At 42.4% G+C, this 1,149,134-nt stretch overlaps 7 protein-coding genes, 1 long non-coding RNA gene and 1 pseudogene across 12 annotated transcripts; 4 read left to right on the top strand and 5 right to left on the bottom strand.

Moving 5' to 3' along the window:
• Positions 1-18,131: 18,131 nt before the first annotated feature.
• On the bottom strand, positions 18,132-34,190 carry si:ch211-216l23.2 (uncharacterized). Of its 4 annotated transcripts, none has more exons than XM_021597033.3 (9): positions 33,740-34,190; positions 29,746-29,832; positions 27,762-27,838; positions 27,551-27,671; positions 24,216-24,415; positions 20,831-21,109; positions 20,410-20,571; positions 20,000-20,260; positions 18,132-19,611 (listed from the first exon to the last, which is right to left on the bottom strand). In XM_021597033.3, exons 1-9 carry the CDS (start codon positions 33,790-33,792, stop codon positions 19,574-19,576), a joined length of 1,278 nt encoding a protein of 425 aa, XP_021452708.3. In that variant the 5' UTR covers positions 33,793-34,190; the 3' UTR covers positions 18,132-19,573. The 4 variants fall into 4 exon arrangements, with proteins under 4 accessions (XP_021452708.3, XP_021452717.3, XP_090039251.1 ...); XM_021597042.3 differs by having other exon boundaries at positions 29,746-29,829; positions 33,740-34,157; XM_090183125.1 differs by lacking the exon at positions 24,216-24,415 and having other exon boundaries at positions 29,746-29,829; positions 33,740-34,072.
• Positions 34,191-86,943: 52,753 nt separating this feature from the next.
• Positions 86,944-91,782, top strand: LOC149985457 (uncharacterized). The gene is made up of 2 exons (XM_090184254.1): positions 86,944-87,737; positions 87,983-91,782. The coding sequence occupies exons 1-2, from the start codon at positions 86,944-86,946 to the stop codon at positions 88,062-88,064; spliced, it is 876 nt and encodes a 291-aa protein (XP_090040380.1). The 3' UTR covers positions 88,065-91,782.
• A 132,855-nt stretch (positions 91,783-224,637) lies between these two features.
• LOC110520038 (cadherin-13) lies at positions 224,638-827,820 on the top strand. Its single transcript, XM_090218153.1, has 14 exons — positions 224,638-224,824; positions 376,879-376,996; positions 427,097-427,308; positions 478,199-478,312; positions 502,081-502,233; positions 565,324-565,468; positions 650,566-650,744; positions 713,366-713,506; positions 734,130-734,312; positions 735,356-735,609; positions 772,374-772,516; positions 812,068-812,298; positions 816,039-816,257; positions 825,718-827,820. The coding sequence occupies exons 1-14, from the start codon at positions 224,780-224,782 to the stop codon at positions 825,723-825,725; spliced, it is 2,145 nt and encodes a 714-aa protein (XP_090074279.1). The 5' UTR covers positions 224,638-224,779; the 3' UTR covers positions 825,726-827,820.
• LOC110520043 (uncharacterized) lies at positions 233,820-238,475 on the bottom strand. 2 transcript variants are annotated; one of them, XR_002472931.3, is made up of 3 exons: positions 238,257-238,475; positions 237,414-237,501; positions 233,820-234,196 (listed from the first exon to the last, which is right to left on the bottom strand). It is a non-coding gene; the product is annotated as an uncharacterized LOC110520043 (long non-coding RNA). The 2 variants fall into 2 exon arrangements; XR_016482449.1 differs by lacking the exon at positions 238,257-238,475 and adding an exon at positions 237,928-238,103 and having other exon boundaries at positions 233,828-234,196.
• On the bottom strand, positions 780,168-792,138 carry LOC149985456 (uncharacterized). Its single transcript, XM_090182358.1, has 3 exons — positions 792,079-792,138; positions 791,468-792,028; positions 780,168-780,236 (listed from the first exon to the last, which is right to left on the bottom strand). The coding sequence occupies exons 1-3, from the start codon at positions 792,136-792,138 to the stop codon at positions 780,168-780,170; spliced, it is 690 nt and encodes a 229-aa protein (XP_090038484.1).
• A 102,071-nt stretch (positions 827,821-929,891) lies between the features above and the next one.
• LOC110520029 (malonyl-CoA decarboxylase, mitochondrial) lies at positions 929,892-941,866 on the bottom strand. Its single transcript, XM_021597000.3, has 5 exons — positions 941,186-941,866; positions 935,293-935,405; positions 933,622-933,778; positions 933,309-933,461; positions 929,892-930,831 (listed from the first exon to the last, which is right to left on the bottom strand). The coding sequence occupies exons 1-5, from the start codon at positions 941,732-941,734 to the stop codon at positions 930,289-930,291; spliced, it is 1,515 nt and encodes a 504-aa protein (XP_021452675.2). The 5' UTR covers positions 941,735-941,866; the 3' UTR covers positions 929,892-930,288.
• A 6,839-nt stretch (positions 941,867-948,705) lies between these two features.
• Positions 948,706-986,289, top strand: LOC118966628 (DNA topoisomerase 1-like; annotated as a pseudogene).
• Positions 986,290-986,941: 652 nt separating this feature from the next.
• LOC110520022 (uncharacterized) lies at positions 986,942-1,006,718 on the bottom strand. Its single transcript, XM_021596988.3, has 4 exons — positions 1,006,362-1,006,718; positions 1,005,223-1,005,289; positions 1,004,672-1,004,798; positions 986,942-987,259 (listed from the first exon to the last, which is right to left on the bottom strand). Exons 1-3 carry the CDS (start codon positions 1,006,404-1,006,406, stop codon positions 1,004,674-1,004,676), a joined length of 237 nt encoding a protein of 78 aa, XP_021452663.1. The 5' UTR covers positions 1,006,407-1,006,718; the 3' UTR covers positions 986,942-987,259; positions 1,004,672-1,004,673.
• Positions 1,006,719-1,012,334: 5,616 nt separating this feature from the next.
• On the top strand, positions 1,012,335-1,070,196 carry LOC110520015 (solute carrier family 66 member 2). The gene is given in 5 exon segments (XM_021596976.3): positions 1,012,335-1,012,914; positions 1,013,224-1,013,256; positions 1,013,258-1,013,334; positions 1,038,110-1,038,326; positions 1,069,414-1,070,196. Coding segments are annotated over 5 exon segments (540 nt in total). The 5' UTR covers positions 1,012,335-1,012,708; the 3' UTR covers positions 1,069,421-1,070,196.
• Positions 1,070,197-1,149,134: the final 78,938 nt, after the last annotated feature.

Genomic DNA, 1,149,134 nt, shown 5'->3' with positions numbered 1-1,149,134 from the left:
ACCGTTTGTACAATTCATTGGTTAGAGAGTCAGGGGTCTCAAATGTCACAATGATGGTGAAAACTTGGAGAAATGTTGGGTTTAAGTGTGTTAAAATCTTCCTAGAAGTCACAGAGGATGCACAGATGGACATGTCTTTATTCACTTGGTCCTACTTTAAATGACGTTCAGCTCATAAAGGCTTCATAAACACTACATAAATGTGTTACAAATCTTCTGTAACTATGTCATTCTTTATAAAAGGTTAATAAATGTGGCATAACTGTGACATAACCACTGATGTCAAATGTGACATAACCCAATATGTCAAATATGACACACCTGTGTATTATAAAGGGTGGCACCTCTTAATAAAGGCCTTATTAGTCCTATTAAATTGAGGCCTCACAAAGCATCTTGGTAGAGCATTGCAACGCCAGGATATTGGGTTTGATTCCTGGGATCACCCATACGTAGAAATGTATTCATGCATGACTCTTTACCAATCCATATTTCTCAGGCAAAAAGTAAATCCACCTTCAAGAAAAAAATAAAAGAACATCTAACGCGATAGACCATAAGACTGGACAGGAAATGGAAAGCATCAACCTGGATGTTAAATGTGTTTCCTGTCAGGTATTTAAACTGTCTGTATTGTCTACTTGTTGAATGTTAGTGGTTGTTTGTAATGTCTTATTAATTGGAAGATTAGCTAGTGTTACAGCATTAGTTAATGGGGATCCTAATAAAAAGTACAAATTACTGTAAGTAGCTTTGGATAAAGGTGTCTGCTAAACGTTATATAGTGTCTTCGGAAAGTATTCAGACCCCTAGACTTTTTCCAAATTGTGTTACGTGACAGCCTTATTCTAAAATTGATTAAATAAAACAATGTTTTGCAATCTACACACAATACCCCTTAATAACAAACTGAAAACTGTTTTTAGAAATTTTTGCACATTTATTACAAATAAAAAACAGAAATACCTTCAGTATTCAGAACTTTGCAATGAGACTCAAAATTGAGCTCACGTGCATCCTGTTTCCATAGATTGTCCTAGAGATATTTCTACAACTTGATTGAAGTCCACCTGTGGTAAATTCAATTGATTGGACATGATTTGGAAAGGCACACACCTGTCTATATTAGGTCCCACAATTGACAGTGCATGTCAGAGCAAAAACCAAACCGTGAGGTCAAAGGAATTGTCCGTAGAGCTCCGAGACAGGATTGTGTCGAGGAACAGATCTGGGGAAGGTTACCAAAACATTTATGCAGCATTGAAGGTCCCAAGAGCACAGTGGCCTCCATCATTCTTAAATTGAAGAAGTTTGGAACCACAAAGACTCTTCCTAGAGCTGACCGCCTGGCCAAACTGAGAAATTGGGGGAGTTGGGGAGGTGACCAACAACCCGATGGTCACTCTGACAGAGCTCAAGAATTCCTCTGCGTGGATGGGAGAACCTTCCAGACGGACAACCATCTCTGCAGCACTCCACCAATTAGGCCTTTATGGTAGAGTGGCCAGACGGATAAGGGCTCACGGGTTCCCGAGTGGCGCAGCGGTCTAAGACACTGCATCTCAGTGCAAGAGGCAGTCCCTGGTCCCTGGTTCAATTCCAGGCTGTATCACATCCGGCCGTGTTTGGGAGTTCCATAGGACGGCACACAGCGTCTTCCGGGTTTGGCCGGGGTAGGCCATCATTGTAAATAAGAATTTGTTCTTAACTGACTTATCTGGTTAAATAAAATACACAGTTATTGATACTTTTCTACTATTACGTGGGGACTTTTATTTTGAATTTCTTTTAAAATTGCATGTTGCTGACGAGATCCTGATCCTGTGTTGAGTTGGCAAATGAAATACCCCACTTGTGCTGTCACTGGACAGCGAAACACAAGTTAACCATAATTTATTGTAATTTAAATGAGTCTGTATTATTTAAGTGTTGAGTTAGATTACACATTGTAGCTACCTCCATCGTTATCTGAAATGATTTAGGTGACTACACAGCAATTGCTAGTTAGCCGAAATGCAGGCGCAGTTAAATACAAATCTCCCTACATACAGCAATGTTGACCATTTTCCCATTTAGATTTTCTGGTGCAGCATAGAAATGCCCTTATCCAGATGGTATATTAACAAAGGCATTTCCTAACTTTCTTTGATGTTACTTTTAAGATTGGAACCAACATGCAGTACCTCCAGTGGGAAGAGAGGCAAGATCCATTCATCCACCAGCTCAGGGACAAGCTGCACTATTCACAGCCCTGTGTAATGTTCAATGTCATTGTATTGCTGTACTTTTTGAAACTTCATGTATTTGTATTGTTTGAAAAATGTACAAATAAAAGGAAATGTATGATTTAAATTGTTATGTTTATTTGTTTTAGCAGTTAGTGATAATTACCTAAGTGTTAATACATTTGTGTTTAGATCGTTAAGCCTTTATGTATGTGCTACGAATGCCCAAAGCGGTCTGACTTTAAATTAAGTACAGCATCATGTGATATAGTCTTCATGGATGTGTTATGAATGACCGAAGGTGTCTCACTTAAAACTAAGTATTACAGGACACTACATGGTGCTAATAAATATGTTATTAACGTTCTGCTGAAGCAGTCTTCCACACCTCAAGGTTCTCATGATCCACAGGTTACTGTAGGCTATGAGAGGTAGGCTAATCGGTTGAAGGACCTACAAAGCTTGCATTTGTGTGCGTATATGTGTGTCAACCAAGTTGATTTGGAGCAGTCCAACCTGAGACTACCACATCAGGTATTCCTCTTCTGATCCCATGAAGGAGACCAGAGCTTGATTACAACCTGTTACAATGGTGCCAACAGTTTGTGGCTGATCTTTCAGCTGGGAAGTGGGTGAATGTGTCAAACACCTGACTGGGCCCAGCACCGCGCCCTATGGCTCGTTTTTGTTGTGTGCGTGTTTGTTTACTGAAGAAAAAAGACCATTTCAATGTCTTTAGGTTGGGGGCTTTCATCAAGGTGTAACGTCATCCCCAGGCTATTCCACACACAGCACACACAGGTATAATACTGGAATATCAACCATTCAAAGTTGGCCTTAGTAGGCGTGAGCATAGAATTCTCTAGGGACAGGTCAAAATGTACTGGTGGGGAGGGGCTGGTCCAACTCAAGGTGTCATAAAATTAAAATGCAGCCCCCTCCCCAAAGTAAAAAATGTTTTCACGACGCTCTCCTTGTATGGTAAAATAAATTGAACATCCTTCTCCCTCCATAGAATCAATTAAAAATAATGTTTACGTCCATATATAATAACTGTAGTGACCATGTGTTTATAAACGTGGATATTGACTTTGCCACTTCAGCATGCTTTTCTGGCACAGTCAACACAGGGCTACGGGCGAGGAATCGCCGACCACCACAGACGAGCTCACTCTCCCTGCCTGTACGATCAGAGCCGGCTGCAGACAATGATCAGCTAGGAGGAAATCAGATTTTCTGCATTTTTATGCCATATTTAAAATTCTATAAAATATATGCAACAAATTTTCCACCAACAGGTTTCTGTGCCAATGCACCACACAACCAATAAACAAAACATATCGACTTTGGGCACTTCAATATCATGGTTTGCGATTTCAACACCACAATAAATACACTATGTAAATGGGCAGGGGCGAAGCCATGGGTGGGCCTTGGAGGACATAGGCCTACCCACTGGGGAGCCAGGCCCAGCCAATCAGAATAAGAGTTCCACCACAAAAGGGCTTTATTACAGACAGAAATACTCCTCAGTTTCATCAGTTGTCCGGGTGGCTGGTCTCAAAGGATCCCACAGGAGAAGAAGCCGGATGTGGAGGTCCTGGGATGGCATGGCTACACGTGGTCTGCGTTTTTTAGTCCGGTTGGACATACTGCCAAATTCTCTAAAACAACATTGGAGGCGGCTTATGGTAGAGCAATTAACATTCTATTCTCTGGCAACAGCTCTGGTGGATATTCCTGCAGTCAGAATTACAATTGCACCCCCATCAAAACTTGAGGCATCTATGGCCTTGTGTTGTGTACAAAACTGCACATTTTAGATTGGCCTTTTATTGTCCCCAGCACAAGGTGAAACTGTGTAATGATCATGTCGTTTAATCAGCTTTTTGATATGCCACACCTGTCAGGTGGATAGATTATCTTGGCAAAGGAGAAATGCTCACTAACAGGGATGTAATCAAATGTGTGCACAAAATTTAAGAGAAATACGCTTGTATGTATAGGACATTTCTGGGATCTTTTATTTCAGCTCATGAAACATGGGACACTTTACATGTTGAGTTTATATTTTTGTTCAGTATACACCCCTCCTGACCTTGTAGGTTCACCCAGTATCAAAGGCTTGGCTAGAAAATCTCAGAATGCCATTAATCCTTTTGGTGTTTTGTAACAGATCTCTCTTTCCATTCATCAATTGGCAGCTGCACAGTTTGTATTGTTTGATTTAATTTGTCATTTTAAATACATACACAACCGGTCAATTCTAAATAAATCACGGACAGTATCACCAGCAAAGCACCCCCACACCATAACACCTCCTTCTCCATGCTTTACGGTGGGAAATACACACTCAGAGATCATCCGTTTACCCACACCACGTCTCACAAAGACACGGAGGTTGGAGCCCAAGGACAAATTTCCACCGGTCTAATGGCCATTGCTCGTGTTTCTTGGCCCATGCAAGTCTCTTCTTCCTATTGTTGTCCTTTAGTAGTGGTTTCTTTGCAGCAATTCGACCACGAAGGCCTGATTCACACAGTCTCCTCTGAACAGGTGATGCTGAGATGTGTCTGTTACTTGAACTCTGTGAAGCCTTTATTTGGGCTGCAATTTCTAAGGCTGGTAACTCGAATGAACTTATCCTCTGCAATAGAGGTAACTCTGGGTCTTCCACTCCTGTGGCGGTCCTCATGAGAGCCAGTTTCATCATATGATGAATGGTTGATGGTTTTTGCAACTGCACTTGAAGAAACTTTAAAAGTTCTTGAAATGTTCCATATTGACTGACCTTCATGTCTTCAAGTAAAGATGGACTGTCATTACCCTTTGCATATTTGAGCTGTTCTTGCCATAATATGGACAAATAGGAATATCTTCTGTATAACCCCCGACCTTGTCACAACACAACTGATTGGCTCAAATGGATTAAGAAGGACATCAATTCCACAAATGAACTTTTAAGAAGACACACCTGTTAATTGAAATGCATTCCAGGTGACTACCTCATGAAGCTGGTTGAGAGAATGCCAAGAGTGTGCAAAGCTGTCATCAAGGCAAAGGGTGGCTATTTAAAGAATCTCAAATATAAAATACATTTTGATTTGTTTAACACTTTTTTCGTTACTACATGATTCCATATGTGTTATATCATAGTTTTGATGTCTTCACTATTATTCTACAATGTAGAAAATAGTAAAAATATAGAAAAACCCTTGAATGATTAGGTGTTCTAAAACCTTTGACCGGTAGTGTACCATTGATTCTTGAACAATAGAAAGAATTGTGACCGAGATTGCACATTAAAGTCGGGGACTTACATATACAATTACATGGATACAGACACATTACAGAGATAGAGTAAAAAAAATGCTCAACCTCCAAATGAATACAAGGAGGGAGTACAATTCTTATAAGCTTGTTTGGCTGGTAGCTTATTCTTTAGACGTTTGGGGCAACTGGTGAACCATGATGTGCAGGTATGATTAGAGTGACACTTTATTAGTGCACTTGCCAGAGTCTTTAGGGTGTCTATAACAAATTACAAAAACTATTCCTTGTATTTCAATGTGTAGCATATTACAAAGCATATTACAGTGCATTCGTACATTTTTCAGACCCCTGGACTTTTTCCACATTTTGTTACGTTACAGCCTTATTACTCTAAAATGGATCAAATAAACTGGATAAGGTCAACTGGATAAGTATTATTTAGTTGTTTTTGTTTTTTTTGGAGGGGGGGGGGGTCGAGGTGAGGAGGAGGATTATTTAAGACACTGTTTGTACCACAAACGTTTCTAAACTTTTATAGGGTAATATCAAAAGTAAGTAAAGCCATTGTTTATAGGGAAAATACGAGCAGAAGAGTATTTAAGAGTAAGTTTGAGCAGAAAAGTAAGTAAAGCCATTGTTTATAGGGAAAATACGAGCAGAAGAGTATTTAAGAGTAAGTATGAGCAGAAAAGTAAGTAAAGCCATTGTTTATAGGAAAAATATGAGCAGAAGAGCAAATGTAAACAAGGGAAAAAATGCACTACCCTCCCCTGCCAAATAAACACAAAACACTCTCCGAAGCAAAAAAAAAGGTTGACAACCCTCCCCTATTTTGGATCACCCTTCCCCTCCCAGTACATTTCGATCTGTCCCTTAATGAGTAAAGTATTTGTCAACATCACTACTTAGCACAGTCAAAAAGTCATAATTATTGCTGAACCCTGACCATTTCCACAATTTATTATCTTAAAATTTGACCACGTAGACACTTCTCATAAATGCCTACAGACAAGTGTAATTCATGCTTTTCCTGCCCTCACTCTAGCCTTCTTCGAAGACAATGGTCCTTTCTTAATTTTTATGATCTAGTTTAATTGGTTTTATTATTTTTAGACAAATCTATTTAAATTGACTTACTGAAATTCAGTAAATGTGTCCCTCAGAGGTTCGCAGATCAGGTTCCCCTGAGCAGATCACAGTAAAAGTCTGGTCTGGGCAGGTCCACATCATCTTTGATCAGACGGTAATGTCCCTTACACCTTCACACGGAATGCGCCACCGATGTTCTCTCGCAGAGCTTCACTGGGATGCTCCACAGGTAGAATTCACTGATCCTATTCCATGACACCAATATTGTGGTGGATATTCAACACCAGGGACACCTGAAGTCAATTTAAATGAATTACTTTTTATTATCAGCTGACTGGAGGTTACAACAAACACATGTACAAAGTACAAGTCTGCCACAAGCTCCGCCAGGGCGGTCTCTTCAGTCCTCTTATGTACTGCTCTGCAAAAAAGCTACATAAGCATCGTTCATAGGGTTGGTTCCTGCAGCTGACTGGCTGTTATCGCGCAGGCTCAGTTTCCCAAGGAACTGAGCAATATCTTCTATCTTAACTTCCAGATCATATCCTGGGCATTCTGCCAATTGGTCTGAGGAGGAGGTCACTGTCACTTGCCTGAACCAAGATAGAGGGAGAAAAGATGCATATTGTGTACAATTCAAGGCTCTCTCTTCAGACAATAACATTTTCTCCTACAAGCGACTCCAGGAAGTGATGTTGAAGGCTAGCTCAGTGCTGCTCCCTCTCACTGAGTAACTCAAGTTAAAGTCCAACCGGGGTACTACAGGCTGCCATTAGCAACTAAATTATCCTTAAAATTCTTCTTCGTGCGATTTTACAGCAATCTGTTGAAGGACACATCTGGTGAATTCAAAGTAATTATTCGCCACATGATTATCTTCTAAACCATTTTTTATTTACACAAAGATTCACCACGAAGATTGCAATTTTTCCATTCACTAAAAAAGTATATAATGGGGGATCTAATTTTCTGCTAACAATGCCTGCAATACCACAGTCGGCCTTGAACTTCAGTGGATTCAATAAGAGAGGGGGCAGTCATTCTCCCGTGGCCCTCACAGTAAACCCTCGGAAATGTCCTATTACAGAGCCATATGTTTTCAGCACTAAAGGAAATCATAATGTCAGGATTTATTTCTTGGGGCAAGCTGCTGAACCCTCATCTAACCATAATTCGATTTGAGTAGCCTATAAAGGTTACTTACAGTTCAGACTAGGTCTACAATCTGTGTATTTGTCCCATACAGAAAAAGGACATGTTGCCAATAAGAGACAGAAAAATATTTTAAATCACATGGTGCTTTGTTCTTTTCTCTCCTGTGCAGTGCTCTTTGACCGAGCTAGAGCTGCCCGGGCGTTGTCATGGATAACTTGGTGGGCTCCCAGTCTTGACCAGCGGGGTGTCCCGCAGATTGAGCCTCACCCCCCGTCGTGAGACGGAGCGGCCTTTAAAATTGACCCCCCATCGAGGTGGGGGCCCCTCTTGTCTCCTCTGAACTCCCCCTGAAATGAGCGCACGCCTGGAGACCGCTTCTTAAAGCGCTAGTGGCGTCCCAGAGAGAGGCCGCTGGCACGCAGGGGTGAAAGCTCTCCGCAGGTCCCTTATTCTCAGATAAATACAAAGGAAGAAAATAGCCCACATTACAAGCTCCTTAAGGTCAAGGACAGCCGAGACATGAATGGTTTCAAAAAGTCTTATTGTTGAATCACATAGCAAGCGATTACACCCTCTGTCATCTTCGGTCGGATTTGCTTTTATAGAGCATATACCACCTTTAATTAAGGCAAATAGACATGTGGCTGAAATTCATTAAGACAATATCTGGTTTACCAGTAACAAGGCAGGGACATATGAATATCCTGCTTGTCATTTTGATTTCCCACTACCCTGGGCTATGGAGGAACATCAGGCAAATATAAGCACCCACAAAATGATTCATTATCATTATTATAGAAGAGAAATATAATGTAGCTAGTTATATACAGTGCTTTCGGAAAGTATTCACACCCTTTTACTTTTTCCAAATTGTTTTGTGTTACAGCCTGAATTTAAAATGGATTAAATTGAGAGTTTGTGCCACTGATCTACACACAATACCCCATAATGTCAAAGTGGAATTTTATTAGTATAATTTTTTTTTTTATTAATAAAAAATGAAAAGCTGAACTGTGATAAGTCAATAAGTATTCAACCCCTTTGTTATGGCAAACCTAAATAAGTTCAGGAGTATAAATGTGCTTAACAAATCGCATAATAAGTTGCATGGACTTATTCTGTGTTCAATAATAGAGGTAAACTTTTTTGAATGACTACCCCATCGTTGTACCCCACACATACAATTATCTGTAAGGTCCCCAAGCACGATTTCAACCACACATACTAGGGAGATTTTCATTTTCTCACAAAGAAGGGCACTGACTGGTAGATCTGTAAAAATAAAAAAAACAGACGCTGAATATTCCTTTCAGCGTGGTGAATTTATTAATTACACATTGGATGATGTATCAATACACCCAGTCACTACAAAGATACAGGTGTCCTTCCTAACTCAGTTGCCAGAGAGGAAGGAAACTGCTCAGGGATATCATCATGAGGCCAATGGTGATTTTAAAACAGATACAGAGTTTAACAGTTGTGATATGAGAAAACTGAGGATGGATCAACAACATTGTAGGTACTCCACAATACTAGCCTAAATGACAGTGAAAAGAAAAAAGCCTGTACAGAATACAAATATTTGAAAACATGCATGCTGATTACAACAAGGCACTTGAGCATTAATGCAAAAAATCTGGCACATCAAATAACTTCTTGTCCTGAATACAAAGTGTTATGTTTGGGGAAAACACATCACATAACTGAGTACCACTCTTCACATTTTCAAGCATGGTGGAAGCTGCATCATGTTATGTGTATGCTTGTAACCAAGACTAAGGAGATGATTGTGGACTACAGGAAAAGGAGGACCAAGCATGCCCCCATTCTCATCAGCGGGGCTGTAGTGGAGCAGGTTGAGAGCTTCAAGTTCCTTGGTGTCCACATCAACAACAAACTAGAATGGTCCAAACACACCAAGACAGTCATGAAGAGGGCACGACAAAGCATATTCCCCCCCAGGAGACTAAAAAGATTTGGCATGGGTCCTGAGATCCTCAAAAGGTTCTACAGCTGCAAAATCGAGAGCATCCTGACTGGTTGCATCACTGCCTGGTACGGCAATTGCTCTGCCTCTGACCGCAAGGCACTACAGAGGCTAGTGCGCACGGCCCAGTACATCACTGGGGTTAAGCTGCCTGCCAACCAGGACCTCTACACCAGGCGGTGTCAGAGAAAGGCCCTAAAAATTGTCAAAGACCCCAGCCACCCCAGTCATAGACTGATCTCTCTACTACCGCATGGCAAGCGGTACCGGAGTGCCAAGTCTAGGACAAAAAGGCTTCTCAACAGTTTTTACCCCCAAACAGGTAATCAAATGGCTACCCGGACTATTTGCATTGTGTCTCCCCCCCCTCCAACCCCTCTTTTTGCGCTGCTGCTACTCTCTGTTTATGCTACTCTACTCTATGCTACTCTGCTACACTGCTACTCTCTGCTGCTACTCTCTGACTATGCATAGTCACTTTAACTACTCATTCATGTACATACTACCTCAATCAGCCTGACTAACCGGTGTCTGTATGTAGCCTCACTACTTTTATAGCCTCGCTACTGTATATAGCCTGTCTTTTTACTGTTGTTTTATTTCTTTACCTACCTATTTTTCACCTAATACATTTTTGCACTATTGGTTAGAGCCTGTAAGTAAGCATTTCACCTGTTGTATTCGGCACACGTGACAAATAAACTTTGATTTGATTTGATTGATTTGTCATAGTTAATGACTGGGGAGTTTTTCAGGATAAAAAATACAGTGGAATGAAGCACAGGCACAATCCTAGAGAAAAACCTGGTTCAGTCTGCTTTCCACCTGACACTGGGAGATGAATTCACCTTTCAGCAGGACAATAACCTAAAACACAAGGCCAAATATACACTGGAGTTGCTTACCAAGAAGACAGTGAATGTGGCTGAGTTACAGTTTTGACTTAAATCTGCTTGAAAATCTATGGCAAGACCTGAAAATGATTGTCTAGCAATGATCCACAACCAATTTGACGGTGCTTGAAAAATTTAGAAAATAATAATGGGCAAATGTTGCACATTCCAGGTGTGGAAAGCTCATAGAGGCGAACCCCGAAAGACTCACATCTGTAGTCATGCCGAAGGTGCTCCTTCAAAATATTGACTCAGGGGTGTGAATACTTGTGTAAATGAGATATTTCTGAATATAAATGTCAGTACATTTGCAAACATTTCTAAGAACATGTTTTCACTTTTGTGTGAAGATGGGTGGGGAAAAAAGTTATTTATTTTGAATTCAGGCTATAACACAACAAAATGTGGAATAAGTTAAGGGGTATGAATACTTTCTGAAGGCACTGTACCTAGTGCTGTTCTGTTTAACTGATATTGTGGAAGAAAACCAGTCTGATTTGGAGACATCTATTCTACATGGCTAATTCATGTATATTAGGATAACATTGATTTAGAACAGCATGTGAGATGCGACTCCAATGTGCATTTGACTTAATCAAATTTAGAATGTAGACACATGTAGGTATACATTTATTAACAGGGGTTCTCAAACTTTTCTGTTCCACGACCCCATTTTGATTTCTGAAAATTCACATGAGCCCAACCATGTGATTTTTTTTAATGTATTAACGGCAAATGTTAACTTTTTAAGTTGAGGCTATGGCAGTCAATTTAATTTTTTTTATCAGTATTTCTGACTGTCTTCTCAACTCACCATCACATACCTTTAATGTGGGGCTATGACAGTCAATTGCAAATTAGTCAGACATAATGTCTCTTATCTCACCACCACTAATGGGATGGGTGTGCTTGATGCATGTCGCGTCGGAGCGTCTCAAAGTCAGGGGGCGTGGTCAACAGTGTGCACCTCATCTCTACTGTCACATCAAATCTGGATCGATATTTGGTTTTAATGCAAACGAGGGCATTAAAACCAGCATTACACAGATATGAGCTGGCGAAGGGTACCATGAGTTTTATGGTGCTTTCAAGACAACTGGGAACTCTGAAAAATACAATGTCAAATCATGACCTCAGTGATCTTCAGGTCGGAAAGTCAGAGCTCTAGAAAGAGGCCTGAGTTCCCGAGTTGGAATTCCGAGTTGGAGGACTGTTCAAAACAATTTTTCTCAGTTGGAGCTTATTTTTTCCAGAGTTCCCAGCTATCTTGAACGCACTGAAGTCAGAAGTCTGAGATTCCAAGTTCCCAGTTCTCAGTTGTTATAAACGTAGCAATAATGCTCAGAGGGAGACAGCAGGGTTTTACTTCGAGTCAGGAACAAAAACTCCTCCGACACGTGAATGCGTTGTCTGCAGAATTCGGTCATATGATCGACAGCTCAATCAGCTGTTCGATTTCACTTACTGGCATGTCAACTGAGCAAGGATCCCAGACAAATGGATTGGGAAGTAGGTCCTCAAGTGCTCTTCCAAGTGTTGGAGGTGAGCAGTCATCACTCGTGTGGGAAATGTACTGATACTGTTTTCTGTTAGAAACATGCACTGCCGAGGGAAGGGGGCATTGTTAGCTTTTGAAAGACTCTCTCCAATAAGAACTCTTTCCTTTGAATCCACTGATACGGTCACTCATCTGTATAATGTTTTTGTATTTCTCCTGCATGGTTGCATACAGTTTGTTCAGTTTCCCAAATATGTCTGTTACATAGGCAAGGAGAGACTTTTTCTTTTCATTACACAGAAATTCAACCAAGTAAAAAAATTAAATAATCCATTGTGAATGACAAAAATTCCTCTCTCAATGCGAAAAATCTTTCCAACACTCCCCCTCGAAAACCACCAAGCCTCAATGTGAAATAGAACTTTGCCAAGCTCTGATCCCATATCTCAACATACAGTAGTTTTGCAAACAGGCATGCGCGCAGTGGATGTGATATGGTGTAGTTTAGATCAAAGTTACGTGCTGCAGTACATCTGCAGTACATCTCAGAGTTCTGTGGTCAGCTCTTTTGCCACCAGTTGTTCTTGGTTTATCCATTATAGCTCAGTGGTTGTATCATACAATGCGTCCATATGGCAGAAGGAGACACATTCATAACTAGAGTGCAGAGGCCCATCCATGCAAAAGCCCACCATTTGATCCCATGGAATCGGTTTTTCGTCAATATAGCCACGCAGCACACTGAACATCCCCTGTGCAGTTTCATGCTCGGGAATCACGAGACAAAACAATATGTCCGTGAATAGCATCACCTGACATGTACAGTGCCTTGCGAAAGTATTCGGCCCCCTTGAACTTTGCGACCTTTTGCCACATTTCAGGCTTCAAAACCTAAAGATATAAAACTGTATTTTTTTTGTGAAGAATCAACAACAAGTGGGACACAATCATGAAGTGGAACGACATTTATTGGATATTTCAAACTTTTTTAACAAATCAAAAACTGAAAAATTGGCCGTGCAAAATTATTCAGCCCCTTTACTTTCAGTGCAGCAAACTCTCTCCAGAAGTTCAGTGAGGTTCTCTGAATGATCCAATGTTGACCTAAATGACTAATGATGATAAATACAATCCACCTGTGTGTTATCAAGTCTCCGTATAAATGCACCTGCACTGTGATAGTCTCAGAGGTCCATTAAAAGCACAGAGAGCATCATGAAGAACAAGGAACACACCAGGCAGGTCCGAGATACTGTTGTGAAGAAGTTTAAAGCCGGATTTGGATACAAAAAGATTTCCCAAGCTTTAAACATCCCAAGGAGCACTGTGCAAGCGATAATATTGAAATGGAAGGCGTATCAGACCACTGCAAATCTACCAAGACCTGGCCGTCCCTCTAAACTTTCAGCTCATACAAGGAGAAGACTGATCAGAGATGCAGCCAAGAGGCCCATGATCACTCTGGATGAACTGCAGAGATCTACAGCTGAGGTGGGAGACTCTGTCCATAGGACAACAATCAGTCGTATATTGCACAAATCTGGCCTTTATGGAAGAGTGGCAAGAAGAAAGCCATTTCTTAAAGATATCCATAAAAAGTGTCTTTTAAAGTTTGCCACAAGCCACCTGGGAGACACACCAAACATGTGGAAGAAGGTGCTCTGGTCAGATGAAACCAAAATTGAACTTTTTGGCAACAATGCAAAACGTTATGTTTGGCGTAAAAGCAACACAGCTGAACACACCATCCCCACTGTCAAACATGGTGGTGGCAGCATCATGGTTTGGGCCTGCTTTTCTTCAGCAGGGACAGGGAAGATGGTTAAAATTGATGGGAAGATGGATGGAGCCAAATACAGGACCATTCTGGAAGAAAACCTGATGGAGTCTGCAAAAGACCTGAGACTGGGACGGAGATTTGTCTTCCAACAAGACAATGATCCAAAACATAAAGCAAAATCTACAATGGAATGGTTCAAAAATAAACATATCCAGGTGTTAGAATGGCCAAGTCAAAGTCCAGACCTGAATCCAATCGAGAATCTGTGGAAAGAACTGAAAACTGCTGTTCACAAATGCTCTCCATCCAACCTCACTGAGCTTGAGCTATTTTGCAAGGAGGAATGGGAAAAAATGTCAGTCTCTCGATGTGCAAAACTGATAGAGACATACCCCAAGCGACTTACAGCTGTAATCGCAGCAAAAGGTGGCGCTACAAAGTATTAACTTAAGGGGGCTGAATAATTTTGCACGCCCAATTTTTCAGTTTTTGATTTGTTAAAAAAGTTTGAAACATCCAATAAATGTCGTTCCACTTCATGATTGTGTCCCACTTGTTGTTGATTCTTCACAAAAAAATACAGTTTTATATCTTTATGTTTGAAGCCTGAAATGTGGCAAAAGGTCGCAAAGTTCAAGGGGGCCGAATACTTTCGCAAGGCACTGTATAGCGAACAAAAGCCAATGCATGGGCATCTCGGCCCTCACAGCTATCGTCCATTTGGAGAGCATAAGCTGGGGAGTTTTGGAGTCGTTCAGTCAGTTTCCTCTTGATTTCTAGCAATACCATAAACTCTTTGTTTAAGTGTTATCTGACAAAGGTTTTGATGTGAGTTTCTTTGCATCTGCCTCCCCACACATTGTTTTCACCATATCAATTGCGGCCGGTAATATAAAAGTCTCTGTAATAGTGTGTAGTTTCATACCGTAGCCAGCCTGGCCAGCCAAGCCACTCACCTTGGGAATGATTCAAGTGCTGCCTTTTCCCATGATATTGAGGGCGCTCTCTGATTTAACTATATCTTTTAGATTTTAATAATTTTCATTTAGATTTTTAAGGTTAACCACATTACAATGCTATTGAGATACAAATACGATATTATAATTTATATATTTTATTTATTTTTGTATATATTCTCTCCTTCAGGATTTTGGAAAATCTCCCACAACCCCATTTTCGAATCAAGGCGATCCTTAGTTTAGGACCTGCTGATTTAGAACAACATTTGAGATGTGACTTCAATGTGCATTTTACTCAATCACATTTACAATACAGACATCACTGTGTTTGTTCCTTGATTTGAAATGTTGTTTGATTATTGGTAACACGTTTAATGATGACACATTAGGATGTGTCACACAAATCATAGACAACCCAGTTGATGGAAACAGCATACTCACTCACTCATTGACCCTCTGACTCACGCCTTATATTCTTTGTGTAGTAGACTAGCTGCCTAGTGAAGCCCCAGAAAGCCCTGTTAAAGACTCCCACATTGTACTGTCACAAGCCTGGAGAGTTCATGTTATATTTATGTTGCCTACAGCGGATTCTCTGTTCTGTTCTGTTCAGCTGAACTCTTGCCAGCTCCGCTACGTCCCCCCTCCACAGACAATGTTACATCTCATTGGTTATGCCCTAGATAAGCTATTTTTATAGGAAATAATTATACATAACTGATTTAAATACTGCAAAGCCACACTCTTTTGTCTCGTTAGCGTGGTGTGTGTGGATGATGAGCACAAAGGTGAGAGCATAGAAAACATTTAGCCTCTAGTATCTTTTTAATAAATATGCATGGGAAAATAAACATTTGTTTACCAATATTTAATTTAATGTTTTTGGTCTATTAGGATTCATCCCTCTCCTCTGACTGTGTTAAACTCTAGCCAAATGTGCATAGAGGAATTTGTGTTATACCATTGTTCAGGTTCCCTAGCACAGTTTGGAGGGTTTGCAGGAGTGATTTCAGCTGCTCTACATGAGCAGGCCACTATGGACCAGAGCACAATAATGGTAATGATGATGAGGGGAGATTGGCGGAGGATGGGGGTGGAGAGGGGTCCTGGTTGATGGGATAGTCATGCATCCATGTACTGTACATCAATTATGTCATCCATTTGTTAAGTAATAACTGTTTTCCTCATCTTTTCCCCCCACCTAGAATATTTAATTAAATCCTTGACTTCTGTGTTAATACACATTCAATGGGATTTCTGCTTCCCATACTGTGTTATGTGTGTTTTTGGCATATGTTTATCTTATACAGGGGCCAGGCAGCCAGTGAAAAGGGGAAGAGGAGGGAGTGGCAAGGATGACAGCATTCCAGTGAAAATGATTTTCTGATGAGCTGCAACACTCCCACGACATCAGCTCTCTGTAGGGAGTCGTCTCCTAATTTCCTCCATCCATAATAAAAAGAGCTACATTAAACATTGCCATTAGCGCCAGCAATTTGTTTTATTCTCAACAGAAATAAATGTTATCTGTGGCGGACAAACTTAACCCAATTAAAGCCCATTGTGCAGAGGGGCCTGATGCTGAGGAACGAAGAAACAGCGGCACAGCCAAGCCAACCAAAAACATAAAGAAAAAAAGAGAGAAAGAGGAGCGCGTTTTTACCAAATACGCAGTGGAGAAAAAGAGAAATCTCTTGAAGAATGGATGGAAACACTAAATACATGGCCTTTTATCTCTCTTTACTGCGTCAGAGTGGGTGACTAATATCATGCATACACTACATACCACATATACACAAATACATGCAGACTTATAGCACGTTTCCCCTCAATATTAAATACCATTAAATGAAATGTACCCTACAGAACTGTGCTCATTCAGAATCTAGAGGCTTTCTCATAGGCATTTAGTCACATTTAAATGAGAAGGGGGCTTTCAATCTAGACACAAAGCCACCTACCCCAAATCACTCAACCCCACCCATAGATACCCACACATTGGAGTGTTAATTGTTGTGATAACACCTTCCAATAACGGGTCTAACTATCAACATGTTTGGCTGTTAGAGTGCTTACCTGGCACTCATCTGTGGCGATGGGGGGGGGGGGTCAGAGCTGGAGGATCCTAATGAAGATCTCATTCTCAGCAGCACACACAGGCCCAGTTTGGGGTTAAGGTAATTTAGAAACAAGTCCCATTAAGAGCCAACTGCAGATCAGATCCTGTGAATTCTGACACAGTGGTGCCAGGAATAGTCATAGTGATACATTTTGATTGATATCCAATTGTGAAGCTAACGCAGAAGTAGAAAGTAAACGTATAAGGCTTTACGGGAGGGCGGTGTTGCTGTGCATCTAAGGTGATTACTTACTGTACATGGGCTACATGTGCAAAGACATGGGTAAGAAGTTCTCGGTATGTGTGCAAAAAGATTGTATTCAAACGGTTGATCTGTCAATCTGTCTGTCTGATTATCCATGTTTCAGTCTAGCCATTCAACTGATTTATAGGATGTTGTTTTTCCCTTCTCCCACAAAGCTCCAATCAACATTTCTCAGCTGGTGAAATGAAGCATAAACAGTTCTCCATTACTTTGAGAGTCGATGGATTCTTCACAGCTGCAGCCGAGGGCCTGTGATCAGGAGTTGGGAGACAAAAACAACTGGAGAACATGCCTGACCACACACGTCCACCCACTCACAGTGACTGTATGCCACACTCACTCCTAAACAGAACACTACATCACAATCACCTAACACAACCACATACTAACACAACTTAACCATGATCAAATTAATTGGATTTGTTCCGACATTTCAAAACAGAAATAATTGTGTACCGTTTGACATTTTCTTGCATTGTTAGGAGTTAGTAACATAAGCATTTGGCCGCACCCACTAAGTCTGCTATACTGTGTACACGACCAATCAACTTTGATTTGATGTGTGCATCCTGTAAGACACACACTGACAAAGGACAAAACAAACAGGATCGATATTTGATTTTCACTTTGCAAGCATTGTACAATCGACAATGTACTGGAAATACATATACTGTCTGAATCTTAGCCGACAATGTCTTTCTTTCTCAGCATTGTTGTAGGACATCAGCCATTTCTCTGAAAATAGTTATTTGTTTCAAACTTTGAATAGAGCCACCACTACTGTTATTAGACATCTATTGTGTATGCCCACATAGAAAACTCAATGGTGTACACTTTGACATGAAGCGCAATATGAAATGGATGAAAATTGAATTCAAGAGGAATTGATTTCATTTTCAAAAAGTCTGGCACCTTTATCTGTCTCAGAACACTTTCAGTAACAAGATTATTTCCTTTAATCTTAATAATCAATTCAGTGAGGTGCTTCGTTCGCTTAAACTGACACAGAATAAGTAATTACTAAGGAAACAATCTCATGCAAAACAACATTACAGGCTTGTGGCAAAAACAATGAAAAAATAACTGGGACTTCTGATTCAAATAAATTGTTTGTAGCCTTTCAATGTCAGAGAAGACAAAACACATTTGATATTGGCGATGCAGTGGTTTCAAAGATAATGATAGTTGAATGGATCTATAGCACCATCTAGTGATAAGTACTACAACTTGTCTGAAGTTACATCAGACCACTGCCAAGGTTGGCTTAGATACACACAGTATCTCATGTTTTATATAGTACCGTGTATGTAAAAAAAAACATCTCCACAATAACTTCTTAATTTTCATGTGCACATACTGAGGGTTCCCAATAGGAAACAGCTGCCAGAAACTGTTTAGTCACACCTTTTATACTGTCCTAAACACTGAGTGATGGTTGGGGCTACATTTTTTATTTGATCATGGGAGATAACACAGAAAAAGGAATTAACATTAAGTTCTCTAAAACAGCATTCATTTCTCTCAGACCGCCAACTTAAAAAGCTACAATGGAATGTTTTATTCTAATAAAACACCTGTAGAACATATTTTAAAATAGAGCCTAAGAAACTGAGTTCCGTTCTTGTTAACTAGCTAATTTTACTCCAGTATCATTACCAATTTACTTTAAATAAATATTGAAGTCGATAACCACATGCTCAGACCTACTCCTGAACATATCACCTTCATATTTATCACGAGATTAAAATGTCATTATATTTGTCACATGCGCCAAATACAACAGGTGCAGACTTTACCATGAATTTCTTACTATGTTCTTAAATTGATCGCATCAGATCCTCCTAGGAAAAATCCAAAGACAGACCATTGAGTGTGATGAGATGATCGTAAAAGATATGAGATTGATTTGCCTTTAATCTATTGTTTATTATAATATTTGATAGCCAATTTTCAGATAAAAACTAATAACAGATAAATGAAAAAAAAAAAAAAAGAATTTGAGAATGCAATAAAAAAAAAAAAGTCATTTGTTCTGACTTGGCTCCTGAACATCGTTGTGGGTCAACTCAAACACTCATAAAAAAATTGAGCTCTGAACTCCCAAATAGTCAAATAAAACCAACATTCCATTTCAGCTTGCTAAACTATGGATGCAGAGACTATCTATACAGGGCTCTGAGATGAGGAGTGGTAGTGTGGGGTCCTGAGAGAGCAGCAGCAGGGCACTGAGCTGAAGGAGATCCCACTCCTCAGGCCAGTATGACAGTGTTTTCTGATCAGCGCTAATGCTTTCTGCTGTCTGTCCATGGTGGTCTAGAGGTGTTCTTCTCTCAGCGCCTGGGTGTGTTATTGTGTGGAGGCAGACCACCTGATCAGACAGGAGACAGGAACATGATTGGATTAAATGTACAATAGTTTTGTGGATATTGACATGTTATAGAAATGCTACTGTTGTATTGTACTGTAATGTGTTGCTGACCCCTGCCTAAGACGACAAGAGGGAAAACTCTAGAACAAACGTTGGCCGTGCAGTCAACAATGTGCTTGGTGTTGAAGAACAGTGACAATTCAACATGTAGAAGCATTGGGAAATTAAAATAAAATAATGTCTGATGTTTTGTGGTCCGAGGCGATAGGACTGCCACCCGCTGCTTTTAAGTACACTCTGATGCTCTGGTCCAAGGCTCTTAGTGAGCCTAACCTAAGATGACACGTGAAGGGCATGAAATAGTAGAACAGTAAAGCATGTGACTAACTTGGACAGGGGAGCAGCCCAGGCTGGGGTCCCATGTGAAGGCTCTTCAGTGATGGTGGGGCTCCTCTGGGGCCGTGTGGGGGCATGGGGCCACTCTGTGGAAGACCACGGGCGGAAGGGGGCCCTCGGGGGGGAGGGGGCCCATGGTGGTGTGGGGGTCCTCGAGGTAGTGGACCGTGGGGGCCATGAGTGGGACGATGAGGTAGCCCCTGTCCCTGGTGCATGGACAGCAGTGGAGGGGGCTTGGTCTTGGGGTATGAGCCTAAGAAAACAGATCAGAGAGACTCAACACTTACATATACAAGCATAGCCATAACAAGTGACTCATAAGTGATTGATTTTAACATTCCCATCTGATATCGATCCCATCTGCCCTGCAGAACATTTCTATTTTCGAGAATGGTAACTCACCTGGAGTCATGAGGGGGGTGACAGGTTGCTCTCCCATCCCAGGGGGTGGCTCTCTGCCATGAGGGCCTGAGGGGGTGGGTAGCAGCGGTGGAGGTTTACCTAAACCAGGAGGCAACATCTTCTTCCTCTCAGGCCGGGGGCCATCACCAGTCTCAGACGTGGCTGGGAAAGAGAAAACATTAGAACAACCCTTTATAGGAGTGTATAACATCCTAAAAATAGACAAATTATAACTCAGCATTGTCACTTTAGTATCTAAGAATGCTGTATTTCCATTAACAAATTGCAATGTATGGTGTAGTTAGAGACAACGAACAATCACATAAATTCTTAGAAAAAAAAGGAGATTTCATTTGCTGTCCTAAATAAAAAGCTTGTTCTGTGCATAAAGACTATGGACACTATGGTTGTGTGGCTGCACCTTGCAGATGGTCCTGGCGGTTGCGAAGATACTCCGCGATGGTGCTCAGCTCCTCGGGGTACAGGTGAACTCCCTCGGCCAGGAAGAAGAGCAGCTGGCGGGTGTCAGAGGGCACAGCATGCCTCTCCACTTTCTCTCTCTCCAGGTAGTCATCCACCAGCTCGGCCGCCCGCGCCCCTGTTGCTGCAGGGTCCTTCTGCTGCGTCCGCTCCCCAAGCCCACGGCCATATTCCGCCATCACAAAGTCCATGGCATGGTCCTTGGGCATGTTGCGGTGGACTAGTAGAGGGGTTTGAAGGTTAAAAGTTAAGACATTATATAAGTTAATCATACAGGAGGTCTTGCTCTGATATGTCCCACTTCTTTCAGACAAGTTTATTTTGATATGGGGTTTTACTTTGGGGTTGAGTGAAAATGCAATGCCATTTGTGTTCAAAACAGTTCATATTGCATTAATATGTAATAATCAGTAATAAATTAACACATTTTAAACAATGTTTTTAATACATATACTTTGAATACTGGTATTATATATTTGATAAGGTGAATGTTACTTTGATGTACAGCAAATATGTATTTTTTGGTATGTTTTATGCATAAAAGTTGAAAAAGGTTAGTTATCCATTTGTGCATAAATACTAACTACACAGTATTATTTCACTATACAGATTTTGCATGACATGCAGTATCGCTTCAAGGATAACATTGTATGTGGATTAAGGAAAGGCATCTTTGAGGATCATTTGAGAGTTGAGGATTATGTACTTCAGTTCCAGAGAACATTTTTTATATTATATAGGTCCATAACCACACATGTGCTGAACAGGAAAAAGTTCATATTAAATAACAGTACAATAACAATTTTACTTATTAAATAGTATTTGTTGATAATATTTAAAGAAATACAAGCATATGGCCTGTTCATGATTTAGCTGTTATGATTTAGATACTACCATTATTGATATAAATGCCATAGGCTATATAATTTACATGATGTATCCACCTAGTAATAGCCCTACATGTCTAGGATAGGTCAAATTAAAGTAATACATCATTGAGACAAAAAACATTTTTGAACATCATTTGAAGCTGTAAAGTTGCTTGTTCACTGGTAAGTGGACGGTCTGGCCACCCTCAATGTACACAAACAGCTTCTTCCTGTTGCACGATTGGTTCTCGTTCTCAGAGGTACGAACAACAATACTGCTTCATTCACAAAAAAATATATAAATTGTACTCATTTATTTCAGGTATTTTTAAGTCTTATTCCCCCGAAATCAAAATGATTTAAGTGATAATGCCTGAGAAGCCGTGGTTTGGAGGATATATCGGCATGGGTATTAAGCCTGATATAAAATGCTGCATAGTACACCTTTAAGAAACTATTCAATAGTAGTTTAAAAAGACATTAAAATGTAAAATATATATATATATATATATATATATATATATATATATATATATATATATATAATACAATGTATTTTTTTTTTGTCATCTGCTAGTTTGACATTTCCTGGGGATTTATATCAAGCAATTAATACTTTTTCTAGTGTGACTGATACGTGCATACAGTACCAGTCAAAAGTTGACACCTACTCATTCAAGTGGTTCTTTATTTTTACTATTTTCTACATTGTATAATAATAGTGAAGACATCAAAACTATGAAACACCGCATATGGAATCATATAGTATCCAACAAAGTGTTAAACAAATCTAAATATATTTTATATTTGAGATTCTTCAAAGTAGCCATCCTTTGCCTTGATGAAAGCTTTGCACTCTTGGCATTCTCTCAATCAGCTTCACCTGGAATGCTTTTCCAACAGTCTTGAAGGAGTTCCCACATATGCTGAGCACTTGTTGGCTGCTTTTCCTTCACTCTGCGGTCCAACTAATCCCAAACCATCTCAATTGGGTTGAGGTTGGGTGATTGTGGAGGCCAGGACATCTGATGCAGCACTCCATCGCTCTCCTTCTAGTTATATAGCCATTACACAACCTGGAGGTGTGATGGGTCAACATCCTATTGAAAAACAAATCATAGTCCCACTAAGCCCAAACCAGATGGGATGGTGTATCGCTGCAGAATGCTGTGGTAGCCATGCTGGTTGAGTGTGCCTTGAATTCTAAATAAATCACAGACCGTGTCACCAGCAAAGCACCGCCACATCATCACACCTCCTCCACGCTTCAAGGTGGGAACCACACATGCAGATATCATCCGTTCACCTACTCTGCATCTCAAAGACACGGCGGTTGGAACCAAAAATTTCAAATTTGGACTCATCAGACCAAAGGACAAATTTCCACCGGGCTAATGTCCACTGCTCTTGTTTCTTGGCCCAAGCAAGTCTCATCTCCTTATTGGTGTCCTTTAGTAGTGGTTTCTTTGCAGCAATTCGACCATGAAGGCCTGATTCACGCAATCTCCTCTGAACAGTTGATGCTGAGATGTGTCGGTTACTTGAACTCTGTGAAGCATTTATTTGGGCTGCAATTTCTGAGGCTGGTAACTAATGAGCTTATCCTCTGCAACAGAGGTAACTCTGGGTCTTCCTTTCTTGTGGCGGTCTTCATGAGAGTTTCATCATAGCGCTTGATGGTTTTTGCGACTGCACGCGAAGAAACTTTAAAAGTTCTTGAAATATTCTGGATTGACTGACCTTCATATCTTCAAGTAATGACAGACTGTCGTTTCTCTTTGCTTATTGGAGCTGTTCTTGCCATAATATGGACTTGGTCTTTTACCAAATTGGGCTGTCTTCTGTATATCCCCCTACCTTGTCACAACACAATTGATTGGCTCAAACGCATTAAGAAGGAAAGAAATTCCATAAATTAACAAGGCACACCTGTTCATTGAAATTAATTCCCGGTGACTACCTTATGAAGCTGGTTGAAAGAATTCCAAGCGTGTGCAAAGCTGTCAAGGCAAAGGGTGGCTACTTTGAAGAATCTCAAATATATTTTGATTTGTTTCCCACTTTTTTGGTTACTACATTATTCCATATTGTTTTTCATAGTGGTCTTCACTATTATTATACAATGTAGAAAATAGTAAAAATTAACAAAAACCCTTGAATGAGTAGGTGTGTCCAAACTTTTGACAGGTACTGTATATATGTCAGTATTATTTCAAACCTAAATTAATATTAAGTTTAATGTGAGAGCCTCTGATGAGTGGGTCAAATGTGAACTGCTGAGTACTCAACTACAGAATTAAACTAAAATCACCATAGGCCTAATATTATATATCACCCTTAAATTATCTAAATTAAAATAGGTTTTATCAGGAGTGTGAGACTTGGTATTGTTGCTCTTTTAGAGATACATTTTTAATTGTTTAGTTAGAAGGGGCCAGGTGACTGTGGGGGACTTACTTTTGAGTGATTCTGAAAATATGATTACTGTGCACGAGGACAGAGCTACGTTAGTCTGTTCGACGAGAATACATAAGGGGGAACCGTCGGAGCGGACATCTTGTAGGGCCCGGGTCAGGCCCGACTCCGCCTGCAGGTAAATCATTTCCACCGAGAGGCCACGGTCCTGCAAACAGTGGCCTATAGATTTGGGGTAATCCCTTTGAAAGAAGAGAAGAAAGCTGGTTATTGACTTCTGCACACAAACGAGGGGTGCGCAGGCATGTCGTGTGAGAGGAGAGCAGCACCGCTGTGCTGTGGCAGCATGTCCAGGCCTGGCTTCAATCAACCACAAAGACACCTCAACTGAATCACAACTCCTATCAAGGTGTAGTTAAGTGACCAGTGAAGAGCAGGATAACCTGGTATATCTATTAGGCTTGGGCGGTATACCGTATACTGGGGGTATTTGGAAAAAACCATGCGATATCAATACATTTGAATATTTGTAGGTACTTTTTTTGTTTGTTAATACCTGCAGTCAACTTGTACAATACTTTAGGAGATAAAGCAGAATGCGTTCATCATTTCACCTGTCACATTATGAAGCTTACCATACTTCCCCAGAAAAGTTGATCCAGTCATGTGTTTGTTTGTAAATAGCACAATGGGAGCTAGTGAGTCCATAGCTTTCTATATCGGTGAGTCTCTGTTGTGCAGCACACGAGGTGAAGTTACACTTCTATGCAATTCACTAGTAAATGTTTGCCATCAGATATCTTATAAAAAGCTTTCTGTCAGTAGTCAGATCTCTGGATGAGTTCTGTACAGTTGCTGTTTTTCCCCTGTGCTTCCTAATAGCTTTTCTCCTGCGTTCTTCTCCCCTGTGCTCCGTGTACACATGCTGCTCTCCCTTCAGAAAAGCATGTATCACAACTTTGTTCATTTGAACAATGTATCTCATTCACTTTTGCTTGTAAATGTCAACACTCAACCGAAATTGACATTCTGTAGCTATGAGCTATGCTTGTACAACTGTGCTGGATTTGCAAATTAGTTTGTTCATTTTTTGCTCGTTAGCATATACTAAAAGCGTCTTATGTGATTTCGCTATTAGTTTGTGCATATTTTTAGTAGTCTGGTAACAGAGGCCCAATGGGCTTCTCTTGTGATTTTAGCACCCCCTTGTGTGCTAAACCGGTAATACCGTAAATCACGGGATGAGAGAAGGGAAGGTATGTCAATATGAAAATCTGGATACCGCCCAAGCCTAATATCCATAGGCCTAATATTATAAAAATGTATGTGATAAGGTGATTAAATCCAGCCTGCTGTGAGTTCTTTCTGTTGATGTGCATTTTGTATTTAAATATGCTTATAAACATAAATAAATCTACAGTATTGAAAGAGCATGAACAGTATTGACCAGTGACAATCTTCATTGAACCTACAGTCACTACTGTGTGTGTGTGTAACATACAATATGTTGAGGAAGGTGGGACAGTGATGTCTCAAAGCCCACAACAGGTACACATCATAACACTTTTGATGAATGTTTAAAACGCTGCTTCAGTAAGAACACTACTGTCAATTAACACGGCACTTATTGAATTTCTCCACAAAACAGCATCTTTTGGCACCAGTTTTTAGTTTGTAGGTCTTTTCTTCTCAGAGAAAGTATCAGCAAAACGTTTAGGCAGGGGTGAGCATTTCAAAAGACGCAAGTTGAATGTGTCGTGTCCACAAGGGTCAAGATGAGCGTGAGTTAACAGTATAAAGATGGAAGTTGCATAGGTCATCCGGGTTTACATTATATAACACTGAGAAAACATAACTTTATAGCACACTATGAAGAAAAGGGAAAAAGATCAGCCGATAGTGTTATTATTACTACACAGGGCATTTTTTGGTAGGCTATATTCAAATGTAACATTGTTACATTTTATGTGAGTGTTGCAATAACACTTTTGAGCAGGGAATTGAATAGGTTTGCTAGGGGTAGACATGGCAAGTGTTTTATGGGGAGCATACAATCATTTAAAAATGGCAGCAATTCCATCCTGTTACTACTATTTACAGGTGTAAGTAGCTACCAAAGCAGTGCTAAAGCAGGCTACTTACAGTATGAAATTAAAACAAGTTAGCCTTTCATTGTAACAGAACTTATATTTTAAAAGGCAGAGTGAACCCATGGAGGTCAATGGACCTTCAGTCTCTTCGATTGCTGCAAGAACTGGACAACTTCTACATTTTCTTCAGAGATGGATATAAAAGCTTCATTCCGTTTCATGAGTTTGGATGGCTAACTCATCTATCCCATTTCATGAAATATATGAACGGGTGAAAAGTAGAGTTAAATACGCATGTATTACATGACATGTATTACGTGACACATTCCAGAAAAGTGTGTACAATATTCACTGTCAGACCGATGATGATCAGATTAAGAATTGAGAGTGCACTTTGAACACAACAAAAAGTGATGTTCTCCAAGATGTTTTTAGTTTTCATAACACATTGTGTTATGTTTCTGTTGATTGTTCTGTAGTGTCTGTGGTGAATGTCTGGATTCATGTTTTTGATGGTTATGTCAAGAATCAACCAAATATGTATCTTCAACAAATCAAGTTGGCATATTATGGTATATCGAACAATCCCTAATAGCGTTAGTCAAGTTTAATTAACTGGGCGCAATTTGAACGAAAATCTGGCTTCACAGGAGATGTTGATATGGTGAATCTCCTTTAAGCCGAGGATGGTGCAATTCATATTTTTTTAAGCAGAGAGAGTTTGAATTTCTGCATGTGAAGAAACTCATTTATAAGTGATTGCAAGGAAAACAAAAACTACTAAAGGTCTTAGGAGGGGGGGTGGGGGGGGGGGGGACTGATTCATAAAACAGGGGGGCAGTTTTCTACAAGTAGATTTTTAAAAAAAAATGTCAGCCAACCTGGAGAGACAGACATGAGTAGTATGGAAGTTTATGCAAGTGTGTAAGAAACAAACAAAAAAAGAACAGTAGTAGCATTTGGCCCGTTTAGATAAGCTAAAACAATAGTTTTACATTTACCTTTCATAATTTTCATAATTGACTTCAGTTTAGTTTTTCCAGGTTGTTGCCATTCATACATAGTTCTTCTTGGCGATTACAGTTAAATTCCCACACAAGTCATCCCCAACAGGTGTATGGGTATTTTAATTCCTTTTCAGACACAACCACCACAGTTGCTGAATTCTCCATCCTCACTCCTGGAGAAACACACATGCACCTCCCCTTACAAGGGCATAGAAAATATTGCCGAAAGGAAAATCCAAAACGCATAAATACCCTATTTTCTTAAAGGTGAGCTACTCACGTGCTCTGGTTGCTCACAGACAGAACCACACAGTCGGCAGGTGTCTTCTCCTGGAGTTGCTTATAGAACCGCTGGTAGAGGGCGCTACGTTTGTCAGCTGCATTGTAAACTTTGGGAGAAGCTGAGAAGGGAGAGAATACATTTTCTAAACAGGTCGTTGGCAAATAAATGTATTTAGTTGACAGACCACATAAGAGAAATGTGATCTTACCATTTTGTTGATGTTGATATCCTTCATAGTCCATGTTGTTACCGGAGTAGTCATGGTGTTGGTCTAAGTCCTCGTAACTGAAAGTAACACAGACATTCATGCATGAAGTGGCTTTCACAATGGCAAAGACATATGCACCATATTAGTACAGGCCTACTGTATGACTTCAGAGATTAACATGTCATGCTGTGCTCTTTCAGTAAAAATAGCTCCCCCGTAAAACAAAAACCTCACTAGGCTTTGTAGCATTTGTTCACCCCTTTCTCCACCCTACACACAGGTGTGCCTACTTTATTCTTCAGATGGAGCGGACATCATAACAAGTATTTGACATTAGCAGATTATGGTACATATTCACAAACCATTTGATTGCATGTTTTGACACGCCACCTCACCACACAGCATCATGACCTTCAAACTAGCCTTTTTAGAATACTAGAGTGAAATACTTACACACCAACATGCAGGCTCAGCATTCCCTCACTGTCCCATTAAAATTCAGAATGTTGAAACAAACTTCATTTCAACTTACTTTACCGGTTGTCTGCCGATTTTGTCCCCATGTCGGAGGTAAATTGGATACAAAATATCCACAGGGAACTGTTATCAACCAGACCTTCAGTACGTTGGTCTGTATAGTTTTTATTTCCGTTTTTTATTTTCAATAATGATGCAATTCGCAGGTGACAAACACTTGCACAATATGGCCAATATTGCTAGAAAAGTGCTTTGGTCAACGACATTCAGATATTGTTTACATATTGTGCATCACATGCAATGCGTCAACAGATTGAAAATACAAGTGACAGAAACTACCGGCAATGTAGGGTAAACAACACTTTCCTGTGGATACCCTAACTCCACCTACCGCCAGACGGACCAGCAGCATGCACAACCAGTAATGGAAGTGTAAATATTGTTTATTCAACATTCTGCTTGTAGAGACTATCGTGTCTTATTATTATTATTTTTTTTACAGAGACTTGTTTCAGACTGATATCCGCGGAACTAGCCAACTACACTCCACAATTTATGATGGAGTTGAGCGGCAACTAGTGTGGTTGGACTGGAGCTCCGACATCAGACAAAACGAAGTAAATAAAAAGAAAATAGCCTGCATTTACACGTCCTGTAGAGTTGAGTTTAGTCCACTACCCTCAAAACCTGCCATGAACATTTACACGTCCTGTAGAGTTGAGTTTAGTCCACTACCCTCAAAACCTGCCATGAACATTTACACGTCCTGTAGAGTTGAGTTTAGTCCACTACCCTCAAAACCTGCCATGAACATTTACACGTCCTGTAGAGTTGAGTTTAGTCCACTACCCTCAAAACCTGCCATGAACATTTACACGTCCTGTAGAGTTGAGTTTAGTCCACTACCCTCAAAACCTGCCATGAACATTTATCAACAGTCAATCAAGGAATGTTGGCAGACTATCTAGCTAACTTAGGATGTGTTCGTAAATTCACTCTGTCTATCTAATCTGATTTCAGAGCAGTCTCGTCTAAGTCTGTCAGAGCGCAGATTAACTAATCAATTTACGAACGCACAAGACCCGTCGAATATAACCGGTGTCAGTAAAAGTCAGAAACAAAAAGGAAATAAATTGTTGTTAGCAGCACAGTTAGTCACCAACGCTCTAGTTAACATGAAAACAGCCTAACCAGCTTGGCTAGGGCCAGTAAAATGGTCAGGGTGAGGTGTTCTCTCATTTGTGTATGAACATAGCTAGCAAGCTAGACAACTTTAGCCAGTTAGCTTGGGTGCTTGACTGCCGTTGTGAGGTCAGAAAACTCGGATCAACCCTACTCCCCCGTCAGAGCGTCGAGTGTGCACTGGGAACACTCCGAGAGTGAAACACTCAATTTACAAACAGAGAATCTGACAACATTCTGAATTTACAAAACGCCCAGAGCGTACTCTAGCACTCCAGAGTAAAATTTTACAAAGCCACCCTTTGTTAGCTGCAATGTTAACTACCTCTCAGAATCCTTGTGGTCGTCGGTCCGGTCTTCTCTCACGGGGTATGGTGCTGGTCTTCGAAAAGGCCGAAGAGGTTTAACACTGCTGAAGGAGATTTACAGTTAGCCAGCTATTAGCATCACAGCCATAAGTACGTGAGCGGAGCAAGGAATGGAGATTGACCCATTTGACTGGAGCGCAGAGCGAGTTTCCCCCCCAAAGGCTGGAGCGTCGGACTTCTCGCCTCTCCAGTACTGTTCACTTCACAAGCTCAGGGCATGCCTGGCCCAGAATGCATTTGTAGGCCACTTGTGTGCCGTTACAGCCCCATGCTTTAGCTACTGTCATGGAGTTCGCTAAATATATTCATAAAGAAACAGGTGCAACACAGGTGCAAAATCAAGGTGACTTAGAAAGATGAGGAGGACCAAGAGTGGGAGTGCGGTGATGCAGTGTCACCAACTAAAGAATCATTGTGGAATCTGAAAAGACATATCCCGAAAGCATGATGTGAACTATGTGCACATGCTAACATGAAAAAAAGATGGGTAGCTGGCTGTGTCACGTAGCAAAGTATTTATAAATAAAAAATGTGATCTCTTTAAAGTTTAGCTCATTTTCATTCTATTATCTATACAATAGGCAATCATTGATTTTAGACCCAATAGGCCTGACATATTACCTCTTTCAATGAGCTCTGCATTTTGATAGGGCCATTTTGCCTAAAAAAAAAAAACTTCAGGCCTAGCTAGCTAGCTATATATATATATTTTTTTTAATTAAACATAAATAAATAAATAAAAACTCTCCATCCCTGCCCAGCTAGAGTGGCCTGAAGGGTGTTTAGCATCCCCAGTGGCTCTACAAGCGCAAAGAGAGTATTCTCCGCTGCCTGCTCACCAGGCACCATTGCATGAGCCTGAAGCCATAGACGCTGGCCAAACTCGTGTTTCTAAAAGTGAATTCAAAGGCACTGTAGACAGCCTAGTTAGGCATTTTTCATTAGAATTATCTTCAATTCTACTTATACAACGGTGGGTCTAATCCTGAATGCTGATGGGTTAAAACTGCATTTCAGCCAGTGTCTATTCCACAAGTAACCACCAGCTAAATCTGACATAAAAATTCCTATTTACTCTGTTCCATTTGACTGTGCAATCCACTGTCTCATCAGCCCAGCAATTTATAAACTTGATCTCCACTATATAAAACATCTAGACATTGTCACATTTTTTTAGACTAACATTTAGTTTAACAGCAGAGATGTATATAAATCTTGCTGTGTCTCTGTCCCATGTGTACCGAGTAGGGATGCACGATATATCGGTGAACATATCGGAATCGGCCGAAATTAGCAAAAAAATGCCAACATCGGTATCGGGCGATGTCTATAACACCCTGATGTCAAAGCTGACGTGCATACCTATATAACGTGACGTATTGACACCATGGAAAATGTTGCACTATACGTGCAACACAGCATTCCTAAACTAGCCCATAATGTCTGCTGTGTGGATATAGCAGTCATTTGAAAGAGTAACAAAAAGGCTAAATCCATTAAAGCCAAGATAATGGAATTAATTTCCCTTGACAATCAACCGCTCTCTGTCGTTGGCTTTCGCCGACTGGTCGAGCACTGGTACACACTACCAAGTGGACTACTTTTCAGATGTTGCCCTACCAGAGTTACACAGTAATGGTGTCACTGCCATTAGCTTCACGACATACATACTATGGAACATTGTCTGGGTCTTTGCGTGTCAAAAAAGATACAGTAGCACTGTCAAAGCTGTACAAAAAAAAGTATGCAAAGATGTAAACACCGGCCACGAACGACGTGTTTACAATACTGCGTCAATAATAAAGCATCATTTGTTCAACCACAACTTCTGGGGTAGCTAGCTTTAGCTTGGTACCTAGCTAGCACCAATACAACCTGACAGAAAACAATGACCAGTAGAACCTGCAGTCATTTTCATTATTCTTAGCAACGATTTAGGAATCCTTGTGAGTAAGTATTAGCTCGGTTGCCACTTGTTGTTCGCCTATTGAAATTTAACTTTAGTTTATGAAAATAAATAGCTAGTCAGCAACTTAACCCTGATGCCCAAAGCTAACATTATAATCAGCCAGCTAGCTTCATCTGGCTAGTGAGGCTCGATGTACCAGTTTACGTGTTGTGAAAATAGCCACAATAAGGATTAGGCACAATAGTGGAATTTGCGGTTTGCCTTCAAAATAAAAGTACCTCTTTGAAAGTGATGCAGAAGGTTACAATTGGTGGAATCATACCATATTTAGACTAGATAATGTTAAAGAAGGTTGGAATGTGAAGCAATGAAATAGGGTATTAGTCTACTAGGTGACACACACAGAACACAACTGTGAAGAGTTTACGTAAATATTAGCGTTGTAGTTCTTATCGTGGGACATCACACCCCAGTCAACCTATTGTGTCTATTGACATTCATTTTGCACTGTACAGTTTTACCTAAGAGTTGAGGATCAATGAAATGGGGTATCAGTCTACTCAACACCCAATATATTTTTCCCCAACGTCCTCAGAGTTATCAGACTCAAAAACATCCACGCAGTATTGGTTTTCCTCGGGAATAGTGTTCAATACACATAGATTGATAATAAATGTGGCTCAATTCACAGATGTTTCAGAGTCCCGCAATAAGAGCTACGACACTAATGTTCTCTGGGTGTCACGGAGTAGACTGATACCTATGGATTGTGGATCAATGACATGGGGTACAGTGAAATAAGTATGCCCCAATGCAATTCTAAAGTATAATACATCCAGGGTGATTTCAACAGATTTTTTGTCAAATTAACAAATGATTGTCTTGTTGATTTTATAACATTCCAAACTTGTTTAGCATGGCTTATTCAATTATGGCATAATTCTACTATTTGTATTAATTTGCATCACTGTCAATGACATACGTATATTTTGAAGGCTAACTGCAAAGACCACTATTGTGGCTAATACTTATTGTGGCTAGCTTCTAAGAAGTGTCTTATAATTTAGGGTTATTTTAGATGATGACACCTAGCTATATTGTTAGCTAGCTAACTACTACTGAAACAGATTATGTTTTGCTATCTTTTTGGGGAAGGACATTGTTTGCATCCATGAGCTAGATAGCTTATATTTAAAAAAAACATGTTAATGGCCAGCACTGTAGGTGCGCGCGAGACAACTTTACCAGCATCATAACATTCATATCGACGAATCGTTATAACATATGAAACACCAGTGTGTAATAACTACGTAAAAAAAATAACAATCAATTTGTAATAACTACATAAAAAAATTATGAACGCGTTAAATGATTATGTGATCGTAATGTTCCTGCCAGTCTAGTGTGTCGGACTCGCAAATGAAACAAAATAGTTAAATAGGCTAATATAGCCTAAATTCATTTTCGTTCCTTCTTAGGCTACCTGTCCGGCTATACTGTTTAACAAAACATGTACAGTAGCAAGACTATTTGAAATGATCAACGCTTCTAAAGTCACCCTTTCATGTTTATTAAAATACATTCATTGAAATCAAATGGGTTGGTTTCAATACTTCAAAACCGAATGGTAGGTCAATGTAGCCACACAAATAGATGGGGGTTGGTTAAATTGTGATTTACATTTTAAGAGCGAATTTGGCGCGGCAATATTCCCCCCCCCCCCCCCCGTGCAAGAGCAGTTTTTAGCAGTGTCGCTGGAGAGTACGTGGAGTGCCGTAGGAAATCGATTTCCGACCGCTCAACTCTGCTCACATACTCTGAACATCTAACGTTAGCCATTCCTTTGTGGATAGCTGCGTTAGCTAGCTAAGCTAAAAACGTTACACACACACCCACCCACAATACAATAGTTATCCGGTTAATTGGCTAGATAGTTAGGCTCCAGATATGACTTCTGCTATAGTTAGTTTCATATCTAGCTAGTTAGCTAGCTAATCAGGCAAGAATGAGGCTGATTCAAGCTACGCTAGCTGGCCACTTACCCTCCATTTGGGTTGGGTTGAGGCCGTCTGCCGCCTGGTGCCCACGACGACATTGCACTTTCGTCAAGTGGGAATACCTCTAAATAAACCGTGGAAAATAATAAGTATTTGGCCAAACAGACGAATGATGGCTTGCTAGCTAACAGTGCGCCCTAACGTAGGTTAAATAACCAGGCCGTATTTGAAAGGATCAAAACCGCAATGTATCATGTGGTACATTCGGACTGATCTACAAATAATAATGAATCGTTATTTACGACGCAAAGTGATTTATAAATCAGTCAATGGGCAGTCGTGTTGATGCTCTCGAACACAGCCACAGGCTTCTTCTTTAAATTTGAATTGGCAGGTCGCAACCAACTGAAAGCTGCATACATCGCCACCTACTGCACTGGAGTGTGAGACCGGTCACGGCCCCGTAAGTCATCATGCCCTGTGATTCCCGTCTACTGATCTGGAGTGTGAATTCTTTACACTTTGTGACACAAAAAGGGAAGGAAAAATGACTGGAAAAGGGCTCCTGTGCTCTCAAGTGGTCTAAGGCACTGCATCTCAGTGCAAGAGGTGTCACTACAGTCCCTGGTTCGAATCCAGGCTGTATCACATCTGGCTGTGATTGGGAGTCTCACAGGGCAGCGCACAATTGGCCCAGCGTCGTCTGGGTTTGGCCGGGGTAGACTGTCATTGTAAATAAGAATTTGTTCTTAACTGACTTGCCTAGTTAAATAAAGGTTAAATAAAAAACACACACATATATGTATATATATATATTTATATATTGAAAAAGGGAAGAAACATTGCCCTACCAACTAACATAGACCCATTACCTCACCACTATTCCACTACTTGGCCCTATCGGATCCTCAACCTGCCATTCTCTCCTTGGACACTTCTGATCTCCAGCACTATGCACCATGGATACCCCTAAAGTTAACACACAACTTTTCCCACTGATACTACACATTCCTCTGTCTCATGCGCTCCTGCACAATTCTCACATCTAGGAATTTCCCTCCTACACACTATTGCAACATGACCATAAGCTTGGCACCTAAAATACCGTAATGGGTTCGGGACAAAAGCTCTCACAGGATAACTGACACATCATAACTTGACCTTGTCGGATAAAGACTCTGCATCCAAACTCAGCAGGACAGACAACATCTTCTCTGCTTCACCACGCTCTCCACCGAGTCTGTGTCGCACCAAATGGCGGGCGTCACAGACACTGGGAATCTTAAAAGAAACAGTCAGAGAGGAATAGGCGAAGCAAGATGACTGGGCCCAACATCTTCTCCAGTAGGTGTTGCTTTTTCATGTTTTTCACTCACCAAGCGAGGAGTTTTTGACATTATCGATTATAGTCTTCTGATAGAAAACATATATATATTATGGCTTTACACCCTCCGCTATATTGTGGATAAGGAGTTACCGGTTTAACAGAACACAGAAGGTGTACTTTCATAGAAGCCTCTCCAACATAATCCAGGTAGAATCAGGAATTCTCCAGGGCAGCTATCTAGGCCCCATATTATTTTCAATCTTTACTTATGGCATGCCACTGGCCTTGTGTAAAGCCAGAGTGGCTACATAAGAGGATGACTCAAAACTATACATGTCAGCTACTACAGCGAGTGAAATCACTGCAACGCTTAAGAGGTTTTAAACTACTATCACACAGCTCGGACACCCATGCATACCAAATAAGACATGCCACCAAAGGTTTATTCACAATCCCCAAGTCAAGAACAGACTATGGGAGGCCCACAGTACTACATAGAGCTATGGCTACATGGAACTCTATTCCACATCAGGGATAAAAGTACACCCTATGGAACAGCGAGGACTGTGAAGAGACACATACAAGCAGAGACACACATGCACATGATAAGACACGCAATCTACACACACGTGCACATGGATGTTGTATTGTAAATATGTGGTGGTGGCCTGAGGGAATGCACTGAATGTGTTGGGCAAGGTGTTATGAAATGTAATGTCATATAGTATTTTAAACTGTATGTAACTGTCTTATGTTGCTGGACCCCAGGAAGAGCAGCAGCTCAGGGTTCCATAATAAATACAAATGAGAGTGTTGAATTTGGTTAACAAAAAATAAAATGGCTTATGTGTGGCTTATTTGATTGAATACAGGTTTCATCATGATTTGGTCGCACAGTCATGGGGCATTTATCTATGCATCAATCTATCTATTCATCCATCCATCCATCCATCCATCCAGATATTGTTATAATAACCATCATATCAAAGTAAACTTGGAGTCATGCGAAGACATGTTGTGTGGTCCTCCCACTATGACCGGTCAGGAAAGTATGCAGTTTATTAGACTACAGACAAAATAAATCATGATGAACTTCACAGGGTGGTGAAAGTGCAAAGTGATGTGCTTGATGCTCCTTTCCAATAAATGTCTAGGGTCTTATTCTGGTGACATGATAATCAATGCCAGGTCAATGGCGTAGAAGCTTCTTGGGACTACCAGCCATCTCCTGAGGAAGTTGTTAATGTTCTTCTCGAGAGCCTCCATGGTTGAAAGCTTAACCTCATAGGCAAATAGTGGCAAGTTGAGTCATCAAGAAGTTGATGTCATCTAAAGGTTGACTTGCAAGAGCATCTCCTTCACACTCTCTTTCTCGTTGAGGCTCCTCTCTGACAGTGGGGATGCTCTCCTCTCTGATCTTAATAGATCGTTACCGTTCCTGGACATGCCTCTTTTTCAGTTCTAGGTTTCTGGATTTTGTAGGCTTGAACACCATTCTGGCCCAATTGGTGAGCTCTACCAGATCTTCCGGAATCCATCTGCCTCCTGGAACTGACTTTTCTGCTCTGATTGGAGCCTGCTGGATGCCGCTTGCCAGTACTACACCCCTTCTTAGCATCTCTGCTGATTTGACAAGGAGTTTCATCACTGCAGAAAACAGAGTAACTGAGATGCACCCGGTGACATTGTCTACCTCCAGCCTTTGCCATGTGGTGGTGAAGTCTCCACGTATGAAGCGCATCTTTAAGATGTCAAAGTAGCACTGGAGGAGCTTCTGCAATCTCACAAGAACATGGTGGGTTTGGGTGTGGTTTCCACCAGATTGTGGGGTATGGTTACGTAGGCATTGGTTAGGTCTAGCCACAGGACTGCCAGATCTCCTTGCTTACGTGTGTTCAAGGCAGCCGGACACTCCTGGAACTCCACCCTTTTGTACTGAGGTGTCAATGTAGTTCTTGTCCAACATGAATGTTGTCAGCCTCTTTGCAAGAATTCCAAAGAAGATTTTATCTTCCACATTGAGGAGTGAGATGGTTTGGAATTGCTTGATGTTTGTGGAGTTTTCTTCTTTTGGAATGAAACACCCCTCAGCATCTGGCCATCTTTCTGCAAGATAATATTTTCTCCAAGCCACTTTCAGCAGCCTCCAGAGTCTCCTCTTGAGCCTCTCACAATATTTTAACACCTTGTATGGAATACCATTAGGCCCGGGCACTGATCTTCCTCTGACCTTCTTGAGAAAGTAATTTACCTCCTGCCAGATGGGTTACGACACCTCAAAGGGGATGGTGGGCTCATCTGGTTTGATGAGTTTTGCCATCTCCTCTAGCTCGTCCTCACATCTGAGGTCGCTGTGGACTCCACAAATGTGCTCCTCCACCTCTTTCTTTATTGCTTTCAGTTCTCCTGATCTTTTGTCACCCCAGGAGTTTTGAGAGATATTGGGAGGATCTTTGTGGAAATCAATGCTTTCCTTCATCTGCCTCCTTCTGTCCCTGCCATGATACTCAGCTCGGCACAAGCTTTTCATGTGCAAGTAACAAGGTCTTAATATCAGGTATCCTTCAACGCTGGTTTCTCATCCTCCCTTGCTTTGTAAAAAGCCTTCTTCTGCCTCCGCAGGTCACCACTTAGGGTGGTTATCTCCTTCAGATGTCTGTTTTCTGAATAGTTTTTCATCTTAAATATATTTTGATGTATTTTTCATTTTACCTGTACTGTTGATTTGCATTTGTGTCTGGTGACAATAAAATCAAATAAAAATAAACATTTTTTTCTCTTCTGTTCGTTGACACCTCTCGGAGCTCCGAGAGCTTCTCGTGCACGTCCTCTGTCTGTGTGAGGCGCACACCCATTTTTTCATCCTTTTATCAATTTATTATTTTGTTTATTAATTCATCAGATCTTAGTTGTTGTTTGAATTGGAAAGGCCGGTGTGGTTTTGATGGTATTATTCTGATGTTTCTTTAGCCTCTCTCTTGGGTAAAAGAGGGTTCAACCAGTTAATTTGGGTACCCCTGCTCTGGTGGCTAAGATTTAGCCCAGGTAGTGAGTGGCACAAGATATTTCTACCTGACTTTGCCAGTGAACTGTAAACTCTGAAGGGAAGAGTACAATATCTGTAGGCTATGGGGGTAGGCTTTGTTTCACGGACTAGACCTACCCGTAGCCCATTTCCCAAGGCCAAATCCTGATTTTGGATTTTTTTATTTGATTCTGATTTCTTTGGAGAAATTCATGACACAGCGGTTGCATTAAGGAGAGGTATATCTATAATTCCATGTGTATAACTTGTATTATCATCTACATTTATGATGAGTATTTATGTTGAAACGATGTGGCTATGCAAAATCACTTGATGTTTTTGGAACTAGTGAATCTAATGCGCCAATGTAGACTCTGATTTTTTAATATAAATATGAACTTTATCAAACAAAACATGCATGTATTGTGTAACATGAATTCCTATGAGTGTCATCTGATGAAGATAATTCAAGGTTAGTGATTCATTTTCTTTTTCTTTTTGTGAATGCCATATTTTGCTGGAAAATGGCTGTGCTTATTGTGGTTTGGTGGAGACCTAACATAATCGTTTGTAGAGCTTTCGCTGAAAAGCCTATTTGAAATCAGACACTTTGGTGGGATTAACAACGAGAATAGCTTTAAAATGATATAATATGTTTTAGGAATTGTAATTATGAGATTTCTGTGGTTTGAATTTGGCGCCCTCTATTTTCACTGGTAGTTGTCATATCGATCCCGTTACCGGGATTGCAGCCATAACAAGTTTTAAGAACAAATTCTTATTTACAATGACGGGTCAGGTGGCAAAAATGCTGGAGATTCAAATCAAATTTATATTTGATTTGTCACATGCGCCAAATACTGCAGGTGTAGACCTTACAGTGAAATACTTACTTACATGCCCTTAACCAACAAGATTTAAGAAGTTAAGAAAAATAAATGGTTAAGTAAAAATGAGATAAAAAATAGAAAATAGAAAATAAAATAAATAATTAAACAGCAGCAGAAAAATAACAATCTGGGCTAAAAACAGGGGGTACCGGTATAGAGTCAGCGTGCGGGGGCACCGGTTAGTCGATGGTAATTGAGGTGATATGTACATGTAGGTAGAGAACCTGTTAATGCTGCGAATTTTCGCAGCTTTTTGTTAAAAATCGCGCAACATTTCAAAGTCCTGCTACTCATGCCAGGAATATAGTATATGCATATGATAAGTATGTGTGTATAGAAAACACTCTGAAGTCTCTAAAACTGGTAAAATCGTGTCTGTGGCTATAACAGAGCGTGTTTACCAAAAAACCTGTTCACCCAAAACACACAAAAAAAATGCATCCGCCAGTCTTTGAACTGTCTAAGGCGAAAGAAAATAGATCCGGTTCCGTTTACAACGCCTACAGCTTCCACACGATGTCGCCAATACTGGCATTTCTTTGCACATTTATCCTTGGTGGGATGACGTATAGGCACTTCCTGTCTTGGGGTGCACCCAGGAAATTATGAAAGTAAAAAAAATGGACAATGATTTCAAGACTTGCTGCTATCGAATACAGATCGCCCCGTGATCAATTTGATCGATTATTAACGTTTATTAATACCTAAAGTTGGTTTACAAAAGTCGTTTGAAGTGATTTGTAAAAGTTTATAGGCAACTTTGTTAATTTTAAAAGTGACGTTGCGTCGTGTAAAGCTGAATTTTCCTTGGATCAGACGGCCTTTATAGATGGAAATTTTTGGCATACTTGTGATGTTTATGGGACATATAGTAGTGCCAACAGAGAAGCTCGTCAAAGGTAATGAATGTTTTATATTTTATTTCTGCGTTTTGTGTAGCGCCGGCTACCGCAAAATCTGTTGTTTAGGTGACGTTTTGGTATTTTGGGGGGGTGCATGCTATCAGATAATAGCTTCTCATGCTTTCGCCGAAAAGCATTTTACAAATCTGACTTGGTGGCTAGATTCACAACGAGTGTAGCTTTAATTCAGTACCTTGCATGTGTGTTTTAATGAAAGTTTGAGATTTATCGAGTACTATACTATAGTACTATAGGTGGCGCTCTGAAATTTCCGCTGAGGTGTTCCTGTGCAGGAACCACGTCGGTAAGAAGAGTGACTATGCATAGATTATAAACAGAAAGTAGCACCAGCATAAAAAAAGAGGCGTCTGGGTAGCCCTTTGATTAGCTGTTCAGGAGTCTTATGGCTTGGGGGTAGAAGCTGTTAAAACCTGGGGTTAGGGGTCAGTATTTTGATGTTTGGATGAAAAATGTACCCAAAGTAACTGCCTATTTCTCAGGCCCAGAATCTAAAATATGCATATAATTGTCAGATTAGGATAGAAAACACTCTAAAGTTTCCAAAACTGTCAAAATATTGTCTGTGAGTATAACAGAACTGATATTGCTGTCGAAAACCTGAGGAAAATCAAACCAGGAAGTGGCCTCTATTTTGAAACCTCCATGTTCCATAGCCTGCCTTCGCTCCATTTAAAGGGATATCAACCAGATTTCCAGATTTTTATTTTGAAAAATTAGCGAGAAAGATCCCATCGAATCATTGTATGGCTGGGTGCCAGCAGAGTTTTGTATGCGCAACAGCTTGGAGCAGCCATTTTCTCTCTCTCTCCTAAAGAAGAAGCTACATTCCCGGTTGATATATTATCGATTATACAGTATATTGTAAAAACAACCAGAGGATTGATTATAAAAAATGTTTGAAATGTTTCTACGAACATTACGGATACTATTTGGAATTTTCGTCTGTGATGTCTTGACCGCTCGAGCCTGTGGATTTCTGAACATAACGCGTCAACCAAATGGAGGTATTTTGGATACAAAAATAATCTTTATGGAACAAAAGGAACATTTATTGTGTAACTGGGAGTCTTGTGAGTGCAAACATCCAAAGATTATCAAAGGTAAGCAATTTAATTTATTGCATTTCTGACTTTCGTGACTAATCTACTTGGTTGCTAGCTGTTTGTAATATTTTGTCTACTGAGAGAGACGTGCGTACATAAACGCTTGGTATGCTTTCGCTGAAAAGCTTTATTGAAATCTGACACACCAGGTGGATTAACAACAAGCTAAACTGTGTTTTGTTATATTGCACTTGTGATTTCATGAAAATTAAATATTTGTAGTAATTTAATTTGAATTTGGCGCTCTGCAATTCAGCGGTGGTTGACGAAAATAATCACGCTAACGAGATGGGTGCAACAAGAAGTTAAGAAGCCTTTTGTACCTCGACTTGGCACTCTGGTGCCACTTTCCATACGGTAGCAGAGAGACCAGTCTATGACTAGGGTGGCTGGAGTCTTTGACAATTCTCAGGGCCTTCCTCTGACACCGCTTGATATAGTCCTGGATGGCTGGAAGCTTGGCACCAGTGATGTCCTGGGTCGTAAGCACTACCCCCTGTAGTGCCTTGCGGTCGGAGGCCGAGCAGTTGCCATACCAGGCAGTGATGCAACCAGTCAGGATGCTCTCGATGGTGCAGCTGTAGAACCTTTTGAGGATCTGAGGACCATTGCTAAATCTTTTCAGTCTCCTGAGGGGGAATAGGCTTTGTTGTGCCCTCTTCACGACTGTCTTAGTGTGTTTGGACCATGATAGTTTATTGATGATGTGGACACCAAGGAACTTGAAGCTCTCAACCTATTCCACTACAGCCCCGTCGATGAGAATGGGGGCGTGCTCGGTCCTCCTTTTCCTGTAGTCCACAATCATCTCCTTTGTCTTTATCACGTTGAGTGAGAGGTTGTTGTCCTGGCACCACACAACCAGGTCTCTGACCTCCTCCCTATAGGCTGTCTCATCATTGTCGGTGATCAGGCCTACCACTGTTGTGTCATTGGCAAACTTGATGATGGTGTTGAAGTCATTCCTGGCCATGCAGTCATGAGTGAACAGGGAGCACAGGAGGGGACTGAGCACGCACCCCTGAGGGGCCCCGTGTTGAGGATCAGCGTGGTAGATGGGTCGTTCCCTACCCTTACCACCTGGGGACGGCCTGTCAGGAAGTCCAGGATCCAGTTGCAGAGGGAGGGGGTGTTAAGGGTCCTCAGGTTCCTCAGCTTAGTGATGAGCTTTGAGGGCAGTATGGTGCTGAACGCTGAGCTGTAGTCAATCAATAGCATTCTCACATAAGTGTTAATTTTGTCCAGGTGGGAAAGGGCAGTGTTGAGTGCAATAGAGATTGCATCATCTGTAGATCTGTTGGGGTGGTATGCAAATTGGAGTGGGTCTAGGGTTTCTGGGATAATGGGGTTGATGTGAGCCATGACCAGCCTTTCAAAGCACTTCATGGCTACAGACGTGAGTGCTATGGTTGGTAGTCATTTAGGCAGGTTACCTTAGTGTTCTTAGGTACAGGGACTATGGTGGTCTGCTTGAAACATGTTGGTATTACAAACTCAGTCAGGGACAGGTTGGAAATATCAGTGAAGACATTTGCCAGTTGGTCAGCGCATGCTCAGAGTACATGTCCTAGTAATCCATCTGCCTTGTGAATGTTGACCTGTTTAAAGGTCTTACTCAAATTGGCTACGGAGAGCGTGATCACACAGTCATCCAGAACAGCTGGTGCTCTCATGCATGTTTTGGTGTTCTTTGACTTGAAGCGAGCATAGAAGTAATTTAGCCCGTCTGGTAGGTTCATTTCACTGGGCAGCTCGTGGCTGTGCTTCCCTTTGTAGTCTGTAATAGTTTGCAAGCCCTGCCACATCCGACGAGCGTCAGAGCCGATATAGTACAATTCAATCTTAGTCCTGTATTGACACTGTGCCTGTTTGATGGTTTATTCGGAGGGCATAGCGGAGTTTCTTATAAGCTTCCAGGTTAGAGTTCCGTTCCTTGAAAGCGGCAGCTCTACCCTTTAGCTCAGTGCGGATGTTGCCTGTAATCCATGGCTTCTGGTTGGGATATGTACTTACAGTCACTGAGGGGACGACGTCATCGATACACAGTGACTGATGTTGTGTACTGCCATCGGAAGAATCCCGGAACATATTTCCAGTCTGTGCTAGCAAAACAGTCCTGTTGCTTAGCATCTGCTTCATCTGACCACTTTCTTATTTACCGAGTCACTGGTGCTTCCTGCTTTAGTTTTTGCTTGTAAGCAGGATTCAGGAAGATAGAATTATGGTCAGATTTGCCAAATGGAGGGCGAGGGAGAGCTTTGTATTGTTATCCACCAGAACCGGTGGCATGAACTCACTCCCATAACACTCACTCCTCACTCCCATGTGTGTGGAGTAAAGGTGATCTAGAGTTTTATTTCCCTCTCGTGGCACATTTAACATGCTGATAAAATTGAGGTAAAACTGATTTGAGTTTCCCTACATTAAAGTCCCCGGCCACTCGGAGCCCCGCCCCTGGCTGAGTGTTTTCATGTTTGCTTATGGCCGTATACAGCTCATTGAGTGCCGTCTTAGTGCCAGCATCGGTCTGCGGTGGAATATAGACAGCTATGGAAAATATAGATGTGAAGTCTTTTGGTAAATAGTGTGGTCTACAGCTTATCATGAGATACTCTGCCTCAGGCGAGCAAAACCTTGAGACTTATTTAGATTTCGTGCACCGTCTGTTGTTTACAAATATACATATGCTCTCACCCCTTGTCTTACCACGATATCTCCTTCTTTTCCTCCTGCAAATGACAGTGATGAGGGCCTTGTCGGGTGTCTGCAGTAAATCCTTCCTGTCCAACTCGTTGAAGAATAAATATTCCTCTAGTACGGGGTGAGTAATCACTGCCCTGATATCAAAAAAGGTATTTTTGGTCATAAGACACGGTGGTAGCAACATGAAATAGCAGCAGAGTTGTTCAAGTTAGATGGTGCAATGCTGTTATGGGAGTGAGTTCATGCCACCGGTTCTGGTGGATAACAGTCAGGAGGAAGAATATTTGTTGGAAAAGTGAGGCTAAAACAGGAAATGGCACTTTTGAAACAGCAGATGAGTGAAGGGCTGACAGTCTTGCCACTAAACCAGTTTCTTCAAGTGATCAGAGTGATGAACTAGTTTTCCCAAGTGATCAGGTTGATGTAAACCCAGTGAAAAGTCAGGTGTCTTAGGGGGCGAAGTCTCTCAAGGAGAGTTTTGACATATTCCCAATTTGTGAAATTAATCAGGTTCAGAAGAGTGCTGATGGCAAACCAGATAAGGAGGAGGATGAAGTGTTTGCAGACTTGGAGGAAACATTCTCTGCCAAACTAGACAGATGTAAAAAGAGCTTTATAAATACATTTGATTCACAGGAAATGGTTCTCCCTAGTGAGGAAGGTGATTATTGTGTGTCTCTAGCTGAGACCTTCTGGGCAGATATATGTGATGTAATGTGCCCTCTGCAGGTTGAGGATGAGTTTGATTCATGTGTCAGTTTAGGAGAGATGTTCTTTGTTGGGTTGAGTGACACTGAGCAACTAGGTTCTGTTGGTGATCTGATAACGGTTTGATCTGATAACGGAATCTGTTAGATTCAGAGGTTGTCAATAGCTAGGTTTCCATTAACTTGTCCAGTGATTCTTTTGTAGACATTTAGGACATTCACATAAAAATTAGATGCGGCAATTTCCTGCTACAGCGCGTTTTCATTTAACTATATCTTGTGTCGATAAAAACAGCTGGACGTAATGACTTCACACCTAAAAAAGAAGAAGATTCTGCTAAAACCTACGGGGTTGAATAAAAATGTAGTGGTTGAAGTGTTTCCATTACCCAGTTAGGCAAATTGTGCATTAATAAATTGGCAACAGCCTGCATGTTTTATGGAAAATAAATAGAAAGAAAAGTACAAAAGCTAGGAAAGTTCAGGAAAATAGATACTGTGGGGTTTTTATTTTTTTGTTGGGGGGTAATGGAATAGGTAAGGTCAGTGGTCACCAACCTTTTCTGAGTCAAGATCACTTTCGCAGACAAAAAGAAAGCTGAGATCTACTGCCCGGATTTATTTTTTACATTAACCTCACACAAACAGTTTTGTAGTAATGGGGTTTGGGCAGTAGGCCTAATACATTATCACAGCATATTAGATATATGATTGGCCTGCCAATATTGTTAATTAGACCATATTATATTTCAAATCTCGAGCTTTGATAACAGAATAGATCAGTTGGTTTAGCACTTGTGAGGCACTGTGGAGCATGAATTGAAATAATTTGCTTTTCCATTTTCTGGACTGATGGTACCTGCATCTGATGGTCAACGAGGTCAAATCACGACATCAGTGATGTTCAGATCGGAAAGTCGGGAGCTCAAGAAAGAGGCCAGCGTTTCCAACTTGGAAGTTGGATGACCATATAAAACTATTTTTTCCAACCACCTCTCACGGTCCCTGCTCTCTCCTTCCTTCCTCTGGTGAGACTGACCAGAGAGAGGGGACACCGTCTTCGATATGATGGCGAAACTCGAGTCGCACCGCATCGGCCTCATGCACAAATTCATGTTGTTCCTATGACCAGAGAAAGTGAAATAATCCTTAATATTAAAATCGACACAACGAGCTGCTAATAATAATAAAACGCAGGGCTATCAGAACATGGCTACTCATTCATTGCAGCTGCAGCCAGAGTGGAAGTACGGAGAAACGCGTTTTGTAATAGTGTTAAATAAAAACAGCGATAGTGCTGAATATACACTTAAACATGAACTCACTCATGAAGACAGCAGCTCTTTGCTGTATTCGTTGACAGTCTCTCTGTGGTCATGGTTTTAAAAGTTATTAAATCTTAAGTAGGCTAGTAGCCTATTAAACTTGGCTGTGGCCAGGGTCATGGATGCTCTGTAGCCACAGTGATTTGAGCTATCAGATTGGGCAGCGCAGTAGGTGCACTCGATTTAGTCACAGATTTGCCACCGCTAGGTAGGCAGAGTTTGTCCTATGGGAACACTTTGCTTACCCGGTGGGCAGGACCTTTGAATCAAGTGCACCTACCGGCAACAGCTCAACACGATTTTAAAAAAGGAGCGCAAGCCTTTATTGTTGTTGTCTTTTATACATAAATATTTGGTGATCGACTAGGAATGCCAGTCGACCGGTTGGCGACCACTGGGTTAGATAGTTTAGACAGCACAGTCAGGATTTACTGGAAGACCTGGTCTGGGTTTTGCGGGTGACATGGCTGTGTTTTGTGATGAGAATCAGGAGCTTGAAGAAGTGAGTTTGGTAGAAAAAACTGATCCACTGGTCTTGTCACTTCCGGTTATTGAAGAGTGGTGACAGTTCCTCCAGCATGTAGTGTGTCTCCTGTTAAATTGGAGTGAAGTGAGGAGAATAAGGTTAGGAGAATATTGTTCGTGTTTTCCTCATTGGTAAATCTTGTGTGATGAACACTGAAGCTCAGAGGAAGATAGAGAAGGGTCTCAGTAGGTTCTCTAAAAGTCAAATTGAGGAGGATATGACTAGCTGTTCCCTTCAGTTGATTTCTCAGGGCTGGGGCAAAGAGGCATGGGGAGAGCAGTGAATTGGATGGTTTTAGTTTTGACTGGTTTCCGGTTTAGAGAATGGCTTTATCTCAGAGTTGAGTTTTTTTTGTGGCCCAGTTTTAGTGTTTATAGTGGACATATTTAGTCTCTTCTGTTAAGGAAGTTTTATGGAAAATAGATACAGGGTTTTTATTTTCTTGTTGGGTGGTAATGGAATAGGTTAGGTAGTTTAGACAGAACACTACCAATTCCACACTCCATTCCCCCAGGGGGCAGCAGCAACCATGTCCAAATGCTGAGCCCAGTTGATAAGGAGACAGATGCTGCCAATTAAAGGATGGTCAGTTCGTGTCCCAGCTTGCAAGCCGTGATGCTGCTGTTTTGTTTGGTGGCCATGAGGACCCCTATACATAACAAGTTCAGCAAAATCAGTAGGCTAATTATTGGTTTTGTAACATAGTGTTGTGTGCATTTGAAACAAAAATAATGAATTGAAAACAAAGCAGTCACAAGGTTAATGTTTTCACGAGGAAACACTGGAAGGCAAGAACAAGGGTTTAGCAATTATCTAAGTAACAAATGCCAACAACCATGTTCAAATAGTAGAGATAAGACTAAAATGGGGGAAATAGAAGCTGGCTTTATATGATTTATTAGGATGAAATGGATTCTTTCTTTACCCACCTGCTCATAGATTGGCACAGTGCTTTGTGTTTGCACTGTGTTCCATAGAGACACTGACACATCGGTATAACTCTTAGTTCAGTTTTGTTACTCTTCCTGTCCAAAACAAGGTGTTAATGGATTTTCAACGCAGTTCAATATTGCAGGTCTTTCTCTGTGTACTGTTGGCCAAAACCAGGAGAATGAATTAGAATTGATTAAAGCGGTCTCTACTGGAATTCATCCTTAATCTAAAACTAATTCTGCACTTCTTATTTCCCATTCCCTTTTTTTTAAAGGGAATAGTCTTACAAATAAATGAATCTCTTTTCAGGGGTAGAATGACCAGGAGAGACAGTGGGTGGTAGGCTTTCTCTGCTCGGATAAAAAAGAAAGGTGTGCCAGAACATTTGAAAGACCTCGATTTCTGTCTGAGATTAAATAAATGATTGTTTTAGAAGCTCTAATATGAATATGTGATCAGTAAAAATGTCTTTAACATCCCATTCTTGAATCACTTAGCCTGTAAATGGATGTAAAATCGATATTAAATACAATTATTCAATGCTATTTGAAGTAATGTCAACCTTTGGTTCATTCATTGTTAAATCTGTTTCAGCTCCACCATTTAAAGCAGACACAGAGCCGAGACGAAATAAGGATATGTGGAGGCTCTAATGGAGGCAAGCAGATGTGGAGACCTCCTCGACAATATATTATATGAGTTAGAGTTTTTTTTAACCAACAATTTGTCGCTTTCTCAATAAGTTTCTCTATAAGTACAGCTCAATTCTTCTTCTCCTCCACAAATCGTTTTTCCTGATGAGTGGTCTCCAAGGTGAGGACTTTTAGGCCTATTTTACTTGGTTTGACGAACTCTCATTCAATGTTGTAGTGGGGTCTAAATGAGCCAATTCTAACATGGGGATGTTTATGTAGCAATGATTGCATGAGGGGCCTGGTGGGGCATTTAGCTTGAACACCAAGGTTAACACCACTACTCCTGTTACACATGCCAAAGGATGGCAAGATCTGGTAGGATGAGCAATCTGCTATGTTTTCCCACACTTTATGGATTTCACACGAGGTCACGCCCTGATCTGCTTCACCTGTCCTTGTGCTTGTCTCCACCCCCCTCCAGGTGTCGCCCATCTTCCCCACTTATCCCCTGGATATTTATACCTGTGTTTTCTGTCTGCTTGTTTGTCTTGATTGTTCAAATCAACCAGCATTTTGTATCTCAGCTCCTGCTTTTTCTCTATTCTCACACTCCTGGTTTTGACCCTTGCCTGTCCTGACCCTGACCCTGAGCCTGCCTGATGACCTGTACCTTGCCCCCCTCTGGATTACCCTGAGCCTGCCTCCCGCCCGGTACCTTTGCCACTACTCTGGATTATTGACCCCTGCCTGGCTTCATCTGTCGTTTTCCTGCCCCTGTTGTTGCAATAAACATTGTTTACTTCAACACAGTCTGCACATGGGTCTTACCTGAAACCTGGTAGTGTCTGTATTTATTTTTACTGTAGTAATCTCAGTAGGCGATTTATCTTTGATATCTGAAAACCAAACCTTTTCACCAGGCCATTTCCAACAACTTCACATTTTCTATTGGGCTTAGTTATTGGACATCCTTTTCCTCATGATGTTCAACCAACACTTATTTTAGCCATCTTTAGATTGTGAATTCAGAGAAGCAGGAGTGCCCATATGAGTAGTTTTATGCTATACATTTAAATTAATAAGCAGATGCGCTTATCCAGAGCGACTTACAGTAGTGACTGATTACATTTTTGTACTTTTTCATACGGGTCCCCTGTGGGAATCAACCCACAACTCCAGCGCCATGCTCTACCAACTGAGCCACACGGGACCTCTCTGTAGAGGTTCTGTGTCAGGCACCTGCTCTGCTCCTGGGAGGCTTGGTCTGGCCTGGAAGGCTCTCCTCTCTCCGTATCAGGGTAGGTAGGGACGTGACAGAACAGTCAGCACAGTGCATGTAAATAGCTAGCTGACAGCGGAATGTGGCTGGTGATGGAGCGAGGGAAAGAGAAGTATTGCTTTGTGCTAATCCACTCTTCGGTGTGCTGGTCCTCCATGCCTCATCTCCCCCCATGTACTCAATCCTCCCGTTTCCCTTCAAAGGGTTTCACGCTTTCTGAGCAGCCATGGCAGCAGAACAGACGCCCACTCGCCCCTGACTGGTGGGGAAGCTATCCATAGAGGGCAGCAGTACTACACGCAGTAGAGCAGTGTGTAGAGAGTGTGTGTTGTGTTCAGGTCTTGAGCATGCTCTTCCTCCCTGGCAGGGAGCAACACAGTGGTGTGCAGTCATAATTAACAGATCACTATTTACATTCCCTCTTTTCTGCCTTTCCTCTATTTCCACCCTCTCTCTCCACTGACAAATGAGTTGGAGGAGATTGACGGATTGGCTATTTCTGGTTATCAGCTGTAATTAAAACTAATTTAGATCGCTGATGGCATTTTCCGCCCCCGCCTTGCCTTCCAATTACAGACAGTATTGGGTTCCTAACATATAGCATCAGATAGAGTTATTGGGAGGGGATTGCAAACAGGCAAAGACACCACCCCCTTGGGTATCCTGGGACGGCTCTCCTCTCAGGCCGATGGATGGATGGAGGAGTTATAGGTATTCTATAATGCATGATAGGCTCTTCTGCCTTATTGATCAGGTAAACCCTCAGAGCTCAGAATGTGATAGATTACACAGGAAGATAAATCCTTAAAACCTCTCCTGTCTGTTCCTCCACCAGTCTCACTTCTCTGTGTAGCCCAGGCACTGGGACTGCTCTCGATTTACAGCCCACAAAACCACCAGAGTATCACAGTGACAGCTGTAGGCTTAACATTTTAGGAAGTATGGATGCAGAATTCATTTTAATGGTAAATGTGTCAAGATCCAGAGTGAATTTGAGTTTCAGTAGGCTGCCTGTGACTGAGCAATTATCAAACTTGGGTTGTCTTTGAGATTTAATCTGCATTAGTCCAGTGAGCTAAACCTGTTGGCCTGAGCTATGGGAGTCTTCAGGTCTCAAGGAAAGTTAGTCATCATACAAACCTAATCCACCAAACCACCACCACCACACAGTGCCATCCACATTAATGAAGTGGATTATACCCTAATCTTTTAATCAGTGGCGATTTTAGCATGTAAATCTTGGTTGGGACAAAACAAAATGTGGAGGATGCATGCCAGCAAAGACACTACACAACTCCACACTAAACAATATATGAATTGCACTATAACAGTGACAAATGGTGCCTACAAACTGTTAGGGCCTACGTAAAGCTCTTTTAACAACAGAGTCCCAACAGCAGTCTCAACACCTTATCACTACTACACCTGGCTATCAGCGGAGCCCTGTCCGGCAGCGAAACTTTTAATTCAGCCTCTAAATTTTTTTAGCTGATACGGCTGACCTGCTTAAATAAATGTGGTTTCTACTGACAATTGACATGTACAAGCTATGGCATGAGGGATGACAAGCGGATAAGAGGCCATCCGTAATTTCGATTAAGACATCAATGAGCGAGCTTAATAAGCAAATTAATGAGCGAACGACAGAATTCAGAACATTGGCCATTCTTACAGTGTTCTCTCTGTACACCAAGTCAGAACCGTTGGATAAATATAGGGGACATATAAGCATACAATGAAAGCTCTTACAATTTTCAATTATTACATTTTCTAAAACAGGTTGAAGGCTAAATGTGCACCACCAAGTCAGAACAGTAGGGGAAAAATCAAGAGGGGAAAATAGACCAAATTATTAGGGTGTGGTCTACTAACAGCTTGCTACATATCTCCCTGGCATATTACATCATTTATGCAGCAGCATACAATACATTTTTGGACTAACCTTGCTGTGTTGTAATCACATGAGCAGGAAGGTGGCGCGGCAGTCCTACGTGGGCAAATACTGTCATTAAACTTTGTCATCAAAGTCTGGCATTCTCTGGATTATGGTGCTTTCAAGACTTCTGGGAGCTCTAGAAAGAGTCCAGAGTTCCCGACTTACAATTTCGAGTTGGATGACCATTCAAAAAGTATTTTCCCAGTCGGAGCTCATTTTCTCCCGAGTTCCCAGTTGTCTTGAACTCACTGAAGTCAGATTTCTCAGTTCCAAGTTAACAGTTGTTTTGAGCGTGGCAGAAATACTGCTGGATTGACAGCATGGCCAATGTTGAATGTTTATCATTTTAAGCTTGGAAAATAGACCCTTAAACCCAGACTTGGGACCATACAGCCACTTCACTGAATAGCAGGCCAGTGATTGCTTGCAATGCTTGGAGTTAGCCACTGATTCCTTCCAAACCACTCATTGTTGAATTTGCGATTTTCAACTTGTTGTGTAATGTTTACGTCCAATGGCCGATGAGCACCGATACATTTTATCTATAATTTATTTTCATTATTTATCTTCATATGACAATGATTAAAAAGGATTTGCCAGTAGTTTGTCAACTTAATTAATGATGATGATTGCTAGCTAAGATTTTAAAGTATGGTGTTGTCATGAAGTGCCCTGGGGGAAGGATCATAGCCCCCCCCTCTCGCTCCACAGTTTATGACTTTACGACAGGTCATTAATACATAGTAGAAACTGCCATGCAGTATTGAGAAAATCTACCAGAACAAAGAGAGACTTGGCCAAACTACTAAATCTCCAAAATGGGAGAATTAAACAATATCTCTACTTTTGAGAATGTGGGAATGGTCCGTGGACACTTAAGGGACTAAAATGAAGAGTGCGTTTCATTTGCTGATCTCATGAAGGACAGGAAACACACATAAAGGTATCTCCTGAAGTGTACATTTCATAATTACTAGTCTTCAGCTAGAAATGATGTAAGTCTAGAACGAGAGTACCGACAGCCGCCGAAGCATGAAGTGTATGACAACATTTCCGAATGGTATTCTGAAGTATTCATTCTAACCACCGTACAACCACAAAAGACATTGTGAGTTCTGGGAAAGTCAACCAGAGACTCTGATGAACCCTACAGGACGATCAAGGATTCCAACAGAGAAGACAACAACGGCATATGGGCGTAAATATATAAATTGCAATTATTCCCGAATGAGCGGCCGTTCATGTGCAAAGGATTAGCATTTCAATTAATATAATTAAAGACTGTGTGTAGTGAATCCATTTTGTCTTTCCCGCTATCAGTCATATCAGTTTAGCCCACTCGGGACTTTTTAAAATCATTGTTAGTAACCAGTATCTACTGTTTGTTTGTTATGTATTTCTGTAATTATTTAGTTAGTTAGTATATAAATAATTAAGCCAATTTGTATATTGCTGATTCATTATGGAAACTAGGGTTCGTGCAGATAACCAATAATTTTATGACGTTTGGAATGAGACTAATGAGGTAACAATTAATAATCATTAATGGAAGACTAATTGATAAAATATGAAAATATCAGAAGAGTCAATTTGGGAAATAGACTCTATAAAAAAAATTCCGTGGTCCCCTGACTTCCTAGTTAGTTCAAGTTTACATGATTCGTTTAATCACGTATTCATAATTACACATAGAGAATTTATTTGATAAAATACAGTAAGTCTTCACATTTAAAGATAGTCACAGACACGACAATATGTACATCAGTCCAGTCAAAGCTACTGCAGATAAAATGACATCAAATTACGTTGTATCTGTGGCCAATGACCTTGAGCCTTCTTGGATGGTCACTTCTAATATAATTATGTGGCAGCATCCTAGTGGCCTGAATTTTCGAGCTCTACCCTTAGATTTGGTGGTGACGTAGTGTCCCCATGAGTGACAGAACACTGAGCCAATTATGGCGCTACTAGAGAACATTACCAACCCTACGTATTTTCCGTTGGCTGCTCCACCACCACAGAAAGCCTTGAGCTCGGTTGAAACACCTGCATTTTAGAGCTGCCTTACTCAAGAAGGCAAAAAATAGACCATGTTTGTATGCGGCTTTATTAACTCAAAGATTTTTTTTGTTTAAAAAAAAATGTTCCTTGAATATTGGGTCGCCACTGCTTTTCTTGTGTCTTGCAATGTCTGTTATGTTAGCGCCTCCGCTGGATCAGGATCAGTTGATCATTTCCCCTCTATCTCTAGTCATAGGCAATCAGGGATCAGGTGTGTGACTTAATGCAAAATAAAAATTGAATGCTCTAATGGGTTGTGCAATGTCACCACTGAATGAGTTTACCAACCTACCTTAACCCCCACCTCTCTGTCTCTCTCTCTCTGAGGCATTTTTTGGTCTGATGAAAAGTGTTTTATACTAATGGCAATGAATAATTCATAGCTTACTTTGAGTTCCCAATCTAACCCATTCTCTATTCGCTGCCGGCCATATTCATAGAAGTCAGTATCACCATTTTTTCATTTTTTTTCTTGTCTTTGCCTTTTAGCCTTTCCGCATGAATTCAGATGACCTGTCGAATGTATAAATGTCCCCTGCATGCAATCTTAAACAGCCATTTCAAGTGTCATTCACAACACTGCATTGGGATGTATCGCGCAGATAGATACACAGTGGAATATGGCTCTCTCCCGATGCACAGTGTGACATATTGAAAGGGAACACAGTCTCACTTCATGAACTGAGAGCTAATTTAAATGGCTTCGCCAGCTGGGCTGACAGTCGTTGCCTCATGACTCCATGTTCTCTTGGGGGCGGAAGGAAGAGGCGGATTCTGTGTTTTCTTATTTCTCTTTTTTCACTGAGGCTAGATCTAGGTTAATTCTTGCTCCCTACGTTTTCCTCCTCTCCTTTTGTGGAGTCTGCGTTGCAGTAATAGAGCTGATTAATTGGCCCCTGCTTTGTCTTGCTTTGTGGAAGGGGCCAATGGAGGTGCCAATTTTATCTCTGGGTGCCGCCGCCGCTTTGGCTTCTCTGAGAGCTTGGCAAGAGCATCTCCCTCTGCCAGACTCTGGGGAAAAAAAGTTTCATATAAATGCTAATCCAATTCAAGCCATTCATTCATTCATTCATTCATTTACAGGCACTTTCCAATGCTGCAGTGAAATAGAGAAAATCAAAAATAAACACAAAGTTGGTTCGGCAGGACAAGGTGAATGACAGATATAGCCCAGTTTGATTTAATTGAAATGTTAGAGATATAGGCAGGCCAGAGAAACAGCTCAATAAAGCTGCCAGGCAGGCAAGTAAAAATAAAACACTTGCCTTGAGTAAGTGCCATCTCATTATGTACTGTTTATTTATTTGCTTTAATATTAGATGTATTGGAAAGGAAATTAGCACCATTATTTTACCTGAAGAGCATGTGGGCTTGTTAGGAAATTGATGTTGGGTAAAAGTAGCATTGGAAATTAAAGTACTTGAATACATCAAGGGTATAACAATTCATCAGACTCCCAACACCAACACACTCCATCACCACTCTGAGCCCTGCAGGGTATCCATCCCTCTCCATCACAGCAGCCATTGGCCTGTTAGCGGATCAGGATGAGCAATGATCTGAGGCATTGATCACTGAGGCGCTGGGCTTTTTACAGTTAATAAAACAACTGTTCAGTCAAGGTACACACGGAAGTCAGAGGATTAACCTTCATCAGTACTGACTAAGGGAGAGAATAAGGAAGAGATTGATTGGTTTAGGAGGGAAAATTAGGAGTTATGTTTTAAGGGTGGTCTCGCACAGAATCTTGAGATGCACGTGTGTGTGCATGCGCGCGTGTACGTGTGTTTGTGCGTGTCTGCGACACACGGAGGAAGCGGTGTAAAACTGCGTTGTATGAGTTGTATACTGCATCACTCTGAATAGTGTTGCTGTACTACATGTGGTGTTCCTAACTGTTTCTGAAATATGATACAGTACCTCCCCTGTAGGGCAAGATGAAATGAGAAGCTGATTCAGAGAACTAGTACCTGAGTGTTGTGTGGCCTGTGGGTGTATGTGTTAATCAGTGGAGGATTTTCAGGTGAACATTTGTGTTCTATTTACAATGCTGCAGGGGAGGGTCTACTGGTGGAAGGAGATAGGAGTAGAATTATACGTACTTTGGCTATGTGGTAACAATATGTCAACTATCTACTTTACATCAATAATTTGTAAACACCAAATCAACATGATGTAACAGCTTTTTGTTAAACATTAGAACGTGTTATTAATGCCCTATAGTACATGAATTGTCCTCTAAACACACAGGCTTTTCTCAGTTGGTGTTCCTTGCTCTCAATTCTACCGAGAGAGAACACTGAGACAGTGGCATTAGAGTGTCTGCACATTGTGCACAGCCTTGAAATGGAAGACCAAAGACATTAACGGATCCATCAAGCCTCCTCTTGTCTTCCACCAACAAAAGTCTTAAACAATCTTGTTCTTACACAAGCCCAGCCAGATTAACCCATCCAAGCCAAAACACAGAAAGAAAGAAATAAGAAGTAAAGGAGAGAAGGAAACATCCCTTTGGCAGTTGGGCTGTTAATATGCGATATGCAGCTTATCGTCTTCTTCTAACAGAAGCTCCTGCTGCTGTTCCTTCCCTCTAGTGACCCCAATAACTGTCTCCAGGCTGAGCTTACTCCTCCCGATTGGACTCCCACTCTATAATAGTCCTGCCCATCTTCCTGACCTCACACTTACAATGCATGTAATCTTACTGTGACAATGTCATGCAGATAAAACAAAGGAATTAAATCGCTTAGGGATCGGAGGGGGTGGAAGAAGATGTCAAGTTTTAGAGGGTAATGCAGGGAGGGGCGATTCTGGGACGGGTATAGGCCGTTTACCGGTTGCTGAGTGTTCAGTATATTCTGCTGTTAAAATGTGAATCACTACCATTCTGTCTGAACTCAGGTGTGAATTTAAGAAGAAGCTGGTACGTGGAAGTCAAATCTCGGTCAACTTTCTGGTGCCCCACCACACCTCATCCGATTTACATTCAATTCAGCTTCCCCTGTGATATGCCTGTATCTTGTCTATACTCCTGTGCATCATTTATTTTACATCAGATATAGATTACATTTCCATTAGATATACATTGCTTACAATGCTCTGGTGGCACATTTTAACACTCTTTTCATATTTTTAAGGAAGTGAGGTGGCCTAGTTGGATGGATAGCTCTTTGTTTGTCTCTCTTTCAGTCTGTCTGACCTTTACACATATCTACATGTTTCACAAAGACATACAGCGTGTGTGTGTTCTGGATGTGTGCACACTGAAGTCACAGTATGTGACATTCTAGAATGATATCTCCATTTAACATCAGAGGCGTGGGAAAGACAAGCATCTGCTGGAGAACACAGGTTCCAGGGATTAGTTACCATAAGGCTCACTCCCTGTAGAGGGGGAGCATGATGCTGTGTGCCTGTCTGGCTCCAGTGTTGCAACAACCTCAGGTGGATGGATGTTACAGAGGTGGACAAGGAGGGCGTCTTACTCTTCGGTTCGGACCTCTAGGCGTAACGGTTAAAGTGTTGGCTTGACAGTCGCTGCATCTGGGTACGAGTCACTGTCGGGGCTACCCGTTGAGTTCGCTACAACATACTCCCATGGTTGGTTTCATTGACTCTCCTCTTTAACTGCACCTAATTGACTCGTTTTTGCTACAACTTTCAAGTCTGTTGCAGAGGATCAGCTTGAGCAAGGTGAGGGGTAGAATCACTGATCTACAAATAGTATTCCCTGACATATAATAGGCTTTGTGCAATTAAAATCCATAGAGCCACTCGTCCCCTGGCTTAGGCAATCCCCCCACCAAACACTCACACAGAACCAGACATTGATTGGAGACAGATTGTGTGTCACGCGGGACTAGGTGTGTGTGCAGGAATCAGAAGCAGAGAGAGAGTAACGGAGTAAAGGGCTTTACTATTGCACACCAAACTGATAAGCCCAATACAATACAGGGCGCAGGACACTATACCAGACAACCCAAAACCACAGGGTGTCCAGTTTAGAAAATAAAATACACCACGACCTAATATGTACACACGTAACAAAAGACAATCCTGCACAAAACAAGGGCGGGTCAAACTACTACATATAGGGAAGCTAATTAAACCAAAATACACACAGCTGAAACTAATAAGACAAAACCAACAGACAAACGAAAAAGGGATCGGTAGCGGCTAGTAGGACGACCGCCGAGCACCGCCCGAACAGGCAGGGGAGCCAACTTCGGCGGAAGTCGTGACAGTACCCCCTGATGCGCGGCTCCCGAGAGATTTTCCGGCCTCGAGGACGAGGCGCCGGGCGATCCGGGTGGAGGCGGTGGAAATCTCTCAGGAGAGAAGGGTCCAAAATGTCCCCCACCGGAACCCAGCATCTCTCCTCCGGACCGTACCCCTCCCAGTCCACGAGGTACTGTAGGCCACTCACCTGGCGTCTCGAGTCCAGAATGCCACGGACTGTGTACGCCGGGGACCCCTCGATGTCCAGAGGGGGCGGAGGCACCTCACCTTCTTGCAGGGAACCAGCCACCACTGGCCTAAAGAGAGACACATGAAACGAGGGGTTAATACGGTAATACCTACGAAGTTGTAACCTGTAACACACCTTGTTTATTCTCCTCAGGACTTTGAACGGCCCCACACACTGCGGCCCCAGCTTCCGACAGGGCAGGCGGAGGGGCAGGTTTTGGGTCGAGAGCCAGACCCTGTCCTCCGGTGCAAACACGGGGGCCTCACTGCGGTGCTGGTCAGCGCTCCTCTTCTGCCGTTCTCCCGCTAACCTTAGCGAGTCCTGGACGGCTTTCCAGGTGTCCTTGGAGCGCTGTACCCTTTCCTCAACCGCAGGAGCCTCGGTCTGGCTCTGATGCCATAGGGCCAGGACCGGCTGGTAACCTAACACACACTCAAAAGGGGACAAGTTAGTTGAGGAGTGGCGTAGGGAGTTCTGAGCGAGCTCATCCCAAGGAACATACCTTGCCCACTCACCAGGCCGGTCCCGGCAATAGGACCGCAGGATCCTGGTTTACGCGCTCCACCTGCCCATTACTCTCGGGGTGAAAACCTGAGGTTAAGCTGACCGAGACCCCCAGTCTCTCCATAAACGCCCTCCACACTCTGGACGTGAATTGGGGACCCCGATCAGAAACGATGTCCTCAGGCACCCCATAGTGCCGGAAGACATGGGTAAACAAGGCCTCCGCAGTCTGCAGGGCCGTAGGGAGACCGGGCAACGGGATGAGACGACAGGATTTAGAAAACCGATCCACAACAACCAGGATTGTAGTACTTCCCTGGGACGGGGGAAGGTCCACCGATAAGTGTGTCCACGGCCGTTGTGGAACGGGGAGGGGTTGTAACTTCCCTCTAGGCAAGTGCCGAGGAGCCTTGCTCTGAGCGCACACTGAGCAGGAGGAGAAATAAAATCTCACGTCCTTAGCCAGTGTGGGCCACCAGTATCTCCCTCTAAGACTCCGCACTGTCCTCTCGATGCCAGGATGACCCGAGGAGGGGAGAGTATGAGCCCAACGGATCAGCTTATCCCGGACCCCCCTCGGCACGTACTGAGCCACCGCTGGACAGTTAGGGGGGGCCGGCTCTAACCGTGAGGCCCTCTTTATCTCCGCGTCCACCTCCCATACTACCGGTGCCACGAGACATGAAGGTGGAATGATGGGAGTTGGCTCAACGGACCGCTCCTCGATATCATAGAGCCTGGCCGGTATGAGATGGTAAACCGAAACCTGGTGAAAGACATGGCCCATCTAGCTTGACATGGATTTAGTCTCCTCGCTGCCCGGATATACTCGAGATTACAATGGTCAGTCCAGATGAGAAAAGGGTGTTTCGCCCCCTCAAGCCAATGTCTCCACACCTTCAGAGCCTTGACTAGAGCTAACAACTCCCGGTCCCCCACGTCATAGTTTCGCTTGGGTGGCACGCCCGAGCGCTGGGACAGCACGGCCCCGACCCCCGCCTCGGATGCGTCCACCTCCACTGTGAATGCTAAAGAAGGGTCCGGATGCGCCAACACGGGCGCATTGGTGAACAGCTCCTTCAAACGACTGAAAGCTCTGCCCGCCTCTGCTGACCAACGCAAGCGCACCGGTCCTCCCTTCAGCAGTGAGGTGATGGGAGCAGCCACCTGACCAAAACCCCAGATAAGCCTCCGGTAGTAATTGGCAAACCCTAAAAACCGCTGCACTTCTTTCACCGTGGTCGGAGTCGGCCAATTACGCACGGCTGTAACGCGGTCTTCCTCCATCACCACCCCGGAGGTGGAAATACGATAACCCAGGAAGGAAACGGCCTGTTTGAAAAACTCACATTTCTTCGCCTTGCAATACAGGTCATGCCCAAGTACCTTACGCACCAGAGACATATGTGCCGCGCGTGTGGCAGAATAGATCAAGATGTCATCGATGTACACTACCACTTCCTGCCCGAGCAGGTATCGGAGAATCTCATCTACGAAGGATTGGAAGACGGCTGGAGCATTCTTCAACCCATATGGCATGACGCGGTACTCATAATGACCAAATGTAGTACTAAATGCGGTTTTCCACTCATCTCCTCCCCGGATACGTACCAGATTATACGCACTCCTCAGGTCCAGTTTTGTGAAGAAGCTCGCCCTGTGAAATGACTCCACCGCCATAGCGATGAGAGGTAGTGGGTAACTAAACCCCACTGTGATGGAATTTAGACCTCTATAATCAATGCACGGACGCAGACCTCCATCCTTCTTCTTCACAAAAAAGAAGCTTGAGGAGACGGGTGATGCGGAGGGCCGAATGTACCCCTGTCCCAGCGATTCAGCAACATATGTTTCCATCGCTACTGTCTCCTCCTGGGACAATGGATACACGTGACTCCTAGGAAGTGCAGCGTTCTCCATAAGGTTTATTGCGCAGTCCTCTCGACGATGGGGTGGTAATTGGGACGCCCTCTTTTTACTGAAGGCGATAGCCAAATCGGCATATTCAGAGGGAATGCACACGGTGGAAACCTGGTCTGGGCTCTCCACCGTAGTCGCACCAACGGCAACTCCTATACACCTGCCTGAACACTCCTCTGACCACCCCTTAAGAGCCCCCTGTCGCCAGGAAATCACCGGGTTGTGCTGAGCTAGCCAGGGAATGCCCAACACCACTGGAAACGCAGGTGAATCTATAAGGAACAGACTAATCTGCTCCTTATGACCCCCCTGCGTTACCATTTCCAGCGGCACCGTAGCCTCCCTAACTACTCCTGACCCTAATGGTCGCTATCTAAGGAGTGCACGGGAAAGGTAGGTCTAACGACACCAGGGGAATCCCTAGCCTTAACGCGAGCCCACAATCCATGAAATTCCCAGCTGCGCCTGAATCGACTAGCGCCTTATGCTGTAGAGAGGGAAGAAACCCAGGGAAAGAAGTTAACACATACATATGACCGACAGGAAGCTCTGGGTGAGTCTGGTGCTTACTCACCTGGGGTGATCGAGTAGTGCTCCGCCTGCCCTCCCGACTCCCAGACAAGTTCCTCCAGCACCAGTCGGCCGTGTGCCCTCGCTGACCACAACTGGTGCAGGAGGATACTCCTCCTCCGGTCCCCATCGAAGCCGCCCCTCCTAACTCCATAGGGATAGGGGCAGGAGGGCTGGGAAGTAGAAACGACAGGACCTGATCCGAACGCCCGCGGGCAGCCAGCAGGTTTTCGAGACGGATAGCCATGTCAATGAGTTCATCCAGTGTGAGGATGGTGTCCCGACATGCTAGCTCCCTGCGGACGTCCTCCCTGAGACTGCATCAGAAATGATCTATCAGGGCCCTGTCGTTCCACCCTGCTCCGGCGGCCAAGGTCCTGAACTCCAGGGCAAAGTCCTACGCGCTCCTCGTCTCCTGACGCAAGTGGAACAGCCGTTCACCCGCCGCACGACCCTCTGGTGGATGGTCAAACACAGCTCGGAATCGGCGGGTGAACTCGGGGTAATGATCCCTCGCCGAGTCCGGAACATTCCACACTGCGTTGGCCCACTCGAGAGCTCGCCCAGTCAAACAGGAGACGAGGGCGCTCACGCTCTCCTCTCCGGAGGGAGCAGGACGCACCCTGGCACCCCGCCGCCGTTCCATCATACTCCCGTGGGAGTGTCAGCCAAAGAGCCCTGGAGCCAGATGCGGTAGCAGGAACAGGAGGTGCTGGAGGAGGGGGTGCTGGAGAGGAGGTGGGAAGGCCACTCCTCTCTCATCGATCCATCCTCTCCATCATTTGGTCCATGGCCGAACCAATCCTATGGAGAACGCTGGTATGATGGAGGACCCTTTCCTCCATCGATGCGGCTGCTCCTGCTGATTCCATGTTGCGGTGCGGGATTCTGTCACGCGGGACTAGGTGTGTGTGCAGGAATCAGACGCAGAGAGAGGGTAACGGAGTAAAGTTCTTTACTATTGCACACCAAACTGATAAGCCCAATACAATGCAGGGCGCAGGACACTATACCAGACAACCCAAAACCATAGAGTGTCCAGTATAGAAAATAAAATACACCACGACCTAATATGTACACACGTAACAAAAGACAATCCCACACAAAACAAGGGCGGGTCAAACTACTACATATAGGGAAGCTAATTAAACCAAAATACACACAGGTGAAACTAATAAGACAAAACCAACAGACAAACAAAAAAGGGATCGGTAGCGGCTAGTAGGACGGTGACGACGACCGCGGAGTACCGCCCGAACAGGCAGGGGAGCCAACTTCGGCGGAAATCGTGACATTGTGTCAATTAAATAATATTTCATGGGATTTTCTACCTGCAGCAAACCTAGTGGATAATACTGGAAAAAGCAGTCATAGAAAGAAATAAAACACAATAACCAACCAAAACAACTGGCCCTAATTACTATTCATTACATGCTGCATTTGCATATCTAAGCACGATAAGTCTGATATACCCTTGGTGTGAGATTGTCACACTTCTTTGTAAGGTACACTTCCTTAGAAGGACATGTGTCAATACTAGGGGAGTGGGCCAACGTAGGAGAGGGTTGTCTAACTTCTTTTTTTTTGCGTTGGGCAGGGATGTTTGTTTATTTTTTATTGGGCCACAGTGCAGGGTATTGTGTTTTTTCCCTGGTTTACATTGACCCCTTTGCAGGTTTTACTAATTAATGTATTCTATCCTAGTCAAATATCCTCATCTGTTTTGAATGCACCTCCCCTATATCAAGGCGTTTTGGTACTTCCCTTATGCACTAAGCTTTTCCACAAGCTAACTATTACTGTACACCACAGGCTAAATAGTTTACCAGTCAGTCTATCCTGCCCACTATTCATTGCGACAACAGTGGTATGTGGAATGTTTGTCCAGATCTGCAATAGGGTAGGTAACTAGCAACCATACAACATATAAAATAATTCAAAAGCTGCACCAATGTTCAATATGATTCCACACAAATAGGAATAGCTGATAGGCAGCGGAGAGGCCAGATGCCTCATTACTCATAACAGTGAGACAAGCAGCTCAAAAAGCTCTCCTTTCTTACCTGGATTAGCCTACAACACCACAGTGCAATGAATAGTTGCATTATTGTTTTCAAGTGAGTACACAATTCTCCTCTAGGCTGCAGTGAAAATGTCATTTGAATAACGGCGCAAAAGCAATGTAATTTGAATATTTCATCCCATTAATTCCATTTGGATCAGTTGTGGGTCTACTCTCGACAGTTCATAATGTCTAGAAAGGGACAGTAGCAGGCCAGCCTGGCTGTATTTTTACTTTTGATACTGAATGCGCTGTCTGTTGCAGATCATCATTCTCCCAAGTCGTCCTATAATAATGTGGTCACATATGGAAGGTCTAGTTATTCAGAAAAGCTTAATGCACACTCTGTCTCCTTTCCAATCCGAGTGGCTATTGCTTGCTCACCTAGAGCCTAACCCTTCAAACCATGATATTGAAGCGTCCGAAGTCAGTATGCTTTGTTTATTGTTCGTGTGGTGTATTGGCACAGAAACCTGCTGGTGGAAAAGTTGTTGCATATAAAATTTCCACCAACTGGTGTCTGTGCCAATGCACAACACAACCAATAAGCACCACACAACCAACTTCCAAAATTAGTGCAGCTGTGTTGTATGTTTAAACAGTTTGGACTGCTTTTCATTTATGGAGAAGCTATTATGTTGACCAACTATGACTAGTCCACAGTGGTAGGCTTTGGTGTGGAAACTTCTATGGTTACTTATACTTATCATTGACTAAATGTAGATTTGAGTAGTAGATTTATGTGGACTATAGACATACTCTAATGTATAATTTACTCAAATGTCTTGCCCTTATTTTTCCCAGTGTTCGATCATTCCTAGGATTCAAGTTCTGTTTATTATAATCTGACAGTAATGAATTGCTGTATACTATATCAGTTTGAATATGAAGTGGAAGCAACTGTATCTGTGGCATTGTAGAACAGTTCTTCATTATGATAGATTTCAGTGCTCGTCTTAGACTATGTGCATGTTTAACTCATTGTTTTCTATTGGACAACTTCATACTGTAGCACTACGTATCAATACTAACCATGATTCAAATGGTGAGTTCTATCTGAAAACAGGCTTGTATCTCCTAATAGAGCTGACTGGAGTGTAGTAGAGGCAGAGTGCAGCCTGCCTATCTGTATGTGAGAGAGTAAGCCACACAGTTAATTCCTGGTAAATGTGATAATGGGGAGAGGCATTTACAGGAGAATTGACTTAACTCTCTGTCTAATAACGTCCTCTGACTGTCTCTGTGCTGTCTGTCTAATGCTTTTGCCTTTGTATTTTCCCCAATCTGCATAGTGCAGGCAATAGTGGGAGAAACCATGTAGCATGCAGGCACACAGTCATGCACCCACCCACTCACAGATGCCCACACTCATACAATAATATATGTCTGAAGAGAATAACTGATACATTTCTTGTTCAAGCATTTGACCTGTAGTGAATGAATGAGTGAAATGAATTAATGAATACATGTATGATGCATTGGTCTACGATGCTGAACGCCCTTGCAATTGAGTAGGACATTTTATCCTATACAGCACACTTTGTCTGGAGCAAAATGTGCCCACATACTGTACGACAAATACAGAGTGTTTACATGTGTGTTCTCCCGTACCAAGGTATCAAGAGACCCAGATGCAGACACAGGAGGCAGATGGTTGGAGTCTTACAATGTTTAATAATCCAAAAGGAGTAGGTAAGAGAATGGTCGTGGACAGGCAAATAGGTCAAAACCAGATCAGAGCCCAGGAGGTACAAAGTGGCAGACAGGCTCGTGGTCAAGGCAGGCAGAATGGTCAGGCAGGTGGGTACAAAGTCCAGAAACAGACAAGGGTCAAAACTTTGAGGACTAGAAAAAGGAGACAGCAAAAAGCAGGAGAACAGGAAAACCCGCTGGTTGACTTGGAAACATACAAGACGAACTGGCACAGAGAGACAGGGAAACACAGGGATAAATACACTGGGGAAAATATTTGACACCTGGAGGGGGTGGAGACAATCACAAGGACAGGTGAAACAGATCAGGGAGATATACACAAGGAGATATAAAGTAGCTATTCTTCACTGGTCATGCTTTTGCTCCGCTGCTCTCTTTGTTTGATGGAGTCAGACCAACATGCATTAAACATAAGCATGATGGTAATTTATCCCAATACAGGATGGACACCATCAACATGTGTTTTCTTGGTGTATTAAACCCTAATGGTGGGAGATACTGTACACTTTCACATGGATATATGTGTACTTGAGGGTGAGTGATTTATGAGTTAGATATTGCTCTGAGTGCTCAGCGTTGCAAGGCAAGCTCTCTTTAGAGCAGCACAACAGTAACAAATGGCTTGTTATTTTACCCATGATGTCAGCATCAGTACCACAGAAAGCCTGCTGAGCAGGTCTCTGGCTGTAGGGGGAGAAAGAGAGCAGGACAGGTAGTAAACGCTGGCCATGGGTGCGTGGTAGAGGAGTCTGCTGCTAAGGTAAATGCAGATTACTCAGTTAGTTTAGATTAGGTGCTGCGTGCACCGGCCTTTAGAAATTCACTTAAGGCTAATCCTTGATGAGTGGCTCCATCATGCTTACTGTCAGGCAGCCTACAGCAAATTCCCTCAGGTGTAGGTCAGGTGATGCATGCACAGACAAGTGCACTTTTATATAAATAAAAACACAGTAACCCTCACGAATACACACATGCATATACACACAAACACACATGCATGGACACACACGCGCGAATGCACACACACGCATAATGTTAACATTCACACTGTTGCCAGTCACACTGAGGCTTGTGAGCTACTGGTTTGGTTGGTGGGCTAGAGTAATGAATATGGGGCTGTGTGTGGGACTGATCCCTGGGAGTGCCCGCAGTCTGCCATCAATCATTTTTATGGTGTGTATCCCGCTTATTCACAAATATTTCTGCAGAGACGGCTCGTGTTTGAATTGGCAATTATTTGCTTCTTAATGTAGAGCAATCAGAAGAAATAGTTCTCATCTACAGAGTGTTGGGAATATGTTGAAACTGTTTTGTTTTATGTCACCTTCTAGGCAAAGTTGCAAAGAAAAAGTCATCTAGACTGGCCAATAACAAGATTAAGATGGGCGAAAGAGCAGACACTGGACAGAGGAACTCTGTCTAGAAGGCCAGCATCCCGGAGTCGCCTCTTCACTGTTACTATTTACACGGTACTATTTAATGAAGCTGCCAGTTGAGGACTTGTCAGGTGTCTGTTTCTAAAACTAGACACTCTAATATACTTGTCCTCTTGCTCAGTTGTGCACGGGGCCTCCCACACCTCTTTCTATTCTGGTTAGAGACAGTTTGCGCTGTCCTGTGAAGGGAGTAGTACATAGCGTTGATCGAGATCTTCAGTTTCTTGGCAATTTCTCGCATGTAATAGCCTTCATTTCTCAGAACAAGAATAGACTTACTAGTTTCAGAAGAAAGTTCTTTGTTCCTGGTCATTTTGAGCCTGTAATCGAACTCACAAATGCTGATGCTCCAGATACTCAACTAGACTAAAGAAGGCCAGTTTTATTGCTTCTTTAATCAGAAAAACAGTTTTCAGTTGTTCTATCATAATTGCAAAAGGGTTTTCTATTGATCAATTAGCCTTTTAAAATTATAAACTTGGATTAGTTAACACAACGTGCCATTGGAACACAGGAGTGATGGTTACTGATAATGGGCCTCTGTACACCTATGTAGATATTCCATAAAAAATCTGCAGTTTCCAGCTACAATAATCATTTACAACATTAACAATGTCTACACTGTATTTCTGATAAATCTTATGTAATTTTAATGGACAAAAACAAGGACATTTTGAAGTGACCCAAAACTTTTGAACGGTAGTGCATGTGTGCAACACTTGTTCCTACCACCATCTGAATTGATGATGAGATGATTAGATGTTGACAGATGATAAACAATAATAAACAATAGTTAAGCAGATACAATTGTACGTGCATGATATTACAGTATACATGTCTACATCAATGTATAATGTGCTTACATTATGGGACTGTTTTTACAGTAAACCGCTACTTTTACATTCCTGGGGGTACTGCTGTTGGAGGGAACAGACAACCAGACACATCAAACCATCTAAATATGTTTTACCACTACTGTTTCAAGAGATACTGTATAGGCAGTGTAAACAGTGTTGGCTTAGCCAGAATGCCCTCTGGTGCTATGTGGATCTTGATGTGTCCTGTATACACTGCTGTAGACCAACAGTGTATGGTGTTTCAATATTTTGTAGTTTATATATGTAGCCTTTTGTCTTTCTTCTCTCTGTGTTGTGGCGATTATAGTTTTTGTGCAGCTGATTGCTCTACTAGCCTGTTTATGTATTTATATTTGTATTGGCTCTCAGTAGGATGCCTTGTTAGTAGTGTCCTTGTGACTTGTAGCCCAGCCGTTGTCTCTGATGATTTCATGCTTTGTTAGTGAACGTAATTGTCATCATCATCCTCCTCACAAGGGTAGTGGAACTGATGGTGATGGTAATTGTGTAGTCAGCAGGTGAGCGTGCGCGTGTTTTATCTTCTGTGTGTACCTTGGTTGCCTGGCCTAGATAATGTGTGATTAGGTGTCCATGTCTTTGAGCTTCAATCAATAATGTTTTTTTAGATGGAGAACAGAAAGACAGCAGAAACGTACTTTTAACACGCTAAACTAAGGTTCACTGGTTTATCATGCATTTAAATGCCGACTTTTAATTGAAAGCTATACTTTATTGTATTCACTTCGTAACATAATTAGTACTGAATATTAAAATCAAATTAAATGTTATTTTCACATGCTTCTAACAGTAGACTAACAGTGAAAAGTGTACTTTTCTCTCACAAAAATGCAGAGAAGAAAATATAAATAATAGAAAAATAATAACATGAGGAATAAATACACAATGAGTAACGATCATTTGGCTATATTCACGGGGTACCAGTACCGAGTCGATGTGCAGGGGTATGAGGTAATTGAGATAGATATGTACATATACAGTGCCTTCGGAAAGTATTCAGACCCCTGGACTTTTTCCAAATTTTGTTACGTAATTTTTTTCTTCATCAATCTACACACAATATACTATAATGACAAAGAAAAATTCATAAAAATAAAAACTGATATGACTTTTCCATATGTATTCAGACCCTTTCCTCAAGATTTTCTTGAAGCACCTTTGGAAGCGATTACAGCATCAGGTTTTCTTGGGTATGACGCTACAAGCTTGGCACGCCTGTATTTTGGGAGTTTCTCACATTCTTCTCTGCAGATCCTCTCAAGCTCTGTCAGGTTGGATGGGGAGCGTTGCTGCACAGCTATTTTCAGGTCTAACCAGAGATGTTTGATCGGGTTCAAGTCTGGGCTCCTGCTGGGCTACTCAAGGACATTCAGAGACTTGTCCAGAAGCTAATCCTGCGTTGTCTTGGCTGTGTGCTTAGGGTCATTGTACTGTTGGAAGGTGAAACTTCGCCTCAGTCTGAGGTCCTGAGCGCTCTGGAGCAGGTTTTCATCATGGTCTCTCTGTACTTTGATCTGTTCATCTTTGCCTCAATCCTGACTAGTCTCCCAGTCGCTGCCGCTGAAAAACATCCCCACAGCATGATTTAGCCACCACCATGCTTCACCGTAGGGATGGTGCCAGGTTTCCTCCAGATGTAATGATTGGCATTCAGGCCAAAGAGGTCAATGTTGGTTTCATCAGACCAGAGAATCTTGTTTCTCATGGTCTGAGAGTCCTTTAGGTGCCTTTTGGAAAACTCCAAGCGGGCTGTCACGTGCCTTTTACTGAGTGACTTCCTTCTGGCCAGTCTACCATAAAGGCCTGATTGGTGGAGTCCTGCTATAAGAACACAGGGAAAGACCCAGATGCAGACACAGAAGGCAGATGGTTTGAGTCTCTGATATTTATTGAACAACAAGGGGTAGGCAAGAGGCAGGTTGAGGACATACAAAAGTTAATTAATCTGGTCAGAGTTCCAAATCGTACAGGGAGGCAGGCAGGCTCAAGGTTAGGGCAGGCTGAATGGACAGGCAGTTGGGCTCAGAGTCAGGGCAAAAGGTCAAAACCTGGAGGATTAGAAAAACAGAGACAAGGAAAAATTAGGAGCACGGTAAAACACGCTGGTTAACTTGACAAGATGAACTGGCAACAGACAAACAGAGAACACAGGAATAAATACCCTGAGAATAATGGGGAAAATGGGTGATACGTTCTCCCATCTCCACAGAGGAACTCTGAGCTCTGTCAGAGTGACCATTGGGTTCTTGGTCACCTTCCTGACCAAGACCCTTCTCCCCCGATTGCTCAGTTTGGCCGGGTGGCCAGCTCTAGGAAGAGTCTTGGTGGTTCCAAACTTCTTCCATTTAAGAATAATGGAGGCCACGATGTTCTTGGGGACCTTCAACGCTGCATACATTTTTGGTATCCTTCCCCATATCTGTGCCTCGATACAATCCTGTCTCAGAGCTCTACAGACAATTAATTCGACCTCATGGCTTTGTTTTTGCTCTGACATCAAATCAAACTTTATTTGTCACATGCACCAAATACAACAAGTGTAGTCCTTACTGTGAAATGGTCACTTACAAGCCCTTAACCAACAGTGCAGTTTAAGAAGAGTTAAGAAAATATTTACCAAATATACTGTAGTAAAAAATTTGAAAAAGTAACACAATAAAATAACAAGAATGAGGCTATATACAGGGGGTACCGGTACCGAGTCAGTGTGCAGGGGTACAGGTTAGTTTAGATAATTTGTACATGTAGGTAGGGATGAAGTGGCTATGCATAGATAATAAACAGCGAGTAGCAGCAGTGTACAAAACAAATGGAGGGGGGTGTCAATGTAAATAGTCCGGTGGCCATTTAGTTAATTTTCTTATGGCTTGGAGCTAGAAGCCGTTAAGGAGCCTTTTGGTCCTAGACTTGGTCCTAGACAGGTGTGTGCCTTTTCCAAATCATGTCCAATTAATTGAATTTACCACCGGTGGACTCAAATCAAGTTGTAGAAACATCTCAAGGATGATCAATGGAAAAAGGATGCACCTGAGCACAATTTCTAGTCTCATAGCAAAGGGTCTTAATACTTATGTAAATAAGGTATTTCTGTTTTTTATTTGTAATACATTTGCAAACATTTCTTAACCTGTTTTCGCTTTGTCATTATGGAATATTGTGTGCAGATTGCTGAGTAAAAGATATGATTTAATACATTTTAGAAAAAGGCTTTAACGTAACAAAATGTGGAAAAGGTCAAGGGGTCTGAATACTTTCCGAATGCACTGTAGGTAGTGACTAGGTGACAGTCTAGATAACAAACAGCAGCAGCGTATACAGAGTCAAAATAGTTAATACAGATAGTAATAGCTACCAGGACTAACCACTTTTCAGTCTTATGGCTTGGGGGTAGAAGCTGTTCAGCGTCCAGTTGGTTCCAGACTTTGTGCATCAGTAGTGCTTGCCATGCGGTAGCAGAGAGAACAGTCTATGACTTGGGAAGTTGGAGTCTTTGACAATTTTTAGGGACTTCCTCTGACACCACCTGGTATCGAGGTCCTGGATGTCAGGGAGCTCGGCCCCAGTGATGTACTGGGTCATACGAACTACCCTCTGTAGCGCCTTGCGGTCGATTGCCAAGCAGTTGCCATATCAGGCGGTGATGCAGCCTGTCCCGTTGCTCTCAATGGTGCAACTGTAGAACTTTCTTAGGGTCTGAGGGCCCACGCCAAATCTTTTCAACCTCCCGAGGGGGAAGAGGCATTGTCGTGCCTTCTTCACAACTGTGTTGGTGTGTTTGGACAATGGGAGCGTGCTTGGCCCTCGTTTTATGTCAATCAGATAGTCATCCAGGATTTGCCTGGCATCTTTCAATATGCTCACTTCTGTTCATCACTTACGTCATCACAAGCATATCTATCAATTATCACAAACATTTCACTCGATGTTATGTAATGTTCAGGGTCACCTTATTACAATTAGTGCTGTCATTCAAAATTATATTTTGGTAACGCTTGGATAGTCTATCTGTAGATGTTCTACAGACTATCAGTAACATTTCAACTATCTACTAACCGTAACCCTTATCCTAACCCTAAACTTAACCCTTACCCTTACCCTAACTCTAGCCTTAACCCTTACCCTAAACCTCATTCTAAATTTAAGACTAACCATAACCTTAGCAAGCAGTTGTTAATCAACAGATTATCAACAATTATGCTGATATTGCTCTCAGTTCAATTCAAGATAGTTCTTTGTTGTTATTTGATTGGAACAGACAACGATTTGTAGGAAAACTACATGATCTAAGTTATGTGAAATCATGCAATCAGTTATGCTTTATAAGCAACCTCTCTCTGTCACTGTATTCCTAAAATGTGACACTGGACAGGTACTGGCTGCTTTCTCCAGCCCATGCCAACAGAAGAAAGAGAGAGCTACAGATGTAGAATCTTAATTTGAACTATATTGTAACAGCAAAATAATCCTACAGCAACAGGATTTGAGCATTTTGCGTGTAGTGTATAATAATGCTTGATTGGTAGAACGACTATAAACTGGCCAAAGGTAGGCTACATCAAAAGTGCAATATTGTTCATATAAGGTGAGTTAGTGTGGGTTTTCAGTGAATTTATGTAAATCACGAAGCTCACCTGCATTTCCTGCGGTGTAGGACAATTCTCAGCAACAAAAGAGTGATCAAATGAAGATCCTACATCTGTAAAGACTACCACTACCACCAGTCTCTCACTATAATTACCTCAGTAACTGAAGCCATAATGTCTTGTTTAGGGATCCCATCATCTAAGTCTTATCTCTATTGCTGTCATACTCAGCCATGTATATACTTCAAATCTATGGGAGCTCTGTTACTGTCATATGAGTGTAGTGCCATCACCTTAGATTACTATGGGTTCAGATCCTCTCTTTACCCTTGACAGATATTACATGTTTGAATGTAAACCGATGCAGTAGGTAGGCTTGCTCTGTATGATTGAGAGCGATGTAAAGGCTAACTGTTCCTCAAAGCTGATTTGATGGCAAGACACACTGGATGTTTTGAAAAAGAAACATCTCTTATTTTTATGGCTGTCTGTTTGTGTTGTGCAGGCAGAAAACTCTCTAATCCAATACAATGCAGAGTGCATATAAAGTATTGTTCACTCTGCTGTATAAATACAGCTGGATCTGGCCAGTCAGAGACAGTGAAAGTGGTTAAAGTGCCACATTCAAGGACACACCAACAGCTGAGCCCTTTCTAAACCACAGCTCAATACCATCTACCACAGCACAATACCATCTACCACAGCACAATACCATCTACCACAGCACCATACCATCTCCCTTCATAATATGCACATTTTATTGTGTACTTTGGCAGTGTTAAGGAGTAGTGAACTAAATGTAGTTCAACTAGTAATGTAACTACATTTTGCAGTAGCTTGGTGGTAGTAAAACAATTCAAATATTGGTAGTGTTTTCTGTAGTTAACCCCTTACACTTGTGAAAACTGGCCTATATGGATAGGGCTAAACTGAAATATTTCTTACAGAAGAAATATGTAAAACATATGCATAACCATGGTAGTAATTCAGTTTGGAAATTATGGGGAAATTATTAGACTAAAGGTGAGGGCACAAGAGTTAACCTAACACAAGACTGAGTACAAACATAACAATGTTGATTTTATGTGCATTTTATATTTACTGTACTTGTCGCCTCATTTGTTGATAACGAAATCTGAAAATACTCAGGACATATTCAGTAACATAATAAGAATATTATTGGAAAATTGGGGTAGGTACAACAATGACAAGGGTTTGAGTGAGAGGTCTAACTGGTGTTTCCAAGTGGCCACACACCTCTCCAAAGTGTGCATAGTTCCTAAGTCATTTCAATGCACATTTATGACTCAAAGAAGAGTCTTCAACTATAAGGTGCTTTTTTTTTAGATCTCCTAGCTGTGTCGTTGAGGAATTAGAGCAAGCATACTTGAAGTTGTTTAGTTTGGAAAACAACTCTCCATCCCCGCCTTTACATAATTACTGTTGTTGTTTACGCAATCCAAAAACGGTCAATTATCTGGGCCTTGTGGGCATCATTTGAAAGCTTGTTCTATAGCTAAATTGTAAAATATGATCTTACAGCATTAGGCTTTCACAAGAATAGAATGGAGTCATGACTCAGGAGTGCATTTAGATGCGTGGTCCGCGGCAATACAACAAAAAGGCTCATTCTGTTCAGGACAACCTGGTGTATAACGCCATGTCATAATGTAACTGTACATCAAACAGTGATCATAAACGTTGACACTGTATATTACATGAGTTTTATGATATGGAAACGTGAAGTGCACATTTGGACTAACCAGTGTTTGGCTTGCTTGTATGACATCAAAGCGGTATTTATGATAATCCTCAACTTCTCATCTTTCAAAATGTATTGAGTTTTGGTAATTCTCAGCATTTCCCTTACTCAGACATGTTTTTGTTCAAAAGTTGCTAAATTAGTGGGAGGGATGGGGGCAACTTCTTGTCGCACGCTGTGCTCATGTTCAGAAAGCCTGTCAGTCAAAGTCCATACAAAGCTGTGAGGCGGAGACCCTGAGCTCTGACTTCATGTATAGCAGGTTACTGTACAACAATTGTTCTCCAATTTAAGCGCTTATCATAGAGAGGGTACGAGAGTAAAGGATTAATAACTTTTTTTGCCATGTGGAGGAGTAGCTAACTACTGGCATTACACACTACTTTTTTTAGCAAAAATAAAATATAGATGAAGTAGGCAAGAATCTCCTTTTGTTTTCGGCATCAGACCAGCCTAATTCTCACTTGAAACTTAGTTTTGTGTTTAATAGGCTAAATTACACATTCTGTCAACATCTGACTCCAGAGTGATCTGTACTTTCAATTTGTAGTCTATGACATTTCAGATGTACAGTTGAAGTCGGAAGTTTACATATACCTTAGCCAAATACATTTAAACTCAGTCAATTCCTGACATTTCATCCGAGTAAAAATTCCCTGTCTTAGGTCAGTTAGGATCACCACTTTATTTTAAGAATGTGAAAATTCAGAATGATAGTAGAGAGAATTATTTATTTCAGATTTGATTTCTTTCATCACATTCTCAGTGGGTCAGAAGTTTACATACACTCAATTAGTATTTGGTAGCATTGCCTTTAAATTGTTTAACTTGGGTCAAACATTTTGGGTAGCCTTCCACAAGCTTCCCACAATAAGTTGGGTGAATTTTGGCCCATTCCTCATGACAGAGCTTGTGTAACTTAATCAGGTTTGTAGGCCACCTTGCTCGCACACACTTTTTCAGTTCTGCCAACACATTTTCTATAGGATTGAGGTCAGGGATTTGTGATGGCCACTCCAATACCTTGACTTTGTTGTCCTTAAGCCATTTTGCCATAATTTTGGAAGTATGCTTGGGGTCATTGTTCATTTGGAAGACCCATTTGAGACCAAGCTATAACTTTAACTGATGTCTTAAGTTGTTGCTTCAATATATCCACATATATTTCCTCCCTTATGATGCCATCTATTTTGTGAAGTGCACAAGTCCCTCCTGCAGCAAAGCACCCTCACAACATGAGGCTGCCACCCCCATGCTTCACGGTTGAGATGGTGTCCTTCGGCTTGCAAGCCTCCCCCTTTTTCCTCCAACATAACGATGGTCATTATGGCCTAACAGTTCTATTTTTCTTTCATCAGACCATAGGACATTTCTCCACAAAGTACGATCTTTGTCCCCATGTGCAGTTGCAAACCGTAGTCTGGCTTTTTTATGGTGGTTTTGGAGCAGTGGCTTCTTCCTTGCTGAGCAGCCTTTCAGGTTATGTCAATTTAGGACTTGTTTTACTGTGGATATAGATACGTTTGTACCCATTTCCTCCAGCATCTTCACAAGGTCATTTGCTGTTGTTCTGGGATTGATTTGCACTTTTCTCACCAAAGTACGTTCATCTCTAGGAGACAGAACGCTTCTCCTTCCTGGGCGTATGATGGCTGTGTGGTCCCATGGTGTTTATACTTGCGTACTATTGTTTGTACAGATGAACGTGGTACCTTCAGGGGTTTGGAAATTGCTCCCAAGGATGAACCAGACTTGCGGAGGTCTACAATTTTTTTCAGGTGATTTCTTTAGATTTTCCCATGACGTCAAGCAAAGAGTCACTGAGTTTGAAGGTAGGCCTTGACCCGTTACACCTCTGATTGACTCAAATTATGTCAATTAGCTTATCAGAAGCCGCTAAAGCCATGATATAAGTAATTGGTAGCTTCCCCAGCACTGTACTTTGGCAACCAACTTACCAAAGTAAATACTCTATCACATTGTGAGTTGTTTTGTTATTGTGGAAAACCTCTTTATATTTTTGCATGAATATCTGAGTGAACATCTTATTTTTTCGTGAAAGCTTGCTGCTCAGTCCATCGGCTCTACCCAGCGTTGTAGGTCAGCATTAAGTGACCAGCCCACACCCACTCTCCCCAGGCCCTCACACACTCACCACACTGCAGAGCTTGTAACACACAGGTGTCAAATCAGAGCTAGTTTGCTGCTGCATATGGAGGCCATTAACCTAGCGCTGTTGTTTTCTGTCGGCTCTAATGGAGGTTAATGAAGCGCTGCTTTCTGTCATCAGCACAGTAACAGATAAATAGATACAGAAATAATGACTGTGGCTTTGGCCGGTAATGCGGGAGATTTGATCTGTGTGATACTGTAAACCTATAAGGATCATAAGGGATCCAAAAACTACTACAACCCAGCAAGCAATTAGGAATCGGCCCAGAAGCGGCACTCTTTCTGGGGGCCAGAACTGATTGAATCGCCCTGGAATTGGGTGTCGGACTTAGCCCGGAATCAAAATGAATGACTGCCCAGAATCGGCCCAAGTACTGTACATCGGGCCTGTTTCCATCTACCGGATTTCATCCGGACTTTGCCGGCATCTTACCAGAATCTCCCCAGAAGTGGCTCAATGCAATTTTAAATAAATGTATACAAAATTACCCAATTTAGTAATTTTAAATATTACAATTATACATTTCATACATACAAATTATACCCATCCACAATATTTTTTAAACAATTGTAAAAAAAATTACCCCCTTTTAGTCATATCCAATTGTCTTGTCCCATTGCTGCTTCTTGACAGAATGCACGCTTAACCCGGAAGCCAGCAGCACCAATGCTCCAAGTCTCAAAATACTAAAATGCAACTTAAACAGGAGTCTTAAAGAATTTAATTTAAATGTTAATTAAATGTTTTAATCACAGAAACAATGAGAAAATATGGATACATTAATAAATAATTAAATGTTAATTATATAAAGCAGCCTGTGTAATCATCTGTCAGAGAGTAGCCACAATCGGCCCGGGCCCAAGTAATACATTTGGGCCAGATAACTCACACCGGAATCGGCCCGAGCGCATCCTAGTCATCAGTAATACTGCCAAAGGCAGCCCAGACTCGGGTTACTTGACGTCGGCCGAGTCTGACTCTCAGCCGAGTGCCCCGACTCTCAGCCGGAATCGGCCTAGATCCACTGTGCTAGCTTTGAAGGGATTGATAACCTTATCCAGTGATGGCAGCAATAACATAGAAAGAAACACTGATTTAGGAAACAATCTTTTACCATATCTAATGTGTTATATTCTCCTACATTAATTTCACACTTCCACAAACTTCAAAGTGCATATCCTTGCTTCCGGTCCTGAGCTACAAGCAGTTAGATTTGGGTATGTCATTTTTGGCGAAAATTGAAAAAAAGGGGTGGATCCTTAAGAGGCTTTAGACATCAAGTTTTGACGCAAACCCAAAGTAGACTTTACTGGGCAGCAACATTTATCGCCATCTGACTACTTATCTCTCCTAAAATATCAATCAGTATGATATTTTAATCCTCGTTTGTTATCAAACCTGTTTCTCCCGTTCATTCAATGTCTCCTCCATGTCACCTTATTATGTACAGTGTAGTATTTTCTTATTAATAGTCATGTCCAGCTGAACTATTTGCATTCTTGTTCACACAGCGCCAGGTCAGTGATTGAAAGGGTTCATTTGTATGCACATAGTCTAAATTGTAAATCATGTAACATACTTGTTAGAGCCGTAATTAAACGTTTTTTTTTCTTCAGTACCTGTTATTTATGACAGTGTTTACCTGCACAGACCAGACCTTTCTTTCAGAAACTAGCCGGGCTAGCCTGTATGACTGTACTTGCCCCCCCCCCAGCCCATCATTTGCCAGCCTAAAGCCAGCCCTGCCACATCATCTGACAGCAGGACATAATGAGGTTTATAATTAGCCCTGGGGTTGGGGAATCATGTCTGCCTGCCTCTGGGCCATCAGATTAATAGATATCTGGATGGGATGAGGGAGGGCTGGGGGGGAAGATACAGAGCTGGGGGAACCAAGTGGTCTTAAGCTGTGTGTCTGACCATTCATACACTTCAAACAGCAACATCCATATGAACACCATGTAACCCCTACCTCTAGTAATTTAAACACACCTCCAATTAGTGTGGCGATCGCCTAAAATGTAATTATAATTTTTTTAAATTAGATACAAGCTTTCCTAAAAAGTACAGATGGAATCCTCAGATGACCACTTTAGTGAGTGGTGTAAAGAGTGACTTCGGGGCCAAAACTTGAGATAAATGCAAATAACTCAAACCTTGGCATAAATCATGCATTGATGTCAGTGAAGGATTTGGGCGAAAATTGAAGTTGTGTGTGCATATCTGAAATTAGCATTTGTCCCTTTGATGTCTATTTGATCTGTGTGATTGTGTGAGTAGCGGCTCTGGGCTGGGGACCATGAGTAATGACAGGATACCTGGCTCTCTCACAGCCAGCCTTTACCTTAGCTCTCAGAATAGATTCTGTCCATGGAAGCACCATTTATCTTTTCCTGATATTATAAGGGAGGGAGAAGTCCCTCTTTAATACTGTGACTCCACTGTGCACTGGGATGGCATCTTTGTTACTTCTCTAATGTTAGAATGGGAGAATCCTGAATGGCCTTGATGGATCAACAACCTTTATCCTGGGCACTTATACATTCAGGGATGAAAAACATGGATGTCTGAGCTTTTTGAGATTTTGTTAGGTCGGGTCGTGGCACAACTCCATAAAACAGACTAATAGAAGGACTAAAGAGCAGACAGGAAGAGGGAGGACACACACACAGTGAGAGATGCAAGGTTGATACACTGCAGGGACTAAACAATGGCCTTTGAACAGTGCCTTCCCTTGCACCGTTGCACCCAAACTGGTGCTCATAATGGCCGCTCACCAATTTGGCAGCCATGTGATATCACCCTCTGTGCAGAGATCCTAAGCACCGGGCATAGCCAACTGACACATTTTACTTCCCACAGACTGCTCATAAAAACAATCATTTTCCGAGATGGAATTTCATTGATTTATTTAAATAACACTATTTTCCATTTTACTGTTTTACCCATTAGATCTGACTCCTATTTTTTATAGTCCATAAATCTTATGACTATGATTATATTATCACGTTGACATTGTGTCTCAATAGACTCCTATTGAGGGCTTATCAGGTCAGTGTTTACTCAATGACAGCGTCATTAATGAGCTATCTGACCCCAACCTTTTCAAATCAGACTATGAAGGTAGAAAGAGGATGAAAGTTATGAAGATAATAGGACACAGAGACAGTGTCACGTTCTGACCATCGTTCGTGTGTGTTTTCCTTGTTTTAGTGTTGGTCAGGACGTGAGCTGGGTGGGCATTCTATGTTGAATGTCTTGTTTGTCTATTTCTATGTCTGGCCTGATATGGTTCTCAATCAGAGGCAGGTTTAGTCATTGGCTCTGATTGGGAACCATATTTAGGGGAGCCTGGGTTTCACTGTGTGTTTGTGGGTGATTGTCCTTAGTGTCTTGATGTTCCTTGTTCTGTGTGTATGTGCACCAGTATTAGGCTGTTTTGGTTTTCGTTACGTTTATTGTTTTGTAGTGTTTGCATTTAGATTCGTGTTGCTTCAGTTTAAATAAACATGGATCGCAATCTACACGCCGCATTTTGGTCCGACTCTCCTTCACATACAGAAAACCGTGACAGACAGAGCTTGGTTATATGGGCGAGCCATTCCTCCCACCCTATAGAAGCCCGAAGGCGCTGTCTCCGACATTGAGCTAGCAGTGTTAGCTTATTACTGTCAGATGAGATCATTCCTGTATTTCAGCTCTGGGTTATTTTCACTCTGCATGTGGAATCCCACAGGCCCCTGATTGTTCTCTATCTTTGTTTTCATCTCCTTTCATTCTTTTGAATGTAATGAGTGCTGTCTGTCTTCCATCGGGATGCTTCCTCTTCTTAATACTAGATAGATGCTATTTCATTCTCATGGCTCCAGTTCTATAAATATGTGGGTATTGGGCAATGAACAGTGGTGTCGTTATTCTACTATTTGGATAAAAAGGCCAATGAGTCAGATATGTTGGAACACTACACATTACTATATACTATATTATCAACTGGGTGGTTCGAGCTCTGAATGACGATTGGCTGACAGCCATGGTATATCAGACCGTATACCAAGGGTATGACAAAACATGTATTTTAACAGCTCTAATTACATTAGTAACCAGGTTACAATAGCAATTAGGCACCTCTAAGATTTGTGGTATATGGCCAATAAACCACGGCTAAGGGCTGAATCCAGTCACTCCGCGTTGTGTCTGGCCTAAGAACAGCCCTTAGCTGTGGTATATTGGCCATATACCACACCCCCCCGGGCCTTATTGCTTAGCCAAACCCACATTATTATTCAATTGACTGTTTTACTGAACTTTCAAAACAAAACAAATCAATGAATATGTTGGAGGAGGCTTTGCACAGATGGAGCAACAGCACATAGAGACTCTAAAGGGCAAAGCTGCTCTAGCTAACATGATTCTCTCGTACTTGTAATTTTGAGAAAACAGACTGTTCTGTCCATTTCAAGCCTAGTTTAACTTGTTTTATCTGAACCCAATGAAATACATTGCTTGCTATCTAGATGTTGCTGGTGAGTATCCTAGTATATCTGGAATTTCCCATCTGGAGAAAAACAAATTGGAGGAAAACAAACTGTAGAAAAGAAAGGAAAAGATTATAGCCACCGTGTGCAGTTCAGTCAAACTGTAGGCCCTGCGATAAGGCTGCAAGATTGAGACTGACAAAAAAAGCAAGGTGGTGTGTGTGTGTGAGAGCGAGTGAGAGGGAGAGAGAGGAGTGAGAGAGAGGGGGAGAGATAAGAGGCTAAAAAACATAAAACTCTCAGTTCCTCCATCTGAGACATGCAGTACTTACCGGTCTGATCAGTAACGGGAAGTTTGGGAGAGGGTCATTAGCAGGTTGCCCACTAATCTCCTGACTTTAGGAATCCCAGACAATGAACTTGTGGCGGGCCAAGAGGGTGTTTGTGGACGGCAGTGTTTTGGTAGATCTAAGTGGGTGTTATCACTGCAACTCCCTGGGTTGGACAGATTTGGAGTGGCTGGGTTGGCACACTGCATCCATTTGAAATGGCATCTCTCTCCAGAGGTGCAGAAGTCTGTCTGTACGAATCGCCTCCCAGATACTCAGTGTGCCCTTCTTGTCTGGCTTTCCCACAGATGGCCCTGTATGATATTTGGAGCTGTACAATGTACAAAGTGGCTGGAATTATTTGATCCCTTGATAAAGAAGAGCAAAAACTACTATAAAATAAATAATACAAATACTGAGCTATATTGTATGCTCAAAAAATGTATAAATGATATGATTTCATACTTACACAATTGCTCAGAAAAAGAGATTTTGTAATACAAAAAACATCTAAAAAAGATAGGGGTCAAAATGATTGGATCACCTGTTTTCAATACTCCAGAGCACTCTCCAATAACAACACTGAGCATTTTTCTAAAATGTTTTATGAGATTGGAAAACAATTCCTCCACTGTATGGATGAATAGACAATTCCTCCCTAAAAACTCTTTCCAGATCCTGGATATCCTCTGTCTGTGCTTATGGACTACCCTCTTCAAATAAAACCATAGGTTTTCAATGGTGTTTAAATCCGGCGAGATTGATTTTTTGATTTTGTAGTCAATTAATGTGTGCTTGGGGTTATAGTCTTGCTGGAAGATTCTCTTGGCCTTCAGAGGAAACCAGGTTTTAGGCTAAAATGTCCTGGGCACAGTTTCCCGATAGCGATGGTACTTAGGCTTACAAGTGGAGGTCTTCTGTGTATAAATAAAGTGACGCAGGAGGGCAAAAAAAACATCTAACAACGATCTTAGCTGTTCTACGAGTGGACTGAGGCAGGTGTTAGATTACGAGCGCTTTCCAGTGCAATGTTAATAATGATGGATTTGGGAAACAGCTCCGAGATTTAACGATGCTCCTACAAAGGTTATAACGATGAACAGTTAAAGTTCACTTGGTAAAGTTCACGATGCCATTGACGTTAACAAGGGCCCCAGGACCAGTGAAAGCAAAATAGCCCCTTAACACCAAAGATCCACCACCATATTTTACACTAGGGATGAGGTCATTTCTGCATATGCATTGTTCTTTCAAACGAAAAACCCTCCATTGATAATTGCTAAACGGCATTGGCACTCGAACTAATTTCAACATGTTAGCTCCCAAAACAGGTGTGGTTGTGTTCCAGATCACATTTTCCACCTGTCAGCTCACATCTTTTGACACAAAGCTTAGAAGGTCAGTCAAATGCTACCCAAGTGTTTGTTTTGTGACAGTAGCATTATGATTAGTCCAAGGATATCGATGCCTTGGATCATCCCTCTATGCTATGACCTGTGGCTCCACCACCTTCGCTATAAATAAAACACTGATTTAGGCCACAAAATGGCACTCTGGCGTGGAGAAGTTGAGCACAGAGAGAGTAGAGCCATTTTGAATGCATGAATGCCTTTTGTCCCTACCTGAACGTGATCCCAGTTTGAATGTTATTATGATCAATGAGCAGCAGAGAAGTATCAAAGGCCTGTCAATGGTGCTACAAGACTTTGTCATCCCATTCCAGAGGGGTAGATAGGAGAGGGAAAAGAGGGAGAGGCAGAGGAGATGGAGCGAAATGGCTGTTTCCTACCAAGCTGATGAAAGTGTCTAAGGTAATGAGTGTGAGGTGCTGCATTGCACACAGTGAGTGGGAAAAAAATTGAAAAACAGAAAGAGAGGTGCCTATTTCATCTCCGCTCATCGTCTCAGCTCCCGTTCTCCTGGCAACGTTTTAAACAGCTCGACTCTGGAGCTCACATCTCGACATGCTCCTGCTCTGCGTGGACATCAGAACAAGTCAAACCACACGGGGAAGGAAAGAAAAACATAAAAACCTGAGATGGAAGTGATTTGGTGCTCTGTCTGTCTGCAGTGGCTTTTAAGCCTAGACTGAAGTCTCATCAGGAGCTCTATAATAACGACTGATGGCTAAAGACCAGCAGCTGAACCCAGGTCAGCCACTTAGACAATCAGCATACTGATGATTCTGGGCCAGTTCTACTTCCCTGTCTGATTTAGGGAGAAACTGAGGAGCACTGTGAATGAACTGAACCACCCATTCAACTAAGAAGAACAACACTGATATTAGGACTTTAGGAGGCAGTACTGTCTTGAGAATCAGGGCTGATCTTTGTTTTTTGATACCTAGCCCAAGTCACTATCACAGCACTCAGGTGCCTATCCTCTCCACCACACCGTCCCTGTATCTTGTAATTGGGAGAAACAGGGGATCCTGGAGGGATGCCTGCATCACTTAAGCTTTGCCAAGACCAAATCTGGAAATCTGGATCAGCTGTAAGACATAATCACTGGTGTGCTCTCTGCTCTTCCTGATAACCACACTGAACCACACTGAATGTTGTGGAGTGAAGGAACAGTGTGTAACAACATCTAATGCAACAACAATTTCCTCTACATTGCACCTCCTCCTCTCCTTGCCTGACGAGAGCTGCATTTGTCACTCCAGCGAGTGCCTGACTAAGCACAATGTAAACTTTATTTATTTCTCTCTCAGACAGAGGGGGAACAAAGGAGAGAGCGAGTAGAGAAAGAGATGGAGGGAGGGAGAGAGATTGGTGCAAAATTGTAATTATTGCTTCCCTTAGCAGAAGAGCTAAGGGAAGCATAAATCAAGGTGGTAGTGTGGGGGCTGTCAGCGTCATACACAAACAGGATGAGGGACACTAAACATGAATGACTGATGAGCTCTTGGTATCTGTCAAACAAGCCACTGCTCACAGCGCTCTACATGACACTACATGAATCTGAGTGAGATCAAGTGGGTGGTGCTGTGCTAGTGTGCCAGCGGGTGAATGATGCTACTTTAGATAGTAACGTTGGTATAAGCCAGGTGTTAATATGTAAATGCTGGCACAGAGTTGCATTAACTTTGATGCTAGGTAACCAAACAATTACTTTAGTGTCATACAGAATGCCATGTCTCTGAATACCTCCCAGACAGTGGCATAGTAGCATCACTTGTGTGACATACAGTACCAGTCCAAAGTTTGGACACACCAACTCATTCAAGGGTTTTTCTTAATTTTTACTGTATTCTACATTGTAGAATAATAGTGAAGACATCAAAATGATGAAACAACACATCTAGAAAAATTTTGTAACCGAAAAAGTGTTAAACAAATCAACACATATTTCAGATTTGGTGGCTACTTTGAAGAATCTAAAATATGAGGAAAAATAAGAAACCTGCACACTGCTCTTGATAGTATCACTGCTCTTTAATAAGCTTTACGTATCAGCCTCATGGCCTTTGTCAGAGCTCGATACATAAAGCTTATTAAAGAGCAGAGATACTATCAATGTAGTGTGCAGGTTTCTTATTTTTTTCTAATTTTATTCAACTGTTACCATGCACCTGCAAAAAAGATAGCTCAGATGTGCAAGTGCCTTTTGAATTAAGAATCTAATATCTAAATTGTATTTTGATTTGTTTAACACTTTTTTGGTTACTATATGATTCCATATGTGTATTTCAGAGTTTTGATGTCTTCACTATTATTCTACAATGTAAAAAAGAAAGAAAAACACTTGAATGAGTAGGTGTGTCCAAACTTTTGACTGGTACTGTCACGCCTGATCCTGCTTTTCCCCTTGAGCGCCAGGCTCCCCAGCATTGCGCACTCCTGCCAACATCATTACGCACCCTTTCCCCCCGTCACAAGCATCATCGTATTATTGGACTCACCTGGACTCAATCATCTGTTTATTACCTCCCCTATATTTGTCAGTTCCTCATCTCTGTTCTCCGCTGCTGCACTGATTGTCATTTGTCATTGTGTATCCGTGTACTGATGCTGTTTCTGTTCTGCTCTTTGTCTGTTCCTAATTAAATGTAAACTCCCTGTACCTGTTTCTCGTCTCTGGACTCAGTCCTTACAGGTACTGTACTTCGCTTTGAAGGATGCCTTTCAAAGCCTTCTTTTGTTCACCAACAAAAAAACATCAAACAACATTTTGTGGAAGGGCAGTTTATTCACTTCTAAGTTGAAGGTGGTCTCCTATAGAACCTAGTAGAGTATCTGTCTGTCTGTCTGTCTGTTTGTGTGCGTGCGGGTGTGTTTCAATGATTTCCTCTTTCTTGATTGAACAAACAGACTATCGAATCAATTCCATGGTTTGTTATTTTCCTACAAAGGATGCATCCAACAGAAAATCATGAACATTTATTGTAATACCCATTCAATTAACAATTGTTTTGCCAAGCCTTAGACTAGAACCCCAGGTCTCACAGTTCTGTAATTAAACGCAGCAAGTAAATTGATAGTTTGCGTATTCAAGTAATTAAAGAAAAACAGAGTTTACACATTCAGTGGAGTGTGTTTAATAATTGTGTGACTGAAGTAAAACTACTATACTCAGGGTAAATATTAACTGTCTTTTTCACAGAATAGGAAGTGAATAGAGACAAATGCATTTTTGTCTGTCTGTCTTTTGCTCTGTGTGTGTGTGTGTGTGTGTGTGTGTGTGTGTGTGTGTGTGTGTGTGTGTGTGTGTGTGGGAGGGAGGGAGGGATGGTAGAACCGACCAATTGGTTGCCTGAAAATGAAAATCACTTAACGTAATGCATGTTAACTCATCTTCCAATTAGATGGCTGCCACACACTTCAAGAACCTGTAATTATGAAGGCAGTAAAACAGATACAGTGAGTGGCATCACAGAACATCAGCATTATTATGCAATATGAATGTGTAGAGGGGAGAAATGATTCAAATGAAGCTGAGTAGCAGCAGCACAGACTCCAGCCTCCCGCCCCACAAGATGATAAAGACATGAAGCCCGCGGCCTGCAGAGCCTCACCCCCTACCGTACCAGCTATTGCCTCATCACTCAACTCATCTTCCTTTAATAGTTTCAATCAGGCCTTGCACTTTGACACAACATCACAGTCACTGTAAAGTAGCGAGTCCACAGGCACATCTCACACAGACACATCATAGAGAAACACACTGGATTAGGAAATCGGTCCCAAGATGAAGACCCCTACAGCAACTGTTGTTCATCTAATACGGGCCCTCCCACACTGGCCATTGGTTCAGGTTCTAACAGTGAATCCCAGTCACTTAGTGCCACAGAACTATAAGTTATATTTCTATTCCAGAACTAGGCCTACTGAACTCTGTATTCTATATTCTACAAGGTAGGCAACCGCAGCAGGGAAAAAAATGCCAAACCTGCAACATATGCAGGGAAAAAAACTATGAATGTATCTGCATATTTAATTTAACAAGTGAGTGTACATGGTAATTATTAATTTGTTAGCGTGTCTGCTACTATAGCAGTTCGCTCGGGGGATGAGAGGCTAACCCCAGTTCGGAGGATAGATGGAAAAGCATAACTTTTTTCTGAGTTTTTGTTTAATTGGACTATTTTATACATTGTAGAACAACAGTGAAGACATCAAAACTATGAAATAACACGTACAGAATCATGCAGTAACCAAAAAAGTGAAACAAATGAAAATATATTTTAGATTTTAGATTCTTCAAAGTAGCCACCCTTTGCCTTGATGACAGCTTTGCACACTCTTGGCATTCTCTCATCCACCTGCATGAGAATGCATTTCAATTAACAGGTTTGCCTTGTTAAAAATGTATTTGTGATTTTTTTTTTCTTCTGAATGCTTTCGAGCCAATCAGTTGTGTTGTGACATGGTAGGAGTGGTATACAGAAGATAGCCCTATTTGGTAAAAGACACAGTCCATATTATGGCAAGAACAGCTCAAATAAGCAAAGACAAATGACAGTCCATCGTTACTTTAAGGCATGAAGGTCAGTCAATATGGAAAATTTCAAGAACTTTGAAAGTTTCTTCAAGTGTAGTGACAAAAACCATCAAGTGCTATGATGAAACTGGCTCTTATGAGGACCGCCACAGGAAAGGAAGACCCAGAATTACCTCTGCTGCAGAGATAAGTTCATTAGAGTTAACTGCACCTCAGATTGCAGACACATCTCAACATCGACTGTTCAGAGGAGACTGTGTGAATTAGGCCTTCATGGTCGAATTGCTGCAAAGAAACCACCACTAAAGGACACCAATAGGTTTGGGCCAAGAAACACGAGCAATTGACATTAGATTGGTGGAAATCTGTCCTTTGGTCTGATAAGTCCAAATTTAAGATTTTTGATCCAACCGTCGTGTCTTTGTGAGACGCAGAGTAGGTGAACGGATGATTTCCTCATGTGTGGTTCTCACCATGAAGCATGGAGGAGGAGGTGTGGGGGTGCTTTTGCTCCATTGAATTCATATTATTATATTTCTCTTTCATTTACAAATCTCATGACGTGACTGAGACAAGGCTGTATCCAGGGGGATTTGTATGTAGCTCAACCTGCTAGCTAGTCACTGAAATTATTTGAAATAACTGGCCTCTGTCCTTCCTGAACTGGCCTCTGGCCTTCATGGCTTCTGTAAAATGGTAAAGAATCAGCTTGATTGTCACGCCCTGGCCTTAGTATTCTGTGTTTTCTTTATTATGTTGGTTAGGCCAGGGTGTGACATGGGTGATTTATGTGTCTTGTTTTGTCTAGGGGTTTTGTAGTCTATGGGGTTGTGTTCAGTTGAGTGTTCTAGGTAAGTCTATGGTTGCCTGGAGTGGTTCTCAATCAGAGGCAGGTGTTTATCGTTGTCTCTGATTGGGAACCACATTTAGGCAGCCATATTCTTTAGGTATCTTGTGGGTGTTTGTTCCTGTCTCTGTGTTTTTTGCACCAGTTAGGACTGTTTCGGGGTTTTCCACGGTTTCTTATTTTGTATAGTGTTCACGTATTCATCTTTCATTAAAGATGTTTATAAATAACCACGCTGCATTTTGGTCCTCCTCTCCTTCCCAGGAAGAAAACCGTTACAGAATCACCCACCACAACAGGACCAAGCGGCGTGGTGACAGGCAGCGGCAGCAGGAGCAGCGCAAGGAGGAATGGACATGGGATGATGTGTTGGACGGCAAGGGTTGCTACACTTGGGAGGAGATCCTGGCGGGAAAGGATCACCACCCATGGGAACAGGTGGAGGCAACTAGGAGAGCAGAGGCAGCCGGAGAGAGGAGCCGGCGATACGAGGGAACACGGCTGGCAAGGAAGCCTGAGAGTCAGCCCCAAAAATGTATTGGGAGGAGGCACACAGGGAGTATGGCGAAGCCAGGTAGGAGACCTGCGCCAACTTCCTGTGCTTACCGGGGAGCTAGAGAGACTGGGCAGGCACAGTGTTATGCTGTGGAGCGCACAGTGTCCCCAGTGCGGGTGCATAGCCCGGTGCGGTACATACCAGCTCCTCGTATCGGCCGCGCTAGAGTGGGCATCGAGCCAGGTGCCATGAAGCCGGCTCTACGCATCTGGTCTCCAGTGGGTCTCCTTGGGCCGGCGTACATGGCACCAGCCTTACGCATGGTGTCCCCGGTTCGCCTGCACATCCCAGTGCGGGCTATTCCACCTCGCCGCACTGGCAGGGCGACCGGGAGCATTCAACCAGGTAAGGTTGGGCAGGCTCGGTGGTCAAGAGCTCCAGTGCGCCTGCATGGTCCGGTCTATCCAGTACCACCTCCACGCACCAGCCCTCCGGTGGCAGCTCCCCGTTCTAGGTAAGTCTATGGTTGCCTGGAGTGGTTCTCAATCAGAGGCAGGTGTTTATCATTGTCTCTGATTGGGAACCATATTTAGGCAGCCATATTCTTTAGGTATCTTGTGGGTGATTGTTCCTGTCTCTGTGGTTTGCAGCAGTTAGGACTGTTTCGTTTTTTCCACGTTTTCTTATTGTTCACGTTTTCATCTTTCATTAAAGATGTTTATAAATAACCACACTGCATTTTGGTCCTCTCCTTCCCAGGAAGAAAACCCTTACATTGATCCCCTGTGTCGAAAACGCTTGGACCCTCGGCACACGCATACTCAGGCTGACTGGCAAATGAGTGGCAAATTCGGGCAAATGAGAAATGAGTGCACTCAGGCTATCTGGAAGGCCAAAGTTAGTTACAGTGCTTTAAGGAGCAGTTCTCTCTCTGTGGGTCTAACCCCAAGAAGTTCTGGAAAACGGTTAAAGTCCTGGAGAATAAACCATCCTCCTCACAGCTGCCCATGTCCCTTAATGTTGATGTGGTTGTTACTGACAAGAAGCACATGGCTGAGCGCTTTAATCACCACTTTATTAAGTCAAGATTTCTATTTGACTCTGCCATGCCTCCTTGCCCGTCCAACATTTCCTCATCTCCCACCCCTTCTAATGCAACTATACCCGATGCTTCTCCCTCTTTTTCCCCTTCCCCACCTCAAAGTTTCTCCCTGCAGGCAGTCACTGAGTCCGAGGTACTAAAGAAGGTCCTTAAACTTGATCCCCAAAAAACATCTGGATCAGTTGGTTTAGACAATTTCTTCACTAAGGTTGCAGCCCCTATCATTGCCAAGCCTATCTCCAAACTTTTTAAACTGTCTCTCCTTTCTGGGGAGGTTCCCATTGCTTGGAAGGCAGCCACAGTTCATACTTTATTTAAAGGGGGTGATCAAGATTATCCTAACTGTTATAGGCTTATTTCTATTTTGCCCTGTTTATCAAAAGTGTTGAACTTTCTCTCGGGTATGCAATCTGGTTTCCGCTCAGGTTATGGATGTGTCACCGTAACCTTAAAGGTCCTCAACGATGTCACCATTGCCCTTGATTCTAAGCAATATTGTCTTGCTATTTTTATTGACTTGGCCAAAGCTTTTGATACGGTAGACCATTCCATTGTTGTGGGCCGGCTAAGGAGTGTTGGTGTCTCTGAGGGGGTCTTTGGCCTGGTTTGCTAACTACCTCTCTCATCTGCTGTCTCTGTCACTGCCTGTCACCAAGGGAGTATCCCAAGGCTCGATCCTAGGCCCCACGCTCTTCTCAATTTACATCAACAACATAGCTCAGGCAGTAGAAAGCTCTCTCATCCATTTATATGCAGATGATACAGTCTTATACTCAGCTGACCCCCGCCCCGGATTTTGTGTTAAATGCTCTACAACAAAGCTTTCTTACTGTCCAACAAGCTTTCTCTACCCGTAACCTAGTTCTGAACACCTCCAAAACAAAAGTAATGTGGTTTGGTAAGAATGCCCCTGTTCCAACAGGTGTTATTACTACCTCTGAGGGTTTAGAGGTTGAGGTAGTCACCTCATAATACAAGTAGTTGGGATTATGGCTAGACGGTGCACTGTCCTTCTCTCAGCACATATCAAAGCTGCAGGCCAAAGTTAAATCTAGAATTGGTTTCTTCAATCGTAATTGCTCCTCTTTCACCCGAGCTGCCAAACTAACCCTGATTCAGATGACCATCCTGCCCATGCTAGATTACGGAGACATAATTTATAGATCGGCAGGTAAGGGTGCTCTCGAGCGGCTGGATGTTCTTTACCGTTCGGCCATCAGATTTGCCACCAATGCTCCTTATAGGACACATCACTGCACTATTCTCCTCAGTAAACTCGTCATCTCTGTATACCCATTTCAAACCCACTGGTTGATGCTTACTCACTCTCCCCATCTGAGATATCTACTGCAGCCCTCATCCTCCACATACAACACCTGTTCTGCCAGTCACATTCTGTTAAAGGTCCCCAAAGCATACACATCCCTGGGTCGCTCCACTTTACAGTTTGCTGCAGCTAGCGACTGGAACGAGCTGCAACAAACACTCAAACTGGACAGTTTTACCTCAATCGCTTCATTCAAAGATTCAATCGTAGACACTCTTACTGACAGTTGTGGCTGCTTTGTGTGATGTATTGTTGTCTCTATCTTCTTGCCCTTTGTGCTGTTATCTGTGCCCAATAATGATTGTACCATGTTTTGTGCTGCTACCATGTTGTATTGCTACCATGCTGTGTGTTTATCCTATATTTATGTTTTATTTTTAATCCCAGGCCCCCATCACCAAGAGGCCTTTGCCTTTTGGTAGGCCGTCATTGTAAATAAGAATTTGATCTTAACTGACTTGCCTAGTTAAATAAAGGTTAAATAATAACAATAAAATAACAATTGAGGTAGCTACAGTATGTAATCTAACTCTACACTTAACAACTACAAACAAAATGAAATTACAATAAATAAAGCTTAAGTAACTTACTTGATTTTTGCATGATCAGCGTCTCGTCACAACACTAAAAATGTACTTCCGGATCACAGAATTTTGGAAATGTTCTAAATAAACATCCCCACGTAATAGTAAAAAAAATTCAATAACCATTCATGAGAAGAAAAATAATTGTCTAAACATTAAAAATGATACATATTTGTTCATATTTATGTGACATTTGCTTTAAAAGTGGGTTTTAAAACATGTTCCAAGGTCAAAAAATGCCCCCAATGTGAATCACTGTATATGGAATACATATTGGCTTAGAGAAGGTATTCCCAAGGGTACGCGCAATGCCGTCGGGGGTAACACCAAATAAAAATGTGATTCACATTTAATGAAAAAAATGGCACAGTTCCTGGTATATGTCCATTACATTTATGGAGGCTCATACCACTGAAAACCACTGAAAACCAGGACAAGATATTTTTAAAGTACCGGAGAGCTTTGTGACATCAAATGGACTTTGGTGGTCAAGATGTGTTGGTATCTGTACTAATGGCTCAAAAACCATGACAGGGAGACATAGTGGAGTTGTAACGTGCATGCAAGCAGTTGCTCCCGATGCCACTTGGGTAGACTGTTGCATCCACCGAGAGGCTCTTACTGCCAAGGGAATGCCTGACAGCTTGAAAGACGTTTTGGACACTTCAGTGAAAATGTTTAACTTTGTTAAAGCAAGGACCCTGAACTCTCGTGTATTTTCTGCCCAATTCAATTATATGGGCAGTGGCCATGTAACGCTTTTACAACATACAGAAGTGCGCAGGTTATCAAGGAGCAAAGTATTGACACATTTCTTTTAATTGAGAGAAGAGTTTAAAGTTTTCTATACTGACCAGAATTTTCACTCGTCTGACCACATGCATGATGACGAGTTTCTCACACGACTGGCCTATCTAGGTGATGTTTTTTCTTGCCTGAATGATCTGAATCTAGGATTACAGAGACTCTCCGCAACTACACTCAATATATTTAATTAACAAGGACAACACACAGGTCTTTCCATCATTGTATGATTTTTTTGTGTGCAAATGAACTCAAGCTTACGTACAATGGGTGCGCAATTACGCAGGTACTTTACGAAACGGATAACACAGACAACTGGATTCATTATCCCTTTCATGCCCTTCCTCCAGTCCACTTACCGATATCTGAACAAGAGAGCCTCATTGAAATTGTAACAAGAGATTCTGTGAAAATTTTATTTAATTAGAAGTCACTGCCAGATTTCTGGATTGGGCTGCGCTCAGAGTATCCTGCCTTGGAAAATCACGCTGTTTCGACACTGATGCCCTTTGCAACCATGTACTTATGTGAGAGTGGATTCTCGGCCCTCATTAGCATGACAACTAAATACAGGCACAGACTGTGTGGAAAATGATTTAAGACTGAGAGTCTCTCCAGTTATGTGCATCCTTTCAAGCACACCCTTCTCATTAACCTGTGGTGAGTTATTCACCATTTTCAATGAACAAATAAGGTTTTATATGTAAGATGGCAAAATAAAGAGCAAATTGATTGATTATTATTATTTGTGCCCTGGTCCTATAAGAGCTATTTGTCACTTGCCACGAGTTGGGTTGTGACATAAACTCACACTCATTCTTATGTTTAATAAATGTATCGTAAGGCATGTGTGTGGCAGGCTTACAATGATGGCAAAAAACAACATTTGAGAGTGCACTAACCCTGGTTCTAGAGTGGGTACACAGCTGGAGGTTGAATGTTTGAAGGGGTACGACAATAAAAAGTTTGGGAACCACTGGCTCAGAGCTGAACTTTTTTGGGTGCTGCAGTAAAAGTATTGTAGGCAATACTCAGTAGGGTCTGTAGAATGTATACAGTATATCGTGTCATTTCAATACGGAGTGTTGTTGGCCTTTTACTCCACCCATTCTATTGGTGGCTGAATTACATCACGTGTACTTCCTGCACTACATAAAACCCACAGACCAAACAGTGCAGGGCATGCTAACTGAATTAATGTGCAACTACACTAAAATATCTAAATTTCTTAGATTTTTCCCAGACCTCAATAGTAATCTCCTGGTGTGGTTTCAGCATTGTAGTGAACATAGAAAATACCATTTTGTTGTTGTTCTATTAAAAAAGTGTGAAAATACAGGTAAATCAGGAACAAAAATGGTGTAATCCAAAAACGGTAATATTCAAAACCAAGAAAACAGATTTTTGGGGGAAAAAAAAGAAATAGGCAAAAAAAAATATATAATTTTATAAAGGCCCTAACAACATTTTTTGGGGAAGTTGAGGTTAGGTCCAATATTGACAATGTACCCAAAATGGTAATCTAGAAACCTAGAAATATGATAGTGAAATAGAATATATACAATTTAGCAGATGCTTTTATCCACGCTAGATAATACCTAATAATATCATCAACCATGTGTAGTTAACTAGTGATTATGATTGATTGTTTTTTATAAGATAAGTTTAATGCTAGCTAGCAACTTACCTTGGCTTACTACATTCGTGTAACAGGCAGTCTCCTTGTGGAGTGCAACGAGAGAGATGCAGGTCTTTATTGCGTTGGACTAGTAAACTGTAAGGTTGGAAGAATGGATCCCCCGAGCTGACAAGGTGAAAATCTGTCGTTCTGCCCCTGAACAAGGCAGTTAACCCACCGTTCCTAGACCGTCATTGAAAATAAGAATGTGTTCTTAACTGACTTGCCTAGTTAAATAAAGGTATACAAATATATATATATACAGTGCCTTGCGAAAGTATTCGGCCCCCTTGAACTTTGCGACCTTTTGCCACATTTCAGGCTTCAAACATAAAGATATAAAACTGTATTGTTTTGTGAAGAATCAACAACAAGTGGGACACAATCATGAAGTGGAACGACATTTATTGGATATTTCAAACTTTTTTAACAAATCAAAAACTGAAAAATTGGGCGTGCAAAATTATTCAGCCCCCTTAAGTTAATACTTTGTAGCGCCACCTTTTGCTGCGATTACAGCTGTAAGTCGCTTGGGGTATGTCTCTATCAGTTTGCACATCGAGAGACTGACATTTTTTCCCATTCCTCCTTGCAAAACAGCTCGAGCTCAGTGAGGTTGGATGGAGAGCATTTGTGAACAGCAGTTTTCAGTTCTTTCCACAGATTCTCGATTGGTTTCAGGTCTGGACTTTGACTTGGCCATTCTAACACCTGGATATGTTTATTTTTGAACCATTCCATTGTAGATTTTGCTTTATGTTTTGGATCATTGTCTTGTTGGAAGACAAATCTCTGTCCCAGTCTAAGGTCTTTTGCAGACTCCATCAGGTTTTCTTCCAGAATGGTCCTGTATTTGGCTCCATCCATCTTCCCATCAATTTTAACCATCTTCCCTGTCCCTGCTGAAGAAAAGCAGGCCCAAACCATGATGCTGCCACCACCATGTTTGACAGTGGGGATGGTGTGTTCAGCTGTGTTGCTTTTACGCCAAACATAACGTTTTGCATTGTTGACAAAAAGTTCAATTTTGGTTTCATCTGACCAGAGCACCTTCTTCCACATGTTTGGTGTGTCTCCCAGGTGGCTTGTGGCAAACTTTAAACTTTTTACGGATATCTTTAAGAAATGGCTTTCTTCTTGCCACTCTTCCATAAAGGCCAGATTTGTGCAATATATGACTGATTGTTGTCCTATGGACATAGTCTCCCACCTCAGCTGTAGATCTCTGCAGTTCATCCAGAGTGATCATGGGCCTCTTGGCTGCATCTCTGATCAGTCTTCTCCTTGTATGAGCTGAAAGTTTAGAGGGACGGCCAGGTCTTGGTAGATTTGCAGTGGTCTGATACTCCTTCCATTTCAATATTATCGCTTGCACAGTGCTCCTTGGGATGTTTAAAGCTTGGGAAATCTTTTTGTATCCAAATCCGGCTTTACTTTTTCACAACAGTATCTCGGACCTGCCTGGTGTGTTCCTTGTTCTTCATGATGCTCTCTGCGCTTTTAACGGACCTCTGAGACTATCACAGTGCAGGTGCATTTATACGGAGACTTGATTACACACAGGTGGATTGTATTTATCATCATTAGTCATTTAGGTCAACATTGGATCATTCAGAGATCCTCACTGAACTTCTGGAGAGAGTTTGCTGCACTGAAAGTAAAGGGGCTGAATAATTTTGCACGCCCAATTTTTCAGTTTTTGATTTGTTAAAAAAGTTTTAAATATCCAATAAATGTCGTTCCACTTCATGATTGTGTCCCACTTGTTGTTGATTCTTCACAAAAAAATACAGTTTTATATCTTTATGTTTGAAGCTTGAAATGTGGCAAAAGGTCGCAAAGTTCAAGGGGGCCGAATACTTTCGCAAGGCACTGTATTAATAACATCTAAAATACAATCTGCAAATCGGCGCCCAAAAATACCGATTTCCGATTGTTATGAAAACTTGAACTCGGCCCTAATTAATCGGCCATTCCGATTAATTGGTCGACCTCTAGTCAAGACCCTTACTGAGGACGACGAGCATGAGAGGGTTTCTGGTTTCTGTCTAAAATGTTTTTTTTGGAGGCGGCTTATGGTAGAGAAATGAACATAAAATTATCTGGCAAGAGCTCTGGTGGATATTCTTGCAGTCAGCATGCCAATTGCACACTCCCTCTGTGGCATTGTGTTGTGTGACAAAGCTAGAGTGGCCTTTTATTGTCACCAGCACAAGGTGCACCTGTTTAATCAATTCAAATCAAAGTTTATTTGTCATGTGCGCCGAATACAACAGTGAAATGCTTACTTACAGGCTCTAACCAATAGTGCAAAAACGGTATTAGGTGAACAATAGGAAGGTAAAGAAATAAAACAGTAAAAAGATACATATACAGTAGCGAGGCTATAAAAGTAGCTAGGCTACATACAGACACCGGTTAGTCAGGCTGATTGAGGTAGTATGTACATGAATGTATAGTTAAAGTGACTATGCATATATGATAAACAGAGAGTAGCAGCAGCGTAAAAAGAGGGGTTGGGGTGGGCGGGGGGTTGGTGGGGGCACACAATGCAAATAGTCCGGGTAGCCATTTGATTACCTGTTCAGGAGTCTTATGGCTTGGGGGTAAAAACTGTTGAGAAGCCTTTTTTGTCTTAGACTTGGCACTCCGGTACCGCTTGCCATGCGGTAGTAGAGAGAACAGTCTATGAATGAAGGGGCTGGGGTGTTTGACAATTTTTAGGGTCATGTTGTTTAATTAGGTTCTTAATATGCCGCAACTGTCAGGTGGATAGATTGTCTTGGCAAAGGAGAAATGCTCACTAACAGGGATGTGAACAAATTTGTGCACAAAATTGGAGAGAAATAAGCTGTTTGTGCATGTGGAAAATGTCTGATCTTTTATTTCAGCTCATGAAACATGGGATCTATACTTTACATGTTTATATTTCTGTTTAGTGTATCTACTGTATTCTTTTCAAGGATCATTTTAGGCCTTTAGAAATTATTCATAGGCCTTGATTTATTCCACATATTTTTGTGTTACAGCCGGAATTATGAATTCAAAATGGTTTAAATTGATTATTTTTCTCACCCTTCTACACACAATACCCCATAATGACAAAGTGAAAACTGTTATGGTGAGTGAATGAGGACCCAAAAGCGAACTAACTTAAACAGAGCTTCTTTAATAACCAAACATAGGTAGGCTCAGATAGACCGGCAGATTCCGACAGGACAGGACAAGGTTACAGCAAACATGACGATAGTCTGGCTCAGGCATGAAACACAACAAACAAGAATCCGACAAGGACAGGAACAGAAACAGAGAGAGATATAGGGACCTAATCAGAGGGAAAAAGGGAACAGGTGGGAAACGGGGTGAATGGGTAGTCAGAGGAGACAAGGAACAGCTGGGGGAAAGCGGGGGAGAAAAGGTAACCTAACAACGACCAGCAGAGGGAGACAGGGTGAAGGGAAAGGACAGAGACAAGACACAACATGACAGTACATGACAGTACCCCCCCACTCACCGAGCGCCTCCTGGCGCACTCGAGGAGGAAACCTGGCGGCAACGGAGGAAATCCTCGATCAGCGCACGGTCCAGCACGTCCCGAGAGGGAACCCAACTCCTCTCCTCAGGACCGTACCCCTCCCAATCTACGAGGTACTGGTGACCACGGCCCCGAGGACGCATGTCCAAAATTCTACGGACCCTGTAGATGGGTGCGCCCTCGACAAGGACGAGCGGGGGCGCGAAGGACGGGCTTGATGCAGGAGACATGGAAGACCGGGTGGACGCGACGAAGGTATCGCGGAAGAAGAAGTCGAACTGCGACAGGATTAATGACCCGAGAAATACGGAACGGACCAATGAACCGCGGGGTCAACTTGCGAGAAGCCGTCTTAAGGGGAAGGTTCTGAGTGGAGAGCCAAACTCTCTGACCGCGACAATATCTAGGACTCTTAGTTCTACGCTTATTAGCAGCCCTCACAGTCTGCGTCCTATAACGGCAAAGTGCAGACCTGACCCTCTTCCAGGTGCGCTCGCAACGTTGGACAAAAGCCTGAGCGGAGGGGACGCTGGACTCGGCGAACTGAGATGAGAACAGCGGAGGCTGGTACCCGAGGCTACTCTGAAAAGGAGATAGCCCGGTCGCAGACGAAGGAAGCGAGTTGTGGGCGTATTCTGCCCAGGGGAGCTGTTCTGACCAAGACGCAGGGTTACGAAAAGAAAGACTGCGTAAGATGCGACCAATAGTCTGATTGGCCCGTTCTGCTTGACCGTTAGACTGGGGGTGAAAGCCGGAAGAGAGACTGACGGAAGCCCCAATCAAACGGCAAAACTCCCTCCAAAATTGAGACGTGAATTGCGGACCTCTGTCCGAAACGACGTCTGACGGAAGGCCATGAATTCTGAAAACATTCTCGATGATGATTTGTGCCGTCTCTTTAGCAGAAGGAAGCTTAGCAAGGGGAATGAAATGAGCCGCCTTAGAGAACCTATCGACAACCGTAAGAATAACAGTCTTCCCCGCTGACGAAGGCAGTCCGGTGACAAAATCTAAGGCGATGTGAGACCACGGTCGAGAGGGAATAGGAAGCGGCCTGAGACGGCCGGCAGGAGGAGAGTTACCGGACTTAGTCTGCGCGCAGACCGAACAAGCAGCCACGAAACGACGCGTGTCATGCTCCCGGGTGGGCCACCAAAAACGCTGGCGAATGGAAGCAAGCGTACCCCGAACGCCAGGGTGGCCGGCTAACTTGGCAGAGTGAGCCCACTGAAGAACGGCCAGACGAGTAGGAACGGGAACGAAAAGAAGGTTCCTAGGACAAGCGCGCGGCGACGGAGTGTGAGTGAGCGCTTGTTTTACCTGCCTCTCAATTCCCCAGACAGTCAACCCGACAACACGCCCCTCAGGGAGAATCCCCTCGGGGTCAGTGGAGGCTACTGAAGAACTGAAGAGACGAGACAAAGCATCAGGCTTGGTGTTCTTAGAGCCCGGACGATAAGAAATCACGAACTCGAAACGAGCGAAAAACAGCGCCCAACGCGCCTGACGCGCATTAAGTCGTTTGGCAGAACGGATGTACTCAAGGTTCCTATGGTCAGTCCAAACGACAAAAGGAACGGTCGCCCCCTCCAACCACTGTCGCCATTCGCCTAGGGCTAACCGGATGGCGAGCAGTTCGCGGTTACCCACATCATAGTTACGTTCCGACGGCGACAGGCGATGAGAAAAATACGCGCATGGGTGGACCTTGTCGTCAGAGAGGGAGCGCTGAGAAAGGATGGCTCCCACGCCCACCTCTGACGCGTCAACCTCGACAACGAACTGTCTAGAGACGTCAGGTGTAACAAGGATAGGAGCGGATGTAAAACGATTCTTGAGGAGATCAAAAGCTCCCTGGGCGGAAACGGACCACTTAAAGCACGTCTTGACAGAAGTAAGGGCTGTGAGAGGAGCTGCCACCTGACCGAAATTACGGATGAAACGACGATAGAAGTTCGCGAAGCCGAGAAAGCGCTGCAGCTCGACGCGTGACTTAGGGACGGGCCAATCAATGACAGCTTGGACCTTAGCGGGATCCATCTTAATGCCTTCAGCGGAAATAACAGAACCGAGAAATGTGACGGAGGAGGCATGAAAAGTGCACTTCTCAGCCTTCACAAAAAGACAATTCTCTAAAAGGCGCTGGAGGACACGTCGAACGTGCTGAACATGAATCTGGAGTGACGGTGAAAAAATCAGGATATCGTCAAGGTAAACGAAAACAAAGATGTTCAGCATGTCTCTCAGGACATCATTGACTAATGCCTGAAAGACAGCTGGAGCGTTAGCGAGGCCGAAAGGAAGAACCCGGTATTCAAAGTGCCCTAACGGAGTGTTAAACGCCGTCTTCCACTCGTCCCCCTCCCTGATGCGCACGAGATGGTAAGCGTTACGAAGGTCCAACTTAGTGAAAAACCTGGCTCCCTGCAGGATCTCGAAGGCTGAAGACATAAGAGGAAGCGGATAACGATTCTTCACTGTTATGTCATTCAGCCCTCGATAATCTATGCAGGGGCGCAGAGACCCGTCCTTCTTCTTGACAAAAAAAAACCCCGCTCCGGCGGGAGAGGAGGAGGGGACTATGGTACCGGCGTCAAGAGCTACAGACAAATAATCTTCGAGAGCCTTACGTTCGGGAGCCGACAGAGAGTATAGTCTACCCCGGGGGGGGGTGGTTCCCGGAAGGAGATCAATACTACAATCATACGACCGGTGTGGAGGAAGAGAGGTGGCCCTGGACCGACTGAACACCGTGCGCAGATCGTGATATTCCTCCGGCACCCCTGTCAAATCACCAGGCTCCTCCTGTGAAGAAGAGACAGAGGAAACAGGAGGGATAGCAGACATTAAACATTTCACATGACAAGAGACGTTCCAGGAGAGGATAGAATTACTAGACCAATTAATGGAAGGATTATGACAAACTAGCCAGGGATGGCCCAAAACAACAGGTGTAAAAGGTGTAAAACGAAAAATTAAAAAAGAAATGGTTTCACTATGATTACCAGAAACAGTGAGGGTTAAAGGTAGCGTCTCACGCTGAATCCTGGGGAGAGGACTACCATCCAGGGCGAACAAGGCCGTGGGCTCCTTTAACTGTCTGAGAGGAATGTCATGTTCCCGAGCCCAGGTCTCGTCCATAAAACAGCCCTCCGCCCCAGAGTCTATTAAGGCACTGCAGGAAGCTGACGAACCGGTCCAGCGTAGATGGACCGACAAGGTAGTGCAGGATCTTGAAGGAGAGACAGGAGTAGTAGCGCTCACCAGTAGCCCTCCGCTTACTGACGAGCTCTGGCCTTTTACTGGACATGAAGTGACAAAATGACCAGCGGAACCGCAATAGAGACAGAGGCGGTTGGTGATTCTCCGTTCCCTCTCCTTAGTCGAGATGCGGATACCTCCCAGCTGCATGGGCTCAGCACCCGAGCCGGCAGAGGAAGATGGTAGTGATGCGGAGAGGGAGGCGACGGAGAGCGCGAGCTCCTTTCCACGAGCTCGGTGACGAAGATCAACCCGTCGCTCAATGCGAATAGCGAGTTCAATCAAGGAATCCACGCTGGAAGGAACCTCCCGGGAGAGAATCTCATCCTTTACCTCTGCGCGGAAACCCTCCAGAAGACGAGCGAGCAAGGCCGGCTCGTTCCAGCCACTGGAGACAGCAAGAGTGCGAAACTCAATAGAGTAGTCTGTTATGGATCGATTGCCTTGACATAGGGAAGACAGGGCCCTGGAAGCCTCCTCCCCAAAAACAGATCGATCAAAAACCCGTATCATCTCCTCCTTAAAGTCCTGATACTGGTTAGTACACTCAGCCCTTGCCTCCCAGATTGCCGTGCCCCACTCACGAGCCCGTCCAATAAGGAGAGATATGACATAGGCGACACGAGCAGTGCTCCTGGAGTAAGTGTTGGGCTGGAGAGAAAACACAATATCACACTGGGTGAGGAACGAGCGGCATTCAGTGGGCTCCCCAGAGTAACACGGCGGGTTATTGATTCTGGGCTCCGGAGATTCGAAAGCCCTGGAAGTGGCCGGTGGATCGAGGCGGAGATGGTGAACCTGTTCTGTGAGGTTGGAGACTTGGGTGGCCAGGGTCTCAACGGCATGTCGAGCAGCAGACACTTCCTGCTCGTGTCTGCCTAGCATCGCTCCCTGGATCCCGACGGCTGAGTGGAGAGGATCCGAAGTCGCTGGGTCCATTCTTGGTCGGATTCTTCTGTTATGGTGAGTGAATGAGGACCCAAAAGCGAACTAACTTAAACAGAGCTTCTTTAATAACCAAACATAGGTAGGCTCAGATAGACCGGCAGATTCCGACAGGACAGGACAAGGTTACAGCAAACATGACGATAGTCTGGCTCAGGCATGAAACACAACAAACAAGAATCCGACAAGGACAGGAACAGAAACAGAGAGAGATATAGGGACCTAATCAGAGGGAAAAAGGGAACAGGTGGGAAACGGGGTGAATGGGTAGTCAGAGGAGACAAGGAACAGCTGGGGGAAAGCGGGGGAGAAAAGGTAACCTAACAACGACCAGCAGAGGGAGACAGGGTGAAGGGAAAGGACAGAGACAAGACACAACATGACAGTACATGACAAAAACATGTTCTTTTATTTATTTGGCAAATGAAATGCAGAAATCACACCCATGTAGAAGCACCTTTGTCAGCGATTACAGCTGTAAATATTGCTAGGTAAGTCGCTAAGAGTTTTTCACACCTGGATTGTGCAACATTTGCCCATTATTATTTTCTAAATTCTTCAAGCTCTGTGTCACAAATATTACCAAAGGTGGCTCCCCTTCTTGTTTGGGTGGTGCTCGGCGGTCGTCGCCGGTCTACTAGCTGCCACCGATCCTTTGTTCTGTGTTCGTTTGGTTTTGTCTAATTGGTTTCACCTGTTCCTTGTTTGGTTGTTAGGGTGGGGTTATTTAAGTTAGTTCAGCCCGCTTCTGTTTGTGCGGGCTTGTTCATTCTGTATGTGTTAGAGTGGTTAGTGTTTCGCTGTCCTTCTCGCTGTCCTTGTATTTCACGATAGGGTACTATTTTGTTTTGTAGTTATACCTGTGTTGGGTATACTATTTTGTTCCTGTGATTTTTTTTGGACATTAAAGCGTGTCTTTTCCCGCATCCTTTGCTCTCTGCGCCTGACTCCACACCCATTTCACTCATTGAGTCAAATTGGTTGTTGATCATTGCTATACAACTATTTTCAGGTCTTGCCATATATTTTCAAGCAGATTTAAGTCAAAACTGTAAGTCGGACACTCGGGAACATTCACTGTCTTCTGGGTAAGCCTTGGGTTTTAGGTTATTGTCATGCTGAAATATTGATTAATCTCCCAGTGTCTGATGGAAAGCAGACTGAACCAGGTTTTTCTCTAGGATTTTGCATGTGCTTACTGTAGCTTCCGTTTCGTTTTTATCCTGAAAAGCTCCTCAGTCCTTAATGATTACCAGCATACCCATAACATGATGCAGCCACCATTATGCTTGAAAAAGTGGAGAGTGGTACTCAGCAAATATGATGTATTTTCCCCAAACATAACACTTTGTATTCAAGACAAAAAAGTTAACTGCTTTGCCACATTTTTGGGGGGTATTTTTTTTGTGCCTTGTTTTGGATGCATGTTTTGGAATATTTGTATTCTGTACAGGCTTCCTTTTCACTTTGTCAATTAGTTTATTATTGTGGAGTAACTACAATATTGTTGATCTATCCTCTGTTTTCTCTTTTCACTGCCACTAAACTTTGTAACTGTTTTAATGTAATGATTTTGGCAATGAAATAGTTGTGATCTGAGGTAAAGTGGGCGACATTCAAACATACTTCTCCACCAGAGCTGAGTTAAAACTTCTAACATTATAGAAACCACTCTCTGCTTATCGTTGCTTCTCAAATTCACCAGACACATTCAAACACATGGCAGCATTAAACCACACAAAGTGAGACCAGTAACAATAACAGACTGTTCTCAGCCAGCTGCTGTCAGAATCAAAATGATCCCATTATGTGGTTCTTTCATAATGATCAACTTTGCCACACTTCCTGTACAGTGAATGTATAGCTTGACTCCTCTTTTATTCATCTGTCACAGGCCTGATAATAAGAGCCAGTGTTTTCTATCCATGCTCTCCTCCTCCTGCTCCCTCTCTCCCTTAATCTCTCTCCCGTACTTCCATGTCACTTCTCTGACATCCGTCATGATAGTAATGATGCTGAGGTCTGTGAGGTGTTTCTCCTCCAGCCCTGCTGCCCTGCTCCCAGCCCGGGAGGGGACAGAGGTGCCATGATGTCATTAGGAATGGCACATCCATTGTGTAACCATGCTATAGGAGACATGCAGGAGCGTGGGACTGGGTCGTCCTCTCTCTGTCTCTCTCCTTTGTGAAATGGGTGTCCCTGGATAAAGAACGTGGTAAACCATGGCACCGCAGAACTGAGATGAGGATAATAAGTGACAATTACTGGGATGCAGGACTTAATAATGGACAATTACCATTGTTCATCAGAGATCTATCTGAACACTTCTCGTAATTTGCTGGAGAACTTGTCAGGGTACTCTTGAAGAAGAGAACGAACTTGTGATAAGTGCATACATACCTATAATAGGATTACAATGTCAATAACAATTGCAATGTACTTAGCTAGGAGCAATTACGTGCAATTGTTAAGGCTTCCGGCCGTACCGTGACATTTGATGTATCTTTTGATCAGAGTACCAATGTAGTGCCGTATAAGAAACTACCAGTCCTATAAAGTATTGGTAATCATTCTTCACTTTTGTCAATGCTGCGCACACCCAATGTCAACGTACAATAATTGTGGACTACTCAGAAAACCTGGTCTTAGAGCTGAGTAGGTCTTTTAGTGGTGCAAACTAATGGCAGAAACAACATAGGCCCTCATCTATTAAGATCCAGTCACGCATCCACCTGGCCTGGTATCTCCAATCACACATCCACCCGGCCTGGTATCTCCATTCACACATCCACCCGACCTGGTATCTCCATTCACACATCCATCCGGCCTGGTATCTCCATTCACACATCCACCCGGCCTGGTATCTCCATTCACACATCCACCGGGTCTGGTATCTCAATTCACACATCCACCCGGCCTGGTATCGCCATTCACACATCCACCCGACCTGGTATCTCCATTCACACATCCACCCGGCCTGGTATCTCCATTCACACATCCACCCGACCTGGTATCTCCATTCACACATCCACCCGGCCTGGTATCTCCATTCACACATCCACCCGACCTGGTATCTCCATTCACACATCCACCCGGCCTGGTATCTCCATTCACACATCCACCCGACCTGGTATCTCCATTCACACATCCACCCGGCCTGGTATCTCCATTCACACATCCACCCGGCCTGGTATCTGCATTCACACATCCACCCGGCCTGGTATCTCCATTCACACATCCACCCGGCCTGGTATCTCCATTCACACATCCACCCGGCCTGGTATCTCCATTCACACATCCACCCGACCTGGTATCTCCATTCACACATCCACCCGGCCTGGTATCTCCATTCACACATCCACCCGGCCTGGTATCTCCATTCACACATCCACCCGACCTGGTATTTCCAGTCACACATCCACCCGGCCTGGTATCTCCATTCACACATCCACCCGACCTGGTATCTCCATTCACACATCCACCCGGCCTGGTATCTCCATTCACACATCCACACGGCCTGGTATCTCCATTCACACATCCACCCGGCCTGGTATCTCCTTTCACACATCCACCCGGCCTGGTATCGCCATTCACACATCCACCCGACCTGGTATCTCCATTCACACATCCACCCGACCTGGTATCTCCATTCACACATCCACCCGGCCTGGTATCTCCATTCACACATCCACCCGGCCTGGTATCTCCATTCACGCATCCACCCGGCCTGTTATCGAGCGAGGAACACGAGAAACAGGGGAGCTGGCGGAAGCTGCGGATGAGGGCTATGTTGACTTTCATCCCTCTCTGTCTCCAGTGTTGAATGGAAACCCTCTTCACGGGATATCCAGACAAGATGAATGGCTCTATTGTTCCTCTTAGCAAATCCAAGAATTGTAATTCAAGGTGTATTAGATGAGTCAAGAGCTGGTGAGAAACTCTCTCAGACACCCTTCTCATTGCTTTTTAGCATCGTAATTCTAAAGGAGAAGTGCCACAGGGAAAGAGTTATATCCAGTATTGATCTCCGCCAGAAAGTTCCTCCCAGAGTTTCACTGTGGCAACAATGGCATAATATGCATGCCTAGAGAATGAGTTTGTTCAATAGATTAAAGGAAACAAATGATGAAAGTAAATGATAGTGAAAAGGAGAATAATGAGAGACATCGATATATAGAGAGACACAGTAGAGATAGAGGAAGAGACCATTTTGAAAGTGAAAGGATTAAGACAGAAAAGACTTGACATAATTCCTTACATTTACATTTGAGTAATTTAGCAGACACTCTGATCAAGAGTGACTTACAGTTAGTGCATTCATCTTAGGTACTCTTCCCTATCCCTTAGAGTACACCGGGGGGATCTCTGACCACTACAAAGAAGACAGTACCGCTGGATAAGGACCTCATCTCTCACAGACTATTTCCATCAGCCAACCTCCCCACTCTCTTTCTCCCTCTCGCCCTCCCTCTCTCTACATTGGCCACCAGGACCCCTGGGGTACATGCAGATTCACAGCTTGCATACACATAGGGTGTCATGTATTGTCATGTTGTGTCTTTCTGTCCTTTCCTTTCACCCTGTCTCCCTCTGCTGGTCGTATTAGGTTACCTTTTCTCCCCCGCTTTCCCCCAGCTGTTCCTTGTCTCCTCTGACTACCCATTCACCCCGTTTCCCACCTGTTCCCTTTTTCCCTCTGATTAGGTCCCTATATCTCTCTCTGTTTCTGTTCCTGTCCTTGTCGGATTCTTGTTTGTTGTGTTTCATGCCTGAACCAGACTATCGTCATGTTTGCTGTAACCTTGTCCTGTCCTGTCGGAATCTGCCGGTCTATCTGAGCCTACCTATGTTTGGTTATTAAAGAAGCTCTGTTTAAGTTAATTCGCTTTTGGGTCCTCATTCACTCACCGTAACAGAAGAATCCGACCAAGAATGGACCCAGCGACTTCGGATCCTCTCCACTCAGCCGTCGGGATCCAGGGAGCGATGCTAGGCAGACACGAGCAGGAATTGTCTGCTGCTCGACATGCCGTTGAGACCCTGGCCACCCAAGTCTCCAACCTCACAGAACAGGTTCACCATCTCCGCCTCGATCCACCGGCCACTTCCAGGGCTTTCGAATCTCCGGAGCCCAGAATCAATAACCCGCCGTGTTACTCTGGGGAGCCCACTGAATGCCGCTCGTTCCTCACCCAGTGTGATATTGTGTTTTCTCTCCAGCCCAACACTTACGCCAGGAGCACTGCTCGTGTCGCCTACGTCATATCTCTCCTTACTGGACGGGCTCGTGAGTGGGGCACGGCAATCTGGGAGGCAAGGGCTGAGTGTACTAACCAGTATCAGGACTTTAAGGAGGAGATGATACGGGTTTTTGATCGATCTGTTTTTGGGGAGGAGGCTTCCAGGGCCCTGTCTTCCCTATGTCAAGGCAATCGATCCATAACAGACTACTCTATTGAGTTTCGCACTCTTGCTGTCTCCAGTGGCTGGAACGAGCCGGCCTTGCTCGCTCGTCTTCTGGAGGGTCTCCGCGCAGAGGTAAAGGATGAGATTCTCTCCCGGGAGGTTCCTTCCAGCGTGGATTCCTTGATTGAACTCGCTATTCGCATTGAGCGACGGGTTGATCTTCGTCACCGAGCTCGTGGAAAGGAGCTCGCGCTCTCCGTCGCCCCCCTCTCCGCATCACTACCATCTTCCTCTGCCGGCTCGGGAGCTGAGCCTATGCAGCTGGGAGGTATCCGCATCTCGACTAAGGAGAGGGAACGGAGAATCACCAACCGCCTCTGTCTCTATTGCGGTTCTGCTGGTCATTTTGTCACTTCATGTCCAGTAAAAGCCAGAGCTCATCAGTAAGCGGAGGGCTACTGGTGAGCGCTACTACTCCTGTCTCTCCTTCAAGATCCTGCACTACCTTGTCGGTCCATCTACGCTGGACCGGTTCGTCAGCTTCCTGCAGTGCCTTGATAGACTCTGGGGCGGAGGGCTGTTTTATGGACGAGACCTGGGCTCGGGAACATGACATTCCTCTCAGACAGTTAAGGGAGTCCACGGCCTTGTTCGCCCTGGATGGTAGTCCTCTCCCCAGGATTCAGCGTGAGACGCTACCTTTAACCCTCACTGTTTCTGGTAATCATAGCGAAACCATTTCTTTTTTAATTTTTCGTTCACCTTTTACACCTGTTGTTTTGGGCCATCCCTGGCTAGTTTGTCATAATCCTTCCATTAATTGGTCTAGTAATTCTATCCTCTCCTGGAACGTCTCTTGTCATGTGAAATGTTTAATGTCTGCTATCCCTCCTGTTTCCTCTGTCTCTTCTTCACAGGAGGAGCCTGGTGATTTGACAGGGGTGCCGGAGGAATATCACGATCTGCGCACGGTGTTCAGTCGGTCCAGGGCCACCTCTCTTCCTCCACACCGGTCGTATGATTGTAGTATTGATCTCCTTCCGGGAACCACTCCCCCCCGGGGTAGACTATACTCTCTGTCGGCTCCCGAACGTAAGGCTCTCGAGGATTATTTGTCTGTAGCTCTTGACGCCGGTACCATAGTCCCCTCCTCCTCTCCCGCCGGAGCGGGGTTTTTTTTTGTCAAGAAGAAGGACGGGTCTCTGCGCCCCTGCATAGATTATCGAGGGCTGAATGACATAACAGTGAAGAATCGTTATCCGCTTCCTCTTATGTCTTCAGCCTTCGAGATCCTGCAGGGAGCCAGGTTTTTCACTAAGTTGGACCTTCGTAACGCTTACCATCTCGTGCGCATCAGGGAGGGGGATGAGTGGAAGACGGCGTTTAACACTCCGTTAGGGCACTTTGAATACCGGGTTCTTCCTTTCGGCCTCGCTAACGCTCCAGCTGTCTTTCAGGCATTAGTCAATGATGTCCTGAGAGACATGCTGAACATCTTTGTTTTCGTTTACCTTGACGATATCCTGATTTTTTTCACCGTCACTCCAGATTCATGTTCAGCACGTTCGACGTGTCCTCCAGCGCCTTTTAGAGAATTGTCTTTTTGTGAAGGCTGAGAAGTGCACTTTTCATGCCTCCTCCGTCACATTTCTCGGTTCTGTTATTTCCGCTGAAGGCATTAAGATGGATCCCGCTAAGGTCCAAGCTGTCATTGATTGGCCCGCCCCTAAGTCACGCATCGAGCTGCAGCGCTTTCTCGGCTTCGCGAACTTCTATCGTCGTTTCATCCGTAATTTCGGTCAGGTGGCAGCTCCTCTCACAGCCCTTACTTCTGTCAAGACGTGCTTTAAGTGGTCCGTTTCCGCCCAGGGAGCTTTTGATCTCCTCAAGAATCGTTTTACATCCGCTCCTATCCTTGTTACACCTGACGTCTCTAGACAGTTCGTTGTCGAGGTTGACGCGTCAGAGGTGGGCGTGGGAGCCATTCTTTCTCAGCGCTCCCTCTCTGACGACAAGGTCCATCAATGCGCGTATTTTTCTCATCGCCTGTCGCCGTCGGAACGTAACTATGATGTGGGAAACCGCGAACTGCTCGCCATCCGGTTAGCCCTAGGCGAATGGCGACAGTGGTTGGAGGGGGCGACCGTTCCTTTTGTCGTTTGGACTGACCATAGGAACCTTGAGTACATCCGTTCTGCCAAACGACTTAATGCGCGTCAGGCGCGTTGGGCGCTGTTTTTCGCTCGTTTCGAGTTCGTGATTTCTTATCGTCCGGGCTCTAAGAACACCAAGCCTGATGCTTTATCTCGTCTCTTCAGTTCTTCAGTAGCCTCCACTGACCCCGAGGGGATTCTCCCTGAGGGGCGTGTTGTCGGGTTGACTGTCTGGGGAATTGAGAGGCAGGTAAAGCAAGCGCTCACTCACACTCCGTCGCCGCGCGCTTGTCCTAGGAACCTTCTTTTCGTTCCCGTTCCTACTCGTCTGGCCGTTCTTCAGTGGGCTCACTCTGCCAAGTTAGCCGGCCACCCTGGCGTTCGGGGTACGCTTGCTTCCATTCGCCAGCGTTTTTGGTGGCCCACCCGGGAGCATGACACGCGTCGTTTCGTGGCTGCTTGTTCGGTCTGCGCGCAGACTAAGTCCGGTAACTCTCCTCCTGCCGGCCGTCTCAGGCCGCTTCCCATTCCCTCTCGACCGTGGTCTCACATCGCCTTAGATTTTGTCACCGGACTGCCTTCGTCAGCGGGGAAGACTGTTATTCTTACGGTTGTCGATAGGTTCTCTAAGGCGGCTCATTTCATTCCCCTTGCTAAGCTTCCTTCTGCTAAAGAGAAGGCACAAATCATCATCGAGAATGTTTTCAGAATTCATGGCCTTCCGTCAGACGTCGTTTCGGACAGAGGTCCGCAATTCACGTCTCAATTTTGGAGGGAGTTTTGCCGTTTGATTGGGGCTTCCGTCAGTCTCTCTTCCGGCTTTCACCCCCAGTCTAACGGTCAAGCAGAACGGGCCAATCAGACTATTGGTCGCATCTTACGCAGTCTTTCTTTTCGCAACCCTGCGTCTTGGTCAGAACAGCTCCCCTGGGCAGAATACGCCCACAACTCGCTTCCTTCGTCTGCGACCGGGCTATCTCCTTTTCAGAGTAGCCTCGGGTACCAGCCTCCGCTGTTCTCATCTCAGTTCGCCGAGTCCAGCGTCCCCTCCGCTCAGGCTTTTGTCCAACGTTGCGAGCGCACCTGGAAGAGGGTCAGGTCTGCACTTTGCCGTTATAGGACGCAGACTGTGAGGGCTGCTAATAAGCGTAGAACTAAGAGTCCTAGATATTGTCGCGGTCAGAGAGTTTGGCTCTCCACTCAGAACCTTTCCCTTAAGACGGCTTCTCGCAAGTTGACCCCGCGGTTCATTGGTCCGTTCCGTATTTCTCGGGTCATTAATCCTGTCGCAGTTCGACTTCTTCTTCCGCGATACCTTCGTCGCGTCCACCCGGTCTTCCATGTCTCCTGTATCAAGCCCGTTCTTCGCGCCCCCGCTCGTCTTCCCCCCCCCCCCCCAATCCTTGTCGAGGGCGCACCCATCTACAGGGTCCGCAGGATTTTGGACATGCGTCCTCGGGGCCGTGGTCACCAGTACCTCGTAGATTGGGAGGGGTACGGTCCTGAGGAGAGGAGTTGGGTTCCCTCTCGGGACGTGCTGGACCGTGCGCTGATCGAGGATTTCCTCCGTTGCCGCCAGGTTTCCTCCTCGAGTGCGCCAGGAGGCGCTCGGTGAGTGGGGGGGTACTGTCATGTATTGTCATGTTGTGTCTTTCTGTCCTTTCCTTTCACCCTGTCTCCCTCTGCTGGTCGTATTAGGTTACCTTTTCTCCCCCGCTTTCCCCCAGCTGTTCCTTGTCTCCTCTGACTACCCATTCACCCCGTTTCCCACCTGTTCCCTTTTTCCCTCTGATTAGGTCCCTATATCTCTCTCTGTTTCTGTTCCTGTCCTTGTCGGATTCTTGTTTGTTGTGTTTCATGCCTGAACCAGACTATCGTCATGTTTGCTGTAACCTTGTCCTGTCCTGTCGGAATCTGCCGGTCTATCTGAGCCTACCTATGTTTGGTTATTAAAGAAGCTCTGTTTAAGTTAATTCGCTTTTGGGTCCTCATTCACTCACCGTAACATAGGGAGATAAGGTAACTCTGGATGCGAATCAGAGCGTTTTCAACTACTTATTGAAACATCAAGTTTCTTGCACACGCAATCGCTCCAGAACAAGTATTAAACAAAAGGCTGGTTTAAAGCGCAGGGCCATTACCTCCTCTCTCACCCCCACCACAGCATCAAACAACTACCAAAGGTCAGCCCAACATGGCACCAACAAACACTAGAAATGAATAAAGGCAGTATAAAGTCATGTTTGCTCTACAGTGGAAGACTACAGTCCTGCAATATTACTGACATTAGGTTTTAGTCCTGAATGATAAAAAAAAATGAATTCCTTTATGTTGCAAATCCAATCAGATTTCCACGTTGATTCAACATCATCACATAATTTTTGGGGGGATGAAATGATGTGAAAACAACTTTGATTCAACCAGTTTTTGCCCAATGGTATCAGACTTCTTAAACCAACGCGGGGTCAAAGTTGTGTTGTTCAGTAGTTGTAGTCAGTAGTTGTGTGGTTGTGATCAGTAGTTGTGTGGTCTATAGTTGTGTTCAGTAGTTCTGTTGTTATGGTCAGTAGTTGTATGGTTGTGGTAAGTAGTTTAGGTGAGCAGGTTAGGTCAGTAGGTTATGTTAGTAGTTGTGGTCAGAAGGTGTGTAGTTGTGGTCAGTAGTTGTCTGGTTGTGGTAAGTAGGTTAGGTGAGCAGGTTAGGTCAGTAAGTTATATCAGTAGTTGTGGTCAGTAGTTGTGTGGTTAGTAGTTGTGTGGTTGTGGTCAGTAGGTGTGTGGTTTTGGTCAGTAGGTGTGTGGTTTTGGTCAGTAGGTGTGTGGTTTTGGTCAGTAGGTGTGTGGTTCAGTAGTTTAGTTATTGTGGTCAGTAGTTTAGGTCAGTAGTTTTGGTTAGTAGTTTTGGTATGTAGTTTTGTGGTTGTGGTCAATAGCTGTGGTAAGTTGTTTTGGTCAATAGTTGTGGTAAATAGTAGTATGCTTGTCGGCAGTAGTCGTCTGGGTGTGGTCAGTAGTTTTGTGTAATCGTTAAGGTCTGGAGTTGTGTTGTTGTAGTCAGTAGTTGTGTTGTTTTGGTCAGTGGTTTTGGTCAGTAGTTGTGGTCAGTAGTGGCGAGTAGTTCTAGTCAGTAGTTTTTTGGTTGTGATCAGTAGTTGTGTTCAGTGAATGTTGTCAGTAGTTGTCAACAGTTGTGGTATTGTGTTCAGCAGTTGTAGTCAGTAGTTGTGGTCAGTAATTGTGGTCAGTAGTTGTGTGGTTATGGTCAGTAGTTGTGGTCAAGAGCTTTGTGGTCACTAGTTATGTGGTTACAGTCAGCATTTGTGTGGTTGTGGTCAGTAATTGTTACATTTTTGTATTTATTTCACCTTTATTTAACCAGTTGAGAACAAGTTCTCATTTACAACTGCGATCTGGCCAAGATAAAGCAAAGCAGTGCGACACAAACAACAACACAGAGTTACACATGGAATAAACAAACGTACAGTCAATAACACAATAGAAGAAAAAAAATCTATATACAGTGTGTGCAAATGAGGTAAGATTAGAGGTAAGGAAAAAAATAGGACGTGGTGGTGAAGTAATTACAATTTAGCAATTAAACACTGGAGTGATAGACGTGCAGAGAATGATTGTGCAAGTAGAGATACTGGGGTGCAAAGGAGCAAAAAAATAAATATCAATAGGTAGTTGGATGGGCAATTTACAGATGGGATGTGTACAGATGCAATGATCTGTGAGCTGCTCTGACAGCTGATGCTTAAAGTTAGTGAGGGAGATATGAGTCTCCAGTTTCAGTGATTTTTGCAGTTCGTTCCTGTCATTGGTAGCAGAGAACTGGAAGGAAAGGCGGCCAAAGGTAATGGAGTGGGCTTTGGGGGTGAACAGTGAAATATACCTGCTGGAGCGCGTGCTCTGGGTGGGTACTGCTATGGTGACCCGTGAGCTGAGGTAAGGTGGGGCTTTACCTAGCAAAGACTGATAGATGACCTGGAGCCAGTGGGTTTGAAGCGAGGGCCAGCCAACGAGAGCATACAGGTCGCAGTGGTGGGTAGTATATGGGGCTTTGGTGACAAAAAGGATGGCACTGTGATAGACTGCATCCAATTTGCTGAGTAGAGTGCTGAGTAGAGTGTTGCTGAGTAGAGTGTTTTTGAGGCTACATCGCCGTAGTCAAGGATCGTTAGGATAGTCAGTTTTACGAGTGTATGTTTGGGAGCATGAGTGAAGGATGCTTTGTTGCGAAGTAGGAAGCCGATTCTAGATTTCATTTTGGAATGGAGATGCTTGATGTGAGTCTGGAAGGAGAGTTTACAGTCTAACCAGTCTAATTGTCCACATATTCTAAGTCAGAACCGTCCAGAGTAGTGATGCTGGACAGAAAGGCAGGTGCGGGCAGCGATCGGTTGAAGAGCATGCATTTAGTTTCACTTGCATTTAAAAGCTGTTGGAGGCCACGGAAGGAGAGTTGTATGGCATTGAAGCTTGTCTGGAGGTTAGTTAACACAGTGTCCAAAGAAGGGCCAGAAGTATACAGAATGGTGTCGTCTGCGTAGATGTGGATCAGAGAATCACCAGCAGCAAGAGCAACATCATTGATGTATACAGAGAAACAAGTCGGCCCTGTTGCACCCCATAGAGACTGCCAGAGGTCCGGACAACAGGCCCTCCAATTTGACACACTGAACTCTGTCTGAGAAGTAGTTAGTGAACCAGGCGAGGCAGTCATTTGAGAAACCAAGGCTGTTGAGTCTGACGATAAGAATGTGGTGATTGACAGAGTCGAAAGCCTTGGCCAGATCTATGAATACGGCTGCACAGTATTTTATTTTATCGATGGCGGTTACGATATCGTTTAGGACCTTGAGCGTGGCTGAAGTGCACCCATGACCAGCTCGGAAACCAGATTGCATAGTGGAGAAAGTACGGTGGGATTCGAAATGGTCGGTGATCTGTTTGGGTAGGATAGATATAGGTCTGTAACAGTTTGGGTCTAGAGTGTCTCCCCCTTAGAAGAGGGGGGTGACCGCGAAAGCTTTCCAATGTGTTGTTGTGGTCAGTAGTTGTGTGGTTCGTAGTTGTGTGATTGTGGTCAGTAATTGTGGTCAGCAGTTTTGGTCAACACTTGTGTGGTTGTGGTCAATCGTGGTCAGTAGTTGTGGGGTTGGGGTCCATCGTTTTGGTCTGTCGTTTTGTGGTTGAGATCAGTACTTTTGGTCAGTAGTTGTGTGGTTATGGTCAGTACTTTTGGTCAGTAGTTGTGTGGTAGTGGTCAATAGGTTTGGTCAGTTGTTGTCAGTAGTTGTGGTCAGGCGTTTTGGTCAGTAGTTGTGTGGTTGTGGTCAATAGGTTCGGTCAGTTGTTGCAAGTAGTTGTGGTCAGGAGTTGTGTTCAGTACTTATAGTCTTTAGTTGTGTTGTTGTCCCAACAGATCCACAGATGACGCAATCTCTACTGCCCTTTCCCACTTGGACAAAAGGAACACCTACGTGAGAATGCTGTTCATTGACTACAGCTCAGCATTCAACACCACAGTGCCCTCAAACTCATCAATATGCTAAGATCCCTGGGACTGAACACCTCCGTTTTTAACTGGATCCTGAACTTTCTGACGGGCCTCCCCCAGGTGGTGAGAGTAGGCAAGAACACATCCACCTCGCTGACCCTCAATATGGACGCCCCTCAGGGGTGCGTGCTTAGTCCCCTCCTGTACTCCCTGTTCACCCACAACTGTGTGGCCACGCACAACTCCAACATCATCATTAATCTTGCAGACGACATGACGTTTGTAGGCCTGATCAAGTTGACGAGACAGCCTATAGGGAGGAGGTTAGGGACCTGGCAGTGAGGTGCCAGGACAACAACCTTTACCTCAACGTCAGTAAGACAAAGGAGCTGATCGTGAACTACAGGAAACGGAAGGCAGAGCAAGCACCTATTCACATTGACGGTGCTGTAGTGGAACAGGTCAACCCTAATCCTTCTGTCCCTCGTTGTCCACATCACTAAGGATCTTTTATGGTTCAAACACAGCTACACAGTCATGAAGAAGGCACGACAATGACTCTTCCTTCTCAGGAGGCTGAAAAGATTTAGCATGGGTCCTCAGATCCTCAAAGTTCTAAAGCTGCACCATAAAGAGCATAATGGTCTCGGGCTGTTTTTCATAGTTCGGGCTAGGCCCCTTAGTTCAAGTGAAGGAAAATCTTGACGGTATATTCTAGACGATTCTGTGCTTCCAACTTTGTGGCAACAGTTTCAGCATGACAATGCCCTTGTGCACAAAGTGAGGTTCATACAGAAATGGTTTGTCGAGATCGGTGTAGAAGAACATGACTGGCCTACACAGAGCCCTGACCTCAACCCCATCAAATACGTTTGGGATGAATTGGAATGCAAGCCAGGTCTAATCGCCCTACATCAGTGCCCGACCTCACTTATGGTCTTGTGGCTGAATGCAAGCAAGTCCCTGCAGAAACGTTCCAATATACAGTAGCAGCAAAAGGAGGACCAACCCCATATTAAGGGCTGTGATAGGAGAAAACTGAGTATGGATTAACAACAGTGTAGTTACTCCACAATATTAACCTAATTGACAGTGAAAAGAAGGAAGCCTGTACAGAAAAAGGTATTCCAACATATGCATCTGGTTTGCAACAAGGCGCTAAAGTAATAATGCAAAAAATATGGCAAAGCAATTCACGTTTTGTCCTGAATACAATATGATACATGACTGAGTACAATTTGTAACGCTTGTTGTCCTCCTCTGACAAGGAGTAATAAATGTCAGACCAATGCGCAGCGTGGTAGGTGTCCATATTGTATTTAATGCAAATACTGAACACTTGAACAAAAACAATAAAACAACAAAAACGAACAGTCCTGAACGGTGCAGCAAAACACAGAACAGAAAATAATCACCCACAACTCAAAGGTGAAACCAGGCTCCCTAAGTATGGTTCTCAATCAGGGACAACGATTGACAGCTGCCTCTGATTGAGAACCATACCAGGCCAAACACAGAAATCCCAAATTACAGAACGTGACACCACTCTACATATTTTCAAGCATAGTGGTGGCTGCATCATGTTATGGGTATGCTTGCAATCGTTAAGGACCGGGAAGTTTGGAGCTAAGCACAGGCAAATTTCTGTATGTGCAAACATTTCTAAAAACATGTTTTCACTTTGTTATTATGGGTTATTGTGTGTAAATGAGTGAGAAAAAGTCTAGTTAATATATTTTCATGTCAAGGTTGTAACAAAACAAAATGTGGAATAAGTCAATGGGTATGAAGACTTTCTGAAGTTACTGTATCTACGTCAAGAGGTTGGTGGTATTATTATGAGCCGTTCTCCACTCAGCAGCCCCCACTGGTATCTACCTCTGTTACCTCATATCCCCGCACATTGACTCAATATTGCCAAGTGTTATTATTTATATATATATATATATATATATATATATATATATATATATATATTTTATTTTTTTTCTCTCTGCATTGTTAGGAAGTGCCAGTAAATAAGGAATTCACTGTTAGTCTACCTGTGGTTTCAAAAGCATATGACCACATTTTTTAAAATTAGATTTTACATCCCCAGCACAATGCCTCAGAGGCCCTGGAATATCACACAATACCACACAACTGGACCATCAGACTCATCACAATAACAATAACACTATTAGGAGGGGCCTCCTGAGTGGCGCAGCGGTCTACAGACCCGGGTTCTATACCAGGCTGTGTCACAACTGGCCGTGACAAGGAGTTCCATAGGTCGGTGCACAATTGGCCATCGTCCGGGTTAGGGCATGGATTGGCTGGGGGGGCTTCACTTGGCACATCGTGCCCTAGCGATTCCATGTGGCTGCCTGGGCGCCTAAAGGTTGATTTCGGTTGTCAGTTGAACAGTGTTTCCTCCAACACATTGGTGCAGCTGGCTTCTGGGTTAACTTCTTATGGATGGTTGAGCTAACGTAGGCTAATGCGATTAGCATGAGGTTGTAAGTAACAAGAACATTTCCCAGTACATAGACATATTGTCAACAGTGAAGAGGCAAAGAAAAAGTCATATCTCAGACTGGCCAATAAAAGATTAAGATGGGCAAAAGAACACAGAATGGACAGAGGAACTCTGCCTAGGCCAGCATCCCGGAGTCACCTCTTCACTGTTGACGTTGAGACTGGTGTTTTGCGGGTACTATTTAATGAAGCTGTCAGTTGAGGACTTGTGAGGCATCTACTAGGCACTCTAATGTACTTGTCCTCTTGCTCAGTTGTGCACTGGGGCCTCCCACTCCTCTTTCTATTCTGGTTAGAGACAGTTTACACTGTTCTGTGAAAGGAGTAATACACAGTGTTGTACGAGATCTTTAGTTTCTTTGCAATTTCTCGCATGGAATAGCCTTAATTTCTCAGAACAAGAATAGACTGACGAGTTTCAGAAGAAAGTCTTTGTTTCTGGCCATTTTGCACCTGTAATCGAACCCAAAAATGCTGATGCTCCAGATACTCAACTAGTCTAAAGAAGGACAGTTTTATTGCTTATTTAATCAGAACAACCTTTTTCAACTGTGCTAACATAATTGCAAAAGGGTTTTTAATGATCAATTAGCCTTTTAAAATTATAAACTTGGTGTAACGGTTTTCTGTATGTGAAGGAGAGTCGGACCAAAATGCGGCGTGTCTATTGCGATCCATGCTTATTTAAACTGAAGCAACACGAATCTAAATTACAAACGCTACAAAACAATAAACGTAACGAAAACCGAAACAGCCTATACTTGTGTAAACTAGCACAGAACAAGGACATCAAGACACTAAGGACAATCACCTACAAACACACAGTGAAACCCAGGCTACCTAAATATGGTTCCCAATCAGAGACAATGACTAACACCTGCCTCAGATTGAGAACCATATCAGGCCAGACATAGAAATAGACAAACAAGACATCCAACATAGAATGCCCACCCAGCTCACGTCCTGACCAACACTAAAACAAGGAAAACACACACGAACGATGGTCAGAACGTGACAGTACCCCCCCCTCCAAGGTGCGGACTCCGGACGCACAACCTAAACCTATAGGGGAGGGTGTGGGTGGGCATCTCTCCGCGGTGGCGGCTCTGGTGCTGGACGTGGACCCCACTCCATAATAGTCTTAGTCCACCTCCTTAGCGTCCCTAGATAGGTTACCCTCCTTAATGACAGCTCAGGACAGAGGGGCAGCTCGGGACAGAGTGGCAGCTCGGGACAGAGGGGCAGTTCGGGACAGAGTGGCAGCTCGGGACAGAGGGGCAGCTCGGGACAGAGGTAGCTCTGGACAGAGGGGTAGCTCAGCACTGAGAGGAAGCTCAGCACTGAGAGGAAGCTCAGCTGACTAGCGGATCTGGAAGAGTCTGGTTGACTGGCAGATCTGGAAGAGTCTGGTTGACTGGCAGATCTGGAAGAGTCTGGTTGACTGGCAGATCTGGAAGAGGCTGGCTGACTGGCAGATGTGGAAGAGTCTGGCTGACTGGCAGTTCTGGCTGCTCCATGCTGACTGGCTGCTCTGGCTGCTCCATGCTGACTGGCTGCTCCATGCTGACTGGCAGCTCTGGCTGCTCCATGCTGACTGGCTGCTCTGGCTGCTCCATTCTGACTGGCGGCCCTGGCTGCTCCATGCTGACTGGCGGCCCTGGATGCTCCATGCTGACTGGCGGCCCTGGCTGCTCCCTGCAGACTGGCGGCCCTGGCTGCTCCATGCAGACTGGCAGCTCTGGCGGCTCCATGCAGACTGACAGCTCTGGCGGCTCCATGCAGACTGAGAGCTTTGGCGGCATCCTGCAGACTGGCAGCTTTGGCGGCATCCTGCAGACTGGCAGCTTTGGCGGCATCCTGCAGACTGGCAGCTCTGGCGGCTCCTTGTAGACTGGCAGCTCCATGCAGACTGGCAGCTCTATGCAGACTGGCAGCTCCTTGCAGACTGGCAGCTCCTTGCAGACTGGCAGCTCCTTGCAGACTGGCAGATCCTTGCAGACTGGCAGCTCCTTGCAGACTGGCAGCTCCTTGCAGACTGGCAGTTCTGAACAGGCAGGAGACTCCGGCAGCGCTGTAGAGGCGGAAGGCTCTGGCAGCGCTAAACAGGCGGGAGACTACGGCAGTGCTGAAGAGGAGGAATGCTCTGGCAGCGCTGGACAGGCGAGGCGCACTGTAGGCCTGATGCGTGGTGCTGGCACTGGTGGTACTGGGCCAAGGACACGCACAGGAAGCCTGGTGCGGGGAGCTGCTACCGGAGGGCTGGGGTGTGGAGGTGGTACTGGGTAGACCGGACCGTGCAGGCGCACTGGAGCTCTTGAGCACCGAGCCTGCCCAACCTTACCCGGTTGAATGGTCCCGGTCGCCCTGCCAGTGCTGCGAGGTGGAATAGCCCGCACTGGGCTATGCAGGCGAACCGGAGACACCGTGCGCAAGGCTGGTGCCATGTAAGCCGGCCCAAGGAGACCCGCTGGGGACCAGATGCGTAGAGCCGGCTTCATGGCACTTGGCTCGACGCTCACTCTAGCCCGGCCGATACGCGCACCGGGCTATGCACCCGCACTGGAGACACCGTGCGCACCACAGCATAACACGGTGCCTGCCCGGTCTCTCTAGCCCCCCGGTAAGCACAGGGAGTTTGCCCAGGTCTCCTACTTGGCGTAGCCATACTCCCTGTTAGCCCACCCCTCAAGACATTTTTGGGGCTGACTCTCGGGCTTCCATCCGCTTCGCCGTGCTGCCTCCTCATACCTGCCCCTCTCAGCTTTCACCGCCTCCAGTTTTTCTTTGGGGCGGCGATATTCTCCAGGCTGAGCCCAGGGTCCTTCACCGTCCAGTTCATCCTCCCATGTCCATTCCCTCTCTTGCTGCACCTTGGGGCGGCTACACTCCCCTGGTTTAGCCCAGGGTCCTCTCCCGTTGAGGATTTCCTCCCAAGTCCAGAAATTCTTGTCACGCTGCTCCTGCTGCTGTTGTTGCCTGTTTCCACGCCGCTTGGTCCTGTTGTGGTGGGTGATTCTGTAACGGTTTTCTGTATGTGAAGGAGAGTCGGACCAAAATGCGACGTGTCTATTGCGATCCATGTTTATTTAAACTGAAGCAACACAAATCTAAATTACAAACGCTACAAAACAATAAACGTAACGAAAACCGAAACAGCCTATACTTGTGTAAACTAGCACAGAACAAGGACATCAAGACACTAAGGACAATCACCCACAAACACACAGTGAAACCCAGGCTACCTAAATATGGTTCCCAATCAGAGACAATGACTAACACCTGCCTCTGATTGAGAACCATATCAGGCCAGACATAGAAATAGACAAACAAGACATCCAACATAGAATGCCCACCCAGCTCACGTTCTGACCAACACTAAAACAAGGAAAACACACACGAACGATGGTCAGAACGTGACACTTGGATTAGCTAACACAACGTGCCATTGGAACACAGGAGTGATGGTTGCTGATAATGGGCCTCTGTACGCCTGTGTAGATATGATACAAATCTGCAATTTCCAGCTACAATATTCATTTACAATCGTCATCATTAACAATGTCTACCCTCTATCAATTTGATATTATTTTAATGGACAAAAAAAAAGATTTTCTTTCAAAAACAAGAACATTTTTAAGAGACCCCAAACTTTTGCACGTATGTATTTGACAACTCTGGCTGTGCTGAGGTCGGACATTCTGTACATAGTGTTTTAAGGTCATTTAATTGAATAGCTATTGTATTTAACATAATGGTGAAAATGATCAATTTCGGTGTCTGTGGTTAATGTCAAACTGCTTTCATTAGGTTTGTCTGTTAACCCAGACTTAGTTAAGATGACACATAATCACTCCTACCATTTTACATTGGCAAAATCATGGTTAGTCTGAATCGAGGTGAGGTGTGTTCAGATATAAACACCACTCTGTTCAGCCACTGCTGATAGACAACTATAAATAACAAGAAGTGAGCTGTTTCTTCTGTCTTTATAAAGCTTGCAGTTGAGTCAAAGTTGAGCAAAATTATTGTAGTGAGTCATGTGGTTATATTTTCCTTATGGGAACAATTCTTTAAAAGTACATTGAACTTCCAGCAAACTTCAACATTCCTAAAAACAACACTTGATCCTGGCCAAGGAGCAATGTGCTTGCATGCATGTGTGTCAGTGTGTGAGTGTGTGTGTGTTATACACTGATGAGAATCTTGCTCCAGGGAGAGTCAAGCCCTTGGCTGATACACTAAGCTGCCAACAATGTGGGGAGAGTACATATTATGGCCCCATGATAGAGAGTTGGCCATGGCCAAGTCTCTACTTTTGGGCTATGAGCAGCTGTGCTGAGATTGTAAATAAAATAGGAAAGTAAAGTAGTATTGAAATTATTGACAGTCATTTACAAACAATAACTAAACGTAGTTCCCAACTGGTCTGGAATGGTAGGACTAGGGTTGCAAAGCTACCATTCATTTACCGAAAAAAAAACGAATCGTCAGTGATCTATGGTAACTTTGTTTATTATTATTTATACCTATAAACTCAGCAAAAAAAGAATAATCCTCTCACTGTCAACTGCGTTTACTTTCAGCAAACTTAATATGTGTAAATATTTGTATGAACATAACAAAATTCAACAACTGAGACATAAACTGAACAAGTTCCACAGATGTGACAGAAACTGAATGTGTCCCTGAACAAAGGGGGGGTCAAAATCAAAAGTAACAGTCAGTATCTTGTGTGGCCACTAGTGTAACGGATGTGAAATAGCTAGCTAGTTAGCGGTGGTGCGCGCAAAATAGCGTTTCAATCGGTGACGTCACTTGCTCTGAGACCTTGAAGTAGTGGTTCCCCTTGCTCTGCAAGGGCCGCGGCTTTTGTGGAGCGATGGGTAACGATGCTTCGTGGGTGACTGTTGTTGATGTGTGCAGAGGGTCCCTGGTTTGCGCCCGGGTATGGACGAGGGAACGGTCTAAAGTTATACTGTTACACTAGCTGCATTAAGTACTGCAGTGCAACTCATCCTCATGGACTGCACCATATTTGCCAGTTCTTTCGGTGAGATGTTACCCCACTCTTTCACCAAGGTACCTGCAAGTTCCCGGACATTTCTGGGGGGAATGGCCTAGCACTCACCCTCCGATCCAACAGGTCCCAGGCGTGCTCAATGGGATTGAGATCCGGCTCTTCGATGGCCATGGCAGAACACTGACATTCCTGTCTTGTAGGAAATCACGCACAGAACGAGCAGTATGGCCGGTGGCAATGTCATGCTGGAGGGTCATGTCAGGATGAGCCTGCAGGAAGGGTTCCACATGAGGGAGGAGGGTGTCTTCCCTGTAACGCACAGTGTTGAGATTGCCGGCAATGACAACAAGCTCAGTCCGATGACGCTGTGACACACTGCCCCAGACCATGACGGACCCTCCACCTACAAATCGATCCTTCTCCAGAGTACAGGCCTTGGTGTAACGCTCATTCCTTCGACGATAAACGCGAATCCGACCATCACCACTGGTGAGACAAAACTGTGACTCGTCAGTGAAGAGCACTTTTTGCCAGTCCTGTCTGGTCCAGCGATGTTGGGTTTGTGCCCATAGATGTCTGGTGAGGACCTGCCTGTACAACAGGCCTACAAGCCTTCAGTTCAGCATCTCTCAGCCTATTGTGGACAGTCTAAGTACCTGTGGAGGGATTGTGCGAGGATGATCAGCTGTCCGTCCTGTCTCACTGTAGTGCTGTCTTAGGCGTTTATTGCCCTGGCCACATCTGCAGTCCTCATGCCTCCTTACAGCATGCTTAAGGCACGTTGCCTACAGTCTGTAAGATGTTCTTGTCTTAATGACCGTTCCACAGGTGCATGTCCATTAATTGTTTATGGTTCATTGAACAATCATGGGAAACAGTGTTTACAATAAAGATCTGTGAAGTTATTTGGATTTGTATTAATTATCTTTGAAAGACAGGGTCCTGGAAAAGGGACATTTCTTTTTTTGCTGAGTTTAGTATTAATTGTGTAGTAGGCAATAATATTTGATATGTGTTGTCATGACTGTCCTGATCAGGTCAGGTTACAGGAGACCACAACCCTACAGATTATCTCTCAACCCCAACAGAGGAGGAGAGATCTAGGGGTCTGAAGATGTGGGGTGTTTATGACCCCTCATGCCCCTGGTAAATCTTAGGCCACAGACAACATTCCTGTGTCCTCTCACTATGAAGAACCAGCCTCAGAACATTAAACATGCAATAAAGAGACTTTGGAACAATGGTTTCTGTCAGCCACAATGGTGGTTATGATGATAGATGGAATATGAAAATGTATGTCATTTTTGTTTTTGTTAATAAAGGTTAATAGATTACGTTATTACGAAAACATTGTAACTGTAAGAGTTTTCCTAGGATATCCTTAGTGTTTATACATTGTACGTTGTGTGGAAAATGTCCAAATCAAAGAGAATGTTTTGATAAAGATGAAATGTGAAGTTAGTTGTCTAAAATTGGATTTGAGTAGAATCTAGACCTTGCCTCTTAACTTGGTACGCCCAGAGAATTGCCCTAAAGGCGGTTACGCCCACTTCTGACCTGAGGGTATAAGACGTGTGAGTGAAGAATTAACATATCAGACTAAGTGACCCAAGCTGCAGTCGAGGTCTAAAAAGTCAACGAATCCAGAACTCAACCCAAGGATGAAGACAAAGAAATATTTTTCTACCCATGCTACTGATGAGTAGCTGTGTCTAAGCGGGTGAATTCAAGCCGGACCACCTAACCTCCACTCTCCATCGAATCGTGGTATCTACAATGTTTCATTCCTACGCTGTGAGCTCTGAGCTACAGAGCTGTCTGTCCTCAGAAGACCCCTCCCAGAGAAAAGGCGAGGAATCAGACCAAAAGGACACTGACATCGTGAGGACAATCAGAGAGTTGCGCCAGAGAAGTGCGTCATTGGGAAGCCTAAACAACCCACGCGGAGCTTCCCATCTGAGACCTCCCGCACGGAGTTACATCATTATATTCTGACCCATAAGAGCGGCAGTTTGGGGCAAGGCTAGGGTTAAAATAAGCATAGTTGACAAATGCACCCAAATGTATATTTCTCTTGTGTACTTTCTATTTTTCTCTCTTTTTTTAAATCCCCATTTTGGGTGACACACACCATAGTGTGTTGGCCCGTTATACTAAGTTCTAATCAATAGCCTAGAATGTGTTTTTGTGTATCTTTTTTTTTAATTGAATTTTACCCCCAATTTCGTAGTATCCAATTGTTAGTGTTACTATCTTGTCTCATCGCTTCAACTCCCGTACGGGCTCGGGACAGATGAAGGTCAAAAGCCATGCGTCCTCCAAAACACAACCAAGTCACACTGCTTCTTAACACAGCGCGCATCCAATCCGGAAGCCAGCCGCACCTATGTGTTGGAGGAAACACTGTGCACCTGGCGACCTGGTTAGCGTGCCCTGCGCCCGGCCCACCACAGGAGCCACTACCACACAATGAGACAAGGATATCCCTGCTGGCCAAACCCTCCCTAACCCGGACAAGACCAATTGTGCATCGCCCCATGGACCTCCCGGTCGCGACAGAGTCTGGGTTCAAATCCAGAGTCTCTGGTGGCACAGCTAGCACTGCGATGCAGTGCCCTAGACCACTGCGCCACCCGGGAGGCCTGTGTATGTGTATCTTTTATCATCATTTTAGCTTTCTAGTAAATAAATACTCAACTAAGATTGGTGTGGTACGAACTCATTGGTGAGACCCGGGCCTGTGTAGATTCCCGGATTATGCTACGTTCAGAATGAGACTGTAGAGGAAACTGATTAATTAGCGACTGTTGTAAAATCGATATTCTTTGAGTTAATTTGGGAAATAGAAACTCAATAAAACTAATTTTCCCATGGTGCCCCAGGTTAATGAGTTAATAATTGCTTGATTCAGTTTATCACGCAAATAGAAACCTTTAATCATTCGATGAGCAACAGTCGTCACATTAACTAATACAATGTCACGACAGTGTATATGCAGTGTATCATATCTACACATCACATGGGACTCATAATAAGACTAAGCAATTAGCCTATTGTTTATTTGACTACATAAAGATAATAAGCAAAATACACAAGACTATGGTTGAGTTACAGTAATAGGCAATGAAAAAATGTCTGAGAATGGAATTCTAAACACAAGTGTATTTCATTAAATCAAATCAAATCTTATTGGTCACATACACATGTTTAGCAGATGTTAATGCGAGTGTAGCGAAATGCTTGTGCTTCTAGTTCCGACCATGCAGTAATATCTAACAAATAATCTAACAATTTCACAACTACCTTATGCACACAAGTGTAAAGGAATGAATAAGAATATGTACATAAAATATATGGATGAGCAATGGCCGGACAGCATAGGCAAGATGCATTAGATGGTATAGAGTACAGTATATACATATGAGATGAGTAATGTAGAGTATGTAAACATTATATAAAGTGGCATTGTTTAAAGTGACTAGTGATACATTTATTACATCCAATTTTTTATTATTAAAGTGGCTAGAGATTTGAGTCAGTATGTTGGCAGCAGCCACTCAATGTTAGTGATGGCTGTTTAACAGTCTGATGGCCTTGAGATAGAAGCTGTTTTTCAGTCTCAGTCCCAGCTTTGATGCACCTGTACTGTCCTCCATCCCTTCTGAATGATAACGGGATGAACAGGCAGTGGCTCGGGTGGTTGTTGTCCTTGATGATCTTTTTGGCCTTCCTGTGACATCGGGTGGTGTAGGTGTCCTGGAGGGCAGGTAGTTTGCCCCCGATGATGCGTTGTGCATACCTCACTACCCTCTGGAGAGCCTTACAGTTGTGGGTGGAGCAGTTGCCGTACCAGGCGGTGATACAGCCCGACAGGTTGCTCTCGATTGTGCATCTGTAAAAGTTTGTGAGTGTTTTTGGTGACAAGCCAAATTTCTTCAGCCTCTTGAGGTTGAAGATGCGCTGTTGCGCCTTCTGTCTGTGTGAGTTGACCATTTCAGTTTGTCCGTGATGTGTAGGCCGAGGAACTTAAAACGTTCCACCTTCTCCACTACTGTCCCGTCGATGTGGATAGGAGGGTGCTCCCTCTGCTGTTTCCTGAAGTCCCCGATCATCTCCTTTGTTTTGTTGACGATGAGTGTGAGGTTATTTTCCTGACACCACACTCCGAGGGCCCTCACCTCCTCCCTGTAGGCCGTCTCATCGTTGTTGGTAATCAAGCCTAGCACTGTAGTGTCGTCTACAAACTTGATGCTTGAGTTGGAGGAGTGCATGGCCACACAGTCATGGGTCAACAGGGAGTACAGGAGAGGCTGAGAATGCACCCTTGTGGGGCCCCAGTGTTGAAGATCAGCAGGGTGGAGATTTTGTTTCCTACCCTCACCACCTGGGGGTGCACAGGGCGGGGTCAAGACCCAGGTAGGTTGGAGGTGATATGGTCCTTGACAAGTCTCTCAAAGCACGTCATTGTTAACGGAAGTGAGTGCTACCGGGCGATAGTCGTTTAGCTCAGTTACCTTAGCTTTCTTGGGAACAGGAAAAATGGTGGCCCTCTTGAAGCATGTGGGAACAGCAGACTGGGATATGGATTTATTGAATATGTCCGTAAACACACCAGCCAGCTGGTCTGCGCATGCTCTGAGACCGCGGCTAGGGATGCCGTCTTGACCGGCAGCCCTGCGAGGGTTAACGCGTTTAAATATTTTACTCACATTGGCTGCAGTGAAGGAGAGCCTGCAGGTTTTGGTAGCGGTCCGTGTCGGTGGCACTGTATTGTCCTCAAAGCGAACCAAGAAGTTGTTTAGTTTGTCTGGGAGCAAGACATTGGGGTCCATGACGGGGCTGGTTTTCTTTTTGTAGTCCGTGATTGACTGACCCTGCCACATACCTCTCGTGTCTGAGCCGCTTAGCTTGTTTGATTGCCTTGCGGAGGGAATAGCTACACTGTTTGCATTCAGTCATGTTTCCAATCGCCTTGCCCTGATTAACCTCTTACGTCGACCCGACACGCAAGCGTCCCATCTAGACACCTGGAAATGCAAATGCACTACGCTAAATGCTAAATGTACTCGTTAAAACTCAAACGTTCATTAAAACACACATGCAGGGTATTGAATTAAAGCTACACTCGTTGTGAATCTAGCCAACAAGTCAGATTTTTTAAATGCTTTTCGGCGAAAGCATGAGAAGCTATTATCTGATAGCATGCAACACCACGAAATACCCGAAGGCGACGTAAACAAAAGAATTAGCGTAGCCGGCGCTACACAAATAGCAGAAATAAAATATAAAACATTCATTACCTTTGACGAGCTTCTTTGTTGGCACTCCTATATGCCCCATAAACATCACTATTGGGTCTTTTTTTCGATTAAATCGGTCCATATATACCCAAAATATTGGAAACTGTGTGATTCAGAAAAAAACACTGTTTCAAAACGTAGTGTCATTTTTTTAAATTAAAAAAGTTGACGATAAACTTTCACAAAACACTTCAAAATACTTTTGTAATCCAACTTTAGGTTTTAGTAAACGTTAATAATCTATCAAATTGATCACGGGGCGATGTGTATTCAATAGCTCCATGTCTTCAAATCATGTTCGGAAATCTCTCTTCCAAAACTTCCTGTCGGAGACCGGATGGAATGGGGTCTCTCTCCTTTGTTTGACCAAGAAATAACTCCCAGGAAATTGACAAGACTGGCGACATTGTGTGGAAGCTGTAGGAATTTAATTTGGTGTCCCTTAAAAGCAGTGGTTCGCGCTTTCAGTTTTGCATGAATGCTGCAATCAATCCATGGTTTCTGGTTGGGTAATGTTCTAATAGTCGCCGTGGGTATAACATCACCGATGCACTTGCTAATAAACTTGCTCACTGAATCAGCGTATACATCAATGTTGTTGTTCGACGCTATCTGGAACATATCCCAGTCCACGTGATCGAAGCAATCTTGAAGCATGGAATCAGATTGGCCGGACCAGCGTTGAACAGACCTGAGCACCAGCGTTTCCTGTCTTAGTTTCTGTTTATAGGCTGGGAGCAACAAAAGTCGTGGTCAGATTTGCCGAAAGGAGGGAGGGCTTTGTATGCATCGTGGAAGTTAGAGTAACAATGAACAATGATGAAATTTAGGCAGCCTTGTTTTCAGATTAGCCTTGTTAAAAATGTATTTTGGCTGCAGTGGCAGTATTGAGTAGCTTGGATGAATAAGGTGCCCAGAGGTGCCCAGAGTAAACGGCCTGCTCCTCAGTTCCAGTTGCTAATATATGCATATTATTAGTACATTTGGATAGAAAACACTCTGAAGTTTCTAAAACTGTTTTAATGATGTCTGTGAGTATAACAGAACTCATATGGCAGGCAAAACCTGAGAAAAAAATCCAAACAGGAAGTGGGAAATCTGAAGTTTGTAGTTTTTTGACTCAGCCCTATCGAATACACAGTGGGATATGGTTCAAGTTGCACTTCCTAGGGCTTCCACTCGATGTCAAGCGTCTTTAGAAACTTGAATGAGGCTTCTACTGTGATGTGGGGCCGGATGAGAGCTCTTTGAGTCAGTGGTCTGGCAGAGATCCAGGTCACGCGCATTTCACATGAGAGCGACCTGCGTTCCATGGCTTTTCTACAGACAATGGAATTCTCAGGTTGGAACGTTATTGAATATTACGGCTGGACCTGCACGAGCATTTGGTTTTGTGTACTAAACGCCATAACAAAAGTAGCTACTTGGACATAAATAATGGACATTATCGAACAAATCAAACATTTATTGTGGAACTAGAATTCCTGGGAGTGCATTCAGATGAAGATCATCAAAGGTCAGGGCATATTTGTCATGTTATTTCTGATGACTCCAACACTGCGGATATATATTTTTTCTGAGCGCCGTTCTCAGATTATTGCATGATTTGCTTTTTCTGTAAAGATTTTTTGAAATCTGACATGTGTAACACTTTTTTCATTTTCATAAACATTTATGATGAGTATTTCTGTAAAATTGATGTGGCTATGCAAAATCACTGGATGTTTTTGGAACTACTGAACGTAACGCACCAATGTAAACTCAGATTTTTTTTTATATAAATATGAACTTTATCAAACAAAACATACATGTATTGTGTAACATTAAGTCCTATGAGTGTCATCTGATGAAAATCATCAAAGGTTAGTGATTCATTTTCTCTCTATTTGTGCTTTTTGTGACTCCTATCTTTGTCTAGAAAAATGGCTGTGTTTTTCTGTGGCTTGGTGGTGACTTAACATAATCGTTTGTGGTGCTTTAGCTGTAAAGCCTATTTGAAATCGGACACTGTGGTGGGATTAACAACAAGATTACCTTTAAAACGGTATAAGATACATGTATGTTTGAGGAATTTGAATTATGAGATTTCTGTTGTTTTGAATTTGGCGCCCTGCACTTTCCCTGGCTGTTGTCATATCGATCCCGTTAACGGGATTGCAGCCCTAAGAAGTTTTAAAATCCCCAGCAACAATAAATGCAGCCTCAGGATATTTGGTTTCCAGTTTACATAGAGTCCAAATTAAGTTCTTTCAGGGCCGTCGAGGTGTCTGCTTGGGGGGGGGGGGGGGGGGGGGGGGGGGGGATATACACAACTCTGATTATAACCGGAAATAATTATTTTGGTAGATAATGCGGTCGGCATTTGATTGTAAGGAATTCTAGGTCAAGTGAACAAAAGGACTTGAGTTCCTGTATGTTGTTATGATCACACCACAACTCATTAATAAGGTATACACCCCCACACTTCTTCTTACCAAAGAGATGTTTGTTTCTGTCGGCGCGATGCATGAAGAAACCAGGTGGCTGTACCGACTCTGATAACGTATCCCGAGTGAGCCATGTTTCCGTGAAACAGAGAATGTTACAATCTCTGATTTCTCTCTGGAAGGCAACCCTTGCTCGGATTTTGTGTACCTTGTTGTTAAGAGAAAGGACATTGGCGAGTAGTATACTCGGGAGCGGTGGGCGATGTGCCCGTCTACGGATCCTGACCAGAAGACCACTCGGTCTGCCTCTTCTGTGGTGCCGTTGTTTTGGGTCACCTGCTGGGATCCGATCCATTATCCTGGGTGGTGGACCAAACAGAGGACCCGCTTCGGGAAAGTTGTATTCCTGGTCATAATGTTGGTAAGTTGACGTTGCTCTTATATCCAATAGTTCCTCCCGGCTGTATGTAATAAGACTTAAGATTTCCTGGGGTAACAGTGTAAGAAATAATACATAAAAAAAAACAAAATACTGCATAGTTTCCTAAGAACGCAAAATGAAGCGGCCATCTCTGTCGGTGCCGGAAGTAATTACTTTGTAAAATGAATCTATTCGCATATAAGGCATAACATTTAAGTTTCAAAGCATTACCAAGCATGACAATGCATTATCCTAAGCAGAGAGAGACAAAGAAACCATGGCTTGTGCCATGGCCCACAGCTCTTGGGAGGGAGCAAGGAATAAATAAATAATTGTTTAACCTTTATTTAGCTAGGCAAGTCAATTAAGAAAAAAATCTTATTTACACCATCTCACCACAGCAGTTCAGGAACATAAGAAAAAGGACAATGAATTTAAGACCCTTTTATAAGCATCTGGGCTCCCGAGTGGAGCAGTGGTTTAAGGCACTGCGTTTCAGTGCAAGAGGTGTCAGTACAGTCCCTGGTTCAAATTCAGGCTGAATCACATCCAGCCCAGCTTCATTGGGGTTTGGTTGGGTTAGGCCGTCATTCTAAATAAGAATTTGTTCTTAACTGACTTCCCTGGTGAAATAAATCTGAGTTGTTTTGATTCAAAAACAGAGTTGTTGACCAAAAGTACTCCTGCAAAGTTAACCTTCAATCAGATCTACAGGATGTAACCTCAGGATGAGACAATGGGGTTGGCAAGATCAACACAGAGATTCCTGAAATTCTTCCATACAGTTGATAAGAGTTTTCGGGGGCTTACCGATCCTCCCTTGAACACATGTGAGTCTAAGTCAAACAGAAGTGTTCAAAACCGGATTGCCAGCACTGTAGACAATCTTCAGACCAGCAGTTCATGATCCTAACAGCATCACTTCAGAAGAGTCCTTTTGGCGGGTAGCATTGTCTTCTTCAGACAAGCAAAGGTCCTTACAAAACACCTTTCCTGCAAGCATGCTAGAAAGGAATACTCCATTCTTCTTCATATGAGCAAACACATAACTGAAGGTACATCATATATTCATTCACATTTAAATGAACATAAAATAGTTTGTTTATCTGACCGGATTGGTCAATAGTAACTTCAGATGTGGCTTTATCAAATTAATCAGATGAATATAAAAGATCAAAATCACTGCATCCTAAAAACAGTATATTTTAAATTATAAACTGCGTGGTTGAGCCCTGAATGCTGATTGGCTGACAGCCGTGGTATATCAGACCGTAAACCACAGATATGACAAAGCATTTATTTTTACTACTCTAATTAATTTGGTAACCAGTTTATAATACCAATAAGGCACCTCAGGGGTTTGTGGAATATTGACAATATACCACGGCTAAGGGCTGTATCCAGGCACTCCGCGATGTGTCGTGCATAAGAACAGTCCTTAGCCATGATATTTTGGCCATATACCACCTTGGGCCTGATTGCGTAATTAAAATCCTCCAAAACTGTCCTTCCTTTGAGAGAAAATTAGTTTGCCTTTGAATATGAGAAAAAAACACACAAAAAAAACAGAATTTTGAAATAAATCAAAACAACTTAAATCAAAGTTAAATCAAAACTACTTCAAGCAACTGAAAATATTAATCTAACACGTTTTAGGTCTAGCCTATGTGTGAGAATTACAATGTAGTTTTAGAGTGGTATAACAAGCAATTTGAAAATGTAATGTATTTGTCACGCCCTGGCCATAGAGATGCTTTTATTCTCTATTTTGGTTAGGCCAGGGTGTGACTAGGGTGGGCATTCTATGTAAATTGTCTATGTTTTGTATTTCTTTGTTGTTTGGCCTGTGGTTCTCAATCAGAGGCAGCTGTCTATCGTTGTCTCTGATTGAGAACCATACTTAGGTAGCTTTTTGCCACATGGGTTTTGTGGGTAATTGTTTTCTGTTTTGTGTCTGCATCAGACAGAACTGTTTCGTTCATGCTCTTTGTTATTCAGTGTTCCGTTCAAATAAAAAAGATGAACACGTACCACGCTGCACCTTTGGCCTCACCTTCTTCCACTAACAGCCGTTACAGTATTAGCATCTCAGTTTACAGCACCCAACATTAGCATAATAATGGTGAAAGTTCAAAGGTGATTTTGTGACAAACAAATCAGACTTTTCATAGCACACACATCTAACATTCAGATGGACTTAACCATGTGCACCATGCATAGGAAAACAAACCATTATTTGTGTCTTAACAGGAGCCATTACATTTTGTCTTGCACTGTGTATACATATAAGAAAGCACATGAACAAAAGTAACCAATAGCCATCACAAATGGATCTAGAAATTATTAAGTTGCAAAGTAAGAAATTATTAACAAATCATCATGAAAATAATCAACACCCAACATTTTCAGAGAAAACTCTAAATCTACCCTATGCTGCATGAGGAATCTAGACGGTCTGCCCCTCCCTAAATCCCAACATTACTGCATTTCTGTGACAAGAGTTACAAAAACTAACTAAAATAGTTGGTTCTACTCTGTGGGCCAGCAGGCTGCCTAAAATGTGCAGGAGAATTTCCTCTGCCTAGGTTCGAACAGCACCTGACCATATGCCCTTCCCTTTTACAAAAATCACAACGCTTTGTAAACCATTTGGGATTAGAATCTGTAGCTGTCCAGATAGCTGCAATAGGAGCTATTTCGGTAGCTTGGCCCACTTGCACACCAGAGAGAAGCTTGGACATGCATACAACACTTGTAGGTTGGACTAACTGTGGGTCCATCCCGCTATCTGTATCCTAGACAGACAAATAACTTTGGAGCGTTTGCGCTCTGTTCTAACAAATCTCTGTGCTCTTTTTCACATGCTTGAAGTTCTGATTGCAACTATTTTGCGCTCTGATGTCCTCTGGGACTTCACAGTCCTATCAAGCATGTTCAACCCTTGTTTGCGGTGTCGCAGTTCATTCTTTCCAAGTAAAAACACAACAAACTCTAGGATTAACATATTCTTTGATGTGTTCTTATGCATGCCAATATATTGCCAGTAATTAAGAATTTCCTCCCTAGTCAAATCAGATGTAAGCCCTTTCTTATCTGTTTTGATCAAATCATCAGTTGATTACCATAACTCAAAAATATAAAGTTGTGTATGTTGCTATAGCAACAAGTTTAATTTGCTGTCAGTATCTTTCAGACACATTCACTTTATATGGGACGGTGGTGATCGCAATTCAATATTGAAACAATATGGAGTAGGTCGGAGAGAAAGACAGCAAGGTTTAGCCAAATCTCTGCTGTTGAAAACCAAATGCTAGTCTAAAAGAAATGGGCGATAATGTCTAGATGTGTTTTATAGTGGAGATCAAATGTATACATTTCCTGGCAGGTTTGATGAGACAGTGGATTGCGCAGTGAGATGGAACAGAATAAATAGGCAATTCAAAGTCATAGATTTAGCCGGTGGTAACTTGTGAAATAGACAGTGGCTGGAATGCGGCTTTAACCTATCAGCATTCAGGATTAGACCCACCCGTTGTATAATAACAAAGGAATCAAGGGTTTTTCTTTGTTTACTATTTTCTACATTGTAGAATAATAGTGAAGACAGCAAAACTATGAAATAACACATATGGAATCATGTAGTAACCAAAAAAGTGTTAAACAAATCAAAACATATTTTATATATGAGATGCTTCAAAGTAGACATCCTTTGCCTTGATGAAAACGTTGCACACTCTTGGCATTTTCTCAACCACATTCACCTAATTAAATGCATTTCAATTAAGAGTTCATTTTTGGAATTTCTTTCCTTCTTAATGCGTTTGAGCCAATCAGTTGTGTTGTGGCAAGGTAGGGTTGGTATACAGAAAATAGCCCTATTTGGTAAAATACCAAGTCCATATTATGGCAATAACAGCTCAAATAAGCAAAGAGAAACAACAGTCCATCATTACTTTAAGACATGAAGGTCAGTCAATCCAGAAAATTTCAAGAACTTTTAGACAACTGTATTTTCAAGTCAGTTGTGGCTAAAGATACTGAGAAGTCTGTTTAACGGCCTGCTAGAAGGTGATTTAATACAATTAGCATACTTTAATCTCTGAATAGCATTGCATAATTCCTCATTATCGTTTTGGGACATGGTTTGTTGAGTTTAATCCATGTTTTTTGATAATGGGTCTAAAGTAACATTTCAGCTGATTTAGTGTGCTGAATAATGCTGGTTTAGAAATCAGTCAGAAATGTATAACACAATTGGTTTTATGGTTTGTATGCTGAGAACATGGAAATATAGTTTCATTTGAGCTTTTCCAAAAATATTGACTGATTGATTGGAAATTTCACAGAGCATAGATGCATGTGTTACTTACTATTCAATGTAGTTTCCAATTTCATGCTTTGTTTATTTGATTTGAATATTCTTAGGATTTTATTGATCTCATTTACTTCCTGCACCATAGGGGTGGGAAAGGTATTTGCTCAACACTATACAGATCGTTTTAGAGTGTTCTCATTTGTTTCCAAACTCATCATTCTCAGAGGAGGAGTATGCTAATTGTTCATTACCGTATATTGTTAAAAAATTTATTTCCAATGATGCTGAATGGTACGTTTTTTGTGTGTTTCTTTTTGCCTGTTTTTCTTTCATCCAACTTGGTCATGTGTCCCCTAACTTGTCAACTGTTTGGATCAGGTAATTGACTGGAGAACTTTAAAATAAAGAGAGTGAACAAAATGTTAACCATGATGAAGGCCAATGATGATGTGTCTAGCGACTTCCTAACGCCAGCCTGGCCAATTTGGCATTGTTCGGATGGATGGCTGTATATTTGCATCTCACAGGAGAGTGTCACAGCGAAGGAGTGACTATCTCCAGGATGAGATGTTCTCACAACGTCCTGGCGTCACTGTCACCAAGAGGGGTGTTAAGACTGATGAAACTTGAATTGACTAAATTAATGTTACTGTGTGAATGAAATTGTCAAGTTTGGATTGTTTCAAGAGTTCATAAAGCGCTATGCATTTTTTGTTTCATTGTACTGCTAAGTGCTATGGATGAATTGTTACAGAGAAACTGTGTTATTCTGTTCATCGGATGCTGGATAGTTAAAAGACGAGCGACACGTTTGTGCTCTTATCATACAGTTATGAGGTATGGTGATTAAATTAAAGAATGATTGTGAAATGTTATGCCTTTTGTTTTAACTTTGCATGGCCCAAAATATTATGTTAATAATCAGACAATGGGAGATACTGGGATTTGGTGCTCTTGGAAGAATAAAAGCTGGGTTTAAATGTTGATCATGGAGTCATTGGTTAACTGATCTCCTGATGTACATCTGTATATCATAGTGGTGAATTTTCAATGCTGTTAAGACGTAGGATGTTTTGTTTTATTTGTATCATGAAGATTTCTGGTATGTACCATTTGTTAATTGTATTCTTATTGCTTAACTGTAATAAATATGATTACTTTTAAATCAATATTGTAAGGTGTGCGTAATGGCGGTAGAGAAGTCAGGCGCAGGAGAGAAAAGACCCGTGTTACAACTGTGCAGTTTAATGATAAAAATCACCATGAACAAAAACAATATATACAATGGGACAAGCACCCCAGACACAATGTGCACAAGCACTTACAATAAACAATACTGGACAAGGACATGTGGGGAACAAAGGGTTAAATACACAACATGTACTTGATGGAATTGAAACCAGGTGTGTGGGAAGACAAGACAAAATAAATGGATAATTAAAGGTGGATCGGCGATGGCTAGAAGACCGGTGACGTTGACCGCCGAACGTCGCCCGAACAATGAGAGAGACCGACTTCGGAGGAAGTCGTGACAGATATGAACCGTAGTTGTCACATTTCTCAGTAATATTCATTGAATTATTCTTTGGTGAAATGCCTAATGGTAAATGTTCTTAAGAATACACATAGAATATATGCTTGGTCTCTAACTGTGCATCTCTGAGCTATGGTTAACTCAATCGTTTAATTCTAGGACATTGATTGCAAGATATTAGTTCCTTGTTCCTCAGCCTCTTAATAATTGGATACTGGTAAACCCAGTCCATAATTTGTAAATCGAGAGGTGCTGGAACAGAAAGTGAGTGTGAGAGGGGGGTGACCTGGGGAGCTCTGAGGTACCGGAATGCATGAAAAAAATCACCTTTATAATAAAGCATTGCATGCATATCTCTGGACACCATATGTGAACTGATTGCCACCCATCTATCTTCAGAGCTTGTGCTGCTAGGCGACCTAAATTGGAACATGCTTAACACCCCAGCCATCCTACAATCTAAACTTGATGCCCTCAACCTCACACAAATGATCAATGAACCTACCAGGTACCTCCCCAAAGCCTTAAACACGGGCACCCTCATAGATATCATCCTAACCAACTTGCCCTCTAAATACACCTCTGCTGTTTTCAACCAAGATCTCAGCGATCACTGCCTCATTGCCTGCATCCGTAATGGGTCAGCGGTCAAACGACCTCCACTCATCACTGTAAAACGCTCCCTGAAACACTTCAGCGAGCAGGCCTTTCTAATCGACCTGGCCGGGGTATCCTGGAAGGATATTGATCTCATCCCGTCAGTAGAGGATGCCTGGATATTTTTTAAAAATGCCTTCCAAACCATCTTAAATAAACATGCCCCATTCAAGAAATTTAGAACCAGGAATAGATATAGCCCTTGGTTCTCCCCAGACCTGACTGCCCTTAACCAACAAAAAAACATCCTATGGCGTTCTGCATTAGCATCGAACAGCCCCCGTGATATGCAGCTGTTCAGGGAAGCTAGAAACCATTATACACAGGCAGTTCGAAAAGCCAAGGCTAGCTTTTTCAAGCAGAAATTTGCTTCCTGCAACACTAACTCAAAAAAGTTCTGGGACACTGTAAAGTCCATGGAGAATAAGAACCCCTCCTCCCAGCTGCCCACTGCACTGAAGATAGGAAACACTGTCACCACTGATAAATCCACCATAATTGAGAATTTCAATAAGCATTTTTCTACAGCTGGCCATGCTTTCCACCTGGCTACTCCTACCCCGGTCAACAGCACTGCACCCCCCACAACAACTCGCCCAAGCCTTCCCCATTTCTCCTTCTCCCAAATCTGCTCAGCTGATGTTCTGAATGAGCTGCAAAATCTGGACCCCTACAAATCAGCCGGGCTAGACAATCTGGACCCTTTCTTTCTAAAATTATCTGCCAAAATTGTTGCCACCCCTATTACTAGCCTGTTCAACCTCTCTTTCGTGTCGTCTGAGATTCCCAAAGATTGGAAAGCAGCTGCGGTCATCCCCCTCTTCAAAGGGGGTGACACTCTTGACCCAAACTGCTACAGACCTATATCTATCCTACCATGCCTTTCTAAGGTCTTCGAAAGCCAAGTCAACAAACAGATTACCGACCATTTCGAATCTCACCATACCTTCTCTGCTATGCAATCTGGTTTCAGAGCTGGTCATGGGTGCACCTCAGCCATGCTCAAGGTCCTAAATGTTATCTTAACCGCCATCGATAAGAAACATTACTGTGCAGCCGTATTCATTGATCTGGCCAAGGCTTTCGACTCTGTCAATCACCACATCCTCATCGGCAGACTCGACAGCCTTGGTTTCTCAAATGATTGCCTCGCCTGGTTCACCAGCTACTTCTCTGATAGAGTTCAGTGTGTCAAATCGGAGGGTCTGCTGTCCGGACCTCTGGCAGTCTCTATGGGGGTGCCACAGGGTTCAATTCTTGGACCGACTCTCTTCTCTGTATACATCAATGAGGTCGCTCTTGCTGCTGGTGAGTCTCTGATCCACCTCTACGCAGATGACACCATTCTGTATACTTCTGGCCTTTCTTTGGATACTGTGTTAACAACCCTCCAGGCAAGCTTCAATGCCATACAACTCTCCTTCCATGGCCTCCAATTGCTCTTAAATACAAATAAAACTAAATGCATGCTCTTCAACCGATCGCTACCTGTACCTACCCGCCTGTCCAACATTACTACTCTGGACGGCTCCGACTTAGAATACGTGGACAACTACAAATACTTAGGTGTCTGGTTAGACTGTAAACTCTCCTTCCAGACCCATATCAAACATCTCCAATCCAAAGTTAAATCTAGAATTGGCTTCCTATTTCGCAACAAAGCATCCTTCACTCATGCTGCCAAACATACCAATCCTCGACTTTGGCGATGTCATTTACAAAATAGCCTCCAATACCCTACTCAACAAATTGGATGCAGTCTATCACAGTGCAATCCGTTTTGTCACCAAAGCCCCATATACTACCCACCATTGCGACCTGTACGCTCTCGTTGGCTGGCCCTCGCTTCATACTCGTCGCCAAACCCACTGGCTCCATGTCATCTACAAGACCCTGCTAGGTAAAGTCCCCCCTTATCTCAGCTCGCTGGTCACCATTGCATCTCCCACCTGTAGCACACGCTCCAGCAGGTATATCTCTCTAGTCACCCCCAAAACCAATTCTTTCTTTGGCCGCCTCTCCTTCCAGTTCTCTGCTGCCAATGACTGGAACGAACTACAAAAATCTCTGAAACTGGAAACACATCTCCCTCACTAGCTTTAAGCACCAACTGTCAGAGCAGCTCACAGATTACTCCACCTGTACATAGCCCACCTATAATTTAGCCCAAACAACTACCTCTTTCCCTACTGTATTTAATTTATTTATTTATTTTGCTCCTTTGCACCCCCATTATTTTTATTTCTACTTTGCACATTCTCCCATTGCAAATCTACCATTCCAGTGTTTTACTTGCTATATTGTATCTACTTTGCCACCATGGCCTTTTTGCCTTTACCTCCCTTATCTCACCTCATTTGCTCACATCGTATATAGACTTGTTTATACTGTATTATTGACTGTATGTTTGTTTTACTCCATGTGTAACTGTGTCGTTGTATGTGTCGAACTGCTTTGCTTTATCTTGGCCAGGTCGCAATTGTAAATGAGAACTTGTTCTCAACTTGCCTACCTGGTTAAATAAAGGTGAAATAAATAAAAATATCATCGCATTTGGGTAGTGGCATAAAGCAGTAGAGTAGAGGCATTTACACATGAGGAACATTTTAGTTGCCTAGGGTTCGGGAAAATGTTGGCCTTTTTATGAACGCATTTCATGACATGACAGGAGACTTTGGAAGAATATTTTTTATTCTTTATACACCAATGATCGAAATCACAAGCTACTTTGACACTGAGAATCTGAGATCAATAAAAATGACCTTGAATCCATTAATAGCATACTGTAGGCATGGGTGTGTTCAGGCTAAAAGGGCCAGTCGTGTATAGCCGTAACGGAAACTTGTGACATTTTTTTCTGTTGCTTTTGAGACGCGGTTCGTTCCCTCTTAGAGCACTACTTGTTGAGTAAATAAAACACTACACAGTAACTATTGGTCACTCTATTATAGATTATTATTATTATTCTAATATGTATTCATTATAGAATTGTCAGTTATTAACAATAAACCTTTAAAACTGCACTCTTCCTCCCCATCTCTCTATTTTTCAGCACCAGATGACCAAACCTGCACACAGTCCAAGGGTTGCAGGTCTGCCGACTTCCTTTTGCTCACACATTGTGTTCTGAGAAATATCCAATTAACCAAAGACACTGCTTTAACTGTGAATGTACTTTATTGCATATATTTTCCTCAAATAAAATGGAGCATACATAAAATAAACAAGTTATTACAATTTATTTGCATTGGGTCTAACGTGTGTGTGTGTGTGTGTGTGTGTGTGTGTGTGAGAGAGGGAGGCATGTTCTTCAACTCAGTAAAAAGCACAGAGAATTTCCTAAAACTGTACACATTAAGCCATAGTCTTTAACAATATTATCAAACACACTTTGATTTGAGAGATATTTAGAATAATGTATGTACAGTAATATAATAATATGTACAGTAGATATTGAGAATGGATATGAAGGTGTAGATGAACATGTATTTACAACTTATTTACATTGTGGATAATTTGTGTGAGTGTGTGTGTGTGTATGTTGACAAAGCAGACACCCATCTCTGCTTTGTCAGTCTTGATAGACCCAGTGTATGCACATAATTATACAACATAACAGAGCGAGTGAATGAGTAAGTGTGTATACGTGTGTTTGATAAATACCTGGACCACATCACACTGCTTCAGCTCTGCAAGACTCTGGAAGTTCCAGCATGCCACTCCACACCCACCGAGCAGATTGGCAGATCTGAAAAACAGGCACAATATAATTTTAATGACAAAGCCTTGATGACACACTAAACAGAACAGACCCTGACTACATGGAACTATATTCCACATCAAGTGACTCATGCAAGCAGTAAAATTTGATTTAAAAAAAACAGATAAAAATACACCTTATGGAACAGCGGGGACTGTGAAGAGACACATGCATACATGCATAGCACTGTACACACATGCACTGTACACACAGGTACACAAGGATTTTGTGTTGTAGAAGAGTAGTGGCCTGAGGGCACACACTTAATGTGTTGTGAATGTATTGTGAATCTAATGTATTAAGTTAAATTTGTATAACTGCCTTAAATTTGCTGGACCCAAAGAAGAGTTTTGGTGCGGCAGGTAGCCTAGTGGTTATAGCTATGGGCCTGTAACCGAAAGGTTGCTGGATCAAATCCCCGAGCTGATAAGGTAAAAGTCTGTCTTCTGCCCCTGAACAAGGCAGTTAGCACACTATTCCCCGGTAGGCCGTCATTGTAAAATAAGAATTTGTTCGTAACTGACTTGCCTAGTTAAATACAGGTTACCTTAAAAAAAGAGTAACTGCTGTCTTGGCAGCAGCTAATGGGGATCCATAATAAATACAACAAATGAATTATGTTTGTGTGTGTGTGTATATCTGGCAACCCACGCAGCAGACTTTATTTTCCCAACTGCTCATTGCCCTTGCAATCTGATATATGTGTGTGTGTTCTGTGTTATTATGACTTAGACGTGTCAACCTGACCACATCCTTGTAGTAGGACATTCAGTGATTAGCTTTGGAAAAAAATACTATCAAGTGTACAGTAAAAAGGATAACAAATATTCAGATCTGGATTACAAAGTACGCTAAATCATGTGAAGTTACAAACCTCTAGGGCTTAGTCTACACTCAAGTTCAATAAAGGATGCAGGACATGAGCTCTAGGACCATTCCTCAGGACTACCTGGCGTTCCCTGTCTCCAGTCCACCTGGTCATTCTGCTGATCCAGTCTCAGCTGTTTCTGTCTGCAGCTATGGGACCCTGACCTGCTCAAGGCTCACCGGAGGCACTACTTTGTCAAAGACCTGCTGTTTGATCCTGTCTCTCTCTACCAGACCTACTGTCTCAACCTCTAAATGCTCAGCTAAGAAGAGGCAATTGACATTTACTCCTGAGGTGCTGAACTATTGCACCCTCTATTATTTGACACTGCTGGGCATCTATGAACATTTAAATGTCTTGAATAATAATCTCACCTAAATGGATGTACTCTTTTATAATCTCCACCAGCACAGCCAGAAGAGGACTGGCCACCCTCAGAGGTTAGTTACTCTCTAGGGTTCTTCCTAGGTTCCTGCCTTTCTAGGGAGTTTTTCCTAGACACTGTGATTCTACGTCTGCTTTGCTTGCTCTTTGGGGTTTTTGGCTGGGTATCTGTATAAGCACTTTGTGACAACTGCTGATGTAAAAGGGGCTTTATAAAACACATTTGATAGATTGCTTGTATATGCTTCTATTCATGTCAGTAACTCTAAATCTAAATATGACATTGAGTTGTCTTACATTTCCTCAATAGGAAGTTGTACCTTAAGCCAACACTTTTTCCTGGTCTTTCCTGCTGGGGACAGGGGGCTTCAGGTTTGGGAATGGACGGCCTAGAGCATTGGAATTATTAACAATAATTTGTGTCCACATTTATGAATGAATGAAATTCAATATGGGTTAGCTGTGAATCTCATCTGATTGAGAATTGATGATGATATACTGTATATGTCTATTTTATTTAGAAAATCTGCCACCAAACCACACAATTCTATCTAGTGAGAGTGCACACAACCATTAGCTAATTTTACCAAGTAAAAAATAACAGAATTTTGTCAAGGGACCCAACGAATAACTAAACAGTCGGAAGGATATTGTTGCTGTATACTGTACCCTACCCCATAAACCAACTACTAGCTGGTCACAAGGCTACGTTGTTATCATTTACTAATGTTATAGTAATGTTATAACATTTAGTAATGTTATATTATTCTACTGCACCCCATATTAACCAACTTGCCAACTAATAGTGACAAGGTTATATTGCTGTCGTTCAGTAACACTGTAATGTTACTGTAGCCCAATGTACATCTCATTATTATGGGGCGGCAGCGTAGCCTAGTGGTTAGAGCGTTGGACTAGTAACTGAAAGGTTGCAACTTCAAATCCCTGAGCTGACAAGGTACAAATCTGTCGTTCTGCCCATGAACAAGGCAGTTAACCCACTGTTCCTAGGCCATCATTGAAAATAAGAATTTGTTCTTAACGGACTTGCCTAGTTAAATAAAAATATCCACCTAATGAATGACAACAGGCTTTTTTAACAAAACAACTATCTAGCTTGTATGATTGCATGTAAAACAATGTTACAATTTGAAAGCAAGGTTGACTTTGCAGCACATTCTAAGGAACTAGAGTGAGGCTAGCAGCGCCAGCTATAAAAGCATATTTCCAGCAATAGTGTCGAGGTAAAAAATGAAATAAACTATGTTAAGCCATGCTGACAAATCGGACTGAAATAATTAACAGGCTGAACGTACATTTCTGTGACTAACTAGCTAACTTTAGCTTACTAGCTCAGTGACCGGTGAAGCACCTATTCCTGTTTACAGAGTGTGCGTCCCTCCCCCCTCCCACATCCTGCATGGAGAAGCGTCACCTCACAAGTCCTCAACTGGCAGGTTAATTAAATAGTATCCGCAAAACACCAGTCTCAACAGTGAAGAGGCGACTCCGGAATGCTGGCCTTCTAGGCAGCGTTCCTCTGTACAGTGTCTGTGTTTTTTTGCACATCTTTTCTTTTTATTGGTCAGTCTGAGATATGTAGCTTTGTGAATGTTGACCTGTTTAAAGGTCTTGCTCACATCGGCTACCGAGAGCATCCAGAACAGCTGGTGCTCTCATGCATGCTTCAGTGTTACTTGCCTCGAAGCTAGCATAAAAGGCATTTAGCTCATCTGGTAGGCTCGTGTCACTGGGCAGCTTGCGTCTGGGTTTCCCGTTGTAGTCCGTAATAGTTTTCAAGCCCACCCACATCCAATGAGCGTCAGAGCCGGTGTAGTAGGATTCAATCTTAATCCTGTATTGACGCTTTGCTTGTTTGATGGTTCGTCTGACGGCATAGCAGGATTACTTATAAGCGTCCGGATTAGTGTCCCGCTCCTTGAAATCAGCAGCTCTCGTCTTCAGCTCGATGTGAATGTTCCCTGTAATCCATGGCTTCTGGTTGGGATATGTACGTACGGCCTGAACCTCCTTTCATTTCATACTAACGTTGTAATTAGACCCTCTGCTACCCTGGAATTGAAAGATGGGTTTCGTTGTCTGTAATAATAGCAGCTGCCTCTCTTTCCTGCATTCCGCTAAGTGGAAAGGGAAAAATGTGTCAGGATGCCCCTGCTCTCCAGTAATGCACTGATTCAGCTCTGAGTCTCACACTGGCATGGCTTCACTGTTGTGAAGCTTGAAGATTACTAACCACTCCCCACACACATCTCTCTTTTACATGAGAAAAAAAAAGATTTTTCGATTAATCACCTTACATTCACGTAAAGGATTCTGGCTGGATTCTAAATTGTTCCCCAAAACATGTATTGGTGGAAATCAACAGTGTGGTGGAACCAGAGTGAGGATAATTTGTCTTGAATAAAGATGAGAAGGCTTTTAAGCATGGAGGAACTATCTCCAATAACAAACAGACTGTGTAAAAAACAGGTCCACTAAAAATCTAAAATAACTTTCATATGCTTTGAGTCAAAAAGGCAGAACATTTCTAGATCTTTCACACGACCTAGAACCCATTATGATACAATCAGACGGTTTATGTACCTCAAACAAAATGTGAGTTGATCTTTTAGTAATGAGTCAGAAGGTTTCATAACATGTACAATGAGGGAATTGTGACAATACTATCCATTATTGATAGGGAATCAAAGCATTGTGAAATATTAATGGCATGTCCTCATTTGTGTGCAAAAACTAATCAAATCACGGTGTGGGGTTGTTGAAAGGGGTGATGGGAGGACAACGATTTCTGATTTATTGCTTTAGCTGACATGTATTTATATGTTGCATAGGTGACATTACTTGTATGTCAGAAAAGTGACATTACTTCATATCGCATATATGACATACTGTATTACTTGTTACTTCTACACCAGGTGCATGGGGCTCCTAGCCATTTATATTCTAAAAGGTTTTGGTATTGCCTGGGAGTTCAGCCAAGAGCATCATATGATGACAGAAATCAGAATATTGCTTTCACAGACCCAACACCCTATTCAGAGAGAGAGAGCGGGAGAGGGAGTTTGTTTTGGAAAGGAAAGACGTGTCCTGTTTGAAAACTTGCCTCTACCTGTTGTCATCATCCACACTTTGAGTCAAGGTTTAGGAGCACTCCAAATGGATGACAATGGCTGTGTTGGAACATGTAATATTGTTATTTTGATCAGGCCACTGAGGTTTACTGGGTAAAATATGCACGTTTAAATCTCTTACAGTCTGAGAGGAAATTACTCTACTGCACGGCCACTTTGATCACGTTTTCTATAGCACTTTATTTCCTAAAAGCATCAATTTACTCAATCATAGTTCCCCCGTCTCTGTCGCTGCCTCTACCTACTGTCCTCCAGTGGGACGGAAATGTGAGAGAAATAGTGAACGGCTGATGCATGCTCATTCATTTGTTTCCACAATGTAGTTATCGATAAAATCACAGCTGGAGGAAGATTTGAAACGTCAGTGAGGGAGTAAATGTTCCGTGTTTGCTGGAGGACACAGACTCAGTCATCTCTGATGATGATGATGATGTTTTGGAGGCAGCTTGTGTAATGTTCAATTTTTGCATTGAGGACATGCCAAGAAGAGAGAGAGCAGGAAATATATAAAGAGAGAGAGAAAAGGTTGTCATAGAAAGGTCAATGAAACGGGAAAGGTAAACAGAATGTGAGAGCAGTGGAAAAAGAGAGCAGGTGTAATGACGTTCGTCTGTACGAGAGGCGGACCAAAGCGCAGCGTGGTTGTTTTGGTTCATGTTTTTAATAAATAACTTCACATGAACAAACTAACAAAAACAAGAAATGTGAAAACGCAAAACAGTCCTATCCTGTGACAAACACAGTGACAGGAACAATCACCCACAACCACACAGTGAAACCCAGGCTACCTAAGTATGATTCTCAGAGACAACTACTGACACCTGCCTCTGATTGAGAACCATACTAGGCCGAAAACATAGAAATGCCCCAAAACATAGAAAAACAAACAGACTGCCCGCCCAACTCACGCCCTAACCATACTAAATAAATACAAAACAACGGAAATAGAGGTCAGAACGTGACAGTACCCCCCCCCCCAAAGGTGCGGACTCCGGCCGCAAAACCTTGACCTATAGGGGAGGGTCTGGGTGGGCGTCTGTCCGCGGTGGCGGCTCTGGCGCGGGACGCGGACCCCACTTCACCATTGTCTTAGTCCGCCTTATTGTCCGCCTCCGTGGCTTACTCACCATGCCCACCCCTCTCAATGACCCCACTGGACAGAGGGGCTGCTTGGGACAGAGGCGCAGCTCGGGACAGAGGTGAAGCAGCTGCTCGGGACAGAGGGACAACTGCTCGGGACAGAGGGACAACTGCTCGGGACAGAGGGACAACTGCTCGGGACAGAGGGACAACTGCTCGGGACAGAGGGACGATAGCAGCTGCTCGGGACAGAGGGGCGGCAGCTGCTCGGGACAGAGGGACGATAGCAGCTGCTCGGGACAGAGGGGCGGCAGCTGCTCGGGACAGAGGGGCGGCAGCTGCTCGGGACAGAGGGGCGATAGCAGCTCGGGACAGAGGGGCGATAGCAGCTCGGGACAGAGGGGCAGCTGCTCGGGCGGCCCCTGGCTGACTGGCGGCCCCTGGCTGACTGGCGGCCCCTGGCTGACGGGCGGCACTGCCGGCGCTGGGCAGACGGGCGGCACTGGCGGCGCTGGGCAGACGGGCGGCACTGGCGGCGCTGGGCAGACGGGCGGCACTGGCGGCGCTGGAAAGGAGGAAGGCTCTGGAAGCGCCGGACTGAGTAGCTCTCGTAGCGCCGAACAGGCGGGAGACCCCGGCAGCGCTGGAGAGGAGGAAGCCCCTGTAAGGATGGGCCGGAGAGACAGCCTGGTACGGGGGGCTGCCACCGGAGGGCTGGTGCGTGGAGGTGGTGACGGATAGACCGGGCCGTGCAGGCGCACTGGAGCTCTTGAGCACCGAGCCTGCCCAACCTTACCCGGTTGAATGGTCCCGGTCGCCCTGCCAGTGCGGCGAGGTGGAATAGCCCGCACTGGGCTATGCAGGCGAACCGGGGACACAGTGCGCAAGGCTGGTGCCATGTAAGCCGGCCCAAGGAGACGCACTGGAGACCAGATGCGTAGAGCCGGCTTCATGGCACTTGGCTCGATGCCCACTCTAGCCCGGCCGATACGCGGAGCGGGAATGTACCGCACCGGGCTGTGCACCCGCACTGGGGACACCGTGCGCTCCACAGCATAACACGGTGCCTGCCCGGTCTCTCTAGCCCCCCGGTAACCACAGGAAGTTGGCTCAGGTCTCCTACCTGGCGTAGCCATACTCCCTGTTAGCCCCCCCCCAAGAAATTTTTGGGGCTGACTCCCGGGCTTCCTTGCCAACCGTGTTCCCTCATATCGCCGGCTCCTCTCTCCGGCTGCCTCTGCTCTCCTCGCTGCCTCCACCTGTTCCCATGGAAGGCGATCCTTTCCCGCCAGGATCTCCTCCCATGTGTAGCAACCCTTGTCGTCCAACACATCGTCCCAAGTCCATTCCTCCTTGTGCCGCTGTTGCCCGTTACCACGCCGCTTGGTCCTGTTGTGGTGGGTGATTCTGTAATGACGTTCGTCTGGACGAGAGGCGGACCAAAGTGCAGCGTGGTTGTTTTGATTCATGTTTTTAATAAATAACTTCACATGAACAAACTAACAAAAACAAGAAATGTGAAAACGCAAAACAGTCCTATCCTGTGACAACAAACACAGTGACAGGAACAATCACCCACAAACACACAGTGAAACCCAGGCTACCTAAGTATGATTCTCAATCAGAGACAACTACTGACACCTGCCTCTGATTGAGAACCATACTAGGTCGAAAACATAGAAATGCCCCAAAACATAGAAAAACAAACAGACTGCCCACCCAACTCACGCCCTGACCATACTAAATAAATACAAAACAACAGAAATAGAGGTCAGAACGTGACAGCAGGCACGTTCACAGATCAAGGTCTAAGGGTGCCTGAGAACCTGCCCTTATGCCATCCTATGAGAAAATGGACCTTTCAGATTGGTGGGCTTTTTTAATTATGGTCTTTTTAATTATCACGTTTTTTGCTCACTTTTAGTACATTTTCTCTCTTGTTATTTAAATGAATTGCCTATCAAACTAGCTCATTTCTCATTTTTGAATCACTGAAAATTCCCCCCCTCCTCTCTGGCCCCAAACGAACGAGCACTGCACACGTCCTGCAGGCAGAAGCTACCGGCGCTGAACGGCAGTGTATTAGCTAGTGTGGCTCCCTTTTGAGTTGCATGTGTCATCTCTTGGTGAGGAACAGTGAAGGTTTCAATTTGACTGTTTGTTAATAGGCCTACGAGGCAGATGTCAGCAGCAGAACAAACTCCAATCACATGTCAATACTAGTTAGATTATTTCAACAGCATAGCTAACTAGCTGATTTACATAATCTACATTAGCTATGATTAGCCGATAGCCCACCCCTCTCTGCCTTCTCTTTGAGCAGGTTATACAGTAAGTGTGATTTTGAATAAAATAAAGGCCCATGCTAAAAAATATATGTTGAAATGTTTCTAAAAGAGCATTGGATAATTAGCTATGAATGTAAGTCCCAAAAAATGTGTTTGGTGGGGGGTGCCCTTCCAAAGAACCTGCCCCTCCAAAGGTCTGTGCATGGCCCTGAAAGAGAGTAATATGTGTTGGTATATAAATATGACGAGTGTGGGATGAGAATAGACATCAAGAAAGACGGATGGCTGTTAAAACAGACTAAGTACTGTAAGAGATGGAAAAAACAGAGAAAAAAAATAGGTGAAAAAAACTGTTGGTGGCTAAATCCAGTGAAAGAAAATGTCCATCTGTAGCTCGACTGAGCAGTAGGCTGTGAATTCCCTCAACCAATATAAACTCATGATAATGAGTTGCTGCTTACTACAGTGTTGTCCGGTCAGAACATGATGTTGATGCCCATAATGAATACTTGATCACTACCACTTGCACACACAGACACGCTGATTCCATTCACATTCTTTCACCGTCATGCTTTCCTCCAGATGTGACGGGGCCTTTTACCGAAGAGTGGCTTCTATCTGTTTACTCTACCATAAAGGCCTGATTGGTGGTGCTGTAGAGATGGTTGTCCTTCTGGAAGGTTCTCCAATCTCCACAGAGGAATTCTGGAGCTCTGTCAGAGTGACCATTGGGTTCTTGGTCACCTCCCTAATCAAGACCCTTCTCCTCCCCCGATTGCTCAGTTTGGCCAGGCTACCAGCTCTAGGAAGAGTCTTGGTAGTTCCAAACTTCTTCCATTTAAGAATGATGGAGACCCCTGTGTTCTTGGGGACTTTCAATGCTGCAGACATTTTTTGGTACCCTTTTTTGGTACCCTGTGCCTCAACACAAGCCTGTCTCGGAGCTCTACTAACAAGTCCTTCGACCTCATGGCTTTGTTTTTGCTCTGACATATACTGTCAACTGTGGAACCTTAAATAGACAGGTGTGTACCTTTCCAAATCATGTCCAATCAATTTAATTTACCACAGGTGGACTCCAGTCAATTTGTAGAAACATATCAAGGATGATCAATGGAAACAGGATGCACCTGAGCTCAGTTTAGAGTCTCATAGCAAAGGGTCTGAATACTTATGTAAATATGGTGTCTGTTTTAAATTTGTAATACATTTGCAAACATTTGTAAAAAACGGTTTTCGCTTTGTCATTATGGGGAATTGTGTGTAGATTGCTGAGGATTTTTTAAAATCCATTTTAGAATAAGGCTGTAACGTTACAAAATGTGGAAAAAGTAAAGGGGTATGAATATTTTCCGAAAGCACTGTATATAGTGAAAACAGTATATTGTTGTGGTCTAAAAAGGGAGAAACAGTACAATCGTTATAAGCTACTGTATACAGCATGCAATACTATTAAAGAGATGACTTACAACTATCCAGAGAGGAATATACTGCGCATGCGCTGACACACAGAAAAAGGACACTATAGCAACTCCTAGAAAATGTACAATGGTGCCATCTACCAGAATAATAACATTTAAATAACATTTAAGGCTATGCATATTGCAGCAGAAGCATGCAAATACTGCTAAGCACACATGATAACAATACCAGAACGAAGTAGCATGCACAGGGAACATACAATAAACAATACTAGCATTAGCTGGAAGCCAGCAAACAACACTGAAAACTTATCAGAGACCTGGCAGTGTGGTGCCAGGACAGCAACCTCTCCTTCAATGTGAGCAAGACAAAGGATGTGATTGTGGACTTCAGGAAAAGGAAGGCCGAATAGGCCCTCATTAACATAGATGGGTCTGTAGTGGAGCCTGTCGAGCGTTTCAAGTTCCTTGGTGTCCACATCACCAACAAACTATCAAGGTCCGAACACACCAAGACAGTCTTGAAGAGGGCACAACAACAACTTTCTCCCCTCAGGAGACTGAAAAGATTTGGCATGGTCCCCAAATCCTCAAAAAGGTCTACAGCTGTACCATCGAGAGCATCCTTACCAGTTGCATTACTGCCTGGTATGGCAACTGCTCGGCATCCGACCTTAAGGCGCTACAGATGGTAGTGCGTATGGCCCAATGCAGCACAGGGGACAAGCTTCCTGCCTTCCAGGACCTACAGTGCCTTGCATCCCCCTTGGCGTTTTTCCTATTTTGTCGCATTACAACCTGTAATTTAAATGGATTTCTATTTGGATTTCATGTAATGGACATACACAAAATAGTCCAAAATGGTGAAGTGAATGACTCCTTATATGGCTGTGGAGGAGCTAGGAGTCAGCTTACCTTTTCCACGTTTTCCCCAAGGTGTCTGCAGCATTGTGACGTATTTGTAGGCATATCATTGGAAGATTGACCATAAGAGACTACATTTACCAGGTGGTCGCTTGGTGTCCTCCGTCGCAATTATTGCGTAATCTCCAGCTGCAGTATTTTTCCGTTTTCTTCTGAGGAGAAGCCAGCTGCCACCACTGATAGATTATCGAATAGATATGTGAAAAACACCTTGAGGATTGATTCTAAACGTTTGCCATGTTTCTGTCGATATTATGGAGTTAATTTGGAAAAAAGTTAGGCGTTGTAAGTGACAGCATTTTTGTTTTTTTTTCTTGGCCAAACGTGATGAACAAAACGGAGCTATTTCTCTTACGCAAATAATATTTTTGGAAAAAATGAACATTTGCTATCTGAGAGTCTCGTCATTGAAAACATCCAAAGTTCTTCAAAGGTAAATGATTTTATTTGAATGCTTTTCTTGTTTTTGTGAAAATGTTGCCTGCTGAAAGCTAGGCTTAATGCTGTGCTAGGCTATCAATACTCTTACACAAATGCTTGTGTAGCTTTGGTTGAAAAGCATATTTTGAAAATATGAGATGACAGTGTTGTTAACAAAAGGCTAAGCTTGTGTTTCAATATATTTATTTCATTTCATTTGCGATTTTCATGAATAGGAAACGTTGCGTTATGGTAATGAGCTTGAGGCTATGATTACGCTCCCGGATACGGGATTGCGCGACGCTAGAGGTTAATGGGAGCCTCTCAAACATAATCCAGGTAGAACCAGGAATTCCCTAGGGCAGCTGTCTAGGCCCATTACGTTTTTCAATCTTCACTAGAGTAAAGCCAGCATTGCCTTTAAATTGTTTAACTTGTGTCAAACTTTTTCGGGTAGCCTTCCAAAAGCTTCCCACAGTTGTTGCGTGAATTTTGTCCCATTCCTCCTGACAGAGCTGGTGTAACTGAGTCAGGTTTGTAGGCCCCCTTGCACGTACACGCTTTTTCAGTTCTGCCCACACATTTTCTGTAGAATTGAGGTCAGGGCTTTGTGATGGCCACTCCAAAACCTTTGACTTTGTTGTCCTTAAGCCATTTTGCCACAACTTTGGAAGTATGTTTGGGGTCATTGTCCATTTGGAAGACCCATTTGTGCCCAAGCTTTAACTTCCTGACTGATGCCATCTATTGATGCCATCTATTTTGTGAAGTGCACCAGTCCCTCCTGCAGCAATACACTGCCAAAACATGAGGCTGTCACCCCCCGTGCTTCATGGTTGGGATGGTGTTCTTCAGATTACAAGCCTCACCCTTTATCCTCCAAACTTAACGATGGTCATTATGGCCAAACAGTTATATTTTTGTTTCATCAGACCAGAGGACATTTCTCCAAAAACGATGATCTTTGTCCCCATGTGCAGTTGCAAACCATAGTCTGGCTTTTTATTAGTGGTTTTGTAGCAGTGGCTTCTTCCTGCTGAGCGGACATTCAGGTTCTGTTGATATAGGACTTGTTTTACTGTGGATATAGATACTTTTGTACCTGTTGCCTCCAGCATCTTCACAAGGTTGTTGTTGTTCTGGGATTGATTTGCACTTTTCATCTCTAGGTACTTTCATCTCTAGCTTTACAGAATGGGTCTCCTTCCTGAGCGGTATGACGGCTGCGTTGTACCATGGTATTTATACTTGTGTACTATTGTTTGTACAGATGAACGTGGTACCTTCAGGCGTTTGGAAATTGCTCCCAAGGATGAACCAAACTTGTGGAGGACTACAATTTTTTTTCTGAGGTCTTGGCTGATTTCTTTTGATTTTCCCATGATGTCAAGCAAAGAGGCACTGAGTTTGAAGGTAGGCCTTGAAATACATCCACAGGTACACCTACAATTGACTGAAATTATGTCAATTAGCCTATCAGAAGCTTCTGAAACAGTGACATATTTTTCTGAAATTTTCCAAGATGTTTAAAGGCACAATCAACTTAGTGTATGTAAACTTCTGACCCACTGGAATTGTGATACAGTGAATGATAAGTGAAATAATCTGTCTGTAAACAATTGTTGGAAAAATTACTTGTGTCATGCACAAAGTAGATGTCCTAACCGACTTGCCAAAACTATAGTTAGTTTACAAGTGGTTGAAAAACAAGTTGTAACGACTCCAACCTAAGTGTATGTAAACATCCAACTTCAATTTTACATGTTGAAGGGGGTGTGAATCTTCTACCATTAGTCACTTCCATCATTCACTACCAGAAGTTTACTCGAAAAACTAGTGAACCATCCCCTCAACTTGTTTTGTTATAACATATTTAGTATGACAAACATTTATGTGACAACCAGAATGCATTGTATGATGTCAACATACATGGCACCACACATAACTGACAATTAGCTTAGCATTAGCTCATCATGATCAGTACAACATACAAAAAAGTATTTTACACCCATCATGTGTCTATTACAATCTATGCAAGAATCAGAATGCATGTTTTGTCACCAGTACGTGAGCCATGTTACTTCGTAACATTAAACATTCTTGAAAATGCAAGTGCCTTACACCCTTCAAAATATTAGAATCTTGGTAATCACACTACGTTTTCCAATTTAAAATAGCTATTACAGAGATCAAATCCCATGCTTTTGTTTGAGAAGAACAATCAACAACAGAAACATTTTCCGCCATGACAGTTTTTACACATTCACATCTAAAGGTAAAATTATGACTTACATTCTGATTCTTGCTCTTATTTCTCTTCCTGCGGGTCCCAGTGATCAAATGAAGTGCCGTTTTCTTTGATAAAATCCATTTTTATAGCCTAAATCAAAACATTTTGTAAACCGTTTGTGCCGTGAATTCCATCTCTATCAATTTTTTTTACGGAGCATTCGAAGTGATTACACACCGTAAACAATCGTTTATCTAGTCATGGTTGGTTTCAGTGCATTCCTCTGGATGTTTGCAACACAGCCAAAAGTCATTGTTTTTTTTGCGGGGAGTATTGACCGAAGTGAACTGATTTGAAGACAACGAGCAATCCTTACGCACCAATAATTTTAGCGAAGCTTCATTGATTGACTATATTTCTGCCCAATGACCACTGATCTTCTTGAAATCTAGCTGGGTAGATAGCCAATGAGCTGAGGTAAACGCCAGTATGTAATGGTTTTGGGTTGGACCACAATTCCATGTTTGTAATCGCACGTGCAAGGCACTCCATTCTCGCCTTGACGATTAGAGGAGTTGCTGTAAGGCTTTTTAAGCGCAGCTGTATTTCGGAAAGTTGTAGTTTCAACGATTTCATTGAAGATATCATGGCGAATAAATCAGGAAAAGCGAAGTTAAAGTGAAAGTGAAAAAGTGAAAGTGAGACAGATTTTTTGTTTGAGGAATCTTGGAGTGTTATGATTCAAACGAACTGAGGATCTGTTTCTGCAAGGAGAGGACGTACTTCTGGAAACCAAACTCTGGTTATGGTAGACCAAAACCATTCACTCTCTGATTGGACCCATAGATGTAACTGAATTCTGTGAATTTATTGCAGTAATTACTAAATGCAATGAGCAGTCTTTGTTTGATTCCCTTGTGTATTGCATAGTGATGATAACTCTCGATGTGGGCCAAGTGAATGGGAGTTAAATGGCTTTGCAGTCTTAGCAGAGGAGAGGCGCCAGATATTTGGACATGCAGGGCCCTGGATCTGCTTCAAGACATCCTGCTGGCATGGACACTCCATTATGTGGCCCTGAGATTTACAACCAATGTCTCGTTTTATTTTTTGAAAATCAAACATTCATACACATACAGTATACACTCATAAAGACAAGCAGACACATCAATGCATGGACAGACAGACATACATTTCCCTGGTCCTCCCCAGCAGATGTTGCTGAATCCTTTAGTGGAGGAGGGAGAGGGAGGATCACATTTAGATACTAGAGAGGGACAGACACAGAGACACAGGGCATTCAGGGACAGCACTGTGAGGCAAATGTTAATTCAAAAGCTTTGCTTTCTAGATTTCAAAGTAGTCAGGCAACCTGCAGAGCTTTTTCAATTCTCCTTTGTTCTAAATAGAGAAGTACACAGTGAGAGTTTTAACTATTTTCTGAACGAGACCTGCAGGGTGGAGAGTAACTGATTAATTCTGACAGCGCACATTTTAACATGTTAAAAAGGATAAATAAGGAGGCACGCAGCTCTAGCTTCTCTGTTATTTTCAGAGGTCGCTGACCAATGTATGAAGAAGAGAGGCATGCGCCTGCAGCAGTAAAACACTTTAATTATTATACTCAGACAGGCTAAGTTACCTTTTACAGGTGAAGTTTTCTTACATGTCAAACTGTAAATGTGATTTTTACATCCTACCCTCACCTCTCTTTCAGTGTAATCTCTTCAATATTTTCTTCTCCATTCTAGTTGTGTCCTTTTCTCTTTGTCTGATTTTGTTTTCCATGTGCATTTTCATTCTCTTTTCATTGAGCTATATCAATTGGAAAACATGATGACAAACTCCCAGATAGGTAGCAGTAGATTGTTATGATTAGCACAGACCAAAGCACTCCATCTGAAAGTTTTTATGTGACAAAGTGAACATATTTCTACTTGAAAAATGAAGCCTAATAGCACCCTAATAGCAAGAAGCCACTGCAACACATGTAGGCATATTCCTATAGTGAGCTTATGAGCAGTATCTTCCAACTTGTTTGGTTAAGACTGAACTCGCTGATCCCTGCTCTGGAAGTGGCTGTATTTTTAAACAGAGGTGGGGTGGGGAGGGGGAATGTTTCACCGCAGGGGGAAGGGGGTTGGGGGGGGGGGGGTGTTCTGGGTGGTGTCACGTTCATCATATCGATGAGACCAAGGTGCAGCGTGATATGAATACATACTTCCTTTAATAAAGAAAGAACACTAAACAAACTAACAAAATGAATGGGAACCGAATGCTGTATAAACCGAATGCTGACAGGCAACTACACATAAACAATAACCCACAAATCCAAAATGGAAATGGCAACCTAAATAGGATCCCCAATCGGAAACAACGATAAACAGCTGCCTCTGATTGGGAACCAATTCAGGCAACCATAGACCTACATTACATAGACATACAAAAACCCCATAGATATACAAAAACCCTAGACAGGATAAAAACACACATACCCACCCTCGTCACACCCAGACCTGACCAAAATAATACAGAAAACATAGATAACTTAGGTCAGGGCATGACAGGTGGGGACCAACCAATGTGGAGTTTTCTTGTGGGTCCTACTTTTTTTTCACATCCATGGGCTTATTAACACTATAGATAAGAATTACATTATTAATAATACCTTCTTTCTTGATAAACGATGGCAATGTTAACGTTTCCCTCTTGGAATTTGAACGACCTGAACTGTCCTATCAAATGTTCCAGCTGTCTTGATGTCCTAGCAAGAAACCATATCGATATAGCAATGCTCCAAGAAACACACCTGCTCCAAATGAATGCACATATAATAGAGAAAGAGAACCATTTGTACAAACTGGCTTCTTTTTCATCAGCCCCAATCAAAAGTAAAGGTGTAATCATAAAGATACATAAGAAACTCAGAATCACCATCTTGGGTAAAGGCGAAGGCAGAATCCCTTTCTTTAAATGTATCCATAATGGAAAGAAAATTGCCTTTATTAATATGTACACTCCAAATTCACATTATCCAATTTTTTTGTTTCTCGGATCAGCATATTGTTAGAATTAACTGAATTCCATCTGGTTATAGGGACAGACATGAATGCTATTATAAGAATATTTCTAAGATAAATACACAACGCAGAGACAGAGGACGAGAGGTCATTAGAGTATGAGAGGTCAAGAGGACTAAAAGTCAATAGAGTACTAACGATCAATGGATATAGTGTTTTTTCTGTAATAGGGAAATAATGAGCAATGGATCAGAGACATGGGAGGAATTTGTCTATACAGTGAGCCTGAAACAGGATACTTGTTATTTGGCCATTGGCCCAGTTTTATTGCAAGGAATTCTAATTGGTCAACCACAGGCTAGGACTGGGTTAAAAACTACATCCTGTTCCTTTGATCACTGGAGAAAATCACAGGAGAGAATCACTGAGGACAGGGAAGGAACAACCATCTACCTCTCATTATAACACCTATGATTTATCCTCTTTGAATAAACCTATTTTTCTCCCCTGATTTGCTTTGGGTCTGTGTTATTAAATAATAACATCAACTGCTAACACTATTTTGGACATGCGGGACAAGTCTAAAAGACGAACTACAATCGAAGCCACTCCTGCGTTGTCTTTGCTGTGTGCTTAGGGTCGTTGTCTTGTTGGAAGGTGAACCTTCACCCCAGTCTGAGGTCCTAAGCTCTCTTGAGCAGGTTTTCATCAAGGATCTCTCTGTACTTTGCTCTGTTAATCTTTGCCTTGATTCTGACTAGTCTCCCAGGCCCTGCCACTGAAAAACATCCCTAAAGCATGCTACCACTACCATGCTTCACTGTAGGGATGGTGCCAGGTTTCCTCCAGACGTGAAGCTTGGCATTTAGGCCAAAGAGTTCCATTTTGGTTTCATCAGACCAGAGAATCTTGTTTCTCATGGTCTGAGAGTCTTTAGGTGCCTTTTGGCAAACTCCTAGCTCACTGTCATGTGCCTTTTACTGAGGAGTGGCTTCCGTCTGGCCACTCTGCTATAAAGGCTTGATTCTGGAAGGTTCTCCCATCCCCACAAAGAAACTATAGAGCTCTGTCAGAGTGACCATCGGGTTCTTGGTCACCTCCCTGACCAAGGACCTTCTCCCCATATTGCTCAGTTGGCCGGGCGGACAGCTCTAGGAAGAGTCTTGGTGGTTCCAAACATCTTTCATTTAAGAATGATGGAGGCCACTGTGTTCTTGGGGACCTTCAATGCTGCAGACATTTTTTGGTACCTTTCCCCAGATCTGTGCCTCACCATAATCCTGTCTTGGAGCTCCATGGACAATTCTTTCAACCTCATGGCTTGGTTTTTGCTCTGACATGCACTGTCAACTGTGGGACCTTATATAGACAGGTGTGTGTCTTTTCAAATCATGTCCAATCAATTGAATTTACCACAGCTGGACTCCAATCAAGTTGTGGAAAGAAGGAACAAAGGAAACAGGATGCACCCGAGCTCAATTTCGTGTCTCATAGCAGAGGGTCTTAATACTTATGTAAATAAGGTATTGCTGTTCTTTATTTGAAATACATTTGCAAACATTTCTAAAAAACGTTTTTTACTTTGTCATTATCGGGTAGATTGATGTGAAAAAAAAGTAATCAATTTTAGAACAAGGCTGTAATGTAACAAAATGTGGAAAAGTCAAGGGGTCTGAATACTTTCCGAAGGCATTGTATCTCTTGACACATTCATGAAAATAGTAATGGCCTCTTAACCTTTAAGCTGCATACTGGACCCTATTCCAACAAAACTACTGAAAAAGCTACTTCCTATGCTTGGCCCTCCTATGTTGAACATAATAAATGGCTCCCTATCCTCCAGATGTGTACCAAACTCACGAAAAGTGGCAGTAATAAAGCCTACCTTGAAAAAGCCAAACATTGACACGGGAAAATGTCAAAAACCATCGGCTTGTATCTAATCTCCTATTCCTCTACATTTTGTGGGAAAAGGCTGTTTCTCATGTTTCTTGGCCCAAGCAAGTCCCTTCTTCTAATTGGTGTCCTTTAGTAGTGGTTTCTTTGCAGCAATTCGACCATGAAGGCCTGATTCACGCAGTCTCCTCTGAACAGTTGATGTTGAGATCTGTCTGTTACGTGAACTCTGCAAAGAATTTATTTGGCCTGCAATTTCTGAGGCTGGTAGCTCGAATGAACTTATCCTCTGCAGCAGGTTTAACTCTACGTCTTCCTTTTGTCTGGCGGTCCTCATGAGAGCCAGCTTCATCATAGTCCCTTGATGGTTTTTGCGTCTGCACTTGAAGAAACTTTAAAAGTTCTTGAAATGCTCTACATTGACTGACCTTCATGTCTTAAAGTAATGATGGTGTAACGCCCGTCGTTGGGAGAAAGAGAGGAGGACCAAGGTGCAGTGTGGTAAGTATTCATCTCTTTTAAAGAAAACGAATACTCGAACAAAAACAACAAAACACGAGAATGAAACGAAAACAGTCCTGAACGGTGAAATACAAACAACAGAAAATAAACACCCACGAAACACAAGTGGGAAAAGGCTACCTAAGTATGATTCTCAATCAGAGACAACTAACAACACCTGCCTCTGATTGAGAACCATACCAGGCCAAACACAACATAGAAAACGGAACATAGACAACCCACGCAACTCATGCCTGACCATACTAAAACAAAGACAAATCAAAGGAACTATGGTCAGAACGTGACAGATGGACTGTCATTTCTCTTTGCTTATTTGAGCTGTAATTGCTATAATATGGTCTTTTACCAGATATGGTTATTTTCTGTATACCAACCCTACATTGTCACAACACAACAGATTGGACTAAGAAGGAAAGAAATTCCACAAATGAACTCAAGGCACACCTGTTAATTGAAATGCATTCCAGTCGACTTACCTCATGAAGCTGGTTGAGAGAATGCCAAGAGTATGCAAAGCTGTCATCAAGGAAAAGGGTGGGTACTTTGAAGAATCTCAAATATATCTTGATTTGTTTAACACTTTTTTTGATACTAGATGATTCCATGTGTGTTATTTCATAGTTTTGTGTCTTGACTATTATTATACAGTGAAGAAAATAGTATTAATAAGAAATGAGTAGGTGTGTCCAAATGTTTGACTGGTACTGTAATAGGTAAAGACCTTTAGAGTTTAATTCGGGAGATAGTAACTCTTTAAAGAACTGCTCTCTTGGTGCCCCGCATCCTAATGAGTTGATTGTTCCATGATTAATTTAATCAAGGCCTACCTTCAAACTCAGTGCCTCTTTGCTTGACATCATGGGACAATGAAAAGAAATCAGCCAAGACCTCAGAAGAATATTGTAGACCTCCACAAGTCTGGTTCATCCTTGGGAGCAATTTCCAAATGCCTGACGGTACCACGTTCATCTGTATAAACAATAGTACACAAGTATAAACACCATGGGACCACGCAGTCTCCTAGAGATGAACGTACTTTGGTGTGAAAAGTGCAAATAAATCCCTGAACAACAGCAGAGGACCTTGTGAAGATGCTGGAGGAAACAGGTACAAAAGTATCTATATCCACAGTAAAACGAGTCCTATATCGACATAACCTGAAAGGCCCCTCAGCAAGGTAGAAGCCACTGCTCCAAAACTGCCATAAAAAAGCAAGACTACTGTTTGCAACTGCACATTGGGACAAAGATCGTACTTTTTGGAACAATTTCCTCTGTTCTGATGAAAGAAAATTAGAACTGTTTGGCCATAATGACCATTGTTATGTTTGGAGGAAAAAGGGGGAGGCTTGCAAGCCAAAGAACACTATCCCAACCGTAATGCACAGGGGTGGAAGCATCATGTTGTGGGGGTGCTTTGCTGCAGGCGGGGCTGGTGCACTTCACAAAATGGATAGCATGATGATGGAGGGAAATTATGTGGATATATTGAAGCAACATCTGAAGACATTAGTCAGGAAGTAAAAGCTTAGTCGCAAATGGGTCTTCCAAACGAACAATGCATACTTCCAAAGTTGTGGCAAAATGGCTTGAGGACAACAAAGTCAAGGTGTTGGAGTGGACATCACAAATCCCTGACCTCAATCCTTTAGACAATTTGTGGGCAGACCTGAAAAAGTGTGTGCGTGCAAGGAGGCCTACAAACATGACTCAGTTACACCAGCTCTGTCATGAGGAATGGGCCAAAATTCACCCAACTTATTGTGGGAAGCTTGTGGAAGGCTACCCAAAACGTTTGACCCAAGTTAAACAATTTCAAGGCAAAGCTACCAAATACTAATTGAGTGTATGTAAACTTCTGACCCACGGGGAATGTGATGAAAGAAATTCAAGCTGAAATAAATCATTCTCTCTACTATTATTCTGACATTTCACATTCTTAAAATAAAGTGGTGATCCTAACTGACCTAAAACAGGGAATTCTTACTAGGATTAAATGTCATTAATTGTGAAAAACTGAGTTTAAATGTATTTGGCTAAGGTGTATGTAAACTTCCGACTTCAACTGTACATGATGCAATTATTACAGATCATTTTTATTTGTCAAACGACATCCAAGCATTGATCATTATGTCATCAGAATAAGACCCTCAGTATTTATTTGAAAGGAGCATCAAACTCATCTTTATGCACTTTAACCACCTTGTGAAGTTCATCATATCTGAATTAAGTTGTCTCCACTCTGATGGACAGCAGTCCATTCACATTACCTATGCAGTTATTAACTTATCACCACCGTTGGAGAGCATGATGATCTGTACGCAGGGGCATGCATGACTGGCCTTTACACATCGGCCTTCTTGATTCAAGATCACTTCCTGCTAATCAGCTGTACTTTTAGTGGTTTATGATGGTTTATGTGGTTTATGATGAAGTACAATTATAGGAGAAAGAGGAGGAGAGATGGGACATTGCACTGTAAAAGTGATTTGATATGATGGCCTATAAGAGTGAAAGAAGGTGCAGATGATCTGTGCGTTACAACAGGAGAGTTTTGAGGGTAATTTCCTGTGTGGGTTGTCGGTGGATGGGGTTGTCAGAGTTACAGGGCTGTTGTTACAGGCTTTGGTTTTTCAATACATTTTCAATTTCAAGGTTGGTTCTCTTTGGGTGTGGCGTACAGATAAGAACTATCCTTGTATTTCCGGGTGTGTTGCACCTATTGCCCTCATTATCAAATCAAACCCAATTGTATTGGTCACATGTGCCAAATACAACAGGTGTAGACCTAACAATGAAATGCTTACTTACGAGCCCCTAACCAACAATGCAGTTTCCCAAAAATATGGATAAGAGATAAAAGTAACAAGTAATTAAATAGCAGCTGTAAAATAACAATAGCGAGACTATATACAGGGTACTGATACAGAGTCAATGTGCGGGGGCACCGGTTAGTTGAGTTAGTATGTACATGTAGGTAGAGTTATTAAAATGACTATGCATAGATGACAACAGAGAATAGCAGTGGTGTAAAGAGGGGGGGGGGGGGGGGGCAATGAAAATAGTCTGGGTATCCATTTGACTAGATGTTCAGGAGTCTCATGGCTTGGGGGTAGAAGCTGTTTAGAAGCCTCTTGGACCTAGACTTGGCACTCCGTTACCGCTTGCTGTGCTTCCCTTTGTAGTCTGTATTGGTTGGCAAGCCCTGTCACATCCGACGAGCGTCAGAGCCGGTGTAGTACGATTCGATCTTAGTCCTGTATTGACGCTTTGTATGTTTGATGGTTCGTCGGAGGACGTAGCAGGATTTCTTATAAGCTTCTGGGTTAGAGTCCAGCTCTTTGAAAGCGATAGCTCTAGCTTTTAGGTCAGTGCGGATGCTGCCTGTAATCTATGGCTTCTGGTTGGGGTATGTACTTATGGTCACTGTGGGGATGCGTCATCAATGCACTTATTGATGAAGCCAATGACTGATGTGGTGAACTCCTCAATGGCATCGGAGGAATCTCGGAACATATTCCAGTCTGTGCTAGCAAAACAGTCCTGTAGCTTAGCATCTGCTTCATCTGACCACTTTTTTATTGATCTTGTCACTGGTGCTTCCTGCTTAAATTTTAGCTTGTAGGCAGGAATCAGGAGGAAATAATTATGGTCAGATTTGCCAAATGGAGGGTGAGGGAGAGCTTTGTATGAGTTTCTGTGTGTGGAGCAGAGGTGGTCCAGACGTCTTTTTCCTCTGGTTGCACGTTTAACATGCTGACAGAAATTTGGTGAAAACGGATTTAAGTTTCCCTGCACTAAAGTCCCCGGCTAATAGGAGCGCTGCCTCTGGGTGAGCATTTTCTTGTTTGCTTATGGCGAAATACAGCTCATTCAATGCTGTCTTAGTGCCAGCCTCTGACAGTGGTGGTATGTAAACAGTGTTGTGTCTTTGGCTATGCCGGATTAAGTGATTTGACATGCTATTCTATAAAATAATTTCTCTGTAATTAATATTACCTGATTAAGCTATTCAGGTAAATAATTAACTTCAAAGTCGGGGCACCACGAATACTATTTATAGAGCTGTTATCTTCTGAATAAACTCTTAAAGATCTAGTAATCTTTTACATTAGTAGCAGTCAATATTTAATCATCACCTTATTTCAGTCTCAAACAAGAATTTACAACTTTCAGATATCTTCACGAACCCTGGCTAACAAGTTGAATCAGCAATACAAAACTTGAATTAATTATTTATTTACTAAATACCTAAATAATCACACAGATTTCCATATTCACAGAATGTGATTACAAATTATGTCATAAAGGAAAACATCCCTAGCAGACGGAACAGATATGACAGCTGGTTACACAAAGAGAGGGGGGTTGGGTTTGAGTGAAAGAGTGGGAAGAATGAATAACGAAGGGAGAAGCTGTGCTATCGTAAATACAGTATCTTATGCATTCTAAATTACGTCCCATTTGAAAAATTCAATAAATATTTTCTCTGCGCTGCGCTTCGGTAGATTGATCGCAGATCGTAGGCCGGGTAATCCTTTGGATCTCTGAAGACTGTCTAGTGGAGAACTGGAGTGTGGTAGGATGGATACTCTGTCTGTCCTCTCCTAGCTCACATTTAGCGGGTGGAGGGGGTAGCACTTCTTTAGTGAATAAGAGTTCAAAGATCATACCAAGTTGCTATACTTTGAGCTCATGCTATAATCTGGCTGGTATAGTCGAAATTCATCCTTCCGGCTTGTAGGTCGTCACCGTCACATTGAAATTCGATGCCAATTGCGTTAAGTTCTTGCTGATGTTGGCTTAGTTCTGTAGGTGGTCTTTGTCCTTTCAATGTAGGGACTGCCAGTCCGCACGTCCTTGGAACAGGTTATTATCTGAGCCCTTTTAACATAGGACCTAATGTCCTCGGAACAGGAAGTTACATTTTCGTCAAGGAGCTTATATATGAATGGGAGAGTGGGCCGTGTTTCATAGTTTTCAACCACTGTCTGTTCACATGGGCGGGGCCACTGAGTTGGCAGAGCTTACTCTATGACAAACCGTTCTCTAATTAAGAAGCTAAATTACATTTAATCATTTCACAAATAGTTTATAATTTAAACATTTAAATTGCACAACAATTCCATGTGAATCTGATAACTATAATGTGTAGACTTTCCAAGATACAGTTTGTCGTCCCATGATCATCAGTAATCATATCTCAAACGCCAGCTGAACTGACATCATATTCATTAAGTCCCAATGCATATTTTCAATTGGTTGGATTACCGAAATATGGTTCCGTATCCCATCTTTTGATGTCTCCAGACTCTCTCTCAATGTTAACAAAGGGATTTTCAATAGTCACATCGGTAGAGTAGAGAGAGGAAAAAGGGGGAAGGTATTTATGGGGGTCATAAACCTCCCCCTCAGGCCAATGTCATGACAACAGCTACGAAAAATACAGATGAACACTCCCTCGGTAGGTATTGTGGTCTACCTACAGCTTACCATGAGATACCTCAGGCGAGCAATAGCTCAAGACTTCCTTAGATATCGTGCTCCAGCTGTTATTTACAAAAATGCATAGTCCTCCGCCCCTTGTCTTACCAGACCCCGCTGTTTTATCCTGCCGGTACATCGTATAACCAGCCAGCTGTATGTTGATAGTGTCGTCGTTCATCCACGACTCCGTAAAGCATAAGATTTCACAGTTTTTAATGTCCCGTTGGTAGTTTAATCTTCAGCGTAACTCATCGATTTTATTGCGCATTTACAAGCAGAATGGAGGAAAGTGGGGGTTTATTTGATTGCCTACGAATTCTCAGAAGGCAGCCCGTCCTTCGGCCCTTCTTTCTCCGCCTCCTCTTCAAGTAGATCATGTGGATCAGGGCCTGTTTCCGAGGAAGCAGTATATCCTTCGCGTCGGGCTCGTCAGAGTCGTGAAAGGAAAAAAAGGATTCTGCTAGTCCGTGGTGAGTAATTGCAGTCTTGATGTCTAGTAGTTATTTTCAGTCATAAGAGACAGTAGTGGCAACATTATGTACAAAATAAGTAAAAAAATATGTTACAAACAACTGAAATAAACTAACAAAAAAACACAATCGGCTGGGGGCACGTAAAACGTCTGCCTTCTTCTCCGGCGCCACCTTAACACATTAGTCAGAAGGTGTTTTGCCTATGCTGGCACAACTGCTATTTGAGAGCTGTGGCCCAGTGCTTCTTGTGGAAATTAGATGTTGGAAGAGCTACACCTCTGTTTATTGCTTCTGCTTTAGGTTGCTGAACAGAGCCTTTACCTGTGTTTTTCCCTGTTTGGGTTTTCAGTCCCTATCCTAATATAAAAAAAATGTATCTGATGTCAGGCAAATCTAGTGTGTGTTCTATGGTGGGGATCTTTTAAAAGACCTAACTGGAGTTGCTTGGCCAGCACTCAGGCCCTCCATGGATGCCTTTCAGAACCCATGTTAAAAACCCACCTGTTTTGTTTTGGTAGTCCGTGGCTCCCCACTGGGCACAGATGTCAATTCAACGTCTATTCCAGGTTGGTTCAACATAATTCCATTACAATTACGTGGGAGCAAGGTTGATTCAAACAGTGTGTGCCTAATGGATCATTTGTTAGTTCCCTTTTTCCGTTAAGCGACAATTTTTGGTTTCTTATTGGGGAACGTAACACTGTACAGATCCAGTAACTTCTGTAGTGGCAATTATCCTATCCTTCTCTTGTGAGGGGCTTGGATTTTGTGTTAGCTTATGTGCATAATGTGTGCACACAATTATCCTATAAACATCCATCAAAGGTGTGTGTTATCTGCTCATGAGTCCAGATGAGATGGAGGTTCTCTTAGGACAATGATAGCTGAAGGTTCACAGGGGAAATCATTTGAAGGAGATCTTGTGTGCTGCTCTTCTTTGCATCTGATTGCTCACTGGCTTAATTGATCTCATTATTGAACTGGGCCTGATGTTTTCTATTTAGCCAGTCCACTAAACCATTTGAGGATGGTCTCTTATCTAGTTTTTCTCAAGCTATTTAGCTGGGAAATATTCAAAATGTCAAAACATCTCTTGATTAGGTTAATTGTGCAATTAAGAGGAGATGTGTGGTGGAAGCATGCTGTGTTGTGAGTTTGTTTCACTTGAAGTGGCAACTGTACACAACAAACAAAATAATTAATTAAATGGAAAAGCATTTTTAGGCGTTTGAAATAATGAAACTCAATAAGCTAATGGTTGCAATGAGAAAAAAACAGTAGAACGGGCTCCACATGACTTCAAGTTCAAATGACATCACTGGCATTGCTGGGTGACCAGCAGTGAGTGGCTGGGTGTGTATGCACCTGTCACATTTTCTCCTTCGCGAGAGGGTGAGGGCAGAGAGAGAGAGAGGGTGAGGCAGAGATTCATCCCAGTCTGCAACAGGAACCTGTGTGGGCAGCCGCTGATATGGGGGAAGTAGCAGTAGTAAGTGGCAGATAAGAAACTTTCCTTCAGGAGCTGAAGAGCCCTTTTCATTTGCTGTGTAAATCTTTGCTCGCTCACACTTATTTACATTTTATAAATCATGGAGTGAAACTGTCTTCACCACATTTTTTTATCAGTTCAACTGTTAGATCCTATTGCTTTTCAAACCCAGCTGAAATTCAGGTGTGGCGAGTGTTTTGCGAATCTAAATACATCTTAATGGAATCCAACTAATGGCTTGGGGAATGAGTTGTGTGGCTGTGTGGATAAGCCCAATGAATTCGAAGCAACACTCAGTTACAAACATTGAGTCTCTCTCTCTCTTTCTCTCACACACACAGTTCATGGAAATCTGTTACAGTTTTTCTCAATTGCTAAAACACAATTTCTGAAGCCTTGCTCCATTTCCTGAAAACAGTAAACAAAAAACCTCATCTTCAAGCACTATTTACATAACCTCTGACTCCTCTTGCAAAATTAAACATTCACCTCAAAACAGTTTTACCTGTGTTCAAAATCAAACACTGCTCTCAAATCATAAACAAAGTGATCAAAATGATATACACTCTCAAGCAGTCAGTAAACAATACACCGAAAAATAGAAAACACATTTTTCAAAACATACAGTTCTCAGGGAGAAGTAAATTTTTAATCTAAAGAAATATTCATATTTTTCCGTCATTGTCTTTTGGTGAACGAAAACATGTTCTGGCATAGTACCTCAAAATTGATCAGAAATTACTACTCTGCTTTGCTCTTTGCAATTTTGTTTTTTGTTCTTCCTCCTCATTGTACCCCTATTTTTACAGTACTGCACCCTGCATCTCACAAACTTGTCCTTTGTCTCTATGATACTGCAATGCTTGTTCTTTGTTGATATGAACCTGCAACCAGTCAATATATTGAGCAGTCAGTACTGTTAATAAATGGAAAGCACAATGTTCAGGGCCATACAATTTGTCCATTGTACAGTATACAGCCTACAATGCACTGTACTACAGTATCCATTCTCAGACTTTCTCCTTCCCACCTTCAACAACCTGTTTGCTCTCTGAACTGGCTTATATTGGTTGTGTCACATCATTTGAAACAGGTTAAATCATTTTTGAGTGGTTGTGATCAATCAATTACATGTGTTCTCTATTTGTATTTGATTGTTGCCACTCGTGTTTACCAGTATGGATGACATGTGCATTAGAATCCAGAATGTGTTTAGAGTTTTGCTGAAAAGTCTAAGTGAGATCTGCAAACTGTGTTTTCCATGTGAAATGGTTTAAGGTATTGACAACAGACTGCATAATTAGCTAAATGAGTCCAGGCATCTGAGAACTTTGTTCAGCCAATGGGTTTTAGTGTTTTAGCAATTGAGAAAAACTGTAATAAGCTTTTTGTTCTCTGCTGCCTATATTAGCATTAAGCCATAATTATTAAATTAGTGGGTAGCATCACATTGGTCAAAGTGATTATGTTATTGAGTTGGTAAAATGGAATTACCTTCACAGTATCTAAGACAAGCTTACTGGATGTTGCTGGTTGCATGAGTCATCCATCATTCTTATCCCAGTAAAGACCCACCACTGTACTATAGGTCTGTAACTCCCACATACTGGTGCATCCAGATCAGCAGCATTACAATATTATATATTCTGCCTATCCATCTGCCTTACTTCTGCTGCCACTCATGATCTTGCTTCAGTGATGTTACCTACCTAAGACTATAGAAATCCCCCTATCGGAAGTGCTTATGTCCTCCGTCATACAGGCAACACATTAACCTGACCCGTGGGATGCCCAGCTTATACTGCAGCAAAAACTGTCAGGTTACAGGCAACACATTTTACTCTGTGAGTGAAGGATCTCTGTAGACAGGTTGTTGATGTGATGGATGTAAACCTATATTAGATAGTCATTATTTTTATGTCAAAATGTAAGGAGAATATCTAAAATATTGTCAGTAATTCAAAACGCTAATTCAAACATTGAGGGTATCGGGCTTCTTTTTGTAAATATTGCCGGTGGCCATGTTCTATATTTGGCATGTCTTCTAGATATTCTGATTGGATTTATGGTCTACCTTTCATGCATAAGTATTGAATACACTCCCTCCCTGCAGTGCTGTCTAATCCCTGTCATCATCCAATGACAGTAATATCAATCAATAACTATTAATTGTCTTGGCATTATTTCACAGACACCTATTTATAGAGCACTCTGGAGAAGTCATTTATTTGAGTGCAAGGCCTCATTCATCATAATTTACCTGTTAACTAGTCATCTCATTCATAACTTGATCCTTGTAGTACTCACATCTAAAAACAAGTAATCCTGATAGTTACCAAACTGAAAGAAGCAAAACACTGAATAAAGTTTACTGTTACCAGAGCAACAGAGGTAGTTGGGTTTTCATTCCTCAGCATCACTTCATGATTGTGTTATTCTCTCACCACTGTATTAGATTTATCAGCCTTCAATAATGGCTTTATTTTATATTATGAAATTGATAATTCCTCAGGGAAATCCTAGCAAATAGTTTATCACTGTATTTTGAAAGAGGTTACATATCCCTGTTCACCAATGCAGCTATCACTGTCACCCTAACTATCCCAGTTTCTATTCTCTGAGGCACCTAACATCAGTTCCTCTGCGTTATTACCACAGTAGCTATCAGAATCAGGGCCTGAAGCCATGGGGTCCAAGCTCGTAAGGGGCCCTTGAGGCAGAGAAAAATGGAAATGTACTATACGGGTATATATTGTATTTTTTAAAGTACAACTGCCAAACACAGGCCTGGGGCCATGGCACCTAAGGGGTCCAAGAGGCAGAGATTTTTAAAATATATTTTTTACAATTAAATATTAAGGGGGGGCTATAAAATATCCAAGCCCTCTATGATTTCTTAATCCTGATCATAAGCATGCCTAATGATGTTAACATATCTACAATGCCAGAGCGGTAAAGAGCCTCCTTTCACCATCAATGGCAGTGAAAGCCATTGTTTTATTAATTGAGAATCATTCGATAGCTGTTAATGGAAAAGCGTTTTTCCATCCCAGCACATAATGAATTGACTTTATGCTACCGAGGGGCTGCTGAGCTGCAGGTAGCAGAATGCAATTCTAGAACTTAATGGGCCATTATGCTACATTCTAAATAATTTGATGTTTTTTCTCTTCCTCACTTTTCTCACTCAATAGAGGGATGAGGACTGAGGAGCCCTGTGAGCAGCCAGTCAACCCCCCCAGGTCTTGCCCCAGCCCAAGACCAGTGCCAGGCCCAGCCCCGGTCCACTCAGCTTTACCTTGCTCTGCTGAGGGGGAACAGGCAGAGGGAGAGAGAGAGAAAGAAAATGTCCGTTGCAGCCTTGGATGTTTTCAAAGTTACATTACATTCTCACTGGGTGAAAATGTGTTGAAATTACACAATGCTATGCTCTTGTGATTTGCCGGAACCAGGAACCTGTAACGGCGTTCTTCGTTTGTTGAGAGAGAGGACCGAAATGCAGCGTGGTGATTACTCATGTTCTTTAATCAATAATTGACGATACATGAAATAACTAAACGAATACGAAAACAACAAACGGAACGTGAAACCTAATACAGCCTATCTGGTGAACACTACACAAAGACAGGAACAATCACCCACAAACACACAGTGAAACCCAGGCTACCTAAATATGGTTCCCAATCAGAGACAATGACGAACACCTGCCTCTGATTGAGAACCATATCAGGCCGAACATAGAACTAGACCAAAACATAGAAAAACAAACATAGACTACCCACCCAACTCACGCCCTGACCATACTAAATAAATACAAAAACAACGGAAATAGAGGTCAGAACGTGACAGTACCCCCCCCCAAAGGTGCGGACTCCGGCCGCAAAACCTTGACCTATAGGGGAGGGTCTGGGTGGGCGTCTGTCCACGGTGGCGGCTCTGGCGCGGGACGCGGACCCCACTTCGCCATTGTCCTAGTCCGCCTTATTGTCCGCCTCCGTGGCTTACTCACCCTGCCCACCCCTCTCAATGACCCCACTGGACAGAGGGGCTGCTTGGGACAGAGGGGCAGCTGCTCGGGATAGAGGGGCAGCTGCTCGGGACAGAGGGACAGCTGCCCGGGACAGAGGGACAGCTGCTCGGGACAGAGGGGCAGCTGCTCGGGACAGAGGGGCAGCTGCTCGGGACAGAGGGGCAGCTGCTCGGGACAGAGGGGCAGCTGCTCGGGGCAGAGGGGCTCCGGCAGAGGCGCCGGACAGGCGGGAGGCTCCGGCAGCGGCGCCGGACAGGCGGGAGGCTCCGGCAGCGGCGCCGGACAGGCGGGAGGCTCCGGCAGCGGCGCCGGACAGGCGGGAGGCTCCGGCAGAGGCGCCGGACAGGCGGGAGGCTCCGGCAGAGGCGCCGGACAGGCGGGAGGCTCCGGCAGAGGCGCCGGACAGGCGGGAGGCTCCGGCAGCGGCGCCGGACAGGCGGGAGGCTCCGGCAGCGGCGCCGGACAGGCGGGAGGCTCCGGCAGCGGCGCCGGACAGGCGGGAGGCTCCGGCAGCGGCGCCGGACAGGCGGGAGGCTCCGGCAGCGGCGCCGGACAGGCGGGAGGCTCCGGCAGCGGCGCCGGACAGGCGGGAGGCTCCGGCAGAGGCGCCGGACAGGCGGGAGGCTCCGGCAGCGGCGCCGGACAGGCGGGAGGCTCCGGCAGCGGCGCCGGACAGGCGGGAGGCTCCGGCAGCGGCGCCGGACAGGCGGGAGGCTCCGGCAGAGGCGCCGGACAGGCGGGAGGCTCCGGCAGAGGCGCCGGACAGGCGGGAGGCTCCGGCAGAGGCGCCGGACAGGCGGGAGGCTCCGGCAGAGGCGCCGGACAGGCGGGAGGCTCCGGCAGAGGCGCCGGACAAGAGGAAGGCTCTGGACGGATGGGCCGGAGAGACAGCCTGGTACGGGGAGCTGCCACCGGAGGGCTGGGGTGTGGAGGTGGTGACGGATAGACCGGGCCGTGCAGGCGCACTGGAGCTCTTGAGCACCGAGCCTGCCCAACCTTACCCGGTTGAATGGTCCCGGTCGCCCTGCCAGTGCGGCGAGGTGGAATAGCCCGCACTGGGCTATGCAGGCGAACCGGGGACACCGTGCGCAAGGCTGGTGCCATGTAAGCCGGCCCAAGGAGACGCACTGGAGACCAGATGCGTAGAGCCGGCTTCATGGCACTTGGCTCGATGCCCACTCTAGCCCGGCCGATACGCGGAGCTGGAATGTACCGCACCGGGCTGTGCACCCGCACTGGGGACACCGTGCGCTCCACAGCATAACACGGTGCCTGCCCGTTCTCTCTAGCCCCCCGGTAACCACAGGGAGTTTGCGCAGGTCTCCTACCTGGCGTAGCCATACTCCCTGTTAGCCCCCCCCCAAGAAATTTTTGGGGCTGACTCCCGGGCTTCCATCCACGACGCCGCGCTGCCTCCTCATACCAGCGCCTCTCCGCTTTCGCCGCCTCCCGTTCTTCCTTGGGGCGGCGATATTCTCCTGGCTGAGCCCAAGGTCCTTTACCGTCTAATTCGTCCTCCCAACTAGTATACTCCATGCCATTGCTGTCCATAACGTCCTCCCTTCGCTGCTGCCTGTTAACACGCTGCTCGGTCCGGGTGTGGTGGGTGATTCTGTAACGGCGTTCTTCGTTTGTTGAGAGAGAGGACCGAAATGCAGCGTGGTGATTACTCATGTTCTTTAATCAATAATTGACGATACATGAAATAACTAAACGAATACGAAAACAACAAACGGAACGTGAAACCTAATACAGCCTATCTGGTGAACACTACACAAAGACAGGAACAATCACCCACAAACACACAGTGAAACCCAGGCTACCTAAATATGGTTCCCAATCAGAGACAATGACGAACACCTGCCTCTGATTGAGAACCATATCAGGCCGAACATAGAACTAGACCAAAACATAGAAAAACAAACATAGACTACCCACCCAACTCACGCCCTGACCATACTAAATAAATACAAAAACAACGGAAATAGAGGTCAGAACGTGACAGAACCAGGAATCAGGAACCAGGTTTTAAGTTTGCTATTGTTTCTCTGATTAATTAATCTCCTGTTAATGATCAGATAATAGGAGAATGTAACCCCCATGCCAGGATAAATCACACCAATCAATTATAGCTAGCTGTGTATAACATCACCACACAACATGCTGAGTTACTGAAGCAGCTGCTTATTGATGTACATCCTGGCTCAATCAAAATTGCTATTTGCTGTCAAGTGTTGATTGTAGAGCGATGGAAAACCAACGTTAGTGAAAAAGTGATTCAGAGAATTAAGTGTGTGGTTAAGTTTGTTGAGAGTGTTGTGTTGTTTTAGTTAAGCAGGAATGATAAGGTCAGGGTGAGCTTGTCTTTCTAGGCATGCTGTGAAAAGCACTGCCGTTGCTAATCACAGCTCTAACTTTACTGGGTGATATCCACCTCTTGTACTTGCCATTCACAGAGCAGAGACAGCTAGGACACAAACTCTCTTTATATTGTGCGGGTTCTCTCTGTCTTGTCTCTCCGTCTTTCTCTCATGCATTCTGTGGACATGTATATCATTATCTCTCTCTCTCTCTCTCTCTCTCTCTCTCTCTCTCTCCCCCTCTGAAAAAGTATTCGTATTAGTGCTCAGAGGTGGCATAGAATATGTTAAATATGAACAAATCAAATTGTATTTGTCACATGCTTCGTAAACAGAAGTAGACTAACAGTGAAATGCTTACTTACGGGCCCTTCCCAACAATGCAGAGAGAAAGGAAATAGATACCAAATAGAAGTAATCATAAATACAGAATGAGTAACGATAGCTTGGCGATATACACGGGGTACCAGTACCGAGTCAATGTGCAGGGGTACGAGTTAGTTGAGGTAGATATACTAGGAAGAAAGTAACAGATAATTAAGAGTAGCAGCTGCGTATGTGATGAGACAAAATAGTTAGTGCAAAAAGGGTCAATGCAGAGAGTCTAGCCATTTGCTTAACTATTCAACTAAAAATGTAGCAGTCATGGCTTCGGGGTAGAAGCTGTTCAGGGGCCTGTTGGTTCCAGACTTGGGGCATCGGTACCGCTTGCCATGTGGTAGCAGAGAGAGCAGTCTATGACTTGGGTGGCTGGAGTCTTTGACAATTTTTAGGGCTTTCCTCTGACACAGCTTGATATAGTCCTGGATGGCATGGAGCTCGGACCCAGTACTGGGCCGTACGCACCACCCTCTGTAGCACCTTGCGGTCGATTGCCAAGCAGTTGCCACACCAAGCAGTGATGCAGCCAGTCAAGATGCTTTCAGTGGCGCAGCTGTGTAACCTTTTGAGGATCTGAGTGTCCATTTAAAAAAAATTCAGCCTCCTGAGGGGGAAGAGGCATTGTTGTGCCCTCTTCACGACTGTGTTGGTGTGTGTAGACCATGATAGACCCTTAGTGATGTAGACACCAAGGAATGTGCAGCTTTCGACCTGCTCCACTACAGCTCGCCATTTCCTGTAGTCCACAATCAGCTATTTGTCTTTCTGACATTGAGGGAGAGGTTGCTGTTCTGGCACCACACTGCAAGGTCTCTGACCTCCTCCTAATAGGCTGTCTCATCGTCATTGGTGACCACCTCTGTGTCGTCTGCAAAATGAATTATGGTGTTGGAGCAACGCAGTTGTGGGTGAACAGGGAGTACTACTCTAACCACCTGGGGATGGCCTGTCAGGAAGTCCAGGATCCAGTTGCAGAGGGAGGTGTTTAGTCCTAGGGTCCTTAGCTTAGTGATGAGCTTGGATGGCACTACAGTGTTTGAACGTAGTAATTAAACAACATTCTCACATAGGTGTAGTCAATGAACAGCATTCTCACGATGGTGTTCCTCTTCTCCAGGTGGGAAAGAACAGTGTGTGGAGTGCAATAGAGATTGTGTCATCTGTGGATCTGGTAGGGTGGTATGCGAATTGGAGTGGGTCCAGGGTGTCTGGGATGATGGAGATAATGTGAGCCATGACCAGCCTTTCAAAGCATTTCATGGCTACAGTAGTGAGTGCTACAGGGCAATATTCATTTAGACAGGTTACCATGGCGTTCTTGGGCATAGGGACTATGGTGGTCTGCTTGAAACATGTTGGTATTACAGACTGGGTCAGGGACAGGTTGAACATATCAGTGAAAACACTAACTGGTCAGCTCATGCTATGAGTATGCGTCCTGGTAATCCAACTGGCCCTGCGGCCTTGTGAATGTTAATCTGCTAAAAGGTCGTTCTCACATCGGCTCAGGAGAGCGTGATCACACGGTCGTGCAAAACAGCTGGTGCTCTCATTCATGGTTCGGTGTTGCTTGCCTTGAAGTGCTTGCGTCATTGGGCAGCTCACGGCTGGGTTTACCTTTGTAATCTGTGATCGTATGCTACATCCGACGAGCATCAGAGCCGGTGTAGTAGGACTTGACCTTAGTCCTGTTTGAGGTTTTGCCATTTTAATGGTCCATCAGAGGGCCTAGCAGGATTTCTTAGAAGGGTCCTTATTAGTGTCCCCCTCCTTGAAAGTGTCAGATCTAGCCTTTAGTTCAGTGCGGATTTTGCCCGTAATCTGTGGCTTTTGGTTGTGATATGCATGTATGTGGGGACGACATTGTCAATGTATTTTTTTAATGAAGCCGGTTACTGATGTGATAAACTCCTCAATGCCATCAGATGAATCCCAGACCATATTCCAGTCTGCGCTAGTAAAACAGTCCTGTAGCTTAGCATCCACTTCATCGGACCACTTCTGTATTGAGCACATCACTGGTACTTCCTGAATGAGTTTTTTTCTTGTAAGCAGGAATCAGGAGTACAGAGTTATGGTTAGATTTGCCAAATGCAGGTCGAGGGAGAGCTTTGTATGCGTTTTTGTGTGTGGAGTAAAAGGTGATCTAGAGTTTGTGTCGTCTGTAGTTGCACACGTGACATGCTGGTAGAAATTAGGTAAAATGGATTTAGGTTATCCTGCATTAAAATCACTGGCCACTAGGAGTACAGCCTCTGGATGAACATTTTATTGTTTGCTTATTTCCTATACAGCTCGTTGAATGCGGTCTTAGCGCCAGCATCGGTTTGTGGTGGTAAATAGACAGTTCCGAAAATAGAGATGAAAACTCTCTTGGTAAATAGTATTGTCTGCAGCTTATCATGAAATATTCTAACTCTGGTGAGCATAACCTTGAGACTTTCTTAATATTAGAGATTGCCCAACAGCTGTTGTTAACAAAGAGACACACACATACTCCCTTCAGCCACGACTCCGTGAAACATAGGATATTACAGCTCTCCAGGTCCCACTGACAGGATAGTCTCGAACAGAGCTCGTACAATTTCTTCTCCATTGAATGTACGTTCGCCAATAGAACGGAGGGTAGAAGCTGTTTATGTACTTGCTGATTCAGTTTCACCGGGGTGTCCGCACATAGGCCTCTCTTAAGCCACCTTTTTATTTTCTGTGTCTAAGAGGTTCGAATCAAATCAAATGTTATTGGTCACATACACATGTTGAGAAAATGACATTGCGGGTGTAGTGAAATGCTTGATTCGGGCCTGGTTCAGGGTGACCAGTATGTCTTGCGCCTCGAAGTTAGTGATCGCTGTTATTATGCCCACAAGCTCTTTTCGGTCATAGGAAATGTTGGCGGAAACATTATGTAAAGAATAAATGAATAAATAGTAGAATTGGTCAGGAGACCGAAAAACTGCTGCTATGCAATGCAACACCATACTAGGAAAGGGATTGGAAAGGGAAAGGGGATACCTAGTCAGTTGCACAACTGAATGCATTCAACTGAAATGTGTCTTCTACATTTAACCCAACCCCTCTGAAAGAGGTGCGGGGAGCTGCCTGCGCAGTATGTAGGCGGCTAATGAGCAGAGAAGCTCAGCAGGTCCCTGACTTCCTATCTCACTGGATCCTGTTTTGTTCCCCTCCTGTCCTGCTCCTTACTGCAGGCTGCACTGCAGCACTCCCCCCAGGGCCCAGCCACAGATCACAGGATCATCACCAAGGGCACATAGCTTTTTAAACAGTTACAGATCACTCTTAGAAAAAATATGTTATCTAGAACCTAAAGGGTTTATTCTGCAAAGAGAGAGATTTTATTTGATTTTAGCTGCCGGTGAGGGGCAGGAGGTATGTTTGTAAATTCATTTGATCAAGCTATGTAGCATATTGATTCCATCTTGATAAATAAATAAATACAGTTTTTTGTTTCTCTGTAATACTAGCCACCTAGCAATTTGATGAAGTTTTCTTTAGGTAGCCAGCTAGATAGGTTCACCTTTCCTTCCTGAGCGGTATGACGGCTGCGTGGTCCCATGGTGTTGCGCACTATTGTTTGTACAGATGAACGTGGTACCTTCAGGCGTTTGGAAATTGCTCCCAAGGATGAACCAGACTTGTGGAGGTCTACAATATTTTTCTGAGGTCTTGGCTGATTTCTTTTGATTTTCCCATGATGTCAAGCAAAGAGGCACTGAGTTTGAAGGTAGGCCTTGAAATACATCCACAGGTACACCTCCAATTGACTCAAATGATGTCAATTAGCCCATCAGAAGCTTATAAGGTCATGACATCATTTTCTGGAATTTTCCAAGCTGTTTAAAAGCACAGTCAACTTAATGCATGTAAGCTTCTGACCCACTGGAATTGTGATTGTGAATTACAAGTGAAATAATCTGTCTGTAAACAATTGTTGGAAAAATTACTTGTGTCATGCACAAAGTAGATGTCCTAACCGACTTGCCAAAACTATAGTTTGTTTACAAGAAATGTGTGGAGTGGTTGAAAAACGAGTTTTAATGACTTCAAACTAAGTTTAGGTAAACTTCCGACTTCAACTGTACCTGTATGCCAGATGTACTGCATCTCCTTAGGTATAAAACCTCTCAAAATAATACATGTGCATTATTAATTAAAATGACAATTGAACAGTTAAAGAGGTATGCTTAGATAACCTATGCAGAAAAATTACATAGAATTAGGCATAATATGGCTCAGGGAGAAACACTGTTTCAGGTGTTTGAACAATGCAAAATTCTCCGACTAACACCCCCCGACCCCCTCCATCCTCATGCAGTTTGTGCCCCTTCTGAAATAATGGGTGCAAGACACAGCTGTATACAGTGATGCTTTAGTTTATAGTGCATCGTAAGATATGTTGCTGTTGGCTTGTAATATTGCATTAATTGGACTATATAATATGTTTCCCCTGTCATTGCCAATTGTCATTCTATCCTTCTCAGTTTTTAATTCCAGAATGAGTCCACTGCACTTGCAAATCCATATAAGTGTCATGCACTGCTTTACAGGGGTGCTGTAATTGCAGGTTTAATAATGTGGGTTTATTGTGTTGTCAATAATTACTACATCTGTAAAAAAAATATTAAAAAAAAGATATATGCCTTACAACATGTTTTTAAATCTTAAAAGTCTAAATCGTTAGCTATTGGAATTTTAGAACCCGTTTAGCTTTTAAAAAATATAACAATTTTTGGGGGATAGAATATTGAATTTGGTCTTGACTACTTTAGCCCATAGAAACACACTAAATAATACATTCATAAAAGGCAAAAAATACTGTAAAAAAATGTATCATAAGGAATAAGGTTTTGAAGTTTCAGTCCTATAGCTAGGAGATGTAAGAATGCTCAGGAAATACTTCCGTTAATTTGTATGGGTTGTGTTTAGATGGGTCCTGTGACACTGGAGAACACCATCGTGTTTGTGAGAGTCTCCCCATTCTACAGTGGGGTCATATTTGTTTCTAGTCCAAACAGTTTGGATGCCATTTGGGCTACGAACTACTTGATGCACCGGTGTGTCAATAGAATCTAGGGAGTTTAAATATTATGGATTTCATGTTATTATTAATTCTATAGGTGCTATCCCTGTCCCCTACTTTCTCTCCAATTAGGTGACATTAATCCTAGCGCAACCTTTCTTGCCAATGAGAAGGCAGCTGGTTCTCCTTATGGAAATAACATTCCATTCTACCTCAGGAGTCCTATAAGACATGTGCCACTGTCTTATTATATTCTCTCTGTGTTTGGGAAATGTACTTTTTTATTTTTATTTTTTTATTTCACCTTTATTTAACCAGGTAGGCTAGTTGAGAACAAGTTCTCATTTGCAACTGCGACCTGGCCAAGATAAAGCATAGCAGTGTGAACAGACAACACAGAGTTACACATGGAGTAAACAATTAACAAGTCAATAACACAGTAGAAAAAAAAGGGGGAGTCTATATACAATGTGTGCAAAAGGCATGAGGAGGTAGGCAAATAATTAAAATTTTGCAGATTAACACTGGAGTGATAAATGATCAGATGGTCATGTACAGGTAGAGATATTGGTGTACAAAAGAGCAGAAAAGTAAATAAATAAAAACAGTATGGGAATGAGGTAGGTGAAAATGGGTGGGCTATTTACCAATAGACTATGTACAGCTGCAGCGATCGGTTAGCTGCTCAGATAGCTGATGTTTGAAGTTGGTGAGGGAGATAAAAGTCTCCAACTTCAGCGATTTTTGCAGTTTGTTCCAGTCACAGGCAGCAGAGTACTGAAACGAAAGGCGGCCAAATGAGGTGTTGGCTTTAGGGATGATCAGTGAGATGCACCTGCTGGAGCGAGTGCTACGGATGGGTGTTGCCATCGTGACCAGTGAACTGAGATAAGGTGGAGCTTTACCTAGCAAGGACTTGTAGATGACCTGGAGCCAGTGGGTCTGGCGACGAATATGTAGCGAGGGCCAGCCGACTAGAGCATACAAGTCGCAGTGGTGGGTGGTATAAGGTGCTTTAGTGACAAAACGGATGGCACTGTGATAGACTGCATCCAGTTTGCTGAGTAGAGTGTTGGAAGCCATTTTGTAGATGACATCGCCGAAGTCGAGGATCGGTAGGATAGTCAGTTTTACTAGGGTAAGCTTGGCGGCGTGAGTGAAGGAGGCTTTGTTGCGGAATAGAAAGCCGACTCTTGATTTTCGATTGGAGATGTTTGATATGAGTCTGGAAGGAGAGTTTGCAGTCTAGCCAGACACCTAGGTACTTATAGATGTCCACATATTCAAGGTCGGAACCATCCAGGGTGGTGATGCTAGTTGGGCATGCGGGTGCAGGCAGCGATCGGTTGAAAAGCATGCATTTGGTTTTACTAGCGTTTAAGAGCAGTTGGAGGCCGCGGAAGGAGTGTTGTATGGCATTGAAGCTCGTTTGGAGGTTAGATAGCACAGTGTCCAATGACGGGCCGAAGGTATATAGAATGGTGTCGTCTGCGTAGAGGTGGATCAGGGAATCGCCCGCAGCAAGAGCAACATCATTGATATATACAGAGAAAAGAGTCGGCCCGAGAATTGAACCCTGTGGCACCCCCATAGAGACTGCCAGAGGACCGGACAGCATGCCCTCCGATTTGACACACTGAACTCTGTCTGCAAAGTAATTGGTGAACCAGGCAAGGCAGTCATCCGAAAAACCGAGGCTATTGAGTCTGCCGATAAGAATATGGTGATTGACAGAGTCGAAAGCCTTGACAAGGTCGATGAAGACGGCTGCACAGTACTGTCTTTTATCGATGGCGGTTATGATATCGTTTAGTACCTTGAGTGTGGCTGAGGTGCACCCGTGACCGGCTCGGAAACCAGATTGCACAGCGGAGAAGGTGCGGTGGGATTCGAGATGGTCAGTGACCTGTTTGTTGACTTGGCTTTCGAAGACCTTAGATAGGCAGGGCAGGATGGATATAGGTCTGTAACAGTTTGGGTCCAGGGTGTCTCCCCCTTTGAAGAGGGGGATGACTGCGGCAGCTTTCCAATCCTTGGGGATCTCAGACGATATGAAAGAGAGGTTGAACAGGCTGGTAATAGGGGTTGCGACAATGGCGGCGGATAGTTTCAGAAATAGAGGGTCCAGATTGTCAAGCCCAGCTGATTTGTACGGGTCCAGGTTTTGCAGCTCTTTCAGAACATCTGCTATCTGGATTTGGGTAAAGGAGAACCTGGAGAGGCTTGGGCGAGGAGCTGCGGGGGGGGGGTGGAGCTGTTGGCCGAGGTTGGAGTAGCCAGGCGGAAGGCATGTCCAGCCGTTGAGAAATGCTTATTGAATGCACCTCACCTGTAGATAGATCAATTATGGAAGGTGTCCTCAATAAGAATGTCAGATAAGCAAATAAATAATAACAAAAAATACACACATCATTCTCTACTTCATGCATGCACCTTCCTTTCTATCTGTAGCAACAATAACATGGAAGCCATCTTCATTACTGTCAATTTCTTGATCATACAGTGTGGGGTAATTGAAATAACTCCCTTGTTCAATTGATGCAGCTGTTTTATAGTCCATAATCTTCTTATGGTGTGCTGTTGACTGTCAACAGGGAGCTGTGTTCTATCTGCATTCAGCCCTCCTCTATCCCTTTTCTCTCCCCCTCCTCTCCTGTTCCTCTCCACTCCTCTTCCTCTCCTCCCCCTCCTACTCCTTTCCTTCTCCCTCTGTCCTCTGTAGCTAGTTCTCCATAGGGGGCTAGGACCATAGAAATAGAATGAATAGAACGGGCTTGGAACCTCTAACTCTGGCATCATGTCATCATTGACTTGAATGGATTCCTGTTCTATTACTTATATTTCTTTGGCTAGGACTCTCTGCTCTACCTGCCATGCTAGTCTCTCCTCTGTGACAATGGAAGGAACCAGTTCCCGCCCAACCCAATGCCTTTTCACAGCATTGAACTGTACTGCATGTTGTCTAAATGTTATTGTTGCAGTTTGCATTGTTTATTTATGGAGGTTTTAACCAGGGATAATTGTATGACAAAAGAGTTAAATAAAGGTTAAATAAAAAATTGTATGACATACCTATATATCACTCGGAATTGATTTGTGGGGTTAATAATTTACTGAATGCAGCAAATTAGTGGGCTACTATGGATTAAAGCGCTAAATTAACATTGATGTGTTCAATATGATTGAATCTTTGCTACCATGCTGCCAAGACTTGCTCTTGGTCTTGTTTGTCTACCATCTCATAGCTTTGTGAGGTTAATGCCTTTTAGAAACCCCAACACACCAACGCCTGTTCTTGAAACATGCTGTGACTGACATCTGACTGCAGCTAACACTTCATACACCTGACCTAGCTATGGTGCCTTCAGAAAGTATTCATACCCCTTCACTTACTCCACCCTTTGTTGTGTTACAGCCTGAATTCAAAATGGATCAAATGAAAACAAATGATCACCCATCTACACACAATACCACATAATGACGAAGTTAAAACATGTTTTTAGAAATTTTTGCAAATGTATTGAATACGAAACAATAATGAATAATGAAATATCTACTTTGATTAAATATTCACACCCCTGAGTCAAAACATGTTAAAATCCCCTTTGGCAGTAATTATAGCTGTGCGTCTTTCTCGGTAAGTCTCTAAGAGCTTTGCACACCTGGATTGTACAATACTGTATATTCACATTATTCTTATAACAATTATTCAAGCTCTGTCAAGCTAGACAGCCATTTTCAAGTCTTGCCATAGATTTTCAAGCTGTCTTGGTAAGCAACTCCAGTATAGATTTGGCCTTGTGTTTTAGGTTATTGTACTGCTGAAAGGTGAATTTGTCTCCCAGTGTCTGTTGGAAAGCAGACTGAACCAGGTTTTCCTCTAGGGTTTTGCCTGTACTTAGCTCTATTCCATTCATTTTTATCCCCCCAAAAAACTCTCTAGTCCTTGCCGATGACACGCATACCCATAACATGATGCAGCCATCACCATGCTTGAAAAAATGAAGAGTGGTACTCAATGATGTGTTGTTGGATTTGCCCCAAACATACATAACGCTTTGTATTCAGGACATAAAGTTAATTTCTTTGCCACCGTTTTTGGAGTTTTACTTTAGTGCCTTATTGAAATATTTGAAATATTTTTCTGTACAGGCTTCCTTCTTTTCACTCTGTCATTTAGGTTAGTATAGTGGAATAACTAAAATGTTGTTGATCCATCTTCAGTTTTTATCCGTCCATTGGCCTCATTGTGAAATCCCTGAGCAGTTTCCTTCCTCTCTGGCAACTGGGGTAGAAAGTCAACTGTATCTTTGTAGGGACTGGGTGTATTGATACAACCTCCAAAGTGTAATCAATAACTTCACTATGCTCAAAAGGATATTCAATACCTGCTTTTTAAATGTTTACCCATAGGTGTCGTTCTTTGCGAGGCAAATCATGTTAAACACAATTATTGAACACAGAGTCCATGCAACTTCTTATGTGAGTTGTTAAGCACGTCTTTGCTCTTAAAGTTATTTAGGCTTGCCATAACAAAGGGGTTGAATACTTATTGACTCAAGACATTTCAGATTTTTAATTTGTAAAAATGTCTATGAACATAATTCCACTTTGACATTATGGGGTATTGTGTGAAGGCCAGTGACACAAAATCCATTCTGAAGGCACTGTATATGTGACGCGATTCAGGAAACTAGGCGTAAGTTGCAAGTCACGACTTCACAGAAGAGCTGTTTGAAAGGAAAAAATTTTTTCATCAAAATGCGTTTTTGGGCAGAAATACATTCTCGAACATGTGAACTTTCATGTGCCTTAATATCAAACTTGTATGCCATCTGTAAATATGAATACAATTGTTAAATTGCGAGCCTAGTTGGTTTAGCCACAGAAAACGTGAGCATCCTTTCCACTAGCCATGATTGGCTGAGATAATGAGGGGGCTGGACATGCCGAGAGATGAGTTTGGATTGGTCTTCCATATAGCATGCGTCTGTCTATTGGAGCTGGTCAGGATGTTTATCATGGTAATCATGTCGAACACGACTTTTAAAAAAAATGTATTGTTTAGTAAAACTGCATTAACCTAATGTCACGTTAAAGTGTACTGTTAGCTAGCTAACATTTGCTGGCGGGCTCGCTAGCTTTCTGGAGGACCGAGTTTTGAAATCAGTGGAATTTGAGTATGATTGCTAAGGAGATGGAGAAAACACCAGTCTGGATTACATCGTCAAACTAAGGAAACCATGCATGGCATCAGACAGGAGACTTGTCCAACCGTAAACTGGTAAGATTTTCAGATTTTACACGTTTCTAATTTTGACAAAGTGGTTTCATTTCAAGTGTATTGTTAGCTGGCTGGGTCGCTAGCTTCATATCTCAGACACCTTTGCTTGGCTAGTTATAGCCATAGAACCTGGTTGGTTAGCTACCTGCAGATTCATGCAGGGTAGTAACGTCATGAGTTGTGATTATGGTCCATTATTTAGCTAGCTAGCTATATGTCTTAACAAAAGACTCCACTCTAATTTTGACAAAGTATTTTCATTTCAAGTTAAATTGTACTGTTAGCTAGCTAACGTTAGCTGGCTGGCTCGCTAACTAACGTTACGTCATGCATCAGGATTCATGGTTTACCTAGCTAGCTATCCTAGCTACATTTCTTAACAAAATACACATAGTGTGCCAGAGCGCAGAATAACTGATGCGTTGTTGAACGCTCAACACCTTGAATATGTGCGTTGTCAGTAAACATCGGCAACAAATCATAATTCAATTGTTGCTAGCAGCACAGTTACAGTCACCAACACTCTGGATAACATGAAAAAAGCCTAACCAGCTCTGCTAGGGTGAGTAAAATAGTCAGAGTGGGGTGTTCTCTCATTATGTGTGAGGAAGTAGCTAGCCAATGTTAGCTTGGTTGCTTACCCGTAGTTGTGAAGTCAGAGCTTTTGGAACAGCCCTACTTATTGGCCAGAGCATCCAGTGTGCACACTGAATGCGAAACCACAGATAGAGCGATAGGGTGAGTAATGTTCAGTGAGCTGTGATGTCTGGAAGTAGCTGGCAAGTTAGTACAGAACGGATGGATCAACCCTTAACGAGATGGTTGGGGTTAAGGCTTAAGAGGGTGTGAACAATGCTGAAAGGGTGTAGACAAAGAAGGGCTCTCCAATAGTACCAAAACATTGAAAAACGGGTTTCTCAAAAATGAGTAGAATTAAAAAGAATTCAAAGCAGAATTACTTTCCCATTGTTCCCCCAAATGCAGTGTATAATTTACAATTTTGTACCTCTGAGTCTCTACTTTTATCCAATGTAAAAAAAAACACTATTCAAATGTTGCTACATAAGACCGAATCCAGGTGGTGAGTCACATATGTCATGTTTTCCTTTGAGAAGGACAGAGTGTAAAAGCAGCTTTTTTTCTCCACAGACGGTGGTCCCAGCAGGTCCACTCTCTTTCAGTACTTCCTGTCTGAGGCTAACTGCAGGATGCAATGATGTGACACAGGGAGCTGTGCTGCTGCCGTGTGAATGCATGGGACAATAGAAACTCCCATACTGGAGAACAGAACAGCAGAAGAGTACATAGTGGACAGTGTCTCTGTGCAACAGGATGACATTTTTTCCACAATTAGTTTCAGAGAAAGTGTAGGTGTCATTATTTTCTCCTACTGAGAAGGTCTTTTGAAAAATTTTGAGAATATTTTTACACAAAACTGCACACACAGTGATGAGTGGGAAACAATGTAACCCGGGCTGTTATTCTAAAGCTGCTAATGACAACTCATTCTCTAGTAAATAATACAATTAGCACTCATGACATTCATCAGGAATTTTGTTTCCATAGTTTACATTTTTTTTTCAAGTTTCTGCCTGCTCTATGCTGATTTAAAAGCATGCTGGTTAGGATGCAGTGAAAGAACCATACCCAGGCATCTACTATGATGTTTATGTGGCAATATCAGTCCCACTTCTTAGGAAATTGTTCATTTATCATCCTGAATATCATTACTGATGTCAAGTTTCGTGTGATACTCTTATTACGTTTGATACTACATTATATTAACAGAGATGACAGGCAAGGCCCAGTCAGGCCAAGCTCTTGTGTGCTATACTATCCACAAGTGTATCTTGTCATCTAGCTAGCCTCAGTGTGTCCCTCCCTACTCCCACCACCCGCAGACACACAGTTGTTGAAAATTAATTTGTATCATTCATTTTAATTACAGATCACACTTAAAACTTGGAAAGACAAGTATGCTAAACATATGTAACTCTAACACAGCCACTGCTCCAGAATACCAACCTGATTTAAAATGTTTATTGCTGAAGTGTTTCCTCTTTTGACGCTCCAAATGTGTTTCTGCAATCAAGCGGCATGAGCAATTTAAGTAGTCTGCAAATTCAATCTGTGCACACATACATACTGTACGTTTATGTGTGAATGAGTGTTGTGCAAATAAATGTGGATATGTATGTTGATGTCTGAATTTTTGCCTATTTATGTGTACATCAGAAGATATGGAAATGGATATGTGTATGTGCACATGCATGTAAGTTGTTTTCTCCAGTGTTGTGTATATTCCTACTAGTACATCACACATGAAGCAGATATAAAAGGATACATCAAAGTCACTTCGATATGACATGGGAGAAAAATATTAGGAGTAAATTATATTTTTATGGGCAGCCATAATAATTCAGGGATGTGTTTGCAGACATTTGAATAAACACCATCAATCCAGACAGTCACTGCAGGTTTGGACCAGTAATAGAAAATTAAATGGATTGCTGGGATGTTTTAATGTGCGGTGTGTCTGATGTGGGGTGATAGACGTCTGCTAGGGCTGTGGGTGGATAAGGAAAATGGGAAGTGAAGGGAAGGGGAGGCGCGGCAGAGAGACAGAGAGAGGGGCGAAGGGAGGGAAAAGTATATACAGATGTTGGATCTTAATTTGAGCCTGTTTTCTACGGCATGAAATAATCTTGCAGCAACAGGAAATGTGAATTATTATGTGGATTATAATGAATGGACAAATTTGTAGGGGTGGTACATTTTTGTCAGAGCAAATAAAGTTTGAATTTTCTAAGTGGAAATTACAAACTTTAGAAGCCTTTTTAAAACTCAAATGCACCACAGGTTTGCATTTTCTGCAGTGCAGGAAAATTATCAGCAACAAAATACTGATCAAATTATGATCCTACATCTGGAGCACAAATCAATGAGTTGTATCTCCTCTGAAGCTTTTCTTCCCTATCTGCCCATCTGTACACATATTTTACACCTCACCCCATGGCTGACAGATCCACCCATTTTAGGGTGGTGGAAGGGTCCGAGGATTATACCTCCCTTTACAAAGAATGACCCTGTATCAAGCAGGGGCAACATAGAGCCTTTATTCTCTGCCAAGAAGTGGTAAGAGAAAATTACAAAGTGCTATATGCACTAGGTGTGTAGTTTGATGCTTTTCTGTGTGTGTGGAAATGAAAAACTTTAAGTGTATTGAAGTATTTCTATTAACTAAGGTACCAGTGAGGAGTTCCTACACTGGACAACTTGTTACAGCTGTGGATAAGTCATTGATAATAATCCATATTCAATACAATTCAAGAGTTGATTTAAAACGTATATTTAACCCTTTTTCACGGTTGGTGTCATTTATGTCAGTGTATGCAGTGCAAAGTTTGTACATTTGTAGGTCCCGGATCACATAGGGGAGGGGGGGGGGGGGGGGGGGGTTATCCGGAGGGCTCTGAGGTACCAGAACACATTGAGAAAAAAAGTGTTAAACACGACGTAGCAGCTAAGTAGCCTACTGGCTTGCACAATCCACATTTCTTATAGCCTAGTTTTCTAGACATCAATGTACAACACAGTTTTTAGACGACACTGCAGAACACCCGCCATATGCACACAAACTCAGCTGTGGGGCTAACAAGAGCCAAATTGTATATAATTTTCAAGACATCAATGTAGCAGTAGAACAGATATCACAATCTCAGAATATAACTTCAAATAAAATAAATCAATCAATTATTGCTCAAAGCCATGAGTGAGCATGTGGCAATGATGTTTAGCCTCCTTCTAAGGGTGTGCTGAAGACTCTGGCTGTAGTGTCTATTTTTTAAATATATTTTATTTAGTGTTAAGGGGATGAAGGCAATTCATGCAGAAACGTAAGCCTATTGTTTGTTTGTCGGATTTACGCAGAAACAGAGTGCAGAAACAGAATAGAGTGCAGAAACAGAACAGAGTGCAGAAACAGAGTGCAGAAACAGAATAGAGTGCAGAAACAGAACAGAGTGCAGAAACAGTGCTCCTTTTGCTTTTTTCGCCCAGATAGTTGCCAGTTGAAGTATCCTGGGGGTAAGGAATGTTTTTGGGAAAAACAAATGGCATCGCTGTACCTATAATGTGAATTGCATAGGACGTTCCATAATACCAACATGATCTCAGAAACTCTTCATTGATCAAACAGGGTGCATTATAAAGCACACTTCAAATCAAATGAAAGTGTATTGGTCACGTACACAGTTTAGCAGATGTTATAGCGGGTGCAGTAAAATGCTTGTGTTACTTTGGTGAACCATTCTTTCCTTTAACTGTCTCTGTGTTATAAAACACTGACACTGCCATTATGGAGCTCTTTAGCAACAATATTTACAGCCATTGATTCAGGACTGGGGAGGTCGAACAGATGGCTTCATAGACACAGAGCTACAGAACATGCTATAAACTGTAGTTATAGTCTAACTTAAATAACTGATAACTATAAACCATTGTTATTAGCAATAATAAATGGCACTGTCCTCTGTCAATCAAACATATATTTAACAGTCTCAGTCCTTACACATGTAAGCCTGTGATACTTGTCACAAACACGCACATTCATGCACACAAACATGAAGACACAATACAAAAAGTCACACAAGCAACCATTCCAATCTAATATGTATTTTTCTTCCATTTACAACTGTCTAAATAAGCTCTCAGTGGGAGCTCAACTTCAGTCGGTGAAAGAAAAGATGAGGATAAATAATGTCAAAGTTAATTTGCAGAACTTGCTGCCGCATGTGGAGCTGGAAATTAATGTTTACTGCATCTGAAGTAATTTTCATAAAAAATGCACTGTGAGAGTTCATCCTTTTCCATGCAACAGTAATTTAATAGCAGTTCCTCAGTGAAAGTGACAGCATAAAGATGGAATTTGGGCTGTGGCTGTGTGTTTACATTCCATATATTAGCCACTACACTACCAGGGCAGCGCAGGAGACTGGAGTAAATTAAGATGCTACATCTTGTATGAGCTCCAGATCAGGAGTTCCCAAATGTTTTCACTGAGGCCCCCCTTTCAGCATTGGGGAACATCCTTCATTGGGGAACAATGTGTCTGTCCTATATCTACGAGATATGAGAAAGCTCAGAAAATATATATTTTTATTATTTATTTTACACATATTTAACCCCTTATTTTTGCTGGCACAAATCTATGCCCATACTTCCATGAATCTGTATGGGTTGACTTTTAGATGAGTCCCGTGACACTAGAACAAAACGGTGAACACCATCGTGAGACCAATTTTCGGGATGTCTCATGGTCTTACAAACACCACTGACGCAGCCCTTGAAAAAAAGACTTATCTCTAGCTTACACTGGTGGATCTTTTGTATTATGTTACTTAGATTGACGCACGGATGCATCAATAGGCTCTTAAGGATTAAATCCGGGACTCTCAAATTAGTATATGTTACATTTGATATGGTATGTATTTATTTGTGAATGACCATCATTCATTTTTATATGATATGTTACAAATTACAATTTGTATGAAATGTTATGAATTACAATTTGTACAATATGTTACAAATTTGCAATTTGTACAATATGTTACACATTTGCTAAATGTATGATACTGTATGTTACAAATTCCAATTATCTGTGGCTAATGTTAGCTAGTGGCTAAGTGGCTAACGTATAATGTTAGCTAGTTGGAAAACATTATCTAGGCTAGGGGCACGGGTTAATGTTAGGGTTAAGTTTAGGAGTTCGGTTAAAGGGTTAAAGTTAGGTTTAAGGTTAGGGGAAGGGTTAGCGAACATTCTAAGTAGTGGCAAAGTTGTTATAGCCTACCCATCCACCCCTACCATCCACCTTTGGGTTATTTTTTGCCTTAAGTAATCTTCTGTCTTACGTAACCACATCAAACGTAACATATTACACACATTTTTGTTTACTATGTTACGTCTAATCTATGAGACCATGATAGCATTTTGCCCATTGTCACTGAAGATTTGGTCAAAATCTGTTCAAATCATATTGGTTGCGTACACATATTTTGCAGATGTTATCGCGTGTCACGCCCTGGCCTTAGTTATCTTTGTTTTCTTTATTATTTTGGTTAGCTCAGCGTGTGACATGGGGGATCTAGGGGTTTTGTATGTTTATGGGGTGTGTCCAAGTCTAGGTGTTTATGGAAGTCTATGGTTGCCTAGATTGGTTCTCAATTAGAGGCAGGTGTTTATCGTTGTCTCTGATTGGGCACCATATTTAGGCAGCTATGCTCTTTGGGTATTTTGTGGGTGATTGTCTTCTGTCTTTGTGTCATTGCACCAGATAGGACTGTTTCGGTTTTCACATGTGTTGTTTTGTATTTTGTAGTGTTCTCGTGTATGGTCTTTATTAAACATGTTGAACTCTAACCACGCTGCATTTTGGTCCTCCTCTCCTTCAATGGAAGAAAGCCGTTACATCGCGGGTGTAGCGAAACGCTTATGTTCCTTGCTCCAACTGTGCAGGAACAGTATAAAACAATACAAGGAAATCCCCCAAAATTAAAGAAAGGAATTAAGAAACAGAAATATTATAACTAGCAATGTCAAAATCCGGAATATGAATATATATATATACATACACTGAACAAAAATATAAAAGCAACATGCAACAATTTCAAAGATTTCACTGAGTTATAGTTCATACAAGGAAATCAGTCAATTGAAATAAATTCATTAGGCCCAAATCTATTGACTTCATATGACTGGGAATACAGATCACAGATACCTTAAAAAGAAAGGAAGGGGCGTGGGTTAGAAAACCAGTCAGTATTTGGTGTGACCACCATTTGACTCATGCAGCGCGACACATCTCCTTCTCATAGAGTTAATCAGGCTGTTGATTTTGGACTGTGGAATGTTGTCTCTTCCCTCTCCAATGCCTGTGCGAAGTTCCTCAATATTGGCGGGCACTGGAACACACTGTCGTACATGTTGATCCATCTCGAACATGCGCAATGGGTGACATGTCTGGTGAGTATGCAGGCCATGGAAGGACTGGGACATTTTCAGCTTCCAGGAATTGGTAGAAATATTTAATGTGTATATTTCCATATATAAACAAACTCTATGTTTGAATAAAATCAACTATGTGTAGGCTACTGAGGTTGTCTGATGCTTTAAAATGAAGACAAACAAATTACTAATGAGGGAGCCAAAGATCAATTTACCCTAACCAGAAGAAGGTAAAAACCTGTTCTCCACCCTCCTGCTCCTGCTGCCCACTGCTGCTGGTCTTTGCAGATTTTGCCATTATGCTCCTTAGGTTGCCGGTAATAGGCTACACCAGCGGTCGGGAAAACCTTTTCCATTTGGAGTGCCGCATTATCATAGCATTTCTACTGATCTGCCAGTTATGATTGTGTTAGCAAACTAGCAACATTGTATGAAATATTCTGGGCCCTCAGAGTTTCCCACGCCAGTGAGCTCTGGACAAATACACAGCTGTAGACTATTTGCGTAAGGGACAAGAAGTCATCAGGTAGGCCTATTTTAAGATGTTTCCACCGGATCAGAGCATGACATTTTTTCCCCTTTCATGCTGAGTGGTTATTGAAACAGAGAGCGCTGGAAAGATTTTTCAAACAGGCTACGTTGGGGAACTACACTACATGACCAAAAGTATGTGGTCACCTGCTCGTCCAACATCTCAATCCAAAATCATGGGCATTAATATGGAGTTGGTCCCCCCTTTGCAGCTATAACAGCCTCCACTCTTCTGGGAAGGCTTTCCACTAGATGTTGGAACATTGCTGCGGGGACTTGCTTCCATTCAGCCACAAGAGCATTAGTGAGGTTGGGCACTGATGTTGGGCCATTAGGCCTGGCTTGCAGTCTGTGCAGGCCAGTAAAGTTCTTCCACACGGATCTTGACAAACCATTTCTGTATGGACCTTGCTTTGTGCATGGGGGCATTGCCATGCTGAAACAGGTAAGGGCCTTCCCCAAACTGTTTCTACAAAGCACAGAATCATCTAGAATGTCATTGTTTGCTGTAGCGGTAAGATTTCTCTTCACTGGAACTAAGGGGCCTAGCTCGAACCCAGACCATTGTGTTCTCCTTGCATCCGTCAAACCCAGATTCGTCGTCAGAAGACAGATGGTGAAGCCTGATTCATCACTCCAAAGAATGTGTTTCCACTGCTGTGTGGCTGCTCGACTATGGAATCCCATTTCATGAAGCTCAGACGAACAGTTATTGTCCTGATGTTGCTTCCAGAGGCAGTTTGGAACTCGGTAGTGACTGAGGAGAGACGATTTTTATGTGGTATGCACTTCAGCACTCGGCTGTCCCATTCTGTGAGCTTGTGTGGCCTACCACTTCACAGCTGAGACGTTGTTGCTCCTAGACGTTTCCACTTCACAATAATAGCACTTACAGTTGACTGGGGCAGCTCTAGCAGGGCATAAATTTGACAAACTGACTTGTTGAAAAGGTGGCATCCTATGACGGTGCCACATTGAATGTCACTGAGCTCTTCAGTAAGGCCATTCTACTGCCAATGTTTGTCTATGGAGATTGCATGGCTGTGTGCTCTATTTTATACACCTGTCAGTAACAGGGGTGGCTGAAATAGCTGAATCCACTAACTTGAAGGGGTGTCCACATACTTTTGTATCTATAGTGTACTTCATAATATGATATAGCTCTCAGCTACTCATGTAATTAGTGATGGCATTACACCAAAATAAGGTGGTGTAACATTACAAAACCACTGAAATAACTCCCTTGTATTACATAGGCTACAACAGTAGCTAACGTTACAGAATTCTCCCATTATACAGGCTAACAGTAAAATTAAGCATAGAAGAGGCATGTACAGTGCCTTGCGAAAGTATTCGGCCCCCTTGAACTTTGCGACCTTTTGCCACATTTCAGGCTTCAAACATAAAGATATAAAACTGTATTTTTTTGTGTGAAGAATCAACAACAAGTGGGACACAATCATGAAGTGGAACGACATTTATTGGATATTTCAAACTTTTTGAACAAATCAAAAACTGAAAAATTGGGCGTGCAAAATTATTCAGCCCCCTTAAGTTAATACTTTGTAGCGCTACCTTTTGCTGCGATTAAAGCTGTAAGTCGCTTGGGGTATGCCTCTATCAGTTTTGCACATCGAGAGACTGAAATGTATTCCCATTCCTCCTTGCAAAACAGCTCGAGCTCAGTGAGGTTGGATGGAGAGCATTTGTGAACAGCAGTTTTCAGTTCTTTCCACAAATTCTCGATTGGATTCAGGTCTGGACTTTGACTTGGCCATTCTAACACCTGGATATGTTTATTTTTGAACCATTCCATTGTAGATGTTGCTTTATGTTTTGGATCATTGTCTTGTTGGAAGACAAATCTCCGTCCCAGTCTCAGGTCTTTTGCAGACTCCATCAGGTTTTCTTCCAGAATGGTCCTGTATTTGGCTCCATCCATCTTCCCATCAATTTTAACCATCTTCCCTGTCCCTGCTGAAGAAAAGCAGGCCCAAACCATGATGCTGCCACCACCATGTTTGACAGTGGGGATGGTGTGTTCAGGGTGATGAGCTGTGTTGCTTTTACGCCAAACATAACGTTTTGCATTGTTGCCAAAAAGTTCAATTTTGGTTTCATCTGACCAGAGCACCTTCTTCCACATGTTAGGTGTGTCTCCCAGGTGGCTTGTGGCAAACTTTAAACGACACTTTTTATGGATATATATTTATGGATATCTTTAAGAAATGGCTTTCTTCTTGCCACTCTTCCATAACGGCCATATTTGTGCAATATACGACTGATTGTTGTCCTATGGACAGAGTCTCCCACCTCAGCTGTAGATCTCTGCAGTTCATCCAGAGTGATCATGGGCCTCTTGGCTGCATCTCTGATCAGTCTTCTCCTTGTATGAGCTGAAAGTTTAGAGGGACGGCCAGGTCTTGGTAGATTTGCAGTGGTCTGATCTCCATATTATCGCTTGCACAGTGCTCCTTGGGATGTTTAAAGCTTGGGAAATCTTTTTGTATCCAAATCTGGCTTTAAACTTCTTCACAACAGTATCTCGGACCTGCCTGGTGTGTTCCTTGTTCTTCGTGATGCTCTCTGCGCTTTTAACGGACCTCTGAGACTATCACAGTGCAGGTGCATTTATACAGAGAATTGATTACACACAGGTGGATTGTATTTATCATCATTAGTCATTTAGGTCAACATTGGATCATTCAGAGATCCTCACTGAACTTCTGGAGAGAGTTTGCTGCACTGAAAGTAAAGGGGCTGAATAATTTTGCACGCCCAATTTTTCAGTTTTTGATTTGTTCAAAAAGTTTGAAATATCCAATAAATGTCGTTCCACTTCATGATTGTGTCCCACTTGTTGTTGATTCTTCACAAAAAAATACAGTTTTATATCTTTATGTTTGAAGCCTGAAATGTGGCAAAAGGTCGCAAAGTTCAAGGGTGCCGAATACTTTCGCAAGGCACTGTATATATTCAGTGTAACAAAGACCCACTGACAGCTAGCTAATAACAGATGCTTAAAAAAGTTTGGCGTAATAACGTACTAGCTAGGACCTAGTGCTAAGTTAGTTAGCGGTTGTCACATTCTTTATTATTATAAGAATGAACACTGAACAAAATAACAAAACGACAAGTGAAGCTATACAAATGAGTGCTGACAGGCAACTACACATAGACAAGATCCCACGAAACACAAAAGGGAAATGGCTACCTAAATATGATCCCTAATCAGAGACAACGATAAACAGCTGTCTCTGATTGAGAACCATATCAGGCCAACATAGAAGTACAAAACCCCTAGACCTACAACAACCCTAGACATACAAAAACCCTAGACAATAAAAAAACTAGCGTACCCACCCTAGTCACAGCCTGACCTAACCAAAATATAAATAAAACAGAAATGGTCAGGGCGTGACAGTATCCCCCCCAAAGGTGAGGACTCCCGGCCGCGAACCTGAACCTATAGGGGAGGTTCCGGGTGGGCATCTACCCTCGGTGGCGGCTCCGGTTCTGGACGCAGCCCCCACTCTTTACGCTGATCCCTCTGCCTTTGTAGAACCAGACCGTGGATCTTTGTCGGAGGCTCTGGACTGCGGATCATCGCTGGGAACCGTCGCTGGAGACCCCGGACTGGGGATCGTCGCTGGAGGTTCCGGAATGTGGACCGTCGCTGGAGGTTCCGGACTGTGGACCGTCGGTGGAGGTTCCGGACTGTGGCCCGTCGGAGGAGGTTCCGGACTGAGGTTCCGGACTGTGGCTCGTCGCTGGAGGTTCCGGACTGTGGCCCGTCGTTGGAGGTTCCGGACTGTGCCCGTCGTTGGAGGTTCCGGACTGTGCCCGTCGTTGGAGGTTCCGGACTGTGCCCGTCGTTGGAGGTTCCGGACTGTGCCCGTCTTTGGAGGTTCCGGACTGTGAAACGTCGCCGGAAGCTCTGGACTGGGAACTGTCGCCGGAAGCTCTGGACTGTGGAGGCGCACTGGAGACATGATGCGTGGTGCCGGCACTGGTGGTACCGGGCTGAAGACACGCATCTCAGGGCGAGTGAGGGGAGCAAGCACAGGACATGCTGGACTGTGGAGGCGCACTGGAGGCCTGGTGCGTGGGACCGGTACAGGTGGCACCGATATCCTGGTCCAAGGAGGTGTACTGGAGACCAGGAGCACTGAGCCGGCATCATCCATCCTGGTTGGATGCCCATTCTAGCCCGGCAAATGCGAGCAGCTGGAATAGAGTGCACAGGGCTATGAATGCGAACTGGAGACACTTTGCGCATCTCTGCATAACACGGTGCCTGACCAGTCACACGCTCCCCATGGTAAGCACGAGGAGTTGGCTCAGGTCTCCAACCTGACTCAGCCAATCTCCTCTTGTGCTACCCCCCAAAATGATTGGGGCTGCCTCTCGGGCTTCCGTGCTAACCGTGTCCCCTCGTATCGTCGCCGTTCCCCCTGCGCTATCTCCACCTGCTTCCATGGCAGGGTCTTGTCCCCTGCCATTACCTCCTCCCGGGCCCAGGATGTCCGCTCCTCATTAAGACGCTGCTTGGTCCTTTTGTGGTGGGATCTTCTGTCACTTTCGCCGTATGAATCGGACCAAGGCGCAGCGTGGTATGCGTACATTCTTTATTATTATAAGAATGAACACTGAACAAACTAACCAAAATAACAAAACGACACGTGAAGCTATGCAAATGAATGCTGACAGGCAACTACACATAGACAAGATTCCACAAAACACAAAAGGGAAATGGCTACTGCCGTGGAAATTTCCTCTATTTACCAAATCATGGGAGCAAACCACACACAAGTCAGAGTTAGTTATCAAAGTCCATCTTTAATTATATCAGCTCTGTCACAATCCTGTGACTCTCAGGCAATTCAGTGTCTAACCATGAATTCTCTGAGAGCCCCTTCTCATTGCAGCTGATTTCCTTTATAGCAAAAAACACACATAGTCAGACAGCATAGACCTAATAAATCGTTCAGCTTTGTCTCCTTACTCAAACCCCAGAACCATAAACCAATCCTCCATATCAACAGGCATATATCAAATTGTCATTTAGATACAACCAACTCTAAATACAACCAATCCTATCTTGACAAGATCACAGAGACACACTGACTGGCACACAGACACACTGACTGGCACACAGACATTGTGGAGCCAAGAGATACACGCTTGACCTCTCCCCTCTCTCTAGCCCAAACAACTTAGTCTTGACATAGAACAGATACTGCAAACCCTGCCACAGTATTATACAAAATTAACATTCTTGATGAGAAGTAACTTACAAACATATGATGAATATAAAACATCTTACATATGTTACCAACAAATTCTGATTATTCCACGACACTACCTAAACATGATCCCCAATCAGAGACAACAATAAACAGCGGTCTCTGATTGAGAACCATATCAGGCCAACATAGAAATACAAAAACCCCTAGACCTACAACAAACCTAGACAATTCAAAAACTAGCGTACCCACCCTAGTCACACTCTGACCTAATCAAAATATAAAGAAAACAGAGATAACTAAGGTCAGGGCGTGACAGCGGTTAACATTCAACAGTTACAGTACCTTCAGAAAGTGATCACAGCCCTTGACTTTTTCTACATTTATTTGTGTTACAGCCTTAAAGTTAAAATGGATGAAATTGCTAAAAGAAAATTCATTGGCCTGTACACAATACCCCATGCTGGTCATTCATGAACATTTGAACATCTTGACCATGTTTTGTTATAATCTCCACCCGGCACAGCCAGAAGAGGACTGGCCACCCCACATAGCCTGGTTCCTCTCTAGGTTTCTTCCTAGGTTTTGGCCTTTCTAGGGAGTTTTTCCTAGCCACCGTGCTTCTACACCTGCATTGCTTGCTGTTTGGGGTTTTAGGCTGGGTTTCTGTACAGCACTTTGAGATATCAGCTGATGTACGAAGGGCTATATAAATAAATTTGATTTGATTTTGATTTGATTAATAATGTTTTTTGAATTTTTGACAAATTAATACAAAATTAAAATCTTTAATGTGTTATGGCAAGCCTAAATAAGTTCAGCAGTAAAAATGTGCTTAACAAGTCACATAATAAGTTGCATGGACTCTTTGTCTCTGCTGATTGGCAACCCTCATCACTGTACCCCACACATACAATTAACTAAGGTCCCTCAGTCGAGCAGTCAACTTCAAACACAGATTCAACCACAAAGACCAGAGAGGTTTTACAATGCCTCGCAAAGAAGGGCACCTATTGGTTGATGGGTAAAAAAACAGACATTCAATATCCCTACGCTTGGTATAGCAATACACCCAGTCACCAGTTGCCGGAGAGGAAGGAAACTGAACAGGGATTTCAACATGAGGCCAATGGTGACTTTACAACAGTTACTGGAGAAAACTGAGGAAGAATCAACAACATTTTAGTTCCTCCACAATACTAACCTAATTGATAGAGTGAAAAAAAGGAAGTTTGTACAGAATTAAAAATATTCTCAAACATGCATCCTGTTTGCAACAAGGCACTAAAGTAATACTGCAAAAAATGTGGCAAAGCAATTCACTTTTTGTCCTGAATACTAACATACTAACTGTTATGTTTGGAGCAATTCCAATACAACACATTACTGAGTACCATTCTCCATATTTTCAAGCGTAGTGGTGGCAGCATCATGGTATCAAATCAAATTGTATTTGTGATATGCGCCGAATACAACAGTTGTAGACCTTACTGTGAAATGCTTACTTACAAGCCTATAATCAACAATGCAGTTTTAAGAAAAAAAAGAGTTTACTAAATAAAGTAAAGTAAAAAAATAAAAATAAGTAACACAAGACAATTACAATGACAAGGCTATTTTTAGGGGGTACCGGTCCAGGTCAATGTGTGGGGGTACAGGTTAGTCGAGGTAATTGAGGTAATGAGTGCATGTAGGTATGGGTATGCTTGTAATCGTTAAGGACTGGGGAGTTATGCAGGACAAAAGAGTAAATGGAATGGAGCTAAGCACGGGAAAAATCCTAGGGGAAAATCTGGTTCAGTTCGCTTTCCAGCAGACACTGGGATATTAATTCTCCTTTCAGCAGGACAATACCCTAAAAGACAAGGCCAAATCTACACTGGAGTTGCTTACCTAGATGACAGTGAATGTTCCTGAGTGGCCGAGTTACAGTTTTAAATCTGCTTGAAAATCTATGGCAAGACTTGAAAATTATTGTCTAGCAATGATCAACAACCAATTTGACAGAAATGTAAGAATTTTTAAACTAATAATTTGCACATTTGTACATTTCAGGTGTGCAAAGCTCTTAGAGACTTATCCAGAAAGACTCACAGCTGTAATCACTGTCAAAGGTGATTCTAAAATGTATTGAATCAGGGGGGGGAATGCTGATGTAAATGAGATATTTATGTATTTCATTTTCAATAAGTTTGCTAAAATTTCTAAAATACGTTTACACTTTGTCATTATGGGGTATTGTGTGTAGATGGGTGAGAATTATGATATTTTTTTTTCCATTTAGAATTCAAGCTATAACACAACACAATGTGGAATAAGTAACTGCTTTCTGAAGGAACTGTAACTAACAAATCTCATGAAATGTAACATGTTAAAATACATTAAAATTTCGTGAGCCTTCGTTCGTGCAAACTAAACCATTACGAGCTAAAAACATTGTGGCTGACATTTTGTCTCATAGACTTAGATACAAAACTATCCAGCTAGCCTTGCTTTATTAACTTTGAATGGAAGAATCTTTAAATAATTTGAACTACATGTAAATGACACCAAAACTCATCACAGTTATGTTGAACATGTTATGTGAAGATTTAAAATATAAATATATGCTTATACATGTTACAATCCTGTAAAACAGGATAAATGAATGAGATGGGAGCATGTGAAGAAGAGCAGCTTGCTCAGGCAGTTGTAACACTTAACGTCTCCCTCTAGGGGCAGTAGTAAATATTGACGCTCCAGCTGAAAATATTAAATGTATTCTTTATCATTTTAAGGGAGATCTTGTGTTACTTAAAAACCAATCTTAACATTGAATTGACCGAAACCGTATATCTTATGCATTCAAAATACATTTGTGATGCATGCTAAATGTTATTTTGGAACGATCAGAGAAACATCTCTATGGCCAAAGTAGTCACTAGCTTTAGAGCCATACAGAAATAGCAACACCAAATTATTTAATAAACACAGCAATGCAAATGCCCATGCATCCTTGAAAAACCCATATCAGTCATACTGTGATGTTCTCCGTGGGTATAATTGAGTTTCAGGGCAACTATGAAACATTATGAATTCACGTTGCTGTGACGTATTGTGGAGGTAGGGAAGATGATCAAATGCGATGCTTATGATATAACCTTCCAAATACGTTGCCATAACGTTGTGCGAAGGTAATGACATTCATTACCAATTCATTACGTCAGGGTTGGTCGTGGTTACGTAAGATGTTTGCTGGGCATAGCTTGTCTAAAGAAGTAGTCTCTAGGCAGGACAGAGTAAGTCACACCGCCTACAAATTTCTGTACGGAATGAAATACCACTACCTTTTAAAAACCATGTCTATCTTTATTTACCAAACAACATTCGACATAATCACCATCTCTTTCTGTATTTGAATCATTTTAAGCATATGTTTTGTACTTTTAACATACACTGAGTGTACAAAACATTAGGAACATCTCCTCTTTCCATGACAGACTGACCAGGTGAATCCAGGTGAAAGCTATGATCCCTTATTGATGTCACTTCAATCCGTGTAGATGAAGGGGAGGAGACAGGTTAAAGAAGGATTTTTAAGCATTAAGACAACTGAGACATGGATTGTGTATAATTCAGAAGTTGGATGGGCAAGACAAAAGATTTAAGTGCCTTTGAATGAGGTATGGTAGTAGGTGCCAGGCACATCGGTTTGAGTGTGTCAAGAACTGCAAAAACTGCTGGGTTTTTCACTCTTAACTGTTTCCCAAGTGTATCAAGAATGTTGCACCTACCAACATCCAGCCAACTTGACACAACTGTGGGAAACACTTGAGTCAACATGGGCCGGCATCCCTGTGGAACGCTTTTGACACCTTGCTCCAACGAATTGAGGCTGTTCTGAGGACAAAAAGGGGTGCAACTCAATATAAGGATGGTGTTCCTAATGTTTTGTACACTCAGTGTATAATGTCATTCAACTCATTCCATGAAACATTTCATTTCTCACCATGTATTTTCAGAAACTATTCTCCATTAGATGCTCTTCGATCTTCAGTAAATCTTCAGATTGAAGTTTAAAAAGGTCACGGATCTCACAAAGTATACAACAAATATAACAGCCTAATTTCAATATCATTAAAAATAGTTTAAATGGGTCATACTTGCTTCCGGCATAGGTAAAGGGTCTGAGCCTTTGCAGTGCTTTGGTGAGGGGGATCTCTCAATTGAAGAGGAAGAAGGTGACCTTTCTCTCCATGGAGCATGAAGGATCAATATTCTCTGCAGTAAAATATTGGACAACATCATGGCAATTCTTGGTACAATTAGTTGGTGGCTTGCAGGGTGTTTTAGCCTTTTGCTTCTGAGTGGCACTGGCACAGGTTCTGGCGCATCAGAGCAGATTTAAGTGGGGGCTTGGGTAGGCCTAAAAAATGTACATAAGCTAGTGTTTGTCCATACAGTGTCATAGTGAAAGAAAACCAACCAAGATTTAGCACCTGCTTCCTCATCAACAACACCCACTATAGAGTGCTTTTAACTTTGCAACCCTGTCTGTGTTGCTTCTTTAACATAACCGATTTATCTTTGAGTGTCTGTTCTATCTTGTTGATCTCCAACATTAATTCTCAAAGGGGTTTCGCTGTTCCATCTCACACAGTTATAAATCTACTTCTGTCAAGTGTGGAAGGATAAATAAACCCTTTCCCCAACAATAACACCCCTGAGAAAGTGACCCTCTGGGTAACAAAAACATAAATCACACCATATGGACTGCTTACATTTATATTGGTTGATTTTGACTTGGACACCAAGTATGTGCAATTAATTATCTGGTAGGACAGAAACCCAGCAGGCTCTGGACCACGTATGGTAAGAGTTGAATACCCCTGCTCTGCATGTTAAGTGTTTCAGTTGCCTCTGTAAGCACAGTGTCAGAGTATGGATAGTGTAGGGCCAGTACATTACACCTTACAGTGTGAGTAGTATAATAAAACATTTTATACTTGGCAGGAGATGCGATTGTTAATAGATTCCTTAGACTGGTGCTTCAACCATAATAGCTTTTTCAATATCTGTTATTTTATCTTATTTTTCTCTCAGCAGTGTAGCCTTCACAATTAACAGTGTAATTGTGTGAACACAAGAAAGATAAGAGAGCAACCATGTCATTCTCAATATGGTATGTCAGTTGTCAACCATTACAACAGCACCCCAGGGGGCAGCCCCTCCTGTGTCACTATGTTTAATTGTCAGAACTATGCCAAAATCCATCAGGTGTAATTTATTTTCCTTAAAAAATACATTTTCTTTATTATTCAATGACTGCTGACTAATTCGGTGTAATACTGTAGTTACGCATTTATCATTTTCATTTAAACCATTTGATGTCTATGATGTAATAAGTGCCTTGTTGAAGATCAATAAAAGATCAATACAATTTTGTGAAGAAGAAGGAGGAAGGTCTGCACCCGTGTATTGACTATCGGATCTGAACCAGATCACTGTGAGGTATAGTTACCCGCTACCACTTATAGCCACAGCGATTGAGTCAATGCACAGGGCGAGCCTCTTCACCAAACTGGATCTCAGGATCTCTTACAACCTGGTGCATAACTGAGAGGGAGACGAGTGGAAGATGGCTTTCAGTACCACCTCAGGGCATTATGAGTACCTCGTCATGCCGTACGAGTTGATGAATGCGCCATCAGTCTTCCAAGCCTTTGTAGACGAGATTTTCAGGGACCTGCACGGGCAGGGTGTAGTGGTATATATTGATGACATTCTGATATACTCCGCTACATGCGCCGAGCATGTGTCCCTGGTGCGCAAGGTACTTGGTCGCCTGTTTGAGCATGACCTGTAGGTCAAGGCTGAGAAATGCTTGTTTTTCGCATTTCCACCTCAGGGGTAGAGATGGAGAGTGACCGCATCTCAGCCATGCGTAATTGGCCAACTCCCACCACGATAAAGGAGGTGCAGCGGTTCTTAGGGTTTGCCAACTACTACCGGAGGTTTATCTGGGGTTTTGGTCAGGTAGCGACTCCCATTACCTCACTGCTGAAGGGGGGCCCGGTGCGTTTGCAGTGGTTGGCTGAGGCGGACAGGGCTTTTAGTCACCTGAGGGCTCTGTTTACCTCGGCTCCCATGCTGGCTCATCTGGATCCCTCTTTGGCGTTCATAGTGGATGTGGACGCGTCCGAGGCTGGGATAGGAGCTGTGCTCTCTCAGCGCTCGGGTACGCCACCGAAGCTCCGCCCCTGTGCCTTCTCTAAGAAGCTCAGCCCAGTGGAGCAAAACTATGATGTGGGGGACAGGGAGCTGTTGGCTGTCGTCAGGGCCTTGAAGGCGTGGAGGCATTGGCATGAGGGAGCTAGACACCCTTTTCTCATCTGGACTGACCACCACAATCTGGAGTACATCCGGGCAGCGAGGAGACTGAACCCTCGCCAGGCTAGGTGGGCCATGTTTTTCACCCATTTTGTGTTTACCCTTTCCTACAGACCAGGCTCCCAGAACGCGAAGGCAGACACATTTTCTCGGCTGTATGACACAGAGGAGCGGCCCATTGATTCCACTCCCATACTCCCCGCCTCCTGCCTGGTGGCACCGGTTGTGTGGGAGCTGGACACGGACATTGAGCAGGCGTTACGTGCAGAGCCCACTCTCGTCCAGTGTCCCGTCTGCTGTTCGTGACCGGTTGATCTATTGGGCCCACACGTCACCCTCCTCTGGTCATCCTGGGATCGGTCGGACAGTGCGCTGTTTGAGCGGGAGGTACTGGTGACCTACCTTGGCTAAGGACGTGAGGGTATATGTTTCCTCCCGCTCGGTGTGTGCCCAGTGTAAGGCTCCTAGGCACCTGCCCAGAGGTAAACTACATCCCTTACCTGTTCCACAGCTGCCTTGGTCGCACCTGTCGGTGGAGTTTCAGACTGATTTTCCACCGGTTTCACCCCGAGAGTAATGGGCAGGTGGAGAGAGTGAACCATGATGTGGGCAGGTTTTTGCGGTCCTATTGCCAGGACCGGCCGGGGGAGTGGGCGGCGTTCGTGCTCTGGGCCGAGATGGCACAGAATTCGCTTCGCCACTCCTCCACTAACCTCTCTCCCTTCCAGTGCGTACTGCGGTACTAGCCGGTTCTGGCGCCTTGGCATCAGAGTCAGACCGAGGTTCATGCGGTGGAAGACTGGTTCAGGCGCGCGGAGGAGACATGGGAGGCTGTCCGTGTTCACCTTCAGCAGGCCGTGATGCGCCAAAAGGAGAACGTAGATCGCAGTGAGGCCCCGGTGTTCGCTCTCGACCCGAAACCTGCCCCTCCGTCTGCCCTGCCGGAAGCTGGGTCCACAGTTTGTGGGGCCATTTAAAGTCCTGAGGAGAGTGAACGAAGTATGTTATAGGTTACAGCTTCCACCCGATTACCGTATTAACCCCTCAATCCATGTGTCTCTCCTCAGGCCCGCTCCAGGAGTCTGAGGTGCGGGAAGTTCCTCCGCAACCCTCTGGACATCGGGGGGTCCCCGGTGTACACCGTTCACTGCATACTGGATTCGAGGTGTCGGGCGATGGGCCTTCAGTATCTTGTGGAGTGGGAGGGGTACGGTCCGGAGGAGAGGTGCTGGGTTCCGGTCTGGGACTTGTTGGACCCTTCAATGCTGCAGAACTTCCACCGTCTTCGTCCGGATCGCCCTGCGCCTCGCCCTCTGGGTCGTCCCCAAGGCTGGTGTCGACGCGCGTCAAGGGGGAGGTACTGTCATGACTTCCGCCAAAGTTGGTTCCTCTCCTTGTTCGGGCGGCGTTCGGCGGTCGACGTCTCCGACCTTCTAGCCATGGCCGATCCACTTTTCATTTTCCATTGGTTTTGTCTCGTCTTACATTGCACCTGGTTCCATTTCCATCAATTACATGTTGTGTATTTAACCCTCTGTTCCCCCCCCATGTCCTTGTCTGTAATTGTTTCTTGTAGTGCTTGTGCACGGGGTGCTGGTGATTACCGAGTTTTGTTTGACCCATTTCATGTATGTTTTACTGACGGTGGTTTATCTTGATTAAACGACACCGTTGTAATCAGTTTTCGCTCTCCTGCGCCTGACTTTTCTGCCGCCAGTACGCACCTCATTACACAACTGGAAATGTGAATTATTATTTGGATTATAATGAATGGAAATGTTTGTATGGCTTGATACAAGTTTGTGAGGGAAAATTAAGTCCCATTTCAAAGTGGAAATTACAAACTTCTTAAACCTCAGATGGGCCTTTCTATAAATAATGGGGCCAAAATGCTTTGAAACAAAAATAAAATAATTTTCATGCAGTTCCACATGTGTACTTGTGAATATGCAAATTGGCCCATAATGCCTCCTACACAACAACATAGGCTTAGGACTATACATCCTTTAAGCAAGTGTTCATATAGACGTTGGCAAGTCAAATTCAAGGACTGTCAGGGACTTTTTTAAGCGCTACGTTGTAATTTTCAAGGACCTCAATGTAATACAACTGTATAATTTATATAATTGTACATACAGGGCCTAATATAGAACCCCCCCCCCCCCCCCCCCACCCAAAAAAAAGCATGCAAAAAGTGTTTTAAAAAGTAGGCCATTACCACTTTAAGATTAATGTATTTTTTAGGCCTTGCCAATGCATTGATATTCAGCCAACATGTGGGAAGTCCTTCAAGACTGTTGGAAATGTATTCCAGGTGAAGCGTGTTGAGATAATGCCAAGAGTGTGCAGAGCTGTCATCAAGGCAAAGGGTGGCTACTTGGAAGAGTATCAAATATCAAACATTTTTTGATTTGTTTAAGACACTTTTGGTTACTTCATGATTCCATATGTATTATTTCATAGTTTTGATGTCTTCACTATTATTCTACAATGTAGAAAATAGTAAAAATAAATTAAAACCCTTGAATGATCAGGTGTGTCCAAACTTTTGACTGGTACTGTATATACTGTATTCTGTTCTACTGTATTTTAGTCAATACCACTCCGACATTGCTCGTCCTGATATTTATATATTTCTAAATTCCATTCTTTTACTTTTAGATTTGTGTGTATCGTTGTGAATTGTTAGATACTACTGCACTCTTGGAGTTAGGAACACAAGCACTTCGCTACACCCGCAATAACATCTGCTAAATATGTGTATGTGATCAATATCATTTCATTTATTGTATTTATTTACCGTAACAAAGTTCCAAAAGCTGGGCCCAAAATAGTGTTTAAGAGATCACACAATTTTTTTTTGCTGTGACTCTTATGTGGATGATGCGAAAAATATTTGTTGGTCTGATGTGATTAATAAGAAGCATCCAGATGCTGCACTTGATGAAATTCTGAAATTGTTTCTTCCAATTATTGAACAATATGCACCTGTTAAGAAACTGACTGTTAGAACTGTTAAATTTCATGGATTAATGAGGAATTAAAAAACTGTATGGTTGAAAGATAAGGAGCAAGAGGAGTGGTTAATAAGTCTGGCTACACATCTGACCGGCTGACTTTCTGCAAATTGAGAAATTATGTAACTAAACTCAACAAAAAGAAGAAGAAACTGTATTATGAAGATCAAGATCAATGATATAATGAATGATGGAAAACTGATGATGGAGTACTTTAAATTATGGACAGAAAGACAAATTCAACTCCATCTTTCATTGAATCTGATGGCTTACACTTCACAAAACCATTTGATGTTGCCAATTATTTGAATAATTACTTCATTGGCAAACGTGAACAGTTAGCCATCATATTCATGCATAAAAAAACAAATAATGAAAGAAAAACATTGAATTTTGTAAAGTTAGTGTGGGAGCGGTGGACATTTTTGGGTTATCGATCAATAATGACAAACCTCCTTTCATGACAAATTAGATGGAAAGCTACTGAGGATGGTAGCTGACTATAGCCACTCCCATCTGTCATATCTTTAATCTGAGCCAAGAGGAAAGTCTTTGTCCGCAAGCCTGGAGGGAAACTTACAAGCCCTTAACCAACTATGCAGAACAAGAAAGAGTTAAAACTTCTTCAGGATTGGTGGGTCCCCTGCAGGACGGTTGAGCTAACGTGGGCTAATGCGATTAGCATGTGGTTGTAAGTAACAAGAACATTTTCCAGGACATAGACATATCTGATATTGGCAGAGAGCTTAATATATTGTTAATCTAACTGCACTGTCCAATTTACAGTAGCTATTACAGTGAAAGAATATCATGCTATTGTTTGAGGAGATGGTTCATTGGATCAGACAAAAACTTTGCATATATGCTGCTGCCATCTTGTGGTCAATATCTAAATTGCACCTGGGCTGGAATAATAGAATATGGGCTTTCTCTTGCATTTCAAAGATGATGGTACAAAAAAAGGTTGTTTGTCCTTTTTATTATATTTTACCAGATCTAATTTGTTATATTCTATATATCCTACATCCCTTTTACATTTCCACAAACTTCAAAGTGTTTCCTTTCAAATGGTACCAATAATATGTATATCCTTGCTTCAGGGCCTGAGCTACATGCAGTTAGATTTGGGTATGTCATTTTAGGCGAAAATTGAAAAAAAGGGGCCAATCCTTTTAAGGTGCCTTTTGGTCCTAGACTTGGTGCTCTGGTACCACTTGCGGTGCGTCTTGGACTATTTTTTGGGCCTTCCTCTGACACCGCCTAGCATATAAGTCAGAACTTTACATACACCTTAGAAAAATACATTTAAACTCAGTTTTTCACAATTCCTGACATTTATTCCTAGTAAGAAATCCCTGTCTTAGGTCAGTTAGGATCACCACTTTACTTTAAGAATGTGAAATATCAGAATAATAGTAGAGATAATGATTTATTTCAGCTTTCATTTCTTTCATTACATTCCCAGTGGGTCATAAGTTTACATACGGTCACGTTCTGACCTTTATTTCCTTTGTTTTGTCTTTATTTAGTATGGTCAGGGCGAGAGTTGGGGTGGGCAGTCTATGTTTTTTATATTTCTGTGTTTGGCCTGATATGGTTCTCAATCAGAGGCAGCTGTTTATCGTTGTCCCTGATTGAGCACCATATTTAGGTAGCCTGGGTTTCACTGTTGGTTTGTGGGTGTTTGTTTCCGTGTGAGTGTTTGTCGCCACACGGTACTGTTTAGGTTTGGTTATTTCACGTATTTGTTTATTGTTTTTGTATTTCATAGTTTTCAGTGCTTTTCTTATTAAAATCGTCATGAACACTTACCACGCCGCATCTTGGTCCGATCCTTACTCCTCTTCAGACGAAGAAATCTGCCGTTACACATACACTCAATTAATATTTAAGATGGGTGAATTTTTAACCATTCCTCCTGACAGAGCTGGTGTAACTGAGTCAGGTTTGTTTTCCTCCTTGCATGCACACACTTTTTCAGTTTTGCCCACACATTTTCTATAGGGTTGAGGTCAGGGCTTTGTGATGTCGACACCAATACCTTGACATTGCCATTTTGCCACAACTTTGGAAGTATGCTTGGGGTCATTGTCCATTTGGAAGACCCATTTGCGACCAAGCTTTAACTTCTGACTGATATCTTGAGATGTGGCTATATTGAAGCAACAAAATTTTCCTCCCTCGTGATGCCATCTATTTTGTGAAGTGCACCAGTCCCTCCTGCAGCAAAGTACCCCCACAACATGATGCTGCCACCACCGTGCTTCACGGTTGGGATGGTGTTTTTCAGCTTGCAAGCCTCCCCCTTTTTCCTCAATACATAACGATGGTCATTATGGCCAAACAGTCCTTTTTTTGTTTCATCAGACCAGAGGACATTTCTCAAAAGTAAGATTTTTGTGCCCATGCGCAGTTGCAAACCATAATCTGGCTTCATGGCGGTTTTGAAGCAGTGGCTTCTTCCTTGCTGAGTGGCCTTTCAGGTTAAGTCGATATCGGGCTCGTTTTACTGTGGATATAGATACTTTTGTACCTGTTTCCTCCAGCATCTTCACAAGGTCCTTTGCTGTTGGTCTGAGATTGATTTGCACTTTTCGCACCAAAGTACGTTCATCTCTAGGAGACAGAACGCGTTTCCTTCCTGAGCAGTATGACGGCTGCGTAGTCCCATGGTGTTTATACATATGTACTATTGTTTGCACAAATGAACGTGGTACCTTCAGGCATTTGGAAATTGCTCCCAAGGATGAACCAGACTGGAGGTCTACAATATTTTTCAGAGGTCTTGGCTGATTTCTTTTGATTTTCCCATGACGTCAAGCAAAGAGGCACTGCGTTTGAAGGTAGGCCTTGAAATACATCCACAGGTACACCTCCAATTGACTCAAATGATGTCAATTAGCCTGTCAGAAGCTTCTAAAGCTATGACATAATTTTCTGGAATTTTCCAAGCTGTTTCAAGGCACAATCAACTTAGTGTATGTAAACTTCTGAACCACTGGAATTGTGATACAATTAATTATAAATGAAATAATCTGTCTGTAAACAATTGTTGGAAAAACTACTTGTGTCATGCACAAAGTAGATGTCCTAACCGACATGCCAAAACTATAGTTTGTTAACAATACTTTTTTTGAGTGGTTGAAAATACGTTTTAATGACTCAAGCTTGCCCCCGGGAATGTACTGGGCCATACACCCTGCCCTCAGTATTGCCTAACGGTCAGATGCCGAGCAGTTGCCATACCAGGCCGGGATGCAACCATGCATCACCGCTGAGGGGCCCCAGTGTTGAGGATCAGAGTGGCAGATGTGTTGTTGCCTACCATTACCACCTGGGGGCGGCTTGCCAGGAAGTCCAGGATCCAGTTACTGAGGAAGGTGTTTAGTCCCAGCGTCCTTGGCTTAGTGATGAGCTTTGTGGGCACTATGGTGTTGAATGTTGAGCTGTAGTCAATGAACAGCATTCTCACATAGGTGTTATTTTTGTCCAAGCGGGAAAGGGCAATGTGTGGAGTGCGATTGAGATTGCGTCATCTGTAGATCTGTTGGAGTGGGTCTAGGGTTTCTGCAATGATGGTGTTGATGTGAGCCATGACCAGCCTTCCAAAGCACTTAATGGCTACCGACATGATTGCTACGGGGCGGTAATCATTTAGGCAGGTTACCTTCGCTTCCTTGGGCACAGGGTCTATGGTGGTCTGCTTGAAACAAGTAGGTTTTAAAGACTCAGTCAGGGAGAGGTTGAAAATGTCATTGAAGACACTTGTCATTTGGTCCTTGCATGCTTTGAGTACACGTCCTGATAATTAGTCTGGCTCCGTGGCTTTATGAATGTTGACCTGTTTAAAGGTCTTCCTCACATCGGCTACCGAGAGTGTGATCACACGGTCGTATGGAACGGCTGGTATTGTCATGCATGCTTCAGTATTGCTTGCCTCGAAGTGAGCATAAAAGCCATTTAGCTAGTCTGGTAGGCTCACATTACTGGGCAGCTCGCGGCTGGGGCTCCCTTTTTAGTCCATAACAGTTTTCAAGCCCTGCCACATCTGACAAGCATCAGAGCCGGTGTAGTAGGATTCAATATTAGTCCTGTATTGAGGAATTGCCTGTATGATGGTTAATTTGAGGGCGTAGCGGGATTTCTTATAAGTGTCCGGATTTGTGTCCGGCTCCTTGAAAGCAGCAGCTCTAGCCTTTAGCTCGGTGCGGACTTTCCCTGTAAACCATGGCTTCTGGTTGGGATATGTACATACAGTTGTCAATGCCATTAGATGAATTCCATAAAATATTCCAGTCTGTGCTAGCAAAAAAAGTCCTGTAGCGTAGCATTCGTGTCATCTGACAAATTCTGTATGGAGCGAGTCACTGGTACTTCCTGATTTTAGTTTTTGCTTGTCAGCAGGAATCAGGAGGTTATAATTATGGTCAGACTTGCCAAATGGAGGGCGAGGGAGAGCTTTGAATGCGTCTGTCACGCCCTGACCTTAGTTCCTTTGTTATGTCTCTATTTTGGTTTGGTCGGGGCGTGAGTTGGGGTGGGCATTCTATGTTGTTTTTCTATGTTTTCAGCCTGTTTCACCTTTCAGGACTGTTTCGATTTTAATTGTTTCACTTTGTTATTTTGTAATTCGTGTTCAGTTATATTAAATTAACATGGACACTTACCATGCTGCGTTTTGGTCCGATCTTTCCTGTTCCTCAGATGAAGAAGATCATTACTGAACAACCCACCACCAACGGACCAAGCAGCGTGGTAAGGAGGAGCAGAGGGTTCGGGACTCCTGGACTTGGGAGGAGATATTGGACGGTAAGGGACCCTGGAGTCAGGCTGGGGAATATCGCCGCCTGAAAGCTGAACTCGAGGAGGCAAAAGCGGAGAGGCGGCGATATGAGGTAAGTTGGCGCAGCAGGCACGAAAGGCAGGCCCCCCCCCCCAAAAAAAAATGTTGGGGGGCACACGGGGAAAGTGGCGGAGTCAGGCGATAGACCTGAGCCAACTCCCCGTGCTTACCGGAAGCAGCGTAGTACTGGTTAGGCACTGTGTTATGTGGTGAAGCTCACGGTGTCGCCAATGCGCGCTCATGCCCAGAGCGCTATAGGCCTGCTCCCCGCAAGTGCCATGCGAGAGTCTCCCCCCTGTCCGCCGCCGCCGCGAGTCTCCCCCCCCCCCCCGTCCGCCGCGAGTCTCCCCCCCCCGTCTGCCGCGAGTCCGTCCCCCCCCCCCCGTCTGCCGCGAGCCCCCCCCCCCCCCCCCCCCGTGAGTCTCCCCCCCCCCCGTCCGCCGCGAGTCTCCCCCCCCCCGTCCGCCGCGAGTCTCCCCCCCCCGTCCGCCGCGAGTCTCCCCCCCCCCGTCCGCCGTGAGTCTCCCGTCCGCCACCCCGTCCGCCGCGAGTCTCTCCCCCCCCGTCCGCCGCGAGTCTCCCGTCCGCCGCGAGTCTCCCGTCTGCCGCCGGTTCCCCCCCGTCGGCCGCGAGTCTCACGCCCCGACCAAACCAAAATAGAGACATAACAAAGGAACTAAGGTCAGGGCGTGACAGACGCATTCAAAGCTCTCCCTCGCCCTCCATTTGGCAAGTCTGACCATAATTATAACCTCCTGATTCCTGCTGACAAGCAAAAACTAAAATCAGGAAGTACCAGTGACTCGCTCCATACAGAATTTGTCAGATGACACGAATGCTACGCTACAGGACTTTTTTTGCTAGCACAGACTGGAATATTTTATGGAATTCATCTAATGGCATTGACAACTGTATGTACATATCCCAACCAGAAGCCATGGTTTACAGGGAAAGTCCGCACCGAGGGGGGGGGAGACTCGCGGCCGACGGGGGGGGAGACTTGCGGCCGACGGGGGGGGAGACTCGCGGCCGACGGGGGGGAGACTCGCGGCCGACGGGGGGGGAGACTCGCGGCCGACGGGGGGGGAGACTCGCGGCCGACGGGGGGGAGACTCGCGGCCGACGGGAGTCACCTAAGTGGGCCAAGACTAAGGTGGAGTGGAGTCCACGTGGGGTCCACGTCCCGCGCCAGAGTCGCCACCGTCGATAGATGCCCACCCAGACCCTCCCCTATGGGTTTAGGTTTTGCGGCCGGAGTCCGCACCTTTGGGGGGGGGGGGTACTACTATCATGCCCTGACCTTAGTTCCTTTTTTATTTCTCTATTTTGGTTTGGTCGGGGCGTGAGTTGGGGTGGGCATTCTGTTGTTTTTCTATGTTTTCTTTTCTATGTGTTTGGCCTGGTATGGTTCCCAATCAGAGGCAGCTGTCTATCGTTGTCTCTGTTTGAGAACCATACTTAGGTAGCCTTTTCCCACCTGGTGTTTGTGGGTAGTTGTTTCCTGTTTTGTGTTGTCACCTTTCAGGACTGTTTTGATTTTTGTTTCACTTTGTTTTTTTGCATTTCGTGTTCAGTTATATTAAATTAACATGGACACTTACCACGCTGCGTTTTGGTCCGATCTTTCGTGTTCCTCAGATGAAGAAGATCGTTACAGCGTCTCTGTGTGTGGAGTAAAGGTGGTCTAGAGTTTTTTTCCCTCTGGTTGCACACATGACATGCTGAGTTAAGTTTGCCTGCATTATAGAGGTCCCTACGTAATTGCGTCATGTAGCCTAGTTGAGTTGTCTCCCAACTGAATTTGTATCGTTTGAAAGCCAAATAAAATTTAATGAGAAAAGGCAATTGAGTTTATCAGTTTTGTCCCAAAAATCCAGAGAAAATTGGTGAATAGAACCCAGCCAGAGAACTGTCAGTGCCAGAGGAGAGGAATGAGGGGAAAATTGTTCCTGATGGCGATGCTAATCCCGCCAGTTCAGTCTCACCACCCGCACTTCCATTAGCTAGTAGGTCTACTTGCAAGTCAGACTCAGCAGGAAATGGGGATATGGGGGGAGGGGGGCAGTGCATCCACCGACAAAGTGCTTGGAGAAAAGTATAACCCCTGGCTTGTCAAGCAGAATTCAAAGTTGGGCTATGCATCAGATGTAAAAAAAAAAAAACAACAAAGAGCCCTTCGAAAAATGTTTTTTGATCATACCCGGTTGAAGCAATCCTTGTAGACAAGGCTAAAGAGGACAACAAGGTTAGCAGTGATGGCCTTGACATAGAAAATGTTTTTCAGTCTCTCGGTCACAGCTTTGATGCACCTGTACTGACCTCGCCTCCTGGATGATAGCAGGGTGAACAGGCATTGGCTAAGATGGTTGTTATCCTTGATTATTATTTTTTTGGCCTTCCTGTGACATCGGATGCTGTAGGTGTGCTGGAGAGCAGGTAGTTTGCCCCCGATGATGCGTTGGGACAGACTAAACCACCCTCTGGAGAGCCCTGTGGTTGCGGGCGGTGAAAACTGGTCTATACCAGGCGGTGATACAGGATGCTCTCAATTGTGCATCTGTGAAAGTTTGTGGGTTTTGGGTGCCAAGCCAAATTTCTTCAGTCTCCTGAGGTTGAAGAGGCGCTGTTGCACCTTCTTCACCACACTCTCTGTGTGGGTGGACCATTCCATTGATATGGATAGGAGGGTGCTCCCTCTGCTGTTTCCTGAAGTCCATGATCCTTTGTTTTGTTGACATTGGGTGAGAGGTTATTTTCTTGGCACCATACTCCCAGGGCCCTCACCTCCTCCTTGCAGGCTGTCTCATCATTGTTGGTAATCAGGCCTGCTACTGTTGTGTCATCTGCAAACTTGATGATTGAGTTGGAGGCGTGCGTGGTCATGCGGTCATGGATGAACAGGGAGTAAAGGAGGGGGCTAAGCACGCATCCTTGTGGGGCCCCAGAGTTGAGGATCAGCGAAGTGGAGGTGTTGTTTCCTACCTGGAGGTGGCCTGTCAGGAAGTCCAGGAACCAGTTGCACAGGGCGGGGTTCAGACCCAGGGCCTTGATCTTAATAATGAGCTATAGTCAATGAACAGCATTCTTACGCACATTAGGTGTTCCTCTTGTCCAGATGGGATAGAGCAGTGTGCAGTGCAATGTCGTCTGTGGATCTGTTGGGGGCAGTAAGCAAATTGAAGTGGGTCTAGGGTGTCAGATAAGGTAGAGGTGACATGATCCTTGATAAGTCTCTCAAACCTTCATGATGACAGAAGTGAGTGCTAGTCATTTAGTAAAGTTAGATTTGCTTTCTTGGGTACAGGAACAATGGTGGACATCTTGAGGCATGTGGGGACAACAGACTGGGATAGGGAGAGATTGAATATGTTCGTAAAAACACTCCAGCCATCTGGTCTGCACATGCTCTGAGGACGGGGCTAGGAATGCTGTCTGGGCCGCCATCTTTGCGAGGGTTAACACGATTGTCTTACGTCGACCACAAAGGACAGCCCACAGTCCTTTGTAGCGGGCCGCGTTGGTGGCACTGTGTTAACCTCAAGCGAGTGAAGGTGTTTAGCTTGTCCAGAAGCAAGACGTCGGTGTCCTCTGTGGCTGGTTTTCCCTTTGTAGTCCGTGACTGTCTGTAGACCCTGCCACATACTTCTCGTTTCTGAGCCGTTGAATTGCGACTCGACTTTGTCTCTATACTGACGTTTTTCCTGTTTGATTTCCTTACGCAGGGAATAACTACACTGTTTGTATTTGTCCATATTCCCAGTCACCTTGCCATAGTTAAATGCGATAGGGCAACATTCAGCAAAACTGAAAGCGCAACATCTATTCACGATTTCTGATTTGGTAGGTTTTTATAGTCACAGTGGGTACAACGTCTTCTATACACTTCCTGATAAACTCAGTCACCATATCAGTATATTCGTCTATGTTGTTCTCGGAGCCTACCCGGAACATATCCCAGTCCACTTGATCAAAACAATCTTGAAGCATGGATTCTGATTGGTCAGACCAGCGTTGAAGTCCTTAGCACAGGTACTTCCTGTTTGAGTTTATGCCTGTAGGAAGGAAGGAGAAAAATCGAGTCATGATCAGATTTGCCGAAGGCAGGGCGGGGGAGGGCCTTGTTGGTATCCCGGAGGTTGGTGTAGCAGTGGTCGAGTGTTTTTAGCGCCAGTACTACAGTCAATGTGTTGATAAAACTTCAGTAACGTTTTCCTCAAATTTGCATTGATAAAATCCCCAGCTACAATAAATGCGGCCTCAGGATATGTGGTTTCCAGTTTGCATAAAGACCAGTGAAGTTCTTTGAGGGCCGTCATGGTATCGGCTTACGGGGGATTATACACGGCTGTGACTATAACAGGAAATAATTATCTTGGGAGGTACTGTAATATGGTTGGCCTTTGGTTGTGGGATCAATAAAATAATTTTAGTTCCTGTATGTTATCACAATCACACCATGAGTAATTAATCATGAAACATACTCCGCCGCCCTTCTTCTTCCCAAGATATATTTTTTCCTGTCTGAGCGATGAACTGAGATCCTAACTGGCTGGAGCGACTCAGACAGTATATCCCGTGAGAGCAACAGAGAATGAAACAGAGAATGTTACAATCCCTGATGTCTCTCTGGAAGGAAATACTTGCCCTGAGCTCGTCAACTTTATTATCCAGAAACTGAATATTAATGAGTAATATACTCGGAAGCGGTGGGTGGTGTGCTCGACTCCTGAGTCAGACTAAAAGTCCTCTTCGAGTGCCTTTTTGGAACAAAGGCTAAAAGGTAAAAGGCTAAAAGAAGGCCATGGTGGCAAAGTAAATACAATATAGCAAGTAAAACACTGGTCGATTTGCAGTGGAAGTATGTGCAAAGTAGAAATAAAAATAATGGGGTGCAAAGGAGCAAAAAATAAAAATAATAATAAATACAGTAGGGAAAGAGGTCGTTGTTTGGGCTAAATTATAGGTGGGCTATGTACAGGTGCAGTAATCTGTGAGCTGCTCTGACAGCTGGTGCTTAAAGCTAGTGAGGGAGATGAGTGTTTCCAGTTTCAGAGATTTTTGTAGTTCGTTCCAGTCATTGGCAGCAGAGAACTGGAAGGAGAGGTGGCCAAAGAAAGTATTGGTTTTGGGGGTGACTAGAGAGATATACCTGCTGGAGCGTGTGCTACAGGTGGGGGATGCTATAGTGACCAGCGAGCTGAGATAAGTATATATATATATGGTTGTTTAAAATGAGAGGCTCAGCAATGTTAGTATTTTGAAAGTCATGTAGTGGACACCCAGCATAGTATTAACTTCATGTTGCCACAACTATTTTTTTACAATTTTTTTCTATCCAATTGGTAGTTACAATCTTGTCCCATCGCTGCAACTCCCGTACAGAGGAAGGTCAAGAGCCATGTGTATTACAAAACAGGACTCCGCCAAGCCGCACTGCCCTCTTAACCCAGAAGCAAGCCACACCACACTGAGAGCATCCTCAGTCACCTAGCAGGGATACTTTACACACACCCCAATTTTGGATGGGAAAACCATTTGAGTCACTTAAAGAGAGAGGGTGTGATCAACCGACAGAAGTCAGACCATAAATTTGCTCCAAACAGGCCCAAAATTCAACTCCCTCTTTGGCCACAGAGCTCCGCTGCTGCCAGCACCGGATCAAGAAAGGAGTAGGACGACTTCATTCCCACCTAGTGGTCAGATAGGAGAAAAACACCTTGGAGACAGACCAACCCCAATCCACCTTTACACACCATTGAGTCATTCAAATGAGATTTTGCATCCGGTCTAATTCATATTGATTCTTTGATTTCTTATGAAATTCCTCTGAAACGAATTGACACAGTGTTCGCGGACAGCTGATTAAGGAATGAATATATGTTATGTTTCATTAGTGGTGCTCGGGCCTTGAGAGGTGGTCTGTCCGTCTGCATCCAGTGGTGCGCTGCAGTATAATTCAACCAAATCAGGCTCTTCAGTCCGTGTGTCCCCTGTGTGTTCTTGTTTTTGTTCCAGATGATTAAACAAATGAATGCAAATAATTTAGAACATGCATAGATGGTTTGATTCACCTCAGTTTAGTTTAGGTTCAGTACAGAGGGAATCAGTATTCTCATGGGTGGACAGATTTCACTATGCTGAATCAATATCCCTCAATCATTCAAAAAGCTATCCATAACTGTCAATTATTCACATTTATTTATAGACCAGTTTTCACAATGGTTTTCAATTGATGGTTGATGCTATAATTGTGCTACCAATTCAATGTTAAGATAATAAATTAAAGCTCCTGAATTTCCACAATAACTAAAAATCCATACATTATTTTGGTAAAGCTACAACACTCCACAGTGAATTTCACAATGTACTATTGACCCCTGCTTCTCTGAGGCACAGTTGATACTGTAAAATGATACTGTAAAATGATACTGTAAAATGATTACTCCATCTCCTGGTCCAGTCCAGGGTGCACTTGCTCTCTGCCCCAGGGTTTGTTTAAAGTTAATCTAGCCTCTGTTCCTATGGGTCCTAAGGGGGTTACCAGGCAGTCGAGTCTCTAACCTCTCTTCCTAACTTTCCTCTCTCCTCCTTCCCATCAGCTTGATGAGTCAAACCCAAGAGGATCATAATACATCTCCCATCTTTCTACTGAGGGGGAGAGCCATGGAGTATGCCCTATGCTTCCAAGGGGCCAAGAGGATTATGTCAATTAAGACTTATTCTATCCTATCTGCTTTTCAGCACCATGTTTAAAAGTTCTTACTCCTGTAATCCCGTTAACGGGATGATATGACAACAGCCAGGGAAAGTGCAGGGCGCCAAATCCAAAACAACAGAAATGTCACAATTAAAATTCCTCAAATATACACGTATTTTATACTGTTTTAAAGGTAATCTTGTTGTTAATCCCACCACCGTGTCCGATTTCAAATATGCTTTACAGCAAAAGCACCACAAATCATTATGTTAGGTCTACACCAAGCCACAGAAAAACACAGCCATTTTTCCAGCCAAAGAGAGGAGTCACAAAAAGCACAAAAAGAGAGAAAATGAATCACTAACCTTTGATGATCTTCATCAGATGACACTCATAGGACTTCATGTTACACAATGCATGTATGTTTTGTTTGATAAAGTTCAAATTTATATTAAAAAAATCTGAGTTTACATTGTTCACTAGTTCCAAAAACATCCAGTTATTTTGCATAGCCACATCGATTCAACAGATATACTCATCATAAATGTTGATGATAATACAAGTTATACACATGGAATTATAGATATACCTCTCCTTAATGCAACCGCTGTGTAAGATTTTTTTTTTAATTAAAGAAATAGGAAACCATGCAATAATCTGAGTACAGCGCTCAGACAATTAATCAAATTAGCCGCCATGTTGGAGTCAACAGAAACCAGAAATTACATGAGAAATATTCCCTTCCCTTTGATCTTCATCAGAATGCACTCCCATGAATCACAGTTCCACAATAAATGCTTGATTTGTTCGATAATGTCCGTTATTTATGTCCAAGTAGCTACTTTTGTTAGCGTTAGGTACACATATCCAAACGCTTGTGCGTTTGGACAAGAACTTATAAAAAGTTATATTACAGGTTGAAGAAACAGTTCAAACTAAGTATAGAATCAAAAATTAGGATGTTTTTATCATAAATCTTCAATAAAGTTCCAACCGGAGAATTCCTTTGTGTCTACAGGAGCAACCGAACACAAGTCGATATCATGTGGAATGCGCGTGACCAGGAAATGGCTCTCTGCCAGTAACCTGACTCATTCAGCTCTTATTCAGTCCCACAACACAGTAGAAGCCTCATTCAAGTTTCTAAAGACAGTTGACATCTAGTGGAAGCCCTAAGAAGTGCAACTTCATTCATATCCCAATGTGAATGCAATAGAGCCTGAGTTGAAAATCGACCAACCTCAGATTTCTCACTTCCTGTTTGGATTTCTTCTCAGGTTTTTGCCTGCCTTAGGAGTTCTGTTATTGTCATGTATTGTCATGTTGTGTCTTGTTTCTGTCCTTTCCCTTCACCCTGTCTCCCTCTGCTGGTCGTTATTAGGTTACCTTTTCTCCCCCTCTTTCCCCCAGCTGTTCCTTGTCTCCTCCTAACTACCTCGTCACCCCTTTTCCCACCTGTTCCCTTTTTCCCTCTGATTAGTCCTCTATATCTCTCTCTGTTTTTGTTCCTGTCTTTGTCGGATTCTCGTTTGTGTTACTCATGCCTGAACCAGACTATCGTCGTGTTTGCTGCAACCTTGTCCTGTCGGAATCTGCCTGTTCATCTAACCTTGTCCTGTCCTGTCGGAATCTGCCTGTCCATCTGAGCCTACGTGTGTTTCGTCATTAAAGTAACTCTGTTTTGTTAATTCGCTTTTGGGTCCTCATTCACGCACCTTAACAGAAGAATCCGACCAAGAATGGACCCAGCGACTTCGGATCCTCTCCACTCTGCCGTCGAGATCCAGGGAGCGATGCTAGGCAGACACGAGCAGGAATTGTCTGCTGCTCGACATGCCGTTGAGACCCTGGCCACCCAAGTCTCCAACCTCACAGAACAGGTTCACCATCTCCGCCTCGATCCACCGGCCACTTCCAGGGCTTTCGAATCTCCGGAGCCCAGAATCAATAACCCGCCGTGTTACTCTGGGGAGCCCACTGAATGCCGCTCGTTCCTCACCCAGTGTGATATTGTGTTTTCTCTCCAGCCCAACACTTACTCCAGGAGCACTGCTCGTGTCGCCTACGTCATATCTCTCCTTACTGGACGGGCTCGTGAGTGGGGCACGGCAATCTGGGAGGCAAGGGCTGAGTGTACTAATCAGTATCAGGACTTTAAGGAGGAGATGATACAGGTTTTTGATCGATCTGTTTTTGGGGAGGAGGCTTCCAGGGCCCTGTCTTCCCTATGTCAAGGTAATCGATCCATAACAGACTACTCTATTGAGTTTCGCACTCTTGCTGCCTCCAGTGGCTGGAACGAGCCGGCTTTGCTCGCTCGTTTTCTGGAGGGTCTCCGCGCAGAGGTAAAGGATGAGATTCTCTCCCGGGAGGTTCCTTCCAGCGTGGATTCCTTGATTGAACTCGCTATTCGCATTGAGCGACGGGTTGATCTTCGTCACCGAGCTCGTGGAAAGGAGCTCGCGTTCTCCGTTGCCCCCCTCTCCGCATCACTACCATCTTCCTCTGCCGGCTCGGGTGCTGAGCCTATGCAGCTGGGAGGTATCCGCATCTCGACTAAGGAGAGGGAACGGAGAATCACCAACCGCCTCTGTCTCTATTGCGGTTCTGCTGGTCATTTTGTCACTTCATGTCCAGTAAAAGCCAGAGCTCATCAGTAAGCGGAGGGCTACTGGTGAGCGCTACTACTCCTGTCTCTCCTTCAAGATCCTGCACTACCTTGTCGGTCCATCTACGCTGGACCGGTTCGTCAGCTTCCTGCAGTGCCTTAATAGACTCTGGGGCGGAGGGCTGTTTTATGGACGAGACCTGGGCTCGGGAACATGACATTCCTCTCAGACAGTTAAGGGAGCCCACGGCCTTGTTCGCCTTGGATGGTAGTCCTCTCCCCAGGATTCAGCGTGAGACGCTACCTTTAACCCTCACTGTCTCTGGTAATCATAGCGAAACCATTTCTTTTTTAATTTTTCGTTCACCTTTTACACCTGTTGTTTTGGGCCATCCCTGGCTAGTTTGTCATAATCCTTCTATTAATTGGTCTAGTAATTCTATCCTCTCCTGGAACGTCTCTTGTCATGTGAAATGTTTAATGTCTGCTATCCCTCCTGTTTCCTCTGTCTCTTCTTCACAGGAGGAGCCTGGTGATTTGACAGGGGTGCCGGAGGAATATCACGATCTGCGCACGGTGTTCAGTCGGTCCAGGGCCACCTCTCTTCCTCCACACCGGTCGTATGATTGTAGTATTGATCTCCTTCCGGGAACCACTCCCCCCCGGGGTAGACTATACTCTCTGTCGGCTCCCGAACGTAAGGCTCTCGAAGATTATTTGTCTGTAGCTCTTGCCGCCGGTACCATAGTCCCCTCCTCCTCTCCCGCCGGAGCGGGGTTTTTTTTTGTTAAGAAGAAGGACGGGTCCCTGCGCCCCTGCATAGATTATCGAGGGCTGAATGACATAACAGTGAAGAATCGTTATCCGCTTCCTCTTATGTCTTCAGCCTTCGAGATCCTGCAGGGAGCCAGGTTTTTCACTAAGTTGGACCTTCGTAACGCTTACCATCTCGTGCGCATCAGGGAGGGGGACGAGTGGAAGACGGCGTTTAACACTCCATTAGGGCACTTTGAATACCGGGTTCTTCCTTTCGGCCTCGCTAACGCTCCAGCTGTCTTTCAGGCATTAGTCAATGATGTCCTGAGAGACATGCTGAACATCTTTGTTTTCGTTTACCTTGACGATATCCTGATTTTTTCACCGTCACTCCAGATTCATGTTCAGCACGTTCGACGTGTCCTCCAGCGCCTTTTAGAGAATTGTCTTTTTGTGAAGGCTGAGAAGTGCACTTTTCATGCCTCCTCCGTCACATTTCTCGGTTCTGTTATTTCCGCTGAAGGCATTAAGATGGATCCCGCTAAGGTCCAGGCTGTCATTGATTGGCCCGCCCCTAAGTCACGCGTCGAGCTGCAGCGCTTTCTCGGCTTCGCGAACTTCTATCGTCGTTTCATCCGTAATTTCGGTCAGGTGGCAGCTCCTCTCACAGCCCTTACTTCTGTCAAGACGTGCTTTAAGTGGTCCGTTTCCGCCCAGGGAGCTTTTGATCTCCTCAAGAATCGTTTTACATCCGCTCCTATCCTTGTTACACCTGACGTCTCTAGACAGTTCGTGGTCGAGGTTGACGCGTCAGAGGTGGGCGTGGGAGCCATTCTTTCTCAGCGCTCCCTCTCTGACGACAAGGTCCACCCTTGCGCGTATTTTTCTCATCGCCTGTCGCCGTCGGAACGTAACTATGATGTGGGAAACCGCGAACTGCTCGCCATCCGCTTAGCCCTAGGCGAATGGCGACAGTGGTTGGAGGGGGCGACCGTTCCTTTTGTCGTTTGGACTGACCATAGGAACCTTGAGTACATCCGTTCTGCCAAACGACTTAATGCGCGTCAGGCGCGCTGGGCGCTGTTTTTCGCTCGTTTCGAGTTCGTGATTTCTTATCGTCCGGGCTCTAAGAACACCAAGCCTGATGCTTTATCTCGTCTCTTCAGTTCTTCAGTAGCCTCCACTGACCCCGAGGGGATTCTCCCTGAGGGGCGTGTTGTCGGGTTGACTGTCTGGGGAATTGAGAGGCAGGTAAAGCAAGCACTCACTCAAACTCCGTCGCCGCGCGCTTGTCCCAGGAACCTTCTTTTCGTTCCCGTTCCTACTCGTCTGGCCGTTCTTCAGTGGGCTCACTCTGCCAAGTTAGCCGGCCACCCTGGCGTTCGGGGTACGCTTGCTTCCATTCGCCAGCGTTTTTGGTGGCCCACCCGGGAGCATGACACGCGTCGCTTCGTGGCTGCTTGTTCGGTCTGCGCGCAGACTAAGTCCGGTAACTCCCCTCCTGCCGGCCGTCTCAGGCCGCTTCCCATTCCCTCTCGACCGTGGTCTCACATCGCCTTAGATTTTGTCACCGGACTGCCTTCGTCAGCGGGGAAGACTGTTATTCTTACGGTTGTCGACAGGTTCTCTAAGGCGGCTCATTTTATTCCCCTTGCTAAGCTTCCTTCTGCTAAAGAGACGGCACAAATCATCATCGAGAATGTTTTCAGAATTCATGGCCTTCCGTCAGACGTCGTTTCGGACAGAGGTCCGCAATTCACGTCTCAATTTTGGAGGGAGTTTTGCCGTTTGATTGGGGCTTCCGTCAGTCTCTCTTCCGGCTTTCACCCCCAGTCTAACGGTCAAGCAGAACGGGCCAATCAGACTATTGGTCGCATCTTACGCAGTCTTTCTTTTCGCAACCCTGCGTCTTGGTCAGAACAGCTCCCCTGGGCAGAATACGCCCACAACTCGCTTCCTTCGTCTGCGACCGGGCTATCTCCTTTTCAGAGTAGCCTCGGGTACCAGCCTCCGCTGTTCTCATCTCAGTTCGCCGAGTCCAGCGTTCCCTCCGCTCAGGCTTTTGTCCAACGTTGCGAGCGCACCTGGAAGAGGGTCAGGTCTGCACTTTGCCGTTATAGGGCGCAGACTGTGAGGGCTGCTAATAAGCGTAGAACTAAGAGTCCTAGATATTGTCGCGGTCAGAGAGTTTGGCTCTCCACTCAGAACCTTCCCCTTAAGACCGCTTCTCGCAAGTTGACCCCGCGGTTCATTGGTCCGTTCCGTATTTCCCAGATCATCAATCCTGTCGCAGTTCGACTTCTTCTTCCGCGATATCTTCGTCGCGTCCACCCTGTCTTCCATGTCTCCTGTGTCAAGCCCGTTCTTCGCGCCCCCGCTCGTCTTCCCCCCCCCCCCCCATCCTTGTCGAGGGCGCACCCATCTACAGGGTCCGTAGGATTTTGGACATGCGTCCTCGGGGCCGTGGTCATCAGTACCTAGTAGATTGGGAGGGGTACGGTCCTGAGGAGAGGAGTTGGGTTCCCTCTCGGGACGTGCTGGACCGTGCGCTGATCGATGATTTCCTCCGTTGCCGCCAGGTTTCCTCCTCGAGTGCGCCAGGAGGCGCTCGGTGAGTGGGGGGGTACTGTCATGTATTGTCATGTTGTGTCTTGTTTCTGTCCTTTCCCTTCACCCTGTCTCCCTCTGCTGGTCGTTATTAGGTTACCTTTTCTCCCCCTCTTTCCCCCAGCTGTTCCTTGTCTCCTCCTAACTACCTCGTCACCCCTTTTCCCACCTGTTCCCTTTTTCCCTCTGATTAGTCCTCTATATCTCTCTCTGTTTTTGTTCCTGTCTTTGTCGGATTCTCGTTTGTGTTACTCATGCCTGAACCAGACTATCGTCGTGTTTGCTGCAACCTTGTCCTGTCCTGTCGGAATCTGCCTGTTCATCTAACCTTGTCCTGTCCTGTCGGAATCTGCCTGTCCATCTGAGCCTACGTGTGTTTCGTCATTAAAGTAACTCTGTTTTGTTAATTCGCTTTTGGGTCCTCATTCACGCACCTTAACAGTTATACTCACAGACATCGTTCAAACAGTTTTAGAAACGTCAGAGTGTTTTATATCCAATACTACTAATAATATGCATTTATTAGCAACTGAGACTGAGGAGCAGGCCCTTTACTCTGGGCACCTTTCATCCAAGCTACTCAATACTGCCCCTGCAGCCATAAGAAGTTTTTAAAGCCAAGTCCTCACCCAAACATGAGCTGCAGTGTTTGGTATGTAGAGACACTCACATTAGTAATAAATTAGGGACACAACAAGGACAATCTTGTCATGAAAACAGAAGACATGTACCTGATTTGCAGTCATTCATTTAGTTAATTAGAATATTAGAATATTAGTTAATTTGACTATTAGAATATTCCAGTATTTTATTTTAACATTAGAAATCAATGAATAAGTGACTGATGCATGGAGTAGCCTAATGAAGGCCAAATCTGTAAAGCCTGTCAAGTTGATTTAGTAAAGCCCCGAATGGCTTTTCAGTATGCAAAGGTTCCACTTTTGATTTGTAGACTCTCAAGCATGAAATTCAGACTGAAGTCTTCACATTTAACAAAACAATTTCAATTTTCAACGTCTAAAATATCAAAGGCATTTTAAGAATGTGTCACCAGAAATGTTGTTCTCTTTGACATTTCACTTCTGATCCACCATTATGTCATATTTCATTCATTATTACCATACTTCCTATTTCACCTCATTTATAGAATTTGATAACCAGAACGTCTGGACCTGAAACAGAGCCATCAGAGCCATGTTAATGTGCCGTTTCCCCTCCTATTCTTTAGATAAGTAAATATGGCGCAATAATTGTGCAATATTGTCTTGGAAAGCAATTCCTCTGACCGTCACAACTATTCCCAGCCTCATGTTTCACATCCGGAGAGAAGAGTAAAGAAATCTGACTGCTTCCTGAGCAGAAGGAATACAGGAAACCTATCTTTGTTGGGTGGCATGGCCTTTTTCCTTCCCTACTCAAAATGGATATATGAACAAATCCTTCATCGTCATAATATGCATCCTTGTGAACGCATGTCTCTGTGGGGCTCTGAGTTTTTTAACTTATTTTTTTCATTCTCTCTTGGTTCAAAGTTCATCTCATCTCTCTCTTCAGGAACATCCCCCGGTGTCTGCCATTAGAAGTCTGAAGGGTACTTTGCATGAAGATTAACTTCATGACAGCTTTGCCACCTAAGAAGGAGAGATGGGCAGCCATATAAGACACCTGAGCTTGGGTCCTAAAATAGAAATGTTTTGTATTCACAAGGTAACCTTCTCTGAGGGGTGTGGACTTTTTTCCTCTCCTCAAACCAAACCCATGGCCGTCATGTTGCACATAATCTCAACATAGATTTTTGTTAAAGCAGGTACTTTAACAAATCAACCATTCAACTCATATTCTTAGGCACAATATGCCAGAAGTGTTATGTATCAGTATGGATGCATCAGTATGATTTAGGCAAGCCACTGGATCATCCTGAATAACAATTAAAATGGTCAAGTCTTTAAACAAGTCCTCTCGATCTCTCTCTCTCCAATCTATATGACCCATCAAATAGCATTCTTCTTTTCTACCTTAGCCATAAATAACACATTCTGTGTTCACAACAAGCAATATTTTTCTGAACTAAAATGTGTTCGATTTACCAAAGTGGGGTCACAGCAAGCATCAGTTTCTCAGGGGCTCCCGGTGAATAGCGTTTAGAGACTATATTTTCCACCCAAACGCAACCTTCGATGTAACGGTCACGTCTCTTGTCTTTGGCAAAAAAAAACATGCCCCGAGGCTCGAGGCACGCAGACTGAGGGAATAAAATGCCACTTCTGAAGGGCTGTCAAACTCCCACATATTTCCAAATGAAGAATAGTGAGATGAGAAAAAGAGAAAGGTGTACGGTTCTGCCAGTGCTTCTTCAAGAATGTAGTCTCATGAAACATTGCATGTGTCAACACATTTTATGTTCATTTTATTGGGCTATGTGATATAGGCTATGTTCTCTCGCTCTTTCATTTTAAATGACAGATCTTGCATTAAGACATCTTCTCATCTGATATGCTGACATGGCACCCTTTTATTTACAGATCAATAATTTGTTTGCCTACATCCAACGTTTATTTCTGACTAATTATATATAATACACTTTTCAAACACATATGAATGTGAGTCATTCCATGTCATTTGTCTGTATATAATAAAATTCGAACCCTATAATTTTTCTGATTCCTACAGACGCCGGTGGATATAAAAAATCCCCCTATAAATCTATTGGTTGTGGGCTCCGCGCCTATCCAATGCTTAGAGGCTGCAGTTCTATTTGGGAAGTTGGCAGCTCGCGGCAAGCTCTTTTACTCTCGCACTGGCAGTTCGACTCTGGAATTATGAGCAGAGCTGGTCAATCCTGTACCTTGTTTTGAATTTTATTCCCAGAGAATTGAGACCATGGAGATGAGCATCGGCATCCTCATTGCGTTCCTCCTCTCACAGGTAAGCAGGGACATTTTATGTGGCATTGCACAGCGCTCTCCCGCAGCTGTTCATCAATGATTTAAAGTATGATCTTTATCAATGATTTAAATTCTGAACTTTAACATGTCACACTTAATGAACGGCAAAGGGGTAATGATTATTGGCATTGCATAGGCTGTAGCCTACGATATTATAGATTGAATGAAACCTACAATTAAAGAGAAACTAAATGAAGCCAATATAGCCTAATAATTTCAGAACAGTACACATACATTGATTTAATAACTGAATACCACGAAAGATATGATTAGGAGGCAGTCGATGATGTGTTACATGTTGCATTTGCGGCACCTGGTAGTCTTGGGGAGAGTGTCGAGTTTGACATTAATCTGCAGTGGTCAATCAGTCTTTTTACGGATGCCGTTCACATAGGCGTCCAATGGGCGGAACAGGGGAAAGTGTGGAGCTATGTGCAAATCACGGACGAACTCTTGTCAACAGCCACATCTATATTCCGCTCAGATACCCAGTTGAACGTTTCTTTGGCTCTGTGTTCATGTGGGTGAACGAACAGTGTGAGGGGAGGATTCTCAAGGCAATCAGCGCTTACTGATCTCCCAGAGCATCCCCGAAACAGTCAGCTTCTAACTTCAAAAACAAGGGTGGTGTTGGAAGATAGGAATGTCATTTAGAAGCATTTTATTTCAGATATTTCCCTCCCCGTTTCCCATTGACACAGCCTCTTATGTAGGCTATACTTTCTTTGATAGCTCGCTGCCGATCGTATCTGGCATTAATTTGGAGTGACTGATAACTTGGGAGTGACTGATAACTTGGAGCAGCTGCCTCCCTCAGTCACATTTTACTCTATTTAAAGTGGTAGAGGGCAATATGGCTGAATAGTGACACAGCAAAGTAGTAGGCCAACCGTTGCTCATCATTGGAAAATTAAGTAGCAATTAAAATATGAAGCATAGCCTAGGCTACATCTTGTCATCGCGAATCAGTTGATTTGATAGAATAGAAACATGGTGACATTTTACAAAGGTGTGCGTGCACTCAACAGTTGCTGTTAATGGAATGTGTTGGGAAAAACTGTTGAAAACCGAAATGCGTTGGTTCTACATTTAGCAAGGAGCTTTTTAAAAAAACATTTAATTCCATTGTCCTCCAAGTGTTGCTGAATCTCCTCTCCTTCAATGGTATTGTATTAAACCTGGATTCCTAGTAAACTAGACTTGTGGGAGAACAACTGCATTGAAGGTGCGCGCCTTCCCACGAATTCCCAGTTGCTGCGCATTCTTATTTCTCTCCATCAAAGGGCGAGGTTCAAGCAGAGGCAGGTGTCGAATTAATGACCGGCTTTTCCTCAGAAATGTACCCATCACGATAGGGAGCTTTACTTTCCATATGTATTGCTGTTGATAGATTACATGGTTATTAGTGTGTGATGAGACAAGATGTTTGTTACACACCTTTTGCTAAGAGTATGACATCATCAGCACTCTAAGGTTAATAACAATCCCGAAACTGCTGCAAAATGTACACAGTTCTCTTTCCACTGATACTGCAATTGTCTAGCTAAACTGGGAGACACAAACATAAATTGTTAGATTGAAAATAGAGTTAATAGGCCGCTGGCTGCGACATGTAAACTAAGGAGAAAAAAATAAAATAATTCTGTGTCTGGTGAGACTGTGTCCGATACTTTTACTCTCCTCTGACGCTACAGCAACGCTTACCAAACGCCAGGACAACACAACATCCACGTTTCTTATTTATCTTTTAGCTCAGGCAGGGCGCCAAATTTGCCTCCAGAATAAGCTGATGGTGTGTTCCCTCTCACCATAAATCCCTGTATTAGAAATGAAACACTAAGCAGTCGAGAGCCTCAACGAAAAGTACAGCACAGCACAACCGGGAGGTGCAGGTGCCCATATTTCTCTATCTTTTTGGCTCTCTTTCTCCCCCATCTCTTTCTCTCTCTCTGACTCTCTCTCCATTCTATTTCTCTATCTCTTTCTATGAAGTGATCTAGGGTAACTGGAGTTTTTTCGTATTCTATTTCATGCACTTGTCTAAGTATTTCCAAAAGGCTCAGGACAGTGCAGGTGTGTTTGAATAAAAATGGAAAAATGAAGGTAAAGAAAGTGGTACACCTGCGAGTCAGTGAGCACAGCAGGTACATTTGTTGTTCTGGATGTTTATGGAGCTGGTGGTCAACAGAGTGTTAATTAAATGGCGTAGATCCCGTTAACGGATCAATATGACAACAGCCAGTGAAAGTGCAGGGCGTCAAATTCAAAACAACAGAAATCTCATAATTAAAATTCCTCAAACAGAACTATTTTACACAATTTTAAAGATAAACTTGTTGTTAATCCCACCACAGTGTCCGATTTCAAAAAGGCTTTACAGCGAAAGCACACCAAACGATTATGTTAGGTCTGCACCTAATCACAGAAAAACACAGCCATTTTTCCAGCCAAAGAGAGGAGTCACAAAAAGCAGAAATAGAGATCAAATTAATCACTAACATTTGATGATCTTCATCAGATGACACTCATAGGACTTCATGTTACACAATACATGTATGTTTTGTTCAATAAAGTTCATATTGACATCCAAAAATCTCAGTTGACATTGGCGCGTTACGTTCAGTAATGTTTTGCTTCCAAAACATCCGGTGATTTTGCAGAGAGCCACATCAATTTACAGAAATATTCATAATAAACATTGATAAAAGATAACTGTTATGCATGGAACTTTAGATCCATTTCTCCTTAATGCAACCGCTGTGTCAGATTTCAAAAAATATTTACCGAAAAAGCACACCATGCAATAATCTGAGTACAGCGCTCAGACAACAAAACGAGCTATACAGATATCCGGCATGTTGTGGAGTCAACAAAGTCAGAAATAGCATTATAAATATTCACTTACCTTTGATCTTCATCAGAATGCACTCCCAGGAATCCCAGTTCCACAATAAATGTTTGATTTGTTCGATAATGTCCATCATTTATGTCCAAATACCTCCTTTTTGTTCGTGCTTTTAGCCCCATAATCCAAATTACTGGAGCAGACGAAAAGTCCAAAAGTTCCGTTACAGTCCGTAAAAACATGTCAAACGAAGTATAGAATCAATCTTTAGGATGTTTGTATCATAAATCTTCAATAATGTTCCAACCAGAGAATTCCTTTGTCTTCAGAAATGCAATGGAATGCAAGCTAACTCTCACGTGAACGCGTGTGGTCAGCTCATGCCACTCTGGCAGACCTCTGACTCATTCAGCTCCCATTCCCCCCTCCCTCACAGTAGAAGCATCAAACAAGGTTCTAAAGACTGTTGACATCTAGTGGAAGCCTTAGGAAGTGCAATATGACCCCATAGACACTGTATATTCGATAGGCAATGAGTTGAAAAACTACAAAAGTCCTGTTTGGATTTTTTCTCAGATTTTTGCCTGCCATATGAGTTCTGTTGTACTCACAGACATACTTTTAAAAAAAGAAAGAAACTTCAGAGTGTTTTCTATATTAGCAACTGGGCCAGAGTAGCAGGCAGTTTACTCTGGGCACCTTATTCATCCAAGCTATTCAATACTGCCCCCAGCCATAAGTCCCCTCTAAGCCGTCCTGAAGTGTGAGTGTGACGGGGTGTTGGCATGGTCCTTTATGGTCATAGTGTCCAGGTGAATGTTAAAGTGGCCATTCATGGGGGAATGGGAGAGTACGCTTTACCTTGGTGCTTGATTACAGAGAGTCAGGAGGTGTGCCCACCTCAGTGACCCTCTTCTCCCCTGTCTGCAGCTCAGAAAGGGACACAGCCATGGCTGCATGTCAACTCCATTTATTACTGCAGAAACAGGTGCAGGGATGTGGACTACACACACTCCACTGCCCTTGGCCAGTTCACACACACACACACACACACACACACATACACACACACACACACACACACACACCTAATATTAAGGAAGTCTCAAGGTTTTGCTCGCCTGAGGTAGAGTATCTCATGATAAGCTGTAGACCGCATTATTTACCAAGAGATTTTTCATCTTTATTTTTCATAGCTGTCTATTTACCACCACAAACCGATGCTGGCACTAAGACTGCACTCAACGAGCTGTATACAACCACAAGCAAACAAGAACATGCTTATCATGAGGCAGCGCTCCTAGTGGTCAGGGACTTTAATGCAGGGAAACTTACATACATTTTACGTTCAGGGGATCTACGTGTTTGAGGGTGGGAGTTGGAAGCAGATGTTAGTCACCTCTTCACTTTTGACGTTGAGACCGGTGTTTTGCAGGTAATATTTAATGAAGCTGCCAGTTGAGGACTTGTGAGGAGTCTGTTTCTCGAACTAGACACTCTAATGTACTTGTCCTCTTGCTCAGTTGTGCACCGGGGCCTCCCACTCCTTTTTCTATTCTGGTTAGCGCCAGTTTGCGCTGTTCTTTGAAGGTAGTAGTACACAGCGTTGTACGAGATCTTCAGTTTTTGGCAATTTATCGCATGGAATAGCCTTCGTTTCTCAGAACAAGAATAGACTGACGAGTTTCAGAAGAAAGTCTTTGTTTCTTGCCATTTTAAGCCTGTAATCGAACTCACAAATGATGATGCTCCGGATACTCAACTAGTCTAAAGAAGGCCAGTTTTATTGCTTCTTTAATCAGCACAACCATTTTCAGCTGTGCTAACATAATTGCAAAAGGGTTTTCTAATGATCAATTAGCCTTGTAAAATGATAAACTTGGATTAGCTAACACAACATGCCATTGGAACACAGGAGTGATGGTTGCTGATAATGGCCCCCTTTGTAGATATTCCCAAAAAGTCTGCTGTTTCCAGCTACACTAGTCATTTACAACATTAACAATGTCTACAGTGTATTTCTGATCAATTTGATATTATTTTAATGGACAACAAATTCAATTTTCTTTCAAAAACAAGGACATTTCTAAATGACCCCAAACTTTTGAACGGTAGTGTACATATTACCTCAATTACCACGACTAACCTGTGCCCCCGCACATTGACTCTGTACCGGTACCCCCTGTATCGCCTCGCTGCTGTTATTTTATTGTTGCTCTTTAATTATTATTATTATTAATTTTTTACTTCAGTTTATTTTAGTAATTACTTTCTTAACACTTATTTTTCTTAACTGTATTGTTGGTTAAGGGCATGTAAGTAAGAATTTAACTGTAAGGTCTACTACACCTGTTGTATTCAGCGCATGTGACACATCTATTTTGATTTGATACACACACAAACACACTGCCAAAATTCAAGATACGAACTCACACATTTAGAAAACAAAGGTAAAAAGGTAGAAAATATCTGTTATTGTGATCTTATCAAGCTTAGCTAAGCCAAAAAGTAAAAACACACCTGTCCCTCACCCATACACAATCCCCAGCCATGCCCTCACTTGACCCTTTAGCTTACCTTTGCATTGAACATGAACGTTTTGGAGAGGTTTTGGATACAGATTAGGCTAGACCACATCCCTCCTAACACTCTGTGTCTGGTGTTTTGAGAAGCTTTGTATTTTAAAGATCCTGAATTAGTGATAATTATGTCTGGTGAAGGAGCACAATAAGCCCAACGCAGTGGCAGTAATGTTGACAGTAATGATGGAAGCCAGTCATTAGTGCTGATGGCGATCTGAAACACACTCTCTCTCTCGCTCTCTCTGCCTGCTCTTTTTCTTTCTCCGCTTTGTGAGGGGTGCAGCGCTCCACCCAATGTCAGCTCTGAGCTGTGCTAGATGTACCTGATGCGTATCTCTCACCCCTGGCGCTGTGTGTGAGACTGAGTTACAGATGAGCGTAAAAACAGCCTGTTATCATGTCTTTATGGATCACTGCTTCTCGATACTCCGCCCTGGGCCATAAACACATAGGTCAGGTGGCTTGACCCCAGTATCCTCCTACATGTTATGATGAGCTGCTTGTCTAGTACTGTTGAGTACCTTTGGAGATATTAGCTGTTGGAGGGTTGTTGGAGGAGTTGAAAGTCTTGCTCTCCAGTGGCTTAATGAAGGGAAGATATCGAAGCAGATAGCCAACCCTGTGATGTTAGAGTGCTCTTAAAAATGTATTTGGTTGTAGCTGGTATTGACGCTATCCATACTGGAGTAAAAGCTTCCTGTAAATGATGCTGCTGATGAAAACACATGCACACACAGACACACACACATTTCTGTAAGACTAAGCAAAGCAGGGAGTGAGCAGATCTTCAGTGCTCTCTCCCTTGATGACTGTGGTTTAGCGGTTGACTTTAATGGACTGTAAGGTCAACCCAAGTCTTAACTCTTGTTCAGGGAGGGTTTGACCTTGTGGGGAAAGTTAACCATCCATATTTTCTCTGACTGGAGCAAAGCAATTTAACTTTCATGGGTTTAAGAAAGAGGGAAAGAAGCAATAGGTAGGAGGGGACCATTTTCCCGGGCAAGAAACTGATAATTAGAGTAAATATGTCCCCACAAGGAGAGAGCCAGGTTTGATATCAGCCCGTTGTTGCCTAATTATACAAAATGCCAATGGATATAAATTAATTAAATGTGCCAACTGAAAAGGCTACTGTCTTGGGAAAATTAAATAATGGCTTATTTGTGTGCCTGTGGTACTGTAGTGTAGAGAGAGAATGAGAAACTTGTGGACTAACCGACCGTGTTTGGCTGTCTTGATGTCATGAGCACACACACGCGCAATCACACACGCGCACAATATAACAAACAGCGTGTCGTGCAGGAGGAGAGGAGGTGGCAGTGCGATCGCCGTCATCCTGTTTCCGCAACGTCCCCATCTCTTCGTTTGTATGCGCAGATCATCCTTCTGTCAGGCAGGTAATTGATGGGGAAGAGCAGCAAAGCCCGGTACTCCCAAATCCTCCGTACAAATACAAACAGCCAGGCAACCAGAAAGAAAGAAAGAGGGAACCAGTGATGGTCTGAGGCTGACCATACTGCACTGCTAGCAGGCAGCCTTGTCTGTCTTTGTGCCAGACTGTATATCTCTCTTCTCTCTCTCCATTCGCTCTCTGCTCTGGTCCATCATTCTCTGACTTTAAGTTGTATTTGTGTATATGGGGAGTGAATTCATGACAGAGATGGTGCTCATTATAAGTCTGTGTTCCAGTGTCGTCTGTGATGATTCCATCCCGTTGTATAAGTAAGAACTGCTGTGTGTGTGTGTGGAGAGAGAGACATATGCTGAACCTTGCGAAGGCATCATCTCCTCAGCCAGCTGACAGAAGAGAGTGAGGATACATGATGTAGAGCTGCTTATAGGGCACTATCCCTGCTGAAGTAAAATGGTTGTGAAATACTAATGGGGTGATGGTAATGACTTTGGTGCTTAAGAAGGAGATGCTCTCTTCTCTGGATGGGGAGGTGTGAGTGCTGATTTATGATGAGTGCTGTTTGTGTGTGTCACTGTGTGTGTGTGTGGCCATGATAGCTGTCCACTACACACACACACCTACACACCAGCTGATTGCAGAACTTTCACGTGAGCTACATTTTTACACACCATCTTCACTTCTCAATTCCTCTATCTCTCTGCCCTTGTGCCTGCGATTTTATTGATTCTGTCCAGTGTGTCTCTGATGGGATGAACTCTGTGTCATTTCAATGTGGCTGAGCATTACAACAGCCTCGTTACAAGCCAAAGGGAATGCCTGTTCTGAAAGTAGCCCATTATGCCCTTTCCCCGCCACCCTTCCAGCTCGGAGAGAGGGTGGTAACCGGTGCAGACATGAGAGGCCAGAGAGCGTTGGACTTGTTTCACCTCTGTCTCAAGCTCTTCCCCCTCGCTCTGCTCGCTGGTCTGCCTGTTGCCTTTCATTCCTTGTGATCCATATCAGATGGTCGGAACAAAATGTCACATCTGTGGGAGAGGGAATCAATCACAGCCTGCATTCACCCTGACATCCGCCGTACCTCCCCTGGTCTCCTAGATGGCGACATGGTGCCAGATATCCTACAGCAGATTGGAGATTACCTTGGCCGTTAGAAGAAGTGAGTTGCCGTCAGAGGACTAGGAAGTAGCGTACACAAAGCACTATATTGATGACCGAGGAGGCCACTTGCAGGCAATTGGAATAGCTTTCCCCTTTTTTTGATTTTGATGTGAGCATGTGGTGTAATGAGGGAACCAGTGGCCGTGTCCGAAATCTGGCTTGCCTACTACCATATCCCCGGAAAGTAGGGTACTGCACCACCCTCTTAAAAAATAAAAACAAATAGCATGTAATAAAAATATACATTCACTGGGCCTTTAGTGCTGTATTAGCGGACCCTTTTCCACATTTTGTTACGTTACAGCCTTATTCTAAAATTGATTAAATTAATTTGTTTCCTCATCAATCTACACACAATACCCCATAATGACAAAGACGAAAACAGGTTTTTGAAAAAACGAAAATATGACATTTACATAATTATTCAGAGCCTTTACTCAGTACTTTGTTGAAGCATTTTTGGCAGCGATTACGGCCTCGAGTCTTCTTGGGTATGACGCTACAAGCTTGGCACACCTGTATTTGGGGAGATTGTCACCAGACTTCACCTTCATCAACCATATCTCTGACCACCTTCCTATGTTCAAGCCCCATTAACTGTCCTTCTCCATCTTTGGAGGATGCATGGACTCAGACTTGTCCTCTATTGGTTGACCTAGACAATTATAGCTAGGCTACACATTATGTATAGCTTGTTTGTTTTTCGCTTTTCATGTTTCGAGATGATGAAAAGCGCTATTGAAATGTAATCAATTATTATACAAAAGATGGTTTATTTAGTTTAGTTAAGCAAAAAGCTCTAATGAAGGCCTGACACTCAAGCTTCAGTAAAAGTAATACTAGCAAAAGCAGTGTGCAGGTTTATTTTTACTTTCAACTTATCTAATTGTTACCATGCATTTGCAACAAGATGCTCAAATGTGCGAGTGCATTTTTTAATGTTGAAATGTTGAAAGTAAAACACAACAGTAGATGTACCGGTATCAAACATATGTTTTTATTACAAACAATAAATACTTTTTAATGAAAACAGAAATCCACTTTGGGTTTTAAAAAGGATTTCACTAAAAACAGTAGAAAATGAATAACTGAATAGCTATGCATAAAATACATAAAAATACTTCTTAATCATGGCCTATAAAATAGCCAAACGGCGTGCCTCCCTGGCAGTCACATCCTTCTCCCGCCACCACATCTGGACCCTTCTGGGAGGGAGAGGAGGAGATGATGACCGGTGGGGTGATGGAGTGGCATACCCTGCAGCACCTCATCCATCACCGCATACCATTTCCAGTATGCGGTTGTGGCCTCCCCTCCCTCCGTGCTGACTCTGGTGCAGGGAGCTTTCAACTCCTGAAAAATATAGAAAAGGATAGCTTTCAGCATCAAACATACATGTACTACATGTAAAGGCCTGTAAAAAGTAGTATGCCAATTGCAGTGCATTTCTCTGGAATAGTTTTACATTTCTAAAATGTACAGTACCCTCAGAAAGTATGCAAACCCCTTGACTTCTTCAAAATGTCTTTGTTTTACAGCCTGAATTTAAAATGAATTAAATTAAATTGTGTCACTGGACTACACACAATACACCATGATGTCAATGAGGAATCATGTTTTTAGAAATGTTAACAAATGAATAATAAATTATAAGCTGAAATGTCAATAAGTCAGGGGCACAGCTTTCACTGGGGACGGGGACGGGGACGGGGGGGCATGTCCCCCCCCACATTCTGAAATTGCACACCTCTGAGTGGTCGGGTAGTCTGTTTGAGTGTTTATCCGACTGGATACATAAAAAAACAATTATGTCCCCCCCACTTCTAAAACCAAAGTTGCGCCCGTGATAAGTATTCAACCCTTTTGCTTAACAACTCACATAATAAGTTGCATGGACTCACTCTGTGTGCAATAATAGTCTTTCATGATTTTTGAATGACTACCTCATCTCTGTACCCCACACATACTATTGTTACTCAGTCGAGCAGTGAATTTCAAATACAGATTCAACCACAAAGACCAGGGATGTTTTCCAATGCCACCAAAAGTTGGACACTGATTGGTAGATTAAAAAAGCAGACATGAAATATCCCTTTGAGCATGGTAAAGTTATTAATTACTTGTTGAATGGTGTATCAATACACCCAGTTACTACAAAGTTACAGGCATTCTTCCTAACTCAATTGCTGGAAAGGAAGGACACCGCTCAGGGATTTCTCCATGAGGTCAATGATGACTTTAAAACAGTTGCAGAGTTTAATGGCTGTGAAAGGAGAAACTTAGGATGGATCAACAACATTCTAGTTACTCCACAATACTAACCTAAATGACAGAGTGAAAATAAATGAGCCTGTACAGAATAAAAACATTCCAAAACATGCATCCTGTTTGCAATAAGACACTAAAGTGAAGGTGCAAAAAATATGGCAAAGAAATTAACTTTATGTCCTGAATACAAAGCGTTATGTTTGTGGCAAATCCAACACAACACATTACTGAGCATCACCCTTCATATTTTCAAGCATATTGGTGGCTGCATCATGTTATGCGTAAGCTTGTCATCGGCAAGTACTAGATCAGTAACCTAAAACACAAGGCCAAGTATACACTGGAGTTGCTTACCAAACTTACCAAGACGACATTGCTTACCAAGTAGTTGCTTACCAAGAAAGTTCCTGAGTTACAGTTTTGACTTAAATCGTCTTGAAAATCTATGGCAAGACTTGAAAAAGGCTGTCTGTCTAGCAACGATCAACAATATTTGTTTGTACAATACGGGTGTGTAAAGCTCTCAGAGACTTACCCAGAAATACTCACAGCTGTAATCACTGACAAAGGTGATTCTAACATGTACTGACTCAAAGGTGTGTATACTTATGTAAATGAGATATTTCTGTAGTTCATTTTCAATCATTTTGGAGGTCAGGGTTAGGGGTTAGGGTTCAGATTAGGGTTAGGGTTAAAACCTGTTTCACTTTGTCATTATGGGGTATTGTGTGTAAATGGGTGAGAAAAAACACAATTGAATCCATTTTGAAATCAGGCTCTAACACAACAAAATGTGGAATAAGTCCAGGGGTGTGAATACTTTCTGAAGGCACTGTACAGTCGCGGCCAAAAGTTTTGAGAATGACACAAATATTAATATTCACAAAGTCTGCTGCCTCTGTTTGTTTGTATGATGGCAATTTGCACATATTCCAGAATGTTATGAAGAGTGATCAGATGAATTGCAATTAATTGCAAAGTTTGCCATGCAAAGGAACTGAATCCCCCCAAAACATTTCCACTGCATTTCAGCCCTGCCACAAAAGGACCAGCTGACATCATGTCAGTGATTCTCTTGTTAACAAAGGTGTGAGTGTTGACGAGGACAAGGCTGGAGATCACGCTGTCATGCTGATTGAGTTCGAATGACAGACTGGAAGCTTCAAAAGGAGGGTGGTGCTTGGAATCATTGTTCTTCCTCTTTCAATCATGGCTCCCTACAAGGAAACATGTGCCATCATCATTGCTCCTGCACAAAAAGGGCTTCACAGGCAAGGATATTGCTGCCAGTAAGATTGCACCTAAATCAACCATTTATCGGATCATCAAGAATTTCAAGGAGAGCGGTTCAATTGTTGTGAAGAAGGCTTCAGGGCGCCCAGGACTCTCTCCTAAAGTTGATTCAGCTGCGGGATCGGGGCACCACCAGTACAGAGCTTGCTCATGAATGGCAGCAGGCAGGTGTGCATCTGCACGCACAGTGAGGCAAAGACTTTTGGAGGATGGCCTGGTGTCAAGAACAGCAGCAAAGAAGCCACTTCTCTCCAGGAAAAACATCAGGGACAGACTGATATTCTGCAAAAGGTACAGGGATTGAACTGCTGAGGACTGGGGTAAAGTTGTTTTCTCTGATGAATCCCCTTTCCGACTGTTTGGGGCATCCGGAAAAATGCTTGTCCGGAGAAGACAAGGTGAGCGCTACCATCAGTCCTGTGTCATGTCAACAGTAAAGCATCCTGAGACCATTCATGTATGGGGTTGCTTCTCAGCCAAGGGAGTGGGCTCACTCACAATTTTGCCTAAGAACACAGCCATGAATAAATAATGGTACCAACACATCCTCCGAGAGCAACTTCTCCCAACCATCCAGGAACAGTTTGGTGACGAACAATGCCTTTTCCAGCATGATGGAGCACCTTGTCATAAGGCAAAAGTGATAGCTAAACGACTCGGGGAAGAAAACATCAATATTTTGGGTCCATGCCAGGAAAATCCCCAGACCTTAATCCCATTGAGAAAAAAGAGTCAACACTGCAAATATTGACTCTGCATCAACTTCATGTAATTGTCAATAAAAGCCTTTGACACTTATGAAATGCTTGTAATTATACTTCAGTATTCCATAGTAACATCTGACAAAAATATCTAAAGACACTGAAGCACCAAACTTTGTGGAAATTAATATTTGTGTCATTCTTAAAGCCTTTGGTCACGACTGTATATCTGTTGTTGCTGACAGAGAAAGGGAACCTTTATTAGCCAAATACAGCAATCCATGTAAAGATAACATACAGTAGCGTACCGTGTATTTTTGCTTATGGTTCTCCCAGTTCTTTTTCACCCATGCACGTGACAACTGCCCCTCCAACTCACACTCCTTCACCTAGATCCTGAAAAGACATAAGATGAAATACAACATTAACCAAAACATTATCAAAGTTATTGTTGTGACTACTTTCTACAGAAGTCTAGACTGCCACATACTTGATCAAATTGGAGTGGCAAGGTGAAACAGTAACAAGAGCAGCTTATCATTACTTTCACCATAACATGTTATGTGCAATGAACCTACTTCAACCCATTCAGGCTGTAAATGTTCAGGTAGAAACTAATATTACGTAGCATGAACATTACAATCAGCTCAACACAAATAAACTGAAGTGTCAAATCAGGAGAAATAGAAGAAAAGAGAAGTGTTAGGTTGAGCACCACTGTGGAAAATAGGAATGTAGCTAGGCTACCATGTTCCTAACGTATAGCTAGTGGCAGTTCATAGTGCAGTAGCAAGAGAGCTAACAATGGCCACATGACAAAACCTTTTTTTGCTGCATTTCTCCTGCCATGTTTGCCACTGAATTAAATGCCTGGTATAGTCATCAGACCCTGGAAAAGTTTGAACACAAGTATTTACAACAAGTAGATAGCTAGCTAGCCAACTAGGCCATTGTTAAATGAAAAATCTCTCAGCAGCAAGCAATTAACCCTGTAGCTAACGTTACTGTTTGAACAGTTACAACTTCTAGGCCTTCTAAAGCACATAGCTAGCTGAAGACACGGCAGGCAGTAGGCTGCAGATCTGTTTTCAAAGATTTAACATTACAATTAAATCGTCATGGTAATTTTAAGCAGAACAAAAATGACTTACATTTGAACACCTCCGCATAAGCTTCACTATTCGCCATCTTCCAAGTTGTTTACTTGAAGAGATCTAGCTATCAGAACTCACAGCCTCCATCTTCCAATGCATTGTGGCTGTGAAATTCAGAAAGGCTGCAGCAAATTCTACTAGATGAAAAGCCAAAATTAGTACAACATCCTGGCACACTCGATTTACAAAAATTCACATATTATTAGACCATATTTTTTCGCAAACTCAAACGGCTTGCTATTTAGCAAGTATGGGGATAGGATACGGCCAGAGCTTTAGTCTGCCTTTGACATGGGGCTGGGAGTTCAATTAAATTCCTTTAGATGCAATTATTGTCCTTTTTTAATGGTTTGGTTGTGTATCGTGACTGAGTGGAGGCATTTCATTGTATAATGCAGTCTGAAATGATGGTGAAATAGACAGGATGTTATTGCCAATTTCCTTTTCCATTCCATAGTCATCATCCACCATGTACTTTGTTTTGTAACCCATACAGTGTTTGATGTGTAGCATCACATTCATCAAATAGCATCCTACTGTAATTACATACCATCAGACATGAGCGACAAATCCCGTGAAGATTGTAACAGTCAATTTGATAGGAACATTAGAAATTGGGAGCTGCCTGTCTTTTGGACACATAAAAAAACAAACATTTCAGTTGTCTATGTGTACAGTACACTTCAAAGAAAATACATATATTTTTAGAAGATCCCTCTGCTGAATGTTCCACTAAAGAACCTATTCTTAAGTCAATGATTTAGAAAAGAAGCTGGGATGGTTGGTTTAAAGAAATCCCAAAACGTGTTAGTCATTAAGCGGGCTTGCGTAGCTACTTTTGGGGGGACTGGAAGCTATTGTTCTACAGGGAGCGAGATGGATGGGCGAGTGTTGAGAAGATTTAGACCTGTCTGATTACAGCTCTGTCATGTGTTGAGTAAGGCACTTCCATCAAACCCCTGTCTGTCACTGGAGCCAGCATGGGACCCACTGCTGGTCGCTCCCTGTGGAGTGACCAGCATGCCCCGGCGGATACACAGGAAGTACAAAAGTCAGAGTTTCTTCTCTGAGGTAGAGCATCAGTTTTACCTAGTCACCGACAATACACAGACTGTTTCTGTAATCGTTACTAGTCAAATCCTTGCTTCCTCCGTCCATTGTTCTGCAGTTCCTTTCGAATTGCATTGGTGGAGAGGATCCAGGGTCTATCTATTCTCCTCCAATGAGTTTTGAGAGGAATTGAGGAAACAAGGACAACTGGTAATATTTCTAACCACAGCCTGTAAAAAACAAATACTTCTCAAAATGACACAAGTCCTTGGGAAACTAGCTATGAAACAACCCGCATCGGTGGAAGAAATTAGCAGACGTTTGGCAGTTTGGTTCATTTCCTGTTGTTGTAGGCTGTGTGTCTATCCTGGGTGAAGCCAGGCAGTAATTATCCTGCTGTCCTATATGTGCCTCTCTAAGGTGAGGGGGTCTTTAATTAAACTGCAGTAGCCCAGGCTCTGCTTCGAGTCTCTGCTCTGACCGTTGCTCTGAAGCTGCTAGGTGAGGTGAGGCAGGTCGGTCCGGCGAGACTGCTGGAGCATCTGCCTGTGCTGGATGCTCTGTGCTTAGGGTGTGCGGGAGACATGGAAGAGGGAGGGAAAGGTATTTCAGTAACATTTTAATGATACAGGCTGACTCTTCACTTAACACTCCTTCCCTCCCAATGCACAGAAGACTGCACACAGAAATTCACACACACACACACACACACACACACACACACACACACACACACACACACACACACACACACACACGGCACACACACACACACACACACACACACACACAGGGCACACACACATTCAATCACACATATGCACGCTCGTTATACATTTACCTTCAATCACATGCCATTATCTGGTTTTCACCACTTCTATCTGTGGGGAGTTTTAGTGAGCAGTCTAGATTTGTCACTGGAGCCACCAGACTGGATTTGATTTTCATTAGGATTTCATGTCTTGGCTGTCATTTCTCCCCACCCTGCATGCTTTGGTGGACACAATTTTCCGCTGCGGTGGACCCACACGGTGGACTGGTTGTTTTTTTATGCTGCACTTGATCCACACCGGGTGGCTGGTTATCAATGTGTTCTCTCGCACTGAGGGGGCTGTCCGGCCTCTCTCAAAACACCACCCCCTGCTTCCTACACACGCAGAACACAACACACACACCTACATATCTTCACACATGCAAACCCACACACACAAATAACCACATACACATCCACATTCCCAATGGCAACACATGTGGGTGTGTGTTTAAAGTCTGTTGATGTTTGTGGTAATACTGAATGTTTATCCAATTGTGTGAGAGCTGAATGGATGTGAGATAATGTGGTGCGATCAGAAGAGTAGAAAGGCGTTGATCTGGAGGAAATATTCTGTTCATCATTCACTCTATGATTTCCTAATGTAAATGTCACACAGACTGCCCAGACTATTAAACACAAGCAAACAGAGAGCCAAGTGCCAATCAAAATGCATGTTAATCTTCATAACATCGCATGGTCAGACTCACACAACACAAGGCTGGCCAGCATTATGACTCACTAATCTCTGAGCCTTAAGTAGGAAGGACTCCAGTTCCTTAAATAAAAGCTTCTGTATGTCTACCACCACTGGAAATATACTGCCTGTCAGCACCATAGTCATTACTGAATTATTCATGTTCCCATCCGTTTACAGTATTCTAATCTACCGAGTTTTCTGTTAACTTAGGATGCAGTATTGATACTACCAATACAGTACTTGGGAATCATATAATGAGCATGTGAGTGGCTTCAGTACTCTGACTTTTATTAGGAGTCCATGCTCTATTGGCTCCAGAGCTGGTTATCTAGTAGGTCACAGCCCTGATCTATGTTATCTCCCCAGTAAGAGAAGCCATGGTCATTAAAGGCCTAGTGTAGTGTGCAACAGACATGCTTATATTAGCATGCACTGTCTGATCATTTATTGCATGGTGAATCCTCCTGTGCCAGCTCATTTACTCAGCCTGATCTCATAGACTAGACGTAACATAGTAAATGTATATCCGGGACACTCAAATAAGTATGATATGTTATGGTTGGTATGGTTATGTAAGACAGGTTACTTAAGGCAAAATTGAAAGTAAGATGGGCTGGAGGGGTGGGAGTATAAAGCGAATGTCTAGCAACCCAAAGGTAGCATTTTCCAATTTTAGCTAATTAGAAACGTTGTAACTACTTACTAGATGTTAGCTAACCCTTCCCATAACCCTAACCCTTTAACCTAACTCCTAACCTTAAGCCTAATCTTAACCCCTAACGCTAACCCAGCTAACGTTCGCCACCTAGCTGACGTTAGCAACAACAAATTGGAATTCTTAACATATTGCATGAATTGTAATTTGTAACATATCATACGACATGAATGATGGACATCCAAAAATCAATACATGTCATATGAAACGTGACATATCATATTAATTGGAATGTCCTGGATTTAACTTTACTATGCTACGTCTAACCCTGAGTCCAGGTTGACTTACTATGTTCACATTCTCTTACATGTATGTGACTGACTGTCACGACTTCCGCCGAAGTCGGCTCCTCTCCTTGTTCGTTCGGCGTTCGACGTCACCGGTCTTCTAGCCATCGCCGCTTCATTGTTCCATTTGTTTTGTCTTGTTTCCCCGCACACCTGGTTTACATTCCCTAATCACACTACATATATATTCCCTCTGTTCCCCCCCATGTCTTTGTGTGGAATTGTTATTTGTTACGTGTTTTGTGTGACGTGTGGCGTACCAGGCTGGTGTTTCCTGGGTACCGTATTTCACCCGTAGTATGTTTATTGTTAACTCTTTTTCTTCATTGTGACCTTGTTGCGCTTTACACTTTCGCTTTTGGCTGGAGGTTTGTTTGACACAGTTACGTCCGTCTGTTGTTTACTTCTGCCTAATATAGTGTGTGCCTGATCACAACTCTCTGCTCTCCTGCACCTGACTTCTACACCAGTAGCCCACAACCTTGACACCTATCGGCTTGATTCGGTCTTATGTAGCAAAATTTGAAATGTTTTTTTTTACATTGGATAAACGTAGAGACTCAGAACTAAAACATTTTATACAATACACTACATTATTTATAAGTTAATGGCAAGCTAATTAAAGAAAAAAGCTTCAGGTTGTGAGTGTCATGAAATAAATGTAGGGCATTCTACCTGAGAATTTTTTACTTGGGCACCGTCTCATTGGTCAAATGTTATATTCTAATTTGGCTCCCGAGTGGCTCAGCAGTCCAAGGCACTGCATCTCTGTGCTAGAGGCATCACTACAGACACCATGGTTTGATTCCAGGCTTTATCCCATAGGGTAGCGTACAATTGGCATTGCATCACCTGGATTTGGCCGGTGTAGGCGGTCATAGTAAATAAGAATTTGTTCTTAACTGACTTGCCTAGTTAAATAAAGGTTACATTTCAGAAACATTTGACTTTGGTGCAGGTCGTGTTGACTATTCACATTAGCGTCTCTGGTAAACACACACTATATCAAATCAAATCTAGGTTTATTCGTCACATGCACTGGATACAGAAAGTGTAACTGGTACAGTGAAATCGTATCTTGCATAGTGGAGTCTTTGGTTTAGACATGTAGCTAGCTATCTACATAAACAATTAACCATAATCCCAACTCATAATGTTACTAGCTATCATACTCTGCTTCCGTCGGGCATTCCACTGATTTAAAAACTCGGTCCTCCAGAAAGTGGAGAGCAACACTTCTGCAGTTATTCGTGATAGCTTTCAAGAAAGCCCTACTAAAAATGATTACCTACACATACTGAGCAAGCCTTTGTTATAGACAGAAGTGTGCTACATGAGAGACCAATCCAAACTCATCTCTCGGCATGTCCAGCCCATCCATTATCTCAGCCAATTATGGCTGGCGGGAAGGTTACTGTCTTTTACCGCTAAAACAACTCGGCTCGTAATTTTAGAGATTCGCATTTACAGATGGCTTGCAAGTTTGTTATTCAGGCACATTAAAGTTCAAATGTTCCAGAAAGCATTTCTGCCAAAAAAATCATTTTGATAAAAAAATAAAATGTTTACATTCAAATGCCTCTCATGTGAAGTAGTGATGCACGGCATATGCCTAGTTTCCTGAAATGAGTCACATATTCTGCTGCTCCAACCCTTTCTGGGAGTATACATCCTCAATTTGCGTTGTTCACAACTAAGTGCTTTTTGTATAATTGTGTGTTTTTGTACTTCGTGGTGTTTATTGTGCAGTAGAGAGGCTGATCTAAACAGGCAGACCTCAAAGCTCATCATAATAACCAATGTTGGTATTAAACTTTCATTGATGTTTCCTGATAGGTGTCATAAGTATTTGGACAACTTCACTTAGTGCATTACATTTAGTCAAAAGTTTAGTATTTGGTCCCATATTCCTAGAACACAATGACGTCATCAAGCTTCATGCAGTTTGTTTTTGGTTGTGTTTCAGATTACGTTGTGCCCACTAGAAATGAATGGTAAATAATGTATTGTGTCATTTTGGAGTCACTTTTATTGTAAATAAAAATAGAACACGTTTCTGAACACTGCTACCATGATTACGGATAATCATTAATAAATTGTGAATAACAATGAGTGAGGAAGTTACAGATTCACAAAGATCATTCCCCCAAAACATGTTAAAGCTTTTTGAAGATAGAAGCCGGCTGCATTTGTTTATTAGGCTACTGTGCAGTCTGACAAGTAAAAATAGCCAACAGTACATACTGTAATAAACATGGTAATGTCATGTTAGGGGGGGGGCAGTTTTACAACTTAACCCCCACATCATAAATTCCGTAAAGAGACTCTCCCTGACCATGTAGTAGAGAGAGAGAGAGAGAGAGAGTTTCACAGTAGAACAAAGGAACTCTTGCCAAATTCTACTACATCCCCGAATTTGAGAATTGAACAATGCTCATATTTTGGAGAATGTGTAAACGGTTGGTGGAGAAGCCAGATACGACCCGGTCCGTTTTGTTTAATGTTTGTGACCTCATGAAAGACAATACAGCCACATTACCCTAACTGTGTTCATACAGGTGCCTCAGTTATGAGGTTTGCATCTAATTATTGTATAAAATGAATGAGTAAAGATGAAACTATTTGTGAAATGATGTGATGTGAACTTTTAAAATTAGAAAATCATCCTCCCTATAAAGTCTAACTAAGTCAGTAGTCACGCCCAAGTGAATAGGCATTGGTTGGAAATTATGAACCAACCCCTTTTCTACATTTTTATAAAAACCCCCATGACCCAAAGTCACCTAAGTTCCAAATAACGGGAGGACTTCAACCCTACAGGCCAGGAAACGTGAGAGCTTGCGCTACACGTGAAATAGTATGAATTCTGAACTATTGATCACTCAAGGAGAAGTGAGTCGTAGATGACAGCCTAACAGACTGCACTGAAAAGGTAGATAATATAGTACGAGAACACTGAGCGACATAGACAAATCTCCAGATTGAGATTAACCTCTCAGACCACGTGATCACACGACGACCCGGAAGATTCCACAAAAGGACAGGACAAACCATAGCCTCACAAAACCAGCTTCATGTAAATACAATGCATTGCTTTTCCGAATGAGCGATCATTAGTGGCATATGTATTTATGTGAGAATAGCTTCCCAGGTCCGATAAAGACCAATGTTCCCTAGCCTTCCTTCCAAAACCCTGTTTCTTCTCTGAATCTATCGTGTTATAACCAAACTGTTTTTGCTTAGCCCACTGGGGAATCTTCCCTATCATTGTAAGTAACCAATATCTACTGTTTGGTTGTTTACGCATTTCTGTGATTATTTAGTTAGTTAGTAAATAAATGATTAATAAGCCAATTGGTGTTTGAATGGTTCATGGTTTAGGCTGGGTTCGTGCAGATAACCAACAATTTAAGACGTTTGGAATGAGACTGATGTGAGTTAAAGAATAATAATAATAATAATAATAATAAATAATAATTAATTAATTTATAGAAGACTAATTGATCAGATATTAAAATATCTTAAGAGTTACAGTTGAAGTCGGAAGTTTACATACACTTAGGTTGGAGGCATTAAAACTAGTTTTTCAACCACTCCACAAATGTTTTGTTAACAAACTATAGTTTTGGCAAGTTGGTTAGGACATCTACTTTGTGAATGACACAAGTAATCTTTTCAACAATTGTTTACAGACAGATTATTTAACTTATAATTCACTGTATCACAATTCCAGTGGGTCAGAAGTTTACATACACTAAGCTGACGGTGCCTTTAAACAGCTTGGAAAATTCCATAAAATTACGTCATGGCTTTAGAAGCTTCTGATAGGCTAATTGACATCATTTGAGTCAATTGGAGTTGTATCTGTGAATGTATTTCAAGCCCTACCTTCAAACTCAGTGCCTCTTTACTTGACATCATAGGACAATCAAAAGCTCTTAGTTAAATTGAATGAGACATCAATATCCAATCAGTTGAGATTGACTGGATATCATAAGGTACCACTTGTAATAAACGTGATACACGTTGGGTGTCACATAAATAATTAGAAGGTAAAAAAATGGGCGATTCTTCACCCCCAGGGGTCACTGATATCAGAAAGCTGAAATCAAACGAAAGTACAGAGGGCAGAACTTCTGTCGCCCAAGACAGAGGAATTTCAATGTGACACAGGAAAAACAAAATGTCTGCTCTCCCTTTGTTAGCTTTAGCATCTCGTGCAAGCTAATCCTACTTTGTACACTTTCAAGCATAACATAGGATCCCCTTAAATGCTTTATTATCCAAATGTTTAAAGTGCGTGTGGGCGACCTCATGCAACCGCAACATGTCGGATAAAGCATACACTACCGGTCAAAAAGTTTTAAAACATATACTCATTCAAGGGTTTTTCTTTATTTTTTTTACTATTTTCTGCATTGTAGAATAAACGTGAAGACATCAAAACTATGAAATAACACATATGGAGATATAGTAACCACAAAAGTGTTAAACAAATCAAAATATATTTTATATTTGAGATTCTTCAAAGCATTCACCCTTTGCCTTGATGACAGCTCTGCACACTCTTGGCATATTCTCAACCAGATTCACCTGGAATGCGTTTCCAACAGTCTTGAAGGAGTTCCCACATATGTTTAGCTTTGTTGGCTGCTTTTCCTTCACTCTGCGGTCCGACTCATCCCAAACCATCTCAATTTGGTTGAGGTCGAGGGATTGTGGAGGCCAGGCCATCTGATGCAGCACTCCATCACTCTCTTTCTTGGTCAGATAGCCCTTACACAGCCTGGAGGTGTGTTGAGTTATTGACCTGTTCAAAAACAAATGATAGTCCCACTAAGCCAAAACCAGATGGGATGTTGTATCACTACAGAATGCTGTGGTAGCCATGCTGGGTGAGTGTGCCTTGAATTCTAAAGAAATCACAGACAGTGTTACCAGCAAAACACCATAACACCTACTCCTCCATGCTTTACGGTGGGAAATACACAAGCGGAGATCATTCGTTCACCCACACCGCATCTCACAAATATCTCCAATTTGGACTCCAGACCAAAGAACCAATTTCCACCGGTCTCATGTCCATCTTGAACCAAACAAGTATCTTCTTCTTATTGGTGTCCATTAGTAGGGGTTTCTTTGCAGCAATTTGACCATGAAGGCCTGATTCACACAGTCTCCTCTGAACAGTTGATGTTGAGATGTGTCTCATACTTGAACTCTGTGAAGCATTTATTTGGAATGGAAATGTCTGATAAATAATCAAGTCAATGGCACAGTCATATAGCCTCGGCACCTACATAAAGATGAGTGACTCACTTATTCATGGCTTTGGATCAAAATAAATAAGTACCAACATTCTTTCTGATAGTCTTTAAGAAATACATTTTTTGGTTATCCTGACCTGGACACCATGTAAAGTATTATGGGCTATTAGCAGGACATTATACGCTTACCAACACCTCTCTGTATTTTGATACTTTGTGCAAGGCAATTGATCAGCATTAAACACTTTGTGGGTGGGGCCTCCCAAGGGGTGCAGTGGTCTAAGACACTGCATCGCAGTGCAAACTGTGTTGCTACAGATGCTGGTTCAATGCCCCTGCAGGCCACCACCGGGAGACCCATGAGGTGGCTTTTGGTTTCTCTCCCTCTAAAAACAGAAATAAATAATTCTAAGTAACAAACTGTCTTTATTTACAAATTAGTGAGAATGTCTCACCCAATGTTCAAGAATGGCCTTTTCTGGTTCACTCTAGGTTAAACGCAAATTAAATCATCTCCAAAATATCAATAATTTTTAAACAAAGCGATTATTATTATTTAATTTAGAATGATATAAAATCCCTTAGATATTCTCACAGATCAGATTTACCCTAACTAAAAATGCTGCTTAGACATTAATTTAGAATCCTCCAATCATCTAAAGATAATTATTGGCGGAGAGTCAGGTCATTGAAAAATATATTTTTAGATATACTGTACGCCTACCGTAGGCAAAATGAGTCTCACTTGTTGAGTAATGTGCAGTTAAAAGTGATGTAGGTCTTATTTATTGATAAAGGATATTGAAGTAAGAAGCAATAGGATTTGAAGCAATAACTATTTCAGCATCGTTTCGCGCTGCTCTGAGACAAGCATGGGGACTGGTCTTAATAAATCAATGGGATTTTATTTTCACTGTTTGGGTATTGGTAACACTACAATTACAATTACTGTAGCCTACTCCTGACCGTCACGTTTTTTTTGGTTTACATAGTTTGGTTTACAATCACATCTCCTCCCATCTCCCTCCCGCCCTCTGCTGTTTCTGACTTCTCTTGGCTGTGCTGGTTGGCTTGGCTCTGCTTGGCTGCCTCATGGAAAATTCCCCTCCTGTAGTGTGGTGTTGTCTCTTCACAACTCAGGGAACGTTATTGAAGGGAACGTAATGAGTATGTAGTGTCTGACCAACAGCTGTATCCCTCCCCAGCATACCTTCAGACTGCCAGCTCACTCAGAGGGCACTTAGGGGTCAGGAGCTCAGCCTCAAACAGCCACAGCCATAGATCTGCTCTCTAATGATCACAAACTAAAGCTCAAACTTACAGTACATCTCCACCAATACAAGAAATGTTTAAAGACAAGGATGCTGTTTGAGTCTTCTTGGACTGCGTTGGCAAACCCCTGCTCCATTCTTGAAGTGATTCATATTTATTTTGCTGGTATGTGCAGAAATTGATGAGCAGAGCACACTGGCCTCTTTCTCTCCCTGCCTTTAGGACTGTCATGGCCACAGGGAAAGGTAATGAGGAGAACTCATCCCCCTCTTTCTCTTGCTCTCTTTCCTCTCGTCCTCCTAGTTTATATTTGTCAAAAGCAGCCAGCATTTAACTAGATGATGTTACCTGTATGTCAAATGATCATTGGCCTGAAGCCTGCAACTTGAACCAGTGAGCTATATGATTAAATGTTGAACTTACACACCATACATCCAAACAGAGGTGAGAATACCCTTTTTGAAAGAATAGTATTTATTTTCCAGGTCTCCACTCCAGCTATTGTACTTTGTAAACAAGATTTTACCTTCCATTCCAACCTAACACCTACAACAACTGTAATTCAAGTAAGAGCATTGTTTCTCTTGTAAAGAAAATTGTAATTCATGTATTTCAAGTAAGATAATTGTTTCTATATGAGTATTACCCAGAATGCTATGGAGCAGGTAAGCTATTTAACCTTTATAGGAAAGTTGTTAAAAGCTAATTGTGTTTTGCCGTAACAGCATGGTTTAATCATAATGAAAGACAAACCACACACTGTGCACTGTGCAGCCAGTCACTAGGGTGTGAGATGTGACGGAAATTTTGCGATTGGGGAGAGAGTGAGAGAGGGTGTAGGAGCAAGCTTGGCTTGAAGCATTGGGCATCTTATGACATGCATTATCTGAATTAGGCCCACAGAATTGTATCTACAGAGGAATGGCTTCTATGGAGGAACTTTAAATGTCTTTCAACTTCTGAGAGTTGGCATAACATTAGACCAGAGCTAACATTAGCTGGCTTGCTAGCTAACAAGCTTGTGTGTGCAGAGCAGCACTATAATTTAAAACACGTCTTACCTTTTTGTAGTTAATAAATCCAATGTAAAACTTTAGTATCCATAACTAGCATTAAAAAAGTTAATCCATTCTCTCTCCATAATTTCTGAATCACACTTGTAGCGTTGTCAGTAGGCTACAGTAACCTACAGTGGGGAGAACAAGTATTTGATACACTGCCAATTTTGCAGGTTTTCCTACTTACAAAGCATGTAGAGGTCTGTAATTTTTATCATATGTACACTTAAACTGTGAGAGATGGAATCTACAACAAAAATCCAGAAAATCACATTGTATGATTTTTAAGTAATTAACTTGCATTTTATTGCATGACATAAGTATTTGATCACCTACCAACCAGTAAGAATTCCGGCTCTCACGACCTGTTAGTTTTTTTTAAGAAGCCCACCTGTTCTCCACTCATTACCTGTATTAACTGCACCTGTTTGAACCCATTACCTGTATGAAAGACACCTGTCCACACACTCAATCAAACAGACTCCAACCTCTCCACAATGGCCAAGACCAGAGAGCTTTGTAAGGACATCAGGGATAAAATTGTAGACCTGCACAAGGCTGAGATGGGCTACAGGACAATAGGCAATCAGCTTGGTGCAATTATTAGAAAATGGAAGAAGTTCAAGATGACGGTCAATCACCCTCGGTCTGGGGCTCCATGCAAGATCTCACCTCCTGGGGCATCAATTATCATGAGGAAGGTGAGGGATCAGCCCAGAACCACACGGCAGAACCTGGTCAATGACCTGAAGAGAGCTGGGACCACAGTCTCAAAGAAAACCATTAGTAACACACTACGCCGTCATGGATTAAAATCCTGCAGCGCACGCAAGGTCCCCCTGCTCAAGCCAGCGCATGTCCAGGCCCATCTGAAGTTTGCCAATGACCATCTGGATGATCCAGAGGAGGAATGGGAGAAGATCATGTGGTCTGATGAGACAAAAATAGAGCTTTTTGGTCTAAACTCCACTCGCTGTGTTTGGAGGAAGAAGAAGGATGAGTACAACACCAAGAACACCATCCCAACCGTGAAGCATAGAGGTGGAAACATCATTCTTCCGGGATGCTTTGCTGCAAAGGGGACAGGACGACTGCACCGTATTGAGGGGAGGATGGATGGGGCCATGTATCGCGAGATCTTGGCCAACAACCTCATTCCCTCAGTAAGAGCATTGAAGATGGGTCATGGCTGGGTCTTCCAGCATGACAATGACCCGAAACTCACAGCCAGGGCAACTAAGGAGTGGCTCCGTAAGAAGCATCTCAAGGTCCTGGAGTGGCCTAGCCAGTCTCCAGACCTGAACCCAATAGAAAATCTTTGGATGGAGCTGAAAGTCCGTATTGCCCAACGGCAGCCTTGAAACCTGAAGGATCTGGACAAGGTCTGTATGGAGGAGTGGGCCAAAATCCCTGCTGCAGTGTGTGCAAACCTGGTCAAGAACTACAGGAAATGTATGATCTCTGTAACTGCAAACAAAGGTTTCTGTACCAAATATTAAGTTCGGCTTTTCTGATGTATCAAATATTTATGTCATGCAGTAAAATGAAAATTAATTACTTAAAAATCATATAATGTGATTTTCTGGATTTTTGTTTTAGATTCCGTCTCTCACAGTTGAAGTGTACCTATGATAAAACTTACAGACCTCTACGTGCTTTGTAAATAGGGAAACCTGCAAAATCGGCAGTGTATCAAATACTTGTTCTCCCCAATATATGCTTCGGAGGGGAAGGGGCAGGTAGCCGACACACACACACACACCCACTGGCAAAGATTTCCAGCTGGCAGGCAGACACTGGAATACATTTCTGAGTGACAGAGTGAGGGCTTTGCATGTTGTGATTTTTGTGGGACTGAAAAAAAGGCCTAGAATGTAAAATAACGTTATTAACCGGTTCCCATGCTTTTCAGATAATGGTTCTGTTTCAGAAGAGAATAGATCACTTTTGTTCTGATTCTGTTCCTTGAATAACTTAGTTTGTTCCGTTTTTCTGTTCGGTTCCCTGAACTGGTTCCATCTCCTGGTTTTAACAGGCTTTCCTACTAAGTGGTTATCATTGCCATCCCGGTAGCAGTAGCATCAGGAACCAGCATTCGTCATGTGGTTGTTGTTGTACTCCCACTGACCTCCCTCCAATACATCTCTAAATAATCTGTTCCATTCTTTACTGTGATAAAGTGAAAATAGAAAATGAATTGAAGTAGGTTAGAGGCATGGTGCAATTTTCCCCTTAAACATTGCGATAAACAATGGTGACACAAATAAGTTTTCAATATCTTTAAAGAAGGAAAAAAAGGATAGCAAATACAACTTATTTTCCATTATTGAATGTTCTGTGGTACAGCCATAGTAAATAAGCAAGAAAATGAAAACTGACAAACATTTAACAACCCAGTTTGTGCGTGTTTGTGTGTGTACCTGTGTGTGATTTTGCTGCTGGAGTGTAGAGTGTGTGGTGTGTGAATGGTTCCAGGCAATCACTTTTATCTTGCTGGATGGAGAGATTGGCCTTTGTAGTTGTGATTGGAAGGAATTAAGGGCTGCCTTTGGTAGCTAGCAACAGGGAACAGCTTTTAGCCATGCAATTGTAAATGTGTGTGTGTGTGTGTGTGTTTGTGTGTTTGATCAGTGATTGATTTATTGCTGTGTAAAACCTTCAGTCATGATGCATGAAAGAATGGAGGAGCTTTACTCAGTCAGAGCTAAGGTTGTGAAATATCAAGCTGAACCTTAATTGAGTTAACTCTTTGTGGTGCTGTATCTATCTCCTGTAGATAACTGGGAATTATTTGCCAAATTTAGCCCATTTATGCCAATACCCTTGAATACCAATACAACATCCACCATACTAGTAGGTGCTAAGTAGTAATGCTAATTTTAGTTGTAGTGGACACAGCAGTATTGCCTGTGTTACTTTCCCCCTTTTAATAATACTGTAAACTACAGTGCATTTGGAAAGTGTTCAGACCCCTTCACTTTTTCCACATTTTGTTACGTTAAAGGCTTATTCTAAAATGGATAATCAATCTACATACAATACAAAAAAAGCTGAAAAAAAGCTGAAATATCACATTTACATAAGTATTCAGACCCTTTAATCAGTACTTTTCCGAAGCATCTTTGGCAGCGTTTACAGCCTTAAGTCTTCTTGGGTGTGATGCTACAAACTTGGCATACCTGTATTTGGGGAGTTTCCCCCATTATTCTCTGCAGATCCTCTCAAGCTCTGTCAGGTTGGATGCACAGCTATTTTCAGGTCTCTCCAGAGATGTTCGATCAGGTTCAAGTCCGGGCTCTGGCTGGGCTACTTAAGGACATTGAGATTTTTCCCAAAGCCACTCCTGAGTTGTCTTGGCTGTGTGCTTAGGGTCCTATTAGAAGGTGAACCTTTGCCCCAGTCTGAGGTCCTGAGCGCTCTGGAGCAGGTTTTCATCAAGAATCTCTCTGTACTTTGCTCCGTTCATCATTCCTTCAACCCTGACTAGTCTCCAAGTCCCTACCGATGAAAAGCATCCCCGCAGCATGATGCTGCCACTACCATGCTTCACTGTAGAGATGGTGCCAGGTTTCCTCCAGACGTGATACTTGTCATTCAGGCCAAATAGTTCAATCTTGGTTTCATTACACCAGAGAATCTTGTTTCTCATTGTCTGGGAGTCCTTTGGGTGCCTTTTGGCAAACTCCAAGCAGATTGTCATGTGACTTTGTTGAGGAGTGGCTTCCATCTGGGCAATCTACCATAAAGGCCTGATTGGTGGAGTGCTGCAGAGAAGGTTGTCCTTCTGGAAGGTTCTCCCATCTCCACAGAGGAACTCTGGAACTCGGTCAGAGTGACCATCGGGTTCTTGGTCACCTCCCTGACCAAGGCCCTTATCCCCCGATTGCTCAGTTTGTCCAGGCGTTCAGCTCTAGGAAGAGAGTCTTGGTGGTTCCAAACTTTTCACTTTTAAGAATGATGGAAGCCCGTGTGTTCTTTTGGACCTTCAAAGCAACAGAAATGTTTTGGTACCCTTCCCCAGATCTGTGCCTCGACACAATCTTGTCTCAGAGCTCTATGGATAATTCCTTTGACCTGTGGGGCTTTAAATAGGCAGGTGCGTGACTTTCCAAATTATCTCAAATCACTTGAATTTACCACAGGTGGAATCCAATCAAGTTGTAAAAACCTCTCAAAGATGATCAATGGAAATAGGATGCACCTGAGCTCAATTTTGAGTCTCATAGCAAAAGGTCTGAATACTTATGTAAAAAAGGTATTTCTGTTTTTTACTTTGAGTACATTTGCAAAACTTTCAAAAAAAAAAAATTTAATCAATTTTAGAATAAGGCTGTAACATAACAAAATGTGGAAAACGTCAAAGGGTCGGAATACTTTCCAAATGCACTGTATATCCCACCGCGCCTAGAGACCAACATGTGCGTGGCTGATACATACAGCACTACAACAGCTAATCCATATCCAAGTCATATCCAAAGATGTTTTCTTTTCAGTGGGTAAATAATTGATTTTCTGGGTAATGATTGAGATAGGGAGAACAGTTCTTTCATTGGTTATTGGCCTTTTCAAAGCAGTGAGAGATTAAGGCCAAGCAACCTGTTGATATGGTCAGTGCGATCCTTGGGATGTCCTTACCATAAATCCTAACGTTAAACTTAACCCCTACCCTTAACTATAACCGTAACCCTTACCTCAGCGTTTCCCAAACTAGGCGTTCTTATTTTGGGGTGGCAAGAGAAACAAAAAAACATATTGCTTGGTTCATAGAACCGGGGTTAAATCATTAACCTCCTCTAGCCGCTAAATGAGGTTGTAATTAACAAAGCTGTTTCTGTTTTCTTCCTACAAATGTGTCTCGAAGCTTTGAATGGTTTAAGCTACAAAATATTAATACCCCATCACTGAAAGATAAGACTCTTTGGATGTATATATTGTATATTTTGTTTCCATCTACAATGCCCACAAGCCCCAGAACAGAGTGGACAAGACCAGGCAATGAATCAGACTGGGGGAAAAAATAACATCATACAAAATTATTGCCTGATGATCTCCTGAACTTCACAATACCTTTTTGATGCATTTCTATCACTTCAAATCATACTTCCTTCAGATTTAAATTTTTCCAAAAGTACTGTCAGACTGATTTGTGGTTTGTAGCATGGTGGTGTGGCGAAATTGATCTGATATCAAAATGAGGTTGAGGGCCCAAAAAGTTTGAGAACCCCTGCCCGAGGATCCCAGATAGCACGACCCTGTTGATATTCCTCCTCCTTATTGTTTTTCTGCATTGAGTTTTATCACAACAACAGCACCACACTGTCTGATAGCAGACTCCCTTTGCTCTGCCATGGGAAATAACAAATTAGGCTTGTTTTACAGCGAGGGAGTGTGACTGCACAAGTGTCTTGGATTTGTAGCGGTGCTGGTGGCTGGGCTGGGGTGGCTGGAGAAAATGGGCTTTCCGCTTGAATGTAACTAAGCACAATGTATCAGGAGTTCTACCTTTTTAAGGTATTTGCAGGAGTGAAAGGAAGGCGGTATGGTCTGGTAAAAATAAATAGTGGGGGTATGTCATACCGGTAAAACATGAGCCTATCACCTTAATGAAAACAAAATGTCAAGAAAACTGTAGGCTATTACACCAGTATTTATCATTACCGCATGTTAGAGGCATTAAAAATGAGAGAATGGACTCGAAAACTGGTGGTATACTCTACGCTCTAAAATGCGATGTGGTTAGACGAGAACACTGACGTTTTGCAGAGATGATTGGCTGACAACAAGACGCGCGCGGACAGCAGTGGAGGCATTAACTCTGGCCTAATGACAAATGCCAAATGTCATTAAATTTGTTGGTGTTTTGTGTAACAGATATCTCTTTCCATTCACCACTGTTTGGAAGCTGGAAATATGTTGCAAGAGGATGATCGTGCGCGGGTAGGGTAGTAAAGGAGCCCTTTGAAGTGATTGTTTGACAATCAGATTAAAACAGTTAGACTGGTTGCGTCTATGCCACAATAAAATGTCAAAGATTTTAAAAGTCAAATGACAAATCTTTATGACTAGGCCCACAGAGATGCTATTGAATTAATAGGGACTAAATATAATTATGTGATTCGGCCACACGGCCGGCCCACCCATTAGGCAGGATTAGGAAGCCGCCTAGAGTGACAGTTTGACAAGGGCGGGATTATTCTGCCCAAACACAATAATAACATTCTCACCCAGTGGCATGAGGGCTATTTAAGTGATCGCTGATGATAATAATAATAGTACATGGGACTTCTATAGCGCTTTTCAAGGACCCAAAATTATAGCGATGAAAAAGCAAAACAACAAAACAGGAGTCAAATCGAAACATGAGTAAAGAAAGTGGTGAGCTCAAAGAAGGCAAAGCATGTGATCTTTCAGTGTACAGGGAGGGTAGGGTAGGGTTTGGGGGCGTGGCTTTCAGATAGTTATTTTTGGCCACTCGTGAGAGTAAATGGTATTCCTGTTGATCATGCTAAGTTTGTACACTGCAAGTTTCACTTTTCCTTCCGTTTCAATATTTTTACATTATATTCTACTATAAAATTATTCTTTAAATATTATAGCAAAATCCCAACATTGGGACATGCATAGGCACTTAATGAACTCTTGGGTAAGCCTCACAAAAGCTACAAAAATGTCAGTGCTAAAAATACAGATAACAATACAACAGAACAGATTAACCAGAATTGAATTTACTCTCACAGGTGGCCAAAAATAACTATCTGAAAGCCACACCTCTCCTAAGCCATGCCTCCAGTCTTCCTGGTGGGTATAGCTCAATAAACCAGCATCAATAACCCAACAACCCAACTGATTGACCCAACTGGCTGTGCCAAAATAACCCAACGTGTTCTGTCCAATATTTACCCAAATTGGGTTGTTTTTAACCCAGCAATTTTTAGAGAGCACTGTGCTATTATCATAAGGGACCAGTGGTTTCTTCTCACGATGGGCCGCTGGCTGGTGGCTGCAGTGTGTTAGTGGCATGAAAGAGCAGCTCTTGACTTAAATCCCTTTCTCCTTGTGCAATGCAGGGCTGAAGTATCACTCTGTGGTGAGAGGCCTGTGTTGTGTTTCCTCTATCAGGGCGAGGGGTGAGGGGTGTGAAGGGGCCTGTTGCATGCAGGCAGCTCTCTATCCAGGAGTGTCCCCTCCTTTCCTCCTCTCATGCTGGTTGCAGTGAGGGGAGCCAGGGGAAATGGCAGGCTACTCCAGGCCTGATCATGGCTCTCTGGGACTCAGGAGGATCATTTAGATTACTAAGACAAATACACCGTTACATGGTGCTTAAGAGTTCTGATTAGGCTCTAGGAGAGAAGAATAGTGAGGGTGAGGGAGAGGGAGATGGATTCTCCTGTGGCTATCAGTGGCCTGTCCCTGTGGAACGGGTGAGGGAGAGGAAAAACATATTCAAGGAGAGAGAGAGAGAGGGATAGAGGGAGAGAAAGACAGTTCAAGCTGATTTTTTTTATGAGACATCTTGTGAGTGTTTTGGCTCCCCTTATCGTTTCACATGACTCCCCATCACCTTTCTCTCTACACATCAGCCATGACAATAGCCTGTTTTATGAAATCCAATCCAGTATTTTATCAATGTGAATTTAGCCCTAGAGTGTCATTGAGGCGCCATAAAACCAACAACACAGAAATTAATGGTTTACTCTGAATGATATGAAGATAATACTTGGCAATGAGAAAACAAATAATAATTCACTCAAATGGTATCAGAGTGTCCTTTAGATTAGATATTTCTTTATTATCTGATTTTCACAGATATTTGCTTTTTACGTATACGAAAATCCACTGCGATATGGTGAGAGACATGGTATAGGCAAGTCATAACATCAAACGTATACATTCATGAAAAAACAAAACAAAAATGAAAGGACTCTTACTCCTCCCTTCCACATTACATGGTTTTCCCTCCCATACTCAATGTTACACACCCCCTTAATGTCCAAGGTCCCTGAGCGTTGCACATAATGTTATTGCACAACCATATAGTTTTGATAGCCATTATTATTTTACACAGTAAAATGAGTGAATGTATCCCCATGTCCCTAATGTCCTCTATATTTGTTTATAAGGGTCAGTATGTGTGGCACACATTCATTTTATACCTGACCAGTTTTCACAGAGGGAGTCTGTTGCACTTGCTGGATGGCAGGAGCACAGCTATATTGGGGTTGTGCCGCAGAGCCCGTATTGGGCTCAGATTTGTCATGTTTAAAATAATATATGTATATACTGTACCAGTCAACAGTTTGGACAGACCTACTCATTCCAGGGTTATTCTTTGTTTTTACTCTGTTCTGCATTGTAGAATAATAGTGAAGACATCAAAACTATGAAATAACACATATGGAATCATATAGTAACCAAAAAAGTGTTTAACAAATGAAAATACGTTTTCTATATTTGAGATTCATATACTGAGCAATTGTTGGCTGCTTTTCCTTCTCTCTGCAGTCCAACTCATCTCAAACCATCTCAATTGGTTGAGGTCAGGTGATTGTGTAGGCCAGGTCATCTGATGCAGCACTCCATCACTCTCTTTCTATGGTCAAATAACCCTTACACAGCCTGGAGGTGGGTTGGGTCATTGTCCTGTTGAAAAACAAATGATAGCCCCACAAAGCGCAAACCAGATGGGATGACGTATTGCTTCAGAATGCTGTGTTAGACATGCTGGTTAAGTGTGCCTTGAATTCTAAATAAATCACTGACCGTGTCACCAGCAAAGCACCCCCACACCTCCTCCATGTGTCATGGTGGGAACCCCAAATGCGGATATTATCCGTTCACCTACTCTGCATCTCACAAAGACACAGCGGTTGGATCCACAACTCTCAAATTTTGACTCCTCATAACAAAGGACAGATTTCCACTTGTCTAATGTCCGTTGCTCGTGTTTCTTGGCCCAAGCAAGTCTCTTCTTATTGGTGTCCTTTAGTAGTGGTGTCTTTGCAGCAATTTGACCATGAAGGCCTGATTCACGCAGTCTCCTCTGAACAGTTGATGTTGAGATGTGTCTGGTACTCGAACTATGTGAAGCATATATTTGGGCTACAATTTCTGAGGCTAGTATCTCTACTGAACTTATCCTCTGCAGAAGAGGTAACTCTGGCTCTTCCTTTCCTGTGGCGGTCCTCATGAGAGCCATTTTCATCATAGTGCCTCATGGGGTTCTTGACTGCCATTGAAGAAACATTCAAAGTTCTTGACATTTTCCGGATTGACTGACCATCATGTCTTAAAGTAATGATGGACTGTCGTTTCTCTGTGCTTATTTGAGCTGTTCTTGACATACCACCCCTACCTTGTCACATCACAACTGATTGGCTCAAACGCATTAAGAAGGAAAGAAATTCCAAAAATCTACTTTTAACAAGGCACACCTGTTAATTGAAATGCATTTTAGGTGACTACCTCATGAAGCTGGTTGAGAGAATGTCAAGAGTGTGCAAAGCTATCATCAAGGCAAAGGGTGGATACTTCGATAAATCTCAAATATAAAATATTTTGAAATTTTTTGCAGCACCTTTTTGGTTACTACATGATTCCATATGTTATTTCATAGTATTGATGTCTTCACTATTATTCTACAATGTAGAACATTGTAAAAAAATTAAAACCTTGAATGAGTAGGTGTGTCCAGACTTTTGACTGGTACTGTATATTTTTGTTGTTTCTCTGAAATACTACTAGCCACTTAGCAATCTTAAGTTGGCTTTAGGTTCCCAATCTCCCCCAACCTAATAACTAGCTACCAAGTAGCCATTTCAGGCTATAAATCAAGTTAGAGTAGCTAGCTTGCCTAACTATCTTAGCTGGAATGGCTTTCAATTTATTACCCAGATTTTAGCAGAGATGCAGAGAAGCACATTTAGTTTATAAAAATAAATAATGTTCAAGAGGTATGCCTAGGTATGCAGAAAAATATACATATTTTGACCTATAATTGAGCATAATGATTATGGCTAGATTTCAAAAGATACAAATGCTAAATTCTCCAACTAACGGACAGGGGACCTAAACTCTATCCAGACCACCCCCAGTCATCCTCACGTACTTTGTGACCTCTCTGATTTTTGGGGTGCATGATGCCCTGCAGAGCATCATGTTGAGATGAGCACATTCCTATAAATGATTGAACTGATTCCTGTCTCCCATGTCATCATTATGGAATCGCACAGTGTATTACTAGCAGAGGAAAGTACCTAGTCGAGCTAGCTAAGAGAAAGTTAGCAACGTCATGGATGGCAGAAAAAGGATTCAAGATGGACATCAGAGTGGGAAAACAACCTGATTAAAAAGTAAGGAATATACAGTGAGTAAAGGAAGGACATTTATTCAACTGTGAAGAAGAAATTAAAAACTGTGACTCACGTTAGTGAGTGAAGTGAATGAAGATCACGTGACAGAGGAAATTATTTCTGTGTTTGAGGACAATATTGAATTGTGACAATTGGTAGCCTTTTGAGGAAAAAACATGCCTGGAATTTTGGAAACATTGGACAGTTTGATAAAAGTATTACTGAACAGTTATAATATTTTGTTCTTGCTAATGACATTAATCAGGGCAAAATTGTGCCTACACATTTTTTTTGTGTAATGGTGTCAGACATGTAATATACTACTCAGCCTGCTACAGTCAGACAGGTCAGGTAATAAGACGTATGGAGATATTCTGGAAATACTAAAAGGGCAATTTTCACTAAAACCACTAGTTATTGCTAAAAGGTTTAGGTTCCACGGAAGAAATCAGGAAGAGGGAGAATCAGTGACAATGTTTGCCGCTGCGTTAAAGAAACTATCAGAGCACTGAGTTTAATGATGTTCTAAATGACACAATTAGAGACAGATTAGTATGTGGGCTACAAAATGAAGCTACACAAAATAGACTATTTACTGAAAGTTATCTGATGATGGGAAAGTCCATTGAAGTCAGTGTTTCCATGGAACTAGCTGCTAAAAAGAGGCTCAGCAGTTGAGTTTCATCAGGGAAAGTGCACAGAGTTGCAACTGAAAATCCGAGACAGGGAAGTCGAGGCACATGCTTCCGCTGTGGCAAGCGGGACATCAGGCTGGTGTAAAGACATGGATTGCCGAGCCTATGGTAAAAACGGCCACATCGAACGAGAGTGCAGAAACAAATAGAGTTCAGAGAAAAGTCAGACTGAAAACAAGAGACATTCCAAAGAAAGAAAAATAGACATGTTCACGCGGTTGAGCAAGACAACACTGAGATAAGTGACTCATCAGATGAGGAAGTTGCACTGAATATGTTGCTTGGGAACTGCATGGCAACTATGTCTCTCCTTTGCTTGAGGGGAGCCAGTGCATATGGAGATTTCCACAGTGTAGCTGTATCTCTTGTGTCAGACACAGTCTACAAAAATAAACAAACACCTTCCACTTCAGACCGTACACCTCATGTTAAAGACTAACACAGGTGAATCTGTCGCTGTGAGAGGCATCACTGAGGCCATAGTTCAGTTAAACAGATCATAGTTCAGTTAAACAAAAGCTGCCACTCTTTGTCTTGAAAGGAGACTCTCCAGCACCACTCATACGGTCGTGGTTGGAAAGAAATCACTGCATACAAGTTAAAGTATTGGATTCTTCACACCACACTAATCCCATTCCATTACCGTTTCAAGCTTTAAAAAAAATGAACACTGAGTTTCCCGAACATTAGGAACACCTTCCTAATATTGAGTTGCATCAAGGATCTCTCTGTACTTTGCTCTGTTCATCTTTCCCTCGATACTAACTAGTCTCCCAGACCCTGCCTCTGAAAATCATCCCACAGCTTGATGCTGCTACCACCATGCTTCCCCGTAGGCATGGTGCCAGGCTTCCTTCTGACGTGACACTTGGCATTCAGGCCAAATAGTTCAATCTTGGTTTCATCCAACTAGAAAGTCTTGTTTCTCAGAGTCCTTTCGGTGCCTTTTGGCAAACTCCAAGCGGGCTGTCATGTGCCTTTTACTGAGGAGTGGCTTGCGTCTGGCCACTCTGCCATAAAGGCCTGATTGGTAGAGTGCTGTAGAGATGGTTGTGGTTGCGGGTTCGCTTGGCGCATCTAAAGCCTTTTCTTTTGGGGTGTTGCTATAGGCCACCAAGTGAGAACAGTCCGTGTCTAAATAATATGTGACATGCTTGATAGTGTATGTGATGTAAACAGAGAGATCTACTTACTTGGGGACCTGAATATTGACTGGTTTACATCAAGCTGTCTGCTCAAGAGGAAGCTTCTTACTGTATACAGTGCTTGTAATCTGGTTCAGGTTATTAATCAACCTACCAGGTTGTTTACAAACACTACAGGAACAAGATCATCCACATGTATCGATCACATTTTTGTAGAACTTTGCTCTAAATCTGTATCCGTACCCATTTAATGCAGTGATCACAATATAGTGGCTATTTCCAGGAAAAACAACATTCCAACAGCTGGCCCTAAAATAATGTATAGAAATATTTTGCTGTGACTCATGTGGATGATGTTAAAAATATTTGTTTGTCTTGTGTGATTAATGATGAGCATCCAGACACTGCACTTGGTTAATTTATGAAATTGCTTCTTCCAATTATTGATAAACATGTCATGAAACTCATGACATGTCATGAAACTGACTCTTAGAACTGTCAAGACTCCATGGATTGATGAGGAATTGAAAAACGGAATGGTTGAAAGAGATGGGGCGAAAAGAGTGGCTAATAAGTCTGGCTGCACATCTGACTGCCTGAAATTATGTGACTAAATTCAACAAAAAGAAGAATAAACTATATTATTAAGACAAAATCAATGACATAAAGAATGGTACTTTACATGAAATTATGGTCAGAAAGACAAATTCAACTCCATCTTTTATCGAATCAGCTGGCTTATTCATCACAAAACCATTTAATGTTGCCAATCATTTTTATGATTACTTCATTGGCAAAGTGGGCAAACTTGGGCAGTAAATTCCAACAATGAACAGTGCATAAAAAACAAATAATTAAAGATAAGCATTGCAAGTTTGAATTCTGTAAAGTTAGTGTGGGAGAAATGGAACATTTTTGTTATCGATCAATAATGACAAACCTTCTGGCATTGACAACTTAGATGGAAAGCTACTGAGGATGGTAGCTGACTCTATATCCACTCCTATCTGTCATATCTTCTGAGCCAAGAGGAAAGACTTTGTCCTCAGGTCTGGAGGGAAGCCAAAGTAATTCCGCTACCCAAGAGTGGTAAAGCGGCATTTACTGGTTTTAACAGCAGACCTATAAGCTTGCTGCCAGCTCTTACCAAACTGTTGGAAAAAACTGTGTTTGACCAAATACAGTGATATTTCTCTGTAAACAAAATGAACAGACTTTCAGCATGCTTATAGAGAAGAGCACTCAATATGTACTGCACTGAAACAAATGACTGATGATTGGTTGAAATAAATTGATAATCGGAAGCTTGTGGGAGCTTTACTGTTAGATTTCAGTGCAGCCTTTGATATTATTGACCACAACCCGTTGTTGAAAAATGCACGTGTAATGGATTTTCAACCTCAGACAGCTCTGAATCCACCTCAAAGGGTTTTCTTTAATGGAAGCTTCTCTAACACATGTAAAGTGTGGTCTACCGCAGGGCAGCTCTCTAGGACCTCTACTCTTTTCAATTGTTACCAATGACCTGCCACTGGCATTAAACAAAGCATCTGTGTACATGTATGCTGATGATTCAACCAAATACACATCAGCAACAACAGCTAATGAAGTCACTGAAACTCTTAACAAAGAGTTGCAGTCTGTTTTGGAATGCGTGGCCAGAAATAAACTGGCCCTGAACATCGCTGACACTAAGAACATTGTGTTTGGTACAAATCATTCCCTAAGTTCTACACCTCAGCTGAATCTGGTAATGAATGGTGTGGCTGTTTAACAAGTTGAGCAGACTAAATTACTTGGTGTAACCTTAGAATGTAAAGATTTAATGGTTGTAAAGATGGGGAGAGGTCTGTCTGTAATAAAGAGATGCTCTGCTTTTTTGACACCACACTCCAAAAAGCAAGTTCTGCAGGTTCTAGTTTTGTCTAATCTTGGTTATTGTCCAGTCGTGTGGTCCAGTGCTGCAAGAAAATACGTAGTTATGCTGCAGCTGGCCCAGAACAGAGTGACACATCTTGCTCTTCATTGCAATCAGAGGGCTGATATAAATACTATGCATGCCAGTCTGTCTTGGCTAAGAGTTGAGCAGAGACTGACTGCATTACTTCTTATTTTCATAAGAAACATTGTGTTGAAAATCCCAAATTGTTTGCATAGTCAACCTATACACAGCTCTGACACACACACACACTTTCCCCACCAGACATGCCACCAGATGTCTTTTCACAGTCCCCAAATCCAGAACAAATTCAAGAAAACGTACAGTATTATATAGAGCCATTCCCTGTCATATTGCTCAAATAAACAGAAAGCCTGGTTTCAAAAAACAGATAAAGCAACAGCTCATGGCACAATGCCTCTCCCCAATTTGACCTAGATAGTTTGTATGTGTTGATATGTAGGCTACGTGTGCCTTTAATTTTTTTTATGTAGTTCTGTCCTTGAGCTGTTCTTGTCTATTAATATTCTGTATTATGTCATGTTTCATGTTGTGTGTGAACCCCAGGAAGAGTAGCTGCTTCTTTTGCAACAGCTAATGGGGATCCTAATAAAATACCAAAAGGTTGTCCTTCTGGAAGGTTCTCTCATCCCCACAGAGGAACTCTGGAGATCTGTCAGAGTGACCAGTGACCATTCTTGGTGTCACACCCTGACCTTAGAGAGCCTGTTTATTTCTCTATTTGGTTAGGTCAGGGTGTGATTTGGGTGGCAATTCTAGTTTTCTATTTCTTTGTGAGGCAGCTGTCTATCGTTGTCTCTGATTGGGAATCATACTTAGGCAGCCTGTTTTCCACCTGAGTTTGTGGGATCTTGTCTTTGTATAGTTGCTGTTTAGTGCCACAGAACTTTACCACGCTGCACCTTGGTCTCCTAACAACGGATGTAACACTTGGTCATCTCCCTAATCAAGACCCTTCTCCCCCAATTGCTCAGTTTGGCCAGCCGGCAGCTCCAGGAAGAGTCTTGGTGGTTCCAAACTTTTTTCCATTTAAGAATGATGGAGGCCACTGTGTTCTTGGAGACCTTCAATGCTGCAGAAATGTTTTGGTACTCTTCCCCAGATCTATGCCGTGACACAATCCTGTCTCTACGGACAATTCCTTCGACCTCATGTCTTGGTTTTTGCTCTGGCATGCACTGTCAACTGTGGGACATTGTATAGACAGGTGTGTACCTTTCCAAGTCATGTCCAATCAACTGCATTTACCACAAGTGGACTCCAATCAAGTTGTAGAAACATCTCAAGGATGATCAATGGAAACAGGATGCACCTGAGCTCAATTTGAGTCTCATAGCAAAGGTTCTGAATACTTATGTAAATAAGGTATTTCTGTATTTTTAAAACTTTCGCTTGGTTATTGTGTGTAGATTGATGAGGCATTTCATCAATTTTAGAATAAGGCTGTAATGTAACAACATGTGGAAAAAGGGAAGGGGTCTGAATAATTTCCAAATGCACTGTAAATATTTTGTTTCACATTCACCCTTTGAATGGCACACATACATAATCCATGTCTCAATTGTCTCAAGGCTTAAAAATCATTTAACATGTCACCTCCCCTTCATCTACACGGATTGAAATGGATTCAATAAGGGATCATAGCTTTCACCTGGATTCATCTGGTCAGTCTATGTCATGGAAGAGCAGATGTTCATAATGTTTTGCATACTCAATGTGTAGGCTTATAACCTATACTGTAGGTAGGCCATTTATCTTTTAATTCAGTCATCTCTGTTTTCATTTTGAAGTATCTTTGTATCCTTCACTTGTTTGTAACAATTGCAAAGACATTGGCAACTTTATATTTGTGGTCAACTTCGTTGTGAAGTTATCTGCGGTGATGGAGAGACGGATAAACACGGATTTTTATGTTCAGCGGAGATCTTTAACGATGCTCCTACGAAGGTTATAACGATGCTCCTACGAAGGTTATAACGATGAACTTAGCCTTAAGATGCTTTTAGGAATCCGGGCCCAGAACTGTTACTGGGTGACACCCTGAATCAGTAGTCATCACCTAGGGGCTCACAGTCACCTTCTCAGGACAGCTGTTAATGATGGGGACAATTTAAGTAGGTGGGGAGCAGATGAGGTATGTTGGGGTTGTGCCGCAGAGCATCATGCAGATTTTATGTGTTGAGATGAGCACGTTCATATAAATGATTGAACTGATTCCTATCCCTCGTCTCATCATTACTGAATTGTTTTAAAGACGTGGTTATGAAACCTACGAGACATATTTGACAGCATCATAGAGAGACTGATAATAACGGTAGAGGATGATGAAGAGGTTAGAGCACAACACAAAACCAGCTGCTACTCAGATTAAAAGTGAAATTAAAACAAAATGACTACATCACATCAGAGATGGAGACAGATGACAGGGTGATCAAACAAAATGATGGCAAACCACCCAACTCAAGTCCAATTCAGAGAAATATAATACACTCTCAGAAGAGTGAGTCCCTCAGGATCCTGTCTGCATCTGGCTCTCCCTCTACCTATCCTCCCTGTCTCCATCTCTCCCTCTACCTATCCTCCCTGTCTCCATCTCTCCCTCTGTTCCTTTACTCTTCTGTATCACCTCTCAATCCATAACCTGCTGCTTCCTTCATTCATTGTTGTATCTTCTAGTGAGGCTGTCCACTGAATTGCAGCAAGTGCAGCTGACCATGGTGCTGAAGATAGCACACCTGTCCACTGTGCCGAGTACTGAGCACTTGTACTCTGTGGTAGGTTGTACCATGGGGCGGCCCTTCAGCCAGACCTATGCCCATGACTCTCAATGTGACACAGTGCCCTAGTGATGGGCTGCAGTCCCAGCCCCACCCTTAGACCCAGTCCCAACCTAAGTCGCAGCCCCAACCTTAGTCACAGCCCCAACTCAGTTCCAAACCTAGCCTTACACCCAGTCCCAGCCCCACCCTTAGACCCAGCCCCAACCCCAGTTCCAGCCCCACTCTTAGACCCAGTCCCAGCCCCACCCTTAGACCCAGTCCCAGCCCTACCCTTAGAGCCAGTCCAAGCTACACCCTTAGACCCAGCCCTAGCCCACTTCACACTGCCCTTTCCTATCTGAACAAAAGGAACACCTATGTGAGAATGCTGTTCATTGACTACAGCTCAGCGTTCAACACTGTAGTGCTCTCCAAGCTCATCAGCAAGATAAGGAGCCTGGAACTGAACACCTCCCTCTGCAACTAGATCCTGGACTTTCTGACTGGCCACACCTAGGTGGTGAGGGTAGGGGTAGCCATCATTGTAAATAAGAATTTGTTCTTAACTGACTTGAAAGTTAAATAAAGGTTCAATAAAACCATTAAAAATCACATCCACCCTCGACACCGGGGCCCCTCAGGGCTGCGTGCGCAGTCCCCTTCTATACTCCCCGTTCAGCTACAACTGTGTGGCCGCGCACTCCAACACCGTCATTCACCGATGACCATGAAACAGTCTATAGGGAGAAGATCAGAGACCTGGCAGTGTGGTGGCAGGACAACAACCTCTCCATCAACATCAGCAAGACAAAGGAGCTGATCGTGGTCTACAGGAAACGGAGGGCCGAACACTCCGCCATTCACATCATCAGAACTGTAATATAGCAGGTCGAGAGCTTCAAGTTCCTCGGTGTCCACATCACTAAGGACCTATCATGGTCAAAACACACCAACAAATTCATGAAGAGGGCATTGACGTTCTTTATTATTTAAATGTTGTATCTATTATTTTGCACTGACTTGCAATGGCTCTATGAACACTCACTAGACTCTACCCACAAACTCACACATACTACACTGACACTCTAGCACACACACATTCACACGCACAATACATACGCTCACACACACATGCATATTAACGCCACACATAGACACATTTTCACACTCTTCACATACGCTGTTGTACAAATCAAATACATTTTATATTTGAGATTCTTCAAAGTAGCCACCCTTTGCCTTGATGACAGCTTTGCACACTCATGGCACACTCTCTTTTGCCAGCAGCATACCACTACTGGCTTGCTTCTAGATGGGAGACCAGATGCTGCTGGAAGTGGTGTTGGAGGGCCAGTAGGAGGCACTCTTTCCTCTGGTCTAAAAAAATATGCCAATGCCCCAGGGCAATGATAGGGACACTGCAGAGTGCTGGGCTGTTAAATGAGTTCATTAAAGATCCCATGGTATTTATTGTAAGAGTAGGGGTGCTAACCCCAGTGTCCTGGCTAAATTCCCAATCTGTCCCTCAAACCGTCACCTAATAATCCCCAGTTTATGATTGGCTCATTCACCCCCCTCCTCTCCCCTGTAACTATTCCCCAGGTTGTTGCTGTAAATTAGAATGTTTTCTTACCTAGTAGAAAATTGGCATTCTCTTTGCACACTCTTGGCAATCTCTCAACCAGCCTTACCTGGAATGCTTTTCCAACCGTCTTGAAGGTGTTCCCACATATGCCGAGCACTTGTTGGCTGCTTTTCCTTCCTAGAAAAATAAAGAAAAACCCTTGACTGAGTAGGTGTATCCAAACTTTTAACTGGTACTGTACATGTACATACTGTATTACCTCAATTACCTGAACTACATCATACTCCTGCACATTGACTCAGTACTGGTACTCCTTGTATATAGTCTTGTTATTGTTATTTTATTGTTACTATTTCCTTTTTTTATTTAGCTATTACTTGGCTTACTTAAGCATTTCACGGTAAAATACCTGTTGTATTCTGCACATGTGACCAATAAAATTTGATTTGATTTAGCCCCGGCTGCAGACCCATCCCCACCCCCAGTACCAGGCTCAGTACCAGCCACAGCCTAACTATGATATCCAGGGATTGAGTATAATTATCCCCTTTGCTTTGTGGCTCGGATTTATTTATCTTAGTCCTGACAGAGCAGAGCTCTCTGCCTCACAGTCACACCACTGAAGTATAAAGCAGCTGCATGTGGATGTGAGTGGTGGAATGAACCATTGCTGAAGTGGAAGCAAGGAGCACAATAAGTGTGTCAAATGGAATGGGCCATTGTTGGTGCAGGTAAGGGCTATGTGTAGGGCTGTGAGGGGGGTTGTCAAGGGAGTCGGTCGTGTCTCCGAGGGCTGAGAGAGAGATTGGTATGCAGGGCTTTGATTAGCTGAGGGAAGGAAGGCCTGTGCTCTGCTTTGATGGATAACAGCCATGCATGATGCCAGGGCACAGTGAGAGTGGTGATTTAGACTACCTAGAGAGGGTGAATTGAAACTAAGGTGCTGTTCTGGTAAAGACGCAACAACCAGGCTCCCTTAAACAAAGCATTCATTGCAATGCACCAAATCATCTTCTTTTTTTAAATAAAGACAGAGTGCATAATTGGAATTCTTCTCCTTGTTTTGCTGCAGGGCTTACTCAATTGGCTAATATCCTCGTCCTGGGGGATAGAATACGAGCACATGAGCAAGCCCTCAACTTATACACATAGAGTAGATGAGGAGTCAGAAGTCAGGTATGTGTCCTTTCGAGGAAGCCTTGATGGAGACAGCTTAGCTGTCAAAACGTCTGTGAAATAAATTATTGCATCGGAGCCACTAGAGTGCAGCTTTTCCTTTTCTTTTCTAAGTGGCCCACACCACTAACCTTTACCAGCCCCACAGTGACCTACCTGGACACAGAGAGCCATGAGAACCCTGGGAGGAGAGACAGAGGCTGTCTGAGTCTCAGTGTATTTCTCTCTTTTCAACCCTCTCGTGCTGTTGCGCTACTTGCGTCTGCAGTCGGGCGGTGGGGTCAGGTCCATCCATCAGCGGCCAGGGGAAGAAGCTAAATTTGGCTCCTAATTGGCAGCAGGGAGCAGGCTTGAGTCAGGAGATGGCCCCATCCCAGTTAGGCCTTAGTAAGCCAACACTCAGACCCTGGCTGGAAATAAAACCAGACCTAATGCTGATGACACCTCAACCTGCCTGTGGTCAGTCAGGTCTGTTTTATCTCTGTCGGCGTCGTCCCTGATCAAGAGTCAGGTCTGTTTCATCTCTCAGTATGTGTTCCCTGGTTAGGAGTCAGGTCTGTTTTTATCTCTGTGTGTGTTCCCTGGTTAGGAGTCAGGTCTGTTTTATCTCTGTGTGTGTTCCCTGGTTAGGATTCAGGTCTGTTTTATCTCTGTGGGTGTGGTCCCTGTTCAGGAGTCAGGTCTGTTTTATCTCTGTGGGCGTGGTCCCTGTTCAGGAGTCAGGTCTGTTTTATCTCTGTGGGCGTGGTCCCTGTTCAGGAGTCAGGTCTGTTTTATCTCTGTGTGCGTGGTCCCTGGTCAGGAGTCAGGTCTTCCTTCCCTCTTCTAGTATGTTAGCAGGAAGAACTACTGCAGGATGGGCCAGGATAGAGAAAAGTCTGTGAATGTGTTTGACGGATGAATTCAGCAACTCTGTGTGTGTGTGTGATGAAACATTCAGATCAACAGTGTAATGTTTTCCCATCCTGTAGTCTCTAGTCATGTTTTATCCAGCAGCTGAGCAGCTGTTGTGCTTTGTGCACTGAGAGTTGGGATAGAGAAAAAATGCATGTTGCACACACATGTGCGCCAAACGCACGCACACACACACACACACACACACACACACACACACACACACACACACACACACACACACACACGCACACACGCACACACACACCTACTGAATGCACACATTCACACACATCTCTTCAGCTCCCTCACTGTGTGAATGCCAGATGTCCCTTATCTCCCCCATACTCTCCGTGTTAAGAATGCAGTGCCCAGGCAGACGTACAGAGCTGATCCGACTGTGTTCCTTTCAAGTGTTTAAATCCTGCAGCTCGTATCGCATGCCCAATCTCAGGGTACACTTCTACTCAATTTGTTGGCTGGAAGAATGCCCTAATTCAATTTAGACTGTTTAAGAAAGCAGAGGCAGGGTCTGGGACAAGTTTAGAAAGCACAGGAGATGGTGGACCAGTCAGCTTTGGTCAGCTATTAACACTAGCTCTTAGCATACCATATATGAGCCTCTTGGTTATTCCAGAGAATTATTCCACTCTGTTATTAGCATACCATATATGGTATGCTAATAACAGAGTGGAATAATTCTCTGGAATAACCAAGAGGCTCATTCACCCTAGCCCATTCAGTTCACCCATCAGCTACTACAAAGTCAGAACTTTTGTATCTCAGAAGCTCAACATGCTCTTGTGTGACACTGTTTGTGGATAACAGTTGCTTCAGTAGCATACAGTACGTATTTTTATAAATAAAATGATGGATTTGAAAGCATGCTTTTCTTATGCAAATGCATCAAAACTTGCATTGACAAACTCTCACAAAATAAGTGCAGGTCTTGTATTCCATTGATGCTATTAAAGTGGGTTCTCCTAAAATGCTGTCTTATTAATGGAAGCTAGTCTTTCTGTAGTAGTGACAGGGCTGAATCAATAATCACTACCTCTGGACACATAATGATAGTGCTGTATCACTGTACTCTCCTGTACCTTTCCTACTCACAATGAGCCATAACAGGAATGACTGTTTGCTTGGACAGGCCTGATGGATAGAACAATGACTGGTATTGGAGTGTTAGGAAGGAACTGCCTGGCCAATCATCACTCGTCTGCTGGTCACATTGGGGAGTAAGTGACCACTGACCACTCCTTTGTGTTACATACTGTATGTGTACATATCCATCTCCCTGTGGGGTCTGACCCTTTAGCAGGGGTCCAGAAAAGCACCTCCAAGGTCCATTGCCATCCCCAGATGGGCTACAGTACCACAACAGAGAGCATGTACAGGGCCATGGACTCTGCACATGGTGATATTTCTGTGCTTCCCCACCAACCAAGAGGAAACTGGTCTACCTGTCAGTATACACTGACATTTCCCGCCTGCTACATTGCCAGCCTGCTCCTCCTACATTGTACCTGTGTATGTGTATGCAGACAGCAGTTGGCAGACTGATGGCACTGCTATTTGAGACCGTCACAGGGAGAGAGAGAAAGGGGCCTTTCGTCACCCTGACCCCTGGGGAGGCCGTCTGCTGTGGTTTTGTCTGCTGGTCTTTATCAGCCCAGTGCAGTGAGTGAGGAATGTCTTGTCTGCTGGTCTTTATCAGCCCAGTGCAGTGAGTGAGGAATGTCTTGTCTGTTGGAGCCCGTCCAGCTTGCCATGGCGTGTGGACATCAGCAGGAGCTGTCTCTCTGTCTGCTCAGGGCCCACTATGATATACTCCATGCATTCCATTCCTCACATAATCAAACCCCTTAGCATTCCCATGTAGTCAGTCTAGCAACAGTGCCAGACTTAATGCATGCTAAATTATTTAGAAAGTTGTCAGGTGTGACTTTATGATTACAGTGCGATGGTATGCTATTTTTATTTTTATTTTTTATTTCACCTTTATTTAACCAGGTTGAGAACAAGTTCTCATTTACGACTGCGACCTGGCCAAGATAAAGCATAGCAGTGTGAACAGACAGCAATACAGAGTTACACATGGAGTAAACAATAAACAAGTCAATAACACAGTAGAAAAAAATATATATAAAACAAATTTTTAAAAATATATTTAAAAATAATTTTAAAAAAATAATTTAACAAAAAAAAGAGTCTATATGCATTGTGTGCAAAAGGCATGAGGAGGTAGGCAAATAATTACAATTTAGCAGATGAACACTGGAGTGATAAATGATCAGATACAGTGCCTTGCGAAAGTATTCGGCCCCCTTGAACTTTGCGACCTTTTGCCACATTTCAGGATTCAAACGTGAAGAATCAACAACAAGTGGGACACAATCATGAAGTGGAACGACATTTATTGGATATTTCAAACTTTTTTAACAAATCAAAAACTGAAAAATTGGGCGTGCAAAATTATTCAGCCCCTTTACTTTCAGTGCAGCAAACTCTCTCCAGAAGTTCAGTGAGGATCTCTGAATGATCCAATGTTGACCTAAATGACTAATGATGATAAATACAATCCACCTGTGTGTAATCAAGTCTCCGTATAAATGCACCTGCACTGTGATAGTCTCAGAGGTCCGTTAAAAGCGCAGAGAGCATCATGAAAAACAAGGAACACACCAGGCAGGTCCGAGATACTGTTGTGAAGAAGTTTAAAGCCGGATTGGATACAAAAAGATTTCCCAAGCTTTCAACATCCCAAGGAGCACTGTGCAAGCGATAATATTGAAATGGAAGGAGTATCAGACCACTGCAAATCTACCAAGACCTGGCCGTCCCTCTAAACTTTCAGCTCATACAAGGAGAAGACTGATCAGAGATGAGGCCCATGATCACTCTGGATGAACTGCAGAGATCTACAGCTGAGGTGGGGGACTCTGTCCATAGGACAACAATCAGTCGTATATTGCACAAATCTGGCCTTTATGGAAGAGTAGCAAGAAGAAAGCCATTTCTTAAAGATATCCATAAAAAGTGTTGTTTAAAGTTTGCCACAAGCCACCTGGGAGACACACCAAACATGTGGAAGAAGGTGCTCTGGTCAGATGAAACCAAAATTGAACTTTGAAAATTGAAATTGAACACACCATCCCCACTGTCAAACATGGTGGTGGCAGCATCATGGTTTGGGCCTGCTTTTCTTCAGCAGGGACAGGGAAGATGGTTAAAATTGATGGGAAGATGGATGGAGCCAAATACAGGACCATTCTGGAAGAAAACCTGATGGAGTCTGCAAAAGACCTGAGACTGGGATGGAGATTTGTCTTCCAACAAGACAATGATCCAAAACATAAAGCAAAATCTACAATGGAATGGTTCAAAAATAAACATATCCAGGTGTTAGAATGGCCAAGTCAAAGTCCAGACCTGAATCCAATCGAGAATCTGTGGAAAGAACTGAAAACTGCTGTTCACAAATGCTCTCTATCCAACCTCACTGAGCTCGAGCTGTTTTGCAAGGAGGAATGGGAAAAAATGTCAGTCTCTCGATGTGCAAAACTGATAGAGGCATACCCAAAGCGACTTACAGCTGTAATCGCAGCAAAAGGTGGCGCTACAAAGTATTAACTTAAGGGGGCTGAATAATTTTGCACGCCCAATTTTTCAGTTTTTGATTTGTTAAAAAAGTTTGAAATATCCAATAAATGTCGTTCCACTTCATGATTGTGTCCCACTTGTTGTTGATTCTTCACAAAAAAATACAGTTTTATATCTTTATGTTTGAAGCCTGAAATGTGGCAAAAGGTCGCAAAGTTCAAGGGGATCTCTGAATGATCCAATGTTGACCTAAATGACTAATGATGATAAATACAATCCACCTGTGTGTAATCAAGTCTCCGTATAAATGCACCTGCACTGTGATAGTCTCAGAGGTCCGTTAAAAGCGCAGAGAGCATCATGAAAAACAAGGAACACACCAGGCAGGTCCGAGATACTGTTGTGAAGAAGTTTAAAGCCGGATTGGATACAAAAAGATTTCCCAAGCTTTCAACATCCCAAGGAGCACTGTGCAAGCGATAATATTGAAATGGAAGGAGTATCAGACCACTGCAAATCTACCAAGACCTGGCCGTCCCTCTAAACTTTCAGCTCATACAAGGAGAAGACTGATCAGAGATGAGGCCCATGATCACTCTGGATGAACTGCAGAGATCTACAGCTGAGGTGGGGGACTCTGTCCATAGGACAACAATCAGTCGTATATTGCACAAATCTGGCCTTTATGGAAGAGTAGCAAGAAGAAAGCCATTTCTTAAAGATATCCATAAAAAGTGTTGTTTAAAGTTTGCCACAAGCCACCTGGGAGACACACCAAACATGTGGAAGAAGGTGCTCTGGTCAGATGAAACCAAAATTGAACTTTGAAAATTGAAATTGAACACACCATCCCCACTGTCAAACATGGTGGTGGCAGCATCATGGTTTGGGCCTGCTTTTCTTCAGCAGGGACAGGGAAGATGGTTAAAATTGATGGGAAGATGGATGGAGCCAAATACAGGACCATTCTGGAAGAAAACCTGATGGAGTCTGCAAAAGACCTGAGACTGGGATGGAGATTTGTCTTCCAACAAGACAATGATCCAAAACATAAAGCAAAATCTACAATGGAATGGTTCAAAAATAAACATATCCAGGTGTTAGAATGGCCAAGTCAAAGTCCAGACCTGAATCCAATCGAGAATCTGTGGAAAGAACTGAAAACTGCTGTTCACAAATGCTCTCTATCCAACCTCACTGAGCTCGAGCTGTTTTGCAAGGAGGAATGGGAAAAAATGTCAGTCTCTCGATGTGCAAAACTGATAGAGGCATACCCAAAGCGACTTACAGCTGTAATCGCAGCAAAAGGTGGCGCTACAAAGTATTAACTTAAGGGGGCTGAATAATTTTGCACGCCCAATTTTTCAGTTTTTGATTTGTTAAAAAAGTTTGAAATATCCAATAAATGTCGTTCCACTTCATGATTGTGTCCCACTTGTTGTTGATTCTTCACAAAAAAATACAGTTTTATATCTTTATGTTTGAAGCCTGAAATGTGGCAAAAGGTCGCAAAGTTCAAGGGGGCCGAATACTTTCGCAAGGCACTGTAGTCATGTGTCATTTACCTGGTGTGCAAAAGAGCAGAAACGCAAATAAATAAAAACAGTATGGGGATGAGGTAGGTACATTGGGTGGGCTATTTACCGATGGACTATGTACAGCTGCAGCGATCGGTTAGCTGCTTAGATAGCAGATGTTTGAAGTTGGTGAGGGAGATAAAAGTCTCCAATTTCAACGATTTTTGCAATTCGTTCCAGTCACAGGCAGCAGAGAACTGGAAGGAAAGGCGGCCAAATGAGGTGTTGGCTTTAGGGATGATCAGTGAGATACTCCTGCTGGAGGTCGTGCTACGGGTGGGTGTTGCCATCGTGACCAGTGAACTGAGATAAGGCGGAGCTTTACCTAGCATGGACTTGTAGATGACCTGGAGCCAGTGGGTTTGGCGACGAATATGTAGCGAGGGCCAGCCGACTAGAGCATACAGGTCGCAGTGGTGGGTGGTATAAGGTGCTTTAGTAACAAAGCGGATGGCACTGTGATAAACTGCATCCAGTTTGCTGAGTAGAGTATTGAAAGCCATTTTGTACATGACATTGCCGAAGTCGAGGATCGGTAGGATAGTCAATTTTACTAGGCTAAGTTTGGCGGCATGAGTGAAGGAGGCTTTGTTGCGAAATAGAAAGCCAATTCTAGATTTGATTTTGGATTGGAGATGTTTGATATGAGTCTGGAAGGAGAGTTTACAGTCTAGCCAGACACCTAGGTACTTATAGATGACCACATATTCTAGGTCGGAACCATCCAGGGTGGTGATGCTAGTCGGGCGTGCGGGTGCAGGCAGCAAACGGTTGAAATGCATGCATTTGGTTTTACTAGCGTTTAAGAGCAGTTGGAGGCCACGGAAGGAGTGTTGAATGGCATTGAAGCTCGTTTGGAGGTTAGATAGCACAGTGTTCAAGGAAGGGCCAGAAGTATACAGAAGTTGCAGAGGTTATGCAGAGGTTGAGTGAGAGCAGGATCCAGTAATCAAATTAAATGTAGAATAGTCACACTGAGGGTGCAGCGTTTGGATCCTGCTCTCTGCAATAGTTCAATTACTGCTGTAAATCTGATTTTAGCTTTTGATTAGCTTTCTACATCAGCAGACAGATCATCACACAGTCCTTCTTGTACATCTTTGAAATGTAAAGATTTAGGGCAGTGGGAAGGTGGTGATAGAAAAAATTATAATTTGTGTGTGTGTGTGATGGATTTTTCTTTTCCATTCCACATGTACATCAGCAGTCCCACATTGGTAGATGAGGTCGAGTCTTAACCATAGGTTTGAAATTGGGCCTGTTGGTCTCCTGGACTCATATCCCCATTCAAATGCATTAAAGCTGAAAAGTGGGTTGTAGATCACGGCCTGACGTGTGAAGCTGTGACAGCCCTGCGGTTTGGGCAGTCTGGGAGAGGAGAGGAGACAACTGCTAGCTGACATGAGGACCTCAGCCACATTACATAGCCTATATCAGCTAACAGATGTGTAGGTCAACCACACGATTAATATCCAATAATGGTAACTCTTTGCAAATGGTTTGTTTGATCGGAACAAGTGCCTTCATAACCATTCGTAATATTGGAAGCCTTGTATAATGGATGATGCTCAATCATTATAAGCTTAACAAATGGTAATGGTGAGACCTAGATTTAACCGTCACACGTAATTTGCTCCCGTTTGCCTGTGATCTTATACTGTAGTGCATCTCAGATGTGCTGTGCGTACGGTAGCTATTGATCCATCAAACCCTATAGCTCCATATTAGACATTAATATGGAATGTTGCTGCGGTTTGCTCAGCACCAGCTGATAGCGGATCAGTGGGCAGCATCAGCCTGTGAAATTGAGTCAGGAATGGTTCTATAGGGCAGCAGGTTTTGGGGTTGAGGCTTATGTTAGGATGCTTAGAATAGGGGAAACTATGCTTTGGGGAATTTTAATTAAACCATTCCTCTTGGCTATAGTCGCCACTGTATGTCTCCTCTGCTGTGGGCTACACTCATTCCCCCCTCTCTGCTGAGCTACACCTTTATTATTCCTCCTGATAAATCACTGTTTAAAAGGGCTGTTAAACTGGGTTATGTGTTTGTGTTTGCCTCTAAGCAAGTACTTGAAAATTTTCGGCAACATGTCTAGTATGGACCACCACAATAGTATAGTGTGTTGTGAGCACTTTAAATGAAGACGGAAGGAGAATGACATTTGTGTAAAGTGGGCCAGTGGTGCAGACTGGAGGGAAAGCATCAAATGGTAGGGAAATGAAAGAATGTGTGGCATCCCTTTATCAGCCCACTGGACAATACAGCACAGAGAAAGTAGTCTGAGGGTCTCATGTGGGAGACATTCTGAATCTTGCTTTCCTTTTACTAATAAAGAGTGTTACATAATGGTTGCTTTATACACTAGCAAGGGAGGATGATACTAGAAATGACAAGGAGATTACAAGGAGATTTCTGGGAGCTCATTCAATAGACAGACAATAGAGCTCCACTTTTTGCCTGTAATCTACAGACAGTTGCCTGGAATCCGCATACTTTTTGCCTGGAATCCACAAAGTTTTTGTCTGGAATCCACAAACTATTTCCTGGAATCCACAAACTTTTTGTCTGTAATCCACAGACTTTTGCCTGCAATCCAAATACTTTTTCAAGGTATCTTCAGACTTTTGCCTGGAGTCCTTGACATTGAGAAATGTGTAGGACATTAGTCCTGGGCCAAAAGCATCTTAAAGCTAAGTTCATCATTAGAGCCATATGATTATATAGTTCTAACGATGAATGTAGCCTTAAAATGCCTTTGGGAAATCGGGCCCTGGTTAATTCCACGGCAACAGAATGACGCTTTAAAAGTATTCCAAGCAAAAACCATTGTTTGCAAAGTTACAAATGTCCACAAAATATTTTACTAAAACACATTTATTCAAAGAACAGTGATTATCCACCTACCTTTCTCCCATGTCAAGCATCCATCCAAATTAAGTCATTCCATGTGTCCGCCTTTTGTCTTTATACATTTTTACATAGCCTATTCCATGATATGGGGTAATCCAATGTACAACACTGCAGCAGTTGATTGTAGTTATCATTATTCATCACATATGCTATATATAAACAATACACAACTTTCAAGGATTAGGGTCTTTGATGCAAGGATTTTTGACGCAAACATAGGCTTCATAAATATTCATACCCCTTGACTTTTTCCACATTTTGTTACAGCCTGAATTTGAAATTTAGATTTTATGTCACATACAATACCCCATAATGTCAAATAGAAATTATGTGATTATAAATTCAAGATTAAATGTTTTGAGTCAATAAGTATTCAACCCTGTTATTGTGGCAAGCCTAAATAAGTTCAGGATAAACAATGTGTTGAGCAGGGAATTTCAAACACAGATTCAACCACAAAGACCAGGGAGGTTTTCTAATGCCTCACAAAGAAGGGCACCTATTGGTAGATGGGTAAAAATAACAAAAGCAGACATTGAATATTCCTTTTGAGCATGGTGAAGTTACTAATTACACTTTTACTAATTACACTGCAAAGATATAGGCGTTATTCCTAACTCATTTGCCGGAGATAATGTAAAACACTCAGGGATTTCACAATGAGGCCAATCGTGACTTTAAAATGGTTACAGAGTTTAATGGCTGTGATAGAGGAGCATTGAGGATGGATCAACAACATTGTAGTTAGTCCACAATACTAGCCTAAATGACAAAGTGAAAAGAAGGAAGCATGTATAGAATAAAAAATATTCCACAACATGTTTGCAATAAGGCACCAAAGTAAAACTGCAAAAAAATGTGTAAAATAAATTAACTTTATGTCCTGAATACAAAGCGTTATGTTTGGGGCAATTCAACACAACACATCACTGAATACCACTCTTCACCACGAGTCTATCAGACAAGCTGAATCACTTCTATGCTCGCTTCGAGGCAAGTAACACTGAAACATGCATGAGAGCATCAACTGTTCCGGATGGCTGTGTGATCCCGGTCTCTGCAGCCGATGTGAGTAAGACCTTTATACAGGTCAACATTCATTAGACGGATTACCAGGACGTATACTCTGAGCATGCGCTGACCAACTGTCAAGTGTCTTCACTGACACTTTCAACCTCTCCCTGTCTGAGTATGTAATGCCAACATGTTTCAAACACACCACCATAGTCCCTATGCCCAAGAACGCTAAGGTAACCTGCCTAAATGACTACCGACCCGTAGCATTCATGTATGTAGCCATGAAATGCTTTGAAAGGCTGGTCATGGATCACAACACCATTATCCCAGAAAACCTAGACCCACTCCAATTTGCATACCGCACCAACAGATCCACAGATGATGCAATCTCTATTGCACTCCACACTGCCCTTTCCTACCTAGACAAAAGGAACACCTATGTGAGAATGCTATTCATTAAACTACAGCTCAGTGTTCAACACCATAGTGCCCTCAAAACTCATCACTAAGCTAAGGACCCTGGGACTAAACAGGTCCCTCTGCAACTGGATCTTAGACTTCCTGATGGGACGCCCCCAGGTAGTAACAACACATTTGCCATGTTATCCTCAACACGGGGGCCCCTCAGGGGTGCATGCTCAGTCCCCTCCTGTACTACCTGTTAACTCATGACTTCATGGCCAGGCACAACTCCAACACCATCATTAAGTTTGCTGATGACACAACAGTGGATGGCCTGATCACTGACAATGATGAGACCGCCTATAGGGAGGAGGTCAGAGACCTGACCATGTGGTGCAATGACAACAACCTCTCCCTCAACATGATCAAGACAAAGGAGATGATTGTGGACTACAGGAAAAAGAGGACCGAGCACGCCCCCACTCTCATCGACGTGGCTGTAGTGGAGCAGGTTGAGAGCTTCAAGTTCCTTGGCGTCCACATCAACAATAAACTAACATGGTCCAAACACACCAAGACAGTCGTGAAGAGGGCTGAGGAGACTTAAAAGATTTGGCATAGGTCCTCAGATCCTCAAAGGATTTACAGCTGCACCATCGGGAGCATCCTGACGGGTTACATCACTACCTGGTAATGCAACTGCTCGGCCTCCAACCGCAAGGCACTACAGAGGGTAGTGTGTACGGCACATCACCGGGGCCAAGCTTCTTGCCATCAGGTGGTGTCAGAGGACGGCCCTAAAAATTGTCAAAGACTCCAGCCACCCTAGTCATAGACTGTTCTCTCTGCTACTGCACGGCAAGCGGTACCGGAGCGCCAAGTCTAGGTCCAAGACGCTTCTAAACAGCTTCTACCCCCAAGCCATAAGACTCCTGAACAGCTAATCAAAGGACTACCCAGACTATTTACACCTCCTACGCTGCTACTTCTCTCTGTTATTATCTATGCATAACTACTTTAACAACCCTTCCTGCATGTACATAATTATCCCAATTACCTCGACACCGGTGCCCCCGCACATTGACACATTGACTCTGAACCAGTACCCCTTGTATATAGCCCCGCTATTGTTATTCACTGCTGCTCTTTAATTATTTGTTTTTCTTATCTCTTACTTTTTTCTTAATATTATTTTTTAGCTATTTTCTTAAAACTGCATCGTTGGTTAAGGGCTTGTAAGTAAGCATTTCAATATAAGATTATAAGATATTATATAAGATTAAAATAAAATATTTCAATAAAAGATCCAAGATCGCATAGCAGTTCAGACGTCTTTTGTCCTCGTCTTGTCGTGTCCTGTATATATATATATTTACAACTTTTTTCACATACATTTTATTTTTATTTTCCATCAACTCATCTTCTAAACACTCTCCTGCAACCAGCCTCACCAATTTATATTTATAAAAAAGTATTATTTACCTCAGATCTGCAATCCTTCAGGAAGCTAGCCAGAAACTCCAGGAGGCTGGCCAGAAGCTAGCCAGAAGCTAGCCAGGAGCTAGCCCAGAAGCTAATCAGAAGCTAACCACGGTTTGTGGTCATCGGCTGTCCTTTAGTTCGAAAATCTATCGAAAATCTATCGCCAGTTTTGTACGGCGCAGCGCGGCTCGGAACGGAACATACCGGACCAATTTTTCTCTCCATGTCCCTGGATTTCAACTGCTCTCTGGACATTCATACCCGGATCTCACAGCTAGCTAGCTGCTATCCGTGTGACAGTCGGCTTTCGTCGATTCCGGAGCAAACATCGATTGTTCCGGTGCTAGCCAGCTCCGTCAATCACGCCTGAGTTCCATCATTCACTCCTGGGCTGCAGTCACCTATCCGGACCCGTTTCACTGCCTACGCGGAGCCCCACCGGGCCTTCACAACCGGACTGCCGACGTTATCTACCTGAAGGAGATCCGGCTGGCTCCTCTGTCGCGACGTTACCGGAACGCCCATCTGCGGCCCGCTAACCGTTAGCTGTCTTTCCGGCTGCTATCTGAATAGACAATCGGACAATTTATTTATTTGAATTATTATGTTTTCTTCTCGGGCCTCTATAACTATATCTATTGTTCTTATTTTTGTTGTTGTGTGATTTGGATTAATCCCCTCTACCACACGGAACCCCACTAATCTACTGACCGAACGCAAGAGGTGGCTAACAACAGACTCCATCCTATGCTAGCTTGCTACCGGTTGGCTTGGCTAGCTGTCTAAATCGCCGTGACCCTAAACCAACCTCTCCACTCACTGGACCCTTTTGATCACTCGACTAAGCATGCCTCTCCTTAATGTCAATATGTCTTGTCCATTGCTGTTCTGGTTAGTGTTTATTGGCTTATTTCACTGTAGAGCCTCTAGTCCTGCTCACTATACCTTATCCAACCTATTAGTTCCACCACCCACACATGCAATGACATCTCCTGGTTTCAATGATGTTTCTAGAGACAATATCTCTCTCTTCATCACTCAATACCTAGGTTTACCTCCACTGTATTCACATCCTACCTTACCTTTGTCTGTACATTATACCTTGATGCTATTTTATCGCCCCCAGAAACCTCCTTTTACTCTCTGTTCCAGACGTTCTAGACGACCAATTCTTATTGCTTTTAGTCGCACCCTTATTCTACTCCTCCTATGTTCCTCTGGCGATGTAGAGGTGAATCCAGGCCCTGCAGTGCCTAGCTCCACTCCTATTCCCCAGGCGCTCTCTTTTGACGACTTCTGTAACCGTAATAGCCTTGGTTTCATGCATGTTAACATTAGAAGCCTCCTCCCTAAGTTTGTTCTATTCACTGCTTTAGCACACTCTGCCAACCCGGATGTTCTAGCTGTGTCTGAATCCTGGCTTAGGAAGACCACCAAAAATTCAGACATTTTAATTCCAAACTACAACATTTTCAGACAAGATAGAACTGCCAAAGGGGGCGGAGTTGCAATTTACTGCAAAGATAGCCTGCAGAGTTCTGTCCTACTATCCAGGTCTGTACCCAAACAATTTGAACTTCTACTTTTAAAAATCCACCTTTCTAAAAACAAGTCTCTCACCGTTGCCGCCTGCTATAGACCACCCTCTGCCCCCAGCTGTGCTCTGGACACCATATGTGAACTGATTGCCCCCCATCTATCTTCAGAGCTCGTGCTGCTAGGCGACCTAAACTGGAACATGCTTAACACCCCAGCCATCCTACAATCTAAACTTGATGCCCTCAATCTCACACAAATTATCAATGAACCTACCAGGTACCTCCCCAAAGCCTTAAACACGGGCACCCTCATAGATATCATCCTAACCAACTTCCCCTCTAAATACACCTCTGCTGTCTTCAACCAAGATCTCAGCGATCACTGCCTCATTGCCTGCATCCGTAATGGGTCAGCGGTCAAACGACCTCCTCTCATCACTGTAAAACGCTCCCTGAAACACTTCAGCGAGCAGGCCTTTCTAATCGACCTGGCCGGGGTATCCTGGAAGGATATTGACCTCATCCCGTCAGTAGAGGATGCCTGGATATTTTTTAATAATGCCTTCCTAACCATCTTAAATAAACATGCCCCATTCAAGAAATTTAGAACCAGGAACAGATATAGCCCTTGGTTCTCCCCAGACCTGACTGCCCTTAATCAACACAAAAACGTCCTATGGCGTTCTGCATTAGCATCGAACAGCCCCCGTGATATGCAGCTGTTCAGGGAAGCTAGAAACCATTATACACAGGCAGTTAGAAAAGCCAAGGCTAGCTTTTTCAAGCAGAAATTTGCTTCTTGCAACACTAACTCAAAAAAGTTCTGGGACACTGTAAAGTCCATGGAGAATAAGAACACCTCCTCCCAGCTGCCCACTGCACTGAAGATAGGAAACACTGTCACCACTGATAAATCCACCATAATTGAAAATTTCAATAAGCATTTTTCTACTGCTGGCCATGCTTTCCACCTGGCTACTCCTACCCCTGTCAACAGCACTGCACCCCCAACAGCAACTCGCCCAAGCCTTCCCCATTTCTCCTTCTCCCAAATCCATTCAGCTGATGTTCTGAAAGAGCTGCAAAATCTGGACCCCTACAAATCAGCCGGGCTAGACAATCTGGACCCTTTCTTTCTAAAATTATCTGCCGAAATTGTTGCCACCCCTATTACTAGCCTGTTCAACCTCTCTTTCGTGTCGTCTGAGATTCCCAAAGATTGGAAAGCAGCTGCGGTCATCCCCCTCTTCAAAGGGGGGGACACTCTTGACCCAAACTGCTACAGACCTATATCTATCCTACCATGCCTTTCTAAGGTCTTCGAAAGCCAAGTCAACAAACAGATTACCGACCATTTTGAATCTCACCATACCTTCTCTGCTATGCAATCTGGTTTCAGAGCTGGTCATGGGTGCACCTCAGCCACGCTCAAGGTCCTAAACGATATCTTAACCGCCATCGATAAGAAACATTACTGTGCAGCCGTATTCATTGATCTGGCCAAGGCTTTCGACTCTGTCAATCACCACATCCTCATCGGCAGACTCAACAGCCTTGGTTTCTCAAATGATTGCCTCGCCTGGTTCACCAACTACTTCTCTGATAGAGTTCAGTGTGTCAAATCTGAGGGTCTGTTGTCCGGACCGCTGGCAGTCTCTATGGGGGTGCCACAGGGTTCAATTCTTGGACCGACTCTCTTCTCTGTATACATCAATGAGGTCGCTCTTGCTGCTGGTGAGTCTCTGATCCACCTCTACGCAGACGACACCATTCTGTATACTTCCGGCCCTTCTTTGGACACTGTGTTAACAACCCTCCAGGCAAGCTTCAATGCCATACAACTCTCCTTCCGTGGCCTCCAACTGCTCTTAAATACAAGTAAAACTAAATGCATGCTCTTCAACCGATCACTACCTGCACCTACCCGCCTGTCCAACATCACTACTCTGGACGGCTCTGACTTAGAATACGTGGACAACTACAAATACTTAGGTGTCTGGTTAGACTGTAAACTCTCCTTCCAGACCCATATCAAACATATCCAATCCAAAGTTAAATCTAGAATTGGCTTCCTATTTCGCAACAAAGCATCCTTCACTCATGCTGCCAAACATACCCTTGTAAAACTGACCATCCTACCAATCCTCGACTTTGGCGATGTAATTTACAAAATAGCCTCCAATACCCTACTCAACAAACTGGATGCAGTCTATCACAGTGCAATCCGTTTTGTCACCAAAGCCCCATACACTACCCACCATTGCGACCTGTACGCTCTCGTTGGCTGGCCCTCGCTTCATACTCGTCGCCAAACCCACTGGCTCCATGTCATCTACAAGACCCTGCTAGGTAAAGTCCCCCCTTATCTCAGCTCGCTGGTCACCATAGCATCTCCCACCTGTAGCACACGCTCCAGCAGGTATATCTCTCTAGTCACCCCCAAAACCAATTCTTTCTTTGGCCGCCTCTCTTTCCAGTTCTCTGCTGCCAATGACTGGAACGAACTACAAAAATCTCTGAAACTGGAAACACTTATCTCCCTCACTAGCTTTAAGCACCAACTGTCAGAGCAGCTCACAGATTACTGCACCTGTACATAGCCCACATATAATTTAGCCCTATCAACTACCTCTTTCCCAACTGTATTTAATTAATTTATTTATTTTGCTCCTTTGCACCCCATTATTTTTATTTCTACTTTGCACATTCTTCCATTGCAAAACTACCATTCCAGTGTTTTACTTGCTATATTGTATTTACCTTGCCACCAAGGCCTTTTTTTTGCCTTTACCTCCCTTCTCACCTAATTTGCTCACATTGTATATAGACTTGTTTATACTTTATTATTGACTGTATGTTTGTTTTACTCCATGTGTAACTCTGTGTTGTTGTATCTGTCGAACTGCTTTGCTTTATCTTGGCCAGGTCGCAATTGTAAATGAGAACTTGTTCTCAACTTGCCTACCTGGTTAAATAAAGGTAAAATAAAATAAATAAATAAAAAAATATAAGGTTGTATTCGGCGCATGTGACAAATACAGTTAGATTTGATTTCATATTTTCTAGCATGGTTGTGGCTCCTTCAGCGAGGACTAGGGAGTTTTTAAGGATAAAAAGAAATGGAATAGCATCGACAAAATCCTGGAGGAAAACCTGGTTCAGTATGCTTTTGAACAGATAATGGGAGGCATAATCAACTTTCAGCAGGACAATAACCTAAAACAAAAGGCCATGCAATGGAGTTGCTTACTAAGACCACATTTAATGTTCCTGATGGGCCTAGTTACAGTTTTGACTTAAATTGGCTTGAAAATCTATGGCTATACTTGAAAATAGCTGTCTAGCAATGATCAACAAACAACTACAGAGATCTTGAAGAATTATTTAAAGAATAATGTGCAAATATTGTACAATCCAGCTGTGCAAAGCTCTTAGAGACTTACCCAGATGTATTGACTCAGGGGTGTGAATACTTACAGTAACAGTGAAAAGTTTATTTTTACTATTTTCTACATTGTAGAATAACATAAGATATCACAAATATGAAATAAAACATATGGAATTATGTAGTAACCAAAAAAGTGTTAAACAAACCAACATATTTTAGATTATTCAAAGAAGCCACCCTTTGCCTTGATTACAGTTTTGCACACTCTTGGCATTCCCTCAACCAGCTTCACGAGGAATGCTTTTCCAACAGTCTTGAATGAGTTCCCACATATGATGAACACTTGTTGGCTGGTTTTCATTCTGCGGTCCAACTCATCCCAAACCATCCCAATTGGGTTGAGGACGGGTGATTGTGGAGGCCAGGTCACTCCATCACTCTCCTTGGTCAAATAGCACTTCCACAGCCTGAAGGTGTGTTGGATCATTGTCCTGTTGAAAAATAAATGATAGCCCCGCTAAGTGCAAAAACAGCTGGGATGGCGTATCACTGCAGAATGCTGTGGTAGCCATTCTGGTTACGTGTGCCTTGAATTCTAAATAAATCACAGACAGTGTCACCAGCAAAGCACCCCCACACCATCACACCTCCTCCTCCATGCTTTAAGGTGGGAACCACACATGCAGAGATCATTAGAAGATTCACACAGTTGATTTTGAACTCTATGAAGCATTTATTTGGGCTGACATTTCTGAGGCTGGTAACGCTAATGAACGTACCATCTGCAGCATTGGTAACTCTGGGTCTTCCTTTCCTCTGGCGGTTCTCTTGAGAGTCAGTTTCATCATATGGTTTTGATGGTTTTTGCGACTGCACTTGAAGAAACTTTAAAAGTTCCTGACATTTTCTGTATTTGACTGACCTTCATGTCTTAAAGTAATGATAGATTGTTGGATCTCTTTGCTTATTTGAGCTGTACTTGGCATAATATGGATTTGGTCTTTTAATAAATTGGGCTTTCTTCAGTAATACCACGCCTACATTGTCACAACTGAATGTCTCGAATGCAGTAAGAAGGAAAGAAATTCCACAAATTAATTTTTAGTAAGGCACGCCTGTTAATTGAAATGCATTCCAGGTGACTATCATGAAGCTGGTTGAGAGAATGCCAAGAGTGTGCAAAGCTGTCATCAAGGCAAAGGGTGGCTACTTTGAAGAACCTCAAATTCAAAATATATTTTGATTTGTTTAACACTTTTTTTGGTTACTACGTGATTCCATATTTTTAACGTCTTCACTATTATTCTACAATGTAGAAACTAGTAAAAATAAAGAAAAACCCTGGAATGTGTCCAAACCTTTGACTGGTACTGTATGTAAATGAGATGCTTCTGTATTTCATATCCAACAAATTCAAAAACATTTCTAAAAACATGTTTTCACTTGTTATTATGGGGTATTGTGTGTAGATGGGTGAGAAGAAAAAAAAATATTTAATCGATTATGAATTCAGCTGTTACAGAACAAAATGTGGAATTTTTGTTATTATTTTTTTAACCTTTATTTAACTAGGCAAGTCAGTTAAGAAAAAAATCTTATTTTCAATGACAGCTTAGGAACAGTGGGTGTTTGAACTTGCAACCTTCCGGTTACTAGTCCAACGCTCTAACCACTAGGCTACCCTGCCGGAATAAGTCAAGTGGTATGAATACTTTCTGAAGATACTGTAAGTGCTCTATATTATGTCAAATAAAATGTAAAAGATTATGGTATCTGCAAGAAATGTAGTGTATAATCTAGATCTTCACAATAATGACTTGTGGCCTGTAGGCCAAGTCCTTCACTCTGAGATATATTCAATAATGTAACCGGAGGGGGACAGCCATCAACAAGAAGAAAAAAACAAACAAAAGGGAATTGTGTGGTAGCCAATATTGGACTGGCCCTCCATCCTAAACAGTAATACAATCAAAATATTGTGGGAATATCTTTCAATTTATATTGCCATATTTAGCCCATAGTGATGCAATGCGCTGTAGACCACAAAGAAGCAGCCCCAGTCTGTATGACACTTCAATAGTTTGTCAATTTTTTATTAATTGGTGTCATCATTGTCTAAGTCTTCTGGTCAATAGGCTAATAACAACAAAGTTCAATGTTCAGCAATAATAATAATAATAATAAAGGTTTTCCTTTTACCCAATTGAGGGGATGTCGTCATGTTCTTATGCTGAGGGCAGCATCATAGCAATAGGCAAGGCTGCATGATTATGCATGGATAGCATACCTAAGTATTGAGCCAATCTTAGATCTGTCGGCTAGTCCCCTTGTGTGTTGGGCTTGATGTGCTTCTAGAAGAAGTCCTGAGCTTCCTTGGCAGTGTAAAACATGTGTGCTGTATATTTGAAGTTCAAGATGAGTTGTGCTGGGTGGATGAAGTTACATCTCAGATTTAGTTTGTGTAGCTGGGATCTCGCCCTCTGTTTCAGTTCGGCACTCAGATCTGGGTAGAAGCTGATCCTCTTTTTTGTATAAGTCAGAGCCCCCGAATCCGCTGCAAAGCGAACACTTCGCTGTTTTACTTCAAATCTGTGGATTTGTACAATTATACATCAAGATCCATTGTGGCGAGGACGTGTGTGGTGCGCAATGTTAATCATCGGCATGGGACCCAGTTTCTCCTGCCCAAACAGTTCATAGAAAATGTTTCTCATTAAGGAAGTTGGGTTGTCCGCTTCGACAACAGTTTCAAATCCTGTGACCCGCACATTGAATTTCTGGGAATCATTTTCAAGTGATTTTGTCAAAAAAATAGGAGTTTGATTTCCCCTTCTCGCTTAGTTTGGGCTGTTTCTAGGTCAGGGAGTCGCGCTTATGTCACATTGGCCGCTGTTTCCAAACTTTCAACTTGAGGTGGTATCCACTTTGGAAGTGAGTAGTGCAAGAGACTAATTTTTCCGGTTTTAGTTGCAAGATGAGGGCAGAGGTAATTTCCTCACAAACAATCTCTCAGATAGTAGCGGCCAACTTTTTCTGTTGTCAGGTGTTGAGAGCCTCCATGTTCCCACTGGTGTATTGTGAACGGACAGATTATGCTAGCTGCTGGAGCAAAATAGACCTGCTTGTTTTCCGTTGTAATACAGTGAATATCCCATGCCTTAATATGGTGTTTTATGTTGACAATTATTTGAAAATAAATATGTTCATTTATAGTTATTTTGCAAAATAAATCCAAGAGATAGCCATATGTTTCAATGCATGCCTACCAGAAGTGTTGCACATTTGGCCAACTTTTACACATTTTTTTGTCTGAGTGAGGGAAATGCTGTAAATTAGAGGGCTCTACGTATTTTGAAAGATGTAATGTTGAGAATTATAATAAATGCCGCTTTTATATCATACAAGCAAGCCAAACACCCGTGGGTCCAAATGTGCACTTCACATTTCCATATAATGAAACTCATGTCATATACAGTGTCAACGTTTATAATCACTATGTTTGGTGACATCATAATCTGGTATGTTCTAACAGAATGAGACGATGTTTGTCTATTGTGAAGAAAATTCACTGCAGAACATGCACCTGAATGCACTCATAACTCCTTTCTTTGCACACCAAAAATATGATCTGTTTCTCTGAATTCCCTTGTGAAAGCCTAACACTGCAAGATTATATTTTATAACTTGGCTAGTCATGTTGGCAGTAGAACAAGCTTTCAAATGATGCCCACCTGGCCCAGATTTCGATTTATAATGGGCTGTTTTTGGAATGCGGGAACAACAACAGTATTTGTGTGATGGCAGGGATGCAATGTTGTGTTCCAAACAAAACAACTACAAGTGTGTTTGCTCTAGTTCCTCAACGGCACAGCTAGGAGAGCTCAAAAAGCACCTCATGCAGTAGTTGAAGACTTTTATTTGTCATAAAAATTCATTGAAATCACTAAAGAACTATGTACAGTCAAACCCTTGACATTTTTTTTGTCTTATGTTGCACCTACTCCATATTTTCCAGGAATATCCATATCATGTTACTGAGTGTATCCAGAATATTTTCAAATTTCGTTATCAACAAATGAGGTGAAAAATTATAGTAAATGTAAAATGCACATAAAACCCACAGTATATTTGGATTCAGTCTTGTGTCAGGTGAACTGTTGTGTCCTCAACTTTGTTTGATAATTTTCTTCAAACTGTTCCCTTTCCATTGCTACCTTGCTCATGCATACGGTATGCATTTCATATTTCTTCTGTAAGAAACATTTCAATTTTGCCCTATCTATAAGCTAATTCCCACAAGTGTAAAGTGTTAATTTCTCAAAAATATAGACGCTTGGCCTACATTTTCTTAACCCTTTTTCGTGATATCAAATTGGTAGTTACTGTCTTGTCCCATCGCTGCAACTCCCGTAGGAACACGGTAGAGGTGAATGTCGAGAGCCATGCATCCTCCGAAACACGACACTGCCAAGCCGCACTGCTTCTTGACACACTGCCCACTCAGCCCGGAAGCCAGCCGCACCAATGTGTAGGAGGAAACACCGTACAACTGGTGACCAAAATCAGAATGCAAGCGCCCAGCCCGCCACAAAGAGTCGCTAGAGCACGATGAGACAAGGACATTCTGGCTGGCCATTTAATTTGTTCCTCCGTCTCTTTATCAAACTCCTCTTTGTATAATTGCAGCTGAGTAGTGCCTACCAATCTGATGCATTGTATCCTTGGCCTTGACTTGCCTTAACCGTAAACTACCTTTCCACTCTCCTTTTTAACAAAAACATGCCAGGATATGGCTCCACACTGGTAATCACTGATCCTTTTGGCACATGCATCTGACTTGTGGCATTGTAGGGAAAAGTGTAAACATTGTGCTTTTGGAAGCTCTACGTCTGTCACTGCTGTTCACCAATTCCATCCATTACTCTGTTTGTGCTACTACCAATTTATTCAACCCCAAAATGCATTGAGAGGATTGCCTCTCAGAGGGATTCAAAACAATATAATGGTGGTTGTCCTATCTGTCATTGATCTGCTCCTGAAACCTGTGGAAATGTTCCCTTTTTACGCTATCCTGCTTTCAGCTGATGCTGGTGTTGGATGGCGGAGGGATGGAGTACTGAGAGTCAGTCCATCCCAGGGTTGTGTTTCCTGTCTGTTCCATCACCAACACATTGTCAGCTAACAATGGCCTTTTTACTGCTCTCAGACAGAACATGGGTTTTCTCTGTTATTACAGTCACATTCAGTAGGCGTGCTTTGGCCACATAGCTGTGTAATTTTGTACAACCAAATTGAGGTGAACAATGTGAGGACAGGGGTGTGAACATGTGTTTTTTTTAACACACAAAGAGCCTGAATACCTGAGCAGTGTTTGAGTGGCCTATGGGCCCAATGGCTGATAGGATGTGGTATTGTGTGGCCGGGGGGCAGAAGAGCTCTGGCTGTCCATGGGGAAACCCTCTAGGTCGAACCTCAAACGGCTGGATCAGACAGACTATCACATGCCCCCTCCCTTTGCTGTAGCCTATCTGTCCGTTCCTCTCTCCCTCTCCATGCCCAGCATGCCAGATGGCAGAGCTACCAGTTCTCTCCTGGCAGAGGGGCAGTTTTGCTCATCAAACAGCCTGGCCTCTTCCAAGACCCCGTCCATGTGTGTTAGTATGTACATGTAGGCTGCTACACAAACGCTCCAATTTGCTGTGCTTCTCCAGAGAATACCAAATGTTCTCTTCAGGTCTGAGTGGGAGAAAATCCCCAAACTATTTATGGCCCTATGTGTTTCAAGAAAGTCCCCAAAATGTTAAAGTTTCATTCATTCTCATTGTGATGGTTTCATTCGTCCCAGAGGCCACATCTGTAGATGTAAGACATGTACAAAAGTTAAAATTGACATTTACATTTTTTTATTTAACCTTTATTTAACTAGGCACAAGTCAGTTAAAAACCTATTTGGGCGCATGAACCGCTAGCGGTTGACAACATCCGGTTAAATTGCAGAGAGGGAAATTCAAAATAAAAAACTTGTAATATTAGACATTAATGAAAAAGAAGTCTCATACATCTTTTAAAAGCCTAACTCCTTGTTAATCCAACCTCTTTGTCAGATTTCAAAAAGGCTTTATGACGAAAGCATACCATGCGATTATCTGAGGACAGCGCCCCACGCCAAAATACTTTTTCAACTAGCACAGGCGTCACAAAATCACAAATAGCGATTAAATAAATCACTTACCTTTGAAGATCTTCCTCTGTTTGCAATCACAAGGGTCCCAGCTACACAATGAATGGTCGTTTTGTTCGATAAAGTCCTTCTTTATATCCAAAATAATCAGTTTAGTTGGCTCCAATGATCTCAGTAATCCACTCGTTCAACATGCATACAAACGAATCCAAAAGGTTACCAGTAAAGTTCGTCCAAACAAGTCAAACGATGTTTCTAATGAATCCTCAGGTACTCGAATATCTAAATAAACAATCATATTTAAGACAGAGAATAGTATGTTTAATAGAGAAGATAAATAATGAAGAGCCCGCATCTCAATCACGCGCCAACAAGACTACTTTTCTAATGAGACACCTTGTAGTTTTTCCAACTACTTGCTCATTTTTCAAAAAACAAGCCTGAAACCCTTTCTAAAGACTGTTGACATCTAGTGGAAGTCATAGGAACTGCAATCTGGGTCCTATTTATTTGTATTTCCCATAGCCTAGCACTGAAATGGCCTGTGACCTCAAAAAAATTCATTCTGGATGGATTTTCCTTAGGTTTTCGCCTGACATATCAGTTCTGTTATACTCACAGACATTATTTTAACAGTTATAGAAACGTCAGAGTGTTTTCTAACCAATGCTACCAAGTATATGCATATCATAGCTTATGGGCCTGAGTAAAAGGCAGTTTACTTTGGGCACGTCAGTCATCCGAAATTCCTAACAAAAACCACTCTCCAAAACAGATTCTTATTTACAATGACGGCCTACCCCAGCCAATGCTGGGCCAATTGTGCACTGGCATATGGGACTCCCAATCACAGGCAGATGTGATTCAGCCTGAATTTGAACCAGGGACTGCAGTGATGCTTCCTGCACTGTGATGCAGTGCCTTAGACCGCTGCGCCATTCCTATTAACACTAAATGGTACGTGGCTGTGATTGTTTCAATGAATCCCAAAGAAATCAGAAAGTAATTAGGCGTACGAGGTTGTTATGAGCTCATTACTATTTTACCATGTAATGTCTTCATAAATATTAGGTAAACGGCGTACTGTAAAGTAAACCGTAGCCAATTTCTGCTGATTGGATCCAGTAGAAACAGCAGTGCTTACAATAGTGAGATGTGTAATGAATACCCACAGTATGGTAGCCTTTCTGGGAAAATATGTACTTACTTAACCCCAAAGTATAGCACATATGAAATAATTATATCTGTTGTATGTTCAATTCACCAAAGATTTTACCAATATACTAATGTCACCCTAGGTAGTTCCTATTCTGAAATTAATCATACATTAATTTATAAGTAACATATATGAACAAATCTCTGCCCCCCCTTCTCCTCATCTTTCCAGCACCAATTAACTTAAAAGCAGTTTAAAGCCGTAATCTAGTATTTGTGCATGTAGCCGTTATGTTCGGTCTTTTTGCTGTGCTGTAGTCCAATCTTGGTATTATTTAGATGATCTCATCATGGCCATGTGTAATGAAGCACTCCTTCAGTCTGACACTCTCAGCCATGCTGCTGCTTTTCTCCAATATATTTTTTTGTCCTACGCTAGACAGTTAGGATGTCATTTAATGGGCCCCTCCATTATAAAATTAGACATCTTTTGAGTGTGTAATTATTGCCCTTTGATCATTTGTTTCAGCAGAGAAAGAAATTGTGGAAATGTGACCTTTTTCAGTTGTGCTCTTCACAGGGTCATGGTGTCTGCTGTAAGATAATAGCAGGCTGAGAACTAGTTTGTACTCCAGCGAACCACAATGTTTCCATCGCCCCTCAGGCAAGCCCAACAGATCATACATACTGCTTCATTCATAATGTTCATAAGCATGCAGACAAGGTTAACAGATCTTTGATATCACTTCATTTGTTAAGTGGATTGCCCACTTCCTCTTCAGAAACAGCCAAGACAAGGTGAACTGATCACTTGCATTGCATCATTTATAAAGGGACTGTTTTACATTTTTGGATTCTGCGCAGTGTTGCATCCTGCGTCAGGCGGTACGCTGGGAGAAAAATGAATGGGTGAAATGATCCATCTCCTTGACATCATTGCTGGTCTCTGCCAGCCCTGCTGCAGTACCCACCCTACATTTCCCTGTGTCTCCCTGCGTCTCCCTGCTTTAGCCTTGCAGCGGAGCCCAGAGCCTGGCAGGGTGGGTGTTGCTCTGTCAGTCAGCATGAAGGGCAGACGTAGAGCTACGCGGCCGAGCAGGGCATCAATCATAGCGCCAGGACACAGTGCCAGTGTAAACCTTTGATAAAGAATGTCGTTTGAGCCGAAACCTCCGTCAAGGACTTATTAAAGACCTGACACGTTGTGATTAATGAGAGGTGCTGCTTCTGCCAAGTTGGGCCGCTACTGGAGGTGCTACTGCAGGGGGCGAGGGGGTGTACAGTACAGCAGATACTATAGGCCTACACATATGTAAATTAAGACTCACATTAACATTATTTTTTTGTAGTCTGTGTTATGTATGCTTCATTTATTCTCAGTAATAGGTCAAAGTGGTACCTTATGTAACATACATAGCCTTGCATTTTGAATTGCCACAAAGAGGAAAACCTGTGGTTCTTTTCAGCCTTTGACATTGCTTTTATTTACATTTTTGTCAATTAGCAGACACTTATCCTGAGCGACTTAGCAATTAGGGTCAAGTGCCTTGCTCAAGGGCACATTAACAGATTTTTCATCTCGTAGGATCGGTGATTCAAACCAGCGACCTTTCGGTAACTGGCCCAACTCTATGACCACTAGGCTACATGCAGAGTTAAGTATTAAACATGACAGAGGGAAGCTTCTCAGCCTGGACAATATAGGTGAGAAAGGGTGAGCACTGCCTCTATTCCCCAAGAACCCCTGGTGTACTCTCCATGGCCTCATCATGGATCCATACAAATAAACAACCATGTACTGTAACACCAAGCACTCACACACAATGGCATGAAGACATGCACATGAACACAGCCATGCATTACCACACTTACTCAGTAGAGACCACACACATACATGCATTCACTCACATAGGAGGGAAAAACAGACAGGCACAACTTTCCTTTTCTTGACGAGAGTGTGTTTGTCTAGCAGTCCCCAATTTGTTCACTCTCATTCACTGACATCCTACCAGGCGCTTTACCAATGACCTGAGTTGTGGACCTTCCTTCCAGTGTGTCGAGCATTATGGAAAGCTAAGAATTCATCCTCCTGCTCCTCCATCATTCTAATGCTGGAACATTGACTATTCTGAACTCCTGTGTTTTGATGGTGGAAACCTGGAGCAGTCAAGCTTCGGACTTTCACCTGGAGCACACTGCACTGATGTATTCTGACTACTCACAACCTAAACTCACTCCCTAGATCCTGGGTGATCTATTTTTAAACATGCTCTCTGCCATTTTTATTTCTTGTTTTGCTGGAAGTGACTGTGTGCTGCATCTCATGGCTTATTGATGAATCCTCAGCTCAGTATAGATCTCCCCCAAACACCCATCTCCTGAGAGGGACCTCAAGACCTCTGGGTATTACTGCATCCGTATTCCCCCTGAAGCCGGGTGCAGTGAGAGTTGTGGTCGTGATAGTGGTCGTATTGATAGTCTTGATGGTGGTGTTCATGATGGTGATGGTCATGATGGTGGTGGTCAGGATGGTCGTGATGGTGGTTGTGATGATGGCTTCGGGGACGGTCGAGGGTAAGGCCATGATGTTTTATGTTCATTTTCCAGCCAGATAAGAGCTGTGGCTGGAGCACTGGCCTGATTGATCCAGTCAATAACTCATATGTTAAATTTCATTTCTCTGTTCAGCGCAGACATCTGACATCAAGGGATCAATCTAAAGCAGAGGTTTTTGACGGGTGCTGTTTGGTGCTGGTGGTTATTGTGTTGGTGGGTCAGGCTGGGCTCACTGATTGACAGCTCCTCTTATGGGAGTGCTTCCTGAAGCCGCCACTGAGCACTGGATGCTCAGAATCAGTGAGCCAGTCATGGCCAGGTAGCTAGAAAATACATATGCCACACTGCACTGATCCAGCTCTCCAATCTGGGGTTGTAGTTTTCCTAGTTTGTCCTCAGTTCCACGGCTCTGGTTTTGCTGTTATTGAGTGCAATGATTTCAGGGGGTTTGGGGACAGAAACACAAGGGCTTTTCTGAGTTTCACGTGTATTGTCTGTTCTTTTTTACTGTGGGAGGATGCTTATAGGAAGACCATGTTAAGATGACCGGTGTTCACTCAAAAATGCTGTGTTTTCTTGGTATGATGTTAGGATTACTGTAGAATTTGTTTCCATACGCATTATCTGATCAACTGCCTGTCTGAATGGGAATGTATATCTATATATAGGAGTGAGAGAGGGAGAAAGTGAGAAGGGGAGAGATGGAGAAAGAGAGAGGGAGAGATGGGATGGCCTAGATTTGGAGCAGAGAAAGCTTGTATCGAAGCCTGTCTCTGACTGTGTAGTTGAAGTTAAGTGCTGTCTTCTCAGTAACATGTCTCCCAGTATGTGAGTGACTGAGTGACTTAGTGACGGTCACTCACTTCTATAAGATGATTTTGTTTGCCAAGTCTGAGCAAACGTTTCTATTATACTCTTAAAAAAAAGGTTCCAAAGGGGTTCTTCGGCATTCCTCACAGGAGGACCCTTTTTGGTTCCAGGTATAACTTTTTTGGGTTCCATGTAAAATCCTTTGTGCAAAGGGCTCTATCTGGAACCGAAAGGGTTCTGCCTGGAACCAAAAAGGGTTATTCGAAGGGTTCTCCTATGGGGACAGCCGAAGAACCCTTTTAGGTTCTAGATAGATTTTGTTTTTGGAAGAGTGTATACCTTGTCTAGATGCTCTATTCTGCATCCAAACTTGGAGAGCAACATAAAACAATGGAATGCCAGTCAAGCACACTGTGGCCCTGCAGTCTCTTTGTATTCATCTAGCATATTATAGAGTAATCATTTATAATTGTATAATCGTGTCATATTAGATATTGTCTTAGATATTGCCTTGCATGGTTAGAATTTTCTAAAGTTATTTAGCTAATCATAATATGAATTACTAGATTAATTGTTTAATTTGCTGGGAGGCACCTACATTGCCTTGGGAGAATATGGAGTTAATATGTGCAGTCATGGATGTAAATGGAGACATCATGTTATTAGAATAAATGAGTTTGTTTGTGAGATGGGGCAGCCATGCATTCAACTCATTGACAGTGGCTGCCGATAATGAAAGGCAAAGCTATTTATTCCAATCCATCCATACAGGATTGCTGTCAGCCTCCCTGATGGATGGAGGAGAAGAAAACAGCTTCCATCTCCTATACCAAGAGGGAGGGAGGGAGGGAGGGAGGGATAGAGAGGAAAGGAGTGGAGGAAGGGAGGGAGAGAGACAAGGATAGAGAGAGAGGGAGGAGGAGTGAGAAAGCAAAGTGCATACACATTCCTCGATAACTACCCACAACAACCCCGCACCCCAGCCATATACACACCAACACACAAAACCACCCCCAGGGCAACACACCTCTCACTGTGTATAAAGCTTTGAGGAGGACAGATGAGGGAAAGTGTGTCTCTCCTCAGTCCTCTGAGCTGTAGACAGGTGTTAGCTCATTGAACAGATACCTGCTACTGGGAGGTAGACGCACAGTACTCCCTTCCCCTGACTTCACTGTCCTGTCTCATTTAACAAAAGAGCTAACACTGAGGTCCATACCACCCTGGGCTGTCCACGCCTCAGAGAGAACAGCACATAATGCCCACAAGTCAAAACATTTGTATTGGATCCTGTTATTACAGTACTTTACAAGTTAGCATGCAAGAGTGCACTTGAAGTATCAATTGGATTGGTCAAATACATGTTGATAAATGGCATCATAATGTGCATTCAACCAATATCAAGCAAGGCTCATCTCATAGCAGTTTCCCTGGTAATACTCTGTGGTATGAATGTCTGATCCACATAAACCTTACGTTGTATACTGTATGCATGACACAACTCAACCAGTGATATGACTGTGTCATATGGCTGGTTGACTCCCATGTGGTTTTAATCTTCAGTAAGCCTCTGGTGGTGAGCTCATTCATTCCCACTAGTCCATTTGAGGGCTTTTTAAGAGTGAAGAAGCAGCTCCGAGCTCGCTAATATGACAACCTATCGGAATTAAATGTCTGTGTCTAAACGTCACAGGAAGTGATCGATGATTTCAATAATTTTTTTTATTCTTTTGGTTTTCTCCATTTAACTTTGCACTGATCTCCCGGGTTGACAGTGTAAAGGATGGGAGTGATGATGCATTGAGTGTTGAATCAATGCGTCACTCCAAACCTCTGCTGAGATGTAACAGCTATGCTGAGTGATGTTTCCTGCACCAGAATGGATTCCATAAGGAGCAGGTTTCCTCTTACACAAAGACTTTGATGACTCATCTACTATTACTCTTATTAATATCTGCACCCAGAACCAAATTCTGTCTTTAAAGCGACTTCAAATCAAATCGTATTTGTCACGTTCATACACCAGGTGTAGACCTTACAGTGAAATGCAGTTTTAAGATAACAGCCCCAAACAGTAAGAGATACAAGTAATAAATAATTCAAGAGCAGCAGTAAAATAACAGTAGCAAGGCTATATACTGTACAGACGGTACCGGTGCAGAGGCAATGTGCGGGGGCACCGGTGTCGAGGTAATTGAGGTAATATGCACATATAGGTAGAGTTATTAAAGTGAATATGCATAGATAATAACAGAGAGTAGCAACAGCATAGTGGGTAGCCATTTTATTAGATGTTCAGGAGTCTTATGGCTTGGGGCAGAAGCTGTTTAGAAGACTCTTGGAACTAGACTTGGCGCTCCGGTACCGTTTGTCGTGCTGGTAGAGAGAGAACAGTCTATGACTAGGGTGGCTGGAGTCTTTGACAATTTTTAGGGCAGTCCAATGACACCACCTGGTATAGAGGTCCTGGGTTGTCAGGAAACTTGGCCCCAGTGATGTACTGGGCCGTACGCACTACCCTGTAGTGCCTTGCAGTCGGAGGCCGAGCAGTTGCCATACCAGGCATTGATGCAATCCTTCAGGATGCTCTCGATGGTGCAGCTGTAAAACTTTTTGAGGATCTGAGAACCAATGCCAAATATTTTCAGTCTCCTGAGGGGAGAGACTGTCGTGCCCTCTTCACAACTGTTTTAGTGTGTTTGGACCATGTTAGTTTGTTGGTGATGTGGACGCCAAGGAACTTGAATCTCTCAACCTGCTCCACTACAGCCCCATCGAAGAGAATGGGGGCGTGATCGGTCGTCCTTTTCCTGTTGTCCACAATTAACTCCTTTGTCTTGATCGCGTTGAGGGAGAGGTTGTTTTCCTTGCACCACACGGTCAGGTCTCTGACCGCCTCCCTATAGGCTGTCTCATCGTTGTCAGTGATCTGGCCATCCACTGTTGTGTCATTGGCAAACTAAATGATGGTGTTGGAGTTGTGCCTGGCCGTGCAGTCATGAGTGAAGAGGAAGTACAGGAGGGGACTGAGCATGCACTGCTAAGGGGCCCCCGTGTTGAGGATCAGCATGGCAGATGTGTTTTTCCCTACCCTTATCACCTGGGGCGGCCCGTCAGGAAGTCCAGGATCCAGTTGCAGAGGGAGGTGTTTAGTCCCAGGGTCCTTAGCTTAGTGATGAGCTTTGAGGGCACTATGGTGTTGAACGCTGAGCTGTAGTCAATGAATAGCATTCTCACATAAGTGTTCATTTTGTCCAGGTGTGAAAGGGCAGCTTGGCAGCTCTCAGCTGTGCTTCCCTTTGTAGTCTGTAATAGTTTACAAGCCCTATCACATCCGACTAGCGTTGGAGCCGGTTTAGTACAATTCTATCTTAGTCCTGTATTGATGCTTTGCCTGTTTGACTGTTTGTCGGAGGGCAGAGCGGGATTTCTTATAAGCTCCTTGAAAGCGGTAGCTCTAACCTTTAGCTCAGTGCGAATGTTGGATGTAATCCATGGCTTCTGGTTGAGGTATGTACGTACAGTCACTGTGGGGACAACGTCATCGATGCACCTATTGATGAAGCCAGTGACTGATGTGGTGTACTCCTCAATGCCATCGGAAGAATCCCGGAACATATTCCCAACTGTGCTAGCAAAACAGTCCTGTAGTTTAGCATCTCCTTCATCTGACCACTTTTTTGTTGACTGAGTCGCTGGTACTTCCTTCTTTCATTTTAGCTTGTAAGCAGGAATCATGAGGATAGGATTATGGTCAGATTTGCTAAATGGGGGGCGAGGGAGAGCATTGTACCCATCCCTGTTTGTGGAATAAAGGTGTTTGAGAGTTTGTTTTCCCTCTGGTTACACATTTAACATGCTGATGGAAATTAGGTAAAACTAATTGAAGTTTCCCTGCATTAAAGTCCCCGGCCGCCTCTGGAAGAGCGTTTTCCTGTTGGCTTATGGTGGTATACAGCTCATTGAGTGAGGTTTTAGTGCCAGCATCAGTATATGGTGGTCTGTAGACAGCTACGGAAAATACGAATGAAAACTCTATAGGTAGATTATGTGGTCTACAACTTATCATGAGATACTCTACCTCAGGCAAGCGATACCTCGATACATCCTTAGATATCTGCACGAGCTGTGGTTTACAAATATACGTAGGCTGCCACCCCATGTCTTACCAGAGGCTGCTGTTCTACTCTACCGATAGAGTTTATAACCCGCCAGCTGAACGTTATTAATGTTGTCGTTCAGCCACGACTCGGTGAAACATAAGATATTACAGTTTTTAATGTCCCGTTGGTAGGATATACGTGCTCTTAGATCGTCACATTTATTTTCCAGCGATTTAACTTTGGCTAACAGTACAGATGGCAAAGGCAGATTATCCCCTCGTCGCCTGATCTTCTATAAGGCTCTCCGATCTCCTTCCACGAAATCTCAGTTTCTTTGTTCAACGAATGACTGGGATGAGGACCTGTTCGGGTGTTTGGAGTATATCCTTTTCGTCCGACTCATTAAAGAAACATTCTTCGTCCAATTCAAGGTGAATAATTGCTGTTCTGATGTCCAGAAGCTCTTTTTAGTCTTCAGAGACAGTAGCAGCAACATTATGTACAAAATAAGTTACAATCAATGCAAAAAAACAGACAAAATAGCATAGTTGGTTAAAGAGCCAATAAAACAGCAGCCATCCTCTCTGGTTCCATGACTTATATTCATGCATATAATTTAAGTATGGATGGTCCCGGGAATCAAACCTACTATTCTGGTGTTGCAATTGTCATGCTCTACCATGGAGGAGCGGGGGAGGGCAGGAGCATGACATCAGAAACATGGATTTGAACCTCATCTTCATCATTTTCAGCTTCCTGATCATCCTTCATGACGATTACAGTATTTCTAACATGGATGAACTTTTTCACGCTGTGTGTCTCTTTCCTGGGTAGGAATGTCATTACCTTTCCAGGAACGATGACTTCCATCTCCCAGTTGTACCTCACGTGTCAGGGTACTTTCACATGCTGTTTTAGCTTCAAACGAATCCAAACGCTTTAGGTTAGACTCATGTCGGTGTGTTTTCACACTCGGCTTTGAAGCTGCTGCAGCTTCCCACTGGGCACAGACGTCATTTCAACGTCTAGATTTGTTTTACATTTGGTTCAGTTGTCAACTAACCTGAACTAAACATGAAATCAACAGAAAATGTCACCCTGTCATTGGATTTAGGTTAAAAAAAGACCCTTTGGTTGGTGACTTTTTTCAAATCCAATCAGTTTTTCCACGTTTATTCAATGTCATCATATTGATTGTTTTGGTTGAAATTACATGGGAACGTTGATTCAACCAGTTTTTGTCCAGTACATTATGCTTTCCACCGCTCATTTCTAATGATGGGCCTAACCAACTTCATCACAAAACATTATTGAAGTGAAGTTCGCTCATTTATGGAACACCATTAAATCTCCCCATTTTTGTAAGGATATGTATTAAACACTTAATATTCCCTCGTAAATTACCTGACAAAGACCGTGACATGAATATCCCAGTCAGCTCTCTGGGAAATGACATTTTCAAGTTGAGATGAATCAGTCAGTCTTAATAGGGAAAAACTCAATTAACATGGCATTAATTCCTTTAAGAGGGATATTGGAAACAAATAGTTTTTTCTCTGGGTTTGACTTGGAGCCAATACCCTGCTCTTCAAGGGATGGGAATCAGCGTACATTCTGCCAAAATACTAAGGAGATGCTAATAATGAATTTAACATATGTCTAGGTCTATGTTTTCTCTGTATCGCCTCTTTCTCTCTCTCACTCATCTCTATCTCCCCCTATCAGAAGTTGATTGGTGCCTTCTGTCTGTGTTGTGACTGCTGTGTGCTAGCTCTTCTCTGTAATTAGCCAGGAGAATAAAGGCTAGGTTAATGGATCGTCAAACTGGGACGATTAGTGCTGCCTGTCACTACTTTTGAGTTACTTTAACAGATAGAGGAAGTCGTTTTTGCGAATCTGTCTGCCAAGGACTTTTCCGTCCCTGCAGGTTTGTGTGTATTAACGTTTGTGTCTATTGGTGTGAATGAATGTTTGTGTGTGTTTGTATGTGCATGTCTACAAGGGTGTGTGTGTGCATGTGGGGGTCATCGTTGTCTCGGTAAAAAAATGTTTTTTTTAGTGTAGGCCTCAATAGTTATTGCGTTAGCACCTTTTGGATTGAGGTACATTCATAATTTATAATCCATTTCTCCAAATCTAACAGCACATTTACACAGCTGGGTTTGCTCTGAAGCAATCCAGGTGAAGGACCTTGAGCCAAGGGCACAGTAGGCAGCAGCTTAGGGGAGGGGACATTGGGGGGTTAGAGGAGACAGCCAGTCCCAGCTCCAGCTCCTCTGCTGGCCTCACAGTAATGATCTAGACCTGCCCAGTTACTGACCAACTTGTCCACCCCTACTAGGTTACGGGTCCCACAAAAACCATACACCATGGCTGATTGTTTTGGTAATAGAGTGAAGTTTGAACTGGGTAGATGAACTATACTGAACAAAAATATAAACGCAACATGTAAAGTACTAGTTCCATGTTTCATCAGCTGAAAAAACCCCCAGAAATGTTCTATACGCACTAAAAGCTTATTTCTTAAAAATGTTGTGCACAAATTTGTTAACATCCCTGTTAGTGAGTATTTCTCCTTTACCAAGATAATCCATCCACCTGATAGATGTGGCATATCAAGAAGCTCGTTAAACAGAATGATGATTACACAGCTGCACCTTGTGCTGGGGACAATTAAAGGCCACAAAATGTGCAGTTTGGTCACACAATACAATGCCACATATGTCTCAAGTTTTGAAGGAGTATGAAATCAGCATGCTGACTGCAGGAATGTCCACCAGATCTGTTGCCAGATAATTTTATATTCATTTCTCTACCATAAGCCACCTCCAACATCGTTTTAGAGAACGTGCATATTGCGTTTATATTTTAGTTTAGTGTAGATTGATCACTATATCAAAGACAGCTATGAACTATCTCCCTGTGTATGAACAAAGTTGTAATGAACATGAGGGGAGACAGAGAGCTGGTTTCAAGTGCAGGGCATAGCAGGTGTTTATTGCAAAGGACCACAGGAGGAAGCAGGTAGCTGGGTCCAGGGGCAGGCAGATGGTCATACACAGGGGGTCCAAAAGTTCAACAGTACAGGCAGGGAAAAGGCTAGTAACGTAGTCTGGGAGATCAGGCAATACGTAGATGACAGGAAATCCGATGGGCTAAAGTACAGGCATGAATATGCAAAAGGCAACGTTAGTGAGGCAGGCAAAAACTATCATACACAGGAGGCATAACTCACGGGAAAAACAGAGCTCTGAAAGACTTGTGTCACAAAACAAACAATACCTCACAGGGATTGGGTGCAAAGAACTGAACTAAATAGTGTGTGAACAAGTGATTTGAATTCAGGTGATTGGGATCTGGAGAGTGAGCTGTGTTCAGGGGATCTATGTGTTTGAGGGTGTGAGTTGGAAGCAGACATTACAAAAGTCGGTAATGAGAACTACAGAAGTTTAACTGATTTGTGATGTACAGATGTAGGATCTCAATTTGATCACTCTTTTGTTGCTGAGAATTTTCCTGCATAGCAGGATATGCAAACTTGTAGTGTATTTGAGTTTAAGATTTCTAAAGTTTGTAATTGCCCCTAACGAAAAATGTATCAAACCCTACAAAATTGTCCATTAATTATAATAATTATTGTTTATTTACCTTCTGTAGAAAACTGGCTCAAATTAAGATCCTACATCTGCACACTGCTTTTGCAGTGATGTGTGGGGATTGATGTTGAGTGATGTGGTAGGCCTTTGCTCTGGCAATGGCTCCTGTTGCTGCCTTCCGTCTGGTCTGGTCAGTGTGTGTCCAGCAGGGATGGTCGGCCTAGGCTGGCTAACCACTGCTGTGGAGATTAATGGACATATTGGGTACTGTGGCTCAGATGGATGGGCCAGTCCAGCCTGGTGCCACTGGCAGCTGGTGCCATGCCGTTGCCATGGTGAGACTGTGGGCAGAGCTAGACGCTGTCTGTGGTGGTGTGTATTTTGTGTGTGTGTGTGTGTGTGTGTGTGTGTGTGTGTGTGTGTGTGTGTGTGTTAGAGTGTCAGTGTAGTATGTGTTAGTGTGTGGGAGTCAAGTGAGTGTGCAAAGGGCCAATGCAAGACAGTGCAAAAAAAGGGGATCAATGCAAATAGTCCAGGTAGCAATTTGATTAATTTTTTAGCAGTCTTATAGCTTGGGGGTAGAAGCTGTTCAGGAGCCTTTTGGTCCCACACTTGGCGCTCCGGTACTGCTTGATGTGCAGTAGCAGAGAGAACAGTCAATGACTTGGGTGGCTGGAGTCTTTGACAATTGTAGGGCCTTCCTCTGACACGGCCTGGTATAGAGTTCCTGAATGACAGGGAACTCGGCCCCAGTGCCATACCAAGTGGTGATGCAACCAGTCAACATGCTCTCAATGGTGCAGTTTGTGAGGATCTGAGGGGCCCATGCCAAATCTTTTCAGCCTCTTTCAGCCTCTTGAGGGGGATGAGGCATTGTCGTGCCCTCTTCGCGACTGTGTTGGTGTGTTTGAACCATGATAGGTCCTTAGTAATGTGGACACAAAATAACTCAGTTTCCTGTAGTCCACGATCAACTTATTTTTTTGTGCTGACAATGAGGGAGAGAGAGGTTGTTGTCCAATCACCACACTACCAGGTCTCTGACCTCCATATAGGCTGTCTCATTGTCATCGGTGATCAGGCCTACGGCCATGGAATCGGGCATGGCCAGGCAGTTGTGGGTGAACAGGAAGTACAGGAGGGGACTAAGCATGCATCCCTGAGGGGCCCCTGTGTTGAGGGTCGGTATGGCAGATGTGTTGTTGCCTACCCTCACCACCTGTGGATGGCCCGTCGGGAAGTCCAGGATCCAGTTGCAGGGGGAGGTGTTCTAGACCCTTTGCTATGTGATGAGCTTGGAGGGTACTATGGTGTTGAATGCTGAGCTGTAGTCAATGAACAGAATGACATAGGTGTTCCTTTTGTGCATGTGGGAAAGGGCAGTGTGGAGTGCAATAGAAATTGCGTCATCTGTGGATCTGTTGGGGTGGTATGCAGAGTTGAGACCATAAAAACACAGACACTAACAGGACAGAAATACCCTCCTATTTGTTAAATATTAATTGCTAACTATTAATATGAAACAAATCAGGTAAATGTGTAATTTTTCTATCAGAGGTCTTACTCATATTGGCTACGGAGAGTGTTATTACACAGTTGTCTGGAACAGCGGGTGCTCTCATGCTTGGTTCAGTCTTGCTTGCCTTGAAGCGAGCATAGAAGGCATTTAGCTCATCTGGTAGGCTTGCGTCACATGTCAACTCGCGGCTGGGTTTCCCTTTCTAATCTATGATAGTTTGCAAGCCCTGCAACATCCGACGAGCATCAGAGCCGGTGTAGTAGGATTCGATCTTAGTCCTGTATTGATGCTTTGCCTGTTTGATGGTTCGTTGGAGGGCATAGCAGGATTTCTTCTAAGCGTTTGAATTAGTGTCCCACTCCTTGAAAGTAGATGGATCCCAGTCTTTTCAGGGCTATGGGATATGGGGGTCGGGGGTGGTCAGCCGGGCATTGGGATGACAACCCAACTCAGGATGAGGAGGGCTTTTATAGTGGGGAATAGTGGGGAACAATTGGAGGTTTACTTAGTAGCAATGCAAATATCATGGTACATCTATATAGACACTCATTCATCATGTTACTTTTTAATGGTACGTTTACAAACATATTTTTGATAAATAGAATTGAAAGTTGTCTCATTATGGTAAGTGGTGAAATAAGTATAGCCAGTTACAATTGTAATGGCTTAGAGATCATCAATATGTTATTGGACAATTAAAAGGTATGGGTTATTAACCTATATGGTCCAAATAATGATGATCCAAGCTTCTTTGAAAATATAGGCTTAATCAAGCTAGTCATCTTGACTGCTTTCTTATACCATTCTCTCTGGCACAAAAAGTTCAAAAGTGTTGATAGGGAACAGAATGCGGTTGGATCATCACATAATTGGCATATATATATTACTCTTACATAATTTTCACATGGGCGAGGATATTGGAAATTGAATCAAAGCGTACTAGATGATAAATTGTTTAGAACTAGGACAGAATAACTTATAACTGACTTTTTCAGACATAACATAGGTACAGCAGATCCCCTTATTGTATGGGACACTTTTAAATGTGCCTTTAGAGGCCATGCAATTCAATACTCACCTATAAAACAAAAGCAATTTAGATCAAAAGAGTCCATATTAATAACAAAGGAAATTGATGGACTAACAGTCCAGTTCGAAAGCAATAAAAACTGTCCCATAGGGGCACAGAATAAGTTAGAGGAAAAACAAAAAGAAATGGAAGAACTTATTCAAGAAAGATCCAGTGTAATATATTATAAAAATAAAGAGAACTGGATGGAATATGGGGAAAAATGCACCAAATTATTTTTCTTCAATATAGAAATGCTACCAAAACATATTATTGAAACTTGTTCTGGTCACGCATGATTCATCAAATTATATTTTGAAATAGGAAGTAAAGTACTTTAGGAATATGTTTTAGTTTCAGTCTCCTCTATCTCCACTAACTGAAGCTAATTGTATGGATTTCTTTCCATACAGAGGAGGAACTTCTTGATGCAATTTAAGCCTTTAAGGCTGGGAAAACACTAAGGCTGGATGGCATACCAGTGGAAGTATACAAAACTTTTTTTTATATATTTTCAGAGGACCATTATTAGCACGTTTTAACCACTCCTATATAAATGGTAGATTATCAGACACACACAACAAGAAGGTCTGATATCATTATTACAGAAACAGCACCCAAATGGTGTACAAAAAGATCCAGTCCATTCAAAAAATTGGAGACCTCTTACACTTCAGTGTTGTGATGCAAAAATCCTGGCAAAATGATTGGCGCATAGAATTAAAAAGGTATTGTCAGATATTATTCATCCTAATCGGACAGGTTTTTTACATGGACAATACATTGGAGATAATATAAGACAAGTACTGGAAACAATAGAATACTATGAAATATCGGGGACACCAGGCCTGGTTTTCATAGCTGATTTTGAAAAAGCTTTCGATAAACTACGACAGGAGTTTATAAATAAATGCCTAGAATATTTACATTTTGGGGAATCTCTTATAAAATGGGTTAAAGTTATGTATAATAACCCTAGGTGTAAAATGTTAAATAATGGCTACATCTCAGAAAGTTTTAAACTGTCTAGAGGAGTAAAACAAGGTTGTCCACTATTGGCATATCTGTTTATTATTGCCATCGAAATGTTAGTTCTTAAAATTAGATCACACAATAATATTAAGGGATTAGAAATCCATGGCTTTAAAACGAAGGTGTCGTTGTATGCTGATGATTCATGTTTTCTTTTAAAACCACAATTAGAATCTCTCCACGGCCTCATAGAGGATCTAGATACTTTTGCTATCCTCTCTGGATTAAAACCAAATTATATTGGATCACAAAAAAAATGCTAATTTTACATTACCATGTAGTTTACCAATTAAATGGTCTGACGGAGATGTAGACATACTCGGTATATAAATCCTAAAATAAAGAAATGGTCTCACTCCAACATATTTTTATAGAAAGTTAGTAAAAAGAGATAAGATCTTGCTACCATGGAAAGGAAAAGACCGGTCTATTTGTGGAAAATCACCCTGATTAACTTTTTAGTCATATCACCGGTAACCTATTTGCTTATGGTTTTGCCTACACCTAGTGAGCTTCTTTTTAAATTATATGAACAAAAAATATTACATTTAATTTGGAATGGCAAGCCAGACAAAATTAAAAGGGCCTATTAAGATAACGAATAGAAAGTATACAAATTATTAAAGCATTAGACCTCTCACTAAAGGCATCAGTCATACAAAAGTTATACATAAATCCAAACGGGTTCTCTAGTAAATTGGTAAGAATGTCTCATCCTATGTTCAAGAATGGCCTTTTTCCCTTTATTCAGATTACACCTATTCACTCTCCGTTGTTTGAAAAGGAAATAATCTCCATAATTTCAGTTTAATCGACCTGAAAAGACAGAACAAATAATACATCAAATATTGTGGTTAAACTCAAATATATTAATTGATAAAAAATAAATATTTTTCTAATAAATTTTAAACAAGGTATCTTTTTAGTGAATGATATAAATAGTACTGGTGGAGTTATGTCACACATGTAGCTAACACAGACATATGGAAATGTCTGCACTACCCAAAATTACAACCAACTAATTGCAGCATTACCATAAAAATGGAAGAGGCAAGTAGAAGGGGAAAAAAGTAAGGAATTTGTATGTAGGCCCTGTATTAAAGAACATAAATGGTTAAAGAAAAGTGTGATGAATAAAAACATATACCAATTTCATTTAAGGACCAAAAAACTGACAGCGGTGCCATATAAATTGCAAAATAGTTGGGAAGACATTTTCGATGTACCATTCCATGACACTTGAATTGATACATAACAACGCCAGATTCAAAACTTCAAATTTTTCAATTTAAATTACAATACAAAATTATTGCAACCAATAGAATGTTATATAAATGGGGGATACAATCTTCCCAGCTCGGCAGATTTTGCTGTGAGGAGGCAGAGTCATTAGATCATTTATTTTGGTGTTGTCCATATGTAGCTCGTTTTTGGTCACAGGTCCAGGAATGGCTGAAGAATTGCAACATTTGCCTTGAACTAATGCTGCAGATAGCAATACTGGGGGATTTGAAAAGCCATAGTTAATTAATCAATAATATAACAATTATTTTAGCAAAAAAATATATTTTTAATTTACAATCTGTAGAAGTTATGAGAATTGAAAGGTTCAGTACTTTTCACAGCACAGAAATCCAAAATGGATGGCAAATAGAAATCCAAAATGGATGGTGTTGAGAGACAGATGGGAGAGATTGAATGGAGCTGAAGGGTGGGACTAATAAGAACCAATGTAAAACATACGGGGTCTGTAAAATGTATATAGGTTCAGAACTGCTGTTAAATAGCACAGTTACAAATATAAATCAAACTGGATGGACATCAGAAATAGAGGACGGACTAAAAACAAACAAAATGTAACTATTGTATAATATATTGTGCCTGTAAAATGTGTATTAACTGAAGGTAGAAGCCTAAGTGTTATTGTTTTATTAGTTTACTCCAATTGGGAGAAGGGTGGTAGGGTTTGCGGGAAATAATGGTATATTCTAAAAAAAAGTATGTATAGACTCTGGCAGAGCTGAGCAGGCGGGAGCACCTGTAGGAAGGAGACTGAGAGACAGCCTGGTGCGGGGGTTGCCACCGGAAGGCTGGTGCGTGGAGGTGGCACCGGATAGACTGGACCATGAAAGCGCACTGGAGGTCTCGAGCACCAAGCCTGCCCAACCTTACCTGGTTCAATGCTCCCCGTAGCCAGGCCAGTGCGGCGAGGTGGAATAGCCTGCACTGGGCTGTGCTGGCGAACCGGGGACACCATGCATAAGGCTGGTGCCATGTACCCCGGCCCGAGGAGACGCACTGGAGACCAGATGCGCTGAGCCGGATTCATGGCACCTGGCTCGATGCCCACTCTAGCCCGGCCGATACGAGGCGCTGCTATGTACTGCACCGGGCTATGCCTGCGCACCGGGGACACCGTGCGACTCATGGCATAACACGGTGCCTGCCCGGTCCACCTCTCTCCATGGTAACCACGGGGAGTTGGCTCAGGTCTCCTACCTGACTTAGCCACACTCCCCGTGTGCCTCCCCCAATACACTTTTGGGGCTGCCTCTCGGGCTTCCTTGCCAGCCGTGTTCCCTCAAAGCGCTGGCTCGCTTTACCAGCTTCCTCTGCTCTCCTGGCTGCCTCCACCTGTTCCCATGGGAGGCGATCCCTTCCAGTCAGGATCTCCTCCCATGTGTAACAACCCAGAATGTCCTCCCATGTCCATTCCGCCTTATAGCGCTGCTCCTGCTGCTGCTGCCTGTTCCTTTGTTGGTGGGTGATTCTGTAACGGCCGTTGTTGGTGGAAGAAGGTGAGGACCAATGCGCAAAGTGGTAAGTGTCCATATTGATAATTTATTATCAGGAGAACACTAAACAAAATAACAAAGGAGAATGAACGAAACGAAACAGTCCTGTCTGGTGTAGACACAAAACAGAAAACAATCACCCACGAAACACAATAGAAAACAGGCTACCTAAATATGGTTCTCAATCAGGGACAACGATTGAGCAACAATCTTTCCTCAATTTTAAGCTGATCCACCCCTTTAAAAATCTAGGAAGCTTGGTCACGAAAATCAGAAAAGCAATCAAATTAATCGTTTACCTTTGATGATCTTCGGATGTTTTCACTCACGAGACTCCCAGTTACACAACAAATGTTCCTTTTGTTCCATAAAGATTAATTTTAGATCCCAAATTTCCTCCGTTTGTTTGTCGCGTTATGTTCAGAAATCCACAGGAAAGAGCGGTCACGACAATGCAGACAAATTCCAAATAGTTTCCATAATGTCCACAGAAACATGTCAAACGTTTTTTATAACCAATCCTCAGTTTGTTTTTAAAGTATATAATCGATAATATATCAACCCGCAAATGTCTTTCACGGTAGGAGAGGGAAAAGCAATACCTATCCAAACTAAGTTGCGCTTGCAAAACTCATGTGACCACTTGACGCGATGTTATCATTCTGTCTCATTTTTCAAAATAAAAGCCTGACACAATGTCTGAAGACTGTTGACACCTTGAGGAAGCGAATGGAAAAGGAATCTGGTTCCAATCCCTTTAAATGGAGCAAAGGGAGGCTATGGAACAGGGAGTTTTCAAAATAGAAGCCACTTCCTGCTTTGATTTTCCTCAGGGTTTCGCCTGCAATATCAGTTCTGTTTTACTCACAGACAATATTTTGACAGTTTTGCAAACTTTAGAGTGTTTTCTATCCCAATCTGTCAATTATATGCATATTTTAGCATATGGGCCTGAGAAAAAGGCCATTTACCTTGGGAACGTTATTTTTCTAAACATAAAAATAGTGCCCTCTAGCTGAAAGAGGTTAAGAAAATATTGACCAAATAAACTAAAGTAAAAAATAATAAAAAGTAACACAATAAAAATAACACAGTAAAATAACAATAATGAGGCTATATACAGGGCTACCGGTACCGAGTCAATGTACGGGGGTGCAGGTTAGTCGAGGTAATTTGTACAATATATGTAAGTAGGGTTGAAGTGACTGCATTGATAATAAACAGCGAGTAGCAGCAGTGTACAATGTAAATAGTCTGGTGGCCATTTGATTAATTGTTCAGATGTCTTATGGCTTGGGGGCAGAAGCTGGGTAGAAACTGTTAAGAGACACCTGAGATGGGACTGCTGCAGCAGATGAGATAACACTTAAACACTGAAAGACAAACTTGTGCAAATTGTCGTCTCTTGGGCATTGTTTAAGCAGATTAACACGCTGTTGCTGGGTTGCTGTCTGTTTGTATTTTGAAGCAGACTGAAGTTTGGTGATATCTGTCTCCTGCAATCCTCCCTGTCTAAATGCTCACCAGTAGTTTTAATGAGTTCTCCCTCGTAGATTTCCCAGACTGCCTCTCGACACACCTTGAGTGAGTGTGTGTTATCCCTTGCAGAAGGTGAGATTGAGGGACTGTGGTGGCTGCCGATCGGTAAACAAAGCATTCAGCGTTAGAGAGCGATTCAATTAAGGTTAATTGAATAGTTCACAACGTCTGGGGCTTCAGCTCTCTCTCTCTCTTTTTCCTTTCCTCACTTAATTTCTCTCCCTCTCTCTTCTCTTCTTCCCCTCTCTCTCTCACGCTCTCTTACTCACTCACTCTCACTGTCTCGCTGTCTAATTGAAGAATGGCTAGGCTTAACTCATACGTCATCCTTCCACATCCTTCCTCTCCCTCCTCTCCTCCTTCCTCTCCCTCCTTCAATCTCTTCAATCCTCGGGATCTTGTCTCAGTAGCCATGCCTGTCTGTTTCCTGGTCTTCCCAGGTATTACGGACCTTTATTAGATAGATAGAGACACACATCTTCTCTATTCCCTCAATTCATATTCCCCCCTCCTGTCACACTCTTTGCCCATCGTGAATCAGCACTTGTCTCTCACAGCTTTGTGCTCTTGCATGTATGGTTTCAGAAAATAGTGATTATAAGCTGTCACAGTGTCATCTTTTGAGACACTTCGGGGAAATAAAGTGATTTTCTTAGCCTTAAGACGTGAGAAAGTAAAATGTGTGGGACAAATTTACATAGCGAGATAGATAAGAGATGTGTCTACAGTGTATGCATGACTGCAGAAGTCCCAATTCCTGGAGTGGTTGTTGAAAATGTACAGTAGTCTGTGTTGGCAAGTATTGTAAAACAGCTGCAGCTGACAGTGAAGTGATGAGTGAAGGGGTGAGCTGTTTCCTCCTGCTCAATGTGACTGATGATAGCACCCTAAGCAGAGCATACTGTAGCTCTAGTGTAAAAACTGTTGAGTCTGGATTGTCATTAAATGTTGGAAGTAAGTGGCTTGTGCTAATTAAGCATAATAAGCACTTGGGGAGACAAACAACTATTAATCCAAACCCCGTAGAATACAGACAATGTAAAATGTAGATAAGTGTTATAGAGCAGCAGAGCGGGGTCCGGCGAGACCCCTATCAATTAACACATAAATAGAGGTAGATATATATATTATAGGGCTATTGCCTTTGTGTTTTGTTTGGTGTCTGATTGAAATTGACAAGGGATGCAACTGAATCAGAATTTCAGCAGTGTAGGATATGGTCTAGTGGCCAACATTGTCAATTATCCATACTCTATATATATATATCCATATTTAGGACGGTAGGTTATTACTGCACAACTGATAGTTGAAGTATCAAATGATTACATTTTGAGAGTTTGGCATGGTAAGTAACACAGTGGTCAACTCTAGATAACAGCAGAGCTCCTCTCCCTGGGTGGGCACCAGAAGCTTTAGCTAGCTAACTGTAACTGTAGCTGTGGTCTTTATAGCTGTGGTCATGTGTCTGTCTTACAGATGTAGGATCTTAATTTGAGCCAGTTGGCTGAGGCAGGAAAATAATCCTGCAGCAACAGGAAATGTGAATTATGTGGATTATAATTAAAGGACATTTTTGTAGGGGTTGATACATTTTTCGTAAGGGAAAATCAAGCCTGAAATTTCAAAGTGGAAATTTACATATTTAAGACGCCTTTCTAAACCTCAAATACACTGCAAGTTTTGCATTTCCTGCATTGCAGGAAAGTTCTCCTGCAACAGGGTGATCAAATAAGATGGTCCAGGCAGGCAGGCCAGGCATACAGACAGGCAGACAAGGCGTCACTGGATTCAGTCAGAGCTGCATACTGTATCAAACAAAGCAGTGCATATGTAGGAAGATTCACTTTCTCTTTCACCAGCTGTGACTCCATTAAGGCCTTGGCTGCCTGGTGCTGTGGCCCATCTGCTCTGACTCTGTGTCTCATGGTGCTGCCTGGACCAGAATGTCACGCTGTGGACACAACGCACCATGTTGGTGCCTGGTTGGCACAGCTAATGCCCAGCTAATGCACACAGTGCAACACACATTAGATCTGCAGTGCTGGGAATGTGTTGGACATAGGCTAAGAGCCCCGGGGAGAGAAGTAGGGTAACTGACAATCATGATTGGAGGATGATAGGAGGTGTGGTACAGCTCTCTTACGTTGATAAAGTAACTTTATTTTGGTATTAGTTGGAGGAAACAAGGCCTGAGTGCTTGGTTGTGTAGTCATATGATGTGCTCTGGTAGCTGTGGACTAATGAGTAATGGAGACAGGATCTCTGATAATTCAGCAGTTGAACTATCATCTCCAGGGATAATGGTAAAATAGAACATTCTCCCCCAAGATTTCCCCCAAGATATGAAGAAAATATATGAAAGTACTGCACCTAAGCCGGCATTTTATCGATGATCTGAAAATATATATATTTTTACTTTGAACACAATAGACTAGTAGTATTTAGGCTGGGCACCTGTCAACCTACATCAGCACCCCGTGCTGGAGGTGAGATATCTTTATTGAAAGCACTGAGCGCTACACCAACTCCGGCTCTCTGAAAATCAATCTGGTAACTCTATTTTGGTATCTCAAATCTACGTTATGCAGTTAGAGAAAGTGGAGAGAAATTGATCAGCCTTTGTGTTGATTTGATTGTTTCCCTCTCTGCCCCTCTTGGATTATGCAGTATGTTTGTCCACGTTGTCTACCCTGGGTGATGTTTACTCAAGGATAGGCTGGTCTGAGAGGGAGAAACTGGCATCCTGCACTTTTCACTCTTTCACTTCTCCGTTCAACTCTTGTCTGTCAGCATTATATCATGGATCCTGTCAAACCTGATGGTTTTCATAATTTCCTGATTGGGAAAAGCAGCTGAAGGCTTAACTGAGTCTGTCTCGTTCAATATTATTTCCCACAACACGTGCGGGAGAACACATTCACACAAGCATGCACACACGCACACACACAGTGAAGGAGAGAACACATTAGCATCCTCTTTCATCTCTCATTGTCACAGTGGTGAGGTTTATTCTGATGTGTATTCAGAGCATCACAGGGCAAAGTTGTTTCTCACCACAGAAAGAGAGCAGCAACCACATTATATGAGAGACAGAACAGAAGTGCTTTGAAGGCTGCCTGATCCCAAGGCTCAGTTCAACAAGAGACTGTTTATAGACTTAACACAGAACAGACTATTTTAGGTACAGTAAAACTGGTTGTATAGTGTCTTTCCCTGTTTGATCTTTCAAAATATCCTGCTGCTAAGAGGGATATTATTGAGAGTGAGTTTTAATTTCTGGTTTGTGATTAAAGTATGCAACTGCTCAAGAGAGAATTGCAGAATTTGCTCCTCATTTCTGGGAAGCATGTTTTATTAAAGATGAATTGATGTTCGACCCCATCAAACAAACACAGAATTGACATGCCGTCCTCTCGCTGACATGGAGATGTGATTTTGTTTGGGGTGACGCTGCCAGTTTCTACCAGTTATCTTCAGGGTTTGTTCCATGTTCAATTGATTACTGGCAGTATGAAGGCTATTAAATGTCTTCTCTGGGATTGAGTCTTGTCCTCTTACTAATGAAACACAGGCCTTGTTATGTTGTTCTCTGTTGCGCTCAGCAACTTTGCATCAGATTTATCCTACAATAATGTTTGTTTTGTTTCATCTTAAATTCAATATGCCCAGATTCCCAGATTCCTCTGATTCCCTGGTTGTTAATGATGTGGACCAGAGTGTCAGTCTCTGAGTGGTGTTGGCTGTGGGGTTGGCTAGGTCAGGAGAGATGTTTTGTGTATTTCCTCAGTAAAAAGTTTATCTCTGAGTGTGGAGTTGTTGAGAAGTCCAGAGCTGTGATTAAAGCGGCTTTAGCCCAGGCATGGTGGTGTGGTGTCCCTGAGCTGACAGGACCGGCCTTGTTTTAGTGGGATGGTGTATTTATCACCTGGTTGAGTGCTCTCACACACTGTCTTAAGGACCATAACTCTGCCTAATGGAAAACAAAGGCCCAGCCAACAGAGCCTGGACACTGCATCTCTCTGCTGTCACCAATATACCATCACACACACAACTTGGTGCTTATGTACATGCTCACACAAACACACACACATGCTTACACACACACACACACACACACACACACACACACACACACACAGTATTGTATAACTAACCTTGCGGGGACACACAAATCAATCCCATTTAAAATCCTATTTTCCCTGAAAGTGTCTGTTCACTTTAATGGTGTGCGTGCTGATTTGCAAAGTGATATTTACTAGGTTAATTCAAGTGCAGTTCTTTAAGTGCATCCTCACTACAAAGGTAAAGAATTGTGAAAAGTGTGAAATGTGTAAGACGTAGGGTGGAAGAAAAGCCAGGTTGGGTTGGTGATCTTTATAATATTCCTGGTCTCATTCATGGGAAATAACTTTTTCTGCAGACGCACACAACCTTATGAATATGTATTTAAGACATACCTGCAAGCCTTCACATCTGCTAAATGGCTGAAATGTAAGTCATTACATTGTTACAGGTATACCCATAACACACTTGTATGTAGTAAATCCCTGATAATTTCATTTCATTGTCATCTCTGCAAACAGCTTGAGGAACGGGTGACATTTGACTGAGATGTGAATTCATTGAATGCAAATAAACAGAGGGGAGGAGGAGGGATAGCAATGAGAAAAAAATTGGAAATAAATCATGAGGCATAGCCTTCACATTTTCTGCATGAACACATCGACTCATCTGACCCCCCCCCCCCCCCCCATAGCCTCCAGCCCAAGCAGGAGCTGTCTAGATATGATAGTGTATAAATACTGTCTACTGCTCTGATTTTTAGGCCTGTTCTGTAGTGTGTTCTCTGTTTTTAGCCCAGAGCAGGAGAGTTTAACACAATGAAACATGTCAGCTTCCTGTCTATCTTTAGTCAGGTTTCAACACATGGCCTGGTCTCTCTAAAATGCCTCTAAGGCTGTGTGCTGTATGCTCTGACCTCCTCTCTTTGCTCCTGCTATTATAAAATATGTTCTCTCACTCTATACTGTAGCTGTTTAACAAAACTGTTATTTATTCTACATTATCTGAGGAAGTATCACAGAAATCTCGCCTTGTACATTATATATATATATATATATATATATATATATATATAACACTGTATGACAATTGCAACAAGGCCATAGATCATTGCCTGCACATGCAGCATATCGGTACTGAACACGTACTATTCATGTACGATGTTGACGGTGCTTGTTGTTGCCTGTAGATTTGCTGCTCTACCCCTGCCCAGGCCTTCTAATCAAGGCTCACTCATGGGGATGTTAGGCCAGGGTTGTTGTATGGACAATGACAAGATAACACTAAAGAAAGATTGTTTTTCAAAGAGAGCGCAGGAGAGTGTGTCATGCTTCATGTTTTATTCTCAGTGTTTCTCTCCATCTCTGCCGTGTTAGGTCCCCCTATAGTACTGTATGTAGGTGCTATACTAGGAGTGCAACTGGTTACATGTTGCATATATCAATAGGATGTACAGTTGTAGTTTTTTCAAGGGATCAGCATTAAGGTTGAGAACTCAATGAACACACTGTAAATGGCAATGGCCGACAAGGATGGCAAAATTTGTTTAAATAAGACTTATACACACTATACAGTATGTCCCCAGTGCTAATTGATTGTCATCCCAGGATCAGTGGTCTTCCATCCTGTTAAGTGATAATGCCTGAGAAGCCGGTGTTTGGAGGATATATTGTCTCGTGCCAATATATCCTCCAAACACTGGCATCGAGGACATTATCACTTATAGTTCCAGTCAAAGTTTGGACACTCCTACTCAAGGGTTTTGCTTTATTTTTACTATTTTCTACACTGTAGAATAAAAGTGAATACATCAAAACTATGAAATAACATATATGTCATCTTATAGTAACCAAAAAAAGTGTTAAACAAAACAAAATATATTTTAGATTATTCAAAGTAGCCACCCTTTGCCTTGATGACAGCTTTGTACACTCTTGGCATTCTCTCAACCACCTTCACATGGAATGCTTTTCCAACAGTTCCCACATATACTGAGCACTTGTTGGCTGATTTTCCTTCACTCTGATGTCCAACTCATCCCAAACCATCTGAATTGTTTTATTTATTTTTATTGAACCTTTATTTAACTAGGCAAGTCAGTTAAGAACAAATTCGTATATACAACGACGGCCTACCAGCAGGCATAAGGCCTCTTGCAGGCACTGGGTTTGGATTAAAATTAAAATTAAATAAAAATATAGGACAAAACACACATCACAACAAGAGACACACATCACTATATAAAGAGAGACCTGAGACAACAACCTAGCATGGCAGGAACACTTGAAAGCACAGCATAGTAGCAACACAACATGACAACAACATGGTAGCAACACAACATGGCGGCAGCACAACATGGTAGCAGCACAAAACCTAGTACAAACATTGTTGGGCATAGACAACAGCACAAAGGGCAAGAAGACAGAGACAACAATACATCACGCAAAGCAGCCACAACTGTCAGTAAGTGTCCATGATTGAGTCTTTGAATGAAGAGATTGAGACAAAACGGCCCAGTTTGAGTGTTTGTTGCAGCTCGTTCCAGTTGCTAGCTGCAGTGAACTGAAATGAGGAGTGATCCAGGGATGTGTGTGCTTTGGGGACCTTGAAAAGAATGTGACTGGCAGATCGGGTGTTGTATGTGGAGGATGAGATGTGGGGTATGCATTTTAGATCAGTGGGAGTGAGGCCTAAGAGGGTTTTCTAAATAAGCATCAACTAGTGGGTCTTGCGACGGGTATACAGAGATGACCAGTTTACAGAGGACTATAGAGTGCAGTGATATGTCCTATAAGGAGCATTAGTGGCAAATCTGATGGCCGACTGGTAAAGAACATCTAGCCACTCGAGAGCACCCTTACCTGCCGATCTATAAATTACATCTCCATAATCTATCATGGGTAGGATGGTCATCTGAATCAGTTTTAGTTTAGCAGCTGTGGGGAAAGAGGAGCGATTACGATAGAGGAAACCAAGTCTAGATTTAACATTGGCCTGCAGCTTTGATATGTGCTGAGAGAAGGACAGTGTACCGTCTAGCCATACTCCCAAGTACTTGTATGAGGTGACTTCCTCAACTCTAAATAAACCCTCAGAGGTAGTAATCACACCAGTGGGGAGAGGGGCATTCTTCTTACCAAACTACATGACCTTTGTTTTGGAGGTATTCAGAACAAGGTTAAGGTCAGAGAAAGCTTGTTGGACACTAAGAAAGCTTTGTTGAAGAGCATTTAACACAAAATCCGGGGAGGGGCCAGCTGAGTATAAGACTGTATCATCTGCATATACATAGATGAGAGAGCTTCCTACTGCTTGAGCTATGTTGTTGATGTAAATTGAGAAGAGCGTGGGGCCTAGGACCAAGCCTTGGGGTACTCCCTTGGTGACAGGCAGTGGTTGAGACAGCAGATGTTCTGACTTTATACACTGCACACTTTGAGAGAGGTAGTTGGCAATCCCCTCAGAGACACCTATACTCTTTTGCCAGCCCACAAGAATGGAATGGTCTACTGTATCAAAAGCTTTGAAAATGTCAATAAAAATAGCAGCACAACATTGCTTAGAATCAAGGGCAATTGTGACATAATTTAGGACCTTTAAGGTAACACAGACATAACCTGAGCGGACACTTTTGGTAAACAGGGCAAAATAGAAATTGGTCTATAACAGTTAGGATCAGCTTGAGCTCCCGCTTTAAATAAAGTACCCATTGTGGCTGCCTTTGAAGCAATGGGAACCTCCCCAGAGCGGAGACAGGTTAAAAAGTTCTGAGATAGGCTTGGCGATGACAGGGGCAGCAACCTTAAAGAAGAAAGGGTCTAAACCATCTGAACCAGATGTTTTTTGGGGGTTAAGATTAAGGAGCTCATTTTAACACCTTGGACTCAGTGACCAACTGTAGGGAGAAACACTGTGGCAGGGAAAAATAGGGAGGAGCATTGGGGATAATGACATTAGACTGGATGGGAGATGAAGAAATGTTGGATGGGCAAGGAGGCATGGCAGAGTCAAATAGGAATCCTGACTTAATAAAGTGGTAATTGAAGAGCTAAGCCATGTGCTTCTTCTCAGTAACAGCCACATCATCAACATTAACGGACATGGGCAGCTGTGAGGAGGAGGGTTTATTCTCCCGGTTTTCAACCGTTTTCCAGAACTTCTTGGTGTTAGACCCATAGAGAGAGAACTGCTCCTTAAAGTAACTAACTTTGGCCTTCCGGATAGCCTGAGTGCACTTAATTCTAATTTGCCTGAACGAGAGCCACTCACGAGAGTATGCGTGTGCCGGGCAATTTGCCAAATTGAATTCTTGAGGTGGAGTAACTCTGCCAGATCACGGTCGAACCATGGGCTGAACCTGTTTTAATTCTCATTTTCTGAAAATATCAAAAAATAAGGTCCAAGCGTCTTCGACAGATTCTATACCAATTTACAGAGGCCAGATGATGAAGGAAGGCTTGCTCATTAAAGTTTTTTTAGGTATCGTCTATGACAAGTCAGGTACGGTCATTTCAGTGAGCAGCCATTACAAACACAGGCTATAAAACAGTGATCACTAAGGTCATTACAGAAAATACCAGACTGACACCCATCAGGATTATTTGTAAGGATAACATCAAGGAGAGTAGCCTTTTCTGGGTGTTTGGAGTCATACCTTGTGGGATTGGTAATAATCTGAGAAAGATTTAAGACTCCTGAACACATAATCAAATAGCTTCCCAGACTATTTGCATTGCCCCCTCCCCCTCTTTTACACCTCTGCTACTCTCTGTTGTTATCATCTATGCATAGTCACTTTAATAACTCTACCTACATGTGCATATTACGTCAACTAACCGGTGCCCCCGCACATTGACTCTGTACCTGTACCCCCTGTATATAGTTTCACTATTGTTATTTTACTGCTGCTCTTTTCATTTCTTGTTACTTTTATTTCTTATTCTTATCTGTATTTTTTAAAACTGCATTATTGAGTAGGGGCTCGTAAGTAGCATTTCACTGTATTTTGTATTCGGCGCATGTGACTAATATCATTTGATTTGAGTCCCATTGCTTTTGGACTTGCTATTAACACCGAGCAACAGTCAAAAAATAGTTATTTTAAAGTTTAAGGTGTAAAACCAGAAAATCTAATTGTTTGGGGACAGTCCTTGGTAAGATTGCCACTCCACCACCTTTAGAAGATTTGTCTTGCCGAAAAAGGTCATAACCAGAAAGGTTAACATCAGAGTTCAAAACACTCTTTATTAACCACGTCTCTGTAATGACCAACACATCTGGATTGCAGCTGTGAACCCACACTTTCAATTGATCAATTTTAGGTAATATGCTTCAAGTGTGAACGTGCTGAAAACCTAGGCTTTTACGAGAGCAGAAAGTAGTGAAGCAGATATTAGAGTACAAATCAGAATTGGGGCTAGCAACAGTAGATGGGCCAGGGTGTACATGCACATTTCCAGATGTAATCAGCAGTAATACAATCAGAGGACAGGGAAAGCTCTTCAGTGTTGATTTATAACATTTTAATGTGCAATAGATGGCAACAATATCATATTGGACTGTAATTTCATCAGGTAACATGAATACAAAGCCGGCGGTTAGAATAGGATGTAACCAATAAAGAGTCAGAGTCCCAAGTGTGGGATCAAACACAGGCTGTCCCACGGTTGGGTAATAAAGCATGTTCATAGTCAAAAAAGCATGCAGGAGTCATGAGGCAAATAGCATAAAGCACAACTGAAATATATAACAACTTGGCACTAGCCATTGTAAGTTCAGAGTCACTCGCCTCACCAGTGCATGTGTGCTGGAGGTGAGTGAAAGCTCGGGTGAGACAGGGGGAGACAGGTCAGGGCAGACGGTGAACAGATTGCCAGGTGGAATCTAAGCGGCATTGCAGCAGGCAACGGGAGAAGGTGTCACACACACTTGGGAGAAGCTTTTTTCGGGAGGCAGATTCCTTGTAGAAATCCAAGCTAGTTAGCTAACATAGCTAACAAGTCTCTGTCCGTCTTTTCCACATGGAAAAGGAGGTTATTAGCTAGCTATTGTCTTTTCAGTATCGGCAAATGTTCCTTTACTAGCTCTCTGTTTTGAGCACCTTAGTAGTACACATAAAGAAAAACCCTGGAATGAGTGGGACACCCTGAAATGTGTCCCAACTTTTTACTGGTACTTTATATACAGGGGTGGCAGGGTAGCCTAGTGCTTAGAGTGTTGGACTAGCAACCAAAAGGTTGCAAGATCAAATCCCCGAGCTGACAAGGTACTAATCTGTCGTTCTGCCCCTGAACAGGCAGTTAACCCACTGTTCCTAGGCCGTCATTGAAAATAAGAATTTGTTCTTAACTGACTTGCCTAAAGGTAAAACAACGGGTTACCAACATATTTAAACATGTTATTTGATTAATTATTTATACTATTTGACCCTTCCACTATATAAAGTCCTGACACAAATCTAGGGTTGCTACCCGAGCAGTCTGTTTGTTCTATCGGTTCGGTTGCCAGTGACGCAACTCGCTCTTTTAAGTCTTTTTTTTTCTAAATCTATGGATGCAACCCAGTCGTTCATTCTAAATGTTCCATTTTCATGATGGCTGGCAAGGTTCTTATCCCTTGCTTTCTCGCTATCCAACTTTGGGTAACAGAGTCACGTCAAACAGTGCAGCCAGAATAACTGCAAAATAGCTGCATTAGCATTTGTCTAAGCTGTTTTCTAGTGATTTTTGGAGGATACATCCATAACAAGTAGCTAATAATATGCCATTTCGCCTGGAAAATAACATTTGGTCTCTTTCCAGGTCACTGTTTAGAAGAAAGAGCCAACTACACAGCTAACACAATCACTTCAAAATGAAGCTGTAATTTCAGCAAACTATCTGTATTTCGTGTTTTTCTTTATGTATATACATAAAAATAATGCCGATTCATGATTTCGACTGGCTGAGAAAAGCTGCCAGCCAGTCTGCCTCGTCGCTACTCCCAACACGTTCATTACTATGGGACAGCTGGAGATTGATTTTCAATATTGAAACAATGTTGCAAATGTCGGAGAGACAGACAGCAAGGTAATTACCAAACGCCGCAGTTGAAAACCAAATGTTAGTCTAAAAGAAATGGGAGATAATGTCTAGATGCTTTTTACAGTGTAGATCTTGTACATACATTGCCTGGCTGAGCTGATGAGAAAGTGGATTGTTGAGTCAGATGGAACAGAATAAATAAGTATTTCAACGTCATAGATTTAGCCGGTGTTAACTTGTGGAATAGACACCGGCTGGAATGCAGTTTTAGTCAATCAGCATCCAGGACTGGACCCATCCATTGTACAACAATGGATAAGGTACTGTATTGCAGTGATGTGATGAATTCTCTCATAACACTGTTTTTTGAGTTAAGCATGCAGCAGCATCACTAATGGTGCTTAATGCGTTTAACAGACAGTGTTGGAAGGAATTAAATAAATTGCGAAACACAATGTGATGGAGCATTGAGACGAACACTATTTCAATGCTATTGCCTCGGCTGTCTTATTCTACTTCAGATGGGTGGGTGCCTGGCTGGCTGCTAGGGGTGAGAGTGGCTGAAAAAATCTATTGTATCTCTTTAATTGCAGCGGTAATAGGCTCGGCATTCGTTAAAGGGATTGTGTGTCTCCGGGTGTTATGTTATTATTATCTGACAGTGTGAGTGGTGGTGGGGGCTGAGTGAAGGGCTGCCACAGTCGATACCACGACGAAGACTTCTGCAGCCAGCGTGAACATATAGGTATTTGTTTACTGATGATGAGATGTCGGCGGCGATAATGTGCGGAGAGAGATCTAGAGAGAGAGAGCTTTGGGCTGTCTGTTGTGCAGAAGCTGGGGCCCAAGTCCCTCAGTCAGTCAGAGAGAGGTTTTCCAGAAAGGAAGCGCTGTGGTCAGAGAATGAGGCGTTCACTGTAGCTCTTACCTTTGCACATGTGTGGAGTTTGTCAAGGTTGTACAGAATAAGAAAGGCCATCTACACAGCCAAGCAAATTGATACGTTTTACACATGACTCCACATTCTGGGAGCGCAATCCGCCACCACCCCCGCGCGGATCATATGATTATCTGGAATGCGGTGGAGGGAAAGTAGAGGAAATTAATTCCAGTGGTCTGTAGTGGAGGAGTAGGATGCAATGGTTGTGGTGCAAAACGCTATCAACTGGCCATTAACCCTTGTGTTGTCTTAAGGGTAAAAAATGACAGCCACTATGTTTAACAGCAGAGAAAACCTCCTAAATAATATTTTTTCCTCTTGAAATTTTATGAATTTTCCTAGAGTGGCCCCAACATTAGAAAAAGTTAAACATCGCCTTTGTTCACATTTCCATGAAAACTGTACACCACCAAAGATTGTCTTAGGGTCAGTTATAGAATCATTTACACACCTCAAAAACCACACACACACACACACACACACACACACACACACACACACACACACACAGACATACACACACACACACACACACACAATGAGAAATTGAGATTGTGTGCTACTGATTGAACAGGCAAAACCAAAACATTATTGTGCATGTGCAGCATCACCCCACACATTACTCAAATTCACAGACAAGATAAAAACAATTTCAGACAAAAATAAACATTTCTTGAAAGCGTTGTTTACTAATGGGGAATGCAGTCAGAGGCTATATAAAGGTGCTGCAGATGACAGTCCCCCCATTTCTCTCTTTGCTGAAGCCATGAGTGCACGTTTCAGTGCCCAACAGGTCGTAGATCATATTTTTTCAGACGTCCTGGAGGAACAAGAGAAAATGAGGAGGAGGTACAGTGCCTTGCGAAAGTATTCGGCCTTTTGCCACTTTTCAGGCTTCAAACATAAAGATATAAAACTGTATTTTTTTGTGAAGAATCAACAACAAGTGGGACACAATCATGAAGTGGAACGACATTTAATGGATATTTCAAACTTGTTTAACAAATCAAAAACTGAAAAATTGGGCGTGCAAAATTATTCAGCCCCTTTACTTTCAGTGCAGCAAACTCTCTCCAGAAGTTCAGTGAGGATCTCTGAATGATCCAATGTTGACCTAAATGACTAATGATGATAAATACAATCCACCTGTGTGTAATCAAGTCTCCGTATAAATGCACCTGCACTGTGATAGTCTCAGAGGTCCGTTAAAAGCGCAGAGAGCATCATGAAGAACAAGGAACACACCAGGCAGGTCCGAGATACTATTGTGAAGAATTTTAAAGCCGGATTTGAATACAAAAAGATTTCCCAAGCTTTAAACATCCCAAGGAGCACTGTGCAAGCGATAATATTGAAATGGAAGGAGTATCAGACCACTGCAAATCTACCAAGACCTGGCCGTCCCTCTAAACTTGCAGCTCATACAAGGAGAAGACTGATCAGAGATACAGCCAAGAGGCCCATGATCACTCTGGATGAACTGCAGAGATCTACAGCTGAGGTGGGAGACTCTGTCCATAGGACAACAATCAGTCGTATATTGCACAAATCTGGCCTTTATGGAAGAGTGGCAAGAAGAAAGACATTTCTTAAAGATATCCATAAAAAGTGTCGTTTAGAGTTTGCCACAAGCCACCTGGGAGACACACCAAACATGTGAAAGAAGGTGCTCTGGTCAGATGAAACCAAAATTGAACTTTTTGGCAACAATGCAAAACGTTATGTTTGGCGTAAAAGCAGCACAGCTGAACACACCATCCCCACTGTCAAACATGGTGGTGGCAGCATCATGGTTTGGGCCTGCTTTTCTTCAGCAGGGACAGGGAAGATGGTTAAAATTGATGGGAAGATGGATGGAGCCAAATACAGGACCATTCTGGAAGAAAACCTGATGGAGTCTGCAAAAGACCTGAGACTGGGACGGAGATTTGTCTTCCAACAAGACAATGATCCAAAACATAAAGCAAAATCCACAATGGAATGGTTCAAAAATAAACATATCCAGGTGTTAGAATGGCCAAGTCAAAGTCCAGACCTGAATCCAATCGAGAATCTGTGGAAAAAACTGAAAACTGCTGTTCACAAATGCTCTCCATCCAACCTCACTGAGCTCGAGCTGTTTTGCAAGGAGGAATGGGAAAACATTTCAGTCTCTCGATGTGCAAAACTGATAGAGACATACCCCAAGCGACTTACAGCTGTAATCGCAGCAAAAGGTGGCGCTACAAAGTATTAACTTAAGGGGTCTGAATAATTTTGCACGCCCAATTTTTCAGTTTTTGATTTGTTAAAAAAGTTTGAAATATCCAATAAATGTCGTTCCACTTCATGATTGTGTCCCACTTGTTGTTGATTCTTCACAAAAAAATACAGTTTTGTATCTTTATGTTTGAAGCCTGAAATGTGGCAAAAGGTCGCAAAGTTCAAGGGGGCCGAATACTTTTGCAAGGCACTGTATCTGAAGAAGAAGATGGGGAAGAATACAACCCAAAGCACGGTGCCTCATCTTCAAATCCCCCAAGCTGAAAGAGAGACAATTTTGTCAAACAAAATAATGGTCCTTGTCACCATATGATAAACAGGGCAGGATGGCAGCACAAAATGTCATAAGGATGACCCCAGGGCCCACAAGACATGCAGTTGCCCATGCCCAGGGCATGCCTCAACATTCTACTTGTTCATCACACCAGCCATCGAAAAAATCATCCTGGAGATGACAAATGTTGAGAGTTTCTGTAAATATGGAGACAACTGGAAAAGTTTGGATGAGATTGACCTGCGTGCCTACATAGGGCTACTAATCTTAGCGGGTGTGTATAGGTCCCGAGGTGAGGCTACATGTAGTCTCTGGGATGCAGAGATTGGAAGGGCAATTTTCCATGCCACGATGCCACTGAAAGTCTTTCACACTTTCTCAAGAATGCTATGGTTTGATAACCGTGAGTCAAGACCTGCAAGACGTGTGAGAGACAATCTGGCGGCCAGGTCTGGGAGAAGTGGGTGGAGCGTCTGCCATACCTCTACAACCCTGGCCTGAAGTGACAGTGGATGAGCAACTGGTTCCATTCAGAGGTACATTTTTTAAGTGATTTTCACTGTTCATTTTATTATGTTTTGCTGTAATATAATTGATGTATGTGATTGTTTTCTGTGACACTGATACTACTGATACTACTACTGATAGTAATCTATTTTGTTAAAAGGTCGCTGTCCTTTCCGGCAGTATATGCCCAGCATGCATGACGTACAATCCAGCTACGCTTGGAAGTCTACACAGAGAAGCCGACCACAGTGGAGGCCCGGAGAAGAACCAGGGGATGCGGTTTGTGCTTGATGTGACAGATGGACTGAGGGGGCACAATGTCACATGTGACAATTTCTTCACCTCTTATAAACTCAGCCAGCAGCTCCTGAAGAGGAAGATCACCATGGTTGGCACAGTTAGAAAGATCAAGCCTGAGCTCCCCCCTGCACTCCTCGCAACAAGGGGGAGAGAGGCCTTCTCATCAAAGTTTGCATTTAACCCCACCACCACTCTAGTTTCTTACCTCCCAGAGAGGAACAAGAATGTGGTCCTCCTGAGCACACTGCACAAAACGACTGAGATCAGTGATCGTGAGGAAAGGAATCCTGGACTATAACTACGTCAAAGGAGGCGTGGACAACCTGGACAAGGCGATTGGTACTTACAGCTGCAGGAGGATGACCCGCTGGCCTCTGGTCATCTTCCATAACATCATTGATGTGTCCTCATACAATCCCTTAGTGATATGGAACAAGATCAACTCTACCTGGATGCCTGATAAGAGGAACAAGATGAGGGTGTTCCTGGAGCAGCTGGGAAAGGCACTTATAACCCCACACATTCAAAGAAGGGAGCGCCTCCCCCGCACAGCAGCCTCTGCCGCACTTGTGAAATCTGTTCAGGGGGCTGAATCTTGTCCTGAGCCACCCGTGGCTGCAGCTGGGGCAGGCAAGAGGAGATGCCAGTTCTGCCCCCCAAAGAAGGACTGGAAAACAAATACTATGTGCTGCACGTGTGAGAAATACATCTGCAAAGTCCATGCACACAAACATGCATACTGTTCTACATGTGAGAAATACATCTGCAAAGTCCATGCACACAAACATGCATACTGTTCTACATGTGAGAAATACATCTGCAAAGTCCATGCACACAAACATGCATACTGTTCTACATGTGAGAAATACATCTGCAAAGTCCATGCACACAAACATGCATACTGTTCTACATGTGAGAAATACATCTGCAAAGTCCATGCACACAAACATGCATACTGTTCTACATGTGATTGATTTATGTTCTTCACATTTTTGTTTTGTATCTATTATCTTATTGAATTATTCATTACTGTTGTTGTTTATACATATAGTGGGTGGGGGCAATGGGTAAAAAAAATGGGAGAAGACTACTATTTTGTAGTTGAAATCCTCATTGTACAGTATATAAGAATATATCACTATGTTGCCAAAAAAGTTCAAGATTGTTATTGTTTCCCCTCAATAAAATGCATTCATAACTACTTTCTGCACATTTCTGCTACTTTCTTAGGCTATACAAGTGCTTTCTCTTGCTTTAAAAAAAAAGCATGTTTACACCTATGCAGTACCGTTAGCAATAGCAATAATAATAATGAACCTCTACTTTAGTAAAGAAAACAATTATGACATGTGTGTTGTAATGAAAATGAGTGGTGTCCACTGATTAAATGCAGTTTTTCTGCATTGTGAAGAGGGAAAACTCAGATATTCACAAAGTTTGTGATGATTGACATGTTGTTTAAAATTCAATGAAGCTGCTTTATTTTAGGGGTTTAGTGAAGGCTGGTAATTTTTTACCCTTAGTGGAGTATACCGAATGTTAAGACTACACAAGGGTTAACTGAGTTCCTCAGCTTACTGGATACTGTGTAGAACAATTTAGTTCCGCATTGGATTACACTCTAAAACATGTGGCAGCCACTCTTCTATGATGTGTATGTGCAGTTTGTTTTGTGTTTGTTTTATATGCTGGAGCTGTCCACCCACAAGCAGAGGAACTGCATATTAAACTACTGACCTCCAGTCCTCTAGGGGATGTAACAGGGTCAGACAGCCAGGCTGTGAGCTCTGGCCCTGGCCCATCCTGTCTCTTATACACCCTTTGTTTCAGAAGACCCTCAGAACACCTGGCTTACAGTAAACACACAAAGCCCTCTGTGAACTCAGGGGTACTAAGAGAGAACAACATTATGTTTCTGCTCTGGTTTTAGGTCCTAGACAGCAGGAGGACAACTTTCTTCTCTGCTCTGGTACTGGTCGTTTGTACTGGCCTTTTACTTCCTGCCACTGATCACTGCTGCTTCGTTCACTCAATGAAGAACAAAGGTAGAGGTTGTCTAGTCTTTCTCTAATTGTCCTTCCCTGTGTTTCCTGCCTGTTCTGCTGACCGAGCAGCAGCTATAGGTTAGTGGAGTGGTTGAGTGAAGGTCAATCCATCGGTGGTGACGATGTGATGGGGTAAAATCAGTGTGTCCCCTGCTCCTCCAATCAAGCCACTTGCATTAATGTGGGAGCTCTAATTATTGTCCTCCTTCGACAATGAGTGAGTTTGTTAATGATGTTCCTCATGCTGGAGGCAGAAGGAAGGACACTCACCAGAGGTTACCCTGACTGAGACACCAGGCCCTTCTTCACCCTCAATTAAGACTGATGGGGAATTGGTCCAACTCTAAGTAAAACATTATAAATAGTAACACAATAAAATAACAATAACATGGATATATACAGGGGGTACCGGTACAGAGTTAGTGTGTGGGGTACAGGTTAGTTGAGGTAATTTGTACATGTAGGTAGTGTGAAGTGACTATGCATAGATAATAAACAGCGGGTAGCAGCAGTGTAGAAAACAAAATGGAAGGGAGGGGAGGGTCAATGTAAATAGTCCGGTTGCCATTTGATTAATTGTTAAGCAGTCTTATGGCTTGGGGGTAGAAGCTGTTAATTAAGGAGCCTTTTGGTCCTAGACGTTTTCCCCCCCCCCCGGTACCGCTTGCCGTGCTGTAGCAGAGAAAACAGTCTATGACTAGGGTGACTGGAGTCTCTGACAATTGTATGGTCTTTCCTCTGACACCGCCTGACAGAAGTCCTGCATGGCAGTAAGCTTGGCCCCAGTGATGTACTGGGCCCCACGCACTACCCTCTGTAGCGCCTTACGGTCAGATGCTGAGCAGTTGCCATACCAGGCGGTGATGCAACTGGTCAGGATGCTCTCGACGGTGCAGCTGTATAACTTTTTGAGGATTTGGGGACCCATGCCAAATCTTTTCAGTCTCCTGAGAGGGAAAAGTTTTGTTGTGCCCTCTTTGACTGTCTTGGTGTGTTTAGACCATGATAGTTCGTTGGTGATATGGACACCAAGGAACTTGAAACTCTTGACCCGCTCCGCTACAGCCCAGTCGATGTTAATGGGGGCATGTTCGGCCCGCCTTTTCCTGTAGTCCATGATCAGCTCCTTTGTCTTGCTCACATTAAGGGAGAGGTTGTTTTCCTGGCACCACACTGCCAGTTCTCTGACCTTCTCCCTATAGGCTGTCTCATTATTGTTGGTGATCAGGCCTACTACCACTGTTGTGTCATCAGCAAAAATAATGATGGTGTTGGAGTCGTGTTTGTCCACACAGTTGTGGGTGAACAGGGAGTACAGGAGGGAACTAAGTACCAACGTCTGAGGGGCCCCAGTGTTGAGGATCAGCATGGCAGATGTGTTGTTGCCTAACCTTATTAACTCCTGGGGGCGGCCGGTCAGGAAGTCCAGGATCCAGTTGCAGAGGGAGGTGTTTCGTCCCAGGGTCCTTAGCTTAGTGATGAGCTTTGTAGGCACTATGGTGTTGAACGCTGAGTTATAGTCAATGAACAGCATTCTCACATAGGTGTTCCATTTGTCTAGGTGGGAAGGGCAGTGTGGAGTGCGATTGAGATTGTGTTTTCCGTGGATCTGTTGGGGCAGTATGCGAATTGGAGTGGGTCTAGGGTATCCGGGAGGATGCTGCTGATGTGAGCCATGACCAGCCTTTCAAAGCACTTCATGGCTACCAGCGTGAGTGCTATGGGGCGGTAATAATTTATCTCCCTCTATCTTTATCCCTATATCTCTCTCTTTCTCTCTCGCTCTCTCCCTGCTGTGTCTGCAGGCTCTGACAGGCAGCGCTTTGCCCTTCCTTGCTCCCTGGCAGGACTGACTGACATCCACTGGCACTCCTCACCACCTCTCATTAATCTCCCTGCGGGCACTGTCCTCACCAGCGTGCCACCCTGCGCCATGCAACGCTGCGCGCCATGCCACCTCTAACCTGGCACAGCTAACCCGATCCCCTCTGAGAAAAACACACATCAGCTCATAAGATAATGATTCAGAAGATGGAGGAAGTCAGTGCAGTTCAGAGACGAGATGCTCTCACACCCATGTCTTTGGGGCTGTGTATCACGCTGTGGCTTTTTCAGGGCTGGAGTGGAGAGAGGTTTTGATCCACTGTATTGTAATGTGAGATGTACATGAAGCCAGCCAGGTGATAACACCCTGTGGAGGTATGTAGCGTCAACACAGTGTTAACTGTGTTGTTGAGCTCTGTTATCAGAATGACTGTAGTATAGATTGACTGGGCCAGACTGGGGTCACTGGCTTCCGTAACAGTCTGTGTGAAAATAATGAACAATTGCTCAAACAGTGATTCTCTCACTGTGTAGCGAGCAGAGAGATCCTGAGATCAACACTAAATCTAACTGAATGAGGAAGGAGAGTTCAATGTGATTACATGTCTTAACTGTCTGTAACAGTGGAGCACTGCTTACACTGATGGAGTCTGGCATGTAGTTGGCTGAAGCAGTGGCCCTGCTTAGTGTTATGTGTTCTCAGACAAGTGTGATGATTATACGGTTTTCCCAGCTCCACTGCTATTCCCAGACCAGTGCTATTCTCTAAATGTGAACTATAAATCACCAAGACATCTGGGCCAAATCAAGTCTCTACTACTACTACTACTACTACTACTACTACTACTACTACTACTACTACTACTACTACTACTACTACTACTACTATGTCTCTATCACGGCTCTACTACTATCACATCACTACTCTTCGACTATTCTATATGAACAGGAGAGGCCCGGGTGAGGAGCCTTTTCTCATCCTTCTCTCGCCGGCAGCAGCTGCTATACAGTGTTAACCTATCCTCCAGAAACAAGACAAATAGCATGTGAGGAAAGTGAGTGCAGAATCTAACAATAGCATCCTTCCTCATAACAGGTCTTTTGTCAAACACCATAAAGATGCACTGACTCGCTCTACATCCTGCTCCTTTGACATAGAAGCGCTGGAGTCAGTATACATTAAATATACCGTATGTACAAGAGTTTCTTCTCTTTGTCTGGAAGGGCTGGTGTTTCCGGATGGGTTTGTATAGCAATAACATAAGCTATCTTACTGTTGGTAAGATAAATAACGTTATGAGAACAAATATAGGTGCAGAAGTCTACTTTTATCTATCATCTTGATCTCGTTTCCTGGCTCATTTCTTTAGCTTTTTTCTTGATTAAAATGTTGGGATTGGAAACATTTCTCTTTTTCATAGAAAGCTTAGACCCTATCCTTTCATTCAAATATCTGATTCAGTTCACATAAAGAACCTGTTGTGGCTTTTTGGCTGTGTCACCCTCCCTGTGACTCCCTGAGGAATCAACGATGTTGACCACAACCAAACTCAACAAGATGACTCATCATATTTTGAAATACCTCTGCTGTTTCAATGACAGGGAGACAGTTTGAATGTGTGTAAATTGGTATCCTCATTACTTTTAGTAGGTTAGTTTTCTATTCTACCCCAACAATAAACAGTGTAACACATTAAGATCTGGTTCTTCAATGCATGCAGCAATTAGGGACTCAACAGGGCGAAGGATGTTAATTTCTGGGTGACTCACTAGATTGTTTTGTTTTCTCTGACGTTAAATGCTGTGTAGGCCATAGAAGACACTGACACTGATTTAGAAAAATCTTTGCTGCTATTGCTACCATTCTGCCCGGGCTAGAAGCAATCTGGTCTGGATGTCTGACATGCTGTCTGTGTACAGTACACTTTGCTGCTGTAGTCTGTGTGCTGTGTCAGATGCCAATCTTTTATTTCCCCCAGAATCTGAAACATGAGCCTACATCACAACTATGTGTCCCACTGGGCTATTCACAGCCTAATGAGTTGTAAACATGGTGCATGCGATGTTCCATGACCCCTAGGAAGGTCACAGTCATAGTGGAGGAAAAGGATAGTGGTTGTCGTTTAAATGGGGTTGCCATACAGTACACAAGGCGCTGGATCTATCATAGTAGGCTATATAAAACAGTGTAGCACTTGACATCATACACACAGGTCTCCTGACATTAGCCATTAGACTGACTCAGGGTCTGTTGTTACAACACACTTTACTCCAGCCAAGGAATTCGCTAGCTTTGATTAAGACTGGCTGCTGCAGCTGTGTCCTTGTGCTGTTGATGGCCATGCTATCACGCCAAGCTGTGGCTTTGCGTCTCTTTCTCTCCACTGTGCTGCTCCGAGACATCTCTATTAAATCCTATTTGTGCATGCACAGCTTTATTATTCTGATTTAATATAACAATGCTTTCCAATATCCATTCTGCTTCCTTCACTTTTTATTTATGCCACTTCGCCATCCAGCCTCCCCAGCCCGTCTCGATGCGTGGCCCGGCAGGAAGGAAGGAAGCACAATGGATATTAAATCAGATTTATCATCAGGCGATAGAATGGTGTCTGACCCACTGCTCTGCTTGCCTGCCTGCTGGGGAACGGGGAACCGCCCCCTCCCCTCCGCTAATCACCCAACGGCCCAGGGTGACAATACAGCCCCTGCAAAATTGATGGCCCCTCAATTTGCTCCCTGGAATTGGTAACATTCCATTTTGGAATGACACTGGGGCGAAATGGAATTAGGGACAGCAGTTCTAAATATGCTCTGTTGGAATAACTGTGGAGAGCCTGGCTGAATGCTTATATGAGCACAGGAATGCTTTAGATAAACCATTCCTACATCTCACCCTGTCAGTTTTATCTGAAGTTTGAAAGGGTGTTTAACCCAATGAGTCCCACCACGACGCCGGCGCGATGGGGACTTCTAACTCCTAACAAGCATTGTATGTTTGATCTGCAGGCTTTTGGGTTGTACCATTGGATTTGTCTGTTTCTTCTACATCCTTGGTACCGTTAGTCTGTGTGATTAACTGGGGTTGAGCTAGAGTGGTGTTTGTGAGATCTGGGGGCGGATCCCGAAGAGGGCCCCGGGGCCAGGACTTTTACACAAAAACATCTGTCGAGTCTGAATGGTTTGAACTACAAACTGTTAAAAGCAATCTATGAAAAGCTGAGAGTCTCACAAACACACACATGTAATATTTTGCTCTATGACGCTCCCAAACTACACGAGCCGTTAGAAGGGAAGGGGTTCTTCTAGATATAGGATCATAGGAAATCCAAAGACTTAATGTCTACAATACTATAATTTGTGGTATTTTATTATGATCCCCATTAGCTGTTGCAAAAGCAGCAGCTACTCTTGCTGTGGTCCACACAAAACATGAAACATGACTTAATACAGAACATTAAGACAACAATAGCTCAAGGACAGAATTAAATCAATTTGAAAAAGGTACAAGCAGCCTACATGTCAATACATAAATCAAATCAAATGTCTTTATATAGCCCTTCTTACATCAGCTACTATATCAAAGTGCTGTACAGAAACCCAGCCTAAAACCCCAAACAGCAAGCAATGCAGGTGTAGAAGCACGGTGGCAAGGAAAAACTCCCTAGAAAGGCCAAAACCTAGGACAAAACCTAGAGAGGAACCAGGCTATGAGGGGTGGCCAGTGGTCTTCTGGCTGTGCAGGGTGGAGATTATAACAGAACATGGCCAAGATGTTCAAATGTTCATAAATAACCAGCATGGTCAAATAATAATAATCAGAGTGGTTGTCGAGGGTGCAGCAAGTCAGCACTTCAGGAGTAAATGTCTGTTGGCTTTTCATAGCCGATCATTGAGAGTATCTCTACCGCTCCTGCTGTCTCTAGAGAGTTGAAAACCGCAGGTCTGGGATAGGTAGCACGTCCGGTGAACAGGTCAGGGTTCCATACCCGCAGGCAGAACAGTTGAAACTGGAGCAGCAGCACGGCCAGGTGGACTGGGGACAGCAAAGAGTCATCATGCCAGGTAGTCCTGAGGCATGGTCTTAGGGCTCAGGTCCTCCGAGAGAGAGAAAGAAAGAATTAGAGAGAGCATACTTAAATTCACACAGGACACCGGATAAAACAGGAGAAATACTCCAGATATAACAGACTGACCCTAGCCCCCCGACACATAAACTACTGCAGCATATATACTGGAGGCTGAGACAGGAGTGGTCAGGAGACGCTGTGGCCCCATCCTGTGATACCCCTGGACAGGGCCAAACAGGCAGGATATAACCCCACCCACGTTTGTCAAAGTACAGACCCCAAACCACTAGAGGGATATCTTCAACCACCATCCTGAGACAAGGTTGAATATAGCCCACAAAGATCTCCACCACGGCACAATCCAAGGGGGGGCGCCAACCCAGACAGGAAGACCACAGTGACAGTCAGTGACTCACAGTCAGTGACTCAACCCACTCAAGTGATGCACCCCTCCTAGGGAAGGCATGGAAGAGCACCAGTAAGCCAGTGACTCAGCCCCTGTAATAGGGTTAGAGGCAGAGAATCCCAGTGGAAAGAGGTGAACCGGCCAGGCAGAGACAGCAGGGCGGTTCGTTGCTCCAGAGCCTTTCTGTTCACCTTCACACTCCTGGGCCAGACTATACTCAATCATATGACCTACTGAAGAGATGAGTCTTCAGTAAAGACTTGTATACGGCTCTTGGATAGAGAGACGTTTATTATGTTCAACATAGAAGGGCCAAACACAGGAAACAGCTCTTTCAGTAGTTTAGTTGGAATAGGGTCCAGTATGCAGCTTGAAGGTTTAGAGGCCATGATTATTGTCATCATTGTGTCATGAGATATAGTACTAAAACAATTGAGTGTCTCCCTTGATCCTAGGTCCTGCCAGAGTTGTGTAGACTCAGAACAACTGAGCTTTGGAGGAATACGCAGATTTAAAGAGGAGTCCGTAATTTGCTTTCTAATGATCATGATCTTTTCCTCAAAGAAGTTAATGAATTCATTACTGCTGAAGTTAAAGCCATCTTCTCTTGGGGAATGCTGCTTTTTAGTTAGCTTTGCGACAGTATCAAAAATACATTTTGGATTGTTCTTATTTTCCTCAATTAAGTTTGAAAGATAGGATGATCGAGCAGCAGTGAGGGCTCTTCGATACTGTGCGGTACTGTCTTTCCAAGCTAGTCGGAAGACTTCTTGGTGTGGCGCCATTTCGTTCCAATTTTCTGGAAGCTTGCTTCAGAGCTCGGGTATTTTCTGTAAACCAGGGAGCTAGTTTCTTATGACAAATGTTTTTAGTTTTTAGGGGTGCGACTGCATCTAGGATTTTGCGTTAGGTTAAATTGAGTTCCTCAGTTAGGTGGTTAACTGATTTTTGTCCTCTGACGTCCTTGGGTTGGCAGAGGGAGTCTGGAAGGGCATCAAGGAATCTTTGGGTTGTCTGAGAATTTATAGCACAACTTTTGATGCTCCTTGGTTGGGTTCTGAGCAGATTATTTGTTGCGATTGCAAACGTAATAAAATGGTGGGCCGATAGTCCAGGAATATGAGGAAAAACATTAAGATCCACAACATTTATTCCATGGGACAAAACTAGGTCCAGAGTATGACTGTGGCAGTGAGTAGGTCCAGAGAGATGTTGGACAAAACCCACTGAGTCGATGATGGCTCCGAAAGCCTTTTGGAGTGGGTCTGTGGACTTTTACATGTGAATATTAAAGTCATCAAAAATTAGAATATTATCTGCTATGACTACAAGGTCCGATAGGAATTCAGGGAACTCAATGAGGAACACTGTATATGGCCCAGGAGGCCTGTAAACAGTAGCTATAAAAAGTGATTGAGTAGGCTGCATAGATTTCATGACTAGAAACTCAAAAGACGAACATTTCTGGGTTTATTTGTAAATTTAAATTTGCTAATTGTTAATGTTAGCAACACCTCCTCTTTTGCAGGATCCACGGGGATATGGTTACTAGTGTAACCAGGAGGTGAGGCCTCATTTAACACAGTAAATTCATCAGGCTTAAGCCATGTTTCAGTCAGGCCAATCACATCAAGATTATGATCAGTGATTAGTTAATTGACTATAACTGCCTTTGAAGTGAGGGATCTAACATTAAGTAGCCCTATTTTGGGATGTGAGGTTTCACGATCTCTTTCAATCATGGCAGGAATGGAGGAGGTCTTTATTCTAGTGAGATTGCTAAGGCGAACACCGCCATGTTTAGTTTTGCCCAACCTAGGTCGAGGCACAGACACAGTCTCAATGGGGATAGCTGAGCTGACTACACTGACTGTGCTAGTGGTAGACTCCACTATGCTGGCAGGCTGGCTAACAGCCTGCTGCCTGGTCTGCACCCTATTTCATTGTGGAGCTAGGGGAGTTAGAGCCCTGTCTATGTTCGTAGATAAGATGAGAGCACCCCAGCTAGGATGGAGTCCGTCACTCCTCAACAGGCCAGGGTTGGTCCTGTTTGTGGGTGTCCCAGAAAGAGGGCCAATTATCTACAAATTCTATCTTTTGGGATGGGCAGAAAACAGTTTTCAACCAGCGATTGAGTTGTGAGACTCTGCTGTAGAGCTCATCACTCCCCCTAATTGGGAGGGGGCCAGAGACAATTACTTGATGCCGACACATCTTTCTAGCTGATTTACACGCTGAAGCAATGTTGCGCTTGGTGACCTCTGACTGTTTCATCCTAACATTATTGGTGCCGACGTGGATAACAATATCCCTATACTCTCTACACTCGCCAGTTTTAGCTTTAGCCAGTACCATCTTCAGATTAGCCCTGCCCCCTGGTAAACAGTGTATGATCGCTGGACGATTAGTTTTAAGTCTAATACTGTGGGTAATGGAGTTGCCAATGACTAGGGTTTTCAATTTGTCATAGCTAATGGTGGGAAGCTTCGGCGTCTCAGACCCCGTGACGGGAGGAGTAGAAACCAGAGAAGGCTCAGCCTCTGACTCCAATCCGCTGAATGTCGGCTGAATGAGCAACACCGGTTGAGTGCCAACGTCAATAACAATATCTCAGCTTCAGCACAGCTTCCCTCCAGAAGCCATGAGAAAGTTTCCGGCTGCGGGGATCGTGCAAGGGTATTTATACTAACGTTACTAGCTGTACTTACTGATGGCACAGACGCTGTTTCATCCTTTCCTACACTGAAATGACCCTTGCCTAATGATTGCGTCTGAAGCTGGGCTTGCAGCACAGCTATCCTCGCCGTAAGGCGATCGTTCCCCTGTATATTATGAGTACAGTGACTGCAATTAGATGGCATCATGTTAATGTTACTACTTAGCTTCGGCTTTTGGAGGTCCTGACGAACCATGTCCAGATAAAACATCCGGAGTGAAAAAGTTGAATGAAAAAAAGTTGAGTGAGGTAAAAACCAAAAATATAAACGGTAATTAAAAAGAAAAAAACGTAAAGTTGTCAGGTAGCAAAGTAAGGTTGGCAACAAAACGCACAGCAGCACGTAAACAAGTCTGCAAGTTGTGACATACACACAAACTATCTAGGTCAAAGGTGGTGTGCCGTGAGGTGTTTATCAGTTTTTTGAAACCAGGCTTGCTGTTCATTTGAGCAATATCAGATAGAAGTGAGTTCCATGCAATAATGGCTCTATATAATGCTGTACACTTTCTTCAATTTGTTCTTGATTTTCGGGACTGTGAAAAGACATCTGGTGGCATGTCTGGTGGGGTAAGTGTGTGTGTCAGAGCTGTGCGTAAGTTGACTATGCAAACTATTTGGAGTTTTCAACACATTGTTTCTTAGAAGAAGTGATGCAGTCAGTCTCTCCTTTACTCTTAGCCAAGAGAGACTGGCATGTATAGTATTTATATTAGCTCTCTGATTACAATGAAGAGCAAGACATGCCACTCTGTTCTGGGCCAGCTGCAGCTTAACTACAGTAGGTCTTTCCTTGCAGCACTCGACCACACAATAATCAAGATAAGACAAAATTAGAGCCTGCATGACTTACTTATTTCTTTGTTATGGACAGACCTCTCCCCTTGTTTACAACCATCGAATCTATATGTTTTGACCATGACAGTTTACAATTACAGGTAACAACAAGTAATTTAGTCTCCTCAACTTGTTCAACAGCCAGATTCAGTTGAGGTTTAGAACTTAGGGAACGATGTGTACCATAAACAATGTTTTTTTAGTTTTAGAGAGTTTGGGACCAGATTATTACTGGCCACCCATTCCAAAACAGACTGCAACTCTTTGTTAAAGGTTTCAGTGACTTCATTAGCTGTGGTTGCTGATGTGTATATGGTTGAATCAACATCATTCATGGACACACATGCTTGTTTTAATTACAGTTGCAGGTCATTGGTACAAATAGAAAATAGTAGAGGGCCTGGAAAGCTGCCCTGCAGTACACCACACTTTACATGTTTGACATTAGAGAAACGTCCCTTATCAAATTTTATTTGTCACATGCAACTTTGCAATTTGCACATACACCCTTACAGTGAAATGCTTACTTATATAGCAGGGCTATACACAGGGGGTACCGGTACAGAGTCAATGTACAGGGGCACCGGTGTTGAGGTAATTGAGGTAATATGTACAGTGGGGGAAAAAGTATTTAGTCAGCCACCAATTGTGCAGGTTCTCCCACTTAAAAAGATGAGAGGCCTGTAATTTTCATCATAGGTACACAACTATGACAGACAAAATGAGAAAAAAAATCCAGAAAATCACATTGTAGGATTTTTTAGGAATTTATTTGCAAATTATGGTGGAAAATAAGTATTTGGTCAATAACAAAAGTTTATCTCAATACTTTGTTGGCAATGACATAGGTCAAAAGTCTTCACAAGGTTTTCACACACTGTTGCTGGTATTTTGGCCCATTCCTCCATGCAGATCTCCTCTAGAGCAGTGATGTTTTGGGGCTGTTGCTGGGCAACACGGACTTTCAACTCCCTCCAAAGATTGTCTATGGGGTTGAGACTGGCTAGGCCACTCCAGGACCTTGAAATGCTTCTTACGAAGCCACTCCTTCGTTGACCGGGCGGTGTGTTTGGGATCATTGTCATGCTGAAAGACAAAGCCACGTTTCATCTTCAATGCCCTTGCTGATGGAAGGAGGTTTTTACTCAAAATCTCACGATACATGGCCCCATTCATTCTTTCCTTTACACGGATCAGTCGTCCTGGTCCCTTTGCAGAAAAACAGCCCCAAAGCATGATGTTTCCACCCACATGCTTCACAGTAGGTATGGTGTTCTTTGGATGCAACTCAGCATTCTTTGTCCTCCAAACACGACGAGTTGAGTTTTTACCAAAAAGTTATATTTTGGTTTCATCTGACCATATGACATTCTCCCAATTGCTCTCTAGCAAACTTCAGACGGGCCTGGACATGTACTGGCTTAAGCAGGGGGACACGTCTGGCACTGCAGGATTTGAGTGTTACTGATGGTAGGCTTTGTTACTTTGGTCCCAGCTCTCTGCAGGTCATTCACTAGGTCCCCCCGTGTGGTTCTGGGATTTTTGCTCATCATTCTTGTGATCATTTTAACCCCACGGGGTGAGATCTTGCGTGGAGCCCCAGATCGAGGGAGATTATCAGTGGTCTTGTATGTCTTCCATTTCCTAATAATTGCTCCCACAGTTGATTTCTTCAAACCAAGCTGCTTACCTATTGCAGATTCAGTCTTCCCAGCCTGGTGCAGGTCTACAATTTTGTTTCTGGTGTCCTTTGACAGCTCTTTGATCTTGGCCATAGTGGAGTTTGGAGTGTGACTGTTTGAGGTTGTGGACAGGTGTCTTTTATACTGATAACAAGTTCAAACAGGTGCCATTAATACAGGTAATGAGTGGAGGACAGAGGAGCCTCTTAAAGAAGAAGTTACAGATCTGTGAGAGCCAGAAATCTTGCTTGTTTGTAGGTGACCAAATACTTATTTTCCACCATAATTTGCAAATAAATTCATTAAAAATCCTACAATGTGATTTTCTGGATTTTCTTTTCTAATTTTGTCTGTCATAGTTGAAGTGTACCTATAATGAAAATTACGGGCCTCTCATCTTTTTAAGTGGGAGAACTTGCACAATTGGTGGCTGACTAAATACTTGTTTGCCCCACTGTACATGTAGGTAGAGCTATTACAGTGACTATGCATACAAAATAACAGAGAGTAGCAGCAGCTTGGGGGGGGGGACTATGCAAATAGTCTGAGTAGCCATTTGAAATCTAACTACCTGTAGCTCAGAGAGGATATGCTTATTATTGGTACCATTTGAAAGGATACACTTTGAAGTTTGTGGAAAGGTGAATTGAATGTAGGAGAATATAACACAATAGATCTGGTAGAAGAAAATACAAAGATAAAAATAACCAGTGTTTTTTTACTACCATTTTTTAAATGCAAGGGAAAGGTCACTGTTTTAGCTATTACTCTGGTTGTAATTCCAATAGTGTCCACAAGATGGCAGCAGTGTATGTGTAAAGTTTCAGATAGATAACTTAGAGCATGGGTGTCAAACTCTGGCCCGTGGGCCAAATTTGGCCCGCGGGGTAATTATATTTGGCCCGCGAGACGATACCAAATTACTACTAGAGCTGGCCCGCCGGTATTATACAGCGCATTCACCACTAATACTACGAATCCCATAATGCTCTGCTGTTTTCGCGCGCCAATCAGGACAGGACCCAGAAACGCTCTCTCCTCTGTGACAGTAGTCATAGCAACATAGACGCTACAACTGTCAGCGAGCGAACCCTTCCCAAAAATGGCGAAAAGAAAGGCAGAAAACAGGAGCTTTCTGGACAAGTGGGAGGCAGAATATCTGTTTACATATGTAAAAGACAAACCTGTTTGTCTTGTTTGTGGAGTCAACGTGGCTGTAAGTAAGGAGTACAACATTAGACGACACTATGAAACGAAACACCATGACAAATACAAGGACCTGGACATGACTCAAAGGAGCCAGAAAGTAGAGGAGATGAAAAGAAGTTTGGTTTCACAACAGAATATGTTTAAAAAAGCCACATCACAAAGCGAGGCTGCTGTAAAGGCTAGTTATATAGTGGCAGCAGAGATCGCAAAATCAGTCAGGCCCTTTAATGAGGGAGAGTTCATGAAAAAGTGCATGATGAAGGTTTGTGACCTCGTATGCCCAGAGAAAAAACAAGCATTTTCAAACGTGAGCCTGAGCAGGAACACAGTAGCTGATCGCACATGTGATCTTGCCACCAATCTGTATGACCAGCTGATGGAAAAGGGAAAAGATTTTGTTGCGTTCTCCCTCGCTGTGGATGAGAGCTGCGACGCATCTGATACTGCTCAGCTGTCAGTCTTCATCCGTGGAGTGGACTCAAATCTGTGTGTTACGGAGGAGCTATTAGGATTCAAATCAATGCATGGCACAACCACAGGAAAGGAAATCTTTGAGGAGGTTTCCAAATGTGTAACTGAAATAAAGCTGCCGTGGGATAAACTCGTTGGATTAACGACAGATGGTGCGCCAGCGATGTGCGGTAAAAAGAGTGGACTGGTGGGCATGGTTCGGGAGAAGATGCGGGAAGAGAACTGTGCAGGTGAGCTAACTGTTTACCACTGCGTGCCAAAGCCCTAAAGATGGAACATGTTATGACCACAGTAACACAGGTAGTTAACTTTATAAGAGCCAAAGGTCTAAATCACCGCCAGTTTAAATCTTTTCTGGAGGAGTGTGGTTCAGAATACGCAGACGTGCCGTATCACACAGAGGTGAGATGGCTAAGCAGAGGAAAAGTACTGAACAGATGTTTCGAGCTGCGTGAGGAAATATGTCAATTCCTGGAAACCAAAGGGAAGGATACAGCAGAGCTCCGGGAGCAAAAGTTCCTGTGTGAGCTGGCCTTTCTCTGTGACATCTCGAGCCATCTCGATGCGCTGAACCTGCAGCTTCAGGGGCGGGGGCGCATCATCACAGACATGTACGCTGCAGTGAGGGCCTTCAAAACTAAACTGTGCCTGTGGGAGAATCAGATGCTGCAAGGAAACCCTTGCCATTTTCCCTGCTGCCAATCCATAAAAGTGCAGATCTCTACCGCCGTGTTCCCATGCGCACAGTTTGCTGAAAAACTCAGTGTTCTCGCCGCTGAGTTTAGCCGCCGATTTGCCGACTTCGATGCTCAGAAATGCAAGTTTGAACTGCTTAGTAATCCCTTCGCAGTTGATGTGGAAAATGCACCAACCAACATCCAAATGGAGCTGATTGAACTCCAGTGCAACGACACGCTGAAGTCAAAGTATGATGCTGTGGGCGCCGCACAGTTTCCACGGTTCATCCCTGACACAATGCCTCAGCTCCGCACCCAAGCTGCTCAGATGCTCTCCATGTTCGGCAGCACTTATCTATGCGAGCAACTTTTCTCCTCGATGAAGATGACCAAAACAACTCACAGGAGACGTCTGACTGATGAACATCTTCGCTCGATACTGAGGATTTCTTCAGCTCAGAGCTTGAGCCCAGACATTGATGAACTAGCATTCAAGAAGAGATGCCAGGTATCTGGCTTGGGCACATCAGATTAGACCAGTGTGCAACAATTAACGTTTTCTTTATGCACTTTTTCTTGCTACAAGGCATGGGCTTGAATGGTTGATTGATTTATTATCATTTTATTTGTAAAATTATTAGCCAGTGGAAAAAGTTTATTTTGGTATTTAAATCAGAAGGCTGCAAATAGAAAAGAGGCATACAATTTTTATTTAAATTTTATTTATTTAATAAATGAATGCCATTGATGTGTTTTTTCATTTGAAATTCGATTTTGCATGTCTCCACTATTAAATTATATATTGTATGGTAATAAGCGATGCTTGTTCCATATTCAATGTTAAAGCAAAACTTGTTTGGGTCCATATTAAAAGGTTAATTTGTTCAATGTTGGCCCGTGACTTTGTTCAGGTTTTACATTTTGGCCCACTGGGTATTTGAGTTTGACACCCCTGACTTAGAGTATGACTGATCCTCAAGACTTTTAGTGTGACGTCCCCATGTACACTTGGGCAAATCGTGAAGGAGACATTAGCATTCATATTCCATTTGTCAGCAAGAATATCGTCAAATCTGTATACTTGGACTTTGATTTAGCTTTCCAAGTATTAGTAGCCATATTATAAGTTCAACATTTGAAAAACAACCAGTTTTCATAACTTCATACGTAACTATGAATATTCTTATAATTCTTTCCAAAAAGAAAAGACATGCTGTCGTACAAGGTTAGAAGCTACATTTTACGACATATACATGGTTTCCAGATACTCCTGTGAAGCCCAGCTCATTGACTATCTAGATAGCTTTGTTCAACCCTGATTGGTGCTAATTTAACAAAGATACAGTCGTTCAAGTGATGGCCACCTGCGTCATCTGCGTGCCATGCAACGTTGCTCTCTGACCAAATATGGTGTCCTATAGGATATATTACACTTCTAATGAAATAGTGAAGTCTTGTTACCTTCTAGGATCTCTGACAAATAGATACGAACATGATTTCACTCTTTGAAACAACGTTTAAGGTGAGATTTTCTCAAAAATGCTGATAGTCTGCTCATTTGTTTTGCAGAGAAATAGCATTGTAGTTGGTGAAACACAATTTTGTCCAAGTTTGCTAAGAGCTGGCAGCAAGCTCATTGGTCTGCTGTTAGAACCAGTAAAGGATGCTTTACTACTCTTGGGTAGTGGAATACTTTGGCTTCCCTCCAGGCCTAAGGACACATACTTTCCTCTAGGCTCAGATAAAATATATGACAGATAGTAGTGTCTATAGAGTCAGCTACCATCCTCAGTAGCTTAACATCTAAGTTGTCAATGCCAAGAGGTTTGTCATTATTAATCGCTAACAATCATTTTTCCACCTTTCCCAGACTAACAAAATTCAAACTTGCTATGCTCACTGTTCATTGTTGGCATTTCCTGGCTAAGTTTGCCCACTTTGCCAATTTAAGTAATAATTGGCAACATCAACTGGTTTTTCGATAAAAAAGTAATCTGATTCATTTTTTATATCATTAATCTTGTCATGTAATTTCTAAATGTTCATTAAGTCAGCCAGTCAGATGTGTAGCCAGATTTATTAGTCACTCCTTTTCCCCCATCTTTTTCAAACATACAGTAATTCAATTCCTCATCAATCCATGGAGCCTTAACAGTTGTAAACAGTCAGTTTCTTAACAAGTGTATGTTTATCAATAATTGGAAGAAGCAATTTCATAAATTCATCAAGTGCAACAAAGTTCTACAGTATTAGTAAAAATGTGATCAATACATGTGGATGATCTTGTTCCTGTAGTGTTTGTAAACACCCTGATAGGTTGATTAATAACATGAACCAGATTACAGGCACTGGTTACATTGAGAAGCTTCCTCTTGAGAGGACAGCTTGATGAAAACCAGTCAGTATTCAGGTCGCTAAGAAAGTAGACCTTACATAGTTAAGCTCACATAATCTCCAAACTCCACACAGTTGTCACTGACTAGTTGGATATTCATTTCCCAGTGAGAAATCAATTTCTTCACTTACCACATTCATATAAATTCATTTTTATTAGGTTTTTGCTTTGACTGACTATATTTTTCTTTGTCAATAAAACTCATGAATACAACTGTTTATGTCAAATGTTTTTTCTTCTACTTGTAGCCCTGGTTGTCATGAAAAGACAATGGTAAAACAGATCATTGTGAGGCTAAATATATGAGCTGGAAATGCAGTTAAATGAAAGTCAGATAAATGAAAAGACGATTTTTGCTGGGGTCTCGGGATTGATAGGGTTAAGAGGATGTTGATGGAGAGAGATCGTAGGACAAAGATTGAGAGAGAGAACAATAGATTGAATTGCATTGTGACTACATCTGATTCAGCCAGTCTATGTTCACATGCTACATTAAAGAAGACAACCTTGAAGCCATGTATTCAGTGAATTTTGTTAAACAGTGAATGCTCAAAGGTATACACCACGTATTCCCTGTGTACAAAAGCAGGATGAAAAGTTGAGATAGACATAGACAAGAGATGGATCAGGAAGAAAGAAAGGGAACATTCAGAAAGGCATCTTGAGGTGCGGTATGTTCTGTGCTGCTGCCTAAATTTGGTTGTCTAATGATGGTCTTATCACCATATTGGCATTGTTGATCATCAGAGCTTCCTCTGGCCCTGTGCTCCACATCATTAAACGGCTGGTTGGGGAAGCACTTGGACGAGATATTATGCACTTACCCAGCACCAACACAACACAGGCCTATCTGGATGTTCTTAGCAGACACTGTGGTTAAATTTCATTTTACTGTGCCTTGTTCATGAACTAACAAGGTAAGGATGTGCTAAGTAGTAATTGGAACTAAAATGGTAATGAAGCCTCGCAAGATGGCACATGAACGGTAATAAAAAATAGCTGTGTATGTTATATTTAGAGCTAATTGATATTGATTTAAAATATACCATTTTAGCTAGAATGTGTTTTATCTAATTAAGTAGCATGAGGAGTTCTGAGGGAAAAGGCACAGTCAGTTGTGCTCAAGATTAGGTTCTTAATTACTTTTCTCGTTTCATTCTTATCAATTAGCAAAATAGACACATTTACTTTGGCATTTAAGAACAGTCACTGCACACCAATATTGACAACGCATACATGTATTAACCTAGTTATTTATTGAAATAGGCACCAAGATTTGTTATCCTGGATGATTCTCAGTGCAAATATTAAGTGTTTTTGTTTCTGTGTTTGTTCATGGCAGATAAAGGAACAACCTGCTGAAAGCACATCTCCAGCTACTATAACAAGGCTGTGGTTGGAGCTCACAACACCCCCGCCCCCCCACCACCACATTTTCCTCTCTCTTTCTTTCTCTATTTTTCTCTCTTTTTTTTCATTGTAGCTGGTGTTGTCATAATGGCAGTCAGTAGTCAGCAGTTGATTATGAATGTGTCTGATGTGATGTAGCTGTCAGAGCTCTGGAGGGGGTCCACAGAGAGGGGAGATGGGCATCCCTGTATTGTCCTGTCATCCAGTTTGTCTGTCTGGGTCATCATCCTCAGCTCGCACAGAGCTTCCTCTGCTCTGCAAATCCGGCTGTCCAGGGCTGGGTCTGGCTAGGGCTGGCTGGGTGAAATATAGAGCAGGGGTTCCCATCCTCATTGTAACATTGCAGAGGCATGATTCTCTCCTCTGCCATAAACCCTCTCAATCAGAGGTGTAGCCTGCATCGGCGTTCTATTTCCTGTTTTGTAATAGGGGATTTGTAGATATTTGTACACTCTGATTAATAACTAACTGCTTTCAGTTAATAGAGATAACCGACTCCTATGATGGAAAACTTGTAATCCACAGGTCTTTAGTTGATCTTTAACCTCTGTAGGTGATAGGTGTAATATGGACAATCTTATAGAGATTCATGGTCTCTCAGTGGATATTGTATCTCTGATTGGTATTGATCTGAAGAGAAGCCATAACTCTTCTTTCCATTTACTGTGGGGAGGTCAACTGGCTGGTGGCCTGGTGTAGTCGCAATAACCTGGAACTCAACACCGACAAAACCGTGGAGATGGTGGTTGACTTCAGAAAACTTTCCCCACCATCTCTCGCCCTTGAGATTGATGGCTCAGCTGTTAGCACAGCTGAATCACAACCTCAGGTGGGAAGACAACATCACAGCAGTCACCAAGAAGGCACAGCAGCGGATGTACTATTTGCGGTAGCTGAAAAATCTCCCAATCAATCCTGATCCATTTTTACGCATTTAATTTTACACATTAATTGTTGAGTCCATCCTCACCTCCTCCATCACCATCTGGTTTGGGTTTGTTCGCTCCAAGAGCAGGGTGCAACACACTGTCTGGTCTGCAGAGAGTGTCATCATCTGCCAACTGCCCTCCATTGAGGTCCTGCACAACTCCAGGGAAAGGAATCATGCAGGAAAGATCATCGCTAACGCCTCCCACCCCGGTCACCCCATTTTCCAAAAATGTGACCAACCTGCTCAAATGTAGCTACATTTGAAATTTTGTTTTTTACGTTGGATAAAAGTAGAGACTCAGAGCTACAACATGGCATATCATACATTATAGTTGAGGAACAATGGGAAAGTATTTTTGCTTTGAAAGTTGATAAACTTGTAAACTCACTTTAGAGAAAATGGCCTTTGAATGTATTGGTACTACTATTGGAGAGCCTTTCTTTGTCTACACCCATTCAGCATCATTCACACCCTCTTAAGCTTTAGCCTACCCATCTCTTTAAGGGTTGATCCGAATGTACTAACAACAGTGGTCAAGCACCCAGGGTAACTTGATAGCTACTTCCAGACAACTAAGTGAGAGAAAACAGCTCACTGAACATTACTCGCCCTAGTAGAGCTGGTTAGGCTGTTCAAATCAAATTTTATTGGTCACATACACATGGTTAGCAGATGTTAATGCGGGTGTAGCAAAATGCTTGTGCTTCTAGTTCCGAGAGTCGAGTAATATCTAACAAGTAATCTAACAAATTCACAACGACGTCGTTAAACACACAATGTAAGGGGATGGAATAAGAATATGTATATATAAATATTTGGATGCACGATGGCCGTGCGGCATAGGCAAGATGCAATAGATGGTATAAAATACAGTATTTACATGAGATGAGTAATGTAGGATATGTAAACATTATTAAAGTGGCATTATTTAAAGTGACTAGTGATACCTTTATTAAATCCATAGGGCAGTGTGCAGTGTGATGGCGATTGCATCGTCTGTGGACCTATTGGGGCGGTATGCAAATTGGAGTGGATCTAGGGTATCAGGTAGGGTGGAGGTGATATGATCCTTGACTAGTCTCTCAAAGCACTCAATGATGGCATAAGTGAGTGCTACACGGCAATATTCCTTTAGTTCAGTTACCTTAGCTTTCTTGGGAACAGGCAACAGACTGGGATAGGGATTGATTGAATATGTCCGTAAACACACAAGCCAGCTAGTCTGCGCATGCTCTGAGAACGCGGCTAGGGATGCCGTCTGGACCGGCAGCCTTTGCGAGAGTTAACACGTTTAAATGTTTTACTCATGTCGGCCACGGAGAAGGAGAGCCCACCGTCTATGATAGCGGGCCATGTCGGTGGCACCCTATTGTCCTCAAAGCGCGCAAAGAAGTTGTTTAATTTGTCTGAGAGAAAGACATCAATGTCCGCGATTGGGCTGGTATTATTTTTTGAATCAATGATTGTCTGTTGACCCTGCAGCCTACGTCTCATGTTTGAGCCGTTGAATTGCGACTCTACTTTGTCTCTATACTGACGCTTTACTTGTTTGATTGCCTTGCGGAGGGAATAACAACACTGTATTTGGTGTTGCCATGATTAAATGCGGTGGTTCGCTCTTTTATGTTATCCAGAGCATTGGTGACTGCATCTGTGCTGTCACATTGTCTGTTCGTAAATTCAGAGCATTTCACGTTCAGAGCACACACTGGACACTATGGCCGATGAGTAGGGTTGATCCGAACGTTCTGACCTCGCAACGGCAGTCAATTACCCAAGCTACCTGGCTAACATTGGCTAGCTTGCTAGCTACTTCCAGACACATAAGGAGAGAACACTCCACTCTGACCATTTTATTCACCCTAGCAGAGCTGGTTAGGCTGTGTTCATGTTATCCAGAGCATTGGTGACCGTGATTGGGAGTCCCATAGGGCAGCGCACAATTGGCCCAGCGTCTTCCGGGTTTGGCCGGGGTAGGCCGTCATTGTAAATAATAATTTTTTCGTAACTGATTTGCCTAGTTAAATAAAGGTTATATAAAAAATATAACAAATAAAAAATCCCAACTCATGACATTACTACTCTGAATGAATCTGCAGGTAGCTAACCAACCAGGTACAATGTTAGCTAGCTAACATTAGGCTATAGCTAGTTAAGCAAATGGTTCTGAGATATGAACGTTAGCTGGTGAGCTAATTACTAGCTAGCTAACCATAATTACAAATCATGACGTTACCACCCTGCATTGATCTGCAGGTAGCTAACCAACCAGTTTTAATGTTAGCTAGCTAACAGTAGGCTATAGCTAGCCAAGCAAATAGCTATTTTTGTCAAAATTAGAAACATGTAATATTTGAAAATGTATCTAGCTAGACTATCAATCATGGTTGGATGCGTCTCGTGTCGGATGCCATGGTTGCCCTTAGTTTGAATATGTCATCCGTGTTTTCTACATCTTCTTAGCTATCATACTCGAATTCCACTGATTTCAAAACTCAGTCCTCCAGAAAGTGGAGAGCAACACTTATGCAGTTTTAATACACGTTAGACAGGATTACCTTCACAGACTGGCCAGCTCAAATCAACAGAAGCATGCTATACGACAGACCAATCCAAACTCATCTCTTGGCATGTCCAACCCACTCATTATCTCAGCCAATCATGGCTAGCGGGAAGGTTGCTGTTTTTTTATTTGGCTAAACCAACTTGGCTCATAATTTAACAATTGTATTTGTATTTACAAGTTTGTTATTCAGGCACATGAAAGTTCACATGTTCGAGAAGGTGTTTAAAAAAAATTAAGTTACATTCAAACGGCTTTCCTGTGAAGTAGTGACCCGCGGCATACACCTAGTTTCCTGAAACAGGTCACAAATTGTCCTCTAGCAGGTGGTTCAGGTCAATACTGACCAAAGCCACCCGCCACTTGAACAGTTTCTGGCCCTCACCAACCCGCCAACTGGCCCATGGAGACTAAAGGACTATGCACTCTATGCTGCACACCGCATCAAGCCATCTCAGAACTGTACAAAATAATTGCACTGTATTTGCACTCTGTCCATCTCTCTGCATTTAGATATATTCATACTGATACTTTAAAATTGCACATCCTGTGCAAATATACCTATGTACAGTTAATATCCCTGTGCATATACAGGAATTGGTCACTTACATTCTCTCTTTTTAAAATTGCTACCTATATATCATTTAGGTTTTTACTATCAGGGGCCAAGTTATCAAAGTACAGTTTCCTCAACCATTTCTTTCTCTTTATATTATTGCCAATACTTTTGACAGAAATTATTCAAAATGTCCTCTTTTTCCTATTTTGCAGTTCTCTGGTCCATCATCTGCAGCTTAGTAATGCATGGGAGAGTAGTCCTGTGATTTTCTCTTTGGATGGCACATGGCAGAATATTAGAGGTATTAAGAAAAGGAACTTTCAGGGAATTTAACAAGCTCAGGCCAGGTTTATATCATGATTGATTCCCTGCTCTGAGCTTTTTTATCAATCAATTAAAGTGGAGCCTGCAGTGTGGCAGGGCTCCAGACACCAACATTAACATCCCATCTCTGGGGTGGAGACGTGGGGAAGGTCACTGACGGGGAGAGATGGGTGCAGGAACATCCACTACTGCTGACCTGCTACTATAGCCCTGGAACTGATCAATAGGATGTATGGGAAACAGATCAAATTATATGTATTAATACTTTATTAATACTTTATATTAACATTTGTTAAACTCCTGAGTTACCATTAAATCAAACTTTTATATTATCTTCATTAAAACTGTGCACACTAAGGTTTAAAAAAAATACAGACTTTGATCCAAGCTGTAAAATAGTAGTATATTGCTGTAAAACTACAGTGCCTTCGGTAAGTAGTCACACCCCTTGACGTATTCTTTACAGCCAAAATTCAATCAATTGTTTTCACCCATCTACACACAATACCCCATAATGACAAGTGAAAACATCTTTGTAGAATTGTTTTAAAATTGGTTGAAAATGAAACAGACATTTCTCATTTATGTAAGTATTTACACCTCTAAGTCAATTCTTTGTAGAAGCACCTTTGGCAGCAATTACAGCTGTAAGTCTTTCTGGGTCAGTCTCTAACAGCTTTAATACCTGGACTGTGCAACTTTTTCCCATTATTATTTTCTAAATTCTTCAAGTTCTGTCAAATTGGTTATCGATCATTGCTAGACAACCATTTTCAGATCTTGCCATAGGTTTTCAAGGAGATTTAAATCAAATCAAATCATCTTTCTTCTTGGTAAGCAACTCCAGTGTAGATTTGGCCATGTGCTTTAGGTTATTGCCCTGCTGAAAGGTGAATTAATCTCTACAGTGTCTGGTTTAAAGCAGAATGAACCAGGCTTTTCTCTAGGATTTTGCCTGTGTTTAGATCTATTGGGTTTCTTTTTTATCCTGAAAAACTCACAAGTCCTTAACGATTACAAACATACCCATAACATGAAGCAGCCACCACTATGCTTGAAAATATGGAGAGTGGTACTCAGTCACGTGTTGTATTCAATTTACCACTAACATAACATTTGTATTCAGGACAAAAAGTGAATTGCTTTGCCACATTTTTTTGAAGTATTGCCTTGTTGCAAACAGGATGCATGTTTTGTAATATTTGTATTCTTATAGCCTTCCTTCCTTATAGCCTGCCCAAAGAAGGACACCTAAAAAGCAGACATTGAATTTCCCTTTGACCTTAGTGAAGTTATTAATTACACTTTGGATGGTTTATCAATACACCCAGTCACTACAAAGATACAGGTGTCCTTCCTAACTCAGTTGCCAGAGAGGAAGGAAACCTTGCAGGGATTTCACCATGACACCAATGGTGACTTTAAAACACTTTTAATGGCTGTGATAGGAGAAAACAACATTGTTACTCCACAATACTAATCTAATTGACAAAGTGAAAAGAAGGAAGGCTATAAGAATACAAATATTCAACCTCCCTGGTCTTTGTGGATGAATCTGCGTTTGGAATTCACTGGTCGACTACATGGGTCCAAAAAGTTGGTCCTGTTCTGCAATACACCTAGAGTTTTTCCATTCAGACCAGATAGGCATAAATTAATTGAAAACATATAGAGACCTGTTCCGAACTGACCCGAGGACAACTAGACCTATTCCGTATAAACCGGGTTGAATCCAGACCTGATCCAATGTGAGTGAGGTAAGCAGTAGAAAAGTCAACAACAACAAAACATTTCTCTCTCTCTACTGCAGCAGTCATGTCGGATCTGTACAGGTCCTTCCGGACAAGTCAGTTAAAATTACACATACCCGAGACCCAATAAAATCACATTTGATCCGACCCAGACCTGCAACATTATTTCGAATTCTAGATCCAGACCCACTCTGCATTTCTGTTTCTGAAGTCACGTATGTTTGTCTGGAAGTATTTCTGATACTAAAGCAGGATAGTGATTCCATGCTGCGGAAATATCTAGCTGAAAAGGTTTTCTATTGGAATGTAAATGTTCTTCCCTGTCATGTCACCAGTGAAAGACCTCTGTTATCACCCTGCTCGCAGTGAGCACAGTGTAACAGGTGGCATGCCTCTTGCTTAGTAAGAACCGTTTCCTCCTAATTTGGCACATACCAATGTGGTAAATGTACATTTGGTTCAGAGAATGCCAAGAGTGTGCAAAGTTGTCATCAAGGCAAAGGGTGGCTACTTTGAAGAATCTCAAAACTCAAGTATACAGTGCCTTGCGAAATTATTCGGCCCCCTTGAACTTTGCGACCTTTTGCCACATTTCAGGCTTCAAACATAAAGATATAAAACTGTATTTTTTTGTGAAGAATCAACAACAAGTGGGACACAATCATGAAGTGGAACGACATTTATTGGATATTTCAAACTTTTTTAACAAATCAAAAACTGAAAAATTGGGCGTGCAAAATTATTCAGCCCCCTTAAGTTAATACTTTGTAGCGCCACCTTTTGCTGCGATTACAGCTGTAAGTCGCTTGGGGTATGTCTCTATCAGTTTTGCACATCGAGAGACTGACATTTTTTCCCATTCCTCCTTGCAAAATAGCTCGAGCTCAGTGAGGTTGGATGGAGAGCATTTGTGAACAGCAGTTTTCAGTTTTTTCCACAGATTCTTGATTGGATTCAGGTCTGGACTTTGACTTGGCCATTCTAACACCTGGATATGTTTATTTTTGAACCATTCCATTGTAGATTTTGCTTTATGTTTTGGATCATTGTCTTGTTGGAAGACAAATCTCCGTCCCAGTCTCAGGTCTTTTGCAGACTCCATCAGGTTTTCTTCCAGAATGGTCCTGTATTTGGCTCCATCCATCTTCCCATCAATTTTAACCATCTTCCCTGTCCCTGCTGAAGAAAAGCAGGCCCAAACCATGATGCTGCCACCACCATGTTTGACAGTGGGGATGGTGTGTTCAACTGTGTTGCTTTTACGCCAAACATAACGTTTTGCATTGTTGCCAAAAAGTTCAATTTTGGTTTCATCTGACCAGAGCACCTTCTTCCACATGTTTGGTGTGTCTCCCAGGTGGCTTGTGGCAAACTTTAAACTACACTTTTTATGGATATCTTTAAGAAATGGCTTTCTTCTTGCCACTCTTCCATAAAGGCCAGATTTGTGCAATATACGACTGATTGTTGTCCTATGGACAGAGTCTCCCACCTCAGCTGTAGATCTCTGCAGTTCATCCAGAGTGATCATGGGCCTCTTGGCTGCATCTCTGATCAGTCTTCTCCTTGAATGAGCTGAAAGTTTAGAGGGACGGCCAGGTCTTGGTAGATTTGCAGTGGTCTGATACTCCTTCCATTTCAATATTATCGCTTGCACAGTGCTCCTTGGGATGTTTAAAGCTTGGGAAATCTTGTTGTATCCAAATCCGGCTTTAAACTTCTTCACAACAGTATCTCGGACCTGCCTGGTGTGTTCCTTGTTCTTCATGATGCTCTCTGCGCTTTTAACGGACTTCTGAGACTATCGCAGTGCAGGTGCATTTATACGGAGACTTGATTACACACAGGTGGATTGTATTTATCATCATTAGTCATTTAGGTCAACATTGGATCATTCAGAGATCCTCACTGAACTTCTGGAGAGAGTTTGTTGCACTGAAAGTAAAGGGGCTGAATAATTTTGCACGCCCAATTTTTCAGTTTTTGATTTGTTAAAAAAGTTTGAAACATCCAATAAATGTCGTTCCACTTCATGATTGTGTCCCACTTGTTGTTGATTCTTCACAAAAAAATACAGTTTTATATCTTTATGTTTGAAGCCTGAAATGTGGCAAAAGGTCGCAAAGTTCAAGGCGGCCGAATACTTTCCCAAGGCACTGTATTTTGATTTGTTTAATACTTGTTTGGATAATACATGATTCCATATGTGTTAATTCATAGTTTTGATGTCTTCACTATTATTCTACAATGTAGAAAATATTACAAATAAAGACCAACCCTTGAATGAGTAGGTGTGTCCAAACATTTGAATGGCACTGTATATTTGTGAGTTTACTCTGTTTCCAACATTAGTGTTTCTTAATTGGTCTTGAGTGCTTGAGAAATCTAAAGGAAGCATCATCTAATTCTAGTCTTCACCGTTGCAGAAGGCTATTGCTGGATGGCAGGGATATGTATGTTCAATAAAGCATCCAATTATTTGGATGGCACCAATGCCTGAGAGAGTGGAATAACAAGCAATTATGGCTGATGATGGACTAATGTTCCAAAATATAGCCACCAGGAAACAGCCATTAACCCCTACAGTAATGAGTAAACAACTATGGTCAACGTCCCAGACTCACTTAAATATTACATGGCTCAACAGCCTAAATCGAATATAATGTCTCACAGGGTGTCGCAAATGGCACACTATTCCCAATATAATACACTACTTTTGACGAGAGCCCCATTGGCCCTGGTCAAAATTAGTGCACTAAATAGGCAATAGGAAGCCTAAATAGGCAATAGGAAGCAGACTCTGAAAAAAAGGAGCAGCAATCTCCTCCTGCTTGTGTCTTGATTTAAGATTATAACCAGAGCAGCTGTTCGTTTTGAGGGAGAGTCTTACAGCTAAATCTGCTTCAGACAGTGTGAGAAGTGAACAAGGCATAAGCGACAATGTTCTGTCTACGAAACTTCTCAATCCTCTGATAAGTGACCCTAGCTTTACTGTGCTTCCCATGTTTTAGATGGGAATAATATCCTATGCTTTTAATTTTCTCTGAAATCTCATCCTCTCTGACAGGCAGCCCTGTGCTGTAACACAGTGTCTGTGGCTTAGAACCAAGGACACAAACTGACCTCCTCTTGACTCCATTAACTATTCTTATGTGTGTAGGTGCCTGTGTGTTTATGTGAAGGAGTGAGTAAACATCATTGAATGTCACTTAGGGCAGAATCGATCACAACTTTACCTGTCACTGCTTTGTGAGCTGCCTCAGTGTGTGTGTGTGTGTGTGACTGCTTGTGTCTCCTCTAGTCGTTGCAGAGTGCAATATTGAGCGACAGGACCATGATGGAGCATTGTGCTTTAAGTCTATGATGATGTAGAACTGCACTCCCAGGCAGATACAGATGACCTCCAGCCCACAGTCACTTCATCACAGGGACACATACAGCAGCTGTGTGGAGGACACATTCACACACTCTCAGGCTGGCCAGGCACTACATACACTGTGTGAACAAAACGTTATGAAAACCTGCTCTTTCCATTACATAAACTGACCAGCAGTGGCGGTCGGTGCCGTTTAACAGCATATTGGATTACTGTAATTTATATTCCATTCACCCAGCTCGATAGGTTTAGGCTACTACATGATACTTTCCCACGAGCCACTGCGGACCCTAGTAATGAGTTCTGCTTTTAGAGAACAGTTTTTGAATGAATACAGCTTGGGGACAGCTTGTGAGAGAATTCTCCTCTTCATCCACTACTGATAGATCCACTGCTACAGTATGGACAGCTTGAGAGCATCCAATGAGTAAGCGTCTTACTCTTTACCCTCCACATCACACTTAGATTTGTTAAAACACAGCAGTCAGGAACTCATAGGTTATGCTCTACTGAGCTTGAATAATTTCTCAAATATGTAGCATCCACATATTTGTTCATGGTTAACTATTGTGGTCAATGTCTAACTCTTGCAAGAGATTATCATTTATGTAAGATGTAATACAATCAAAATGTAATGAGTGGGGCATCATTATCACATAACACATGTCTGCTATAGGTCACAGTATGGCTATATGAGAAATAGTCACACAAATCATAGTGCTGCACTTTCCTATTGATTGATACCGGAGCAACTCGACAATGGCACAAAAATATAACAGCAGGAGGTATTTCTCAGTATATTTATACATAAACTATTATGTATTCACACGGCGATAGACCAAGACGGTTGTTTCTTTTAGAGAATAATCTATCCATTTGGCAGTGTGCACACAGCAGCAAAACAGCATGGAATACGATTCCCACTTTACAATGTACTTTTGACAGGATCAAATGGGATTGGATGTACTGCAGGTTTTGGAAACTTACTTTCCTGCCTCGTGAAATCGGGTTACTAGCTTGCACTGAAGTTCCATCAAGGAATAACATTGCACTACCTTAGATATTTTTCTATTGGATTTATAAATGCATTTTTCTGTTTAGGTGAACTTGTAAGGCTTGATGTCTTTTGAACTTTTTTCTACTTATATACCTTCCAGAGCAAATATTGAAAGTACAGTGCCTATGGAAGGTCGACACCCCCTTGGATTTCTTCACATTTTATTGTGTAACTAAGTGAAATTAAAATAGATGTAAATGTCTACACAAAATACTCTGTAATGTCAAAGTGAAAGATAAATAAAACACTAATACAGTTGAAGTTGGAAGTTTACATGCACTTAGGTTGGAGTCATTAAAATTTGTTTTTCAACCACTCCACAAATTTCTGGTTAACAAACTATAGTTTTGGCAAGTCGGTTAGGACATCTACTTTGTGAATGACACAAGTATTTTTTCCAACAATTGTTTACAAACAGATTATTTCACTTATAATTCACGTAATCACAATTCCAGTGGGTTAGAAGTTAACATACACTGAGTTGATTATGCCTTTAAGCAAAATGTAAGAAAATTATGTCATGGCTTTAGAAGCTTCTGATAGGCTAATTGACATAATTTGAGTAAATTGGAGGTGTACCTATGGATGTATTTCAAGGCCTACCTTCAAACTCAGTGCCTCTTTGCTTGGGAAAATGGGAAAATCAAAAGAAATTAGCAAAGACATCAGAAAAGAAATTGTAGACCTCCACGAGTCTGGATCATCCTTGGGAGCAATTTCCAAACATCTGAAGATACCACGTTCATCTGTACCAACAATAGTACGCAAGTATAAACACCATGGGACCACGCAGCCATCATAACGCTCAGGGAGGAGGTGCATTCTGTCTCCTAGAGATGAACATACTTTGGTGGAAAAAGTGCAAATCAATCCCAGAACAACAGCAAAGGACCGTGTGAAGATGCTGGAGGAAACAGGTACAAAAATATCTATATCCACTGTAAAACGAGTCCTATATCGACATACCCTGAAAGGCCACTCAGCAAGGAAGAAGCCACTGCTCCAAAACCGCCATAAAGAAAACAGACTAAGGTTTGCAACTGCACATGGGGACAAAGATCGTAGTTTTTTGAGAAATGTCCTCTGGTCTGATGAAACAAAAATAGAACTGTTTGGCCATAAGGGGGAGGCTTGCAAGCCGAAGAACACTATCCCAACCGTGAAGCACGGGGGTGGCAGCATCATGTTGTGGGGTTGCTTTTCTGCAGGAGGTACTGGTGCACTTCACGAAATAGATGACATCATGAGGGAGGAAAATTATGTTGATATTTTGAAGCAACATCTCAAGACATCAGTCAGGAAGTTAAAGCTTGGTCTCAAATGGTTCTTCCAAATGGACAATGACCCCAAGCATACTTCCAAAGTTGTGTCAAAATGGCTTAATTAAGGACAACAAAGTCAAGGTATTGGAGTGGCCATCACAATGCCCTGACCTCAATCCTATAGAAAATGTGTGGGCAGAACTGAAAAAGTGTGTGTGAGCAAGGAGGCCTACAAACCTGACTAATTTACACCAGCTCTGTCATGAGGAATTGGACAAAATTGACTCAACTTATTGTAGCAAGCTTGTGGAAGGCTACCCAAAACATTTGACCCTAGCTAAATAATGCAATGCTACCAAATAGTAACTGAGTGTATGTAAACTTCTGACCCACTGGGAATGTGATGAAAGGAACAAAAGCTGAAATAAATCATTCTCTCTAGTATTATTCTGAAATGTCACATTCTTAAAATAAAGTGGTGATCCTAACTGACCTAAGACAGGGAATTTTTACTAGGATGAAATGTCAGGAATTGTTAAAAACTGAGTTTAAATGTATTTGTCTAAAGTCTATGTAAAATTCCGACTTCAACTCTATACCTTGATTAGATAAGTATTCACCACCCTTAGCCAATACATGTTATAAACACCTTTGGCAGTAATTACAGCTGTGAGTCTTCTTGGGCAAGTCTCGTAAGAGCTTTGCATACCTGTATTGTGCAATATTTTCCCATTTATTGTTTTCTGCAAGCTCTGTCAATGTGTTGGGGATCATGGCTAGACAGCAATTTTCAAGTCTTTACCATATATGTTCAAGCGGATTTAAGTCAAAATTGTAACTTGTTTACTCAGGAACATTCATTGTCTTTTTGGTAAACATCTCCAGTGTAGATTTGGCTTTGTGTCGTAGCTTATTGTCCTGTTGAAAGGTGAATTCCTCTCCTAGTGTCTGGTGTAATCAGACTGAAGCAGGTTTTCCTCTAGGATATTTCACACAGAGTGAGTCCATATAACTTGTTATGTGATTTGTTAAGCCACATTTTACTTCTGAACTAGGATTTCTTAAACAAAGGGGGTGAATACTTAAGCAACTACTTACTATATTTTAGTTCTTACATTTTTATTAATTTGAAAAAATGTGTAGATTTTTCTTTTCACTTTGACATGATGGAGTATTTTGTTCAGATAAAGACAAAAAATACAATGAAATCTATTTCAATCCCACATTGTCAAGCAACAGAATTGGGAAAAAGTTCAAGGGGGTGTATAATTTCTATAGACACTATATGTGGAAGGTGGATTAGTTCCCATTTGGCCATTTATAAGCTTATTTTGATTGTGTTGGATTGTCCATTTCACATCCTATAAGACTGTTTCCTGTGGAAGTTGCTGTTTGTTCTTACAGATGATAAATACAATGTTTTACAGTAAGAAAATGTATTCTAAAAAATACAATATTTTGTCATGAATATGCATAACCAATGTAAGATTTCTCAGTGCTTGACTTGGTATTTTGGTATTTATTAGGATCCCTATTAGCTGCTGCAAAAGCATCAGCTCCTCTTCTTGGGGTCCACATGAAACAGGACATAATACAACATTTGTCAAGGACTGAAATACATACCTTTAAAATGTCACACATAGCCTACATACATGTATCAGTACATGTACACAATATCTAGGTCTATTACACAGTACAGCTCAAATTACAATACACGATATTGTCACTGATTCCCCCAGTACTGCGGCTCATTCCATGCACCAGCTCCGGAGGTCTACGTCACCGGCTTTCTAGGCCTCACTGAACTGGATTCATTACCACCAACCCCGGACTGTCTTGTCTCATTACGCACACCTGGTTCCCATTCCCCCTGTATGTTATGTATGTGTTCTCTGTTCTCCATTGTCCTTGTTGGTTATTGTTCCCATGTCTGTTGGTCTTGTGATAACCTGTGCTTTGTTGATTCGGCTTTCGTGCTACGTGTTTTGTGCACTTGTTATTTCGGATCTCATCTCGTGTAGTATTATTACGGGTCTCGTCCTGTGTAATATTTAGAGGTTAATACCTCACTCTTTTGTTTGGGTTACATCCCTGTGTATTTTTTTTACACGTGTTTGTTTTGGGCTTTCCCCATGCCATGTTGTATTTTCGGTGGAGTAATGTAAACCGTTTTTTTGTATTCCTGCGCCTGTCTCCGATCTTTATACAACCTGACAGATATATAAAATGGCTGTGTATCTTCACAGTCCCCTCTGTGCAATAAGGTGTTCTTTTATCTGTTTTCATCTAACCTTAAAAGATAATACAAAGAAAAACCTACTGCTCTTTTGTATTTTTTTTGTACAATCTTTGAAATGCAAGAGAGGCCATAATGTATTCCAGCCCAGGTGCAATTTACATTTTGGCGACTATATTATTTTATTTTATTTTATTTCACCTTTATTTAACCAGGTAGGCCAGTTGAGAACACCTTTATTTAACCAGGTAGGCCAGTTGAGAACACCTTTATTCAACCAGGTAGGCCAGTTGAGAACAAGTTCTCATTTACAACTGCGACCTGGCCAAGATAAAGCATAGCAGTTCGACAAAAACAAAATCACAGAGTTACACATAAACAAACGTATAGTCAGTAACACAATAGAAAAATCTATGTATGTGCAAATGTAGAAGAGTAGGGAGGTAAGGCAATAAATAGGCCATAGAGGTGAAATAATTACAATTTGTTTTATTTTTATTTCACCTTTATTTAACCAGGTAGGCAAGTTGAGAACAAGGTCTAATTTGCAACTGTGACTTGGCCAAGAGAAAGCCAAGCAGTTCGACACATAAAACAACAACGAGTTACACATTGAATAAACAAACTTTCAATAATCAATAATAAAGTAGAAAAAGTCTATATACAGGGTGTGCAAATGAGGTAAGATAAGTGAGGTAAGGCAATATGTAGGCCATGCTGGCAAGTAATTACAATATAGCAATTAAACACTGGAATGGTAGGATGTGCAGAAGATGAATGTGCAAGTTGAGATACTGGGGTGCAAATGAGCAAGATAAATAAATAAACAAATACAGTATGGGGATGCAGTAGATTGGATGGGCTATTTACAGATGAGCTATGTACAGGTGCAGTGATCTGTGAGCTGCTCTGACAGCTGGTGCTTAAAGCTAGTGAGGAGGTAAGAGTCTCCAACTTCAGAGATTTTTGCAGTTCGTTCCAGTCATAGGCAGCAGAGAACTGGAAGGAGAGGCGGCCAAAGGAAGAATTGGCTTTAAGGGTGACCAGTGAAATATACCTGCTGGAGCGCGTGCTACGGGTGGGTGCTGCTATGGTGACCAGTGAGCTGAGATGAGGAGGGGCTTTACCTAGCAGAGACTTGGAGCCAGTGGGTTTGGCGACGAGTATGAAGCGACGGCCAGCCAATGAGATCATACAGGTCACAGTGGTGGGTAGTATATCGGGCTTTGGTGACAAAACGGATGGCACTGTGATAGACTGCATCCAATTTGTTGAGTAGAGTGTTGGAGGGGGTTTCGGTGGTTTTCCTAAGCCAGGATTAAGACACGGCTAAGACATCCGGGTTGGCAGAATGTGCTAAAGCAGTGAATAAAGCAAACTTATGGAGTAGGCTTCTAATGTCAACATGCATGAGACCTAAGGCTTTTACGGTTACAGAAGTCAACAAATGAGAGCACCTGGGGAGTACGAGTGGAGCTAGGCACTGCAGGTCCTGGATTTACCTCTACATCACCAGAGGAACAGAGGAGAAATAGGATAAGGGTACGGCTAAAGGCTATAAGAACAGGCTGTCTAGCACATACGGAACAGAGAGTAAAGGAAGCAGGTTTCTGGGCACAAGAGCATAGATTCAAGGCATAATGTACAGACAAAGGTATGGTAGGAAGAGAGTACATTGGAGGTAAACCTAGGCATTGAGTGATGAAGAGAGAGATATAGTGTCAAGAAACGTTTAAACCAGGTGATGTCATTGCATTTGTGGGAGGTGAGGCAACATTGTTGGCTAAGGCATATTTAGCAGGGCTATAGGCTCTACAGTGAAATAAGACAGTAATCACTAACCAGGACAGTAATGGACAAGGTATATTGATATTAGGGAGAGGCATGCATAGCCAAGTGATCGTATGGGTCCAGTGAGTGGTTGGGCTGGCTGGGGACACGGCGATTCAGACAGTTTGCAGCCCGGGGCTAGCAAGCTAGCATTAAGGCCTTAATAACTTTTCTTGTTCAAAATTGTGCACTCTCCTTAAACAATAGCATGGTATTATTTCACTGTAATAGCTACTGTAAATTGGACAGTGCAGTTAGATTAACAAGAATTTAAGCTTTCTGCCAATATCAGATATGTCTATGTCCTGGGAAATGTTCTTGTTTACTTACTCATGCTAATCGCATTAGCCTATGTTAGCTCAACTGTCACATGGAAGGGACACCGATCCCGAAGATGTTGTTTAACAGGTTTCATTGCTAGCTTGAGTTACCTAAGGTGGCGGAGTTACATTTAGTCATGGCTCTATTTAATACTGTGCGTTTCCAGCCTTTGTTCTGGACCTGGAGACCGTGAAGAGACATCTGGTTGTATGTCTTGTTTTGTCCTGATGAGTGTCTGAACTGTGTGCCAACTGCTTGAACAGACAATTCGGCACCTTCAACACATCAATACCTAGCACAAAGGCCAATAGTGATGCAGTCAATCTCTCCTCAACTTTGATCCATTAAAGGGTGTTCTGCTATTCTCTCTCCATGTCTGAGGGCACACATTGTCTGCTAGGCTTAAATTTAAGATGTGGTAAACAGGAGTCACAATGTATTCCGCTACAACCTCAGCAATTTACCATCCAGGTTCTCAGTACCAGGTGGTTTGTTCTTAATTATAGATAGCAACAATTTGTTCATGTTGACCATTATTTTTCAAGACATCTGCAATCTGCCCTGGCACGCTGTCAATTAACTTCTGGGCCACATCCTGACTGATGGCAGCCCATTCTTGCATAATCAATCCTTGGAGTTTGTCAGAATTCGTGGGTTTTTGTTTGTCCACCCGCCTCTTGAGGATTGACCACACGTTCTCAATGGGATTAAGGTCTGGGGAGTTTCCTGGCCATGGACCCAAAATATAGATGTTTTCATCCCCGAGCCACTTAGTTATCACTTTTACCTTATGGCACGGTGCTCCATCAAGCTGGAAAAGGCATTGTTCGTCACCAAACTGTTCCTGGATGTTTGGGAGAAGTTGCTCTCGGAGGATGTGTTGGTACCATTCTTTATTCATGGTTGTGTTCTTAGGCAAAATTGTGAGTGAGCCCACTCCCTTGGCTGAGAAGCAACCCCACACATGAATGGTCTCAAGATGCTTTACTGTTGGCATGACACAGGACTGATGGTAGCGCACACCTTGTCATCTCTGGCAAGCTTTTTTCCGGAAGCCCCAAACAATCGGAAAGGGGATTCATCAGAGAAAATGACTTTACCCCAGTCCTCAGCAGTGCAATCCCTGTACCTTTTGCAGAATATCAGTCTGTCCCTGATGTTTTTCCTGGAGAGAAGTGGCTTCTTTGCTTCCCTTCTTGACACCAGGCCATCCTCAAGGTATTTTCCTCACTGTGCGTGCAGATGTACTCACACCTGCCTGCTGCCATTCCTGAGCAAGCTCTGTACTGGTGGTGCCCTGATCCCGCACAGATCAATCCACTTTACGGGATGGTCCTGGCGCTTGCTGGACTTTCTTGGCCACCCTGAAGCCTTCTTCACAACAATTGAACTGCTCTCCTTGAAGTTCTTGATGATCCGATAAATGGTTGATTTAGGTGCAATCTTACTGGCAGCAATATCCTTATCTGTGAAGCCATTTTTGTGCAAAGCAATGATGACGGCATGTGTTTCCTTGCAGGTAACCATGGTTGACAGAGGATGAACAATGATTCCAAGCACCACCCTCCTTTTGAAGCTTCCAGTCTGTTATTCAAATTCAATCAGCATGACAGCGTGATCTCCAACCTTGTCCTCGTCAACACTCACACCTGTGTTAACGAGAAAATCACTGACATGATATCAGCTGGTCCTTTTGTGGCAGTGCTGAAATGCAGTGGAAATGTTTTTTGGGGATTCAGTTCATTTGCATGGCAAAGAGGGACTTTGCAATTAATTGCAATTCATCTGATCACTCTTCATAACATTCTGGAGTATATGCAAATTGCCATCATACAAACTGAGGCAGCAGACTTTGTGAAAATAATATTTGTGTCATTCTCAAAACTTTTGGCCACAAATGTATGTTTGCCAGTCTGCTGTGTTATCAAACTCATTTGCGATTCCCTTTGCCTCATCCATCTCAGACATATAGTTTTTCAATTTATCATCTATCCATCGGGATTTCGACTTGAATTAAAATAGGTGCCAGTACTGTTTACATTTAGGTGCAGGAGCTTCACAATACGTTTGAGAGCTGAAGCACATATATGGTGCCAGTACTCAGCTCCGCTGAGCTCCTGCCCAAGTCAAGCACTGGGCTTATTACTTTTAACAGGTTTTTCTGTTGAGAAGGAATTATCTTATTGGGGTACAGAAGGAAAAAAAACTTGTTCTGTTTTGTAGAGTAAAATTCATTATCTCTGCGGGGTTTCAAATAAACGTTTCTGTGGTAACCTTTGACTTGGTTTATTGGTGTGAAAGGATTATTCACAATTCTTTTTGGGAAGAGACATCTTGGGTAAATATTGATTCAGATATACATTTATTATTTTCCTTTTTGGATTGTAGGAAAGACAAACCCAAAGAACTTTGCTATCTGTTCCCACTGACACTTACCTCCATGGATTAGAAACTTAACTTAATATAATCAACAGTTAGAATCTATGAGAGGAATATGAATGTGGCTCTCACAATTACTGCTGCACAGTTGGAAAAAGAGAGATCGAACACAAATCTTTTACATACTGCATAATCTCTCTTGTAGTGTCAGTTTATTTCCTGTACCGATTGATTAATCAATACAGTATTGTTGATCCTCAGGATTGTCCCCTGGTACACTTCAGTAAGCACCTTGTTTAAGAACCCAAAGGAAGAGGGATACACAGAGCCATACAGGACTGGATGGAGGAGTGGAACTAGCACAGTTGATGGAAATATAGTCTACCAAAGAAAAGTATACTAAAGTCTACAACCTTTTAAAATAATCCTCAGTATCACCAGCAAACCAGGCAGAGAGAAGTGCTTATAGAATAGAGGTTAAGAGGAAAGAAAAAGAGAGAGAGGGGCGGGACAGCCAGAGAGACTATTAGCACCATCGGCCTTTCCACTGATGAATAGGAGTCAGGCAGATGCGAGATCAGATGAGACAAACCGCAAAACCTGGAATGAGGAAACAGAAACAGAGGCCAACCCTTTATTCCTAATCACAGTTCCATATGACCACCCCAACCAATAACACCCCCAGCAGCACAATACGAGCAGACAGGGTCTCTTGCCTCCTGAGCTATAGAGGCTGGCCACCTTCCCTCCCCTATCACACAACTCAGCACTTCTCCCCTGATGTCCACTGATAGGCTTGTGTCTGGGAACAGCCTCATTGTAGTCATTCAACCCTGGATTGTATTTGTGCATCATGAGACGGAACCATGATTCCATCTCCGGTCTAATGTGATCTGATTGACAGTAATTGGAAAGGCACACTCCTACTCTCTTGCACTTTTGTTTGCTGGGTTTACAAATCAACTTTTTGGTCATTGAACTTTCATCCATCATGGTCAGTGACAGTCCTATCACCTAAACTTTGTTTATTGACCTAAAAAGTTTACATTTATTTCCTCAACAACCCCAAGAGTAAAAGTAATGGGAGTGTAAATTAGAGGCTAGATTCTGTTGAAAGTTATTTTTCTAATCCATGTTCAGCTTCTGCTCGGTGAACTGAAAAGGTGCTTAGAGAATAGGCATTGACAGACTGACACCTGTGTAGAGATTGTTACAAGTGTATTGATTTTTTAACATTTGACTAAGAACACATTCTCATTTACAGCATCAACCTGTGGAATAGTTATTTAAAGGGGAGAGGAATGAGGCAATTGTAAGCTGGGGAAGATCAGGTGACCATGATGGTATGAGAGCCAGATTGGGAATTTAGCCAGGACACCAGGGTTAACATCCCATCCAAAAGACAGCACCCTACAAAGTGCAATGTCCCCAAACATTGCCCTGGGGTGTTGAGATTGTTTTTTTAGACTAGAGGAAAGAGTGCCACCTACTGGCCCTCCAGCACCACTTCCAGCAGCATCTGGTCTCCCATCCAGGAACTGACCAGGCCCAACCCAGCTTAGCTTCAGAACAAAGCCAACAGTGAGATGGAGAATGGTAAGCTGCTGGAATGGTGGCACTGACATGGCAATGTCTTCTAGACCAGGAATCATCAACTAGATTTAGGTTGGAGTTTATTTGCTGCTGTTTAACAGAATTGTATGTACAAAAATAAAATAAATAATAATAACAATACATATGATTCCACCTTTCCAACAAGTCAATTTATAACATTTATACCCTGCTACAGCTGCCCCGGTCAAATGTAAGTGCTATTATTGTGAAGTGGAAATGTCTAGGAGCAGCAACGGCTCAAATGCGAAGTGGTAGGCCACACAAGCTCACAGAACAGGGACTGCTGAGTGCTGAAACGTGTAGCACGTAAAAATTGTCTGTCCTCGTTTGCAACACTCACTACCGAGTTCCAAACTGCCTCTGGAAGCAACATCAGCACAAGAACTGTTTGTTGGGAGCTTCATGAAATGGGTTTCCATGGCAGAGCAGCCGCACACGAGCCTAAGATCACCATGCGCAATGCCAAGCATCGTCCGGATTGGTGTAAAGCTCGCTGCCATTGGAACAGTAGAAACACATTCTCTGAAGTGATGAATCACACTTCACCATCTGGCAGTCTGACGGACAAATCTGGCTTTGGCAGATGCCAGGAGAACGCTACCTACCCCAATGCATAGTGCCAACTGTCAAATTTGGTGGAAGGGGAATAATGGTCTGGGGCTGTTTTTCATGGTTCGGCTAGGCCCCTTTGTTCCAGTGAACGGAAATCTTAAGACTACATCTATACTATTCTTTGCTTCCAACTTTGTGGCAACAGTTTGGGGGAGGCCCTCTCCTGTTTCAGTATGACAATGCCCCCGTGCACAAAGCAAGGTCCATACAGCAACGGTTTGTTTGTTCGTGATCGGTGTGGAGAACTTGACTGGCCTGCACAGAGCCATGACTTCAACCCCATCGAATACCTTTGAGATGAATTGGAATGCCGACTGCGAGCCAGGCCTAATTGTCCAACATCAGTGCTCGACCTCACTAATGCGCTTGTGGCTGAATGGATGCATGCTCCCGCAGCAATGTTCCAAAATCTAGTGGAAGCCTTCCCAGAAGAGTGGAGGCTGTTATAGCAGCAAAGTGGGGACCAACTCCATATTAATGGCCATTAGAATTAGATGTTTGACAAGCAGGTGTCCACCTACTTTTGGTCATGTAGCATATACACTGGTGTGAGGTACTTTTAAGTAAAAATACTTAAGTACTACTTAAGTACTACTTTTTTGGGGTATCTGTACTTTAATATTTATATTTTTGACTACTTTTACTTCACCACATTCCTTAATAACCTCTACGGGATCGTCGTCATTCCCCCGGTTGAGCGAACGTGCGCTAATGTGATTAGCATGACATTGTAAGTAACAAGAACATTTCCCAGGACATAGACATGTCTTATATGGGCAGAAAGTTTAAATTATTATTAATCTAACTGCACTGTCCAATTTACAGTAGCTATTACAGTGAAAAAATACCATGCTATTGTTTAAGGAGAGTGCCCAACAACAACAAACGTTTCTCACGTCAACTGGTTTGATATATTTACCTCTGAAGGTAAGTATGTACTTACATTCAATAATCTTGCTCTGTTGTGTCATCCTGAGGTGCCCATAGAAGAAATTTAGCATAGTTTTGTTTGATAAAATCAATTTTTATATTCAAATGTAGGAACTGGGTTCTACAGTTTGAACCCCTGCTGTTAATGATAAAGGAAAAACATGTTGTTTTTTTTCAAATATTTGCCAAAAATATTATAATATTTACATAAGTATTCAAACCCTTTACTTTGTTGAAGCACCTTTGGCAGCTATTACAGCCTCGAGTCTTTTTTGGGTATGACGCTACAAGCTTGGCTACAAGCTATTTTCAGGTCTCTCCAGAGATGTTGAATCAGGTTCAATTCCGGGCTAAGGCTGGGCCACTCAAGGACATTCAGAGACTTGCGTTGTCTTGGTTGTGTGCTTAGGGTTGTTGTCCTGTTGGAAGGTGAACCTTCACTCCAGTCTGAGGTCCTGAGCATTCTGGAGCAGGTTTTCATCAAGGATCTCTCTGTACTTTGCTCCGTTCATCTTTCCCTCAATCCTGACTTGTCTCCCAGTCCCTGCTGCTGAAAAACATCCCCACAGCATGACAATGCCACCACCATGCTTCACCATAGAGATGGTGCCAGACTTCCTAAAGACATGAGGCTTAGCATTCAGGCCAAAGAGTTCAATCTTTGTTTCATCTTTGTTTCATCAGACCAGAGAATCATATTTCTCATGGTCTGAGAGTCCTTTAGATGCCTTTTGGCAAACTCCAAGTGGGCTGTCATGTGCCTTTTACTGAGGAGTGGCTTCCGTCTGGCCACTCTACCATAAAGGCCTGATTGGTAGAGTGCTGTAGAGATGATTGTCCATCTGGAAGGTTCTCCCATCTCCACAGAGGAACTCTGGTTCTTGGTCACCTCCCTGACCAAGGTCCTTCTCCCCCAATTTCTCAGTTTGGATGGGCGGCCACGAGTCTTCGTTCAGAAGATCTGTGCCTCAACACAAACCTGTCTCGGAGCTCCACAGACAATTGCCTTCGACAACATGGCTTTTTTTTCTCTCTGACATACACTGTCAACTGTGGGACCTTGTATAGACAGGTATGTGCCTTTTCAAATCATGTACAATCAATTGAATTTACCACAGGTGGACTCCAATCATGTTGTAGAAACATCTTAAGGATGATCAATGGAAACAGGATGCACCGGAGCTCAATTTTGAGTCTCAATGCAAAGGGTGTGAATACTTATGTAAAGAAGTTATTTATGCTTTTTATCAAAAAAATATTAAAATCTAAATACCTGTTTTCGCATTGTCATAATGAGGTATTGTGTGTAGATTTTTAAATTTTTTTTAAATAAGGCTGTAACAACAAAATGTGGAAAAAGTCAAGGGGTCTGAATACTTTCCAAATGCACTGTATGCTGAACAAAAATATAAATGCAACATGTAACCATTTCTAAGATTTTACTGAGTTACAGTTCATATAATCAAATCAGTCAATTAAAATAAATTAATTAGGCCCTAATCTATGGATTTCACATCACTGGGAAGACCGGAATTGATCTGTTGGTCTCAGCGCAGAAAGTCCTGAATTCTATGGAATTTCCACATTGTGAATGAGGAGCACCCAACCTCCATGCCTCTCGTTGATGAGTCAACAGGTCATGGACACCATGAGGTGCATTTTCTATGCTTAGAAGATGACATAGAATAACCTGGATAACATTCTACAAGGTGTTCTGAATGTTTCATACACTGGGAATGGAAATGTGCCTTTGATAAAGGCTAGTGCTAGAGTATTGTAGGCTACATGTGGTTTTAGCGCTCTCCACTCTCGCCTCCCCTCCTAGGTGTGTGTTTATTGCTTGCAATCCTCATTCACAGGCCCAGCAGGTATGGTGCTGTGTCCAGGCTCCAGATGGTTCAAAGACACAGGTGCTCCTGCTGGCTGGCCAGCTGCAGGTTTTTTAGGCCCAGCTTGATTGATTCTCCTCAGTCTGGGGTGTAGTATATTGGCCAGGCATGGGTCCAGGCATGGGTCGGCCAAGCACAGTCTGGGGTGTGCACTGACATTTACCACAGTCAAGAGGACCAGGCCTGAGGGGCAGCAGTGTAAGGAGAGGGAGGAGGCGTATTCATCTCTTTGCCTGTCCAAGGCTGGGTAGATGGCTGAATGCTGGCTTGCTGGCTGAGTGGGTGGATGACTGGATGACTGGCTGCCTTTAAAAAAAAGAACATGTCAAATGTGCAGTTTCATATGTGAAATCAATATTTTTTGGTACATTTTTAAATAGCTGTTTTCACATGTTGAGCTTAAATTCACACGTGAAATCATATTTTCACATGTATTACATTTGGAGTTTACATTTTAACACCCACTTTTCACATGAGGAGAATACAATGTTTTTGATTTCACATGTACACTGTAACTTGAATGTCCACGTTCCCTTGTCCCGCATTTGGGCTTTTAAATGTGGTCACCGTAATTCCACTGGTGGAAACATTGGTACTGCAACATGTTAACACCAGCTATTCCCATGTGAGGAGAATAACATTATTTCAAGCCCACATGTGAATCTGCAATTCCAGTTTTCTTATATGTGAAACTGCATTTTTTTTGTAAGGGTAGCCAAACACAGAGGGCGATATCTGGGCTGGTCAGTCCAGCAGGGAGGGAGCATGGCAGGGAGAGAAGAAGAGTGGAGAGCTGGCCACGGTTCAAACAGAGATGTCAAAATGCATGAGGAAGAAAGCCAAACACATGCTGGACACAGAAATAAGTTGTCTCTTGGACTTAACAGAGACCACACATGCACACAGGCATGCACATATAGGTACCCACGCACCTGCCATTCTCTATGATACACAATCTCTATGATCTCTCACACATGGCATACAAACCCACATACAGTCAAGAGTCACGCCAGAGACCAGGTGCTGTCTCCTATCAGCTTTCCTGAGGATTCATATTGCCTTATTGATTTCCTCCAAAGCTGACATTTACAGCTGGCTGTGCCAAGTGGCTCTGCTCTGCTCTGCTTCCGGTGCTCATCAATGGAGCCACTCCCTTAATCACACTGCTGCCCTGTCACACCTGCTGGATCACTGCCACAATGGAACAGCCTAGCCTATCATACAGCAGCATAGAACAAGCCAACCCTACTGGGCAAAATCAAATCAAATTGTATTCGACACATGCTTCGTAAACAACAGGGGTAGACTAACAGTGAAATGCTTACTCACTGGCTTGTTCCAACGATGCAGAGATACCTATTGGAATGCCGCATCCCCTCAGCAGCCTTCTGTGGTGCAGGGGTGCGAGGTAATGGAGGTACAGTAGATAACTATACATATAACGGGGACTAAAGTGACTAGGCAACAGGAAAGATAATAAAACAGTAGCAGCAGCGTATGTTATGAGTAAAAAAATGGTCAATGCAGATAGTTATTACCAGCAGTGGGACTGTCACTTTGGAGACCACTCATATAATGGGACAGACCATCCTAGCTGTCATTAGTGGGGTTACTGTCATACTGGATAGTTAGATCTATCACATCAAATGCAGACCACACATAATGACATGACCAAATATACCTGGCCACTAGCGAGTTGATTTATCCAAAACAGTCAGGCAAAAAAGACATCTCCTGTTTAACAAGACTACTGTAGACCATACGAACAGGACATACAATAAGCATAATACTGTAGCTATTTGTTCTGTTGATCCTCGTTCGGTCTTCATGTCTGAAGTAGCATTCCCATCGTCATGTGATCAATGTTAAAGGGTTGGAAAAGCAGGGGGTATAGATTTTTTTTATTCCAGGAAAGCATTTCCTTGGTGCACTTAAAGCAATAAAACACACATAAACACTCTGCAAATAAGTGTTTATCAATAGATTACAGTGTTTACTTTTCCGCTGCAAAATAATCCATAGGATACAAAGGACCTCTCCCTGCTATTCTGCCAGTGTGGTCCCTGTAATTGATTATATAGGATAAGGCACTGTATCAAGCTAACAGAGACAGCAGTCTCCTCTCTATTCTAGAGATCTGTTTCCCTAGTGTTCTCTGGGACCAGGATGGGATGCTGTGGAGAGTAGTGTGTCCTTTCATAAAGATTTACTATATCACTTACAATGAGCTGAACCAGTTTGGACCAGAGTGTGGACAATGTCTTTAAGTGCCAGCTGCACACTCAGATAGTGGTACAACAGTAGGGGGATGTAACGTACTCAATGAAGGCCTTGTATATGGTAAATGGGATTTAAGTGTTCTCCCCCTATTTTATGGGCTTGCCCCAACATTTTGAATGTACACCCCCTAGCAGAAACTATGCCCAGGAGTTAACAATGCTGTAGAATACTTTGTTAATATACTGCAGACCTTCTATTAGTGCCATAGATTTAGGGAAATAGATGCATATACTCTTAGAAAAAATGGTGACATCTACAGCCTGAAAGGGTTCTTTGGCTGTCCCCATAGGATAACCCTTTGAAGAACCCTTTTTGGTTCCATGAAGAACCCAGCCGAATAACTTTTTTTTTTCTAAGAGTGTACAAGACCCAAACATTGGGCTGCTTGAATATTCCAAGGATCAGACTGAGCCATGGAAACTGCCTTGAGTGAGCGAGTTTCCTCTCTCTACGGTATCCATTTAGGAATTCCGCTGCGTTTTCATTTTGTAGCATTAGTGATGAGTGAATTTGCATGAAATCTGTGCTTGGCCCATGATAAAAATGTCAACTCAGAGAATTGTGGCTGTAAGTGTCGTCCTCAGTGGCTCTGCTAATCCTGTCTCAGTGTCAGCGGGCCTTTTATTGATAGAGAGCATCACGTCACATTAGGCTTATTACCAGCAGTAGTTTATCAGGGCAGACATGGACGAGGCTTGAAGCTCTCAAACTCACCCACTGCTCCCCCTCCAACAAATAACAAACACATCTCTCATCACTTGCTGTTTAAGCCCATTCAATGACCATTCCCACTGAGGTTTCTTAAAGCACACAACCAAGGATATCATATCGTTACATTATAATACTACATGCTCTCTCTCCATTTGTTTTTCTTTCTATTTTATCCCCCTTCTGTCTCTCCTTCTTTCAATCTGTCATATATGTAAAAGAAAGACCGTTTCAGTGATGTAGCTTTGAAAAAATATTTTGCATGTTGACACCATGTTGTGTTTGTTCACCAAGCTCCTTTGTTGAGCAGATGTGACTAGAGCAGTAATCCTCCCATGTTGTGTTCGGCTGTGTAGAGTCTTGCTGAGCCAATCACACCAAAACAACGCTGTCTTCACACAGACATCAAAAAGCATGATACAGAGGATGAAATGTGAACAAATCAATTAGTATTTCCACTGCTGTAGGCCCAGGGGATGTATGTGTGGTGACAGATTCAGTGTGTGTGTATGTGTGTGTGTGCTCATACGTGTGTATGTTAATCCTCTGTGCTGGGCTGAAGCAGACAGCAGGTGGTTTCCATAGACAGAATGTGAAGCTCCCCAAATGCAGCATGACACCTCCAGATGAAGGAAGGCCTGCAGAACACCCATGTGTCCTGCTTTCTTCCATCTCACTTCAAACACACACACACACACACACACACACACACACACACACACACGGCTGCACACACACTCTCTCAAACTTTTATTTCACACCTGCCTGCCCACTCTTATGTTCATAGGCACTGTGCACCTGCAAACAAAACAAATATTTTACATTCATTACTTTTTTATCCCGTTCCCTAAGCCCAGGGTACTTCCAAATCCACCCATGCCCCCATGCCCAGACACACTCCGATGCAATGCACACTCAACTAACACATTCATTCATACACACACGCACACGCACACACTAGAGGCTCATTCACACACACATTCCAGCATATTCCTCTCAGCATGGGCACTCTGTCATAAAAAACTCCATGTTTTCTCTTTATCTTCCAGATTTAATGTTAATTTAACACAGACCGAGCAGGGGGCCAGGTAGAAAGGTTATTCACCGCAGCAGGCAGATGTATAGTGACTATTATGACCATTCTGTCTGTCTTTTACTGGAACATCCGTCAAAATGGCGCTGTCTTCCTTCTGCGCCTGGCAAATGCTCGGGCGAGCTCATGGCGATACGACCACTTTCGTCTTATCCCCTAATGTAGTTGCCGTACTGCTGTTTGATATGCTCTTACTGTGTTGTCTTACTTCTTATTAAATTGGTCTGATATTGTTGATCCTCTGCCGAGGTGAAGAAACAGTGACAGCCTTACATGTCGTCAGGCCCTCGTCAAGCCGGCTGGCCCATAAATGTGACTAACAAGAATTGTATCTATTCTGACAGAGGCCCCCCAGATATAATTGAATTAACATTTTGAGACCGGCAGGATATAGTGAATATTAGCAGATACATTACATATAATGGGCTCTATACCTGAGGCCCTGCCAAACCAATATTATCCTTAGCAGACTGTACACCTCATTTCCATATTACTGCATAGCTAAATGGTTAGCCATGATCCCACAGTCCAGGTATCTAGCCAATCCAAAATGACAATCAAATGTTTGATTGACCCCAACCTCTAATAAGGATTGCTAAACTCATGGTTACCAACCATCAATACCAGATGTACAATCAGACATCAGCATTCTGCAAGAAGTCCTCTGCTGTATATTCCCCTGCCGTGCAATTACTGCACATCCCCATAGCCACCCTGTGGTATGAGAACTCATGTACCTGTACAGCATAATGATGACCTCTGGAATCCTAAACTAATTTATTAGCACATCTCCGGCGTCTTACATGATAATCAGGCCAATTTATTTACATAAATCACCTTTACGTCATCAAAAAACAGCATCATATCCCATAATTATCACATCAATTTCCATATCCCTGATCTGATGATGAGTGAGAAAGAGCATCAGTCAATTTCCCCACCTGGCTGGCTACCTGCGCAGTTGCCGTTATCTCTCTCTGTGATCTCTCTTATTCTCTCAACCATTACAGTGACGGAAAGGAGCATTCTGACATTTCTGAGCGATGACTTAATTACATTGAACTTTTGGTTTAACAACAACAGAGAGGACCCAGTGACTGGAGTAGTGATAAAAAAAAATTCCCTGAAGAGGCTGTATTTATTCTGACAGACATTTTCCCCTCTTGTAATAAATTACATTTAAAAGAGGATGTTTTTTGTGTTGCACTATAGGTTATGTAATGATTGAAATGCCAATAAAATATCCATGTGAGTCACAATATGATGTGTTATCAGGGGTGTTATGATATGTGCACTGTTGATATTTTTCAGACTGTGCAATGAGAGCATTATTGTACAGTTTTGCAGAGGAGCTACCATCAGGAACTGCAAATAATTCTGCACTGTGACCGTTGTCATGGCTGCAGCATGAAACAATGTGAATGGAATAAGTTGGAGGACACCATGTCACTCCAATGGGTTCGTGTGGTGATAATATCACATGACCCATGCATGACCTCTTGTCTGAACAGTGATGAGATGAAGTGACACCTATTAAAGGATGTAAACTATAGATACCAAAGTATGTGGACACCCTTTCAAATTAGTGGATTTGGTTATTTCAGCCACACCCATTGCTGACAAGTGTATAAAATTGAGCACACAGCCATGCATTCTCCATAGACAAACACTGGCAGTAGAATGACGCTGTCTTCTGCTAATGATGTTAATTATCATTAAAGAAGTGCGTCAGAGAAGACAGACGTTTTACTGAAGTTGAACTTGAGCTTTATCCTTCTCTTCTCTGTTGTCTGTCAGGTTGTCCATATTGGAACCCAGGAGGAGGGGGAGAAGGGATGCGTGCCTGGCTTTCAGGTGAAGGAGTACCAGGTGGAGTTCAACAGAGGTTTCCAGAAGGACCATCCTCTCACACAAAGTGAGTGAGAGACCTGATACCATCCTGACATATGGAGGATTAGAGAAAGTCAAGCAGGCGCACAACACTTCAGATACAAATGTATTTAATTACTGTTATCTATCTTTCCTTCTCTGTCTCACTCATGGACACATACACACATGCATGCACGGACATACGCGCACACACATTTTCATGCAGACTGTAGCTCTACAGTTGCTCATTGTCTAGCTCCTAGCGTCAGGCAGTTTCCCCTGGGGTTGTAGAAGAGGTGATTCTGTGTGGGCTGGCTGTTATGTTCCCAACATTCAGTATAATTCATGCAAAATCTTATTAAAAACAGGAAATAGAAGCAATGGTTTCCAAACACAACAACAAAATGTTACTGTGCTTATGAATTATTTTCCTTGATTGTGTGATTTTTACAAAACCTTGCTGATCCTCTCCCGCAGGCTGCCGTGAATTGTAGTGTCTTTAACTGAGAAACACTGCTGTTGTGGGAAAAAAACACATCACACGGACACAGTTAGCCTGATTGACATGTTAACTGTTGCGTAGGAATTTGCTCAATGTTTCGAGAGGTATCAATCCTCCTCAGTATCCATAGAGATGTTTTACAGAAGTCTATTTGATCTCAGAGGAGAGTCAGCGAGTTCATGACCGATGTCATCACCACAGATACAGCAGTTCCATTGAGTCTGTGGTGAGAAGGCCTGGTCATCTTGACAGTGTTTCTATATGGCCTCTACAGAGCCCTGTACTAGGAGATCCCTCTCGCTCTTCCTCCAACAGCCCCCACCTCATTACTGTCACAATTGACTGGTCCTTGGCTCCTGTGGGATCGGCAGTAATGTCTGCCTGCTGGTCTCCATCTCCAGTGGGATTTCTAGCCATGTCTGCTAGCTAGCTTCCTACTGCTCAGAGAGATGAGTTATGGTTGGTTGCTTGTGTTCTAGGTCCTCTGAGATTGACAGGGATGTCAACAGGGTACACAGCAGCATGGGAGTGGTGTTTCTTCTCAGCAACAATGAAAGATTGCAATGGTGAGAATGAGTCATTGAAGTGGAAATGACAGCGTTTTAAAAACGTAGCAAATATGAAACAAACCTAATGTCATTCAAAGTATCACATTCCCAGTTTATGCTACAAAACCAACTTTATAAGAGGTTTTAAAATAGGTTATACTTGACAAATTCCATGACGTAGAGTAAGTCGTTGTTGGCAGAATAGTTGGATGCAGTTCAATGCATGATTAAAATAGATAATTCATAAATACATTTGTTTGCTGCCTCCAGCCATTCAGGATCCACTGTTTCAGTTAAATGACTCAATATTTTGGACAAAAACAGACAAATGTAACAAAGGCTGGGAAGGTCAATACAATGGCAAGTGCCTTCACTGAAATGTTCAACCTCTCCCTGTCTGAGTCTGTAATACCAACATGTTTCAAGCAGACCACCATAGTCCTTGTAATTTGACATAACTAATGGACATTATCGAACAAAAAAAAAACAATTTATTGTGGAAATAGGATTCCTGGCATTGCATTTTGATGATTATAATCAAAGGTAAGGGAATATTTATGATATTTACTCCAACATGGCGGAGAAATGTTATTTATATTTGAGCGCCTTCTCAGATTATTGCATGGTGTGCTTTTTTACTAAAGTAAAAAAAAAATGGCTGTGTTTTTTGGATTTGGTGGTGATCTAACATAAATATATGTTGTGTTTTCGCTGTATTTTTTTTTTTTTTAATCGGACACGATGGGTAGATTAACAAGATGTTTATCTTTCATTTGCTGTATTGAACTTGTTAATGTGTGAAAGTTAAATATTTCAAAAAAATATTTTTGAATTTCGCACGCTGCCCTTTCAGCAGAATGTTGGGGGGGGGGTTCCGCTAGTGGAACCTGTGTCCTAGACAGGTTAAGACGAGAAAGGGATATTGTGCACCCTCCAACCAGTGGTGCCACTCCTCGAAGGCCGGGTTGATTGTGAGGAGTTCTCTGATCCCCGCATCGTAATTCCTCTCAGCGGGGGATAACTTCCTGGAGGGATAGAGTATGGCTCCTACTCCTACTTCAGAGGCATCCACCTCCAGGGTGAAAGAAAGGGTCGGATCAGGTTGGCGAAGGACAGGAGCTGAGGTGAAGAGGCATTACAAGTTATTGAACGCATTCAGGGCGGTATCAATCCATTGAAGGGTCTGGGTCTTTCTGCTGGTAAGGTCAGAGAGGGGAGCGGCCGTAGAGCTGAAGTTCCGAATGAACCAGCGATAGAAGTTGGAGAACCCAATGAAGCGTTGGAGTTCCATAACGGTGGTGGGTCTGGGACAGCTACTGACGGCGGTGACTTTGTTCTCATCTATGCTGACCCCTCCAGGTGTCAGTACAAAGCAGAGGAAGTTTACAGAGGTTACATGGAAGGCACTTTTTTCAGTCTTCACATAAAGGTTATGGTCAAGGAGCCGTTGAAGAACCTTTTGCACATGCTGTATGTGTTCCTTCAGGGAGTAGTAGTAAATCAGGATGTCATCAATGTAGACGATGAGAAAGCGATTGATCAGATCCTGGAAAACCTCATTCATAAAGGATTGAAAGATGGCAGGGGCGTTCGTAAGGCATGACCATGTATTCATACTGCCCTCGAGCGGTGATAAAGGCCGTCTTCCATTTGTCACCTTCACGTATACGGACATTTATGCACTTTGCAGTTTTGAGTTTAGTATAGATGTTGGCACGGCCCACTTGTTCAAGAGTTGCTGGGATCAGAAGAAGAGGATAACGGTTCTTGACCGTGACGTCATTCAGGGAATGATAATCAATACATGGACAAATTCCAACGAAGAAGAAGCTGGACGCAGCCGGGGAAGAAGGACGAATGAAACCGTGTGAGTGATTCATCAAAGTAGTTCTCCATTGCCTCATTTTCCGGGATAAATAGGGGGTAAACACGGCCCTTCGGTGGGGACACTCCAGGGAGTAAGTCAATAGCACAGTCTCCTGGGCGATGTGGTGGTAGAGTGGAGGCCTTGGTTTTGCTGAAGACATTGCTGTACTGGGCATATTCAGATGGTATGGTGGGTGGCACTGTCGAGGCAGAGTCCTCAATGGTGGCGGCTCTGCAGGGTAGGCTTAGACAACTGGAGAAAAAGGTAGAAGACCAGGAAAGTAGTTCACCTTGTTGCCATGAGATTGCAGGGTCGTGAAGACAAAACCAGGGTGTCCGAGGATGAGTGGATGTTTGGGAGATGAGAGTTCCATGAGTTAAAAGGTTTCGCTGTGGAAGACTCCAATTTTGAGGGTGACGCTCTGTGTCAGGTCCGTGATGAAGCCCGTGCCCAATGGCTGCCCGTCCTGGGTGTTAATCCTCAAGGGAGGGGTGACAGGTGTTAGATCAATGTCAAGCTCTTGTACTAGCTGGTGATCGATAAAATGACCTCCTGCTCCCGAATCTATCAAGCATTCTACGTACTTGGTAACCCCCTTCACGGTTATCAATACTGGGACAGAGAATTGCTTCTGGGAGATATATAGAAATTAGTACACCTACCTGCATGGCAGCAGGGGGACCCTTCTCATCTCTCTGTAGGGGTGAACAGGGCAATGGCTGAGTAGATGGTCTTTCCCTCCACAGTATAGGCAGAGCCCTTCTTGGATCCGCTTTTGACATTCGATACACGGGAGAGGAGCATGGCCCAACTGCATGGGCTCCGGAAGACTCGGACGGGATGACGGAATCATGGAAAGAGAAGGTTTCGGGTTCCTGGGTGGCAGAGTTCTTCGGCGGTCAACGATGAGGTGGTCGATGGAGATGGACATATGAACGTATTGATTTAAATCCTGAAGGTCACCTCTACATGCCAGCTCCACCTGAAGTTGCCTGTTGAGCCCTTTTCGGTAGACGGATGGTAAAGCAGGCTCATTCCATCCACTCCCTGCAGCCATGGTGCGGAACTCAAGGGCATACTAGGCAGCTGAATTGCATCCTTGGTCTCCTATAGGACTACTGGAGGGACAGTTATCGAGTACCTCTTTGAAGAGGGTGTGGAAATGGGTCTCGGATCCGAGTTCTGTGCTGTTGGCAGTCCATATGGCGGTGGCCCAATCCAGGGCTCTGTCGGTGGCAAAGTTAGTGGGGTTGTGCTCAATGTATTTGCTGCATTGCATCAGAAATCCCTGACATTTCCCAGGCGAACAGTCATTTTCCAGGCATGGGTATGAACGAAGGAGCACTATGGTTTACGATACCTGGCATCGGAGGAGTAGGGATAGGCTGGCGGAGGAGATAGCAGATTTCCTCCAAAATCTCCGCTTGCTGGGTTAGGTGCCGCTGTAGCTCCGCTGAATCCATTCCGTTTTTAGGTGAGATATTTTGTAATGAATACTCAGGGAGAAAAAGGTGTAGATTCACACGCAGAGCACAGCAGATGTTTATTAAGCCTTCGCAGAAGGCAGGAATCTTGGTCGCAGGCAATGGTCAAACACAGGTTGTCAGTCAAGATTTTTACAATACCTCACAACCATACAAACAGAAAGAACTGTACTAAATAGGGAGCTGATGAGACTAGGTGAGAAACGAACACAGGTGAAATCAATGAACAAAAATGAAAGACAGGTCTACATTCCAGAACACAAAGAAAAAGGACACAAGGTTGACTAAGAAAAGAAAAGCAGAACCTTACAATAACATTACTACCCTGCATGAATTTGCAGGTAGCCAACCAATCAAGTTCAATGTTAGTATTAGCTAATATTATGCTATAACTAGCAAAGTAAAATGGCTCTGAGGTACAAATAATATTACTACACAGATCCTAAACATAACGTTAGCTAGCCAGCCAGCTAACTAGTTTAACAGTACACTTTAACTTGAAATGACGACAACTTTCTGACAAAATTAGAAATGTGTAATATCTGAAAATGTAGGCAGCTAGACTCTTAACCGTATACATGGATGGACACTTCTCCCTCTGTGTCACAGATGCCCTGGTTGCCGTTAGTTTGAAGATGTGTTGAAGGTGTGTTCTCTTTTCATGGCTAGCGGGAAGGTTGCCCGTCTTTTGTCCGTGGCTAAACCAACTTGGCTTGTAATATAACAATTTTATTCGTATTTACAGATGGCATACAAGTTCATATGTTCCAGAAGGCATTTCTGCCAAAAAAAAGCATTTTGATTAAAAAAATAATACTTACGTTCAAATGGCTCTCCTGTGAAGTAGTGATGCGCAACATATGCCTAGTTTCCTGAAATGTGATCCAAGTTGAAAAATCTGTCAATGCCTGGGGCACCTCCCTGTAAGCAAAAAGCAGAAAGGGTAACCACTTATCCCAGTCTTTACCAGTGTCGGCCACAAACTTCCTCAGTATGTTCTTGAGCATTTGGCTGAACCTCTCTACGAGCCCATCCGTTTGGGGATGGTAGGGGGTGGTCCTCAAGTCTTTAATGCCCAGCTGTTGGTGGAGTTGAACCATCAATCGTGAGGTGAAGTTTGTCCCTTGGTCTGTCAGGAATTAATCTGGGACTATCTGGGACTACACGAGAAAAGAGCTGAACAAGAGCACTGATTATTTTTGGAGTGGTTATGGAACGGAGAAGGAAGGTTGCTGGGAACCGGGTGACATAGTCACAGATCACCAGTATATACTCGTAACTTGTGCTTCTCTTCTCCAAGGGTCCAACAATATCCATTGCAATTCTCTTGATGGGGGTAGAGGGCACCGGCAGTGAACATAGAGGAGCCCGGTCAGACCTATGGAGAGCACTGTTTTTCTGGCATGTGGGGCATGTTTTGCACATTAGTATGCATGGAGGGCATGGAGGGCCACAAGAAACATGAGCCTAAGATAGATCTCATGTTGTCCTAGATGGCCTGCCCATGGAACTGTATGTGCAAGGTTGAGAACAAGTGGTCTAAAACTAGACGGCACCACTAACTTCCTGCTATCTGCTTTTGACCCAAGGTAGAGTATGTGGTTGTTTACATTGTAAATTCCCCCATATGAAGATTGACATGAAGATTGACATGGTCTTAGCTAGGAACAGCCAAACCAACGTTTCAAGGTTGCATCAGACTTCTGAAGTGTAGCAAAATTTTGTGGAACATCCCATTGCACCTCTAACCCAGACACATCAGCAACAGGTACATGGGTCCCTACATACTTTTCAAGACACCACTGGCTGACTTTCTTGGCCCTTTGGTTCCCCCCTCACACAAACTATCACAGAAGTCAGGCAGAGGTTGTAAACCAGCTTTGGACTGGGCACGAGTGACAATCGAGCATGAAACATGATCATCCCTCCCCCAAAATAATCTCAAACGGTAGTTTCTCCATTACCCCAACTTTGAGGACGTATTTCTGACCCTGAATCTCAACTGTGAGCTCAGCTGTGAGCTGCTGCAACTGGTTACCGTGGACACATTGGATCAGTGTCTGGTGACCGTAATCAATGCAATTAACAGACACATTCAATTTTCTGATCAACGACAGGCATCTGCCGGTGTCAATCATTGCAGTAACAATTTTACCATTCACTCACAGGTACCAAGGCTGATCCTTCCCCACTCTGCCTATGCTGAACATCATCTCCCTCTCTGGGCACACAACAGTAACCTGAGAGCGTCTCTGATGTCCCTTGTGTCTCAAACTCCTTGGAGCAGGTGATGCAGGTCGTGGTGGGCCCGCTTTACATGCATTAAGATACTGTAGTGCAAGCTTGGCCGCCATAAACCCATCCTTGGGCTCGTGTTCTTGGACCCAGGTTTGAATGTTGTGTCGGAGTACTTGTAGAAGTTGCTCGAGGATGACGACCTCACTGATCTCGTCCTGTGTCTTCTCCTCCGGTCAAACCCATTGTCGGTAGAGGCCTTTGAGGCGGTGGTACGTCTCCGTCGGTGACTCACCCGAATGACGTCGATGCAGCTCTGAAGCGTTGATGGCAGGTCTCTGGGGAGATGTTGAACTTCACCAGCAGAGCTTCCTTCAAGTCTTTATAGACGTTGGACAACCCCTCATCCATTGCTGTGTGCACCTCTAAGGCCTTGCACGTGAGCAGTGGGACAAGCCTGCAGGCCCTCTCTACCTCTAGTCGGCTGGCCCTCGCTACATATTCGTCACCAGACCCACTGGCTCCAGGTCATCTACAAGTCCATGCTAGGTAAAGCTCCGCCTTATCTCAGTTCACTGGTCACGATGGCAACACCCATCCGTAGCACGCGCTCCAGCAGGTGTATCTCACTGATCATCCCTAAAGCCAACACCTCATTTGGCCGCCTTTCGTTCCAGTTCTCTGCTGCCTGTAACTGGAACGAATTGCAAAAATCACTGAAGTTGGAGACTTTTATCTCCCTCACCAACTTCAAACATCAGCTATCTGAGCAGCTAACCGAGCGCTGCAGCTGTACATAGTCTATCGGTAAACAGCCCACCCATTTTTACCTACCTCATCCCCATACTGTTTTTATTTATTTACTTTTCTGCTCTTTTGCACACCAATATCTCTACCTGTACATGACCATCTGATCATTTATCACTCCAGTGTTGTTAATCTGCAAAATTGTAATTATTCGCCTACCTCCTCATGCCTTTTGCACACAATGTATATAGACTCCCCTTTTTTTTCTACTGTGTTACTGACTTGTTAATTGTTTACTCCATGTGTAACTCTGTGTTGTCTGTTCACACTGCTATGCTTTATCTTGGCCAGGTCGCAGTTGCAAATGAGAACTTGTTGTCAACTAGCCTACCTGGTTAAATAAAGGTGAAATAAAAAATAAAATAAAATAAACCTCTGGCCACGTCTTGGCCATTCGCTCAAACCTCAGCAGGTAGTTTTCAATGTTCTCCCCCTGCTGGTAGGAAGGCATCTTCAGCTCCTTCCTCAGGAATGCTGGAGGGTGGACATTAGCACTGCTGGGCTGGTCTCCTGGTACTGGGGCTGGCCTTATCACTGCTTGGGGATCCTGCTGTGGAGTTGAAGTCCCTGCTCAATCGAACCTTTGTCATCCTGGTGTTGGCAGACCCAATCTTAGGCTCTCACTGACGACTTCTGCTTGGTGAGGAGCTGTGAGGATAGATTGGCGTAGGCCCCGGAACTCCTGCTTGAGGTCTTTGTCCCTCCTGTCAAGGCAGGTGAAAAGTTGCTGGAAAAGGGCTACCATGGTTGGATGTGGTTCGGGTCCCCCAACTGTTCCTTAAGTCAGCTGGTCTTTTATGGCTGTATCTGCTGGTTCACCCGGTAGCTCAAGCAGTTCTGGTTGTGTTTGGCCCCTTGGTCGGACTCCTATTTTCTCATAATTGACCTCTTCCTCACCAGACTATTCCATGGTATTATACCCCGTTTCAATTTTAGGTACCTTTCCTGACAGTTGATGCTGCTGCTGAGAACGCAACACTGTACATGATACTTTACATCTCTTTCTGGAATTCATTGATTTGCGGTGCGCCATCCCACCGCTGACATATGTCACTTAAAGTAGGCAAGAAGGCTAAACTGAAAAACCTAACCTCTATCAAATAAAAAGATGGCAGAGCCACAAAAGTACTTCTATGCAAGGGTGTTTATTTACCTAGTGAATACGGAAGAAAAACAACAGTACTGCCATCAAACGTTTACATTATGGGACAGCTAAAAACAATGCTGCCCCCATCAACAGCTCAATCCAAAATGGTCCCCTCTTTGAACTGAAAGAGAGGTTCCTTTTGTAGGGGAAGCCCCTCCCATCAAAAAATACAAAGCACGTATTAATTAAGAAATTACCATCATCAAAGCCTAAATTTTCGACTCAGCTAAACATCATGAATTATATACATTGCACCTCTGCAATCTGTTTCTCATGATACAATATAACATTATAACACAATTACAAAATCCCATCACTACTGACATGGTGTCTTTTACATGAACGAGCCATTCGGGACAGGCACTACAAAGCCAGCCCGATTGCCGTAGCTCTGGTCCTTATAAAGTGTAACGTATGTACTAAGACAGCGAAGTTAACTTGTGTGTCGACCCACGTTGTTAACGTAGCTGATAACGGAGCAAGAAGGGGCGATGTGTGTGTTAGTGTACCAAACGCTGGCTGCGGCCAGTGACGGACTTCTCCGTCACATGTGTCCTCTGGTGATAAGAAATTAGTATTAACGGCAAGCACTGCGAAAAACCGAATTGTACCACAGCATACTGCACACTATACTGCCTTATTATGCAACTTTTAAATGAGGAACCACTGTGTGCAAAGCTTTTAGAGACCCAGAAAGACTCACAGCTATAATCACTGCCAAAGGTGATTGATTCTAACATGTATTGATTCAGGGGTTTGACCACTTATGTAAATGAGCCTTTTCTGTATTTTATTTTCAATACCTTTACAACAAATTCTAAAAATATGTTTTCACTTTGGGGTATTGTGAGTATATGGATGATATGTTTAAAACATGTTTTTATCCATTTTGAATTTGGGCTGGAACAAAACAAAATGTGAAAAAAGTCAAGAGGTATGAAAACTTTCTGAAGGCACTGTACAAGCTAAAAAAGTTTGAGAGGGTTTGTCTACTGTTCCCTCGTTAGATTGTAGCTCATCTCGCTCCTGCTAACATTAATTGTTGATCTTGGTGTTTTTGATGTACATAACCAGGGGCACAACTTTGGTTTTAGAAGTGGGGGACATACATTTAGATTTTTATTCAGTCAGATAAACACTCGGAGGTTTCCGCATGGTCCTAAAGCACACCCTGCCTCGTTTTGTATCACATTCCAATGACAAAAATGCCATTTCTGAATGTGAATGTGCCCCATCCGCAGTGAAAGTTGCACCCCTGTGCATTACTGAGGTAGAGAGAGCCTGCCTTTTCACGATTGTTCGATCAATAGGACTGTAAAGTTCCCAAATGTAAGAGGACTCCTCTGGTATTTACATGTAACTCACCACCTGGATTCGGTCTTATGTAGAAAAACATGAAATTGTTTTTTTTTACATTGGATAAAAGTAGACACTCAGAGCTACAAAATGGTATACCATACACTGCATTTGAGGAACTTGTAAACTCACTTTTGAGAAAATCGACTTTGAATGTTTTGGTATCTAGTGAAGCGCTCTTCTTTGTCGACACCCATTCAGCATCTTTCACACCCTCTTAAGCTTTAGCACATGGAAGTTCACATGTTCGAGGAGGCATTTCTACCAAAAAACGCATTTTGATTTATGTTTTTATGTTTTACATACAAACGGCTCTGCTGTGGTGACTTGCGACATACCACTGTGTCCTGAATCGGGTCACATATTTGCAGAAATTCATTAAGGTGTATTATGTGGCTTTTAGTGAATGCTTTCTAATGATCGAAATTCATGCTGTTACTACTGCCTGCACACACACAGTCCAGTTCAAAGTGAATGATGGCAGGCCCATGTGGCAAATGGCTTATTTGCATATAGGCCTACTGTAGCTCTGATTGGCTACGGCGCACCAGTCTGTGTAGAGTCCGGTCCTGGACAAGACTGACATGCTTTTATTAGGTTTTATTTACTGCAGTGTCTATATATTGTCCAAATGAACGGCCGCTTTCCCAGTATATTGCTATAGAATTTTCACAAATGCCTTACTCTACGTCATTCCCAAACATATATGAAAGTATGAAAACTTGAAAATTACCATATCTCAGTACTCGCTTACCAACAAAAAAAGGTGTCATATTCCTCTGTATGTATATGAACAGATTTTAATAGGACTTGATGTTGCTAAAATGCTGTCAGTTTCACTTAAAGATTTAATTAGTCTCGTTAGTGATAAATCAAGTGATAAATTAGTGTAGCGTGTGTATGTACATGCAGTCACAGCCTGACATTTCATTAATGACTGAAAAGTCATGGTTCATAGTGGCATTTGACTATAGAACACACTTCTGAAGTGGCACTGCAGAGGGAGTGCTGCTTTTTCAGTACAACAAAACATATTTTATATTCTCTACCGTAACATGACGACTCTGCCCAAGTTTTGTCTTTCAATATTTTTATTCCATTGTGCTTGATTGGGAGAAGCAGTGAGGCCTTTTGTAATCTTGAGGTCCTCTGAGAAAGAGCATAGTTCTGTTTTAGTGCACCACTCTGGGACAGCAGTACACTTCCATTACCTTGAGTATGCTCCTGTCAGCAGAAACACAACACACCATGGGGGGTTAGCGCACAAACATTTCCTCACACAGAAGAGTAGATAGTCTACTTCACAACACATCTTCCCCCGAGACACACATCCTTGTGCACACATTCTCAATGAAAAAAAGCTTTGACACCCAGCTTTTTGTCTATAATCTCTTCTAGTCCAATTGGAGGAGATGCACGGTTGCTGAAATAGTTTAGCAAGAAGATAAAAAGAGTTAGTATGCTGGGCTATAGCATAAGCACTCAGACTGCAGAGAATCAGGGATAGAGGGATGCAGTCAGATTCATTAGACACTGCAGCACAAAGCAGACTGAGCCCCTGTGAGCTGCAGGTATACTCTGTAGTGAGGCTGTGCAGTGAGCCAGTCAGAGAGACACTGTGACTCAGGCTGGGTGCTGGCTCTGTAGGTGACACATGCAGATTTATTTAAATCGTCCCAGCTGCACTCCTATCCCTCGCCCGCATTCAGGCAGGGAAGTCCTGTAATTACCAGGATAGGGGCGGTATGTAGGGGGCCGCTACATGTTTGGGAAGGCCTAGGTCAAGGACATTCATCTTTCTAATGGGTTCTGTTAGAAACTAGGCAGCGACCAACAGACACACAGCCACATTCACACTCAATTACCATTACTTCCAGATGGACAGCACCTAATTACATGAATAATTGATGTCAGAAATGCAAATGGGAATCCATAAGCAAATGTGCAGAGAGCGGGTGGCGTGAATAAAGATGAAGTTATCCCCGCCACCGTCCCTGTCCCATTCCGCCCCTGTCCTGCCTAACTGATGAAGTGATGTTAAGCATACATACACGATCAGGCGTCCTCGGAATAGCACACTCTATAAAACACATTGTTCCAGACTTATTGTGCTTCTGGTATAGTAGGCAGCTTTCAGCTTTCTGTCTGTCTGAAATTAGTTGGACATAGAAAAGTTCAAGTCTTGAACCTAGATGTTATGTGAGGTGAGCTTATTCTTTGAATTCTTCAGCATATTCTTTGAAGGCATAGTTAACCTTTTCTGGCGGTAAGCTTGGTCTGAAAAGCAAATCTCAAAATGAAATAATTTGCTTTTAAATGGAAAAAGTAATAGAGACCCTTTAATAGAATAGACTTGGAGTGCTTTCATATTAGCGATGTGGAGAGAAGTTCAATCAGGTATGTTAGTTTCAGTGCTGGAGTTTTAGAGTTGGGCAGATTGGAAATGTATATCTCCTCTGTTTGGTAATGAATAAAAAATGTAATGTAGCTCAATTTATGAAAACGCAATGAAATTGATCCTGTAATCTCTCTCAGCACACCAGTTCAACATGAGCTCCAGTGTCAGTAAGGCATTATATCTCGCTGAATTAAAATGTAACGGACTGTATTCTGATACAGAACCCCACTACCAGTGGGATTTAGTGTCACTTTCAAACACATCCCAGGAAAATCACAAACCAAAGGCAGCCACTCACATTTATACTAATTTTGACTTCTCAGCATTGCAATATAAATCACATTTACTGTGCCATAACTAAAGTTGGAGCTCAAGTAGGAGCTCAAGTTCCCACCAGTTGATGTTTCATAGAGAAAAAAAACTACGAGGAAGACATTTAATTATAACCTTTATTTAACTAGGCAAGTCAGTTCAGAACAAATTCTTAATTACAATGTAAGCCTAACCAAGCCAAATAATTGTGCACCACTCTATGAGACTCCCAATTATAGCCTGGATTTGAACCAGGGACTGTAGTGACAGACTCTTGCACTGAGATGCAGTGCCTTAGACCACTGCGCCACTCAGGAGCCCAAGTGTTTCACTTACAATGCCATCTCATAAAGTTGTTCATATACAATACGTAATTGCAATGCAGTTATTGAGGTTTTTGATACTTCCTTTCCAGCATTATATCAGGCAGAGCCACACCTCCATTAGCTTTATGAGGGACTCTTCTTATGCATAATGGACAGTTGAGGATAGAGCCCTCTCCTTACTGGCTCTGAGCCCATGTCTTATTAACTGTATTGAGCTCCTAAGACCTCCTTCTCGAGCAGGATCCCTGTCTCTAGCCTGTGTTCACTCTGACTTGATCATCGGGCCAATTTAAAAGGACTTTGATTCTGATATAGCCCACTGGTTTAAGATAAATTGGTTAAATGTAACATGCTCTCTCATCTGTTTTATTTTTTACTTCTTGAGGTTCCGCTTCAAGATTGGAGTTTACATGATAAAGTACTCTGTCCTTGTGCTCCAGGCACACACTCACACATTCTCAGTAGCATGTTTGTGGACCCCCCCACGCACACAAATTGCAGTTTTCAAGATTTGTTCATTTGATAAGCGCACCCAACCTTGAGACCTATTCACCCACAACAAAATCTTCTATCATGTTGAATATTAAAGAGAGAATTTGGGATTTATATTCTGTCTGTTTTTCCCTGCACTTAACTTCCGCTGCATTCCCATACAGTGCATGTATACTTTGTTGATCCGTCGATCCACCTTTTACTAGACCGCTGGTGTCATAGTAAAGTCCATAGCTGTTAGTGTAACCTGAATATCTGAAATATCCTACTGTTTCTCTACTTTCTAACTCCGGGTGATTTCTGAAAGACATGGTTGACTTGAGGACTGGGGTTCCCAGTGTTTTCCGCATGGCAGCATTCATATCCAGATCATGCCACTCTCATGGCTGTAGTAATTCTGCTACATTAATCACTTTCCTCTGTTCCAGCAGGACCCACTGTCTCATTTCCGGTATATTTTTTAATTGACTATAAATCAGGTGTGCTTTTGACAAATTACAGTAATTACAGAGGCAATTATGGTGAGAGAGAGTGTTTCCCTCAGAAGAAAAGGTGTCGGCGGGGAGTGATGCTGTTGTGTTTGAATGGGTACAACCAGGCTAGGTTCCACCGTGGCACTTAGTTACCACAGCCTGTCCCTCTCCCTACTAAGGCACAATGACCTACCGAGGCACAGTTACCCGGGGCGGGACTGTTATGTGGGGCAGGAAGTGAGGGACTCTGCTGAGGGATAGAGAAGGTTGGGAGGAAGAGAAGAGAGAGGGAGCAGGAAGAGATGTATACATTACTGTACTATGGTGCAGAGGAAGCAGGGAAGTGTTGTTAGTTAGTATCCACCTTCCTGCCATGCTGCCACACCTGCAGCTAGCTGAGAGCCGGCACCATTGGTTGGTGAGAGACACAGCCTGAGTGCCTGGCCAAAGAGAGCATCCGGAGCACAGGGCCAACCATGCCAGGATCCCATCTGCAAGCACCACACAGTTTGACTCCATTTGATCGGCTTCCCTCAGAAAAATCGGCAGTGATCGCCTCACTAACCTACTTACGATACAACTGCTGGAATTAACTAACTTTGTTCACAACAACACCCAGGGAAGAAATAACCAAACATGTTTAATTCAAGACAGCCTGTTCACCAAGGAGGGTGTTCATCAATTAGTAACATGAGCTTTTCAATTGCAGCTTTGAAGAATAATTTAAAGAGTTGCATTTTCTGAGCATCTACAAACTGTCACGATTAATAACCTCGTGTCCAGCGTTCTCCTGCTGTTCTGTTGGCGCTATAGAACGTTCTCTACCCAAATGTTCTACTCAAGTACAGACATGGTACTCGTTTGGTATTCTTGATGCATTTGGTTTGGGTGAAATCCATACAGTACTTGTTATACTCAGTATATTATAATTATAGATATAATGTAGAAACATGAAAAGGGTTTTGATGTCTATACAGTCTCCCACAAAATATACATGTTCAAAGCCTTACCTTAAGTAGTCTGTTGTTGTCCAAATTATGCATTCACTTGGTGCAATTACACACACACACACACACACACGATGAACCCATGGAACCACAGATTGTTTTTCGCCTGAGTGGGGGAATGGGGACTGGGACTCTGTTATCATGCACGATACTGTGCTCTACCCATCACAGATCACTTCTTCATTAGCCTCTTCATAAAAGATCACAGCACTCCATCATAGTCTTTACATGTTCAAACATGAGAGATGTGACAGCGGTTTACAGTGTTCATACAATACACTATCTCCCTAGTCAGTGAGCAACACAGTATGACCTGATTTTATAGATAGGATATTATGTTCTAAATTCACTTCAGAAGGGGTTTGTTTACCTTTTCTACAGTTGCACAAATTAAGGTAAGTTTCTCAAGACATTGAATGTTACAAATTGTACCCCACAACAACCTTGGATAATGACGGGTGTGATCGTAGAATTGCAGTTATAATCTTTTGTTGAATGTTTTCTGCCTCACCCGTGTTTTTCACTCCTGGTGGCAATCAGAGCTGTTGGATGTGCTCCCAGGTCCTTCTCTCCTGAGTGGCCACAGAAAGTGCTGAGTAACTTGGCTAGAGAAGCCAACATGGCTGAACTGGCTTCCTGAGAGCCCATCTATCTGCCTGTGTCTTGTGCTGTAGAGAGCTGCAGCGGCCCGGACCGGAAGGTGTGAGTGACAGATCAGGCTGTTACTGCTGCAAGCAGAACGTTTTTCCACTGTTAAATGACTGCAAACCTCCCCTACTAGTCAGACCTATTGAACACAATGCTTTCAGAGAACATTCATAATCACACCAGAGTCTAAGCCGGGGAGGAGAGTTCTACTAAACTAAGATGGTCATACCAAGGATAATTTAGCTTTTAGTTAACATCTCAGAACATACATTATATTTTTTATCCTTACTGCTATTAGCCCATTCATACACTACCAGTCAAAAGTTTGGACACACCTACACATTCAAAGGTTTAGCTTTATTTGTACTTTTTTCTACATTGTAGAATAGTAGTGAAGACATCAAAACTATGAAATAACATATGGAATCATGTAGTAACCCAAAAAGTGTTAAACAAATGTAAAAATAAGATTGTTTTTCTCCAATGTTTGAAAACATTGTAAATGCAACATTGTAAAAATAAACACACAGTTTAGCCTCATACCATGTTTTAAAAAATTATTTTGATAGCATGGATGGTCAGTCCTTGCATCCATAGCTCTGTCTATTAATCTGAGAGTGGTTACATTTCTCCAGGTCCATCCCTCAGCTTTTTACCAAAACAGAGGCGGGTTCCAGGTTTTGTTATTGTTTCATCTGTGGATTTGCCCTTTAAACAACTGCATATTATCAAGATATCGAAGTGTCACCAACAAAAAGGTAAACAATAGGCCTGTAGCAAATGCAGCATATGGCATTCATTTTCACATGTAAATAGCACTTTTCAGTAGTGCTCAAAGCATGCCATTCCATGAGCAGAGCATTTATTTCTCAACTCGAATCAATGAGCCCAATCAGTCCTCCATGACAACAAAATCATAAACAACAGAATAGGGCTGGCTAATAGGTCCTTAGTTTTTGGGGTTATGCTCAGGTAAAACAATTTGGCTAATCTATACTTCCATTTCCTAGTCCTATTCTTGAAGATCAAGGGGTATAACATTTATTGGAATTACTGGAATTCTGATAGACTTTGGTTTTTAATGTAAAGATATAATTGAACGTGTTATTATATGTAGTAGAAAGCGATGGGTTACAAGAACCCTACATAACCAACCCATAAAGTAAAACGTAACATCCATATATGGCCAGCTATGTAAACTTCAACATTGATTTATCCTGCAATAGGTAACATTCATTTTTGTCTTCATCTAATGCCTTTTAACGGGAACGTAATCTAAAAGTAATGTAATCAGATTACGTTACTGAGTTTGGCTAATTCAAAAGTTATGTTACTGATTACAATTTTGGAATTATGGATATGTACAGACAACGCACTACTTGATACGTATGTATGTTAGGTTTATTCAAAAATTAGTTAAAGGGATATTTCAGGATTTTAGCAATGATGCCCTATCTACTTTCCCAGAGTCAGATACCATTTGTGTGTCTCTGAGTGCAGTTTGAAGGGAGTTGCTAACAAGCTCGAATGCAATCGCTAACTAGCGTTAGCGCAATAACTGGAAGTCTATAGCAGATACCATAGACTTCCAGTCATTGCGCTAATGCTTGTTTGCATTGGCTAGCAAAACTACCTCTACCTTCCAAAAATGCCGAAGTATCCCTTCAAATGAGTGTCTATTGAAGTACTGTTGCCATACTGAATGATTAGGTGGAGATCACAGGAGGCTGCTGAGGGGAGGACGGCTCATAATAATGGCTGGAACAGAGTAAATGAAATGGTATCAAACACATGGAAGCTGTGTTTCAGTTTGAATTCCATTTATTAGTTTCAGCCATTATTAAAAGCCCATTCTCCCTAATTAAGTGGCAACAAACCTCCTGTGGTGGAGATGACAAACTAATGATATTAAGTTATTAGTAACTAATGATATTAAAGTAAAACTTGAGAGCTATGAACATAAAATAAAATACATGGTCTTTTTTGATACAGATGTACATTTTACATATGCTCTTATCCAGAGCAACTTAGTGCATACATTTTCATATTTGTTTGTACTGGTCCCCTGTGGGAATCAAACCCATACCCCTGGTGTTGCAAGTGCCATGCAAGTGCTGTGCTCTACCAACTGAGCCACACAAGACCATGTAGGGTCTTAATTTGACCTAAAGTATTTTCTTACAACAAATTCCTCACAGAAACAGGATTTTAATGTTTAGTCCATAATCTTGCTTGATCGGTGGTTAGGCTATTAGCTGATAGAAAGTAGGCTACAAGAAAAGTGCAATATTGTTAATGTGACCATGTGTTAGTGTGTTTTTTTAATGAATTCAGGAAAATGATCAGCAACAAAATAATGATCAAATTAAGATCCTTCACCTGTTCACCCCTCAGGAAATAGTATCAGGTCATCATTGCTATTCTTTACCCAAATCACAATCTCCTGCATCTGAAGCGTGTGGTCTGTGTCAGTAGGCAGGGCTGGGAGCATTTGCTGAGTTGCACTAGCTGCAAGCAGTGACGAATGAGGCCGTGGTTTTGAGTCACTGTAAGGTTCCTTTATCTAGTGTAACCGGTGTCTGTCCCTATCCCAACAAAACCCTTTGATGGACAGCCATGCCCAGGCAGAGACTAATAAAAACTTTTTGAAGTTTGTTGTGGTGATAAAATAAATTCCAGTCTCCAGTGAGCTGTCCCTCAGATCAAACAGAGGTCTCAATACTAACACTGGGCTATAGGGATTTGACAGAGTCATGGATATATACACGTATGTACGTATATATGTATATATATATATATATATATATATATATATATAAAAAGGTTCAAAATGCAATGGCTGCTAAGAAAAAAGCACAAACTTAACTGCAAACTACAAAGAACAAGGGGGTCATTCCACAAGGTAAAAATCGGTCGATGTGCCCTTGAGCAAGGCACTTAACCCTAATTGCTCCTATAAGTCGCTCTGGATAAGAGCGTCTTCTAAGTGAAAATGACTCAAATGTAAATGAGTGCCTTTTGCGTCCCTTTGATATTTTATTTAGGAATTGTGCACAAATATTGCATTTTAAAAGCCTGTTATATTAACCCTTGGGCTTTTTTGGAGAAAAATGATGTCCATAGTGGTTTGGGTCAGATTGACCAGCACAGTTTAAACAAACTCTAGACTGTCAAAGAATCAAGTAAACAGCCAACACTTTATTTTGTCTTGTCAAACCTTTCAGAATGAAGAAATACAAGAACATTTTATTTCAAAAACTCAATATTTATTTGTTAAACATATTTCCTTCTCACAAACAAGCATTTTCTGTTTCCCCAAGTAGGTATTTCCCGGTAGCAGTAACACTTCAGTCTTTCTCTCCACATGTTGAACACAATCTACATATGTGCTTTCTGCAGATGTATTTATTGCATTCTATACAAGTGGTGCTAGTTTTACTGTCTTGTCAAGGAGGACAGAGCAAATGATGTAGGCCCTGGAACAATTTTGATTGCATTGGAAGCTGACAGTCTACCTTGACTTTGTTGTGGTGACAGTGACCATTCTATATTACCATCTTTAGACTTATGTCCTCTCTTCTCTGGATGATGGTTGTTGTATGCTCTCTCTCTCTCATCTGATGGAGGAGATTCTCTTCACCAAAGAAAAATTCACAATCTGGATCATCAACAGCATTGTCCTCTATCTCTGAAATGTCCTCTGTCTCCGAAACCTCTTCTTCTATTTCACTGTCACAATCCAGAATTTGTGATAAGTCTTCATTAACTGAAAATCTTTTGGAGCTCATTTTTGACTGTCTGTGTCAGATATCTGCTGCTCTCACACTGAGAAAGAGAAGATTGGAGAAACTCCTTTTCACCAAAACATGATTATTAAAATGCAACCAGAACCAGACAAAACAAAATACATCAAATACACTTGTTTAGTTTGGACCTGTGCAAATATGTATACACATGAAAGCCTCCGGGTCAAAAACATCATGTTTGTATACAAAATCTACACAGACATTCCATAACACATCAGTGTTACCACATTTTGAAGTTCGGTTCATGACCCTAAATGAGGAAAAGTAATTTAATTTCATGGCAAAAAAGAGAGGTTAACTAGTATTTTAGACAACTCCAAAGTGGAAATGGGTCAAATTGACCCGCAACGTAATAGTAGGGTTTAATGAAGTGCCCTTTAATACAGATTTGTAGATTTTTCCATGCAGTATTTTTATATGAATAAAGACATGTCCATCTGTGCATCCTCTGTGACTTCTAGGAAGATTTTAACACACTCCAAGTTTGTATTGTAAAGCCCTAGTTATTTTGTTGCTTTGACACAGTAATTTCTGAAGATTAATATTTATTTAATGTGATTAGTGATTCATTTTAAGGTAAAAAACAACAACCTGTTATGTGAACTGAACTCTAGTTTCAATAGAAACACTGAACATCTAATAGTCAAATCATAGTGTAAAAGCAGGTGAGCTGGATCTACTCTTATTGGCAATTTTCAGGTGTTTTGTGGTGGAAAACTGCGCTGGTCGAGCATAAAACGGCAACCCTGTTACATAGATAGACAGGCTAGAATTGTTTTCAATTGCCCCTCCTTGTTACACACAACAAGCTTCCATTCCCCTTATCACGTGGGGATTCATGGCCGATTTAAGATGAAATCATCAACCCTGTAACTTTATTTTGGCACTTACTGTAGTCATCTTTTCATTTAGCCTCTTATTAATTTGAACAGGTGGTCTTCATGACAGAATGTAAAAATTAGATGAAATACAACTTTTTTCCTTTTCACCAACTTACCACGGGTGTCATTTCAGCTAAACGTATGGTATGGTAAGGATTTTTTATAATGTTGAAGCTCATTTACTGCATTTCTACACAATATAAAAGTAGAGTCACCGAAATGACATAGGTTCAGAAAGTTAACAGCATAGTGGGTCAATTTCAACAACTAAGAACGTTGAATCACGAGGGTCAACTTCTCCTCTGTTTTGGTCCCGTGGCTTCAACACTAACAGTGTGAAGCGAACCTGTGCTCATGCGCAGATACTGTGTGTGATTGTGTGAGATTGAGGTCTTGCATCTCGCTTTTCTCAATATGTGCGGTGCTGCTCGTGGCAATGTCATTTTGCTGAGTCCACCTTCAAAAACTCTAAAATGCAATTTAACGAACAGCAAAAAATAACCAAAATTGACACCCCAGTCATTATCACCTTAGCTGCTGCAACTTCTTTAGTTTCATATCAAGTCAAACAGCAGTTACCTATAGCCATGTACAGCCATCTTCCACCTCTGCACTATTTTGAGGGAAAAGTTGTACTGTTTACTGGATAGATGCGTTGATATTAGCCAGCCGCGCAAACAGCCTTCCCGCCCTGCACTTCTCTGAGCCATCCGCATTGTCCTAAAGTCAGCCTTAGTACCACTACACTGCATTTGCCTTCTAGTAGCCTATTTTAAATAGTTAGTGTTAAGCTGGGATATTGGGACTGTCATACTCTGCCATATCCATACACCCCTGCAAGTTACAGTCCTCAGAAGACACCTAAAATTGTTGGAATGACCCAATGCTTTAGGCTTAAAAAACTGATGCTGGTTTGTGTGTTTATTTACTTCTATAGTTCTGTTTAAGCGATATGTGTGGAATAGCAAATAGTTAAGTCTGAGTGAGCAGTCATACCTGTGATGAGATCGAGCAGGAGATGGTGTCAGATTCTTTCTCAGAGCTGCACAGTAGGTGATGTCGTCTTACAGATGCTGGCATTCTGTCAAAATGTTACAGTTTAGACCTGAATTTGATCTATTTTTTAATACTTTGTGATAGCTTTCATAAGTACTCGGGTGCACGTGTGCATATCGTCTCTCACCTTCCACGCAGCATAACTTATTCAGCTATCACTGAATTTGTTTGAAAAGAGAGGTGAAGAGAAAATATTTCCTAATCCCTCTCCTGAGACAGAGAATTGTTTCAGCTTCTCTGAGTCTTTTTTCAATATCTGAGTACCTTTAAATTGTCTGTTGCTCTCTTTCCTGTGGCATTGTTATCTGTAGGTCTGCCCTTCTTCATCAGTGCTTCTTCATTCGACAGTGAGATGGGGCAGTTTGTCCTGGCATTGTCAACAGCTGTCCAGAGCTCCACAGTCTTGGGGTGTCAGAGAGTCCCCCCCCCCACACTGGGCAAAAACTGGTTGACCAACGTTGTGTCCATGTTATTTCAACAAAATAAATATATGTGATGACTTTGAATCAACGTGGAAAACTGATTGGATTTGCAAAAAGTAATCAACATAAGGGAGTTTAGTCTTTTTTTCATCCAACATTTAAACTTAATGCGATGGCAGGGTTCACGTGGAATTCACACTAGTTGATAACTCAACCAAATGTAAATCAAAACTAAAAGTTGAACTGAGGTCTGTGCCCAGTGGGTTGCCTCCGGGTGAAGAGAGGGGAGAGGGCTGGTAATGGTGTGGGAGAGGGATGACTCCTTTCAGCTCAAGTGGGAGATTGTCTGTTATCCTGGCCCTAGCAGTGAGTGATTTTTCTACCACAGAGCTAGTATCTTGTGAGCACATCCATCCCGATCACCTCCTCTTAGGAGACAACTGTTCCTGTCAGCCATGCAGGCCCCGCATTGGAAAATGACTTGCTCTCTCTGCGTCATAGGTACAGCCAATTTACTCCACTGTTGGAAACGGGCATGTAATTTCTCAGGGAGAGGAAAATAGCAAGTCTCATCTTCCTGTCAGATAAGTGAGAAAATACATTTTAAATTGAGTTTCATAGTGGTTTTGTCTGTCTGTGTAGGGTTTCATGCAGAGTTTTGCACCTTCAGGTTCCAGTGAGAACATTCTCTGTGGGTTTGTTTTCAGGTGTTTACATCGACAGCATTCATTGGGCACAAATGGGTGAAAATGTTTTTTAATGTTGATAACCTCTCTTGGATGAATGAGGTGCCCAGTTACTCAGGCCCAGAAGCTAGGATATACAGTGCCTTGCGAAAATATTCGGCCCCCTTGAACTTTGCGACCTTTTGCCACATTTCAGGCTTCAAACATAAAGATATAAAACTATTTTTTTGTGAAGAATCAACAACAAGTGGGACACAATCATGAAGTGGAACGACATTTATTGGATATTTCAAACTTTTTTAACAAATCAAAAACTGAAAAATTGGGCGTGCAAAATTATTCAGCCCCTTTACTTTCAGTGCAGCAAACTCTCTCCAGAAGTTCAGTGAGGATCTCTGAATGATCCAATGTTGACCTAAATGACTAATGATGATAAATACAATCCACCTGTGTGTAATCAAGTCTCCGTATAAATGCACCTGCACTGTGATAGTCTCAGAGGTCCGTTAAAAGCGCAGAGAGCATCATGAAGAACACACCAGGCTGGTCCGAGATACTGTTGTGAAGAAGATTAAAGCCGGATTTGAATACAAAAAGATTTCCCAAGCTTTAAACATCCCAAGGAGCACTGTGCAAGCGATAATATTGAAATGGAAGGAGTATCAGACCACTGCAAATCTACCAAGACCTTGCCGTCCCTCTAAACTTTCAGCTCATACAAGGAGAAGACTGATCAGAGATGCAGCCAAGAGGCCCATGATCACTCTGGATGAACTGCAGAGATCTACAGCTGAGGTGGGAGACTCTGTCCATAGGACAACATTCAGTCGTATATTGCACAAATCTGGCCTTTATGGAAGAGTGGCAAGAAGAAAGACATTTCTTAAAGATATCCATAAAAAGTGTTGTTTAAAGTTTGCCACAAGCCACCTGGGAGACACACCAAACATGTGGAAGAAGGTGCTCTGGTCAGATGAAACCAAAATTGAACTTTTTGGCAACAATGCAAAACATTATGTTTGGCGTAAAAGCAACACAGCTGAACACACCATCCCCACTGTCAAACATGGTGGTGGCAGCATCATGGTTTGGGCCTGCTTTTCTTCAGCAGGGACAGGGAAGATGGTTAAAATTGATGGGAAGATGGATGGAGCCAAATACAGGACCATTCTGGAAGAAAACCTGATGGAGTCTGCAAAAGACCTGAGACTGGGACGGAGATTTGTCTTCCAACAAGACAATGATCCAAAACATAAAGCAAAATCTACAATGGAATGGTTCAAAAATAAACATATCCAGGTGTTAGAATGGCCAAGTCAAAGTCCAGACCTGAATCCAATCGAGAATCTGTGGAAAGAACTGAAAACTGCTGTTCACAAATGCTCTCCATCCAACCTCACTGAGCTTGAGCTGTTTTGCAAGGAGGAATGGGAAAAAAAATTCAGTCTCTCGATGTGCAAAACTGATAGAGACATACCCCAAGCGACTTACAGCTGTAATCGCAGCAAAAGGTGGCGCTACAAAGTATTAACTTAAGGGGGCTGAATAATTTTGCACGCCCAATTTTTCAGTTTTTGATTTGTTAAAAAAGTTTGAAATATCCAATAAATGTTGTTCCACTTCATGATTGTGTCCCACTTGTTGTTGATTCTTCACAAAAAATGTGTTTGAAGCCTGAAATGTGGCAAAAGGTCGCAAAGTTCTAGGGGGCCAAATACTTTCGCAAGGCACTGTATGCATGGTAGTATTGGATAGAAAACACTCAAAGTTTCCAAAACTGTTAAAATAATGTCTGTGAGTATAACAGAACTGATATGGCAGGCGAAAACCTCAGGAAAATCCATCCAGGAAGTGGCATTCTTTTTTTATGTTTTTTTGTGTTTTTCTATTGAAAGCCTATCCACCATATAAATGGATGGGACCTAGATTGCAGTTCCTACGGCTTCCACTAGATTTCAACAGTCTTTAGACATTGTTTCAGGCTTTTATTCTGAAATAATTAGTAAGAATGACAACATTATCTGAGTGGTGAACCAGAGCTTTTTGCCTGCACGAACGGGAGCGCGCCCTTCATTCTTTTTCCTTTGTATTGAATACGCTATTGTCCGGTTTAAAAATGATCGATTATAAAGACAAAAGACAACCTGAGGATTATTAAAAAATATTGTTTGACATGTTTCGACGAACTTTACCGGTACTATTTGGATCTATTCGTCTGCCTATTGTGACCGCCTTTGAGCCAGTGGATTACTGAACAAAACGCGCCAACATATAAAGAGGGTCTTCATCGAACAAAACAAACATTTATTGTGTAACATGGAGTCTTGTGAGTGCAACCATATGAAGATCATCAAAGGTACGTGATTAATTTTATCGCTATTTCTGACTTTCGTGACTAATCTTCTTGGCTGGAAAATGGTTGTATGCTTTTGTAAGAGGGGCTCTGTCCTCAGATAATCGCATGGTATGCTTTTGCCGTAAAGCCTTTTTTAAATCTGACACGGCAGCTGGATTAACAAGAAGTTAATTTTTAAGCCTATGTATAACACGTGTATGTTTTATGAATGTTTATTATGAGTATTTCTGTATTTTGAATTTTGAGCTCTGCAATTTCACCGGATGTTGTCGAGGTGGGACGCGACCGTCCCACCTGCCCATAAGAAGTTGCTAACACCTCAGTTGCTCTTATGTGTTTCCTGCTGATCCAGTGATAGAAATTTAGAGTTGGGTAGGTTACTTTCTAAATGTAATTTGTGACAGTTACTAGTTACCTGTCCAAAATTGTAATCCGCAATGTAACTTTTGGATTACCCATACTTAGTAACGGAATTTGATTGCATTCAGTTACTTTTAGATTACTTTCCCATTAGAAGAAGACAAAAATGTATGTTACCAATTGAACCTATTGCAGGATAAATCAATGTCAAACTTTACATAGCTGGCCATATATGGATATTAAATTTTACTTTATAGGTTGGTTATGTAGGCTTCTTCTTAACCCATCACATTCTAATACATATAATAATACAATTCAATTATATCTTTACGTTAAAATATATAATTTATAAGTCCAAAAATGGATGTAGCAACTATAGATTGCCCCTTTAAGTCTATCAAAATTGTGTGAGTTTGAGCATGTGTCCATTAGGCCTATGGATGCATTTTTGTTTTATCACCATGAATTAGATTGAGCAATAAAAGCCCAACTTTTTTTATTCCATATGCTGGGATCCACACTATGCAGCTGTTGCAAGAGCACATTTTTCACTGGCTGTAGACTACACCACTGTTGTCCTCCTTACCTCCAAGGGTTTATTCAAGTTGGATAATATTTGGATGCCGACACCATTGGACTGCAATGTCATCAAAGTGGTCTCTGACTTGTGGTCAGACTCGCTCAGGTGGAACAAAATTAAACCTGCTGATTTGAATGTCATTGAGAAAACAGAGAAGTGTAAAATATTTGTTGCACAAACATCCTTTCTGAATTTTAAAGTAATCCTCGAAGCAATCATCTAGTTTTTCAAAAGTATCTGTAATCTGATGACAATATTTTGCTTGAAACGTAATGGATTACAGTTACCTTTTTTTGTAATCCCCTACATGTAATCTGTTACTCCCCAATCCTGTGGAAATCATTATCACAAGCGATTAAGTTTACATGAGTTCCTCTAGTCTCAGGTGTTCTTCTGGAAGGTGTCTAACAATGCTTCCAAAAGCCATGTGAAGTGAAGGTGTAGAGAGTTGTTAGGGTTGACAAGAATTTAGTCACCTCCAATGCAGATTGTCTTAATAACTAACTCTAGTGCTCTACTAGTTATTCAAGGTATTCGCCTCCCAACAAATAAATAACTGGGTATTTATTATGTTGGTTGCTAAGCAGGGACTGAGTGTTATTATGGACAAAGGTCTTTCTCCCCTGGAATGGTTTTCTGATTCGCTGCATGTGTCCCAGCTGAAATGCCTACCCATCTCCTCAGAGTGCACCACTGCCTACTCCACCCCTCATAGTGTTAATAGGGATCGTATTTTTCTCAACAAACATGACAGTTTATACTGTTCATATGACTTTTATAGAGAAACTATATTCATACTCTATGCCCATGCTTGATATGACTTTAAATACGTTAACCAACTGAATCAATGTGACAACCTGATTCCTAATAACACAATGCACGAATCAATTCAGTCTGACAGGCCAAGCTAATTTCCTGTAACACACACAATGAAGTCAAACGAAGTGCAGTTTCAAGACTTTACATGCATTTGTTCAAAATAATGAAGGAAAAGGGAGAAAAAATCTATAATAATTAGGCCATGCAGCGTAATATTCCATTGTGATTGTGTTTTTTTGTACTGCTTGTGGGAGAAGAGAGGCTGCTGGGGCGTGTGGGGAGGGAGCCAGCACAGTTAGTCTGTGACTTCCGTGGCTCTACGCCTATAACAAACGCCTATAACAAACAAGAGCGCTAGTCCCCATAGGGGAAATAAACAAAGCAATTACAGGGGGAGGGGGGGGGGGGGGGGGTTGTATGCCTGGAGAACCTTATTACAATTGAACAAGCCCTAAGTTATTTTTAGCTGTTGGTCTTTGATGGCAGAACATTATGAGGGATTGTAAAGATGGAGGGGAGGAATACAACAGGTGGCCAACAGTGGTGTGAGGAGCCATGTACAGGGTGTCCCCACTGTGTCATGTTGCTCAGAGTCTCTTGTTCCACCTGCTGTATCTCTCTGTGCCAGTATGTGTTATGCAGTTTTGCAAAACATACCTTGTCACACACCTTTTCTTCCACTAATTATGGGTCTTGGTGTGATTGGGTTTATTGTACAATAACTATTTTTTATTTAACTCAGCAAGTCAGTTAGGAACAAAATCTTATCTTATTTACAATGACAGCCTAGGAACAGTGGGTGAACTGCCTTATTCAGGGGCAGAATGACAGATTTTTACCTTGTCAGCTCAGGGATTCGATCTAGCAACCTTTCGGTTACTGGCCCAATGCTCTAACTACTAACCTACCTGCCACCCTTATGGCTGGTCTGTTACCATAGTGATGCACAAGCCATGGCTTTTGTATACTTTACCATGTAGTTACGAGATATGCAGTACCAGTCAAAAGTTTGGACACACCTACTCATTCAATTGTTTTATGTATATTTTTTGGTATTTTCTACATTGTAGAATAATAGTGAAGACATCGAAACTATGAAATAACACATATGGAATCATGTAGTAACCAAAAAATATATTTCATATTTTAGATTCATCAAGTAGCCACACTTTGCCTTAATGACAGCTTTGTGCACTCTTGGCATTCTCTCAACCGAGAGTTCCTTCATATAATGAGCACTTGTTGGCTGCTTTTCCTTCACTCTGCGATCCAACTCATCCCAAACCATCTCAATTGGTTTGAGGTCGGGTGATTGTGTAGGCCAGGTCATCTGATGCAGTACTCCAGCACACTCCTTTCTAATGAACTTATCCTCTGCAGCAGAGGTAACTCTGGGTCTTCCTTTCCTGTGGCGGTCCTCATGAGAGCCAGTCTCATCATAGTGCTTGATAGTTTTTGCGACTGCACTTGAAGAAACTTTTGAAGTTCGTGAAATGTTCCGTTTTGCCTGACCTTCATGTCTTAAAGTAACGATGGACTGTTGTTTCTCTTTGCTTATTTGATATGTTCTTGCCATAAGATGGACTTGGTCTTTTACCAACACAACTGATTGGCTCAAACGCATTAAGAAATAAATACATTTCACTTTTAACACGGCACATCTGTTAATTGAAATGCATTCCAGGTGACTACCTCATGAAGCTGGTTGAGATAATGCCAAGTGTGCGCAAAGCTGTCATCCAGCCAAAGGGTGGCTAATTTGAAGAATCTCAAATCTACAATTTATTTAGATTTGTTTAACACTTTTTTGGTTACTACATTATGTATTACTTCATAGTTTTGATGTCTTCACTATTATTCTACAATGTAGAAAATAGTACAAATAAATAAAAATCCTGTAATGAGAAGGTGTGTCCAAACTTGACAGGTACTCTATATACTGCACAGTGTATATATTATTTTATTATAAAGTTGAAGTTAGAAGTTTACATACACTTATGTTGGAGTCATTTAAACTTGTTTTTCAACCACTCCACAAATGTCTTGATAACAAACTATAGCTTTGGCAAGTCGGTTAGGACATCTACTTTGTGCATGACATAACTAATTTCTTCAACAATTGTTTACAGACAGATTATTTCACGTATTATTCACTGCATCACAATTCCAGTGGGTCAGAGGTTTACATACACTAAGTTGACTGTGCCTTTAAACAGCTTGGAAAACCCCTGAAAATGATCTCATGGCTTTAGAAGCTTCTGATAGTTGACATCATTTGAATCAATCGGAGGTGTACCTGTGGATGTATTTCAAGGTCTACCTTCAAACTCAGTGCCTCTTTGCTTGACATCATGGGAAAATCAAAATAAATCAGCAGAGACCTCAGAGAAAAAGGTACCACGTTCATCTGTACAAACAAGAGTACGCAAGTATAAACACTTATGGGACCATGCAGCCGTCATACCGCTCAGGAAGGAGACACATTCTGTCTCCTAGAGATGAACGTACTTTGGTGCGAAAATTGCAAATCAATCCCAGAGCAACAGCAAAGGACCTTGTGAAGATGCTGGAGGAAACAGGTACAAAAATGTCTATATCCACAGTACATAACCTGAAAGGCCGCTCAGCAAGAAAGAAGCCGCTGCTCCAAAACCGCCATAAAAAAGCCAGATTACGGTTTGCAACTGCATATGGGGACAAAGATCGTACTTTTTGGAGAAATGTCCTCTGGTCTGATTAAACAAAATAGGACTGTTTGGCAATAATGACCATCGTTATGTTTGGAGGAAAAAGGAGGAGGCTTGCAAGCCGAAAAACACCATCCCAACCGTGAAGCACGGGGGTTGGCAGCATGCTGCAGGAGGGATTTCACTAAATAGATGGCATCATGAGGAGTGGAAAATTATGTGGATATATTGAAGCAATATCTCAAGATATCAGTCAGGAAGTTAAAGCTTGGTCGCAAATGGGTCTTCCAAATGGACAATGACCCCAAGCATACTGTACTTCCAAAGTTGTGGCAGAATGGCTTAAGGACAACAACGCAAAGGTATTGGAGTGGCCATCACAAAGCCCCGGCCTCGATCCTATAGAAAATGTGTTGGCAGAACTGAAAAAGCGTGTGCGAGCAAGGAGGCCTACAAACCTGACTCGGTTACACCAGCTCTGTCAGGCGGAATGGGCCAAATTTCACCCAACTTATTGCAGGAAGCTTGTGGAAGGCTACCCAAAATGTTTGACCCAAGTTAAACAATTTAAAGGCAATGCTACCAAATACTAATTGAGTGTATGTAAACTTCTGACCCACTGGGAATGTGATGAAAGAAATAAAAGCTGAAATAAATCTCTCTACTATTACTTTGACATTTCACATTCTTAAAATAAAGTAGTGGTCCTAACTGACCTTTTTACTAGGATTACATGTTAGGAATTGTGAAAAACTGAGTTTAAATGTACTTGGCTAGGGTGTATGTAAACTTCCAACTTCAACTGTATATATATATTTTTATTGTAAATTACTAACTGAATAAAACATTTAATTTAAAATTCTCGAACAGAAATATTGCAATTGAATTGGCTACGATGGGAAATCCTATTAGCCACAAATCAGTTTGGTGACAGAGTTTAATAGAATAATAGCCAGTGTAGTAAAATATGCAAATGATGTCTCTGATCATCAATGATTTGACCTGTAGTGGTTAAAGAGGGTGAAAATGTTTGTTTCGCTGGTCCTAAGCTTGCTTTATTTAGCTGAGAATTTTATTTTAGAATAATTGTGCTAAGATACATGTGCATGGTTTGGGTATATTACTTATTACTGTGTGCTTGTACTTGTGTGTTGGCTTTTCTTATTGCTGGGCCCTGACACTGTGGTCTGGTGAGTAGAGGATGGCCTGTAACTCAGATAGAGAGATAATGAGGAGCTGATCACCATGAGCCTCCAGTTAGAGAGTAAAACCTCATCATTACACACACACACCACTCTCCTCTCTTGCCCTAAATGCACATTTGGGTAGCAAGCCTGATGTAATGAAACACCTGGTTCCTGGACATTTCCTGGGCATTTACATTGTCCCTGTAGTAGTAATCAGGTCAACCATAATGCCACTGTCATGACGTTGGCCTGTGGGTAAGGATTATGACGCCCCCCCCCCATGAATACATTTCTCCCTCCCCTCTCACTTGACTCTACAGAGGGACTCTTGAATAGCCTTTGTCAAACATAGTCTGAAAATATGCGTTGGTGCTTAATGAATTTAATGTCAGTTCGGTTGTCATCTGAGACATTATGACTGATGACAGGACGACCTAAACTGTATCTGGAAAGTCTACACATTATAGTTATCAGATTCATATGGAATTGTTGTCCAATTCAAATGTTTAAAGATTAAATGTAATTTTAGCTTCCAAATGAGAGAATTGGGTTTTCATAAGGTTAGGGCTCTGCTCAATCAGTGGCCCGCCCTGTGAAGAGACATGTGTTGTAAACTATGAAACACACCCTTTTCTCCCTCCACTATATAAGCCCTTGACGAAAATGTAACATCCTGTTCCGAGGACGATAGGACGACGGTCCATACGTTGAAAAGGACTAACATGTCAACTACAGAACTAAGCCAACCTTAGTGTGAGCTTTGGTTGTGAATGGTATAAACTTTGAACTCTTACTCACTAAAGAAGTGAGACATCCTAGTCGTTGAGTTAGCAACAGCAGCTGTAAATGTGGGCTCGGAAACGACGGACAGAGTATCCCATCTACCACACAACAACGACACTACAATGTTTCACGTTCACCACCAGAAACACTCTTCAAAGGACAAAGGACTCTGTTGGGCAACACGGCCTTCCATCAATCTACCCAGCGCTGCTCAGAGTAAATATTTATTGCATTTTCCTTTTCCAAATGGGCGGTAAATTAGAATGCATAAGATACTGTGTTTACGATAGCAGTGCTTCTCCCTTCGTTCCCCAGTCTTCCCGCTCTTTCACTCAAACCCAACCCCCCTTTCCTAACCAGCCATGTCGGTTCCATTCACCAGGGACGTTTTCCTTTATGACATAATTTGTAATCAATGTATGATTCATTCTGTGTATATGTAATTCTGTGTGATTAGTTAGGTATTTAGTAAATAAGTAATTAAACCCAATTTTGTATTGCTGATTCAACTTGTTAGCCAGGGTTTGCGAACCAAGAATTTACAACTTTCAGATGAGACTGAAATAAGGTGACGATTAATATTGACTGCTATTGATGTAAAATATTACTAGGTCTTTAAGAGTTTATTCGGAAAATAACAGCTCTATAAATATTATTTTGTGGTGCCCCAACTTTCTAGTTAATTACATTTACATGATTAGCTCAATCAGGTAATATTAATTACAGAGAAAGGCTTTTATAGAATAGCATGTCAAATCACTTAATCCGGTATAGCCAAAGAAACAACACCACTCGATGGTGTTTTCTGTGCTCACCATCACTCATTTAGATGGTATAATGGATGACATCCAGTGTCTACTATGATGTGTGCATACTTATTTTGACTTAATAAAAACATTTCTGAGGGGAAATACTGGAATAACATCAGTCTATAGATTAATTAGCTATTTATACTGTTATTTGTTAACAAAAACATGACATTTGTGGAATTCTGAGCTTACGGTATAACTGACCCAGTTTTGTAATTCATCACACAGGTATGAAAATATGCATGTGTGTTTCCAAATATAGTTTTATATTCTGAGTAAATGTATTGAATTATTATTGAATCTGTAAGTGCACTTTGAGAAAGCCACTGAGTGTTGTAATTAGTGTAATTAGTCTCCTGTCACCTGACCTATTATAGGGATTCAAGTTCAATATAATTCTGCTAGAATACAGAAGAGCAATGACTCATTCCAGGCTCATATTAGTTTGTTGTTAATGGCGTGAATGTGAGAGAGAGAGCAATAGTGTATGTGTGGAAGGCAGAAGAGAGGGATTAGGGAAAATAGCATGGTGTTATTTTTGTCTAGAAAATCTCTAAACGTCAGCCTTAGAGTTTCAAAGGCTGTTAGATATATTGTTGTAGCCTCAGCCTGCAGAGTGCTCAAGTGTGTTTGTCCAATAAGCACCCTCAATGCTGTCAAGTATGCTCTTCCCTTACAAAAAACAATTTGCGGTTTCATATTTGCAGTTTGAAATGAAATAAAAGCTTGCTGTAGTCATGAGACAAAGCAATTAACCTCTACTCCTACACAGCGTTATAACTTGAGTGGCTCATTAGAACACCACAGCATCATGTTCATCTCAGATAAAAAATAAAAGATTCTGTGCATGTGACGTGCCACACAGCCCACTTCTCTGTCAGCCCACGTGCCAGGCCTGTGTGTGTGTGTGTGTACACGAGGATGAAAAAGTGTGTGTGTGTATGTAAGGGCAGGCTGATGCAGGCTGCTTCTCTACACGCTTAAGCATTTGTCTTTGATAGTCCACACGGTGCTGTTGGTCCCACTTTATTCAGTATCTCTAAAACCATGTATTTACATGGTAATTACATAGTCATATTACATAATACATCATTGTGGTTTGCGTAGTAAAAAATAGACGTCTCTTGTTGGAATGACATCAGAGGGGACAATCATCCAGAAAGAATAATCATCTTCACTTCGATGCGGTTGAGTTAGTTGGAATGCAGTGCATATCCCAAGGTGACAAACACATTTAATAGAGCAGTTAGCATGCATGGCTGACCTTTAACTGTAGATGAGAGGACATTCTGTCTAAGGCTGTCAATTATGAAAAAGTTAAGTGTACTTTTAGTTTGTCTGTGTAGCAGTCAGTTGGACAATGAAGTAGATATGTACTGTGTGATGACTCCCCCCTGCTCCCCACCTTTCCCCGAGTACACACTGAGGGACACCATTAGCCCACAGAGAGTGACATGATAAATACAAGGTTGTCTGAAACCAGCTCATACTTAGCACACTTCGCTAGCCTCCCTGTGAAACGCTCGCCCTAAAGTTATGAGTGTGTGTGTGTGAATGTGGGTGTGCATATGCACCAATGTTACCATCTGAAAATGAGGTAAAGGACAGCTTCTACCAGTCACTAGATGAGACCCTTCACCACATCCCCAGGAATGACTAGATCTTTCTGCTGGGTGACTTCAACTCTAGGGCGGGACAGACCAACAGGAATTGGAGTGAAGTGCTGAGAAAGTTGGCCAGGTCAAATGAGAACAGCATGAGACTGCTAACTCTGTGCCGAGCATGATCTCATCTTCACTAATACCTTGTTCAAGCAGAAGAACAAATATAAATCATCATAGATGCACCCACGCGCCAAACAGTGGCACCTAATCGACTACGTCATAGTGAGACGTTCTGACACTAATGTCCTTTGATGATAAACGCAAATCCAACAGTCACCCCTGGTGAGACAAAACCGTGACTCGTCAGTGAAGAACACTTTTTACCAGTCCTGTCTGGTACAGCGATGGTGGAATTGTGCCCATAGGCAACGTTGTTGCCGGTGATGTCTGGTGAGGACCTGCCTTACAACAGGCCTACAAGCCCTCAGTCCATCCTCTCTCAGTCTATTGCGGACAGTCTGAGCACTGATGGAGGGGGCGGCAGGTATCCTGAGGGAGGGGGTGGCAGCTAGCTTAGTGGTTAGAGTGTTGGACTAGAAACCAGAAGCTTGCAAGATTGAATCCCCGAGCTGACAAGGTACAAATCTGTAATTCTGCCCCTGAACAAGGCAGTTAGCCCACTGTTCCTAGGCCGTCATTGAAAATAAGAATTTGTTCTTAACTGACTTGCCTAGTTAAATAAAGGTAAAATAAATACAAAATGGAGGGATTGTGCGTTCCTGGTGTAACTCGGGCAGTTGTTGTTGTCATCCTGTACCTGTCCCACAGGTGTGATGTTCGGATGTACCGATCCTGTACAGGTGTTGTTACACGTGGTCTGTCACTGTGAGGACGATCAGCTGTCTGTCCTGTCTTCCTGTAGCGCTGTCTTAGGCGTCTCACAGTACGGACATTGTAATTTATTGCCCTGGCCACATCTGCAGTCCTCATGCCTCCTTGCAGCATGCCTAAGGCACGTTCACGACAATGAGCAGGGACCCTGGGTATCTGTCTTTTGGTGTTTTTCAGAGTCGGTTGAAAGGCCTCTTTAGTGTCCTACGTTTTCATAACTATGACCCACCGTCTGTGTCTTAATGACTGTGTCTTAACGACCGTTCCACAGGTGCATGTTCATTAATTGTTTATGGTTCATTGAACAAGCATGGGAACCAGTGTGTAAACCCTTTACAATGAAGATCTGTGAAGATCTGTTCGATTTTTTAAAATTATCTTTGAAAGACAGGGTCTTGATGAAGGAATGTTTCTTTTTTTGCTGAGTTTACATGCACAATTTCTACAACTCAGCTGAAGCTAACTATGGCCCTAGAAGTCACTCCATCATGCTGATGGTCTGACTCTCTTGAAAGACCAAAAACAGATCCTGATGAGGTGGGCTGAACACTTTGAAGCACTACTCAATCAGCATTCTCCTACAGACCACTCCATCCTGGAAGAACTCCCTGTCCGTCCACCCATTCAAGGCCTCAACCATTTGCCAACCTTCCAAGAGGTGTTATAAGCTATTCGTTCGCTCAAGAGCAACAAAACTCCTGGTGCTGACAGCATCCCAGCATAGCTACTTAAGAAGGGAGGTTACTTCATCACCAGAACGCTCCACCAGTACATCACTGAGGTTTGGGACTGGGAGATCGTCTCCCAACAGCGGGATGTAAACATTGCCACCATCTATAAGAACAAGGGTGACAAGTCCATCTGCGTCAACAGCCGTGGGATATCCCTTCTAGTTGTTGCTGGCAAGGTCCTGGCCAAGGTGATGCTACACAGGCTGGTGAACAAGATCACAGAGAAAATGCTGCCAGAGTCACCATGCAGCTTCAGAAAGAAGAGGAGTAAGGTCAACATGATGTTCACGGCACAGCAACTGCAGGACCTTTTCATGTTCTTTGTCGACCTCTCCCAGGCCTTCGACACTGTGAGCAGGGAACTACCATGGGGCATTCTACTCAAAGTTGGCTGTCCAGTCAAATTTGTCAACATCCTTTGCCAGTTCCATGATGGCATGATGGCTCGGGTGGCCATAGGAAGGCAGGAGTCAGTGCCCTTTGGAGTAAGCACCGGTGTGAGGCAGGGGTGTGTGTTTTCACCTGTACTCTACAATATCTTCCTCCTATGTGTCACCCAGCTTCTCCACAAGGAGCTTGAGAACAGAAGTAGGGTAGCAGTGGTTTTCAGGCTGGATGAAAACCTATTCAACATCAGGAGGTTTCCAAGCAACCACCAATGTTTTGACTGAGTGGGTTCTTGACCTGCATATGATAGTAGACTACAGGAAAAGAAGGACAGTGCACGCACCAATGGGGCTGTAGTAGAGCAGGATGAGCGCTTCAAGATCATTTGTGTGCACATCACCAACAATCTATCATGGTCCAAACATACTAAGGCAGTTGTGAAGAGGGCACGACAAAGCCTATTCCCCCTCAGGAGACTGAAAAGATTTGGCATGGGTCCTCTGATCCTCAAACAGTTCTACAGCTGCACCATCGAGAGCAACCTGACTGGTTGCATCACTGCCTGGTATGGTAACTGCTCTGCCTCCGAACGCAAGGCCGGTACCGGTACCCTCTGTATATAGCCTCACTATTGTTATTTTACTGCTGCTATTTAAATATTTGTTACTTTTACTTCTTATTTTCTACTTAACACTTTTTTTCTTAAATCCTGCATTGTTGGTTAAGGGCTTGTAAGTAAACATTTCACTGTAAGGTCTACACCTGTTGTATTTGATTTGAGTATGCTGATGACTGTTATTCTTGTCGCCCACACTCCGGAAGACTTTCAGTCCATCCTTGTAGTGGTGGTGAAGGTCTATAGTTGGATGGGACTATCTATCAACACCAGGTGGTCTGCCAATGAAGATCCAACCCTCCACCCACCATGCCTGTCTTCACCATTGAACACAAATCACTGGCAATAGTCCCGTTTTAAATACCTGGGCAGCATCCACTCAGAATCAACCTCAAAATGCAAAACAGGATCAAACAAGGGTCAGCTGCATTCAGGAATCTCAGGTGCAAGGTCTTCCAAAACAGGGATCTCCACCTCCACACCAAAGTCGCCGTCTATCAAGCCGTCTGGATAACCTCACTTCTTTACAGCTGTGAAGACTGGGTCACTTACAGTTGCCCCAACAAGCAGCTTGAGCAATTCCACATAAGATGCCTTTAGCACATGCTGCCAGCACAGTGCTGGCTTGGGCATGTCATTAGAATGTTTGTTTCAGGAGCGCTTGACGCAGAAGATCCTGTATGGCCAGCTACACCTTAGCCGGCGGTCTAGAGGGTAGATGAAGTGATACAAGGACCAGTTGAAAACGTTGTTGAAGAAGTGCAAAATCAAACCAACAGACCTGGAGAAAGATGCTGCTGAGTTTTCCACCTGTCCGGGAGCTCTGCCAGAGCGGTGTACAGAGGTGGGAGGAAGAGAGGAGCACAAAGAAGCAGCGAAAACAGCTCAGGAGACATACAACCATGCCCCCGCCAACACAGACTGCACATTGTCCTACCTGCAATAAAGTTTGTGGATCTCAGATTGGACTCTACAGTCACCAAAGACTTCACAAAGGACTACTATAACGTGTGTGTGCATGCGTGTGTGAATGTGGGTATGCTATTTTTAAATAAATCAAATCAAATTGTATTGGTCACATACACATATTTAGCAGATGTTATTGTGGGTGTAGCGAAATGCTTGTATTCCTAGCTCCAACAGTGCAGTAGTATCTAACAACTCACAACAATACACACAAATCTAAAAGTAAAAGAATGGAATTAAGAAATATGTAAAAAATTAGATTGAGCAATGTCGGAGTGGAATTGACCAAAATACAGTAAAATAGAATATAGTATATACATATGAGATGAGTAAAGCAGTATGTAAACATTATTTAAACATGATTAAAGTGACTAGTGTATATATATCTCATATGTATATTTTATATTCTATACTATTCTAAGGTATCTTAGTCACTTTTAATAATGGTTGCATATCTTTTATTAATCAACTCATACGTATAGTATATTCTATACTATTATACACTGTCTTAGTCCGTTCCACTGTGACATCACTCGTCCATACAGTTGAAGTCGGAAGTTTACATAGACCTTAGCCAAATACATTTAAACTCAGTTTTTCACAATTCCTGACATTTTTAATCCAAGTAAAAAATCCCTGTCTTAGGTCAGTTAGGATCACTACTTTATTTTAAGAATGTGAAGTGTCAGCATTATAGTAGATAGAAATAAAAGTTGGAATAAATCATCCTTTCATCACATTCCCAGTGGGTCAGAAGTTTTCATACACTCAATTAGTATTTGGTAGCATTGCCTTTAAATTGTTTATCTTGGGTCAAACGTTTCAGGTAACCTTCCACAGGTTTGTAGGTCTCCTTGCTCGCACATGCTTTTTCAAAATCTGTCCGCAGATTTTTTATAGGATTGAGGTCAGAGATTTGTGATGGCCACTCCAATACCTTGACTTTGTTGTCTTTAAGCAATTTTGCCACAACTTTGGAAGTATGCTTGGGGTCATTGTCCATTTGGAAGACCCATTTGCGACCAAGCTTTAACTTCCTGACTGATGTCTTGAGATGTTGCATCAATATATCCACATAATAATTTTTCTGCATCATGATGCCATCTATTTTGTGAAGTGCACCATTCCTGCCTGCAGCAAAGCACCCCCACAACATGATGCTGCCACCCCTGTGCTTCACGGTTGGGATGGTGTTCTTTGGCTTGCAAGCCTCCCCCTTTTTCCTCCAAACATATCGATGGTCATTATGGCCAAAGAGTTCTATTTTTGTTTCATCAGACCAGAGGACGTTTCTGAAAGAAGTACGATCTTTGTACCCATGTGCAGTTGCAAACTGGCGGTTTTGGAGCAGTGGCTTCTTCCTTGCTGAGCGGCCTTTCAGGTTATGTCGATATTGAACTTGTTTTACTGTGGATATAGATACTTTTGTACCTGTTTCCTCCAGCATCTTCACAAGGTCTTTTGCTGTTGTTCTGGGATTGATTTGCACTTTTTGCCCCAAAGTAAGATCCTCTCTAGGAGACAGAATGTGTCCTGTAGGCATTTCGAAATGTTGAGTTGCAATGGTACAATGTTTTTCCAGTGCAAGTACTACAGCCAATGTGTTGGTAGAACTTCAGTAGCGTTTTACTCAAATTTGCTTTGTTAAAATCCTCAGCTACAATAAATATGGCCTCAGGATATGTGGTTTCCAGTTTGCACAACGTCCAGCGTAGTTCTTTGAGTGCCGTCGTGCAATCGGCTTGTGGGGGAATATACACAGCTGTGTCTATAACCGAAGAGAATTCTCTTGGTAGGTAATACGGTTGGCATTTGATTGCGAGGTATTCTAGGCTTGGTGAACAAAAAGGACTTGAGTTTCTGTATGTTATCACAATCACACCATGAGTAGTTAATCATGAAACATACACCCCCGCCTTTCTTCTTCCCAGAGAGTTCTTTATTCCTGTCTAGGCGATGTACTGAGAACCCAGCTGGCTTTAAGGACTGGGACAGTATATCCCGAGAGAGCCATGTTTCCGTGAAACAGAGTATGTTACAATCCCTGATGTCTCTCTGGAAGGGGATCCTAGCCCTGAGCTCGTCTACTTTATTATCCAGAGACTGAACATTAGCGAGTAATACACTCGGAAGTGGTGGAAGGTGTGCACGCCTCCTGAGTCCGATTAGAAGTCCACTCTGAATACCTCTTCTCCGTCGGTGGTGTTTTAGAGCAGCCTCTGGAATAAGTTCAATTGCCCCGGGGGGTACGAACAACGGATCCAATTCGGGAAAGTCATATTCCTGGTCGTAATGCTGGTGAGTCCCAAAGTTCTTTCCGGCTGTTTGTAATAACACAAAAACAAATCTGGGGTAATAATGTAAGAAATAACAGACAAAAAAATTAAATATTGCAAAGTTGCTTTGGAGCTAGAAGCAGAGCTGCCCTATCTGTCAGTGCCATCTTGTTAGAGACAACATAACTGTAATGCCTTCAATAAGAAGAAATATCCCTGTCCATTTCTATATGATTACTCTTGGTGCAATGGAGAGATGTACTGTAAAAGGCACAGCAGAGAGACTTTAACATGATTATAGTAATTTTGTGCCAGTCAGATGTGTTATTCAACATGTTGCACTTATTTTCTTAAGGTCTGTCTGGTCTATTCCCTGGCTTAGAATGTGTGTAAGTCCCAAGAGCTAGACTAAGATCAGTAGTCTGTTTTAACTAATCTTCATAGACCATATTTCATATTTGGGAGAGAGTGAGTGAAAGATTAAAAAGAGAGAGGGGGGAGAGAGAATTTTATGTGGAATAAGACATGCTGCTTCTACTTTTTTGTAGAACTTGTCTGAAAGCCCCAGTCAGGTTCCAGCTTTCTAAATGTCCTCCTAAAAGTGAGATACTGGTGTGAATGCGTCCCAGGGCGTTCTGCTCACAGGAGAAGCTCAACCTTGTTCCCTCTCAAAGGCTGTGGTGTGTTGTACACAATGCTCCTTGCTAGACTTTCTTATTTGCATTATATGGAATTATGTTTGAATAGTTTCAGAAGTAGCACAGCGCTGTCATGCCGGATTACTTAGTGTCATGTTTTTGCAAGGCCTTTTGAGGCGGAGCACACTCTAGTAGGACTGAGCTATCAGCTCTGATGCAGACACTGTCACCTTTCAGATTAGTCTTCAGATTCCCATCTCTCCCCATCATAGCGTCTTGACATTTAGTTAGGAGGCAGAAACACAGAGTAGAAAAACCTTAATACCTGACAGAAAAAAAATCTAATTTCTTGCCTGACAATGAAAAGGAATCCCAAGTAAATATGAGTGGATCATGTTGTAAGATGAAAGCCCATTTCCCTTGATCAAAGCTAAGCAGAAAAGGTTACACATCTGAAGTGTCCTGTTTTGATTTCAAAGATTTGTTGGGGTGTTTCCGTACCCTTTTAGGATGCAGACAACATAACTGTAATACTTTCAAGAGAGCGCATTTAATGATCAGGATGCTTATTTGATGAAAGGAGACAGTAATGTCAGGCATCACATTCAACCACATCTCCATTTGTAAAGCACAGGAAACTCTTTTGGGGTAAAGGTATTGAAAAATGCTTCAAAATAAATGGACATTACTTGTCATTCCTTACATGTGATGAGCCCATCTAATTTGTTTGTAAATTATTTATTGACATTTCAAATGGAATTAAACATCTACAATAACTAGCTGCATGACCAGCCCTGTTGTTTAATTTTACAGGCTGAAATTCCCAAAATCACAAATTGTAAGTATTACTGTATGCAAGAACCTCAGTAAATTCCATTCTAAAAGAGTCCTTTGGGATTTTCAGTGGATATACAGTAATACCATATTACTTATACAGTGTGCTAAATGACCAAGCCCAGTCATGAGAGGACAGCTAGGTATTTTATATTGCCATGATTGGTTTTATGGCCTAAAAGGAACTCATGTCAAATTGTGTGACACCATCCTCAGTGAGGGTTTTTAGCCAGCTAATCCGTGTTGTGCAGTGCTTTAAACTCAGACACTTCTCGGAGGACGATGGGGCCTTCTGCCATTGTTGCCTGAAATCAAAGCACAGCCCGCCATGCTCCTGCTGAAATCCTCCCAAAATTGACAACATTAGAATACCATCAAACTCTCACTGACTGCCTTTGAAATTTCTGTCACTGTTCCCTGCACACTTTGCAGGCTGTAAAGAACTGTGTGTGTTATTGAAATACATGTGGATGAAATGAACACATCTGTCATGCTTTGGGTTAGCAATGATAGTTGAATATATAAATAGTGGTTTGTTTCCCATGAGTGTATTGTGGACTGTCTCATACTCTACTGCGCATTTCTCCAGCATGGGGAAGCCTTGCCTCTCTTCCTTTCCTCTGTGTTGTCAGTCCATAGCCAGAGTGAGTGTGTGATTGTGGCCAGAGGGGAATTTAAAGTGGCTGTGGTGGAGAGAACGATGAAAAGGCCCCACGACAGAGTTGAAAAGGTTAAGAGCATTGAACGACTACTTTGATAGATATGATTCCTAATGGTTTTGTAGGCACACAGCACTAACTGTAGGGTTTTCCAATTTCAGATGGTCCTGAGGTGTTGAGAGTATAGTCTGAGAGCAGGAGGTCCAGTTCAGCTTGCACACCATAGCTTCACACAACAAAGAAGAGAAACACTGCTGAGAGCCTGGTACAAGTTTCATCTATGTTTGAGAAACACTTCCTTCTATCTCCTTTATTTCCTGTCCTCAGCCAAGAGGCAATGGTGTAATTATGTCAGCATTCACAGATCCCCCAACATTAAGTACAGACTAAGACAGGAGGAGAAAGAGAGAGGGGAGAAAGAGAGGGAGGAGAGAGAGAGAAAAAAAAGAGAGGTAGAGGGAGGTAGAGAGAGACAGGGATTGAAATAAATGTGCGATGAGCAGTTTTTATAGATACACAGCCATTGTGTTCTGCTGTGCCCCCCGTTCCTCATAATAACAGTAATTATAATGACAGGGATGATGGCAGGCAAGTGTGGGCTTGTTAGTGTCACAGTGATCAGTGGGAGTACCAGAAAAGAACAACGCTTCACATGTAACTCTAACTGTCCATCAGTCCCTTCTGTCAATGTACTGTCAGTGTCAGTGTGCCAAACAGGCCCCGCTCACTGTCTTCCTCACCAGACCTGCCGTAGTCTGCCCTGCTAACATGTCCCACTGTGGGACTGCTAGCCGCCTGCCTGGGTTAGAAGGAGGTTTCTTACAAGCTACCTGGACCAGAAAGTGTTTTTCCAATGTCATACAGGAAACATGTGGGAAACTCAGCTAGGCTGCGAGTGTGTGTGTGTGTGTGTGTGTGTGTGTGTGTGTGTGTGTGTGTGTGTGTGTGTGTGTGTCGTCTGGTCACCCATCAGGGATTATTTATGAGCGTTTTAGTTAATTTCCTTCCACACAGCCTCTTCCTTGTTAAACACTGCCTCCCTCCATATAGAACTGCCTTTTATGGCCCGCTGCACATCATAGTGTCTGGTGTTTGTATGGACAGCTCTGTGTGTTTTGTGTGTGTAGTCTGCATACATGGCTTTCTCTCTCTTTCTCTCTGTGTGAGTATGTGCATGTGTGAATGCATATTTGGCTTTTAATCATATTTACAGATAGCAATTGTGTGTTGATGATCCTACCAACCTCTTAACCCCTCACTTTATACAGTATATACTGAATTAAAACAGAGGTTTGGAACTCGATTTGTTAATGGTCTAATAACTAATTTACTGCTTGGTGATGTCAGCCGAAACTCTACGCATGCAAAACCTGCGTATATTTTATTTTCAACCAGTACACTTTTAAAGTCTTACAGTGCCTTGCGAAAGTATTCGGCCCCCTTGAACTTTGCGACCTTTTGCCACATTTCAGGTTTCAAACATAAAGATATAAAACTGTATTTTTTTTGTGAAGAATCAGCCATAATTGCTTGTTATTCCACTCTCTCAGGCATTGGTGCCATCCAAATAATTGGATGCTTTATTGAACATACATATCCCTGCAATCCAGCAATAGCCTTCTGCAACGGTGAAGACTAGAATTAGATGATGCTTCCTTTAGATTTCTCAAGCACTCAAGACCAATTAAGAAACACTAATGTTGGAAACAGAGTAAACTCACAAATATACAGTGCCATTCAAATGTTTGGACACACCTACTCATTCAAGGGTTGTTCTTTATTTGTAATATTTTCTACATTGTAGAATAATAGTGAAGACATCAAAACTATGAATTAACACATATGGAATCATGTATTATCCAAACAAGTATTAAACAAATCAAAATACAGTGCCTTGGGAAAGTATTCGGCCCCCTTGAACTTTGCGACCTTTTGCCACATTTCAGGCTTCAAACATAAAGATATAAAACTGTATTTTTTTGTGAAGAATCAACAACAAGTGGGACACAATCATGAAGTGGAACAACATTTATTGGATATTTCAAACTTTTTTAACAAATCAAAAACTGAAAAATTGGGCATCCATCCAACCATGTATATCCCATAAATCATCATGATTTTCAAACAATTATGATCTCAAAGCGAATCAGAACATGTAATAATGAAGTGTTATATAAGTTATTCTTCACCCCCATAGCTAGAATGTGGTGAGTCTAGAATCCAGAGGGAGGTCTTTTCACCCCACCATCTCCCTCTAGGGCTCCTCGCAGTGGAATGGGGTAGGGTGGATGAGAGAAGGGTACTTGTTGGGCCAAGGAGGGGAGTGTGGTAAAGTAAGATAAGGATAGGATCAACACGATCAGGGAGGATAAACCATGGTGGAGTGCCGGTATCTCTCTCAGTCAGAACACAAAGGCCTTTTACACATGTGTCCATGCATACACACACTCACACATGCATGCACACTCACACAAATTATTTTTTTACCACTCCATTTCCTTGTACAGACATGGAATTGCAGCAGGAGGATGGTGATGGTACAGGCTGGAGAATGATGAGGGATGTGGAGGGAAATTGAGGCAAAGCACATGACGGTGATAAAAGCTGATTGAAGTATTAATTATCTCTATTGCAGTGTCACTTTGGTGTTATTATCACAAGTATGTGGTGAATTTTCAAAACTCTTAGTACAAAACTCAAAACTGGTAACACTTGTAACACAGCAAGTATTGCATTCAAATCATTTTATTGTACATTCATCTTTCACCACACAGCATTGGTCCAAAATATGTTTTCTGTGAAATACCATTAGAACATTGCAAAACACAGCATGCATAGCAATGATATCTTTCCAGTTAATTCAACAGCAAAAAATGCAAGACAAATATTAAAAAATTGCCCTTTGAATGTAATATGCTACACTACCGTAAACTTTCCACATTAGTCAATACACTTGCTCTACCCATAAACATTTCTATAATTTCTATCCCATGTTTGATCAAAGGTGTGATCATTAAAGACATATTTCACAATCATTGATGCACAAATAAATGTATTGATCAGATATAATTATAGCATAGGTGTACTGAAATCAAATTAAACAAATTAAATTAATGAAAGATACATTACGTTTAACAGGCACTAGTTTGCATCAAGCCCGTCTTGAACATTTGGCCTTAAGTTCTCATCGACATCGCAGTAAATGTCCTTATTGTTCATGCACCTGCAGAAAAGCCTTTTGGCATGGCCAAGCCAAGCCTGACATTGGTTTGGATTGATGTCTTTGCGTGCCTTTTCCATGGCCTGAAGGAGAGTGGTACACTCATGGGGATGGCAATCATAAACCTTTACTGTATAGGGGATGCGTGTTACATACAGTACTTATCTGATCTCGTCAATATCAGATTTGATCAAATTTACTGTGAAGTAAAATCATAATAGTTATCATCATAGTAGAACATTACAATAGGTATTATACTGTATATTGTGGCAGACGGCAGGGAGAGGTGAGGGGAGTGATAATTGAAGGGAGATATCTTGCATCTTGCAGCCCGCTGGCTCCACCCCCGAGCCTTATATAGACTTCCAGACCCAATGAGGCGAGCCTGATCATTAAGCCAGGGAGTGCTTGGGGATAAAATAGGAAACGGCCTGCACAAAGGGGCAGAGAATGGAGAGGGAAGTGTATTTTATGGAGAGTGTGAGAGGAGAGAAATAGCGGTCTGATTACCCCCACTGTGTACCGAACCGGTTTGGCTGAGGACCTGAGTTTTAGGATTACACCTAGAGAACAGAACGGACAACGAGAACGGATTGTGGACTCTGAAATGGTTGGTGAATTCTCCCCAGCATGCAAAACTCCCTAATAAATGATTCATTTGCATTCTATCTGTGCTCCTTGTGTGTGTTTGGTTATTGAATTTGGTGACGTGGAAACCCCACACCCTTGAACCTGCTACAATGTGTTTATACTTTAAAAACAGACATGTTCATTATGTAGTTCTCAATCTGTACTAGACACAAGTTTAAACTATATAGGTTTACCAAATGGTTAAGTGATTATCAATTACAGTGCCTAGTTAATGTACACCTAGTGTACAAAACATTAGGAACACCTTTCCATGACTGACCAGGTGAAAGCTAAGATCCCTTATTGATGTCACTTGTTAAAACCACTTCAATCAAATCAAACTTTACTTGTCACATGCAATGATTACAACCGTAAAATGCTTACTTACAAGCCCTTAACTCTATTTCTTGAACTGCATTGTTGGTAAAGAAAATATTTACTAAATAAACAGAAAAGTAACACAAAATATATAAAGGGTTACTGGTATCAAGTCGAGGTAATGTGTACATGTAGGTAGGGGTGAAGTGACTATGCATATATAAACAGCGAGTAGCAGTAGTGTAAAAACAAAAGGAGGGGGGGGGTCAAAGTAAATATTCTGGGTGGCCATTTGATTAATTGTACAGCAGTCTTATGACTTGGGGGTAGAAACTGTTCTCGTCACTGTAGCAAAAAGAACAGTCTATGACTTGGTTGACTGGAGTCTGACAATTTTGGGGGCCTTCCTCTAACATCGCCAAGTATAGAGGTCCTGGATGACAGAAATCTTGGTCCCAGTGATGTACTGGGCCTTACGCACTACCCTCTGTAGCGCCTTGCAATCGGATGCCGAGCAGTTGCCATACCAGGCAGTGATGCAACCGGTCAGGATGCTCTCGATGGTGCAGCTTTAGAACTGTTTGAGGTCTGGGGACCAATGCCAAGACTTTTCAGTCTCCTGAGGGGGAAAAGGAGGTGTAGTGCCCTCTTCACGACTGACTTGGCTTGTTTGGGTCATGATAGTTTGTTGGTGATGTGGACACCAAGGAACTTTATACTCTTGACCCGCTCCACTATAGCCCCACCATTGTGAATGGTGTGTTCGGGCCTCCTTTTCCTGTAGTCCACAATCAGCTCCTTTGTCTTGCTCATGTTGATGGAGATGTTGTTGTCCTGGCACAGGCAAATCATAATGTGTAATAGGAAACATCTGAGAGTCATTAATGTCTCTAGGACGGTCTCTGCCGCCATCTGTTGACAGGTGGAACCATGACAGTCGTAGGTGAACAGGGAGTACAGGAGGGGACTAAGTGCACACCCCTGATTGGCCCACCTTCACCACCTGGGGGCAGCCCTTCAGGAAGTCCAGGATCCAGTTGCAGATCGAGGTATTTGGAGGTATTCATCTGTACATCTGTTGGGGCGGTATTCGAATTGGAGTGAGTCTAGGGTTTCCGGGATGATGGTGTTGATGTGAGCCATGACCAGCATTTCAAAGCACATCATGGCTACCGATGTGAGTGCAATGGGGTGGTAGTCATTCAGGCAGGTTAACTTCGCTTTCTAGGGTACAGGGACTATGATGGTCTGCTTGAAACATGTTGGTAGTACAGACTCGGTCAAGGAGAGGTTGAAAATGTCAGTGAAGACACTTGCCAGTTGGTCCGCACATGCTCTGAGTACACGTCCTGGTAATCCTTCTGGCCCTACGGCCTTGTGAATGTTGACCTGTTTAAAGTTTATGCTCACATCGGCTACGAAGAGCGTGATCACACAGTCGTCTGGAACAGCTGGTGATCTCATGCATGCTTCAGTGTTGCTTGCCTTGAGGCATTTGACTCGTCTGGTAGGCTTGTGTCACTGGTCAGCTCTCAGCTGGTTTTCCCTTTGTAGTCAGTGTAGATGAAGGGGAGGAGACCATTGAGGCATGGATTGTTTATGTGTGCAATTCAGAGGGTGAAAAAGCAAGACAAAAGATTTAAGTGCCTTTGAACCGGGTATGGTAGTAGGTGCCAGGTGCACCGGTTTATGTCAAGAACTGCAACGCTGCTGGATTTTTCATGATCAACAGTTTCCCTTGTGTATCAAGAATTGTCCACCACCCAAAACAAATCCAGCCAACTTACCACAACTGTGGGAAGCATTGGAGTCAACATGGCCCAGCATCTCTGTGGAACGCTTTCAACAACTTGTAGAGTCCATGCCCCGGTGAATTTAGGCATTTCTGAGGGCAAAGGGTGCAAAGGGTTCTTAATGTTTTGTACACTCAGTGTATATGTTTTGATAAATACTGACAGCTGTCAATTTCTATATTTTTACCTCATAAATGTATCAATCTGAAATCAATTTATGTTGGAATATTATATTTGTTAAAACAAAATCCTATGTGGCTGTAAATACTAAATCATTATTCTTCATCAGCCAGTGTGTTTCAATAGGACAAAGTGGAAAGAGTCGCATACTATGTGCTACCATTTGGAATTATGGTGTAGTTTACAATGCACTACTGAAATACCTGTGTTGTGTATTACAAAAGCTGATGAATTTCAGCAAAAAGACAGGCGATACTGTATCAGTTGACAAGTCATGTAGTAAAGGTGATCTTGTACAATGCTGGGTTGGGCAGAAATGGCATACAACAGCGTGCTACGTTTTTACAGTAGCCAACTGCTTTACAATACCCCAATTATGATGATTTGTCCTACGTATGTGCTGTATAAGGATAATGAAACTGTAAGACTGACGTATTACACAACATGCTCACAACCTGCCATTGGATACAAATAATAATCAAAAATTGTTAATGTTATGTTTTATTCGAATACTGTGTGGAAAATGATATTTACCATCTACTATTCTTTCTAACCAGCACTTCAAAAAGAATAGTTTTGAAATGTGTATCTTCTATTTTTTGCTATTGGTTTATAATTAGGGCTAGGCCAGCGGGACAACCGGTCATCAAATTCCGGTGAAATTGGAGGGCGTGCAATTCAAATAAATAATTCAAAAAATGATGGATATTAAACATTTTGGGACATACAAGTGTCTTATATCAGTTAAAAGTCTTGTTCATCTAACTGCATTGTCCGATTTACAAAAGGCTTTAAAGTGAAAGCATGCCATGTGATTGTTTGAGGACGGCGCCCCCACATCAAAATATTATTCAACCAGCATATGCATCATAAAATCACAAATAGCGATTAAATATTCACTTACTTTTTGAAATTCTTCCTCTGATTTGCAATCCAAAGGGTCCCAGCTACAACATGCATGGTTGTTAAGTTAGGGCACAGACTGATTTCCAACTCTGACTCCTAGTACTAAAATTCTTCCTCGTTTTGGAAGAAACAAGCCTGAAACCTTGAATAAAGACTGTTGACATCTAGTGGAAGCCATAGGAATTTCAATCTGGGAGCTGGATTTGGATACAACCCTATATTTTCCATTGGAAGATTCTGGTTGGTTTTTCTTTGGATTTGCTCCTACCATATCTATGGTGTTATAGTCTCAAACATTACTTTAACATTGCTACACACTTCAAAGTGTTTTCTATCCAATGGTACCAATTATAAGCATATCCTGGCTTCCGGGCTTGCGTAACAGGCAGTTTATTTTGGGCACGTCATTCAGACAGGGAGTGGAGAAAAATAGACCCTAGCCTGAAGAAGTTAAGTAGCTTACTGTGATTGCATTAAATTAAAATGGTAAAAAAAGAAACAAATAACTTCTTAGCCAAGAGCAATTTCTCAAGCAACATTTTTGCTAGGGCAGTCTGGGAGTGGTCTGAGTTGAGAGGGCAAAACCAGAAACTAGCTGTTATTGGCAGAGAGGTTTTGAACACTCTTTCTTAATGGTCTATTAACTGATGTCACCAGGCACCACCAAAACAGGTAGACATTTCCAGGTGGTCTTTTCAAACATCTTTTATACTAAAAAGGCATTGGCATAATTTTCACAATTTCACAGTATTATTTCAACCACATTGTGTGGAAATATATATAAAACACAGGAAATCATGTTTTTGACTGCACTGGGCTTTTAACGAGTGAGAACACAATCATATCAATAGTAATGTGAGCATTACATTGTGAAAAGCAATTACTTAATATGAACATGTATTGCAATGTGAACCATGTATTTATAGATGAAAGACTGAATGAAAGACTGAATGAAGACTGTATGATTTTGTGCTGTACTTCAAGTCAATTGAAAATGTGCTTAGAGTTTTGGAACAACTTCCTTTTTGATTATCTGTTTTGAGTTTTGTACTAAGCATTGTGAAAATGTACCACATACTTATGAAAATTGCACCAAAGCGATAAAAAAAATACTTATGTATAAGGAGTAGGAGTAGTAGGTACAGCATTAGCAGATGTGGATGTGTGTATATGTGTCTGCCCATGTGTGTATTTGTAATTGACAGAGAGGGAGCCAAAGTTTAGCTAATTTGAATAGCTACCATGGCAGGTGTCATTCATGTGACGTTGTTCACTCGTAGGGATCACTGCACCCTGGAAGAGACTGCTAATGATCAGAGACAGCACATGTAGATTAGGGAGAGTCCCTGTGATGCACAGGAACGCAATAAAGATATGTGAAGGGACAACCATCTTGCAAAGCTGTCTAAACAGTGTTGGTAACAGCTGTGGTATTTTATTCCTCTTTCTCTCTTTCCCCCCAGTGTTATTTGATGACTGTGTGGGGAACGAGGGCATGGCGTTTGAGGTGTCCCACCCAGACTTCCAAGTGGATGAGGAGATGAACCTGGTGGCCAGACGGGATGTGATGGACAGCGGCACCGTCATGTTCATCCATGGTGTCAATGAGCATGCTGAGGACATGGCACAGGTGGACATTGTAGGAGCTCTACCGCGGTCTCCCCAAACACTCAGGGTGAGTCACTAGCTGTCCAATGGATATCTCTTACTATGAGAGATGCTGATAATTGTCACTATTCAGCATTTAGTACCAACAACATGTTGTTGAGGGTCAGAGGTCATCGTTTTTTAAATTACAGCCTTGTGTCTTTTCATTATATTCATCTACAATATGCATGTATTTAGAGTGACTTCCTCCCGCTGGGATGAGTGGACTTAATTTGGGTTTGGAGAGCTGGTGGTTGATGAAATGACTGTGATATTACCTGCATCTTACTTTTGTCATGCAAGTACTGTTTATAGAAGGGCCCACTGTGCCTACTTCTTTTTACATATTTCACATATTTGTTCCTCTTTGTTCAAAGTAACAAATACAGGTACTTGATTTTTGTCCAAAAATCTACAAAACCAAATGAATCAACTTCACAGTATTCATATAGGCCCACTCCATTCATTACCCCCTCCTCTTACCTTCTAGCCTGTTCCAGTCCCCACCCTCCAGGCCAGCACTAGTGCTGCCAACTTTCCAGGGCCATCTTAGATATTCTGTTATCTCTCCTCCAATCGTTGTTCTTTCCTGCTCGCTGCCCAGGTGTCCCGTTGGTGTCGTTTCTCCGACTCGCGGCCTAATGAGCAGCTCTCTCTCTCCATCTCCATGCATCACACTGCCTTCATTTGTTTTTGCCTTTCCCATCATTTATTTAGTTAGCCAGTCCACTAGTATGTCTTTGGCAGGCCTGGGAGGACATAAGTGAATTAGTAATCTCCATTCTGTGTGTGAGTGGGTAGAGAAGATTTCCTCATGAGTAATGTCACTATATTGTGCTTGTGGGCGAATGCGAAGGCGCTCTGTTTTTTTTTAATTGTTCTTAGTCTACCAATGCAAGTTAAAAGAAGCTCCGCTATATATAATTTCCTTGCCATACATTAACGAGACATTACACATATTGACAAGAATAACTGTTATATAATTATTTTGGGTTGGATGGTTGGATGACAATGGCCAGTTGGATGGCAATGGCCAGTTGGATGGCAATGGCCAGTTGGATGGCAATGGCCAGTTGGATGGCAATGGCCCAATTTTACCTTTTGAACTTTTCTTCAGAATTTTTCTGTTGCAGCCGTGTCAGACCAGCTCCAATCCCAGATCATCCATTGTCCCCTCCCTTTGTTCTGGCTCTTTGATATCTCTCTCTGCTGCTCTACCCAGTGGGTGATATTAGTCTTAATTGCATAGGACACATGAACCTCATGACTTAGGCAAAGAGGGAAAGAAAGAATAGAGAGACAGAGGCGAATATTAGACATAATAAGGTTATATTTGAAGAAGAGAAAGAGAAAAGGATTGAACACAAAAGGGGCAGAAAGACAGGCGGAGAAAAGGGGGAAAAACAGGCAGATGTGACTGCCCAGCTAACATTGCGAGGGAGAGAACATGTTTGTGATGTTACATGTAATGTTCCCTTGATGTTTGAGTATCCAGTTCTGTTTTTTAGGGCAATATTATATGTATGTTAGCAAGAACATTCATGTGTCCAGTTCTGAAGGTTAGGAGAATATTCCATCAACGTTACACAGAACATCGTTGCCATGTTCTCAGAATATTAGATACTAATTTTCTAGACATGTTTCATGGATGTTGCCTGATGATCCCACAGAAATGCCCCCTACCTGAGATTTACTTCAAAGTGAATACCCCCTATTGCTTACACCTATCCAGTTGTTTCAGATCTAAGGAGAAGGGGTCAGGGTTTTCTTCTCGACAGGGCCTAACTATACTGGCACAATAATCGGATTGATCTGAAATAACTGGATAGGTGTAAGCAGCAGGGTGAATGCACTTTGAAGTAAATCTCACCTCTGTTAAAAGTACACTCAAGAAAAACTATTTTATTAAAACATTTATTTCACCTTTATTTTAGCATGGAGTCCCATTGAGATGTTGATCTATTTTGCAAACTGGGATCCCTTTATACTGTGTACAGTGCCTTCAGAAAAAATTCACACCCGTTTACTTGTTCCACATTTGTTGTTTTACAGCTTGAATTTTAATTTAGATGTTGTGTCACTGATCCACACACAATAACCCATAATGTTAAAAAAATAAATACAAATTAATTAGTCAATAAGTATTCAATCCCTTTTGATGTGGACAGCCTAAATAAGTTCAGAAGTATAAACAAATCACATAATAAGTATTGTGTGTAGATGGGCGATATATGTTTCTTAATAATACATTTTGAATTCAGGCTGTAACACAACAAAATGTTGAATAAGTCAAGGGGTATGAATACTTTCTGAAGGCACTGTAAATGAGCATGCACAATGAAATCCTGCATGTCAAAGTGTGTCAAATATGTAGGTTAAGGCCTCCCGGGTGGCGCAGTGGTCTAAGGCACTGCATCGCAGTGCTAGCTGTGCCACCAGAGACTCTGGGTTCGAACTCAGGTAGCCAGCTGCGACCGGGAGGCCCATGGGGCGGCGCACAATTGGCTCAGCATCGTCCGGGTTAGGTAGGGTTTGGCCGGCAGGGATATCCTTGTCTCATCGCACACTAGCGACTCATATGGCGGGCTGGGCGCAGCGCACGCTGTCCAGGACGCTAGGTGTACGGTGTTTCCTCCGACACATTGGTGCGGCTGGCTTCCGGGTTGGATGCGCAATGTGTTAAGAAGCAGTGCGGCTTGGTTGGGTTGTGTTTCGGAGGACGCATGGCTCTCGACCTTCGCCTCTCCAAAGTCTGTGCGGGAGTTGTAGCGATGAGACAAGACAGTAACTACTAACAATTGGATACCACGAAATTGGGTGGGATTTAAAAATATATATATGTAGGTTGAAAACACTGTCCAGTTGTTAAAAACAGTATGTTAAAAGTTTTTCCTTTACCTTGCCAACAGTCAAAGAGCTGTGAATGGATCAGTAGTTAACCAATCAGGGCCGTGATTGGCTTGAACATCAGGTTACATCCTGACAATTGATACACATGCATGTTTTTGCAACATTCCCATTAAACGTGTCTAGAATTGTTATATCATACAGTATGTTCTGAGAACATGGAAGCCATGTTCTGTGTATGTTTCGTGGGATGTTAATGGATTTATCGGAGAACATGGTAACCACGTTCTGGGTAAGTTCTATTTGACATTAAGGGAATGGTCTCTTGGAAACAGTCCTTGAACATCACTGGAACATTCCTATTAAAACGTTAGGTAATGACCTAAAGAGACTCTTAACGGAATGTTCTCAAAATTTGTGGGAACGTTTATTGTTAGCTGGGTGGATGAGTCCTTTATTAATGTCATGTGGTTAAGAGTTCTCATTATTTCACAATCAATTAATTGACAAGGGGCTCTCTGCTTTGAGGAGCAGATATCCACAGAACAAAGTAACAGAACCACCAATCTCACCCCCCCCCCCCCCCTATCATACATTGAATTTCTTCATGATGCAGACTTCAAGATTCAGTCATCATAATTACTCCCCAATTGATCCACCAAACAGGGCTGACTGTCCCCGCCAAATGCCCCAAAGCCTGGAAAAATAGTTTAGTAAGGGTTGTGTTTGGAGTTTGTTTTGGTCGAACAAACTCCACTACACCAATCGGACTAGGCTGACGTCATAGCAATTGATTTTATGTTAGGAACAGAGCTATTTTAGAATGAGAGGAAACATAATTAAATTGAAAAATAGAATTGGGTTCCACATTTTAATGTGACATCCTGTAAACACAATCAATCTCAACCACAGAAAATAACGGTACAAAACTTATTTTCCCTTAAAACCCTTTTCCCATGTTTCTGTTGCCAAGCTGTCATTACTCCAACCCCTCCAATTCTTCGCTAATGCCCAGTGGAAATGTCCCTGGGTGTGTATATTGATATATCAATGGTATAGTTCAGACTTATTGGCATTTGATAATTGATAAGTGCTGTCTGAGTGGAGAGTGTTTTTAATTCCTCAGTGGGGGGAACAGACATTAATGTGGGCTACAGCGGGAGGGAGGCTGCTGATAAATGAATGCCATTACAAGGAAGCTCTGAATTCAAAGAATCATTTTATTTATTTATTTATTTATTTATCTCACCTTTATTTAACCAGGTACCCACTTGAGAACAAGTTCTCATTTTCAACTGCAACCTGGCCAAGATAAAGCGACAAAAACAACACAGAGGTACACATTGGATAAATAAACATACAGTCAATAACACAATAGAAAATCAATCTACAGTGTGTGCAAACGAGGTCAGGAGGTAAGGCAATAATTAGGCCATAATGGCAAAGTAATTACAATTTAGCAATTAACACTGGAGTGATAGATGTGCAGATGAGGATGTGCAAGTAGAAATGCTAGTGTGCAAAAGAACAGGAAAGAAAATATGGGGATGAGGTAGGTAGTTGGTTGGATGGGCTATTTACAGATCAGTAAGCTGCTCTGACAGCCGATGCTTGAAGTTAGTGAGGGAGATATAAGACTCCAGCTTCAATGATTTTTGCAATTTGTTCCAGTCATACGCAGTAGAGAACTGGAAGGAAAGGAGGCCAAAGAGGTGTTGGCTTTGGGGATGACCAGTGAAATATTCCTTCTGGAACGCATGCTACGGGTGTTGCTATGGTGACCAGTGAGCTGAGATAAGGCAGAGCTTTACCAGGCAAAGACTTAAAGATAACCTGGAGCCAGTGGGTTTGTGTAGCGAGGACCAGCCAATGAGAGCATACAGGTCGCAATGGTGGGTAGTATATGTGGCTTTAGTGACTAAATGGATGGCACTGTGATAGACTGCGTCCAATTTGCTGGCTAGAGTGTTGGAGGCTATTTTGTAAATTACATCGCCAAAGACACGGATCGACAGGATTGTCAGTTTTACGAGGGTGTGTTTGGCAGCATGAGTGAAGGAGGCTTTGTTGCGAAATAGGAAGCTGATTCTAGATTTAATTTTGGATTGGAGATGCTTAGAAAGATACACTGCTTCTTTATGCAACCGCTGTGTTAGATTTATTTTTAACGTTACAGAAATCGCACACTATTCCATATGCTGAGACAGCGCTCAGTTCCAAGCTACATTTCCACGTAATGTTGGAGTCAACAGAAACACAGATTTAAGCATAAATATTCCCTTACCTTCGATGGTCTTCGTTCAGAATGTTCTGGAAGGGTTCATACTTACCCAATACATCGTTTGGTTTCAAGTCTTGCGTCTTTGTATTAGCTACTGCTAATAACATCAGCTGAAATGCACCCAAAACGTCCTCCGGTCCGGAAACGTTGCGCATCAAAACTTCAAAATTACATATTATATGTCGACTAAACAGGTCAAACTAAGTGCAGAAGCAAGCTTTATGATGTTTTTAACACACAAAACAAATTTCAATTCAACCGGGCATCGTTTGCTCTTCCCAGGAGTGCTGGAACAAAGGAATGGCTGTGACCAATTCGCGCCCTAACGCACAGGTTTTTTTCTCGCGACACTTACTCCAATCACTCCCATAGGGCCAATTCTCGCGTGATTTGAACGATTGAACGCTCTAAAGAAAGAGGACATCTAGTGGAAGAGATGGAAAGTGTCCCCAGATCCATAAGTGGTCGGGAAGGGTGGGGGCCATGACGTCAAAGTTGCTCCAACTTTCATGGCCACAAAAACTAGTTTGGAAGAATGCATGCCCTGTGAGTTCTGTTATACTTACAGACATAATTCCAACGGTTTTAGAAGCTTTAGAGTGTTTTCTATCCAATAATAATTATTATATGCATATATTAGCAATTTTTGATAATTTTTTTTTCAGTTTACTAGGGGTACCCAATTTCTCCAAAGGGGGCGTAAATCTGCCATGCCCTCAAAAGGTTAACATGAGTCTGGAAGGAGAGTTTACAGTCTAGGCAGACACCTAGGTATTTGTAGTTGTCCACATATTCAAGTCAGAACCAACCAGAGTAGTGATGCTAGGCGGGCGGGTGCGGGCATATTGAAGAGCATGCATTTAGATATACTAGCGTTTAAGAGCAGTTGGAGGCCACGGAAGGAGTGTTGTATGGCATTGACGCTCGTTTGGAGGTTTCTTAACCTGTTATGGCTGCAATCCCGATACCGGGATCGATATGACAACTACCAGTGAAAATAGAGGGTGCCAAAATTCAAACCACAGAAATCTCATAATTACAATTCCTAAAACATACATGTGTCTTATATCATTTGAAATCTATTTTCGTTATTTCAGCGAAAGCACTACAAACGATTATGTTAGGTCTCCACCAAACCACAATAAGCACAGCCATTTCCAGCAAAATATAGCCTTCACAAAAACCAGAAATAAAGATAAAATTAATCACTAACCTTGAATTATCTTCATCAGATGACACTCATAGGACTTCATGTTACACAATACATGTATGTTTTGTTTGATAAAGTTAATATTTACAGTATATAAAAAAAATCTGAGTTTACTTTGGCGCTTTAGATTCACTAGTTCCAAAAACATCAAGTGATTTTGCATAGCCACATCATTCAACAGAAATACAGATGATAATATAGTTATACACATGGAATTACAGATATACCTCTCGTTAATGCAACCGCTGTGTCAGATTTTTAAAAAAACTTTACGGAAAAAGAAATGCATGCAATAATCTGAGACGGCTCTCAATTTAAAAACACCACAGCCGCAAAGATGGCGTCAACATAAACAAGAAATGACATGATAAATATTCCCTTACCTTTGATGATCTACATCAGAAAGCACTCCAGGAATCCCAGGTCCACAATAAATGTTTGTTTTGTTCGAAAATGTCCATTATTTATGTCCAAATACCTTCTTTTGTTAGAGCGTTTGGTATACACATCCAAACGCTAATTCTGGTCAGCGTTATATCGGTTGAAGAAACATTTCAAACTAAGTACAGATTCAATCATTAGGATGCTTTTAACATATAGCTTCAATAAAGTTCCTCCCGGAGTATTCTTTCTTGTCTTCGTGAGCAATGGAACGCAAGTGACTACCATGATGAAAAAGTGGGATCACAAAATGGCTGCCTGATATATTCTGCTCTCATTCACTCCCACAACAACATAGAAGCCTCATTATAATTTATATTTATTGTTGACATCTAGTGGAACCCCTAGGCAGTGCAACATCATTCACATCTCAAGGCGATTTCATTGGGGACTCTGGTGAATAGATACAAGCTCAGATTTCTGACCTCCTGTTTTGATTTCAACTCAGGATTTTGCCTGCCAATATGAGTTATGTTATACTCACAGACATCATCCAAACAGTTTTAGAAACGTCAGTGTTTTCAATCCAATACTAATAATCATATGCAAATATTAGCAACTATTACTGAGGAACAGGCCGTTTGATATGGGCACCTTTTCATCCAAGCCCCTCAATACTGCCCCTGCAGCCATAAAAAGTTAACACAGTGTCCAAAGAAGAGCAAGATGTATAGAGAATGGTGTCATCTGCGTAGAGGTGGATCAAAAAATCACCCACGCAAGATCGACATCATTGATATTTACAGAGAAAAGAGACGGACTGAGAATTGAACCCTGTGCAACCCCCATAGATTTGACACACTGAACTCTATCTGAGAAGTAGTTAGTGAACCATGCGAGGCAGTCATTTGAGAAACCAAGGCTGTTGAGTCTGCCGATAAGAATACTGTTATTGACAGAGTCGAAAGCCTTGGTCAGGTCGATGAAGACGGCTGCACAGTACTGTTTTGGTGGTTATGATATCCTTTAGGACCTTGAGCGTGGCTGAGGAGCACCCGTGACCAGCTCGGATACTGGATTGCATAGGGGAGAAGGTACGGGGGAATTCGAGATGGTCAGTGATCTGATCGTTCACTTGGCTTTGGAATACTTTAGAAAGGAAGGGCAGGATGGATATAGGTCTGTAACAGTTTGGGTTTAGATTGTCTCCCCCTTAGAAGAGGAGGACAGCCGCGGACGCTTTCTCATCTTTAGGAATCTCAGGTGGAGAGGTTGAACAGACTGGTAATAGGGGTTGCGACAATGGCGGTGGATAATGTTAGGAAGAGAGGGTCCAGATTTTCCAGCCCAGCTGATTTGTATGGATGCTAGTTGCTACGGGGGGTGCAGAGCTGTTGGCCGGGGTTGGGGTAGCCAGGTGGAATGCATGGCCAGCCGTAGAGAAATTCTTATTGATATTCTCGATTTACGTGGATTTATAGGTGGTGACAGTGTTTCCTAGCCTCAGTGCAGTGGGCAGCTGAGAGGAGGTCCTCTTATTCTCCATGGACTTTACAGTGTCCCAAAACTTTTTGGAATAGAGCTGGTAGATGCAAATTTCTGATAACATCTATGACATCTATAACATCTAGATAACATCTATGAGGGTGCCCGTGTTTACGGATATGGAGTTGTACCTGGTAGGTTCATTGAGGATTTGTGTGAAATTGAGGGCATCAAGCTTAGATTGTAGGATGGCTGGGGAGTTAAGCATGTCCCAGTTTAGGTCACCAAGTAGCACAAGCTCAGAAGATAGATGGGGGGCAATAAATTCACATATGGTATCAATGGCACAGCTCGGGGCAGAGGGAGGTCTATAGCAAGCAGCAACAGTGAGAGACTTGTTTCTGGAAAGATGCATTTTTAGAAGTGGAAGCTTGAATTGTTTGGGTACAGACTTGGATAGTAAGACAGAACTCTGCAGGCTATCTTTGCAGTAGATTGCAACACCGCCCCCTACCTCGGCGGAAAATTATAGTTAGCGATGGAGATGTCAGGGTTTTTGGTGGTTTTCCTAAGCCAGGATTGAGACATGGCTAAAACATCCGGGTTTGCAGAATGTGCTAAAGCAGTGAGTAAAACAAACTTATGGTGTAGGCTTCTAATGTTAACATGCATGAAACCAATGATTTTACATTTACAGAAGTCAACAAATGAGAGCACCTGGGGAGTGGGAGTGGAACTAGGCATTGCAGGACCTGGATTAACCTCTACATCACCAGAGGAATAGAGGAGAAGTAGGATAAGGGTACGGCTAAATGCAATACGAACTGGCCATCTAGCACGTTCGGAACGGAGAGTAACAGTTAGCAGGCCGATGCTAACAGTTAGCAGACCGGGGCAGGCAAGCTAGTAGTTAGCAGATGGGGATAAGTCTGTTTTTGCCTCTTCGTGCTGTGACGTCGATAGACCAGTCGTGGAATTAGTAGGGTTCCAGGTAGCTCTAGGTAGCTAGCAGGCCTAGCAGATTAGCAGAATGGGCCTTCAGTGGGCGTCGCGCCTGTGGAGCCTGTTGGAATCCTCAGGCAGATTATGTCGGTATTCCAGTCGTACAGGATCGACGGGGTTCCGTGCCCCGTACCGGCAGTAGAAGGGGTCCGGATATTGTAGCCTGGAAGTAGGCTTCGGTGGTAGCACAGAAGCCCTGGCCAGGCTAGCTTCCGGCTAATTGGTGCTTGCTCTGGGATGGAAACGCTAGCCAGGAGTGGTCACCCGGGATTGCAGTTACAGTGCCTTGCGAAAGTATTCGGCCCCCTTGAACTTTGCGACCTTTTGCCACATTTCAGACTTCAAACTGTATTTTTTTGTGAAGAATCAACAACAAGTGGGACACAATCATGAAGTGGAACGACATTTATTGGATATTTCAAACTTTTTTAACAAATCAAAAACTGAAAAATTGGGCGTGCAAAATTATTCAGCCCCTTTACTTTCAGTGCAGCAAACTCTCTCCAAAAGTTCAGTGAGGATCTCTGAATGATCCAATGTTGACCTAAATGACTAATGATGATAAATTCAATCCACCTGTGTAATTAAGTCTCCGTATAAATGCACCTGCACTGTGATAGTCTCAGAGGTCCGTTAAAAGCGCAGAGAGCATCATGAAGAACAAGGAACACACCAGGAAGGTCCGAGATACTGTTGTGAAGAAGTTTAAAGCCGTATTTGGATACAAAAAGATTTCCCAAGCTTTAAACATCCCAAGGAGCACTGTGCAAGCGATAATATTGAAATGGAAGGAGTATCAGACCACTGCAAATCTACCAAGACCTGGCCGTCCCTCTAAATTTTCAGCTCATACAAGGAGAAGACTGATCAGAGATGCAGCCAAGAGGCCCATGATCACTCTGGATGAACTGCAGAGATCTACAGCTGAGGTGGGAGACTCCGTCCATAGGACAACAATCAGTCGTATATTGCACAAATCTGGCCTTTATGGAAGAGTGGCAAGAAGAAAGTCATTTCTTAAAGATATCCATAAAAAGTGTTGTTTAAAGTTTGCCACAAGCCACCTGGGAGACACACCAAACATGTGGAAGAAGGTGCTCTGGTCAGATGAAACCAAAATTGAATTATGTTTGGCGTAAAAGCATCACAGCTCATCACCCTGAACACACCATCCCCACTGTCAAACATGGTGGTGGCAGCATCATGGTTTGGGCCTGCTTTTCTTCAGCAGGGACAGGGAAGATGGTTAAAATTGATGGGAGGATGGATGGAGCCAAATACAGGACCATTCTGGAAGAATGAACCTGATGGAACCTGATGGAGAACCTGATGGAGTCTGCAAAAGACCTGAGACTGGGACAGAGATTTGTCTTCCAACAAGACAATGATCCAAAACATAAAGCAAAATCTAAAATGGAATGGTTTAAAAATAAACATATCCAGGTGTTAGAATGGCCAAGTCAAAGTCCAGACCTGAATCCAATCGAGAATCTGAAAACTGAAAACTGCTGTTCACAAATGCTCTCCATCCAACCTCACTGAGCTCGAGCTGTTTTGCAAGGAGGAATGGGAAAAAATTTCAGTCTTTCGATGTGCAAAACTGATAGAGACATACCCCAAGTGACTTACAGCTGTAATCGCAGCAAAAGGTGGCGCTACAAAGTATTAACTTAAGGGGGCTGAATAATTTTGCACGCCCAATTTTCCAGTTTTTGATTTGTTAAAAAAGTTTGAAATATCCAATAAATGTCGTTCCACTTCATGATTGTGTCCCACTTGTTGTTGATTCTTCACAAAAAATACAGTTTTATATCTTTATGTTTGAAGCCTGAAATGTGGCAAAAGGTCGCAAAGTTCAAGGGGGCCGAATACTTTCGCAAGGCACTGTAGCTAGTTGCGAAGATCCAGATGAAAATGTTCAGAGTTTGCGGTAGGAATCCGGGGATAAGAAGAGAAATAGGTCCGTTATGCTCTGGTTTGAGTCACGTTTTTCGAACTGGCGAGAACCTTACGAGCTAGAGGTTAGCTGATGACCGCTAGCAATGATTTGCTGACTGATAGCTGGTAGGAAGTTAGCTGGCTAGCTTCAGTTGATGGAATCGAGATCCGAAATAAATATACATACTATAGAAAAAAGCAGATCCACACCACATTGGGGGAAGCGGGTTGCAGGAGAGTATTTTGAAGTTGAGGTTTAGGAAAATATTTTTTAAAGATATGTGAAGAAAAATATGTAAAAAGATATATACAAGGGACATGACAGGACAAAGACGTCTGACTGCTATGCCATTTTGGTTTCAACATAAAAAGTTATATAATGCTGCCACAACCTAGCAGTTGACAGTTCATACTACAACTACTCTTACTGCAGTGTAAAGCTTGCACTTGCTCTTTCTGTTAAAGTACTGTCCTGTATCTCTGTCAGTCTCTCTGTTGTTTTCTATTTATGCATGTGTAGGCCTGGGTCACTGTGTTAGGACTGTCTGTCCTACAAGTCATTACACTAACGTCAGTAATGTCTGTCAATAAATTCTTTAGCAAACTTCCAAAGTGCTTAGTTGACCTGCTATTGACCTCCACAGTTCATAGGTTGTGATCACTTTCATGTATGTAATAACAACCAGGATTGTTCTTGTTTGTTGTGTCTGGAGACTAGCGTGTGTTATGTTACTGTGTCCACGTGTAAGTGCCACCTTTCCAAAAGACAGTCAGGAATGACTAATGACACTTCTCAATATAGTATTCATGGGCAGAATGGACAAGGACGTGACATTGTTGCCACAATAACTTTGTTCTCAGTCAGTGAGTGAAGAAGGCTCTGTCTGTCACAATGCCTACAGGACCCACCACCATCAGCAACTTCTCTCACTCCTCTTTGACATACTCTGTTCCTTAAAGGCACAGTCAATTTAGTGTTTGAAAACTTCTGACCCACTGGGATTGTGATACAGTCAATGATAAATGAAATAATCTGTCTGTAAACAATTGTTGGAAAAATTACTTGTGTCATGCACAAAGTAGATGTCCTAACTGACTTGCCAAAACTATAGTTTGTTAACAATACATTTGTGGAGTGGTTGAAAACGAGTTTTAATGACTCCAACCTAAGTGTATCTAAACTTCCGATTTCAACTGTAATTATTCAGACCATTTACTCAGTTCTTTGTTGAAGCACCTTTGGCAGTGATTACAGCCTCAACTATTTTTGGGTATGACGCTAACTTGGCACACCTGTAGTTTCTCCCATTCTTCTCTGCAGATTATCTCAAGCTAGGTCAGCTTGGATGGGGATCGTCACTGCACAGGTATTTTTAGGTGTCTCCAAAAATGAATGATCAGGTTCATGTCCGGGCTCTGGCTGGGCCACTCAAGGACATTCACAGAGTTGTCGCGAAGCCACTCCTGCATGGTCTTCGCTGTGTGCTTAGGATTGTTGTCCTGTTGGAAGGTGAACATTTGCCCTAGTCTGAGGTCCTGAGCACTCTGGAGCAGGTTTTTGTCAAGGATCTCTCTGTACTTTGCTCTGTTCATATTTCCAACGGTCCTGACTAGTCTCCCAGTTCCTGCCACTGAAAAACATACCCACAGCATGATGCTGCAACCACCATGCTTCACCATAGGGATGCTACCAGGTTTCCTCCAGACGTGACGCTCAGCATTCAGGCCAAAGAGTTCAATCTTGGATCATCAGACCAGATAATCTTGTTTCCTTTAGGTTCCTTTTGGCAAACTCAAAGGCTGTCATGTGCCTTTTACTGAGGAGTGGCTTGCGTCTTGACACTCTACCATAAAGGCCTGATTGATGGAGTGCTGTAAAGATGGTTGTCCTTCTGGAAGGTTCTCCCATCTCCACAGAGGAACTCTGGAGCTCTGTCAGAGTGACCATTGGGTTCTTATTCACCTCCCTGACCAAGGCTATTCACCCTTTGATTACTCAGTTTGGCCGGGCAGTCAGCTCTAGGAAGAGTCTTGGTGGTTTTGTGTCTTTGGCTATGCCGGATTAAGTCATATGACATGCTATTCTCTAAAAGAATTTCTCCAAAATTAATATTACCTGATTGAGCAAATCATGTAAATGTAATTAACTAGAGAGTCGGGGTTCCACAAAATAATATTAAAGAGCTGTTATTTTCCGAATAAACTCTTAAAGACCTAGTAATATTTTACATCAATAGCAGTCAATATTAATCGTCATCTTAATTCAGTCTCATCTGAAAGTTGTAAATTCTTGGTTATCTGCACGAACCCTGGCTAACAAGTTGAATCAGCAATACAAAATTGGGTTTAATTATTTATTTACTAAATACCTAACTAATCACACAGAATTACATTTACACGTAATGAATTATAACTTGATTACAGATTACGTCATGAAGGAAAACGTCCCTAGTGGGCAGAACAGATATGACAGCTTGTTACACAAAAGAAAAGGGGCTGGGTTTGAGTGAAGGAGCGGGAAGACTGAGGAACAAAGGGCGAAGCTGTGCTATCGTAAATACAATATCTTATGCATTCTAAATTACCACCCATTTGGAAAAGGAAAACGCAATACATATTTATTCTGTGCTGCGCTTCGGTAGGTTGGTGGTAGATAGAAGGCCGTGTTGCCAAACCGAGTCCTTTGAAGAATGGTAAATTGGATATGTTGTAGTAACGTTGTTGTGTGGTAGACGGGATACTCTGTCCGTTCTTTCCTAACCTGCGTTTGCAGCTGCTGTTGCTAACTCAATGGCTAGGAGGTATTACTTCTGTAGTGAATAAGAGTTCAAAGTTCATATCATTCACAAGCAAAGCTCACGCTGATTTTGTCTTCGTTCTGTAGTTATTTTCTGAACCATTCTGACATCGGACCTTCGGTCTGACATCCTCGGAACAGGAGGTGATATTGTTATCAAGGCTCTAAGGGAGAGGAGGGCGTGTTTGAAAAGTTTTATAGCCCATGTCCTTTCACAAGGGCGGGCCACTGATTGAGCAGAGCCCTTCCTTATTTCCCATTACTTCCTTTATTTAACTAGGCAAGTCAGTTAAGAACAAATTCTTATTTTCAATGACGGCCTAGGAACAGTGGGTTCAGGGGCAGAACGACAGATTAGTACCTTGTCAGCTCGGGGGTTTGAACTTGCAACCTTCCGGTTACTAGTCCAACGCTCTAACCACTAGGCTATCCTGCCGCCCCTTATGAAAACCCAAATCTCACATTTTAGAATCTAAAATCACATTTCATCCCATCACGAATAATTTCACATTCAAATATTTAAATTGAACAACAATTCCATGTGAATCCGATAACTCCCTGTCTGCAGACTTTCCACTGTAGAGTTTGTCATCTTATCATTGATAAGAATGTCTCAGATGACAACCGAACTGACATCATATTCATTAAGTACCACCGCATATGTTCAATTGGTAGGATTACCAGAATATAGTTAATTTCCCCCCCACCTTCTGATGTTCCCAGAATCTCTATGTTAACTAAGGGTTTTGCAAATGTAACATCCGTAGGGTAGGGAGAGGAAAAAGCGGGGTTAGAGGTTTTTATGACTGTTATAAACCTTCCCCCAGGCCAATGTCATGACAGTGGTTCCAAAATTATTCAATTTAAGATTGATGGATGCCACTGGGTTCTTAGAGACTTTCAATGCGGCAGAATAATTTTGGTACCCTTCCCCAGATCTGTGCCCCACCGCAATCCTGTCTCGACGCTCTACAGACAATTCCTTCGACCTCATGTCTTGATTTTTGCTCTGACATGGACTGTCAACTGTGGGACCTTATATAGACAGGTGTCTTTCAATCTATTGAATTTACCCCAGGTGGACTCCAATCAAATTGTAGAAACATCTTAAGGCTGATCAATGGAAACAGGATGCACCTGACCTCAATTTCGAGTCTCATAGCAAAGGGTCTAAATAATTATGTCAATAAAGTAGTATTTCTGCTTTTTATTTTTAATACATTTGCTAAAGAAATGAAAGCCTGTTTTCACATTGTCATTATGGGGTACTGTGTTTAGATTCATGGGCATTATTTTTATTTAATCCATTTTGGAATAAGTCAGTAACGTAACAAAATGTGGAAAAAGTCAAGGAGTCTGATTACTTTCTGAATGCACTGTATGGAAAACAGGTTTCTCTTTGAAGATTGTGATGGTCAACTTTGGGGATGTACTGACTTGGCAGTTATTCAGGGAATACAGAGACACCAGGCCCATAATGGGTCAAACAGCTTGGAAAATTCCAAAACATGATGTCATGACTTGGCTTCTGATAGGCTATTTAACATCATTTGAGTCAATTGGAGGTGTGCATGTGGATGTATTTCAAGGCCTACCTTCAAACTCAGTGCCTCTTTGCTTGACATCATGGGAAAATCAAAGGAAAATCAGCCAAGACCTCAAAAAAAGAAATGGTTGACCTCCACGAGTCTGTTTCATCCTTGGCAGCAATTTCCAAATCCCTGAATGTACCATGTCCGGCTGTACAAACAATAAATAGTACGCAAGTAAAAACACAATTGGACCACGCAGCCGTCATACTGCTCATGTTACGGAGAGTGAATGAGGACCCAAAAGCGAACTAACTTAAACAGAGCTTATTTAATAACCAAACATAGGTAGGCTCAGATAGACCGGCAGATTCCGACAGGACAGGACAAGGTTACAGCAAACATGACGATAGTCTGGCTCAGGCATGAAACACAACAAACAAGAATCCGACAAGGACAGGAACAAAAACAGAGAGAGATATAGGGGACTAATCAGAGGGAAAAGGGGAACAGGTGGGAGAAGGGGTGACGAGGTAGTCAAGAGGAGACAAGGAACAGCTGGGGGAAAGCGGGGGAGAAAAGGTAACCTAATACGACCAGCAGAGGGAGACAGGGTGAAAGGAAAGGACAGAAAGACACAACATGACAATACATGACAGTACCCCCCCACTCACCGAGCGCCTCCTGGCGCACTCGAGGAGGAAACCTGGCGGCAACGGAGGAAATCCTCGATCAGCGCACGGTCCAGCACGTCCCGAGAGGGAACCCAACTCCTCTCCTCAGGACCGTACCCCTCCCAATCAACGAGGTACTGGTGACCACGGCCCCGAGGACGCATGTCCAAAATCCTGCGGACCCTGTAGATGGGTGCGCCCTCGACAAGGATGGGGGGGGGGGGGGGGGGGGAAGACGAGCGGGGGTGCGAAGAACGGGCTTGACACAGGAGACATGGAAGACCGGGTGGATGCGACGAAGGTATCGCGGAAGAAGAAGTCGAACTGCGACAGGATTAATGACCCGAGAAATACGGAACGGACCAATGAACCGCGGGGTCAACTTGCGAGAAGCCGTCTTAAGGGGAAGGTTCTGAGTGGAGAGCCAAACTCTCTGACCGCGACAATATCTAGGACTCTTAGTTCTACGCTTATTAGCAGCCCTCACAGTCTGCGTCCTATAACGGCAAAGTGCAGACCTGACCCTCTTCCAGGTGCGCTCGCAACGTTGGACAAAAGCCTGAGCGGAGGGGACGCTGGACTCGGCGAACTGAGATGAGAACAGCGGAGGCTGGTACCCGAGGCTACTCTGAAAAGGAGATAGCCCGGTCGCAGACGAAGGAAGCGAGTTGTGGGCGTATTCTGCCCAGGGGAGCTGTTCTGACCAAGACGCAGGGTTGCGAAAAGAAAGACTGCGTAAGATGCGACCAATAGTCTGATTGGCCCGTTCTGCTTGACCGTTAGACTGGGGGTGAAAGCCGGAAGAGAGACTGACGGAAGCCCCAATCAAACGGCAAAACTCCCTCCAAAATTGAGACGTGAATTGCGGACCTCTGTCCGAAACGACGTCTGACGGAAGGCCATGAATTCTGAAAACATTCTCGATGATGATTTGTGCCGTCTCTTTAGCAGAAGGAAGCTTAGCAAGGGGAATGAAATGAGCCGCCTTAGAGAACCTATCGACAACCGTAAGAATAACAGTCTTCCCCGCTGACGAAGGCAGTCCGGTGACAAAATCTAAGGCGATGTGAGACCACGGTCGAGAGGGAATGGGAAGCGGCCTGAGACGGCCGGCAGGAGGGGAGTTACCGGACTTAGTCTGCGCGCAGACCGAACAAGCAGCCACGAAACGACGCGTGTCATGCTCCCGGGTGGGCCACCAAAAACGCTGGCGAATGGAAGCAAGCGTACCCCGAACGCCAGGGTGGCCGGCTAACTTGGCAGAGTGAGCCCACTGAAGAACGGCCAGACGAGTAGGAACGGGAACGAAAAGAAGGTTCCTAGGACAAGCGCGCGGCGACGGAGTGTGAGTGAGCGCTTGCTTTACCTGCCTCTCAATTCCCCAGACAGTCAACCCGACAACACGCCCCTCAGGGAGAATCCCCTCGGGGTCAGTGGAGGCTACTGAAGAACTGAAGAGACGAGATAAAGCATCAGGCTTGGTGTTCTTAGAGCCCGGACGATAAGAAATCACGAACTCGAAACGAGCGAAAAACAGCGCCCAACGCGCCTGACGCGCATTAAGTCGTTTGGCAGAACGGATGTACTCAAGGTTCCTATGGTCAGTCCAAACGACAAAAGGAACGGTCGCCCCCTCCAACCACTGTCGCCATTCGCCTAGGGCTAACCGGATGGCGAGCAGTTCGCGGTTTCCCACATCATAGTTACGTTCCGACGGCGACAGGCGATGAGAAAAATACGCGCATGGGTGGACCTTGTCGTCAGAGAGGGAGCGCTGAGAAAGAATGGCTCCCACGCCCACCTCTGACGCGTCAACCTCGACAACGAACTGTCTAGAGACGTCAGGTGTAACAAGGATAGGAGCGGATGTAAAACGATTCTTGAGGAGATCAAAAGCTCCCTGGGCGGAAACGGACCACTTAAAGCACGTCTTGACAGAAGTAAGGGCTGTGAGAGGAGCTGCCACCTGACCGAAATTACGGATGAAACGACGATAGAAGTTCGCGAAGCCGAGAAAGCGCTGCAGCTCGACGCGTGACTTAGGGGCGGGCCAATCAATGACAGCTTGGACCTTAGCGGGATCCATCTTAATGCCTTCAGCGGAAATAACAGAACCGAGAAATGTGACGGAGGAGGCATGAAAAGTGCACTTCTCAGCCTTCACAAAAAGACAATTCTCTAAAAGGCGCTGGAGGACACGTCGAACGTGCTGAAGATGAATCTGGAGTGACGGTGAAAAAATCAGGATATCGTCAAGGTAAACGAAAACAAAGATGTTCAGCATGTCTCTCAGGACATCATTGACTAATGCCTGAAAGACAGCTGGAGCGTTAGCGAGGCCGAAAGGAAGAAGAGACAGAGGAAACAGGAGGGATAGCAGACATTAAACATTTCACATGACAAGAGACGTTCCAGGAGAGGATAGAATTACTAGACCAATTAATGGAAGGATTATGACAAACTAGCCAGGGATGGCCCAAAACAACAGGTGTAAAAGGTGAACGAAAAATCAAAAAAGAAATGGTTTCGCTATGATTACCAGAAACAGTGAGGGTTAAAGGTAGCGTCTCACGCTGAATCCTGGGGAGAGGACTACCATCCAGGGCGAACAAGGCCGTGGACTCCCTTAACTGTCTGAGAGGAATGTCATGTTCCCGAGCCCAGGTCTCGTCCATAAAACAGCCCTCCGCCCCAGAGTCTATTAAGGCACTGCAGGAAGCTGACGAACCGGTCCAGCGTAGATGGACCGACAAGGTAGTGCAGGATCTTGAAGGAGAGACAGGAGTAGTAGCGCTCACCAGTAGCCCTCCGCTTACTGATGAGCTCTGGCTTTTACTGGACATGAAGTGACAAAATGACCAGCAGAACCGCAATAGAGACAGAGGCGGTTGGTGATTCTCCGTTCCCTCTCCTTAGTCGAGATGCGGATACCTCCCAGCTGCATAGGCTCAGCTCCCGAGCCGGCAGAGGAAGATGGTAGTGATGCGGAGAGGGGGGCAACGGAGAACGCGAGCTCCTTTCCACGAGCTCGGTGACGAAGATCAACCCGTCGCTCAATGCGAATAGCGAGTTCAATCAGGGAATCCACGCTGGAAGGGACCTCCCGGGAGAGAATCTCATCCTTTACCTCTGCGCGGAGACCCTCCAGAAAACGAGCGAGCAAAGCCGGCTCGTTCCAGCCACTGGAGGCAGCAAGAGTGCGAAACTCAATAGAGTAGTCTGTTATGGATCGATTACCTTGACATAGGGAAGACAGGGCCCTGGAAGCCTCCTCCCCAAAAACAGATCGATCAAAAACCCGTATCATCTCCTCCTTAAAGTCCTGATACTGGTTAGTACACTCAGCCCTTGCCTCCCAGATTGCCGTGCCCCACTCACGAGCCCGTCCAATAAGGAGAGATATGACGTAGGCGACACGAGCAGTGCTCCTGGAGTAAGTGTTGGGCTGGAGAGAAAACACAATATCACACTGGGTGAGGAACGAGCGGCATTCAGTGGGCTCCCCAGAGTAACACGGCGGGTTATTGATTCTGGGCTCCGGAGATTCGAAAGCCCTGGAAGTGGCCGGTGGATCGAGGCGGAGATGGTGAACCTGTTCTGTGAGGTTGGAGACTTGGGTGGCCAGGGTCTCAACGGCATGTCGAGCAGCAGACAATTCCTGCTCGTGTCTGCCTAGCATCGCTCCCTGGATCTCGACGGCTGAGTGGAGAGGATCCGAAGTCGCTGGGTCCATTCTTGGTCGGATTCTTCTGTTACGGAGAGTGAATGAGGACCCAAAAGCGAACTAACTTAAACAGAGCTTCTTTAATAACCAAACATAGGTAGGCTCAGATAGACCGGCAGATTCCGACAGGACAGGACAAGGTTACAGCAAACATGACGATAGTCTGGCTCAGGCATGAAACACAACAAACAAGAATCCGACAAGGACAGGAACAAAAACAGAGAGAGATATAGGGGACTAATCAGAGGGAAAAGGGGAACAGGTGGGAGAAGGGGTGACGAGGTAGTCAAGAGGAGACAAGGAACAGCTGGGGGAAAGCGGGGGAGAAAAGGTAACCTAATACGACCAGCAGAGGGAGACAGGGTGAAAGGAAAGGACAGAAAGACACAACATGACAATACATGACAGCTCAGGAAAGAGACGCGTTCTGTCTCCTAGAGATGAACGTACTTTGGTGCAAACAGTGCAAATCAATCCCAGAACAACAGCAACGGACCATGTGAAGATACTGGAGGACACAGGTACAAATGTATCTTTTTCCACAGTAAAACAAGTCCTATATTGACATATCCTGAAAGGCCACTCAGCAAGGAAGAAGCCACTGCTCCAAAACCGTCATACAAAAGCCTGACTACGGTTTGCAACTGCACATGGGACAAAGTTCGTACTTTTTGCAGAAATGTCCTCTGGTCTGATGAAACAAAAATAGCACTGTTTGGCCATAATGACCATCGTTATGTTTGGAGTTAAAAGGGGTAGGCTTGCAAGCCGAAGAACACCATCCCAACCGTGAAGCATGGGGTGGCAGTGTCATGTTGTGGGGGTGCTTTTCTGCAGGAGGGACGGGTGCACTTCACTAAATAGATGGCATCATGAGGAATGGAAAATTATGTGGGTATATCGAAGCAAAATCTCAAGATATCAGTCAGGAAGTTAAAGCTTGGTCGGAAATGGGTCTTCCAAATGGACAATGACCTCAAGCATACTTCCAAAGTTGTGGCAAAATGGCTTAAGGACAACAAAGTCAAAGTATTGGAGTGGCCATCACAAAGCTCTGACCTCAATCCCATAGAAAATGTGTGGGCAAAACTGAAAAAGCGTGTGCGAGCAAGGAGGCCTACAAACCTGACTCAGTTACAGAAGTGTCAGAAGGAATGTGCCAAAATTCACCCAACTTATTGTGGGAAGCTTGTCGAAGGATGCCCAAAGCGTTTGACCCAAGTTAAACAATTTAAAGGCAATGCTACCAAATACTAATTGAGTGTATGTAAACTGCTGATCCACTGGGAATGTGATGAAAGAAATAAAATATTAAATAAATAATTCTCTCTATTATTATCCTGACATTTCACATTCCTAAAATAAAGTGGTGATCCCAACTGACCTAAGGCAGGAATTTTTACTAGGATTAAATGTCAGTAATTGTGAAAAACTGAGTTTAAATGTATTTGACTAAGGTGTATGTAAACTTCCGACTTCAACTGTATGTAAATGTGATATTTTTGTTATTTATTTTTTATAATTTTGCTCAAATTTGAGCCTGTGTCACAGAGCTGAGCACAGCGCCTGGTTTATTCATCATCTGCATAGTGAGAAAGGAGAGGGAGGGACATGTTATGTTTAGACTCCCAGCATTCAGTGCGAGCTTCACGTTTCTCTGTCCTTGATAGTTTGGATAAGTACAGATGTAGAATCTTAATTTGAGCCAGTTTGCTACAACAAGAAAATAATCCTGCAGCAACAGGAAATGCCAATTATTATGTCGATTAGAAGTCATGGATATTTTTTGTAGGTGTTGATACATTTTACGTTAGGGCAAATTAAGTCTGGCATTTTAAAGTAGAAATTACAAACTTTGGAAGCCTTTTTAAACCTTGAATACACTACAAGTTTGCATTTCCTGTTGTGCAGGAAAATTCTCATCAACAAAAGATTGATCAAATTAAGTTCCTACATGTGTATGTGTATCAAACAGAGTGTGTTCATCAATATCCCCAAGGTCATAGCCCATATGCAGAGCATTGATGGGTATCAAATCCCTATCCCTCCACTGCTCTCACCATCTCTCAGCTCAGAAAAGGGAGAGTGACAGTGTGTTCCATCTTCAGTGTAATACCTGTCATCACTCTCGGCTATTTTCCATTGAGATGCTGAAAATTAAGGTATCTTACTGTATCATAGCAATAAAGGAGCCAAGAGTAGTGGATTGATGCGGTCGTACAAAAACAACTTACTTAAGTAAGGTTTTACAGGGCCACCCACAGACCAGGAGTTATCTTTGAAACCAATCACAGAGGACAACCCACCTCTGAACCTGCTCGTTAAACACATAATAGTCAATTTAATCTAGAGCAATTATGTGTCACTCTGGTTAACTGCTTCAGGGATGTTCTCTTGACATTTGAGAATCACTCTGTGCCTGGAAAAGACTGTCCATTACAGGAACACTATGTACCTTGTTCTGGTCAGGTTGGGTTTTTGATGGCTTTCATGTTTCATCCAACCTCTGAAGGTTGTCTGGAAAAGGAAAGGAAGGTGACTTGGATTGAGTTGCCTGCATAGCAGTCAGTGTGCCCTCTTAGTCTCAGTGTCAACATACAGCGTTGTAAACAAATGCCTCCATCCCCCAACCTCCTTACCTTGTCCCTCTCTGTCATTCTGACAGGGGCGAGCACTGCCAGCTTGCAGCGCAGCACCACATTGTGTAAAAGACTGCCAATGTATCTGTGTGATGTGCCATAAAGAGGAAGGACAAAGGAGAGACTTCAGTTTTTAATGCAAATTTAATCTCAACCCCAGAGATGTTTTTTTATATTGTCATGTTATTCCTTGGACAATGACTTGTCACCGCTTCTTTCGGTTTTTAGCAGGACTGTTGCCTTGGTGCCAGCGGTTGTTTCTTGAAGCAGCGTGGGCATGGGCACCACATGCCAGGGCAGCAGGGGATCAGGAGGACCTGTGCCGAGTGGGCACAGGGCTGTCACGAGAGAGAGAGAGAGAGAAAGAGAGAATGTATAAAATATAGAGAGCGAGGCGGCTGCTTTTCAGCCAGTCTGCCAACACTCTGACATTTTCCTCTCCTGCCCTGACCCTGTAATTCCTCTCTGTGGATTAGTGTTGTAATGAGAGCAGGGCCTGCTAGATTCTCGGTAGCAGTGCTGTAGTCTTGACACAGACACACAACTGTGTCTTCAAAAAAATAAAGAAATAAAAAAATTAAAATTACACCTTTTCAAATTTCAACTGTAATTATCCAGTCACATTAACAAAGACATAACATTCTCAACAATGACATACACGGAGTGTATAAAACATTAGGAACACCTGCTCTTTCAATGACATAGACTGACCAAAGGAATCCATATGAAAGCTTATTGACATCACCACTTCAATCAGTGAAGATGAAGAGAAGGAGACAGGTTAAAGAAGGATTTTTAAGCCTCGAGTTAATTGAGACATGGATTGTGTATGTGTGCTATTCAGAGGGTGAATGGGCAAGACAAAATATTTAAGTACCTTTGAAAAGGGTATGGTAGTAGGTGCCAAGCGCACCGGTTTGAGTGTGTCAAGAACTGAAATACTGCTGTTTTTTTACCGTCAACTGTTTCCCTTGTGTATCAAGAATGGTCCACCACCAAAAGGACATCCAGCCAACTTGACATAACTGTGGGAAGCATTGGAGTCAACATGGGCCAACATTCCTGTGGAATGCTTTCGAAAATATTGCAAAATCTTGCGACTTGCTCTTACACCAGTGTGTCTGTTCATACCCTATGTATACCCTATTCTTATACCAGTGTCCCCATTCATACCTTATTTATAAATTATTCTTACACCAGTGTCCCTATTCATACCCTATCTATACCTTATTCTTAGGGTATAAATCGGGTATGGTCCATTTTACAGTTGAGTGAACCAAACCATTCTTCTTCCCCATCTGCTCTGTGAGTGATTCTGTCTATTTGTTGTCTCTGGCTATTTTATTGTAAACACATGCATGAAGTCTTAGGCTTTCACGTTGCTCATGCAGGAGTTGTGTGTGTATGTGTTGGCAGGCATTGTGGCAGCATTATGTTGGCATGTGTCCTGCTGAATGGACAGCCAGAGTGAGGTGCACTCACATGGGTTACTGCAGCTACAGATGTAGGATCTTAATTTGATCACCTTATTGCAGTAGAACTGTCGTGAAATGCAGGATATTGTAGTGTATTTGAGTTTCAACAGAATTGCTCATAGTGTGTTAGAGGTGCAAGAGAGAAAAGCCACTAATCCATACCACTTCCTACATTTACATACAGAGTACACACATTTTCCATATTGTCACAGAATTACTCATAGTGTGGTAGTCACAAAGCATGACAATTTTTCTTGTTTCTGCACGTTCTGAGATGAAAGTTAGATTCTGTAGCGTTTTGAAGATGGAAAATAACATGTCAAAAGGTACTGGCTGAATCAACAATAGGTTGAAAAGTTCATAAATAGGTTTGCTCCATGAAAGTATTGTCATCTTTCATCATCTCTCTCTCCGTCTCATTCTTTTCATATCACTGTAGCTCTCTCTTCCAAGTTTCCTGCCCTTTTCTACTGCCCCAAGTATTCATCTAACATGGAAAGCTAGGGTCAATTAGAGCATTGATGGACACAAAATAATGAAAATAAATTAAATTAAACAAATTACTTATTGTTCAAGGTTATAACAATCTCATGCTGCTGTTCGGTTGTAATTCCATCCAAGTGAATGTCTACAACCACATAGAATGAGAAAGAAAGAATGAGACACAGAACCTGAATTGATAACTGCATCTAAAGACTTAGACTCAAAGGTCTGGTTGCTGTGTCAATGTTAGATAATAGTTGACTGGTATGCCCTCACCCATCTGAGCGGACGGCTGTGAATGCCCTCACCCGCTAGTACACTTATGCTGACTGTGATTTGGATTCTGACCCTCCACAGGATGTCCGGTAAGAACAATGCTGATGCTTCTCCTTTCGGGTTATGTATTTCCTTTTCCTCTTCACCAACACACATTAAGCACACACACACTATTGGCTATACCATGAATCTTGACTGGGAGTGAATCTTGTGTGGCAGACAAGGGGGTTTGGTCAAGACATTTACACAGATCAGACACGGATTAGCTCGATTTCAAGGGTGTTTATTTAAACAACAAAGAAAAATAAAAGAATCTCCTCCAGGAGACCTCCTCTGAGATACCGTCTTCTGGGCTCCGGGGTCTTGCTGTATCCTAGGGGAACCAAACTGAGCTCCCTCCGTTATCCCTGGGACTGTGCACAACTATACAAGGGTAACCTCTCTTCCCCCAGTCCCCTCTACCGTGTGCTGCACTTCTGGCACCTTTATGGGACTCATCCAGCTGGTGAGCAATCAGCCCCTTGATTACTCACCAAGCACAATCAGCCCCAATTAGTCTTGGCAGGAGAGCCCGTCGAGACCTGGCACATCCAGCAGAGGGAGCCATCGCCTCGTGATGTCGACTCCTGTCACCAGGCCTCGATGATTCTCCCCCTGGTGGCTGACCTGCTGTACGCCACACTTGGTGGAATACTACTTGTGTCAATCCAAATGAATTGTAATTCTATAAGGCAAAAACATGCACAACATAACAGTATCAGTAAAGTGTCATAATTACGCAAAATAAAAATAATGCTATATAAACATGAATGAATAAGAATAAGATTACACTATTTACATACAGCTATTAACAGAGCAGCACAAACATGAACCTAAAGATGAACCTCTTGTAGGAGAGAGAGAAACCAATTACTAAGACTGACAAGATAAAGATTTATGGCACCCCCTCTGGCCTATATTAGCATCCACTAAAAGGCCTCTAACCTAAAGGGCCTAGCCTCTGCAGGCCACAGGCGTCACAGAACAAGTGGATGTCCCTAAGGGAAGCCGGGGAGTCCATCTCTGGGCTGGTGTGGCACCTTGGAAGGGCTATCTGGTGCAGGTCTGGAAGTTCTCTCTCCGACTCTGGGGTGATGTACCCCAGCAGATCGTATTGCTATGCAGGACCTTGTAAATAGCGTGCATGGTAACTGTTGGACTTGTACGACTGGCGGGACTTGTACAACAGGGTGTCGGACTGACAGTGCAAGCTTACCCCAAGGAACGTTTGTCCACAAGGGCCTTGGCATCTTCCTTGTCAGTCAGGCTTTGCAAACAGTTGTCCATGTAGAAGGACTTCTCTATCGACTCTCTTGTCTTCTCCAGACCAACCTCACCATTGGTGGAACATCCCACGAACGTCACTGCTGATGGCAACAGAGTGATCTCTAAATCTGAGGAGCACTGCAAGTAGAGGGGCCCAGCATGGGTCCTGGGAGCAGGAGCTTGTTAATGTGGTCCCCTTTGTACTTGAACGATAAGTTGAATACCACAACATTCTTGCCGTGATGCTGTGGTGTGGGATGTACCAGCTATTAACAGTGTCGTCTTCAGCGCCTGTCGCTAGCTTGACGGCGTAGCTGGCCTGCTCCAACTTCTGAATCTTCGCTTTGAATGCTACTTTGAATGCTTGCTCTAGTGACTTCGCCAGCCTCTTCTCTGTGATATGAGCAGTGGGAGCACAGCTTCCTTAAGGGCTTGCAGCTGGGGCATGTTCTTGATGAAAAGGAGGGGAGTCGCGTAACGTTGGACTCCATCCACTTCAACTCTCACTGCTCTGGCCTACAGCAGGTCTATCGCCTCCTGATCCTGGTGAGATCTGGTGCTGATCTTCTTGCTGCGCCATGGCAGTACATCCATCTGCCACAACTCCTCAACCTGACTGAACAGGTCAGCAGATTGGAAAAGCGTAGAGGTGACATAGCATTGCTGGTCTGAGAGGCTGTATTTCAGTCCCTGCGCAGTGCTCTGCAACCCAGGAGGGTCTTAATGCCAGCTGGGCCTGCTGCTGGGCCAAGACGGACTGGTTCCACTGGTGTGATCAGGTGGGGGTGCATTCCAGGTGACTACCTTAAGAAGCTGGTTGAGAGATTGTAAAGAGTGTGCAAAACTGTAATCACGGCAAAGGGTGGCTACTTTGAAGAATCTAAAATATATTTTTATTTGTTTAACACTTTTTTGGTTAATACATGATTCCATTTGTATTATTTCATAGTTCTGATGTCTTCACTATTATTCTACAATGTAGAAAATAGAACAAATAACGAAAAACCCTTGAATGAGTAGGTGTGTCCAAAATTTAGTTTTTCTTTTCTTTTTAAGATGTCTCTTTCCCTTTGTCCAGCTGCTTCTGTGACCAAGTTTTGAGTGAAGGAGACGAGTACTGTCCCGTAAAATGCTTTCAGGTTTTTAGGAGGATGTGTTTTGTGTGCAGGCTGGTGGCTGATTCTTGGTTTATACCAATTATCCTTCCCACCGTCTTGATAAAGTGCAGAAGCTTGACTTGGGCTTGCGCTCGCGTGTTTCCAAACACAAATATCAGACCAAAGAACAGCACACTCAGCAAGACAGATTTATAGAACATTTGAAGATATGGTGGTCAAAATTTTTCTGTTTCAATTTCTTAATCTTTGACAAAGGCACAGTCATTGAATTTCAGTTTGTTGTCTATTCCGATTCCCAGGTATTTGTGTGCGGTGAATCGACTGATTCCCCAATGATATTTGTAGGGGTAGTGGAGTTTTGTTCTTTCTGAAATCAATTTCCATCTCTTTTGTTTTTTTTGGTCTGGGTGGAGGAAACCCACAACAGTGGTGTCATCTGCATCTTTAAAGAATTTGTGGGCTGAGTCAGAGGCTTGACAATCATTTGTGTAGAGTGTGTACAGTATGGGTGAAAGTACACATCCTTGAGGGGCTACCGCATTAACCATTCAAGATGTAAAAATGGCGGAGTAAAAGTTCACTTGTTTCACAAAGAAACTATGAATCCACTTGATCAGTAGAGAGTTGACACCCAAATTCACCAGCTTATCTACTAGTAGGTGGGGTTGGATGGTGTTAAACGCGCTACTGAAGTTAATTTATAAAATTTTCTCTAGACTATTTGCCTTATCTAAGTGTTCATAGATATTGTTCAGCATGACCAATAACATATTTTCAGCACCCCTAGAGGCACAGAAGGTGAATTGGTTTGGATCTAATTGGAATGAGAGACCAGAGAGAATTTGTTTTTGAATTCATAAAAAAAAAAAAATCATAGGTACAAGGCTACAGGTCATAAATCGTTATTTTCTCTCGGCCTGTTGTTTTTGGGTACTGGGACAATCAGTGACGTCGTCGATTCATCTGGAATTATCCCACTGCCCAGTGACAGCTGGAACAACTTCTGTAAAGGTAATAGGAGCTGAAAAAGGTAATAGGAGCTGGTCTGCGCATGCCTGAACAGCCTTGCTGCTGATGCCTTCCGGACCATATGATTATTGTGGGTTGACACGTTGAAAGTATTGCTTGACGTCCTTCACAGAGATCTGTATATCAACATCTGATATGCTGTCTATACGGTCCAAGTGTACTTTCTGCTGCGATATAAAATCACACGTCAAACCAACAATGAAAACTGTTCAAATAATTTCCAAAAGCAAGGTCTTTTCCGACTGTCAAACAATGTCTCTTTGGTTTGTGATGGTTTGTTGCCCTTGCCAGGCTTTTCTACTGACCTTGTCCTTGAAAAGGTTTTCTAATTTGTCTTTGTATGCTGCCTTGCACTCCTTAATTTTGCTTTTGAGTCACATCTGAGTATTTTTCCTTTCCTCTTTACTGCCACCTGATTTAAAAACTTTTTTTTTGATTGAGGAGCTCTTTTAATTTCCAAGTTACCCACAGTGTATTATTGAGGAAGATGTTGACTTTCTTTTGGGGAATAACGAGATCCTCACAGAAACAGATGTACTCCGAGACAGTATCCGCTGCCTCTTCCAGGTCGTCGGCGCTGTCCGTCAGGGTCACCCAGTCAGTGGACTCAAAACAGTTCTGGAGGATTTCAGTAGCTTCATAAGTGTCCCTGGAGTGTCCCTGAAGTAACATTGTTCAGGGGAATATGTGGGTCGCGTCAGGGTGTAGCAGCAAACCCGATGTGTCAGTGGAGACGTGCAATGCTCCGACCAGGAGGCAGGGTTGTCTTCCCTAATCGTACATGGGTCTCGCTGTCATATTGGATGTGGGACTTGATCTCTAGAAACTTCCTGTATTATGCTACAGTACATGACCGAAAGTGTGTGGACACCTGCTCGTCGAACATCTCATTCCAAAATCATGGGCATTAATATGGAGTTGGTCCCCCTTTGCTGCTATAACAGCCTCCACTCTTGTGGAAAGGCTTTCCACTAGATGTTGGAACAATACTGCGGGGACTTGCTTCCATTCAGCCACAAGAGCATTAGTGAGGTCAGGCACTAATGTTGGGCGATTAGGCCTGGCTCGCAGTCAGCGTTCCATTTCATCCCAAATGTGTTCAATGGGGTTGAGGTCAGTGCTCTGTGCAGGCCAGTCAAGTTCTTCCACACAGATCTTGACAAACCATTTCATGCTGAGACAGGATAGGGTCTTCCCCAAACTGTTGCCACAATGTTGTAAGTACAGAATTGTGTATACTGTAGCGTCAAGATTTCCCTTCACTTGAAGTGGCCTGGCCCGAACCATGAATATCAGCCCCAGACCATTATTCCACTTCCACCAAACTTGACAGTTGTCACTATGCATTCGGGCAGGTAGCATTATCCTGGCATCCACCAAATCCAGATTCGTCCTTCGGACTGCCAGATGGTGAAGCGTGATTCATCACTCCAGAGATCGCGTTCCCACTGCTCCAGTGTCAAATGGTGGCAAGCTTTACACCACTCCAGCCGACGCTTGGCATTGCGCATAGTGATCTTAGGCTTGTGTCTGGCTGCTCGGCCATAGAAACCCATTTCACTGAGCTCCCGACGAACAGTTCTTGTGCTGACGTTGCTTCTGGAGGCAGTTTGGAACTCGGTAGTAAGTGTTGCAACCGAGGACAGACCATTTTTATGTGCTTCAGCAATCTGCTGTCCTGTTCTGTGAGCTTGTGTGGCCTACCACTTCACGGCTGAGCCTTTGTTGCTCCTAGACATTTCCACTTCACAATAACAGCACTTACATTTGACCGAGGCAGCTGTAAGAGGGCAGAAATTTTACGAACAGACTTGTTGGTAAGGTGGCATCCTATGACGGTGCCACGTTGAAAGCCTCTGAGCTCCTCAGTAAGGCCATTATACTGCCAATGTTTGTCTATGGAGATTACGTGTCTGTGTGCTCAATTTTATACACCTGTCAGCACCTGTCAGTGTTCCTGAAATAGTCGAATCCACTAATTTGAAGGGGTGCCACATAATTTTGTAAAGATAGTGTATGTAGTATATATTTTATGTTTTCCCACTGCAACCGCCAACCACAGGAAGACTCAGGAGCCCGGTCTCAATGAGTGTAGACAGCCTGCTGCTGCCGCTCTGCTAATCATCACATTGGGGGAGTAGAGGAGGTAGGGGGCCCATGTAGGTAAATGGGGGGCCCTGCCTTGGTTGGGTAACTGATCAAAATAAAATGAACTGCATAATAAAGGAATGTGACTGGTCAGTTGTGTGAGACAGGGGCTGGGCCCGAGAAAAAAAAGACCAATACAAATTGAAACATTTTATATAACATTTTTTTTCCAACCACAGTAGCCCGCTCTCAATGTTCAAAATACACCAAAGAGCATCATTTAGCCACAGGTTCAATAGTTTATATAAAAAAATATTTAATTCAAGATTAAGTTTTATCACAAGCACATAGAGGTATCTGCCAAAATTAAGGAAACACCAACATAAAGTATTAAAATTGTATTGCACCACCACGAGCTGGCAGAACAGCTTCAATGCGCAATGGCATAGATTCTCCAAGTGGACCTAAACCATGCCAGGAAATGCACCCCACACTATAACATACAGGTCCCTTGTTTATTCAAGTGTTTCCTTTATTTTGGCAGTTACCTGTATTTGGAAAGGCTGCAGTTTGGGCAGCATGAGTGCCAAATATAGGTTACAGATTTTTTGCATTGTGGCCATAGACATACAATCCATACAAGGGTATTTAAAACCTCTACCCTGGCAATTTGACTGTTAAACTCAAGGGTACACAAGCAATGGATGCCAGTCCTGACTTGAATGAGAACTGCCATCTATGGATTATAATTCTATGGCTGGTTGCAGCTGTCGGTTTGCCTTTTGCAGATTTCAAAATACAATTGCAGGAAAAACATATAGTTTGGAAAACAAATGCATACTGCTGAAAAGAGAATAATCTGTCTGTAGAACCAATTTGTAGTTAACAGCGGCACTGCTTTTCAAAGTAGCTCATCTTGAGATAGGCTATTGCCACGACGAGCGCATCGGCCAAAACCGTCAGTAGCCTATAGCACTATTTGCACAGGATTAGTTTTGCTGGGGAGATAGGATTATGTAATTATGTACACGAGCACAAATAACCACATCCGTAATTTAAGTCCCGACCGAATCTGCCATGTCTATCATTTTTACATAGCAGGAGAGTAATAATTCCAGGCAAAAAAAACTGTTTTTCGACTAACCCCAAGGTCCTCTGATAATACTTGTCCTGTGCGAATCGACATCCCTGTGTTTTGAGAGAAATGTCTGAGCTTGACAAGTGTTGCATGAAAACAATAACTGATTAGATAAATTGATGCTTAAAATGAAGTGCTGCACATAAACTATATGTGAAGGGCCTACATGTACGGTGCATTCAGAAAGTATTCAGACCCCTTGACTTTATCCACATTTTGTTATGTTAAAGCCTTATTCTAAAATGGATTAAATCACTTTTCCCTCATCAATCTACACACAATACGCCATAATGACAAAGCGAAAACAGGTTTTTAGAAATGTTGGCAAATTTATAAAAACACAACAGAAATAACTTATTTACATAAGTATTCAGACCCTTTCCTATAAGACTTGAAATTGAGCTCTGGTGCATGCTATTTCCATTAAATCATCCTTGAGCTGTTTCTGCAATTTGATTGGAGTCCACTTGTGGTAAATTCAATTGATTGGACATGATTTGGAAAGGTACACAACTGCCTATATAAAGGTCCCACAGTTGACAGTGCATGTCAGAGCAAAAACATGATGTTGAAGGAATTGTCCGTAAAGGTCCCAGACAGGATTGTGTCAGTTCACCTTCCAACAGGACAACAGAAGAATGAGAAAAAACTCCCCAAATACAGGTGCTTCAAGCATCATTGTAGCATCATACCCAAGAAGACTTAAGGCTGTAATTGCTGCCTAAGGTGATTCAACAAAATACTGAGTAAAGGTTCTGAATACTGTTGACTTTGCGGCTGAGCCGTTGTTGCTCCAAGACGTTTTCACTTCACAATAACAGCCCTTACAGTTGACCGGGGCAGCACTCCGAGGGCAGAAAAAAAGTTTTAACACACCTACTCAGTCAAGGGTTTTTCTTTATTTTCACAATTTTCTACATTTTAGAATAATAGTGAAGGCATCAAAATTATGAAATAACACATAGAATCATGTACAACCAAAACAAGTGTTAAACAAATCAAAATATACAGTTGAAGTCGGAAGTTTACATACACCTTAGCCAAATACATTTAAACTCAGTTTTTCACAATTCCTGACATTTAATCCTAGTAAAACTTCCCTGTTTTAGGTCAGTTAGGATCAGCACTTTATTTTAAGAATGTGAAATGTCAGAATAATAGTAGTATGATTTATTTCATCACATTCCCAGTGGGTCAGAAGTTTACATACACTCACTTAGTATTTGGTAGCATTGCCTTTAAATTGTTTAACTTGGGTCATATATTTTGGGAAGCTTTCCACAAGCTTCCCACAATAAGTTGAGTGAATTTTGGCCCATTCCTCCTGACAGAGCTGGTATTCTTGGGGTCATTGTCCATTTGGAGAACCCATTTGAGACCAAGCTTTAACTTCCTGACTGATGTCTTGAGATGTTCCTTCAGTATATCCACATACTATTCCATTCCTCATGATTCTATTTTGTGAGCTGCACCAGTCCCTCCTGCAGAAAAGCACCCCCACAACATGATGCTGCCACCACAATGCTTCACGTTTGGGATGGTAATCTTCGGCTTGCAAACCTCCCCCTTTTTCCTTGAAACATAACAATTTTCATCATGGCCAAACAGTTATATTTTTGTTTCATCAGACCAGAGGACATTTCTCCAAAAAGTACGATCTTTGTCCCCATGTGCAGTTGCAAAACATAGTTTGGAGCAGTGGCTTCTTCCTTGCTGAACGGCCTTTCAGGTTATGTCGATATAGGACGTGTTTTACTGTGGATATAGATACTTTTGTACCCGTTTCCTCCAGCATCTTCACAAGGTCTTTTGCTGTTGTTCTGGGATTGATTTGCGCTTTTCGCACCAAAGTACGTTCATCTCTAGGAGACAGAACACGTCTCCTTCCTGAGCGATATGACGACTGCATGGTCCCATGGTGTTTATACTTGCGTACTATTGTTTATACAGATGAACGTGGTATTTTCAGGCATTTGGAAATTGCTCTCAAGGATGAACCAGACTTGTGGAGGTCTACAATTTTCTTTCTGAGATCTTGGCTGATTTTACCATGATGTCAAGCAAAGAGTCACTGAGATTGAAGGACGTCCTTGAAATACATCCACAGGTACTCCAATTGACTCAAATGATGTCAATTAGCCTATCAGAAGCTTCTAAAGCCATGACATTTTCTGCAATTGTCCAAGCTGTTTAACCTCTAGCGTCGAGCAATCCCGTATCCGGGAGCGTAATCATAGCCTCAAGCTCATTACCATAACGCAACGTTTCTTATTCATGAAAAACGCAAATGAAATGAAATAAATATATTGAAACACAAGCTTAGCCTTTTGTTAACAACACTGTCATCTCAGATTTTCAAAATATGCTTTAACCAAAGCTACACAAGCATTTGTGTAAGAGTATTGATAGCCTAGCATAGCATTAAGCCTAGCATTCAGCAGGCAACATTTTCACAAAAACAAGAACAGCATTCACCTTTGAAGAACTTCAGATGTTTTCAATGACGAGACTCTCAGTTAGATAGCAAATGTTCATTTTTTCCAAAAATATTATTTGTATAAGAGAAATAGCTCCGTTTTGTTCATCACGTTTGGCTAAGAAAAAAAAACTAAAATGCAGTCACTTACAACGCCAAACTTTTTTCCAAATTAGCTCCATAATATTGACAGAAACATGGCAAACGTTGTTTAGAATCAATCCTCAAGGTGTTTTTCACAATTCTATTCGATGAAAAATCTTTCCTGGCAGTCGGTTTCTTATCAGAGGCAAACGGAAAAATACTGCAGCTGGAGATTACGCAATAATTGCGAAGGACACCAAGCAACCACCTGGTAAATGTAGTCTCTTATGGTCAATCTTCCAATGATATGCCTACAAATACATCACAATGTTGCAGACACCTTGGGGAAAATGTGGAAAAGGTAAGCTGACTCCTAGCTCCTCCACAGCCATATAAGGAGTCATTGCCATGAGGCGGTCTCAAAAAATGCGTCACTTCCTGATTGTATTTTTATCTGTTTTTTTTCTGTAACATCAGTTCTGTGGCACTCACAGACAATATTTTTGCAGTTTTGGAAACGTCAGCTTTCTTTCCAAAGCTGTCAATTATATGCATAGTCGAGCATCTTTTCGTGGCAAAATATATTGTTTAAAACGGGAACGTTTTTCATCCAAAAATTAAAAGAGCGCCCCCTATATCGAAGAAGTTAAAGGCACAGTCAACTTAGTGTAAACTTCTGACCTACTGGAATTGTGATACAGTGAATTATAGGTGAAATTATCGGTCTGTAAACAATTGTTGGAAAAATTACTTGTGTCATGCACAAAGTAGATGTCCTAACCGACTTGCCAAAACTATAGCGTGTTAACAAGACAATTTGTGGAGTGGTTGAAAAACGAGTTAATGACTCCAACCTAAGTGTATGTTAAACCATCGACTTCAACTGTGTTTTAGATTTTAGATTGACAGCTTTGCACACTCTTGGCATTCTCTCATCCAGCATCACCTGGAAAGCTTTTTCAACAGTCTTGAAGGAGTTCCCACATATCCTGAGAACTTGTTGGCTGTTTTTCCTTTAGGTTTTTTTGGAACCAAAAATCTCACATGTGGGCTGATCAGACCAAAGGACAGATTTCCACGGTTATAATGTCCATTGCCCATATTTCTTGGTCCAAGAAAGTTTCTTCTTATTATTGGTGTCCTTTAGTAGTATTTTCTTTTCAGCAATTTGACCATGAAGGCCTGATTCACGCATTCTCCTCTGAACAGTTGATTTTGAGATGTGTCTGTTTCTTGAACTCTGTGAAGCATTTATTTAGGCTGCAATTTCTGAGGTTCAGAACTCACTCTCTGCAGCAGAAGTACCTCTGGGTCTTCCTTTCCTGTGGCAGTTCTCATGAGAGCCATTTTCATCATAGCACTTGTCACAGGCCGGCTCATAGCCTGTGGCAAAAATGAGGGGACGCAAACAACAGGTATAGGCCAATTAAAAAATGTTCTTTATTGTAAACAAAACTATTAACTTTAAACTAAGAAAAATGAATGATGTGTGGAAGTATCATAGTGTAAGGTGTATGTAAAGTGCATGGATGCGTGAGTCTGTGTGTGTGAATGACTGAGTGAAAACTATGCAAAACTACAAAAGAACAAACAAACAGGTTCATACCTGGAGGAGCGGAGAGCGAGGGAGAGAGGTGATTAGTGACAGTTTAAATACTCTGATCCCAGGTGACTCCAATCACTACCGACCCTCCTCTGCCTCCAGGAGGAACAATTCAAATTTCCCCCAAAATAAAAAAAAAGGATACCAGTCCCAGCTCCTAGTAGTAGCCCCGTGTCCCCCAACTGACTGTCCACCCCTCAAACTTGGCAGCCTTGGTACTTGGGAAGCAATTTAAGAGGAAAGAGGCGCAGACAGCCCGTAGGGGTCAGCAGAGAGAAGATACAAACTAGGTTAAAGGAGCACGGGACAGATCATGAGCAATGATATTATCCTTACCACTAATGTTTCTAATATCAAGGTTGAATGGTTGCAAGAACAAAGCCCAACGCATCAGGCGCTGGTTGGGATTTTGCAGGGACCTCAGAAAAATAAGTGGGTTGTGGTCAGTGAACACAGTTAAAGGGGTCAAACCAGAACCAACGTAGACCTCAAAGTGCTGTAAAGCCCAAATGAGACCTAAAGCCTCCTTTTCAATTACAGAATAGTTTTTCTGATACTTATTACATTTCCGGGAGAAGAAACTGACTGGACACTCAACATTGTTATCATTCTCCTGGAGAAGCACAGCCCCAGCGCCGATTTGACTGGCGTCTACCTGCAATTTGAAAGGTTTCCCAAATTGTGGTGCTGCCAATACAGGTGCCAAACACAAAAGAGCCTTAACTGCATCAAATGCCTCTTGACACTGGGTGGACCAGATAAATTCAGCCTTGGCCTTCAACAGATTGGTCAGGGGGGACACTACTACTGAAAAGTTTTTACAGAAAGCACGGTAGTACCCCGCCATTCCCAGGAAGCGCATCAGTTCTTTCTTTGTGGACGGCTGTGGGAACTGCTTCACAGCCTGGACCTTGGCTTCCACGGGACAGACAAAACCCTGACCATAGCTTTGGCAAACTCACATTTTGCCAAATTAATAGTCAACCTGGCCCACACCAGTCTTTCGAACAGGGCTTGTACTCTCCAAACATGCTCCTCCCAGGAGTCTGAGTAGATGACCACGTCGTCCAAATACACGGCACACCCTTCCAGACCTGATGCCACCCAATTCATTAGCCTCTGGAAGGTGGCTGGAGTATTCCCCAAGCCGAAAGGCATCACTGTATAAGAGAACAAACCAGATGGAGTTATAAAGGCAGCAATCTCACAAGCTCTTTTGGTAAGGGGTACTTGCCAATATCCCTTTAAAAGATCAAATTTGCTAACATACTTTGCTGACCCAACTTGATCAATACAGTCCTCCATCCTAGGAAGAGGGTAAAGGTCTGCTTTAGTAACATTGTTAACCTTTCTATAATCAGTGCAAGGTCTGAAAGTGGAATCAGACTTTTTGACAAAAAGACAGGGTTAAGCCCAATTTGAACAACATGGCTCCGCAATACCATTGTCCAACATATACTGCACCTCTGTTTCCAGTTTCAATCTCTTCTCCTCAGATACACGATAAAATCTCTGTTTGATAGGCTTAGCATTTCCGATGTCTATATCATGCTCAATTAAGTGGGTTTGCGATGGAGTGTCAGAAAACAAAACAGGGTAGTTTCTAATAAGAGCTACCAATTCATCACGTTTCTCAGTCTAAATGATCTACCAAAACCCCAAGGTTTTGCAAAGTATGGGAGTTTTTCAACCAACCTTGTAAGACCTCATCCAAAACCCTAACGTCCTCCTCTTCTCCCCCCTCCACAAAATTAAAGCCACAAGATACAGTGACTGGAGCAGCAGTAAACGCTGACCTCACAGCTGGAGTGCCTTCAACTTTGCTTAAATCATGGGAGTGATAACATTTTAACAGGTTCACATGGCATAATTTAGAGGACTTCCTATGACTAGGGGTTTCAATAAGATAGTTCAAATCTGACACTTTACGCAACACATTGAAAGGACCACAATATTTTGCCTGAAAAGGTGAACTTACAAGAGGCAGAAGAGCAAGTACACAATCACCGGGACTAAACTCACGCAGCTCAGCCTGTCCGTCATATTTCAGTTTAATTTTCCGTTGAGAAGATTTTAGTTTTTCTTTCGCCAGTTCACCAGCCCTATACAACTTCAACCTAAAACCATTTACATAGTCAATAAGGTTCTGAGGTGGTTCCTCAGGCAAACAACCATCCTGCAACACTGCTAAAGGCCCACGCAACTTATGACCAAACACTAAGTCATTTGGGCTAAACCCTGTGCTTTCCTGCACGACTTCACAAGCAGCTAGTAACAGCCAAGGTAACCCCTCCTCCCAATCTGCAGACAGTTCTGTACAGTATGCGCGAAGCAAGGATTTTAAAGTTTGATGAAAATGTTCCAAAGCTCCCTGGCTCTGGGCATGGAACGCAGTAGACTTGTTGTGTTTAACTTTAAGCTGTTTGAGAACCTGAGCAAATAAATGGAAGGTAAAGTTAGACCCCAGATCTGACTGGATGATTTTGGAATCCCAAATGTTGAAATAAATTGAGTTAACGCTTCAACTACTGATTTTGAAGTTATGGTACGCAAGGAAAAAGCTGCCGGATATCTGGTTGCTTGACATATAACGGTTAATAAGTAGCTATGACCTGAGTTGGACCTTGGTAAACACAATCGATAAGATGCTCAAAAGGTTGCCCTATGGCTGGTATTGGATACAAAGGTGCAGGCTTTACAACCTGGTTTGGCTTGCTTGTGCGCTGACACGTATCACAGGTTTTAATAAACTGAGATACATCCCGCTTTAAACGTGGCCAGAAAAAATTACGAAATATGCAATCATAAGTTTTACGAACACCCATATGACCTGCCACATCACCATGTGAAGTTTGCAACACTTTATTTCGCAAAGTAGTAGGTACAACTATTTAAAAGACTGGTTCACCTAGACCCTGATCATAGTGTGGAACCCATTTCCTGACCAACAGCCCATCAAGAAGAAAATAACACTAAGCACTATTCCTCACCACTGAATCAGGAACAACTTTATCAAACAGATCAGCCAAGTTAGTATTGGCCTTTTGCTCAGCCATCAATGAATCTCTAGAACTAGTCAACTGTTCTGTCTGGAGTTTGACTGGCAACTGAAGACTTTCTGGCTTACTCTCAATCTCCTTACGAGAGGCCGCGCGGGTAACAGCACAAACTGGAAATACCTCAGGAGACATACAGTTTTGATCCGGCGATTCCCTTACAGGTGACACTGAAGGTTGCTTCTTACAGATGTTTAGTTTGCCATCTGCCCACACCTTACTACCTGCCAAGTAATTCCCAAAAATCATGTAGACTCCCTCTACTGGCAACTGGGGTCTAATCCCAACATCTACATCACCCTCTACCAGACCACATTTTACGGTAACTTCATGTAAAGGACAAGAGAATGGAACTAAACCCATACCACATACCATTACACAACTGTCAGTATCAGACTCTTTAGAGAACGGCAAAACAGATGCCAGAATAAAATAATCTAAAGCTCCAGTGTCTCTTAAGATCTTGATTGAAACATTTTGGTTGCCATCTACCAGGGACACTACAACATCTGAAATAAAGGCTGAAAAATCACAGTGGGAAGAATGAGAATCAAACTCAACGAGTGGCTGAAAAAGCTCACCCTGGTGGTCCGAGGCTGCAACAGGACTTGCCATCACAGCAGGTTTAACTTGACCTGACTTTTTTGATTTAAGCAGAGGACAATCTTTCTTCCAATGTCCTTCAACTAAACAGTAGCGACAGGTATTAGCATTAACTGGTGCTTTAAGTCCTCCAGACCCAAACTTCTGCTGAGGTCTTTGGAAAGAAGCCCCAGGAAAAGGTGACCTACTATTCCTAGGAGTAAAGTTATTTTTATGGTACATGTCACTGTTTGACTCAAAATGGCTTTTATGTGTTAGCCTGTACTCATCTGCAAGGATTGCTGCATCATTTGGAGACTTAACTTTACGTTCATTCATGTATGTAGCAACCTGGTCAGACACAGAATTTTTTAACTGTTCTAACACAATCAAATTACAGACCCTCAAAAGTACTAACTTCAGAAGCTGTACACCAACGATTAAATGCAGAAGTCAAATCACGAACAAACTCAGAATAGGTTTGTGAATCTAACTTTTTCCTGAACGAAAACGTTGCTGATATGCCTCTGGCACAAGCTCGTAGACCTTCAGAACTGCTGATTTAATTTTAGTAAAAACTTTACTGTCAGCTACACTCAGTGCTGTAAAAGCCTCACGTGCTTTACCTGTAAGTACACATTGCAACAACATAGTCATGTCCAAATCTGACCAAGCTCTAACTTCCGCAATACGCTCAAATAAAGCAAAGTACGTGTCTGGATCTGACTCATCAAATTTAGGCAACAAACAAAGATTCTGTGAATCATTAAACTGTGGTAGTAGTCCTTCTGGTCTATTAGCATTTCTCAATCACTCTCTCTCTAACTGCATTTGCAACAGCTCCCTTGGCTGCTCAAAAGTTAATGAAGGGCTAGACTGAAAACCTGCACCCTCACTACTTGCAGACTGACCCAAAAAAACACCCATTTCTCTAAGACCCTGCTTTAATCTAGTTTTAACAGTCTCTTTAATTTTTTATCAATTTGATAATGTTCAGCAATTTCAATTAACTGCTCCTTAGTACACAACTCTAAGGTTACCTCTGAAGGAGCTTGAACAAAACTACTCAAAATGGAAGACATTTTCCTCAACCAATACAACTATTACAAATGCTAAAAAAAAACGAACCCAGACTGACAGCAGGTGAGTTAAGGACAGGAGCCACACCCCACTATCCTCCAAAAACAACTAACTAACTGGCCCTGGTCTTCATGCAGTTACATGTGGTGGGGTTTTATGCACACAAAACCAGTGGAGTGGAAAAGACAACCAGAAACTGGCGGCCCCCCCCATAACCACGGAGGTGCTCCCGAGCCGATGTAAGGGGAAAGGTAAAGGGATGCTCTAACTACGTTCACTGCCACCTAAAACAAAAACACCACGAGCCTCCTATTGACACTCACTGATAAGCCTGAACATGAGAGGACTCCCACCTGAACAAAACCCAGAAAAACCCAGAGTGAATTGCTAACCAAATTTAGCTACCAAGCTAACTGAACCAAAAGAACACATGGCTCTCAATGCTCTCTCCAATATTGGCCCAACCAACACATCCCCTCAAACAAAAAAATTGGCAATCTGAACTAAACTTACCACAAAACAATAATCAAATAAGCCAAATTACAAATAAACAAACATATCAATAATAAGACAACGACAATCTAGACAAAACCTTAACCAACTATAACAAAATACATCCAGAGTGATCATGGGCCTCTTGGCTGCATCTCTGATCAGTCTTCTCCTTGTATGAGCTGAAAGTTTAGAGGGACGGCCAGGTCTTGGTAGATTTGCAGTGGTCTGATACTCCTTCCATTTCAATATTATCGCTTGCACAGTGCTCCTTGGGATGTTTAAAGCTTGGGAAATCTTGTTGTATCCAAATCCGGCTTTAAACTTCTTCACAACAGTATCTCGGACCTGCCTGGTGTGTTCCTTGTTCTTCATTATGCTCTCTGCGCTTTTGACGGACCTCTGAGACTATCACAGTGCAGGTGCATTTATACGGAGACTTGATTACACACAGGTGGATTGTATTTATCATCATTAGTCATTTAGGTCAACATTGGATCATTCAGAGATCCTCACTGAACTTCTGGAGAGAGTTTGCTGCACTGAAAGTAAAGGGGCTGAATAATTTTGCACACCCAATTTTTCAGTTTTTGATTTGTTAAAAAAGTTTGAAATATCCAATAAATGTCGTTCCACTTCATGATTGTGTCCCACTTGTTGTTGATTCTTCACAAAGAAATACAGTTTTATATCTTTATGTTTGAAGCCTGAAATGTGGCAAAAGGTCGCAAAGTTCAAGGGGGCCAAATACTTTCGCAAGGCACTGTATGTATACATTTCAATCAGGACTGACTAATCAGAATACTATTATATTACTGTATATGTATGAATTTTCTTTATAATCCTAGTACTGAATATAATGTGTGTAAATACAATCAAGAATTAGAACAATGACTGTCTGTTCCTTGGTAGAAATTAATGAACTTATAGCCAGACTGGCTAGAATGCTTATCTACACAGGCAGACCTTGGCTCTGTTCATAAATTATCTTAATAGGGAGAGACGATGTGGGAAAGCTTGAGAACCATACAGCCATTGTACTGGAGCGGAGATGAGACGGGCTAGTACTAAAACTAATGACGTCATTTTCAGTTTATAACCTGTGGTAAAATGTATCATGGGCAGTACTCTCGAGAATAAACGCTGCTGGTTGACTTTTAAGACTGGTCTCTGTCCATTTTATACAAATAAGTGTCTTACAAATTCTTATGAATTGACAGTGTTTAATTTTAATTGGGTATTAAAACAAAGAGGAATATAATTCCTGTAACAAAACTAAAATACTAAAGTAAGACTAAAGTACAATTAACTTTACTTTACAGATGAGCCCCCACTTGTCACAGGCCGGCTCATAGCCTGTGGCAAAAATGCGAACAACAGGTATAGGTCAATTAAAAAATGTTCTTTATTGTAAACAAAACTATTAACTTTAAACTAAGAAAAAGGAATGAGGTGTGGAAGTATCATAATGTAAGGTGTATGTAAAGTGCATGGATGTGTGAATCTGTGTGTGTGAATGACTGAGTGAAAACTACAAAAGAACAAACAAAACAGGTTCATACCTGGAGGAGCGGAGAGAGAGAGGTGATTAGTGACAGTTTAAATACTCTGATCCCAGGTGACTCTAATCACTAACGACCCTCCTCTGCCTGCAGGAGGAACCGCCCCTGCAATGCAGAGGAGGAGCCGTGACACACTTGATGGTATTTGCAACTGCACTTCAAGAAATGTTAAAAGTTCTTGAAATGTCTTAAATTAATGATGGACTTTCATTTCTCGTTGCTTATTTAAGCTGTTCTTGCCATAATATGGACTTGGTATTTTACCAAATAGGGCTATCTTCAGTTTACCACCCCTACCTTGTCACAACACAAATGATTGGCTCAAACTTCTTTGGGCTAGGCGTGTCTCAAGCGACCCACCTCGACAACTAACGGTGAAATTGCAGAGCGCCAAATTCAAATGACAAAAATCGTACTATTAAACTTTCATACATAATTTAAAAGATCAACTTCTTGTTAATCCAGCCGCGTTGTCAGATTTCAAAAAGGCTTTACGGCAAAAGCACACTATGCAATTATCTGAGGACAGCGCCCCACATACAAAAGCATTAAAAACATTTTCCAACCAAACAGATTCCAACCTATTCATCCCAAGATGGCATAGCAGTCAGACATCCTTTGTCCTCGTCTTGTCGTGTCCCAGATATATATATATTTACACCTTTCTTCGCATATCTTTTATATATTTTTATTTTCCAAAAACTCAACTTCAAAACACTCTCCTGCCTCACCAATTTAAAAAAATATATTATTTACCATAAATCTGAAATCCACAATAGAAGCTAGCCAGAAGCTAGCCAGAAGCTAGCCAGAAGATAGCCAGAAGCTAGCCAGTTTACTGGAACATACCGGACCTATTTTTCTCTCCATGTCCCCGGATTTCAACCACAAGCTCTGGACATTTACACCTGGATCTCTCAGCTAGCTAGCTGCTATCCGTGTGACTATTGGCTTACGTCGATCCCGGAGCAAACATAAATTATTCCGGAGCTAGCCAGCTGAAGAGTTTCATCAGCCACTCCTGGGCTACAATCACCTATCCGGACTCGTTTTACTGCCAATGCGGAGCCCCACCGGGCCTTCACGACTGGACTACCGACGTAATCTGCCCGAGGGAGTTATCAAACTGTCCACTCCGTCGCGACGTTACCTGAACGCCCATCTGCGGCCCGCTAATCTTTAGCTGTCTATTCGGCTGCTATCTGAATAGGTCTATCGGACAATGTTTCTTGGGTCAATTTAACTATATCTATTTTGCCAATTGGATTGATCCCCTCTACCGAATCAAATCAAATGTATTTATATAGCCCTTCGTACATCAGCTGATATCTCAAAGTGCTGTACAGAAACCCAGCCTAAAACCCCAAACAGCAAGCAATACAGGTGTTGAGGCATGTCAGCTAGGAAAAACTCCCTAGAAAGGCCAAAACCTAGGGAGTAACCTAGAGAGGAACCAGGCTATGAGGGGTGGCCAGTCCTCTTCTGGCTGTGCCGGGTAAAGATTATAACAGAGCCAAGATGTTCAAATGTTCATAAATGACCAGCATGGTCAAATAATAATAATCACAGTAGTTGTCGAGGGTGCCTCAAGTCAGCACCCCAGGAGTAAATGTCAGTTGGCTTTTCATAGCCGATCATTAAAAGTATCTCTACCACTCCTGCTGTCTCTAGAGAGTTGAAAACAGCAGGTCTGGGACAGGTAGCACGTCCCGTGAACAGGTCAGGATTCCATAGCCGCAGGCAGAACAGTTGAAACTGGAGCAGCACGGCCAGGTGGACTGGGGACAGCAAGGAGTCATCATGCCAGTTAGTCCTGAGGCATGGTCCTAGGGCTCAGGTCCTCTGAGAGAGAGAAAGAAAGAGAGAAAGAGAGAATTAGAGAGAGCATACTTAAATTCACACAGGACACCGGATAAGACAGGAGAAGTACCACAGATATAACAAACTGACCCTAGCCCCCTGACACATAAACTACTGCAGCATAAATACTGGAGGCTGAGACAGGAGGGGTCAGGAGACACTGTGGCCCCATCCGATGATACCCCCGGACAGGGCCAAACAGGAAGGATACAACCCCACCCACTTTGCCAAAGCACAGCCCCCACACCACTAGAGGGATATCTTAAACCACCAACTTACCATCCTGAGACAAGGCAGAGTATAGCCCACACAGATCTCCGCCACGGCACAACCCAAGGGGGGTAAAAAGTTAACTCTATAGGAGAAAGCCCTGCCTCCAGCTGTTTGCTTAGAAATTCTAGGGAAAATTAGGAGGTCTGCGTCTTGTGACCGTAGCGTACGTGTAGGTATGTACGGCAGGACCAAATCAGAGAGAGAGGTTGGAGCAAGCCCATGTAATGCTTTGTAGGTTAGCAGTAAAACCTTGAAATCAGCCCTTGCCTTGACAGGAAGCCAGTGTAGGGAGGTTAGCACCGGAGTAATATGATCACATTTTTTATTTTGTGCTGTACCCGGGTAGCCGGAAAGTAGAGCATTGCAGTAGTCTAACCTACAAGTAACAAAAGCATGGATGAATTTTTCTGCATCATTTTTGGACAGAAAGTTTCTGATTTTTGCAATGTTACGTAGATGGAAAAAAGCTGTCCTTGAAACAGTCTTGATATATTCATCAAAAGAGAGATCAGGGTCCAGAGTAACGCCGAGGTCCTTCACAGTTTTATTTGAGATGACTGTACAACACTTAAGATTAATTGTCAGATTCAACAGAAGATCTCTTTGTTTCTTGGGACCCTAGAACAAGCATCTCTGTTTTGTCCAAGTTTAAAAGTAGAATGTTTGCAGCCATCCACTTCCTTATGTCTGAAGCACAGGCTTCTAGCGTGGGCAATTTTGGGTCTTCACCATGTTTCATTGAAATGTACATCTGTGTGTCATCTGCATAGCAGTGAAAGTTAACATTATGGGGTAACCACACGGATCCCCACTAATCTGCCGACGGAAATGCACGAGGTGGCTAAAAACAGACCTCCATCCTATGCTAGCTTGCTACCGATGGCCCGGCTAGCTGTCTGAATTGCCGTTACCCCAACCAACCTCACTGCTCACTGGACCCTTATGATCACTCGATACAACTTAAACTTTCATTAAAACACACATGCAGGGTACTCAATTAAAGCTACACTCGTTGTGAATCTAGCCAACATGTCAGATTTTTAAAATGCTTTTCGGCGAAAGCCGTCATTTTTAAAAATGTTAAAAGTTACCTATAAACTTTGAGAAAACACTTCAAACTACTTTTGTAATCCAACCTTAGGTATTAGTAAACGTTAATAATCGATCAAATAATCGATCTGTATTCAATAGCAGCACGTTTTGAAATCATAGTCCACATTCTCTCTTTCATTACTTCCTGTGGTGTGCTCGACGACAGGAAGTGCCTATTCCTCATTTTACCAAGGATTAATTTAATTTAAAATCAATTGACAGTACTGGCAACATCGTGTGAAAGCTGTAGGCATTGTAAACAGGGCCCTATCTATTTTCCCTTGCCATAGACAATACAGAGACTGGCGGAGGGATATTTTTAGGGTTTTCCTTGGGATTTTTCCTGCTAAACGCGTTCTGTTATAGTCACAGACATGATTTAACCAGTTTTATAAACTTCAGAGTGTTTTCTATCCACACATACTAATCATATGCATATACTATATTCCTGGCATGAGTAGCAGGACGTTGAAATGTTGCGCGATTTTTAACAAAAAGCTGCAAAAATTCGCAGCCTCTTTAACAGGTTTTAATGTCAATATGCCTTGTCCATTGCTGTTCTGGTTAGTGTTTATTGGCTTTTTTCACAGTAGAGCCTCTAGCCCTGCTCACTATACCTTATCCAACCTATTAGTTCCACCACCCACACATGCGATGACATCACCTGGTTTCAATTATGTTTCTAGAGACAATATCTCTCTAATCATCACTCAATACCTATGTTTGCCTCCACTGTATTCACATCCGACCATACCTTTGTCTGTACATTATACCTTGAAACTATTTTATCGCCCCCAGAAACCTCCTTTTACTCTCTGTTCCAGACATTCTAGACAACCAATTCTCAAAGCTTTTAGCTGTACCCCTATCCTACTCCTCCTCTGTTCCTCTGGTGATGTAGAGGTGAATCCAGGCCCTGCAGTGCCTAGCTCCACTCCTATTCCCCAGGCGCTCTCTTTTGATGACTTCTGTAGCCATAATAGCCATGGTTTCATGCATGATAACATTTGAAGCCTCCTCCCTAAGTTTGTTTTATTCACTGCTTTAGCACACTCTGCCAACCCGGATGTTCTAGCCGTGTCTGAATCCTGGCTTAGGAAGACGATCAAAAATTCTAAAATGTACATCCCTAACTAACATAGGAAACACTGTCACCACCGATAAATCCACTATAATTGAGAATTTCAATAAGCATTTTTCTACGGCTTGCCATGCTTTCCACCTGGCTACCCTACCCCTGTCAACAGAACTGCACCCCCTACAGCAACTCGCCCAAGCCTTCCCCATTTCTCCTTCTCCCAAATCCAGTCAGCTGATGTTCTGAAAGAGCTGCAAAATCTGCACCCCTACAAATCAGACGGGCTAGACAATCTGGACACTTTCTTTCTAAATTTACCTCCCGAAATTGTTGCCACCTCTATTATTAGCCTGTTCAACCTCTCTTTCGTGTCGTCTGAGATTCCCAAAGATTGGAGAGCAGCTGCGGTCATCCCCCTCTTCAAAGGGGGAGACACTATAGACCAAAACTGCCACAGACCTATATCTATCCTACCCTGCCTTTCAAAGGTCTTAGAAAGCCAAGTCAACAAACAAGATTACCGACCATTTCGAATCCCACCATACCTTCTCCGCTATGAAATCTGGTTTCAGAGCTGGTCATGGGTGCACCTCAGCCACGCTCAAGGTCCTAAACGATATCTTAACCACCATCGATAAGAAACAATATTGTGCAGCCGTATTCATTGACCTGGCCAAGGCTTGCGACTCTGTCAATCACCACATCCTCATCGGCAGACTCGACAGCCTTGGTTTCTCAAATGATTGCCTCGCCTGGTTCACCAACTACTTCTCTGATAGAGTTCAGTGTGTCAAATCGGAGGGTCTGTTGTCCGGGCCTCTGTCAGTCTCGATGGGGGTGCCACAGGGTTCAATTCTTGGACCGACTCTCTTCTCTGTATACATCAATGATGTCGCTCTTGCTGCTGGTGAGTCTCTGATCCACCTTTACACAGACGACACCATTCTGTATACTTCTGGCCCTTCTTTGGAGACTGTGTTAACAACCCTTCATGCGAGCTTCAATGCCATACAACTCTCCTTCCGTGGCCTCCAATTGATCTTAAATACAAGTAAAACTAAATGCATGCTCTTCAAACAATCGCTGCCTGCACCTGCCAGCCTGTCCAACATCACTACTCTGGACAGCTCTGACTTAGAATATGTGGACAACTACAAATACCTAGGTGTCTGGTTAGACTGTAAACTCTCCTTCCAAACTCACATCAAACATCTTGGCTTCCTATTTCGCAACAAAGCATCCTTCACTCATGCTGCCAAACATACCCTTGTAAAACTGACCATCCTACCAATCCTCGACTACGGCGATGTCATTTACAAAATTGCCTCCAAAACCCTACTCAGTAAATGGGATGCAGTCTATCACAGTGCCATCCGTTTTGTCACCAAAGCCCCATATACTACCCACCACATATTCGTCGCCAAACCCACTGGCTCCAGGTCATCTACAAGACCCTGCTAGGTAAAGTCCCCCCTTATCTCAGCTCGCTGGTCACCATAGCAGCACCCACCTGTAGCACGCGCTCCAGCAGGTATATCTCTCTGGTCACCCCCAAAACCAATTGTTCCTTTGGCTGCCTCTCCTTCCAGTTCTCTGAAACTGTAAACACTTATCTCCCTCACTTGCTTTAAGCACCAGCTGTCAGAGCAGCTCACAGATTACTCCACCTGTACATAGCCCATCTATAATTTAGCCCAAACAACTACATATTTTCTGACTGTATTTATTTACTTTGCTCCTTTGCATCCCATTATTTCTATCTCTACTTTGCACATTCCACTGCAAATCAACCATTCCAGTGTTTTACTTGCTATATTGTATTTACTTCGCCACCATGGCCTTTTTTTGCCTTTACCTCCCTTATCTCACCTCACTTGCTCACATTGTATATATACTTATTTTTCTACTGTATTATTTACTGTATGTTTGTTTTACTCCATGTGTAACTCTGTGTTGTTGTTGTATGTGTCAAACTGCTTTGCTTTATCTTGGCCAGGTCGCAATTGTAAATGAGAGCTTGTTCTCAACTTGCCTACCTGGTTTACTTGTTATGGCTGCAATCCCCCTATCGGGATAAGTGTCATCGACAACCGCTGAATAGCATTCAATAAATATTACTACAAATATTTATATTCATGAAATCACAAGTGCAATATAGGAAAACACAGATTAGCCTTTTGTTAATCCACCTATTGTGTCATATTTTGAAATAATGCTTTACAGCGAAAGCAATCCAAGTGTTTGTGTAAGTTCATCGATCGCTCGACAAAACATTAAGTACACTTAGCATCAGGAAGCTTGGTCATGAAAATCAGAAAAGCAATCAAATTAATTGTTTACCTTTGATGATCTTCGGAAGTTTTCACTCACGAGACTCCCAGTTACATAACAAATGTTCCTTTTGTTCCATAAAGATTATTTTTATATCCAAAATACCTCCGTTGTTTGTCACGTTATGTTCAGAAATCCGCAGGAAAGAGTGGTCACGACAACGCAGACGAAAATTCCAAATAGTTTCCATAATGTCCACAGAAACATGTCAAACATTTTTTATAATCAATCCTCAGGTTGTTCTTAAAATATATAATCGATAATATATCAACTGCAAATGTTCTGTTATTCAAACAGTTTTGGAAACTTTAGAGTGTTTTCTATCCAAAACTAATAATAATATGCATATATTAGCAACTGAGACTGAGGAGCTGGCCGTTTACAATGGGAACCTTTTCATACAAGCTACTCAATACTACCCCTGCAGCCATAAAAAGTTAAATAAAAAAAATTGCAAAAGTCAGAAATAGCCATAAAATGTATTGCTTTCCTTTGAAGATCTTCATATTTTTGCAATCCCAAATATCCCAGTTACACAATGAATGGTCGTTTTGTTCAAAGAAGTCCTTCTTTATATCTCTAAAATGTATTTGGCACATTTGATTCAGAAAAACACCTGTTCCAACTCACCCAACATGCCTATAATCGAATCTAAAAAGTAACCTATAAACTTGGTCCAAACATTTCAAACAACATTTCTAATCCAACCTCAGGTATCCTAATATGTAAATAATCAATCAAATTTAAGACGGAATAAACTGTTTCCAATACCGGAAAAAACAACAATAAGGAGCGCGCATTCATTCATGCTCACCAAAATACTAGAGTCCTCCTCTGTGACACTTAGAAAGAATACAACTACTTCTTCATTTAAAAAAAATAATAAAATTGAACAATTTTTAAAGACTGTTGACATCTAGTGGAAGCCATAGGAACTGCAATCTGGGACCAAATAATTTGGCTTTCCCATAGAAAAGCATTGGAAAGTCGAATGACCTCAAAAAATAATTTTCCTGGATGGATTGTCCTCGGGATTTCGCCTGCCAAATCAGTTCTGTTATACTCACAGATATTATTTTAACAGTTTTAGAAACGTTAGAGTGTTTTCTATCCAATACTACCATTAATATCCTAGCTTCTGGGCCTAAGTAACGGGCAGTTTACTTTGGGCACCTCAGTCATCCAACCTTCCGAATACTGAAGGAATGAAAATCCATAAATTAACTTTTAACAACGCACACCTGTTAATTGAAATGTAATCCAGGTTACTGCCTCATGAAGCTGGTTGAGAGAATGCCAATAGTGTACAAAGCTGTCATCAAGGCAAAGACTGACTACTTTGAAGAATCTCAAATATAAAACATATTTTGATTTGTTTGACACTTTTTTAGTTACGACATGATTCCATATGTGTTACTTCATAATTGTGATGTCTTCGCTACTAGTCTACGATGTAGAAAAACCCTGGAATGAGTAGGTGTCCAAACTTTTGAGTGGTACAGTATATGTACGGTACATGTGAATTAAAATGGGGTGACTATGCACAAAAAGCTCTGTCATATCTAAACGGTTCACCCAATATGCATTGAAATACCGTCAAATTAAAGCCGACAGTCTGAACTTTAACCTCATAGTCATTGTGTCATTTCATTGCTGGAGTATGGAGTCAAAACAACCAAAACTGTATGACTGTCCCAGTACTTTTAGAACTGACTGTATATATGCCATTTATCAGACGCTTTTACCCAAAGGGACTTACTAAAGTGAGTTCCTACATTTATATATGGGTGGCCCCAGCAGGAATTTAACCTATGATCCAGGCATTGCTAACTCCATAGTCTACCAACTGAGCCACACCAGACCACATAGGTAATGTATAAACTATACAATATGTTGTTTTAATGCCACCCCTCCCTCTGTGTGTTCAAAGGAGATCCTTGGCCTTGGACAGATCCAGCCCTACAGATCAAAGAGAGCCCTGTTCGCCCCCCGCATGCATGTCAGTGAGAACATGGAGCCCCCATTCCCGAAAGTCATTGGCACGGTAAGCCTCACCTGTCCGTCCCACCTCGGACACCTTCTGATACACTAATAGACGGATTGTGGTGAGTTTACCACCATATTCCACTGAAAACCATATTCCAGTGAAAACATGCCTCTCCACTGTGAATAGTGGCCGGGGAATTTAATGCAGGGAAACTCAAATCCATTCTACCTAATCTCTACCAGCATGTTAAAACCTGTTGCAACGAGCAATCCCGTATCCGGGAGCGTAATTATAGCCTCAAGCTCATTACCATAACGCAACGTTAACTATTTATGAAAATCGCAAATGAAATGAAATAAATATATTGGCTCACAAGCTTAGCCTTTGTTAACAACACTGTCATCTCAGATTTTCAAAAAATGCTTTTCAAGCATTTGTGTAAGAGTATTGATAGCTAGCATAGCATTAAGCCTAGCATTCAGCAGGCAACATTTTCACAAAAACAAGAAAAGCATTCAAATAAAATAATTTACCTTTGAAGAACTTCGGATGTTTTCAATGAGGAGACTCTCAGTTAGATAGCAAATGTTCAGTTTTTCCAAAAATATAATTTGTGTAGGAGAAATTGCTCCGTTTTGTTCATCACGTTTGGCTAAGAAAAAAACCAGAAAATTCAGTCATTACAACGGCAAACTTTTTTCCAAATTAACTCCATAATATCGACAGAAACATGGCAAACGTTGTTTAGAATCAATCCTCAAGGTGTTTTTCACATATCTATTCGATGATGAATCACTCGTGGCAGTTTGGTTTCTCCTCTGACCAAAATGGAAAAATGCACGCACCTGGAGATTACGCAATAGTTTCGACGGAGGACACCGAGCGGACACCTGGTAAATGTAGTCTCTTATGGTCAATTTTCCAATGATATGCCTACAAATACGTCACAATGCTGCAGACACCTTGGGGAAACGACAGAAAGTGTAGGCTCATTCCTTGCGCATTCACAGCCATATAAGGAGACATTGGAACACAGAGCATTCAAAATCTGACTCACTTCCTGTATGACATTTCATCTTGGTTTCGCCTGTAGCATTAGTTCTGTGGCACTCACAGACAATATCTTTGCAGTTTTGGAAACGTCAGAGTGTTTTCTTTCCAAAGCTGTCAATTACAGTGCCTTGCGAAAGTATTCGGCCCCTTTGAACTTTGCGACCTTTTGCCACATTTCAGGCTTCAAACATAAAGATATAAAACTGTATTTTTTTGTGAAGAATCAACAACAAGTGGGAAACAATCATGAAGTGGAACGACATTTATTGGATATTTCAAACTTTTTTAACAAATCAAAAACTGAAAAATTGGGCGTGCAAAATTATTCAGCCCCCTTAAGTTAATATTTTGTAGCGCCACCTTTTGCTGCGATTACAGCTGTAAGTCGCTTGGGGTATGTCTCTATCAGTTTTGCACATCGAGAGACTGACATTTTTTTCCCATTCCTCCTTGCAAAACAGCTCGAGCTCAGTGAGGTTTGATGGAGAGCATTCGTGAACAGCAGTTTTCAGTTCTTTCCACAGCTTCTCGATTGGATTCAGGTCTGGACTTTGACTTGGCCATTCTAACACCTGGATATGTTTATTTTTGAACCATTCCATTGTAGATTTTGCTTTATGTTTTGGATCATTGTCTTGTTGGAAGACAAATCTCCGTCCTAGTCTCAGGTCTTTTGCAGATTCTATCAGGTTTTCTTCCAGAATGGTCCTGTATTTGGCTCCATCCATCTTCCCATCAATTTTAACCATCTTCCCTGTCCCTGCTGAAGAAAAGCAGGCCCAAACCATAATGCTGCCACCACAATGTTTAACAGTGGGGATGGTGTGTTGCTTTTACGCCAAACATAACGTTTTGCATTGTTGCCAAAAAGTTCAATTTTGGTTTCATCTGACCAGAGCACCTTCTTCCACATGTTTGGTGTGTCTCCCAGGTGGCTTGTGGCAAACTTTAAACAACACTTTTTATGGATATCTTTAAGAAATGGCTTTCTTCTTGCCACTCTTCCATAAAGGCCAGATTTGTGCAATATACGACTGATTGTTGTCATATGGACAGAGTCTCCCACCTCAGCTGTAGATCTCTGCAGTTCATCCAGAGTGATCATGGGCCTCTTGGCTGCATCTCTGATCAATATTTTCCTTGTATGAGCTGAAAGTTTAGAGGGACGGCCAGGTCTTGGTAGATTTGCAGTTGTCTGATACTCCTTCCATTTCAATATTATCGCTTGCACAGTGCTCCTTGTGATGTTTAAAGCTTGGGAAATCTTTTTGTATCCAAATCCGGCTTTAAACTTCTTCACAACAGTATCTCGGACCTGCCTGGTGTGTTCCTTGTTCTTCATGATGCTCTCTGCGCTTTTAACGGACCTCTGAGACTATCACAGTGCAGGTGCATTTATACGGAGACTTGATTACACACAGGTGGATTGTATTTATCATCATTAGTCATTTAGGTCAACATTGGATCATTCAGAGATCCTCACTGAACTTCTGGAGAGAGTTTGCTGCAGTGAAAGTAAAGGGGTTGAATAATTTTGCACGCCCAAATTTTCAGTTTTTGATTTGTTAAAAAAGTTTGAAATATCCAATAAATGTTGTTCCACTTCATGATTGTGTCCCACTTGTTGTTGATTCTTCACAAAAAAATACAGTTTTATATCTTTATGTTTGAAGCCTGAAATGTGGCAAAAGGTCGCAAAGTTCAAGGGGGCCGAATACTTTCGCAAGGCACTGTATATGCATCTTTTCGTGACAAAATATCTTGTTTAAAACGGGAACGTTTTTCATCCAAAAATGAAATACTGCCCCAGATGTTCAAGAGGTTAAATGTGTAACCAGAGGAAAAAAATTCTAGACCAGCTTTGCTCCACAAACAGAGATGCGTTCAAAGCTCTCCCTCACCCTCCATTTGGCAAATCTGACTGTGATTCTGTCTTCCTGATTCCTGCTTACAAGATAAACTGAAGCAGGAAGCACCAGTGACTCGGTCAATAAGAAAGTGGTCAGATGAAGCAGATGCTAAGCAACAGGACTGTTTTTCTAGCACAGACTGGAATATGTTCCGGGATTCTTCCGATGGCATTGAGGAGTACACCACATCAGTCACTGGCTTCATCAATAAGTGCATGGATGACGTCGTCCCCACAGTGACATTACTTACATACCCCAACCAGAAGCCATGGATAACAGGCAACATCTGCACTGAGCTAAAGTGTAGAGCTGCCGCTTTCAAGGAGCCGGACTCTAACCTGGAAACTTATGAGAAATCCCGCTCTACCCTCCGACGAACCATCAAACAGGCTAAGCGTCAATACAGGAATAAGATTGAATCGTACTACACTGGCTCTTACTCTCAACGGATGTGGCAGGGCTTGAAAACTATTACAGACTACAAAGGGAAGCAGGGCCACGAGCTTCCCAGTGACACGAACCTACCAGACGAGCTAAATTACTTCTATGCTCGCTTCGAGGCAAGCAACACTGAAGCATGCATGAGAGCACCAGCTGTTTTGGACGACTGTGTTATCACGCTCTCCATAGCCGATGTGAGTAAGACCTTTAAATAGGTCAACATTCACACGGCCACAGGGCCAGATGGATTACCAGGACGTGTTCTCCGAGCATGCGCTGACCAACTGGCAAGTGTCTTCACTGACATTTTCAACCTCTCCCTGACTGAGTCTGTAATACCAACATGTTTCAAGCAGACCACCATAGTCCCTGTGCCCAAGAACACTAAGGTAACCTCCCTAAAGGACTACTGATCCGTAACACTCATGTCTGTAGCCAATAAGTGCTTTGAAAGGCTGCTCATGGCTCACATCAACACCAATATCCCAGAAAAAAGCATTGTTGGTTAAGGGCTTGTAAGTAAGCATTTCACTATGCATGTGACAAATACAATTTGATTTGATTTGAATAACAAGAATAATTAGCATTTAAGCAGAATAAACAATTACCCCTCACAAATAAAACTGTGTGTGTTTGAATTGGATATTTTTCTATTTTTACTACTACTAAAACTACCCAATCCGTTTTGGATGACAGTCAAAACAAATATATGACTCGATGAATATAACTTGATGTATTCCTTTTTAATAAAAAGGCTAGATCCTTGACATCCTTATCTGGTTATGTTACCAAGGGTTGATAAAAAACAACATTTAGTCAGTACCATGCTCAAGTTCTTTGATTGATTTTTCGGAATACATTGGTGGCTAGGTCATTTGATCAGAGTTGTTTGGTGTTAATGTGTGTACAAGTAATTCAGCTTAGATGAGATAGATGGAGGGCCCATTTTACTGCTGTTCCATTTAGGAACTCAGACATACAGGTTCAAGCCTACAGACCATCTGTAAAAACAGGAATAGATTTAAAATGTTTATGTGGAACAGCTATTGGACTTTTACAGAGGTTATACCTTCCATAATTGAGTCCTCACAGCCTCATTTGCAGAAGGAACACTAAGACATGAAGCAATGTATTTTCAGGACTGTGTGTGTGTGTGTGTGTGTGTGTGTGTGTGTGTGTGTGTCTGTGCGTGTCTGCGACCGAGAGAGAGAGCTTTGCAGATGAGACTAAAGAATCAACCTCTTCTCAGAACACCCAGAAAGAGAGTCTGAAAATGAAACCTTAAAAGAGAGACATCACAAAGCTGAGCAATGCACATAATAGATAATTGCAGACTGGAGAGTTCTTCTGAAGCTAAGTTCTCTCTATTCCCCCTCTGTCCTGTGGTATCTGGGGAACTTTGGGTCCCTGAGGGGTCTGTGGAGGATTCATAGTATAGCCTTCCTCCCTCCCCCTGTGGCTCTCAGTGGTGGGTAAGCACCAAGGCAAAGTGTCATGCCCCCAATGTGAGAGAAAGAGACAGGGAGCGTGAGGGAGACCTACAGTCAGCAGATTAGATTGGCTTACAGGAGTTCTATAGGTGTTATGGACAAACTGTTAAATTAGTTGAAAAGAAAACATACACCTTGGAATTGTTTTCTTCAGGCACTTACTGATTGCATACGGTAGATACAGACACACAGTATCCTTTATTTTCTGTCCGTACAAGATTCATTTCAGTGTTACAGTATATTGCATGATCCTTGTATGTCATGCATCAGTGATGTGCCTCCACTGATGGCAGAACGAGATGAGGGTTGACATGCTCCTGATTTGGAGTAGTCATCGCTCCATAGAGAGATTATGTTACAATCTTATGAAGAAGCTCAGTAAGACTGTGCTGGGAATGTTCCCACTACCAAGCCTTTCTCTATCTCGCTCTCTCTCTCTCTCTTTCCCTGCGCTCACCTTCTCACCATAGTTATGCTATTTTATCTGATGGCAGCTATACATCGGAGAACAGGCACTATTTATTTTCAAAATGGATACAGCTTCTCCTCCTTATCCTCCTCACCACCATCATGGTAGCCATTGATTTCCCATGTGTTGCCCCTATGAGGGTGAGCCTGGGAAAGGGAATGGATTTGATATAGGGTCTATCATATGTTCTCCCCCTGGCGTTCCAGGACTACTGTAGCTATTTCATATCAGGAGAACCTGAATAGCATATGTTCATAGTATTGTTCCTGTATTGTGCAAGGAACATTCATTAATATCTTATATTCTGAGAACATGGCAACCATGTTCTGTGTGTGTTTGGTTGATGGAATATTCTCCTCACCCTCAGAAAACTGAACACATGATTGGTCCTGCAACATCCCATGAAACGTGCCTAAAACATTGATATTATATATTCTGAGAACATGGTAACCGCGTTCTGGGTATGGTCTGTTTGACCTTAAGGGAACTCTGGCATGCTGACCACACCGCTCGCATGGCGTGCTCGAGCGTTGCAAAATAAATATACACATACATGTTATTCAATCATTGCACCCACACTGCTCGAGCGCCTCAGCGAGCGTCTTCGTGGCCACTAAAATAGAAATAGGTTCTATTTGTGATGTTCAACGCGCTGCAAGTCCGGCCTCTCCCATCACCTCATTGGTTTTTAGGAGCATATGTGTTCTCATCACTGGTGTTTAGGAGCATGATTGAAAGATGAGCTGATGTCCACACTCCAGTCGGTTGTAGTAATTCACCGTAAAGTTGGTTTCCAACCGCCACATAAAGTCCAAAGAAGTAAAACAGCAGCCTGAGGAAGGGGGAGAGATGACGAGAAAGGAATTTGGTTTGCCATTTTACCTGTGGATTGTCAAAGTAGAGGACCTTGCGCATTTCAGGTAAAATAACAACCCAATGTTTACATCCCAGGACATATTAGCTAGCAACAGCAAGCTAGCTAGCTAAATTGCCATAAATGTTTAATGCTTTTCGACCTGTCCCCAAATTAATATAATTGGTTCAGAGTTTGTTTTGATATTTCAACCTGCGTGTCCTTATCGTGTCTGGTGTGGGGGTACAAAATCAACATGCACGTGATGGCGCACGTCTGGTTTGGTCATCATGTAATACCAAGACATGCTAAAAAGTGTTTTGCTAACATAGATTAGATAAAATGTTGGTCACTGGTCACTCAAACGTTAGGGAAACATTACAAAAACTTTCTCTTTCCTTAGAATTGTTAGCTGGGCCCACTTTTTTCTCAATCACTTGCTAGCTTGGGCTCTCACTCTTTTTTTCACTTTCCCCTCTCTCGCTCTCTCTCTTTTATTAATCACTCAAAATGCCACTTATACTCTTTAACTCAGTAAACTTTCCCTGCCACCTGTAAGCTTCTCAAACTCTGTTGACCGTCTCCCACCTCCAGCTCCAAGTGCATTTCCTACTGCTACAATACATGGCCATTGAGAGAAAACATGACAGCTTACATACACAAGCCATATAGCAATGTGACACAGCTCTAACAGATGACAGCATTTGTGCAAAACTGAAAGCGAGAACCACCCCATTTAACCGTGGCAAGGTACTGGGAATATGGCCAATTACAAACAGTGTAGTTATGCCTTCAGTAAGGCAATCAAATAGACAAAACGTCAGTATAGAGACAAAGTGGAGTCGCAATTCAATGGTTCAGACGTGATGTACAGTGGGGAGAACAAATATTTGATACACTGCCGATTTTGCAGGTTTTCCTATTTACAAAGCATGTAGAGGTCTGTAATTTGTATCATAGGTACACAAAAATCCAGAAAATCACATTGTATGATTTTTAAGTAATTAATTTGCATTTTATTGCATGACATAAGTATTTGATACATCAGAAAAGCAGAACTTAATATTTGGTACAGAAACAGAGATTACAGAGATCATACGTTTCCTGTAGTTCTTGACCAGGTTTGCACACACTGCAGCAGGGATTTTGGCCCATTTTACAGACCTTCTCCAGATCCTTCAGGTTTCGGGGCTGTCGCTGGGCAAAACAGACTTTCAGCTCACTCCAAAGATTTTCTATTGGGTTCAGGTCTGGAGACTGGCTAGGCCACTCCAGGACCTTGAGATGCTTCTTACGGAGCCACTCCTTAGTTGCCTTGGCTATGTGTTTCGGGTCGTTGTCATGCTGGAAGACCCAGCCACGACCCATCTTCAATGCTCTTACTGAGGGAAGGAGGTTGTTGGCCAAGATCTCGCGATACATGGCCCCATCCATCCTCCCCTCAATACGGTGCAGTCGTCCTGTCCCCTTTGCAGAAAAGCATCCCCAAAGAATGATGTTTCCACCTTCATGCTTCATGGTTGGGATGGTGTTCTTGGGGTTGTACTCATCATTCTTCTTCCTCCAAACACGGCGAGTGGAATTTAGACCAAAAAGCTCTATTTTTGTCTCATCAGACCACATGACCTTCTCCCATTCCTCCTCTGGATCATCCAGATGGTCATTGGCAAACTTCAGACGGGCCTGGACATGCGCTGGGTTGAGCAGGGGGACCTTGCGTGCGCTGCAGGATTTTAATCCATGACGGCGTAGTGTGTTACTAATGGTTTTCTTTGAGACTGTGGTCCCAGCTCTCTTCAGGTCATTGACCACGTCCTGCAGTGTAGTTCTGGACTGATCCCTCACCTTCCTCATGATCATTGATGGCCCACGAGGTGAGCTCTTGCATGGAGCCCCAGACCGAGGGTGATTGACCGTCATCTTGAACTTCTTCCATTTTCTAATAATTGCGCCAACAGTTGTTGCCTTCTCACCAAGCTGCTTTCCTATTGTCCTGTAGCCCATCCCAGCCTTGTGCAGGTCTACAATTTTATCCATGATGTTCTTACACAGCTCTCTGGTCTTGGCCATTGTGGAGAGGTTGAGTGTGTGGACAGGTGTATTTTATACAGGTAACAAGTTCAAACAGGTGCAGTTAATACAGGTAATGAGTGGAGAACAGGATGGCTTCTTAAAGAAAAACTAACAGGTCTGTGAGAGCCGGAATTCTTATTGGTTGGTAGGTGATCAAATACTTATGTCATGCAATAAAATGCAAATTAATTACTTAAAAATCATACAATGTGATTTTCTGGGTTTTTGTTTTAGATTCCGTCTCTCACAGTTGAAGTGTACCTATGGTAAAAATTACAGACCTCTACATGCTTTGTATGTAGAAAAACCTGCAAAATCGGCAGTGTATCAAATACTTGTTGTCCCCACTGTATGTGGCAGGGTCTATATACAATCACGAACTACAAAGGGAAAACCAGGCACATCGCAGATTTTAATTTTTTTATTTCACCTTTATTTAACCAGGTAGGCTAGTTGAGAACAAGTTCTCATTTGCAACTGCGACCTGGCCAAGATAAAGCATAGCAGTGTGAACAGACAACACAGAGTTACACATGGAGTAAACAATTAACAAGTCAATAATACAGTAGAAAAAAGGAGAGTCTATATACATTGTGTGCAAAAGGCATAAGGAGGTAGGCGAATAATTACAATTTTGCAGATTAACACTGGAGTGATAAATGATCAGATGGTCATGTACAGGTAGAGATATTGATGTGCAAAAGAGCAGAACAGAAACTAAATAAAAACAGTATGGGGATGAGGTAGGTAAAAATGGTACCGTTGTCTTGATTCCGGACAGCTAAACAGCTTCTTCACACGCTTTGAGGATAACACAGTGCCACCGATGCGGCCCACTACCAAGGACTGTGGGCTCTCCTTCTCCGTGGCTGATGTGTGCTAGACATTTTAAGTGTGTTAACCCTCGTAAGGCTGCCAGCCCAGACGGCATCCCTATTTCACTTATAACTCACTGTATCACAATTCCAGTGGGTCAGAAGTTTACATACACTAAGTTGACTGTGCCTTTAAGGAACAGAGTATGGCAAAGAGGAGTGAGAGAAGTTGCTGATGGTGGTGGGTCCTGCAGAAAATTATGTCATGGCTTTAGAAGCTTCTGATAGGCAAATTGACATAATTTGAGTCAATTGTAGGTGTTCCTGTGGATGTATTTCAAACCTTACCTTCAAACTCAGTGACTTTTGCTTGGCATCATGGGAAAATCAAAAAAAATCAGCCAAGACCCCAGAAAAATAATTGTAGACTTCCACAAGTCTTCCACAAGTCTGGTTCATCCTTGGGAGCAATTTCCAAATGCCTGAATGGGAAATCCAAATGTTCATCTGTACAAACAAGAGTATGCCAGTATAAACACCATGCGACCACACAGTCGTCATAACGCTCAGGAAGGAGACACGTTCTGTCTCCTAGAGATGAACGTGCTTTGGTTCAAAAGTGCAAATCAATCCCAGAACAACAGCAAAGGACCTTGTGAAGATGCTGGAGGAAACAGGTACAAAAGTACCTATATCCACAGTAAAAACAAGTCCTATATCGATATAACCTGAAAGGCCGCTCAGCAAGGAAAAAGCCACTGCTCCAAAAGCACAATAAAAAAGCCAGACTACGGTTTGCAACTGCACATGGGGACAATGATTGTATTTTTTTGAGAAATGTCCACTGGTTTGATGAAACAAAAATAGAACAGTTTGGCCATAATGACCATCGTTATGTTTGGAGGAAAAAGGGGTAAGCTTGCAAGCCGAAGAACACCATCCCAACCGTGAATTACGGGGGTGGCAGCATCATGTTGTTGGGGTGTCAGCATCATGTTGTGATTTTCTGCTGGAGGGACTGGTTCACTTCACAAAATAGATGGCATCATGAGGAATGGAAAAGTATGTGAATTCTTTGAAGCAACATCTCAAGGCATCAGTCAGGAAGTTAAAGCTTGGTCGCAAATAGGTCTTCCAAATGGACAATGACCCCAAGCATACGTCCAAAGTTGTGGAAAAATAGCTTAAGGACAACAAAGTCAAGGTATTTGAGTGGCCATCACAAAGCTCTAACCTCAATCCTATTGAAAATGTGTGGGCAGAACTGAAAAAGCGTGTGTGAGCAAGGAGGCCTACAAACCTGACTCAGTTACACCAGCTCTGCCAGGAGTAATGGACCAAAATTCACCCAACTTATTGTGGGAAGCTTGTGGAAGGATACCCGAAACGTTTGACCCAAGTTAAACAATTTCAAGGCAATGCTACCGAATACTAATTGAGTGTATGTTAACTTCTGACCCACTGGGAATGTGATGAAAGAAAGAAGAGCTGAAATAAATAATTCTCTCTACTATTATTCTGACATTTCACATTCTTAAAATAAAGTGGTGATCCTAACTGACCCAAGACAGGAGATTTTTACTAGGTTTAAATGTCAGGAATTGTGAAAATCTGAGTTTAAATGTAGTTGGCTAAGGTGTATGTAAACTTCTGACTTCAGCTGTATATTAGAATGCTGTTCATTCACTATAGCTCAGCATTCAACTCCGTAGTATCCTCCAAGCTCGGGGCCCTGGATCTGAACCCCACCGTGTACAACTGAGTCCTGGATTTCCTGATTTGCCACCCCCAGGTGGGGAAGGTAGGAAACAACACCTCTCCCTCTGTGGTGCCAGGAAAATAACCTCTCACTCAATGTAGACAAAACAAAGGAGCTGATCGTGGACTTCAGGAAACAGCAGAGGGAGCACGTCCCTATTCACATCGACGGGACTGCAGTGGAGCAGTTGGCAAGCTTCAAGTTCCTCGGCGTACACATCACTGGCAAACTGAAATGGTCCACCCACTCAGACAGTGTGGAGAAAAAGGTGCAACAGCGCTTCTTCAACCTCAGGAGGCTGAAGAAATTTGTTTTGGCACATAAATACCTCACATACTTTTACAGATGCACAATTGAGAGAATCCTGTCAGGCTGTATCACGGCCTGGTACGGCAACGCACCGCCCGCAACCGCAGTTCTCTCCAGAGGGTGATGCGGTCTGCCCAATGCATCACCGGGGGCAAACTACCTGCCCTCCAGGACACCTAAAGCACCCGATGTCACAAGAAGGCCAAGAAGATCATTAAGGACAACAATCACCCAAGCCTCTGCCTGTTCACCCCACTATCATCCAGAAGGCAGGCAGATGCATCAAAGCTGGGACCGAGAGACTGAAAAATAGCTCTATCTCAAGGCCATCAGACTGTTAAATAGCCCTGCACCTTCAAGGCTGCTGCCCCATATACATAGACTTGAATATACTGGCCACTTTAATAATGGAACACTAGTCACTTTAATATTGTTTGCATATTTTTGCTTTACTCATCTCATATGTACAGTATATACTGTATTCTATTCTACTGTATTTTAGTCTATGCCATGCCGACATTGCTCATCCTAATATTTATATATTCCTTAATTCCATTCTTTACTTTTAGGTTGTGTGTATTGTTGTGAATTGTTAGATATTACTGCACTGTTGGAGCTACAAACGAAACACATGCATTTTGCAACACCCGGAATGACATCTGCTAAACATGTGTATGTATTGTATTTTATTTTATTTGATTTAGCTACCATGACAAAGACCAAAGATGGCGGGAGTACCGTTGAGGACAGTGGTGTCTCTCTATCCCAGGTGAAGGATCTTTTAAACAAACAAAAATAGTTCTACAAGCAGTTGTTACAACAACAAATAGCTTCAAGTGTTTTGTCCAGATACTGGTGGACTAAACTAATAAAGGAATGGATGACCTGACCAGTGAGGTCCAGGACCTGAAAAACAGTTTGCAGATCTCCCAGGTTCAGCTCGATGAGTTTAAAAAGAATGGTAAGATGACAGCAATCTGTATGTCATTGAGAGAGGACATCAGTTTTGTGTGTGAATCCATGATAACAATGATGGTTAATTCAGACTATCTCTAGGGACAATCAAGGCGGAATAATGTGCTGTGGACGGAATTGCAGAATCTCCACATGAAACCTGGACGGTCTGAGTGAAATTATCTCTCAGAAATGTAAGATGGACCACAGGAATATTGAGGTGGAGCGCGCCCACAGGACTGGAAAACCCACCACCGGCCCAGGTGACAGGCCCAGGCCAATAGTGGTCATATTCCTGAGGTTCAAGGACAAGGTAGCTGTTCTGGAAAGAGCTAAGAACTTGAGAGGAAGGTATATCTTCCTCAATGAGGACTATCCTAAAGCTGTGAGCCAGAAGAGGAAAGAACTTATCCCAGCCGTGAAAGCTTCTAGAGCACGTGAGGACATTGCTTACATCTGCTATGACAGGCTCATTGTCCACCCTCCTTCCCTCCCAGAATCCTGGAAGGGATGAGAGATCCAAGCCTATGGGTTCGTAGATTCAACCACGCAGCACACACACCAAGTGATTAATGGACTGCTAAAATGTATATTTTTTCTCTTGCTTTGTTTGCTCTTTTCCATATTATGTCTATCTCTGATAAGATACCCAGGAAAGGGCTGAAAATAGCCCATATTAATATATGTAGCCTTAGAAATAAGGTTCATGAAATCAATAACTTGCTAACATCCGATAACATTCATATATAAGCCATTTGTGAGACTCACTTAGATAATTAATTTGATGATACAGCAGTAGAAGTACAAAGATACAACATCTATAGAAGAGACAGAAATGCTTATGGGGGAGGTGTTGCTGTATATACTCAGAGCCATATCCCTGTAATGCTTAGAGAAGATTAGTGTTATTGAAGTGTTGTGTTTGCAGGTTGACTTGGCACATCGAAAGCCTTTTCTTTAGGGGAGTATCTAAATAATATGTGAATTTCTTGATGGTGTATGTAAACAGAGAGGTCTACTTTCTTGGGAATCTGAATATTGACTGCTTTTCATCAAAGCTGTCCGCTCAAGAGGAAGCTTCTCACTGTAACCAGTGCCTGTAATCATGTTCAGGTTATTAATAAACCTACCAGGTTTTTTACAAACACTACAGGAACAAGTTCATCCACATGATTCAATCACATTTTTATTAAAACTTCAGAAATTTGTTCTAAAGCTATATCCGTACCTATTGTATGCAGTGATCACAATATAGTGGCTATATCCAGGAAAGTTCCAAAAGCTGGGCTTAAAATATTATGTAAGAGATCATACAAAATATTTTGCTGTGATTTATGTGGATGATGTTAAAACATTTTGTTGGACTGATTAATAAGGAGCATCCAGATGCTGCACTTTATTAATTTATGAAATTGCTTCTTCTAATTATTGAACAACATGCACCTGTTAAGAAACTGATTGTTAGAACTGTTAAATTTCATGGATTAATGAGGAATTAAAAAACTGTATGGTCGAAAGAGATGGAGCAAAAGGAGTGGCTAATAGGTCTGGCTAAACATCTGACTGATTGACTTACTGCAAATTGAGAAATTATGTGACTAAAATCAACAAAAAGAAGAATAAACTCTATTATGAAGCCAAGATCAATGATATAATGAATGATGGAAAAAAAAAATGTCATTGAATCAGATGGCTTGTTCATCACAAAACCATTTGATATTGCTAATTATTTTTATGATTACTTCATTGGCAAAGTGGGCAAGGAAATGCCAACATCAAACAGTTAGCCATCGTATTCATGCAACAAACAAAAAAATGAAAGAAAAACATTGCAAGTTTCAATTTTGCGTCGGAGAGGTGGATTTTATTTTGTTATCGATCAATAATGACAAACCTCCTGGCATAACAAATTTGATGGAAAGCTACTGAAGATGGTAGTTGACTTTATAGCCCCTTCTGTCTGTTATATCTTTAACTGAGCCTAGAGGAAAGTATTTGTCCTCAGGCCTGGAGGGAAGCAAACGTAATTCCGCTGCCCAAGAGTAATAAAGAGGCCTTTACTGGTTCTAAAAGCAGACCTATAAGCTTCCTGCCAGCACTTAGCATTTTTTTGTTCTTGACCAAATACAATGCTATTTCCATGTAAACAAATGAACAACATACTTTCAGCATTCTTATAGAGAAGGGCACTCAACATGTACTGCACAGACACAAATGACTAATGATTGGTTGAAACAAATTCATAATAAGAAGATTGTGGGAGCTGTACTGTTCAGCATGGTGGTGAGACTGGTGTTTTGCGGGTACTATTTAATGAAGCTGACATTTGAGGAGTCTGTTTCTCAAACTAGGCACTCTTATGTACTTGTCCTCTTGCCCAGTTGTGCACCGGGGCATCCCACTCCTCTATCTATTCTGGTTAGTGCCAGTTTGAGCTGTTCTGTGAAGGGAGTAGTACACAGCGTTGTACCAGATCTTCAGTTTCTTGGCAATTTCTCACATGGAATAGCCTTCGTTTCTCAGAACAACATCAGACTGACGAGTTTCAGAAGAAAGTCCTTTGTTTCTGGCCATTTTAAGCCTGTAATCGAACCCACAAATGCTGATTCTCCAGATACTCAAAAGATGGACAGTTTTATTGCTTCTTTAATCAGAACAACAGATTCCAGCTGTGCTAACATATTTGCAAAAAAGGTTTTCTAATGATCAATTAGCCTTTTAAAATGATAAACTTGGATTAGCTAACACAGCGAACACAGGAGCGATGGTTGCTGATAATGGGCCTCTGTACGCCTATGTAGATATTCCATAAAACATCAGCAGTTTCCAGCTACAATAGTCATTTACAACATTAATCATGTTTACACTGTTTTTCTGATCAATTTGATGTTATTTTAATTCAATTTTTTTTTTTCAAAAACAAGGATATTTCTATGTGACCCCAAACTTTTGAATGGTTTTGTATATGGTATGGCTTTTCAACCTCTGCCTTATCGTGGATTCAGAGCTATTTAATAGAACTCAAAGGGTTTTATTTAATTGAAGATTCTTTAATGGCAAACATGTAAAGTGTGGTGTACCGCAGGGCAGCTCTTTAGGCACTATTTTCTATTTTTTTACCAATGACCTGCCACGGACATTAAACCGATCGTGTGTGTTAATTTATGCTGATGATTCAACAATAAATGATTTAGCAACCACAGCTAATAAAGTCACTGAATACCTTAACAAATAGTTGCAGTATGTTTTGGAATGGGTGGCCAGTAATAAACTGGTCCTGAACATCTCTAAAACTAAGAGCAGTGTATTTGGTACAAATCATTCCCTAAGTTCTAGACCTGCTGAATCTGGTACTGAATGGAGTGGCTGTTCAACAAGTTGAGGAGACTAAATTACAAGGCGTTACCTTAGATTGTAAACTGTCATGGTCAAAACGTAGATTCAAATGTTGTAAAGATGGGGAGCGGCCTGTCTGCAAGACTTGCAGGCTATAGTTTTGTCTTATCTTGATTATTGTCCAGTCGTGTGGTCGAGTGCAGCAAGGAACGACCTGGTTAAGCTGCAGCTGGCCCAGAACAGAGCGGCACGTCTTGCTCTTTATTGTAATCAGTGGGCTGATATAAATACTATGCATGCCAGTCTCTCTTGGTTAAGAGTTGAGTCACTTCTTCTTTTTATATGAAACATTGTGTTGAAAATCCCAACTTGTTTGCATCGTCAACTTACACACAGCTCTGACACACACACTTACCCCACCAGACATGCCACCAGGGGTCTTTTCACAGGCACCAAGAAAGCATTCGGTAATATATGAAGCCCTTATTGCATGGAACTCCGATCCATCTCATATAAAAAAAAACAGATAAAGCAACACCTCATGGCACAACGTCTCAGCCTTATTTGACCTAGATAGTTTGTGTGTATTGCAGCATTGATATGTAGGCTACGTGTGCCTTTTGTAAAAATAAATTATGTACTGTATGTAGTTCTGTCCTTGAGCTGTTGTGTATTAATGTTCTGTATTGTGTCACGTTTTATGTTTTGTGTGGACCCCAGGAAGAGTAGCTGCTGTTTTTGCTACAGCTAATAGGGATCCTAATAAAATATCAAAATAATAATACCAGTATCCTGCTCTAACTCAGCAAAATAATAGAGGAGCACTTTGTTCATTCTTAATACACACTCTCTGTATCTTTCAGTCTCTCTCTCCATTTCTTTCTCTTTCTTTCTAGGAGTGTAGTTGGCTACCATTTATTAGAACTATTGTTAGCTACCATTTATTTGAACTATTCCAGAGCAGAACAGGAAGTGGTTGTCCAGGCGGTTTGCTCAGTCCCCCGGGTTGGTGCCTGGGGCCTTGTTCATTTAGTCTAATTGATTGTGTTAATTGTGTTAGGATGACTGTAGGGGAGGAATCCAATCCTTCCTTCCCTTCTGTTTTTATACATGTTAATCATAACTATTATGGTGAAAAGTGCCAATGTTAGGCTAAACAGTCTCACACAGCCTCTAATACAGATCCCCAGATGAATCAAAGTGACGTGAAATCCATTTTGATGAGATGAGCTTGAAGAAGGGGAAAAGCAATAAAGAGCAGATTTACCTGGCTTGCACTCCCAGTAAGACATTGGCCTTGTGGTGGCTTATGGGAGATGTAATATATATGAGTACTCACCTTGCACTTTATAGCATAACAAAGGTGTTATCGCTCTGACCACTGTCGTGTCTACTATCATTAAATGTGAAGACTGTTATTTTATCAAATCAATTCTGTATGTGAAATTATTATTACGTGATTAAACTAATCATGTAAACTTAATTAACTAGGAAGTCAGGGCACCACGGAAAATGTTGATTTACATAGCTATAATCTTCCGAATATAACTTCAGATATTTTAATATCTGATCGATTAGTCACTCATTAATGTATTATTATTACCTTGTTCCAAACGTCGTAAAATGCTTGGTTATCTGCACAAACCCTAGCATACATTATGAATCAGCAATATACAAATTGGCTTCATTATTTATTTATTAACTAATGAAATCACAGAAATACATAAACAGTAAATATTACACATTGGGTTGCTAACAATGATACAAAGAAAAAGTCCCTAGTGGGCAAAGCCGATATGACGGCTTGGTAGACAAAAGAAAAGAGGTGTGCAGTTCAAGAGTGGGAAACTCATTGAGGATTACTACACTCCTAGAAAGTGCTACTACTTTACATGAACAACCGCTTGTTTAAAAATAAAATAAAAATATTTTATTTCCGACCATTAGTTGTTGTTATCTTCTCTGTTGGAATCCGGTCTGTCTGCTGGAGAGAGTCAACAGAGTCTCTCTGGTTGTGTTTCCCCGAAGATCAAAGTATTTTGTGGTTATTAGAATGGATACTTTAGACTACCATTCAGAAACGTTCTCATAGAATATGTTCTTCGGTTGTTGTCGGTACTCTCGTTCTAGACTTACATCATTTCTAGCTGAAGACTAGTAATTATACGTCTGAGTTGCTCTTATTCTGTAGTGGTCGATAGTCTCAGAGTTTAACCATTTCCAGCCGTGTAGCCAATGCTCCACGTGGTATGGTCTTGTCCTTTGGTAGAGTTGTAGTTTAAACCACTTCACACACCAGTGTCACCCGGCATGTTTTGTTCTTAGAAATTCAACCATTTTCAACCTTAGCTTAAACCGGGGTTTGCTTGGTCTGGTGTGAATTTCATCAGGAGTGGGTTTTATGTGTTTCAGTAGAAAAGGGCGGTCCATGACGCCAACGTAATGTCTATGCTCATGTGGGCGTGGCCACTGACAAGTTCATCTTTATATGAAAGTCCATACACTCATTTAGAATGTTATGTTAATGTCACATTACATCTTTTCACTATTAGTTTCATGTTTAATCACATACGTTTCACAATATTTAGATGTAAACCAAACCTGACAGCTGAGAAATGTACACTTCAGGAGATACAGTTATGTGTGTTTCCTGTCCTTCATGAGATCACCAAATGAAACACACTCGTCACACCTGTTCATGGACCCTTCCCACATTCTCAAAAGTAGAGGTAATTGTTTAATTTTGGGGATTTAGGAGTTTGGCCAAGTGAAGTCCTTTGTTCTCTCTCTGCCAGGAATTTATGATCTGAGATAACAAAACCTGGGTTTAGGAGAGAGAGTGGAGGGGGGGGGGGGGGGATCAGCCACGAGCTACACCCAGAAAGGGCAACGTCAAGACACCACTGCTATCAACTTCATATTAAGAGCTATTTTATGAGTATGATATTTTGTTTCCTAGATAACTCTATTAATGGTCACATTGAAACTTTGAGTTCACAGTAATGCATTCAGAGAAACATCTCAATCAGAACGGTATGATTATTTGTGATATTGAGATAAGACTGAGAAAAATAGTGAAAGATAGAAGGAACTGGAAGAAAATGAAGGAAGCTGGTCAGGATGGTAAGGAATGATAGAAATGTATAGGGCACAGGGCAAGACCCAGATGCAGACACGAGAGGCAGATGGTTTGAGTCTGTGATATTGATTGGTATCCAAGGGGCAGGCAAGAAAATGGTTGTGGACAGACAAAGGATCATAACAAGGTCAGAGTCCAGGAGGTACAGAGTACCAGGCAGGCTTGAGGTCAGGGCCGGCAGTATGATCAGGCAGGCAGGATCAGAGTCAAGGCAGGCAAGGGTCAAAACTGTGAGGACTAGCAAAACAGAGAAAAGGAAAAAGCAGTCGCACGGAGTAACATGCTGGTTGACTTGACAAAACAAGACAAACTGGCACAGACAGACAGAAAACACAGGTATAAATACCCAGGGGATAATGGGTGACACTTGGAGGGAGTGGAGACAAGCATAGGGACAGGTGAAACAGATCAGGGTGTGACAGAAATGTACAAATTAAAGCCTCCAGTTTTATTTAACATACATAGAGTTCTTCTCTTGTGAATGCTCTGATGGTTACCTTGCAGGGAGAGCAGTAGGACTTTCACTATCAGAGACTACAGTATATGCTGTTGGAGGGCAGTGCAGAACACAGCTTAATTCAGACTGAGTGGATCAGCCTGTGTCTTCATATAAATAACTTCACTGAATTTACTGAAGCTTACAGTACCTTTAACTTTCTTTGCGCAAAGAGTTAACACTGTCTTTTGTCACATTTTCATCTTAGCCTGAAAGTTCCTCACCTCCACCTCCACCTTGGCTGATTTCCTTTAATGAGGACTTAACAGCCAATCAGAGGCACTAATTGTACCATTGTTTCCCCACTGATGTGAGCGGATGGACATTGTGCAACGAGTACGAGGCTCATCACCACCTCAAAGGCCAGGGGGGACCAGGAGGCCCAGGGACCAGGGGCCCCTCCAGATACTTCCTGCTAATTACCAGCAGAGTGGGTAGACAATCAGGCTGTTCTTAGCCTCTGATTGCTATTATCAGCTGCTGCTTTTACTTTGTTTGAATATCTGAAGCACCGCAGAAGATCTCTCCACCTGCCTGCCAGTGATGACCCTATTATGCAACCAGAGAGATACTCATTGTGTGGCTCCTGTTCTGTTCTGAATATATTCCATAGCTGTAAAGAGCTCCTTGGGAACATCTTGGTGCAATCTGTTTGCTCACTGGAGAGACTGTATCTCCACTCTTCCCTGACACGGAAAGACACTCTCTGAGACTGGGAGTGTGTAAGTGCTCTCTACGTCTCTGTCTGTATTTCCTCATTTGCCTTGTTTGCCCCAAGTTGTTGTTGACTTTCATGCTACTGGAAACTTCACCTTGCCCAAAATTCTAAGTGGCAGAATTTCATCTACAGTCAGTGAAGTGTCTTACAGTGCTGGTGGACTGAGCCATCATGCATTAGCATACTTTAGATCTCACAGGCAGGTGTACAGTCAAGCCGTCGTATGAGTTTGGACTGGCGTGATGCACAACATTGCACTTGAAAAGATTTAGCATTCATCCAACCAGAGCTTATCAGGAGACTACTGCAAAGTGCTCCAGTGGTGTAGAGCTCCCTCCTCCTCCTCTTCTCTTCTCTTGTTGTGTTGTGTGGAGATGGAGAGAGGATCCACACACCCCTGTCATCAGCAGGTTACAGCAAGAGCCCTGCACTATTTCATGTTTGCTGCAATGGTTAAGAGTGTTGATAGAAATATGTGAGCTTCTCCCACTAGAGCTCCCACACAGGGGTGCTCAAGACTATGGAGAGCGCCAATTGGGTTTGGGTGTGGGTGTGTGTGTGTGTGTGTGTGTGTGTGTGTGTGTGTGTGTGTGTGTGTGTGTGTTTTTGCGCACGTGCGTGCATGTGTGTGAAATGAATCGCCACAGCAGCAGCTCAGAGAATCACACTCCCCCTCCACACACCCTTTAAACTCCTCATGACACTTCCTGTTGCTATTCATCTCAACTTATTGCCCCATTGTCACTCACCTTCCCCACTGCCTGTATAGCTACTTCATTAAGATGTTACATGTGCAAACTCTGACTACATATTGGGTTCTTTTTTCATGTGACCCAGTTTAACACTCACTCTGCAGGGTTTTTCTGCCTACCTAATAACTGTTTTAAAACAGTTCTATCTATTGCATTTGCTAGCTGTGTGTGTTTAGTGTAGCTACTGTGTATGAGAAAAAAGGGTAAACTTGGTATTCTACAAGAGAATCACTCCCTTAGCAACATCTCACGGGACTCTTCGAAGGCCATTACAGAGCCTATCTAGAGAACGGTAGCGTCCCACACGAGGGAACAGGAGGAGGAGAAGGAGGAGGAGGAGGAGGAGGAAGGGAGGGGTACTACATAATATATGAAGGCTGAATGAAGAGTAGGTGCTGTAGTTTCTTCTCCCACATACTCCAGTGGCTTGGGACTGTTGAGAGTCTGACGTTTTGCTACTTCAAACGAGATGCACAGAGGGAGAGTGCGAGAACAGAGGGAGTAGTGGGGGCCTGTGGAACGTGCAATGTGCCCAGTCTCGGAGTGGAAAGAGAGTGGGGGGGGGGGTAGAGAGAGAGAGAGAGAGAGGGGAAGCCTAGCTCAGAATGCTGGCCTCATACCAGATGCACTTTCAAGTGAGAGTAGAAAGGCTGGATTTTAGCACTAGTCCCCAGGAACGCTTGAAGCAATCTCTCATTAGACATGACCTTCTAGCTCCCTGAGAGGTGAAGGCAGAGGGGAGGGGCCATTTACCCCCACTGTGGAGCATGGCTCCTTCTGCGTCCGTAGTGGAGATGGAGGCATACACTGGCCAACATCAATGATTCACAGCCCTATGAGATATACGGCTTAGGTTAGCCACTGGACTGGGCCGCAATGTGGTGGAGTGCTGAAAGAAAGTGTTGGTAGGGATCAGAGATGGTTTGATTAAAGGGACATGACCCTGAAAAAGGCAGCTTGCTTAAATGTCCTAAATAATGGTAAATTTCGGCTTTGAAAACCAACACATGTTTAAAGACACCCTTTATCCATCGCCCCCAAGACTAACTCCAGGGGGCAGTCTGATTGAAAACGGATCTATTGTTTGTATTTCTGAAACCTGTAGAAGTCAGCAGATCCATTGCTCCCCTGTCTTCTCCACTGGGAAGTGCTGAAACAAGCTGTAGATTTGTTGCAGGGATTACACTGGCCCAGTTGGATTTCCTCTTAGAACTATAAGGCTCTGGACTTCAACGGCTCTAAATAGCAAACCCCACCAGCGGATTAGCACAGTGTCTATACAGGAACAACAGATGACCTTGAAATGCTGCCTTCCTTGTACACAAATAGACACAGGACTACACTTGTGCCTATACATACATGTGCTGTATGTGTTTTCTTTGTGTGCCATGTGACTTGAGTAGCAACTAAATTAGACTCTCATCATGGACATCATGCACTCTCTCAAAAAAAAAAATGATAACGCTGTCCTCAAAACACATGTTCTATTGTACAGCATCTATGGGATAAAGGAAATCAAGGATATTTTGGGAAAAATGTCAATCGGCAGAACATTAATCTGTGTTTGAAATTAACTAACCACCCATTGTTTTCCTTGTGGTTTGAAGGACACCGTATAAATGTATTTTAAATTAATATACGTACATGTACTGTATCTGCCCTTAAAGTATAAAAAATAAATGTAAAAAATGATTTGCTAAAATGTTTCATTTGGCTTTACTGCTATTAGCCCACACAAACAAATTGAATAACAGATTCACTACATGGAACAACAGATAGTCAAGCTAATTATTATTTTTTACATATATTTAACCCCTTCTTTTTGGAACTACTGTATTTCATTTTTTAACTGGTACCAGGGGACCTTCAGACAATGTCTTTGGAGGCCTGTGGGTATCCTAGAGCAACACAACTGACATGTACGTATTCATGAGAGTCTCACCTTTCCATAGAGCTCATATTAGTGTGTAGCCCAAACTGTACGGACGCTACAGACAGAAATTGTCAGATCGGCTGCATCAACTCCAGACAAGTTCCAAAATGCTTATGGGGGGTTGTAGAGCAAAACGGAGAACACCATTGTGAGAGTCTCATAGTTTGTCGGCCAAACCATTCGGACGCTACAGACGATGTTGTGAAAAGACCGATTTCCGGAAAGTCTTATGGTCTGACAAACATTGCTCTAGCTCTTTCATCTTTTACCGCAGATGTGGTGGATTGAGATGCATCCACTGCAAAAAAAAAAATATTGCTAGTTTAAACTGACGGATTTTGATGGGAACGTTTTATTATGCTAATTAGATTTCAGTGGGGTCGCTGAAATCAACTCGAGGAGGTTTTAATAGAGCATTGGGCCACCACGAGTCAGAACAGCTTCAATGCACCTTGACATAGATTCTACAAGTGTCTGGAACTCTTTTGGAAGGATGTGACACAATTCTTCCACAATAAATTTGGTGTTTTGTTGATGGTGGTGGAAAACACTGTCTCAGGCACCTCTCTAGGATCTCCCATAAGTGTTCAAGTGGCATATGGCTGACATCGTTGCCATGCACTGTGGATGGGGGCATTGTTATCCTATGGGGGCATAGCCATGGTATCCAAAATAATGGCCTACCCAGAATTTTTATACATAACCCTAAGCATGATGAGATGTTAAATGCATAATTAACTCGAGAACCACACCTGTGTGGAAGCACCTGCTTTCAATAAACTTTGTATCCTTCATTTAATCAAGTGGTTCCATTATTTTGTCAGTTACCTGTATATCTTCCTGTAGTATAGACATTGTGGCCTGGTCCCAGATATGTTTGTGCCATCTTGCCATCTTCTTTGATGTTTGGCATCACAACAATGATAGGAGTTGGTTATACAGCACACAGATCTGGGACCAGTCTGTAAACTAGTCTGTGTTTGACATGTGTAGCCTTATGTGAGTGTGCAGTACGGTGTGAATCTAACATACTCTGATCTCTTTTGCTTCTAACCTGCCTTCTCCTGCTGGGACCTGTGGATGTTGTTGCCTTTGCTAGCTTATTGTGAGTACACATCTGATTAGACATCTGGCCAAACCATATTCTCATCTCAATATTTCATGTTTTGACATCAATGGGACGTTTGCTTGGAAGATTTTGCCTTATTTGAATATGTAATGAATACACAATCCATATTTTTAGTTGGATTTATACAGTCAGTTATCGTTTAGCATTGACAGTTTGCTAATGACTACTTGTTGTACTTTATTGTGTGTTGCTCCAGGTGATGTCGTCAGGCATGGAGGATGACCACATCTTCCATATGACTGGGTCGGGTGCAGATCAGGACCCAAAGGGGGTGTTCACCATCAACAGGTTGACTGGAGAGGTGTCTGTTAGCCAAGAGCTGGACAGAGAGGCCATCAATTCCTACATGGTGAGTACCCTGCCATACCGCAGCAGAAAGAAACACCGACATTTTGATTCCATCAGCTGATGCTTATCCGTTTATGTACAACAAAAATGGCTGAAACATAAAATGAGAGAAAATTCACAGAAGATGTGTTTAGGTTTCAGCTGCAGACTTTGATGCCAGATCTAGACTGTGTATATTTCTAGCAGAATCTGTCTGAGTGAAAATTGTTTCATATTCTCTTATTGGTGACTTGACACTATCCGTCAGAGGTTGGAGCTTTGTGACAAAAGAGTCATAAAGAGACTGTGAGAATCTAGTTTAGACTAGTGCCTCTGGGGTTAGCATTACCTTGAGAAAGTGAGAGGAGAAGAGGGAGTCAGCAGGCCCAGGTGGGTTCAAATAAGACACAGCCAAGCACAACACTTGACATTTACATCTCCCTCCTCTGCTCTCCCCAGCTACACACTCAGACATGCACGCACACACAAAAGATCGCCCACACAGACACACACACAAGCACACATGCACACACACGTAAACACACACACTGATTTGCCAATCTCATTCCCCACTGGCAATCATGCACGCATTAAAGGCTGCCATTTCACTTCAGTTACATTTAGATTTCTATAAAGGAGTGTGACTGCGTCCACCTGCATGAGTTTGTGTAAGGGGCTGTTTGCCTGTCTAGTTGTCTGTGTTTGATGGTCATGTATCAGTGGTTTAAAGAATTGTGTGTGGGTTTTGAGTTATACATTGAAAGGTGCTGTTCATGGTTGTTACTAGTTGCAGGCTTTGTGCTGGCATGGCTGTTGTACTGTTAGTCACAGTAGATCCAGAAAAAAACATAACTACAAGGATGGCATATAGTTACACTCTCTCTCCCCTTTGTCTGCTAGACCAATATACTGTACAAATATACAGTGCCTTGCGAAAGTATTCGGCCCCCTTGAACTTTGCGACCTTTTGCCACATTTCAGGATTCAAACATAGAGATATACAACTGTATTTTTTTGTAAAGAATCAACAACAAGTGGGACACAATCATGAAGTGGAACGACATTTATTGGATATTTCAAACTTTTTTAAAAATCAAAAACTGAAAAATTGGGCGTGCAAAATTATTCAGCCCCTTTACTTTCAGTGCAGCAAACTCTCTCCAGAAGTTCAGTGAGGATCTCTGAATGATCCAATGTTGACCTAAATGAATAATGATGATAAATACAATCCACCTGTGTGTAATCAAGTCTCCGTATAAATGCACCTGCACTGTGATAGTCTCAGAGGTCCGTTAAAAGCGCAGAGAGCATCATGAAGAACAAGGAACACACCAGGCAGGTCCGAGATACTGTTGTGAAGAAGTTTAAAGCCGGATTTGGATACAAAAAGATTTCCCAAGCTTTAAACATCCCAAGGAGCACTGTGCAAGCGATAATATTGAAATGGAAGGAGTATCAGACCACTGCAAATCTACCAAGACCTGGCCGTCCCTCTAAACTTTCAGCTCATACAAGGAGAAGACTGATCAGAGATGCAGCCAAGAGGCCCATGATCACTCTGGATGAACTGCAGAGATCTACAGCTGAGGTGGGAGACTCTGTCCATAGGACAACAATCAGTCGTATATTGCACAAATCTGGCCTTTATGGAAGAGTGGCAAGAAGAAAGCCATTTCTTAAAGATATCCATAAAAAGTGTAGTTTAAAGTTTGCCACAAGCTACCTGGGAGACACACCAAACATGTGGAAGAAGGTGCTCTGGTCAGATGAAACCAAAATTGAACTTTTTGGCAACAATGCAAAACGTTATGTTTGGCGTAAAAGCAACACCCTGAACACACCATCCCCACTGTCAAACATGGTGGTGGCAGCATCATGGTTTTGGCCTTCTTTTCTTCAGCAGGGACAGGGAAGATAGTTAAAATTGATGGGAAGATGGATGGAGCCAAATACAGGACCATTCTGGAAGAAAACCTGATGGAGTCTGCAAAAGACCTGAGACTGGGAAGGAGATTTGTCTTCCAACAAGACAATGATCCAAAACATAAAGCAAAATCTACAATGGAATGGTTCAAAAATGAACATATCCAGGTGTTAGAATGGCCAAGTCAAAGTCCAGACCTGAATCCAATCGAGAATCTGTGGAAAGAACTGAAAACTGCTGTTCACAAATGCTCTCCATCAAACCTCACTGATCTCGAGCTGTTTTGCAAGGAGGAATGGGAAAAAATTTCCGTCTCTCGATGTGCAAAACTGATAGAGACATACCCCAAGCGACTTACAGCTGTAATCGCAGCAAAAGGTGGCCCTACAAAGTATTAACTTAAGGGGGCTGAATAATTTTGCACGCCCAATTTTTCAGTTTTTGATTTGTTAAAAAAGTTTGAAATATCCAATAAATGTCGTTCCACTTCATGATTGTGTCCCACTTGTTGTTGATTCTTCACAAAAAAATACAGTTTTATATCTTTATGTTTGAAGCCTGAAATGTGGCAAAAGGTCGCAAAGTTCAAGGGGGCCGAATACTTTCGCAAGGCACTGTATTCAGAATTTGGAAATGAGTCATGAATTGATTCCCAGGACTTTTCTCATACATTCTCTCACACACAGACAGGAACATACACACACAGACAGGAACATACACACACACACCCACACAAAGTGGCTTCAACGATGAAGCACTCTTTACCTAATTCTGTGGTATCTGGGCAAAATTACTGCATTTCCAGCTAATCCCGGAAACAGCATCACATCAGGGATAATTACATGGCTGCTAATTCAGGCTGACACACACACAGGCCAGAGAGGTCTCTCTGAGGTTAGACTCACTGGACTATGTCCTCATGCCATATATATATAAATATGGAATACATGTTTGTTATTAAGGCACATAAAAGTTTACATGTCCAGAAGGCATTCTGCCCAAGAACATACTTAGATAAAAATAAATGTATGTTTACATTCAAATGCCTCTCCTGTGAAGTAGTGATGTGAGACATATGCCTAGTTTCCTGACAAGTCACATATTGTCAAATGTAGATTAAGTGATACATTTATATTAACATAATTTAAAAAAATTAAATTAAGATTGTAAACGGGAAATCAGTAGGAACAACAATCAAGAGTAAACATAATCATTTAATGGATAAAAACAATGACATAGAAGACATGTGCAGGTTGTTTGGTCTGTCAGACAATGTCCCTCATTTTATGGCAGGCAGCAATGTAGTGCACTGCCAACCCACAGCTCTAACATTAATTCTATCCCTAAACCTAACCCCTATGCCAAAAATAGTATTTTACATGTGAGGACCGGCACTTCTCAGAATTGCTGTTGGTTTACTATTCTTGTGGTGACATTTGGTAATCACCAGTATAGTAAAACCTGTGTACACACACACACACACACACACACACACACACACATTTGGTACTCACAAGTATAGTAGAACATGTACTGTACAGTACACACACGCAGGCCAGAGGTCTCTGTGTGATATTGGACTCACTGGACTATGTCCTCGTTCCAATCATTCCTCCTCTATACACACTGTAATCACAGCATCCCCCCTCACTCTCTCTCTGTCTCTATCTCTGTCTTTCTCTCTATCTGTCTCTATCAATTCAATTAAAAATGCTATATTGGCATGGGAAACATATGTTTATGTTGTCAAATCAAGTGAAATAGATAATAAACAAAAGTGAAATTAACAATCAGAAATTAACAGTAAAGATTAAAGTTTAAAGTTTATTAAAGTTTCAAAAGAATAGAGACATGTCAAATGCTATATTATGGCTATGTACAGTGTTGTAACAATGTGAAAATAGTTGAAGTACAAAAGGGAAAATAAATAAACATAAATATGTGTTTTTATTTAGAATGTGTTTGTTCTTCACTGGTTGCCTTTATCTTGTGGCAACAGTTCACAAATATTTCTGCTGTGATGGCACACTGTGGTATTTCACCAATAGATATGGGAGTTTATCAAAATTGTATTTGTTTTGTAATTCTGAGAGAAGTGCAGCTCAGTTTCCAAATAGCATTCCAGTTTGCTCAGTTTTTTGGTTAATTCTTTCCAATGTGTCAAATAATTATATACATATACATATACATTATATTCTTCCTTTAAAAGTTATGAACTTATGCCGCGGCTGTTAGTGGTAGATGGTGGCACCACACTATCACAAGGGGGAGTTAGAACACTGATCTATCTATCTGTAGTCTAAACTGTGGCACAAATTGACTATCTTTTCGTAAATTAATGGAGGCTTTTTCAGTCTGAGAGTCTCTCTTCTGGCACGAGAGTCCTGCATCGATGGTCCTGGAGTTAAGAGAGAACTTGGGTAAATACAATGGGGAAATTACACTTGACTTGTGGACTGACATTTTTCAAAAAATAGACACAGTGAGCTTTTGATTTCTCCCTCTAAAAACTGAAATAAATAATTCTACATAACAAACTGGATTTATTTACAAATTAGTAAGAAAGTCTCACCCCATGTTATATAATGGCCTTTTTCCCTTTATTATTTGAAAACGGAATAATCCCCAAAATATTGTTATTTTTTAAACAAGCCATAGAAAGTTGGTTGCAATTTCAGTTTAATCCACCAGAAAAGACAGAACAAATAATACAACAAATATTGAGGTTAAACTCAAATATACGAATTGATTAAAATAAAATGGGGGAAAAAAAGGAAAAAAGTAAGGAACTTATGTCAGCCCTGCATTAAAGACCAAAATTGGTTAAGGAGAATTGTGATGAATAAAAATATATACCATTTTCATTTAAAGACCAAAAAATTGACAGCTGTGCCATATAGATTGCAAAATAGTTGGGAAGAGATTTTTTTCTTTCTCATGATCTGTGTCGTGTCGCCCGCGTGCTAGCGTAGTGGCGGCTTCCCTGTTCCATCTACTGCTGCCCCCTGGACACTATGATCACTTGGCTACATAGCTGATGCCTGCTGGACTGTCCATTAATCACGGTACTCCATTCTGTTTATTTATGTTTTATCTGTCGGCCCCAGCCGTGAACTCAGGCTCTGTGTGTAGCTAATCCGACCCTCTCTGCCTAGTCATCGCCATTTTACCTGCTGTTATTGTGTTAGCTGACTAGTTGTTGTTGTCTCGCCTGTTGTTTTAGCTAGCTCTCCCAATCAAGACCTGCAATTACTTTATGCCTTGCTGTATGTCGCTCTCAAATATCAATATGCCTTGTATACTGTTGTTCAGGTTAGTTATCATTGTTTTAGTTTACAATGGAGCTCCTAGTTCCACTCCTCATACCTCTGATACCTCCTTTGTCCCACCTCCTACACATGCTGTGACCTCACCCATTATAACCAGCATGTCCAGAGATACAAGATACAGCCCAGTGCCTGGGCTTACCTCCACTGTACCCACACCCCACCATACCCCTGTCTGCACATTATGCCCTGAATATATTCTACCACGCCCATAAATCTGCTCCTTTTATTCCTTGTCCCCAACGCTCTAGGCGACCAGTTTTGAAAGCCTTTAGCCGCACCCTCATCCTACTCCTTCTCTGTTCCTCGGGTGATGTGGAGGTAAACCCAGGCTCTGCATGTCCCCAGGCACCCTCATTTGTTGACTTCTGTAATCGAAAAAGCCTTGGTTTCATGCATGTCAACATCCGAAGCCTCCTCCCTAAGTTTGTTTTACTCATTGCTTTAGCACACTCTGCCAACACTGATGTCCTTGCCGTGTCTGAATCCTGGCTTAGGAAGGCTACCAAAAATTCTGAGATTTCCATACCCAACTATAACACTTTCCGTCAAGATAGAACTTCCACAGGGGGAGGAGTTGCAATCTACTGCAGAGATAGCCTGCAAAGTTCTGTCATACTTTCCAGGTCTATGCCCAAACAGTTTGAACTTCTAATTTTAAAAATGTACCTATCCAGAAATAAGTCTCTCACTGTTGCAGCCTGCTACCGACCCCCCTCAGCTCCCAGCTGTGCCCTGGACACCATCTATGAATTGATCGCCCCCCATCTAGCTTCAGAGTTTGTTCTGTTAGGTGACCTAAACTGGGATATTCTTAACACCCCGGCAGTCCTACAATCTAAGCTAGATGCCATCAATCTCACACAAAGCATCAAGGAACCCACCAGGTACAACCTTAAATCCGTAAACATGGGCACCCTAATAGACATTATCCTGACTAACTTGCCCTCCAAATACACCTCTGCTGTCTTCAATCAGGATCTCAGCGATCACTGCCTCATTGCATGCATCCGCTACGGGTCCGCGGTCAAACAACCAACCCTCAGCACTGTCAAATGCTCCCTAAAACACTTCTGCGAGCAGGCCTTTCTAATAGACCTGGCCCGGGTATCCTGGAAGGATATTGACCTCATCCCATCAGTTGAGGATGCCTGGTCATTCTTTAAAAGTAACTTCCTTACCATCTTGGACAAGCATGCTCAGTTCAAAAAATGCAGAAATAAGAACAGATATAGCCCTTGGTTCACTCCAGACCAGACTGCCCTCGGCCAGCACAAAAACATCCTGTGGCGGACTGCAATAGCATCGAATAGTCCCCGCGATATGCAACTGTTCAGGGAAGTCAGGAACCAATACACGCAGTCAGTCAGGAAAGCAAAGGCCAGCTTTTCAAGCAGAAATTTGTATCCTGTAGCTCTAACTCCAAAAAGTTCTGGGACACTGTAAAGTCCATGGAGAACAAGAGCATCTCCTCCCAGCTGCCCACTGCACTGAGGCTAAGTAACACGGTCACCACCGATAAATCCGTGAGAATCGAAAACTTCAACAAGCATTTCTCAAAGGCTGGCCATGCCTTCCTCCTGGCTACTCCAACCTACCCCCCCCCCCTGCAGCTACTCGACCAAGCCTCCCTAGCTTCGCCTTTACCCAAATCCAGATAGCAGATGTTCTGAAAGAGCTGCAAAACCTGGACCCATACAAATCAACTGAGCTTGACAGTCTGGACCATCTATTTCTGAAACTGTCCGTCGCCATTGTCGCAAGCCAATTTCCAGCCTGTTCAACCTCTCCTTCGTATCCTCTGAGATCTCCAAGGATTGGAAAGCTGCCACGGTCATCCCCCTATTCAAAGGGGGAGACACCCTGGACCCAAACTGTTACAGACCTATATCCATCCTGCCCTGCCTATGTAAGGTCTTCGAAAGCCAAGTCAACAAACAGATCACTGACCATCTCGAATACCACCGTACCTTCTCCGCTGTGCAATCTGGTTTCCGAGCCGGTCACGGGTGTACCTCAGCCACGCTCAAGGTACTAAACGATATCATAACCGCTATTGATAGAAGACAGTACTGTGCAGCCGTCTTCATCGACCTGGCCAAGGCTTTCGACTCTGTCAATCACCATATTCTTATCGGCAGACTCAGTAGCCTCGGTTTTTCTAATGACTGCCTTGCCTGATTCACCAACTACTTTGCAGACAGAGTTCAGTGTGTCAAATCGGAGGGCATGTTGTCCGGTCCTCTGGCAGTCTCTATGGGGGTACCACAGGGTTCAATTCTCGGGCCGACTCTTTTCTCTGTATATATCAATGATGTTGCTCTTGCTGCGGGCGATTCCCTGATCCACCTCTACGCAGACGACACCATTCTGTATACTTCTGGCCCTTCCTTGGACACTGTGCTATCTAACTTCCAAACGAGCTTCAATGCCATACAACACTCCATGGCCTCCACCTGCTCTTAAACGCTAGTAAAACCAAATGCATGCTTTTCAACCGTTCGCTGCCTGCACCCACACGCCCGACTAGCATCACCACCCTGGATGGTTCCGACCTAGAATATGTGGACATCTATAAGTACCTAGGTGTCTGGCTAGACTGCAAACTCTCCTTCCAGACTCATATCAAACATCTCCAATCCAAAATCAAATCTAGAGTCGGCTTTCTATTTCGCAACAAAGCCTCCTTCACTCACGCCGCCAAACTTACCCTAGTAAAACTGACTATCCTACCGATCCTCAACTTCGGCGATGTCATCTACAAAATAGCTTCCAATACTCTACTCAGCAAAATGGATGCAGTTTATCACAGTACCATCCGTTTTGTTACTAAAGCACCTTATACCACCCACCACTGCGACCTGTATGCTCTAGTTGGCTGGCCCTCGCTACATGTTCATCGCCAGACCCACTCGCTCCAGGTCATCTACAAGTCTATGCTAGGTAAAGTTCTGCCTTATCTCAGTTCACTGGTCACGATGGCAACACCCACCTGTAGCACGTGCTTCAGCAGGTGTATCTCACTGATCATCCCTAAAGCCAAAACCTCATTTGGCCGCCTTTCCTTCCAGTTCTCTGCTGCCTGCGACTGGAACGAATTGCAAAAATCTCTGAAGTTGGAGACTTTTATCTCCCTCACCAACTTTGAACATCTGCTATCTGAGCAGCTAACCAATTGCTGCAGCTGTACATAGTCCATCGGTATATAGCCCACCCAATTTACCTCCCTCAGCCCCATGCTGTTTTTATTTTATTTACTTTTCTGCTCTTTTGCACACCAGTATCTATACCTGCACATGTTCATCTGATCATTTATCACTCCAGTGTTAATCTGCTAAATTGTAATTATTCACTCCTTAGGCCTATTTATTGCCTACCTCCTCATGCCTTTTGCACACAATGTATATAGATTCTATTTTTTCTACTATGTTATTGACTTGTTTATTGTTTATTCTTTTCTCCATGTGTAACTCTGTGTTGTTGTCTGTTCACACTGCTATGCTTTATCTTGGCCAGGTCGCAGTTGCAAATGAGAACTTGTTCTTAACTAGCCTACCTGGTTAAATAAAGGTGAAATAAAAATAAATAAATCAAATCTGGTTGGGTTTATTTGTGTTGCTTTCCTGGGGCTATGTGGGGTCTGTTTGTGTTTGTGAACAGAGCCCCAGGATCAGCTTGCTGAGGGGACTCTTCCCTAGGTTAATCTCTCTGTATGTGATGACTTTGTTATTGAAGGTTTGCGAATCGCTTCCTTTTAGGTGGTTGTAAAAGTTAATGCTTCTTTTCTGGATTTTGATCATTAGCGGGTATCATCCTAATTCTGCTCTGCAAGTAGTATTTGGTGTTTTATGGTGTACACAGAGGATGTTCTCTCTCGCTCTCTCGCTCTCTCGCTCTCTCTCTCATTTGCAATGAATCATTAATTAAGCATGGTATTCATAGAGTTCTGGAGACACTGAGCTGGACTAACTCCGAAGTCTTTCTCCATGCCTATGTCATGCTTGGATAATCCCCCTCAGAGTGAGTCTGGCTCTGGGTAGATGACAGATGACAATGTACTCCCTTCCTGCTGCTGGTCGAGATCTGAAGCTCCCAAATGCATTTAAGTTGTCCCAGTGGTGTGAAGTAATATCCTTTACGAAAAAATATGGCAATGTTTTTTAGAGCCCAATTCATACAGTCCCATTTTTACCACATTTCCCATGCACATGCCGGCAAGTTTAGTAGTGGGAGTAGATGTGGGCCGATATGAGTCTATTTGAATAAATCCATTGAATATACATTATCACAAAGAAATTCATTACTCATTTGCTGTAGGCAGGTCCTAAGAAACACTATTATTTATTATAATAGAATGGAATATTTATGTTACTGGTCTGCAATTTTCCCTCATCTATTTCCGGCACTGAGCAAATTTCAGGTCTGCTGAGCACAAACTTGAACGTTTTGAAAATTCTGTGCAACTTCCAGCGCACATTTAATGTGAACACTGAGGCTGTACTCACGTTAAGTTACAGTATTAACAGTGGCAAAGTAGGCTACTGTGGCTATTTGATCATAATGTAGGCCTACCAGAGTGGGCTACCATCAAAAACAATGGAGAAAATGCCTACCATAACAATTTAAATGGAAATAGCTATTCTATCATTCAGTCTACAGTAGCAGCCAATGTGTGGTGTTCAAAGTAGGCCTACATTCTATGATACTTTTTTTTTTAAACATGCAGGGCTTGACATTAACCTGTTTATCCACTTCTTCTTCAGATGAGGAGGTGACTGAAAATCATGTTGTGTTGTTTGATGCAAGACACCACTTTGCAAAATAAAATCCACTATTATTCCCTTTCCATTATTACATAGAATCAGACCAATTATGCTACCCTCAGCCTATTGGCTACTTAGATCATTCAAGCCTATCTCAAAATACAACACTGCCCCTTTAAGACAAAAAAAGCTCTTTACCTGACTCGCTTTTCAAAGATATCTAGAAATGTACATGTTTTGTGCTCTTGTAGGAAACAGTCACTCCCCCATTGAGGACTACAAATTGTCTATAACTGGGCTAATAACTCACTAACTAGCAAAGGATATGAACAAAATGTGGACACGTGGCTACATGCAGCTCTCGCTTTGATCTCAAAACAAGTCCATTTACTGATGACCGCTCATGCTGTAAACACATTCCAGTTCTAAGTAAATGGCACAGATCCATATATGTCAATGGTCTATTTGCATATAGGCATACTGCAACTCTGATTATTTATGCTGCACAGGTCTGTCTGGAGTACGGGCTGAGTCGTGCATGTCAATCCAATAGAATCCTACTTGGATGTGTTCTGCCTACAACAAAATCTCTTGCATAGTTTGTTTTGTTTTGGTATGTTGCATTAATAAAAGTGGCTAATATTGCGTTGATTCAATCACGATTGTGATAGTGTTAACAAGGAAAACTCCAGACAGTGGTCACCAACCCTTTCTGAGTCGAGATCACTTTCTGAGTAAAAATGCAAGCCGAAATCTACTTAAAAAACGTAAAGCTTATGCATCATTAACCAATTAAAAACAAGACTGTAGCAATGAGTTTTCTGCGCAAAGCTATAGCCAATACATTACCACTGCATATTGGCTTTACTTGAATTGCACATTGTTGTTCGGGCCATTTAGAAAATATATATTTCAAAATGTGATGAAGGCTACATGATCACACCGGTAATAGATCCATGTTGTATTACTTGTGAAGCACAGCTGAGTGAGCATACATTTAAATAATGTGCTTTTTATTATTATTTTACTGGGCTGATGGTGCATGCATTTGATGGTCAGTCTCAGCGAAGGGAGAGCGCAGCAGACTGAGGGTCCACCTCTCAACATCCCTCTGCTCTCCCTTTCCTGCACACTGACCAAAAAGGGACACCGTCTTCCAGCTGATGGCGAAACTCGAGTCACATCTCATTATTTCTGCCTCATGCACAAATTAATGTTGTTACTCCTATGAACAGAGAAAGTAAAATATTCCTAATAATAACAGCAACGCAAGGCTATAGATACACTTTCCTGCCTATTCATTACTGCTGCACTGCTGGTTGTAGCGCTAAGTGGAAATAGGAAAAAAGCACATTTTATGGGCTAATAAAAGAGATGAATACAAAGTGTTGACAGCGCTGAGTATCAACTTAAACGTAAACTCACTCATAAAAACAGCAGCTATTTGATGTTTTTGTTTACAGTGTCACTCTAGTCATGGTTTTAAACTTTTTGAAATCTCACAGTATCAGTTTTGCTATAGCATTTAAGCCAGCTGTTACCTCATATGTGGTAATCTGAGACATCCAAATGGCCTGCGGCAGGCCTATAATGTACTTGATTTGCTTTCCGGACCCACCGGGAAAGCAGAGTTTGTTCCTTTTGACATATGAAATCAATCAAAATGGCAAGAGTTCGCCAACTCGGCGCTCAGTGCAGCTGAATCGGGTGCAAAAAAATAAAAAAATAGATGACTGTAGGGTTGGGGAAATTGGCTAACTGTTTTGTGTTTTGTGTTTAGAGTTTTGAGTACCTGTTACGTGTTAACCTCTTCGCCAATGAAATAATCATTAAAATAATTGGCAACATTAAATGGTTTTGTGATGAATAAGCCATCTGATTCAATGAAAGATGAAGTTGAATTTGTCTTTCTGTCCATAATTTCATTTAAAGTACTCAAGTTTTTTTCATTCATTATATCATTGATCTTGGCTTCATAATATAGGTTCTTCTTCTTTTTGTTGAGTTTAGTCACATAATTTCTCAATTTGCAGACAGTAAGTCTGTCAGATGTGCAGCCAGACTTAGTAGCCACTCGTTTTGCCCCATCTCTTTCAACCATACAGTTTTTCAATTCCTCATCAATCCATGGAACCTTACGAGTTCTAACAGTCAGTTTCTTAACAGGTAAATGTTTATAAATATATATATATATTTTACCTTAATTTAACTAGGCAAGTCAGTTAATGTTGTGACGAGCAATCCCGTATCCGGGAGCGTAATTATAGCCTCAAGCTCATTACCATAACGCAACGTTAACTATTCATGAAAATCGCAAATGAAATGAAATAAATATATTGGCTCACAAGCTTAGCCTTTTGTTAACAACACTGTCATCTCAGATTTTCAAAAAATGCTTTTCAACCATAGCTACACAAGCATTTGTGTAAGAGTATTGATAGCTAGCATAGCATTAAGCCTAGCATTCAGCAGGCAACATTTTCACAAAAACAAGAAAAGCATTCAAATAAAATAATTTACCTTTGAAGAATTTCGGATGTTTTCAATGAGGAGACTCTCAGTTAGATAGCAAATGTTCATTTTTTCCAAAAATATTATTTGTGTAGGAGAAATCGCTCCGTTTTGTTCATCACGTTTGGCTAAGAAAAAAACCCGAAACTTCAGTCATTACAACGGCAAACTTTTTTCAAATTAACTCCATAATATCGACAGAAACATGGCAAACGTTGTTTAGAATCAATCCTCAAGGTGTTTTTCACATATCTATTCGATGATAAATCACTCGTGGCAGTTTGGTTTTTCCTCTGAATGAAATGGAAAAATGCACGCACCTGGAGATTACGCAATAGTTTCGACGGAGGACACCGAGCAGACACCTAGTAAATGTAGTCTTATGGTCAATTTTCCAATGATATGCCTACAAATACGTCACAATGCTGCAGACACCTTGGGGAAACGACAGAATGTGGAGGCTCATGCCTGGCGCATTCACAGCCATATAAGGAGACATTGGAACACACGCATTCAAAATCTGGCGCACTCCCTGTCTGAAATTTCATAACTTTCCCGTTTTAAACAAGATATTTTGTCATGAAAAGATGCTCGACTATGCATATAACAGCTTTGGAAAGAAAACACTCTGATGTTTCCAAAACTGCAAAGATATTGTCTGTGAGTGCAACAGAACTGATGTTACAGGCGAAACCCAGATAAAAATCCAATCAGGAAGTGTCGCATTTTTTTAAACCGCCTCATGCCAATGACTCCTTATATGGCTGTGAATGAGCTACGTTTTCCACGCATTCCCCAAGCTGTCTACAGCATTGTGACGTCTTTTTAGGCATTTCCATTGGAGAATGCCTGTAAGGGACCATATTTGGCGACCATATGCTGTCTCCCGGAGAAATCTCGCGTAAAATACTGAGGTAGCCATTTTTCCGATCACTTCTTATGAGAAAACAATTGCCTTGAAGGATATATTATCGAATATATATGTTAAAAACACCTTGAGGATGGATCCTAAAAAAAAGTTTGGCGTTATAGTTTAAGTATTTTTCGGTCGATTTCTCAGCCAAAACTGATGAACAAACGGGACCTTTTTCGCCTACAAAAATATTATTTATGGAAAAAAGGAACATTTGCTATCTAACTGGGAGTCTCCTGAGTGAAAGCATCTGAAATTCTTCAAAGGTAAATGATTTAATTTGGTTGCTTTTCTTATTTCCGTGAAAATGTTGCCTGCTGCCAGCAGAGCCTAGCATAGCATTATGCCATGATAAACTTACACAAATGCTTGTCTAGCGTTGGCTGTAACGCATATTTTGAAAATCTGAGATGACAGTGTTGTTAACAAAAGGCTAAGCTTGTGTTTGAATATATATATTTCATTTAATTTGCTATGATTACTCTCCTGGATACGGGATTGCTAGTCGCTAAAGGTCAACATTCACAAAGCCGCAGGGCCAGACGGATTACCAGGAAGTGTACTCAAAGCATGTGCGGACCAACTGGCAAGTGTCTTCACTGACATTTTCAACCTCTCCCTGGCCAAGTCTGTAATAGCTACATGTTTCAAGCACACCACAATAGTCACTGTGCCAGGGGAAGCGAAGATAACAAGCCTAAATGTTTACCGCCCCATAGTACTCACGTCGGTGGCCATGAAGTGCTTTGAAAGGCTGGTAAGGCTGGTGCACTTAGTTCCCTCCTGTATTCCCTGTTCACCCACGACTGCGCGGCCAAACACAACTCCAACACCGTCATTAAGTTTGCTGACAAAACAACAGTGGACGGCCTGATCACAGACAACGATGAGACAGCCTATAGGGAGGAGGTCAGAGAACTGGCAATGTGGTGCCAGGACAGCAACCACTCCCTCAATGTGAGCAAGACAATGGAGCTGATCATGGACTACAGGAAAAGGCAGGCCGAAAACATCCACTGGGCTGTAGTGGTGCAGGTCTAGAGTTTCAAGTTCCTTGGTGTCCACATCACCAGCGAACTATCATGGTCTAAACACACCAAGACAGTCGTGAAGAGGGCACGACAAAACCTTTTCCCCCTCGCGAGACTGAAAAGATTTGACATGGGTCCTCAGATCCTCAAAAGGTTCTACAGCTGCACCATTGAGAGCATCCTGAGCAGTTGCATCACTGCCTGGTATGGCAACTGCTTGGCATCTGACTGTAAGGCGCTACAAAGGGTAATGCGTACAGCCCAGTACATCACTGGGGCCAAGCTTCCTGCCATCCAGGACTTATGTAATAGGCGGTGTCAGAGGAAAGCCCAAATACTTGTTAGAGACTCCAGTCACCCAGGTCATCATTTTTTTTCTTCTGCTACCTCAAGGCAAGCGGAACCGGAGCACCAAGTCTAGGACCAAAAGGCTCCTTTACAGCTTCTACCCCCAAGCCATAAGACTGCTGAACAGTTAATCAAATGGCCACCAGACTATTTACATTGACACCGCTCTCCATTTGTTTTGTACACTGCTGCTGTTCGCTGTTTATTATCTATGCAGAGTCACTTCACCCCACCTACATGTACAAATTACCTCGACTAACCTGTACCCCCACACATTGACTCTGTACTGGTACCCCTTGTATAAACCCTCATTATTTTTATTTTATTGTTACTTTTTGTTATTTTGTACTTTTTAAAAACGTTTAAGTAAGCATTTCATGGCAAGGTCTACACATGTTGTATTCGGCACGTGACAAAAAAAAGTTATTTGATTTGAATATTGCCCCATTTTTGCATGAGTTGACCATCCATAAGAAGACAGAGAGGTCCCAGTCTGCAGAATGCTGTGTCTGGTGCTTTCCCCTCATTATGAGTGAGCATGGGGACAGAGTGGTACTGTACTGTATGGTCAAGGCTGCAAGCCTCAGACACACAAATAGATAGGGGAGACAGTTGTGTACATCCCCCATTCAAGTCGATACCATGATGGCCCACAAGGAACTTCACTGGGCTTTATGAAAACTGGAAACCATAAATCCTGAGGCTGCATTTATTGTAGCTGGGGACTTCAACAAAGCACATTTGAGAACAAGGCTACCTAATTCTATCAGCATATTGACTGTAGCACTAGCACTGGTAAAACACTGGATCACTGCTACTCTAACTTCCGCGATGCATACAAGGCCCTCCTCCGCCCTCCTTTCAGCAACTCTGACCACAACTCCATTTTGCGACTCCCTTCCTATAGGCAGAAACTAAAACAGGATGTACCCGTGCTAAGGACTATTCAACGCTGGTCTGATCAATCGGAATCACGCTTCAATATTGTTTTGATCACATGGACTGGGACATGTTCTGGGTAGTCTCAGAGAATAATATTGACGTATACACTGATTCGTGAGTAAGACATTTAAACGTATTAACCTCTCTGCGCACGGAACCCGCTAGCGGGCTGAAATTCCACAATATACTGTGATCGCTACATAAATAGTCATATTAAACATTCCTGAAAATACAAGTGTCTCGCATGTATCAAAAGCATAGATTCTTGCTAATCCAACTGCGTTGTCAGATTTAAAAAAGGATTTACTGCGAAAGAATACGATGCGATTATCTGAGCATAGAGCCCCATAAAAAACAACAATTTTAACCAGCACAGGCATAACTAAATCACAAACTGCATTAAAATAAATAATTTACCTTTGACGATCTTCGTCTGTTTGCAATTCCAATGCTCTTTGTTACACAATGAATTATATTTTGTTTGATAAAATCAGTTTGTATAGCCTAACACGAAACATTTTGTGAACCGCTTGTGTCGTGAATTCCGTCTCATTCCATTTTCGACGACACATTCCAGGTAAATAACCTACACAGAACGTGACTTTTCCAGTCATGTTTGGTTTCACTGCAATCAACTGGTTTGTTTGTAACACAATCAAACCTGATGGGCCATTTCGCGGGACGTATTGACTGAAAGAAACCGATTTGAAGAGAACAAGTCATGACATCATTGTGCACCAATGATTTGCCTGCTGTTTCGTTGATTGACTGTCTTTTAACCCAATGACCACTGATCGTCTTGAAATCTAGCTGGGTAGATAGCCAATGAGCTGAGCTAAACGGCAATACGCCATGTTTATGTGTTGCAAGACCAACCCATATAGTAAGCTCCAGCGTAAAGTGAGTCATTCGCTATTGAAGTTTCATACTTGAAGGAGCTACGCATTTTACGCACTGCATTGTTTGGTGAACCCAAGATTCAGCTGTTTATATATCAATCATTATGGCGACTAAGTCAGGGAAAGCTAAATTTAAGTCTAGATATACAGATGCACACACAATTTTTTAATAAATTGATTGGGAAGGTGAGACAGAGATTGTTGTAGGACTCTTCATTTAGCGATTGTGGAGGAATATTTTTTGAACGGGAGAGGACATCGTTTTGGACTGGTAAGTTCTTATCATGCTAATGCCCTTGTTTGAAATTAATAATATAAAATATTATTTGTGATTTTTTTTTAAATTTAGAAGCAATATATAAACATGTAATATCATGAAATGTGAGATGCGTGTGTCTGCCGCCCCACCCCAACCCACATGAAATAGCCTATTTGAGGCTGTTGAGGAGAGGGCAGGACCACATCAATGGCCAAAGTGAAATGGAGACAGTAGATACAGTTGGTCTGTTGTAATATAATAAAGACAGTAGATCTAGCTAGTCTGTCATAATATAACAGAGACAGTAGATCTAGCTGAAATGTCATAATATAAAAGAGACAGTAGATCTAGCAGGTAATAATAATATAATAATATATTCAACCTAATATATTAAACCTTCAACTCTCTATATATATCTGTTTATTATACCTGTTGATACAGGGCTCATATGTGAAACTATTCTATGTCACACCTTGGTCGAAGTATTTTGTGTTTATCTTTATTTATTTGGTCAGGCCAGGGTGTGGCATGGGTTTTTGTAGGTGGTGTGTATGTATGGGGATTGTAGCTAGTGGGGTGTTCTAGCTAAGTCTATGGCTGTCTGAAGTGGTTCTCAATCAGAGGCAGGTGTTTATCGTTGTCTCTGATTGGGAAACATATTTAGGCAGCCATATTCTTTGAGTTGGTTGTGGGTGATTGTCCTTAGTGTCCTTGTTCTGTGTTAGGTTACACAAGTATAGGCTGTTTCGGTTTTCGTTAAGTTTATTGTTTTGGTAGTGTTTGTGTTTAGTGTGTTACTTCATTAAACATGGATTGCAATAGACACGCCGCATTTTGGTCCGACTCTCCTTCTCATCAAGAAAACCGTCACATTCTAACTGAACATTTTCTTTCACAGTGACACTGATTCCAAATGGGAGTCTTATCCGGTGTCCTGTGTATTTAAGTATGCTCTCTCTAATTCTCTATTTCTCTCTCTCGGAGGACCTGAGCCCTAGGACCATGCGTCAGGACTACCTGGCATGATGACTCCTTGCTGTCCCCAGTCCACCTGGCCTTGCCGCTGTTCCAGTTTCAACTGTTCTGCCTGCGGCTATGGAACCCTAAACTGTTCATTTTTACTATTGAGGTGCTGTCCTGTTGCACCCTCTACAACCACTGTGATCTCCACCCGGCACAGCTAGAAGAGGACTGGCCACCCCTCATAGCCTGGTTCCTCTCTAGGTTTCTTCCTAGGTGTTTGCCTTTCTAGGGAGTTTCTCCTAGCCACCGTGCTCCTACACCTGCATTGCTTGCTGTTTGGGGTTTTAGGCTGGGGCTATATAAATAGATTTGATTTGATAGAGGACTGAGGGTCTTCCAAATGTGAAAGTGTGTAAATACTTACCCATGTTATTTTGTAAATGTGTGTGTATATATATATATATATATATATATATCAATAAAAAATATACCTTTTTTTTTCATTTATTTTTCCAATTTTTTTTGGGGGGGGGGTGCTAGAATACCATTTTGGTATTTTGTATATAGTTATTTGTTTCAAAATGTATACCTTCAAATGGTACCAAGAATATGCATATCCTTGGTTCTGTGCCTGAGCTACAGGCTGTTAGATTTGGGTATGTCTTCAGGCAGAAATTGCACAAAGTAGGAGGGGAGCTGTGAGAGGTTAACAATTGAGAAAAACTGTAAATGTGATTCAGACTTCTGTTTGTTGTGTCAGCAACGTTGGAGCTTTATTCTCTTTTCACACACGCATTGTGCCTATTGAGGGTTGACAGCCCGCATATTGATCGGCACTCTTCTATCTGTCTGTCTGTCCATAAGGAAAAGAAAGACAGAATCTTGACAATGTGTCTTCCAGTAGTCAATAGTAACCTGTTGAACTAAACACTGTGATTGACATGTTTCATCAAAAAGCAATATTTATTTTGGCAACTTTTTGGAATACAAGGCTTTATTGTTTCTTTTTACAGAAATGTTTGGCAATAGACTTGGAATAACAGTCGATGGGGATTGACCGATGGGTGACCATTGCTCAAGAAAGTTCAATCTTGTGCTTCTCTCTGTGGGCTGATACTGTATTTAGCTACTGCGCCCGCATGCAGCTTAGAGGGAACATTTCTGATCTGTGCAGCCTATATGCTAAATGGCTGTGCCATGTACATGAAATCAATAGTTATTTTGTTGATTAACCAGACAAGACACACTTAGGCTACTCTGAACACAGTCAACACACACATAGGCTATTTAATATTAGGCTAAGAATACAATGAAATATAACTAAATTAAATACAACAAATATTTTTCCCACACAACTTGCGCCACAGCAACGTGTGGAACCGCTGTCATATTAAAAAAGTATTTTGAAACAGAGCCCAAGGCAAACCCATGCTTGATCCACGTATTACATGAAATGTCTTATACTGTACACTGAACAAAAATACAAACACAACACGTAACGCCAAGAAATTCTCCATATGCACAAAAAACTTATTTCTCTCAAATGTTGAGTGTAAATTTGTTTACATCCCTGTTAGTGAGCATTTCTCCTTTGCCAAGATCCACCTGAAAGGTGTGGCATATCAAGAAGCTGATTAAACAGCATGATAATTACACAGGTGCCCCTTGTGCTATGGACATTAAATGACCACAGTTTTGTCACACAACACAATAACACAGAGTGTGAAATTAGCATGCTGACAAACCGATGGCCAGCAGACCTGTTGCTAGAGAATTTAATGTCAATTTCTGTCTGCCTAGCAACCACCGGGAACTTAAGATGGAGTGCCAATGCCGCCTCAGCTTCAAGGCTACATTAAATACTAAGCCGTAGTCAGAACTTTATGGGAATATTGACTAGGTCGATTTGGCGGTAATAAAAGTAGAGTTTTTGCCACTGGCAATACCTTTCATATATATTTCATATATAAAGAAAATTCGGCAAAAAGGTGTCGGGAATGCTAAAGTTGACGGAAAAATGTTTTAGTTTGAAAGGGGTATAACTTAAGTAGTACTCCAGAGTATTTTTACTTACCTGTTTTTTGGGGGTATCTGTACTTTACTATTTATATTTTTGACAAGTTGTACTTTCACTCCACTACATTCTTAAATAATAGATGTACCTTTTACTCTCATACATTTACACTGACACCCAAAAGTACTCGTTACATGTTGAATGCTTAGCAGCAGGCTTGGAAAAGTATCCAATTCACGCACTTATCTCGGTAACATGTGATCATCACTCCTGCCTCTGATCTGGCGAACTCACTAAACACAAATGCTTAGTTAGTAAATGATGTGTTGGAGTGTGCCCCTGGCAATCCGTTAATAAAACAAAAATCTAAAAATATTGTGCTTCCTCATTTGCTTGATATAAGGAATTGAAGATGATTTATAGCTTTTACTTTTCATACTTAAGTGTATACAGTACCTTCAGAATATTCATACTCCTTAAATTATTCCAAAGGTTGTTGTTACAGCCTGAATAAAAACATGATTAAATAGATGTTTTCTCTCACCCATCTACACACAGTAAGTACCCTGTAATGGTGAAGTGAAAAGATGTTAGCAAATTTATTGAAAATGAAATGCAGAAATATCTAATTTACATAAGTATTCAAACCACTTAGTAAATATATGTTAGAATCACCTTTGTCAGCGATTACAGCTGTGAGTCTTTCTGGGTGAGCCTTTAGGAGCTTTGCATATATAACTTTTCAAATAGAAATTTCAGTTATAGATCTGTCATTCGCAGAAACGGTAGATTGTTCTACTGTAAGTGCTCTAGTGCTTCCTGTGCTTAAGTTTAGTTTTTGTGTCTTTTACTTTCGGTTTTGTACACCAGCTTCAAACAGTTGAAAATACACTATTTTTCATGTCAAATATATTTTAAAGCCGATTAGATGGAACAATGATTCTCTACTATACACATGAACTGAAATTAGACAAACTATTATAATCTTTGCAACCAGGAAATGGCGGAGCTATTTCTGCATAGTGCATCTTTAAGTATATTTAAATCCAAATACTTTTATACTTTTACTAAGTAATATTTTACTTGGTGACTTTTACTTGAATAATTTTCTGTTAAGGTATCTTTAGTTTTAGTGTGACAATTGGGAACTTTTTCCACCACTGATTGGTCCTCTAGTCTCTTATCCCTAGGGCAGTACAGAGAATATGAGAAGGTCACTCAGTCCTGTATAGGACTTGATAGTGATTTCATGACTATTTACAGTTGTATAGTCAGAGAGGAGAGCATACATGCAGCTATTTCCATAGAAACAAGACATGTAGGAAGTTAAAGGAGATAGAGAAGTTAGAGAATAAAAAAACTAACAGAGGCTCCTGGGTAAATGGAAATAAGTGATCTGTTATCATTGGCTGAGGAGTGTAAAGGTATGAGAGAGCTGGAGGAGAGTTTAAAGGACTGGATATCACTCAGCTTTCCAGACTGCCTTAATCTGCAGTCAGAAACACAGCCAGACTCAGAAAGAAAATATACAGTATATACAGTAAGGTATGTTTGGTTTTGTGTGTGTATATGTGTGTGTGTCTGACCAGTCAACGCTCTGTTCTTTTAAAGATAGTCAGCCCTCTATCGACTTTAACCATCTTTGGTTAAACATTGATGTTGTTGGACAATATTTTATGAGTGGTTGTGTACTTGTTGAGCATGTATTGTATGTTCAGCACACTGTGAAATAGCTTCCTGACATCTCATTATAGTTGTTCTCCTCTCTACCAAAATGTTCTGAAAAGGCTGAGAAAAGGTTATTTCTGAGTCACCCAGCCTCCTTGAGACTGGTACATAAAAGCTGAGAGAATGGGGAGCAGGGGACAGAGACATGCTCCTGATGTCAGATAAGACCTTATTCTAATCAGTTCCCAGACACTGCTGTAGAATGACACAATGGCAGCACAACCTCATCCCCCGCAGGTTACTGCAGTCTACACAGCCTCGTAGATACTGACAGTAGGATGGGGAGAGACACAGAGGAGGAAACACAGGAGAGAACAGAGAGACAGAGAGAGATGGAGAGAGTAAGAGACAGAGACAGAGTAGGAGATGGATGGAGTAAGACAGATAGAGAGAAAGAGCGACGGAGTGACTGAGCGAGACAGAAAAATATAAATATTGAAAAAGAGAGAGAGAAAGAGAGACAGAAAGAATTTCAGTCATCCGTCAAGAATAGTTTGTTTGTTGTTGTCTCTTCATATGCGGTCAGGTACCACACTGTTCCTACTGTCTGTACTATTGCTGCTACAGAACAGTGTTGCATATTTTCCTGATGATATGTACAGTATGTCAGTGTGATGCTTCTTGGGTCTGATGAATTCCTCCACATAGTTCAAGAGCTCACTAGCAGTGATTTCTCCTCCCCCCCAGCTAGTTGAGAGTAGGTTTCCTCTGTGTAGTGGTGTTGCTCTCCTGCTGTCACCATAAGCTCAGCCACCAGAGGGGCAGTATCGTTTACAGTTGGCGGAGGGAATGTTTTGATCCACTGTAGGGTAGTAATGGAATCACTGTGTCAGCTGTTTGTTCACCATCGATCTGCTGCCTCCCTCCCCCTGTGTGGTCCTCAGGTCCTCGACTGTTGGAACACAGCTAAGCTCTGTTCTGTGGTGCAGTCTCTCTCTCTGTGTCTCTGTCTCTCTCTGCCTGGCTCTCACGTGGCCTCCATAGCCTCATCAGGGTATCTCATACCCATCCTAATGTAATTACGCACACAGTGTGTATTCTACACCATATCTGTGGCTCTGTTAGAAGACCAAGAAAAAGGGACGAAACATGAAAATATCAAACAAACAAATCACATTATAAATATTCCCTTACCTTTGATGATCTTCATCAGAATGCACTCCCAGGAATCCTAGTTCCACTAAAATGCTAGATTTTTTCAATAATGTCCATTATTTATGTCCAGGTAGCTACTTTTGTTAGCGTGTTAGGTACACATATCCAAACGCTCATGCAGGTCCAGCCAAACGTCAGACAAAAACTTCAAAAAGTTATATTACAGGTCGAAGAAACATTTTAAACTAAGTATAAAATCAATCTTTAGGGTGTTGTTATCATAAATCTTCAATACAATTCCAACCGGAGAATTCCTTTGTGTCTAGGGAAGCAAGGTCGATATCATGTGAAATGCGTGTGGCCAGGAAATGGCTCTCTGCCAGTAACCTGACTCATTCAACTCATTCAGCTCTTATTCAAGCCCACAACACTAGCCTCATTCCAGTTTCTAAAGACGGTTGACATCGAGTGGAAGCCCTTGGATGTGCAACTTCATCCATATCCCAATGTGAATTCAATAGGGCCTGGGTTGAAAATCGACCAACCTCAGATTTCTCACTTCCTGTTTGGATTTCCTCTCAGGTTTTTGCCTGCAATACGAGTTCTGTTATACTCACAGACATCATTCAAACAGTTTTAGAAACGTCAGAGTGTTTTCTATCCAATACTACTAATAATATGCATATATTAGCAACTGGGAATGAGGAGCAGGCCATTTACTCTGGGCACCTCTGGGCACCTTTCATCCAAGCTACTCAATACTGCCCCTGCAGCCATAAACATTTTCAGCTGACTAAATATTACTTTTAAGGTGGAAAAAGGGAGGAGTCCAATATGTCAATTGAAAGTGGGCCTTAAGTTAAATTTGAATCTAACATCAATTATGTCTCTCATTAAGTTCCGGCTATTACTAATTATGATAATTATTTACCTTCTAATAGTTCTGATCCCAGAAGCCGTCCATTTTCCAAGTTCCAACCAACAGTGCTAAAGCAGTCGTTCACTCAAATAAACTCAAATCAAATTATATTGGTCAAATGCACATGGTTAGCAGATGTTATTGCGAGTGTAGTGAAATGCTTGTGCTTCTAGTTCCGACAGTGCAGCAATATCTAATATGTAATCTAACAATACACACTAATCTAAGTAAAGGAATGGAATTAGAACATATACATATAAATATATGGGTGAGCAATGACAGAGCGGCATAGGCAAGATGCAATAAATGGTATAAAATACAGTATATACATATGAGATGACTAACGCAATATATGTAAACATTATTAAAGTGGAATTATTAAATTGACTAGTGATCCATTTATTAAAGTGGACAATGATTTCAAGTTTGTATGTACTGTAGGCAGCAGCCTCTCTGTGTTAGTGACGGCTGTTTAACAGTCTGATGGCATTGAGATAGAAGCTGTGTTTCAGTCTCTCGGTCCCAGCATTGATGCACCTGTACTGACCTCGCCTTCCGGATGGTACTGGGGTGAACAAGCAGTGGCTCGGGTGGTTGTAGGTCCTTGATGATCTTTTTGGCCTTCCTGTGACATCGGGTGCTTTACAGTGCCTTGCGAAAGTATTCGGCCCCCTTGAACTTTGCGACCTTTTGCCACATTTCAGGCTTCAAACATAAAGATATAAAACTGTATTTTTTGTGAAGAATCAACAACAAGTGGGACACAATCATGTATTGGATATTTCAAACTTTTTTAACAAATCAAAAACTGAAAAATTGGGCGTGCAAAATTATTCAGCCCCCTTAAGTTAATACTTTGTAGCGCCACCTTTTGCTGCGATTACAGCTGTAAGTCGCTTGGGGTATGTCTCTATCAGTTTTGCACATCGAGAGACTGACATTTTTTCCCATTCCTCCTTGCAAAACAGCTCGAGCTCAGTTAGGTTGGATGGAGAGCATTTGTGAACAGCAGTTTTCAGTTCTTTCCACAGATTCTCGATTGGATTCAGGTCTGGACTTTGACCTCGCCATTCTAACACCTGGATATGTTTATTTTTGAACCATTCCATTGTAGATTTTGCTTTATGTTTTGGATCATTGTCTTGTTGGAAGACAAATCTCCGTCCCAGTCTCAGGTCTTTTGCAGACTCCATCAGCTTTTCTTCCAGAATGGTCCTGTATTTGGCTCCATCCATCTTCCCATCAATTTTAACCATCTTCCCTGTCCCTGCTGAAGAAAAGCAGGCCCAAACCATGATGCTGCCACCACCATGTTTGACAGTGGGGATCGTGTGTTCAGCTGTGTTGCTTTTACGCCAAAAATAACGTTTTGCATTGTTGGCAAAAAGTTCAATTTTGGTTTCATCTGACCAGAGTACCTTCTTCCACATGTTTGGTGTGTCTCCCAGGTGGCTTGTGGCAAACTTTAAACGACACTTTTGATGGATATCTTTAAGAAATGGCTTTCTTCTTGCCACTCTTCCATAAAGGCCAGATTTGTGCAATATACGACTGATTGTTGTCCTATGGACAGAGTCTCCCACCTCAGCTGTAGATCTCTGCAGTTCATCCAGAGTGATCATGGGCCTCTTGGCTGCATCTCTGATCAGTCTTCTCCTTGTATGAGCTGAAAGTTTAGAGGGACGGCCAGGTCTTGGTAGATTTGCAGTGGTCTGATACTCCTTCCATTTCAATATTATCGCTTGCACAGTGCTCCTTGGGATGTTTAAAGCTTGGGAAATCTTTTTGTATCCAAATCCGGCTTTAAACGTCTTCACAACAGTATCTCGGACCTGCCTGGTGTGTTCCTTGTTCTTCATGATGCTCTCTGCGCTTTTAACGGACCTCTGAGACTATCACAGTGCAGGTGCATTTATACGGAGACTTGATTACACACAGGTGGATTGTATTTATCATCATTAGTCATTTAGGTCAACATTGGATCATTCAGAGATCCTCACTGAACTTCTGGAGAGAGTTTGCTGCACTGAAAGTAAAGGGGCTGAATAATTTTGCACGCCCAGTTTTACAGTTTTTGATTTGTTAAAAACGTTTGAAATATCCAATAAATGTCGTTCCACTTCATGATTGTGTCCCACTTGTTGTTGATTCTTCACAAAAAAATACAGTTTTATATCTTTATGTTTGAAGCCTGAAATGTGGCAAAAGGTTGCAAAGTTCAAGGGGGCCGAATACTTTCGCAAGGCACTGTAGGTGTCGTGGAGGGCAGGTAGTTTGCCTCTGCTGATGCGTTGTGAAGACCGCACCACCCTCTGAAGAGCCTTGTGCTTGTGGGCGGTTCAGTTGCCGTGCCAGGCGGTGATACAGCCCAAAATGATGCTCTCAATTGTGCATCTGTAAATGTTTGTGAGGGTTTTAGGTGACAAGGCACATTTCTTCATCCTCCTGAGGTTGAAGAAGACCTGTTGCACATTCTTTACCACACTGTCTGTGTGGGTGGAACATTTCAGTTTGTCCATGATGTGTACGCCGAGAAACTGAAAACGTTCCACCTTCTCCACTGCTGTTCTGTCGATGTGGATAGGGGGGTGCTCCCTCTGCTGTTTCCTGAAGTCCACAATTATCTCCTTTTTTTTGTTGACATTGAGTGAGAGGTTGTTTTCCTGACACCACGCAGGAAGATGTTTTGTAATTGCTGGTAATCAAACCTACTACAGTTGTATCGTTTGCAAACTTGATGATTGAGTTTGAGACGTGCATGGCCACGTAGTCATGGGTGAACAGGGAGTACAGGAGGGGGCAGAGCATGCACCCTTGTGGGGCCCCAGTGTTGAGGATCAGCGAAGTGGAGAAATGTTTTCCTACCTTCACCACCTGGAGGTGGCCCGTCAGAATGTCAGACCAAAAATCGTAAATAAAATTTTATATTATTAATTTCAAACAAGGGCATTAGCATGATAAGAACTTACCAGTCCAAAACGATGTCCTCTCCCGTTCAAAAAATATTCCTCCACAATCTCTAAATGAAGCGTCCTACAACAATCTCTGTCTCACCTTCCCAATCAATTTATTCAAAAATTGTGTGTACATCTGTATATCTAGACTTATTTTTAGCTTTCCCTGACTTAGTCACCATAATGATTGATGTATAAACAGCTGAATCTGCGCATTCACCAAACAATGCAGTGCGTAATATGCGTAGCTCCTTCCGGTATGAAACTTCAATAGCGAATGACTCACTTTAAGCTGAAGCTTACTACATGGGTTGGTCTTGCAACACATAAACATGGCGTATTGCCGTTTAGCTCAGCTCATTGGCTATCTACCCAGCTAGATTTCAAGACGTTCAGTGGTCATTGGGTTAAAATACAGTCAATCAACGAAACAGCGGGCAAATCATTGAGGCACAATGATGTCATGACTTGTTCTCTTCAAATCGGTTTCTTTCAGTCAATACATCCCGCGAAATGGCCCATCACGTTTTATTGTGTTACAAACAAACCAGTTGATTGCAGTGAAACCAAACATGACTGGAAAAGTCACGTTCTGTGTAGGTTATTTACCTGGAATGTGTCGTCGAAAATGGAATGAGACGGAATTCACGACACAAGCGGTTCACAAAATGTTTCGTGTTAGGCTATACAAACTGATTTTATCAAACAAAAGATCATTCATTGTGTAAGAATGAGCATTGGAATTGCAAACAGACAAAGATTTTCACAGGTAAATTATTTATTTTAATGCAGTTTGTGATTGTGTTACGCCTGTGCTGGTTAAAATTGTTTGTTTTTATGGGGCTCTATGCTCAGACAACGCAGTTGGATTAACAAGATTCTAGGCTTTCGATATATGTGAGACACTTGTATTTTCAGGAATGTTTAATATGACTATTTATGTAGCGATCACCGTAAGTTGTGGAATTTCAGCCCGCTAGCAGGTGCTGTTGCGCAGAGAGGTTAACATGTTTAAATGTCTTACTCACGAATCAGTGTATACGTCAATATTATTCTCTCAGACTACCCAGAACATGTCCCAGTCCATGTGATCAAAACAATATTGAAGAGGGATTCCGATTGATCAGACCAGCGTTGAATAGTCCTTAGCACGGGTACATCCTGTTTTAGTTTCTGCCTATAGGAAGGGAGTCGCAAAATGGAGTTGTGGTCAGATTTGCTGAAAAGAGGGCGGAGGAGGGCCTTGTATGCATCGCGGAAGTTAGAGTAGCAGTGATCCAGTGTTTTATCAATGCTAGTGCTACAGTTAATATGCTGATAGAATTTAGGTAGCCTTGTTCTCAAATGTGCTTTGTTGAAGTCCCCAGCTACAATAAATGCATCCTCAGGATTTATGGTTTCCAGTTTTCATAAGGCCCAGTGAAGTTCCTTGTGGGCCATCGTGGTATCGGCTTGAATGGGGAATATACACGGCTGTCTCCCCTATCTATTTGTGTGTCTGAGGCTTGCAGCCTGGGCCATACAGTACAGTACCACTCTGTCCCCATGCTCACTCATAATGAGGGGAAAGGACCAGACACAGCATTCTGCAGACTGGGACCTCTCTGTCTTCTTATGGATGGCCAACTCATGCAAAAAAATGGGGCAATATTCAAATCAAATAACTTTTTTTTGTCACGTGCCGAATACAACATGTGTAGACCTTGCCAAGAAATGCTTACTTAAACGTTTTTAAAAAGTACAAAATAACAAAAAGTAACACAATAAAATAAAAATAATGAGGGTTTATACAAGGGGTACCAGTACAGAGTCAATGTGTGGGGGTACAGGTTAGTCGAGGTAATTTGTACATGTAGGTGGGGTGAAGTGACTGTGCATTGATAATAAACAGCGAATAGCAGCAGTGTACAAAACAAATGGAGAGCGGTGTCAATGTAAATAGTCTGGTGTCATTTGATTAACTGTTCAGCAGTCTTATGGCCTGGGGGTAGAAGCTGTTAAGGAGCCTTTTGGTCCTAGACTTGGCGCTCCGGTACCGCTTGCCTTGAGGTAGCAGAAAAAACAGTTTATGACCTGGGTGACTGGAGTACACTGGCCCCAGTGATGTACTGGGCCGTACGCATTACCCTTTGTAGCGCCTTACAGTCAGATGCCAAGCTGTTGCCATACCAGGCAGTGATGCAACTGCTCAGGATGCTCTCAATGGTGCAGCTGTAGAACCTTTTGAGGATCTGGGGACCCATGTCAAATCTTTTCAGTCTCGCGAGGGGGAAAAGGTTTTGTCGTGCCCTCTTCACGACTGTCTTGGTGTGTTTAGACCATGATAGTTCGCTGGTGATGTGGACACCAAGGAACTTGAAACTCTAGACCTGCACCACTACAGCCCAGTGGATGTTTTCGGCCTGCCTTTTCCTGTAGTCCATGATCAGCTCTATTGTCTTGCTCACATTGAGGGAGAGGTTGCTGTCCTGGCACCACATTGCCAGTTCTCTGACCTCCTCCCTATAGGCTGTCTCATCGTTGTCTGTGATCAGGCCGTCCACTGTTGTGTTGTCAGCAAACTTAATGACGTGTTGGAGTTGTGTTTGGCCGCGCAGTCGTGGGTGAACAGGGAGTACAGGAGGGAACTAAGTGCACCAGCCTTACCAGCCTTTCAAAGCACTTCATGGCCACCGACGTGAGTACTATGGGGCGGTAAACATTTAGGCTTGTTATCTTTGCTTCCCCTGGCACAGGGACTATTGTGGTGTGCTTGAAACATGTAGCTATTACAGACTTGGCCAGGGAGAGGTTGAAAATGTCAGTGAAGACACTTGCCAGTTAGTCCGCACATGCTTTGAGTACACTTCCTGGTAATCTGTCTGGCCCTGCGGCTTTGTGAATGTTGACCTCTAGCGACTAGCAATCCCGTATCCGGGAGCGTAATCACAGCCTCAAGCGCATTACCATAACGTAACTTTTCCTATTCATGAAAATCGCAAATGAAATGAAATAAATATATTCAAACACAAGCTTAGCCTTTTGTTGACAACACTGTCATCTCAAAATATGCGTTACAGCCAACGCTAGACAAGCATTTGTGTAAGTTTATCATGGCATGTTGACCTGTTTAAAGGTCTTGCTTACATCGGCTACCAAGAGCATGCGCCAAAAGAGGAAAGAACTGATTCCAGCCTTGAAAGCTGCCAGTTTGTGGGGACATTGCTTAGATCAGGCTCATTGTCCACCCTCCCTCACAGAAGCCTGGAAGGGATGAGAGAGCCAAGCCAATGGGTTCGTAGCTTCAACCCCGCAGCACACACAGCAATTGAAAACTTCTTAGGGATCGGCGTCCCGTCAATTGGACAGTTGTAAATCATGCAGCTCCTTGTGTCACGATTGTAGATTTTAGAGAAGCAACACATGTCAGTAGATAGAAGTGTCTTATATCGGCTGAAAGCTTAAATGATTGTTAATATAATTTCACTGTCCAATTTACAGTAGCTATTACTGCAGAAAATGCCATGCTATTGTTTGAGGAGAGCTCCTAACAACAAAACACTTCTCTCACCGAGATAGGTTTGATAAATTCCCCTCTGAACGTAAAATGTGTACTTACATTCTGGAATCTTGCTCTGTTTTATCATCCAAAGGGTCCCAGAGATAACATGAAGTGTCGTTTTATTAGATAAAGTCATTTTTCATATGCTAAAAACGTCCATATAGCATGCATGATCGATTTTCTATTTCCACTCGTTCTATTTGCAAAGAATCTGTGAAAATATAACCCTAAAAGTTGTTTCAACCAGTCAAATCACATTTGTATGTATTCCTCAGAGATCCTAGAATCTCCGAGCTGACAACGGAAATTCTGTCATTCTGCCCATGAACAAGGCAGTTAACCCACTGTTCCTAGGCCGTCATTCTAAATAAGAATGTGTTCTTAACTGACTTGCCTAGTTAAATGAAGGTTATATATATATATATATATATATATATATATATATATATATATATATATATATATATTTATATTTATAAACATTCACCTGTTAAGAAACTGACTGTTAGAACTCGTATGGCTCCATGGATTGATGAGGAATTGAAAAACTGTATGTTTGAAAGAGATGGGGCAAAAGGAGTGGCTACTAAGTCTGGCTGCACATCTGACAGGCTTACTGTCTGCAAATTGAGAAATGATGTGACTAAACTCAACAAAAAGAAGAATAACCTATATTATGAAGCCAAGATCAATGATATAATGGACAGAAAGACACATTTTAATGATTATTTCATTGGCGAAGTGGGCAAACTTAGGCAGGAAATGAACAACAAACAGTGAACAATTGAAATCATGCATAAAAAAACTTATATGATAGAAAAGCATTGCAAGAATGAATTTACTAAAGTTAGTGTGGGAGAGATGGAAATATTATTGTTATCGATCAATAATGACAAACATCCTGGCATTGACAATTTAGATGGAAAGCTACTGAGGAGTGTAGCTGACTCTATAGCCACTCCTATCTGTCATATTTTTAATCTGAGCCTAGAGGAAAGTTTTTGTCCTCAGATGACTGAGGTTGAATACTCAAAATCAAATTTTATTTGGCACATGCGCACCTTACAGTGAAATGCTTATTTTACAAGCCAAAAAAATATAAATAAAAAAGTAAGATATAAGAATAACAAATCATTAAAGAGCAGCGGTAAATAACAATAGCGGGGCAATATATAAGAGGTACCGGTACAGAGTCAGTGTGCGGAGGCACCAGTGTCGAGGTAATTGATGTAATATGTACATGAATGCCATTGTATGATTCCCGGAACATATTCCAGGCTGTGCTAGCAAAACAGTCCTGTAGCATAGCATCCGCGTCATCTGACCACTTCTATTTTGAGCGAGTCACTGGTATTCCCTGCTTTAGTTTTTGCTTGTAAACAGGAATGAGGAGGATAGAATTATGGTCAGATTTGCCAAATGGAGGGCGGGGGAGAGCTTCGTATGCATCTCTGTGTGTTGAGTAAAGGTGGTCTAGAGTTGTTTCCCTCTGGTTGCACATGTGACATGCTGGTAGAAATGAGGTAAAACAGATTTAGGTTTGCCTGCATTAAAGTCCCCAGCCACTAGGAGCACCACTTATGGATGAGCATTTTCTTTTTTGCTTATGACCTTATACAGTTGGTTGAGTGCCAGAATCAGTTTGTGGTGGTGAATAGACTGCTAGAACTTATGTGGTAGATTGTGTGGTCTACACCTTATCATAAGGTACTCTACCTTAGGCGAGCAATACTTTAAGACTTCTTTAATATTAGACAGTGCTCACCAGCTGTTATTAACACCCGCTGTTTTAATAGACATACACCCCCACCCCCACCTCTTGTCTTCCCAGACGTAGCTTCTCTATCCTGACTGTGCAAGGTAAATCCCGCCAGATCTATATTAACAGTGTCGTCGTACAGCCACAACTCAGTGAAACATAAGATATTACAGTTTTTTATGTCCCGTAGGTAGGACAGTCTTGTTCGTAGGTCATCGATTTTATTTTCCAATGATTGCACGTTGGCCAATAGAACGGATGGCAGTGGTGGTTACTCGCTTGCCTACGAATTCTCAGAAGGCAGCCCAACCTCCGCCCTCTTTTTTCTCCGTCTTTTATTCACGTAAATAACTGAGATTTTGGCATGTTCCCGAGAAAGCAGTATATCCTTCGCGTCAGACTCATTAAAGGAAAAATCTTCTTCCAGTTTGAGGTGAGTAATCGCTGTTCTGATGTCCAGAAGTTATTTGCCGTCATAAGCAGCAACAGCAACATTATGTACAAAATAAGTAAAACAAATAAGTTTCAAACAATATAAAAACTCTGACAAAATAGCAAAGTTGGTTAGGAGCACGTAAAACAGCCATCCCCTCCATTCTACAAATTCACCTTTTTTATAATATCCGCTGGTGCTCAGGGTTTAGCTCCAGCGGTGTTATCTGTGGCCATCTCCACTTATGGTAGTGTGGAAATGAAACATGAAATATTCAGAGGAAGATTAAAATCTCCAGTACACTGATGAAAGCTTAAAGGCAAATAGGGCTGGGTGTCACACCCTGGCCATAGAGAGGCTTTTATTCTATATTTTGGTTAGGCCAGGGTGTGACTAGGGTGGGCATTCTAGTTTCTTTATTTCTATGTTTTCTATTTATTTGTGTTTGTCCGGGTGTGGTTCTCAATCAGAGGCAGCTGTCTAACGTTGTCTCTGATTGAGAATCATACGTAGCCTTTTCCCCACCTGGGATTGTGGGTTGTTGTTTTCTGTTTTGTGTCTGCACCAGACAGAGCTGTTTCATTTTGTTCCATTTTGTCTCAGTGTTCAGTTTAAATAAATTATCATGAACATGTGTAACGGTTTTCTGTATGTGAAGGAGAGTCGGACCAAAATGCAGCGTGTAGATTGCGATCCATGTTTTAATGAACAAACGTAAAACACGAATCAATACAAACACTACAAAATAAAGAACGTGATGAACGTAACGAAAAACCTAAACAGCCTATCTGGTGAAAACACATAGACAGGAACAATCACCCACAAACACACAGTGAAACCCAGGCTACCTAAATATGGTTCCCAATCAGAGACAATGACGAACACCTGCCTCTGATTGAGAACCATATCAGGCCGAACATAGAACTAGACAAACTAGACATGTAACATAGAATGCCCACTCAGATCACACCCTGACCAATCAAAACATAGAAAATACAAAGTAAACTATGGTCAGGGCGTGACAGTACCCCCCCCCCCAAGGTGCGGACTCCGGCCGCAAAACCTGAACCTATAGGGGAGGGTCTGGGTGGGCATCTGTCCGCGGTGGCGGCTCTGGCGCTGGACGTGGACCCCACTCCATGACAGTTTTAATCCCCCTCCTAAACGTCCCTAAATAGGTTACCCACCACAATGATAACATGGGACAGAGGGACAGCTCGGGACAGAGGTAACTCGGGACAGATGGGTAGCTCAGCACTGAGAGGAAGCTCAGCACTGAGAAGAAGCTCAGCACTGAGAGGAAGCCCAGGCAGGTAGAAGAAACTACCAGAACCTGGCTGGCTGGCGGTTTCAGCAGATCCTGGTCGACTAGCAGATCTGGAAGAATCTGGTCGACTGGCGGATCTGGGAGAATCTGGTCGACTGGCGGATCTGGGAGAATCTGGTCGACTGGCGGATCTGGGAGAATCTGGTCGACTGGCGGATCTGGGAGAATCTGGTCGACTGGCGGATCTGGGAGAATCTGGTCGACTGGCGGATCTGGGAGAATCTGGACGACTGGCAGATCTGGAAGAGTCTGGACGACTGGCAGATCTGGAAGAGTCTGGACGACTGGCAGATCTGGAAGAGTCTGGTCGACTGGCAGATCTGGAAGAGTCTGGTCGACTGGCAGATCTGGGAGAGTCTGGTCGACTGGCAGATCTGGCTGCTCCATGCTGACTGGCTGCTCCATGATGACTGGCAGCTCTGGCTGCTCCATGCTGACTGGCTGCTCCATGCTGACTGGCAGCTCTGGCTGCTCCATGCTGACTGGCTGCTCCATGCTGACTGGCAGCTCTGGCTGCTCCATGCTGACTGGCTGCTCTGGCTGCTCCATGCTGACTGGCTGCTCCATGCTGACTGGCTGCTCCATGCTGACTGGCTGCTCCATGCTGACTGGCGGCCCTGGCTGCTCCATGCTGACTGGCGGCCCTGGCTGCTCCATGCTGACTGGCGGCCCTGGCTGCTCCATGCTGACTGGCTGCTCCATGCTGACTGGCAGCTCCATGCTGACTGGCAGCTCCATGCTGACTGGCAGCTCTGGCTGCTCCATGCTGACTGGCTGCTCCATGCTGACTGGCTGCTCCATGCTGACTGGCGGCCCTGGCTGCTCCATGCTGACTGGCGGCCCTGGCTGCTCCATGCTGACTGGCGGCCCTGGCTGCTCCATACTGACTGGCGGCCCTGGCTGCTCCATGCTAACTGGCAGCTCTGGCGGCTCCTTGCAGACTGGCAGCTCTGGCGGCTCCTTGCAGACTGGCAGCTTTGGCGGCATCCTGCAGACAGGCAGCTCTGGCGGCTCCTTGCAGACTGGCAGCTCCTTGCAGACTGGCAGCTCCTTGCAGACTGGCAGCTCCTTGCAGACTGGCAGCTCCTTGCAGACTGGCAGCTCCTTGCAGACTGGCAGCTCCTTGCTAACTGGCAGCTCTATGCTAACTGGCAGCTCTATGCTAACTGGCAGCTCTATGCTAACTGGCAGCTCTATGCTAACTGGCAGCTCTTTGCAAACTGGCAGTTCTGAACAGGCGGGAGACTCCGGCAGCGCTGTAGAGAAGGAAGGCTCTAACAGCGCTAAACAGGCGGGAGACTCCGACAGCGCTGGAGAGGAGGAGGGCTCCGACAGCGCTGGACAGGCGAGGCGCACTGTAGGCCTGATGCGTGGTGCTGGCACTGGTGGTACTGGGCCGAGGACACGCACAGGAGGCCTGGTGCGGGGAGCTGCTACCGGAGGGCTGGGGTGTGGAGGTGGTACTGGAAAAACCGGACCGTGCAGGCGCACTGGAGCTCTTGAGCACCGAGCCTGCCCAACCTTACCTGGTTGAATGCTCACGGTCGCCCTGCCAGTGCGGCGAGGTGGAATAGCCCGCACTGGACTATGCAGGCGAACCGGAGACACCGAGCGCAAGGCTGGTGCCATGTAAACCGGCCCAAGGAGACGCACTGGGGACCAGCTGCGTAGAGCCGGCTTCATGGCATTAGGCTCCACGCTCAATCTAGCCCGGCAGACACGCGGAGCTGGAATATACCGCACCGGGCTATGCACCCGCACTGGAGACACCGTGCGCACCACTGCATAACACGGTGCCTGTCCGGTCTCTCCAGCCCCCCGGTAAGCACAGGGAGTCTGCCCAGGTCTCCTACCTGGCATAGCCATACTCCCTGTTAGCCCCCCCCCAAGAAATTTTTGGGGCTGCCTCTCAGGCTTCCATCCGCGTCGCCGTGCTGCCTTCTCATACCAGCGCCTCTCTGCTTTCACTGCCTCCATTCTACGGTAACCCTCCTCGCACTGCTCCAGCGAATCCCAGGCGGGCTCCGGCACTCTCCCTGGGTCGGCCGCCCACCTGTCGATCTCCTCCCAAGTAGTATACTCCATACTGTACTCCTCCTTGGGCTGTTCCTGTTGTTTCTTCTCCCGCTGCACCCTAGTGCGGCTACACTCCCCTGGTTTAGCCCAGGGTCCTCTCCCGTCGAGGATTTCCTCCCATGTCCAGAAATCCTTATTGCGCTTCTCCTCGCGCTGCTCCTGCCTGTTGACACGCTGCTTGGTCCTTTTGTGGTGGGTGATTCTGTAACGGTTTTCTGTATGTGAAGGAGAGTCGGACCAAAATGCAGCGTGTAGATTGCGATCCATGTTTTTGATGAACAAACGTAAAACACGAATCAATACAAACACTACAAAATAAAGAACGTGATGAACGTAACGAAAAACCTAAACAGCCTATCTGGTGAAAACACATAGACAGGAACAATCACCCACAAACACACAGTGAAACCCAGGCTACCTAAATATGGTTCCCAATCAGAGACAATGACGAACACCTGCCTCTGATTGAGAACCATATCAGGCCGAACATAGAACTAGACAAACTAGACATGTAACATAGAATGCCCACTCAGATCACACCCTGACCAATCAAAACATAGAAAATACAAAGTAAACTATGGTCAGGGCGTGACAACATGTACCACGCTCCGCTTTGGTCCACTCCTTCATGCAACGACGAGCGTTACACTGGGAACTGGAGGTCTCCTCTCCTCTGAGGTCTCCTCTCCTCCTGGAGAGAGAGATTTGTCTTCAGCCATATACAATACATTTGGAAACTATTCAGACCCCTTTACTTTTTCCACATTTTGTTAGGTTACAGCCTTATTCTAAAATGGATTAAAACATTTTCCCTGTAATTAATCTACACAAAACACACCATAATGACAAAGCAAACACATTTTTTATTTTTTTTGCTAATTTATATATTTTTTTAAACAGAAATATCATCTTACAAAAATATTCAGACACTTTACTCAGTACTTTGTGGAAGCACCTTTAGCAGCAATGATAGCCTCGAGTCTGCTTGCGTATGACGCTACAAGCTTGACACACCTGTATTTGGTTAGTTTCTCCCATTCTTCTCTACAGATCCTCTCAAGCTTTGTCAGGTTGGATGGGGAGCGTTGCTGCACAGGTATTTTCAGGTCTCTCCAGAGACGTTAGATTGGGTTCAAGTCCGGGCTCTGGCTGGAACACTCAAGGAAATTCAGAGACTTGTACTGAAGCCAATCCTTGCGTTGTCTTGGCTGTGTGCTTAGGGTTGTTGTCCTTTCAGTAGTTTAGTTGGAATAGGGTCCAGTATGCAGCTTGAAGGTTTAGAGGCCATGATTATTTTCATCATTGTGTCAAGAGATATAGTACTAAAACACTTGAGTGTCTCTCTTGGTCCTAGGTCCTCCAGAAAGAGTAGAGCCACACTTATGCAGCTCCACCACACAATAATTTTTTTTTAAAGCAGCGTTCAACAGGATTACCAACACAGACTGACAAGCTTCTATGGCAGACCAATCCGAGCTCCTCTCTCGGCATGTCCAGCCCACTCATTATCTCAGCCAATCACGGCTCTTGGGAAGGTTGCTCACTTTTTCCGTGGCTTAACCAACAAGGCTCGTAACTTAAACATTTTATTCATATTGACAGATGGCATGCAAGTTTGTTATTAAGGCACAGGAAAGTTCACACATTCAAGAAGGCATTTCTGCCAAAAAACGCATATTGATAAAAACATTTTTTTAACGTTCCAGCGGCTCTCCTGTTAAGTCGTGTCTTCCAACATATGCCTAGTTTCCTGAATCGGATCACAATTTACCACTTTAACTAAGGCTGTCTCTGTGTTGTGATGGGCACGAAAACCAGATTTTAATTTTAAACCATTCTTAAAAATAAAAAAAATCCTTTAGCGGTTTGAAAACCATTTTCTCAAGAATTTTGCTTAAGAATGGAAGGTTGGAGATTGGCAGAAAATTGCTAAGAGCTGAAGAACCTAGATTACTTTTCTTTAGAAAGGGTTTCACCATAGGACTTTTTAGTGCTGTGGGATAAGTGCATGTGAACGGACAGTGATGAACAATATCTTGCACTTCTTCAGCTATGCAATTAAACACTGTTTTGAAGAAGGTGGTGGGAAAGGATGAAGAAGGCAGGTAGAAGGCTCAAGTTGTGATATCACTTTCCTGATCATATCTGTGTCAACCAAGGAAAATCTCCGTAGTGTCTTTGTGTGGAAGGCTAAGGCACATCTTCAAACTTCTCATCCGGTCTTTCATGACTGATACCCAGCCTAATGTGTGTTATCTTATCTCTGAAATATGCAAAAAACTCATCACATTTAGATGTGGAGGAAAGTTCACATGGTTTTGCCAGGGAAGGCTTTATCAGGTCGAAAAGAGCACTCTCAAATTGTTCTGATTATCAGTGATCAAGTTAGAAAAAATGGACCCGTCAGGTATTTCTAATCTCCTTGTTATATATATTTTTTAGGGTCACTGTACAGTGCCTTGCGAAAGTATTCGGCCCCCTTGAACTTTGCGACCTTTTGCCACATTTCAGGCTTCAAACATAAAGATATAAAACTGTATTTTTTTGTGAAGAATCAACAACAAGTGGGACACAATCATGAAGTGGAACGACATTTATTGGATATTTCAAACTTTTTTAACAAATCAAAAACTGAAAAATTGGGCGTGCAAAATTATTCAGCCCCTTTACTTTCAGTGCAGCAAACTCTCTCCAGAAGTTCAGTGAGGATCTCTGAATGATCCAATGTTGACCTAAATGACTAATGATGATAAATACAATCCACCTGTGTGTAATCAAGTCTCTGTATAAATGCACCTGCACTGTGATAGTCTCAGAGGTCCGTTAAAAGCGCAGAGAGCATAATGAAGAACAAGGAACACACCAGGCAGGTCCGAGATACTGTTGTGAAGAAGTTTAAAGCCGGATTTGGATACAAAAAGATTTCCCAAGCTTTAAACATCCCAAGGAGCACTGTGCAAGCGATAATATTGAAATGGAAGGAGTATCAGACCACTGCAAATCTACCAAGACCTGGCCGTCCCTCTAAACTTTCAGCTCATACAAGGAGAAGACTGATCAGAGATGCAGCCAAGAGGCCCATGATCACTCTGGATGAACTGCAGAGATCTACAGCTGAGGTGGGAGACTCTGTCCGTAGGACAACAATCAGTCGTATATTGCTCAAATCTGGCCTTTATGGAAGAGTGGCAAGAAGAAAGCCATTTCTTAAAGATATCCATAAAAAGTGTTGTTTAAAGTTTGCCACAAGCCACCTGGGAGACACACCAAACATGTGGAAGAAGGTGCTCTGGTCAGATGAAACCAAAATTGAACTTTTTGGCAACAATGCAAAACGTTATGTTTGGCGTAAAAGCAACACAGCTCATCACCATCCCCACTGTCAAACATGGTGGTGGCAGCATCATGGTTTGGGCCTGCTTTTCTTCAGCAGGGACAGGGAAGATGGTTAAAATTGATGGGAAGATGGATGGAGCCAAATACAGGACCATTCTGGAAGAAAACCTGATGGAGTCTGCAAAAGACCTGAGACTGGGACGGAGATTTGTCTTCCAACAAGACAATGATCCAAAACATAAAGCAAAATCTACAATGGAATGGTTCAAAAATAAACATATCCAGGTGTTAGAATGGCCAAGTCAAAGTCCAGACCTGAATCCAATCGAGAATCTGTGGAAAGAACTGAAAACTGCTGTTCACAAATGCTCTCCATCCAACCTCACAGAGCTCGAGCTGTTTTGCAAGGAGGAATGGGAAAACATTTCAGTCTCTCGATGTGCAAAACTGATAGAGACATGCGACTTACAGCTGTAATCGCAGCAAAAGGTGGCGCTACAAAGTGTTAACTTAAGGGGGCTGAATAATTTTGCACGCCCAATTTTTCAGTTTTTGATTTGTTAAAAAAGTTTGAAATATCCAATAAATGTCGTTCCACTTCATGATTGTGTCCCACTTGTTGTTGATTCTTCACAAAAAAATACAGTTTTATATCTTTATGTTTGAAGCCTGAAATGTGGCAAAAGGTCGCAAAGTTCAAGGGGGCCGAATACTTTCGCAAGGCACTGTATCTATTTTGCCAATTGGATTGATCCCCTCTACCACACGGAACCCCACTAATCTACCGACGGAAACGCACGTGGTGGCTTAAAACAGACTTAAAACATCCCATGCTAGCTTGCTACCGATGGCCCGGCTAGCTGTCTGAATCGCCGTGACCCCAACCAACCTCACTACTCACTGGACCCTTCTGATCACTCGACTAAGCATGCCTCTCCTTAATGTCAATATGCCTTGTCCATTGCTGTTCTGGTTGGTGTTTATTGGCTTATTATCACTGTAGAGGCTCTAGCCCTGCTCACTATACCTTATCCAACCTTTCAGTTCCACCACCCACACATGCGATGAAATCACCTGGTTTCAATTATGTTTCTAGCTCCACTCCTACTCCCCAGGCACTCTCTTTTGATGACTTCTGTAACTGCAATAGCTTTGATTTCATGCATGTTAACATTAGAAGCCTCCTCCCTAAGTTTGTTTTATTCACTGCTTTAGCACACTCTGCCTACCCGGATCTTCTAGCCATGTCTGAATCCTGACCAAAAATTATGAAATTTTAATCCCTAACTACAACATTTTCAGACAAGATAGAACAGCCGAAAGGGGTGGTGTTGCAATCTACTGCGAAGATAGCCTTCAGAGTTCTATCCTACTATCCAGGTCTGTACCCAAACAATTTGAACTTCCACTTTTAAAAATCTTCCACTCTCTAAAAACAAGTCTCTCACCGTTTCCACCTGCTATAGACCACCCTCTGCCCCCAGCTGTGCTCTGGACTCATCACTGTCAAACACTCCCTGAAACACTTCAGCGAGCAGGCCTTTCTAATCGACCTGGCCGGGGTATCCTGGAAGGATATTGATCTCATCCCGTCAGTAGAGGATGCCTGGTTATTTTTTTTAAATGCCTTCCTAACCATCTTAAATAAGCATGCCCAATTCAAGAAATTTAGAACCAGGAACAGATATAGCCCTTGGTTCTCTCCAGACCTGACTGCCCTTAACCAACACAAAAACATCCTATGACGTTCTGCATTAGAATCGAACAGCCCCTGTAATATGCAACTTTTCAGGGAAGCTAGAAACCAATATACATAGGCAGTTAGAAAAGCCAAGGCTAGCTTCTTCAAGCAGAAATTTGCTTACTGCAACACAAACTCAAAAACGTTCTGGGACACTGTAAATTCCATGGAGAATAAGAACACCTCCTCGCAGCTGCCCACTGCACTGAAGATAGGAAACACTGTCACCACCGATAAATCCACTTTAATTGAGAATTTCAATAAGTATTTTTCTACGGCTGGCCATGCTTTCCACCTGGCTACTCCTACCCCTGTCAACAGCACTGCAACCCCCACAGCAACTCACCCAAGCCTTCCCCATTTCTCCTTCTCCCAAATCCAGTCAGCTGATGTTCTGAAAGAGCTGCAAAATCTGCACCCTTACAATTCAGCCAGGCTAGACAATCTGGACCCTTTCTTTCTAAAATTATCTGACGAAATTGTTTCCACCCCTATTATGAACCTGTTCAAACTCTCTTTCGTGTCATCTGAGATTCCCAAAGATTGGAGAGCAGCTGCGGTCATCCCCCTCTTCAAAGGGGGACACACTAATGACCCAAACTGCTACAGACCTATATTTATCCTACCCTGCCTTTCTAAGGCCTTCGAAAGCCAAGTCAACAAACAGATTACCGACCATTTCGAATCCCACCATACCTTCTTCGCTATGCAATCTAGTTTCAGAGCTAGTCATGGGTGCACCTCAGCCACGCTCAAGGTCCTAAACAATATCTTAACCGTCATCGATGAGAAACAATAGCGTGCAGCCGTATTCATGGACCTGGCCAAGGCTTTCAACTCTGTCAATCCCCACATCCTCATTGGCAGACTCGACAGCCTTGGTTTCTCAAATGAATGCCTCGCCTGGTTCATCAACTACTTCTCTGATAGAGTTCAGTGTGTCAAATCGGAGGGTCTGTTGTCCGGGCCTCTGTCAGTCTCTATGGGGGTGCCACAGGGTTCAATTCTTGGACCGACTCTCTTCTCTGTATACATCAATGATGTTGCTCTTGCTGCTGATGAGTCTCTGATCCACCTCTACACAGACGACACCATTCTGTATACTTCTGGCCCTTCTTTGGACACTGTGTTGCCCTCTGACTCCCCATCCCGCATGAGGGAGCGTTAAACATCGCCTGACACTAATTAGCATAACGCAACGGACATAAATATTCCTAGAAAATATTCCTATTCATGAAAATCACAATTGAAATTTATTGAGACACAGCTTAGCCTTTTTTTAATCACCCTGTCATCTCAGATTTTCAAAATATGCTTTACAGCCAAAGCTAGACAAGCATTTGTGTAGGTTTATCGATAGCCTAGCATAGTATTTGGTCTAGCTAGCAGCAGGTAACTTGGTCACGGAAATCAGAAAAGCAATCAAATTAAATCGTTTACCTTTGATGAGCTACGGATGTTTTCACTCACGAGACTCCCAGTTAGATAGCAAATGTTCCTTTTTTCCAAAACTATTATTTTTGTAGGCGAAATAGCTCCGTTTGTTCTTCACATTTGGCTGAGAAATCACCCGGAAATTGCAGTCACGAAAACGGCGAAAAATATTCCAAATTATTTCCATAATATTGACAGAAACATGGCAAACGTTGTTTATAATCATTCCTCAAGGTGTTTTTCAAATATCTATTCGATAATATATCCATCGGGACAATTCGTTTTTCAGTAGGACCGATTGGAGTAATGGCTACCTCTGTATTTTACTTGAGAATCTCTCTGGGAGCATCAGGTGACCACTTGCGCAATGTAGCCGCTTACGGGTATTCTTCAACATAAATGTGTAAAACTACGTCACAATGCTGTAGACACCTTCGGGAATACGGAGAAAGAGTAATCTGGTTGATAGCCCATTCACTGCTCAATAGGGACGCATAGGAACGCAGCACTTTCAAAACATGAGGCACTTCCGGATTGGATTTTTCTCAAGCTTTTGCCTGCAACATCAGTTCTGTTATACTCACAGACAATATTTTTACAGTTTTGGAAAATTTAGAGTGTTTTATATCCTATGCTGTCAATTATATGCATATTCTAGCATCTTGTCCTGGCAAAATATCCCGTTTACTACAGGAACGTTTTTTTTCCAAAATTGAAAATACTGCCCCCTAGTCACAACAGGTTTTAACAACCTTCCAGACGAGCTTCAATGCCATACAACTCTCCTTCCGTGGCCTCCAAGTGCTCTTAAATACAAGTACAACTAAATGCATTCTCTTCAACCGATCACTGCCTGCACCTGACCGCCTGTCCAACATCACTACTCTGGACGGCTCTGACTTAGAATATGTGGACAACTACAAATACCTAGGTGTTTGGTTAGATTGTAAACTCTCCTTCCAGACTCACATCAAACATCTCCAATCAAAAGTTAAGTCTAGAATTGGCTTCCTATTTCGCAACAAAGCATCCTTCACTCAAGCTGCCAAATATACCCTTGTAAAACTGACCATCCTACCAATCCTCGACTTCGGCGATGTCATTTACAAAATAGCCTCCAATACCCTACTCAATAAATTGGATGCAGTCTATCACAGTGCCATCCGTTTTGTTACCAAAGCCCCATATACTACCCACCACTGCGACCTGTACGCTCTCGTTGGCTGGCCCTCGCTTCATACTCGTCGCCAAACCCACTGGTTCCAGGTCATCTACAAGACCCTGCCGGGTAAAGTCTCCCCTAATCTCAGCTCGCTGGTCACCATAGCAGCAGCACCCACCTGTAGCATGCGCTCCAGCAGGTATATCTCTCTGGTCACACCCAAAACCAATTCTTCCTTTGGTCGCCTCTCCTTCCAGTTCTCTGCTGCCAATGACTGGAACGAACTACAAAAATCTCTGAAACTGGAAACACTTATCTCCCTCACTAGCTTTAAGCACCAGCTGTCAGAGCAGCTCACAGATTACTGCACCTGTACATAGCCCATCTATAATTTAGCCCAAACAACTACCTCTTTCCCTATCTTTTTATCGCACTGCTTTGCTTTGTCTTGGCCAGGTCGCAATTGTAAATGAGAACTTGTTCTCAACTTACCTATCTGGTTAAATAAAGGTGAAATAAATAAAATAAATTAATAAATATGATATCTCAGAATATCATAATGGACCTGCAACTATGACTTCTCCACGTCCACTCTGCCTTTCTGCAGTTTTGCTCCATTTGGATGACACCTTTTTCAACCTTACTGGAGCTATGGCATCAATGGTTGCCCTTTATTTGCTTTTAAAGTTATTAACTAAAATATCACAAGAGGAAGGCAGAATAGGTGTCGGTGTATTGATCATTAGCTTAATAAAATCTGATCTGTAGCAACTTCAGACGTAAGATAGAGTTTCTTAATAATAATGAATTCAATATTACCCTGTGCTATGGTCACCAAGGTAGTAAAACAATACACAGTGATGATCAGATATTGCAACATCAACATGCCTCGGCAATAACCAAGCCAGAGAATGGCTTTGGAGTGGGGCCTTGGAGTTAGTCTCTTTGTCAACATGAATATTAAAATCGCCCAACACAATTATTTAACATAGTTCTCAAGGACAATAGATAATCGTTCAGAGAAATCAGTAAAGAAAACGGGACAGTGTTTTGGTGGCCTACAAAGGTTTATAGCCAGCACTGGTGGATAACATATATAGCATGGAAAACAGTATAGCATGATGCTCAAAGACCCAAAGTTGCCAAGTTAAAAGTCCCCCCACCCTTTTTCCCTTTTCTGATAGAGTATGAAAAGCTGTAGTCTGGGGGGGGGGGGGGGGGGGCTTCAATAAGAGACAGCCGTGTTTCAGTGCAATTGTTTGAAAGTACCATATTCAATGAGTGTGGGCCACTCTGCCCCTGGGGCATCTGCCTCGAGGTAGTCAATGGATTGACAACAAATGATTAATGTTACAACCACGTTTTCTGACAGTCTCCAATCTATCAGAATGGTAGGATATGACATTTTGTATAAACGCACTAGAAGACTGAGTTAGAGGGATATAAATTAGGTTACTCACAACAACCATAGTGCCATTTCCACAGGAGTTGATACTGTATGCTTTCCAAGTCCTCTTGCTTATTCTGACAGGGAGGACTGGAGCACTACCAGACCCTGTCGTCAGACTCTAAAACAGTTTGCGATGTTGCTGGAAATAATCCTGGAACCCCTGCGGTTAATCCTGTCTCTTTTAAAAAGTGCTGGTTGCTACCACAGCAAATAAAAGTTGTCACAAAAGGAGACATTCCTGTCGTTGCAAAGTTTCTTCAGGTACTTGTCTCAAGCAGGGCAAGATTAATCCTAGAGTAATTGACGCAGGAACAAAGCAAACAATAGAATACAAATATTACCTTGTGAATCACAAGAACACAGAGCAACAGAATATTATTATTTTCTTATTAAGCTCAATTAGAGTAAAAATCAATGTTAATGAGATATAAATTGAGCATAACAAAGAGAGAGAGAAAGATAGATTTGGGGGCTGGAGAGACAGAGGGAGTCAGATTCGAAGATGGAGCCACCTGTCTCCCTGACCGTCCTCACCATCACTGTGGAGACAAGCTCAATGTTGGTTGGGTCAGGAGGAGAGGGATGCAGCTTGCTGATTGGTGGGAGGATGATGGTCAGGCAGGCAGAGTGTGGAGTGGTAAATAACACACTAATTTAGCCAGGTAGATACTGGAGAATCTGGTCACGTGTTGAGTGTTCAGTCCTGTTGAGTCTTGCTCACGTGTTAGGACAGAAACAACATGCCTTGATTACTGTGTGTGTGTGTGTGTGTGTGTGTGTGTGTGTGTGTGTGTGTGTGTGTGCATGTGTATAGATAGGTATGTGCGTCCTTGCATGGGGTCTGACGGCTCTAAATGATCAACCTTTTGGAATTCTATGGCGGCTACAGCAAATGTAGCCTGTAAATGAGACAGGCATGAGTCTCCTTCAGAATACCCAATTCATGCTTGATACCCACACAAATAGCATGGTTGCATATTATATGATATTACTCCTCAACTTCCATACAATTGATATCAGTTCCACACTAATAGATAGCACTGTTACTCCCAGACCCAATATATTGCTCCATTATTCATTCAGCATGTGCATTTGTACACAAACACACACACACACACACACACACACACACACACACACACACACACACACACACACACACACACACACACACACACACACACACACACACACACACACACACACACACACACACACACACACAGCAGTTAATTGGTCAAGAAATTGTCTATACTGACAACTGATCCATGTTAATGGTCCCATCAGCACTACTCAGTAATTACTATCTGTTCAACAGAGAGAGAGTGAAAGATAGACAGGAGAATGAGGAAGAGCGAGAGAGAGAGATTAATTGCCAGCTAAATGCTACTGCAGAAGATCTGAATATAGAAAGGATAAAATAATACATAAGTCAACCTTGAAATAGGAGATCGGAGTCATTGTTAAATCTGGTTAAAATGTTAATCTAAAACACAAATGGCTGAATGACAGTTTTGAATATTTAAAAAGCTCTAATAAGATTTTAAATTCATAAATTAGCAATGTAAAAGTTGAGATATGTACATTATTAACATTTCCTAGGTGTGATTTAAATGCAGTTTCATACTGTATTGGGCTCTGGAGCACTCTTGGTACTGTACTGTAAGGGGAAGGCTCTGAGTTGCAGTAGACTGCAGGACTCTCAGATGTTATGCTCTTTTTTCCCTAGCTCTTGACAGCAGATTTGAGAGGTACCACGCTCTAATCCCCCTTCCTCCTCTGTGTCTTTCCTCATACTGCCATTTCCCTATGCATTGTCACCTACTGACGGTGCTACAGAAAACATTTTTGGCTGCTACTGTGTGTGTGTGTATTAGCACATCCTGACATACACACATTCTCACAAACAGAAACACACACACAGAGCCACATACATACAGTGGGGCAAAAAAGCATTTAGTCAGCCACCAATTGTGCAAGTTCTCCCACTTAAAAAGATGAGAGAGGCCTGTAATTTTCATCATATGTACACTTCAACTATGACAGACAAAATGAGAAAAAAATATCCAGAAAATCACATTGTAGGATTTTTTATGAATTATGGTGGAAAATAAGGATTTGGTCAATAAAAAAATACTTCTCAATACTTTGTTATATACCCTTTGTTGGCAATGACAGAGGTCAAACATTTTCTGTAAGTCTTCACAAGGTTTTCACACACTGTTGCTGGTATTTTGGCCCATTCCTCCATGCAGATCTCCTCTAGAGCAGTGATGTTTTGGGGCTGTTGCTGGGCAACACAGACTTTCAACTCCCTCCAAAGATTTACTATGGGGTTGAGATCTGGAGACTGGCTAGGCCACTCCAGGACCTTGAAATGCTTCGTACGAAGCCACTCCTTTGTTGCCCGGGTGGTGTGTTTGGGATCATTGTCATGCTGAAAGACCCAGCCTGGTTTCATCTTCAATGCCCTTACTGATGGAAGGAGGTTTTCACTCAAACTCTCACGATACATGGCCCCATTCATTCTTTCCTTTACACGCATCAGTCGTCCTGGTCCCTTTTCAGAAAAACAGCCCTAAAGCATGATGTTTCCACCCCCATGCTTCAAAGTAGGCATGGTGTTCTTTGGATGCAAATCAGCATTCTTTATCCTCCAAAGTTATATTTTGGTTTAATCTGACCACATGACATTCTCCCAATCTTCTTCTGGATCATCCAAATGCTCTCTAGCAAACTTCAGACGGGCCTGGACATGTACTGGCTTAAGCAAGGGGACACGTCTGTCACTGCAGGATTTGAGTCTATGGCGGCGTAGTGTGTTACTGATGGTAGGCTTTGTTACTTTGGTCCTAGCTCTCTGCAGGTAATTCACTAGGTCCCCCCGTGTGGCTCTGGGATTTTTGCTCACCGTTCTTGTGATTATTTTGACCCCACGGGGTGAGATCTTGTGTGGAGCCCCAGATCGAGGGAGATTATCAGTGGTCTTGTATGTCTTCCATTTCCTAATAATTGCTCCCACAGTTGATTTCTTCAACCCAAGCTGCTTACCTATTGCAGATTCAGTCTTCCCAGCCTGGTGCAGGTCTACAATTTTGTTTCTGGTGTCCTTTGACAGCTCTTTGGCCTTGCCCATAGTGGAGTCTGGAGTGTGACTGTTTGAGGTTGTGGACAGGTGTCTTTTATACTGATAGCAAGTTCAAACAGGTGCCATTAATACAGGTAACGAGTAGAGGACAGAGGAGCCTCTTAAAGAAGAAGTTACAGGTCTGTGAGAGCCAGAAATCTTGCTTGTTTGTAGGTGACCAAATACTTATTTTCCACCATAATTTGCAAATAAATTCATAAAAAATCCTACAATGTGATTTTCTGGATTTTCTTTTCTGATTTTGTCTTTCATAGTTGAAGTGTACCTATGAGGACAATTACAGTACAGGCCTCTCTCATCTTTTTAATCGAGAGAACTTGCACAATTGGTGGCTGACTAAATACTTTTTTGCCCCACTGTATACATGGGCAGGCTTATCTAAAAGTCATAAAGAAATATTTAAATGCACTTTCTTTCCTGCACGTACACTGCTCCAACACTTATATCTCCACTGCAGCATTTGAGCGGAATTGTAACACCACATACAGCAATGACTGATATACAAAAACGTGTTGTTTAATGAACTTTTACAGTTGATGCCCATCTGTATTTTCACAGTGGCTAGTTCACCTCTTTAAGTGATGTGGAGGAAGGTTGAAGGAAGGAAAGTTTTTCTGACGAATCTTAGTCGCTGAGATCTTAGAACAGAGCAGTGCAGTGAGATAACGGGAGGAGACAGCGGCCAATCCTGTCAGCTAGTGTACACATGGACATGCAGGGAGGCTGGGGGAGTAAACAGTTTGTTGTCTACTTCATTTAGGCCTGTCTTTGGGGAGATGATCTGAGACAGGAGGTGCCTGTGTCCAAATCCAACTTCTCTTTCCTGCTTGGCTGGACAATCATTTCCTGGGTTTTGGAGAGCAGGCTATGCCGACCTGCACACAGGAAAACAGGCCTTAAGTGCTTCTACTCTGTGTGTCGCTGAGATAAGTCCCACACTGCTGCTGTTGCCACGACCCCAAATCTTTCTCTCCACTACCCCATCCCCTTACTTATACCTGCTCGTACCCCACAAAAGTACCTACCTACAGCGATTACTAGGCCACAAACATGCATGACTTGGTCGCATTTAGATGAGACCTGAAGTTGTAAAATTGTTGTTCTACATACATAATCACTTGGTAAAGATAGTGGTAGTAAGGTTAAGTTATTGGTAGTGGTAGTGGTAGAGGTAGTGGTAAACGTAGTGGTAGTTATATGTGATGTTGAAAAATGGCATCTAACATAATGGCAAATTTATCATGCATCAATGCAGTCAAGAACAGGCAAAACTATTGCTATTACAGTCATGTTTATTTCATTATTCAAAGTGAGGCTTTGATTTCAATTACTGTCTCAGAGATTTCTCTACAGTTTATCCTATTTGACCCAACAAGTGTACAGCTCTGATTAATCTGTACAGTCATCTTATTCCTGTAAATTGAAATAATTTGCAGACTCTAGTGAGCTGCTACCATTTCTATAATCTACCAATAATGTAACTTCCTACCTCATGAAAAGGTTCTATCTAAAGTTGCTATCACAAGTTATTCCTCTGTGCAGAAAACAATGTCCACTTCCTTGGTTCTTGGATGTGACTGAGAAGTGTTCATTCCCCAGACACCCCACGGCCCTCAGGCCCAGATAAATATATTAGGCTGTGAGTGCCCCGCCGCTCGGCCATATTTTGTGCATTACTGTCAGTAATTCAGTCACTCTGTCGCCCCCGCTGTGTGGCACGGCCCATAATGTACTCTGCTCGGCCTGCCTGAGAGCCAGGAAGGACAGCTCTACTTTCAACCACATTCAGGAATAAATGTCTGGAGCCAAAACTCTTAGCCCTGTGATTATGGACGGACATTTACCGCACAGTAGGTTCAGGGACAGAAGTGGGCATTTACGGCTATTTCTATAATAAAACTGCCTAAATGTTAGCAGGCACATCACGAAATAGAGGTGGGACCAAATAGTGATATCTGATCCATCTATACTTTGTTCAGATTTTGTCTCTCTCCATCCAATCACTTATTAATGTATTTATTAATATTTTTATTTAACCTTTATTTGACTAGGAAAGTCAGTTAAGAACAAATTCTTATTTACAATGACGGCCTACACTGGCCAAACACGCGTGACGCTTCACAAGCATTTTTCTCATGTAAACAAATCACCTGAAAAATGTCAGACACGTTATTTTCGGACACGTGTGAAGTTTCACGTTTTCACATGTACTTTTTTCACATAACTCAGACAGGTGGTTTCCCAACATTTGATTGGATTTATTAGGATCCTCATTAGCAGACCCCAATGGTGACAGCTAGTCTTACTGGGATCCGACATATCGAAAAGACATTACAGACAAAATACTTTACAATTTACATACATTTAATAACATTAACATATGGTGTGTGTGAATCTATCAGTTACATATACATGTCAGTATATACACACAACACGTTGTGCCATGAGGTGTTGCTTTATTTGTTTTAGTAAGCAAGTTTTCTGTTCACTTGTGCTATATAAGATGGAAGGGAGTTCCATGCACTCATGGCTCTGTATAATACTGTACGTTTCCTTGAATTTGTTCTGGACCGGGGGACAATGAAAATACCTATTACACCTCTTTGTTTGTCTGAATTTGCGGGTTTACGCACCAGCCAAGCTTCTGGCAGAGCATGATGGTTCTCTTCTGACTATGAAAATACCCCTGGTGGTATGTCTGGTGTGGTAAGTGTGTAAGTTGATTATGCAAACAATTTGGAATTTCCAATGCAATGCTTCTTATAAAAGCAAAAAGTGACACAGTCAGTCTTTCCTCAACTCTTAGCTTTGTGTTAATATTAACCCTCTGATTACAATGAGGAGCAAGACATGCCACTCTGTTCTGGGCCAGGAACAACTTAACGAGGTCTTTCTTTGAACCACTTGACCATATGACTGGACAATAATCAAGATAAGATAAAAATAAGCCCTGCAGAACTTGCTTTGTGGAGTGTGGTGTCAAAAAAGCAGCGCATCTCTTTATTACAGACAGATCTCTCCCCATCTTTACAACCGTTGAATCTGTTTGTTTTGACCATGACAGTTTACAATCTAAGGTAACACCATGTAATTTAGTCTCCTCAACTTGTTCGACAGCCACACCATTCATTATCAGATTCAGCTGAGGTCTAGAACTTAGGGAATGATTTGAACCAAATACAATGGTCTTAGTTTTAGAGATGTTCAGTTTATTACTGGCCACTCATTCCAAAACAGACTGCAACTCTTTGTTAAGGGTTTCAGTGACTTCTTTAGCTGTGGTTGCTAATGCGCATATTGTTTAATCATTAGCACTCAGTATATGGAAACACATGCGTTGTTTAATGCCAGTGGCAGGTCATTGGTAGAAATAGAAAAGAGTAGAGGGCCTAGAGAGCTGCACTGCCGTACACCACACTTTACATGTTTGAGAAGCTTCCATTAAAGAAAACCCTATGTGTTCTATTATATAGAGAGCTCTGAATCCACGATATGGCAGAGTTGGAAAAGCCATAACACGTACGCTTTCTCAACAACAGGTTATGGTCAATCACGTCAAAGGCTGCACTGAAGTCTAATATTACAGAATCCCCCAATCTTGTATTTATAATTTTCTTTCAACCAATCATCAGCCATTTGTGTCACTGCAGTACATGTTGAGTGCCCTTCTTCATAAGCATGCTGAAAGTCTGTTATTACTTTGTTTATAAAGAAATTATATTGTATTTGGTCAAACAGATTTTTTCACAACAGTTTGCTAAGAGCTGGCAGCAAGCTTATAGGTCTGCTATTAGAACTAGTAAAGGTCGCTTTACCACTCTTGGGTGGCGGAATGACTTTGGCTTCCCTACAGGCCCGAGGACAAATACTTTATTCTAGGTTCAGATTAAAGATATGACAGATAGGAGTGGCTATAGAGTCAGCTACCATCCTCAGTAGCTTTCCATCTAATGTGTCATGCCAGGGGATTTGTCATTATTGATCAATAACAACAAAAAAATCCAACTCTCCCACACTAACTTTACAAAATTCAAACTTGCAATGCTTTTCTTTCATTATTTTATGGATTCGTACAAGGCTGTTCGTTGTTGGCATTTCCTGGCTAAGTTTGCCCACTTTCCAATGAAGTAATCAATAAAATAATTGGCAACATAAACAGGTTTTGTGATGACTAAGCCATCTGATTTGATGAAAGATGGAGTTTAATTTGTCTTTCTGCCCATCATTTCATTTTAATGTACTCCAAAGTTTTTATATCATTAATCTTGGCTTCATAATACCGTTTCTTCTTCTTTTTGTTGAGTTTTCTCCATTTGCATCAAGTCAGTGTCAAATGTGCAGCCAGACTTATTAACCACTCCTTTTGCCCCATCTCTTTCAACCGTACAGTTTTTCAATTCCTCATCAATCCATGGAGCCTTAATAGTTCTAACAGTCAGTTTCTTAACAGGTGCATGTTTATCAATAATTGGAGAAGCTATTTATTTTCATAAATTCTGAAAAAAATGTGATTTTCACATGTGAACCTGCAAATTCGGCATGAGCGAGTCAGCCTGGGCAGCACACGTAACACTCAAAAGGTGTTGAGTAATACCTTGAGAGAGGAGTGGGCAATTTTTCTACCTCTCTCTTGAACAAAGATTCTATGTTGAAAGAGAGAAGATTAAAGAGGTCTTTGAATGACCATTATCAATGGCAGTTTAATCACAAGTAATCTGGCCACCTAGTAACCCACTGGACACTAAAACCGAACACAGTGGCACCACTATGTGAGCAGATGATTCCCTCTCCTGTCAGGAAGAAACTAAATAGATGGCTTACGAGCCATTACAGTGTACAGTCTCCTCACAGACAGACGTGTACAAGGCTAAGCTTATGTGGAAATCATTACGTGGTAGCATGTAAATATTGATTGAACGATTTACTGGATACAAAGTGTTTGCAAAGTTGCTGATCTGTTAATAAACATGCTCTTTATTGAGCATTTTGTGGATGCAAACGGCATCATGTACAGACACAACAGGGACAAGAGACAGAGGTCCCAGTCTATAACATCTCACTCTGCATCTACTATGTTTATCCTCCCACAAGGGACATGTTGGGAATGCTCTATCTTTATTTTTCTCACTCTGTCATTCTCTGCAACTCTCTTGGCATTGTCCCTCCGAGATTCAATGAGAAAACATGGACAGGAAAACATTTGTTTTTGACCCTTTCAAATATTTAGTGCTTTGTAGGTAGGCAATAGATGTGGACAGGAATTGTGGATTAGAGCCCGTCCCAGTGGGCCTGTGTGAAAAGCTGCTCTGAGCAGCCCTGACTCTGCACAGAGAAGAACAGTAAAACGCACACATGCTTGCTGTCTAATAGCAGAGATGCACAAGCACAAGACACTGTTGTTTCGATGCAAGTGCTTTATCTCACTGGACCAGATTAGAAACCCATGAGATATATTATTAAAAAGATCAACTTGAAATGGGATCTTCTACTCTGAAGATTGAGAAGTATGGTGTAGTGGCAAAATTATTAAATTTATGCAATTTGATGTTCTCAAGCATGTAAATGTTTTTTCTGTTTAGCAGACTCACTTTTATCTTTTATCACTCATTTCTCTTTTTGTATTTTTTTTCGTACAATACTGCAATACTGGATTACGAAATTCCTTCAACAGTGAAGGAACTGTCAACTGTGAACAGGTGGGAACTCAAATTGTGTCCAAGCCACTTGGGCTTTTTCTCAGTCTGTTCTCCCTGTAGGCTACATTCAACACATCTCTGGCCAGGATTTACAATTGGATGTTCTCCTTCACTTTTAGTTATTACACCCATAGCCAATCATACACTCTCATGCCTTTGTTTCTGAAAGACTTGTCCAGTCACACACATTCTCCCTGCTGCTGCATTTGACAGTGTGAAAGCAGAGTAGTGCTTTATGGAAAGTAGGAAACCCTCCCTCTCGGTCTCTAGGGGTGGCTGTGTTGAGGTTAACCTATACGTTTGTTCACTGACAGGGCCCGCTCCAGGCATAAGCAACATAGGTAGTCGCTTAGGGCCCCCCCCCGGCCGCAAAAAACATTTTGATTTTTATACTGTACATTTGGTTGTGCATCAGCAGTTTTTCTCTTGTTATGTCACTCAATTAGCTGACAATAAGCCATGTCCATTTTTTTGATTGGTATTTAGTTTATCCAGCTATCTGAACTTGTAGTAATCATGGCTGAATAGATGCCCAGAGGTCCTGACCTTCATGGGACCCCCATTGATTTTGTTAGTCATTCTCACTCAGATATCATAATAACATGGCATAAGCCGTCGCAGAAGGTGTAGAATTGTAGGAATGTAGCTTTAAAGGGCACCACCAGAGGGCAATGCTGCCCCTATTCCAACATAATTCCTTTCCGACAGCGAAAATTCCCGTTTAGGTTCCACCTCCAAAGAATGCAGCAGGCTTGAGGGTGGGAATTGAGGGTGGGAACGAATTGAGGGTGGGAACATTGTGGTGATTTCCACATGGAGTGGACAAATAACGACAAGAAGGGCACTGACAGCTGGAGCTGGATTTGTCATAAAGATTTAGGATAACCTGTTCCACAGATGGATAGGGGAAACCAGTATCTTTAACTTTGCCATCTATTGTTATCTTTAAAGTTTTGGGATGTTCCATTAATTGCATCCGCAAATCCTCCATAGAGATAGAAAGTCTAGCTATTGAACAGTTTGGACTAGAGATTTGTTTTTCGACATTGCAATGATAGGCTGCCGGCAGGCTATTCAGCTTCTCTAAAGAAATGCCAAGTCAACCCATGGTCATGCCATAGTATTCACAGCTGAAATGATAGGCTACAATGACTTGGCTCGATACAGACTAGCTAAACAGAAGTGAAACTTCACAGATTATCCAAAGGATTATGATAATTTGCTGGTAAAAAAGTGGAGGTGCATGGAGGTTTTCACACCCTGTTTTAATTTGCTTCATAGCTCAGGCGGCCAAGTGTAGGCTAGGGCAAAAAGCTGTTCAGCTCTGTTAAAGATTATCTATAATATTGCTCAGCTCTGTCGCGACTCACAAAGAGAAAGAACTTTGCATGTGTTTCTGATTAATTAACAATGCCATGCTGGTGGTTGGTAACATTCAAATAAAACCCAGCCCTGAAAAGAAATGTAGACTGAAAAGTATTAGCACGTTATCAAAAGTTACCACTTCAAACCCAAATATATCATACTTTGACAAAAACGATTACTTAAATCATTTTGCAACATCATGGGTAAGCTATGGAATTTGTCTTTCAGCTGAACATTTATTTCCGCTCTTGTAGGCTTTTAAAACTGCTAAAATGTATCTCCATCACATGGCAAAATGGTTAGATTTGCAGGAAATTAACTGTAAAACATATATATTTTTTTCTGCCTTATGGAAAAGTAAGTAGAATTTCAGGAAAAATGTCTCTCCACTGTCAAGTGAGGGGCCACTATTTTTTTTTACGCGAGGTGGGGGGCCACCCCAACCAAATTTCGCTTAGGGCCCCCAAAAGGCTAGGGCCAGCCCAGTCCACTGAGGCAGGTGTGATGTGTTGGAGGTAGAGGTAGCCTGAAATAGGCAGAGCTGCAGGAGAGGAGAGCAGTCTCTCTGGAATGTGAGGAATGAGCAGCATGTTCTTGAATGCCTACGAGGAGCTAAATACAGAGTGAATCTTCAACATGATGAAGTGGAGCGGCTTCCAAATGCTTGACTTGGCTCTTTCAGCAGTTCAATACAGTCCTTTCTGAGTATATTTAAGGTAAATGATAAAGTCCCCGCTCAGCTCTATTTCACCGTCACAATGAGCAGAGCCCCACTGTGGTCCAGGCCACACACAGCCACGTAGCACAGGTCCCTCTTTTCTAATGAAACCATTCTCTACCTGCCCTCACAGGGATTTAGTTTCAAAGTAAATGTGTCCATACTGAGAGAGGAAAAGAGACAGAGAGAGCGAGCGAGAGAGTGAGCAAGTGAGCAAGAGCGAGAGGAAAAGGAAAGAGGCAGGATTTGTTTTGTTTGAGGTACTTCAAGTCTTTAAGCTAATCCAAGCCTTTTCTCCAAAAGAGTCAACATAATCAGCAGCCAATATTCTGTAGCATTACTAACTGATTAGAGAGAAACTCCGTGGCATGTATTCATGGATGCCAAGGGAAGCCAGGCTTCCCCCTGAAAAATGACCATAAATGTCCTTAAATTCGTAATAGGCTGAATGTATTTCACCGGAGAAAGCATCCGAGCGAACGAAACAGCTCCGCTTTGTCTCAGTATGTGTAGCATATCTATCTGATGCTGTCTGGTCCAAAAGAGTATGGCATTGTTGCCTCCCGTAGCATTGAATGCAAGGGAAGCCAGCTAGTATAAAATAATAGCCAATCAGCATGTGCGCTCAGACCATGGTGCTTGCCTGCTGAGCAGCAAGAATAACTGCCCCTCCCTACCTTTAGACTATGCTCAAACTCGACACTCCAACCCAAGATCTCCGTTCTGCCACCTCTGGTGTCTTGGCCCTCCCACCCCTATGGGAGTGTAGCTCCCGCTCAGCCCAGTCCAGGCTTTTCTCTGTCCTGGCACCGCAATGGTGGAAACAGCTTCCACCTGAAGCTAGGACAGCAGAGTCCATACAGATCTTCCAAAAGCACCTGAAAACCTACCTCTTCAAAGTTCAAAGAGTATCTTAAATTATCCCCCTCCTCATCTCGACCCTGCCCCCCCAATAAAAATACAAATCCTGAACAGGTGTCGTTAGTTATCTCGGATTGAGAATCATACTTAGGTTGCCTTTTCCCACTTGTGTTTCGTGGGTGATTATTTTCTGTTCTGTATTTTGTTTCACCGTTCAGAACTGTTTCGTTTCGTTTCTCCTTTGTTATTTTGTTTAGTGTTCTCGGTTTAATAAAACAAGATTAACACTTACCACGCTGCGCTTTGGTCCTCACCTCATTCCAACGACGAGCGTTACACTCTGACCATCCGCTCTGACCAATGGCTGAATCTAGTTGATCATCCCTGCTGTAGGTCATGTTTGATAGATGCAATGTGTTGTGTGGACTTCACCGGACAGATTGCTCTCCAGTTTTGCAATGCATGGTTGCTTCTGCAGCGGTCTGTAGCTCCTTTCATCCTCTGTGTTAGTCAGATAATGCTTATTCAAAGTGTACAGTATTCTGTTTTAGTGGTTATTGTAGTTCAGGGAGGGAACCCAATAAATGGCTTTCCTCTCATGTCAAGGTTACTGACTTTTTCTTCAGAGGTGTGTGCATGTGAAATGGTTTTCATCAATGTTCTTTTTTGGACTAAGGCTATGTTTGAACGATCCCTTTTGTGAGACGTCAATGTGGAAACTGTCAACCGTTCATGACTCAAGCAGATATTATCCATTGTGTTTCATTCAATCTAGAGTAAATGGTTAGCCTCGTAATTACCAGACTGATTACCGCTGCGCTATTACCATGAAGCGAACATCCATGTAAGCTTGCGATATCAGTGAGGCTAGTAAATGGTAGAGTTGACTCTTGAATGTTGAGTAAGCGAGAGAGAAAGTAAGAGAGAGAGCTAGCAAACCACTCAGAGAGGGAGGTAGTCAGAGAAGGCTGATCAACCATGAAGGGTAGTAGAGAGCTCTTATGGCTCAATTTGAAATATTTCATCTCTTAGTTTTTTACAGTGACAAAGATAGAAAGATATCTAACCACTCAGAGAGAGGGAGAGAGAGAAAGGAAAAGAGAATTATATAATCATGGAGACGTGAGTGGTCTGATGTCTGCAGTTTGTGAAGGCATGGCCAACTCAGCTAATAAACATCCTGTAATGGCGGACTCTGACAGCCAGTGATGTGTGCTGCGTGTAATTTTCTCACCAGAGAGTGAGAGAAACCCATCTTCTCTCATTCTTCCTACCTTTAAGTAATTTTCCTCCAAATTAAATCACTGCCTCCTCTTAAAAACACACACATTTTAAACTTTAGGAAATATTTAGAGTGATAGAAATCGCTAACTCATTTTCCTAACAAGCACAGAGCTGTGTACAGAATGCAATGCAGTGTCACTGGGCTCCCATTAGCAGCTAGCTGCCTCCCTCAGGAATGGCACTGGGAAATTAGGGCAACGTGCCTGCCATTGATTCAGTTTGGACTGTGAAATTCTCTCGCTGCCTTTGGCTCATTTTCTTAGGGCACCACATGCTTACAAGAGCATTACGAGTCATTCAGCAATGTATGCAGATTTAGCAAAGAATGCTCAATGACTGTATTTTAAGTATATGACAATTCTCCCTTCATTAATTTTGACCTTTGGGAGTGAGCTGCATGCTCTTACATGTTAGAAAAAAAGGTGCTATCTAGAACTTGAAAGTGTTCTTCTCCACAGAGGGTTCTACATGGAACCCAAATGTGTCCTCTTATGGGGACAGCCGAAGAACACTTTTGGAACCCTTTTTTCTAAGTATATAGGCTCCTATACATGCCATACCAATGCTCTATTCCTCTGGGGTCACAGGCTTTCATCCACATTGAGATACTAGTTAAGCATGTGCCATGGGGAGGTCCCCATGGCACATGGGGACATGGGAGTGCTAATTCAGTCGACTCCACAGAACTTGTGTGCGACTATGGGGGGTGGTGCATATGTTTCATAGTCCCATAGTAAGTAGTTGCTGGCATGTCTATCAGAGAAAGAAAGAGAGAGGAGTTACAGATTCGAGAATTGAATTACCCAGCTATGCTAGGTATACTATGTTGTCACTGACTTCAGTCGTTGTCTTCTATCTATTGTCTTCTACAGCATTTGACTTATTCAGCTGTATACAAAGCCCTGTCTTACTGCATTGCTGTAGCTGACTTGTTTCACCCACAATTTAAATGATCTCAGTTAGAGGTCCTGGGCTACAGACTCATTCCAAGTACTTACACATACTAATCTCAAATGTTATATTGTTTAATACAAATGCTCGTCAAAAGATGGCTGCCTGATAATTTGTAGAAGCTACTGAAATCAATGAGGTGAATTCGATACCCAAAGTATGTATAAATAATGAATTTATAGTTACAATGCATAATGGACATGCAAACACACGGGCAGCGGACGGTGTGGCTTTCTTTAGCTATCTCTTAAATCACTGGTCTGGTATCTCTCATTCATCTGGCCCTGATTTAGAAATAAATCAACAGATAAAGCAGGGATGGTCTGTAATGAGAGATACTTGCATCATGACATGGTTTTCCACCAGCCAGAAGGGTCATCTCACCTCACCTCGCCAGAGACAGAGCTCTAGTCACATGGACAAAGAAAGAAGTAAAGAAATGCACTGTAGTACATATAATTTGTGTACATTGTCTAAAACTCTCTCTGTACAGCACCAGGAGTGTGTACTGTGAAATTAAGTGCAATTGACAGGGTGTAAACATTTTAAAGAAATGGAATGTTTGAAAACAACAAAGGTAAGAGTACAAGACAACCAGTGTCATTTAGCTGAGGTGTGTGTTGACTGTCACGGAGTTAGACTGGAAAATCAAAGCTATTTGATGGGGTGAGTTTGTGGTGTAACAGTATAACTTTAGACCGTCCCCTCGCCCATACCCGGGCGCGAACCAGGGACCCTCTGCACACATCAACAATCACCCTCGAAGCATCGTTACCCATCGCTCCACAAAAGCTGCGGCCCTTGCAGAGCAAGGGGAACTACTACTTCAAGGTCTCAGAGCAAGTGACGTCACCGATAGAAACGCTATTTAGCGCGCACCGCTAACTAAGCTAGCCGTTTCACATCCGTGACAGTGGCATTTGAAAAGTTATTGCATACAGTATGCACAGTCCTGCGTTTGAAGTCGGGCTTATGTTAGCCGTTTCCTTTGTCTCCCAATCAGATGATGGCTCTGTTCATACATTCTCCGAAGATCAGATGTGAGGTGCCTCACTCACAGCTAATATTATCTTAGTCGCTCAGACACGGCACGCTGTGAGGTGTGTTTGTGTCAAGGAGAATATCAATAGGACTCACAGGGGGCCTGTTTATAAATCCCTGTCTCCAAAGGAAGCCTTTTGTGTTCCTAAATATCCCTAAATGAATGTGTTCTCATTTAGGTGTTACCCTATTCATGTTTTGTTCTTTTGGTGTGTGTGCATGTGTGTGTGGGTGTGTTTGTAATTATCAGGATTAGTCTGTGTTTTGATTGTTAGAATTTATTAGGTGTACATAAGGAGCCGCTTATGTCATGTTAGGCGGCTTATTTAAACCAGATATATGCTACGGTACAAAACACTGAAATATTAATTACTTTTGATGGTTCAGGCAAGCTGGATCAGATACACAGGACTAGATGGTATGTGTTTTTTAGTCTAGGCCATATACAGACATATATACTATATGTGTTTTATGATTTTAACCTTTGTGTTTGTGTGGGACATGGTTTGCTGGAGAAAATGAGATTGTGACTTTGCTCATATGAGCACCATTAGTTGTGAGTCAGTTTTGCTGATGAAGACATACATGTAGGTAGAGGAAATGCCCCCTCATAAATCCACTGCTACTGTACTGTAGTCTGTGCTGCTGCTTCCACATCGACAACACAGCCGAGGAGAAAGGACAGAGGAGAAGAGTTGATAATGTATAGGGCCATTAGGTCTCTAACCCCTAACGCTCTCACTTCACCTTCTGTTCAATACTACCATTATGCCTTGTGCGCCTGGCCTGGGGCCCACCACTGGAGATGGCGAGATAGAAGAGGTAGAGGGAGAGTGGATGACCTGTGTGATAGAGAGGGGGAGAGATGTCATGCAGTACTGATAGTGAGAGGAGCAGGAGCAGCTCATGTGCTAGATAAGAGAAGAGAAGGGCACTGCCACCGAACCACTCTCTGTGATGGATACCTTGGGTCGGACTCTCAGGGGAATTATCCTGTTAGCTATTTCTATTGGACGGCAGAGAGGAAGCGGGTACATAAGTTATTCTGATGGTGTGAAACAGTGGACAGAGGTGACTGTGTGACTGTAATGTCAAGTGATGTCATACACTAATTCAATTTTTTTTCATTTTAGTTTTAGAGCGGCTCCTTATGTTCATTATCTGTTGAAATGACACTGATCCAGTCTGGGGTTAAACACTTTCAAGGTACCGGTACGTGACGTCTTCCGACAATATCTTCAGACAGTGCAGAGTACAATGAGCATACTGAGTAGCTCTCCATATAAACTATGGGGCAGGTAGGGAAGAATTAACATTAAGGCTTCTCATTTCAAAGTTGAAGTGTACGACACATGATGCTAAATTGGATCTCAGACGGGTGGGTATGTTAACTAAGCAGAGCTGGGGCTCACACTCTGACTCATAGTAATTCAATCAGCTTGCTTGTGTCAGATGTTGGAATTTGTTTGTTTCGCCTGTGCTCTGCTAAGCCGGCGAGGTCCCGCCTGTGTGGGGTTGACTGACTGGGCCCATACAGCAGTGTAAGGAGATGTTGAATACATAAATAAATTATATGGGCCTGTGGGGGGAGGGCTCTCAACTTTTCTTAGAGGAAGAGCCAATGAAGCTCCACCCCCAGCCTAGCCACTTTTACAGAGAGAGAAGGGGGGAGGGGAGAGGGGGAGATGGAGAGAGAGACTAAACTAAGAGATATCACAGTGAGAAACCAGGAACTGTATGGCAGAGAAAGGCAGGATAAGCACCACAACACTGAGGGCTTATGTAAAATCTGTCTCCAGGAGCTCCAGAGCCTGATCGAGGCTGGCAGGCAAGGCAGGCAGGCAAGGCAGGCAGGCAGGCAGGCAAGGCAGGCAGGCAGGACAGCGGGCTGGATGGAGGGAGGGAGTGCCTTTCATCACACAGGTACCTGATACAGTGTCAAGAGCTAGGAAGGGAGAGAAGTGGAGATGGATAGAGGGAGAGAAGGGGACATTGTGAAGTGGGATGATAGGGAGAGATAAATAACTATGGTGAATGAAAGAATCCATAGTTTGATGAGAGCACACTCTAGAGTCATTCTGGGAAGAGAGTTAGGGGTCCCACTGTGCAAAAACTGGTTGAATCAACATTGTTTCAACGTCATTTCAACCCCCCAAAATTATTTTTATGACTTTGAAAAGTCATTGAATTTGCAAAAAGCCATCATCAAAGGGAATTGTCTTTTTTTCACATAACTTTTAATCCAAATCCAATCACATGGGGAAATGTTTTGTTGATTTCACATTCAATTCACAACAGACAACTCAACTAAATGTAAATCTAAACTAAATGTTGAACTGACATTTGCACTCAGTGGGGTGAGTGAGTTTGAGATGCTTCCTGTGGTTTGGAGCTTACTAGGACCACTTCATATCTGAGAGCAGGCCTAATGTGTCCTCTCATTGTGTCTTTTCATTGGTAACATGGCAAAGCAGCACAGGTCTCTAACACCAGATCCATCCACTTCATTCAGGAACAGGAACAGCCACTCATCTCTCCTGCTGGTTGAGAGTAATTGAGGACCATGGGCAACAAAACGCAAAGTAATTACTCCCCCTGCACAGAGCCTAGGACTGATGTTTCAAAGTCTCTCTCTAAGTGACATTTTCACTTCAGCGGGAGATAAATGCTTGCGACATCATTTGGGTGAAAATTACAGTCGTTAACTTTCATCACTGTCCATCTATTCATTACATTATATGTTCTGCTGCTGTAGTGTTGTGAAAGAGAGAGAGAGAGAGAGAGAGAGAGAGAGAGAGGGCAAATGGAATAGCACTAGATTGGTACCACTTTGTTTTTTTTTTACATAGAGTTTACAATGCTTTAAGTGGAATATCATTGGAAACAATGTAGTCACTACTTTATGTGTTACGTACCTATGTGTCGAGTGTGTGTGTGTTTGAGTCCGAGAATAAATACATAAACTACTCTTGTTCATACAAAATATATATATTTTTTTACACATTTTCAACCACATGATTGACCTCTTCTTCTCATACATTAATCTCTGAGGTGTTTAACACGCAATCAGGTACTCTATACTTTCACAAGTCTATCGACCCGTGTTCATCCCGCATAAACCCTACAATGCCAACTGGATGAGTGAAATACTCTTGTGACCTTTGAACTCCTGTCCTGACCCTTGTGTGTCCTGACTGCAGCTGGAGGTGTCTGTGACAGACCAGAATGGGAAGCTGGTGGAGGGTCCTGTAGCCCTGCTCGTGGACGTCAATGACCAGAATGACAACAGGCCCATCTTCAAGGAGACCCGTTATGCTGGAGAGGTGCTGGAGGGCTCACCTACAGGTAGGAGACGCTGCTCTCTCTGATTTTCTATGGCCATGTTGGGTAATATTAATTAGTGCATACTGCTGCCAACATTTTGCAATGGATAAAGAAAACAAGCGTTTCTTATTGGACAAGTTATTGGAGACTCTCCCCATTTCGGGCCGTTTGGTTCCTACTGAAGATAACCCTGGGTCAAGGGAAAGCTAGTATGAAGATGGTGATTGATTGTCACCAGTCTTTGACTAGACTATATAGTGTTGCAATAATTGTGGTCTCTGTGAAAGCTGCTGAGGGGACAAAAGAGAGACAGGAAAATTTTGGAGTAATTACTTTGTCATATTGATTATTTGTACTCAGTACTTGAGAACATAATTGTTCTCAAGTGCTTCTTCAATTTTGAAAGACATACACTGAGACACATTTTGAAAAATGAATGTGTCAGAATAATGCACGTGTTTAGTACACACCTTGGCAAACAATGTGACCATAGAAAGGTGAACATCATCAGTTGAGCTTTTCATTCCTTTCCTCCTTTTACGAGGTCAGTGTTGTTGTCTTTTTGTTGTTCAATGAATCACACAGGAAGCAGACCATTTGGAAAGTGGATGAATTCTCCTCTCTCTTCTTTCCACTTCTATGAGCTGCAGAAATTAGAAAGTCAGAGAGAGAGAGAGCAGAGCCCTTTGAGGTCTGAACTCATTCCACCATATCACACACCCTCCCTTACCACACACTGTCCTCTCCCTCAGCTGTCACTCACTATGTGTGTGTGTGTGTGTGTGTGTGTGTGTGGGTGTGTGTGCATACATATATGTATGTCCGTGTGTATTAGTGTGTATGTGTGCACGTGTGTGAATTAGTGTGTGTGTTTGTGAGAGACAGAGAAAAAGACAGTTAGAAAGAGAGAGAATGAGTTTGCACGACACAAAAGGGAAACTCACCAGAACTTCCAGGATTACGACTTCCCTGGAGCGGATCCTTTGTTTGCTCTTCCCAGAGCAATTGAACTTATTCCAGAGGCTGACCCAAAACAACACAGGCGAAGGAGAGGTACTCGAGGCGGTCTTCTGGTCCGACTTAGGAAGCGTGCACACCACCCACCGCTCCCGAGTATTTTACTCGCTAATGTCCAATCTCTGGATAATAAAATTGATGAGCTCAAGGTGAGAGTTGCTTTTCAGAGGGACACCAGGGATTGTAACATACTCTGCTCCACGGAAACATGGCACTCTCTGTTTGACTCTTTAAAGCAAGTTGAGTTCTCAGTATATTATTGATATTCTGATATTTTTTTACAACCCAACCCTGTACTTCTCCACAACTTTGTCCCTGACCTGTTTGGAGAGCTCTTTGGTCTTCATGTTGCCACTTGTTTGGTGGTGCACCTTGCTTGGTGGTGTTGCAGACTCTGGGGCCTTTCAGAACAGGTGTATACATACTGAGATCATGTGACATTTAGATTGCACAAAGATGGACTTTATTTAACGAAATATGTGACTTCTGAAGGTATTGGTTACACCAGATCTTATTTAGGGGCTTCATAGCAAAGGGTGTGAATACGTATGCACGGATCACTTTTCCGTCTGTTTCTCAAACTAGAGAGACTAATGTACTTTTCCTCATGCTCAGTTGTGCACCGGGGCCTTCCACTCCTCTTTCTATTCTGGTTAGAGTCAGTTTGCACTGTTCTGTGAAAGGAGTTATACACAGTGTTGTGTGAGATCTTCAGTTTCTTGGTAATTTCTCACATGGAATAGCCTTCATTACTCAGAACAAGAATAGACAGACGAGTTTCAGAAGAAAGGCCATTTTGAGCCTGTAATTGAACCCACAAATGCTGATACTCCAGATACTCAACTAGTCTAAAGAAGGCAAGTTTAATTGCTTCTTTAACATCTAGTGACACCCCATCCCGTGAACGGGACCGTTGTCATCATCTGACACGAATTAGCATAATGCAACGGACATAAATATTCCTAGAAAATATTCCTATTCATGAAAATCACAAGTGAAATATATTGAGACACAGCTTAGCCTTTTGTTAATCACCCTGTCTTCTCAGATTTTCAAAATATGCTTTACAGCCAAAGCTAGACAAGCATTTGTGTAAGTTTATCTATAGCCTAGTATAGCATTTTGTCCAGCTAGCAGCAGGTAACTTGGTCACGGAAATCAGAAAAGCAATCAAATTAAATTGTTTACCTTTGATGAGCTTTGGATGTTTTCACTCACGAGACTCCCAGTTAGATAGCAAATGTTCCTTTTTTACAAAAATATTATTTTTGTAGGCGAACTAGCTCCGTTTGTTCTTCACGTTTGGCTGAGAAATCGACCGAAATTGCGGTCACGACGACGCCGAAAAATATTGCAAATTAGCTCCATAATATCGACAGAAACATGGCAAACGTTGTTTATAATCATTCCTCAAGGTGTTTTTCAAATATCTATTCGATAATATATCAACCGGGACTGGTGGCTTCATTGTAGGAGAGAGAAACAATGGTCGCATTTGTCCTTTACGCACCAAACACTATGAGACACTTCAGCTGACCACTGACGCAATGTTGACGTTCAGGCTCATTTTTCAAAATAAAAGCCTATGTATTGTGACACTAGACACATTAGGGAAGCCATAGAAAAAGTAATCTGGTTGATAGCCCATTCACTGCTCAATAGGGACGCATAGGAGCGCAGAGCCTTCTCAATAAGAGTCCCTTCCTGTTTGGATTTTTCTCAGGCTTTCGCCTGCAACATCAGTTCTGTTATACTCACAGACAATATTTTTACAGTTTTGGAAACTTTAGAGTGTTTTCTATCCTAAGCTGTCAATTATATGCATATTCCAGTATCTTGTCCTGACAAAATATCCCGTTTACTATGGGAACGTTATTTTTCCAAAAATGAAAATACTGCCCTCTAGTCACAAAAGGTTAATCACCATCAACAGTTTTCAGCTGAGCTGAAATAATTGCAAAAGGGTTTTTTAATGATAAATTAGTCTCTTAAAATGATAAACTTGGATTCGCTAACACAACGTGCCATTGGAACACAGGAGTGATCAAATCAAATCAAATGTATTAATTTAGCCCTTTGTACATCAGCTGATATCTCAAAGTGCTGTACAAAACCCAGCCTAAAACCCCAAACAGCAAGCAATGCAGGTGTTGAAACACATTGGCTAGGAAAATCTCCCTAGAGAGGAACCAGGCTATGAGGGGTGGCCAGTCCTCTTCTGGCTGTGCCAGGTGGAGATTATAACAGAACATGGCCAAGATGTTCAAATGTTTATAAATGACCAGCATGGTCAAATAATAGGTCTGGGACAGGTAGCACGTCCGGTGAACAGGTCAGGATTCCATAGCCGCAGGCAGAACAGTTGAAACTGGAGCAACAGCACGACCAGGTGGACTTGGGACAGCAAGGAGTCACCATGCCAGGTAGTCCTGAGGCATGGTCTTACGGCTCAGGTCCTCCGAGAGAGAGAAAGAAAGAGAGAAAGAGAGAATTAGAGAGAGCATACTTAAATTCACACAGGACACCTGATAAGACAGGAGAAGTCCTCCAGATATAACAAACTGACCCTAGCCCCCCAACACAAAAACTACTGCAGCATAAATACTGGAGGCTGAGACAGGAGGGGTCAGGAGACACTGTGGCCCCATCCAATGATACCCCTGGACAGGGCCAAACAGGAAGGATATAACCCCACCCACTTTGCCAAAGCACAGCCCCCACACCACTAGAGGGATATCTTCAACCACCAACTTACCATCCTGAGACAAGGCAGAGTATAGCCCACAAAGATCTCCGCCACGGCACAACCCAAGGGGGGGCGCCAACCCAGACAGGAAGATCACATCAGTGACTCAACCCACTCAAGTGACGCACACCTCCTAGGGACGGCATGAAAGAGCACCAGTAAGCCAGTGACTCAGCCCCTGTAATAGGGTTAGAGGCAGAGAATCCCAGTGGAAAGAGGGGAACCGGCCAGGCAGAGACAGCAAGGGCGGTGCGTTGCTCCAGAGCCTTTCCGTTCACTTTCACACTCCTGAGCCAGACTACGCTCAATCATATGACCCACTGAAGAGATGAGTCTTCAGTTAAGACTTAAAAGGTTGAGACCGAGTTTGTGTCTCTCACATGGGTAGGCAGACCATACCATAAAAATGGAGCTCTATAGGAGAAAGCCCTGCCTCCAGCTGTTTACTTAGAAATTCGAGGGACAATTAGGAGGCCTGCGTCTTGTGACCGTAGCGCACGTGTAGGTATGTACGTCAGGACCAAATCAGAGAGATAGGTAGGAGCAAGCCCATGTAATGCTTTGTAGGTTAGCAGTAAAACCTTGAAATCAGCCCTTGCCTTGACAGGAAGCCAGTGTAGGGAGGCTAGCACTGGAGTAATATGATCAAATTCTTGGGTTTTAGTCAGGATTCTAGCAGCCATATTTATCACTAACTGAAGTTTATTTAGTGCTTTATCCGGTAGCCGGAAAGTAGAGCATTGCAGTAGACTAACCTAGAAGTAACAAAAGCATGGATTCATTTTTCTGCATCATTTTTGGACAGAAAGTTTCTGATTTTTGCAATGTTACGTAGATGGAAAAAAGCTGTCCTTGAAACAGTCTTGATATGTTCGTCAAAAGAGAGAACAGGGTCCAGAGTAATGCCGAGGTCCTTCACAGTTTTATTTGAGACGACTGTACAACCATTTAAGAGTAATTGTCAGATTCAACAGAATATCTCTTTGTTTCTTGGGACCTAGAACAAGCATTTCTGTTTTGTCCGAGTTTAAAAGTTGAAAGTTTGCAGCCATCCACTTCCTTATGTCTGAAACACAGGCTTCTAGCGGGGGCAATTTTGGGGCTTCACCATGTTTCATTGAAATGTACAGCTGTGTGTCATCCGCATAGCAGTGAAAGTTAACATTATGTTTTTGAATGACATCTCCAAGAGGTAAAATATATAGTGAAAACAATAGTGGTCCTAAAACGGAACCTTGAGGAACACCGAAATGCTCAGTTGATTTGTCAGAGGACAAACCATTCACAGAGACAAACTGATATATTTCCGACAGATAAGATCTAAGCCAGGCCAGAACTTGTCCGTGTAGACCAATTTGGGTTTCCAATCTCTCCAAAAGAATGTGGTGATCGATGTTATCAAAAGCAGCACTAAGGTTTAGGAGCACGAGGACAGATGCAGAGTCTCGGTCTGATAACATTAAAAGGTCATTTACCACCTTCACAAGTGCAGTCTCAGTGCTATGATGGGGTCTAAAACCAGACTGAAGCATTTCGTATATACACTGTTTGTCTTCAGGAAGGCAGTGAGTTGCTGTGCAACAGCCTTTTCTAAAAATGTTGAGAGGAATTGAAGATTCGATATAGGCTGATAGTTTTTTATATTTTCTGGGTCAAAGTTTGGCTTTGGACCAAGCACAGGAAGCAGCTCTTTCAGTAGTTTAGTTGGAATAGGGTCCAGTATGCAGCTTGAAGGTTTAGAGGCCATGATTATTTTCATCATTATGTCAAGAGATTTTGTACTAAAACACTTGAGTGTCTCTCTTGATCCTAGGTCCTGGCAGAGTTGTGCAGACTCAGGACAACTGAGATTTAAAGGGTCTGTAATTCGCTTTCTAATAATCATGGTCTTTTCCTCAATGAAGTTCATGAATTTATTACTGCTGAAGTGAAAGCCATCCTCACTTGGGGAATGCTGCTTTTTAGTTAGCTTTGCGACAGTATCTGTCACGATCGTCGTAAGGAGCGGACCAAAATGCAGCGTGGTATGTGTTCATGATAATTTTTTTATTAAAGAAAACACTGAATACAAACTATACAAAACAATAAACAAATAACGACCGTGAAGCTAATATGAGAACTGTGCTGACACAAGCAACTAACAGACAATCACCCACAACCCACAATGATAAAACAGGTTACCTAAATATGGCTCCCAATCAGAAACAACGACTAATCCCCTTTCTCTGATTGAGAACCATATCAGGCCAAACACAGAAACAGACAAACTAGACATCCAACATAGAATGCCCACTCAGATCACACCCTGACCAAACAAAACATAGAAACATACAAAGCAAACTATGGTCAGGGTGTGACAGTATCAAAATACATTTCGGATTGTTCTTATCCTCTTTAGGATAGGGGACAGTTGGGCAGAAATCAGGAAAAATGCAGGATAATTTTTTTTCTTCATTAAATCACACATGTAAGATACTCAATTAAAGCTACACTTGTTGTGACTCCAGCCGACATGTCAGCTTTTTAAAAGGCTTTTCGGCAAAAGCATAAGAAGCTATTATCTGATGATAGCACAATAGTAAACAAAAAGGGTAGCATATTTCAACCCTGCAGCCGCAACACAAAACATATAAATAAAATATAAAACATGCATTACCTTTGACGAGCTTCTTTTGTTGGCACTCCAATATGTCCCATAAACATCACAATTAGTCCTTTTGTTCGATTAATTCCATCCATATATATCCAAATGTCCATTTACTTGACGCGTTTGATCCAGGAAAAAACGCAACGTCACCACAAAATATTTCAAAAGTTGCTACTTTTCAAGTCTTGTGCATTCTCAACAGTGTTACGCAATTCCTAGATGGCCTACTTCTTCATTGCACAAATGAATAACCTCAACCAAATTCCAAAGACTGGTGACATCCAGTGGAAGCGGTAGGAACTGAAAACAGGTTCCTAAGAAATATAATTTGCCAATGAGAAATCAGTGAACAGAGACCAAAAAAAAATAAAAAATAAGAACGGTTAGTCCTCTGGGTTTTACCTGCTACATAGGTTCTGTTATACTCACAGACATGATTCAAACAGTTTTAGAAACTTCAGAGTGTTTTCTATCCAAATCTACTGACAATATGCATATCTTATATTCCTGGCATGAGTAGCAGGAAGTTGAAATTGGGCACGCTATTTATCCAAAAGTGAAAATGCTGCCCCCTATACCTCAATTAAGTTGGAAAAATAGGATGATCGAGCAGCAGTAAAGGCTTTTCGATACTGCACGGTTGTCACACCCTGACCATAGTTTGCTTTGTATGTTTCTATGTTTTGGTTGGTCAGGGTGTGAGCTGGGTGGGCATTCTATGTTACATGTCTAGTTTGTCTATTTCTATGTTTCGGCCTAGTATGGTTCTCAATCAGAGGCAGGTGTCATTAGTTGTCTCTGATTGAGAATCATACTTAGGTAGCCTGGGTTGCACTGTTTGTTTGTGGGTGATTGTCTATGTCAGTGGCTTGTGTCAGCACAGATCTATTTTGTAGCTTCACGGTCATCATTTGTTTATTGTTTTGTATGCAGTGTCAGTATTTTCTTTATTAAAGATTTACCATGGACACTTACCACGCCGCATTTTGGTCCGACTCTCCATCATATAAAGAAAATCGTGACAGGATCACCCACCACAACAGGACCAAGCGGCGTGGTGACAGGCAACAGCGGCGCAAAGAGGAATGGACTTGGGACGATGTGTTGGACGGCAAGGGTTGCTACACATGGGAGGAGATCCTGGCGGGAAAGGATCGCCTTCCATGGGAACAGGTGGAGGCAGCTAGGAGAGCAGAGGCAGCCGGAGAGAGGAGCCGGCGATATGAGGGAACACGGCTGGCAAGGAAGCCCGAGAGGCAGCCCCAAAAATTTCTTGGGGGGGGGCTAACAGGGAGTATGGCTACGCCAGGTAGGAGACCTGTGCAAACTCCCTGTGCTTACCGGGGGGCTAGAGAGACCGGGCAGGCACCGTGTTATGCTGTGGTGCGCACAGTGTCTCCAGTGCGGGTGCATAGCCCGGTGCGGTACATTCCAATTCCGCGTATCGGCCGGGCTAGAGTGAGCATCGAGCCAAGTGCCATGAAGCCAGCTCTACGCATCTGGTCTCCAGTGCGTCTCCTTGGGCCGGCTTAAATGGCACCAGCCTTGCGCTCGGTGTCTCCGATTCGCCTGCATAGCCCAGTGCGGGCTATTCCACCTCGCCGCACTGGCAGGGCGACCGTGAGCATTCAACCAGGTAAGGTTGGGCAGGCTTGGTGCTCAAGAGCTCCAGTGCGCCTGCACAGTCCGGTCTTTCCAGTACCACCTCCACACCCTAGCCCTCCGGTAGCAACTCCCCGCACAAGGCTTCCTGTGCGTGTCCTCGGCCCAGTACCACCAGTGCCAGCACCACGCATCAGGCCTACAGTGCTCCTCGCCTGTCCAGCGCTGCCAGAGCCTTCCTCCTCTACAGCGCTGCCGGAGTCTCCCGCCTGTTCAGAACTGCCAGTCTGCAAGGAGCTGCCAGTCTGCAAGGAGCTGGCAGTCTGCAAGGAGCTGCCAGTCTGCAGGATGCCGCCAAAGCTGCCAGTCTGCAAGGAGCCGCCAGAGCTGCCAGTCTTCAAAGAGCCGCCAGAGCTGCCAGTCTGCAAGGAGCCGCCAGAGCTGCCAGTCTGCAAGGAGCCGCCAGAGCTGCCAGTCTGCATGGAGCAGCCAGAGCTGCCAGTCAGCATGGAGCAGCCAGGGCCGCCAGTCAGCATGGAGCAGCCAGGGCCGCCAGTCAGCATGGAGCAGCCAGAGCCGCCAGTCAGCATGGAGCAGCCAGAGCAGCCAGTCAGCATGGAGCAGCCAGTCAGCATGGAGCAGCCAGAGCAGCCAGTCAGCATGGAGCAGCCAGAGCTGCCAGTCAGCATGGAGCAGCCAGTCAGCATGGAGCAGCCAGAGCAGCCAGTCAGCATGGAGCAGCCAGAGCTGCCAGTCAGCCAGACTCTTCCAGATCTGCCAGTCAGCCAGACTCTTCCAGATCTGCCAGTCAACCAGACTCTTCCAGATCTGCCAGTCAGCCAGCCTCTTCCAGATCTGCCAGTCAGCCAGCCTCTTTCAGATCTGCCAGTCAACCAGACTCTTCCAGATCTGTCAGCCAGGAGCTGCCGCCCCTCTGTCCAGAGCTTCCGCCCCTCTGTCCCGAGCTGCCGCCCCTCTGTCCATTGAGAAGAGTTGCCATGGTGAGGAGGCCACGGAAGAGGACAAGGTGGGGGAAGACTAAGGTGAAGTTGGGGCCACGTCCAGCACCAGAGCTGCCACCGCGGACAGATGCCCACCCAGACCCTCCCCTATAGGTTCACGGTTTGCGGCCGGAGTCCGCACCTTGGGGGGGGGGGGGGGGGGGTGGTACTGTCACACCCTGACCATAGTTTGCTTTGTATGTTTCTATGTTTTGGTTGGTCAGGGTGTGAGCTGGGTGGGCATTCTATGTTACATGTCTAGTTTGTCTATTTCTATGTTTCGGCCTAGTATGGTTCTCAATCAGAGGCAGGTGTCATTAGTTTCTCTGATTGAGAATCATACTTAGGTAGCCTGGGTTGCACTGTTTGTTGGTGGGTGATTGTCTATGTCAGTGGCTTGTGTCAGCACAGATCTATTTTGTAGCTTCACGGTCATCATTTGTTTATTGTTTTGTATGCAGTGTCAGTATTTTCTTTATTAAAGATTTACCATGGACACTTACCACGCCGCATTTTGGTCCGACTCTCCATCACATAAAGAAAACCGTGACAACGGTACTGTCTTTCCAAGCTGCAGGTGCATTTATACAGAGACTTGATTACACACAGGTGGATTGTATTTATCATCATTAGTCATTTAGGTCAACATTGGATCATTCAGAGATCCTCACTGAACTTCTGGAGAGAGTTTGCTGCACTGAAAGTAAAGGGGCTGAATAATTTTGCACGCCCAATTTTTCAGTTTTTGATTTGTTAAAAAAGTTTGAAATATCCAATAAATGTCGTTCCACTTCATGATTGTGTCCCACTTGTTGATTCTTCACAAAAAAATACAGTTTTATATCTTTATGTTTGAAGCCTGAAATGTGGCAAAAGGTCGCAAAGTTCAAGGGGGCCGAATACTTTCGGAAGGCACTGTACGTGTATCTTGGGTATATGTTGTGAAAATGTTAGATAGTACTTGTTACATATTACTGCACTGTCGGAGCTAGAAGCACAAGCATTTTGCTACACCCGCAATAACATCTTCTGAACAGTGTATGTGACCAATACAATTTGATTTGATTTGAGATGATATAAGGGCCTACCTCTGTAAAGAGCTGACTTGTGCTCTTATCATTAGCACACAAATAGGGATGGGCACAGCCATTTGAATATTTGAACGGACGTTGGTATTCGAATACATTGCGAAAGTATTCCTTTTTGAGTGAAATAAATCATTTTTATCAATGAAAATCACATCAAATCAAAAGGCTTTGTCTCAATTAAATATAATGATCTATGTGACATTGCTACACACAAGGATATAGCATGCCATTTGAAACACTTAATTTAATAAAATAACAAACTTTAGAATTGAGTTTATTTTACTTATTCCCCATAAAAAGACATAGGCTACCTAATAGCCTACACAGCGCTAACGTGTGTAGCTTGTTGCTGTTGGCACTACAGAGGCTCCATGTGTAGCAACATGAAGTGGGAGATCTACAATCAATGCGAAATGGAATAACAATTACGAAATTAAGTTAGCTAAATGAGAAGGAGTAGGCTACAACAAGAAACCGACAGGTGGGCTGTTGTTTAATCTGAATGGAACGTTGTAGACAAGGATGGGTAGCGCAGCAAAATAGCCTCTGGGTATCTTAGCTAGTTTCTTTACATTGATTTGATGCTGTAAAGACCGGCACTACCAGATGGGATGATAGATAACTTATGACTTTTACAAGTTTGTCTAACTAACGCGATTCAGTGGCTACTTTTTCTCTCTCTCCCTCAGGTGTCACACACACTGCTGGCCCCTGCCCAAGTTGCTTAATGTGCAACCTGTGCGACTCAGGAGAGACATGTGCTGCAGCTGTTAAGTAGGCTGCGCAGTAAGCAAGTGTCCAAGTTTAAACAGTTACAAAAAACATCAGAACTCTCCGGAAATCTGAAAAAATCTTATGATATTATTTGCATAGTGACATAATTTCATATGACTATCCCTACACACAAACAAATATACTGTACATACCACTACATCTCCAAAAGCAGAAGATGAGGGAGGAAAGTCAGCAGGCAAAGAGAGAAATGAATCCCACAGTCAGTAGAGTAACACAGTGTTATTCCCCATGGTGACAATAGTCTTCAACTGCACAGTTTGGCTGTATGGATGCATACAGCTTGGCTAATGAAGGCATAATGATGTGCAAACTATCATTGGGGTAATAAAACAGTAGGCACAGAGCTCTTGGTTGCACACTGAACTAATATCAAGAACCAAAGCAGGTTTTTCTAATAGCCAATGGTCCAAATTATGGAATTACTTTAGATATCCCTGTAGCTCTTAGTAATGTTATGGTTTAAAGCCTTGCAGTGAATTGGGTGGGTTTCAGGAATATGACAGATACCCAGCGAGCTAGGTTTTTATTGGGATATGGAGGTTCAGGCCAAAATACAGATGAATCATCTTAGTTAAAAGTGTGAATCTTTTTACTGAGACAAGTTAAGGCTTTGCAAATTCCGCTGCATTAACATTTCAGAACTACACTACATGAATAAAAGTATGTGGACACCTGTTCGTTGAACATCTCTTTCCAAAATAATGGGCATTAATATTGAGTTGGTCCCCCCTTGCTGCTATAACAGCCTCCACTCTTCTGGGAATGCTTTCCACTTCATGTTGGAATATTGTTGCTGGGACTTGTTTCCATTCAGCCTCAAGAGCATTAGTGAGGTCGGGCACTGATGTTGGGCAATTAGGCCTGGCTCGCAGTCGGCATTCCAATTCATCCCAAAGGTGTTTGATGGGATTGAGGTCAGGGCTCTGTGCCAGCCGGTCAAGTTCTTCCACACCGATCTCGACAGACCATTTCTGTATGGACCTCGCTTTGTTGCCACAATGTTGCCACATTCTGTTGCCACAATGTTGGAAGCACAGAATCATCTAGAATGTTATTGTATGCTGTAGTGTTAAATTTCCCTTCACTGGAACGAAGGGGCCTAGCCCAAACCAGTATTACTCCACCCAAAACGTTAAAGCTGGCACTGTGCATTCGGGTAGGTAGCTTTTTCATGGCATTCGTCCGTCGGTCTGCCAGATGGTGGCCTGATTCATCACTCCAGAGATCGCGTTTCCAGTACTCCGGAGTCCAATGGCGGCAAGCTTTACACCACTCCAGCCGGCACTTGGCATTGCACATGGTGATCTTAGGCTTGTGTAGCCGCCTGCTTGGCAATGGAAAACTATTTAATGAAGCTCCCGACGAACAGTTATTGTGCTGACGTTGCTTCCAGCGGAAGTTTGGAACTCGGTAGTGTGTGTTGCAACCAAGGACAGACAATGTTTACACGCTACGCACTTCAGCACTTGGCGGTCCCGTTCTGTGAGCTTATGTGACCTACCACTTTGTACCTAACATTTACAGCAGCTCTAGTAGGGCAGAAATGTGACGAATTGACTTGTTAGAAAGGTGTCATCCTATGACGATGCCACGTTGAAAGTCACTGACCTCTTCAATAACATCCATTCTACTGCCAATGTTTATGGAGATTGCATGGCTGTGTGCTCGATTTTATATACCTGTCAGCAATGGGTGTGACTAAAATAGCCGAATCAACTAATTTGAAAGTATGTCCACATACTTTTGGCTATGTTGTGTAGTTTCCTGCCTAGTTTGGATTCGATTTAATCTAGAAAGTAGAATCAGGTCCTCCGAGTGACTCGCTTTAATAAGATTGAAGCTGATTTGTTTTATTTGCTATGATATGTTTCAAAAACGCTGTGGTCTTGATTTAATTTCACTATATTTTCATAACATCTCTTTGGCGCAGTTGCCATGGTAAATCAAATTGAGATGAGCGATCTGACTGATGATGTACAGAGGAGACAATTAAATCCTGCTCTCATTTCACTTCTACAGTGCTCAGGGTTGTTGGAAGCGGGTTATGTGGGGGGGTGTGGGGTAGATGGGATACATTTTCAGTCAATCACACACAGTGCCAGTAGAATGTAATGAGATGAATTTAGTGCACTTTGCCCCTGCTCCTGAGAGGTTGCACCAGGCAAGGTGTACAGTAGTTATTTAGCTAGGTGTCTATGTGGACAGGGGTGGGTGTGAGATGAGGTTAATGGGATCAGTCTCATAATTATGCCCCTGCCAATACCATCCTAATCAGGACTCAACCCCACAGCCTCAGCAAATGACCACTGACTCCAGCATCATTAATCATAGAGGTGGACAGGTCCTAGATGCGTCCTGGACCTCTGGCCTGTCCTGTCCTGTCATTAATATGGACTTCCCAGGAGGAGGGGTCCAATCAGAGACCTCACAACCCTACTGCTGGCCTCAAACATGCTCCCCAGGGTTAACCCTTACTCTCCCATACCATTACTGTACCACACAACCTGTAGAGGAGTTGATTTGTTTGTGTGATTTCAATATTAATGTGTGAGGAGCAAGCATGTGTTTGTGTGCTTTCCAAAATCGAATACTGTAGTATACTGTAGAATATTACACTACACATTAACATGTGTAGTACTTACTATAGAAGTTAGTAATATACTGTAGAATACTATAGTAAATATTACATTATTATCCCCCCAAAAACACTCTAGTAAATACTACAAAAAGGTCTTCAAAAACACTAGAGTTAATAAATAATAAACTACATTATAAACTGGGTGGTTTGAGCCCTGAATACTGATTGGCTGACAGATGTGGTATTTCAGACGAATACCACGCGTATGACAAAACATTTATTTTTACTGCTCTAATTACTGTACATTGGTTACCAGTTTATAATAGCAATAAGGCACCTCGGGGGTTTGTGATATATGGCCAATATGCTACTGCTAAGGTCTGTATCCAAAAACACTACAATACATTTTACAGTATACTACAGTCCGCACAAAACACTACAGTAAAAACTACAGTATACTACAATCTGAAACAATACATGAATTACTATTGAATATACAGGTTTTTTTCTACAGTTTTTATATTATCGTTAACTTTTATTGCTGCAGTATACTACAGTGAATACTACAGTAAAGAGAATATAAACACCTGAGTGAATACTGTAGTATTTAGGCCTTCTATAGTATTATTTAATGTGGGTTGCCTTATTTTATTTACCTCACTCTTTACCCTACATATGTTCTGCAATATTCCACACCATATTTCTTCAAGAATAACTTAACCATACCACAATATACTTAGTATAGTTGCCCCCAAACAAACCCTCTAAACTACCATGGAAATTATGGAAATTGTGTTTGTGTGGAGTGTGTGTTTTACTGTAGTATGTATAATACAGTATGGTGATGTGTGATGTGTTTGTCTCTGTTGTGGGGGCCAGCAGGCAACAGGGGAGGCTGCAGGGGACAGTGTCTCACTGCTCCTGACATTTCTGTGCAAACTGATAACTGAGCAACCCCAAGCCCAGCTCTCCTGGCAAGCCTTTCTCCCCTTCTGTTTACTTACCCACACTCCTTTTCAGTTCCTTTTTTACTCTTTCTCTCTCTATCTTACTCCTCTCTCACTGCCATGCATGCCCCAAGGTTGTTTGTACATTTCGACATGCACTCTCGTTTGCTTTTTTTTTTTACTCTCTCAATTTCTCGTATTTCCCAAGCACCCCATCTTTTTTGACAGCCTTGGAATAGTTGGTCTGCCTTGCTACAGTTCATGAAAACATTTACAGTACATCTTCAAGGTATCTGTGGAATAAATGGCATGCCTCTATTTGGCCATTTGTTTTGGGGGTGGGTGTTTTTCTATATCTGCCCTCGGTGCTCAGGCCATGTTTGTTTTTTTGTCAGCTAAGTATTTGAACAAATCCTTCTCATGAAATTGAACATGATGAGGAATAAATTAACATATTCCAGATAACTGAGTTTGTGCGAGTTTTACCATCAAATTTGTGTCTCTATCATAAGTAATTAGGGCCTAGGCTCCAGCTGTGAGAGTGGATGTGCCTCTGCATTCCTCTACGCAGTCTGACTCTGCTGTGCTCTCGGCTCAGTTTCCCAAAAGCATCTTAAGGCTAAGTTAATCGTAAGAACCTTCCTAGGAGCATCGTTAAATCTCCAAGCTGTTTCCCAAAACCATTGGTACAAAAGTAGCAATTGAAAATGCTTCTTATTTACTGACTGCCTCAGACCACTCGTAGAACAGACATGTGCGTTGTCAGACCATTTTTTGCCCTTCCGTGTCACTTTATAAACAGAAGATCTCTGCTAAAAAATAGAATCGAGATGTTTGTCTCTCTGTGACGTCCAATAACTTCAGAACGCAGTTGACTAGAAATACAAAGTTGCCAATGTCTGCAATTGTTAGGCTACAAACAACAAAGGATGATTCAAATGAAAACTGAGATTATTGTATTAAAATATAAATATAGTAGGCTACATAGGCCTGTACAATTATATTGAAATCAATTTCAAGCTCACTCAATTGATTTCTAATTTGCTATTTGTAGGCTACTGTCTGTACCGCAATATATTTCATGATGTTTAACAACATGTGTGCAATAGAGTAGGCTAAAAACATTTGGGATCCATGTAGAACCCTCTGTGGAAAGGGGTCTACATGGACCCATAAAGAGTTCTACCTGGAACCAGAATGGTTTTACCTGGAACCAAAAAGGTTTATTCGAAGAGTTATCCTATGGGGACGGCGGAAGAACCCTTTTAGGTTCTAGATATCACCTTTTTTTCTACGAGTGTAGGTGATAATATATATCTTGGAGCTCATCAGTATTGTGGAATAATTCAAATTTTGAGGTAAGATGCATCGACACATGCTCCTGTGACAAGAGACGAAAAGAATCTGCCCACTCCATCAAGCAATGGGGACAACAATACAGGGCATCCATGGGACCTCCTGGAACCACGGACCACACCTGCAGAAACTGGACTGCAAGGGGGAGCAGAGGAGATACCTAGCATAGACTTCTCCCAGCTGACGCTTGACATGCCACATCCAGTGGTAGAAACAACCAGCTGGTATCATTGAGTAGAATCAGCCACAGTAACACGGAAGCAGCAATGTGGGAGTCAGTAGTGCATGAACTTGAATGGTAATAATAGGAAGCTTCCGTTTACACACAGGTCTAAGATTACGTAGGTCTGCAGTGCCAGTGTGAACTTCCCTTGTAAAAAGGTATATAAAGAGAACAGAGATCATAAGAGACCATGATCCTCAACATATATGATTTGGATATCATAAAGAATCACAGGCAAGGTAAATTACTTTATACTTTATATATGTATTGACTACTTCGACATTAAGGCACGAGCAAACTATTGACTGGTATATCTTAATAATTGTATGGTACTCTGGAAACTCACAGAAGAAGCGAACAACAGTGAGTAGGAGAGAACTTTACCCCTCAACTGAGCGAGGTGTATAGGTCACTTGAGATCAACAAGTTCCATATTTTGGGTACCAGAGACAATTGCAGTTTGACAAGATTGAAAAAGCCCAGAAATAAGTAAGCCTCGTAGTAGCCAAGGGTTGAAAAAAGGAAGTCAATATCTAAACAGCAGGCAGTAAAAAGTGTAACCATAGGAAACAGTTAAAGACCAGTTTCGGGAAGGACCAAGGGACTGAGCATTTAAGGTAATTTAACTATTTTTGCTATTTAGTCAATATTGTTAGAAGTGTTAATGCATTTAATATTTGCAATAATTAGCTGGCATTGATATAAAGTGTATTAAGGATTGATTGAGCACTATTGTTGTATTAAGGAGAACTGTATGACCATTGAAGTATGGTAACGTGTATAAGACAAAAACAGTGATTTAACTAGGCCAGTTTAACGATCTGGAGAGCAAACACCTTTGACACTCTAACTGAACAGAAAGTGACACTGGTTATAGGTTAATTAAGGCTATAGCACTAAAGAATACTTGATTGTGTGGACAATAAAAAGTATATCAGGGATTAGAAGTTACATCCCACATATAACAATACTAGATTCCAAGCGACTACTAGCTGACAAGCATAATAATCAATAAGACATTATTAGGTATTGATATATAAATATATAAAAAGGACAGGTGATTAAAAGGAGATCTTAGTATAAACTTGAGTAGCTAGAAGGAATATAATACTCTAAGAGCCCACGATAGAATTATATAGGCAGTGACAACGTGAACGAAGGAACAAACCCAACTCACACGAAGGGCCATTACGAATAAATAAGAGGGGTTGGTAGGGCCGCACGGCTAGGCCCTTGTTACACCGAAGTGACTAAAATCCTAAAGGACTCATCTGGACTCCTCTGTCTAGCCAGAGGACGGGATAGAGGCTTTTGCTGCAGGCGAAAGGTAAAAGTGCTATGCGCGAAACAGTCACAGAAATTTAGCAAATGTGTACAATTAACATCCCTAGTGAAAAGCCACGGAAATAACGGGGAAAAACCCAGCCTGGTGCATGCACACGAACATGTAACAAAAACAATTTCACACAAAGACATGGAGGGGAACAGAGGAATAAATACATGCAGTGTGATTAGGGAATGAAAACCAGGTGTGCAGGGAACAAGACAAAACAAATGGAACAATGGAAAAATGGAGCGGCGATGGCTAGAAAGCCGGTGACATCGACCGCCGAACACCGCCCGAACAAGGAGAGGAGCCGACTTCGGCGGAAGTCGTGCCATACCACGATGGTCAGGGCGAAGTTCTTGTGTACTCTTTTGCATGATCCACTAACATTGCATCAGCTAACATCATAATATAATAATAATATTATTATATACAGTGCCTTGCGAAAGTATTCGGCCCCCTTGAACTTTGCGACCTTTTGCCACATTTCAGGCTTCAAACATAAAGATATAAAACTGTATTTTTTTGTGAAGAATCAACAACAAGTGGGACACAATCATGAAGTGGAACGACATTTATTGGATATTTCAAACTTTTTTAACAAATCAAAAACTGAAAAATTGGGCGTGCAAAATTATTCAGCCCCCTTAAGTTAATACTTTGTAGCGCCACCTTTTGCTGCGATTACAGCTGTAAGTCGCTTGGGGTATGTCTCTATCAGTTTTGCACATCGAGAGACTGACATTTTTTCCCATTCCTCCTTGCAAAACAGCTCGAGCTCAGTGAGGTTGGATGGAGAGCATTTGTGAACAGCAGTTTTCAGTTCTTTCCACAGATTCTCGATTGGATTCAGGTCTGGACTTTGACTTGGCCATTCTAACACCTGGATATGTTTATTTTTGAACCATTCCATTGTAGATTTTGCTTTATGTTTTGGATCATTGTCTTGTTGGAACACAAATCTCCGTCCCAGTCTCAGGTCTTTTGCAGACTCCATCAGGTTTTCTTCCAGAATAGTCCTGTATTTGGCTCCATCCATCTTCCCATCAATTTTAACCATCTTCCCTGTCCCTGCTGAAGAAAAGCAGGCCCAAACCATGATGCTGCCACCACCATGTTTGACAGTGGGGATGGTGTGTTCAGCTGTGTTGCTTTTACGCCAAACATAACGTTTTGCATTGTTGCCAAAAAGTTCAATTTTGTTTTCATCTGACCAGAGCACCTTCTTCCACATGTTTGGTGTGTCTCCCAGGTGGCTTGTGGCAAACTTTAAACAACACTTTTTAAGGATATCTTTAAGAAATGGCTTTCTTCTTGCCACTCTTCCATAAAGGCCAGATTAGTGCAATATACGACTGATTGTTGTCCTATGGACAGAGTCTCCCACCTCAGCTGTAGATCTCTGCAGTTCATCCAGAGTGATCATGGGCCTCTTGGCTGCATCTCTGATCAGTCTTCTCCTTGTATGAGCTGAAAGTTTAGAGGGACGGCCAGGTCTTGGTAGATTTGCAGTGGTCTGATACTCCTTCCATTTCAATATTATCGCTTGCACAGTGCTCCTTGGGATGTTTAAAGCTTGGGAAATCTTTTTGTATCCAAATCCGGCTTTAAACTTCTTCACAACAGTATCTCGGACCTGCCTGGTGTGTTCCTTGTTCTTCATGATGCTCTCTGCGCTTTTAACGGACCTCTGAGACACTCACAGTGCAGGTGCATTTATACGGAGACTTGATTACACACAGGTGGATTATATTTATCATCATTAGTCATTTAGGTCAACATTGGATCATTCAGAGATCCTCACTGAACTTCTGGAGAGAGTTTGCTGCACTGAAAGTAAAGGGGCTGAATAATTTTGCACGCCCAATTTTTCAGTTTTTGATTTGTTAAAAAAGTTTGAAATATCCAATAAATGTCGTTCCACTTCATGATTGTGTCCCACTTGTTGTTGATTCTTCACAAAAAAAAAAGTTTTATATCTTTATGTTTGAAGCCTGAAATGTGGCAAAAGGTCGCAAAGTTCAAGGGGGCCGAATACTTTCGCAAGGCACTGTATAATATAATCATTATAATAATAATATTGATAATAATACATAATAGTATATGCCATTTAGTAGATGCTTTTATCCAATGCAGCTTACAGTTATGCGTGCATACTTTTTGCGTATGGATGGCCCTGGCAATAAAACCGACAACCCTGGTGGTGCAAGCGCCATGCTCTACCAGCTGAGCCATACAGGACTATGACATGACATGCCATCCACTACAAACCATTCAATGACACTCAAATCCATTAGCACTATCCCAGTATCTAATGACCTCACATGTGAGAACATGCTAAAGTGTCCAATGATGCTCTATTTAATGAACCCTTGTCCAGACTTGCTGAACTGATCACCCTACTGCAGCCTATTCTACCTCCCGGTAGTTCACCGTCTGACAGGAGACATTTCTGCGTTTCCCACTTGTCACAACTGAAAACGGAGCGGCAGAGTTGAGAGACTACCGGGGTGTTGGGTCATCAGGTTCAGAAAATAAAAGGAGAACAAAATCAATACCTAATTGCCAAGACAGGGCCCCGTGGAGGGCTAGGGAGGCCAGAGCCCAGATTGATCCGAGAGAGAAAATTATTGGGCTAAGGGTGACGCTAATGCTGGCAGGTAATTTGTAGCATAATGGCACCTTGTCTGTACCATTAGGAATTCCTCACATAGCCGTCTGGGTCTCTCACAGCACAGACCCACTACTGCTCACAGCTTGGGGAGCCTTTCACACAATGCCTCATTATCTGTTCTTCAAGCCAAGCAGCTGCCCAGCAAATTTATGTTGGTGGGATCTGTGGAGCCCAGTGTCTTTAGGACTGTCCTCTCGTGCAGCAATTATCTCTGTTGTTGATTGAGTAAAGTGGTTACTCAATATACTGATGGCTGGACACTCTTATGGACAATGTATGGACAATTGTTGTACTTGGTTTAAATGTTTTAGTTAGAGTGGTTATGGGATACTTACTTGAGACACATCACATGACAGTCCTACTTCCTCATTTAGAGACGGGAGACTCCTGGAACAGGTGCTGCAGGCGTCCTGATGTGTATCGTGGTGTAGCCAACTGTCTCTCAGGGGTAGACAGTGAAAAGTCTGTCTCTCGTCTAGAGAAACTATAAAAACTCCCTCATTGTTTAGTCATTCATTTATACACTTTTATCCTCAAAAGACTACAATTAAATTTGTCTGGAGCAATCATAAGTGAGCTTTCTTCTTTTGAATTACCATAAGGAGCAATATGCATGACTCCTCTGTGGAAGAAATAGCTCTCTAAAAATGCTTTATTCTCAGTGCGATTTGATCTGAATATATGCGAATATGCCTTTATTCCAATACATTTCAGTGGTTTGGGGTAAATTAAACCACTCTTTTTGCGGTAGATGTGGTGGCTCTTAGTTCATCTCTGAACTAAATTGCATCATTCTGGGCCCATCCCTCTCTAAATTGCATATTTCAGGGCCCATCCCTCCCTCCCTCTCCCCCTCTTTGTTCATCATGCCTGAGTGCTATGCAGATCAGAGCTCTCTCCCAGACTTCCAGGGACAATCAAGTAATACTGTGGGTTGTGAGGTGCGGCTGTGGCTGCCACTGTGGTCTCCCTGGTGGCAGATCCACTACATGAACGCTGCTAATCTATTAAAGAGTTTCTATTCTCCATCTGTAACTCTACACTGTCCCACATCAACTGAGGCTTGATTATCTGTCCCCCTCTCCGAGAGACGAGGGGACGAGGGAACCCTGCTCTGACTCACACAGCCCCACTGAGTTAGACCAGACAAACCAATCTCTCCCCCGTCTTCTCTCCCCTGCCTCAATCTGCCTTTGCTCCAACGGCCTGGGAATTTTAAGAGCCTGCACTCTTTCCAGTTCTCCAATTTAGTTTATCTGCCCTCATTGTTTTACATAAGTGTTCGCCGACAAGATAACCCCGTTAGAACTGGCCCACGTCCCCTGGTGGGACTTTTAAAAGGTTTATATTGAAGGCAAGAGAGCCAGAAAAGTTTTTTATGGAGATAGCATTTAAAAAGATCTTGACATGTTTTGTTCAATTTAAATCAATGCTAGTCTAATCTTTGGGTCCTGGGCTAATAAAGAGGGAGCTATAACTGGGAGCCCTGAGCCTGCTGATAGCTGCGGTTTAACTTCAGCTTCTCAGTTTGTTTACATCTGGGAGGTTTAGTATTCATGATGCCTTGCATACCCAAGGCTGTTTAAAACTTGCTGATATCGAGCCTTTGATGGTCTCTCTCTCTCTCTCTACGTAAATAGATAAAACATCAAGAACTGATTTGGAGTTCACCTACATAAAGTCCTAAGTCCCCTGCTCCTTCCGCTGAGCTAAACTTTTATTGGGAAGAAGACTAATCTAAGTGCACAGACTGAGAGTATCCCCGATGTACAGTTGTTGCTGTCAGGTTTAGAAGGTTTGGTGCTGTTTTAGCTATGTCTTCATGTTTGATACTCAGTTAGGATGTTTAGTGGGTAATTCATGCAGCAGATGATGAGGGAATGTTAAATCAAACAACAGGCTGTATTTATAGAAATGAACATTTACCCAGGACATGTTTTATTACCATAGCGTATTTTAGTAGATTGAATCTGGAGTGTATCCTTATACAAGGGCCAGGCTGCTTTTCTTAGAAGTGTTGAGTTGAGTCCTTGGACATTCGGTCATATGTCTGTGTGTGTGAGACCTTTGACTGTGACCACAGAGACTGTGAAAGGGATAACTCTGAGAGACTGTGAAAGGGATAACTCTGAGAGACTGTGAAAGGGATAACTCTGAGAGACTGTGAAAGCTAGAACCCCCCCCTCCTTATTTCCTTTTTCACATTAAAAGTTTAAAACTATAAACTTTCTTTGCTCAAGTTATTGACTGTGTATTGAAAACATTTCCATGGGCAATGTTATGATTAGATAGGTCAAACTTAAAGTAGGTGTTTGCTCAGGGTCTTGACACAGACCTTCCATCTAGCACTAATTACATTACCTGTTCCTGTGTCTTTCAAATTACAGTGGCCGGGAGTGTTTGTACAGAGAGACCTACAGTACATGGACATCAAAATCTCTCTCCACCCGTTGTGTCCTGCGCTGTGCTCTGTCTTTGTCAGAGGCATGTTCCAGTTTGCTGAGATACGAAGAGCTCCATGGCTCAGCTGCCACAGGGAACTAGTACAGTTTTGCTCCAGGGTATGAACTCTTTGATTGAGTATCGATTGGGGATTGTCAGACGAGCGGCCTGGACGTGGCCTGTACATTGAGCTCTGCTGTATTCCCTATACTGTTATCAACTATGTGGCTTTTACACTGAAACAAAGAGCTAATTACATTACAGAGTATCACAGGGTCACAGAGGTGGCAGAGGTAGTTCAGGTAGTTCTGAGACAAGACATAGCTCCCAGAGGCAATGAGCCGTGCAGATGATATGGGTGCTGTTTAAGTCAATCTAACATTGCATCAAACCATCAGGAGAGTAACTGTGAACCATATTATTATTTTATTTTGTGCATTAGATCCACATAGTAAATACCATGTGTACGCCCTCTGGGAGGACTGTGGGGTGGTCTTGCATGGTTGAGGGGTATCTTGAATGGTTGGTGGCCTGGCGGTTGGTATCGTTGGGCCAGTGGTCTAGAGGTTATTGGTTCGGGTCCCCTATTCAACTGGGTGGGGGATCTGTCGATTTACCCTTGGGCAGGGCGCTTGACCATGGTTGCTCCTGTGGGTCGCTCTGGATGGGAGCGCCTGCTAGATGACTGGTATGTAATGTCAATGTTTGATTGGATTCACTGCAGGTGGATTGTATGTTTCCTCAAGGAGAAAGCCTCCACTTCAATGTCAAAGATAATAAAACAAAAACACTTTAGTAAATACTACAGTATTGTCCCCAAAAACACTACAGTAAATACTACAGTCCGCAAAAACAGTACAGTGAATACTATAGTATTTCTACCATAGTATACATTATAGTATTTTTTATGTGGGAAGCTGTCTTGTATAAACTTCCGCCATACCTTACCTCATTACTAACCTTCAGACATATAAGTTACCAGACCCGGACTCAGGGATGGCTAACCCTGGAGATCCCTTCACCGAGTTAGCTAAATCTGCTTTTAGTTTTTTTGTGCCTCTCATGTGGAATGATCTCCAAAAGTTCTTAAAGTTTGTGAAGTTGGTGCCTCTACGGCAATTCAGGCAGATGTTAGAAGGCCTTTTTTTACAGAAGAATGTTTTTGTTTCATATGATTGTGTTTTGCTTTCCCTGTATTGTGTAGTTGATGGGTATATAGATCCAGTATTTAACATGTATTTGTTGTTTATTGATATTTTCATGCAGAGCTCGTCTGCAAAAGAGACCATGGTCTCAGCATGACTGCCTGCTAAAATAAAGGTTAAAATAAAAAATATATTTAAGTATGGAATTAGTAGTACAATAGGTCATGCTGCTTACTTTTGAGTCAGGAAATGGAAGAAACAAATCAATAGGAAAACAGAGATGAACTTTTCTGGAGTTGAAGGCTGGTTGGGGGAGGGGGGGGGGTTAGAGTGGTGGGAGCGAAGGTTCAAAATCCATATTCAGATCCCTACCTAGAGTGGTGGGAGCGAAGGTTCAAAATCCATATTCAGATCCCTACCTACACTGTACAACCAAAACAACTTAAAGAGACGCATGGGTAGCCTAAATGGTATTATGGAGTTAGTCAAGTGAAAACCAGGGAAGCACATTATTTAAATATGTTTCCATGTTTTTGCTTTATTCATTTCCATTTTCTTTTTGACAGCTTGAAAAATGGTTTTCACCAAAACAAAACACTAAAACACTTGCAAGTTTGACTAAAATGGAATGCTGTCAAGATCATATTAACCTAAAGTTTTTGAATAAATTGCTTTTTCCTCTGTAATTTGTCAAGCGCACCCGTTTGTTATGTCCCCTGGGGAAAAACCAAGCACAGAATTTCATTTACAGAAAAAAGCAAAATAACCACTTAATTACTTTTCTGTTTTTTGGTCAATCTGTGTTTAAGTTGGGTTGTTATTAGCAGTGCATCTTAAGTTTGTGCTTTTGGAATACAGACCTTCATACAGTGATGATTTATGATGTGGCTTTTAATGCAGCTAGTACACAACATTACCAAAATTATGTGGACACCTGCTCATCAAACATCTCATTCCAAAATCATGGTCCCCCCCTTTGCAGCTATAAAAGCCTCCACTCTTCTGGGAAGGCTTTCCACTAGATGTTGGAACATTGCTGCGGGGACTTGCTTCCATTCAGCCCTGAGCATTAGTGAGGCCGGGCACTAATGTTGGGCGATTAGGCCTGGCTTGCAGTCGGCAATCCAATTCATCCCAAACGTGTTCGATGCGGTTGAGGTCAGGGCTCCGTGCAGGCCAGTTGTTCTTCCACACCGATCTGTATGGACCTTGCTATGTGCACAGGGCCATTGTTATACTAAAACATGAAAGGGCCCCAAACTATTGCCACAAAGTTGGAATCACAGAATCATCTAGAATGTCATTGTATGCTGTAGCGTTAAGATTTCCCTTCGCTGGAACTAAGGGGCCTAACCCTAACCATGAAGAAGATCCCCATCATCCACCAAACTTTACAGTTTGCACTATGGTGGCGTTCTCCTGGCATCCGCTAAACCCAGATTCGTCCGTCGGACTGCCAGATGGTGAAGCGTTATTCATCTCTCCAGAGAACACATTTCCACGCTGCTCCAGAGTCCAATGGCGCAAGCTTTACACCACTCCAGTCGACGCTTGGCATTGCGCATGGTGATCTTAGGCTTGTGTGAGACTGCTCGGCTATAGAAACCCATTTCATGAATCTCCTGACGAACAGTTTGGAACGCGGTAGTGGGTGTTTCAACCGCGGATAGATTATATTTACACGCTACGTGCTTCAGCACTTGGAGGTCCCGTTCTGTGAGCTTGTGAGGCCTACCACTTTGCGGCTGAGCCGTTGTTGCTCCTAGACATTTCCACTTCACAACAACAGCACTTATAGTTGTCCGGGGCAGCTCTAGCATGGCAGAAATCTGACAAACTGACTTGTTGGAAAGTGATGATGTCGTGTTGAAAGTCACTGAGCTCGGGGCCTCCCGGGTGGCGCAGTGGTTAAGGGCGCTGTACTGCAGCGCCAGCTGTGCCATCAGAGTCCCTGGGTTCGCGCCCAGGCTCTGTCGTAACCGGACGCGACCGGGAGGTCCGTGGGGCGACGCACAATTGGCCTAGCGTCGCCCGGGTTAGGGAGGGCTTGTCTCATCGCGCACCAGCGACTCCTGTGGCGGGCTGGGCGCAGTGTGCGCTAACCAAGGTGGCCAGGTGCACGGTGTTTCCTCCGGCGCATTGGTGCGGCTGGCTTCCGGGTTGGATGCGTGCTGTGTTAAGAAGCAGTGCGGCTTGGTTGGGTTGTGTATCGGAGGACGCATGACTTTCAACCTTCATCTCTCCCGAGCCCGTACGGGAGTTGTAGTGATCAGACAAGACAGTAGCTACTACAACAATTGGAGACCACAAAATTGGGGAGAAAAAAGGGGTAAAATTCAAAAAAGAAAAAAAAAAGAAAGTCTCTTCAGTAAGGCCATGCTACTGCCAATGTTTGTCTATGGAGATTGCATGGCTGTGTGCTCGATTTTATACACCTGTCAACAATGGGTGTGGCTAAAATAGCCGAATCCACTAATTGCATATATAGTGTATATGTTTGTGATTCATAAGCCAGTTGGTCATCTTGTTATATATATATATATATATTCTTTTAAATATTTTACACCTTTTTTCTCCCCAATTGGTAGTAGTTACAGTCTTGTCTCATCTCTGCAACTCCCATACGGACTCGAGAGAGGCGAAGGACTAGAGCCATGCGTCCTCCAAAACACAACCCAACCTAGCCGCACTGCTTCTTGACACAACGCACATCCAACCCGGAAGCCAGCCGCACCAATGTGTCGGAGGAAACACTGTACAACTTGCGACAGGACTCACTAGTGCACGATGAGACAAGGATATCCCTGCCGGCCAAACCCTCCCTAACCCGGACCACGCTGGGCCAATTGTGCATTGCCCCATGGACCTCCCGGTCACGGCCGGCTGAGACAGAGACTGGGGTCGAACCCACAATCTCTGGTGGCACAGCAGTGCCTTAGACCACTGCGCCACCCGGGAGGCCCTGTCTTGTTTTATATTAATCCTATTTCTATGTTTGCAATCTACAACCTACTGCTTATCTACATTATCTCTGGTATTTTAACTGAATGTTTTAGATAAGATATCACAAGCCATTCTATGTGCAAGACTAAATCAGCAAGTCATCCGTGATAGCCTTATAAAGTGCAAACTTGCACTCAAGACATCGACCAACAGCTATGTATCTGCCTCTTTGAAAAAGCACTTTTTGTGTTTCAGTGCACTTCAAGTGTTTATTGTGGAGGCTCATTGATTCAGGGACGCTCTTCATTAAACTTTCTGACCCATATTTCTCCACTCACCACAAAGTACTACTGATGCATCCTCATGGCCCTCACTTACTGTTCAACTCTGAACTTTTACTTTTCCTCCCCTAGCCTCGTGAAAAAGCTGAATAATGCATGTGAAAATGTCAGCAACTTTCATTTTAAGTCAACTGTAGAAGTATTATAATGCTGACACAGACATGACTTCAATGGACCTTGGTGAAATAGGCCGCTTGAAAACTGGGAATCTGTTTTGATCAGAGCCCTTACAAAGAGTCACTTTACCCCTACCGATATGTACATATCTACCTCAATTACCTCGTAACCCTGCACACTGAATCAGCACTGGTACCACGTTTATATCAAATCAAATCAAACTTTGTCACATGCACAATACAACAAGTATAGACTTTACCGTGAAATGTTTATTACAAGCCCTTAACCAACAGTGCGGTTCCAGAAGAGTTAAGAAAAAATTTACCAAGTAGATGAAAATAAAAAGTAACAATAAAAAGTAACACAACAACAATAACAATAACGAGGCTAGATACACAGGGGGCACTGGTACCGAGTCAGTGTGCGGGGGTACAGATTAGTTCAGGTAATTTGTACATGTAGGTAGGGGTGAAGTGACTATACATAGATAATAAACAGTGAGTAGCAGCATTGTACAAAAGGGAGGGGGGGGGTCAATGTAAATTGTCCGATAGCGATTTTATTAATTGTTCAGCAGTCTTAAGGCTTGAGGGTAGAAGCTGTTGAGAAGCCTTTTGGTCCTAGACTTGGCACTATGGTACCGCTTGCCGTGCGGCAGCAGAGAAAACAGTCTATAACTTGGGTGACTGGAGTCTCTGACAATTTTATGAGCTTTCCTCTGACACTGCCTATTGTATAGGTCCTGGATGGCAGGTAGCTTGGCCCCTGTGATGTACTGGGGCATTCACACTACCCTCTGTAGTGCCTTGCCGAGCAGCTGCCACACCAGGCAGTGATGCAACTGGTCAGGATGCTCTCGATGGTGCAGCTGAAGAACCTATTGAGGATCTGGGGACCCATGCCAAATCTGTTCAGTCTCCTGAAGGAAAAAGGTTTTGTCGTGCCCTCTTTACGACTGTCTTGGTATGTTTGGACCATGATAGTTCATTGGTGATGTGGACACCAAGAAACTTAACTCCACGCAGTCGTGGAGGGAACACAGGAGAGGACGTATACACACCAGTGTTAAGTGTTAAGGATCGGCATGGCAGATGTGTTGTTGCCTACTCTTACTACCTGGGGGCTGTCCGTCAGGAAGTCCAGAATCCAGTTGCAGAGGGAGGTGTTTCGTCCCAGGGTCCGTAGCTTAGTGACGAGCTTCATGGGCACTATGGTGTTGAGCTGAGCCGTAGTCATTGAACAGCATTCTCACATAGGTGTTCCTTTTGTCCAGGTGAGAAAGGGCAGTGTGGTGTGCGATTGAGATTGCGTCATCTATGGATCTGTTGGGGCGGTATACGAATTGGAGTGGGTCTAGGGTGTCCGGGAGGATGCTGTTGACCACCATAGTCCCTGTGCCCAAGGAAGCGAAGGTAACCTGCCTAAACGATTACCACCTTGTGGCACTCATGTCAGTAGCCATGACATGCTTTGAAAGGCTTGTCATGGCTACTGACGTGAGTGCCACGGGTTAGTAATCATTTAGGCAGGTTACCTTCGCTTCCTTGGGCACAGGGACTATGGTGGTCTGCTTGAAACATGTAGGTATTACCGACTCGGTCAGGGAGAGGTTGAAAATGTCAGTGAAGACACTTGACAGTTGGTTCACGCATGCTTTGAGTACACATCCTGGTAATCCGTCTGGCCCAGCGGCTTTGTGAATGTTGAACTGTTTAAAGGTTTTGTTCACATCAGCTACCGAGAGCGTTATCACACAGTCATCCAGAACAGCTGGTGCTCTTGTGCATGCTTCAGTGTTGCTTGCCTCTAAGCGATCATAAAAGGCATTTAGCTCGTCTGGTGGGCTCGCGTCACTGGGCAGCTCGCGTCTGAGTTTCCCTTTGTATTCCGTAATAGTTTTCAAGCCCTGCCACATCCGACGAACGTCAGAGCCGGTGTTGTAGGATTCAATCTTAAAATATTATCTGTGAGGATAACAGAACTGACATCAGCTCACCTCTGATTACAATGACTGGGAATGGGAATATAAAAGGAAGTCCTCCCAGATTGCAGTTCCTAGGGCTTCCACTAGATGTCAACAGTCCCTAGAAAGAGTTTCAGGCTTATTTTTTTAAAAACGAGCTAGAATTTGAAGTTTTTCTTTATGGCTTCCATTTTGGCTGTAATGTTTGTAGCGCGTTCCGTTGAGTGCGCGTACTTTGTTATTTATCTCTGTTAATGGTCTCCGGTATTCTCCGTCTTAAATTGTATCATTTAATTACATAATAGGGTACCTGGGGATTGATTAGGAACATTGTTTGACTTGTTTAGAAGAAGTTTATTGGTAACTTACGATATTTATTTTGTATGCATTTTGAACGAGGGAAACCGGTGGATTACAGAGTCAAGCGCGTCATTGAATATAAAGAAGGACTTTATTAAACAAAAGGACCATTTGTTATGTAGCTGGGACTTTTGTGACTGCAACCAGTTAAAGATCTTCAAAGGTAAGTGATTTATTTTCTCACTTTTTCGGACTATCGTGACACATCTGCTTGGTTGTGTCACTCCCTGAACTTAAGAGAGCTTTTTATGTCTCTATTTTGGTTTGGTCAAGGTGTGATTTTGGTGGGCATTCTATGTTCATTTTTCTATGTTTTGTATTTCTTTGTTTTGGCTGGGTATGCTTCTCAATCAGGGACAGCTGTCTATCGTTGTCTCTGATTGGGAACCATACCTAGGCAGCCCTTTTCCCACCTGTCTTGGTGGGTAGTTGTCTTTGTTTGTTGAAACTATAGCCTTTAGCGCCACGTTTTTTTGGATTGTTTATTGTTTTTGTCGGTGTCATATAAATAAAGTAATATGTACGCTCACCACACTGCACCTTGGTCTACTTCTTTCAACGGCTGTGACAGTTTGGAAAATGTATGTAATGATTTTGTCTGCGCTGTCCTCAGATAATCGCATGGTGTGCTTTCGCCGTAAAGCCTTTTTCAAATCTGACAAAGAAGTTAAGCTTTTAAATGATGTATGACACTTGTATTTTCATGACTGTTTAATATTATGATTTCTGTCATTTGAATTTTGCGCTCTGCAATTTCACCGGATGTTGGCCAGGTGGGACTGTAGCGTCCCAATGTTGTTTGATGGTTGTCTGAGGGCATAGCGGGATTGCTTATAAGCGTCCGGATTAGTCTCCTGCTCCTTGAAAGTGGCAGCTCTAGCCTTTAGCTCGATGCGGATGTTGCCTGTAATCCATGGCTTCTGGTTGGGATATGTACATACAGTCATTGTGGGGATGACGTCGTCGCTGCACTTATTGATGAAGCCGATGACTGAGGTAGTGTACTCCTCAGTGCCATTGGATGAATCCCGGAACATATTCCAGTCTGTGCTAGCAAAACAGTCCTGTAGTGTAGCATTTGCATCATCTGACCACTTCCGTATTGAGCGAGCCACTGGTACTTCCTGCTTTAGTTTTTGCTTATAAGCAGTAATCATGAGGGTAGAATTATGATCAGATTTGCCAAATGGAGGGTGTGGGAGAGCTTTGTATGCATCTCTGTGTGTGGAGTAAAGGTGGCCTAGGATTTTTTTATCTCTGGTTGCACAAAAATTTGTTAACTGATTTAAGTTTGGCTGCATTAAATCTCCAGCCACTAGGAGCGCCGCTTCTGGGTGAGCATTTTCTTCTTTGCTTATGAATTTATAGAGTTGGTTGAGAGTGGTCTTAGTGCCAGCTTTGTTCTGTGATGGTAAATAGACGGCTAAGAATAATTTAGTTGAGAACTCTCTTGGTAGATATTGTGGTCTACAGCTTAATAAAATAAGCTGTAGATACTCTACCTCAGGTGAGCAATACCTCAAGACTGCTTTAATATTGGACATCGTGCACCAGCTGTTATTGACAAAAAGACACATCCCCACCCTTCGTCTTACCAGGAGTAGCATCTCTGTTCTGCCGGTGCATGGAAAATCCCGCTTGCTCTATGTTTTCCTGCGTCTTTTCTTCACGCAAAATGTGCCAGTCTGGGCCTGTTCCAGTGAAAGCAGGATATCCTTCTTGTCGGACTCATTAAAGGAAAACATTTCTTCCAGTCTGCAGTGAGTAATCGCAGTTCTGATATCCAGAAGTTATTTTCTGTCATAAGAGATGGTAGCAGCAACATTATGTACACAATAAGTAAAAAAAATAAGTTTCACAAAATGCAAAAACACCAACAAAATAACACAATTGGTTGGGAGAATGTAAAACGTCAGCCAAATTATTGTTACTCATTGTGTATTTATTCCTTATTTATTCCTTATTTTTCTCACTGCATTGTTGGGAAGGGCCATAAATTGGCATTTCACTGTTAATTTACACATGTTGTTTACGACACATGACAAATAAAATTGTATTTGATTTATTCTATTATATTTGAGCCACAAAGACTCCACTGTTTATGTTAAAATTCTCATTGTTTTGCCATTATTATGGGTCTATGGCGGCCTCTCCAACCCCGTTACCGTCCTGTAGGTTTTTGCTCCAACCTTAATCTAGTGCACCTGATTCGAATAATTAGCTGGTTGATAAGCTGAATCAGGATAGTTACAACTGGGTTTGGAGTGAAACTTACAGGAGAGTAGCTCTCCAGGAACAGGGTTAGAGACCCCGGTCTATGGGAGCCCTTCTTAAAATAGGCTTGGTATGTTTTATTCTGAATATTGCCTTTTGGAGGGTTAGGATGTCTCTTCTTTTTTTTGACAGATATGACTTTGAGTTGGTGTCTATGCTTTCTACAGAACAAAATGGTGTGTGTGTGTACGTGTGTGTACGTGCGTGTGTGTGTGTGTGTGTGTGTGTACGTGCGTGTGTGTTCAGTGAGAGCTGAGTCAGTATTAGTGTTCTCTTGATTAGTCCTGAATTTCCCACTGCAATCACTGTGAATACACCAAAATGTAGAAATGAGATTACACACTTGTACTGGCCCAGAGAAGTCATGGCTCCAAAGGAACACATGTAAATGGAATTATTGTAATAATAGGATCTAAAGACTTGACAATCATGACAATAATCCACATTTCCATAATTATGCATGTTTATGCAGTTCAATGCTTTGAGGGCAGCAGACCGCAGTTCCCATGTTTGTACTCATTGTGGACGTGAAATACATTTGGTTGTCCTTACAGTCAGTACACACTGAAACAATCTGTGGCATCTGTTGGCTCGCGGGAATGCGGTAATTTTGTTTCATAGTCCTCTGTTTTTGTGAAAGCAGAGATAAATCAGATATGGCTGGGATATTTATGAGTGACATTTAATCCTGGCAATCTGGTCAATCTTAATGAGATTCCTGTCCTTGGTGGCTTGGCTCTCTGTTTGATGGGTCTGTGGAATGAGACAGCACCCTGTCAGGCTGGACTTGTGTTCTGACAGCCAGGGCTGGGGCGAGTTGGATGTCAGCTAACCTCAGTGTTCTGCTCTACTGAGTGGGCTTTAGACACCATCTCTCGGAGACACCAGTGGTTAAATACTGGGCTCATGAGGTGGAATATACATCTGAAAGTCTGAAAAGTCTGACCCTCTGTGCCCAGAGAAACTGTACAGGCCTAGTCACAGAGCCACCTTCAATTGGATCTCTAGGGGTCCATTCATTGAGAATTATCAGACTTTTTATACTGAATGTATCCTGTCCTGTCACACACAACTGGAGATTGTTTAAGAAAGGAACAATTATAATTATACCACAAATATGACATTTTTTTAGATTGAATATGTGGATTAAATGTATGTACAGTGCATTCGGAAGTATTCAGACTCCTTGACTTTCCACATTTTGTACTGTTACAGCCTTATTTTAAAACGGATTACATAGCTTTTTCCCCTCATAAGTCTACACACAATACCCCATAATGACAAAGCAAAAACAGGTTTTTAGAAATGTGTAAAAATGTAAAAAAAACTACTGAAATATCACATTTACATAGATATTCAGACCCTTTACTCAGCACTTTGTTGAAGCACCTTTGGCAGCGATTACAGCCTCAAGTCTTCTTGGATATGACGCTACAAGCTTGGCACACCTGTATTTGGGGAGTTTCTTCCATTCTTATCTGCAGATCCTTTCAAGCTCTGTCAGGTTGGATGGGATGCGTTGCTGCAAAGCTATTTTCAGGTCTCTGGGCTCTGGCTGGGACACTCAGGGACATTCAGAGACTTGTACCGAAGCCACTACTGCATTGTCTTTGCTGTGTGCTTAGGGTTGTTGTCCTGTTGGAAGGTGAACTTTTGCCCCAGTCTGAGGTCCTGAACGCTCTGGAGCAGGATTTCATCAAGGATCTCTGAACTCTTTTCATCTTACCCTCGATCCTGACTACTCTCCCTGTCCCGCCACTGACAAATATTCCCACAGCATGATGGTGCCACCGCCATGCTTCACCGTAGGGATGGTGTCTGGTTTCCTCCAGACGTGACACTTTGCATTCAGGCCAAAGAGAATCTTGTTTCTCATGGTCTGATAGTCCTTTAGGTGGCTTTTGGCAAATTCCAAGCAGGCTGTCATGTGCCTTTTACTGAGAAGTGACTTCCATCTGACCACTCTACCATAAAGGCCTGATTGGTGGTGCTGCAGAGATGGTTGTCGATCTGAAAGGTTCTCCCATCTTCGCCGAGAAACTTTGGAGCTCTGTCAGAATGATCATCGGGTTCTTGGTCACCTCCCTGACCAAGTCCCTTCTCCACCGATTGCTCAGTTTGGCCAGGTGGCCAGCGCTAGTAAGAGTCTTGGTGTTTCCAAACTTCATACATTTAAGAATTATGGAGGCCACTGTGTTCCTGGGGACCTTCAATGCTGCAAAAATGTTTTAGTCCCCTTCCCAGATCTGTGCCTCGACACAATCCTGTCTCAGAGCTCTACGGTCAATTCCTTCGACACCATGGCTTGGTTTTTGCTCTGACATGGACTGTCAACTGTGTGACCTTATATAAACAGGTGCCTTACCAAATCACTTCCAATCAATTGAATTTACCACTGGTGAACATTCAAATTGTAGAAATATCTCAAAGATGATCCATTTAAACAGGATGCACCTGAGCTCAATTTCGAGTCTCATAGCAAAGGGTTTGAATAGTTATTTAAAGAAGGTATTTCTGCTTTTTATTTGTAATAAATGTGAAAACATTTCTAAAAATCTGTTTTAGCTTCATCAATATGGGGTATTTTTTTGTAAACCATTTTAGAAAAAGACTGAAATGTAACAAAATGTGGAAAAAGGGATGGGTCTGAATACTTTCCGAATGCACTGTACATACAATATACAGGCAAACACTCCTTTTAACTGGGCTCGGTCAAACGTGTTAGTATCTGTGAACATCCTTCATTGTGTCATCTCTGACTGGCTGGAGAGAGTAATTGAGCAGTGTCATGTGGAGGGGAACCATCCGTTTCTTGTTTCTTCATCATGTCTACCAGCTGTCAGCATCAAACTGACACCATTTTTTGTAAAAAGCCATATTGGTTATCCTCCCCAAACCTCTGAAGGTCAGATTGGGAGCAGCAAGCTATGTCTATTGGGGTTCCTGGTACTGTACAGCAGAGACACAGAAAATGACTACCTACGTCTCGACCATGTCTCGAGTCTAAAGAGATGCAAAATACTGGCCCTGTTGTTACATTGTCTTTGGTCTTGCCTCTGATTGCATCATGATTCAGGAACCCATGCATGTTATGATGCAGGAGAGTGAAGAGTCCGAGGATGAAACTTAACATGTTGCTGTTTTTGGCTAGATTTGGCTTGCTTTGACCCTGTACTGAACTTGAGACACTGTGTTACTAGATGATCATGCTTTGATTTAGTGGTGTATGTTTCTCTCTGTGAGATTATACTTTACACTTAAGATGATACTGGATGTCTAATTAGGTGTTTCAGCCATTATTGGATAGAGAACTTCAAAATAACTTGATCTAAGCAAGCTCCAATGCTCCTCATGTTGGATGAGGAAAGTTCTGGAGAAATTAAACCTGCCTTGACGGGCATTCAGAACCTATCTCGTACATGTCAGTTTTATATTTCTACAGATGCCGTTTCCATGGTACCTGTAGTTTGGGGGACCAGGGAAACCATTGTTCCTTGACAGTTTGTTGTATTTTCTGCCGTCAGTGTGCTGCAAGCGAAGTGCAGCATTAGCTCTTATTAACATTCACTTAACAAGCTTCCCCTTGCACCCTTGGGAAATGATTTGCTGTCACGTGTCATCCTCACTGGAGTGTTGTTGTGCTGAGTTTCAGAGCAGCACGAAGTGGTTCCAAGAGACAGTGGCTGGCTGTGGCAGAGAGCAGGCAGGGAGCTTGGCTCTGTGGAGAGAGTTGGGATAGGTGGAGGTGAATGGGCATAATGTTGATATGGAAGTGCATTCTCCACTCTAAAGAGCACTCCATTTAACCAGAAGTACTCCAGCACAATGCCACTCCCTTTTAGCAGCAAAGTAAATACAGCCCAATTGTGTGCTCTGAAAAGAAATGCTCCTCACCATTCCAAACAGAGAGAACATAAATTTTACACTAACAAATAACATAGACCCTCATAGACACACTCATAAACAGTACACAAGTTCTTTGGACAGTGCGCATGGATATATATATATATACAGCACCAGTCAAGTTTGGACACACCTACTCATTCAAGTTTTTATTTTATTTTGACTATTTTCTACATTGTAGAATACATTGTAGAATAATAGTGAAGACATCAAAAATATGACAAAACACATATGGAATCATGTAGTAACTTAAAAAGTGTTAAACAAATCTAAATATATTTTAGATTCTTCAAAGTAGCCACCCTTTGCCTTGATGACAGCTTTGCACACTCTTGGCATTCTCTCAACCAGCTTCATGAGGTAGTCACGTGGAATGCATTTCAATTAACCTTTTCACACGTACCAACACATGGGTGTGATCATTCTACAGTGGTCCCTGTAGCGTACGATCAAACTGGTGTGATTAGAACGCTTATTTAGAACGGCCAGTTTCGAATGACGCAACAATCAGCGTTTGAGCTGGCCACAATGTTTTTTTCATAAACATTTTGCATAAACACATTCTCCTTACAAAGTTGTCCAGAATGTGAGCAGTTTATTTTGGAGGCAATGTTCAGACATTCACAGAAGTATCTACAGTATAACACAATCATCCAAATCGAAAAAATGTAGGCTACATATGTCCTAGCGCTAACTGAGGAATGAATGACGTAACACAAGGGGTCATATTTTTTTTACTCTCGGCTGACATAAACCACAATATGAATTAACTAATAGCAATTACTATTATAATTAATCACATCACGGGTGAGCTCACCATTGATCAAAATAATTGAGTAAAACATTTTCTAGAAATCAAAAGTAATCTGACGATGGGTAGTTTCTGCGCGCCACCATGATTTTTTTCTCACAGAAACCAAAGATAAAAAGAGAAGACAAGATGAGTTTGATCTGTTGATAGTACGCATGTTGAAGCGGGTGTGTCGTCTAACATCATTCACATCCCACCATTCACTTCCGGAAGATGGCGCTGGAGCATAAGGCAGACGTTTTACGTACCCCCAACCGATTGTGTTTTTTTGTTCGTTTATCTTATTTTTTTACTCCTTTTGTACATAATGTTGCCGCTACAGTCTCTTATGACCGAAAATAACTTCTAGACATCAGTACTGCGATTACTCACCACGGACAAGCAGAATGCTTTTTCTTCTTTCACGACTCTGACGAGACCGAGGCGGAGGATATACAGCTCCCCCGGGAACAGGCCCCGACCGCAGTGATCTGCATCAAGAGGAGGCGGAGAAAGAGAAGCCGGAGAGCGGGCTGCCTTCTGAGAAGTCGGAGGCAATCGAATAAACCCCCACTTCACTCAATTCTGCTAGCAAACATGCAATCTTTGGACGATAAAATTGACGAGTTACGGGGAAGATTAAACTCCCAACAGGACATTAAAAACTAACATATTTTGCTTCACGGAGTCGTAGCTGAACAACGACAATATCAACATACAGCAGCTGGTTATACGATGTACCACAGGATAGAACAGCGGCGTCTGGTAAGACAAGGGGAGGCGGTCTATGTATTTTTGTAAACAACAGCTGATGCATGATAACTAAGGAAGTCTCGAGTTATTGCTCACCTGAGGTAGAGTTTCTCATGATAAGCTGTAGACCACACTACCTACCGATAGAGTTTATCTGTATTCTTTGTAGCTTGTATTCTTTGTAGTTTACATAAAACCACAGTTAGAGGCTGGTACTAAGATAGCCTTCAATTAACTGTATTCCGCCATAAGCAAACAAGAAAACGCTCAACCAGAGGTGGCGCTCCTAGTAGCCGGGGACTTTAATGCAGGGAAACTTACATCCGTTAAACAAAATTTATATCAGCATGTTAAATCTGCAACCAGAGGGAAAATAATTTTGAACCACCAATACACCACACACAGAGATGCATACAAAGCTCTGCCTCGCCCTCCATTTGGCAAATCTGACCATAATTCCATCCTCCTGATTCCTGCTTACCAGAAACAATTAAAGCAGGAAGCACCAGTGACTAGATGAATAAAGAAGTGGTCAGATGACGCAGATGCAAGGTAACAAAACTGTTTTGCTAGCACAGACTGGAATGTTCCGGGATTCCTCCAATGACATTGAGGAGTACACCACATCTGTCATTTGCTTCATCAATAAGTGCATCGATGACGTCGTCCCCACAGTGACCGCCCATACATACCCCAACCAGAAGCCATGGACTACAGGCAGCATCTGCACTGAGTTAAAGGCTAGAGCTGCCGCTTTCAGGGAGCAGGACTCTAACCCGGAAGCTTATAAGAAATCCTGCTATACCTGCCGACAAACCATCAAACAAGCAAAGCTTCAATACAGGACTAAGATTTAGTCATGCTACACCGGCTCTGACGCTCCTTGGATGTGACAGAGCCTACAAACTATTACAGACTACAAAGGGAAGCACAGCCGAGAGCTGCCCAGTGACATGAGCCTACCAGACGAGTTAAACTACTTCTATGCTCGCTTCGAGGCAAATAACACTGAAACATGTACCAGAAGACTATGTGATCACGGTTTCCACAGCCGATGTGAGTAAGATCTTTAGACAGGTCAACATTCACAAGGCCGCAGAGCCAGACGGATTACCAGGACGTGTACTGCGATCATGCGCTGACCAACAAGCAAGTGTCTTCACTGACATTTAAAACCTCTCCCTGTCTGAGTCTGTAATATCAACATGTTTCAAGCAGACCACCATAGTGCCTTTGCCCCAAAACACTAAGGTAACCTGCCTAAATGACTACTGACCCGTGGCACTCATGTCTGTAGCCATGATGTGCTTTGAAAGGCAGGCAATGCCTCACATCAACACCATCAACCCTAGACCCACTCCAATTTGCATACTGCCCCAACACATCCACAGACGATTCAGTCTCTATTGCACTCCACACTGCCCTTTCCCACTTGGACAAAAGGAACACCTATGTGAGAATGCTATTCATTGACTACAGCTCAGCGTTCAACACCATACTGTCTCAAAGCTCATCAATAAGCTAAGGACTCTGGGACTAAAAACCTCCCTCTGCAACTGGATCTCCTGATGGTAGGTAACAACACATCCGCCACATTGATCCTCAACACAGGGGCCCCTCAGGGGTTCGTGTTCAGCCCCCCCCCCCCCCCCCCTGTACTCGCTGATCACTCATGACTGCACGGCCAGGTACGACTCCAACACCGTCATTAAATTTGCAGATGACACAACAGTGATAGGCCTGATCATCGACAACAACGAGACAGCCTATAGGGAGGAGGTCAGAGACCTGGCCGTGTGGTACCAGGACAACAACCTCTCCCTCAACGTGATCAAGACAAAGGAGATTATTGTGGACTACAGGAAAAAGAGGACTGAGCATGCCCCCATTCTCATTGATGGGGCTGCAGTGGAGCAGGTTGAGAGCTTCAAGTTCCTTGGTGCCCACGTCACCAACAAACTGGTCCAAGCACACCATGACAGTTGTGAAGCAGGCATGACAAAATCTATTCCCCCTCAGGAGACTGACAAGATTTGGCATGGGTCCTCAGGTCCTCAAAAAGTTCTACAGCTGCACCATTGAGAGCATGGTATGTTAACTGCTCTGCCTCTGACCACAAGGCACTACAGAGGGTAGTGCGAATTGCCCAGTACATCACTGGGGCCACGCTTCCTGCCATCCAGGACCTCCATACCAGGCGGTGTTATAGGAAGGCCACCCTAGTCATAGACTGTTCTCTCTGCTACCGCACGGAAAGTGCTACCGGAGCGCCAAGTCTAGGTCCAAGATGCTTCTAAACAGCTTCTACCCCCAAGCCATAAGACTCCTGAACATCTAGTCAAATGGCTACTCAGACTATTTGCATTGCCCCCCCTCCACACCATTGCCACTCTCTGTTGTCATCTATGCATAGTCACTTTAATTAACTTTACCTATATTAACTCAACTAACCGGTGCCCCCGCTGTGCAATCTGGTTTCCGAGCAGGTCATGGGTGCACCTCAGCCACGCTCAAGGTACTAAACGATATCATAACCGCCATCGATAAAAGACAGTACTGTGCAGCCGTCTTCATCGACCTGGCCCAGGCTTTCGACTCTGTCAATCACCATATTCTTATCGGCAGAATCAGTAACCTCGGTTTTTCTAATGACTGCCTTGCCTGGTTCACCAACTACTGGCAGTCTCTATGGGGGTGCCACAGGGTTCAATTCTCGGGCCGACTCTTTTCTCTGTATATATCAATGATGTTGCTCTTGCTGCAGGCGATTCCCTGATCCACCTCTACGCAGACGACACCATTCTGTATACTTCCGGCCCTTCCTTGGACACTGTGCTATCTAACCTCCAAACGAGCTTCAACGCCATACAACACTCCCTCCGTGGCCTCCAACTGCTCTTAAACGCTAGTAAAACCAAATGCATGCTTTTCAACCGTTCGCTGCCTGTACCTGCACGCCCGACTAGCATCACCACCCTGGATGGTTCCGACCTAGAATATGTGGACATCTATAAGTACCTAGGTGTCTGGCTAGACTGTAAACTCTCCTTCCAGACTCATATCAAACATCTCCAATCTAAAATCAAATCTAGAGTTGGCTTTCTATTCCGCAACAAAGCCTCCTTCACTCACGCCGCCAAACTTACCCTAGTAAAACTGACTATCCTACCGATCCTCGACTTCGGCGATGTCATCTACAAAATAGCTTCCAATACTCTACTCAGCAAACTGAATGCAGTTTATCACAGTGCCATCCGTTTTGTTACTAAAGCACCTTATACCACCCACCACTGCGACCTGTATGCTCTAGTCAGCTGGCCCTCGCTACATATTCGTCGCCAGACCCACTAGGTCCAGGTCATCTACAAGTCCATGCTAGGTAAAGCTACGCCTTATCTCAGTTCACTGGTCACGATGGCAACACCCACCCGTAGCACGTGCTCCAGCAGGTGTATCTCACTGATCATCCCTAAAGCCAACACCTCATTTGGCCGCCATTCGTTCCAGTTCTCTGCTGCCTGTGACTGGAACGAATTGCAAAAATCGCTGAAAAAAATCACTTTTATCTCCCTCACCAACTTCAAACATCTGCTATCTGAGCAGCTAAGCGATCGCTGCAGCTGTACATAGTCTATCGGTAAATAGCCCACCCAATTTACCTACCTCATCCCCATACTGTTTATATATATTTACTTTTCTGCTCTTTTGCACACCAGTATCTCTACCTGTACATGACCATCTAATCATTTATCAATCCAGTGTTAATCTGCAAAATTGTAATTATTCACCTACCTCCTCATGCCTTTTGCACACAATGTATATAGACTCTTTTTTTTCTTTTTTTTTCTACTGTGTTATTGACTTGTTAATAATGTTTACTCCATGTGTAACTCTGTGTTGTCTGTTCACACCGCTATGCTTCATCTCGGCCAGGTCGCAGTTGTAAATGAGAACTTGTTCTCAACTAGCCTACCTGGTTAAAAAAGGTGAAATAAATAAAAAAATAAAACATTGACTCTGTACCTTCACCCCCCGTATATATTGTTATTTTTTTACTGCTGCTCTTTAATTACTTGTTACTTTTACCTCTTATTCTTACCATATTTTTTGGAACTGCACTATTGGTTAGGGGCTCGTAAGTAAGCATTTCACTGTTAGGTCTACTACACCTCTTGTATTCGGCGCAAATGACTAATAACATTTGATTTGAATTGAAATTCTCAAAAAAATGAGTGAACCCTTACTCATTTCATTTTGTTATAACATCTTTGGTCCAACAGATGATTACGTGACACCCATAATGCATTGTATGTCAACAAACATGGCTCCACACATATCTGGAATTAGCTTAGCTCATCATAATAAATACAACCTTCAAGAAAGTTTTTTACACACATATGTGCCCATTGCAATCTATGCAAGAATCGGAATGCGTGATTTGTCAATAGAATTTGAAACGTGAATAAAACACTAAATATGTAAATAATTACCACACAAAACATTTTCTGATTTTGTGATTTATTGATACAAGTGGTGCGTGCCAGCAGTCAATCACGCAAACTCTCACTCCCACTCTGAGTGGTTCAATGTTTTTGTATGTTTATGTATGTAGCTAGTGCGATGAGCTGTAGCATTAGCAATGTCTTTCAAAAGGAGACAACTCACAAATGCGGAGATTATGTAGATTTGTTTTATTCTGACAATGAGTCTGAGTATGAAAGTCGGGAATCAGATACTGACAGTAAGGAGCTGCCCCCCAACCTTGTAGCCACTGAGAACCCTGAATCTGAGGACTCCTTGTCCACTGACGAAGTCCCAGGTCCCTTTGAAGATGCTGGTGGTGTTGGAGGCAGACCGACAGTGAATGAAGTGCAGGAGTTCTGTGGTAGCTGGAAGGCCGCCAGCTGTTTCACCCCTCCTTGCCCTGCTGTTTGCTTTGATGAGACCCAGTCTGGGGTGCAACGCCCCTTGCCATTTCCATCTGAGGCAGAGTGTTTTAAGTTGTTTCTGACAGAGGAGCTGGTGGGAGACTTAGTAGAGGAGACCAATCACTATACCTTGGAGCTACATGAGAAGAGAACTAGGAGTGAGGGGGAAACTCGCTAAATGGGTGACACCACAATTAGTGAAATGTATACCTTCCTGGTGATAGTCCTTCTCATGTGGATAGTAAAGAAGAACTCCCTCAGAGAGTACTGGAACACAGATCCTATGTTTGCAGCTCCCTTCTTTGCCACCCTCTTTTCCCATGTCAACAATGCTACTGCCATCCTAATTGACTAATTATACAAAATAAGAAATGGCCTTACCAGCCTGACATCAGCATTTGGTCGGGTCTTTGTTGCTTACAAGGATCTATGCATTGATGAGTCCCTGATGTTATGGAAAGGTAGGCTGGCGTTCTGTCAATATATTCCCTCCAAAAGGCACAGGTTTGCAGTCAAGTTCTTTTTCATGTGCGACGTGAAGACAGGATTTGTCCAGGACATTATAGTTTACACAGGGTCCACCACTGACATCCAACATTATTAGGGGCTTTGGGCGTCCGGGTCCGTGGTGATGACCATACTGGCTCCTCATCTCAGCAAAGGACACACTTTGTATGTGGACAATTGTTACAGTAGTCCCAGACATTTCCAGCATCTGAATGAGTAGGCGAGTCCAAACTTTTGACTGGTACTGTAATAAATGAAACATGCCACAACTTCAACAAATTTACTGAGTTACAGTTCATTTAAGGAAATCAGTCAATTGAAATAAATTCCTTAGTCCCTAATCTATGGATTTCACATGACCGCTCAGGGTCGCAGCCATGGGTGGGCCTGGGAGGGCATAGGCCCACCCACTGGGGAGCCAGGCCCATCTGATCAGAATTAGTTTTTCCCAACAAAAAGGCTTTATTACAGACAGAAATACTCCTCAGTGTCATCAGCTGTCCGGGTGGCTGGTCACAGACGATCCCACAGGTGAAGAAGCCGGATGTGGAGGTTTGGGCTGACGTGGTTACACCTGGTCTGCAGGTGTGAGGCTAGTTGGACGTACTGCCAAATTCTCTAAAACGAAGTTGGATGCGGCTTGTGTGCAGACAGCAAGCAAATTCCATTCTCAACACAAAACTTGAGACATCTTTGGCATTGTGTTGTGTGACAAAACTGTATATTTTAGAGTGGCCTTTTATTGTCCCCAGCACAAAGTGCACCTGTGTAATGATCATGCTGTTTAAATAGCTTGTTGATTTGCCACACCTTTCAGGTGGATGGATTAACTTGGCAAAGGATAAATGCTTACTGACGGGGATGTAACAAATTTGTGCACAAAATGAGAGAAATAAACCTTTTGTGCATATGGAAAAATTCTGGGATATTTTATTTCAGCTCATGAAACATGGTGCCAACATTTTACATGTTGCGTTTCTATTTTTCTTCATTATCTATAGAGGGCTGGAATTATATAAATAATTGATGCCATTGTCTCATCATATTATCAGAAGGTTTCTGTGAATATGCTTTTTGTGTATTTTTTGATTATGGGCATAGTCCACAGTATAAAAGCACAGCTTCTAACATTTAAAGACATGCTCCGGAACTTTAGCGACCACTAAGTATTTTTAAACCTCCAGCTTTGGGCTGGATGCGTCAATGCGTAGTTCATACATTCATAATATATGAGCAAAACTACTGTCACATCTCAATTTTCCATGAAATCCCTAGTTTGAAAGATACTGTTTGAAAGACCACTTTTGGCTTGTGAGCTCTACTTTCAGAACTACTGGCAAAACGGTATACAAAGCGTACTATAAACACACTGTAGTCGATTGACAAACCAGTGCATCGATCTAATACATATAATTTTAAAAAATCCCATAAAAATCTATCCGAGATTCAGAGATATCAGGTTAAATGGACCGCCTCCGCCTATGTCGGCCTTCTGCATCTACAGTGGAAAGTGGCAGAGCTACAGCGCGGTTTGTCAGACCACGAGACATCCCAAAGATGTGGTTCTCACAAACGTGTTTTCTGTTTTTTTCTACGACCCCCCCCCCCCACAAGCCCCAACCCGTCTGAAGTCGGAACCGCCAATGTGCCAACTTCTGTCTGTCGCGTCCGAATCATTTGGGCTACAAACTAATATGACCCCACTATGGAATGGGGAAAATGTCACAAACACGGTGATGTTCTCCGTTTTGTACGACGACCACACAAGTGTCACAGGATTCGCCAGATGTTAACCAGTACCAGTTCATTGTTTTTATGGAAGAATGGAAGTAGAAGAAAAAAAATCCTGAGTTTTCTTATATCTCCTATATTTCTTGATCAAATCTAATCAAATGTATTTATATAGCCCTTCGTACAGCAGCTGATATCTCAAAGTGCTGTACAGAAACCCAGCCTATAACCCCAAACAGCAAGCAATGCAGGTGTAGAAGCACGGTGGCTAGGAAAAAAACTCCCTAGAAAGGCCAAAACCTAGGAAGAAACCTAGAGAGGAACCAGGCTATGTGGGGTGGCCAGTCCTCTTCTGGCTGTGCCGGGTGGAGATTATAACAGATTATAGCAGAACATGGCCAAGATGTTCATAAATAACCAGCATGGTCAAATAATAATAATCACAGGCAGAACAGTTGAAACTGGAGCAGCAGCACAGCCAGGTGGACTGGGGACAGCAAGGAGTCATCATGCCAGCTAGTCCTGAGGCATGGTCCTAGGGCTCAGGTCCTTCGAGAGAGAGAAAGAAAGAGAGAATTAAATTCACATAGGACACCGGATAGGACAGGAGAAGTACTCCAGATATAACAAACTGACCCTACCCCCCCCGACACATAAACTACTGCAGCATAAATACTGGAGGCTGAGACAGGAGGGGTCAGGAGACACTGAGACACATTTAGCATATGTTGTTGTGGGTGTAGGGAAAAGCTTGTGTTTCTAGCTCCAACATTTCAGCAATATCCAACAAGTAATATTTAACAATTTCATAACATATACCCAATACACACAAGTCTAAGTAAAGGAATGGAATAAAGAATATATAAATATATGGATGAGCAATGTCAGAGCGGTAAAGACTAAAATACAGTAGAATTGAATAGGATAGAGCATATGCAGTGCCTTGCGAAAGTATTCGGCCCCCTTGAACTTTGCGAACTTTTGCCACATTTCAGGCTTCAAACATAAAGATATAAAACTGTATTTTTTTGTGAAGAATCAACAACAAGTGGGACACAATCATGAAGTGGAACAACATTTATTGGATATTTCAAACTTTTTTAACAAATCAAAAACTGAAAAATTGGGCGTGCAAAATTATTCAGCCCCTTTACTTTCAGTGCAGCAAACTCTCTCCAGAAGTTCAGTGAGGATCTCTGAATGATCCAATGTTGACCTAAATGACTAATGATAATAAAAACAATCCACCTGTGTGTAATCAAGTCTCCGTATAAATGCACCTGCACTGTGATAGTCTCAGAGGTCCGTTAAAAGCGCAGAGAGCATCATGAAGAACAAGGAACACACCAGGCAGGTCCGAGATACTGTTGTGAAGAAGTTTAAAGCCGGATTTGGATACAAAAAGATTTCCCAAGCTTTAAACATCCCAAGGAGCACTGTGCAAGCGATAATATCGAAATGGAAGGAGTATCAGACCACTGCAAATCTACCAAGACCTGGCCGTCCCTCTAAGCTTTCAGCTCATACAAGGAGAAGACTGATCAGAGATGCAGCCAAGAGGCCCATGATCACTCTGGATGAACTGCAGAGATCTACAGCTGAGGTGGGAGACTCTGTCCATAGGACAACAATCAGTCATATATTGCACAAATCTGGCCTTTATGGAAGAGTGGCAAGAAGAAAGCCATTTCTTAAAGATATCCATAAAAAGTGTCGTTTAAAGTTTGCCACAAGCCACCTGGGAGACACACCAAACATGTGGAAGAAGGTGCTCTGGTCAGATGAAACCAAAATTTAACTTTTTGGCAACAATGCAAAACGTTATGTTTGGCGTAAAAGCAACACAGCTCATCACCCTAAACACACCATCCCCACTGTCAAACATGGTGGTGGCAGCATCATGGTTTGGGCCTGCTTTTCTTCAGCAGGGACAGGGAAGATGGTTAAAATTGATGGGAAGATGGATGGAGCCAAATACAGAACCATTCTGGAAGAAAACCTGATGGAGTCTACAATGGAATGGTTCAAAAATAAACATATCCAGGTGTTAGAATGGCCAAGTCAAAGTCCAGACCTGAATCCAATCGAGAATCTGTGGAAAGAACTGAAAACTGCTGTTCACAAATGCTCTCCATCCAACCTCACTGAGCTCGAGCTGTTTTGCAAGGAGTAATGGGAAAACAATTCAGTCTCTCGATGTGCAAAACTGATAGAGACATACCCCAAGCGACTTACAGCTGTAATCGCAGCAAAAGGTGGCGCTACAAAGTATTAACTTAAGGGGGCTGAATAATTTTGCACGCCCAATTTTTCAGTTTTTGATTTGTTAAAAAAGTTTGAAATATCCAATAAATGTCGTTCCACTTCATGATTGTGTCCCACTTGTTGTTGATTCTTCACAAAAAAAATACAGTTTTATATCTTTATGTTTGAAGCCTGAAATGTGGCAAAAGGTCGCAAAGTTCAAGGGGGCCGAATACTTTCGCAAGGCACTGTACATATGAGATGAGTAATGCAAAATATGTAAACATTATTAATGTGACTAGTGTTCCAATTATTAAAGTGGCCAGTGATTTCAAGTCTATGTATAGGGCAGCAGCCTCTAATGTGCTAGTGATGGCTCTTTAACAGTCTGATAGCCTTGAGATAGAAGCTGTTTTTCAGTTTCTCTGTCCCAGCTTTGATGCACCTGTACTGACCTCGCCTTCTGGATGATATTCGATTGCCTTACAGAGGGAATAACTACACTGTTTGTATTCTTGCCATATTCCCAGTCACCTTGCCACGTTTAAATGTGGTGGTTTGCACTTTCAATTTTGCGCGAATGTTGCCATCTATCCACAGTTTCTGGTTGGGCTAGGTTTTAATAGTCACAGTGGGTCACATCATTCTTACATAGGTATTCCTCTTGTCCAGATGGGGTAGGGCAGTGTTCAGTGTGATTGTATCATCTGTGGATCTATTGGGGCGGTAAGCAAATTGAAGTTGGTCTAGGGTGACCGGTAAGGTAGTGGTGATATGATCCTTGACTAGTCTCTCAAAGCACTTCATGATGACAGAAGTGAGTGCTATCGGGCAATAATAATTGAGTACAACTCAAATCTCCTATACTGTACACTTCCTGATAAACTCAGTCACCGTATCAGTATATTCGTCAATATTATTCTCGGAGGCTACCCGGAACATATCCCTGTCCATGTGATCATAACAATCTTGAAGCGTGGATTCCGATTGGTCAGACCAGCATTGAATAGTCCTAAGCACGGGAACTTCATGTTTGAGTTTCTGCCTATAGGAAGGGAGGAGCAAAATGGAGTCGTGGTCAGATTTGCTGAAAAGAGGGCGGGGGGGGCCTTGTAGGCATCCAGGAAGTTGGAGTAGCAGTGGCAGAGTGTTTTAGCAACACAAGTGCTACATTCATTGTGTTGATAGAACTTTGACACCCTTATTCTCAAATTTGCTTTGTTAAAATCCCCAGCTACAATAAATCCTACCTCAAGATATGTGGTTTCCAGTTTGCATAAAGTCCAGTGAAGTTCTTTGAGGGCCGTTGTGGTATTGGCTTGAGGGGGTATATATATACGGCTGTGAATAAAACCAAAGATAATTATCTTGTGATATAATACAGTCGGAATTGTTAGGTATTCTAGGTCGGGTGAACAAAAAGACTTGAGTTCCTGTATGTTACCACAATCACACCATGAGTCATTAATCATGAAACATACTCCCCACCTTTTTCTTCCCGGAGAGATATTTATACGCAATGAACTGGGAACCCAACTGGCTGGACATACTCAAACAGTTTTCCCGGAAGAGCCATGTTTCTGTGAAACTGTCACGTCCAGACCTTAGTTCCTTTTTTTGTCTCTGTTTTAGGTTGGTCAGGGTGTGAGTTGGGGTGGGCATTCTACGTTTTGTTCTATGTTTGTATTTCTATGTGTTTGGCCTGGTATGGTTCCCAATCAGAGGCAGCTGTCAATCGTTGTCTCTGATTGAGAACCATACGTAGGCAGCCTGGTTTCGCCCTTGTGTGGTGGGTAGGTGTTTTCTGTTTCGTATCTGTACCAGACAGAACTGTTTCGGTTTCGTTCGTTCACGTTGTTGTTTTTGTATTTTTCAGTGTTCTATTAAAATAATTATGAACACGTACCATGCTGCACCTTGGTCCTCACCTGCTTCCACCTACGACGATCGTTACAGAAACAGAGTATGTTACAATCCCTGATCTCTCTGGAAAGAAATCCTTGCCCTGAGCTCCGCAACTTTATTATCCATAGACTGAACATTTTTGAGTAATATACTCAGAAGTGGTGGGTGGTGTGTGCTCCTCCTAAGTCAGACAATAAGTTTATTCAGAATACTGCTTCTGCGAAGGCGATGTTTTGGGTTGACCTCTGGAATCAGTTCAATTGCCCTGGCGAACAAGGATGCGATTCGGGAAAGTCGTAATGCTGGTAGTGCTGGTGAGTTATCGCCACTCTAATATCCAATACTTCATCCCGGCTGTATGTAATAACAAACAAAACAAAAATCTGGCCAAAGTTTCCTAAGAGCTAGAAGCACGGCAGCTCTCTTTGTCGGCGCCATTCTTTTACAGACCTGACCAGAGCTGACCAGAGCAGACCTGTCCAGACCTGACCAGACCAGAGCAGAACCCTGTTTGGAGACGGCCACTCCCACAGTTCTATCAAACAAACATACTGTAAGATTGAACACTGTGAGAATAGCAACATGAGTTACGGGTAGATATGGGGTTCCCTGCTGGCTGTCTCCCTGGCCTCTCCCAGTCTAGGTCCCAGGTAATAGAGAGCACTGGGGGGTAATGAGGTCTCCAGGCTGTAGCAGATGCGTTCAAATGGCCTCCAACACAAGGACTGGTAAAGAGTGATTCTCAAGTTCTCAACCCAGGCCACTTTGTAGGATATATTTGCCAAGGTGAGCTATAGAGTTTCCTGCGGCTGACAGAAGACAGACAGAGTTCACTCAAAGCCATAATGGCGGATAGAGAAGAATGGACATCCCAGTTTCACATGCACAAGTACACTAAAGTATTCACAGCAGATATACATTCTTAGAAAAAAAGGGTTCCAAAGGGGTTCTTCAACTGTCCCTATAGGAGAAGGCTTTTTTCTTCTAAGTAGAACTATTTTGGTTTCCTTGTAAAACCCTCTGGGGAAAGGGTTCTACGTAGAACCGAATAGGGTTTTACTTGGAACCAAAAGGGTTCTACCTGGAACTAAAATGTTTTTTTTACAGGGTTCTCCTATTGGGACAGGATAATAACCAGGCAGTTCCTCAGCTCTTTAGTAGAATGATATATTTCTGCGTCTAACGATTCATAGAGTACTTTTGCTTCATCGGCCATTGAGATCAAACATGTCCTTCCATCGTGTTTTCTTGCCTGCCCATCAGGGCTAATGTACTGATGTATCCTATATGAATGGAGGACAAACAACAATGAAGGAACCATAAAAACCTCACATTGACTTGCTACTTTTGGATAGCGGGCAATTTTCTCTTCCGTTATCACAATGTACGTCAGTGAATTACATAACATAAAACATATTTTTCCAAGTAGCCAACAGTTTTTGCAAATTACTTGTTTGTCATTCTCTTTAGAGTTCATGTACTGGCAGTACGTCATGAAATGAAGCTCAGTTTCTTCACAAACAGAACAATGGTAAACATTTCTGTTTATTGTGTAGACAGAAAGAGAGTTTGAGTGGCAGCTTCTCACCTTACTAAGGTTTGAGCTGGACTGTGCCTTTCACTCATATTGATTTTCATTATCTAGAATGAAAATCAAATTAAATGTTTGTTTGGGGATATGCTTGTTTTGATGTTTTTTTGTCCTCATCACTCTGTGTTTGTTCTTGCACACGTGTAATATCAAAGTGTGTATAATTCCCCTTTTAACAATGTTCACTCCTCATAAATCTCTGCTTGCTGAGGAACAAAGAAAACAAAGTTTTGCCGCTTGGATTTGATTAATACTGAAATATCTCAAAGCAGTAGCATTAAAATGTTACCCAGTAAAAATAAATCAGAAGTCTGAAGAGGCAGTCAAGCAATGGCACATCCATCTCATTAGAACAGTATCTACCTAATCCATTATTCTGACCTGAGGCTGTCTCTGCATTTTGGAACAGTGGGATTTACATCAGTAGAATAACCCATTTTCCTCTTTCTATATTTCTGCTGCTCAGCTTGATAATGCTCTCTCTGTCCCTCTACTATACTGTCCTTATCTCAACCTGTCATTTGCCCTGTTGCACTCTTACTTCATTATGTGTTTGTGTCCATCTCTCACCCATTCACACACAACCTGTCTCTGTGGTTCATTTAATTGGAATTCTTTCACCACTCCCCTGTCACACGCTCCAATCTCCCCACCACATATTTGCCCTGTATTTACATTTTTGTCATTTATCAGATGCTCTTATCCAGAGCGACTTACAGAATTTGAGTGCATACATTTTCATACTGGTCCCCCATGAGGATCAAACCCACAACCCTCACTTTGCAAGCACCATGCTCTACCAACTGAGCCACAGAGTGGTTATTGATTGCTTCCTAGTCTTTGAGCTGCTCGGACAAATAGCAGCGAATAGGTCATTAATAGACGTGCCTCTTCAAAGAGCCCAGTTCCTTTCTCCTGATTTAGAGCAGCTAACAGCAGAACTGGCAGTGAGGCTTCTCAGAAAGTACAGCCAATCACAGTTAGCTCGGGCCTGTTCCTGTGCAACTCAGACTGAATACACTTTAAAACACCTGATAATCAACAGGACAGAAACTGTTGCCCCTTTTCACCCAATGCCTCTAATGGGACCTTGAACAAATGTACAGTAGCTACATGTAAGGTCAGTCTATCAGTAATACCACAGTGCTGGTACAGTAGGCTAAAGTAGTTTTGGCTGACTGCAGCACAATAACAGTACGATGACACAGATATGTCAGATGTGAGGGTACAGTGAGGTGCAGATGTTCCTCTGAGTTACAGATGTTGCTGTGAGCACCCTGTCAGTTCTGTTCCAGCCAGCAGCCTTCCCACTTCACTGCAGCATAGCAGGCACACAAAGCACTCATACAGGACTTATACATCTGGCACACACACACATGCAAGCACGAACAGACCCACACAGCATGCACACACACACACACACACACACACACACACACACACACACACACACACACACACATAACTACGGCCAGTTTGTGAACCCTATTCTGTCATGTCAATCAAACCATGAACCAATGATGCCACATTCACTGTTCTTTGTGCTCCCCTGGGCACCCTACTGTATGTCAGCGGAGTCCAATAGACTCAAGTCTATAAAGATTTCTGAGAGAGGTTTGGGATTACTGCTTTGATTGATTTTTAGTAGATTATGTTTAGATTACTTTAACCGCGGACAGTAGTCAGCTCACATTATAAAGATTGAAGTATTGATCTGGGAGTCATATAGTTTTCACACATGACAGTACAGTTGTGCTGGTGGAGTTTTATACATGATGTAGTGCTGGGGTTTGTCTGAAGAACTCACATTGTGTTTTTATCAAGAGATTGTTTCTTTCCCTGACAAATGTTTTATTTTTTTCACCTTTTTTTAAGCAATAAATAATCTCCTTTTAATTTGATTGATGTCACAGTTTTTTGTGGATCTCTTCTTTTTTGTGGAGCAGCATGTTAAATGTCTTGTTTTGATCATAATCACATACTGTAATATGAATAATATCACAAAGCTATGATGCTGCAGTATATCCATGTTGTATCTCAGTAAGGGGCTTCCCAACGGGAGGAGGAGGAAGGATGTTTTTGACATGCTACTTCAAAGCACCTTTTTGCTTCACATCTCTCTACTCATCTGTTTTTGTATCCAAATGTATGACTTTTGTATCCCTGTTCACTTGTGGTAGCACTTTACCTGAACTGTATAGTACATCCAAACAGCATCATACTATTGTTGGAAACATGGTGTAAAGTTAAAGAATGTTTTCAGTATTCCTTTAAAATACTTTGAAATAGTTGACTCACCAAGGTGTGCAGTATGCAGGGAAGCGCCGCACTGGGCATATTATGTCGTTTTAACATAGAAATGGTGGTAATTGTTGGTTGAGATGTTGATAATTGAGATTTCAACCTTTACTCACCTTTTCAAAAAGACAGCCAGAAGTTTGTTGAATTCCCAATGTGTTATGACTATGTTTTCAACCATCTAAAAGCACAAACAAATTCCAATGGAAAAACAATGTCAGATTTTTTTGTTTAGATGTCTTGGAAATGTGTTCACTGCACGTTCAACCATTTAAAAGCACAACAAAGTTCAAATGGGAATCCAATGTCAATTATTTTGTATTTCTACAACAACTTCATGTGTTATCACTGTGCTTCATCTAATAGCTCAAACAAATGACCTGGATTGTAGTAGAGATTACATTAAAAGTCCATGGTGCAAGTGATCAATCGAGATTCTGCACAGATATTTGATTACATAATAGGCCATTACTCATTTTAAGGAATTGAATTGTGTCTGGTTGGCAACGCAACAAAATATCAACATTTAAAGGAGATTTCTTGGAAAGTTTAAATCCTATTGTTTATATTTATTTGTGGTGTAGTTGGAGAAGTGAATCCAACATACAGTATAATTTGTTAATTAACTTGTCAGCAAGTTAATAGGCTATTTACTGTATAGCAAAAGTGATATTGAATTGTGTTTGGTTGTCAACCCATCCAAATATTAACATTTGAAGGAGATGTATATTTTGTGCCACTGACTCGGTCTGATTTTAATTCCTGTTTGTCTACAAATTAATAATTGTTATGTTGGATTCATGTATCAATCTCAACCAAAATCAAGTTTAAAAAAAAGTGTACTAAATAAAATAAAATCAAACTTGAAATGTACTTGAAATGATTTTTGATACGATTTAGTCCTATTCTTTAACTTAGATTCTTGGTTGAAATGAAGACGTAAATCCAACATATTCATTATTAACTTAAAAATGACATTTGACATAAACCAAAGCTTGAAACCCTAGGCCTACATTACTAGTCAAAAGTTTAAACACACCTACTGAAATCAAATCATTATTTGTCCCACATACAACAGCTGTAGACCTTACCGTGAAATGCTTACTTACAAGCCCTTAACCAACAACGCAGTTCAAGAAATAGAGTTGATAAAATATTTACCAAATAAACTCAAGTTTTAAAAAATAAATAAGAATTCCAGGGTTTTCTTTATTTTTACTATTTTCGACATTGTAAAATAATAATGAAGACGTCCACACTATGAAATAACACATAAGGAGTAATGTAGTAACCAAAAAAGTGTTCAACAAATCAAAATATATTTTAGATTCTTCAAAGTTGCCACCCTTTGACTTGATAACAGCTTTGCACACTCTTGGCATTCTCTCAACCAGCTTCATGAAGTTGTCACCTGGAATGCATTTCAATTAACAGGTGTACCTTTGTTAAAAGTTAATTGGTGTAATTTCTTTCCATCTTAATGTTCTCTCCTTCTTCAGTTGTGTTGTAACAAGGTAGGGGGTATACAGAAGATAGCCCTATTTGGTAAAAGACGATAGCCCTATTATGGCAAGAATAGCTCAAATGAGCATAGAAACTAAACGTGCATCATAACTTTAAGACATGAAGGTCAGTGTTCTCAGTAAAAGTGCAGTTGCAAAAACCATCAAGCGCTATGATGAAACTGGCTCTCATGAGGACCTCCACAGGAAAGGAAGACCCAGAGTTATCTCTGCTGCAGAGGATACGTTTATTAGAATTACCAGCCTCAGAAATTGCAGACAAAATAAATGCTTCACAGAGATCAAGAAACAGACACATCTCAAAATCAACTGGTCAGAGGTGACTGCGTGAATCAGGCCTTCGTGGTTGAAAATGCTGCAAAGAAACCACAACTAAAGGACACCAATAATAACAAGAGACTTGCTTGGGCCAAGAAATACAAGCAATGGCCATTAGACCGGTGAAAATATGTCCTTTGGTCTGATGATTCCAAATTTGAGATTTTTGGTCCCGACTGCCGTGTCTTTGTAAGACGCAGAGTAGGTGAACGGATGATCTGCGCAAGTGTGGTTCCCACCGTGAAGCATGGAGAAGGAGGTGTGATGGTGCGGTGGTGCTTTGCTGGTGACACTGTCAGTGATTTGTTTAGAATTCAATGCACACTTAACCAGCATGGCTACCACAGCATTCTGTAGCGATACTCCATCTCATTTGGTTTGCGCTTCGTGGGACTATGATTTGTTTTTCAACATGAAAATGACCCAACACACCTCCAGGCTGTTTAAGGGCTGTTTGACCAAGACGGAGAGTGATAGAGTGCTGCATCAGATGACCTGGTCTTCAAAATCACATGACCTCAACTCAATTTGGATGGTGTGGGATGAGTTGGACCGCTGAGTGAAGGAAAAGTAACCAACAAGTGCTCAGCATATATTGAAACTCCTTCAAGACTGTTGGAAAAGCATTCCAGGTGAATCTGGTTGTGAGAATGCCAAGAGTGTCCAAAGCTGTCATAAAGGCAATGGGTGGCTACTTTGAAGAATCTGAAATATAACACTTTATTGGTTACAAGATGATTCCATATAGTTTTGATGTCTTCGCTATTATTCTACATTGTAGAAAATAGTAACAATAAAGAAAAACCCTTGAATGAGTAGGTGTGTCCAAACTTTTGACTGATACTGAAGATGTCTTGTCTATTTTTAGTTGAACTCTGGTTTGAATTGAAACAATAGCTGTTGATGACTTCGAAAATGCTATAGGCATATAGGCATAAATAGTATCATTGATGACATACTGTATGACTTGTAAAGTATGGTTTTCATTTAATTTACATTTCATTTACTCTGTTAAAAATGCTGTTTGGAATGACTTTGATAGCAACAGTGAATCTATTTAGTTATTACGAGATCTCTCAATAATCATTCTCTCAATAGCACATTGGTAGTAGTCAGTGACAAATATCAAAACTAAGCAGAGCTTGGTTAAAACCCTGGATGGCAGACCATATGGAAGCTGTAGATAGATCAACTCTCCAGTAGTAGGTGCTGCTCAGCCTATTGTTTTTTTTCTGATAATGGACATAACTTTGAAGATCTGATGATGTTTAAAAGGTACACATTCAACATATTGTATACAGGGTTTGTCTATGTTGAAAATTGGTTACCATGATGACATAATTCTCTGGTTGAAATGTTACCCTCAGAACAAAAATTGATTCCTTTTCTCAAATCCACTGTATTTTCCACGTCATAATACGTTGACAAAGTATGTTGGAACAACATTGATTAAAACAGTTTGTGCCCAGTGGGTCTTTAATTGAGTTCAATCTAAGTTATTTCAATCTATCTTGTTTAGAGACATGAAATGGTTTCAATTTCTGAGATGTATTATCAACTCTAGCCTGCTGTTTATTTCTTCTTAGTAAACAAATGGTCTAGTCACTGAATAGTATCTAGAGACATTGAAGGTAGTCTCCTCTGATTTAACCCATCAATCAACTCAACATCGATGCACCTTTCATTCAATCTGACAATGACGATGAACAGTTTGTACCCCTTGTTTCTTTATCCTGTGTCTGAAGGGTCTAGACTTTGAAGGTAGTCTGTTTTGATTCAGACCAGTCACAACAACATAGTAACTGAGTGACTGAGTGAGGGGCCGAGAGAGGGGCCGACCGACCGACTGACCAACCAATGGTGAAACACTACCCAGTGCAGGACCTTCAGATCTAATCTGCTGTCTGATGATGCAGGCCAGAATGATTAATTAAGCTTTGGAGAACTAAAGCAATATTCTGTCACATCCCTCCCCAGATTAATGACTTGTTTTAAAATGAGCTTCAATAGTCTAACTTTAGCGAAACATTGATATATTATACATGTTTCATGGCATGAAAAAATTTGATTTTGTTTAATGAATGCATCTACCATAGTTTCTCGTCTTTTTTTCTTAATCAATATTAAGAAATATATTTATTGAAGATGGTTGATCGCAGTAGCATTACATCTGTGTTAATCTTAATGGCTGATGCAAATAGAAGACTGCTTAATGTATTCGTCTCTGGTGAGGTAAGCAGCAGTCACTCTTTGAAAAGGTTGGATCTCTCCATCTCTCTCTCTCTCCCGTTCCCGTTTCCTCTCTCTCTCTTCCTCTCTTTTTCTCTCTCCATCTCCCATTCATTTCCACTAGTTCTACAGTAATTTGTAACGCTTGCTCTACCTGCCTGCACAGAGAGGTAAGCCCTGGTCCTCTGCAGATAGGCCTTATAGCAGGAGCAGTGAGCCACTCCACCCCACCCCCAGCACCCCTACCACCTCATTCCCACAGGCACATCCACTTGGGTCTCTGTCCTTTAGTGGGCCCTGAGAGGCAGCAGACCTGGGTATTATCCTCTGTGGAATATCGCTCAACTCAGACATTTGTCTCTAGCATGGCCTTTGCTCTGTAATGAGAGACTGGGAAGGGGCACAGGAAATCAGCAGAGATATGCACAGACTCTGACATTGAAAGCCATTCAGGAGAGGTACAGAGACAGACAAGGGAGACTGGGAGAAATAATGGGACCTGATTGGCACCCCACTGGTCTGATGCAATGTCATTTGATCCTAATAATCAGTTTTGTGAGTGTGTGTATGTGTGCAGGTGCCTGCGTCTGTCTGAGAATTGATGTGTCCCCTTCCGGGCATGAAACTGGAAGCTTATAGAAAGAAGGCAGTCAGAGAGGCAGACTGGTGTGTGATTGTGCATGATGAAAGGGAGATGAGATGTAAATTGCTGGGGTGGGTTAGTCATTGGTCCAGGCCTGTTGCCGTCACCTAACCGTTCCAAATCCAAGTTAACAAACAGAGGGAATAGAACAGAGCAGAACCTGGGATCAGAACACATTTCATTTGATTTATGTAATTTGATTTCAATAATTTATTTGTCTTGTGGGGTAGCTGTATCTCTCTCTCTCTTTGGCTTTGGGGATAGAGGTGGTCAGAAGTGGCATAGCTGTTGCTTCAGTTTAAAGCAACTTCAGTGACAGATGCAGTCTCTCCTCAGACAGTGTAGGACAGGTAATAGAAGAGGCATTCTCTGACTCCCAATATTACACTGACTCTGTAGGGATTTGACTGACAAGGCAGTGTTGGATGTGATAAATATTAGCTAGAATCTAGCACAGACCAGCAAAGACAGCACACGGGAGTGCTCAGAGAGTTATGGGAGTGAGTGGGAGCCAGAGGTGTGGGGTGTAATTAAGGATACGTGTTACTGGCCCCCGGTCAACTGCTAATGAATAAAGATATTTTAAAATATGTTTTAAAAGTCTACAGGGACCTGCCATTGAAAAACGACAATAAATAACTCTTAGATATGGCTTATATTCCATTTGACTGGGCCAAGTATTTTCCCTGACCCGTGTAACATGTGTCCTACATATTGATGGTTTTCATTAGACTCATGTCTAAAATATTATAACTTTTCAATGTTTAATTATTTGTAAAAATTGAAAAACATACAGTACCAGGCAAAAGTTTGGACACACCTACTAATTCAAAGGTTTTTATTTATTTTTACTATTTTCTACATTATAGAATAATAGTGAAGACATCAAAACTATGAAATAACACATGGAATCATGTAGTAATCAATAAAGTGTTAAACAAATCTAAATATATTTTAGATTTTAGATTACAACATTTTTTGCAATTTGACCATGAATGCGTGATTCACGCATCTCCTCTGAACAGTTGATGTTGAGATGTGTCTGTTTCTTGAACTCTGTGAAGCATTTACATAGGCTGCAATTTCTGAGGCTGTTAATTCTAATGAACTTATCCTTTTCAGCAGAGGTAACTCTCTGTCTTCTTTTTCTGTGGCGGTCCTCATGAGAGCCAGTTTCATCATAGCGCTTGAAGAAACTTTAGAATTTCGTGAAATCGTCCTGATTGGCTGACCTTCATGCCTTAAAAAATCATGGACTGTCGTTTCACTTTGCTTATTACAGCTCTTTTAGCCATAACATGGACTTGGAATTTTATCAAATAGGGCTATCTTCTGTATACCCCCTACCTTGTCACAACACAACTGAAGAAGGAAAGAACATTAAGATGGAAAGAAATTACACAAATTAACTTTTAACAAAGGCACACATGTTAATTGAAATGCATTCCAGGTGACTACTTCATGAAGCTGGTTGAGAGAATGCCAAAAGTGTGCAAAACTGTCATCAAGGCAAAGGATGGCTGCTTTGAATTATCTCAAATAGAACATATTTTGTGATTTGGTTACTACATGATTTCATATGTGTTATTTCATAGTTTTGATGTCTTCCCTAACATTCTACAATGTAGAAAATAGTAAACTAAAGAAAAACCCTTGAATGAGTAGGTGTGTCCAAACTTTGGACTGGTACTGTATGTGTGTGTGATGGGATGTACAGTAGACATTATGGACCATATATTGATAGAATATTTAGTGTATCTGTAGAATATGTAGGATGGAATTGTCTATACAGTTGATGTCGGTAGTGTACATACACCTTAGCCAAATACATTTAAACTCAGTTTTTCAAAATTGCTGACATTTAATCCTCCTAAAATGTTCCTGTCGTAGGTCAGTTAGGATCACCACTTTATTTTAAGAATGTGAAATGCCAGAATAATAGTAGAGAGAATGATTTATTTCAGCTTTTATTTCCTTCATCACATTCCCAGTGGGTCAGAAGTTTACATACACCCAATTAGTATTTGATAACATTGCCTTTAAATTGTTTAACTTGGGTCAAATGTTTCAGGTTGCCTTCCACAAGCTTCCCACAATAAGTTGGGTGAATTTTGGCCCATTCCTCCTGACAAAGCTGGTGGAATTGAGTCAGGTTTGTAGGCCTCCTTGCTCCCACATGCTTTTTCAGTTCTGCCCACAAATGTTCTATGGGAATGAGGTCAGGGCTTTGTGATGGCCAGTCAAATACCTCAACTTTGTTGTCCTTAAGCCATTTTGCCACAACTTTGGAAGTATGCTTGGGGTCATTGTCCATCTTGAAGACCCATTTGCGACCAAGCTTTAACTTCCTGACTGATGTCTTGAGATGTTTCTTCAATATATCCACATACTTTTCCTCCCTCATGAAGCCATCTATTTTGTGAAATGCACCAGTCCCTCCTGCAGCAAAGCACCCCCACAACATGATGCTGCCACCCCCGTGCTTCACTGTCAGGATGGTGTTTTCGGCTTGCAAGCCTTCCCTTTTTTCCTACAAATATAAGGATGGTCATTATGGCCAAACATTTGTATTTTTGTTTCATCAGACCTGAGGACATTTCTCCAAAAAGCAGTCCCCAGCTAGAAAAAAATACCACCTCAGGATATGTAGTTTCCAGTTTGCACAACATCCAGTGTAGTTCCTTGAAGGCCATCATGGTATTGACTTGAGGGGGAATATACACGGCTGTGACAATAAGAATTTTCTTTGGAAGTAATGCAGTTGGCATTTGATTGTGAGGTATTCTAGGTTGGGTGAACAAAAGGACTTGAATTCCTGTACGTTATCACAATCACACAATGAGTAGTTAATCATGAAACATACACCTTCTCCTTTCTTCTTCTCAGGGAGTTCTTTATCCCTGACTGAGCTATGTACTGAAAACTCAGTTGGATCTATGGATAGGGACAGTATATCCGGAGAGAACCATGATTTCATCAGAGTATTTTACAGTCCCTGATGTCTCTATTGAAGGACATCCTCGCCCTGAGCTCGTCTATTATATTGTCCAGGGACTGAACATTAGCAAGTAATATACTCGGAAGTGGTGGAAGGCGTGCACGGCTCCTGAGTCGGACTAGAAATTCACTCTGAAGATGTCTTCTGGGATAAGTGAAATTGTTTTGGGGGATACGAACAAAGAATCCTATTCGGGAAAGTCGTATTTATGGTCAGAATACTGTTGAGTTACCGCTGCTCTGATATCCAATAGTTATTTCCAGCTGTATGTAATAACACAACAAACATTCTGAGCAAAAAATTTAAAGAAATAAAGAAAAAATACTGAAAAGTTGTTTAGGAGCTAGAAGCTGAGCTGCCATGTCTATCGTCGCCCATTTCCCTATAAAGGTGCCACTCTTTGCAAGGCATTGGAAAACCTCTCTGGTGTATTCGGTAGTATCTTAGTTTGAAATTCTCTGCTCGACTGAGGGACCTTACAGATAATTGTATGTGGGGTGTACAGAAAGTCATCAATAAAAACATGTTAAACACTATTATTGCACACAGAGCGAGTCCATGCAACTCATTATGTGAGTTGTTAAGCTCATTTTTACTCCTGAACTTAAGGCTGAACTTATTAAGGTTTTCCGTAACAAAGGGGTTCAATACTTATTGACTCAAGAGATTTCATCTTTTAAATAATTTGTAAACATTTTAAAAGCATAATTCCACATTGACATTATGGGGTATTGTGTATAGGCCAGTGACACAAAATCTCAAATTTAAGCTGTAACAACAAAATGTGGAAAAAGTCAAGGGGTGTGTATACTTTCTGAAGGCACTGAAGGTCCAAAAAGAGGGAGCTGGTAGAATATCTGATATGATTGTTAGCAGTGCATGTAAATAATCATGGTGTTTTGGGGTTTAGTGCTTTTTATAAAAGAGGATCATACTACAGTTTATAAGCACTTCTGCCTTTTGAATTTCACACCCACTGACTGAATTTGACAATATTGGCTTTTTTACTTCATGCTGCTTTGCTAAAACCCAGAGGAAGCTCTGTCAGTTATTATTTTAAAGCTGGGCATCCCAACACTGTATCCATGAATACTCTGTAACGCTGTAGCATGGTCAGTTCCAGTCATAAGCGACACAAGCAATTTTTTTTGTTGACTTTTTAGGTTCTCAACTTACTAATGAGACTTAGAATAGTATAATACACAAGGTGAATGTTTGAAATTTGGTTGTGCATCAGCAGTTTCTCTCTTGTTTTGCTCTGTCACGCCCTGACCTTAGAGATCCTCATTATTCTCTATGTTTGGTTAGGTCAGGGTGTGACTCGGGTGGGAAAGTCTATGTTTTCTATTTCTTTGTTTTTGGCCGTGTGTGGTTCCCGAGAGGCAGCTCTATTCCAGCTCCCGGCACTTGCCGTGCTGCAGGGTGTATTCAGCCAGGATGCGTTGCGCCAGCTCTACGCTCCAGACCTCCAGTGCGCCTCCACGGCCCAGTATATCCTGCGCCGGCTCTACGCACTATGCCTCCAGTGTGCCTTCATAGCCCAGCGTCTTGTGCCAGCTCTCCACACTCACCGAGTTAAAGGGGTATCCAGCCAGGACGCGTTGTGGTAGCTCCACGTACCAGGCTTCCCGTACGTCTCCTAAGTCCTATGAGACTGTTCTGGCTCCACGTACGAAGCCTCCAGTGATGATCCATGGCCCGAAGCCTCCAGTGATGATCCATGGCACGAAGCCTCCAGCGATGATCCAAGGCACACAGCCTCCAGTGACGGTCCCCAGTCAGGAGCCTCCAGCGTCGGTCGCCAGTCCGGAGCCTCCAGCGACGGTCCCCAGTCCGGAGCCTCCAGCGACGGTCCCCAGTCCGGAGCCTCCAGCGACGGTCCCCAGTCCGGAGCCTCCAGTGACGGTCCCCAGTCCGGAGCCGCCAGCGACGGTCCCCAGTCCAGAGCCTGTAGCGACGGTCCCCAGTCCGGAGTCTGCAGCGACGGTCCCCAGTCCGGAGTCTACAGCAACAATCTACGGTTCGGAGGCACCGGCAACGATCCCTGCACCAGAGGCACCGAAGTGGGGGGAGCCTCAAGCGGAGCGGGGTCTGCGTCCCACATCGGAGCATCCACCGAGAGTAGATGCCCACCAGGACCCTCCCTTATAGGTTCAGGTTTGCGGCCGGAGTCCGCACCTTTGGGGGGGATACTGTCACACCCTGACCTTAGAGATCCTCATTATTCTATATGTTTGGTTAGGTCAGGGTGTGACTCGGGTGGGATGTCTATGTTTTCTATTTCTTTGCTTTTGGCCGTGTGTGGTTCCCAATCAGAGGCAGCTGTCGTCTCTGATTGGGGATCATCTATATGTTATAATTTTCTATCTGGGTTTTGTGGGATCTTGTTTACTGTTTAGTGTCTGTGCCTGACAGAACTGTTCGTTTTCGCTTTGTTATTTTGTTTGTGTTTTTTGAATAAAATGAATCATGAACACTTACCATGCTGCGCTTTGGTCCACTCTTCCTACCACCATCGAGAGCCATAACACACTCAAATTAGCCATGTCAGTTAACAATTTTTAGATCCCTAGTGGGATAAACCGGCATCGCGGCTTGGTGTACAAAAGGGAAGTGGGGGTCGACTGAGATAAGACAACACACAGTTGATAACTATAACAATTGAAATGCTAATCCTTTGCACATGAACGCTCACTCATTTGGGAATAATTGCAATCAATATATATATTGCAAAATAGTTGGGAAGAGATTTGCGATGTACCTGTTCCATGGCACACGGTTTATGAATGGAAACGCAAAACAACGCCGGCATCATGACACAAGGCGAGACCCCGATGCAGACACAGGAGGCAGATGGTTAGAGCCCAAGATGTTTTATTAACAATCCAAAAGGGGTAGGCAAGAGAATGGTCGTGGACAGGCAAAAGGTCAAAACCAGATCAGAGTCCAGGAGGTACAGAGTGGCAGAAAGGCTTGTGGTCAAGTTAGGCAGAATGGTCAGGCAGGCGGGTACAGAGTCCAGAACAGGCAAGGGTCAAAACCGTGAGGACTAGAAAATAAAGAATAGCTGTCACGACTTCTGCCGAAGTCGTTGCCTCTCCTTGTTCGGGCGGTGCTCGGTGGTCGACGTCACCGGTCTTCTAGCCATCATTGATCCATTTCTTATTAGTGTTATGGAGCATGTTACGTGGACATTCATTAAAATACTCCATTTTACACTCCGTTCGACCCTCCTGCGCCTGACTTCCCTGCCACCTATACACACGACTTTGACAATAGCAAAGGCAGGAGTACGGGAAAAACACTGGTTGACTTGGACATACCATTCAAACTGGCACAGAGAGACAGAAAACACAGGGATAAATACACTGGGGAAAACAGCGACACCTGGAGGGGGTGGAGTCAATAACGAGGACTGTTGAAACTGATCAGGGTGTGAGAGCTGCTTTGAAAACGTCAAATTTTTCCATTTAAATTATTATACAAAATTCTTGCAACCATTAGAATGTTAAATATATGGGGGATACAATCTTCCAAGCTCTGCATATTTTGCTGTGAGGTGGCAGAGTCATTAGATCATTTATTTTGGTACTGTCCATATGAAGCTTGTTTTTGGTCACAGGTCCAGGAATAGCTGAAGAATTGCAACATTTACCTAGAACTAACGCTGCAGATAGCAATACTGGGTGATTTGAAAAGTCATAGTCAGTCAATCAATAATATAATAAATATTTTAACAAAAATGTTTATCTTTAATTTACAATCTGTAGAAGCTATGAGAATAGAAAGGTTCAGTACTTTTGTGAAGCATCACAGCACAGTTGAAAAATATATGGCAAATAGAAATCCAAAATGGATGGTGTTAAGAGATAGATGGGAGGGGTTGAATGGAGCTAAAGGATGGGACTAATACAAAGATAACCAATGTAAAACATATGGGGTCTGTAAAATGGATCTAGGTTCAGAAATGCTGTGAAATAGCACAGTTACAAATATAAATCAAACTGGATGAACATCAGAAATTGAGGAAGGACTAAAAACAAACAAAATATAACTATTTTAAATTGTGTCTGTAAAATTTGTTTAATATGTATAAACGGAAGGTAGAAGCCTAAGTGTTATTGTTTATTAGTTTACTCCAATTGGGGTACGAGTGGTAGGGTTTGCTGGGAATAATAAAGGTATATTCTAAAAAAAAGTATGTATGTGTATGTATATGTATGAATGTGTCACACTCGTTGGATGAATCGGACCAAGGCGCAGCATGGTATGAGTACATTCTTTATTATTATAAGAATGAACACTGAACCAACTAACCAAAATAACAAAACGACACTATACAAATGAGTGCTGACAGGCAACTACACATAGACAAGAACCGACAAACACCAAAGGGAAATGGCTACCTAAATATGATCCCCAATCAGAGACAACGATAAACAGCTGCCTCTGATTGGGAACCATATCAGGCCACCATAAACATACAAATACCTAGACCTACAAAACCTTCGACATACAAAAACCCTAGACAATACGATACCCCTAGACAATACAAAACCCCTAGACAATACAAAACCCCTAGACATTACAAAACCCCTAGACAATACAGAACCCCTAGACAAAAACTACAAAAAACTAGCGTATCCACCCTAGTCACACCCTGACCTAACCAAAATATAAAGAAAACCGATATCTCAGGTCAGGGCGTGACAGAATGTGTATTTATACATATAAATTATTTGTATTGCTTTTAATCTTTTTAAATGAATTTATCTTATTAACACTTTGTTCTAGCTAGCTATTTGTGTAGGTAGCTACCAAGTAAACCCAATGATATGTATGTATATGTGTGTGTGTGTGTGTGTGTGTGTGTGTGTGTGTGTGTGTGTGTATGTATGTATGTATGTATGTATGTATGTATGTATGTATATACTGCTGCTTTACCCCAAAAAGATATGGAGGATTGGAAATGATGCAGACAATTACATTGATGGAAGCAACAATCTTTCCGCAATATTAAAACTGAATCACACATTATAAAAAAAAACTATTTTAAAATGAAAAAAAGTCATTAAAAAAAATGGAATATTTTCAAAAAACATGTGCCAGCTTGGTGGGGGGGGGGGGCCCACAATCATATCTCGCTTAGGGCCTCCAAAAGATGAGAGCTCTCCCTGCACTGTAGGCATATCACTGCCCAGTGGTGCCTTGGGATGCAGGCTGTGTGTCTGTGTTGGGTTGTGAGGTGTTACAGGTATGCTGTCTGATGGGGTAGGCTGTCTGATGGGGTAGCCTGTGTGAGGTGCTGCAGCAGAGGTTACCTACACCTACATTTTTTTTCCCAAAAGGGTTCTTCGGCTGTCCCTTTTTGGTCCCTCTGTGGAAAGGGTTCAACATGGAACCCAAAAGGGTTATACCTGGAACCAAAAAGGCTTTGTCAAAGGGTTTTCCTACAGGGACAGCTGAAGAACCCTTTTGGGTTCTAGATAGCACCATTGTTTCTAATAGGTGTATGTGTGGTGTTGCAGAAGGTAGGCTGCCTGTGTTAGATGCTGTCTACGGGGTATTAGAGGCCAGTGTTCTGTCTGTCTGTCTGTCTGTCTGTCTGTCTGTCTGTCTGTCTGTCTGTCTGTCTGTCTTTCAGAGCTGGACAGCTGGTTTGCAGGTATGAGGCAGAAAGTGAACCATGAGAACAGCTGAAGACTGACTAGGGATCGTATTTGACAGGCGTTGAAAACTACAGGCACTACAGAACAGAGCATGAAAACTACTTCAGAGCATGAACACTACTACAGAGCATGAACACCACTGCAGAACATGAACACCACTGCAGAGCATGAACACCACTGCAGAGCATGAACACTACTGCAGAGCATGAATACTACTGCAGAGCATGAACAGTACTACAGAGGGGGCAATGGGGGGTTTATAAGCAGGAGGAAAAGAGGATACAGGGTATAACCCAAGAAAGCTGGACTGTAATCAATGTGCTATAATACAAATATTTTTTGAAAAGCTTGTATTCTGAAATAGACATACTGTACCAGTGACAGTTATAATCAGTGATCTACATCATGATCAGCTACAGAATATGAAATATGTAAGCAGTTATTCCCAGTAGACTTAAAGTGATGGATGGAGGTTACACATGGAGCCGATTATAATGAAGACACTGTGATGGACTGAAAACAACAACTCGGTCTATTTATCTCTACACACCAGGTCATTGAAATGTCTCTCTCAATGTATTTATTTATTACTGTACCCTTTTAATAATTTCAAATACTATGATTCATATGTTTGCCAATGGAAGGAATTATATTTAATATAATTACCTAGCGTAATTCACTTCACACTGTTTATAGCTTGGTATTTACCCAAGGGAATGTCCTTGTCCTCCATAATGGGTTTATTTATTCTCTCTCTCTCTCTGTCTCTCTCTAGAGAGGTGTAGGTTTTCATAGAAGAAACAATATATTAGGGCATAGTTTCTTTGATTAATAAAGAGAGCTTTTTGGCTGGTTGCTAGTTTGGAGGGACAGGGATATATTCTACTGTTGCTGTGAAATAATCAACTTTGTCCTGCCACCAGCAGACTCTGAGAGACATATTTAGATGCAGTAGAGAGGCAAACACTGAGGCAATTATCCACATATCTTGTATTTCTTCATCTATTGATAAGTGACATTTGCTGGCCCACCAGTAGGTGTAATCCTTTGACAGGAGGTGTGTGGAAGTGTGCTGATTGAACTTGGCTCTGGGGTGCCAGGTTGGGTTGGGCTTGTGTGGTCCTGTGTGTAGCGGGCATGGTTCATGTGGAGAGGGCATGGTTCACTCTGCTGAACATGTCGTCACAGCCATGGATCATGTCGTCTAGTCAGATGTTATCAGGATGACACAGTGGAGTTTATTTGCTATTTATTGCTGTGAGATGTGTGGTACGCTGCTGTGTTGCTGCTGAAGCAAAGAGAGAAGATGATTCCGGCAGACATTTTGTTTGTGTATTTCATACACGCTTTAATTCTGGTTGAATGGTTTGTCAGTCTGTTGTGAATGCCCACAGAAGAGCTTAAGTGCTCATAGGGAACAAAACAGTGATACCAAACAAAGGAAGTCCTTTTTTGAAATCCACAAAACTTTGGTATAGTTTACCCCACGATTGGTCAATACTTTGTTCCAAAATGGTGACAATCTCAATTTAATTCAAAGAAACCACTACTAAAGGACACCAATAATAAGAAGAGACTTGCTTGGGCCAAGAAACACGAGCGATGGATATTAAACCGGTGGAAATGTTTCCTTTGGTCTAGAGTCCAAATTGGAGATTTTTGGTTCCAAATCGCTTTGTGAGACGCGGTGTGGGTGAACAGATGATCTCCGCATGTGTATTTTCCACCGTAAAGCATGGAGGAGGAAGTGTTATTAAGGTCACGGGGTGCTTTGCTGGTGACAGTGTCAGTGATTTATTTAGAATTCAAGACACACTTAATTAGCATGGCTACCACAGCATTCTGCAGTGATACGCCATCCCATCTGGTTTGGGCTTAAAGGGACTATCATTTGTTTTTCAACAGGACAATGATTCAACACACCTCCAGGCTGTGTAAGGGATATTTTACCAAGAAGCAGAGTGATGGAGTTTTGCATCAGATGACCTGGCCTCCACAATTCCAAGACCTCAATCAAATTGTGATGATTTGGGATGAGTCGGACCACAGAGTGAAGGAAAAGCAGCCAACAAATGCTCAGCATATGTGGGATCTCCTTCAAAACTGTTGGAAAAGCATTCCAGGTGAACCTGGTTGAGAGAATTCCAAGAGTGTGCAAAGCTGTCATTAAGGCAAAGGGTAGCTATTTGAAGAATCTCAAATATAACATACATTTTGATTTGTTTAACACTTTTTTTGGTAACTGTATGATTCCATTTGTGTTATTTCATAGTTTTGATGTGTTCACTATTATTCTAAATGTAGAAAATAGTAATAAAAAAATAAAACAACTTGTATGAGTAGGTGTTCTAAAACTTTTTGACCAGTAGTGTACATGTATGCCATAGATCAATTATTGACGTTCTTGATCAATAATTGAATTTGTTCTGAACTGAATTGCCTCATTAAATATAGGTTAAATAAATTAAATGCATTAAATCTGCCAACCCCTGGGTTCTGATCTGATCTGAGTTGGCTAAGCCTTTTAAGACAATTAGACTGTGATGAGTGGTAAGCAGTTGGGAACAAACTATTTGAGTCAATTCCCCTCACTATCAGCCCAGTACTCATTAAAGCCCATTGTGTTTCAGTACAGCAGTCTGGTCTGCAGTTCATAGCCTCCTACTTCTGCTGCTGCTAGTCTCATAGCATGTGAATTATTTCCACCAACAATACTCAAGTGCTGTAAATGAATGAATGGGAAAAGTTTTGGTTTAACAGTTGTAAACTTCCTGGTAAACTTTTTTTAGTCCCTGGAGAAGGACCTATAATTCTCCTCAGATTAACCGTCACAGTTTAACAGATGAAGTGTTAATTATTGTGCTTAATTGGTTCATTGTTAATTATTGAAAATAATTACAATGCAATCTTTCCTTTTCTGTCAATTGTCTATCCAAGATGGTGACACTATTTCTTTGTGTTCTCATCAAGGACCTTTGAGGTTTACTTCCATAAGGAAACTGCTATGAGAGAATCCTGAGCCACAGAAATGTTTAGTTGTGTCGCTAGTTTATTTGCATGACAGTTTACCTGCTGAGGGAGGATGAGAATTAACCACCACATGAACATACAATAAAAAGGCCAGTGAAAATGTCCTTGACTATGGTAATACAGCAGCAGAAGGCAGCGAATGGCTTGTTCAATGTAATTGTGTGTCTCTACAGTGGAACATTCAGTCTCCATTTTGTGCCCTCTCCCCATTGGTAGTGCACAATGGACTTGAAGTATTAACGGTTGAATAGGAGGATGGATGTTCGATATTTGTTGTGGCTGTGTGTTTTCGTTTGGGCTCTGCGTAGGGGGGCATGGGCTAAGGAAAGGAAAAACCTCAGCGTTAATCTACCAAATACCCCGGGTGGAAAATATTCAGCACAAAAACTCATGGTACTACTATAAGTGTTCTTTCTGAATAGCAGCAACAGCAACAGCAACATTGTGGAATGAGGTAAAGTGCACCTGCTGCATGCATTGACTAAGCTCATTCAGAACCATCCTATTCAGTTAGTTCACCCGGAGGACCACATAGTTGGGGAAGGAGCTGTAAAAATGCTTTCTCTCTCTCTCTTTCTCTCTCTCCCACTCTCCATTTCCCATTGAGCTTTTTGTTATCTTTGATCCTGAGTTTCAATAAATTTTATATAACGTGACCAGAAAATGTTAGGACACTGAATCAGTATTACTTTCCCCTTATTCATTCATGGATAATTTAGGATTTGAAGCACCCTATGAACTAATAATACTGTGTGACATCTTCATAATTACCTACTTGTCCATGCACATTAACCACGCAGCCCTTTCATCCTTTCATGGTTGACTGTAGTGAGTCAGCTGGAGTTAACTGGGTTGTGTGGATGGGTTGAGTGCTGATGTGGCTGACTCCTGGGGTTGAGCTAAAGTAACAGCATAGAAGAGTAGAAAAGACCTGCTCCCTGCACCATCGTGGGGGCCTCTGTGATTGGTTCCCATGGTTCTCCAGCTGCAGTAAGTGGGTAGCACCTCAGCCTCAGATGGATGCCGGTGCACGTGGACACATACGTACACATATAGAAAACAGAAAGACACACACACACACACACACCGTCAGTACCCAGCTATGGGGTAATCACAGGGAGACCGACACCACTATGTCTGAAATAACTGCTAGCAGGGAACTTGGAGCAGGGACCCCTCTGCCTCAGTAAAGAGAGAGATGGGGAAAGAAAGAGATGGAAAGTAAAACATATTTCTTAATTTGTTGGTTTTAAACAGTAGTGGTCTACAGACATCTATGTATTGAAATATGTATCCACAAAAGGAGTGGAGAGGAGAGGGGGAGAAGGGTGGAGGAGAATGTAGGCTAGAAGAGAGGAGGGAAGGCCTTCGCCTTGTTTGCTGATCTCATCCTCTCCATTAGATGAGGGAAGTTTATAATACAGTAGTTTGGACCTGTGGATTCTATTCCAGCTATTTCAGATCCTCCCATTAACCATCCAATCCAGTTAACATTGATTCTGCCTTAGCACTGATGAGAACATGGGCTTCATGAGAAAGGACAATGACTCGTCACTGAGTCTAGGTAGCTGTAATTGGTTTATGATTAGGTACTGGCAATCAGCTATTGCTTTTTATCTAGTTCCATTATCCAATTATGGATACTTGATTTATTTGTGTGTGTGTGTGTGTGTGTGTGTGTGTGTGTGTGTGTGTGTGTGTGTGTGTGTGTGTGTGTGTGTGTGTGTGTGTGTGTGTGTGTGTGTGTGTGTGTGTGCGTGCGTGCGTGCGTGCGTGCGTGCGTGCGTGCGTGCGTGCGTGCGTGCGTGCGTGCATACGCGGGAGTGTTTGTGCTGATAGTAGCTGGTTGCTATCTCCCTGCATGCCCATATTGATAGTAGATATAGTACATGATGCCTCTGTCATTCCTATCAGCCTGTCTGAGCAGACAGGTCAGAGGTCAACTGGGGTCAGTAGATGTTAATCATGTCAGGAGCCCAGTCATTTGACCTTTGGCATGCGACCAGGGAGCTCCACCAGATGACATAGAGAGGGTTTGGGAGACGAGTCACAAGAGCTCACCAACAGTTATATTAGACTGATGGCTGAGCTGTTTATTACCCCATGTTGTGGATGGTTACTGTAGCAGTTTTGTAGAATTAGATAGAGAACCACAGTGTCTACAGAGAGAGCAAGTTAAAGTAGAGTGTACTCCATGATTATCCATTGTAGAGACATGGAATTGAACTCTCTTACCTCACCGATCCCACCCGTCCTAGCATTATGTCCAAGGGTAAATCCTACTCCTGATATTTTTTATTTTACCTTTATTTAACTAGGCAAGTCAGTTAAAAGAACAAATTCTTATTTTCAATGACGGCCAAGGAACAGTGGGTTAACTGCCTGTTCAGGGGCAGAACAACAGATTTGTACCTTGTCAGCTCAGGGATGATTTGAACTTGCAACCTTTTGATTACTAGTCCAACACTCTAACCACTAGGCTAGACAAGTAATAACCAGATCCACTTTCTTAGTTCTTTATCTCTACCACTACAAGCAGAAGGTGACAGCACAGGAACAAAGTTTCCAGGTTTATACATTTACATCTCTGTTTCGAGAGTCAAGAATAATGATTAGAAGTATGATGCAAATGTGTAATTTGTATTTGTATTTATTAGGAATCTCCATTAGCTGCTGCCAAGGCAGTAGCTACTGTTCCTGAGATCTAAACAAGATTAAGGCAAATACAAAATAAAACCATACATCACACAGTACATTACTACTCTCAACTCTACTTCAACATACAGTGCCTTGCGAAAGTATTCGGCCCCCTTGAACTTTGCTACCTTTTGCCACATTTCAGGCTTCAAACATAAAGATATAAAACTGTATTTTTTTGTGAAGAATCAACAACAAGTGGGACACAATCATGAAGTGGAACGACATTTATTGGATATTTCAAACTTTTTTAGCAAATCAAAAACTGAAAAATTGGGCGTGCAACATTATTCAGCCCCCTTAAGTTAATACTTTGTAGCGCCACCTTTTGCTGCAATTACAGTTGTAAGTCGCTTGGGGTATGTCTCTATCAGTTTTGCACATCGAGAGACTGACATTTTTTCCCATTCCTCCTTGCAAAACAGCTCGAGCTCAGTGAGGTTGGATGGAGAGCATTTGTGAACAGCAGTTTTCAGTTATTTCCACAGATTCTCGATTGGATTCAGGTCTGGACTTTGACTTGGCCATTCTAACACATGGATATGTTTATTTTTGAACCATTCCATTGTAGATTTTGCTTTATGTTTTGGATCATTGTCTTGTTGGAAGACAAATCTTCGTCCCAGTCTCAGGTCTTTTGCAGACTCCATCAGGTTTTCTTCCAGAATGGTCCTGTATTTGGCTCCATCCATCTTCCCATCAATTTTAACCATCTTCCCTGTCCCTGCTGAAGAAAAGCAGGCCCAAACCATGATGCTGCCACCACCATGTTTGACAGTGGGGATGGTGTGTTCAGCTGTGTTGCTTTTACGCCAAACATAACGTTTTGCATTGTTGCCAAAAAGTTCAATTTTTGTTTCATTTGACCAGAGCACCTTCTTCCACATGTTTGGTGTGTCTCCCAGGTGGCTTGTGGCAAACTTTAAACAACACTTTTTATGGATATCTTTAAGAAGTGGCTTTCTTCTTGCCACTCTTCCATAAAGGCCAGATTTGTGCAATATACGACTGATTGTTGTCCTATGGACAGAGTCTCCCACCTCAGCTGTAGATCTCTGCAGTTCATCCAGAGTGATCATGGGCCTCTTGGCTGCATCTCTGATCAGTCTTCTCCTTGTATGAGCTGAAAGTTTAGAGGGACGGCCAGGTCTTGGTAGATTTGCAGTGGTCTGATACTCCTTCCATTTCAATATTATCGCTTGCACAGTGCTCCTTGGGATGTTTAAAGCTTGGGAAATCTTTTTGTATCCAAATCAGGCTTTAAACTTCTTCACAACAGTATCTCGGACCTGCCTGGTGTGTTCCTTGTTCTTCATGATGCTCTCTGCGCTTTTAACGGACCTCTGAGACTATCACAGTGCAGGTGCATTTATATGGAGACTTGATTACACACAGGTGGATTGTATTTATCATCATTAGTCATTTAGGTCAACATTGGATCATTCAGAGATCCTCACTGAACTTCTGGAGAGAGTTTGCTGCACTGAAAGTAAAGGGGCTGAATAATTTTGCACGCCTAATTTTTCAGTTTTTTATTTGTTAAAAAAGTTTTAAATATCCAATAAATGTCGTTCCACTTCATGATTGTGTCCCACTTGTTGTTGATTCTTCACAAAAAAATACAGTTTTATATCTTTATGTTTGAAGCCTGAAATGTGGCAAAAGGTCGCAAAGTTCAAGGGGGGCGAATACTGGCACTGTATATGCAATACAAAATCCATAATACAGCAATATAACAACATTGCAATGTATGTATGTATGTGTGTGTGTGTGTGTGTGTGTGTGTGTGTGTGTGTGTGTGTGTGTGTGTGTGTGTGTGTGTGCCTGTGTGTGTGCCTGTGTGTGTGTCTACCTAAAGTATGTTTTGACAATGACAGTTTTACAATCCAAGGTTACACCAACCAGTTTAGTCTTTAGTCAACTTGCTCAATTTCTTTACAATATCTAGTTGAGGTTTAGGGTTTAGTGAATGATTTGTCCCAAATGCAATGCTTTTAGTTTTTAAATATTAAGGACTAGCTTATTTCATGGCACCCATTCTAAAACTGACTGCAGCTATTAGTTAAGTGTTGAAGCGATTTCACTCGCTGTGGTAGCTGACGTGTATAGTGTTGAGTCATCAGAATACATGCCTTACTCATTGCCAGTGGCAGGTCAAAGACAGACATACGTTGGATAGGCTTTTCATTAAAGAACACCCTCTGTGTTCTGTTAGATAGTTAACTCTCGATTCACGATATAGCATGGGATGTAAATCTATAACACATCAGTTTTTCCCGCAGCAGGTTATAATCAATAATGTCAAAAGCTGCACTGTTGTCTAACAAAACAGCTCCCACAATCTTCTTATCAGTTTCGTTCAGCCAATTTATTGGTCGGCTGTTTGAGCCAGTAAAGGTTGATTTACTATTCTTGGGTAGCGGAATGACTTTCGCTTCCCTCCAGGCCTGAGGGAACATACTTTCCTGTAGGCTTAGATTGAAGAGAAGGAAACATATGTAGTGGCAATATACAGTAGTCTGCTATCATCCTCAGTGATGAATGAGCCATTTGATTAAATGAATGGTAGAGCTGAGTTTGCCTTTTTCCCAAAAATATCATTTCAGGTGCTCCAAAGCTTTTTACTGTCATCATATTATTTATCTTTGTTTCATAGTACAGTTTCTTCTTCGTTTTGTTTAGTTTAGTCACATGATTTTTATATTTACAATATGATCCCAATCGGCTGTGCAGCCAGACTTATTTTCCATTTATTTTGCCTCATCCCTCTCAACCATACCATTTTTCAATTAATCATCAATCCACGGGGATTAAACAGTTTTTAGAGTCATTTTCTTAATGGGTGCATGCTTATTAGTAACTGGAAAAGCAATTTCCTAAATGTGTCAAATGCAGCATCTGGTTGCTCCTCATTGCACACCACAGACCAGCAAAAATTCTTTACATCTTCAACATAGAAAATCACTACAAAACCTCTTGTATTATCTCTGATACACTATATTAGGCACAGCGTTTGGAACTTAAGTTTTCCTAGATATGGCTACTATATTATGATCACTACATCCGATGAATGTGGATACTGCTTTAGAGCAGATTTCTGCAGCATTAGTAAAGATGTGATCATTAAATGTTGATGATTTCATTCCTGTACTGTTTGTAAATACCCTGGTAGGTTGCCTGATAACCTGAACCAGGTTGCAGGCACTGGTTACAGTTTTAATATTTTTCTTGAGTGGACAGCTTGATGAAAGCCAGTTAATATTTAGGTCACCTAGAAAATATACCTCCCTGTTGGTATCACATACCAACAGAGAGCATTTCACACATCAAGCATTTCACACATCAAATAAAATACAATTGTATTGTTTGCATATACATATTTATTAGATGTTATCGCAGGTGTAGCGAAATGCTTATGTTCCTTGCTCCAACAGTGTAGCAATACAAAACAACATAAAACAATACACACAAATCCCCAAAAGCTAAAGAAAGAAATGTAAGAAATTAAGAAATATTTGAACGAATATATAGTTGAAGTCGAAAGTTTACATACACCTTAGCCAAATACATTTAAACTAAGTTTTTCACAATTCCTGACATTTAATCCTAGTAAAAATTCCCTGTCTTAGATCAGTTAGGATCACCACTTTATTTTAAGAATGTGAAATGTCAGAATAATAGTAGAGAGAATTATTTATTTCAGCTATTATTTCTTTCATCACATTCCCAGTGGGTCAGAAGTTTACATACACTCAATTGACACGTATGGCGCCAAAGGAGATGGCCGTCTCCTAACCAATTGTGCTATTATGTGGGGGTTTTTCGCAATATTTGTAAATTATTTTATACACAATGTTTCTGCAACCGTATCTTACGGAAGAAAAGAGCTTTTGGATATCAGGATAGCGATCACTCACCTCGGATTAGATGAAGATTTCTTCAACAACAACAACAATAACAAGCAGGACTCACACGATATTCTCTAAACACCCCACAGATCAGACGTCCCAATTATTCGCAAAAGGAAGCGACGCAGAGGATGAAGAGCCGGATGCCTCATCCGGACCCGCAAAAGACAACGAGGAAAGCTGCCGTTACCGTCAATATTACTCACCAACGTGCAATCATTGGACAATAAACTAGACGAGGTATGATCACAAATATCCTACCAACGGGACATCAAAAACTGTTATCCTATGCTTCACGGAATCATCTCCCTTCACGGAATCATGGCTGAATGACGACATGGATATTCAGCTAGCGGGATACACGCTGCACCAGCAGGATAGAACAGCACACTCCGGTAAGACGAGGGGGGCGGTCTGTGCAAATTTGTAAACAACAGCTGGTGCACGAAATCTAAGGATATACTGCTAGTATATTGTGATAAACTGCAGGCCACACTACTTGCCTAGAGAGTTCTCAGCTATACTTTTCGTGGCTGTTTATTTACCACCACAGACAGATGCTGGCACTAAGACCACACTCAGTCAGCTGTAGAAGGAAATAAGCTCCTAGTGGCCGAAGACTTGAACTTCTTGGTGACGGGGCAGTATTTTCACATCCAGGTGAAATGCATGCCCAAATTCAACTGCCTGCTACTCATCCCCAGAAGATAAGATATGCATATTATTAGTAGATTTGGATAGAAAACACTCTGAAGTTTCTAAAACTGTTTGAATCATGTCTGTGAGTGTAACAGAACTTATTTAGCAGGCGAAACCCCAAGGACAAAATTATTCAGGTCACTCTCTTTTCAATGGGAATCCAGATTTCTAAGGGACCTTCTTGCAGTTCCTATCGCTTCCACTGGATGTCAACAGTCTTTAGAAATTGGTTGAGCTTATTCCTTTGTGTAATAAAGAAATACGCCCATCTTGAACTAGGGTCACTTGAAGTGTACTGTTAGATAGAGGCGAGTGACCAGAAAGCATGCTTCAGTTTGTTTACTTCCTGTATTTGAACACAGATCATCCCGTCTTCAATGTTATCGATTATTTACGTTAAAAAATACCTAAAGTTGTATTACAAAAGTAGTTTGAAATGTTTTGGCAAAGTTTACAGGTAACTTTTAAGATATTTTGTAGTCACGTTGAGCAGGTTGGAACCGGTGTTTTTCTGGATCAAACGCACCAAATAAATGGACATTCTGGATATATATCGACGGAATTATCGAACAAAAGGACGATTTGTGATGTTTATGGGACATATTGGAGTGCCAACAAAAGAAGCTCGTCAAAGGTAAGGCATGAATTATATTCTTATTTCTGCGTTTTGTGTCACGCCTGCAGGGTTGAAATATGGTTTCTCTCTTTGTTTACGGAGGTGCTATCCTCAGATAATAGCATTGTTTGCTTTCAACGAAAATACTTTTTGAAATGTGACATGTTGGCTGGATTCATAAGTGTAGCTTTAAATTGCTATCTTGCATGTGTGATTTAATGAAAGTTTGATTTTTATAGTATTATAGTATAGTTTTATAATTTGGTGCGCTGCCTTTCCCCTGGCTTTTGTTCTCACATATCCCAGAGGGGTTAATGCAAGGAAACATAAATCAGTTCTACCAAATCTCTATTAACATGTTAAATGTGCAACCAGAGGGAGAAAATTCTAGATCACCTGTACTCCACACACAGAGATGCGTACCAAGCTCTCCCTCACCCTCCACTTGTTAAATCCGACCACAACTCTATCCTCCTGAGTCCTGCTTACAAGCAAAAATTAAAGCAGGAACCACCAGTGACTCGGTCTATAAAAAAAATGGTCAGATGAAGCAGATGCTAAACAACAGGACTGCTTTACTATCACAGACTGGAACATGTTCTGGGATTCTTCCGATGACATTAAGGAATACACCACATCAGTCACTGGCTTTATCAATAAGCGCATTGAGGACGTCGTCCCCACAGTGACTGTACGTACATACCCCAACCAGAAGCCATGGATTACAGGCAACATTCGCAATGAGCTAAAGCGTAGAGGTGCCGCTTTCAAGGTGCGGGACTCTAACCCGGAAGCTTACAAGAAATCCCGCTATGACCTGCGACGAACCATAAAACAGGTAAAGCGTCAATACAGGGCTAAGATTGAATCGTACAACACCGGCTGCGACGTTCGTCGGATGGGGCAGGGCTTGCAAACTATTACAGACTACAAAGGGAAGCACAGCCGCGAGCTGCCCAGTGAAACGAGCCTACCAGAGGAGCTAAATCACTTCTATGCTCGCTTTGAGGCAGGCAACACTGAGGCATGCATGAGAGCATCAGCTGTTCCGGATGACTGTGTGATCACGCTCTCTGTAGCCGACGTGAGTAAGACCTTTAAACAGGTCAACAAACACAAGGCTGCGGGGCCAGACTGATTACCAGGATGTGTGCCCCGGGCGTGTGCTGACCAACTGGCAGGTGTCTTCACTGACATTTTCAACATGTCCCTGATTGAGTCTGAAATACCAACATGCTTCAAGCAGATCACCATAGTCCCTGTGCCCAAGAACACAAAGCAACCTGCCTAAATGACTACAGACCCATAGCACTCACGTCCGTAGCTATGAAGTGCTTTGAAAGGCTGGTAATGGCTCACATCAACACCATTATCCCAGAAACCCTAGACCCACTCCAATTTGCATACCGCCCAAACAGATGATGCGATCTCTATTGCACTCCACACTGCCCTTTCCCACCTGGACAAAAGGAACACCTATGTGAGAATGCTGTTCATTGACTACAGCTCAGTGTTTAACACCATAGTACCCTCAAAGCTCATCACCAAGCTAAGGATCCTGGGACTAAACACCTCCCTCTGCAACTGGATCCTGGACTTCCTGACAGGCCGCCACCAGGTGGTGAGGGTAGGTAGCAACACATCTGCCACGCTGATCCTCAACACTGGAGCTCCCCAGGGGTGCGTGCTCAGTCCTCTCCTGTACTCCCTGTTCACCCACGACTACATGGCCAGGCACGACTCCAACAACATCATTAAGTTTGCTGACGACAAAACAGTGGTAGGCCTGATCACCGACAACGACGAGACCGCCTATAGGGAGGAGGTCAGAGACCTGGCCGAGTGGTGACAAAATAACAACCTAGACTAAGGAGATGATTGTGGACTACAGGAAAAAGAGCACTGAACACGTCCCCATTCTCATCGACGGGCCTGTAGTAGAGCAGGTTGGGAGCTTCAAATTCCTTGGTGTCCACATCAACAACAAACTAGACTGGTCCAAACACACCAAGACAGTCGTGAAGAGGGCACAACAAAGCCTATTCCCCCTCAGGAAACTAAAAATATTTGGCATGGGTCCTGAGATCCTCAAAAGGTTCTACAGCTACAACATCGAGAGCATCCTGACCGCTTGCATCACTGCCTGGTACGGCAATTGCTTGGCCTCCGACCGCAAGGCACTTCAGGGGGTAGTGCATACGGCCCAGTACATCACTTGGGCAAAGCTGCCTGCCATCCAGGACCTCTACACCAGGCGGTGTCAGAGGAAGGCACTAAATATTGTCAAAGATCCCAGCCACCCCAGTCATAGACTGTTCTCTCTACTACCGCATGGCAAGCGGTACCGGAGTGCCAAGTCTAGGACAAAAAGGCTTCTCAACAGTTTTTACCCCCAAGCCATAAGACTCCTGAACAGGTAACCAAATGGTGACCCGGACTATTTGCACTGCCCCCCCCCACCCCCTTAACCCCTCTTTTACGCTGCTGCTCCTCTCTGTTTATCTTATATGCATAGTCACTTTAACTATACATTCATGTACATACTACCTAAATGGCCCGACCAACCAGTGCTTCCGCACATTGGCTAACAGGGCTATCTGCATTGTGTCCCACCACCCGCCAACCCTTCTTTTTACGCTTCTGCTACTCTCTGTTCATCATATATGCATAGTCACTGTATGCATACACACACAGTAACGATACTGACATGTACATACTACCTCAATAAGCCTGACCAACAGGTGTCTGTATATAGCCTTTCTACTCTGTTTTCAAATGTCTTTTTACTGTAGTTTTATTTTTTAACTTACCTACACAAACAAACACACACATACATACCTTCTTTTTTTCCGCACCATTGGTTAGAACCTGTAAGTAAGCATTTCACTGTAAGGTCTACCTACACCTGTTGTGTTCGGCGCACGTGACAAATAAACTTTGATTTGAGTTGATATTTGGTAGCATTGCCTATAAGTTGTTTAACTTGGGTCAAACGTTTCAGTAGCCTTCCACAACCTTCCCACAATCATTTGGGTGAATTTTTGTCCATTCCCCCTGACAGAGCTGGAGTAACTGAGTCCTTCCTGAGCTGTGTGATGGCTGCGTGGTCCCATGGTGTTTATACTTGCATACTATTGTTTGTACAGATGAACGTTTTACATTCAGCCGTTTGGAAATTGCTCCCAATGATGAACCAGACTTGTTGAGGTCTCCACATTTTTTTCTGATTTCTTTTGATTTTCCCATGATGTCAAGCAAAGAGGCACTGAGTTTGAAGGTAGGCCTTGAAATACACCTTTGAATAACTTCGGATGCTTTCACTCAGGAGACTCCCAGTTAGATAGCAAATGTTCCTTTTTTCCAAAAATATTATTTTTGTAGGCGAAATAGCTCCCGTTTGTTGATAATGCTTGGCTGAGAAATCGACCGGAAAACTTTTTTTCAAAATTGACTCCATAATATCGACAGAAACACGGCAAACGTTGTTTAGGATCCATCCACAAGGTGTTTTTAACATATATATTCGATAATATATTGGTCGAGGCAATTGGTTTCTCATAAGAAGCGATTGGAAAAATGGCTACCTCAGTATTTTACGCAAGATTTTCTGCGGGAGACACCATGTGACCACTTGCTAAATATGCTCCCTTACGGCTATTCTTCAATGGAAATGCGTAAAAAAACGTCACAATTCTGTAGACACCTTGGGGAATACGTGGAAAACTATGCTCATTCGTAGCTAATTCACAGCCATATAAGGTGTCATTGGCATGAGGCGGTTTCAAAAAATGCGGCACTTCCTGGTTGGATTTTTATCTGGGTTTCGCCTGTAACATCAGTTATGTGGCACTCACAGACAATATCTTTGCAGTTTTGGAAACGTCAGAGTGTCTTCTTTCCAAAGCTGTCAATTATATGCATAGTCGAGTATCCTTTCGTGACAAAATATCTTGTATAAAACGGGAACGTTTTTCATCCAAAAATTAAAATAGCGCCCCCTAAATCAAATCACTTCATGACAGAAGTTGCTGTTACTGGGCGATAGTAATGTAGTTCCGTTACCTTCACTTTCTTGGGTGCAGGAACAATGGTGAACATCTGGAAGCATTGAGATTGAATATGTCCGTAAACACTCCAGTCAGTTGGTCTGCACATACTCTGAGGACACGGCTAGGCATGGCATCTGGGCCGGCAGCCTTGAGGGAATGAGTGCTCACAGTCCTCGTGAGCAGAGGTGGCCTGCATGGGTGGCACTGTTTTTTTGAGGGTGATGGAGGTGGTTAGGTTGTCCGGTAGCAAGGCATCGGTGTCTGCGACATCACTGGTTTTGCCTCTTTTAATCCATCATTGTCTGGAGTCCTTACTATGTACCTCTCGTGTCTGAGCCATTGAAATGCAACTCCACTTCGTCTCTGTACAGACGTTTTGCCTGTTTGATTACCTAACGGGAGGGCACAGCTGGACTATTTGTACTCTTCCATGTTCCCAGTCAACTTGCCGTCGTTAAATGTGATGGTTCGCACTTTAACAATTGCCTGAATGCTTCCATCTATCCATGTTTTTTGGTTTGGATACGTTCTAATCGTCTCAGTGGAAAAAACATTGCCAATGCACTTCCTGATACACTCAGTCACCGAGTCAGTGTATAGGTCAATGTTATTCTCAGAGGCAACCCGGAACATATCCCAGTGCACGTGATCAAAACAATCTTGAAGCATAGATTTTGATTGATCAGACCAATGTTGAACTTCCTATTGAAGTTTCTGCCTATATACTGTATATATTATACAGACACTAACTGTTAGCATTTGGTGGTCTATAAAAATTTACCACAATAATAGACGTTTAGGTGAGGCAGGTGAACCTGTAGCCATATTACTTCAACAATATTTGACATGAGATCCTCTCTAAGCTTTACAGGAATATGACTCCGTATATAAAAAGCATTAGCATTCCTGTCTCTTCTGTAGATGTTGAAACCATGTATTGCCACTATATAATCACAGGAATTATTTAAGTGAGTTCCAGTGAAAGTCAGTATTTGATCTGTTACTAGCAAGCTATTGATTTCATGAACCTTGTTTCTGAGGCTATGTATGTTAATAATGTGAGCTATTTGTAGTGCTTTTCTTGAATTCTTTATTATTTTTATTGCTTTACTGGGAGGGAAGCTTATCAGAGGTAGACATGACAGTGAGATTTATGTTTGAGCTGTTGGCTTCCTACGAGGCCAAAATGCCTCTGTGCTAACAGTATAACTCAGGTTCATAGGCACATTATTACTGCTGATAATAGTTGTTGGATTGACAGAGGCATTCAGGGGAGTTATGACTGCCAACACCCTTGGGACAATGTACCTTTGCAAACAAAGCAAATCAAAATATATTGGTCACATAAACATATTGTTATTGCTAAATATGTGTATTTTGATTGCTATTAATTGCTATGTCCAGTCTTTATATAGCAAGGTAGATGAAATTAGGGCAAGGGTTGCTTTCCAGAGAGACATCAGGGATTGTAACATACTCTGTTTCACGGAAACATGGCTCTCTGGGGATATGCTGTCAGAGTCAGTACAGCCACCGGGATTCTTTGCGCGTCATGCCAACAGAAATAAACATCTCTCCGGGAAGAAGGGTGGGGGTGTATGTTTCATGATAACGACTCATGGTGTAATTGTAACAACAAACAGGAACTCAAGTCCTTTTGTTCATCTGACCTAGAATTCCTCACAATCAAATGCCGACCGTATTATCTCCTAATAGAATTCTCATCGGTTATTGTCACAGCAGTGTATATTCCCCCTCAAGCCGATACCACGATGGCCCTCAAGGAACTTCACTGGACTCTATGCAAACTGGAAGCCATATATCCTGAGGCTGCATTTGTTGTAGCTGGGGATTTTAACAAGGCTACCTAAATTCTATCAGCATATGGATTGTAGAACCCGGGCTGGCGAAACATTTGTTCACTGCTACTCTGACTTCTGCGATGCATACAAGACCATCCCGCACCCTCCTTTCGGCATCTCTGACCACAATTCTATTTTGTATCTCCCTTCCTATAGGCCCAATACCAAGGACTGTGGGCTTTCCTTCTCCATGGCCGACGTGAGTAAGACATTTAAACATGTCAACCCTCGCAAGGCTGCTGGCCTAGACGGCACCCCTTGCCGTGTCCTCAGAGCATGCGCAGACCAGCTGGCTGGTGTGTTTAAGGACATATTCAATTTCCTTATCCCAGTCTGCTGTCCCCACATGCTTCAAGATGGCCACCATTGTTCCTGTACCCAAGAAGGCAAAAGTAACTGAACTAAATGACTACTGCCCCGTAGCACTCACTTCTGTCATCATGAAGTGCTTTGAGAGACTAGTTATTGATCATATCACCTCCACCTTACCTGTCACCCTAGACCTATTGCAATTTGCATACCGCCACAATAGGTCCGCAATCGCCATCACACTGCCCTATCTCATCTGGACAAAAGGAATACCTATGTAAGAATGCTGTTCATTGACTACAGCTCAGCATTAAAAACGATAATACCCTTCAAGCTCATCATTAAGCTTGAGACCGCCCTGTGCAATTGGATCCTGGACTTCCTGACGGGCTGCCCCAGGTGGTGAAGGTAGGAAAAAACATCTCCACTTCTCTGATCCTCAGCACTGGGGCCCCATAAGGGGGTGTGCTCAGCCCCTCCTGTACTCCCTGTTTCCATTTTACAAAAAAAGGTATCAATAAATTCAGACTACAAGATTGTAGACCTAATGTCACGGTATAATTCACACTCTGATAGTACCCATACAGAAACACAGGCCTTGTTTAAGTCTCTTTGGCAAGGCTTTTTAGTTTTAGCCGACATCCTTGACTGTTCACCTCAATGTTTTATGAGGCTTTGCTGAGGTGATTAGTGGTCGGTAAAGCAGTAATCCGTCTACAGGCTAATTAGAGCTCTCAGTAGACAGACACAGACACTCACCCACACACACAACAAAGCTTTAAAAATACAGTGTCACTAGCCAGCTACCTGGTACCCTACCCTGCACCTTAGAGACTGCTGCCCTATGTACATATAGGAATTTTACCCTGGTCACTTTAATAATGTCTACATACTGTTTTACCCACTTTATATTGCCTTGTAAAAGTATTCAGACACCTTTTGATTTAAAAAATAATAATTACAAACTGGGATTAAAATGGATATAATTGTCATTTTTCTGTCCACAATCAACACAATATAATCAATAATGTCAAAGTGGAAGAACAATTCTAACATTTATAATTTATATGATTAATAAAATGAATACAAATGTAATTATTTAAATAGATGTCGGGCTCGAAGGGCACAGTGGTCTAAGGCAATGCAAGAGGCACCACTACAGTCCCTGGTTTGAATCCAGGCTGTATTACATCTGGCCATGATTAGGTGTCCCATAGGGCGGCGAACAATTGGCCCAGCGTCGCCCGGGTTTGGCCGGGGTAGGCTGTCATTGTAAATAAGAATTAGTTCTTAACCGACTTGCCAAGTTAAATAAAGGTTAAATGTAAAAATATATATATATATCTCGTTCCGGCCGGTTTAGCCCCCCCTGGCCCACTCGTAATTTGCACTCTGCATTCTATGAGTGAACCATAGCGTTCCAAACTCAATTTTCAGTCTCCACAGAAATGCCTTGCTGTTCTCAGAAGAGATATGAGGTGGGAGAGAGATTGGCTTCACAGCAGTAAACATATTTTCTTGCCTGTAGAGTGGAGGTGTGAGGTTCGTCACTGAGGTCAGACAAGAGTATGGGGGGTTGAGGATATGTCAAGGTTTGACTGGGATTTCAGCTCCGATGCAGGGAGGGCACCACATCTTTGTTCCATTACTAAATTACATTAGGTATATCGTTATGACCAATGTTTTTGAAGAGAATGCATTAGTAAAAAGGATGTGTGTTCAGAGTGACCCAGAGTATTCTGACTGATGTCTGTCGCCATTCTTGGCCTTTGTCTCAGTGCAGGTTTGACAGGCTCATATTTTCATCATAATTGTGATTTGGTGACGTAAAGAACTTTGACAGCACAACGGCAGAGTCATGTCTGAAGTGTAAACTAATGACTCAATAATGTTATGGGCGGAGATGGAAAGATGGATGTCAGAGATATTGCAATGTAAATGTACTTTTAATTTGTCTGTCTGTATATTTCAACACATGCCATATGAGGGTGCAGTGAGATACCAGATGGGTTGGACAAAAAAAATGTATACTCAAAAACTGGAAATCAGCCAATCCTCCGTCGTTCATGCAATGGAAAGGTCAAATGCTTTATTATCAAAAAATGTACCAAAATTGTGCAGTTTGAGTGCATGTGGCAGAAAGTGATAAAGGTGCCCTTAGGGGTGGGGGATAGTGGTTCTGGGCAGGTGTGATGTAGTGATGTTTGTATGATGTAGTCATTTGTATGTGTATGTTTTGTATTGTTTATAAAATATCAAATAAAATCATATACATAAATAAGAACTGAGATAGTGCTGTAACCTTCTAACAGTAAACTATCTGTTTCTATAGGAACCGTGGTGATGACGATGACAGCGGAGGATGCTGATGACCCCAGGTTGCAGAACGCGGTGCTGCGCTACAACATTGTGAGGCAGTCGCCCGACAAACCCTCACCCAACATGTTCTACATCAACCCAGAGAGCGGCAACATTGTCACTGTCATCTCCCCCACACTTCTGGACAGAGAGGTGGGTGTGCTTTGATTGGGCTGGGAGCCTCTCCAGACTGATCTGATGGGCCCCCAAAACACTGCTTCTGTCTCACTGCCTCGCTACCATGAAGTTTTAAAGGCCCGGTGCAGACAGATTTTTTTTTTTTTTGATTTTCTTGTGTTTTATATATACAGTATATTCAGAAAGTATTCAGACCACTACACTTTTTCCACATTTTGTTATGTTACAACCTTATTCTAAAATGGGTTTAAAAAAAATCTTAATCTATCCATAATGACAAAGCGAAAATAAAATACCTTATTTATATAAGCATTCAGGCCCTTTGTTATGAGACTCGAAAGTGAGCTCAGGTTGCATCCTGTTTTCATTGATCATCCTTGAGATGTTTCTACAACTTGATTGGTTGTAGAATGTGGTAAATTCAATTGATTGGACATGATTTGGAAAGAGACACACCTATCTATATAAGGTCCCTCTGTTGACAGTGGATATCAGAGCAGAAATCCAGCAATGAGGTCCAAAAAATTGTCTGTATAGCTCTGAGACAGGATTGTGTCGATGGAGAAGGGCCTTGGTCAGGGAAGTGACAAAGAACCCGATGGCCACTCTGATAGGGCTTCACAGTTCCTCTGTGGAAATGGGAGAACCTTCCAGAAGGAAAACCATCTCTGCAGCACTCCACCAATTAGGCCTTAATGGTAGAGGGGTCAGACAGAAGCCACTCCTCAGTAAAAGGCACATGAAAGCCTCTCAGACCATGAGAAACAAGATTCTCTGGTCTGATGAAACCAAGATTGAACTCTTTGGCCTGAATGTCAAGTGTCACGTCTGGAGCAGAGCTGACACCATCCCTACGGTGAAGCATGGTGGAGGCAGCATCATGCTGTGGGGATGTTTTCAGCGGCAGGGACTGGGAGACTAGTCAGGACCGAGGGACAGGTGCATGGAGCAAACGATAGAGAGATCCTTAATGAAAACTGCTCCAGAGCGCTTAGGACCTCAGACTGTGGTGCAGGTTCCCCTTCCAACAGGACAACAACCCAAAGCACACACCCAAGACAACACAGGAGTGGCTTCAGGACACGTCTGAATGTCCTTGAGTGCCCAGCCAGAACCCGGACTTGAACCCGATTGAACATCTCTGGAGAGACCTGAAAATAGCTGTGCAGCGACGCTCCCCATCCAACCTGCCAGAGCTTGAGAGGATCTGCAGAGATTATTGGAAGAAACTCCACAAATACAGGTGTTCCAAGCTTTTGTAGCATCATACCCAAGAAGATTTGAGGCTGTTTCACTTTTAATATAAAGCAAGCAGACAGGAATCGGGGTGGTCAGTTACTGTTCGATTGAACATTAGAATGGGAAAAGTGAGTGACCTAAGCAACTTTGAGCATGATATGATTGTCAGTTCCAGGCTTGCCAGATCCAGTATCTCAGAACTGGCCTTCCACCTGGGCTTTTCAGACACAACAGTGTCTAGGGTTTACCAAAAATAGTGCAACAAACAAAAAACATCCTGTCAGCGGCATTCCTATGGCCAAAAAGAGCATGTTGATGAGAGAGATCGAAGGAGAATGGCAAGAATCGTGCAAGCTAACAGGCGGGTCACACACATACAAATAATTCCCCATCTAGGGGTCCGACCCATTGTAATAGCGAATTTCCATTGGGGCTGCTAGCTAAATATGCTAATGAGTGCAAACAAAAATAATCTAAGTGCATAGACAGGCAATCCAGCTCATAAAGTTATACATATATAGGTAGAAGCTACCAAATGTCATTGTTTGGTGAGATTGGACATTTACAAGCGAATGTGATCGAGAGACATTGTGCAAATGAACAAAGTTTTGGCTCATGTTCGTCTGAAGGAAGAACAGTACTGTTTCTGTGTGGAGTCTGGGGTTCCTAGGGCAACGGGCCTGCCTGCTCTTTTTATTTGATTTATTTCACCTTTATTTAACCAGGTAGGCTAGTTGAGAACAAGTTCTCTTTTGCAACTGCGACCTGGCGACCTCTTCTCAGAGAAGAGGGGGGCGGAGCAGACGGCCGAGAACGGAGAGGAGAAAAAACGCAAGGATATCAAGATAGCAGTGACAGCTGTACAAATAACTCATCCAAAAGGGCTTTGAATTCTCAAACACAGCAGAAAGCTAACACAATATGATTCCCCATCGCCTTATGAATTCAGCCTATTAAAGGCCCATTTACTGGTAGGCATATGCTAAATATACATCAATGGAATGACATATTAAGTAATTGAAATGTGACTGCAATGTATCCAAGATGTGCACAATACCATGACATGGAATAGTAACTGTGCCATGAGGCACAGGCTAAATTATATGCTACATATCACAAATACAGTACATGGTAGCATGAGGCTACATAAAGGTGCTGAATGTCCATAAACACAGCTACAGTATTTGCATAAACAGACAATACAAAATGAATATATTTCCCTTGAAACAATACATGAGAGCTTCACCACCAGGCCTTACAATCTAACAATACTGGCTAACATTCTGGCATAACTGGCTAGCAGTAGCATGAGACACATGAAAGGAAATAATTCATGAACATGTTAAATATTAACTTGACTTCCTTAATTAACAACACCCAACTGAAGTAATTGACATGTAGGAAAGCAGGGGAGAGTGAGGTAAGTTGAGCCATGTTTTACATTCAGCATCACTTCGTCAAGGGAAATATACTGTAGTATTCTTTCTAACAAAGATATCTACATATATTTCAGGATGTTGTGTAACCCTGGTAAGTTGAGTTGCGGGACAAAGTTATACATTTCTGTACTGAATGAAATATTGCCTCTACCTTTTTAAAACCATGTCCATCATGTCTTTTTCCCAAACAAAATTCAACACGATCACAATCAATTTTTTGTTTTTTAACAACACCTAACAACACTTTGTACTTTTTTAAAACACTTTTTACCATAGGCCAGGCACTATTGTTAGCTCATATCTTAGTGGTAATGCCTTGCATTAGGCTTGGGAAGAAAACTCAACTAGCCTTTGGCTCAACCATTGGCTGACCTTTTCCCAAGGTCACCATTTTTACTATGATAGCCCACACAACTACAAGGAAAAACTTTCATGCTAGGTTTTGGACCTCATATTGAAGCTTATAAAGACACAAACTGATGTATTGTACTATCTTAAAATGATCTACTTTGGTTTAGATACAAGCATCATTAAACCTCTAACACAACAAATGAATTTACTTTGTGAAAAGTTTTTGGGAGCTAACTTTTTCCATGTGGTTTCTCCCTTCAGTCTCCATGAAATTATGACCTCTTCTCAAATATTTGGTCAAATTATTCATTTTTTTTATGGTTTCCTAGAAACAAGGGTGGCTCAATGTACCATTTAGGCATAATCCCACTCTCCCTTACTGACAATTAAATGCACACACTAACAAAAGTCATATACAGAAACTTGAGGAACAATCCAATGAGTCCTTTCTCTTCTGACTGCGATCTCGCTCTGATGGCAGGAGTGCGGTTTAGTGAGATGCACGGGAATGGTGAACTATGATTATCTGTTAAAGTGGGGTGACTTGGAGTTACCACCATGACCATATACAAAAAGTCAGAGCAAAATTATTGTTTGAGAAGATATGTTTGACCATTGATCATTTGACCATTTTAATCGAAAAGCAAGGTACTTAATTGTTACCCAGAAATGATTTGATATTGAGAGAAAACTGAATTGGACTATCATTAAAGAGACTAGAGACAGGCGAACGGAGGAAGCAGGAGAGGGGTCGTTGTGCTGGGGAGGTGAGGAGGGGGATGAGGGAAGGCGTAGTGGTTGTGTGGGTGTCGGTGGTGCATTCCAATGAGCAAGCAGAGGCAGCGTCTTCCTTAACTGGAGCAAGGCAACTACATGATTGCTTTTTCAGCGGGGTGACGAATGCCAGAACATCGATTCACTGTGCTCGTGGAAGAGGAATATTAGCTGTTGTCAGACACTTAAAGCACGGTTTAATTGACGTAATACAAACTCATCCACCAGCATTGGCTGTGTCCAACAAGTCCAACAGAAACCTCTCAGCTGGAACAGGGGAATCACTAGCAAACAGCAATGTGTGGATCTCTGTTCAATAACTCTCATACTGTAGATGATGAATTGATAAATGTGTTAGTGTTGTGTCTAATGCATACTTTGAGTGCCTGGTCTGTGTGCTCATGAAGGATGCTATTGATTTCTGTTGAGAAATCAATGCATGATTACAGAGTTGTATTGAATGTAATCAAATCAAATGTTATTGGTCACATACATGTGTTTAACAGATGTTATTGCCGGTGTAGCAAAATGCTTGTGTATCTAACAATTTCACAACAATACACACAATACACACAAATCTAAAGGAATGGAATTAAAAATATCTAAATATTTGGATGAGCAATGTCAGATCGGCATAGACTAAAATACAGTACAATAGAATAGAGTACAGTATATGCATATGAGATGAGTAATGCAAAATATGTAAAAAAATAATAATAATAATTAAGTGACTAGTGTTCCATTATTAAAGTTGCCAGTGATGTCAAGTCTATGTACAGTGGTTCCTCTATTGAAAGTTGAGAGCTTACACCGTGGGACTTAGAGGTACCCAGCGTTCCAATGAGGAATTTGACGCGAGCCACACGTCCATGATGACTTTCTTCAGAAATGAAGGCTGACAAAACATTATGGTGGAGCAAATGTAAGTAGTTATAACGTCATAACGAGTCAAGCAAAAAATTATATTTGAGAGGAATATTTTAGTTAATGTAGAGACAAACAATTGTGCATATTTTTTGTCATAAAGTTAAATTATGAAAATCTCGATTTAGCAAGTTTTTTTCAGTCATATTCATTACCAAGTGTATCAAACTCCATTCTTTGAATGATGATGTGTCTGCATGTATGTATTACAATTATACACTTCAACAGTGTTTACCACTCCTGCTCCTGGGACATCAATGACTACACATTGTAAATATTCAATAGACTAGAAACATGATTTAAGTAAATGCTGATTTGTAATTTATATATACAGAAAAAAACAGTACATCCCGCCAGCACGCCCAGAGGCGAGCCACTCAGGCGGAGACTGACTCGTGGAAGAGGGCAAGGAATGAGATGGTAGTAACAATCCAGGCAATTTGCTCTGAGACCGGCATAATAATGTAATGAAACAAGCAGGGAGCAGGTTTCGAACACTCAACATTCTAGCCCGAAGTCCAGCACGCTATCAATTGTGTCCAAATGTATTAATTGGGGTTGGGGCCGATTGTGGATAAAAACACTTCATCTATTGGAATCTTTAACATGTGGAAAGGGTAAAAAGTATTATTACTAGTTTTTCACAAGCGTAGTAAGATGGGCTATTAGCTGAACAATAGACTATTCAACCTTTACTGAAGAATTGTCTAATAGCCGAGCTAGGTGTTGTCATGACGTTGGCCTGCGGGTATGGTTTATGACCCCCCATAAGTACCTTACCCCCTTTCCTCTCTTGACTCTACTGAAGGACTCTTGAAAAGCCTTTGAGTGAGGACAATCAGCAATCTGCTGTATACTTATAGCCTATTGTAACCTGAAAGTCACACCTTTCCTCACCCCGCCCGAAACTCCACCCTTAACACAGTTCCCATTCAAAAACGAGTTGTTTAACAACAAAAAAATACATTGCGACCAAAGATAACAGACATTGTTTTCATCAAGCCAGCTTCTTTCTATGGTTCTACCCATTCCAGGGTTAGGACTGTAACCACCAAAGGACTTGAAAATTAACCGGAGTTGAGAGGATCACCAAAACTAAAGGTATTTTGGTTTCATAGCATTTTATATATGAATGAATAAGGTATATAGCCTATCAATGTGTAGGCATACTGTGTAATAAAATTGATAATTGTGTACTACAAACGTGGATGTGTTTTTGCAGAGCTTACATCCATGCCGACAACCATCCATGGAGATCAGTGGACAAAGGGCTGGACAACGGGCCGCACCGAAAAACCTCATGGTTGCCAAGAAAGCGGTTAGTTAAGCTAGATTCTTAAAATGTGTAATCAGCATTTGTTGTTGTAATCACTTTGAATTCTTAATTGATATACCATTTCTATCATAGGCCACTGTAATCGATGGGGGCTCAGGGCGGTACCATTCTGCTCATCTGATGAAGGTGCTCATGGGTGAGATTCAAACTTTGAAGACCGAGATTGAGTCATTGAAGGCAAACCATCAGAAAGAGAAACATTCTCTGAGGGCAGAGATACGGGCAACAGCTGATGCATTGGTTCAGAACCAGGTTCTATTGGCGGAGAGTCACTCCTCATTAGCAGAGAGTCAGGTGGCATTGGCGGGCGAGGAAGGAGATGGAGTCACAATCCATGCCAGGCACACATGTGGTGTCTGGAACTCCACCTCCGACGGGCAGAGTCAAAATACGTGGTGGGTTCGTCAGGTTGTCTGTTCACCCTGACATTTCCATTCCTCTTCTGACAACATAACTTGACCAAATGCTCACCAGGCACAGCAAGGGCCGCCCGGACCGTTATGCTGCTCTGCTATTCCAAGGATGTGTAACCGATGAGATATACCACACGTGGGCACAGAATACAAACTGGGATGGATCCCGAGGCAAATACTGTGTCTCAGGAGTTTCCGCCCATGACCGATGCAATCCGAAAAAGCATTAAAGACAGAGTCAGTGAGTACTTGAGGTCACTGAGAATGTCTGGACATGGCCTGCTCTCCCTTATGTAAGGAATTAGGCACTTTCCCATGTTTACTACAGTATGTACTGTATGCTATGTTTACTTGTCAGACTGCACAGTAGCCTAATACACAAATGCAGGTGGCTTTTTTCTTAAAAATGCTTTAAATGCTTTATTATCCAAATGTAAAAGCATATAATGTACAGTACTGTATTTCTTCATCAGCATCGTTATGCTTTCGTTAATAAAATAATGATAAAAACACTCTTTCAAAATGCAGATGTTGATTTAGTTATGAATCCATAACGAATTACTATGGGAATGAATATCACTGATTTACAGAAATATTGGAACAAAGTTGTCTAATAAAGGCAAACAATGTAGAATCCTCCAATCCTCATGCTGTAGCCTACTTTCGACCGTCACGTTGTACAGTGCCACATTTTCCATTATATCCTAACGGAATCCCTGAAGGTTTTAATTGTTTTCATTTTTCTCTGAATATAAACACCATAATATTAATCAAATTAATTAAGCCAAATTTCTTAAAATCAATCCCATATACTATGTAATGAGAAAAAAAAGGTTTTCATTTCTCTGGTAATGCCAATATAGAAGACTATCAAATGCTTCTCAAAGATGCCTTCGGCTGGTCAAACTAGCAATAACTTTTATTAACAGAAGAAATAGCTGACAATTAGATAACGTGCCACAGAATGCTGCAGCAGCCATCAAGGTGTTCCACAGTATGACGCAACTTTTAAAGGAGGAACCACTGTATATAGGGCAGCAGCCACTAATGTGCTAGTGATGGCTATTTAACAGTCTGATGGCCTTGAGATAGAAGATGTTTTTCAGTCTCTCGGTCCCAGCTTTGATGCACCTGTACTGACCTCGCCTTCTGGATGATAGAGGGGTGAACAAGCAGTGGCTCAGATGGTTGTTGTTCTTGATTATATTTTTGACCTTCCTGTGACATCAGGTGCTGTAGGTGTCCTGTAGGGCAGGTAGTTTACCCCCGATTATGCGTTGTGCAGACCGCACCACCCTCTGGAGAGCCCTGCAGTTGCGGGCGGTGCAGATGCCGTACCAAGTGGTGAAACAGCACAACAGGATGTTTTCAATTGTGCATTAGTAAACGTTTGTGAGGGTTTTAGGGGCCAAGCCAAATTTCTTGAGCCTCCTGAGTTTGTATTCAGAGTCCACTCTGAATACCTCTTCTCCACCGGCTGTGTTTTTATCAGCCTCTAGAATCAGTTCAAATGCTCTGGGGGGTACGAACAAAGCATCCGATTCGCGAAATTCGTATTTCTGGCCAAAAATGCTGGTAATGCTGATGAGTTACCTCCGCTCTGTACGTATGTAATAACACAATACATTTTCAGGGCTATTAATGTAAGAAATAACAGAAGAAAAAAAAACATTTCTAAGGTGCTAGAAGTACATCTGCCCTATCTGTAAGCGCCATTTTGAGCACCCATTTATAACACGTTTATCTTAGTGAAATTAGTCATTTCTAACCTGTGTATGTACAATTGAAGTTGGAAATGTACATACACCTTAGATAAATACATTTAAACTCTGTTTTTCACAATTCCTGACATTTAATCCTAGTAAAAATTGTCTTAGGTCAGTTAGGATCACCACTTTATTTTAAGAATGTGAAATGTCAGAATAATAGCAGAGAAATTTATTTCAGCTATTTTTTCTTTCATCACTTTCCCAGTGGGTGAGACGTTTACATACACTCAATTAGTATTTGGCAGCATTGCCTTTAAATTGTTTACCTATGGTCAAATGTTTTGGGTAGCCTTCCTCAAGCTTCCCACAATAAGTTGGGTGAATTTTGGCCTCCCACACAGAGCTGGCGTAACTGAGTCAGGTTTGTAGGCCTCCATGCAAGCACACACTTTTTCAGTTCTGCCCACACATTTTCTATAGGATTGAGATCAGGGCTTTGTGATGGCCACTCCAATACCTTGCCTTTGTTGTCCTTAAGCCATTTTGCCAGAACTTTGTAAGCATACTTGTGGTCATTGTTAATTTGGAAGGGGCATTTGCGACCAAGCTTTAACTTCCTGACTTCCTGAAATTTACCAGTCCCTTCTGCAGCAACACACCCCCACAACATGATGCTGCCAGAGGGCATTTTTTTAGACCAGAGGGCATTTCTCCAAAAAGTATGATCTTTGTCCCCCCCTCTTTGTGCAGTTGCAAACTGTATTCTGTCTTTTTTATGGCGGTTTTGGAGCAGTGGCTTCTTCCTTGCTGAGCGGCCTTCAGGTTATGTCGATATACAGGACTCGTTTCACTGTGGATATAGATACTTTGGAACCTGTTTCTGCCAGCATCTTCACAGGGTCCTTTGCTGTTGTTCTGGGATTGATTTACACTTGTCGCACCAAAGTACGTTCATCTCTAAGAGACAGAACGCGTCTCCTTCCTGAGCGGTTGTAATGACTCTCCTCTTCTTCTGACGAGGAGTAAGAGATGTCGGACCAATGTGCAGCGTGGTCAGTGTCCATTTTAATATATAAAACTGAACACTACAAAAATACAAAATAACAACGTGAATGAACAAACGAAAATCGAAACAGTCCTGTATGGTACAAACACAGACACAGGAAACATAGAAAAAGGAACATACACAACCCACCCAACTCACGCCCTGATCATACAAAAACAAAGACATAACAAAATAACTAAGGTCAGAACGTGAACGTGACAGTAACCCCCCCCCCCAAAGGTGCGGACTCCGGCCGCAAAACCTGAACCTATAGGGGAGGGACTGGGTGGGTATCTGTCCGCGGTGGCTGCTCTGCGGCGGGCTGTGGACCCCAGTCCACCATAGTCTTTCTCCGCCTCTTTAACCCCCTCAGACACATTAAGTATGATGCAGGGTCTAGAGACAATCACGGACTACAAAGGGAAAACCAGCCACGTCGCGGACACCGACGCCTTGCTTCCGGATAAGCTAAACACCTTTTTCGCCCACTTTGAGGATAACACAGTGCCACCGACGCGGCCAGCTACGAAGAACTGTGGGCTCTCCTTCCCACTGTTATTACCATCTATGCATAGTAACTTTAATAATAACTCTACCTACATGTACATATTACCTCAACTAACCAGCTCCCCCGCACATTGATTCTGTACCGGTACCCCCCTGTATATAGTCTCGCTATTGTTATTTTACTGCTGGTCTTTAATTACTTGTTACTTTTATTTCTTGTTCTTATCCATACTTTTAAACTGCATTGTTGGTTAGGGGCTCGTAAGTATGCATTTCACTTTAAGGTCTACACATGTTGTATTCGGTGCATGCAACTAATAGAAATTGATTTTATTTTATTTGGATTCTGTCATCCTGAAGTGCTTTGAGAGACTAGTTGAGGATCATATCACATCTACCTTACGTGACACTGTAGACCCACTTCAATTTGCTTACTGCCCCAAAAGATCCACAGACCATGAAATCGCCATCGCTCTGCACACTGCCCTATCACTTCTGGAGAAGAAGAATACATATGTCAGAATGCTGTTCATTGACTAATGCTCAGAATTCAACACCATAGTACCTTCCAAGGTCATCATTGATCGGTCTGAACCCCGCACTGTGCAACTGGGTACTGGACTTCCGGACGGGCCACCTCCACTTTGCTGATCCTCAACACAGGGGCCACACAAGGATGCGTGCTCAGCCCCCTCCTGTACTTCCTGTTCACAATGATGACACAGTCTACAGGGAGGAGGTGAGGGCTCTGGGAGTGTGGTGCCAGGAAAATAACCTCTCACTCAATGTCAATAAAACAAAGGAGCTGATCGTGGACTTCAGGAAACATCAGAGGGAGCACCCCCCTATCCACATTGACGGGACCGCAGTGGAGAAGGTGGAAAGCTTTAAGTTCCTCTGCGTACACGTCACTGACAAACTGATATGGTCCACCAACACAGACAGGGTGGTAAAGAAGGCACAACAGTGCCTCTTCAACCTCAGCAGGCTGGTGAAATGTGGTTTGGCACCTAAAACCCTCACAAACTTTTACAGATGCACCATTGAGAGCATCCTGTAGGGCTGTATCACCGCCTGGTATGGCAACTGGGCTCTCATAGGGTGATGCGGTCTGCCCAACGCATCACCGGTGGCAAACTACCTGCCCTCCAGGACACTTACAGCACCCAATACCACAGGAAGGCCAAAATATCATCAAGGACAACAACCACGCGAGCCACTGCCTGTTCACCCCAGGTCAGTACAGGTGCATCAAAGCTGGGACAGAGAGACTGAAAAACAGTTTCTATCTCAAGGCCATCAGAATGTTAAATAGCCATCACTAGCACCGTACAGGTCTGCCCTATATAAACGTAGCAGAAAAAGAAACGTCCTCTCACTGTCAACTGAGTTTATTTTCAGCAAACTTAACATGTGTAAATATTTGTATGAACATACCAAGATTCAACAACTGAGACATAAACTGAAGAAGTTCCACAGACATGTGACTAACATAAATGGAATAATGTGTCCCTGGACAAAGGGGGGGGGGGGGGGGGGTCAAAAGTAACAGTCAGTATCTGGTGTGGCCACCAGATGCATTAAGTACCTCAGTGCATCTCCTCCTCATGGACTGCACCAGATTTGCCAGTTCTTGCTGTGAGATGTTACCCCACTCTTCCACCAAGGCACCTGCAAGTTCCCGGACATTTCTGGGGGGAATGGCCCTAGCCCTCACCCTCCAATCCAACAGGTCCCAGACGCGCTGAATGGGATTGATATCCGGGCTCTTCGCTAGCTATGGCAGAACAAGGACATTCCTGTCTAGCAGAAATCACACACAGAACGAACAGTATAGCTGGTGGCATTGTGATGCCGTAGGGTCATGTCGGGATGAGCCTGCAGGAAGTGTACCACATGAGGGAGGAGGATGTCTTCCCTGTAATGCACAGCGTTGAGATTGCCTGCAATGACAACAAGCTCAGTCCGATGATGCTGTGACACACCTCCCCAGACCATGACGGACCCTCCACCTCCAAATCGATCCTGCTCCAGAGTACAGGCCTCAGTGTAACGCTCATTCCTTCGACAATAAACGCAAATCAGACCATCACCCCTGGTGAGACAAAACTGCGACTCGTCAGTGAAGAGCACTTTTTGCCAGTCCTGTCTGGTCCAGCGACGGTGGGTTTGTGCCCATAGGCGACGTTGTTGCCGGTGACGTCTGGTGAGGACCTGCCTTATAACAGGCCTACAATTCCTCGATCCAGCCTCTCTCAGCCTATTGCGGACAGTCTGAGCACTGAAGGAGGGATTGTGCATTCCTGGTGTAACTCGGGCAGCTGCTGTTGCCATCCTGTACCTGTCCTGCAGGTGTGATGTTCGGATGTACCGATCCTGTGCAGGTGTTGTTACACGTAGTCTGCCACTGCGAGGACGATCAGCTGTCAGTCCTGTCTCCCTGTAGTGCTGTCTCACAGTACTGACATTGCAATTTATTGCCCTGGCCACATCTGCAGTCCTCATGCCTCCTAGCAGCATGCATAAGGCACATTCACGCAGAATAGCAGGGACCCTGTGCATCTTTCTTTTGGTGTTTTTCAGAGTCAGTAGAAAGGCCTCTTTCGTGTCCCAAGTTTTCATAACTGCCTACCGTCTGTAAGCTATTAGTGTGTTAACGACCATTCCACAGGTGTGCGTGTTCATTAATTAATTATGGTTCATTTAACAAGCATGGGAAACAGTGTTTAAACCCTTTACAATGAAGATCTGTGAAGTTATTTGGATTTTTATGAATTATCTTTGAAAGACAGGATCCCGAAAAAGGGACATTTCTTTTTTTGCTGAGATTACATAGACTTGAAATCACTGGCCACTTTAATAATTGGAACACTAGTCACTATAATATTGTCCAACATTGCTTATCCAAATATTTATACATTCTTAATTCCGTTCCTGTAATTTAAATGTGTGTGTATTGTTGTGAATCTGTTAGATATTACTGCGCTGTTAGAGCTAGAAACACAAGCATTTTGCTACACCTGGCAATAAAATCTGCTAAACTGCAAACTGTATAAAAAACACATTAGACCAGAAAAGTATTGAGCTGTAGCTGCACTTTTAAAGTGGTTTGAACTTTGAATATCAGCACGAGGTTGAGACAATAAACTCACCTCCTGAACAATTACTGGTACGGCTGATTAGCTGTCCTAAGTAAAGTATCTTCGAAAGCAAATTTAAATAGGACCATCTTACTACTCTGCTCAAACCATTGTGTTACGCTACTCTCATCACCCCACTGGCAATCATCTTCAAATAAGCATCTTAAGGAACGAATGGATGGAAAGTCAACTCTATAGTTCTGTTCAGGATTTCACGAGAAGTTACCGGATAACTACAGAGAAGAACATCAGTAGAAGACTTGTGGGAACCATTTTGGGACTATCAGAGCTTTAGAAGTGTGCCGCAAAAAGGCCCAACCCCTTTTCCAAATCTGCACTGTCCACCTAGAGAGATCCACGGCGAACCAAGGCATTTCATGTAAATACATTCACAATTTCTTACTCTAGGAGGGTGGTGGTTCGTGTGCAAAGTATATGATTACTGTAATTGAGAGTAGATTCTAAATGTTCCAAAATTAAGTGTCACTGTCCCTCCCTGACCCCCCCCCCCCCCCCCCATCTCTTTTGTAACAAACAGCCATATTGTTGTCATTCTGCTAGGGACCGGTTCTTAATGTATTAAGTGTGTATGTTTATTCTGTGTTTCCATTTAATTAGCTAGCAAATACACAATCAAACCAATTTCTGTAGTACTGAAACATGAGTCATGCTCGACTTTTGCAGATTCAAGGAGGTTACGACTGTTCAGAATGATCATATGATACGAGGTTATGACTAAAAAGTAGATGTGATAGGTTAAGGCCTTTAGAGTTTAATTCAGGAAATAGTAACTCTTTAAATAACCTCTCTCTTGGTAACTCTTTGAAGAAACTCCTAATCATTTAATTGTTACATGATTAATTTCATCGGGTAACAATTAAATATATTTTCGTAATTAGATAAATAACAGTCTTCAGATTAATGTAAAAATCAAGTCACAACTTGAAGCGAGCATAGAAGATATTTCGCTCACGTCGCGGCTTGGTTTCTTGGTCCTGTATTGGCGCTTTGCCTGTTTGATTGGAGGGCGTAGCGGGATTAACGCAACCGGATTAGTGTCCTGCTCCTAGAAAGCGGAAGATCTTTATCTGTGCGGATTTTGCCTGTAATTACATGGCTTCTGGTTGGTCATCAATGCACTTATTAATGAAGCCGGTGACTGATGTGGTAAATGCCATCGGATGAATCCCCGAACATATTCCAGTCTGTGCTATGGAAACAGTCTTGTAATTTAGCATCCACTTCTTTGGACCACTTCCTTTTGGGGCCTTCACTGGTACTTCGTGTTTGAGTTTTTGCTTGTGAGCAGGAATCAGGAGGATAGAGTTATGGTCAAATTTGCAAAATGGAGGGCGAGAGAGAGCTGTCTCTGTGTGAGCATTTTCTTGTTTGTTTATGGCCATGTACAGCTCGTTGAGTGCGGACTTAAGGCCAGCATCGGTATGTGGTGGTAAGTAGACAGCTATGAAAAATATAGATGACAACTCTCTTGGTAAATAATATTTTATACAGCTTATCATAAAGCATTCTAACTTAGGCATACAGAACCTCAAGACATCCTTAATATTAGAGATTGTGCACAAGCTGTTAACAAAAAGACACACACCCCCTCCCCTGAGCTTCCCCGAAGCTGTCGTTCTGTCCTGCTGATGTATAGATTAACCAGCTAGATATATATTTTCCATGTCCTTATTTAACCATAACTCAAAGAAACATAGGATATTACAGATATTCAGATAACGTTGACAGGATAGTCTCGAACAGAGCTCGTCCAGTTTATTCACCAGTGTTTGAGCGTTTGCCAATAGACTGGAGAGTAGAGGCTGTTTATCCACTCTCCGACGTAGTCTCATCAGGTATGCCACACGCCAGCCTCAACAGCACTGCCTCCTCCTTCTCCAAGTGTTGGTTATTTGAGCTTAGTCCTGGATAATCAATATGTAATTTGCCTCTGACTAATTGAAGTAGAAGTTCTAAAACAAATCAACGTTTGTGATAGATGTTCTGATGTCCAAAAGCTATTTTTTGTCATGAGAAACGATGACTGAAACATTACGTACCCCAAAAAATATAAGATAAATGCAAAAGAATACACAAAATAACACAATTGGTCAGGAACCGTAAATCGGCTGCTATTCCCTCTAGTGCCATCTCCAGCGCTACCTACAGCGCCAACCTAGTGAAGTGGGCTAACAATTATCCCCTTTTCAGCATATTTTTTAATGTTTAATCACAATTGCTGCTGACAGACACGATAGGCTAACTTTCTTGATGGACCACATCAAATCCGCTAGCTAGCTAATAACAGATCACGCCACTATGGCTAGCTAATTAAAAAGCTAATTTTCAAGGGATAAACTAGATGTTATTTAAAATATTGTTTGATTTGCTTGCCCCCGATAGTGATGACAGTATTCCGACAACTTTACCAGCATGAGGAATTGCCAATGTCAAGCTCTTTCCAAAAGCCTAATCTCTGATTAAGCAAGCTAAATGACAGATGTTGTTTGCCTAGCTAGCTCACTACCTACATACCTACATATATGGGTAGGCTAACCTTACGTATCTGAAAATACACAATCAATGGATGTGTATTGATCATGAAAAGCACGCAGTTACTTTCTGTGTAACTCTGATGATAGAGCTAAATGTGTAAAAATCGGAAATGTGTGGTCTAAGGCACTGCTTCTCAGCGCTAGAGGTTTCACTACAGGCACCCAGGTTCACAACCAGCAGTGATTGGGAGTCCCATAGGGAGTCCCATAGGGCTATGTACAATTGGCCAAGCGTCGTCTTTCATTGTAAATAAGAATTTGTTGCCTAGTTAAATAATGGTTACATTTAAAATATATATATATAATTTTATATTACTATATGTAAAGTGCAAACATGGTCAAGGGAAATTGAAATGTTCAGTGTACAGACATTTACTCTCAAGTGTGGTCAAAGATAATTACCTTAAAGGCACACACCTAATAGGCCACGTCTCTTTTTTATATGGATCCTGGGTCAACCCAATATGAAAGTGAATAAAAACCCAACTGATGGTTAAATTCATGCATGTTTGGGTAATCCAAACAACCCAACATGTTGGGTTATTCACACAACCCAACTGACTGGGTCAAAATATCCCAGCCTGTGTTCTGTCCAATATTTACCCTGCGCTGGGTTACCAAATAACCCAAAATGTGTTGTCTTTAAACCTATCATTTTTTTAGGTGTCTGGAGATATTTGAACCTCTACTGCTTAAACAGGTATTCATAAATACTGTATGTATCCCTCATGTCACACCTCTGTCTGTCACACAAAACCTGGATTAAATCTTTGTCCCTCTACTACAGTATGTGAATGCATTGGACATAATTCAGGTTGACCTGTAAGTGTATTTGGATAGATATTCTCTGGCGCCCGGGAGGCAAAGCAAACCAGAGAAAATTACAAATCAATTGTGTCACTTTGAAATCAAGTTGATTTTCCCTGCGCTGCTTTCTCTCTCAGGCATTGAATTCTGTCGTGATATGCATATTTATTTCCTCCATACAGTATATTTTTTTCCCTCCACTTTATCTGCTCCTCTCTCATTTCTATGTGCCTCTCACTTTTTGGATCAATGGGAGAATATCATTTTTTACAGCTAAAATCACACACTGATGAGGGCCATTTTCCTTGGGTTTGTGATTTAGCATTCATGTCTCCGATCAGACAAAAAAGACAGATTTTAGAGATCAGGTCGCTCTCAATATCTGCAAGTCTCATAGGGCAGTAGTCTATCAGTAGTCAATCTGATGGACACACACGGTCTCACTGACACTGGACACAACTACACTGGACAGAACTAGCACTCTCATGCTCAGACATTTCTCTCGTGGCAAAATCGATTGGTGGGAATGGGTTTGGATTGTTTTTTTTAAATTAAAAGGAATAAACTTAAAGTATGTTTCAGTGGGGGTAAAAGTATGTTGTCATTTAAAAAAGGCCTCTACTTGTACCTCCCGTGGCCCTTTCCATGGCAGATGTGATTTGACTGACAGGCACAACGTATGATTCATACTAGCTGTCTGTCGGATTGATGGCCCTAAATAATGGGCTGTGTATGTGTTATTATGTATATGTGTACTGTATATGCATGCGTGTGTGTGTGCGTGCGTGCCTGTGTATGTGTTATATTAGTGTTTCGAGCTGTTGTCTCAGTCTCCCGGCTGTGAGGCGTTGTGATTAATGGACTTCCCAGTCCACTGTGCTGTCAGGGCCTGCCTCCCCTCTTCACACAGCCCACCTCCCATCCCCTCATTAAGACTATCCTACATCCTGTCTACAGTCATCAGTACCTGAATCACAGCAGAGTAGAACTTTCGCTCTGCTCCCCTCTGACAGACAGTATCACCTTGTACCTTCCAGGACCCAGGGCTCATCACTCTACATGCCACAGAGGCACTGTCAGTCCAGGCTTTATCTGTCAGTCCAGGTTTTATCTGGCCTACACCCCTTATTCAGTACTAGTCAGCTTCTCAGATGAGTCAGGCTCATGGTGTTTTCATCATTGATTATCAGGTATCCCACCACCACCCACCACAGGCACTATGTAGTTTATCAACTCTCTGTGTGGTGTCCCTGCAATGGGAATTATTTAAAAAAAACGATATGCTTACTGATTTTTACATCTTATGTCTTAGGCGGTCAAGCTGAGAAAGTGTGAGATCACAGTAATCACACCCATACATACCACATTCCCACATTCCTCTATCATTTGAAATTATTTACAGCACACGTCTTATATGATGTGTGCGTGTACCATAGTTAGTGGAGGCTTTGGTCTATACTAAGTGTGCCTCCACTCCTCCACTCATCTCCCCTCATTACAGTCTGTGATTTCTGATGAAGCACAATGAAAGGTCAGCGAGAGGTTGTGTGTATAATGATGTTCTGCCACTTATCTCTTCTGGAACTCCTCTGACCAATGCTGCTGCTGCTCTGAGGATGTAAAGCGCTCTGAGTGACAGACAGCATTGTGTAGTGTGTTGTTTCTCTTTTAAAGTCATTGGGGAATTCCACTTGGTTCATAATACCAACACTTTAAGATACACTTGTGCTTAAAATCACTAGAAAAAGATTAAAGTATTGGTAATAAAAATAAAATAAAAGTATGTACAAGCCAGATGACCTTTTGTTACTTTTTTGCTAAACTACAGAGCAGTGTTAAGCTCCTTAGGTTAAGACAAAGCAGTAAGTTGTAATGAGTATAATTAAAAGTGAGTCCAAAGGAAAAGGACGTAATGGCAAGTCATAGTCATACACTAATGAAAAGCAATGGTTGCACTTTTCAATGATCAACACCCTGCTATGAATTATTTGAACATCTCTGATGTTTCAGGCTGTGTCTTTAATTTAGATTCCTTTGCGGTGGCTTTGCCAAGTGTCACTGACACGCACATTGACAAGCATGCACGTATGCACATATGAACACACACAGACACAGACATACACAGGCTAATGTGATTGAAGCAGCAGTTTTGGGGGTGTAGGTTATGGTGTAGGTCTGTGGTGCTGCTGGTCTGGCTTTAACCTAACTGATGTGGACACGCTGTTAATGGTGGTGACTCTGTGGGTTTCTAATTTTCACTGGGCAATCTAGGACCTGTCACTGGTGACGGCGGCCAATCGATAGGCCTGGCAGCCCCTCGGTGTCCACTTCCATACGGATGAAATATATGGAGCCAAAATGGATGTGTACAAATCAGTGGCTTGAGTGCTTCTGAGGGTCTGTCTGTCTATACCACTGTCTCTCGGTCCTTCTGTACCTCTGTCTCTCTGAGTGTGTGTAAACAGATGGGCTATGAAAGCTGCTTATTAAGCTCCAAACTCTGTCAGGCACAAAGTAACACTTAAAATAGAGCCGCTACAATAACACAATATTTAAGTAAGAGTGACAGGATGACAGATAAACATTATTTTCCGTGTTTGTTGTACCTGTGTAACTGTCTCGTTATAAACAATCATGTTGATATGATGGCCAAGGTATCATGTGGACTTTCTGTCCTGTCTTCCCTTTCTTTGTTCTTGATTCTTGACCTTCCATTTGTCAATGTGGTCCACACACTTAAAAAAAAGTTAGGGCCTCTCGAGTGGTGCAGCGATTCCTTGTGGCGGGCCGGGCACCTGCAGGCTGACGTAGTTTTTCAGTGGAACGGTGTTTCCCCCGACACATTGGTGCAGCTGGCTTCCGAGCCCCCTCCTGTAATCCCTGTTCACCCATGACTGCATGGCCAAGCACACCTCCAACTCAACATTCAGGTTTGTAGACAACACACCAGTCGTAGGCTTGATTACCAACAATGACGAGACAGCCTACAGAGAGGAGGTGAGGGCTCTGGGAGTGTGGTGCCTGGAAAACAACCTCTAACTCAAGGTCAACAAAACAAAGGAGATGATCGTGGACTTCAAGAAACAGCAGAGGGTGCATCCCCCTATCTACATTGACAGTGCCGCAGTGGAGAAGGTGGAAAGCTTCAAGTTCCTTGGCGTACACATCACTGCCAAACTGAAATGGACCACCCACACAGACAGTGTGGTGATGAAGGCGCAACAGAGCCTCTTCAACCTCAGGAGGCTAAAATAAATGTGGTTTGTCACCTAAAACCATCACACATTTTTACAGATGCACGATTGAAAGCATCCTGTCAGGCTGTATCCCCGCCTGGTACGGAAACTGCAGTGCCCTCAACGAGGCTCTCCAGAGGGTGATGCGGTCTGCCCAACGCATTAACCAGGGGTAAACTACCAGCCCTCCAGGACACCTACAGCTCCCGATGTCACAGAAAGGCCAAAAAATACATCAACTACCCAAGCCACTGCCTGTTCACCCCACTATCATCCAGAAGGCGAGGTCAGTACAGGTGCATCAAAGCTGGGACCAAGAGACTGAAAAACAGCTTCTATTTTAGGGCCATCAGACTGTTAAACAACCATCACTAGCACATTAGAGGCTGCTGCCTATAGGCATAGACTAGGAATCACTGGCCATTTTCAGGATGGAACACTAGTCACTTTAATAATGTTTACATATCTGGCATTACTCGTCTCTAATGTATATACTGTTTTCTGTACTATTCTACGGTATCTCATCCACTTAATAATGCTTACATATCTTGCGTTACTCATCTCATATGTACATGCTGTTTTTCTATATTATTCTACTGTTTCCTAGTCCGTTCCGCTCTGACATCACTCGTCCATATGTATATAGTCTTCACATCAAAGTTTATTTGTCACGTGCGCCGAATACAACAGTAAAATGCTTACTTACAGGCTCTAACCAATTGTGCAAAAAAGGTATTCGGTGAACAATAGATAGGTAAAGAAATAAAAACAGTAAAAAAAGACAGGCTATATGCAGTAGCAAGGCTTAGAAGTAGCGAGTCTACATACATACATAGCTGTTAGTCATGCTGATTGAGGTAGCATGTACATGTAGATGTGGTTAAAGTGACTATGCATATATGATGAACAGAGAGTAGCAGTTGCATAAAAGAGGGGTGGGCGGGTGGTGGGTGGGACACAATGCAGATAGTCCGGTTAGCCAATGTGCGGGAGCAGTGGTTGGTCCTACTTAGATTTGTTTGTGTTGGTTATATGTTGTGTAATTTGTTAGATATTACTTGTTAGATATTACTGCACTGTCAGAGCTAGAAGCACAAGCATTTCACTACACCCACAATAACATCTGCTAATCAAGTGTATGTTGTTACGGTTTTCTTGCGGTGAAGGAGAGGAGGACCAAAATGCAGCGTGGTCATTTTTATACATATTTAATAACGATGAAAAACAAACGATACAAAAACAAGAAACGTAACACAAAAACCTAACAGCCTATACTGGTGCAAAAACAAAGACAGGAACAATCACCCATGAAACACTCAAAGAATATGGCTGCCTAAATATGGTTCCCAATCAGAGACAACGATAAACACCTGCCTCTGATTCAGAACCACTCCAGACAGCCATAGACTATGCTAGAAAACCCCACTAAGCCACAATCCCAATACCTACGAAAAACCCCAAGACAAAACACACCACATAAAAAACCCATTTCACACCCTGGCCTGACCAAATTAATAAAGAAAACACAAAATACTAAGACCAGGGCGTGACATATGTGACCAATACGATTTGATTTGAAGTACCCAATTGTAATACTTTAGTAAAAGTTAAGATGCCTTATTAGAAAATTACTCAAGTAAAAGCTGAAATACTACTTGAGTAAAAGTATTTTGAGTAAAAGTATTTGTTTTTAAATATACTTAAATATCAAAAGTAAATGTAATTTCTAAAATATACTTACATATCAAAAGTAAAAGTAAAAGTTTAAATCATTTCAAATTCCTTATATTAATCAAACCAGACAGCACCATTTTTTTCTTGTTTTACTTTACGGATAGCCAGGGACACACTCCAACACTCAGACATAATTTACAAATAAAGCATTTGTGTTTGGTGAGTCTGCCTGATAACAGGCAGTAGGAACGACCAGCGATGTTCTCTTGATAAGTGTGTGAATTAGACCATTTTCCTCTCCTACTAAGCATTCAAAATGTAACGAGTACTTTTGCGTGCCAGGGAAAATGTATGGAGTAAAAAGTACATTATCTTCTTTAGGAATGTAGTGAAGTAAAAGTGAAAGTTGTCTAAAATATAAATAGTAAAGTACAGATACCCCCAAAAACGTTTTAAGTGGTACTTTAAAGTATTTTTACTTAAGCACTTTACGCCACTGCCTGCCTCTCTCTCTCATCCCGACTCCCGATCCCTGCATTATTATGGGACAGATGGAGATCGATTTTGAATATTGAAACAATGTTGCAATTGTCGAAGAGACAAACAGCAAGGTTTATACAAATCTCCACTGTTGGTAAACTAAATGTTAGTCTAAAATAAATGTGAGATAATGTCTAGATGCTTTTTATAGTGGAGATCAAGTTTATGACTTGCCTGCCTGGGCAGATGAGACAGTGGATTGCGCAGTCAGATGGAACAGAGTAAATAAGCATTTTAATGTCATAGATTTATCCGGTGGTAATCTGTGGAATAGACACCGGTTTGAATGCCTTTTTAACCAACCAGCGTTCAGGATTAGACGCACCCATAATTTGGAACAGTGACCACATTATGACATCACGCGCATATAAATTCACGCTGGGGAGGCCTTCAGAGATATTTGGAATTCAAGCATGAAAAGGTTAAGTCACATGAAAGTTAACATGTTCCCGGAGTAATTTCTAACAAAACAAACGCATTTTGATAAAAAAATAAATGTTTACGTTCAAATGCCTCTCCTGTGAAGTAGTGACTTGCGACATACGCCTAGTTTCCTGAAACGAGTCACATATCGGACATGGTACAGGTGTCTTATTTTTTTAAGCCCATAACCATGTGTGTTGGTGTATACTTTTGTTTCAAAGTAGATTTGTTTAAGAATACCTAGAAATACTGTGTGACCCTGATTTAGCCCACTGCAGTAAAAGGTTAAGCCATTGTAGGGTTTTCTATATAGTTATCTAATATTAGTGGGGCATACACTGAGTATACAAAATATTAAGAAGACATGCTCTTTCTATGACATGGACTGACCAGGTGAATCCAGGTTAAAGTAGGATTTTTAAGCCTTGAGACAATTGAGCCATGGATTGTGCATGTGTGCCATTCAGAACGTGAATGGGCAAGACAAAACATGTAAGTTCCTTTGAACGTGGTATGGTAGTAGGTGCCAGGCTCACCAGCTTCTGTCAAGAAGTGCAACACTGCTGTGTTTTTCATGCTAAACAGCTTCCCGTGTGTATCAAGAATTATCCACCACCCAAAGGACATCAAGCCAACATGGCACAATTGCGGGAAGCATTGGGAAGCATCCCTGTGGAAGAAGCGGGAAGCATCCCTGTGGAATGCTTTCGACACCTTGTAGAGTCCATGTCCCGAAGAATTAAGGCTTTTCTGAGGGCAAAAGGGGAGGTTGCAACTTAATATTAGGAAGGTGTTCCTAGTGTTGGGTATACTCAGTGTACTACTCTGTTTTAATGTGACTACTTAATCACTATGATAAATAAAATAGTTTTACTTGAGTGTACTTTTATCAGAGCTGAGATTTACTTTTAAGAGTGAAGTGTAACAGTACAGGTGCAACTATTGTAGTTCCACAGCCTTTTTTAATGAAGATGCCCAAATAATACTTTCTAGTTTAATGAACATATGAGACAAGTTGAGCAAACACATAATTTTAAGTTAACAGAATTTTGGACCAACTATACATTTCAACTTCAGGTAATACTTTGACTGAAAAGTTGAGTAAACTAAAAAAGGCTGTGGAACCAGTTACTTAATACATTTTTTTTTACAGTGCTCCTAGTTATGGGCTCCTAGGCATGACAGGAATCCATAGCACTCAGCTTGATCAGTAGTACTTAATGAGTAATGGATGCACTACAAAATGACCCCAGTGTTTGTTAGTGGTGACCTTGCTGTTGTGATTTCATCATGTTGTTTGGACTGATAAGAAAGCACTGCTTGTGTGATGGCTTATTTGGCTTGGTGATGAGATTGTGGCTGTGTGTTTGTTGTGATAGATGACAACCCTGGCTTTGGCAAGTTATCCTCATCACAAGTTTACCATTCTGCCTGCCTATCACTCTTTCCCTCTACCTCTACTGCTCCCTCTATTACCTCGTCTCTTTCTCTCTCTCTTTCTCTATCTGTCTTTCTCTCTCGCTCTCTGTCTCTCTCTCTCTCTCTCTCTCTCTCTCTCTCGCCACCTCCATTTCTCAACGCTTCACTCCGGACATCCAATTACTCCCGGGTCATAGCATAGTGATTTCATTCAGAGCAGCGACATTCACCCCTGCCTCAAACAGCCATTCAAATTACAGCCTCTTCCTCTCCCATGCCACAACCTGCAAAATGTTGTTTTCAGACATTCCTCATCCGCCACCTAATCTGATCCCTCAGACATAATTGAATGTCAGTCGCCACATAAAGATTCCTTCCTCTCCGCAATTAGCAGCTGGTTCCCTGTGTTACCACCATGAGACAAAGCAGACAGAAAAGTATTTACTGTTTCTCCAGGTATGGTAGAGAGTTGTTATATTATGTGATCTATATGCAAATACAGCTGCGACATCGTTTGATGAAATGTCATTATTGCAGATCTGATGTGTGCACTCCGGTTTATGAACTCCCTTTCATTCCCCTATTATGATCCAGAGATTGTTTGAGAAATAAAATCCTGGTGCTCTAAAAGGAGCAGTGAAGAGTGGGAGAGAGGGAGTAACATGGGGTTCGCAGATAGAATGGAGGGATGGATTCATTTTCTGCTGCCTTACTCTTTCTTTTCTACCTTTTCTCTCACCCCTCTTTCTCTCCTCAGCCCTTTCATCTTCTGACATCGCAATGCACCTTTAAATTGGCTTTTTGTGACTCTCTATGCTTATAGACTGCATATGATTAGAATGCCAGGTCAAAAAAATAAGAAGGACTTTTACAGAGATGTACTTTTTACAAAGCTCCTAAAGTGTATATTGGAAGGGATGTTTATGGCCTTGTATTGTTATCATAGGCCTTTGTTGACATTTTTGAGAAGGTCAGCACAAACAGCAGATTATGTGGAAGATAAATGTACTGATCTGAGAGAAGAATGACCTCCTACTTTAAGAGGACTACAACTTTACATCAATGTCAATTAGCATCTAAGAGAAATGGGTCAGGTTGAAAGCCACTGCACATTCAACAAACACACTCTCTTTGATTTACCCTTCCTCGTTCTATTCTTTTCTCACGCTCCCACACTCCTTTTCTCTGACACACAAGCATACACTCTTTTGGACATTCATTTAGAAACTTTTGCTCTTATACTATTTGCTCTGATACTGGTGCTCTAGACAAAAGTCTAGAAAAGTGAAATACTATTCTGAATCTATTCAATGTATTCCATGTAAACAGATGCTTCACTTCAAGGTCATGACCATGCAAAGCTTTGCCTGAACGGATCCCAGGGCTATGGTGTGATGTTTGTGTGAAAGTGAGATGGCACGTAGCCAGTGTACCAGTGGCTGTGGACAATGACCCCTATCTAGATATCCCACTCGCTCTGCTGGAATGAAAAAGGTAGACACAGTTCACAGACAGTGATGGCACCTTCTCCTCCCCTCTTCTTCCCTCCTCCATCACGCCTCTGTCCAGATGCTTTAGTGTGGAAATGAGATTCCACTAATTAATTAGATCTCAGTGCTAAAGATGAAGATTACATCCCAATGGAGGTTAGGAGTGTCAGTCACTTTTTTTTTCAAGCTGTGAATTACTGTAGATAAATTGAGCCCCTTGGGTATCATGAGTAAAACATTCAAGTAGTTAATATTTTTCTCCTGTTATTAATTGAGTCTCACAGACAGTTTGGCTAAGTCAATGAGGGTCTGCAAAAACAGAGGGAACAGCCCAGATGAGCATTGTCTTCTCACGAGGAGAACAGAGAACATGGATGGAACAGAGAATAGGGAAACAGAGAGATGAAAGATGAAGTCATTAAGAGACAGATGGGATAAACTGACAACCCCACAGTGTTCTCTCCTCTCAGCTGTATCTGGGAAGTCTGATCCTACTGCAGTGGAGGAGAGTGGTATCAGTATTAAGTAGTTGTTAGCCAGGACACTAGGTAGGAGAACAGTGCTAGCTTATACATCTCATACACTTTGTATACCTCTGACATGAGGTAATGCTGACTTACCCCATTAATTATGTCCTTAATTTTAGCTTTTTCATCACTTTTTGTCACCTGGTGCTTGTCTTGGTAGGAATTGTGGTTCAGTCTACAATCTTAGAAATAAGGGTTTCTTAAAGGGTACTGTCCCCGTAGGAGATCCCTTTTGGTTCCAGGTAGAACTCTTTTGGGTTCCATGTGGAACCCTCTGTGGAAAGGGTTCTACATGGAACTCAAAAGGTTTCAATTTGAAACAAAAAACCAAAAAGGTTTTTTCAAATGGTTTTCCTATGAGGACAGCCAAATAACCCTTTTAGGTTCTAGATAGCACCTTTTCTAAAGTGTAGTGTTCGTGCATGGATGTATGGCTAGAGTTCAGGACTAAGAAGAGATTGGCTATGTGACAGGATTAGAACTACACTCAGATGACCATTGAACTGAGAGATGGTCCTCTGGCTTGACCAGATAGGAAGAGTGAGAAGGAGAAACATCCTCCTACTGCCCTGTGGACACACTGATGGAGCCCCACTGATATACCCTTCTGGGTTAAACGGCTAGATCGGCCTGCTTCACCACCCAGTTGTACAGTGGATCGATGACTCTCCTTAACCGCAGCATTAGAGAGATGTGTGTTTCTATGCATTTGATCCGACATGCGTTTATAGTTGATTATTCACATGTATACAGCTATAGGTCCAGTCAGGTTTCAGGGAAATATTGAGTCAGCAGTCAAAAGGGTACTGTAGGTGTTGCTACTTTAATTCTCTCAAGGCCAGGACATTACCTTTTTAGGTGTTGTTCTTTTCCCTCAATGCTTGTCTTAGTTAATGTGTTTAATACAATGTTTATTCTCACAGACAATTTTTAATAATTTGATTTTGATTATGTTTACTTTAGACACCCATAATGAAAGTGGAGATTGATTACGTCTTGATGAACATAATTAAGTGGTTGAGTATAAGAACAGCTCCTAAAATATATATATATATATTTTTTAATATTCTGCAAAATATCATAGAGACCTTTTCAAAATTCAAAATTCAGAAACAATCTAGTTGCTATAGCCGGTCGACTTTATCTCTGTCCTAAAGAGCGGTGGAAAAAGGCAGTGGAGTGGGAGATCAAGACAGAGAGATGGAGATAAAAGGAGGAATAATAACTAGGTGTGTATCTGGAGCATGCATCAGGCATCAGGCTGCTTTAAGTGGCATTGAGTGCCTCAGCAGAGTCAATATGGTTATGGTGAGGTAGCTTGCCGCAGAGAGAGACTGCACGCCCCTTACCTCACCTCTCTTTCTCTCCTTCCATTTCTGTCCTCACTGACCTGGCAAAGAGGGAGGATCTGTCAATGGCCTTATTTCTCCTGTGTACCTCCGTACCTCCACAAAAGTCTTCAAGTTAGGAACCATTTGGATGTCTTGAAGAACAAGTGCATTGATTCATCAAGTGGGTTGTTGGGTCACCTCAGGTGAAGTTGGCATGTTGCACTGCCATCCAAAGCATCTTGGATCAGGTGACCTCCCCTCTACCAGCCTTTAACAAAGGTTAAAGGCTCAATAGGCTCTAATTATCTACCCGTAAATGTACACTCTTCAAAATCTCCACTCAGTGTTGTTGCTAGCACTTGAGCCCAAACGTGTACTTTCTGGGTTAACTTGGTTGAGTTTCAAAAAACAGATCAGATATAGGTCATTCTCACTGACTGGGGTCTACCATACAGGTGTCATCCCAGATTCATTTTTTTTTTTTAAGTATAATTAATGTATGCATTACCCATTATGACAACTTGGACCTCCTTGCCATCCAAGTGAGAGGATAAACCCACAAGTACACTGTCACGAATATTACCGAAGGTGGCTCCCCTTCTTGTTCGGGTGGCGCTCGGCGGTCGTCGTCGCCAGTCTACTAGCTACCACAGATCCTTTGTTCCGTGTTCGTTTGGTTTTGTCTAATTGTTTTCACCTGTTCATTGTTTGGTTGTTAGGGTGGTGTTATATAAGTTTGTTTAGCCCGCTTCTGTTTGTGCGGGCTTGTTCTTCTGTATTTGTGAGAAGTGTTAGTGTTTTGTTGGGTTTTCTCGCTGTCCTGGTATTTCACCTAAGGGTACTTATTGTAGTAATAGTTACACCTGTGTTGGGTATAACTATTTTGTTCTTTTTGATTTTTTCCCGCATCCTTTGCTCTCTGCGCCTGACTCCACACCCATTCACTCATTGAGCGTTACATACACCACAGAGTCCATGTACTATCCCTATAAGTACAATGTAATTACTAGGTGTTACACAGGATTTAGCTAGTTAAAAAGAAGTGTATCTTGAGGCGTACTTGTAATTAACGTGCATTTAAATAGTACATTACCCATCCGGACATCCTGGCCCTTATTTTAATGATTTCGGAAGTGCCATCCAAGTGGGAGGATAAACACTAGTACGCCACAGTGTACATGTAATATCTGCATAAATACAATCTAATTACTAAGTGTTACACAGGATTTAGCTAGAATGAAGTGTATCTTGAGGTGTACTTATTTGTAATTATTGTGTATGTACAAAGTACGTTACCCATTCTGACAATCAAATTGTCAGTTTCTGAAAGCACCATCCAAGTGAGAAAATAAACACACTAATACATCACAGAGTACATATCTGTAATATTTGGACAAGTACAAGGCTAGTTGTTACACAGGATTTAGCTATTTAAAGTGAAGTGTAACTTTATAGTTACCTATGAGCAATTTCTGTACAATAACTTTTTACTCATTACCATGTGAAAATACCTATAAACAAAAAAGGAGCTTCTAGGTTTGCCTGGAGTGTTTTAATTTTGCAGAATCTCTTATTCAATGGATTATGTATGTTAACCCCAGGTGTAAAATAATAAATAATGGCTACTTCTCAAAAAGTATTAATCTGTCAAGAAGAGTAAAACAAGTTTGTCAACTGTCAGCGTATCTATTTGTTATGGCCTTTGAAATAGCTATTAAAATCAGATCCAACAACAATATAGAGGGGCTAAAAATCCAGGACTATATATCCTCTTAAATCCATAATATGGATCCCTGCACAGCTTCATAGAGGATCTAGATAATTTGTCTAACCTCTCTGGATTATAACAAAATTATGATAAGGGTATATCGTATTACATGTTGGATCGCTAAAAACTTTTACAGTACCAAAACCATTTACAGTACCATGTAGTTAACCATTAAAATGGTCTGACGGGTTTAAGTGGACATAGTACAACTACGGTTTATGGAAAGTTAGCAAAAATAGATAAGATCTTTCTACCATGGAAAGTTAAATACCTGTATATTTGTGGAAAAAATCACCCTGATTAATTCCATACTGATATCTCAGTTTCCTATTACTTATGACCCTGCCTGTGCTGAATGAATTTTATTTTAAATTATATGATCAAAAGATATTTCACTTTATTTGGAACAACAAGCCGGACAAAATGAAACTTTCATATTTATAGTAAATTATGAATTTGAGTTTGTGGGGGACACAAATTATTAAATATTAAAGCATTAAACCTCTCACTAAATGCTTCAGCCATACAAAAGTTATGCTTAAACCTGAACTGGCTCTCCAGTAGATTAGTAAGAATGGCTCACCCTTTTCAAAATACCGCCCTATCTAAAACAAGCCGTACAAAGCTGGTTGCAATTCCAGTTTAATCCTCCAGAAAAGATCGAACCAATTTTGCAACAAACCTTATAGTTAAACTCAAATATACTAATTGATAAAAAAAAACATTATTTCTGGAATTTATATTTTTTAACGGAATTATATTTGTTAGTGATATTAAGAATTGGAAAGGTGGTGCTATGCAGTTAACAAAAATATACAGAAATGCTTGCTCAATCCATAATTGCAACCAACTGATTGCAGCATTACCTCAAAAAATGGAGGAGGCGAGTGGATGGAGGAGAAGATAGGGAAATTGATTTTTTTTTATTCTTGATGCACCCATCCCGTTAGCAGCGGGATCATTTTCGTCAACATCCGCTGAATTACAGAGCGCCAAATTCAAATGAAAAAAACTAAAAATATTTAATTTTCATGAAATCACAAGTGAAATATAGCAAAACACAGCTTCGCTTGTTCTTAATCCACCTGGCGTGTCAGATTTCAAAACAGCTTTTCGGCGAAAGCATACCAAGCGTTTATGTGAGGACATCTCTCTCAGCAGACAAAACATTACAAACAGCTAGCAGCCAAGTAGATTGGTCACGAAAGTCAGAAAAGCAAGAAAATGAATCGCTTACCTTTGATGATCTTCGGATGTTTGCACTCACAAGACTCCCAGTTACACAATAAATGTTCCTTTTGTTCCATAAAGATTATTTTATATCCAATGTTATGTTATGTTCAGAAATCCACAGGCTCGAGCAGTCACGACCGTGCAGACGAAAATTCCAAATAGTATCCATAAAGTTCGTAGAAACATGTCAAACGTTTTTTATAATCAACCCTCAGGTTGCTTTTACAATATATAATCGATAATATTTAAACCAGACTGTACCTTCTTCAAAAGGAGAGAGAGAGATGTCTGCTCCAAGCTGTTGCGCTGGCACCCAGATATACAATGACTTGATGTGATCTTTTTCGCTCATTTTTCAAAATAAAAGCCTGCAATTACGTCTAAAGACTGTTCACACCATGTGGAAGCCAGGAAAAACAGCACTTCCGGGTTGGATTTTCCTCAGGTTTTTGCCTGCAATATCAGTTCTGTTATACTCACAGACAATATTTTGACAGTTTTGGAAACTTTAGAGTGTTTTCTATCCAATCATATGCATATTCTAGATTCTGGGCCTGAGAAATAGGCAGTTTCATTTGGGTACATTTTTCATCCAAACATCAAAATTCTGCCCCCTACACTCAACAGGTTAAAAAATCAGCATAAATAAAAAAAAATATACCAGTTTTATTAACACAGGTTTAAGTGGGGAATATGGAAACACCTGGAGGGGGGTGGAGACAAGCACAAGGACAGGTGAAACAGATCAGGGCGTGACACAAAATATATTTTATATTCTTCTTTATATTCTTCAAAGCCACTCTTTGCATTGATGACAGCTTTGCACATTCTGGCATTTTCTCAACCAGCATCATGAGCTAGTCCCCTGGTATGCCTTGTTAAAAGTTAATTTGTGTAATTTCTTTCCTTCTTAATGCGTTTGAGCCAATCAGTTGTGTTGTGACAAGGTAGGGGTGGCATACAGAAGATAGCCCTATTTGGTAAAAGACCAAGACATTATTATGGCAAGAACAAATTAAATAAACAAAGAGAAACAACAGTTTATTACTTTAAGACATGAAGGTCAGTCAATGAGAGAAAATTTCACTAACTTTGAAAGTTTCTTCAAGTGCAGTCGCAAAAACCATCAAGCGCTATGATGAAACTGGCTCTCATGAGGACTGCCACAGGAAAGGAAGACTGTGTTGGTGTTTGTGGACCATGATAGATCCTTAGTGATGTGGACACCGAGGAAATGTAAGCTCTCAATCCGGTCCACTACAGCGATGTGAATAGGGGAGTGCTCGGCCCTCCGTTTCCTGTAGTCCATGTCTTGCAAATAGCGCTGTGGCCAGGGAAGTCTGGGGAGCACTAACATTTACACTGTAAATGATTAAAACACACTAATTTGCAAAGAAGGTCTACAGAAGCCTCAACAGCACTCTGTAGGGTAGCACCATGGTGTAGCCGGAGGATAGCTAGCTTCCATCCTCCTCTGGGCACATTGACTTCAATACAAAACCTATGTATTGTTTCTCATGTTTCTCACCCCCTTCCATAGACTTACACAGTAATTGGGGCGGCAGGTAGCCTAGTGGTTGAAACATTGGACTAGTGACCAAAAGGTTATAAGATCAAATCCCTGAGCTGACAAGGTAAAAATCTGTTTGTTCTGCTCCTTAACAAGTCAGTTAACCCACTGTTCCTAGGCCGTCTTTGAAAATAAGCATTTGTTCTTAACCTCTAGAGTCGAGCAATCCCGTATCCGGGAGCGTAATCATAGCCTCAAGCTCATTACCATAACGCAACGTTTCCTATTCATGAAAATCGCAAATGAAATGAAATAAATATATTGAAACACAAGCTTAGCCTTTTGTTAACAACAGATTTTCAGATTTTCAAAATATGCTTTAACCAAAGCTACACAAGCATTTGTGTAAGAGTATTGATAGCCTAGCATAGCATTAAGCCTAGCATTCAGCAGGCAACATTTTCACAAAAACAAGAAAAGCATTCAAATAAAATCATTTACCTTTGAAGAACTTCGGATGTTTTCAATGACGAGACTTTCAGTTAGATAGCAAATGTTCATTTTTTCCAAAAATATTATTTGTGTAAGAGAAATAGAAATAGCTCCATAATATCGACAGAAACATGGCAAACGTTGTTTAGAATCAATCCTCAATCCTTTTTCACTTTTCTATTCGATGAAAAATCATTCCTGGCAGTCGGTTTCTCATCAAAGGCAAACGGGAAAATACTGCAGCTGGAGATTACGCAATAATTGCGACGGAGAACACCAAGCGACCACCTGGTAGATGTAGTCTCTTATGGTCAATCTTCCAATGATATGCCTACAAATACGTCACAATTCTGCAGACACCTTGGGGAAAGCGTGGAAAACGTAAGCTGACTCCTAGCTCCTCCGGCGGTTTCAAAAAATGCGGCACTTCCTGATTGATTTTTTATCTGGGTTTCGCCTGTAACATCAGTTCTGTGGCACTCACAGACAATATCTTTGCAGTTTTGGAAACGTCGGAGTGTTTTCTTTCCAAAGCTGTCAATTATATGCATAGTCGAGCATCTTTTCGTGACAAAATATCTTGTTTAAAACGGGAACGTTTTTCATCCAAAAATTAAAAGAGCGCCCCCTATATCGAAGAAGTTAACTGACTTGCCTAGTTAAATAAAATTATGACAGCTTCCGTAGGACGTCCTCTAGCCTATCAGAGCTCTTGCACTGACATGTTGTTCACCCAATCAAAGGATCGGAGAATGAATCTAGTACTGAAAGCATAAGCTACATCTAGCTAGCACAGCAGTGTTTAAAATGTGGTGAGTAGTTGACTCAAAGAGAGATAAAGACAATATTTCAACAGTTTTTAACCTGTCCGCAACAGCCAGTGAATGTGCAGGGCGCCAAATTCAAAACAACAAAAAACTCACAATTAAAATTCCTCAAGCACACAAGTATTTTACACCATTTTAAAGATAAAATATTATACATGGAACTTCTCCTTAATGCAACCGCTGTGTCAGATTTCAAAAAAACTTTACGGAGAAAGCAAACCATGCAATAGTCTGAGTACAGCCTTTAGACAACAAAGCAGCCAAAAAGATACCCGCCATATTGGGTTGTCAGCATTTTAAAAATTCAATTACCTTTGATGATCTTCATCAGAATGCACTCCCAGGAATCCCATTTCCACCATAAATGTTTGATTTGTTCGATAATGTCCATCAGTTATGTCCAAATATCTTCTTTTGTTAGGGCGTTTGGTAAACAAATCCAAAAGCGCATTAAGGTCGCGCCGAACGTCGGATATGAAGTTCAAAAAGTTCCATTACAGCCTGTAGAAACATGCCAAACAAAGTATGTTTTTAACATAAAACGTCATTAATGTTCCAACCACACAATTCATTTGTCTGTACAAATGAAGTGGAAAGTAGCTACCTTTCATGTGAGCGGGCCAGACCGAGGCTGTGGCACTCTGCCAGACCACTCACTCAAAGAGCCCTTATGAGCCCCTCCTTTAGAGTAGAATTCTCAAAACCGGTTCTAAATACTGTTGACATCTAGTGGTATCCTTGGGAAGTGAAACATAACTAATATCACCATGCATCTTCAATGGGGGCTGAGTTGAAAAACTACAAACCTCAGATATCCCACTTCCTGGTTGGATTTTTTCTCATGTTTTTACCTGCCATATGAGTTATGTTATACTCACAGACATCATTTGAACAGTTTTAGAAACTTCAGAGCGTTTTCTATCCATTACTAATAATAATAAGCATATATTAGCATCTGGGACAGAGTAGGACGCAGTTCACTCTGGGCACGCTATTCATCCAAAAGTGAAAATGCTGCCCCCTATCCCAAAAAGGGGGCAGCAGTTCTTCCAAAATGAAGAAGTCTTCCAAAATGAAGGAAAAGCAAGAGAGCTCTCCTCCCCAGGAGAGAGACATTGCCATTTTTTTTCAGTTTCACTTACTTAGCCAACAAATGCAGCTAGCTAGTTTAACTTACAGGAACACCCTGCTCAAAACAACTGAGGGATGCTATTTTTTTTTATTTTACCTTTATTTAACTAGGCAAGTCGGTTAAGAACAAATTCTTATTTTCAATGACGGCCTAGGAACAGTGGGTTAACTGCCTGTTCAAGGGCAGAACGGCAGAACGACGATTTGTACCTTTTCAGCTCGGGGATTTAACGCTCTAACCACTAGGCTACCCTGCTACCCTGTTAGCTAGCTGGCTATGACTTTCCAACACAACACTGGAACTCTTCCAAGTCAAGGTAAGCTTTTGGTATTACCAATTTATTGCCAACTGGACTCGCTGGTGTAACTGCTTACTGACTACACTGAAACGTTACTGCATTATTGAAGCGGGCTTACTAACGTGTTAGTTCTTTTAGCTATGTTGACTATGACACTAATATGGTGACAACGATGTAGGCTGTGTGTATCGGATTGGCTTAGAAAGGATTTTTCGCCTGTTCATATACAGCTGATGTGTTGTGCATTTAGGTAGGTCCACAAGCGAAGGGAAGAGATGAGAGATGTGAGAAGGAATACAACGTGCCTGCTATGAAAGTGAACTGTGACACGCGTGATCAGGGGTGTATTCATTCCGAAAAACGTTTCTTAAATGGAAGCAAACGGAACAAAATGGGGATAAACATACCTGAATTTGTCCAATAGAAACTCTCATTTGCAACAGTTGGACTAATGATTACACCCTATATAAGCTAGATGCAGGCAAGAGTGTATCTCGACCTGTGTGCACCTACATTGTAAACTTTCATTCATAGGCTAGGTTATAGCAACCTCATGATGGGTATAGGGAAAATTAGAGTATCATGTCGTAGCCTAAACCTTTTGCTGTTACATTGACCTGGGTGAATGGAATATGAACGAGAGTCATGCAATATGCTGTTATAGAAATAAGGCCATGCTCATAAAAAAGATGGTCCTCCCTCATCTTAAACAGCACTGACAGCCACTGGTACTCGCAGTAGGGAGGAACCACATGACACATTTGAGTCTGTATGCCTGATAGTTGTCAACCTTCAAGTTGACGATAGAGAGAGAAACAAAGGTAGAAAGAGAGAGAGGTGAGAGCGGTGCTGCTGGCCCTGCTCGTGGTTCCATAGCGCTCCCACGGCTGGTACTTTAGTGTCTGTGGTGCTGTGTGGTGTGGTGCGTCCCTGCTGTGTGGTGTGGTGCGGCCCTTGGAGGCCCTGGGGAGGAGAGCTACTGCAGCCTCTCCGGGAGACTGACCTTGATGAATGGCTGTGATAAGAGCTAGGGCCTCTGGGCCTCCAAGATAAGCACAGCCCACTCGCAGAGGAAAGCTGCAACTCACCCCACCATCCTCCCGCTGCACCACACCGAGCATTCTGATTATCTGTGTCTCATCAGCCATGCGACTCAAATGTCTGAAATTCTGTGAAAGAGGAAGAGAGAGAGAGAGAGAGAGAGAGAGAGAGAGAGAGAGAGAGAGAGAGATTGAGGAAATTAATGAGGTATGGGAGGATGAGGAAAGGATATTATATCTGAGTGTGTAAGAGAGGAAAGGGGGAAGCTGCTGTGTGGTATCCGTGAGGGTCATTACAGACTGTATTCCCTGGCATTATGACATTATACGAAACCTTTTCTTTCCTCCCCGCGAGTAGAATATTGTAGGATCGATAAACATGCCAGAGCATGGGCCTGGGTGCAGCCCACAGAGCTTTGGACAAAGCCAGCATAGCATTGGGCTTAATCACAGTACACTCCCTAGCTATAAGCAAAACTTGCCAGACACTCATTATACTGTCACCAAGGTAAGAATATCTGCTGTCATAAAGTTGTCAATGCCTCCTGTAGATGTTCAGACAACACTTGTTGAGTAGGCAGTGAGTGTTTGCTTTCAGATAAACTAGGGGATTGGGAGGCTGTGTGCAGTCAGACATTACTGAGGTGCCCTGCTGAGAGGCACAAAGATCCTCCATCCTCACCCACCCCTACTAATAGAATTGTGTTGTATCATTAATGAGTTTAGTTCACAAATTATTTATTTAAGATAAAGCATGCCAAATCTGCTTGTTTGATTTCCCTAATACCGCCCTGTAATTAATTGTTTTGTACAGCCCTTAGAGACTGAAGGGCTGGTGGATAAACTCAGGAGTATATTTGTTTTGCGTATGGTAATATTTCCAAGCAGGTGACATTTAGGCTTCTTATCTACTGAAGTGATATAGGGTAAATATTGTGTTCCCTCAGTACCCATCATGTCTGATGTATTATGTCCATTACAACACTCAACAGATGGTGGGTGTCATAGTGAATGCTTACTCACCGGCATAGTATACACCCCCACAGTGCCCGCAAGGGGGGAGACGCATGTCTGTTCTATGCCTGAAAATGCCCTTGTCAAAGGATCCCAATTTCAAACTCTCCTCCAAAAAAGTGTAAAAAAAATACAAAAATAAATGGCAATAATGGATATTAACAGATCGTATGTAGTTTCTTGTAATAGCCCTCTGTGACTTTAAAGAACATTTCTCTCATCCTAAAAGATGTGTCCGGAGATTTGTCTAAAATCCACCTTCTCCACTACTGTCCCATCGATGTGGATAGGGGGGTGCTCCCTCTGCTGTTTCCTGAAGTCCACGATCATCTCCTTTGTTTTGTTGACGTTGAGTGTGAAGTTATTTTCCTGACACCACGCTCCGAGAGCCCTCACCTCCTCCCTGTAGGCCGTCTCGTCGTTGTTGGTAATCAAGCCTACCACTGTGGTGTGGAGCCCATCTGCTGTTTATGAAGCGTGTGGCAGCTTGATGTACAAGTACATCCCCTGAACAGGATGCTTGTCTATCTCAGGGCCTTACCCCCAATCTATCTGCTTCATGCTGAGTGCCAAGCAGAGATGCCTGCAGTCTTTGTTATGACTCGGCTGGACTCCCAACCTTCCAATCTCAGGGCGGACACTCTACATGATGCTTAGCTCTAACCACAAGGCCACTAAGTTGGTCTAACATATGTATACATCTGTCTTAAACTCTCTTCCCAGTGCCTGAAAGTGAGAAACACTCGGCTTATTCTACCAGTGAGATATCAGAAAAATAAAAGGGAAAAGGAGAACCCCATTAAAATAGAGAAAAAGACATGCTAACCAGACCGTACATGCACAGTTGATTTTGTCCTCCCACACCAGATGCGATCAGGGCACGCAGGCTGAAATATCAAACCAAACTCTAAAACAACTATATCATTTTGGGGACAGGTCGAAAAGGATTAAACATTTATGGCAAATTAGCTAAATAGCTTTTTGTTGCTAGCTAATTTGTCCTGGGATATAAACATTTGGTTGTTATTTTACCTGAAATGCACAAGGTCCTCTACTCCGACAATTCATTCACAGATAAAAGGGTAAAAGTTTGTTTCTAGGGTTTCTCTCCTCCTTCCGGCTTCTTCTTCTTTTTCTTTGGACTTTATATGGCGGCTGGCAACCAACTTTAAGGTGCATTACCACTACCAACTGGACTGGAGTGTGGACCTCAGTTCATCTTTCATTCACCCATGTGAGTATATGCTCCTAAAAACCAATGAGGAGATGGGAGAGGCAGGATTTGCAGCACGTCAAGCATCACAAATAGAACCAAGTTCTATTTTAGTGCCTGAAAATCAAAAAACTGAAAAATTGGGCGTGCAAAATTATTCAGCCCCTTTACTTTCAGTGCAGCAAACTCTCTCCAGAAGTTCAGTGAGGATCTCTGAATGATCCAATGTTGACCTAAATGACTAATGATGATAAATACAATCCACCTGTGTGTAATCAAGTCTCCGTATAAATGCACCTGCACTGTGATAGTCTCAGAGGTCCGTTAAAAGCGCAGAGAGCATCATGAAGAACAAGGAACACACCAGGCAGGTCCGAGATACTGTTGTGAAGAAGTTTAAAGCCGGATTTGGATACAAAAAGATTTCCCAAGCTTTAAACATCCCAAGGAGCACTGTGCAAGCGATAATATTGAAATGGAAGGCGTATCAGACCACTGCAAATCTACCAAGACCTGGCCGTCCCTCTAAACTTTCAGCTCATACAAGGAGAAGACTGATCAGAGATGCAGCCAAGAGGCCCATGATCACTCTGGATGAACTGCAGAGATCTACAGCTGAGGTGGGAGACTCTGTCCATAGGACAACAATCAGTCGTATATTGCACAAATCTGGCGTTTATGGAAGAGTGGCAAGAAGAAAGCCATTTCTTAAAGATATCCATAAAAAGTGTTGTTTAAAGTTTGCCACAAGCCACCTGGGAGACACACCAAACATGTGGAAGAAGATGCTCTGGTCAGATGAAACCAAAATGGAACTTTTTGGCAACAATGCAAAACGTTATGTTTGGCGTAAAAGCAACACACCATCCCCACTGTCAAACATGGTGGTGGCAGCATCATGGTTTGGGCCTGCTTTTCTTCAGCAGGGACAGGGAAGATGGTTCAAATTGATGGGAAGATGGATGGAGCCAAATACAGGACCATTCTGGAAGAAAACCTGATGGAGTCTGCAAAAGACCTGAGACTGGGACGGAGATTTGTCTTCCAACAAGACAATGATCCAAAACATAAAGCAAAATCTACAATGGAATGGTTCAAAAATAAACATATCCAGGTGTTAGAATGGCCAAGTCAAAGTCCAGACCTGAATCCAATCGAGAATCTGTGGAAAGAACTGAAAACTGCTGTTCACAAATGCTCTCCATCCAACCTCACTGAGCTCAAGCTGTTTTGCAAGGAGGAATGGGAAAAAATTTCAGTCTCTCGATGTGCAAAACTGATAGACATACCCCAAGCGACTTACAGCTGTAATCGCAGCAAAAGGTGGCGCTACAAAGTATTAACTTAAGGGGGCTGAATAATTTTGCTTGCCAATTTTTCAGTTTTTGATTTGTTAAAAAAGTTTGAAATATCCAAAACATGTCGTTCCACATCATGATTGTGTCCCACTTGTTGTTGATTCTTCACAAAAAAATACAGTTTTATATCCTTATGTTTGAAGCCTGAAATGTGGCAAAAGGTCGCAAAGTTCAAGGGGGCCAAATACTTTCGCAAGGCACTGTAGGCAGCATTCTTCCTCCTCCAAACATGGCGAGTTGAGTTGATGCTAAAGAGCTCCATTTTGGTCTCATCTGACCACAACACTTTCACCCAGTTGTCCTCTGAATCATTCAGCTGTTCATTGGCAAACTTCAGACGGGCATGTATATGTGCTTTCTTGAGCAGGGGACCTTGTGGGCGCTGCAGGATTTCAGTCCTTTACAGCGTAGCGTGTTACCAATTGTTTTCTTGGTGACCATGGTCCCAGCTGCCTTGAGATCATTGACAAGATCCTCCCGTGTAGTTCTGGGCTGATTCCTCACTGTTCTCATGATCATTGCAACTCCAAGAGGTGAAATCTTGCAAAATTATAGACTGATCATTTCTTTGTCAGTGGGCAAACGTCCAAAATAAGCAGGGGATCAAATACTTTTTCCCTCACTGTATGTGTGAATTTATTTTGCAACATGAGTGGTGTGGTCAGCATGTAAAGGCAATTATTTGAAGTATATCTTCCATCAGTTCTTTCATGTTCTTGGATGTGTGTGAAAAAAAGGAATGCAACACCAGATGAGGGACTGAAAGGAAAATGTGTTTTTAATTAGTTAATATCGATATCTAGCCTTAGATGTAATCTCATTGGCCAAATCATTATGGCATTTTCATGACTGGCATTTAGAGTGGGGAAAGCACGTCCATTTCAGTCAGTGCCTTCCCAACTGAATGTGACATACTGATGATGTGCCTCGTTGTGAACAGGTTATATAGCGGTAATTCAGTGGTAGTTCATAGGAACTTATGGGTCCACAGAAACTACAGGCGGTGTAGTATACCACTGAAAATGTTAACATCCCATGGTTAGGATATTTTGGGATGGCCTGAATATTGATTAGTCAGATTGCCCCAGCGTAAAAATCTATTCAACTAAATAATTTTGTTGTGCTGTTGCTCAATGGGTAGACTTGATATGTTTTCCTAACTATTAATCTATTCCTGTGCATTAGTATTCCCATCTAGTAGTTCAGCAGATTTGAGTGTCACATTGTTCAGTAATAGCAGATGAGCAGAAAGACAGCTCTCAGCATCTGTGACTGTTTCATTAGTCTCTCAGACGGGGGCCTTGTCCTCGATATTACACCCTGCCACACATTCACACACCCAGCTGGGCCTGGCCAGCTTCAACGCTACACTAATATTAGCATGCACATACTTTATAGCAACACACTGCTCTGAACACCTACCTACCTAGCATCCCCACTTAAACTCACCATCCACACCGACAGCAGTGTGTTAACTTTACTGTAGTTATGAAAGTGGTATTTAGCAGAGGAATGATAGCGTGCAATATTTGTCTGTACTCCACTTATTAGAACAACTTGATATATTTCCACTTCTGCTAGGAATTTACATATGTTTATGTGTTGAAATTGAGTGGAGTCCTATTAGTGGTACATTACCATGTGGTGCCTCATTAAATATTCACTCATCAAGGGGCTTTTTTATTTGGTTTCCCTTCGTGGAAGTACAGATGTAGGATCTGTTGCAGGAGAACGTTATTAAAACTAGTCTATTTGAGGTTTAAAAATGTTTCTAAAGTTTGTAATTTCCACCCAGAAATTTCACACTTGATTTTCCCTTTACGAAAAGTGTATCAACCCCTACAAAAATGTCCATTAATTATAATCCACATAATCATTCACATTTCCTGTTGGTGCAGGATGATTTTCCTGCTGTAGCAAACAGACTCAAATTAAGATCCTACATCTGTACTATTTGTTGTAATCCTCCATGGTGACATTTTCCAGCAATTATGCCCATGCCATCTATACTTCCCAAGGAGTTTAAACAAATCCCTTGATTTGCCTCTGCCATCATGACAAGATGTGAACACCTTCCTTGCCATGAGAGAGAGAGAGAGAGAGAGAGAGAGAGAGAGAGGAGAGAGAGAGAGAGAGAGCGAGAGAGAGAGAGAGAGAGAGAGAGAGAGAGAGAGAGAGAGAGAGAGAGAGAGAGAGAGAGAGATCAGACAACCCGTTTGTCGGGAATCAAAGGATTTAACTCCAATCAGGGCCCTATTATTCTCTCACGTTCCTTGCCAGAAATGACTGTATACTCCACAACACACTTTAATCTGTGTGGGTCTGTGTAATCGCGTATAAATGAGTGTGTGTGCATGTATGTTTTTATGTTTTATTTGTCACAAGTACAGTGAAATGCTTAACTTGCAAGCCCTACCCAACAGTGCAGTATTTAATATCTAACTAATACAAAAGAAAAATGAGAAATAAGAAAAAAGAGAGGGAACTACAGTATACTGTATACAGGGTCAGTGCCAGTGCCAACATTTAAAAATGTTTTTACATTGTTGAATACTAGTGCAGACACCAAAACTATGAAATAACACATATGGGGTCATGTAGTAATGTTGCAGGAATTAAATTCCTCTGTTTTAATACCCAATTAAAATTAAACACTCTGTCAATTCATAAGGATTTGTATGACCCTTATTTTATAAAAATGGACAGAGCCCAGTCTTAAAGTCAAACAGCAGATTTTATTCGCGAGAGTACTGCTCCTTACACATTTTACCACAGGTTATAAACTTAAAATAAAATCAGCGTTTTCTAAATGTTCCGTCTCTTCTTGACACTGGTAGAAAGGCTCTATAGTTCTCAAGCCTTCCCACCTCGCCTAGAGCCAAGGTAAGCCAGTATAGATAAGCATTCTAGCCAGTCTGGCGATATAGTTCATTCATTTCTACCAAGGAACAGACAGTCATTGTTCTAATTCTTGATTATATTTACACACATTATATTCAGTACTAGGATTAAAAAGAAAATTCATACATATACAGTAACATAATAGTATTCTGATTAGTACATATACAGTAACATAATAGTATTCTGATTAGTCAGTCCTGATTGAAATGTATACATAATTAGTCATCATTGATAAAAAATTCCCTTAACAAGTAACCACAAAAGTATTAAACAAATAAAAATATATTTTAGATTTTAGATTCTTCAAAGTAGCCACCCTTTACCTTGATGACAGCTTTGCACAAATAGATTAAGATACAGTGGAATAGGACAGAATACAGTATATGCATATGAGATGAGTAATGTAAAATATGTAAACACTATTTCGTGACTTGTGTTCCAATTATTAAAGTGGCCAGTGATATCAAGTCCATTTATAGGGCAGCAGACTCTAATGTGCTAGTGATGGCTAATTAACAGTCTGATGACCTTGAGATGGAAGCTGTTTTTCAGTCTCTCCGTCCCAGCCCGACAGGATACTCTCAAGTGTGCATCTGTAAAGGTTTGTGAGGGATTTAGGTGCCAATCCAAATTTGTTCAGCCTTCAGTGATGAAGGCATTTGCGTTCTGTCTGTGTGGGTGGACCATTTCAGTTTGTCAGTGATGTGTACGCCGAGGAACTTGAAGCTCTACATCTTCTCCACTGTGGTCCCATCAATTTGGATGGGGGTGCTCCCTCTGCAATTTCCTGAAGTCCATGATCAGCTCCTTTGTTTTTGACTTTGGGTGAGAGATGATTTTCCTGGCACCACATTCCCAGGGCCCTCACCTTCTCCCTGTAGACTGTCTCATCATTGTTGGTAATCAGGCCTACTACTGTTGTGTTGTCTGCAAACTTGATGATTGAGTTGGAGGTGTGCGTGGCCATGCAGTCATGGGTGAACAGGGAGTACAGGAGGGGGCTGAGCACGCATCCTTGTGGGGCCACACTTTTGAGGATCCACAAAGTGGACGTGTTGTTTCCTACCTTCACCATCTGGGGGCCGCCCGTCAGGAAGTCCAGGACCCAGTTGCACATGTCGGGATTCAGAACCAGGGCCTCGACCTTAATGATGAGCTTGGGGGGTACTATGGTGTTTAATGCTGAGCTAATGTCAATGAACAGCATTCTTACATAGGTATTCCTCTTGTCCAGATGGGATATTTCAGTGTACAGTGCGATGGCGATTGGATCAGTTGGGGCAGTAAGCAAATTGAAGTGGGTCTAGGGTGTCAAGTAAGGTAGAGGTGATATGATCCTTGACTAGTCTCAAAAAAGCACTTCATGATGACAGAAAGTGAGTGCTACGGGAAGATAGTCATTTAGTTCAGTTACCTTTGTTTTCTTGGGTAATGGTGGACATCTTGAAGACTGTGGGGACAACAGACTGGGATTGGGAGAGATTGAATATATCTGTAAACACTCCAGCCAGCTGGTGTGCGCATGCTCTGAGGACGCGGCTAGGGATGTTGTTTGGGCCGGCAGCCTTGCGAGGGTTAACACGCTTAACTGTCTTACACTGCCACCGATGTGGGCCACGTCAGTGGCACTGTGTTATTGTCAAAACGGGCGAAAAGGGTGTTTAGCTTGTCCGGAAGCAAGACGTTGTATTCCGCAACGTGGCTGGTTTTCCCTTTGTAGTCCGTGGTTGTCTGTAGACCCTGCCACATACATCTCGTGTCTGAGCCGTTGAATTGCGACTCCACTTTGTCTCTATTTTGACGTTTTGTCTGAGTTTTTTCCTTACGGAAGTATTAACTACGCTGTGTGTATTCGGCTATATTCCCAGTCACCTTGCCATGGTTAAATGCCATGGTTCTCACTTTCAGTTTTGCGTGAATGCTGCCATCTCTCCACACTTTCTGGTTAGGGTAGGTTTTAATAGTCACAGTGGGTACAACATCTCCTATACACTTCCTGATAAACTCAGTTGCCGTATCAGTATGTTCATCTATGTTGTTCTCGGAGGCTACCCGGAACATATCCCTGTCCGCAAGATCAAAACAACCTTGAAGTGTGGATACGGATTGGTCAGACCAGCCTTGATTAGTCCTTAGCACGAGTACTTCTTATTTGAGTTTCTGCCTATAGGAAGGGAGTAGCAAAATGGAATCGGGATCAGATTTGCCGAAGGGAGGGTGGGGGAGGGCCTTGTAGGCATCCCGGAAGTTGGAGTAGTAGTCGTCAAGTGTTTCAGCTGTGTGAGTTAGTGTGTTGATAAAACTACAGTATGTATGCAAGCTGTATGTATGAATGAAAACATTTTTCTATCTGTCCTCTCCCTGTAAAGGAGATGGACTTGACAGATCACAGATGAGATGCCGTGGAGAGAGTAGTGTGCCTCTCTAATCCTAAGGTGTCCCAGCTCCTATAGACTGTTCTGTGATTGAACATTTAGAAGTTTCACAGCTCCAATAGACTGCTCTGTGTCTGAACACTTACAGTAGAAGTGTCCCAGGTACTATAGACTGCTACTCTGACTGTGTGTGAACACCTGGGAGGGTCCTGTCTGTATATATTCTCCTGGGGGAGGCATGAGAGAAGCTCCAGCCTGTTTGTTCCTCTCACAGAGAAAGCAGCTCTGCTCTGAAGAAGAGCCTGGAACAGACTTGATTATGTCAGACAGATTTTTGCTCTCAGTGTGTGGTCTTGGCTTCACTTTCCTCTCTCCTCTCTCTGTTGATAAAGTTGCACCCACTAAAGAGAGAGAGGAAAACAAATACAGTTCTGCTTCTCTGTAGACTGGTCTTGCAGATTTTGGTGTGCTTTGTCCCTGCTGCATCAAGATACGGTGTAGCCTCCAGCTCTAGAGCTTAGACACACCAATAGCATTTGCTGGCCGGGAGTACTTAGCAACTCTGAATGTAATTTGTGTGCATGGCAGTGAAATTAAGGTCAATATTCTGATTATTTAAGCAGCCTCTGGTTTATGGTCATAAAATCTGATTTATTGTCCTGTTCTACACGTTTATGGCTATAGTAATGATCATGATTGTTAGAGCAGCGCACAAGTTATAGTCACCATTCCTAATGTGCTAGCACCCTCTGGCCCCCTTCAACAGCTGAAGTGTAGTTATGACCCCTCCGTTTGTCTCCACTCTTTATCTTCAGTTAAAAATTACATAATCTCTCACACACACATAGCTGCACGGAGGCATGGTTTCACACACACATGCAGGCACGCTTGCACACACACAGAATGACACAGCAGACACCTACACACTTAGGTTCAGCACACTCTGACGGTCCCGATACCTATAGCATCTCTATAATGTTCTTTCAGGTCCGCTTGGTAAATTGGGGCTGTGAGAGAGGACAGCCTTCCCGGGGGTTGAGACAGGGGCTTTGCCAGTGCTCAGTCACGCTATGTGAAACCAGGTGAGCAGACACTGATACCACATGAAAGCTAATACCTGCAAAGCCGGACCTGTCTAGCACGACTTGCAGATTGTGCAACCATGTTAAGCTCCTTTCCTTACAAACACACGCATGCACACATACACGCACACACACACTCACACATGCACAAGCATGCCATAAAGATACTCTCACGCATACGCATGCACAGAAGGACACAAATACAATATCAGCAGAGGATTGAGATGGTGCAGTTCACTGCGCCGTTACTGTAGCAATTAACTCATGAGAAGGGAAGAAGAGCCAGACACACAAACAAACAAACAAACCAGGAACCGTTTGTGTTGGGATGCTGCAGAATAGTGCTATCCACATCAGAGGCATTATTTTGCATCAGATGGTGTCACTAACCACAATGCTCGTCCCTCAACCGATTTGTCTTGTAGGATGTGGAACTCATATTCAAAATGTGAATGTTCCTGAGCATCTGCCATTCAACAATGAAAACATAGTTCCACATTTTTTTTTATATCACTTAGCTCTCATATGACTCTCCATGAAATAGACCAAATAACTAGCTAAAGTAATAAAAACTGTAATTTAATAGTTTGCAATTGTGAGAAAATTAAAGCAAAGCTATCTCCTGCAAAAATGATGGGCCAAGACGTTGGTCGTCAGTGCAGTGACTTGATTAGCTTCATAGCTGTTTTAGCTAGCTACCCACGCTACTTTGTATCGTTGGGTCAGATAAGCACAGCAGATGCCTCGGGAAACCACTGAAAAACTCAAAGTAATGTTAGGATTAGCACTACTACAGTTGCTTGCTACCTAGCTTTTGTTGGAAGCATTCAACATTGTATATGCACTAAGTAGGTAGCTGTTTGGTTAGCAGCATCGTTTCAGTAACTGGCTCAGCAAGCTAAAGTTGGACAAATTTATTCTAGCTTCCATGCCCATTGTCAAACTTCAGTTCCGCTCGGTGAAGCACAAGACTTTTTAGCTAGATGTAAAATGGCACGACTAATATCATTGACAGATTTATTGTTTTAGCTTAGATTCATTTAGACTGTTTTCAGGCAGAAATGGGCTTCAATGGGCAGACAATGTCACCTAGGTGATATTTTCAAATGTGAGACAGTGCATTGTAGCCAAACTACTTTCGATCTTTCAGATTAGTATTTGGGAGAGATCAGTGCAGGCAGAATCAACATTCTATCTGACTTAAGACAATGCATCAGAGGCTGATAGAGTATGTGTTATGCCATTGATGTGTAGTGTCATTGATATGGCAGTCCCAATCTGCTCTGGGAGATGTCACACATAAGGGTTTGTTTTCTAACTTTGAGGAAGGCGGGTGAATTGAGTTAGGGGTTCCCATGGTTCCACTCTTCTTGCTCCAGCACCTGCTTCTGAGAACATGTCCCATATCTGTAGCATCACCACGCCCCCACAGAACCCACACAAACACCACTGAGTTCCTCAAAAGAGTTAGGGCACAATACATAGAAGAGAAAAAAAAACTCAGGCCTGTCATGGCTAGTTTGTCAGGCACAGCTCAGACACTCCACGCTTTAAAAATATGATTTTTCGTTTGTGTGCTATTTTTTGTTGTGCCTGTTTTGATCCAGCCAGCCCTGTAGACTGCCACGCTTCTCCTTGGTTACCACCAGAAAGGTTGATGCAATCCAGGATCATTGGAACATCCCTACCCTAAACCTTAATTAACCTTTACCATAACCATAACCCTTACCTAACCCTAACCTTTACCTTAACCATTTTAACTTTCAATGGGGTGAATTCAGAGTTGGGATGTCCCAAGGGTCCCGGATCGCATGGACCCCACGAGAAAGGTCTCAACTTAGGTTGACCATCAGAAAGCCTCACCATGCTATTGCGTGTGAACCTACAAGTCTCCATCCCAGCTTCAGGGAATCCAATACAATTATTCCATCAACTGATTAATTCATCCTAATAGGTTAGTGAGGAGAAGGGGTTGGACCCCCAGACCCTGCGGGATGCCCCCTCCACCTTCGCTCTCTGGCGAGCGACGCCCCCATTTGATCTGCGCCAATCTAATTAATACACAGGAACACCTGTGCTCTTCACTAAAAGTGCTGCTGCCACATCCCAGCTGGGCCTTTGATGGCTGTGATGGTGTTGGGCGATGAGGGAAGGGAGCTGTTACTCTCTCTCTCTCTCTCTCTCTCTCTCTCTCTCTCTCTCTCTCTCTCTCTCTCTCTCTTAACAGGGGTTCAGCGTAGCCTAATGGAAGCTATTCCCCAATGTCTCTAACTGGTGGGTAATTGACAGCGATTAGGCTGTGGTCTGATGATGCACCTGATTAGATTACTGTAGGTATTTTTTTGCTCGGTTTCACCACACCCAACCCAACCTTGACCGCAATTAGCCCAGCACTCATCAAGAAGAGCTGGGGGACATCAGCACCTCACCATTCTTATCATCCGCCACCTAATTGGGCTGATGAGCCACGATAAATATAGTCAAGTGCGCTATGGAATCCCCTGATCAATGTGCCTGTATAGGTGTGTGCTTATGTTTCTTCATATGAGGAGGATTCAGAATGCATCCGTTATCTCATCTACTATTTCTGAACTTTTCAAGGAAAATGCACTGCACTGTATGCGCAGGTAAATATTATTCTGCTTTCATTATTTTGGCTTGCTTACCTCTTGAATAGCTAGCTTTCCACAAAGTTAATTAAAAGAGGAAAAGACTGATTCTTTATCCTTCAAGCTCTTATCAAGTCAGAATTGTCTGGCAGTCTTTCAAGCTGGTGAATTTACAGTGTGTGAATCCTACATACTTATCCCTGAGAGCAGTTCCCAACTTCTGACAAATCAAGGTTTTGCATCAAAATAATGTTGATTAACAACCACTTTTATCTTGCAATATATATAATATGAGAACCTTTTGAAGCAAAGTCTTGGAGTGTTCTGAGTTTTATCGTCGTCAGTTTAGCATCTGGAAAACGGACTATTCCACTAACTCTGTTGGGATAAAAGGATGAGTCCTCTTATAAGAAAGTCCTATCCAAGGAAAGAACTTGAAATCAATACTAGTCAAAGATCACAGAGACTGAGGAAGGAAACAACAAAAAGCAAAGAAAGGAGAGATTTTTTGAGCACCCTTTGTACTTGTGATGATTGTCCTATGTCATCCAACACTTAATCTAAAGACTTCCTTTATGATTAACTAGACACTGATGATGATTTACGGTTTATGAGAAACAAAAAAAAATATTGATAATAAAATTTGAATATTTATCATGTGGAATATATTACCTGAATGAGTTTCCTTTTTCATACCTTTGTTGAAGTTGATTGTTTATTAGGTAGGGAGGGGGGAAAATTATTAGGAAGGTGAAATTGTGAAAACGATAATGCCCTTTTAGTGCAAGAGCTGTTCTGGTGGGATGGAGTTTTGTTCTGTCTGATGACATCACGAGGCAGTAAATTAAGTAATAGACCAATAAGAAATAGAGCCACAAACCTCTCTGCCAACAGCTAGTTTTTAACTCCCAGACAGTCCTAGCATAATTCTTGCTTGAGAAATTGCTCTTTGCCAATAACTTTTTCATTTATTTTCGTCCATTTTAACTGGAAACAATCACAGTAAGGTACTTAATTGTTACCCAGAAATGATTTGATATTGAGATAAAAACAGCTGCATTGGACTATTAATGGTTGGCATGGCATCAAATATATATTGTGGTGCATGCTGGGTACTGGGAGCCCACCTGCCAGCTAGCTGTGACACATTTGAGGTAAGGTGACACCAGAGGTGGGACCAAGTCACTATTATTCAAGTCACAAACCAGTCTCAAGTCACAAGGTCCAAGTCTCAAGTCGAGTCCCAAGTAGAACGGGTCAAGTCTCAAGTCGAGTCCCAAGTAGAACGGGTCAAGTCCCAAGTAGAACGGGTCAAGCCTCGAGTCAAGTCCAAGTCATGCATTCTAAAAGCAAGATGAGTCGATTCACAAGTTTTTCCAAGTTAAGTCTCAAGTCAATTTAAAAATATATATACAGTACATGCAATGACTTGTTTAACTACAAAAAATGTTTCGCATATAATAGATCTTTAGATGTTTCTTCATATGTCTGTAATGTTATATTTCTGAAAAAGTACATTTTAAGTAAAAAAAAAAAGGAAAAACAAGAAAGTTCTACCTGCATAAACCCATTTAAACTTGGTGCTAGAAGGTTCTATCTGCAATACTCTGATGAAGACAGCTTGTCTGTCGAAACTTTGGATATTAGGTTATTCAATTATTGCATCTGAGCTCCTGGAGTGTACGGCTCTCCTTTAATTTTTCAAGTGTTCAATTCCACTAGCCAGCACCTCACCTAAATAGGTGTGCATATATTTCACCTCTAGATATTTCTGCAATCCAATCACAAGCCTGAATAAATACAGACAGACCAATCAGAACACGTGTCTTTGCCATCTCCCTCTAAGTATGGTCTAGGCTAGTCTAGCCAGCAATAATTGCACGCAAGCAAAAAAACAACACTGTCAGAAGTCTTAAAGTAAGTGATGTCACATCATTGCTAAGTGATGACAGTAATTTGTCTAATGATCACAATGCATTTCTTAATGTATTTAATGTGTTCTGACTCTATATGGTAACAGTGTTATTCTATAATTTATGTATTCGGATAGCTCAAGTATTTTTCTTACTAAAAATGTCTAATTCTTAAGTATCAGATAGAACCCAGATGGACATTTCATAGCCATAAGGTTCTATCTGCTATTGCACCCCCCCTAAACATGTTGATACTCTGTTCTTTAGGTACCTTTAAGGTGAAGACCTTAATGGGTTCTGAAAAAATATTTCACGACAAAACAGTTCTGAGATCTGGAATGTGAAAAATTATGCTCAACATCTCAGAACTTAGTGCATGTAGAACCTTATAGTCCCAAGGTCACAGAATATGTCTATTTATTGAGGCTACCAGACCGCCCCTTTCATTCATTTGTCTACAACACATTTTGATTATGTAATAATTAATTTTAACAACAAATTCCAAATTGAAGCTTCATAACCCAATTATCAAAGACCAGTAGGCCTATGCTAGTAATTGTGACTTGATGCTTCATTGCTGGTGAGAATGCAAAGTAAACCGTTCATATTAGTGATCACCAAACAACTTTTGGAGCTGCATATTTATTACTGTCTATTTCTGTCAATCCTCTCCCTACAACTTGATGTTTGCCCTGCACCCGATTCTATAGCTGTACAGCAAATCAGCAATCTCTTCGCTAGCTCAGTTGTTCTAAAACTTTTTTACCCATGACTCCCAAAAAGGAGCGGTTCAAAGCTTGCGACCCTCCGCGCTTGCGCATATACGCGCGCACAGTTGATGCTGTTTCAAAATGCTTGATACAGAAATAAACTGCGCTTTACACCTTCATTTTGAGCTGAAAGTCATTTATGTTACCAGTCAATTTCAACTAGGGACTTCATGTCACATTTTCACTTCTCTCGAGTCCAGAGCAGGCAGTATCATATGGCCTACCTGTATGCAGGGGGCTTGCAGGATCGGATGGAAAGCATAATCTGTCTGTTGCCTTTTTCTTTCTCACAAAAATCGTAATTAATTAGCTGGAATATGTTACATCTTCATCCCATAAGTATTGAAGGTAGTGCGATGTTACAGCTATCTTTATAGCCAGTACCACCACTGAGGTATATAATCCGTCCAAACTAGGCCTATCTGAAATCTGAAAATGATTCATGAAATCACCAGCCTATTTTTCTGTCAAAAATGAATCCGTAGCAGATTGCTAAACTGAATTGTATATGGATAATATCAAAGTAGGTAGGCTACTCTTTTTTTGCCAGGCAAAACCAGAGAAAATAAATAAGTGCTTCTGGTCACTAATATGGATATGTGCACCTGCCTTTGTGCGCCAGTGCTGATGACTGGTCATTGGTCAACAGTCAAGACGCGCAACTTTTTGGTTCTGAAGCACAGATTACAAGAATTTGGAGCAATGTCGTAGGCCTTTGTTGGTGACCAGATCAAATAAGCAAAAGTATAAATATAAAATACAAATGGTAGGCTATATCTAGCCTAATCAAATATGTATGATATTTGTATGTATTTTTCTCATTCAGTTTCACACTCGCGACCCCGAGTGTGCATTTCACTAGCCAATCTGTTGGTTTTTTTTGCAAATGGAGAATAGCCTATCCCACAGAGACTCTGTGCCACAAAATGAGTGACAAAACATTACAAAACATGGCCAGATCATTTCAATTCATCAGTATCAAGTATATGTCAAGTCCCAAGTCTTGAGGCTCCAAGTTGAAGTCAAGTCTCAAGTTGTTTCATTTTCTATCAAATTTGTGACTCAAGTCAGACCCGAGTCCAAGTCATGTGACTCGAATCCACACCTCTTGGTGACACTATTTCTCTGTTCTTCAGAGAGTGAGAGAGACAGCGAGACAGAGAGACAGAGAAAGAGAGAGTGTGTACATGTGTGTGTGTTATAGCGAAGGAGAGGCAGCCTTTGTTTTCAAAGGCCCCTCATTACAGGCAGATAGTGCAGAGAGCCAAGTGAGCTCTCCTGGGTAAACATCCAGCTACTTTTCTTTTTTGCTGTGGATGGAATCAAGCCCACATCAAGGTTGTGAGAATGTTGTGTGTTAGCTGCCAGGGTCCAGAGTGATGTGCCTAAGCTGGATCCCCTGGTGTGATCCGCTCACTGCCTAGCAGGCTGGCTCCACTCTGAGCAGACACAGACAGGGGGCTGCAGGCTATGTGCCATGATCTGATGATCTGATGAACTGAGCTCTGAGCTGTGATGTGTACTGTATTGTCCATTAATGCCTCTCTAACAGCCCTGGGCCATTGGCAGGAGCTTTGTTATAGATGAGATAAAACTATAGGTTGATTGATTAAAACATTTTTCTGATATGGTGCAAGTAGTAACTTGAGAATGGGATTTGTTCTCAGAACATTGCTCCCATTCCCATTCTAATTCGTATCAAGTTCAGAGAGAGAAAGAGAAAGCGACTGTGTATGTGTTTAACAGTGAACTGTAGTTGATATGCATGAATGTCAAGAGGTCCTTTGTTGCTGTGGAAGATAGCACAATTCTAGCAGAGGGAGAAACAGACAGAGATATGTACTTACTGCACCCTCTCTCCCTCTCTCTCTCCATGCTGCTTAATCTACCAGAAGGAAGGACAGTGAAAGTGTTTTACAGTCTTAAAGTGGTCCCATATCAACAGAGATACAAAACTCTCTCTATCCCTCTGTCTACCACTTTCCTACCTCAGCAAGGCCTCAGGATAAATGTGCTTGGTTAACTACAAAACTGAAAAAGAGGGCATTATTAATTGATTGAGATTTTTTTTTGAGGAATCGTTGAAAGATGTGTGAAGATGTCAATGAAGATATCTGAAAGACTAGCAGAAAGTATACACCCTGTTTAACATAAAACATACAGAACACATGAGGGGGTAGGAGACATTCAAAGAGAGACAGTAGGGTGAACAGCGGTGGAATCACAGCCGGGGAAAGTAAAGAAAGGGAATGGGATATGATTAAAAGAAAATAAAAAAAGAAAAGCATCATTCAATAGCTTAGAACAAAGTTGAACTTGGGCTTTCGTTGGTGAGATAGTGAGAGATATGAAAGAGAGTCATGAAGAAAAACAATAAAAATGAGAGGTGTAAAGGTGGGAGAAAAAAGTGTTGCTTTGTGAGAGAATGTCATAAGGCTTATTCTATATGACTATTGCCCTGTAGCACTCACTTCTATCATCATGAAGTGCTTTGAGAGACTAGTTAAGGACCATATCACCTCCACCTTACCCGACACTCTAGAACCACTACAATTCACATATCGCCTCAACAGATCCACATACGACACAGTCATCATTGCATTGCACTACCGCACCTGGACAAGAGAAATACATATGTAAGAATGCTGTTCATCGACTACAGCTTAGCCTTCAACACCATAGTACCCTCCAAGCTCATCACTAAGTTCAGGGCCCTGGGTCTGAACCCCTCCCTGTGCAACTGGGTCCTGGACTTCCTAACAGGCCGGCCCGAGTGGTGAAGGTAGGCAACAACACACCCATCACGCTGTCCCTCAACACGGAGGCCCCAGCCCTCTCCTGTACTCCCTGTTCATCCAGGACTCCTACTCAATCATCGAGTTTGCTGACGACACAACATTGATGAGACAGCCTACTACAACCTACTACAGGGAGGACCTGGCGGAGTGGTGACAGGAAAATAACAAAATGAAGGAGCTGTTGTGACTTTTGGATATTCAAAATAATTTACTGATTAATTATTGGAATAATTATTTGATCTAATTTATTAATTAATTTGGTTATCTTATCCAAATTAATCTAAGAGGGGCACCCTTAAGGGTTTTGATATAGAGAGATACCTTGAATTAACTCTATCATTAACTGTTATATCATTCATTCAAAATCAACAATAGTCTTAATCAGCTGTCAATTTACTATATTCTCATTCTGAACGGTCATTGAGCTCTGAAACTTCAATAATCCAATCGCTTGTAAATTAACTCAATGCCCTCCTGGGTTCGCGCCCAGGCTCTGTCGTAACCGGCCGCGACCGGGAGGTCCGTGGGGCGACGCACAATTGGCCTAGCGTCGTCCGGGTTAGGGAGTGATTGGTCGATAGGGATGTCCTTGTCTCATCGCGCACCAGCGACTCCTGTGGCGGGCCGGGCCGACACATTGGTGCGGCTGGCTTCCGGGTTGGATGGACGCATGAGCCCATACGGGCGTTGTAGCAATGAGACAAGATAGTAGCTACTACAACAATTGGATACCACGAAATTGGGGAGAAAAAGTGGTAAAAAAATTAAATAACAAAAATAATAATAATAATAATAAAGAAAAAATGAAAAAAAAAAGAAAACAACTACCCACACCCATAGTGGGAAAACAGGCTGCCTATACCACGAAATTGGGGAGAAAAAGTGGTAAAAAAATTAAATAACAAAAATAATAATAATAACAATAATAAAGAAAAAAAGAAAAAAAAAAGAAAACAACTACCCACACCCATAGTGGGAAAACAGGCTGCCTGGTTCTCAATCAGAGACAACAATAACCAGCTGCCTCTGATTGGGAACCTTACCAGGCCTAAACATAGAAACACAACACCTAGACATATAACATAGAATACCCACCCACATCACACCCTAACCAAACTAAAAATAGAAACATACAAAGCAATCTACGGTCACAATACCAAACACTTCTTGTGTAAAATCCATACATTTTATGTTACAGTGAAATACCCATTATATGTATATATGTATTATATGTATTATATGTTTATAACAGAATGATCAGAAGAGAAATCTCACATTATGTTTCAGGTTATATCAACATGTCATGAATACAACAGTTTAATACATTGATAAGAACTGTGTTTAATATGTTCTGGCATTATTGGAGCCCTTTTCTCTTTGTTACGGAGAGTGAGGAACAAAAAGTCCCCGCGTTTTCTTTCTTTCTTCTAACACAGCTCTGGCGCCAAAGTCTCTAATAATCACCTCCCCACTCGTGTAATAACCCAGGGAAATCACAAGGTGATCTGCTGTTTTTAAGTTGTCTGTCTCCTATCTCCTGATCTCCTCAGGGTCGTAAATAAAGGGCGGTGCATATGAGCTATTGTCCCCGGTGGCCTTTATGGCCCAACCATATCATGGAGCCGGCATTCTGGCTCTGGTAAACCTCTAAGGATGACCCTGGTTCCTGTGTTAACCTGTAATTGTAAATCACCCAAAGGTTTGGCAAGGGTAGCCATCTTCTTTTGAAGGGCCCAGAGTGAAAAGAAAGAGCTAATGGAATTTTGATTATGGCATCATACCTATTTATGAAGGTAATGTAGTATCTGAGACAGTGGAACATAACCCCTCTGCCTGACTCTACGCTCCCGTCTCTACTTACTTTGTGATGGCATTATTCCTGAAAGCTGTGGAATTATTTTAAGAGAAAATCGGATAACCACAAAATCGGATGACCACATAATGGGATACATATCTTTAAAAGCCTGTCATTTAATTTGAGATGTTCAATTTAATTTAAGTTTTGTTCGGTCCCGTGGCTGGCTGCGTTTACTGCAATTATGCCATGTTATTCTTTAGTTCTGTGAAAAGATGATTAATGCACTTACAGAGAACATGTTATTCTCCACTTTGGTGTAATTGCTGGCACACTGCGATCTCATTTGTGAATGCTCCTTGACCCTCATATCATGGAAAATATTGCATGTTAGTGAAGTATTCCCAGAGTTCTCTAATAGAGTAAACACGAGAGACACTAGTCATTAAGACGTTGTCACGCCATAGGAGGACTCTGTGGAGTTCTGTGACGCCAGTGAGATGAAGTGTCTCTGAGCCCAGCTCTCTTCCAGATGGAGCTGGGTTTTTTCTCAACTCACAGGTCTGTGGAAGACCATCTGTTTATGAGGGTTTGATATATCCTCAGTTGACTGTCACAGACACCTCTGTCACCCAGTATCTGTGGCATAAACACCTACTGTGCTGCTGCTTCTTGTATACATACTGTGTATCTGAAATGGCACCCTATTCTCTATATAGTGGTATACTTTTGACAGGGACACCAGTAAACAGCTCAGTTCATGAGTGAGGAATGAAGATTTGTGTCTGGCGTAGGGTAGAGCATTGTGCGTGGGAGTAGAAGGGAGTGGAGGAGAAGAGTGGAATAGGTGGGGCGTGGGGGTCAAAGGAGCCTAGATTTACTTCACATTGATGTAAAGAGTCTCCCGCTGTGCTGAGGATGTCTCCGTGGCGCGGTGTGGCGAGGCCCAGGAGAGAAAACACAGGGAGATGTAATGAGATACAATGGTAAGAACACTCCTGTTGCATCATACTGTATTCATGGGAGAGCTCAGTGTTTGTACTGTGTATGCATAATCACGGCTAGAGGACTGGACTCCAGGATATTCATGTATTGCACTGTACTGCTTTCTCAAATGTTACAGTGCTGTGTGAATGCCACAGTGAAGTATTTGGCTGATTGTATAATGTAATAGTAAAGCAGCTTATGCTTCAGCATAATCGAGAAACATGTGTTTCGGGAACGTAATTCTTAAGTACATATATTGTATAAATATACATACACAGCAGTGAACTTCCAGACAGACTTTATGTACTGTAGCCTACTTTTTCCAGTGTCTATGTTACACTATCACTCTGTGTTGACATGATAATTAAAATGTGCCTGAGGGGCTTCAGGCATTGATCGTCTGGTCTCCCCCTACCTGGGGTCTGATCGATCCCAATGTTATCAGTGATAGGAACAGCAGAGAGGAGAGGAACGGAGCAGGCCCTCCTCACTGCCTACTGCCTCCTCTCCTCTCTTGGTCTCAAAGATCCAGCATGGCCCCCTTGTTGATAGGCCCTGTTTTAGGCTGTTACTCCCACAATAAAGAGGCTATGTGGGAGAGATTTGAGATGTGAAAATAGAGAGTTTTAAAGGAGAAATAGAATGGAGGCAGAGAGGGTGGAGGACACAGGTGATGTCACACTCCTGTCTAGTGTTGTTGAGCCACTGCAGCGGGGCCTGGTGTGTTTGTGTGCATGTGCGTTTGCGCATATGTGTGTAAGACTGTAACTGTGTGTGTGACTGTGTGTGGTTTACAAAGAGCATCTCTCTAATGAGACCAGTAGAACAGGAGAGACAGTAGAGGGGTTGGACAAGGTTGGTAATGTGGGCAGGGTCATTACACAAATGGCCAATTAGAAGAAGTATTAGTAGTTCCATTTCCTCATCTCATTAATCTATATTCCATTACAGAATTGACTCTAATAGAATCATATTGTGATGATGTCTTTGCTTTGAAACATTTCCGTGATTATGGGTAAAAATGAAGTATCTTTCAGTATAGATTATTTCACTTGCACAGAATAAATTGTATAGATTCATCTCATAGTGCCTACCCACTAGGCACAGCTGGTTGAATCAATGATGTTTCAACGTAATTTGTCAATGTATTGGGACGTTGAATCTACATTTAAAAAAAATTAAGGAATCAACTGTTGTTTTGAGGGTGAAATTTCAACCTCGTGATTATGTCATAATTGTAACCAATTTTCAACATTGACAAACCATGCATAAAATATGTTGAATTTGTAACAACATCAGCTCTTTAACGTTGTATCCGCTATAAAAACAATAGGCTGGGCAGCACACCCTGATCTACAGCTATTAATTTGTGACCGACCGGCTCGATTCGGTGTTATGCAGCAAAATTTGAAATTGTGCTTTCTTACATTGGATAAAAGTAAAGAGGTACTGTATATCATACACTACAGTTGAGGAACAATGAGAAACTAAATCTGCTTTGAAAGTTGATACACTTGTAACCCCACTTTTGAGAAAATGGCTCTTGAATGTTTTGGTACACGTACTGGATAGCTCTTCTTTGTCTACACCCATTCAACATCGTTCACACCCTCTTAAGCAGTGGCGGGAAAAGTACCCAATTGTCATACTTGAGTAAAAGTATAGATGCCTTAATTAATAGAAAGTTACTCAAGTAAAAGTGAAAGTCAGCCAGTAAAATATACTTAAGTATCAAAAGTAAATGTAATTTCTAAAAAATATATATCAAAAGTATAAATCATTTAACCTTTCTAGCACAGGGGTTCCACTATCAGAACACCTCGACAACATTCCGATGAAAAGGCAGTGCGCGAAATTCAAAAATATTTTTTTGAAATATGTAACTTTCACACATTAACAAGTCCAATACAGCAAATGAAAGATAAACATCTTGTTAATCTACCCATTGTGTCTGATTTCAAAAATGCTTTACAGCTAAAGCACAACATATGATTATGTTAGATCACCGCCAAGTCGAAAAAACACACAGCCATTTTTCTAGCCAAAGATAGGAGTCACACAAAGCAGAAATATAGATAAAATGAATCACTATCCTTTGATTATCTTCATCAGATGACACTCATAGGACATCATGTTACACAATACATGTATGTTTTGTTCGAAAATGTGCATACGGAAAAAGCATAATCTGAGAACGGTGCTCAGCACCCAAAACAGCCAGAGGAATAGCCGCCATTTTGGAATCAACAAAGTTAGAAACAACACCATAAATATTCACTTACCTTTGATGATCTTCATCAGAAGGCACTCCCAGGAATCCCAGTTAGACAATAAATGCCTGATTTGTTCCATAAAGTTCCATCATTTATGTCCAAATAGCCACTTGTTATTAGCGTGTTCAGCCCAGTAATCTATCTTCATGAGGCGTGAGCATTTCATCCAGACAAAAACTCGAAAAGTTCCGTTACAGGTCTTTAGAAACATGTCAAATGATGTATGGAATCAATCGTTAGGATGTTTGTAACATAAAACATCAATAATGTTCCAACCGGGAGATTTCCTTTGTCTTCAGAAAGTCACTGGAACGAGAGGTAACTCTGTCGGGAGCGCGTCATGAGACCGAGGCACTATTCCAGACCACTGACTCAAACAGGTCTCAAGAGCCCCTCCTTTATAGTAGAATCCTCATTCAAGTTTCAAAAGACAGTTGACATCTAGTGGAAGCCCTAGGAAGCCCATGTCGTCCATATCTCAATGTGTACTCGGTAGGCAAAGCTTTGAAAAACTACAACCCTTCAATGTCCCACTTCCTGGTTGGATTTTTCTCAGGTTTTCAGCTGCCATATGAGTTCTGTTATACTCACAGACATCATTCAAACAGTTTTAGAAACTTCAGAGTGTTTTCTATCCAACACTCTCTCTGGGCACGCTATTCATCCAAAAGTGAAAATGCTGCCTTGCCCCCTATCCCAAAAATTTAAGCATAGCAGACGACACCATTTTCTTGTTTTTAAAATGTATGGATAGCCAGGGGCACACTCCAACACGACATTATTTACAAAATATGTATTTGTGTTTAGTGAGTGCCAGGCCAGAGGTAGTTGGGATGACTAAGTGTTCTTCTCTTGATAAGTGTGTGAATTGTCCTGCCCTGCTAAGCATTTAAAATGTAACGAGTACTTTTGGTTGTCAGGGAAAATGTATTGAGTAAAAAGTACAATGTTTTCTTTAGGTATGGAGTAAAAGTTGTCAAAAATAAAGTAAAGTACTGATACTCCAAAAAACTACTTAAGAAGTATATTTACTGCTCTTAAGCCTTGGCCCTATCCATCTCTTTAAGGATTCACATGCATGACATCAGCAACCTGGTGGTCCAAAACTTGTGTATTTTAACAGCAATAAACCCATCTGGTTCAACATTTATTTAGTATATGTCAATCTAGCAAACCAGGGCTCTAAAAGCAATGTTCTAAACATTGTTTCTAGCTTGTTAGCTAGCTAACAGTAAGTTAGGTGGCTAGCCAGTTCAAATAATGACCACATCATATAGCTGACATCGTCTTAACTTGAGCTAATTTGTATTCATTATTACAGGAAAATAAATTCACTACAAGATAATTATTTATCAATTAATGGCAAGCTAATTACAGAAAATAGCAGACTAAATAAAAGCAGGGCGTTCTACCAGAGAATGTTTTAACTTTGACACTGTCTCGTTGGCCTAACATTATATCCTAATTTGACTTTGGTGCAGGTCATATTGCTCTTCACATTACCATGTCTGGTAAACACACACTAGCTATATCAAATAAAATCTAATTGTATTTGTCACATGGTACCTTGCATAGCGGAGTATTCTGTTTAGACATGTAGCTAGCTAGCTAAACAATTAACCATAATCCCAACTCATAACATTACTAGATGCCTTGCTAGCTAGCTAGATGCCTTGTTAGCTAGCTAGCTAACATTAGGCTATAATTAGGCTATAACTAACAATGCAAATTGATCTGAGATATGAATAATATTACTACACAGATCATACATGTAACATTAAATAGCGAGCCAGCCATCCAGCTAATATTAGCTAGCTAGCTAACAGTACACTTTAACTTGCAATGAAAACAACCTCCTGACAAAATTAGAAACGTTTAATATCTGAAAACATAGCTAGCTAGACTCTCTTATCCATATACTCGTATACGTGGATAAATGCTTCTCCCTCTCTGTCACGGATGACATGGTTTTCCTTAGTTTGAAGGTGTTTTATACAACAACATCTCCAGCTCATACTGCTTAGTGGGGAGTGTCTGGAGGGACACACACACAGACACACACAGTGTCATAAAGTCTGTCATTATCACACATCCATTGCAGGGGTTACACTGATAATAATATACAACCCCCTCTGTGTTCTCTTTGCGACCTCCTCCGCATCTTTGCAATCAAACGGCAGAATTTTCTCCATCTCCTTAGCTATCATTTTCTGCTTCCACGGGCTTCCACCACTGATTTAAAAACTCTGTCCTCCAGAAAATAAAGAGCAACACTTTTGTAGTTATTCATGATATCTTTCAGAAAACCCGTGTTAGAAAGGATTACTTACATGTACTATGCAGCCCTTTGTTATAGAGAGAGGTGTGCTACAAGGTAGACCAATCTGAACTCCTCTCTCGGCATGTCCAGCCCATCCATTATTACTTTCTTTTTTATGTAACCTTTATTTAACTAGGCAAGTCAGTGAAGAACAAATTCTTATCTACTATGACAGCCTAGGAGCAGTGGGTTAACTGCCTTGTTCAGGGGCAGAACAACAGATTTTTACCTTGTCAGCTCATGGATTTGATCTTGTAACCTTCCGGTTACTAGACCAACACTCGGCTACCTCCTGCCCCATTATCTCAGCCAATCATTGCTAGCGGGAAGGTTTATGTCTTTTTACGGGGCAAAGCTAACTTGGCTCGTAATTTAACAAATGATTTCATATTTACAGATGGCATACACGTTTGTTATTAAGGCACATACAAGTTCACATGTTCCAGAATGCATTTCTGCCAAAAAAAAAAACGCATTTGCCACTGACTACTATCAATGTGCTATTGTCAGAATCATTATTGAGAGACCTCTTAGATAATTAAATATATTGCTATTGAAGTCATTCCAAAGTGTAGGTTTAACAGAGCAAATAAAATGTAATCATACTTTATAAGTCATATCATCAATGATAGTATTTAGGCCTATATAGCATTTGCAAATTCATCAACAGCTTTTTTCAAATATACAATGCATAGGCCTAGGGTTTCAAGCTTTGGTTATAAGTTGGATTTAAATCTCCATCTCAGCCAAGAATCAAAGTTAAAGAACAGCACTAGATCAAATCCAACTTTATTCCCGGTAGACCGTTTTGCAGTCCATGTAGAACCCTTTCTACAGAGGGTTCTACAGGGAACCCACAAGGATTCTACCTGGAACCAAAAAAGATTCTACCTGGAACCAAGAGGGGACTGAAGATTCCTTTTGGATTTTTTTTTCTTCTGTAGTCTGCAGGTGAATATTAACCATGGCTTTAAACACAACAAAATAATCTATGCTGTATGCAGAGCTACATATTCCAAATTAAGCTTGGCATTTAACCTGCACTGCAATCACACTCCACTTCTCCAACATACACTAATGCCTGGCCAGCTTCTGTCCTCCAGGGTCCCTCCGCACTGCCTTCCCTCGCCTTAGAATTATCCGGGAGAGCCAAGCTCCAAAGAGGATCCTTTCTCTTTTAATGTAGCACATCATGAAAGCTGGGAGAAAAATGTTAATAACGCCGCTTGCATGTCTGCCAAGCATACAAACCTTGATCTTATGTCTTCTGAGCCATTGAAGGGGAAGTATTGAAGCAACTCACCCCCCTAGGTATTTAAAAATGGATGAACGTAAAATACTGTGTGTCGTACGTCTATTCATAATCATGTGTGCTGAGAGGTGTTCTACACAGACTGTAAATACATTTGTTTGGGGATTTTTTCATCTGGTTTGCAAAAGACCTGGATGCCTGATAGATGCCAATAGATGATGTGGGTGTTTGTTGGTTTCTATAATGTGATAAGCTTATGTTATAACAGACATTTGACATCTGTTTAGTTCTATTTAAATGTCAAGAAATGGATGTCATATTTAGTTGACTACAGAGTACTGCACTACCACCCCCAGACAGGAGACCAAACCGTAGCAACACTCTTTTGTTTGTTTTGTGTGTATGAGTCACTTGGGCTATGTGACTATGTGATCATTACACTCCAGTACCTGTCTGGCTCTATGCCTCCAAAAGTCTGGTGCTTTGTTCCTGAGCTTTCTAAGAGGCTTGATAGAAATGTACTAAGTGTCAACATAATAAGACGCCAAGGGGGTGTGTTTTTATTAGAATATGTTTACTCCAAAATGAATCCACACTGGTGTAGCAATCATTCAGTCTAAATTGCTTTTTGTCAGTCAGTTAATCATTTGTTATCATTTGTATTCAGTGGATTAATTTGATCTTCCTCAACAAATCCTGTGTCTAATGATGATTGTGTTGTGTGTAACCCCTGAAATGGATGTGTGATAATGACAGACTTTATGACACTGTGTGTGTCTGTGTGTGTGTCCCTCCAGACACTCCCCACTACGCAGTATGAGCTGGAGATCGTAGCCCAGGACATGAAGGGAAGAGACGTGGGACTAACAGGAACATCCACGGCAACCATCACCATCACAGACAAGAACGACCACGCCCCAGAGTTTACCCACTCACTGGTAAGTACCTGCACCCCTGCTTGTTCCCCTGACTCCTGTTCTCTGTCTGTCCTCTCTGTCCCCTGACCCATGTTCCCTGTCTGTCCTCTTTGTCCCCTGACCCCTGTTCTCTCTCTCTGTCCCCTGAAATCTGTCTGTCCTCTCTGTCCTCTGTCCCCTGTCCTCTGTCTGTCCTTTCTGCCATATCCCCTGTTCTCTGTCCCCTGTCCTCTGTCCTTGTCATCACTTTCTGTCCCCTGTACTCTGTCAGTCCTTTCTGCCATATCCCCTGTTCTCTGTCCCCTGTCCTCTGTCCTTGTCATCACTTTCTGTCCCCTGTACTCTGTCATTGGTCCCTGTTCGCAGATACAGCTGGTGACGGGCTTGATTCACGTCCAGGTGATGGAGTGGGTTACACACACACACACACACACACACACACACACACACACACACACACACACACACCAGTTATCCACCATGTCCTCTGCTATCCAATTTAAAATGATAGTGTTATAATTCTCAGAGCCTGCCAGAGGAAAGGCTCAGCTCACATCAGTCGTCGTCCTGGGTGTGTGTGTGTGTGTGTGTGTGTGTGTGTGTGTGTGTGTGTGTGTGTGTGTGTGTGTGTGTGTGTGTGTGTGTGTGTGTGTGTGTGTGTGTGTGTGTCCTCATGTAATAAACAACACATCACAGTAGTCAGGTGGTAGGGGCTCACAAGGGAGATAAGGAAATATGTGTGTGTGTGTGTTGTGCTGCTATGATCATGGTATTGGTTTCCTTTGTCAGCACAGCCTCAAGGATCTAGTAGAAACCCTGTATGGCACACGTAACCCAATATCCACCAGCCACACTATCTCCGTCATTCAGAAAAAAATGCACTTAACAAACTTAACCTATTTGCCTGTTTGTGCCAACTCATGATGAGTCTTTCAAAAAACTGCAACTGTTGCTGTTTTTTTCTTCTTGAGGTGAAGAAAAACACATCAGGCCCTGGAGGAGAGGTCGTAATGTTGAGTTGTGTGGTTTTTAATGGAAATGCCCAGAGCTGTTGTCAGGCTTTGAGACACATCAACCCCAACCTCCACTAGACGGGCTCCCATAATGCATTGCCATGTCAGAGCGTTGTGAGATCTTCACAATGAAATATTCTGGCTGAGTAGGCATGCTGGGGCCATGCTGAGTGCACTCTGTCCATGTCCTCACTTAATGCCTCCATCTTTCTTCTGGTGATCCGTTTAACAGTGTGGAGAAATGTTCCTTTTAAAAACACAGCCATTTAAGGTGCTAAACTCCTAATATAAGTCCCCACCCGCTCAGCAGCCACTAACCTGGCCATGAATCATCTCTTATGACTTCCAACTATTGTGGGTGTGGGTGTCCATGAGCGGACATGTTAATGTGAATGTGGGCACATTCATAGATATTGAATTCCACTTGGAGTGCAAATATTCTGCACTCTCTTGAAAAACCTTTTAAAATAACATATCCTTCTGGATGTTGAACGTTTTTCAACTGAAAACTCTGTCTACAAACATGGAAGTGCATCTCTTGCATCGTGTATGTGCAGCATTCATGCTGAGAAAGACATGTTCTGCTTTACCTTTCATTATTCATCAATCAGAGAGGAGCTAGGCTTCCTGCCCTGCAGTACACACAGGTGCTGATAGTGTTGGCATGACTCCACATAACACTAGTCTACTTGAAGATGTGCTTAAGTCAACCAGTAGGGGATTCACAAAGTACCCTGCCTAGCCGCCGCACTCTTGAAATAGACTTTAGAACCCATGATTCCCATACAGAGTAGTGAGATATGATAAAGCTCCACAAAGGCAAACATGGTTTGTAAGGTATTACACATTCTCTAGTGCTATCTAAACACCTCTCAAAGAGGAAATTCTGTTGGATTTGTATTCCATATCTTCTCTCTCACACAGTGTGAAACTACTTGGAAATGCACTTAACAAGTTCAGGTTGACTTTAACTCATCAACGATTCTGAGTGAAATGGACTCGCACAGGTCACCATGCAGTCCCGTGTAGCTGGAGGGCAGGGTGGGTTCATCATAGAACGGACTTGTTTCATTCTGGTAAAGATGGACAGACTACAGTATATAACAGTGAGTCATTAGTAAATCTATCATAGTGTTCTTGGTTGGTGTATGGGCATACATATACTATAAACACTCATGAGTCTGTCGAGCTGCACTATTGTTCTCCTTAGCAAGTTTCTCTGAGGGCCCTGTGTAAATCTATCCACCCAACTTTTTTAATCTAAGGCTAAATTGCTCTTTCATACTTACGAATGTATTACATTCTGTGAAGCTTTTTTGGGGAATTGGGATCCACAATGCTTAACTTTTTTTGAACAAGTTTTTTATGAGAGTGGAAACAACAAAAGATGATTTGGAATCCCCTTAAAGACAGAATATGTATAGTAGGACATTAATGCCGCTCCTGATAAAAACCAACAGCAATAAACCACTGGCTTATATTGTCTTATAGTATTGATTTATTCTGCAATGCAATACTATGCTAATATCTTAGCATAATGATTGACAGATACTTCTGTTGGACCTTGTTCCTATTTGGGATTCAAAATATAGATATAGCACTAACCAATACCACTCCGTGCATTGACAACTAACTAGACCTCACAGTGTGTGTTACTGTGCATTGTCTGTCTTTGAAATGTGTTTATTGACCACTGCTGTTAACTGACCAATGGACGGACTCTGACTCTTCCTGTCAGTCTACATATCAGCCTGTAGTCTAACTGCTGCTCCAGTACAGCTCTGACCACTGATCCACACCACTAAAACACACATTAGCACACATTTCAAAGTAGGACCGAGGACCGTAACAGCCCCTATGACACAATTTCTGCTTGACCTGAAGTCTCCCTAATGAAAGCCTGTGGTGACACAGAGAGGATAGGCTGGTGATACTACCTCTTGGTTCAAGTGGATAGTGTACCGCTGCCACCCCCTCACCTGCAAAACCCATCTGGCCCCCATCTGGCCCTGGGTGATAACTGGCATCTCATTTCTGACTAGCCCATTTCATAGTTTCTTAGCAGCCACTGAGACACAGGGAGCCTGACAGCCAATCCATGCCCTTGCTCCCCCATGGTGACGGGAGAATATGCATGCCCTCCAAATGATAATGATATCAAAGCCCCCATGCAGTCTTACATTGTTAATTTTATTTAAATCATCACTGCATGTCTAATAAATCACTGTGTGTGTTTTTTTCTCATAAAAATAACTCCAAATGTATTTGTAATAATTTATTTCCCTGAGCCTCCTTTTGCCATTGAAATGCTCAGTCTGCTCACGTGGGCGTGTTGATACACATTTAAATATATTTGCATACACAGCCCTGATTAGCGGATAGGATCGTCTAGAGCAGGAGCGTCAAACTCATTCCATGGAGGGCCTAGTGTCTGCACGTTTTAGACAACCATGTGTGGCGAGTTCCTTACTACTTCAGGCTCCTGAGTGGCACAGCGGTCCAAGGCACTGCACCTCAGTGCTAGAGGCTTCACTACAGACCCTGGTTTGATTCCAGGCTGAATCACAACCGGCCGTGATTGGGAGTCCCATAGCGCAGTGCATCATTGGCTCAGCGTCGTACAGATTTGGTTGGGGTAGGCCGTCATTGTAAATAAGAAATTGTTCTTAACTGACTTGCCTAGTTAAAAAAAAATATTAGTGACCTTAATTCATCATGAGGGATGAGCAAAAACACAACAGCCACTTGGTCCTCTGTGGGATGAGTTTGACACCTGTGATCATCTGTGATCTACCCCGCTTATCCATTCGAAGTAGGAGGATACATATGCAAAAAGGAAGACTAGTCATTGGTCAGAATAATCAGATTTCGATTTCATGCTCTGGGCCAAAAACTCGATCCCACCTGAAAAGACAAATTCCAGGCAAAAAAATCTTACACTAAACGGGCATTATCATCATGTTTACAATTTGATAGTGTTATTTCGACATCGTAGTGTGGAAATATTGTTGTTTTTTTTAAACAGAAGATTGAGTTTTTGACTGCACTGCCCCTTTAACGGTGATAACTGAAACACTGAGGTCTGTCCTCAGGGCCAGGCTGTGCTAGGCTGGGCTATTTGTCAGGGTTGGGCTGGCTGTCTCAGTGAAGGCTGCCATACTGTTGCCATACTGTCTGTTGCTTTGATGGAATGGGCTGTGTCCGTGTGGGAGGATAGTGATGGGGAGGAGGCAGGAAGAAACCTGGGGTTCAGACCATCTTTATTTCTGCTTGAATGCTTTGTGCTGACAAAATATATCCAAATAGATAAGATTTTGTGTGTTTTCCTTGTAACCTATCAAGGTACTGTATATCAAAGTGGCAGTAGTTTAGCTTAACCTTTCCTTTCTCTATCGTATTCAAATAGACGAAGCCATTTGGTATGAACGACCATGTGGTGTATAAACATGATCTTAAACCCACAGTGTCTGAAGAGGGCCAATTGCATTCCATATCTTTCCTCATGTCATTTAGATATTGAGATGAATAGGAATCCTCTCATGTTCGCCAGACACTCAGTGGTCCTGAGAGGGTCTGTGTAGAGTGTATGAACACTTGAGTGGTTTGTTCAGAGTAGTGCCGTCCTTCAGGTCTGGAGAACACAAGACGTCTCTTCAGGGAGCACTGAAGAGTCCCCATTCAAATAGCTGATAGCCTTTCTTGTTAAAGTACCATCCTACCACCAACAATACTTTGCTGTATGAAGTTACACATTATTGTATCTACTTTTCATTGAATGTATGACATTTCTTTCCATTGTCTTCCTCACATGGCCTCACAAGCTTCAAGTGACTGTTAATTAATGTAAGTGATCAAGTACTTTAAAAGTTAAAGCATTAATTTCATCAAGTATGGGTTGTAGTAGCCAAATTGATATTTGTTTACATTTACATTTTAGTCATTTAGCAGATTCTCTTATCCAGAGTGACTTACAGTTAGTGCATTAATCTTAAGATAACCACATATTGCAGGCATAGTAAGTTCACAATAAAGTAGCTATCAGCAAAGTCGGGGGGGGGGGGGGGGCAAGTGGTAAAATGAATAGTTTATCTGCAAGAACGCAATCCTCAGCCAGATGCATTGTTGGGCTTTTGCATTGTTGGGCCATAACCTTGCATTGTCTAGTTAATGACATACATACAGTGGGGCAAAAAAGTATTTAGTCAGCCACCAATTGTGCAAGTTCTCCCACTTAAAAAGATGAGAGAGGCCTGTAATTTTCATCATAGGTACACTTCAACTATGACAGACAAAATGAGAAAAAAAAATCCAGAAAATCACATTGTAGGATGTTTAATGAATTTATTTGCAAATTATGGTGGAAAATAAGTATTTGGTCAATTACAAAAGTTCATCTCAATACTTTGTTATATACCCTTTTTTGGAAATGACAGAGGTCAAGCGTTTTCTGTAAGTCTTCACAAGGTTTTCACACACTGTTGCTGTTTTTTTGGCCCATTCCTCCATGCAGACCTCCTCTAGACCAGTGATGTTTTGGGGCTGTTGCTGGGCAACACGGACTTTCAACTCCCTCCAAAGATTTTCTATGGGGTTGAGATCTGGAGACTGGCGGCCACTCCAGGACCTTAAAATGCTTCTTACGAAGCCACTCCTTCGTTGCCCGGGTGGTGTGTTTGGGATCATTGTCATGCTGAAAGACCCAGCCACGTTTCATCTTCAATGCCCTTGCTGATGGAAGGAGGTTTTCACTCAAAATCTCATGATACATGGCCCCATTCATTCTTTCCTTTACACGGATCAGTCGTCCTGGTCCCTTTGCAGAAAAACAGCCCCAAAGCATGATGTTTCCACCCCCATGCTTCACAGTAGGTATGGTGTTCTTTGGATGCAACTCAGCATTCTTTGTCCTCCAAACACAATGAGTTGAGTTTTTACCAAAAAGTTCTATTTTGGTTTAATCTGACCATATGACATTCTCCCAATCTTCTTCTGGATCATCCAAATGCTCTTTAGCAAACTTCAGACGGGCCTGGACATGTACTGGCTTAAGCAGGGGGACACGTCTGGCACTGCAGGATTTGAGTCCTTGGCGGCGTAGTGTGTTACTGATAGTAGGCTTTGTGACTTTGGTCCCAGCTCTCTGCAGGTCATTCACTAGGACCCCCCGTGTGGTTCTGGGATTTTTGCTCACCGTTCCTGTGATCATTTTGACCCCACGGGGTGAGATCTTGCGTGGAGCCCCAGATCGAGGGAGATTATCAGTGGTCTTGTTTGTCTTCCATTTCCTAATAATTGCTCCCACAGTTGATTTCTTCAAACCAAGCTGCTTACCTATTGCAGATTCAGTCTTGCCAGCCTGGTGCAGATCTACAATTTTGTTTCTGGTGTCCTTTGACAGCTCTTTGGTCTTGGCCATAGTGGAGTTTGGAGTGTGACTGTTTGAGGTTGTGGACAGGTGTCTTTTATACTGATAACAAGTTCAAACAGGTGCCATTAATACAGGTAACGAGTGGAGGACAGAGGAGCCTCTTAATTAAAGAAGAAGTTACAGGTCTGTGAGAGCCAGAAATCTTGCTTGTTTGTAGATGACCAAATACTTATTTTCCACCATAATTTGCAAATAAATTCATTAAAAATCCTACAATGTGATTTTCATCTTTTTAAGTGGTTGAACTTGCACAATTGGTGGCTGACTTAATACTTTTTTCCCCCCACTGTATACTGTCAGCCTAGGCCTTTTCACTTTGTCACAAAGCACGTAACATTGAGGGCCCTTTCTGTATGTTGCACAGTTGCGGCACCCTAGCACGATTAACTTTTTCTTGAAAAATAAGTTGAAATTTAAAAACCATTTGTTGTTCACACTAAGGGGAAAAAAATATCTAAACTGAAATATAGACTTTCCCTTAGAAATTAAAAGAAATGGCTGGGACGAAATTATTCAAAATTCCAAATAATTTGGTTGAAGGCAAGTGATTCTCATTTAAGTGTAATTTATCTCACCTGACCTGTGGTAAGTTGCAGGTGCTTACTGGGTAAAAATAGTAATTTAAACAGTTTTAAATACACTGCTCAAAAAAATAAAGGGAACACTAAAATAACACATCCTAGATCTGAATGAATGAAATATTCTTAATAAATACTTTTTTCTTTACATAGTTGAATGTGCTGACAACAAAATCACAAAAATTATCAATGGAAATCAAATTTATCAACCCATGGAGGTCTGGATTTGGAGTTACACTCAAAATTAAAGTGGAAAACCACACTACAGGCTGATCCAACTTTGATGTAAAGTCCTTAAAACAAGTCAAAATGAGGCTCAGTAGTGTGTGTGGCCTCCGCGTGCCTGTATGACCTCCCTACAACGCCTGGGCATGCTCCTGATGAGGTGGCGGATGGTCTCCTGAGGGATCTCCTCCCAGACCTGGACTAAAGCATCCACCAACTCCTGGACAGTCTGTGGTGCAATGTGGCGTTGGTGGATGGAGCGAGACATGATGTCCCAGATGTGCTCAATTGGATTCAGGTCTGGGGAACGGGCGGGCCAGTCCATAGCATCAATGCTTTCCTCTTGCAGGAACTGCTGACACACTCCAGCCACATGAGGTCTAGCTTTGTCTTGCATTAGGAGGAACCCAGGGCCAACCGCACCAGCATATGGTCTCACAAGGGGTCTGAGGATCTCATCTCGGTACCTAATGGCAGTCAGGCTACCTCTGGCGAGCACATGGAGGGCTGTGCGGCGCCCCAAAGAAATGCCACCCCACACCATGACTGACCCACCGCCAAACCGGTCATGCTGGAGGATGTTGCAGGCAGCAGAACGTTCTCCACGGCGTCTCCAGACTCTGTCACGTCTGTCACGTGCTCAGTGTGAACCTGCTTTCATCTGTGAAGAGCACAGGGCGCCAGTGGCGAATTTGCCAATCTTGGTGTTCTCTAGCAAATGCCAAACGTCCTGCACGGTGTTGGGCTGTAAGCACAACCCCCACCTGTGGACGTCGGGCCCTCATACCACCCTCATGGAGTCTGTTTCTGACCGTTTGAGCAGACACATGCACATTTGTGGCCTGCTGGAGTTCATTTTGCAGGATTCCGGCAGTGCCCCTCCTGCTCTTCCTTGCACAAAGGCGGAGGTAGCGGTCCTGCTGCTGGGTTGTTGCCCTCCTACGGCCTCCTCCACATCTCCTGATGTACTGGCCTGTCTCCTGGTAGCGCCTCCATGCTCTGGACACTACGCTGACAGACACAGCAAACCTTCTTGCCACAGCTCGCATTGATCTGCTCTACCTGAGCCACTTGTGTGGGTTGTAGACTCCGTCTCATGCTACCACTAGAGTGAAAACACCGCCAGCATTCAAAAGTGACCAAAACATCAGCCAGGAAGCATAGGAACTGAGAAGTGGTCTGTGGTCCCCACCTGCAGAACCTCTCCTTTATTGGGGGTGTCCTGCTAATTGCCTATAATTTCCACCTGTTGACTATTCCATTTGCACAACAGCATGTGAAATTTATTATCAATCAGTGTTGCTTCCTAAGTGGACAGTTTGATTTCACAGAAGTGTGATTGACTTGGAGTTACATTGTGTTGTTTAAGTGGTCCCTTTATTTTTTTGAGCAGTGTATATCATACCTTGTAGCCTGTAGCCTTTTGTCATGTCAAGCATTGGGTCAGGTGGTGCAAGCTCATTTAGCTTCGTGTTCAGTTAATGTAGTAGTGGTTGTTATTGCATGCCTTTGAATGCTAGCTGATCCTTTCTATCTGAAATACAAAATATAACCGTTTCTCTGAAAGTGAACTAGAAAAAAACATTGGAACTTTTTTCATACTTACTTTACATACTGCGTGCCTAGAAGGTGTTAAGGCTGAATCTTTAACTGAAACTGTATACAAAAAAAAGGTTGTTGTCCATTCAATAATGACATCACTCTGAAGTCAAGCACCCACTGAGCACTTTTACTATACATGGTGGCAAACTGTAGTTGGCGACAAGCTGTTGTCACTAGAGGACTGGTTGTATAAGGTTATAATTGACTGTGGAACTTGTTTTTTGTGTGCCCATCTTTTCCCGTGAAGTTAAGAGTTGGCAGTAGTGTGTACATCATTTTCTCTGTGGGTTCAAGGTGCAAACAAAGTTATTTACATTGCCTTCATTGTATATGTGCAAAGCAACCTGCATAGCAACACAAGTCTGTTATAGCTGTCAGCCAGGTTGTTATGTTCAAGTTTGGTTGAAAAGTATTGATGTTATTTCACTGTCTAGGTTAATGCAATGATTAGAGTCCATTTTACTGTTATAGTTATATCAACTAATAAAGGCAGAGCTGGTTTTCTGTGCCACATGTTCAGCTGAAGTGTATCTATGGGAACAGCTTGAGCTGGATCTCTTCAAATTGAATAATGATGCAGGTAAGCTCATTACCTTCCTTGGCCCATGTATGTAGGAGGAGTGTGTGTGTGTGTGTGTGTGTGTGTGTGTGTGTGTGTGTGTGTGTGTGAGGATATTTTCTCAAAATACTGCTAGCATGCTAATTACCCACATACGAATAAGAGCATGCGCAGTTCAAATAAATTAACCTTTCAAAAGTATCAAACCTAAGTGGAAAAATTATGAGAAAAGTTGCAGCATAGGATTTTTCTTTGGGGGCTTTTCAGTTGATTTTGTGAAGTCAGGTCAGATGATGATGGGAGAGAGAACACTACTGTCTGTAGAAAGACATGTACCTTTGAGCGTTAGAATCTTGGCTGTGATGGCAAGGCTCCTTAAGGGAATAGTGTTGTCTCGCCAGGGACTAAAGTGACATGCCACTGTGTGTTTGTTGTCAGCTCAATCTACGGGGCCACAGAAACGTGGCACAAAGCACTTTCCATTAAGATGAACAGTTGCTCTGCTGTATTCTGTGTTCTCTCCCTGCATGGCTGTATCTCTGTCAGACCAACCAAATCAAACCACATTTATATTCATAAGCCATTATGTCTGACGGTCGGGAATCTCTGCACTTTTATCTCTCTTCTCTGCAGTCTGTCAGAGGAAGGGGGGGCTGCCACCGAGAAGGATGGGTTGAGGTGTAAAAAGATGTGTATGATGGACGTGTGATGGTACAATTTATATCACTGTGAGAAGAGAGAGAGGTGGAGATAGAGAGATGTTCATTCTCCTCTTCACTCCACTTAACATTAGTGCAGGCTGAGAGGAAGGCCAGGGACTGACAGACAGGCAGAGTAGACACCACTCATTGACAGCACATAGAGAGGACATCTCAACTGAAATAAAGCCAGGGTCGCTGCCTTCCAACAGGCTCATAGTGCCAGGTGGCATTGCATGATGAATGAAGGGAGGAATGGGTATTTTCCAAAATGGTGTTAATGAGGTTTGATATTTACCCCCTGCTCCAATTATACAGCCAGATTAGATCAATATGCATGCATTGTCAGAAACAAATGGTGAGTGCACGGAGAGATAAGACAGGACATTTTTACAGTTAACAAGCAGTATGTGTTGTAGCGATGGCCCTTTTTTTCAGACACACACTTAACCACACACACGTTGTAAAAGCACACATACCCAGGAGAGCCTGAGTTGGTGGTTATTTCCCCCATTCTCTCACACCGCTGGTTGTTTTGTACACTCAGTGGTATTGGGGTCTTATCAGTAGCAGGGCAGGGCTAAGTGGCAACAGCCCAGAGATTGAATACATTCATCTGACAGCATGGCTGAGATGGGAGACTGAGGTCTGGTTTGTCGCTATAGCAGCTTGTTAATCAGTGTGCGGTGTAAGAGAGCAGACATAGAACAGGATGTCATGGTGCTCAGCAACCTATCATGTTCTCTTCCATTGAGGATCCCGTTTGAGGTTTAACATCAGGACAGGGTCTCTCTCTCTCTCTCTCTCTCTCTCTCTCTCTCTCTCTCTCTCTCTCTCTCTCTCTCTCTCTCTGTGTGTGTGTATTTGTCTCTCTCTCTCTATCTCTCAATTCAATTCAATTTAAGGGCTTTATTGGCATGGGAAACATACGTTAACATTGCCAAAGCAAGTGAAGTAGATAATAAACAGAAGTGAAATAAACAATAACAATTTACAGTAAACATTACACTCACAAAAGTTCCAAAATAACACTTAAAATGTCATATTATGTGAAAATAGTAAAAGCGCAAAAGGGAAAATAAATAACATAAATATGGGTTGTATTCTAGTGGCATCCGGTCACAAATCTTGCTGCTGTGATGGCACACTGGCACACTCGCCCAATAGATATGGGAGTTTATCAAAATTGGGTTTGTTTTCGAATTCTTTGTGGATCTGTGTAATCTGAGGGAAATATGTCTCTCTAATATGATCATACATTTGGCAGGGGGTTAGGAAGTGCAGCTCAGTTTCCACCTCATTTTGTGGGCAGTGTGCACATAGCCTGTCTTCTTGAGAGCCAGCTATGCCTATGGCGGCCTTGCTCAATAGCAAGGCTATGCTCACTGGGTCTGTACATAGTCAAAGCTTTGTTAATTATTTCCTATGTTTCAAGTAATTGTCTTTTATTTTTCTCATTATTTGGTTGCGTCTAATTGTGTTGCTGTCCTGGAGCTCGGTGGGTCTGTTTGTGTTTGTGAAGGGAGTTCCAGGACCAGCCTGCTTAGGGGGATCTTCTCCATGTTAATTTCTCTGTAGGTGATGGCTTTGCTATTGAGGATTTGGGAATCATTTATTTTTAGGTGGTTGTAGAATTTAACGTCCCTTTTCTGGATTTTGATAATTAGCTGGTAACGGCCTCATTCTGCTCTGCATGCATTATTTGGTGTTTTACGTTGAACGTTGAGGATATTTTTACAGAATTCTGCATGCAGAGTCTCAATTTGGTGCTTGTTCCATTTTGTGAATTCTTGGTTGCTGAGAGGACCCCGAGCCTCACAACCATAAAGGGAAATGGGTTCCATGACTGATTCAAGTATTTTTAGCCAGATCCTAACTGGTATGTCAAATTGTATGTACTTTTTGATGGCATAGAAGTCCTTCTTACCTTGTCTCTCAGATCGTTCACAGCTTTGTGGAAGTTACCTGTGGCGCTGATGTTTAGGCCGAGGTATGTATAGTTTTTTGTATGTTCTAGGGCAACGGTGTCTAGATGGAATTTGTATTTGTGGATCTGGCAACAGGACCTTTTTTGGAAAACCATTATTTTGGTCTTACTGAGGTTACTGTCAGGGCCCAGGTCTGACATAATCTGTGCAGCAGATCTAGGTGCTGCTGTAGGCCCAACCCTCCTTGGTTGGGGACAGAAGCTCCAGATTCTCAGCAAACAGTAGACATTTGACTTCAGGTTCTAGTAGGGTGAGGCCGGGGGCTGCAGACTGTTTTAGTGCCCTCACCAATTCGTTCTAGTAGGGTGAGGCCGGGGGCTGCAGACTGTTTTAGTGCCCTCACCAATTCGTTGATATATATGTTGAAGAGGGTGGGGCTTAAGCTGCATCCCTGTCTCACCCCATGGCCTTGTGGAAAGAAATGTGTGTGTTTTTTGCCAATTTTAACCGCACACTTGTTGTTTGTGTACATGGATTTTATAATGTTGCTATTTTTACCCCAACACCACTTTCATGAGAACACTTTGCCTTTGCTTTGCTTTGTTTGTTTGTCAAATAGGGTGTGCAGGGTGAATACATGGTCTGTCGTCCGGTAAAAAGCCAATTTGACATTTGCTTAGTACATTGTCTTCATTGTGGTGGAAATGTACAAGTCTGCTGTTAATGATATTGTAGAGCATTTTCCCAAGGTTGCTGTTGACGCATATCCCACTGTAGTTATTGGGGTCAAATTTGTCTCCAATTTTGTGGATTGGGGGGATCAATCCTTGGTTCCAAATATTGGGGAAACTTTCAGAGCTAAGGATCTTGTTAAAGAGTTTAAGTATAGCCAATTTTAATTTGTGGTCTGTATATTTTATAATTTCTTTGAGGATACCATCAATCCAACAGGCCTTTTTTGTGTTGAAAAGGTTTGTATTTGTCATGTAATTCATTCAATGTAATTGGAGAATCCAGTGGGTTCTGGTAGTCTTTAACCTGTTAGATCTACCCCCCCCTTTTTTGAAAATTCTGTTAAAAATCGCGCAACTTTTCAGCGTCCTGCTACTCATGCCAGGAATATAGTATATGCATATGATTAGTATGTGTGGATAGAAAACACTCTGAAGTTTATAAAACTGGTTAAATCACGGCTGTGACTATAACAGAGCGTGTGTTTCATTGAAAAACGCAAGAAAAACTGCTCTCTGAAAGCAAAAAATAATTTCCATAAGTCACTTCCACCAGTTGTTAAAGGACAACAGAATTTAATGGAAATTTGCCTGCACTTCATACAAATTCCGCACGATGGCGCCATTGTACTAATTTTCAATCGAATTAATTGTTGGAAAATCCATCTGTCTGACCCCAAGTTATCCAGTCTTCACCCGGATGCAGTTCAAGGAGAGATCAGATTGCATTGTTTTTGAAGTGAGGACCTATTGAAGAGACATCGCCCTGTAATCGTTTTGATAGATTATAAACGTTTACTAATACCTAAAGTTGGATTACAAAAGGATTTCGAAGTGTTTTGTGAAAGTTTATCGTCGACTTTTTTAATTTTAAAAAATTACGCAGCGTTTAAAAACGATGAATTTTTCTGAATGACACTACTTCAATACAAAGCTATTTTGGGTATATATGGACCGATTTAAACGAAAAAAAGACCCAATAGTGATGTTTATGGGGCATATAGGAGTGCCAAGAAAGAAGCTCGTCTAAGGTAATGAATGTTTTATATTTTATTTCTGCGTTTTGGGTAGCGCCGTCTATCGCAAAATCTGTTGTTTACGTGTCGAGCTGGCATTTTGGGGGGTGCATGCTATCAGATAATAGCTTCTGATGCTTTCGCCGAAAAGCATTTTAAAAATCTGACTTGCTGGCTAGGTTCACAACGAGTGTAGCTTTAATTTAATACCCTGCTTGTGAATTTTGATCAAGGTTTGAGTTTTAACGAGTACATTTAGCATTTAGCGTAGCGCATTTGCATTTCCAGGTGCCTACTTGGGACATGTGCGTCTCAAGTAGATTCAAGAAGTTTTAATAGTTGATTCTAAGATTTGTATTTGATCATGTTTTTGCTGTTTGTTTTTTGTTATAGGGCCAAAAAGATTGGAGAAGTGGTTTTCCCATACATCTCCGTTTTGGATAGATATCTCTTTGTGTGGTTGTTTGTTTACTGTTTTCCCAGAAGTGGTTAGATTCTATCGATTCTTCAATTACATTGAGCTGATTTCTGTTATGCTGTTCCTTCTATTTTCATAGTGTATTTCTGTATTGTTTTAGTGATTCACCATAGTGAAGGCAAATTTTCATGTTTTTGGATGGATTTTTTTATTTTTGAGATATATATGTATATTTTTATACCAGACAAAAGGGTGCCTCCTACTGGCCCTCCAACACCACTTCTAGCAGCATCTGGTCTCCCATCCAGAGACTGACCAGGACCAACGCTGCTTAGCTTCTTAAGCAAGACAGCAGTGGGATGCAGGGTGGTTTGCTGCTGGTTTTTCAATTTATTTCTTAGGTTTTTGCATTCTTCATCAAACCATTTGTCATTGTTAATTTTCTTCGGTTTTCTATTTGAAATTTTTAGATTCAGATCTCTCTCTCTAAGTATTTGCCTCTCTCTCTCTCTGTATTTGTCTCGCTCTCTGTGTTTATTTTCTTTCTTTCTCTTTCTCTCCTTCAGAAGAACATTTTGTTACCTTCCTCATTAGCCTAAATGACTGCGTTGTTTAAAGTGTGTTTTTGAAAATGGTTCTTGGCAAAAATCTATGTTTTTGCTCACGGTGTTGGGAGATCGAGTGGTAATCTATGACACAATACCATCCTGACAGAATACACTGTGATCTGGGATACAACACTTTCCTTTAACAGAGTGTTCTGTGTTTGAAACGTTAGGCTGTAAGCTGTGATACAGTAATGGTCCTAACAGAGAGAGAGGGAATTGCTGTTGGCTGGATGCTGTAATGCTTCTAGAGTGTTCCGCTTCACAATGCACCATGCAACAGTGTCTAATTAAGGGCTGCTACAACAACAGGGTCCTTTGTGTGTGTGTGCTTGCATACATATGTCTGTATCTCTTTCTTTCCACACAAACTTTCAATTCAGGTGAGGTGAGCTATGGAATATTTTAGTGCTGCTACTTCACCCCGGAAAGCCTCAGTACAGCCCTCAGACTTCTTAACCTGGCATTCACAGACAGATAGGGAGTCTGTGTCTCAAATGCAGCCGATGGACCCTTGTCAAAAGTAGTGCACTATAAAGGGAATATGGTGCCATGTGGGACACAACCAGTATTAGTGTCCCCTGGCCGCATGTTCTCTCTGAGTCAGATCATTCCCAAGAGAGGTGAACATCACCACGCCCCACCCCATCCCCTTGGGGCTGAAAGAGGACAGCCTTGATACTGTGTTGAACAGGGATGATAGCAGGGTCTGGTCAGATGGGCCTGGTCAAGCCTAAAATAAACACTCCATCCACACCAACTAGCCTGTGAGATTGGCCTGGATGATGCCTTTGAAAGGAGACAATCTCTGGAACTAGGGACAGAGAACTGCTGACTGCTGATTGAAACCGACCTCTCATTGCTTGGAAGAGAGAGAGGGAGACAGACAGGTCATGAGCATATGAGCTCCTGCATGTTTCAGCATGTTCTTAAAAAATATAGAGATTTAGAGTTAGATAAACTTAGATTTTTTTGTCAGGGACATATACAGAATGCTACACTCTACAACATAACCTTCACTCAAAATCCAAACTCCAAACCTACAACCTGATTTTGGATGGGATTACTGAATCACCTGGAAGGTTTACAACTACCAAAGCTTATTATTCCAAAGCTATACAGCAAATGCTCTGGTAAACAACATTAACCTGAAAACACCATCCAACCTGGAACTGAGTGAGTATGTTTAGTCTGAAGCTATATTTTATTTCCAAAAGCCAAGAAGAAAAATACATTACATTACTATATAAGGACTGAATGCCAAATTAAGGCTGCCAAGCTTGATACAACTTCAATTAGCACTGATGTGTCAAGTGAGAGGTGTCAAAGCCCTTTAGCCCAACAATGGCAGGAGAGTCACACAGTCTACTCCAACCTAATGGAGAGGCTTTAGAAGCTGCCTTCCGCTGGTAATAGATAATTAAAATACAGTGCCCTGTGTATGTAAAGAATAATAAGACAAGAAATGAGTACACAATGAAGCTTCTTATGAAAAATCAAGAGACACTTTTTGCTGACTACTATAAAAATGGGAACATCAGCAACCTCATCTTCCACACAGACCATCCCCTGGCATGGCACAGTGCTATGTCAACACACTACCCCTCTGTTAAGAGGGAGGGTGTTACTGATGGGTGGAATTTCAAGATACTTGACAACGAGGACTCGGAGTCAGCTAATATACATTTCTATAGGTCTTCAACAGTATTGGTACAGGGCAACCCCAAACAGTTTCAGCTGGACTTCCACCTAATCAAAGAATTAGCTCAGCAGGAGAAGCTCTCCCTTGAGAAAGATACCCCCACCCCGAGCAGGTCAGACCAGACCTATTCATTATATAACCCCACAGACGAGCAACCCCAAGCAAAAAGTCAACCTCTCAGCACATAGTTCTATTCCCTCATTGAAATGAAGGATACATTTACCCAGCTGGAGGTAAGGCAGGTGGAGCTGGAACAGCAGGTGATTACTTTCCAGTCAGCACAGACCCAGACAACAGTCCAGCCCAACACCCCCTTAACCAGACCCGGAGTGCTGGAGGTGGAGAGAGACATATCTGCACTCTAGACTGTGGTGAGACAACTTTAACATGATAAAAAGCATGAGCTGGAGAAGAACAGAGCACTAGAGGAGAGGATCAGACTTCTGGAGGAGAGGGTGAAGGGGATGGCGTGTGACAGAGAACAACCTGCTAGAGAGGTGGCCACCCATGCAGAGAAGCCAACATAAGAGCTCACCTCTGCTCCCAACAAGAGTCTTGACACCACAGCAGAACAGTCCACCCTAGAGCCTGACCATAGCCTCAACATCACAGCGGGACAGACAAATGAAGAACCCCAAGCACTGGGGATTTCACCCCCTCTGAGCACCCCCCCTGTCAGCCCCCCCCCCCCCCCCCCCCTCCCACCACCACACACACACACACACACACACACACACACACACACACACACACACACACACACACACACACACCCACTGAGGACATACACATGACACAGATTGTACTCCTTATGGACTCAAAAAGGAAATATATACAATTTAAAAAAAAAATCCCAAACACAATGTGTCTAAACTGTGGGGTCCAAACACCCAGCGTGCCCTAGAACTTTTGTCTGAGGACCAACTAGGTTCACCTGGCCACATAATAATACACACAGGCACAAACGACCTGAGAGCCCAGCAGGAAAGGGTGGCCACAGCATTCAAGGGAGTGATAGAAAAAGCTTATTCTACAGACTCAGGGGGTATGCTAATTTGGTATAGAGCAGACCTAACCCACTCCATTAAATTGGTCAAAACAGGAACATTTTACATTTGGCTAGAAATTCAAAAGGAAATTATCTTAACAGAGAAAAATGTCCTCCTGTGTGCTACCTATATCCCCCCACAAGAATCCCCATACTTTAATGAAGACAGCTTTTCCATCCTGGAGGAGGAAATCAATCATTTCCAGGCCCAGTGACATGTACTAGTCTGTGGCGACCTAAATTCCAGAACCGAACAAAAACCTGACACCCTCAGCACAAAGGGGGACAAACACCTGCCTGGAGGTGACAGCATTCCCTCCCCCATATGCCCCCCTAGGCACCACTATGACAACATGACCAACAAAAATGTGTCTCAACTCCAGCAGCTCTGTCGCCCGCGGTGTATGTACATAGTCAATGGTAGGCTTTGAGGGGACTCCTATGGTAGGTACACCTATAGCTCATCTCTTGGCAGTAGTACTGTGGACTACTTTATCACTGACCTCAACCCAGAGTCTCTCAGTGTTCACAGTCAGCCCACTGACACCTCTATCAGATCACAGCAAAATCACAGTCTACTTGAACAGAGCAATAGTCAATCATGAGGCATCAAAGCCAAAGGAACTGAGTAATATTAAGAAATGCTATAGCTGGAAAGAATGTAGTGTGGAAACCTACCACAAAAAAACAATAAGGCAACAACAAATTCAATCCCTTTTAAACAACTTCCTGGACAAAACGTTCCACTGTATTAGTGAAGGTGTAAACCTGGCAGTAAAAATATTAGAAGTATATTTGACCTCTCAGCTTCCCTATCAAATCTACAAATTTCAAGCAGAAAACTGCAGAAAATTAACAACAATGACAAATGGTTTGATAAAGAATGCAAAAACCTAAGAAAGAAATTGAGAAGCCTGTCCAACCATAAACATAGACACCCAGAAAGCAAGGAACAGCAAGTTCCAAAAAAGGTCCAGTCGTCAGGACCACAAACACAAATTCCATCTAGACACTGTTGCCATAGAGCACACAAAAAACAATACATACCTCGGCCTAAACATCAGCGCCATAGGTAACTTCCACAAAGCTGTGAACGATCTGAGAGACAAGGCAAGGGCATTCTATGCAATCAAAAGGAACATAAAATTTCGACATACCAATTAGAATCTGGTTAAAATTACTTGAATCAGTTATAGAACCCATTGCCATTTATGGTTATGAGATCTGTGGTCCACTCATCAACCAACATTTCACAAAATGGGACAAGCACCACATTGAGACTCTGCATGCAGAATTCTGAAATATATCCTCAGTGTACAACGTAAAATACCAAATAATGCATCCAGAGCAGAATTAGGCCGATACCCGCTAATTATCAAAATCCAGAAAAGAGACGTTAAATTCTACAACCACCTAAAAGGAAGTAATTCCTAAACCTTTACAAAGCCATCACCTACAGAGAGATTATTAACCTGGAGAAGAGTCCCCTAAGCAAGCTGGTCCTGGGGCTCTGTTCACAAACAGAAACAGACCCCACAGAGCCCAAGGACAGCAACACAATCAGACTCAACCAAATCATGAGAAAACAAAAAGATAATTACTTGACACATTGGAAAGAATTAACAAAAAAAACAGAGCATACTAGAATGCTATTTGGCCCTAAACAGCGAGTACGCAGTGGCAGAATAACTGACCACTGTGACTGACCAAAAACGTAAGGAAAGCTTTGACTATGTACAGACTCAGTGAGCATAGCCTTGCTATTGAGCAAGGGTGCCGTAGGCAGACCTGGTTCTCAAGAGAAAACTGGCTATGTGCACACTGCCCACAAAATGAGGTGGAAACTGAGCTGCACTTCCTAACCTCCTGCCAAATGTATGATCATATTAGAGAGACTTATTTCCCTCAGATTACACAGATCCACAAAGAATTCGAAAACAAACCCGATTTTGATAAACTCCCATATCTACTGGGTGAAATACCACAGTGTGCCATCACAGCAGCAAGATTTGTGACCTGTTGCCACAAGAAAAGGGCAACCAGTGAAGCACAAACAACATGTAAATACAACCCATATTTATGTTCATTTATTTTCCCTTTCGTACTTTAACCATCTGCAAGTCGTTACAACACATAATACAACATTTGTAATGTCTTTATTATTTTGGATCTTCTCTGAGTGTAATGTTTACTGTTAATTTTTATTGTTTAATTCACTTTTGTTTATTATCTACTTCACTTGCTTAGACAATGTTAACATATGTTTCCCATGCCAATAAAGCCCCTTCAATTGAATTGAAGAGAGAGAGAGAGAGAGAGAGAGAGAGAGAGAGAAAGTCAGAGAGAGAGTGAAGAGTGAGTGAATGAGACAGAGAGCAGGGAGGGTATGAGAAGCAATCTCTCAAGTAAAGAGGGGGAGGTGTTAGAGAAAGCAGTTTGGGTTGCTCTTCTAGTCAAAGCCTGAGTTAAATTGTTCCAGCATTCTTTAATTTGAGGATGGTGTAGATTAAGCCAAAAAAGGATCTTCTCTCCCCTTTCTTTTTACTTTTGGATGAATAGCGTGCCCAGAGTGAACTGCGTCCTACTCTGTCCCAGATGCTAATATATGCATATTATTATTAGTGTTGGATAGAAAACACTCTGAAGTTTCTAAAACTGTTCAAATGATGTCTGTGAAGGGATGGGATGGAAGTGTTGGGAATGAAGGACAGAGAGACAGAGAGACGAGTTTGACACTGGATTCATGTTCAACTGAATAGCTTTCGAGAAATGTGAATAATGCGAGGGAGAGAACATGGTGTGTTTAATAGCCTCTAAATGTAAGTCACTTCAAGTGGAGCGTGATTCACACTGGGTAACCTACCTTGAACAAAACAACATACACTATTCCTCACTTGTCAGCGCCAAGTCCACTGACGTGATGAAGAATACAAAAACCTTATTTTAAACCTAACTGACACATTTCCAGATGCCCTTATATGTGCTGACTAATAGTGTACCTCTGTCCCTCCAGTTCCAGACCACTGAATAGAAACCAGCTGTCTATATGTCAGTTGACCAGTCTTGTCCCTCTGTCTCTCTCTGTTCCTCCAGTTCCAGGCCAATGTGGATGAGGGCTCCACAGGGGTGGTGGTCAACCTGACTGTGGACGACAGAGATGACCCTGCGACGGGGGCGTGGCGAGCCATCTACTCCATCATCAAAGGTGACCCCACCCAGAGCTTTGAGATCCAAACCAACCCTGACAACAATGAGGGCATGCTTTCCCTCATTAAGGTAACCACAGGGCCCGAAAGTTATCTCAATTATCTCTCTCAAATATCTCTCTCAATTATCTCTCAAATGTCTCTCTGAATTATCTTTCTCAAATATCTCTCATCTCTCTTGTTCATGGAATAGCTAATAAAGGTGTGTTTTTGGTGTCACAGTAACAGGCAGGTTGGATGGTGATATTATATACGGCACGATTTGGCCAATTCACTGGAGATATGAACATACAGCTTGCACAGTAAAGAACCTGTAGCACCAACAGTTTTTATTGCTCTCATTATTCCAATACATGTATGTTATCATGCAATATAGCAATACAGGATACAGAAATACAGGATATTTGTAACCTTGGTAACGTTGTATGTTTCACTCTAGTACACTGCAGTTTGCCCCTTTACTCTCATGTGTAATTTTCTCCTACACTATTGACATACTATAAGAGAAACCTGTTACACACTGAGAGTCCAAAACATTAGGAACACTTGCTCTTTCCATAGCATAGACTGACCAGCTATGATCCCTTACTGATGTCACTTGTTAAATGCACTTCAATCAGTGGTGAAGAAACAGGTTAAATTAGGATTTTTAAGCCTTGAGACAATTGAGACATGGATTGTGCATTCAGAGGGTGAATTGAGACATGGATTGTGCATTCAGAGGGTGAATGGGCAAGATAAAATATTTAAGTGCATTTGAACGGGGTATGGTAGTAGGTGACAGGGTCACCAGTTTGAGTGGGGCAAGAACTGCAACGCTGCTGGGTTTTTCACGCACAACAGTTTCCTATGTGTGTCAAGGACATCCAGGCAACTTGACACAACTGTGGGAAGCATTGGCGTCAACATAGACCAGCATCTCTGTGGAACAATTCGACACCTTGCAGAGTCCATGAGACTGTTTTAAGGGCAAAAGGGGGTGCAACTCAATATTAGGAAGGGTTTCCTAATGTTCTGTCCACTCAGTGTGGAAGTGACATGTTAACTACATGATTAACACTCTCATCTCCTCCCCTCCCCTCTCCTCCCCTCTCCACTCCTCTCCTCCTCCAGCCTCTAGACTATGAGAGCTTAGTGTTCCACACGCTGCTGATCAAGGTGGAGAACGAGGACCCCCTGGTGCCAGATGTGGGCTACGGCTCCAGTTCTACAGCCACCGTACACATCACCATCCTGGACGTCAACGAAGGACCAGTCTTCTTCCCCGACCCCCTTCAGGTCACCAAGATGGAGAACGTACCCCTGGGAAGCTTCGTGGCCTTACTCAACGCCACCGACCCAGACGTCCTCCAATCACAGAGCATCAGGTGAGTGATGAGGTCATCAAGCTGCACCAGGTAGAACATTCTGCAGCATTCAGAGTTCCACACATTCAGCGTGGACATTAGGTCCACACTGACTGCCAGCTTGACAACAATGAGCTGTGTGCAGGTATATTAATGTGCAGTAAATCACATCAGGTGTTGATTCCACAGATACTCCCCTTTGTTATTGATTGAAACTGGTCAAGGCGGGCAGTTCAAAAACGATCATGTACAAGGAAGTTTGTTCTCTCTCTTTTCACCTCTTTACCATCTCTCAACTGCAGAGTTTGTCTATGGTATTGAAAGAGAGAGATTCTTCTCAGTGAGCTTCTCCATGTAAGTGTGACAAGGTGATCAAGTGTGACAAGGTGAACAAAGACGACCTATCAGAAGTGTAGCCTGGCATGACAGCACACCTCATGGTTTCCAGACATCTCTCCATCTGTTTCAGCTCTCACCTCTCTCTCCATCCCTCCATCCCTCAACTGTCCCGCCCTGTCTATCACCAGACACCCTATTTATCATCTTATGCATGTCAGCCAACCGCCTCTTATAAAACTGCCTGTCTGACTGTCAACTTTCTGTAAACAGTCCAATTATTCCTCTGTCACCAGGGTGGCCTATTACTAGAGAGGCGTGTTCAGGTCAACTCTATTCTCTGTGTCTAGGAGGTCTATTACTTTTTGCTGTGTGTAACAGTCAAATTGTTCCCTGGCAGCCTTGGGGAGCCATTACATGTAGGTGAACTTCTCTTGCATTACAAAAGGGGAAGTTGTGATTGCTTTATTGGCTTTAAGGAGAGATTTATGCTAAATGTGTGATGCTACAGCTCGTGAATTGTTGGTGTTACATCAAATTTTTAAGATTTTCATGTAAATACATCAGGTCATAGATATCAGGCCCTCTGTGGAAAGGGTTTTGCATGGAATCCAAAAGGGTTCTTCAAATGGTTCTCCTACGAGGACAGCCAAATAACCCTTTTAGGTTCTACAGTGGTTCCTCCTTTAAAAGTTGTGCCATACTGCAGAACACCTTGGGGGCTGCTTCAGCATTCTATGGCACGTTATTTAATTGTCAGCCATTTATTACATTAATGCAAGTTAGTGCTAGTTTGACCACCGGAGGGCATCTTTGAGAAACATTTGATATTCTCCCATATTGACGTTACTAGAGAATTTAAAACCTTTTTGGTAATAACATAGTACATGGGAATGAAAGAAATTTGGCTTAATTAATTTAATTAATATTATGGTGTTTCTATTCCGAGAAAAATGAAACCCTCAGGGTCTCCGTTAGGATGGAATGGAAAATATTGCACTGTACAACGTGACGGTCGGGAGTAGGCTACAGCATAAGAGGTTTGGACAATTCTAAATGAATATCTAAGGGGCATAACATTTCCACACCCTAATTGTAGTGTAACCAATACTCATTTCGCCTATGGTAGGCCAAAAGTATATCTAAAAAAAAAAAGAATTCAATGACGTGACTCTCCACCAATAATAACATTTAGAGGATTGGAGGATTCAAAATTAATGTCTATGGGGCATTTTGTGTGAGGATCTGTGAGAATATCTGAGAATATCTGTTTTTGTTGTACATAATTCAAAATTAATTAATAATAATAAGAATCACTTTGTTTATAAAGTAACAATATTTTGGAGATTTCATTTTCATTGAGCCTAGAGTGAGCGAGAAAAAGGCATTCCTTGAGACATTCTCACTCATTTGTAAATAAAACCAGTTTGTATTTTAGAATGATTTATTTCTGGAGAAACCTAACTTGATTATTTAGCAGACATCACTTGCTTATATTCAGTCTAGATATTCAGTTGAAGTCGTAAGTTTACATACACTTAGGTTGGAGTCATTAAAACTTGTTTTTCAACCACTCCACACATTTCTTGTAAACAAACTATAGTTTTGGCAAGTCGGATAGGACATCTACTTTGTGCATGACACATGTCATTTTTCCAACAATTGTTTACAGACAGATTATGTCACTTATAATTCACTGTATCACAATTTCAGTGGGTCAGAAGATTACATACTCTAAGTTGACTGTGCCTTTCAACAGCTTTGAAAATTCCAGAAAATGATGTCATGGCTTTAGAAGCTTCTGATAGGCTAATTGACATCATTTGAGTCAATTGGAGGTGTACCTGTGAATGTATTTCAAGGCCTACCTTCAAACTCAGTGCCTCTTTGCTTGACATCATGGGAAAATCAAAAGAAATCAGCCAAGACCTTAGAAAAAAATTGTAGACCTCCACAAGTCTGGTTCATCCTTGGGAGCAATTTCCAAACGCCTGAAGGTACCACGTTCATCTGTACAAACAATAGTACGCAAGTATAAACACCTTGGGACCACGCAGCCGTCATTCCCCTCAGGAAGGAGACGCGTTCTGTCTCCTGGAGATAAACGTACTTTGGTGCGAAAAATGCAAATCAATCCGAGAACAACAGCAAAGGATCTAGTGAAGATGCTGGAGGAAACAGGTACAAAAGTACCTATATCTCCAGTAAAACAAGTCCTATATCGACATAACCTGAATGGCCGCTCAGCAAGGAAGAAGCCACTGCTCCAAAACCGCCATAAAAAAGCCAGACTATGGTTTGCAACTGCACATGGGGACAAAGATCGTAGGTTTGTAGAAATGTCCTCTGATCTGATGAAACAAAAATAGAACTGTTTGGCCATATTGACCGTCGTTATGTTTGGAGGAAAAAGGGGGAAGCTTGCAAGCCGAAGAACACCATCCCAACCGTGAAGTACGGGGGTGGCAGCATCATGCTTTGGGGGTGCTTTGCTGCAGGAGGGTCTGCTGCACTTCAAAAAATAGATAGCATCATGAGGGAGGGAAATTATGTGGATATATTGAAGCAACATCCCAAGACATCAGTCAGGAATTTCAAGCTTGGTTGCAAATGGGTCTTCCAATTGGACAATGACCCCAAGCATACTTCCAAAACTGTGTCAAAATGGCTTAAGGACAACAAAGTCAAGATATTGGAGTGGCCATCCCAAAGCCCTCAATCCCATATAACATTTGTGGCAGAACTGAAAAATCATGTGCGAGCAAGGAGGCCTACAAACCTGACTCAGTTACACCAGCTCTGTCAGGAGGAATGGGCCAAAGTTCACCCAACTTATTGTGGGAAGCTTGTGGAAGGCTACCCGAACCGTTTGACCCAAGTTAAACAATTTAAAGGCAATGCTACCAAATACTAATTGAGTGTGTGTAAACTTCTGATACACTGGGAATGTGATGAAATAAATAAAAGCTGAAAGAAATCATTCTCTCTACTATTATTATAGCAAGTTTGTATGAAGGTCTGGTTATTCACAGGCAAGTAATAATATGCTCTAAACCGCTCTGGTGTCAAAAAAACTTTGCTGCCCCGTTTCCAGTTGTCCACATGGCTGGGAGAACCTATTCAAGTAAGTAAACACATTTCAAAAATGTAAAAAAAAGAAAAATGTATTATTAGCTACAGTAACTAGCCACAGTGCATTTTAACTAAAATGAGCTGCTAATGTAGAGATAGCTAGCTAAGTTAAATACATTTTACCAGTTACCAAACTCCATATTAGCTAGCTATCTTGAAATATTTAACACTGTAAAGTACATGTGTAGGTAGCTAGCTAACAGCCATGGAGGAGGGTGAAAGGATAGCAGGCCCAGCTGTCAACGTGAGAGAGTAGGCTATTCTGCATAGAGCAGGTACTTTTGTGTAGTTTCAGTCCTTAGAAGTGAGGACAGAGAATATCATATTCAGTGCTGTCTAATTTGAGTATAATGAAGTCTATTTCTTGTGATGTTTTCAGTCCTCAGATACAGAGAACTATGAAAGCCTGTCTGCAGATGAAGAGGTCCCAATGAAGAGCAGCAGTTCTCAGTCCTGGTCCTGGGGACTAAAAGGGGTGCATATTTTTGATTTTGCCTCAGCACTACACAGCGGATTCAAATGATCAAGTCATTATCAAGCTTCAAGTGGTATTTATGTATTCATTTGTGATGCTATCCTTGATATGATCCTGCTATTGTCACGTGCTACACATGTATCTGTCTATCCAATGTTGTCGTGATTTGTTATAAGGGATATTATACTTTAGTTGTTCACAATGAACTGGTAATGTAAAAGTATAATAATGACATTATCTTCTATTGTTTGTCCTCATGTGTCTGTTTTTCAGCATAAAGTACTCTGTAGCCATTTAGTGTGGACATTAGGTGAGACTACACACACACAGATTCCTGTTGAACGCAGTATCTTTAACTACCTTATTTTCTCAATAACAGTCTCTCTCCTTCACTTCATCCCTCACCCCCTTCACCCGAAATCCTCTAGGTTATATCAGCTGTGACCTGACTGACATTGAGTGCACAGCATGATCATAGATGAGAGGTCACTTGGTCAGGTCAACAGGAAGTATTATTAAATAGTTACTTTACATTGAAATACAGATAGAGATAGTAGTTCCAGAGTTAATAATCCAAGGTCAGTTTAGAATTTCAACTCCTAATGATTATGATGACTGACTGTGGTAGAATTAAAAAGAAACAGATCTTAATCATGCTCTCTATCCATCTGTCTCTAGTCTGTGGGTATGTTTTGATGTGAGAGAGGAAGCCAGTCCAGTCATCGCCACCTTAAGATAACTTTTGGGTCAACTGGCGGCCCAAGGCTGGTCAGGAGACACCGCTATAGACACTATGTAATTGTGATGAACTGAGAAAATATTAGGGTAGCACTGTAATTCATTAATCATATGCTTGTAATGAATACAAGTGGAGACAGAGAGCTGGTTTCAAGCGCAGGGCGCAGCAGGTGTTTTTTGCAAAGGACCACAGAAGGAGGCAGGTATCTGGGTCCAGGGGCAGGCAGAAGGTCATATACAGGGGCTCCAAAAGTGGTAACAGTACAGGCAGGGAAAAGGTTAGTAAAGTAGTCTGGGAGATCAGGCAATACGTAGATAACAGGACATCCGATAGGCTAAAGTACAGGCAGGGAATAGGCAAAAGGTGTCTTTAGTGAGTAGATCAAGATATCGTCAATGTACACGATGAGGAACTGGTTGATCAAGTCCTGGAAACCTTCCTTCATGAAGGACTGGAAGACCAGGCATTCGTATTGACCCCCGGCGATGAACGCCGTCTTCCACTCATCCGCACTTCGGATACGGATCAGGTTGTAAGCACTACGTAGGTCCAGTTTGGAGTAGATGGTAGCCTGTCCAACTTGTTCTAGTGCGGCCGGAATCAGAGAAAGAGGGAAGTGATTCTTGATGGTAAGGTCATTGAGGGGTCGGTAATCTATGCAGGGACGGAGACTATCACCCATTTTTTTACAAAAAAGAAACTGCAGCCGGAGATGTGGATGGACGGATGAATCCCATGTCAAAAGCCTCTTCTCTGGGATGGCCAAGGGGTATATACGACCCTAATGGGGCGATGCCCCAGGAAGGAGGTCGTTTGCGCAGTCCTCCGGGCAATGAGGGGGCAGAATGGACGCCTTTTCATGCTGAAGACACTCAGGAACTGGGCATATACAGGTGGGATGTGGGTTGGAATGGGAAACTCTGATCCTTTTATATAGGTGGCTCGACAGGGTAGACTGAAGCAGTTCTTAAAACAGGCGGGAGACCATGACAGCTGTTCCCCTTGCCGCCAGGAGATGGCAGGGTCATGAAGGCTTAACCGGGGATGACCGAGGATGAAGGGTTCTTTAGGTGAAGATAACACCGTTATCTGAATGACCACGGAGTGAAGGAGGCCAATCTGAAGGGTGATACTTTCGGTCATGTGAGTCACCAGAGACCATTTCTGAGAGGTTGTCCGTCCAGCGCATTGATCTTAAGGGGAGGATTAAGAGGGATTATCTTGACCGTTACCTGTTGTGCCAATTGTTCGTCAATGAAATTTCCTGCCCGAGTCCACTAGTCCCTCCACAAACTGAGTGACCCCATTCGCAGAAAGAAGAACCGGGATTCCAAACTGCCTTCTGGTAATGTTCAAAAACGTAGAGGTGCTTACCCGGGCGGAAGTAGAGGGGTTGTTGTCAGCCCTTCGTGGGGGGCGAATCGGAAAGCTATTGAGTAGGTGGTTACTCTCTTCACAATAGAGGCACAGGTTTTCATGTAACCTCTGGTGTCTCTCGGCAGGCATGAGAGGGGTGCGGCCGAGTTGCATGGGTTCAGGGCTATTGGACCATGGTGGACGAGAGAAGGGCGTGGAAGACTCGCAGGCCATGGGCGACTGTATCGGTCTGCAGTCCACTCGTAGGTTGCCAATGGATATGGACATCCGGGTGTATTGGTTTTGATCCATTAAATCTCCTCTGCAGGCCAGTTCGGTCTGTAACTCCCGATTAAGACCCCTCCGGTAGACAGTAAGGAGAGCTGGTTCACTCATCCACTGCTGGCAGCCATGATACTGAACTCAAGGGCATACTTAGTGGTGGAGCAACGGCCCTGCTGCAGCTCACATACGTAACAGGTCCCCGGTGTGACGACCTGAAACTGATGATCAAACACCTCATTGAAGAGGGCGTGGAAAAGTGAGGCTAGTAAAGTAGTTCAGGAGATCAGGCAATACGTAGATAACAGGAAATCCGATAAAGGCAGGCAGGGAATAGGCAAAAGGCGTCGTTAGTGAGGCAGGCAAAAACTATGAGGTGGAAAGATGATGGGGTGCAAAGAACTGAAGTAAATACTGTGTGATAATGACATACAGGTGTGTGAACAGGTGATTAGAATTCAGGTGATTGGGATCTGGAGAGTGAGCTGCGTTCAGGGGATGTAGGTGTTTGAGAGTGTGAGCTGGAAAGTGGGCTGGAAAGTGAGCTGCGTTCAGTGGATCTACGAGTTGGAAGCAGACGTTACAATGCTGTCTTCTCTGCTCTTTCCTATTTCCCTTTCTGTTTCTACACCTCTCTTCTTTCTTCCTCTTTTTTTATAATATGTGCATTGAAGTACAGATTTAACTTATAATTCATAATATAATATTCAAATTATAATATGTATAATGCATAATGCATTATGTATTTATAACACCTGGATAATGAAATTCCAATAAAGAGTTTTACATTATCCACTGGCTGGAATTAAGTATCTCATTGAAATACTACACCTATCTTGTGTCCTCAGATTAATGCAGATGAAGGGAGTTAGATATGCATAGGAAGTGTGGTTTAATGTTTTCTTTTCTGTATATATGAATTACAAATCAGCCTTTACTTAAATCATGCTTCTAGTTTATTGTATAGTTACAATGTGTAATCACTGATGTCCCAGGAGTGGTAAACACTGTTGAAGTGTATAATTGTTATACATACATGCAGTAACAGCATTATTCAAAGAATGGAGTTTGATACAGCTGGTATTGGATATAACTGAAAAAGAATGTCTCACAGAGATTCATACCTGAACCGCACATTCATTTGTCAAGAAAGAGTACATGATCAATAAATATATTCAATGTACAGGCCACAATGTGGGGAACTCATGCTTGGTAATAAATACATGTATATAGGACTTGCATTCTTGGCACAATAAAGTTATTATATTCTACTCAATCCATAGGCTTCATTATTGCCATTCAGACTTTAAGTCGATACAACAAATATGATAGCTGAGGATCATAGATAGGTTCTGAACTAATATTCACACCAAACGTTTTAGGGTCCATACACAGATCTGTTACATACTGTAGCTAGCCATACATCCAGAGGCATACAGTTATTGTTATCCTCCGCGACACAATAAGCAAGTAAATAGTTAGCTAGCTATGTTACTTCTACTAAAATATAAGCAAAGCAAGCTTACACAATTGTACATTCAATTTGCAGTAAATGCTTTAGCTAGCTAGATTCTTTACATCCACTGTTCCACAAGAGGACAGCCTGGTTTTCTTTTTTCTCAAGAGTCCCTAAAACATTAAGAGGTTAAACAACACGAATTACAATGTCACACTCATGTCATAACACTAGCTAGCTAGCTGGCTAATGTAAGCTAGTCAGCTAACTTGCTAAATAGCGATTTACGTAAATTAACGTCATGACAAAAAAATATGCACAATGGTTTCTCTACATAACTTACATATTCCTCTCAATTGTACATTTTTAACTTGACTCGTAGTTACTTACATTTGCTTCAGCCATCTTTGCTGAAGAAAGTCACCAGCGACTTACATCTAATTCGTCATTGGAACCTGTCAATATTTTGTTTTAAAACTAATACCTTTATTTAACTAGGCACGTCAGTTAAGAACAAATTCTTATTTTCTATGATAGTCTAGGAACAGTAGGTTAACTACCGTGTTCAGGAGCAGAATGACAGATTTTTACCTTGTCCACTCAGGGATTCGATCTTGCAACCTTTCAGTTATTAGTCCAACGCTCTAACCACTAGGCTACCAGTCGCCCCGATATGATTGGTCATACAAAAACCTTGGGACCCAATTGCATAATGAGTGCTCCATCTCCCCCTTGGTGGTCTGGAGCAATGAAGCCGTGACGCTGGGTACCTCTAAGTCCCGCGGTGTAAGCTCGCAACTTTTAAAGGAGGAACCACTGTAGATAACACCTTTTTTTCAAAGAGTGTACTTTACTGTCTTGCTCTCTCTTTTATCTGTGTCTCTCTGTATTCATTTTTCTCCCTCTCTCTTTTGGGGACTTTTATGTCTTTTGATCTGTTTTTGCCAGTGAAATGGACTTTGAAGTGCCACAGCTTTCACCTGAGGCTAGAGGAGAATGAGGACAGGGGAAGACGTGAGGTGGAGATGGAGATGGAGAAAGAGCGTATAGAGAGCAGTGAAAGAGAATAATTGGGAGAAGGTGTGACAGTGTAAGTGTGTGTGTGTGTGCGTGTGTGTGTGTGTGCGTCAAATAAAATAAAAAGTTATTTGTTGCATGCTTCGTAAATAACAGGTGTAGAGTAACAGGGAAATGCTTACTTACGGGTAATTTTCCAACAATGCAGAGTAAAAGATTTGTAAAAATTGTGACACAAGGAATAAATACACAGTGAACAACAAATAACAAGAATTAATTTAAAAAAACATAGCTATATACAGGGAGTACCAGTACTGAGTCAAAATGCAGGGGTACGAGGTAATTGAGGTAGCTACTGTGCTTTCAGTATTGGTCACTGACCTAGTCACAACACCCCATAATGTCAACATGGAATAATTTTATTTATTTTTTAATGAAAAGCTGAAATGTATTGATTCAATAAGTATTTAACCCCTTTGTTATGGCAAGCCTAAATTCAGTTGAAGTCAGAAGTTTACATAAACTTAGGTTGGAGTCATTAAAACTCCTTTTTCAACCACTCCACAAATTTCTTGTTAACAAACTATAGTTTTTGCAAGTCGGTTAGGACATCTACTTTGTGCATGACACAAGTAATTTTTCCAAAAATTGTTTACAGACAGATTATTTCACTTATAATTCACTGTATTAAATTCAGTGGGTCAGAAGTTTTCATACAGTAAGTTGACTGTGCCTTTAAACAGCTTGGAAAATTCCAGAAAATTATGTCATGACTTTAGAAGCTTCCGATAGGCTATGTCATGACGTTGCCCTCTTTGGGTACAGCGAGCACTGGAGTTGAACTAAATCAGAGGACCGTCCATGAGCACAGTTATGGTCGGGCATCCTGGGACAGTTCCTTTTCTGCTCTTCCGAATAAAACCCCCACCCGGGTTTTCTTTCACCAGACCATGTTTCTCTCAATTAAGAGAGGACAAAGGTTGCAGACCAGCTTACCTTGATAACGAGAGGGCCGGTTTGAGACCAGACTGCTGAATCTTTTAACCATCCCACGTGGTTAAACTGGTGGTTAGACTATCGATACCGACAGAATAAGAACAAGTCTTTGATAATAATTACTAGTCTGCAGCTAGGAATTTGGTATCATTGAACGCAAAGACCGACAACCGCCGAAACACCTATTCAATAATGACATGAATGAATGTCACTTTGAACTATCCATTCTAACCACGACAGAGAGAGAGAGACGGAGGACAGACTCTCCAACAGAAACTAACTTTTCAACAGAGATCCCGACCAAACACTGAGCGTAAATATATATATTGATTGCAATTATTCCCGAATGAGTGAGCGTTCATGTGCAAAGGATTAGCATTTTAATTGTTATAATTATCAACTTTGTAGTGTCTCATCGCAGGTGACCCCCACTTCCCTTTTCGTCCACCAAGCCACGATACCGGTTTATCCCACCAGGGAAACTCCGTTATCATTTCCTTGTAACTATCTACTGTTTGTTTATGCCTTTCTGTGAATAACTTAGTTAGTAAATACATGATTTAAGACAATTGATGTATGGATGATTCATAGTTAAGACTGGGTTTGTGCAGATAACCAACCATTTACGACGTTTGGAATGAGACTAGTGAGGTAAAATAAAGAATAAGTCATTAATCAGAAGACTAATTGATCAGATATTAAAATATCGGAAAAGTTATATTAGGAACATTTTTACTTTGTAATCTGAATATTTTCCTTGATGCCCAGACTTCCTATTTAATTACAGTTACATGATTAATCAGTTTAATTGCGTAATAATAATTACAGGGAGTTTAATGATGCCAAAGACACGACAGCTAATTGACATCAATTGAGTCAATTGGAGGTGTACCTGTGGGTGTATTTCAAGGCCTACATTCAAACTCAGTGCCTCTTTGCTTGACATCATGGGAAAATCAAAAGAAATCGGCCAAGACCTCAGAAAAAATCCTGGTTCAAAGTCTGGTTCATCCTTGGGAGCAATTTCTAAACGCCTGAAGGTACATCGTTCATCTGTACAAACAATAGTACGCAAGTATAAACACCATGGGACCACGCAGCTGTTATCCGCTCAGGAAGGAGACGCGTTCTGTCTCCTAGAGATGAATGTACTTTGGTGCGAAACGTGCAAATCAATCACAGAACAACAGCAAAGGACTATGTGAAGATGCTGGAGGAAACAGGTACAAAAGTATCTATATCCACAGTAATAAGAGGCCTATATTGTCATAACTGAAAGGCTGCTCAGCAAGGAAGAAGCCACTGCTCCAAAACCGCCATAAGAAAGCCCAACTATGGTTTGCAACTGCAAACTGCAGACTCACAGCTGTAATCACTGCTAAAGGTGCTTCTACAAAGTATTGACTCAATGGTGTGAATACTTATGTAAATGAGATACAGTATTTCTGTATTTCATTTTCAATAAATTTGCAAACATTTCTAAAAACATATTTTCACTTTGGCATTATGGAGTATTGTGTGTAGATGGGTGAAAAACATTTGTATTTAATGCATTATGAATTCAGGCACACAAAATGTGGAATAAGTCAAGGGGTATGAATACTGAAGACACTGTAATGACCACTTTGACACTGACAAACTGAGAATCTAAGATCAATAAAAGAAACCTTGTCTTGAATCCATCACTATCCTAGGTGTATGATGACACACATATTGTACTATATGAGGAGGAAATTATAGCCCTAAAATATTTTTCCAGTTTCACTGACAAACACACGATGTGCTCGTGCCAAATGCCTATCTCTTTCTTGTTATACTTTGTAGCATAGACTACTGTTCGCTAGGCCTATTTGGAAGTTGCTAAAATATTATGGTGGCCTACAGACAGATTAGAGTCTTCTCTTTTCAGCAGGAGCCATTTGCTTTCCAACCTGTGTTTTCCCACGGTTGTATTTGAAACATTGAAAAATGCCTGTTTTGGCTGCATGCTGTTCACTGACAGATTTCCAAACCCTTGTGATTGGGCTACACACAATTCACAGCTCGGCTATTTATTTAAAGACGCTGTTGATCCTCTTCTAAATTAGGCCTATTGACATAATCCTGGTAGTATTCTGAATGATTTTATTTCTTTCTGAACAGACAGCAGTATGCCTAACTCTATAACTTTTGCAAATTTATTAAAATGTATCACAGGTGCTGCAGCACGGTTCCCACGGATATGATTCTATAAGGAAATAAATGATGAAGTGTTACGCTGGAGAGATGAGAGATACAGAATCATGTCTATCAGAGCAGAGAGAGGGAGATCATATAAAGTGAATCGCATTCTAGCTCTGTGATATAATTTTTTGTTTCATGCCATGAGAGGTACCAGATCCTGGCAAATAGGCCCCAGAATGAAACAGTCCAAAACTAAGAGTTTAAGCACTGGGTAGGAGTATGGGTAAAGTGAGGGGTAAAGTGACTAGGCAACAGGATAGATAAGACAAAAGCAGCAGCGTATGTAGAATAGTATAGAAAAACAGTATATACTGTACATATGAGATGAGTAATGCAACATATGTAAGCATTAATTGGTGAATGAGATACCGTAGAATAGTATAGAAAACAGTATATGAGATGAGTAATGCCAGATATGTAAACATTAAGTCACTTAGATACCATAGAATACAGTATTTACATATGATATGTGTAATGCCAGAGATGTAAACATTATTAAAGTGCCTAGTGTTCCATTCCTTAATGTGGCCAGTGATTCCTAGTCTATGCATGTAGGCAGCAGCCTCTAATGTGCTAGTGATGGCTGTTTAACAGTCTGATGGCCTTGAGATAGAAGCTGTTTTTCAGTCTCTCGGTCCCAGCTTTGATGCACTTGTACTGTATTTGTCTTCTGGATGGTAGTGGCTCGGATGGGTGATCGGGTGCTGTAGGTGTCCTGGAGGGCGGGTAGTTTGCCCCTGGTAATGCGTTGGGCAGACCGCATCACCCTCTGGAGAGCCTTATGGTTGCGGGAGGTGCAGTTGCCGTACCAGGAAGGAAGGTTCACTAATTCAGACCCTGTACTCAGTACTTTGTTGAAGCACCTTTGGCAGCGACTGCAGCCTTGATTCTTCTTGGGTATGACGGTACATGCTTGGCACACCTGTATTTGTGGAGTTTCTCCCCCCATTCTTCTCTGCAGATCCTCTCAAGCTCTATCAGGTTAGTCGAGGAGCGTCATTGCACAGCTATTTTCAGGTCTTCCAGAGATGTTAGATCGGGTTTAAGTCCAGGCTCTAGCTGGGCCACTCAAGGACCTTCAGGGACTTGTTCCGAAGCCACTCTTGCATTGTCGTGGCTGTGTGTTTAGGGTCATTATCCTGCTGGAAGATGTACCTTCGTCACTGTCTGAGGTCCTGTGCACTCTGGAGCAGGTTTTCATCAAGGATCTCTCTGTACTTGGCTCTGTTCATCTTTCCCTAGGTCCTGACTAGTCTCCCAGTCCCTGTCGCTGAAGAACATCCCCACAGCATGATGCTGCCACCACCATTCTTCACCATAGGGATGGTGCCAGGTTTCCTCCAGAGGTGATGCTTGGCATTCAGGCCAAAGCTTTCAATCTTGGTTTCATCAGACCAGAGAATCTTGTTTCCCATGGTCTGAGATTCCTTTAGGTGCCTTTTGGCAAACTCCAAGCAGCCTGTCATGTGCCTTTTGCTGAGGAGTGGCTTCCGCCTGGCCTTCATGGTAGAGTGGCCAGATTGGTGGAGTGCTGCAGAGATGGTTGTCCTTCTGGAATGTTCTCCCATCTCCACAGAGGAACTCTGGAGCTCTGTCTGAGTGACCATCGGGTTCTTGGTCACCTCCCCAATCAAAGCCCTTCTCCCGCGATTGCTCAGTTTGGTGGTTCCAAACTTGTTCATTTAAAAAAATTATGGAGGCCACTGTGTTCTTGGGGACCTTCAATGCTGAAATGTTTTGGATCTGTGGATCTTCCCCAGATCTGTGCCTAGACACAATTTTGTCTCAAAGCTCTACGGACAATTCCTTTGACCTCATGGCTTGATTATTGCTCTACGTGCACTCTCAACGGTGAGACCTTATATAGACAGGTGTGTGCCTTTCCAAATTATGTCCAGTCAATTTAATTTACCACGTGGACTCCAATCAAGTTGTAGTAACATCTCAAGGATGATCAATGGAAAGAGGATGTGTAAAAAAAAGTATTTCTGTATTTTATTTTTATGTTTAAAAACTTGTTTCCACTTTGTCATTATGGGGTATTGTGTGTAGATTGATGAGATTTTGTATTTATGTAATCAATTTTAGATGTAATGTAACAAAATGTGGAAAAAGTGAAGGGATCTGAATACTTTCTGAATGCCCTGTACATCGTTGGAATTCTGGGCTTCTTGCCTAAAGTTGAATTTGTTGGGTGAATTAAGTTGACAGGAATTTACTTCATCACATTCACCCTTGCCCGCCAGACTGACAGGACATCCATGCAGCGCTGACTGTCCCCAGTGGAATCATGCAAAGAATCAACTCCTCTGCCTTACACAAACCCCTCAGACCATCTCCTATCCCCTAGCCAAATCATTTTAAAAGACATACTTGGGTTGTTTTTTCTTCCCTTGAAAGTACAGACCGAGTCTCAAACAGACCAAGTTATCCATAATTCAAAACGTTCCCCTCTCTTTGGCCATATTTAAGTTAAAAGTGCTGAGACTTTAAAGGAATGGAAGAGGCATGAAGAGTCTCTTTCTCCTCTATCCATCTCTCTCCCTTCAGCACTGCTAAGTCTGACTCCCTGCTGAGTCTGACTCCCCCTCCATGTAGTCAACACACACACACACACACACACACACACACACACACACACACACAGAGAGAGAGAGAGCCCCATCACACGCACTGCTAGTGGAACTAGTAGACAGAGCCACATCTACAGCTGTACAAGGCTCTGTAATAAGGGCTGTAATAAACACTAAAGTCCTGTGCCCATTGTAGAGGGATGATGGTAATCTACTGTAGCACTGCTGGTACTGTATCTGTTGTGACAAATCACATGAGAGCAAACACATAACATTATGATATAGTTATCCTATTGAGTCTCGGTGTGCTTTCTGTGACCCTGGGATTATGTAATAGACTGTGTAGAAAGACAGTCCAGAGACCTGGATCTGTGTCAGTGTGGCTGTGGTCTTGACTTGTTGACCCAGGTGAGAGCTGTGCTACAGGAATGCTAGCTGCAGGATGACAGACAGTCCTGCACTGTACCTGCTCCGACCAGGCCTTCTGCTGGTGTACTGGACTGGAGCTCCAGTGGCTCTCATGCCATCTGGACATTCTTAATGACACTGTAGTCACTCAAGAGAAGTGGCTGCCCACCTGAAGTGACATCTTGGAACTACCTTTCCTGGAACTATTGAAGTTCCCCACTGTTTTATCATGGCTGAAGAGTACATAGTATTTACCCTTATTCTTCAGGCACTTTCACATAGTACCAGTATACTCTAGCTCAGAACAATGCATGCACTTTGGGCTTTTTGAGTGGTCTTAGAAAACTGGTACTGGGTACCTGGTTTTAAATGCCCTTAGAGTTGTTCTTCTGCAGTGACATTCTTCAGAGGGTTCATCTGTCCATGTTCTAGTGCAAATCCTTTTTGAGACTGTGAATCCTCAACTTCAAGTTCTAGTGCCATTATAGTGGCTTAGTGGTGCATCTTGACATTTTATCTTTGAGTGTTTCTCATATCCTTGTGTGTATTAAATGAGATATGAAACCTGAGCTTCTGATTTCCCCTGCTCTCTCTATAGATGACAGTCTACATATGAGAGCGGGAGTTCTGGTGGTTTGAACACTGATGGATGAGTATTCGTGTAAGTGGATGGAGAGCTCACGGAAACTCCCTAAAATGAATTAGAGATGGGGATTTTAAAAAAAGGATAGAGGTAGAGATTGAGAAAGGAATAGAAACAGAGAATTAAGAGGGAGAGGGGGATGAGGAAAGATATATAGTGAGAGAGGAATGGGTAGACCGAGATATACAGTGCATTTGGAAAGTATTCAGACCCCTTAACTTTTTCAACATTTTGTTAAGTTACAGCATTATTCTAAAAGGGATTAAATAATTGTTTTCCTTCATCAATCAACACAGAATATCCCATAATGACAAAGAGAAAACCATTTTTTTTTTATTCTTGCAAATGTATTAAAAATAAAAAACATAAATACCTTATTTACATAAGCATGCAGACCCATCCTGTTCCCATTGATCATACTTGAGATGTTTCTACAACAGGATTGGAGGCCACTTGTGGTAAAATTCAATTGTTTGGCCGAAGGTGCTTGAACAAAGTACTAAGTAAAGGGTCTTCATACATTTGCAAAAACATTTTTTTTTTAACCCCCCCATTGTTTAAAGGGATTACACAATTACATATTGGTTTTCATACCCTGTAACCAGTCTATGGACCAGGCATGACAGAAACCCATGCTTTGGTTTTGTTCACATGGCCACCATGTTTCAAATGTAAACTTTTTAGCATTTGTGGCATAACTCCAAATCAAGTCTTTGGTATTTATAATAGCATGTTCACGCTTCATATCAAAATCATCTATAAGTAACATCATTGAGTTACACAATACATTTTTGTATACTTTAGGATGATTTGGACATGAAGTGTGAAAATACTAGTATAGGTACCGTTGACTTGCATTGGATTTGAGGCACAAATGCTAAAAAGTTAGCAAATCAGCTAGTGGCCAGGTTAACAAAATCAAAGCATGAGTTGATGTCATACCAGAGGAGTATCTGACGAAGCAAGCTAGATCTATTCAGGTTTTTCTAAAGCTAACAAGCAAGCTTCAGTTAGCTTCACATTCCAGCTCAGGCTTCATCCATGTAAAGTTAGCATGTAAATACCAACTGTAGTGTGCTTTGGTGTGCTTATTATCAATGCACAACCACGAGCACATTTTTCCCACTCCTATCAATAAAATAGCTTTATTAAGTAGAAATAGAATATGTTTAGAAACACTTCTTTCTACATGAATGTGGTTGCTACAATAATTATGGATAATCCTGAATGAATTGTGAAGAATGATGTGTGAGAAAGCTACAGACGCACAAATATCATAACGCCCCAAAATATGCTAACCTCCCTTCTTATTGTACTGGTGAGAGGTAAGCATGTCTCCCGAGTGGCGCAACGGTCTAAGGCTTTGCATCTCAGTGCTTGAGGTGTCAATACAGACCCTGGTTCAATCCCAGGGTGTATCGCAACTGGCTGTGAGTCCCATAGGGCTCTGCACAATTGGCCCAGTTTCATCCAGGTTAGGGGAGGGTTTGGCCGGGGTAGGCCATCATTGTTAATAAAAATGTGTTCTTAAGTTCTTAACTGGCTTGTCTAGGTAAACAAAAAAAATCTAATGCTTTTGCCACTAATTTTTCACTCATCATTATTCACGATTCATTCGGGATTTTCTGTAATTATGATAGCATCCACATTAGTGTAGAAGTGTTTAGAAACATATTGTAGTCATTGCGTGCTATGAATACGGGACAAAATACTTAACATTTTACTACTTTAATACACATAATGCACAGTGAATTTTTCCCAATACTTTTGCTCCCCTAAAACTGGGGAGTCTATAACTGCTGCAATTTCTAAACGGTTCACCCGATATGCACTTTAACCTCATAGTAATTTATTGATTACAAATGAAAACATTTGGAGTATAGAGACAAAAGAAGAAAAAATGCTTTACTGTCCCAATAATTACTGAGAGCACTGTACTATATATGTCTCCATCTCAACCAAAAATCTTAGTTAAAGAAAAGGAATAAAATCTAATCTATTAAAACGTTAAATCCACTTTAAATAAAGTTTGATTACATGTTACACTTTAATCAACCAAAGCTTGAAACCCTATGCCTATACTGTATCTATTGCCTATTTGTTGTTGAACTCTGGGTTAAATTGAACTCTGGGTTAAATTAACCCTAACCCTAACAATAGCTGTTGAGGACTTTAATAGATTCATTGATGATGTATGATATAAAGTATGGTTACATTTAATTTGCGCTGTTAAACCTACCCTTTGGAATGACTTCGAAAATATTCAGACACCTTGACTTTTTACACATCTTGTTACGTTACAGCCTTATTCTAGAATGGATTAAATAAATAAAAAATCTTCAGCAAACTATACACAATACCCCATAATTACAAAGCAAAAACAGGTCGTTCTAAATTTTAGAAAATGTATAAATAAAAAAACAGAAATACCTTATTTACATAAGATCCTTTACAATGTGACTTGACGTTGAGCTCAGGTGCATCCTGTTTCCATTGATAATCCTTGAGATATTTCTACAACTTGATTAGAGTCCACATGTGGTAAATTCAATTGATTGGACATGATTTGGAAAGGTACACACCTGTCTATATAAAGTCCCATAGTTGACAGTGCATGTCAGAGCAAAAACCAAGCCATTAGGTCGAAGGAATTGTCCGTAGAGCTCTGAGACAGGAGCTTGTGTCGAGGCACAGATCTGGGGAAGTATACCAAAACATTTCTGCAGCATTGAAGGTCCCCAAGAACACAGTAGCCTCCATCATTCTTTAAATGGAAGAAGTTTGGAACCACCAAGGCTCTTCCTAGAGCTGGCTGCCCGGACAAACTGAGCAAACAGGGGAGAAGGGACTTGATCAGGGAGGTGACCAAAACCCGATGGTCACTCTGACAGAGCTCCAGAGTTCCTCTGTGGAGATGGGAGAACCTTCCAGAAGGAAAACCATCTCTGCAGCACTCCACCAAACTGTCCTTTATGGTAGATTGGCCAGATGGAAGCCACTCCATAGTAAAAGGCACATGACAGCCTGCTTGGAGTTTGCCAAAAGGCACCAAAAGGACTCTCAGACCATGAGAAACAAGATTCGCTGGTCTGATGAAACCAAGATTGAACTTGGCCTGAATGCCAAGCATCAAGTCTGGAGGAAACCTGGCACCATCCCTATGGCAAAGCATGGTGGTTGCAGCATCATGCTGTGGGGATGTTTTTCATCAGCAGGGTCTGGAAGACTAGTCAGCATCGAGGGAAATATGAACGGAGCAAAGTACAGAGAGATCCTTGATGAAAACCTGCTATCTCAGACTGGGGCGAAGGTTGACCTCCGACACTAAGCACACAGCCAAGACAACGCAGGAGTCTCTGAATGTCCTTGAGTGGCCCAGCCAGAGCCCGGACTTGAACCTGATCAAACTTCTCTGGAGAGACCTGAAAATAGCTGTGCAGCAACGCTCTCCATCTAACCTGGTAGGGCTTGAGAGCATCTGCAGAGAAGAATGGGAGAATCTCCACAAATTCAGGTGTGCCAAGCTTTTAGTGTCATACCCAAGAATTCTCTATGCTGTAATCGCTGCCAAAGGTGCTTCAACAAAGTACTGAGTAAAGCGTCTGAATACTTATGTAAATGTGTTACGTTTTTATTTTTAATAAATTAGCAACAATTTATAAAAATTGGTTTTTGCTTTGTCACTATGGGGTATTGTATGTAGATTTATGAGGGAAAACTATTTAATCAATTTTAGAATAAGGCTGTAAGTTAACACAATGCGGAAAATGTCAAGGGGTCTGAACTTACAGAATGCACTGTTAAGAGGTCTCTAGTCAGTGACAAATCTAAAAGCTAAGCAGGGCTTGGTTAACTCTTTACTCGTGTGGGAATTGGCACATGTGGATAGGGTTAAATTGAAATGTTGTTTTATTTACAGTAGAAATGTGAAAATCATATGCATAACAATGGTAGCAATTGAAAGGGAGCAGTTCAGAGATTATTGGAAAATGTTTAGACCAAAGGTGAGGACACACCAGTTCACCTGACACAAGACTATATCCAAACATTACAATGTTGATTTTATGTGCATTTTACATTTACTGTACTTTTCGCTATCTTTTTTTCATAACAAATCTGAAAATACTCTGGACACATTCAGTAACATATAAGAATATTCCTGGAAAATGTGGGGCATGTGCAACATAACACAAAAAAAATGTACGGTTTGAGTGAGAGGACTAACCGGTGTCTCAAAGTGGCCACACCCCTCTCCAACGTGTGCATAGTTCTGAAATAATTTCAATGCACTTTTATGACTCTAAGAATAGTCTTCAAATATAAGGTGATTTTTTTAGTTCTCCTACCTGTGCCGTTGAGGAACTAGAGCAAGCATACTTGTAGTTGTTTTATTTGACACACAACCCTGCATCCCCACCATCACACAATTATTGTTGTTGATTACGCAATCCAAGAACGGTCCATTATAAATCGCAATCTGGGTCAGGCGGTCATCATCTGAAAGCCTGTTCTACTGCCAGCATGACTAGCTAAGTTATAAAATACAATTTTACAGTGTTAGGCTTTCACTGTGCAATTCAGGGAAACAGATAATAATTTTGGTTTTCATAGAAATGAGTCATGAGTGCATTCAAGTGCGTGTGCCACAGCAAATTTTGTTCAGAACAACCCAGGGTATGACGCCATGTCATCTTGTAACTGTACGTCAAACGTAGTAATAATAAGCAGTGGCACTGGTGGTATAAAGTACTTAAGTAAAAATACTGAAAAGTACCTCTTAAGTAGTTTTTTACTATTTACTATTTATATTTTGGACTACTTTTACTTTCACTTCACTACATTCCAAAAGAAAATATTGTAACGAGTACACAAAAAAGTACTTGTTACATTTTCAATGCTTAGCAGGACAGTAAAATGGTCCAATTCACTCAATTAACAAGATATCAACTCTGGTCATCCCTACTGCCTCTGATCTGGAGGACACACTATACACAAATGCGTTTTTTCAAATCAAATCTGATTTGTCACTTGCTCCGAATACAACAGGTGTAGACCATACAGTGAAATGCTTACTTACAAGCCCTTAACCAACAATGCAGTTAAGTAAAAAATAGATGAGTAAAAAATACATTTTAAAAATAAAATAAAAATCAGAGAGCAGCAGTAAAATAACAGTAGTGAGGCTATATACAGGGGGTCCTGGTACAGAGTCAATGTGCGGGGGCACCGGTTAGTCAAGGTAAATTAGGTAATATGTACATGTAGGTAGAGTTAACAAGACTATGAATAAATAATAAACAGAGTAGCAGCAGCGTAAAAGGGGGGAGGGGGCAATACAAATAGTCTGGGTAGCCACTTGATTAGCTGTTCAGGATTCTTATGGCTTGGGGGTAGAAGCTGTTAAGAAGCCTTTTGGACCTAGAATTGGAACTCTGGTACTGCTTGCCTTGCAGTAGCAGAGAGAACAGTCTATGACTAGGGTGGCTGGAGTCTTTTACAATATTTAGGGACTTCCTCTGACACCGCCTGGTATAGAGGTCCTGGTTGGCAGGAAGCTTGGCCCCAGTGATGCACTGGGCCGTACACACTACCCTCTGTAGTGCCTTGCGGTCAGAGGCCGAGCAGTTGACATTCCAGGCAGTGATGCAACCATGCTCTCGATGTTGCAGCTGTTGAACTTTTTGAGGATCTGAAGACCCATACCAAATCTGTTCAGTCTCTTGATGGGGAATAGGCTTGGTTGTGCCCTCTTCACGACTGTCTTGATGTGTTTGGACCAGGATAGTTTGCTGGTGATGTGGACACCAAGGAACTTGAAGCTCTCAACCTGCTCCACTACAGCGTCGTCGATGAGGATGTGCTCTGTCCTCCTTTTCCTGGAGTCCACAATCATCTCCTTTGTCTTGATAATGTTGAGGAGGTTGTTATTATTATTATCCTGGCACCACACGGCCAGGTCTCTGACCTCCTCCCTATAGGCTGTCTCGTCGTTGTCGATGATCAGGCCTACCACTGTTGTGTCATCGGCAAACTTAATTATAGTGTTGGAGTCGTGCCTGGCCATGCAGTCATGAGTGAACAGGGAGTCCTGAAGGGGACTGAGCACGCACCCCTGAGTGGCCCCATGTTGAGGATCAGCGTGGCAGATGTGTTGTTACCTACCCTTAACCCCTGGGGGCGGCCCATCAGGAAGTCCAGGATCTAGGTGTAGAGGGAGGTGTTTAGTCCGAGGGTCCTTAGCTTAGTGATGAGCTTTGAGGGACCTATGGTGTTGAATGCTGAGCTGTAGTCAATGAATAGCATTCTCACATACAGTGGCTTGCGAAAGTATTCACCCCCCGGTATTTTTCCTATTTTTTTGCCCTACAACCTGGAATTAAAATAGATATTTGGGGGGTTTGCATTGATTTACACAACATGCCTACCACTTTGAAGATGCAAAATATTTTAAATTGTGAAACAAACAAGGAATAAGACAAAAAAGAAACAGAAAACCTGAGCAAACATAACTATTCAACCCCCTAAGTCAATACTTTGTAGAGCCACATTTTGAAGCAATTAAAGCTGCAAGTCTCTTGGGTCATGTCTCTATAAGCTTGGCACATCTAGCCACTGGGATTTTTGCCCATTCTTCAAGGCAAACCTGATCCTGTTCCATCAAGTTGGATGAGTTTTGCTGGTGTACAGCAATCTTTAAGTCTTACCACAGATTCTTAATTGGATTGAGGTCTGGGCTTTGACTAGGCCATTCCAAGACATTTAAATGTTTCCCCTTAAACCACTCAAGTGTTGCTTTAACAGTATGTCCTGCTGGTAAACCTCTGTCACAGTGTAAAATCTCTGGAAGACTGAAACAGGTTTCCCTCAATAATTTCTGACCAGTTTCCCAGTCCCTGCCAATGAAAATGGTGTTCACTTGGTGATGAGAGGTGTTGGTTTTGCTCCAGACATAGCTTTTTCCTTGATGGCCAAAAAGCTACATTTTAGTCTCATCTGACCAGAGTACCTTCTTCCATATGTTTGGGGAGTCTCCCTCATGCGTTGTGGTGAACACCAAACGTGTTTGCTTATTTTATCTATAAGCAAGGGCTTTTTCTGGCCACTCTTCAGTTAGGCCCAGCTATGTGGAGTGTATGGCTTAAAGTGGTCCTATGGACAGATACTCCAATCTCCGCTGTGGAGCTTTGCAGCTACTTCAGGGTTATCTTTGGTCTCTTTGTTGCCTCTCTGATTAATGCCCTCCTTGCCTGGTCTGTGAGTTTTGGTGGGCGGTGTCGTGGAAATTTCCTTAATTACCAAATGATGAGAGAGCAAATCACACACCAGTCAGAGTTATGCTTAATCTTCACCTTTAATAATATTTAAGCTTTTGCAATAGCATTTTGACTTTCAACAGTTCAGTATCTCTAATGAAAAGTTGAGAGTGCTCAACATAATGGCAACTGGGATCCTTTATAGCAAAGATCCCCCCCCCCCCCTAGACGACATGACAAACCACAGGTCTTAGGAACTTACACAAAGAAATAATTTACTTCAGAGAGGAATATCCCCTAGCCAGGCAGAATTGGCTACAAATTATCGTTCAGTTTGGTCTCCTAAACAAAGCTCTTATCTCATCCTTGGTACAAAATGGTACCAAGACATTACCCCCACCCAATGATATATATCAAATTGTCATTTTAGATACTCCCATCACAAATACAACCAATTCTGGACAAGCTCACGGAGAGGAAAGTGAGCCTTTAGGTCAAGATAGGGGCAACGAGAGAGACACGGCCATCCTCCTTTCCCCGATGGGAAAAGTAGGGAGTGACTGGCACACAGACACAGTGGAGCCAAGAGATAATTGGTTCCCCATCAATCATCCCTTCACATGGTTTAAAATATATGTTTACACATGATGACAACTTGACCTCTCCCCTCTCTGCGGCCCAAGTAACTTAGTCCTGACAGAGAACAGATAACTGCAAATGTCCACCACTATAGTACAACAAAATTCATTATTATGAGAAATATCTCATAAGCATATCATGAAAATAAAACATCTTATCTATGTTACCCAACTAATTCTGATTAATCCCCAACAGCGGTCCTCTCTTGGCAGGTTTGTTGTGATGCCATATTTTTTTAATTTAAATATTTAATGGTGCTCTGTGGGATGTAATTTTTTTTATTTTTATAACCCAATCCTGATCTGTACTTCTCTACAACTTTGTCCCTGACCAGTTTTGAGAGCTCCTTGGTCTTCATGGTGCGGCTTGCTCGGTGGTGTTTAGTGGTGTTGCAGACTCTGGGAGCTTTACGAACAGGTGTACATATACTGAGATCATGTGACAGATTGTGACATTTAGATTGCACACAGGAGGACTTTATTTACAACTAATTATGTGACTTCTGGAGGTAATTTGTTGCACCAGATTTTATTTAGGGGCTTCATAGCAAAGGGGGTATATACAGTGGGGCAAAAAAGTATTTAGTCAGCCACCAATTGTGCAAGTTCTTCCACTTAAAAAGATGAGAGAGGCTGTAATGTTCATGATAGGTACACTTCAACTATGACAGACAAAATGAGAAAACTAGGCACTGCATGGTGGAGCTAGGCATTTTGTGAATGTCCATTACATGAAATCCAAATGCAACAAAATAGGAAAAAACGCCAAGGGGGATGAATACTTTTGCAAGGCACTGTAAATGATGTCTGCGTGTTGTAGTGTGTCCCTGGCTATCCGTAAATAAAAAAAACAAGTAAATTGTGCAGTCCGATTTGCTTATTATAAGCGATTAGAAATTATTTATACTTTTACTTTTAATAATTAAGTATATTTTTGCAATTACATTTACTTTTGATTCTTAGTTATATTTTAAACCCTTACTTTTAAACTTTTACTCAAGTAGTATTTTTCTGAGTGACTTTCACTTTTACTTGAGTCCTTCTCTATGAAGGTATCGTTACTTTTACTCAAGTATGACAATTGAGTACTTTTTCCACCCCTGCACTTAATATGGCATGAGTTTTATGACATGGAAATGTGAAGTGCACATTTGGACTCACTGGTGGTTGGCTTGTGACATCAAAGCGGTATTTATAAACATCCTCAAGGTCTCATCTTTCAAAATACATAGAATCCTCTTAATTTAAAGCTTGGGTGCAACTTCTTGTTGGGCGAGGTGCATAAGTTCAGGATGTCTGTCAGTCGAAACCCATACAGCACTGTGAAGCGCAGAGCCAGAGCTCTGACGTCATGTATAGCATGTTACTGTACTGTCACTATGTCCTTGAATGGTTTTGTAATTCATAAATGACAGCAACCATATGGCTGGTCGCCGTCCGAACACAAGGAGTAGTGTTCACACATTCAGTTTATAGTCCTGGACAGGAAGAGGTGAGGCCTCATATTAGGAGAGCTGTGATTGGTTCAGGTGAAGGAATTGTTCCTGGATCTAGGTCAGCCCCATTCATCGCCTGCATTGTTCTGTGGCTTACGGCAGGGCATGAGTTAATCAATTGTCCACATAAATGGAGGGTACTTTGTACACTCTCGTAACGTCTTCCACCACCTGTGTGAAAACTGTCTGATCACACAGATACCAAACAGTATAAGTATAAGGGTAATATCTAATTGTCATAAAAGCATACCACACATATTAAAAAGTTATAACTTATTATACACACACATCTCAACACTTAATTTTCAGTTGTCTACGCTGTTTGCTTGAGGAAATAAGAGAGTTTGAGGCACTTTTACATGCAGTGTATTGTTCTCCAATGGAGAAGTTGCTTGGCTGTGTTGTAGTCATCTTCACTCTTCATCAGAACCCGGCAGGCCATCTGAGCACCATTTTGTTAAACTTGCTGCCCTTGAGCTAATCGGAGGAGATTTGAAGTAGACTAGAGGTGTGAGATGAGCAGAAGGGTGAAGGACGACTCCTGCTGGGAGCTTGCGGTGAGTGGCACCCCTCTTTCTTTGTTCTCTGCCCAGTGTCGTGTCTTTGGCTATGCCAGATTAAGTGATATAACATGCTATTCTACAAAATAATTTATCCGTAATTAATATTACCTGATTGAGCTAATCATGTAAATGTAATTACCTAGAGAGTCGGGGCACCACAAAATAATATTTATAGAGCTGTTATTTTCCGAATAAACTCTTAAAGACCTAGTAATATTTTACATCAATAGCAGTCAATATTAATCGTCACCTTAATTCAGTCTCATCTGAAAGTTGTAAATTCTTGGTTATCTTCACGAACCCTGGCTAACAAGTTGAATCAGCAATGCAAAATTTGGTTTAATTATTTATTTACTAAATACCTAACTAATCACACAGATTTACACATACACATAATTAATCATAACTTGATTACAAATTACGTCATAAAGAAAAACATCCCTAGCAGGCGGAACAGATATGACAGCTTGTTACACAAAAGAAACTGGGATGGGTTTGAGTGAAAGAGCGGGAAGACTGGGGAATAAAGGGCGAAGCTGTGCTATTGTAAATACAGTATCTTATGCATTCTAAATTACCGCTCATTTGGAAAAGGAAAGTGCAATAAATATTTACTCTGAGCTGCGCTTCAGTAGGTTGGTGGAAGATGGAGTCCTTTGTCCTTTGAAGAATGTCTCTGGATGTCAATTGGATACGTTGTAGTAACGTCGTTGTTTGATAGACAGGATACTCTGTCTGTTCCTTCCTAACCCTCGTTTGCAGCTGCTGTTGCTAACTCAACGGCTAGAAGTTATCACTTCTGTAGTGAATAAGAGTTCGAAGTTCATACCATTTGCAACCAAAGCTCACGCTGATGTTGGCTTCGTTCTGTAGTTATTATCGGAACCATTCTGACATCGGACCGTCGTCCTCACATCCTCGGAACAGGAGGTTATATTGTCGTCAAGGCTTTATATAGGAAGGGAGAGGCGGGCTTGTTTGAAACGTTTTTTTATAGCCCATGTCCCTTCACAGGGGCGGGCCACTGATTGAGCGGAGCCCTACCTTATGAAAACCCAAATTTCACATTTTAGAAGCTAAAATCACATTTCATCCCATCACGAATAATTTCATTTGCAAACATTTAAATTGAACAACAATTCCGTGTGAATCCGATAACTCGACTTTCCACTGTAGAGTTTATGTCATCTTATCATTGATGAGAATGTCTCAGATGACAACCAAACTGACATCATATTCAATAAGTACCACCGCATATGTTCAATTGGTCGGATTACCAGAATATAGTTAATTTCCCCCCACCTTCTGATGTTCCCAGAATCTCTATGTTAACCAAGGGTTTTGCAAATGTATCATCAGTGGGGTAGAGAGAGGAAAGCGGGGGGAAGAGGTATTTATGACTGTCAAGAACCTACCCCCAGGCCAACGTCATGACACCAGTGAAGAGAGCTCTTTGTGTATTCTCATTGTGGTGAATGTCTGGTGTGGATGTGTTAATTCGACGCTCCTCTACAGTACAAGTTACATTTATTTCATACAAGGTTTGTCTATGTTGTTCATTGGTTACAATGATGACATAATCTTGACATAAACACATTGTCGTGAATTTACTATCATTAAAATGACGATTTTTAGTTTTTATCAAAGATTCTCTGCAATTAGTATTACCTGATTAGGCTGACTAATCATGTAACTGTAATTAAGTCGGGGCACCAAGGAAAATATTCAGATTACAAAGTTATAATTTTCCTAACATAACTTTTCAGATATTTTATATCTGATCAATTAGTCTTTGAATTATTGATTTATTTATTTTACCTCACGTTAGTCTCATTCCAAACGTCGTAAATTGTTGGTTGTCTGCATGAACCCAGTCTTCACTATGAGTCATCCATACATCAATTGTCTTAAATAATTGATTTATTAACTAACTAAACAATCACAGAAAAGCACACATAAACAAACAAAGTAAATATGGTTACAAGAAATGATAGGGGAATGTGCCCTAGTGGGCTAAACCGGCTTGTTAGACAAAAGGGGAGTGCGGGTCAGCTGAGAAGTCACTACAGAGTTGATAATTATAACAATTGAAATGCTAATCCTTTGCACATGAACGCTCACTCATTCGGGAACAATTGCAATCAATATACAGTGGGGAGAACAAGTATTTAATACAATGCCGATTTTGCAGGTTTTCCACTTACAAAGCATGTAGAGGTCTGTAATTTTTATCATAGGTACACTTCAACTGTGAGAGACGGAATCTAAAAGAAAAAATCAAAAAAATCACATTGTATGATCTTTAAGTAATTCATTTGCATTTTATTGCATGACATAAGTATTTGATACATCAGAAAAGGAGAACTTAATATTTGGTACAGAAACCTTTGTTTGCAATTACAGAGATCATACGTTTCCTGTAGGTCTTGACCAGGTCTGCACACACTGCAGCAGGGATTTTGGCCCACTCCTCCATACAGACCTTCTCCAGATCCTTCAGGTTTCGGGGCTGTCGCTGGGCAATACGGACTTTCAGCTCCCTCCACAGATGTTCTATTGGGTTCAGGTCTGGAGACTGGCTAGGCCACTCCAGGACCTTGAGATGCTTCTTACGGAGCCACTCCTTAGTTGCCCTGGTTGTGTGTTTTGGGTCGTTGTCATGCTGGAAGACCCAGCCACGACCCATCTTCAATGCTCTTACTGAGGGAAGGAGGTTGTTGGCCAAGATCTAGCGATACATGGCCCTACCCATCCTCCCCTCAATACGGTGCAGTCATCCTGTCCCCTTTGCAGAAAAGCATCCCCAAAGAATGATGTTTCCACCTCCATGCTTCACGGTTGGGATGGTGTTCATGGGGTTGTACTCATCCTTCTTCTTCCTCCAAACACAGCGAGTGGAGTTTAGACCAAAAAGCTCTATTTTTGTCTCGTCAGACCACATGACCTTCTCCCATTCCTCCTCTGGATCATCCAGATGGTCATTGGCAAACTTCAGACGGGCCTGGACATGAGCTGGCTTGAGCAGGGGGACCTTGCGTGCGCTGCAGGATTTTAATCCATGACGGTGTAGTGTGTTACTAATGGTTTTCTTTGAGACTGAGGTCCCAGCTCTCTTCAGGTCATTGACCAGGTCCTGCCGTGTAGTTCTGAGCTAATCCCTCACCTTCCTCATGATCATTGATGCCCCACGAGGTGAGATCTTGCATGGAGCCCCAGACCAAGGGTGATTGACCGTCATCTTGAACTTCTTCCATTTTCTAATAATTGCGCCTACAGTTGTTACCTTCTCACCATGCTGCTTGCCTATTGTCCTGTAGCCCATCCCAGCCTTGTGCAGGTCTACAATTTTATCCCTGATGTCCTTACACAGGTCTCTGGTCTTGGCCATTGTGGAGAGGTTGGAGTCTGTTTGATTGAGTGTGTGGACAGGTGTCTTTTATACAGGTAACGAGTTCAAACAGGTGCAGTTAATACAGGTAATGAGTGAAGAACAGGGGGGCTTCTTAAAGAAAAACTAACAGGTATGTGAGAGCCGGAATTCTTACTGGTTGGGAGGTGATCAAATACTTATGTCATGCAATAAAATGCAAATTAATTACTTAAAAATTATACAATGTGATTTTCTGGATTTTTGTTTTAGATTCCGTCTCTCACAGTTGAAGTGTACCGATGATAAAAATTACAGACCTCTACATGCTTTGTAAGTTGGAAAACCTGCAAAATCGGCAGTGTATCAAATACTTGTTCTCCCCACTGTATGTAATAGAGTGCCAAATGTGTGGAGGGGGAATGCTACAGACACAGAACCATGATGCCATGAGATAATTAAAACAATCCCAAAAGGTGCCAAGAGGAAGAGAGAGAGACTGCGCTGCAACGCCTCACTGAAGCGCAGATAAATTGCTTTTCTCTGTGTTAATTACAGGGTTATGATTTTCAAATGATGCAAAGAGCAGCTTTTTGTGCCTTATTATGATAATAAATGTCATTGAATGATAATTTATGGAGATATGCTACAGTGGCTGCTATTACCCTTGCAGAGAGATTGGGTGCAGTTGTCTGGGTGTACTTGGGTGCATTTGTGTGTGTGTGTGTGTGCATGCGTGTGTGTGCGTGTTTGTGTGTGTGTGTGTATTTGTGTGTGTGCATGTGTGTTGGCAAGTGTGTTTGAAAGAGAGCGACCCGGCTCTACGTATTTTACTGGTTTGTAACTCACTGACACCACTTCTGGTTAGAGAAGAATAAAGCAGCCCAAGAGTCATCATACAGGATCTTAATTTAAACACACTGAGGAAGCTGAATATGGGGGTGAAAAGTGGGAGAGGTAGTAGATTGGTGGTGGATTTTGGTTACACACACTGTCCCACACGTCCAGTTGTTGATGGGCAGAGACATAGATTTGTCTCTCTGTCACTGCAAGTATTGTGTGGGAGATGGGAAGTTGAGTGTGCAGCTCAGGGTTGTGAGGTGCTGATAAGTCACCAGCAGGGAATTCGTAACAGTGTGTGTAATATCCATTCACAGCCATTATTCTCCCCCGCTTGTCTGCAGCAGTGCTCTGTAGCCTACCATAAAAAACAGCCTTCTAGCCAAAACATCAATGATAAAAAGGCTCATTTCATTGCCAATGTCTTTATTTTTCTACAGTAGATGCCTATATTGTCACAGCAAAATAATTCTGCAGCGACAGTAATGTTTAGTCCATAATGTTGCTTGATGGTGGATAGTCTACTAGCTTTAAATCACTGAGCTCATCTGCATTTCCAGTGGTACAGGAAAATTCTCAGCAACAAAATAGTGATCAAATTACGATCCTACATCTGTAAGCACATGGAATTACCAATGATACACCACTGTGTACGGTGTGGTTCAGTCTCTGGTTCTCTCTCTCTCTGTCTCTGTCTCTGTAAAGTTTACTCAGCAGCTCTGGACATCTTTGCTTTGCTGACCTGGTAGTGGAGATGCCACTGAGCTGAGAGGCCTTGGCAGGAACCCACATCGCTCCAAATTGCCTCTGTCTAGATCAGGGATAGGCAACTTTGATTGGGGTGGGGGCCACAAAAAAATAGAACTCATCATGAAGGGCCACAGTGGCTCATGGCTATGCATACCCACATCCATATCCACACAGACCAGACCAGAACACCTTTTGGGGGTTCTTAGCTAAATATTTTAGCGGCCTCCCCTTTTCAAAGTTTTAGAGTTAATATCCTGCAATTATACACATTTTGCCATGGGGTGTAGAGAAAATGTTGCAGTTTTATAACAAATTTCATGCAATTCTACTAATTTTGCCATTTGGTGGAGAGAAATATAAGCGGTTTTACAGATCATTTCCTGCATTCTACACATTTTGCCGTAAGGTGGAGAGAAATGTTTGCCGTTCTTTAAATATATCTGAGTGAGAGTGACTAATGAAATCAGTGTGGACCGCCCGATCAGTAATTCGACCATGATTATTTCAAGTTAAGATAGACTAACTGACCAATCTAAAATGTCTTAGCTGACATGGGCTAATTGAGTTGCTGTCAGAACCTTTGACTGCAGCAGTGTTAGTGGTACTGACGGAGGTGTGTTTGACTCTAAAGGACTGTGTCAACTGTTTGTTTCAATTACTTCTATGATATCTGTGCTGTAGTCTAGTCTACCTCCCAGTCCCAGTGTATTAGGGATGGTCCTGGACTGGGGAGAGATGGCTGGGCGGGTTTGAGCTGTCAGTGGGGTCCCCCCCCATCAGACCTAGAAGAATGGATGTGGAGTGACAGTCACAGTGTTAACGAGGCCACAATAAATAGCCCGACCGAAACGATGCCTGGTACGATGTGTGGTGGCGGCGCTGACAGACGAGGGGCTCTGACTCCCTCTGAGCTGCTCTGTCTGACAACTGATTGATGGCCAGTCACATTGTGTTTATTTTGCCCACTCGGCCCATCATATATATTTCCTTTCTACAGCCCTGCTATTGTGCTAATATTAAATAGAAATATGACCAGGTGTGACAATGACAATTTGTCCTGTGGTCCAGAGCAGAGCATTGTTGGGCAGCATAGGGGACTGTAATTTTCCTATCAGGCCCTATCAGTTCTCTGATTATACAGTAGCTGCAGTTCTCTCTGGGGCAGACTCGATCAAAGTCAACATCTCTGTCTTTTCACCTTGTTATCAACTGACAAATAAATGCATGTTTTTTCAGAGTAGCAGACAGTTTGATGAAATGAAGAGAGAGTGAACGAGGTAGTGAAGGATAAGACAAGTAGAGAGAATGAGAGAGAGGGCTTGCTTTCATAATTTCTTTATTCACACTCCTCTGCATTCTACTGTTATCTCTACCTCCTTAATTCCTTCTCAGCTAGTTCTCAATTCTGATAAAGTCTACAGACTGCCGATGCCAAAAACAGGCCCTAAACTTTTCACATGAATTTCACATTAAGTAATGGCTACCCTCAAATGTCTCTTTCACATACAGTGGCTCACTGATAGAGAGGAGCATTAGCATTGACTTCCTTCCCTCTGTTTCTTTCAGTCAATGATCACTGCTGTCTGACAGTGGAGAGAGGGAGCATGTTTGGTGGCTTTGAAATGCTGCCAAAACGTCATACCTCAGAAGTATGTACTTGTCTAAGTCAAAGTGCACTCAGGATAGTCAAGGTTAGGTAGATTGGCATTTCACTGCCAGACAGGTTTTGGTGTGTGTGTGTGGGAGGGGGAGGCCTGCAGGAATGTGATCATTGCAGTCATTTAAAATGTTATACTGAAGAAAAACATTGGTTGAAATGCTGCTACATATTCAGCCATTTGAAATAACAACATATTAGAGAGGAAGCCTGTAGCATTTCCCTTCCCCACTTCCATCCACCTGCTCTAGCAGCAAACAGACCCCAGCCCCCAGCACCCCAGCCTGAAACGGAAAGGCACAGAGGGGGGCATCAATATGCAACACACCTCTGGAAATGTACTTGGTTGACACAGCGTAAAAAAGTGCAAGTGTGAAAAAGATAAATGAGTTATTGCCTATTTAGGCATTTTTATTGGAGACTTAGCAGATCTGTGCCTTGCATGCTAGATGTGGACACGTGCATTGCTCCCTGAGCGGGCCAGGGTGTTGGTGTTCCAGTGATTACTGTCCCCTCTGCCCATCCGGATTAGGAGGTGAGCAGGCAGAGCAGAGCATTTGGGCCTGTCTAATGTGATGTGATGTACAGTATGAGTCAGCATTTCTCTCCAGCTGCTGGGGAAATTTACGACATCACTACTGTCACAGGAAACACTAATGAACAAAGGACCCCATGCTGCACTGAAACAGATGTTAGAGACAGATCCATACTGTAGCCATACACTCACTAATTTACAGCATACACACATCCTGTGTTTTCATGTACCTATGTACTCTACTGTATCTGTCCTTTTCTCTACAGTCCACTTACAGTCCTTCACTTAGCAAATGGTCTTATCCAATGCACTTACAATAAGTGTATTTAAAATAGGATGCAGAATAAACCACTTAGTACAAGCTTTTTCAGAAATAGTTGCTGTCAGTAAGAAGGGATATTGTGTTAGAAACAATAGAACCAATCAAATCTCTCATTGTCTTTCTCACTCTCTCTCACACTCTCTCTCGCTCGCACACACACACATACACACACACACACTGTATGCATAATCCATATGCATCTGATGCAATGGTAGTGTTATTGTGGATCCTAAAGGCCTCTCAACCTCAGAGATAACTACAGTATGTGTACTGTGTGGGTGAGCAGATTACTCCTAAAGAGTGCTGCTGCATTGTCTTGACGTCCTCTCTGTGTGGTACCGGCATTATCCTAGAATAGACTGTCTCATCCTGTTATGTAGGAAAAGCACTCCCCCTGAGTGGGCTGTACTGTGTCCTAGAAGGTCTGTCCTATAAGGCAGGGTTCCCCAAACTCCGACTCTGTGCCCCCCTTCACCTAACCCCTCTGGGTGTACGTTTTGGTTTTTGCCCTAGCACTACACATTTGAGTCAAATAATCAAAGCTTGATGAATTGGTTATTTGAATCAGCTGTGTAATGCTACGGCAAAAAACAAAATGTGCACCTAGGACCGAGTTTGGGAAACCCTGCTATAAGGTGTCTGCTGGGAGGCTACTGTATAACTGTTCGATGAAAGCTGAAATGGGCTCAGTTCTTAGTAGAATAGGGGTCAGGCCAGGATTTGCCGTATACAGTAGCTCAGGGGATAAATTCTACCACTCAAGCAGAAATATGGGCAAATCACTATGCTATTGGACATTTTATGAAAGTGAAGTCAATTTTTAACAGTTCAGGCAATTTTTGGCTCTGAGCTTTTCTATATTTGTGTGTGTGTGTGTGTGTGTGTGTGTGTGTGTGTGTGTGTGTGTGTGTGTGTGTGTGTGTGTGTGTGTGTGTGTGTGTGTGTGTGTGTGTGTGTGTGTGTGTGTGTGTGTGTGTGTGTGTGCGAGAGAAGAACAGTTGCAGAGAGTCAAACATGATGATGTTGTGGATAACCTGTGATGGAAAATGTTTTGTAAGCTTTATCATTTAAGCTGCATCTGAATAGATTATATCAACAAATAGGCAAGCAGACAATATACAAACCATATTATAATAGATCAAGTGACTATCTGTGTACCCACAGCAGCAGGATAATCATCTTGTGTTTTCCTCTTTCTAAAGTGATGAGCTTGTGTGATGTTGTGATGCCTGGTGGTGATGAAGGGCTAATAACCAGGAAGTGTGTGTATTTGTGTGCAAAATACAAAGGTGCATGTGGAGTGTTTATTGGTAAACTGAAAGAGTTTAGGGTTGGGGCTGTGTGTGTGTATTTTACATTTCAGTAGCACCTTAATTGGGGAGGACAGGCTCATGGTAACAGCTGGAGGAGAATTAGTGGAATGGTGTCAAATACACAGTGTCCATATTTTTGATGCCGTTCCATTAGCTCCGTTTCAGCCATTATTATGAGCCATCTTCCCCTCAGCAACCACTTTTATCTTGAGCAACTTACAGTAGTGAGTGCATACATTTTTCATTCTTGTCCCCTGTGGGAATCAAACCCACAACCCTGGTGTTGCAAGTGCCATGCTCTACCAACAGAGCCAAATGGGATTGAGCCACTAAATCAGCGGTGTGTGACATGAACACAGATGTGAACCCCCAGAGGCACATCACCATTCCCCATCCAATCAAAATGCACCTCCCATCACCTGGCTCTCAGGATGACATTAGTAGGGTCATCCCTCAACCACAGAATCAGCTGCTTTCCACGCAAATACATTATTCTCTGAGGAGTTATCTGAGTTCATCCATTATCTTCACACTCCAACCACAGTCAGAGCATCCACAGACATACACAGACCGTCCACTAAACCTCAGCTTCAACTTCACACAACACACGTTGCACTTCAAATATGCAGTCTCATCATGCTTTAATTCAACAGTTTTGTGTCTTTGATAGATATTGTCATTTCAGTGTCTCAATATCTTCCTTAGAAACAGTGTTAAAATGTATTTACTGAAAAAGCTCTTACTAGCTGATCTCCTATACAAATGTATAATCTTTTGTTGCTGAGATATTCTTGCATAGCTAAAAGAGCTTCTGTTGCTGCAGAATTGTTTTCCTGCTGTAGCAAACTGGCTACAGCAGGAAAATACGGTAGCTAATGTATCTCCATATATAATCATGTTGTATTTGTCTCATACCATTGTCGTGACTTTACTTTCATTAATCTGATGACTGCTATTTATCTAATCAACTAACTAGGTTTAATTGTAACAACTAACTCATTAGGATTTGGGTCACCACGAGATTAGTTCTTTAAAGAGTTACCATTTCCTGAATTAAACTCTAAATGTCTTTACCTATCACATCCATAAACTGTCATCTTATTAATCATAACCTCATATCATATCATCATTCTGAACCGTCCTAACCTCCTGCATCTGAAAAAACTTGAGCCTTACTTATGATTCAGTGCTGCTTGTTACAAAAGACATGGAGAGGGACAGAGGGAGAGGACAGAGACATAATATGTTGGTACATTTAGAAACTACTCTAACAGTAATCATATACTTTGCACACAAACCGCCGCCCTCTTTGAGTAAGAGATCATGCATGTATTTACTTGAAATGTCTTGGTTCTTCGTGTATTTGCCGGAACCAGGCCACCTAGGAAAGGGAGTTGGGCATTTTCAGGTCTTCTACTGTTGTTCTCCTCTGCAGTCGTCCGGTATCCGGTGACTTTTCGTGTAGTCCTGAACAGAACTACAGAATTTATTCTCCTTCCATTTGCTCTGGAAGATGCTTATTTGAAGATGGGCGAGCCAGCCGTGTCGATGGTCCCCAGTGGGGTGATGAGAGTAGGGTACTATGGTGATTTGAGAAGAGTAGTAGAATGGTTCCACTTAAATTCACTTTCGAAGATACCTTACTTAGGACAGCTAATCAGCCGTACCAATGATTGTCTGGGAGGAGACTTTATCTCTTCTACCACGAGTTTAGATTTCAGAGTTCAAACCACATTAAACGTGAGCTGCAGCTCCATGTCTCTCTGTTTGGATATGTTAATTCTTAACCCGTCATTTTATACAGTTTCTTCAAAAGGGCAGTTCTGTCAGGCTGACACGCTCTCTGACCTCCCCCAGGGGCATGACTTTTCACTGTGAAAAATTATGTAAATCTATGGCTCCTAAAATCATTAACAAAAATACTTTCATCATTTTTCATATTTCATGCACAACGCATCGGATGGACACTTCACACATATAGTGGGTATACTTCCCAAGTTACAGTATTTCCTTTATAACATTTTTAATGACATCACAAAATAACAAGCAAACCGACATCAGTGTTTCTTTAGGTCGCCTCTGACCATTCCCCACATTCTATGTTAGATATATTGTTCCAGTATTCACTTTAGAACATGTTAGAGTTTTGGCGGGAGGTCTGTGTAGAGTCACATTCCTATGGAGAATATTGGAGCGGGAGATGCTGAAAGTTCTGTCCTAGATTTACAACAGGGGGTGAGCTGTCAACACCCACCTCTGGTTCCCTTCTCCCCCCTCTGTGTGTGAGAGGGGGTATGGTTTAAGTTTTTTATTGCCATGCTGAATCTGACCTATTTTGATCCTCACAGGACAGTCATGACACCATGGCATTGCCCTGACTATATTCTGATCAGCTGTCATCTGTTCCCTTTTCAGGTTTGCAGTTCTGAGAGACCCGGCTAACTGGCTTAGTGTGAACCCGGTTAGAGGTACGGTCAACACCTCTGCCAATCTGGACAGAGAATCACCTTACGTTCAGGACAACAAATACACTGCCATCTTCATGGCCACAGACAACGGTAAGTCAGAGTTTCAGTAAATCTCTTTTAATAGTGATGTGGAGTCCTCAAAAAATGGTGTGATGATAATCTATTCTGCATCTGGATAGAATATGGTATAAGGAATATTTAATCAAATGTCATGTCTAATCCTCAAATAATACCCTTACAAGTCACAGATTTGAATTAGTACATCAACACAAAAAAAGGATTGCTGTAGAACGGATGACAACTGGTATGGCGTGATTACTGTAAAGTTGTAGATAGTTCCTCTCCTATTTCCTCAAAGTGATGTATAACCATGGGTTTACATAGGCCTTGGAGTTTTGACATCCAGGTAGATTAGACCCTTATAAAAAGGGTTTTTTAGCTGTCCACATAGGATAACCGTTTTTGGTTCCAGGTAATAAAAACTTTTCGGTTCCAGGAAGTACCATTTTGGGTTCCATGTAGACCCCTCTATGGAAAGGGTTCTACATGGAAACCAAAACGGTACTACTTGGTACCAAAAGGGTTCTATCTGGAACTGTGGCTTTGAGAGGCACACTCAGACCCACATCACTTGAGCCTTGAGGGAGTGAGAGGACAGTAGAAGGGGCTCCTCTCTACTAGGACGACCTCAGGGAACTTCTGACAGATCCATTAACAGACATTATATTAGCGAGGCTTTCTTTTTTTTCACCTTTATTTAACCAGGTAGGCCAGTTGAGAACAAGTTCTCATTTACAACTGCGACCTGGCCAAGATTAGTCAAATCAGTGCAACACAAACAACAACATAGCGTTATACATGGAATAAACAAACATACAGTCAATAGTCAATAGAAAAAGTGTATATACAGCAGAGGTCGACCGATTAATCGGAATGGCCGATTAATTGGGGCCTATTTCAAGTTTTCACAACAATCGGTAATCAGCATTTTTAGAAGCCGATTATGGCTGATTTTAATTGCACTCTATGAGGAGACTGCGTGGCAGGCTGACTACCTGTTATGCGAGTGCAGCAAGGAGCCAAAGTAAAGTGCTAGCTAGCATTAAACTTATCTTATAAAAACCAATCAATCTTCACATAATCACTAGTTAACTACACATGGTTGATGATATTACAAGTTTATCTAGCTTGTCCTGCGTTGCATATAATAGATGTGGTGCCTGTTAATTTATCATTGAAACACAGCCTACTTCGCCAAACGGGTGATTTAACAAGCGCATTCGCGAAAAAAGCACCCAATGTGTACCTAACCATAAATATCAATGCCTTTCTTAAAATCAATACACAAGTATATATTTTAAACCTACATAGTTAGTTAATATCACCTGCTAACATGAATTTCTTTTAACTAGGAAAATTGTGTCACTTCACTTGCGTTCAGTGCAAGCAGAGTCAGGGTATATGCAGCAGTTTGGGCCCCCTGGCTCATTGTGAAGTGTGTGAAGACCATTTCTTCCTAACAAAGACCGTAATTAATTTGCCAGAATTGTACATAATTATGACATAACATTGAAGGTTGTGCAATGTAACACCAATATTTAGACTTAGGGATGCCACCTGTTAGATAAAATATGGAACGGTTCCATATTTCACTGAAAGAATAAACATTTTCTTTTCGAAATGATAGTTTCCGGATTTTACCATATTAATGACCTAAGGCTCGTATTTCTGTGTGTTATTATATTATAATTAAGTCTATGATTTGATAGAGCAGTCTGACTGAGCGGTGGTAAGCAGCAGCAGGCTCGTAAGCATTCATTCAAACAGCACTTTCCTGCATTTGCCAGCAGCTCTTCGTTGTGCTTCAAGCCTATCAACTCCCGAGATAAGGCGGGCAATACTAAAGTACCTATTAGAACATCCAATAGTCAAAGGAATATGAAATACAAATGGTATAGAGAGAAATAGTCCTATAATATCTATAATAACTACAACCTAAAGCTTCTTATCTGGGAATATTGAAGACTCATGTTAAAAGGAATCACCAGCTTTCAAATGTATTGCCTTACCTCACTTATCCTACCTCATTTGCACACACTGTATATTAGAGGTCGATTGATTATGATTTTTCAATGCCGATACCGATACCGATTATTGGAGGATGAAAAAAAGCTGATACTGATTAATCGTCTGATTTCTTTCTTTTTATATATATATATATATTTGCTCAGAGCATGGAACTTAAGCGTTAGCTTTTTTACATGGCACATATTGCACTTTTACTTTCTTCTCCAACACTATCTTTTTGCTTTATTTAACCCAAATTGAATCAAATCAAATCAAATTTATTTATATAGCCCTTCGTACATCAGCTGATATCTCAAAGTGCTGTACAGAAACCCAGCTTAAAACCCCAAACATGTTGAACATGTTTCATTATTTATTTGAGACTAAATAGATGTTTTTGATGTATTATATTAAGTTAAAATAAGTGTTCATTCAGTATTGTTGTAAATGTCATTATTACAAATATATATTTAAAAAAAATAATAATAATCAGCTTTTTTTGGTCCTCCAATAATCGGTAACGGCGTTGAAAAATCATAATCGATCAACCTCTAATATACAGTGTGTGCAAATGAGGTAGGATAAGGGAGGTAAGGAAATAAATAGGCCATAGGGGCGAAATAATTACAATATAGCAATTAAATACTGGAGTGATAGATGTGCAGAAGATGAATGTGCAAGTAGAGATACTGGGGTGCAAAGGAGCAAAATAAATAAATAACTGTATGGGGATGAGGTAGTTCGATGGGCTATTTACAGATAGGCTATGTACAGGTGCAGTGATCTGTGAGCTGCTCTGACAGCTGGTGCATAAAGTTAGAATTGGAGATATGAGTCTCCAGCTTCAGTGACTTTTGCAGTTCGTTCCAGACATTGGCAACAGAGAACTGGAAGGAAAGGTGGCCAAATTCTGAATTGGCTTTGTGAGTTACCAGTGAAATATACCTGCTGGAGCGTGTGCTGCTAGATGACCTGGAGCCAGTGGGTTTGGCGACGAATACGAAGTGAGGGACAGCCAACGAGAGCATACAGGTTGCAGTGGTGGGTAGTATATGGGGCTTTGGTGACAAAACGGAAGGAGAGTTGTATGGCATTGAAACTCGTCTGGAGGTTAGTTAACACAGTGTCCAAAGAAGGATCAGAAGTTTACAGAATGGTGTCGTCTGCGTGGAGGTGGATCAGATAATCCTCATCAGCAAGAGAGACATCATTGATGTATACAGAGAAGATAGTCGGCCCGTGATTGTACCCTGTGGCACCCCCATAGAGACGGCCAGAGGTCCAGACAACAGCCCTCCGATTTGACACACTGATCTCTGTCTGAGAAGTAGTTGGTGAACCAGGCTAGGCAGTGATTTGAGAAACCAAGGCTGTTGAGTCTGCCGATAAGAATGTGGTGATTGACAGTGTCATGACGTTGGCCTGGGGGTAGGTTTATGACAGTCATAAATACCTCTTCCCCCCTTTTTCCTCTCTCTACCCTATTGATGTGACATTTGAAAACCCCTTGGTTAACATAGAGATTCTGGGAACATCAGAAGGTGGGGGGAAATGAACTATATTCTGGTAACCCGACCAATTGAACATATGCGGTGGTACTTAATGAATATGATGTCAGTTCGGTTGTCATCTGAGACATTCTCATCGATGATAGGATGACATAAACTCTACAGTGGAAAGTCTACACATTAGAGGTATCGGATTCACATGGAATTGTTGTTAAATTTAAATATTTGAACATAAAATTGTTGGTGAAGAGATGAAATGTAATTTTAGCTTCCAAATGAGAGATTTGGGTTTTCATAAGGGTAGGTCTTTGCTCAATCAGTGGCCGCGCCTGTGAAGGGACATGGGTTATAAAACTTTTCAAACACGCCCTCCTCTCCCTTCCTATATAAAGCCTTGACGACAAGTACGTGAGGTCTGCAGCCTCTGCGTTAAAAGGACTAACATGTCAACTACAGAACTAAGCCAACCTCAGCGTGAGATTTGGTTGCGAATGGTATGAACTTTGAACTCTTATTCACTATAGAAGTGATACCTCCTAGCCGTTGAGTTAGCAACAGCAGCTGCAAACGCGGGCTAGGAAAGAACAGACAGAGTATCCCGTCTACCACACATGTCGTGGAAATTTCCTCTATTTACCAAATCATGAGCGCAAACAACACACAAGTCAGAGTTAGTTATCAAAGTCCATCTTTAATTATATGAGCTCTATCACAACCCTGTGACTCTCAGAGCAATTCAGTGTCTATCAATGAATTCTCTGAGAGTCCCTTACACATTTCAACTGAGATCTTTTATAGCAAAGACACACAGTGAGTCAGCATAGGCATAATTTATCGTTCAGCTTTGTCTCCTAAACTATGTTATTTTCTCAAACTCAGAACCATAAACAAATCCTCCATATCAACAGGCATATATCAAATCTATCCTATCTTGACAAGATCAGAGAGCCACACTGACTGGCACACAGACATTGTGGAGCCAAGAGATAAACGCTTGACCTCTCCCCTCTCTCCGGCCCAAGCAACTTAGTCTTGACATAGAACAGATACTGCAACCCCGCCACAGTATTATACAAAAATAACATTCTGATGAGAAGTAACTTACAAACATATGATGAATATAAAACATCTCACCTATGTTACCAACTAATTCTGATTATTCCCCAACACACAACGATGTTACTACAACATATCCAATTGACCACCAGAGACATTCTTCAAAAGACAAAGGACAACACAGCCTTCCATCTACCACCAACCTAACGAAGCGCAGCTCAGAGTAAATATTTATTGTATTTTCCTTTTCCAAATGGGTGGTAATTTAGAATGCATAAGATACTGTATTTACAATAGCACAGCTTCTTCCTTTGTCCCTCAGTCTTCCCGCTCTGTCACTCAAACCCAGTCTCTTTTCTTTTGTATAACCAGCTGTCATATCTGTTCCGTCCACCAGGGAAGTTTTCCTTTATGATGTAATTTGTAATCAAGGAATAATTCATTCTGTATATGTAATTCTGTGTGATTAGTTAGGTATTTAGTAAATACAAATACATTGTATTGCTGATTTAACTTGTTAGCCAGCGTTCGTGAAGATAACCAAGAATTTCAACTTTCAGATGAGACTGAATTAAGGTGACGATTAATACTGACTGCTATTGATGTAAAATATTACTAGGTCTTCTTGAGTTTATTCGGAATATAACAGCTCTACAAATATTATTTTGTGGTGTCCCGACTCTCTAGGTAATTACATTTACATGATTAGCTCAATCATGTAATTTTAATTACGGAGAAAAGATTTTATAGAATAGCATGTCACATCACTTAATCCGTCATAGCCAAAGACACGACAACAGAGTCGAAAGCCTTGGCCAGGTCGATGAATACAGCTGTACAGTATTGTCTCTTATCGATGGCGGTTATGATATCATTTAGCGTGGCTGAGGTGCACCCATGACCAGCTCGGAAGCCAGATTGCATAGCGGAGAAGGTACGGTGGGATTTGAAATGGTCGGTGATCTGTTTGTTAACTTGGCTTTCGAAGACCTTAGAAAGGCAGGGTAGGATATATATACAGTGCCTTGCGAAAGTATTCGGCCCCCTTGAACTTTGCGACCTTTTGCCACATTTCAGGATTCAAACATAAAGATATAAAACTGTATTTTTTTGTGAAGAATCAACAACAAGTGGGACACAATCATGAAGTGGAACGACATTTATTGGATATTTCAAACTTTTTTAACAAATCAAAAACGGAAAAATTGGGCGTGCAAAATTATTCAGACCCCATTAAGTTAATACTTTGTAGCGCCACCTTTTGCTGCGATTACAGCTGTAAGTCGCTTGGGGTATGTCTCTATCAGTTTTGCACATCGAGAGACAGAAATGTTTTCCCATTCCTCCATGCAAAACAGCTCGAGCTCAGTGAGGTTGGATGGAGAGCATTTGTGAACAGCAGTTTTCAGTTCTTTCCACAGATTCTCGATTGGATTCAGGTCTGGACTTTGACTTGGCCATTCTAACACCTGGATATGTTTATTTTTGAACCATTCCATTGTAGATTTTGCTTTATGTTTTGGATCATTGTCTTGTTGGAAGACAAATCTCCGTCCCAGTCTCAGGTCTTTTGCAGACTCCATCAGGTTTTCTTCCAGAATGGTCCTGTATTTGGCTCCATCCATCTTCCCATCAATTTTAACCATCTTCCCTGTCCCTGCTGAAGAAAAGCAGGCCCAAACCATGATGCTGCCACCACCATGTTTGACAGTGGGGATGTTGTGTTCAGGGTGATGAGCTGTGTTGCTTTTACGCCAAACATAACGTTTTGCATTGTTGCCAAAAAGTTCAATTTTGGTTTCATCTGACCAGAGCACCTTCATCCACATGTTTAGTGTGTCTCCCAGGTGGCTTGTGGCAAACTTTAACCAACACTTTTTATGGATATCTTTAAGAAATGGCTTTCTTCTTGCCACTCTTCCATAAAGGCCAGATTTGTGCAATATAAGACTGATTGTTGTCCTATGGACAGAGTCTCCCACCTCAGCTGTAGATCTCTGCAGTTCATCCAGAGGGATCATGGGCCTCTTGGCTGCATCTCTGATCAGTCTTCTCCTTGTATGAGCTGAAAGTTTAGAGGGACGGCCAGGTCTTGGTAGATTTGCAGTGGTCTGATACTCCTTCCATTTCAATAATATCGCTTGCACAGTGCTCCTTGGGATGTTTAAAGCTTGGGAAATATTTTGTATCCAAATCCGGCTTTAAACTTCTTCACAACAGTATCTCGGACCTGCCTGGTGTGTTCCTTGTTCTTCATTATGCTCTCTGCGCTTTTAACGGACCTCTGAGACTATCACAGTGCAGGTGCATTTATACGGAGACTTGATTACACACAGGTGGATTGTATTTATCATCATTAGTCATTTAGGTCAACATTGGATCATTCAGAGATCCTCACTGAACTTCTGGAGAGAGTTTGCTGCACTGAAAGTAAAGGGGCTGAATAATTTTGCACGCCCAAATTTTCAGAATTTTGATTCGTTAAAAAAGTTTTAAATATCCAATAAATGTTGTTCCACTTCATGATTGTGTCCCACTTGTTGTTGATTCTTCACAAAAAAATACAGTTTTATATCTTTATGTTTGAAGCCTGAAATGTAGAAAAAGGTCGCAAAGTTCAAGGGGGCCGAATACTTTCGCAAGGCACTGTAGATCTGTAGCAGTTTGAATCTAGAGTCATCCCCCTTTGAAGAGGGGGATGACCGCGGCAGCTTTCCAATCTTTGTGGATCTCAGACGATAAGAAAGAGAGGTTGAACAGGCTAGTAATAGGGGATGCAACAATTTCGGCAGATCATTTTAGAAAGAAAGGGTCCAGATTGTCTAGCCTGGCTGATTTGTAGGGTCCAGATTTTGCAGCTCTTTCAGAACATCAACTATCTGGATTTTGGTGAAGGGTAAATGGGGGAGGATTGGGCAAGTTGCTGTGGAGAGTGCAGGGCTGTTGACAAGGGTAGGGGCCAGCCGTAGAGATGTGCTTATTGAAATTCTCAATTATCGTGGATTTATCGGTGGTGACAGTGTTTCCTAGCCTCATTGCAGTGGGCAGCTGGGAGGAGAGTTGAGGAGCTGGAGTGATAGGAGAGGAGGAAGCCGGGGCGGGTTTCCACTCTAGTCCGATGGTGCTCTGGGACTGCAGGGCTGGGGCGAGTCCAGCGGCCGACCAGACTCAGATGAGATCTGGAGACAAACATATCTGTGAATGTTTCCAGCACCATAGCTGTGTCCACTTGTCACCCTTTCAGTCCCACTCCTTCTTTCACGAGCGAGAGAGAGTTGAAGAGAAGGAGCAAGGGAGAGTGGTTTGAGCAGTTGGAAGAACAAGCATGTGAAATGACAGACTGTCTTAGAGGCAGATGATGGGGCTGCGACCGCAGGAAAGAAACTGATCTGGAATATGGTGTAGTGTGGTGTAGTTTGTCATTGCCAGCATGAATTATGAGTCTACATTTTGTGCCAGCAGTATTTGATTCATTAATATGCATAATGTCAATAAAGGGGTTTAATTATCTGATTCCAGCTGCACTATCTGGACAATTGCTCTCAATAGCCTAGTTCGGACATCATGATTTGACAGTTATGATAACAATATGTCATGATTTTTTGCAGATTTTTCTGTAAAATTATTGTCTGTTATGATGTTCATGCACCGATCAGTCTAGCTGCTGCCGTAACCTGCTCGTAAATCATAGTTTTTGATGGCCATTTGAGCCATGTGTTGTAGGTCTAAGAACATGCCCTCTGGGGCTATGCTGGAGTAATGGCCCATGTCTCCACAGCTAACCGAGGTTCCGTGCACTGCATGCCATTCTGTGTGTGTATTTTCTTGTTTGTTTACGTGTGTGTGTGTGTGTGTGTGTGTGTGTGTGTGTGTGTGTGTGTGTGTGTGTGTGTGTGTGTGTGTGTGTGTGTGCGTGTCACCTGGCCTGAGGAAAGTGCTCTGTCATAGACAGGCTGAAGCTTGTCTACAATGATCTTTTAGATGATTGCATGACAACACACCTATGCCAGCTACTAACAGGGTATCGATCTGACACACAACTTTATCTGGAACACTCAAAGGAATGTTCCAGGCCTCCAACTGACCAGCAGAGTGCTCTGGCTGAGAGAGGGAGGGAGAGGGGTTGAGGGGGATGGTCCTTGTTTCTTCCCTTCCCTTCTAAAGGGAAGGGAGAAAAAGCAAGAGAAAGAGAGCGAGGGTAGAAAATATATATAGATAAAAATAAATGTAAGGGATTCGGTAGAGAATGGGAAGGAGAAGAGAGATAGATAAAAACAAAGTCTTACTGTATATTATTCTATGGATATAGGCTGGGGGTCCGCGTGAGAGGGGAAAGGAAGACATTGTAATGTGGTCCAGGGGCAGCGTATACTATTGTCATTGATTTCCTCGCTCTACTTCCTCCTTTATAATTCAGTAGTTCTTAACTTTTCAGCCAGCAACAAACTTTTTAACATTACAATTATTCCACAATACTGACGACGGATCAGCTCCCAGAGATACAGTGTATTACCACCTATGGCTGGAAGTAGGCTATTGAGGCGGCTTGTTATACAGTACTTAGGCAATAATAATGCACTAAGTCACAGATTGGGTAAATCAATGCACACATTATGTCACACATCATGAAACACATGCAAACATTACAGGCAGTAGCCTAGTTGCAAAATATAACTCAATTGAATAAACATGAAATTGATTTCAACACTATTGAAGCAGCCAATAGTATCGACACATGGTCTAACGACTCACTTAGTGAACATTCTCTCTACGTGCTTGCTTGGGAAACACTCTTAAAATGTTGGCTCGTAAATAACAATTAATCTGGTATGATCATCGTACACTCTTAGAAAAACAGGTGCTATCTAAAACCTAAAAGGGCACATTGAATTTACAATACTAACCTAATTGACGGAGTGAAAAGAATGAAGCCTGTTTGCAAAAAGGCACTAAATTAATACTAAATTAATACTGCAAAAAATGTGGCAAAGCAATGACATTTTTGTCCTGAATACAAAGGAATACAAAGTATTATGTTTGGGGCAAATCCAATACAACACATCATTGAGTACCACTCTCCATATTTGAAGCATAGTGGTGGCTGTGTCATAGGGCAGCGCACAATTGGCCCAGTGTCGTCCAGGCCTGGCCAGGGTAGGCCGTCATTGTAAAGAAGAGTTCATTCTAAACTGACTTGCCTAATTAAATAAAGGTTAAATAAAACAATGTTATGGGTATGCTTTTAATCGTTGAGGACTGGGGACTTTATCAGGATAAAAAAAGAAACGGAATGGCGCTAAGCACAGGCAAAATCCTAGAGGAAAATCTGTCAGTCTGCTTTCCATTAGACAGTGGGAGATGAATCCACCATTCAGTAACAATAACCTAAAACACAAGGCCAAATCTACACTGGAGTTGCTTACCAAGAAGACGTGAATGTTCCTGAGTGGCCGAGTTACAGTTTTGGCATAAATCTACTTGAAAATCTATGGCAAGACTTGAAAATGGTTGTCTAGCAATGATCAACAACCAATCTGACAGAGCTTGAAGAATTTAGAAAAAAATCTTAGGCAAATGTTGCACAATCCAGGTGTGGAAAGCTCTTAGAGACATACCCAGAAAAACTCACAGCTGTAATCGCTGCCAAAGGGGATCCTACAAAGTATTGACTCAAGGGTGTGAATACTTATGTACATTAGATATTTCTGTATATCATTTTCAATGCATTTGTAAAAATGTCTAAAAGCACGTTTTCACTTTGTCATTATGTGTAGATGGGTGAGCATTTTTTTTTTTTATAAATTTGGAACTCAGGCTGTAACAACAAAATATGGAATAAGTCAACAGGTAGGAATAAATCAAATCAAAATCAAATCAAATTTATTTATATAGCCCTTCGTACATCAGCTGATATCTCAAAGTGCTGTACAGAAACCCAGCCTAAAACCCCAAACAGCAAGAAATGCAGGTGTAGAAGCACAGTGGCTAACTCCCTAGAAAGGCCAAAACCTAGGAAGAAACCTAGAGAGGAACCAGGCTATGTGGGGTGGCCAGTCCTCTTCTGGCTTTGTTGGGTGGAGATTATAACAGAACATGGCCAAAATGTTCAAATGTTCATAATTGACCAGCATGGTCAAATAATAATAATCACAGGCAGAACAGTTGAAACTGGAGCAGCAGCCCGGCCAGGTGGACTGGGGACAGCAAGGAGTCATCATGTCAGGTAGTCCTGAGGCATGGTCCTAGGGCTCAGGTCCTCCGAGAGAGAGAAAGAAAGAAAGAGAGAATTAGAGAGGGCATACTTAAATTCACACAGGACACCGGATAGGACAGGAGAAGTACTCCAGATATAACAAACTGACCCTAGCCCCCCGACACATAAACTACTGCAGCATAAATACTGGAGGCTGAGACAGGAGGGGTCAGAATACTTTCTGAAGGCACTGTATTTTCATCTTTTTTTACTTTCTTTTCTTTCAGGCACACAGGGAAGGGGTGGGTAAGAGGAGGGTTATTTGGTCGCAAGGATGGAGGGTGAATTTATGTACATCTTGAATATTATTGCCTGCCTGTGATTTGAAACCCTCACAGAAAAAAATAATAATAATAAAAAGTTGGTAACAAAAAAATAATACAAATCCTCATGGACTTCTTGGTTCTAACAGTCGGGTCAACTGACCTGGGTGTCCTCCATTTGCCCTGCAGCCAGCTAGAGAGCAGTGAGGTGAGGACTGTGCTCAGTCTGCGTGGCTGAGCCATTGTTCTACAAGAAGGAGAAATAAATGGATCCATGTTGCACTCGTTGGTGTGTGAAGTTGCAGATTCACCTGAATTACTATGTTCCAGATACACCGTAAAACATTTCTCTGCGTGTCAGAAAACGCTCCTTCTTTTTGGAATGACCGGGTGAATTCCACAGAGCTTTGCCTCACTACAACACCTGATGGCCTTGCACAGTGGAGCTATCAGAAAGATGAAGGTAAAGGAGAGATACTGTTTTTAGGAGAAGGGGTTTCCTGGGTGTTTATTTTGGACTCCCTCGTCAGTGGGATTTTCTCCTGATCTCTAATGCCCTACAGAGGACTCTTTCAGTCCCCCTTGTGTGTATTTTATATGCTTTTGGCCATTTCCTGCAGTCAAATGACCAAATTGCCCTCTAGTGGCCTCATTGATGGAATATATTTGTATTTTTCAAAATGTCATCATTAATACATTCATTCAAGTGTTTCTATGTCAAACGGTTTTGTTATATTTCAGTCTTCTGTGATGTATATAAAGTGTAATATTGGGATGCAAACTCAACATTTTATACATTTAAACTCTATATCTGACATGGTACAGGTGTCTTCTTTTTTAAGCCCATAACCATGTGTGTGAGGTGTATACTTTTGTTTCAAAGTAGATTTAAGACTTCCAAGGAACACTGTGTGACCCTGATTTAGAGGTTAACGTGTTTGTGTTGAACATTTCCAAGGTTTGGGTCTGAATCCTATCTGCTTATCTAATAATGGTATCACTCCCAAAACCCCCTACTACTATGTGAGATAGTAAAATATTAAAGGAAAAAGAAACATGCACATGTTTATGTGAATGCTCTAGTCAAGGTCTTAGGTGATGTTCAGTGTCAGCGTTGTGTTGTGTCCTGCATGATGTTGAATGGCTCTTTATTAAAAATGTGAAACACCCTCCTGGTGGGCTGCACTTGTCAGTTAGAGTGATGAATACATTATCAAAGCCCCCTACCACCCGTCACCTTGCCTCATATCAGCAGCTCTTTATGTATGCATGAAGGAGCTGAGCGCGGTTTGTTTACGGTGACATACTCGACCTCCATACAGACGCTATGTAGAGGGAGAGCCCGCTCAGAACACCGCTGCACTGCGCTGCACTGCACACCCACCCAGGGATATTATCCACACATTTAAGCAGGGTGATGCCTCAGTATTCATCAGAGCAAACTGGCTTCCGTTCTAGTGTAATTGAAAGCTAAGAAGGAGCAGCGAGCGAGGTGTCTGTGTGTTTTGTATCTCAGCTCTGGTGCACAGCTCCATAGAGATCTGATTCAACATGATTCAGATTCATTTGGCAGCTCATCGCCACAGGCCAGAATGTAGTCTCATAAACCTGGATGAGTTGAAGACCTGTCAATCAAACACCTGTACTGTCTGCAGTGCTCTGCACTATTCAACTTAAAGAAAAACAACTCCATCCGTGCTTCACTTAGTGAGAAAACCAGTGCTCTTTCCCTCCATTAACGGCATGCCTCTCTCCTTTCAGTACCTCAGATAACTTCTGCTCTGCTTGTCCTGCATCATTGCTATGCTAAGTGCAAAGAATGAGATGTTCGTCCCCGTAATGGCCTGAGTAATTTCCAGCATTCAGAACTGTTCTGATACAATGATTTAGAGCGAAGTGTCTGTTATGTCTGCTCCACATCTCCAGTCAGACAGTGTGTTGAATCAGAGGGTAATAGAGAGAGAGGGAATTGAGATGGAGTAACGCTAACTAGCAGAGTACAGGGAGACTGTCTCGACGGGGACAGCAGTGTGACTCATGTGTCAGCCCACTGCAATACATCTGCATTCTAGATCAGTCACCACTGACTATGCCTCTGTCTGATAGACTGCTGATCTAAATTCTATAGATCTGTGTCTCGCTGTGATTTTACTGCTTAATAAGGGACTCAGTGAGGGCCGTGATACCTATCATTAATGAATCAATTCCTGGCTAATTTGGGATTTGGGACTGATTGTGACTTTAACAGATTGAAGCATTCTGAATGGACTGGATCAGCTCTGACTGGCCTGCTGGCTGGCTTGCTAGCTGCACCAATAAAAGTGTTTAAAAGACCTCTGCTTCCCCTCAACATCTAACAACAAAACAAGCTGTCTCATAGATGTCCTTCCAGCAGCCAGGTCTGCAGATCACATGCTCCAATACAAGAGAGAGATAGAAAGGGATGGGAGAATGAGCCAGGATACCTCACCCCTCTGAGTGGTCTGAGTGCTGCTTTTCACCCTCTGTGTTTTAGTCAGAGCTGACCCTTTATGAGAAGTAAAGCTGCAGGTGAGGAGGTTAGCTACATAGCAGACATGTGTTTCTGCACAGCCAATCAATTACGACCCAGAGCTTTGAAGCGGGCCGTGCGGGGAGGACGGAGTGGGTAGGGGGAGAGGAGCCAGCATCCGGTCCGATCTAATGGCGTTGTAATGGGATATGGTCGGGAAGCGGAGGAGATTACAGTCCAACGCTGCCTCGCCTTCAGTTTTCTCCCCTGTCTCGTCTCTCTCTCATTAACCTTGTCGCTCTATATATCTCTCTCTTTCATATTCAATTCAATTTAAATTTATTGGGCTTTATTGGCATGTGAAACATATGTTTACATTGCCAAAGCAAGTGATATAAATAATAAACAAAAGTAAAATAAACAATAAAAAAATACAGCAAACATTAAGCTCACAAAAGTTCCAAAAGAATATGTCTATATACAGTGTTGTAATGATGTGCAAGTAGCTAAAGTACAAAAGGGAAAATAAATAAACATCAATATAGGCTGTATTTACGGTAGTGTTTGTTCTTCACTGGTTGCCCTTTTCTTGTGGCAACACGTCACAAATATTGCTGCTGTGATTGCACACTGTGGGTGCTGCTATGGTGACCAGTGAACTAAGATAAGGCGGGGCTTTACCTATCAAAGACTTGTAGATGACCTGGAACGAGTGGGTTTGGCGATCTAATATGAAGCGAGGGCCAGCCAACGAGTGCATACAGGTCTCAGTGGTGGGTAGTATATGGGGCTTTGGTGACAAAACGGAGGACACTGTGATAGACTGCATCCAATTTGTTGAGTAGAGTGTTGGGGGCTATTTTGTAAATGACATCGCCGAAGTCGAGGATCGGTAGGATAGTCAGTTTTACGAGGGTATGTTTGGCAGCATGAGTAAAGGTTGCTTTGTTGCGAAATAGGAAGCCAATTCTAGATTTAGTTATGGATGGGAGATGCTTAATGTGGATCTGGAAGGAGAATTTACAGTCTAACCAGACACCTAGGTATTTGTAGTTGTCCACATATTCTAGGTCTGAACCGTCCAGAGTAGTGATGCTGGACGGGTGGGCAGGTGCGGGCAGCGATTGGTTGAAGAGCATGCATTTAGTTTTACTTGCATTTAAGAGCAGTTGGAGGCCACGGAAGGAGAGTTGTATGGCATTGAAGCTCGTCTAGAGGTTAGTTAGCACAGTGTCCAAAGAATGGCCAGAAGTATACAGAATGGTGTCGTCTGCGTAGAGGTGGATCAGAGACTCACCAGCAGCAAGAGCGACAGTCATTTGAGAAACCAAGGCTGTTGAGTCTGTCGATAAGAATGTGGTGATTGAGAGAGTCGATGGCCTTGGCCAGGTCGATGAATACAGCTGCACAGTATTGTCTCTTATCGATGGTGGTTATGATATTGTTTAGGACCTTGAGCGTGGCTGAGGTGCACCCATGACCAGCCCGGAAGCCAGATTGCATAGCGGAGAAGGTACGGTGGGATTCGAAATGGTCAGTGATCTGTTTGTTAACTTGGCTTTCGAAGACCTTAAAAAGGCAGGGTAGGATAGATATAGGTTTGTAGCAGTTTGGGTCTAGAGTGTCTCCCCCTATGAAGAGGGGGATGACCGCGGCAGCTTTCCATTCTTTGGGGATCTCAGACGATACGAAAGAGAGGTTGAAGAGGCTAGCATTAGGGGTTGCAATGATTTCGGCAAATAATTTTAGAACGAGAGGGTCCAGATTGTCAATCCCGGCTGTTTTATAAGGACCCAGATTTTGAAGCTCTTTCAGAACATCAAATATCTGGATTTGGATGAAGGAGAAATGGGGAGGCTTGGGGAAGATGCTGTGGGGGGTGCAGGGCAGTTGACCAGGGTAGAGGTAGCCAGGTGAAAAAGCATGGCCAGCCATAGAGAAATGTTTATTGAAATTCTCAATTATCGTGGATTTATCGGTGGTGGCATCCTATTTTTTGCTAATTATTTTTGTAAATTCTTTCCAATGTATCAAGTAAATATATTTTTGTTTTCTCATGATTTGGTTGGGTCTAATTGTGTTGCTGTCCTGGAGCTCTGTGGGGTCTGTTTGTGTTTGTGAACGGAGTTCCAGGACCAGCTTGCTTAGGGGGATCTTCTCCAGGTTAATTTCTCTGTTGGTGATGGCTTTGTTATTGAGGATTTGGGAATCACTTCCTTTTAGGTGTTTGTAGAATTTAACGTCTCTTTTCTGGATTTGGATCATTAGCAAATATCGGCCTAATTCTGCTTTGCATGCATTTTTTGGGTGTTTTACATTGTACACATAGGATATTTTTGCAGAATTCTTCATGCAGAGGCTCAATTTTGTGTTTGTCCCATTATGTGAATTATTGGTTGGTAAGTGGACCCCATACCTCACAACCATAAAGGGCAATGGGTTCTATAACTGATTCAAGTTTTTTTAGCCAGATCCTAATTGGTATGTTGAATTTTATGTCCCTTTTGATTGCATAGAAGGACCTTCTTGCCGTTTCTCACAGATCGTTGACAGCTTTGTGAAAGTTACCTGTGGCGCTGATGTTATGGCCAAGGTATGTATGCTCTAGGGCAACAGTGTCTAGATGGAATTTGTATTCGTGTTCCTGGAAACTGGACCTTTTTTGGAACACCATTATTTTTGTATTAATGAGATTTACTGTCAGGGCCCAGGTCTGACAGAATTTGTGCAGAAGATCTAGGTGCTGCTGTAGACCCTCCTTGGTTGGGGACAGAAGCACCAGATCATCAGCAAACAGTAGACATTTGACTTCAGTTTAAGTGCCCTCGCCAATTCGTTGATATATATGTTGAAGAGGGTGGGGCTTAAGCTGCATCCCTGTATCACCCCCCAGCCCTGTGGAAAGAAGTGTGTGTTGTTTTGTCAATATTAACCACACACTTTGTGTACATGGATTTTATAATGTCGTATGTTTTTCCCCCATCACCACTTTTCATCAATTTGTATAGCAGACCCTCATGCCAAATTGATTCGAAAGCTTTTTTGAAATGAACAAAGCATGAGAACCCTTTGCCTTTTTTTTGTTAGTTTGTTTTGTCAATTTGGTTGCTGTTGACCCATATCACCGGTATTTATTGGGGTCAAATTTGTCTCTAATTTTGTGGATTGGGGTGATCAGTCCTTGGTTACAAATATTGGGGAATGTGCCAGAGCTAAGGATGATGTAAAGAGTTTAAGTATAGCCAATTGGAATTTGTGGTCTGTATATTTTATCATTTCATTTAGGATAGCATCAACCCCACATGCCTTTTTGGGTTGGAGGGTTTGTATTTTGTCCTGTAGTTCATTCAATGTAATTGGAAAATCCAGTAGGTTCTGTTAGTCTTTGATAGTTGATTCTAAGATTTGTATTTGATCATTGTTATAGAGCTAAAACGATTAGATAAGTGGTTTATCCATACATCTTCATTTTGGACAGATAACTCTTCGTGTTGTTGTTATTTTAGAGTTCTCCAATTTTCCCAGAAGTGGTTAGATTCTATTGATTCTTCAAGTACGTTGAGCTGATTTCTGACGTGCTGTTCCTTATTTTTTCGTAATGTATTTCTGTATTGTTTTAGTGATTCACCATAGTGAAGGCGTAGGCTCAGGTTTTCTGGATATCTATGTTTTTGTTTGCATAGGTTTCTACATTTCTTTCTTAGGTTTTTGCATTCTTCATCAAACTATTTGTCATCATTGTTAATTTTCTAAGGTGGCCTGCTTGAAATGTTTAGATATGATAAGGAAGCTGAGAGGTCAAATGTACTGTTTAGGTTTTCTACCTCCAAGTTTACACCTTCACTATTATATTGAAACCTTTTGTGCAGGAAATTGTCTGGAAGGGATTCGATTTGTTGTTGCCTAATAGTTTTTTGGTGGATTTCCACAATATTTTCCTTCCATCTATATCATTTCTTAATATTATTCAGTTCCTTTGGCTTTGATGCCTCATGATTACGCATAGCTCTGTTCAAATAGTGATTTTGCTGTGATCTGATATGGGGTGTCAGTGGCCTGACTGTGAACGCTCTAAGAGACTCTGGGTTGAGGTCAGCAACAAAGTAGTCTACAGTACTACTGCCAAGAGATGAGCTATAGGTGTACCTAGCATAGGAGTCTGCTCAAAGCCTACCATTGACTATGTACATACCCGGCATCTGACAGAGCTGCATGAGTTGTGACCCTTGTTTGTTGGATATGTTGTCGTAGTTGTGTCTAGGGGGGCATATAGGGGAGGAAATGCTGTTACCTCCAGGTAGGTGTTTGTCCCCCTGTGTGCTGAGGGTGTTGGGTTCTTGTCCAGTTCTGGCTTTTAGGTATCCACAGACTAGTACTTGTCCCTGAGCCTGGAAATTGTTGATCTCCCCCTCTAGGATAGAGAAGCTGTCATTGTTAAAGTATGGGGATTCTTTTGGGGGGAAATAGGTCGGACATATGAGGATATTTTTTTCTCTGTTGAGATCATTTCCTTATTAATTTCTAGACAGATGTAAAATGTTCCTGTTTTGACTAATTTAATAGAGTGGGTTAGGTCTGCTCTATATCAAATTAGCATACCCTGTTTCACACCAAATTAGTCCCTTCCCTGTTTCACACCTGGTAGATTGGTGGATGGTACTACCAGCTCTCTGTAACCTAGAGGGCAACCAGTGGGTACATCTCCTTTATACCATGTTTCTAATAGGTTGACAATGTCTGTATTTAAAATGTATTTGAAGTCTGGGTCTTTAGGCCAAATGCAGATGACCACAGACCTTGTATTTAACTAGTCAAGTCAGTTAAGAACAAATTCTTATTTTCAATGATGGCTTAGGAACAGTGGGGTAACTGCCTTGTTCAGGGGCAGAATTACACATTTTTACCTTGTCAGCTCGGGGATTCGATCTTTCAACCTTTGTTACTAGTCCAACACTCTAACCACTAGGCTACCTGCCTACCCAATATTCCAGGATGAGACAGTAAAAGCTTTGTGTTCCATATTGTCTAGTGTTATTTTTGTGTGGTTTAGGCCGGGACCATCACAGTAGGTGTGAGCAGAGCATTTTTAGCATCTGCATACATACCTCTTAGGTCGCAGGATAGGGCTTAGGCGGGTGTAATAGTGAGGGTTGGGCCTGTTGCTCTGCTCACGGCCTGGGCATATGTCCTGCTGTCATGTTGAGGTCCTTGCCACAGGGGTGAGGGGCATGGGGTGGGCAGAAGGAGCATGGGTCTGATATGGGGGGGCCTATATAGGGTGTGGCCAGGGTTTGCTTGGGGTGGTCTTAGCTGGTTTGGGTGTGGCTGGTGATACCGTGGTCTGGGTGTATGTCCTCTTGGCGTGGGTTCTCTCGGTGCAGGTCCTTCAGGAGGGAGTCTTGCCGGTCTGGAAGGGTGTCTCGCTGGTCTGGGCGGGGTGCCCGTTGCTCTGTTGCTCCTGTGTGAGGTGCTGGGGCTACAGTTGAGGGTGACGTCCTTCAGGGTCCTGGCAAAAGTTGGGATTGTTGCCTTGTAGAGGTGGACCTGGTCGTAAAGGCTGTTCAAGTCTAGGGTGGAGTGGTGGGCCATGTGTACATTAAGTTTTGAGGCACAGTCTCGTGAAATGCTTGCATTCACCCGCTGCATGGTGGCACGGTGAAAGTCTTTTTGTGGTAGCAGGGTGGAGATAACCACTTGTGCATTGGGGAAAGTGGAAGAAGCTTTTTCAATCACTCCCTTGAATGCTGTTGCCACCCTTTCCTGCTGGGCCCTCAGGTCATTTGTGCCCATGTGAATTATGATGTGGCTGGGGCAACCTAGTCTGTCCTTTGATAACAGCTCCAGGGCATGCCTAGTGTTAGGGTACCAGAGTTTTGCCACGTTGTGTTTAGGAAAAAGTTTATCCTCTTGAATGTATTTGCCATTTGAGTCAATGAGGAGAACGATCTCTGGCGTTTGTGTGTCCTCAGTGGATGTGGGGGGGGGTTGTCAGGAGGGCTATCGGGGGAACTGACAGGGCTGTTAGGGGGCGGTGGAGTCTGTTGGGTTGGTGGGTCCTGTGTTGTCTGTCCCATTGTGGTGTTGAGGTTGTGGTCCTGGTCTGAGGTGGGCTGTTCTGCTGTGTCTGAGGGAGAGTCCTGCTCTATGTCACACCTCAGCTTTCTGACCTTGTCCTTCAGCTAAGTTGTTTACATTCCCCTCTTTGTAGCAGTCAGCAAATAGTGTCTCTGGATTGTCCTTGAGGAGCTTTTTTTGTACTTATTCCTTGCAGAGTTATTCTTAATATCAATAGGGTACTGTATTGTAATGACTTCTGGACAGGGATAAGCCTTTGGAGCTTTTGCATCACACATTTGATTTCACACTTCAGTGCTAATTGAAGGTTCCGCCAGGTCTGTTCTGTCACAGCATCTTGGTAGCTTAGTATGCTTATTTATTTAGCTTTATATAACAAAATGACCTAGAGATTATTGCCTTTTACTATTTGGCTTCAGAAGTAGCTTCAGACTGAATATTTCTCACTCGGTGTTGTGTTGGATGGTATTTACAGGTTCTGCTGTGTTTCTTCTGCATGTTTTGGTTTGTTAGAAAAAAAAAATTATAGTCCTTGTTTGTAATAGTCCATTCAGGTCATTTTGTTTTAGGTATGGGATTTTGATTTGGATTAAATTCAAGTTTATCTACATTTATACAACTTTAATTCTATCTTTTTTGCAGAACAACTCAGGAGCTCTCTCTCTTTCTCCCTATTCTCTCTCTCTGTCCCACTCTCTCTCTCCCTCTCTGTGGCCAAACACGTTGTTTTTATCCTCGCCAGAGAGAGAGCCCTTAGAGAAGAAAAGCAGTCGTCCTTCAGAGTCCCCATGTCTGTAATTAAAGGACACTCCTGTTAAATTGGCAAGAGAGAAAAGTTTGCCTTGTTTTTCGTTGTTACAAATCTGTCTAGTGTCCATGGTCAAATTAATTTGCCATGGTGAAGATGTATGCTATACTGTTTGTCACTGGGTGTTTCACTGAACCTTTTAACCACTTCTAATTAAAATGAAGTATAACAAGTAATAGAAATACAAGCCCAGTGGCTTTACCAATTGTCCAGCTGTCACTTTCTGTTATAAGTCTCTCTGTGAGAAAAAAAGGCCTTCATCGTGTATTTTCTTCCTCTGGACTTAAGGACATTTCAGAGTCAGCACAAAGCGGTGGCATGGCTGTGGGCTTTAGTGATGAAAGCTGCCAAGGGCGTTGGCAGAGTGGGGTGACTGGACTCATCCTCCTAGTTTGTCTCTCATTAGACAGACATGGGAGGCCAATCAGCTGCTTTGTTCTTAGAGGGAGGTCTGGGAAGCAGGCTGGGAGGCTGCAGTTTAATGGTTTGTCTTTGACATAGCAGGTTCCAACTAGTCCCCTAGTTAGAAAGACCACTGACATTAATGACAGATCAGTTTCCTGCCATGTTTAAATCACCAGAGATACAGTGTGTTGAACATCTATATTTGGGTGTTTTTTGACATTCACATCCCCTTTTAACTATGAGATATCCAGATGTGATTAACCTTCTAATAATAATAATATACAGTATAATAATTATATATGCTATTCGTGCATACATTTTCCAAATCCAAGAATAATGACAAACACTGTGCTGTGACTAGTTTGTATAGTGTAAAGGACACACACAGGTGTCTGTAATCATGGCCGGGTGTGGCCTGATTTCATTGCTTAATTCTCAGATATAAAAAAAGAACATACCAAAAACATGAAAAGATATTATATGCAATCATAGATACAATTTGGCTACATCGGCCTACAAACATTTACAATAGCAAAATCACAATAATCACAAGAATGTCTTCAGATCAAAGTCTACATTGAGACTCGAGAGGAGCAAGGGTCTTAAATTAAATATCCAGGCAGCCTCTCATTTTAACAATAACTTGTCGAGGTCACCCCCTCTCCTAGGGAGGGTGACATGTTCGATGCAGATATAACATAGGGATGAAATCGAGTGATTTGCTTCCAAAAAGTGGGCCACACAGACTAACGGACATAGGAACAATAACTGACAGAACAGAGGGTACCTATATATAATTACTAATCAGGGGAATTGGAATCAGGTGTGTGTAATGAGATGCCTAGTGGCCGGTGACGTAGACCTCCGGAACTGGTGCACGGAATGACCAGCAGTACCGGGGGAATCCGTGACACTTGCTTTAAAGTTGAGTGAATAGTATGCTTTCATTCCTCACTTGCTGTTTCTAGTCGTATCAATAGCCTTTCCAGCAGCTTTATAGAATAAAATGATAACCAGAAGTCTATTTTGAAAGTAAAATGTCAAACTATCAGTGCACCTGTCCTCCTCAGTTGTCTCCCTGAAGTCATCCTTCTTAAAAACACCCTCCCACTGCTAAATTGGCTGTGGCTGAACTAATTTACACCATTGATCAGGCAATCAGATTAGCATGAAGCTATAGTATTTCACATAATTCGCTAGAGAGAGAGATAGAGATGAATGTGAGTGATTTAGTGAATGAAGGAAGGGCCTTCTCTGGGTAGACTAAACAAGACCACTCTATAAACTCTTAGAATTTTTTTTTGCCATCTAGAACCTAAAGGGGTTCTTCGGCTGTCCTCATATGACAGGGATCATCAACAACAAACATTTATTGAGTGGATGGTCAGGGGGCCAGAACATAACTACAAATAATTTGTAGACAGCAAATTGACCGCAAGATGCTCAAACATATATAATATTTGACTAAAACATAATTTCAAACCTTGCTTACATTTGTACACGATCACATATAGTGCCTTCAGAAATGACTCACACCCATTGGCTTTTCATATTTTGATGTGTTACAGCCTGAATTAAACATTTGATTAAATAGAGATTTTTGCCTACACACAATACCCCATAATGTCAAAGTGGAAGTGTGTTTATAGAACATTTTACAAATTCATTTAAATAAAAAGCTGAAATGTATTGAGTCAATAAGTATTCAATCCCTTTGTTATGGCAAGCTTAAATACATTCAGGAGTAAAAATGTGCTTAACAAGCCACATAATAAGTTTCATGTACCCCACACATACATTTATCTAAGGTCCCGAGCAGTGAGTTTCAAACACAGATTCAACCGCAAAGACCAGCAAAGTTTTCCAATGCCTCACAAAGAAGGGTGCCTATTGGTAGATGGGTAAAAAAACAGACATTGAATATCCCTTTGAGCATGTTGAAGTTATTAATTACACTTTGGATAGTGTATCAATAGACCCAGTCACCACAATTGTCATCGGCAAGGACTAGGGAGTTTTTTGGGGATAAAAATAAATGGAATCGAGTTAAGCACAGGCAAAATCCTATAGGAAAACCTGGTTCAGTCTGCTTTCCAACAGACACTCGGGAGACACATTCATCTTTCAGCAGGACAATAACCTAAAGCACAAGGTCAAATATACACTGGAGTTGCTTACTAAGATGACATTGAGTGTTCCTGAGTGGCCTATTAACAGTTCAACAACCAACTTGATAGAGCTTTAAGAATTTGAAAATGAATAATGTGCAAGTGTTACACAATCCAAGTGTGGAAAGCTCTTAGAGATTTACACAGAAAGACTCACAGTCTCACTGCCAAAGGTGATTCTAACTTGTATTGACTGAAGGGGTTGAATACTTAGTGTTTTAGTGTATTTGTGTTTTATCTTTCATAATTTTTCTTCCAATTTGTCATTAAAGAGGTTTTGTGTAGATAGTTGATAAAAAAATACAATTAAATCAATGTGAATCCCACCTTGTAACACAACAAAATTTTGAAAAAGTATTTCTGAATGCGTCTGTACCGTCATGGCCAAAAGTTGAGGATGACACGAATATACATTTTCACAAAGTCTGGTGCCTCTGTTTGTATGATGGCAATTTGCATATACTCCAGAATGTTATGAAGAGTGATCAGATGAATTGCAATTAATTGCAAAGTCCCACTTTGCCAAGCAAATTAACTGAATCCCCAAAAAACATTTCCACTGCATTTCAGCCCAGCCACAAAGGACCAGCTGACATCATGTCAGTGATTCTCTCGTTAACACAGGTGTGAGTGTTGACGAGGACAAGGCTGGAAATCACTCTGTCATGCTGATTGAGTTCCAATAACAGACTGGAAGCTTCAAAAGGAGGGTGGTGCTTGGAATCATGTTCTTCCTCTGTCAAACATGGTTACCTGCAAGGAAACACATTCCGTCATCATTGCTTTGCACAAAAAGGGCTTCACAGGAAAGGATATTGCTGCCAGTAAGATTGTACCTAAATCAACCATTTATCGGATCATCAAGAACTTCATGGAGAGCGGTTGAATTGTTGTTAATAAGGCTTCAGGTTGCCAAGAAAGTCCAGCAAGCACCAGGACCGTCTCCTAAAGTTGATTCAGCTGTGGGATCGGGGCACCACCTGTACAGAGCTTGCTCAGGAATGGCAGCAGGCAGGTGTGAGTGCATCTGCATGCACAGTGAGGCGAAGACTTTTGGAGGTTGGCCTGGTGTCAAGAAGGGCAGCAAAGAAGCCCCTTCCCTCAAGGAAAAACATCGGACAGACTGATATTCTGCAAAAGGTACAGGGATTAGACTGTTGAGGACTGGGGTAAAGTCATTTTCTCTGATGAATCCCCATTCCGATTGTTTGGGGCATTCGGAAAAAAGCTTGTCCGGAGAAGACAAGGTGAGTGCTACCATCAGTCCTGTGTCATACCAACAGTAGAGCATCCTGAGACCATTCATGTGTGGGCTTGCTTCTCAGCCAAGGGAGTGGGCTCACTCACAATTTTGCCTAAGAACACATCCATGAATAAAGAATGGTACCAACACATCCTCAGAGAGAAACTTCTCCCAACCATCCAGGAACAGTTTGGTGACGAACAATGCCTTTTCCAGCATGAAAGCCTTTGACACTGATGAAATGCTTGTAATGATACTTCAGTATTCCATAGTAACATCTGACAAAAATATCTAAAGACACTGAGACAGCACTGCACACTCTTGGCATTCTTTCAACCAGCTTCATAATGCATTTTCCATTAACAGGTGTGCCTTGTTAAAAGTTAATTTATGGAATGTCTTTCCATCTTAATGCATTTGAGATAATCAGTTGTGTTGTGAAAAGGTAGGAATGGTATACAGAAGATAGCCCTATTTGGTAAAAGACCAATTCCATATTGTGGCAAGAACAGCTCAAATAAGCAAAGGAAAAACAACAGTCCATCATCACTTTAAGACATGAAGGTCAGTCAATCCGGAACATTTCAAGAACTTTGAATGTTTCTTCAAGTGCAGTTGCAACAACTATCAAGCGCTATGATGAAACTGGCTCTCATGAGGACCACCACAGGAAAGGAAGACCCACAGTTACCTCTGCTGCAGAGGAGAATTCATTAGAGTTACCAGCCTCAGATTGCAGCCCAATTGAATGCTTCACAGCATTCAATTAAATGCTTCAAGTAACAGACACATCTCAACATCAACTGTTCAGAGGAGACTGTGTGAACCAGGTCTTCATGGTTAAATTACTGCAAAGAAACCACTACTAAAGGACAGCAATAATAAGACACAACTTGCTTGGGACAAGAAACACAAGCAATGGACATTAGACAGGTAGAATTTCAAGATTTTTGGTTCCAACTGCCATGTATTTGTGAGAATTCAAAGCACACTTAACCAGCATGGCTACCAGAGCATTCTGCAGTGATACGCCATGCCATCTGGTTTGCGCTTAGTGGGACAATCATTTTCAACAGGACAATGACTCAACACACCTCCAGGCTGGTCAGTGGCTATTTGACCAAGAAGGAGAGTGGTGGAGTGCTGCATCAGATGACCTGGCCTCCACAATCACCCGACCTCAATCCAATTGAGATGGTTTGGGATGAGTTGGACCACAGAGTGAAGGAAAAGCAGTTAACAAGTGCTCAGGATAAGTGGGAACTCCTTCAAGACGTTTGGAAAAGCATTCCATATGAAGCTGGTTTGGAGAGCCAAGAGTGTGCAATGCTGTCATAAAGGTAAAGGGTGGCTACTTTGAAGAATCTAAAATATATTTTCATTACTACAGGATTCCATATGTGTTATTTCATAGTTTTGATGTCTTCACTATTATTCTACAATGTAGAAAATAGTAAAAAATAAAGAAACTTTTGACTGGCACTGTATATTTAAAATATATATGTTATTTTAAATATATATATTTATTTTACATATACTGAACAAAAATATGAATGCAAAATGAAACAATGTCTAAGATTTTACTGAGTTACAGTTTATATGAGGAAATTTGTCAATTAAAATGAATTCATTAGGCCCTGACTGGGAATACAGATATCCATCTTTTGAGCCTCAGGATCTCATCACGGTATGTCTGTGCATTGAAACTGCCATCTATAAAATGCAATTGTGGTCTTTTTCCATAGCTTCTGCCTGCCAATACTATAACCCCACCACTACCATGGGGCAGTCGTTTCACAACGTTGACATCAGAAAACTGCTCGCCCACATGACACCTTACACCTGGTCTGCGTTGTGAGGCTGGTTTGATGTACTGTGAAATTCTATAAAACGACAATGCGGCTTATGGTAGAGAACTTAACATTCAATCCTCTGGCAACAGCTCTGGTGGACATTCCTGCTGTCAGCATGCCAATTGCACGTTCCCTCAACTTGAGACATCTGTTGCATTGTTTTGTGTGATCAAACTGCACATTTTAGAGTGGCCTTTTATTGTCCCCAGCACAAGGTGCACCTATGTATTGATCATGATGTTTAATTAGCTTCTTGATATGCAACACCTGTCAGGTGGACGGATTATCTTGGCAAATGAGAAATGTTCACTAACAGGGATGTAAAGTTTGAGATAAATAAAGATAGATCAAATTTGAGATAAATAGATAAAATAGATTAAAGAAATTTGAGATAAATGTTTTTTTGTTGCGTATGGAACAATTCTTGGAATCTTTTATTTCACCTCATGAAACATGGGACCAACACTTCACATGTTGCCTTTATATTTTTGGTCAGTTTATTTTCCTTCTTTATTATTTCCCCCTAAGCCTACCACAACTCCACTAATTGGAATAAACTTATTCAATATATTTTCATTTTTATTATTTTCCCCTAATCCTTCCACCCATCTCCTAATTGGAGTAAACGAATTAAACATGTGACCGAACGACTTGATTCGGTCTTATTTAGCATGTAAATTTGAAATTGTATTTTTTTACATTGGATAAAAGTAGAGACTCAGAGCTCGAAAATGGTATATCAGACACTACAGTTTAGGAACAATGGGAAAGTAATTCTGTTTTGAAAATGTATTAATTACTGGAAAGCTCTTCTTTGTCTACACCCACAGCATCGCTCACACCCTTTTAAGATTTAGCCCCACCCATCTCTCTAAGGATTCACATGTGAGGCTATGTAGTAAACCAAAGCGTTAAAGACTGAAGGCTGGCTTATACTACTGGTGTGTTCGTAAATTTAATTTGGAGTGTGCTCTGGGCGTTCGTAAACTCAGAGCATTGTCAGATTGGCCATTTGTAAATTCTGAGCGTTTCACTCTCGGAGCGTTCAGAGCGCACACTGGACGGACTTGCCGAAAAGTAGGATTGATCCGAGCGTTCTGACCTAACAACAGCAGTCAAGCACCAAAGCTAATTGGCTAAAGTTGTCCAGTTTGCCAGCTACATCCAGACATAAATGAGAGAACAGCTCACTTTGACCATTTTACTCGCCCTAGCAAAGTTGGTTAGGCTGTTTTATGTTATCCAGATTGTTGGTGACTGCAACTGTGCTGCTGGCAACAATTTAATTATGCTTTTTGGCCAACATTTACTGACACCGGCCATATTTAACAGGTGTTGAGTGTTTGTAAATTCATCAGTTATTCTGTGTTCTGGCACACTCAGACGAGAGTGCTCTGAAATCAGAGTAGATTGCCAGAGCGAATTTAAAAGCTACGTCTATCAACAGTTGTCGGTGTGACATCATAAACATTCTATTGAAATATTTACTTGCATAGTGGAGTCTTTTGTTTAGACATGGAGCTAGCTAGCTAAACAATGAACCACAATCCCAATAACTTACTACCCTGCATGAATCTCCAGGTAGCTAACCAACCAGGTTGAATGATAGCTACATTGCACACCCATCCAAACTCGTCTCTCGGCATGTCCAGCCCACTCATTATCTCAGCCAATCATGGCTATAGGGAAGGTTGCTGACTTTTTCCATGGCTAAACCAACAAGGCTCGTAATTTAACAATTTTATTTGTATTTACAGATGGCATACATGTTTGTTATTAAGGCACATGAAAGTTCACATGTTCCAGAAGGCATTTCTGCCAAAATAACACATTTTGATTAAAAAAAAAGTTTACGTTAAAATGGCGCTCCTGTGAAGTAGTGACACATGACATATGTCTAGTGTCCTAAAACGAGTCACATATAGTTTCCTTCTTTATTATTTTCCCCTTTCCCTAGCATACCTCCCCTAATTGGAGTAAACTAATGGACAACGATAAGTAGGCTTCCACTTCCAGTTTATATTGTATATCCTACATACAGTGCCTTGCGAAAGTATTCGGCCCCCTTGAACTTTGCGACCTTTTGCCACATTTCAGGCTTCAAACATAAAGATATAAAATTGTATTTTTTGTGAAGAATCAACAACAAGTGGGACACAATCATGAAGTGGAACGACATTTATTGGATATTTCAAACTTTTTTAACAAATCAAAAACTGAAAAATTGGGCGTGCAAGATTATTCAGCCCCCTTAAGTTAATACTTTGTAGCGCCACCTTTTGCTGCGATTACAGCTGTAAGTCGCTTGGGGTATGTCTCTATCAGTTTTGCACATCGAGAGACTGACATTTTTTCCCATTCCTCCTTGCAAAACAGCTCGAGCTCAGTGAGGTTGGATGGAGAGCATTTGTGAACAGCAGTTTTCAGTTCTTTCCACAGATTCTCGATTGGATTCAGGTCTGGACTTTGACTTGGCCATTCTAACACCTGGATATGTTTATTTTTGAACCATTCCATTGTAGATTTTGCTTTATGTTTTGGATCATTGTCTTGTTGGAAGACAAATCTCCGTCCCAGTCTCAAGTCTTTTGCACTCCATCAGGTTTTCTTCCAGAATGGTCCTGTATTTGGCTCCATCCATCTTCCCATCAATTTGAACCATCTTCCCTGTCCCTGCTGAAGAAAAGCAGGCCCAAACCATGATGCTGCCACCACCATGTTTGACAGTGGGGATGTTGTGTTCAGGGTGATGAGCTGTGTTGCTTTTACGCCAAACATAACGTTTTGCATTGTTGCCAAAAAGTTCAATTTTGGTTTCATCTGACCAGAGCACCTTCTTCCACATGTTTGGTGTGTCTCCCAGGTGGCTTGTGGCAAACTTTAAACGACACTTTTTATGGATATCTTTAAGAAATGGCTTTCTTCTTGCCACTCTTCCATAAAGGCCAGATTTGTGCAATATATGACTGATTGTTGTCCTATGGACAGAGTCTCCCACCTCAGCTGTAGATCTCTGCAGTTCATCCAGAGTGATCATGGGCCTCTTGGCTGCATCTCTGATCAGTCTTCTCCTTGTATGAGCTGAAAGTTTAGAGGGACGGCCAGGTCTTGGTAGATTTGCCGTGGTCTGATACTCCTTCCATTTCAATATTATCGCTTGCACAGTGCTCCTTGGGATGTTTAAAGCTTGGGAAATCTTTTTGTATCCAAATCCGGCTTTAAACTTCTTCACAACAGTATTCTTGGACCCGCCTGGTGTGTTCCTTGTTCTTCATGATGCTCTCTGCGCTTTTAACGGACCTCTGAGACTATCACAGTGCAGGTGCATTTATACAGAGACTTGATTACACACAGGTTGAATGTATTTATCATCATTAGTCATTTAGGTCAACATTGGATCATTCAGAGATCCTCACTGAACTTCTGGAGAGAGTTTGCTGCATTGAAAGTAAAGGGGCTGAATAATTTTGCACGCCCAATTTTTCAGTTTTTGATTTGTTAAAAAAGTTTGAAATATCCAATAAATGTCGTTCCACTTCATGATTGTGTCCCACTTGTTGTTGATTCTTCACAAAAAAATACAGTTTTATATCTTTATGTTTGAAGCCTGAAATGTGGCAAAAGGTCGCAAAGTTCAAGGGGGCCGAATACTTTCGCAAGGCACTGTACATTTCACGGACAGCATATTTTACATTAGTTATCTTTTGTTCATTATTAGTCCCAGCCTTCAGCTACCCTCAACACCTCCCAAGACCATCCAGTTTTGATTTTTAGCTGCAATATATTTTCCACTGTGCTGTGATGGTGGGACACAATGCAATTAGTCCGGGTAGCCAATGTGCAGGGGCACTGGTTAGTCAGGCTAATTTAAGTAATATGCACATGCATGTATAGTTAAAGTGAAAATGCATAGATGATAAACAGAGAGTAGCAGCAGCGTAAAAGAAGGGTGGCTGGGGTCTTTGATCATTTTTAGGACCTTCATCTGACACCGCCTTGTGTAGAGGTCCTGGATGGCAGGCAGCTTAGCCCCAGTGATGTAATGGGTCGTAGGTACTACCCTCTGTAGTGCCTTGTGGTTAGAGGCCGAGCAGTTGCCGTACCAGGCAGTGATGCAACAAGTCAAGATGCTCTCGATGTTGCAGCTGTAGAACCTTTTGAAGATCTAAGGACCCATTTCAAATATTTTCAGTCTCGTGAGGGGGAATAGGTATGTGCCCTCTTCACTACTGTCTTGGTGTGTTTGGACCATGATAGTTTGTTGGTGATGTGGACACCAAGGGACTTGAAGCTCTCACCCTGCTCCACTACAGCCTTGTCGATGAGAATGGGGGCGTGCTCAGTCCTCCTTTTCCTGTAGTCCACAATCATCTCCTTTCTCTTGATTACGTTGAAGGATAGGTTGTTATTCTGGCACCACCCGGCCAGGTTTCTGACCTGCTCCCTATAGGCTGTCTCGTCATTGTTGCCTACCACTGTAGTGTCGTCTGCAAACTTATTGACGGTGTTGGAGTCATGCCTGGCCATGCAGTCATGAGTGAAAAGGGAGTACAGGAGGGGTCTGAGCATGCACCCCTGAGGGGCCCCTGTGTTGAGGATCAGCATGGCGGATGTGTTGCTACCTACCCTCAACAGCTGGGGGCGGCCCGTCAGGAAGTCCAGTATCATTGAAGGTCCCCAAGAACACAGTGGCCATCCTTCTTAAATGGAAAAAGTTTTGAACCACCAAGACTCTTTCTGGAGCTGGCCCCGCGGCCAAACTGAGCAATTGGGGGAGAAGGGCCTTGGTCAGGGAGGTGACCAAGAACCCAATGGCCACTCTGACAGAGCTCCAGCGTTCCTCTGTGGAGATAGTTATCCTTCTGGAAGGTTCTCCTATCTCTGTAGCACTCCACCGATCAAGGCTTTGTGGTAGAGTGGCCAGACAGAAGCAACTGGTCTGATGAAATCAAGTTTGAACTCTAGCCTGAATGCCAAGCATCACGTCTGGAGGAAACCTGGTACTATCCCTGAGTGAAGCATCGTGGTAGCAGCATCATACTGTGGGGATGTTTTTCAGTGTCAGGGACAGGGAGACTAGTCAGGATCGAAGCAAAGATGAACGGAGCAAAGTACAGAGAGATACTTGATGAAGTGCTGAGGACTGAGTGCTGAAGGTTCACCTTCCAACAGGACAACGACCCTAACCACACAGCCAAGACAGGAGTGGCTTCGGGACAAGTCTCTGAATGTCCTGTGTGGCCCAGCCAGAACCCCAACTTGAACCCGATTGAACATCTCTAGAGAGACCTGAAAATAGCTCTGGAGCGACGTTCCCCATCCAACCTGACAGAGCTTGAGAAGATCTGCAGAGAAGAATGGGAGAAACTCCCCAAATACAGGTGTGCCAAGCTTTTAGCGTCATACCCAAGACTAGAGGCTGTAATCACTGCCAAAGGTGCTTCAACAAAGTATTGAGTACATTTTCTGAATACTAATGTAAATGTAATATTTCAGAAAATACTTTTTGCTTTGTCATTATGGGTATTGTGTGTAGATTGATGAGAATAAAAACAACAATTTAATCGATTTTAGAATAAGGCTATAACGTAACAAAATCTGGAAAAAATAAAGGGGCCAGAATATTTTCCGAATAGACAGTATGGGTAATACCAAAACTAGACATCTAATGATCACTTTGCAGTAAAACTTGTAGTGCTGGTATGGTTGTATCCCCCATATACAGTGTATATAACATTATATTGCTTGCAATAATGTTGTATAATAATTTTAATTGAGAAAAACTCAGTTTTGAATCTGGCGTCGTTTTAGGAGAAAATAAAAAACTATCTTTGTAAAATACTGTATGTGAGAAATAGGACTGGTGGAGTTATGTCACACATGCAGTTAACAGAAATGTATGGAAATGTCTGCTCTATTAAAAATTACAACCAACTGATTGCAGCATTACCACAAAAATGGAACAGTTGTAATCCAGAGAGGTTAGAACTATTATCTAGATCCTCTATGAGGCTGTGCAGGGATCCAAATTGTGGATTTAAAACAAAACATTAACTGTCAGCGTACAATGACACATTTGTTTTTAATCCCTGGATTTATACCCCTTTAATATTATTGTTGGATCTGATTTTAATAGCTAATATTTCAATAGCAATAATAAATAAATATGCTGATAAAAGACAGCCTTGTTTTACTCCTCTTGACAGTTGAATACTTTCTGAGAAGTAGCCATTATTTACTATTTTACTATTTTACACCTGGGGTTATTTACACCTGGGGTTATTATTGTAACGGCAGATCTGACTGACGGCTCAGGACAGACTGGTGGCTCTGATGGCTCAGGACAGACTGGCGGCTCTGACGGCTCAGGACAGACTGGCGGCTCTGACGGCTCAGGACAGACTGACGGCTCAGGACAGACTGGCGACTCTAGCAGCTCAAGACAGACTGGCGGCTCTGACAGCTCAGGACAGACTGGCGGCTCTGACAGCTCAGGACAGACGGGAGACTCTAGCAGCTCAGGACAGACGGGAGACTCTAGCAGCTCAGGACAGACGGGAGACTCTAGCAGCTCAGGACAGACGGGAGACTCTAGCAGCTCAGGACAGACAGGAGACTCTAGTAGCTCAGGACAGGAGGAAGGCTCTGGCAGCTCAGGACAGGAGGAAGGCTCTGGCAGCTCAGGACAGACGGGAGACTCTAGCAGCTCAGGACAGACGGGAGGCTCTAGCAGCTCAGGACAGGAGGAAGGCTCTGGCAGCGCTGGACAGGCGGGAGCACCTGTAGGCAGAAGATGGAGAGACAGCCTGGTGCGGGGGGCTGGATATCCAGGTGGCACTGGATAGACCGGACCGCGCAGGCGCACTGGAGCTCTTGAGCACCGAGCCTGCCCAACCTTACCTGGTTGAATGCTCCCGGTAGCCAGGCTAGTGCGGCGAGGTGGAAGACGCACTGGAGACCAGATGCATAGAGCCGGCTTCATGGCACCTGGCTCGATGCCCTCTCTAGCCCGGCCGATACGAGGAGCTGGAATGTACCGCACCGGGCTATGCACATGCACTGGGGAAACTGTGCGCTCCCACCGCATAACACGGTGCCTAACGGTCCCTCTCACTCTCCGGTAAGCACGGGAAGTTGGCGCAGGTCTCCTACCTGGCTTCGCCAATACATTTTTGGGGCAGCCGCGCTGCCGTGCTGCCTCCTCATACCAGCGCCTCTCTGCCTTCGCTGCCTCCAGCCTTGCCTTGGGACGGCGATATTCCCCTGGCTGTGCCCAGGGTCCTTTACCGTCCATAATCTCCTCCCAAGTCCAGGAGTCTTGTGTTCGCTGCTGCTGCCCGTTACCACACCGCTTGGTCCTTTTGTGGTGGTTTTTCTATAATGGCAGATCTCCTCTTCGTCTGAAGAGGAGTAAGGATCGGACCAAGATGCAGGGTGGTAAGTGTCCATAATGTTTTTAATACAGACAAATGAACACTCGAACAAAAACAATAAACGATAACGTGAAATCTACAACAACCGAAACAGTACCGTGTGGCGACAAACACACACACGGAAACAAACACCCATAAACCAACAGTGAAACCCAGGCTACCTAAGTATGATTCTCAATCAGAGACAACTAACGACACCTGCCTCTGATTGAGAACCATAATAGGCCGAAGCAGAAACCAAACATAGAAACAAACACAGACTGCCCACCCCAACTCACGCCCTGACCATACTAAATAAAGACAAAACAAAGGAAATAAAGGTCAGAACGTGACAATTATACATAACTTTAACCCAATGTATGAGATTCTCCAAAGTTAAAATAGTCCAAGCATTCATATATAAATTCCAGTCGTACTTTATCAAAGGCCTTTTTAAAGTCTATGAGTACCAGGCCTGGTTTCCCAGATTTTTCGTAGTGTTCTATTGTTTCCAGTACTTGTCTTATATTATCTTGAATGTATCATCCATGTAAAAAACCTGTCTGATTAGGATGAATAATTTTCATCGGCTGCTTTAGTATCTGAGAAAATAATCACAATAATAATAACAATAATAAGCATTTCCAGCCAAGAGCATCCTCCCTCCCTGTTGCTGGTATTCCTACACTTAATGGGTGTTCTAATGAGAAAAGAAGCAGCAGCCAGCCAGGTAAGTATTCTACGAGTTTTGAATGGCCGCATTCTCAGCTCTTAGTGGAATGTGAGTAGGCCCTTTCATCTATAGAAAGCCGATGTGTTTGTAGAGATTATAAAGAGGACAGCCTTTTCTCTTAAAAAACAACATACTTTTCTCTTAATAAATATTCCACAGCAGTAACCTTCTCTTACAAGAAATAAAGAGCATTTGACTGACCACAGGATTCTTCTATTTCATTGTAGCCCATGTGATGTCATTTTTCTGTACTGCTCTACAAAGCCTGTTCCCCAGATGAAAAGAGGAGCAGAAATAGATTTTGCCCATCACGTTGTGTGCCAGGGAGAAACTCCGCTCGCTCCATTTTAAACTGCTGCCGGTCACAACACAAACCTGTCCCTCATTTCCTTCCCAGAGAGCAGAGAGAGAAAAACAGGAAAGTGTGTTGGCCTCCAGACAGCGTCTGGGAAAGAGAAGGAAGAAGGGAGCGTCTCTCCTCACAGCCTGCAGCCTCCCAGCCTGCCAGCCCGACAAGTCAATCAGTCCACGTCTCCCGATCCACCTCTCATCTCTGGGCTGCTACAGGAGAATAGCAGAGCTGCAAGGCCAGGGGCCCACAGACAGGGCTCTGACAGTAGACCAGATAACTGAACTGACTGGGTTCACTCATTGGACCTGAGGAGGGATCTAGACATGCAGCCTGACGCATACCAGAATGGATTATTCATAATAAGCCTGCTCTCTCTCTAAACACGCAATGTCAATGGTTACAAAGATGAATTTAAACTGTGTGAATTTATACTGCTAACAATATTGTGTAGCCTATATGGAGGGGAAGGGAAATATATTGTTACTCTGTTGTAATATTAATTTGTTTAATGTAATTTTGAACTCTGACCAAATTGCCTATGAATGCAAACATACAATGGATAATGATTTAATGTCTCAACACACATATTAGTTTAATTTAATCTCCGTGACAAAGCAGAGTGAAGTAGAGGACATTTGTTTTGTTTGTTGCTGAGACAGGTTGATTCTGAGGATATGATGATGATGAGAAGGAAGGAGGGAGACAGTGAGTGATTAGGTGAAGGAATGTTCATTTTGGAAGCCAACAGAAAACAATTGGCTTCATTAAACTCTAGCCAAGCACAGTGTCTGCTTGTCTCACTATAAATGACCATTATCTGCATGTTTCCTTTGACATCTGTCTTCGCTGATAGTCTCTTTTAGTGTTGTGTTAAAATAAATTACAGGGCCTTGTCCCAAACAATCTCAATCTTCATCAAAACTCCAGCTTCTAATTGCACTCTTTAGATCAAACTTAAGAGGTTGCTACAGCAACATACAGTTTTTGATACTGAAACTTAAATCTCGGAGGTCCTAAACCCTGTTAGTTGAACCTCACCCCAAATCTTTTCGATGACGAACAGTTTGAGGATGCAGACAGAAGAAGTGACAATTTGTCCGTACCCTTCTATAAACAAATTAATAGTGAGAAAGAATAAGTATTTCCCATTGGGATAGCACTATTTTTTATTATTTCCCCATTTTTTTCATCTGTTTCTTTAGTTCAGATTGAACAGCTGTTGTGTCTGATTGTGTCTGATCTCCTCCTAAACCACCAGTTGGTGGCGCTATAGATGTAATTGGCACCAGTGGCAGCACAGGAGACAATTTTTGTCTCATGCAAATACATGTTAGATTTTAATTAAGCAGACAAACAATGAGAAATATTGTGATTATTATATCTGTGTAATCACATATTGTTGCCCTATTATGTGGTCTGAACATTTTATTTTTATTTTTATTATTTCACCTTTATTTAACCAGGTAGGCAAGTTGAGAACAAGTTCTCATTTACAATTGCGACCTGTCCAAGATAAAGCAAAGCAGTTCGACACATACAACGACAGAGTTACACATGGAGTAAAACAAACATACAGTCAATAATACAGTATAAACAAGTCTATATACGATGTGAGCAAATCAGGTGAGATAAGGGCAACAAAAAAAGGCCATGGTGGCAAAGTAAATACAATATAGCATGTAAAACACTGGAATGGTAGATTTGCAGTGGAAGAATGTGCAAAATAAATCAAATAAATACAGTAGGGAAAGAGGTAGTTGTTTGGGCTAAATTATAGGTGGGCTATGTACAGGTGCAGTAATCTGTGAGCTGCTCTGACAGTTGGTGCTTAAAGCTAGCGAGGGAGATAAGTGTTTCCAGTTTCAGAGATTTTTGTAGTTCGTTCCAGTCATTGGCAGCAGAGAACTGGAAGGATAGGCAGCCAAAGAAAGAATTGGTTTTGGGGGTGACTAGAGAGATATACCTGCTGGAGCATGTGCTACAGGTGGGAGATGCTATGGTGACCAGCGAGCTGAGATAATGGGAGACTTTACCTAGCAGGGTCTTGTAGATGACATGGAGCCAATGGGTTTGGCGACGAGTATGAAGCGAGGGCCAGCCAACGTGAGCGTACAGGTCGCAATGGTGGGTAGTATATGGGGCTTTGGTGACAAAACGGATTGCACTGTGATAGACTGCATCCAATTTGTTGAGTAGGGCATTGGAGTCTATTTTGTAAATGACATCGCCGAAGTCGAGGATTGGTAGGATGGTCAGTTTTACAAGGGTATGTTTGGCAGCATGAGTGAAGGATGCTTTGTTGCGAAATAGGAAGCCAATTCTAGATTTAACTTTGGATTGGAGATGTTTGATGTGGGTCTGGAAGGAGAGTTTACAGTCTAACCAGACACCTAGGTATTTGTGGTTGTACACGTATTCAGTCAGAGCCGTCCAGAGTAGTGATGTTGGACAGGCGGGCAGGTGCAGGCAGCGATCGGTTGAAGAGCATGCATTTAGTTTTACTTGTATTTAAGAGCAATTGGAGGCCATGGAAGGAGAGTTGTATGGCATTGAAGCTTGCCTGGAGGGTTGTTAACACAGTGTCCAAAGAAGGGCCAGAAGTATACAGAATGGTGTCGTCTGCGTAGAGGTGGATCAGAGACTCACCAGCAGCAAGAGCGACATCATTGATGTATACAGAGAAGAGACGGCAAAGCCGTAGGCCACAGAAGCTCTCAGAATGAGACCGTTGAGACCACTGAGTGCTGAAGAGGGTAGCGCGTAAAAATCCTCTGTCCTTGGTTGAACACTCACTCCAGAGTTCCAAACTGCCTCTGGAAGCAACGTCAGCACAGTACCTGTTTGTCGGGAGCTTCATGAAATGGGTTTCCATGGCTGATTAGCCGCACACCAGCCAGGTTAACGCTACCTGCGTAGTGCCAACTGTAAAGTTTGGTGGATAAATTATGGACTGGGGCTGTTTTTCATGGTTCGGGCTTGGCCCCTTAGATCCAGTGAAGGGCAATTGTAACGCTACAGCATACAAGGACGCTAGACAATGCTTCCAACTTTGTGGCAACAGTTTGGGGAAGGCCCTTTCCTGTTTCAGCATGACAATGCCCCCATGCACAAAGCGAGGTCCGTACAGAAATATTTTGTTGAGATCGGTGTGGAAGAACTTGACTGGCCTGCACAGAGTCCTGACCTCAACTCCATCGAACACCTTTGGGATGAATTGGAACGCAGACTTCGAGCCAGGCCTAATCACCCAACATCAGTGCCCAACCTCACTAATACTCTTGTGGGTGAATGGAAGCGAGTTCCCGCAGCAATGTTCGAACATCAAGTGGAAAGCCTTCCCAGAAGAGTGCAGGCTGTTATAGCAGCAAAGGGGGGATCAACTCCATATTAATGCCCATGATTCTGGAATGAAATGTTCGACGAGTAGGTGTCCACATACTTTTGGTCATGTCGTGTACATTTATAAATATTCATAAACTATGGTATTAGACTAAACTTCACTTGCATCATCATCATGGTATTGAGAGATAAACATGAAAATGCTTTGCTATCCAACTGATCTTGTGTCCATTCTGTCATCCTGTGAACCCTTTTCATTGCTGCTCGCAGCTATTTTGTTTGTGTATGTTTCCAAGAAGCAATGGTTGGTTCAACTAACCCTTTATCTCACCTAACCCCACTCTGCCCTACGGGTCAGTGTGTCTGAGAAGTTTATCTCCAGTCTAGATAAGCCTATATCTGCTGGGATTTTTATAGTAAAAACTTTAGGTATAATTCTTGGTGGGGTTTACAGTGCTTCGAAAGGTTTATCCTGTCTTTGTTTAGTCTTTCTCCAGCCAATGCCGCTCAAAGCACCACCTAACCAATAACACGGCCATAAAAATGAAATAGGCTCTCATTTGAACAGTTTGACATTTATGACACACTCATCTTGACATGATCGCCTCCTATTCACTCAAACTTTTCCAGGTACCTGGAAAGCTGATAGCGGTAAGATGATTCTCTAATTCTGATCTTGTCATGTGTGGGTAATTGCCAGTGACTTCCAGAGTTGTTTTGCGTGCATCCACTTTTCAAATCACCTCTAACCTCAATGTAACAGAAAGTGTGTGTCCCAAATGGTACCCTATTTCCTAGTGTACTACTTTTGGCCAAAAGTTGTGCACTAGGGAATAGGGTACCATTTTGGAACTAAACTTTCTGTTTTTAAGAGACTAGAGGAATAGGGTGCCATTTGGGACTTAGACAAACTCATACAGCACATAATTTCTGATGCTGCAGTGCCATCTCTCTGCATCATTCAATTAAGAGTAATCTCATCTAAACAACAAAGACCTGCTCTCGCTGCCAAGCCAGGTCTCTCTCAACCACTTTTTCCCCCATTTATTTAACTAGGAAAGTAAGTTAAGAACAAATTCTTATTTACAATGACGGCCAAACCCTCCCCTAACCCGGACGACTCTGGGCCAATTGTGCGCCGCCCTATGGGACTTCCGATCACGGCCGGTAGTGAGGGAACCAGGGTCTGTAGTGACGCCTCTAGCACTGCGATCCAGTGCCTTAGACTGCTGCCCCACTCTGGAGCCTATTATCGTTTAACCATGATCCAAGTGATTCATGTTCCTTTGGTCTGAAAATGACACACAGTTTGTTTTGTACAGTTCTTTATCAAGTTAAATGAAGTTCAGAGTCAAAGGAAAGAGATAAGTGAACCACAGAGCTAGTATCTGAGGAAGTTGGAACCGCCTGACTGGATTCAAGTGGAAAGAAACTGATACTTGGAAATTGCAGGGGGATAGACTTGGCAAACCTGAAATAAAAATGTCCCAAAACACCAGAGAAATGTTTAGAGTTACAGTACACTAGGCTTTCAGAACAGTGCCGTGTGTTTGTAACAGAGATAGCTGTGTTGTTGATGTTTTACTAACATGTGTAAATTGTGTCCTTCTCACAGGTAGCCCACCAGCCACTGGAACTGGCACTCTGGTCATCCACCTGGAGGACTACAATGACAATGCTCCCTACGTTCACCCATCTGTGGTACGGGTGTGTGAAGACGCCAGGGACAGTGTGGTGATAGTGGGGGGACGGGACAAGGACATCCACCCCAACACTGGGCCCTTTAAGATCGAGCTGGGGAAGCAGCCTGGGCTGGAGAACACATGGAAGGTCTCCAGGGTCAATAGTGAGTTCAGACAGTTACTTACAGAATATTACACTCCCTAGGCTGCTACCTACAGAACAGTACACTAACTCGGCTGCTACCTACAGAATAGTACACTTACTAGGCTGCAATCTACAGAACTAAACACTCACTAGACTTCCACCTACAGAACTGTACACTAACTTGGCTGCTATCTACAGAACAGTAAACTCACTAGGCTCCTGCCTACAGAACAGTACACTCCCAAGGCTGCTATCTACAGAACAGTACACTAACTAGATTGCTATCTACAGAACAGTACACTCACCAGGCTGCTACTTACAGAACAGTACACTCACTAGGCTGCTATCTACAGAACAGTACACTCACGAGGCTGCTATCTACAGAACAGTACATTCACTAGGCTGCTATCTACAGAACAGTACACTCACCAGGCTGCTACCTACAGAACAGTACACTCACTAGGCTGCTATCTACAGAACAGTACACTCACTAGGCTGCTATCTACAGAATTATAAACTCACTAGGCTGCTACCTACAAAAAAGTACAATCCCAAGGCTGCTATCTACAGAACAGTACACTAACTAGGCTGCTATCTACAGAACAGTACACTCACTAGGCTGCTACCTAAAGAATAGCACATTCACTAGGCTGCTACCTACAGAAGAGTACAATCCCAAGGCTGCTCCCTACAGAACAGTACACTCCCCAGGCTGCTAACTACAGAACAGTACACTCACTAGGCTGCTTAATACAAAACAGTACACTCACTAGGCTGCTATCTACAGAATCATAAACTCACTAGGCTGCTACCTACAGAACAGTACAATCCCTAGGCTGCCACCTACAGAACAGTACACTCACTAGGCTGCTATCTGCAGACAGGTACACTCACTTGCTGCTAACTACTGAACAGTACACTGACTAGGCTGCTATCTACAGAACAGTACACTCCCTAGGCTGCTACCTACAGAACAGTACACTCCCTAGGCTGCTATCTACAGAACAGTACACTCCCTAGGCTGCTATCTACAGAACAGTACACTCCCTAGACTGCTATCTACAGACCAGTACACTCCCTAGGCTGCTACCTACAGAACAGTACATCCACTTGGCTGCTACAGGCACTCCATACGCTGCTACCTACAGAATAGTACACTCCCTAGGCTGCTACCCACAGAACATTACACTAATTAGGCTGCTATCTACATAACTGTACACTCACTAATCTGCTGTCTACAACAGAACAGTACTCTCCCTAGGCTGATATCTACAGAACAATACATTCAATAGGTTGATATCTATAGAACAGTATATTCACTAGGCTGCTTGCTACAGAACAGTACACTCCCTAGGCTGATACCTACAGAACAGTACACTCCCTACGCTACTATCAGCACTCACTAGGCTGCTATCTACAGAACTATACACTCACTAGGCTGCTATCTACATAACTATATATTCACTAGTCTGCTATCTACAGAACAGTACACTCACTAGGCTGCTACCTACATAACAGTACTCTCACTAGGCTGCTACCTACAGAACAGTACACTCACTCTGCTGCTACCTGCAGATCAATACACTTACTAGGCTGCTATCTACAGAACGATACACTCACTAGGCTGCTATCTACCGAACAGTACACTCACGTTTCTGCTATCTACATAACTGTACACTCACTAATCTGCTAGCACCAACAGAACAGTACTCTCCCTAGGCTGATATCTACAGAAAAGTACATTCAATAGGCTGCTATCTAGATAACAATATATTCACTAGGCTGCTTCCTACAGAACAGTACACTCCTTAGGCTGCTACCTACAGAACAGTGCACTTGCTAGGCTGCTATTGGCACTCACTAGGCTGCTATCTGCAGAACTATACACTCACTAGGCTGCTATCTACATAACTATATATTCACTAGTCTGCTATCTACAGAACAGTACACTCACTAGGCTGCTACCTACATAACAGTACACTCACTAGGCTGCTACCTACAGAACAGTACACTCACTCTGCTGCTACCTGCAGATCAATACACTTACTAGGCTGCTATCTACAGAACGATACACTCACTAGGCTGCTATCTACCGAACAGTACACTCACGTTTCTGCTATCTACAGAACTGTACACTCACTAATCTGCTGTCACCAACAGAACAGTACTCTCCCTAGGCTGATATCTACAGAACAGTACATTCAATAGGCTGCTATCTAGATAACAGTATATTCACTAGGCTGCTTCCTACAGAACAGTACACTACTTAGGCTGCTACCTACAGAACAGTGCACTTGCTAGGCTGCTATTGGCACTCACTAGGCTGCTATCTGCAGAACTATACACTCACTAGGCTGCTATCTACAGAACTATACACTCACTAGGCTGCTATCTACAGAACTATACACTCACTCTGCTGCTACCTGCAGATCATTACACTCACTTGGCTGCTAACTACAGAACAGTACACTCACTATGCTGCTACCTACAGAACAGTCCACTCACTAGGCTGATACCTACAGAACAGTACACTCACTAGGCTGCTACCTACAGAACAGTACACTCTCTTGGCTGCTACCTACAGAACAGTACACTCACTAGGCTGCTATCTACAGAACAGTACACTCACTAGGCTGCTATCTGCAGAACATTACACTAACTAGCCTGCTACCTTCAGAACAGTACACTCCCTAGGCTGATATCTACAGAACAGTACATTCAATAGGCTGCTATCTGCAGAACATTACACTAACTAGCCTGCTACCTTCAGAACAGTACACTCCCTAGGCTATTTTTGGCACACACTAGGCTGCTATCTGCAGGTACTAAACACTTTCTAGACTGCTACCTGCAGAACAGTACACTCACTAGACTGCTACCTACAGAACAGTACACTCCCTAAGCTGATATCTATAGAATGGTACACTCACTTTGCTGCTATCTACAGAACAGTACACTCCCTAGGCTGCTATCTATATAATATAACACTCACTTGGCTGCTATCTACAAAACTGTACAGTCACTAGGCTGCTACCTACCGAACAGTATACTCACTCTGCTGCTACCTGCAAATCAGTACACTCACTAGGCTCCTATCTACATAACGGTACAGTCTCTAGGCTGCTACCTACAGAACAGTGCACTCACTAGGCTGCTACCTACAGAACAGTACACTCTCTTGGCTGCTACCTACAGAACAGTACATTCACTAGGCTGCTAACTATAGAAGAGTACACCCCTTACGCTGCTTTCTACAGAACAGTACACTCACTAGGCTGCTATCTACTGAACAGTACTCTCACTAGGCTGCTACAGGCATTTTATATTGGTATAGTGGGTAATTACAGGGTACATCATTCTGCCGCTTATCCCATATCATGTGAGAAGGCTTATCATTATAAGCATGCTAGAGGGGTCTGTCATTTATCCATTAATGCACAACCATTTGTGTGTGTGAATTGAATTGAATACAGTCAATTCAGGAAGTGATTTGAATTAAAAATGTACAGTTGGATAAATGTCTGAAATAAATAGCTTAAACTTTTCAGTTTACTGAGAATGAAATAGATATTTTACATTTTGTATGATTACATTGGATTTTGACCCCAAGCCGAGTGTGTGCATGCTTATGCATTCATAGTAATTTATCTGTTGCCTGTATAATTTCCATGTTTGTAGAGTATGGCATGTAATCCAGCATGAAAGTATCAAAACATAATTATCTTGTCAGTTAACCTCATTGGCTGGTATATGCTTCAGACACACATGCTCAGATCATGCTGCTACAGAATATGAAGAGGGCCAACTACCAGCTTCCTCTGGTGGTGACAGACTCGGGCCTGCCTCCGCTCTCCAACAGCACCGAGATCAAGGTCCAGGTGTGCACCTGTAAGAAAAACAGAATGGACTGCAGTGGTGCTGGCTCTGTACGCTCCAACCTGATCTTGCTGCTGGGACTAGTCCTGCTCTCCCTACTCTGTGAGTATACAGTAACTCTAGTCCTGCTCTACCTTCTCTGTGAGTATATAGTAACTCTAGGCCTGCTCTCCCTACTCTGTGAGTATATAGTAACTCTAGGCCTGCTCTCCCTACTCTGTGAGTATATAGTAACTCTAGCCCTGCTCTACCTTCTCTGTGAGTATATAGTAACTCTTGGCCTGCTTTCCCTACTCTGTGAGTATATAGTAACTCTAGTCCTGCTCTCCCTACTCTGTGAGTATATAGTAACTCTAGTCCTGCTCTACCTTCTCTGTGAGTATATAGTAACTCTAGTCCTGCTGTCCCTACTCTGTGAGTATATAGTAACTCTAGTCCTGCTCTCCCTACTCTGTGAATATATAGTAACTCTAGTCCTGCTCTCCCTACTCTGTGAGTATATAGTAACTATAGTCCTGCTCTCCCTTCTCTGTGAGTATATAGTAACTCTAGGCCTGCTCTCCCTACTCTGTGAGTATATAGTAACTCTAGGCCTGCTCTCCCTACTCTGTGAGTATATAGTAACTCTAGCCCTGCTCTACCTTCTCTGTGAGTATATAGTAACTCTTGGCCTGCTTTCCCTACTCTGTGAGTATATAGTAACTCTAGTCCTGCTCTCCCTACTCTGTGAGTATATAGTAACTCTAGTCCTGCTCTACCTTCTCTGTGAGTATATAGTAACTCTAGTCCTGCTGTCCCTACTCTGTGAGTATATAGTAACTCTAGTCCTGCTCTCCCTACTCTGTGAATATATAGTAACTCTAGTCCTGCTCTCCCTACTCTGTGAGTATATAGTAACTATAGTCCTGCTCTCCCTACTCTGTGAGTATACAGTAACTCTAGTCCTGCTGTCCCAACTCTGTGAGTATACAGTAACTCTTGTCCTTCTCTACCTACTCTGTGAGTATACAGTAACTATAGTCCTGCTGTCCCTACTCTGTGAGTATACAGTAACTCTAGTCCTGCTGTCCCTACTCTGTGAGTATACAGTAACTCTAGTCCTGCTCTACCTTCTCTGTGAGTATATAGTAACTCTAGGCCTGCTCTCCCTACTCTGTGAGTATATAGTAACTCTAGGCCTGCTCTCCCTACCCTGTGAGTATATAGTAACTCTAGCCCTGCTCTACCTTCTCTGTGAGTATATAGTAACTCTAGGCCTGCTTTCCCTACTCTGTGAGTATATAGTAACTCTAGTCCTGCTCTACCTTCTCTGTGAGTATATAGTAACTCTAGTCCTGCTTTCCCTACTCTGTGAGTATATAGTAACTCTAGTCCTGCTCTCCCTACTCTGTGAGTATATAGTAACTCTAGTCCTGCTCTACCTTCTCTGTGAGTATATAGTAACTCTAGTCCTGCTGTCCCTACTCTGTGAGTATATAGTAACTCTAGGCCTGCTCTCCCTACTCTGTGAGTATATAGTAACTCTAGGCCTGCTCTCCCTACTCTGTGAGTATATAGTAACTCTAGCCCTGCTCTACCTTCTCTGTGAGTATATAGTAACTCTTGGCCTGCTTTCCCTACTCTGTGAGTATATAGTAACTCTAGTCCTGCTCTCCCTACTCTGTGAGTATATAGTAACTCTAGTCCTGCTCTACCTTCTCTGTGAGTATATAGTAACTCTAGTCCTGCTGTCCCTACTCTGTGAGTATATAGTAACTCTAGTCCTGCTCTCCCTACTCTGTGAGTATATAGTAACTATAGTCCTGCTCTCCCTACTCTGTGAGTATACAGTAACTCTAGTCCTGCTGTCCCTACTCTGTGAGTATACAGTAACTATTGTCCTTCTCTACCTACTCTGTGAGTATACAGTAACTATAGTCCTGCTGTGCCTACTCTGTGAGTATACAGTAACTCTAGTCCTGCTGTCCCTACTCTGTGAGTATACAGTAACTCTAGTCCTGCTCTACCTTCTCTGTGAGTATATAGTAACTCTAGGCCTGCTCTCCCTACTCTGTGAGTATATAGTAACTCTAGGCCTGCTCTCCCTACCCTGTGAGTATATAGTAACTCTAGCCCTGCTCTACCTTCTCTGTGAGTATATAGTAACTCTAGGCCTGCTTTCCCTACTCTGTGAGTATATAGTAACTCTAGTCCTGCTCTACCTTCTCTGTGAGTATATAGTAACTCTAGTCCTGCTTTCCCTACTCTGTGAGTATATAGTAACTCTAGTCCTGCTCTCCCTACTCTGTAAATATATAGTAACTCTAGTCCTGCTCTCCCTACTCTGTGAGTATATAGTAACTCTTGGCCTGCTTTCCCTACTCTGTGAGTATATAGTAACTATAGTCCTGCTCTCCCTACTCTGTGAGTATATAGTAACTCTAGTCCTGCTCTACCTTCTCTGTGAGTATATAGTAACTCTAGTCCTGCTCTCCCTACTCTGTGAATATATAGTAACTATAGTCCTGCTCTCCCTACTCTGTGAGTATACAGTAACTCTAGTCCTGCTGTCCCTACTCTGTGAGTATACAGTAACTCTTGTCCTTCTCTACCTACTCTGTGAGTATACAGTAACTATAGTCCTGCTGTCCCTACTCTGTGAGTATACAGTAACTCTAGTCCTGCTGTCCCTACTCTGTGAGTATACAGTAACTCTAGTCCTGCTGTCCCTACTCTGTGAGTATACAGTAACTCTAGTCCTTCTCTACCTATTGCTCAGTCAACAATCTGTGTGAAAAGAGTTAGACTCTGGAACTTGCTTCCAGATGACATTAAGAATTGGCAAACTCTCAGTGAGTTTAAACATAAAGTAAAATTCATGTATAGACCTCCTAAAACAGTTTCTGGAAACAAATAATGACAGGTTCTGGACTAGAGGGCAAAGACTATTCTCCATCGGCTTGGGTTTTTAAGACGTGGGTTGGCTTGGTTTGGGTCTGTGTTTGTGAAACTGTATGTTTAGTATGTATTTTTTGCTGTTTTTGTTTGTTGTTGTTTATGTATATGCATGTGTGCGTGTATGTACTGTATATAAATGTATGTATACAGTATGTACTTCTATGAATATGTCTTTATTTATTTAGTATTTTCTTTCTTTGTTTGTGTTTCTTTTCTGAATGTTCTTGTTATATTACTGTCTATCTAGGGACGGGCACCGTAAATTAGCGCAAGCTAACGTTATGATGCAAATGCATCTTAATGTTGTATATTGCAATGTGTCAACGTTATTGCATCTGTCCCTACTCAAATAAATGAAATGAAACATTGGAATTGGAGTTTATTCCAAGGCAATACATTAAAGACAATAAATACAGAACTTGAAGCAACCACATATTTAGCCATGGAGCACGTTCTGATTGGCCGGTCATGGGCCAAGCCTCGACACACCCACAACTTGTTTATTCATCAAAACCCAGCCCTTTCAAGCAAATACCAGCATCTGCGCCAATAACTGTGCTTATGAAAATAGCTAAAATATTTCTGACACACCCTCGAACTTATAGCACTACCCCCCTAGCACTTAGATTGACCGTTGCATTAGGTTTTACCATTGCATTAGGTTTGTTAAAATAGAGTCCACAATGTTCTTAAACTACTAAACCATAGAAGTAAACAAGAGCAGTTATATCCAGACTCCACATTCCTCTCTTATCGACATGCCCTGGGTAGTATACGCATTCATTAAATCTCAAACATCTTCGCAGCTACTTTTAGGCGTGTTCCCAGCATCTCTCCCTTTTTTTATGATGTTTCTGTGTCTCCCCCACCGTTAGTCTGGCATCCCCTGTTACAGCCAGGAGCTTCCCAGGGACTCCTGTTGGGAGCTCAAGCTGTATATCTCATTTACACCATTAGTGATTAAATGTATAATTTACCCCTCGATTGGGAATGGGAGGCATAATGAAGGAGATCTAACAGCCAGTCTATATAGATGCCTATCCTGTGTTCAGAGGGGGATTGGGGCTGAGCTGGTGTTATGGCTGAGTTCTGTGCAGTGTTCGGCAGGAGAGGAGCCAGAGGAGGGAGGCGTCGGGGTAATCTGTAATTCAACACACAGTGGAGCCATTGAGAGTGTTGAGCCTAAGACACCCACATTTCTGATCATACCAAGCAGCCACTGATTCCCTCTCTCTACCTCACATCTCTCTTTCTCTCTCTGTCCCTCATATCTCTCCCTCTCGCTCTCACTTCCCCTTCTCTCTCTGTTTTTCTTCTTCTTTATCACTCATTACTCTCTGTCTCTATCTATCTCTCAACCTCCAGCCATCCCTGGTTTACAATCACTATCTCTTTTCTTCATCTCTTCATTTTCTCTCCATATCTCAGTCACACTCCCTTTGGGTATGTATCTATCCATCTGTCCTCTCTCTGTCTGTCTACTTTTCATTCTGTTTCTCTAGAGTGTTGAGCCTAAGACACCCACAGTTCTGATCATACCAAGCAGCCTCTCTCTCTGTCTCTGTCTCTGTCTCTGTATCTCTGTCTCTCTCTCTCTGTCTCTGTGTGTGTTCTATATGCTAGATGAGCAGTGCTTTGTTATCAGTGGTCCCTGTGGAAATCAGTCTGTGTATGTGCACAGTGAATGTTAATTGGGTGGCAGTGTGGATTGTGAAATGCTCCTCCTTTGATCTGGCATTCGTTAAGACACACCATACTGTACTGATACTCTGGCATTCATTATGACACACCATACTATACTGATAGACTCTGGCATTTATTAACCAACCATGTACCTCAGCTAGGACTCCAAGCATGTCCTTTCATTGGTCAACACCATAGCTGAATGGGGTGTGTTATGTAGAGCTGCAGACAGTAAGGCCTCAGCAGCAGGCACTGCAGCATATTATTCAGCTGAGCCGTGCAGCATGGAGAGACAGGTAGTGATATATAGAGGGAGGCAATCTTTGTCTGTGTGCCCAGTGGGAGCTGGTGAGAGAAGAGAGCTGGGCCACAGAGGTCCCCTCTGTATCAGAGTCAGTACAGCGATACACACACACAGAGAGATTACTTTTGTCAGGGCACATCAGCCTGACCCAGGCTCAACCACTCAGGGACAGATAGAGAGGAGAAAGGTGTGAGGAGATTAGACACAAGTCATACACACGCACGTACACACACAATTTCATACGGTATGGGACTTCTGTCAAACACCCACTCTCTCCCATCCTTATGTACGTACATGTACCTTCACATAGACAGACACATTGTAAAGACACACTTTCAGAACATGTGCACATGTACTTTCTGCATATACATTAACATTGTGACTCTCTGCAGGCCTTCTATAGCAGGCTATGTGTAATTCAAGAAGGAAAGCTCTTAAACACTGAGTGGGTGGTGGAGGTTGCTGTAAGTCAACCAGAGAGGACTGCACTCAACCTAAGGAGAGACGCTGCTCCATCAATATTCCTCACTGGGCAGCAGGCTCCAAAGTGACTGTCTCTCTGCCCAGCCCCACAGAAAAAAATCCATGTCCACATGTACCCTCCTGATCCTTTTCAAGGATAAAGAACTCCGGTGGTGTTACTTTTACACACTCTTAAATGATGTATGTAAGCCTCTGGGACAGAGCCGGTGTTGAGAGAACACAGATATTCTACTGTAGCATTTACTGCTGCTAAATCCCTGGCTGAATCCAGGAGCTTAGTCCGTCCCTGTTGATGTGTGAGCCTCTACAGTGTGATCGACGTGTAGCAGGACTTTACCACAGACCCGTAACTCATTAGACACCAAATACCACTTGTATTTATGCTGCTTTAACTCAGACAACAGAGTCTAACTGGGCTTATAGTGGATTTCATATGTCAAAGAACACATAGATGTAGCTGGTGTATGTTTTGTATGTTCTTGTGTTGTGGATCAAATTCTCTGGATGGTGCTTACTGTTTGCAATGTAATAACAAAATAAGGGCCATTGTTAGTAGCATTTTAATAAATGTAGTATAACTATTTTGTTGAGAAATGCTCTAAGTAAGATTGGAAACCCAATTTGCGAGTGTGGCAGAGATGACCACAGTGCCCCCTATCTCTCTGTCAGTGAATGGCCTGACAGAAAGACAGTGTGTATGTATTATCTCTCTCCAGCAGGTTCTGTCAGGTCTAAAATGGAAGTCTAGCATCATGTGATGTTGGGGCTGTTGGATGGACAGGAGCATGTAAATATATAGTCATTTTTCGCATGAGCGCTGTGGGCACCACTGGCTTTTTAAGATGAATAGGTTTTTAAGTATTAAGCTTATGAGGAAAACACATGTGAGCGGAGGTGATAACGTGAAAGGCATGGGTGAACGAGCGGCTGCAGTATTAAACAAGTTGACATTTCCTCTCCCACTCCCATTGGGCTGTCTCAAGGCTCAGTCAACCTCCTGCAATCTCCTCTATGCAGTCTATGCAACATCACCAGCCCAGCACCACAGTCCAACATGGCCTGTTTTCCAATCTAACAGAGATGCTGAATGTTGTGCTTTAGCAGTATAATGTTGACTGCATTGGGACACATTCACAATGATGCCCCTGTTATTAGCTATCAGTTAAAGGTTGATGAGGCTCTTTAGGGGATATTTGACACGTATTCCCTGTGTGGGTGTATTGTTGTTAGTGTTTGTCTGAGGCCGAGATGAGCTCTGTGGGATTTTATAAGCAGCTAGAGATCTGATAAAAGACTGGCTGACGAATCTCAGAGAGAAAATGCAATTCATCCACAAATAAGGGAATATACCCAGGCAGACTCCCTGCCTTAGTCTGCCAACAACAATTCCTTCACAGTGATGTTTAAATCCACTTTCCTGCCCAAACAGCCACTCTCTCGGCTCTAATCCACTCAGTTACAGGAGCAGATTATTTAGGAGAAGGAGAAATAGGATCCTCCTCCTCCTTGGCAACGTTCTTATTCCTCTTTTAATCCCTTTGTTCTAATTTAATAGGCATGACATTACCTGGCTGATAAACTCTCACCCTCTTACCCTCTTACCCTGAAATTGTTCTCCAATGTCATGTTTATACTGTGTCTAGTCTAGTCATGCCTGTATTACTGGATGATGGCTCTTTGAGAACTATTTCATGTTTGGCAAAGAATCATTTGAAGAGCACTGATTTTCTTTTCATGCTATCAAATGTTTTATTTGAGTTGGTTCTAGTTTTGTCAGAACTACTCTCGTTGATGCCATAATGGGAAGCAAAGAGTGACAGTGAGGGTTGCTGCTATATGATTACATGTTCAAAAGGCAAACTTTGCATTCCTCCTTCTCTTCAGAAATGTAGCAGATATTGGATATGGCTAACCATATGCTGTGAGACTTGTCTCTTGATATATTGACATTGAGAATGAGATGAAGATGGAGGGGAGCAGGGTAAATCCACAGGCAGGCAGGGAGGATGGTAATTCTGCTGGACTGGAGATTACGAGGGCAGCCCTCCTGTGAGCTATCACATTTGCCTCAACTCCAGCTGACTGCTGCCAGAAGCACTTTCACCCAATTAAGGTGATGGTGATTAGATCAAACAGCCCTCTGTCTCCCTTTATCCCTCTCTGCCTCCTCCTCCTCTGTCCCTTTCTCCCTCTCTCTCCATCTCCTCCCGTCTCTCTCTCTTTCTTTCTCCGTCATTCCCTCCTCGTCTCAGCCTCTCCAGGTACAGCAGGTGTGATGGTCACATTTCCTTCCCCATTCTCACTCAGGTGGGTGGGAGTGAGGGAAGGAAGGGTCTCTTTTATCCACTCTTTGCTGGACTTCATTGCCTCCGTGTGAGAGCTGAGGTGAATTGATCTACCCGTGTATTTTCATGTTTCAGGCCATGAGTTTTTAGCCAGAGGGGGAACAATTGGTATGTTTCAAGGCCTGCATGCATGAATAAAAGTTCCCAAAGTCTCATTACATTTTCAAAACTTATCTCACGCAGCTCCAGAGTGTTGTTCAATTTAGATTTCCTTTTCAGAATCCCTTACACCTACACAATAGAAAAGAGGGCCAGTGGAAAACAACAACTGAGAATAAAAAAAATCAATAGTACCTCCCATTAGATATTCCCCCCCATTGAATCAGGCACACTTTGATCGCTCCTAAAAATGTTAAGTCTACGGGTCAATTCATTTCAAAATGTCTCGCAAAATTACATTTCACATTTCTCAAAACTACTCTAATCTTACGTGAGACAGAGGAGGAAAGACAGACAGAAAAAGAGAGACAGATATCACGTAAAATAAAACAGAAAAGTCTTAAATCAACCCTGAAAATCTTAAACAAAGAAAAGGATGCTGTAGACAGCTGTAGCTGCAGTCAGAATACATATCAAGCGGACTAAATGTGCCATATGCTCAATTTAACAAGGAAAGTAACAGTAGTGTGATCATGTAAATATATATATACTTGATACTTCTTATGAACTTCTTCTACACTGCATGAATTTTACTAGTAGATCTCGAAAGGAAAACCTACATAAACATAAAAACGTACGCTGCGTTTGTTCTTGGACTGACAGCTCAGGACTCACAGGTCTTCAGTAAAAGTCAGGAAATGTTATATCTTTCTGTGTATCAGATATAAAATGCCTCTTCTATGGGCTAAAGATATTGCCTTTTTAATGTCTCCCCATTCACATAGCAGATCTGTGTAGCATATAGACCTTGAGCAACCCAGCTGCTCTGCGGCAGAGCGAGAGCGTGTCTCCACTTTCAACAGGAACGACACATACACTTGGAGTCGTGAGCTCAGGCAGGATCAGTCCTATGGTCCTGAAGGGTCTGTTCTTTCTCTTCCAGACAGGGCTGAAAAACAACCACACTCATACAGTGGCTACAGTATATGTCATAATGGAGAAACAGAGAAAGAGAGAGAGAGAAACAGATATGGAGAGAGTTCTGAGTACAGTCTGCGGTGACAGCATAGAGGGAAGGAGACTAGTCCAGAGGAGAGGGATGGCAGAGAGAGATAGGCAGATGGATTGATAACATCTCACATTTCATATTGCGGTGTGTATGTGTGTCTGTGTGTGAGGAAAGGTACAGTATATACTGGTAGCACTATCTGTAACAGCCTGTGTATTAAAAGTTATCATGCTGTAATCTGATTTATATCACTGTAAGATATGTATGATACCTTTCCTACTCTACTTGTATGTAACTCTTCATATATGACCCTGTGTAGATATAAAGGTAACAGGCTGCGATACATGTTTTTTTCGGCTGGTTTTTGGAAGTGTGTGATACATTACAACTATAGAAAATACATATATATTGTCCCATTCAACTGGGACATGACAGAGGAGGACATGTCATTGTCAAGCCCAGGGATGTTTCCATGTCTAGCTAAAAAGACAGATCATTGCGTTTCTAAATTCTGTCTAAATCTAGAACCAAGAATGAGTTGTTCAATCTTCTATGTCCTCTCCATCCTGAATCTTTAATGTATTGATGCCTATCACCTGTCTTGTGTATTTGATTGCAACTGATCTATGTTGAAGATACCCTTAACTATCTGTTAATCTTTCTCTTCCTGTCTCTTCTCCTTTTTCTATTCTCTCCTTTCAGGCCTGTAAATTTTGCTGAAATCTACTGTAGTCTACATGCAACACTGAAGAGAAACAACATATCTCCCCTACGTGACCAAGCCTAAGGAAAGAGAAGACCTCTCACCATAACGACAACAACTAGCAAACAATTTAAAAAATACAGTTGAGAATGAACCTCTGTGGTACTGAGCTTCTTGGGTGTCCCAATGATATCTCACCCATCCGTGGCCCCAGGCTCCCCACCAGGTTTTAGTTACCCCCCCCCCCCACCCCCCATTCATCTCTACCTCACCCGTCTCTATGTCCATTACCGCCCCTAGCTCTGTTCCCCCTCACCTGAACAGTTGTCGTTGCCCCTGGTCTTCTCCCTTGCCCGTCCCTCTCCCACTCCTTGCCCGCCTGTCTTCTCCCTCCATCGCTGTGTTGTCATGGACACCACCGCCTAAATGGACTCTTTTTCTGGGAAAGGAAACACTGCATAGTCTGAGCTACTGGATACTGGATGGGGAAAAGCATTTACTTTTTGATGTATTACTTTATTTTATCTTGTTTCCTACTGTAATGAGAGACAAAAGCCAGTTTTTGTCTGCAGTGGTTGTGGTCTCTGTGGGCAAGATGGTAGCCATAAGCCTTCTCAAGTCAGAAGTTTCTGGAGTCTTTTTTGATTTATTTTGTTTCTATTGCATTAGTTGTCATGGAGTGGAAAACAATATCTTTATAGTAATGGTGTTAAACTTTTAAAAAAGTACACTATATATATTTTATTTTTTACCATTGTACAAATATATTAATTAACCTATGTACTTGGACTGAAGGCTCTTCAATTACCCTTACAGAAAAAAAAACTGAAACCTTTTTGTGGACTATTTCTAATGCTATCGATGTGTTTCCTATTTTTTATGTAAATCAATTTTTGGGGTTGGAACCAAAATAAATGATTGTTCAATCGTTTCATTCGGAACAGAACCATTTTTTGTTGTTGTCCAATTCCACTGTTCCGACCAGCAAAATAAAGTTCTGTACCAGTTCAAACCCCAAAAAAGTAACAATTTATATTGTTCCTTTTCTGATTATTTTTTTTGCATTCAGCTCAACGTTAAATTACTTCACCAATCAGGGCGTATAGAGCAGCTTGCTATTCGTGAGAAGCGACAGAAATTTTGTGGCTGCTTCTTGGCTCCTGCGGCCTTTGTGACCTTGAGGACGTTGAACCTCACGGTCTTGCTGAGTGGTCGGCACTCTCCGATGGTAACAATGTGGCTTGAAGCGTTGAGCATCTTGATATGACACGCATTATCTGGATTAGGCCCACAGAATTATACCTGCTAGGGATCGGCTTCAATGGAGGAACTTTAGAGAGTGGACTTAACGTTGGACCAGAGCTAGCTACCAGAATTAAAAACCATACCTTTTGTAGTTAATAAATACAATGTGAAACGTGATAAATATTGCATCCTTAACTAGCATTGAAAAAGTGAATTGCTTCTTTTCTAATTTAAAATCCCTCTCTAATTTCTGAATCATGCTTATAATGTCAGTAGGCTACAGTAGTGGGAGGGGCAGGTAGCCTGCGCACACACTGGCAAAGATTTTCAGCTGGCAAATATGTTCAGCTGGCAGGGAGATGCTGGAATACGTTTCTGAGTGACAGAGTGAGGGCTTTGCATAGGCGCTTTGTTGCATTTATACGGAAAAAATGCCCGGAATGTAAAGGAACGTTTAACTGGTTCTCATGCTTTTCAAATTACGGCTCTGTTCCGGAACAGTATAGATCACTTTCGTTCCCTGTTCTGATTCTGTTCCTTGAAACCTGAACCGGTTCCAACCCCCGATCTGGAGTTTTCATTTGCTTTGAAGATTGGTAATCTGTCTGCCTTGTGTTACATGATCTTGTTTCACTACCACTAGAACCCCCCCCCCCCCACCCACCCACCCGAGTCACACAAAGAGGTCAAGGAAAGCTATTGAATTGGTGGTTTGTTTTTTGCGCTCGTAAAAAAAAAGTGTGTATGGTTCGTGTGGAAGACCCCATGATTCATGATAAAGCAAAGAAAAATATGATATTTTGAATGAGTTATGTCTGTCTTTTGCACTAATTTAATAAAGCTGTTACTGTAATTCCCATCACTATACATGTTATTGTTTGTGTGAGCCCCATTGATTGACTTACAGGGCTAGTAAGTGTGTTTGCCAACTGGTTTTGCCAGCAAAATGGAGACTCAAGGTCACTCACTAACGGGCCCAGAAACCACATTTTTTTTAGATATAGTTTCTGGGCCCGTTGGAGGTCGCCCCATAGAAAAACATGTAGCTTTTAAGCAAATTCTCTGCAATTCTACACATTTTTCCATGGGCAGAGTAAACATTTTGCATTTTTTAAATGTATTTCATGCAATTCTACTCATTTTGCCATGGGGAGGAGAGAGAACCTTGCCATTTTAAAGCTAGTTTCCTGCAATTCTACATATTTTGCCATGTGATGGAGAGAACATTTAGCTGTTTTAAAGCTAATTTCCTGCAAATGTGAAGATGTTCATATGATATCTGTGTGAGAGTGACTAACAGAATCAATGGGCGAAGTTTTCAAGATAATTTCCTGCAATTCTTAACATTTTGCCATGACTTATGCCATGTACATATGCTATCTGTGTGAGAATGACTAAAAAAATCAATGGCGGCTCACATGAGGTCAGAGACCCTGGGCATGTGCCTTGCGTGCCTGGTCAGTAATTTATTAGGCTACAGATGAAATAACTTAAGATGAACTTCACAGGGTAATAAAAGTGCATGGTGATCTTGATGCAGTACATTTTGAGGGTCTGATTCTGGTGACATGATGATCGATCAAATCAAAATATTCTGCTCTTATCCATAATAGTCCCATCATGTAGACTAGCCTACTTACACAGCCTACCTTACAGTATCTGCGAGCTGTTGGCTCGAGCACACGTGCCAAGACCAGAGTAGGCACATTTACTATTTAGTTTTTGTGACAAAACTATCAGTAGAAAAGTTGAAAATACAATGGATACACATTACACTTTAGATTTTTATTCGGTACATGAAAACGTAAAACCTGTTGCGACTCTAGGGGCAGTATTTTCATTTTTGGAAGAAAAACGTTCCCGTTTTAAACAAAATATTTTGTCAGGACAAGATGCTAGAACATGCATATAATTGACAGCTTTGGATAGAAAACACTCTAATGTTTCCAAAACTGTAAATATATTGTCTGTGAGTATAACAGAACTGATGTTGCAGGCGAAAGCCTGAGAAAAATCCAATGCAGAAGTGCCCCATATTTTGAAAGCGCTGCTTTCAAATGAGTCCCTATTGAGCTGTGAATGCCCTATCAACCAGCTTACACTTTCTACGTATTCCCCAAGGTGTCTACAGCATTGTGACATAGTTTTACGCATTTATGTTGAAGAATAGCCGTAGGCGGCTACATTGCGTAAGTGGTCACATGGTGGCTCCGAGAGAGATTCTCTCGTAAAATACAGAGGTAGCCATTACTCCAATCGGTCCTAATTATCGAATACAGTGCCTTGCGAAAGTATTCGGCCCCCTTGAACTTTGCGACCTTTTGCCACATTTCAGGCTTCAAACATAAAGATATAAAACTGTATTTTTTTGTGAAGAATCAACAACAAGTGGGACACAATCATGAAGTGGAACGACATATATTGGATATTTCAAACTTTTTTAATAAATCAAAAACTGAAAAATTGGGCGTGCAAAATTATTCAGCCCCCTTAAGTTAATACTTTGTAGCGCCACCTTTTGCTGCGATTACAGCTGTAAGTCGCTTGGGGTATGTCTCTATCAGTTTTGCACATCGAGAGACTGACATTTTTTCCCATTCCTCCTTGCAAAACAGCTCGAGCTCAGTGAGGTTGGATGGAGAGCATTTGTGAACAGCAGTTTTCAGTTCTTTCCACAGATTCTTGATTGGATTCAGGTCTGGACTTTGACTTGGCCATTCTAACACCTGGATATGTTTATTTTTGAACCATTCCATTGTAGATTTTGTTTTATGTTTTGGATCATTGTCTTGTTGGAAGACAAATCTCCGTCCCAGTCTCAGGTCTTTTGCAGACTCCATCAGGTTTTCTTCCAGAATGGTCCTGTATTTGGCTCCATCCATCTTCCCATCAATTTTAACCATCTTTAACCATCTTCCCTGCTGCCACCACCATGTTTGACAGTGGGGATGGTGTGTTCAGCTGTGTTGCTTTTACGCCAAACATAACGTTTTGCATTGTTGCCAAAAAGTTCAATTTTGGTTTCATCTGACCAGAGCACCTTCTTCCACATGTTTGGTGTGTCTCCCAGGTGTCTTGTGGCAAACTTTAAACAACACTTTTTATGGATATCTTTAAGAAATGGCTTTCTTCTTGCCACTCTTCCATAAAGGCCAGATTTGTGCAATATAGGACTGATTGTTGTCCTATGGACAGAGTCTCCCACCTCAGCTGTAGATCTCTGCAGTTCATCCAGAGTGATCATGGGCCTCTTGGCTGCATCTCTGATCAGTCTTCTCCTTGTATGAGCTGAAAGTTTAGAGGGACGGCCAGGTCTTGGTAGATTTGCAGTGGTCTGATACTCCTTCCATTTCAATATTATCGCTTGCACAGTGCTCCTTGGGATGTTTAAAGCTTGGGAAATATTTTTGTATCCAAATCCGGCTTTAAACTTCTTCACAACAGTATCTCGGACCTGCCTGGTGTGTTCCTTGTTCTTCATGATGCTCTCTGCGCTTTTAATGGACCTCTGAGACTATCACAGTGCAGGTGCATTTATACGGAGACTTGATTACACACAGGTGGATTGTATTTATCATCATTAGTCATTTAGGTCAACATTGGATCATTCAGAGATCCTCACTGAACTTCTGGAGAGTTTGCTGCACTGAAAGTAAAGGGGCTGAATAATTTTGCACGCCCAATTTTTCAGTTTTTGATTTGTTAAAAAAGTTTGAAATATCCAATAAATGTCGTTCCACTTCATGATTGTGTCCCACTTGTTGTTGATTCTTCACAAAAAAATACAGTTTTATATCTTTATGTTTGAAAACTGAAATGTGGCAAAAGGTCGCAAAGTTCAAGGGGGCCGAATACTTTCGCAAGGCACTGTATATATATATATAACATTGTCACCAAGATGGCATAGCAGTCAGACGTCTTTTGTCCTCGTCTTGTCATGTCCCGTATATATATATATTTCCAACTTTCTTCACATACCTTTTATATATTTTTTTTATTTTCCATTACTCATCTTCAAAACACTCTCCTGCAACCCGCCTCACCAATTTATATTTAAAAAAAGAAAGTATCATTTACCTCAAATCTGTAATCCTCCATAGAAGCTAACTAGAAGCTAATCAGAAGCTAGTCAGAAGCTAGCCAGAAGCTAGATAGAAGCTATTCAGAAGCTAATCCAGAAGCTAGCCAGAAGCTAGCCTGAAGCTAACCAGAAGCTAATCAGAAGCTAGCCAGAAGCTAGTTAGCTTCTTTACTGGCTAATCGTTAGTATTCAGCTAACCACGGTTTGTGGTCATCAGCTATCCTTTAGCTCGAAAATCTATCGCCAGTTTTGTACGGCGCGGCTCGGACCGGAACACACCTATTTTTCTCTCTATGTCCCCGGATTTCAACCGCAAGCTCTGGACATTTATACCTGGATCTCGCAGCTAGCTAGCTGCTATCCGTGTGACTCTCGGCTTACGTCGATTGCGGAGCAAACATCAATTATTCCGGAGCTAGCCAGCTGCAGAGTTCCATCAGTCACTACTGGGCTACAATCACCTATCCGGACCCGTTTTTACTGCCAACGCGGAGCCCCACCGGGCCTTCACAACTGGACTACCGACGTTATCTGCCTGAGGGAGTTATCCAGCTGGCTCCTCCATCGCGACGTTAACTGAACACCCATCTGCGGTCCTCTAATCGTTAGCTGTCTTATCGGCTGCTATCTGAATAGACCTATCGGACAATTTTTTTCCTTTTTATTGGGCCTCTATAACTATATCTATATATATAATTTTTTTTGCGAATTGGATTGATCCCCTCTACCACACGGAACCTCACTAATCCTACCGACGGAAATGCACGAGGTGGCTAAAAACAGACTTCCATCCTATGCTAGCTTGCTACCGATGGCCCGGCTAGCTGTCTGAATCGCCGTGACCCCAACCAACCTCACTACTCACTGGACCCTTTTGATCACTCGACTAAGCATGCCTCTCCTTAATGTCAATATGCCTTGTCCATTGCTGTTCTGGTTAGTGTTTATTGGCTTATTTCACTGTAGAGCCTCTAGTCCTGCTCACTATTCCTTATCCAACCTATTAGTTCCACCACCCACACATGCGATGACATCTACTGGTTTCAATGATGTTTCTAGAGACAATATCGCTCTCATCATCACTCAATACCTAGGTTTACCTCCACTGTATTCACATCCTACCATACCTTTGTCTGTACATTATACCTTGAAGCTATTTTATCGCCCCCAGAAACCTCCTTTTACTCTCTGTTCCAGACGTTCTAGACGACCAATTCTCATTGCTTTTAGCCGTACCCTTATCCTACTCCTCCTCTTTTCCTCTGGTGATGTAGAGGTGAATCCAGGCCCTGCAGTGCCTAGATCCACTCCTATTCCCCAGGCACTCTCTTTTGATGACATCTGTAACCGTAATAGCCTTGGTTTCATGCATGTTAACATTAGAAGCCTCCTCCCTAAGTTTGTTTTATTCACTGCTTTAGCACACTCTGCCAACCCGGATGTTCTAGCTGTGTCTGAATCCTGGCTTAGGAAGACCACCAAAAATTCTTACATTTTCATCCCAAACTACAACATTTTCAGACTAGACAGAACTGCCAAAGTGTTGCAATCTACTGCAAAGATAGCCTGCAGAGTTCTGTCCTACTATCCAGGTCTGTACCTGTTGTAACTTTAATGTGTTACAGAGTTAATGTTTAACCAGTTGGATTTAGGGGGCGCTATTTTAATTTTTGGATGAAAAACGTTCCCATTTTAAACAAGATATTTTGTCACGAAAAGATCCTCGACTTGCATATAATTGACAGTTTTGGAAAGAAGACACTCTGACGTTTCCAAAACTGCAAAGATATTGTCTGTGAGTGCCACAGAACAGATTTTACAGGCGAAACCCAGATAAAAAAACAATCAGGAAGTGCCGCATTTTTTGAAACCGCCTCATGCCAATGACTCCTTATATGGCTGTGAATGAGCTACGAATGAGCTTACGTTTTCCACGTTTTCCCCAAGGTGTCTACAGCATTGTGACGTCTTTTTAGGCATTTCCCTTGAAGAATGGCTGTAAGGGACCATATATGGCATGTGGTCACATGGTGTCTCCCGCAGAAAACCTTGCGTAAAATACTGAGGTAGCCATTTTTCCAATCGCTTCTTATGAGAAACCAACTGCCTCGACGGATATATTATCGAATATATTTGTTAAAAACACCTTGAGGTTGGATCCTAAACAACGTTTGCTGTGTTTCTGTCGATATTATGTAGCTAATTTTGAAAAAAAGTTTGGCGTTATAGTTGTAGCATTTTTCGGTCGATTTCTCAGCCAAGCATGGTGAAGAAACGGGAGCTTTTTCGCCTACAAAAATAATATTTTTTGAAAAAAGGAACATTTGCTATCTTGCTGGTTGTCTCCTGAGTGAAAGCATCCGAAGTTCTTCAAAGGTAAATTATTTAATTTGGTTGCTTTTCTTATTTTCTTAAATGTTGCCTGCTGCCAGCAGAGCCTAGCATAGCATTATGCCATGATAAACTTACACAAATGCTTGTCTAGCATTGGCTGTAACGCATATTTTGAAAATCTGAGATGACAGTGTTGTTAACAAAAGGCTAAGCTTGTGTTTGAATATATTTATTTAATTTCATATGCGATTTTCATGAATAGGAAAAGTTTTTAGTATTTATGTCCGTTGTGTTATGCTAATGCGTTTGAGGCTATGATTACGCTCCCGGATAAGGGTTTGCTCGTCGCAAGAAGTTAAGTTAATTCATTGAGGATTATCTAAAGATATTTCTTTACAGTTATTTACATATGTAATTGTATTGGTTAGTATTGAATTACGCTTTTGACTGCAAGTTCCAGAATGCCTTGTGACAGGAATGAGAGAGATAACGCGTCAGTTATGTGCAGGTGCAAGGTGATTAAGTGATTAAGCTGATTTTCCGCTAGCATCTTACCTGCATTGCTCTGTTGAATCTAAAGTTGTTAAATGTAACGTGAACAAGTATTATTACTAAAGGAAGCTTTCATATCAAACCCGACGTCCCGAGTCATTACTTTGAAGACAGTTAATCTAAAAGTACCCAAACAATTTGAACTTCTACTTTTAAAAATCCACCTCTCTAAGAACAAGTCTCTCACCGTTGCCGCCTGCTATAGACCACCCTCTGCAGCCAGCTGTGCTCTGGACACGATATGTGAACAGAAATTTGCTTCCTGCAACACTAACTCAAAAAAGTTATTGGACAATGTAAAGTCCATGGAGAATAAGAACACCTCCTCCCAGCTGCCCACTGCACTGAAGATAGGAAACACTGTCACCACTGATAAATCCACGATAATTGAGAATTTCAATAAGCATTTTTCTACGGCTAGCCATGCTTTCCACCTGGCTACCCCTACCCCGGTCAACAGCACTGCACCCCCCACAGCAACTCGCCCAAGCCTTCCCCATTTCTCCTTCTCCCAAATCCAGTCAGCTGATGTTCTGAAAGAGCTGCAAAATCTGGACCCCTACAAATCAGACAATCTGGACCCTTTCTTTCAAAAAAATTATCTGTTGAAATTGTTGCCATTACTAACCTGTTCAACCTCACTTTCGTGTCGTCTGAGATTCCCAAAGATTGGAAAGCAGCTGCGGTCATCCCCCTCTTCAAAGGGGGAGACACTCTTGACCCAAACTGCTACAGACTATATCTATCCTACCCTGCCTTTCTAAGGTCTTCGAAAGCCAAGTCAACAAACATATTACCGACCATTTCGAATCTCACCATACCTTCTCTGCTATGCAATCTGGTTTCAGAGCTGGTCATGGGTGCACCTCAGCCACGCTCAAGGTCCTAAATGATATCTTAACCACCATCGATAAGAAACATTACTGTGCAGCCGTATTCATTGATATGGCCAAGGCTTTCGACTCTGTCAATCACCACATCCTCATCGGCAGACACGACAGCCTTGGTTTCTCAAATGATTGCCTCGCCTGGTTCACCAACTACTTCTCTGATAGAGTTCAATGTGCCAAATCGGAGGGTCTGCTGTCCGGACCTCTGGCAGTCTCTATGGGGGTGCCACAGGGTTCAATTCTTGGACCGACTCTCTTCTCTGTATACATCAATGATGTCGCTCTTGCTGCTGGTGAGTCTCTGATCCACCTCTATGCAGACACTGTGGACACTGTGTTAAAACCTGTTGGGGCTATATATATAATCTCAGTTTACATTGGAGCGTTATGTGCAGTAATGTTTTGATTCCAAAACAGCCGGTGATTTTGCAGAAATACTCACAATAAACATTGAGAAATGCAAGTGTTATTCACAGAATTAAAGATAAATGTATTCTCTATGCAACCGTTGTGTCAGATTTTTTTTTTTACTTTACGGAAAAATAATAATCTGAGAACGGCGCTCAGAACACAAAGAAATAGCCGCCATTTTGGCGTCAACAGAAGCTACAAAAAACACTATAAATATTAACTTACCTTTGAATATCTTCATCAGAAGGCAGTTCCAGGAATCCCAGTTCGACAAATAAATGACTGATTTGTTCCATTAAGTTCCAAAAAGCCCATCATTTAGCCACTTGTTGTTAGCTTGTTCAGCCCAGCATTCAATCCTCAAAAAGCATGAGCAATTCCTCCAGACAAAAACTCAAAAAGTTCAATTACAGGTCGTAGAAACAAGTCTAATGATGTTTGCAATCCATATTTAGGATGTTTTAAACATTAATCAGCAATAAGGTTCCCACCGGAGAATTTCATTGTCTGAAGAAAAGCATAGGAACGGGAGGACACTCTCTCGTGACCGCGCGTAATGAGGCCGAGGCTTTCTGCCAGACCACCCACTCAAAGAGCTATTATGAGCCCCACCTTTATAGTAGAATCATACAACCAGAATCTAAAGACGGTGACATCTTGTGGAAGCCCTAGGAAGTGCATGCTCATCCATATCTAAGGTGGACATCCAATGGCACTGTTTTCTAAATTGAGTTCTTACTTCCTGTTTGAATTTCTTCTCTGGTTTTTGTCTGCCATATGAGTTCTGTTATACTCACAGACATAATTCAAACAGTTTTAGAAACTTCAGAGTGTTTTCCATCCACCAGTAATAATAATATGCATATATTCCCATGTGGGAAAGAGTAGAAGGCCGTTTACTCTGGGCACGCCTTTCATCCAAAAGTGAAAATGCTGCCCCCTAGCCTCAACAGGTTTTAACCCTGCAGGCAAGCTTCAATGTCATACAACTCTCCTTCCGTGGCCTCCAATTGCTCTTAAATACAAGTAAAACTAAGTGCATGCTCTTCAACCGATCGCTGCCGGCACCTGCCCGCCTGTGCCTCATCACTACTCTGGACGGCTCTGACTTAGAATAAGTGGACAACTACAAATACCTAGGTGTCTGGTTAGACTGTAAACTCTCCTTCCAGACCCACATAAAACATCTCCAATCCAAAGTTAAATCTAGAATTGGCTTCCTATTTCGCAACAAAGCATTCTTCACTCATGCTGTCAAACATACCCTTGTAAAACTGACCATCCTACCAATCCTCGACTTCGGCGATGTCATTTACAAAATAGACTCCAATACCCTACTCAAAAAATTGTATGCAGTCTATCACAGTGCCATCCGTTTTGTCACCAAAGCCCCATGTACTACCCACCATAGCGACCTGTACGCTCTCGTTGGCTGGCCCTCACTTCATACTCGTCGCCAAACCCACTGGCTCCATGTCATCTACAAGACCCTGCTAGGTAAAGTCCCCCCTTATCTCAGCTCGCTGGTCACCATAGCATCACCCACCTGTAGCACACGCTCCAGCAGGTATATCTCTTTGGTCACCCCCAAAACCAATTCTTTCTTTGGCCGCCTCTCCTTCCAGTTCTCTGCTGCCAATGACTGGAACGAACTACAAAAATCTCTGAAACTGGAAACACTTGTCTCCCTCACTAGCTCTAAGCACCAGCTGTCAGAGCAGCTCACAGATTACTGCACCTGTACATAGCCCACCTATAATTTAGCCCAAACAACTACCTCTTTCCCTACTGTATTTATTTGATTTTCTTTATTTATTTATTTTGCTCCTTTGCACCCCATTATTTTATTTCTACTTTGCACATACTTCAACTGCAAATCTACCATTCCAGTGTTTTACATGCTATATTGTATTTACTTTGCCACCATTGCCTTTTTTTCCCTTGACCTCCCTTATCTCACCTCATTTGCTCACATCGTATATAGACTTGTTTCTACTGTATTATTGACTGTATGTTTGTTTTACTCCATATGTAACTCTGTGTCATTGTATGTGTCGAACTGCTTTGCTTTATCTTGGCCAGGTCGCAATTGTAAATGAGAACTTGTTCTCAACTTGCCTACCTGGTTAAATAAAGGTGAAATAAAAATAAATAAATATCCCGATCCACGTGATCGAAGCAATCTTGAAGCGTGGAATCAGATTGGTCGGACCAGCGTTGAACAGACCTGAGCGCGGGAGCTTCCTGTTTTAGTCTCTGTCTATAGGCTGGGAGCAACAAAATGGAGTCGTGGTCAGCTTTTCCAAAAGGAGGGCGGGGGAGGGCCTTATATGCGTCGTAGAATTTAGAATAACAATGATCCAGGGTTTTACCAGCCCTGGTAGCACAATCAATATGCTGATAGAATTTAGGGAATCTTGTTTGCAGATTAGCCCCCAGCTACAATGAATGCAGACTCAGGATATGTGGTTTCCAGTTTACATAGAGTCAAATAAAGTTTATTCAGGGCCGTCGATGTGTCTGCTTGGGGGGGAATATATGCGGCTGTGATTATAATCGAAGAGAATTCTCTTGAATTCTCTTGAACATTTGATTGTGAGGAATTCTAAGTCAGGTGAACAGAAGGATATTTGATATATCCTATTGATATTTGGTTGGGTTGTCAACCAAACACAATAAATGTGTACTTTTGTGTAGCAGTAAATAGCCTAATGTTAAGGCTGTCTAATCATATAAAGCGCGTGTCATGTCTTTGACTATTAATTAATGTGTTTGACTGTTATTTTATAAAATCAATTAACTATGTTTAATTATTAAGATGATTAAATTAATCCCGCAACAATTAACTCATTAGCAATCTTGGGGCACCACGGAAGAAGTTTATTTAACAAGTTACCGTTTTCTGAATTAACACTTAAAGATCTAAATATCTCTTACATTTCAGTCACCAATCAGTCATTAATTAATTGTGTACCTTCTATCAGTCTCATTCTGAATGTCGCAAAATCCTTGGATATCTGCACAAACCCTAGCATAAATGATGAATCAGCAATATACAAATTGGCTTATTTATTTATTTATTAACTAACTAAATTATCACACAGAATTACATAAACACACAAACAGTTGGTTATTGGTTACTAACACAATGCAATGATAGATCCCTAGTGGACTAAACCGATATGACGGCTTGTTAGACAATGGAAAGAGGTAGGAACAGATAAAGAGTGGGAAAGACAGAATGGGTCCCACTACACACAGTTGAGAACTAGGCTCATTGAAATGCTAATACGTTGCACATGAATGCTCATTCGAAAATAATTGCAATTGACATATTTTTGATCGTATGCTTTTGTTGTTTCTGTTGAAATCACCGGTCCATCTGCTGTAGATTCAGTCAACAGAAAGTCTCTGGTTGTGTTCCCCAGAATTCACAGTGTCTTTCGTGGTTGTAGCTTGTCTCTGTTCTAATGGATATGTCAGAAATGGTCGTTTGATAGGGAAATGTTCTCCTCTCGTCTTCTTTCATGTTTCCTAGACTATTTTACATATACAGCTGCAGACTGTGAATGTGAAGTCTTTAGTTTTGGACTGCGTCCTCACGTCCTCACGTCCTCATGGCCTGTATTTAAATTGCAAACCATTTCAAAATGTATCTACAGCTCCATGCTCTCTGGTCTATAGGGTAGTTGCCATTTCAACGTGGGGACTCCCGTCCCTGTGTTTTCTTGACTAAATGTACATTTTGTCACGGGTGCTATTTAAGCACTCGGGGGAAAAAAGGACATTCCCTCCTTTTGTCGTAATGTCTGTGCTCACGTGGGCGTGGCCACTGACTTGGTTAAGACCTTAGCCAGCAGCATACCACCCTGCATACCACTGCTGGCTTGCTTCTGAAGCTAAGCAGGGTTGGTACTGGTCAGTTCCTTGATGGGAGACCAGATGTTGCTGGAAGTGGTGTTGGAGGGCCAGTAGGAGGCACTCTTTTCCTCTGGTCTAAAAAAATATCCCAATGCCCCAGGGCAGTGATTGGGGACACTGCCCTGTGTAGGGTGCTGTCTTTCGGATGGGACGTTAAACGGGTGTCCTGACTCTCTGAGGTCATTTAAGATCCCATGGCACTTATTGTAAGAGTAGGAGTGTTAACCCTGGTGTCCTGGCTAAATTTCCAATCTGTGCCTCAAACCACCTAATAATCCCCAGTTTACAATTGGCTCATTCATCCCCCTCCTCTCCCCTGTAACTATTCCCCAGGTTGTTGCTGCAAATGAGAACGTGTTCTCCGTCAACTTACCTGGTAAAATAACAGAGAAAAAAAAGACTTGATATGAAAAACAAATCTGTCATTTAGAAGGTAACATCACATTTCATTTTCTCACAAATAGTTTCATATTTAATCATATAAGTTCCCCAACATTTGGATGTGAATCTGATCACTGAGAATTATACACATTCAGAGATACAGTTATGTTGTTCTATTGTCCTTAGTTGCATTGTAAATTATTAACAAATTCAACAGGTTTGTTCTTTTAGTGCCCATGGACATTTCCAACTGGTTGGAATACAGAAATATTGTTTCATTATTCAACCTTTTCATGTTAAAGTTGGGCCAAGTCTCTCTTTGCGTTCCACAGTCACACACTCCACTCTCAATACACTATATACAATATGACTGGTCATAAAACTGCCACCTATAATCCTCACCAATCAGGGCAAGTCATGACACGTGCATGCTCAAGATACTGTAGCATGCATAGGTCATCACAGGTCTGTGGAGATCTTCACAAGTATTGTAATAATCTATGCAGCATCTCAAACGGCATTGACCACTAGCATCCATTTACTGTAGTTTTTATGTAATCTCAACTACAATCCAGGTCACTTGGTTCTGCTATTACAATGATATCACATTAGTCTATTGTAAAAATAAACCAAATATTGGACATAGTATTCACATTTGAACTTTGCTGTGCTTTTAAATGGTTTAAAGGGCAGTGATAGACATTTGGGTGACAACTAAACCAAAAATCATCGTTTATCCATTGGAATTTGGTTGTGCTTTTAGATGGTTGAAAGCATAGTGATAACACATTGGAAATTGAACTAACTTTTGGCTGTATTTTTGAGGGTGTGAATAGGTTGTAATCTCATTGATCAATGCCTTAACTAAATATTACCCAATTATCCACATTGAAATTACATAGTGTGCCCAGTGGGTTGTGTCAGCCACTCTGAGTGACAGACAGAGGCAACCAGAGAAATGCCACAGTCAGTCAGGGTTTATAAAACCTTGCTGCCAGAGATCTTAATCGATTAATAATTATGGCTGCTGCTCGTTAGTTCTGTGATTGTAGAACAAAGGCAGAATACAGACTCCTCATACTTCCCAACTGAAACAGTTTGGGTAGAGTTTGTGCATATATTATGATGACATTTTGTGACGTTTTGGTTTGTTTTGGACTTCGGCTCTGGCTGTTAGGGCACACAGCATTTTTTCTGAATTCAAGCCGAAGTTCCAAACCGAAGTCTACGCCGCTTCGTTGGTGATTGGTCAACAGTAGAGATTCTTCAATAAAGTCAATTTTTTTCATTGAAAAATACTGCACCAAACATCTTAATGTAAAACTGTGGGACTAAAATCTCTTTGACAAAAATGTAAAGATGAATGACAGATTTCTTACATGAATTCTGACTATTTTGAGAAAGTGTATACCGGCTACGGCATCTCAAAATGGACAAACAGTACTATTGCCGCTTTTTTCAAATTTTTCAAGCGAAGGTCTGCTTGTTTGTGACCACACTCTTTCAGTTCGGCTAGCCGAGTTCGGCTCCAGTCACTTCACTAACACTAAGAGGATTGGTCAAGGTGATGGAGGGCATTAGTATGGTTCACCTGAGATTAACTTAATGCTTTATCAGTCAGATCTCTCCGGTGCTAACTTCTAACACAGGTAGGCTTCTACAGTCTTTCCCACTCTCACAGGTGATTTCCATGGGTATGTCTTCCAGCACTGCTTACTATAGAACAGGGCTCTCCACTACTCTCCCCGCCACTGGAGAGCTACGGTCCTGTAGGTTTCTACTCCAATCATTATCCAGTGCACCTGATTCTAATAATTAGCTGGTTTATCAGCTGCATCTGGTTAGTTAAAACTGGGATTGGAGTGAAAACCTACAGGAGGGTAGCTCTCCAGGAACATGGTTGGGAGAACCCTGCTATAGAACATGAAAGGGAATGCTGAAGGAATCCTTTCTCGCACAGGATACAGATGCCTCTCTAAGGCTCCCGCTGGAAAGAAAGACTCTTAGCTTCTTGTCACCTCTCTATTGTTCAATTTCTGCTTTCCTTTTGAGAAGACATGACTCACTTAATTACGTTTATGTTGTATTTTATTCAAAAAACATTATTCATTCTGCTCCTATTTTCCCCATGTTTGCATGCTTTTGCCCATCGGATAATAAAAAATCTAGTCATATAGTAAAATATCTGCAACTTGTATGTAAACTGTGTAAAATGTGATGAGAAGCAATTGAAAAGGCTGATTGTTGATTGTTCAGTCATGGTATAGGGAGCGAAACTTTGGCGACCTCGTATATTTGAAAGGTTTGAGTGGCTGTGTTGTCCCTGTCCAGGATGTAGAGAGGATAGGGCTGTACTGGGCTGTGCTCAGCTCTGTTTCTCAGACCGTGTCTACCTCCACATAAAATACCTTCAGACAAAGTGATGGATTCCCAGCCCAAATACTGTGTCCACATCCGTCTTGCTTGGATGGAGATGGGCAAATAAAAGCCACTTAATTTCTGTGTGTAAAAACGTAAAGAGGAATCAGCTCTTCTCTTTTCTCTCTCTCTGTCTCTCTCGTTGAGTCTTTTTCGCTGTGTCTGGCTCTCATGCTCTGTGAGGAGAAGAGACTTGATGTATTTTTATAGTTAGTGCTCTGCTGGTGGGTAAAGCTTCTGGTGCTATGGAGCATGCAGCGGGAAAGGTAGGTGTGTGTTCGACGTGACAGGTGAGTGCCCTGGGGGCAGATGCTTTCTCAGTCTGGAAAAGAAACAGAGCTGTCAGACACCTAATTGTTTCCGCAGAGCTCCTGATTGGAAAAAAAGGGTCAAGACGGCCTCCTAGACTCCTAGAAACCAGGCAGCTCAATGTTTCAACATGACGCAGATCACAGGTGTGTGTGTGTATACTATGTTTGTGTGTACTGTATGTTTGTGTTTGCAGTAAGGAAGCAGGATATTTTGCCCCATGTCTTCTGTACTGATGTCCTACAGCAGGCAGAAGATGGTATCCTTTGTAATCTGCTGCCTGTTGGTCGTGTGAAGTTTATTATGATATGTCTTGCTTGGCTTCTTTTACAGGGCACAGCTGTTAAGAGATACAAAAAGCAACAGGGTCATTCTATGCCATTTCAGCAAGCCATGACACCCACCATCTCAGATTGTTCGGAAATCGTTTCAGTAGTTAGAAACAGATAAGATTAGCATTCCTGAAACACTATTTTGTTGAAATGTTATTTGATCTCTGATAAATTAAGCTAATTGATTGCACCCAAATTGGCCCTTTTGATTCATAGCATTCACATAATATTCAACAAGTACACAACATCTGATTTGGACTGAACTTCTTTCTGTCATGTACTGTCATGTTGTGTCTTGTCTCTGTCCTTTCCCTTCACCCTGTCTCCCTCTGCTGGTCGTTGTTAGGTTACCTTTTCTCCCCCGCTTTCCCCCAGCTGTTCCTTGTCTCCTCTGACTACCCATTCACCCCGTTTCCCACCTGTTCCCTTTTTCCCTCTGATTAGGTCCCTATATCTCTCTCTGTTTCTGTTCCTGTCCTTGTCGGATTCTTGTTTGTTGTGTTTCATGCCTGAGCCAGACTATCGTCATGTTTGCTGTAACCTTGTCCTGTCCTGTCGGAATCTGCCGGTCTATCTGAGCCTACCTATGTTTGGTTATTAAAGAAGCTCTGTTTAAGTTAGTTCGCTTTTGGGTCCTCATTCACTCACCATAACAGAAGAATCCGACCGAGAATGGACCCAGCGACTTCGGATCCTCTCCACTCAGCAGTCGGGATCCAGGGAGCGATGCTAGGCAGACACGAGCAGGAAGTGTCTGCTGCTCGACATGCCGTTGAGACCCTGGCCACCCAAGTCTCCAACCTCACAGAACAGGTTCACCATCTCCGCCTCGATCCACCGGCCACTTCCAGGGCTTTCGAATCTCCGGAGCCCAGAATCAATAACCCGCCGTGTTACTCTGGGGAGCCCACTGAATGCCGCTCGTTCCTCACCCAGTGTGATATTGTGTTTTCTCTCCAGCCCAACACTTACTCCAGGAGCACTGCTCGTGTCGCCTACGTCATATCTCTCCTTATTGGACGGGCTCGTGAGTGGGGCACGGCAATCTGGGAGGCAAGGGCTGAGTGTACTAACCAGTATCAGGACTTTAAGGAGGAGATGATACGGGTTTTTGATCGATCTGTTTTTGGGGAGGAGGCTTCCAGGGCCCTGTCTTCCCTATGTCAAGGCAATCGATCCATAACAGACTACTCTATTGAGTTTCGCACTCTTGCTGTCTCCAGTGGCTGGAACGAGCCGGCCTTGCTCGCTCGTCTTCTGGAGGGTTTCCGCGCAGAGGTAAAGGATGAGATTCTCTCCCGGGAGGTTCCTTCCAGCGTGGATTCCTTGATTGAACTCGCTATTCGCATTGAGCGACGGGTTGATCTTCGTCACCGAGCTCGTGGAAAGGAGCTCGCGCTCTCCGTCGCCTCCCTCTCCGCATCACTACCATCTTCCTCTGCCGGCTCGGGTGCTGAGCCCATGCAGCTGGGAGGTATCCGCATCTCGACTAAGGAGAGGGAACGGAGAATCACCAACCGCCTCTGTCTCTATTGCGGTTCCGCTGGTCATTTTGTCACTTCATGTCCAGTAAAAGGCCAGAGCTCGTCAGTAAGCGGAGGGCTACTGGTGAGCGCTACTACTCCTGTCTCTCCTTCAAGATCCTGCACTACCTTGTCGGTCCATCTACGCTGGACCGGTTCGTCAGCTTCCTGCAGTGCCTTAATAGACTCTGGGGCGGAGGGCTGTTTTATGGACGAGACCTGGGCTCGGGAACATGACATTCCTCTCAGACAGTTAAAGGAGCCCACGGCCTTGTTCGCCCTGGATGGTAGTCCTCTCCCCAGGATTCAGCGTGAGACGCTACCTTTAACCCTCACTGTTTCTGGTAATCATAGTGAAACCATTTCTTTTTTAATTTTTCGTTCACCTTTTACATCTGTTGTTTTGGGCCATCCCTGGCTAGTTTGTCATAATCCTTCCATTAATTGGTCTAGTAATTCTATCCTCTCCTGGAACGTCTCTTGTCATGTGAAATGTTTAATGTCTGCTATCCCTCCTGTTTCCTCTGTCTCTTCTTCACAGGAGGAGCCTGGTGATTTGACAGGGGTGCCGGAGGAATATCACGATCTGCGCACGGTGTTCAGTCGGTCCAGGGCCACCTCTCTTCCTCCACACCGGTCATATGATTGTAGTATTGATCTCCTTCCGGGAACCACCCCCCCCCGGGGTAGACTATACTCTCTGTCGGCTCCCGAACGTAAGGCTCTCGAAGATTATTTGTCTGTAGCTCTTGACGCCGGTACCATAGTCCCCTCCTCCTCTCCCGCCGGAGCGGGGTTTTTTTTTGTCAAGAAGAAGGACGGGTCTCTGCGCCCCTGCATAGATTATCGAGGGCTGAATGACATAACAGTGAAGAATCGTTATCCGCTTCCTCTTATGTCTTCAGCCTTCGAGATCCTGCAGGGAGCCAGGTTTTTCACTAAGTTGGACCTTCGTAACGCTTACCATCTCGTGCGCATCAGGGAGGGGGACGAGTGGAAGACGGCGTTTAACACTCCGTTAGGGCACTTTGAATACCGGGTTCTTCCTTTCGGCCTCGCTAACGCTCCAGCTGTCTTTCAGGCATTAGTCAATGATGTCCTGAGAGACATGCTGAACATCTTTGTTTTCGTTTACCTTGACGATATCCTGATTTTTTTCACCGTCACTCCAGATTCATGTTCAGCACGTTCGACGTGTCCTCCAGCGCCTTTTAGAGAATTGTCTTTTTGTGAAGGCTGAGAAGTGCACTTTTCATGCCTCCTCCGTCACATTTCTCGGTTCTGTTATTTCCGCTGAAGGCATTAAGATGGATCCCGCTAAGGTCCAAGCTGTCATTGATTGGCCCGTCCCTAAGTCACGCGTCGAGCTGCAGCGCTTTCTCGGCTTCGCGAACTTCTATCGTCGTTTCATCCGTAATTTCGGTCAGGTGGCAGCTCCTCTCACAGCACTTACTTCTGTCAAGACGTGCTTTAAGTGGTCCGTTTCCGCCCAGGGAGCTTTTGATCTCCTCAAGAATCGTTTTACATCCGCTCCTATCCTTGTTACACCTGACGTCTCTAGACAGTTCGTTGTCGAGGTTGACGCGTCAGAGGTGGGCGTGGGAGCCATCCTTTCTCAGCGCTCCCTCTCTGACGACAAGGTCCACCCATGCGCGTATTTTTCTCATCGCCTGTCGCCGTCGGAACGTAACTATGATGTGGGTAACCGCGAACTGCTCGCCATCCGGTTAGCCCTAGGCGAATGGCGACAGTGGTTGGAGGGGGCGACCGTTCCTTTTGTCGTTTGGACTGACCATAGGAACCTTGAGTACATCCGTTCTGCCAAACGACTTAATGCGCGTCAGGCGCGTTGGGCGCTGTTTTTCGCTCGTTTCGAGTTCGTGATTTCTTATCGTCCGGGCTCTAAGAACACCAAGCCTGATGCTTTGTCTCGTCTCTTCAGTTCTTCAGTAGCCTCCACTGACCCCGAGGGGATTCTCCCTGAGGGGCGTGTTGTCGGGTTGACTGTCTGGGGAATTGAGAGGCAGGTAAAACAAGCGCTCACTCACACTCCGTCGCCGCGCGCTTGTCCTAGGAACCTTCTTTTCGTTCCCGTTCCTACTCGTCTGGCCGTTCTTCAGTGGGCTCACTCTGCCAAGTTAGCCGGCCACCCTGGCGTTCGGGGTACGCTTGCTTCCATTCGCCAGCGTTTTTGGTGGCCCACCCGGGAGCATGACACGCGTCGTTTCGTGGCTGCTTGTTCGGTCTGCGCGCAGACTAAGTCCGGTAACTCTCCTCCTGCCGGCCGTCTCAGGCCGCTTCCTATTCCCTCTCGACCGTGGTCTCACATCGCCTTAGATTTTGTCACCGGACTGCCTTCGTCAGCGGGGAAGACTGTTATTCTTACGGTTGTCGATAGGTTCTCTAAGGCGGCTCATTTCATTCCCCTTGCTAAGCTTCCTTCTGCTAAAGAGACGGCACAAATCATCATCGAGAATGTTTTCAGAATTCATGGCCTTCCGTCAGACGTCGTTTCGGACAGAGGTCCGCAATTCACGTCTCAATTTTGGAGGGAGTTTTGCCGTTTGATTGGGGCTTCCGTCAGTCTCTCTTCCGGCTTTCACCCCCAGTCTAACGGTCAAGCAGAACGGGCCAATCAGACTATTGGTCGCATCTTACGCAGTCTTTCTTTTCGTAACCCTGCGTCTTGGTCAGAACAGCTCCCCTGGGCAGAATACGCCCACAACTCGCTTCCTTCGTCTGCGACCGGGCTATCTCCTTTTCAGAGTAGCCTCGGGTACCAGCCTCCGCTGTTCTCATCTCAGTTCGCCGAGTCCAGCGTCCCCTCCGCTCAGGCTTTTGTCCAACGTTGCGAGCGCACCTGGAAGAGGGTCAGGTCTGCACTTTGCCGTTATAGGACGCAGACTGTGAGGGCTGCTAATAAGCGTAGAACTAAGAGTCCTAGATATTGTCGCGGTCAGAGAGTTTGGCTCTCCACTCAGAACCTTCCCCTTAAGACGGCTTCTCGCAAGTTGACCCCGCGGTTCATTGGTCCGTTCCGTATTTCTCGGGTCATTAATCCTGTCGCAGTTCGACTTCTTCTTCCGCGATACCTTCGTCGCGTCCACCCGGTCTTCCATGTCTCCTGCATCAAGCCCGTCCTTCGCGCCCCCGCTCGTCTTCCCCCCCCCCCCCATCCTTGTCGAGGGCGCACCCATCTACAGGGTCCGTAGAATTTTGGACATGCGTCCTCGGGGCCGTGGTCACCAGTACCTCGTAGATTGGGAGGGGTACGGTCCTGAGGAGAGGAGTTGGGTTCCCTCTCGGGACGTGCTGGACCGTGCGCTGATCGAGGATTTCCTCCGTTGCCCCCAGGTTTCCTCCTCGAGTGCGCCAGGAGGCGCTCGGTGAGTGGGGGGGTACTGTCATGTACTGTCATGTTGTGTCTTGTCTCTGTCCTTTCCCTTCACCCTGTCTCCCTCTGCTGGTCGTTGTTAGGTTACCTTTTCTCCCCCGCTTTCCCCCAGCTGTTCCTTGTCTCCTCTGACTACCCATTCACCCCGTTTCCCACCTGTTCCCTTTTTCCCTCTGATTAGGTCCCTATATCTCTCTCTGTTTCTGTTCCTGTCCTTGTCGGATTCTTGTTTGTTGTGTTTCATGCCTGAGCCAGACTATCGTCATGTTTGCTGTAACCTTGTCCTGTCCTGTCGGAATCTGCCGGTCTATCTGAGCCTACCTATGTTTGGTTATTAAAGAAGCTCTGTTTAAGTTAGTTCGCTTTTGGGTCCTCATTCACTCACCATAACACTTTCAATAATGGTCAAAAGCCACCCATGGACCCTCACACCAATCCCACCCCAACAACCAGTATACAGTATCAGTTCTCTGTTTGACAAGCAAGTATTATGGAGCTGTGGCTTGGAGTTTTGCTTCTTCACCATTTGTAATGTATTCCCTGTGATTCTAGTGATTTCCCCCACTTTTAGAAGAATTAGCCATGGAAGTCGCTTGCATTATTTGCCATAAATTAGTGTGAAAGTATCAGATTTTACCCACTAGATGCAGCTGTTCCTGCTACTATCCATTTGGCTGGTTTATTGAATCACAAAGTTTTCTTTGCAAGTTTGGGTAGAAAACCAATAACTTTTGCTCATGATGAAAATAGATTGTGCGGTCAACAGTGTTGTGTTCGAGACCACCTAAAGCGAGACTGATTTAAGAGCAAGACCGGAGCGAGTCTGAGTCAAGACTAAGACCGGGGGGGGGGGGGGGGGGGGGGTGAGACCGAGTCAAGAACGAGACTTGGAGGGGGCAAAGGTTTCGAGTCCGAGTCAAGACCGAGACCAGAAAATGTGAGTCCAATTCAAGACCATGATTGTAATCTAGTCATTTTACCACCATAATAAGAGTTCACAATCTCCAATATTTCTGTGTTAATATTTCAGAACAACTTATGAATTCTTTAAACATTCAAAATAGTGAAAGAAATGCATGCTAAGGGAAAATAGAGCCACTCAACAAGTTTGACTAACCCAAACACAGTGGAGAACATTGGGCCTTCTACGCCATCAGGAAAGGGCTAAGGATTCATAAAATAATGATAATTATATTAGTATTTTTAATGTGGTTTCTGATTTAATCTCTTACATTTTTGTTGGAAAGGAAAGGGGTTAACATTGAAGAGAAATTATCCTTTTGGGACTTTTCTTTGCTGGTGTCTGGGGAGATAAATCTAACTTGCTTGCTCTGCCGTTCAACTGTATTAGGGCAACATTTTGGAGTGAAAGTGGAATCATTCAATTACATTTTGACTTAATGACTGGGACTGTTTTTACAAAAACGTGTGGACACTTCTGCCTTCTTGAAGGCCAACAGCTCACTGTGCAATAGCTAGAAGTAGTTTTCCCACGGTCTAGCTAGCTAGCTTTTGTTGTCGGCTAGTTTGCAGCAGCTGCAGCAGGTGTTATCAAAGGGGATGTTGTTGCTAATTTGTTACCATCTCCCTTTTCAAAAATAACTTTCAACAAGAAGTTAAGTTGCAAAATATCATCATCTGGTGAGTGGAACTGTGTTTTTTATTGCAGCTCGCTTGCTGTTAGCCATCTCTTTGAAAATAACTTATGTGTGTAAAACGTTGCATTTTAAAATGGAACTGACAGCAGTTTAGCAACATGAAATCGTATAAAAAATATGTTCCTATACACCCCAAGGAAGATGACACTTGAAAAAAAAAATTCTGACATGCGACCACTTACAGTAGATGTTTTCACATTTTCCTAAATTCTCAGAATGTTTGGGAATTACAGTTGAAGTCGGAAGTTTACATACACCTTAGTCAAATACATTTAAACTCAGTTTTTCACAATTACTGACATTTAATCAGAGTAAAAATTCCCTGTTTTAGGTCAGTTAGGATCACCACTTTTTTTTAAGAATGTGAAATGTCAGAATAATAGAGAGAGAATTGTTTATTTCAACTTGTATATCTTTCATCACATTCCCAGTGGGTCAGAAGTTTACATACACTCAATTGGTATTGGGTAGCATTACCTATAAATTGTTTAACTTGGGTCGAACGTTTCGGGTAGACTTCCACAAGCTTCCCACAATAAGTTGGGTGAATTTTGGCCCATCCCCCCTGACAGAGTTGGTGTAACTGAGTCAGGTTTGTAGGCCTCCATGCTCGCACACGCTTTTTCAATTCTGACCACAAATTTTATATGGGATTGAAGTCAGAGCTTTGTGATGGACACTCCGATATCTTGACTATGTTGTCCTTAAGCCATTTTGCCACAACTTTGGAAGTGTGTTTGGGGTCATTGTACATTTGGAAGACCAAATGTACGCACCGAAATACGATAATCTCTAGGAGGCAGAACGCATCTCCTTCTTGAGCGGATTGACAGCTGCATGGTCCCATGGTGTTTATACTTGCGTACTATTGGTTGTACAGATGAACGCGGTACCTTCAGACGTTTGGACATGGATGAACCAGTCGTGGAGATCTACAATATTTTTTTCTTGGCTGATTTATTTAGATTTACCCATGATGTCAAGCAAGGAGGCTCTGAGTTTGAATGTGGGCCTTGAATTACATCCCCAGGGACACCTCCAATTGACTCAACTGATGTCAATTAGCCTATCAGAAGCTTCTAAATCTTTGACATTTTCTGGAATATTCCAAGCTGTTTAAAGGCACAGTCAACTTAGTGTATGTGAACTTCTGACCCACTGGAATTGTGATAGATTATTTCACTTGTAATTCACTCTGTCTGTAAACAATTGTTGGAAAAATTACTTGTGTCATGCACAATGTAGATGTCCTAACCGACTTGCTAAAACTATAGTTTGTTAACAAGAAATTTGTGGAGTGGTTGAAAAGTTTGATTGAAGTGATTGAAGTGTATGTAAACTTCTGACTTCAACTGCGCGTATACTAAGGCATTTGGGATTTTTTTTTGCAATGCAGAATAGGAAAATGGCTGTGCATTTGGACAATTAATAGACATTGCAGCAAATAAAACCACATAAAAACATCTGTCTTGTCCAGGACTGGAGTCCACACAGACCGATGCGCTATAGCCAATCACAGCTACAATAGGCCTTTATACAAACAAGGCTTTTGCCACAAGGGCCTGCTATCGTTCACTTTGAACTGGACTGTGTGTTTACAAGCAGTTGCAGTTGTGCGACTTCAGATCATTAGAACGCATTCGCAGCAGCCACAAAATACAGCTGATTGGATTTTTGCTAACATGTAAACACCACTGGAGTCCTCTTACATTTGGGAACTTTACATTCCTATTGATCAAACAACAATGAAAAGGTAGGCTCTCTCTCCCTCAGTTATGCATATCAACATCAACTAATGCTAGCCAGATCAAAATACCTCCACTAAACTACTTTGATACGCATCAACAGGGTTTAAGAAGTGAGTATACGCAATGCCCACTGAAAAAAAGTGGGTATACAGCTTAAACTGGTGTATAGCCTACACTACATCACATCACTGGCTCTTGTGTTTTACAAAAAGCGCACTCTCCTACATGAGTGCGCTGGTGTTAAGGTTGCTGTACTTTCAGAATCACAAACCTGTCACACACTGAAGGCCTTTAGGTTCGCCACTGCACAAACATGTCTCTAATAGATATAAAGGCTGTTAAGCTACTGTATTCATGTTTTAAGAAAGGAGTGTATACATTTGTCCTGACAAAGCGGTTTTATGCACTGACTGCGAAGAAATTAGGAGTCCTCAATGTCTGAGACCGATTGTATCTGACGCCTAGACAAGAACGAGATATTCAATATGTGGTCTCGACTGGACTTGAGTACTACAACACTGGCGGTGAAACCACTCCTCCATGAAAGCGATTCAGTTTGTCCTTATTTTAGCAATCTAATGCTTCAACCCAGCTCTCCTTGAATAGTCCAACAAATGGCAGCTCTCTGAGGGTTAACCTTATGTTGCAATTCTCATATGAAGACTTCCTACAAGTCCAAAACTTTGATGGAGAAATGGGCTAGTGACTAAAGTGTTTTGGCAACCCTAATAAAATAATTATAAACCATTGCATGGGAGTCATGTTATTCAATAAAATTATTAAAAAACATTTCTATATCTAGCATGATTAGTGACATTTACCATTAAACCCAACCCAATACCATTACCATTGCAAAACACTATACAGTTCGGACTTTACCATTGAAGACCATTACAGACCATAACATTGAAACCATTAGGACTGCTGTAGGCTTATGGTTGGCTTGTTCTACAGGAATGGTCTAACTAATCCAGACCTTTTTTAGAGGGAATGAACCACACGCAGAAGGGTCGTTTCCTGGACACAAATTAAGCCTAAAACAAACTCAGAAACTGAATTGCTTTCATGGAGGACTAGTTTGAATTGTGAGGAGGACCATGCAATTTATTTTGATCATGAGCAAAAGCTATTGGTTTTCTACCCAAAGTTGCAAAGAAAATGTTGTGATCCATTTAATAAACACAGGAAAACAGCAACATGAATTAAAGGGTGTGGTTGCAGTAGCAGGAACAGCGGCATCGATTGCGCAAAACCTGGTACTTTCACACTAATCATGGTAAATAATGCAAGCGACTTCAATTGCTGATTTCACTGAACGGGGGGGAAAACTCCACCAGATTCACAGGGAATACATTACAAAGGATGAAGAAGCAATACTCCAAGCAGCAGCTCCATACTATTTGTCAAACATAGAGAACCAATACCGTCAAAAGCCATGGGTGGCTAAAAATTCAAAAGCCGTGGGTGGCTAAAAAGTCAAAAGCAGTGGGTGGCTTTTGACTTTTTTTTTTATTCCTCGTTTGGATACATTTGTTCTTAACTGACTTGCCTAGTTAAATAAAGGTAAAATACATTTAAAATACATTTTAAAAGGGCTAATTTGGGTGTAGTCAATCATCTTAATTTATCAGAGATCAAATTATATTTCACCAAAATAATGTTTCAGGAATGCTAATCTTATCTGGTTCTAACTACAGAAAGGATTTCAGAACACTCTGAGATAGTGGGTGTCAATCCTCTTGTGATTTTTTGGGGTGGATTGAGTCAACTGGCAACAACACTACATGAACAAAAGTACGTGAACACCTGCTCATCGAACATCTCATTCCAAAATTGGTCCCCCCTTTTGCTGCTATAACAGTCTCCACTTCTGGGAAGGCTTTCCACTAGATGGAACATTGTTGCAGGGATTAGCTTCCATTCAGCCACAAGAGCATTAGTAACGTCGGGCACTGATGTTGGGCGATTGGGCCTGGCTCACAGTCGGCAGTTCTATTCATCCCAAAGGTGTTTGATGGTTGAGGTTAGGTCTCTATGCAGGCCAGTCAAGTTCCTCCACACCTATCTCGACACAACATTTTTGTATGGACCTCGCTTTGTGCACGGGGCATTGTCTTGCTGTAACAGGAAAGGGCCTTCCCCAAACTGTTGCCACAAAGATGAAACACAGAATTGTCTAGAATGTCATTGAAAGATTAGTGGAATCTGTGTGGGTAGTTGGACAGATAGGATGACTGACAGTGAAGGTGAACAGGTGGTCACGGGTCAGGTGACAGAGGAATGGATGAGACTGAGGCAGGAATTCCTTTAACCATAAAGTGGTATATTTACTGGGTAGTCTGTGGTGGATTCATGGATGCACAGAACATTTGGATTAGACGGAGTTAAGGAAGAGAAAGCGGCGAGATCGGGCGATGGCGATTTCTTCCTTTTATGGAGTTGAGATCTGTCGGACATTTCCACCTGACCAAATTAAAGCACCCCTGGCCCAGCTGAGCAAGTGGCCATGAATTAAAGGATTCTTCCACCAACTCCATGGGCCTTTTCCACAGCCACCCCGGAAATGTGTTAAATTCCACACTCCTCAAAAAGGCTCATTGATCCCTGTCCCCCGGAAGTAGTCGGGCAACTGGCCGGATATATGTTCGGTTCTTTACCTGGATCTCCACTGATCTTACATGACCATCGGCCCAAGGCATGGTCTTAGTGATACGGCCCACCGGCCAGGAGGCTCGAGGCAGCTGAGGGTCCACTATCATTACTACTTGGCCAGTTTCCAGGTTGTCCATTTCTCTCTGCCATTTACCTCTGTGCTGTAGGCTTGATAAGTAATCCTGAATGAATCAGGCCAAGGAATGGTCAGCCAAGATCTTGCTGTGTCGCCAATGAGGTTGGTATCAGCATAAATGGCTTGAGGAAGTGATGCATATCGGCGTCCCATCAAGAGCATATTCGGTGTAACCGGATCGGAGTCAGCGATGTCTGCAGAGATATCCCAAGGGTTTGGAGTTCAGTATCCCTTCCACCTCTATCATGACGGTCCGCAAGACAGTTTCAGTGACAGTTTGGTCCCCCAGGATGACTCGTAAGGCCGTCTTTGATCTCTCTTTCCCATGTTCCTCCAAAATATGGAGCTCCTGGAGGGTTCAATTTGAATGACATTTGTTGGATCATCAGCTGATCTAGGAGTCTGGGGTCCATGGCTTAGAAGGCTTCCTCCAACCTAGCTTCTCCTGCCTTGAAGTTTGTGCCCCTGTCTGCCAGGATCTCGTAGGTTTTCCCCCGTCAGGAGATAAACCGCCGCAGGGCCATGAGGAAGGCTTCAGTATCCAAACTCTCCAGCAGGTCTAGGTGGACACATCTAGTTGTCAAACACTTGAATAGAATTCCCCAGCACTTTTTCACTCGATGACCTAGCTTGATCATCAAGGGCCAAAGCAATACTCCTGTTGACCAGAAGGGTGGTTTGAGGAGGTGCAAGCGAGCAGGGGGAAAATCTGCCATTTTGGGTACAGTGGCTTTGACCCGCCATCTCTGACATTCCACACAGGCGTATTGGTGCTTACGAATGGCTCCTCGTCCTCCAAGTATCCAGTAATTCCACCTCATCTCCCCATAGACTCTCTCTGGCCCTGGGTGGAGAAGCCTCTCATCATAATTCTTGATGAGGAGCCTGGTAATAGGGTGTCTGGAGTCAAGGATAATTGGGTGGATAGCATCGGGATCCAAGACTTCTGCTTGGCGCAGCCTCCCGCCGACTCTGATCACTCCGAGGATTTGGTCATATTCTGGAGCAAGATAGAGAAGACGGCTGTCCTTAGCCACTTCCCTACCGGCTTTCAGAGCTTTTTTTTTCAGAGCTTTTTTCAGGATGAGTGGCGCAACCATGGCCAGGTTAGGAAAATGCGATCCTCGGAGATGAGGATATTGTTTCTATAGAACACTTACCGGGCAGGAGTGCTCTGTGAGATTCAGACCATCTGCCGTGAAGGCATTGGTGATGTTATAGGCCACGTCCCTGTTTCCTGAAGGCCACGTCCCTGTTTCCTGAAGGTGAAAAGCTGAAGGTCACATCAGAGCCTTTCACTTGGATAACATCATGTCGCACTGTTCTGAGATGAAGGGTCTCGGGGGTCCCCTCCAGGTTAAACTGACGGGTGGCCGCTGGGAGAATGATTGTTCTTTCAGAACCATTATCTAGATGTTTTAGAAATCATTTCCGACAGTATTGTTTCCATTGACACAGGATTATTCGACAAAAACAATGTAGCAAAATTTCAATTATTAAAATGTTTTTTTTGCAGGACCAGGATTGTTCTGACAGGCAGCGTTTGCTGGTTCAAATACCCGTGCAGACAAGGTGAAGAATATGTCGATGTCCCCTTGAGCAAGGCACTTAACCTTTATTTTCTCCAGGGGGCAAATATTGGTCAATTCTTGCATCCTATCCGTGCTGACCTATGCGGTCTAACTAAGATATAAAACAGATAAGTGGAAGGCTATACAGGCTGTGGCTAATATATTAATGTGCAATTTGGAAACCTCTTCATTTTTATTCAACATTAGTTAATTTTAGGTGTGACGTCAATTACGTCCAGCTGTTTTTATGGACACAAGAAAGTTCAATGGAAACACACCCTAGCAGGCAGTTGTTGCATCCATTTTAAATGCTAACTTTTGAAATGTCAACAAACAAATCACTGGACAAGTTAATGGAAACATAGATAATGACTGACATAACAAGAGGAAAACTGCTGATGCACTACCAAATGTTGAATTTGCACATTGCGTATTTAACTGTCCATCTAATTTGCTTGCCTTTTTTGGCGGGTTGAGGTGCCCCTAGCAGCTACAGGGCCCTAAGCGGCCACTTATTCCTAGAAACAGCACTGGCTCTGATTGAGTACTCACTCTTGCGATTAGCCACATTTGTATGTGTAAAGTAATAACTGCTATTTATTTGCCGCTGCTGCTATCAGATAGCTCTCCATCACACAAACACATTGTGGAGTCCTCTAATAGTTATATTAACAACCTCTTAATGCTTGTGAGATTGAACATGGGGGGGGGGGGGTTGTCCTACAATTGATCCTCTCACTTGCTTTCTCTTTTCTCTCACTCTTTCTCTCTCACAAACACATATACTCTCTTTCTTACTTTCCTACTCTCTCTCCTTCTCTCTCACACACTCTCTTGCTCTCTTACTGTTTCTGACAGCAAGCATTTCCAAAATAATGTTTTCCATCTTTCCCACCTGATGAAAACTATTTTCTCACTCAGCTCTGTGTGAACATAATTGCATACATTATATATATATATATATATATATATATATTTTTAAACTCTAAGTCATTTAAACTTAACACTTAAATAAACCAAAATGTATGAAAATATGCATAGTTACCGGCTGACATACAGCAAAGTCATCACACTAACATATGCAAATACAATCAAATGTTATTGGTCACATACACAAGGTTAGCAGATGTTAATGCGAGTGTAGCGACATGCTTGTGCTTCTAGTTCAGACTATGCAGTAATATCTAACAAGTAATCTAACAGTTTCACAACAACTACCTGATGCACACAAGTGTAAAGGAATGAATAAGAATATATACATGTAAATATATGGATGAGCGATGGCCGAACAGCATAGGCAAGATGCAGTAGATGGGAAAGAGTACAGTATATACATATGAGATGATTATTGTATGGTATGTAAACATTATATAAAGTGCCATTGTTTAAAGTGACAAGTGATACATTTATTACATCCAATTTTTATTTATCACAGTGACTAGAGATTTGAGTCAGTATGTTGGCAGCAGCCACTCAATGTTAGTGATGGCTGTTTAACAGTCTGATGGCCTTGAGATAGAAGCTGTTTTTCAGTCTCTCGGTCCCAGCTTTGATGCACCTGTACTGAACTTGCCTTCTGGATGATAGTGGGGTGAACAGGCAGTGGCTCTGGTGGTCATTGTCCTTGATGATCTTTTTGGCCTTCCTGTGACATTGGGTGGTGTAGGTGTTCTGGAGGGCAGGTAGATTGCCCCCGGTGATGCATTATGCAGACCTCGCTACCCTCTGGAGATCCTTACAGTTGTGGGCGGAGCAGTTGCCATACCAGGCGGTGATACAGCCCGACAGGATGCTCTCAATTGTGCATCTGTAAAAGTTTGTGTTTTTGGTGACAAGCCAAATTCTTTCAGCCTGCTGATGTTGAAGAGGTGCTGTTGCGCCTTCTTCACCACGCTGTCTGAGTGGGTGGACCATATCAGTTTGAACGTGATGTGTACTCCAAGGAACTTAAAACTTTCCACCTTCTCCACTACTGTCCCGTCGATGTGGATATGGGGGTGCTCCCTCTTCTGTTTCCTGAAGTCCACGATCATATCCTTTGTTTTGTGGACGTTGAGTGTCAGGTTTTTTACCTGACACCACACTCCGAGGGCCCTCACCATCTCCCTGTTGGGCATCTCGTCATTGTTGGTAATCAAGCCTACCACTGTAGTGTCGTCTGCAAACTTGATGATTGAGTTGGAGGCGTGCATGGCCACTCAGTCATGGGTGAACAGGGAGCACAGGAGAGGGCTGAGAACGCAACCTTGTGGGGCCCCAGTGTTGAGGATCAGCGGGTTGGAGATGTTGTTTCCTACCCTCACCACCTGGGGGCGGACCGTCAGAATGTCCGGGACCCAGTTGCACAGGGTGGGGTCGAGACCCAGGGTCGAGCTTAATGATGAGTTTGGAGGGTACTATGGTGTTAAATGCTGAGCTGTAATCGATCCTACATATATTCCTCTTGTCCAGATGGGTTAGGCCAGTGTGATTTCGATTGCACCGTCTGTGGACCTATTGGGGTGGTAAGCAAATTGGAGTGGGTCTAGGGTGTCAGGTAGGGTGGAGGTGATCCTTGACTAGTCTCTCAAAGCACTTCATGATGACGGAAGTGAGTGCTATGGGGCGATAGTCATTTAGCTTAGTTACCTTAGCTTTCTTGGGAACAGGAACAATGGTGGCCATCTTGAAGCATATGGGAACAGCAGACTGGGTTAGGGATTGATTGAATATGTCCATAGACACACCAGCCAGCTGGTCTGCGCATGCTCTGAAGATGCGGCTAGGAATGTCGTCTGGGCCGGCAGCCTTGCGAGGGTTAACACGTTGAAATGTTTTACTCACGTTGGCTGCATTGAGGAGAGCCCGCAAGTTTTGGTAGCGGGCCATGTCAGTTGCACTATATTGTCCTCAAAGCGAGCAAAGAAGTTTGATTAGCAGTTTAGTTTGTCTGGGAACAAGGCATCGTTGTCTGTGATGGGGCTGGTTTTCTTTTTATTATCTGTGATTGACTGTAGACCCTGTCACATGCGTCTCGCATCTGAGCCGTTGAATTGCTACTCTACTTTGTCTCTATACTAACGCTTAGCTTGTTTGATTGCCTTGTGGAAGGAATAGCTACACTGTTTGTATTCGGTCATGTTTCCGGTCGCCTTGCCATGATAAAAACAGTGGTTTGAGCTTTCAGTTTTGGGTGACTGCTGCCATCAGTCCACGGTTTCTGGTTGGGGAGGGTTTTAATAGTCACCGTGGGTACAACATCACCAATGCACTTGCTAATAAACACGCTTACTGAAATAGCATATGCATCAATGTTGTCTGAGGCTATCCGGAACATATCCCAGTCCACATGATCTAAGCCATCTTAAAGCGTGGAATCAGATTGGTCGGACCAGCGTTGAACTGACCTGAGCACGGGCGTTTCCTGTTTTTAGTTTCTGTCTATAGGTTGGGAGCAACAAAATGGACTCGTGGTCCAATTTGCAGAAAAGAGGGCGAGGGAGGGCTTTGTATGCATCGCGGATGATAGAGTAGCAATGATCCAGAATTTTGCCCGCCCGGGTCGCGCATTCGATATGCTTATAAAATTTAGGGAGCCTTGTTTTCAGATTAGCCTTGTTAAAATCCCCAGCTACAATAAATGCAGCCTCAGGATATGTGGTTTCCAGTTTACATACTCCAATGAAGTTCTTTCAGGGCTGACAAGGTGTCTGCTTAGGGGGGAAATACACGGCTGTGATTATAATCAAAGAGAATTCTCTTGGTAGATAATGCGGTCGGCATTTGATTGTAAGGAATTCTAGGTCAGGTGAATAGAAGGACTTGAGTTCCTGTATGTTGTTATGATCACACCACAACTCGTTAATCATAAGGCATACAACCCCACCCTTCTTCTTACCCAAGAGATGTTTGTTTCTGTCGGCGCGATGCATGAAGAAACCAGGTGGCTGTACCAACTCTGATAACGTATCCTGAGTGAGCCATGTTTCCGTGAAACAGAGAATGTTACAGTCTCTGTCTCTCTGGAAGGCAACCTTTGCTCGATTTTCCTATACCTTGTTGTCAAGAGACTGGACATTGGCGAGTAGTATACTCAAGAGCGGTGAGCTCTACAGAGCGTTACCAGAAGACCACTCTGTCTGCCCCTTCTGCGGCGCTGTTGTTTTGGGTCGCCTACTGGGATCCGATTCATTGTCCTGGGTGGTGGTCCAAATAGAGGATCCGCTTCGGGAAAGTCTTAATGTTCCTGGTCGTAATGTTGATAAGTTGACGTTGCTCTTATATCTAATAGTTCTTCCCGGCTGTATGTAATAAGAAGATTTCCTGGGGTAACAGTGCAAGCAATAATACATAAAAAATCAATATACTGCATAGTTTCCTAAGAACGCAAAGCGAGGTGACCATCTCTATTGGCGCTGTCATGATATGTCCTACAATATGAGCAGACTAAGGGCGATTTAACCATATATTTGACAATCATTCCGTACAATGGAAATAAAGTGTTTCTTCATTTAACACAGAGAATCAATTTACCCTACACATTTGTCTCTATCAGCTGGTGGCCATCCTGTCTTGTGAATGTGCACAGAGGGTCCACATGGTGGAGATTTGCATGTTTATTTCACTTGTTGAGGATGCGCTGGAGTGAGCAGACAAAGGCTTACTGTGAGCACCAAAAACCTTGCCGTCCGTCTTCAAAGCGGCAGTGTATGTCCCAGCACGTATCATATTATCTCTGGGCATTTCTCGTTTCTCTAGAATATTAATTTTGTTAGCATTTTCTCTGTTTGGGCAATTGAACATTGTTATTCAAATTGTTCACCCAGTATTCCCCTGGGGTGTGAATCCAGAGCATACACTGTACATGTTGAGAACAACAGTAGTTCTTTAAAGTCAGGGGAATTGTTCTCATTTAGTTAAAGATTTTTTTAAATTCCCCTCGTGTTCGCAGCACAGCTGTTCTCAGAATTCAATACAAACTCTTACCAAATAGATGTGTCTTTCTCCAGGCTCCATCATTTTAGCAGCTATTAGGACCACCGTGTATTAAGGCTGTTTGATTCAGCCGGCTGACAGACAATTGGAATTCAGGAGTTGCAGTACTGTAGCATGCTGATAACAAAGGTTTGAATTACCATTATCCTCCATGAGTGAGACATGATACAGTCTGTCATTGTCACGTGATGGGACTGAAACCTCACCTCGCCACCCCAATGGCTGAGACAGCGGAACACAATAGTGAGTAATGTAGAGGAGAATACAGAATAGAGTTATAAACGGTCTGCCTGGCTACCGAGACTCTTTGCTCCAGCCAAACACTATACATTATCTCTAACTTGGTTAAGACCTTAGCCAGCAGCATACCACCCTGCATACCACTGCTGGCTTGCTTCTGAAGCTAAGCAGGGTTGGTCCTGTTCAGTCCCTGGATTGGAGACCAGATGCTGCTGGGAGTAGTGTTGGAAGGCCAGTAGGAGGCACTCTTTCCTCTGGTCTAAAAAAAATATCCCAATGCCCCAGGGCAGTGATTGGGGACGCTGCCCTGTGTAGGGTGCTGTCTTTCGGATGGAATGTTAAACCGGTGTCCTGACTCTCTGAGGTCATTAAAGATCCCATGGCACTTATTGTAAGAGTAGGGGTGTTAACCCCGAGGTCCTGGCTAAATTCCCAATCTGGCCCTCAAACCATCACGGTCACCTAATAATCCCCAGTTTACAATTGGCTCATTCATCCCCCTCCTCTCCCCTGTAACTATTTCCCAGGTTGTTGCTGTGAATGAGAATGTGTTCTCAGTCAACTTACCTGGTAAAATAATGGAGAAAAAATATATACAGTGCCTTGCGAAAGTATTCGGCCCCCTTGAACTTTGCGACCTTTTGCCACATTTCAGGCTTCAAACATAAAGATATAAAACTGTATTTTTTTGTGAAGAATCAACAACAAGTGGGACACAATCATGAAGTGGAACGACATTTATTGGATATTTCAAACTTTTTTAACAAATCAAAAACTGAAAAATTGGGCGTGCAAAATTATTCAGGCCCCTTAAGTTAATACTTTGTAGCGCCACCTTTTGCTGCGATTACAGCTGTAAGTCGCTTGGGGTATGTCTCTATCAGTTTTGCACATCGAGAGACTGAATTTTTTTCACATTCCTCCTTGCAAAACAGCTTGAGCGCAGTGAGGTTGGATGGAGAGCATTTGTGAAGAGCAGTTTTCAGTTCTTTCCACAGATTCTCGATTGGATTCAGGTCTGGACTTTGACTTGGCCATTCTAACACCTGGATATGTTTATTTTTGAACCATTCCATTGTAGATTTTGCTTTATGTTTTGGATCATTGTCTTGTTGGAAGACAAATCTCCGTCCCAGTCTTAGGTCTTTTGCAGACTCCATCAGGTTTTCTTCCAGAATGGTCCTGTATTTGGCTCCATTCATCTTCCCATCAATTTTAACCATCTTCCCTGTCCCTGCTGAAGAAAAGCAGGCCCAAACCATGATGCTGCCACCACCATGTTTGACAGTGGGGATGGTGTGTTCAGCTGTGTTGCTTTTACGCCAAACATAACGTTTTGCATTGTTGCCAAACAGTTCAATTTTGGTTTCATCTGACCAGAGCACCTTCTTCCACATGTTTGGTGTGTCTCCCAGGTGGCTTGTGGCAAACTTTAAACGACACTTTTTATGGATATCTTTAAGAAATGACTTTCTTCTAGCCACTCTTCCATAATGGCCAGATTTGTGCAATATACGTCTGATTGTTGTCCTATGGACAGAGTCTCCCACCTCAGCTGTAGATCTCTACAGTTCATCCAGAGTGATCACGGGCCTCTTGGCTGCATCTCTGATCAGTCTTCTCCTTGTATGAGCTGAAAGTTTAGAGGGACGGCCAGGTCTTGGTAGATTTGCAGTGGTCTGATACTCATTCCATTTCAATATTATCGCTTGCACAGTGCTCCTTGGGATGTTTAAAGCTTGGGAAATCTTTTTGTATCCAAATCCGGCTTTAAACTTCTTCACAACAGTATCTCGGACCTGCCTGGTGTGTTCCTTGTTCTTCATGATGCTCTCTGCGCTTTTAACGGACCTCTGAGACTATCACAGTGCAGGTGCATTTATACGGAGACTTGATTACACACAGGTGGATTGTATTTATCATCATTAGTCATTTAGGTCAACATTGGATCATTCAGAGATCCTCACTGAACTTCTGGAGAGAGTTTGCTGCACTGAAAGTAAAGGGGTTGAATAATTTTGCACGCCCAATTTTTCAGTTTTTGATTTGTTAAAAAAGTTTGAAATATCCAATAAATGTCGTTCCACTTCATGATTGTGTCCCACTTGTTGTTGATTCTTCACAAAAAAATACAGTTTTATATCTTTATGTTTGAAGCCTGAAATGTGGCAAAAGGTCGCAAAGTTCAAGGGGGCCGAATACTTTCGCAAGGCACTGTATATATGTCATCCCTGCTACTGCTCCCCCTCCCTGGTGCTCAAAGGTGCCAGGCTCCCCAGCATTACGCACTCCTGCCACCAACAATACGCACACCTGCCTTTCCCTGTCACACGCATCAGTGTATTTTTGGACTCAATCACCTGTATATTACATCCCCTATATTTGTCAGTTCCCCGCTGCTGCATTGATTGTCGCTGTGCCTGTCTTGTTTCATGTCTGATCCTTATTAAATGTTGACTCCCTGTACCTAGTTCTCATCTCCGGCATCATTCCTTACAATACCACGACCATGGACGTTTTTTTTTATTTCTTCCCGCAATGACTCTGGATCTGAGTGCCTCGCTGACCCTTAACCTGGATCTGAGTGCCTTCTGACCCTTCACCAAATGGAAACACATTCGGGGCTGTCTGATTGGTCCCAGAAACTGATCGGTTAGGCCAGAGCCAGAACACGTGGGTAAAGCGATGGTTTGAAAATTCTTCATTATTACTTGGTTTTGATATTGGTTAGAGACGATCCAATAGCTGATGACCTTGTTTTGTACAACGCCCCTCATTTTGACATCACCACAAACCACTTCAATGATCATAGGCTCAGACTGAAGTATGTAGCGAGTGATAGAGCAGCCGAAGAATTGAGTTTGTCATCAGGCAAGCAATCTGTATCTGAATAAGTGGAACCATTTTCCCCTGGGGCCTCATTTATAAACCATGCGTGTACAAAACATGTGGTTTTCAGTTTCATGCAAGACGTGAAAATGTGATCCCCTTCCACAAACTTTAGACTATGCGTACACCAAGTGTCTAGTGGTTTGCTCTATGCCATTCACTCCAGTGTGCAGTTTTTTAACGGTGGAACAGGAGGTTGTAGGCTACTTCTGTAGCTTAAATCTGAATGCTGAAATTACACATTTCTCGAGTAGACAATATGTCATTTATACATATTACATATTTTCCCAATCATTGCTGAATAAATTCTTGCCTTTTCTGGCCACGATGGGTTCATGTTCCCTAAGTAGCTATGGCCTACAACAAACTACCATGCACAGCTCTCATTTAATTGGGCCTATTAGATAGGCTATGAAGTCATTTGCTCTATGCATCAGAAAGGAAGCGTGGTTTATAACATATAATTTAACAGGTGAATAGACAGTTGATATTTGCATTGAAGTGTGTAGGCTACCAATGTAAGTAGACAATATTTGAGAATTCATGGGCAGTGCAGCATAGGCCAGAGGAAATAGTAAATGCAAAACATTAGGCCATATTCAATTCCAGCAATCTGTTTACAGAGCAACAGTAATTAGACATTTTCTCTTTAATAAAGTTGTTTTTGTCTGTCAGGTAGCCTAGGCCTACAGGAAATGTAAAAACATCCTGCCATCCCCTCCCGTGACATTTGATCAAGTTTGCTATTGCTATTTCCTACAAAAAAATTGAATACTTACAAAGTATACAGCAAATAAGGGCATAAATGTCACCATAAAATGTGAATTATGTATTTTTAGGCTGAGTTTTAATGCTAGTTCACGCGTGCACAGTTTCAGGAGGGGTCTGATCTATAACAGGTAACATGCCTATGCATGTGGTGCACAAAGTTTATGAATCTCAATATTTTGTACATTCATCGTTTTATTCAGAAATGTCGCAAACAGATATTTATTGTTAAATTAACGCAACAGTTATAAATGAGGCCTCTGGATATTTCATTATTGAACTGAGATAGATGATTTCATTCTCAGATTTTATACAATAATGGAGAAAAAACAAATTAATCTCTACTAGTGTAAATAACATGAATGAATATCATAAATCCCAACAACCACTGCGTTTGTTGGCAACATATACTCAGTGATGCCTTCATGTCACATGTTTAAATCTGAAACTTAACCATTCAGACAGAAAAACCCGGAGAGTGTAGACACTCTGACTGCTCTGCTCTTGTCATAGAGCTTAATGTATTCTCCTTCCCAAGGACGTATCCCAGACACCACAGAAGCACTGCTTATGTAACAGTATTGCTTCCGTCCCTCTCCTTGCCCCAACCTGGGCTTGAAGGTGACCCTCTGCACACATCAACAGCTGCCTCCCACAAAGCATCATTACCTATCATGCCAAAAAAGCCATAGCCCATAGCCCCTCAGAGCAAGGCAAACAACTACTTCAAGGTCTCAGAGCGAGTGATTTCACCGAGTGAAATATTACTAGCGTGCATCGCTAACTAGTTAGCCATTTCACGCCAGTTGAACTTACAGAGATCTGACCCAGTATCAATCTTTGGCTCTCCCTGAATGGCTTGCAATAGCTCCCCATCCAGAGACACACAACACAGAACCGCAGGAATCAAGACATGAGAGTGAAATTGTGTTGTATGAATGTGTCTCATATTAGGGACAACGTTGGATTTGGCCCACTTCCACAGTATGATATGTCATATTTCAATCACCAAGATTGATATAAGGTTACCACCGGAGCTATTCTCAAAGCTATAAATTAGAGCGAGAGGAAGTTATTCTGACGGAGCTAATGACATCAACCTTTTTCTCAGAAATGTCTCCAATTTGAGGAATCTCCAAGTCTCTCTTACAGTGTTTTACTTAAGCCTTTTTTCATTTGACCAAGTCTTCTCACATGTGCAGGTTCTATTCTCATGCTCTTATTTAGGTTGTCAGCGCTGCCATGTAAATGGCTCTGTTGCATTCCCCAAAGTGGATTTGTATATATTTTTTTACCTTTATTCAACTAGGCAAGTCAGTTAAGACAAATTCTTATTTTCAATGACAGCCTAGGAACAGTGGGTTAACTGCCTTGTGTAGTCTAATGCGCTAACCACTAGGCTACCTGCCGCCCCACTAGACTACCCGCCCCACTAGACTACCCGCCCCACTAGACTACCTGCTGCATACCAGTTTGTGATAACGACAGTCTCATTCCCTCTTGGCACATACACTGAGTGAGGAAAGGTTAGAGAAATGATTGAATTAGATGTTTGACTGACCTCAGCAGGATTTGGAGAAAATTAGGGAAGTGATGTTAGTTATTCATAGATTTACACTAGTGTGATTGGCTGGTCCCTCTGGCATCACATCAAACACTACCAGGGACTTCAATTACATCTGCACTTCTTTTGTCAGAGGAGAAAACATCAGTGACGTTGTTCATTTCCACAGAAAAGTTCCCTCATCACCCTCAGAACTAGCGGGAGATTAGTAAACACATTTTCAGCCATGATGTGACTCTGCTGTGCAACCACTCACGCATTCTAACTTCATACTGACTGTGATAAACAAGGATGAGGGGGAGATGTGAAGACAGTGGCACAAACAGAGTTCTTATCCAGACAAACATTGAATGTGAAAAACTTAATTTTACTGACCCTTGTCCTCAATCTGTTGCTCAGCCCCTGAAATGGTGTACATAGTGAGGAAAAACAACATGTTTTCCTTAGCTGGATGATGACTCAAAATCAGAGACTTAAATGAATCATAAGCATTATGACATCTCGAGCATAATATTCTGCTTTCCAGACTGGTGGCTACAAGAAAAGTAAAGGTCACAAATATTTACACTCCCTCCCTAGATGCAGTTATTCTATAAGAGCACGTCTGCTTCTGTGTCAGCAACCCCCTTCAATACTCTCTGTGGCTCTCTTAGAGATGTTTATCCCTGGAGAGAAGCAGCCCAACCAAGGACAACAAGAGGTCATTAAATACTTTCACTTTCTGCAATTGTTGCCTTCTGCTTGTCTCTCTGTGTGACTTTTTTTTAAGTAACAGGCGTTGGAAAAAGGCTTGCTCATTATTTTTAATGGAGGATTGAGATGTGCCCATTGCAGAAGCGTGCTGTCGTTTAGCTGCCCAGGAACAGTGAAGGATTAAAGGGAGAATGAATGTATGAGGTGCCAGAGGAAATGTGCCCTGTCCAGAGGCAGCAAGGCATGCGCTGTATCCCAACGCCTGGTCCAGGGAGAGCCTAATAGCACGTTGTCCGTTCCATTGCCAAGATAATATTTTAATATGTCTACTTTGATCACTGGTCTTTCATTTACCATATTTATTTTTTATCTGAAACCTAAAAGTGTTTTTCTGGCCATGACCCAAGTGGTCGCAGCACAATAATTGTGATACTTTCCCATTTACATTAGTCAATTGGTTAGCGAGCCCCTCTCATGTTCCCCTACACCTTGATTATATATATCCTAAGACCAAAGCACCTGAACTAATGGCATTTTTCTCCCTGCATTTTCCATCTAGATGAGTTTTAATTACGTCTGCTCTCCGTGGTCCCTTGTGGCTGTTCTAATCAAACCGTGGGAGCATTCCTCCTTCTGCTGTTTTCTAAGGGCTCAGAGACACCGATATCATTTGCTGGCCGAGAATACTTAACACCTCTGGACGTAGATCCAAGCGTTCGTCTACCAATCGTTCAGCGAGCTGTGTTTTAGACCACCCACTGTAGAAGTTTGACTGCCAACATTTTTCATGCAATTCTACATGTAAAATCGGTTCACACTTGGTTCGCAAATTACTTTCAGAGGTGGAATCATGTAGCATCTGCTTGGCTTTCTTGCTCAGATACCCCCTGTATTCGTGACAGGAAGGTGGCAGAACAACATGAGCAATGGGTGGATCACTTACACAAAGAAACTGTGGTTGGAAATGCTGACTGAGATGCAGAGCAAGACTATCAGATATCTGAGCTAAGGCCTATATACAGTATTTCTGACTTCATGAAAGGCTGTTTTGCTTTCCATCATGGCTGTGGTACACAAAATGAAAATGTTATATTGTTGGCACTTACTGTGAATAATGTATATGGACGTGAAACTAGAGCGCTTGAGTCAGTCAGGACCATGTGAACTTCTATTCCTCTTATGAGACACCCACAGGTACACAGCCCCTAGCAAACGTTACATGCATTAGTGAACAATTAGATATCACATGACATGTTTTATGTTCAGGTGCTGCATTCAAAACAGAATTTGCTTGGAAGACAGGAGAAATATGCAATTTCCACAAGACTGAATTTGGCCCTAACAAGTAAACATTTGAAGTGAATTGGTAAAGACTTTTTAATACCACGTCTAGTTTTTCTTCCTTCTTACCTCCATATCTTTTTTTTGAAATTATTTTCAATTGTGTGACCCACCAAATTGTAACTGACAAAAAAGCTGATAGAGGTTCACAGCATCATAATGTTGAAGTAATGCCCGAAGCTGAGACAATTCAGAATTATCATAAAATATTCTTACACAATTACTTACCTGAAGAAAATGATTTATTTTTGTGTCATTGAGTCATGAAGTCACAGAGTAAACAAAGTACAGAGGAATAGTGTTTGATCCCAGCCTGGAAAGAGCACTACATTAGTTAAGGTATGTATGTAACGTTCTAATTATCAGTGGTGTAAAGTACTTAAGTAAAAATACTTTAAAGTACTACTTAAATAGTTTTTGGGGGTATCTGTACTTTACATTACTAATTATATTTTTGACCACTTTTGTTTTTACTCCACTACATTCATAAAGAAAAATACTACTTTTTATTCCATACATTTACCCAGACACCCAAAAGTACATTTTCAATGCCTAGCAGGAGAGGAAAATTGGCCAATTCATGCACGTATCAAGAGAACATCCCTGCCTCTGATCTGACGGACTCACTAAACACAAATGCTTCGTTTGTAAATGATGTCTGAGTGTTGGAGTGTTCCCCTGGCTATCTGTAAAAAATAAAATGGTGTCGTCTAGTTTGCTAATGAATTTGAAATTATTTATAGTTTTACTTTTGATACTTCCGTATATATTAGCAATTACATTTTCTTTTGATAAGTATAAACCAAATACTTTTCGACTTTTACTCAAGTAGTATTTTACTGGGTGACTTTCACTTCTACTTGAGTCATTTTCTATTAAGGTATCTATACTTTTACCCAAGTATGACTGTTAGTTACTTTTCCCACCACTGGTGATTATCAATGATCAGAGTTGTCAATGCAGACACTAGCTGAGTGTTAAAGAGAAGTGTGTCTTGAGAATGTAACATGTCAGAAGACCAGATGGGCAGGGAGCGATGGGTGATCTACAGAAAGAGAGATGAAAGGAGAGATGATTACACTGTGCATGCAAATCAAAACGCAGATGTGTTTTCAGCTCTATTTTTATTCATGATTGATGTGATAAAATGATAAAGGCAGTAACTAGTTTAATTAAAAGTGCCTCTAAGGGACTGGTATCAAATATATGGTTTCCATGTGGTTGATACCATTCCATTGACTCCATTCCAGCCATTACTACGATCCGTCCTCCCCTCAGCAGCCTCCACTGATTCCAACCGTAGGAAAGGAATGAGAGAGACGTCTCACAGGGATAGTATTGGATTCTCATAATTGTATTCTTATTATTTGGTGAGACAAAATACAATCGTTATTTACAGGGAGCAGAAAGTCTTTGTTAATAATATGTGAATTCTCCACCACTGTGGCATATTTCCCATTAGCTGCAGAACAATGAGGTGACGAGACCTTGCTACTGAGAGGCCAGAATTAAATTAAATCAATTTAAGAAAAAGCCCATGGAGATCTATTGCACTCTTTGGTACACCCACATCTTCACAGCAGTTCAACACCTACACAATACACACACACACTACATCAATGCTAGCCTTTACTGTGCTTGGCCTACGCAGCATAAACACACACTGCAAGCCCACCGGCATGCACAGTAAAGGCACAACATTATGAAAATGAATACATTGTTACTGTCACAAGTAGAGCTTGACACATTGTATGTAATACTATACAACTTATCTTGTAACCTGGCAGTACACAGATAATGATGTGTATGGCCAAGATGTCAGGATGTGATCTTGAAGCATGAGAACATTGTTTCACAAGGATGTCATCATCACAAACTAGCCAACATACCATTCCTCTCTAGTAGAGAGAGCTCCATCCCCTTGCAAAGAAAGCTCAGCTGCATTTAACTTGGTAGATGGGTTTGGATGGCTTCTATTTCTCTAATTCCACCTAGATCCACTTCAGTGCTAAATGGTTTTGGGAAACATGTTCAGTTTTAGCACCTCTTTGTATTGGTTATTCATCTGACTGGCATTGAGATGTGATTAAGAGTACTACTCCAGTATTACTCATTGGAATATGTTCATGCATAAACTGGGTCTTTTGATATAGACTGATGCTCAGATGTGAATGAGAATGCTATTTGTCTTCTTATTAGTTTTATTCAAAGTGTTCCCAACTCTCCATTACCCCTTTCACCATCATCCTGGTTAGAGGAAAAAAGAATAGAGCCTTATGCCTTTTTGGGGTAGTTATTGTAGTTATTGAAAATATTGCTTTGAATAATTCACATGTGCACGTGTGTGTGTGTGTGTGTGTGTGTGTGTGTGTGTGTGTGTGTGTGTGTGTGTGTGTGTGTGTGCAGGAGTTTGTGTGTTTCATTGTGTTTGCATGTATATACCTGTACGAGCAGAGATATGGAGATCTTTACGGGTGGAACACCATGTCGCAGACAACCTAAGCTATTTTTGGTACAGGTAATCTTTGTCTACAAACCAAAACGATTATTGGATTACAGCATGCTTCTTGTCAGGAGTGAATGGTACCATACTGGTAGCAAATGGTGTTGGGGAATCTTTACACTCTAATCGTCTTAGCAACGGGAGCATCACACAGCTGCCCAGAATTAGTCTCACACAAGGATGGGGTGCCTGGGAAGGGACTACTGTATGAAGCTCACCTATTGTCTGGTGGCACATGGCTGTTGTGAATCTTATCAGAGAAAGCAAGCACAGTAGCTCTGCAATTCAATTCTTGTGACTAAATGGAGCAGCAATGTTCCAATCTCTGCACCCTTCCCACAGTCCTCCCCTGAGTGGGCGAGACTGTGGAGTGCAGTACAGCTTGTCATGATACCAGTATTGTAATACTATGTCAAAGAAAACACAAAGCAGTCTAAACTCTATGGTTCTTTTAAAATCCTACTTCATGTAAAATATTGTGGTATAGCTTGTGAAATAAACAGATGTGGCTCTGGGTGACAACATACGGCTGTTTTTTCTAACTTTAGGAATGTTTCCCTCAAGAACTTTGGTGTTCTTCATGTTCTGTCTCCTTTCCTTTCTTACTTCCTAGTATCGCAATAGTGGTATCGTAACAAACCTACCCCATTGTGTTGACTGTGCTGTGGCTTTTAGTGGCACATTCCCTATTTAGACTAAAAGCTTACAATAGTTTCCCTAGGTGCTCGTGTTGCTCCATTAGCCACTAGCTACCTGTTTTTCTCAAGCTAAAAAGAGTTTAACAGTTTTTGATTAGGCGTGGATTTGCTTTAAGCACCACCGTGGATGGAAAGGAAATCATCTACATTTTTTAAACAAATAATTTCCCCCTATTTAGTCATCACATGATGTAGTCAATGGTGTGAGTCAGAGGTGATTTGTGGCAATCAGGAACAAGGAACAAGCAGTGAGTTTAACGTTTTCTCTGAGCCTCAGACCCCGTGTAATTTTTTCCTAATTGCGGCCGTGTCGTCTCTCTTAATGCCGGGTGATTGCTGTGAAAGTGGTTGATAACTACGCTGCTAAGCCTAGCTACCCAGGATATTTCACGCTCCTGCCCGTGGAGAAATGGAAATGTGGGATGGTATCTAACGTCTAAAACACAGAGCAATTCCCATCTGACTTTAAAACCGTTTTGAGCTACATTTACTTGACAATGTCACTGCATGGTGCAGAGTTGGAGAAGCGATGATGGTGGCATAGCATGTTAAAGCTTTTGTGTGTCTGTCTACCTGAAGTTACATTGTGTATGTATTTAAGCATGTGTGTGCACATGCGTTTGTGTGTGGGTGTGTGTGTGTACGAGTAGCCTTGTCTCAGTGGCTCAGTTGCAGGGTCCAAAGGAGGAAGGAGGCTGTGTGAGAAGAGGAGGAGGAAGGTTGTGTGAGGAGAGGAGGTGGAAGATTGCGTGAGGAGAGGAGGAGGAAGGCTGCGTGAGAAGAGGAGGAGGAAGGCTGTGTGAGGAGAGGAGGAGGAAGACTGTGTGAGGAGAGGAGGACGAAGGCTGTGTGAGGAGAGGAGGACGGATGAAGGCTGTGTGAGGAGGGGAGGAGGAAGGCTGTGTGAGGAGAGCAGGAGGAAGGTTGTGTGAGGAGAGGAGGACGAAGGCTGTGTGAGGAGAGGAGGAGGAAGGCTGTGTGAGGAGAGGAGGAGGAAGGTTGTGTGAGGAGAGTGGGAGGAAGGTTGTGTGAGGAGAGGAGGAGGAAGGCTGTGTGAAGAGAGGAGGATGGATGAAGGCTGTGTGAGGAGAGGAGGATGGATGAAGGCTGTGTGAGGAGAGGAGGAGGAAGGCTGTGTGAGGAGGGGAGGAGGAAGGCTGTGTGAGGAGAGGAGGAGGAAGGCTGTGTGAGGAGAGGAGGAGGAAGGCTGTGTGAGGAGAGGAGGATGAAGGCTGTGTGAGGAGAGGTGGAGGAAGGCTGTTTTTAATGCCACGTCTAGTTTTTCTTCTTTTTTTGGAAATTATTTTCCGGAACACAGATCGATAAGCAGGAGGAAGGCTGTGTGAGGAGAGGAGGACGAAGGCTGTGTGAGAAGAGGAGGACGGATGAAGGCTGTGTGAGGAGAGGAGAAAGGATGAAGGCTGTGTGAGGAGAGAATTGAGGAAGGCTGTGTGAGGAGAGTAGGAGGAAGGCTGTGTGAGGAGAGGAGGAGGAAGGCTGTGTGAGGAGAGGAGGAAGGCTGTGTGAGGAGAGGAGGAGGAAGGCTGTGTGAGGAGAGGAGGAGGAAGGCTGTGTGAGGAGAGGAGGAAGAATGAAGGCTATGTGAGGAGAGGAGGAAGGATGAAGGCTGTGTAAGGAGAGGGTGGAGGAAGGCTGTATGAGGAGAGGAGGAGGAAGGCTGTGAGGACAGGAAGAAGGATGGAAGCTGTGTGAGGAGAGGAGGAGGAAGGCTGTGTGAGGAGAGGAGGAGGAAGGCTGTGTGAGGAGAGGAAGGTCTCAGCTGTGGTAGTGTGCACCAGCGGTGTGGTGGCTGAGTAGCAGGGTCCGAGTGAGGGAGGGAGGCTCTGTGCCATAAGGAGGGGAAGATAATGGAACACCAGATGCAGCGATGTTTATCTGCTCGGCTTGTAGCTTAACGCTGCCGTTGTCTGAGGGACTGGGCTGGGGTCAGCCCGGAACACAGATCGATAAGCAGAGAGGGCACTGGGCTGCGTCTCAGCAGCTCCCTGAGAACGCAACACATCTGAATTTCAGCAGGATCCGCAATCCATCACAACCCTGCCAAAAACACACAGAGAGACGGGAGGGAGTAAATCCTCCAGACCTGATTTGAATAAAAATGTTGAGACACAGGAAATCCCTGTGGCCTGTCTCTCTCTGCCCTGTCAGATAGCAAGATAAATGCCCCGACCTCTGGGACACATGAATGTGAATCAATATATTACACATTTGGCTCCAGGACTGCCATATAACGTATATATATCATGGTAGATATTGATTCAGCCCTTCCTGACAAGGCCTGGTAAATGAGATATTTCATCCTAGGAGGACCCACACTGTATAAATTCCTTAACAAGGGACACTCAGACCACTGAAGTGAAGAATAATAAGAACACTATATTGCCTGAGGGTTCGCTGGGTTGATGAAAAGGTAGCATTTTTAAGGGGGTCGAAACTTCCCTATCCCTTTGACTACTCAAGAGGAACCTCTATATATCCCAGGAATGGTCTCAGGGTAAAAGTATAGCTATTAGGCTTCTGTGTTGTTACTGCTGTCCTTGAAATACCTTATAATTCTTTAAGTTCAGTGGATCACTATATTCAATTATTATTGGAGTTAACGCATTTAGAGTGTCAATGTCTCTCTAAATTTGTGTTTAAATTCAACTGTCCTTGGATTGCATACAGAGTGTAGCACAGGTTAATTTAGCCTATTGGTCCCAGTGAGATATGATTAAACAGACTAAAGGTGCCTGATCAAACCCTCTCCCCTGAATTGCTCTGTGCACAAATAAAAGAGAGAGAAACTCTTATCATTCGGCTTCAGTGCAAATCATACCCTAGCGTTAACTGTAATGAGAATGTTTTCTCTTTCTTTTTGTCTTCTCTTTTGTCCTCCGAACCATTCCGTAAGCGGTGTCAGTCGGTGGAGAGATTAATGTGTTTTTGAGCTGGGGCCCAGCTATAAACCACAGCTGGCGAGAATAGAGACAACAAAGACAAACATTCATTCTCATTACATCTGTTTAAATTATTCTACCCAGTTTACACCCAATATCTCCCAACAACACTCCTCTGCTGTAAGCTGCCCTTTAGCTATCAAGGCAGCTAAAAACCTTGTCTACCTCCGCTCTCTCTTTCTCTCTCCACTCTCTCTGTGCTTTGTTTTTCTGACAGTGATCCTCACAATTACTGTTGTGTTCTCGATATCTGTCTCTCTTAATATTCCTGGGAGTCTGTTCATTTCCATCGCCACATAATGCAGCTCCTAACAGGATGATTACAGGCAGACCCATATTAAATGCTGAGTGAGGGGGACACGCACAGTCCATAGGAGCCTCTAATGGAGGCCAACCTCACCTTAACAGGATGTCATCACGCATCAGTCTGGAGGCCCTTGGGAACAGGATAGGCTATGTGTACAACAACACTACCCTTTGCTGTGTGTGTGTGTGTGTGTGTGTGTGTGTGTGTGTGTGTGTGTGTGTGTGTGTGTGTGTGTGTGTGTGTGTGTGTGTGTGTGTGTGTGTGTGTGTGTGTGTGTGTGTGTGTGCTCATTCTCTAGATTTTTTTATATATATTTTTTACAGTAAACAAATTCCTGATGAAACACTTTCTGAAGTGAAAATTAAAGCCAGAAAATTCTCACACCTTACTTTAGCCAAGAACAGACAAATACACAAATACACTCATCCTCTACAGGATCGGTGGGTCCCCCGCGGGATGGTTGAGCTAATGTAGGCTAATGTGATTAGCATGAGGTTGTAAATAACAAGATGATTTCCCAGGACATAGACATATCTGATATTGTCTGAAAGCTTAAATTCTTGTTAATCTAACTGCACTGTCCAATTTACAGTAGCTATTACAGTGAAATAATACCATGCTATTGTTTGAGGACAGTGCAGTTATGAACTTGAAAATGTATTAATAAACCAATTAGGCACATTTGGGCAGTCTTGATACAACATTTTGAACAGAATTTAAATTGTTCATTGGATGAGTCTAAAACTTTGCACATACACTGCTGCCATCTAGTGGCCAAAATCAAAACTGCACCTGGGCTGGGATAATACATTATGGCTTTTTTCTTGCATTTCAAAGATTTGTGCAAAAAAAAATGCATGTTTTTTTCCTTTGTATTATCTTTTACCATATTTAATGTGTTATATTCTCTGACATTAATTTCACATTACCACAAATTTCAAAGTGCTTCCTTTCAAATGGAATCAAGAATATGCATATCCTTGCTTCAGGTTCTGAGCTACAGGCATTTAGATTTGGGTATGTCATTTTAGGCGAAAATTGACATAAAGGGGCAGATCCTTAAGAGGACTCATAACACACACACACACACAGTCTCTCTCACACACACACATGCTGATACAGTACACACTAACTGTTATCATGAGCGTTAAATGCATGGTGTCATAATGTGGAAAGGTCTCAAGCCAAGTCTATGGGTCTGCTTAAGGCTGTTATGGTGACCATATTACCGCAACATCGGTGGTCACAAGTCATGATGGCAGTCAAATTCCACGTGACCATTAAGTAATGGTAATTAGGCTTTTCCAAACTCTGGTGCTGCTGATGGTCATTAGTAGACTACCAAACTTGCTAACTGCCTGGTACTCCGCACTCTATTGTCCCTCTAATCACTCTAACATCTATGCAAATGCAATCAAAAATCTAATCAAACACTTAATGAGAGCCCATGAGCTCATTTTGTGCAACATCTCTATAGGCTTTGCAATTGCGTGAGAAAACAGAGTGATGGCCTCTTAAAAAGAGGAGGATCCCATCAGCTTTCTATAGGCTAGGCTTGCTATATTTATTTCTCAACCTTCCTAATATTAAGCACATTGCTTCTCCTTAAAACAGGACTATAGCCTACCTGGCTGGCATGTTTCAAGGCAGGTGCATGATAATGGTATATTCTAAATCACAACAAATGTCACACATACATAATGTATGTGTAAAGACAAGATTAAATCAAGAATAGTATGATGGGTGACAATATTAGCCTATCACTTGTCAATTATACATCATCACTTGTGAATGATGCCCAGCTTAAGGCAAACAGTGCATGCCTTTTTTGCGACTTTTTCAAATCATAGTCGCACACCTCATTAATCCTAGCCCATAGGCTTATATGTTTTAATAAGGTTTGTATCACAACTAAAGTGGACAAATAACTTCTTAAAATTATGCACATTAATCTGCTTTACAATGGGTGTAGAGCCCAATTGCCATATATACATCATCACTTGTGATCATGGGCGTTAAATGCAGTTTCAAGTTTGGGGAAGAAAATGTCCACCAAAAAAATGCACCTTTTATAATAAAAGCATTACATGCATAATCACATTTGCGGTCACTTTTGAGGATGGTGTTTTCTTGCTAATGGAACACTCACGCTTATAGTCTAATGTTGTGTGCGCATTGCTGCGCTTATAATGTGAAGAAATTGCCTAATAGTTTATCAACATATTAAACTAAACGTTCTCATCTGTTGCATCAGGCTCATTGCTTCAAACAGTTTATTTTATGCTAGTGATTATATCAATTTTACTATGGGGGAGGTAGTATATTGACATTAGGCTAGTGTTTTTGCTGTTCGTTAGGCCTACTCCTCTTGTTGGCTGACGAAAAGTAAATGTGTAGAGTTCTTCCTATTTCTTCAATACGAGCCTCGGAATTGGAAAGGACACGCACAGTTGCATCCCACTTGTAGCCTGTGAGAAAGACTGATGAAGTGTGTACAGCCTGTGCAAAAAAATAAAGCAGAGCTCATGCCTTTCATGCGACTTCAAATCATCATTAGTCGCATCATGCAGCCTTAGAATGCATAAAACATCTAAACACATATCCCAGCATTTGTATCACAACTAAAGTGACATAAATAACTCTAGATCAAGCATATAGGAGGACCTGTTTGTTAACCGCTCACAGAATGGCCACGTGTTCACTCCCTCAAATCATTTGGAGAAAATATCCTTTCTATTTTATTCAGCAATGTTCAATTGTATTCGTCATACTATAAAATTGTACATTGTCTTCATATCATATTTATTTAGACCTATCTAAAATAAATAAAGGATTTATTGTGTTGGTGTAGGCTAAATTACATTCATTTATTTGAATTTTTCAAATGTAGATGTCTGCATCAGTAGTTTATAGGCTATGCGTGGAAGATAGGACATTCTAAATGTGTTTATGTTAATTAACGCTCAATTACCGTGAGAACTGCAGTTATTTGCTTGACAATCACCTGCTGGCAAAAATGTATGACCACAACAGCCCTAGGTTTGCCCAATATAACTGATGTTTCCATGTGGATTTAAAAGGCTAAAAGCCCAGATAATCCACAGATAATTAACTTCCAAAAGAACCCAGCTACACCTCAGTCTGATAAAGAGAGACTCAGTCGTTCACTGCTCTCACTCCACATCTGATCACCTGACGGAGACCTGTCTGTATATAAATCACTCAGATCAATCCACTGTTGTGCACACACACACGTACCTTTGCTTCACTGGTTTAAATCTTCATTAGACCAAAGTAGATGCTCAATCCTTCTGGGTACTTCATCTTCATTGAGTTCTGTCCACGACATACAACAAGACAACCTGTGGTATGAGTCAGTATCCAGACGCCTGTTGACTCAGTAGTCAGTCTGACAGAGTGAGAGAAAGAAAGAGTCAGACTGTCAACATCTAACAGATTTATAGATTATTCACCACTCTCACTGCATCTGCAGCAATGGTATAGATCAGTGGAGCCTGGTGGGAGGAGCTATAGGAGGACGGGCTCATTGTATTGGCTGGAATGGAATAAATGGAACAGAGTCAAATGCGGTTTCCATAAGTTTGATACCGTTCCAATAATTCCATTCCAGCCATTACAATGAGCTCATCCTTCTATAGCCCCTCCCACCAGCCTCCTCTGGTATAAATAGATCACTTTCAATGCATAATATGCAAAATAGCATCACTCCCTAAAACAAGACTATCGGAGGTGCTGTGATGTAACGTTATTGGACACAGAATCGTAATCTCATAATGTATTATCTCTGTAGAGTATACATTGTTGATAACATTATGGTGCAAAGCTCTGTGGAGGACAGAAACCTTTGGCAGGTAAATAATAACAGAAACAGAATCACCTCCCCGCTGCTGATTGTTAAATATTCAGGAGCGTTTGTTTTCCTTGTCACATCAGTGTCAGAGAATGAATTCTAGATGAGGCCCTGGAGAGGAGAGGTTGATGTGGCAGGCAGAGCAACGAGAGAGAGCAGAGACAATGGAAAGACGAGAGCACCAGGGCCTTCTACTACAAAGATTGGTCTCACTGGGGCTCTGCTCTCTGTTATTGTAAAGCCAGGGCCCTCTCCCCCTTCTGGAGAGACAGACAGATACAGAGAGAGGGGGTAACTAAGGGACAGACGAGGTGGAGAGAAATAAGAGGAAGCAAGAAAGGGAGCGAGACTAAAGTGCAAGAAAAATATAAATGGTGTCTAAGGGAGAGGCTAAACATGGCATTATTACCAAATGTATTTTGGTGCTTGAATGTCAAGCCAAGATTCTTCCAAGGAGGAGGAAGGGTGTTATAAAGCTCTCAAAGATACGTCACCGCTCTCCCTCTCATTCTCCCTCTCTGTTTCCTTTATTTCATCACCCTAAGAAGTTTTCCATCCCTGTTTTTCTTTTTCTTCCTGTCTTCTCCCTGGGGATAGAGTGGGAGCAGAATGACAGGGCCCTGGTTGCATGTGATAATGATCTAGTTGTGAAGTCCTGTGGAGAGGGGACATTACACTGGGGCCAGCAGGTGCACACAGCTCTAATCTCTCTGATGCTAGGAGGGAAGCCTCCTGTGGAATAGACTGGCCCTTGGGCCCCTGGGCCCCTGCTCTGCTCCACACACAGGGTCACACAGACAAGAGGTCTGAATTATTTGGACAAGACCACCTGAGGGTTTGTGGTCTATCTAGGTGACTTTATAACTCAGCAAGAGCGCTGTTAGCTCTGATAATGTCTATTCAGACAGCCAACCAACTCTTAAGGCTCACTGCAGTATTGGCATTGCCAGCCAGCATGGCCCTCAAGGTATTTGCCATCGCAGGAACAATTTCCTGTAATTTATAACCAGGGTAACAATTAGCATATATTGAATTCAGCTGTGAACATTACCTTGCAGGTTGAGCTGTGTTGTTATTGAAGGATTATGTGTTGTGTCAATGCCCTTTATAGGCCGAGTGTTGATTTCTCCACAGAGACCCAGGTCTGTTCCTGCCTATTGAGACAAAGAAAAAGGGGGAGGAGGGCGGGGTGCCTTGTAAGAATTCGCTGACTAGTAGGTAAACCACCACTGCCCTCGGTATTATTGGCCAATGTGAAATCATTGTAAAATATATAATTAAGACGATCCTGACAAAGGGACATTAACAACTGTAATATCTTACAGTGGGGCAAAAAAGTATTTAGTCAGCCACCAATTGTGCAAGTTCTCCCACTTAAAAAGATGTGAGAGTCCTGTCATTTTCATCATAGGTACACTTCAACTATGACAGACAAAAAGAGAAAAAAAATCCAGAAAATCACATTGTAGGATTTTTAATTAATTTATTTGCAAATTATGGTGGAAAATAAGTATTTGGTCACCTACAAACAAGCAAGATTTCTGGCTCTCACAGACCTGTAACTTCTTCTTTAAGAGGCTCCTCTGTCCTCCACTTACCTGTATTAATGGCACCTGTTTGAACTTGTTATTAGTATAAAAGACACCTACCTATCCACAACCTTAAACAGTCACACTCCAAACTCCACTATGGCCAAGACCAAAGAGCTGTCAAAGGACACCAGAAACAAAATTGTAGACCTGCACAAGGCTGGGAAGACTGAATCTGCAATAGGTAAGCAGCTTGGTTTGAAGAAATCAACTGTGGGAGCAATTATTAGGAAATGGAAGACATTCAAGACCACTGATAATCTCCCTCAATCTGGGGCTCCAAGCAAGATCTCACCCTGTGGGGTCAAAATGATCACAAGAACAGTGAGCAAAAATTCCAGAACCACACGTGGGGACCTAGTGAATGACCTGCAGAGAGCTGGGACCAAAGTAACAAAGCCTACCATCAGTAACACTACGCCGCCAGGGACTCAAATCCTGCAGTGCCAGACGTGTCCCCCTGCTTAAGCCAGTACATGTCCAGGCCTGTCTGAAGTTTGCTAGAGAGCATTTGGATGATCCAGAAGAAATTGGGAGAATGTCATATGGTCCGATGAAACCAAAATATAACTTTTTGGTAAAAACTCAACTCGTCGTGTTTGGAGGACAAAGAATGCTGAGTTGCATCCAAAGAACACCATACCTACTGTGAAGCATTGGGGTGGAAACATCATGCTTTGGGGCTGTTTTTCTGCAAAGGGACCAGGACGACTGATCCGTGTAAAGGAAAGAATGAATGGGGCCATGTATCGTGAGATTTTGAGTGAAAACCTCCTTCCATCAGCAAGGGCATTGAAGATGAAACGTGGCTGGGTCTTTCAGTATGACAATGATCCCAAACACTCCACCCGGGCGAGAAGGAGTGGCTCCATAAGAAGCATTTCAAGGTCCTGGAGTGGCCTAGCCAGTCTCCAAATCTCAATCCCATAGAAAATCTCTGGAGGGAGTTGAAAGTCCGTGTTGCCCAGCAACAGCCCCAAAACATCACTGCTCTAGAAGAGATCTGCATGAAGGAATGGGCCAAAATACCAGCAACCTTGTGAAGACTTACAGAAAATGTTTGACCTCTGTCATTGCCAACAAAGGGTATATAACAAAGTATTGAGATAAACTTTTGTTATTGACCAAATACTTATTTTCCACCATAATTTGCAAATAAATTCATAAAAAATCCTACAATGTGATTTTCTGGATTTTTTTTTCTGATTTTGTCTGTCAAAGTTGAAGTGTACCTATGATGAAAATTACAGGCCATTTAAGTGGAAGAACTTGCACAATTGGTGGCTGACTAAATCCTTTTTTGCCCCACTGTATGTTTCACCAAGACTTGGCTGAACAACGACACAGATAATATAGAGCTGTCTGGCTTCTCCATGTTTCAGCAGGACAGAGCAGCTACGTCTGGTAAGACGAGGGGTGGGGTGTGTGTCTATTTGTCAACAACTGCTGGTGCGTGGTCTAATATTAAAGAAGCCTTGAGGTATTGCTCGCCTGAGGTAGAATACCTCATGATAAGCTGTAGACCACACTATCTACCAAGAGAGTTCTCATCTATATTATTCGTAGCTGTCTATTTACCACCACAAACTGATGCTGACATTAAGACCGCTGTCAACCAACTCTATAAGACCATAAGCAAACAAGAAAATGCTCATCCAGAAGATGCACTCCTAGTGGCCAGCAAACTTAAATCCGTTTTACCTCATTTCTATCAGCATGTCACATGTTCAACCAAAGGAAAAACAACTCTTGACCACCTTTACTCCACACACAGTGAAACATACAAAGCTCTCCCTCGCCCTACATTTGGCAAATCTGAGCAGAATTCTTTCCTCCTGATTCCTGCTTACAAGCAAAAACTAAAGTAGTAAGTACCAGTGACTCGCTCAATACGAAAGTGGACAAATGACTCGAATGCTACGCTACAGGACTTTTTTGCTAGCACAGACTAGAATATGTTCCAGGATTCCTCCAATGGCATTGAGGAGTATACCACCTCAGTGTATACCACCTCAGTATACGACCTTCATCAATAAGTGCATTCGACGACGTCATCCCCACAGTGACTGTACGTACATTACCATACCAGAAGCCATACCAGAAGCCAAGGATTACAGACATCATCCGCACCGAGCTAAAGGCGACTGCTCCCAATTTCAAGGAGCAGGACACTAATTCGGACGCTTACAAGAAATCCCGCTATGCACTCAGACGAACCATCAAACAGGCAAAGCGTCAATACAGGACTAAGACTGAATTCTACTACACCGGCTCTGACGCTCATCGGATATGGCAGGGCTTGAAAACTATTATGGACTACAAAGGGAAACCAAGCCTCGAGCTGCCAAGTGATGCTAGTCTACGAGACAAGCTAAATGCAAGCAAAACTGAAGCATGCATGAGACCATCAGTTGTTCCGGACGACCGTGTGTTCACACTCCCCGTAGCCGATGTGAGCAAGACCTTTAAACAAGTCAATATTCACAAAGCCGAGGGACCAGAAGAATTACCAGGACGTGTACTCAAAACATGCACAGACCAGTTGGCAAGTGTCTTCACTGACATTTTCAATCTCCCCTGGCCGAGTCTGTAATACCTATATGTTTCAAACAGACAACCATAGTCCTTGTGCCCAAGAAAGCGAAGGTAACCTGCCTAAATTATTACCACCTGTAGCACTCACGTCGGTAGCCAGAAAGTGCTTTGAAAGGCTGGTCATGGCTCACATCAACACCATCATGCCAGAAACCCTAAACCCACTCCAATTATCATACCGCCTCCACAGGTCCAAACATGACACAATCTGAATCGCACTCCACACTGCCCTTTCGCTCCTGGACAAAAGGAACACCAACAGTACCAGTCAAAAGCTTGGACACACCTACTCATTCAAGGGTTTTTCTTTATTTTTACTATGTTCTACATTGTAGAATAATAGTGAAGACATCAAAACTATGAAATAACACACTTGGAATCATATAGTAACCAAAAAATGTTAAACAAATCAAAACATATTTTATATTTGAGATTCTTCAAAGTAGCCACCCTTTGATGACAGCTTTGCACACTCCTGGCATTCTCTCAACCAGCTTAATGAGGTAGTCACCTGGAATACATTTCAATTATCAGGTGTGCCTTGTTAAAAGTAAAATTGTGGAATTTCTTTCCCTCTCAATGTATTTGAGCCAATCAGTTGTGTTGTGACAAGGTAGGGGAAGATATTTGGTAAAATACCAATTCCATATTATGGCAAGAACAGCTCAAATAAGCAAGAGAAATTACAGTCCATCATTACTTTGAGACATGAAGGTCAGCCAATTTGGAAAATAACTTTTAAAGTTTCTTCAAGTGCAGTTGCACAAACCATCAAGTGCTATGATGAAACTGGTTCTCATGAGGACCACCACAAGAAAGGAAGACCCAGAGTAACCTTTGCTGCAGAGTATAAATTCATTAGAGTTACCAGCCTCAAAAATTGCAGCCCAATTAAATGCTTCACAGAGTTCAAGTTACAGACACACATCAACATCAACTGTGCAAAGGAGACTGCGTCAATCAGGCATTCATGGTTGAATTGCTGCAAAGAAACCACTATTAAAGGACACCAATAATAAGAAGAGACTTACTTGGGCCAAAAAACACAAGCAATGAGTCCAATGAGTCCATATTTTAGATGTTTGGTTCCAAACACCGTGTCTTTGTGATACGCAGAGTTGGTGAACGGAAGGCATACTTAACCAGCATGGCTATCACAGCATTTTGCAGCGATACGCCATCCTGTCTGGTTTGCGCTTAGTGGTATTATCATTTGTTTTTCAACAGGACAATGACCCAACACACCTCCAGGCTGTATAAGGGCTATTTGACCAAGAAGGAGAGTGATGGAGTCCTGCATCAGATGACCTGGCCTCTACAATCAGCTGACCTCAACCCAATTGTGGTGGTGGTTTGGGATGAGTTGGACCTCAGAGCAGTGGCGACCCGTCATTCAGGTAGGTGGGGCAGAGCTTGAGCTTGCCTGTTTTGCATGTTATTTTGGCATTAATACGTGTCACATATCAGTTTGCAAACAATGTAAAAAATATATATCATTGAGTAAATAAGGCCGCAGACAAACATGATCTAATTTTTGTTTTCTTCAGTTAGGCTACTCCAAAATGCAGGTGTTTAAGCTTTGCTCAGTACTTTCTGCTGTGGTGGGGCAGGCCAGCAGAAAATACAGAGCGTTGCGCCATGATTGGCTCAATATTCTGTCACTCATGGTAACACTACGTCACTGCCAAGTCTAAAGGTGGTGCTAGAAAATTCTAGTCCCTTGGGTGCTGTCATAGAGTTATATTAGAAGTGCCTATCCAAGAAGGCTCAAGGTCATTGACCACAGATAAAATGACATCAAGTCACGTTATATGTACATTAGCTTTGATTGGACTGATCATGTCAACATCATACTTTCAAAATCTTAGCTAGCAGTCATCATCATAAATTTTAAAAAACAATCTACTGGCAAATCCGTTTTAATCCTTGTCATATGAAGATAAATGATATATAAAACGTATCGTTGCTCAGCGGCCATTGGACATTAACATTACACAACAAGTTGGAAATTTCAAATTCAGCAATGAGTGGTTTGGAAGGAATCAGTGACAGTGAATAACTGCAAGCATTGCAAAGCAATAACTAGCCTGCTATTCAGTAGAGTGGCTGTGTGGTCCCAAATCTGTGATTAAGGGGCTCTTTTCCAAGTTTAAAATGATAAACATTCAACATTGGCCATTCTGTCAATGAAGCATGATTTGTGCTGCACTCAAAACAACTGTTAACTCAGAACTGCGAAAGCTTGACTTCAGTGTGTTCAACACAACTGGGAAGTCGGAAATAAACAAGCACCGACTGGGAAAAGACGTTTTGAACGGTCATCCAACTCGGAATTCTAAATCCGGCCTCTTTCTAGAGCTACGACCTGAAGATCAATGATGTCATCATGATTGAACCTTGTTTCTTTCCGAGTTCCCAGTTGTTGTGAAAGCACCTTAAATTTATATAATGCCAGACAAAATTTGCCCACAAAGGACCACCGTGCCAACTTCCTAATCCATTGAGTACAGCACAACAACGTGAGTCCAAAAATGTATTGTATGCTGCTGCATAAATTATGTAAAATGCCTGGGTTATATGTACAGTGGGGCAAAAAAGTATTTAGTCAGCCACCAATTGTGCAAGTTCTCCCACTTAAAAAGATGAGAGGCCTGTAATTTTCATCATAGGTACACTTCAACTATGACAGACAAAATCAGAAAAAAAAATACAGAAAATCACATTGTAGGATTTTTTATGAATTTATTTGCAAATTATGGTGGAAAATAACTATTTGGTCACCTACAAACTAGCAAGATTTCTGGCTCTCACAGACCTGTAACTTCTTCTTTAAGAGGCTCCTCTGTCCTCCACTCGTTACCTGTATTAGTGGCACCTGTTTGAACTTGTTAATAGTATAAAAGACACCTGTCCGCAACCTCAAACAGTCACACTCCAAACTCCACTATAGCCAAGACCAAAGAGCTGGCCAAGGACACCAGAAACAAAATTGTAGACCTGCACCAAGCTGGGAAGATTGAATCTGCAATAGGTAAGAGGTTTGGTTTGAAGAAATCAACTGTGGGAGTAATTATTAGGAAATGGAAGACATACAAGACCAATGATAATCTTCCCTGGTCTGGGGCTCCACGCAAGATCTCACCCCATGGGGTCAAAATGATCACAATAACGGTGAGCAAAAATCCCAGAACCACATGGGGGGACCTAGTGAATGACCTGCAGAGAGCTGGGACCAATGTAACAAAGCCTATCATCAGCAAGGGCATTGAAGATGAAACGTGTCTGGGTCTTTCAGCTTGACAATGATCCCAAACACACCGCCCGGGCAACGAAGGAGTGGCTTCGTAAGAAGCATTTCAAGGTCCTGGAGTGGCCTAGCCAGTCTCCAGATCTCAACCCTATAGAAAATCTTTGGAGGGAGTTGAAAGTCCGTGTTGCCCAGCAACAGCACCAAAACATCACTGCTCTAGAGGAGATCTGCATGGAGGAATGGGACAAATTACCAGCAACAGTGTGTGAAAACCTTGTGAAGACTTACAGAAAATGTTTGACCTCTGTCATTGCCAAAAAAGGGTATATAACAAAGTATTGAGAAAAACTTTTGTTATTGACCAAATATTTATTTTCCACCATAATTTGCAAATAAATTCATTAAAAATCTTACAATGTGATTTTCTGGATTTTTTTTCTAATTTTGTCTGTCATGGTTGAAGTGTACCTATGATGAAAATTACAGGCCTCTATCATCTTTTTAAGTGGGAGAACTTGCACAATTGGTGGCTGACTAAATACTTTTTTGAACACTGTATACTGTAGCTAAGAAAGTAATACTAAGTGTAGCTTGTGTAGTAAGATTTTAGTAGCCCATGTGCCTCACCCTAATAATTTGGTCTTAGTTTCACCTACTGTTCTGACTTGGTGGTGCACATGTAATCATCGAATATTGTAAGAGCTTTCATTGTCTGCTTATATACCCCCTTTATTTATCTTACGGTTCTGACTTGCTGTACAGGTAGAACACTGTAAGAACGGCCCATGTTCTGAATTCTGTCACTGTACATTAGGAAAAGAAGGGCTGAACAGGCTCCCATTAACATTGATGGGACTGAAGTAGAGTGGGTCGAGAGTTTCAAGTAGCTTGGTGCCCATATCACCAACAAACTATCATGGTCCAAACACACCAAGACAGTCGTGAAGAGGGAACGACAACACATTTTTCCCCTCAGGACACTAAAAATATTTGGCATGGGTCCCCAGATCCTCAAAGTTCTACAGCTGCACCATCGAGAGCATCCTGACCGGTTGCGTCACCGCCTGGTATGGCAACTGCTCAGCATCTGCTACCGCACGGCAAGAGGAACCGGAGCGCCAAGTCTAGGACCAAAAGGCTCCTTAACCAAAAGGCTTCTTCCTTCTACCCCCAAGCCATAAGACTGCTGAAGGACTAATCAAATGGCCAACCAGACTATTTACATTGACCCCCTTGTTGTTACACTGCTGCTACTCGCTGTTTATTATCTATGTGTAGTCACTTTACAAATTACCTCAACTAACCTGTACCGGCACCCCCTGTATATACTGTAGCCTCGTTATTGTTATGTACCTTTCTTGTGTTACTTTTTGAGTCATTAGATTTTTTTTACTTTAGTTTATTTAGTAAATATTTTATTAACTCCATTTCTTGAACTGCGTTGTTGGTTAAGGGCTTGTAAACAATTCACGATAAGGTCTACACCTGTATTCTGCATATGTGACAAATATTTTGATATAATATGAGGTGAGCTGATTTAACTGAAGCTAGCTTAAGGTAGAAGTAGGATTGCAAAGGGAGGGTATATTACTGGAAACGTTTGAAGTTTACCAGTAAACTACCAGAATTTGAGTAACTTTCAAGTTTTATTTTATCACATTAAATCTAGTGGTCTTTTTTGGTACCTCCGATTACCACATGTCAGTAATTATCTCTGTCCCGTTGTGTGGCCTGATCACATGTCAAATATATAAAATAATCAAATACCATTATTTTTAAAATTATAAATTGAATGACAAAGCTGGAAAACATTATCCTACATATAAACCATCAACTAAGTGAATAACATTGGTGTTTAATATGAGGGTTTCCGCATGAATTATCCTTTATATTTATTTATTTTACTATGTCAATTTGTCTGTAAATGCTTTGGTGGAAGTTAAATAGTTGGAAAGTTGTAGCGGTCATTGAAAATAATGCCATTGTTGTGTCGTGTCTGGACTATCAAACTTCTTAAGGCTAGGTATCCCGCTAGCGGGATAACTTCCGGTGAAACTGGAGGGCGTTGTAACGGTTGTCTTCGGTGGAAGGAGAGGAGGACCAAAGTGCAGCGTGGTAAGTGTTGATGATCATATTTATTTAAACTCAGAACACTAAACAAAATAACAAAGAGAATGAAACGAAACCGAAACAGTTCTGTAAGGTGACGAAAAACACTAAACAGAAAATAATCACCCACAAACACAGGTGGGAAAAGGCTACCTAAGTATGATTCTCAATCAGAGACAACAAACGACACCTGCCTCTGATTGGGAACCATACCAGGCCAAACACATAAACACAACATAGTAAAAAGAACATAGACTTCCCACCCCAACTCACGCCCTGACCAAACTAAAACAAAGACATAACAAAGGAACTAAGGTCAGAATGTGACAGGCGTGCAATTAAAATAAATAATAATACAAATGCAAATGATGGATATTAAACATTAATGAACATACTAGTCTTATATTGGTTAAAAGCTTAAATTCTTGTTAATCTAACTGCACTGTCCGATTTACAATAGCCTTTACAACGAAAGCATGCCATGCAATTGTTTAAGGAAGGCACTCCACATCAAAATATTTTTCCACCAGCACAGGTTTCATAAATTCCCAAATAGCGATTAAAAATTCACTTACTTTTTGAAAATCTCCCTCTGATTTGTTATCCAAAGGGTCCCAGCTCCAACACGTATTGTCATTTTGTTAGATAAAATCCTTCTTTATATCCCAAAAAGTCAGTTTAGTTGGCACCATCGATTTGAATAATCCACTCATTCAACTTGCAGAGAAGGGAATCAGAAAATCTACCCCTAAACTTTGTTTCAACAAGTCAAAATACGTTCCTATTTACTCCGCAGATACCCTAAAATGTAATCAAACTATAATATTTATTTTGGAAAGAAGTATGTTGTGATTTGTGATTGTGATTTACGTGACCTTCTTTTTTTTTTTTTTTTACACTTGTTTGGTAAAAACAGTAGGATAAATTAACATGTAGGTAGAGTCCATTCCTTAATTTTTTTCTCAATTTCTTTTAAGAGCTTTGTCACAATTGAATACAGCTTTGTAGTGAATTACCATGAATAAAACAAATAAAAAACTGAACAGCCTCAACAGCCAATTATTACAGGATATCCAAGGATATGCAGTAACAATTAGAGTTGGGTAGGAGTCACACAGGGCACAGGGTAGGTAGTCACTGCACACAGACGTTCAGGTGCTTACTGGCGTCTGGTACTGAGGCGGAAGATTCAGCAATAGATAGCTCATTATCTGAACCACAGAAGCAAACGAGAGCAGGAAAGGCCAGCGCTCCACTGAGTTAATTGACTTTGCTGTGGCAGTTAATAAGGTAAGAGGGAAATGTAGACGATAGGGCTATTAACAGGACTGCTATCAATAATTAGAGTTATGTAAAGAGTCCTGACTCAATAAAGAACACACAGGGGTCTCTGTATTTTCTAGACTTCTGAGGAAGCCATGCTGAGTAAATGAGGCCTTCTTAAGAAAATGGTTCAGTTCAAAAAGCTGGGTGCGGAATGGGTTCGCTGTGGTGATACAGTGTTTGAATGCTGTGCATTCTACTGCTGGATTTAAGGTTAATGGAAGTCTTCTCTTATTTCTCTTATGCTCTATGAAGAAACTAAATGTTATAGACAAATGGTCTCATTCTACAGAGTTCCATAATTCTAAAGCAAATTTAGTTAATCCCAATGCTAATTTGCTAAATTCATGTAGGACATTTCACTCAATATCTGGTAAATGGCACTAATTCTGTGATACATTTGCTTAGCTACCTCAGCAAATTTGCCGTGCCTGGACAAGTTAGTTTTTCTATACACTCTACTTCCTACATTATCTATCTATCAGATACCTATTCCCTCATGTCAGGACAACTCTTCCACATCACTATAGTCTGTTGTCATTTTATGACGTTAAACTGTTGTTGTAACTTAGGTTTGTGGGAAGATAGTGGTTATTTACTCTTGGGCATGGAATGATTCTATATTTGGCTCAAAAGGACAATGATGATATGCATAAATCACTGAACAGAAAAATAGCCAACACATAACACCCAAAATGCCTGGTAGTCCATGGAGCCCTGTGAGAGAGAGTCTCTGATGTGGGCATGGTGATATTGGGACTCCTGTGATGGAGCCCTGGGTAGGATCTCTTAGCCAGGTGGGGAAAAAATCACAGACATCACATTACAAAGTAAAAAGCAGCCAGCAGTGAAAACAAATTGATACTCTAGGCTAGGGAATGCTTTGCTTACCCATGTTCATATTGTGTTCCAGTATGTTGGAGATAGTATACTATGGTGTGTCCCTGGGGTCTGGGTAGGGATGCTGGTAGGATGGGACTGCCACGTGTCCATTCTGAGGCCCAGTGAGATCCCGCCACACTCAATTATCACACAGACGTGGTGCGAAACACTCAAAGGTCAAGCAGAACTAGTTTATTTACATGTGAACAGTCACACTGTTTGTAACAAGCACAGTATGACGGTGTAATGGGGATTGCAGTAGGTTTTCCTTTGCAATCAGATGCTTGTTCATACCATATCTATCCATTGCAGTCTGGTTTGAATGGCAAGGTTCTCTCTGTTCTCAGTCATGTGTTACGGATATGTACGTGCTTTGTCTGGATGTAACATATGGTAACTACAGTGCCTTGCGAAAGTATTCGGCCCCCTTGAACTTTGCGACCTTTTGCCACATTTCAGGCTTCAAACATAAAGATATAAAACTGTATTTTTTTGTGAAGAATCAACAACAAGTGGGACACAATCATGAAGTGGAACGACATTTATTGGATATTTCAAACTTTTTTCACAAATCAAAAACTGAAAAATTGGGCGTGCAAAATTATTCAGCCCCTTTACTTTCAGTGCAGCAAACTCTCTCCAGAAGTTCAGTGAGGATCTCTGAATGATCCAATGTTGACCTAAATGACTAATGATGACAAATACAATCCACCTGTGTGTAATCAAGTCTCCGTATAAATGCACCTGCACTGTGATAGTCTCAGAGGTCCGTTAAAAGCGCAGAGAGCATCATGAAGAAAAAGGAACACACCAGGCAGGTCCGAGATACTGTTGTGAAGAAGTTTAAAGCCGGATTTGGATACAAAAAGATTCCCCAAGCTTTAAACATCCCAAGGAGCACTGTGCAAGCGATAATATTGAAATGGAAGGAGTATCAGACCACTGCAAATCTACCAAGACCTGGCCGTCCCTCTAAACTTTCAGCTCATACAAGGAGAAGACTGATCAGAGATGCAGCCAAGAGGCCCATGATCCCTCTGGATGAACTGCAGAGATCTACAGCTGAGGTGGGAGACTCTGTCCATAGGACAACAATCAGTCTTATATTGCACAAATCTGGCCTTTATGGAAGAGTGGCAAGAAGAAAGCCATTTCTTAAAAAGTTTCGTTTAAAGTTTGCCACAAGCCACCTGGGAGACACACCAAACATGTGGAAGAAGGTGCTCTGGTCAGATGAAACCAAAATTGAACTTTTTGGCAACAATGCAAAACGTTATGTTTGGCGTAAAAGCAACACAGCTGAACACACCATCCCCACTGTCAAACATGGTGGTGGCAGCATCATGGTTTGGGCCTGCTTTTCTTCAGCAGGGACAGGGAAGATGGTTAAAATTGATGGGAAGATGGATGGAGCCAAATACAGGACCATTCTGGAAGAAAACCTGATGGAGTCTGCAAAAGACCTGAGACAGGGACGGAGATTTGTCTTCCAACAAGACATTGATCCAAAACATAAAGCAAAATCTACAATGGAATGGTTCAAAAATAAACATATCTAGGTGTTAGAATGGCCAAGTCAAAGTCCAGACCTGAATCCAATCGAGAATCTGTGGAAAGAACTGAAAACTGCTGTTCACAAATGCTCTCCATCCAACCTCACTAAGCTCGAGCTGTTTTGCAAGGAGGAATGGGAAAAAATTTCAGTCTCTCGATGTGCAAAACTGATAGAGACATACCCCAAGCGACTTACAGCTGTAATCGCAGCAAAAGGTGGCGCTACAAAGTATTAACTTAAGGGGGCTGAATAATTTTGCACGCCCATTTTTTCAGTTTTTGATTTGTTAAAAAAGTTTTAAATATCCAATAAATGTCGTTCCACTCCATGATTGTGTCCCACTTGTTGCTGATTCTTCACAAAAAAATACAGTTTTATATCTTTATGTTTGAAGCCTGAAATGTGGCAAAAGGTCGCAAAGTTCAAGGGGGCCGAATACTTTTGCAAGGCACTGTATGTTCTCTTTACACAACAGCATGTCAGTGACCCTAATTAGAGAGCTATCTGCTTCTGTTGTCTACAGATGCAGCTGGTCTTTGATCAGACCTCTTGATCTGGATGGGTAGGAGCAGAGGCCATTGGACACTGGAAATGGAGCCTCTCTGCTGGTTGTATTTGTTCTGCTCTTGCATCACGCCTCTTTGCAAAACTATGGAAGCTATTTACTGCTCCAAGGCGTAAATTACTTCATAGTATTTATTGGCAGTTTTGTTACATAATGTTATTTATATTTGTTGTTTTCACTGTATATGTACATTCAGACAACTCCAATGACTTTCTGGAAAGAATTAAGGGTTTCCATCCAATGCTAAACAAAGTAGTTGTCATAGTAACCACGTCTGACACAATGAACGTTTTCTACATATTCTCAGAAAAAGCCTTGTATTCCATTTTGCAATCAGGAATGGTTAGAATAGAGCCGGATGGCGCCGGAGTGTAGGGCTGCCGTCTTACTGGCTCTCAACCAACCATGCAATTATTGTTTTTTTGCGTTGTTCGTAACTTCTTTTGTACATAATGTTGCTGCTACCGTCTCTCACGACCGAAAAGAGCTTCTGGACATCAGAACTGGGATTAATCACCTCAAATCGGACGAGGAGTTTTTCTTCAAGGAATCGGTCGCGAGGGATATGCTACGGACACCTGACCAGGCCCAGATCCCTGTGATTTGCTGGAAAAATAAATGTTGGTTTTGAGGAAAGAGATCAGAATGCCTTGTGAGGATCAAGCGACGAGTGGCTAATCTTCCCTTGCCTTCCGTTCTGTAATCTAATGTTCAATCGCTGGACAATAAATGGGACGGACTGAAAGTACATATATCCTACCAACGGGATATTAAAAACTGTAATATCTTATGTTTTACTGAGTCGTGGCTGAACGACGACATTAAGAACATACAGCTGGTAGGTTATACACTCTATCGGCAGGACAGAACAGCAGCCTCTGGTAAGACACGGGGTGGGGGCCTATGCATTTTTGTAAACAATAGCTGGTTCACGATATCTAAGGAAGTCTCGAGGTAGAGTATCACCTGAGGTAGAGTATCTCATGATAAGCTGTAGACCACACCATCTACCTAGAGCGTTTTCATCTGTATTTTTTGTAGCTGTCTACATACCACCACAGACCGAGGCTGGCACTAAAACCGCACTCAACAAGCTGTATTCCGCCAAAAGCAAAGAGGAAAACGGTCATCCATAGGCGGCGCTCCTAGTGGCCCGGGGACTTTAATGCAGGGAAACTTAAATCTGTTTTACCTAATTTCTATCAGCATGTTAAATGTGCCACACAGAGATGTGTACAAAGCTCACCCTCACCCCCCATTTGGCAAATCTGACCATAACTCTATCCTTCTGATTTCCGCTTACAAGCAAAAATTAAAGCAGCAAGCACCAGTGGTCAGATAAAGCAGATGCTAAACTACTGGACTGTTTTGCTAGCACAGACTGGAAAATTTTCAGGGATTCTTCCGATGGCATTGAGGAGTACACCACATCAGTCGTGATGTTGTATTGATTAATGTGACGATATTAAATGAATCAGGTAATTATTTTATCTTCATTTAATTAGGCAAGTCAGTTAAGAACAAATTATTATTTTCAATGCCGGCCTAGGAACAGTGGGTTAACTGCCTGTTCAGGTGCAGAATGACAGATTTGTACCTTGTCAACTCGGGGATTTGAACTTGCAAAGTTGCAGTTACTAGTCCAACACTCTAACCACTAGGCTACCCTGACACCCCAAATCAGGTATTATTAGCTCATTAACCTACGGTACCATAGGAAAGTTTGGATTTATTGAGTTTCTATTTCCCAAATTAACTCAAAGAATATCAGAATATCGATTTTACAACAGTCTCTAATTAATCAATTTCATCTACAGCCTCATTCTGAACTTCGCATAATCCAGGTATCTGCACAAACCCGAGTCCCACCAATGAGTCCGTACCGCACCAATTTAGTTGATTATTTACTTAATAACAAGCTAAAAATGATCATATAAGATACACAAACACACAGTGTAGGCTATTGATTAGAACTTAGTACAACGAAACAGCTCCCTAGCGGGCCAACACAATATGACACGTGTTACACATAATGGGGATTTCAAAAGAGAGAGAGTACACGAGAGAAAAATACATTTGTCAGCTATGCTTATTTTAACCCTAACCTTGCCCCGAACTGCCGCTCCTATGGGTCAGAATATAATGATGTAATTACGTGTTGAATGTCTCCGATGGGGGTCTCTGCATGGACCGTTTCGGCTTCTCAATTGACGCACTTCTCTGGTTACAGGGTGTAACTCTCTGGCTGTCCTCACGATGTCAGTGTCCTTTGTCTTAGTGGTCTGTTTCCTCACCCTTGTTCTGAAAGGGGTCTTTTGAGAACAGCCAGCCCTGTAACTCAGGACTCACAGCGTAGGAATGAAAGCAGTGTAGACACACGGTTCGATGGAGAGTGGTGACTGGATGGTCCTGCTTGAATTCACCCTCTGAGACGCAGCGACTCATCCGTAGCATAGGTAGATAAAAGGTTACTTTGTCTTCAACCTCGTGTTGCGTTTTGGGGCTGCTGACAACTCAGATCTTGGCTGCAGCTCAGGTCACTTAGACTGATATGTTAATTCTTAACTCACATGTTTTATACCCTTGGGTCAGAAATGGGCGTTTCCCTGTTTATGGCAATTCTCTGGGCGTACCAAGTTACGAGGCAAGATCTGGATTTTACTCAGATCCAATTTAGACAACTAACTTCACACTTAATCTTCACAAAAACATTCTCTTTGATCTGGACATTTTCCACACGTACAACGTACAATATGCAAACATCAAACATATACTATGAAAACTCTTAAATATACAATGTGTTTGTTATAACGTTGTCTATTAACTTTTAGTAACGTAACAAAAACCACAATCATTTTCATATTCCATCTATTGTCATTACCACCATTGTGGCTGACCAATTGTCCCAAAGTCTATTTATTGAAGGTTAATGTTCTGAGGCCGGTTCTCCATAGTTAGAGGACAAAGAAATGTTGTCTGCTGCCTTAGATTTACAATGGGCGTGAGGTGTCAAAAAACCCCACCATCTCCATACCTCTAGACTTCTTTCCCTCTGGTGGGTGTGAGAGGTCTCTCTGTAGGATTGTGGTCCACTGTAACCTGACCCAAGCAGGCCAGTCATGACACTGGCTTTATCAAAAAGTGCATTGAGGATGTTGTCCCCACAGTGACTGTATGTACATACACCAACCAGAAGACAGGCAAGATTCGCACGAAAGGGTAGAGGGTAGAGCTGTCGCTTTCAAGGAGCGGGAAGCTTATAAGAATTCCTGTTATGCCCTCCAACGAACCATCAAACAAGCAGAGAGTCAATACAGGACTAAGATCGAATCGTACTACACCGGCTCTGACGCTCGTCGATGTGGCAGGGCTTGCAAACTATTACAGACTACAAATGGAAGCACTGTAGAGAGCTGACCAGTGACACTAGCCTACCAGATGAGCTAAATAACTTATATGCTCGCTTTGAAGCAAGCAACACTGAAAAATGCATGAGATAATCAGCTGTTCCGGACGACTGTGTGATCACGCTCTCCGTAGCCGTTGTGAGCAAGACCTTTTAAATAGGTCAACATTCACAATTCCGCTGGGCCAGACGGATTACCAGGACGTATACTCCGAGCATGCACAGACCAACTGGCAAGTGTCTTCACTGATATTTTCAACATCTCCCTGTCTGAGTCTGTAATACCAACATGTTTCAAGCAGACCACCATAGTCCCTGTGCCCAAGAACACTAAGGTAACCTGCCTAAATGACAACTGACACGTAGCACTCACGTCTGTAGCCACGAAATTATTTGAAAGGCTGGTCATGGCTCACATCAACACCATTACCCCAGAAACCCTAGACCCACTCCAGTTTGCATACCGCACCAACAGATCCACAGATGATGCAAACTCTATTGCACTCCACACTGCCCTTTCCCACCTGGACAAAAGGAACACCTATGTGAGAATGCTATTCATTGATTACAGCTCAACGTTCAAAACCATAGTGCCATCAAAGCTCATCACTAAGCTAAGGACCCTGGTCCTAAACACCTCCCTTTGCAACTGGATCCTGAACTTCCTGACAGGCCGCCCCCAGGTGGTAACTGTAGGTATCCGCCACACTGATCCTCAACACGGGGACCCCTCAGGGGTGCGTGCTCAGTCCCCTTCTGTACTCCTTGTTCACTCATGACTGCACGGCCAGGCATGACTCCAACACCATCATTAAGTTTGCTGATGACTCAACAGTGGTAGGCCCGATGATGATGAGACAGCCTATAGGGAGGAGGTCAGAGACCTGACCGTGTGGTGCAAGGACAACAACCACACCCTCAATGTGATCAAGACAAAGGAGATGATTGTGGACTACAGGAAAAGAAGGACCGAGCATGCCCCAATTCTCATCTACGGGGCTGTAGTGGAGCAGGCTGAGAGCTTCAAGTTCCTTGGTGTCCACATCACCAACAAACTATCATGGTCCAAGCACACCAAGACAGTCGTGAAGAGGGCACGACAAAACCTATTCCCCCTCAGGAGACTGAAAAGATTTGGCATGGGTCCTCAGATCCTCAAAAGGTTTTACAGCTGCACCATCAAGAGCACCCTGATGGGTTGTATCACTGCCTGGTATGGCAAGTGCTCAGCCTCTGACCGCAAGATACTACAGAGGGTAATGCGTACGGCCCAGTACATCACCGGGGCCAAGCTTCCTGCCATCCAGGACCTCTATACCAGGCGGTGTCAGAGGAAGGCCCTAAAAATTGTCAAAGACTCCAGCCATCCTAGTCATAGATTGCCAGCAGCATACCACCCTGCATACCACTGCTGGCTTGCTTCTGAAGCTAAGCAGGGTTGGTCCTGATCAGTTCCTGGATGGGAGACCAGATGCTGCTGGAAGTGTTGTTGGAGGGCCAGTAGGAGGCACTCTTTCCTCTGGTCTAAAAAAATATATATCCTAACACCCCAGGGCAGTGATGGGGGACACTGTCATGTGTAGGGTGCTGTCTTTTGAATGGGATGTTAAATGGGTGTCCTGACTCTCTGAGGTCATTAAAGATCCCATTGCACTTATCGTAAGAGTATGGGTGTTAACCCACCGGGGCTAAACACACTGGCTAAATTCCCAATCTGGCCCTCAAACCATCACGGTCACCTAATAATCCCCAGTTTACAATTGGCTCATTCATCCCCCTCCTCTCCCCTGTAACTATTCTCCAGGTCGTTGCTGCAAATGAGAATGTGTTCTCAGTCAACTTACCTGGAAAAATAACGGTGCTAACGCACGGCAAGTGGTACCGGAGTGCCAAGTCTATTTCCAAGAGGCTTCTAAACAGCTTCTACCCCCAAGCAATAAGACTCCTGAGCAGCTAATCAAATGGCTACCCAGACTATTTGCATTGCCCCCCCCCCCCCCCCCCCCCCCCCCCCTGCCGTTGCTGCTACTCTCTGTTATCATCTATGCGTAGCCACTTTAAAAACTCTACCTACATGTACATAATTACCTCAGTTACCTTGCGGTGCCCCCCCGCATTGACTCTGTCCCAGTACCCCCTGTATATAGTCCCGCTATTGTTATTTTCTGCTGCTCTTTAATTATTTGTTATTCTTATCTCTTAATTTTTGGGGGATTTTCTTAAAATTGCATTGTTGATTAAGGGCTTGCAAGTAAGCATTTCAACTGTTCCGCCGCGCATGTGACAAATACATTTTGATTGGATTTGAGGCTCATCATCCACTTGTGGTATGGTTCTCAGAAGTAGAGAAAGGAACGGACATAGAGGGTTTAAAAAAATAATTTCGGTAGAGGGACGAGGGAAAGAGGGAGAAAGTATACAAACCACACATCAAAGACGAGGTGAATGAAAAAGACGATCATGCAGGGAGCTAAAGAGCAAGGCTAATCCACTTCAACAGACATGGCCTCTGTTAGCTTTGAAGTGCATAATAACCTGGTGCTCATCTCTTCACATCTGGGCCTAATTGACTGTTGACAGAAGATGCTGGTTTCTGTGAGAGTTGAAAGTAAGGAGGCTAAGAATTTAACCAAATTTCTCTGTGTGTGCTTATTATCCTTTGTGCTGTCCAAATGGGTTACTGAATAGCCATCCTGAAAAGAAGAGCATATTTTAGCTCTTCCTATTCATCAGGGGGTACTATTCATTAATACTTTTTTTCCCAAGATGGCATAGCAGTTCAGACGTATTTTTGTCCTCGTCCTGTCGTGTATATAAATATATAGATATATTTACAACTTTTTTTTCACATACATTTTTAATTTTCCAAAAACTCATCTTCAGAACACTCTCCTGCAATCCGCTTCACCAATTTATATTTATATAAAAAAGTATTATTTACCTCAGGTCTGTAATCCTCCGAAAGGCTAGCCAGAAATTAGCCAGAAGCTAGCCGGGAGCTAGCCAGAAGCTGGTCCAGAAGCTACTCTGAAGCTGGTTCAGAAGCTAGTTAGCTTATTTACTGGCTAATCGTTAGTACTCAGCTAACCACGGTTTGTGGTCATCGGCTGTCCTTTGGCTCGAGAATCTATCGGCAGTTTTGTACGGCGCGGTGCAGCGCAGCGCGGCTCGGAACGGAACATACCGGATTTCGGCCGCTGGCTCTGGACATCCATACCTGGATCTCACAGCTAGCTAGCTGCTATCCGTGTGACTATCGGCTTTCGTTGATTCCGGAGCTAACATCAATTGTTCCGGAGCTAGCCAGCTGAAGAGTTCCATCAATCACTCCTGGGCTGCAGTCACCTATCCGGACCCGTTTTGCTGCCTACGCGGAGCCCCACCGAGCCTTCACAGTTGGACTGCCGACGTTGTCTACCCGAGGGAATTGTCCGGCTGGCTCCTCCGGCGCAACGTTGCCTGGGCGCCCATCTGCGGCCTGCTAGCCGTTGGCTATCTTATCGGCTGCTATCTGAATAGACAATCGGACAATTTTTAGTTTATTTTATTTTTATTTATTTATTTATTTTTCTTCTTGGGCCTCTATAACTATAACTATTGTTTTTATTTTTGTTGTTGTTGTGTGATTTGGATTAATCCCCTCTACCACACGGAAACCCACTAATCGACTGACGGAACGCAAGAGTTGGCTAATAACAGACCTCCATTCTATGCTAGCTTGCTCCTATGCTAGCTTGCTACCGATTTAGCTGTCTAAATCGCGTGACCCCCAACCAACCTCTCCACTCACTGGACCATTTTGATCACTCGACTGAGCATGCCTCTCCATAATGTCAATATGCCTTGTCCATTGCTGTTCTGGTTAGTGTTTATTGGCTTATTTCACTGTAGAGCCTCTAGTCCTGCTCATTATACCTTATCCAACCTATTAGTTCCACCACCCACACATGCAGTGAAATCTCCTGGTTTCAATGATGTTTCTAGAGACAATATCGCTCTCTTCATCACTCAATACCTAGGTTTACCTCCACTGTATTCACATCCTACCTTACCTTTGTCTGTACATTATACCTTGATGCTATTTTATCGCCCCCAGAAACCTCCTTTTACTCTCTGTTCCAGACGTTCTAAACGACCAATTCTTATTGCTTTTAGCCGCACCCTTATTCTACTCCTACTCTGTTCCTCTGGCGATGTAGAGGTGAATCCAGGCCCTGCAGTGCCTAGCTCCACTCCTATTCCCCAGGCGCTCTCTTTTGACGACTTCTGTAACCGTAATAGCCTTGGTTTCATGCATGTTAACATTAGAAGCCTCCTCCCTAAGTTTGTTCTATTCACTGCTTTAGCACACTCTGCCAACCCGGATGTTCTAGCTGTGTCTGAATCCTGGCTTAGGAAGACCACCAAAAATTCAGACATTTTAATTCCAAACTACAACATTTTCAGACAAGATAGAACTGCCAAAGGGGGCGGTGTTGCAATCTCCTGCAAAGATAGCCTGCAGAGTTCTGTCCTACTATCCAGGTCTGTACCCAAACAATTTGAACTTCTACTTTTAAAAATCCACCTCTCTAAAAACAAGTCTCTCACCGTTGCCGCCTGCTATAGACCACCCTCTGCCCCCAGCTGTGCTCTGGACACCATATGTGAACTGATTGCCCCCCATCTATCTTCAGAGCTTGTGCTGCTAGGCAACCTAAACTGGAACATGCTTAACACCCCAGCCATCCTACAATCTAATCTTGATGCCCTCAACCTCACACAAATTATCAATGAACCTACCAGGTACCTCCCCAAAGCCTTAAACACGGGCACCCTCATAGATATCATCCTAACCAACTTGCCCTCTAAATACACCTCTTCTGTTTTCAACCAAGATCTCAGCGATCACTGCCTCATTGCCTGCATCCGTAATGGGTCAGCGGTCAAACGACCTCCACTCATCACTGTAAAACGCTCCCTGAAACACTTCAGCGAGCAGGCCTTTCTAATCGACCTGGCCGGGGTATCCTGGAAGGATATTGATCTCATCCCGTCAGTAGAGGATGCCTGGATATTTTTTAAAAATGCCTTCCTAACCATCTTAAATAAACATGCCCCATTCAAGAAATTTAGAACCAGGAACATATATAGCCCTTGGTTCTCCCCAGACCTGACTGCCCTTAACCAACACAAAAACATCCTATGGCGTTCTGCATTAGCATCGAACAGCCCCGTGATATGCAGCTGTTCAGGGAAGCTAGAAACCATTATACACAGGCAGTTAGAAAAGCCAAGGCTTCCTTCCTTGCTTCCTGCAACACTAACTCAAAAAAGTTCTGGGACACTGTAAAGTCCATGGAGAATAAGAACACCTCCTCCCAGCTGCCCACTGCACTGAAGATAGGAAACACTGTCACCACTGATAAATCCACCATAATTGAGAATTTCAATAAGCATTTTTCTACGGCTGGCCATGCTTTCCACCTGGCTACTCCTACCCCGGTCAACAGCACTGCACCCCCCACAACAACTCGCCCAAGCCTTCCCCATTTCTCCTTCTCCCAAATCTGCTCAGCTGATGTTCTGAATGAGCTGCAAAATCTGGACCCCTACAAATCAGCCGGGCTAGACAATCTGGACCCTTTCTTTCTAAAATTATCTGCCAAAATTGTTGCCACCCCTATTACTAGCCTGTTCAACCTCTCTTTCGTGTCGTCTGAGATTCCCAAAGATTGGAAAGCAGCTGCGGTCATCCCCCTCTTCAAAGGGGGTGACACACTTGACCCAAACTGCTACAGACCTATATCTATCCTACCATGCCTTTCTAAGGTCTTCGAAAGCCAAGTCAACAAACAGATTACCGACCATTTCGAATCTCACCATACCTTCTCTGCTATGCAATCTGGTTTCAGAGCTGGTCATGGGTGCACCTCAGCCACGCTCAAGGTCCTAAATTATATCTTAACCGCCATCGATAAGAAACATTACTGTGCAGCCGTATTCATTGATCTGGCCAAGGCTTTCGACTCTGTCAATCACCACATCCTCATCGGCAGACTCGACAGCCTTGGTTTCTCAAATGATTGCCTCGCCTGGTTCACCAACTACTTCTCTGATAGAGTTCAGTGTGTGAAATCGGAGGGTCTGCTGTCCGGACCTCTGGCAGTCTCCATGGGGGTGCCACAGGGTTCAATTCTTGAACCGACTCTCTTCTCTGTATACATCAATGAGGTCGCTCTTGCTGCTGGTGAGTCTCTGATCCACCTCTACGCAGACGACACCATTCTGTATACTTCTGGCCCTTCTTTGGACACTGTGTTAACAACCCTCCAGGCAAGCTTCAATGCCATACAACTCTCCTTCCGTGGCCTCCAATTGCTCTTAAATACAAGTAAAACTAAATGCATGCTCTTCAACCGATCGCTACCTGTACCTACCCGCCTGTCCAACATTACTACTCTGGACGGTTCTGACTTAGAATACGTGGACAACTACAAATACTTAGGTGTCTGGTTAGACTGTAAACTCTCCTTCCAGACCCATATCAAACATCTCCAATTCAAAGTTAAATCTAGAATTGGCTTCCTATTTCGCAACAAAGCATCCTTCACTCATGCTGCCAAACATACCCTTGTAAAACTGACCATCCTACCAATCCTCGACTTTGGCGATGTCATTTACAAAATAGCCTCCAATACCCTACTCAACAAATTGGATGCAGTCTATCACAGTGCAATCCGTTTTGTCACCAAAGCCCCATATACTACCCATCATTGCGACCTGTACGCTCTCGTTGGCTGGCCCTCGCTTCATACTCGTCGCCAAACCCACTGGCTCCAGGTCATCTACAAGACCCTGCTAGGTAAAGTCCCCCCTTATCTCAGCTCGCTGGTCACCATTGCATCTCCCACCTGTAGCACACGCTCCAGCAGGTATATCTCTCTAGTCACCCCCAAAACCAATTCTTTCTTTGGCCGCCTCTCCTTCCAGTTCTCTGCTGCCAATGACTGAACGAACTACAAAAATCTCTGAAACTGGAAACACTTATCTCCCTCACTAGCCTTAAGCACCAACTGTCAGAGCAGCTCACAGATTACTGCACCTGTACATAGCCCACCTATAATTTAGCCCAAACAACTACCTCTTTCCCTACTGTATTTTATTTATTTATTTATTTTGCTCCTTTGCACCCCATTATTTTTATTTCTACTTTGCACATTCTCCCATTGCAAATCTACCATTCCAGTGTTTTACTTGCTATATTGTATTTACTTTGCCACCATGGCCTTTTTGCCTTTACCTCCCTTATCTCACCTCATTTGCTCAGATCGTATATAGACTTGTTTATACTGTATTATTGACTGTCTGTTTGTTTTACTCCATGTGTTACTCTGTGTCGTTGTATGTGTCGAACTGCTTTGCTTTATCTTGGCCAGGTCGCAATTGTAAATGAGAACTTGTTCTCAACTTGCCTACCTGGTTAAATAAAGGTGAAATAAATAAAATAAATAAAAGAAGGCCCAGCAAACCTGAGTGATGCGCCTGGATCCTTTCTCTGCACGAATCAAGGTCACCCCAGAGAGCAAGTGTATCTACCTTTTTTTCTTCTCTCCATTGCAGGGATGTCAAACATATGGCCAGATCTGGCCTGCAAGGGGTCCAATCTGGCAGCAGCTGGTTTGAGTTTAGAACAATTTTTGGGGAGAGGAATAAACTCTATATATTTTAAAATGACTAAAACCAAATTGAAACTATGTAGAAATGATAATGAACCTACAGTACATTCATACAGTTTCTTGACTGACCAGCTCGCTACTAATGACTGAAATAAAAGACAAATAGGGAGCATAGAAAATTCCCAAAATGATGAATAGAGGACTGTTTTTAGCTAATTTGATCACTTTCAGAGCGGCCCTCCGGTGTTCGTTGAAGACCAAATGCGGCTACTGGGACAAAATGAGTTTGACACCCCTTCTCTTTTGTCTACCAATAATACTACATGCTTTGCTAGAGCCATACAGATTGGTCCTTGACGTAGGGGCTTAGTTTTTCCTCTGCATTAGCTCAGACAGCTTAAACAGGGATGTCTGCAACCAGCCACTGACTGACAACGTGTGTTAATAGTCTGAGATTTCTGTGTCCACCACAGATCATCCTTTCCTGTTCCACCATAGAGCAGGATGTAGACAGACAACGGAGCAGATAACATTGTTTGAGGGAGGACACAGCATTCGGCTGATATTCACCAAATAACAGCTGATGAATAGTAGAAGGGAGACGACGGATCCTCTGGGCTGGCTTAACACACATTAATTACCACAGCTATTGCCCATTCAATGATCCTTCTTGCATCAGAACGTTACTTAACCTTGCTAAGTGTACATAGAATGAGACTGAAAAGGATAATTGAGTGGTCATTACAGATTGAGATCCTGTGTTAATTGGTATTAAATGTTTGTCTACAAACCGGGTGGTAGAATGAGAGATTAAGAGATGATTGGAACCCATCATTATGGGTGGGTGTAGTAGGCCATAGGCTATGTCTCTGGAGACAAACGCTTAGAGGGAATTGTTGAGGAGGAGGGCTCCTGGTTGCCAGATTCCATTCTAATTAGAACAGGGAAGATATAAAAGTGATGTGCATAGAATTACTTTATTTTAAAGGATGAGATTGTCTTACTCACCTTACCGTTTTCATTGTGTTTTGCGAGATTCTGGTAATTTAATCCAAACTCATCGATACCATTTTTATGTCTGCGTGCAATTTAAAGGAAGTTGGGATTACACTGAACAAAAATATAGACAATTTCAAAGATTTTACTGAGTTACAGTTCATATAAGGAAATCGGTCATTTGAAATGAATTCATTAGGCCCTAATCTATGGATTTCATGTCTGGGAATACAGATATGCATCTGTTGGTCACAGATACCTTTAAAAAAGGTAGGGTAGGGGCATTGATCAGAAAACCAGTCAGTATCTGGTGTGACCACAAATTTCCTTATGCAGCGCGACACATAGTTGAACAGGCAGTTGATTGTGGCCTGTGGAATGTTGTCCCAATCCTCTTCAATGACAAAGTTGCTGGATATTGTCAGGAACTGGAATACGCTGTCGTACACGTTGATCCAAATACTCCCGAACATGCTGAATGGGTGACATGTCTGGTGAGTATACAGGCCATGGAAGAACTGGGACATTTTCAGCTTCCAGGAATTGTGTACAGATCCTTGTGACATGGGGCAGTGCATTGTCATGCTGAAACATGAGGTTATCAAGGCAGATTAATGGCATGACAATGGGCCTGACGATCTCGTCACGGTATCTCTGTGCATTAAATTTGCCATTGATTAAATTAAACTGTGTTCTTTGTCGTTAACTTATAATTGCCCATATCATAACCCCACCGCCACCATGGGGCACTCTGTTCACAACGTTGACATTGGCAAACCACTTGCCCACACAACATATGTCTGCCATCTGCCCGGTATAGTTGAAACTGGGATTAATCCGTGAGAAGCGAGCCAGTGGCAATTGAAGTTGAGCGTTTGCACACTGAAGTCAGTTACGATAGCGAATTGCAGTCTGGTCAAGACCCTGGTGAGGACGTTGAGCAACCAGATGAGCTTACTGAGAAGGTTTCTGACAATTTGTGCAGAAATTATTTGGTTGTGCAAACCCACAGTTTCATCAGCTGTCTGGGTGGCTGGTCTCAGACGAAACCCGCAGGTGAAGAAGCCCAATGTGAAGGTCCTGGGCTGGCGTCGTTAGACATGGTTGTGAGGCCGGTTGGACGTACTGCCAAATTCTCTAAAATGACGCTGGAGGCGGTTTATGGTAGAGAAATTAACATTCAGTTCTATGGCAACAGCTCTGGTGGACGTTCCTGCAGTCAGCACGCCAATTGCACACTCCCTCAAAACTTGAGACATCTGTGACATTGTGTTGTGTGACAAATCTGCACATTTTAGAGTGGCCTTTTATTGTCCTCAGCTAAAGGTGCACTGGTGTAATCATCATGCTGTTTAATCATCTTCTTGATATGACATCGCTGTCAGGTGGATGGATTATCTTGCAAAGAAGAAATACTCACTAACAGGGATGTAAACACATTTGTTCACAACATTTTTTAGAAATAAGATTATTTTGAGTGTATGGAACATTTCTGGGATCAAATCATATGAAACATGGGACCAACAATTGCGTTTATATTTTTGTTCAGTGTAGTTTTGTGAGCTAGCATGCTAGTGGTATCTGTAGTCATTGTGCTAATGCTAGTTAACGTTGGCTTGCATCCTGTAGTTTGTTCATGTCAAACTCAAATCAAATCAAATCAAATTGTAACTGAGAAATCTTGTAAATAAATATTTACGTTATAAGTTGGCATATTTTGAAAACATTATTGTGTTACAGTAGTCAGACAAATATGACAAATTCTGCAAGATACATCTGGATACATCTGGTCTCCTGACTTGAAGCAACAAGTTAAATGTAGGAAGCTAGCAGTAACATGTACAGTCGTGGCCAAAAGTTTTGAGAATTACACAAATGTTAATTTTCACAAAGTCTGCTGCCTCAGTTTGTATGATGGCAATTTGCATATACTCCAGCATGTTATGAAGAGTGATTAGATGAATTGCAATTAATCCCTCTTTGCCATGCAAATGAACTGAATCCCCAAAAGAAACATTTCCACTGCATTTCAGCCCTGCCACAAAAGGACCAGATGACATCATGTCAGTGATTCTCTCGTTAACACAGGTGTGAGTGTCGATGAGGACAAGGCTGGAGATCACTCTGTCATGCTGACTGAGTTCGAATAACAGACTGGAAGCTTCAAAAGGAGGGTGGTGTTTGGAATCATTGTTCTTCCTCTGTCAACCATGGTTACCTGCAAGGAAACACGTGCCATCATCATTGCTTTGCACAAAAAGGACTTCACAGGCAAGGATATTTCTGCCAGTAAGATTGCACCTAAAATCAACCATTTATCGGATCATCAACAATTTCAAGGAGAGCGGCTCAATTGTTGTGAAGAAGGCTTCAGGGCGCCCAAGAAAGTCTTCTAACATTGTTTTAATTTTTTTTTGTATTATTTCACCTTTATTTAACCAGGTAGGCTACTTGAGAACAAGTTCTCATTTGCAACTGCGACCTGGCCAAGATAAAGCAAAGCAGGTCGACACATACAACAACACAGAGTTACACATGGAATAAACAAACATACATCCAAGAATACAGTAGAAAAATATATATACAGCATGTGAAAAAGAGGTAGGATAAGAGAGGTAAGGCAATAAATAGGCCATGGTGGCGAATTAATTACAATATAGCAATTAAACCCTGGAATGGTAGGATGTACAAAAGATGAATGTGCAAGTAGAGATATTGGGGTGCAAAGGAGCAAGATAAATAAATAAATACAGTATGGGGATGAGGTAGATTGGATGGGCTAATTACAGATGAGCTATGTACAGGTGCAGTGATCTGTGAGCTGCTCTGACAGCTGGAGCTTAAAGCTAGTGAGGGAAGTATGTCTCCAGCTTCAGAGATTTCCGCAGTTCAGCTGCGGGATCGGGGCACCACCAGTACAGAGCTTGCTCAGGAATGGCAGCAGGCAGGTGTGAGTGCATCTGCACACACAGTGAGGTGAAGACTTTTGGAGGATGGCCTGGTGTCAAGAAGGGCAGCAAAGAAGCCACTTCTCTCCAAGAAAAACATCAGGGACAGACTGATATTCTGCAAAATGTACAGGGATTGGACTGCTGAGGACTGGGGTAAAGTCATTTTCTCTGATGAATCCCCTTTCCAATTGTTTGGGACATCCAGAAAAAAGTTTGTCCTGAGAAGACAAGGTGAGCGCTACCATCAGTCTTGCGTCATGCCAAGAGTAAAGCATCCTGAGACCATTCATGTGTGGGGTTGCTTCTCAGCCAAGAGAGTGGGCTCACTTACAATTTTTCCTAAGAACACAGCCATGAATAAATAATGGTACCAACTCCTCCTCCGAGAGCAACTTCTCCCAACCATCCAGGAACAGTTTGGTGACGAACAATGCCTTTTCCAGCATGAAAAGGCATTGATAATTTGGGCCCATGGCCAGGAAACTCCCCAGACCTTAATCCCATTGAGAACTTGTGGTCAATCCTCAAGACAAACAAACAAGACAAACAAAAACCCACAAATTCTGGCAAATTCCAACCATTGATTATGCAAGAATGGGCTTCTATCTGTCAGGATGTGGCCCAGAAGTTAATTGACAGCATGCCAGGACGGATTGCAGAGGTCTTGAAAAAGAAGGTTCAACACTGCAAATATTGACTCTTTGCATCAACTTCATGTAATTGTCAATAAAGGCATTTGACACTTATGAAATGCTTGTAATTGTACTTCAGTGTTCCATAGTAACATCTGACAGAAATATCTAAAGACACTGATTTGGCAAACTTTGTGGAAATTAATATTTGTGTCATTCTCAAAATTTGTGGCCACGACTGTACAGTTGAAGTCGGAAGTTTACATACACCTTAGCCAAATACATTTAAACTCAGTTTTTCCCAATTCCTGACATTTAATCCTAGTAAAAAATACCCTGTCTTAGGTCAGTTAGGATCACCACTTTATTTTAAGAATGTGAAGTGTCAGAATAATAGTAGAGAGAATTATTTATTTCAGCTTTTATTTATTTCATCACATTCCCAGTGGGTCAGAAGTTTACATACACTCAATTGGTATTTGGTAGCATTGCCTATAAATAGTTTAACTTGGGTCAAACTTTTTCAGGTAGCCTTCCACAAGCTTTCCACAATAAGTTGGGTGAAGTTTGGCCCATTCCTCCTGACAGAGCTTGTGTAACTGAGTCAGGTTTGTAGGCCTCTTGCTCGTACATGCTTTTTCAGTTCTGCCCACACATTTTCTATGGGATTGAGGTTTTGTGATGGCCATTCAAATACCTTGACTTTGTTGTCCTTAAACCATTTTGCCACAACTTGTTGGGATGGTGTTCTTCGGCTTGCAAGCCTCCCCCTTTTTCCTCCAAACATAACGATGGTCATTATAGCCAAACAGTTTTATTTTTGTTTCATCAGACCAGAGGACATTTCTCCAAAAAGTATGATCTTTGTACCCATGTGCAGTTCCAAACCGTAGTCTGGCTTTTTTATGGCGGTTTTGGAGTAGTGGCTTCTTCCTTGCAGAGCAGCCTTTCAGGTTATTTCGATATAGGACAGATTTTACTGTGGATATAGATACTTGTGTACCTGTTTCCTCCAGAATCTTCACAAGGTTCTTTGCTGTTGTTCTGGGATTGATTTGCACTTCTCGCACCAAAGTACGTTCATCTCTAGGAGACAGAACGCGTCTCCTTCCTGAGCGGTATGACGGCTGCGTGGTCCCATGGTGTTTATACTTGCGTACTATTGTTTGTACAGATGAACGTGGTACCTTCAGGCGTTTGGAAATTGCTCCCAAGGATGAACTAGACATGTGGAGGTCTACAATTTTTTTCTGAGGTCTTGGCTGATTTCTTTTGATTATCCCATGATGTCGAGCAAAGAGGCACTGAGTTTGAAGGTAGGCCTTGAAATACATCCACAGGTACACCTCCAATTGACTCAAATGATGTAAATTAGCCTATCAGAAGCTTCTAAAGCCATGACATCATTTTCTGGAATTTTCCAAGCTGTTTAAAGGCACAATCAACTTGGTGTATGTAAACTTCTTACTCACTGGAATTGTGATACAGTGAATTATAAGTGACATAATCTGTCTGTAAACAATTGTTGGAAAAATTACTTGTGTCATGTTTAAAGTAAATGTCCTAACCGACTTGCCAAAACTATCATTTGTTAACAATACATTTTTGTATTAATGTCTCCAACCTAAGTGTATGTAAACTTCTGACTTCAACCGTATTTAGCAACCTCTTAGCTACTTATGTTTAATGATTAAATAGAGCTTGCTAGCTCGCTAGGTAGGTGTGAAATATACAAGTAAGGCAGCTAACATTTGCTTAGAATTTTTCTATATAAACAAAAACACATGGGGTATTTAATGATCTGTGACACACACACACAAACACACACACACACACACACATTTAAAATCCAGCATGACGCAACAGGAACTGGGATTCATCGGACCAGGAAATGTTTTTCTATTCCTCAATTGTCCAGAGTTGGTTAATGCGTACCCACTGGAGCTGCTTCTTCTTGTTTTTAGTTGATTGGAGTGGAACCCAGTGTGGTCCTCTGCTGCAATAGCCCATCCTTGACAAGAATCGACAAGTTGTGCCTTCTGAGATACAATTCTGCACACCACTGTTGTACTGCTCCATTATTTGCCTGTATGTGGCCCGCTTTTTAGCTTGCACAATTCTTGCCGTTCTCCTTCAACTTCTCTCATCAACAAGCTGTTTTCGCTCACAGGACTTCTCCTGACTGGATTTTGTTTACCATTCTTGGTATACGCTAGACACTGTCGTGCTTGAAAAGCCCAGGAGGCCGGCCATTTATGAGATTCTGGAACCGGCGCTCCTGTCACAGACGATCATACCACACTCAAAGTCGCTTAGGTCACTTGCTTTGCCCATTCTAACGTTCAATTGAACAGTAACTGAATGCCTCGATGCATGTCTGCCTGCTATATGAAGCAAGCCACAGCCACACGACTGACGGTATGTAGGCACAAACCATTTTCGGAATGGTGTGGGGTACCGAATAAACCGGCCACTGACTGTATTGTACCACTAGAGGGGGCAATTGAGGCAGTATGAAGCTATGAACTCATCATAAAACACACACGGACTGATAACAGCTGACTGTAGAAAAGCAGAAAACATTCAGCTTTTAAGGTTGTGTAAACCCGGGAATGAAAAGATTGAAAATAGTTCACATTGTGTAGACTATTGATGTATCTTTGTAACAGAACGGAAATTCATGTGAAAAAAGATTGTCCTGAAAATTCCTCAGAGAGTGAATACATACACGTTAATTATTTTACTGCAGCAGTGCAGCATATGAGAGAAACCTCTTTTTAACACGGTTTGCCTTTGATATTCTATCAATCGTATAGCCTCGTGAGACTGTGGGGTTAGTATACGGCTGCAGCATTCCTCCAGCCGCACTCAGGGGATTGTGCAGGCTACTGGAGAGACGAATTGGTAGGTTAGACTGAGTGCAATCAAGTTCACTGATTGGGGGTGGCATGGGAAATTCATCAAAGTGAAAATTATGCACTTCTCTTGGAGGACAATGATGGGTGTTGATTTTTGTATCCTAATGGGCATTCATTTTCCTGCGATACATCATGATTTGAGCCCAGCCTCTGACTGGAATAGCTTTCAATGGCTGTGTGGATTGGCTACATGAGGCTACCTGTGGTGCTATCTCTCTCCTGCCTGGTAGAATGTTATCAGATCTCATACTCCACTGCATACAGATGTATCGCTGTGTGTTTTAGATCCCTCAACAGTCCTCATGGCTTTGGCAAAGCTGTAGCACAGACCTCCTGCGGTGCTGACAACCCTGTCAGGGGATCGTGAACACGGAATCAAAGGTGATGCAAATGTATTCTTTTGCATGAGGGGTTTTACATTTTGGAAAAGTTGAGTCTCTCACGTGGCTTGGACCCAGCCACAGCCTCCACATGTCATTGAGATAGACCTCTTACAGAGTTGGTGAAAATGACTGTGCTCGCTGGTTTCTATGGTGACGTGGAAGCAGACATGAAAGGCTGTGTGAGAGGTGATGCTCAACAGATGGAGAGGATTCTAGCTGTTCTATTCATCTACCTCTTCATTGGTATGTTTACCACAACCATACTGTTTCTTTACATTCTCCTCCGATAGTTTCATCTGCCCTCTCTCTCCCCTGCACTTCATCCTTCCATCCTCTACTAGTTTTCTTTGAATGTTCTCCTCCCCTCTTTCCGAAACCTCTCTCCCTGTCTCATTCTCTCTCTCTCTCTCTCTCTCTCTCTCTCTCTCTCTCTCTCTCTCTCTCTCTCTCTCTCTCTCTATCTCTCTCTCTCTCTGTGTCTCTCTCTGTGTCTCTCTCTGTGTCTCTCTCGGTGTCTCTCGCTCAGTGTCTCTCTCATTCTCTCTCTCTCTAATCAATTTCATTTCAATTTAAGGGCTTTATTGGCACGGGAAACGTGTTAACATTGCCAAAGCAAGTGAAGTAGATAATAAACAAAAGGTGAAATAAACAATAAAAATGTAGATTAAACATTACACTCACAAAAGTCCCAAATTAATAAAGACATTTCAAATGTCATATTATGTTAAAATAGTTCAAGTACAAAAGGGAAAATAAATAAACATAAATATGGGTTGTGTTTACAATGGTGTTTGTTCTTCACTGGTTGCTCTCTCTCTTTCTATCACTCCCCAATTTGTGTTAACTTTAAGGCAGTATGGGCTGGGGGGGTCTCCTCTGTGTAACTAATTACTGATATCTTAGGGGCTGCGGCTCACCCACAGTAACCTTGGGCATTGGGGAAAGGTCTAATTAAATTTGCTAATTCCACCGGCCAACGTGTGTGAGGACGGTGTGCAATTTGAAAGAGCAGTAAGCGGTCACGCTTTGTGGAGCATCTTCTCTGTCTTCAGGCATATAAGGTGAAGCCCCAGATGAGCACATTAGCCATATTTTAAAAGCCGTTTAATTGCCAAGATTGCCATCTTGTGGGTGGGTTGCGGTCATATGTCTAAAGAGGACACTGTGAAAGTGCCTATAATGGAACATTCTCTGTTTCTGCTTGTCAGAGGGAACAGTATAGCTACAGCAATATTGCGTTCAATATTGTGTTGCACCTTTAACTAATAGTCTAACAAATTAACAACTCTTAAAAAAATACAAAGATTTGGATTTTATTTATTAAGTCATCCTCTATATCACATTTCAGACAGCCCGAGCCGCCTGCACTCCCAACCCCCACCAATCTAGTACATACCTCAACTCTCTCACAACACAATGTCCTTCCCACCTTCTCAAGGGAAATCCCAGGCCCAAATCCCAGGCCCACCCCTGCCCAGTCATGTGATATCCATAGATTAGGCCCTAGTGAATTTATTTAAATTGACGTATTTCCTTTTATGAACTGAAACTCAGCAACATCTTTGAAATTTTTGCATATTGCGTTTACAGTTTTGCTCAGTATAGTCCAGTTTTGTTCAGTACAGTCCTGCAGTGCCTCAACAAAATGCACCTTTAGGATCTTGCTGAAACATTCATTATTGGTTTTGGGTGTGTTAGGCCAAGGCCAAAGTGACAATCCACATGATCGTATTGTTTTATTTAACTAGGCAAGTCATTTAAGAACATTTTTGTTTTACAATGACTGCCTACCCCGGTCAAACCCGGACGACGCTGGGCCAATTGTGAGCCGCCCTATGGGATTCCCAATCAGGGCCGGTTGTGATACAGCCTGGAATCGAACAAGGGTCTGTAGTGACACCTCTAGCACTGAGAAACAGTGCCTTAGACCGCTGCACCACTCGGGAGCCCCCCAGGGCAGACCCCCAGGGCCAGGACTGAGCAGCCCAGCAGCTAGGGATTGCCTAAATAGATTTCTCCCCTGACGTGGGCATGTTTTCAATGCAGACTCCTTTTGTCATACTGTATTCCATGTAAGGCATCCAGACCTTTTGAAGGGTGCCCAGTATACTTTTAATCTGGTAATAAATTAAATCTAGTGATACATAACTTGACATTTCTACCATCCATTGTGACTTTGTGGGAGGATAACCAACCTTCCAATTAATGGCAATGCATTTCTTAGCTGCTATAAATGCTTTGTTACACAGTTTCTTCCGATAACAGTCTCCAAAATGTCACGTTCGTCATATTGATGAGACCAAGGCGCAGCGTGATAAGCATACATTCTTCTTTTAATTAACGAATAAACACTAAACAAACTAACAAAACGGACGTGAAGCTATAAACAACTAGTGCTGACATGCAACTACACATAGACAATAACCCACAAAATCCTAATTGGTAAATGACAACTTAAATAGGATCCCCAATCAGAGACAACGATAAACAGCTGTCTGATTGTGAACTGTTAGTTAGATTACTTGTTATTACTGCATTGTCGGAACTAGAAGCACAAGCATTTCGCTACACTCGCATTAACATCTGCTAACCATGTGTATGTGACAAATAAAATTTGATTTGATTTGATTTGAACCAATTCAGGCCACCATAGACCTACATATACCTAGACATACCAAAACCCCATAGAATTACAAAAAACACTAGACAAGACAAAAACACACATACCACCCTTGTCACACCCTGACCTAACCAAAATAATAAAGAAAACAAAGATAACTAAGGTCAGGGCGTGACACAAAATCAAAATTTCCAAGCAAAAAAAAAACAGGGAGAAGGTAGAATCTGTAGACATACTGAGATAAAATAACATACTCTTTGCCAGAATTCAGCCTGCCTTCACAAGACCATAACATATGCAAATGTGTCCCCTTCTGTGTTTTCCACCTGTAGCAGAGGAATGACATTTCAGAGTGCATGATATTCAGATTCACTGGCATATAGTACGTTCTATGGATGGTATTAAACTGCAGTAATGTATGTCTGAGATTACAACTGGTTTGTCCAGTGTTTGCTGCACAGAGAGAATAAAGTGTTGTAGCTGCAAAAATTATCCTCAGCTCCGTCACAGACTGGTCTTCCCTGGCTGCCTGACCCTGATGAGACCCCTGTCACCATCTGATCCTCCTAAGATGAGGCATGACAAATAATGACCTTGGTTACATTTATATATTATGTTATCCAAGAATAGAATCAATGGTTCAAAAATTGAAATGACCATTATTCCCAGATCCCAGACTTTAAGCTGCTGTCATGTAGCTACTGTAGGTCTACCTATCAACTTAAGATGGAACTTTGCATCATTCACTGATATACTGCAGAATTCACCTGAGCTCCGTAGACTGGTCTTCCCTGGCTGTCTGACCCTGCTGGGACACCTGTCACCATCTGATCCTGCTAAGACATGATGAGCATAGTGGTGTGTACTGATTGTGCGCCATTAAGTGAAGCCTGTAGAGCCGTTTATTAATGTATGTGTGTGAAAAGTAGGGAATTACCTAGGGAAACTGAAAGATCAATACTGTTACATTGCTACACTTCCTAATAAAAACTCACATTGTACTGAAGAAATGTCCGAATTTTGGTCTACAACCGTTTGGCCGCTGGTTTCATCGTTTGATTCAGGTCTAGTGTGATTGGGGCAAAAATAATAACTAACGTTAGCCAACTTCTGGCCAGCTCTTTCTCTAACGGTACATTAATTTACTTCTGTTGAAACGGGACAAAACAAAGGCTACAAAACATTTCCATACAAACAACAGCTGTTAGCCACTCCCAAGTGGTGCAGCGGTCTAATGCATTGCATCGCAGTGCTAGAGGTGTCACTACAGACCCTGATTCGAGCCAGGCTGTATCACAACCGGCTGTGATCGGGAGTCCCATAAGGCATCACCCAATTGGCCCGGCGTTGTCCGGGTTAGGTGATGGTTTGGCCGGTGTAGGCCGTCACTGTAAATAAGAATTTGTTCTTAACTGACTTTCCTAGTTAAATAAAAAAATATATACTTTCTTTTTGCGATAATAGCCACGTCATATCGCTATCTGACATATCGCTATCTAACAGCTAGAGCTCAACTGGCTGTGGTAAGTTAGCTACTAGCTAGCTAATTCATTCTCCTCAGTTGAAAGGGGATGAAACATTAGCTAATTAGCAAATAGCTCAGCACTGGGAAATATATACTTGTTTCGTTTTTTTTATTTGAAGTTAAACAGCAGTTACCTTGTCGCCTACATCAGTCAACTAAACAGTAGCCAGTTTCTGCTCTGCTTGCTTTTACAACTCAGAGAAAGAGCGCAACACACTGACAGCAGCTGCCTTTGGTAAACTCTCCCGTGCTGGTCCAGCCAGTCTTCCAGAAGCTTTACTTTTCACACAGCCTGTCCGCCCGCTCTGTGGTGTCCACGCGGTGCTATATCCAGCCAGCTGAAAACACGAAACAGCCTTTCCAACCGCTCTGAAGCGTCCGCATGGTCCTAAAGCACACCGTTACCTTTTTTTTAATCACATTTCAATGATAAAACTGGGGGGGACAAAAGTACAATTTCAGAATGTGAGGGGGGGACACTTCCTTGCATTCAACAAACATAATGCAAGGTTGAGTTGACTTTGGTCATTTATAACTTGCAAAAATGTATTCATATATATATACAGTGCCTTGCGAAAGTATTCGGCCCCCTTGAACTTTGCGACCTTTTGCCACATTTCAGGCTTCAAACATAAAGATATAAAACTGTATTTTTTTGTGAAGAATCAACAACAAGTGGGACACAATCATGAAGTGGAACGACATTTATTGGATATTTCAAACTTTTTTAACAAATCAAAAACTGAAAAATTGGGCGTGCAAAATTATTCAGCCCCCTTAAGTTAATACTTTGTAGCGCCACCTTTTGCTGCGATTACAGATGTAAGTCGCTTGGGGTATGTCTCTATCAGTTTTGCACATCGAGAGACTGAAATGTTTTTCCATTCCTCCTTGCAAAACAGCTCGAGCTCAGTGAGGTTGGATGGAGAGCATTTGTGAACAGCAGTTTTCAGTTCTTTCCACAGATTCTCGATTGGATTCAGGTCTGGACTTTGACTTGGCCATTCTAACACCTGGATATGTTTATTTTTGAAACATTCCATTGTAGATTTTGCTTTATGTTTTGGATCATTGTCTTGTTGGAAGACAAATCTCCGTCCCAGTCTCAGGTCTTTTGCAGACTCCATCAGGTTTTCTTCCAGAATGGTCCTGTATTTGGCTCCATCCATCTTCCCATCAATTTTAACCATCTTCCCTGTCCCTGCTGAAGAAAAGCAGGCCCAAACCATGATGCTGCCACCACCATGTTTGACAGTGGGGATGGTGTGTTCAGCTGTGTTGCTTTTACGCCAAACATAACGTTTTGCATTGTTGCCAAAAAGTTCAATTTTGGTTTCATCTGACCAGAGCACCTTCTTCCACATGTTTGGTGTGTCTCCCAGGTGGCTTGTGGCAAACTTTAAACGACACTTTTTATGGATATCTTTAAGAAATGGCTTTCTTCTTGCCACTCTTCCATAAAGGCCAGATTTGTGCAATATACGACTGATTGTTGTCCTATGGACAGAGTCTCCCACCTCAGTTGTAGATCTCTGCAGTTCATCCAGAGTGATCATGGGCCTCTTGGCTGCATCTCTGATCAGTCTTCTCCTTGTATGAGCTGAATTTTAGAGGGACGGCCTGGTCTTGGTAGATTTGTAGTGGCCTGATACTCCTTCCATTTCAATATTATCGCTTGCACAGTGCTCCTTGGGATGTTTAAAGCTTGGGAAATCTTTTTGTATCCAAATCCGGCTTTAAACTTCTTCACAACAATATCTCGGACCTGCCTGGTGTGTTCCTTGTTCTTCATGATGCTCTCTGCGCTTTTAACGGACCTCTGAGACTATCACAGTGCAGGTGCATTTATACGGAGACTTGATTACACACAGGTGGATTGTATTTATCATCATTTGTCATTTAGGTCAACATTGCATCATTCAGAGATCCTCACTGAACTTCTGGAGAGAGTTTGCTGCACTGAAAGTAAAGGGGCTGAATAAATTTGCACGCCCAATTTTTCAGTTTTTGTTTTGTTAAAAAAGTTTGAAATATCCAATAAATGGTGTTCCACTTCATGATTGTGTCCCACTTGTTGTTGATTCTTCACAAGAAAATACAGTTTTTTATCTTTATGTTTGAAGCCTGAAATGTGGCAAAAGGTCGCAAAGTTCAAGGGGGCCGAATACTTTCGCAAGGCACTGTATATATATATATATATATATATATACAGTGGGGCAAAAAAGTATTTCTTCAGCCACCAATTGTGCAAGTTCTCCCACTTAAAAAGATGAGAGAGGCCTGTAATTTTCATCATAGGTACACTTCAACTATGACAGACAAAATGAGACAAAAACAATACAGAAAATCACATTATAGGATTTTTAATGAATTTATTTGCAAATTATGGTGGAAAATAAGTATTTGGTCAATAACAAAAGTTTATCTCAATACTTTGTCATATACCCTTTGTTGGCAATGACAGAGGTCAAACGTTTTCTGTAAGTCTTCTCAAGGTTTTCACACACTGTTGCTGGTATTTTGGTCCATTCCTCCATGCAGACCTCCTCTACAAATGAATACATACCATACAAAACGTAACATATCACATGAAATGGATGATTGACATCTACAAATGAATACATACCATACAAAACGTAACATATCACATGAAATGGATGATTGACATCTACAGATGAATACATACCATACAAAACGTAAAATATCACATGAAATGGATGATTGACATCTACAGATGAATACATACCATACAAAACGTAAAATATCACATGAAATGGATGATTGACATCTACAAATTAATACATACGATATAAAACGTAACATATCATACATAATGGAGTGTCTTGAATTTACTTTGAGAATAATATAAAATGCTCTGAGCCCACTTATTTATCAATGATGTCACTCTTGCTGCGGGCGATTTCCTGATCGACCTCTACGCAGACGACAAAATTCTGTATACTTCTGGCCCTTCCTTGGACACTGTGCTAACTAACCTCCAACTGCTCTTAAATGCTAGTAAAACCAAATGCATGCTTTTCAACCGTTCGCTGCCCGCACCCGCCTGCCCTACTAGCATCACCACCCTGGACGGTTCTGACCTAGAATATGTGGACAACTATAAATACCTAGGTGTATGGCTAGACTGTAAACTCTCCTTCCAGACTCATATTAAACATCTCCAATCCAAAATCAAATCTAGAATCAGCTTTCTATTTTGCGACAAAGCCTCCTTCACTCACGCCGCCAAACTTACCTTGTAAAACTGACTATCCTACCGATCCTCGACTTCGGCGATGTCATCTACAAAATAGCTTCCAACACTCTACTCAGCAAACTGGATGCAGTCTATCACAGTGACATCCGTTTTGTTACCAAATCACCTTATACCACACACCACTGCGACCTGTATGCTCTAGTCAGCTGGCCCCCGCTACATATTCGTCGCCAGACCCACTGGTTCCAAGCCATCTATAAGTCTATGCTAGGTAAAGCTCCACCTGGGGCAGCAGGGTAGCCTAGTGGTTAGAGCATTGGACTAGCAACCGGAAGCTGACATGGTACAAATCTGTCGATCTGCCCCTGAACAGGCAGTTAACCCACTGTTCCTAGGCCGTCATTGAAAATAAGAATTTGTTCTTAACTGACTTGCCTAGTTAAATAAAGGTACAAAAAATAAAACATAAAAAAATATAAAAAATCTCAGTTCATTGGTCACGATAACAACACCCAAACGTAGCACACGTTTCAGCAGGTATATCTCACTGATCATCCCCAAAGCCAACACCTAATTTGCCCGCATTTCCTTCCAGTTCTCTGCTGCCAATGACTGGAACGAATCGCTGAAGTTGGAGACTTTTATTTCCCTCACCAACTTTAAACATCAACTATCTGAGCAGCTAACCAATCACTGCAGCTGTACATAGTCCATCTATAAATAGCCCACCCAATCTACCTACCTCATCCCCATACTGTTTTTATTATATTTACTTTTCTGCTCTTTTGCACACCAGTATCTCTATTTGCACATCATCAGCTGCTCATTTATCACTCCAGTGTTAATCTGCTAAATTGTAATTATTCATTCCCATGGCCTATTTATTGCCTACCTCCTCATGCCTTTTGCACACACACTATATATACTTTCTTTTCTCTACTATGTCATTGACTTGTTTGTGTTATTGGCTTGTTTATTGTTTACTCCATGTGTAACTCTGTGTTGTTGTCTGTGTCACACTGCTTTGCTTTATCTTGGCCAGGTCGTAGCTGCAAATGAGAACTTGTTCTTAACTAGCCTACCTGGTTAAATAAAGGTGAAATAAAAATAAAATAAAAAAGAGATTAACAATGAGTGAATGAGATATGTATCCAATTTCAAACCACCTATGAACGTGATTTGAAATGTGGCTTGAAATACACTCCATAACTAAATGTATGTGGACACCTGCTCGTCAAAGATCTCATTACAAAATTCTGAGGATTAATACGGAGTTGGTCCCCCCTTTGCTGCAATAACAGCGTCCACTCTTCTGGGAAGGCTTTCCACTAGATGTTGGAGCATTGCTGAGGGGACTTGCTTCCATTCAGCCACAAGAGCATTGGTGAGGTTGAGCTCTGATGTTGGACAACTGGGCCTGGTTTGCAGTCGGCATTCCAATTAATCCCAAAGGTGTTCTATGGGGTTGAGGTCAGGGCTCTGTGCAGCCCAGTCAATTTATTCCACATTGATCTTGTCAAAACTTTTCTGTATGGACCTCGCTTTGTGCACAGGGTCATTGCCATTCTGAAACGGGAAAGGGCCTTCCCCAAACTTTTGCCAAAGAGTTGGAAGCACAGAATCGTCAAGAATGTCATTGTATGCTGTATTACTAAGATTTCTCTTCACTGGAACTAAGGAACTGGAACTAGCTGGAACCATGAAAAACAGACTCAGACCATTACTGCTCCTCCACCAAACTTTACATTTGGCACTATACATTGGGTCAGGTAGCATTTTTCTGGCATCCACCAAACCCAGATTCGTACGTCGAACTGCCAGACGGTGAAGTGTGATTCATCACTCCAGAGAATGCATTTCCACTGCTCCAGAGTCCAATGGTGGCGAACTTTACACCACTCCAGCTGACACTTGGCGATCTTAGGCTTGTGTGTGGCTGCTCGGCCATGGAAACCCATTTCATGAAGATCCCGACTAACAGTTATTGTGCTGATGTTGCTTCCAGAGGCAGTTTGGAACTCGGTAGTGAGTGTTGCAACCAAGGACAGACGGCCTACGTGCTTAATGGCTTACGTGCTTCAGGACTTGGCAGTCCCGTTCTGTGAGCTTGTGTGGCCTACCACTTTGCGGCTGAGCTATTGTTGCTCCTAGATGTTTCCATTTCACAAAAGCAGCACTTACAGTTGACCGGGGCAACTCTAGCAGGGCAGCCTCCCGGGTGGCGCAGTGGTTAAAGGCGCTGTACTGCAGCGCCAGCTGTGCCATCAGAGTCCCTGGGTTCGCGCCCAGGCTCTGTCGTAACCGGCCGCGACCGTGGGCCTAGCGTCGTCTGGGTTAGGGAGGGCTTGGTCGGTAGGGATGTCCTTGTCTCATTGTGCACCAGTGACTCCTGTGGCGGGCCGGGCGCAGTGTGCGCCAACCAAGGTTGCCAGGTGCACGGTGTAGCCTCCGACACATTGGTGCGGCTGGCTTCCGGGTTGGCTGCGAGCTGTGTAGTGCGGCTGGTAGTGAAGTAGTGCGGCTGGTTGGGTTGTGTATCGGACGACGCATGACATTCAACCTTCGTCTCTCCCGAGCCTGTACGGGAGTTGTAGCGATGAGACAAGATAGTAGCGACTACAACAATTGGATACCATGAAATTGGGGAGAAAAAGGGGTAAAAATTCAAAAAATAAAATAAAATAAAAACTCTAGCAGGGCAGAAATTTGACAAACTGACTTGTTGGAAAGGTGTTCTATGGGGTTGAGGTCAGGGCTCTGTGCAGCCCAGTCAATTTATTCCACATTGATCTCGTCAAAACTTTTCTGTATGACTTTCAACATGGGGCCAGTAAGGCCATTCTACAGCCAATGTTTATCTTTGGAGAATGCATGGCTGTGTGCTCAATTTTATACACCTGTCAGCAACGGGTGTGGCTGAAATAGCCGAATCGACTAATCTGAATCGACTTTTCTTCATATAGTGCATCTTATTCCATGTGCTTTTTGGCTGTTCGGACTGCAGGAAAAATAACAGATTTGAATGAGATATGCGAAAAAATTGGATTTGAGTCACTTCAAACGGCCAAAGTGAGCAAGGCTTTACAGGCCGGCTCCTTTCACGGGCGGCTGATGAAATTCAGCGCTGACACGGAGAACTGTGCTCTTTGACACTGCATGGTGTAATTGCAGAGATCAGCCTTTTGTGTAGCAGAGAGCAGCAATCACAGCAACCAATTATAGCACAGAGAGTGGAGTTCCCACATAGAGATGCATGTACCAGAACTCACCGGTAGAAGTACATCACAGGGTGTTTACAGTAGCTGGTTCCGGCCAGGTTTCTCGGTCTAGTGGATAGGTAGGCTCAATCAGTTGATGTATAATTCCAAATCGAATCCCAGCCCAGCAGCCCCTACCCCAAGGCCCTTGATGTACGTAAATCTGGAAGCATTGGATTGGAATCTAGCAATCCGTTTCCCACTCTGGTCATGACACCCCATTTATTATGGACTCGCATGAGACTGGTAGACTTTATTTATTTGTCAATTAGCTTGTTCATTCATTTACCTGTAATTTTTCCCTAGGCTGGCTCTTGCTGTACATTATCACTTGAATTTGACGGTATAACAGAGTGTTAAATGTGTGTGCCTTAAATTCCCTTTGAACCATGGCTTAGAGTGACCACCATTGAAGTCTATCAAACTAAACATAATTGAAGAGGAGGAGCAAAACAGTTTTGAAGTTATAGCTCTCCCAGGAGAAGCTGGCAGAGCAGTGACTTTAAAACTTCGGGGTGAAAGTTAAGTGTTTAGATCACATAGATGCGTGTCTTCCAGAAACAGAACACTATCAAATCACTTTCATCCCAGCTAGCACATTTGGTTCCTTGGAAGTGGTGGGAATGTACGTTTTTGGTTTCTCATTTGTTCTGGGAATGAAGCCATATGTTTCCTGACCGATAAAACAAATTTATTTAAATGTTCTGAGAGCGGAGGTGAAAATGTTGCATGTTCTGGGAATGTTTTTTAGGTTGAAGGCAGGTACTAATAACATTTAACTATGGTTTCCTGGAAGTTTTGTCATTCTGAGAACAGAAATAGGTTATTTGGAGGTTTTTGAATTACTTCCTAAAAACTGTCACTAAATGTTTCATTAAGACTGTTTGCTTAGGTTATCTGTTTTGAAGACATGGAAATTCATTTGTTTAGGCATAAACACATGTATTTTGTGAGGTAAGGTATTAGTGAGAATTGAACCTGTTCTGTGTCCATGGAATTAGGGAACCACCAGGATGGAGCTACTGAAGTCTAAGAATGGAACAAAAAGGGCCAAAGAAATTGTGGAAAATAAGTCAGAATATTTTCTAATTGGAGTATGTTTTTTGAATAAGGATGTTGATTTGGGAAACCCTTTTGAAGTCAGGAGGATGGTGAAGGCGTAGGGAAGTGGATGCAGTCAAAGTAACCAGGAGTGGTATGGTGTTGATATCGTTAGTATCCAAAGAGCAAAAGGAGCATGCATTGTGGCTTTTGAAATGATCAACTCATGGACAGATTTGATTTTCAGAACAGGGCACCGGTAAAAAGTCATATCTGACATCCCGTTGGACACTGATAGTCAATATCTTAGGCTAAAAAGTTCAGGAGTGTCATGAGTGCGCTGAGAGTCGGGAAGCAAGTTCAGGGAGTGCGTTTTAATAAATAAAACAATGCACCACCATGAAAACAGAGTCAATAACACCTGAGTAAAGAACCAAGGGGAGTGACAGATATAGGGAAGATAATCAAGGAGGTGATGGAGTCCAGGTGAGGGTCATGAGGCGCAGGTGCATGAGACTGGTGACAGGTGTGCGGGATAATCAGCAGCCTGATGACCTAGAGAGTATACGTGACAAGGAGTAGTTAATGAACATCGCTTGACCTGTATGGAGAATGGGAAAAATAAGAAAAGTTTATTTGTATAATTGATGAAGTGTATCTACCAGCCTGTAAAGCTGGGATATATAATATATGCCCTAAGAGCGTTCGTGCAAAACGCAATGCAAATTAAGAAGTGTAAAAAGTTTGGTTAAGTGTTTGCAGACGGAAGGAATATGTTATCTAAGAGACTGTGAATGTAAAATGTTACAACTGTGGTGGGGATCATATTATTGAATTCCCTGAGTGCCCTGTCAGGGTGAAAGAGGCTGAGGTGTCAAGGATCAGGGCTGTACAGCAGATCTCCTAGGTGGAGGTGGTGAAAAGCATTTGAAGGGGCAAGAGGCCACAGTTCTGAAGAAGATATTGTTGTTAATGTTATACATCAATCAAGTGATCTGGATACACTTATTGTGAAGAAGGTGGATTTTGTAGCATTTATAGCCACAGTTATTAATTGCACTTCACAAGTGTCCAAGAAGCTGGACATCATTATATCTGCAGCCAATACATTTTTATGCCTCTAAGACTTAACGGCAGACGCATTGCAAGGACTACTGTCGCAGGAAAATGTCCCGCCCTCACAGGATACTTCTGAGCCTGTGTAGGGACCTGATTAGAACAGAAAAGCAGGCTGATTTAGTTGAATTTACATTTAGTTTGTATGGAAGTTTTTATATACAGTACCAGTCAAAAGTTTGGGCACACCTGCTCATTCAATGTTTTTTCTTTATTTTTACTATTTTCCACAATGTCAAGAGTGTGCAAAAATGTAATCAAGGCAAAGGCTGGCTACTTTGAAGAATCTCAAATATAAAATATATTTTGTATAACACTTTGTATATTTTGTATGATATAACACATTTTTTTCATTACTACATGATTTCATGTGTGTTATTTCATAGTTTTGATGTCTTCACTAATATTATACAATGTAGAAAATAGTAAAAATAAAGAAAAAGTAGGTGTGTCCAAACTTTTGACTGGTACTGTATATGTATGTATTCTTTTTTTACCCTGCATTTTCTTCTCAATTTTTGGGGATCTTTATTATCCACCTGTACAGTAAGTGGAGGAATGCAAATATAATTGTTGCGAACGCCATTATACCGAAGAAGCTGTTTTGTTGACGCTGAGAACAGAATGTTTGTTTTTAAAAAGCATTCTTAGAACATTCTTAGAATGTTCTTTATGGACGGTTTTCTTAAAGTTCTGAGAAAAAAAACATAAGGAAACCTGTTGGAAACCTTTGCTTCAGTATTGAAATTCCCACAGAAGAATGTTGTTTCTTATCATTCTCTGAACTATTTGAGAACATTTCCAATGTCAAACCAGTTGGAGAACATTCCTAGAAGATGACCAAAAATGTAATTAAATGTAACCATGTTTGAACTTTTAAGGAAACGTTCTGTTAAGTAATGAAATGCCAAGAAAATAAAGTTAATTTGTCAAGTTCCTTAAATGTGCTGAGAATGTTCCAAAACCAAGCATTTAAGAGGCACCATTCCCAGAATTTTGCGGGAAGATTGTATGCAAAATAACCAAAGCACAACCACGATCTCACCAAGAAACATTATGGTTCTCAGAATGTTATGGTTCAGCTGGGACATGACAGAATGTGTGATGCTATGGGTTCTATCTCATCCTTTCAGCTTCCGCATAATGTTCTGCTGCTGTTACGTCTCCTGGAGATAGTACACCTCCTCCGGAAGTCATTCTATCCGACAGTAATGAGGAGCTGAGGCAGCGATGGAGACGTATGTCTCTCAGAACGTGGACCATGGTGCTTGTCGGAGGTCTGTCTGACGTACGTACCCAGGGAATGCTAGCTAATTAGCAGTGAGCAGAGAGCTTAATCCCCATCTAAGTCATTAGGCAGAGAAACAAACAGGGCCCTCTGCTCTGAATGGCTGTAATTAAGAAAGATCTCTGACACCCAGCTACATGTTGCAGTCGTCTAAACTCCACTCCTCTGTCAAAACAAACTTCCCCACTCCCTGCAACCTTCCTGTACCCCTCACTTCCCCATCTACCCCCTATGTCCCTCTACTCCCAAAATCCTGGCCAGGACTGATACGCTGAGTAATGAATCCCCTTAGCACTGCTGTAATGCCACCCTGAATATGAATGTAATGATAGCTAGCACTCTTTCACTCCCATAATCCCTTCTTTGCTTTCATTTATTCCTCTTTCTTTCCTTGATTTGAGTCATCCATGGCATTATTTGCCAGTAATTCAAACTGCCTGGATATTAGAGTGAGCTCTGGGCAGGCAGGCATGTACCTTTTAATTTATCCCTTTCTCCCCTGGTGGGCTGGCGCAACATGTCCTATTTATAGCTGACAATCAAATGCAGTGACGGATGCGCTTCTTGCTGACATTGTTTAGGTCTTATCGTGATTGTACTGGATATTTCAGATCAATCTGTCCTGAGATCCATAATTACTGCATGTAAACATCAACCGTGCCCTGCAGTCAGTCATGTTCCTACACCAACACAATTGCAAAATCACTGACGCAGACAATCACACTGAATTACACACTTAGAAGCTAGTTACACATTCACATGCTGCCAGAAAGACACGCTTACAGAGCCAGTGAATGACGGGGTTTTGTGATGGGTTTGTCCACAAGAAATAGAGTTCAATGCCTAAGGTGAGATCAAGGCTGTAAGCATGGCTTTTTTATTATTCAACATTGAGAGATGGAATATTGATCTTTGACCTTGTCAGTGTTTACATGTCACTCTTGTGGAGGAATGGTTTGAGGCACTGAGAAAAGTGTTGTGGTTAGAAAATATCTTGTTAAGCAGTAAATGTCTCACCTCATACATACAGGCACATTCATAAGGCTGCATGCATCTGATACAGTATGTATAGATTTCATGTGATGTGGAACATAATGACATGCATTGGGGTTAGGTTGGGTTGGAAGTTCATGTAGGATCGACTGTAGGCTAGGTAGGCGCATTGATTGAGTCTTAAAGTTACCAAAGCATATTCAATCTGGAAGATGGCAGCTCTTTTCAACTGGCCCTAATTGCTGGTGCACAGTCACCTTAATCCGCCTCTGGAATGAATAAATTAACAAAGCATTTTCATACATTCCCTTATGCAGATTAGAGTGAGTGTTGACACCTGGCCCACACTTGTGAAGCAGCTGTTGGAGATGAGAACAATCCAGGCTTGTTTAGATCCAAAATACCCCAGGTGGCCTGCCGCCACTCACTCCCACCCTCTCCCACTGCTCTGGGCTAGTAGACCACAGAGACGCACAGTCAAACCCTAGCTCTTACCCTTTCACCTTTGAATCTATTGATGATTTCTGAGTTCACGTTGAAGCTCAGTTAGGGAAATAACCTAAATTAACCCCTGTTTACAGTGAGGACTAATGTAGCCACAAGCAGGCAGCAGCATCAATGAATTCAGCTCCATGTTAGTTCAAGTTGTACTCATGCATTCTGACCACCATTTCATGCATTACTGTACTTACAACATGAAACATGGTGCAGAACCCAGTGCAAACATTCCATACAGTAGCTTTTATTCGTAAAGTCAGTGTTTATGCTCATAGCTGCACATTTCTATTTTCCATTAACAGGATTAACAGAACTTCAAGACAGCAGTTTGATCATGTCCAAAATCTCCCAATAATTATGCTAATTGTTGGGCTGACTATTTTCAAAGCTTACAATTTCCACACAGTATCTCTCTTACTATTTTCCTTTTGAATAAAAAGAGGAAAAGAAAGGCAAACAACGAGGACTTTTTCCCTTGTTGAATTCTTTGACTTAATTACTTCCGTAGCATGGCCTAACCCTCAGGAGACCCTGTGGATTTAGGTTTGTGATTAGAGACAGAACGGCGGGCACATAGAACCTAACCAAATGAAAACACCAACTTCAATGTGCAGTTAGGGGGAGAATAAAATGCTAATGTTTAGCATTTTAATTAAACAATATCTTTCTGAAAAACCACAATTTATTTAACGTCTACAGTATTTCCTTTTTACAAATCACTATGCTCATTTCAATATCTTGTTTCCTTTCCATTGAGGAAAGATGAAAGATGGCAACATCATCAGTATGTAAACATAACATATTGTAATCAGGAGGGTTGTGTTAATTTACTATTTGGCTTATTTGGCCTTTTCTAAATGCACCTCGCTACTGCATTGTGAAAATGCAAAAAAACAAACACTAAGCACTCAGTACTGGCACCCCTTTGCAGTCCATTTCAATGGTAGTCAGTAATTATACTGTACACACACACACACACACACACACACACACACACACACACACACACACACACACACACACACACACACACACACACATACACACACACACACACACCCACCCACCCACCCACCCACCCACCCACCCACCCACCCACCCACCCACCCCCTTCAATTAAATTACGTTGAACCAACGTGGAATATATGTTGAATTGACATCTTTGCCTAGTGGGACAGGCCTGCAGTCAAAATATGGATTAAACTCCTATTATCTGCATGGAATATTATGGCTCTGATTCATTTGTAAAGAGAACATAATTGAAATGGTCTGGTCTGTTAGCATATAATTAATAGAAGATAATGTCATGATCAAAGATTTAGGAGAATGATACCTGTAACCTAAGAATTTACTTTATGTTTTTATGCTTTGCTATTTACTTAGATGTAAAAGGAATATTAACTTTTGATATCCATATTCATCAGGTCCTCAGCATGCATCAGGTTTAGAAAGATGACATTACTTACAGGTGCTTTGGATTAGACAGGCTGTCCACTCGACATTAGACTGGACCAGGCAGTATGACTATGGTCAGCTCATTCTCATATTCACTATATTTCATGTTAGACACACAATATTCATATCAAGAGCAGGAACATGAGGGTTGATGTATGTGCTGTGATATGGGAAAATAACTTTGTAGTGTATGTGCCTTGCCTAAGTGTAGTGGCAGATCGAAGCCATTAAAAAGGGTGTAAAGTGGCAACTAATCCATTCTGACTGTAATTGCTTATTAACAAATGGCCCCTTATATGATAATGTGGATTTGGCAGGCAGCTGGAGTCGTGTTGATTAGAATGTTGTGACATATCTCCAGGTCGTCAGTGTGGCCAGCAGTGCCTCATATTTCACAACACATCTGCATCTTCATGCCAACACATTCATCTTGTACAACTCAGTTTGCATTTTCTTTGGAAACTTTCAAAGTAGCAAAATGAAAGCCTTACACCCTAATATTGACAAAAACACAAGCTGTATGTTTCCATTCCATACAGATTTACCATAGCTGCCATTGTCAGTAATCACCCTTTGAGTACTGTTGAAGAAAGCTGTGTGTGTGGGTGTGTGTGCGTGCGTGTGGCAGCATCAAGTGCCACATGAGATGGATTCTGAATAGAGAGTGAGATGGGTCTACAGGACTTCAATACTAATGTAATGCTGTGACTGACAGATCTAGTAATCCTTTGAGAGGTACCTAGAATAAATCAGCTTTTCTATGGGATTCTCAAGTGCTTCTAAGATTATCCCCTATCATGCAGTACTCTCCTCAAATTAAATGTATCAGCCTATAATGGATGGCAATAACATGACCACGCTCTCTCGCATCCCTCACACTAATTATACATTTACACCATTGACATATTCATTCACACATCAAATCAATTAAAGCATTATGTACATGTTCTATAGTTCTTTTCTCTTGTCTGACAGGTTGTGATACAGCCTGGAATCAAACCAGAGTATGTAGTGACACCTCTAGCACTGAGAGCCACTCAGGAGCCCCATAGCCTCATATTGTTATGTAATTCTACGGTTACTTTTTATTTTTACTTTATTTTGATTAAGTAAATATTTTCTACTTCTTGAACTACACTGTATGTTAAGAGCTTGTAAGTAAGCATTTCACAGTAAGGTCTACACCTGTTGTATTCGGCGCATATGACAAACTACATTTTATTTTAATGTTACCATTTCCATGGAAACTCCTGTCCATGGTGGTGGAACGGTGTGACCTCCTTGGACTTTGCATTCCTCACAAGTGTTCACTCTTCCTGTCTGTTTCACAAGAGGAACGCTTTCTCAAGGGCATCCTTTAAACACTGTCCTTTTATGCTCACTGATTCCCTCCCCTGCTTTAAAGTGAATTCCATAAATCTATCCATTTATTTAAACTTTATTTCTCACTTCATTAGTTTCAGGGACAGTGTGGCTGGCTCTGAAAAAAAGTTAGGCTCCGTTGAGAGAGAAAATGTAATTTCACAGTCAACTTGCTGTGATATATTATTTCGCAACAATGGAGTGGGGCAGATAGGAATCCCACTTAGTTTCAGTATTTTGATGTAGCAGTACATCAGAGATTGGTCTCTAGGGAGGCTTGAGTGTTGGCAGGTGGCAAACATAGCAAGGACTATGGTCTCAACTACAGAGACCCTACACATTTGTGTGAATGACTTTTGCAGAAAATTACACATTTTACATACAGAGATAAATTAAAAATGTTAATCTCTTGAGAGCACAGCTCATTAAATAATAGCTTGATTGAGCTTCAGTAAATAACTGATTTGTAGAGATTGTCGGGTGACAATCGGGGCCAAGAGATAATGAGATGATAATATGGTACTGTTTTGTTCTACATAATTCTATACAATGTGGGTGTCAGTGTTATGTGTTTTTCACCCGCACGGCTTTGCACATGCACACACGCCCACACAGATCAGCCAAATGAAAGAATCAAAGACATAATTTATTCCAATAGCTCTGCAGCTTATTTGCTGTGCTACAGCATCACACATTGTCAAGCAGAAACATGGCACGACCTGATAAATGTGTCTCGCTTCATTAGCTGCAGTCTCTCACACCATAAAACACTGGGAGTCTCTATCGGCGATGATAACACTACATACCCACCTCGGGAAGGAAGGGAGAGTAAAACCCATGCACTACATGGGCTAGATTTAAAAAATAATAGAACAACAACTGATATCATGCCAAATTGTCACGACGCGTTTCAAAGCGTTTTGTTTTGGCAAATTAGATCAGAGCCACCATGAAGCCAGCAAGTCCTGGACCTAGAGACATCTTTAATACCAAGTGTGGGTGTACATATGTGTCCATGGAGCTCAGAGTTTGCTGTTCTTCTGAAACTGTGAGACCAAGCCCAGCACCTGCTCTGTGGCTGTGATGATTTTATTGTGCATGTAGGCAGCGCTGTTGGATGTGGTCTCCTGCAGGAAGTATCTGTAGTTCACCATGATGCCACAGGAGTTGGCCACTCCACGCGGGCTGGTGTCTGCATGCCAGTTCAGTCTCCACATGGTGGCGCCGTTCTGCAGGTGGAAATTGGCCACAGGGTTTAGGGCGTAGCCGCGCCTCTTCTCTCCATAGAGGTACCAGGCACAGAGGCGCATCAGGGCAGGCTCCAGGATGTGGACCAGGTGTTCAGAACGGGTCCAGTCACCGGTGCTGATCAGCTTACGCAGGGCATCCAGGGCGTTGGTATCAGGGGTTGTGTTTGTAACATCTGCCACCTTCCCCCACTCGCAGTCAGTTAGCAGCTCCACGCGGCCCTCCTTCCGGTGCTGGCTGAGCAGGCCCTGTAGCCAGGAGGAGAAGCCCGGGATGGGAGACAGGCTGGAGAACTGGGACATGTGGGGAAACTCACTCTGCAAAGACAGAAAGATAGACTAACTCTCCTGAGGTAAACCTCCTTAGTATGAAACAACTCTGTCTACACCAGTTAATAAACAATACCAATGTGGTATTATAGAGAGATTAGAAATACATATTATTAAGATACATTAATTGTATTAAACTTTTTGGTTAAAATAAGCTAAATTATCTGTCAGTGACATTAGATAATTTAGCTTGGTAAGAAGAAAAATACATGAAGTGAATTATCACTAAGATATTTAGGCTCACTTTCTGCAGTGTGTACCCTGCCCTCCCTCTCTCTCACTTTTAATACCTTCCATCCAAGCTCTTGACTCTGGTCCCTATTCCCCAGTGCCTCTCTGCCATCATCACATGCTGCCTGCCTGCCGCCAACGTTCCACACTCTTCTATCTTGCCCTTCTTTACAAGCTCTCTTCCTTGCCCTCTCTGTTCTAATCCCTGGCATTTCTCTCCCTCTCTGTTCTGTTGACTCTTGCTTGTCAAGGCTGTTAAGGTACAGAGCTGTGTGGAGTGTTGATTCACAGGAAGCAGCAGGAGGCAACGTGTGTCAGATAACTCCTGGAAGCAGATGTTGGAGTGTGCCTTTCCTTCTCCCACTCTCTCTCCCTCTCAGCCTCTTTCTCATTCATTCCCCTGTACTTCAATCACACGAGTTAGTGGATCTGAGGAAAACCATGTCAAGAGGTCACTTTCCAATCATTTCATCAGTTTAATTTACTGTAAAACCTTGGACAGCGGGCTTAGAGCAGGCGTGCAATCCACAGACCTGAGAGATGAGGACAGCCAGAATGAGGGAGACAGTAAAGGTGTGGTGTAACGCTGAAAGACAACGGGATCCTCCTCCCTAAATCACAGAAAGATCTTTTCTTTTCCTTCCTCTCATCCATCCATTATTATAGTGGTCTCCCAGCGGCTGTGGAGCTTTTCTATTCCCCTTGATGTGGGGCGTAACACTGCCATGGCACTGCACACAGTCACAGTCCTGAGCCAGCCCAGAAGCTCAACGTTCTTAGTTTTTTCCCCCCCAACTGATATGAGGGCTATTAGGATGGCCATGGGATAAATCCAGAACTCATAGGCCACAAGAAAAGGCTTTGTAAAACAAAATCAAGTTTCTGCTTCAATTCGAAATCCTCAGAGTTCAGACGGGACTACAGATTAGATGTTCAAGCCCTACAGAACAATGTACATCCCTCAATAATTTTAACCAATGTTAGGAGTGCTTACAGAACAATGGAAAGGCTAGAACACTTAGGCCAGGACTAATAGTTGCGGTAAAGAGGTCAATCGAACTCGACCAAAACAATGGAATTGCCATGGAAACGCATGGGGGAAAGGGCCGTGGGGGAAAGATCCCGAGTCTCCTCATTGGCCCCCAGCAAAATCAGCCTAGATTTAGCCTACATTGTCTTTCACACTGTTGAGGTAAAAATCTGAGTACAATACTTGTATGGATGCCAACCCAAACACGTTCATGTCATCATCACCAATCAACTGCATTACAGTTAAAAACGACTTGACTACCACCAACAATTTATGTATGCTAGCTATGCTAACCATCTTATATGAACAGGAGTTAGCATTTAGCAGTCACTTCTTATAAACCCAAATATATCCACATCGGACTTAAGTAAACACATTGTGGGCCAGTTACAATACATGAATCATGACGGATTTGATGAATATCCACTTTGTTAGATTAGACTTCTTGAACGTGCGCCAATCTGGTCAATAGAACGGCCAACATAACATTAACTCCTTTACCATGTCGATGCTGCTGAATGTATATAGGGCTACTGTACAAATCAACAAGACACACAACTGCACAGACCACTTACTCTAAGCATACAAGCCTATACTCTATCAGACTATCAACTACCCTCACATCAAAACCATCTGAAATGTCATTATTTCGCTCTCGGTCTTGATTGATGTGTGGAGATGGTTATTCAATCATGCTGATATCCGCTCTTTACCCTGAAAAACATATCTCAGATGCAGGTAGAACTGCAATATTGTGAGAGAGTATTTGGCTTAATTGAGAAACTCAAACGACTAAGAGCAATCAAAAAAATAGCCAAAGCATGTTATATAACCTAGACAAGCTATCTAATCATAATAACCACTCCTTTCACGCGGAAATGACCTCCAGCTTATGTTGAACTATTGCTGTGATTGACTGCCATCTGTTTACTGGCCGTGGCCAGAAATGCTTGGTGACGTGAGTGGTTCTCTGGAACTTCTCTGGAAGAGTGAATGGAAATTATCAGGTGACATTGAAGCAAGTGACAAACAGAGAGTAAAGGACCCAGGAGCTGGCTAATAAATCAACAAATTACAATACAGCGGAGCAGCTGGTTTTCCTAAGAGACGTTCCACAGTGTTCAGCTAGTCACAGGCGAAGGGCAGTCAGAGTCTTTCTGTCTGCCTGCTCATTTAGACAGTGGTGATGTCATTCTCCACCCACCTGTAGCTCCCGCACAACTCTCTTGATGAGGACGTTCCCTAGCTCCACCCCCTGCAGGCCAGCCTGGGTGGAGGAGATGGAGTAGAACACTGCTGTATTGACTTTGCTCACATCCTCCTCCGAGTCCAGGGTAGCAAATTCTCTCACGATACTCTATTCGACAAGAGAAACAACATTGTTGGAGTCAGACACACAGTCAATTATCAAAATGTGGTTCATGACCTGAAAAGAGGAAAAGTAATATGAATCCACATGACAGCCAAACAAACTTATCAATTTATGCATTCTTTCATATTCCATATAAACCTCTGACCTGTATGTTATCAGATATGTCCTCTGTGAGTGCCACATGCAGGACAACCAGTGGCTCCCCTGGCATGGCAGCGTGGGTGAAGGCATAGCAGCGACGGTACGGCCCAACTCTACGCTTTATATCTGTCCAGTTCCTCACAGGGTGCACAGCTTCGTACCTGGCAGATCATAGTGATGGTTAGATATGGGTTTAGGGTAGAGGTTGACCGATTATGATTTTTCAACGCCGATACCGATTATTGGAGGACCAAAAAAGTCGATACCGATTAATCAGCCGATTTTTAAAAAAAAACTGTATTTGTGGAGTGTTGATTCACAGGAGGCAGCAGGAGGCAATTACAACAATACTGAGTTAACACTTACTTTAACTTAATATAATACATTAATATAATCAATTTATCCTCAAGTAGATAATGAAACGTGTTCAATTTGGTTTAAATAATGCAAAAACAAAGTGTTGGAGAAGAACGTAAAAGTGCAATATGTGCTATATAAGAAAGCTAACGTTTCAGTTACTTGCTGAGAACATATGAAAGCTGGTGGTTCCGTTTAACATGAGTCTTCAATATTCCCAGGTAAGAAGTTTTAGGTTGTAGTTATTATAGGACTATTTCCCTCTATACCATATGTATTTCCTTAACCTTTGGATGTTCTTATAGGCACTTTAGTATTGCCAGTGTAACAGTATAGCTATACCATTTGTATTTCATTAACCTTTGGATGTTCTTATAGGCACTTTAGTATTGCCAGTGTAACAGTATAGCTTCCGTCCCTCTCCTCGCTCCTCCCTGGGCTCAAACCAGCAACACAACGACAACAGCCACCACAACGAAGCAGCGCTAATAGCGTGCAAAGCAAGGGAAACAACCACCCCAAGGCTCAGAGCGAGTGAAGTTTGAATCGCTATTAGCGCGCGCTAACTAGCCAGCCATTTCACTTTGGTCACACCAGCCTCATCTCCGGAGTTGATAGGTTTGAAGTCATAAACAGCGCAATGCTTGACGCACAACGAAGAGCTGCTGGCAAAACGCACAAAAGTTCTGTTTGAATGAATGTTTACGCGCCTGCTTCTGCCTACCACCGCTCAGTCAAATACTTAGATATTTGTATGCTCAGTCAGATTATATGCAACAAAGGACACGCTAGATAATATCTAGTAATATCATCAACCATGTGTAGTTAACTAGTGATTATGATTGATTGTTTTTTATAAGATAAATTTAATGCTAGCTAGCAACTTACCTTGGCTTACTGCATTTGCGTAACAGGCAGTCTCCTTGTAGAGTGCAACGAGAGAGAGGCAGGTCGTTATTGCGTTGGACTAGTTAAGTGTAAGGTTGTAAGATTGGATCCCCCGAGCTGACAAGGTGAAAATCTGTCTTTCTGCCCCTGAACAAAGCAGTTAACCCACCGTTCCTAGGCCGTCATTGAAAATAAGAATGTGTTCTTAACTGACTTGCCTAGTTAAATAAAGATTAAATAAAAGGTGTAAAAAAAAAAATATATATATATTTTTTAATCGGCGCCCAAAAATACCGATTTCCGATTGTTATGAAAACTTGAAATCGGCCCTAACTAATCGGCCATTCCGATTAATCGGTCGACCTCTAGTTTAGGGTGTGTGTGTGTGCATACTGTAGAGGTTTCTGTGTTTACTACAGGGGCTTCTTACTGGCTGATCTTTTGCAGTATCTCACAGGGGGACTGCCAGGTGATCCTCTCCAGACGCAGCAGACCCACAGAGAACCACTCAGACAGTAGACTCTTCAGAGTGCCATTCAGGTCCTGCAGGTAAAGGGGGGGGGGGGGGGGAGATTGGGTAAAAACATCAGAATCCAGAGGTAAAATACCTGTGCGCTCTGGCCAGCTACTCTTGTTAGTCTGACAGGTGGGAGACTAATCAAAACCACACAGGATGTATACTGTAGATGCTATTGTGTTGCTGACACTAAAAAACATAGCTTGTTATATTTAACTCTGAACAAAAACATCTGCTTACTGATTAAAGTGATAATTAAACACGTAACCTCAGAGCCCCACACTACCAGTCCCAGCACCTGACTAATGTCATCCAAATAGGATGACACTCACAATGAGCTGCCATAGTGCTTACTAGTGTTTTTGCTCTTTTTTTCCCCTCAATCTGTTCTAGTGTAACCCTTATAAAAACACAGTGAACAGCTCATCACGCTATCTAGTGACTGACGGCAGCATTAATAATATTCAGCCTAGCTTCCCTTACAGGCTGGTATCAAAGGCATGGCTGACAGTAATTGTTGTTTGCTTGTTTTTATGGATGTTTTCATTAGTGGTAGTGGATATGGAACAGGTTGTTCTGGAGCCTACAGTATTGTATTTACATTTTTTACCTTTTATTTATTTAGGGGAACCCATTGAGACCATTGTCTCATTTCCAATGGTACCCTGAGCGCAACAATTCCATAAAATATTTTCCAATAAAAACACACAAATAAAACTACAATTTATGCACCATTTTCTCAACAAAACACTTTTTAAATACTCAATCAAAACAATTACAGCTCTCACTCATGTTTTAATACCTCAAAATTGAGGTGAGGTATGCTGGGGAGACATAGACCCAGGCCTTGAACTTCAATAAACGCATCCCCATATGAGCAGGGTATAGTCCTCTTCCAAATATCTGACTTCATTATGGCAGAGAGAGGCTCTCTCAAAAAACAAACAGTACACACATTGAGGGATACCCAAATCCACACCATTACACCTGGCTGCATGAACTCAAATGTACTCCATCTGACTTACCTAATAAAGGTTAAATTAAAAAAATATATATATATATATATATTACACACACACACACATATACATACATACATATACACACATATAAATAAATCAAATTTGCAGAAGCCCCTGGGCAAGTCGACAGCCAAACATGCCTACGTTCACTATGAATTATATGCACTAAAATTGCTCACCCAAGGAAAAACATTGATCATTTTCAGGCGTCAATATGAAAATTTAAGGCCTACCCCTTCCAAAGTAGCCAAAGGAATTGGTTATTCTTCACGAAACACTCATTATTTACATATTTACTTATCTAGATGAATTCCTCCCTGGAAAGACACTACTTTAGAGGTACCACATCCACATAACCCACAGGGCCAAAAACTGAAAAACCGCACATTTAAAAAAAATGTGTGCGTGTGCGTTTGTGTGTGTGTGTCTGCTCGCTCACACCAAAAAAGCCAAACTTAGAATCTGATAACAGGCACAAATACATAAATCTGAGATTGATAAAACCCTGAAAAAGCATTGATATCATGCTGTGTGAAAATAAAACCGCAGCTGCCGCCTTGTCTCTGGGTGGAAGGAGCTCACAATTCTTAGTCACGCAAAAGAAAATAAACTCTGGGAAAAATCTGTATTTCATTTGCATTCGTCAAGTTTAGTGACATGCAAGTAGGAGAGAGCGAGAGAAGAGGAATCAAACAAATACAATTGTTTAACCTCCCTTCTCTAGACTTAATGGCTGTAACAATAATGTGAGCCTTTGAAAAAAGCTTGAGATTCAAATCCTTAAGAGAAAATGACTTAAGTCTTTCATACCAGTAAAATTAGGAACTTGTGTTGCATGCCACAGTTGCTACATAGCAGCTACACAGCAGCTACACAGCAGCTACACAGCAGCTACACAGCAGCTACACAGCAGCTACACAGCAGCTACACAGTTGCTACATAGCAGCTACACAGCAGCTACACAGTTGCTACACAGCAGCTACACAGCAGCTACACAGCAGCTACACAGCAGCTACACAGCAGCTACACAGCAGCTACACAGCAGCTACACAGTTGCTAGATTACATGCACAAAGAGAACAAGAAGGAAACTGTGATGCATATAAAACAGGAACCAAAGCCAAAGTTATTCAGCTGTGCAGCCAAAGTTTCCATGGTGCAACAGGACAGCCCCTCAGCCCCCACTTCACTACGTGCCTTTTGCTCCAGTAGGCCTAGATGACGTGAGACTTAGGCTAAAATTGCTTCTGTGACAAACCACAACTAACGTACTTGTCAAATGTGAGGGACCACTACACTAAATTCACAGTAAAAGTATTTTATGAATCCCAGTTATTTTCCTCATCTCCAAGGTAATTTTGTGCACAGGTGAAGATGAATAAAAACGGTGGGAAAATAAAATCAATAGACTGACAGCAGGAAACAAATCTACTGTGGAATTCAAAGTGACACTTCTAAAGAACCTTAGTAATTGCAGTCTTGACCAATGTTCCCTCTAAGCTACGCGTGTGGCGCAGAAATATCAGCCCACAGAGAGAAGCACGAGATTGAACTTCACTCAACTTTCTAGAGCAGTGGTCACCGACTGGTCTATCTCCAAACATTTCTGTAAATAGGTAGACAAACTGTTGCCATTTTCAACCATTTCATGTACAAACTCTGCCTTCCTGGCGGGCCCAGTCTACTGCACTCTTCCTCAGCTGAGACTGACCATCAGATTCAGGCAACATCAGCCCAGTAAAATGAAAAAGCTAATTAAAGCTAATTATTTCAAATGTATGCTAACTCAGCTGTGCTTAACAAGTAATACAACAACGGACAATATGCGGTGATAATGTATTGGGCCTATAGCTTACTGCACAAACCTCATTGCTATAGTACTGTTTATAATAGGTCAATGTTGAATAGGTTAACTAAGTCATCTTGCATTTCGACTCAAAAGTGATCTTGATTCAGAAAAGTTTGGTGACCATCGTTCTAGAGTTTTCCCTGTTAACACTATCAACGTCTCCCTTTACTGTGGCAATTGTGATCAAAACAATGCAATATTAGTCACTTTCAATTCAAAATACCGAAACAAAACAAACTATGCAAGAGATTTTGTTGTAGGCAGAACACACTACTCAGCCCGTACTCTACACAGACCAGTGAGGCATAAACAATCAGAGCTGCAGTATGCCTATACGCAAATAGACCATTGCCATATATGGATCTGTGCCATTTACTTTGAACTGGACCGCATTTACAGCATGAGCGGTCGTGAGTAGATGCGCTTGTTTGCGCTCAGCTGACATGAAATTTGCTCAGCGACAAAACATTTTTTTGAGGGAACATTGGTCTTGACCATTTCAAACTTATTAGGCTAGGCCTATTTGATAGTTCAGAGTTTTTTTAAATACATTTCCTGCTCGTCTTTCTGATGTTTTAATCACTATTACGATTATGAAAACCTCTCTTCCCACAAACACATTCTATTGTAGGTGAGAGGCTCTCATTTACATTCAAGAGGGGCCATACTTGCGAAGTTGAACCTGGACCTCAGTCTCAAAATGCGCATCAGCCAATTACGATCGTCGATGTAGTTAGATAGAACGCTATATTGCAGCTGGTACCATTAGGTAGCCTGGCACACAATAGCCCTATGCTAACCTCACCAGCTTTTTTAAATTATTTTTTTTATTAACGAATTCTGCGTCCGCCTATCAAAAACCTTAGACTTTATATCCACCAACCAAAGCCATTTCATAAAATAGATCAACCTGGCCACCAGAGGGATATTTTAAACCTCCAAATTCAAGGTTTACTTTTGTTCCACTAGGTCTGTAAAGTGTAGAGTCCCAATATTGCATGATACATCCTTGACTATTAAGTAGCGTTATATCGCATGCAACTAAGTCCACGATTTTAATTGTCTGATGCACATTGAGACAGAGGTCCAGGTTAAATTTAAACTTCTTCTAATGTTGCAGTGTATGGAGGCCACATTTCTTTCCCAAAAGTAAGCAGGGACATTGTATACAGTACAGCTATTTTCGCCTACTGCATTGACAGTGCCACCTTTGTTAAAGTAACTCCTCTCGTTATCATGGCAGATTTCTCAAACACAGGTAAAGGGGAAAAGAGCTGGTCCAGCAGAACATAACCAAATCCCTGTGAGACTTAACTAATCTATAAAGAGGCCAAATAATAACTGGAGGGAAGATGCTGGAAAAATAAACAAAGCATGTCCTAATTGATGACCAATTAGATGTTCCAGTTAAGCAATTTCATCTCTGCTTTTTCACATCCATGTCCCACAGCACCCAAGGGGAAGCAAGGGGAACAATACTTGTATCTATTAAATAAGGTCTTTGTCAGACACACTGATGTGGGTACAAGATGATAAATTGCCTCAGAAAGGGTTGGAGGGAGTGATGGGTGTAAGAGTAGAATGTCTGATTGGACTGATCAGTGGCGGACTGGGTCCAGAAATCAGGTCTGGCATTTGACAAACCGGACAATGTTTTTTTTACTTGAGACCCCAACATGGACCATTTGTTTTATCCCTCAAGGCACACAGGCCCATTATTAGCCAGATCATGATACTTTTGTGAAGAAACAAAAACAAGTTAAGACAGGCCCAGTAGGCTAAAAGTGGACCATCCCATCTAGCATTTTCCCTAAATGCCAGGTGCCTAGTTGAAACAAAATCTTGCAGTACCTGTGGCACTCCAGGTACAGGGTTGCCTACCCTGGGCCAATGCTGAAATGGGGTTATTCTTACAAATCTGACCAAACAAACAAAAAATTCTCAAGTGTAATTTTTTTTATGAAGATTAGGATCTGTACATAATCTATTTCATCATTATTATTATGTTTCTGTTTATCAGATTATGCATTTTACAAACATTAAAATTCTCATTACCGCAAGTTTTCAAAGTCCAAAAAAGTTATAAATAAATCAATACGAAAATTTGCAAAATTCAAGCAAAAATGTACAATGTATTTAAAATAAGACACTTCCCCAAAAACTCAATATCTTAGTCCTTAGAATGGTACATTTTTTGCAGATGCATCATGGTTTTACAACTCCTTTTACTATAAACATTTTAAAACTGGTTTAATGATAATCACCCAGGAGATATGCTATGCTAACAGTAAATATAATAGGTTAGATTGTCAGATGGTCATGACATTTTAAAAATAAAACTAACGTACGTTTCTTCACTAGGGCAAAAGTCATCTGAGCTGAACTGTTCTAGCAGTCGGGTTGAAATGGGACACCAATATTAATGTAAGTCAAGGGGGGCTTCCACGTCATACCGCGTCAATAGGCCTTTTCAAAATGCCAACACTTTATTTAGTCCGTACATAACATAGGCCTGCATCTGATTTAACTTTGACACACACATTTTCAATTCATTGGGTACATTATATTTGGAACCTATTTCGTCTATTTTGTTTCTTGGCAATCTGTCATATATTAGCTTGTTTGTAAGCAAATCAAGTGTATTATGTTAGTGTTTCCAATGGAAATATGGCTAACATTTTCAATCACACCTGTCTGGTTATAGTGAAAGTTACTATTTTGGCAGGTGCAGTCAGACAACTATGTTATTCTCTTTTGCTTAGCAATTCCCCAAATGCTAAATGCTCAGGAATGACAGTCGATTCCAATGAGAGAAACACCTGTGCTTTTATATATAATTCCTGACTGCACCCTAGGAACAGGCTGTACCTGTCAAATATTTCCAAAACGCGAACGGAATTGACATTAACTGGCCAAGTTGTAAACAATGCCTTTACCCGAATATGAGGACTGTCACTTGCTTTAGATGATATTATTTCAAGCAGATCGGCACGTAGGTCAACCAGAAACTTCACTCCCGATTCCACCCTACTTATGTGATTAAGCAATTGTTTATAGCGAGGAGTCAGACTGTATCGTAACCTGTCCTCTACTTGCAGTATTGTAGCCAAGTCCCTTTGTTGAGTGTCGAGCAGCTTCCCTGCTAGCTCTGAAACTCCTTTGTGGTCAACACCAAAATCGTGTGACAACTTTGCTAGTAATTGTGACTTCTCTTCCTTTTCAAGGCTTCTGTAGAAATGCATAAATTCCACACTGTTCGATTCTGGGGGAGGCGGGGACTTCTCTCTCGTCTCGTATGTAGGTAATGGTACCACAACCCTCGTCAGTATTTCCTCCATGGATCTGACAGGGCCAGCCGAGGTGGACCGAGAGCGCACGCTTCGAAATTCCAAGGCCTCTACCTGTAAAACCGTTCCCAAAACACTTCGATGTTGCCAGCACCTCACACCACTACGCAATGTACAAATTATGTGCTGGGGTATCATCGCAGTCTGGACGTTCTCTCTTTACAGTTATAAATCGTAACACACGGAACACAACACAATCCGTTCCGGTGTCTTATTAAAGAGACAGTACTTTCACAACCGCCCTTTTCAAACCTGTTCATCCAATGACACTCTCCCCACCTTAAAATGCTAGGTTAAATTGTGGAATATTTTTATCCCGCGTGGTCGACCTTTGCCTCTTGTGTATGAGAGAGCAATTATGTAACAAAAATAAACATATTGATTTGGAAAAGAGTGGACAGGTTCCACCCAGACTACTAAATTCCACCCAGACTCTAAAATTAAAACGATGTCTATGAACCTAAAATATTACTTTATTAAATACATATTTAATTCAATGGTCCCCCCCCCCCCCCCCCCAAAAATAAAAAATACTGAAACATTTTAAAAGTTAGACTTTTTAGATAAAACTATACTAAATATATTCACATTGCCAAATAGTTTATTAAAACACACAGTTTTGCAATGAAGGTCTACATTAGCCTCAGCAGCACTCTGTAGGGTAGCACCATGTTGTAGCCAGAGGAAAGATAGCTTCTGTCCTCCTCTGGTACACTGACTTCAATACAAAACCTAGGAGGCTCATCCCAGGTAGCAATATTTATCTGGGCTGGACCTGGCCCACATCGGCCACTTGTGTCGCCCACATGTGGTTTGGAATTAGGGCCCTGCAGTGGCCCAGATGCGGCAGCCATAACACAGCCAGAATTGACCCACCTTGTAACTACATTTCAAATCAAATCAAATGTTATTAGTCACATGCGTCAAATACAACAGACCTTACAGTGAAATGCTTACTTACGAGCCCCTAACCAACTATGCAGTTTTTTTTTAAATGCAGACGAGAATAAGAAATAAAAGTAACAAGTAATTAAAGAGAAGCAGTAATAAAACAATAGCGAGACAATATAAGGGGGGCACAGGTTAGTTGAGGTAATATGTACATGTAGGTAGAGTTATTATACTATGCAAAGATGATAACAACAGAGAGAAGCAGCGGTGTAAAAGAGGGGGAGGGTGGGGGCAATGAAAAAGTCTGGTTAGCCATTTGATTAGATGTTCAGGAGTCTTATGGCTTGAGGGTAGAAGCTGTTTAGAAGCCTCTTGGACTTGGTGCTCCGGTACCGCTTGCCATGTGGTAGCAGAGGGAACAGTCTATGACTAGGGTGGCTGGCCTTCCTCTGACACCGCCTGGTATAGAGGTCCTGGATGGCAGGAAGCTAGGCCCTAGTGATATACTGAGCCATTCGCACTACCCTCTGTACTGCCTCGCGGTCGGAGGCCGAGCAGTTGGCATACCAGGCAGTGATGCAACCAGTGGTGCTCTCGATGGTGCAGCTGTAGAACCTTTTGAGGATTGTTGGACCCATGCCAAATCTTTTCAGTCTCCTGAGGGGGAATAGGCATTGTAGTGCCCTCTTCATGACTGTCTTGGTGTGCTTGGACCATATTAGTTTGTTGGTGATGTGGACAACAAGGAACTTGAAGCTCTCAACCTGTTCCACTACAGCCCCGACGATGAGAATGGGGGCGTGCTCGGTCCTCTTTTTCCTGTAGTCCACAATCAACTCCTTTGTCTTAATCACATTGAGGGGGAGGTTGTTGTCCTGGCACCACACAGCCAGGTCTCTGATCTCCTTCCTATAGACTGTTTTGTCATTGTCTGTGATCAGGCCTACCACTGTTGTGTCATCGGCAAACTTAATGATGGTGTTGGAGGCGTTAGGTTCACCACTATTATTTTAAGAATGTGAAATGTCAGAATAATATATTTATTTCAGCCTTTATTTCTTTCATCACATTCCCAGTGGGTCAGAAGTTTACATACACTCAATTAGTATTTGGTAGCACTGCCTTTAAATTGTTTAACTTGCGTCAAACATTTCGGGAAGCCTTCCACAAGCTTCCCACAATAAGTTGGGTGAATTCTGGCCCATTCCTCCTGATAGAGCTGGTGTAACTGAGTCAGGTTTGTAGGCCTCCTTGCTCGCACACACTTTTTCAGTTCTGCCCACAAACCTTCTATAGGATTGAGGTCAGGGCTTTGTGATGTGTGAATACCTTGACTTTGTCGTCCTTAAGCCATTTTGCCACAACTTTGGAAGTATGCGTCGGGTCATTGTCCAGTAGGAAGACCCATTTGTGACCAAGCTTTAACTTCCTGACTGATGTCTTGATGTTGCTTCAATATATCCACATAATTTTCCTTCCACATGAAGCCATCTATTTTGTGAAGTGCACCAGTCCCTCCTGCAGCAAAGCACTCCCACAACATGATACTGCTACCCCCACAACATGATACTGCCACCCCAATGCTTCACGGTTGGGATGGTGTTCTTCGGAGGAAATTTTTTCAAAAAGTACGATCTTTGTCCCCATATGCAGTTCCAAACCGTAGTCTGGCTTTTTTATGGCTGTTTTGGAGCAGTAGCTTCTTCCTTGCTGAGCAGCCTTTCAGGTTATGTCGATATAGGACTCGTTTTACGTTGGATATAGATACTTTTGTACCTGTTTCCTCCAGTATCTTCACAAGGTCCTTTGCTGTTGTTCTGGGATTGATCTACACTTTTTGTACGAAAGTACGTTTATCTCTAGGAGACAGAACACGTCTCCTTCCTGAGCAGTATGACGGCTGCATGGTCCCATTGTGTTTATACTTGCGTACTATTGTTTGTACAGATGAACGTGGTACCTTCAAGCGTTTGGAAATTGCTCCCAAGGATGAACCAGACATGTGGAGGTCTACACATTTTTTCTGGGGTTTTGGCTGATTTCTTTTGATTTTCCCATGATGTCAAGCAAAGAGGCACTGAGTTTGAAGTTAGGCCTTGAAATACATCCACAGGTATACCTCCAATTGACTCAAATGATGACAATGAGCATTTCAGAATCTTCTAAAGCCATGATGACATTTTCTGGAATTTTCCAAGCTGTTTAAAGGCACAGTTAACTTAGTGTTTGTTAACTTCTGACCCACTGGAATTGTGATACAGTGAAATAATCTGTATGTAAACAATTGTTGGAAACATTACTCTTCGTGCAGAGAGTAAATATCTTAACCGACTTGCCAAAACTATAGTTTGTTAACAAGAAATTTGTGGAGTGGTTGAAAATTAGTTTTAATGACTACAACCTAAGTGTATGTAAACCTCTGACTTCAACTGTATCAGCCGGCACTGGCACCTTGGCATCCGAGCCAGACAGACACCCCTGCTGTTGACGAGTGGTTTTGGCTCGCTGAGGAGACCTGGAAAGCTGAGCACACTCGTCTCCAGCGGGCCATGCTTCGGCACAAGGAACAGGAAGTCCGCCACCGCATTGAGGCGCCTGTCTTCTCTCCCGGCAACCAGGTCTGGCTCTCCACCTGGAACCTACCTCTCTGCCTGCCCTGCCGGAAGCTGAACTCCGTGGTTTTTGGGGCTGTTTAATGTCCTGAGGAGGGTTAATGAGGTTACGTACTGTTTGCAACTCCCTGCTGATTACCGCATTAACCCTACTTTTCATGTTTCTCTCCTCAGGCCAGTGGTGCCTGGTCCCCTCGCTGAGGTTGTACCCTGTGACACCCCGCCTCCTCCTCTGGACATCTAGGGAGGTCCGGCGTACTTGGTCCGTGAAATTAAGCCCTGGTCCAAGGCGTCGAGCGGCACATCTCCAGTTCCTCATCGTTTGGGAGGTTTACGGCCCAGAGGAGCAGTGCTGGGTTCCTGCGGTGGATATCCTGGACGCTTCACTGACCAGGGATTTTCACTGTCGGTGCCCTGACCAACCCGCACCGCATCCCTGTGGTTGTCCCCGAGGCCGGTGTCGTCCCCCTGCAGCGCGTCAGTGGAGTACTGTCACGGATTCCCCCTGTACTGCTGCTTATGCCGTTCAACAGCTCCAGAGGTCTACGTCACGGAACTGGATTCATTACCACCAACCCCGGACTGTCTTGTCTCATTACGCACACCTGGTTCCCATTCCCCCTGATTAGTATGTGAATATATGTGCCCTTTGTTCCCCATTGTCCTTGTCGGTTTTTGTTACCATGTCCGTTGGTCTTGTGAGCACCTGTGTTATTGTGTCGGCTTCCATGCTACGTGTTATTGTGCACTTGTTTTACGGGTCTCGTCCCGTGTATTATTTTGAGGTTTACACCTCGCTCCTTTGTTTGGAGAAAATAAAAAACCTATTACATATTCCAGTGCTTGTCTCCTATCATTTTACAGCGTGATACGAATACAAATGTAAGCAAGGTTTGAAATAATGTTTTAGTTGGATATTAAATCTGATTGGGCTTTTTGCGGTCAATTTGCAGTCTACAAATGATTTGTAATTGTGTTCTGGCCCCGCGACCATCCGCTCAAGAAAATAATCTGCCCGCGGCTGATTCTAGTCGATGATCCCTGTTTTATAGGCTAATATGTGCAATGTCAATCTTAGTAACACATCAGCCAAAGGCATCCATAAATTTGACTTCCTCACTATCTCCAAGACCCAAGTTAATAGTACACATACTGTATATTGCACTAGCTAGGTCTAATCTGAAACATGTTCACTTAATATTCACTATTCTTTTTAAATCTCATTATGTGTAGATGGTCTTTGCATGCAGGTAGTCAGTCTCACTATCTTTTCTACCCACTGCATCCAACCTTTCTTCTATCCTTCTGTATTACAGTTAACTTCAACATCACAATCAACATCTGGCTATTGTTATACACATCCCAACTCTGCAGTGTAGACACGCCTTTCATGCTGCAAAATTCTTTAGACAAATTAAGCCTCTAACCAAACGAGACTCACCAGCAATTGTAAATCTAGCAACGTGCTAGAGTGAGTGAGTGGGTGGGCGCCTGCATTCATTACCCAGAGTAGGGTACTCCATCTTTATATGAATAAATTAATTCACCTTGATATCTGATGCATTATATGAGCAGACAAATGAATCCAGAGTCATCCGTCACTGGCGAGTGTAATTAATAGGACGAAAGAAAAGAAAAACACCTGTAAGCATGACTGGCAGCAGCCTTCTGTGACAGGCCATGATAACATTTCATAGCAGACTGGAGTTAAGTTGGAGGTTACCAACTCAGGGGGAGAGAAATATGACACAGCTGGGGAGTTAAATAACCTATATATTTCTCCCTATCCCTCTGCTTTGTATGACAGTACAAAACACAAGAAAGACGGAACTAAAGCCACAGAGGAGTCTCAGTGGGCAGAAAAAGGTCTATCACTTTGTCTTAAGGCATACACTACATATTGTAACAGTTTGTTTGCGTTTGTATTAGCCTAAAAGTGATGTAAGTAGTGCTATCAGCAGGAGCAGCTACAGTAGCAGCAGCATTTTGGCCTAAATCACCACTGCTACAGTTTATGTAATTTATATTTGACATTTGTAATGCTGGATAGTTTTTCCTGAAAAATGTGACCCCCAGTTGCATCTTCTCAGTCTGTGCTGCCAGCTTGTCCCTGTGTGAACCCCATGTTGGTTTATTTCAGAAGCTCCCCAAACCAACTAGATTGGAATGGATTTCCTGATACTGTACTTGGACTGGTGCCCAAGGTCCATTACCCTCATACTGCATTTATAAATATAGGGAAAGGGGTTTTCACCTCCATCCTACGATTTATTTTGGTGTTTTTGATTGAAATGTTACATTATTCACAGTCCTTGGCAGGCCTTTGTTAGTTGATGTGTGGCAATTTACTTAGGAAATTATTGAGTTCTTCATCATGTAGCCTAATAATGTAGTAGTTAAAAATACCACTGAGTACCACTTTGCAGTTTCTGTTCAGTGAGAGTATAATAATATGCTGAGATCTAACATGTTTTTTGTTTGTTTTACCTCTATATATTTTAGTTATTTATATTTTGATGACTACAGTATGTGAGGTTGGCATTTTCCTCTGAGACTGCGTCTTATTAACAATATTAGTGATGAGAGGGCAGCTAATTGTCATGGACCTACTCACGTAGCATTTCTGTTGCAGTTGAGTGGCTTGATATCGCTCAGAACGTGTCATATCAGCACCTTACTGCTGCCATTTGAAATTAGTTTTAATCCATTAACGTTTCAAATTGAATCACTTTTTTCCCCCTTTCTTCCGCAGGTGATGGAAATTAATTATTGTGATTTGGATGTCCAAGAGCCTGCAGGATTCATTCCCATTTTTCAGGGAGCGTTGGCTGTCTCTCAGGAAATTGATTTATTGCTGTATTGAAGAAAAATATCTGTGACTTGTCAGAAAAGCAATAAATGAGAATCCGTCATTTTCTGAGTGGATGAACGGTGGGGGTCCAGGCTGGGTTTGAAAGGTGCGGTTTGGTCCTGGGCCTGTAGCATACAATCTACTACAGATAACAGGGGTGGCAGATTGTGTCGATTTTGCTATGTGTTTTTCTGACTTACAGTCACACTGACAAAGTGAATGACATAATATGTTAATCCACTGTTTTTGACTTACTCAGGCTGGTTCTGCCATAAAGACAAACCTATCGGCATCATGTGACATTTTCCTAATCCTCATTCCCTTCCATCCAACCATGTGAAATTAAGTACTACTGTAATTTGGTGGCAGTGGTGCTTGTAATGTTTTTATCTATTCATTTGGTGCATTTCCTTAACACTTCGAAGCCACACTGCAGGGAAATTCAAGCTTGCCATCCTGTAATGATTATTATTTCTAATTGCCATAATTATACCATCATCATCATGCCCTTCTCTATAATGTTGTTTAATCACTGTAATTATGTCATTATGTGTGGTCACTGAATCATCATTGTGTACTTTTGGATAGAGTTATTACTCTAAGGATAGCCAGGTCTTAATGGAAAATAAAAGGGGACCTCAGCAGGTTGTGGGTCTGCTTTCCAACCAGCTTGCTATGTGAGTGAAAGTGACAGATTAAGGGCTGTCATTGTTCACAGTGTCTCTGCTCGCTCATCAGGTTTCATTTGGCTATGAAAGCAGATGGAGACTTTGTGCCAGAGAGGAGGGGGGACAAGAGGAAAAGACAGGAGGAGGATGAGCCCAAGGAGAGTCCCTCATGTTCCACTACAACCCCAATGTGAGTGGGTCTCATTATATGTTAGTCCTCACTCACTCATTCAATAACCCTAAGTTCTGACTACCACACCATTTACCTGTTGGAGGTGAGCAAATAGTGTTGTTCTTTTTGTTGTTGTACAGAGACTATATTTGCATTCCTCAGGTTAAAGAAGAAATTGACAGAGGAGGATGAGGGTGGCCAGGGGACAGAGAAGATGGGGATAAAGAAAGCGAATCTAGACATCCTCCCTGAGCAGGCAGATGTTCTAGTCCTCAGCTGGTTGTGTAGTTGCATCATTTTTCCCACATCAACAAGAATTTGAGCTAAGTATTGTATTTCATTGTATCCACAAAGATGTTAGGGCTTGGAGCATATGACTCAGATTGGTACAGCTGAAATTACAAACAAGCTTCCTTTTGTATGAAATGCTGTGAACATTTTGGGAAAGTTTACAATGGGCTTACTGATTGTCTAAATCATCTACTGTGTAAGTTGTCTTGTTTCTGTGGTGCTGTCTTAGTCACCCAGAAGCCAAAGAAAGAGGAGGGGGAGCATCCAGTCACTACAAAGAAGAATAAGTCAAAGGAAGAGATTGAGGCGGCAAAAGCACTGAAGATCAAAAAAAGAGAAGAAGAGGAGCAGCAGTGCTGGAGATTGGGGTTTGTTTTTCTACATTATATGCTGAATATGTGGGAGGTGGATGTATGCACAGTATATTAAAAAAGGTCTCATTCTGAAACACACTCTTGTCCCTCAGATGTGAAGAGGAGAAGTACATTATGAGGATGGAGTCAAGTGGAAGTTTCTGGAGCACAAGGATGCCTTTTTCACCCCGGAGTGCCAGCCTCTCCCAGATGACATCCCCTTCTACTACCATGGTCAGTACAGCCCTGGTGGTTTGAAGGCCTTATACTCACCCCCTCAGATCATCAACAATTTAGAAGTAAACACACAGCACGTATCAAAGACAGGCCATGCACTCGAAAGATCTAAGTAGCTTTCCTACTGCATGAGAGTTGAGTTATGAAGCCCCCTTTAGACTCTCCACACATTCTGTCTGGGTCAGATTAAAAGTTGAATGTTGTTGACACTTTCTCTTCTATCTACGACACTGGGGAGGACCCTCCCTCTCATCATTCACACCAGAAGGTTGTTCCTGAACTCTGTATTGATTTGCATGGATCAACAGCGGCCCAGAAACGATCAGCCTCTTTATTTAGGACATACAGCCCGGGGATGTATCTGGCTGGCTGGATCAATCATTTTGATTGAGAACCATAGTTTTTACATTTTCTCCCCATAGTGCAGCCCCGACAGCTCCCATATAAAATAATATGTTTAATCCATGTGTGTGTAGTGAAATCCCTCCCTGGGTCCAGGCCTCCATATTTGACTCCATCGGATTGGTCTAAAATGTAAATCCACAGCCGCTCACTGCAGGCCTCAGCCTCTCTCTCTAGGCATCGATTGGCCAGCTGAGCCTGCTCCTAGGGGACCTATGGGGATGATATGGCACATTTGGTTATACAGATGAGTGACCAAATCAGCTAAATCTGTTTGACTGTGATCCTGGCTCAGTTGACATTGTTTTTAATGAGTGACTTTGATGATATCAGAGGTCACAGCGACCTCTTTGTCCCTTCAGCTACACATAAAGTGGCGCCGCTCCGCCCTCCAACTATAAGAACATGACAAGGTCAAGATTTACAGAGTGTTTTCACATTTTTGTTTCAGACTGTAATAAAAGACAAAGAAGTAAAGCTGAGTACAAAATGATTCTACAGTGCCTTAAGAAAGTATTAACACCCTTTCCACATTTTGTTGTTCCAGCCTGAATTAAAATATTTATTAAATTGAGATTTTGTGTCAATGTCAAAGGGGAATGATGTTTTTAGACATGTTTACAAATTAATTACAAATGAAAAGCTGAAATGTCTAGAGTCAAAAAGTATTCAACCCTTTTGTTATGGCAAGCCTAAATAAGTTCAAGAGTAAAAATGTGCTCTACAAGTCAATTAATAAGTTGTATGGACTCGCTTTGTGTGCAATAATAAACATTATTTTTTCACGAGTACCTCATCTCTGTACCCCAGGTCCCTCAGTTGAGCAGTGAATTTCAAACAGATTCAACCGCAAAGACGAGGGAGGTTTTCCAATGCCTCTGAAAGAAGGGTACCTATTGGTAGATGGGTAAAGAAAAAGAAAAAAGCAGACATTAAATATCCCTTTGAGCATGGTGAAGTTGTTAATTACACTTTGGATGGTGTACCCAGTCACTACAAAGATACAAGCGTCCTTCCTAACTAAGTTGCCGGAGAGGAAGGAAGTCGCTCAGGCATTTCACAATGAGGCTAATGGGGATTTAAAACAGGGTTTAATGGCTGTGATGGAAGAAACTGAGGATGGATCAACAACATCGTAGTTACTCCACAATACTAACCTAAATGGCAGTAAAAAATAAAAAATATTTTGAAACATGCACCCTGTTTGCAATAAGGCACTAAACTAAAACTGCAAAGAAATTTGGCAAATTGAATAATAAAAAATGATGTCCTGAATACAGTGTTGTGTTCTGTTGGATTTGCCCCAAACATATCACTGAGTACCACTGTTCATATTTTCAAGCATGGTGATGGCTGCATCCTGTTATGGGTATGCTTGTCATCGGCAAGGACTTTGGAGTTTTGGGGGGATAAAAAGGAACATAATAGAGCTAAGCACAGGCAAAATCCTAGAGGAAAAGGTTGCCTGCTTTCCAACAGGCTGTTTGCTTTCCAACAGACACAGAGACAAATTCATCTTTCAGCAGGACAATCATCTAAAACACAAGGCCAAATATACACTGAGGTTGCATACAAATCATACAATTCATCATCACTTAAATCATCACTAAATCATCTTGAAAATCTATGGCAAGACTTGAAAATTGCTGTCTAGCACTGATCAAGAACCAACTTAACAAAGCTTGAAGATGTTTTTTAAGAATGGGCAAATATTGTACAATCCAGGTGTGCAAACCTCTTAGAGACTTTCCCAGAAAGACTCACGGCTATAATCCCTATCAAAGGTGATTCTAACATGTATTGATTGACTCAGGGGTGTGAATACTACGTAAATGAGATATTTCTCTATTTCATTTTCAAAGCGTTTGAAAACATTTCTAAAAACATGTTTTCACTTTGTCATTGTAGGGTATTGTGTGTAGATGGGTGAGAAAAAATATATTTCATCCATTTTGAATTCTGGATGTAGCACAACAAAATGTGGATGAAGTTGGGGGTATGAATACTTTCTAAAGGCACTGCATATCGTTTTTCCCTTTAGCACATGCGAGGTGCTTATAGAAAATATAGCCCAACTAAGATCAACATTTTATTGATCTTATTGAACTGTGTGTGCTTGTTCTCCAGGTAAAGCTGTGAAGCTGAGCCTTTCTGCAATGGAAGTGACCCTGTTCTTTGCTCAAATGCTTGACCATGAATATGCCACCAAAGACGTGTTCCGAAACAACAAGGACTGGAGGAAGATGAGAAGGGAAGGAGGGAGAGATAGCCTAGAGAGACTAGCCCTTGAAATGTTGTTTTCAATTGCAAAACTTATTGGTGCAGATTTTAAGCCAAAAAGGATTTGGATTTGAAGTCTTACAGGGAACCAAACAAGTAGGAGTGCTGGTGGAGAGAGTGAAGGTGGTCATCAGGAAACTACTCTTAAACTAGAAAGAGATGTTAAATGTAACAAGATGTAGTGTGACAGACAGGGGTGTGGAGAAGGGTGTATGGAGGGGTGTCCTCTGTACACACTCCACCAGGCCCAAAGGCGTATCATGCAGAATTAATTTCGTGCTGCTTAGTGCTCAATGCTCTTGAAAATTTGATTTGTGTAAAGGCATTGATATGCTAATCTAGACAAGTCGCTCCCTGCATATGAACAAATCCAATTAAACTGTTTTATTATAACAGGAAAACTCTGCTCGCCTGACTGCCTTCAGTCTCCGCCCCCCCGCCCCCACCGCCTGTCAATCGTGCTTAGAGGTAGAGTCAGTGACTCCAAGTGTCCATACTGTCGCTAGAGTGTCTGCTATGGTCCCATCACACACACTGTCTGCACTGAATCTGTATTAGGGAAACAATCACCAGTCCACTAGTGCCATTGGCAATGCGAATTTGGAGTGCTAATACAATGTAGTGTTGTTCAAGCTATTAGAGTCCTGAAATGTCAGGTGTGTGTGTTCCTGTTTCTTTGTTTTTTTTATTCTTTAGACTGATTTGCAGTGGCGTGTAGTTATGGATGCCAAGGGAAGCCAGGTTTCCCAAAACTTTTTACTAACATGTTCTCCAGGCAGACTAAATAACTTTTTTGGCCGCTTTGAGGACAATACAGTGCCACTGACACGGCCCGCAACCAAAACATGCGGACTCTCCTTCACTGCAGCCGAGGTGAGTAAAACATTTAAACGTGTTAACCCTCGCAAGGCTGCAGGCCCAGACGGCATCCCCAGCCGCGCCCTCAGAGCATGCGCAGACCAGCTGGCTGGTGTGTTTACGGACATATTCAATCAATCCTTATCCCAGTCTGCTGTTCCCACATGCTTCAAGAGGGCCACCATTGTTCCTGTTCCCAAGAAAGCTAAGGTAACTGAGCTAAACAACTACCGCCCCGTAGCACTCACTTCCGTCATCATGAAGTGCTTTGAGAGACTAGTCTAGGACCATATCACCTCCACCCTACCTTACACCCTAGACACACTCCAATTTGCTTACCGCACAAATAGGTCCACAGACGATGCAATCTCAACCACACTGCACACTGCCCCAACCCATCTGGACGAGACGGCCTACAGGGAGGAGGTGAGGGCCCTCGGAGTGTGGTGTCAGGAAAATAACCTTACATTCAACGTCAACAAAACTAAGGAGATGATTGTGGACTTCAGGAAACAGCAGAGGGAACACCCCCCTATCCACATCGATGGAACAGTAGTGGAGAGGGTAGTAAGTTTTAAGTTCCTCGGCGTACACATCACAGACAAACTGAATTGATCCACCCACACAGACAGCATCGTGAAGAAGGCACAGCAGCGCCTCTTCAACCTCAGGAGGCTGAAGAAATTCGGCTTGTCACCAAACGCACTCACAAACTTCTACAGATGCACAATCGGGCTGTATTTGGTATGGCAACTGCTCCGCCCACAACCGTAAGGCTCTCCAGAGGGTAGTGAGGTCTGCACAACGCATCACCGGGGGCAAACTACCTGCCCTCCAGGACACCTACACCACCCGATGTCACAGGAAGGCCATAAAGATCATCAAGGACAACAACCACCCGAGCCACTGCCTGTTCACCCCGCTATCATCCAGAAGGAGAGGTCAGTACAGGTGCATCAAAGCTGGGACCGAGAGACTGAAAAACAGCTTCTATCTCAAGGCCATCAGACTGTTAAACAGCCACCACTAACATTGAGTGGCTGCTGCCAACACACTGACTCAACTCCAGCCACTTTAATAATGGGAATTGATGGGAATTGATGTAAAATATATCTATGAAATAACATATGAAATAATGTAGTAAACAAAAAAGTGTTAAACAAATAAAAATATATTTTAGATTTTAGATTCTTCACTGGAGCTACCCTTTGCCTTAATGACAGCTTTGCACACTCTTGGCATTCTCTCAACCAGTTTTACCTGGAATGCTTTTCCAACAGTCTTGAAGGAGTTCCCATGCATGCTGAGCACTTGTTGGCTGCTTTTCCTTCACTCTGCGGTCCAACTTATCCCAAACCATCTCAATTGGGTTGAGGTTGTGTGATTGTGGAGGCCAGGTCATCTGATGCAGCACTCCATCACTCTACAAATTGGTCAAATAGTCCTAACACAGCCTGAAGGTGTTGTCCTGTTGAAAAACAATTGATAGTCCCGCTAAGCGCAAACAAGATGGGATGGCATATCGCTGCAGAATTATGTGGTAGCCATGCTGGATAAGTGTGCCTTGAATTCTAAATAAATCACAGACAGTGTCACCAGCAAAGCACTCCCACACTATCACACCTCCTTCTCCATGCTTCACTGTGGGAACCAACATGCGGAGATCATCCGTTCACCTACTCTGCGTCTCACAAAGACACAGCGGTTGGAACCAAAAATCTCAAATTTGGACTCGTCAGACCTAAGGACAGATTTCCACTGGTCTGATGTCCATTGCTCATGTTTCTTGGCCAAAGCAAGTCTCTTCTTATTTTTGTTGTCCTTTAGTAGTGTTTTTTTTAAAGCAATTCAACCATTTAGCATGTCTCCCCAGATCCTCAAAAAGTTATACAGCTGCACCATTGAGAGCATCACCGCCTGGTATGGCAACCGCTCAGTATCTGACCGCAAGGCGCTACAGAGGGTAGTGCGTATGGCCCAGTACATCCCTGGGGCCAAGCTTCCTGCCATCCAGGACCTCTATACCAAGCAGTGTCAGAGGAAGGCCAACAAAATTGTCAGAGACTCCAGTCACCCAAGTCATAGACTGTTTTCTCTGCTACCGCACGGCAAGCGGTACCGGAGCACCAAGTATAGGACCAAAAGGGTTCTTAACAGCTTCTACTTCCAAGCCATAAGACTGTTGAATAAATAATCAAATGTCCACTGGACTATTTACATTTACCCCCCCCCCCCCAATTGTTTTGTACACTGCTGCTACTCACTGTTTATTATCTTTGCATAGTCACTTTACCCCTAAATACATGTGCAAATTACCTCGACTAACCTGTACGCCTGCACATTGACTGGGTACCGGTACCCTCTGTATTGTTCATTTATCGTGTTGCTTTTTATTATTTTTTACTTTACTTTATTTGGTAAATATTTTGTTAACTCTTCTTGAACTGCACTGTTGGTTAAGGGCTTGTAAGTAAGCATTTCACAGTAAGGTCTACACTTGTTGTATTCGGCGCATATAACAAATCATGTTTGATTTGATTTGATTTGAAGGCCACACAGTCTCCTCTGAACAGTTGATGTTAAGATGTGTCTGTTACTTGAACTCTGTGAAGTATTTATTTGGGCTGCAATTTCTGAGGCTGGTAACTCTAATGAACATATCCTCACCAGCAGATTTAACTCTGGGTCTTCCTTTCGTGTGGCGGTCCTCATGAGATTCAGTTTCATCATAGCGCTGGATGGTTTTTGCGACTGCACTTTGGCTGACCAAATTGGCTGACCTTCACATCTTATGTCTTATGACTGTTGTTTCTCTTTCCTTATTTGAGCTGTTCTTGCCATAATATGGACTTTATATTTGATCAAATAGAGCTATCTTCTGTATGCCACCCCTACCTTGTCACAACACAACTGATTGGCTCAAATGCATTAAGGAAAGAAATTACACAATTTAACTCTTAACAAGGCACACCTGTTAATTGAAATGTATTCCAGGTGACTACCTCACGAAGCTGGTTGAGAGAATGCCAAGAGTGCACAAAATTGTCATCAAGGCAAAGGGTGGCTACTTTGAAGAATCTAAAATATATTTTGATTTGTTTAACACTTGTTTGGTTACTACATGATAGGTGTTATTTCATAGTGTTGATGTCATCACTATTATTCTACAATTAACAAAATAGAAAAAATAAAAATAATCCTTGAATGAGTAGGTGTGTCCAAACTTTTGACTGGTACTGTATATATATATTTTGAATCATTTATTTGTCGTCTCTCTGTGTTTCAGAATTGTCCTTCAATTTGCAAGATACTGAATGTATCTCACCAGAGAAAGTGTCAGAGCGAGCAAAACAGTGCCCCTCTGTCTCTGTATGTGTAGGCATTCTATCTGTTGCTGTCTGGTCAAAAATAGTATGACATTGTTACCACCCGTAGCATCGAATGCAAGGGAAACAAGTGAGCATTTGGTTTCCCTTGATAAAAATGAAATAATAGCCAATCAGCCAAAACTGAATGAGCTCAACTGTGAAGGGTCCTGGTGCACCAAAAAACATTGTTAAGGGAAGCCAGTTTGGATTTGGCTTCACACCAATCACAAGCCAAATATAATTTACATCGTTTTTTATTTTGAATTTTTACATCTCGTTGTGTCGTTGTCCTCTGGTGGCTAGCTAGCTAGCTAGCTAAAATCATCCCTTTCCTAAATTCGCCATGGATGGAGATAGGGATTTGGATTTGTGGTTTTGCTTAATGCTCCATACTAGCCAATGATTATAACAGAGATTCTGATCTAACCAAATGAATACATTGTGCCCCTAGCCTGAGAGGACGGCCTACGTGTAGCTAGATGTAGTAGGCTAATGTTAACTAGCTGGCCTGTGCCATCGTTGCCCATGAAAGGAAATTAGGCTGGCGAGCAAGCATTTTAGCCAGGTAGCCTAGGACAACTAGATCTAAAGGCGAGTACTGTATTACAGTCATGAAAGAGAGGAGGATGACATTGATGTTACTGGGTGAGTCAACATATTGTATTATACTTGGGCACGCACACACAGAAATCAGTACCATGGGCAGCCATATCATATTTAGTTTACATAGATTGGACTAAATCATTTTTGGTATCTTAGTTGTCACTGTACTAAACATAGGGCGGCAGGGTAGCCAAGGGGTGGCAGGGTAGCCAAGTGTTTAGAGCATTGGACTAGTCACCAAAAGGTTGCAAGTTCAAATCCCCGAGCTGACAAGGTACAAAATCTGTCATTCTGCCCTTGAACAGGCAGTTAACCCACTGTTCCTAGGCCATCATTGAAAATAAGAATTAGTTCTTAACTGACTTGCCTAGTTAAATGAAGGTAAAATAAATAGGTGATTTGATGATGTCTTGAAGTTGAAATGGTGTTGGAATAGTGGAGGAAGCTCCTGTTTTCTTTGCGACTTGCTGTAAATCTCCATGGTTCTAAATTGGGTGTTCCCAAACTCTTTTGGCCTACGATCCAATTTTGATATCTCAAAATTCTCAAGTCCCCATCCATGTGAAAGAAAAATGGAATTAACAGCCAATGTTTACTTTTTTAATTGTGGTAATGGCTGTCATTTGCAAAACATTCTAATAATATTTCTGATTGTATTATCAACTCACCATCATATACTTTTAATGTGGGGCTATGACAGTCAATTGCAAATTAGTTTGCAATCTCACCACCACTAATGAGATGGGTGTGCTTGATGCATGTCGCGTCGGAGATTCTCGCAGTTGAGAATGGTTGACCCTGCACGCCTCATCTCTCCTGTCACGTCCAACCTGGATCAATATTTGCTTTTAATGCTGATGAGATGTCGTCTGCATTAAAAACAATGTCAAATGAGCCAGGATCACGGTCAAACAGATTTAGGTGATTTGGTCACTCATCTGTGTCATTTTTTTGTATTTCCCCTGCATGCTTGTGTTCAGTTCGTTCAGTTTCCCAAATATGTCTGTTACATAGACAAGGAGACACATTTTATTTTATTTACTCAGAAAGTATACAAATACTGTTTTATACATTCATTGCGAATGACAACAGTTCCTCTCTCGCTCTCTTAATTAAAACAATATTTTTAACACACCCCTCGATAACCACCAAGGCTCGGTGTGAATCAGAACATTGTCATGCTCTGACACCATATCACCACATAGTTTTGCGAACAGGTGTATGCAATGTAGTTTACAATCAAAGTTACCTGCTGCATATCTCCGAGATCTGCGCTCAGCTCTTTTGCCACCAGTTTCTCTCGGTTTATCCACTATAGCTCAGTGGTTGTATCATACAATGAGTCCATATGACAGAGGGAGACACATTCATAAATCTTCTTAAGGTTAGGCATCACGCTAGCGGGACAACCTCCAGGGGAACTGGTGCGCAATTAAAATAAATAATCATAAAAATTATGGATATTAAACATTTAGGAACATACAAGTGTCTTATATCGGTTAAAAGCTTAAGTTTTTGTTAATCTAACTGCACTGGCCGATTTACAATAGGCTTTACAGTGAAAGCATGCAATGCGATTGTTTGAGGATGGCGCCCCACATCTAAATATTTTTCCACCGGCACAGGTTTCATAAATTCACAAATAGCGATTAAATATTCACTTACTTTTTGAATATCTTCCCCTGTTTGTCATCCAAAGGGTCCCAGCTATAACATGTAGTGTCATTTTGTTAGATAAAATCCTTCTTTATATCCCAAAAAGTCTGTTTCGTTGGCACCATTGATTTGAGTAATCCACTCATTCAACTTGCCAAGATAGGAATCAGAAAATCTACCCCTAAACTTTGTTTCAACAAGTCAAAATACGTTTCTATTGAATCCTCAGATACCCTAAAATATAATTCAACAATAATATTTCATATGGAAAAAAGTATGTTCAATAGGAAAACGATATTAGCAGGTGCGTGTCCTCTTCCTCAAGCGCGCATGCACTTATTTCCAAGTCTGTATCCCTGTGGTAAAACATATTATTCTTCCTCATTTTGGAAGAAATAAGCCTGAAACCTTGAACATTGAGTGCTTACACACAGTGGAAGCCAAAGGAATTGCATCCTGAGAGCTAGATTTCAGAATGCCCATATACTTTCCATTGTAAGCGCATGGGCTCTCAAAAAAAAACTTCCTTTGCTTTTTCATTCTGTGCAAAAGCCCACCATTCAGAACATCCCCTGTGCTGTGTCATCCTCGGGAATCGTGTGACAGAACAATATGTTCTGGGAGTGGTGGGGGGGGGGGGGGGGGGCAACTCCATATTAATGCCCATGATTTTGGAATGATATGTTCAACGAGCAGGTGTCCACATACTTTTGGTCATGTGTGTGTGTGTGTGTGTGTGTGTGTGTGTGTGTGTGTGTGTGTGTGTGTGTGTGTGTGTGTGTGTGTGTGTGTGTGTGTATTTCTGTGTGTGTATATATTTATTTATGTATATGTAGAAAATAGTTTAAAAAAATGAAAACCCTTGAATGAGTAGGTGTGTCCAAACTTTTGACTGAGTAGGTGTGCCCAGTGGTAAGGTCATTCAAGGATTTTTATTTATTTGTACTATTTTCTACATTTTAGAATATAGTAGTGAAGCTATGAAATAACACATATGGAATCATGTAGTAGCCAAAAAAGTGTTAAACAAATCAAAATATATTTTAAATTATTCCATGCCACCTGTTGCCTTGATCGCAGCTTTGCACACTCTTGGCATTCTCTCAAACAGCTTCACCTGGAATGCTTTTCTAACAGTCTTGAAGGAGTTCCCAAGTATATTGAGCAGTTGTTGGCTGCTTTTTCTTCACTCTGGAGGAGGATGGTCCTCCCCTTCATCCTCTGAGGAGCCTCCACTGATGTGAATGTGTGTGGGTTTTGTATGGGACTATCAATGTAGTGTGTGTGAGTGTGTATATGGTCTTTATGTCTAGTCTAGTCTGGATGGTGAAATACTTATTTCTCTCTCCACCCCAGGGACTCTTGGGGCATGGCCTTTCAGGCTATGACTTTGCTCTCTCCCTCTCCCTCTCTGATCATGCTTAGAATAATGCCTTGCAATGTGTGTTAGTGCCTTGTAACTTAAGTGTATTCCTTTTATATGTGAATTCATTCATTTTACAAAGTTCTTAAATAATACTTCCATTTAGAATAGCATTCTCAAACAACTGTGCATCTACCAAAGCCAAGATGTCCTGCGGTATGGCATAAGGTTTGATAATTTGACAATTTTTTGTTGTTTATAACTTAATTTTAAAAAATGGTGTGAAGGGTTCAAATCACAGACAGGCAATAATGTTCAAAAATTACATACTGTATGTAAAGCAACAAAAAACAATAGAGAAAAACTGTAATAAGCATTATTTATCCTGTCTGTCTCATCTCCCTCCCCCTTCTTCGTAAGTGCGACCCATCCCTATTCCCCCTCCCTCCCGCCCTCACCACCCCCTCCTTCCCCCCATGGGCTCTTGTTGTGGATACACTGTAGCTGTGCAAAAAACAAAACATCATGGATAACTCATCTTGTATTTGTAAAACTTTTGTGGGAACAAGTCACACACGGATAGAATCAGCCTGCAAACATCAATATTAGATACAGATATGCAAAATACAATGAATGAATTCAAACATAATTACATTACATTAACTCATAATAAGCTTTTGACCTTTTCAACTGCTCTTTTAAATGTATCTAATGGCGCCATTCACATGAGCTATAGAGAGCTCTAGTGAAAGGACACCACAGAAGTTTTGTAGCCATTGAGTTATGCTGAGCTTATGTGGATGTTTCCATCTGGTCACCAACATTATTTTTGCCTTGGTCAGTCCAGACAACCAGACTCGGGAACTGTGAGAGTCTGTGAAGAGTCATCATTCAACAATAGTATATTAGGAAGTTAAGGAATGACAGCACCAACTATCATCGACACAGACCTGGCAACCTGTGACCAGAAGGTCTTCAAACTGGGGCAGTCCCACATCATGTGTATGTAAAATATGTCCCAATATTTATTTCAGAACAGAACAGACTATTTGGATGAGGAGCTCATTTAAATTGACAGCATTTCTATGTAGTCAAAAACGATCTGTGAATTAACTTGTAGTGTATTAATTGTTGATTCAAATTTTGGGAGGCCAGATTCTTTTCCAATCTGTATACAGTTAATATTCCCATTGGTTTATGGAGGGCTTCTAGTAGTTATTTTTTAAATATAGATTGGATACAAAACCTTTGTTCTGACTACCTAACAACTCAGCAAGTGGATGGAGTGAGAGTGGTTGACTCCATGAACTCCAGAAGTGAGCATAGCAGTTCTTAACTGAAGAAGAAGAAAAAAGACGAACCAGGTAAATTACACATGTTTTTTAGGTCATGAAAGGATAATAAATCTTCATCATTCATTATGTCTGAAAGTCTCTGAATTCCTTGTTTGGACCATTCTTGAAAAAAACTAATTATAATTCCCTCTCAATGGTAAGAAATAAGGAGTTATTTAAAATTTGATGCCAGGTCTGTATTGAGTGAGCAAAGATTGGTCCAAACTGAGTACAACAGAACTTAGGAGACAAGGCAGAAAATAGCACATCTTTCAATGTAAATGGTGACACTATATTTTCCTCTATTTCCAACCAAGGAAGACATTTATTTTGATCAAATAATTTCTTAAGTGGGCGGATCACTAAAGACAAAGCATGTAACTTGAAGTTGGGTAAACCTAGACCCCCAAAACCTTTGGGTTGCTGGAGTATAGTCATCTTAATTCTGGGACGTTTCCCTTTCCATTTAATATTTGAGATTGAACTTTTAATATTTTCCCCGTACCCTAATGGCATGGACAAAGGAAGCATGCTAACATTTTCTTTGTTGTCTAGGCTAGACATTCCTTGGGATTTATGTATTTTATTTATCTAAAGGAACCAGCGATAGGGCATATAGGAGGCTGAACACTGGACAGCAAACTGTGAAGAGCATCGTTTACCCATCAAGACCATTACAAAGGGGTTACCATACAATGTTTTTAACATTGGCAAAATGTTGATGACTAATCCCATGCATTCCATAGTATACCAGAGGTAGGACCATTTGAGACGGTCAAAGGCCTTCTCTTCATCAATTGATAGGACTGCACAGGAGGATGGTATACAGTTCCTTCCGAATGTATTCAGACCCCTTGACTTTTTCAGTGTTGTTACGTTACAGTATTAATTTAAAATTGGTTAAATTAAACAATTTCCTCAGCAATCTACACACAATACCCCATCATGACAAAGAAAAAACAGGTTTTTAGACATTTTTGCAAATTTATTAAATAAAAAAATAAAAAAACGTATTTACATAAGTATTTAGACCCTTTGCTATGAGACTTGAAATTGAGATCAGGTGCATTCTGTTTACATTGATCATCCTTGAGATGTTTCTACAACTTGATTGGAGTCCAGCTGTGGTAAATTCAATTGATTGGAGATGATTTGGAAAGGCACCCACCTGTCTGTATAAGGTGCCACAGTTGACAGTGCATGTCACAGCAAAACCAAGCCATGGTGTCGACGGAATTGTCAGTAGAGCACTGAGACATGATTGTGTCGAGGCACAGATCTCGGGAAGTGTACCAAAACATTTCTGCAGCATGGAAGGTCCCCAAGAACACAGTGGCCTCCATTATTCTTAAATGGAAGAAGTTTGGAACCACCAAGACACTTCCTAGAGCTGGCCACCTGGCCAAACTGAGCAATTGGGGGAGAAGGGCCTTAGTCAGGGAGGTGACCAAGAACAAATACAATTGCCAAATTACGAGACTAGTTGGTTTAGTCACAGAAAAATATAGGAACCTTAACGCTAACCATGATTGGCTGAGATAATGGATGGGCTGGACATGCCGAGAGATTATTTCAGATTGTTCTGCCATGTAGCACGCTTCTGTCGATAACATGAGCTGGTCAGTATGTGTAGGTAATGCTGTCTAACACAGCTTTTTTTTAAAGTGATGGGTGGGGCTAAGGCTTAAGAGGGTGTGAACGATGCTGAATGTGTGTAGACAAAGAAGAGCTCTCCAGTAGGTTTACCAAAATATTCAAGGGCCATTTTCTCAAAAGTGGGGTTACAAGTTTATCAACTTTCAAAGCAGAATTAATTTCCCGTTGTTCCTCAACTGTAGTGTATGATATACCATTTCTAACTCTGAGTCTCTACTTTTACCCTATATAAAAAACACTTTCAAATTTTGCTACCTTAAGCGAATCGATCCGGTCGGTCACATTTGATGATTAATAATTCTCTCTCCTTCTCGGCGAATAAACTGTTCTTCTGTTGACAAGTTAGTAAATATAAAGTGGACTCAAGTTCGGTTATATTTTTTAGTTGAGATTTGTTCAAACCAGAAGCAAATGCTATTGTATTGTTTCTAAATAACAATTTAATGGCATCCAATAAGATTCTATTGTTATTCACAGACTATTTGTTGAGAGGGATAAATCTATGTAAATCAAACATAAGAGTAAATCATATTTTGGAGTGAATTAAGGTCTCACTTTGTTCTGTTTATATCTGTATTGACTTGTTTATATCAGGACTGACAATGCTCAATCAGAAAGATGCGATTATGTCCAACGAGTTAGTTTTGATAGAAGGAAATCAATTATGAATGGCAAAGTCTGTGGCAGATTGTACATATTTTATTCTGTCATACCTGGGATATTTGTGGATGTTACATGCTGACCACCCCGGCCCGCATTGCATGCGCGAGTGTTGCAAAATAAATATACATATACATGTTATTCAATCATTGCACCCACACTGCTCGCGCACGTCAACGAGCATCTGCGTAGCCAGGCGCTAAAATAGAACTTGGTGCGTAGCAAGTCCTTCCTTATCTCCTCATTGGTTTTTAGGAGCATATACCCACGTGGTTGATTGAAAGATTAACTTTTTTTATTTGTATTTTTTATTACCTTTATTTAACTAGGCAAGTCAGTTAAGAACAAATTCTTATTTACAATGACGGCCTTGGAAAGTGGGTTAACTGCCTTTTTCAGGCGCAGAATGAAAGATCTTTACCTTGTCAGCTCGGGAATTTGATCTAGCAACCTTTCAGTTACTGGCCCAACGCTAGGCTACCTGCCGCCTCAACTGAGTTCCACACTCCAGACCAGTTGTGGTAAGGCACCTTAAAGTTGGTTGCCAACCACCGTATAAAGTCCAAAGAAGAAGAAGCCTGAAGGAGGAGAGATTACTAGAAATTAACTCAGTTTACCCTTTTGTCAAATTAGCAACCAACAGGAAGCTATTAAGCTAAATTGCCATAAATGGTTAATGCTTTTCGACCTGTCCCCAAATGAATAGTTGGATCAGAGTTTGTTTTTATATTTCAACCTGCATGTCCAGATCGCGTCTGGTGTGGGTGGACAAAAATCAACATGCGCCTACAGGACCGTGGTCGGGGGAGTTGAATCAAGCACTGGCTTGACTTGCCTCTCGTAGAAAGAAGTCCATTGCTTCCGAGGCTTCCGTGAAGTTCTTGTTGTTGAAGGTGATCAGCAGCTTTGCCGTGTGAACCACGCCGTACTCAAGTTGTTTTTGCACAGCAGTCTTCTCAACTCATTGTAGGTAGCTTACTGTTTCCGTAGCTCTGCTGATCGTCGGTACCTGGTACTTCAGCCTCCCCATCTCTCCTTCCACGCTAAGAATAATTTGTACTTGCTTTGAAGCTATGTAGCTGTGTTATCATACACCGGTTGCCATTTGTCATAGGTCAGTGTGATGAGCAATGTTCACAAAAGGAGGGGGGGACCAAGCTTCTCTTGACCAAAAAGTTAATAGAAAAGTTTTTTTAAACATTTCACATTTCACTATGATCGAGTCAAATTATTCTCAAATTGAATTTTTTGCTGTGGTTTTCTAACACCTGTATATTTTCCTCCAACAACTTATTTGCCATTAGCAATTTATCATAGTTCTCCTACACCGTTTACAGCCGAGAGTGTAATGCGGTAGCTGAAACCTCAAGATATTTTTCTTTTGAGACACAGTTGGTTACCGTGGTTTGAAGTTTCTCCAGAGTGTCATGGATTGGACTCAATTTGGTGTCAAGAGATGGAGGATATTTCCTCGCGGACAATAACTCTGATCAATCAAATTTATATAGCCCTTCGTACATCAGCTGATATCTCAAAGTGCTGTACAGAAACCCAGCCTAAAATCCCAAACAGCAAGCAATGCAGGTGTAGAAGCACGGTGGCTAGGAAAAACTCCCTAGTAATGCCAAAACCTAGGAAGAAACCTAGAGAGGAACCAGGCTATGAGGGGTGGCCAGTCCTCTTCTGGCTGTTCTGGGTGGAGATTATAACAGAACATGGCCAAGATGTTGAAATGTTCATAAATGACCAGCATGGTCAAATAATAATAATCACAGTGGTTGTCGAGGGTGCAGCAAGTCAGCACCTCAGGAGTAAATGTCTGTTGGCTTTTCATAGCCGATCATTAAGAGTATCTCTACCGCTCCTACTGTCTCTAGAGAGTTGACAACAGCAGGTCTGGGACAGGTAGCCCGTCCGGTGAACAGGTCAGGATTCCATAGCCGCAGGCAGAACAGTTGTAACTGGAGCAGCAGCATGGCCAGGTGGACTGGGGACAGCAAGGAGTCATCATGCCAGGTAGTCCTGAGGCATGGTCCTAGGGCTCAGGTCCTCCGAGAGAAAGATAGAATTAGAGAGAGCATACTTAAATTCACACAGGACACCGGATAAGACAGGAGAAGTACTCCAGATATAACAAACTGACCCTAGCCCCCCAACACAAACTACTGCAGCATAAATACTGGAGGAGGGGTCAGGAGACACTGTGGCCCCATACGATGAAACACCCAGACAGGGCCAAACAGGAAGGATATAACCCCACCCACTTTGCCAAAGCCCAGCCCCCACACCACTAGAGGGATATCTTCAACCACCAACTTACCATCCTGAGACAAGACCGAGTATAGCCCACAAAGATCTCCGCCACGGCACAATCTAAGGGGGAGGGGGGGCGCCAACCCAGACAGGAAGATCACGTCAGTGACTCAACCCACTCAAGTGAAGCACCCCTCCTAGGGACGGCATGAAAGAGCACCAGTAAGCCAGTGACTCAGCCCCTGTAATAGGGTTAGAGGCAGAGAATCCCAGTGGAGAGAGGGGAACCGACTAGGCAGAGACAGCAAGGGTGGTTCGTTGCTTCAGAGCCTTTCTGTTCACCTTCACACTCCTGGGCCAGATTACACTCAATCATATGACCCACTGAAGAGATGAGTCTTCAGTAAAGACTTAAAAGGTTGAGACAGAGTCTGCGTCTCATGGGTAGGCATACCATTCCATAAAAATGGAGCTCAATAGGAGTAAGCCCTGCCTCCAGCTGTTTGCTTCGAAATTTTAGGGACAATTAGGAGGCCTGCGTCTTGTGACCATAGCATACGTGTAGGTATGTACAGCAGGATCAAATCAGAAAGATAGGTAGGAGCAAGCCCATGTAATGCTTTGTAGGTTAGCAGTAAAACCTTGAAATCATTCCTGCCTTAACAGGAAGACAGTTTAGGGAGGCTAGCACTGGAGTAATATGGTCAATTGTTTTGGTTCTAGTCAGGATTCTAGCACTAACTGAAGTGTATTTCGTGCTTTATCCGGGTAGCCGGAAAGTAGAGCATTGCATTAGTCTAACCTAGAAGTAACAAAAGCATGGATACATTTTTCTGCATCATTTTTGGACAGAAAGTTTCTGATTTTTGCAATGTTACGTAGATGGGAAAAAGCTGTCCTTGAAACAGTCTTGATATGTTCGTCAAAAGAGAGATCAGGGTCCAGAGTAACGCCGAGGTCCTTCATAGTTTTATTTGAGACTACTGTACAACCATCAAGATTAATTGTCAGATTCAACAGAAGATCTCTTTGTTTTTTGGGACCTAGAACAAGCATCTCTGTTTTGTCCGAGTTTAAAAGTAGAACGTTTGCAGCCATCCACTTCCTTATGTCTGAAACACAGGCTTCTAGCGAGGGCAATTTTGGGGCTTCACTATGTTTCATTGAAATGTACAGCTGTGTGTCATCTTTGGAAGTGCGTCGGGATCTATTGGAGTGCTACGTGTTTTATACAGCATCCACGTGTAGTTTAAGGTCTGCACCAAACACAAGTAAAAAAAAAAAATTGAGTGAAGCAACACTGTTTCAATTCGTAATCTTGAAAAATAATGATAGATCTGTCATGGATAAAGTCTTAATTTGAAGGAATTCTGGGGTATGACCTAAACTCATTCACTGCATGCCACCGGAAGGCATCTGACCTTTGTTATTCCTAATCTATATCAATGACCTTGCTGCTGTGTTTTCTACAATACTTCTCATTCACTTTGCTGATTATACAAATTAGATTCTCACAATAATGTTGATTCGCAAATGAATGAAGCCAACTCACATATGGCCAAATTTTCAAAAGGGTTCCAGGTAATTTGATTATCTTTAAATGTTAAAATCCAACGTTATTGTATTCACTTGTAAGAATAAGAAAAAATGTAACAAAAAGAGACAGAATATCAATAGGTGGGAATGAAATGGAACAAGTCACATCCACTATATATCTCATAGTTCTAATTGATGAAAAGTTATCCTGGAAAGATCATACTCAATTTGTCTGTACCAAAGTGATGAAATCTGTTGGTATCATCAGAAATATTAGTGGTTTGGTTCATCAGTCTTACTTCCTAACATTATAGCTTAATTTACACATCTCATTTACTGTAATATTGTCTGGGCCAGGAAATATACCTACTACCTACACAAATTACTCATCATACAAATTAAATTTGCAAGACTAGCCACCTCCTAATTACCTGGCTCCATCTGCACCTTTAATTAAGAAACTCAATAACTTGTCCATTTACAACATGAATGTGCACCAATTTTGCACTTTCGACACATACTTCACAGATAGTTTACCTAAATCCTTCAATGGATGTTTCCAGGTTAATTCTGAAATCCATCTACAGTTGAAGTCAGACGTTTACATACAGTGCCTTGCGAAAGTATTCGGCCCCCTTGAACTTTGCAACCTTTTGCCACATTTCAGGCTTCAAACATAAAGATATAAAACTGTATTTTTTTGTGAAGAATCAACAACAAGTGGGACACAATCATGAAGTGGAACGACATTTATTGGATATTTCAAAGTTTTTTAACAAATCAAAAACTGAAAAATTGGGCGTGCAAAATTATTCAGCCCCTTTACTTTCAGTGCAGCAAACTCTCTCCAGAAGTTCAGTGAGGATCTCTGAATGATCCAATGTTGACCTAAATGACTAATGATGATAAATACAATCCACCTGTGTGTAATCAAGTCTCCGTATAAATGCACCTGCACTGTGATAGTCTCAGAGGTCCGTTAAAAGCGCAGAGAGCATCATGAAGAACAAGGAACACACCAGGTAGGTCCGAGATACTGTTGTGAAGAAGTTTAAAGCCGGATTTGGATACAAAAAGATTTCCCAAGCTTTAAACATCCCAAGGAGCACTGTGCAAGCGATAATATTGAAATGGAAGGAGTATCAGACCACTGCAAATCTACCAAGACCTGGCCGTCCCTCTAAACTTTCAGCTCATACAAGGAGAAGACTGATCAGAGATGCAGCCAAGAGGCCCATGATCACTCTGGATGAACTGCAGACATCTACAGCTGAGGTGGGAGACTCTGTCCATAGGACAACAATCAGTCGTATATTGCACAAATCTGGCCATTATGGAAGAGTGGCAAGAAGAAAGCCATTTCTTAAAGATATCCATAAAAAGTGTCGTTTAAAGTTTGCCACAAGCCACCTGGGAGACACACCAAACATGTGGAAGAAGGTGCTCTGGTCAGATGAAACCAAAATTGAACTTTTGGCAACAATGCAAAACGTTATGTTTGGCGTAAAAGCAACACAGCTGAACACACCATCCCCACTGTCAAACATGGTGGTGGCAGCATCATGGTTTGGGCCTGCTTTTCTTCAGCAGGGAGAGGGAAGATGGTTACAATTGATGGGAAGATGGATGGAGCCAAATACAGGACCATTCTGGAAGAAAACCTGATGGAGTCTGCAAAAGACCTGAGACTGGGACGGAGATTTGTCTTCCAACGAGACAATGATCCAAAACATAAAGCAAAACCTACAATGGAATGGTTCAAAAATAAACATATCCAGGTGTTAGAATGGCCAAGTCAAAGTCCAGACCTGAATCCAATCGAGAATCTGTGGAAAGAACTGAAAACTGCTGTTCACAAATGCTCTCCATCCAACCTCACTGAGCTCGAGCTGTTTTGCAAGGAGGAATGGGAAAAAATGTCAGTCTCTCGATGTGCAAAACTGATAGAGACTAACCCCAAGCGACTTACAGCTGTAATCGCAGCAAAAGGTGGCGCTACAAAGTATTAACTTAAGGGGGCTGAATAATTTTGCACGTCCAATTTTTCAGTTTTTGATTTGTTAAAAAAGTTTGAAATATCCAATAAATGTCATTCCACTTCATGATTGTGTCCCACTTGTTGTTGATTCTTCACAAAAAATACAGTTTTATATCTTTATGTTTGAAGCCTGAAATGTGGCAAAAGGTCGCAAAGTTCAAGGGGGCCGAATACTTTCGCAAGGCACTGTACCTGACTTAGTAACACCAGCTCTGTCAGGAGGAATGGTTCTCAATCAGAGGCAGCTGTTTATCATTGTCCCTGATTGAGAACCATATTTAGGTAGTCTGGTTTCACTTTTGAGTTGTGGGTGATTATTTTCTGTTTAGTGTGTGTTGCACCTGACGGAGCTGTTTCGGTTGTTCGCTATTGTTACGTTGTATTTAGTGTTCAGTTTATTAAAAGGATGAACACTTACCACGCTGCGCATTGGTCTGACATTTCTTACTCCTCGTCAGAGGCGGACGAAGACGACCGTTTCAGAATCACCCACCACAACTGGACCAAGCAGCGTGGTACCCAGGAGCAGCGGGTTTAAGACTCCTGGACTTGGGAGGAGCTCTTGGATGGCAAGGGACCCTGGGTACAGCCGGGAGAATATCGCTCCCCAAGGCAGAGCTGGAGGCAGCGAAAGCCGAGAGGCGGCGTTATGAGGAGGCAGCGCGGCTGGAAGCCCGAGAGGCAGCCCCAAAAATGTATTGGGGGAGGCACACGGGGAGTGTGGCTAAGTCAGGTAGGAGACCTGGGCTAACTCCCTGTGCTTACCTTGGAGAGAGAGGGACCAGGCAGGCACGTGTTATGCTGTAAGGTGCACGGTGTCCCCGGTACGCAGGCATAGCCCGGTGTGGTACATAGCAGCGCCTCGTATCGGCCGGGCTAGAGTGGGCATCGAGCCAGATGCCATGAAGCCGGCTCAGCGCATCTGGTCTCCAGTGCGTCTCCTCGGGCCGGGGTATATGGCACCAGCCCTACGCATGGTGTCCCCGGTTCGCCAACACAGCCCAGTACGGGCTATTCCACCTCGCCGCACTGGCCTGGCTACGGGGAGCATTCAGCCAGGTAGGGTTGGGCAGGCTCGGTGCTTGAGACCTCCAGTGCGCCTTCAAGGTCCAGTCTATCTGGTGCCACCTCCATGCACCAGCCCTCCGGTGGCAGCCCCCTACACCAGGCTGTCTCTCCGTCTCCTTCCTACAGGTGCTCCTGCCTGTCAAGCGCTGCCAGAGTCTTCCTCCTGCCCAGCGCTGTCAGAGTCTCCCGTCCATTCAGGACCCGCCGTCTTGGGTCAGCCTGAATCAAACTGCACAATAATCCCCTCCATGTAGCCTAACTCTAGCCTAACACACAAACATGCACACACATGTAGTCAAACATGTTTTTTTTCTTGTATACTGAGTATATAATGAATATGCTTTGTTTAACTGATTGAACAAACTTTTGTTTTGGTACTTATATTTGTGGTGTGGTTTTCAGAAAAGCCCTTTTGTGCTTCCAACCTCACCTGCACACTGTTTTTACCAGTTTTTAATTTTTTTTATCTGTACTGTTTTGTCTTTCACTTATTTCCTTTGGTGCAAATAAATAAAACCTAAACAATTCTTTACCTTACAGTTCCTGTGACTCAACTAGAGTAAATCATTTTTATGCAGTTAGATAATTCATTTAAAATACTTTTAACATATTAATTGCATAGTCTTATGCGCCCACTACAGGCTGACCCCTTCATGGGCTCCCTAGAGCAGAGCAGTAATACCGGAACACAAAGGGCTCTGCTGCTGGAACCCAGGCTGGCCTGCTTTATGGTTGTCACTAGGTCTCAGGTGTGAGATGTGAGGACTGAGATGGTCTTGTCTTGATCAAGTGATTAAAGCGAAGGCTACAGGTTTTAGTTATTCTGATAAGGACAGATCTTAGATCTGTTAGTAATTGAGTTAGGTTATGAAGTTGATGTGCGGAATGGAAGAATATTCTACATTTGATTTATTAGGTAGGCCTATTCCGCAGATACCTGTTTGACTGTGTCAAGGACAATTCAGTAGTGAATCTGTTTCTCATCTATTGTCCCTGTGTTTGTCTGGGCAGGAGATGACCATGGAGGAGAGGATGCTGATTAGTGACCTAAGTGTGACTTTGGGGAGCTCCACCCCATGCACAAGGAAAAGGTGGAGGCTAGGGCCATTACTCAAGCAAGAGATAAATGACTACTCCAATACATTGGATTGAGTGTAATTGCTATGGATTGACAATATTGTGAGAGCAATATTAAAACTGGTTGAGATCAAGCAGGCTTTATTGTCATGATATACAGTATTTTCTGATAAATATTTAATTCCAGGTAATGAAAGAGGCCAACCAGAAAATAGTGGAGGAGTATGTCTTCCGTGTGCATGACCACCACCGGGAACGCATCGGCAACTTTAAGATTGAGCCCCCGGGTCTGTTCCGAGGGCGGGGGGTGCACCATAAACAAGGCATGTTGAAGAAGAGAATCCAGGATGTCATCACCTATGCAAAGTGAGACTGGCTCGGCTCAGAACATTGACTGGATGGTAAAGGAGAAGTTACAGGAGAGGAAAGGGTTAATGAAAGAGACGGTTTGCTGGCCAGAGAAACACTATGGAGCAGTCAACTAATGGAACAGTCCCACAATGGGTTTTAATGTTCCAATAGTCATCGCTCAAATAAGGTTCACTAGTTGTAACTAGAGGAAGACCACAAGTTAGTTTTCCAAACTACTCCACTACTCTAAGACATCTTGTCTGTGTGTCTTGTCATATGATGGCACAATAAATTGGTGTATTTTCTATTGACATTTTTGTACTTAATTGTGATTTATCAGGGGGTGCTGCAGCACCCTCAACACCCCTGCTCCCCGTGGCTATGGGTTTTACTATATAATTTCTTCCATCCTAGCCACATTTCCTAATCTGCTTGCATGTGCCTCCCCAAGGTGTTTTGGTGCTCAATGTTTTTCCGTTCCCTAACTTTCATTTTTAACTGGGTGGTTCAAGCCCTGAAAGCTGATTGGCTGACAGCCATGGTATATTTAAGCAATAAGGCCTGGGGGGGGTGTGCTATATGGCCACGATGCATCGCAAAGTGCTTGGACACAGCCCTTAGCCGTGGTATATTGACCAAATATCACAACCCCCAGAGGTGCCTTATTGCTATTATAAACTGGTTACCAATGTAATTAGAGCAGTAAAAATAAATATTTTGTCATACCTGTGGTATACGGTCTGATGTACCACGGCTGTCAGCCAATCAGCATTCAGGGCTCGAACCACCAAGTTTATAAGAGACCGTATACCATGGGTATAACACAACATTTATTTTTACTGCTCTAATTACGTTGCGTTGTGCATAAGAACAGCCAATAGCTGTGGTATATTGGCCATATACCACACCCCCTCATGCCTTATTGTTTAATTATACTACAGGTCAATATAGTCCGCCATCCTAACTGTACATCCTGCCCTCTAGGTGGATCGTTTGTCTAGATCTGCAATAGGCTAACTAGCAATCACTACCAATCATACCACACATAAAAGCATTCAAAGCTGCATCAATTTTCAATAGGGATCCACAAGAATCAATAGGAATCGCTGATAGGCAGCAGAGAGGCCAATTGCATTATTGCTCATGAAAGAACAGTGAAGGCCTGATCACCAACAACGACGAGACAGCCTATAGGGAGGTCAGAGACCTGGCCATGTGGTGCCAGGACAACAACCTCTCCCTCAACGTGATCAAGACAAAGGAGATGATTGTGGACTACAGGAAAAGGAGGACCGAGCACGCCCCCATTCTCATCGACGGGCTGCAGGTTGAGAGCTTCAAGTTCCTTGGTGTCCACATCACCAACAAATTAACATGGTCCAAGCATACCAAGACAGTTGTGAAGTGGGCAGAACAAAACTTATTCCCCCTTAGGAGACTAAAAAGATTTGGCATGGGTCCTAAAAATTGTAAAAAGTCTCCAGCCACCCTAGTCATAGACTGTTCTCTCTGCTACCGCATGGTAATGGGTACCGGAGCGCCAAATCTAGGTCCAAGATGCTTCTAAACAGCTTCTACCTCCAAGCCATAAGACTCCTGAACATCTAATCAAATGGCTACCCAGACTATTTGCATTGCCCCCCCCCCCCCCTCGCTGCTTCTCTCTGTTATTATCTATGCATAGTCACTTTAATAATTTTAACACTTTAATGTACATATTACCTCAATTACCTCGACTAACGCCCGCACATCGACTCTGCACATTGACTCTGCACATCGACTCTGCACATTGACTCTGTACCGGTACCCCCTGTATATAGCCTCACTACTGTTATTCTACTGCTGCTCTTTCATTATTTGTAACTTTTATTTATTGTTCTTGTTTTCTTTACATTTGGTTACTGCACTGTTGGTTAGGGCTTGTAAGTAAGCATTTCACAGTAAGGTCTACACCTGCTGTATTTGGCGCATGTGACAAATCCAATTTGATTTGATATTTGAAGACATAAGACACGTAGCTCAAAAACCTCCCCTATTGATCTTGTTTAGGGATACCTCTATCCTACCTAGACTAGCCTACAACACCACAATGCAATGAATAATTGCATTATCGTTCTCAAGTGAGTACAACATTCTACTCTAGGCTACGGTGAAAATGTCATTTGAATAACCACGCAAAAGCGCTGTGATTTGAATGTTTCATTCTATTTGCCAAAGGGTTTTCTAATGATCAATTGGCCATTTAAAATGATACACCTGGATTTGCTAACACAACGTGCCATTGGAACACAGGAGTGATGGTTGCGGACAATGGGCTTCTGTACGCCTATGTAGATATTCCATTAAAAATCTGTCGTTTCCAAACACCAATAGTCATTTACAACATTAACAATGTCTACACTGTATTTCTGATCAATTATTTTAATGGACAAAAAATGTGCTTTTCTTTCAAAAGCAAGGACATTTCTAAGTGACCCCAAATTGTTGTGTACTTTTTGTGTACGGTAGTGTATGTATTTTTCTTCTATTGATAAATAAAGTAATCAGCAGCCATTTGATGAATGGAAAGAGACCTCTGCAAAAAAATTAAAAGTTCAATGACATTCGGAGATTGTCAAGCCAATGCTTTGATACTGGGTAGGGCTTCAAGTTAGGGAGGGAATGTATTTTCTGTTTGTCGAGATTGACGGTCTATTTATTCTGGTGCTGAAAACTCAAACCATGATATTGAAGCACCCGAAGTCAGTATGCTTTGTTTATTGGTTGTGTGGTGCATTGGCACAGAAACTTGTTGGTGGAAATGGAAAATTAATTTCATATTTATTTGTATTTGTATTTAACCTTTATTTAACTAGGCAAGTCAGTTAAGAACAAGTTCTTATTTACAATGACGGCCTACCAAAAGGCAAAGGCATCCTGCGGGGACGGGGGCCTGGGATTAATAAATATAGATACAAATATATATAGGACAAAACACACATCCCGACAAGAGAGACAACACTACAGTACATAAAGACAACAACATAGCATGGCAGCAGCACATGACAACAGAGCATGGTAGCAACACAACATAGCAGCAGCACAACATGGTAGCAGCACAAAATGTGGTACAAACATTATTGGGCACAGAAAACAGCACAAAGGGCAAGAAGGTAGAGACAACAATACATCACGCAAAGCAGCCACAACTGTCAGTAAGAATGACCATGATTGAATCTTTAAATTAAGATATTTTATATAATTATAAATATTGCATCAAAATGTTGAAAAACTGATTGTTGTCTGCAGCCAGCTCTGATTGTGGTGTAGGCCTACTGACAATTTGGGGGGTGCTTAGTCCTATAGTTGTCTAGCATATCCCAACCCCCCTGAAACATCCGTAGGGAGTGGGGTCATGGCCAGGGTCACCATTTTCCAGCATCCCTGGAGCAATTGGGCTTAAGTGACTTGCTCAATGGCACAGATTTTTTCACCTTGTCAGCTCTGGGATTCAAACCAGCGACGTATTGGTTGCAGGCCCAACGCTCTAACCTCGAGGCTACCTGCCGCCCCTAATGAAGTGGGCAGGGAGAGTGAGCTAGTCCATGATGGTCGGGGAACCCTCAGCCTTCTGTCCCGTTGCACTGTGTGGTAGCGACTCTGCCATAAAAGCATGCTGACGTGGCAAAGTCGATATCCACGTTTATAAACTCAGGCTGGCTAAAGTAATTGTTATTTGTGGTCGTAAACATTATTTGCAGTTAAGTCTATGAGGGGGTGCAATTATTTTACAGTACAAGGGGAGGGTCATGTGAAAATATTTTTTACGTTGGTGGGGGGGGGGTGCAATTTTTTGTGACACCTTGAGTTGGACCAGCCCCTTCCACGCAGTAGCCTACATTTCATAATGTTCCCAGCCTTGTGGCATTTTCATGGGTAAAAAAGCTGAATCAGAAACTCAAGGCTACTGTAGTTGTTAGTCTCCTATTGTCCTGAACATGACATGACCCATGACCCTCCATTCATTCAAACACATTCATTCATACAGTGAGGAAAATTATTACATTCAATCTCAAAATTGCTTCAGTTATTTAAGTTGGTTTTGAACATTGCGTGGCCATTATGGTTGGGTTCTGCATCTGTAGGTGTTTATTTTATTTTGTCGTAGAACAGTTGAGTGTGTTGTAGGAGTTGTATTCTATTTTACCACACCATATTGAATAGAGGAAACCATGTGAGTTTATGTTGCGGGTGTGATCTGTGCTTCTGAATAGTTGTTGAATAGGCCTAGAAGTCGCACTGTGAACTTTTGAAGCTTTGAATATTCTGAACAGTTGTTTTGATTTTTAAGCAGAGGTCTGTGGGGAGCACGTCAGTATCGGCGAGTTTAGAAGCTATTTCCTTTTGTGTTGCGTGAGAGGAACGTGTGATTTGGTGCAATTGACGTAATGAATCAGAGGTGTTTTGCATGCATATGGGCATGTATGGTGTGCCTGTGATTCATATTGCCATCTCCCCGCCACTGCTTAGTGAGAGAAGCGTGCACTATGACTGGTTGGGTAAACACAGTGCTGCTGGTACTGCTGCTGCTGCTACTGAGAGATCAGAGGTAGATGAACTGGACTTTGACCATGGTGTGTACAGAACATGTAAAGCCACTCTGTATCCGGCCTTCTATCTCCACTGTGGCGATAGTCTGCTCTGCTCCATCTCCCTGGAGTCTTTTAGAGATTAACAACAAGGTTAAACATAGGCTTACACTAGAATACACAGTCCACTCTCCTCCATCACTATCCTACCCATTCAACTCCTATTTTCATAGTCTTTTCCTCTGCTTTACTTAAACATTTCTGAAGGATTCCTGACACCGGGTGTTAGCAAAGATGGTTTAGTATGAAGATATTTAGAAACTGCTTCACCAATAGAAATCCCCGATCACGCTTGTAGGCGATGTCATGGGGACGTTGGCTAGCTAAGCTCATGCGCAGAAAAGTGTCATCAGGTCTAACAGTTGTCTCGTGCATAATTGTGCCTGTGCAGGCCGTCAAATCAAAGGCACTGCTGAAAATGAAAAAGTGTCACTTTGTCACTTTCATGAGGTTGGAGTTATAACATGTTCAGATACTTAAGACATTGGCTCAAATCTAGGTTGTACCTTTATACCTTTCGAGAAAATTAACAACTAAGGAAGAATCTTTCACTTCTCTCATTGACTCAAACTCCGTTCTGGTCTGCCGAGTCTGAATCGAAAATGTTCCCGCTAGTCTTGTGATGTTGGGTCTCTGTGTTTAGAAATTCTGTGGTGTTACAGCATTCTGCCATTGGACAGACAGAGAAGGAAATTAACCAGTACTAGTTTCTGTGATTCTCTGGTTCTTCATCGCCCAGCTTCCTCATCCTTCTCTCTCTCCATTGTGTGTTTGTGGCCATTAAAATCAACATAGCTAGTTCCTGAGCTCCCAGCCTCCTGGTACTCTCACATCTCCTTCTCTCTTCCCTTCCTCCATCCTCTTATCACCCAGTTCTTTATTTTGAAGGTTAAGTTATTCCACAGTTTGTCGCCATGACGATGTGGCCTTGGCAACAGTGAGATTGTGAGGGGATAGCTAATTAAGCAGCCGCTGGCTAGCGCTACTCTACTATGCAAACATAATGTCACCCTTCTGACTGCCTCTCTCCACTAGACATTTAACAAATCAAATCAAATGTTATTGGTCACAAACACATATTTAGTAGATGTTATTGCGGGTGTAGCGAAATGCTTGTGTTCTTAGCTCTAACAGTAGAGTAGTATCTAACAGTTCATAACAATACACACAAATCTAAAAGTAAAATAATGGAATATATAAATATTAAGGTGAGCCATGTCAGAGTGGCATTGACTAAAATATAGTAAAATAGAATACAGTATATACATATAAAATGAGTAAAACAGTATGTAAACATTATTAAAGTGAGTAGTGTTGCATTATTAAAGTCAACAGTGATTCCATGTCTATGTATATGGGGCAGCAGCCTCTAAGGTGCAGGGTTGAATAACAGGGTGGTAGCCAGCTAGTGGTGGCTATTTAACAATGGCCTTGAGATAGAAGCTATTTTTCAGTCTCTCGGTCCCAGCTTTGATGCACCTGTATGGTAGCGGAATGAACAGGCCGTGGCTCGGGTGGTTGATGTCCTTGATGATATGTTTGGCCTTCCTGTGACATCGGGTGCTGTAGGTGTCCTGGAGGGAAGGTAGTGTGCTCCCGGTTATGCGTTGGACAGACCACACCCTGCGGTTGCGGGCGATGCAGTTGCCGTACCAGAGGTGATACAGCCTAACAGGATGCTCTCAATTGTGAATCTGTAAAAGTTTGTGAGGATCTTAGTGGCCAAGCCAAATTTCTTCAGCCTTCAGGCTAGACACTTGTGGAAGAAGTGAACTACTAAACACATAACTATGAATACATAGTTTTAACCACAATCTCATGAAATACTGAAAAGGTTATGATTGAATATTGGCCCTCGGTTGTAGCAAATGCAAGGCTTCTGAATGGAATAAGAAAGCACTGCCTGGAAGCTCTCCATGTAATGAAACATGGGTGTGGAGAGACCATGTAAAGACAATGATGTGTCGAGAGTGTTCCTTAGGCTCTGTGTTGAAGAGCTGTGTGGATGCGATCAGCCAGCAGAACCTTCAAGTTCATACAGATGGGGACCCGCCAGGGACACTCCTCTACCATACACAGGTTGATGGGTATTAGACCACATCTGCCAGACCATATCCTATGTCCTCCCCCTGCTGCTGTTTCCTCCAGCTGAGAGCAGGTAACGAGAAGAAGAAGGACGAGACGGCTGACACGGTGGGCTGCTTCTCCCTGAGGGTGTAGCACATCACCATCCACGACACGCTAGAGGACAAGGACAGTGTGGTGGAGTTTGACTTTCTGGGTAAAGACTTTATCTGCTACTACAATAAGGTTCCCGTCACCGAGGGTAAGTAGCCAACAGCCTCCGCACCACTAGCTGTTACAAGGGATGCGTCTGAAATGGCACTCTATTCCCTTTCCTTATATACACTAGTTTTGGCCAGGCACTGCCATTTCAGAATCAGCCAAGGCCAGCAGCACCCTCAGACTGAGCTGTCTGCTCAGAGTAGGTGCCCTGGGGTGGAGGACAGGGAGAGAGCCCCAGGAAGAGAGACATGCCTGGAGGGCATCATTTTAGATTTAATTTGTGTCGCTGCCAGCATTTACATTTCTCTGATTTAACCACTAGTGTTTGCTTCTGTTGGAACAGGCTCACTTCAAACTTCTAAAGTCAAGAGTTCAAATTAAAGTTAGTAGTTTAATAATCATTTTTAGAGAAATAATTGACAGATCAATTTGATGGGGATTATGCAAAAGGAGTTTCACTTCTAGGGTTGCTCTTCATAACAAAATGTTGCAGTAATTCCTCCAATACTTTTCAATTGAGGAATATGCCAACACTCAAACCCAAATGACTGCTTTACATGTTCAAGATAAACTACTGAGGAAGGAGAAATGTATCCAAACAAATGTCTATTCACACTTTAATTGATTATCCCATCAGGCCCAATATTGAATCTGTCAGTCAAAGTAATTCTGACACAAATAACAAAATGAAGGGCGATTTTCGCCTGATTTCATTCTGTTCTGCCAAGCAGCTGTCTGTCAGTGTGAAAATGAGGCTAAACAACATTAGCTGGGGGGTGTCAGGATTCAGCCATGCTATCTCCAAGAGGAATAGGAAACAATGCCTCTGACAGCCAACGTTTTTTGTTTTCTGGCAGAAGGTGTAATTATTGAAATTAGTATTTAAAACTATTAGTGTCCTGAATATTTTTGTTTGTTTATTCTGAGGGAAAGGGATAGCTGGTAAATGTCAGATTGAATAGAATGATTTCTCATTCCAGCTCCATGGGAGAGAGTGATGAATTGCAATGCAAAGTGTTGGATAGCCAGATTACATGATTATCTATCTACCAATCTACACTTGCCAGCATCTGCATTGTGAAGTGTATGTCTGTGTCCGGTCACTTTGCGTATCATCTAAACAGCATTTTGAATGTTGAACCAGCATACTGCTGTGTCTTAGACATCTGTTCATGCATAAACAGCCTGTGATGAGTGCAGATTGTTGCCATATTTTCAGGTCCTTCCTGATGACTCCCAACACATTGGTTGATCAATCAGATGTCAGCTCTCTGTTGCGCCACTCCAGACACTGAGTCTGGAATAAATTTTTCTAAATCCTCACACATTCATCAAAGTCTCTTATTTCCCTATTTAGTTATTTAGTATTGGCTCAAGGATAAATTGTCATTCAAATCGGTCTGTTTTAAAAAGCAACACATCTGTTACCATTTAATTAGTTCCTTGCATATTTTAGCTGGTTTATTTAGAGCAGGAAGAAAACAGGACTTCTTGGAAAATATAATTGATGCAGATATTTTTTCCTCCATCACTCTCTGTCTCCCCTGTGAGCTGAAGGAGCAGGTTAGACAGCCCTGGGCTCTCCTATCATGATCAGTGTGTAGACTAGATGTGAGCATCTGTGTCTGGGCTGGAGGTCTGGAGGTCTAGGACAGGGTAGGATTTAAAACCTGTCTCTCTCTCTTGACCTTATTTGGTTTATTCAGGTGTTCATGGAGAATAAGGAGCCTGGAGATGACCTGTTTGATCGCCTCAACGTGAGTCACACGAGAACCAGTCTGGCTTGTTTATCTCAACATGTAAACAAACATCCCTCACAGCATGTTGTCTGTGTTGCTGTGCTGTAGATGTCTGTAGCCTAAAGATACAGTAAAGCCCAGTGAGTGACCATAACAGCCACAGGTGTGAATCTAGCCTCAGAGAACAATCTCCATCCATCTATGTTTTTGCCTGTAGCCTCAGTCTACTGTAGCCTGATGTTCCCAGCCTATCCTGTGCCTGATAGGGAGAGAGGGAAGGTTAAGAGGCGGATCTAGGGGTGGGTGGATTATACATAACTCCTCTGTCCTTTCACCCCTCCCTCAGGCAGAAGTAAGGCGGTGTCGCCAGGCAGTGAGGCAGGTTATTGCTATGATTGGTGCGAAATTACATGCTTGTGATCCACTCCTGAGAGGCGAGAGGCGGAGGAGTTGACGGACAGAGAAGGGAATGTCTCTTTCGTGACCTATGGCACATCAGGAAATGGAGGGGCATGTTGGAGGGGGGAATGTTAATCGCTGATCCGAGTCGGGCTGATTAACACTTTGAAAGGCCAGGTCAGAAGTTGGGAGAGGGTCTAAGCACCAGCCACAGGAGGAAATTGGTGCAAGCTCTAATGAATGCTTTCCCTCTGCCATGTTTAGCTGGGCCGGGCTTGAGACCTTATTTATCCACCTGTTGTGGACAGTACAAGGGTCTGTGTGAGTGTGTCAGTGACTGTCAGTGTGCATATACAGTAGCCTATATAAAGTAACAGCAGTACAGTACATGTCTGACTCACCGTTGCTACTTGAGTGAGTACGATCAGAATGGTTTGTTCAAACATGGTTTGTTCAAACATTATTTATTCAGTGTGTAATGTGGAGATTCTCTTAGCATCCCACCACCAACTTCTCAAACCCTTGTGACAGTAGCTGACCATCAGGCCAGGCTGAGGTACAGAGGGGTCGGGAATTATTGGATCCTTTGATAAAGATGAGAAAAAAATACTTTATAAAATAAATAATACAAATACTGAGCTATATTTTATCTACGTTTTTTACAATTGTAATATTTGATACTAATACAAAGGTCCAATGCAGGTGTTTTTTATGTCAATATAAAATTATTTATTGGTAACAATTAAGTATCTTACTGTGATTATTTTAATTAAAATGGTAAAAAGGAACAATAGCTTCTTAGTAAAAGAGCATTATCTCAAGCAACAAATGGTCTGAGTGGAGAGGGGAAAACTGAAAATTAGCTGTAAATTGGCAGAGAGGTCTGCAACTCTCTTTTTTTATTGGTCTTTTAACTAATTTACCACCTGGTGATGTCACCAGGCAGGCCAAAACTCTATCCCACCAAAACGGCAGAAATTTCAGGCGGTCTTTTCAAACAGCTCTTCCACTAAAAGGGCATCATAAATAATTTTCACAATTTCACAGTTTTATTTTGCCCTCATCTTGTGGAAATATATGTAAAACACAGGAAAATCAAGTTGACTGCACTGGGCCTTTAACAAAACAAACCTGGAAAAAAAAGGGGTCAAAATGATTGGATCCCTTGTTTTCGTAGCTCCAGCACCCTCCCCTTGTGAGGATAAGGACACTAAGCCTTAAAAAAAAGAGATTGGAAAACACATTGGGAGGGATCTTAGACCATTCCTCCATACAGAAGCTTTCCAGATCCTTGATAGCCTTCATCTACGCTTACGGACTGCCCTATTGAAGTACAGAGAGACTGAGCTGGCCATTGCAAAATGTTGATTTTGTGGTCAATTAACCATTTCTTTGTGGAATTGCATGTGTGCTTGGGGTTATTGTCTTGCCGGATGATTCACTTGCGGCCAAGTTTCAGCCTCCTGTCAGAGGCAACAAAGTTTTGGCTAAAATGTTCTGATACTTGGTAAAATTCATGATGCCGTTGACCTTAACAAGGGGCCCCAGGACCACTGGAAGAAAAATTAGCCCCATAACATCAAAGATCCAACATCATATTTTACAGTAGGGATGAGGTATTTTTTGCATATGCATTATTCTTTCAATGGCCAAACCCACCATTGGTGTGCATGGCCAAAGAGCTCTGTTTTCATGTCATCTGGTCATATGACACGAAAATTCAGGTCTTTGGCTACCCACACCAGAGTTATGATTAATTTACATGACACTACAACATTCTATGGCAGCCATCTTAGCTCCCCATTAACATTACATGGGGAATATTTCAACAATGCTATGTAGGCTAACTGAATGTCTAGAACAACATTGTAAATTCTAAAAGTTGGCCTACTCTAAAAATATGGGCTCCCCCATCCTGAGAATGCGCCATCTAATGCACAATTGCGTTGATTCACGCCATTCGTTCATTTGGCTACAGCTGATTATCTTCTGTTGTCAAACAAACGTGAGTCTGGAAAGACTATTCTCTTCCTAAGAAGGGTGCAGCCGAATTCTACTAGATGACAAGCTGAAATGAATATAACATCCTGGCATTTACAGCATTCTCGAAATATCACATACTATAAAACTTTATATTTCCGCATACATAAAATGCCTATTTAGAATGCAAGTATGGGGACATGGCCAGAGATTCATAAAGCATGCAGATATATCCTGGGATTAATGGGCTCCCCTAGTGGGTGTGGAACGGAGGGGGTAAGGAGTTGAAGGGAAGGAAGGTCTTTCTCACCACCCAGCAGCCTCTCTGTATGAGGGGGAGGGAGGGTGTGTCCTGATTGTCCCAGGTCTGTCTGATGAGATTTTAGATGTTCATTATACCAGCATCACCTTTACTCTTCCTCCACAACACTGTAGTGTAGGATCTCACTGGGATTGCTTTGGTTAATTAATTATCTATACACGCCTATGTGACGCCCATGCAATTATGTTGGGGTATGTGTCATTACAGCTGTAGACCCCTGCTCTTAACCTCCAAGCATAGCTTGTTATTGGAGAGGAGAGTCCTTGCTGTGTGGTGGTGCAGTTAATGGAAATGTAATTCTTGTCTTTGGCAGATTAGACCTACACTGATACTTTTAGAATTGCATTTAAGTCAGCGGAAAGTAATAAGATGGCCTTTTTTAATCTGCTCCTTACTTTTAATGATGATGGCAGTATTTTCTATTTTCATTTTTTGTTGACTGCAGTTCAAGAACCTCAGGATTATACTGCCATCTAGTGTTTTCACACCTGTCTCGTTCTAGTCCTCGTGTCACACGTACGTGTATTTGCCTCTCCTCCCTCCAGGCGGGCTTGTTGAATACGTGGCTGTCGTCCCTCCCTGCTGCCCGGCCTGACTGCTAAGGTATCCATCACCGTGCAGGAGCAGCTCCGACAGCTGTCCAACAGTATGTCCCCCAAACACCACATATACATTTACATGCCATCCTTACAGGTGCACCTGTTTTATACCATTATTTTACCACACGTCCCTCAACCTATTCAAATGTCTGTGAATGAAAATGCTTTGTTTAGAACTCCTGGAAGATCCCACTATGGATCTGTGTCTGATGTCCTGTCTCTTAATGTTAGCAGTCATTCATTGCTATAGAACACTTGTGATTCTCAGTCCCAAATGTGCTGTGTTCAGTCAGTATGCTCGCCGATTTCTTCTCAGCGTGTTAGTCCCTCTGTGTTGCTGGGGCCCAGTATCCCTCTCCCTCCATCCTCATAGTGGGATGTTTCTGTTGATAGAGGTGGCACTCGCTGGATTGCCACTGATATTAAATCTGTTTACAGTGTGGATAGCAAACTGCAATTAAATCATATGTGTGCATGTGCTCAAAAGGCAAGCAGGTGCACGTGCAGATGATCTGGATGGGGGAGATGGGTCGGTGGAGGTACAGAAGAGTTCTCCCTGGTGGTCTGGTCAAACATTAGCCCACCCCCTTACATATTTGAGGTAACAACCAAGGACAAGAGGGCTTCCTGCCTCCTGCTCTGTATATATGGCCTGAATTAAAACCATCCACTCGATATTGTAATGACCAGTGAGCTCATGTATTACCGGGCAAGGTCAAATTGTGAAAGACTAGAGACCCTAGTCATAGACTGTTCTCTCTGCTACCGCACGGCAAGCGGTACCGGAGCGCCAAGTCTAGGTCCAAGAGGCTTCTAAACAGCTTCTACCCCAAAGCCATAAAACTCCTGAACACCTAATCAAATGGCTACCAAGATTATTTGCATTGCCCCCCCCCCCCCCCCCCCTGCCCCTCTTTTACACCGCTGCTACTCTCTGTTGTCATCTATGCATGACATATATGTACATATTACCTCAACTAACCAGTGCCCCCGCACATGGACTCTGTACCGGTACCCCCCTTTATAGTCTCGCTATTGTTATTTTACTGCTGCTCTTTAATTACTTGTTACTTTTATTTATTATTCTTATCCATATATTTTCTTAACTGCATTGTTGGTTAGGGGCTCGTAAGTAAGCATTTCACTGAAAGATCTACACCGGTTGTATTCAGTGCATGACTAATACAATTTGATTTGATCTTAGTCAGTTATTGTTTACATATCTGTATTAACACCATTCATATTCCTTTATTCCCATGTTGCTCCACAGTGACAGAACCTGGCAGAGAAGCTGCTCTCCTACAACAGAGATAACCGAGCGGTTGCAGTTCTGTGTAACCACCAGCGGGCGCCGCCAAAGACCTTTGGTCAGTCTAAGGCCAACCTCCAGTCCAAGGTGAAGGGACCAACAGATATTTGATAGAGACAAAAAGTGGTGATACGTTGTCATGTCCTATTTTAGCTCAACATTTACTTCAGTCTGTCTTCTCTCTTCATTTAACACTTCCAGATTGTCGGCAGGAGTGAGCAGTCGGCACTGGCCAAGAGTAAGCTGAAGCTGTCCAAGGGGGTCAAAGCTCACAGCTCAGACGGCAAGCTGCAGGCATGAGTGGCCCTTACTGGTAGCAGACAGACGGAATACTATTGCTCATAAAGGGAAGACGATATCCTGACTGAACACTCCTTTCTGTGTGTGTTTAGGGTGGTGGAGCGTAAGGCTGTGCAGCGTCGTGAATAGAAGCTTATGAAGATGGAGGTTCAGGCCCCAGACAGGAGAACAAGCAGATTCCCCTGGGCACCTCCAAACTCAACTTACCTGGACCCATGAATCAGCATTGCCTGGTGAGGGCGCACACAGGTCTGAAATATGACACTGTATGTACATCAAACACTGACACCTCAATGTCTTCACATGCAATTGAAATTCATATATTATTATCCTGTTATTAATATTGTACATCATTTCTCACATTGTTTTGCCCTCCTCATAGGTGTAAGAACATGGAGGTGCTTCTGGACAAAATATAACAAATCTCAGAGGGAAGTTTGGCTGCGCTATTGACATGACTTTACATTCTAAGTCAGCCTCTACCCTCTAGTTCTACCTAAATGTAAAGACTAGGAGGCAGGTTTAATCCTCTGCTCTATCAGGCTTTATTTACCTGCCCGTATATTGAACTACAGAACTCTTTCTTCACATAACGTTTTTCAACTTAAATTGTTTTAATGCTGTTGGCACTTAAATTATTTCTTTTTTTTTACCATTGTTATATGGTAAACCATGATGATCTTATAGAAAGTATGGTAAACATGTCCTTTTATGCGTCCTTTTATAAGCATTTGAATAAGGAGTCCTAGGAAAATTATTATCATCCCAATTATAGAGTAGGCCATCATCCCCATGTGGATGTAGTGAGATATCAGGTGGGACATGGTGTTAGGGTCTGATTATGCTGGCCGCCTCTGTTGTAGCTGAGTTCTTCAGTCAAGATCTCCTCAAGTGCAGGGTTATTCATCATTCATTCATGCTTTTCCCTTCTATCTGATCATTATTTGCACACACCTGGTGTCCCAGGTCTAAATTAGTCCCAGATTAGAGGGGAATAATGAAAAACCGCAGTGGAAATGGCTTCGAGGTCCAGAGTTGAGTTTGAGGGCTCTAGGGCCACACTATCCTGATACACACACTAAAGGAGGCAGATCTACAAGAGCCCCATAGGATAGGTTCATGGCATTCAGGCTGATTTTAAAACAAAGCAACTTCCAAGTAAAACCAATATGCTGATTGACGTTTGTCTAAGAATGAGACTAAGATTTGTTTGTATTAAATAACTTTAATAGAAGAAAATCTGTTGAATTTTGAATGCATTCCACTTGGCACAGTGCTGCTAATATCACTGGCTTCTACTGTATACTTCAATCAACCATTACTAACAGGGCTGAAAAGTTCTGAGGGAAATACTCATTTACAAATAACACATCTTCAAGTCACTACATTAGAACTGTTACTTTTATTACAATAGTCAATATAAAAAAGCATTTCACAACACACTAAATCAAAATAGTTCATGGTTATAGTGGAAGAGTATGCTGCTCCTGAAGAAAGTCCTTGACAGCTTGTCGTCTGGCAACCTGTAATTGAAATGTGTTTTATAGTTGGTTTAGCATGCACTTAGGGAGACATTAACTTTTCCTGATGGAATTGTTTACGGTTTCCAACTGCAATCATAATCTACCTATTGACCTACAGAGAATTTTCCATCAATTCAAGTAAAAAAAAATCTGAATTATTAATTTTGATCAAATGTGTCATTGATGGACATCTAAAGTTATTTCAACTTCAAATTGGTATGTGGCATCAAAAAGGTAGGCCATAAACTATAATTTGAGAAAGGATGTGAATGCTAGCCATGTGACACTTTCTGAATGGGATTTGTCAGAGATGTTCGTTCACCAGTGAGGTTATTTATGTAGCTTAAATTAGAACTTTTCTTTCACCTGAAATGTTTGTATATGCAGGACTACTGCCAACATGGATACAGGGATGAGTGCCAGAAGGTGAGTACTAGGAATGTGAATCTTTCAACTTCAAGACGATACAATAAGTCTCTACACTGAACAAAAATATAAATGCAACATGTAAAGTGTTGGTCCCATGTTTCATGAGCTGAAATAAAAAAATAAATGATCCCAGAAATGTTCCATGTGCACAAAAAGCTTATTTCTAAATAATGTTGTACAGAAATATGTTTACATCCCTGTTAGTGAGCATTTCTCCTTTGCCAAGATGATCCATCCACCGGACAGGTGTGGCATATCAAGAAGCTGATCATTACACAGGTGCACCTTGTGCTGGGGACAATAAAAGGCCACTTTAAAATGTGCAGTTTTCACAACACAATGCCACAGATAACTCAAGTTGAGGGAAAGTACAATTGGCATGCTGGCTGGTGGAAATGCCACCAGATAATTGAATGTTAATTTCTCTACCATAAGCTGCCTCCAATGTCATTAGAGAATTTGGCAGTACATTCAACCAGCCTCACAACCGCAGACCACGTGTAACCATGCGAGCCCAGGACCTCAACATCCGTCGTCTTCACCTGTGGGGTCGTCTGAGACCAGCCACCTGGACAGCTGATGAAACTGGGTATGCACAAGCGAAGAATATCTGCACAAACAGTCAGAAACCATTTCAGGGAAGCTCATCTGCGTGCTCGTCGTCCTCACCAGGTCTTGACCTGACTGCAGTTTAGTGTTGTAACTTATTTCAGTGGCCAAATGCTCACCTCGTTAGCCACTGGCATGCTGGAGAAGTGTGCTCTTCACACATGAATCCCAGTTTCATGCGGGCAAGAGGTTTGCTGATGTCAATGTTGTGAACAGAGTTCCCCATGGTGGCGGTGTAGTTATGATATGGGCAGGCATAAACTACGGGCAATGAACACAATTGCATTTTATCGATGGGTGTTTGAATGCTCAGAGATACCGTGACAAGATCCTGAGGCCCAATGTTGTGCCATTCATCCAATGCCATCACCTCATGTGTCAGCATGATAATGCATAGCCCATGTTGCAACGATCAGTTCACAATTCCTAGAAGCTGAAAATGTCCCAGTTCTTCCATGGCCTGCATACTCAGACATAACAACATGCATTGAGCATGTTTGGGATGCTCTGGATTGACAGCGTGTTCCAGTTCCCGCCAAAGTCCAGCAACTTCGCCCAGTAATTGAAGGAGTGGGACAACATTTCACAGCCCACAATAAACCGCCTGATCAATTAAATGCAAAGGAGATGTGTCGCGCTGCATGAGGCAAATGGTGGTCACACCATATACGGACTGATTTTCTGATCCACGCCCCTACTTTTTTTTTTTTAAAGGTATGTGTGACAAAGATGCATACAGTGCATTCGTTAAGTATTCAGACCCATTGATGTTCCACATTTTGTTACAGCCTTTTTATTATTATTTTTTAAACAATCTAAACACCCCATTTTTTAAAACTCAGTACCTTGTTGAAGCACCTTTGGCAGGGATTACATCCTTGAGTCTTCTTGGGTATGACGCTACAAGCTTGGCACACCTGTATTTGGGGAGTCCACCCGGATGTGGAGCGTTACTACACAGAGATTTTCAGGTCTCTCCAGAGTTGTTCGATCGGGTTCAAGTGTGGGCTCTAGCTGGGCCAATCAAGGACATTCAGAGACTTGTCCCAAAGCCACTCCTGCATTGTCTTGGCTGTGTGCGCGTAGGGTTATTGTCCTGTTGGAAGGTGAACCTTGGCCCCAGTCTGAGGTCCTGAGCAGGTTTTCAACAAGGATCTCTGTACTTTGCTCCTTTAATTTTTCCCCTCGATCCTGACTAGCATCCCAGTCCCTGCTGCTGAAAAACATCCCCACAGCATGATGCTGCCACTACCATGCTTCACCGTAGGGATGGTGCCAGGTTTCCTCCAGATGTGACGCTTGGTATTCAGGACAAATAGTTCAAGCTTGGTTTCATCAGACCAGAGAATCTTGTTTCTCATCGTCTGAGAGTCCTTTAGGAGCCTTTTGACCAACTCCAAGCAGGCTGTCATGTGCCTTTTACTGAGGAGTGGCTTCCGTCTGGCCACTCTGCCATAAAGGCCTGACTGGTGGAGTGCTGCAGAGATGATAGAACCTTTCAGAAGGACAACCATCTCCACAGAGGAACTCAGGTTCTTGGTCACCTCCCTGACCAATGCCCTTCTCCCAAGATGGCTCAGTTTGGCCGGGCGGCCAGCTCTAGGAAGAGTCTTGGTGGTTCCAAACTTCTTCCATTTAAGAATGATGGAGGTCACTGTGTTCTTGGGGACCTTCAATGGTGCAGACATGTTTTGGTACCCTTCCCCAGATCTGTGCCACGATACAATCCTGTCTCAGAGCTCTACAGACAATTCCTTTGACCTCACGGCTTGATTTTTGCTCTGACATGCACTGTAAAACTGTGGGACCTTATATAAGACAGGCCTTTCCAAATCATGTCCAATCAATTGAATTTACCACAGGTGGACTCCAATTAAGTTGTAGAAACATCAAGGATGATCAATGGAAACAGGGTGCACTTGGAGCTCAACTTCAGAGTCTCATAGCAAAGGCTCTGAATATTATGCAAATATGGTATGCTTTTTATTTTTAATACATTTGCTAACATTTCTAAAAACCTGATTTTGCTTCGCCATTATCGGGTATTGTGTGTAGATTGATGAGGGGGAAAAAAAACGTTTTCATCCATTTTAGAATAAGGCTGTAATATAATAAAATGTAGAAAAAGTCAGTGGGTCTGAATACTTTCCGAACACTGTATCTGTATTCCCATTCATGTGAAATCCATAGATTAGGGCCTAACTAATTTATTTAAATTGACTGACTTCCTTATATAAACTGTAACTCAGTAAAATCTAAGAAAATGTTGAATGTTGTGTTTATTTTTTTAAATATATTTTTTCCCAGTTTGAAACAATTTGGTTTGATTAGAGGAATGAATCGATGTGATTTGGGTCAATGCACTAACATTTGTTTCTTTATTTTAAATATTTCCTACATTGTAGAATAATAGTGAAGACATCAAAACTATGAAATAACACATATGGAATCATGTAGTAACCCCCAAAAAGTGTTAAACAAATCAAAATATAGTTGAGATTCTTCAAAGTAGCCACCCTTTACCTTGATGACAGCTTTGCACATTCTTGGCATTCTCTCAACCAGCTTCATGAGGTAGTCACCTGGAATGCATTTCAATTAACAGGTGTGCCTTGATAAAACTTTCCTTAATGCATTTGAGCCAATCAGTTGTGTTGTGACAAGGTAGGGGTGGTATACAGAAGAAGCCCTATTTGGTAAAAGTCCATATAATGGCAAGAACAGCTCAAATAAGAAAAGAGAAACGACAGTCCATCATTATTTTAAGAAATGAAGGTCAGTCAATATGGAAAATTACAATAACTTTGAAAGTTTCTTCAAGTGCAGTCGCAAAAACTATCAAGCGCTATGATGAAGCTGGCTCTCATGAGGACTGCCACAGAAAAGGAAGACCCAGAGTTACCTCTGCTGCCGAGGACAAATACTCTTCCTGGAACTACGAGGAGTAACAGCGTAACCTACATTGACATAGACTGAGGACAGTGGTGTCTATCACACATGAAGGATCTTTTAAATGAACAAAGAGTTCTACAAGCAGTTGTTACAACAAGAAAATAGCTTCAGGTGTTTTGTCCAAATACTGGTGGATTCAACTACTAAAATGGACCACAGGAAGATTGAGGTGAAGCGCACCCACAGGACTGGAAATCTCACCACCAGCCCAGTGGTAAAGTTCCTGAGGTTCAAGGACAAGGTAGCTGTTCTGGAAAAAGCCAAGAACTTGAGGAAATAATATCTTCCTCAACGAGGACTATCCTGAAGCTGTGCGCCAGAAGAGGAAAGAACTGATCCCAGCCATGAAAGCTGGCAGAGCACCTGGGGACATTGCTTACAGGCTCATTGTCCACCATCCCTCCCAGAAGCCTGGAGGGGATGACAGCCAAGCCTATGGGTTAATAGCGTCAACCCCACCTCAAACACACACACCAATTGATTAAATGGACTGATAAAATGTATATATATTTTTCTCTTGCTTAGTTTGCTCTTTTCCACATTATGTCTATCTCTGATAAGATACACAGGAAAGGACTGAAAATAGCTCATATTAATATACGTAGCGTTAGAAATAAGGTTCATGAAGTCAATAACTTGCTAACATTCATATTTTATCAATTTCTGAGACTTCAGCAGTAGCAATACAAGGATATAACATCTATAGAACACAGGAATTCTTTTGGGGGAGGTGTTGCTGTATGTATACACAGAGCCATACCCCTGTAATGTTTAGAGAAGATCTTATGTCAAGTGTTATTGAAGTGGTGTGGTTGCAGGTTCACTTGGCACATCTAAAGCCTTTTTTGGGGGTGTTGCTAGAGGTCACCAAGTTCAAACAGTCAGTATCTAAATAATATGTGTGACATGCTTGATAGTGTACGTGATGTAAACAGAAAGGTCTACTTTCTTGGGGACCTGAATATTGACTGGTTTTCATCAAGCTGTCTGCTCAAGAGGAAGCTTCTTACCGTAACCAGTGCCTGGAATCTGGTTCAGGTTATTAAATCAACCTACCTATTGGGGCTCCCGAGTGGCGCATTGGTCTAAAGCACTGCATCGAGTGCTAGAGGTGTTACTACAGACCCTGGTTCGATTCCATGCTGTATCACAACTGGCTGTGATTGGGAGTCCCGGCGCACAATTGTCCCAGTGTCGTCCAGTTAAGGATTTGGCCGGGGTAGGCCGTCATTGTTAATAACAATTTGTTCTTAACTGACAAGCCTAGTTAACTAAAGGTTAAATAAATAAATAAAATAAATAAAATATTTACAAACACTACAGGAACAAGATCATCCACATGTATCGATCACATTTTTACTAATACTGTAGAAGTTTGTTCTAAAGCTGTATCCATACCCATTGATGCAGTGACCACAATTTCCAGGAAAGCCAAAGTTCCAACAGCTGGGCATAAGAGCTCATACAAAATAATTTGCTGCGACTTATGTGGATGATGTTAAAAATATTTGTTGGTCTGATGTAATTAATGAGGAGCATCCAGACACTGCACTTAATTTATAAAATTGCTTCTTCCAATTATTGATAAACGTTCACCTGTTAAGAAACTGACCTTTATACTGTTAAGGCTCCATGGATTGATGAGGAATTGAAAAACTGTATGGTTGAAAGAGATTGGGCAAAAGGAGTGGCTACTAAGTCTGGCTGCACATTTGACTGGCTGAAATTGTGACTAAACTAAAAAAAAAAAATAAGAAACTGTATTATGAAACCAAAATCAATTATATAAAGAATGATGGAAAAAACTTGTACTTTAAATGAAATTATGGGCAGAAAGGCATTCAACGCCATCTTATTATCACAAAACCATTTAATGTTGTCAATTATTTTTATGATTACTTAATTGGCAAAATGGGCAAACTCAGGCAGGAAATGCCAACAACAAACAGTAATCCATCGTATTCATGCATAAAAAAAACTAAATGAAAGAAAAGTATTGCAAGTTTGAATTATGTAAAGTTGGGAAAATTGTAATCGATCAATAATGACAAACCTCCTGGCATTGACAACTTAGATGGAAAGCTACTGAGGATGGTAGCTGACTCTATATCCACTCCCATCTGTCATATCTTTAATCTGAGCCAAGAGGAAAGACTTTGTCCTCAGGCCCGGAGGGAAGCCAAAGTAATTCCGCTACCCAAGAGTGGTAAAACGGCCTTTACTGGTTCTAACAGCAGACCTATAAGCTTGTTGCCAGCTCTTAGTAAACTGTGGGAAAAATAGTTTTTGACCAAATACAATGCTATTTCTCTGTAAACAAATTAACAGACTTTCAGCATGCTTATAGTGAAGGGCACTCAACATGTACAGCACTGACACAAATGACTGATTAATGTTTGAAATACATTTATAATAGGAAGATTGTGGGAGCTGTACTGCTTGATTTCAGTGCAGCCTTTGATATTATTGACCAGAACCGGTTGTTGAAAAAAAAAACGTGTTATGGCTTTAACCTCAGCTCTGAATCCACGATATTGTAATCTAATAGAACTCAAAGTGTGTTCTTTAACTTCTTTGGGACTGGGGGGCAGTATTGAGTAGCTTTGACGAATAAGGTGCCCAGAGTAAACTGCCTGCTACTCAGGCCCAGTTGCTAATATATGCATATTATTAGTAGATTTGGATAGAAAACACTCTGAAGTTTCTAAAACTGTTTGAATGATGTCTGTGAGTATAACAGAACTCATATGGCAGGCAAAAACCTGAGAAAAAAATCCAACCAGGAAGTGGGAAATCTGAGGTTGGTCATTTTTCAACTCATTGCCTATGGGGTCATATTGCACTTCCTAAGGCTTCCACTACATGTCAACAGTCTTTAGAACCTTGTTTGATGCTTCTACTGTGAAGGAGGGGGGAATGGGAGCTGAATGAGTCAGAGGTCTGCCAGAGTGGCATGAGCTGATCATGCACGCTCACGTGAGAGTAAGCTCTGTTCCATTGCATTTCTACAGACAAAGGAATTCTCCGGTTGGAACATTATTGAAGATTTATGATAAAAATATCCTAAAGATTGATTCTATACTTTGTTTGACATGTTTCTACGAACTGTAATATGACCATTCTTCTGAACTTTCGCCTGGACTTGCCCGCGTGTCGTGAGTTTGGATTGTGTACTAAACGCGCAAACAAAAAGGAGGTATTTGGACAAATTATGGACTTTATCGAACAAATCAAACATTTATTGCGGAACTGGGATTCCTGGGAGTGCATTCTGATGAAGAACATCAAAGGCAAGTGAACATTTATAATGCTATTTCTGACTTTGTTGACTCCACAACATGGCGGATATCTGTACGGCTTGTTTTGTTGTCTGAGCGCTGTACTCAGATTATTGCATAGTATGCTTTTTCGGTAAAGCTTTTTTGAAATCTGACACAGTGGTTACATTAAGGAGAAGTGGATCTAAAATTCAGTGCTTACAGCCCAACACCGTGCAGGACGTTTGGCATTTGCCAGAGAACACCCAGATTGGCAAATTCGCCACTGGCGCCCTGTGCTCTTCGCAGATTAAAGCAGGTTCACACTGAGCACATGTGACAGATGTGACAGAGTCTGGAGACGCCGTGGAGAACGTTCTGCTGCCTGCAACATCCTCCAGCATGACCGGTTTGGCGGTGGGTCAGTCATGGTGTGGGGTGGCATTTCTTTGGGGGGCCGCACAGCCCTCCATGTGCTCGCCAGAGGTAGCCTGACTGCCATTAGGTACCGAGATGAGATCCTCAGACCCCTTGTGAGCCCATATGCTGGTGCGGTTGGCCCTGGGTTCCTCCTAATGCAAGACAATGCTAGACCTCATGTGGCTGGAGTGTGTCAGCAGTTCCTGCAAGAAGAAGGCATTGATGCTATGGACTGGCCCGCCCGTTCCCCAGACCTGAATCCAATTGAGCACATCTGGGACATCATGTCTCGCTCCATCCACCAACGCCACGTTGCACCACAGACTGTCCAGGAGTTGGCGGATGCTTTAGTCCAGGTCTGGGAGGAGATCCCTCAGGAGACCATCCGCCACCTCATCAGGAGCATGCCCAGGCATTGTAGGGAGGTCATACATGCACGCGGAGGCCACACACACTACTGAGCCTCATTTTGACTTGTTTTAAGAACATTACATCAAAGTTGGATCAGCCTGTATTGTGGTTTTCCACTTTAATTTTGAGTGTGAATCCAAATCCAGACCTCCATGGGTTGATACATTTGATTTCCATTGATCATTTTTGTGTGATTTTGTTGTCAGCACATTCAGCACACTATGTAAAGAAAAAAGTATTTAATAAGAATATTTCATTCATTCAGATCTAGGATGTGTTATTTTAGTGTTTCCTTAATTTTTTTGAGCAGTGTAGTTATCAGATTCACATGGAATTGTTGTGCAATTTAAATGTTTTAATATGAAACTATTTGTGAAAAGATGAAATGTAATTTCGCTTCTTAATGAGAGAACGGTTTGTCATAGAGTAAACTCTGCCAACTCAGTGGCCCCACCCATGTGAACAGACAGTGGTTGTAGACTATGAAACACGACCCTCTCTCCCAAACCTATATAAGCCCATTGCCGAAAATGTAACTTCCTGTTCCAAGTATGTGCGGACTGGCAGCCCCCACGTTGAAAGGACAAAAACCACCTACAGAACTAAGCCAACATCAGCAAGAACCTAACCCAATTGGCATCAAATTTCAATGTGAAGGTGACGACCTACATGCAGAAAGGATGAATTTCAACTATACCAGCCAGAATATAGCATGAGCTTAAAAGTATAGCAACTTATATATGAACTTTGAACTCTTATTCACTCCAGAAGTGATACCTCCTAGCCGTTACGTTAGCAGCAGTCACTGTAAACGTGGGCTAGGAAAGGAAGGACGATGTATCCAGTCTAACAAACACAACGATACTACAAAGTATCGTTCTACCACCAGACATTCTTCAAAGGACAACCCGGCCTACCATCTACGACCAATCTACCGAAGCGCAGCTCAGAGTAAATATTTATTGCATTTTCCTTTTTCAAATGGGTGGTTATTTAGAATGCATAAGATTCTGTATTTACGATAGCATAGCTTGTCCCTTTGTTACTCAGTCTTCCCGCTCTTTCACTCAAACCCAACCCCCTCTCTTGGTGTAACCAGCTGTCGTATCTGTTCCGTCCACCAGGGACGTCTTCTTTATGACATAATTTGTAATCAATGTATGATCCATTCTGTGTAGAAGTAATTCTGTGTGATTATTTAGGTATTTAGTAAATAAATAATTAAACCAAATGTTGTATTGCTGATTCAACTTGTTAGCCAGGGTTCGTGAAGATAACCAAGAATTTACAACTTACAGATGAGACTGAATAAAGTGACGATTAAATATTGACTGCTATTGATGTAAAAGATTACCAGGTCTTTAAGAGTGTATTCGGAAGATAACAGCTCTATAAACATTATTTTGTGGGGCCCCAACTTTCTAGTCAATTACATTGACCTGATTAGCTTAATCAGGTAATATTAATTACAGAATAGCATATCATATCACTTAATCCGGCATAGCCAGACACGACAACAGAGTTACACATAAATAAACGTACAGTCAATAACACAATAGAATGTACAGTGTGTAGAAGAGTAGGGAGGCAAGGCAATAAATATGCCATAGAGGCTAAATAATTACAATTTAGCATTAACACTGGAGTGATAGGATGTGCAGATGATGATGTGCAAGTAGAGATACTGGGGTGTAAAAGAGCAAGAAGATAAATAACAATATGGGGATGAGGTAGTTGGGTGTGCTATTTACAGATTGGCTGTGTACAGTGATAGGTAAGCTGCTCTGACAGCTGATGCTTAAAGTTAGAGGGAGATATGTCTCCAGCTTCAGTGATTTTTGCCATTTGTTCCAGTCATTGGCAGCCACTATTGCTCTATTTGTTTTTCAACAGGGCAATGACCCAACATACCTCCAGACTGTGTAAGGGTTATTTGACCAAGAAGGAGAGTGATGGAGTGCTGCATCAGATCACCTGGCCTTCACAATCACCTGACCTTAACCAAATTGTGATGATTTGGGATGAGTTGGACTGCAGAGTGAAGTAAAAGCAGCCAACAAGTGCTCAGCATATGTGAGAACTCCTTCAAGACTGTTTGAAAAGCATTCCAGGTGAAGCTGGTTGAGAGAATGCCAAGAGTATGACACGCTGTCATTAAGGCAAAGGGTGGCTACTTTGAACAATCTAAAATATATTTTGATTTGTTTAACACTTTTTTGGTTACTACATGATTCCATGTGTTATTTCATAGTGTTGATGTTTTCACCATTATTCTACATTCTAGAAAATAGTAAAAATTAAGAAACCCTGGAATGAGTAGGTGTGTCCAAACCTTTGACTGGTACTGTATATATATGGTGTACCGTATGTAAGCACCTGAGCTGAGCAATAAGGGAGATGGGGCATCTAGATTCAAGATAATATCACATCCACAAATGCAGTGAAATGCCTTTCTTGCAAGTTCTAACCCCAACAATGTATTAATCAATAAGAGGGTAGAACAAAAATACACAATATATAAAAATAAGAAGAACATGATAAAGTAAGCATAGTAACGTAAACTAACTCACTTTTGTACATCGCCTTGGTCTGTACAATTGACCTTATTGACCTTACAATACACCCAAAAAACGTAATATTTCCAGGTCAACTGTAATGTCAATACCATTGTAAAGCACAATTTCTCCCCTTTCCAACAGAATTCATGCCAAGACCTCCACGCTGCCCGGTTCTGCATGATTGAAAAAGGCAATGAGCTCCTTCTGGTCTTTTTAAAAATGGCGGGTGGGGAAGCGAGAGGAGATGTGTGGGAAAACGCCTCTTTCACTCGATCTGTCCAATTTATCACCTTATCGCCTCTAAAAATGTAAATAAAACACTATAAAGAGTTTATATTGTGTCATTACATACCTATTTGGAGGTTTGTGTCGAATTTGAATTAGGTTTTTAGTGCGGTGCTAAAGTGATCTTTAGAATTAGACAGCGGCTTTGAGAGTGACGATCACTTATTGATGACGCAAAAAATGACTATCCCCCCCTCTTACTGTCCATTTCTTGTTTTTAAACGATGAGAGAAGTGCTACACCTGGTGGAGAGAGATTGTAAAACAGAAAGTTGCTTTATGCGTGCTGTACGTTAAAGCATGACACGTCACAATGTAACGGAGGGTCTGTTTTTTTAACTTTTCTCCAATACTATAGAGCCATTACCATGTCGATCAACGCTTGAATAGAAACCTAGTTCACACCCCCGATTTTGAAATCAACACAGTCGCTACAGTCCCATTAGTTTTCTTTGCAGCCTCATTTTAATGTCGCGGTTGCGCACATTTGTACGGAATGGGGTGAGTTTACGTTATATACACAGGGTCAGTTCCAGTACCATATTTACAATGTGCAGGGATAGTGGATCAATAAAGTGATAGTGGCTCATCTGTCCTTGGTTGTAACACTCACAACAGAGTTCCAAACTGCCTCTGGAAGCAACGTCAGCACAATAACGGTTAGTCGGGAGCTTCATGAAATGGGTTTCCATTGCCGAGCAGCCGCAAATAAACCTTAATAATCACCATGCGCAATGTCAAGCGTCAGCTGGAGTGGCGTAAAGCTTGTTGCTATTGGACTCTGGAGCAGTGGAAATGCGTTCTCTGGAGTGATAAAAAAAATGGTATATATATATATATATATATATATATATATATATATATATATATATATATATATATATATATATATATATATATATCCCAGCGGTGATACAATCTTCGGCAAAATCATTCGCATGGAGATTCCTGCAAAAATATTATTTGAAGATGTGCTTCTACACCTGCATTGCTTGCTGTTTGGGGTTTTAGGCTGGGTTTCTGTACAGCACTTTGAGATATCAGCTGATGTACGAAGGGCTATATAAATAAATTTGATTTGATTTGATTTCCGTTATTTTACCAGGTAAGTTGACTGAGAACACGTTCTCATTTGCAGCAACGACCTTAGGAATAGTTACAGGGGAGAGGAGAGGGATGAATGAGCCAATTGTAAACTGGGGATTATTAGGTGACCGTGATGGTTTGAGGGCCAGATTGGGAATTTAGCCAGGACACCGGGGTTAACACCCATACTCTTACGATAAGTGCCATGGGATCTTTAATGACCTCAGAGAGTCAGGACTCCCGTTTAACATCCCATCCGAAAGACGGAATGATGATGAATCACGCTTCACCATTTGTCAGTCTGACGGACAAATCTAGTTTTGGTGAATGCCAGGTTAACGCTACCTGCCCCAACGCATAGTGCCAACTATTAGGTTTGGTGGAGGAGGAATGGTCTGGGGCTGTTTTTCATGGTTCGGGCTAGGCCCCCTAGTTCCAATGACATTCTAGACTATCTGTGTTTCTGACTGTGGCAACAGATTGGGGAAGGCCCTTTCTTGCTTCAGCATAACAATGCCCTAGTGCACAAAGCGAGGTCCATACATAAATGGTTTCTCGAGATGGGTGTGGAAGAACTTTACTGGCCTGCACAGAGCCCTGACCTCAACGCCATCCAACACCTTTGGGATGAATTGGAACTCCAACTGCAAGCCAGACCTAATCACCCAACATCAGTTCCTGACCTCACTAATGCTCATGGCTGAATGGAAGGAAGTCCCCAAAACATGTTCCAGCATCTAGTGGAAAGCCGCCCCAGAGGGGTGGAGGCTGTTCTAGCAGCAAGAGGGGGGGGCGACTCCATATTAATGCCCATGATTTTGGAATGAGATGTTCGACAAGCAGGTGTCAGCATACTTTTGGTCATGTAGTGTACCTGCCAGCTGTTCTGCATATGCTGTGAGAACGCGCCCTGGAATACTAATCGGACCCTGTGGCCTTGACCTGATTTAGACTTTACTCACATCGGCATCAGAGAGCTAGATCACCCAATTTTCTGGGTCGGTGGTTACCCTCACATTGTTGGGCAGATCCCGGACGGGTCTTCCTTTGTAATCCGTAATGGATTGTAGCTCCTGCCACATGCGGCATGTAACATGATTCCACTTCATTCCTATATTGTCCTTTTGCTTGTTTGATGACTGTGAGGACAATGTCACCAATGCATTTCCTAATGAAGCCGATGACTGAGGTGGTTAACTCGATGTTATCAGCGGAGTCACGAAACATATTCCAATCAACGCTAGCAAAGCAGTCCTGTAGCATAAACTCTGATTATGGATACCATTTCTCAACAGAGCGAGTCACAGGTAATTCCTGTTTAAGCTTCTGCTTGTAAACAGGAAGCAGGAGTACGGAGTCATGATCTGATTTGCTCAATGGAGGACGAGGTAGGGCCTTGTATACTTGCTTGTGACTAGAATAACAGTGGTCTAGGATTTATCACCCATATTGGCGAGGGAGACGTGTTGATGGAAGTTAGGCATCACGTGTCCTAATGACATGGAATTAAAATAGCTGGCAACCAGAAAAGCAGCCTCTGGATGTACGTTTTTCTGCTTGGTTATAGCCTTGTACAGTTTAACCTTTTGCATGTAGGGGGCAGTATTTTCGTTTTTGGCTAAAACAAAAAACATACCCATTTGAAACTGCCTATTTCTCAGCCCCAGAAACTAGAATATGCATATAATTAGAAAACCCTCTAAAGTTTCCAAAACTGTAAAAATATTGTCTGTGAGTATAACAGAACTGATATTGCAGGCAAAAACCTGAGGAAAATCCAATCAGGAAGTGACTCTTATTTTGAAACCTCTGTTCCTATGCATGCCTATCCTCCATTTAAAGGGATATCAACCAGATTCCTTTTCTATGGCTTCTCTAAGGTGTCAGTCTTTAGACATAGTTTCAGGCTTTTATTTTGAAAAATGAGCGTGAAAGATCACATTGCGTAAGTGGATAGGTGGGGGCTCTGAGTGAGTTTTGCGCTACAGAGTAAAGCGGCCAATGTTTCTCCCGGTGTTATTGAAAAACCTACACACCCGGTTGATATATTATCAAATAAATATTTTAAAAACAACCTGAAGATTGATTATAAAAAACATTTGACATGTTTCTGTGGACATTATTTGGAATATACGTTTGCGTGGTCGTGACCACTCTTTCCTGGGATTTCTGAACATAACGGAGGTATTTTGAGTATAAAAATAATCTTTATGGAACAAAAGGAACATTTGTTGTCTGACTGGGAGTCTCATGAGTGAAAACATCCAAAGATCAAAGGTAAACAATTAATTTGATTGCTTTTCTGATTTTCGTGACCTAGCTACTTAATGCTTAGTGTACATAATGTTTTGCTATGCTATCGATAAACTTAAACGCTTGGATTGCTTTCGCTGTAAAGCATAATTTCAAAATCTGAGACGACAGGTGGATTAACAAAAGGCTAAGCTGTGTTTTGCAATATTGCACTTGTGATTTCATGAATATTAATATTTTTTAGTAATATTATTTGACTGTGGAGCTATGCTATTCAGCGGTTGCTGACGAAAATGATCCCACTAACGGGATGGGTGTCCCAAGAAGATAAGTGCCAGCTTGTTATTTTTCTTGTTCTGAGGTGAAATGTATACAACAGTCACGATAACAGCTGAAAACTCCTTCGGGAAGTAATAGGGTCGGCATTTGACCATGAGGTATTCCAAGACTGGTAAACAATGGGGTTGATACTTCCATAGGCTTTGAGTCAGCACACCAGTTGTTGTTGATGAAGAGGCAAACCCCTCCCCCCTTGATTTCCCCAACTCCACTGGGTGAATGGAGAATCCATCAAGTTGGATAGCAATGGCAGGTATCTTGTCCGAGAGCCATGTTTCAGAAAAGCAGAAAATATTGCAATTTCGAGAGTCCATTTGGTAGAAAAGGTAGACGTGGCAGTGTGGGACAGGAACAACAACCTCTCCCTCATCCACATTGGCCAGTAGAATGGAGGGAAGAGGTGGCCGGTTCTCCCTTTACTTTAATCTCACTAGGATCCCCCTCTCTTGCCTCTAATGTCTGCATTTCCTCTTTGGTAGGAATTGGGTCGGAATTACAGAAAGAGCCAAGGGCAGATGAGTCAAAGTCGAAGCCGGAATTGAGGTAAGTAACTTCCGATCTGATGGTCAAAAGTTATTGCCGGTTGAAAGTAATTGATATCAGCTACATTGAAAAAATAAAAGTAAAAATAGACTCACAAAAATAAGATACGTCCCTTTTTCAGGACCCTGCCTTTCAAAGATAATTCGGAAAAATCCCAAAAACTTTAAACACTGTTTCCCATGCTTTTTCAATGAACCATAAACATGTACCTGTGGAACGGTCGTTAAGACACTAACATTTTACAGACGGTAGGCAATTAAGGTCACAGTTATGAAAACTGAGGACACTAAAGAGGCTGTCTCTGAAAAACACCAAAAGAAAGATGCCCAGTGTCCCTGCTCATCTGTGTAAACGTGCCTTAGGCATGCTGCAAGGAGGCATGAGGACTGCAAATGTGGCCAGGGCAATAAATTACAATGTCCGTACTGTGAGACACCTAAGACAGCGCTACAGGGAGACATGACGGACAGCTGATCGTCCTCGCAGTGGCAGACCATGTGTAAAGACACCTGCACAGGATCGGTACATCCGAACATAACCCCTGCGGGAAAGGTACAGGATGGCAACAACAACTGCCCAAGTTACACCAGGAACGCACAATCCCTCCATCAGTGCTCAGACTGTCCGCAATAGGCTGAGAGAGGCTGGACTGAGGGCTTGTAGGCCTGTTGTAAGGCAGGTCCTCACCAGACATCACCGGTTTTGTCTCACCAGGTGATGGTCGGATTCATGTTTTTCGTGGAAGGAATGAGCGTTACACTGAGGCCTGTACTCTGGAGCGGGATCGATTTGGAGGCGGAGGGTCCGTCATGGTCTGGGGCGGTGTGTCACAGCATCAACGGACTGAGCTTGTTGTCATTACAGGCAATCTCAACGCTGTACGTTGAGAGGGAAGACATCCTCCTCCCTCATGTGGTACCCTTCCTGCAGGCTCATCCTGACATGACCCTCCAGCATGACTATGCCACCAGCCATACTGCTCGTTTTGTACATGTTCTGCCATGGCCAACGAAGAGCCCGGATCTCAATCCCATTGAGCACGTCTGGGACCTGTTGGATCGGAAGGTGAGGGCTAGGGCCATTCCCCCCAGAAATGTCCAGGAACTTGCAGGTGCCTTGGTGGAAGAGTGGGATAACATCTCACAGCAAGAACTGGCAAGTCTGGTGCAGTCCATGAGGAGGAGATGCACTGCAATACTTAATGCAGCTGGTGGCCACACCAGATACTGACTGTTACTTTTGATTTTGACCCCCCCCCCTTTGTTCAGGGACACATTATTCCATTTCTGTTAGTCACGTCTGTGTAACTTGTTCAGTTTATGTCTCAGTTATTGACTCTTGTTATGTTCATACAAATATTTACACATGTTAAGTTTGCTGAAAATAAACACAGTTGAAAGTGAGTCTTTTTTTGCTGAGTTTAAATGTTTAAATGACAAAATAGTACATTTGGGTCAGAGCTTACAAAACGGAAGCTGTATGGCGCTCAGATTACCATCACCCACTAATTAACTAGTCATTTTTATTTTCTTTGCTTCGACCATGCAGTGCGGTTTACAAAAGTGATTGCTGTCCTCGTTATGAAATTATCAACCAACCCTGCATATCTAAACTTGACCATATACACTGATTGCTTAAAGTAAAACTACCAAAACTATTGCTGATGGTGAACCTGAACAATCAAAATAAAATCTAATGTAGGCTATGCCCCAATCAGCAGGTAGGCTATTGCCAGATTAGTTGTGTCTCCGGTAGTTTACTTCTAATCTGGTAAAACACTATTTTCAACAGTACATTTGATAACAATAACCTAGCAATTACATTGGTTGTCACTCAACTAATAAAGCCAAATATTGCACAAGCTTTAAAAAAAAATGTTTTTACTCTGAAGGCACAGATGTACAAGATAAGGGGCCTACCTCGTTGGTAAACACGTGAAGCTGCGCACACTGCTACTGATATTGCCTGGGGTTGTTCGGCATGCAAAATTACTTGTAGATCAATGACTGTCAACACAGTTACATGCTTAGTTTGACAGTGAAGGAGAGGACACATAATTTGTCACAAAAGATAGGGTAGAAAGTAATATGAGAATGTTTTTAGTGAACCAGCGATTCGTAAAATTTGAATAGATTTCCTGACCAATGCATGCCTCATTTTGATCTTTTTGGGGTCCGCAGACCGACGCACTCGTATCTTAAACATTTGAACCGGGGACCGATGAGTATCATACAGAAATAGAAAACATTTAGTAAAGTGCCGTTAGATTACCTTCATGACCCTTGTCCTTCTTTGACTTGCGGTTCCTTGACCCCCTCGATCTCCTCCACGCCTGCCTGGGTCATGAGGTCAGCAATGTTCTTCTCCAGGTCATCGATGCGGGTGCTCATCTCATCAAGTGAACATGGTTAAGGAAGACAATGGGCTAGCCCAAAATGGACTTGTGGATTAAGCTGACGGATGGGATGTGCTGGCTGGAATACCTCTCCATTATAACATTAATGATGATCACTAACAGACACTCCCCAGCCAAGATTCTGACTCCAACTGGTAAGACATATCTAATGTATTCCTATGCACTATTATACTATAAACATGTTATTACTGCTTCTTTCTGTGCTGTAATATAAAGGGCTACTAGAAATCTTTGACAAATTAGCTCATGTAAAATAAACATCAAAATGGACCAAAGACCATTATGTTTGGAAATGAACTAATGGGGGTGTGACCGTATGACACCCCATTTATAAAAGATGCATAATGATTTGAAAGATACCAAGATACCAAGCCCATACCAAGTTACCTAACAATGTTGAGGATATTTCTTCCGATGATCTGGTCTGACATGGTCTGGAACTTATCCTGCATCTGTTGCAGCAGCGTCTGGACCTTTTAGAGAGCAGTAACAGGTGTATCATTACACAGGCTGATATGATATATTGTGTTCAATGACCAAATGACCATCTTGCAAGAAATTTATGAAAATCCAAAAGGCAAACTGGAGGATATAAATAAAGAAATGGGTGGGTGGGAGAAAGTAGAGAAAAAAAATACAGCAAAGATGGTTTGTGGTCAATTCAGAATAATTTGGTAAATTTTAATTGAGCAGGATTCAAACCACATCAAAACGTATTGGCCGTTTTTATATCATGTTTGTTTATTTATATAAGCAAGCTATACAGAGCATGATCATGGATAAAAAGAGAAGGTGTTCCTTTTTCAATCAGTGATGCCTAAATTATGGGAGATGTAGCTACAGCACTACCACAGAGAGAACAATGAGCCAGATGTTTCCCTGGATGAATACATCTGAAACATCCGGTTGGCATTTCCACCCCACCAAATATGGTGATGAGAGGGAGACCAGTGGCCAGCAATGGGAGAAGATGGCGCGAGATGGATTTTGGCCGAAATTCTGCGAATTGTATCATCAATTAAACATTTGATCTCAATACAGATTTGTTACCAACTACAATATGTTAAGAATATAGTAGATTATGTTTTGTAGACTTTACCCTTCGCCAAAAAAACAAAAACATTTGCGGTGTTTAGTAAGAGTGCAAGAGCGAATGTAATTATTGCCAACGCGCACTTCACAGGGTATTCGTTCCGTAATAACGTATGCAAATATGTGCTAGAACGCGCCAATAGGATCTCGCTAAATCGTGCTTGGGTCTGCCCACCTCTTTGCGTGTTCTGCCTAAAGATTGTGGTCTATCTTGGGTTAGTTATAAACAACATCTTTGGCACTACAGCAATTGGAGCCATGATATTTTCTTACCGTTCTAGAGTTTGATACTCTACTTTTACAGTCATTTCGTAGGATCCTATTTCTTAGCTAGCTAGTTACATAGGCTATTGAAATGATCGGCTAATGTAAATCGAAACATATCCATTCACCAGGCCTGGGTGAATCGTGGCTGGCTAGCTAATTTAGCTAGCTTCAATGTTATATACTCACCACATTGGTAAGGTCCTGAACTGACTTTGGATCAGTGTCTGCCATATTTTCCCTATGCACGACACGCGTGTTATTAAGTGGTGTAAAATGAACTCTAGCTAAATTAGCTACCTTGGGCAAAAATAAATACAGGATCCCTAGCTCTACCAAGTAAATCCAGATATGTCAGTCAGCTGTTTTTGCAAAACACGTATCGCGAGAACACTGAAGCAGGACGCCAACGGAATGTGGAACGTTTAGTTTTTGGTATGCAAAGCCTCGATTTGGCGAAATTCGATTATTTTAATCCCGCGGTTTTCATAGTCTCGTAAACCCGACCCTATGCAAAGTGACTAGCATTGATACATTGTGGGAGGCAACAAATCTGCCCATGGACAGTGGTGGAAAAGGTACCCAATTGTCATACTTGAGTAAAAGTAAAGATACATTAAATATAAAAAGTGAAAGTCACCCAGTGAAATACTACTTGAGTAAAATTCTAAAATAATTAGATTTTATAAAAGTAAATGTAAAAACGATTTCGATTACGGCTAGTCAAGGGCACACTCAGACATAATTTACAAATTAGTGTGTCTGCCAGATCAGAGGCAGAAGGACTAAGGCGATGTGCGAGTTTACGTTACATGGACTAACCACCTGTCAGAAACTGTCATTGACATCATATTCCCGGGGCGATAGAGTAGGCGAAACTGTAAATAGACAGGGTAATAAACGTGTAAAACGGTGAAATAAAAATAGAACAAAGAATACTAGAGGATTGGAAACAAAACAAAAAAAATGCAGCGTGCGCACCGACAGCCTCAGGAGCCCAAGGGGTGCACTTTTTGTTTTTTTGCCCAAACGTTGTTTGATGATTGATTAGTTGATTATTTGAATCAGCTGTGTAGCTCTAGGGCAAAAACCAAAACGTGCACCGAGTTTGGTAAACCCTGGGACAGGCAGAGGGATCTATATACACTACCATGGTCTTCGAATATCCTGAATAACAGTATCCTGGAAAGTGAGAAGAAAAAAAAAGTACATATATTGCGGTTGCGGTGTTCCCACTGGTGATTTGAATTTACCTCTTCCATTTACGCGCAAATTCATTGACTACTCCCCAAGAACGCGCTCCAATTTATTCATAGACGAGATCTATCTACTCTTCGACCAGTGCAACTACTATTGGCTATGGGGGGAAAATATATGGGAATCACCGCATGACATGCATGATGATTCGTTTCTCAAATATGGTGTCGTTGTTATTGTCACATTACGGTGTAGTTATTAACAAATCAGAGTTTTTTTCCCCTAATAGTTTTAATTTGGACACTCCTGGAAGTCATAGTCTCCCTAGACAGTGGTGTAAAGTACTTACAACTCCATACATTTCCCCTGCCACCCAAAAGTACTCGTTACATTTTGAATGTTTAAAAGGACAAGAAAATAGTCTAATTCACACACTTACCAAGAGAACATCCATGGTCATCCCTAGTTACAATTGCCCTTATTTTAGCGCCCCCAAAACGTACTACTTCCAGATCAACTGTAATGTCAATACCATTGTAAAGCACAATCCCTCCCCTTTCCAACATTATCAATTACATTACTGTCTATTCATATGTTTAAACATACTGAATTGTAATTGGATGCATTTTACCGCCATATCATACTATGCTATGATTAAGACCACCCAAATGGTTAGGTCATGGTCAGTTTGATCCTGGTTGGCGATAGGTGAACATGCCAGTTATAGCTAGCTAATAAAGAGCTACGTGATAGCGAGAAGGTGAGATGTTGTGTGGGAAAATTGCTTTTTTTCACTCGATCTGTCCAACTTATCACCTTATCGCCTCTAAAATGTAAATAAAACACTATAAAGAGTTTATGTAATGTGTCATTACATACCTATTTGAAGCTTTGTGTCGAATTTGAATCTGTTTTTTAGGGCGGTGCTAAAGTGATCTTAGAAGTAAACAGCGGCTTTGAGAATGATGATCGCATGCAATGATGACGCAAAAAATGACTAGGTATCCCCCCTTACACCGTCACTGTCCAGTTCTTGTTTTTAAACAATGAGAGAAGTGCTACACCTGGTGGAGAGAGATTGTAAGACAGAAATAGTTGCTTTATGCGTGCTGTACGCTATGACACGTCACAATGTAACGGAGGGTCCGTTTTTTCAACTTTTCTCCAATACTATAGAGCCATTACCATGTCGATCAACGCTTGAATAGAAACCTAGTTCACACCCCTGATTTTGAAGTCAACACAGTCGCTACAGTCCCATTCATTTTCTTTGTAGCCTCGTTTGGTTACCAAAGGGATTTAAATTGAGATACTATTCTTAGATGGGGGGATCCATTGCTGGGAGAAGTTCTTTACTTCTCAATACACAATCTGGGTTCTTTACTTTATATACAACCAACAAAAAGTACCAATTTTGATTTTGGAGTAGTTCAACTTTTTCACGCAACTAGACATAGTTAAAATAACCTATTCTATGTTTGGGCATGTTGTAGCCCAACCCCTTCATGCTTTGTTTACATACAGTGCCTTGCGAAAGTATTCGGCCCCCTTGAACTTTGCGACCTTTTGCCACATTTCAGGCTTCAAACATAAAGATATAAAACTGTTTTTTTTTTGTGAAGAATCAACAACAAGTGGGACACAATCATGAAGTGGAACGACATTTATTGGATATTTCAAACTTTTTTAACAAATCAAAAACTGAAAAATTGGGCGTGCAAAATTATTCAGCCCCTTTACTTTCAGTGCAGCAAATTCTCTCCAGAAGTTCAGTGAGGATCTCTGAATGATCCAATGTTGACCTAAATGACTAATGATGATAAATACAATCCACCTGTGTGTAATCAAGTCTCCGTATAAATGCACCTGCACTGTGATAGTCTCAGAGGTCCGTTAAAAGCGCAGAGAGCATCATGAAGAACAAGGAACACACCAGGCAGGTCCGATATACTGTTGTGAAGAAGTTTAAAGCCGGATTTGGATACAAAAAGATTTCCCAAGCTTTAAACATCCCAAGGAGCACTGTGCAAGCGATAATATTGAAATGAAAGGAGTATCAGACCACTGCAAATCTACCAAGACCTGGCCGTCCCTCTAAACTTTCAGCTCATACAAGGAGAAGACTGATCAGAGATGCAGCCAAGAGGCCCATGATCACTCTGGATGAACTGCAGAGATCTACAGCTGAGGTGGGAGACTCTGTCCACAGGACAACAATCAGTCGTATATTGCACAAATCTGGCCTTTATGGAAGAGTGGCAAGAAGAAAGCCATTTCTTAAAGATATCCATAAAAAGTGTTGTTTAAAGTTTGCCACAAGCCACCTGGGAGACACACCAAACATGTGGAAGAAGGTGCTCTGGTCAGATGAAACCAAAATTGAACTTTTTGGCAACAATGCAAAACGTTATGTTTGGCGTAAAAGCAACACAGCTCACACCATCCCCACTGTCAAACATGGTGGTGGCAGCATCATGGTTTGGGCCTGCTTTTCTTCAGCAGGGACAGGGAAGATGGTTAAAATTGATGGGAAGATGGATGGAGCCAAAAACAGGACCATTCTGGAAGAAAACCTGATGGAGTCTGCAAAAGACCTGAGACTGGGACGGAGATTTGTCTTCCAACAAGACAATGATCCAAAACATAAAGCAAAATCTACAATGGAATGGTTCAAAAATAAACATATCCAGGTGTTAGAATGGCCAAGTCAAAGTCCAGACCTGAATCCAATCGAGAATCTGTGGAAAGAACTGAAAACTGCTGTTCACAAATGCTCTCCATCCAACCTCACTGAGCTCGAGCTGTTTTGCAAGGAGGAATGGGAAAAAATTTCAGTCTCTCGACGTGCAAAACTGATAGAGACATACCCCAAGCGACTTACAGCTGTAATCGCAGCAAAAGGTGGTGCTACAAAGTATTAACTTAAGGGGGCTGAATAATTTTGCACGCCCAATTTTTCAGTTTCTGATTTGTTAAAAAAAGTTTGAAATATCCAATAAATGTCGTTCCACTTCATGATTGTGTCCCACTTGTTGTTGATTCTTCACAAAAAAATACAGTTTTATATCTTTATGTTTGAAGCCTGAAATGTGACAAAAGGTCGCAAAGTTCAAGGGGGCCGAATACTTTCGCAAGGCACTGTAAGTGTTTTTTTTCTTCTGTTTTCCCCACATCATCCAAATACAGTTAGCCTAGTATAATACAGACATTGAATGACAGCCCACCTAAACTCTTTAGCCAAAAAGCATATTGTGAAGAAAACAAGAGAATATTTTATGTTGGGTATTATTGGATAGGATATCCAAGTTATTCACTGTAGCTTAATGTTCAGCTGAAAAAGTTAAAAAAAAAAAAACTTCTAGTGACCTTTAGTTTTAATGTGATGGATTGTTTTTCAAAGGGCACTCTAGGCCAGGGTTCTTTAACTGTCACATTTCACATGCTGCTCTATGCAGTCTAATGAACTATTATATACTAGAAATGACAACACGTGTATTTTCACTTGCAGACTTTGAATGTCACCAAAGTGTCTATTTCCTGTGAAATGTCACCCACTCTTTCTGCATTCCCAGTTTTGTCTTTCTTTACTGCCTACTGTCCTCCTACTAAAAGTTTAATTGAGAGGAATCCCGTGGTGGTAGACACTGTGTCATCCTGAATGACAATTAGAGCTGAGTTATGCAGAGTAAAAATTATGTCAAGGTAATTAAGTATCTCTGTTTATTGATGAAGTGTTACTACGCCAACTGTGAACATTCCTCCAATATGAGCCTGTGGTCTGTAGTGCTTGAACATTTCCACAGCCTTAAGTTTACCCAACACTTTTATATATTAGCAGTCACAGCAACATTGTTTTGAAAATACTTCTTGGTCAAGTTATTTTACTTGTAAAACATAATTTTGAATTGACAGCCTTCAGCTGACTACACAAATTCCTTCAAAACACACACACACACTCTGTTCATAGTGTCTTGCATACCAACCTTCCAGTTTCCACACAGGAAACAATGCCCTGAAGTAACTCCTATGGGTGTGTACAGTGATGAAGTGCCTCACTGGTAAAGCACGAAGGACATATTTTATTCATCACACCCTAAAGAGCTCTTTTTACAGAAGGAGCAGTGTTACATTTTGTTGTTTCAATATTCTTACCCTGGCTGTCTAGGGGGGAAAAGTGGGCCTCTGTTTTACTGTACCGCTAGAGTCATTTTTGAGATTGGGCCAAAGAGAGGGAAAACTGGAAAAAGAAGAATGTTTCCCCCAATGTAAATACTGGCAGTTCTGTATGGACTATATTTAGAAGCACTCAATATTTGGCAAAGCTTCTGCAAATATTAATCCCACGTGTTGCATTTTATGTAACAGAGTAGACTGGAGACTAGTAAGAGAAAGAGCATTATATCAAATTCAGGTCTATGTTATCCCTTCCTGAATTTTCCTACCCTCCATGGAAAAAGGCAAGAACTTTAGTGTAGTGGTATGTATAGTAGTAATGTTCACATAGGCTAGAATAGAATACGCCAGAGCAATGTATTCAGAAAGTTGGGCCATTGCAGTTTCTGCATTCTGATGCATTTGTTTGAAACTACAACATTTTATGGCAGCCTTGTTAGCCACCATTAACATTACAATGGGTATATAAAGTCTAGAATGAGCATTATGGTGCACTTACATGACACTACAACATTTTATGGCAGCAGTTGCAGCCCCCCATTAACATTGCAGGGGGAATATTTAAATAATGCTCTGTAACAGAAATAATTGGAACAATATTCACAATTCTAAAAGTTGGCCCACTCTAAATGCATGTCTGGTAACAGCTCACAGACAGTTCCAAAACTATTTGCATTCTCAAAGCTCTAGAATCTTTTGCATCAATTTTGAATTACAGTAAAGAGAGACAGAGACCATATTTTGTAGGTGTGTGAGAGGGTCTGTCTTATGGGTTATGGTAGAGCTAAGTTACTAAGAAGAAAACCTTGGGGTCTCTTGCAGGTTTGAAGCATTGGCATATTACTGGAGGGCTATTTTGGATATCCTTAATTCAGATAGGGGTGTGATAAAATGGGCGTGGGTGGCAAGGTGACTCATGCTTTACGAATTGTTGTTGCGTTACAGTGATAACTGATAGTTAGTTTTAGTATTGCATGTGTTGATATCTTTAGTTTTGTAAGTATGACGGTGAGTTCTCTAACAAAGCATGAGAGAGGGAGCGGCAGTTAGAGTTCGTTATTTGTTTTCTATGCTTCCAGTCATGATCAGAAGTGTCTGTTTGTCCACTCCACGGTCCTGGGCGTGACTGTGAGACCAGGCTGCCATCTGCGAGGCCCTAGCTAGAGATGGACATTGAGGTGGGCATCCTGGAGGAGGACATGGAGGGCTCGTGGACCCTGCTATCGTGGCTGGCCTCCTGTGTAATGGTGTTTGGAGGGACCCTGCCCTACCTTCCTCAGTACCAGGAGATCCAGAGGAGCAGCATCACTGAGGGATTCTCCACCCGCGTCTGTCTGCTTCTGCTCATCGCCAACATCCTACGCATCTTCTGGTGAGGCCAGGATAGAGAGGGTTCACTTGGGACAGATTACAGTGGGTATATGCACAGTGTACACATCAAGTGAAACTGCCAGGTGCTGTGTAGAGAAAACAGTTCAAAGTAAACAGAAGAAACCTATAAATGATTGTACAGTATGCTCACATGGTGACCTAATGAAGCAATTCACTTGTGAGCATACAACAGTGCAGGTTTGTTTTGTTTCCTTGAAACACGGATAGAGCAGTGGTTAGAGGAAGTGAGAAGCATTGTCTGCGCTGACATTGTCATTTGATTAACCACTGTAATGTTGTCTACCTACAGGATGGGGAAGCAGTTTGAACTGACTCTGCTCCTCCATGCTGGCAATGCTCCATCTCTGCTGCAACATCCAGCACACCAACCGCGTCAGCACCAAAAAGCGCCACTTCACAGGTAAGCCAACCAAACCATAAACACGCCAGGCAAATAGCCCTATTTGAATTGTATTATGTATGTATTATTATTACAGCTAGTGCTAAACAACACTAAATTAGGTCCCAACACCAAAAAAACACCTCACAGGCAAATTGGTCTATTGCTGGGAAAAATATATTCTATTGCTAGGTAAATCTATTTAATGCATGTACTTAACTTGACCACTCATCAAATTTGAAAAATGAACACACAATTATAGTACAGTCGTGGCCAAAAGTTTTGAGAATGACACAAATATTAATTTTCACAAAGTTTGCTGCTTCAGTGTCTAGATATTTTTGTCAGATGTTACTATGGAATACTGAAGTATAATTACAAGCATTTCATAAGTGTCAAAGGCTTTTATTGACAATTACATGACGTTGATGCAAAGAGTCAATAGTTGCAGTGTTGACCCTTATTTTTCAAGACCTCTGCAATCTGCCCTGGCATGCTGTCAATTAACTTCTGGGCCACATCCTGACTGATGGGAGGTCTTTCCTGCATAATCAATGCTTGGAGTTTGTCAGAATCTGTGAGTTTTTGTTTGTCCACCCGCCTCTTGAGGATTGACTACAAGCTCTCAATGGGATTATGGTCTGGGGAGTTTCCTGGCCTTGGACCCAAAATATCGATGTTTTGTTCCCCGAGCCACTTAGTTATCACTTTTGCCTTATGGCAAGGTGCTCCATCATGCTGGAAATGCATTGTTCGTCACCAAACTGTTCCTGGATGGTTGGGAGAAGTTGCTCTCGGAGGATGTGTTGGTACCATTCTTTACTCATGGCTGTGTTCTTAAGCAAAATTGTGAGTGAGCCCACTCCCTTGGCTGAGAAGCAACCCCACACATGAATGGTCTCATGATGCTTTACTGTTGGCATGACATGGGACTGATGGTAGCGCTCGCTCACCTTGTCTTCTCCGGACAAGCTTTTTTTCCGAATGCCTCAAGCAATTGGAAAGGGGATTCATCAGAGAAAATGTCTTTACCCCAGTCCTCAGCAGTCCAATCCCTGTACCCTTTGCAGAATATCAGTCTGTCCCTGATGTTTTTACTGGCTTCTTTGCTGCCCTTCTTGACACCAGGCCATCCTCCAATAGTCTTCACCTCACTGTGCGTGCATATGCACTCACACCTGCCTGCTGCCATTCCTGAGCAAGCTCTGTACTGGTGGTGCCCCGATCCCGCAGCTGAATCAACTTTAGGAGATGGTCCTGGTGCTTGCTGGACTGTCCTGGGCGCCCTGAATCCTTCTTCACAACAATTGAACCGCACTCCTTGAAGTTCTTGATGATCTGATAAATGGTTGATTTAGGTGCAATCTTACTGGCAGCAGTACTCTTGCTTGTGTAGCCCTTTTGCAAATAGTCAAAGCAATGATGACGGCACGTGTTTCCTTGCAGGTAACCATGGTTGACAGAGGAAGAACAATGATTCCAAGCACCACCCTCCTTTTGAAGCTTCCAGTCTGTTATTTGAACTCAGTCAGCATGACAGAGTGATCTCCAGCCTTCTCCTCGTCAACACTCACACCTGTGTTAACGAGAGAATCACTGACATGATGTCAGCTGGTCCTTTTGTGGCAGGGCTGAAATCCAGTGGAAATATTTTTGGGGATTCAGGCAAAGACGGACTTTGCAATTAATTGCAATTCATCTGATCACTCTTCATAACATTCTGGAGTATATGCAAATTGCCATCATACAAACTGAGGCAGCAGACTTTGTGAAAATGAATATTTGTGTCATCCTCAACTTTTGGCCTCGACTGTACACATAAGCCTATGTAGTGGCGTTCAGTTTCAACTCTAAGCTCTTGCCAAAAGAGGGGGCCATAGGAGAAGGAATAATCACTCTAGAATCTTGCTCCCTCTCCCTCTCTCTGTCCGTCTTTTTATCTTACTCACTCTCTCGCTCTCTATCGGTCTTATGTAATTTGTAGTTTTGATTGGTAGATTTTATAGGCCAGATGGTAAACTATGTTCACGCCTGAGGTCCTTTGAGTTGAGTGATGATCTTGTGGATGTAATTATGGGGATTGGTGTGTGTGAGAATAACGGGGAAATGGTGGATGGATATAGTCACTAGGCTTTCACATAGAAGAGATTATTTCAGCTCTGAGGGTGAGAGTGTGTGGCCAGTGACAGGGGGTCTGCTCTATGAGTGAGTGAGTTTATGGATAATTGTGTTTTCACAGAACTACAGGTTGATTAAATCTCTTTCATTACATTTACAGAGCCAATCTTAGGTCAGCTTTTTATTAGTCTGACTGGGAACAAAATGAAATCTTGCAATATTACGCTAATGCAAAGAGTGTGTTGTGTGTGTTATTAGATCTCTAATTCCTCGGCCCTAATAATGTATCTGTCATGTTGATTGATTAGTGAATAGATGCTAAGTTATTCATGCTGTAGATATCGGTGAGTTACTGTGGGTTTGTGTGTATGTGTGTGTGTGTGCTGTGTATCCATGCACGAGTCTGAGTTTGTGTTATACTGTAGATAATCCTTGTTTGGGCATAGGATATGTATGAGAGAGACTGTGGTCTTGTAGTCTGCTGAGACACTGAGTTCCAGACTGATTCTGTTGTCCCCTGGTGGGAGCTGCAGAGTCCTCAGTCCATCTTTACTCACATCGATTGTCAGTACTGTATCATAGGAGCTCAGCAACCAAACCATTAGAGAACACTATGCATACAATTAGTAGATTTGGATAGAAAACACTCTGAAGTTTCTAAAACTGTTTGAATGATGTCTGTGAGTATAACATAACTCATATGGCAAGCAAACACCTGAGAAAAAATCCAACCAGGAAGTGGGAAATCTGAGGTTTGTAGGTTTTCAAGTGTTTGCCTATCCAATATACAGTGTCTATGGGGTCATATTGCACTTCCTAAGGCTTCCACTAGATGTCAACATTCTTTAGAACCTTGTTTCAGGCTTCTTCTGTGAAGGGGGAGCAAAGAAGAGCTGTTTGAACCAGGTGTCTGGCAGAATGCCATGAGCTAAATCATGTGCGTGGCCGTGAGAGAGAGCTGCGTTCCCTTTCATTTCTAAAGACAAAGCAATTGTCCAGTTGAAACATTATTGAAGATTTATGATAAAAACATCCTAAAGATTGATTCTATACATCGTTTGACATGTTTCTACGAACTGTAATGTAACTTTTTTGACTTTTCGTTTGGATTTAGCGCTCGCGCATTTCGATTACTGGACTAAACGCGCGGATAAAAAGGAGGTATTTGGACATAAATGATGGACTTTATCGAACAAAACAAAAATTGATTGTGGAACTGGGATTCCTGGGAGTGCATTCCGATGAAGATCATCAAAGGTAAATGAATATTTATAACGTTATTTCTGAGTTTTGTGACACCTCTCCTCGGTTGGAAAATGGCTGTATGTTTTTCTGTGGCTTGGCGCTGACCTAACATAATTGCATGTTTTTTTTTAAATCTGACACAGCGGTTGCATTAAGGAGTTTATCTATAATCGTATGTATAACACTTGTATCTTAGATCAACGTTTATGATGAGTATTTCTGTAATTTAATGTGGCTCTCTGCACTTTCACCGGATGTTTGTTTGAGACTATACATTTCTGAACATAACGCACCAATTTCAAATTAGGTTTTTTGACATAAAGATGAACTTTAGCAAACGAAACACACATTTAGTGTCTAACGTGGAGTCCTGGGAGTGCCATCCGGTGAAGATCATTCAAGGTAGTGATTCATTTTAACGCTATTTCTGTCTTTTGTGACACCACTCCTTCTTTGGAAAATGGCTGTATGGTTTTCTCTGACTAGGCGCTGTCCTAACATAATCGCAAGGTGTGCTTTTGCCATAAAGCCTTTTTGAAATCAGACACTGACTGGATTAACAAGAAGTTTATCTTTAAAATTAGATTTCTGTTGTTTGAATTTGGCGCCCTGTAATTTCACTGGCTGTGGCGAGGATATCCCAGAGAAGTTTTAATCACCCTGCCACAGACACTACAGGACAACAGATCGTCACTCCAGGCCACTTCTTTCAGCTGAAGGGCAGGTCAGCTGTCTGATTTCAGAGGGAATGGAGGGGTGTGGTGGTCCAGGCTCAGAATAGCCCTAACTTCCTCCCCAATCATTACTTTACTGTCCTTACCTCCGGAACATCCTGCTCTATGACAACCAGCACAGCAGCACCTGTCCCCATCTAACCCTACCACATACTTACACAACACAACCACACACACATGCACACACAGCAATAAACGTTCACAACCACACACACATGCACAAACAACAATAAACGTTCACAACCGCCCACACACATGCACAAACAACAATAAACATTCACAACCACACACACATGAACAACACACACATGAACAAACAACAATAAACGTTCACAACCACACATACATGCACAAACAATAATTAACATGCACAACCATAAACACACATGCCGACAAGTACCAGCTTTCGGATAACATTTAGCTTCCTTTTGTAGAGGTTGTCTGGGGTCAGTAGGTAGTATATGGGGAGGGATTAAAATACATAGATACAGTGGGTCAAAAAAAGTATTTAGTCAGCCACCAATTGTGCAAGTTCTCCCACTTAAAAAGATGAGAGGCCTGTAATTTTTATCATAGGTACACTTCAACTATGACAGACAAAATGAGGGAAACAAATCCAGAAAATCACATTGTAGGATTTTTAATGAATTTATTTGCAAATTATGGTGGAAAATAAGTATTTGGTCACCTACAAACAAGCAAGATTTCTGGCTCTCACAGACCTGTAACTTCTTCTTGAAGAGGCTCCTCTGTCCTCCACTCATTATCTGTATTAATGGCACCTGTTTGAACTTGTTATCAGTATAAAAGACACCTGTCCACAACCTCAGTCACACTCCAAACTCCACTATGGCCAATACCAAAGAGCTGTCAATGGACACCATAAACAAAATTGTAGACCTGCACCAGGCTGGGAAGACTGAATCTGCAATAGGTAAGCAGCTTGGTTTGAAGAAGTCAACTGTGGGAGCAATTATTAGGAAATGGAAGACATACAAGACCACTGATAATCTCCCTCGATCTGGGGCTCCACGCAAGATCTCACCCCGTGGGGTCAAAATGATCACAAGAACGGTGAGCAAAACCAGAACCACACGGGGGGACCTAGTGAATGACCTGCAGAGAGCTGGGACCAAAGTAACAAAGCCTACCATCAGTAACACACTACGCCGCCAGGGACTCAAATCCTGCAGTGCCAGACGTGTCTCCCTGCTTAAGCCAGTACATGTCCAGGCCCGTCTGAAGTTTGCTAGAGAGCATTTGGATGATCTAGAAGAAGATTGGGAGAATGTCATATGGTCAGATGAAACCAATAAGATAACTTTTTGGTAAAAACTCAACTCGTCGTGTTTGGAGGACAAAGAATGCTGAGTTGCATCCAAAGAACACAATACCTACTATGACGCATGGGGGTGGAAACATCATGCTTTGGGGCTGTTTTTCTGCAAAGGGACCAGGATGACTGATCCGTGTAAAGGAAAGAATGAATGAGGCTATGTATCTTGAGATTTTGAGTGAAAACCTCCTTCCACCAGCAAGGGCATTGAAGATGAAACGTGGCTGGGTCTTTCAGCATGACAATGATCCCAAACACACCGCCCGGGCAACGAAGGAGTGGCTTCGTAAGAAGCATTTCAAGGTCCTGGAGTGGCCTAGCCAGTCTCCAGATCTCAACCTCATAGAAAATCTTTGGAGGGAGTTGAAAGTCCGTGTTGCCCAGCAACAGCCCCAAAACATCACTGCTCTAGAGGAGATCTGCATGGAGGAATGGGACAAAATACCAGCAACAGTGTGTGAAAACCTTGTGAAGACCTACAGAAAACGTTTGACCTCTGTCATTGCCAACAAAGGGTATATAACAAAGTATTGACAAACTTTTGTTATTGACCAAATACTTATTTTCCACCATAATTTGCAACTAAAACTAAAGTTTGGTGGATGATAAGCACATTCTCACGTCAAGTTTTTATAAAGGCCAACTGTTCCGTGAAAACTGGTGCACTCATAATTTGGCGCATCTTTTGTGCATACACAGCGTTTGTAGATGAGGCCCCAGGTATGTTCCTTAGGTGAAGACCTTGTGGCTCAGAGTTCCTGTAAGGCTTAGCAGAGGTTGGATACTGTACTGCTCTATACTGCTGTTAAAGCCAGTGTTGGCCTTGGCTAAGCTACAGTGACAACTCTTTTGAACAATGTGTTGTATGTTAACCTCACCCCTCCTAAGCTTTTTATTTGCTTAATTGTTAGTGCATAAGTTGTGTCTCTGTCCTGGTGTAGCATTAAATAAGAGCCTCCCTTCCAACCTCAAGACTAGAGAAATCAATGTGCACCAATGATGGTGCCTTGTATCTGCTAGAGTAGTTCAACAGCACATATCACACCTCATTACAAATACTTCTGCAACACACAAATGTGGGTGAAGGTCATGTATAATTGTTTAATAATTGAGTCTCATGTATAGTATGTTGTTCTAATGAAACAACAGAGCCCTCTACTGGTCATAACTGGACCCTGTCTGTTCATATCTCTTTATCATACACTACCTGTGTTGAAAGTGAAGGGAATGGACTGATGTGTTGTTGACCCAGAGGTAGACTTCCTTGTTTAGTGATGTGACAGTGTACAGAGAGTACCTATGCCAGGTGCCTTAGTAGAGTGGTCTGTGTGTGTTTTTTGGGGTGGGTTTCTTGTGCTGAGTCAGTGTAGGGTCTCTACTGCAATGTGGGATGTGACTGCCAGTCTGTCTGCCGCTCAGGCAGCGTTATCTGCAGCGTACAGCATTGCAGCGAGGCGAATCAGGTGTGACCTCTCTCAGCACAGACAGAGTTTATTACTCCCCTGCATTTACATATAGATGTGTACACTTTAATTGAAGCCTAGATAACAGACATCCAATTAACAAGTCAAATGAAGCTAGGCAGGTGTATATGAGTGAGTGGAGTACAGTTGGTGACATAAGCAAAATTTACACAGTAGCCAACACTTCAGTTTTCCTTAGTTTTGCTGAAGTTAGTTTTGCTGAAGTTAACTAAATTGATATGTTTTGTGTTTGTCCATGTCTCTGATTTTGTGCTTGTTTTAGAATTATCCCCATGGGAAAGTTTGCATAAGCTCTGTCTCTGGTTAAGTGTTGGCCCTCTTAAACAAGAAGAGTGCTCAGTCCTTTTCTAGGAAAGGTTGAGTCAGACTACTGACAGTGGCTACTCCCACGGGGTCATATGAATTATTAAAATTCCAAGAAATACAGCAGATACCCGGTAGACTGACCTGTGAGTTAGAGAGTGGAAAAAGTGTGCTTGTGTCTGCTTTGTTTGCATTATATTGTATGAATTTGCGAGGATGTTTTTAATGGACATTATTGTGGCACCCTTAAAAATGTCAAATTGACATTGTGCAGAGTAGAATTCCAAATTATGGTGGCTCCTATCCCCACTACACATTGACAGTTGCTGCAATGTGGGCCTGTATGAATACCATTGGTTATTTGTAGATAGGTCAAAGATGAACTCATGAATATATAAATCTAAGTGCTCTAGTTCTATCCATCTTCCCCCCTGGTCACATCAGTGTAAGATGAGAAAAGATGACCTATTCCACCAACACCATTGATCACTAGTTCTCTCATCACTCCAACAGTAGTGTCAATCCAGAGCAGACAGACAGAGGGTCTATATGTGTTGTGCTTTCTCCCAGACTATTGATAGGCTTCACGGCTAGAGATCATCTCCCTGTTAACAACAGTATATCTCAATCCCCTCTTAGCAGCCATGTTTGTCTTTCCACCACTGTCCCATTAATTTCCCCGTGCCTTCCCTCTTGTCTCCAGTCTTTTGTCTCCCCCTCTGTCATTCCCTCTCTCTCCATCCTGTGAGTGAGAGGATGACAAGTTAATGGTGTGGCAGACAGACGGTTGCTGATGATGGCTCCCGAAAGGCATATTCCTCACCATCTGAAACAGTGATCGAGGCAACGCATGGCTGACATTAGTTTACCCAGGGTCAGTGTTCAGCCAAACTTCACGGTCTATCAAAGAATGTAGAATATAATGTGGTGTTCAGAGGCCAAGACTGCCAAACCACAGGTTCTGATCGGTTCTTGGAAGTATTTTCTAGTGCTTCCCTGGTCTGTTCTGATCCTAGTATATGTCTACAGGCTGAACCCTCACCTCTCTGGCTGCCTCATTAAAGTAATCTCATCACACATCACACACAGGGAGCCCCTGGACACCTGCCGAGACCTATCCTGCAGCACCACTTTGCTCTCTCCTCTCCATTCCCCTGCTCTCCACTCTTCTGCTCCCTTCCTCCTCTCCTCCCTTCCTCTCACTCCCATTTTCCACAGATCTGAAACTGGAAATAGACACATCTCCATCTTGGACAGAGAGAAATACACACACACACACACACACAAACACAAACACACAGTGTCAGGCTCCTTGCACTATGAACTGCTTTTCTCACCCTATGGACCCATTAAAGACAACACCAGCACCCATCAAAAGCAAATTAAAATATCTCCCCTATTTCATTAGATTGCACATAAAAACCTGTGCAGTGTTATTCTGTGCTGTTGCACAGCTGTGATATGTCCGACAAAAGAGCTGTGACACAGTGAAGGGGGGTGTGTGCACACATTTGTGTGTGTGCATGTAAAATGTCTGGTGACTGTTTTTGTGTGTTTGTTGTTGAGTGTACTCTTAGCCTCCAGAGTTCTGGTTGTGACGCAAACATGGGCTGCAGATTTTCCAGCCCTGTTTGTTCCCAGGGCTCTCCCAGAGGCAGGCTCCAGTCTCCTCTACCTTGTCTCACACTGTTCTCATAGCCCCAAACCCTGCCTTCCAAACACAGCACCAGTTTATGTCACACCAAGGGAAACCAGCTCTGGTTTAGTGTAAAGCCAGTCTTCCATTAAAAAGTGTGCTGCTGCTCTAACCTTGGGGCTGATTCCCCGTTGGCGCTGATACCCCTCATTGATTGTGTGGCTGCATGCTGTGCTATCCAGTAAGGGTGTGATTAGACAGAGTAGTCTGGTGCCTCCAGCCCTTTGACTCTGACAAGATTTTATTAATTAGCTACATTGGCAATAATGATCCAACGCATACAGTCTCTCTTTCTCTCAATGCATCAATTGGCTGAACTCTGACCCCTGTGTTGCCAGGGGAGCCAAGTAAAGCCCCCCCGGCCAAACCCTCCCCTAACCCAGACGATGCTGGGCCAGTTGTGCATCGCCCTATGGGACTCACGGTCACGGCCAGTTGTGACACAGCCTGGGATCTAACCCGGGTCTGTAGTGACGCATCTCACACTGCGATGCAGTGCCTTGTACCGCTGCGCCTCTCGGGAGGCTCCATTTCGGTGGGCTTAAAGAGAGATTCAGACAGCAAGGTCTGACAAGGTTGAGGAAGTTACTTAGGATTTCTCTTGCTACAAAGGGCCATAGTAAAAAGGACATGGCCATGATATCGTCCACATTCACCAGAATACAGTGATGCCACTGTCCTCAATATGCAGGGACGCAACTTTCACTGGGGACAGGAAAGACATGTCCTCCCCACATTCTGAAATTGTGTTTTTGTCCCCCAGTTTTATCATTCGAATGTGATACAAAACAAGGCAACGGTGTGCTTTAGGTCCATGCGGACACCTCCGAGCGGTCGGGTAGGCTGTTTGGAGTGTTTATCCGACTGGACAAAAAAAAAATAAAAAAAAAAAATAAAAAATAGTTGTCTTGGTGATGTGATCTTCCCAAGTCATTGTCAGAAAACGCTCCCCTTCTTTGTCATCCAGCTTGTCCTTGCTGTCTCATTGCTCCATGGTAGCCCTGTGAGGGAGGCCTAACCACTGTGACCCCCACTGTCCCACACCGGGCTCTCTGATAGGAAGATAGATGCACTGGGCATCTTTATTTCCTCTTTATTTATTTTATTGTTCATTTTAGACTGACTTTGAAGTAGGTTCAAAGTAGTTGGCATATACTGTTGTCCCTCTCCTTGTCTAATGTAATGTCTATTATACTTCATTTCTGTCCTATCCTGTCATTGTTCTCTCCTTTAATCTTTCATTTTTCACTCATTCCCCAACCCTCTCTATCCCTCTCTCCCAAATCAACTAGCCTAAATGGATCCCAGTCAGGTGTGCCGCTTGGCATTGTGTAGAGTAGAGCCTGGAGACTGGCATCATCAGCATGCTGCTGTGGGGGGAACCCTGCTGAAACCCTGCTGTAGTGCATGTGTTACTGTTACTCTGCCCTTGACCCCATGCCACTCTTTCTCTCTCCCTCTCTCTGGCTTGCATGGTTGTTTCTTATGTAACTTTTATCAGAGCTGCTTTGTTTTATTTATTCAATCTCTCTGTGTCTCTCTCTTTCACACACTATCATTATCCTGTCCTGCAGTCTTAATCCTGCTGTGTGACTTGCATTTAGCTCAGAGAACTAGAGATAAAACGCAGCCCTTTATTGGCTCTGTCCTTGTCTTGTCCTGATTCTACCTAATATTAAAGGAATATTCCACGGCAAAACTATCTTTCGGTATTGTTTCATTAGTCCGTTGTTGATATAGTCTCACAATATTTTGCATGTCAACAATCAAGTTTTTTAGATATACAGTGCATTCGGAAAGTATTCAGACCCCTTGACCTTTTCCATATTTTGTTACGTTACAGCCTAATTCTAAAATTGATTAAATATTTTTTTTCCCCTCATCAATCTAACTGAAGTATCACATTTACATAAGTATTCAGACCCTTTACTTAGTACTTTGTTGAAGCACCTTTGGCAGCGATTACAGCCTTGAGTCTTCTTGGGATTCTTTGGTCTCTCCAGAGATAATCGATCAGGTTCAGGTCTGGGATATGGCGGGTCCACTCAAGGACATTCAGAGACTTGTCCCGAAGCCACTCCTGCGTTGTCTTGGCTGTGTACTTAGGGTTGTTGTCCTTTTGGAAGGTGAACCTTCACCCCAGTCTGAGGTCCTGAGTGCTCTGGAGCAGGTTTTCATCAAGGATTTCTCTGTACTTTGCTCAGTTCATCTTTCCCTCTATCCTGAATAGTGTCCCAGTCCCTGCCACTGAAAAACATCCCCACAACATGATGCTGCCACCACCATGCTTCACCGTAGGGATGGTGCCAGGTTACCTCCAGACGTGACGCTTGGCATTCAGGCTAAAGAGTTCAATCTTGGTTTCATCAGACCAGAGAATCTTGTTTCTCATGGTCTGAGAGTCCTTTAGGTGACGTTTGGCAAACTCCATGCGGGCTATCATGTGCCTTTTACTGAGGAGTGGCTTCCGTCTGGGGACTCTACCATAAAGGCCTAATTGGTGGAGTGCTGCAGATATGGTTGTCCTTCTGGAAGGTTCTCACATCTCCACAGAGGAACTCTAGAGCTTTCTCAGAGTGACCTTCGGGTTCTTGGTCCCCTACCTGACCAAAGCCCTTCTCCCTGGATTGCTCAGTTTGACCGTGCAGCCAACTCTAGGAAGAGTCTTGGTGGTTCCAGACTTCTTCCATTTAAGAATGATTGAGGCCCACGTGTTCTAGGGAACCTTCAATGCTGCAGAAATGTTTTGGCATCCTTCCCCAGAAACATCTCAAGGATGATCAATGGAAACGGGATGCACCTGAGCTCAATTTTGAGTCTCATAGCATAGGGTCTGAATACTTACATAAATAAGGTATTATTTATTATTTTTATTATTTTTATTTTTTATGAGCTAAAATTGATTAAAGCCTGTTTTCACTTTGTCATTATGGGGTATTGTGTGTAGATTGCTGAGGAAATCGTTTTCTTTAATCCATTTTAGAATAAGGCTGTAACGTAACAAAATGTGGAAAAAGTCAAAGGGTCTGAATACTTTCGAAAGGCACTGTATGAAGAAAATCTAGAAAATCTCTTTCAATTTATTTAGCAACCTGTATGGCGCAGCTGTCCACATTTTTGTCCTCAAATTAAACTGGTATATTTTTCTATTTATGCCAATCCTTTTCAGACAATTTGTATCTTTAATATATGGCAAACAAACAAGTTGCCTCCCTTTCTCCTCTTCCACTTGCCTCCTGCATTTTCTGCGGTAATGCTGAAATCAGTTGGTTGTAACATTGAATTGAGCAGACATTCCCATATGTTTTCAATAGCTACATATGTGACATAACTACATTCTCTATTCATAATATAATTAATACATACAGTACCAGTCAAAAGTTTGGACACACCTACTCATTCAAGGGTCTTTCTTTATTTGGACTATTCTACATTATACAATAATAGTGAAGACATCAAAACCATGAAATAACACATATGTAATAATGTAGTAACCAAAACGTGTTAAACAAATCTAAATCTATTTAATATTTGAGATTCTTCAAAGTAGCCACCCTTTGCTTTGATGACAGTTTTGCACACTCTTTGCATTCTCTCAACCAGCTTCACCTGGAATGCTTTTCCAACAGTCTTGAAGGAGTTCCCACATATGCTGAGTACTTGTTGGCTGCTTTTTCATCATTCTGCAGTCCAACTCATCCCAAACCATATTAATTGGGTTGAGGTTGAGTGATTGTGGAGGCCAGTTCATCTAATGCATTACTCCATCACTCTCCATCTTGGTCAAATAGCCCTTACACAGCCTGGATGTGTGTTAGGTCATTGTCCTGTTGAAAAACAAATTATAGTCCCACTAAGTGCAAACCAGATGGCATGGCGTATCGCTGCAGAATGCTGTGGTAGCCATGCAGTTTAAGTGTGCCTTGAATTCGAAATAAATCACTGACAGTGTCACCAGAAAAGCACCCCCGCACCATCACACCTCCTCCTCCATGCTTCACGGTGGGAACCACACATTCTGAGATCTTCCATTCACCTACTCTGCATCTCACAAAGACATGGCGGTCCAAGACAAAAATCTCCCAATTTGGACTCCACCGGTCTAATGTCCATTGCTTGTGTTTCTTGGTCCAAGCAAGTCTGTTCTTCTTATTGGTGTCCTTTAGTAGTGGTTTCTTTGCAGCAATTCACGCAGTCTCTGAACAGTTGATGTTGAGATGTGTCTGTTACTTGAACTCTGTGAAGCATTTATTTGGGCTGCAATCTGAAGTGCAGTTAACTCTAATAAACATATCCTCTGCAGCAGAGGTAACTTCTTCCTTTCCTGTGGCAGTCCTCATGAGAGCCAATTTAATCATAGCCCTTGATGGTTTTTGAGACTGCACTTGAAGAAACTTACAAAGATCTTGACATTTTCCAGATTGACTGACCTTCATGTCTTAAAGTAATGATGGACTGTCATTTCTCTTTGTCCCCACTCGGTGCTCCCGAGTGACGCAGCAGTCTAAGGCACTGCATCTCAGTGCTATATGAATCACTACAGACCCTGGTTAGATTCCAGGCTGTATCACAACCGGCCGTGATTGGAAGTCCCATAGGGCGGTGCACAATTGGCCCAGAGTTGTCCGGGTTATGGTTTGGCCGGGGTAGGCTGTCATTATAAATAATATTTTTTTCTTAACTGACTTGCCTAGTTAAATAAAGTTTTTTTTATTTTTTAAATACAATTATTTTAGCTGTTCTTTCCATAATACGGACTTGGTATTTTACCAAATAGGGCTATCTTCTGTATACCACCCCTACCTTGTCACAACACAACTGACTGGCTCAAATGCATTAAGGAAAGAAATTCAACAAATTTGCTTTTAACAAGGCACACCTGTTAATTGAAATGCATTCCAGGTGACTACATCATGAAGCTGGTTGAGAGAATGTCAAGAGTGTGCAAAGCTGTCATCAAGGCAAAGGGTGGCTACTTTGAATAATCTCAAATATAAAATATATTTTGATTTGTTAACACTTTTTTGATAACTACATGATTCCAAATGTGTTCTTTCATAGTTTTTATGTCTTCACTATTATTCTACAATGTAGAGAATAGTCCAAATAAAGAAAAACTCTTGAATTAGTAGGTGTTTCCAAACCTTTGACTGGTACTGTATAATACCACTGTTTTTTTTATCAATCAATATATTTGAGATTAACTATATTATTTGTTGTAATATTTGTTGTATCTTTTCTGGAGGATAACATTTTATTTTTAACCAGCTTTGTATGGCTTGTTGAAGAAAGGACCATACTTTAAACAAAGTAGAATTTTCCATTAGTCAGAAATTCTAAATTGTAATCTGTATAAAGGGAAAATACCAATTTCTTTAACAAAGGATGAGCCTTTCTTAGTAATCTATTTAGTAATCTACTGGTTTAATATTTAAAGCATTAAACCATATTCATTATATAACAGGCACTTTTAATTTTGTCTTAGTCTGTTTTTGCATTCCAAATAAAGTAAAATATATTTTGCTCATGTGATTTAAAAAATGAGTTGTCTGGAGAAGGCAGCACTATTAGGAAGTAAGTAGACTGTGATAGGACCAAAGAGTTAATCAATGTGATTTTTCCATTTATAGACAAGTACTTACCTCTCTATTGTTGCAGAATCTTATCTATTTTTGCAAACTTTCAATTGAAATTGGTTGTGGTAAGTTAATTTATATTTTCTACTTCACCATCCGCCCATTTTATTGGTGAACTACAAGGTAGTTTAAACATTGTGTCTTTTCCAATAAGTAATATGATATACTTGACATAATTGGGTTTTAGTCCAGAGAGGATAGAAAAGTGATCAAGATCTTCAATGAGACTGTGAAGGGATCTGGATTGCAGATTTCAGAAAACACTTGAGTAATCGGCTTACATTGACATCCCTGCATTTCTAACCCTTTGATGTTCTTGTTGGATCTGATTTTAAGAGCTAGCATTTCGAGATGGCCATAATACATAGATATGGAGACAACGGACAGCCATGTTTAACTCCTCTTAATAGCTCAATACTTTCTGAGAAGTAATTATGATTTACTATTTTACACCTGGGGTTAATATACATAACTTTAAACCATTGTATAAGAGATTAATCTAAGTTAAATCAATGGCAGACTTGATGTCATGCTAAAGTTTGAGATACCCTCGCTCATCTTAAACTCAAGTCTTCTGCCTGACTGCAAAGTTTAGTTTGTTCTCTTCGATCAGGGATTTTATTTATTTATTTATTTATTTGACCTTTTATTTTACTAGGCAAGTCAGTTAAGAACAAATTCTTATTTTCAACGACGACCTAGGAACAGTGGGTTAACTGCCTTGTTCAGGGGCAGAACGACAGATTTTTACCTTGTCAGCTCCTTGCTTACATTTGTATATACGATCACCTGTCTCTCTTATTATGCATGGGAATACTTGGTAACAGATTTGTAAAATTAAAATAACTTGGAGCTGATTTCCTTGGTGTTTTTACAGTCTTATGTCCAACAATGACAAATAAAACTATTCTGCTAGTTGGGGAACCCTGTCTTAGATTATTATGGAAAGTACCATGAAAAGGCTTACTCAACATGACCTGCTTTAGTGAGCATTCAGGGATGCGATTGCCTTGGTTTGTGCTGCCTTTGAAATAATCTTCCAGGATAAACTAGTGTGATACTACTATGCATCGGAATCTTATAATGGTATGTACAGTATATGCAAATTAGTCCTCTTATCATTTATTTGAATGCATATTCATTAAACACAGAGGTAGGGGTTGATGAAAGGTCAACCTATAAGACAGAACACTGCAGCAGAGCCACAAGACAATAGAATATTACTGCAGTCATCTACTATATATAGCTAAATGCAAATATGGACATGCCTGAATGGCTAAATGACTTAGAAAGGATATTTTATTTCAATTTAATTTGTGAACTTAGAGCTGCCTCATTGAATATGAACTTAATGACATAGCTATATCAGCACAGTCTTTGTCCTTGTTCAAAATATTGAGGGGTACAGTACATTGTCTTTCTAGTGTAGAGTTTGAATGGATCCACTTTCAGACCCACATTATTGCTCCCTGATCAGCAGTCATGTCCAGGTCAGTCTGTCTGGTACCCAGTCAGTCTCATACAGTGCCTTGCGAAAGTATTCGGCCCCCTTGAACTTTGCGACCTTTTGCCACATTTTAGGCTTCAAACATAAAGATATACAACTGTATTTTTTTGTGAAGAATCAACAATAAGTGGGACACAATCATGAAGTGGAACGACATTTATTGGATATTTAAAACTTTTTTAACAAATCAAAAACTGAAAAATTGGGCGTGCAAAATTATTCAGCCCCCTTAAGTTAATACTTTGTAGCGCCACCTTTTGCTGCGATTACAGCTGTAAGTCGCTTGGGGTATGTCTCTATCAGTTTTGCACATCGAGAGACTGAAATGTTTTCCCATTCCTCCTTGCAAAACAGCTCGAGCTCAGTGAGGTTGGATGGAGAGCATTTGTGAACAGCAGTTTTCAGTTCTTTCCACAGATTCTCGATTGGATTCAGGTCTGGACTTTGACTTGGCCATTCTAACACCTGGATATGTTTATTTTTGAACCATTCCATTGTAGATTTTGCTTTATGTTTTGGATCATTGTCTTGTTGGAAGACAAATCTCCGTCCCAGTCTCAGGTCTTTTGCAGACTCCATCAGGTTTTCTTCCAGAATGGTCCTGTATTTGGCTCCATCCATCTTCCCATCAATTTTAACCATCTTCCCTGTCCTTGCTGAAGAAAAGCAGGCCCAAACCATGATGCTGCCACCACCATGTTTGACAGTGGGGATGGTGTGTTCAGCTGTGTTGCTTTTACGCCAAACATAACGTTTTGCATTGTTGCCAAACAGTTCAATTTTGGTTTCATCTGACCAGAGCACCTTCTTCCACATGTTTGGTGTGTCTCCCAGGTGGCTTGTGGCAAACTTTATACGACACTTTTTATGGATATCTTTAAGAAATGTCTTTCTTCTTGCCACTCTTCCATAAAGGCCAGATTTGTGCAATATACGACTGATTGTTGTCCTATGGACAGAGTCTCCCACCTCAGCTGTAGATCTCTGCAGTTCATCCAGAGTGATCATGGGCCTCTTGGCTGCATCTCTGATCAGTCTTCTCCTTGTATGAGCTGAAAGTTTAGAGGGACGGCCAGGTCTTGGTAGATTTGCAGTGGTCTGATACTCCTTCCATTTCAATATTATCGCTTGCACAGTGCTCCTTGGGATGTTTAAAGCTTGGGAAATCTTTTTGTATCCAAATCCGGCTTTAAACTTCTTCACAACAGTATCTCGGACCTGCCTGGTGTGTTCCTTGTTCTTCATGATGCTCTCTGCGCTTTTAACGGACCTCTGAGACTATCACAGTGCAGGTGCATTTATACGGAGACTTGATTACACACAGGTGGATTGTATTTATCATCATTAGTCATTTAGGTCAACATTGGATCATTCAGAGATCCTCACTGAACTTCTGGAGAGAATTTGCTGCACTGAAAGTAAAGGGGCTGAATAATTTTGCACGCCCAATTTTTCAGTTTTTGATTTGTTAAAAAACTTTGAAATATCCAATAAATGTCGTTCCACTTCATGATTGTGTCCCACTTGTTGTTGATTCTTCACAAAAAAATACAGTTTTATATCTTTATGTTTGAAGCCTGAAATGTGGCAAAAAGTCGCAAAGTTCAAGGGGGTCGAATACTTTCTCAAGGCACTGTATGCTGTAATACAGCTGTAATCGAAACCCATTATCAAGTTCATTTAAATTTGACTTGATAAATTACAAATCCTACTTCTTGACCTGGGGCAAGATTTTAATGACACTTTTGCTCTGCTGTGTTCCTATGTAAACTGTGACATGACAGAGAGGTGAAGCTTGAAGGTTTAACATCTGTCCATGCTTATGTGTGTGCATGTGCACACTTGTATGTTTTCTTTACATGTGAGTATGTGCACTTACATGCCTACTTGTGCAATATGAGAAAGGACAGTGGTCCAGTGTTTCTTAATGAGAGGCCAATCAGCCCACTATTTCTGAAGCTCTTGCATTATTCAAATGAGACCCACTGCTGACTGAGGGAGTACAGAAACCAGGCCCTCTGTGTCTGCTGCCTTCATTAAAATGTGTACACAACCCACAAACCTCCTCCTGCCCTGCCAGATGCCCTCTCACACAGCCAGCTCTCTACCCATAGGCCATGCCACCTGGGCATAGGTGCCATGTTGTTAGGACTGCTAGTGGTGAGTTACTGTAGGAGTCCCCTCACCAGTCAGTCTGAGTGATGTTGAGTAAAATATGTGCAGACCACACTGATCGTATGTAGGCATAGCCAACTTCCTGTTTTTCTATTAGTTTGTCAGGCAGGTCTGATTTAATGGTTTATTATTCTGGATTCAACCTAGCTTGTGTTATATGTTCCCTTTGAACTATCAATACTCATGGGTGTACTGTTAGCTGAAAGGGCAGCATCTCTGTGCCCATGGTTGACCTGTCCCAGAGTTATTGGCTCAGCTGACAGACAGAGACAGGATGGCTGGTTTGGCCATGGTGACCCTGCAGGTGAAAGGACAATGGGTCTAGTTGTCCTCGGGTCAATTTGGAACGGGTCGCTATGTTAAAAAAAATGTATTTATGTATATCGGGTCCGGATGGAAAATCCCAAGGCCCATTTCGGAATGGACCCGTGAAGACCTCTATTGCTAACACTAGCAGTTGTTAGTGCTGCTGAGCTGAATGTCTTACAGATGACTAGCAGAATGTAAACCCTCTGGCATTCTAGATGTGGTTGAGCTGGACTCCGCTGTAGACCTACCGGCCCTGGGCTACCAACACTGTCACATGGATGTGTGAAGAATTTCCATTGAGTGCTTTGAGTTTTTCTGCTATTTTAGTAATTAAAATGTTTGATCTGAAGAGCTGGGGGAAAAAATAAGTGCACCTCACCACCCCACTCCTCCTTGATGTGGTGCCTCTTGTGTGGGTCTTTTGAAGTGCAGCTCGTCAACAAGTCTGCTCTCTAGTGATGCGCGGGATTACTCACAACCTACAGTCCCCGCAGTTATATCCGCATGGCGGGCGGGCGGGCGGGTTTAAGGTAGTACAATATTGTGTGGATGAAGGCTGGGTGGGTGGCGGTCATGTTAAATCAAGATTTTTTAAAATAGGTAAATGTATCATTCTTGTGCAATAAAGATCTATAGGCTACATTGAGGTTTTTCTTTCATTATTGTTATCTGACGTTAGTGTGTAAGCCTAAGCTTTAGCTGTAAGCGTGCCAAATTCACGGCAATTGCCAAATGCTTTTGGGAACTTAGGCAAAAAAATGTAACATCGATTCACTGAGGTAAAAAGGACAATGTCGGAGTGGGTTTAAAGTTTAAATAAAGAGAAGGGAGGGCCAGAACAGTAACCTAATGTTTGGGAGAGATGTTATGTGTGATGACTGTGAGGCACTGAACAAATTCTACAGTCACAAGACTTCAAATATGGCATGTGAAGGGAACTGTACTGTTTGGATGGGTTAAATGGAATAGTAACTGAAATGAGAACACTGACTGTAGGTCTATAACCTCTCACATAGCCTTACATAATAGTAACTTCTACAGAATTAAGCAGTTCTTGCAGTAAAATTACATCCCCCATTTTGACTTGGGAACAGGAGTGGAGGACTGTCTGTAAAGGTGCTGTCTTTATCCAATAAAATAACATGTTATTAGTCACAATTGCCGAATACAACAGGTGTAGATCCCACAGTGAAATGATCTTACATGCTTAAAATCTTACAGTGAAATGTTTACTTACGAGGGGGGGGGGGGGGGGGGGGTGCAATGCAAATAGTCTGGGTAGGTGTTCAGGAGTCTTATGGCTTGGGGGTAGAAGCTGTTTAGAAGCGTCTTGGACCTAGACTTCGCACTCCGGTACCGCTTGCCATGCGGTAGCAGAGAGAACAGCCTATGACTAGGGTGGCTGGAGTCTTTGACAATTTTTAAGGCCTGGTATAGAGGCCCTGGGTGGCAGGAAGCTTTGCTCCGGTGATGTACTGGGCCGTACGCACTACCCTCTGTAGTGCCTTGCACCTCCTGGTATAGAGGTCCTGGATGGCAGGAAGCTCTATCCTCTAGTGCCTTGCGGTCGGAGGCCGAGAAGTTGCCATACCAGGCAGTGATGCAACCATGCTCTTGATGGTGCAGCTGTAGAACCTTTTGAGGATCTGAGGACCCATGCCAAATCTTTTCAGTCTCCTGAGGGGGACTAAGTTTTGTCGTGCCCTCTTCATGACTGTTTTTGTGTGCTTGGACCATGTTAGTTTGTTGGTGATGTGGACACCTACCACTCTTGTGGCATCCGCAAACTTAATGATGGTGTTGGAGTCTTGCCTGGCCGTGCAGTCATGAGTGAACAGGGAGTACAGGAGGGGCCTGAGCATGCATCCCTGAGGGGCCCCTGTGTTGAGGATCAGCGTGGCGGATGTGTTGTTACCTACCCTTACCGCCTGGGGGATGGCCCGTCAGGAAGTTCAGGATCCAGTTGCAGAGGGAGGTGTTTAGTCCCAGGGTCCTTAGCTTATTGATGAGCTTTGAGGGCACTATGGTGTTTAATGCTGAGTTGTAGTCAATGAATAGTGGGTCTAGGGTTTCTTGGATAATGGTGTTGATGTGAGCCATGGTCAGCCTTTCAAAGAACTTCATGGCTACAGACGTGAGTGCTACAGGTCGGTAGTCATTTAGGCAGGTTACCTTAGTGTTCTTGAGCACAGGGACTATGTTGGTCTGCTTGAAACATGTTGGTATTACAGACTCAGACAGGGAGGGGTTGAAGAGGTCAGTGAAGACACTTGCCAGTTGGTCAGCGCATGCTCGCAGTACCTGTCCTGGTAATCCTTCTGGCCCTGCGGCCTTGACCTGTTGACCTGTTTAAAGGTCTTGCTCACGTCAGCTGCGGAGAGCGTGATCACACAGTCTTCTGGTACAGCTGGTGCTCTCATGCATGTTTCAGTTTTATTTGCCTCGAAGCGAGTTTAGCTCGTCTGGTAGGCTCGTGGCACTGGGCAGCTCTCGGCTGTGCTTCCCTTTGTAGTGTGTAATGGTTTGCAAGCCCTGCCACATCCAATGAGCGTCAGAGCCGGTGTAGGACCATTTGATCTTTGTCCTGTATTGATACTTTGCCTGTTTGATGGTTCGTCGCAGGGCATAGCGGGATTTCTTGTCAGCTTCGGGTTAGAGTCACGCTCCTTGAAAACGGAAGCTCTAGCCGTTAGCTCAGTGCAGATGTTGCCTGTAATCCATGGCTTCTGGTTAGGGTGTGTACATGCATTCACTTTGGGGACAAAGTCATCAATGCACTTATTGATGAAACCAATGACTGATGTGGTGTACTCCTCAATGCCATCAGAGGAATCCCGGAACATATTCCAGTCTGTGCTAGCAAAACAGTCCTGTAGCTTAGCATCTGCTTCATCTGACCACTTTTTTATTGATCGAGTCACTGGTGCTTCCTGCTTTAGTTTTTGCTTGTAAGCAGGAATCAGGTGGATAGAATTATTGTCAGATTTGCCAAATGGAGGGTGAGCTTTGTATGCATCTCTGTGTGTGGAGTAAAGGTGGTCCTGAGTTTTTTTTTTCCTTCTGGTTGCACATTAAACATACTGATAGAAATTTGGTAAAACGGATTTAATTTTCCCTGCATTAAAGTCCCCGGCTACTCGGAGAGCCACCTCTGGGTGAGCGTTTTCTTGTTTGCTTATAGCGGAATACAGCTCATTTAATGCAGTCTTAGTGCCAGCCTCAGTCTGTGGTGGTATGTAAACAGCTACGTAAAATACAGATGAAAACTCTAGGTAGATAGTGTGGTCTACCTGATCATGAGATACTCTACCTCAGGTGAGCAATAGCTCGAGATTTCCTTAGATATCGTGCACCAGCTGTTATTTACAAAAATACATAGTCTGCCGCCCCTTGTCTTACCATACGCCGCTGTTCTATCCTGCCGGTACAGCGTATAACCAGCCAGCTGTATGTTAATAGTGTCATCGTTCAGCCATGACTCCATGAAGCATAAGATATTACAGTTTTGAATGTCCCGTTGGTAGTTTAATCTTCCGCGTAGGTCATCTATTTTATTTTCCAAAGATTGCACGTTTGCTAGCAGAATGGAAGGAAGTGGGGGTTTATTAGATCGCCTACGAATTCTCAGAAGGCAGCCTGCACTTTGGCCCCTTTTTCTTCGCCTTCTCTTCACGCAAATCATGGGTATCTGGGCCTGTTCCCAGGAGAGCAGTATGTCATTCATGTCGGGGTTGTCAGACTCGTTAAAGAAAAAAAAGGATTCTATCAGTCCGTGGTGAGTAATCGCAGTCCTGATGTCCAGAAGTTATTTTTGGTCATATGAGACGGTAGCAGCAACATTATGTTCAAAATAAATTTAAAAAATACGTTAGAAAAAAACAAAATTGGTTGGGGACATGTAAAACGTCACCCTTCTTCTCCGGCACCATCCTGGTTACCCATCCCCAGGTGGTTGGGGATGGGTTGCTACCAATTGCGGGCGGGTGCGGGTGAACAAACAGCTGACCTGCACATCATTACTGCTCTGCTCTCCAGACTGGCTAAGGTAAGCACAACACTGAAAGGGATCTCACTGGTAAGGCCAGCCTGCCTCAGATGGTGCAGCAGCCTGGATGAGAGCGAAAGAGAAGGATGACAAGGGAGGGAGAGAGGGGCAGAGATGAGAGAGAGGTAGATTTACTGATTTGTTTCTTTTGGATGTGATGCAGATCCATTGGTTATGTTTCTTCATTATGTTTTACTTAACAATTTGAGGTAGGTGTTTTTATGATTGTGCAAATAAAACTACCAGGCTTTATTAAATGGAGAGGGTGAGTGGATGGAGAGAAGGAGGGGGGAATAGAGAGAGGGAACTACAATATACTGTATTTGGACAAAACAGACCACAGTTTGGAAAACAGGTCAAGCTTTAGGAGTGCCAGTAGTACTGCTGCTCTCAGCAGCATTGCCTGCCTTATTTAAAGGAGAGAAGAGCTTTCATGTTCCTGACAAATGGCAGAGCTTGCCCCTGCAGCTGCCAGCACACTAGAATAAGGGGTTGTGGGAGGTGGCGGGGTAAAATCAATCTGATTTTATTCACAGGTGAAAAATGAAGTCCTCAGAGGATTCTTTGAATAAGGCCTCTCTGCCAGGCCCTGTTCAGAAGCTATCAGTGTCAGCGTCTGACTCTACAAACATTATTCATGTGCTGAGACAGCCTGGGCACCGCACCGGCCCTCACTACAAGGACGGACGCGACTCTGTGTGTGTGCGGGCGTGGTTCAACGCTCGTGCCTGTGTCCTGTCCCCCTCAGATCCTATCTCCTGTTCTATCTCTGTATTGGATCTGTAGGAGGTGTCCCATGATAAGGACATTAATCAAGCATTCTTCTCGCTATGAGACGTCTTACTCTTGCCTCTCCCACAATTCCGTGAGCCCAGCGGTGGTGTGTAAAGGTGCTGTGTTCCTGACGGGGGTGTACCATCTTCATCACGGTTCCCCTGACAGGTGTTGCCAAGTGTTCTTTGCAGAATCTCAGAATGCAGAACCTATTGACAATACGCGGAACACGGCCACTTCCTACATGGAACATCAGAGTCCAGTCGGTTCACTTACAAATGGGCTCTTATTTAGCTATCAATTCCATTCAGCTGATGTCAGCTCGTTCAATTCCCCCTCTCTGGTAATTTCAAAGGAATACGAGGCCATTCATCATGTGGGATTACTGTCTTGTGAGGAGCTGACTGGTCCTATACCTACCACTACCAAACCGAGAACCTCTGGCGCTCAATATGCATGGTTGTGTCTGGATTTTAGGTATCACACTCAGCTAGACCCTTATCTCAGCTTGTGACCCCCAGGGCTCTCTTTAGTACTCAGGGTTGGGTTAAATGCATTAAATGCGGAAGACACATTTCAGTTGAATGCATTCAGTTGTACAACTGATTAGGTATTTCCCTTTCTATTTCTGATTTCTCTGAGCTTTGATGTCACGCTGCCTTCCTCCTCTCTCCTTTTAGGATTTTATATCCATATCCATTAGACTCTAATGCGATGAACAATGGCAATAAAAGCCAGTGAAGCAGATCTGGAACTGTATATTTACATGCCTCTCTGTGAACGGTTTGTCTCCTCTCCTGAGTTCTGCTACTATATACAGTAGGCCTACCCTATTGGGCTGCCAGTGCAAACATGGAAAATAATGGATGGAAGTTGAAATAGTCTTAAAATATCTGAATAATTAATATTTGTTAGTGAGAGAGGAGCTCTGTCTGACCACATTTTATTTTAGCTGCCACATTGCATCTCTTTTTCTCATTGGTCAGAGTGTAGGCTTAGTCTCTGGGGCTAAATTTTACTTCACTCTGTACTTTTAATCTATTTTTTTTAAATTTTTTAATCTGGTTGACTGAGTTATTAGAATAGCTCTATGTACTGTAGCTCTGTATTGGCGCTATGTGGATGGAATAATGTCAGTGATGACGCTTGCAGGATCCAGAGCCAGATATTATGTAAATGTGAAAAGCTTTTTAAAAAAGTCTCTCCAATGTTTAATTCACTTACCTGCACTCTATTGATTTATGTGCTGTGTTCAATGAATGTCTGCATTTTCTAATGAAGGAATCTCTCTCCACTTCTTTCCCTCATCTATCTCCCTCTCTTTCTCTCCCGTCTTTCCTTCCTCCACCCCCACCCCCTCACCTTTCCTCCCCATCTCTCTCCTTCTCGCTCTCATTCTCTCTCCCTCCTCTCTCCCTCCCTCCCCCCTCTCAGATCTGGACCTGTGCTACTTCTGGAGCTGGAATGCGTTTGAGGAATACCTGCTGTTCTGCTTTGCCTTCACGGTGCAGTGTGCCTTCCTCACCCTGCTCCTGCTGGACTCTGTGCTGTTTGTGGAGGGCCTAGGCTCCCTGGCTATGCTGTTCGATGCCATCATGGGGGTGCCACAGCTGCTGCAGAACTTCCACAACCACTCCACCCGCGGCATGAGGTGAGTGAGTGGCCTGGCTGTAACACACTCCATGAACCCTGTGTGGTGTATACTGTATGTCAATAGGCTGTTGGTCGACAGAGTTTTTTTTTTTCTTGAGCGGTCGCAAATTTATTTAGATTTTTTTTATGACATACGAGACACCTGTCTGATTCGCGCCTTCTCAGTGGACTAATCATTGCGGAGGCCGCTGGGATGGCACAGTCCATCACTCTAAGACTTTGTACATTGTATATTGTATATGATTTAGGGCTGTCCGTTGGCCGACCAAAAGTAATCTGTTCTTTCAACCAATCGATTGGTCGAAATTTTTAAACTTGCATTTTTCCATATATAGACACACCCTATGTGTTATAATAAAAATCAATCAATCAAATATGCATTGAGCTTGTCTGATGCTTTAAGCACAATGTTTGATGAAATAAGACACAAATTACTCAAGAGGGAGCCAGAGATCAAGATAACCAGAAGAAAAGAAAACCTAACCTGTCCCGACCACGCCTACTGGCTTTCGAAAATTTTGCAGTTACTCTCATGAAGTTGCCGGTAATAGGCTGCACGAGGAGTGCCGATTTATCTTACAAATTCTACCAATCTGCGTGCCAGTTAGGGTTTTCAAATGCACATTTTCGTGGAACAGTTTCATTTAATTTATAATAATGTCTTCGTATCTCAAAATCATTGTCATGTGGTTAATCAAAATTCTATCCAAATCTAAATGGTACAAACCTAAAAAGTTACTTCTATTGCCATTGCCATCTATGTAAAAATTGCCTATAAAGCCAACAAATGAAAACATTGCAATCTGCAGGTAGAAAATATCCTGACACATTGGCCTGTCTGCAACACACTTGAAACATTGTATCAACTATTAACTTGGGTCTTTACAGAAGCTCCTTGCAACATTGTATAAAATATTCTGGGCCCTCAGAGTTTCCTGCGTCCTTCTATGTGTAATCAGTTGCGCATCCTTACTCAACATTGACAGGAGGGTTCCAAACAAAAGACAGTGACGAAATTGACAAAGCGCTTAAATGGAATGAAATGAACCAAAACTTGTTTCTCACAAGTGTAGCATAGGTTGTGTGCTCTGCAAACAACGTGTCTACTCCAACAATCAGAACGGTAAAAGACTGGAATAATAATATATTGAATGCATTAAAACTAGAACCGTCTAGCCTTTTAGAATATAAGTACCAGCTAGAGAAAGTTGCTGGGCTTCCCCTTTAGCATATGCATCAGATGCTCTCAACCTGCAAGGCGCGCAAACAAACAAAAATAACAACAGAGATAGATAGAGTCAAGGATATGTTTTGTATAATTCTACAAAGTCCTAGAAAAAACGTAGGCCTGTAGCCTATTTTCATTTCCCTTACAATAAAAACATTACAGTGTAATCCATTTGATCAACTTTATTTGTAGATTTGATTAGTAATAGAGTTATAGTAACTAATAAAGTCCAGTTACAGCTTCTTTTAACAAATTAGAAACAAAAAATATGAGAATAATAATATAACCAGCCAGGTGTGCAGGTGAAATGATTTGCTGTATTCCTAAACAAAAGCACCAGTCATGAACAATTCTAAACAATTAATTGCATAAAGAAATTTGTGGAAAAATTAATGATGATAACATTTTAAAAAACAGTGATTTGTTGATTATATCAAACACTGTATTGTGCTATTATTTCCGTGCCTTTACACATTAATCAATCGCGTCTTCTCTTTATGCTTCGGGTCCACAAACAAATTGGTTGCACTGCACAGTTTTCATGCGTTCGTTGTTGGAATGAGACCAAGGTGCAGTGTGGTAGGCGTACCTTTTCCTTTAATTTAAAATGTTCCACCAAAAAACAATAAACAACTCAACGAACGTAAAGCTAGTAGTGCAAACACATGCAACACAAAAAGACAGGATCCCACAACAGAGAGTGGGGAAAAGGGCTGCCTAAGTATGATCCCCAATCAGAGACAACGATAGACAGCTGCCTCTGATTGGAAACCATAATCAGCCAAAAACAAATAAATATACCATATAGAATGCCCACCCCAAATCACACCCTTGCCTAACCAAATAGAGAAATAAAACGTCTCTCTAAGGTCAGGGCGTGGTGCCAGTACAGGTGGCACCGGGCTGATGACACACACCTCAGGACGAGTGCGGGGAGGAGGCACAGGACGTACTGGACTGTGGATGCGCACTGGAGGCCTGATGCGTGGGACCGGTACAGGTGGCACCGGGCTGATGACACTCACCTCACGAGTGTGGGGAGGAGGAACAGGACGGACCTTACTGGGGACACGCACTTGAGGGAGAGTGCGAGGAGCAGGAACAGGACACACCTGACTGGGAAAGCGCACTTGAGGGAGAGTGCGAGGAGTTGGCACAGGACGCACTGGGCTGTGAAGATGCACTGGAGACCTGGTGTGTATAGCCGGCATCAATAGTTCCGGAACTTTAACATACTTCTCAGGATGAGTACGGGGAGCTGACTCAGGTGGCACTAAACTGACAACACGTTCCTTTATACCAAATCTGTGTATCCTCCACCAACTCAACAACTCTCCCATTTCTCTCCACTCCAAATCCTCCTTCTTCTCCCAGACTGGCTCTGGTTCACTCCTCGGCACTGCCGACTGCTCCATGTGCCCCTCCCAAAAAATGTCTTGGTGTTTCTGTGGCCTACCTCCCCGACTTCGTTGCTGTCCCTCCTTCGCTGCTTCTGCCTGCCTCCATGGCAGGCTCTTATACTTCTCCAATACTTCCTCCCAAGTCCAGGCTATTCTCTCCTCAACCTCCTCTATAGACCAGGATGCCATCTCCTCCCGAGCATGCTGCTTGGTCTAGTTGTGGTGGGATCTTCTGTCACGTCCGTTGTTGGAATGAGCCCAAGGTGCAGCGTGGTAGGCGTACATTTTCCTTTAATTTAAAATGTTCCACCAAAAAACAATAAACAACTCAACGAACGTAAAGCTAGTAGTGCAAACACATGCAACACAAAAATACAAGATCCCACAACAGAAAGTGGGAAAAGGGCTGCCTAAGTATGATCCCCAATCGGAGAAAACGATAGACAGCTGTCTCTGAGAACCATACTTGACCAAAAACAAAGAAATAGACAACATAGAATTCCCACCCCAAATCACACCCTGACCTAACCAAATAAAGAAATAAAACGTCTCTCTAAGGTCAGGGCGTGACAATGGGCCTTGTTTCGTGTGTACCTGCCAACTTGATCTTGTAGCTTATTTCTTTGTGAGGTTCTTACGTAGCTCACATGCCAGATCCAGTGGGATGCATGGTGCTGAGGATGCAAATACATGTACACGGCCAGCATCCCGGAGTCACATCTTCACTGTTGACCTTGACACTGATGTTTTGCAGGTACTATTTAATGAAGCTGCCATTTGAGGACTTGTGAGGCATCTGTTTCTCAAACTAGACACTCTAATGTACTTGTCCTCTTGCTCAGTTGTGCACCAGGGCCTCCCACTCCTCTTTCTATTCTAATTAGAGCCATTTTGCGCTGTTCTGTGAAGGGAGTAGTTAGTACACAGCGTTGTGTGAGATCTTCAGTTTCTTGGCAATTTCTCGCATGGAATAGCCTTAATTTCTCAAAACAAGAATAGACTGACGAGTTTTAGAAGAAAGTTCTTTGTTTCTGTCCATTTTGAGCCTGTAATCGAACCCACAAATGCTGATGCTTCAGATACTCAACTGGTCTAAAGAAGGCCAGTTTTTTTGCTTTTTTACAGTTTTCAGCTGTGCTGACTTAATTGCAAAAGTTTTTTCTAATGATCAGTTAGCCTTTTAAAATGATACACTTGGATTAGCTAACACAACGTGCGATTGGAACACAGGAGTGATGGTTGCTGATAATGGGCCTCTGTACGCCTATGTAGATATTCCATTAAAAATATGCAATTTCCAGATACAATAGTCATTTACAACATTAACAATGTCTACACTGTATTTCTGATCAATTTGATGTTATTTTAATGGACAAAAAATGTGCTTTTCTTTCAAAAACAAGGACATTTCTAAGTGACCCCAAACCTTTGAACGGTAGTGTACATGCTCACACTCACACACTCACTAAACCCAATGTGGTACACACACACACACACACACTGCTCTCTCAGAAATGCTGAGGAGGGGATGGTTGTCGGAGGGAATGGCTGCCTTTTTACAGGCTCCTAACCAGCTCTGAAATGTAGTTGTTTTTTAGCATTTTTTGTATCAAATGTTGTACATAATGTTGCTGCTATATTTGCTGCTACCATCTCTTATGACCAAAAAGAGCTTCTGAACATCAGAACAGCAAATACTCATCTCGAACTGGACAAAGATTTTTTGATTAATGAGTCCGACGCGAAGGATACACTGCTTTGTGAAGACAATGCCCAAATGCCCGCCATTCGCGTGAATAAAATACGGAAATACCGGGGGCGGAGGTCTGGGTGCATTGTGAGAATTCCTCGCCGAGTGAGTAGACCACCACTGCCCTCCGCATTATTGGCCAATGTGCAATTATTGGAAAACAAACTGGACGATCTACAATTAAGACAGTCCTACAAACTGTAATATCTTACGTTTCACCGAGACTTAGCTGAACGACGACATGGATAATATAGAGCTGGCTGGCTTCTCCGTTTTTCAGCAGGACAGAGCAGCTACGTCTGGTAAAATACTACAGATAATACAGAAGTGGTCAGATGACACGGGCACTACGCTACAGGACTGTTTTGCTAGCACATACTGTAATATGTTCCGGGATTCATCCAATGGCATTAAGGAGTATACCACCTCAGTCACCGGCTTCATCAATAAGTGCATCGACGACGTCGTCCCCACAGTGACCGTACAGTGACCGTACTTACATACCGCAACCAGAAGCCATGGATTACAGGCAACATCCGCACCGAGCTAAAGGCTAGAGATTCCGCTTTCAAGGAGCGGGACACTAACCCAGACACTTAAAACCTCTTATGGCTGCATCCCTTGTTCTCAATTTCCGCCTGAGGACATACCCTAATCTAACTGCCTGTAGCTCAGCCCCAGAGGCAAGGATATGCATATTATTGGTATCATTTGAATGGAAACATTCTGAAGTTTGTGGAAATGTTAATTGAATGTAGGAGAATATAACACAGTAGATCTGGTGGAATAAAAGAGAAAGAAAGAGCATACGTTTTCTGTTTTTTATTGTTGTAGCATCATCTTTCACATGTACTAGAATAGCCACACAGTCAGATAGGATGCTGGAGATAATTTTGATGGTTAACACAAGAGGGCAACTGTAGGTGTGCAAAGTTTCAGACTGATAATTTCAGGAATGGGTGAGCTACATGACATTTAGCATGAAGTCACCCAGGTGTCCCACACAAATTGCCCAAATGTACCCAAGTGGCCGAATTGGTTAAATGACCTATAACTATATACAACAGTGCAAATAACTATATACAACATATCAAAAAGCAATTCTAACACACAAAAAAATATATAGAAAAATGTTTTAGAAAAATATTAGAAAATAAATATTTAAAAAACCAGTAGACCCTTTGGAAGTCCTCTACACAATATTTTGCTGCCTGTGCCATGTCCCATAGCAGTCTCTTTGTGATGTAAAGCAGAGGCAAACTGAACAAGTGGTGCAGGTCATGCGACACAGAACACAACGACGCCTCCATGCTCTGCCCTTTTGGCCCTGAGGCACAGTCATGCCTGCAGTAATGAATTGTGGCATATGAACACCACTGGAGGCAGGAGTAGAGGGGGCAGAGGTAGAGCGGGCAGCTTGGCACCGGGGACTCCCAGTCAGAGTCGCTATCACTGTGAAAGAAAACATTAAAAAAATATTTGTATTTGTGAGCCTTTTATCATCACATAAAATAAACAGATAGGTATTGTATAGTGCAGAGGGAACAGTCACTAAGGTGAAGTGCTGTTCCATTCAACTCCGGCCATTGTTGTGGGCCTGCCCTCCCCCGAACAGCACCCAATGGCTATTTCATATGGAAATGGAGAGGAGTAGCTCCATCTACTCCACTACGCCATCCCATTTGAATAAAAAAATGGAAAATACATATGTCTGACATGGAAAATTTTATATATATATATATATATATATATACATACATACATATACATACACACATACACACATACACACACACACACACACACACCCAAACAAACCAACAAACCCACACACACACACAAATACCCAAACAAACCACATATTTCATCACACATTTCATTGCAAATTATATATATATATATATTAATATATATTTATATTTCATAAAAACGGCATTAGCACTTACCCAAGAAAGTATATACAGTGTGTGCAAATGGCACGAGGAGGTAAGGCAATAAATAGGCCATAGTAGCGAAGTAATTACAATTTAATAAATTAACACTGGAGTGATAGATGTGCAGATTATGTGCAAGTAGAAATACTGGTGTGCAAAAGACCAGAAAAGTAAATAAAAAAACAATATGTGGTTGAGGTAGGTAGATTGGATGGGCTATTTACAGATGAGCTATGTACAGCTGCTCAGATAGCTGATGTTTAAAGTTAATGAGGGAAATTTAAGTCTCCAGCTTCAGAGATTTTTGCAATTCGTTACAGTCATTGGCAGCGGACAACTGGAAGGAAAGGCAGCCAAATGAGGTGTTGGCTTTGGGGATGACCAGTGAGAGATACCTGCTGGAGCGCGTGCTACGGGTGGATTTTGTTATCTTGACCAGTGAGCTGAGATAAGGTGGAGCTTTACCTAGCAAAGACTTATAGATGACCTGGAGCCAGTGGGTCTGGCAACGAATATGTAGCGAGGGCCTGCCGATGAGAGCATACAGGTCGCAGTGGTGGGTGGTGTACGGGGCTTTGGTAACAGGGTATGTTTGGCGGCGTGAGTGAAGGAGGCCTTGTTGCGAAATAGGATGCCGATTCTCAATTTAATTTCTGATTGGAGATGTTTAATATGAGTCTGGAAGGAGAGTTTACAGTCTAGCCAGACACCTAGGTATTTGTAGTTGTCCACATATTCTAAGTCGAAACCCTCCAGAGTAGTGATGCTAGTCGGGCAGGCTGGTGCGGGCAGCGAATGGTTGAAAAGCATGCATTTAGTTTTACTAGCATTTAATAGCAGTTAGTGGCCGCGGAAGAAGTGTTGTATGGCATTGAAGCTTGTTTGGAGGTTTGTTAACACAGTGTCCAAAGAAGGGCCAGGTGTATACAGAATGGTATCGTCTGCGTAGAGGTGGATCGGGGAATCACCAGCAGCAAAATCTACATCATTGAACCCTGTGGTACCCCGATAGAGACTGCCTGAGGTCCGGACAACAGGCCCTCCAATTTGACACACTGAACTCTGACTGAGAACTAGTTGGTGAATCAGGCGAGGCAGTCATTTGAGAAACCAAGACTGTTGAGTCTGCCGATAAGAATACGGTGATTGACAGAGTTGAAGGCCTTGGCCAGGTCGATGAAGAAGGCTGCACAGTTCTGTCTTTTATCGATGGCGGTTATGATATCGTTTAGCACCTTGAGCGCGGCTGAGGTGCACCCGTGACCAGATCGGACACCGGAAAGCACAGCGGAGAAGGTACGGTGTGATTGGAAATGGTCAATGATCTGTTTTTTGACTTCATTGACTTTCGAAGACTTTAGAAAGGCATGGCAGCATGGTTATAGGTCTGTAACAGTTTGGGTCTAGAGTGTCACCCCCTTTGAAGAGGGGGATGACCGCGGCAGCTTTCCAGTCTTTGGGGATCTCGGACAATACGAAAGAGAGGTTGAACAGACTGGTAATAGGGGTTGCAACAATGGCGGCGGATAATTTTTGAAAGAGAGTGTCCAGATTGTCTAGCCCAGCTGATTTGTATGGGTCCAGGTTTTGCAGCTCTTTCAGAACATCTGCTATCTGGATTTGGGTGAAGGAGATGCTGGGGAGGCTTGGGCAAGTAGCTGCGGGGGGTGCCGGAGCAGTTGGCTGGGGTTGGGGTAGCCAGGAGAAAAGCAAAGAAATGTTTATTGAAATTCTCGATTATCGTGGATTTATTGTTGGCGACAGTGTTTCCTAGCCTCAGTGCAGTGGGCAACTGGGAGGAGGTGTTCTTATTCTCCATGGACTTTACGGTGTCCCAGAACTTTTTGTGCTATATGATGCAAATTTCTGTGAAAAAGCTAGCCTTTGCTTTCCTGACTGACTGAGTGTATTGGTTCCTGACTTCCCTGAAAAGTTGCATATCGTGGGAACTATTCGATGCTAGTGCAATTAAGCAGTTAAAGTTAAACAATTTAAAGGCAATGCTACCAAATACTAATTGAGTGTATGTAAACCTCTGACCACTGAGAATGTGATGAAAGAAATAAAATCTGAAATAAATAATTATTTCTACTGTTATTTTGACATTTCACATTCTTAAAATAAAGTGGTGATCCTAACTGACCTAAGACAGGGACCTTTTTACTAGGATTAAATGTCAGGAATTGTGAAAAACTGAGTTTAAATGTATTTGGCAAAGTCTGACTTCTAACTGTATCTGACTTCAACTGCATCTGACTTCAACTGTATCTGCATGGAACTGAGGACAGAACAAGAAGGATTGCTTCTGTTACTGTACTGAGCTGTCTCATAGTGTGGTTATTCTGTCCCGAGGACAAATGGTGCTGATTGTATTCAGACTACTGTGCTGTACTCAGACCCAAGGTCAAGTCAGAGCTCAATGATGTCTCTGTGGTCATGATATTGTAAAAAGGCCTTTTAATATAGAGGCTGTTACATCAATTATCCAAGTAATTATATTCAGGCTAATACTAATTATGATAATTTCCTCATTAGTTGTCATGTCCCTGGGGTGGTCAGTGCCCAAACTGCAGCGCTGGGTAGGAGTTTGACCTTCCCATGCTGTGATAACCTCATAGCATCATTGAGGAACTCCCTAGGGGATCAGCATTCCGCATCAAGCCCCACAGTTGTCCTATAGAGATACAGGTCTCTGGTTATAAAACTAGGGATGTTCCGTACTTGAGTACATTCTCAGAGAGAGAGAGAGAGAGAGAGAGAGAGAGAGAGAGAGAGAGAGAGAGAGAGAGAGAGAGAGAGAGAGAGAGAGAGAGAGAGAGAGAGAGAGAGAGAGAGAGAGAGAGAGAGAGAGAGAGAGAGAGAGAGAGAGAGAGAGAGAGAGAGAGAGAGAGAGAGAGAGAGAGAGAGAGAGAGAGAGAGAGAGAGAGAGAGAGAGAGAGAGAGAGAGAGAGAGAGAGAGAGAGAGAGAGAGAGAGAGAGAGAGAGAGAGAGAGAGAGAGAGAGAGAGAGAGAGAGAGAGAGAGAGAGAGAGAGAGAGAGAGAGAGAGAGAGAGAGACAATATTTCATTCAATCCACTGTGTTAGGCTACATCCCCAAAGCATAAAAACAAATGGTACAATGGAAACACAAAATACTCCCAGAGAGGGAGGGAGGTATAAATATACCAGTGTGTCATGTGTAGTATTTTCCTGTGCCATTCTGTCCAACCTGGACTCAGGGGTAGACGTAACATAGTCAACCAAGAGCTGGAATACTCAAATTAGTATGATATGTTACATTAGGTATGGTATTAATTTGTGGATGTCCATCATCCATTTTGTATGATAAGTTACAAATTTCAATTCCTACAATTTGTTACAAATTTGCAATATGTACAATATGTTACAAATTCCATTTTTTTGTGGCTAACTTCAGCTTGGTGGCTAACGTTATCTAGGCTAGGGGTTAAGGTTAGAGTTGAGATTATGAGTTATCAAATTGTATTGGTCATATACACATGGTAAGTAGATGTTATTGCGAGTGTAGCGAAATGCTTGTGCTTCTAGTTTTGACAGTGCAGTAATATCTAACAAGTAACCTAACAATTCCACAACTACCTAATATACACACACATCTAAGTAAACGGATGGAATAAGAATATATAAATATATGGATGAGTGATGACCGAGCAGCATAGGCAAGAAGCAATAGATGGTATAAAAATACAGTACAGTATATACATATGGGATGAGTAATGCAAGATATGTAAACATTATGAAAGTGGCATTATTAAAGTGACTAGTGATCTATTTATTAAAGTGGCCAATGATTTCAAGTCTGTATGTAGGCAGCAGCCTCTCTGTTTTAGTAACAGCTGTTTAATGGTCTGATGGCCTTGAGATAGAAGAAGCTATTTTTCAGTCTCTCTGTCCCTGCTTTGCTGCATCTGTACTGACCTCGCCTTCTGGATGGTAAGCGGGGGTGAACAGGCAGTGGCTCGGGTGGTTGTTGTCTTTGATTATGTTTTTGGCCTTCCTGTGACAACCGGTGCTGTAGGTGTCCTGGAGGACAGGTAGTTTGCCTCCAGTGATGTGTTGTGCAGACCGCACCACCTTCTGGAGAGCCCTGCGGTTGTGGGCGATCCAGATGCTCTCAATTGTGCATCTGTAAAGGTTTGTGAGGGTTTTGGCGACAAGCCACATTTCTTCAGCCTTCTGAGGTTGAACAGGCGCTGTTATGCCTTCTTCGTCATATTGTCTGTGTGGGTGGCCCATTTCAGTTTGTCTGTGATGTGTACGCAGAGGAACTTAAAACTTTCCACCTTCTCCACTGCTGTCCTGTCGATGTGGATAGGGGGTTGCTCCCTCTGCTGTTTCCTCCTGAAGTCCACGATCACCTCCTTTGTTTTGTTGATGATGAGTGAGAGGTTGTTTTCCTGACACCATACTCCGAGTGCCCTCACCTCCTCCCTTAGGTTAAAGGGTTAAGGTTAGGGGAAGGGTTAGCTAACATGCTAAGTAGTTGCAAAGTAATAAAAAAGTTGCAAGTAGTTGCTAATTAGATAAACTAACACAAATATAATTGTTTTATCATGCTACCATCATCAAAATTTCATGAATTTTAACAACTTTTAAATGGACATTCTGTACGTCCATAATTTCAAAGCTCACTACATTGAATCACACAATTTAAAAGCCCATTTCATTGAGAATTTTACAAACTGGACTATATGTAGTAACTTACTAGGAAGAGATGGTGATTGGGTCTAAATTGGTGTTTGGTAGTTTAAATTTAGTGTTTTTAACTGCCATTTCCCGAAAGTCAGACTCTTCCTACACCCCCCAAATTTGTTTATCATGGTAAGAAGCATCTGCATTCCACACATTTTGTATGGTTATCCCTAGATGTATTATCGAGACTTAAACGTAGGTAATTGCTGATTTGTTGTGAAATTTCCATTTTAGATTACATTTTCTTCTGAAAAATGAGCAAAAAATGAATTTTACGTACCTTTCTTTAGTATTTTACAGATAGAAAGATAACAAAACATATTTATCCACAATATGCTATGTATACGTCCAGTCCTGGAGTCTTTTAACAAAATTAAACCAAAACATTTAGGTTGACTCCATCCAGATAAATGTATTCGTGTGATATGCAAATATGCACATGTTTTTGGCACATATATTTGCACGTTATATTACCAGATTTCATGGGGGAATTATGCAAAAAAGTATTATCTGTGTCCACATTCAACTTGTAAATGTTGATTGTGATATGATTAAGAGAAAACAATTACCCTATCAGGGTGTTGTGTCTGGCCTTATGTCTTATGTAACCATACCAAACGTAACATCATACTAATTTGAGTGTCCCAGATTTTCATTTGCTATGTTACATCTAGTCTATGAGACCAGGCTATTTTGTCCCATTCCCTGAGACAGTGACAGGCAGCAATGCACTGAGCTCCCAGCACCTCAGCCACAGTACGATCACTCCAACCCCAGGAGGATCCACTGCTTTTCTATGGCAAGCTGGTCTGCTAAGTTTGAGGCCAACCCTCTTTTTCGTTTCTCTTGAAATTGATTTTTGCAAGTGTTTGAAGTGTTTCCCCTCTTTGCAGATCCCACCACTGGGATTTTGTAGTGTGATTATAGCATTTTCCTCTCGCACAGATATAGTCTCATAGCTGTAATCTTACAGTATCCTAGAGTAAAAACATATATTTTGAATTTGTGAATATATATATTTGACATTTATGAATAAAAATACAGTATATATTACATTTGTGAATATAGACTGATTATCAGAATTACCATATCCTGATAATCCGTCTATATTCACAAAAGTGGACTCCCTATATTTTTTACCTTTGCTTAAGGCCATGTACTAAAAAGGCTGTGTGCTGGTGGTGGAGTGTTTGTGTGCTGGTGATGGAGTGTTTGTGTGCTGGTGGTGGAGTGTTTGTGTGCTGGTGGTGGAGTGTTTGTGTGCTGGTGGTGGGGCTCATGATGGAGTGTTTGTGTGCTGGTGGTGGAGTGTTTGTGTGCTGGTGGTGGGGCTGGTGATGGAGTGTTTGTGTGCTGGTGGTGGAGTGTTTGTGTGCTGGTGGTGGGGCTGGTGATGGAGTGTTTGTGTGCTGGTGGTGGAGTGTTTGTGTGCTGGTGGTGGGGCTGGTGATGGAGTGTTTGTGGGGCTGGTGATGGAGTGTTTGTGTGCTGGTGGTGGGGCTGGTGATGGAGTGTTTGTGTGCTGGTGGTGGGGCTGGTGATGGAGTGTTTGTGTGCTGGTGGTGGAGTGTTTGGGTGGTGGGGCTAGTGGTGGAGTGTTTGTGTGCTGGTGGTGGGGTTGGTGATGGAGTGTTTGTGTGGTGTAGTGTTTGTGCCCTGGTGGTGGGGCTGGTGATGGAGTGTTTGTGTGCTGGTGGTGTAGTGTTTGTGTGCTGGTGGTGTAGTGTTTGTGTGCTGGTGGTGGTGGAGTGTTTGTGTGCTGGTGTTGGAGTGTTTGTGTGCTGGTGGTGTAGTGTTTGTGTGCTGGTGGTGTAGTGTTTGTGTGCTGGTGGTGGTGTAGTGTTTGTGTGCTGGTGGTGTAGTGTTTGTGTGCTGGTGGTGGTGGAGTGTTTGTGTGCTGGTGGTGTAGTGTTTGTGTGCTGGTGGTGTAGTGTTTGTGTGCTGGTGGTGGTGTAGTGTTTGTGTGCTGGTGGTGGAGTGTTTGTGTGCTGATGTCTATTTCATGATAATCCGTCTATATTCACAAAAGTGGACTCTCTATAAAAGTGGACTCCCTATATAATGTTTGTGTACTAAATGTACTAAAAAGGCTATTTATGTTCTTGCATAATATCCTACAGTGCATTATCTGCGTTGCATTGAATTAATATGATTGTCTTTAGTTTTTGTAAATCTGACTAGACTGAAATGTATTCCTGTGGTCAGTGGTACATAGTGTATACAGTCCGTCAGACAGGGTCTCTGCCACTGCAGCAGGTGACTAGTGGAGAGAGATACTCTCTGGTCTCAGCTGGAGCTGCTGGTGGGGTGTTTGTGTGCTGGTGGTTGTCTAGTAGTGTAGTGTTTGTGCTGCTGGTGGGGCTGGTGATGGAGTGTTTTGTGTGCTGGTGGTGTGGCTGGTGGTGGAGTGTTTGTGTGCTGGTGGTGGAGTGTTTGTGTGCTGGTGTTGGGACTGGTGATGGAGTGTTTGTGTGTTGGTGGTGGGACTGGTGTTGGAGTGTTTGTGTGCTGGTGATTAGAATGAGAATGAGAGTAGGCCAACACAGAGCTGCTGTGGAACATAAACACATTCATGTGATGAGTGAGTGAGGATTGTGACCCTCCAGAGATGGAGAGAGAGAGGAATTCAGGCTTCACACACTGCGCCATCTACGGAGAGATAGACATTCAATTCCTCTCCTTTTACAGTTTCTAGATGGTGACATATGAAGCTACAGTGTTTCAACAACCTTTTTTTTTTTTTTTTTACATTTCCAGGCCATCATACTGGAAATCAAATCGATTACATACTATATACAGTACCGGTCAAAGGTTTGGACACACCTACTCATTCCAGGGTTTGTCTTTATTTTTAGTATTTTCTACATTGTAGAATAATTGTGAAGGCCTCAACATTTTGAAATAGCACATATGGAATCATGTAGTAACCAAAAAAGTGTTAAACTAATGAAAATATGTTTTATATTTGAGATTCTTCAAAGTAGCCACCCTTTTCCTTGATGACAGTTTTACACACTCTTGGCATTCTCTAAACCAGCTTCATGAGATAGTCAACTGGAATGTGATTTGAATTAACAGGTGTGCCTTGTTAAAAGTTCATTTGTGTAATTTATTTCCTTCTTAATGTGTTTGAGCCCATCAGTTGTGTTGTGACAAGGTCGGGGAGGTATACAGAAGATAGCCCTATTTGGTAAAAGACCAAGTCCATATTATGGCAAGAACAGCTCAAATAAGCAAAGAGAAATTACAGTCCATCATGACTTTAAGACATGAAGATCAGTCAATCCTGAACATGTCAATAACTTTTAAAGTTTCTTCAAGTGCAGTTGCAAAAAACATCAAGTGCTATGATGAAACTGTCTCTCATGAGGGACCGCCACAGGACATGAAGACCAGGAGTTACCTCTTCTGCAGAGGATAAGTTAGATAGAGTTCCAGCCTCAGAAATTGTAGCCCAAATAAATGCTTTACAGAGTTCAAGTAACAGACACATCTCAACATCAACTGTTCCGAGGAGACTCCGTGAACCAGGCCTTCATGGTCGAATTGCTACAAAGAAACCACTACTAAACACCTTTAAGAAGAATAGACTTGCTTGTTCCAAGATACACGAGCAATGGACATTAGACTTGTGGAAATCTGTCCTTGGGTCTGATGAGTCCAAATTTGAGATTTTTGGTTCCAACTGCTGTATCTTTGTGAGACGCAGAGTAGGTGAATGGATGATCTGCGCTTGTGTGGTTCCTACCGTGAAGCATGGAGGAAGAGGTGTGATGTGTGGGGGTGCTTTGCTGATGACAGTGCATGTTGTTTATGTAGAATTCAAGGCACACTTAACCAGCATTCACACTACCACAGCATTCTGCAGCGATACGCCATCCCATGTGGTTTGCGCTTAGTGGGACTATCAATTGTTTTTCAACAGGACAATAACCTAACACACCTCCAAGCTGTGTAAGGGCTATTTGACCCAAAAGGAGAGTGATGCATCAGATGACTTGGCCTCCACAATCACTGATCTCAACCCAATTGATATGGTTTAGGATGAGTTGGAGTACAAATTGAAGGAAAAGTAGCCAACAAGTTCTCAGCATATTTTTTTTGGGGCGGCAGGGTAGCCTAGTGGTTAGAGCGTTGGACTAGTAACCGGAAGGTTGCGAGTTCAAACCCCCGAGCTGACAAGGTACAAATCTGTCGTTCTGCCCCTGAACAGGCAGTTAACCCACTGTTCCCAGGCCGTCATTGAAAATAAGAATTTGTTCTTAACTGACTTGCCTGGTTAAATAAAGGTAAAAAAAAAAAAAAAAAAAAAAAAAAAATATGTGGGAACTCCTTCAAGGCTGTTGGAAAAACATTCCAGGTTAAGCTGGTTCAGAGAATGCCAAGAGTGTGCAAAGCTGTCATCATGGCAAAGAGTGGCTACTTTGAAGAATCTCAAATGGGGCCCAATTCAGGAATTTAGGCGTATGTCACAAGTCACAACTTCACAGGAGAGCCATTTGACCGTAAAGAAATGTGAACTTTCATGTGCCTTAATATAAAATGTGTATGCCATCTGTAAATACGAATAAAGTTGTTAAATTATGAGCCTAGTTGGTTTAGCCACAGAAAAAGTGAGCAACCTTTCCGCTAGTCATGATTGGCTGAGATAATGAGTGGGCTGGACATGCCGAGAGATGAGTTTGGATTGGTCTGCCATATTGTGTTTTGGAGCTGGTCAGTATGTCTAGGTAATCGTGTCAAACATGGATTTAAAAAAAATGTATTGCGTAGTAAAACTGCATAAACCTAATGTCAAGTTAAAGTGTACTGTTAGCTAGCTAACGTTAGCTGGCTGGCTCGCTAGCTAACGTTATGTGTATGATCTCCCCTTTCTGGAGGACCGTGTTTTGAAATCAGTGGAATTAGAGTATGATAGATGGATTACATCTTCAAACTAAGGGCAACCATGCATGGCATCAGACAAGAGATGCGTCCAACCATGATGTATTTTTTTATTGCATTTATTTATTTCACCTTTATTTAACCAGGTAGGCAAGTTGAGAACAAGTTCTCATTTACAATTGCGACCTGGCCAAGATAAAGCAAAGCAGTTCGACACATACAACGACACAGAGTAACACATGGAGTAAAACAAAGATACAGTCAATAATACAGTATAAACAAGTCTATATACGATGTGAGCAAATGAGGTGAGATAAGGGAGGTAAATGCAAAAAAAGGCCATGGTGGCAAAGTAAATACAATATAGCAAGTAAAACACTGGAATGGTAGATTTGCAGTGGAAGAATGTGCAAAGTAGAAATAAAAATAATGGGGTGCAAAGGAGCAAAATAAATAAAATAAATACAGTAGGGAAAGAGGTAGTTGTTTGGGCTAAATTATAGGTGGGCTATGTACAGTATACGGGTAAGATAGTCTAGCTAGCTACATTTTCAGATATTACACGTTTCTAATTTTGACAGAAAGGGGTTTCATTTCAATTGTACTGTTAGCTAGCTAACGTTAGCTGGCTGACGTTATGTGTATTATCTTATTCTTCGTATATCAGACACATTTGCTTGACTAGTTATAGCCATAGAACCTGGTTAATTAGCTACCTGCAGATTCATGCAGGGTAGTAATGTCATGAGTTGTGATTATGGTCCATTGTTTAGCTAGCTACATGTCTTAACAAAAGACTCCACTATGCAAGTATCCATTTCAATAGAATGTCACTGCAACTGTTGATAAGACGTATTAGCTGGTAAATTCGCTCTGGCTCTCTACTCCGATTTCAGACCACGGGTAAGATAGTCTAGCTAGCTACATTTTCAGTTATTACGCGTTTCTAATCCGTTGTTTACCTAGCTAGCTATCTAGCTTAATTTTTTTAACAAAACACTCATTTTATTGTGCCAGAGCGCAGAATAATTGATCATTTTTCTTACGCTCAACAGCCATTGAATATGTCCTTTGTCAGTAAACGTCGGCAATTAAGTGTAATTAAATTGTTTTCAGCAGCACAGTTACAGTCACCAACGCTCCAGATAAAATTAAAACAGCCTAACCAGCTCTGCTAAGGTGAGTAAAATGGTCAGAGTGGGGTGTTCTCTCATTATGTGTCTGGAAGTAGCTAGCCAATGTTAGCCAGTTAGCTTGGGTGCTTGATTGTCATTGTGAGGTCAGAGCTTTCGGATCAACCCTACTTATTGGCCAAAGCGCCCAGTTTGCAATCTGAATGCGAAACACTCGTACAATCTGACAGCACAGTTGCAGTCACCAATGCTCTGGATAACATAACAGCCTAACCAGCTCTGCTAGGGTGAGTAATGTTCAGTGAGCTGTTGTCTATCTCTCTCTTAATTGTCTGGAAGTAGCTGGCAGGTTAGTACAGAACGCTCAGATGAACCCTTACAGAAATGGGGGTCGCTAAGGCTTAACTTTTTATGGCTGCAGGGGCAGTATTGAGTAGCTTGGATGAAAAGGTGCCCATTGTAAACGGCCAGCTCCTCACTCTCAGTTGCTAATATATGAATATTAGTATTGGATAGAAAACACTCTGATGTTTCTAAAACTGTTTGAATTATGTCTGAGTATAACAGAACTCATATAGCAGGCAAAAACCTGAGAAATTCCACTTCCTGTTTTTTTTTCTGGGGGTGGCAGATCTTCACCCAAGCTCTCATTGAAATTACAGCGAGATATGGATGAGTTTTCACTTCCTACGCCTTCCACTAGATGTCAACAGTCAATTGAACGTTGTCTGATGACTCTAATGTGAAGGGGGGTCGAATGATACAGGAAATAGTCACCACTGTCACGAGTTGACCATGCATTCACTATCTGCGTTCACAGGGGAAGCACCTGCGTTCCACCGCTCATTTGAAGTCATTCTAATTCTCCGGTTGGAACGTTATTCAAGATATATGTAAACAACATTCTAAAGATTGATTCAGTACATTGTTTAACATGTTTCTACTGACTGTTACATAACTTTTGGACATTTCGTCACGTTATAGTGGACGCGCTTTGTGACTTTGGAACTGTTTACCAAACGCGCTAACCAAAATAGCTAATTGGACATAAATAACGGACATTTTCGAACAAATCAAGCATTTATTGTGGTCCTGGGATTCCTAGGACTGCATTCTGATGAAGTTCATCAAAGGTAAGGAAACATTTATCATGTATTTTCTGGTTTCTGTTGACTCCAACATGGCGGCTAATTTGGCTTCTGTTCTGAGCGCCGTCTCAGATTATTGCATGTGTTGCTTTTTCCGTAAACTTTTTTAAACATCTGACACAGCGGTTGCATTAAGGATAGGTATATCTATAATTCCATGTGTATAACTTGTATTATCATCTACATTTATGATGAGTATTTCTGTTGAAACGATGTGGCTATGCAAAATCACTTGATGTTTTTGGAACTATTGAATCTAAATAGCCAATGTAAACTCAGATTTTTTGTATATAAATATGAACTTTATCAAACAAAACATGCATGTATTGTGTAACATGAATTCTTATGAGTGTCATTTGATGAAGATAATTCAAGTTTAGTGATTCATTTTATCTTTATTTCAGTTTTTTGTGAATGCTGTATTTCGCTGGAAAATGGCTGAGCTTATTGTGGTTTGGTGGAGACCTAACATAAGTGTTTGTAGTGCATTCGCTGAAAAGCCTATTAGAAATCGGACACTTTGGTGGGATTAACAACGAGAATAGCTTTAAAATGATATAAGACACATGTATGTTTTAGGAATTGTAATTATGAGATTTCTGTGGTTTGAATTTGGCGCCCTTTATTTTCACTGGTAGTTCTCATATCGATCCCGTTACCGGGATTGCAGCCATAACAAGTTTAAGAGGGTGTGAACAATGCTGAATGGGTGTAGACAAAGAAGGGCTCTTCAATAGTACTACCAACACAATACTACCAATACGGTTTTCTCAAAAGTAAGTTTACAAGTTGATCAACTTTCAAAGCAGAATTACTTTCCCATTGTTTCCTCAAATGCAGTGTATGATATACTATTTTGTAGCTCTGAGTCTCTACTTTTATCCAGTGTAAAAAAATAAAAATAAAATGTTGCTACATAAGACGAAATCCAGGTGGTGAGTCACATCTAAAATATACACTGCTCAAAAAAATAAAGGGAACACTAAAATAACACATCCTAGATCTGAATGAATGAAATATTCTTATTAAATACTTTTTTCTTTACATAGTTGAATGTGCTGACAACAAAATCACACAAAAATTATCAATGGAAATCAAATTTATCAACCCATGGAGGTCTGGATTTGGAGTCACACTCAAAATTAAAGTGGAAAACCACAATACAGGCTGATCCAACTTTGATGTAATGTCGTTAAAACAAGTCAAAATGAGGCTCAGTAGTGTGTGTGGCCTCCATGTGCCTATATGACCTCCCTACAACGCCTGGGCATGCTCCTGATGAGGTGGCGGATGGTCTCCTGAGGGATCTCCTCCCAGACCTGGACTAAAGCATCCGCCAACTCCTGGACAGTCTGTGGTGCAACATCTGCAACATCTGAGACATCATGTCTCGCTCCATCCACCAACGCCACGTTGGTGGATGGAGCGAGACATGATGTCTCAGATGTGCTCAATTGGATTCAGGTCTGGGGAACGGACGGGCCAGTCCATAGCATCAATGCCTTCCTCTTGCAGGAACTGCTGACACACTCCAGCCACATGAGGTCTAGCATTGTCTTGCATTAGGAGGAACCCAGGGGCCAACCGCACCAGCATATTGTCTCACAAGGGGTCTGAGGATCTCATCTCAGTACCTAATGGCAGTCAGGCTACCTCTGGCGAGCACATAGAGGGCTGTGCGGCCCCCCAAAGAAATGCCACCCCACACCATGACTGACCCACCGCCAAACCGGTCATGCTGGAGGATGTTGCAGGCAGCAGAACGTTCTCCACGGCGTCTCCAGACTGTCACGTCTGTCACATGTGCTCAGTGTGGCGAATTTGCCAATCTTGGTGTTCTCTGGCAAATGCCAAACATCCTGCAAGGTGTTGGGCTGTAAGCACAAACCCCACCTGTGGACGTCGGGCCCTCATACCACCCTCATGGAGTCTGTTTCTGACCGTTTGAGCAGACACATGCACATTTGAGGCCTGCTGGAGGTCATTTTGCAGGGCTCTGGCAGTGCTCCTCCTGCTCCTCCTTGCACAAAGGCGGAGGTAGCGGTCCTGCTGCTGAGGTGTTGCCCTCCTACGGCCTCCTCCACGTCTCCTGATGTACTGCCCTGTCTCCTGGTAGCGCCTCCATGCTCTGGACACTACGCTGACAGACACAGCAAACCTTCTTGCCACATTGATGTGCCATCCTGGATGAGCTGCACTACCTGAGCCACTTGTGTGGGTTGTAGACTCCGTCTCATGCTACCACTAGAGTGAAAGAACAGCCAGCATTCAAAAGTGACCAAAACATCAGCCAGGAAGCATAGGAACTGAGAAGTGGTCTGTGGTCACCACCTGCAGAACTACTCCTTTATTGGGGGTGTCTTGCTAATTGCCTACAATTTCCACTTGTTGTCTATTCCATTTGCACAACAGCATGTGAAATTTATTGTCAATCAGTGTTGCTTTCTAAGTGGACAGTTTGATTTCACAGAAGTGTGATTGACTTGGAGTTACATTGTCTTGTTTAAGTGTTCCCTTTATTTTTTTGAGCAGTGTATTTGGTTTGTTTAGCACTTTTCTGGTCGCTACATAATTTCATAAGTGTTATTTCATAGTTTTAATGTCTTTACTATTATCCTACAATGTAGAAAATAGTAAAAATAAAGAAAAACCCTTGAATGAGTTGGTGTGTCCAAACTTTTGATTGGTACTGTAGCTCATGTAATGTGGTGCAGTATACAGCAGTGGAGGCTCCTCAGAGGACGAAGGTGGAGGACCAATCTACTCAGTGAATTTCATAAAAATAGTGAAACATAAAAAGGTTGAATTTTTTTAGATAAAACTATACTAAATATATTAATGTCACTAAGTAACTGATTTAAAAACTGTTTTGCAAGGAAGGTCTACAGTAGCCTCAACAGCATTCAATGGGGAAGCAACATGGTGTAGCCGGAGGACAGTTATTTTCCACCCTCCTCTGGTGTACATTAACTTCAATACAAAACCGAGGAGGCTCATGGTTCTCACCCCCATAAATAGACTTACACAGTAATTATGACAACTTCTGGAGGACATCCTCCAACCTGTCAGAGCTCTTGCAGCATGAACTAACATGTTGCCCATCCTATCAAATGATCAGATAATAAATCTAACACCGAAAGCATAAGCTACAGCCAAATATCATTGCCGTGCATAAAATGTGGTGAGTAGTTGAATCAGAGAAATAAAATAATTGAACAGTTTTGAACAAATACATTTCTTAAAAAATTATGGAGCAGCAGCAGAGAGAGAGAGGGCTAGTTATATTTCATTGTATTTTTTTAAAACTTTCACTTAGCTAATGCAGCTAGCTAATTTAGCCTACTCAAACACCCGGCTCAAAGGAATGCTATTTATACTGAATAGAAATATATACGCAACATGTAAAGTGTCGGTCCCGTGTTTAATGAGCTGAAATAAAATATCCCTGAATTTTTCCATTCACTCAAGAAGCTTATTTCTCTCAAATGTTGTGCACAAATTTGTTTACATCCCTGTTAGTGAACCTTTCTCCTGGCAGGTGCGGCATATCAAGAAGCTGATTAAACCACATGATCATTACACAGGTGCACCTTATGCTGGGGGACAACAAAGGGCCACTATAAAATTGCAGTTTTGTCACACAACACAATGCCACAGATGTCTCAAGTTTTGAGGAAGTGTGCAATTGGCATGCTGACTGCAGGAATATCCACTAGAGCTGTTGCCAGAGAATTTAATGTTATTTTCTCTACCATAAGCCGCCTTAATGTCATTTTAGAGAATTTGGCAGTACGTCCAACCAGCCTCACAACCGCAGACCACGTGTAACCACACCAGCCCAGGACCTCCACATCCAGCTTCTTCCCCTGCAGGAGCATCTGATACCAGCCACCAGGACAGCTGATGAAACTGAGGAGTATTGCTGTCTGTAATAAAGCCCTTTTGTGGGGAAAAACTCATTCTGATTGGCTGGCCCTTGTTCCCCGGTGGGTGGGCCTGGCTCCCAAGTGGGTGGGCCTATGCCCTCCCAGGCCCACACATGGCTGCACCCTTACTCAGTCATGTGAAATCCCTAGATATATTTAAACTGACTGATTTCCTTATATGAACTTTAACTCAGTAAAATCGTTGAAATTTGCATTTATGTTTTTTTTTTGTATATGCTAGTTTGCTTGCTAAGGCTATCCAACACTGGAACTCTTCCAAGTCAAGGTAAGCTTTCAGTTGTATTAATTTATTGCCACTGGGGCCTGCCGGTGTAACTGCTAAACTGCTTGCTGTACACTATACTGCGTGATTTTAGCGGATTTATTAACAAATTGGTTATAGTAGCTATGTTGACTATGACGTTAGCTAATATGGTGACAACGACGTAGGCTGTGTGTGGCAGTTATGTTTATTACCTACCCTATATTTGTCAGTTCCCCATCTCTGTTCCCCGCTGCTGCATTGATTGTCGAATATCGTTGTTTTGCCCGTGTACTGACGCTGTTCATATCTTGTTTCAAGTCTGTTCCTTATTAAATGTTGACTCCCCGTACCTGCTTCTCATCTCCGGCGTCAGTCCTTACAATTAGGCTTGTTGGTCATGATATGGATATAGTTAGTATGCCAAAGTTCCTGGATGTCGTAGTAAATTCGCCAAAATATGGAGTACACATGCAGTGGACACTCTTTCCATGCATTTAGGGCTCATAATCTAATTCATCAGAAAATGGGCATGGCTTCACAACTTTTCAGATTGGAAGAAAATGGCAGAAAATATGCAGCCAAAGTCCGACGAGAGCGGACACAAATTCATGTTAAGAAAATGTTGAGCAATGTAATAAAGTAATGACTTTTCAAATAAGTTACTTTACACGTTATGTTGGCTGACAATTTGTTAGCTGCACTATCCTTACTAACCGCATAGCATTACAGCAGGATGTACCGGTATTTTAGCTAGTTACCTAACATTAGTTGGCTACCAATACATCGAACTTGCCAGGCAGTATATTAACTATCTGCTTTCTAACTAACTACCCAAAGTTTATTGACTTGATTATTCACATCATTCTTAGCTAAGTGGTATTGTCGTTGTGTGTTTCAATGGACATTGTTAATTCTGGCTATCTACTCCGATTTCAGAGCACTCTCGTGCAGAATAACTGATGAAAAAAGCGCAAAAAAAGAATTAGTCAGTTACAGTCACCAAAGCTCTGGATAACATGTAAACAGCCTAACCAGCTCTGCTAGGGAGAGTAAAATGGTCAGTGAGGTGTTCTCTCATTTGTGTCTGGAAGTAGCTAGCCAACGTTAGCCAGTTAGCTTGGGTTCTTGACTGCCGTTGAACGCTCGGATCAACCCTACAGGCTACTCCTCGGCCAGAGTCCAGAGTGCGCTCTAAATGCTCCTGAATTTAAGAACGAACAATCCGACAATGAGCTGGATTTACAAACGCCCAGAGCACACTCAGAGCACACTCTAGAATTTTCAAACACACCCGAAATCATAAAATGTTTAGCTAGTAATTTGTTATGCTAACAAGCTAGCAAGAGGTTGCATAGCAACAGCATCAATATCCGGTAGACAGGCGAAGCTCTAGTACGCTCAACTGAAATAATACCATTCGTTTACATTATACTAAAATTAACTAATAGTATGTAGCATATACTCATTAAGTATATAGTATACAGTATGCTAGTATGGGTATTCGAACACAGCTTAGGTCTTCCACAGGATCCCTTCCAAAACAAAATGGTGGTTGTCTCCTGACAATGAACTTTCCACTCCTGACCCTATATCCTCGTAAGAGAAATCATAGGAAAACAACTTGGCAGTCGCTTGTTCATCTGTCATAGGCCTTTTCTTCCTTTTTTTTGAGCCATGTTTTCACAATAAATATACTTCTGTCCTGCAGCAGATACTCAGTCCATTATTCAATGATGAGACGCCGACTTCTGAAGAGGAACGGCGACTGAATAATAGGAAAGCCACTGGTGAAAAACAAGTTTATGTCACAAAAGACTGGACTATCAGCTCACCTTTCAACGAAATTGGTCAATCCATCAAACAATGATAGAAACGCTATTAGTTTATTCCCGAAGTGACACTGGGATGACTACCGCACGCGTTTGTCAGTGGTCAACCCTCCATGGCGGGAGCAAGAATCTGTGCTCTCCTTCCGTAAACAAGCCAAACGGGTTACGAATGAAGGGCAGTGTAGAATAGGGCAGTGTTGAGAATAGATGGGACTATCAGATCACAGATTTTCAGCGCAATTGGTGAGTTTTTCATACATTTCTTAATATAAGAATCACTAAATACGGGCCTGTGATATCGTGGGATCCATAGAGTTAAGTTAATTAGATAGTTAGTGGCTGGTTCCGGCTGTGCAGCGGAGCTGAGAAAACAAATCTGTCTTTGAAACAAGTAGGGACACGTAGACACCTCCCTCCCCATGGGGCCATCTGGGGAGGTTGCTTCTCCATGGGCTATCGCTAGAGACACCCAGCCCGTACCATAGCTGATTACCCAAGGGAGGCCCAGACAGAAAGAAAAGTTTCCTGATTTTTAAAAATAACCAAGTGCTGTGTGGCCGTGTGGAGATTACTCACCGTAGAGGACCTGGGGAATCTACCTCATCGAGACACGAGACTGGCTACCACCAGAGATAGATTTCTTATTAGGTTGTTTTGTTTTATCTGTGTGTGTGTGTGTGTGTGTGTGTGTGTGTGTGTGTGTGTGTGTGTGTGTGTGTGTGTGTGCGTGCGTGCGTGCGTGCGTGCGTGCGTGCGTGCGTGTGCGTGCCAGCTGTGACCTGTGAATCCACCCTGTCTGTCCCATAGGTGCTCCCAGTCCTCTCCTCCCCTCTGTATGACCTGAAAGAGGAATCACACACACATCATGAAACTCTCATCTGCTCACAGGTGTTTACTGGGAAAAATCCTAGCCCAGAGCAACTGCCTTAAACTGAGTGAATAATGACAGGAAGAAACTGCACGCGTGTGTGTGTGGTCATTTATTTTTCTCTAACATACACACACCTCTGTACTTTCCTTTCAATTATTGTCCATGAAATAAAAGAGAAGCTTAGCAAGGTCATTGAATTTATTTAAAGATGTGAGTGTTCTGGTCAAACTAAGTTGTCTTTATATTGTGTAGGTCTTACTGGAGTGTGCAATTTGAACATTCTTGCTCCTGTCTCTGTGAGTTTTCAGTTCCAGGTGAATTAGTGTATTTGCACCTGTTGGAGAACTGCTTGCAGAGTGTCATGGTCAGCTTCCAACTGGTGATGGGAGTTTTGAGGGAGTTAACCAGGGGAGAATACTAGAATGTGAGTTAGCAGGAGAGAGAGGCTGAGAGGCTGGTGCTGCAGCTGCTGAAGATCCATTGATCAAACCAAGCTTCATGATTGAATTAGAGGCCCTGCCTGCCGTTGCTCAGCTCCTGTACCGGGGAACCAGACAAAATTATTCATATCCCCTCCAGGCCAGCACAGGAGAGAAGGAGAAGGAGAGGGAGAATGAAAAAGCAGGGGAGAGCTGATCAGGTTAGCAGAGAACCTGCTCATAGTGTTAAGAGAGTCTTCTCCAGCCATTTCCCTGACTGACAGCCGCTTGTGAAGTATCGAAATGGCTACAATCTCCACCTGTATATTGTCACAGTTTGCCCATGCACGTTTAAAAACTTTTTGCTTGGATAGTGGATAGTGGCATTTTCATGAAAAACACTTTAAAAAGAAAAATAGTTACATGTTTTTGTTAATATTGAACTTTTTATTAAAGATAAAACATAATGCAAGTCCTTTATACTGAAAAAGTATATTAATGCTTTGTTTAAGATCTATTATTTTGAAAGCGAACGAAAGTATATAATCAGTTGTATATTGCACAAATCTGGCCTTTATGGAAGTGTGGCAAGAAAGCCATTTCTTAAAGATATATAATAATTTTGCATGCCCAATTTTTCAGTTTTTGATTTGTTAAAAAAGTTTGAAATATCCAATAAATGTCGTTCCACTTCATGATTATGTCCCACTTGTTGTTGATTCTTCACAAAAAAATACAGTTTTATATCTTTATGTTTGAAGCCTGAAATGTGGCAAAAGGTCGCAAAGTTCAAGGGGGCCGAATACTTTCGCAAGGCACTGTATATTGAGCCTTTACCTTACTGTACACAACCAAATAGTTTACCCTGACTAGATGGACAGGGCGCGTAGGCTGTATGCAGCTGCTCTTATTAGTAGCCTACAGTTGATCAGACGGAAAAATAGTCTCGTTTTCATCCCATACAGCATGTCAGAGTTTTAATGTCTAGGTGTAGCCTAGGCTGCTGCAACATTTATTTAATGAGTTTTTGCTTGTGTCTGTCCGGAGTGATTATGTGTTATCATCTTTGCTAAATAAATACCGGAGGAAAGTGCAAAGCCTACTTGAGTGCACGCTAAAAAATGTGCTACATCAACCTCTCTAATCTAACTTTTAATGGATGATGCGATGGAAGCTATCAAATCATTCGGAATTGCTTTCAACATCGCAGAAAAGATGTTCAGCATGTAAAGCATCGTAATGTGCAATTACAGGCAACTTAACGATAGGCTATACATTTGATACCAGTTGGTATTGAATGCCCTCACCTTTTCATCCTTCTTCATGAAACTGATCTCAATCAGAGGTCGACCCTCGCTTTTAATTTGCACCTTTTCCGTGTACCCCAGAGAATGAAAGGGGTTCTTCAAGAAAAAGTCCACAACATTTTCTGCAGCATTGGCCATTCTACCATTTGGGCGGAGAAAACTGCACACTCGCGCTAGTAGCTAGCTAGCTACTGAAGTTAGCAAGGCAAATGTAAATACATTGCACTAACTGGACACAAAAATAAAATTCTAAACCCAAGAAAACAATTTATAATATACCTCATCCATCTCCTGTAATTAAAAAAACTAATTTGAATTGAATAATGTTCCAAAAATTCTCAACTATTACTCTTCACTCTTAATCTCTATCCAACCACACAGAACACCCATAATGCTCTGAGGCAATACAACACACTAGGTTCATTCTCTGATCCTATATCAATGATTGGAGGGACAACATGTCAGTTCATACTGCAAAAGCTATGATTGGTTGGAGGACTTCCTCCGGATGTGGTCATAATTACCATGTATGTCTATGGATGGGGGTGAGGCCTACTACCAGCCTCCTAGGTTTTGTATTGAGGTCAATGTAGCCAGAGGAGGACGGAAGCTAGCTGTCTTCCGGCTAAACCTTGGTGCTATCCCAGACAGTACTGTTGAAGTTACTGTAAACCTTCATTGCCTTCATTGTAGACCAACAGTGTATTTTAACCAATTATTTGATGACGTGAATAAATGTAGTTTTATCAAAAAAGGATAACTTTTTTAATGTTTCACCATTTTTATGAAATTTCACTGAGGAGGATTGTCCTCTCCTTCCTCCTCTGAGGAGCCTCCACTGGTGAAGATGTACCCAAATACATTTCATTTAAAAATAATGCCATTGTCATATAACTATAATGCCATGCCCAAATGCCACCGCAATTCAAGAACAACCCTGCTGTTCGCTTTTTACATTGTGAATTTAATCATTGAGGTAATTCTATTTTCATGGTTATATGTTTATTGTGAAACAACTTGAACACTTTTTATTCCGCTCGTGTTACCTGTAATCTGTACATCTCCTGTATCAGTATTCATTCTCCTCGTCCTCGTCTTCCAGTTTGACCCATGGTTCTCACGTGGTCCTTTGAAAACAGAAGTTACATTAAAGCTGGGAATTAGAAAGCGTCAAAGCCTACATGCATATGCAAGTGTTTCCCCTAGTCTGGCCCGGGAAGAAAAATGACTGCAGTTTTATATAAATCTGGACTTTTTATGGATTAACCTTTGCACAGTTGAAGGTCCCTTTTTGGCTGTCTCACTTGAATGAGGACTTATTTACTTTCTTGTAAACAATGTGAAATGTCTGTAGGCAAACTCTCCCCTCTCCTTCGTTTGGGAAAGCAGATCCATCTTTCTCTGGCAGTTTGCCAGATAAAGTGTTTGCTTCTTTACGAACAATAGCTATACATATTTCATCCTTTGGGTTATGAGCAGCCTTTTTATTTCTCCCCTATCACCCCACTGGGAAAACGGTGTGGATGTGTACAGTCCCATTGTGAAATCACCCCACCAAGTAGAGATGTAAACACTGTCTCAACTGAAGGCCTCTCTCTCTGGGTTTTCACACCAGAATCTAGTGCTGAGCCAAGTCTTACTCCGAGAAACAGCACTGTAGTAAGTTAGCTAGCATTATTAATATGACCCAATTAACATAAACATTCTAGACTCACTCAGGGGGAGTCTTTGTGTCCACAGAAGCAGCAGTTGTGTTAGTTATTGAATTTCATATTTCTTTTTAAGTGTCTGAATTCTCAATGGTAACACTACAGACAGCATTAAAGCAGCAGCCTACTGTTTGCTGTCTATTATCTACCACAGCACAGATTACAGTGGGGCTAGACAAGGTGAGTGGGAGCAGACAAGCATGGAGTCAGGGACACATGACACGTAAACCACTGTCTGCACTGCCAGTGACCTTTGCTTATGAGTAACCAGTGTGAGTGGGAGTGTTATGAGTGTCCAGACTGAGTCTCACTGGGTTGACCTCCCTGAGGCAGCACTGTATATCTCTGCCCACATTAGACTGCTGTATGTCAGTCATGTCTTCATGAGCAGCACACTCTGTTAGAGGGGCACAGAGAGAGGGTGAAGGAGAGAGAGAGGGAGAGCAGGGGAATGAGGTACGCGTCTCAATGTGACCTCAGTGGGTTGGACAGAGCTACTCTAAAGCTTTTCTTATGCGTCCCAGTTTAAACAGTTTGCACACATATTATGACAACATTTTTTGATGTTTTTGTTCGTTTTGGTTTTTGGCAGCGCTCGGCAGGGTTTTTTTCAGCTGTTCGAGCACACCAAATGTTTTCTTGAGGTAGGTGGTGGGCCAACACCGAAAACAGTGAAGTTGATCGATCTACATGAGAGAGAAGCTGTTTTTGGTATATTCTTATGATTACTGTAAAATTGGTTGGCACCTTCAATTCTTGCACATTTTCTCAGAAAAAAAGTATATTTCAACACTGGCAAACTTACAAGTGCTGTGATAAGATATGGCATCATTTTTATGGAGTGGCTTCCGTCTGTGTACTCTACCATAAAGGCCTGATTGGTGGAGTGCTGCAGAGATGGTTGTCCTTCTGGAAGGTTCCCAAACTCCACAGAGGAACTCTGGAGGACTGTCAGAGTGACCATCGGGTTTTGGTAACCTCCCTGACCAAGGCCTTTCTCCCCCGATTGCTCAGTTTGGCCAGGCAGCCAGCTCTAGGAAGAGTCTTGGTGGTTCCAAACTTCTTCCATCTAAGAATGATGGAGGCCACTGTGTTTTTCGAGACCTTCAATGCTGCAGAAATGTTTTGGTACACTTACCCAGATCTCTGCCTCGACACAATCTTGTCTCGGAGCTCAACAGACAATTTCTTTAACCTCATGGTTTTTGCTCTGACATGCACTGTCTACCGTGGGACCTTATATAGACAGGTGTGTTCCTTTCCATATCATGTCCAATCAATTGAATTGATGAGCCGGTTTGGGACTCCAATCAAGTTGTAGAAACATCTCAAGGATGATCAATGGAAACAGGATGCACCTGAGCGCAATTGTGAGTCTCATTGCAAAAATATATATTTAATACATTTTAGAATAAGACTGTACCTTAACAAAATGTGGAAAAAGTCAAGGTGTCTGAATACTTTCCGAATGCACTGTATACAAAGAAATGTAAATTGAAAGAAGGTAAAACTAAATGAAGTCCAGCTAGTTTTCAGTCTTTCCAGCATCAGTTTGAAGTGATAGTATTAGCTGTGTGTTGGCTAGATTCTCTGTAACAACATTGTCCTGACAAGAGGGCACATTTTCTATGCCAGGCAGAATCGCACCTCATTACCTCATTGTTATGGATGTATCCAAATAATTGTAACTAGAAAACAGCTTAAACAAATGCAAAGGCAGCTACTTTACTGTTATTCTAGCTGCACTTTTTGGCTTGACTGTAAGTTAGCCGTAGTTGGCTAGCTAGCAAGCAGGCAAGGGATAAGAACGTTGCCAGCCAGTATGGCAATGGAACATTTAGAGCGAAAGACTGGGTCGTGTCCATAGATACAGAACAAAAAGACTGAACGACTGGGTTACGTCTCCGAACCAATAGAATGAACGACAAGCCGGCTTGGGTAGCAACCCTAGATTTGTGTCGTAACTATATCTTGTGGAAGGATGAAATAGTATGATGTTTTTAATTAAAATATGTCAATCATTATTTGAATATGTTGGTAACCTGTTGGTAACTCAACTTCGTCTCGGGCCTAACAACACCCGTGCCAATATATCCTCCAAACACCAGCTTCTCAAGCATTATCACTTAAATCGAAAATCTGTTGGGAATGGATATTTTGTCACGTTCTGACCTTAGTTCCTTTTTTATGTCTTTGTGTTAGGTTGGTCAGGGCGTGAGTTGGGGTGGGTAGTCTATGTTCTTTTTTCTATGTTGTTATATATATCTATGTGTTTGGCCTAGTATGGTTCTCAATCAGAGGCAGGTGTCATTCGTTGTCTCTGATTGAGAATCATACTTAGGTATCCTTCCTGTTTGGCCCTGTCCGGGGGTGTCCTCGGATGGGGCCACAGTGTCTCCTGACCCATCCTGTCTCAGCCTCCAGTATTTATGCTGCAGTAGTTTATGTGTCAGGGGGCTAGGGTCAGTTTGTTATATCTGGAGTACTTCTCCTGTCCTATTCGGTGTCCTGTGTGAATCTAAGTGTGCGTTCTCTAATTCTCTCCTTCTCTCTTTCTTTCTCTCTCTCGGAGGACCTGAGCCCTAGGACCATGCCCCAGGACTACCTGACATGATGACTCCTTGCTGTCCCCAGTCCACCTGGCCGTGCTGCTGCTCCAGTTTCAACTGTTCTGCCTGACTTATTGAGCACAGAGACAAATCGCAAAGGTGTCTCAGGCAGTTTTGAAGTATCTAAATATAGTGTAACCTACCAATCAATGTATGTCAAGTGCCGTGGAGGGCACAATCTTACAACGTTGCAGTCCAGAAATGAGAGCTTTACCATCTATGCCAAAAGCCCTGGCCTCTGATGGAGACTAGAACTGTCGTCAACGTATGCTTCAGTATCCCTCCTTCTCTCTAGAAGCACTTGTGTGCACAGGCCCCATAGGCATATCAGAATGATCCCACCCTGGTCATCAATGTAGCTGACCAATGTAGAGAGACATTTGCTTAAGCAGAATACAATCCAAAGCTTGTGTGGTCCAGAGGCAAGAACTCTACCATGTATGGAAAAGCCTGGGCTCCTGATGGGGACAATATAATTCTCACCACTGCATGTTACAATAGTCAAGTAATCTGTTTGTCACCTGTCAAACTGATTGTACATTAAATTTAGTCTTCGAGATGCTCAAACAAGTGCGTGTATCTGTAGTTGGTGGTCTTAAACTCTAAAATGCACTAGACTGTGTAAGACAAAACCCACAAACAAAAAACAACAGGCAAATGCGTCAGAGCTAGTTCAAACTGCAGGACTTGGTGAATAGATCATGGGAGACAAAAGTGAGAGACAATGAATAAAGATGTTCAAACAAGCGTGTGTATCTGTTTATTTATTTTCCCAGGTTAGTCTCATTTAGATCAAATCTATTTTTCAAGAGAGACCTAGTCCAATCAAGATAGCAGCAGGGTGGAACCATGTTTGAGCCAAATATTAGACATACTGTAACAACTTAGACATAGACACACCATCAAAAATATGTTTTGACGTAGACACACATTTCAATTACAGAAACATGCTAGTGTCTTAGTTTTTTTTATTTTATCTATCATATGTACCTAATGACAATCACATTACTCAGTAACATGTGAGTCAACCAAATGTTTAAGCTCCTTCAAGGAAACAAGATCCTGGAGTTTCAGGCTGGTTGGGAGAGAATTCCAAGACCACGGAGCTGAGTAATTGAAACACTTTTTGCCCTGATCCGTTCTAATTTTAGGAACAATTAAAATTAAGTAGGAGTAAGACCGTAACTGGTATTTATTTAATTACCTTATCAAAAAAGAACAGAGATAAAGTGGCAGTTTTCCAAAAATAGCCTTATATAGTGCCTTCAGAAAGTATTCAGACCTCTTGACTTTTTCCACATTTTGTAACATTACAGCCTTATTCTAAAATGGATTACATCTTTTTCCCCCCTCATCAATCTACACCCAATACCCCATAATGACAAAGCAAAAACAGGTTTTTAGAATTTTTTGCTAATTTATTAAAGAAATAAAATGGAAATATTAAATGTACATAAGTATTCAGACCCTTTACTCAGTACTTTGTTGAATGGTCTTTGGCAGCGATTACAGCACTGAGTCATTTTGGGATTGACACTACAAGCTTGGCACACCTGTATTTAGGGAGTTTCTCCCATTCTTCTCTGCAGAAGAAGGTTAGGTGGGGAGAGTTGCTGCACAGCTATTTTCAGGTCTCTCCGGGGATGTTCGATCGGGTTCAAGTCCGGGCTCTGGCTGGGCCAGTCAAGGATATTTTATCATGACACTAGGCGAGACCCAAATGCAGACACGGGAGGCAGATGGTTAGAGTTTAAGATGTTTAGTAATTTCAAAAGGAGTAGGCAAGAGAATGGTCGTGGACAGGCAAAAGGTCATAAACAGATCAGAGTCCAGGAGGTACAGAGTGGCAGGCAGGCTCAAGGTCAGGGCAGGCAGAATGGTCAGGAAGGCGGGTACAGAGTCCAGAACAGGTAAGGGTCAAAACCGGGAGGACTAGAAAAAGGAGAAAAGGCAAAGCAGGAAAACGGGAAAAAAAACGCTAGTAGGCTTGGACATAGAAGACGAGCTGGCACAGAGAGACAGGAAACACAGGGATAAATACACTGGGGAAAACAAGCGACACCTGGAGGGGTTTGGAGACAAAATCAAGGACAGGTGAAACAGATCAGGGTGTGACTTATTCAAAGAACAGTCCCAAAACCACTCCTGCGTTGTCTTGGCTGTGTGGTTAGGGGCGTAACCTTCGCCCCAGTCTGAGGTCCAGAATGCTCTGGAGCAAGTTTTCTACCATTTGGGCGGAGAAAACTGCACACTCGCGCTAGTAGCTAGCTAGCTACTGAAGTTAGCAAGGCAAATGTAAATACATTGCACTAACTGGACACAAAAATAAAATTCTAAACCCAAGAAAACAATTTATAATATACCTCATCCATCTCCTGTAATTAAAAAAACTAATTTGAATTGAATAATGTTCCAAAAATTCTCAACTATTACTCTTCACTCTTAATCTCTATCCAACCACACAGAACACCCATAATGCTCTGAGGCAATACAACACACTAGGTTCATTCTCTGATCCTATATCAATGATTGGAGGGACAACATGTCAGTTCATACTGCAAAAGCTATGATTGGTTGGAGGACTTCCTCCGGATGTGGTCATAATTACCATGTATGTCTATGGATGGGGGTGAGGCCTACTACCAGCCTCCTAGGTTTTGTATTGAGGTCAATGTAGCCAGAGGAGGACGGAAGCTAGCTGTCTTCCGGCTAAACCTTGGTGCTATCCCAGACAGTACTGTTGAAGTTACTGTAAACCTTCATTGCCTTCATTGTAGACCAACAGTGTATTTTAACCAATTATTTGATGACGTGAATAAATGTAGTTTTATCAAAAAAGGATAACTTTTTTAATGTTTCACCATTTTTATGAAATTTCACTGAGGAGGATTGTCCTCTCCTTCCTCCTCTGAGGAGCCTCCACTGGTGAAGATGTACCCAAATACATTTCATTTAAAAATAATGCCATTGTCATATAACTATAATGCCATGCCCAAATGCCACCGCAATTCAAGAACAACCCTGCTGTTCGCTTTTTACATTGTGAATTTAATCATTGAGGTAATTCTATTTTCATGGTTATATGTTTATTGTGAAACAACTTGAACACTTTTTATTCCGCTCGTGTTACCTGTAATCTGTACATCTCCTGTATCAGTATTCATTCTCCTCGTCCTCGTCTTCCAGTTTGACCCATGGTTCTCACGTGGTCCTTTGAAAACAGAAGTTACATTAAAGCTGGGAATTAGAAAGCGTCAAAGCCTACATGCATATGCAAGTGTTTCCCCTAGTCTGGCCCGGGAAGAAAAATGACTGCAGTTTTATATAAATCTGGACTTTTTATGGATTAACCTTTGCACAGTTGAAGGTCCCTTTTTGGCTGTCTCACTTGAATGAGGACTTATTTACTTTCTTGTAAACAATGTGAAATGTCTGTAGGCAAACTCTCCCCTCTCCTTCGTTTGGGAAAGCAGATCCATCTTTCTCTGGCAGTTTGCCAGATAAAGTGTTTGCTTCTTTACGAACAATAGCTATACATATTTCATCCTTTGGGTTATGAGCAGCCTTTTTATTTCTCCCCTATCACCCCACTGGGAAAACGGTGTGGATGTGTACAGTCCCATTGTGAAATCACCCCACCAAGTAGAGATGTAAACACTGTCTCAACTGAAGGCCTCTCTCTCTGGGTTTTCACACCAGAATCTAGTGCTGAGCCAAGTCTTACTCCGAGAAACAGCACTGTAGTAAGTTAGCTAGCATTATTAATATGACCCAATTAACATAAACATTCTAGACTCACTCAGGGGGAGTCTTTGTGTCCACAGAAGCAGCAGTTGTGTTAGTTATTGAATTTCATATTTCTTTTTAAGTGTCTGAATTCTCAATGGTAACACTACAGACAGCATTAAAGCAGCAGCCTACTGTTTGCTGTCTATTATCTACCACAGCACAGATTACAGTGGGGCTAGACAAGGTGAGTGGGAGCAGACAAGCATGGAGTCAGGGACACATGACACGTAAACCACTGTCTGCACTGCCAGTGACCTTTGCTTATGAGTAACCAGTGTGAGTGGGAGTGTTATGAGTGTCCAGACTGAGTCTCACTGGGTTGACCTCCCTGAGGCAGCACTGTATATCTCTGCCCACATTAGACTGCTGTATGTCAGTCATGTCTTCATGAGCAGCACACTCTGTTAGAGGGGCACAGAGAGAGGGTGAAGGAGAGAGAGAGGGAGAGCAGGGGAATGAGGTACGCGTCTCAATGTGACCTCAGTGGGTTGGACAGAGCTACTCTAAAGCTTTTCTTATGCGTCCCAGTTTAAACAGTTTGCACACATATTATGACAACATTTTTTGATGTTTTTGTTCGTTTTGGTTTTTGGCAGCGCTCGGCAGGGTTTTTTTCAGCTGTTCGAGCACACCAAATGTTTTCTTGAGGTAGGTGGTGGGCCAACACCGAAAACAGTGAAGTTGATCGATCTACATGAGAGAGAAGCTGTTTTTGGTATATTCTTATGATTACTGTAAAATTGGTTGGCACCTTCAATTCTTGCACATTTTCTCAGAAAAAAAGTATATTTCAACACTGGCAAACTTACAAGTGCTGTGATAAGATATGGCATCATTTTTATGGAGTGGCTTCCGTCTGTGTACTCTACCATAAAGGCCTGATTGGTGGAGTGCTGCAGAGATGGTTGTCCTTCTGGAAGGTTCCCAAACTCCACAGAGGAACTCTGGAGGACTGTCAGAGTGACCATCGGGTTTTGGTAACCTCCCTGACCAAGGCCTTTCTCCCCCGATTGCTCAGTTTGGCCAGGCAGCCAGCTCTAGGAAGAGTCTTGGTGGTTCCAAACTTCTTCCATCTAAGAATGATGGAGGCCACTGTGTTTTTCGAGACCTTCAATGCTGCAGAAATGTTTTGGTACACTTACCCAGATCTCTGCCTCGACACAATCTTGTCTCGGAGCTCAACAGACAATTTCTTTAACCTCATGGTTTTTGCTCTGACATGCACTGTCTACCGTGGGACCTTATATAGACAGGTGTGTTCCTTTCCATATCATGTCCAATCAATTGAATTGATGAGCCGGTTTGGGACTCCAATCAAGTTGTAGAAACATCTCAAGGATGATCAATGGAAACAGGATGCACCTGAGCGCAATTGTGAGTCTCATTGCAAAAATATATATTTAATACATTTTAGAATAAGACTGTACCTTAACAAAATGTGGAAAAAGTCAAGGTGTCTGAATACTTTCCGAATGCACTGTATACAAAGAAATGTAAATTGAAAGAAGGTAAAACTAAATGAAGTCCAGCTAGTTTTCAGTCTTTCCAGCATCAGTTTGAAGTGATAGTATTAGCTGTGTGTTGGCTAGATTCTCTGTAACAACATTGTCCTGACAAGAGGGCACATTTTCTATGCCAGGCAGAATCGCACCTCATTACCTCATTGTTATGGATGTATCCAAATAATTGTAACTAGAAAACAGCTTAAACAAATGCAAAGGCAGCTACTTTACTGTTATTCTAGCTGCACTTTTTGGCTTGACTGTAAGTTAGCCGTAGTTGGCTAGCTAGCAAGCAGGCAAGGGATAAGAACGTTGCCAGCCAGTATGGCAATGGAACATTTAGAGCGAAAGACTGGGTCGTGTCCATAGATACAGAACAAAAAGACTGAACGACTGGGTTACGTCTCCGAACCAATAGAATGAACGACAAGCCGGCTTGGGTAGCAACCCTAGATTTGTGTCGTAACTATATCTTGTGGAAGGATGAAATAGTATGATGTTTTTAATTAAAATATGTCAATCATTATTTGAATATGTTGGTAACCTGTTGGTAACTCAACTTCGTCTCGGGCCTAACAACACCCGTGCCAATATATCCTCCAAACACCAGCTTCTCAAGCATTATCACTTAAATCGAAAATCTGTTGGGAATGGATATTTTGTCACGTTCTGACCTTAGTTCCTTTTTTATGTCTTTGTGTTAGGTTGGTCAGGGCGTGAGTTGGGGTGGGTAGTCTATGTTCTTTTTTCTATGTTGTTATATATATCTATGTGTTTGGCCTAGTATGGTTCTCAATCAGAGGCAGGTGTCATTCGTTGTCTCTGATTGAGAATCATACTTAGGTATCCTTCCTGTTTGGCCCTGTCCGGGGGTGTCCTCGGATGGGGCCACAGTGTCTCCTGACCCATCCTGTCTCAGCCTCCAGTATTTATGCTGCAGTAGTTTATGTGTCAGGGGGCTAGGGTCAGTTTGTTATATCTGGAGTACTTCTCCTGTCCTATTCGGTGTCCTGTGTGAATCTAAGTGTGCGTTCTCTAATTCTCTCCTTCTCTCTTTCTTTCTCTCTCTCGGAGGACCTGAGCCCTAGGACCATGCCCCAGGACTACCTGACATGATGACTCCTTGCTGTCCCCAGTCCACCTGGCCGTGCTGCTGCTCCAGTTTCAACTGTTCTGCCTGACTTATTGAGCACAGAGACAAATCGCAAAGGTGTCTCAGGCAGTTTTGAAGTATCTAAATATAGTGTAACCTACCAATCAATGTATGTCAAGTGCCGTGGAGGGCACAATCTTACAACGTTGCAGTCCAGAAATGAGAGCTTTACCATCTATGCCAAAAGCCCTGGCCTCTGATGGAGACTAGAACTGTCGTCAACGTATGCTTCAGTATCCCTCCTTCTCTCTAGAAGCACTTGTGTGCACAGGCCCCATAGGCATATCAGAATGATCCCACCCTGGTCATCAATGTAGCTGACCAATGTAGAGAGACATTTGCTTAAGCAGAATACAATCCAAAGCTTGTGTGGTCCAGAGGCAAGAACTCTACCATGTATGGAAAAGCCTGGGCTCCTGATGGGGACAATATAATTCTCACCACTGCATGTTACAATAGTCAAGTAATCTGTTTGTCACCTGTCAAACTGATTGTACATTAAATTTAGTCTTCGAGATGCTCAAACAAGTGCGTGTATCTGTAGTTGGTGGTCTTAAACTCTAAAATGCACTAGACTGTGTAAGACAAAACCCACAAACAAAAAACAACAGGCAAATGCGTCAGAGCTAGTTCAAACTGCAGGACTTGGTGAATAGATCATGGGAGACAAAAGTGAGAGACAATGAATAAAGATGTTCAAACAAGCGTGTGTATCTGTTTATTTATTTTCCCAGGTTAGTCTCATTTAGATCAAATCTATTTTTCAAGAGAGACCTAGTCCAATCAAGATAGCAGCAGGGTGGAACCATGTTTGAGCCAAATATTAGACATACTGTAACAACTTAGACATAGACACACCATCAAAAATATGTTTTGACGTAGACACACATTTCAATTACAGAAACATGCTAGTGTCTTAGTTTTTTTTATTTTATCTATCATATGTACCTAATGACAATCACATTACTCAGTAACATGTGAGTCAACCAAATGTTTAAGCTCCTTCAAGGAAACAAGATCCTGGAGTTTCAGGCTGGTTGGGAGAGAATTCCAAGACCACGGAGCTGAGTAATTGAAACACTTTTTGCCCTGATCCGTTCTAATTTTAGGAACAATTAAAATTAAGTAGGAGTAAGACCGTAACTGGTATTTATTTAATTACCTTATCAAAAAAGAACAGAGATAAAGTGGCAGTTTTCCAAAAATAGCCTTATATAGTGCCTTCAGAAAGTATTCAGACCTCTTGACTTTTTCCACATTTTGTAACATTACAGCCTTATTCTAAAATGGATTACATCTTTTTCCCCCCTCATCAATCTACACCCAATACCCCATAATGACAAAGCAAAAACAGGTTTTTAGAATTTTTTGCTAATTTATTAAAGAAATAAAATGGAAATATTAAATGTACATAAGTATTCAGACCCTTTACTCAGTACTTTGTTGAATGGTCTTTGGCAGCGATTACAGCACTGAGTCATTTTGGGATTGACACTACAAGCTTGGCACACCTGTATTTAGGGAGTTTCTCCCATTCTTCTCTGCAGAAGAAGGTTAGGTGGGGAGAGTTGCTGCACAGCTATTTTCAGGTCTCTCCGGGGATGTTCGATCGGGTTCAAGTCCGGGCTCTGGCTGGGCCAGTCAAGGATATTTTATCATGACACTAGGCGAGACCCAAATGCAGACACGGGAGGCAGATGGTTAGAGTTTAAGATGTTTAGTAATTTCAAAAGGAGTAGGCAAGAGAATGGTCGTGGACAGGCAAAAGGTCATAAACAGATCAGAGTCCAGGAGGTACAGAGTGGCAGGCAGGCTCAAGGTCAGGGCAGGCAGAATGGTCAGGAAGGCGGGTACAGAGTCCAGAACAGGTAAGGGTCAAAACCGGGAGGACTAGAAAAAGGAGAAAAGGCAAAGCAGGAAAACGGGAAAAAAAACGCTAGTAGGCTTGGACATAGAAGACGAGCTGGCACAGAGAGACAGGAAACACAGGGATAAATACACTGGGGAAAACAAGCGACACCTGGAGGGGTTTGGAGACAAAATCAAGGACAGGTGAAACAGATCAGGGTGTGACTTATTCAAAGAACAGTCCCAAAACCACTCCTGCGTTGTCTTGGCTGTGTGGTTAGGGGCGTAACCTTCGCCCCAGTCTGAGGTCCAGAATGCTCTGGAGCAAGTTTTCTACCATTTGGGCGGAGAAAACTGCACACTCGCGCTAGTAGCTAGCTAGCTACTGAAGTTAGCAAGGCAAATGTAAATACATTGCACTAACTGGACACAAAAATAAAATTCTAAACCCAAGAAAACAATTTATAATATACCTCATCCATCTCCTGTAATTAAAAAAACTAATTTGAATTGAATAATGTTCCAAAAATTCTCAACTATTACTCTTCACTCTTAATCTCTATCCAACCACACAGAACACCCATAATGCTCTGAGGCAATACAACACACTAGGTTCATTCTCTGATCCTATATCAATGATTGGAGGGACAACATGTCAGTTCATACTGCAAAAGCTATGATTGGTTGGAGGACTTCCTCCGGATGTGGTCATAATTACCATGTATGTCTATGGATGGGGGTGAGGCCTACTACCAGCCTCCTAGGTTTTGTATTGAGGTCAATGTAGCCAGAGGAGGACGGAAGCTAGCTGTCTTCCGGCTAAACCTTGGTGCTATCCCAGACAGTACTGTTGAAGTTACTGTAAACCTTCATTGCCTTCATTGTAGACCAACAGTGTATTTTAACCAATTATTTGATGACGTGAATAAATGTAGTTTTATCAAAAAAGGATAACTTTTTTAATGTTTCACCATTTTTATGAAATTTCACTGAGGAGGATTGTCCTCTCCTTCCTCCTCTGAGGAGCCTCCACTGGTGAAGATGTACCCAAATACATTTCATTTAAAAATAATGCCATTGTCATATAACTATAATGCCATGCCCAAATGCCACCGCAATTCAAGAACAACCCTGCTGTTCGCTTTTTACATTGTGAATTTAATCATTGAGGTAATTCTATTTTCATGGTTATATGTTTATTGTGAAACAACTTGAACACTTTTTATTCCGCTCGTGTTACCTGTAATCTGTACATCTCCTGTATCAGTATTCATTCTCCTCGTCCTCGTCTTCCAGTTTGACCCATGGTTCTCACGTGGTCCTTTGAAAACAGAAGTTACATTAAAGCTGGGAATTAGAAAGCGTCAAAGCCTACATGCATATGCAAGTGTTTCCCCTAGTCTGGCCCGGGAAGAAAAATGACTGCAGTTTTATATAAATCTGGACTTTTTATGGATTAACCTTTGCACAGTTGAAGGTCCCTTTTTGGCTGTCTCACTTGAATGAGGACTTATTTACTTTCTTGTAAACAATGTGAAATGTCTGTAGGCAAACTCTCCCCTCTCCTTCGTTTGGGAAAGCAGATCCATCTTTCTCTGGCAGTTTGCCAGATAAAGTGTTTGCTTCTTTACGAACAATAGCTATACATATTTCATCCTTTGGGTTATGAGCAGCCTTTTTATTTCTCCCCTATCACCCCACTGGGAAAACGGTGTGGATGTGTACAGTCCCATTGTGAAATCACCCCACCAAGTAGAGATGTAAACACTGTCTCAACTGAAGGCCTCTCTCTCTGGGTTTTCACACCAGAATCTAGTGCTGAGCCAAGTCTTACTCCGAGAAACAGCACTGTAGTAAGTTAGCTAGCATTATTAATATGACCCAATTAACATAAACATTCTAGACTCACTCAGGGGGAGTCTTTGTGTCCACAGAAGCAGCAGTTGTGTTAGTTATTGAATTTCATATTTCTTTTTAAGTGTCTGAATTCTCAATGGTAACACTACAGACAGCATTAAAGCAGCAGCCTACTGTTTGCTGTCTATTATCTACCACAGCACAGATTACAGTGGGGCTAGACAAGGTGAGTGGGAGCAGACAAGCATGGAGTCAGGGACACATGACACGTAAACCACTGTCTGCACTGCCAGTGACCTTTGCTTATGAGTAACCAGTGTGAGTGGGAGTGTTATGAGTGTCCAGACTGAGTCTCACTGGGTTGACCTCCCTGAGGCAGCACTGTATATCTCTGCCCACATTAGACTGCTGTATGTCAGTCATGTCTTCATGAGCAGCACACTCTGTTAGAGGGGCACAGAGAGAGGGTGAAGGAGAGAGAGAGGGAGAGCAGGGGAATGAGGTACGCGTCTCAATGTGACCTCAGTGGGTTGGACAGAGCTACTCTAAAGCTTTTCTTATGCGTCCCAGTTTAAACAGTTTGCACACATATTATGACAACATTTTTTGATGTTTTTGTTCGTTTTGGTTTTTGGCAGCGCTCGGCAGGGTTTTTTTCAGCTGTTCGAGCACACCAAATGTTTTCTTGAGGTAGGTGGTGGGCCAACACCGAAAACAGTGAAGTTGATCGATCTACATGAGAGAGAAGCTGTTTTTGGTATATTCTTATGATTACTGTAAAATTGGTTGGCACCTTCAATTCTTGCACATTTTCTCAGAAAAAAAGTATATTTCAACACTGGCAAACTTACAAGTGCTGTGATAAGATATGGCATCATTTTTATGGAGTGGCTTCCGTCTGTGTACTCTACCATAAAGGCCTGATTGGTGGAGTGCTGCAGAGATGGTTGTCCTTCTGGAAGGTTCCCAAACTCCACAGAGGAACTCTGGAGGACTGTCAGAGTGACCATCGGGTTTTGGTAACCTCCCTGACCAAGGCCTTTCTCCCCCGATTGCTCAGTTTGGCCAGGCAGCCAGCTCTAGGAAGAGTCTTGGTGGTTCCAAACTTCTTCCATTTAAGAATGATGGAGGCCACTGTGTTTTTCGAGACCTTCAATGCTGCAGAAATGTTTTGGTACACTTACCCAGATCTCTGCCTCGACACAATCTTGTCTCGGAGCTCAACAGACAATTTCTTTAACCTCATGGTTTTTGCTCTGACATGCACTGTCTACCGTGGGACCTTATATAGACAGGTGTGTTCCTTTCCATATCATGTCCAATCAATTGAATTGATGAGCCGGTTTGGGACTCCAATCAAGTTGTAGAAACATCTCAAGGATGATCAATGGAAACAGGATGCACCTGAGCGCAATTGTGAGTCTCATTGCAAAAATATATATTTAATACATTTTAGAATAAGACTGTACCTTAACAAAATGTGGAAAAAGTCAAGGTGTCTGAATACTTTCCGAATGCACTGTATACAAAGAAATGTAAATTGAAAGAAGGTAAAACTAAATGAAGTCCAGCTAGTTTTCAGTCTTTCCAGCATCAGTTTGAAGTGATAGTATTAGCTGTGTGTTGGCTAGATTCTCTGTAACAACATTGTCCTGACAAGAGGGCACATTTTCTATGCCAGGCAGAATCGCACCTCATTACCTCATTGTTATGGATGTATCCAAATAATTGTAACTAGAAAACAGCTTAAACAAATGCAAAGGCAGCTACTTTACTGTTATTCTAGCTGCACTTTTTGGCTTGACTGTAAGTTAGCCGTAGTTGGCTAGCTAGCAAGCAGGCAAGGGATAAGAACGTTGCCAGCCAGTATGGCAATGGAACATTTAGAGCGAAAGACTGGGTCGTGTCCATAGATACAGAACAAAAAGACTGAACGACTGGGTTACGTCTCCGAACCAATAGAATGAACGACAAGCCGGCTTGGGTAGCAACCCTAGATTTGTGTCGTAACTATATCTTGTGGAAGGATGAAATAGTATGATGTTTTTAATTAAAATATGTCAATCATTATTTGAATATGTTGGTAACCTGTTGGTAACTCAACTTCGTCTCGGGCCTAACAACACCCGTGCCAATATATCCTCCAAACACCAGCTTCTCAAGCATTATCACTTAAATCGAAAATCTGTTGGGAATGGATATTTTGTCACGTTCTGACCTTAGTTCCTTTTTTATGTCTTTGTGTTAGGTTGGTCAGGGCGTGAGTTGGGGTGGGTAGTCTATGTTCTTTTTTCTATGTTGTTATATATATCTATGTGTTTGGCCTAGTATGGTTCTCAATCAGAGGCAGGTGTCATTCGTTGTCTCTGATTGAGAATCATACTTAGGTATCCTTCCTGTTTGGCCCTGTCCGGGGGTGTCCTCGGATGGGGCCACAGTGTCTCCTGACCCATCCTGTCTCAGCCTCCAGTATTTATGCTGCAGTAGTTTATGTGTCAGGGGGCTAGGGTCAGTTTGTTATATCTGGAGTACTTCTCCTGTCCTATTCGGTGTCCTGTGTGAATCTAAGTGTGCGTTCTCTAATTCTCTCCTTCTCTCTTTCTTTCTCTCTCTCGGAGGACCTGAGCCCTAGGACCATGCCCCAGGACTACCTGACATGATGACTCCTTGCTGTCCCCAGTCCACCTGGCCGTGCTGCTGCTCCAGTTTCAACTGTTCTGCCTGACTTATTGAGCACAGAGACAAATCGCAAAGGTGTCTCAGGCAGTTTTGAAGTATCTAAATATAGTGTAACCTACCAATCAATGTATGTCAAGTGCCGTGGAGGGCACAATCTTACAACGTTGCAGTCCAGAAATGAGAGCTTTACCATCTATGCCAAAAGCCCTGGCCTCTGATGGAGACTAGAACTGTCGTCAACGTATGCTTCAGTATCCCTCCTTCTCTCTAGAAGCACTTGTGTGCACAGGCCCCATAGGCATATCAGAATGATCCCACCCTGGTCATCAATGTAGCTGACCAATGTAGAGAGACATTTGCTTAAGCAGAATACAATCCAAAGCTTGTGTGGTCCAGAGGCAAGAACTCTACCATGTATGGAAAAGCCTGGGCTCCTGATGGGGACAATATAATTCTCACCACTGCATGTTACAATAGTCAAGTAATCTGTTTGTCACCTGTCAAACTGATTGTACATTAAATTTAGTCTTCGAGATGCTCAAACAAGTGCGTGTATCTGTAGTTGGTGGTCTTAAACTCTAAAATGCACTAGACTGTGTAAGACAAAACCCACAAACAAAAAACAACAGGCAAATGCGTCAGAGCTAGTTCAAACTGCAGGACTTGGTGAATAGATCATGGGAGACAAAAGTGAGAGACAATGAATAAAGATGTTCAAACAAGCGTGTGTATCTGTTTATTTATTTTCCCAGGTTAGTCTCATTTAGATCAAATCTATTTTTCAAGAGAGACCTAGTCCAATCAAGATAGCAGCAGGGTGGAACCATGTTTGAGCCAAATATTAGACATACTGTAACAACTTAGACATAGACACACCATCAAAAATATGTTTTGACGTAGACACACATTTCAATTACAGAAACATGCTAGTGTCTTAGTTTTTTTTATTTTATCTATCATATGTACCTAATGACAATCACATTACTCAGTAACATGTGAGTCAACCAAATGTTTAAGCTCCTTCAAGGAAACAAGATCCTGGAGTTTCAGGCTGGTTGGGAGAGAATTCCAAGACCACGGAGCTGAGTAATTGAAACACTTTTTGCCCTGATCCGTTCTAATTTTAGGAACAATTAAAATTAAGTAGGAGTAAGACCGTAACTGGTATTTATTTAATTACCTTATCAAAAAAGAACAGAGATAAAGTGGCAGTTTTCCAAAAATAGCCTTATATAGTGCCTTCAGAAAGTATTCAGACCTCTTGACTTTTTCCACATTTTGTAACATTACAGCCTTATTCTAAAATGGATTACATCTTTTTCCCCCCTCATCAATCTACACCCAATACCCCATAATGACAAAGCAAAAACAGGTTTTTAGAATTTTTTGCTAATTTATTAAAGAAATAAAATGGAAATATTAAATGTACATAAGTATTCAGACCCTTTACTCAGTACTTTGTTGAATGGTCTTTGGCAGCGATTACAGCACTGAGTCATTTTGGGATTGACACTACAAGCTTGGCACACCTGTATTTAGGGAGTTTCTCCCATTCTTCTCTGCAGAAGAAGGTTAGGTGGGGAGAGTTGCTGCACAGCTATTTTCAGGTCTCTCCGGGGATGTTCGATCGGGTTCAAGTCCGGGCTCTGGCTGGGCCAGTCAAGGATATTTTATCATGACACTAGGCGAGACCCAAATGCAGACACGGGAGGCAGATGGTTAGAGTTTAAGATGTTTAGTAATTTCAAAAGGAGTAGGCAAGAGAATGGTCGTGGACAGGCAAAAGGTCATAAACAGATCAGAGTCCAGGAGGTACAGAGTGGCAGGCAGGCTCAAGGTCAGGGCAGGCAGAATGGTCAGGAAGGCGGGTACAGAGTCCAGAACAGGTAAGGGTCAAAACCGGGAGGACTAGAAAAAGGAGAAAAGGCAAAGCAGGAAAACGGGAAAAAAAACGCTAGTAGGCTTGGACATAGAAGACGAGCTGGCACAGAGAGACAGGAAACACAGGGATAAATACACTGGGGAAAACAAGCGACACCTGGAGGGGTTTGGAGACAAAATCAAGGACAGGTGAAACAGATCAGGGTGTGACTTATTCAAAGAACAGTCCCAAAACCACTCCTGCGTTGTCTTGGCTGTGTGGTTAGGGGCGTAACCTTCGCCCCAGTCTGAGGTCCAGAATGCTCTGGAGCAAGTTTTCTACCATTTGGGCGGAGAAAACTGCACACTCGCGCTAGTAGCTAGCTAGCTACTGAAGTTAGCAAGGCAAATGTAAATACATTGCACTAACTGGACACAAAAATAAAATTCTAAACCCAAGAAAACAATTTATAATATACCTCATCCATCTCCTGTAATTAAAAAAACTAATTTGAATTGAATAATGTTCCAAAAATTCTCAACTATTACTCTTCACTCTTAATCTCTATCCAACCACACAGAACACCCATAATGCTCTGAGGCAATACAACACACTAGGTTCATTCTCTGATCCTATATCAATGATTGGAGGGACAACATGTCAGTTCATACTGCAAAAGCTATGATTGGTTGGAGGACTTCCTCCGGATGTGGTCATAATTACCATGTATGTCTATGGATGGGGGTGAGGCCTACTACCAGCCTCCTAGGTTTTGTATTGAGGTCAATGTAGCCAGAGGAGGACGGAAGCTAGCTGTCTTCCGGCTAAACCTTGGTGCTATCCCAGACAGTACTGTTGAAGTTACTGTAAACCTTCATTGCCTTCATTGTAGACCAACAGTGTATTTTAACCAATTATTTGATGACGTGAATAAATGTAGTTTTATCAAAAAAGGATAACTTTTTTAATGTTTCACCATTTTTATGAAATTTCACTGAGGAGGATTGTCCTCTCCTTCCTCCTCTGAGGAGCCTCCACTGGTGAAGATGTACCCAAATACATTTCATTTAAAAATAATGCCATTGTCATATAACTATAATGCCATGCCCAAATGCCACCGCAATTCAAGAACAACCCTGCTGTTCGCTTTTTACATTGTGAATTTAATCATTGAGGTAATTCTATTTTCATGGTTATATGTTTATTGTGAAACAACTTGAACACTTTTTATTCCGCTCGTGTTACCTGTAATCTGTACATCTCCTGTATCAGTATTCATTCTCCTCGTCCTCGTCTTCCAGTTTGACCCATGGTTCTCACGTGGTCCTTTGAAAACAGAAGTTACATTAAAGCTGGGAATTAGAAAGCGTCAAAGCCTACATGCATATGCAAGTGTTTCCCCTAGTCTGGCCCGGGAAGAAAAATGACTGCAGTTTTATATAAATCTGGACTTTTTATGGATTAACCTTTGCACAGTTGAAGGTCCCTTTTTGGCTGTCTCACTTGAATGAGGACTTATTTACTTTCTTGTAAACAATGTGAAATGTCTGTAGGCAAACTCTCCCCTCTCCTTCGTTTGGGAAAGCAGATCCATCTTTCTCTGGCAGTTTGCCAGATAAAGTGTTTGCTTCTTTACGAACAATAGCTATACATATTTCATCCTTTGGGTTATGAGCAGCCTTTTTATTTCTCCCCTATCACCCCACTGGGAAAACGGTGTGGATGTGTACAGTCCCATTGTGAAATCACCCCACCAAGTAGAGATGTAAACACTGTCTCAACTGAAGGCCTCTCTCTCTGGGTTTTCACACCAGAATCTAGTGCTGAGCCAAGTCTTACTCCGAGAAACAGCACTGTAGTAAGTTAGCTAGCATTATTAATATGACCCAATTAACATAAACATTCTAGACTCACTCAGGGGGAGTCTTTGTGTCCACAGAAGCAGCAGTTGTGTTAGTTATTGAATTTCATATTTCTTTTTAAGTGTCTGAATTCTCAATGGTAACACTACAGACAGCATTAAAGCAGCAGCCTACTGTTTGCTGTCTATTATCTACCACAGCACAGATTACAGTGGGGCTAGACAAGGTGAGTGGGAGCAGACAAGCATGGAGTCAGGGACACATGACACGTAAACCACTGTCTGCACTGCCAGTGACCTTTGCTTATGAGTAACCAGTGTGAGTGGGAGTGTTATGAGTGTCCAGACTGAGTCTCACTGGGTTGACCTCCCTGAGGCAGCACTGTATATCTCTGCCCACATTAGACTGCTGTATGTCAGTCATGTCTTCATGAGCAGCACACTCTGTTAGAGGGGCACAGAGAGAGGGTGAAGGAGAGAGAGAGGGAGAGCAGGGGAATGAGGTACGCGTCTCAATGTGACCTCAGTGGGTTGGACAGAGCTACTCTAAAGCTTTTCTTATGCGTCCCAGTTTAAACAGTTTGCACACATATTATGACAACATTTTTTGATGTTTTTGTTCGTTTTGGTTTTTGGCAGCGCTCGGCAGGGTTTTTTTCAGCTGTTCGAGCACACCAAATGTTTTCTTGAGGTAGGTGGTGGGCCAACACCGAAAACAGTGAAGTTGATCGATCTACATGAGAGAGAAGCTGTTTTTGGTATATTCTTATGATTACTGTAAAATTGGTTGGCACCTTCAATTCTTGCACATTTTCTCAGAAAAAAAGTATATTTCAACACTGGCAAACTTACAAGTGCTGTGATAAGATATGGCATCATTTTTATGGAGTGGCTTCCGTCTGTGTACTCTACCATAAAGGCCTGATTGGTGGAGTGCTGCAGAGATGGTTGTCCTTCTGGAAGGTTCCCAAACTCCACAGAGGAACTCTGGAGGACTGTCAGAGTGACCATCGGGTTTTGGTAACCTCCCTGACCAAGGCCTTTCTCCCCCGATTGCTCAGTTTGGCCAGGCAGCCAGCTCTAGGAAGAGTCTTGGTGGTTCCAAACTTCTTCCATTTAAGAATGATGGAGGCCACTGTGTTTTTCGAGACCTTCAATGCTGCAGAAATGTTTTGGTACACTTACCCAGATCTCTGCCTCGACACAATCTTGTCTCGGAGCTCAACAGACAATTTCTTTAACCTCATGGTTTTTGCTCTGACATGCACTGTCTACCGTGGGACCTTATATAGACAGGTGTGTTCCTTTCCATATCATGTCCAATCAATTGAATTGATGAGCCGGTTTGGGACTCCAATCAAGTTGTAGAAACATCTCAAGGATGATCAATGGAAACAGGATGCACCTGAGCGCAATTGTGAGTCTCATTGCAAAAATATATATTTAATACATTTTAGAATAAGACTGTACCTTAACAAAATGTGGAAAAAGTCAAGGTGTCTGAATACTTTCCGAATGCACTGTATACAAAGAAATGTAAATTGAAAGAAGGTAAAACTAAATGAAGTCCAGCTAGTTTTCAGTCTTTCCAGCATCAGTTTGAAGTGATAGTATTAGCTGTGTGTTGGCTAGATTCTCTGTAACAACATTGTCCTGACAAGAGGGCACATTTTCTATGCCAGGCAGAATCGCACCTCATTACCTCATTGTTATGGATGTATCCAAATAATTGTAACTAGAAAACAGCTTAAACAAATGCAAAGGCAGCTACTTTACTGTTATTCTAGCTGCACTTTTTGGCTTGACTGTAAGTTAGCCGTAGTTGGCTAGCTAGCAAGCAGGCAAGGGATAAGAACGTTGCCAGCCAGTATGGCAATGGAACATTTAGAGCGAAAGACTGGGTCGTGTCCATAGATACAGAACAAAAAGACTGAACGACTGGGTTACGTCTCCGAACCAATAGAATGAACGACAAGCCGGCTTGGGTAGCAACCCTAGATTTGTGTCGTAACTATATCTTGTGGAAGGATGAAATAGTATGATGTTTTTAATTAAAATATGTCAATCATTATTTGAATATGTTGGTAACCTGTTGGTAACTCAACTTCGTCTCGGGCCTAACAACACCCGTGCCAATATATCCTCCAAACACCAGCTTCTCAAGCATTATCACTTAAATCGAAAATCTGTTGGGAATGGATATTTTGTCACGTTCTGACCTTAGTTCCTTTTTTATGTCTTTGTGTTAGGTTGGTCAGGGCGTGAGTTGGGGTGGGTAGTCTATGTTCTTTTTTCTATGTTGTTATATATATCTATGTGTTTGGCCTAGTATGGTTCTCAATCAGAGGCAGGTGTCATTCGTTGTCTCTGATTGAGAATCATACTTAGGTATCCTTCCTGTTTGGCCCTGTCCGGGGGTGTCCTCGGATGGGGCCACAGTGTCTCCTGACCCATCCTGTCTCAGCCTCCAGTATTTATGCTGCAGTAGTTTATGTGTCAGGGGGCTAGGGTCAGTTTGTTATATCTGGAGTACTTCTCCTGTCCTATTCGGTGTCCTGTGTGAATCTAAGTGTGCGTTCTCTAATTCTCTCCTTCTCTCTTTCTTTCTCTCTCTCGGAGGACCTGAGCCCTAGGACCATGCCCCAGGACTACCTGACATGATGACTCCTTGCTGTCCCCAGTCCACCTGGCCGTGCTGCTGCTCCAGTTTCAACTGTTCTGCCTGACTTATTGAGCACAGAGACAAATCGCAAAGGTGTCTCAGGCAGTTTTGAAGTATCTAAATATAGTGTAACCTACCAATCAATGTATGTCAAGTGCCGTGGAGGGCACAATCTTACAACGTTGCAGTCCAGAAATGAGAGCTTTACCATCTATGCCAAAAGCCCTGGCCTCTGATGGAGACTAGAACTGTCGTCAACGTATGCTTCAGTATCCCTCCTTCTCTCTAGAAGCACTTGTGTGCACAGGCCCCATAGGCATATCAGAATGATCCCACCCTGGTCATCAATGTAGCTGACCAATGTAGAGAGACATTTGCTTAAGCAGAATACAATCCAAAGCTTGTGTGGTCCAGAGGCAAGAACTCTACCATGTATGGAAAAGCCTGGGCTCCTGATGGGGACAATATAATTCTCACCACTGCATGTTACAATAGTCAAGTAATCTGTTTGTCACCTGTCAAACTGATTGTACATTAAATTTAGTCTTCGAGATGCTCAAACAAGTGCGTGTATCTGTAGTTGGTGGTCTTAAACTCTAAAATGCACTAGACTGTGTAAGACAAAACCCACAAACAAAAAACAACAGGCAAATGCGTCAGAGCTAGTTCAAACTGCAGGACTTGGTGAATAGATCATGGGAGACAAAAGTGAGAGACAATGAATAAAGATGTTCAAACAAGCGTGTGTATCTGTTTATTTATTTTCCCAGGTTAGTCTCATTTAGATCAAATCTATTTTTCAAGAGAGACCTAGTCCAATCAAGATAGCAGCAGGGTGGAACCATGTTTGAGCCAAATATTAGACATACTGTAACAACTTAGACATAGACACACCATCAAAAATATGTTTTGACGTAGACACACATTTCAATTACAGAAACATGCTAGTGTCTTAGTTTTTTTTATTTTATCTATCATATGTACCTAATGACAATCACATTACTCAGTAACATGTGAGTCAACCAAATGTTTAAGCTCCTTCAAGGAAACAAGATCCTGGAGTTTCAGGCTGGTTGGGAGAGAATTCCAAGACCACGGAGCTGAGTAATTGAAACACTTTTTGCCCTGATCCGTTCTAATTTTAGGAACAATTAAAATTAAGTAGGAGTAAGACCGTAACTGGTATTTATTTAATTACCTTATCAAAAAAGAACAGAGATAAAGTGGCAGTTTTCCAAAAATAGCCTTATATAGTGCCTTCAGAAAGTATTCAGACCTCTTGACTTTTTCCACATTTTGTAACATTACAGCCTTATTCTAAAATGGATTACATCTTTTTCCCCCCTCATCAATCTACACCCAATACCCCATAATGACAAAGCAAAAACAGGTTTTTAGAATTTTTTGCTAATTTATTAAAGAAATAAAATGGAAATATTAAATGTACATAAGTATTCAGACCCTTTACTCAGTACTTTGTTGAATGGTCTTTGGCAGCGATTACAGCACTGAGTCATTTTGGGATTGACACTACAAGCTTGGCACACCTGTATTTAGGGAGTTTCTCCCATTCTTCTCTGCAGAAGAAGGTTAGGTGGGGAGAGTTGCTGCACAGCTATTTTCAGGTCTCTCCGGGGATGTTCGATCGGGTTCAAGTCCGGGCTCTGGCTGGGCCAGTCAAGGATATTTTATCATGACACTAGGCGAGACCCAAATGCAGACACGGGAGGCAGATGGTTAGAGTTTAAGATGTTTAGTAATTTCAAAAGGAGTAGGCAAGAGAATGGTCGTGGACAGGCAAAAGGTCATAAACAGATCAGAGTCCAGGAGGTACAGAGTGGCAGGCAGGCTCAAGGTCAGGGCAGGCAGAATGGTCAGGAAGGCGGGTACAGAGTCCAGAACAGGTAAGGGTCAAAACCGGGAGGACTAGAAAAAGGAGAAAAGGCAAAGCAGGAAAACGGGAAAAAAAACGCTAGTAGGCTTGGACATAGAAGACGAGCTGGCACAGAGAGACAGGAAACACAGGGATAAATACACTGGGGAAAACAAGCGACACCTGGAGGGGTTTGGAGACAAAATCAAGGACAGGTGAAACAGATCAGGGTGTGACTTATTCAAAGAACAGTCCCAAAACCACTCCTGCGTTGTCTTGGCTGTGTGGTTAGGGGCGTAACCTTCGCCCCAGTCTGAGGTCCAGAATGCTCTGGAGCAAGTTTTCATCAAGGATCTCTCTGTACTTTGCTCAGTTCATCTTTGCCTCAATCCTGACTAGTCTCCCAGTCCCGGAAGAAAATCCCCACAGCATGATGCTGCCACCACCATGCTTCACCATAGAGATGGCGGCAGGTTTCCTCCAGACATGACACTTGGCATTCAGGCCAAAGAGTTCAATCTTGGTTTCATCAGACCAGAGAATCTTGTTTCTCATGGTCTGAGAGTCTTTAGGTGCCTTTTTGGCTGTCATGTGACTTTTACTGAGGAATGGCTTCCGTCTGGCCACTCTGCCATAAAGGCCTGATTGGTGGAGTGCTGCAGAGATGGTTGTCCTTTTGGAAGTCTCTTCCATCTCCACAGAGGAACTCTGGAGGTCTGTCAGAGTGACCATCGGGTTCTTGGTAACTTCCCTGACCAAGCTCCTTCTCCCCCAAATGCTCAGTTTGGCCGTGCGTCCAGCTCTAGGAGGTTCCAAACTTCTTCCATTTAAGAATGATGGAGGCCACTGTGTTCTTGGGGACCTTCAAATATGCAGAAATGTTTTGGTACACTTCCCCAGATCTCTGCCTCAACACAATCCTGTTGGACAATTTCTTCAACCTCACAGCTTGGTTTTTGCTCTCACATGCACTGTCAACTGTGGGACCTTATATAGACAGCTGTGTGCCCAATCAATTGAATTTATCACAGGTGGACTCCAATCAAGTTGTAGAAGTATCTCAAGGATGATCAATGGAAGCAGGATGCACCTGAGCTCAATTCCGAATCTCATAGCAAAGGGTCTGAATACTTATAGTTATTTTTGTTTTTTCAATTTGTCATTATGGGGTATTGTGTGTAGATTGCTGATAAAATGTTTTAATATCCATTTTCGCATAAGGCTGTAACGTAATAAAATGTGGAAAAAGTCAAGGGGTGATAGTATACCTATGTTTAAGCCTATGTAGTCAACAAAGACCTGCCAACAGCACTATAGAGATCACAGTGGTGTGTCAGACACATTTGGTTGGTATAAGCCTATAAATTAAATTACTGTAGTCCAAGACAGACAGGAATGTACACCGTACCAGCTCTTTTATGGTCTCCAAATAAAAACAAGCCTTATGCCGGTAATAAAAACCTATTCTCAACATAATCTTCTTTACCAAGTTGTCAACATGATTCGTGAAGCTCAGCTTCTCATCCACCAACTCCCAGATATTTGTATGTTTTGACTTGCTTTATGGAATTTCCTACAAAAGTAGCAATGACATTGTTTTCAGAGTGCTTATTATTTTAAAATGCAATGTATTTTGTGTTAGAGGAATTCCCAACAAGCTTCAAATCGTACAGATTCTGTTGAATGTTGTTAAATGCTGGTTAAGATTATTCAAAAGCCAAGGTCATACTGTTGCCACTTGAATAGAAAAGTGTCATCCACATAAAAATGGACATTAGCTGTCTCAATATGTCTCTCAATGTTGGTGACATAGATAATAAACAACAGTGGAACTCAAATGGATCCTTGAGGCACACCTGAGTGCATCTCAATGATGTCAGACTTACAGTGCAATCATCTGCGTTAACACACTATTTGACAGGTAGTTCACAAACCACTCTAGAGCATACCCAGTAATCCCAAAACATGTCAGTCTCTGCATCAATACAGTATGGTCCACAGTGTCAAATGCCTTTGAGAAATCTACAGTTGAAGTCGGAAGTTTATATACACCTAAGCCAAATACATTTAAACTCAGTTTTTCACCATTTCTGACATTTAATCCTAGTAAAAATTCCCTGTTTTAGGTAAATTGGAATCCCCAATTTATTTTAAGGATGTGAAATGTCAGAATAATAATATAAATAATTATTTATTTCAGCTTTTATATCTTTCATCACATTCCCAGTGGTCAGAAGTTTACATACACTCAATTAGTAGCATTGCCTTTAAATTGTTTAACTTGGGTAAAATATTTTGGGTAACCTTCCACAAGCTTCCCACAATAAGTTGGGTGAATTTTGGCCCATTCCTCCTGACAGAGCTGGTGTAACTGAGTCAGGTTTGTAGGCCTACTTGCACGCACATGCTTTTTCAGTTCGCCCACAAATTTTCTATAGGATTGAGGTCAGGGCTTTGTGATAGCTGCTCCAATACCTTGACTTTGTTGTCCTTAAGCTATTTTGCCACAACTTTGGAAGTATGATTGGGCCATTGTCCATTTGGAAGCCCCATTTGCGACCAAGCTTTAACTTCCTGACTGATGCCTTGAGATGTTGCTTCAATATATCCACATAATTTCCCGCCTAATGATGCCATCTATTTTGTGAAGTGCACCAGTCCCTCCCGCAGCAAAGCACCCCCACAACATGATGCTGCCACCCCCGTGCTTCACAGTTGGGATGATGTTCTTCGGCTTGCAAGCCTCCCTCTTTTTTCCTCCAAACATAACGATGGTCATTATGGCCAAACAGTTCTATTTTTGTTTCATCAGACCAGAGGGCATTTCTCCAGTACCATCTTTGTCCCCATGTGCAGTTGCAAACTGTAGTCTGTCTTTTTATGGCGGTTTTGGAGCAGTGGCTTCTTCCTTTCTGAGCAGCCTTTCAAGTTATGTTGACATAGCACTCATTTTACTGTGGATATAGATACTTTTGTACCTGTTTCCTCAAGCATCTTCACAAGGTCCTTTGCTGCTGTTCTGGGATTAATTTGCACTTTTCGCACCAAAGTACGTTCATCTCTAGGAGACAGAACGTGTCTCCTTCTTGAGCGGTATCACGGCTGCGTGGTCCCATGGTGTTTATACTTGCGTACTATGGTTTGTACAGATGAACGTGGTACCTTCAGGCATTCGGGAAATTGCTCCCAAGGATGAACCAGACTTGTGAAGGTCTACAATTTTTTTCTGATGTCTTGGGTGATTTATTTTCATTTCCCATGATGTCAAGCAAAGAGGCACTGAGTTTGAATGTAGGCCTTGAAATACATCCACAGGTACAACTCCAATTGACTCAGGCTAATTGACATAATTTATCAGAACCTTCTAAAGCCATGACATAATTTTCGGGAATTTTCCAAGCTGTTTAAAGGCACAGTCAACTCAGTGTATGTAAACTTCTGACCCACTGGAATTGTGATACAGTGAATTATAAGTGAAATAATCTGTCTGTAAACAATTGTTGGAAAAAATACTTGTGTCATGCACACAGTAGATGTCCTAACCGACTTGCCAAAGCTATAGTTTGTTAACAAGAAATGTGTGGAGTGGTTGAAAAACAAGTTTTAATGACTCCAACTTAAGTGTATGTAATCTTCCGACTTCAACTGTATGAACAGAGATACACAATGCAACTTCTGATCCAGAGCACAGTGAATATCATCCAAAACCTTCAATGTTGCTGTAACAGTGCTGTGGCTTGACCTGAAACCTGACTGCATACCACTCAAAATACTGTTTTAATAGAAGTAGGCCTGGAGGTAGGCTGCTTATTGACTAGGAACTCCAACTCCTACTTTTGACAATTTTCACCAATAGTTTTTTAGTAGAGGGAGCTCACCTCCTTTCAAAAGAGGTAGGACAAATGCTGATTTTCACAACTTGGGGATTTGATTACATTTTAGGGTGTGGTTAAAAATGCATGTTAAAGGAGGAGCAGCTAATTGTAATAGGCTGGGGTCTAGACCATCAGGATGTTTAAATCAATTGCTTACAGGGCTCTGCACACCTCTGAGACAGAGAATGGTGAGAAGGAGAACCTGGAGAAGGAGTGGACTGGGGTATTGGATTACACTCTGTGGACTCTAACTACACACTCACACAGTACACTGATACTCCAACACACACACACACACACACACACACACACACACACAGTGCTGCTACTCTGTGTTTATTATCTATTTATCACGTTTAAGGTAAGACCCAGATGCAGACAACGTCAAAGTTACAACAGTTTATTAATCCAACAGGGACAGGCAAAAGACCGGTCAAGAGCAGGCAGGGGTCAATAATCCAGATAGGTGGGGCAAAGGTACAGGACAACAGGCAGGGTTAGGGCAGGCAGAAAAGGTCAACACCGGGAAAACTAGGAAACAGGAACAATTGAGAGTCCGGAACAGAGGAGAAACCGCTGGTAGGCTTGACAAAACAAAACAAACTGGCAACAGACAAACAGAGAAACCAGGTATAAATACACAGGGTATAATGGGGAAGATGGGCGACACCTGGAGGGGGGTGGAGACAATCACAAAGACAGGTGAATCAGATCAGGGTGTGACACTATACAAGTCACTTTACCCCTACCTACATGTACATAATACCTCCATTATCTCGGCTAACCTGTACTCCTGCACATTGACTCGGTGCTGGAAACGCTTGTAGCGTTTATAGCTTTATATTGTTTATATCGTTTATAGCTTTGTTATTGTGATTTTAATATGTTATTATTTTTCCTTTAGGTTATTTAGCACATTTTCCTTACTATTTTATAACTCTGCATTGTTGGTTAAGGGCTCATAAGTAAGCATTTCACAGTAAGGTCTATACCTGTGAGATATAACATTTGCATGTGGCAAATAACATTTGATTTGATTTCACATAGGGTTAAAATGCTAATTAAAAGGTTTTAGAATAGAGGTTTTCTCAGTTACCACCTGTGAGTCTACCAGCAATTGTTTAGGAAGCTGTACATGTTTTTTTGCACTCTAACCCTCAGATTATCAGATGTGTATTTGAGGTAGTGGTCTGCTTTCGGCTTTCGGGACATAGCCACACCCTGATTCCGAAGGCATTTAAAAGCCATCCAATCATCAGCCAAATTAGACCTTGTTTTAGCCCACACATCGTTCCGTTTCCTCATGATTTTATCTAGTTCATCTGAGAACCAAGGGTTGTCTCTGCCCTTAATGCTGTATTGTTTGAAAGGGACTGCTTTTTGCATATATCCTGGAGTGCTTTCTGGAAGTGAGAAAAGGCTAATTCAACATCAGGGATGAATTCAACTCTATTCCGGGCAATGTTAAAAACATAATGTAAAAAACCCTGAATCTTTTCACGGTGATTACGTGGAGGTAATTTAGGAATTGTACCACCCCTTACAAATAAAATAAAATCACATGTTATTTGTCACGTGCCGAATACAACAGATGTAGACCTTACAGTGAAATGCTTACTTAAAGGCTCTTAACGAACAATGCAGTTTTAAGAAAATAGGTGTTAGGTAAATAATAGATCAATAAGAAATAATTAAAGAGCAGCAGTAAAATAACAGTAACGAGGCTATATACAGGGTGTACCGGTACAGAGTCAATGTACAGGGGCACAGGTTAGTCGAGGTAATTGAGGTAATATTTACATGAAGGAAAAGTGACTGTGCATAGATAATAACCAGAGAGTAGCAGCAGCGTAAAAGAGGGGGTGGGGACAATGCAAATAGTCTGGGTAGCCATTTGATTAGCTGTTCAGGAGTCTTGTGGCTTGGGGGTAGGAGCCTTTTGGACCTAGATTTGGCGCTCCGGTACCGCTTGCTGTGCGCTAGCAGAGAGAACAGTCTGTGACTATGGTGGCTGGAGTCTTTGCCAATTGTTTGGGCCTTCCTCTGACACTGCCTGCTATAGAGGTCCTGGATTGCAGGAAGCTTGGCCTCTGTGATGTACTGGGCCATATGCTCCACCCTTTGTAGTGCCTTGCTGTCGGAGGCCGAGCAGTTTCCATACCAGGCAGTGAAGCAACTGGTCAGGATGCTCTCGATGGTGCAGCTGTAGAACGTTTTGAAGATCTGAGGACCCATGCCAAATGTTTTCAGTCTCCTGAGGGGGAATAGGCTTTGTCATGCCCTCTTCACGGCTGTCTTGACATGTTTGGACCATGATAGTTTGTTGGTGATGTGGACATGAACGAACTTGAAGCTCTCAACCTGCTCCACCACAGCCCGTCGATGAGAATGGGGGAGTGCTCGGTCCTCTCCTTTGTTTTGATCACGTTGAGGGAGAGGTTGTTTTCCTGGCACCACATGGCCAGGTCTCTGACCTCCTCCCTATAGGCTGTCTCATCGTTGTCGGTGATCAGGCCTACCACTCTTGTGTCGTCGGCAAACTTAATGATGGTGTTGGAGTTGTGGCTGGCCATGCAGTCATGGTTGAACAGGGAGTACAGGAGGGGACTGAGCACGCACCCCCGAGGGGCCCCAGTGTTGAGGATCAGCATGGCAAATGTGTTGTTACCTACACTTACCACCTGGGGGCAGCCATCAGGAAGTCTAGGATCCAGTTGCAGAGGGAGGTGTTTAGTTCCAGGCTCCTTAGCTTAGTGATAAGCTTTGAGGGCACTATGGTGCTGAACGCTGAGGTGTAGTCAATGAATAGCATTCTCACGTAGGTGTTCCTTTTGTCCAGGTGGGAAAAGGCAGTGCGGAGTGCAATAGAGATTGCATCATCTGTGGATCCACTGGGGCAGGAGGCAAACCGGAGCAGGCCCAGGGTTTCCGGGATAATGGCGTTGATTTGAGCCATGACCAGCCCCTCAAAGCACTTCATGTCTACAGATGTGAGTGCTACATGTTCGTAGTCATTTAGGCAGATTACCTTATTGTTCTTGGGCACAGGGACTATGGTGGTTCTGCTTGAAACATGTTGGTATTACAGACTCAGTCAGGGACAGGTTGAAAATGTCAGTGAAGACACTTGCCAGTCGGTCAGCTCATGCTCAGAGTACACATCCTGGTAATCGGCCTTGTGAATGTTGACCTGTTTAAAGGTCTTACTCATCAGCTACGGAGAGCGTGATCACACAGTCGTCCGGAACAGCTGATGCTCTCATGCATGCTTCAGTGTTGCTTGCCTCGAAGCGAGCATATAAGTAATTTAGCTCGTCTGGTAGGCTCGTGTCACTGGGCAACTCACTGCTGTGCTTCCCTTTGTAGTCTGTAATAGTTTGCAAGCCCTGCCACATGTGATGAGTGTCGGAGCTAGTGTAGGAAGATTCAATCTTAGTCCTGTATTGACGCTTTGCCTGTTTTATGGTTCTTCTGAGGACATAGCAGGATTTCTTTTAAGCATCTGGGTTGGAGTCCCGCTCCTTGAAAGTGGCAGCTCTACACTTTAGCTCAGTGCGGATGTTGCCTGCAATCCATGGCTTCTGGTCGGGGTATGCACGCATGGCCACCCCCGGGACAATATCATTGATGAAGCCAGTCAGATACACAGGGATAACTTATATAATTTGCATAAACACCAGAAGCATTAAAATGATGTGGAGTGTTAGTTAAATGAAGATCAATCAAAGAGGATTTGAGGACACTTTGCATGCAACCTTGTTACACTGTTGACAATCTGAGTAAGATTATAGGTGTTACATAGATTATTGAGTAGATCAGTGTTGGATGTCAACCAGTCTAGGTTCAAGTCACACATAAGCATGAATTCAGATTTGACATTGGATTATATTTTTGAATTGTTATCACAGAGAGCCGGCAATAGCAGATGGGGGTCTATAACAATAGGAAACAACCAGATTCAACGATGCACAGAGATTTATATTCAAAGACAGATCTACTGTCAAATTGGGCTTGGTAACAGAAGTCAGAATGGTCACCGAGAACGTGTCTTTTATGTATATAGCAACATCACCACCCTTAGATTTGCGATCTGTCCGAAAAACATTGTAACATCAATGCCAATGACTTTGTCAGTGATACATTTTTGAGCCAAATTTCAGAAAGCATAAATACATTTGGGTGTGTGGTTTTTATCCAAATATGACCAAAATCAAGATTCTATAGAAGACTTCTTACATTTAAGTGCAGAAACTTCAGACCATTTTGACATTTCAATTCAGGTGAGGTAGAAATATCAGGGCCTTGGTTAAATTGCCCATTTCCTGATAGTAAAAGCAGCAAAATAATAGATCTAGATCGGATTTTACAGCATTTGGATTCACAAACAGTACTTGAACCATAGTCCAGAGGAACCAGAGTCTTTAACACAATGTATTTCAGAAGGTGCGTACAGTCCAGAGACAAGGTTAAATACCGAAAGAACAATCGAGACATGTAAACAATCGAGACATGCGTGCGGTTTCTCCCATGTCGAATATTGTCGTGCGGAAGGGAGACCGGTTACAATTGTAAGTAGGCCTAATAATACTTATTTTAGGCTGTTAAGCCTCATAGCCTACCTCAGCCAGTTAAGTTATTTTATATATGTCTAGGCTCCAAAGAAATAGACTCCAATTAAGCACTCTTGTTGTTTGTAAAGTCAAATTAAAATGAAGATTATTGTTGAAATGAATTGCTTGACTGGTGTAGGTTTTCTCCATCTGTTGGTAACAAGTTAGCTATATTTTCAGCACCAGCCACTGTTCACCTCCTATTGAATGCTCTGTGGTTGCCACCAGTTTTTTATTTTACTAGGCAAGTCAGGTAAGAACATATTCTTATTTACAATGAAAGCCTTTCCCCAGGCCAACCCCGGATGACGCTGGCCCAATTGTGCTCCGCCCTATGGCACTCCCAATCACAGTCGGGTGTGATACAGCCTGAATTCGAACCAGGGACTGTAGTAAGATAGATACATTTTTAAAAATCTGAACATTAACCATGTGTAGGTAGATGTGGAAAGATTTGTTGGGGAAGGGGGCGGGGTTCACACCTAGCTCGGCTATTAGACAAGTCTTTAGTAAAGGTTGAATAGTCTATTGTTCAGCTAATAGCCCATCTTGCTACACTTGTGAAAAACTAGTAATAATACTTTTTACCCTTTCCACATGTTAAAGATTCTAATAGATGAAGTGTTTTATCCACAATCGGCCCCAACCTCAATTAATACATTTGGGCACAGTTGATAGCGTGCTGGACTTCAGGCTAGAATGTTGAGGGTTCGAAACCTGCTCCCTGCTTGTTTCATTACATTATTATGCCGGTCTCAGAGCAAATAGCCTGGATTGTTACTCCCATCTCGTTCCTGCTCTCTTCCACGTGTCATTCTCCGCCTGAGGTGCCTCGCTCTTGGGCATGCTGGCAGGATGTTCTGTTTTTAATTCTGTATATATGAATTACAAATCAGCCTTTACTTAAATCATGTTTCTAGTCTATTGCATAGTTACAATGTGTAATCATTGATGTCCGAGGAGCAGGAGTGGTAAACACTGTTGAAGTGTATAATTGTAATACATACATGCAGACACATCATCATTCAAAGAATGGAGTTTGATACACTTGGTATTGAATATGACTGAAAAAAACTTGCTAAATAGCGATTCGTTATGACGTTATAATTACTTAAATTAGCTTCCAATGTAATGTTTTGTCATCCATCTTTGCTGAAGCAAGTCACCAGGGACGGGTGGCTCAAGTGACCAGTAATTAACTGGTCCTGAACATCCCTAAAACCAAGAGCATTGCATTTGGTTTAAATCATTCCCTTACTTCTAGACCTCAGCTGAATCTGGTAATGAATGGTGTGGCTGTTGAACAAGTTGAGGAGACTAAATTACTTGGTGTTACCTTAGATTTTAAACGGTCATGTTCAAAACATATAGATCCAATGGTTGTAAAGATGGGGAGATGTCTGTCAGTAATAAAGAGATGCTCCGATTTTTTGACACCACACTCCACAAAGCAAGTCCTGCAGGCTGTAGTTTTATCTTATATTGATTATTGTCCGTATTATATTGATTATTGTATGAAGGAGACCAAGGCGCAGCGTGCATAGAGTTCCACATATATTTTTTTAGGAACTGAAACAAAACAACCAACCAACCAACCAACCAACCAACCAACCAACCAACCAACCAACCAACCAACCAACCAACCAACCAACCAACCAACCAACCAACCAAAACGTGACACTACTGGTGTGCACACAGGCACCTAACTGTAGACAAGATCCCACAACAGAAAGTGGGAAACAGGGCTGCCTAAGTATGATCCCCAATCAGAGACAATGATAAACAGCTGTCTCTGATTGGGAACCATATCAGGCCAACATAGAAATACAAAAACCCCTAGACCTACAACAACCCTAGACATACAAAACCCTAGACATACAACACTAGAGTACCCACCCTAGTCACACCCTTTCCTAACCAAAATATATAGAAAACAGAGATATCTAAGGTCAGGGCGTGACACAGTGCAGCAAAGAAAGAAATAGTTAAGCTGCAGCTGGCCCAACACAGAGTGGCACGTCTTGCACTTCATTGTAATCAGAGGGCAAATATCAATACGATTCATGCCAGACTCTCTTGGTTGAAAGTTGAGGAAAGACTGACTGCATCACTTCTTGTTTTTATAAGAAACATTGTGTTGGAAATTCCAAATTGTTTGCATAGTCACAGCACTGACACACACACATTCCACCAGATATGCCACTAGGGGTCTTTTCACAGTCCCCAGGTCTAGAACAAATTCAAAGAAATGTACAGTATTATCCAGAGCCATGAGTGCATGGAATTCCCTTCCATCTTATATAGCACAAGTGGTGAAAAAAAACAAATAAAGCAGCACCTCACTGCACAATGCCTCTCCCTCATGTGTGTATGTACTGACATGTATGTGTAACTGATGGGTGCACACACACACACACACACACACACACACACACACACACACACACACACACACACACACACACACACTCACTCCATGTTATTGTTTTTAGATATATATCAATTGTTGTCTTTTGTCTGTTATGTATTTTTCGTTATGTGTTGGACCCCAGTAAGACTAGCTGTTACCATTGGCATTGGCTAATGGGGATCCTAATGAATATATTTGTTTAACAAGATAACATTTGCATCAGAGACCATGGTGTGTGTGTGTGTGTGTGTAAATGTGTGCTGGAGTTGTGCGAAGCTCGGGATGAAGGAGGCAATTGGCAGCGGTACATGTACCAGTCAGGTGTGAGCAGGCCTGGGTAGTCAGTAGCAGAGGCAACAGACTGAAAGGTGAGGGCCAACCAGTGCAGCACGCCATGGGAGTAACCTAGACACTTGCAAACAAAAGTGCATGAGACACACGGGTTCAGCTGCCGTCTTGGTAGGAATGTTTGGATACCGGGACGATTGTAAGTGGTTCATCAATTCTAAAATGCACTAGACTATGTAAGACAAAATCCACAAAAAAAATGCATATGTGTTCCCAATGTCTAAATAGTGATGGCAGGGCTAGTTCAAAGTGCAGTAGGATGTTTCTCCTCTCAGGTGAGTAAATCAGACCATGCTTGGTGAATAGCATTAGGTTGATCTACAGTGCCTTGCGAAAGTTTTCGGCCCCGTTGAACTTTGCGACCTTTTGCCACATTTCAGGCTTCAAACATAAAGATATAAAACTGTATTTTTTTGTGAAGAATCAACAACAAGTGGGACACAATCATGAAGTGGAATGACATTTATTGGATATTTCAAACTTTTTTAACAAATCAAAAACTGAAAAATTGGGTGCAGTGCAGCAAACTCTCTCCAGAAGTTCAGTGAGGATCTCTGAATGATCCAATGTTGACCTAAATGACTAATGATGATAAATAAAATCCACCTGTGTGTAATCAAGTCTCCGTATAAATGCACCTGCACTGTGATAGTCTCAGAGGTCCGTTAAAAGCGCAGAGAGCATCATGAAGAACAAGGAACACACCAGGCAGGTCCGATATACTGTTGTGAAGAAGTTTAAAGCCGGATTTGGATACAAAAAGATTTCCCAAGCTTTAAACATCCCAAGGAGCACTGTGCAAGCGATAATATTGAAATGGAAGGAGTATCAGACCACTGCAAATCTACCAAGACCTGGCCGTCCCTCTAAACTTTCAGCTCATACAAGGAGAAGACTGATGAGAGATGCAGCCAAGAGGCCCATTAACACTCTGGATGAACTGCAGAGATCTACAGCTGAGGTGGGAGACTCTGTCCATAGGACAACAATCAGTTGTATATTGCACAAATCTGGCCTTTATGGAAGAGTGGCAAGAAAGCCATTTCTTAAAGATATCCATAAAAAGTGTTGTTTAAAGTTTGCCACAAGCCACCTGGGAGACACACCAAACATGTGGAAGAAGGTGCTCTGGTCAGATGAAACCAAAATTGAACTTTTTGGCAACAATGCAAAACGTTATGTTTGGCGTAAAAGCAACACAGCTGAACACACCATCCCCACTGTCAAACATGGTGGTGGCAGCATCATGGTTTGGGCCTGCTTTTCTTCAGCAGGGACAGGGAAGATGGTTAAAATCGATGGGAAGATGGATGCAGCCAAATACAGGACCATTCTGGAAGAAAACCTGATGGAGTCTGCAAAAGACCTGAGACTGGGACGGAGATTTGTCTTCCAACAAGACAATGATCCAAAACATAAAGCAAAATCTACAATGGAATGGTTCAAAAATAAACATATCCAGGTGTTAGAATGGCCAAGTCAAAGTCCAGACCTGAATCCAAGTTGGGAGTAATTTTACAGCTTTCATTTTTGGTATCAGCGTTCTATTACTAAATAAAAAATACTTTACCTGATAGCAGTTTGTCGGACTGAGATCTCTCTGTCAAGCTGTCACCAGCTATCTACTACATTAGGTATGGATAACGTGACGTGATCAACAGAAATAGTAACATGGATTGTACATGAGTTTTGATCGGTTTACAGTTTAGTACTCAGCCGTGTTTGCCTGTCCATAACAGTTCAAAACAAAAAAGCAATAGTTGACATTACCAACAAACTTAAGTGTTTAGAATAAATAAATATACACAATGTGTTAAAACCAACTCCTCCCTCAACAGTCATTTCCAAGATGGCGTAGCAGTCAGAGGTCTTTGTCTTCGTCATGTCCTGTGTATATATATTGTTATATATTTTTTCTTCACATATATTATTTTACATGTTTTTCTTGACCTCAACTTTAACATACTCTCCTGCAGTCCGCCTCGACTGCAGGAGAGTGGCATGGATCTGCTATTTTCTTTACTTTTGAACTGGAACCCCCAACAGCAGCTAGCCAGCTAACTAGCTACTAGCTAGTAGTCAGCTAGCCACTGCTAGCAGTCATCAGCTAACCTTTAACCCAGACAACTCTTGCCAGTCTGCACAGTGCAATTCAAACCAGAGCAAACCGGACTTATTTTACTCCATATCTCCGGATTCCTACTGCAACCTCTGAACCTTTTCACTTGGATCATCGCAGCTAGCTGTTTTGGTTAGTGATTATTGTCTTATTTCACTGTAGAGCCTCTAGCCCTGCTCAATACACCTTAGCTAACCCTTTAGTTCCACCTCCCACACATGCGGTGACCTCACCTGGTTTAATTTATGTTTCTAGAGACAAAATCTCTCTACTCATCACTCAATTCATAGGTTTACCTTCATTGTATTCATATCCTACCATACCTTTGTCTGTACATTATGCCTTGAATCTATTCTACCGTGCCCAGGAACCTGCTCCTTTTACTCTCCGTTCCGAATATACTAGACGACCAGTTCTTATAGCCTTTAGCTGTACCCTTATCCTACTCCTCCTCTGTTCCTCTGGTGATGTAGAGGTAAATCCAGGCCCAGCAGTGCCTAGCTCCACTCCCATTCCCCAGGCGATCTCATTTGTTGACTTCTGTAACCGTAAAAGCCTTGGTTTCATGCATGTTAACATTAGAAGCCTCCTCCATAAGTTAGTTTTATTCACTGCTTTAGCACACTCTGCCAACTGAATCTAAATCCTGGCTGAATCCTGGCTTAGGAAGACCACCAAAAACCCTGAAATATCCATCCCAATAGCAAGCGGCAACGGTGAGACTTGTTTCTGGATAAGTTGATATTTAAAAGTATAAGCTCAAATTGTTTGAGCACAGACCTGGATAGTAAGACAGAACTCTGCAGGCTATGTCTGCAGTAGATTGCAACTCCACCCCCTTTGGCAGTTCTATCTTGTCGGAAAATGTTATAGCTATATCCAGAAACGAGTCTCTCACCGTTGCCGCTTGCAATAGACCACCTTCTGCCCCCAGCTGTGCCCTGGACACCATATGTGAATTGATTGCCCCCATCTATCTTCAGAGCTTGTGCTGTTAGGTGACCTAAACTGGGACATGCTTATCACCCCGGCCATCCTACAATATAAGCTTGATGCCCTCAGTCACGTACAAATGATCAATGAACCTACCGGGTACAACCCTAAATCCGTAAGCACGGGCACCCTCATAGATATCATTCTAACCAACCTGCCCTCCAAATACACCTCTGCTATCTTCAACCAGGATCTCAGCGATCACTGCCTCATTTCCTGCGCTCGTAATGGGTCTGCGGTCAAAAGACCACCCCCCAAACGCTCCCTAAATCACTTCAGCGAGCAGGCCTTTCTAATCGACTTGGCCCAGGTATCCTGGAAGGATATTGACCTCATTCCGTCAGTAGAGGATGCCTGGTTATACTTTAAAAGTGCTTTCCTCACCATCTTAAATAAGCATGCCCCATTCAAAAAATGTAGAACCAGGAACAGATATAGCCCTTGGTTCACTCCAGACCTGACTGCCCTTGAACAGTACAAAAACATCCTGTGGCGTACTGCATTAGCATCGAATAGACCACGCGATATGCAGCTTATCAGGGAAGTCAGGAACCAATATATACAGGCAGTCAGGAAAGCAAAGGCTAGCTTTTTCAAACAGAAATTTGCATCCTGTAGCACAAACTCCAAAAAGTTCTGGGACACTGCAAAGCCCATGGAGAATAAGAGCACCTCCTCCCAGCTACCCACTGCACTGGGGTTATGGAAACACTGTCACCACCGATAAATCCAAGATAATTGAGAATTTCAATAAGCATTTTTCTACAGCTGGCCATGCTTTCCACCTGGCTACCCCTACCCTGGTCAACAGCCCTGCACCCCCCACAGCAACTTGCCCAAGCCTCCCCCATTTCTTCTTCACGCAAATCCAGACAGCTGATGTTCTGAAAGAGCTGCAAAATCTGGACCCCTACAAATCAACCGGGCGAGACATTCTGGACCCTCTCTTACTAAAATTGTTGCAACCTCTATTTCTAGCCTGTTCAACCTCTCTTTTGTATCGTTTGAGATCCCCAAAGAGTGGAAAGCTGCCGCGGTCATCCCGTCTTCAAAGGGGGAGACACTCTAGACCCAAACTGCTACAGATAAGAGACAATACTGTGCTGCTGTATTCATCGACCTGGCCAAGGCTTTCGACTCTGTCAATCACCACATTCTTATCGGCAGACTCAACAGCCTTGGTTACTCAAATCACTGCCTCGCCTGGTTCACCAACTACTTCTCAGATAGAGTTCAGTGTGTCAAATTGGAAGGCCTGTTGTCCGGACCTCTGGCAGTCTCTATGGGGTGCCACAGGGTTCAATTCTCGGGCCGACTCTCTTCTCTGTATACATCAATGATGTCGCTTTTGCTGCTGGTGATTCTCTGATCCACCTCTACGCAGACGACATCATTCTGTATACTTCTGGCCCTTCTTTGGACACTGTGTTAACTAAGCTCCAGACGAGCTTTAATGCCATACAACTCTCCTTCCATGGCCTCCAACTGCTCTTAAATGCAAGTAAAACTAAGCGCATGCTCTTCAACCGATCACTGCCCACACCTGCCCACCTGTCCAGCATCACTACTCTGGACGATTCTGACTTAGAATATGTGGACAACTACAAATACCTAGGTGTCTGGTTAGACTGTAAACTCTCCTTCCAGACTCACATTAAGCATCTCCAATCCAAAACTAAATCGAGAATTGGCTTCCTATTTCACAACAAAGCATCCTTCACTCATGCTGCCAAACATACCCTCGTAAAACTTACTTTCCCACCGATCCTTGACTTCGGGGCTGTAATTTACAAAATAGCCCCCAACACTCTACTCAGCAAATTGGATGCAGTCTATCACATATACTGCCCACCACTGCGACCTGTATGCTCTCGTTGGCTGGCCCTTGCTTCATATTCATCGCCAAACCCACTGGCTCCAGGTCATCTATAAGTCTCTGCTTGGTAAAGCACCGCCTTATCTCAGCTCACTGGTCACCATAGCAGCACCCACCCGTAGCACGCGCTCCAGCAGGTATATTTCACTGGTCACCCCCAAAGCCAATTCCTCCTTTGGCTGCCTTTCCTTCCAGTTCTCTGCTGCCAATGACTGGAATGAACTGCAACAATCACTGAAGCTGGAGACTCATATCTCCCTCATTAACTTTAGGCACCAGCTGTCAGAGCAGCTCACAGATCACTGCACCTGCACCCCAGTATCTATACATGCGCACTCAACTTCTGCATCTATCATTCCAGTGTTTAATTGCTATATTGTAAATATTTTGCCACTAAGGCCTATTTAGTGCCTTACCTCCCTTATCCTACACACACCCTGTATATAGACTTTTTCTATTATTTTCTATTATTTTGTATTATTGGCTCTATGTTTGTTTATTCCATGTGTAACTCTGTGTTGTTGTTTGTGTAGCACTGCTTTGCTTTATCTTGTCCAGGTCGCAGTTGTAAATGAGAACTTGATCTCAACTGGCCTACCTGGTTAAAAAACGTGAAAAAAAAACAAAAAAAAGCAATCATCAATTAAACTAAATCAGATAGCTCGCTATGGCCCACTGTCTAAAGTTCGGTAGCCGAAGTCTATGCCCCTTCGTCTGTGATTTGTCAACAGCATGGATTCTTTAATGAAGTGTTTGTCGTCATTCAATGGCAAACGACTTGTTTTCATGCACATTTTTTCACTTGAGAAATACTGCATCAAACATCTTAGACTAAGAAGTCAACATTAATGACAGAATTCTTGATTATGCGAAGCACTGAAGTTCGCTTCGCCTAGCCGAGTTCTGCTAGGAGCAAACCGAAACTAGTATGCAGATGCCTTAATAGTATCCCACCCAGAATCCTCCACATGGGGTCCCTTAGGTGAGGAGTGTTGATGTCTCATCCTTTCCCATTTCCTTTCCTCTCCTCTCCTCTCCTGTTCTTCCCTTTCCCTCCTGTCCTTCCTTTCCTTTCTTCCACTCTTCTCCTCCACCTCTCATCCTCTCTCATCTGCTTTACCTCTCCTCTTCCCATCAGTACAGTAATTAGCTCAGAAAGGAGGGAACAGATGAGCCCTGATGCAGTGCGGGAGAGAAGAAGAGAACAAAGGAGGAGAGTAGTGATGAAGGGGGGGGGGGGCTGAGGGGATTCATGTTCAGGTGGTGTAACTCCTCTGATGGTTCTGAGAAAGTTCAGGAGGAGTTCACTGTAAATATCACTTTCTGCACTCTTAGTGCCGCTGCAGTCAGCAACCTTTCAGATGCTCCATCTGTGTTCCAAGCCTCTGTAAGAAAAGCTAAATGGAGGCCTGACAGCTCTCGCTCAATACAGAGCACAATCACTGCCGGAGCCAGATACCTATCAGTACACCCATCCTCACCTCATTCACACGCTCCCTCCAACTGTCTCTCTGTCACTTTTTATTCTGCAACTATCCTCCCCAGCATCTGCACCACTACAGTATATCCTCCTGTTCCCTCTGCCTCTGGTGAAGTGGTGTATAGGGTGATTTGCTGACGCTCTGTGTTTGTAAATTGTGTGTTTGCATGAGATGAATACATATTTTTGAGATGATAAAGAAGAGGTATCTAATAAGAGATAATCTCACTCTCACACACATTTTCTCTCTGTTCGTCCTTCCTCCACTCTCTGTTCCCTCTGCTATGCTCTGCGACTTAGGGTAGATAAAGATGTCAGGTTAGATAGGATCAATAGGGGAATTGACAGGACTCACGTTGGACAGCGTTAGTGGGAGGCCCAGGTCGAGAAACAGAGTCAGTTTTTCTAATCAATGCCATAATTACTTCTCCTCCCTACAAAGACCACCCAAGACCCTGCTAAATTGTTTACTCAGTATTTCCTTAATCTCCTGTTGATTCACCGAACAAATTACATGTGTAATAGTGTGTGTGTGCATGTGAGAGAGAGGGGGGAGAAAGGTAGAGTCATGAGCGAGAGGGATGGAGACCAGAAGTGCGTTCAGTTCGCTTGAATGTTTGCTATGTTGTGGAATTTTTTGTACTGAATGACAAGTTTCCCCCAAACTTTCTTTTACATTCTTGAACAGACTTTGAGGTATGTTTACTCCCATTTGGTGGTTGTGGATAGGTGTGGCTTGAAGCAATGAGTGACTTATTTAAAGGGCAGTGGCCATGCTGACAGCATTCCCCAACTCACAACCCAACCCCTCCCTTTTTTCAATTAAATGTTCCAGAATTTAAAAACGTCACTGAACGCAGCCCAGAAGTTGAATAGTGTGCTAGTGTGTGACAGCATGAGTTTAAGTGGAGGTGTGTTTTGTGCATGAGATTAACGACCTTTAAAGTGCCATTTTGTCTCCATTCTGATGCGCTGCTGTTGGGGCTGCTCTTGTACAGATGACCTGCCCCTGTTAATTACCTCATTAATGACTCATCCTCGTTAATGATGTTTGCAGTCTCTGGAGCAATGAAATTAGCAGAGGACTTGGGGCAGGCAGGAGAAAAAAAAGAGGGGGAAATGGTAAAAAGCAAACATTAAAGTGCTTGGGATTAGTGGGAGGGGTTCTGCTGGAGAGCTCTCTCTTGTGCGGTGGAGGACACATTCTGAAAATGGCTTCAAACAGGAATGTTTTAGTCAGTCAAAAGGAATGGATTTCCCTGTGGAATAGCAGCTCAGAGAGGGAGATCATGTCCATCATTGAGCATAGCTCCCATTCCTTCTTTGTTAAAAAGCAGATGTACATTCTTTAAAAAAAAAGGTTACATCTGGAACCTAAAAAGTTTTTTTGGGCTGTCCCCATAGGAGAACCCTTTGAAGAACCCTTATTAGTTCCAAGTATAATTGTTTTGGGTTCCATGTAGAATCCTTTCCACAAAGGGTTCTACCTGGAAACAAAAAGGTTTTACCTGGAACTAAAATGGGGGCAGTCACATTTTGGAACCCTTTTTTCTAAGAGTGGACTGTAGCCTATTCACGTATACTGTCTGTCAGTAAAATGTGACTTGAATTGGTTATGGAGGACATTCGAGTCATCCTTTGTCCATTAATGTAGCAAGATATGAGTTTCTCCTCACACTCATACCTCTAAAGTGAAGACTGACGTGTGCTGACCTACTGTACACCTTATTACACAGTGAAAGTTTGTAGCGGTATTTATTAGAGACGGGTAAAGAAAGATTTTGTTCGGGCGCCAGGCAGGTATTAACCATGCCAAAAGGAAAAGAGTAGAATAGAGAGAGTACCACTACCAGACCCACACACATCAGCAGAAGAGACTGCCTAGAGTGTAGCCTGTTTACCAGATAGCCAGTGGAGAGAAAAAAGAATACACACCATATAAAACCCACATCACAGCACAGGGGTAACCCAAACAAGAATACCTCATACAATAATACTAATACTAATAATGGCAGAGCAATTCAACCGCAACTTCATACAAGAACGAACCCAGTCATCAACATAGGATTTGCAATAATCTGTATTATTTTCTAGTGGATGAGTGCAGAGGGTATGAATGTGGGGGGTGTTCATCGACACAACAAAGGCCTTAAAAATGTCCACAGTCTTCTCGGCCACATGTCATTAGTACACCTCAATACAGTTCACATAACAATACACAACTTGCAAGCAACCTCCCTTTTAACTAAAATGTCCAAATACTTCTGGCAGGGCAATAATAGTCCAGCTCTAATGAACTTCAATGGGAAGTGCATTGGAAAAATAGAGAGTCTGTTGCAGGGTAAAGCACTGGAACGATAGAGGGAAGAGAAAAAGAGAAAGAGAACAAGAGAGATCCTAGCTGTGGTCTTCAGGCGTGCAGGTGTACTGTCTGACTGTCCGATGGTTTGTATGTTAAAGCTTCGCAACAATGTTGCTACTAATCCATGCGATCCATAACAGCCGTGGTCCCAAACGAAAACAACCACGACCTAGAGCGATTACACCGATGATTTAGTTAAATACTCTATGAACTACACACGCTGAAAACAAAACAAAACTTCTGCAGCACAGCACACACAATCAAACTGTCGCGCCACCAAAGAGCCCCTCCCCAAAGAGCTAAAATGAACTCTCTTTATTTCCTCCTTCCTTACTGCTCATGCGCTCTTAAAGTGGCAGTGCACGGTGAAGGCTCCGTGCAGATTTCGCCACAAGTTTTCTTCCTGGTCTGTATACAAACTCACATCATATGTGTATGCTATAGATGTGTACACATACACATGCACTCATCCTTATTTCACCCCATACACACCTCATGTGAACATACACATGTTCTCACCCTATACAGCTCTATAACAACCCAGTGATTGGCCAGTAGAAGCTGCAGCCTCACCTTGTCCTCACTGTACCCCAGTCATAATAATGTGTTTGTATCATGTCACCGGGCTGTACCAATTGCCAACGTAGTATTGTTCAGTGATAATGGATCATTCGAGAGATATGAAGAGAGATGAGTTGACATGGGTAGGGAGAGCTCAAGGAGACCTCAAGGATAGCGTGGCAGCCATTCCCTGTGTTCATTAGAGTTGTTCTGTCCTGTGATAGACTCATTGGCCACTCTGACCTTAATGACGTGCTGGAGTTGTTCTCTGTGTTTTCCTCAGAACTGACAGTTGACTGATAGTCCCTCACACATTCCCAGGCCTCTCCTGCTCTGCTCTCCTCTACTCTGCCCGGCTCAAATGAAATTAATAAACTAATTTTTGCATGAATACCGGTGGGATAGAAATGGCCTGAGGAAAGGGAGAGAGAGAGAGGGGAGGAGAAGGTGGAGGGGAGAAAGCTGTTCAGCAGTCTGTCTTCAGTTCAACCCTGTCACATTCTCTGTTATGATGGTAATCATTCTCACTCAAAACGTTCTTTAAAAAGTTTTGCTCTAACTTTAGGGAAGTTAGACTACTGGCTGAGCTCTAAACTCATATGGAGATGGCTACTGTGCTCCTCTTGAGGGTATTAACCTGCGCTGCAGATGTCTAGGCAGCGCTCTGCCTGATCAATCATTGTTATGCTGGCCGATTTACTCTGTTTATTGATTGTTTATCTTCTGTTCTCTTTTCCTACTCTCAGACTTTGTTGTATACTGATTTCAGCCTGTACTTATGAAACAGTGATACTGTTGAGTCCTGGTATCAGCTTGTTGCTGTGCCTGTCTGTACGTGTATACAACAGATCTGGTTTTCCCAAATGTGGATCTTAGAAAATAAAATGTCTCTTTTGCAGACCTTGCTACATATTTCCTCTTTGGGTAAATCCATTTGAATTTAATCACTTTTTGACAGCACCCCTTTATAGGTTTGAATGAAACCTTCCATACATATTTGCCCATTGTAGAAGGGCTCAGAGAGTGACTTTCTGGACCTGAATGCCAAAACAAGAGATGAAGGTGCTCAAAGTTGACCTATTTTGCATACTCACCATACCATGAGACATCCGTCTTCATCACTGGAAAAGATGAACGGTTGACATTGATCTAATTAAAAAGCTTACAAACAGGGTTGTTTAACTATCTTTTGTATTGAAAAAATAAAGTTTTTAACCTTTAACGTCAATGATCAAATGTTTTAAATATTTGCATATGTTGTAGCTTAAACCCTATTTTATATAATCGGAAGTTTGTGTGTTGTGCCCGCCATCGGTTGAGACACAACATGCTCTTGAATACAGGGTTTTTAAATCAAAAGGAGGGATGCTGTCAAAAAGTGATTGAATTCATATGGATTTACCTCTTTCTCGCTCCTTATCTCTCTTTTATTAGTGTGAAGATGGTGCTGCTGTGGACTGCTGGAGACATCTTCAAGACGGCATACTTTGTGATGAACGACAGCCCGTTTCAGTTCTGTGTGTGTGGGGCAGTCCAGATCCTTATCGACGTAGCCATCCTGCTGCAGGTGCTTTACTATGGACAGGACATCGGAGTCAAACTGGGCTGAGCCCTCATAACCTTCTCATACACCCATGCTCTTAATCAAAACTTGTGCCTTACCATGTCTATTTTTTTAATTAGATAGAGGATACCAGAGAGTGTATGTTCTTCTATTTGAGGCTATTTATTTGTTTTCATGGGTCATTTTTTGTGGTAGTTACTGAACGGTAGCAGAGCAGCCAGGCATTGTGTGTTTGTGTGCGTGTATATGTGTTTTTGCTTTTACTATCCTTGTGGGGACCAGAAGTCCTAACAAGGATAGTAAAACAAAGAAAAAATGTGGACAAGTGGGGACATTTTGTGTGTGTGGGTGACTCCATTGTGTTTTTAAGATTAAATATAGACATATGTATGTGTTTGTCAGTGTGTGTCGCCATGGGCATTCGTGACACTTAGGAGCAGGGCAACGCCACAGAATGTACACATTACAGTATATCTACAGGAAGCATGGGCCACATTCATCTCTCTAAAACAGCTATTTCTGGACAGTTTATATATGCTTTGTCTTACCATCACAGACGGGAGGTTTCTACTCACCAGGAAGAACTGTCTTTGACTCAGAGGGAAAGGAGAATGAACTGTATTGCAAAATTGGATACTTGGTAACACAGCTATCTAAATCAACAATTCTCCATTCCGTCTTATCACCCACATACAGCACAATTATATAAGGATCCATTAAAACATACAGTTAGTCTTGGATTTTTCCTTTAAGCTTTGCTAACGAGTACTCCTGCCATACTGAAGACGTTTCAATGGTCAGTTGTGAGGGAACATTGTAGAATAAATTGTTATGGTGTTCTGAGTCTGGTCATTTAGAGAGAAAATAATGGAGAGTTCCCGGGTCATTTAGTCTGTGGTCACATCAGTGTCGGTCGTCAATTTCATGCTGTTTAGTTTTACTGAGAGCTATCTGAGATGACTGAGCTGTTTCTTTTGGTTGGGAACAGCTTTATTGTCATCAGAGGGACATTTAGTTTTCTCTCATTTGACGCCAGTCATGACCATCACAGTCCTCCTAAATGGTTTAACGCTATAGAGACCCTGCTGGAATGAAAAAAGAGAGAGATGGATGATCAGCTGAATGAACATCTGTGCCTGCCTGCCTGTCTTCCTCAGATCTGACCTTTATGCATGGCCAGTCTATATGTGGCTGTGGCCTCCCAGGGCTGAGACTGTGACAATCATTTGCGTGGCTAATGTTTGCACAGCATGCAGAAAGACCCCCGCGCCGTTAGGTTTCCCATCCGTAGCTGACAGCCCTTCCTGCCTCTGCCTGGCAGTGTGAAGCTGAAAACCAGGCCAGATACAGGTAACTGCCAAAATAAAGGAAACACCTCCAAAAAGTGTCTTAATAGGGCGTTGGGCCACCACGAGCCAGAACAGCTTCAATGCACCTTGGCATAGATTCTACGAGTGTCTTGAACTCTATTCGAGGGATGCGACACCATTCTTCCTCGAGAAATTCCATAATTTGGTGTTTTGATGGTGGTGGAAAATGCTGTCTCAGGCACTGCTCCAGAATCTCCCATAAGTGTTAAATTGGGTTGAGATCTGGGGACTAAGATGTCCATGGCATATGGCTTACATCGTTTTCATGCTCATCAAACCATTCAGTGACCACTTGTGCACATTGTCATCCTAAGGGAGAATAGCCATGGTAGCCAAAATAATGTCCTACCCAGCATTTCTATACATGACCCAAACCTGTGTTTAGGCACCTGCTTTCAATATACTCTGTATCCTTCATTTTCTCAAGTGTTTCCATTATTTTGGCAGTTACCTGTAGATTGCTTGTAAAAAGTGTGCAATGCCATCCTCCAGATAAAAAAATTAATGTAAGCTTGGCTTGAATTCTATTCATTTCAAGAGGTGTTAAGTTAGTAGCTGAAAGGACCATACTCAAATCTAACGAATGGGTGTGTTCCTCTGCCAAGGTGTTGCTGACGCCGCCAGATCTTACAACGCCTGGAAAGGTATTATATGTATCAGCTAACCACATCATATAATTATAGCAATCTGTCAGTCGATGACACAGTCAATGACATGGCATGAAAACACTGGTTGATGCATGCAATATCTAAGCAGGGGAACACGAACAAAACCTACCCCCAATCCCCAAATTATTTGATTCTGCATTTTTATGACCTGTATGTTCACATGGTTTTATTGTTTATAAGTATACTTGGCAAAAACAATGACATTATTTATCGTCATTCTTATATTGCCATATTATAGTCAGTTGATACAAGAAGGCTTCTTGTGTTGTTTTCTTATTGCGTCTGTATCCTATCAGTTGCTTTCTTGTGATGTTTTCCCATAAACTCAGATTGTCTGTGTGTTAATATGTTCCTCCCTATGTTTAATATACTGGGTCTGGCTAGCCAGCCTTGTATTCCCCAGGAAATTAGGATAACCCTTACAATGACAATCTATCAACCAAGTCTTTATTACCAACTCTTTATAGAGTAAATGTTTTTGCCTTTAAACTTCAAACATACTGAAAGTATATTAATTGTTTTTAGATATATGTTTGGGATATGTCCACATAGATAAACTATGTGCTTCGTGTGGATGTCAGCTACTGTCAAAATGTTCCCAAAAAAGACGCATCTCAAGACTTTTACCAAACGGTGCTGTAATTACAGTTTGGTTGTAAAGAGTGTTTTAGAGATGAGATATCTGCATGGATAAACACTGTTTTAGTTTTAACATCAAAAGATGTACTTTCAAAATTGTGAGCTATGCCAAAGCTAAAACTACATAGGAAATAATATATAAATGTGTTTTGTTGTAAGATCAGTTACTGTCCAAGTGGTCAAATTTACCAAAGTCTGTTGTAGGAAATAAAATGTAAGTTTGTATCTAGGAAATGCTTGTATTTACCCAAACATTCATTCTTATAAAACATTCATAGCAACACCTGGTCATTTGTCAGATTTCTGTAAGGTGATGTGTGTACAGAGTGAGGCGACGGCCAAGTATTTATTTGTGTCGGTGTGATGAGAGTAGGAATACCTTCCTGGGAAACACTGTTCAAATCCTATATTCCAAGCCCCTTCTCCCTGTCATGGTGCAGATAAACTGGGAGATGAATATTCAAGAAGCTTCTTCTCCACTCCTGGGTAATGTATTACCATAGCTCCCTATAGGTCTATGTAGAGGAGGTCCAGGGGGACGGTATGTCCAGGAGGAGATTGGTAGAACATAAAATATTAAAACCTGAGGGAGGGAGGGTCTTTAGATTATAGATGAGATATGTCTCTCCTCTCTAATATTCTACATGTTCCGCACTTCTAGACAGGCCCAGCCATTAGTGATGTTGTGTCACATTGTCAATTCTGGGTAATCATCCTTGACTCTGGGCCGAGGGGTGCAGGGTGGGATAGGGGTATTTGATATTTTATTAGGATCCCCATTAGCTTTGCAAAAGCAGCAGTTACTCTTCCTGGGGTCCACATAAAACATGAAACAGAACATTAATAGACAAGAACAGAACTATATCCATTTTAAAAAGGCACATGTAGCCTCCATACCAATACATACACACAAACTATGAAGGTCAAATAGGGGGTGTTGCTTTATCTGTTTTTTAAACCAGGTATGCTGCTCACTTGAGCAATATGCAATAATGTCTCTATATAATACTGTAGGCATTATTGAATTTGTTCTGGATTTGGGGATTGTGAAAAGACCCCTAGTGGCATGTTTGATGTGTGTGTGTCAGAGCTGTGTGTACGTTGACTATGCAAACAATTTGGGATTTTCAACACATTAAAGTTTCTTATAAAAAGAAGTGATGCGGTCAGTCTCTCCTCAACTTTTAACCAAGAGAGACTGGCATGCATAGTATTTATATTAGCCCTCGGATTACAATGAAGAGCAAGACACGTGCTCTCTGTTCTGGGCCAGCTGCATCTAAACTAGGCCTTTCCTTGCAGCACTCAACTAAACGACTGAACAATGATCAAGATTAGACAAACTAGATCCTGCAGGTCTTTCTTTTTGGAGTGTGATGTCAAAAAAGCAGAGCATCTCTTTATTACGGAAAGATCTCTCCCCATCTTTACAACCATTGAATCTACAGTATATGTTTTGGCCATGACAGTTTACAATCTAAGGTAACACCAAGTAATTTAGTCTCCTCAAGTTGTTCAACAGCCACAGCATTCATTACCAGATTCAGCTGAAGTCTTTAACTTAGGGAATGATTTGTACCAAATACAATGCTCTTAGTTTTAGAGATGAGGTAGTGGTGTTCCCGTGCTGGGAGCAGGACAGGCCGAGTCCAGGCAGCCACACAGCCCTTCCCCATGATGTAAGACCTCATCTGGCTCTGACTGTGGCCTCAACAGGCAGCCCTGTGACTGAGAGCTTGGCAGAGCACGTTGCTGTTCACCTTAAAGCACATACTGTAACTCTGACCAAAATATAGCCTAGGCCAAGAAAACAGCTGAGCTCACCTAAAAATATAATGGAATAGTAGGAAACCTAAAGGCATTATGGTTGGTAATTTCACCTACTTCACAGTATTTTGGGAGTCAAACTGACTGAGCAACCCTCCCATCTCAAATTGGTTTTCTGTGGCAAGATTTATGAAACTGTTGTCCTTAGCTTTTTGGGGGGTATTTTATTAGGATCCCCATCAGCTGTTGCAAAAGCAGCAGCTACTCTTCCTGGGGTCCACAAAAAACATGAAACATAATACAGAATGGCATAATACAGAACGTCATTAGACAAGAACAGCTCAAGGACAGAACTACAGACATTTTTAAAAGGCACACGTAGACTACATATGAGTGCATACACACCAACTATTTAGGTCAAACGGGAGAGGCGTTGTGCCGGGAGGTGTTGCTTTATCTGTTTTTTGAAACCAGGTTTGCTGTTTATTTGAGCAATATGAGATGGAAGTGAGTTCCATGCCATAAGGGATGGACTATATAATACTGTATGCTTTCTTGAATTTGTTCTGGATTTGGGGACTGTGAAAAGACCCGTGGTGGCATGTCTGGTGGGATAAGTGTGTGTGTGTCAGAGCTGTGTGCATGTTGATTATGCAAACAATTTGGAATTTTCAACACATGAATGTTTCTCGTAAAAAGAAGAAGTGATTAAGTCAGTCTCTCCTCAACTCTTAGCCAAGGGAGACTGGCATGCATAGTATTTATATCAGCCCTCTGATTACAATGAAGAGCAAAACGTGCCGCTCTGTTCTGGGCCAGCTGCAGTTTAACTATGTCTTTCCTTGCTGCACTGGACAATAATCAAGAATAGACAAAAGTAGAGCCTGCAGAACTTTTTGGAGTGTGGTGTCAAAAAATCTGAGCATCTATTTATTCCGGTCAGACCGCCTCCCCATCTTTACAACCATTGAATCTAATCGTTTTGACCATGACAGTTTACATTCTAAGGTAACGCCAAGTACTTTAGTCTCCTCAACTTGTTCAACAGCCACAACATTCATTACCAGATTCAGCTGAGGTCTAGATCTTAAGGAATGATTTGTCCCAAATACAATGCTTTTAGTTTTAGAGATGTTCAGGACCAGATTATTTCTGGCCACCCATTCACTACTATTTTTCCCATCTGAGATTAAGTTTGGAGTGGAAAAATAATATTCTGTGTAGAGATTTATGTTTGTATAAACTGGCTGTTACAGGTGGTGTCCCACAGGAAACGTAGGCTCCCAGAGTGCAGTGTGTATTTATCACAGGAAAAGGCTAGATGTGTCATATTTCAAGAGGACATTGCTGTTGTGTCCGAGTCAGTAAGCAAGATGGAAGTAAACAGCTAAGCAACAACAAGACTTAGTGACGGGTGGATGTGTTTTTTTGATTGGAGAGATGGGGCTTGGGGCTAAGATACTGCTCTTTCTACTCTGAAAGGAAATCAAGGACTTAGAGATTGCCTCAACACTAGATATTAGAGGTCGACCGATTATGATTTTTCAATACCGATATTGGAGGACAAAAAAATGAATCGGACAATTTTTTAAATATATTTGTAATAATGACAATTACAAAAATACTGAACGAACACTTATTTTAACTTAATATAATACATCAATCAAATCAATTTAGCCTCAAATAAATAATGAAACATGTTCAATTTGGTTTAAATAGTGCAAAAACTAAAAAGTGCAATATGAACTCTATCAGAGAAGGAGTTGGTAAACCAGGCGAGGCAATCATTTGAGAAACCAAGGCTGTCGAGTCTGCCAATAAGAATGTTGTGATTGACAGAGTCGAAAGCCTTGGCCAGTTCGATGAATACGGCTGCACAGTAATGTCTCTTATCGATGGCGGTTATGATGTCGTTTAGAACCTTGAGCGTGGCTGAGGTGCACCCATGACCAGCTCTGAAACCAGATTGCATAGCGGAGAAGGTATGGTGGGATTCGAAATGGTCAGTAATCTGTTTGTTAACTTGGCTTTCGAAGACCTTAGAGATGCAGGGTAGGATAGATATAGGTCTGTAGCAGATTGGGTCTAGAGTGTTTCCCCCTTTGAAGAGGGGGATGACCACGGTAGCTTTCCAATCTTTGGGAATCTCAGACGATACGAAAGAGAGGTTGAACAGGCTAGCAATAGGGGTTGCAACAAATTCGGCAGATCATTTTAGAAAGAGAGGGTCCAGATTGTCTAGCCCGGCTGATTTGTAGGGGTCCAGATTTTGCAGCTCGTTCAGAACATCAGCTATCTGCATTTGGGTAAAGTAGAAATGGTGGGAGCTTTGGCGGGTTGCTGTGGAGGGTGCCGGGCAGTTGACCGTGGTAGGGGTAGCTTTGTGGAATTTATCGGTGGTGACAGTGTTTCCTAGCCTCAGAGCAGTGGGCAGCTGGGAGGAGGTGCTCTTATTCTCCATGGACTTTACAGTGTCCCAGACCTTTTTTGAGTTAGTACTACAGGATGCACATTTCTGTTTGAAAAAGCTTGCCTTAGCTTTTCTAACTGCCTGTGTATCTATGTTCCTAACCTTCCTGAAAAGTTGCATATCACGGGGGCTATTCGATGCTAATGCAGAACGCCACAGGGTGTTTTTGTGCTGGTCAATGGCAGACAGGTCTGGAGTGAACCAAGGACTATATCTATTCCTAGTTCTACATTTTTTGAGAGGGGCATGCTTATTTAAGATGGTGAGGAAGGCACTTTTAAAGAATAGCCAGGCATCATCTACTGACAGGATGAGGTCAATGTCATTCCAGGATACCCCGGCCAGGTCGATTAGAAAGGCCTGCTCGCAGAAGTGTTTCAGGGAGTGTTTGACAGTGATGAGGGGTGGTCGTTTGGTCGCAGACCCATTACGGATGCAGGCAATGAGGCAGTGATCGATGAGATCTTGATTGAAAACAGCAGAGGTGTATTTGGAGGGCAAATTACTTAGGATGACATCTATGAGGGTGCCCGTGTTTACTGATTTGGGGTTGTACCTGGTAGGTTCATTGATAATTTGTGTGAGATTGAGGGCATCAAGCTTAGTTTGTAGGTTAATAACCTTTTAAGGATAGGGGGCAGCATTTCCACTTTTGGATAAATAGCGTGCAAAATTTCAACTTCCAGGAATATATTATATGCATATGATTAGTAGGTGTGGATAGAAAACACTCTGAAGTTTCTAAAACTGGTTCAATCATGTCTGTGACAATAACATAACTTATGTAGCAGGCAAAACCCAGAGGAAAAACTTCAGAATTTTTTTATTTTTTTTTGCCTCTGACCGTTCCCTCAAGTGTCTTTGCCAAGGAAAATTTATAGCGACCATTTTACAGTTCCTACGACTTCCACATGATGTCACCAGTCTTTGGAATTGAGTTGAAGTTAATCATTGGTGCAACGAAAAAGAGGCACTTCCTGGAACAACGTTACACTGTTGAGAGTTACGCAATAGGGAAAATGGTGCATGTTTTGTTTACTTGCTCTATTGAATACAGATTTCCCCGTCTACAATTTGATCGATTATTGAAGTTTAAAAATACCTAAAGTTGTATTACAAAAGTAGTTTGAAATATTTTGGCAAAGTTTATAGGCAACTTTTGAAATGTTTTGTAGTGACGTTGTGTTTTGGCAAGCTGTTTTTTTTCAGGATCAAACCTGCTTTATAAATGGACATTTTGGGTATACATGGACGGAAGCTCAAATTGTTTGGGTACAGACTTAGATAGTAATACAGAACTCTGCAGTTCTATCTTGGTGGAAAACGTTATAGTTAGCAATGGAGATTTCAGGGTTTTTGGTGGTTTTCCTAAGCCAGGATTCAGACACGGCTAAGACATCTGGGTTGGTAGGGTGCTAAAGCAGTGAATAAAACAAACTTAGGGAGTAGGCTTCTAATGATAACATGCATGAAACCAAGGCTTTTACGTTTACAGAAGTCAACAAATGAGAGCACCTGGGGGTGGGAGTGGAGCTAGGCACTGCAGGACCTGGATTAACCTCCACATCACCAGAGGAACAGAGGAGAAGTAGGATAAGGGTACGGCTAAAGACTATACGAACTGGCCATCTAGCACGTTCAGAACAGAGAGTAAAAGGAGCAGGTTTCTGGGCACGATAGCATAGATTCAAAGCATAGTGTACAGACAAAGGTAAGGTAGGAAATTAGTACATTAGAGGTAAACCTAGGCATTGAGTAATGACGAGAGAGATATAGTCTCTAGAGATGTTTAAACCAGGTGATGTCACCGCATATGTAGGAGGTGGAACAGCATAGTTGGTTAAGGCATATTGAGCAGGGCTAGAGGCTCTACAGTGAAATAAGACAGTAATCACTAACCAGGACAGTAATGGACAAGGCATATTGAAATTAGAGAGAGGCATGCGTAGCCAAGTGAACATATGGGTCCAGTGAGTGGTTGGGCTGGCTGGGGACACGGCGATTCAGACAGTTAGCAGGCCAATGCTAACAAGCTAACAGATAGTAGGCCGGGGCTAAACAAGCTAGCAGCTAGTAGACCGGGGAAAGCTAGCAGTTAGCAGGCCGGGTTAGCAAACAAGCAGTTAGCATGGGCTAGCAGTTACAGACCGGGCAGGTAAGCTAGCAGTTAGCAGGCCGGGGCCGGCAGCTAGCAGTTAGTAGACCGGGGCAAACTAGCAGTTAGCAGGCCAGGTTAGCAAGCAGTTAGCAGGGGCTAGCAGTTAGCAGACCGGGTTAGCAAGCAAGCAGTTAGCATAGGCTAGCAGTTAGCAGACCGGTCAGGCAAGCTAGCAGTTAGCAAACCGGGTCCGGCAAGCTAGCAGTTAGCAGACCGGGTTAGCAAGCAAGCAGATAGCAGGGGCTAGAAAGTTAGCCGTTGGGGGACGTCGCGATGGGGGTAAGCTAATTGGTGCTGGCTCTGGGATGGAAACGCTAGCCAGAAGTAGTCATCCCGGATTGCGGTTAGCTAGTTGTGAAGATCCAGATGAAAATGTTCCATTTGCGGTAGGAATCCGGGGATAAAAATAACAGGTCCATTATGCTCTGGTTAGAGTCACGTTGTTCGAACTGACGAGAGCTTTCCGAGCTGAAGGTTAGCTTATGACCGCTGGCAAGGGTTTGCTGACTGATAGCTGGTAGTTAGCTGGCTAGGTTCAGTTGAGGGATTCCAGATCCAAAGTAAATATAAATACTTTAGGAAAAAAAAGCAGATCCACGCCACATTGGGTGAGGCGGGTTGCAGGAGAGTATTTAGATGTTGACGTTTAGCAAAATATTTTAAAGGATATGCGACAAAAAAGATGTGAAACAATATATATAAGGGACACGACAGGACAAAGACGTCTGACTGCTACACCATCTTGGATTCCATAGTTAACCGTAAGGTTGCAAGATTGAATCTCTGAGCTGACAAGATAAAAATCTGTCGTTCTACCCCTGAACAAGGCAGTTAACCCACCGTTCCTAGGCCATCATTGAAAATAAGAATGTGTTCTTAACTTGTTGAGTGTAGGGGGCAGTATTTTGATGTTTGGATGTAAAACGTACCCAAATGAAACTACCTATTTCTCAGGCCCTGAATCTAGGCCCTGAATCTAGAATATGTATTTAATGTGTATTTATGTATCTAATGTCAGATTAGGATAGAAAACACTCTAAAGTTTCCAAAACTACCAAAATATTGTCTGTGAGTTTAACATAACTGATATTACAGGCGAAAACCTGAGTAAGATCCAACCAGGAAGTGCTGTTTTTCCTGAAAGCTCTCTGTTCCATTGGATGCCTTCCCTCCATTTAAAGGGATATCAACCAGATTCATTTTCCTATGGCTTCCACATGGTGTGAACAGTCTTTAGACATAGTTTCAGGCTTTTATTCTGAAAAATGAGCGAGAAAGATCACATCGTGTCAGTGGAAGGCTGGGTGCCAGCAGCGTTTTGCATGCGCCAACAGAGTGGAGCATACATTTTCTCTCTCTCTCTTATTGAAGAAGCTATAGTGCGGTTGAAATATTATTGATTATATATTGTAAAAACAACCTGAGGATTGATTATAAAAAACATTTGACATTTGTTTCTACGAACTTTACGGATAGTATTTGGAATTTTCGTCTGCCCAGTCGTGACCGCTCGAGCCTGTGGATTTCTGAACATAACGCGCCAACCAAATGGAGGTATTTTGGATATAAAAATAATCTTTATGGAACAAATGGAACATTTATTCTGTAACTGGGAGTCTCGTGAGTGCAAACATCCGAAGATCATCAAAGGTAAGTGATTCATTTTATTGCTTTTCTGACTTTCGTGACCAATCTACTTTGCTGCTAGCTGTTTGTAATGTTTCATCTGCTGAGAGAGATGTCCTTACATAAATGCTTGGTATGCTTTCGCAAAAAAGCTTTTTCGAAATCTGACACGCCAGGTGGATTAACAACAAGCTAAACTGTGTTTTGCTATGTTGCACTTGTGATTTCATGAAAATTAAATAGTCTTAGTAATTTAATTTGAATTTGGCGCTCTGCAATTCAGCGGATGTTGACGAAAATGATCCCGCTAACGGGATGTGTGCGTCAAGAGGTTAACTGATTTGCCTAGTTAAATAAAGATTAAATAAAGGTGTATAAAAAAATCGGCATCCAAAATGACAGATTTCCGATTGTTATGAAAACTTGAAATCGGCCCTAATTAATTGGACATTCCGATTAATCGGTCGACCTCTACTAGATATGGGAAGTGAAATGTAGTAGTTGCCTGGCTACCCAGACTCCTTGCTCAGGCCAAACGCTGCGCCACGCCCACAACATTAGTTTCCTCTCCAGAATGAGTCTGGATTTGAGTACCTACCCGAACCTTCACCGAATGTAAACACATTCGGGGACGTCTGATTGGTACAGAAACTGATGAGTTGGGCCAGAGCCAGAACACATGTTGGTAAAGTGGCGATTTGACAATGTGTCATTGGCTTTGATACTCTGATTGGTTAGAGATTACTTTGTTTCGTACAATGACCCTCGTGCACCTCATCATAACAAACTACTTCAATGATGGCAGTCTCAGACTAAAGTATGTAGCGAACAACAGAGCAGTGGAACAATTTAGTTTGAGTCACCAGGATAATGTAGAAGAATTTTGTCATTCAACACATTCTGCAGGCGACTTTCTCCAGGCCATCAACCCAAATCAAATTGTTTGTGAAGTTATGTGACGAACAAGGCTGTCTTCACCATAGCCGTTCCCCATTTCAAGTTCACTCCTCCAGGCATGTTAACAACTCTGTAATAACCTGAAGATCCCACCATCTACCATTTATTTACCAGGCCAACCACCCCTTAATAACACATTACTGCCTGGCCCTGGGTAATGAATGACGTGGGCAGACACAGTGGATGTGGGGAGGTAGAAAGGCACAGGAGTCATACATTTAAACCTTCCTAAGTGCCCCTCTCTCTGGGCGCGGGCTAAATGACTCAATATGTTAGTGTAATGAGAAGGGCCATGCGAGAGGCTGGGAGAGAGAGGGTGAAATATCTGCCCTGTCACTGGACTGCAGCTGCTCACCTGACTGGAACGTTGGGTTTGTTTCCCATATGTTTCCAGGATTCAAGGGGAGGTGGAAGCCATGCATTTTCCTCCTTATTACTTTAGCTTTCGCTGCTCTTTTTTCCTCGTTGGTATGAAAGGTCATGCGTCGATCCACGCACACCAGCTGTTTCTCCCTGCAAAGACAAAGTAGAGCAGCAATCTTAGCAGACAGGGAAGTTGCTCTTGCTGAAACCCTCACACGGTGTTCCACTCCTTCATCTGCTCAGTAGAGCTTTTCCCTGAAGAGGAGAGACCACCAAGGCTTTTGTCCTTCATACGCCATGTCACCGCCTCATAAATGCATCCCCTAAGCAATTAGCCCTGAATTAGATTGAGGTCAATTTCAGTGATTCCCAGTAGACTCCATTCCATTGTGTTTAAATTTTTGTGTAACATTTTAATCAATTCCAATTTCTCTCCCACCGATTCCAATTATTTTTAATCAATTCAAATTCAAATTAAACAACCTCTAATCGGGCGGTTAAACATACCACTGTGACTCCATTGTGATGTGCGGACTATTAATCTGGTACAGGAGCTATTTCTACTCTCAGGTAATTATAACTCCCATTCATGCACTTTATAAGTTTATGATGCAGCACAGGCTGCCCTCTGCAGCACCATTCTCCCCCTGTAATAAAAAAAGAGCCGTTTAGGAATTTGAGCGTGGTGGTGATGTATATATCAATGTGACTGATATGGATCATAACCATCACCAGGCTGTGAGTATTTCACACAAACGGGAAGCAGGGAAATTCCTGAGATTCATGGCTGTCACAGTCAATAGGATCCGAACACTCTTACTGTGAAAGGAACAGAAGGGTTGGCTGTGAATTTTTGTCTGATAATTTACCGCTGTGTATTTTGGGTTTGCTCAGTAGGTTTCTAACAGTGCCAGGATGTGATGCACAAATGTTGGTGATGCTCTTGTAGATGTCCTCTCTTCCCCTGCCCTGATAAACTGGGATGGGACGGTGTCAAGGACTTGCTGGGAAAACTCCTGAACTCTCCACGTGCCCAATGCCAATGTGATCTTTATACCACCTTATGCACCTCTCACTAATGGAGAATCATTGCACATGCTACCTATCTAACACACACACACACACACACACACACACACACACACACACACACACACACACACTCACACACACACACACACACACACACACACACACACACACACACTGCCTTGCTTTAACCTATGTAACAATGATGTGTCAATAATTATGGCATACTGTGTGTCATTTGTATTGAAAAGGCGGTTCCCCCTTCACTCTTCCCTCTGATGTTTCTGCTCCCAAGAGGAAACATACTAAGATGTAGTTAATATGATTTGGTTCTTTAGAGCAGATCCTTTGTAGTTAAATGCATTGGAAGCATGTTTGTTAGTATCAATGGATAGGCAATTTAATTTCTGTGCTCTTAACTTACTTAATCAAGTTAATGGTATAGTGAAATAGAATATTAATTGAATACTACTGACAGGCTTCCAATCAAATCCTATTTGAGTGTGTCCTCTGTGACAGTATGAAAAGTCTGTGACAGTTCAGTGTTGGACTTTGTGTACAGTATATTGTGACTATGTATGAATAGCCATTTTAACATATATATATATATATATATATATATATATATATATATATATATATATATGTATATTTTTTTTACATCAATAATTGTATTTTTATTTTAAAAATGTAATTTTTTATATAAAAAAAATATATGAATATACCTTCATGGGGGCGGGATTACATGCTCCTACATACAGTCGCTAGTGAAAGTCTACACACCCCTTGCAGTCTTCACATTTTGCTGCCTTAAAATGTAATCTAAAAAGGAATTACATTTTATTTTTTTCCAGTAGATCTACACAACTTACTCCTCTTTTCCAAAGTGAAATAAAAATTCTAGATATTTTCACATTTCAAAAAAAGTATTTATCGATAACAACAATTCACATTTTTTTATATTGATAATTGGATTATTTATATAAAAAATGATATGGAAATGTCCTTCATGGGGGCGGGATTACAATTGCATGCTCTACATAAGGTCGCTAGTGAAAGTCTTCACACTTCTTCACATTTTCCTATAGATCTACGCAACTCCTCTTTTTCAAAGTGAAAGAAAATAAAATAGCCTCAAAACATTTCATTATCGCAATAAATAATTCTGTTTTATATAAATAGTGTTTTGATATAAAAAAAATAGTTCTCCTTTAGAAAAGATAATGTTTCAGAAGTCTTCCCTGACACTAATTTTGTCATCTGAACACACTCTCTCCATCCAGAGACTTAATCATCCAGTGTCTTCGCACTGTGGGTCAAAGTCACAATAACAGCCAATCAGTGAGGAGAGGAGGGATGTCTAGGTTGTCCCTCTACCACCACTGCATTATTTTACTAATCATGTTTGGGGTGACTGTAGTCACAAAGCACCTCATCTCACTTCACCCTAAACCCAAACTGTACAGTAGGACTGCAATGCATCAATTTTAGATTGAATCCTAACCACAACACTGTAGGACTGACAGGCACAGCTGGCGTGTAGGATAAAATAGTCTGCTATTGTAAATAGGGTTTTATTCTCCTCTGTTTGCAGGATGCCGCTGAAGGGCCCTGCCCTGCTTTAGGGAGCAGGTCGCCTGTCATCTCGGTGGCCACCTGCTCCCTAACACCTGCGGATCACAGCGGGCCAGACAGGGGCTTTAGCCCAGGGATTTTACACCCCTCCCCATCCCTGCCTACCCCACCTAACTTCCCGCTAGCTACGATATCAGACATGCCTGATGTCCATCTATGCAGTACTCTCTCTTTAAATGGTCAGACTCTCTTTTTACACTATCTCATCCACAGTGTGACTTTTCTCCTCTTTTGATAGGCTAGAATGACTGCAACACACATACATTTTAGGGAATGCACGTGGCATGCAACACACACACACACACACACACACACACACACACACACACACACACACACACACACACACACACACACACACACACACACTAGACAGAAGGTGGGAGGAGATTTTCTTATCCTCACCTGGGTTTTGCTAAAAAGAGTATTACTCACCCTTTATGGACCTTTCATCCCCAGTGTCAATTATTAACCACTCTGATACACACAGGAAATAGGGAATCAATGCTGCTCCAATGGTGCAACTCTCTTCAGTTTTAGAGGAAACTTTATTTGTTGTTTTAATGTGACAGAAGTCCATCTATATATGCATTTTGTAGATGGTTATGTTTTTTGGGCCTACAGTGCCTTCTGAAAGTATTCACACCCCTTGACTTTTTCCACATTTTGTTGTTTTACAGCCTGAATTTAAAAAAAATATTAAATTGAATTTCTGTGTCATTGGCCTACACACAATACCCTATAATGTCAAAGTGGAATTATGTTTTTAGATTTAAAAAATGTATTAATTAAACATGAAAAACTGAAATGTCTTGAGTCAGTAAGTTTTCAACCCCTTTGTTGTGGAAAGCCTAAATAAGTTCAGGAGTAAAAATGTGCTTAGCAAGTCACATAATAACTTTCATGGACTCACTGAAATAAGAGTGCTCAACATGATTTTTGAATGACTACCTCACCTCTGTAACCTTAGAGGTCCCTCTGTCGAGCAGTGAATTTCAAACACAGATTCAAACACAAAGACCAATGAGGTTTTCCAATGCCTCGCAAAGAAGGGCACCTATTGGTAGATGGGTAAAAAATAAAAAAGCAGACATTGAATATCCCTTTACACATGGTGACGTTATAAATCAGTTGCCAGAGAGGAAAGAAACTGCTCAGGGATTTCCCTCAGAGGCCAATGATGACTTTAAAACAGTTACAGAGTTTAATGGCTGTGATAGGAGAAAACTGAGGATGGATCAACAACATTGTAGTTATTCCACAATACTAACCTAATTGACAGAGTCAAAAGAAGTAAGCCTGTAAGGAACACAAATATTTCAAAACATGCATCCTGTTTGCAACAAGTCACTAAAGTAATACTGCAGAAAATGTGGAAAGGCAATTCACTTTTTGTCCTGAATACAAAGTGTTATGTTAGGGGCAAATCAGATACAACACATTACTGAGTAATGTCCACATTTGTCACTGTCCACATTTTCTAGCATAGCGTTGGCTGCATCATGTTATGGGTAGGCTTGTAATTGTTAAGGACTGGGAGATTTTCAGTATAAAAAAATAAACAGAATGGAGCTAAGCGCAAGCAAAATCTTAGAGGAAAACCTGGTTCAGTCTGATTTCCACCAGACACTGGGAGATGAATTCACCTTTCAGCAGGACAATAACCTAAAACACAAGGCCCCTTTCCCTTTCCTTTCCAAATATACAATGGAGCAGCAGATACATTCAATGGGGAAGCCAAGCCAGGAAAAAAAAATTACATTACAACCTATGTGTTGTGATAACTGCGCTGTTTGTTTTATGACCGGTTTATTCATATGCCTTGTCACTATGATATATAGGCCTAAGCCCGAGACAATAAGAAGACACAGTGGCAGAATAAATTCACCTTTGGTTCAGCACAAAACCAAAGAGTAACATGTGTCCGGTGAAGCCCACAAAACAGTTTTCATGTAGCAAGTTATGTTTCCAACATTTTCGGACTAATAAACAACTATTGCTTTAGAACCACGGAGGTACTGCAAATCGAAAAGAAAGCAGGAACTGCCTCAACTATTCCAGCATCATTTCAACTTTAACATTTCAACATGATCAAATCACCTATGCTTAGTTTAATAGTGACAACTAAAAGATACCAAAAACAATTTAGTCCAATCAATGTAATATAGATATGATGTGGCTGTCAATGGTACTGATTTGTGTGTGTGTGAGAGAATTGAGTGTTAATTTCTCTACCATAAATCACCTCCAGCGTCATGTTAGAGAATTTGGCAGTACATCCAACCGGCCTCACAACCGCGTGTAACCACACCAGTTCAAGCTCATCTGTGTGCTTGTCGTCCTCACAAGGGTTTTGACCTGACTGCAGTTTGGAATCATAACCGACTTCAATGGGAAAATGCTCACTGTCGATGACCACTGGCCTGCTGAAGAAGTGTGCTCTTCATGGATGAATCAAGGTTTCAACAGTACTGGGCAGTTGGGCACTGTACTGGGCACCGCATGGTGGTGGTGAGGTTATGGTATGGGCAGGCATAAGCTATGGACACCTAACACAATTGCATTATATCAATTACAATTTGAATGCACACAGATACTGTGACAAGATCCTGAGGGCCCATTGTCATGCCATTCATCTGCCTCCATCACCTCTTGTTTCTGCATGATAAGGCACAACCACATGTCGCAAGGATCTGTACACAATTCCCAGATGCTGAAAATGTCACAGTTCTTCCATGGCCTGCATACTCACGAGACATTTCACCCATTGAGCATGTTTGTGATTTTCTAGCTCGACGTGTATGACAGCGTGTTCCAGTTCCCGCCAATATCCAGCAATTTCAAACAGCCATTGAAGAAGAGTGGGGCAATATTCCACAGGCCACATTCGCCTGATCAACAGACTGATCAACCCTATGTGAACTGGCTAATGGCGCTGGAGGGGATGGCTACCGTTTTACGGGCTCCAAACCAACTGTACAATTTTGTGTGGTTTTTTTGCATTGTTTATAACTTATTTTGTACATAATGTTGCTGCTACCATCTCTTATGACCAAAATACAGGGGTCGGGGTGCCTTGTTAGAATTCGTCGCCGAGTGGGTAACCCGCCTCTACCATCCGTTCTATTGGCCAACGTGGAAGACTGGAAAATAAACTGGATGATCTTCCGTTTGAGACTATTGTACTAATGTGACATTAAAAGCTGTAATATCTTATGTTTCACCGGGCCGTGGCTGAACGACGACACGGATAATATAAAATTGGCTGGGTTTTTCTTGCATCGGCAGGACAGAACAGCTGCGTCTGGTAAGACGAGGGGTGGGGGTGTGTGTCTATTTGTCAATAACAGCTGGTGCGCGATGTCTAATATTATGGAGGTCTCGAGGTACTGCTCACCTGAGGTAGAGTACCTTATGATAAACTGTAGACCACACTATGTACCAAGATAGTTTTCATCTATATTTTTCGTTGCTGTCTATTTACCACCAAACTAATGCAGGCACTATTACCACACTCAACGAGCTGTATAAGGCCACAAGAAGACAAGAAAATGCTCATCCAGAAGTGGTGCCGCTAGTGGCCAGGGACTTTAATGCAGGCAAACTTCATTTCTACCTGCATGTCACATGTGCAACCAGAGGAGAAATAAACCTCTAAACCACCTTTACTCCACACACAGAGATGTATACAAAGCTCTCCCTCTCCCTCCATTTGGCAAATCTGACCATAATTATATCCTCCTGATTCCTAAATACAAGCAAAAACTAAAGCAGGAAGTACCAGTGACTCGCTCAATACGGAAGTGGTCAGATGACACGGATGCTACGCTACAGGACTGTTTTGCTAGCACAGACTTGAATATGTTCCAGGATTCATCCAATGGCATTGAGGAGTATAGCACCTCAGTCACCAGCTTTATCAATAAGTGCATTGAAGACTTCATCCCCACAGTGACCGTACGTACATATCGCAACCAGAAGCCATGGATTACAGGCAACATCCGCACAGTGCTAAAGGCTAGACCTGCTGCTTTCAAGGAATGGGACACTAATCTGGACGCTTATAAGAAATCCCGCTATACCCTCAGATGAACCATCAAACAGGCGAAGCATCAATACAGGACTAAGATTGAATCCTACTTGTATTTTTTTTACCTTTATTTAACTAGGCAAGTCAGTTAAGAACAATTTCTTATTTACAATGATGGCCTTCCAAAAGGCAAAAGGCCTCCTGCGAGGATGGGCGCTGAGATTTAAAAAAAAGTAATATAGGACAAAACATACATCACGGCAAGAGAGACACCACAGCACTACATAAAGAAAGACCTAAGACAACATCATAACATTGCAGCAACACCACATGACAACAACATCTTAGCAGCACAACATGGCAGCAGCACAACATGGTAGCAGCACAAAACATGGTACAAACATTATTGGGCACATCAACACCACAAAGGCAAGAAGGTAGAGACAGCAATACATCACACGAAACAGCCACAACCGTCAGTAAGAATATCCATGATTGAGTCTTTGAACGAAGAGATGGAGATAAAGATGTCCAGTTTGAGTGTTTTTGCCACTCATTCCAGTCGCTAGCCATACTTCCAAGTACTTGTATAGACATCAAGAAAGACAGTCAGTTGATTATTGACCTTATTGGGAACCTCCTCCAGATACTAGTGGCTGCAAAATTAAAGAAGACAGGATCTCACCCAGATGTTTTTTTGGGGTCAACTTTAAGGAGCTCATTTAGCACCTCAGACTCTGTGACTGCCTGCAGGGAGAAACTGTAGTGGGAAAGGGGGAAAGAGGGAGGCACATCGGGGCTAGTCACATTAGAAGGGGTGGGAGATGAGGAAATGTTCTATGGGCAATGAGGCATGGCTGAGTCAAATAGGAATCTTTACTTAAATTCTTGTTAATCTAACTGCACAGTGCAATTTACAGTAGCTGTTACAGTGAAATAATGCCATGCTATTGTTTGAGGAGAGTGCACAGTTTTGAACATGAAAAGTTATTTTAAGCTTTCTGACATTATCAGATATGTCAATGTCCTGGAAAATGTTCTTGTTACTTACAACCTCATGCTAGTTGCATTAGCCTACTTTAGCTCAACCGTCCTGTAGAGGACCCACCAATTCTGAAATAGTTATAACTTTTTGTGGATCTGGGGACTAATGCCTAATCTTTTCGGTCTCCTGAGGGGGATAAGGTGTTGTCAAGCCCTCTTCACGACTGACTTGGTGTGTTTGGACCATGGTAGTTCGTTGGTCATGTAGACACCAAGGACCTGGTGAGTGCTACTGGGCGATAGTCATTTAGGCAGGATACCTTCGCTTTTTTTGGGCACAGGGACTATGGTGGTCTGCTTGAAACATGTAGGTATTACAGACTCGGTCAGGGAGAGGTTGAAAATGTCAGTGAAAACACTTGCCAGTTGGTCCGTGCATGCTCTGAGTACATGTCCTGGGACGCTACCGTCCCACCTGCCCATTATACAGCTTCACCATCGAGAGCATCCTGACCGGTTGCATCACCTTCTGGTATGGCAACTACTCGGCATCCGCCTGTAAGGCGCTACAGAGGGTAGTGCGTACGGCGCAGTACATCACTGGGGCCAAACTTCCTGCCATCCAGGACCTATTTACTGAGCGGTGTCAGAGGAAGGCCCAAAAAATGGTCAAAGACTCCAGTCACCCAGGTCATAGACTGTTCTCTCTGCTACCACATGGCAAGTGTTACCGGTGTGCCAAGTCTAGGTCCAAACGGCTCCTTAACAGTTTCTACCCCAAGCCATTAATTCCAAACAATTAATCAAATGGCCACCAGGATTATTTACATTGATGCCCCCCCCCTTGGTTTTTGCACTGCTTCTACTTGCTGTTTATTATCTATGCATAGTCACTTTACCTCTACCTACATGTACAAATTACCTCGACTAACCTGAACCCCCGCACATAACCCCCATGAATATATCCTCATTATTGTTATTTTAAATTTTAACTTTTACTATTTTCTTAACTCTATTTCTTGAACTGCATTGTTGGTTAAGGGCTCTTAAGTAAGCATTTCACGGTAAGGTCTACCTGTTGTATTCGGCACATGTGACAAATAACATTTCATCTGATTTGAAGGAGCTGCATGCTGCATGAGACAAATGGTGGTCACACCAGATACTGGCTGGGTTTGTGATCCACGCCCCTACCTTTTTTCAAGGTATCTGTGACCAACATATCTGCATTCCCAGTCATGTGAAATCCATAGATTAGGGCCTAAATTATTTTTTTCAATTTCAATGACTATTTTAGTTAGCTAGCTAGGTACCGGAGGATAATGACACGAGATGCAACAATCAAAGTATTTTCTGTAAAATACATTCTGCTTTTGATGTAATATGATTAGAGTGAAGCCAAATCCAAACTGGCTTCCCTTTACACTTTTTTTGTGTGCCAGGACCATTCACAGTTTATCTCACTCAGTTTAGCACCACGCTGATTGGCTGTTACTTTATTTTAAAAAATGCCAAGGGAGGCCAAATACTCGCTGGCTTCCATTGCATTTAGTGTTACGTCGGCAATAAATGTCATACTCTTTTTGATCAGACAGCATCAGATAGATATGCTACACATACTGAGACAGAGAGGTGCCGTTTCGCACGGATGCTTTCTCCGGTGCGATACATTCTGCCTTTTTTTCATACATTTTTTGGGGAAGCGTGTTGATTAAGTGCAGGTATTCTGTTCTCTGCGTTACTGGTACTTACTGGAAAAAGGATTGCTCTTGTTTGTTTCTGTCCTATAGGAGGGAACCTGATGCCAGGAAAGAGTGAAATTAAAGTGATCCTAGGTGTGTGTTCAGGGGACCAGAGGAAGGACTGGTGTTGGCCTTGTAATGGCTTCACAGAGTCTCCATGTCTGTACTGAGGTCACAAAGTGCAAGCGTCACATTTACACTGCAGGAGGATCTGATTCAGTGTGCGGAAATCATTTGATTATCCAATTATTATGGATCAGTTTCCTATGCATGTATCATTTGTAGTTGCTTGAAAAGCAACTTTTGATTTGTACTATGATAGCAGATTTCATTTCTTAGAGAAAGAAAAGCTGGAAATACTAATATAGGGGAAGTCATGAGGGATGTGCAGGGATTAAATTGGCAGTTAGAAGATGGTGAACTGTCTGCTAAATAAGCTTTCTATTAACTGAAATTCATTCATGTGTCCTGTCTCCCATCTGTGATGGTTTTCAACTCCCTACTCCCATTTAACCCTATAGGGTTATAGAGAGAACTAAGATTCAGAATTAGCATTGAATTAAATGGAGCAACGTGATGTTTATTGGAGGAAACGTTCTGTTTGTAAGTATCCCTCCTTTGATTGTTTCTCAGACTGAGAAGCTTTATGCTTAAACTCTGTCACAGGGTTACAAATGAGACAGTCAACTCATTCTCTCCGGGCCTATTTGTTCCCCTCGGTTTTGTTTATTCTGTATATTTGGATCTAAAAAAGGCAAATTGGTTTTATTTGGTTATTTCTGTGAATATGAATGAATGGATTAAAAACCTACCGGAAAAGAGCTGGCAAAATTAAATATCTCATTAATGCACTCCCATCTCTCTCTTCTCCTTTCCCCCTTTCTTTTCTTCTCCTCTCATTGTTTCACATGCCGCCTGCTCAGCATTGTGAGTACTAAGTAGGGGCATGCTTATGTCAAAATGTTAATGACATAAAGGTCATGTATGTGTACTGTGACGGCCCTGAATTATTTTGAGCCGTCTCAGTGCTTCTCCTTCCAATAGGGTGCTTTCCCTTTAATTCCCAATTAAATAGCCAGCATCAGCTGCGCAAAAGTGTTTTTTTTTGATGGAGACGTGACTGAGGATGTGTTCCCGAAGCTTCTCTATTCCGGTTGTTTTGTTGCTGTTAAACGTGTGTTTTGTAGCCTGAGAGAGTTTACCCAGGATCGGATCCACTCTTTGCGTCCGTGGACTACTCCTCTCCATTCTTCGTGGCCTTTCTCCGCTGGAGATCTGTTGGCGGATTGGATTGTCTGACTGACCGACTGACTACCACCTTTTTTGTATACGGTATTTCATTTGTTTTGATATGATGTATACGGTGATGATTTATGTAGTTAGATGTAGTTGAGGAATTAGTAAGAGCTGATACGCTTTAAAGTTCTGTGGTAAAATTGTTATATTGATTGTATGATTTAATACTGGGTTTACGCTACACGGAATGAACGGACAAACATTGCGTGACAAAAGTCACTTGAGTTCACTGAACTCCTTTACCGGGCTGGACTCTTTTTAGGCCCGAGGTACAGGACATTTCTGGAGGAACCAGAACTCATTGTGTTATATTATTATGTGTGTGTAATCCATTGATGTTGCTAATACAACCCACGCAAAAGAATAGTTGTTTTTGAAGTTCTTTTCAATGTTTTAAGGGTTTATGAAAAGTTGATTTCCTTTCTGACGTTTACATAAGTCCTTTGTATTGGTGTAGACTTGACGGACCAGATGGGACTCATTCCCTCCCAAACTAAAAGGAGAAACCAATGTTTTCTCTGGTAGGCACAACCTACCTGGCACCCCTATAAAAAATAACCTCAAGTCTAAACCGTTACATAAAAAATGGCACCCCAGATGGGACAGCTCAACATTGAGAACTAACCAAAGCAAATATTTTGTGTGGAATTAAAACAATGCATTCACCCCAAGATAATGTGCTCATCCATTTCATACCTGTCAATGGGAATACACAGGGCCATTCTGACCATCAAGCTGACAACACAAATCATAATGGGAATGGAGATAATGGAGTTGATTTGGGCCAGAGCCCTGGGAATCTGAATGCTCGGTCTGGACCACAGGCCACAGGAGGTCTAACCAGTTACTCACTTATTGACATGGATCTGTGTGAAAGTACTGAGCCAGCCCTCCATCTGACACCCAACCTTCCTCCATTGTCTGGTTTATCTCCAGAGGTTGTAGTTTTACAACTTCAAGGTGACATCCTTGATATTCGTCGGACTCAACAACATCTCCAAACTCTTATCCACGATAAATTCAAATGTCTGAGGGAAGAGCTACAACAGAGTGCCATGGAATTCAGAAACTCACTGAGCACTCTAACCCACACACTGACAGAGCTCAGTGAGAGTGGAAGACGGGAAATTACTGGTGCCATGGACAGGCAGTTTGACTACCAACGAAACCCTGCCACTCTCCAATGGCGCCTGCAACATCATCACACTGAGGTCCTCAAGGACGTTAATTCTGTTTTTTCTCCCATGGTTAACACTGTAGACCATTTGCAAACAGAGCTCTCTAATTGTGTTAAAATGTTGGATGACGTGTCTGTGGACATGGCCGCCATTAGGCACAACTCCTTACAGAGTTTCTCTGGTGTCCACTTCTGTTCAGACCACTGAGGGCCAAGCTGGCACCTCTGAAGAGCCAAGACAAGGCCATGCTACAGCCACCCCTTGCAGGATGCAATCCACCATGCATCCTGGTGTTCATTTTCATTGTCCGATAACGCCCTCCCCCTCTACTTCCTCAATCCCTCCTAGCTCGTTTGTTCATGGTGAATTGAGTAGACGTCATGTGGGGGCGATGCCCATTAAATTGCAATTTCCCACCTTTGGGAAAAAAGATGACAGTCCGGATCCGCTAATGTACCTAGAAAGATGTTGTGACTTTCTTGCCCTCAATCCCCTGGCTGACGAAGAACTCCTTGCCACATTGAGGAATGTGTTGCATGGGACAGCTCGAGACTGGTGGGATGTGGCACGTCTCACCACTACCTCCTGGGCTGACTTTGAGGCCAAGTTTTCCTCTGCATTTCTGTCTGAGGACTACACAGATGAGCTGGCAGACAGAGTCAGGAATCGAGTGCAAAGAGAGAAAGAGAGTATCCGTGACTTTGCATACGGTTACCACTCCCTGTGCAGAAGGTGGAAACCTGGCATTGAGGAGGAAGAGGTCATTAAATTGATCTTGAAGAACATCAACCCACTACTAGCCAGTCAACTCCGAGAACGAGTCACCACTGTCGATGGACTGGTTCGCTTGGGACAGCAGTTTGAGAAGGACAGAGAATGCCAACAGCAATATGACCAAAGAAAGAAACAGACACCCAAACAGTTACCCAAGACAGACCATCAACAACAGCTAGAGTCTCCAGCCAAGACCCCTCTCATGTTCTGTTGGAGATGTAACCAAAAGGGACATTCTTCAGCTACATGTCCAAGACCGTATCAAGAAAACCCTTCCAGAAACCACAAATCACAACAGGCCAACACACCTAACTCTCTTCGCAGGAATGACCATCCTTCTCTGGGTGCTTTAACCAGAGCTGAAATCCCAAGAGTCACTGCCTACGCCCCCCCATCGACATCCCCTTCCTTTCAGTTCATACCGCACCAACTGGTGTTACCCCTGTCCATAGGCCCATGGACAGGAAGAGCCATCCTGGACACCGGGTCATCCTACACACTGCTCAATGAGAAACTGTGGAAGGAGGTTAAAGGTCCGCAATACAACTTGAAGCCGTGGACAGAAGGTCCACTCTATCTGGCTGATGGTGAGGCTAAACGACCACTTGGATGGAGTGAGGTAGAGTTCCGCCTGTGTAACCGCTCCTATATGATTCCTTCGGTTATCCTACAAACCAAGAACCTTGCTTTTCCTGTCGTGTTGGGAATTGATTTCATGTACTTCAGTGGTGTCCAGATTGATATCGCACACAATTGCTACTGGTTTCCATACAATCCGAGCAAGAAGCATTTCTTCCAATCAGACGCTACGAAGTTCCATGATTGGGGTTCAAATGTAGCAGTCTTCTCTGCCGTTGCTCCGTTACCACTAACCCTTGATAATCCTTCTGACGATCTCCTTTTACAGGCTGTAAGAAGAGCTCAGCTGGAACATCCAGAGGAGTTAAGGCTGTTGGAACAGCTGCAGAATAATGCTGATGTATGTACTTCAAGGCTAGGACGCACCGGGCTCCTGAAGCACAAAATATTCCTTACACAGGAAATGCCGATCAAGCAAAAGCCATATCGTTTGTCCCCAGCGAAGCTAATCATCCAAAAGGGACTCATTAATGATATGTTAACACAAGATATAATAGAACGTTCCTCCTCTCCTTGGGCTGCTCCTGTTGTCCTCATCCCAAAAAGGACTGGTGGTCTTAGATTTTGTGTGGACTATAGGAAGACCAACAATGTTTCCCACACTGATGCCTATCCTCTTCCTACCATCCACGAGATCCTGGAGTCCTTGTCTGGCGCTGTTGTGTTCACAACCCTTGACCTCAATAGTGGTTATTGGCAAGTTGAGATGGACCAGGAAAGCAAGGACAAGACTGCTTTTGTCTGTGCTGAGGGCTTGTTTTCCTTTAAGGTGATGCCTTTTGGATTAAAGAATGCACCTGCCACTTTCCAAAGACTGATGGAGATTGCGTTAGGTGAGCTCAAAGGGAAGATCTGTTTTGTCTACCTGGACGGTATAATTATCTACTCCCAGAACAGAGAACAACACTTTCAAGATCTTCAAGCAGTGTTGGACAAGCTAAGAGAAGCTGGTCTGACCGTGAATATGAAGAAGAGCAACTTCTGCCAAACTTCCCTGAAGTTCCTTGGCCATATTGTGTCTTTCGACGGCATTCATGTGGATCCTGAAAAGACCAAGGCGGTACAAGATTTTCCTGTGCCAACCACACTCAAGGCCCTTCAACGGTTCCTTGGGATGGCTGGATGGTACCATCGGTTTGTGTCGAACTTCTCCCAGGTGGCAGAACCCCTCAACGCGTTGAAGCGAAAAGGAGTGAAATTCCTATGGACGGCAGAGTGCCAGACATCCTTTGAAACCCTGAAACGACACCTCGTCACACCTCCCATTTTAGGTCATCCCAACTTTGATTCCCCTTTTGTTGTTTACACTGATGCAAGTGATGTTGGACTTGGTGCTGTCCTAGTCCAACAGACTGGACTTGGCACTGAAGAAGTGCTAGCGTTCGCCAGTCGGACATTGAATGGAGCAGAACGGAACTACTCCACAACCGAGCAAGAGTGCCTTGCAGTTGTCTGGGCTTTGGAAAAGTGGAGGTACTACCTGGAGGGAAGACACTTCACTGTGGTCACTGACCATTCCTCCCTTGTGTGGGTGTTCAAGACCAACAAACCAAGCACCAGACTCATAAGATGGGCTCTACGGTTGCAAGAGTTCACCTTTGCAGTAGAATACAGGAAAGGAAAATACAACACTGTTCCAGATGCCTTATCCAGGGCTCCTGCTTGTGATAATGGTGGCCCTCATTTTACATGTGCTACTGTCCTGTCAAGCAGTCGAGACTCGCCCAAAACAGACTTTCCCATCTCTGATGAGACCATATGGAAAGCCCAACAGGATGATCCAGAAGTACAGGCTTTGTAGCAGACTATCCTGGAAGATGGAGAAAAGATGGTCAATCCTACCACAAAGCTGACCATCATGGAAGACAAAGTCTACCGTGTTGTACAACTACCTCACAGAACCCTCTACCAATTGTACATACCTGAAACTCTACGCCTACAACTGCTTCAACATTTCCATGAAGACCCATTAGCTGGTCATTTGGGCAGGTTCAAAACCTACAAGCGGTTGCAAGCATTACTGTACTGGCCACATCTGAGCATGGATGTGAAGTCACACATCCGAAACTGTCAGGTTTGTCAAATGTACAAACCAGAAGGTAGAAAGCCTGCTGGCAAGTTGCAGCAAACGGTGGTTACCCGACCTTGGGAAATGCTAGGAGTGGATTTGATGGGTCCATTTCCTAGAAGCTCCAATCAGAATGTGTACATGCTTGTGTTTGTTGATTATTATTCAAAGTGGGTGGAACTCTTTTCCCTGCGTCAGGCCACAGCAAGGACCGTCTCTAACATCCTTACGAAAGAGATCCTGACTCGCTGGGGAGTGCCTGATTACATCCTGTCTGATCGAGGTTCCCAATTTGTCTCTGATCTCTTTGAGGAGACCTGCCAAAGATGGAACCTGAGACAGAAGTTGACCACGGCCTATCACCCACAGACCAATCTCACTGAGAGAGTAAATCGAACCTTGAAGACAATGATTGCTTCCTATGTAGGGACCCAGCACAAACACTGGGACAAGCACCTTCACGAGTTTCGATTTGCCCTGAATTCTGCTGTGCAAGAGTCCACTGGAGTCACACCTGCAGAGCTGAACCTAAGTCGTCCCCTCCGAGGACCCTTGGATATGGTGCTACAGCCCCAGCAGCTTACTCCAGACGCTGCTTGCTATGACCAGGTAGTCCATCTCCATGACTTGAGAGCTCTTGTCTCAAAGAACATGATCCAGGCTCGACTCAAGCAGAAGAGAAATTATGATAAGAACAGACGAGACATGCAGTTTCAGCTTCGTGATCGGGTGTGGCTTCGCTCTCATCCTTACTCGAAAGCTGAACAATTCTTCTCTGCCAAGCTCGCTCCTAAATGGCAAGGACCATATAGGATTGTGGAGCAGATGGGCCCTTTGAACTACCGAGTGGTGAAAGAGGACACAGGTGAAGATATGCGCGTTGTCCATGTCTCACGCCTTAAGGCCTGTTACCCCTCGGCTGAGGAATTGGAGGCGATTGAGCGCCGCAAGATCTTGGATATCTTTGAAGAGGAAGGTGAGGAGACTTTTCTCGGATTCCCAGACCCAGAAGTCTCACACCTTAAGGCCTGTGACCCCTCAGCTGAGGAGCGTGAGCTCCAACAAGTCATGATTTTTGTAGAGGAAAGTGATGAGACCTTTCTCGGTTTCCCCGAACAAGATGTGCCTTCCAGGGCAATGGTCGGCTTTTTCCAGGGGAGGGGGTGTGTGACGGCCCTGAATTATTTTGAGCCGTCTCAGTGCTTCTCCTTCCAATAGGGTGCTTTCCCTTTAATTCCCAATTAAATAGCCAGCATCAGCTGCGCAAAAGTGGGGTTTTTTGATGGAGACGTGACTGAGGATGTGTTCCCGAAGCTTCTCTATTCCGGTTGTTTTGTTGCTGTTAAACGTGTGTTTTGTAGCCTGAGAGAGTTTACCCAGGATCGGATCCACTCTTTGCGTCCGTGGACTACTCCTCTCCATTCTTCGTGGCCTTTCTCCGCTGGAGATCTGTTGGCGGATTGGATTGTCTGACTGACCGACTGACTACCACCTTTTTTGTATACGGTATTTCATTTGTTTTGATATGATGTATACGGTGATGATTTATGTAGTTAGATGTAGTTGAGGAATTAGTAAGAGCTGATACGCTTTAAAGTTCTGTGGTAAAATTGTTATATTGATTGTATGATTTAATACTGGGTTTACGCTACACGGAATGAACGGACAAACATTGCGTGACAAAAGTCACTTGAGTTCACTGAACTCCTTTACCGGGCTGGACTCTTTTTAGGCCCGAGGTACAGGACATTTCTGGAGGAACCAGAACTCATTGTGTTATATTATTATGTGTGTGTAATCCATTGATGTTGCTAATACAACCCACGCAAAAGAATAGTTGTTTTTGAAGTTCTTTTCAATGTTTTAAGGGTTTATGAAAAGTTGATTTCCTTTCTGACGTTTACATAAGTCCTTTGTATTGGTGTAGACTTGACGGACCAGATGGGACTCATTCCCTCCCAAACTAAAAGGAGAAACCAATGTTTTCTCTGGTAGGCACAACCTACCTGGCACCCCTATAAAAAATAACCTCAAGTCTAAACCGTTACAGTACATGTACATGTGTTAAGTAGGTCAGGTGATATAAACACGGGACAGATTTAGTTAACTTAGGAATGTCTGTGTTGATTGACTGATGTACTGTATATGTGACCGACCGGCTTGTTTCGGTTTTATGTAGCAAAATTTGAAATATTGTCTTTTTACATTGGATAAAAGTAGAGACTCAGAGCTAGAAAATTGTATATCATACAGTACTGTTGAGGAACAATGGGAAAGTAATTGCGCTTTGAAAGATGATAAACTTGTTACCACACTTTTGAGAAAATGTCCCTTGAATGTTTTGATAGTAGAGAGCTCTTCTTTGTCTACACCCATTCAGCATTGTTCACATCCTCTTAAGCCTTAGCCCCACCCATTTCATTAAGGATTCACATGTGAGACCATGTGCTATGCAGGGTGAGCACAGTAGCGTACTAAACAACCAAAGATTTCAAGACTAAAGGCTGGTTTATACTAGTCTATCGAAATGTCTGTAGACAGTTGTCGCAGTGACATCATAAACATTCTATTGTCGTCCGACATCAAACTTGTCATTGTCATTATGAAAAAGTATAAAGACAAAAACGACAGGTTGCATGACATCAGCAGCCTGGTGGTCTAAAATAGCAGAACTGGTATATTTTAACACCAATAAGCATATCTGTTTAAAAATGTATTTAGTATATGTCAAAATAGCAAAACACACAACTAAAAGCAACTTTCTAAACAATGTTTTGGTTTGTTTCTAGCTTGTTAGCTAGCTAGATAATGTTAAGTTAGCTGGCTAGCCAGTTCAAATAATGACCATTCGTATAGCTGACAACGTCTTAACTTGAGCTAATTTGTATTTGTTATTACAGGAAAATAAACTCACAACAAGATCATTATTCACAAGTTAATGGTGAGATAATTACAAAAAATACTTTATGTTTGTGAGTGTCACAAATTAAAAGAGAATTTTAGAACTTGGACACTGTCTCGTTGGCCTAACGTTCTATCCTAATTTGCCTTTGGTGCAGGTCATATTGTTCTTAATTTGACCTTCTCTGGTAAAAACACACTATATGAAATAAAATCTAAGTTTATTTGTCACATGCACAGGATACAGAAGGTGTAAACGGTAGAGTGAAATGGTTACTTGCATAGTGGAGTCTTTTGTTTTAGAAATGTAGCTAGCTAGCTAAACAATAAACCAAAATCCCAACCCATAACGTTACTACCATGCATGAATCTGCTGGTAGCTAAAGCTAACCAATTAGCTAGGTAGCTAGCTAGCTAACATTAGGCTATAACTAGTGATACAAATGTATCTGAGATATTAATAATATTACTACACAGATCCTCCACGTAACATTAGCTAGTGAGCCATCCAACTAATGTTAGCTAGCTATCTAACGTCACACTATAACTTGCAATGAAAATTACTTTCTGACAAAATTAGAAACGTGTAATTTCTGAAAATGTAGCTAGCTAGACTCTCTCACTCGTATACATGGATGAAAGCTTCTCCTTCTCTGTCATGGATGCCATGATTGCCCTTAGGTTGAAGATGTAATCCAGAGATAGGTGTTTTACACAACATCTTTCTTCTGTGTGTTCTCTTTCCAACTCCCTCCGCATTATTTGCAATCAAACACCAGAATTTACTCCATCTCCTTAGGTATCATACTCTGCTTCCACTGGGCATTCCACTGATTTCAAAACTCGGTTTTCCAGAAAGTGGAGAGCACCAAGATTCTCTAGTCTGACTCTTTTGCCTGAATGTCAAGCGTCACGTCTGGAGGAAACTTGGCACAATCCCTACGGTGAAGCATGGTGGTGGCAACATCATGCTGTGGGGATGTTTTTCAGTGGCAGGGACTGGGTGACTATTCAGGATCGAGGGAAAGGTGGATGGAGTAAGTACAGAGAGATCCTTGATGAAAACCTGCTCCAGAGCGCTCAGGACCTCAGACTGCATCGAAGGTTCATCTTCCATCAGGACAAAAACCCTAAGCACATAGCCAAGACAACACAGGAGTGGCTTTCGGGACAAGTCTGCGAATGTCCTTGAGTGTCTCAGCCAGAGCCCGGACTTGAACCTAATCAAACATCTCTGGAGAGACCTGAAAATAGCTGTGCAGCAACGCTCCCCATCCAACCTGACAGAGCTTGAGAGGATCTGCAGAGAAGAATAGGAGAAACTCCGTAAATACAAGTGTGCCAAGCTTTTAGTGTCATACCCAAGAAGACTTGAGGCTGTAATCGCTGCCAAAGGTGCTTCAACAAAATACTGAGTAAATAGTCTGAATTCACATGATGTAAATGTGATATTTCCGGGTGTTTTTACATTTGCAAAAATTTCAAAAACGGATGGCACTGTGATAGACTACATCCAGTTTGCTGAGTAGAATGTTGGGGGCTATTTTGTAAATGACATCGCTAAAGTCAAGCATCGGTAGGATAGTCCGTTTTCTGAGGGTATGTTTGGCAGCATGAGTGAAGGAAGCTTTGCTGCGAAATAGGGAGCCGATTCTAGATTTTGGACTGGAGATGCTTAATGTGAATCTGGAAGGAGAGTTTACAGGCTAACCAGACACCTAGGTATTTGTAGTTGTCAATTTGTAGTTGACCCCGCCTTATCTCAGCTCACTGGTCAGCATAGCAACACCCACCCGCAGCACGAGCTCCAGCAGGTATAATGCAATGGTCATCCCCAAAACCAACACTTCCTTTGGCCGCCTTTCCTTCCAGTTCTCTGTTGCCAATGACTGGAACGAATTGCAAAAATCTCTGAAGCTTATATCTCCCTTTTTAGCTTTAAACATCAGATGTTAGAGCAGCTTACCAATCACTGTACCTGTACACAGCCAATCTGTAAATAGTACAACCGACCAGCTCATCCCCATATTATTACTTACCCTCTTGCTCTTTTGCACCCCAGTATCTCTACTTGCACATCATCATCTGCACATCTATCACTCCAGTATTAATGCTAAATTGTAATTATTTTCGCCTCTAGGGCCTATTTATTGCCTTATACCTCCCTACTCTTCTACATTTGAACACAGTACATAGATTTTTCTATTTTTCTTTTCTTTTGTGTTATTAACTGTACATTTGTCTATGTGAAACTATGGGTTGTTGTTTTTGTCGCACTGCTTTGCTTTATCTTGGCCAGGTTGCAGTTGTAAATGAGAACTTGTTCTCAAATGGCCTACCTGGTTAAATAAAGGTGAAATTAAAACGTTTAAAAATACTCCAGTTCTCTTTTTTTCCCAAGTAGACAATGTTTCAGAATTCACGGGCAGTGCAGCATATTTAGGTTCAGGAAAAAGTGAAAATAAAACATTGCATTCAAACGATCTGTTTACAGGTTCACAGCAATTTGCAATTGTGGTTGTCTTTCAGAAATGGTCAGACACCGCAAATGTCATTGCAAAAGAAAACATTCTGCCAACACCTGTAAAGATGTGCGCTGAGAGTCAGAAAGCAAGTTCAGGGAGTGAGTGTTGTAATAAATAAACACAGCATAATAGAAAATAAGAAACACGAACAATGCATAGACATGACACGGAACAGAAACAATAACAACTCAGGAAGGAACCAAAGGCAGTGACATACAAGTCAGAAGTTTACATACACTTAGGTGTTAAAACTCATTTTTCAACCACTCCACAAATTTCTTGTTAACAAACTATAGTTTTGGCAAGTCGGTTAGGACATCTACTTTGTGCATGACACAAATCATTTTTCTAACAATTGTTTACAGATATATTATTTCACTTATAAATCACTGTATCACAATTCCAGTGGGTCAGAAGTTACATACACTAAGTTGACTGTGCCTTTAAACAGCTTGGAAAATTCCAGAAAATGATGTCATGGCTTTAGAAGCTTCTGATAGGCTAATTTACATAATTTGAGTCAATTGGAGGTGTACCTGTGGATATAATTCAAGGCCTACCTTCAAACTCAGTGCCTCTTTGCTTGACATCATGGGAAAATTGAAAGAAATCAGCCAAGACCTCAGAAAAAATTGTAGACCTCCACAAATCTGGTTCATCCTTGGGAGCAATTTCCAAACGCCTGAAGGTACCACGTTCATCTGTACAAACAATAGTACGCAAGTATAAACACCATGGGACCACGCAGCCATCATACTGCCCAGTAAGGAGATGTGTTCTATCTCCTAGAGATGAACGTACTTTGGTGCAAAAGCACAAATGAATCCAACAACAGCATAGGACCTTGTGAAGATGCTGGAGGAAGCAGGTACACAAGTATCTATATCCCCAGTAAAATGAGTCCTATATCGACGTAACCTGAAAGGCTGCTCAGCAAGAAAGAAGCCACTACTACAAAACTGCCATAAAAAAACAGCTGCACATGGGGACAAAGATTGTACTTTTTGGAGAAATGTCCTCTGGTCTGATGAAACAAATATAGAACTGTTTGGCCATAATGACCATCGTTATGTTTGGAGGAAAAAGGGGGAGGATTGCAAGCCGAAGAACACCATGCTAACCGTGAAGCATGGGGGTGGCAGCATCGTGTTGTGGGGGTGGCAGCATCATGTTGTGGGGGTGCTTTGCTGCAGGAGGGACTGGTGCACTTCACAAAATAGATGCCATCATGATGGAGGAAAATTATGTGGATTTATTGAAGCAGCAACATCTCAAGACATCCGTTAGGAAGTTAAATCTTGGTCGCAAATTGGTCTTCCAAATGTACAATGACCCGAAGCATACTTTCAAAGTTGTGGCAAAATGGTTTAAGGACAACAAGGTCAAGGTATTGGAGTGGCCATCACAAAGCCCTGACCTCAATCCTATAGAAATTATTTGGGCAGACCTGAAAAAGTGTGTGCGAGACAAAGTGGCCTACAAACCTGACTCAGTTACACGAGCTCTGCCAGGAGGAATGGGCCAAAATTCACCCAACTTATTGTGGGAAGCTACTAAGATTAAATGTCAGGAATTGTGAAGAATTGAGTTTAATTGTAGTTCGCTAAGGTGTATGTAAATGTCCGACCTCAACTGTAAATTACATTTTTCTGTATTTAATTTTTTTATCAATTTGCAAAAGTTCTAAAAACATGTTTTCATGTTTTGAGAGCTTTTTTGTGTCCAGGCAGGCTCATCATTGTTTTTTCTTTGGGATGCAATACATTCAGTTTTTGGGCTCAAGCATGTGGAATGTCACTCTCCATATATCAGCACATCTTAATAACAATTGTATTTTTTTTGTATTTATTGTTTTATTTTTTTATCCCTTTTTCTCCCCAAATTTGTTGTATTCAATTTTTTACAGTCTTGTCTCATTGCTGCAACTCCCGTACGGACTCGGGAAAGGCGAAGGTCGAGAGCCGTGTCACCTCCGAAACTCAACCCAACCAAGCCGAACTGCTTCTTGGCACAATGCCCATTTAACCCGGAAGCCAGCAGCAGCAATGTGTCAGAGAAAACTGTAAACCTGGCAACCGTGGAAGCGTTCACTGCGCCCGGCTCGCCACAGGAGTCGCTAGTATGTGATGGGACAAAGATATCCCTGCCGGCCAAACCCTCCCCTAACCTGGACGACGCATGGCCAATTGTGCGCCGCCCCATGGGTCTCCCAGTCGCGGCCAGTTGGGCAGGGCGCGTCTCCCGAGACAAAGGGAGTTGTAGTGATGAGACAAGATAGTAATTACTAACAACAATTGGATACCATGAAATTGGGGAGAAAAAGGGTGTGAGAGAGAGAGAGAGAGAGGCACGTGTGGCTGGCTTCCAAGCCTCCCCTCTGAGTCCCTGTGCACTGAATTTCAGTCATGCCTCATCTATTCACATTGGCCTGGGCTCCGCTTTGAAAATAATTTCCTCTGTGGCTATAAATGCCTGGGGTCAAAAGAACACACTTAAAAAAGAAAATACAATTGTCCCCTTCTATTAACTAAGTGATTGTGTGCTATGTGTAATTACACACAATCATAATGTATATAACAAAAGGGCATTTATACAGTAACCAATGTGAAACAGGTCCTTGGAAATATTAAACTGGATCCAATCATTGTCTGAATAACACAAAAATCACCACTGACTTGTTTTTCTATTATGTAAGTGCCTGTACAGTACTGTATAAGAAAGTCCTGGATTACATCGGCGATGCCTGCTTATGTAACCAGTGTGAAATGGCTAGCTTGTTGATGCATGCTAGTAACGCTTTAATCGGTGATGTCACTTGCTCTGAGACCTTGAAGTAGTTGTTTCTATAGAGCCTCACAGTGGAGGTGTCATAATACTCATAAAACCTAGCGGTGAAACAAGGTAATGGTTTCAATAATTTTTCCACCATTCATTTTTCCAAAAGGGGATTTTAGAAACACTTCAAATAAGGGCTGTGTTTCGTGTAGACTTACCCTGGTGTGACGTTTTGATAACAATGTAAATCTTTCGGACAAGGTGACTTATCAATATATTCGACTCTATTTACTTTTGAATTCAAAAATGCTAATTAGCATCATTGTAGATATCGTGCAAAACTACAAATCCCCGCAAGCTTCTGCACATCATCTCTAGCAGACACTTTTGCTAACAGGTATTGTGTCAATTTAAAACTTGCACAAGACAGTTCCCAGAATCGTCAATTTAAATACACTTTTGCCAATTTACTCATTACTACATTTAGCTAACATTAGATGCTTCAACCAGAAATCCTTACCTTTGCCTGGATTCGGAAGTCTCGTCCAGCTCATCATGACATTTGTAGTTCTTTATGATAACCACATTAGCAGCTAATTAGCATTTCATTTAAGGGGGTAAATACAGGCAAAATATTGATAAAAGTCACCATGTCCTAGAGAGATACACAGTTATCAGAAATTCAATACAGGGTAAGCCTTCAGGAAACACAGCCCTTATTTTAAGTGTTTCAAAAATCCCCTAAGGGAAAAATGAATGGTGGAAAAACCATTGGAACCATTTCCCTGTATGACCACTAGGGTTTTG

Source organism: Oncorhynchus mykiss, chromosome 1 (assembly GCF_057628025.1).
Source record: "Oncorhynchus mykiss isolate SJ-2025 chromosome 1, ASM5762802v1, whole genome shotgun sequence".
NCBI classification, from domain to species: domain Eukaryota; kingdom Metazoa; phylum Chordata; class Actinopteri; order Salmoniformes; family Salmonidae; genus Oncorhynchus; species Oncorhynchus mykiss.
Note: the sequence above shows the minus strand (reverse complement) of the source record. Positions and strands in the feature narration are given on the sequence as shown.

What these genes read in the sequence shown, in the direction of transcription:
- si:ch211-216l23.2 (XM_021597033.3), bottom strand. Translation starts at nt 33,792, where the DNA reads ATGTCGTCGTGGGCACCAGGCGGCAGACGGCCTCAACCCAACCCAAAT. An exon ending in CCGCCAGGACCATCTGCAAG is followed by an intron (nt 20,572 to 20,830) that starts GTGCAGCCACAC and finishes TCTCTTTCCCAG; the next exon opens with CCACGTCTGAGACTGGTGAT. An exon ending in CACCCCCCTCATGACTCCAG is followed by an intron (nt 20,261 to 20,409) that starts GTGAGTTACCAT and finishes CTGTTTTCTTAG; the next exon opens with GCTCATACCCCAAGACCAAG.
- LOC149985457 (XM_090184254.1), top strand. Translation starts at nt 86,944, where the DNA reads ATGTTTATAAATAACCACGCTGCATTTTGGTCCTCCTCTCCTTCCCAG. An exon ending in GTGGCAGCTCCCCGTTCTAG is followed by an intron (nt 87,738 to 87,982) that starts GTAAGTCTATGG and finishes TCTCCTTCCCAG; the next exon opens with GAAGAAAACCCTTACATTGA.
- LOC110520038 (XM_090218153.1), top strand. Translation starts at nt 224,780, where the DNA reads ATGGAGATGAGCATCGGCATCCTCATTGCGTTCCTCCTCTCACAG. An exon ending in TCCCGAAAGTCATTGGCACG is followed by an intron (nt 478,313 to 502,080) that starts GTAAGCCTCACC and finishes GTGTTGCTCCAG; the next exon opens with GTGATGTCGTCAGGCATGGA. An exon ending in CAGAGTTTACCCACTCACTG is followed by an intron (nt 713,507 to 734,129) that starts GTAAGTACCTGC and finishes CTGTTCCTCCAG; the next exon opens with TTCCAGGCCAATGTGGATGA.
- LOC149985456 (XM_090182358.1), bottom strand. Translation starts at nt 792,138, where the DNA reads ATGGGACAGACAACACAGGACCCACCAACCCAACAGACTCCACCGCCC. An exon ending in CACCGCCCCCTAACAGCCCT is followed by an intron (nt 792,029 to 792,078) that starts GTCAGTTCCCCC and finishes ACATCCACTGAG; the next exon opens with GACACACAAACGCCAGAGAT. An exon ending in CGAGACACCCTTCCAGACCG is followed by an intron (nt 780,237 to 791,467) that starts GCAAGACTCCCT and finishes GTTTGTCTCCAG; the next exon opens with ATCTCATCTGAGTCTGGTCG.
- LOC110520029 (XM_021597000.3), bottom strand. Translation starts at nt 941,734, where the DNA reads ATGATACCCCAGCACATAATTTGTACATTGCGTAGTGGTGTGAGGTGC. An exon ending in GTGACAGTCCTCATATTCGG is followed by an intron (nt 935,406 to 941,185) that starts GTAAAGGCATTG and finishes CTTTACCTGCAG; the next exon opens with GACCTGAATGGCACTCTGAA. An exon ending in ATACTGCAAAAGATCAGCCA is followed by an intron (nt 933,779 to 935,292) that starts GTAAGAAGCCCC and finishes ATGATCTGCCAG; the next exon opens with GTACGAAGCTGTGCACCCTG.
- LOC110520022 (XM_021596988.3), bottom strand. Translation starts at nt 1,006,406, where the DNA reads ATGGCAGACACTGATCCAAAGTCAGTTCAGGACCTTACCAATGTG. An exon ending in TTCAGGACCTTACCAATGTG is followed by an intron (nt 1,005,290 to 1,006,361) that starts GTGAGTATATAA and finishes GCTCTCTAAAAG; the next exon opens with GTCCAGACGCTGCTGCAACA. An exon ending in AGACCAGATCATCGGAAGAA is followed by an intron (nt 1,004,799 to 1,005,222) that starts ATATCCTCAACA and finishes AACCATGTTCAC; the next exon opens with TTGATGAGATGAGCACCCGC.